Consider the following 1,130,945-nt stretch of genomic DNA (forward strand, 5'->3'; position numbering starts at 1 on the left):
TGTGCCTCTCTTTATCTACCCATGAACCTTTCCGTTTCCCACATTCTAAACCTTTTGCAATCCCTTTCTTTTCCACCAGTTGTCCTCTTACTGACACTACGATTGTCATAAATATAAAGGGAAGGGTAAACACCTTTAAAATCCCTCCTGGCCAGAGGAAAAACCCTTTCACCTGTAAAGGGTTAAGAAGCTAGGATAACCTCGCTGGCACCTGACCAAAATGACCAATGAGGAGACAAGATACTTTCAAAAGCTGGGGGGAGGGAGAAACAAAGCCTCTCTCTCTGTCTGTGTGATGCTTTTGCCAGGGACAGAAGAGGAATGGAGTCTTAGAATTTAGTAAGTAATCTAGATAGAGATGCATTAGATTCTGATTTCTTTAAATGGCTGAGAAAATAAGCTGTGCTGGAGGGAATGGATATTCCTGTTTTTGTGTCTTTTTGTAACTTAAGATTTTGCCTAGAGGGATCCTCTATGTTTTGAATCTAATTACCTTGTAAGGTATTTACCATCCTGATTTTACAGAGGTGATTCTTTTTACTTTTTCTTCTATTAAAATTCTTCTTGTAAGAAACTGAATGTTTTTTCATTGTTCTTAAGATCCAAGGGTTTGGGTCTGTGTTCACCTATGCAAATTGGTGAGGATTTTTATCAAACCTTCCCCAGAAAGGGGGGCGGGTAACATTTGGGAAGATTTTACGGGGGGAAAGATGTTTCCAAACAGACTCTTTCCTAATAATAATAATACCAGTTAGACATTTGGTGGTGGCAGCGAAAGTCCAAGGACAAAAGATAAAATAGTTTGTACCTTGGGGAAGTTTTAACCTAAGCTGGTAAAAGTAAGCTTAGGAGATGTTCATGTAGGTCCACACATCTGTACCCTAGAGTTCAGAGTGGGGAAGGAACCTTGACAATGATAAATTAGGAGTAGCTTCACTGGATCCAAGTGGGTTGCACAAATATTACAGTATGGTAAGGAAGATTAGTGTCCATGTTTCTCTGAATGGATACATCTATACTGCACTGTACTTATGGAGGCATACAGGGTATGACTGAAAGTGAGAACAGGCATTTGCATGGCACTGTTGTAGCCGGCAAGTGCCATATGGGCTAAAGATTCATATGTCCCTTCATACTTCAACGACCATTCCAGATGACATGCGTTCATGCTGATGAGGGGTTCTGCGCAATCACGATCCAAAGCAGTGCGGACCAACACATATTCATTTTCATCATCTGAGTCAGATATCACCAGCAGAAAGTTGATTTTTATTTTACTTATTTTTTGGTGGTTCAGGTTCTGTCATTTCCACATCGGAGTGTTGCTCTTTTAAGACTTCTGAAAGCATTCACCACACCTCGTCCCTCTCAGATTTTGGAAGGCACTTCAGATTCTTAAACCTTGGGTCAAGTACTGTATCTGTCCTTAGAAATCTCACATTGGTATCTTCTTTGCGTTTTGTCAAATCTGCTGTGAAAGTGTTCTTAAAACGAATATGTGCTCGGTCATCATCTGAGATGGCTATAACATGAAATATATGGCAGAATTTGGGTAAAACAGAACAGGAGACATACAATTCTCCCCCATGAGTTCAGTCCCAAATTGCATTAATGCATTTTTTAAGGAGCATCAGCAGCATGGAAGCCTGTCCTCTGGAATGCTGGCTGAAGCACGAAGGGGCATATGAATGTTTAGCATATCTGGCATGTAAATACCTCACAACGCCGGTCACAAAAGTGCCATGCAAACACCTGTTCTCACTTTCAGGTGACATTGTAAATAAGAAGCAGTCAGCAGATCTCCCGTTAATGTAAACAAACTAGTTTGTCTTAGCAATTGGCTGAACAAGAAGTAGAACTGAGTGGACTTGTAGGCTCTAAAGTTTTACATTGTTTTGTTTTTGAATGAAGTTATGAAACAAAAAAAATGTGCATTTATAAGTTACACTTTTATGATAAAGAGATTGCACTTCCGTACTTGTATGAGGTGAATTGAAAAATACTATTTCTTTTGTTTATCATTTTACAGTGCAAATATTTATAATAAAAATAATAATATAAAATGAGCACTGTACACTTTGTATTCTGTGTTGTAATAGAAATCAATATATTTGATAATGTAGAAAAACATCCAAAAATATTTAATAAATTACAGTGGGTATTCTCACAGGTTTCAGAGTAGCAGCCGTGTTAGTCTGTATTCGCAAAAAGAAAAGGAGTACTTGTGGCACCTTAGAGACTAACAAATTTATTAGAGCATAAGCAGTGAGCTGAAGCTCACGAAAGCTTATGCTCTAATAAATTTGTTAGTCTCTAAGGTGCCACAAGTACTCCTTTTCTTTTAGTGGGTATTCTATTTGTTTAACAGTGTGATTAATCATGATTAATTTTTTAATAACAGGGGGTTTTTTACTTAATAACATCAGTTAACTGCAATTAATTGACAGCCCTAATAACTACACACTAGTGTGATCATGGACTTCCTTTCACTGTGGCATATAGATATACACATCATCCTGTACCCTACCTCGTGCCATTAGTGAAGACAAAGACTTGATGTAAGACATCTAGATCATGCTTTGAAAGAGTTATTGTTCATTGAATTTGTACCTTAAAAAGGAATTGGTATTACTGTTGGATTAAAATAGAAATCAATGTTCATTTAGATATAGAACAGCATAGTTCAGAGCCGGACCTAAGCCAAGCCTGGCCATTAGAAAAAGATGTGGTATTTTGCAGCTAACACACCAAGGCTGCACTAATTGAAATAAGTGTCTCTCTGTGAAATTTAAAAGGTCAGTGCTAATTGTACCAGCACATCCCTAGACAAACAGTCTGTTCTGAGAAGTGATAAGAACTTTGTAAAAGACCTCCGGAACATAACAAAAAGATTTGTTGGCTCTCATCCTTAGTACTCGTTATCTTCTTTGTTTTCTTTTCCTGTGTAGCAAGTGGTATGGACAGATCTATTGAGACCTGCCATGACTGTAGGAGGGTTATGTTAAAGGAAGGATAGGTAATAAAATGGAGATGTAATAGGAAATATGTTAAGTGAAATAGACGGTGAATGTGAATGTATGTTTGGCTTGGATGGATGATAAAAGCTTCAAAGTGCCAGGTTGAGAATTACAACCCCCAATATCACTTGTCTAAAGAATGTATGGAGTGAAATGACTGGGTGACCCCGAGGGCAAACCGGAATCCACACTCCACCCCCAAAAACCCCAAGGGTGAAGATGGGAATGAACAACCGAAGAATGATATAACACCGAGCTGCCACAGATGTACCATGTGCTGATTAAACATCACTTTAAATGAGGGAATGGTGATTGATTATCACTTCAAACATAAAAGCAGCCTGATGAAGCAGTTTCCATAGACTGGTATAGAAGTGAATTCCTATAAAAACAGAACCTAAAAACTGGGAACTTTGAGTCTGGTTCTGCAACCACCCTTCAGGAGCATTGGATGTGCATCTGACAAGACTCGGCTCCACCCTCCTGTCCAGGCTACCTGGCCAGTGACTTGGCACCAGCAACTCCTCGGCTGGTAACTATAACAATCTTCAGAGTAGCAGCCGCGTTAGTCTGTATTCGCAAAAAGAAAAGGAGTACTTGTGGCACCTTAGAGACTAACAAATTTATTAGAGCATAAGCTTTCGTGAGCTACAGCTCACTTCATAGGATGCATTCTTGCATAACAATCTTGCAGAACTTCTGTGTGCATGTGTAATGAATGAAATGTTATAGCTGTAACTAACTGCTTACTCTAGTCCTTTCTGTATTCACAATAAATGTGGCATTTTGCCTTATTCCCTTTAATAAGATCCTACTGGTCTTTATTTTATTGGTATAACATTACTGAGTGCAGTTTTTATTTTAATTTTATTTGATTTTGTCTTATCATCTGTATGAGACCTACTCTTCACTGAAATTTAACTTCTTTATGTTCCTTTGAAAGTCCCAAACTGAACTGAATAAATATTTTGAGAGTCTCCCAAATGCCTTTGTCAATCTACAATTATTTAGGGCATGTTTCTCCTGTCTATAAATGGAGGAAAATCATGAATAAGTACTGATACCACAGTTTCTCCTAGGGTGACTTACTCAAATTGATGCAAAAAGAAAAGGAGTACTTGTGGCACCTGAGAGACTAAAAAATTTATTTGAGCATAAGCTTTCGTGAAGTGAGCTGTAAATCACAAAAGCTTATGCTCAGATAAATTTGCTAGTTTCTAAGGTGCCACAAGTACTCCTTTTCTTTTTGTGAATACTGACTAACATGGCTGCTACTTGGAAACCTCAAATTGATGCAGTTACACCAGTGAAAAACAGGAGTGAAGATATAGTGGCTCTACATCTATCCCATCAGATCTTCTTCTGATGTCATGTGGTTCCATTAGTGGAAAACCAATGTAAATGAGATCAGAATCAAGCAATTCATCTGCCTGTTTCAGAGTATTAAGTATATTTGGTCAAAAAAATTGAATTTATGACCCATGGTAAATGCTGAGTTTTCTAAATTTCATTAAATCACAAACCAGGAAGAAAGGCAAATGCTCAGATTTTTTTATGAGGAATGATATAGTCAAAAATATTTTCTTTGAACCTTATAAGCATGTGTTAGCATGTTTCATTTCAATAATGTAAAAATGAGGTATTTAAAATGTATTTAATAAGGTCAAATAATATCTTTCAGTGTTATCATTTTGATTAGAACAGAATAGAATTGACAAAACATTTTGATAATGATATTTCAAAATGTAGATAAAATTAATACATTCCCATGTAAAAGGCGTTGATTCCATCCAACCAGAATTATCTGATGGAAAATTGTTGAGTTGGAATATTTTCATACAGTTGTACAATTAACTGCACTAGAGTTACCTAGTGTTTATGCTAAATGGGATAGAACTCAGGGCTTTAAAACAGAGCACATTTCAGTTCAAGAAATAATAGGGATTTCACAAGACTCATCTAGGTTGAGCTCACTTAGAAGAATCCAAAGGAAATATACATAATTCTAGACAAATCAAGGAATTTCTCACCTGGTCTGTATCCCACATTCATGTCCTGTCTGTGATTACCAAAGAATTCTGTCACAGATGGAACTGGAATATTTAACAGCTTCTTTAGAAGCCCCAGGGGCCTGGGCTTTGATACACCTCAGATGCCTCATTACATAAAGTGATAACAAAATTATTAAGGGAATACTGTACTTTTTCTCCTCTGGAAATCAGAGCCAAACATCTAATGATTTCAACAGAGTAGAATATGGCATTGAATGTTTTGCATATTTGGGACAGACATCCAGCTGGCGCTTTAGCGCCTAAATCCCATGGACATATTTCCAAATTCACCTGTCATACCCAAACAAGGACCTCAGTGTTTGGTTCAAGTGCAGGATGCCTCCAGCAAAATGCCACTGAGTATATGCAATTCCCACCCAAGAACAATGGCAGAATGCTGGCATCGCACCACAATTAATGGACTGAGACTGTGCTGTTTTCAACAAATGACAATTTCACAAGGGCAGACGGAAGATTCTTAAAAACAATAAATTGTTCCTTCATCTGCAGAAGCCCCATTATTTTCAATGTGAATAAGACTGGCAAAACCTGCTCCTAATTAATCAAGGGTGAAATTTGTTAATCAATCTAATCTAAATAATGTTCTAAACATCTTTTTGATTTACAAGCTTAAGTACCATTTTTGAAAGTGACTTAGGCAGCCAGGCCCATGTTTATCAAGGTATGTATGTTCTTAATTCCCATTGAGTTGACTCAGAATTAGGCACCTGAATGACCTGAATACCTTTGAAAATCTGGCATTTAAGGCAAGTCAATGGGAACACGGAAACATTGCCCCACGACTCATATCCTCATTGTGAGGAAGAGTTAGGGTTAGATTCACAAAGGTGGTTAAATGCTTAAGCCCTAGGTACCTTGTTGTAAGGCTCTGGACGTGAGTACAGCAGCCTCTCTCTATGCCTATGGATTCAAAGATTCCAAGAACATAAGGGACCATTATGATGATGGAGTCTGACCTCCTGAATGACACAATCCACAGAACTTCCCCAAAATAATTCATAGAACAGATCTTTTTGAGACACATAGAACCTTGATTTAAAAATTGTCAGTGAGGGACAATCCACCATGACCCTTGGTTAATTGTTCCAGTGGGTAATTACCTCCTCTGTTAAAAATGTTACACCTTACTTCTGGTCTGAATTTGTCTTATTGCAAATTCTAGTTATCGGATAATGTGAGAACTTTTGGTTCTAGTCTGAAGAGCCCATCATTATATATGTGTTCCCCATGTAGATACTTGCACAATTGAGTCACCCCTTAATTGTGCAATTGAGTCACCCCTTAATTTTCTCTTTCTAAAGCTAAACAGATTGAGCTCATTTAGTCTATCAGTATAAGGCAGGCTTTTCTAATCCTTTAATCATTTTCATGGCTCTTCTCTGAAACCTCTCAAATTTATCAATAGAATTGTGGACAGAAGAACTAGACAGTATTTCAGCAGTGATGACAACAGTAGCAAATACTGTGGTGAAATAATCTCTCTCCTCCTCTCGAGATTCTACTGTTTATACATCACAGGATGGAATTAGTTCTTTTGGCCAAAGTGTCATACCGGGAGCTCATTCTGTACCCAGAAAGATAATGGAGCAAATAACTAAGCAATCAATTTGAAAACACCTAGAATATAATAAGGTGATAAATAACAATCAGCATGGATTTGTCAAGAACAAATTGTGTCAAACCAACCTGATGGCTTTCTTTGACAGGGTAACGTGCCTTGTGGATAGAGGGAAACTGGTAGATGTGGTATATCTTGTCTTTTATTTTTTGAGTAAGGCTTTTGATACTGTCTCGCATGACCTTCTCATAGACAAACTAGGGAAATACAACCTAGATGGAGCTACTATAAGGTGGGTGCATAACTGGTTGGAAAATCGTTCCCAGGGAGTGGTTATCAGTGGTTCACAGTCAAAATGAGTGGAAGGACATAACGAGTGGTGTCCTGCAGGGATCAGTTCTGGGTCTGGTTCATCAGTGATTTAGTTAATGACATAGAGAGTACACTTATAAAATTTGCTGGTGATACTAAGCTGGAAGGGATTTCAAGCGCTTTGGAGGATAGGATTAAAATTCAAAATGATCTAGACAAAGTGGAGAAATGGTCTGAAGTAAATAGGATGTAATTCAATAAGGACAAATGCAAAGTACTCCACTTAGGAAGGAACAATTACTTGCACACATACAAAACGGGAAATGACTGCCTAGGAAGGGGTACTGCGGAAAGGGATCTGGATCACATAGTGGTCACAAGCTAAATATGAGTCAACAATGTAATGCTGTTGCAAAGAAAGCAAACATCATTGCTGGCATGGCTAAAACACACTGAATATGTAAACACATTCCAGCAGGCCATCACAAGAACACCCCAGCCTAAAACATGATAAAATGGTTTGACTGAGGTGATGAATAGGGATATGTTGTCTGAAACATCAGGAGAAAGGTACAATAGGAGATAACAAACATGTAATGAAACATGTAATGTGGTATGTAAGTTGTTTATCCCAGATTGCTTGTCTCAGTCTATAAATGTTGGGATGCCTCACCTTAACTCTTAGTCTGGCCTCGGTGGGAGTGGGAAGTCCTGCTGCTCTCTGAGCTTGTCCATTGTAACGGGCATACATGTGTTACTGCAACTGTAACCATTGAGCCAGGGCACTAGGACCAGACTTCGTTAACAATAAACCTGGCCAAGCATCTTCACCACTGAAATGAGTCTGTGGACTTCTTGGACAGTTTGATCACCATCTCCTGTACTGGCTAACAACCAACAACAACAAGGAGAAAGGATTTGAACATGTATCTCCTACCTCTTAGGGCAGTGTCCTAACCACTGGGCTATGGGATGTTTTAACACAGATCCCCCTCAATCTCTCCAGCTACAGCTGTTTCTTTTTTTTAATAAAAGCGTACATATTAATTGGGCCAGAGAGCATGTGAGGATGCCCCTGTAATGTGGTGGTTGGGGTATACCACTGGAAGGTGACAGCCCCAGGACCCAGTTTCCCTGCTCTGATGACTCTTTAATTATCCATGTAAAGCAGAACTTCATTCAATAGGAGAGGCTGAGGGAATCCCCCAGCAGAATATCCCACAGCTCAATCGTTAAGGCACTCACCGATAAGGTGGGAAACCCCTCTACAAATACCTTCTCCTCATCAGACAGATGGAGAACTGAACTGGGGGGTCTCCCACCTCCCAGGTAAGTACCAAAGCCTCTAAGCTAAAAGTTAAGAGGAAGCTCCTGCGGCACCCAACTCCTCCTGCATTGTTTCACGCAAGAAACCTCTTTGGAACCTACCTCCAAGAGACAGTTCCTGGCTGTAGACCCCAAGCAAAGATATGCGCTTAACTTCAGCCTGGACCTAGGTGCTGGGTTCCTTTTGAGGGACAGGGCTTAGCACACACTGCTCTACTCAGCATCTCCGGTTAGCTGGTTTAGGCAGCTCCCCACTCACCATCCTGGCTTTTGTGTATCCTATTATTTGGTGCCTATATACCTCCACTCATTGTGTATGGAATCTGAGCCCCTAACCCAGGCTTTGTGAATCCAAATGATTTTCTATGTACCTAAAAGTTAGGTTTTGTGAGAGGGAGAAAAACTCATCACACTGGATGTAGCCTTTACTCACAATGAATTCCTGGGGGAAAAGATGCTGTGATTAATTATTTTGCATGCCCCAGGACCAGAGAATGATAAAAATGAGTTGACCAGCAATAGAGGTTTCCTCTTAGACCTCAGATGACCCATGTGCAATCTTATGATTAAAGCTATTCTGATCTAGAACAGAGATGTTGCTGAATTAGAAAAGATTGACAAATGGGAGAGAGTGATTGTTGACATTCTTTTTGAGATATCTGAAATTCCTTTGTAAGTGTTTTTTGAAATTTAATGGAAAGTTCTAAGTAATTGAACTAATCTACTGAGGGAGAAGAGAGAATTGCAAAACATTTTCAAGTTCCTCTGCCCATTTCTGTCATTAACTTTTGGGAGGAGAAATATTTGGGAAACTCAGAAAATTTCAACCAACTCTAATTAAAATGTGGGGGTAGGGGCGTGGTTCTATGCAATGCAGACATACTTCAGTTCGAACTGGTGAAACGATGGGAGGAGACAGCAATGTAATTTCATTTTATTTTTTTATTTGTATTTTTCATTTATTTTCTTTTGTTTTCTACAAGATTCACAGATTTATTTGTTAAAATTCAGAATCTTAAATGAAAAAATGTCATTGAAATACAAATTTCAGAAAAAGTAGACCAACACTACATTCGATGTGATAAATTGCTATGTAATGCTGAGCTGTCTCTTGGTCTCTTTAGCAACATAGAGTCTCTTGAGAGCTGAGATACTCCCCAGGGAATAATTCAGTGGGAGGGAAAATGTTTATTTTTGTGGATGGAATATTTTCATCCCTGTTTTCCTCAAGGCATCTTTCACCTCCTTGTTTCTGAGACTGTAGATGATGGGGTTCAAGATCGGAGTCACCACTGAGTAGAACAGAGAGAGTAACTTGTTCACATCTGCAGAGAAGCTGGACTTGGGGCGCACGTACATGATAAGGGCCGTCCCGTAGAACAAGGTCACCGCAATGAGGTGTGAGGAGCAGGTGGAGAAGGCTCTGCGCCTGCCTTCGGCGGACTGCATTTTCAGGATGGTGGAGATGATACAGATGTAGGATATCAGGATCATCATGAAAGGCAGCATGAGGACGAAGGCAGCAGCCACAATGATCTGGATCTCGTTCCAATAGGTGTCCCTACACACCAGCTTCAGCACCGGCTGGATCTCACAGAAGAAGTGGTTGATCACGTGGGACCCACAAAAAGGAAGCATGAAGACAAAGATTGTGTGCCCCAGGGCCACCAGGATGCCACAGATCCATGAGCTCATAGCCAGCTGGATGCAAACCCTCTTGTCCATGATGGCTGTGTAGCGCAGAGGGTTGCATATAGCACTGTAGCGGTCATATGCCATAGATGCAAGGAGAAAGCACTCAGTAACAGCAAAGAATAGAAAGAAATACATCTGTACTGCACATCCAACAAAGGATATGGTTTTGTCTTCTGAGAGGAGATTGGCCAGCATCTTGGGCAGGGTGACTGAGGTGTAGCAGACCTCCAGGAAGGACAAGTTCCTGAGGAAGAAATACATAGGCGTGTGAAGGGCTGGATCGACATTTATGACGATGATGATGAGGATGTTGCCCAGCACTGTGATGATGTAAATGCATAGAAACACCATGAAGAGAATGAGATTCGTGTCTGGGTGGTTAGAGAACCCCAGCAGGACAAATTTGGCCATAGAGGTGTCATTTCTTATCTCTTCTTCAGCATATTTTGTCTTAAGAATTAAAAAGAAAGACTACACATGAGTTTGATATATGATTTATGTAAAGTAAAATTGGCATCTATCTATCTATCTATCTATCTATCTATCTATCTATCTATCTATCTTTTAGTCATGCCAGACTAATCTGGTCTCTTTCCTTTATAAATAACTGATTATTAGACAAGGAGACTGTGTTAAATCTAAAATGTCTGGATTTCTGCAAGGCACCTGAGGCAATAGCACAGGGGAAATATTAATTAAATTGGAAAAGACTACGTTTAGTACAAGAATTTTAATGTAGGTAAGAAACTGGGTAAAGGGGAGACAACAGCAGGTTTTGATGAAAGGTGAACCGCTGGACTAGAATTAGGTTAATACTGGACTTTCTCAAGGATCAGTCGTTAGATTGATCTTATTTAATATTATCATTAGTGGCCTCGGTGTGAAATTTACTCATGGAAATTGTTCATGGAAATGCCTCATTGGTTTAGGAAATGCCTCATGGGAGGCATTGTTAATACTGAGAAAGATTAGAATATTATACAGAAAGAAATGGATAACCTTGAGGGCCAGACTAATGGAAATGGGATGAAATTTAATATTGCAACGTGAAAGGTCATAGAATGAGGAGCACATAAAATAGACCTCTGTTATAAACTGTGAGCTCATCAGATGAAAGTGACACAGGAGAAGAAAGGCCATGGTGTATTAGTAAAACACAGAATGACTATGAGCCACCAATGTGACGTGTCTGTGAAAACAACATATGTGATTCTAAGATGTATCAGGTAAAGTATTTCTGCTAGATATAGGCAATTATGAATGCCATCATACAAAACATTGGCAAAATCTCATCGGGAATACTGCGTACAATTCTGGTCACTCAAATTCAAGAAAGACTCATTCAAATGGGAAAAGCTGCAGAGAAGGGCTTCTAGGATGAGGAGGTAAATGGAGAATGTATCTTTCAAGAGAAGACTAAAAGAGGTTGGCTTGTTTAGCCTAAATCACAGCTGAGCGGGGGTCTGATTGCCCTCTACAAATACGTCAGGAGGGTAAATACCAGGGAGGGAAAAGAGCATTGGAAGCTAAAGGACAGTGTTGGCTTAAAAACAAATGGAAATAAACTGGCCACAGATACATTTATGCTGGAAATTAAGAATGTTTGTAACCACTGGAGAGTGATGTTCTAGAAGCCTCCCAGTAGGAGTAATGTGGACAAACAACCTAACTAGTTAAAGATGTAGCCTGATACATTTATGAGCAGGATTATATGACAGGGCTGCCTACCAAAGCTGGGGATTGGACTCGATGACCCAGAAGGTCCCTTTCAGTCCTATGTTCTATGAAAATCCCAACCTTCATAATTATATAGAAATATTTGTACAGTCTCTTTTGTCTAACTCTGATTATTTATGGCTTGATTTTCCTCTTTCTCAAACAGAAAGGAATTATGATTCATTACTGATACCACAGTTGGATGCTGGTGCAATGCATTGAAATCAAATCAGTTACATGTAAAACAGGAGTAATGGTGTGGTGGATCTACATCTCTCAGAGCAGATCTTCAGTTAATGTAAATAGTCATTTCACTGAAATCAATTCACTGAAATCAATGTGGCTACATCAGTGTAAATGTAATGTAAGCGAGATCAGAATAGAGCAATTCATGTGTTTCAGAGGTGGGTGGGGTTTCATACCATCAACTACATCTGGTTGAACAACAGAATTTACAACCCATAGTAAATTCTCAAACTTTGAAATTTCATTTCATATTAAATCAGGACAAAAAAACAAAATCTCAGATTTTTTTGCAAAACAAAATAATCTGGAAATATTTCATTTCAATCTTATCAAAACATGTTGTTTTGATGAAATCAAAACAAATCATAAGAACATAAGAACGGCCACACTAGGTCAGACCAAAGGTCCATCTAGCCCAGTATCCTGTCTCCCGACAGTGGCCAAAGCCAGGTGATTCAGAAGCAATGAACAGAATAGATAATCATCAAGTAATCCATCCCACTACCCATTCCCAGTTTCTGGCATTTAGATGAGGCTCATTTGTTTAATTTTCATAAGGTTGAATCATTTTGTTTCAACTTTATTGTTTATATTATATTATATTATATTATATTATATTATATTATATTATATTATATTATATTATATTATATTATATTATATTATATTAAGGTCAAAACATTTTTATAATTGCCTCTTGGAAATGTAGATGTAATTAAAATGTTCCCATATATAATGTTCTGATTTCATCAACTCATCCTTTTTGGATGGAAAACTGTTCTGCTAGCATTTTTTCCAGCAACTCTACTATTAACTCCAGGGGAGTTACTGATTAAATTCCTAACTTTGCTAGACACTAAAAATCCTGGTTTGAATAAAGACATTGGATTTATGGCTTATTACAACAATCTGTAACCCACTAACCCCTCTTTTTGTCCTATAACTACAGGGCTGTTAATGGGCCACTTCACCATGAATGGTCATTTAGAATATGAGCTAACTATTTAGGCTAAAATATCTGTTCAATCCTTTATTTAGCTGGGGCACTCTGTGTACCTTTCCCAGACCTGAAGAAGAGCTCTGTGTAGCTCAAAAGCTTGTCTCTCCCACCACCAGATGCTGGTCCAATAAAAAAAATTACTAACCCACCTTGTCCCTTAATAATGTGAAGCGGATATGAAAAAGGTTAACATCATTCTGTGATGTATTGACAGTCTTGTTGTATGTAAGACATGGGAGGTAATTGTCCTGCTCTGTTGGCACTGGTGAGGACTCAATGAAAATAATGTGTCCATTTCCAAGCACCACACTTTAAGAAAGATGTGGACAAACTGGAGAGAGTCCAGAGGAGAGCCACAAAAATGATCAAAGGGTTAGAAAATCAGACCTATGAGGAAAAATTAAAAAAACCTGGGCATGTTTAGTCTTCAGCAAAGTAGACTGAGGGGGACCTGATACCTGTTAATGGAGGAGCTGGTATGATGGGATAACATGATTTTGGCAATTAATTGATCTTTAAATATTCATGGTAAATAGGCCCAATGGCCTGTGATGGGATGTTAGATGGGGTGGGATCTGAGTTACTATAGAAAATTCTTTCCTGGGTATCTGACTGGTGAATCTTGCCCATATGCTCAGGGTTTAGCTGATCACCATATTTGGGGTCGGGAAGAAATTTTCCTCCAGGGCAGATTGGAAGAGGCCCTGGAGGTTTTTTGCCTTCATCCGTAGCATGGGGCACGGGTCACTTGCTGGAGGATTCTCTGCTCCTTGAAGTCTTTAAACCACGATTTGAGGACTTCAGTAGCTCAGACATAGGTGAGGTTTTTCGCAGGAGTGGGTGGGTAAGATTCTGTGGCCTGCGTTGTACAGGAGGTTGGACTAGATGATCATAATGGTCCCTTCTGACCCTAGTATCTATGAATCTATGAATTGTCTTCAAATAAGTTAAGGGCTGTTACAAAGAGAATGGTGATCAACTGTCCACTGAAGGTAGGACAAAAAGTTTTGGGCTTAATCTTTGGCAAGGGAGATTTAGGTTAGATATTAGGGAAAAACTCTCTAAGGGTACTTGAGTTCTGAAATAGGCATCCATGGGTTGTGGAATCCCCATCATTAGAGATTTTTAAGAACAGGTTAGAGAAACACTTCTCATGGATGGTCTAAGTAAACATGGTCCTGCCTCATTGCATGGGATGGAGTTGATGACCTCCCAAGGTCCCTTCCAGTCCTACTTATCTATATGAACATTTAGGGTACATCTACTTTTGAGCTGAGATGTGTGGTTCCCAGCTCACGTTGATATACTCCTGATAACTTTGTTTGAGCTAGTGAAGTGTCTGTGATGGCAGAGGCAGCGGCTCCACCTATGTACCCAAAAAGTCAGGCAGGATTTTGCATAGGGCTGCTAGCCCGAGCAGCTGTCCGGGCCACTCTGGACACACTTGTATTTTTAGGCACCTGTTCAAGCAGAGATATCAAGGGTACATCTACTCAAGCTGGGAATCACATCCCCTAGCTCAAATATAGACACATCCTTAGTCTGCAGCAAGATGGAGTGCAAATCCATTTTGTGCTAGCTGCTCTGTTCTAACAACCCATGTGGACCCTGCTGCCTAACACTACAATTTCCTTAGTGAACTTTGACCATCCCTGGTTTGAAATGGGAGTAGATGAAAGCATACTAAGGAATTTTCAGTGTGTGGCTGCTGAGTCCACCTGGGCAGTAGTGCACGGCAGGCTAGTGCAAGGTTGATCTATACCCCAGCTGTCCATGAACTACCTGTTTGTTTGGACAAGCCTTCACTGTGACACAAGAATCAGGGCTTCAGACTTAAAAACAGTGAACATTTCAGTCCAGAAGACAAAAGGAACATAACAAGGATCATCTAGATTCATCCTTCAGAATAATCCAAAGGAATTCAGCATGACTCTACTAAAATAAAGAAATGTATCACCTACCTGTGCAACCCACATTGGTCTCATCTCTCTGCTTACCAAAGAATTTGATTGTGGATGGAACTGGTATATATAACAGCTTCTTTAGCAGCCCTAGGGAGCTGGTCTTTGAGGCATCTCAGACACCCCATTATATGAATACATAACATAACTATTAAGGGACTACTCTGTCTCCCTTTGAAATCAGTGCCAAAACATCTGTTGGTTTCAGTAGGAGTAGACTTGGCATTTAACTTGTTTGTGTGTCTTTGGATCAGATGCCAGCTTGTGTAAATCAGTGTGCATCCCTAAAAGTGAATGGTACCAGATCCACAGATGTTGTAAATTAACATAGCTCCATTGAAGTCAATACACCATGTCCCCATCTAATTCAAATTGGTGTACCTTCATTGAAGTCACTGGGGCAGATTCACAGTTGGGGTAAATCAGTTCTTTATCGGAGTCAGTGAGCCAAATACCAGTCAATATTGCCAGATTATTTACATTAGGCTCTAATGCGGCACGGCTTTATTCCTGTTTTACACTGCTGGAAATCCATTGACTTAGATGAGTTGCACCAACATAAAAGAGGAGTTTCATTCATTAATCATACCCAATATTTTTTTTCTTCTCCGATTTCTTTTATGGTTCTAAGATCTGTGTAAATAGTGCCAATGAAGTGATGAGTGAGGGCCAATCTTTCAAGCCCTTACTTATTTTTTTTTAGTCCTTACCTAGAACCATTATGTAGATGCAGTTTACACCAACAAAAGTGTTTTCTTTCAGTGTAGGAACACTATCTCCACAAAAGATGCTAGCTATGTTGACAGAAGCCCTCATTTTCCCCATTAATATCATACAATCCATTACAGGCGGTGAAAATTCAAGCCTAATTCTCCTCTCATTCAGAGGAGCAACTCAGGAGTAGCTTCACTGGAGCCTTTGGGCCTGTTCATTCAAATAGTTACAAACCAGGAGTAACTCCATTGTAAAGCCAGTTCACATAATCTAATTACCAATCTGGTTCTTTTGGCATTAGACCATCTTTTTGAGGTTAAAACTGTTAAAAAATCTAAACCAAACAAAAGCAGGGGGGAAAAAATCACAGGAGTTTGTTTAAATTAAGTGTTTTTCAAAATTTTGAAAAATGTTAATTAACATTTCAAAGTTCTCTTGAAACTTTACAATCACTGAAAAATAATTGACCAGCACTGTAGCTGGTCAAATAAACCCCAATGATTTTCAACGAAAACTTTCTTTGACATTTATTTGGAGTTTATTTTCATAGAAAATGAAATTTATAATGAAAAATATCTTCAAAATGTTGACAATTTTGTCCAGCTCTACTTGATATTCATACAAAAACCATTTTCCTTGATTTTCCTCAGGGCTCCTTTAAACTCCTTATCGCACAAGCCGTAGATAATGGGGTTCAGTAATGGAATTACAACACTACAGCACAGGGAAGGCAGTTTGTCAACAGGTGGGGAGTGGGTGGATTTGGGTCATAAGTACATGGACTCTATGACACTGTGCCAACTGTAGAGAGACACACGAACACAGATATGTTTGTGTATGACAAAACAAGGGGAATTAAATACTGGACATTAAACATGCTCTTTTTCCCAATGTTTGCAAACAGGAAACATCTGGGATAGTTTTTTTCCATGCCACAGCATCAAGTGCAACAGTGACCTTCATATAATAATTTGAGAATTGGCCTAAAAGTCAAGACCCCTGAGTTTTATTCTTGACTCTGCCAGAAACTCTATGTGTGATCTAGATCAAGTCATGTTTCCCTGATCTATAAAATGGAGATATTGACACATTGCAAAATATTCAAAATTGGTGAAGGGCCAGATTTTCAAAGGTATTTAAGTGCTTAAAGAAGCAGATAGATGCCTAAAGGGACTTTCAAAAATACCTAGCTGTGCAACTTCCATTGGTTTTAAAGGAAGTTAGGTTCCCAGGTGGTTTTGAAAATCCTGCCAGGTGACTATTTGCATCTTTAGGTGCCAAAATACTTTGCAAAGTCTGAGCCCAATGATGTGGAAATCAAAATCCCATTTTCAAAACTGATTTAGCCACTTAGGAACCTAAAACCCATTGATTTTCCATTAAATTTAGACTCCTATGTTCCTAGGGGCCAGATTTTAAAGGTGTGGAGGAAAAATTCAGTTGACCCAAGTAGGCCTAAACTTCTCAAGTAGGCCTAAAACTTTGGTCAAGCTAATTGTGTATATGAAGCATAAGAAAAGAGTGTGGAAAATTCCATTAAGGGGCGATTGCAAACAGCACAGCTTAAGAAATGTAACCATAACCACTAGAAGTTAGAAAAAAACATTAACCGCAAAGAAAAACTCCTGTCAATAACAGAAAAAGATTGTTTTTGCTAAACTCCAAATAAGGCAAAGCTATTGTTGAAACTTGCACTATATGCCAAATAAGGAAAATGCTGTTAAAGGAAGTGGGGTTAACAAATTGTGGTTTTCAGCAATATAAGCTCCTGTATTTTCTTTATACTCCAGAGCAGCTTCGGCTGACTCTCCCTGTATGCGCATGTTGAATAAACAGACATCAGGCTTTGTTCTGATCCAAACAGAATGCATGGTTAATTTTTCCACGACAGTTCTTGGTGCCATGACTCGGATAGACGGGGACCCCCGAGAGCCGGAGGACCGCGAGCTGTTCCCCACCAGGGCCCATTTGAAAAGATAAGAGACCTTTTGAAATCTCTATATTTTTCTGGGTTTCTTGTGGCCATATTTCTATTGGCATAAAAAAACAAAAGAAGAAGAAGAAGAAAAAGAAATGATGTGGTGAATCTTAAGTAAGGAGTCTCAAGGACTCCTAGGAGAAACTTACAACACAATTAAAAGAGATAAAAAAAATTGGCAAAGAATTTAAATCCAATTAAGCCAGCAAGAAATATTAAGCAACGGAAGCCCTTCACATTCACCCCTCAGACAGTGTCTCCCCGTACTGAGGAAATGTTCCCCTTGTGCCAATTCCCAGGCATTGGTGCTTCGTGTCATGAGACCTCAGTGTCTGCACATGCACCTTGGTCTCCTACAAAATTGTATAATTTACTTTAAAAATTTCCAAAAATAAGAGAGGACCCTGATAAATTCAAAAAGGAATTGCAAATTGTTATAAACTATTATAACCCTACATGGGCAGATTTAAACCAGCTTCTCTGAGGAGTCATGCCTAGGGAAATATTGTGTCACCTTTGTGAAAAAGCTCAGTGGCCCAAGCAAAATCCAGGCCAGAACCAGAAAAAGTTAAATAAAATCAGAAAAAAGCTGTTAAATAAAATTTTCACAGTCTGCCCAAAGAAAGCTGACTGGAGCAAAAAATAGCACCTGTAAACAAAGTAAAAATTAAAATTTAAATAAAACCCAAATACTTTCAATGCCACATTAAAACTATGTTAATGACTTCCCAGCTCCAGAACATACAGGGACCCCATAATCGCTGCCCATTGCAGGGAAGAGGGGGAAGGCCAAACCAAGGTCTCCACCGTCCACCTCCCCTAGGAACCCAGTGATGGTACGTGTTACTATTGCAAACAAATGGGCCATTAAATACAGTAAGTGTTCCTACAGCCCTGGTTGATTCAAAAGCAGTAGGGATGGGCAATACTTTTATTCCCCACCCCGTCTCTTCACCTCTGTCCATTTCTATTGGTCCTTTGTTTGACCGTCATGCTTTCCTCCTAAGCCTTTGTTCACCTGCTAACCTTTTGGGAAAAAACTTGCTATGCACATTAAATGGTATAATCTGCTGTACCCCAAATGGTGTGTATCTGGATGTGCCTGATCCCGCTCACAATGAGGTCCTGGCAGTTTACAGGAGAAGACCTACCCCAGCCCTTCCTCATTGCAACAGCCCTTCCTGGCTAAGGTCTCTCCCTCCTTGTAAGCCTCGTGAGCTGATCATGCCAACCAGGTTGGGTGCACTGGGTCTGCCCGACCAGTTAAAATTCACCTAAACCCAGCAAGACCCCTCCCGAGGTGCAGCAGTACCCTCTATCAAAACAGGCCAAGGAAAAATCCAACCTGTTTTTACCTCCTGCATTCAGCAAGGAGTCATTATTCCTATGGTCAGTGAGTGTAACTCCCCCATTTTACCGTGCTGTTAATGCTACTGTTCTTCCTACCTTTCCCGTTGTCCCTAGTCCTGCTACTATCCTATCCTGCACCAGTTCTGAGAGGTTGTTACCATCTCAAATAAGAAAATGGTTGTATTAAGTCAGAACATAAAAGGATTAAGGTTATTGTTAAATAAGATGCATCTAGATATGAGGAATAAATGTGTGTGTATGTAAATAGATGTGTATAAATCAATAAATGGGGGGTTAGTCAAAAAGCCTACCCTCCTTGCTAAATTGGTAGTAAAACAACTGTGCCCATGAAAAAAATAATGCAACAAAAAAAAATAAAGGATCTGGCCCAGACAAGCAGGCAACCACAGTAGAGGAAGATAAAAGAAAGATAGTAGGAGGTTAACTCTGTAGTTACTGGAGGAAATTAAGCAGTGAAACTTTGTACAAATGTTAGAAAAAGGGAAATTCGTGGTTTCTTTGCAGCCATTCCTTTGGAGAAAGGGTACAGGGCAAAAGGTTATTTAAGTGAAATCATTTAACTATGAACAAGTTAGTCAAATTTGCTAAAAAACACTCCTGGTGTGTACAATATTTGTTGTATAAGTTTAAGATAAATTGGTGTTGTTTTGAAAATTGTAAAACCAAAAAATACTTTTGCCAGACAAAAAAAACTAGTGTTATTTAATTTCGGTATTTAGAATTTAATCCTTAAGGTGACTTAATGCTTTATAAGATTTAAAATGTCTTTAAAAAAAGACCAAAGTTGTGGCTGCAGCAGGGCAGTCAAAGCCAGAAAATTTAAAAAAAAATTAAATCTGTTTTGGTAACAAATAGCAGATAAAAGCTGTAGTCAGTGCCCCACGCTAAGTCTTAAGGTGGCTGTAATTAACGGTCACTTTGCCAAAGGGAAGGCAAAATGGGTTGTGTTTTCCTTTTCAAATCAATGTGTGTTTAAAAGCAAAAGTTAAAAGTTAATTGTGTCCTTTTAAGACAAAGTCTCTTAGTGGCTAATAACTTTGAATCCAAAAGCAAGCTAAAAATGTCTGTGTTAATATAAATCACCTAAATAATAAAAATAGAAGCCATTAAAACCTAACCTGCCTATAAAACAAATACAGGAAAATATGGGGAGTAATTCCTCAGTTTTGCTTGTAATCAGCAAGGGTGTTTGTAAATATATATATATATATATATATATATATATAAAGCAATACTGCCAACAGTGTGTAATCTGCCAGCTACATAGTGTTGGTAAAGCTGTCAAGGTTAGGCAGGCAGCACATCCCCCTTCCTGTGGACCTTCTGTAAATATTCAAATTGATTTGAATTAAATGTCTAAATGTTGTAATTATAAGTGTGTTAGTTTTAGTTGATGCATTTTCCAACTGGGTTGAGGCCTTTCCCTATAAAAAGGCAGATGCCAAAACTGTTGTAAAACTTTGTTTAAGGATTTTGTACCACAATTTGGCATACCTGTGAGTAGCAACAGTGATAATGAACCTAATGTTATTGGACAAATTATAACAAGGTATGTGCAGCTTTACAGATCCAACACAATCACCATTGCCCCCACCACCCGCAGTCTGCCAGGATAGTAAAACGTCAAAATGGGTTTTTAAAAAATAAACTGGCCAAAATCTGTGCTAAAACAAATTTAAAGTGGCCAAATACCCTCCCATTAGCATTAATGAATATAAGGGCCACTCCCAATCGAAAGTCTGGACTCAGCCCTCATAAAATTCTAGCAGGGCATCCAATGCGACTATTGGCTGTGCCCCCACTGGCCCTGGCTCAGATGGACAGTCATTTAACGGATGACACAATGCTTAATTATTGTCAGGCACTAACAAAATGTGTTAGGTCTTTTTATATACAGCAGCCCTTCCACTCTCTGAAACCAAGACACTGGATCTACATAAAGGTCCATCACCGAGGAACTGCCCTGGCCCCAAGCTGAAAGACCCTTATCAAGTCCTGTTAATTATCAACACCTCTGTGAAGTGCCAAAAATTGACTACCTGCCCATGTTTCTCACTGTAATAGCTCCCCAACTGATGATCGGTCTATCTTTCCTCTGGGGTGGTTGCCCCTTCTGGGCAGCAGGAGTAAAGAACAAGGTGAAAAGCCGGTAACGTCTCCCTTGTCCACTGACAGAACTACTGTGCATTTGGACTTTGCTAAAAGAACCAAACCATTACAGGGGGATGTGCTAGTAACCTCTCCCCTGCATAATGCTAAACCACAGCTGTTCCAAGAAAGAAGAAACACTCGCTCTGCTGAAATCACCAAAGTCCAGGGATTTCTGACTACAAAAGACATTGAAAATTGGTCCTGGTGAAAAAGAGAAAATATTGTTAATTGGCAGGGAGGGAATTGTGGGGACCGTGATTGGAAATGTGGAGTTAAGTAGTGGGGTGTTTTTTTTTCCGAGGGCTGGGCTCTGTGCTTACTGACAAGTACCGTTAAAATGCACTGACCTCCCTAATTGGCTTCTGGAGAATGAATACCAAAAACACCTTGCTGCCATAGACATTGCTCCCACCATTCCCTCCACCTCTGTCACCACCCCTAAAATTTACCCAAATACAAATAATACTGTATATTCTAATGAAACCCAATGGCCCACTCCTTCACATCTTAGTCATTTACTAAAATTTTGTTAAAAATATTATTTTTTAAAGTTCAAAATAGTTCATATAAGCAAATAATAAAGTGGAAAACAGATGGGCTGGTGGAAATAAAAATATATAATATCATTGAAACTGATTCCCAAAAGTAAAAAATTAAAATTAATGGGGCGCATAGTGGGACAGATATAATGGCCATTCCCAAAGTTTGTAGCATGATAGATAACAAAGCCCTTATTGTTATTTGGTCACCCAACTGGTAAATAATCAAACAAATACCCAAAAGGTTTGTTTCGCTGCTAAAATAAAAATTACCTGTACTAAAAATGTCCCAATAACTAATATTTAAACTGCACCATATTGCAGTACACCCCGTCCTATGATATTGATGCTGAGGCCTCTCAAAAGTATATAAGGGTGTTCAGCCATCAAATGTGGTATAATACTTCATCAAAAAGAGATGGGTTAAAGTTTCAATGAACTGTAATTAATGCTACACTAGGGACTGTAAAATTTACACTACCCTTATCTAGTTTTGAGATTATCTCTATATATCCTAATTGTTCAAAGGGAGCTGCCATTAGGTTGACACAGCAACGGATCTGGATTTCCCCTAGAAAGAGGAGAGACTTGGCTGGACACTATGGAATAGTGCAAATAGTGTAGCTGCAATCTAAAAGATCTATAAAGGTCAGCAATATAAGGAAAAAGTGGGACAGTTGGAAAAAGCCATGGGCCTTTTTACTGGAGCACAGCTAGCCCAGGTTCAGGCTGGTGTTGGTGAATTACACGTTATCTCCACCCTTAGTTCAATGACCCAAAAGCTGTTAACAGAAATGGTACTGGGTATCACCAATGCTGAAAATGTATTGCAGTGGGATCTGGCTTGTTTGGAGGTTCAGGATTTTCTGAATAACCAGCTTACTGCCATTCAGAGGTGTTGCTGGCACCAAATGCCCGAGGCAGGCAACAGCTGGATTCGTTGCCTGGTGTGCATTGCCCAATAATCACAACGGGGTGGAGAAGAAGAAAAGTTTATTTGAAGCTTCAAGCGGTACAGGGAGACAACAGTCTCAAATCCTGCACACCAGTGCAAGCACTTACACATATTTTATACATTCATTCTTTAGCATACTTATCCAATAGCAAGCTGTCCTAAGTATCCATATAGCCAAGCCGGTATACCAGCCACTTCTCTTTTTTTCCTCTTATCATCTATTCCACCATATATGGAGTTGTTTGTTCAGCATTATTTAACATTCCTGTCCTGCTTGACCCAACCTTGCTCCAGCCAGTCTGTGCCTGCAATACACTGTTGCAAATTTCTCAGCCTGAAGGCTGTGAGTATCTCCCGGCAGAAAAGGGAAGGGGGGGGCCATCTGGGCCTAGAGCGAGGGGGCTTCATCGACACTTGTGGTCTTCCAACCCCTTGAGTTACCTAGTGGCCATGCCCAGTGTCCCCAACAACTCCGTCCTTTGAGAATACTCAACAGCCTTGTCTCTGAGTTTTCTCACTTGGGCTCTTATCTTTTTATAAGGGGACTTTGCATAAGCACTTTGTGGTAGCCCTGAAGGGAATGCATTACCATGTTTTTTACAAGGGCTCTGACACATGATATTGCACAATATAACACCATTAGTATGATTAAGACAGGAAGAAAACTTTTCAACAACAGACTAAATAAACCACCAAGCCGAGATGACAAACTCCAGCCTGAAAACAAGGTTTGCAACCAATCACCCTCGGGGGCAGTGTAAGCAGCCTGTGCTCCAGCTCGGGCACGGGTCTGGGCCTTAGCCTGTACCACCTTATCATAAATCTCATAACTGCTGTCATTACATATACACAAAATTGGGACCCGACAAGGGCACAAACATCCCCTTGGGATACCAAAAGGTAGTCCAAGGCCAGCCTGTTTTGGAGGGAATACGTTACCGAAAGGACTGAAGGTAAAAAATCCATTACAATCTACATACCACACAGATTATGCTGACAGCTTGTGCCACACACTCTCAAAGAAACTGCGGAACCACCTGATCAACATCCTCTACAGCAAACAGGGAAAGATTAAGAATGAGCTCTCAAAACTGGATACTCTCATAAAGAACCAACCTTCCACACAAACTTCCTCGTGGCTGGACTTTACAATAACTATACAAGCCATTTACAAAACACACTTTGCTTCACTACAAAAGAAAAAGGACACTAAGCTATCTAAACTACTATATGCCACAAGGGGCCACAACAATGGTTCCCGTAACCCACCCAGCAATATTGTTAATCTATCCAACTATACTCTTAGCCCAGCAGAAGAATCTGTCCTATCTTGGGGCCTCTCCTTTTGCCCCTCCACCCCCACGAACATGATACAGTTCTGTGGTGACCTAGAATCCTATTTTCGACGTCTCAGACTCAAGGAATATTTCCAACACACCTCTGACGAACATATTAACCCACAGAGACCTTCCTGCCAACACTACAAAAAGAAGGATTCTGGGTGGATTCCTCCAGAAGGTCGAAACAGCAGCCTGGATTTCTACATACAGTGCTTCCGCCGACGTGCACGAGCTGAAATTGTGGAAAAGCAGCATCGCTTACCCCATAACCTCAGCCATGCAGAACACAGTGCCATCCACAGCCTCAGAAACAACTCTGACATCATAATCAAAAAGGCTGACAAAGGAGGTGCTGTCGTCATCATGAATAGGTCGGAGTATGAACAAGAGGCTACTAGGCAGCTCTACAACACCACTTTCTACAAGCCATTACCCTCTGATCCCACTGAGAGTTACCAAAAGAAACTACAGCATTTGCTCAAGAAACTCCCTGAAAAAGCACAAGAACAAATCCGCACAGACACACCCCTGGAGCCCCGACCTGGGGTATTCTATCTGCTACCCAAGATCCATAAACCTGGAAATCCTGGACGCCCCATCATCTCAGGCATTGGCACCCTGACAGCAGGATTGTCTGGCTATGTAGACTCCCTCCTCAGGCCCTTCGTTACCAGCACTCCCAGCTATCTTCGAGACACCACTGACTTCCTGAGGAAACTACAGTCCATTGGTGATCTTCCTAAAAACACCATCCTAGCCACTATGGATGTAGAAGCCCTCTACACCAACATTCCACACAAAGATGGACTACAAGCCGTCAGGAACAGTATCCCCGATACTGTCACGGCTAACCTGGTGGCTGAACTTTGTGACTTTGTCCTGACCCATAACTATTTCACATTTGGGGACAATGTATACCTTCAAATCAGCGGCACTGCGATGGGTACCCGCATGGCCCCACAGTATGCCAACATTTTTATGGCTGACTTAGAACAACGCTTCCTCAGCTCTCGTCCCCTAATGCCCCTACTCTACTTGCGCTACATTGATGACATCTTCATCATCTGGACCCATGGAAAAGAAGCTCTTGAGGAATTCCACCATGATTTCAACAATTTCCATCCCACCATCAACCTCAGCCTGGACCAGTCCACACAAGAGATCCACTTCCTGGACACTACGGTGCTAATAAGCAATGGTCACATAAACACCACCCTATATCGGAAACCTACTGACCGCTATTCCTACCTACATGCCTCTAGCTTTCATCCAGATCATACCACTCGATCCATTGTCTACAGCCAAGCGCTACGATATAACCGCATTTGCTCCAACCCCTCAGACAGAGACAAACACCTACAAGATCTCTATCATGCATTCCTACAACTACAATACCCACCTGCTGAAGTGAAGAAACAGATTGACAGAGCCAGAAGAGTACCCAGAAGTCACCTACTACAGGACAGGCCCAACAAAGAAAACAACAGAACGCCGCTAGCCATCACCTTCAGCCCCCAACTAAAACCTCTCCAACGCATCATCAAGGATCTACAACCTATCCTGAAGGACGACCCATCATTCTCACAGATCTTGGGAGACAGGCCAGTCCTTGCTTACAGACAGACCCCCAACCTGAAGCAAATACTCACCAGCAACCACACACCACACAACAGAACCACCAACCCAGGAACCTATCCTTGCAACAAAGCCCGTTGCCAACTCTGTCCACATATCTATTCAGGGGATACCATCATAGGGCCTAATCACATCAGCCACACTATCAGAGGCTCCTTCACCTGCGCATCTACCAATGTGATATATGCCATCATGTGCCAGCAATGCCCCTCTGCCATGTACATTGGTCAAACTGGACAGTCTCTACGTAAAAGAATGAATGGACACAAATCAGACATCAAGAATTATAACATTCAAAAACCAGTTGGAGAACACTTCAATCTCTCTAGTCACTCGATCACAGACCTAAGAGTGGCTATACTTCAACAAAAAAGCTTCAAAAACAGACTCCAACGAGAGACTGCTGAATTGGAATTAATTTGCAAACTGGATACAATTAACTTAGGCTTGAATAGAGACTGGGAATGGATGAGTCATTACACAAAGTAAAACTATTTCCCCATGGTATTTCTCCCTCCCACCCCACCCCCCACTGTTCCTCTGATATTCTTGTTAACTGCTGGAATTAGCCTACCTTGCTTGTCACCATGAAAGGTTTTCCTCCTTCCCCCCCCCCCTGCTGCTGGTGATGGCTTATCTTAAGTGATCACTCTCCTTACAGTAAAAAGAAAAGGAGTACTTGTGGCACCTTAGAGACTAACAAATTTATTAGTCTCTAAGGTGCCACAAGTACTCCTTTTCTTTTTGCGAATACAGACTAACACGGCTGCTACTCTGAAATCTCCTTACAGTGTGTATGATAAACCCATTGTTTCATGTTCTCTGTGTGTGTGTGTGTGTGTATTTAAATCTCTCCTCTGCTTTTTCCACCAAATGCATCAGATGAAGTGAGCTGTAGCTCACGAAAGCTTATGCTCTAATAAATTTGTTAGTCTCTAAGGTGCCACGGGTACTCGTTTTCTTTTTGCGAATACAGACTAACACGGCTGCTACTCTGAAACCTGTTTTGACCTGCTGTACCTCCTTATTTAATGTTACTACTGCTGACCCTAGATCAAGAATCGAGTCCTCTAATTCTAAGGCTACTTTTTCAAGCACCATTTGAAGCCTTACAATACAGTGGCCTATGCATGCTATGGCTGGACCAGTAATCAATGGCACAATTCCCAGTATGGAGCACCCTGTAAGCTTTTCAGTTGTGAGGGGATTCTTAGCATTGCCCTCCAAGGCCACATTGAGTCGCCGCAGGGTCTCTTCTTGTGACTCAACAGAGGTATCTCGGGTATTCCTAATCTTTCCTTTGGGCAGTGTGGTGGTTATTGAAAGATGAGGAACTCCATAAGCTATATAACAGCTACCTGTCCAATTGGCTGGCAATACCTTGTAAGCCTTTTGGCCACATACAAAATAGTGACCCTGTAGGGCCCAGTAAGGACTGTTTCTTAGAGGGATTCCTGGGATATTTAAGGCCGCTTTTCCAAACAATTCATATGCCCCCAGGGGGGCTTCCCATCCTCCCGAGTGGGTACAAGGGGGGGTATTCCTAATTGTGCCGTTCAAATTGCACTCACCATAAGGACCGCTGCAAACCCACCATTGGCCTGCTATAGTGGAAATATTAACTGAATGGCAATTTATATTTCCTGACCCTCTTTTTGTGGAAGGATCATTCATAAGAGTTTCCCCAAAAGAGGAGGAACCATTACATACACACTGTTGACCTCCCCTCTCGGTTTTTATCCAATATTCATCGGCCCACTGTGTAATAACACAGGAGCTCCTTCCCACAGGACACCTATAGTGATCAGATTGGTTTCGGGTAAAACAAAACACTCCCTCAGTGAGCCCTGCAACTGAATACTCCTGATCCTGGTAGGTAGCTTGCTGCAAAGAGATCTTATCCCAGAACGGTGAGTCCGTTCGGTTTCTACTTTCCTGCTCTTTGGTGGCGGCTAATTCTGCTAGGGTTAAGGGCAGCATGACAAGGGGCACTCCTGTTCTGGGGAAAAGTAGAGTTGGAGCGCACACCCAGCAATCAGTTTGGTTTGTTAAAGTAGCAACATGGTGCGCAAGTAAAACAAAGGAATTATGTTCCCGATATGCACAGTTTAGAAATAACAGCATAGAAAATAACAGGGTTACACGATTAATTATTACCGGTGTTCTCCCAGTCCAGGGTTTCCAGTGTTTGAGTGGGCCCATTTTGGCATTAAGGTGCCACGTTTGTGTCTCTTAAACAGTAACTTTAGCCCGAGATCGTCACTAGATGAGGAGTCAACAGGGTGGACGGTCCACTGCTCTGCTGATGAAGGGGTGGGTACTGCCTTCAGACGCAAGTGATGGATCCAGTTCTTGTGTCCCTCGACCTTTGCCTCCGTATGGGAGATCAGAAGGATGATGTAGGGTCCTTTCCACTTTTCCTGGAGAAGCTCGTCTTTCCAGGTGCGAACAAGCACAGAGTTGCCAGGCTGTAAGGAGTGGATGGGAGAGTCCAAGGGAAGAGGCTGGGAGTCTTTAGTATACTTGTGAAGAGACAAGAGAACAGCAGACAGGGAACACCTATACTGAGATAAAAAACCATTACCCAGCTCCCACTTCCCTGACAGAACCGGTGTGCCATTCATAGGCCATACCCTCCCAAATATAATTTCAAAGGGACTAAGCCCTAATCTACCGTTTGGGAGAGCACGGATGTGGAGCAGGATGAGGGGTACGGCATTAGGCCATTGCAGGGAGGCTTCTTGGCACACTTTTGAAAGATGTCATTTAAGGGTCTGATTGGTATGCTCTACTATGCCGCTGGCTTGTGGTCTTCAGGGCGTATGGAGTTTCCAGGGGATTTGCAAGGCATTCGAGATGCTTTGGACAATTTTTGATGTGAAATGTGTCCCGTTGTCAGATTCCATCCACTGGGGAAGTCTGAAGTGAGGAATGACCTCCTTAACAAACTTAAGGCCACCGTCCTGGCAGTGCAATTGTGGCATGGGAGGCTTCTGGCCATCCGCTGAATCGATCCACTAAGACAAGGAGATATTTGTACCCTTGGGTCCGAGGAAACTCAGTAAAATCTATTTGCTACACCTGCCCGGGGCCCGGAGTGGGTTCCAGAGCAGCGGGTGGCACTAGATGTCCTGGTCTGGGGGTATTCTTTTGACAGACTAAGCAGTCTGCCTATACCTGGGTAGCCAGGGGTCGGAGTCCAGAAGTTATAAAGTATTTTCCCATCAGTTGGATAAGTGCTTCCCTGCCAGCATGAGTGGTTTGATGTAATTTCTGTAACACTGGCTGGATCAGGCCCTTCGGTAGAAGGACCTTCCCTTCCGGGGAATGGAGCCATCCCTCCTTTTCCTGTAGACTGAGTTTGTCGGTGAGCTATCTCTCCTCTCCAGAGTACTGGGGGGTTAGAAGCTCCCCCACGGACGGGATAAGGGCATGCATATGGGCATTCTCAGTCTGAGGGGATATCAGGGTGGCAGCATGCTTAGCCTCTCTATCTGCCCGGTCATTACCCCTGGCCACATCTTGATCTTCCCTTTGAAGGGCTTTACAGTGTACCATTGCCACTTCTGAGGGGAGTTGTACGGCTTCTAGGAGCCGGAGGATTTGGGGCCCGTAATTAACTGGGGAGCTTTGAGCTGTCAGCATTGCCCTTTGCTTCCATAAGCCAGCATGAGCATGTAGCACTCCAAAGGCGTATTTTGAATCGCTAAAAACATTGACCCACTTTCCTTTTGACAGTTCAAGCGTACTGGTAGGGCAATTAGTTCAGCCAGCTGGGCAGAGGTCCCAGTGGGCAAACCCTTGGCTTCCACAGTGTCATGGAGGGTTACGATAGCATAGCCTGCCCTCCTTTGCCCATTTATCACAGTGCTGCTACCATCAGTATACCACTTATGATCTGCATTTAGGAGGGGTATATCTTTTAAGTCCTGGTGGCTAGAATATTGGGCATCTATGATTTCTAAACAATCACGTTCCTGTTCCTCAGTCTCTGGTAAGAGGGTGGCGGGGTTAAGGGAGGGGCAAGACTATAAGATGACTTCAGATTTCTCTAGAAGTTTAGCCTGGTACTTAGCCATCCGAGCCTGGGTGAGCCAAAGGCCTCCCTTTGCATCCAATAAGGCTCGGACCATATGAGGGGTATATATCTGTATTGTCCCTCCCAAAGTTAGTTTCTCAGCTTCAGCCAGCGTCAGGGCTGTGGCTGCAACTTCCCGCAGGCACGCTGGCCATCCCTTTGCCACTTGGTCCAGCTGCTTAGAGAAATAGGCCATGGGACGTTTCCATGCTCCCAACAACTGTGTGAGCACTCCTAGGGCCACCCCCTTTCGTTCATGTACATACAGCTGAAATGGCTTAGTGAGATTCGGGAGGCCCAGAGCCGGAGCTTCCATCAGCTTCCTTTTCAAGATTTTAAATGCCCTGTCGGCCTCTGGGGTCCAATAGAAGGGGTCATGATCTGCGCCTTTTACACAATCATACAGGGGTCTAGCCCACAGTCCAAATTTCGGGATCCATATCCGACAGAACCCCGCCATGCCCAGGAAGGCTCTGAGGCGTTTACAATTAATGGGAACGGGAACCTGGCAGACAGCCTCCTTCCTCTCATTGGAAAGCTGATGCTCCCCCTGCCGGTACTTTGAAAGCAGCCAAATCCATAGGGTTAAAGGGCACATGGGTATAGACCTGCATAGTCATGGCCGGAAGCTCACCCATGCCACTACGGGAGATCTTAGTTTCAGTAAGTAAAGGATATAGGCCCTCTGTAGGGGTCCTATCAGGTGGGGGCATGAGGGCCGAAGGAGACAGCGGACCTGCCATCACAGTTGGGGTGGGGGTCTGGGGACTAACATTAGCCATTACCGAACCAGTTGGAGTCAAATTACATCGCTGTAAGACATCTGATCGATTACACAAAGCCAAAAACAAATGCGCATACAGATGTTCATTCCATTTCCCCGTTCGCTGACAGAACAAAAGTATCTGGAGGATCGTATTGTAATTAATTGACCCTCCTGGTGGCCACCGCCCCTGGTCCTTTAGTTGATATTGAGGCCAGTCAACTGTACAGTATCGTTTTAATTTATTCTTAGTCATCAGATCCGATCCAAATACCTTCCAATTTGCTAGGATACACTCTAGGGGCGTACACTGTGCCCTCTCTCCCGAGCTCTGTCCCTGTCCTATGCCTACAGGGTAACTCTGGGCATCCCCAGGTTCAAAACAGAGCAGACAATCTGGATTTCAAAAGGTTCCTACCTTATCTGAAGGACCGGTTCCCCACCATCACCCGCAGCACTTCTCCACTTATCAGGCGCGTTGCACCGTTGTGCCCTATGGGGTCGGTTGGGCTATGCCCCTCCGAGGCCCCCGGGAATCACACCAGTGTGCACTGGGCGTCGGTCAGAGTCCTCACCGACTGGTCCCCAAAAGGGATCCAGGCAAGGCTTGTGTTGTAGCCTCTCACCCACCCAGGGACGCCAAAAACTGTTGCTGGCACCAAATGCCCGAGGCAGGCAACAGCTGGATTTGTTGCCCGGTGTGCATCGCCCAATAATCACAACGGGGTGGAGAAGTAGAAAAGTTTATTTGAAGCTTCAAGTGGTACAGGGAGACAACAATCTCAAATCCTGCACACCAGTGCAAGCAGTTACACATATTTTATACATTCATTCTTTAGCATGCTTATCCAATAGCAAGCTGTCCTAAGTATCCATATAGCCAATCCTTTTTTTCCTCTTATCATCTATTCCACCATATATGGAGTTGTTTGTTCAGCACTATCTAACATTCCTGTCCTGCTTGACCTAATCTTGCTCCAGCTAGTCTGTGCCTGCAATACACTGTTGCAAATTTCTCAGCCTGAAGGCTGTGAGTATCTCCAGGCAGAAAAGGGAAGGGGGGGGCATCTGGGCCTAGAGCGAGGGGGCTTCATCGACACTTGTGGTCTTCCATCCCCTTGAGTTACCTAGTGGTGCTGCCTGGTGTCCCCAACAGAGGGATCTTAAACATCAGGTGTGGCCTACTGCCCTTACAAATACCTCAGGAGTTCCATCTAATCTGTGGCTGTGAAGACATACTTGAAGATTTTCTGAATGGAAATGCAGATGTTCACCGTGCTCCTTCCAAGCACACGGGCTGGTCGGAGGATTATGGGCTCCCACCTACCAAATCCTGCTGGGTCCATGGGGTGGATGCATGTGGGACTGGGCAATTCACCAAGACATTTGGGAACTTAAACTACCTGGTATGCCCAACTGATTTGCAGTCAGTGCTCCTGGAGTAACGCCTAACATTTGGGTAGGGAAGCAAGTGGACACTCTAGCCTTTAAAATCCCCTCAAGTTCAGTATGTACATAAACTAAAACCAAAAGAGGTTGTCACTGTTCATGACAACATTTGTTGGGAGGGTATGGGACACGGGACTACCCTGACAGGATATCTACTTTTCCAAGCTAATAATAACTGTGTGCATGTTAAGACCACTACCTTAAATGATGTACATTTTAATGTCACCACAGCCTCAGACAATCATATCATTTATTGGCCTGCAGATAAAACTCTACAATTAGCCCTTAGGTTCCAGATACTCTTTAACTGGACTGCTTTAGTACCTAACTGATTCCAAAATTTGTTTTCACTGCTATTAAAGGTCCAGAAAATTTCCAAATTACAGGGACAAATTTACCTGCTCCAAAATATATGTCAAGCCAAAAAGAATGTCTTTTATACTGCCTTTAGAATGTCTACTTTGTGTACCCAGACTAATGTATTGTGTTTTGTGACTAAAGCTATACACCAATCCCAACCACATCATATTATTACAATGGAAAATTTTGTTGCTTTTACTGCTGTTTAGCATAGGGTTATGTTATTGTTGCTGTAATCAATGTATTTATCATTGCCTATCCAGCCCTAGACCTGCCAACATCAGTGCAAGGAAGCAGGTGGCACTAATAATTGTAAATAAAATGAAAAGGAGTACTTGTGGCATCTTAGAGACTAATAAATTTATTTGAGCATAAGCTTTTGTGAGCTACAGCTCACTTCATCGGATGCATTCAGTGGAAAATAGAGCGGGGAGATTTATATACACAGTGAACATGAAACAATGGGTGTTACCATACACACTGTAACGAGAATGATCAGGTAAGGTGAGCTATTACCAGCAGGAGAGCGGGGGGGGGACCTTTTGTAGTGATAATCAAGGTGGGGCATTTCCAGGAGTTGACAAGAACGTCTGAGGAACAGTGGGGAGTGGGGGGGGATAAACAGGGGGAAATAGTTTTACTTTGTGTAATGACCCATCCACTCCTAGTCTCTATTCAAGCCTATGTTAATTGTATCCAGCTTGCAAATTAATTCCAATTCAGCAGTCTCTCGTTGGAGTCTGTTTCTGAAGTTTTTTTGTTGAAGTATTGCCACTTTTAGGTCTGTAATCGAATGACCAGAGAGATTGAAGTGTTCTCCAACTGGTTTTTGAATGTTATAATTCTTGATGTCTGATTTGTGTCCATTTATTCTTTTACGTAGAGACTGTCCAGTTTGACCAATGTACATGGCAAAGAGGCATTGCTGGCACATGATGGCATATATCACATTGGTAGATGTGCAGATGAATGAGCCTCTGATATTGTGGCTGATATGATTAGGCCCTATGATGGTATCCCCTGAATAGATATGTGGACAGAGTTGGCAACGGGCTTTGTTGCAAGGATAGGTTCCTGGGTTAGTGATTCTATTGTGTGGTGTGTGGTTGCTTGTAAGTATTTGATTCAGGGTGAGGGGCTGTCTGTAAGCAAGGACTGGCCTGTCTCCCAAGATCTGTGAGGTCAAGATCTACCTCAGCCTGGACCAGTACACACAAGAGATCCACTTCCTGGATACTCTGGTGCTAATAAGCGATGGTCACATAAACACCATCCTATACCAGAAACCTACTAACCACTATTCCTACCTACATGCCTCTAGCTTTCATCCAGACCACACCACATGATCCATTGTCTACAGCAAAGCTCTACAATACAACCGCATTTGCTTCAACCCCTCAGACAGAGACAAACACCTACAAGATCTCTATGAAGCATTCTTACAACTACAATACCCACCAGCTGAAGTGAAGAAACAGATTGACAGAGCTAGAAGAGTACCCAGAAGTCACCTACTAAAGGGCAGGCCCAACAAAGAAAATAACAGAACGCCACTAGCCATCACCTTCAGCCCCCAACTAAAGCCTCTCCAACGCATCATCAAGGATCTACAACCTATCCTGAAGGACGACCCATCACTCTCACAGATCTTGGGAGACAGACCAGTCCTTGCTTACAGCAGCCCCTCAACCTGAAGCAAATACTCACAAGCAACCACACACCACACAACAGAAATACTAACCCAGGAACAGACTCCAATGAGAGACTGCTGAATTGGAATTAATTTGCAAACTGGATACAATTAACTTAGGCTTGAATAGAGACTGGGAGTGGATGGGTCATTACACAAAGTAAAACTATTTCCCCATGTTTATTCCCCGCCGCCCCCACTCTCCACTGTTCCTCAGACGTTCTTGTCAACTGCTGGAAATGGCCCACCTTGATCATCACTTCAAAAGGTCTCCCCCCCCCCGCTCTCCTGCTGGTAATAGCTCACCTTACCTGATCACTCTCATTACAGTGTGTATGGTAACACCCATTGTTTCATGTTCTCTGTGTATATAACTCTCCCCACTGTATTTTCCACTGAATGCATCCAATGAAGTGAGCTGTAACTCATGAAAGCTTATGCTCAAATAAGTTTGTTAGTCTCTAAGATGCCACAAGTACTCTTTTTCTTTTTGCGAATACAGACTAACACGGCTGCTACTCTGAAACCTGTAAATAAAATGTCTGACACGGTTTTGGCAAAAGAACAAAAGAACAAAAAGAAAAAAAAATTAACAAGCTCATGGCTAAAGAAGTTTAGGCCCAATTTGTGGTGCCAAAAAAGGCACCAAAAGGCGGGCATGTGGAGGAAAAATTCAGTTGACCCAAGTAGGCCTAAACTTCCCAAGTAGGCCTACACTTCCCAAGTAGGCCTAAAACTTTGGTCAAGCTAACTGTGTATATGAAGCATAATAAAAGAGTGTGGAAAATTCCATTAAGGGGCGATTACAAACAGCACAGCTTAAGAAATGTAACCATAACCGCTAGAAGTTAGAAAAAACCATTAACCACAAAGAAAAACACCTGTCAATAACAGAAAAAGATTGTTTTTGCTAAACTCCAAATATGGGAAAGCTACTGTTGAAACTTCCACTGTATGCCAAATAAGGAAAATGCTGTTAAAGGAAGTGGGGTTAACAAATTGTGGTTTTCAGCAATATAAGCTCCTGTATTTTCTGTATACACCAGAGCAGCTTCAGCTGACTCTCCCTGTATGCACATGCTTGAATAAACAGACATCAGGCCTTGTTCTGATCCAAACACAATGCATGGTTAATTTTTCCATGACAAAGGTATGTAGGAACCTAATTCACGGCTCCTAAATACCTTTAAAAATCTGTCCCTCAATTACTTTTGAAAATAGGACATGGGCCACTTAGACACTTTTGAAAATTTTAAGCGTAACATTTATAAATTCATGTGCTTTTGCTATCCACAGATGGGAAGAGATTTAAAATGGCTAAGATTAATGCCGAGAATGTTAAAGGTATTTAGGCATCTATTTGTGATTTTCAAAAATACCTAAGTGCCTCAAACTCATTGATTTCTTTGAGTGTTAACTGCCTAAATGCAGTTTTGAAAATCCCACTAGGCATGTAAATACCTTTACAAAATCTGGCCCTAAATGCATTAATTTAACTTAAACTCCCTTTCTTTCCATTGCCTTCTAGAGGTTGTCTGGGCTAATTAGTAAAACAGTCAACTCAGGAGATGGGAGTTCCCAGCTCTGCTGAATAACCTGGAGCAAGTATTTTGGGGCCAGATTTTAAAAGTATTTCAAAGCCTAGTGAAATTTTCAAAAGCATGTAGGCACCTAACACCCACTGATTTCAGGGCATACTCCCTAAATGTGCCTCCATCCTGTTAAGGTAGCCCCGCTTCTAAGCCCCTGCCCACCATACAACTTCTAACAGAGTTGATGTCCAGGGTGTTTCTAAATATGGTTTGTGCCTGCATGCTCCATGCTTAGGCTGGGATTTTCAATTGAGCCTATGGGATTTAGGAGTCCAACTCACATTGACCTACAGTAGGAGTTGAGCACCTGCCTTCCTTTGCCATTTTGAAAATCCCACCCTAAATATTCAAAAGTGACAAGAGATTTGGGGTATCTTAATGGAGACACCTAACAGGGGCCAAATCCTCTGGAGATCAGGATCCTTTTCAGGTGTCTCAGCATAGGTTGCCAATTATTGAGGCCCTCAGAATCACTAGTCACTTCAGAAACCGCAGGCCAATGGTTGCTAACATTATATCACTCCTGTCTGATGTATGAGCTGGCCAGTGCTTTTCTTCCTGTAAGTGATACGTCACACAGATTTTCTGCAGTGGAGAAAGCATCTTCTAACCATGTCCTTGACCCATATGTCCAGTCCTTCCTTCCAGCTCTCTGTGTACTAGGACATCTCATAGGTGTTTACCCCATGTACAGATCTACATGTAAGTCCTTCTGGAACACCTGCCTCATCTCAGGCATTATAGGATAGCTGCACAAATTTTCCCACAATGGACTGGTACACACACATACCCTGTGCACACAGTTGTGATGGCTAAAGTGTGGGAACAAAATGAATCGTGTGGCAGTTGGAACTGGCTATGGTGACCATGCATTGGACAGAATTTCAGGTGGGAGGGGAGCTGTATTTCTGTGTCCATGCACTCCTGGCTTCTCAGCTAAACCTGAAAGGAAGGCTGTTTAATTAGAGTTAACTGTGATGTCAAGTTAGCCTGGGCTTTTCCAAGAGACCTAAAGGAGTTAGGCACCTAACATCATTGCAAGTCAATGGGAAACAGATGCTTAATTCCCTTAATCCACTGGAACATCCCAGTTTTCTTTTTTTCATGTGGACATCTTTATAAGAACATAAGTGATGCCTTTTTGGGTCAGTCTATGGTCCATCTTGCCTGGTATCCTGTCTCTCCCAATCATACCAAAGCTTCATAGGGAGTGTACAGAACAGGGCAATTACTCCTCTCTTCCACTCCCAGCTTCTGGTACTCAGAAGTTTAGGGTCACCCTGAAAATGGGGTTGCATCCCTAACCATCTTGGCCAATAGCCATTGATGGATATATCCTCCACAAACTCCATCATTCCACTGTGAACTAGTCTGAGACCCTGCAATTCATCTCACATGAACAATTCTACAGACTTCACTGCTGCCGTGCCCTGTTCAAATGACAAATTAGCATTCTCCTGAGCCACATAGGCTCAGAGATAATGACTCTGCAGTCAGCATTTGAAATGGGGATTGAGAGACTTCTTATCTATCCAGATAAAATATAGCTAATGTGCCCAACACCTTGGTATCTAAGTTTGATAGCTACCTCATCTAGTGCCCATGTGGATTTTATTATAATAATGTTATTGATCTGTATAACTTGTAACTTGTATCAAATTATCTCTTCAAAATTAAGCTCTGCTGATCAGCTAAAAGTGAATGGAGGTTAATTTTAATGGGTCCCACTGGGCATTATTAAAAAGTCTTTACAGAGATCCTGAAACAAAGTTTCAACTTCAAACAGGTCACAAAGGGGATTGTTAAAATTCAGCAGGCTGAATTGGTGTAGCACTACTGGAGTCCACAAAGTTGCATCCAGGATGAATTTGGCCCATGATATTACATGCCTAGCAACAGATGATGCTTATGGACTTTGCAGTGATAATTAAGGATAAAACAAAATTGATGTTATATTAAGCAACTAAAGGCAACCTTCTGAGAAACAAGAAGCACAAAACTCTCTGGACAAGATCCTCAGCTGGTGTTGGTATTGCCCCATGGTAATCAATGGAGCTATGTTAATTTTCATCAGCTGAGGATCCAACCCATTAAATGTAGTAGAGTTGATGGAAGACTTCATTCTCACAAGAGAAATATCCTCCTCACTGAGTCCCAGAGTAGCAAGTGGTGTCTTTGGAGACGGACAATTCGTCTTCAGAAGACCTAAAACAGCTATTAACTATGGATAGTCATTACTCAAAAGGCATCAAGGGGAATCCAAACAGATCTATGTAAACATCAGGGGGCCAAAATCGTGCCTGGAGTGATGCCATTCTGGGTAGTGGGATTACATGAGACATGAGTTTAGCCCTCTATGCTTTTAGGAGAACCCTCAGAACAGCTAAGGGGCTGCATGTCTCAGGGAATGGGTTGCACATGGTGTTTCAAATCTACATCACACTGGTTAATATCTGTCCACTAGGATACTAGTGACCAGTTTGGGTGCTAACTGAGGGTTAGATTGTCAATCTCTTCCGCACACTGGAGAATAGTTACTCGGGCAAATAGTCCTTTTGAAATCAAGGGAGCTAATGATGGGAGTAATTGTTTGCCAGTATGAGCAAAGGATTCACAATCTGGCCTTTATTTAGCACTGCAGCCACTAGCAATTTAAAGGTCCAGTTCTGCCTTCCTTACACACATGGAATAGTACCTCAGTCTGTGATTAGTCCTACTGATTTCAACAGGACTACCAATGGAGTAAGATACTACTCCATGTGTGATGTTGCCAAGGGGCAACATCTGGCTGGTGGTAGAACAAGGCTCATGGTTTTGTGGCCTTTGCGGGATGGATTCTTGGCTTGGATGTAGTGTAGTTCTTGTAGGCCACTTATTTCACACTGCAGAAAACTGGTTCAGCCCTTTAAAGGATAGCTACTTCCATTCTCTGCTCTTACTATCCTAAGGATGACATCCTGGCTTGCTGCATGATGAAGGCTTTGTATTATTCCTCCACATAGCAGTGGCATCTAAATGCTCCAATAGAGACTGGGGGTAGTCTGTTCCAGAGAGGAAGGACCGCCAAGTAATTAGGGCATTTGCCTAAGATTTTGGAGATCTCAGATCAAGTCTTGGCTCTACCAGAGGCTCTCTTTCTGACTTTGGGCAACTTATGTATGAGAGAGATTTTTTTAAAGTATTCAGGTGCCTACAGATGCAGACAGGTGCCTAATGGAATTTTTAAAGTCACCTATGTAGGTTTCTAATTCCCATTAAATGTCAATGAGATGGGAAGCTAGGTGCTTTTGAAAATCTTACTAGGCACCTAAATATCTTTAGAAAGCTGGCCCTCAGGCTCAGTTCCACAATTGTACAATGGGGATAATGGCATTGCCATAGCACACGGGCCTGTTGTGGGGATACAGCAAACAAAAATAAGTACTTCTTCACACAACAGTCAACCTGTGGAGCTCATTTCCAACGAGTGTTGTGAATGCCAACATTATAACTGGGTTCAAAAAGGATATGAGGGAGATTCCCGAACCTGAGCCATTCTTTTTAAATGACAAATCTGAGGAACTGTCCCAGATTGAGGTGTCATTAGAGGAGGTTATGGAACAAATTGATAAATTAAATAGTAATAAGTTTCAAGGATCAGATGGTATTCATCCAAGCATTCTGAAGGAACTCAAATGTGAATTTGCAGAACTACTAATTGTGGTATGTAACCTATCATTTAAATTGGTTTCTGTACCAGATGATTGGAGGATAGCTAATGTGATGCCAATTTTTTAAAAAGGCACGAAAGGTGACCCCGGCAACTACAGGTCAGTAAGCCTAACTTCAGTACCAGGCAAATTGATAGAAACTATAGTAAAGAACAGAATGATCATACATAGATAACACAATTTGTTGGGGAAGTGTCAATATGGTTTTTGTAAAGGGTTTTTGTAAATCATGCCTCACCAATTTTCTAGAATTATTTGAGGGGCACAACGAGCATGTGGACAAGGGGGATCCAGTGGGCATAGTGTACTTACATCTTCACAAAGCCTGTCAAGGTTCCTTCCCCACTCTGAACTCTAGGGTACAGATTTGGGGACCTGCATTAAAATCCCCTAAGCTTATTTTTACCAGTTTAGATTAAAAATTCCGCAAGATACAAACTATTTTACCTTTTCCCTTGTACTTTATTGCTGCCATCACCAAGCGTCTAACAGATATATAACAGGGAAAGAGCCCACTTGGAAATGTCTTTCCCCCCAAAATTCTCCCCTAATCCTACACCCCCTTTCCTGGGGAAGGCTTGATAAAAATCCTCACCAATTTGCATAGGTGAAGACAGACCCAAGCCCTTGGATCTTAAGAAATAGGAAAAAGCAATCAGGTTCTTAAAAGAAGAATTTTAACTGAAGAAAAAAAGTACAAAGAATCACCTTTGTAAAATCAGGATGGTAAATACCTTACAGGGTAATTAGATTTAAAACATAGAGAATCCCTCTAGGCAAAACCTTAAGTTACAAAAAGACAAACACAGGAATATACATTCCATTCACCATAGCTTATTTTTTCAGCCATTTAAAGAAAACAGAATCTAATGCATATCTAGCTAGATTACTTACTAAGTGCTAAGACTCTATTTCTCTTCTGTTCCCGGAAAAAGCATCAGACAGACAGAGAAAGCCTTTGTTTCTCCCCCCCTTCCAGCTTTGAAAATATCTTGTCTTCTCATTGGTCATATTGGTCAGGTGCCAGCGAAGTTATCCTAGCTTCTTAACCCTTTACAGGTGAAAGGGTTTTTCCTCTGGCCAGGAGGGATTTTAAAAGTGTTTATCCTTCCCTTTATATTTAGGACAAAGCCTTTGACAAGGTCCCTCACCAAAGGCTCTTAAGCAAAGTAAGCTGTCATGGGATAAGAAGGAAGGTCCTCTGATGGATCAGTAACTGGTTAAAAGATAGGAAACAAAGGGTAAGAATAAATGGCCAGATTTCAGAAGGGAGAGAGGTAAATAGTGGTGTCCTCCAGGGGTCTGTATTGGTATGAGTACTGTTCAACATATTCATAAATGATCTGGAAAAAGGGGTAAACAGTGAGGTGGCAAAATTTGCAGATGATACAAAAGTACTCAAGATAGTTACATCCAAAGCAGACTGCCAAGAATTACAAAGGGATCTCACTAAACTGGATGACTGGGCAACAAAATGGCAGATGAAATTCAGTGTTGTTAAATGCAAAGTAATGTACATTGGAAAACATAATCAACACTATACATATAAAATGATGGGGTCTCTATTAGCTGTTACCAGTCAAGAGAGAGATATTGGAGTCATTGTGGATAGTTCTCTGAAAACATCCACTCAATGTGCAGCAGCAGTCAAAAAAGTGAACAGAATGTTGGGAAGGGGATAGATAATAATACAAAAAATATCATATTGCTTCTATATAAATCCATGGTACACCTACATCTTGAATACTGCATGCAGATATGGTCATCTCATCTTAAAAAAGATATCATAGAATCATAGAATCATAGAATATCAGGGTTGGAAGGGACCCCAAAAGGTCATCTATATTGCAATTGGAAAAGGTACAGAAAAGGGCAACAGAAATGGGGTATGGAACAGCTTCCATATGAGGAGAGATTAATAAGACTGGGACTTTTTCAGCTTTGAAAAGAGATGACTGGGGGGGATATGACAGAGGTCAAGAAAATCATGACTGGTGTGGAGAAAGTAAATAAGGAAGTTTTATCTACTCCTTCTAATAACAGAAGAACGAGGGGTCACCAAATGAAATTATTAGGTAGAAAGTTTAAAACAAACAAAAGGAAATATTTCTTCACACAATGCACAGTCAACCTGTGGAACTCTTTGCCAGAGGATGTTGGTAAGGCTAAGACTATAACAGAGTTCAAAAAAGAACTAGATAAATTCAGGGAGGATAGGTCCATCAATGGCTTCTAGCCAGGATGGGCAGGGATGGTGTCCCTAACCTCCGTTTGCCAGAAGCTGGGTATGGGCAACAGATGGATCACTCACAGATTGTCTGTTCTGTTCATTCATTCTGAAGCACCTGGCAGTGGCCACTGTCGGAAGACAGTATAATGGACCTCTGGAATGAGCACTATGGCCATTCTTATGTTCTGAAAATCATTACAGATTTTAAGGTGCTCAGAAGCTGTGGTAAATGTGGGTGATACCAGATAGTGAGAGTTCCTGAGACATGACAATCTGCAAGACATGCAGAAGCACTGGAGAGAGAAGTCTACCCCATCAATGGGGAATGGAGGAGGGCACTAAGAGATTAAGGCTGGGGTTTTCAAAGGAGGTGAGCTAGGTGTCCAACTTTCATTGAAATTCAACAAGAGCACTGCTTAGAACTGTGAAGTCCCTCCCTGACCTCCTCTCGCTGGGTTAAATAAACTCATTTGACCAAGTTCAGGAGGCTTTGGACAGACAAAGGAACTTCAAGGGGGATACAATTTCTTCTCCTGAAAACAGAGGGAGGGAAACATAGGGACGAGGGGCAGCAGATTGAACCCTGTTGGCAGTGAAAGCAAATATAGGCCTGAGAGAAGCCTGCTCTGAATTTTAAGAGACAGTTCTAACAATATTTAGCAGCATAACCATAAGTAGAACTGCACATGTGTAAGACATGGCAGAGTAATCATGTCTGTGAGGAAAATAAAAGATAAAATAACTAAAAAGCTAGAAAACATCTGTGTGAACTCACATTAAACCTTTACTGACAGAGGAGGAGAGTTAACATGGAAATGAGAGACTAATACGTATGTAAAAGAAAAGAAAAAATTACAAAAAGTGTAAATACGTCAGTGTAAAAAGGGAGGTTGAAGTTGTATTGTCCGGTGCTACAGGCGACTGTAATAAGATAGTCCTGATTTGCCTCCCACTTATATTTGATCATCACTTGTTGAGGGTTTTTCTTTAATAAAGATTTCTTAGACCCATCTGCTGAGCAAGTGAATCTGACTCCAACAGTATCAGAACGGGGGGTGTCTCTGAATAAACAAAGCCAATCTAAGCTCACACAAATCCATGTAGGCTGTCTGTTGCTGTCATAACCATAAGGGTAGCCTAAAATTCCTCCTTACCTGTAAGGGCTTAAGAAGTTCAAGTAACCTGGTTGGCACCTGACCAAAGGAACCAATAGGGACCTGTCAAGGTTCCTTCCCCACTCTGAACTCTAGGGTACAGATGTGGGGACCTGCTGAAAACCTCCTAAGCTTACTTTTACCAGCTTAGGTTAAAACTTCCCCAAGGTACAAACTATTTTACCCTTTGCCCTTGGACTTCCACTGCCACCACCAAATGTTTGACTGGTTATTGGGAAAGCGTTGTTTGGAAACGTCTATCCCCCCAAAATCCTCACCAAACCCTTGCACCCCCCTGCCTGGGAAAGGCTTGATAAAAATCCTCACCAATTTTAATAGGTGACCACAGACCCAAACCCTTTATCTCAAGGACAATGAAAAAAGCATTCAATTTCTTACAAGAAGAATTTTAATAGAAGAAAAGGTAAAAAGAATCACCTCTGTAAAATCAGGATGGCAAATACCTTAAAGGGTAATTAGATTCAAAACATAGAGAATCCCTCTAGGCAAAACCTTAAGTTACAAAAAGACACAAAGACAGGAATATCCATTCTATTCAGCACAGCTTAATTTTCTAAGCCATTTAAAGAAATCATAATCTAATGCATCTTTAGCTAGATTACTTAGTAAATTCTAAGACTCCATTCCTGTTCTGTCCCCGGCAAAAGCATCACACAGACAAACCCAGACCCTTTGTTTCTCCCCCCATCCAGCTTTGAAAGTATCTTGTCTCCTCATTGGTCATTGTGGTCAGGTGCCAGCTAGTTTCTTAAATGATCTGGAGGATGGTGTGGATTGCACTCTCAGCAAATTTGCGGATGATACTAAACTGGGAGGAGTGGTAGATACGCTGGAGGGGAGGGATAGGATACAGAAGGACCTAGACAAATTGGAGGATTGGGCCAAAAGAAATCTAATGAGGTTCAATAAGGATAAATGCAGGGTCCTGCACTTAGGATGGAAGAATCCAATGCACCGCTACAGACTAGGGACCGAATGGCTCGGCAGCAGTTCTGCGGAAAAGGACCTAGGGGTGACAGTGGACGAGAAGCTGGATATGAGTCAGCAGTGTGCCCTTGTTGCCAAGAAGGCCAATGGCATTTTGGGTTGTATAAGTAGGGGCATAGCGAGCAGATCGAGGGACGTGATCGTTCCCCTCTATTCGACACTGGTGAGGCCTCATCTGGAGTACTGTGTCCAGTTTTGGGCCCCACACTACAGGAAGGATGTGGATAAATTGGAAAGAGTACAACGAAGGGCAACGAAAATGATTAGGGGTCTAGAGCACATGACTTATGAGGAGAGGCTGAGGGAACTGGGATTGTTTAGTCTGGAGAAGAGAAGAATGAGGGGGGATTTGATAGCTGCTTTCAACTACCTGAAAGGGGGTTTCAAAGAGGATGGCTCTAGACTGTTCTCAATGGTAGCAGATGACAGAACGAGGAGTAATGGTCTCAAGTTGCAATGGGGGAGGTTTAGATTGGATATTAGGAAAAACTTTTTCACTAAGAGGGTGGTGAAACACTGGAATGCGTTACCTAGGGAGGTGGTAGAATCTCCTTCCTTAGAGGTTTTTAAGGTCAGGCTTGACAAAGCCCTAGCTGGGATGATTTAACTGGGACTTGGTCCTGCTTTGAGCAGGGGGTTGGACTAGATGACCTTCTGGGGTCCCTTCCAACCCTGATATTCTATGATTCTATGATTCTAACCCTTTACAGGTGAAAGGGCTTTTCCTCTCGCCAGGAGGGATTTTAAAGGTGTTTACCCTTCCCTTTATATTCATGACATGCCCCCCAAATCACAGATAGGGTGAAACGCTGGCTGGGATTTCTTCCTGGAGCTCTACGAGAAAACAGAGTTAATAAGACATATGCACCTCTAAATATACTACCAAGTATATAAAGACTAACAATATTTTCCACATCTCAAGGACGATTTTAACTAGTTGATTCTGGGAAACTTTCACGGGAGAGTGCATCAGCCACTTTGTTAGAAGCTCCTGAGATGTGTTGGATGACGAAATCAAAATCTTGGAGAGCTAAACTCCACCGAATAAATTTTTTGTTATTTCCCATTGCAGTATGAAGCCACTGTAGTGCAGCCATGGTCGGTTTGCAGGTGGAAACGCCGTCTCCAAACATATGGGCGTAGCTTTTCCAGAGCGTAGACAATGGTGTAACATTCTTTTTCACTGACTAACCAGTTGCTTTCCCTCTCAGACAGTTTTTTGCTGAGAAACACTACAAGGTGAAATTCTTGATCCGGTCCTTCCTGCATTAAAACTGCTCCCACACTACGCTCGGACGCATCTGTGGTTACTAGGAATGGTTTGTCAAAGTCTGTGGCTCTTAGTACAGGGTTAGACATGAGTGTCGCTTTAAGTTGGTTAAAGGCCTTCTGACACTCTTCGGTCCACTGAACGGCATTTGGCTGTTTCTTTTTGGTTAGGTCTGTCAGTGGGGCGGCGATTTGGCTGTATTGTGGTACAAACCGTCTGTAATAACGGGCCAAGCCTAAGAAGGATTGAACCTGTTTCTTTGACTTTGGGACAGTCCACTTTTGGACAGCATCCACTTTGGCCTGTAGGGGGTTGATAGTTCCTTGACCAACCTGGTGTCCAAGGTAAGTCACTCTGTTTAGGCCTATTTGACACTTCTTAGCCTTAACAGTTAGTCCTGCCACCCTTATGCACTTGAAGACTTTTTGTAGTTGTTCCATGTGTTCTGCCCAGGAATCCAAAAATATGGCCACATCATCAAGATAGGCGACTGCATAGTCTTCCAATCCTGCTAGGAGAGCATCTACAAGTTTTTGGAAGGTGGCGGGTGCTTTTCGCAGCCCGAAAGACCATAACTTGGTCTCCTAGTTTGAAGGAATGCTCTCTGGCATGTTTATCATACCAGGCTTTTTGCTCTTTTTCAGCATCCTGTAGGTTTTATTTAGCCAGGGCTAGAGAGGTTCGGAGGGTGTTTTGTAGGTTGGTTACAATGCCCAGAATCAGGTTTCAGAGTAGCAGCCGTGTTAGTCTGTATTCGGAAAAAGAAAAGGAGTACTTGTGGCACCTTAGAGACTAACAAATTTATTAGAGCATAAGCTTTCGTGAGCTACAGCTCACTTCATTGGATGCATTCATTGGATCAAAGCCCAGAATGTTAGTTCCTGGAGAAGGTGTAAATCCCTTCCATTGCTGCTTCACCAACTGTAATGGCCCCTTAACCTCACGGACATATACAAGTTCAAATGGTGAAAACCCTAAATTGGGATGTGGTACAGCTCTGTGGGCAAAGAGCAACTGCTGCAACACTAGGTCCCAATCATTGGAGCGCTCATTTATGAATTTACGTATCATGGCCCCCAAAGTTCCATTAAACTTCTCCACCATGCCATTTGTTTGATGGTGGTAAGGAGTGGCAACCAAGTGATTTACCCCATGAGCTTCCCAAGGCTTTCCATAGTTCTTGCCAGGAAATTAGTTCCTGCATCTGCGAGGATGTCAGAGGGCCAACCTACCCTTGCAAAAATGTCTGCTAGTGCCTGGCACACACGTTTAGGCCTGGTGTTGCTTAGAGCTACTGCTTCCAGCCATCGGGTGGCAAAATCCATGAAAGTCAGTATGTACTGCTTTCCCTTGGGTGTCTTTTTCGGAAAAGGACCCAGAATATCCACAGCTACTTCTGAAATGGAACTTCAATGATGGGCAGTAGCTGGAGAGGGGCTTTGACCTGGTCTTGGAGTTTTCCCACTTTTTGGCATACCTCACAAGACCGGACATAGGTAGAAACATCCTTGCTCATTCCCTCCCAGTGGAATGAGCTCCCCAAACAGTCTTTGGTCCTGTTCACCCCAGCATGGCCACTAGGATGATCATGGGCTAAGCTCAAGAGCTTTTCCCTGTATTAGTTGGAACTACCAACTGTCTCTGAGGATGCCAGTCTTCCTGGTGTCCACCAGAAAGAGTTTCCTTGTATAAAAGTCTTCTTTCTACAACAAACCTGGATCGATTAGAAGAGCTGAGAGGCGGTGGGTTGCTCCGTGCCACCATCCAAGCTCTCTGCAGGCTTTCATCTACTTCCTGTTTGTTCTGGAACTGTTCCCTTGATGCTGGAGACATCAGTTCCTCATTGGATTGTGGACCTAGGCTTGGTCCCTCTGGAAGTGATGTAGGGGATGGGTCTGTTTCCGTTGACTGTGAACCACTCTCTGCTGATGCACTATGTTGGGATTCAGGCTCTGGCTGAGCCTCTTGTTTAGAGTTATCGGCTGCTGCAGTTCAGGTTCGGTGGGGCCCTCTGGTGTTGGGGGTTGCAAGTACAGGATTCAGTGCTGGCAATGGGTCTGGTGCTAGTTTTTCTGCCGGTTCCGGTTCTGGGACTAGCTCTGTCTGGGTCTCTGGGACTGGATCCACTACTGCTGTTGAAGACATTGGCCTGGGGTCCGGGTCCATCACCTCTGACTGGGCCCTGGTAGAAGTTTCCAGAACAGTGCTAGGCGTGATGGTTGGTTTAGTCTGGCTGCGGGTGACCATTCCCACCCTCTTGGCTGACTTCACATGATTGGCCAAGTCTTCCCCCAACGGCATGGGAATGGGATAATCATCATAGACTGCAAAAATCCACGTTCCTGACTTGTACTGGACAGGCAACTTGGCTGAAGGCAAATTGAAAGAGTTGGACTTGAAGGGTTGAATCGTCATTTGGATCTCTGGGTTGTTTAAATTGGTGTCCACTAAGGAAGCATGGATAGCCGACACCTGTGCTCCGGTGTCCCTCCATGTGGTGACCTTCTTCCCGCTCACACTCACAGTTTCCCTCCGCTCCAAGGATATCTGGGAGGTATCTGGGCCTGAGGACCTCTGGGGTGATTCCAGTGCAATGAACTGTAATCTGTTGGGGTTCTTGGGGCAGTTGGCCTTTACATGCCCTGGCTCGTTACATTTAAAACATCGTCCAGCTGACAAGTCACTGGGGCGAGGTGTGTTGCTGGAGAACGGTGTGGTGGGACGATAAGGTGGCTGGAGAGTTCCTTGGGGGGTAGCTGGGGCCTTGAGCGGCCCCCAGTAGTATGGTGTGGTCTGAGGTTGTCCCTTCTGGTATCCGCTCCAACTGCAACCAGCTTTTTTCTTCTCTGCCACCTCCACCCATTTGGCTCCAATCTCCCCTGCCTCGACTACAGTTCTGGGCTTCCTTCTAGGATGTATCTTTCTGTTTCCTCAGGAATACCCTCTAAGAATTGCTCCATTTGCATTAGGAAGGGCAAATCTTCTGGAGATTTAACACTTGCTCCTGATATCCAGGCATCCCAATGTTTCACAATGTGGTAGGCATATCAGGTAAATGACACATCTGGTTTCCACCTTAGCACTCTGAACCACCGACAGGAATGCTCAGGGGTTAGCCCCATTCTGATTCTTGCCTTCATTTTAAACAGTTCGTACTTGTTCATGTGTTCCTTAGGCATTTCAGCCTCGACCTCTGCTAAGGGTCCACTGAGCTGCGGCCTCAGCTCTACCATGCTGTACCCAAGGCAGGCCCTTTCGAAGTTTTCTAAGAAGGCCTCAGTATCATCGCATGCATTGTAGGTGGGGAACTTTCTGGGATGGGAAGTGGTACCTGGAGAAGGATTGCTAGGGTTTGTTGGTATATTCTGCTGATCCTTTGCCTTGTCCGTCTCCAGTGCATGCTTCCTCTCTCTTTCCTTCTCCTCCTCCACATGCTTCCTCTCTTTTTCCTTCTCCTCCTCCACATGCTTCCTCTCTTTTTCCTTCTCCTCCAGTTCTTTGTCCTTTGCCTCCATTCCTCTCCTGTGAGCAGCCTCTGAGTGTTGTTCTGCCTCTTTCGCTGTCTCCATTCTGGCTAACTCCAATTTGTGTAGTGTCTTGGTTTCTGTCATCTTTACCTCTCTTTTTTTACTAACTTTACATCTGAGGGTTAGAAATAAAACAAACAAAACTTGGCTTGTAAAATTTTGCTGTGCTGTAATAAATGCAGGTTGCATATGGTCACATAGAGATCGTAGGCCATGGCAGCCAGGAAGAAGCATTCTGTGGTGCCCAAGGAGAAGAAGAAATACATTTGTGTCATGCATCTGGAGAAGGAGATGGATTTATTCTCAGAAAGGAGGTTCACCAGCAGCTTAGGGACAATGACTAAGGTGAAGCAGATCTCCAGTTCTGCAGGAAGAAGTACATGGGGGTGCGGAGGGCAGGGTCCACCATTGTTATGAGGATGATGAGGATATTTCCCAACAGGATTATGATGTAAAGAAGCAGGAGCACCACAAAGAGCAGAAGCTGGAGCTGGAGGGGGTTGGAAAAGCCCAGGAGAATGAACTCAGTGACCATGCTCTGATTTGACCAGGATATTCTAAGCATTTTTAGTCAGGAGTTCAAATGAATGAGTCAGACATATCAACAGGGTTGCATAGGTGTATCTGAAAGAAAAATCTTGCTTTCCTAGAGGGGACACCTCCTCTTTTTGTAGACCTCTTCTTTCCGGAGGACAGTCAGTGTTTTTTTTTGTGGAATTTCCTCTGTAGACAGGTGGGCATTTAGGCAGTGGATGGATATATTTATTCAGTCCATGAGCAGAACGGACCATTTCTGAATTGCCCAGTTCAGGAGCCCATTTTTCGTCCAGAGCTGCACTCAAGATGGCTAAGAATCTGAAAGGAAATTTGACTCCTAAGGATAGACATTAGGATATCAATTCTCTGTAATTAGGGTGAGAGGAGAAGATATCAGGTTGCTTAAATATCTGTGTCCTGCCAGGTAGAAACAAAAACAGATAACAGTTTAGCTTTAATTGAAATTAAATTAAAATAAACTTGCGCTGATTAGGCCTCAACTGGAGTATTGTGTCCAGTTCTGGGCGCCACATCTCAGGAAGGATGTGGACACATTGGAGAAAGTCCAGAGAAGATCAACCAAAATGATTAAAAGTCTAGAAAACATGACTGATGAGGGAAGGTTGAAAAAATTGGGTTTGTCTTCATTGCTAAGAAGAACCTGTAGGTTCAATCTGAAAACATTTGCTTCTAATAAATTCCTAATTTCAATTCCTCAATTTTCATTGAGAAAACTCTATAATTTTCCCCTTTTATATTATTTGTTCCAAGAGCATGCCATTCTAACCCATGATGAGGATCTTATATTGGGACTTGGAAATGGAGAGAATCAATCTGAAATCAATAGGAATTTGGACTGAGGATGAAAAAGTAGTTCTAATATTTAGTTGAACTTCTTAAAGCAGATGGTGTACTGATCCATTTCTAGGGCTCCTGGGTGCCCCAGCAATAGATATTGATAATAATAATAGTAATAATAATAATAATAATAAATCCATGTAAAATACATTGTTACTTAACATGAATGTTAAAATCCTGAGGCCTTAATTATAATACTTATCTACTGAAAAACAAAACATATGTACTCACTACCAGATATACCATAGCCTTGATCTTAAAATACATTGGAATCTACCACTGTTTACAGTTATTTGAAGCAACCATATATTTAATATCATTTTAAAGTAAATAATAATAAAGTTAAAGAAAATAAAATATTATAAAAGTATGTTAAGCCCGTCAGCAATAATAGAGATTACAAAAGCACTTCTCAACAATAGTACATGATAGATAGATAGGTAGATAGATAGATAGATAGATAGATAGATAGATAGATAGATAGATAGATAGATCTGAAGAAGAGCTCTGTGAAGGTCAAAATCTTGTCTCTTCCAACAGTAAAAGCTGGTCCAATAAAATATATTACCTCGATGCCATTCCCCACACTTTTCCAGCTCTGTGGCTCAGTAGATGAATCCAGTGCCCTGGGATCACTGTCCAGAAATACCTCAGTTGTGTCTATCTTAACACTCAGTTGTAGCTGAACCTAACCTAGATGGTGAGCACCAGCCAACTTCCTTGCAGGCTACATTGTGACAGCAATGCTGAAAAGATCCTCTTCTAAACATAAAACCAAGCTCCCTGATGTTTCTCATGAAACATACAGAATAGTCTTACCATATATATTATCTTATGAGCTACGAATCCTAACCAAACTTGAATGGCTCAAATCACAGCCTACCTAAAATAGCCTTTCCCTTCATGAATCCTCCTTAGTAACTCAGGGTGAAAAGTCTGTAGTTGCTGCTGTTCAATTGCATCACCTGTTCCTGGGATGTAGCCAACAGGGAAGCTCATGCAAACAGCTTCTGCACTTGTCATTGTGTTCTGTTATGGGAAAAGGACAAACCTTGCAGTGGAGATGAGTTCTACATCTAAAAGTGATGAAAAGAAAAGCTACTGCTATCCATCCTCAGGATGATATGTCTACCTGTTTGTCTGTCCATCTCCATGCACACGTCTATCCATCTGTTCTCATGAATACATCAATCTATCTAGATATATGTCAGTTATCATGCACATATCTATCTATCCATCCATACTCACGCACACATCCATCTATCAATCCATCCCTATGAACATTTATGACTATCCATACATCTCAGGCACACATCTATCTATCTCTATGCACCTTTATACTGAATTGATCATCAAAGAACCTGGGGAAAACAGACTCTAAGCTCTTGAGGCAGGGATTGTTTCTTTATTAGATGTCCATACAGTGCCCAGCACAAATGAATAATAGTAAGTGATTCTGGACTTGGTTGACATGGAGAAATTCTATTGATGTCCATTGCACATCTGCACAAGTGAGAGGGCAGTTTGGCACTATTATCAAGGGGGCTAGAGAGGAAGAATTATCCAATGGTTAGTCCAATGACTTTCCCCTGTCACTTAGGAAATACAGGTTCAATTGCCTGCTGTGCTACAGACTTCCTGCATGGCCTTAGCCAATTTGCTTAGCTTCTGTGTGCCTCAATTTCACATCTGTGCAATGGGAATAATAGCACAGCCATAGCATAAAGGACAGTGTGGGGATAAATACACTGGATATTGTGAGGTCCTCCAATCCTAGAGAAATGGCAGCTTAGATAGCTGATGGATTTTCCCTTACCAATTTTTTCATCATGTTTTATGGGGGGTGGGGGTAAAACCACCTATTAGCCTGTAGGGGCAGAGCATCACATTTGGCATCAGTAGGTTTATTCCTGACTAACTCTACCCCAGTGAAGAAGAGAACAGAATAACAGAATCCTAGGGCCTATATGTGCCTGTACACTAGTTTTACTCTACTGACAAATCCATTGACTCCAATGGAGTTAGTCCTGATTTACACCAGGGTGAATTACAGGAGACAATCAGGGCCATTGATTCCAATGGGATCACTCCTGATTTACATCAGTGAGAGGAGAATGTGACCTTACTGCTTCCCACTCACTCTGGAATATAAAAAAGCCTTTTTTTTAATGCACAAGAATCTGCTCATTTGACCGCAGGGCCTCTGGTCCTATCCTGCCATTCTGTTGTACCAGTTGTGTACCATTTGACTGCAGACCATCCTCACTCACCTGGCCCACTCCTCATGCATACACTCTGGAGTCCCTCAAACTGGTATGTACATACAGAATCTGAATTTCAACCTTTTCTGTGCCATCAGACATCACAGAAGGCATGAAGAAGGCTTCACTAATCCTGTCTATCAGGCTGTTTTATATCTTGCTATCTATCTATGACTTAACTTGTTTATGAAGACAGGTTGTCAACTCCCATTCTGGAGGCTGAGCGGACTGTTTTTCATCTGGTTCCCACCTAGGAACTGGCTGGCCCTACCATGAGTTACAATGCCCACAGGCATGGCTCTCGGGCTCATTGGAGCACACAAGCCTTCCCACCACATCATGGGATAGATAGACATCAATACTCCATATTGTCCCAGATTTGAGGGGTGTGTGTACCCCAGAATTTGATCAAGCTAATTGGAACCATATTGTGTTCATTCAGCTACCACAAATTGATAAAATAGAAGACCACCTAGTGGTCTACTAGGTAGGATACTGGAGTCAGGAAGCCAGAGTTTTATTCCCAGTAAGATCACTGTATCCCTGACATACAATTGCGTAGGATGGTGTACACTATAATATATCTACACATCAGCTAAATCGTCATATAGAATTAGATAACAGGCCAATTCTTGTAATCTAATCACGAGTTTGGTGACATTTGGTGCTTTTGTTATTGCCCTAGCTTCTGGATTCATGTGGTTAGATGAGAATCTCATTTTTCAATAAAAACAACTAAGTTTCTAGACCTCATAGTTGTGGAGAAAAACTTGAAAATGGGACTCTAAAGGCTGTGACACCAGAAGGCAAATAAAAAAGCTCCAAAGTCGTTATTGGTTACAGTCTCATGATTTCTAAGACTACCTCATGATTCTGGCAGCCCAACCTATGATTTGTGTGTACTGGGGGTTGTCAGGGCTGTTATAGCAATGCAGTGGTTCTGAGGTAGGATTTTGGCTAATAGTATTGAAATTGGTTCTCCCCCTGCAAGTCATTTTATTCCTGGTGGGGCATGTTACTTATCTCTCTCTTAGAGGGCACAACGTGATTGATTATATTGCTACCCCAATTTTAAGTGGGCCTTGTTTTTCTAAGTTTTCAGTTGCCCTTAAATCTGATAGTGACCACCAAACTCCACAGGTTAAAAATTATGGGACCCAATTTATCGGTTGATCCATAATGGAGAGCATTCCACATTTAATTGTGAAGCCTTAATGATGAGGTGTATTAAGTGGAATCCATTGGTTAAATCTAATTTAAAGAAAATCTCTCCTCTAATTATCTGCTAGGGTTTAAAAAATTCATTTTTAGATTTTAGTGATGAAGGTCTATCCCTGAATATCACTCATGCTATTATGCAAAAATTACAGGTTGATCTGGCTACCAGAAAGAGTTCTTCTTACCCTGTGAAAGATAAAAGAATTTAGTGGGATGCAGATTGTTTTCATCATAAGAAAACAGCTACAGATTACGACAAGGGAAGTCAGGAAGGACCGTTCACAGAATTCCATCCCAAAATTAGTTAATTATAGGAAGTTTTATAAAATATTGTTTGAAAAGACAAAGTTGGTCCATCGTGTGGCACTGTGAAAGGCATTTGAATCTTCTGCCAGAATGAAATATATGATATATTTTTGGAAACTGGTAGCAATGGGCTCTAAGATTAGGAAATATTGAAGCTCTGATCACCAAGTTTACGTGGGAGAAACATTTTTCTGCACTTTGTAATGACATGCTGTCACCTTGCCTCTGTGAATTACAACTGAGATACCAAATTTGTGACAAACTGCTAAGAAATAAGGCAGACACATTCCAAAAATGGTGGTTATTCTCCCATAAAATATACCAAACCAGAAACCAAAGTAAACTTCGGTTTCACCACACTGGCTAACAAGAAGTCAGAAAAGCAGTCTCCGTAGGTATTCCAGTCCTTGTACCACCACCAAAACCACTAGACTTAATGATGAGTGGTTATTTAAAACCAATTTCGTCAAACAAAGGAGTTATTCTGATCCCAAAGGACCAGCCATGTACCCAGGTCAATATATAACTCAGGACTTATCCAATAATCGCTCTGTTACCAATCCTTTGGTATCTAAAATCTGAAGATTTATATATAAAAAGAAAGAAAGGGAGGTGAGAGTTAAAATTGGTTAAAGGAATCAAATACATATAATAACAGCAAAGTTCTTGGATCAGGCTTGTAGCAGTGGTGGAATAAACTGCTGGCTTGTTAAGTCTCTGGTTGCTTCCAAGTCATTGGAAGGTCCTCAATCCCTTGGTTAGAATGTTCCCATTAGTACAAGTTCAACATAGTCAAATGGTTTAAACAGGAAAGAGGCAAAATGGAGATGTTTCCAGGGCCCATTATAACTTCTGCCAAGTGAAGGGAAACCCATTGTTCTCACTGTGGAAAGTTACAGGGAACAAGATGGTGTTTGGACTTGGGGGTGTCACACATGGTCATATTTTAATCAGATAATGTCACATATGCCATGAATTAACTTTTCTGTGTGATCGGCTCTGATAGGCTCCATACCTTGTTCCCTCCCAGAATGGTCTGCAGAATCTAGTAAAGAAGTTACATTTGTCATTGATCAGCAATGCTATAATAAAGCAACTGGTGAGGATTTTATGCCAGAAGAAGTATTTAAGGAAAACATTGACTGGGCGGGCAACTCTTTCAGCTAAACTTTTTTCCCATACAAACAATACAGGGATTTTTCTCTCAGGGTGGGCTACTGGTATTATTATACCACTGTATAAAAAATGGGATAGAAAAGATCCAAGGAATTATCACTCAATCAGTTTATGGCATATTGTCTTAAAATTTTATACTATTTTTGTGGGGGAGGGGAAAGACTAGAGTATTGGGCAGAAAACAGATAAATATTGGCTGAAGAACACCGAAATTGTCACTCCTCTACAGCTAATTGTTTTGTTCTTTTATATTTGATCTACACATTTGTCCCTTTTATGGGGGAAAAATTGTATGTGGCTTTTGTTGTTCTAACATTGGCCTTTGATTTCTTTGATAGAGACCATCTATGGGGCAAACTGGAGATATCTGGAATTACTGGATTACTTTTTCTTCTAAGAGCTCTCCATAGGTAAACAGAGGCCAAAATTACAATAGGTTTGGATGGGGAACTAACTAATTCCATCCCAATTAACAAGAGATGTTGTCATGGCTATTTATTCGCCCTTTTCCTTTTTATATCAATGATGTTGATTTAGCATTACAATATTTTCCCTCCAAAATCATGGGTTATCCTGTGTGTGTTTGTCCTATTATACAAAAACTATATGGGTCCATTAACACAAACTTCAGTCAGACTTGAGTGTTTATTAAATGTCTTTGGTTTATATTATCAATGGGAGGCCCTTTGAGAAATTACTCCAAAACTAAAGAACTTGTTTTTAGTTGAAGATGGCAGTTGCATAAATGGAGACTCGATGGGCAATATTGAGCAAGTTAGTTTTTTCTCCAACCTGGTTATCATAAAATTGGGTGTGGGATACACATGTTCACATAACAAAAGAGAAGGCCTCATATTCAGTGCAAGTAGTATTGTGTTTCCCCGGACTCATGGGAGCAAACTAATTGCTCCATCCCTTACAGTGTTTGAGGTCAAGCTACGCAATCAAATTTTGTATAGTACAGAAATATGGGGATGGAATGATCCCAGCTGATGAGAAATGTTTCATAACAAATTTCTTAGGAAGATTTTTGATCTTCCAAATAACACCTCTTCTTATAGCCGTGCCAAGCATAATAGCTATTCTGTCCAATGTGCAATAATAACAATTTTTGAATCCACAATAAGAAAAGGAGTACTTGTGGCACCTTAGAGACTAACAAATTTATTAGAGCATAAGCTTTCGTGAGCTCACTTCATCGGATCCACAATGTATGCCAAGATTTTGCTCAGTCTGAACAGCGCAGTTGAGCTTTTGAATGTACATTTAATTGGCTAGAGTGTATTCAAAATTCTTTGCTCTCTCGAGGCCTCTGAGAATTGGAGATGATCAAATTTGTAGAATGTGAAGTCACTAATCAAGCTGAGATTAGAAGATGTTAACAGCCAACTAGACGTGGCAGTTGTTTCCATTACAAATATATCACCTTGGTTCTCCCTTCTTAAAATAACTCCCGGGTATGCCAGATATTTAGACAGTTTGCCCAATAACAAGTTAAGAAGGACTTCTACAGATCTCTGCTTTCAATATCTGTGGTCAGCTTACTTAGAAGGCTGATATACATGCACTGAGAAATGTAACTGCTTCTGTTCATGAGGCTCTGAGCAGGTGGAAGACCTACTGAATTTTTTATAGGATTGTACTTTGTATTGCCTCTTGAGATCAAAATGGCTTTCCGTGTTTTTCTCCCTTTTTCTATGACTGCTCAGAAAATGGTATATATATGAGGAACTGGCAAAGTATCTGTGATCTGAGTGGTGACCCGTTTTGTATGGTTGGCCACTAAAATAAAGAAAAAGCAAGTAGCATGGTGATAACATATGGTATAATAGATTTATATTAGTTTTAGATATATATTAATATTTTAAAATCCTGGAGTTAGTTTTTAAGACTTATTTTAATATCTTTTGCTGTTGGTGCATTGGCTTATGGCTAAATTGCTATTAATAATCTTGACTTCACTTGACTTAGCTGGACATCCCCACTTCTGGGAAATGGGGTTGTCTCAGCAGTTCCTGTGTCTCTTGAGCCTGGTCAAACCAGTTTAAGCAACCCATAGGTAAAGGTAACATATCATAGAAAATAAATGTAGAGTTTGCTGAGAAATATCTATCTGGGCTGTGATCTGCTTTCTTGTGGGTGTGTCTGATTTAACCCTTAATAACTATCTAGGAAACAATGCAATAACAATCACACGCAGAGATGTACATATTATATTCATCACGTATTACAGGCATCTTCCACCTCCTTCAAACCGTCTTCTGCCCAAAAGTTACTCCCACCATAATGAACTTCACAGCAGAAAAGAAATGGGACTTGGCTATAGGGGGTATAAAAATGATTTTTTATTGAGACTGCTGGACATGGACAGACCCTACGGTTTTCTCTGGCTTTCTAGCTCCCTATCTCTGCTGCCACGTTTCAAGAGTTAATCACAAATTTTATTTATTTATTGCAGAGGGGGAGGGGTTCTGTGGGAAATACCAAAAAATAACATTTTTCTTCAAGAATTGTTTCATTTTTTTTATTGAGAAACTGAAAACTCTGAAATACCTTTTTTGTTGTTATACTTTCGGCATCCAAAAAATATGTTTATTTATTTATTGGAGATTTTGACCTTTTGCAATTTGTTTGCAGGAAAGAAAAACATTTCCACTAATGCACCCCCACCCGCCAAAAAAAAAAAAGAATTATTTTTCGGTGGGAGTGAAAATTTCTCTTTAAGAGAAAAGCCATTTTCAATTGGTGTGGGGGAAAACATTACAGCAGAAAAATTTTGACCTCTAGCTCTACTGTTTTTATCAAGGGAGATATCTCTTAATCCTGTCTTGGACAAAGCAGACATGTAAAGGATTGATACCAACTGTATAGCCCTCATCTCTATATCTCCAACATTGCATCTATAGGCATTGTGCAAGCACACTCCATATCCCCCTTTACTTGAAAATTTCTGCATCATTGCTGACTTTTCTGACTTTTCAGACCCTCAGGTGTTGTAAACATAAACCTATTTGTACTCTTCGAGGACCTGGCCCCATAATTATGATACATTTGTTTCCTTTAAGAAAGCAATTTCTGGCCATTGTTCTTCTGAGAGCCCCCTTCACCTCCTTGTTTTTCAGGCTGTAGATGAGGGGGTTGAACATGGGGGTGATGACTGTGTAGAAGAGAGAGAGCAGTTTGTTGTTAACTGGTGCATATGCAGAATTGGGGCACAGACACATGATAATCCCTGTCCCGTAGAACAATGTCACCACCAGAAGATGTGAGGAACAGGTGGAGAAGCTCTTATGCCTACTCTGAGCCAAGGGAATCTTCAGGATGGTCAGGAGGATGGGAAGGTAGGAGATCAGAATCAACACAAAGGGAAACATTATGAATAGCAGGGCAACCATAAAGACAGCGATTTCATTCAGGTAAGAGGCTCCACAGGCCAGCTTCAATACTGGGAGGATGTCACAGAAGAAATGGTTAATTTCATTTGACCCACAAAAAAGCAAGGTAAATATGACCAAGGTGTGTCCCAAGGACATGAGGAGACCACTGATCCATGACACAGCAGCCATCTTTGAGCACCTGGTATTGTTCATAATGTGGGTATAGCATAAGGGGTAGCATATCACGACATAATGGTCATAAGCCATCACCCCCAAGAGAAAACACTCCTTGCCCCCTAGAAATAGAAAGAAATACATCTGCACAGCACAGCCAGTGAAGGAGGTAGTTTTATTCTCTTAGAGGAGGTTGGCAAGCATCTTGGGGAGGGTGACTGAGGTGCAGCAGATCTCCAGAAAGGACAGGTTCATGAGGAAGAAATACATGGGGATGTGGAGGGCTGAATCAGCCAATGTCAGGGTGAATATGAGAAGATTTCCAGTCAGAATGATCATGTAGGTAGCTAGAAACACCAGGAAGAATAAAGCCTGTATCTCTGGAAGATCAGAAAGTCCCAGGAGAATGAACTGAGTGTCAATGGTGTGATTCCTTCCTGCCATTTGGGCTCTGAGTTCCTCAGGACAGTATTTATTCCTAAAAAGATATAAGCCTGTCATAAATATAAAGGGAAGGGTAAATACCTTTAAAATCCCTCCTGGCCAAAGGAAAAACCCTTTCACCTGTAAAGGGTTAAGAAGCTAAGATAACCTTGCTGGCACCTGACCAAAATGACCAATGAGGAAACAAGATACTTTCAAAGCTGGAGGGAGGGAGAAACAAAGAGTCTGTCTGTCTGTGTGATGCTTTTGCCGGGGACAGAACAGGAATGGAGTCTTAGAATTTAGTAAGTAATCTAGCTAGAGATGCATTAGATTATGATTTCTTTAAATGGCTGACGAAATAGGCTGTGCTGAATAGAATTAATATTCCTGTCTCTGTGTCTTTCTCGTAACTTAAGGTTTTGCCTAGAGGGATTCTCTGTGTTTTGAATCTAATTACCCTCTAAGGTATTTACCATCCTGATTTTACAGAGGTGATTCTTTTTACCTTTTCTTCTATTAAAATTCTTCTTGTAAGAAATTGAATGCTTTTTTCATTGTTCTTAAGATCCAAGGGTTCGGGTCTGTGTTCACCTATGCAAATTGGTGAGGAATTTTATCAAGCCTTCCCCAGGCAGGGCGGGTGCAAGGGTTTGGTGAGGATTTTGGGGGGAAAGACGTTTCCAAACAATGCTTTCCCAGTAAACCCAGTCAAACGTTTGGTGGTGGCAGTGGAAGTCCAAGGGCAAAGGGTAAAATAGTTTGTACCTTGGGGAAGTTTTAACCTAAGCTGGTAAAAGTAAGCTTAGGAGGTTTTCATGCAGGTCCCCACATCTGTACCCTAGAGTTCAGAGTGGGGACGGAACCTTGACAAAGCCAATATAGTACAGATTTCTGAACATAGTGACAGGTAGGGAAAAACAGGAAAGCTGCTTAGATAACTTATACAAGCAGGGACTTCCATCCTGTCCCTTTCTTTCCCCATCCCCTTGCTTGTCTCCCTTCCCCTCAGCCTGAAACTTCCGCTGTGCCCTTCCTGGGCCACATTTGGTTATCAAAGCAATCTTGACTCAGGGCAGTTTACCTTCACTTCTATTATTAATAATGGAAGACAGTGGCCATCTTTTTTATGGTCATCCTCCATACTGGCACCTGCAAAGATTGTAGGGGATCATATGGCCTTAAACTCTCTGAATCTATTAAACCATTGTGTAAATGGGAATCAGGCCATCTCAGAGGGATCTTCATGATTCATCCAAATAAAATAATTTATTTACACATTCATTTAACACATTTAAATCATGAAGCCACTCCAGGAAAGCATGGTCTGCTCACAGATACTGCTTAAGAAGAAAAAGAGACAAAATGTGCCTGATAAATGACTTGGATCCATTCTTATCTTACCTTGTTCCGTAGCAGCCGTCTGAAGAGGAAAGAACATTCTTCTCTTAGTTATATTGCCTGTGGGGAATATGGATGAAATTAGTTCATTGTCTAACTGTGGAAGTTATTATTTTGTAAGGCATCTATATTTTATAAAAAAATGTATATTGTAAAAGATAGTGAGATACTCTGTCAGAATAGGTAGATATAAAGGCAGAGAGTTACTATTAATTCCCCCACCTCCTGGCTTCAGAACAGGAATCAGGTCCATTTGTCAGTTCCATCCCTAGTTTCCACACAGTATGGGTCCCTGCGTGTCATTTTCATCATCCTCCGACTATCATCCCTTCTAGCTGGGGACAGATCAGAAATTGCTTTTGCTAGCCACTTATGTCAAGGAGATCCAGGGCCCTGTGGATGACTGCCTTTTTTATTGTAAGAAAGAAAGAAAGAAAGAAAGAAAGAAAGAAAGAAAGAAAGAAAGAAAGAAAGAAAGAAAGAAAGAAAGAAAGAAAGAAAGAAAGAAAAACTACCCTTACTTTTTGCTAGTGAATGAAGATTGTCCTAAATCAGTGACCCTATAACAATGTCAGGTTTCAGAGTAGCAGCCGTGTTAGTCTGTATTTGCAAAAAGAAAAGGAGTACTTGTGGCACCTTAGAGACTAACAAATTTATTTGAGCATAAGCTTTCGTGAGCTACAGCTCATTTCATCGGATGCATCATCACTTGCATCCGATGGATAGAGCTGTAGCTCATGAAAGCTTATGCTCAAATAAATTTGTTAGTCTCTAAGGTGCCACAAGTACTCCTTTTCTTATAACAATGTGTGACATTCAGATGTAGACGATGGAATAGCATCTACATAATGACAGTCTTCCTGAAATTGACAGTGGTTTGTAAATCATTGAATCACTGGTATTCATTGAAAATCAATGGGAAATGGGTGCTTAATTACATCAGGTGTTTCTGAAAGTGTTACCCATAAATAGCATTTGCTTGGGTTCCCCAAAATACAATATTCCTTTTCCTTCCTCTGGATCACAGAGAGACATCTGCACTGACTTTGCACAGTTTCTGTGTACAGGCACAGGTCTTTTAATCATGCTAGATGTGCCCTTGGGAAATGACACCACAATCATTTTACTCTCCAATACCAAAGGAACAAAACGTGTTCTAAATATGTAACTAAGTGGCATGATTCTCATGTCTCAGCTTAATAGAGAGTAACTCAACACAGCTCATAAATTTAGACTTTTCCACCATGGTCTGACCTTTCAGCATTGAAACAAGCAATCCAAATCTGTAATGAAATACAGGACACTTGGTTTTTGTTAGGTTTCAGAGTAGCAGCCGTGTTAGTCTGTATTCACAAAAAGAAAAGGAGTACTTGTGGCACCTTAGAGACTAACAAATTTATTAGAGCATAAGCTTTCGTGAGCTACAGCTCACTTCATTGGATGCATTTGGTGGAAAAAACAGAGGAGAGATTTATATACACACACACAGAGAACATGAAACAATGGGTTTATCATACACACTGTAAGGAGAGTGATCACTTAAGATAAGCCATCACCAGCAGTGGGGGGGGGAGTAAAACCTTTCATGGTGACAAGCAAGGTAGGCTAATTCCAGCAGTTAACAAGAATATCAGAGGAACAGTGGGGGGTGGGGTGGGAGGGAGAAATACCATGGGGAAATAGTTTTACTTTGTGTAATGACTCATCCATTCCCAGTCTCTATTCAAGCCTAAGTTAATTGTATCCAGTTTGCAAATTAATTCCAATTCAGCAATCTCTCGTTGGAGTTTGTTTTTGAAGCTTTTTTGTTGAAGTATAGCCACTCTTAGGTCTGTGATCGAGTGACCAGAGAGATTGAAGTGTTCTCCAACTGGTTTTTGAATGTTATAATTCTTGACGTCTGATTTGTGTCCATTCATTCTTTTACGTAGAGACTGTCCAGTTTGGCCAATGTACATGGCAGAGGGGCATTGCTGGCACATGATGGCAAATATCACATTGGTACATGCGCAGGTGAAGGAGCCTCTGATAGTGTGGCTGATGTGATTAGGCCCTATGATGGTATCCCCTGAATAGATATGTGGACAGAGTTGGCAACGGGCTTTGTTGCAAGGATAGGTTCCTGGGTTAGTGGTTCTGTTGTGTGGTGTGTGGTTGCTGGTGAGTATTTGCTTCAGATTGGGGGTCTGTCTGTAAGCAAGGACTGGTCTGTCTCCCAAGATCTGTGAGAGTGATGGGTCGTCCTTCAGGATAGGTTGTAGATCCTTGATGATGCGTTGGAGAAAACAAAGAAAGAAAGAGAAAGAAAACAACAGAACGCCACTAGCCATCACCTTCAGCCCCCAACTAAAACCTCTCCAACGCATCATCAAGGATCTACAACCTATCCTGAAGGACGACCCATCACTCTTACAGATCTTGGGAGACAGACCAGTCCTTGCTTACAGACAGACCCCCAATCTGAAGCAAATACTCACCAGCAACCACACACCACACAACAGAACCACTAACCCAGGAACCTATCCTTGCAACAAAGCCCGTTGCCAACTCTGTCCACATATCTATTCAGGGGATACCATCATAGGGCCTAATCACATCAGCCACACTATCAGAGTCTCCTTCACCTGCGCATCTACCAATGTGTTATATGCCATCATGTGCCAGCAATGCCCCTCTGCCATGTACATTGGCCAAACTGGACAGTCTCTACGTAAAAGAATGAATGGACACAAATCAGACGTCAAGAATTATAACATTCAAAAACCAGTTGGAGAACACTTCAATCTCTCTGGTCACTCGATCACAGACCTAAGAGTGGCTATACTTCAACAAAAAAGCTTCAAAAACAGACTCCAACGAGAGACTGTTGAATTGGAATTAATTTGCAAACTGGATACAATTAACTTAGGCTTGAATAGAGACTGGGAATGGATGAGTCATTACACAAAGTAAAACTATTTCCCCATGGTATTTCTCCCTCCCACCCCACCCCCCACTGTTCCTCTGATATTCTTGTTAACTGCTGGAATTAGCCTACCTTGCTTGTCACCATGAAAGGTTTTCCTCCTTTCCCACCCCTGCTGCTGGTGATGGCTCATCTTAAGTGATCACTCTCCTTACAGTGTGTATGATAAACCCATTGTTTCATTTTCTCTGTGTGTGTGTATATAAATCTCTCCTCTGTTTTTTCCACCAAATGCATCCGATGAAGTGAGCTGTAGCTCACGAAAGCTTATGCTCTAATAAATTTGTTAGTCTCTAAGGTGCCACAAGTACTCCTTTCTTTTTGGTTTTTGGTGTGTGTCTCAACATAGTTGTTGTGGTGGTTGTTGTTGTGTGTCTCAACATAGCTTTTTTAAACTATGCAATTGTTTTAGGTATGTCTTCTCATTGTGCAAATTAAATACACCAGATTTTCAAAAGAAAACTGAGTAGGAAGAGAGCCTGAGATATAAGCCCTTGTGTCAAAGGCCTGCTATGAGGCTTGAGCTAGAGTAGTGGGCAAGCTTTACTGATATAGTTAGCAAAGTTAGCAAAAGTCAGGCTGTGAGCAAACATGAGGCTCTGCCTGCGTGCAAGTTCACAGAATCTGGCAAGAACAGGGCTGATATTGCAGAAAAACACATTCCAGAAGAGAGGTACCAGAACATCCCAATATCAAGGATGGGGTACAAAAACATTCCCCCAGGATAACAGGAACACACTGACCCCTCCTAAAAGATAAGGTCAGAATGAGAGTGTAATAAATAGAGATGTTTTCATCAAACCAACATGTACAAGGAGATGGGTAATAACTACTTACATTAGGGGCAGTAACTAACTATGTCAGAGGGGCAATACTAACTTGTTTGTATACAGGTATAAAGAGGTAACTCTGAGAGAATATCTTTACCCAGCCAAGGGGGCAGTGGAAAATCCCGCCATTCAGTAAGCTGCATCCATTGTCACGGGCACACTGGATGCATGGAATTATAGAATGTCCTACATTGTAAAACTGAGTCACTCTGTATCTCTAGTGATGAGATGCTTTAACCTATATTGGCCCATTGACTTCACAGGAGATTTGTGCAGTTCACTTACTGATTATAAAGTGCTTCATAAAGCATTAAGAGTTGGAATCTGCTGTATTCTATCCTCAAATTCATATCAGTGGGTTGTTGCGGTACAATGACTGGGTAAGAAACTGTTGTTTTGCACTCAGTAGATACCGGCTCATAAATTAAGTGCAGTTAAATTAAACAGTTGCAAACTGTTTCAAAAGATAAAAATTGCTAAGTTCTGTAATGTAATTGTCATCTCTCCCCCCACCTCAACATTTGAACATTTCATCAACTGGTTGTGAAAAGGTTTTCTCAGTTGGTTTAATTACCAATACCCAGGAGCACAAATTTATCAGCTCGTTATATTTGTGAGTGTATTTGAGAAAGAGAGAGAATAAATTGTCTTTTGGTTTCCAAGGGCATCAATGAGAAACCAAACCCAGGCACCAGAGTTCATTCTGTTGGGGCTCACCAATATCCCTGAACTGTAACAACTCCTCTTCGGGGTGCTTTTCTTAGTTTACATGTTGACCTTAATGGGGAATGTCCTCCTCATCATCATCACCTGCACTGACAACTGCCTCCACAGCCCTATGTACTTCTTCCTCTGGAACTTGTCCTTCCTAGAGATCTGCTGTCAAGTTTCCCTCCCCACTCTGAACTCTGGGGTACAGATGTGGGGACCCACATGAAAGACCCCCTAAGTTTATATTCTACCAGCTTAGGTTAAAAACTTCCCCAAGGCACAAATTCCTTTCCTTGTCGTTGGATGGTATTGCTGCCACCACCAAGTGATTCATACAAAAATTCAGGAAAGGATCACTTGGAGTCCCTATTCCCCCAAAATATCCCCCCAAGCCCGTTCACCCCCTTTCCTGGGGAGGCTTGAGAATAATATACTCACCAATTGGTTACAATGTGAGCACAGACTAAACACTTTGTTTTTTAGGACACTGAAAATCAATCAGGTTCTTAAAAGAAGAATTTTATTATTAAGAAAAAGTAAAAGAATCACACCTGCAAAATCAGGATGGAAGGTAACTTTACAGGGTAATAAAAAGATTTAAAACACAAAGGACTCCCCTCTGGACTCAGCTTCACAGTTACAAAACAGGAATAAAACTGCCTCTTAGCATAGGGAAAATTCACAAGCTAAAACAAAAGATAACCTAACACATTTTCTTGCCTCACTTACAATTTCTGTAATTCTTAGATGGATTATTCGAGATATGTTTTCAGGAGATGTTATCCCTGCTTGGCTTCTCTCTCCATCCCCCAGATTTAAAGGTATCTTCTTTCCTTATTGGTCCTTTTGGTCAGGTGCCAACCAGGTTATTTGAGCTTCTTAACCCCTTACAGATAAAGTGATTCAATATAGCTGCAAGGAGGGATTTTATGCTACCCTTGTCTTTATGTTTATGACATCTGCTTAACCACAGCCATCATCCCCAGGATGCTGAAAGAACTTAGGATGGAGAGGAGAACAATATCCTTTGCTGCTTGCCTCTCAGAGAATTTTTTCCTCTTTTTCTTTGGGGGTACAGAATTTTTCCTGCTGACAGTCAGGTCATTTGACTGCTATGTGACCGTAGGCTGCCCGCTCTGGTATATGTCCATCATGAGCCAAAGGCTGTGCATCCTACTAGTTAATTTCTCCTGGATGGGAGGTCTTCTCCTCATCCTTACATCTATTGTCCTGACAAGCCAGCTCTCTTTCTGCAAATCCAAAGTAATCAACCATTTCTTCTGCGACTATACCCCCCTTCTGCAGATCTCCTGCTGGGACAAGCATCTCATGGAGCTTATCCATTTCCTGATGGCTTTCTTCACCCTGCTCAGCACCTTATTACTAATATTAGTGTCCTACACCTACATCCTCATCACCATGCTGCAGATCCCCTCTGCCAAAGAGAGCCCTCTGCCATGGGCTTTCTCCACCTGCTCCTCCCACCTCATTGTCATCTCCATCTGCTATGGCAGCTGCATTCTCATGTATGTCAGGCCCATACAGGACAAAGACCTGGACCTCAACAAAGACCTCGCCACCATCAACACAATGCTTGCCCCCTTGTTGAACCCTTTTATTTACACACTACAGAACCAGCAAGTGAAGGAAGCACTGAGAGAAGTGGCAAGAAAGATGTTTTCTCCCAAGGATGCGAGAGTCTTCCGTTTAGTGCAGAAATAACAATTAACTAAAAGAAGCAGTTAAATGAAAGGCCCAATCCTTCATTTTCTATCCACTGTGGTTATTCTGTGAAGCGGTGAGCCAGTGTCTTTGCAGGAGGCACTATGTAGCACAGCTGTCATGGCCTCATGGAGGGGGGTTTTACCATTGTAATTAGGGAGACGAGGGCCAGTGGGATAATCCATTCCTGAAACTGGTGGGAAATGAGTTTTTCTGCCATGAATAATTTTGATTCAAATATTTTCTTCACATTTTTGAAGGTTTTTCAGGTATCCATTGAAAAAGTGAAACATGAGAGTGTGGAGGGGTTGGTTTGTTTTCAGCAGCTAAACAAGTGAAAGAAAAATCTATTTTAGCAAACCGATTTTTAGCAAAACAAGAATTGGGTGTTCTTTCACAAAAGCTTCCATTGAAAACAATGTTTTGATGGAAAATTTCCTCCAGGTTTATTTGCACCAAAGTCCTTCCCCTCCAACACTTTAGAGAGCTGACAGGTTGTTCTTCTGCAGGAATACCTGATGTGGTGTAATCCTGCAACCGATCTGCACCCTAGATATGAAGATTCCTCTATTCCTCTCCATGTACTTGCATGGTTCCATGTTTTTCTGAAAGCTCTGCTGTAGAAATTATTTTGGGGAAGTTCTCTGGCCTGACTTATCCTGGAGGTCAGAGTAGATGATCAGAACGGTGTAAGCCTGTCTTGACAAAGGTAACTTGCGTCATTTCTCAGTGGATATGATTGGGAAGGTGAATGGAAGTTTAAGTTGTAAACAGGGGCTTGACAAGCAGTACATTGGAGTCAGGATGTCTATGTTAGCTAAGATAAATGGCACCACCCTAATGCTAGGGACAATGGACAAAATAAACCAGGAATGTAAAGATCAGGTTCCAAATGAACAGCACATGGACAGAGCATCTTTTACAGGGAATGGTTCCAGCAAAGTAACCAAGACAAGATGTGGTTAAGCAGATCTCTAAGAAGGACAAGTTCCGGAGGAAGAAGTACATAGTGCTGCGGAGACAGTAGTCAGTGCTGGTGATGAGGAGGAGGAGGACATTCCCCATTAAGGTCAACATGTAGGCTAAGAAAAGCACCCCAAAGAGGAGTCATTACAACTCAGAGATATTGGTGAGCCCCAACAGAATGAACTCTGGTGCCTGGATTTGGTTTCTCATTGATGCCCTTGAAAAGCAAAAGAGGAATAATTCTCTATCTTTCCCAAATATACTCACACATAAAGAGCTGATAAACTTCTGCTCCTGGCTATCAATAATTAAATCAACAGGCAAAAGCTTTCCACAACCAGTTGATGAAATGTTCAAATGGTGAGGTAGGGGGAGAGACAGTTACTTTATAGAGCTCAGCAATTTTTATTTTTTGAAACACTTTGCAACTTTTTAATTCAACTCGCTTACTATATGAGCCGGTATCTACTGAGTGCATAATGACAATTTCTTACCCAGTCATTGTACTGCAGCAATCCATTAACATGGATCTGGGGAGAGAAAATGGAAGATTCTAATACGTAATACTTTATGAAGCACTTTATAACCAGTAAGTGATCTGCACAAAACTCCCCTGAAGTCAATGGGCCAATATAGGTAAAAACATCTCATCACTGGAGATACAGAGAGACTCAGTTTTAGAACGTAGGACATTCTATAGTCCCATTCATCCAGTGTGCATTGCTTTAAAAAAAATGGCTTTCCAGCTACGCTGCTGTAATAGAGAGGGAAAATTTTGCTTCTGAACTAAAACTATAATTTAAAAAATGGGATAAATGATCAGCCGGCATTCTATTGACATAAATGGAGCCTTGTTGCTATATACCAGCTGGGGATCTGGCCACTGACCCCCATGGAGCTATGGCTGATCTACACTAGGTCATGTTGATTTCAATGGAGCTACATCTGTTTACACCAAGTAAGGAGATGGCCCATTGACTCCATTAGCTGCGCTGATTTATACTATCAACTGGGGAGCAGGTGAAATGATTTCACTTTTCTGTAATAAATAAAAGCAAAGACCCAGCTTGTCCATTTGCTCGGAATGATTTTGGAGACTGGAGCAATATTTGGAAATACTTTATTTTCTATCTCACAGAGACAGTCACTTGATTGTATAAGCTAAGTCATCTCAAGATCCTTTGAAATCCCAGCCAAGGTGGCTCGAATTGGTGATGCAGAAACTGAGATACGCAAAAACTAGAGTCCTTAATGGAAGTGCTGGATCCCAAAAAAATGAGTATAAGAACATTGGCTTACATGTCTTACAGCCCAAATAATGTGTGGTTGATTTAAGTGACATTCGTAAATCACTCTGAAGAATCACAGGGAAAACATTTCCTTAGATATTCTACATTGGTACTTAAATAGCCTCCATCATGGTAGTATCTGAGGTTACAACTACACTTAAAACTCTACAACAGTACACCTGCTACTGGGGACTTGGGGTGGATCTGGATCTCTGAAGGTATCCCAAACACACCAAGAAATCTGTTGTCTACAGACAGGCACCCAGACACCCCAGAATATGCTCCAAGGAGAGAGTACATCTTATCACACTTAAAACTGCATTCACCAAACAAGGACACTTCACCAAAGTTTCACCCAAATATCCAGAGTGAACCTATTTCAATACAGAAATAAAAACCCCTCCAGCCATGTCCTGAAAAAAATCTTTCCTGAACCCCCTCTTCAGGCCTTCACACAAGACCCCAAACTCTCCAAGCTCATCATCAAAAGTAAACGCCCCAAAGACCGGGACCCACCAACTCAAAGCTCCCCACAGACGAGTACCCATCAATTCAAAGCAGCTCAGACCCTGCCAGAACAGATGTAAAACCTGTAGACATGTCTCCACTGCTACAATGATCAACACCTCTCACAAAGCACCTTTTGATATCCATAGCTCCTACACATACCTATCACAACATGTGGTATACCTCATCCAGTGCACTAAATGCCCCAATAACAGCTAAGTTGATGAAACCAGACAATCACTGTGCTCTCAAATGAATGCACAGAGAAAAATGATAAAAGACAAAAACTCCATAGCACCAAGGGGCAAACACTTTTCACAAAATGATCACTCTATATAAGGACATAAGAACGGCCATACTGGGTCAGACCAAAGGTCCATCAAGCCCAGTATCCTGTCCTCTGACAATGGCCAATGGCAGGTGCCCCAAGGGAATGAACAGACAGGTTATCTTCAAGTGATCCATGCCCTGTCACCCAATCCCAGTTTCTGGCAAACAGAGGCTAGGGACACCATTCCTGCCCATCCTGGCTAATAACCATTGAAGGACCCATCTTCCATAATCAATCTAGCTTCCTTTTGAACCCCGTTATAGTATGGGACTTCACAACACCCCCTGGCAAGGAGTTCCAGAGGTTGACAGTGTGTTGCATGAAAATATACTTTCTTGTGCTTGTTTTAAACCTGCTACCTATTAATTTCATTTGGTGGCCCCTTGTTCCTGTATTATGAAAAGGAGTAAATAACTCTCCCTTATTTACTTTCTCCACACCACTCATGATTTTATAGACCTTTCTCATATTCCTCCTTAGTCGCCTCTTTTCCAAGATGAAAAGTCCCAGTTTTATTAATCTCTCCTCATATGTAAGCCGTTCTATACCCCTAATAATTTTTGTTGCCCTTTTCTGAACCTTTTCCAATTCCAATATATCTTTTTTGAGATGGGGTGACCACATCTGCACACAGTATTCAAGGTGTGGGCGTACCATGGATTTATATAGAGGCAACATGATATTTTCTGTCTTATTATTTAGCCCTTTCTTGATGATTCCCAACATTCTGTTCACTTTTTTTTACTGCAGCTGCACATTGAGTGAATGATTTCAGAGAACTATCCACAATGACTCCAAAATCTCTCTCTTTAATGGTAACAGCTAATTTAGACCCCATCATTGTTTATGTATAGTTAGGATTATGTTTTCCAATGTGCATTATATGTTACTTCTTAGCCTGTCCCTCAAAGGAATGCCGGATAACACCTTCAAAAGATGATCATGGGAGATTAAATTCATAACTTTGCTAGACAGTAAAAATCATGGACAGAAAAGGTTACATTTTTTTCCTCTCTTCCCCCTTCTCACCTCCCATGACTGGAGAGATGTTAACTGGCCATTTCACTTTGAATGGTCCCTGGAAATATATGGTAACTCCTTATGCTAAACAGTGTGTTCCATCTTAGCTGCGACAATCTGAATACCTTTCCCAGACCTGAAGAAGAGTTCTGTGTGAACTCAAACGCTTGTCTCTCTCACCAACAGTAGTTGTGTCAATTAGAGATATTACCTCACCCATCTTGTGTCTCTAATATCTTCAAACCAGCATAGCTACAACAATACTGCATATCTATCTATCTAGCTAGCTATCTCACATTTTCCCTGCACACCTCCTTCTCTCTTAAACCAGACCTATTTTAATCTCTTATTAGTCCTCCCCTCTCCCCACTGATCTCTTTATCCCCTCTATTTCTCACTCATTCTTCCTCTTCACTATCAAACTTAAGTCAATTGGTTTATGTGCCCGTTCAAACATATTTTCCCAGTAACACCTGATGACAGCACTGACCTTGTCTCTCAGCAATTTTGCTGCAAATTCAAATAAATGAGGGCTTGCTGAATTTATTAAATTCATCCCACTATGTGAAAATTTCCACCAGACAAACATACATTTTCTCATGGGACTATTTCATAAAGGAAGCTTCTTTGAATCCAAATAACCCTATAATTAATGGGGGAGGGGAGGTGTGTGTGGAAAATTATGGCCAATGTTAAAAATATTAGAGAGGAAGGGTGGGGGATAATTGAGAATCCAAATTCCTTTGGTGCCTAGAAATCTGAAATAGATAGATAGTTTTTATACTGTGCTCATCACTGTAATACATGAGCACCTTCCAGTAGCGCCTCCAGTCTTCTTACACAGTAGCTTGAAAGCTTGTCTCTTTCACCAACAGAATATGATCCAATCAAAGATATTACCTCATCCACCTTGTATCTCTGAAATCCTGGGACCAAAACAGCTATAATAACGCTGCAAACAACAAATACATAATGTACATGTATGCTGCTATGGACCTACATTTATACTGTTATATATACATACACCCATAGAATCATAGAAATGTAGGGCTAAAAGGAACCCTTGTCCCATACTCCTTGTGACTTTCTCCTGGTGTTATCTGGACTGGTGATCTGCTAGCTCACTCCAATCCTTGACTCTGGGAGCCAGCCTTACCCTGCTCTGCTGTGAGAACCCCCACTCCTGGGCTGTACACGCACAGCCTCTGGCATGTAAGCTGCTCCTTGGATTGTGCAACTAAATGACACTAGCCAATATCTCCAGTCCCAAACACAACCCAAGAAACCTCCATCTTGCAGTGTCCAGTTATGCCTTCTGGATACTGCAAGCTTATATGAGTTCATCAATTTAACAAAGAAATTGATGTGCACCAGGCTTTTATCCCAAGGGGAGTCTCTGACACACTTCAAACCAAATGCACTGCTTCAGGTAGACTAAACAAACAAATTTATTAACTACAAAGATATATTTTAAGTGATATTAAGTGATAGGCAAAAAGTCAGAGTTAGTTACCAAAAGAAATAAAACATAAGCACACAGTCTAAACTCTCAACCCTATTATACTGGGCAGCAACTAGACTAAGCAGTTTTTCTCACCCCACTAGATACCGCAGTCGTTAATATACAGGTTTGTTCCTTACACCTGGGCCAGTTTCCTCTGTTGTCTTATCTTCTCAGTGTCTTAGTTGCTTGCAGTGAAGGTAGAGGCAGGGGAAGGGCCTCCTGTGTGTTCACTCTATCTGTTTTATACCCTCAGTCCATGTGTTTGGGGAGCACAAGTCCAGGCATGTCTGTGGGGAATTGCTGAGTCTCTCCAATCAAGGTTAAGCAATTCCCCCGGTCTGGCCTTATGCAGGTGAGTCATTGAATTGTAGCTCCCTGGCTGGGCAATGGCTGTTGATGGGTTGGTTGACATCCCACCCAGGTATTGGTTACTTTCCTTGCTGTTGCCTCTGGGGAACTAATATCTTGCTGATTCTCCAACTTACAGCATGTTTTAGTGATCACCATACAACTTCTCATAACTTCATATGCATTAATAATACACGTATATGGATAGAGAAATGACTTTAATCAGATCATAACCTTTCCTCTGATATCTTACAAGGCATGCTTTATATGAGAGATCACTATTATATGAAAATGAGGAATATGGGGGTTACAGTGTGACAGATTTCTGTTACCAATCTGCCTAAGGTCTCAGTTTATCAGGCTGAGGCCGCAGGGTCATTTGGGGTGGAGATACAGGAGTACGCCAAGTGACTAAATTTTAATGCTTTATTAATACAATAATAAAATAATAACTGTATGGGCTTTGAGAGACTTGCCACCAACCAGAGCCTTGTTGGAGTTGGGGTGATCTCTGCTAAGCTGATTAGCATGGGTGTAGGTTCTTTGGTGGTCTTTAACGTGTTTTCTCTTTAATGCTTTCATCTTAAGAATAAAAGGGCTTGCTTAGAAAGAATGTGTGGTAACTTCTGTGGGCAACTACACTGCATACTGTCTTTGAGGAGAGACGTGAAGCAGGTCTGCTTAGACAGGTTGTCTTTTGCTGGGGATATCACAGTATAGCCAGGATCTGTGCAGCCTGGAAATACCCCAATCAGAAGGGAGAGAGACACAAACCTCCATTCAAGAGCGGTGATGGCTAAGGAGCCGGGAGCCTAGAATAGGTATCCTTTCTGGGACAAGGGGAATACAGGTGCAGCTGAACTGTGACAATCGTAACCCCAAAGGATATCTTTATTTTAGGTAAAAAATGTAGGTTGTGTTAATGACTATACATAAGAGATAATACTCTCAATACTTTTATATTCTGTCACAAACCAGGGAAAGCACACCAGTGGTCTGATCAAAGGCAATGTGAAGTGACAGCCACCATGGCTGATTTAACCACTCAGTTTGCAGGATGCAGATGGAGAAGTGAGTCAGGAAATGGGTCCAATCTCATAACTTATTGCTTAGACTGGAAGCTCTCTGATGTAGAGGTCATTATTTTGTTCTGTACTTGTACAGCTCCTAGCACCATGGGGGCTGCTGGTCCATGACTGGGGCCTCTGCCTATCACTTTAATATAGTGGTTTTCAGACTTTTTCATTTGCAGACCCCTAAAAATTTTGAATGGCGGTGCAGACCCCTTTGGATATCTTAGACATAGACCCCTGGGGATCCACAGACCACAGGTTGAAATCTGTTGTTCTGTGGTAACTACAACCTTTTGTAGACCCCTCAGACATAGTCTGTGGACCTCTAGGTGTCCATGGACCAAAGGTTGAAAACCACTGCTCTAAGAAAGAAAGAAAGAAAGAAAGAAAGAAAGAAAGAAAGAAAGAAAGAAAGAAAGAAAGAAAGAAAGAAAGAAAGAAAGAAAAGTATTTTACTCAAGTTGCTAAATACAGTGCCAGAAGCTGTAGATATGCCCTGGTGATGGGAGTAGTATAAGTAGATAAGACCAAGATTGTCTTTCTTCCTGTGCTCCCCCGTTGATCTGTTTGTGTCAATCTCTTGTCTTAGTTTGTTGTGTCTTAGTTTGTAAGTTCATTGGAGCAGGGGCTGTCTTTTTGTTCTGTTTCTGTACAGTCCCTGGTTGGGGATCAGAGGCACAATGTGGGGGGCAATGGGAAGGGTAAAGGACTATGAAGTCCTTGGATATGTTATTTACAGACCATTATAGTTCAGCACAGCCATGTCATGAGAAGGGAGACATTATTACTCAGGAATGCCCACTAGATATTGATTAGCAGTATCTCATAAGAGACTGCAACTTGGAGCAGCATCCCTGAGACATTTAAACTAGTGTTTCTTCATTATCTGAAGTATTTTCCCCCGGAAGATTATTAGACTTTAAAAAAAAGAGATGAAATTTAAAAAGCCACATTGGACAGTGTTAACAACAAAGCTTTCGAGACCCATAATCATTCAAATGGGAGGTAGGCTGAAATGGAAACTTATTAAAAAGTTTGAGGACATTGCAATAAAACACTTCTCTGAAAAGAGGAGGGAAAAATAGATCTTTATTTTACAGTCAAAAATACATGGGTATAATCTTGATATATGGGTATAATCTTAGTATTCCACAGAGGTTAGACTAACATTTTTCTTAAGGTAATCATGGGATGGCTCTGGTCATTCTAAACATATCAGCTTCTGGACCACCAGTTTCTGGAGAAAATCCCATGATGGCCAAATGCAATGGCTATATAGACAACATCAAAATATTTTAAATAAATGATTAGTCTGTGCATGTGTGTGCATGTGATGATCTACCTTCAACTCGTAAAGAGAATCAGCACGACCTGTTAGCAGCATAGGATATGCCATGTAAGCAAGTCCTCTGCTGCTAAGAGCTAATGTTGATTCTCTTTGCTTGTGGAACAAGAGTACTCCAAGGATTTACAGATTGTGCTGACATCAAGGTCCTGTCCCAAGGACTCATTGTATTGAGAGATGTCTGGTTCAAAATGGAGCCTCATGTAGCAGATGCCCATGTCTTTGAGAGCTTTGAAGCTAAGAAATGCACTGCAAATGTACTGCACGCTAATGAGCTACCTGAATGAAGGAATAAATAAATATCAATAAGATCAAAGTCAAATTAGGGAAAATACAGTTTTTCATTGTCCCCCTAAATCTTTCATCCACTAGATGTCTCCGTCTAGAGTCCCAGGCAAGGCATGGGGCCTGGTAAACAACAGAGACAAAGCTGGAACTGGAGCTGATGCTGGGAAAGTCTGTTTGCAGCATGTTCCTTGGATTAAATTGACCTTATGTTTAACTTACTATGTGCTGATTACACTGTGAAGCCCTGAGCACCAGATTCTTCAGGCCTGACTCATGTTCATACAAAGCAATCATCATGGACATCAGGCAGCAAATGTCAGGTGTTCTCTGACTGTGGGAGGCTGGCTGCATCAGAATCATTGTTTGTCTTGTTTACACAGAAAACAGAGCAGTAGCTCCCCAGACTCCAGCATTGCAAGTTCCCTTCAGATGTAGACTAAAGGGAGGCACCACTATCTACCGTCAAATGAATACCGTATAAATACAAGCAGGCATTCTGCACTTTGTAAATAGAGTGTCTTTCACACAAGATCGCAGCGCCTGCTCATCCCCTTAGGAATACACAAGTCTCTTTACTACCAGAATCTGACTTTTGAGGAACAGCAAGAGATAAACACCTCAGCTGATATTGGCTTCAAGGTAATCATGATCCCTACCCTGACGCTGCCTTGATAAAGCATGTTCTCGCTAAGAAATTTAGGGACATTAGCAATTTTAGTTCAGCTGCTTGTTATTGTTATTATCAAGTTTTAAAGTGAAGTTATTGATGAAAAGTTCATGGTGGAGCCTGGAATAGAATTATAGATGTCTTCCTTTTTTAAAAAATTTGATTTGATTTGATGCCCAAGTCACACCTTATTTGGCCATTAAACAACATGTAATAGATAGCAAAAAGCTTAATCCTCCAATACCCTCTGCTTTATTGAGCTGTTCTTACTTTTACTGAGGGAGTTCAGAAAAACCTTCCACCAGAACAAGAGCCTGAGGAATTCTGACTCCATAGATCTGACTTCTCTGCACAGGTCTAAATAATTAAGCATTAAGAAATTGCAGCCTGAAAGAACTAACAACACCAGGCCAGATTTTTAAAGGCAATAGACAGCCCGTGGGATTTTCAAAAGCATTTAGATGGCTATCACCCATTGATATAATTTTAAATACCTTTAAAAATCTGACTCATGAAGGTCTGTTCTACCCACAAAGTTGCATTGATTTAGTGCCAGGTGTGTTCTACTCACAAAGTTGCATTGATTTAGTGCCAGGTGTGAATTAAAATTAATGTAATTAAATTGGTGCAAAATACTCTGTTTGTATTGAGTAGGGAAAGTGGCTGGGTTTAACAGACATACGTTCTAGCCCTAACTCCTGAACACATGCCATGCCTAGGCTAAAATATAACAAGAGCAACTTTGAGCTAAATGTTTTAGCCTGCATCTACTCCAGGAAAAAAACAGTACATTTCGGTCAGGTTTGGCTAGCATGTGTTAGCTCAGCAACAACCTAAACTCAACCAATTTTCCTTGACAAGACAGCCTGTGTACTACAGAAACTCTTAACTCAGTTTAAACCCTGGCTTATATCTATTTAGCTTGCATTGGTACTTATAGATACAAACCAAACCAATAACAGCTTTAAACAGAGAGACGTGTCCATATAGGGTTTAATTATGTCAGCTTTTAAATCAATTTCCATAAAACTGATGAAAAGGAGTACTTGTGGCACCTTAGAGACTAACGAATTTATTAGAGCATAAGCTTTCGTGAGCTACAGCTCACTCTAGCTCACGAAAGCTTATGCTCTAATAAATTTGTTAGTCTCTAAGGTGCCAGAAGTACTCCTTTTCTTTTTGCGAATACAGACTAACACGGCTGCTACTCTGAAACCTGCCATAAAACTGATGGAATCAATTAAGCAGGAAATCTCAAGTAGGAGTAGGGAAGTTATTTTAGCTCTGTATTTGGCATTGGTGCGACGTCTCCTGGAATCCTGTGTCCAGTTCTGGTGTCCACAATTTAAGAAGGATGTTAATACATTGGAGACGGTTCAGAGAAGAGCCACAAGAATGGTTAAAGGATTAGAAAACCTGCTTATAGTGAGAGACCCAAAGAGCTTACTCTATTTAGTTTAACAAAGAGAAGGTCAAGAGGTGACTTGATTAAGGAGCAATCTGGGTAACAGATATTTGATAAAGGTCTCTATAATCTAGCAGTGAAAGGTCTAACATGATCCAATGGCTGGAAGTTAAAGATAGACCAATTTAGACTGGAAATTAAGACACATGTTTATAACTGTGAGAGTAATTAACCACTGGAAAATTTACCCAGGGTTGTGGTTGATTCTCTGTCACTGACAATTTTTAAATCAAGATTGGATGTTTTTTTCTAAAAGCTCTGCTCTAGGAATTATTTGGGGGAAGTTCTCTTGCCTGTGTTATGCAGGAAGTCAGACTGGACGATCACAATGGTCACTTCTGGCCTTAAGCTCTAATGAAGAGTATCACTAGCAAAGCATTTAAGCCCTTCACACGATGAAAGTGCAGCCCAAACTTACATTTGAGTTGCTTTGATCTAGAAAAAAATGTAAGTTTGGGCTGTACCTTCATCGTGTGAAGGGCTTAAATGCTTTGCTAGTGATACTCTTCATTAGAGCTTAAGGCCAGAAGTGACCATTGTGATCATCCAGTCTGACTTCCTGCATAACACAGGAAGGCCTCAGCTGGAGTATTGTGTCCAGTTCTGGGCGCCACATTTCAGGAAGGATGTGAATAAACTGGAAAAAGTCCAGAGAAGAGCAGAAAAAATTATTAAAGGTCTAGAAAACATGACTGATGAGGGAAGATGAAAAAATTGGGTTTGTTTAGCCTGGAGAAGAGAAGACTGAGAGGGGACATGATAACAGTTTTCAAGTACATAAAAGGTTGTTACAAGGAGGAGGGAGAAAAATTGTTCTCCTTAACCTCTGAGGACAGGACAGGAAGCAATGGGCTTAGATTGCAGCAAGGGCAGTTTAGGTTGGACATTAGGAAAAACTTCCTAACTGTCAGGGTGGTTAAGCACTGGAATAAATTGCCCAGGGAGGCTGTGGAATCTCCATCGTTGGAGATTTTTAAGAGCATGTTAGACAAACTCCTTTCAGGGATGGTCTAGATGTATGGCTCTGTTTATGGCTATTAGCCTCTGTTTGCCAGAATCTGGGAATGAATGACAATGCATGGATCACTTGATGATTACCTGTTCTGTTCATTCCGTCTGGGGCACCTGACATTGGTCACTGTCAGAAGACAGGATACTGAGCTAGATGGACCTTTGGTCTGACACAGTATGACCGTTCTTATGTATATATTACTTAGTCCTGACATGAGTGCAGGGATTAGACTAGATGATCTCTCGAGGTCCCTTCCAGTCCTACCATTCTATAATTCTATGTTAAGATGATCTCTAGTGAGAGTATGGATGGAATTAACTCTTTCCAGAAAGAACAGTGACATATTGACCAAGAAGTCATAGGCTGATATTAATTTTCATTCATTTCCAAGGAATGAATGGCTAAATCCCATAGATTACATAGAAAAGTTCATCCTAAATTTTTAAGATAAGATATCAAAAGTGCCTAAGTGAGTTAGGAGCTCAAAACCCATTAATAGTCATGGGAAAATTGGCACCCAACTCCCTTAGGTTCTTTTGAAAATCTTCTTCTTATTGGGTATTATAGCAGAGGGGTACCTCTGCTGTACTTCAGGTTGAGAGTCACTTAGGGTCAGATTTTTAAAGGTATTTAGACACCTAATGTCTATTGATTTCAATAGGTGTTAGGAGCCTAAATACCTTTAAAAAACTTGCCCTTACTGTTTAATGTTCATTGCTTTTGTTCTTTTCCTAACCCATTATATTCCACTCACTGAGAGAAGTGGATATTCAGGCTTGAACTAGTATTGCCCTTCTCTAGTATGGCAGAATAAATGGGATATGATCAATAAATGGTCTGAGCTGCCATGTCTGTGCTTGGGCCACCAGCAAAATGCACTGCTGTTACACTGATTCATGATCTGATAAGATGGGGTGGTAATAAAGGTTTGTTTTCTAGACATGAGATAGCCAGCATTTGCCTCTGTGATTTGGATTCAAAAGATGGACTGGTAACAATGAGTGGTAGATGAGTTTTTGAACATTTATGGAATTAATTGCCAACACTTGACTCATGTTTTAACTTTGTTCTTGTGATTATACTGCAGGGTTTTTTAAATTGTCTCTATGTTCACCCCATGGCAGACACAGGCTGGAGAAACAAAACGTCCATCACGGAGTTCATCCTCCTGGGATTCGGGAAGGTCCCTGCACTACAGATCCTTCTCTTCCCTTTGTTCCTAATGATCTATATGGCAACAGTGGCTGGGAACATCCTCATTGTTGTGCTAGTTGTGGCTGATCAGCATCTTCACACCCCCATGTACTTCTTCCTGGGGAACTTGTCCGGCTTGGAGACCTGCTACAGCTCAGCCATCCTGCCCAGGATGCTGGCCAGTCTCTTGACTGGTGACAGGACCATTTCTGTCTCTACGTGTATTGCACAATTTTATTTTTTTGCTTCACTGGCAGCTACAGAATGTTGTCTTTTGTCTGTGATGTCTTATGACCGGTATTTAGCAGTAAGCAAACCTTTGCACTACGCAGCCCTTATGAATGGCAGGCTCTGCCTCCAGCTAGCAGCCGGATCTTGGCTAAGCGGCTGTCTGGCTACTCTCATCATATCATGCTTGATGTCACAACTAACCTTCTGCGGCCCCAATGAAATTGACCATTTCTTCTGTGACTTCACCCCAGTAATAAAACTGTCCTGCAGTGACACCAGCCTGATCTTGGTGTTGGATTTGCTCCTGGCATCTCTTTGCACACTCTTCCCATTTCTGTTAACCTTGTTGTCTTATGTTTATATCATCGTCACCATCCTGAGAATCCCTTCCACTGGCAGCAGACAAAAGGCCTTTTCCACCTGCTCCTCACACCTCATCGTGGTGACAATGTTCTACGGGACCATCATTATTGTCTACATGCTACCGAAATCCGACACATTGAGAGACCTGAACAAAACGTTCTCTGTCTTCTATTCTGTCCTGACCCCGCTGATCAACCCCCTCATCTACAGCCTGAGAAATAAGGAGGTGAAGGAGGCCCTGAGCAGAGTGATCCATAAATGTGTGGCTTTCTCAAGAACTCAGGCATCCCAAGCAAGTACTTTTAGGCTGAAAAAAAAACAAGATGACCAGAGCTGATTTACTGAGTTATAGGCACAAGTTCTGTGAACGTTCCTTCCCCACTCTGAACTCTAGGGTACAGATGTGGGAACCTACATGAAAAACCCCCTAAGCTTATTTTTACCAGCTTAGGTTAAAAATTCCCCAAGATACAAACTATTTTAACTTTTGCCCATGGACTTTACTGCTGCCACTACCAAGTGTCTAACAAATATATAACAGGGAAAGAGCCCGCTTCGAAATGTCTTTCCCCCCAAAAACCTCCCAAACCCTACACCCCCTTTTCTGGGGAAGGCTTGATAAAAATCCTCACCAATTTGCATAGGGGAACACAGACCCAAACCCTTGGATCTTAAGAACAAGGAAAAAGCAATCAGCGTCTTAAAAGAAGAATTTGAACAGAAGAAAAAGTAAAAGAATCACTTCTGTAAAATCAGGAGGTAAATACATTACAGGGTAATCAGATTCAAAAGATAGAGAATCCCTCTAGGCAAAACATTAAATTACAAAAAGACAAAAACAGGAATATACATTACATTCAGCACAATTTATTTTATCAGCCATTTAAACAAAACAGAATCTAACGCACATCTAGCTAGATTGCTTACTAACTTTTTACAGGAGTTCTGAAGAGCATTCCTGACCTGCATCACACAGACAGCCAGACCCTTTGTTCCCCCGCCCCTCCAGCTTTGAAAGTATCTTGTCTCCTCATTGGTCATTGTGGTCAGGTGCCAGCGAGGTTATCCTAGTTTCTTAACCCTTTACAGGTTAAAGGGCTTTTCCTCTGGCCAGGAGAGATTTTAAAGGTGTTTACCCTTCCCTTTATATTTATGACATGCCCCCCAAATCACAGATAGGGTGAAACGCTGGCTGGGATATCTTCCTGGAGCTCTACGAGAAAACAGAGTTAATAAGACACATGCACTGATAAATATACGACCACGTATATAAAGACTAACAATATTTTCCACATCTCAAGGACGATTTTAACCAGTTGATTCTGGGAAACTTTCAAGGGAGAGTGCATCAGCCACTTTGATAGAACCTTCTGAGATGTGTTGGATGTTGAAATTAAAATCTTGGAGAGCTAAACTCCACCGAATAAGTATTTTATTATTTCCCGTGGCAATATGAAGCCACTGTAGCGCAGCATGGTCGGTTTGCAGGTGGAAACGCCGTCCCCAAACATATGGGCGTAGCTTTTCCAGAGCATAGACAATGGCGTAACATTCTTTTTCACTGACTGACCAGTTGCTTTCCCTCTCAGACAGCTTCTTGCTGAGAAACATTACAGGATGGAATTCTTGATTTGGTCCTTCCTGCATTAAAACTGCTCCCACACCACACTCGGACGCATCTGTGGTTACTAGGAATGGTTTGTCAAAGTCTGGGGCCTTTAGTACAGGGTCAGACATGAGTGTTGCTTTAAGCTGGTTAAAGGCCTTCTGACACTCCTCGGTCCACTGAACGGCATTTGGCTGTTTCTTTTTGGTTAGGTCTGTCAGTGGGGCAGCAATTTGGGTATATTGCGGTACAAATCGTCTGTAATATCCGGCCAAGCCTAAGAAGGATTGAACCTGTTTCTTTGACTTTGGGACAGGTCACTTTTGGATAACATCCACTTTGGCCTGTAGGGGGTTGATAATTCCTTGACCCACCTAGTGTCCAAGGTAAGTCACTCTGTTTAGACCTATTTGACACTTCTTAGCCTTAACAGTTAGTCCTGCCTCCCTTATGCGCTCGAAGACTTTTTGTAGATGTTCCAGGTGTTCTGCCCAGGAATCCGAAAATATGGACACATCTTCAAGGTAGGCGACTGCATATTCTCCTAATCCCACTAGGAGACCATCTACAAGTCTTTGGAAGGTGCCGGGTGCATTCCGCAGACCGAAAGGAAGTACATTAAATTCATACAGCCCGACATGTGTGGTGAAGGCTGACCTTTCCTTGGTGGATTCATCTAGCGGTACCTGCCAGTACCCCTTGGTTAAGTCCAAGGTAGAGATGAACTGGGCCCGTCCCAGTTTCTCTAAAAGTTCATCTGTGCATGGCATTGGATAGTTGTCTGGGCGAGTTACAGCATTTAGCTAATGGTAGTCCATGCAAAAACGTATCTCCCCATCTGGTTTGGGAATAAGAACCACTGGAGATGCCCATGCACTGGCAGACGGGCGGATTACCCCCATCTGTAGCATATCTTGGATCTCCCATTTTATAGCAGTTTTAGCCTGAGGAGACACCTGGTAAGGTTGGACTTTAATTGGGTGAGCATTACCTGTGTCAATGGAGTGGTATGCCCGTTCAGTCAGTCCTGGGATGGCTGAGAATGTCGGTGCATAGCTAGTGCACAGCTCCTTGATCTGCTGTCCCTGCATATTCCCAAGGGTCATGGAGAGGTTCACCTCTTCCACGCCACCATCACTTTTCCCTTTGTAGTAGACACCTTCAGGCCACTCAGTATCATCTCCTCCCTGGGCTGTAAACTGACAAACCTTTAATTCTCTGGAATAAAAGGGCTTTAGAGAAGTAATATGGTACACCTTAGGCTTTCGGTTGGAGGTGGGGAATGCTATGAGATAATTAACAGCTCCCAGGCGCTCCTAGACCATGAATGGCCCTTCCCACAACATTTCCATTTTATGCGTCTAGAGCACCTTTAAGACCATGACCTGGTCCCTGACTTTGAAGGAACGCTCTCTGGCATGTTTATCATACCAGGCTTTTTGCTCTTTTTGAGCATCCTGTAGGTTTTATTTAGCAAGGGCTAAAGAGGTTCGGAGGTTGTTTTGTAGGTTGGTTACAAAGTCCAAAATGTTAGTTCCTGGAGGAGGTGTAAACCCCTCCCATTGCTGCTTCACCAACTGTAATGGCCCCTTAACCTCATGGCCATATACAAGTTCAATTGGTGAAAACCCTAAACTGGGATGTAGTACAGCTCTGTAGGCAAAGAGCAACTGCTGCAACACTAGGTCCCAATCACTGGAGTGCTCATTTAAGAATTTATGTATCATGGCCCCTAACGTTCCATTAAACTTCTCCACCATGCCATTTGTTTGATGGTGGTAAGGAGTGGCAACCAAGTTATTTACTCCATGAGCTTCCCAAAGGCTTTCCATAGTTCCTGCCAGGAAATTAGTTCCTGCATCAGTGAGGATGTCAGAGGGCCAACCTACCCTTGCAAAAATGTCTGCTAGTGCCTGGCACACACTTTTAGCCCTAGTGTTGCTTAGAGTTACTGCTTCTGGCCATCGGGTGGCAAAATCCATGAAAGTCAGTATGTACTGCTTCCCTCTGGGTGTCTTTTACAGAAAAGGACTCAGAATATCCACAGCTACTCACTGAAATGGGACTTCAGTGATGGGGAGTGGCTGGAGAGGGGCTTTGACCTGGTCTTGGGGTTTTCCCACTCTTTGGCATACCTCACAAGACTGGACATAGGTAGAAACATCCTTGCTCAATCCCTCCCAGTGGAATGACCTCCCCAAACAGTCTTTGGTCCTGTTCACCCCAGCATGGCCACTAGGATGATCGTGGGCTAAGCTCAAAAGCTTGACCTGGTACTTAGTTGGAACTACCAACTGTCTCTGAGGATGCCAGTCTTCCTGGTGTCCACCAGAAAGAGTTTCCTTCTTTAAAAGTCCTCTTTCTACAACAAACCTGGATCGATCAGAAGAGCTGAGAGGTGGTGGGTTGCTCTGTGCCACTTTCCAAGCTCTCTGGAGGCTTTCATCTGCTTTCTGTTTAGTCTGGAACTGTTCCCTTGATGCTGGAGACATCAGTTCCTCATTGGATTGTGGACCTAGGCTTGTTCCCTCTGGAAGCGATATAGGGGATGGGGCTGTTTCTGTTGACGGTGAACCACTCTCCACTGCTGCACTATGTTGGGGTTCAGTCTCTGGCTGAGCCTCTGGTGTAGGGTTATCGACTGCTGCTGGTTCAGGTTTGCTGGGGCCCTCTGGTGTTGGGGTTGCAAGTACAGGATTCAGTGCTGGCAATGGGTCTGGTGCTGGTTGTTCCACCGGTTCTTATTCTGGGACTGGCTCTGTCTGGGTCTCTGGGACTGGATCCACTACTACTATTGCAGATATTGGCCAGGGGTCCTGGTCCATCACCTCTGACCGGGTCCTGGTAGAAGTTTCCGAAACCGAGCTAGGCATGACGGCTGGTTTAGCCTGGCCATTTCCACCCTCTTGGCTAGTTTCACATGATTGGCCAAGTCTTCCCCCAACAGCATGGGAATGGGATAATCATCATAGACTGTAAAAGTCCACGTTCCTGACCAGCCCTTGTACTGGACAGGCAACTTGGCTGAAGGCAAATAGAAAGAGTTGGACTTGAAGGGTTGAATTGTCACTTGGATCTCTGGGTCGATTAAAATTGGGTCCACTAAGGAAGTGTGAATAGCCGACACGTGTGCTCCAGTGTCTTTCCACGCGGTGACCTTCTTCCCGCCCACACACACAGTTCCCTTCCGCTCCAAGGGTATCTGGGAGGTATCTGGGCCTGAGGATCTCTGGTGTGATTCTGGTGCAACTAACTGTAATCTGTTGGGGTTCTTGGGGCAGTTGGCCTTCACATACCCTGGCTCATTACATTTAAAACATCGTCCAGCTCACGGATCACTGGGGCGGGGTGGGTTGCTGGAGAAAGGTGTGGCAGGACGATAAGGTGTCTGGAGAATTCCTTGGTGTGTAGTTGGCTGCCCCAGTCATAGGATGTGGTCTGAGGGTGTCCCTTCTGGTATCCGCTCCAACTGCGACCAGTTTTTTCCTTCTCTGCCACCTCCACCCCTTTGGCTCCAATCTCTCCCTCCTTGATTACAGTTTTGGGCCTCCCATCTAGGATGTATCTTTCTATTTCCTCAGGAACATGCTCTAAGAACTGCTCCATTTGCATTAGGAAGTGCAAATCTTCTGGAGATTTAACACTTGCTCCTGATATCTAGGCATCCCAATGTTTCACAATGTGGTAGGCATGTCGGGTAAATGACACATCTGGTTTCCACCTTAGCGCTCTGAACCACTGACAGGAATGCTCGGGTATTAGCCCCATTCTGACTCTCACCTTTGTTTTAAACAGTTCATACTGGTTCATGTGTTCCTTAGGCATTTCAGCCTCCACCTCTGCTAAGGGTCTACTGGGCTGCGACCTCAGGTCGCTTTTAAAATTTTTGTACTGTTATGTGATACCTATGTTCTCTGACAGCTATTCTCAGCCACTGCTGCCACCATGTCAAGGTTCCTTGCCCACTCTGAAATCTAGGGTACAGATATTGGGACCTGCATTTTAATAAGTAAGTTTATTCTTACCAGCTTAAGTTAAAAACTTCCCCAAGATACAAACTTTGTCTTAACCTTGAACCCTATGCTGCCACCACCAAGCATGTTAAACAAAGAACAGGGAAAGAGCCCACTTGGAGACGTCTTCCCCCCAAAATATCCCCCCAAGCCCTACACCCCCTTTCCTGAGGAAGGCTTGATAAAAATCCTCATCAATTTGCATAGGGGAACACAGACCCAATCCCTTGGATCTTAAGAAGAATGAAAAAGTAATCAGGATCTTAAAAGAAGAATTTTAATTAAAGAAAAGGTGAAAGAATCACCTCTGTAAAATCAGGATGGTAAATACCTTACAGGGTAATCAGAGATAATCAGGGTAAAATATAGAGAATTCCTCTAGGCAAAACCTTAAGTTACAAAAAGACACAAAAACAGGAATATACATTCCATTCAGCACAACTATTTTACCAGCCATTAAACAAAAGAAAATCTAATGCATTTCTAGCTATATTGCTTACTAACTTTTTACAGGAGTTCTGAAGAGCATTCCTTACCTGTTCCCGGCAAAAGCATCACACAGACAGCCAGACCCTTTGTTTCCACCCCCTCCAGCTTTGAACGTATCTTGTCTCCTCATTGGTCATTTTGGTCAGGTGCCAGCGATGTTATCTTAGCTTCTTAATTCTTTACAGATGAAAGGGTTTTGCCTCTGGCCAGGAGGGATTTTATAGTTCTGTATACAGAAAGGTGGTTACCCTTCCCTTTATATTTATGACAGAACCTATATAAGAAAAACACCCAAAAATCGGGACTGTACCTATAAAATCAGGATATCTGGTCACCCTAGGTAATTGTCCAATGGCAGAAGGGCTATGGTTCGCAATTTTAAAAAATTAAATCTGTACATGACCATGCAAATTGAGGCTAATGTAAGGTACTGAAAGGGGTCTATACACTTAGTTACCACCTCCTAGTTATCCTGTCCTGGGTTTTTAACATTTTGGGTTTTTTGTAATTTTCATGACTTCTTTTCTGAACCGGTCACAAGCCTCTTGGAAAATTTCAACATCTTTCTGGTAATACTAGCACAGTCCTTTTTTGGAGATTGAATTAGTTTTGGCAGTTGTGTTGGTAACAGTTCAGAAATTCCTTTTTTTTCTTCAGGCATCATGTATTCTACTCCAAAGTACTCTACCCTGGGCACAGGACCCACATAGTTCTGATTTTCAGCTGTGTTAAAAAAAATGTGGAAAATACCCCTTGACTCCCTCACACCCCATAGCTTTGAGTAACTTGCTAAGTTTCATGGGAAGAAAATTTAAAGAATCTATAAATCTGATGTCTAAGTTCACCACCACTACACACTAGAGTTTCCTGACTTGCATTACGGGTCTAACAGACATTTTTTTCTTTAATCAATTGTCTACAGATAAAATAACAACTGTAACCTTTAGTGTTATGAGCAATAAAAATGTACCCTTTAAAATGCTTGTCTACAAAGGTTCAAATAAACTCTCTCATGCATTTTTCCCTCTTAAATTCCCAGCTGGTTCTTTCTCTAAATACAAGGCAAAAATATAATTTGGCACATGCACTCCCATTTATTGTATGCATTCAAAATCATAAAACGCATAATCCTTCCCGTCTTTTGGAGTCCAGATATTACACATGTAACACTCGTGACCATCTATGCTGTCTGTCTTCTGATAACACCAGGGACACTTTTTGCTTTTACACCATTGATTTTTAACATCGTAGAAGCCACACTTATTGCAAAGACTTCTAGTTTTACATTCGATTTTACCATCTGCTACAAGAACTCTGTGTCTTCCTAAACAGGCCTTGGACCTGCAAAATAGCTTACGGCTGGGGCAGCTTTTTTTTTCCCCCGGGCACTTCAAGGCACTTGGCGCTATTATGCATACAACAGTGGTTTTTACAGGCGTGCTGATGTTTGTGGCTGTACGTGGCGTGACGGTAGTTGCAGAAATGTGGTGCTTCTATAAAGACTTTAATATTTAGGATACCATAATAATGTTTGTTGTGTAACAGAACAAAAATAATTTTGGGGTGACGTTCCACACCCGTTGTAAAAAAGTGCTAATTCCATTTTCATGATATATTACTTTAATAGTCACACCTAAACGTTCTTCAAAAGAGGTCACATCTGTAAAACTAAACATTTTTTGGCCTGAAAGCCCCAGCTACTGGTGGAGATGTCCAGCCTCCTCTACTAGTTGAGACTTTGTGATTTTGTCCTGACCCATAACTATTTCACATTTGGTGACAATGTATACCTTCAAATCAGCGGCACCGCGATGGGTACCCGCATGGCCCCACAGTATGCCAACATTTTTATGGCTGACTTAGAACAACGCTTCCTCAGCTCTCGTCCTCTAATGCCCCTACTCTATTTGCATTACATTGATGACATCTTCATCATCTGGACCCATGGAAAAGAAGCTCTTGAGGAATTCCACCATGATTTCAACAATTTCCATCCCACCATCAACCTCAGTCTGGACCAGTCCACACAAGAGATCCACTTCCTGGACACTACGGTGCTAATAAGCGATGGTCACATAAACACCACCCTATATCGGAAACCTACTGACCACTATTCCTACCTACATGCCTCTAGCTTTCATCCAGATCATACCACACGATCCATTGTCTACAGCCAAGCGCTACGATATAACCGCATTTGCTCCAACCCCTCAGACAGAGACAAACACCTACAAGATCTCTATCATGCATTCCTACAACTACAATACCCACCTGCTGAAGTGAAGAAACAGATTGACAGAGCCAGAAGAGTACCCAGAAGTCACCTACTACAGGACAGGCCCAACAAAGAAAACAACAGAACGCCACTAGCCATCACCTTCAGCCCCCAACTAAAACCCCTCCAACGCATCATCAAGGATCTACAACCTATCCTGAAGGATGACCCATCACTCTCACAGATCTTGGGAGACAGGCCAGTCCTTGCTTACAGACAGCCCCCCAATCTGAAGCAAATACTCACCAGCAACCACACACCACACAACAGAACCATGAACCCAGGAACCTATCCTTGCAACAAAGCCCGTTGCCAACTCTGTCCACATATCTATTCAGGGGATACCATCATAGGGCCTAATCACATCAGCCACACTATCAGAGGCTCCTTCACCTGCGCATCTACCAATGTGATATATGCCATCATGTGCCAGCAATGCCCCTCTGCCATGGACATTGGCCAAACTGGACAGTCTCTACGTAAAAGAATGAATGGACACAAATCAGACGTCAAGAATTATAACATTCAAAAACCAGTTGGAGAACACTTCAATCTCTCTGGTCACTCGATCACAGACCTAAGAGTGGCTATACTTCAACAAAAAAGCTTCAAAAACAGACTCCAACGAGAGACTGCTGAATTGGAATTAATTTGCAAACTGGATACAATTAACTTAGGCTTGAATAGAGACTGGGAATGGATGAGTCATTACACAAAGTAAAACTATTTCCCCATGGTATTTCTCCCTCCCACCCCACCCCCCACTGTTCCTCTGATATTCTTGTTAACTGCTGGAATTAGCCTACCTTGCTTGTCACCATGAAAGGTTTTCCTCCTTTCCCCCCCCTGCTGCTGGTGATGGCTTATCTTAAGTGATCACTCACCTTACAGTGTGTATGATAAACCCATTGTTTCATGTTCTCTGTGTGTGTGTATATAAATCTCTCCTCTGTTTTTTCCACCAAATACATCCGATGAAGTGAGCTGTAGCTCACGAAAGCTTATGCTCTAATAAATTTGTTAGTCTCTAAGGTGCCACAAGTACTCCTTTTCTTTTTGCGAATACAGACTAACACGGCTGCTACTCTGAAACCTGTCATAATAGAACAGTCTTTGAAGTTTTCATGGATTGGTTCACCCCTGCAGATAACATTCAAAACAATAAATACAATAATAGGCCTGTGTTTTTCATAACTGTCACAGTCCACTCCCATGGGCCTGGTGTTCCCAGGAAGGGTGTATTTGGAATAAATTGAGAGGAACATGTAGGGAAAGTGAATTTCGATCTCGTCACTGAGTATTCATGGTAGAACACTGCTTCTCGGAGCTACACTCATCCAATCAGAGAAGAGAAACAGATGGCCAGTGGCCTATGTGACTGGGAAATCTACAAATCTATTAATATGTAACACACAGTCTTTCCATCTGTCTGGATCCTAGCACAGGGGCCATTACAATCTGAGCTAAATGACTCTAGGTTGTAACTGTTTCATCGATCTCTAGGTGGTCACGCCACCACCAGGGGGTCACAGAGCCCCACACTGTGTGGGTGTGGCATACAAATATAGATCAGTGGACATGACAGCGAAACAGGAATTTGACATTTTCAGGCAACTCAGGTTCATTTCTAAATGAAAGAGAACTATAATAGAAAAAAGGTTAAAAATTTAAAATGGTCAAAATTGAAACAAAATGTTTTGAAATGACTGATACATTTTAATCAACATGAAGCAATAATTTCCCCCACATTTTTGGTTGGAGAAAAATTTCAAGATTTCATCTAATGGGGAAATTTGGTGAAAACTCTAAGATTTTTGTGGCACAGGGAATACCAGTTCCTACCTATCTCTGCCCTTTGGGACCATGATAAAGATACTACCTAGCTCTTGTGTAGTGCTTTCCATCCATAGGTCTCAAAGGAGGTCAGTAGAATTATCCCCATTGTGTATATGGGGAAACTGAGGCACAGAGAGATGCAGCAACTTGCCCAAGGTCATTCAGCTATCCATTAGGCCACACTGCCTCCCACACTCCAGCAGTGTAAGTTAACACCCCCTGGCCAGTATAACTGATGTGAGGGATTGGCTCAGAGTAGTCCAACCCACCTGCTCAAGGCATTGTAATCAGCTTTCGGTTATTCCATGAATTTGACTATGTGTGTTGTTCCTTGAGTGAGATCATTCAAGCCAAACCAAACAAGTGAGACAAGTGTTGAGTTTCAGAGTGCCTTTATTTTTAAATGCCTTGCACATAAAAATATGAAAGTAAATGCTAAAGCAAATCTAGTGCATATGAAAAACAGCTGAGCCACGTTAGCTAGGTAAGCCTTGTATTTAAACTATTTAACAGCTGCAGCAGTCTTGAGCAGATTATTGGCAGTCTCTCATATTTTCTTCCTGAACACAAATCACTGTGGTTACCTCAAACTTCTATCTACATTTCAAAAACTTACTTGGCCATTGGAAGATATTTTAATGAGTGGTCACCCTATAGCCATTGTTTATCTAGATATGGACAGAGTTTTAATCATCCTTAATTTTAATTTCTCTTTGTTTTCCATTTCTGCTGTTCTGAAATTGAGAGAAGCAGGTTATGAGGTTGTGTTGTAGCTTTTCCCTTATAGATTACTTGACTATTAGAAATCAGAAATCTGTAATTCCCTGAGATGAAAGTTTTGAGACCTCTTGAGGTGAAAGGTTGGCGATCCTCTGAGATGAAGGTATTGAGACCTCTTGAAGTGGAAAATTGGAGAACCCTTGAGGTGAAGGGTTGGAGATCTCTTATGGTGAAAAACTGGAGACCTTGTGAAATGAAGGACTGGAGATCTCAGGTTTCAGAGTAGCAGTCGTGTTAGTCTGTATTCGCAGTTCTCACACCTGAGTTGTAAGACTTACACATTTGAAGCCTGTGTCATGTTTTTACACATACCTCAGGAAATCTCATCCAGAAGAGGTGTAGTGCTGCTACGGATCTGGCACTTTGCACCCAGAGCTCTCTCCCCCTCCCCACCCCCTCGGCATCCAGACACCATTCTCATGGAGGGGAAGAGGGACCTAAACTATTCAGGGCAGCTCCACTGCCATTTCCTCCTCCCCTCCTGTGAACAACAGGATAGGACAGCTCTTCCATCTTGCCCTCCCTGGAGCATCAGCCTGGCAGAGGAAGGTGAGGAGCCCCTGGAATGGGGAGGGGAACCCATGACAGCCCTCCCAGCCTGAGAGAGGAAGCCAAGAACTGCAGGGGGAGGCTGAGGAGCAGAACTGCTGGGGATGCATGTCCTTCCTTATTTTTCACTTTGGTTTTTGTGCAGTTAGTAGATTGCAGTTGCTGTGTAGTCATGGTTTGGTGTTATTACTGGTATATTAATCAGTTACCAGTCTTTCTGTGCTGTCATATTAAAATACAGAAAAACTCACACCCTTGGACAACTTGAGATTTCTCATATCTCTTGAGGTGATGGTTTGGATGTCCCTTGACGTAAAGGACTGGAGGTCCCTTGAGGTAACAGACTGGAGGTCTCTTGAGGTGATGGATTGGAGGTCCCTTGAGGTGAAGTGCTGACCATTTCTATTCCTCCTTGGTCAGCTGAGCCTTCTCTTGAAATGTTACAAACTCTCTTTATCATACCAGTTATCTTTTCTTTGTCAATAGATACCAATATTGTTTCCGGATCAGCTAAGTATTCATCATTTAGGCATTGACAGATAGCCTCTTCCTTCTGTTTTAAAATATAGTCAGAAGCTTTTTGCTCTAGTAGCTTCTTGATTTCCGCTTTATCCACTGTTATCTTTTTCTGTAGCCCTTTTTGCTGCAGCACATGCATGCCAAACTGACACTGACAACAGCAACCATGATAGCGAGTCCCAAAATCTTTGAAAAAAATCAATATGTTAAAACTTGTTATTTGCATTAGACTTTTTTTATAACTCTTTTATATCCCACCAGAAGGGTCTAGAGGACAAATCCTTTTATTTATATTTAGCTACAATGATCATCATAGAGTTGAGGCCAGAAGGGACCATTAGGTTTGGCTTCCTTCTCTGCATAAACAGGGGAATCTCAAATAGGAGTAGAGAGGTTATTATACCTCTGTATGTGGCACTAGTGTGACCACTCCTGATATCTTATGTCCAGTTCTTGTGCCCACAATTCAAGACAAATTTTGATAAATTGGAGAGGGTTCAGAGAAGAGCCATAAAAATGATTAAGGAATTGGAAAACATGCCTTATAGTGAGAGACTCAAGAAGCTCACTCTATTTAGCTTATCAAAGAGAAGACTAAGGAGTGACTTGATCACACTTGTAAGTACCTTCCTGGGGAACAAATATTTCATAATGGGTTCTTCAATCTAGCAGGCAAAAACCTAACAAAATCCAAAGGCCAGAAATAGAAGACAGAGAAATTCAGACTGCAAATAAGGCATTTTAACTCCCCAGGAATATGCAAACAGGAGCTAACAAAGAGGGCCCACTCAGCTCCTCAAAAAGGTGCCTGAATACATTTAACAATCTCTTTACAGAGTTGTTGTAGCTGAGCTGGTTCCAGGATATAAGAGAGAAAAGGTGGGGGAATATCTTTATTGGACCAAGTTCTGCTAATGAAAGAGAAAAGAAAAGGAGTACTTGTGGCACCTTAGAGACTAACAAATTTATTAGAGCATAAGCTTTCGTGAGCTACAGCTCACTGCTACTCTGAAACTAATGAAAGAGACAAGCTTTTGAGCTACACAGATCCGAAGAAGAGCTCTGTGTAAACTTGAAAGCTTGTCTCTCTCACCAACAGAAGTTGATCAAATAAAAGACGTTACCTTTCCCACCTTGTCTCTTTGAGAATCTGGACCTACATTACTTCAAGGACTCGAACATCTGGGATTGCCCAGGAAATGAAAAACCACTAACTTCCCTTTATTTATTGAGACATTTCCCATCCATACAGGAAAAGGAAACTAGTGAAAAAGAATTTGGTACATTTTGTGACACCAGTGAAACGAATTCAGATAATTGCACTCAATGTCTAGCTTCCATCTCTCAGACGTGTTTTTTGTAATGAGTAATCTTATGTATATTGTTTATTCTTTGCCTGAGTTCTACAATCAAGGATGGACGTCCCTTTAAAAAGCTGAAGAAATAATGAAACCTTGGCTCACATTATGTAGCAACTGGTGGCAGATCCTGGCTTTCTCTAATTTTTTAATAGAAACTATTTTTCCTGTGCAATATAAAACACAAGTGGCAAAATGCTAAAGCAACTCAAGAAAACCGGCTGAATGAAAGCAACATTTCATCTCTCAAGGCAGGTGAATCTTACCTGGGAAATCAGATGATCTCTTATGTTCTTCCTGAAGCAGCCAATATATCTTCCATCCAGAAGAAGCATCACTATCCACAACAGAGCAGGGAAAAGAGCCTTTAAAAAACTGCGCTAGTGGCTACTAAACTCGCACTTGTCTGTAGACCAACTTTTGCATTTTTTGTCAAAGTAGTAGAATTTGTTTTCTCTATAAGAAGGATGTAGACACACTGGCTGGAAAATTATGCCTAATAAAAAAAGTCACAGCTGGCAGAGTGAAATAGAAGATGCAGTAAAAATATCTCAGTGTCAGCTCTTCTGGGCATTTAAACTCAGATTCCATTACCTTTTCAAGCACTACCAAAATGAGTGAGTATAAAGACGTTGACATAAGAGTAAAATGTTTTTTCCATATTTCAGTGAAATTACGGCCAATTGCCATTTTCACCTCTGATGAGATTGTCCCCAGCTCAAAAGGACATAGTGAAGTCTGAAGACTGAGTGAGTACATTCAGATATGTGAATGATTACAGACCTTGAGTAAGAATGAAAGTGAAAATAGTGCTTTCCCAAAATAGCTCATGCTCAGCTGTTCCACTGTGATGTCGCCTTAGATACACAATTGTTGGTTTGTGTGTTGACGAACTTCATAGCTTCAATTTCCAAAGCACTCAGATTACCAACAATTCAACTAGGGGATCTGAAATCTAATTCCAGTTCTTCACTACAGTTTATTCCTAACTTCTCAGCGGAGATCATTTTTTCTGCAATAAACAGATAATTCCTTTATAGGTGTAAAATATGAGGTTTCTGAAACTTACATTAAATCAATCAGGAGAGCATTATGTCTCAAAAAAAAGAAGATAACCTTAGCTAAAAGCCCATTATGGTTGAGTGGTGGATTGAATGCATCAATAGAAAAAATGCAATATATAACAAATGTAAAAAGGGGAAGTAAGCACAATCATGGAATCATAGAATCATAGAATATCAGGGTTGGAAGGGATCTAGTCCAACCCCCTGCTTAAAGCAGGACCAATCCCCAACTAAATCATCCCAGCCAGGGCTTTCTCAAGCCTGACTTCTAAGGAAGGAGATTCCACCACCTCCCTAGGTAACGCATTCCACTGTTTCACCACCCTCCTAGTGAAAAAGTTTTTCCTAATATCCAACCTAAACCTCCCCCACTGCAACTTGAGACCATTGCTCCTTGTTCTGTCATCTGCTGCCACTGAGAACAGTCTAGATCCATCCTCTTTGGAACCCCCTTTCAGGTAGTTGAAAGCAGCTATCAAATCCCTCCTCATTCTTCTCTTCCACAGACTAAATAATCCCAGTTCCCTCAGCCTCTCCTCATAAATCATGTGTTCCAGTCCCCTAATCATTTTTGTTGCCCTCCGCTGGACATTTTCCAATTTTTCCACATCCTTCTTGTAGTGTGGAGCCCAAAACTGGACACACTACTCCAGATGAGGCCTCACCAATGTTGAATAGAGGGGAATGATCACGTCCCTCGATCTGCTGGCAATGCCCCTACTTATACAGCCCAAAATACCATTGGCCTTCTTGGCAACAAGGGCACACTGTTGACTCATATCCAGCTTCTCATCCACTGTAACCCCTAGGTCCTTTTCTGCAGAACTGCTGCCGAGCCATTCGGTCCCTAGTCTGTAGGGTGCATGGGATTCTTCCGTCCCAAGTGCAGGACTCTGCACTTGTCTTTGTTGAACCTCATCAGATTTCTTTTGGTCCAATCCTCTAATTTGTCTAGGGCCCCCTGTATCCTATCTCTACCCTCCAGCATATCTACCTCTTCTCCCAGTTTAGTGTCATCTGCAAACTTGCTGAGGGTGCAATCCACACCATCCTCCAGATCATTTATGAAGATGTTGAACAAAACCGGCCCGAGGACCGACCCTTGGGGCACTCCAATTGATACCGGCTGCCAATTAGACATGGAGCCATTGACCACTACCCGTTGAGCCTGACAATCTAGCCAGCTTTCTAACCACCTTAAAGTCCATTCATCCAGCCCATACTTCTTTAACTTGCTGGCAAGAATACTGTGGGAGACCACCAAATGCATCCGATGAAGTGAGCTGTAGCTCACGAAAGCTTATGCTCTAATAAATTTGTTAGTCTCTAAGGTGCCACAAGTACTCCTTTTCTTTTTGCGAATACAGACTAACACGGCTGCTACTCTGAAACCTGTGGGAGACCGTGTCAAAAGCTTTGCTAAAGGCAAGGAACAACACATCCACTGCTTTCCCCTCATCCACAGAGCCAGTTATCTCATCATAGAAGGTAATTAGATTAGTCAGGCATGACTTGCCCTTGGTGAATCCATGCTGACTGTTTCTGATCACTTTCCTCTCCTCTAAGTGCTTCAGAATTGATTCCTTGAGGACCTTCTCCATGATTTTTCCAGGGACTAAGGTGAGGCTGACTGGCCTGTAGTTCCCAGGATCCTCCTTCTTCCCTTTTTTAAAGATGGGCACTACATTAGCCTTTTTCCAGTCATCCGGGACCTCCCCCGATCAACATGAGTTTTCAAAGATAATGGCCAATGGCTCTGCAATCGCACCCGCCAACTCCTTTAGCACTCTCATATGCAACACATCCGGCCCCATGGACTTTTTCTAAATAGTCCCGAACCATTTCTTTCTCCACAGAGGGCTGGTCATCTCCTCCCCATGCTGTGCTGCCCATTGCAGTAGTCTGGGAGCTCACCTTGTTTGTGAAGACAGAGGCAAAAAAAGCATTGAGTACATTAGCTTTTTCCACATCCTCTGTCACTAGCTTGCCTCCCTCATTCAGTAAGGGGCCCACACTTTTCTTGACTTTCTTCTTGTTGCTAACATACCTGAAGAAACCTTTCTTGTTACTCTTAACATCTCTTGCTAGCTACAACTCTAGGTGTGATTTGGTCTTCCTGATTTCACTCCTGCATGCCCAAGCAATATTTCTATACTCTTCCCTGGTCATTTGTCCAATCTTCTACTTCTAGTAAGCTTCTTTTTTGTATTTAAGATCAGCAAGGATTTCACTGTGAAGCCAAGCTGGTCACCTGCAATATTTACTATTCTTTCTACACATTGGGATGGTTTGTCCCTGTAACCTCAATAAGAATTCTTTAAAATAGAGCCAGCTCTCCTGGACTCCTTTCCCCCTCATGTTATTCTCCCAAGGGATCCTGCCCATCAGTTCCCTGAGGAAGTCAAAGTCTGCTTTTCTGAAGTCCAGGGTCCGTATTCTGCTGCTCTCCTTTCTCCTGAACTCGACCATCTCATGGTCACTGCCTCCCAGGTTCCCATCCACTTTTGCTTCCCCTACTAATTCCTCCCGGTTTGGGAGCAGCAGGTCAAGAAGAGCTCTGCCCCTAGTTGGTTCCTCCAGCACTTGCATCAGGAAATTGTCCCCTATACTTTCCAAAAACTTCCTGGATTGTCTGTATACCGCTGTATTGCTCTCCCAGCAGATATCAGGGTGATTGAAGTCTCCCATGAGAACCAAGGCCTGCGATCTAGTAACTTCCGTGAGTTGCCTGAAGAAAGTCTCGTCCACCTCATCCCCCTGGTCCAGTGGTCTATAGCAGACTCCCACCACGACATCACCCTTGCTGCTCACACTTCTAAACTTAATCCAGAGACTCTCAGGTTTTTCTGCAGTTTCATACTTGAGCTCTGAGCAGTCATACTGCTCCCTTACATACACTGCAACTCCCCCACCTTTTCTGCCCTGCCTGTCCTTCCTGAACAGTCTATATCCATCCATTACAGTACTCCAGTCATGTGAATTATCCCACCACGTCTCTGTTATTCCAATCACATCATAATTCCTTGACTGTGCCAGGACTTCCAGTTCTCCCTGCTTCTTTCCCAGGCTTCTTGCATTTGTGTACAGGCATTTGAGATAACTCGCTGATCGTCCCTCTTTCTCAGTATGAGGCAGGAGCCCTCCCCTCTCACATGCTCCTGCTTGTGCTTCCTTCTGGTATCCCACTTCCCCGCTTACCTCAGGGCTTTTGTCTCCTTCCCCCGGTGAACCTAATGTAAAGCCCTCCTCACTAGGTTAGCCAGCCTGCTTGCGAAGATGCTCTTCCCTCTCTTCGTTAGGTGGAGCCTGTCTCTGCCTAGCACTCCTCCTTCTTGGAACACCATCCCATGGTCAAAGAATCCTGGAGCAGGTACAGAGAAGGGCTACTAGGATGATCTGAGGAATGGAAAACTTGTCTTATGAAAGGAGACTTAAGGAGCTTGGCTTGTTTAGCCTAACTAAAAGAAGGTTGAGGGGAGAGATGATTGCTCTCTATAAATATATCAGAGGGATAAATACAGGAGAGGGAGAGGAATTATTTAACCTCAGCACCAATGTGGACAAAAGAACAAATGGGTATAAACTGGCCACCAGGAAGTTTAGACTTGAAATCAGGCGAAGGTTTTTAACCATCAGAGGAGTGAAGTTTTGGAATAACCTTCCAAGGGAAGCAGTGGGGGCAAAAGATCTATCTGGTTTTAAGATTCTACTTGATAAGTTTATGGAGGAGATGGTAAGATGGGATAATCGGATTTTGGTAAGTAATTGATCTTTAAATATTCAGGGTAAATAGGCCAAATCCCCTGAGATGGGATGTTAGATGGATGGGATCTGAGTTACTATAGAAAATTCTTTCCTGGGTATCTGGCTGGTGAATCTTGCCCATATGCTCAGGGTTTAGCTGATCGCCATATTTGGGGTCGGGAAGGAATTTTCCTCCAGGGCAGATTGGAGAGGCCCTGGAGGTTTTTCGTCTTCCTCTGTAGCATGGGCATGGTTGACTGGAGGGAGGCTTCTCTGCTCCTTGAAGTATTTGAACCATGATTTAAGGACTTCAATAGCTCAGACATGGGTGAGGTTTTTCATAGGAGTGGGTGAGTGAGATTCTGTGGCCTGTGCTGTGCAGGAGGTCGGACTAGATGATCAGAATGGCCCCTTCTGACCTTAGTATCTATGAATCTATGAATCTATGAATCCAAAGCCTTCTCTCCGACACCACCTGCATAGCCATTCGCTGACTTCCATGATTCGATGGTCTCTACCCAGGCCTTTTCCTTCCACGGGGAGGATGGACGAGAATCAATATAAATGAAAAATTATGATGTGTAGAACACTGATAAGGAAAGCTAAAGACATCAGGGAAAACTACACATATGGCAGGGCTAGAGAAAATAAGGACTTTTTAAAATATATTAGGAACAGAAAAAATTCTAGCAAATATTTCTGTTCTGAATTTGGAAAAAAGTAGGATAATGTTTTTGTGAGTATGCTGAACTACTTTCCAGTCCTTTAGAAATGAAGGATGATTCTAAACAATATCTAATAGTGATAAACATTTTTAAATCAGCAGGTTTGGATAACTTGCACCCACGAATCCTAAAAGAGTTGGTTAAGTAGGTCTCAGGCTCAATGATGCTAATTTTTAACAAATCTTGGAATCCAAGGAAAATTCCAGAAGACTAGAAGATTGCTAATACTGTGCCAATATTCAAAAATGGAAAGTGAAATGACCTAGTTAAATAGGCTGGTTAGCCTAACATTGATCCCTGGAAAAGATGATACAGCAATTGATAAAGAATTAAATGATTGGAATATAATTAGTGGCAGTGAAGAATCGTTTTATGAAAATAGGTCTCTTTGACCTAGCAATTCAAATAAGACACCCATTTCCAGTGGATAACCATTGGATAACTCTTAAGGGAAGTGGTGAACTTTGCATCTCATGCGGCTTCCAATCCACACTTCCTTTCTGCGACATGCTTTAACCAAACACAAATCATGGGGCTCAGTACAGAGTAACTGGGTGAACTGCCTCCCAGGAAAATACCCTAATCATTTGGCTAGTTTGGGGCTGTTCCTGTAGAACAGTTTCAGTTGTTTCAGCTGGTTTCAGTTGTTCCTGTAGCAGCTGTTCCATTTGTATAAATAATTAAATAGGTAGCCAGGCAGTAACTGACTGTACAGACCAGCAGTTAGGGCAGTCCCCTGTGAGGTGACAGCCCCATGGCCAAGTCCCTGCTGTGACAACTGGTTAATTATTACAGTGGAACAGATACAAGAGGAGAGATGTAGAGGGCACCGCCCCAGCATGCCACCATTGACTTGGCTGCTTTGTGCGGGTCTTCCATGCAGCAGTGGCAGAAGAAAAATCAGCTGGAAAACAATTGAAAGCTGATCCAATGACAGGAGAGGGGCTGCTCGGGTTTGGGGGTGAAACATTGCACTTTACAATGGCTTGGTTTCCACCTGAGAGCATCCCTTTAAAGGTTTAAATGGCCTACTTTGTTCTAATGTCAGCTGGCAAATGTTATAATCAATCATAAAGAGAAAAGGCATTCCTGAGATTGTCAACCCTTTGATGGGGGACTATGTCTGTGCTCTGTGTTTGTGCAACACCCAGCACAATGAGATCCTAGCCCGGGACAGGGATGTTTAGCTGCGACCACAGAACACACAATAAATCATAATAAAAGGCCTGGAAAAATAAATCAAACACAGCAAAAAATCCCTCGTGACAGGCTTCTCATTAGAAAGTATCAAAGCTCTTCTACAATCTAAATGAAGACTCAACTTCTATTTTACAGTTGAGGAAAATGAGGTACAGAAAAGCAAAAGGGTTAGAATGGAACCTGACTCCATGTATTGCTCTCTACCATTAAACCATGCCGTCTAACATCTTTGCACAAACTACTGGGAAGTCATTTTAAGTGAACATAACAAACTTTAGACCTACCCCGACCCCCTGAATGCTGAGCAGAATGGTTTTATTTTTGCCAGGGCTGGTAAATTTTCATGCTTAATCCTCCCACTGAAATCTCTCGCCTGGATGAGATGAGCTCTGAGCGGTTTGCTAGCAATACCATAGCTCTGTTTCATAGAACCAAAACTCTCTGTCAAAAACAATGTTGCAATTCCCTAGTGTCGCAGTTCTGAAAACAAGGCAATGCAAGCCAGGAAATGAAAAGTTACAGGGGTCAGCTACTCCGTCCCAACCTGAGGCCTCTTCTACACAGTGTGTGTGTCCTGATATAACTATGCCAGTTGTGGGGGTGATTTTTTTTCCTGCTATAGTTATACCAGTACAAACCCTTAGTGTAAAGTCAATTTTACTGGTATAAAGAGCCGTAATCTCCTGCCAGTATGGGAACAGGTGTATTTAGGCTTGGAAAGATTCAGTTTTGGTTGGTAAATGTTGGTGAAGGCTGATTTTACCACGTGCACACACAAACCTGAAAAACATATTTCCATCCGTAATAACCAAAACTTACAGGTAAACAAGGAAAGAAAAGTGCTGCTTGAGAACATGTTAGACTCCCACATTCATGTGTATAAAACCTGCTGTGAAAAATGCTGCACACCTCATGGATTTACAGCTCCGCTAAAACAACTGGCTTAGAAATCTTTAGCTTTTTGAATTGTAGCACCATAAATAGTCATCATCTGACCTCCCCCATGATTTCCTGCCACTATGGCAATTTAAACAGATCACAAGTTTAAAAATGCTTAAAAGCCATAATTCGCCACAATTGTGAAAATGTAAACTGATAAAAATTGAAAATTTGCTGATAAAAAAAAATCAATATTATCTGCCAATGTTATACAAAAAAATGAAAATTGAACACTGCCAAGCCCAGCTATGCTGGTATACCTGCATCCATGCTAGCTAGGCTGTACCGGATAGTTATATACAACTTATGTGTGCAAGACACCCTTAGCATCACATCTGTGATGCCATTCGCTGAAGTAGCATATGTTTATGTTTAAAATTCTGTTGTTGCAAGTAAAATCGAAGCTTCCTAGAATGACAGAGATAAGCGGGGGGAGGGGGGTCTTTTTTAAGGTATATCTTATTTTGTGTGCTTTTGTTAGTGTGTCACTGACTGAATGGTTAGTCGGTTTCCTGTTATTGTCTGAATCTACTCTCAGGGAAAAAGAACAGCGTTTCTTTACAAGCAACAGGAAATGTAATTGTTTAACCATAAAAAACCGGCAAGGGGGACTTGGGTGTGGAACTTATTTTTTCACTCTTCATGCTTTTAAACTGAATGGATCTCAAGTTTAAAGTCCAGAGGACAGGATACAATTTCAGTGTGGAATTGGGTAAATAGGAGCCTTTGAACCTAAGATATAAACCTTCCTTGACTGTCCTGGAGATAAGAGACAGAAATATGTCATGGTGAATATGCAAATAATACCACGTTGCAAATATGACATGGTGAATATGCAAACAATACCACATTGTTATATCTGAACATTGTTTTCTATCCTGGGAGTGTTTAGGAAGGTAGAGATAATTGGGGTAATTTTTACTCAATTTAACTAGTTCAAAACCCTGGTGCTTAAACCCTTGTGTTCCTCATTGGTCTATCTTAGGCCGTTATCTAAAATACACCCTACTGTGATCAAGGAGGGCTCCTAAGAGCTCCAGTCTGCAAGGTAACAAGTTAACCTGCTTTTGTGTCACCTCTTCTGCTTATTTGTTATTCTAATTCACACCACAGTGCAAAAATCATAGAACTAGGGGGCTAGAAGGGACCATAAGGAACATCTAGTCTAAGAAAGTATCAGAGGGGTAGCAGTGTTAGTCTGGATCTATAAAAGTGACAAAGAGTCCTGTGGCACCTTATAGACTAACAGACGTATTAATCTAAGATGTATTATTCTAAGAAAGCCACTGGTTTGCCAGATTTATGGCGCTTCAGCGGAAGAGAATCTGGGTCCCCTCTGGGGTGACCCTGAAGTGGGTGCATCCAATCCTTCGAGTGTTTCACTTCCCACTAAGCCCTGTTGTTCAGTGCTGCGAGGTGCCATTGCAATGCTAAGGTGTTATGACCAGTCAGTGCTACTGTTCTCAGAGCTCCGGTGTTAGCTGCACGAGCAGAGAATGCAGTGTGCTGATCCAGCTGACCTCAATTCCACTCAGAAAGAAAGACCACAGGCTCGGTTGAGTGGCAAAGGCACTCAGCCAAGCTTATTGTCAACAAAGCATGGTCCTAGTGCCCCTTAGGGGCTATAGGTCACTAACACAGGTATGCCCAGGCTGAGGGTACCAGCTCTATCAGTGCACCAAGATGCTGGCCCCTAGGACTTCTCCTTTTATACATTGATACAAACAAGTTATGTATTACACTCCACATATTGTTAGTTACTACCCTTCTCCTTGTACCTGCTAGTTCCAACAAAACATCCCAGTCAATTATCCTATCATCCCCTCCTTAATATGTAAATATAGTTATGCTAAATAATTAACTATGCTAAATAATAGGATAACAAAATATTGCATAATATAAGGATAAAGTAAAAATAACTAAAATGCATCTATACCAAAGACTACACAAGTAATAAAGACTTGGTACAACATAACTCCCTAACTACCATCCAACAGCACAGCTTTATTAGTGGCCAAAGCTCATCCTTTTCTCATCCAAATCTGCTGTTGTAATTTTCCCCTTTTTATTGGATAATGCGTACACAGCCTAGTTCAATCAACGCAATTACGGTTACCGCCAGCAAAATCACAAGTATTTTGACTAGAGGATGGAAAGTGACTTCCTCTCGAATGGCTCATCAAGGTGTGGTCACCTGCTCTTGGACCTTTCGGATATCCTGTGTTTGTTGGTGAATAAGATTGACTATGGGAACCATGCCACTCGATCATGGATTTGTAGGTGTCGTTTCATAAAGGGTGGAAACAGACTAGTTAATAGGGTGCTTAGATTGTCAGGAGTAATGACCTCAGAGAGTGTGCCCCCATCACATATCGACTGGAAAGCGTGAGTTCCAATCTGGATTGTACTGGTTATATGTAGACAAAATCCAGCTAAGTTTCCTGGAACCTGTGAAACTGAAATATCCCAAGGCAATGTCCTTGACCTGCATTACCTCTTTCATGAGTCCTGTTTTCTCCAATCAAGCCCAGCCTTTTTTGCCCCTACTAATTAGGACAGTGACATAGCACTCCCAGAGCCCCCACCCACAGCTTTTGGAACAGCATCTTGATTGATTTCAAAGCCCGTCTCAGTTATGAGGCGAACACTAGGGTAATGCTGTATATATATGCGGTATATATATGTCCCAGAGGGCCACACTAGGATTGCTCAATTAGGGCAAACTGAAAAGAATGGGACAGACAGTCCCCCAAACTGGTGATTATTCCAATACTTGGATTTACCAAGTCAACAATAAAAACAGCTCCCACAATGCCTTACTTTTTACCCTGAAGCCAAAAACACAGTTCCCTTATAGCAACCCAGCCTTGGGCTTCCTCCCAGACAGCCAAGCAAATATGGTGAGGATTACTGAAACTCTTGTTTATCATATAAAAAGTTCTACCAATCCCAAAGGATCAGACACATCTCCCACCAGATCACTGAATATTTCAGATCTTACCCAAATACACACAAACAGCCAATTCTTATTAACTAAACTATTGGGGTATCCTATGTCTTCAGACATAACCAATGGACATGGCTGGTTTAGACTTGCTGGGGCCTGGGACTGAAGCCCAAATCCCACTGCCTAGGGCCGAAGCCAAAGTATGAGGGCTTCAACCCTGGGTGGTGAGGCTCAGGTTACAAGCCCCCTGCCTGGGGCTGAATCCCTTCCATCTGAAGAACTGGGGCTCAGGCTTTGGTCTCCCCACCTGGGGTAGTGTAGCAATTTTTGTTGTCATAAGGGGGTCACAGTCTAATTTTGAGAACTCCTGAGCTACATGGATTAACATAAGGCAATTGACTATCTCCACCATTTACCACAAACTTCAAGGAGAATTAAGACAGTGATATCACTATACTTACAGTTCATTTAAATGTTAACTGCTCCTTTTGATCTTTGAATTCACAGAATACAACGATAGACAGGAATCATTTGTTTTTTTCACTCAGCGCACTGTCAACCTCTGGAATTCCTTGCCAGAGAGTGTTGTGAAGGCCAATACTATAACGGGGTTCCAAAGGGAGCTAAATAGATTCATGGAGGTTAGGTCCATCAATGGCTATTAGCCAGGATGGACAGGAATAGTGTCCCTAGCCTCTGTTTGCCAGAAGCTGGGATTGGGTGACAGGTCATGGATCACTTGATGAGAACCTGTCTGTTCGTTCCTTCAGAGGACAGGATACTGGGCTTGATGGACCTTTGGTCTGACCCAGTATGGCTGTTCTTATGTTCTTATATTCTTACATTGTCAAGCTCTAACCATATATATGCAAACACACAAAAACACAAAAATTATCAACCAATATGTCTCTGAAGGTTGAATCTGGGTTAATTAGCCTGCCAGATGTGTAACCTTTTCTGGCCCTGCATCACAATATGTATTATTTATAAAAGTTACCCTCTCACAGAAGGCTTGGTCCATCTAGGAACCGGCTGTGATGGGTCCGATTACAGAGACCTCCTTGGGACTGTCACCTGACGTGCTGGAATTACTTCTTAGCCCATTTTCCCTGCCAGCTTGGGACTCCAGAACCCTGCCTTGTTGAGCCAGACACTCTAGCCTGCTGCAAAACAGACCCAGGTTTGGGTCACACCCCCAAAGCTGCAGACTTTAACCAAAAACTGCTCAGCAGGTCTCCTATCTCCAGCACCCAGATACCCAGTTCCCAGTGGGATCCAAAATGCAAATAGATCCATTTTACGCCATATAAAGCTTATACAGGTAAACTCATAAATTATCCACCCTCTATAACATTGATAGAGAGATATGCACAGCTATTTGCTCCCCCAGGTATTAATCACTTACTCTGGATTCAATAATAAACAAAAGTGATTTTAGAAAGTGTAAAAAGTAGGATTTAAGTGGTTTCAAGTAATAACAGACAGAACAAAGTCAGTTACCAAGCAAAATAAAACAAAACATGCAAGTCTAAGCCTAATACATTAAGAAACTGTTTACAGGTAAATCTCACCCTCAGAGATGTTCCAATAAGCTTCTTTCACAGATTAGATTCCTTCCTAGTCTGGGCCCAATCCTTTCCCCCTGTACAGTCCTAGTCAGTTCCAGCAGGCATCTTAGGTGAAAACCAGGGGCTCTCTCATGACTGGGATCCCCTTTATTCTGTTCCATCCCCTTTTATAGCTTTGGCACAAGGCGGGAATCTTTTGTCTCTCTGGGTCCCCACCCCTCCTTCTTAACAGAAAACACCAGGTTTAAGATGGATTCCAGTTCAGGTGACATGATTACATGTCACTGTAAGACCTCCTTCTTCATACCTAGGAGCTGGCCCACATGTACACAGGAAGGCTTTCAGGTAAACAAACCCATTCACGGTTCATTGATTCTGAAGCACCATTATTGGCTTCCACTTAATGTGTTTACATCGGAAATACAAGTTTATACCTTATTCTCCTAAATCCAGACATAAAAATAATACATGCAAACCAATAGGATGAACACATTCAGTAGATCACAACCTTTGTAATGATACCTTACAAGAGACCTTTTGCATAAAGTGTATTCCAGTTATATCATATCTACACTCATAAGCATATTCTATAAAACATTATGGAGTGCAACGTCACACCAGCATTAAAACTTGGTTATTCCCATATTTCCCAAATTCAGCATTGTATGAAATTTGGCAAATTGCAAAATGTTTGAGGTAATGTGTTTTATGTTTTGGCTGTAGCATTGTCTCATGATAGTTGTGCTGGTCAACAACCGAGGCCAATGCTGCACCTGTATCTCAGCTAAGCCTGTATTGACCAAATTAAGAACCTTACACATACATACACAGGCAATGGCTAACAAAATATCATTATGTTCTAAATTACTAACAATAGATGTAACAGTGGTGTTAATATACTGAAAATATTGAGCATTATTATAATATACTAAATATTATCCATAGTTAATGTGTGTCAATTAAGTAATAATCTGCTAATATCTCCTCCAGCTTTTACTGCTCTTGTGACTCCATTAATAAGGCTATTCATCTTTAAATCTAAGTTTTCAATATCCAGAGTGGTTCATATGGACAACCGCAGGACTGTGTCTCCCACTACAGTGTTCATCACACCCTAAACTAGACATTCATTTCAGTATTGAACCATTTTTGATAGGTCTCAGGATGTCATTTTGGTAGAGTCATTTTAGTCTTGGTGGGACATATGCCCAGCCCATCTTTTCCACTGTGGACTCTGCTGTAGGGTGTGAAAATATTCCTGATTGGGGCCATGCTAGGATAATGGGACACTGTGTTGCTTGGGTCAATACTGTCATTACACTTTCCAAAGTGAGTAACACAGCTAGAGAACCTCAGAGGGTGTTCTCCTTTACCCAGTGTTTGTCAAAAGCACAGCAGGATTCCTTCCATCTGGCCCTGAACAATAGATCCATTTTAGAGATGGTCTCTTTTCCATGACCACTTTTTTCACATAAAAATGAGGACTCAGAGAAAATATATACAGGATATTTTGACGCCAAATAATAGATTTTTGTAGAAACGTATTGTTAAAACAACCCATAACCACAAAAAAACATTTTGGCATGTCTCTCTCCCTCCTGACCAGCTTTTTTTTCCAGGCTGCAAGTTTCCTGCCTACACTGTGACATTCCCAGCAAGGTAGAGAGGAATTATTTAACCTCAGCACCAATGTGGACACAAGAACAAATGGGTATAAACTGGCCACCAGGAAGTTTAGACTTGAAATCAGACGAAGGTTTTTAACCATCAGAGGAGTGAAGTTTTGGAATAGCCTTCCAAGGGAAGCAGTGGGGGCAAAAGATCTATCTGGCTTTAAGATTCTACTCGATAAGTTTATGGAGGAGATGGTATGATGGGATAATGGGATTTTGGTAAGTAATTGATCTTTAAATATTCAGGGTAAATAGGCCAAATCCCCTGAGATGGGATATTAGATGGATGGGATCTGAGTTACTATCGAAAATTCTTTCCTGGGTATCTGGCTGGTGAATCTTGCCCATATGCTCAGGGTTTAGCTGATCGCCATATTTGGGGTCGGGAAGGAATTTTCCTCCAGGGCAGATTGGAGAGGCCCTGGAGGTTTTTCGCCTTCCTCTGTAGCATGGGGCATGGTTGACTTGAGGGAGGCTTCTCTGCTCCTTGAAGTATTTGAACCATGATTTAAGGACTTCAATAGCTCAGACATGGGTGAGGTTTTACATAGGAGTGGGTGGGTGAGATTCTGTGGCCTGCGCTGTGCAGGAGGTCGGACTAGATGATCAGAATGGTCCCTTCTGACCTTAGTATCTATGAATCTATGAATCTATGAACACTGGGTAGAAAAGAGACAGCACTTTATGAAGCTCTCTCAGTGCGTTGGTTTGTGGTACTATATAGACAATGGTCAGGGACCATAAAAAACTGTGACCACAATGAGGTGAGAGGAGCAGGTGGAAAATGCCTTTTGCCTCTCCGTGGTGGTGGGTATTTCAGGATCCTGGAAATAATATAAACATAGGACATCAGGGTTAATAGAAATAGTGGCATGGTACTGATGGAGGCCAGGATGAAAGTTACAAGTTCCACCACGTGGGCATCCTGAAGGAGAGATTTAACAGGGGAGTTAAATCGCAAAAGAAATGGTCAATGTCACAAGGCCCTCAGAAGAATAATTGTGACATTAAAGATGTTGTTATTGTATTAGTCAGTAAGCCACAGATCCAAGAGTCAGCTACTACCTGGAAGGACTGCTTTCTGTTCATAATGGTTCTGCAGTGCAGGGGTTTCCTTATTGCTAAATACCAATCATAAGACATTGCTCCTAGCAGGTAACATTCTGTCGCTACTAAGCAACCAAAGAAATAATATTTCATGACACAGCCAAGAAAAGAAATGGTTCTGTGCCCAGTCAGGACCCAGCACCCTGGGCAGGATGGTGGAGCTGTAGCAGGACTCCAAGCAGCACAAGTTCCCCAGGAAGAAGTACATGAGGGTGTGAAGTGCTGATCCACCACAACTAGCGCAACAATAAGGATGTTCCCAGCCATGATGTAATGTGGATGTAGATGACGAGAAACATCAGGAAGTGAAAAATCTGTAGCTCCTGGAGATTCCCAAATCCCAAGCGGACAAATTCTGTGATGGCTATTTGATTTCTCTCACCGTGGGAAGTAAAAAAAAAAAAAAAAACCCTGAAATACAATTTGTAAAGTTCTTAGTTAATTCAAAAATCCTCTGAAACCAACACCCCATTTTCTCTCCTTCTACTCACCCCAGACCAGGTTTAACCTGAAAGGGAGGAAGTGTCGTATTTTCAATCCTAGAATAAATCAAAAATATTGTCGTGTCTCTTAACCAAGTTATTACAACTACAGCTCAGCCAATGGATGGAGGGGAAGATGTGGGAGTTATATAGTCAGCGACCAGAGAAAGTCAATGATAGACAGGGCCAGATTTTCAAAGATATTTAGGTACCTAAAAAGCAGATGGAAATTGTTATCAATGGGAATTAGGAGTCTATATAACCAGGACGATCTGGGCATAGATGCCTATCTCTTTCTTTACACTTTTAAATACTTTTAAATATCTGACCCTTGGTGACTAACTCCAATGTACGTCTGTCATAAATATAAAGGGAAGGGTAAACACCTTTAAAATCCCTCCTAGCCAGAGGAAAAACCCTTTCACCTGTAAAGGGTTAAGAAGCTAGGATATCCTCGCTGGCACCTGACCAAAATGACCAAAGAGGAGACAAAATACTTTCAAAAGCTGGAGCTGGGGAGAAACAAAGGCTCTCTCTGTCTGTGTGATGCTTTTGCCAGGGACGGAACAGGAATGGAGTCTTAGAATTTAGTAAGTAATCTAGCTAGAGATGCGTTAGATTCTGTTTTCTTTAAACGGCTGATAAAATAAGTTGTGCTGAATGGAATGTAGATTCCTGTTTTTGTGTCTTTTTGTAACTTAAGGTTTTGCCTAGAGGGATTCTCTATGTTTTGAATCTAATTACCCTGTAAGGTATTTATCATCCTGATTTTACAGAGGTGATTCTTTTACTTTTTCTTCAATTAAAATTCTTCTTTTAAGAACCTGATTGCCTTTTTCTTGTTCTTAAGATCGAAGGGTTTGGGTCTGTGTTCACATAAGCAAATTGGTGAGGATTTTTATCAAGTCTTCCCCAGGAAAGAGGATGTAGGGTTTGGGGAGGATTTTGGGGGGAAAGATGTTTCCAAACAGGCTCTTTCCTGGTTATATATTTGTTAGACACTTGGTGGTGGCAGCAATAAAGTTCAAGGGAAAAAGGAAAATAGTTTGTACCTTGGGAAAGTTTTAACCTAAGCTGGTAAAAATAAGCTTAGGAGGTTTTCATGCAGGTCCCCACATCTGTATCCTGGAGTTCAGAGTGGGGAAGGAACCTTGACAATGTCTTTCAAAATCTATCCCTACTCTACTTTTTAATACCAGCTAGCTAACATACTAGAGAAGACGTCTGACACAAGGCAGCTTACATCAACCCAACTTTGTAGTGTAGCCTTCTTCAGATCTGAAGAAGAGCTCTGTATAGCTCAAAAGCTTGTCTCTTTCACCAGCAGAACTTGGTCCAATAAGATATTACCTCTCCCACCTTGTCTCTCTAAGGTCCAGGGACCAACATGACTACAGCACTACTGCAAACATTATATTTTTAACAAATGATGTAATGAACACGCTAGATAAGTAATATGTACCTTATTCTACCTATTCCTTGAAGTAAAGTCTAAGACACTATTCAATGGTAGTTAGGATATCACAGTGTGGTCTATAAATAAGAACGGAAGAGATTATCAAAGCCTCATTGGCTTACAACAGAACTGGGCGCTTAACTGCCCCAATTCTTCCCCAGTTATACAAAGTTTTAGTGATAAAACACCCATGGATTTCAATTGTGCAGCAGTCTAGCACTTTTCATATTCAAAGTGATCTGCAGAGTTTAACACACTAATTCTCACCAACTTCTTGTTAGGGCTGTGTTCTAAAACCCAGAATGAGGGATGGGGGTGATGAGGTGAGCTTCTTTAACACAGAATTTTCTTCTCTATGACCTAATTTTGTTTTAATGGGGCCTCGGGGAGAAAAGGAGGAGCAGGGGGCGGGACCACAGAGGGGGCTGGAAGCTCCTAAATATCCTGATGGATCTAGCCCTTTCCTTATGTGTGCCTCAGTTTCCCCCTCTATTTAACTGGTACTAGGCTATTAAGATAGGATTTGCAAAGCCACTGGTGGGCAGGGGCTGGACATTCAGTTCCCATGCTTTTCCAATAGACTCTGTGTATACAAATCTTTTAGGTAGCTTTGAAAACCCTACACCCTCCGCCTCTCCCCCCAACACACAAACTCCATCTGTTTTGCAATCTGGCCATTTCATGCCTGATTACTACCTGCCCTCTAAAAGTTAGCTGGGTTTGAGCTGCCAGGGATTGCATCCAGCTTTGACACTGTTTAATAATCCCCATTGCAATTAAAATGCCAACTCAGCCATCCCCCAAATCCTAGGGAGCCAATTTCCCTTCATCTGGTCTAGCAGAGAGCATCCATCTGCACTTTCTCATTAGCATGTGAAGGAGTTAAAAAGGATTTGAGCAGGGAACTTCTCAAGTGAGTACCCTAACTTCTTAGCTGTGGGATATTCTGATAAGGGGCTCTCTTACTGAAGCAGTTCCACTACACATAGATATGGGGGAGAGCCTGAGAATGATTCTATATCCTGCCGATCAGCGTGGTCCCTGGGAAGGTGTGGGATCTGCCCCACCGGCTATTTAATTATTTATACAAAGTGGAGTGACTTCAGCAGGATGATTGAGGGAGTCCAGCCTCAGAACCTCCCACCATTCAGCAGTTAGTGGGCACTCTCCACTGCAGGGTGGGGATAAACAATCCCTTACAGAACTCTGTGTCAGTGATATCTATGCAGGCATCTTTGTCAAACAAACTTGCCACCTCGTCCAAGAGTGAAATCAGATGCATTAAGCAGGCCCTATTTTTAGACGTGTACTGATTAAAAAAAAATCATGTGGAAATCAAACTCCATATTCCTCACGTGGGACCTGGATAAACTCCATTTATCCACATTGACCCTCAGCTACATTACTCCCCATTTTTCCATGTTGACTGCTGTTAATTATAGTCTCACATTTTAATTCTTTATCAGTTGACACCTGTAGCACTTTCCCCGTTATTTTTCCCAGGACTGATGTCAGACCAACCAGCCTCCAGATACCTGGGCCTGTCCTTTTTTTCAATACTGGCATAACATTAACACTAGTCCAGTCTTCTAGAATTTCTCTGGTATTCCAAGCTTTGTTTAAAAGAACATCAGAGGACCAGACATCTCATCAGCCAACTCTTTTAGTACTCTTAGGTGCAAATTATCCAGGCCTGCTGATTTAAAAAATGTGTATCCCTAGTAGATGTCATATAACATCCTCCTTGGTTACTAATGGACTGGAAAGTACTTTGTCATCCTCATGTGATAGGAATACACCGTCCTGTTTCTTTCCAAATACAGAGCAGGAATATTTACTTTTTTGCATCATTATTAACAATTTTACCATTTCCATGTAGGAATGGGTCTATACCTTTCTAGGATTTCTTTTGTTCCTTAAAAAGGTCCTTTTTATTCTCCTTATTCCTGGCAGCCTTGGAAAGTCGTCTGATGTCTTTAGCTTCCCTTATCAATTTCCTGCAATTAATAATGTCTAATTTATATTGGTTGCTATCTATTTTTCCTTTTATATATTGCTTTTTTATTTTTAATTTCTGTCTTTAGTTCAATATTAAACCAGGATGGGCTTTTTGAATCATAATTTTATGATAAACTCTTCTTAAAGAACTCCCAATTTTCATTCACATTTTTCTGTCTACATTTTTCCTCCCAATCAGTTTTCATAGAATCATAGAATCATAGGACTGGAAAGGACCTTGAGAGGACATCTAGTCCAGCCCCCTGCATTCATGGCAGGACTAAATATTATCTAGACCACAATTTTGCTCACAATTTTCCTCAGTGTTGGGAAATTACCCCTTTTGAAGCACCATGTATATATATTACTGGTTGGGACTGTCCTCTATTTGCTGATATTGAATGTAATCATGTCATGATCCCCGGTCTCTACACAACCACCAACTTCCTATCCAGTTATTAGTCCACCTTTATCCAGCTTAATGAGTTCCAAAATCAATTTACCCCATGCTGGGTGCAATAGATTTTGTGTTAGAAAATCATCATTTATAATTTTGAGAAATTCCAATTATGTTTAACTGGCTGCACAAGACCTCCCATGTACATCTCCCTGCTCGAAATCCCCCATGACGACACAATCTTTCCTTCTATGTATTATGAGCAGATGTTCATGGAGGAACTTGTCCTGTTCTCTGGTTTGATTCAGTGCTCTGTAACAGACCCCAACAATATTCCTGCCTCGCTTTGTTGGTTAATGGGTTGATCTTGAATTCAAGATTCTGTGGTTCTGAATTATCAATACCTCAATAACAAGTAATAGTGTCTTTAATGTGGAGTGACACCACTTATGCCTCTTTCACCTACTCTATCCTTCCTGAACAGTTTATAACCAGTGATTGTAACATTCTATTCTTGCAAATCATCCCACCAGTAATGCCAATTATATCAAATTGTTTCTCAACTAGGAGAATTTCCTGTTCCTCTCATTTGTTGCCTGGACTCCTAGAAAATTGAAATGTTCAAATAAAGTCTAAGGAAGTCACTCAGGATTGTGCCTGTTGATTGCAACAGGAGGAAGGTGTGAGTAAAGTCCTTTGAATTTATCTCTTTATTGCTCCTCAGGTCCCCCTCCAGGTCCCTCAGGCATGATTGCACAGGCCTAATGGAGCAGCTGTGGAGAAATCAGACTCCAGTGGGGGAGTTCCTCCTGGCAGCTCTTTCCCCTACTCCACAGTCCCAGGCTGTCTTTTTTGCCATGTTCCTCTTGGTCTACATCTCCACACTGGTGGGTAATATCCTCATCATGGTGATGGTCAGCTCCGACCCCCGCCTCCGCACACCCATGTATTTCCTGCTGGGCAACCTCTCCTTCCTAGATCTGTGCTACTCCACCATCATTGCCCCCAAGATGCTGATGGACTTCCTGTCTGAGAGGAGGAGTATTTCTTACCAGCCTGCATGGCCCAGCTCTTCTTCCTGCACTTCGTGGGAGCGGCTGAGATGTTCCTGCTTACCGTCATGGCCTATGACCACTATGTGGCCATCTGCGAGCCCCTCCACTACCCCAGCATCATGAACTGGACCCTATGCAGCTGTCTGGTGGTGGCTTCCTGGACAGGAGGGTTCATCCACTCCGTGGTCCAGACCATCCTCATCATGCAGCTACCCTTCTGCCGGCCCCACCGGGTGGACAACTTCTTCTGCGATGTCCCACCAGTGATCAAGCTGGCCGGCACTGACTCCTACATGGTGGAGCTACTCATGGTCTCCAACAGTGGGCTGATCTCCACCAGCTGTTTCATTATCCTGGTGGTCTCCTACACCACCATCTTGGTGAGGATTCACTCCCCTGAAGGGCGGCACAAGGCGCTCTCCACCTGTGCCTCACACCTGACTGTGGTGACCTTATTCTTTGGGCCCTGCATCTTCATCTGCACCCGGCCCTTCTCCATCTTCTCAGTGAACAAGCTGGTCTCAGTCCTGTACAACATCATCACCCCCATGCTCAACCCCTTGATCTACATGCTCAGGAACAAGGAGGTGAAGTCAGCCATGAGGAAAAGGGGCATTACTTCCAGGGGGAAGGTAATAGTCTGAGATGCAGGGAGAGCTGAGAACCAAGCAGCCATCTTGTGGAAATATGGACCACCCAAGGCAGCCATCTTGGGGAGATATGAATCAGCCAAGGCAGCCATCATGGGGAGATATGGACCACCCAAGGCAGCTATCTTGGGGAGATATGAATCAGCCAAGGCAGCCATCTTGGGGAGATATGGACCAGGCAAGGCAGCCATCTTAGGAACATATAGACAAGGCAGGGGAGCCATAGAACCCAGGAGTTCTGCCTCCCAGCCCTGCCCCCACTCTAACCCACTAAATCCCACTCCTCTCCCAGAGCTGGGTGTAGAACCCAGGAATCCTGGCTCTTAGCCCCCCACCTCCACTTTTTCCACTAGACCTCCAACTCCCTTACAACAGGAATGTCTTTAGCGGTTATTGGATGACTCTGTAACATGCAACCTGCATTAACTAACCCTCTGTCCTGCAGGACAAAGAGGTCCAGAACACCTGAGTCCCAGCCCTCCCTGTTGGGGGACACGGGATTAGAACTTGAGACCTTCTTCTCCATGTGTCCACTGAGTTAAAGGAGAGCCCCTAACTGCAGCATGATGCCTCTGATATTGCCAGGCAGCCTCTAAGGGATGACATTTCCCCAAGATGGTACATTACAACTTGGCAACATGGTCCTGGGGTGGTTTTTGGCAGCAAACACTGAACACAAAGTGCCGTGGCAGCCCTTACACCTCAGGGAAATGCCACTAGCTGTTTTCACAATTCAGCTCCATCACCTGGGTATTAATTACAGATAATGATTCCCCACCACTTGGGACATTGTTAGGAGCTGAAACACCCAGCAAGAAATTGCCACTGGTTTCTGGGGGAGCTTACAGCAAAAAACAGGATGTTTGTGCTCCAAGAGGCAGCCTTCTTGGAAACTCTCACAGTTGGGGAATGCCAGATAAAGAAACTGAGGCACAGAATTTCCTAGATGTATAGATGATAAGGCCCAGGAAGGATCATTGTTATCATCAAGTCTGACCTCCTGATGATCACATCCAGTGACTCACTGCAATTGATCAAGGCTCTTGGAAAGAGATGCCCCATCTCCATGGAATGTCTCCAAGGGATGGAGAATCCATCACGTCCCCAGGTCAATGGCTCCCTGGTTCATTGTTAAAGATTTGCACCTTATTTCCAACCTGAACTTTACTGACTCCAGCTCCCAGCCATTGGGTCTCCAGGCCATAGATCATTCCCATAGCTCTTCTCCCCTTCAATGATATGGAGAAGCTCTAGCGAAGGTGATTTTCCAAAGGGCCCTAAAATCCACTTGCTTCTTTGGATTCTGTTGGATATTGCCATGTTTTTTTCAGAATCTCTCATAGAATTAGGGATGCAAATTGGGGGAACATTTGGTCAAAGGGTCCCAGAGATAGAGCACCTGCAAAAAAGAACCTGCCAATCAAATTTCTCCCATTTTTCTTTTTCATGCATACCCACAGCTGAAGAATCTGCAGCAAAATGATCTCAGCCAGTTGGCTTGGACCCTAGCGGACATCCAGTTCTGCACTGAGGCAGCAATGGTGCCCAGGCAGGGCCAGCCTTAGGGAAAATGGAGCCCTGGGCAAACTTGCATTTTGGCCCCCCAGACCCTCACTGCCTCCCAGGCTCCCACCCATTCCCCCCATCACCTCTAGGCCCCACTGCCTTCCCTCCATTTCCCCAAGGACCCTTCAGTGGCCTCGCACCCCTGGCCCACCCCGTTCCTTGCTTCTTGACCACAGCGTCCTCCTGACCATGTCGCCCACCCATAAGGCTGGCCCTGAGCCCTGTCGCTGTCCAGACTAGATAGCAGGATTTTTGCCAGTGCAGTGGGGTGCATTTTCTCCTGGGCCACTGCCTGCCATGCTGTACTGGGGACAAAGTTCACTTGCCAGCTGGCGGAAAGGAGGAACAGCTCATGCTGGGGAGAGTCCCAGAGAGTGAGGGGGTACAGCCCACCATCCCCCAGAGTGCAGAGGTGGAACTAGGAGCTGGGATGGGAAACCAGGTGGGGTAGCAAGCAGGGGGCCTTGTCTCGGGAACAAGGAGCTGAGCGCTGCTGCCGTGCCAGGCAGGCAGCAAAGGGGAGCCCGAGCCCTTGCCTCGACCATGGCGCAACCCCCTAACCACAGAGCCCTAGGCGGTTACCCATGTTGCCCATCCCTAAGGCCGGCCCTATGCCCAGGTTGCCACTGGTGGGTCTGCTCAAAAGCAAGTGAATCCTGATGCTGATGAGCAACTTGACATTCCAGCCCTGACATGCTTCACAAACTAGTCCAAACTCACACAAAGGACAGGTGGGGCATGAACGTCCCACAATACCCCATAGTTAAAGCACTTGCCGTGGACACAGGAGTTTCAGGTTCAAATCCCCACTCTGATCCTGCGAATAGTTGAATCTGGGGCTCCCACATCCTAGGTGAGCGTCCTAACCCCTTGTGCATTCTAGGGTGGGTTTCTCTCCTGTTGAAGCAGTTGAAGGTCTCATTTGTGCAAAAGCAGAGTGCCTAAATGTTGGGTGTTGCAACACTCACCCTAAATGCCCCTCTGGAATCTAGTTCTAATAGCTCCAGTGAAGCTCCCAAGTCAAGGGAGAAAGTTAGAGCCAGAGGCTGGGCATTTCCAAGGAACTATAGGGAGTCGGATGCCAAATCCAACTGCAGAGACTTACAGAGACACCAGAGGCAAAGGCAGAAGGTGCTTCTGAATCTTGGAAGAAGATGTGAAGTTTTCCACGTCCCCCAACCCCAAAGAAATGATTATATCCCCTGACCAGAGAACACACGCCTCAGATTGCTACTGGCTGCTTCTGTCCAGAGCTGTATCGACAGAAGTATCTGTTCAGTATTAACGAGAAAAAAGTAAAGGAGTACTTGTGGCACCTTAGACACTAACAGATTTATTTGAGCATAAGCTTTCGTGAGTTACAGCTCACTTCATTGGATGCAGATGAAGTGAGCTGTAGCTCACGAAAGCTTATGCTCAAATAAATTTGTTAGTCTCTAAGGTGCCACAAGTACTCCTTTTCTTTTTTGCTAATACAGACTAACACGGCTGCTACTCTGAAACCTAGTATTAACGAGGTGATCAAAGAGATTGCGACCCAGCCAGATGAAACACACCAAGGTGGGAAGATCAGACCAAGGGAGCTGCAGAAGACCCCAAGCACATTCCAATGGGAATCAGGAGTTCAGATGCCTTAGGTGGCTTTGTCAACTTCGTGGGTGGGTTCTGGTTGCAAAACTCCACAGCCCTCAGCAGCGAAGGAGATCAGCCATGAAATGAGAACAGAAGAACAGCTATCCTGCTCAGACCAAAGGTCCAGCCCAGTATCCTGTCTTAGTCTGGACTCTTCCAATTTCTCCACAACTTTCTTAAGGTTTGGTACCCCAAACTGGACATAGCACTCCAGCAGTGGCCTCACCAGTGCTTAGTAGAACAGGACAATGACCTCCCCTGTCATACAGATGATATTCCTGTTAATACACCCCAAAATAATATTAGCCTTTTTTCAGTTGCGTCACATTTTTGGCTCATATTCAGTTTGTGATCCAGGATAATCCATGGCTCCTTTACAGCAATGCTACCACCTAGCCAGTTATTCCCCATTTTGTAGTTGTGCATTTGATTTTACCATCTTAAGTGCACTAATTTGCACTTGTCTTCACTGAATTTCCCCTCAGTGATTTCAGAGCAGTTCTCCAATTGCTCAAGACAATGTGAATTCTAATCCTGCCCTCCAAAGCACTGGTAACCCCTAACAGCCTGGGATCACCCACAGATTTTATAAGCATCTTCTCTGCTCCCCCATATGAGATGTTAATGAAACAACTGAATAGTCCTGGACCTTGTAAATATCCCTGGAGGGTCTCTGGACATGTCCTCCCTGTTTGATGGTGCAGCATTGATAACTGCTCTTTAAATACCAGTTGTGCACTGGAATTTCATCCAGACTGTATTTCCCTATTTTTTTTATACTACTATGGGGAATGGGGCCAGATGGGACAAAACATGGGTGTCTGCATGTCATGACTTAGAGGGATAGGGGGTAGGACTACATATCTTGGGTTATATGGATCTATAATTTCTTTCTACAGCTTTTATCCAGTTTTTCTCCTCTCTCCTGCTACTAGTCACCCTTAAACAGTACAGCCATCTCCTCCCCACCCCTTACAACTTGCCCCTAGTGTCCATTATACAGTATAGCCGCCCCTTCCCCATCCCCATCCCCATCCCCATCCTCACCCTCACCCCCATCCCCACCCCACCCCATCCTCTGTTGCCCCTAGTGCCCATTATACAGTATAGCTGCCCCTTCACACCCCATACCTCCTGCTGCCCCCAGAGGATGAGAGGTGGGATAGGGGTTGCTAGGCTGTTTAACAGTCACTTGGGACAGGACAATTAATTTGTCACAAAGAAAGGAGACCACATAGTTCCATCCCCTCTCATCCCCCAGGTTCAAGATCATCCCAGACAGTGCATCCCCCAAGATGGTGGTTTGGGGACCTCCCCCCGGCCCATGCAGCCCCAACCTCCAGGGCACTGTCTTCCTGTCAGCCCCAAGGTCTGTTCTCTCAGCTGAATGACCAAGTGCTTCAAGGCCCAGCTGGTGTCTGTGTCTCTGGGTGTTTTTCTCCCCTCCTCACTCAGCCCTTGGTTGATTTTCTGCCCACTTGGTATTGCTCTGTGATGCAGGGAATTCACACCAGACAGCAGCTTCTCTGGAGCAGGACCGAGGGGACACTCCTATGCTATAAACAGACCCTGTGCTCTTCTGGGCACCTCCTCTCCCTCAGTGCTGGATGTTGTGCCTCCTGTATCATACACGGATGACTCTGACCAGCAAGTTTGTGGGTGGCCAGGACCCTGCAGGGTCTCCTGACCAGCTGGTAAAAGCTCCTTTGCTAGACATTTTTCAGCTGAGTTTTGACAAGTTGGCCTATGGAGAGACAGAGCCTAAGTTCCCATGGGGCTCTCACCCCAAACATCCTCCCCAACTTGTGGGCTGTGGTGTCTCCTGAGGGTACTGGCGGCTAGATCTAGCACCCAGCCACCACCTTAGGAGCCCACGTCTCATTTTTAGGCCCTGTGAGATCCTAACACCCCCCCTCCACACACACACTCAGCTGCCACATAACCTGGGAGGCACCTAAATCCACTAGACAGCTACATGTAAGAACCAGCTACTTCCCCTAGGTGCTGAAATGTCTGCCAGTGGGAGTGTGTGGAAGTATCTCAGTCCTGATGCAGCTACAGAGCCATAGCTCACATCTTGGTCACGGCGGGATCCTCCACCTAAGCATTGCTCTGGCTATTTCGTCTCTGCGGCCTGTCCCTGGCTGTGTTCTGGGGGGGGAGATATTTGTTGTTGGCTGTGGGGAGGGTGTCCCTGCTGCCCCCTGCTAGTGGTGTGTGCCCTGCTCTGTCTGTGTGTGTCTGTCCTTATACCTGAGAGCCCGAGAGATCTAGCACTGTCCTGGGAAGTGGGAAACTCCCTAGTTCAAATCCCGCCTCTGCTTGATTTGGGTCAATAACTTGAACTTAGCTGAGTGCCCTGGTTAACAGTTATAATGGGGCAGGGAGATCTCTCTGTGGAGGGTTCGGGACTCCTGGGTTCCATTCCTGGGTCACGGTAACTTCCATCCCTTGCTCTGTGCCTCAGTTTCCCCAGTCCCTGCCTGACCCAGCTCTGCAGAGTGACAATCTATTTTCAGTCCCAGCTAATGAGGTCCCTGGGTGCTGAGCTACACCTGCTTCTCCCTTCCCCTATTGGTCATCTCCCAGAGCTCCCAGGGGGGGCCCCAGAGGGGATATAACAGGGGGTTGTATGAGGGGATTGGGCCATGAGGCAGGCGGGGACGGAGATGGATCTGGCCGTGGAAAACAGTGCAGGGTGAGTGTCAGCCTATCCTCCCCTCTCTTTCTGTCCTGACCAGCCCTTGTTTTCCAGTTCTGGCTGCCCCTCAGTCCCGACAGAACCCTCAACCTGCGCTAAACCTCCCACATCAGCTCTGCCAGTGCCCCTCACTCCCCACCCACAGCCCCTGCTAGCCCAGCCCTCGACTCCCCACCCCAGCTCTGCCAGTGCCCCTGAAGCCAACCCACAGCCCCTGCTAGCCCTGTCCACAGCTCCCCCGTCAGCTCTGCCACTGTCCAATGTCCGTCACTCCGCACCCGCAGCCCCCGCTAGCCCAGCCTTGGGCTCCCCCACACAGCTCTGTCACTGCCCCTCAATCCCGACCTGCAGCCCCTGCTAGCCTAGTCCTGGGCTCCCCCGAACCCCAGCTCTGCTGGTTTCCCTCAATCCTGACCTCAGCTCCCTGCTAGCCCATCCCTGCCCTTCCCCCAGCTCTGCCCATGCCCCTCAATCCAAATCCAAATGCTGCTTCAGGAGGACAGAGTTCAGGTTTTGTGGCATGTGTGACAGAGGATGTTGGGTGTTTTAGAGTTGTTGTTCCCATTGCACAGCCACCGTGTATATGTATCGATTCAGTCAATGCAGGAAATGAATAACTGGGGAATGAATGAGCCAATGGGGGAATGTCTATGTTAGGGCATTTATTAATACATGGCTAAAGCAGAAGCTAGCAAGGCTAGTGTGATGCCTGGCTGTATGTGTGTGCTGAACTTCTCCTCATTGAGGGGTTAAACTAACAAAAAAGGGAAGGAATAAATAAGTGACTACAGAAAGAAAGAAAGAAAGAAAGAAAGAAAGAAAGAAAGAAAGAAAGAAAGAAAGAAAGAAAGAAAGAAAGAAAGAAAGAAAGAAAGAATTAAGAAACGAAACAATGAATCTGTGATTAAAAGAATGAATGCATGGATCCATGAACGCATGGAAGAAGAAATGAAGGAATGTCTAGCTGTCGACACTGTTGTCAGATGCTGGCTGTGTGTGTGTGATCTCTCTGCTTGCTGCCCTGGCTCTGGCCGGGTCATCTGTACAGCGGTCTCCGATCGAACTGCCTGATAACCACAGACCCATTTAGTAGCGAAGGCACCTGGCCATTTTTATTGTCCATGAAGCATGGTCCTAGTATCCCATACACTCTGCAGGACCACTAACACATGTATGCCTGTCACAATAGACCCGCTGACTCACTGGCAGGACTTTCCACTGCCCCGTAGGCCAGCCACAGACACCCCCTCTGAGACTCCATTTTATACATCAATACAAACAAGTAACATATTGCCCCTCTGATGTCGTCAATTACAACCTTCTGATGTCGTTAGTTACTACCTCTACCTTGTATATGTTGGTTCAATCAAAACTTCTCTATCCATCACCCTGTCATCCTAACCTTATCTTTAGCAGGGGTCAGTGTGTTCTTGTTATCTTTGGAAGGGTGTGTTTGTACCATACTTGGTATCGGGATGTTCTGGTACCACACTTCTGGAATGTGTTTGCGAGAGTGTTCTGTGCCTAGAACTTCTTAGGAATGTGTGTTTCTGCAATATCAGCCCTGTTCTTGCCAAGTTCTGAGAGTGTGCACACAGGCAGAGCCTGACGTCTACTCACAGACTTTTGCTAACTTTGCTTTATGTCAGCAAGGCTTGACCACTACTTTAATTCAGGCCTCAGACCAGGCCTCTGATAAAAGGGCTTATGTCTCAGGCTCCATTTCTGCTACAAAGGTGACAGAAGCCAGACATGATGGCCGTTAGGAATAAATCAGAAAATAACAGAAATAAATGGACAGGTAAATAAATGAACAAATGTAGAGAGAAATGGAGAAGTAACAAATAAATGAACAGATACATAAAGGAATTTATAAATACATAAATAATAGAATGCATAAATAATGGGGAGGGCCATGATCTTGGTCAGGTCTATGCAGTGCCCGACATATTTGGAGGTCTGATCTCAGTAACCTTAGACATTACCATAATTCATACATTCTTTGATTCTTAGATTCATAAATTTAAAGGCCAGAAGCAACTGCTAGACCATCCAGCTACCCGCTTATTGAGCTCCATCACTTGTGTTTGACTAAAGCATCTTCCAGAAAGGTCTGGATCTGAAGAAACCAAAAGATGGACAATCCACCACTAACCTCCAGCAATTAGCTCTTGTTCTGCCTTTCTTTAGTGGCTGGTCTTTTCTCCCTGGGAAGGTCCTTATAAAGCGTAAGCAAATCATCTCTCAATGTTCTTTTTCAGTCACTGAAAGGATCAGGCCTTTTAAATTTCTCTCTGCCAGACATTTTCTTCAGCCCTCAGAACATTTTTGTGGCTCTCTATGCCCCCACCCCTCCAATTTGCCATCATCCTTTTTAAAATGTGCCCCCCAGAGTTGAGCATAGGATTCCAGTATCGCTGTCATCAGTGCCAAGCAGTGCTGGGTTCCTACTCACCACAGCCCTCTTAATACATCACGGTGAATTGCTTGTCCATGCTGAGCCATCAATCCTTCTCTGTCCCTAATTGCCAGGACACAGTCCCCCATTCTGTAGGCATGATGTATAACTCTCAATTCGGCTGTACTCCAAAACAATTTTTTGAATGTGGCCTGGATCACCAAACGATCTGGATCAGTCTATGTGACTGCCCCAGCTTCAGCATTATTTACCACTCTCCCAATAGTGGTGTCACCTGCCTTTGATCACCAGTGATTTTATATTCACTTCCCTATCGCTGGTAAAGAGGTTGAATAGCCGCAGAACAATATCTGATCCCTGCAGAACTCCACTAGAAACACCCCACCAGATGAGGAATCGCCATTGACGACTGTTCGTTAAGATCTGTCCATTAGTCATCAATCCATATAATGTGGGCTCTATTGAGTCCGCTAGTGCTAGTTTTTTGTCAGAATGTTTTGCGGTACTCACGGAAATGCCTGCCCCCAGTACAATTAATAAATCAGAATTATATTGTGGGTTGGGTTAAATCTTGTTGGTACGTGAGGGATTCTCCATCAGGGACAATTTTTAAATCAAGAGGGGCTGTTTTCACAAAAATCTGTTCTAATTCAAACCAGAACAAATCCAGGGAACTCCCATGGCCTGTGTTATACATAGACTTGGCAGAATTCCATTTTTATTTTGTTATAATCTACACAAATAATAGTAAAAAGAAAAGTAGGACTTGTGACAACTTAGAGACTAACAAATTTATTTGAGCATAAGCTTTCGTGAGCTACAGCTCACTTCATCAGATGCACTTCCTTTTCCTTTTGCGGATACAGACTAACACGGCTGCTACTCTGAAAGAGATAATAGTGATGTTTATTTTGAAATCATTTTTTGATGTTTAGCAATATACATTTTCACACAGAAAATTAGGGAGGAATCAAACAGTGGTGATAATAATTATTTCATGACAACAGATATTGAGATTCAAAACGTTAAATCTGTATTACCATTAAAAGACATATTGTCAATATTACATGTCAAAATATACAAAGTAAAAGTCCTTAAGTCAAATTCAAATATGTTCTTTAACAGCATTTTTCTTCCTTTGCCTTTGTACATTTTCTTTGTTATTCATGGAAATCTTTTTTCATTGCCTTGTGTGTGTGTGCTCAATGAAATCAATATCAACCGACACTGGACGATAAAAATCTCACCCTTCCAAGCCTAGTACAAGACGTCTGTCTATCGCAAGGGTCTCTTCTGGTGTTGGATTGTAGATATCGATGGGTGGGGCATAACAGCTGCCCCTCATTTAGGATAGGTGTGCAAGACAAAACAAAGGCAAATGCTAGTTTATCCAGGAAAGGGAATTATGTGGGTGGATGGCTTTGCTGGGTATTGTTTGGGTAAGGATGTGTGTTTGTGTGAGAAGCAGGACAGAGAGATTGAAGGTGAAAGAAGCCGAGAGATTGAGCAAAGTTTTGGGCTGGGGTGCCTGTTGTTTGGTTCCTCCTGTCCTCAGGAAAAAAGGATTTGTATGTTTTCTGTAAATATGCAGGAGTGCATCAAAGAAATTCCTGACTCCGTCAACAAATTCCCTTCCCAACCGGAAATTCGCTCCAGACACTGAATGTTTGGCTAACTGCTCGAGTCGACAACTGTAGCAATGACAATGTACCATGTGGGCATGTTACAGGGATGGAGCTTCAGAACAGCATAGAGGTGATGGAGTTTGTGCTGTTGGGGCTGTCCCAGACCCGAGAGATACAGCTCTTCCTCTTCATCTTGTTCCTCATCTTCTACTATGTGATCCTTCCAGCCAACATCCTCATCATCCTCACCATCCAGGGCAACCCTCACCTGGGCACCCCCATGTATTTCTTCCTAGCCAACCTGGCCTTCCTGGACATCTGCTATTGTTCCATCACCCCCCCCCCCAAAGATGCTGGCTGACTTCTTCTCCTGCCACAAGACGATCTCCTATGGGGGCTGCATGGCGCAGATCTTCTTCATCCACTTCCTGGGGGCAGCTGAGGTCTTCCTGCTCATGGACATGGCTTTTGATAAGTACTTGGCCATCTGCCATCCCCTGCACTATGCCAGCATGCTGAGCAGGGAGGTCTTCTGTGCCCTGGTGGGGGCTGCTTGGGCTGCGGGGCTTCACGCACTCCATCCTCCATGTGGTGTTGATCATCCAGCTCCCGTTCTGTGGCCCCATTGAGCTGGACAATTTCTTCTGTGACATCAGCCAGGTGATCAAGGTGACCTGCACTCATGTCTACGTGCTGGAGTTCCTCATGTTCTTCAACAGTGGCCTGGCCACTTTGATGTGCTTCCTCCTATTGCTCATCTACTATGGGGCATTGCTGGTCCGGCTGCGGGTGGGCGACTCCTCAAAGGGGATGAGCAAAGTCGCCTCCACCTGCATCAGCCACATAATCATCATCTTCATCATGTTCAGCCCAGCCATCTACATCTACTGCCGGCCCTTCCGCAGCTTCCCCTGGACAAGGTGGTGGCCGTGTTCCATACCGTGGTCTTCCCTCTCATGAACCCCATGATCTATACACTCAGGGACAAGGAGATCACCTGGCCTTGAAGAGGCTGCTGAGTAGACATGGGCTCTGGGGAGGGAAATAGAAGGAAGTCAAAATACAGAAGTGCAGGGTTTGGAATTATTTCAGGGATTTTTTCTGGCATGTGTCAGACTAGATTATCTCAACAGTCCCCTCTGGGCTCTTAACTGATGAATCTTGTTAGGATATAGATATTCAGACCTGTTTGTAAAGGCCTATACTCTAAGAATGTAGGTATATGTTTATCATTTAGCTAGTAATAGAGGTATACAAGAAAGAATCCGTATAAGGGCCTTCTCTCACTGTGACAGTCTGAGGCCCTGTTCTTAGGCTAAGACCTTTGGCCAAGCAGCAGAGACAGCCATAAGCTGAGGTTTCAGAGTAGCAGCCGTGTTAGTCTGTATTCGCAAAAAGAAAAGGAGTACTTGTGGCACCTTAGAGACTAACAAATTTATTAGAGCATAAGCTTTCGTGAGCTACAGCTCACTTCATCGGATGCATTTGGTGGAAAAAACAGAGGAGAGATTTATATACACACACACAGAGAACATGAAACAATGGGTTTATCATACACACTGTAAGGAGAGTGATCACTTAAGATAAGCCATCACCAACAGCAAGGGGGGGAAAGGAGGAAAACCTTTCATGGTGACAAGCAGGTAGGCTAATTCCAACAGTTAACAAGAATATCAGAGGAACAGTGGGGGGTGGGGTGGGAGGGAGAAATACCATGGGGAAATAGTTTTACTTTGTGTAATGACTCATCCATTCCCAGTCTCTATTCAAGCCTAAGTTAATTGTATCCAGTTTGCAAATTAATTCCAATTCAGCAGTCTCTCGTTGGAGTCCGTTTCCGAAGCTCTTTTGTTGAAGTATAGCCACTCCTAGTTCTGTGATCGAGTGACCAGAGAGATTGAAGTGTTCTCCAACTGGTTTTTGAATGTTATAATTCTTGACGTCTGATTTATGTCCATTCATTCTTTTACATAGAGACTGTCCAGTTTGGCCAATGTACATGGCAGAGGGGCATTGCTGGGAGCACGGTGCCGTCCGCGGCCTCGGGGACAACTCTGGCATCGTGGTCAGGGAGGCTGGCAGGGGGGGTGCTGTCGTCATCGTGAGTGGGTCGGAGTGTGAGCGGGAGGCTGCTGGGCAGCTCTCCAGCACCACTTTCTACGGGCCGTTGCCCTCTGGTCCCACTGGGGGTTACCAAGGGAAACTACAGCATTTGCTCAAGAAACTCCCTGAAAAAGCACAAGAACAAATCCGCACAGACGCACCCCTGGGGCCCCGACCTGGGGTATTCTATCTGCTACCCAAGATCCATAAGCCTGGAAATCCTGGACGCCCCATCATCTCGGGCATTGGCACCCTGACAGCAGGATTGTCTGGCTATGTAGACTCCCTCCTCAGGCCCTTCGTTACCAGCACTCCCAGCTATCTTCGAGACACCACCGATTTCCTGAGGAAACTACAGTCCATTGGTGATCTTCCTAAAAACACCATCCTGGCCACTATGGATGTAGAAGCCTCTACACCAACATTCCACACAAAGATGGACTACAAGCCGTCAGGAACAGTATCCCCGATACTGTCACGGCTAACCTGGTGGCAGAACTTTGTGACTTTGTCCTCACCCATAACTATTTCACATTTGGTGACAATGTATACCTTCAAATCAGCGGCACTGCGATGGGTACCCGCATGGCCCCACAGTATGCCAACATTTTTATGGCTGACTTAGAACAACGCTTCCTCAGCTCTCGTCCCCTAATGCCCCTACTCTACTTGCGCTACATTGATGACATCTTCATAATCTGGACACATGGAAAAGAAGTTCTTGAGGAATTCCACCATGATTTCAACAATTTCCATCCCACCATCAACCTCAGCCTAGACCAGTCCACACAAGAGATCCACTTCCTGGACACTACGGTGCTAATAAGCAATGGTCACATAAACACCACCCTATATAGGAAACCTACTGACCGCTATTCCTACCTACATGCCTCTAGCTTTCATCCAGATCATACCACTCGATCCATTGTCTACAGCCAAGCTCTACGATATAACCGCATTTGCTCCAACCCCTCAGACAGAGACAAACACCTACAAGATCTCTATCATGCATTCCTACAACTACAATACCCACCTGCTGAAGTGAAGAAACAGATTGACAGAGCCAGAAGAGTTCCCAGAAGTCACCTACTACAGGACAGGCCCAACAAAGAAAACAACAGAACGCCACTAGCCATCACCTTCAGCCCCCAACTAAAACCTCTCCAACGCATCATCAAGGATCTACAACCTATCCTGAAGGACGAGCCATCGCTCTCTCAGATCTTGGGAGACAGACCAGTCCTTGCTTACAGACAGACCCCCAATCTGAAGCTAATACTCACCAGCAACCACACACCACACAACAGAACCACTAACCCAGGAACCTATCCTTGCAACAAAGCCCGTTGCCAACTCTGTCCACATATCTATTCAGGGGATACCATCATAGGTCCTAATCACATCAGCCACACTATCAGAGGCTCGTTCACCTGCGCATCTACCAATGTGATATATGCCATCATGTGCCAGCAATGCCCCTCTGCCATGTACATTGGCCAAACTGGACAGTCTCTACGTAAAAGAATGAGTGGGCACAAATCAGACGTCAAGAATTATAACATTCAAAAACCAGTTGGAGAACACTTCAATCTCTCTGGTCACTCGATCACAGAACTAGGAGTGGCTATACTTCAACAAAAGAGCTTCGGAAACGGACTCCAACGAGAGACTGCTGAATTGGAATTAATTTGCAAACTGGATACAATTAACTTAGGCTTGAATAGAGACTGGGAATGGATGAGTCATTACACAAAGTAAAACTATTTCCCCATGGTATTTCTCCCCCCCCCCCCACTGTTCCTCTGATATTCTTGTTAACTGCTGGAATTAGCCTACCTTGCTTGTCACCATGAAAGGTTTTCCTCCTTTCCCCCCCCTGCTGCTGGTGATGGCTTATCTTAAGTGATCACTCTCCTTACAGTGTGTATGATAAACCCATTGTTTCATGTTCTCTGTGTGTGTGTATATAAATCTCTCCTCTGTTTTTTCCACCAAATGCATCCGATGAAGTGAGCTGTAGCTCACGAAAGCTTATGCTCTAATAAATTTGTTAGTCTCTAAGGTGCCACAAGTACTCCTTTTCTTTTAGCCATAAGCTGGGAAGCGACCAGGTCACATCCTCACATTCCAAACTAGGCTGATCGGAAGGTGATCCAATCTATCACCTCCAGAGAAAAGGAAGAGCCTAGAAGATGTAAAAGGAAATTTAGGTTGATAGTTTTCTGTCTGGTAAGAACTCACTTATCAACAGACACAGCTGGGAAACCCTTATGTCTTTATAGATATAGTTGTGAAATCCTCACTTCTGTATTGTTTTATCATTATAGTTCCCACTTTGCAATTGTTTATTTGCATGGTCTCTGTCTGTTTGTGATTGTTTCTGTCTGCTGTATAATTAATTTTTGCTGGGTGTAAACTAATTACGGTGGTGGGATATAATTGGTTAGCTAATTATGTTACAATATGTTAGGATTGGTTAGGTAAATTTCAGTAGAATGATTGGTTAAGGTATATCTAAGAATATTACTATATAAATTAGGGGCAAACAGGAAGTAAGTTGGGATTCGAAAATAAGGAAAAAGGAACTTGGATTTAAGTTTGCTGGAAGTTCACTCCAATAAACATCAAATTGTTTGCACCTTCGGACTTCGGATATTGTTGCTCTCTGTTCATGCGAGAAGGACCAGAGAAGTGGGAGAGTGAAGGAATACGCTCTCTAACAAATCTATACATGTTTATCAATGTGATGGGCCAGAATCTGCATTGAATTACACTAGAGTAACATTGGAGTAATGTGGTAGGATCTGTGGACTAATGAAGGAGCAAGTCTCATGTAACTGTGGAGTAATTCAGTAGTGTCTGTGGAGTAACTCTGTGATATATATGGAGCAATCTTGTGGTAACTCTTTAATGTCTATGTACTTATGCTGCAATAACTATGAACTAATTTTCCATATCAATGGAGTAACTTTATAGTAACTGTGTAGTATATGTGACCTAACATTGTAGTAACTCTGTTGTACATATGGAGTAACTCGACTGTGTCTGTGGAGAAACTCAGCAGTAAGTCTATAGTAGTGAGCTGTAGCTCACGAAAGCTTATGCTCAAATAAATTTGTTAATCTCTAAGGTGCCACAAGTACTCCTTTTCTTTTAGCAATTTTAGAGTAACTCTATATAATCCATGGAGTAATTCTGTAGTAAATTTGAAGTAAGTGTACAGTATTGGTTGGGTTAATGTAATATCTACAGAGTAATTCAGTAGTATCTATATAGAAATACAGTAATACATAAAAAGTAAAGGAGTACTTGTGGCACCTTAGAGACTAACAAATTTATTTGAGCATAAGCTTTCATGAGCTACAGCTCACTTCACAAGTATTCCTTTTCTTTTTGCGAATACAGACTAACATGGCTGCTACTCTGAAACCAGTAATACATAAGGATTTATTCTTTCATATATATGGAGTAAACCTGTAATATCAATGGAGTACCATTTTAATGACCCTGGCATCTATGAAGCAACTCTCTATTATGTGTGGAGCAACTCAGTAGTAACTTTGTAATGGCTATAGAATAACTATATACTAACCCTGTAGGGGTACATGGTGTAATTCTTTAGTATCTGTGAAGCGATTCTATAGTACATAAGTAGTACCTCGGCAAAAAATGTGAATTGACTGGATAGAATCTATGTGGTAAATTTATAAAATCTGTTTAAGAACTGTGTAGCAAATCAGTATTATATACATAGTAACTTTGTTGTAACTCTGTAGTATCTATAGAGTGATAGCAATGTAGTAATTTTGTCATAGCCATGGAATAGTTCTGTAATATCTATGGAGTAACTGTGTACTGATTATTTATTCTATGTGGGGTAAATCTAGATTATCTCTGGAGTATCTTCTGAGTAATTACAGAGTTTACATTAGTTGTGAATATGGGTACATGAGAATTTCATCAAGAGCATGATGTGGACTGAGAGAGAACTGTCAATATGGAACTCTTTTTAAGCAAATAAAAAAATCCCTTCAAATGCGACCTTTACTCTGTCCTATGTGCCAATTTCTAACAAGGTTTCAAAGCACCAGAGAGCAAAGTAGCTTCTTTGTATATTTTTTCTTCTCCAATTTCCCTGCTTAATGACATAGGACACTCCATCCCACAACTGTACATTAAGAGAACATGAAGACAGCAAAACTAAAGACTCACAATTCAGGAAAATGTTGCACTCAAAGCCTTAACTCTGCCCCCATGAGTCAAATTTTAAAAGCCACCAAGGAATTTGCCTGCCCAGTTTCCAATAATTGTAATATGATCAGCCCATCCATCTCCTTTACATGGCTTTCACTGTACCACCCACAGATATGATAGATCAGTAGTTTTCAACCTGTGGTCCATGGACCCCTGGATGTCTGTAGACTATGTCTAAGCTTTCCAAACGGGTCTACACCTCCATTCAAAATATTTCAGAGTTTCACAAATGAAAAACATGTGAAAACCACTGCAAGAGATACAGGACCAGATACTCAGCTGGAGTAAACTGTCCAAGTTTCATTGAAATCTTTATTTCTATTAGAGTACCACGTAAAGAAGCAGCCAAAGAGCAGAGGCCCTGTTATGCCAGACACTGCACAGATTCCCACCAAGATCAGGACCCCATTGCAACAGGTGCTGCATAGCTTCTGACTGAGATCAGGGCCCTATTGTGCCAGATACAGCACAGACCACAACTGAGGTCAGGGCCCCCATTATGCCAGACATTGACCGTACCTAAACCAATACTGGGTTGTTCTTTGTTGTGGGCACAATGCATGCAAGGAGAACGAATCCCATCAGCATTCCTGGTGGCTACTAGAACTGGGTGAATCACTGATTTTGCAGTTTTCTGGCTGTTTGGAAAAAGCAGGGGTGGGATTGAAATTGGGACAACCCAAACCACGTTGAAAAATTCCATAAAATACTAAGTGAATTGAAAAATTTGTGGGAGGACTCATGTGGAGGGGGAGGATAGATGGAAATATTTCATTTTACCCAAAATGAAATGAGAAAGCCCCAGGTTCAAGTCCCCCATCTCCATGGTGTGAAGAAGGAATAGGAAGCTGGGTCTCTTGCTTTATAGCAGCACAGTTACACCACTGGGCTATGGGATAGCTTGGTGTGGGGGAAGGTCTCCTGTTGAAGCAGTAACCTGAGTGGGGGTCTGGACCTTCCAATTCCCATCTGCGAGGCGGGATACTAGGATGACCAAAGGTGATAGACAGGGGCCGGCAGCTCCCTTCTGACAGGGATCTTCTCGTTATCTGCTCAGAGCTGTCAGCTTTTGCAATGAGATCCCAAGGGTGGGTTGACAAAGCCTCCTAAAGGAGTTGAATACCTGATTCCTGCTGCAATACCCTTGGGGGATCTTCTGCATCTCCCAGTCTCTCCTCCGCCATGCTGAGTGTCCCACCTAACTTCACTCCTCCTCCTCCATACTTGACATTTCTCCTTCTAGATCATGCTTGGATAGCTCTGACCAGGGGGCTTGTGGGTGGCCAGGACATTGTGGGGTCTCCTGACCAGCTGGTAGAAGCTCTGTTGTTAGAGATTTTTCAGCTGAGTTTGTCAAGCCCACCTACGGGGAGACGGAGCCTCAATACCCTGTTACATAAGTACAAGAAGCCATGTGGCTACCAACTTAAGACAAGTCCAAGAAATGCCAGAGGGATGAAACATGAAGAACGTGCATAAATTGTAAATCATTTGAAATTACTATTGGGAAACAGTAGTCAAACTCAGAATCAAAAAGAGCCCAATGAACTCAAATCTCTAAGAAAGAAAGACAGTGTTGACATTTTCCTGTTCAAAATTAGTCCCAGATGATTGAACAGCAGATGATGAACCTGACATGGCAATGAACCTTGTCCTGGGATAAGTCTTGAACCAGCCAATCAAATTAAGGGAAGAAATGGATGAGGCACTGATCACAGGCCAGGGGAAGTACCATATACTGATAATGGCAGCCTCCTATCACAAATCTGAGGAATTTCCTGTGACTTCACAACACTGCCATGTGAAAGTATGCATCTCAAAGATAGAGGGCAGCATACCAACAATTTCAATCTAGGGACAGAAGAATCAACATGAAATCTTGTTTGCTGAACTTGTTGAGAGCCCGAAGATCCAATAGGAGCATCAGTCCTCCCTAAGAGTAGAGGATCAGAAAATAGCAGGAGTAGAAAAACCTGCCCTTGAAACTGCAGGGGAATTTCCTCTACAGTCCTCCGGGAAAGCAGAGTCCAAACTTCTTGAAGTAGTACTTTGACCTCTTACTGCTAACTAGCAGAGGGCACAAGGGCTGCATAGGGTTTTAGAGAGATCCCCTGGGTTAGATATATGCAGAATAATTCAAAGAGTGACATTTTAGGTCTCTAACCCACTGGTAGTCATAATCACTGTGAAATATATGTACATATAATATTTAAGTGGTTTGAGCATTGACCTGTGTCAAGGTTCCTTCCCCACTCTGAGCTCTAGGGTACAGATGTGGGGACCTGCATGTAAACCTCCTAAACTTACTTTTACCAGCTTAGGTTAAAACTTCCCCAAGTTACAAACTATTTTACCTTTTGCCCTTGGACTTTCGCTGCCACCACCAAACGTCTAACCGGGTTTACTATTGGGAAAGAGTCATTTGGAAACGTCTTTCCCCACAAAATCCTCACCAAAACCTTTCACCCCCCTGCCTGGGGAAGGTTTGATAAAAATCCTCACCAATTTGCATAGGTGAACACAGACCCAAACCCTTGGATCATAAGAACAATGAAAAAAAATTCAGTTTCTTACAAGAAGAATTTTAATAGAAAAAAAAGTAAAAAGAATCACCTCTGTAAAATCAGGATGGCAAATACCTTACAGGGTAATTAGATTCAAAACATAGAGAATCCCTCTAGGCAAAACCTTAAGTTACAAAAAGACACAAAAACAGGAATATCCATTCTATTCATAGATTCATAGATTCATAGATACTAAGGTCAGAAGGGACCACTCTGATCATCTAGTCCGACCTCCTGCACAGCGCAGGCCACAGAATGTCACCCACCACTCCTATGAAAAACCTCACCCAGGTCTGAGCTATTGAAGTCCTCAAATCATGGTTCAAAACTTCAAGGAGCAGAGAAGCCTCCCTCCAGTCAACCATGCCCCATGCTACAGAGGAAGGCGAAAAACCTCCAGGGCCTCTCCAATCTGCCCTGGAGGAAAATTCCTTCCCGACCCCAAATATGGCAATCAGCTAAACCCTGAGCATATGGGCAAGATTCACCAGCCAGATACCCAGGAAAGAATTTTCTATAGTAACTCAGATCCCATCCATCTAATATCCCATCTCAGGGGATTTGGCCTATTTACCCTGAATATTTAAAGATCAGTTACTTACCAAAATCCCATTATCCCATCATACCATCTCCTCCATAAACTTATCGAGTAGAATCTTAAAACCAGATAGATCTTTTGCCCCCACTGCTTCCCTTGGAAGGTTATTCCAAAACTTCACTCCTCTGATGGTTAAAAACCTTCGTCTGATTTCAAGTCTATTCAGCACAGCTTAATTTTCTCAGCCATTTAAAGAAATCAGAATCTAACGCATCTCTAGGTAGATTACTTACTAAGTTCTAAGACTCCATTCCTGTTCTGTCCTCGGCAAAAGCATCACACAGACAGACCCAGACCCTTTGTTTCTCCCCCTCTCCAGCTTTGAAAGTACCTTGTCTCCTCATTGGTCATTTTGGTCAGGTGCCAGCGAGGTTATCCTAGCTTCTTAACCCTTTACAGGTGAAAGGGTTTTTCCTCTGGCCAGGAGGGATTTTAAAGGTGTTTACCCTTCTCTTTATATTTATGACAGCCTGTTAAACCCAGGGTTGTGAGTTCAATCCTTGAGGGGGCCATTTAGGGATCTGGGGCAAAAATTGGGGATTAGTCCTGCTTTGAGCAGGAGGTTGGACTAGATGATCTCCTGAGGTCCCTTCCAACCCTGATATTCTATGATTCTATCCATGGGGATCTCACCCCAAACATCCCTGACTTGTGGGCTATGGTGTCTCCTGAGGGAACTAGCATCTAGATCCAGCACCCAGCCGCCACCTTAGGAACCTACATCTCATATTTAGGCCACGTGAGTTCCTGACAACCACACCTCCCTCCCCCACTCGGCTGCCACCAAACATGGGAGACACCTAACCACTTTTGGCAGCTACGTGTAACAACCAGCAATATTCCTAAGGCACTGAAATGTCTGTTGGTGGGCGTGTGTGGAAGCCGTTGCTTACATCTTGGCCATGGTGGAACCCTCCAGCTAGGCCTTGCTGTGGCTAGTTCGTCTCTGCAGCCAGTCCCTGGGAGTGCTCTGTGGGGTGGGGGTGGGGTTGTGGCTGGTTGTGGGGAAAGGATGTCTCTGCTGCCCCTACTGGCAGGGTGATCCCTGCTCTGTCTGAGTGTGTCCGTCATAGCTCAGAGCACCATGAGTTGAGCGCTCCCCTGGGAAGTCAGAACCCCCCCACCCCTGTTCAAATTCCCCCTTCGGCTTGATTTGGGGCAACAACTTGTACTTAGCTGAGTGCCCTGGTTAACGGTTATAAAGGGGAGTAGTGATGTCTTTGTGGGGGAATAAGGACTCCTGGGTTCCATTCCTGGGGTGCCGTGACTTCCCGCCCTTTTCTCCATGCCTCAGTTTCCCCATCTGAGGACAGTGGGACTGTGACACAGGGCCAGAAAGGGATACACAACTAGCAGGCTAATTGACCCAGATTCAACCTTTAGAGACGTATTAAAGGATATGTAAATGGTAATTAAGGCCATTCCATGTTACATAGACTAGAGCTTTGGAATGTAAACTTGTATAGTTAAAGAACTGGAAGAAGATAGTGACTGTAGCAGCCTGTGATTGCCTATATCTTATTAGAGGTTGGGTTGACAATGTAACCAAATGATTCCTATCACTGTATTCTGTTAACATTTAGATGAACTGTGAATGTAGTAATATAATTGTTCTCATTTTTCTTTGCAGTTTTCCCTAATTGAGCAATCTCAGCATGGCTCCCCTGGCACCCTGGTCACAGGGACTCAGTTCCCACCTGAGTGAACATGGGGATCATGAGAGGAATAACTCTGCTGCCTGGCAATGTGTTTCCAGTCCCAGCTAACGAGGCCCCTAGGTGCTGAGCTACACCTGCTTCCTCCTCCCCACCTCGACCGGCTCCCAGAGCTCCCATGGGGGCCCCAGAGGGGATATAGCAGGGGGTTGTGCTAGGGGAGAGGGGCCGTGAGGCAGGCAGGGACGGAATGGGACCTGGCCATGGAAGGCAGCACAGGGTGAGTGTCAGCCTGTCCTCCCCTCTCTTTCTGTCCCCACCAGCCCTCGCTCTCCAGTTCTGGCTGCCCCTCAGACCCGACAGAACACTCCTCTTATGCTAAACCTTCCACATCGGCTCTTCCAGTGCCCCTCAATCCTGACCCACAGCCTCTGCTATCACAGTCCTGGGGTCCCCCCCAGCTCTGATGGTACTCCTCACTCCTGATGTGCAGCCCCATGCTAGCCCAGCCCTGGGGTCCCCACCTCTCCTCCCCTGCAGCTCCATCAGTGCCCCTCAGTGCCAACCCGAATCTTACCTTGCTATCCCATTTGCTAACAGATATGTATGCTGCTTCAGGAGGACAGAGTTCAGGTTTCACAGCATATGCAACGGCGGATACCAGGGTGTTTCAAGTGTTGCTGTTCCCATTGCACGGCCACCATCTGTTTGTATCATTTCAGTCAATGCAGGAAATGAATAACTGGGGAATGAATGAGCCAATGCAGGGATAAATATGTGAGGGCATTTTTAATACATGACTAAAGCAGAAGCTAGCAAAGCTAGCGAGATGCCTGGCTGTATGTGTGTGCTGAACTTCTCCTCATTGAGTGGGTAAACTAATGAAGGGAAGGAATAAATAAATGACTTTTGAAAGAAAGAAAGAAAGAAAGAAAGAAAGAAAGAAAGAAAGAAAGAAAGAAAGAAAGAAAGAAAGAGTTATTAAACACATGAATGGGGGAGATATAAATTAAAGGGACAGAAGGATTTAAAAAATAAACAAAAGAATGAATGCATGATTAAAAGAATGACTGCATGGTGGAATCCATGAATGCATGGAAGAAGAAATGAAGGAATGTTTAGCTACCGACGTGCCGGAAGCCAGACGTGGTGGTGGCCAGGAATAAATGAGAGAGAAAAAAAATAAATGGACAAGTAAATAAATGAAGGAATGTACAGAGAAATAAGAGAAGCAACAAGTATACAGATAGATACATACATTAATTTATAAGTACATGAATAATAGAATGTATAAATAACTTTGGGGGGTTGATGTTGGTCAGGGTCTGTGCAGCGCCTGGCACAATGGGGGACCTGATCTTGGTCAGATCTGTACAATGCCCAGCACAATGGGGGCCATGATCTCAGTCAAGGTCTGTGCAGCACCCGGCATATCTGGAGGTCTGTCCTCAGTAACCGCTAGACATTACCATAATTCATACATTCATTGATTCTTAGATTCATAAATTTACAGGCCAGAAACAACTGCTAGACCACCCAGTCAGACCACCTGTATAATCCAGGCCAGCGGATTTCGCCCAGCTACCCATATTTTGAGCCCCATCACTTGTGTTTGACTAAAGCATCTTCCAGAAAGGCTGCATCTGAAGACACCAAAAGATGGACAATCCACTATTTCCCCTTGGGAGCTTTTTCCAATGATTAACCAACCTCACTGTTAGAAATTGGTGCCTTTATTTCTAAATCGAGCTTACCTGGCATTAAGCTCCAGCCATTAGTTCTTGTTCTGCCTTTTTCTGCTAGATTAAGTGGCTGGTATGTTTTTCTCCCCGGGAACATCTTTATACACTGGGCGCAAGTCACCTCTCAATCTTCTTTTTGAGATGCTAAAAAAATTGAGCCCTTTAAATCTCTCACTGGCAGGCATTTTCTCCAGCCCTTAGAATCATAGAATCATAGAATCATAGAATCATAGAATATCAGGGTTGGAAGGGACCCCAGAAGGTCATCTAGTCCAACCCCCTGCTCAAAGCAGGACCAAGTCCCAGTTAAATCATCCTAGCCAGGGCTTTGTCAAGCCTGACCTTAAAAACCTCTAAGGAAGGAGATTCTACCACCTCCCTAGGTAACGCATTCCAGTGTTTCACCACCCTCTTAGTGAAAAAGTTTTTCCTAATATCCAATCTAAACCTCCCCCATTGCAACTTGAGACCATTACTCCTCGTTCTGTCATCTGCTACCATTGAGAACAGTCTAGAGCCATCCTCTTTGAAACCCCCTTTCAGGTAGTTGAAAGCAGCTATCAAATCCCCCCTCATTCTTCTCTTCTGCAGACTAAACAATCCCAGCTCCCTCAGCCTCTCCTCATAAGTCATGTGCTCTAGACCCCTAATCATTTTTGTTGCCCTTCACTGTACTCTTTCCAATTTATCCACATCCTTCTTGTAGTGTGGGGCCCAAAACTGGACACAGTACTCCAGATGAGGCCTCACCAGTGTCGAATAGAGGGGAACGATCACGTCCCTCGATCTGCTCGCTATGCCCCTACTTATACATCCCAAAATGCCATTGGCCTTCTTGGCAACAAGGGCACACTGCTGACTCATATCCAGCTTCTCGTCCACTGTCACCCCTAGGTCCTTTTCCGCAGAACTGCTGCCGAGCCATTCGGTCCCTAGTCTGTAGCGGTGCATTGGATTCTTCCATCCTAAGTGCAGGACCCTGCACTTATCCTTATTGAACCTCATTAGATTTCTTTTGGCCCAATCCTCCAATTTGTCTAGGTCCTTCTGTATCCTATCCCTCCCCTCCAGCGTATCTACCACTCCTCCCAGTTTAGTATCATCCGCAAATTTGCTGAGAGTGCAATCCACACCATCCTCCAGATCATTTATGAAGATATTGAACAAAACGGGCCCCAGGACCGACCCCTGGGGCACTCCACTTGACACCGGCTGCCAACTAGACATGGAGCCATTGATCACTACCCGTTGAGCCCGACAATCTAGCCAGCTTTCTACCCACCTTATAGTGCATTCATCCGGCCCATACTTCCTTAACTTGCTGACAAGAATGCTGTGGGAGACCGTGTCAAAAGCTTTGCTAAAGTCAAGAAACAATACATCCACTGCTTTCCCTTCATCCACAGAACCAGTAATCTCATCATAAAAGGCGATTAGATTAGTCAGGCATGACCTTCCCTTGGTGAATCCATGCTGACTGTTCCTGATCACTTTCCTCTCCTCTAAGTGCTTCAGGATTGATTCTTTGAGGACCTGCTCCATGATTTTTCCAGGGACTGAGGTGAGGCTGACTGGCCTGTAATTCCCAGGATCCTCCTTCTTCCCTTTTTTAAAGATGGGCACTACATTAGCCTTTTTCCAGTCATCCGGGACTTCCCCCGTTCGCCACGAGTTTTCAAAGATAATGGCCAAGGGCTCTGCAATCACAGCCGCCAATTCCTTCAGCACTCTCGGATGCAATTCGTCCGGCCCCATGGACTTGTGCACGTCCAGCTTTTCTAAATAGTCCCTAACCACCTCTATCTCTACAGAGGGCTGGCCATCTCTTCCCCATTTTGTGATGCCCAGCACAGCAGTCTGGGAGCTGACCTTGTTAGTGAAAACAGAGGCAAAAAAAGCATTGAGTACATTAGCTTTTTCCACATCCTCTGTCACTAGCTTGCCTCCCTCATTCAGTAAGGGGCCCACACTTTCCTTGGCTTTCTTCTTGTTGCCAACATACCTGAAGAAACCCTTCTTGTTACTCTTGACATCTCTTGCTAGCTGCAGCTCCAGGTGCGATTTGGCCCTCCTGATATCTTTCCTACATGCCCGAGCAATATTTTTATACTCTTCCCTGGTCATATGTCCAACCTTCCACTTCTTGTAAGCTTCTTTTTTATGTTTAAGATCCGCTAGGATTTCACCATTAAGCCAAGCTGGTCGCCTGCCATATTTACTATTCTTTCGACTCATCGGGATGGTTTGTCCCTGTAACCTCAACAGGGATTCCTTGAAATACAGCCAGCTCTCCTGGACTCCCTTCCCTTTCATGTTAGTCCCCCAGGGGATCCTGGCCATCTGTTCCCTGAGGGAGTCAAAGTCTGCTTTCCTGAAGTCCAGGGTCCGTATCCTGCTGCTTACCTTTCTTCCCTGCGTCAGGATCCTGAACTCAACCAACTCATGGTCACTGCCTCCCAGATTCCCATCCACTTTTGCTTCCCCCACTAATTCTACCCGGTTTGTGAGCAGCAGGTCAAGAAAAGCGCTCCCCCTAGTTGGCTCCCCTAGCACTTGCACCAGGAAATTGTCCCCTACGCTTTCCAAAAACTTCCTGGATTGTCTATGCACCGCTGTATTGCTCTCCCAGCAGATATCAGGAAAATTAAAGTCACCCATGAGAATCAGGGCATGCGATCTAGTAGCTTCCGTGAGTTGCCGGAAGAAAGCCTCATCCACCTCATCCCCCTGGTCCGGTGGTCTATAGCAGACTCCCACCATGACATCACTCTTGTTGCACACACTTCTAAACTTAATCCAGAGACACTCAGGTTTTTCCACAGTTTCGTACCGGAGCTCTGAGCAGTCATACTGCTCCCTTACATACAGTGCTACTCCCCCACCTTTTCTGCCCTGCCTGTCCTTCCTGAACAGTTTATAACCATCCATGACTGTACTCCAGTCATGTGAGTTATCCCACCAAGTCTCTGTTATTCCAATCACGTCATAATTCCTTGACATCACCAGGACCTCCAGTTCTCCCTGCTTATTTCCAAGGCTTTGTGCATTTGTATATAAGCACTTGAGATAACCTGTTGATCGCCCCTCATTCCCAGTATGAGGCAGGAGCCCTCCCCTCACAGACATTCCTGCCTGTGCTTCCTCCCGGTATCCCGCTTTCCCACTTACCTCAGGGCTTTGGTCTCCTTCCCCCGGTGAACCTAGTTTAAAGCCCTCCTCACTAGGTTAGCCAGCCTGCTGGCAAAGATGTTCTTCCCTCTCTTCGTAAGATGGAGCCCGTCTCTGCCCAGCACTCCTCCTTCATGGAACACCATCCCATGGTCAAAGAATCCAAAGCCTTCTCTCCGACACCACCTGCGTAGCCATTCGTTGACCTCCACGATTCGACGGTCCCTACCCAGGCCTTTTCCTTCCACGGGGAGGATGGACGAGAACACCACTTGCGCCTCCAACTCCTTTATCCTTCTTCCCAGAGCCACGTAGTCCGCAGTGATCCGCTCAAGGTCATTCTTGGCAGTATCATTGGTGCCCACGTGGAGAAGCAGGAAGGGGTAGCGATCCGAGGGCTTGATGAGTCTCGGCAGTCTCTCCGTCACATCACGAATCTTAGCCCCTGGCAAGCAGCAGACTTCTCGGTTTTCCCGGTCAGGGCGGCAGATAGATGACTCAGTCCCCCGGAGGAGAGAGTCCCCGACCACCACCACCCGCCTTCTCCTCTTGGGAGTGGTGGTCGTGGAACCCCCAACCTCAGGACATCGCATCTCATGCCTCCCAACCAGCGGAGTCTCCTTCTGCTTTCTCCCCCCAGACATATCATCTGGTCCACTCTCCGCAATGGTACCTGTGGAGAGAACATGAAAGCGGTTAGTTACCTGTGTCTGTGTTACTGGAACCCGGACATTCCGCTTACCTCTTCTGGAGGTCACATGTTGCCAAGCTTCTTCACTGGCCTCTTGGCTCCTCTGTGCAACCTGCTCTATATCTTTAGAGCTTTGTGCCCCTAGAAGCCTATCCTGAGTTTGGTCCAGAAAATCCTCAGTCTCTTGTATACAACGCAGGGTCGTTACCTGTTGCTCCAGACCTTCAATCTTCTCTTCCAATATGGAGACCAGCTTGCACTTTGTACAGACAAAGTGATCATTCTTTGTACAGACAAAGTGATTCATCCTTAGATCATTCTTCTGGCTCTTTCTGCCCCCCGCACCTCCAATTTGCCAGTATCCTTTTTAAAACATGCACCCCAGAACTGAACATAGGATTCCAATATCACTGTCACCAGTGCTGGTACAGAGGGAAGGACCCCTGCCTGCCCCTGCTCACAGCCACCCTCATTGTACTTCACGGTGAGTTGCTTCCCCACTCTAAGCAATCAATCCTTTTATGTCCCTAACTGCCAGGACACAGTCCCCCATTCTGTAGGCATGTGTAAATTTGCATTTTGGTTGTATTCAAATACATTTTGTGCAAATGAGGCCTATTTCACCAGCCTCAGCATTATTTACTGCTCTGTACATCTGCTGTAATAATGATGTTTATTTTTAAGCAACTTTTTGGATGTTTAGCAATACACATTTTCACACAGGAAATTAGGGGGGAATCAAATAATGACAGCAGAAGTTGAGATTCCAAACGTTAAAGCTTTATAACTATTAAGACAAATTGTCAATATCACATGTCGAAATATACAAAGTAAATAAGCTTACTTCAAACTTGAATAAGTTCTTATACCGCATTTTTTTTACTTTGCCTTTGTAAATTTTGATTGTTATTGATAGAAATATTTTTTTCATCGGATTGTGTGTGTTCAGTGAAAGCAACGTCGACTGACATTGGCCAATAAAAATCTCATCCTTCCAAGCTTAGTACAGGAGGTCCGACTACCGCAAGGGTCCCTTCTGGCTTTGGACTCTAGGAATTGATGGGTGGGACATAATTGTTTTACCTCATTTAAGATACTTTGGAGAGACAAAACAAAGGCAAATATTAGTTTATCCAGGAATGGGAATTATGTGGGTAGTTGGCTTTGCAGGTATATTTTTGGGTAAGCGGGGTTGTGAGGAGCAGGACAGAGAGATTGAAGGTGAAAGAAGCTGAGCAACTGAGAGAAGTTTCAGTCTGAGCTGCTGGCTGAAAGAGGACTGGAGTAGTGATCAAAGATACTCTCTCCTATTGTTTGGCTCCTTCTGTTTCAGGGAAATAGGACTTTGTATATTTTCTGTATATATGCAGAATTGCATGAAAGAAATTCCTGATTCATAGATTCATAGATACTAAGGTCAGAAGGGACGATTCTGATCATCTAGTTTGACCTCCTGCACAGCGCAAGCCACGGAATCCCACCCACCCACTCCTACGAAAAACCTCACCTATGTCTGAGCTATAGAAGTCCTCAAATCGTGGTTTAAAGACTTCAAGGAGCATAGAAGCCTCCCTCAAGTCAACCATGCCCCATGCTACAGAGGAAGGAGAAAAACCTCCACCTTTTCCAATCTGCCCTGGAGGAAAATTCCTTCCCAACCCCAAATATGGCGATCAGCTAAACCCTGAGCATATGGGCAAGATTCACCAGCCATATACTACAGAAAATTCTTTCCTGGGTAACTCAGATCCCATCCATCTAATATCCCATCTCAGGGAATTAGTCCTATTTACCCTGAATATTTAAAGATCAATTACTTACCAAAATCCCATTATCCCATCATACCATCTCCTCCATAAACTTATCAAGTAGAATCTTAAAACCAGATAGATCTTTTGCCCCCACTGCTTCCCTTGGAAGGCTATTCCAAAATTTCACTCCTCTGATGGTTAGAAACCTTCATCTAATTTCAAGTCTAAACTTCCTGGTGGCCAGTTTATACCCATTTGTTCTTGTGTCCACATTGGTGCTGAGCTGAAATAATTCCTCTCCGTCTCCTGTATTTATCCCTCTGATATATTTATAGAGAGCAATCATATCTCCCCTCAACCTTCTTTTAGTTAGGCTAAACAAGCCAAGCTCCTTAAGTCTCCTTTCATAAGACAAGTTTTCCATTCCTCAGATCATCCTAGTAGCCCTTCTCTGTACCTGCTCCAGTTTGAATTCATCCTTTTTAAACATGGGAGACCAGAACTGCACACAGTATTCTAGGTGAGGTCTCACCAGTGCCTTGTATAATGGTACTAAAACCTCCTTTTCCCTACTGGAAATGCCTCTCCTGATGCATCCCAAAACCGCATTAGCTTTTTTCACAGCCATATCACGTTGGCAGCTCATAGTCATCCTATGATCAACCAATACTCCAAGGTCCTTCTCCTCTTCCGTTACTTCTAATTGATGCATCCCCAACTTATAACTAAAATTCTTATTATTAATCCCTAAATGCATAAGCTTACACTTCTCACTATTAAATTTCATCCTATTACTATTACTCCAGTTTACCAGGTCATCCAGATCCTCCTGTATAATATCCCGATCCTTCTCCAAATTGGCAATACCTCCTAGCTTTGTATCATCTGCAAACTTTATTAGCACACTCCCACTTTTTGTGCCAAGGTCAGTAATAAAAAGATTAAATAAGATTGGTCCCAAAACCAATCCCTGAGGAACTCCACTGGTAACCTCCCTCCAACCTGACAGTTCGCCTTTCAGTAGGACCCATTGCAGTCTCCCCTTTAACCAATTCCTTAGCCACCTTTTGATGTTCATATTGATCCCCATCTTCTCCAGTTTAACTAATAATTCCCCATGTGGCACGGTATCAAATGCCTTACTGAAATCTAGGTAAATTAGATCCACTGCGTTTCCTTTGTCTAAAAAATCTGTTACTTTCTCAAAGAAGGAAATCAGGTTGGTTTGGCATGATCTACCTTTTGTAAAACCATGTTGTATTTTGTCCCATTTACCATTGACTTCAATGTCCTTAACTACTTTCTCCTTGAAAATTTTTTCCAAGACCTTGCATACTACAGATGTCAAACTAACAGGCCTGTAGTTACCTGGATCACTTTTTACCCCTTTCTTAAAAATAGGAACTATATTAGCAATTCTCCAATCATACGGTACAACTCCTGAGTTTACAGATTCATTAAAAATTCTTGCTAATGGGCTTGCAATTTCAGGTGCCAATTCCTTTAATATTCTTGGATGAAGATTATCTGGGCCCCCCGATTTAGTCCCATTAAGCTGTTTGAGTTTCGCTTCTACCTCAGATATGGTAATATCTGCCTCCATATCCTCCTTCCCATTTGTCATGCTACCATTATCCCTAAGATCCTCTTTAGCCTTATTAAAGACTGAGGCAAAGTATTTGTTTAGATATTGGGCCATGCCTAGATTATCTTTAACCTCCACTCCATCCTCAGTGTTTAGCGGCCCCACTTCTTCTTTCTTAGTTTTCTCCTTATTTATATGGCTATAGAACCTTTTACTATTGGTTTTAATTCCCTTTGCAAGGTCCAACTCTACTCGACTTTTAGCCTGTCTGACTTTATCCCTACATGTTCTCACCTCAATTAGGTAGCTTTCCTTGCTGATCCCTCCCATCTTCCACTCCCTGTATGCTTTCTGCTTCTTCTTAATCACCTCTCTAAGATGCTTGCTCATCCAGCTTGGTCTACAACTCCTTCCTATGTCTTTTTTCCCCTTTCTTGGGATACAGGCTTCCGATAGCTTCTGCAGCTTTGATTTAAAGTAATCCCAGGCCTCCTCTACCTTTAGATCCATAAATTCTTCAGTCCAATCCACTTCCCTAACTAATTTCCTTAATTTTTGAAAGTCAGCCCTTTTGAAATCCAAACCCCTAGTTGCAGATTTATTTTTGTTAATCCTTCCATTCAGTTTGAACTGAATTAGCTCATGATCACTTGAGCCAAGATTATCCCCTACAACCATTTCTTCTATGAGGTCCTCACTACTCACCAAAATTAAATCTAAAATGGCATCCCCTCTAGTCAGTTCAGCAACTACTTGATGAAGGAATCCATCAGCTATTGCATCTAGGAAAATCTGAGCCCTATTATTATTACTAGCACTGGTCCTCCAGTCTATATCTGGGAAGTTAAAGTCTCCCATGATCACGCAGTTTCCATTAGTATTTACTTTATTAAAAACATTAAAAAGGGCTCTATCCATATCTAAATTAGATCCCGGAGGTCTATAGCACACCCCAAGCACTATCGTAGGAGAGGCTTTACTAGTTATCTTCCCCAATATAATTTTTGCCCAGACGGACTCTGTCTTATCCATTGCATCGCTTCTTATTTCTTTACATTCTACCTCATCATTGATATACAATGCTACTCCACCACCTTTACCTTTATTTCTGTCTTTCCTAAACAGCACATACGGTTCCCCAAATTCGGTCCCCAAATTCCCCTCCTAACTGGAACTACCTACTAGACCCTGAATGTTTGGCAAAATGGTTGGGTCCACAGCCATAGCAATGACAATGTACCCTGTTTGTTTGTTGCAGGGATGGAGCGCAAGAATGGCATGGGGGTGATGGAGTTTGTGCTGCTGGGGTTATCTCAGACCCAGGAGATCCAGCTCTTCCTCTTCATCTTGTTCTTTGTCTTCTATTCTGTGATCCTCCCAGCCAACATCATCATCCTCACCATCTGGGGCGACCCTCACCTGGGCACCCCCATGTATTTCTTCCTAGCCAACCTGGCCTTCCTGGACATCTGCTACTGCTCCATCACCCCCCCCCAAAGATGCTGGCTGACTTCTTCCCCCACCATAAAACCATCTCCTATGGGTGCTGCATGGCGCAGATCTTCTTCATCCACTTCCTGGGGGCAGCTGAGGTCTTCCTGCTCATGGGCATGGCCTTTAACAGGTACATGGCCATCTGCCATCCCCTGTGCTATGCCAGCATGATGAACGGAGAGGTCTGCTGTGCCCTTGGGGGGCTGCTTGGGCCGTGGGCTTCACGCACTCTATGCTCCAGGTGGTGTTGATCGTCCAGCTCCCATTCTGTGGCCCAAGTGAGCTGGATAATTTCTTCTGTGACATCAGCCAGGTGATCAAGCTGGCCTGCACCGACGTCTACGTGCTGGAGTTCCTCAAGTTCTTCAGCAGCGGCCTTTCCACCATGATGTGCTTCCTCCTCTTGCTCATTTCCCATGCAGTGCTGCTGGTCTGACTTCGGGCAGGTGACCCTTCAAAGGGGACGAGCAAAGTGGCTTCCCCCTGTGTCACCCACGTCATCATCATCTTCATCATGTTTAGCCCGGCCATCTACATCTACTGCTGGCCCTTCTGCAGCTTCCCCCTGGACAAGGTGGTGGCCTTGTTCCATACCGTGGTCTCCCCCCTCATGAACCCTATAATCTACATGCTCAGGAACAAGGAGATCATCAGTGCCATGAAGAGGATGCAGGGCAGACATGGGCTCTGCAGAGGGAAATAGAACAAAATCAGAGTGAAGAAGTGCAGGGTTTGAAATTATTTCAGGGCATTTCTCTGTCTTGTATTATACAGGAGGTAAGACTACAGTATCACACCGGTCCCCTCTGGCCTCTTAACTGATGAATCTAAATATATTTATCAATCTGTGAGGCCAGAATCTGCATTGATTTACACCAGAGTAACACTGGAGTAATGCGGTAGAATCTATGAAGTAAGGAAGGAGCAAGTCTCACGTGTCTATGGAGTAATTGTGGAGCAATTCTGTAGTATCTGTGGAGTAACTCTGTAATATCTATGGAGCAATTTTGAGGTAACTCTTTAATGTCATGTACTAATGTTGTAATACCTATGAACTAATTTTCCATGTCAATGGAGTAACTTTCAAGTAAGTGTGTAGTATATGTGAACTAACTTTGTATTAACTTTGTTATACATATTGAGTAACTCTACTGTGTCTGGAGAAACTCAGTAGGAAGTCTCTAGTATCTATGAAGTAACTATATAGTAACTCTGTATAAGTCATGGAGTAATTCTGCAATAAATGTGGAATAAGTCTACATTATTTTTGGGGTAATTGTAATATCTACAGAGTAATTATGTAGTATCTATATAGAAATATAATAGTACCTATCAATTTATTCTTTCATATCCATGGAGTAATATTGTAATGATTCTATCACATCAATGGATGAACTCTGTGTTATGTGTGGAGCAACTCCGTAGTACCTACTAATCCTGTAGGATACATGGAATAATTCTTTTGTATCTGTGCAGAAATTCTTTAGTAAATAAGTAGTACCTCAGGGGAAAACTGTGTAATTACTGTAAAGAATCTATTTAGCAAATGTATTAAGTCTGTTTAAGAACTGAGTAGCAAATCAGTATTATCTACATAGTAACTTTGTTGTAACTCTGTAGTATCTAAAGAATAATAACAAGGTAGTTATTTTGTCATATCCATGGAATAACTCTGTCATATCTATGAAGTAACTGTGTACTGATTGTTTATTCTTTATGGGGTAACTCTAGATTATCTCTGGAGTATCTTGTGAGTAATTACAGAGTTTACATCAGTTGTGAATGTTGGTGCATGAGAATTTCATCAAGAGCGGGGCTGAGGGAGGTTACCAAAGAACTTTCAATGTGTACCTATTTTTAAGAAAATTTTAAAAATCCCTTTAAATGTAACCTTTCCTCTGTCCCATGTGCCAACTTCTAGCAAGGTTTCAAAGCCCCAGGAGCAAAGCTGCTTCTTTTTCTATTTTTCCTTCTCCAATCTCCCTGCTTAAAAACATAAAACACTCCATCCCACAACTGGACATTAGGAGAACATGAAGGCTGCCCAGTTAAAGGCTCACAATTCAGGAAAATGTTGCACTAACAGCCTTAACTCTGCCTCCATGAGTCAGATTTTCAAAGCCACCTAGGAATGTGACTGCCCAGTTCCCAGTAATTTTAATGAGATCAGGTAATCTGTCTCCTTTAGATGCCTTTCACTATGACACTCACAGATATGATATATATGATATATCAGTGGTTTTCGGCCTGTGGGCCACAGACCCTGGAGGTCTGCAGCCTATGTCTAAGATTTCCAAAGGGGTCTGCACCTTCATTTGAAATATTTTAGAGGTCCACAAAAGAAAAAAAGGTTGCAAAACACTGTGATAGATACAGGATCAGATACTCAGGTGTATCAAATTTCCCAAGTTCCATTGAAATCATTCTTTCTATTAGAGTACCAGCTAAACAAGCAACCAAAGATCAGAGTCCCCATTGTGTCAGGCGCTGCACAGACTCCAGTTGAGATCAGGTCCCATTGTACCGGGGGCTGCCCCAGGCCCCAACCGAGATCAGGGCCCCCATTGTGCCGGGCGCTGCCTGTACTGAAACCAATATTGGGTTGTTCTTTGTGGTGGGCACTATGCATGCATGGAGAGTGAATGGCATCAGCTTGCCTGGTGGCTACTACATCTGTGTGACTCACTGAGTTTTCAGATCTCTGACAGTTTGGAAAAAGCAGAGGGGGGAATAAATTGCATCAACCTGAACCGAGTTGAAAAAATCCAGAAAAAAATTAAGGGAATTGGAAAATTGTGGATAGGGTAGATGGAAATATTTCATTCAACCCAAAATGAAATGTGAAATCCCCAGGTTCAAGTCCCCCATCTCCATGGTGTGAAGAAGGACTAGGAAGTTCGGTCTCTTGCGTTATAGCAGCACTGCTACACCACTGGGCTATGGGATAAGCTGGTGTAGAAATATCTCCTGTTGAAGCCATTGCATTATGGATTAATAATTGGAGCGGGGGGGATTGGACCTTCCAATTCCGACCCTCAAGACACGTGCCTTGACAAACCAGGCTCTGGAGTGAGGCTGGTGCTGTTGCTTTCTTCCTTTAGCCCAAGGGTTTCATATCAAGTCAGATAATTTCCACAGGACCCATCGAAGGGCTTCCATGCCAGAATATCCCATAGGCCGGTGGCTAACGGGCCTGCTTTTAATAGCAGAGACTCAAGTTCAAATCCTACCTTCCCATCAGGAAGGTGGGGGACTTGAACTGTGGCTCCCCCAACCCATGTGTGTTAACCTTTCGGCTAACAGATAAAAAGGAAACATCAGCTCTTCTTTCTCTAGCCATTTCGTAAGCTCCCCACCACCAAAATATGACAAATCCATGGATAGCTTCAGGTGACTGGAAACTGCATTTTGGGCTCTAGTGTCTTCAGGACTTCAATTCAGGTCTCCTGGGTTCTGTCCACAGCTCAACTGGTGGTGGGGTCCAGTGGTTAGAACAGAGTAGTGGGGTGCAGCAGGTTAGAAAGAGCAGGTTGGGAGCCAGGACCCCTGGGTTCTATCCTGTCTCTGGGAGGGGAGGGGTGTCTAGTGGGTTAAAGTGGTTGGGGCTGAGGTCCAGAACTCCTGGGTTCTATCCCCAGCTCTGGGAGGGCATTGGGATCTAGTGGGTCAGAGCAGTGGGGTCTGGGAGCAGTGGCAGATTAGTCACTGGGCTGACTTGGCCCGTCCCCAGTGGCCCTGGACAAATGGGGGCCCCAGAAAAAAATCCACTGCCAGGAGGCAAAAGCCCAGAGCCCTGGCCATGGGATAGGGAAAGCCCCCACACCTGACCCCACTCCCCAGCCGCAGCACTGGGTGGGGCAGTTGAAGTGGGGGAAACCCTAGTGGCACGACCCCATTGCCAGCACAAGCTGAGGAGCGATGGAAGCCCCAGCCTAGCGTGTCCCAGACCCATCCCCATCAGAAGCCAGGGAAGCCAGGGAAGCCCCCACTGCCCCATCCCCGGCAGAGGCTACAGGGTGGCAGGGGAAGCCCCCGCATGGTGGAAGCACCAAGCGGGTGGGGCGGGAGAAGCCCTAGGAGCCCAACTCTGGTCCCCTGCAGAAGCTCTGGGTGTGGCAGAGGAAGCCCCAACACCAGCACCCCTGCTGCGGCCCTGGGACAGGAGGAGCTCTCGCTATCTACTGCGCCCTCAGGCTGGGGGAGCTCTCACTCTCTGCTGCGGCCCTGGGGCCATGGCAGGAGGACAGAGCTTCTCTGGACTTGAGGCCACAGTGTGGGGAGCAGAAAGGAGCAAACGGGTTGTGGGGCCACAGTGGGGGGACCCTGGGTGGAACAGGGTGGGGCCCCCGGGAAGGGGCAAAAAGATGTGAGGCTATGGGTGGGGACACAGGAGGAAGGAGCAAAATGGGGGTGGGACTGCAGGTGCACTTGCTCTGGCCCAGGATCCCAGGAAACAATCTGCCTCTGGCTGGGAGCCAGGACTCCTGGGTTCCATCCTCAGCCTTGGGAGGGGAGTGGGATCAAGTGGGTCAGAGCAGCATGGACTGGGAGCCAGGACACCTGGGTTCCATCCCCAGCCCTGAGAAGGGAGTAGGGTCTAGTAGTTAGAGCAGAGGATGTGGGAAGCCAGGTATCAAGTTTTATTAAGTACTGATTGTGTGACTTGGTTCATCTCCCTTTTCTCCCCTGTCCCCATGTTTCATTCCTAGTCCCCCTCACAGAAGGGGATCCTGCAGCACCCCCTGCTGGGGAGACACTGTCTTGCTGGAGCCCCGCTAGCCTGTCCAATCTCCCCGCCCCCCACCTACCCATCCTGGCAGCTGATATCCCGGCTTCCCCCGGAGTTGGTGAGTTTGCTCAGAGCTGAATTAAACGAGCAGCAGTTGCACACACACACCACTACCAAGGTCTGCTCCCCCCCCCCACCCCAGTGGGGATTGGAGACACCCCTCCCAGCCAGTGGGGATATAGCCGCAGGCCATGTGGCAGCAGGGGATGGAGATGGCACTCGGCTGAGCGCCTCTCACTCATCAAAGGCAGCTCAGGGTGAGTCTCCACCACTCGCCCCCTTTCTCTTTTATTCCTCCTTTGCTCTCTCTCTGTCTCCCTGCCCCCTATGCTGCCAAGCACAATGCCCTCCCTCCGTTGCCACCTGCGGTGCAGCTTCCCTACTCCTGGTCTCCTGCCAGCCAGGCATTCATTGGGGGTAGAACCGGCCCACAGGATCCTGATGGGTCTGTTGTTCCGGTGCAAAGATGCACTGACCAGGCATGGCTAGGCACGAATTCACCAGTGCCCCCTGCATGGCCCCTACCATAGCCTGGGATCCAGCTGCTTCTCCTTCCTCCCCCCCAAAACTCCCATACAGCCACATCCCAATGGCAGTGCCTCTGCGCCAGCCCCCTGCCCACCGGCCATTACAGCGCAGCTGCTCTGTGTCCCTGGCTCTGCCGGTGCCCCTCACTCCCAATCTGCAGCCCCCTCCTAGCCCAGCCCTGCGCTTCCCCCCACCCACAACTCTGCTCATGCCTCAGTCCTGACCAGCAGTCCTCCGCCCACCTAGATGCACACCTGGGCTGCTCTGCGGCTTTGCCAAGTCCTCTCAGGACCACGCATGGGCAGAGGGGCTGCGTGGGGAGCCCAGCGCCCTGTCAGACGCATGGAGATGTTCTCCCTCTCTGAGCCATGATATTATTCCGGCTCCTCTCTGCCAAAGCATCAGGTGCAGCCAGGACATGGGACCAGCTGAGGGGACATGATGGCAGGGAAGGAGATAAGCATGGGGGGCATCAAAGTGGGGCCCTGGCTAGCTGCCACCTGATTCCCTCTGCCGCACACACCCCTCCACCCACGGATACCCATGGGTATGATCCTGGGTTCCCCTCCCCAACTCAGCTCATACTTTCCCTTCCTGACAAGCTGCCTCTGTTCAATGGCTGAGACTCTGTGGTCCAGATTTCCAAAGGTAGTTAGGGGCATTCAGATGCAATGGGATTTTTCAGAAGCAGTTCAGGCGCCTAATTCCCATTGGATGCACCTTGCTTATGTGCCTAAACCCCTTTGGTGTTCTGGCCCCAAGACAACACAGCAAGTCTGTGGTAGAAAGGGAGTTGAACCCACAACCTAGGCTAGTGGTCTTACTACAGGGCTACCCTTAGCCTGGGGAGCCGGTTACTGAGCTGCATCTTTGCTCCCTGTGCATGTGTGTGTGTCCAGCATGATGGGGCAAGAGAACTGGATGGTGGTGACCACATTTGTCCTCCTGGACTTGTCCCTGCCCACGAAGTCCAGCTCATCCTCTTCTTCCTCTTCCTGCTCTCTACATCGTCCTCCTCCCGGGCAATGGCCTCATCTCTTCACTGTCTGGGGTGACCCCCACCTGGGCTCCCCCATGTACTTCCTGTTGGCCAACCTGACCTTCCTGGACATCTGCTACTGTTCTGTCACCCCCCCAAAGATGCTGGCTGACTTCTTCTTGTCGCAAGACTATCTCCTACATGGGCTGCATGGCCCAGATCTGCTTCCTCCACCTCCTGCGGGCTGCCAAAGCCTTCCTTCTTCTCTTCATGGCTTATGACTGCTACGTGGCTGTCTGCCAGCCCCTGCACTACACAAGCATGGTGAGCAGGGGGGTCTGCTGGGCCCTGGTGGGGGCATCTTGGGCAGGGGGCTTCATTCCATCCTGGTGGGGCTGATTGCCCAGCTCTCGTTCTGTGGCCCCAACATCCTAGACAACTTCTTCTGAGATGTGCCCCAGGTGATCATTGGTGGCCTGTACCGATGCTGCCCTGGTGGCGATCCTGACCTTCTCCAACAATGGGCTGGTCATACTCCTGTGCTTCCTTCTCCTCCTGGCCTCCTACTCCCTCCTCCTGCTCAAGCTCTGGACGCACTGTCCCCAGGGCTAGAGCAAAGTGGCCTCCACCTGCATCACCCACATCATTGTCATCTTCATCATGTTTGTGCCGGCCATCTCCATCTACTGCCGTCCCTTCCGCACCATCCCTCTGGAGAAAGTGTTAGCTGTGCTGCACACCATGGTCTTCCCCCTCACCAATCCCATGATCTACACCTTCAGGAACAAGGAGGTGAAGTTGGCCATGAGGAGGATGGTTAGCAGATGTGGGTCTTGGGGAAGGGAACTGACCAAGCAATGCAGGCTTTGGGAATGTTTTTTGTATGTGCATGACCAGAGTCTTATCTCAGTTACACCGTTGCATATTTGTACTATCTAAGGAGTAAATTTCTAGTAGTGGTAGTAAATTTCTAGTAGTAAAGTTACCGTGGAGTAAATCACTAGTATCTATGGAGTAACTTTCTAATAATTTTGTACAAACTATTGAGTCATTCTGAAGAACCTCTGGAGCAATTCCGTACTAATTTTGCAGGATATATACAGTGTAGCCCAGATCCTCAAAGCTATTTATGTCCCAGCTCCCACTGATTTCAACAGCAGTAAGGAGCCTAGAGTTATTTGAAGATCTGTGCCTAAAAGTGCAGTATTTCTGTAGTATCTACCAAGTAACTCCTTACTAATTTTGTAAGTGTAGGGTCTGTAATATTGTTTTCTATGTGTAAACTCAGGTTCTGGTCTCATTTACTTTGGTGTAACTCTTTGGGGGAAGCAAAAGTGGATGGGAATCTGGGAGGCAGTGACCATGAGTTGGTTGAGTTCAGGATCCTGACGCAGGGAAGAAAGGTAAGCAGCAGGATACGGACCCTGGACTTCAGGAAAGCAGACTTTGACTCCCTCAGGGAACAGATGGCCAGGATCCCCTGGGGGACTAACATGAAAGGGAAGGGAGTCCAGGAGAGCTGGCTGTATTTCAAGGAATCCCTGTTGAGGTTACAGGGACAAACCATCCCGATGAGTCGAAAGAATAGTAAATATGGCAGGCGACCAGCTTGGCTTAATGGTGAAATCCTAGCGGATCTTAAACATAAAAAAGAAGCTTACAAGAAGTGGAAGGTTGGACATATGACCAGGGAAGAGTATAAAAATATTGCTCGGGCATGTAGGAAAGATATCAGGAGGGCCAAATCGCACCTGGAGCTGCAGCTAGCAAGAGATGTCAAGAGTAACAAGAAGGGTTTCTTCAGGTATGTTGGCAACAAGAAGAAAGCCAAGGAAGGTGTGGGCCCCTTACTGAATGAGGGAGGCAAGCTAGTGACAGAGGATGTGGAAAAAGCTAATGTACTCAATGCTTTTTTTGCCTCTGTTTTCACTAACAAGGTCAGCTCCCAGACTGCTGTGCTGGGCAACACAAAATGGGGAAGAGATGGCCAGCCCTCTGTAGAGATAGAGGTGGTTAGGGACTATTTAGAAAAGCTGGACGTGCACAAGTCCATGGGGCCGGACGAATTGCATCCGAGAGTGCTGAGGGAATTGGCGGCTGTGATTGCAGAGCCCTTGGCCATTATCTTTGAAAACTCGTGGCGAACGGGGGAAGTCCCGGATGACTGGAAAAAGGCTAATGTAGTGCCCATCTTTAAAAAAGGGAAGAAGGAGGATCCTGGGAACTACAGGCCGGTCAGCCTCACCTCAGTCCCTGGAAAAATCATGGAGCAGGTCCTCAAAGAATCAATCCTGAAGCACTTAGAGGAGAGGAAAGTGATCAGGAACAGTCAGCATGGATTCACCAAGGGAAGGTCATGCCTGACTAATCTAATCGCCTTTTATGATGAGATTACTGGTTCTGTGGATGAAGGGAAAGCAGTGGATGTATTGTTTCTTGACTTTAGCAAAGCTTTTGACACGGTCTCCCACAGCATTCTTGTCAGCAAGTTAAGGAAGTATGGGCTGGATGAATGCACTATAAGGTGGGTAGAAAGCTGGCTAGATTGTCGGGCTCAACGGGTAGTGATCAATGGCTCCATGTCTAGTTGGCAGCCGGTGTCATATGGAGTGCCCCAGGGGTCGGTCCTGGGGCCCGTTTTGTTCAATATCTTCATAAATGATCTGGAGGATGGTGTGGATTGCACTCTCAGCAAATTTGCGGATGATACTAAACTGGGAGGAGTGGTAGATACGCTGGAGGGGAGGGATAGGATACAGAAGGACCTAGACAAATTGGAGGATTGGGCCAAAAGAAATCTAATGAGGTTCAATAAGGATAAATGCAGGGTCCTGCACTTAGGATGGAAGAATCCAATGCACCGCTACAGACTAGGGACCGAATGGCTCGGCAGCAGTTCTGCGGAAAAGGACCTAGGGGTGACAGTGGACGAGAAGCTGGATATGAGTCAGCAGTGTGCCCTTGTTGCCAAGAAGGCCAATGGCATTTTGGGTTGTATAAGTAGGGGCATAGCGAGCAGATCGAGGGACGTGATCGTTCCCCTCTATTCGACACTGGTGAGGCCTCATCTGGAGTACTGTGTCCAGTTTTGGGCCCCACACTACAGGAAGGATGTGGATAAATTGGAAAGAGTACAACGAAGGGCAACAAAAATGATTAGGGGTCTAGAGCACATGACTTATGAGGAGAGGCTGAGGGAGCTGGGATTGTTTAGTCTGCAGAAGAGAAGAATGAGGGGGGATTTGATAGCTGCTTTCAACTACCTGAAAGGGGGTTTCAAAGAGGATGGCTCTAGACTGTTCTCAATGGTAGCAGATGACAGAACGAGGAGTAATGGTCTCAAGTTGCAATGGGGGAGGTTTAGATTGGATATTAGGAAAAACTTTTTCACTAAGAGGGTGGTGAAACACTGGAATGCGTTACCTAGGGAGGTGGTAGAATCTCCTTCCTTAGAGGTTTTTAAGGTCAGGCTTGACAAAGCCCTGGCTGGGATGATTTAACTGGGACTTGGTCCTGCTTTGAGCAGGGGGTTGGACTAGATGACCTTCTGGGGTCCCTTCCAACCCTGATATTCTATGATTCTATGATTCTATGATTCTTCAGTATTTGCTGAGTAACTATACAATATAGATGGAGTAACTCCATAGTATCTGTGTAGTAGCACTGTAGCAGTTACAGCATATCTGAAGAGCAGCCCTCTTGTACTTTCCTCATTGCTACGAAATAATGGTGTAGTATTTACAGAGTAACTCTATAGTATCCATGGAGATGACCTGTAGGATTTATGGCATACCTCTGCTGTCATTCCAGAGCTAAGCTAGCTCTAGGATGGTTATTTATTGGCACATATCAGTTAATAGTAACAAGATTTATGTTACCTTGACTACTCATGGCAACACACAGCAGGAAATGTGGCATAGAGAGCATGCGTCAAGGACTAACTATGATTTTCTGGAGTCTCCTGGAGACTCCTCAGAACATCTGTGCCCTTGAATACCATGTTTCCGCTCTTAGTGCATTTGTGGGGATATTTCTATTTGCTCCAGCCACTCAGCCATAGTCACCTGAAGGAGGAAAAGATTTGTCTAAATGCGGCACTGCTTGCTGAGGACCAAACAGAGTTTGGCTGGCAGGTTCATGGGGTACAAACAAATTCTGGCTTAGCTCGAATAAATTCTGTACGGCTAACTCAGCTTCTGTAGCTAGTGTGGATTGTGTATTGCAGGAATATGGGCAATTTGATTTCATGACAAAATGCTTCCATGGGATTTATCAGCCAAAGATCACAAAGCACTTCATGGATACTGATGTACTGAGCATTTAAAACCCTCCAGGAGGTAAGGAAGTGTCATTAGTAAGGAAACTGAGGCAAAGAGTGGGGACAGAGCTGTCAAACATCACACAGAGTGTCTGTGACAAAGCTAGGATTAGATTCCTGGAGTCCGGGCTTCCAGCCCCATCATGCTTCAGCTACTAGACCCCACTCCCCTCCTTGAACCCAGGAGTCCTGGCTCACAGCCTCCACTCGAACTGCTATAGCTCTCTCCCGATTGGCTATTTTAATTTCAGTTCTGCAGTACATAAATAAATTGTAGTATTGTACAATTAATCATTGTATTATTATAACTAAGAGCTGGGAGCTGATTGTTTTCAGACGGGCTCCAAAATATCCTCATGGTCTTCTAAACGCTCCTAGTCCTGAAGTTTGGACCCTGAGTCTAGCATAAATCAAGCATTTCAAACCAAGAAAGGGGCTGGTTCTGTTCGACCGGACGGAAAAAGCGGTGGTTGGCAGCTCCTCGGACCGCCACTAGAGGGCAGTAAACTACTGAGAAAAACACCCCAGCGGCTTCCACACACAGCGAGGGGTCCCGAAACCGGCCTGGCCTCGGGGCTGGAACCAGGGGTCGGGCCATTGCCCCGCAAGAGGGGGCGACTTTCTTTCTGTCCTCCCAGTTTCCAGCCCAGAGGAAGGAAGGGAGGCGGCTCCGTAGCGATGTTTTTCAGGCTCCCACCCATCCGCCCCCTGTGGAGTCGCCTCTCCCTGGGCTCCGGAGGAGCAGCCGTGTCAGTCTGTATCCATAAATTTGTTAGTCCCTAAGGTGCCACAAGTACTGTTTTTCTTTTTGCGAATACAGACTAACACGGCTGCTACTCTGAAACCTGTGGCCCCCTAGACACTCGCACATTTCTTAGCGCCTAAGCTTCCCTGGGCTACAGCTCCCTGCATCTGGCTGAGTGACAGGGTTGGTGAGGTGCTACGTTTCCTTGGACCAACATCTGTTGGTGAGAGAGACACATAAGTTGGTCCAATGAAAGGTATCACGGCACCCACCTTTCAGAGTAGCAGCCGTGTTAGTCTGTATTCGCAACAAGAAAAGGAGGACTTGTGGCACCTTAGAGACTAACAAATGTATTAGAGCATAAGCTTTCGTGAGCTACATGCATCCGATGAAGTGAGCTGTAGCTCACGAAAGCTTATGCTCTAATCAATTTGTTAGTCTCTAAGGTGCCACCAGTCCTCCTTTTCTTTTTGCGCACCCACCTTGTCTCTCTGCTATCCTGGGGCCAACAGTGGAACAACAACGCTACAGTCTCTCTATCTAGCTGTCTGTCCTGTAGCTATCTGTCTATCCGTCCCATACACACCCCTCTGTCTCACTATCTGTCCCATATCTACTTATTTATCTATCGCTATTGCAGATATCCCTCCTTCTCTCGCTCTCTCTCGCTCATATGTATTTTATAGATCTGTCTGTCCATCCATTCATCCTTCCTATGTGGAATTAGCGCGCTGTCTCTCCCCGTATCCATCCATCTACCGATTGCTCTATGTGGTGTTATCTGTCTCTCTCTCCTATCTGTACTTATTTATCTATCTATCCAGTTCACACATATCTCTCCCTCTCTCATACATACTTTATCTACCTATCTATCATCTTACTCTTATATTGTAGTATCTGAAGGAATACTTACCATGGAAAGTTCCTGCTGCTAATACAATTAATTGAAATCCCATATTGCTTTTTATTAGTTTTGACCCTATTCCTGTTGGTTTCATTTAGAGCTTTATTTTGATGCAGAGAGCTGTATACTAATTTTTAAATGTGTGTACTCAGCTCCAAATAATAAAAAAAAAGTTACATATATTTAAAGGGACCTCAGCAATAAAAATATACAAAACTTTTAAATAAATATTCATTAATAATAACGATATGTATAAAGTAACCTAATTGAATACCAATATATTTGAAAATATGTATTAATAATCCTGACTATAAAATCTAAATAATAATGTTAATCTTTTGCAATCATGTTTCGATTACAATAATATTTATAAATCATTCAAATACTGTTCCAATTCCTTATAAATATTAATAGCAAATGTATTGTTTACACCTCAATCTAATGTTATTTCAAATTGTTTATATACATTTATTTAAAGCAATCAATGTGTTTAGAAAGCAGTCTGACAACACTTCAATGAGTTTCCAAGTGTTTATTAGAAGCAATCATGTTATCAGTCAAAAAGCATTTCATTCAGTTCACAGACACCCATTAAGAGCAATCAGGGTGTTTAAGGCAATCTATTCTCATTTTATCCTGTTTGTACACAGTAATTAAGACCAAACATAATGTTGAAAAGAAATCTAATGATGCAGATCTTTATAAGCATTTATTATTGATAAGAAGAGGAATGATTAAATACAAATCTTTAGTAACTGTTAGAAGAAAAAAGGAGCAGGTTGACCCAGAGGAGGATATGAGTACAGGCTTCTTTATTGCGATACTTGTTCCCCTGGACCCAATTGTCCAGTAAGCACTGGATTAGTTACAGCGTACTCTTTTTATTTAAGTTATTATTGGGACAGGGTCAGGCCAGATGGCTACAGGAGAGTGATCCTATTGGTATCTGGGAAGTGGGCAGGTGAAGCCCATCCACTGATAAAGGATCCCCCCCAGCTTAAAAGGGGGATCCACAGGACCTAGATACCAAATAATTCCGGGGGACAACTAATGAACTAACAGGGACAGGAGTGTGGTCAAAGGGTCAAACGAAGGGAACTGGACGGGGACACCGAGCAGAGAACCCCGGACAGAGCCCACTGCTCCTCAAAGGCCTCAAGGGAGTCAGAGGACACCGCCAAGAGGAACTCTGCCTGGATACGTGAACGGACCGAGGATCAGAAATAGGCCCCACACTCACAGGAGACTCCATCGGCCAACCTCCTCCCTCTGGTTTTGTAGATGGCCATTTTAGCTAGGGTCCGGAGGAGGTTGACCAGGAGATCCCGTGACTTTGTGGGGCCACGGATAGGGAGTGCATAAATAAGAAGGTGAGGGGAAAAGTACAACCAAAAACGTAATAAAATATTGGTGAGGAGCCGGAATAGGGGCTGCAGCCTGGCACACTCCAGGTATGTGTGTGCCAGGGTTTCCCTCATGCCGCAAAAGGGGCAGGTGTCTGGAATTGAGGTGAACCGCGCCAAGTACACGCCCGTGCTCACGGCTCCGTGAAGAAGCCGCCAACTGACATCCCCGGCAGGCCTCGGGACTAAGGTGGAATACAGGCTGGCCCACCAGGGCTCCTCACCCTCCAAAGGTGGCAGAAGGTCCCGCCATTTTGTATCGGGGTGGGACACGAGGGTGAAGGCATGAAGGGTGTGGAGCACGAGCGTGTATAGATGTTTTCTTGGCGCGATTTGAAAGAAGACCGTCTGCATCTCGTGCAGCCAGCTTACAGTGAAGGAGTGAAGGGGTCAGTTGGGTCCACAGGGCAGGGGTCCAATTAAAAGGTCCGGCAGACCTGGGGTAGAGGGTGGGCAGGGCGTGCCCTCATGCAGGACCCGGTCGAGCTAAACCTGAGCAGTGGGCGGCAAAGCGGCCTTCACCTCCTGAAGTATTCACCGGGGGGGGGACTCCGCCACCTGCACACGGAGCTGGGGGTTGTGTAGCAGGGGCTCCGCGAGGAGATCTGCCCCCTCGGTGGCCGCCACGGACCTGATCGTTGAAAAGAGTTTCCAGGTCCGGAGGAGGTCCTGGTAGAAGACTGGCAGCCCGGAGAGGTCTCGCGGAAGACCTCTCGGATGGAGATAAAGGAGCTGCCGGTCGTATCGGAGCCCTCGGAAGCGGCGCAGGAAGGCGTGCGCCAGTATGCTCCACGCCGGACTGCCTGCACCATAAAGGAGCCTCTGCAGGGTCTGGAGGCGGAAGACATGGACCTGAGTAAGCAGACATTTTAGGCCCAGCCCTCCCTCCTCCAGAGGTAGATGGAGAACCCCTGCAGGGACCCAGTGCAGTCCTGACCAAAAGAACTCCAGAATCGATGTCTGGAGGCTGGCCAGGAAACCCGGGGCCGGGACTAGGGTGTTGAGCCGGTACCAGAGGATGGACAGGACTAGTTGATTAAGCATCAGCACTCTCCCTTGAAGGGAGAGGCACCGGAGTAGTCCTGTCCATTTCCGGAGCCGCTCTATCACCCCGCCCTCTATTTCCTGCCAGTTCTCCGGCGGAGAGAGATGCGTGGCAGAAAGGTAAACGCCCAGATAGAGCAGCGGACCCGTGCTCCACCGGATGGCCTGAAGCGCGGGTGGGAGGGAGCTCGCCTGCCGCCAGTCCCCTACCACCAAGCCAGAGCTCTTGACCCAGTTGACCTGCATGGAGGAGGCTGCCGAATAGATGGCCTGGCAAGCCTCCACCCGTGCAAAGTCACCCGGGTCCTGGACCACGAGGAGCACGTCATCAGCGTACGCCGACAGGACCAGCCGCAGCTCCGGCTCCCGCAGTACCAACCCTGTCAACCTCCTTCGGAGGAGACAGAGGAAGGGCTCGATCACCAGAGCGTACAGCTGGCCTGAGAGGGGGCACCCCTGCCGTACTCCTCGCCCGAAGCTGACCAGTTCGGTCAGGGTCCAGTTGAGCCTGACCAAACATTCTGCGGAGGCGTACAGCGCCCGGAGAAAACCCACAAACTGGGGTCCGAAGCCAAACGCCTGCAGAGTGCTCAGGAGATATTCGTGATCCACCCTGTCGAACGTCTTCTCCTGCTCTAAGGACAGGAGGGCAAACGACAGACCATCCCTACACCCGAGTTCCAAAAGGTCCCGGACCAGATATAGGTTGTCGAAGATGCTGCGGCCCGGGACGGTGTAGGTCTCGTCTGGGTGGATCACATCCGCCAGCACGGACCCTAGCCACAGCGAGATTGCTTTTGCCACGACTTTGTAGTCCGTGCTGAGGAGCGAGACGGGATGCCAATTTCGTAAATCGCGGAGGTCCCCCTTCTTTGGCAATAAGGTGAGCACGGCTCGCCTTCACGAAAGAGGGAGGACCCCGCTCTGCAAAGACTCGGCCCAGACGGTGACTAGGTCTGGGCCGAGGATGTCCCAGAACACACGGTAGAACTCCATGGTCAGCCCGTCCATGCCCGGAGATTTATTGGTGGGCATGCGACGGAGGGCTTCCGAGAACTCGGCCAGAGTGAGAGGCAGCTCTAGCCGGTCTCGGTCGCCCACGCTGACCGTCGGGAGCTCCTCCCACAGCACTCTGCAAGCATTAGGATCGGTCGGATCCGGGGAGAAAAGGCTTGCGTAGAAGGCTCTCGCCCTCCCACACATCTCCACCGGATCCGTGAGGGGGGTGCCATCTTCTGCCAGACGGCAGGTGACATGTTTCTTGGCCCCCCTCTTTTTCTCCAGGGCATAGAAGAAGCGGGAGCTGTGATCCATCTCCCGAAGGAGACGGATGCGGGATTGAACAAAGGCACCCCGGGCCTGATGGTCCTCGAGGGCCCGGAGCTCCTCCCACTTCTCCCGACACGCTCCGCAGAAGGGCAGATCCTCGGGGCTGGCGGCCAGACGTCTCTCCAGCTCTAAGACCTCCCGTTCCAACTGCTCTATCGCCGCATCCCTCTGTCGGCTGGCGCCCCAGGTGTAGTCACGGCAGAAGAGCCGGGCGCGCACCTTCCCTAGGTCCCAACACCGCCGTGCCGAGGGAAAGGCACGCTGCTGCCTTCGCCAGGCCAGCCAGAACTCCCGGAAGGACGCCACGAAGCCCGCATCCTCCAGCAAGCTATTGTTAAAATGCCAATAGGCCGGCCCTGGCCTCTCTGCGCAGAGGGAGGCCGTCACGGTGGCTAAATGATGGTCAGAAAATGGGGCCAGCCGGATGCTGGAGGAGTGGGCTCGTGAAAGATGGAAGCATGATAAATAATTGCGGTCCAACTGGGAGTGGCGCGACCGATGGGCCTCCACCCGGACAAAGGTGAACGTGGAAGTGTCATCCGGGTGGTGGTCGCGCCAGACGTCCACCAGGGAGTGGTGTTCAACTATCTCCTGGAGGACGGTGATGGTGGCAGGGCTCTGCTCAGTCCCCGAGAGGTCCCGCTCCTCAAGGGTGATGTTAAAGTCCCCTCCCAGGACCAGGCACTCCTGAGGATCCAAGGTGCCGAGGAAGGCGGATGCCTGCTGATAGAATTGCAGCCGCTCCGGGCTCACTGCCGGGGCGTAGATGTTGACGAGGTTGACTACGAGCCCCTCCATGCAGACCCGGAGGTGCAGCAGGCGGCCCGGCACAGCCTCGGCGACCCCCAGCACCTCGGGCTGTAGGTCAGGGGAGAACAGGGTCGCCACTCCAGCCGTACGAACTGTGAGATAGCTAAAGTAGACCCTGTTCCCTCAATCCAGCCGCCAGCTGTCTTCGGCGGTCGGATCCATATGGGTCTCCTGCAGGAAAACCACAGAGTACCCCCCCTCCCGAAGGAAGGAGAGCACCTGGGACTGTGGATACCCACCCTACAGCCACGGGTGTTCAATGTTGCAATGGTAAGAGGTGCCATGAGGAGGGCTGGGGGAGATCCTCGCCGGCAGGGATGCTCACAGCTCCCGACGGGCTGCGCAGCAGTCCTACCCCGTAGGTGAGTAAGGAGTCACGGAAGAGGTGGACCCACTGGTAGGCTGTGGTGCCCTGCTTCCCGGTCCTTTTACCCTCCCCCATGTGGCCCGGAGGATTTGATGAAAGTCCCCCCATCGCTGGAGAGCAAGTTGTACTTTGTTGCGGGAGCCATGGACGTCTTCTAAAAACTCCTGCAACTCCTCTCGCAGCGCATGAGGGGATGGGGTTACGGTCTCCTGGTTACTCCCTGACGGGGCCCTTGGTACAGCCCCATGGCCCATCGAGACGGGCAGACAGGGTGCGGACCCCCGCCAGGGCTCCTGATGGGTTGGCCCCACTAGGCCCGCCTGGAACCCTGGGGCGATAGGGGGTGGTGGAGGGAGGATGGCAGCCCCTGGTGGGTCGGGACGGGTAAACACAAAGGTCACTCCCTGGGGGTCATAGAATCATAGAATCATAGAATCATAGAATATCAGGGTTGGAAGGGACCCCAGAAGGTCATCTAGTCCAACCCCCTGCTCAAAGCAGGACCAAGTCCCAGTTAAATCATCCTAGCCAGGGCTTTGTCAAGCCTGACCTTAAAAACCTCTAAGGAAGGAGATTCTACCACCTCCCTAGGTAACGCATTCCAGTGTTTCACCACCCTCTTAGTGAAAAAGTTTTTCCTAATATCCAATCTAAACCTCCCCCATTGCAACTTGAGACCATTACTCCTCGTTCTGTCATCTGCTACCATTGAGAACAGTCTAGAGCCATCCTCTTTGAAACCCCCTTTCAGGTAGTTGAAAGCAGCTATCAAATCCCCCCTCATTCTTCTCTTCTGCAGACTAAACAATCCCAGCTCCCTCAGCCTCTCCTCATAAGTCATGTGTTGGAAAGGGGAAGGAGACAGTCCCAGGGGTGGCGATAATATCTTGGGAGGTGGACGGGATAGGGGCAGGGGCAGGGTTAGAGGTGAGAGTCTGGGCGGGGAGAGGGCTCTCAGTGATGCCGGGCGCAGGCTCTATGGTGGATTTGGCAGCCACGGCATCAGGAGGTGGACTCTCTTCTGTAGGGCCCCCTCCCGGGAAGGAGGCCGATTGCTCCTCACCAACGAGGGGTGCCCCTGGTGGCTCAGGTCCCAGCCGCGTGGCACTGGCCGTCACCTCAACAGGCTCGGTGGCCATCAGCGGGGCACCATCTGCGGCCGAGTTGATGGAGGAGTCCAGGGGCTCCTCGGAGGTGGAAGCGGAAGAAACGGTTAGGGGGAGGGAGCATGGGGAAAGGGGAGTTGGAGTGAAGTCGCCCAGATCAAGGCTCACTGGTGTAGGGTCGTCCTCCCCCTGGGTGACCAGGGTCAGACCCAGGGCCTTGATCTCCTCATATATGGACAAGAGATCAGTTTCCGCCACCCTGGGATTCTCCTCGCCGGCACCTGACGTGACGGTCACCTTGGGGCTCACTGAGGTTTCAGATGGTGCCAGGGAAGGAGGGGCTTCCTCAGGGGCCTCGGAGGGGAGGGACTCCCATGGAGGGGAGATGCTGCCTTCCAGTGTTGCCACGTCTTCCCCAGCCGGCACCGGTGGATGGAGCAGACCCGTGGGTAGAGCGGAAGGCTCGGCATCGGTGCCCCCCTTCCTGGTCATCCGGGGGCCCTCCGCGTCAGATGGGAGGAGCGGAGCTCGAGCCTTCCGCTTGCCCCACTTCCCCTGAACCAGGGCCCAGCCCTCCATAGCATCATCTGGGGGCTGGCTAGCAGGGGTTGTGTCAGGGGGCAGAGGCGATGGCTCAGGGACTTGAGGGGGTAACGGTGGAGCAGCACAAGGGAGGGAAGATTCCCCTTGGGGTGGGCCCTCTCCCATGTCCGGCGGTGTCCCTGCCGCACCCTCCTCCACAGGCCCCGCCAGATTGCAAGCAGCGGGGGTGGGGCTCTCCCACTAGTCTGGTTATAGTGTGGGACGTGCCCCTTGGGCCCGAGCGAGAGCAATGGTGGACTGGGAAGGAGGAGGGGCAGTTTCAGGCACCGAGCAGCCAGGGGCGCCGGCGATGACGGGGAAGGTGCCCTGCAGGGGCTCGGGAGTCCCAGATGCCCCTCCTTGCCGGGCCAAGGGGCAGTCCCTCCGGACGTGTCCCATCGCCCGGCAGAGGTAGCACCGGGCCTCCTCCGTGGAGTAATGCACCCGGTAATGGGTCCCCTGGTAGGGGACTAGGAAGGACACCTCCAGCGCCTCTCCGTCGCGCGCCGCCGGCGGCAGTTGAAGCTGCACTTGCCGGCGGAAGGAGAGGACGTGACAGAGGGCGGGGTCTTTGCAGCCCATCGGGAGAGGGCTGATGACAGAGATGGGCTTCCCCAGGGTAGAGAGGGCGGGTAACAGGACGGAATTGGGGAGAAAGGGAGGGACGGAGGTCAGGACTAGGTGGATGCCCAGGTCCTCTAGTGGCTCCAGGGGGACGAACATGTCCTGGCCAGGCCCTTCTCCACCGCCTCCTGGGCGGCGGCCTCCGATGCTAAGAAGAAGACGACCTTGCCATACATTTTGGAGGTCGCCACAATGACCGTGGGCCCCACCACCCTCGCCAACGCCCGCACATAGGTCTCCACGTGGGGCGAGGCAGGCACCAGGAGGCAACGGACGCCGTGCTTCCTGGTCATGGTGGGAAAGGGGCCCCAGCCGCTATAGATGGTTGCAGAGGTGGTGGCTGGGAGAGATGACTTAGCGGCAAGTGTGGGGTATGCCCTGGGGGTGAGGGAGGGGCACTCGCAGAGCTGGTGGCGGGAACAGCAGGGAGGAATGCCACGGCCACGGCAGTGGGGGCAGCCCCTGCCATGGAGGGCCTGGTCTTTTTAGCGGTGGTGGTAGTAGTGGTGGGGGTTGGGGGGACACAGATGGATCGGGGGGCAGTTCCATGCCACACCCCCTGTGTCCCTGGAAACACAGTCAAGACCCCCCACCACAAGAGCACTGTTTAAAGTTACTCAGTCTTAAGGCCCCCTCCACGGTGGTCTGCAAAGTCTCTAGGTGCTCCCCCACGGGTAGATGGTCCTCTTCTTCTCCTCCTCGGGCTTCAGCAGCTCCAGGCAGCAGACTCCACGGCAGCAGCTCCAGGAACTCCAGGTGGTGGTCCAGGTAGGCACCTCTCAGGTGGTGGTGTTGGTGGTGTCCACAGCAGCAACGGCTAGGGTCCCTCACTCCCCCTTTCTGGGGAGTGGGCCAGCAGGCCCCCCCCCCAAGAGGCTGCAGTTGGAGCAGTAGCAACACCCAAGGGTGGGGGGTCCAGCAGCCGGTCAGCGACCAGATAGCAGAGAACAGAGGGGGTGGTATCTGGCCCAGCCAGGAGAGCAGCTGGAGTAGCAACAGCAGCAGGGAGAGCCCAGGGCCTAGCAGCAGCAGCCCTCTCCCTCCTTTCCCTCCAGGCCAGAGGGCTACAGAAAAGTGATCATATTGGGATCCGGGAAGTGGGCGGGTGAAGCATTATCAGACACCAGGAGGAAGGTCCTATGGTGAGGATAAAGAAGGTGTTGGGAGGAGGCCATGGGGAAGTAGCCCAGGGAGTTGTAGCTGTCACACAGCTGTTCCAGGAGACACTCTAGACAGCTGCATTCCACAGGGCCCTGGGCTGGAACCCGGAGAAGAGGGTGGGCCCAGGTTCCCCCCAAATCTCCCAACTCCTGGTTAGACACAGGAGGAGTTGACCTGGACTGTGGGATCACAAAAATGGCCAAACTGAGGGCTACCGTGAAGCTCCAAGGCGAGCAAATCTGCCAATAAGTGCAAGACCCACCAAGGTAGAGGAGTAACTTTGTCACAGTATGTAAACACCTACATCCATTACAACATCCCAAAAACCCTTGTTAAGTAATAGAAACTCCCATACTATGATTACACCCACCCCTATTGACTGATTACAGCATTACACATATTATACACACATCTTTCCCTTGAAAATACATTTCTTTGCAGTAATTTGTTGCTACAAATTCCCTTAATCTGCAGTTTTCAGGTGAGGGAGGAAGGGGCCATCATGACCCAGGGCTCGCTTATGTAGCTGGGAAAGGAAGGGAGGAGGAGATAACACTTCTTTAGATCCCCATATTTCTTATGCAGCTGCAACACTTATCAATTCTTAACAAGGAGAAGGGTGGGGAAAGGGGTAACACTTTACCTATTAAGCGAAGGAATAGTTGTGTGACTGTGCCTACTCCCTGATACCATGCCAGCACACCAGCGGGTTCTCATGTCTGTTAGTTAACCCTTACATATCCCAGCAGTAACCTCCTCCTCCTCCTCCTCCTCCTTCTTCTTCCTAGCCCCAGCTATATGTGGTTGGCTCTTTTCAGCTTGAAAAAGAGACGACTAATGGGGATATGATAGAGGTTTATACAATCATGACTGGTGTGGAGAAACTAAATAAGGAAGTGTTATTTACTCCTTCTCTGTACACAAGAACGAAGGGTCACCAAATGAAATTAATAGGCAGCAGGTTTAAAACAAACAAAAGGAAGTATTTCTTCAACAATGCACAGTTAACCTGTGGAACTCCTTGCCAGAGGATATTGGTAAGGCCAAGACTATAGCAGGGTTCAAAAAAATTCACGGACGATAGGTCCATCAATTGCTATTAGCCAGGATGGGCAGGGAGGTGTCCCTAGCCTCTGTTTGCCAGAAGCTGGGAATGGGCAACAGGGGATGGATCACTTGATGATTATCTGTTCATTCCCTCTGGGGCACCTGGCACTAGCCAGTGTCGGAAGATAGGATAGTTGGGATTATACTACAAAAGAGATTTTATTTTTACAGCATCCAAATTGTACTATTTATTTGGAAAATCAAATGCTTTCCAGATGAAAGATTGTTACCAAATGCAATTATAAACAGTCACCAACTATGATAATTTACATACAGCAAAAGCTCAGAGAAAAATGAACTTTTAACATTTATATTCCCCATCCACCATGTGGGATAACTGTTCCCTGAGGAGTCACAGATCTCTGTTAATGTTGTTTTATTATGATCTTTTATTAATAATGTCTAGCTATGAATGTTAACCATTAACTACTAGCTCCTGATTAATAAATTTATAACAAATGGCAACAAATCAATTGATAACTGATATGTGTTCATTATTTGATAACAAATGGATGGTCATTAATCATTAATCCAGAACAATTGATATTCATGCTGAATAATATGATTGCAACATATCTTTCATGTAGGATGCAGAGTTAATTCCAGATTCAGGACGTGTCCCTTATAGTAACTTATCCACCCTAATCATTTATAATGTGCAGTTAGTAATTATCAGCCGGTCGTTAATTATTAGTGAGTAATAATTTTGAAACTTACTGGTCATTAATTATTAGTTTTCTACTCTCAAGGGTGGTGTGTTGCTAAGCATTGTATATTATAGTCTTACAAGTATATATTAGAATGATAAGACTCATTAACAAGGATTCACTGTCATTTATTGGTATGAATAGGGATGGCTAAGCTTATCAGTGTCACAGAGCCAGAAAAGTCCCCGAGGCAAAAATCTCAAAAGCTCACAAGTCCACAAAGGTTGCACCTGGGATCCAAATTCAGCTACTGCTACCAAGGGGATAGAATGTTACCCTCTCTTAGTAGAAGTGACGTTCACATTAATCTGGCTCATCCAAGGGGACAATGCCTAGGAAACCCTCTCCTGTTTGAGACTGAAAAGTGTGGGGAGCTCAAACTGTAGGCTATTGCTTCAACGTATCTAGCACAAAAGACTCCGAATTCAGGCTGGCTGCCTTTCTGGAGCATGCGTGAGTCAAACATGAGTTATCGGGCTCAGTATACGGGGAAATGGGTGAAATTTGCCAGCCTGTGCTATAGAGCGGGTCCAACTGGATGATCTAATGATCCCATCTCCCCTTAGACTGATGAATCTATATGAACCAGGAAATCTGAATCCCAAGATGCCGTATTGTCTCAAAGGACTTCATAATAGCTATGGTAATGATCATTTATAGTAATACATAAAGCACCAGATCCTCAGCTGGTGTCAACTGGTCGTAGCTCCATTGGAGTCAATAGGCAGATCCCCAGCAGGAGTCAACTGAAGCGCTGTAGAGACATAGGAGCTCAAGAATTTGTCAAAGGAGTTTTATACAATTTGTCACCCAAAGAACACAAACACTTTACCATTGGGGAAAGAGACACAAAAGAAGTTACTAGACTTGCTCAAGGCTGCATTGAAATAGAACCCAGGAGTTCTGCTTCTAGACCCCTTCCATTCTTTAATCACTAGACCCCCTCCCCTCCTAAAGCCACCCCTTCTCTAACCAGTACCTAATTTCACAGCAAGTCGTCTATGACACCCATTCCTCCTTCTATGCCACTCTCCAGATCCCAGTGCAGAGCCTCAAGGATCTCCTAAGACCCAAGTCCTCAGTTGAGGTGGATACCCCAGGTGATTATTGCTCCCCAGACTCTTGGTTGCAATCTCACCCAAGATTCACCCGATGGCAAATGTCCCATCCATGCCCTGATGCCCATTGGTTTGGCTGTTGCACCAGGGATGTGGCCGAGCCAATAGGGAGTCTCCTCCTTTCCCACCGGTGGCCAGAATTGAATAGGCAGCCCTGATAAACATACTGAGTGGACGATGAAATCTATCTATCTATCTATCTATCTATTTTCTCCAGCCTTTCTATTTTCAAAATCTCTAGTTATCTACTGATCCTACAATCTGTGATATCTCCATATCTAAATCTCTCTCTCAATCCATCTGTGATATCTCCCTTTCTCTTTCTGTCAATCCATCAATATACTGCTCTATGCTGGGCAAAAGGAGTACAGATAACGTTCTGGTGTATTTTGTGCAGCTAGATGGTGCCAAAACATCTTCTTCAGGGATATCTATACTGAATAATGGGCACTAGGGGCAGCAGAGGATGGGGGTAGAGAAAGGGCAGCTATACTGTATAATGGGCACTTGGGGCAACAGAGGGTGGGGGGGGAAGGGGGGCTGTACTGTACAATGGGCACTAGGGGCAGCAGAGGGTGGGGGCAGGGAAGGGGGGCTGTACTGTATAATGGGCACTAGGGGCAGCAGAGGGTGGGGGTGGGGAAGGGGGGCTGTACTGTACAATGGGCACTAGGGGCAGCAGAGGGTGGGGGCGGGGAAGGGGGGCTGTACCATATAATGGGCACTAGGGGCAGCAGAGGGTGGGGGTGGGGAAGGGGGGCTGTACTGTATAATGGGCACTAGGGCAGCAGAGGGTGGGGGGAAGGGGCAGCTGTACTGTGTAATGGGCACTAGGGGCAGCAGAGGGTCGGGGTGGGGAAGGGGCGGCTGTACTGTATAATGGGCACTAGGGGCAGCAGAGGGTGGGGGGAAGGGGCAGCTGTACTGTGTAATGGGCACTAGGGGCAGCAGAGGGTCGTGGTGGGGAAGGGGCAGCTGTACTGTGTAATGGGCACTGCGGGCAGCAGAGGGTCGGGGTGGGGAAGGGGCGGCTGTACTGTGTAATGGGCACTAGGGGCAGCAGAGGGTCGGGGTGGGGAAGGGGCGGCTGTACTGTATAATGGGCACTAGGGGCAGCAGAGGGTGGGGGGAAGGGGCGGCTGTACTGTGTAATGGGCACTGCGGGCAGCAGGGCCAGGACTAAATACACATACATATTTTCAAACCAATCCCAGACCCAAGCAAACCAGGCTGTAGATTTCCATCTGAGGCCCATGAGTCCCAAGACAGGACAGTCCCCGACAGCCCATGGGCAAGAGCAGAGCCATGGTGTCGACCCACTCAGCCCAGCCAACCCCACCCTGCAGCACACTTGTCAGCCCTGAGATCTGTTCTCTCAGCTGAACGACCAAGTGCTCCAAGGCCCATCTGGTGTTTGTCTTCTGGGTGTTTTTCTCCTCTCCTCATTCAGCCCTCAGTTTATTTTCTGCCCCCTCAGTGTTGTTCTGATTCACGGGGACTCCCCCCCGGACACCTGCTTCTCTGGAGCAGAGCTGAGGGGACACCCCAGCACTACAATTAGACCCTGTTTTCTTCTGGGAACTGAAATCGGGAGAGGGCCGGAAGGCAGAGCTGGGAGCACCCGAGATACCACAGCAACCGCAGGAGATACTCAGTGGACAGCCGCTCTCATGACGGGGCTTCTCTCCTTTGCTTGGCAGGACCACGGCCCTTTGCTGACAGCACGCCAGGGTCAGCATCACATTTCCATGGGATCCTTGTTTCCAGATACCTTGGGAAATCTAGCCCAAGTGGCCGTGTGTCTTATGTTTCCCAGGGCTTGGGAGCCCTTTGCCCCTTTTTCTGTGGTTTCTCCATGGGCCTGGGATTTGTAGGAATGGAGGTGCCCAAACCCCTTTGAATTTCAATGGGCTTTGGGGTCCCAACTCCCAGAGACTTCCTTGGAACTCCCAGCCACTGACTCTGATTCTCACCCACGGTTTGGGGCCCCGGCACTGGAGCGATCAGAGCATGGGATCTGCTAAGCCCAGCATGCAAACTGGACTCCGAGGTCTGAGTGGAAGAGGCAGAGCCACCCGGCGGGTTTTCACAAGCATTCGGAATTGAGATATTATGAAACTATATCCCCGGCACATGAAAGGCAACGAGTGGGGAATTCCTGCTTCCCCCATGACATCTGCCGTCGGCTGTGATAGTGTCAATGAAAACCCATGGGACGTGGCCTGCTATCCAACCAGGCCTAGATCATGGTCTGGGGACCACAGACCACGGGGACACATCACTGCAGCAGAATTTCAGCTCATTTTCATATACAAAGCAGTTTCCAGCCATTGGGGAGGAAAGATTGAAGATGTGGCCTGATTTATCCGACACATCCCTGAGTGTGCACAGAGCCTGAACCCATCACTGTGGGGTGTGCGGAACTGCCCCAGCTATGCTAGTGTGTTTAATGCAGGATTTTCTCCTAGTTTTGATTATTTGGATTTTAAATGGGATGGGAGCAATACGGGAGGAGGGAACTGGATTGTCATTTCTCTGCGTGGTTTGAATTCAGGACTCCTGGGTTCCATTGCTATTGGAGAGAGCAGTGGGGTTTAGGGTTTAAAGCGGGGAGGGCCTGGGGGCCAGGACTCCTGGGTTCTATTCCCAGTTCTGGGAGGGGATCCGGGACTAGTGGTTAGAGCAGGATGTCTGGGAGCCAGGACTCCTGGGTTTATCTCCAGCACTGAGAGGTGAGTTGGGGCTAAGAGTCCTGTGGCACCTTATAGACTAACAGACCGTTCGTTTATAAGGCGCCACAGGACTCTTTGCCGCTTTTACAGATCCAGACTAACACAGCTACCCCTCTGAGTTGGGGCTAGTGGTTAGACCAGGTGGCAGTCACTGGGCACTGCCATCTCTCTGTGTGACCTGCTGTCTTTCCCTGTCCTGTTGGTGTCTCGCTCTCACCATATTTATTTCCCTGTCCCACACAGAGACGGTCCGGCAGCACCCCTTGGGGCTCAGATCCTTGCTCCCCCCTCCAGGGGGTTCTACTCACAGCTCCCTGGGCTCTGTGCTGACCCCCTCATGCCCCATGACACTGAGCTGCAGCTTTGATCCCCACCCTCTGTGCCCCACAGCTCCATCCCACCCCAGCCCCCGCCAGGCACGGGAGCGCACCTGCATGAGGACACACACACACACACACACACACATGCTCCGGCCATGATACCAAGGAGCAGGTCTCTCCAAACTCCCCTTCCCCAGCCCTCTTTCCTTCTGCCCGACGGCTCCATCCCACCAGATGCAGTTGCCCCCATGGGGTAGACTTAGAGCTGTTCGTCACAGTCTCGGTTTGGGCACCAACATGGCTGAAGGAGCCCAATCTTCCCTGACACTTAGCAGTGGGGAGATGAGAAGGGTCCCCAAGTCTCAGAGGGGCCCAGACCCATGGAGGGGCAGAGGGATAGTCCGGGAGGAACAATCTGTCAGAATAACCCCGAACATTGACGGGTCTGTGAGCTAGGGATCCTTCCCCCATGGGAATACACGTGTGACCTCCTGCCCCATTGGCGTCCATGGGAGTTTGGCCATTGCCTGCAGTGGGGCCAGGACTGGGCCCCCTGTGTCTGATCCCGGTGGCTCTGCAGATGCCCCTGTCCGAGGGGCCACAGGGAGACTGTTCCCTGGGCTACAGATGGGTCTGAAACAACAACATCCCAGAGGAAGGAGGAGACATTGCTCAGTACACCCCAGAGTTATTAGCAATAACAGCATTGAGCACTCACCCCGCATGGTGCCCCTCCCCATAGCACCAGGACTGAGCAGATAGCTAGCACAGCACCTGGCAGCCAGATACGGGACAGCTAATATCCATCTGTCCGTCTGTCCGTTCTCTGTGGAATTATCTGTCTCTCTAGCTCTCTGGCTGTGTATCTGTGAATCTATCCATCTGTCTGTCCTATGTGGAGTTATCTAATGGTCCCCATAAATGCACATCTATTTATCTATCTGTTCATACTATGTGTAATTACATCTATCTATCTATCTATCTATCTATCTACCTTATGTGGAATTATCTCTGTCTATCTATCTGACCATGCTATGCAGAAATATCAATCCATCTATCTGTACTACATAGGATTATCTATCTGTCCATGTTCCTATACTTGTATTTTTAGTATCTGAGTGAACATTTGCCTGGTGCTAGTCCAATTAATTGAAAACCCCGTCTCACTTATTGTTCTTTCAATCCAATTGATTTGTGTTGTATTTAGAGCTTTCTTTCTATGTAGAGATTCGTGTAACATTTCACAAGTCTTTGTAGAAAGATTTCAGTCCAAATATTTCACTTAGGTATTTTTAAAATGAGGTAAAGGATGGTAAATGTTACGCAGTTCTTGTAAATAAATATATATTAATAATGACTATGTTTATAAAGCAATCCTGTTCATATCAATAGCTTTGAAATCATGTCTTCATAGTTATAACAGTTATGAAGGAAGCTATAGGTCTACATATTGATCTCTTGTAATCATACAAGATAACATGATATTATAACATCATATTATAAACCAACATCACATATATTATAAACCAGTAAAATAACATCATATTATAAACCAGTCAGATATTATTCATTTTCTTTATAAATAAGTTTCAGTAGCAACGGTATTGTTTATAAACCTAATACTCTATCAACCAGTTTATATACCTTTATTAAAAATATCATTATCATTTAAACAATGTACTATTATTTCAATCTCTTTCTACACTAATAATAAATAATAACGTTTGATCTTTTATAAACACACACTGATAATAGGAATATATTTACAGAGTAATCTGATCTGACTTTCACCACCTTCTACGTAGCCACTCAGATCACTCTATTTTTCCTATATCTCTTCTGAAGTAAATATGGATCTCTCTATATGTATTTATTAATAATTATAATGTTGTATATGTGGTACATTTGCTTATAGAGAAATCTCATTTTTTTCGTTCTCTATATGTTAATATGAATTCTCTTACAATTAATATGTATAAAGAGATCCTAATCACATTCAATGAAATAGAAAATACATTCAAATTAGAAAACTAAAATTTCAAGTTAACCTAATAAAATGTAGTTCTCTTTTTAGTCTTACCACTTAGATTTCTTTACGCAGACACCTTTCTCATTAATTTTTAATGTTTATAACATTGTAAAATCAGGAGAAAAAAGAAAAAGAGAAAATAAAAATATTAATATTGTTATCATTTTAGTATATTATTAAATAATGAAGAAATCACATAATAGCAAGAAGTAGATCATGCTTTTTTCCAAGCTAGCTCTTTCTAAGTCACTTCAGAACAATAAAGATTCTATTAGAAAACAGATTTGGCCATTATTGTCTCAGCATCTAGCCTATACTATTTATTTTCAAAATCAAACTCTTTCCTGAGAGATTGGGATGAAGAGAGATGCACTGTGATCATTTTCACACAGCAGCATTTCAGATTGAAATTCTCTTCAATCATTTATATTTCTCTTACACACGATGGAGTCAAACTAACACATAGGGTCACCGATCTCTGTTAAAATTATTTTATCTGCGATCAGTTAATACTAATTGTTAATCATGATCTTTAACCACTAATTACTAGTTTATCAAAGAAAGATAAGGCATTTCCCATCACAAGTTCAAAACTCATATGCAAGAATTATTCAATAATCAAACTTAGTAAGTCATTAAAATACATTTGGCATTTATATTCATATTTCGTAGTAAGATTGTTGCATATATCTGGCCCAATAATTCTATCTCCTATTCTTGATGTGTCCCTCATATAAGGGACTGAAGGGGATTAATTAACAATGATAAAATTATTATTAATAACTAACAAGTAATGAAGCATTCATAATTTTGTCATACTTTAATTAAAACATGGTGGTCATTTATTATTATTTCCTGTTCTCAGTGACATATACGTAAAAACATTATTATTATTTTATTTCACATTGATATGATATGTATATTATGCATTAGCTATTAATGAGGAGCTAATATTACCAATTATGATTAGTTATTCATGTATTATTAATGGTATTAGCCATTGTGAGTCTCACCGCAAGTGCAAGAGACAAGCAACTTATGAACAGACACAAGTATCTTACCTTCTTGGGACCCTACATACGTCCCCAGTTTGACACCAGTTTAACTGGTAATTATTTCAGCTAGTTCAAGAGGAGGAATTCCACCCTTGCCCGGAAAGTGATTTTGGCATTAAGCTGTGTCTCAAATGCCTTCTGGGGTTGAAGAGTGAGAAGACAATCCCTTGTTTGACATTGAAACACACTGAGGGGTTATAAACAGTGAGAAGAATTTCTTCATTTCTTCATTCTATCTAGTACCAATGTGCAAGGCTCATTAAAATCCCAACTACAGCATTATCCTTATGGGCCACCACACAACGGTGCTAGCTGCTCCTTAGTATAATAACAAAAACATTTATTGGGCTGGATGCCCAGCTGGCATGAATTGGCCGCAGCTGGGTTGGAGTCAGTGGACCAGATCCCGAGCTGGTGTCAATCAAAGCTCAGCTGAGTTACACCGCTTGAGGAGTTGACCCTATATTTTATACAGCACTTCTCACCCAATGAATGCCAACATGTTCCCTACAGGGACACAGAGACACCAAAGAAGTTATGTGATCTGCTCAAAGCTGCATCGGAATAGAGCCCAGCGGACCTGTCTCTCAATATCCCCTTCTCTAATGCATAGCCCCCCACTCCTTTCCTGTGGGTGGGCATGGAACCCAGATGTAATGACTCCCAGCCTCCCTGCTCCACCCAGGAGCTAATTTCCCAGCTCATCGTCTGGTATCATGAAGCCCGTTCTCTGCTCTCCAGCTCCCGGGGCAGTACCTTCAGGATCTCCTAAGTCCCCAGTCCTCAGGCTGATAACTCAGGTGACTATTGCTCCTCAACTGGAGGGTTACGATCTAAGCTCAAATACACCCAATGGCAGGAGCAGGTCGTTTGTGGACATGACAGATGCAGACCGTCCAGCTCAGGCTGGGGGAACCCATAGGCAAATCTCCCACCCATGCCCTGATGCCCATTGGTTTGGCTGCTGCACTAGAGTCATGGACAAGCCAATGAGGAACTTCCTTGTTTCCCATCGATGGCTGGATTTGAACATGCGGCCTCATAAGACGCGGCTTCTCCCTGGACCGTCTCAGCTCTGCGCTGGGGATAGCTTGAAGGTCGGCCATGTGTCCACTCCAGGGATTCATCCTGCTGCTGTCACTGGCCTGTGAGTAATCCCCACGGACACTCCTGCTCCTTCCCCTGCCTGGAGGAGGCTCTGGACCATATGGTCCAGATCACCCAAGGAAATCTATCTAACTACCTAATCAATTTATCTATCTATCCCCATGGATATCTGTCCCCCATCCACCCATCCATCCTGATGCACATCTATCTATCTATCTATCTATCTATCTATCTATCTATCTATCTATCTATTGATGTGCAGTATTTATTTTCCATCTCTCCATCTCTAGAATTTCTAGCTATCCATTCCACCTCTCTTGGTGATATCTCTCCATTTCCATCTATTCTTCCACCCATCTACAGTCTCTCTGTCAGTCTACTAACTTACTGCTCTGTGCATGAGCAAAAAGGAGTGGAGATGAGGTTCTGGTTTCTCTCATGCAGGTGGACGCTGCCAATATGCCTCCTTCAGCCAAAGCCCCTCTGAGATCTCAGTGTCTCCTGACAGATGGTGGCTCTGGAACGTGCTGTGGCAAACATCACAGCAGACAAGGTCAACGTCAACTGGATCCGGCAGAGCCCTGGACAGAAACCCGAAGGGGTGCTGCTCTTCAAAATAGATCTGTACATTTACCGAGCTCCAGGGATCCCAGAGCGATACGTCCCCTCCAGATATGCCTCCAACAAGAAGTTCTTGCTCACCATCCGTGATGTCCACGAAGGAGATGACTCCATCTATTTCTGCTTTGCTTACTATGGTTCAGCTGGAGTCCAGACGTGGGGAGAGGGGACCCACGTGCATGTGTTGAGTGAGTATGGAGCTGATTGCTGTCCTTTGAATAGAAGGATGATCCAGGGATCAGGATCTGGCTTTGGGAGATCTGAATTTGATGCTGCTTCTGCCATGGCCTCCATGTCTAACCTTGGGCCAGCTTCTCTGCATCTCAGTTCCCCCTCTCAGCAACAGGGAACCAGCCCTTCCCTACCTCCCAGAGGTCATGTAGCTCAGTGAATTGGAGAAGCTCTGATATTAGGGTGATGGTGGCCAGACAGGGACCTGTCCCTTAGATGAGCACATTGAGGTTGGTAGAGGAGGCCCAGGTGGGTAACAGGCCTTCTCCATAGCACCCACAGAAACCAGAGCAGGAGTTTCTGTTACGGACGAGGTTTCTCTTGCTCCCTGCCTCCCCCGAGGAGATGGGTGAGGGGGCCAGACTGGGTTGCAGTGGGAGAGGGTGGTGTGTGGCGCACCATTGGTTCTTCCTACGTGTATTTTATCTCCAGACTATGTCACATGCTCTTCAGGAAACTGCTGGGTTTGTTTCTTCCATACTGATATTTTCAAAAGATGACAGAGGGGCTGGCTGTGCGGGGAGGAGGGGGTCATCTACTGTAAAGTAGCCAAATCGAAATAAACTATACAAGGTAATTAATTGGAGAAATTATAATGAACCCATAACTAAGGGAGGGGAGATTGGTCTTGTCATGAAGACAAAGCATTGAGAGGCAAGACACTTGACTCTGGGAGGTGGGAGGAGTCTAGTGCTTTAGAACAGAAAAGGTTTGGGAGCCAGGACTCCTGGGTTCTATCCCCAGCTCTGGGAGGGGAGTGGGGTCTAGTAGCTGGAGCAGGCAGGCTGGGAGCCAGTGCTCTATCCTGGCTCTGGGAGGGCAGTGAGGTCAAAGGGAGTGAGCCAGGGTTGCTAGCCGCCAACTCCAATGCCCTTTGTGTGTTTGCAGAGAATAATCTGCCCCAGCCCCGAATCCAGCTGTTCCCTCCAGCCCAGGAGGAATCGCCACTGGCTTCACCATCCTGACCTGCCTAGTGAGCGGCTTCTTCCCTGGCTACATCAACGCGCTGTGGAGGTGAGACTGCCAGACCCAGGCCCAGGGGGTGAGAACGGTGCTGGTCGCACTGGGAGAAGACAAGACCTACTTAGGGAGCAGCTACCTGACACTGCCAGCCAGCGAGTGGGACTTGGGTGCCAGCTATAGCTGTGTGGTCAAGCATGAATCACTGGCATCCACCCTGGAGGAGAGCATCAGTGCCAAGGACTGAAAAAGACAGTAGCCCAGTGGAGAGCCTCTGCTCCCAGATCCCAGGGGCCCTGCCAGGTTCAACCTCCCCCATTCCCATCTGCCAGGCTGGGAAACCCCCTCAGCTTGGACGAATACAGTCCCTCGTCCAGAGCAACCTCCCCCCATGACCTGACACTCCCTGAGATCCCGCCCAGCAGCATCCCTTCAACAGCAGCAGATCCACTTCTGCCTTGCTTTTGGGGGGGGGCAAGGACCCAGCCTGGGCTGGGGGCAGAGCTGAACCCAAGATGCAAAGCTTCAGTCCTGGTTCTCCAGACCATACCTGGTTCCTTTTGCAAATCTGTCTAGCCTACTATCCCTTCTCCTACCCCACTGTCTGTCTGTCCGGCCCCTCTGTTTCTTTTCACATGCACTCATCCCTCCATACACAGCCCTCCTCTCTCTCCATCCAGCCATGTACACCCCTCTCCCCATGGTTTTACGGATCTATGTATCAATGCTGCTTGTTTCCTCTCTACTTATTCATCTCACCCCACTATTGACCCAATGTACACGTCTATTTACCTACCAATCCATCCATCCAACTAATCTCCACGCATGCTCCCTTCTCAGCAGCAGTTTAGTAAGCCAGCATTTATAAAGTGGAAGAAAAAGCAAAGACAATAAAAGAAAACTTGATACCAAATTCATTGCTTTGTACTTTTTTTTTAAAGCAAAACAAACATATCTGCAAATGGATTATAATTAAATATGAATTTAAAGCATATCTGTGGGTTCTCCATGCTGTATAATGGGCACTAGGGGCAGCAGAGGGTGGGGGCGGGGGAGGGGCGGCTATACTGTATAATGGGCAGTAGGGGGCAGCAGAGGGTGGGGTGGGGGAGGGGCGGCTGTACTGTATAATGGGCACTAGGGGCAGCAGAGGGTGGGGGTGGGGAAGGGGGGCTGTACTGTATAATGGGCACTAGGGGCAGCAGAGGGTGGGGGTGGGGAAGGGGGGCTGTACTGTATAATGGGCACTAGGGGCAGCAGAGGGTGGGGGCGGGGAAGGGGGGCTGTACTGTATAATGGGCACTAGGGGCAGCAGAGGGTGGGGGTGGGGAAGGGGGGCTGTACTGTATAATGGGCACTAGGGGCAGCAGAGGGTGGGGGCGGGGAAGGGGGGCTGTACTGTATAATGGGCACTAGGGGCAGCAGAGGGTGGGGGTGGGGAAGGGGGGCTGTACTGTATAATGGGCACTAGGGGCAGCAGAGGGTGGGGGTGGGGAAGGGGGGCTGTACTGTATAATGGGCACTAGGGGCAGCAGGGGGTGGGGGCGGGGAAGGGGGGCTGTACTGTATAATGGGCACTAGGGGCAGCAGAGGGTGGGGGTGGGGAAGGGGGGCTGTACTGTATAATGGGCACTAGGGGCAGCAGAGGGTGGGGGTGGGGAATGGGGGCTGTACTGTATAATGGGCACTAGGGGCAGCAGAGGGTGGGGGCGGGGAAGGGGGGCTGTACTGTATAATGGGCACTAGGGGCAGCAGAGGGTGGGGGTGGGGAAGGGGGGCTGTACTGTATAATGGGCACTAGGGGCAGCAGAGGGTGGGGGCGGGGAAGGGGGGCTGTACTGTATAATGGGCACTAGGGGCAGCAGAGGGTGGGGGCGGGGAAGGGGGGCTGTACTGTATAATGGGCACTAGGGGCAGCAGAGGGTGGGGGTGGGGAAGGGGGGCTGTACTGTATAATGGGCACTAGGGGCAGCAGAGGGTGGGGGCGGGGAAGGGGGGCTGTACTGTATAATGGGCACTAGGGGCAGCAGAGGATGGGGTGGGGGAGGGGAGGCTGTACTGTATAATGGGCACTAGGGGCAGCAGAGGGTGGGGGTGGGGAAGGGGGGCTGTACTGTATAATGGGCACTAGGGGCAGCAGAGGGTGGGGGCGGGGAAGGGGGGCTGTACTGTATAATGGGCACTAGGGGCAGCAGAGGGTGGGGGTGGGGAAGGGGGGCTGTACTGTACAATGGGCACTAGGGGCAGTAGAGGGTGGGGGCGGGGAAGGGGGGCTGTACTGTACAATGGGCACTAGGGGCAGCAGAGGGTGGGGGCGGGGAAGGGGGGCTGTACTGTATAATGGCACTTGGGGCAGCAGAGGGTGGGGGTGGGGAAGGGGGGCTGTACTGTATAATGGGCACTAGGGGAAGCAGAGGGGGGGTGGGAGAGGGGAGGCTGTACTATATAATGGGTACTAGGGGCAGCAGAAGGTGGGGGTGGGGAAGGGGGGCTGTACTGTATAATGGGCACTAAGGGCAGCAGAGGGTGGGGGCGGGGAAGGGGGGCTGTACTGTATAATGGGCACTAGGGGCAGCAGAGGGTGGGGGTGGGGAAGGGGGGCTGTACTGTATAATGGGCACTAGGGGCAGCAGAGGGTGGGGTGGGGAAGGGGGGCTGTACTGTATAATGGGCACTAGGGGCAGCAGAGGGTGGGGGTGGGGAAGGGGCGGCTGTACTGTATAATGGGCACTAGGGGCAGCAGAGGGTGGGGGCGGGGAAGGGGGGCTGTACTGTACAATGGGCACTAGGGGCAGCAGAGGGCGGGGAGGGGAAGGGGGGCTGTACTGTATAATGGGCACTAGGGGCAGCAGAGGGTGGGGGTGGGGAAGGGGGGCTGTACTGTATAATGGGCACTAGGGGCAGCAGAGGGCGGGGCGGGGAAGGGGGGCTGTACTGTATAATGGGCACTAGGGGCAGCAGAGGGCGGGGCGGGGAGGGGGGGCTGTACTGTACAATAGGCACTAGGGGCAGCAGAGGGTGGGGGTGGGGAAGGGGGGCTGTACTGTATAATGGGCACTAGGGGCAGCAGAGGGTGGGCGCGGGGAAGGGGGGCTGTACTGTACAATGGGCACTAGGGGCAGCAGAGGGTGGGGTGGGGGGCGGCTGTACTGTATAATGGGCACTAGGGGCAGCAGAGGGTGGGGGCGGGGAAGGGGCGGCTGTACTGAACAATGGGCACTAGGGGCAGCAGAGGGTGGGGTGGGGGGCGGCTGTACTGTATAATGGGCACTAGGGGCAGCAGAGGGTGGGGTGGGGGGCGGCTGTACTGTATAATGGGCACTAGGGGCAGCAGAGGGCGGGGCGGGGAAGGGGGGCTGTACTGTATAATGGGCACTAGGGGCAGCAGAGGGTGGGGGCGGGGAAGGGGCGGCTAATATTAATGGGCACTAATGGGGAGCAGTGAACAGGACAATATTCGACTAAATAGCTGCCACCCATTGTTCAGACCCTTTAAAATAACCCTGTATGCTGCCATCTGCCCTCAAACCTCCCCTGCCTAGGTCAGGATGGGCCCTTCCCCCAGGCAGTGCCATGAGACACACACACACATGCCCCGCGTAGTCCCATCCCGCCGGGCAGGACCAGCCCCGACGGGCAAATCCATCTTTCCCTAGGGAGATGCCCTTAGACCCCTTGGCCCTGTTGGGGCCAATCCCTGCTCTCCTCGTGACAGCCCCATCCTCATTCCCGTCCCACCACAAATTCCCCCATGGGAGTTCCCACCCCTCGGACTCCCATGCTGCCCCTCCCCCGCCCATCACTTTGCCACCCCACGTGTTAATTACCTGCCACAATTAGCTCCTTGGCTTGGGCCCCATTGGAGCCGGGTGCTGGCTGGTGCCTCCTGGGGTGGGTGCTGGTACTGGCGAGAGGCCGGTCTGACAGCATAGCAGGGAGGGCCTGCCCACTCCCTGGGAACAGGTCAGGCCAGGTACCTCTGCACAACGCAACAGCTGCCACTCATGCAACCGCCCTTCGTTCTCCTGGCCTGCGTCTGCCTGACCCCTCAGTCCATACAGCGTCCGTCTGTCCGGCTAACCATTGCATCTGACCTCTATGATCTGTCCCTCATTCCAGCAACATATCTCCCAGACCTGTCTGTCTAGACACTGTGTATCCATCTGTCTGAGCTCCATCCATCTGTCCATCCAAGCTGTGCCTAGTTCAGCACCGTCAGTCTGTCCTTCCTACCCCATATCCCATTCTCCAGCCCGTCCCCCCACCTGAGGCTGGATCAGAGCTGGCTCTTCTGTAGCCTATTCCCTGCCCCCTGGAGCCAGCCAGTCTCCCTATCCCGGGGCTGGATTTGAACCAGGACTCCTGGGTTCTATCCCCAGCACTGGGAGGACAGCTGGGTCTGGTGGGTTAGAGAAGGGGGCGCTGGGAGTCAGGACTCCTGGGTTCTGTTCCCAGCTCTGGGAGAGGCATAGGGTCTAGTGGTCAGAGTAGGGGGGAGGGGGCTGGGAGTCAGGACTCCTGGGTTCTATCCCAGCTCTGGGAGGGGCGTGGGGTCTGGAGGGTTAGAGCAGGACAGGCTGGGGAGCCAGGTCCTGGGTCCTACAGAGGATACTGAATGACTCCAGCCTGAGCCCTCTGCGGGATACACATTCCCAGGGCTTTCCAAGATCTGGTTTTCACCCCAGGCTGGCCACGGCTGCGTAATAATTCCCCCACCCTGCTCGCGTGTAACCCTCCCCTAGCCTCAGTGTCGTGAACCTGTTCCCAGCACAGCTCGCAGCTAAATCTAATCAGGCCAAGATAAAGACAGAGCAGAGTGTGCCTGGCCCCAGCGTCCCGCCGAGCCAGGAACCAAGGACCAACACGGGGCCCTCACTCAGATACCACTTGCCTGGGCACATGGGGCAGGGAGTGCAGGGGGTGTGAAGAGCACAGCCGGGGAGCAGACACCCAGCTGGGGTCAATCAGCTAGTGGCGGGCGTGTTGGAATTGTAACCATTTAAACCTGCTTCCTGGAGAGGGTGGGGTCTAGTGGTTAGTGCAGGGTGGGCTGGGAGCCAGAACTCCTGGGTTCTGCTCTTAACTCTGACCCTGACTCACCGGGTGACCCCGGTCCAGCCCGCTCTGTGCCTCAGTTTCCTCACCTGTAATAGGGGAGAAAATTTACCCACTCCCAGAGGGGCGCTCTCTCTTTAGGGCTGGCTGGGAGGTTGGGACTGCATGGAGAGACCCAGTGGCGGGGTGGGGGGGTTATTCTGGGCAGACCAGATCAACTGGATAAACCAGGCTGGGATCAAGACAGAGTTTGTGACACCACAGGCCCCTGGGGCAACAGATGCTCTCCAAGCAGCACTGGCTGCCACTGGGGAAGCTGGGGTGGGGGGGGGGGGCACTGTGATCTGATCACTAGACCACACTCCAGTCCCAGGGCCCAAGGGAGAACCCCGGAGTCCTGACCCTCAGCCCCCTTCACTAAACCCCACTCAGGACTCCTGGGTCCCATTCCTGGCTCTGGAAGGAGAGTGGGGGCCTAGTGGTTAGAGCAGGGGCGGGGGACAAGGTCTCCTGGGTTCTATCCCCAGCTCTGGGAGGGACATCGGCAGAGCTGTGGAAGGTGGGGTCAGGGCTGGGCTAGCAGGGGGCTGCAGGTAGGGAGTGAGGGGCACCCTCAGGTCTGGGTGGGGGGGACTGAAGGCAGGAGAAGGAGAGAGGCAGGGAAGGGAAGAACAAGTGTGGGAGGAGGGGAGGGATAGAGACAGACTCCGGGTCTCGCCCTTGCTTCGGATGGACAGACAGACAGGGGACTGGATGGACAGACACAGGGACGGACAGACAGACGGGGGGCAGGGGCGGATGGATGGACAGACAGGCAGACAAATGGGGGGTCTGGAGGGACAGATGAAGGACAGGAAGACGGGGGTGGGGCTGGAGGGATAGATGATGGGCTGGAGGGAAAGACTCAGGGACAGACACAGGGATGGACGGACAGACAGGCAGACGGGGCTGGATGGACAGACACAGGGACACACACAGGGATGGATGGACAGACAGGCAGACACAGGGCTGGAGGGACAGACAGGGGGCTGGAGGGACAGACACAGAGACCGATGAACAGATGGGGATGGATGGACGGGGGGGGGCTGGAGGGGCAGAGGCAGGGATGGATGGACGGACAGACAGGCAGACAGGGGGCTGGATGGACAGACACAGGGACACAGACGGGGGGATGGACGGACAGACGGGGGTGGACGGACAGACAGGCAGACAGGGGGCTGGAGGGACAGACACAGGGACACAGACGGGGGTGGACGGACAGACAGGCAGACAGGGGGCTGGATGGACAGACACAGGGACACAGACGGGGGGTGGACGGACAGACGGGGGGTGGACGGACAGACAGGCAGACAGGGGGCTGGAGGGACAGACACAGGGACACAGACGGGGGTGGACGGACAGACGGGGGGTGGACGGACAGACGGGGGGATGGACGGACAGACAGGCAGACAGGGGGCTGGAGGGACAGACACAGGGACACAGACGGGGGGTGGACGGACAGACGGGGGGTGGACGGACAGACAGGCAGACAGGGGGCTGGAGGGACAGACACAGGGACACAGACGGGGGGTGGACGGACAGACGGGGGTGGACGGACAGACAGGGGGCTGGAGGGACAGACACAGGGACACAGACGGGGGGTGGACGGACAGACGGGGGTGGGCGGACAGACGGGGGGTGGACGGACAGACAGGCAGACAGGGGGCTGGATGGACAGACACAGGGACACAGACGGGGGGTGGACGGACAGACGGGGGATGGACGGACAGACGGGGGTGGGCGGACAGACGGGGGGCTGGAGGGACAGACACAGGGACACAGACGGGGGTGGACGGACAGACAGGCAGACAGGGGGCTGGAGGGACAGACACAGGGACACAGACGGGGGGGTGGACGGACAGACGGGGGGGGTGGGCGGACAGACGGGGGGTGGATGGACAGACAGGCAGACAGGGGGCTGGATGGACAGACACAGGGACACAGACGGGGGGGTGGACGGACAGACGGGGGGTGGACGGACAGACGGGGGTGGGCGGACAGACGGGGGGTGGACGGACAGACAGGGGGCTGGAGGGACAGACACAGGGACACAGACGGGGGGTGGACGGACAGACGGGGGATGGACGGACAGACGGGGGTGGGCGGACAGACGGGGGGCTGGAGGGACAGACACAGGGACACAGACGGGGGTGGACGGACAGACAGGCAGACAGGGGGCTGGAGGGACAGACACAGGGACACAGACGGGGGGGTGGACGGACAGACGGGGGGGTGGGCGGACAGACGAGGGGTGGACGGACAGACAGGCAGACAGGGGGCTGGAGGGACAGACACAGGGACACAGACGGGGGGGGTGGACGGACAGACGGGGGGGTGGGCGGACAGACGGGGGGTGGATGGACAGACAGGCAGACAGGGGGCTGGATGGACAGACACAGGGACACAGACGGGGGGTGGACGGACAGACGGGGGATGGACGGACAGACGGGGGTGGGCGGACAGACGGGGGGCTGGAGGGACAGACACAGGGACACAGACGGGGGTGGACGGACAGACGGGGGGGTGGGCGGACAGACGGGGGGTGGACGGACAGACAGGCAGACAGGGGGCTGGATGGACAGACACAGGGACACAGACGGGGGGGTGGACGGACAGACGGGGGGTGGACGGACAGACGGGGGTGGGCGGACAGACGGGGGGTGGACGGACAGACAGGCAGACAGGGGGCTGGAGGGACAGACACAGGGACACAGACGGGGGGTGGACGGACAGACGGGGGGATGGACGGACAGACGGGGGTGGGCGGACAGACGGGGGGCTGGAGGGACAGACACAGGGACACAGACGGGGGTGGACGGACAGACAGGCAGACAGGGGGCTGGAGGGACAGACACAGGGACACAGACGGGGGGGGTGGACGGACAGACGGGGGGGTGGGCGGACAGACGAGGGGTGGACGGACAGACAGGCAGACAGGGGGCTGGAGGGACAGACACAGGGACACAGACGGGGGGGGTGGACGGACAGACGGGGGGGTGGGCGGACAGACGGGGGGTGGATGGACAGACAGGCAGACAGGGGGCTGGATGGACAGACACAGGGACACAGACGGGGGGTGGACGGACAGACGGGGGATGGACGGACAGACGGGGGTGGGCGGACAGACGGGGGGCTGGAGGGACAGACACAGGGACACAGACGGGGGTGGACGGACAGACGGGGGGGTGGGCGGACAGACGGGGGGTGGACGGACAGACAGGCAGACAGGGGGCTGGATGGACAGACACAGGGACACAGACGGGGGGGTGGACGGACAGACGGGGGGTGGACGGACAGACGGGGGTGGGCGGACAGACGGGGGGTGGACGGACAGACAGGCAGACAGGGGGCTGGAGGGACAGACACAGGGACACAGACGGGGGGTGGACGGACAGACGGGGGATGGACGGACAGACGGGGGTGGGCGGACAGACGGGGGGCTGGAGGGACAGACACAGGGACACAGACGGGGGTGGACGGACAGACGGGGGGTGGACGGACAGACGGGGGTGGGCGGACAGACGGGGGGCTGGAGGGACAGACACAGGGACACAGACGGGGTGGACGGACAGACGGGGGGTGGACGGACAGACGGGGGGATGGACGGACAGACGGGGGGGGTGGACGGACAGACACAGGGACACAGACGGGGGGTGGACGGACAGACGGGGGGTGGACGGACAGACGGGGGGTGGACGGACAGACGGGGGGGTGGACGGACAGACACAGGGACACAGACGGGGGTGGACGGACAGACAGGCAGACAGGGGGCTGGAGGGACAGACACAGGGACACAGACGGGGTGGACGGACAGACGGGGGGGTGGACGGACAGACACAGGGACACAGACGGGGTGGACGGACAGACGGGGGGGTGGACGGACAGACACAGGGACACAGACGGGGTGGACGGACAGACGGGGGGGTGGACGGACAGACGGGGGGGTGGACGGACAGACAGGCAGACAGGGGGCTGGAGGGACAGACACAGGGACACAGACGGGGGGGTGGACGGACAGACGGGGGGGTGGGCGGACAGACGGGGGGTGGATGGACAGACAGGCAGACAGGGGGCTGGATGGACAGACACAGGGACACAGACGGGGGATGGACGGACAGACGGGGGTGGGCGGACAGACGGGGGGCTGGAGGGACAGACACAGGGACACAGACGGGGTGGACGGACAGACGGGGGGTGGACGGACAGACGGGGGGATGGACGGACAGACGGGGGGGTGGACGGACAGACACAGGGACACAGACGGGGGGTGGACGGACAGACGGGGGGGTGGACGGACAGACGGGGGGGTGGACGGACAGACAGGCAGACAGGGGGCTGGAGGGACAGACACAGGGACACAGACGGGGGTGGACGGACAGACGGGGGGGTGGACGGACAGACGGGGGTGGGCGGACAGACGGGGGGCTGGAGGGACAGACACAGGGACACAGACGGGGGGGTGGACGGACAGACAGGCAGACAGGGGCTGGAGGGACAGACACAGGACACAGACGGGGGTAGTGGACGGACGGGGGGTGGACGGAACAGACGCGGGGGGGTGGACGGAACAGGAACACAGGGGACACAGACGGGGGTGTGGACGGACAGACGGGGGGGTGGACGGACAGACGGGGGGGGTGGACGGACAGACACAGGGACACAGACGGGGGGGGACGGACAGACGGGGGGGTGGACGGACAGACACAGGGACACAGACGGGGGGTGGACGGACAGACGGGGGGGTGGACGGACAGACGGGGGGTGGACGGACAGACACAGGGACACAGACGGGGGGGTGGACGGACAGACGGGGGGGTGGACGGACAGACGGGGGGGTGGACGGACAGACACAGGGACACAGACGGGGGGTGGACGGACAGACGGGGGGGTGGACGGACAGACGGGGTGGACGGAGCAGTGCGGGAGTGAGATGCTGCCTAACCCAGCCCGTAGCCCAGCCCCTTGTGCCCGGGACACCACGCCCTGGTCCCGCCCCCCCTTGTCCGTCTGTCCGTCCCCCCCATCACTTAGGCCCTGGCTCCGGCGGCAGCCACAGCTCCCAGCCCGGAGGGGGCGGGGTGGGGGCGGCGATGGAGGGGGGCAGCGGGGGCCGGGACGGGGGGGGCGCCCCCAACCCCTTCGTCCACGAGCTGCGGCTGACGGGGGCGCAGAGAGCCAAGGTGAGGGGCAGGGGGGTGGGGCTGGGGGGTGTTTGGGAGATGTCTGTGTTAGGGGCGGGGTTTGGGGATGGCGGCTCCCAGTCTCCGTGGGGGGATGGGAGGGGATGGAGGTGAATTGGGGGGCTCCCAGTCTCCGTGGGAGGATGGGAGGGGATGGAGGTGAATTGGGGGGCTCCCAGTCTCTGTGGGGGGATGGGAGGGGATGGAGGTGAATTGGGGGGCTCCCAGTCTCCGTGGGGGGATGGGAGGGGATGGAGGTGTATTGGGGGGCTCCCAGTCTCCGTGGGGGGATGGGAGGGGATGGAGGTGAATTGGGGGGCTCCCAGTCTCTGTGGGGGGATGGGAGGGGATGGAGGTGAATTGGGGGGCTCCCAGTCTCCGTAGGGGGATGGGAGGGGATGGAGGTGAATTGGGGGGCTCCCAGTCTCTGTGGGGGGATGGGAGGGGATGGAGGTGTATTGGGGGGCTCCCAGTCTCCGTAGGGGGATGGGAGGGGATGGAGGTGTATTGGGGGCCTCCCAGTGTCTGGGGCGATGGGAAGGGATGGAGGTGTATTGGGGGGCTCCCAGTCTCCGTAGGGGGATGGGAGGGGATGGAGGTGAATTGGGGGGCTCCCAGTGTCTGGGGCGATGGGAGGGGATGGAGGTGTATTGGGGGGCTCCCAGTCTCCGTAGGGGGATGGGAGGGGATGGAGGTGAATTGGGGGGCTCCCAGTGTCTGGGGCGATGGGAGGGGATGGAGGTGTATTGGGGGGCTCCCAGTCTCCGTAGGGGGATGGGAGGGGATGGAGGTGTATTGGGGGGCTCCCAGAGTCTGGTGGGGGGGCGGCGGTGTCTCGTGGGCACCGGGTGGGCAGAGCCCCCTCCCCTGCAATGCGCTGGGGACTTCCCCTCCCCACCCCACTGCGGCTCGGGGGTGCGGATGCTGCAGCCTCCCTGGCTGGTTTTTAGCGCAGGCTGCGCTGGAGGGAGCCGGGCCCAGCACAGGGGGGCCGGGACCGCCCCAGATCTGGGGGGCTCGGGCACGGGCGGGCGACGGTCCCGCTGCCGGGCGTGAGGAGCCGGGCATCTGCTTCCATTTCCCTTTCTGTTTCGTTTTCCCCTGATTTATTTACATCCTGTTTCTCTAGAGACTCTTCCCAAGGCAACGCCCCAGCCCTGCCCGGTGCCCCTCACTCCCGACCCGCAGCCCCCTGGGATCCCAGCCCCGGGTCCCCCCCCAACACACACAGCCCCGGCGCTGGCAGTACGTTGCCACAGGCTGTACAATGGCCCCTTGCATGGCTTTAGTATCTGCAGGTGTCAGTTCTGCTGGAGGGTTTGGCATCTTTGGCTTAGGGGCCTCCTGTCTCCAGCCAGTGCGCTGAGGGCCAGATCCCCTTGGGGTGTGTGTGTGTGTGGGGGGGGTGTCAATGGGCCCATGCTGCACCGGGGTCCAGGGGCCGGTTTGGACCAGCTGAGCAGCTGTGTCTGGTTTAGGTTGTTATTTTACTATCACTATTATTGTGTTATTTCACATTAAACCATCCATCCGCCTGGCCCCGTCTCTCTCTCTCTCTCTCATTCTACACCCCGGATGCATCCGATGAAGTGAGCTGTAGCCGAGGAAAGCTTATGTTCAAATAAATTTGTTCATCTCTAAGGTGCCACAAGTACTCCTTTTCTTTTCACACCCCCTGCATTTATCAATCTTTCTCCATTTTCCATTTCCGCCTTCCAACTCCCCATATCCTCTCTGTCCCCCATCACAGCCCCCCTTGCTGTACCCCCTGCCTTCCCCAGCGGGAGAGGGCTTGCTCTGCTCTAACAGGCCCTCTGCTCCAGGGTTATTACAGGTCAGAGCTTGAGGGGGGGCCCCTTGGGGGGGATGCAGAAGAGCACATGCCAGGGATGCTGCATTCCTAATGAGTTGCCTTAATATTTATGTCTCGGAGTGTTGCTATGGGGCCTAAGGGGGTTAGGTGCTATGGGAGCCTGTATTATATTTGCTGGGAGCAGCCATCTGCCATTCCAAAGAATCTCTATTAGCAATAACCATAGATTATTATGAGCAACATATTAATATTATTCCAGAAATAATATTTCAGACATAAATAAATCAAATTTATTCATTTTAACAGCTTTGAAGCAAACCGTTTCAATCTTTTCAGGATTCCCAGGGTGCTAGCTGCAACTGACAGCCAAAAATCTCTATTAATCGTAGAGATTAATAAAATCATTAATTCTATCATTCCTTTAATTTGCAGCCATTGGGATCAAGTCAAATCCTAGAGTTTCCACTATTAAAAAATTATAGAGTTTCCCTATTCTAACACCTAATAAACAGATTATTTCCACTTGCCATTAGCTGGGAAATTCCTCTTATTAATAAATAGGGTTAATATTCATACTGTTAGTCCATTTTTAGCGGACATGGGTAGCAAAACTCTGCTCAGATAATATTGAAGGCTAATCCTTGATTTCGTACCCACAGGGGCTAAGTCAAATCCTAGAGATCCCCTATTAATGATGAATTAGCCTTAATACTCCAATTATTTCCATTTGGGGTCATCTAGGATCCCACTGTGTAAAATCCCTGTTAATAATCATTATTTCTCTATTCATATTGCTGTTTAATTTTGAATCATCTGACATTGACACTAAAGATTGATAATTATTCATTTGGTTTGCATCTCTTGGGGTGACATGAATTATTATTTATTAGGTGTATTATGTTAGTACTATCAGACCCAGTCATGGCCCAGGACCCTATTGCATCAGGCGCTGTACATTGTTTATTAGGTGTATTACGGTAGCACCTAGGAATCCCAATCATGGCCCAGGACCCAGGTGCTGTTAATTATTTATTAGGTGCATTACAGTAGCGCCTAATAGCCCTGGTTGTGGGTGATCTCTGCGCCAAAGAGCTCAGAGTCAATGGTTCTTATCCAATGACTCGGGTTTTTGCATTAGTCATTATTAACCTTAATATTCGTATTACTGCAATTGGATTTCAGCTGGCCTGCCGTGTCTCACTGGGCTGCTATTAATGACAGAGAGGGAGGGTTGGGGCGTTACTGAGTATTATTCATTTGTGTGGTATCTGCAGGAGTTGACCGGATGAAATTGCCCCAGAGTTATTAACCTCTCCCTAACCTATCTCCCAACTGTATGCTAGGATGCCTCACCCTGTGACGGGCGTGGGGTGGCCACTTTCTGGAATACGACGATTTATCATTACTATTCTAGAGTTTATTTCCACTGCAAACACTTGGCCTCAGGCTCACCTTTGTGGCTGCTAGTAAAGTTGAGCTCGTGCGTAGCTGCGGGCAGAATTAAGCATTTATTTTTGCATCCGCTGAGTTTGAATACCGCAAATCCTGGAGTGTCTCTAATCATAATTATTGGCCTCAATATTAATATAATTTCCATTTGCCATTAGCTGGCATAGACTGCCTCCTATTCTGAGAACCCTCTAGTATTAATAACTGTTTAACTTTGAATATTATTATTATTATTATTATTAGGTATTAGCATATTAATTTGTTAGTTTTGCAGACAGACAAACTGAACAGCCTACACCTTGGAGTGTAACTAATCAATATCCTGATTATGAATTGTATTTTATTTTGTATTGGCTTAGATCAAGGGCGTAGACTCAACCTTAAAGTTAATCATACTAATTATTCTCGGTGCTAATTAGTTTTGCATCTTCAGGGATCGAATCGGTCACATCCTGGAGTTTGTGTATTAAGGACAATTATCCTTAAAAAAATATTTCCATTTGGAGTCAAAGAACATTAGTTATTTCCTATTCTGATGAAACTGAATTCGTAATATTTATCTTTATTACTAACATTATTAGTTCATGTTGTGTCAGATGGGACTGGCCAAAAAGATGCTGAGTTTATTAATTATTATTAGAGCTTGGTTTTCAGCTGAACCTTTTTTCAGTGAAAAATAACACTGAAATATTTTGTGGATTCATGTCGATTTGACCGAATTGTTTCTTACAGCAACAAACAAACCGAACAAATAAAAATCAAGTTGGTTCATGCTGACGTTTTTGAAACACAATGTTTTGATTTTCTAGGTCTCGCTTTGAAATGTCCTTTCATTTTAGTTTCTTGTTTTTATTTTATTGTTATTTTAGAAAAAAGCCAAAAGTGTTTAACCATGGTGAAAATATAAACAAAATGGGTCGTTTGACCCCCAACAAAAAGAATGGTCATTTTCGGTCTAATCGAACCAGATTACTTTTCCCAAAGAAATGCCCAAATCCCTAATTCTTCCCATTGTAATTATTATTGTTAATCATTTAATTCAGCAACTGCTAGGGTTGTCTAGATCAAATCATGATGTTTCTCTATGAAAAATGGACTATTATTATTGTTTATGAAATCTAAGTGCTGCAAAGATGTATTCAAAGTATATAAAGTTTGGAACAAGGACGAGATTTCAGAGCCCTTAAAAATGTATCCTTTGGTGCCTTGGTTTCCTCTGTGCCATCATTTAAGGTGTGCAATTTGAGGCAGTTCTGACTATAAAAATATAGGAAATGAAAAGTTATAGCAACGTAAAAATAACAGCAAGTACCCCAGAGTAGGTTATATTGACAACATCTATTGTTTTATTATTAATGCTAATAAAGTTTTGTGTGAATTGGAGGTTGATCCAGTGACAGCCGAGAATTTCTACATTAATAATATTTATGATGATGATTAGTACAGGCCTTGAATTACAAAGTACTGATGTAAGCTTCTTGTATTATTATTTATTAATCGTTAACTGGGGTTGCATCTGGCTGCGTAGGGGACTGTGTGATTAGTATAATTAGCATATGTATTAATAATGATGCGAACGGACAGATGGAGATTGATGAATCTGGCCCCGAATGTCAAATCGTTTTCAGAAAACGTACCACAAAACACAAACCGTGCAAAAAAGCCACAAGAAACCCAAAATAGCCCCGGATCAGATGGAATCAACAGCATCCCTATAAACCCAGTAGAGGAAAACACACATGCAAACAAGTACAGAATCACAGAATATCAGGGTTGGAAGGGACCTCAGGAGATCATCTAGTCCAACCCCCTGCTCAAAGCAGGACCAATCCCCAATTTTTGCCCCAAATCTCTAAATGGCCCCCTCAAGGATTGAACTCACAACCCTGGGTGTAGCAAGCCAATGCTCAAACCACTGAGCTATCCCTCCCCCCGAACAAACACACAAATAGTAAATCACACTGTACACAACACACACATAAGCTGTTTGTGTACTAACAAACAGAAAATGACACAAAATATTCAAACACACAAACATCCACAGTACACAAAACAGCTAAACACACAAACAGGAAATAGCACAATACACACAAAACATACACAATAAACACACGACAATAACAACTAAACAAGAAAACAGAAAATAACATAAAACATCCACAGTGCACCCACAACATCCATAGTACACAAAACAACTAAAAATGCAAACAGAAAATAACACAATACACACAAATCCACAGTACTCAAAACAACTAAACACAGAAACCGAAAATAACCCAATAAACCAAAAACATTCACTGTACATAAAAAAATGAAACAAACAGAAAATAACATGACACACAAAACATACACACACACACACAATGTGTACACACAACAACTTAACAAACAGAAAATAACATGAAACATTCACAAGACACACAAAACATTTGCAGGGTACAAAATACCTACACACGCAAACAGAAAATAACACAATACACACACAAGACATACACAGTGCACGCACGCACACACACAAAGCAACAGGCATGTATAACCCAAGCTAACATAGCATGGCTCAAAATCTCTGTGACTGTGTTACATGTACTCAGGCCTTTGGAACTCCCTGCCACATGATCACAACCCCTGTCCAGCCCCATGCTGACAGCTGCCCTTGGCTGCCATCCTGGGCCTGTAACTCCTCCCTGGGGCTCCCCTTCTCTGCCCTGTGGGCATGAGCCCCAGGACAGTACACTCTAAGGAGACAGTGCTCTGTGTGTTGTGTTGTGGGGAGTCCTTGGGCTTGGTTCCTTTCAATGAGGCCAGGCTGGGTGAACTCTGTGTGTAGGTGTGTGAGAGCGGGACCCTGCTGCATCCTGCTGGCGGAGATAAGCCCTACAATGCTGACCTGAGGGGATCCTGTCACCTGCGCTGACCAGAGGGGCCCGGGCAGTCAGTGTTGGGGGGTTGATGTCTCTCCCGTTGGTTCGCAGTTCTACCTACTGGGGACGGTGCTGGCCCCACTCCGCGTGGCCCTGGCCTTCATTGTCCTCTTCCTCATCTGGCCCTTCGCGCTGCTCCAGGTGCTGCACCGGTCCGAGGAAGAGCTGAAAGAGCCGCTCATGGATTGGAGGAGGTAAGAGACCACCCGGCCCCCCCCACACACACACTGCTGGTGCCCCTCAATCCTGACCCGCAGCCCCCTGCTAGCCCAGCCGTGTGCTTCCCCCACATCCACCATTTCCATCTCTCCCGTTTCAGCTCTGTCTCCTACAGCTCCGTCTACCTCCTGAGCCGCCTGATGTTCTTCCTCCTCGGCTTCATGAAGATCCGGGTGCGGGGGCAGCGGGCATCACGCTTGGAGGCCCCGATCCTGGTGGCCGCCCCCCACTCCACCTTCTTCGACCCCATCATCCTGCTCCCATGTGACATTCCCATGGTGGTCTCCCGCACAGAGAACCTCCATGTGCCTGTCATTGGAGGTGAGGGGCTGCGAAGATGGGCCATTCCATTGCATGATCTGCCCATTGGATGATGCCAATGGGCGACGTTAGGAGCATCGGATGGAAGGGTCCATTGGATGATGCCTGTTGGGGTCACTGGATGGAAGAGAACCCTGGGGTGGGGAGGGGAGAGGAGATGGGCCCTTCCTTTGCACGGTCCACATGGAGCATGGTGGGGAGGTGGGCCCTTCCACTGCATGGTCTGCCCGTTGGATGATGCCATTGAGGGACCTTGGGGTCATCGGATGGAAGGGCCCATGCTAGAGTGGGTTGGGGATATGGGCCCTTTCATTGGATGGTCTCCCCATTGGATGGTTCCCCCCATGGGACCCTTCCAGAAGGAGCATCCCAGTCCTGGGGGGGAATGGGGTGCAGGGTCCATGGGGCTCCAGCTACAGGGGGGTGGGGCAGGAAGTGAGTGTTACAGGCTTTGCCTGTTAGTTTGGGGTATGCTCATTTATTAGGGTTACTCTTCTGTTGGGGGGGAGGGGGGTCTCTACTATCAATGTATTGCTTGTGTCACTTGTGTTCTCATACAGAGCTCTACTTCTCCCTGCTGCAAGTCCCCTCCCAATGGAGCCATCCTGTGGGACCTAGGTTCCCCAGGGCTGGGTTCTTCCAGCCCCAGAATCAGATGAACACACACAAACACATTAACAGAGCATTTCTGTGAGGACCAGGTTAATCAGCACTCCCGAGCTGACCCCTTATATGTCCCTGGACTCAGCAGGCTGGGTTGAACAGCACCTCCAAGCTGTCACCCTCATATGCCATGGGCACCGCACCGGAATAGAGCACACCTGAGCAGGCTGGGTCGAGCAGGACTTTCAATCTGCCACCCTCATATGCCGCTGGACTCAGCAGACTGGGTCAAACAGCACTTTCAAGCTGCCACCCTCATACGTCCCAGGTTCAGCACGTCTCTGTCCCCGCTTTCACATTACAATTGTTCTGGTCGTAACCACTTGATGAGCAAACCCCGCAGGCTTTTTGGGCGCTGCAGGGATCTTTTAGCTTAGGAATGAGGAGCGTTGCTGCAGAGCGAATGAGGAAACCAAAAAACACTCACGAGAGGGGGAGAGAGAGAGAGAGAGAGAGAGGCAACCAGTTTAACTACTGAAGTTATTTATTGCTATGTAATAAACATAGGGGAGCCAAACAAACAAAACAGTTATAATATTAAATCTAACTTAATTTTGATTCTAAAAGTCATGTTTAGAAAACTGTAACTGGTCACAAAAGGCAGGGTCAGAAGGCTATACCTAGTGAGAGAGAGAGAGAGCTGGGTTCTCACCACTCCATGAAGCTTGAATCGATCGAGGGTCCCAGGTGTTGGTGGTAGCTGAGGGTTCAGAGTGCTGGAGACAGGCAGAGCCCCCAGCACGATCAGTCAGGAAAAGATGAAGTCCCAGTGGAACTGCTACAGAGTTTGGATCCAGGCATCAGAACACTTACTTGAGCATGGGTAGGGGGTTTTGTAGAGAAACAACAATGGTTCAAGGGAGACACTAGATTTATGTGTAAACTGATGGCGCAAGGGAGTATACCAAAGTTGTTTCGTTCAGGCTAGATAATGGGAGCTGATCATTCCTGGCTTTGGACGGTGTGCCTTGGAGGGAACTCACAATGCAATTAGGGAACTTCACTATTTTGGATACCAATAAAGGATTTATTACTAGAATTGGTCTGAAAACTACCTAGCTGGGTGTGTACAGGTATGGGTTCATTACCATCTGGAGCAGAGATCCCCCATCATGCAGTGCGCTTCCCTGGTTTTCTGGTCCCAGAGTTCCATGCGGTTCTTGCCTTGGAATCTCTATTCTCCATTCTGTATGCTAATGGAGATGCCTCCCTGTCCCATCTTCAATGCAAATGAAGCTAGGGGAGTTTACTTAATCCTGTTACCCTTATTCCAGGGGTTTAGATGTGTCTCCCACTGCCTTTTCATTGCTTTTTGTAAGTCTTTCTTCTGATCGATTTTGGTTCAAGCAGAAGCTGGCAGGGGGTCAGACAGGCTGGGTACTGCACCCTGGTTCCCCAAGAACACAGAGCTGATAGGTAACAGTGGGGTACAGAGCTGGGTCCAGCGATATCTCATCCTCCCCATTTGGTTGGTCTCTCCCCTAATGGGGACAGCACCATGGGTTTGGGGCAGGAGGGGGAGGGGTTGTAAAAGGAGGAGATGGGGAGTGGGGAAAAGAGGGGCTCATGGATGGCAGCAGAGCAGAGGAAAGGGGATGGGGAGTGAGGGGAGGGGGAAGAGACGGCCCCAGGGTGAGGACCTGTGGTGGCTTTATAGGGTTGGGTGGCAGCAGGTGGTGGTGGGTCTGTTCCCTGCTCCATGGCCTGCCCCCTCACCCATTTCTCTGCCACCCTCAGCCTTGCTTCGGTTCAACCAAGCCATCTTGGTGTCCCGCCATGACCCAGCCTCTCGCAAGAAGGTGGTAGAAGAGGTGAAGAGACGGGCCACATCCCAGGGAAAATGGCCACAGGTGAGACCCCCCTCCCCGCAATTCCCATCCCTTCCCCTGGGTTACCCCCCTCCTCCCCACTGGGTATCTGACACTCTCCCCTTTGCTCTCCCCCAGGTGCTCTTCTTCCCCGAGGGGACCTGCTCTAACAAGAAAGCCTTACTGAAGTTTAAGCCAGGTATGAGGCATGGCAGCACAGCCTGGCTCACACAAGGGTGTGGGGGAGTAGGGCGACACCCACCCTGGGACCTCCTTCCCGCTGGCCAAGCAGGGCCTGGGTGTAATGACTCTCGAGCCCAGAGACTCCTCCCTGCGGGGTTGGGACTTGGGGGGTGAGATGGGCAGGTAGAGCTGCAGGAAACTCCAGTGTGAGCAGTGCAGGTGCACTGGGTGTGGTGGGAGGAAACGTTGTGGAACACGGTGTAATCCCCTGTATATGGTAAGGGTAAACCTGGAGTAATCTGCAGCATGGATTGAGAGTAGCGATGCAATTTGAAGCACAGACTTAAACCTGGAGTAAACCTGGAGTAACACGCTGTGTGTATTGAGAGCAGCAGCTCTGTTTGAAGCACAGAGTAAATCTGGAGTAAGATGCTGTGTGTATTGAGAGCAGCTGCTCTGTTTGAAACATAGAGTAAACCTGGTGTAAACCTGGAATAACTCACTGTGTGGATTGAGAGTAGCTGCTCTGTTTGAAGCACAGAGTAAACTCAGAACAATCATCAGTGTAAATGTGGCCAGTCTCAGGGCAATTCTAGAGAACCAATATAAGTAAACTGAAATATGAACCTCAATGTAAATGTAGAACAGCCTTACTGTAAATGCTGGCTAACCCCCAATGTGTGAACCTAGAAGAAGCAGAGAGTAACCTCAGTGTCAATCTGGAGTAACCCTCCAAGTAAACGCTGCAAAAATCCACTGTAAAGCTAGAATCAGTGTAAATCTGGAGTAACCATCTGAGTAAACACTGTGGAAATTTAGAGTTACCCAAGTGTAAACCGAGAGCAAATGACAATAACCCACAGGGTGATTCTCAGTGGAAAAGCTGTTAACCTCTCTGTGTGCCTGACATAACTCCTTGCGTGTATGCAGGTAACTCTGTAACACCCTACACCTCTCTCTGCACCTCTGTGTAAATCCAGAGTGAAAGCCTTGGTGTAAACAGGTTGTCTCTCTCTCCCAGGTGCCTTCATTGCCGGGGTTCCTATCCAGCCCATCCTTGTCCGGTACCCCAACAGCCTAGTGAGTGTTTGACAGGGATAATGGGCTGGGTGGATGGTGTGGTCGGGCTGCACAGCCAATGCCTCTGTTCTTCTCTTGGCAGGACTCGACAACCTGGGCGTGGCAAGGCCCCGGAGTGTGAGTTATGCATGGGGAAGGGGGTCTATCTTTCTCTTGCCCCTTGCTGGAGGGAATGAGCCCTGCTATGTGTCTGTCTGTCTGCTGCCCCCTGGTGGAGAGGATGAGTGCTGCTCTCTGTCCGCTGCCCCCTGCTGGAGGGCATGAGCCCTGCTGTGTGTCTGTCTGTCTGCTGCCCCCTGGTGGAGAGGATGAGTGCTGCTCTCTGTCCGCTGCCCCCTGCTGGAGGGCATGAGCCCTGCTGTGTGTCTGTCTGTCTGCTGCCCCCTGGTGGAGAGGATGAGTGCTGCTCTCTGTCCGCTGCCCCCTGCTGGAGGAGATGAGCCCTGCTGTGTGTCTGTCTGTCTGCTGCCCCCTGCTGTACTCTTGGACTACTAACTTGGGGTGTCATGTCTCTCTCACCCTCACCAGGCTCAAAGTCATCTGGTTGACGGCATCACAACTCTGCACCACCGTGGAAGTGGAGGTGAGATTGCACAGCACCCCCGAGTGCTGTTCCAAGGCAGTAGGGCTGATGCCCCACAGCTGAGCTCCCCACACACTCCCTGCTGTCCCCTAACCCCCTCGTCTCTTGCAGTTCCTCCCCGTCTATCAGCCCAGCGCTGAGGAGAGCATCAATCCCACCCTTTATGCCAGCAATGTGCAGAGAACCATGGCCCGGTGAGCGGCCCTTTTGGGGGGCTGACTGGGCTCCCCTTGGGGGTCGCTGCAGGGGGTAGGATGGGGGGCACCCATGGGGGTTTGGCAAGGGATATTGGGGTAAGGCAGTGGTGGGGAGGTTGGCATGAGACACCGGGGGGTGGGCCTGCGGTGTCTGGGGCATGTGGGGTGAGGGGTACATGGGAGGAGCACTTGGTACCAAGAAGTTGGTGTGAGGGGGCCATGGGCAGCAGTTGTCACAGGATCCCTGGAGGCAGGTGAGGGGAGCACAGAGGGGGCTGGTGTGGGAGGGAGGTTGGTATTTGGGGCCTCAGGGGATTGGCATGGCTGCAGCAGGGGGAATGGTGGGTTATCAGGGTACGCAGACGGGGATATGGGGGTTGGGCCATTTAGGGGTTCGCAGATGAGTTGGCATGGGGGTCCTTGGAGGGGTTGGCAGGGGGTTATGGGGTCAGCATGGCCACATGGAAAGTTTTTGGGGAGGTTATGGGGCGGCAGTGCTCTGAGGGGTATGCGAGGGGTATGTATGAGGGGTTGGAGGGAAGTACATGGGTTTTTTGGGGTATGGGGGTCGGGGCACTGTAGCGGGTACAGTGGGGTTAGGTGCACTCGGGGGGACACAATGGGGGGCTCCCTTGATCTGACCACTCCCTGCCCTTGTCTCCCTGCAGGGCGCTGGGCATCCCGGCCACTGAGTGCGAGTTGGTGGGGACCCTGCCGGTGCGGGCGGTCGGGCACCTGCGGGTGGCCCTGGAGCCCCGGCTCTGGGAGCTGGACAGGGCACTGCGGAGGGCCAGGTGAGGGGCTGGGAGACAGAGGGAGGGAGGAGGAGGTGGGGGGAGGTTGGGAGGGGAGGGGAGGGGTGGCAATAGGGGCGGGGGAGGATGGATGGGCAGTACGGGAGGGACAGACAGAGGGACAGTGCTGTGTTGGGGGTGGGGCTGTGCTGCCCCGTGTCTCTGACCCCTCTTCCCCCCCACATCGGGATCCTCCTGCAGGTGGGTCACGGGGGGCCCCCTGCCTGACGGTGGAGCAGGGACTCTGGGGTGCCAGGAACTCGCCCGCTGGCTGGGGCTGCCCTACCCTGAGGCGCCTGAGGGGCTCTGTGCCTACTTCCAGCAGGTACCGGGGGGCAGGAAGGGAGCAGGAGAGGGCTGAGGAGGAGAGCACCCCAGGAGCAGGGAATGGAAGGGGATTGCCCAGGGGCTGGGGGGACTTGCCCCTGGGTGGAGAGGGGAGGGGAATTGCTCCAGAGGTGAGGGACTGGGATTGCCCAGGAGGCGGTTGGGGGAGTGGAATTACCCCAGGGTTGTGGGAGGGGAATTGCCCCAAGGTGTGGGGAACTGCCCCAGGGTTGGGGGAGGAGAGGTGAATTGCCCCAGGCGTTGGAGAATTGCCCCAGGGGTCAGGGAGGAGAACTGACCCTGGGGTTGGGGGAGAGGAGGGAAATTGCCGGAGGGGTGGGGAATTGTCCTAGGGGTGGTAGGGGAGAAAGGGGATTGCCCCAGGATGGGAGAGGGAAGGGGGATTGCCACAGAGGTGGAGAATTGCCCCAGGGGGTGGGAAATTACCCCTGGGGTCGGGAAGGGGGATTACCCCAGGGGTCGGGGAGGGGAATTGCCCCAGGGGTGGGGGAGGCGTGGGGAAGGGGATTGCCCCAGGGTGCACAGGAGTGCACCCCTGGGCAGGGGAAGGGCTTGTGGGGGGCTCTGTGTCCAGAGGTAATCCCCATCCATGTGTCCGTCCACCAGGACCCGGGGGGCGCCGTGGACGCCCGGGCGGTGCGGCTGGCCCTGCAGGCGCTGGAAGGGGGACGCAGCCCCAAGGAGCTTACGCGCCTTGCCTTCGAGGTGGGGGGCAGGGAGTGGGGGGTGGGGGAGGGGCTCTGGCAGGAATAGGGCAGGGATGGGTATATGGGGGGCTGGGTTGGGAGTATGTGGAGGAGGGGTCTGGGAGGGTATGTGTGGGGATATAGAGGGTGGGGGGAGGAGGCTGGGGTTGGAGGATGTGCAATGGGGGAGTATGTGTGGGGGATATGGAGGGTATCTGGGAGTGCGGGAGGATCTAGGGGCTGCAGAGAGATATGGGGGTTGTGGGTGAGGGTATCTGGGGGATGTGGAGAGGATAAAGGGGCTGCGGGGGGATATAGGGGCTCTGGGTGGGGTATATCTTGGGGGCCATGGGCAGGGGGATATGGGAGCTGTGAGGGGAGTATTGGGGGACTGGCGACATGGGGATTGTGTGGGGTCTTTCTCCCGCTCACACCATCTCTCCCTCTCCCCACAGCTGTTCTGCGAAGTGGGGGCCGGGCAGGGGGCCCCATGCCTTCCCCGGGAGGGTTTCTGTGCCATCCTGCGCCTGCTGCTGGGGACGCCCTGGGCCGATGGAGCCAAGCTCTATGCTGCACTGGGCGGGGCTGAGCCCCACCACGGGCTGAGCATCGGTGAGCACTCCCGGACAGATGGGGGGCCTGGCAGACAGACAGATGGGAGTGGACCAGCAGACAGACAGCTGGGGGGACCCAGAAGACAGACAGACAGACAGATGGGTCTGACTGACATGGGGGGAAGAAGAGAGAGAAAGAGAGGGAGGCTAAACATGCAAGGCAGACAGACAAACAGACAAGAGGATAGGGCAGAAAGACGGACAGACAGACAAGAGGGCAGATAGATGGACGGAGAAACAGACGAGAGGGCAGACAGATGGATGGACGGTCAGAAAGACGGATGGAAGAGAGGGCAGACAGACAGAAAGGTGGATGAAGAGACTGATGGACGGGGAAGGGGGCAGACGGATGGACAGATGGGTGGCTGAGCCAGCCCAGTGGCTATTTCTCCCTCTCCTTCGTTCTCACCCTGCCAGGTCAGTTCCAGGATTTCGCCCTGTGTCACCCCGACTATGCTCTGCTGTTCAGCACCTATCTGTGCCTCCCGGTACCCGCCCGCCAGGCCCACGCCCCCCATGCCAACGGCCTCTCCTCTGCCAAGAGCAAGGCAGACTGAACCACGCCCCACCCCCACCAGACAGTGACACCCCTTCCCCAGCACACTCGCTACCCGGACACACCCAGCAACTCAGGGCTTCAGGAAATGGGGAGGAAAAAGCCAATTTTGGGGGGAGGGGAGGTTATTTTATTTTAATTATTTTTGAATTTATTTTATTTTTTGGAGTGAAGCGGGTGGGCTGGGTTTCTTCTTCTGTTTTGTAAAATGCAAACAAACGCTATTTTATATATCAAATATCTATATCTCTATGAAAATATTATATATATACACACACTAACTTTTAAAGCAAAGGCAGTTTTGAGCGGCATTCCTTGGAAAAGAAGGTGTTGGAGGGCCTTGTGGCTGGGCCTTCACATTTAATACAGTGGTTTCAAAGTCACCTTTATGCCACATCATGAAACTTCAATGGCGGTCTCAAGGGGGCCCCTTGGAACAATACCGAAGAATTTCCAAATCTAAGGTAATTACCCCGATCCAGCCCCAAGGCAGGGGGCTGGCTGACTCAGGGGGGGCGGGAAAGGGACATAGCCCTGGGTAGCCCCCTCAGCAGGACCCCAGTCTCAGGGTTGCCAGAGATGGAGCCAGATTCATGACACCATGATTGGGCCAAAACATTGATCCAAATCCCTTTAATCGACTCAGTAAATGACAAGGTTGCTCTGCCCCCGGCACCGTGTTTCCTAATGGTGCCGTCCATTCAACAGGAAGCAAATCATTGTCCTCTGCTTCACCTTCTACGTTCCAGGAGGCGGGACTTTGAGAGTTGGGAGGAGTCGGCTCCTCGGCATGCCAAGGGATGGGGCGGTTTTCTAGCCAGTGAGGACTCTCCATTTCATCCTCAACGTTCCAAGGGACGGGATCTGCCAAAGTGCTCTTTGTTTCATCCTCAACATTCAAAGGGGTGGGGCTTGGGGGAGAGAGGGCCCAGCAATTGTCTGAAGAAGGAATTTAAGGCATCCACAAATATCCCTAGCTGGAGCCTTTCGGCCAATTGCAGTCAATCCTCATCATGGCCGCCCTCTCTCATTGGCTGCGCAGGCGCTTACTCCTTCTGGCGGCCATATTGTCGCTCCTCCTCTTATGGCTGCGCCGAACGCCCGTGTCCATGACATGTGACCCGTCGAGCACCCCACCTGGGCACAGCCGTGTGGAGCGTCTCCTCATGGGATCCCATCTCACTGGCTCCCAAGTCGGGGAGAGGGCTCTGCCATGGGACCCCACTCGGTCCCTCGGGGCAGGGGCAGAGCCAACAGGTCCCTCGGGACTGGAGAGATGGAGTTTCGATGCCAGCAGAGAGGAAAAAATGGACAGCTCTTCATCATCATCATCATCATCATGTTTCCCAGCATCCTCCACGCCGCCTGGAGGAAATTCTGAGCTGGCAATGGTGGCCATCTTGGAAGGGCCATCACCCATGCCTGAACTGGCCTCTCCCGCCTCCTTTCCATCATCCCTTGAACTGGTCCCATTGCCACAGCTCCTGGTAGCTCCTGCCTCACATTGCCCTGGATCTCCAGGTCCGGCCATGGTTCTGACTCCAGTGCCTTCACTGTTGCCACCATCTTGGAGGTGAGGTTGTCTTGACCCCATCTCTATTGCAAATCTCCATTCTGGCTTTGCTCGGCGACTGGACTCAGTCTCTGAAGCCGCCCGGGCCTCAGTAGGTCCCTTCAGGCCACTCAGACCAAGGGGAGATGGGTCAGGATGCTGGCTGTGAACGTTGGACACTGGTGGCAATTCACCCTCCCCTCGCCCATCAGCACCCAGAGGGTGAGCAAAGAGGCCTAAGGGCTGCTCATTGGCCCTGCTGAGTAGTAACACTGTAGGGTGGCCACCACCCACCCTGGACTCCACTTTGGTTGGTTGACCTGCTTGAGTGCCATCTTGTTCTCCAGACCTAGTGGGAGTTGATGCTGGGCTTCCTTCTCCTTTCAGGTTGTTCCCACTCAACTTCATGCTCCCAGGCTGGAGGTCACGCTCTCTCAGGGTGGCTTCACTCCAATCAGCCTCCTTCTTGTTTTGACCTCTGACCTTCCCTTCTAGGCCACCATCTTGTTTTCCATGTCCATTGAGAGTTGACTCTAGAGCTCTTTGTTTCACCAGGTTGTCTCTGTGTGACTTCATGGTATTGGCTTGGCCTGTGGCACTTGGGATGTCTCCCAATGGTTCCCATCCAGCCTGGGGTTGGCCTTTGACCATCACTCCTTGGCAGCAATCTTGTTGCCCATGTCCAGTGAGAGCTGACTCTAGAGCTTCTGCTTCCACCAGGTTGTCTCCTTGACAATCACACGTTGTTCCCATTGGCGCATCTCTTAGTTCTTCCCCATCAGCATTGCCTTCAGATTGACTTTTGACCTTCCCTTCTTGGCCACCATCTTGTTTTCTGTACCCGTTGGGAGTTGATGCAAGGTTTGCCGATCCTACCAAATTGTCCCCTTGTGACCACATGCCCCAGGCCTGGCTGCCAGGTTGTATTGTGCCCAGGGGGACTGCTGACCCTTCCATTCGGCTTCCATCCTGGCCCTGCCCCTGAGGCTGCTGGGACACCCTCTCAATTCGACTTCTCAGTGAGACTAATAGTCTCCCTTCACCGCCACATTTGTGAGGGGACAGACATCTTGGAGCTGCCGCGTCCTCTGGTGCCGCATCTCCTAGCTGCCATGGGCATGGCTGGGATGTCCATACAGGTGCGGGGTTAGGCATCTCTGCTGGCTCTGCCCCCAGAGCCCCGCCCTTGGCCCCGCTGCCCCTGGGGGGTGAGGCTCCGCTTATGGCCTGCCGACGGCTGGCTGGTCCCTTTTGGCTGCTGCCTTCATCCTCCTCTTCGGACTGGGAGGGGGTGGAGTCTGAATGCGGGGCAGGGCATGCCGGGGGGCTGAGCTCACCCTCCGAAAGGGCTAGGAGACGTTTCTCAACCAACTGTGGGGAGAGAGGAAGGGCGGTCACCGGTGGGGGGCAGGGTATTCTGTGTAAAGGGGGCAGGGAGACAACTGCTCTCCCTTGGGTCTGGCTCCCCCTCAGTGGCCGTATGGTGTGGTACCTGGCTTGGGGTGAGTCCCAGCTCTTGCTCTAGCTCCTCACTGAGATCCAGAGGGTTGCGTCTCTTCTCTGGAGAGAGCAGCTGAGCCAGGAATTGAGGGTGGATCACGGCTTCTACCTGCCGAGCCAAGGGGCAGGGGAAGTGGGGTGAGAGCGAAGCCCTGGTGCGGTGCTGCCAACCAGGATGCCTGGGTCCTATCTCCTGTCCTAGTCTCGTCTCCTGCGGGGTGGGAGCTATGGGTCCCCCTTGGGATGAGCACCTTACACCGCTGATCTGGACACGTGGGTCCCATCTCCTGTCCTGATCTTTCCCCGTGTGGGCTGGGGAATATGGGGAACCTTGAGGGTGAGCACTTGGCACTACCATCCTGAACGCCTGGGTCCCATCCCTATCCTGCTCTCTACCCATGGGCTGGGAGCTATGTGGCTCTGCTGTGCCATCCCGGACACCTGGGTCCCATCCCCGTCCCACTCTGTGCCCCCTGAATGCTGGGAGCTGAGGGCCCTGCGGGTGGGATGTGGCGCCCCCTAGGGGAGACACTCACCTTGCAGACAAAGCTCTCGTCCTCACAGAGCTGCTCGACGTACTGCAGTAGCGCAGGGTCTGGGAGCGTCCCCTGCGCCTGGCTCTGGGGCTCGCCGCGCCCACCGGCCTCCTCCTCCCAGCTGGGCCGCAGCCCCTCCATGATCTCAGTGTACTGCTGCACAGCCTCAGGCGGGATCTCACGCGGCTCCCCTGGTGCCAGCGGGCTGGGCAGGCGGCGCTGACGACGCCGGGGCTGGCGCCCCTTGGATGCCGCCTTCTTGGGGATGTACACTGCCAGGGAAAGGAAGAGCGCCGGACAGGGACTATGGGGATGTCCACCCAGTGCACTGTGTCCTCAGGAACCCCACCCAGTGACCAAGCACCCTGTATCTCCAGGGACGCCCCCACCCAGTGCCACCGTGGACCGCCCACCCAGCACCCGGATCCTCCACTCAGCACCCAGCGCACCTTGGTGGAGGGATATAACATCCCCCGTGACCTCCACCCAGCGAAAAGGAACATGCAATGGCACCAGGCTAGTAGGGAAAAAATGTACAAAGGTTTTCGGTCTGTGCAAAAATATCCTGTGCGAAAGTGCTGGATGTGTGCAAATGTTTTAAGTATGTGCAAAAACTGCAAAAGTGTTGGATGTGAACAAAAAAAAACCATTCAAAGATTCTAGGCGTATGCAAAAAAAAACCCAAAACCCATGCAAAAGTGCTAGGTATGTGCAAAAAATGTGCAAAGGTTCTATGCATGTGCAAAAATGTGCAAAGGTTCTAGGTATGTGCAAAAACTGGGCAAACGCGCTGGGTACATGCAAAACCTACAAAGCTAGGTAGATATGAAAAGTGCAAACGTTCTAGGTACTGTAAGAGGCGCAAAGGTTCTAGGTATGTGCAAAACCATGCAAAGATTCTAGTGCATGCAAATTAACATGCACAAGTGCTGGGCATGTGCAAAAAAGAGGGGAGGTTCTAGGCATGTGCAAAAATTATGCAAGAGTGCCGGGTACGCACCAGAAAACCCAGGCCAAGTTGCTAGGTACATGCAAAAACCTGCACAGGTGCTCTGCAGGTGCAAACATTCTAGTTACGTGCAAAAGCCAAAGGTGCTGGGTGTGCAAAAACCATGCCAAAGTGAAAGGCTTGTGCAAAAAAAACAAACAAACCTGGGTGTGTGGGGGCAGCCCTGCAGTCAGAAAGTCAGTGACTATCTCCTGTCACCTGTGAAGGGGCGGGGGTTCCCTCCACCCTAGGGTATTCTGGTGAGTTAGAAGGGAGGTACCTTGCTGCGGGCCAGCATCCGGGGCTGGTGGGCTGGGAAGCTTGGGAGGATCGGCGGGTGGGGGCTGGAATTGGGAGCTGTTCAGGAGCTTCATTTTCTGGATCTGCAGCTCCTCTTCGGCCTCAAACTCCATGAACCTGAAGAAGAGGAGGAGGGTCGGGCTCGGAGTGGGGGCGACATCCCCAGGATCTCCAGCGCAGTACTCGGGCGGCGGGATCCCCAGGGCCAGCCCCAGGGCGAACACTCACTTCTCGGCCATCTCGTAGAAGATCATGCGCTCAAAGTTGCTGCTGCGCTCCCATTCCTGCACAGCACGTGGCACCCCCTCCTCCAGAGCCAGCTCGGGGTGCAGGCGGGTCAGCGACCGCAGGACAGGGCTGTGGGGGAGCCCAGATCAGCACCGGAGGGAGGTCCACACTCCCGACCCGCAGCCCCCTGGTAGCCCAGCCCTGCAGGTCCCCCCACCCCAGCTCTGCTGGTGCCCCTCACTCTGGACCTGCAGCCCCAGCTAGGCCAGCCCTACCCCTCCAGCTCTGCTGGTGCCCCTCACTCCCGACCTGCAGCCCCCTGCTGTCCCAGCTGGAGTGTCTCCAGGCTCTCACATGAAGAAGCAGGCCAGCGCCTCGGCGTCGGGCGTGCCCGGGTAGTGCCGCCTGGCCAGGGCTTTGTAACGCTGCCAGCGCCGATAATTCTCGTAGACACCCTTGGAGGTGCAGGAGGGAGAGGGGTCACTGGTGGGGGGCCCCCGGACCAAGGGTGCTGGAGCAGTTTCCCTGGGCCCTGGTTCCTCCCCGGCCTTGCTCAGCAGAACGGTCCTGATCCCGGTGGCCAGCTGGAGCCGGAGGGGAGCCCCATCCCGGCGCGGGGGGGCCCAGCCTGTTGGCGTCCCCGTCAGGATGATGGTCTGTGCCCGGGGCAGCTCCTGAGCCCCCTCCGGCTTCAGCTTGACAATGAGCTTGCCCCCGGGGACGTCGGGCAAGGTCAGGAGCAGGGCGGCACCAGGGAAGGTGGGCAGCAGGAGAGGGGGTGGCGGGGGGCCCTGGTGGGGCTGGGAGGTCATGGCAAGGAGGGGTGAGAGGGTTGGGGAACATGAGGGGAGAGGGAAAGGGGAGGCCGTTCTCTGCAGAGGGTGTTGGCAGCACACGCCAGAGAGCAAGGGCTGCTGGGAAACTCAAAGCCCAATCTGGCCCCGGGTCCGCCGCCCCCCCACACCCAGCTGCCAGGTTGAATCAAAACAAATCCGGAACCCCGAGCATTGGGGGTTCCAACCGGGGGGGGGGCATTCAGAACCTGATCCTGAGGTTCCCCTTCCCCAGCTCTGCCTGTACTCCTCAATCCTGACCCACAGCCCCCTCCTACCAGACCTGGGCTCCCAGCCCTCCAGTTCTCCTGGTACCCCCAATTCTGACCCACAGCCCCCTCTATTCCAGCCATGGGCTACCCATCCCCCATCTGTCCTGGTGCCCCCCAATCCTAACTCATCGTCCCCTGGTTTGCTCCTGTGGCTTTGAGGTGAACATTAGAGCAGGCAGGACATCCCCCAAAGAGTGTACCCAGCTGCCAGGCTTTCAGTGTGGCTCCCCAATACTAAAGAAAGGAGCTGCATGGACATACTCACGTCCAGGCCAGAAGGAACCATTGTGATGATCTGTATTAGGGTCACTCAGAAAAGGTCCAGCCGGACCTATTTAAGGACATGATGGGGCATAGGGCGTGGACTTCTGCTGGCCCCGGTGGGTGCTCAATCCCCCTCTGCCCCGCCCTGCCCCTACTCCACCCCTGCCCCACCCCCATTCCAACCCTCTTCCCCCGAGTGCACTGCATTCCTGCTCCTCCCCCTCCCTCCCAGAGCCTGTTACACTACAAAACAGCTGTTTTGCAGCTGTTTTGCAGCAGCAGCAAGCGCAGAGAAGAGAAGCGAGGACCGGCATGCTCAGGGGAGGAGGAGGAGGTGGAAGTGAGGGGGTGCGGGGAGGGGAGCTTGGCTGTTGGTGGGTGCAGAGCACCCATGGAGTCGGCGCCTATGTGCTGGGGCCCAACAGATTTCACAGACCAAGGTGCTGACACTTCGATGCATCTCTTTACCAGAAGACAGTTTTTCACCTCTGCAGAACATGCGGGGAGTCAGTCACTAAAGATCTGAAAAATTGAGAAGACTGAAAGTTTGATAGAGAGCAAGTACTTGCATAAGAACGTCTTGAATGCATAGGACATCCATGAGGATGGGACGGGGGGAGAGGGGCAGAATGCTGAGAGATGGTGCCACCGTAAACAATAGGGCTGCTGAATTTAAGCGAGAGCGGATCAGCACAGAGGGTGAGCCAAAGTCAGGATGTCCTAGAGATGCCACTACACCAAAAGGACAGAAGATCAACAATCAGGTGCATAGTTGACTGAAGACTCGGGCACAAGAACGGGGTCAGCAAGGCAGGTGCCCCAAACAGGAGAGCACGACGTGATGTTTCCAGGGATAATCTGGAACTTTTTGCTTCTTCAAGACAATGTGTCACCTTACATGTACCAGTGGCCACAGCTAGCTAATGTGGCTTTCAACTGCTTCCCATCCAGCCTCTCCGGCAGATCTGGCTCCCTTAAATGTCCACCTGTTCCCCAGATTGAAGAAGGACCTTCATGGGTAGAGTTTCAACTGTGATAATGAGGCGGTCGCAGCAGTGGAGGCATTTCTGGCCATGCACAGCAAGTACTTCTCCAAGATGGGCCCATGCATTGGCATCAAGGAGAATTATAATAAAAATAAATAAACAGCTGAACGCAAATGGGTTTTTTTTCTTTGTCAGGCTAAAACTTTCTGAATACTCCTTGTTTAGCACGGGCCAGAGAATGTCCCCCAAATAATTCCTAGAGCGGATCTTTTGAAAAACATCCCATCTTGAGTTAAAAGTTGCCAGCGATGGAGATTCCACCATGACCCTTGGTCAGTCATTCCAGTGCTAATTACTTTCACTGTTTACACCTTCTTTCCAGTCTGAATTTGTCTAGCTCCACCTTCCAGCCATTGGATCCTGTTAGACCTTTGAGCTCATCATTAAATATTTCTTCCCCTTATAGGTACCTATATAATGTAATCGAGTCACCTCTTTACCTTCTCTTTGTTTAGCTAAATAGCTTGAGCTCACTGAGGGTATGTCTACACTACGAAATTACGTCAAATTTATAGAAGTCGGGTTTGTAGAAAGCGTTTTTATACAGTCGAGTGTGTGTGTCCCCATACAAATGCTCTAAGTGCATGTAGTCGGCGGACTGTGTCCACAGTACCGAGGCAACCGTCGACTTCCGGAGCTTTGCACTGTGGGTAGCTATCCCACAGTTCCTGCACTCTCCACCACCCATTTGAATTCTGGGTAGAAATCCCAGTGCCTCATGAGGCTAAAACATTGTCGCGGGTGGTTCTGGGTACATATCGTCAGGCCCCCATTCCCTCCCTCCCTCTGTAAAAGCAAGGGCAGACAATCGTTTTGCGCCTTTTTCTTGAGTTACCTGTGCAGATGCCATACCACGGCAAACATGGAGCCTGCTCAGCTAACCGTCACCGTATGTCTCCTGGGTGCTGGCGGACATGGTACTGCATTGCTACACAGCAGCAGTTTATTGCCTTTTGGCAGCAGACAGTGCAGTATGACTGGTAGCCGTCATTGATGTAGTCCTTGGTGCTCTTTTAACCGGGCGCCTGGGCAAACATGGGAGTGACTCAGCCAGGTCATTTCCCTTGTTTCGTCTCATGGCAATTGAGTCCTACTGGCGGTGCACTGTTTTTTAATCTGCAGCTAGCAAAAGACGATGACCAGTAGTCATACTGCACCGTCTTTTGCCGAGCACCCAGGAGGTGACGATGGCTAGCGGTCGTACTGCACAGTCTACTGCCAGCATGATGTATAAAGATAAATGAAGTAGCTCTGAACAAGAAATAGACCAGATTTGTTTTGTATTCATTTTCTCCTCCCTCCCTCTGTGAAATCAACGGCCTGCTAAACCCAGTTTTGAGTTCTTTCCTTGAGGTTTTGAGTTCTATCCTTGAGGCAGCCATTCAGTTTCTCGCAAAGCCACCCCTTTTGTTGATTTTAATTCCCTGTAAGCCAACCCTGTAAGCCATGTCATCAGTTGCCCCTCCCTCCATCAGGGCAACAGCAGACAATTGTTCCGTGCCTTTTTTCTGTGCAGACGCCATACAACAGCAAGCATGGAGCCCGCTTAGATCACTTTGGCAATTAGGAGCACATTAAACACCACACGCATTATCCAGCAGTATATGCAGCACCAGAACCTGGCAAAGCGAAACCAGGCGAGTAGGCGACGTCAACGTGGTGACGAGAGTGATGAGGACATGGACACAGACTTCTCTCAAAGCATGGGCCCTGCCAATGTGGGCATCATGGTGCTAATGGGGCAGGTTCATGCGGTGGAAAGCCGATTCTGGGCTCAGGAAACAAGCACAGACTGGTGGGACTGCATAGTGTTGCAGGTCTGGGACGATTCCCAGTGGCTGCGAAACTTTCGCATGCGTAAGGGCACTTTCATGGAACTTTGTGACTTGCTTTCCCCTGCCCTGAGGCGCAAGAATACCAAGATGAGAGCAGCCCTCACAGTTGAGAAGCGAGTGGCAATAGCCCTGTGGAAGCTTGCAACGCCAGACAACTACCGGTCAGTCAGGAATCAATTTGGAGTGGGCAAATCTACCGTGGGGGCTGCTGTGATGCAAGTAGCCAATGCAATCAAAGATCTGCTGATATCAAGGATAGTGACCCTGGGAAATGTGCAGGTCATAGTGGATGGCTTTATTGCAATGGGATTCCCTAACTGTGGTGGGGCCATAGACGAAACCCATATCCCTATCTTGGCACCGAAGCACCAAACTGGTGAGTACATAAACCGCAAGGGGTACTTTTCAACAGTGCTGCAAGCATTGGTGGATCACAAGGAATGTTTCACCAACATCAATGTGGGATGGCCGAGAAAGGTACATGACGCTCGCATCTTCAGGAACTCTGGTCTGTTTCAAAAGCTGCAGGAAGGGACTTTCTTCCCAGACCAGAAAATAACCGTTGGGGATGTTGAAATGCCAAGAGTTATCCTTGGGGACCCAGCTTACCCCTTAATGCCATGGCTCATTAAGCCATACACAGGCAGCCTGGAGAGTAGCCAGGAGCTGTTCAACTACAGGCTGAGCAAGCGCAGAATGGTGGTAGAATGTGCATTTGGATGTTTAAAAGTGCGCTGGCGCAGTTTACTGACTCGGTTGGACCTCAGCGAAACCAATATTCCCACTGTTATTACTGCTTGCTGTGCACTACACAATATCTGTGAGAGTAAGGGGGAGATGTTTATGGTGGGGTGGGAGGTTGAGGCAAATCGCCTGACTGCTGGTTACGCACAGCCAGACACCAGGGCGGTTAGAAGAGCACAGGAAGGTGCGGTGCGCATCAGAGAAGCTTTGAAAACCAGTTTCATGACTGGTCAGGCTACGGTGTGAAAGTTCTGCTTGTTTCTCCTTGATGAACCCCCCCGCCCCTTGGTTCACTCTACTTCCCTGTAAGCTAACCACCCTCCCCACCTCCCTTCAATCACCACTTGCAGAGGCAAAAAAGTCATTGTTGCTTCACATTTATGCATTCTTTATTAATTCATCACACAAATAGGGGGATAATTAACAAGGTAGCCCAGGAGGGGTGGTGGAAGAGGGAAGGACAAGGCCACACAGCATTTTAAAAGTTTAAAACTTATTGAATGCCAGCCTTCTGTTACTTGGGCAATCCTCTGGGGTGGAGTGGCTGGGTGGCCGGAGGCCCCTCCACCGCGTTCTTGGGCATCTGGGTGAGGAGGCTATGGAACTTGGGGAGGAGGGCAGTTGATTACACAGGGGCTGTAGTGGCAGTCTGTGCTCCTGCTGCCTTTCCTGCAGCTCAACCATACGCTGGAGCATATTAGTTTGATCCTCCAGCAGCCTCAGCATTGAATCCTGCCTCCTCTCATCATGCTGCCGCCACCTTTCAGCTTCAGCCCTCTCTTCAGCCCGCCACTTACTCTCTTCAGCCCGCCACCTCTCCTCCCGGTCATTTTGTGCTTTCCTGCACTCTGACATTGTCTGCCTCCATGCACTTGTCTGTGCTCTGTCAGTGTGGGAGGACAGCATGAGCTCAGAGAACATTTCATCGCGAGTGCGTTTTTTTCTTCTAATCTTTGCTAGCCTCTAGGAAGGAGAAGATCCTGTGATCCTTGAAGCACATGCAGCTGGTGGAGAAAAAAAAAAGGGACAGTGGTATTTAAAAAGACACATTTTATAGAACAGTGGGTACACTCTTTCACGGTAAACCTTGCTGTTAACATTACATACATAGCACATGTGCTTCCATTACAAGGTCGCATTTTGCCTCCCCCCACCACGTGGCTAACTGCGGGGAACATTTCTGTTCAGCCATAGGTAAACAGCCCAGCAGGAACGGGCACCTCTGAATGTCCCCTTAAGAAAAGCACCCTATTTCAACCAGGTGACCATGAATGATATCACTCTCCTGAGGATAATACAGAGAGATAAAGAACGGATGTTGTTTGAATACCAGCAAACATACACTGCAATGCTTTGTTCTACAATGACTCCCGAGTATGTGCTACTGGCCTGGAGTGGTAAAGTGTCCTACCATGGTGGATGGAATAAGGCTACCTTCCCCAGAAACCTTTTGCAAAGGCTTTGGGAATATATCCAGGAGAGCCACGAATGCCAGGGCAAATTAATCATTAAACATGCTGGCTTTTAAACCTTGTATAGTATTTTAAAAGGTACACTCACCAGAGGTCCCTTCTTCGCCTAGTGGGTCCGGGAGGCAGCCTTGGGTGGGTTTGGGGGGTACTGGCTCCAGGTCCAGGGTGAGAAACAGTTCCTGGCTGTCGGGAAAACCGGTTTCTCTGCTTGTTTGCTGTGAGCTATATACAACCTCATCATCATCGTCTTCCTTGTCCCCAAAACCTGCTTCCGTGTTGCCTCCATCTCCATTGAAGGAGTCAAACAACATGGCTGGGGTAGTGGTGCTGAACCCCCTAAAATGGCATGCAGCTCATCATAGAAGCAGCATGTTTGGGGCTCTGACCCGGAGCGGCCGTTTGCCTCTCTGGTTTTCTGGTGGGCTTGTCTCAGCTCCTTAAGTTTCACGCGGCACTGCTTCGGGTGCCTGTTATGGCCTCTGTCCTTCATGCCCTGGGAGATTTTCACAAATGTTTTGGCATTTCGAAAACTGGAACGTAGTTCTGATAGCACGGATTCCTCTCCCCATACAGCGATCAGATCCCGTACCTCCCGTTCGGTCCATGCTGGAGATCTTTTGCGATTCTGGGACTCCATTATGGTCACCTCTGCTGATGAGCTCTGCATGGTCACCTGCAGCTGCCACACTGGCCAAACAGGAAATTGAAATTCACAGGTTTGCGGGCCGTTTCCTGTCTACCTGGTCAGTGCATCTGAGTTGAGAGTGCTGTCCAGAGCGGTCACAATGGAGTACTCTGGGATAGCTCCCGGAGGCCAATACCATCTAATTGCGTCCACAGTACCCCAAATTCGACCCAGCAAAACTGATTTCAGCGCTAATCCCCTTGTCAGGGGTGGAGTAAGGAAATCGATTTTAAGAGCCCTTTAAGTCGAAAAAAGGGGCTTCGTCATGTGGACGGGTGCAGGGTTACATCGATTTAACACTGCTAAATTCGACCTCAACGCCTAGTGTAGACTAGGGCTGAGTCTCTCATTCTAAGGCATAGTTTCTAATCCTTTAGTCATTCTCACACCTGCTGAATAACTATTCCCTATTTACAGTATAAGGTTAATTAAAACAGGATTAGGGGATGACAACTCTCCCAGTGCATTGGGATGGGGGAGATACTACAATTCCCAGAATGCACTGGATGTTAGACTACAACCTCCATGGATCAGTGGGAGCTAAGAGACAACATGTCCCGGGATGCACTGGAGCGCTGAGAGACTCCAATTCACAGGGTGCAGTGGGGCAGTTAAATCACTTCAGAGTTGTCTGGGGACCTAAGAGGGGGCAAAAGGTTTAGGTCAGGGGTGGGCAAACTATGGCCTGTGACCCGTTTTAAGCCGGGGTGCTGGGTCAGGGGCAGCACCACGCGGCTCAGCCCCACTCCCGCCGGGGTGTTGGGTCAGGAGCTGCACCATGCGGCTCAGCCCCACTCCAGCCGGGGAGCAGGATCAAGGCTGCTCAGAACTCTAGCTGGGGTGCAAGGTTGGGGGCTGCACCACGCGACTCCCGGAAGCCATGGCATGTGTCCTTCTCTGGTTCCTACTTGCTCCAATGGGAGCTGCAGTGGCGGTGCCTGCGGAGGGGGCAGCATGCAGAGCTGCCTGGCTACGCCTCCACGTAGGAGCCTGAGAGGGGACATGCCACTGTTTCCGGGAGCCGCTTGAGGTAACCGCCACTCTGAGCCTCTCCCCATGCCCCACCCCTATTCCCCCTCCCGCTCTCCAAACCCCTTGATCCCAGCCCAGTTCACCCCAAACCACTCATCCCCAGCCCCATCCCAGAACCCACACCCCCAGCCAGAACCTGCACTCCTTCCCGCACCCCTGCCCGAGCCCTGATCCCCCTCCAAACCTCTCAGTCCCAGCCCAGACCACCTTCCTATACTCCAAACTCCTCATCCCCAGCCCCACCCAAGAGCCTCCACCCCAACCCCAATTTTGTGAGCACTCATGGCCCACCATACTATTTCTATTCTCGGATGTGGCCCTTGGACCAAAAAGTTTGCTCGACCGGGTTTAGGTCATGGGGCTGGAAAAGCTGTATTGGGAGCAGAGAGGTTAAAAGCCCAGAAAGGACATATCCCAAAATGCACTGGGGTGCAGAGCATTGGAGTACCAGAGGGCTAAGAAACTACAACTCCCATAATGCACCATCTTAGCCAAACAACTACAACTTTCTAAAGGTTTTGGGGGCAGAAAGGGAATGGCTCCCAGAGTTCATTGGCGCTGAAACAGACTACAACTCTGGTATCAGAGTAGCAGCCGTGTTAGTCTGTATTCTCAAAAAGAAAAGGAGTACTTGTGGCACCTTAGAGACTAACAAATTTATTAGAGCATAAGCTTTCGTGAGCTACAGCTCACTTCATCGGATGCATTTGGTGGAAAAAACAGAGTAGAGATTTATATACACACACACAGAGAACATGAAACAATGGGTTTATCATACACACTGTAAGGAGAGTGATCACTTAAGATAAGCCATCACCAACAGCAGGGGGGGGAAGGAGGAAAACCTTTCATGGTGACAAGCAGGTAGGCTAATTCCAGCAGTTAACAAGAATATCAGAGGAACAGTGGGGGGTGGGGTGGGAGGGAGAAATACCATGGGGAAATAGTTTTACTTTGTGTAATGACTCATCCATTCCCAGTCTCTATTCAAGCCTAAGTTAATTGTATCCAGTTTGCAAATTAATTCCAATTCAGCAGTCTCTCGTTGGAGTCTGTTTTTGAAGCTTTTTTGTTGAAGTATAGCCACTCTTAGGTCTGTGATCGAGTGACCAGAGAGATTGAAGTGTTCTCCAACTGGTTTTTGAATGTTATAATTCTTGACGTCTGATTTGTGTACAACTCTGGTAGACACCCTGCAGCTCTCTTAGGGCATTGGGGCAGAGTGCACTATAACTCCCAGAGTGCATTAGGGTATACACCCTCCATCTCTCCTACGTCATTGGGGCTGGAGGTCCCTCTCCTACAGTGCGTTAAGATACAATTCCCAGAGTGCCCTGGGGTAGAGACCGTGCGGCTCTCCTAGGGCATTGGGGCTAGACTGCACTACAACTCCCAGAGTGCACTGCGGGCAGTGGGCGGTTCCTCTCCTAGAGTGCATTGGGGCTAGAGCGCACTACAGTTCCCAGTGTGCGCTGGGGCTGGCCTCCCTCGGGCGCGGGGTCCCGGGCTTAGCAGCACGTGCCTTGCGGGGCGGTCCGGCTGTGCAGCATGTTCCTGCAGTATTATCTCAACGCGCAGGGGGACAGGGTCTACACCCTCAAGGTGAGTCCCCCCCTCCTTCCGGGGTGCAATCCGGATTGCAGAGCTGGGCGACTCCCGTCCAATCCGGAGCCTTCCGAACCTTCCCTAGTGCTCCCACTCCCGGCCCTGCCCCAGCCTACCTGCTGCCTGGCTCCAGGGCTCGGCATGCAGCAGCTGAGGAAGCCCAGGGCTGGGCTAGCAGGGGGCTGCGGGTCGGGAGTGAGGGGCACCGGCAGAACTGTGGGGGGCAGGGCTGGGCTAGTAGGGGGCTGCGGGTCGGGAGTGAGGGGCACCGGCAGAACTGTGGGGGGCAGGGCTGGGCTAGCAGGGGGCTGCGGGTCGGGAGTGAGGGGCACCGGCAGAACTGTGGGGGGCAGGGCTGGGCTAGCAGGGGGCTGCGGGTCGGGAGTGAGGGGCACCGGCAGAACTGTGGGGGGCAGGGCTGGGCTAGCAGGGGGCTGCGGGTCGGGAGTGAGGGGCACCGGCAGAACTGGGGGGGGCAGGGCTGGGCTAGCAGGGGGCTGCGGGTCGGGAGTGAGGGGCACCGGCAGAACTGTGGGGGGCAGGGCTGGGCTAGCAGGGGGCTGCGGGTCGGGAGTGAGGGGCACCGGCAGAACTGTGGGGCAGGGCTGGGCTAGTAGGGGGCTGCGGGTCGGGAGTGAGGGGCACCGGCAGAACTGTGGGGCAGGGCTGGGCTAGCAGGGGGCTGTGGGTCGGGAGTGAGGGGCACCGGCAGAACTGTGGGGGGCAGGGCTGGGCTAGCAGGGGGCTGCGGGTCGGGTGTGAAGGGCACCGGCAGAACTGTGGGGGGCAGGGCTGGGCTAGCAGGGGGCTGCAGGTCAGGACCAGGTTGTTCTAACATGTCTTATCCTTCCTCTGTCCCGTCCATGGCAGAAAGTGGATCCCTCTGGCCAGCTGACCTGCTCCGCACACCCTGCCCGCTTCTCTCCAGATGACAAGTACTCCCGCCACCGCATCACCATCAAGAAACGCTTCGGCGTCCTGATGACCCAGCAGCCGCAGGCCGTCTTGTGAGCCAAGCGCCCAGCCTGCTGGAGCTGCAGCTGAGCTGAGATGGGGTCAAGCCGCTCCCTGAATCCAGCCCCTGGCTCCCACAGACCCTGTGCTCTGCCCTCCTGCGAGAACCCGGGTTAGATTGCCCATATCGAGCTCCAACTGGATACGCTGTTCCTCTGGAGTGCAAATAAATTGTCTTGATCCCATATCATCTGTCAGGTTTTGATCATAGACCCCTAGATTTCAAGGCCATAAGAGATCATCTAGTCTGGCCTCCAGGGTAACACAGGCAGGGGAACACCCCCAAAATAATTCTTAATAAACCTTCCTACTAGTGGTGCTGGGCCAGTCAGTTTCATGTTAGGGGATCTCTGTCTTGTATAGCAGGCAGAGATCCCCTTCAGGAGAAGGTGTAGGGCAAGGGAGGCTGATTTTCAATCTCTGGCATACTTTAGAGGGAGACAGGGTTGTTTTTCACAGCAGATTTGCTCCAGGTAAAGCAGGAATTAATTCGGCCCGTGTCACCGGTAGGATTAGACTAGTGGGTCGCAAACTTTCAAAACTACTGTAGCCCTTTCAGGAGTCTGATTTGTCTTGCGTACCCCCAAGTTACACCTCACTTGAAAACTACTTACTTATACAATCATACATAAAAATACAAGAGTGACTCAGCACACTATTACTAATTGCTGACTTCCTCATTTTTACCATATCATTATAAAATAAATCAATGGGAATATAAATACTGTACTTACATTTCAGTGTGTAGTATGTAAAGCAGTATGAACAAGTCATTGTCTGTATGACATTTTAGTTTGTACCGACTTTGCTAGTGCTTTTTATGTAGCCTGTTGTAAAATGAGGCAAATATCTAGATGAGTTTATGTACCCCCAGAAGACCTCTGTACTCCCAGGTGTACGTGTACCCCTGATTGAGAACCACTGTACTAGACAATCACCCTCTGTAGGAATCACTGATCTCGGCCTTAAAGATTATAGAGACTGGCAGCGTGTGCGAGCAAATTTGAAACGGGAGAGGGACTGGCAGAGTAATGGGTCTGGTTTGGGGAGAGGTGGCTGGACTATGGGACCACTAACAGGAGGATCTGTGGGAAACGCTACAGGCGTGCTGGGAGGGGAGGCTGCGGGGCGATTTGGATAGGCTCTCCAGCTCAGCTTATTTAAATCGTGGAGAGAGGAGTAAATTCATCTCATCCCCAACACTTCTTGGGGAATGATGGCCCCCGGTGTCTGCAGGGGCCAGCATCTGCCTGGCATAAATGGAGATGGGCATTTTGGTGGAGCACCAATCGGGCAGTAGGAGGGTTTGAAAACAAGCCCTGGGGCGGTGGGGATACAGGGCAGATTAATGTACGGCAGGGCACAGAATGGGGTAGAAGTGAGCACGGAAAGCCCTGCTTGATCCGCTGTGAGAATGTGAGAACCCAGGAGTCCTGGCTCCCAACCCCCTGAGCTGGCCAGAAGACCCCGCTCCTCTCCCCAATGCAGGGAGCCCAACTGGACACATCCCACATGCTCTGTCTGCTCCCTCTGGTCCTGGGCCAGCTCTGCTCACTTCACAGGCAGTGGCAAGGGGACCAAGGCTTGGCAGAGGATAAAGGGGTGGCACCTTGGTCCCAACGCCACGCTTGGCACCGGAAGGCTGAAAAGCTGTGGGGGAAAGCCCAGGGCTGGGATAGTGAAGGGCTGCAGGTTGGGAGTGAGTGGCACCAGCAGAGCTGAGGAGGAAAATCCCAGGGATCTGTGGGTCAGGAGTGGGGCACGGCAGAGGCTGGTGGGAGCTTTGCTCCCTGCAGTGCCTTTCAAGGTGCCCCAGGACAAGCTTTGATGGCCAGCTGGAGCTGTTGGCGATGGGTTCACTGCCTTAGGCCCTTCGGCGAGCGCCAGCAGTGGAGGTAGCATGTCGGTAACCCTGGTGCTGGCTCTGTGGGCTGTGCCAGTCCCGCTCCTGCCAGGAGAGGAGTGAGGGCGGCATCCATCCCTGGCATGAGCGGGAAAGGGCTCAGCCTGGGGTCCCTCATGAGACAGCTCACATCTATGGCAGCCTGATTCCTGGAGAGACCATGGGGATGGGGGCTTTGCCATGGGGAAGGGAGCTGGGGGTACCACCCCCACCCTGCTCTGGGGGTGGGAGGATATCAAAACTCTGTCAGGCTGGAGGCAGGAAGTTGGGGTGACCCCCAACTGCCTTCCCCTTCCCCACATCCTGCTCCCCCCTTCTCTCACCAGAGACTGCCAGCTCCCCAAAGCCCCCAGTTTGCCCTTCCCCTCCTCTGTCTCCCAAATAGCCCCTTCCCCACAGTTACCCCATCTCTCCCACTGCCCTCACCCCCAAAGACCCCCCATCTCCTGCATTTGCCTTTTCTTATCCCTCAAATACCCCCTCCTCTAATTTGCCCCAGCCCCTAATGCCTCAAATGCCCCTTCCCCCCACATTTGCCCTTCTAATGCCCAATCCCCGAATTTTCCCCTCCCCCATGCCCCAAAATGCCCCCCACATTCATCCTGACCCCAATGCCCCTCTCCCACATTTTCCCCTTCCACATGTGCCATTGCCCCTAGCCCGCCCCTCCCTTCAGTAAACTACGACTCCCAGCGGCCCCCGCGCTGTGGTATTCCCCCTCCATTTATGACCTCTGACCTCCTCCTCCCCCGCCCATGAAGAACTAGACTAGCCCAGCAATAGCCCTAGCTCTCCAGTTCTGCGCATGTGCCGAGAAAGGGGTTGGGGGGGGGGGGGAAGCGCGCTTCCTGGGGTCCACCCCTTTTCTACTGAAGCCGGCAGCTGACAGCGCGAGCGGCAGCAGGCGCTGCAGGCCCGGCACGCGGGGACCCTGTGGAACGCTGAGGACCAGAGCCCAGCGCGCGCGCCTGAGGTAAACAGCTAACGGTCCCCAACGGCTACCCGGGGCTTTTCCCACGCTTTCGGGCGAGGAGGGGGCGCTACGGGGCGGGGGCTGCTACGCACGCGCAATGTGAGCCCCCATACTATCGCACCCCCCTTGCGCCACTGACCTGGTCACAGGCTCTTGCACGCCCTTCCCCCCCATTGCACCAACATGGGGCTCTCACACGTCCCTTGCACCATCAGTTCCCCATACGTGGTTTGTGCACCCATTGCTCCCTCACAGGGCTCTTGCATGCTCCTCATACCGATGACCTATGTGTGGAGCTTTTACACACCCCTTGCACGATCACTTCCCCATATGTGGCTTGTAGGCCACTCGCACCATCTCCCCCCTCTCAGGGCTCTTGTGCAGCCTGTGCACCAATGATCTGCACAGGGGGCTCTTGCATACCCCTTGCACCACCGGTTCCCCCACATGCGGCTTGTGCATCCTTTGCACCATTGCTCCTGCACAGGGATTTTGCACACCCCCATACTATGGACCTGTTAATAGGGGTCTTGTGTGACCTTGCACCACTAGTCTCCCTCATGGGACTTTTGCACACCCTGGCACCAATTCACAGGGGGCTTGCCTGCCTTCTGCACCATTGTTCCACTTATGCGGGTCTCACAACCCTTCCAGTAGTGACTTGAGAGACCCACATCCCTTGCACCATTGTTTTCCTCACAGAACTCATGCATGCCCTTGCACCAGTGATTTATTCATAAGGGTCTTGCATATTCCTTGCACCATCATTCCTCCTCTTTGGGGATCGAGTACAGTCGTCCCACTCACTAGGATTGTGTATATCCATTGCTGCCCCAACACACTGGGGGTCTTGCACCATCATCCCTGTCCTGCAGTGGGTTTGCATGCCCTTGCCTCATTGACACTTTGGTGATATGTATGCCCTTGCATAATTATGTCCACATACAGGGGATTATATGGGGGCATCGCATGTTCTCATGTGGGATTTTCTCATCCTTGCATGACTGCACGCCTTCATGTGAGTTTCATCAGGATCCTGTAGAGAGTTTGTGGACCCTTCCCCTAGGATCCTCTGGAATAGCCATATTCCCTTGTGCTACTGTCTGTCCTTGCACTAGTCTGACATTTAATAGTTGTCTTCTCACCCCAGGACCCTGTTGAAAAGTTGCATGTTTTTGCAGCAGGAATACTCATGCACCATAACCCTACCAGGACCTCAAGAAATAGTTTCATATGTACTTGCACCAGGACTCTATCCAATAATCATCTCCTTGCACTAGGATACTCTACCTCCTTGTACCAGAACCGTGTAAAATAGCTGCCATCCTGCACCAGGACCCTTGAGCTCATACACCTTCATGTTACACCAGGATCACGTGGGATATTTGCAGCAGGACTCTTTGGGATACTTGCTTTCCTTGCACATTAAACTAGAAACCAGTGGGTAATTCTTCTCCTCGCACCTGGATCCCTTGGTCTCTTCTGCCTCCATTGTTGCACCTTGTAAAATTCTTTTGCCTCCTTGCACTGTCTCATTTCCATAACCAACAGACTCCTTGCTCGAACCACCTTCCCTGCAGGATATTTGCAAACAACTGCTTGCCCCAGGACTTGAGACATTCTCCTTGCACATACTCTCTCTGCAGTGCACTTCTCCAAGGATTGTCTGCATGCCAAAGCCTCAGGCTAGGGCCTCTGACAAAAAAAATCATTGACTAAACCAGACAGCTGTGAAATATTTGCATGGTAAACCATGGGTCAGCTCCCGTGCTCCACCTTTAGCCACACCTGTGGAAAACTCACTTGATAACCACAGGGTGTCTGGGCACCATATTGCTCCAGACCACTGAGGATCCACGCTAGACATGAATCCACTTGGTGGTGGAGCTTGCTGTTACCCCATTCATTTAGTCACCCTCCTAAATTATCGTTTCCCTTTTATTTGTTATTGTTTCTGGACGATTAGAATTTAAAGCTTCCAGGAAGTTATTAGATTTCTCCACGCACGCATGCACCAACGCCAACGGTCTCCTGCCAAAATGGCTTCCGTCCGGTTCATGGTGACCCCTACGAAAATCGATGACATCCCAGGGCTCTCTGACACTAGTCCGGACCTCAGCTCCCGCTCCAGCTCCCGGGTCCGCTTCAGCTCCCGGGAGAGTGTCCCTGAGACAAGCCGCAGCGAGGGCATGAGTGATTTCTCAGGGGCCACCACCTCGGTGGCCACTGTGGCGGGCGAACTGGCTAGCGACAGGACGTCCAAACCCCTTGACGTGGCGGAAGGTAGGTGGTACGTGGCCGATCATGTGCATGAACATGAGAGGCTGGGAAGTCAACAAGGTTGATGTGACTACCACTATGATGGTTTGGGTTGATGTGGGAGGGTGGAAGGAGACCTAGGTGCATTGGAGGTGGACATCTTGTGGGAGAGTGGCGAGAGACATGAATGCAATGGAGGTAGACGGTTTTTGTGCATTGGCGCTGGAGCGGAACATCTCCAGGGGATGTTGGACGAGTCCACTGCAACTTACGGGTGCATTGGAAGTGGAGGAAGACACTTTATGGGTGCATAGGAGATGTCATACTAAACTTACAATACACCCATCTGTTGGCCAACTTCTGGTTGTGATGGAGATGCTCACCGCAACTGCTGGGTGTGCTGGAGATGGAAGGAGACCTCTTTCAGCTGCACTAAAGAGGGATGACTCATGGGTTGTTTGGAGATGGAGGGGGATCAGTTATGGGTGACTCCACCATAATTCATGGCTGCAGTGGGGTGGGCCAGTTTACGGTGGCTAGTGTATCACCAGGTGCAGTTGTCTTGCCAGTTCTCTGTCGCTGCCTATCAGGTGCCTCCTAAATGCTTTGATCTTCCCATTTGCTCACAACAAACAGGAACACACTTCCAGCTTCCATTTTGGGGGCAAGGTGTCTTGGTTGCCAGCTTTAATATAGGTGTGGCTGGATGGGGTGGTGTTTTCACAGAGGGTTATAGTGCATTGACTCGATTGGTATCACTGACTCAGCCAGTATCCTTTTTTTCTTCAGCCTTTTTCCTGCATGGGAAATGCTGAGCAAGGCTCAGGGGAAATGACTCTGGAGAATTGAACTTCCCTTTAATTGTGTTGATTCTCTTTTTCGTGCAGACTCAGATGAGTCCTACATCTTGGCAGTGGGGCTTCGGTCACCACTGATTCAGAGTCACGGCTCCTCTCGGGGCCTCCCAGCAAGGGTTATGTTACAGGCCTGATAATGCTGTGGTCTGCTGTACGTGCACATAAATGCCGTGTTCATCACATAGGATCTGTGCGCATGGATTGCTCACCCAGCACTGAAATGTGTCGACTTCTGGGGTGAAGCAGCTGCATAACAGTGTGTAATAATGATGCACAGTGCTGAGATGCAGCTGCCTCTGGTGTGGAGCACGGCTGCTGCTTTAACAGCCCCATGAGTTTAAGACCGGAAGTGAAGGAGGACTTTGGATTGGGTTAAAATTGCAAGGAGAGATTTAAAGGAGGCAGAAGTGACTCTTTAGAGCTGGGATTTGCTGGGACGCTGTGGGTTCGTTCCCAGCTCTTGCAGTGAACATGAGTGTGCAGTTGTGAGTCCGCCCTGGCACCAGGTCTGTTCATCTCCCGCTTGTCATAAGGGGCTCATGGATGGCCATGGTCCAGGGCAAAGCTGATCAGCCTGGGCTCAGGAAGGGAGAGCTGGTTTATGGGTATTGTCCGGCTCATACTCGCATACCTATGAGCCTTCTCCACTGGAGCACCCGGGATGATCTTGTGCTCCCCGTTCCCTCTGTGGCATCACTTGTGGGACAATACCCTGGTAAGGTCATAGATGTTTCACAAGACATCAAGGCTGCTGTGTTCCTCGAAGGGGGTCCTTTTGTTGCCATCGGAGACCCGAAGCCCAGTGAGGCAGCAAAACAGGCCCTGCAGGAACTAGAGAGCACAAATGCATGTGTGTGACAGACCTGCAGCAGGAGGACAGATTGAGCAGACAGCTAGCGTCTCGGGGACTTAATATCCCCAGCACCTCAGCTGTTTATCTCCCGGGAGAGGCTGGTTGTGGCTTTCTGGACGTTCTTTGTCCTTGGGCACAGGGAGAGCGGATGGGAACTGGGGAGAAGGCTGGGATGAGTGAGAACACGGACGGACAGACACACACAACTTCCTTGATTTTTTTTTTTTTCAGTACATGCAGAAAGACACAGATGTACAAGCGCACACGCATGTATGGGGTTGACTTGTTTTCAGCAGCAGCTCATGCATACGCAGAGACAGGTGCATAGAGCTTACATGATCTTACACACCCACGCATGCGTGTAGCGCTCTGCTGATGTCACACTCCTGCATGGGGACCTACTTGACCCACTAACATGAGTGCCTGCTGCCCTCCATGCTGAGCTGTCTCCCCACTTGTTTGTTTCACCCGCAGTCCCTGTCTCATGCAGCCCCCTCCTTCCCATTATCCCATGACAAATGGCCCTTTGCAGCTCCCGCCTACACCTGTTTTCTGTTCCTCCAACAGCCATAGAGCTCGGAGAGCTCACAGCCGGTGAGGGTGGAGTGCTGTCCTGGGCTCCCCTCAGTGCTAGGGGCTAGGTCCTGATCTCCCTTCCCCTCACCCCTGCCCCAGATGCTCACAGCTGGCTCTCTGGCCCTCCCTATCCATTGATTCCTCTGTCCAAGCTAGATGGATGTGTGTCCTTTCTGTGCTGTGAACAAAATGGAGTCAGGTCTCCACTGCAGTCAGGTGTGACTCTGGGTTGACTGCAGGGGGAGCGGAGGCCTGGAACCAGTCCTGATTCTGTGGCAGTCGAAGCGAAACCCTGGGGGGTGACTCCAGTTCTGCCCCATAGTGTGTGATCTGACCTTACCAGCCCCCCTCTCCCCCCACTCTAGGGCATCACATAGCTGTGTGGGCATGCGCAGCTGGGACAGATAGCGGAGGAGGAACTGAAAGGGCACAACTGGAACGGGAGGTGGGGCTCTGGGTCAGGACTGAAGGTAGTTAGCAAAATTACACCCAGCCCCCAACTATCCCAGCCCTGGCCGCTGTCCTCTCCCTCCCACGTAGCTCTGCTTGTGCCCCTCAATCCTGATCCACAGCTCCCTGCTATCCTATCCCTGGGCTCCCCCACCTCTGCTGGTGCCCCTCAGTACGGACCCACAGCACCTGCTGCTCCAGCCTTTGTGTTGCCCCAACCCAATAGTTTTGCTGGTGCCCCTCAATCCCAACGATGGTGTAATGTGTGGTTTGGCCTTTTGATGGCAGTAGAAATAAAGTTGAAAGGTGCCTGACAGGGGAACGCAAATTGTCCCTAATAAGGGAATTGAGGCCAGGTCTACACTACAGAGGTAGGTGGATGTAAGACAGTTTGTCGACTTAATTATGTCTGTGTCTACACTACAGTGGTGCTTCTGCAGAAATAAGTAGGCCCACTACACCAATGTAATAACTCTACCTCCACAAGAGGAGTAGGGCTTATGTCGATGTAGTAAGGGTGATGCAGTGTCTGTGTAGACACTGCATTATTTATGTTGGCTGTCAGCCCCAAGCTGGGCTGTTAGCACCCTCCAGCCCTGCTGCCTCCCATGAGGGATCGGAGGGGTGGGGAAGGAGAGCATGATCCTGGCCCCCTCCCCCAGTCTCTCACTGGGTGGCAGCATGGGGGCTCCAGCTATCAGCCCCAGCAGTGGGGCTCACAGTGGGAGGCTCGCTACCCCTGCCCAGGGGCTGACAGCCCCAGCTGTGAGTCTGTACCTCTCTGTTTCACAGCAGGGAGCCTGCCAGCTGTGAAATTGACATTCTTGTCAGTTTCACGGCTGCTTTTATTTCACATTTTCTTTCCATCTCTCTCTGTCAGCTCAGGGGGGAGGGGACTCCAGCTGTGAGTTCCCCACAGGCTGACTTCCAGAGCCCAAGCCAAAATTTGAAATAATAGCTGCCATGAAACTGACAAGAATGTCAGTTTCACAGCTGGTAGGCTCCCTGCTGTGCAACTGAGCCCCCTGTGGGCTCCACAGTTGGGGCTGTCAATGCTGGGGTGGGGCAGTGGCCCAGCTGTGAGCCCAGCATTCACCTGACAGCTGCAGGCAGGGCAACTGAGAGCCCCATGCCCACAGTTGAGGTTGTCAGGCCCAGGGCTGCCGGGCTCCAGCTGTCAGTGTCCAGCAATGTCCCTTTTCAGTTGATGGATGCGCTCCTGGTGAGGACATGCACTGCCAACAGAAGCAGCAAGTGTGGATGTGAACCACCGCTTTAAATACTGCGGTAGCTGTATGTCCACTTAATTTAAATGACTTCATTTTGTACTGTAGACAAGCCCTACGTTGCTCTGTCCCTAATCCCTTTCCACTGATCATCTCAGAGCAGTTCGCAAAGGTAACTAATTTACCTGAGCCAATGCAGGGGGTGGGAAGCCTCAACAGAGAACTGAAGGGGCCACTGTGCCAGGGCTCTCCTCCGCTTTCTCAAGCGGTCATTCTAGGGCAGGGGGAGGTGTGGCTAACCCCATTCTGGAGTGGGAAGTGGTGTGGGTCCAACCCAGCATTTGAGTCATTCACTCTGGCCTGGAGTTCCCCATTTAGGCATTTCCTAAATTGATTAAGACCTTTTCCCTAATCTCTGCTCCATTATGGTATAAATAGAAAGGGTGGGGTATGTAGGGAAAAGACTACCATGCTCTGGAGTTTGCGCAGCACCACCTCTCCTGCTATAATCTACTAGATCCACTCCCCTCCCAGAGCTAGGATAGAACCCAGGAGTCCTGATCTGACTCCATCCTCCCTCTCCGAAAGCCATGATACAGCTCAGGTGGCTACAGACTTCTCCATCCCAGACAGTAACTGTGGGACTGTTACCCAGAGCTGGCTGCATCTCACTGCTGGGCCTGTGCAGGCCCCTGCCTCTCCCATGTTGCCTGCTGCAGTTCAGCGGGAGAGTGAAAGCAGTTGTACGTGGAGCAGTTAATCCTCTTAGTGCTAGTAATACACACACAGCAGGGGAGGGCGTGTCCCCCCCCATACCATCCCGCCTCTTCCCCTGGGCCCTGCCAGTCACCTGATCCCGTCACTTCCAGTCTCCTTCCTTGCCTGCGCTGGGGGAAAAGTTAGTCCAGAAAATGCCTCACTTCACTGTTACCAAGGTGGACGATGAGGAAGAGGGTGGGGTGGAAGAAGGGGCCCAGGAAGGAGCTAACAGGGCTGGCATCTGGATGCCCAGAGAGATCATGGTGTCAGGTGAGCCGTCATCTAAACAGGCCTCATTAATCTGCTTTACCTGCATCTGTCTCTTGGCTGCTTCTCGCCTACCTGGGCTGCCCCCTCTATCTTGGGGGTGTGTGTATGGGGGGCAGTATCTCTTTATTGGCTCCTGCCTCCTGGTTGCTCCCCCCCCCCCCCCAGATCCAAGCACCCTCTCCAGCCTGCCTTCCTCAACCATCGTAGCAGCCTCCCGTGGGCTCTTCCCAATCGGTTGCATGATTTTCAGTTAAACACCAACCACAGCTCCGCTACTGATTAGTGAAGGAAGTGCGCTCTAGTGGTTAGAACCCAGCGGGGGGCCTGGAAGCCAGGACTCCTGGGTTCTTCCTCTTTGTAGCTGTGTGCTCTCTGTGCTGGTTCTGCCCCTGCTCTGGGCCTCACTTTCTCTGCTGACTGAGGATGTGGGGGACCTGTGGAGTGTGTTGCAGGGTCTGATCCTAAGCCCTCCAATCTCAGTGGAACTGTTCCATGGATTTGAATCAGGCCCGGAGACCCTGACAGAGAAGGGGCCGTGGGAATGCCCTGTGCTGTTTCACTGTACAGGGTTGGTGTGCATTTGGGTCCAGTGTGGGTCTGGACAGGCAGTTTTTGGGAAGGGATCTGCGGGGTGACTGTCCCCTCGGGGATTGATGCAGCTGACGATGGGCACTAGGAGCACTCATCCTGCCCACACGATGGGCACTCCTGTCATAGTGGGAGTGATGGGGGTAAGTAAAGGGGGTTTGTGTTTGTTCAGACTCTAAACAGCTCTTGCCACCAAGAGAGAGGGAGCAAACCCCAGTGTCCTGGCAGAATTCAAGCTCTGGTGATTCTGCCCTGGTCAAGCCACATGGCACCCTCCTTCGCTGCCTGTCCCAAACCTACATGGCAGCACTGTGTAGCTGTTACCCAACCGCTCCCACCCCAGAGGTGGCCGCCTCTCAGTCCCAGGCTAGCCATTTGTGTGCAGTGTTGCTGTGCGATTGTTATGCAGCTGTCAATCCACACCCCCAGAGGTGGCTGTATCTTGGCTCTGGACAAGCAATCCCTGTGCAGCGTTGCTATGTAGCTGTTACCCAGCTGCCCCGCCCCAGAGGTGGCTGCATCTCGGTGATACCAGTGTAGCGTTTTTATATCCCTCCATGCGCATGCGGATTGACTGAGAACCTCATTAGATGGTGACCCTAACCCCCGCACGCCCTCCACTCATGTATTAACCCTTTCCTTTCTGCCATACCCCCTGTGGTTCCTAATCAATAGTCAGTAACGCTCAGTGGCTGGAGCACTGGGTTTGCACTCACCTTTGGCACAAGCCTCAGAGATTGGCCTCCCCTGTTGACCTAGAGGGTGCGCTCCTGGGAGAGGGTGAACGTTGCGAGAAACTCTTGCTGCATCTGCTCCTGCTCTGGGCTTGCACAGAGGAGTTGGGCGGTGCTGGCTTGACTCCTTCCCCTGGCAGGGAATTTCCTTCCATCTCTCTGACTTTTTCATTCTTTCTTTCTTTTTCCCTTCCCTTCCTGGCTAGACCAGGCTCTGTGTAGCCTGGTAAATACTCCCTGTGGTATCTTCCACCCACTGTGCCCGGATCTCAATTGGGCATTGCACATGGCCAACATGACTTTTCTCAGCTGCAGCTGGAAAGGGGCTGGGGGAAAGGGGGTTACTATACTACCCACTTTAAATAAAGCCCCCATGTTAATCCAGCTCCCTAGTCAGGACTCCTGAGCTCTCACTGTGGTGTCTAGTGATTGAAGCAGGAGCGGCTGGAGAAGGCTGGCTGCCAGGACTCCTGGGTTCTATCCCAATCTCTGGGATTAGGGAGAGAGGGAATGTCCAGCCAGAGCTGGATTAGAGCAGGCGCCCCTTGGAGGGGAAAGGCCCCATGTTCCTAAGTACGTAACCACTCACCACCCCTTCCCCCCCCCCACGTGCCTGAGCGGGAGGAGGCCTCATGCCCCACAGCAGCCCAGCTAATTTGATTTAGCTCCAGCATGGAGGGCAGGCTGCAGCCTGGACAGCTTCAGGGATTATATCCCAAGCCTAGCCCCTGGCTTCCTGCCAGTCCGCCCTCTGCTTGTCAGGGCTCATGCTGCCTGTCTGCTAGATGGAGAGGAGACGGCCTATGAAGGTACTCCCAGCTCTGGGCAGCACAGCACAGCGACTCGGATGGCGTGCCGAGAGCCAGGACTCCTGGGTTCTGTTCCTGCTCCCAGAGGACAGAGGGTCTAGTGGTTAGAGCAGGAGGGGCTGGGAGTCAAGACTCCTGGGTTCTTTTCCCAGCAGAAAGTATAAATATGGGATCGAGGGTCAGTGACAGAAAATCTACCTAGCTCTGTGGAGTGGGAATGTAATGCAGCTCAAGCACTGGCCACAGGATCAAGAGTCTGTAAGTAGGGATAGAACCCAGGAGTCCTGTAGGGTGTCCTAAGGCACTGACCCCTGGTATTGAGGGACCCTTTTCCATCCCCACAGGTGGTTCAACTCCTTGCTTTTCTCTTTCCCTGCTCCTGAAATAGGACCACCTCTGGGGCAGTGTGTGAATTGGAGTGGGGCCAGTGCTGGGACAGATCTGTTCTCCGGGCAGCTGGAAAGGGCAGGATCCCAGCTGCTTCTATGTAATCCCCAATTATCCTGGGCTGTTCCCTGACACAGCGAGCAGGGACAAAGCCCCAGTCTGGCGCCAGACGCTGCCTTATCTGCTGAGCAGCAGGGTCAGGGGACAGACACAGCCGGGGGAGCTGTGGGGCTGGACTCTTTCTCTCCCTTTCCCTTCTTTGTCTCTTTCTTTCTCTCCCACAGCACGTGGGCTGTGGTGAATCCTTGGGCTCAACAAAGGCTTGATTCATAGCCTGTCCCAGGGCAACCATCACCTCAGCCCAGTTGCCTGCCTTCCTCAGTCACGTTGCTCTCTGCTGCTTGAGGCTTTAGGTGGCAGGGAAAGATCTGAGGAGTGGAGTCCAATCTTGGTAGATTGGTGCTCTCAGCTCCTCTGGAGACCAGCCTGCCATGTGTGTGTCTGGGTGGGAGATTGACAAGTTTCCTATCCTGCTACCCTGCTGTGTAGAGCACCCTAGAATCAGTATCCACTAGAGGGAAAAGACCCCCATCTCCCATTCCTGACCCCTGTGAGCCAGCCAGTCCCCTGCACTTGGGTCAGGTTGGAGCTGGTGTCTGTTAGAGGAGAAAGGCCCCATCCCCAACTTCCTGAACTCTGCTATATAATTGCGCTCGTTTCTTTTTATATTATTGCAGCTACTTTTTGATTTTGAAATCATGCTCTAAAACCCCCAGAATCTTTGCTCATTTCTCTTTCTTTGCTAACATGTATCAACAGGAGGAAATATATTTGATCAGTCTTTTTTTTTTTTGTTTGTTTTTTTCATTCCTTTTTTTTTTTCTTTTGTGATTCATTTTTTCCCATCTTCTGTTTGATTTTCAGACGTGAGTCAAACCTCCATCACAGGGGAACAGTGTCAGCTCTTAGGTATGGTATTGCTAAGGAGTCGTGCGTGTCTTTCTCCTGAACGAGCCTGTGTGTGTGTGTGTGTGTGTGTGTGTGTGTCTGTCTGTCCATTTGTGCCTACTGCCTCTAGTAGGAGGGGATGAGCCCTGCTTTGTGTGTGTCTGTCCCTGCTGCCCCCCACTGAAGCCCTGCTCTGTGTGTGCATGTGTGTTTCACCCCTCGATCAGACTACCCTAGGGAGAGGGTAATTTACATACCCCTCGCTACTAATTCCCCTCTTACCCCGTACCCATCTGCTCTTCCTTGGATCATTGCAGGCACCTGCAGCCTGAGCATCGGGCCCAAAACTGAGGTGTCGCTTTGTCCATGGTCCTTCTCAGCCCAATTTCACAGTCAGAGAGGCGGTCTGGCCTGTTGGAACTGGGCGACAGGACTCCTGAGCTCTATTTAAGCCACTGGGGTGTTGGGGAGAATGCCCCTACGAAGCACCCACCCTGCTCCCTGCAGCACAGCGCCCCCAGGGGCCTGCACTGACTGGGAGGGGAAAGCGCCCCCTACTGAGCCCTTTCTCTCTGCAGCACCATGTCCCCTAATGCCATGCTGAAGTAGCCTATCTTGGCTTTTCCTGCCGGGGAGCCCCCAGCCCGTGGATCGGGTGCTGTGGAACTCACTTGTTAGTACCTCGTTCTCCGCTGACTTTGTCCCGCATTGGCGGTTGGCTGGTAGCCTGGCTTTCCCTATGCTGTGTACAAAGCAAACACTGAGGCCAGCTGAACTGCCCAGGCCCTGCCACCGGCAGCTGTACAAACAGCAATGCCCATGGGAGGGTGATCTTACGCTGCCCCAGAGTGGTGCTAGCTGCACGATGCTGTAGGGAGTGGGGTGGGGGCTCTCCCCTGGCAGTCTGTGCTGGCCCCAGGTCCCCAGTGCGGCTCTGGGGGGTGCTGTGCAGCAGGGAGGTGGCATGGGTGCTCTCGCAGTGAGAGCCATGCCAGGTGAGCGAACCCTGGGCAATGTTCTGCCAACCGCCCCAGAGGCCCGGCCCGAGCCATAGGCAGCAGAAGAGGCCTGGGGAGCTCTCTGGCACCCTGCCCCCCAGGTAGCAGAGAGTGGTTATTCCCGTGCCACTGCTTCCAGGCTGAACGTGCAGAGGTGGCTCCAGGTTCATACTGTGCAGGCCTCTACCTGTGATTCCACGGCCTGGGGGCCTGGGCTGGGCTGGGCAATAAAGGAACAGGTGGTTGTTCTGCCCAGCCCAGCTAAGAATCTTCCTCTGAGCAGGCAGCAGCCTGACGGTTGACGCGCCTGTCGCCCAGGGGCAGAGAGAGGGTGAGACTCCCAAGTTAGAGCAGGGAGGACTCCTGGGTTCTATCCCCAGCTCTGGGAGGGGAGGAGGGTCTAGTGGGTTACAGCAGGGTGGGATTGGGAGCCAGGACTTGATGCTGTGCCTCAGTCTCTTTCCATTCCAGAGGAGTTGTAGAGGTTTGAGTGTCTGTAAATTGGTGCTGCAGCCCCCCTGCCAGGAGGGAGCAGTGAATGGCTGGGCTCTTGGAGAAGCCTGGTAAGCTGGTACAGGGCTGAGACCCTCCAGCTCATGGCACCTCACACTGAGTTCTCCCTTTCCCCCTTGTCTTTCCTCAGACCCGGGGCGCAAGAAAGACATCTATCTCAACAGCACCAGCTACGAGGATGGGGATGAGTACTTCGACAAGAACCTGGCGCTCTTTGAGGTACCCCTGGTGAAATCTGCCCTCCACAGGCAGGGAGGAGAAGGCAGGCTCACTCCAGGGAAGCAGGGGTCAGTTGCTGCCCCCCGGTGGCCAGTGCTGGGAGGCTGAAACCTGGTTCATGTCCATCCAGGAGCTGTGACGCAGCCCTGCCCCCTGATGGGGTAACAGGGCCTGGGGGTTTGCCCCTTCCCCCAGAACTAATCCAGCAGCCGGGGTCCGCTGTGCTCTTCCTCCAGCTGGTTCTCTGCTGCTGGGATGGGGGTGACAGGGCTTCAAGTTCACACCCTTTTGAGATGCACATAGGCAGTTTACACCTCTTGGAGCAATGGGCTCAGGCTGCATCCCAGCAACAGTCTCAAGCTCTCTGCATACTCGGGCAGCGTCGGTTGCACCAGGACAGCTCCCCATTTCACCCCCTCTCATCCTGCAGGAGGAAATGGATACCCGGCCCAAGGTGTCCTCCCTGCTTAACCGCATGGCAAACTACACCAACCTGACACAGGGGGCACGGGAGCATGAGGAGGCTGAGAACATTGCAGAGGGCAAGAAGAAGCCCACAAAGGTGAGTGGCTGCGGGGTGGGATTGAGGGGCATTGGCCGAGCTGGGAGCAGGCTGGATCCCGGGGTTGGGATGGCATGGGGCTGAAGGGTGGGATGGAGAGGCATTGGCAGGGTTGAGGGGCAGTGCGGGGAGCCCAGAGATGGGCTAGCAGGGGGCTGCAGGGCGGGATTGAAGGGCACTGGCAGGACTCCAGTCCTCTTAGTCTATCGTCTCCTGGTGCAGAAGTCCTGCCTCCTAGCACTCCTTGCCCTAATCACAGTCTCTCTCTTTGCAGACGCCCCAGATGGGCACCTTCATGGGCGTCTATCTGCCCTGCCTGCAGAACATCTTTGGGGTCATCCTCTTCCTGCGCCTCACGTGGGTGGTGGGCACGGCCGGCGTGCTGCAGGCCTTCGCCATTGTCCTTATCTGCTGCTGCTGCGTGAGTGTCTGCCCTCAGGGGGGCGCTAAGGGGCGCTGGCGCTCTGCCCTTGCGGGCAGTGCTGACCATAGGGGGGCACTATCAGGCGCTGTGCTGCAGGGAGCGTCTCGGCCAGAAGAGTGCAGTGAGCTCTCTAAGGATCGCGAATCCTGGTGTCCTACCCGAATCTGGCCACAGTCAATACAGTTCCGCCTCTCCAGGCCCCCCCTGCATCCATCATTGGCGATGTCGTTCTCCACCACTTCCAGTTCCAAACCCTTGCTCGCTGCTCGCCGGGCCTCTCCAGCTGCCTCATCCCACCCCAGAGGCAGCTGCATTCAATGCAGACCATGTGAACCTGATGTCTGCTCCCAGTTCAGTGTGTTCCTCTAACAACACCCCCTGCTGTCCTCTTTTACCTTCTCCGCAGACGCTGCTAACTGCCATCTCCATGAGTGCCATTGCCACCAATGGGGTCGTGCCGGGTGAGTGGGTCAGGCCAGTCTTCTCTCCCGGATTAGCCGGCCTCCCTATCCCCTCAGCCCTGGACTGGGCCCATCAGCTAGGCCTCAGTATTTCCCTGTGGTGGTTGGTTCCTTCCTGACCCCCATCTCGGGGCATCTCCTGCCCTGGTGCCTGTGGATGGGGAGCCCTCAGGACACACGCCAGTCTCCCTAGCTGCTCCCTGACTGCCTCTGTCCTCTCTCTCCAGCTGGGGGCTCCTACTTCATGATCTCCCGGGCGCTGGGCCCTGAGTTTGGGGGCGCTGTGGGGCTCTGCTTCTATCTGGGCACCACCTTCGCCGCCGCCATGTACATTCTGGGAGCCATCGAGATCTTCCTGGTGAGAATGCTGCCCCCTGGGAGACTGGGGTCTGTGTGTGTGTGTGTGATATGTCCCATTCCCAACCCATGTGAGCCAGCCGGCCCCCTGCCCTGGGGTGGCTTGGAGCCGGCGCCTCCTGGAGGTGACGTCTCTCTCTGCACCCTACACAGATGTATATTGCCCCCGAGGCAGCCATTTTCCGCAGCACTGACGTGCTGAAGGAGTCGGCAGCCATGCTGAACAACATGCGGGTCTATGGCTCAGCCTTCCTCATACTCATGGTGCTGGTGGTCTTTATCGGCGTGCGCTACGTTAACAAGTTCGCCTCGCTCTTCCTTGCCTGCGTCATCGTCTCCATCCTAGCCATCTACGCCGGGGCCATCAAATCCTCCTTCGCCCCGCCCCGCTTCCCGTAGGTGTCAAGGGGGCTGGCAGAGGGTGCGGGGTGGATTGGCACTCCTCGGGGGTGGGACTTGCTCAGGGCTGATCTCTGCTAGGAGCACTGTTGGGGGCTCTGCGCTCCTAGGGGGGTTGCTCAGGGCTGATCACAGCAGGGGGCTCTACGTGCTGGGATACTGTGTCTATCTGCCTTCCCGCCCGGCGCAGGGTCTGCATGCTGGGGAACCGCACCCTCTCTGGCCGGCAGATCGACTTCTGCTCCAAGACCCAGGAAATGGGCAACTTCACGGTGCCCACCCAACTCTGGGGCCTCTTCTGCAACACCAGCAGGCAGCTGAACGCCACCTGCGACGAATACTTTGCTCACAACAACGTCACCTCCATCCAGGGCATCCCAGGCCTGGCCAGCGGCATCATCACTGGTGAGGGCCTAGCGCGGCTGGGCTGATCCGCCCACCAGCTGGTGGTCAGGGCATCCTGCCACGGCTGCAGCCTGGTGCCATCTGGGCACGAGCTCTGTCAGCTACGGAGCCCCTCAGCCCTCTTTCTGAGGCCCTCAGACCAGCACTGACCCCCAAGACAGTCCAGTAGCTTAAACACAGGCACTGCAGCTTGGGAGATTGGGAGGGAGAATGGGACCCAGGCATCCGCGATGGCAGCGCACTTCCAGAACCCCAGCCAAAGGATGAGCTGGCAGTTTTCATGGTACCGGCTAGAATTCCTGGGTTGTACAGACAGACGTTGGGTGCCGACTCAAGAGACCGTAGTGGCTCTGGGATGGGACAGTGCAACCCCCTGTGGCTTCACCCCGTGGTCCCAGCCCTGCTGACGAGCCGCTTCTCCCTCCCCACAGAGAACCTGTGGAGCAGCTACCTGCAGAAGGGGGAGATCATCGAGAAGCCCTCAGCCCCCTCCGTCGACGTGCTGGGGGCCATGAGCCAGGAGTATGTGTTGGCCGACATCACCACCTCCTTTACCCTGCTCGTGGGCATCTTCTTCCCCTCCGTCACCGGTGAGCACTGCTGCTATGGGGGATGGGAGCTGAGGGACCCTGGCATCCAAGACGGCAGCACAGGGCGATCACCCCTAGGGGGCCCTGTAGGCTCCCACTGCTAGGGAATAGGACCCTGGCGTCCAGGACAGCGGTGCAGGGTGCTCACCTGGCAGCTGTTTCTCCTGTGCCAATCTTTGCAGGGATCATGGCTGGCTCGAACCGCTCCGGAGACCTGAAAGATGCTCAGAAATCCATCCCCATTGGCACCATCCTGGCCATCCTCACCACCTCCTTCGTCTGTATCCTGCCAGGGCTGGCATGGTGGCAGGGGATGGCACAGACAGGGCAAGGGCAGGGGAGGGATATGCCTCGCTCAGGGTCAGAGCATTCCAGAGCCCACACGAGGCCTGTGGAAAAGGGCCCCCTTGTGGAAATGGGGCGAGGCTATGTGGGGGTGGGGGGCTTCCTGACCACCCTGCTGTGACCCTGGGGCCATGGCCACCTTGACTCCACACTACCATAGATCTCAGCAACGTGGTTCTGTTCGGGGCCTGTATCGAAGGGGTGGTGCTGCGGGACAAGTGAGTATTGAGGGGGACGGGGGGTCTGCCCTGTGATGTCCCTGACAGCACCTGCTGCTGGGGCTGCCCGACCTCTCCATAACACCGCCTCCTCAGGGGCATGGGTCCCCCTGCCCATAGTCCTTTCTGTGGGGTCCTCCCAGAGCACCCCTCCACTGGGACCCCCTTCACTGGGTCGTCCTCCACTTAGGTCTCCTGGTACACTGGGTCCCCCCAGCCCATGACACCCCTCCATTGGGTCCCTGCATCCACTGGGTCCCCATAGTGCCTCTCCAATGGGTCTCCCCCAGCCTATAGTGCCCTTCTGCTGGGTCCCCATTGCCACTCTTTTCTCATTGGGGCCCCTGTCCGTGCAGTCCTCCTGCCTGTAGCCCCTCTCCCCTATCCGAGGCTCTTCTCCCCCCCCCCCCCCCCCCCCCGGCTGATGGTCCCTCTCCGGGCGGCAGGTTTGGCGACGCTGTGCACAGGAACCTGGTGGTTGGGACGCTCTCCTGGCCCTCGCCCTGGGTCATTGTCATCGGCTCCTTCTTCTCCACTTGCGGGGCTGGGCTGCAGAGCCTCACTGGTGCTCCCCGGCTGCTGCAGGCCATTGCCAAGGACAACATCATCCCCTTCCTGCGGGTAAGAACGCACCCCACTTTGCTCTCCCTCCCACAATACCCAGGTGCCCCCATCAGAGCGGGCTGCATCTTAGCAGTGGGCGAGCCATCCTTGTGTAGTGTTATGTGTAGCTGTCGCCCAGCTGCCCTGCCCCAGAGCTGGCTGCATCTCAGAGCTGGGCAAGCCATCCCTGTTGCAGGGTTGCTGTATGGCTGTTACCCAGCTGCCCCACCCCAGAGCTAGCTGCATCTTAGCGCTGGGCGAGCCATCCCTGTGTAGTGTTATGTGTAGCTATCCCCCAGCTGCCCGACCCTAGAGCTGACTGCATTCTTGCCTTTCTGAAGTGGGTTTCCTGTGTGCTGTCGCCCTAGGTTTTCGGCCATAGCAAAGCCAACGGGGAGCCGACGTGGGCTCTGCTCCTGACAGCGGGTATTGCCGAGCTTGGCATCCTCATTGCCTCGCTGGACCTGGTGGCCCCCATCCTGTCTATGTAAGGTCCCTGCCAAGTCACATGGGGGGGGTGGAGGTGGGCAGGACTCTGTGGAGGGGGCAGATACTCCCCCCAGCTGGGATTTGGCATCCGCATCCCAGTGGGGAATCCCGTGGTGGCCTGTCAGCCTGCACGCCCTAGGGGGAGCCCCCGAGGTATCACCCCCCTGACTGTCTCTTTTCTGTCCCGGTCCGTAGGTTCTTCTTGATGTGTTACCTCTTTGTCAATCTGGCCTGCGCCTTGCAGACCCTGCTGCGCACCCCCAACTGGAGACCCCGCTTTCGCTACTACCACTGGTAAGGGAACCCAGGGGCCTGGGTTCTGTCCCAGCACCGGGAGGAGAGTGGGGTCGAGTGGTTAGAGTAGGAGGGGCTGGGAGCCAGGATGTCTGGGTTCTATCCCAGCTCTGGGAGGGGACTGGTGGGTTGGAATGGGGGTCCGGACTCCTGGGTTCGTTCTCTCTCTCTCTCTCTCTCTCTCTCCCCCTGCAGGGCGCTCTCATTTGTGGGCATGAGCATTTGCCTGGCGCTCATGTTTGTGTCCTCCTGGTATTATGCCATCGTCGCCATGGTGATTGCCGGCATGATCTACAAGTACATCGAGTACCAGGGGTGCGTCGTCTCCTGCGGACTGGGCAGGGCCTGGCACCCCTTGGGCTGGATAGGCTGCCCCTGGAACTCCAGGGTTCACCCATTTCCTCCCTGACCTTGGGGAGTTCCCCATCTGCCTGCCTGCTAGGGAGCAGAGTGGGGCTTGGGCTCTATGCGGCAGGCAGCCCTCGCCTTCTCTGGGGGCCTCCAGCCAGGGGCCTGTGGGCAGCTGTGGTAATGGGAGACACCCCCATCCCCCAGTGGCCACCCTCCTGGGATGTAGTGCTGTGGCTCTGTACAGGAAGCCCTGTCTCCTAGGTTGGAGCTAGAAGCCAGGACGCCTGGGTTCTGTCCTAGCTGTGGGATGGGAGTGGGGTCTGGTGGTTGGATGAGGGTGTGCTGGGAGCCAGGACGCTTGGGTTCTGTCCAGTTAGAACTTGGCCAGGTACCTTCCCCTGCCTCAGTTTCCCCAGCTTTCTCATGTGACCCCACCTCCTCGGTGTGGTGTGGACAGCTTTCAGCTGAGCACCGTGTGTCTTCCTCCCCACAGAGCCGAGAAGGAGTGGGGCGACGGCATCCGGGGCCTGTCGCTGAGCGCTGCCCGCTTTGCCCTGCTGCGCCTGGAGGAGGGGCCCCCCCACACCAAGAACTGGAGGTAGGAGAGCCCCCCCCATGCCCCGCTGCTCCATGGGGCGAGCCCCCTCAGGCCCCCACGTGACCCCTCGCTCCCCGCAGGCCCCAGCTGCTGGTGCTGCTGAAGCTGGACGAGGACCTGCACGTGAAGCACCCGCGCCTGCTGACCTTCGCCTCGCAGCTCAAGGCGGGCAAGGGCCTGACCATCGTGGGCTCCGTCATGGTGGGCAACTTCCTGGAGAACTACGCCGAGGCGCTGGCGGCTGAGCAGGTCAGGGAAGGGGGAGAGAGTGCCCTCTGCCGAGCTCCACCCTGCTGCACGGTGTCCCCTGCCCCCCTCCAGCACCATGGTGCCCCCTGCCGAGCCACCCGGCCCTGCTGTGTGTGACATGGTTCCTTCATTCCCCACTGGCCGCCCGGTGCCCCCTCCTGAGCCCCTGCCCCCGGGCTCTTGCTCCATGTGACCCGGTGCCCCTTGCTGAGTCACACCCCACTGCATGACACCCCTTGGCAAGCTCCCCACCACCCTGCTCCATGTGGCACAGTGCCCCCTGCTGAGCATCTCCCCCATGCCAGCAGCACCGTGTCCCTTGCTGAGCCCCAGGACAGTACCCCCCGTAGAAGCCCCCTGGCCCCTGCTCTGTGTGGCACGGCATCCTCTGCTGAGCACCCCAGACCCTGCTCTTTGCCCCCCCAAGCACTGTGGCTTCCCTTGCAGAGGCTCCTGCTCCCAGCACCACAGCGCCCCCTAGCTGCTCCCCTGTGTGTCTTGCAGACCATTAAACACCTGATGGAGGCAGAACGTGTGAAGGGCTTCTGCCAGCTGGTGGTGGCAGCCAGGGTGCGGGAGGGCATCTCCCACCTCATCCAGTCCTGCGGCCTGGGCGGCATGAAGCACAACACGGTGGTGATGGGCTGGCCCAATGCCTGGCGCCAGAGCGAGGACGCCCGCGCCTGGAAGACCTTCATCAGTATGTGGGGGCATGGGCTTGGGGAGATCCTCCCGCTCCCCACTGGTGCGCTCTGACCTCCACCCACTTTTATCTCTGTAGGCACTGTCCGGGTCACCACAGCCGCTCGCCTGGCCCTGCTGGTGGCCAAGAATGTGGCCTTCTACCCAGGCAATGCGGAGCCCTTCGCTGAGGGCAACATTGACGTGTGGTGGATCGTCCACGACGGGGGCATGCTCATGCTGCTGCCCTTCCTGCTCAAGCAGCACAAGGTGCCAGGAGGGGCTCGGAGTGGGGAGGGGGGATTGGAGCGGCAGGACGGGGGAGCTGGGCTGCGGATGCTGATACAGCCAGTGATTGGTTTCCCCCCCCCCCGTACCCCCAGGTGTGGCGTAAATGCAACATCCGCATCTTCACAGTGGCCCAGCTGGAGGACAACAGCATCCAGATGAAGAAGGACCTGGCCACCTTCCTGTACCACCTGCGCATCGAGGCAGAGGTGGAGGTGGTGGAGATGGTGAGAGACTCGAAGGGGCGGCTGGGGGGAGAGCAGCAGCAGAAGCTGAAGAGGTGGAGTCTCTCTTGGGGGGGGGGGACAGCTTGTCCAGGGCTTGGAGCGGGAGAGAGCCATGACTCTTGGGTTCTATGTCAGCTCTGGGAGGGGCATGGGACAGGTTGCACCTCTGGTCTCAGCTCACCCCATACATGCCCCATGCAGCACGACAGTGACATCTCAGCCTACACCTATGAGCGGACCCTGATGATGGAACAGCGCTCCCAGATGCTGCGCCACATGCGGCTCTCCAAGACAGAGCGGGACCGGGAGGTAAGTGGGGGACTGGGGTGGGAGTGGGCTGCTCCCCTCCCCCATGGGGTACTCCCTCACTCACCCCCTGGGCTTCCCGCAGGCCCAGCTGGTGAAGGACCGCAACTCCATGCTGCGCCTGACCAGCATTGGCTCTGATGAGGATGAGGAGACTGAGACCTACCAAGAGAAGGTCCAGATGACCTGGACCAAGGATAAGTACATGGCGGCCCGCGGGCAGAAGGCCCGGACTCTTGAGGGCATGCAGGACCTGCTCAACATGAAGCCGTAAGCCCCTCCTGCTTCCCATCAGCCCCCAGGGACTGCCCCGCCCTCCCCCCATCCTTGGAGGTGGTGATGGAGATGCCCTAACATGAGGCTAGAAACACTTTCCTCCTCCTCCTCCTCCTCCTCCTCCCCGGGCATGGCATCAGGACCCCCCCATGGAGCCACCCTGCACTGTCGCACCCTCCCCAAACTCTCCCCACACAGGGTTCCCCCCCCTTTTAGCTGCCCCTAACCCTCCCGCCCCCTGCAGGGACCAGTCCAATGTGCGGCGCATGCACACGGCTGTCAAACTCAACGAGGTGATCGTCAACAAGTCCCATGAGGCCAAGCTGGTCCTGCTCAACATGCCGGGTCCACCCCGCAACCCGGCGGGCGATGAGAACTGTATCCTTGGCATGGGGAGTCGGGGGGGTGCAGTGTCTGTCTGTCTTACTGGTGTTGGCTCCTTAACCTGCTCCTCAGATATGGAGTTCCTGGAGGTGCTGACTGAAGGGCTGGAGCGGGTGCTGCTGGTGCGGGGGGGCGGCAGCGAGGTCATCACCATCTACTCCTAGAGCACCCCCTATCCCCCCACTGGCCCCGCCACTTCATTCCACTGCTGCCCTCGAGGGCATGCCAGAATTCAGTGGGGGCATACCTGTATGGAGCACAGTTACCCCACCTCTCTACCCCTACAGGGCAAGAAAGGGGGTGGCACCAAAGGGACTAGGGTATTAGACCCAACAGGGCAGAGTCGCAATGGGGCAACTCTCACAAAGCAGGGATGGGAGAGATTTTCCATGGTGCCCGTCACCACACAGTGCCAAAGCTGCTTTGCTTCCTTTCCCTTTTAAGCTGCTGTGGAAGGGTTGTGTGCAAGCAGCATGGTTGCTGTAGTGGTGCCTGCTGGGGGCAGGCCAGTGCCAGCCACTGATCCATGCCCGTTGCATGGGGCTGAGAACCAGGAGAAACCACCAACTCATCACAGGTGTGGCTTAACTTTTTATTTCACATTCACTCTTGCCCCATAGCCCTGGGGTTGCTGGATCCAGGGAGGGCACGGTGGAGGGGTCCCCACTACCCACCCTGGCTGCTGTTGTCTCCCAGCACTAATCATGGCAGGCTGGACAAGTGGTTTCTGGAGCCCCCAGGGCAGCCTTGAAACAGGCAAATGCAATCTCCTCTCCCTATGTGGCTTCAATTAGAAGGTAGGGCCTGGCAGCCACTACTTGATCCTTGGGGGGAGGGGGGCTTTTAATTTATTGGGGGTCAAGCCCCAGTTTACAGTGTTGGGGATCAGGAGGGATTTTTTTTGCTCTGTACCAGAACTGTGTAAAGAATAAAATTTTATACATTAAGTGTGACTCTGGGGGCCAAAGGGCAGGGAGGGAGCACAAGGGCTGGACTTGCCTAGGGAGGGAGGATCCCGATTTGTTCCTGTAGGGTGCACCCTGCCTCCCACAGCTGGCATTGGAGGCAGCTCTGCACAGCAGCTTCATTAGCATGCCCCCCCCAAGGGGGAGGCTAGAAGGGGGTGGTGGGGCTGCCATCCCTCCAGGGGCAAAGAGCATTGTGGGTCACAGCAGCAGCCCCCCGCCTGTGTACTCCATCCGCTGCAAAGAGAGGGGAGAGGAGGTCAGCACAGCCCTTCCAACCCCCACCCCATCTTCCTGCAGGCCCTGCCCGAAAACCTCTATGCTCCCCCTACCCTAGCCTTCCCCCTCACCTCAGGGGGCTCGATGAAGGCCAGCCAGTCAGAGGCATGGGTGGGCAGCAGCCCCATGGACTGGCACTTGTAGACAGCCAGCGCCAGCCCCAGCAGGTTCCCGATCAGATACACCAGCCCCTGCAGGAACTTCTGGCTGGAGCTCTCCAAGAGCTTGAAGGCTGGGTGGGGGGGCAGGAAGAGGACAGTCAGACTTGGGGGGGCAGGAGCCATGGTTGCAGGGAGGCTCCAGCCACCAGCCTGGCAGGAATCTGGAGCAGGGCAAGGTTAGGGGAGAAGAGCTGGGCCTGCAGGGAGTCACTAATGGGCCTGGAGTGGGGGAGGGGTGGGGGGTTGATACTCACTGGTGGGAATAGCCATGGGGACAGAGGAAGGCAGGTGGTGGGAGCCTCACTAGCAGAGACGGCTGGGTGGGAGTGTTGGGTGGAGATGGGGGATACTCACTAGTGGAGATGGCCAGGAGGGGGCGCTGGGAGCAGGGTGAGCCATGGGGGGCAGGGAGGGGGAGGAGAGGGGATACTCACTGGCAGAGATGGCCATGAGGGCCTGCAGAGGGCGCCAGGCCATCATACAGACCATCATGGTGGGGAAGATGGAGATGGTGTTCCCAGCCATGTACATGATGAAGAGGTTCATGGGGATCTGCTTCAGCGGCCCCAGCGCCACATCCCAGCACCGCTGTGGGGGGGGGGGGGCGGAGAACAGATGTCAGAGGGGCCTTGCCTCACCTGCCCCAACCAGCATCCTGCTCTGAGCCCCCCACCCCACCCCCTTGGAGAGAACCGAGGTTTCCCACCCCTTGCACCCCACACCTGCAGCCAGAACCAAGGTGTCCTGGGGGGTCCCAGGCTCTTGTTCTCCACCCCTATGGTACCTTCTCCACCAGGATACGGTCGGTCTCCTGGATACTGGTGTCAGGGACCTGCTTCTCTGAGTAGCCCACAGGATAGAGGGATTCACCTTGGCCACTGCCCCGGTCGCTGCGGCCCCTGGGGAGAGAGAGGAGGAGTCGGGAGCTTTGTGCACCTAGGGGAATGCAGCCAGCTCTGGGGTGGGGCAGCTGGGGAACAGCCCCACATAACGCCGGAGGGGGGCAGCTTGCTTGGCACTGAGATGCAGCCATCTCTGGAGCGGGACAGGTTGGGAACAGCCCCCAATAAACTGGGGGGGGCACAGCCTCCTTTCCTAGCGAGCCCCCTAGCGAGCAGGCTGTGAGGGGACCCCAGCCTCTGGACCCCCAAGGGTGTTTCAAACTCCTGGAGCCTGATCTGGGGGTCCTGGGCACAGACCCTCTACCTTGCACCCCCTCTCCGAGGGCAGGAACCCGCTGCCAGCTGCCTGGCCCCACACCCGCTGTCCAGTCCTCCGGGGGGCCCCTGGCCGCCACCCCCGCCCCGTAACAAACCCCCGGCCGGCCCCAGCCCCTCACCTGCCCCCGCTGCCCGGGCCTCCCAGCTCGATGGCCCACTTGAAGCGTCGGCCCCGACTGGCCACCAAGGGGGTCCCCATCTCCGCCTGCAGCCGGGGGAAGAATTAGAGATCGAGCCGCAGGGAACCCAGGCGTCCTGCCCCCCTCTCGCCCCGAGCAGGGAACCCAGGCGTCCTGCCCCCCCCCGGAACCCAGGCGTCCTGCCCCCCTCTCGCCCCGAGCAGGGAACCCAGGCGTCCTGCCCCCCCCCCCGGAACCCAGGCGTCCTGCCCCCCTCTCGCCCCGAGCAGGGAACCCAGGCGTCCTGCCCCCCAGACGCTCTCACACGGCCCGGCGCCCCCTTGGAAACAGCGAATTCCAGATTACAAGAAGCGACTTCCGCCTCGGTATTGGACGTCACTTCCTGTCGCTGGGGCTGGGGCCGAGGCCGAGGCCGCTCCTCCTCCTCCCCCCACGGGGCGGGGCTGTCTCGCCAGAATGAGTCTGGGGAACCTGGAACCGCTCCGCCCCCAGCCCGTGGGCCTTAAAGGGGAATAGCGGGGGAATTAAAGGGGAGGTTGGGGAGTTAAAGGGGAATAGCGGGGGAATTAAAGGGGAGGTTGGGAGGTTAAAAGGGAATATCGGGCGCCGGGGGAATTAAAGGGGAGGTTGGGGGAGTTGAAAGGGAATACTGGGGGAATTAAAGGGGAGGTTGGGGAGTTAAAGGGGAATAGCGGGGGAATTAAAGGGGAGGTTGGGGAGTTAAAGGGGAATAGCGGGGGAATTAAAGGGGAGGTTGGGAGGTTAAAAGGGAATATCGGGCGCCGGGGGAATTAAAGGGGAGGTTGGGGGAGTTGAAAGGGAATACTGGGGGAATTAAAGGGGAGGTTGGGGAGTTAAAGGGGAATAGCGGGGGAATTAAAGGGGAGGTTGGGGAGTTAAAGGGGAATAGCGGGGGAATTAAAGGGGAGGTTGGGGGAGTTAAAAGGGAATACCGGGGGAATTAAAGGGGAGGTTGGGGGTTAAAGGGGAATACCAGGGGAATTAAAGGGGAGGTTGGGGAGTTAAAAGGGAATACCGGGGGAATTAAAGGGGAGGTTGGGGGGTTAAAGGGGAATACCGGGGGAATTAAAGGGGAGGTTGGGGGTTAAAGGGGAATACCAGGGGAATTAAAGGGGAGGTTGGGGTTAAAGGGGAATACCAGGGGAATTAAAGGGGAGGTTGGGGAAATAAAGCGGAATTCTCAGAGAATGAAATGGGAGGTTGGGGGATTAAATGGGAGTATGGAGGATTTCCAGGGCATTCGGTGGGAGTTTGTGGGGATTGAAGCAGAGGATGGCAGGAGTTCAAGGACATGCGGGGGGTGTCACAGAGGAGGGAAGGATGGTGAGGGGATTAAGGGGGTCAAGGGTGTGACAGCTACTAACCCAGTGTTCTTAGAAGACATCTGGGGGACTGGGCAGGTCATTGGGCTCTGTGCATGCGGGACGGGGGCATGAGGTGGTCCATGGGGTGTTTATAACCCTCCCATCCACAACCATATGGACCCTCCAGAGCAGAGACAGCACCATGATCCCACACACAAGGAGAGGGAAAGGGAAGGGATCGGGGGATGGGGGCATCTGTGCCTCCTGATCCAGCTCCACATAACACCAGGCATCCCTTCCTGACAGCGGGAGGGTCTCAGAGCCAGGACACCTGGGTTCTCTTCTGGATCTGGGAGGGGAGTAGGGTCTAGTGGTTAGATTGGGGAGGGGTCTGGGAGCCAGCACATCTGGGTTTGATACCAGGCTCTGCTGTGTCATTTCCCCTCTGGTGCTGCACAGTCATAGCTCCCAGCTATATGGTGTCACAGAGGTTGCCACATTCCCTTCGCGTGGTCACAGACTCGCCGGGGGGCTTCTCAGAAACCCTTGCGCCTCGGTTGCTGTGATCGGGGCCCATGGTTGGTCTGCCCAGCCTCATCCTGTTCATAGTTGGGCCACTGTGAGAAAGATCAAAGGACCACGTTTCCACCCACCACCCAGATGAGTCACTGTCACACACAGCCCCTAGCACAGAGACATGGGCAGGAAGCTGAGCAAGGATGGGGCCAGATGAGTAAGAGCCCCATATGTGCCCAGCTGTGAGCCCTCACCAGCAACAGCCCTGCTGCACACATCCCCCCACCAGGGTCTTCTCTGTCCATCATCCATCCAGCTGTGTAGGGACCCAGCTGCTAGGCTGACGCATGGCCTGTCCTTCCCCTCAGCCTATGTGGTCGGCTGTGGTTGAACAGAGTCTGAACCTGCCGCTCAGATGAGCACGTATATGTGACCTGCAGGTTTCCTGCTGGGTCTATAAATCACCAAGGGCTGAGGCAGATGCATTGTCCCCTTCCCCGGATGGCTCTGATAATGCAGCTTCTGTTCCTGCTCCCCACGGCTTTTTTTCTGCCCCCCGGGGCTCTGGCTGGTGAGTACGGAGGGTATCAGGACCCGTTCAGTGCTGTTGTGGCTGTTGGCATATCCTGGGTCCTCCCCAGAGTCAGACGCTTCTGCCTTGGGCGTTGTGCTCACCCTAGGACCCAGCTGGGATGCCATGGGTTGAAGAAGGCTGGGGCCAAGTTGATGCCATTGCTAAAGTTGCTTAGCTACAGGGGGAGATGCAGGGCCCGTGTCCACAGGGACACAGAGGTGTGTGTTGTTCTTGAGTCAAGCTAATCTGCCCAGAGGCTGACATTAATCATATCCTGGTGTGGGGATATCTCCACCAGGATGGATCACTGGTGGAAGGGAAGCCCGGGCCCACTGCAAACCCTACATGGCCTTCCTCAACATCAGCATGAAGGATGAGCACAAAAGGTGTGGAGGATTTCTGATTCAAAAGGACTTTGTGCTGACAGCTGCGCACTGTGACCTCGGGTAAGTGCCTGCTTCTTGACCCTCAGTTTCAAAGTTGTTGCCTCTGGGGGAATCCCCAAAGAGGGATCAGCTGTGGCTTACTGCCCGTGGGGATAGGTGGGATTGTTTACTCTGCCTGGGTGTCCACTAAAGTGGAATTAAATGCTGATATTTAATTTGTCACCGGTAGGGTTCAGAGTTAATGGCCTGGCCGAGATGAACAGAGGCAGGGCTATTGTTCCAGGCAGTCTCTGTGGGCGTAAGTCAAGCTTATGGGCTGGCATTTTTAAGTCACCTAGGGGAACTGGACAACCCATTCCCATTACACCAAACCAGAAGGGTCCAAATCCCCAAATCTCAGTCACAGAGTTCTTTGTCCTCCCAGTCCTAGAGAGGACCAGGAAGTGTTAATAAAGTGGGGGACTTAAGGATATCTTTGCAGCTGCTGGGGCTAGATGGTTAAGTCTTTTTATAAATGGGACAGTTTGCTTGATCCTGCTGTTTCCTGATTTGCAGAACACCGATTGAATGAATTTTGCTTTTCGAAGAGATGAGATGAGATTTTCAAAGGTGCCTAAGGGATGTGCATGGCCAATCCCCATTAAAATTAAATAGGGGGTCTAAAAGCCCTTGACAACTTTGCAAATCTCAGCCAATGTGAGGTTAATTATAATATCTAGCTCTTCTCATCCGAAGATCTCAAAGCACTTAACAAAAGGGTTGGAATCATTATCCTGGGGATATATAAAAAAGGGGAATTTCAAGTAGGAGTAGAGGGGTTATTTTCCCCTGGATTTGGCCCTGGTTCAACCGCTGCTGGGGTTCTGTGTCCAGTTCTGGCACCACACAATTCAGGAAAGATGTTGACAATTGGGAAAGGGGTCAGAAAAGAGCCACAAGAATGATTAAAGGATTGGAAAACTTGCCTTAGAGTGAGAGACTCAAGGAGCTCAATCTGTTTATCTTAACCAAGAGAAGGAGGTCGGACTAGATGATCACAGTGATGCCTTGTGGCCTTAGAATGTACAATCCCCATTCTACAGATGGTGAAACTGAGATACAAAGAGGGGCAGTGATTTGTCCAAGGTCATCCAGCAAGGCTGTGAATAGAACCCAGGTCTCCTGAGTCCCCCTCCTGCACTCTACCTACTAGACCACGCCATAGGGTAACTCCTCAAGCATGACTTGACAATAATAGCTCCACCCTCATTCAGCTCCATGGAGACATTAATTCTGAACCCTATTGACAACCATTCCTCTCTCTGTACGTAACTGTTTCACTGCAGCTGCTTTTCGTGGCTTTGAAAATCTCTGCGTCTGGTTCCTATTTTAACACACCCCAGAAGGTTGGGGCAGCATGGATGAGTTTTGGGTGAGGGAGGCCAGTGGGATCTAGGACCGCTCAACCCTACCCCATTCCCAGCCATGACTCTCTGCATTCCCAGAAAAATCGTGGTGTATCTGGGAGCTCACGATGTGACCAAGTGGGAGCGGAGCCAGCAACGCTTGGCTGTCCGACGGAAAATTCCCCATCCGAAATACAACAAAAAGACACAGGAGAATGACCTCATGTTACTCCAGGTACCAATGACTGATTTTCTCCTGTTACGTCCCTGTTAGTCTGTCTGGGTTCTCTCCTGGCTCTGGGAGGGGAGTAGGGTCTAGTGGTTAGATTGGGGAGGGGTCTGGGAGCCAGCACATCTGGGTTTGATGCCAGGCTCTGTTGTGGCTCTTGGCTTAGAGAGTCAGCTTTTTGAGGCATGGACTGTCGCTTCAATCTGGGTTTGCGCAGTGCTTGGCACAATGTGGTCATGGGTCGTGACTGGGGGTAGCCGTGTCAGTCTGTACCCACAAAAACAACAGGGAGTCCGGTGACACCTTAAAGACTAACATATGTATTTGGGCATAAGCGTTCTTGGGTAAAAAACCCACTTCTTGCATCTGAAAGCTTATGCCCAAATAAATCTGTTAGTCTTTAAGGTGCCACTGGACGCCCTGTTCTAATAAATAATGTACAGCACCTTCCACAGTGGGGTCATGGGTCATAACTGGGGCCCTAGGTGCTACCATAATACACCTAATATAGCATAATAATAATGACCCAACATTTAGAGTATTCAAATTTTTACTCAACATGACATTTTTGTTTGTTTTTTGGTCAAAAATGGGGTGTTTGCCCCAAACTGAAATCTTTTCCTGAAAAAAACTTAGCTTTTGCCTAACCGCGCCTATAAAAAAAAATCAAAATGAGAGAATTGCTGAAGAAATATGGGTTTTTTTCTGTTGTTTTTTTTTTTAAATGATGCTTTTAAAACACTGGAGAAATTTTCCACTTTTCACCAGTTTTTATTCCCCTGCCTCCAATACTCAGTTAGAGATAAAAGATAAAAAAGTGCAAGGGAGTGACAGAGAAATTTGTTTTCTCTCCCTTATTTATTTTTCCCCACTGGCAAAAAATTGGGAAGAATTAAAAAATAATAGACATGTTTTCTTTCCCCCTCTATGCTATGCAAATGTGGGAAATGTGGGCCCCCTCCAACACATTCCCACATTTGGTTCCTTTTTTTGTTTCTTGTTTTGCTTTTCACTGCAAGAAAAAGTTCAAAGTGACAGAAAGTGGGGAAAGAATCTCTGAATTTCAAAACGGATTTTTTTAACTGAAAATTTTATTTTGCATCTGATTATTTAAAAAATATGAAAAATTCTGAATGGTATGAAAAATTATTTTCCCCCCTGTAAATTGATCATTCTTCTCTCCGGACATATACAGGGCAGGGATCTCGTCCCCTCCTGCAGAAGGGAGCGGCATCTTTCTCACATACACACAGTCCCAAAACCAAAATCCTTAAAAAAATGTGGTTTCAGAAGTTATTTGTATTATGGTGGCATTTCAATCAAAATCAGGGCCCCATTGTGCAAGGCGCTGCACAGACCCCAACAGAGATCAGGGCCCCATTGTGCCAGGCGCTGCACAGACACAGTGAACCACAGCTCTGCTCCAAAGAGCTCACATTATAAATAGACAAACGGTTGGCAGGGAAACTGAGGCACAGAGTGAGGCTGTGATTTGCCCAAGAGCATTGGAAGAGCTAGAAACAGACCCTAGGTCTCCTGAGTCCCAGCCCAGAGCTTTATCCACTAGGCCTTGCTGCCACCCTTTCCCTTGCCCGCTCTCCTTGCAGCTGAAGAGTAAAGCGAAGCTGACGAAGGCCGTGCAGCTCATCCCCCTGCCCGAGGACGGTGAAGAGGTGATGCCAAGTGACATCTGCAACGTAGCAGGCTGGGGAAATACCCGGGCCAGGGGGTTTTCCCTGCCAAGCACGCTACAGGAGGTCAACTTGAAGGTGATGGAGGCAGACAGGTGCACGCGCTACTCCCATTTCAACCCCAACTCCATGCTCTGCGTGGGCGACCCAAAGGAATTGAATAAATCATCCTTTAAGGTAAATATCCCACCTGCCCTGCACGTGTCCTACCACCTTGGCCCAGCACGGGGCGATGCTGAGATCCTGAGCTTTACCAAGGGACACGCACCCCATGGGAAAGACAGCTGAAACCAGCTTCAACACCTGGCGTTTATTTTGCAGGGTGACTCTGGGGGCCCCCTGGTCTGTGACGGGACGGCCCAGGGCATCGTCTCTTTCGGCAAAGATGACGGGTCCCCCCCCAGGGTGTTCACCAGGGTCTCGGCGTACATCCTCTGGATCAAGAAAACAATGAGAAAGCTGCAGGATTAACCTTAGGCAAGCACCTTCTTTGCTCTCTGCCTCAGTTTCCCAGCTATAAAAACAGCATTCCTCACTTAGCTGTATGGATTTATCTCCTTGGAGCTGTGTCTAGAGCCCAGCCACTATGGTGATGAGCGCATGGTAAAGCCAATCAATAAACAGTGTCTTCTTGGTGTTTCCTGATGCACATTATTTTAAAACCGTAAACAGGCCCCGTCAAACGTTGTAGGTTTTAGTTTTAGAAACAAATTGCGAGGTCCCAGGATATTAGAGAGACAAGGTGGATGAGACAGGCTGGTCCAATAAAAGATACCACCTCACCCGCCTTGTCTCTCTGTGATTCTGTAAAGTATTTTCTGGAAAGTCTGCTGATCTGTGTTTGAAAGTATCAACACATGGAGGTTTGTTCTGGTGGTTAAAGATTTTTTCATTTAATTTTTTTGGTGATTGCCTCAAACGTTTTCAAAACTCTTCCCTCCCTCTCCCCCACCCCCTTGGAAGTCTACTCTTTGGTCAAAAAGGTGGATGGGAAATTTCTGATCCGTTCTACAAACTGCTTGACTTGACCGAAAATCAAGGGGAAAAAATGTAATGGAAGTTTTGTTCCTTTCTTTTTGGGGCAAGGGGAAAGTTACAATTTAAACTCCAACAAAGAATTTCATCCAGATCTGTAAAACTCCCACTGAATCTTCTTTGATGACATTTTCTCAATACTCCTGTCAGGGTTCCTTCCCGACTCTGAACTCTAGGGTACAGATGTTGGGACGCGCATGAAAGACCCCCTAAGCTGATTCTTACCAGCTTAGGTTCAAAACTTCCCCAAGGTACAACCTTTGCCTTGTCCTTGAACAGTATGCTGCCACCACCAAGTGTTTTAAACAAAGAACAGGGAAAGAGCCCACTTGGAGATGTTTTCCCCAAAAATATCCCCCCAAACCCTACACACCCCCTTTCCAGGGGAGGCTTGAAAATAATATTCTAACCAATTGGTTACAAAATCATCAAAGACCCAAATCCCTGGATCTTGGAACAATGGAAAAATCAGTCAGGTTCTTTAAAAAAGGGTTTTATAAAAAAAGAAAGAAAGGTAAAAATCATCTCTGTAAAATCAGGACGGAAAATACTTTACAGGGTATTCAGATTCAAAACACAGAGGACCCCCCTCTGGGCAAAACCTTAAAGTTACAGAAAACAGAAATAAACCTCTCTTTTAACACAGGGAAAATTCACATAAAACAAAAGATAAACTGATCTGCCTTGACTGTCTTACCTGTACTGGTTGCAATATTGGAGACTTGGATTAGGATGGGTTGGAGAAGATGGATTTAATAATGCTCTATAAAATCATGACTGGTGTGGAGAAAGTAAATAAGGAGTAAATAAATAAATTTACTCCTTCTCATAACACAAGAACTAGGCGTCACCAAATGAAATTAGTAGGCAGCATGTTTAAAACAAGGAAGTATTTCTTCACACAACGCACAGTCAACCTGTGGAACTCTTTGCCAGAGGATGTTGTGAAGTCCAAGACTATAATAGCGTTCAAAAAAGAACTAGATAAATTCATGGAGGATAGGTCCATCAATGGCTATTAGCCAGGATGGGCAGGGATGGTGGCCCTAACCTCTGTTTGCAAGAAGCTGGGAATGGGTGACGGGATGGATCACTTGATGATTACCTGTTCTGTTCATTCCTTCTGGGCTACCTGGCATTGGCCACTGTTAAAAGACAAGATACTGGGCTAGATGGACTTTTGGTCTGACCCAGTATGGCCGTTCTTATGTTCTTAATGAATTATATAAGGTTTATGTACTAGGAAAAAGGAATAACAGAGTTATTTCCACGTTAAAGCAGCCAAACATATACACCCCAATGAGTTACCATCTAAATCTGAAGAGTGCCAGAGCTGTAGTGGTCTGCAGTTCAAACTGTCTCTCAAGGCAACCCCTGGGGAGCTCTGGTGCCAGTTTGGTGGCTCTAGCCCACTCAGACGTCAAACAGCCCAAAAGACAGAAAATTGCCTTGTGGCTTCCTTTTATTTACGTCATTCAGCCTCCAAGCCCACAACACTTCCTTGCACGTCACATTTCCCAGTGGCCAGAGGGCTATTAACTAATTTTTTATATTGTAATGGTCTGGGATGGGCCATCTGATTTTGATAGTCTGTCTGTCTGGATGCTGGGGGGGGGGCAGAGGATTCCCATGCCAGGGTTCCCAAGTTCAGAGCAAACACTTTCAATGTTATAAAGCAAAACATTCATGTTTCCTTATAGCCTGGAACACAGACATTGCACGTGAGATTGATGCAGGCAGCAAGGTACAAGCATTTCATAGACTGTAAACACTGAATATGTTCTTGTAAGACTCATCCCTCTTTTGAGTGAAATTAACACACAGGTGAACCAACCAACCGTCTCCAGCTATGAGTTTGTTAGTTCTTAGTTAATGCCAGCTGCCTGGGCCTGCCAGCATCACACCATATAGTCCATCACCAGCTAACCAGGGAGGGCTGCCAGCTATCTCCTGTGTGAACGAGCTATCCCCCAACCATGAGATTCCCTGGATGGTCACTCCAAGCCCATGAGCCGTAGGTGTCAGGATAGAAACACTATCCCTGAATTAGTACCTGTACACACGACAACGAGCATGAAGCTTGACAAGTTACCAGCTTTCAGTGTCCTCACATACTACCCTTCAGGGCTAAAGACCAGGGAATAGGTGTGTGAGGTGTAGTGAGTCAGTCAGGTATGAGACAGGACTGGCTTGTGAAGGACAATGAACACGTCGTTGGTTGACACCAATGGGAGGGGGACTGGCTGGATCACGGGATGGGAAATTGGATGTGGGGCCTTTCCCCTTTCGGGGGTGCTGGCTCTGATCCAGTCCCACAATTGGGGACTGGCTGGCTTAGTGGGGGTGGGGAACGAGACATGGGGCCTTTTAAACCTGCGACATGGTTTCTAATCTGCAGTGATTACTGCCTCTATTTTAGGGCTCTGGGAGGGGAGTGAGGTCTAGTGGTTACAGCAAGGGGAGCTGGGAGCCAGGACTCCTAGGATCTATCCCTGGTTCTGGGAGGGGAGTGGGGTCTAGTGGGTTAGAGCAGGGGGGGTTGGGAGCCAGGACTCCTGGGTTCTATCCCTATCTGTGCTGTGTCATTTACCCTCTGGTGCTGCACAGTCATAGCTCCCAGCTGTATGGCATCACACAGGCTGCCACATCCCATTCACTTGGTCAAAGTCTCACCAGGGGGCTTCTCAGAAACCCTCCTGCCGCAGTCGCTGTGATTGGAGCTCACAGCTGCTCTGCCCAGCCCCACCCTGTTCTCGGCTGGGCCACCCTGAGAAAGATCAAAGGGCCACGTTCCTACCCACCACTGAGATCTGTCACTGTCACCCACAGACCCCAGCACAGAGACATGGGCAGGGAACTGAGCGATGATGGGCCCAGTTGAGTAAGAGCCCCAGATGTGCACAGCTGTGAGCTGGCAACCAGAAAACCCCTGGATCCTTCTAGACATGTGTCCACCGGGGTCCTCTCCATTCAGTGGTGCATCATCCATTGAGCTGTGGAGAGACCCAGACAGGCAGCATCCATCCAGCTGTGCAGGCTTCCTGGCTGACACACGGCCTGTCCTTCCCCTCACCCCATGCGGTTGGCTGTGGTTGGAAACTGAGTTGCCTGAGCTCTGCATTTAGATGAGTGTGTGGGCAACCCTGAGGTTTCCTGCCCCCAAGATCTCCCCCTGCTGAGTCTATAAAGCCCCCAGGCATGAGGCAGATGCACTGTCCCTGCACTGACTCCAAATATGAAGGTACAGATCTTGCTCCTGCTCCCCATGGCCTTTCTCCTGCCCCCTGGGGCTTGGGCTGGTGAGTACGGCTGGGATCAGGGGCCCCTGGGATTTTGGGGTGAATGGGGGGGTCTCAGGGTTTGAGTTCAGTGGGTGCTATCTAGGGGCTTGTGACAATCTATACCCATATGTTCACCCCTTTTACAGGACTATGATACATTTTATACAAAGCATGCCTTGTGAGGTATTGTCTAAAATTCATAATTTGCTGATCATTACTGTCCTGGTAAAATATGTGTGGCAGCTAAAGTTATAATATTCTACTGTATGGTTTTACTAAGATATGTTCCAATTCTGGGGAGCAGCCACAAACCAGTTCGCTAGAGACAAAAGACTAGCAAATGCCTCAGCCAGGTGTCAATGTAATCAATTGGACTATCACCTGGTTAAGTGTCCGTTCTTGAGCAGGAAAGAGGACATGGGCGAAAAAATGACATTGTGACAAAGAAACAGCTTGGAGTTCCTGTTCACACACTTTCTGTATCATGAACCTCAGCTGGTGATGGTTCTTGTAGAAAAAAACAGCTCTAAGAAGGGTGAGCAGATGCCCAAAACGATCTCTCCCTGTCTCTTTACCCACGGCATTGACAACACTGGAAGTATAAAGGGAGCAGCATTGGACTGGGGGATGGAACTTGACTGAAGGAAATTCAGCCAGTAAGATTGTCAGTGCCCTTTTGGGGCTTGCCTGACCTAATTTGGGGTGACCTTGACCATGAATGCCATTAACTCAAGGCAGTGCAATTACCGACCCACTCCCTATGCGTTTGGCACTGATTCTCCACCCAGTGAGGTCAGAGTTTTCGATTCACCTCCCAGCCCCATGGGGTATCCAGTCTGGGGGAGAGATGAGGGGGCAGAGTTCTAGGCACAGGGATCCCCCAGGGAGAGCATCATAGGGGGTGGGTTGAGGCAGTGGGGACTCCCTTTTGGGATGGGGAGCTCAGTCCCAGCCTGGGCCAAGGAGACGATGGGGTTCTTTGTATGAATCTGGTCTCCCCTCCACAGGTGAGAACACTGGGGGAGAGGAAGCCCAGCCCCACTCCAGGTCCTACGTGGCCTATCTGGATATACGACGCAGAAAAAAGAGCTATCAGTGTGGAGGGTTCCTGGTGGCAGAGAACTTCGTGCTGACGGCCGCTCACTGCAATGGAGAGTAAGCGCCTCTGTGCTGGGGATGTCAGGGCCGGTCGGGCGTTAGCAGGTGATGGGGGAGCCGGGAGCTCTGGCGCCATGGTTGGTTGCAGGGAAGGAGCAGTTAGTAGGACAGGCTGGGAGAGCAGAGGCCAGGGGTCTGATCTGCTCAGGGGGCGTCGGTGTGTTTCTCGGGGCCTCGGCAAACCATGGTCCAGCTCCAGCTCTGGGTAAATCAATGGGGCTACGGCCATTGACACGAGCTGGGGTCTGGCCCATTGCCCAGATCAGGGCAGGGAGGGGATCACAGCCCCAGGACAGCTCTGCAGGGCTCTGGGCTGGGGGAACTGGGCATAGACCCCTGTGTGGATCATGCTGGATGGGAGCTGAGACCCAGGGGCAGGGAGGACAATGAAGAGTGAAGCAGCTCATGGGAACAGCACAAGGGACTAGTGGAGACAGAGGCTGGGACCCCAATGCCACTGGGCAAGTGTTTATGCTGTAACCAGTGCCCACTAGAAGGGAAAGGCCCCTTGTTCCATATCTCCCCCCCACCTCCAAGCCAGCCAATCCCCAGCCATGGAGCCGGATCGGGGCAGGCAATGTGTACAGGGGTATGTACATTTTTGCTGGCAGAAGCTGAGTCCGAGATCTCAGCCTGACAGCCCCAGGCTGCCCCATCCCCTCCATGTCCCTGTTCATGAGTCAGACCCTCATGTGTTCATCTGCATCTGACATATGCTTCTGCCCCTAACACCCAGGGATTGCTCTTGGGTTTCACAGCAACATCACTGTCACACTGGGAGCCTATAATATTAGACAATGGGAATGGAGCCAACAGAAAATACCTGTGAGTCACCAGATCCTGCACCCGCGATACAACAGAGACCCCATTAACAATGACATCATGCTGCTGCAGGTACGGTCCACATCCCATCACTCCACCCCAGTGACCTCATACTCCTGCAGGCACCGTCCCCATCCCATCACCCCACCCCAGTGACCTCACACTGCTGCTGATACTGGCCCCATCCAATGTTCTCACTAATTATTACCATCCATGTGTAGAATGAATATTGTTATGTGCACCAATATGGAGGGGATGTGTGGCAGATGTGGGGCCGAGGGGTTCAGAGTGTGGGAGGGGGCTCAGGCTGGGGCAGAGGGTTGAGGCTTGGGGGTTGAGGGCTCCAGCTCGGGGTGCGGGCTCTGAGGTGGGGCCAGGGTTGAGGGGTTTGGGGTGCAGGCTGCCCCAGGGCTGCGGCGGAGAGAGAGGACTCCCCCCAGCCCCCTCTCCCTGAAGAAGCACCTGGGCTGGGGGAGAGCATTTCTCCCAGCTGCAGCAGCTCCAGGGCTGCGGGAGTCCTCTCTCCCTGCCAAAGCCCTGGAGCTGGGGGAGTCCTCTCTCCCTGCCAAAGCCCTGGAGCTGGGGGAGTCCTCTCTCCCTGTGGCAGCCCCAGGGTTGGGCAGGGGGCAGAGGTGTCTCTCCCTGCCGCACCGCAACCGTGGCACTGGGGGAGTTGCTGCGGCCCTGCATGCCCCAAGCTCCCCCATCACCACCCCCACCTCACCCCACGCCCGTGAGTGCAGTGTGCACAGCTGTGCAGCCCTTGGTGGCCTCCTGCATGGCCACACAGGCGTGCAACTTACAGGGAACATAGTCCCCCTCCCATCACGCTGCCCCCAGAGACCTCACACTGCTACAGGTATCTCCCACTCCCATCCCCCTGCCCCCAGGGACCTCCTACTGCTGCAGGTTCCACCCCCATCCCATCACCTTGCCCCTTGAGTCTTGAGTTTCTGAGTTGTCTCCATCTGACACACACACACACAGACACACACACACACACAGACACTCTGACTGCACTTCATGGGCTGTTTCATTCCCCTCCCCTTTGTCCCAACAGCTGCATCACAAGGCGCATCTGACTGAAGAGGTGGCACTAATTAATTTGACTTCTGCTCATCGCAGAGTGAGCCCCCCGGACCATGTGCAGCGTGGCTGGCTGGGGGAGGACTAGCCTGACTGATACAGCCAACACCCTTCAGGAAGTGAACCTGTTGGTGAAAAGCGATGAGACCTGTTACAACCAGTACCATTACTATTACCCCTCCAGCATGCTGTGCGCAGGGAACCCTGATGACCAGAAGTCAATTTATCTGGTAAGTGGCTGATTGGCTTGGGCTCCTGCTGCTGGTTGTCCTTCCTCAGCTGCATTGTGGGGTCAGCCGGGCTCACAGGGGTCTGGCAAGTGCAGTGGGACCTCAGCCCTATTAATTATCTGGCCCTAAATGACTAGACCATAGTAACATGCCTATCCTACTGCAGAGCCTTCCACCCAGGTCGTACACTGACACCTTCACCTCCTTATTGTCACACATTGGCCAGCGGTATCAAGTGACCCCTCCCTGCGTGATTCACATGCCATGGGAGTGTGGAAAGAACGACACAGGATGGCAGGGTCCAAATAACGACATTCATTAACGACGCACAACCCATGAGGCCTGGCTCCCAGCTCACGGCTGCTCTGCTTGGGTTCCGGAAATGTAGGAGACATAGGACAGTGTGAGCCCCACTGGAGGGCTCCCACGCTGTTGACAGGGACATCACCCAATTCCTGAGTGCTACAGTCGGTGACAGCCCCAAGCTGGCTCTTTCAATCTTTCAGATCCTAGACGAGCCTCTCCTAGGAGTCATGGCATGGCAGAGTTGAGGCCAGAACAGACCAGATCATCCAGTCTGAAAATCTGTAGATCACAGGCCACCAACCCTGCCCAGCATCCGCCCACTAAAACCAACAGCCAAAATGTGACCAAGGCATCACGGCCCACAGGCAGGGCTTAACTTATAATCAAAGAGGTGCCAGGGCTCAAGCAATTACTTACATTCACACCTGATGCAGCAGGCCCAGAGGTGCCAGGGCTATGGATGGCCAAGTCTGGCAATGCTGGGGCTCAGCCTGGGCACAAATTAAGTACTGCCCACTGGAGACAAACCTGTGGTGGCGACAGGCAGAGAACAGGAGGGACTGAGGGGCCACCAATGCCCAAGGCCCCACAGTGGCAGGAAATGGATTGGGAAAGATGTGCCCAGATTGTTGCAACATGTGACCCATGCCCCAGAGGAAGGTGAAACCCCCGCCCCCCGCAAGGTCCCCACCACTCTGACCTGGGGGAAAGATTCCTTCCCAGCCCAGAACGTGTTGATCACTCAGACCCTGGCCATGTGGCAAGCTCTTGAAAGGTAGAATCCTCTCTATCACCTCCCGTGTCCCATCCTCAGCCCTGGCCACTTTGGAGGCTTCAGATCAACCCCACCACCTACTCCCCATTTACACAACACATCTTGAGTGACACACCTGGGATTGATCCAGGGACATCCAGAGCTAAAGGCAGGAGCTGCCCCAGCTAGCACTGCAGAGCTGTTGGTCCCACCAGCTGGCATCAGCTATGATGATGAAGTCTCCATCACTGGCTACTTTAAAATCAAGCCTGGATGTTTTTTTAAATTATATGCTCTAGTTCAACCAGGAATTAATTCAGAACCATTCACTGGCCTGTGTCATGCCGGCCTAGTGTGGGTCACAGCTGAGAGTGCCAAATTCAGGACAGTCTGGTACAAAAACCAGAGCAGACAGCCCAAAACTGGTGGCTTATTCTATAATTAAATTTCACCAGGCCAGTAACAAAAGTGAGCTTCTCTCTCACCACACTGATTAACAAGAAGCCAAAACACATGTCCAGCCCTTGGCTTACCACCCATACAACTGGTCTTTATGATGAGAGGTTACAGAAAACCAGATTCATCATATATAGGGATCTTCTAATCCCAAAGGATCAGCCACTTCACCAGGTCAAGGTATAGTTCCGATCTTACCTCAAAATCATGCTTGTAGCCAAACCTTTAGTAACTAAAAGCTAAAATCTTTATTATAGAAATAAAAGAGACAAGAGTGTTATTAAATGGTTAAAAGAATCATATACCTTACAAGTGATTTTCAGAGTCTGTAGATCAGGTTCATAGCAGTGATGGTAAATTGGCTAGCTTGCAAAAAGTCTCTGTGGGTCACCCAGACAGGTTGTGGGGTCATTCAGTCCATTGTTCAAATCTTCCTTGTTAGAAATCACAGTCCAGAGAAGTGAAGCAGGGATGAAGATAAAGAAGTTATGTCACCATCTCCACTTTTATACTTTCAGCCCAAGTGCATGGAAAGTTACTGGCAAAAGATGGAGTCTTAGATCACAAGTCTTTATCCCATGTCCTTACATGCCTTGCTGAGTCACTGGGCTTCCATTACCCATATGCTCTTTCAGGAGTCCTCTGAAGAGGTCCCTTGATATCCTTAATGGGCTGTCAACACATGGCTGGCTAGTCCTGATGTAAATCTGCCTGGTGGGTGTCACCCAAGAGCAAAACATATTTGAGATACACCTAGCCAATATTCATAACTTCAGATACCACAATGATACATGGATTTAAACAGGATAATCACACTTAACAGATTATAACCTTTACAAGACATGCTTTATACAAGATTTATTGCAATTTTGTAACAATGGTGACTGAATTATTGTAACTAATCATCTTTATTTTTATACAGCATCACACAGGAGGTCAGACTAGATAATCACAACGGTGCTTCTGGTCTTAGATTCTATGAATCCCCCATCCTGGGCTTCTCAGTGCTAATTCATTTTTTTTTTTAAGATGGGCTGGCTTTAAAGGCCCAAACAGCCCTGGAGTCCTGGGTATGATCAGTGCATTAAAACTCATCTCCCTGTTTATTCTGGGGCAGGGCGATTCTGGAGGCCCGCTCGTGTGCCGTGGAGTGGCCAAGGGCATCGTCTCCAAGTGCATCAAGAACATTATCGCACCTCCTGCTGTGTACACATGGATTTCCCACTTCATGCCCTGGATCACTGACACCATGAGAGGAATCTAGCAACACAGAGCCCATGGCCAGCCACAGCCTTCTGCTACACAACCTGCTCCTGAAAACGTGTGATCAGACTTCTCTGTTAGTCTGGGCCTAGCTATTCATTGATTTATGATCAACATAGTCCTTGTGGCCAGATCAGCAATGGCTCCCTGTAATGGGGAAAGGTCCTGGGTCCCTTTCCCCACCCCTCTGAGCCAGCCAGTCCCCTACCCTGGGGCCAGACTGGAGCTGCCACCCCCTAGGGAGACCACATACCACGTTCCTTTCTGCTTGTACCCTGGATAGTCTCTGTAAAGCACTGAGGAAAATATGCAATGTTCTCTGCTCTGTGGGTCACAGATACAGCTTGTGATGCACTAAATGGCTTTTTGCAGCAGCTGCTGTTGGTGTCTGGACTCCTGAGTGTTTCGCTGATCGTGAGAGGTGGGTTGCCCCAAACTCCTCACACAGCTCAGTGTTCCTCTGAGGTCGTGGGGGTCGTGGGATGGAGGTTGTGGGGTGTGAAACTACAGTTAAAGGGGACGTGTGGGGAGAAGGGAGAAAGGCCCCAATTCAGCCAGGCACTGAGCACATTCCGACATTGCAGCCCATGTGAGTAGCCCCTTTGCATCCAATCAGAATATGCAAGTGCTTAAAGTCAGACACCTGATTATGCACCTTGCTAAATCAGAAGACAAATAGGAGAGAGAAAGAGAGAGAGAGAGAGAGATACAGGGGGTGTATGGGGATGGATAGACAGATAGATAGCTATAGGGGGTGTATGGGGATGGATAGGCAGATAGATATATAGATAGATACAGGGGGTGTATGGGGATAGATAGATAGACGGAGAGACAGAGAGATAGATAGACAGATACAGGGGGTGTATGGAGATAGATAGATAGATAGATAGATAGATAGATAGATAGATAGATAGATAGATAGATAGATAGATAGATAGATACCGGGGGTGTCTGGGGATGGATAGATAGATCGATAGATCAGGTCTGTCTTCACTGCAGAGCTCACCCAGGCTGAGCCCTAAGTTGCTACAGTCTACACACAAACCCCTGGAGGTGCTTTGGACCAGGGCCAGGTGTCCTGACTGGGGTTATCAGCTAGGACCCAGGTTTTGCTTGATCTCAGGCTCTAACTCACCCACTTTGGAGAGAAAACACAGGCTGGATCACTCAAGGCTGGTGCTTCTCCAACGCCTTCCCACGGTTTCCCCCAGGCCTAGTCTGCCTTTCCCCCAACTCCCTTCTGCACCAGCCATCACCCCCAGTTTCCTAGTGCCCTGGGTTGGCATTGAGCCCTTCATTGTGCAGGGTCTGCTCCGTTTCTACCTAGCCCTAGAGTAGAGCTGCCCTCTGGCAAATCCTCTTGCCAACATGCTGCTTCGTGGCCAGAGGCCCCCAGCCTAGCTCGGCGGGAGCACAACGGGGAGATTCATAGATTCATAGATACTAAGGTCAGAAGGGACCATTCTGATCATCTAGTCCGACCTCCTGCACAGCGCAGGCCACAGAATCTCACCCACCCACTCCTATGAAAAACCTCACCCAGGTCTGAGCTATTGAAGTCCTTAAATCATGGTTCAAAGACTTCAAGGAGCAGAGAAACCTCCCTCAAGTCAACCATGGCCCATGCTACAGAGGAAGGCGAAAAACCTCCAGGGCCTCTCCAATCTGCCCTGGAGGAAAATTCCTTCCCGACCCCAAATATGGCGATCAGCTAAACCCTGAGCAAATGGGCAAGATTCACCAGCCAGATACCCAGGAAAGAATTTTCTATAGTAACTCAGATCCCATCCATCTAATATCCCATCTCAGGGGATTTGGCCTATTTACCCTGAATATTTAAAGATTACTTACCAAAATCCCATTATCCCATCATACCATCTCCTCCATAAACTTATCAAGTAGAATCTTAAAACCAGATAGATCTTTTGCCCCCACTGCTTCCCTTGGAAGGCTATTCCAAAACTTCACTCCTCTGATGGTTAAAAACCTTCGTCTGATTTCAAGTCTAAACTTCCTGGTGGCCAGTTTATACCCATTTGTTCTTGTGTCCACATTGGTGCTGAGGTTAAATAATTCCTCTCCCTCTCCTGTATTTATCCCTCTGATATATTTATAGAGAGCAATCATCTCTCCCCTCAACCTTCTTTTAGTTAGGCTAAACAAGCCAAGCTCCTTAAGTCTCCTTTCATAAGACAAGTTTTCCATTCCTCGGATCATCCTAGTAGCCCTTCTCTGTACCTGCTCCAGTTTGAATTCATCCTTTTTAAACATGGGACACCAGAACTGCACACAGTATTCTAGGTGAGGTCTCACCAGTGCCTTGTATAACAGTACTAAAACCTCCTTATCCCTACTGGAAATGCCTCTCCTGATGCATCCCAAAACCGCATTAGCTTTTTTCACAGCCATATCACATTGGCAGCTCATAGTCATCCTATGATCAACCAATACTCCAAGGTCCTTCTCCTCTTCTGTTACTTCTAATTGATGTGTCCCCAACTTATAACTAAAATTCTTGTTATTAATCCCTAAATGCATAACCTTACACTTCTCACTATTAAATTTCATCCTATTACTATTACTCCAGTTTACAAGGTCATCCAGATCCTCCTGTATAATATCCCAATCCTTCTCTGAATTGGCAATACCTCCCAGCTTTGTATCATCTGCAAACTTTATTAGCACACTCCCACTTTTTGTGCCAAGGTCAGTAATAAAAAGATTAAATAAGATTGGTCCCAAAACCGATCCCTGAGGAACTCCACTGGTAACCTCCCTCCAACCTGACAGTTCGCCTTTCAGTAGGACCCGTTGCAGTCTCCCCTTTAACCAATTCCTTATCCACCTTTTGATGTTCATATTGATCCCCATCTTCTCCAATTTAACTAATAATTCCCCATGTGGCACGGTATCAAATGCCTCACTGAAATCTAGGTAAATTAGATCCACTGCATTTCCTTTATCTAAAAGATCTGTTACTTTTTCAAAAAAGGAGATTAGGTTGGTTTGGCACGATCTACCTTTTTAAAACCATGTTGTATTTTGTCCCATTTACCATTGACTTCAATGTCCTTAACTAATTTCTCCTTCAAAATTTTTTCCAGGACCTTGCATACTACAGATGTCAAACTAACTGGCCTGTAGTTACCCGGATCACTTTTTTTCCCTTTCTTAAAAATAGGAACTATATTAGCAATTCTCCAATCATTCGGTACTATTCCTGAGTTTACAGATTCATTAAAAATTCTTGCTAATGGGCTTGCAATTTCAGGTGCCAATTCCTTTAATATTCTTGGATGAAGATTATCTGGGCCCCCCGATTTAGTCCCATTAAGCTGTTTCAGTTTTGCTTCTACCTCAGATATGGTAATATCTACCTCTATATCCTCCTTCCCATTTGTCATGCTACCATTATCCCCAAGATCCTCTTTAGCCTTATTAAAGACTGAGGCAAAGTATTTGTTGAGATATTGTGCCATGCCTAGATTATCTTTAACTTCCACTCCATCCTCAGTGTTAAGCGGCCCCACTTCTTCCTTCTTAGTTTTCTTCTTATTTATATGGAGATGGAGATGGAGCCCACAGATATGATCCCCAAGAGGCAAGCAGGGGAGAGGATGGAGCAGGTGGCAATTCAGTGGGGGAGGAGAATAAACAACCTGGAGGGTGCTTATGGCAGGGGAGTTGACATCCACAGCCAGCTTGGCCCCCCAGCCCCAACCTGCCCCTGTGACAGGGATTGAGTCGATGCTGGCACTACTCAGAGTGTGCAGCCCCGGCTGTGCTGGACAGGCTTTGAGCCCAGAGATGTTAATAACAGACCAGGGCAGAGGAGCTGGAGGGGCTGACTCCGACTGCCTGGGGGAAAAGCTGGTACCTCCTGGGCCTGCTATCCCACGGGAGACAACCCCAGAGTTCAGGCCAGGGAGGACCCCACTGCTGTGGGGGATGGGAGCGTGACATTCCCCAGGCTACAATCTGCACTGTTGAACAGTGTGTTCCCTCAATTCTGCAACGTAGGGTGTCGTTCACACCACTTCACTCTGAGAGCCACCACTCCTGATCTGCTCACACCCAGCCTCCAGCATGTAAGTCTGATTTGTGTCCATTTATTCTTTTACATAGAGACTGTTCAGTTTGACCAATGTACATGGCAGAGGGGCAACAGACGTCAAGAATTATAACTATCAAAAACCAGTCGGAGAACACTTCAATCTTTTTGGTCACTCGATTAGAGACCTAAAAGTTGCAATTCTTCAACAAAAACCTTCCAAAACAGACTCCAATGAGAGACTGCTGAATTGGAATTAATTTGCAGACTGGATACAATTAATTTAGGCTTGAATAGAGATTGGGAGTGGATGGGTCATTACACAAAGTAAAACTATTTCCCCATGTTTAGTCCCCCACCCCCCGCCCGCTGTTCCTCAGACATTCTTATCAACTGCTGGAAATGGCCCACCTTGATTATCACTAACCAAAAGGTTCCCCCCCTCCGCCCCCGCTCTCCTGCTGGTAATAGCTCACCTTACCCGATCACTCTCCTTACAGTGTGTATGGTAACACCCATTGTTTCATGTTCTCTATGTATATAAATCTCCCCGCTGTATTTTCCACTGAATGCATCCGATGAAGTGAGCTGTAGCTCACAAAAGCGTATGCTCAATTAAATTTTTTAGTCTCTAAGGTGCCACAAGTCCTCCTTTTCTTTTTGCGAATACAGACTAACACGGCTGGTACTCTGAAAAGTGGTGTAGGGGGGTTCGGGTTCTGCTTGTCTGCCAGAGCCAGTTGGTGCCTTTGCTCTCTCTTTCCTCAGCTTCCTGGGTTTTTAGCTCTAGGGTTCGCTGATGTCCTAACTCCTCAGCTTGCTTCTGAGCCCCTATTTCCAGTTCCCTTAGCTCCAAAATTTGCTGATGTTCTTTCTCTTTTTCTGCCACCTGCAGTCTGTACAGCTCCAGCTTTGCAACTGCATTACTTTCGTCCATCTCTCTGCTTTTCCTGTCCCTATTTCCTTTCCCCCAAAATAAGTAAACAGAAAATAACAAACTAGTAACCTTCTCTTTGACTTTTCTCAGCATCCACACTTAAAGTCTCACTTAAAAATCTCCACACCAGTGTATGAAGTGCAAATCTCACCCAGGACAACAAGCTGTGCATTTCACCCTGCTCGATGCACCACTGTGATGGGGTCTCGGGGGTGCAACCTGACATGTGGGACCTCTGACCCCTCCAAACCCACCAACCTGGACTGCCTCTCACCCTGTGATGCTGATGTCAGGCTACAAGCCTCGGGCAGGCCCTGCACTTACACAGCCATCCACAGACCAGGACATACCCAACGGAGTTACATTAATGCGTTCCCAGCCACTCATGAACCATCAATATGTAGGCTCTGGCCAATTCACCCCAGCTCCCCAGCCTTGCACCCCAGAACTGTACCATCTTGCACTGGTCAGAAGCCTGGCCAGTGTAAGCTCATTGCCCAGTTTGCCTCTCCCTCAATGTGGAGAGGACAAACACTATCCTTTGTAAACTAAGCTGAGATTTCCCAAGCACTTCAATCAAAACACCCTGTTTTAGGTAAAATACAAGGCAGATTGATTAACTACAGAAAGATCGATTTGAAGTGATTATAAGTGGGAGACATAAAGCTTAGAGAAGAAATAAATAGGTAAATATGCCTTCTATATTCTAAAATTTTAGTCTAAGCAGGATTTGAATCAAACAGCTTTTCTCACTCTGACAGATGGTACAAGCAGGTTACAGATCATCAATACACAAACTGGACTCTTTTCCAGCCTGGGACCAAATTTCCCCTGCTCAAAGCCTTTGTCTTCCTGACATGATTCTAGGTGTTGAGATGGGAGGGGAGGGGGAGAGAGGCCAAGTGATGATGTCACTTCCCCTCTTTTATATTTTCAAAGATCCTTGCTATGATGTGGGTTAGCCCCAGGGAAATGATGTCGTAGGTGTAGTGAGTTTGTCAGGTGTGAGACCTGAGTGGCTTGTGAAGGACAATGAACACTTCATTGGTTGGCACCAAATGGGGCCTCTGGTCACAGGGGGCTGAAAGACAGGACTCCTGGTTTCTCACCCCAACTCAGAGAGGAATGGAGTATCTAGGTAAGAGCAGTGGGGGGCCTGGGAATCAGGACTCTTGGGTTCTATCCCAGGCTCTGGAAGATAGTGCTGACATCAGCCACAGGAATAACTACTGTGGCTGTAAATTGACCTAACCTAGGTTGACTTAAGATTGTAGTGTAGAAATGCCCATCAAGAAGCGCTCTTGCCATGGTTGCTATGATCGAGGCAGCTGGCTGGTCTGTGCAGCCCCACCTTGCTCATGGCTGGGCCACCGTGAGAAAGATCAAAGGGCCGTGTTCCCCACCACTGAGATCAATCAGTGTCACCCTCAGCTCCCAGCACAGAGACATGGGCAGGGAGCTGAGTGAGGATGGGGCAGATGAGTAAGAGTCCCAGATGTGCCAAGAGGGGGGAGAAATAGCTCAGTGGTTTGAGCATTGGCCTGCTAAACCCAGGGTTGTGAGTTCAATCCTTGACGGGGTCATTTAGGGATCTGGGGCAAAAACTGGGGATTGGTCGTGCTTTGAGCATGGGGTTGGACTAGATGACTTCCTGAGGTCCCTTCCAAACCTTATATTCTATGAAGAAGCACTGATGTGAGCCTCCATCCAGAATAGTCCTGGATCCTCCTAGGCACATCTCCAACAGGGTCTTTTCCATGCAGAAGTGCAGGGAGCCAGCTTTGTAGCCTCCCTAGCTAGGCAGCATCCATTGAGTTGGGCAGTGATCGAGTTGGACAACGTCCATCCAGCTCTCCAGCAACCCAGCCATGCAGTTTCCAGGATCCCCAGCTGCTGGGCTGTTGCACGCTCTGTCCTTCCCCACAGCTAACCACACAGGCTGTGATTGGAAACTGAGACTCTCGAGCTCTGCATTTGGATGAATGTGTGAGTGACCCTGAGGTTTCCTGCCACCGCTCCCTAGACTGACTCAGAACATGCAGGTACAGATCTTGCTCCTGCTCCCCATGACCTTTCTCCTGCCCCGCGGGGCTCAAGCTGGTGAGTACAGATGAAATCAGTGGCCCCCAGGGCTTTGGGATAAATGGGGGAGTCTTAGGGATGGGGACTCAGTGGGTGATATCTAGGGGCCTGTGACACTCTGTACCCCTATGTTCACCCCTCTTATGGGACTGTGATAACTTTTGTACAAAGTATGCCTTGTCTGGTATCATTCAAAAAATCATTATTGTCTGGGTAAAATATATGTGGCATATAAAGTTATAAGATTCTACTGTATGGTTTTACTACGACATAGTCCAAATCTGGGGAGCAGCCACAAACCAGTTCTCCAGAGACAAAAGGCTAGCTGATGCCTCAGCCAGGTGTCAACAAAATCAAATGGACCATCACCTGGTTAAGTGGCCATTCTTGGGCAGGAAAGAGAGTACGGGCAAAAAAATCTACATCTAGACAATGAAACAGCTTGGGGTTCCTTTCCATACAGACTTTATGTCTCGTAAACTTCAGCTGGAGAGAATTCTCAAAGAAGAGAAAGAGCTACAAAAAGGTGGAGCAGACACCCCAAATGATCTCTTTCTTTCTCTCTATCCATGGCACGCACAACTCCGAAAGTACAAAGGAAGTAGCATTGGACAGGGGAAAGGATCCTGACTGAAGGCAATTCACCCTGTAAGATTGCAGGAACATGTGATGAGACACTTTTCAAATGATACCTCACAAGGCATATTTTGTATGAAATTTGTCACAATCCTGTAAAGAGTTGAACATAAAGATACAGACTATTACAGGGGATCGGGGCGTATTGTTTCACCCAGCACAGATACAGATCAGTGTTAGCCACAGCCCATTTAAGGAAGTTCTGGGGAAGGGCAAAAAGGGACTATGACAGGAGAACCGAGGTGACCTTGAGAGGAAAGACCCATGTCCCAGCTCCCCATCCCTGAGCCAGCCAGCCCCCTGACCTTGGTCCAGAAGAAAGCCTGCCCTCCCTAGAGGGGAATGGCTTTCAGCAACTGAGGCATCAAATATTGGAAACATGAGGGCTAGTTGTGCTTGGCTCCAGATGTTGCACAGCTGGTGCCCTGTAGCCTTCTAAAGCATGATCTTTGCCCATCATTGATGGTGACAGGTGCCTGTCAACTAAACCCCAGGGGATCTCTTCTTCCCTTGATCTCCCAGGGCTGTCCTCAGGGGTTCGCATTGGCTAATAATGGGATGAGGGAAGTTGATTGTCTTAAGGCTGAGACTGTCACGGGTGCCTGGGAGATGTGGTCTCCCCATCCCCATTCATTTGAAAGCAGGGGTCCCGCGCCTGGGGAGGAGATGGTCCAATGTTATTGTTGGGGGTTGGGGCAAACCTTGTTCCGGGCGGGGCGTCTGCTCTCTTAGATCAATACAAGGAAGCCATTTTAGCCATGTGGGGAACCCACAACCATAGCACCCAACATACAGGCATGTGGAAAAGCTGGAGTAGATGCCAAATCACGTGGCTCCATTGACATCCCTGGGTGCACTTAGCAAAGGCAGGGACGGGGGCTTTGCTCAGTGGGACAGCTGTTCTCCACATGCGAGAGAGAGGAGGGGCGAGAAGTGGTGAGATGGCCTAGCAGACAGTAACAGAAGTGCTGGCAATGTGGCTATAGGAGCTGGACTGTGATGGCTGTTGTCTTAGCTGATACACCAGGGATTGAACCGGGGCGCCTGCCAGAAATAAAAGCATCAGCTGCTCAAGAGCCCCGGGCCAAGAACAGGTCCCGGTGGGATCCCCTGGAAACCCCCTTTCATTCCCCATTCAAAATTACATTTTGCATGCAGTCAGCGAACCAGTTTCTAATCCATTTCATCTGGATTAAAACATGTTGATGTTACAGTGTCTCAATGAGAAAGGCATGTGGCACTTTGGCAAATGTCTTCCAGGAGTCCAAATCTATCTCTTCCCTCAGCATGGTCGCCTCTATCAACCAGCCTTGTAATGTTGTCAAAGAATCACATCATCTTGATTGGTATCAGTTATATCACTCTCCCTAAGCATCTCTACTGATGGAGTACCATCTCAGCAATTCCACCACTTTGCTCGGGATGCTCATGGACGTAACATGCCTGACAGATGAGGGATGGGATCCACACATCCCCATGCAGACCCACCATTGCCTATCTAGAGCCATTCCTGAAGTATTTGAGGTCCCTGCTTGAGCAAAGCAGATGCACAAATATGTTGCTGGATCCATTTTGGTCAGTTCAGGATTCATCTTGATCAAACAATTCCAGTCTAGATCGATCCACATCTACATATACAAGTCGTTCATTCTGTGTATTTGGTTGTCATGGTAATAGAATCTTGTTGTTGCTATGGCAACTGCATCAGATTATTAGGGATAGCCCAGTCAGTTTTGACTGGTTGGTCAGTTCAGTGCGTGACAATAAATGGCTGCTTTTAAAGTTTACAGCTCTTTGTGTCTCAAGTGATTTCTTCCTAAAATTGCTGCCCCCAAGGATACAACAGTTCAGTTCTAGATTGATGCACACCCATGTCCATCCATTCTAGAACAACAGCATTAGGTTCTAGACCAGAGGTGGGCAAACTGCAGCCTGCAGGCCACACCTGGCCCGTGGAACCCTCCAGCCCAGCCCCTGAGCTCCAGGCCAGGGAAGCTAGTCCCTGGCCCCTCCCCTGCTGTCTCCCCTCCCCCATGGTTACACTGCCACACAGGCAGCAGGGCTGTGAGCTTCCGCCACTTTGAGCTGCAGGGTGAGGGGGCGGCGGCCGTGCACACGCACATGTGGCAGTGGGGGGGTTGGGTAGGGGGTCCCGGGAGGCAGTCAGGGAGTAGGGGGCGGTTGGATGGGGGGAGGTTCTGGGGTAGTCAGGGGTTGGGGAACAGGGGGTGTTGGATAGGGCATGGGAGTCCTGGGAGGCCTGTTGAGGGGACGGGGGTGGATAGAGGCCAGGGATCAGTCAGAGGACAGGGAGCAGGGAGGGCATTGAATAGGGGATGGGATCCCGTGGGGGGCTGTTTCAGGTGTGGGGTCCTGGGAGGGGGCAGTCAGGGGACAAGGAGCAGGTGGGGTTGGATGGGTTGGGAGTTCTGAGGGGGGTAGTCAGGGGGTGGGAAGTGGGAGGGGCAGATGGGGGTGGGCCAGGCTGTTTGGGGGGCACAGCCTTCCCTACCTGACCGTCCATACCGTTTCATACCCCGATGTGGCCCTCAGGCCAAAAAGTTTGCCCATCCCTGTTCTAGACCCATCTCCTCATCCTGCCAGTGCAGGACCCACCCGCTATCTGGATCCTGCAGGTAGCTACAGTAGGGGCCACCAAATGGAATCCAAGACCATCGGGGGGTTGGCTGGAGAATTCAGGACTGGCCCCTGGGGAAGGTGGGATGGAGGATGGCTGGACCACTAATGCTCCCTTCTCTGTGTATGTGAATCCCCCCAGGGGGACGGCACCTCCACTAACAGGGAGTGAGTGAGGCTGGGGCTCTCAGAGCACCCTGAGGGGTTGGGTGTCCCAGCCCCCACCGGCTCCTGTGGGATCCCTCTGCCAATCCATGCCTCAGACAGGGAGGCCGGCTGTGGGGCCAAGGCTCAGGGCTGGGACCCAAGAAATCTGGGACCAGTTCCTAGCTCAGCCCAGACTCCCTGGATTTCATGGGCCAGTCCCCAGGGCTGGGAATTTCATGGAGTACTGATGGAAACTGAGCACCTAATCCCCTTAAACAGGTTTAGGAACAATCTCACTGTGCTTCAGTTTCCCCATCTGTACAATGAGAATGATTCTGCTTGTGTCTATTTAACTGGACATTCTTTGGGAGCAGGGATTGTGGGTCTGAGCAGTGCTCAGCACAATGGGGAGCCCTGATCTCAGTCTAGGTGCCACCCTAATGCAAATAACGGCAATGGGTTAAGGTGCAAACTTTGACCAGGGAGCCAGGGGACCTGGGGCTGTGATGGAGGCAGGAGTCGCTGGTTGGGTTCTGACTCTGGGGTGCCCAGGGAGGTCAGGCTGGGAGGTCACCATGGTCCCTCCAGGCCTTGAAATTTGTGGGTCTGGGTATCTTAGTGCAGAGAAGCCCATGGGTGTTTTTTACACCAGTAGTAGGGAGGGGGCAGGGTTAACCACATCTGCAGCCAGGCTGGGTGGGCACCAGAGCAGGGAGGAAAACCCCTGTCCTGATGTGGGCACAGCTGTGGCTGGAGGCTTTCCCAGTGGGCGTCTCTGCTCCTGGCCCATCTGGGGTAGAAGTTTCTGGGCAGGAGTGTACCTGCCTCTGTGGTTTCCCAGACCCCTGCCTGGTCCATATAACTCCCGGGGCTAAGGCAGAGGGTCCATGCCTGACCGTGGATGGCTCAGATGATGCAGCTCTTCACGCTGGTCCAGCTACTTGTGGCCTTTCTCCTGCCCCCTGGGGCTCAGGCTGGTGAGTGTGGGGAAGGAATTGGAACCTGTGGGGAGTGGCACCCAGTGTACCCTGTGTAGTGAGGGTCTCCCCCAGATCCTGCTCAGGCCAAGGGGGCTATAGGAAACTTGAAGCCTCTCCTGAGTGTGGCTGGGATCCCTCAGGCTCTTTTGGGATCCCACTGTCAAGCCAAGCCCCAGACAGGGAGGTCGGTCACAGGGCTAAGGCACAGGGCTGGGACCCAAGAAATCTGGGACCATTTCCCAGCTCTTCCCAGGCTCCCAGTGGGGATATTGGGCCAGTCCCTGGAACTGGAATTTTCATGGCGTGCTGATGGGAACTGGGCACCCAAACCACTTAGGAACAATTTCCCTGGGACTCAGTTTCCCCATCTATACAATAAGAAGATTGTTTCTTCCTGTGTCTGTTTGAACTGAACACTCTTTGGGGCAGTGGTTGTGGGTCAGTGCAAGGCCTAGCGCAATGGGGTCCCTGATCTTGGACGGGGTCTTAGCAGCATACCGCATAATGGGGGCCCTTATCTTGGTCGGGATCTGTGCAGCGCCTGGCATAATGGGTGGACCCTGATCTTGGTTGGGGTCAGTGCAAGGCTTGGCACAATTGGGGCCCTGATCTTTGCTGGGGTCTGTGTCGTGCCCAGCACAATGCGGGGACCCTGATCTTGGTTGGGGTATGTGCAGCACCTTCCACAATGGGAGGGACCCTGATCTTGGTTGAGGTCTGTGCAGTGCCTTGCACAATGCGGGGGGACCCTGATCTCAGTTGGGGTCTAGGCAGCGCCTGGCACAGTGGGGCAGGGGCCTGACTGGGTTTGTTTAGTGTGGAAAAGGGAAGACTGAGAGGGGACATGATAACAGTTTTCAAGTATGTAAAAGGTTGTTACAAGGAGGGGAAAAAAAGGTTTGCTTAACCTCTGAAAAAAAGAAAAGGAGTACTTGTGGCACCTAAGAGACTAACAAATTTGTTAGTCTCTAAGGTGCCACAAGTACTCCTTTTCTTTTTTGCGAATACAGACTAACATGGCTGCTACTCTGAAACCTCTTAACCTCTGAGTTAACGCCTCTCCATTGAAATGAAACAAGCACAGAAACTGTTTCCTTATCTTGCCAAATCTTTTTTTTTAAACTTTCCCTTTATTTTTTAAGTAGTTTACGTTTAACACAGCACTGTGTTGTACTTGCTTCTTCTTCTTCTTCTTCCTTTTTTTGGTCCTTGCTGCTGCCTGTTTGCACACGTCCAGTTCCAAAGGGGGTGTGTGGGTGACAGATCAGTTCCTAACTCTGGTGTTGGTAACTCTGAGGCTCTACTGTAATAGGAATTTGTTGAAGGTGGCATTTTCCAGCGCATCCACCCCCTTGGGTGGAGACTTGTTTGGAGCTGATCACAAAAGGTTTTTTACTTTTCCATGGGAAAAACCCCAAAACTTTCTTTTACAGCAAGCAAAACCTGGATACTTCCACCTAAAAATTACCAAAAACTGGAAGGAGAGAATCAGCTTCACAAGAAAAAATCAGACATGTTCAAGGAGAGAAAAGGCTTTTTGAGAACAAAAAAATACCCTTAGTAAAAACTACAATTTTCCACTGGACCAAAAAATTGGTGGCTCAGTCTTGGAGCAGCCCTGGTTGGTCATTGTGGGTTGATGGAGAAGAAGCAGCATCCCCAAGGGACCTCTCAGTGCCCTTCTGGGGGCTGCCTGGCCTAATCTGGGATGACATTGGCCCCCCAACACTGTTAACTCTACGCAATGCGATTACTGACCCACTCCCAGTGCATTTGGTACCGATTCTCCACCCAGGCAGGTCAGAGCTTTAGATTTACCTTCCATCCCCATGGGTGTCCAGTCTGGGGGAGAGCTGAGGAGGGGGCATTGTTCCAGGCACAGGGATCCTCCAGGGAGAGCATCACAGGATGGGGGTCCCAGACCAAGGAGACAAAGAGGGCTTTTTGTGTCAGCCTGGTTTCCCCCGAGGTGAGATCATCGGGGGCAGGGAAGCCCAGCCCCACTCCAGGCCTTACATGGCCTGTCTGGAAATACAAAGCAGAGACAAGAGATTTCTCTGTGGAGGGTTCCTGGTGTCAGAGAACTTTGTGCAATGGAGAGTAAGCGCCTCTGTGCTGGGGATGTCGGGGCAGGTCAGGGTTAGCGGGTAATGGGGTAATGGGGGAGCCGGGAGCTCTGGTGCCATTGTAGTTTGCAGGGAAGGAGCAGTTAGTAGGTAAGTCTGGGAAAGCAGAGCCCAGGGGTCTGATCTGCTCAGGGGGCATCAGCTTGTCTGTAGGGGCCATAGGTACCGACTCTATGGGCGCTTCAGGGCTGGAGCACCCCTGGGGAAAAATTGGTGGGTGCAGAGCCAAGCTCCCCACCCTGCCCCCCTCCCTCCCAACTCACCTCACCTCCACCTCTGCCTCCTCCCCTGAGTGCAATGCGTTCCCACTTTTCCTCCCAGTGCTTGCCACCGCCAAACAGCTGTTTCGTGGCATCATAAGCTATGGGAGGGAGGGGGAGGAACAGGAACGCAGTGCGCTTAGGGGAGGAGACAGGGAAGAGGCAGGGCTGGGGTGGGGATTTGGGGAAGGAGTCCAATGGGGCAGGGAGGGGATGGAGTTGGGGCGGGGACTTTGGGGAAGGGGTTGGAATGGGGGCAGGGCAGAGGGCTGTGGGGGTTCGAGCATCCACCAGCACCAGGAGAAGTTGGCGCCTATGGTAGGAGCCTCTGCAAACCATGGTCCAGATCCAATGCTGGGTAAATCAATGGAACTACGGCCAGTGACACCAGCTGGGGTCTGGCCCATTGCTCAGATGGGGCAGGGAGGGGCTCACAGCCCCAGGCAGCTCTGCAGGGCTCTGGTCTCGGGGGAGCAGGGCATAGACCTCTGTGTGGATCTAGCTGGGAAAGGGTCACTGGGCCGGAGGGGAGCTGAGACTCAAGGGCCTGGCAGGAGGACAACGAGGAGTGAAGAAGCTCAGCCCTTGTGCTGCTGGAGACACCTGATGGGACCCCAATGCCACTGGGGAAAGGCCCTGTGCCCACCAGAGTAAGTTTTTCACCACAGAAGCGGAGTCCGAGATCTTGGCCTGAGAGCCTCAGTCTGCCCTGTCTCCCCATATCACTGTCCATGAGTCAGACCCACATGTGCCCATCCCCCACCGCACGTACGCTTCTGCCCCTACAACTCGTGCATTGCTCTTGGCTTTTACAGCGAGATCACTGTGTCCCTAAGAGCCCATAACAAAAAACAAGTACTGGACATAAAACGACAAAAGATCCCTGTGTGTGGAAAGATCCCGCACCCAAAATACAACAAGACCACCCTAAACAATGACATCATGCTGCGGCAGGGACCGCCCCATCCCATCCCCCCACCCCCAGTGATCCCCACACTACTGTCTTTACCACCTCCATCCCATCACCCTACCCCCACTGACCCCATAGTTATGTGTTTTGCTGGGGTTAGGGGTGTGTCTCTGTGTCCTTGAGTGTTGATCTTGTCTCTCAGCTGGTCAAGACAGTGAAGCTCAATACAGGGGTGGGTACCATTGCCCTGCCCCACGCCAAAGAGACTGTAAAGCCAGGGACTTTGTGCAGCATTGCCAGCTGGGGAAGCACTAGCACAGAGAGTGAATTGACCCCGGCCACGCTCCAGGAGGTGGATGTGGTGGTGATGAAGGATGCCAAGTGTCTGAGGAAATGTAATGATACATATCAATACTATAATGCCTCAACAATGATGTGTGTGAGGGATCCGAAGACGAACAAAAACAGTGCAAAGGTAAATGTGCTCCTGGCTTCAAGCATTCTTGATAAATCATTTTTATTAGTGAGTCTGTTGGTGTTGCAGTCAGGCCTATGAGTGGCTATCGGGGATCAGGCCCCGCTGCACCTTGTGCTGTACAAATGAATGGGAAAATAATTTGTCTTTTCTCAGGGGGAGGTAGAGAGCAGCTGGACAGGGGAGTAGGTGGGGCATTGAAACCAGCTGGGCTGTGGGAGGGCCAATCGGAGACTGGGGGGACATCAGGGGTTGACAGTGAAGCCAGCTGCCGGGGGGGGAGGGGGGTTGTGCAGTGAAACTGAGCTGCCCATCAGCAAGAAACGACTCACTGAGCTGTTCTCCATCTGTGGTTTGTTCCATTTCACAGGGCGACTCTGGGGGACCCCGATGTGTGGGAAAACAGCCCAAGGCACCATCTCTTGTGGATCCGAGGATGGAACCCCCCTGGGGTGTACACAAGTGTCTCCACCTTCATCCTCTGGATACAGGAGACAATGAAGAGGCTGCAGCCCTTAGCCACTCCAGGAATCACTGCACTGGCCAGAGCTGCACCGCTTCTGTCCTTTGGAGAGGCCCAGACATAGGGCCTGCTTTGCAGAAGGGCTGCGTCCCCCCAGGCTGAGCCTCCCACAGCCATCGCTCCGCTCAGGCAGCGCCCATCCCATGAGCATCAATGCAGGTAGCCTAGGAGATTTAGGAGCCAGGTTCAAGGCCTGCTTCTGTTGGCTCCCTTGGGAATCCCAACACTTAGGCTGCCTCTTCACAAGGGAACCAGCTGGTTTATTTCCTCTGGAGTAACGGACACGGGCCAAACCCTGGGGCAGACCCGGCGGTTTATAGCTCTCCCCCGTGTCACCCAGTCGAGTGACCGGGTATGGGAGATCCTCGTCATTACCTGACCTGCTAAGTCGTGTTAAAACTGCAGCCTGCCCTGTCCTCACTGGGCTTTCCCGTGTGTTAGTTCCCCCTGGGGGGCCACTTCCCGTTCCAAACACACCTGTTCCCAGTTTGGACAAGGCCAGTGGGAAGGGAACGCAGTGAAGGCTACGCTGAACTGATTGCAGATCAATCCCCAGCGCTGATCGCCTCTTTCCCACCTTCCCTGCCCCACCCTGCCGTGCGGCCTGCTGCATTTCACTCACTGCTACATTGCCAGCAATGAATAAAAATGAAGTTAAAAAAAGTGATTCCGGGAATGAGCGAGCAACATGAGCCTCGATATCCAGAGCAGCTGCTGCATCTGCCAGGCCGAGGAGGGAATTTACCCCTCTAGGGGAAAGTTGGGCTTGTGGTAAATGCACTGGGCTGGGACCTAGGACACCTGGGTTCAGAGATTTCACGCAGCACGTCATACCCCTGGGGGAATTCTGCGCACAATATTTTGAAATTCTGGATATTTTCTTTGTCAAAATAACAAAATAGAATCACACCAGTTTCAATTATTTTGGTAATTTATTTCAAAATGCGTGGCAGTATGTATATCTGTGACAATACACAGACACAAATTGTCCCCCAGCAGTAGAGAGTTAAAGCAACCTCTACGACAACCCACTTCCTGTTTCTCTGCCCCCTCGAGCCCAGAGTGGGATATCCCCCCAGCCCAGACAACCGCACCCCCTCCTGCCAAAGCCCAACTGCATGGCACCCCCCAGCTCAGACTCCTGCACCCCCTACCCCAGAGCCCAGCCGTGGGCCCCCCAACCCGGACGCCCTCCCCTCTTCCGCCCCCCCAACCCAGACACCCCACCTCCCCCCCAGAGCCCAGGGATCCAGAGGGGGATGCAGCCTGATGCTGGGTTCCCCGGCTTCTGTGGAGTTTCCTGCCCGCTGCTGCCTTCCTCCAGGGCGCGCTGAGAACTGCAGCGGCCCGGATCGCTCCAGCTCCCTCCCCCTCCCCCGGGCAGTGTCTTCTCTCCGCAAGCTGGGCTCTGCGGGGTCCAGCGCCCCTTTGTGGAGGCCAGCAGCTGTGCAGCCCATTTCGGGGGTGGGGGAGAGCAAATTCTGTGCAAATAACATTAATTTCTGTGCAAATTCAGCATTGGATAGTGATACAGAATTCCCACAGGAGTAAGAATGAGGATGTGGTGGGTGCCAGGAGGGAATTAACCCACTCAGGGCTGGAAGAGACCCTGCCGCTGGGACAGAGATGCAAAGTGTAAAAGCAGCCTAGCAATCAGGTCTCCTGATGCCAGAGAGTCAACTTCTGGGACAAAAGTGGGACAGGTTTGAAACTATTCTAGTGACAAAAAATCAAACTGCCTCTTGCCGTCCTCATCCATCTATCTATCCCCATCCATTGGTCAATCCTATCCTGATCTATCTGTCTCTCTAGCCAATCCCCATCCATCCATCTATCCCAGCCATCTATCTAGCCCCATGTCTATTCATCCATCCTCACCCATCTTTCCGTCTCTCTATCTAGTCCCATCTCCCTCCCTCCCTCCCTCTCTCTCTCTCTCTCTCTCTCTCTAACCTCCATTCTTCTATGTCCCCATCTATCCATTCCCATTCATATATCTGTCTATCAATCCCCACCCCCATCCATCTATCCCCACATATCAATTCATCCCCATTCATCTATCTTTCTACCCCCATCCCCATCTATCTATCAATCCACATCCATATCTGTTTGCTTGGGTCTCACCACACTATCATCCACCTATCCCCATACACACACGCCTCTCTCAAGGAAGAGATGAGCTTTCGACACAGATCTCTTCTTCTGATCTGGGGAAAATTCTCCAGCGTGTCCAAGCAAAACACAAATCAAAGCCAGCCCCTTTCCCAAACAGACCTGAATAAAAGGTATCCCCTCCCCACACCATGTCTCTCTAATATCCTCCGACCGACACGGCTACACGAACATGGCAAACTACCCAAATAATTGTCCAGTTCCCAGTGATGCCTCCTACCCCTTATTTTGGGGGAGTTTGAACCTGGTGTTAAAACGATAAGTCTGGAAAAGGTTTCGAAAACCCGTCCTAGGAGAAGAGGTGAAAAAAACTGAACATGTTGAGTCTTGCAAAAAGAAGACGGACGGGGGGACCTGAGAACAGTTGCCCAGTATGTGAAGGGCTGTTCTAAAGGGGATGTGGATCAATGGCTCTCCACGTCCAGTGAAGGCAGGACAAGAAGTGATGGGTTAATTGGCAGCAAGGGAGATTGAGGTTAGACATTAGGATAATTTTCTAGCTCAAAGGGGAGTATAAAGGAGGAGCTCCACTAGCTATAGTAGACTCCTATCCTGTTACATGGACCAGCCAGTAGAGGGAGACAAACCCTTCACATTCTGCTAGTGGCCTGCAGCTCAGGAAAGGCTTTCGCATCCAGCCTGCTCCTCTAGAGTTAGTTTCAGTCCTTATTTGGGGGAGCGGGGAGGGGTCCATTGGCCCCAGACCCCTGCAGGGAATGGGAGGGGAGTCCATTAATTTCAGTAGATGTTGGATAAGGCGCTGGTGTGGGATTTCCTCGTGGGTCTGCTATGGAAACTCTTCTCCTCTCTTCCCACCGAACCGCCTTGCCCAGCCCTGGCAGAGCAGACGACGACTCCACAGACCCTGAGTGTAGTGCAGAAAGGCCCTAGGGAGGGGGAGTGGCTGGATCATGGGATGGGAAATTGGATGTGGGGCCTTTCCCTTTTGGGGATGCCGGCTCTGATCCAGCCCCACAGCGGGGGACTGGCTGGCTCAGTGGGGGGTGGGAAATTGGACATGGGGCTTTTTAAACCCTTCAGCATGGTTTCTAATCTGCAGTGATTACTGTGTCTGTTTTATGGGTCTGGGAGGGGAGTGGGGTCTAGTGTTTACAGCAAGGGGAGCTGGGAGCCAGGACTCCTAGGCTCTATCCCTGGCTCTGGGATGGGAGTTATGTGGGATGGTACTTGGGGTTACCAGGACTGGGAGTGACCGTGTTACCCCCATCCTCCAGGTTAACAGCAGCTGCCCCCGAGTCCCTTGGAACCACTCCCCTGTTACACCCAGCCCCTGATGCTGGCTACTCACAGAAATCCCACTCCTCAGCCCTCAAGGGAGCAGCGTACCCCTGTTTTCCCTTAACCCACTGTGACAGTGTCACACCCAGCCCTCGTGCGCATGGCGAATAAAACCGAGAGGGTTTATTGTGTTTCCTCTGGAAACAAGAGACAGTGTCGGATACCAATGGGTACAGGAGCAACCGAACTAGGATGCCAGCAGCTAGGGTGGACGCTCGCTGATCGTTCCCGTGCCTAGCTAACCACCAGGTTTCCTCTACCAGAATTCAGCCCTTTGCAGAGCTGGCTGGCACCCTAGGATCCAGGCTTTCCTGAAACACCCCTATGCCCCAAGACATCTCCTCTGGGAAAGGCTGCAAAGGGTCTTCCTCTGCCCTGTTTTATGCTGAGTCCACTCGCTGTCTCTCGTGGCAGTCGGGGCAAGCACCAGCCAGTTACTATGGCCATCTCTGCCTCCATGTGGTTTTGATTGTTCATGTCTGGCTTTGAGGGGTTCCCATGGACTGTTCCGGGATTGGGCGAGGGTGGACAATGGGACTTTGTGACACGCTGCCAGGAGTGGCACATGACTGAAGGTGCCAGTCTCATGGCATCCTGGCCGAAACAGGGCAGACCCGCCAGACTGGTATTGTGTTCTGTGATTAAATGTCACAGCACTTGTACCAAGTGTGATCGCCTGGATCACTATACCAGCTTTACCATGGAGCCCTGGACAGTCCCCTTAGATGCTTTGGTCTATCTCGCCACCCAGATAAACCGGACTCAGTAATAAATGGTCACTGGCACCAAAACTCACCCCACATTCAGGGTGCTACCCGTCCCAAGAGACCAGTTGTGACCCGTGGTGCCTGGGGCAGTCCTCACTGGAAATACCAAGGTCAGGGCAGGCTGCAAAAGGGAGAGAAGATACTTCCAAGACTGTGGGTAACACTGAATTTAATTTCCTCAACCAGTCACAAACTGTGCTTTTGATCCCCCACACTGGTTATCAAAAAGCAAAAAAGAAATCACACAGCCCCCTTATTGCATTCCACTTTTCTGGCTGCCAATCAGCACCTAGGTCCAATACAGTGAGAAGTTATTTAAAAACTCTGCTCACATATACAAAAATATAATCCCAAAGGGCCAGTCACATCATCAGGTCAGTATAGGTTTGGATCTTACCCAAAATACCACGCTGCCAGCCAATCCTTTAGTATCTAAAACTAAGGATTGATTATAAAGAAAAAAGAAAGAACAAGAAGAGACATGTTAAATGGTAAAACAGTCACATACATATAGAGACTTCAAAGTCCATATATCAGGTTCCTAGCAGTATTAGTGAGTTTGCTGGCTTGAAAGTCTATCGGGAACACATCCACAGCTTGGATGGGTCATTCAGTCCTTTGTTCAGAGCTTCAGTTTGTAGCAAGGTTCCTCCAGAGGTAAGAAGCTGGACTAAAAACAAAAAAGAGAAGACGCAACTGCCTTTTATAGTTTTTTGCCATGCGGGAAGCGTTAGAGTTCTGTCCATGGGCATGTCCCTGCAGGTCTTGCTGAGTCATAAGGTATATCTGCCTTCTCTCAATGGGTCAATTGTATAGCTGATGGTCTTTAATGGGCCATCCAGCAGGCTAGATAGTGCTGATGACAAAATGCCTGGGGGTGTCATAGCACAAGTTTGAAATACAGACATACATACATATCTATAACTCATAATACAAAGGTAATACAAACGCATAGATGAGATTATCATATCTGGCAAATTACAACATTTTTGCAGATACCTTACATGGCCTATCTGGCACAACTCATTGCAATTTTACAATATTAATATTCATAATATCCTCAAGTGTCCCCCAGATTCTATACAGTGTCACGCCAGTCACTTAGGCCATGTCTACATTGGCAAGTTTAGAGCGACACAGCTGTACTAATGCAGCTGCACCACTGTAAGATCCCTCATGTAGCTGCTCATTGTCAATGGGAGAGTGCTCTCCTGTCGGCATAATTAAACCACCCCCAATGAGCAGTGGTATCTATGTTGTCAGGAGAAACTTTCCTGTTGACATAGTGCTGTGCACACTGGCGCTTCTGTCCGTGTAACTCATGTCGCTCTGGGGGGTGGTTTTTTCACACCCTGAGTGGCATAAATTATACTGACAAAAGTGGGAGTGGAGACATAGCTGTACCCTGGATCAATTGGTACCTAGATCTTATAGCAAAGAGAACACCTGTAGCCAATCCTGTAATCCATGGTGCGCTCACATCCGGAATACTGAGTGCAGATGTGGTCGCCCCATCTCAGAAAAGATCTATTGGAATTGGAAATGGTTCAGAGAAGGGCAAAAAAAAAATATGATGAGGGGGATGGAACAGCTCCCGTATGAGGAGAGATTACTAAGATTGGGACTTTTCATCTTGGAAAAGAGGCGACTAAGGGGGGGTAGGATAGAGGTCTGTGAAATCATGACGGGTGCGGAGACAGTGAATTAGGACGTGTTGTTTATTCCTTCTCATCACACAAGAACTAGGTGTCATAAAAATGAAATTAACAGGCAGCAGATTTAAAACCAACACAAGGAAGTATTTCTTCACACAGCGCACAGTCAACCTGTGGAACTCTTTGCCAGAGGATGTTTAATGGCCAAGACTATAACAGAATTAAAAAAAAAAGAACTAGATAAGTTCAAGGAGAACAGGTCCATCAATGGCTGTTAGCTAGGATGGGCAGGGAGGTGTCCCCAGCCTCTGTTTGCCAGAAGCTGGGAATGGGCGACAGGGGATGGATCACTTGATGATGACCTGTTCTGTCCATTCCCTCTTGGGACACCTGGCACTGGCCACTGTCAGAAGACAGGACACTGGGCTGGATGGACCACACCTCTGACCCAGTATGGCCATACTTATGTTCTTAATGGATTATATAAAGGTTTATGAACTAGGAAAAAGGAATAACAGTTATTTCCAGGTTAAAGCAGGCAAACATATACACCTCTGTCATAAATATAAAGGGAAGGGTAACAACCTTTATGTATGCAGTAACATAAAATCCCTCCTGGCCAGAGGTACAGGCAGAGAACAGAGTCATTTTACCTATAAGGGGTTAAGAAGCTCAAATAACCTGGTTGGTACCTGACCAAAAGGACCAATAAGGAAAGAAGATACTTTCAAATCTGTGGGGGGAGGGGAGAGGTTTCGTTTGTGCTCTCTTTGTTTGTTCTCTCTCTCAGACAGAGAGAGACCAGGGCAGGAAAAAAATATCTCCTAAAAACATAGCTGAAATGAGCATCTAAGATTACAAAATTTGTAAGTAAGCAAGGAAATCTGTTAGATAATCTTTTGTTTTAGCTTGTGAATTTTCCCTATGCTAAGAGGGAGGTTTATTCCTGTTTTTGTAACTTTGAAGTTGAGCCTAGAGGGGAATCCTCTGAGTTTTGAATCTTTTTGTCACCCTGTAAAATTACCTTCCATCGTGATTTTTCAGAGGTGCTTCTTTTACTTTTTTCTTTATAATAAAGTTCTTCTTTTAAGAACCTGATTGATTTTCAGTGTCCTAAAAACCTGGTCTGTGCTCACATTGTAACCAATTGGTTAGTATATTATTCTCAAGCCTCCCCAGGAAAGGGGGTGAAGGGACTTGGGGGGATATTTTGGGGAAATAGGAACTCCAAGTGGTCCTTTTCCTGAATCTTTGTCTAAATCACTTGGTGGTGGCAGCAATACCATCCAAGGGTAAGGAAAGGATTTGTGCCTTGGGGAAGTTTTTGACCTAAGCTGATAGAAATAAGCTTAGGGAATCTTTCATGAGGGTCCCCACATCTGTACCCCAGAGTTCAGAGTGGGGAGGGAACCCTGACAACCCCAATGAGTTACCATCTAAATCCGAAGAGTGCCACAGCTGTAGTGGTCTGTCAGTTCAAACTGTCTCTCAGGGCAACCCCTGGGGAGCTCTGGTGCCAGTTTGGTGGCTCTAGCCCACTCAGATGTCAAACAGCCCAAAAGATAGAAAATTGCCTTGTGGCTTCCTTTTATTTATGTCATTCAGCTTCCAAGCCCACAGCACTTCCTTGCATGTCACATTTCCCAGTGGCCAGAGGGCTATTAACTAATTTTTTATATTGTAATGGTCTGGGACAGCCCATTTGATTTTGATAGTCCTTCTGGATGGATGCTGAAAGCGGGGGGTGGATGATTCCCATGCCAGGGTTCCCAAGTTCAGAGAAAACACTTTCAATGTTTTCAAGCAAAACATTCTTGTTTCCTTCTAGCCTAGAACACAGACATTGCACGCTAGATTGATGCAGGCAGCAAGGTACAAGAATTTCATATACTCTAAACACTAAATATATCCTTGTAAGACTCATCCCTCTTTTGAGTGAAACTAACACATAGATGAACCATCTGTTCTCCAGCTACGAGTTTGTTAGTTCTTAGCTCATGCCAGCTGCCTGGGCCTGCCAGCATCACACTGTGTAGTCCATCACCAGCTAGCCAGGGAGGGCTGCCAGCTCCCTCCAGTGTGAAAGGGCTGTCCCCAGGCCACGAGATTCCCTGGATGGTCACTCCAAGCCCATTAGCCATAGGTGTCAGAAGAGAGACAATATCCCTGAACTAGTACCCGTATGCATGGTTCACAGTGAGCATGAAGCTTGACAAGTTACCAGCTTTCAGAAGAATCATAGAATCATAGAATATCAGGGTTGGAAGGGACCTCAGGAGGTCATTTAGTCCAACCCCCTGCTCAATGCAGGACCAATCCCCAATTAAATCATCCCAGCCAGGGCTTTGTCAAGCCTGACCTTAAAAACTTCTAAGGAAGGAGATTTCACCACCTCTCTAGGTAATGCATTCCAGTGCTTCACCACCCTCCTAGTGATGAAGTTTTTCCTAATATCCAACCTAAAGGTCCCCCACTGCAACTTGAGACCATTACTCCTTGTTCAGTCATCTGCTACCATTGAGAACAGTCTAGATCTATCCTCTTTGGAACCCCCTTTCAGGTAGTTGAAAGCAGCTATCAAATCCCCCCTCATTCTTCTCTTCCACAGACTAAACAATCCCAGTTCCCTCAGCCTCTCCTCATAAGTCATATGTTCCAGTCCCCTAATCATTTTTGTTGCCCTCCGCTGGACTCTTTCCAGTTTTTCCACATCTTTCTTGTAGTGTGGGGCCCAAAACTGGACACAGTACTCCAGATGAGGCCTCACCTATGTCGAATAGAGGGGAACGATCACATCCCTCGATCTGCTGGCAATGCCCCTACTTACACAGCCCAAAATGCCATTGGCCTTCTTGGCAACAAGGGCACACTGTTGTCTCATATCCAGCTTCTCGTCCATTGTAACCCCTAGGTCCTTTTCTGCAGAACTGCTGCCGAGCCATTCGGTCCCTAGTCTGTAGTGGTGCATGGGATTCTTCTGTCCTAAATGCAGGACTCTGCACTTGTCCTTGTTGAACCTCATCAGATTTCTTTTGGCTCAATCCTCTAATTTGTCTAGGGCCCTCTGTATCCTATCCCTACCCTCCAGCATATCTACCTCTCCTCCCAGTTTAGTGTCATCTGCAAACTTGCTGAGGGTGCAATCCACACCATCCTCCAGATCATTTATGAAGATATTGAACAAAAATGGCCTGAGGACCAACCCTTGGGGCACTCCACTTGATACCGGCTGCCAACTAGACATGGAGCCATTAATCACTACCCGTTGAGCCCGACAATCTAGCCAACTTTCTATCCACCTTATAGTCCATTCATCCAGCCCATACTTCAACTTGCTGGCAAGAATACTGTGGGAGATCGTGTCAAAAGCTTTGTTAAAGGCAAGGAACAACACGTCCACTGCTTTCCCTCATCCACAGAGCCAGTTATCTCATCGTAGAAGACAATTAGATTAGTCAGGCATGACTTGCCCTTGGTGAATTCATTCTGACTGTTCCTGATCACTTTCCTCTCCTCTAAGTGCTTCAGAGTCCTCACACACTACCCTTCAGGGCTAAATATCAGGAAGCAGGATCTGAGGTGTAATGAGGTTGTCAGGTCTGATACAGGACTGGCTTATGAAGTACAGTGAACACTTCGCTGATTGGCACCAATGGGCCTGTGGGTCATAGGGCACTGGGAGCCAGGACTCCTAGGTTCTATCCCTGGTTCTGGGAGGGGAGTGGGGTCTAGTGGGTTAGAGCAGGGGGAGCTGGGAGCCAGGATTCCTGGGTTCTATCCCTATCTGTGCTGTGTCATTTCCCCTCTGGTGCTGCACAGTCATAGCTCCCAGCTGTACGGCATCACACAGGCTGCCACATCCTGTTCACTTGGTCACAGACTCACTAGGGGGCTTCTCAGAAACCCTCCCGCTGCGGTCGCTGTGATCAGAGCTCACAGCTGCTCTGCCCACCCCCACCCTGTTCGTGGCTGAGCAACCCTGAGAAAGATCAAAGGGCCACGTTCCTACCCACCACTGAGATCTGTCACTGTCACCCACAGCCCCCAGCACAGAGACACATGCAGGGAGCTGAGCAATGATGGGCCCAGGTGAGTAAGAGCCCCAGATGTGCACAGCTGTGAGCCAGCACCCAGAGCAGCCCTGGATCCTGCTAGACATGTGTCCACCAGCATCTTTTCCAGCTGTGCATCATCCATCCAAGCTGTGCAGGGACCTACTGGGCAGCATCCAGCCAGCTATGCAGGATCCCCAGCTCACGCAGGGCTTGTACTTCCCCCCAGCCCGTGTAGTTGGCTGTGTTTGGAAACTGAGACACTTGAGCCCTGCATTTAGATGAGTGTGTGGGTGACCCTGAGGTTCCCCCCACACCCGCCAATCAGCTGGCAAGAGCAAATGAATAAATGCCCAGTTTAGCAAAAATGTCCAGTGCGCCCCCCTAGCGGGGCATGGAGGAATGTGTGTGTGTGAGGGGGGTGGGGGGTGGGGACATGAGGTATCAGGCAGCAGGGCTTAGGGGGTCAGCCCCAGCTCCAGGTAGAATGGAGCTTGGAGGGGTTAGGGGCCAGCCCCAGCCCCTGGCAGTGGCATGCTGAGCTCGGGGAGGTGGGCGTCAGCCCCTGGCTGTGGCATGGAGAGCTGTACGGGAGGGGTCAGCCCCAGTTGCAGATTTAGAGGTAGTGGGGCCCTGTGCTCAGCTTCAATTTTGGGGCCTCTCTGTGGGACCCAGCCAAGAGAAAGATCATTCGCTCTTCTCTCCCCGCCCCCGTTTCTCATTCTTGTTTTCTTCATCCTCCTCCTATAAGGAATAGCAAGTAAATGACAATAAAGTGAGGTACCTTGATTGTTGTTGTCATCTAACTTATTTTTCCACAGACCGCTTGAAAATCGCTGGGGGGCTCGGCAGATCATTTAATGATCTTTCCAAATATTGTTTGCACTGTTAGCTAACGAGTGTAAAGTGCTTTAGATTAGAGCACTTTATAAAAAAATGTAAAAAGAAGTTGGGGTGCGGGGTCTGGCCAGGACTTAGGGTGCAGAAGAGGGCTTAGGGCTGGGGCAGGAGGTTGGGGTGTGGAGCGCTTACCTGGGGCAGTTCCCATTTGTTGTGACGGCTGCAGGTGGGGATGTGTGTGGGGGGGTGCAGGAGTCAGGTCTGGGGGTTCAGGGTCTGGGAGGCAGTTAGGGTGCAGGGTCTGGCCAGGAGTTAGGATGCAGGAGGGGGCTCAGGGTTGGGGTAGGACGTTGGGATGTGGAGCACTTAGAATCATAGAATCATAGAATCTCAGGGTTGGAAGGGACCCCAGAAGGTCATCTAGTCCAACCCCCTGCTCAAAGCAGGACCAAGTCCCAGTTAAATCATCCCAGCCAGGGCTTTGTCAAGCCTGACCTTAAAAACCTCTAAGGAAGGAGATTCTACCACCTCCCTAGGTAACGCATTCCAGTGTTTCACCACCCTCTTAGTGAAAAAGTTTTTCCTAATATCCAATCTAAACCTCCCCCATTGCAACTTGAGACCATTACTCCTCGTTCTGTCATCTGCTACCATTGAGAACAGTCTAGAGCCATCCTCTTTGAAACCCCCTTTCAGGTAGTTGAAAGCAGCTATCAAATCCCCCCTCATTCTTCTCTTCTGCAGACTAAACAATCCCAGCTCCCTCAGCCTCTCCTCATAAGTCATGTGCTCTAGACCCCTAATCATTTTTGTTGCCCTTCGCTGTACTCTTTCCAATTTATCCACATCCTTCCTGTAGTGTGGGGCCCAAAGTGAGGCCCACGTGGGGCCCACTTACCTGGAGCAGCTCCTGTTTGGTTCAAGGGGTGCAGGTGGGAAAGTGTGTGTGTGTGGGGTGTGTGTGCAGGAGCTCCCATTTGGTGCTCAGGGTGGGGGTGGGGGTGCAGGAGTCAGGGCATGGGGTTTTGGGGGGCTGGGGATGTGGGGGGGTGCAGGAGTCAGGGCAGGGGGCTGGGGGTGTGGGCTGGGGTTGTGAGGGTGCTCCCAGCTCCCCGGCCTAGCCCCTTCCCTGAGCAGCTCATGGTGTGTGGGGGGGTATGTGTCAGGGGAGTGAGGGGACCCCGCCTTTTTTCCTTCCTGTCCCGATTCCACCCCCTGCCCCCACCTCTTCTCCACCTCCTCTCCTGAGCGCGCTGTGACCCCGCTCCTTCCCCTCTCTCCCGGAGTGCCAGCGGCGGGGTAAGCGCTGGGAGGGAAGGAGGGAGAGAAGCGGGAATGCAACATGTTTGGAGAGGAGGTGGAGAAGAGGCAGGGGAGGGTGGAGGTTGGCTGCCATTGGGGGCAGGACAGAGGCGGGGGGTGGAGAAGAGCTGGCGGGGCCTTGAGCTGCAGCCGAAGCAAACCAGGCCAAAGCCCCTTTGGAGCCTGGGCCCGGTCCCATGGCACCAGTGGCACCATGGTAAATCCAGTACTGCCAATCCCCATCCATCTATCTATCCCCATCACCATGCATCCATCTCTATCTAATCTAATCTAATCTGTCTATCTATCTACACCTATCCATCCCCGTCCATATATCTATCCATCCCCATCTATCTATCTGTCCCTTCCATCTGTCTATCCCCTTCCCCATCCATCTGTCTATCCCAATCCCCATCTACCTATGCATCCACATCCATATCTGTCTCTCTCCACACCCCCGTCCACCTATCCCCATTGTGATGGGTTGCTCCCCCTTGCATCTGGGATGACACCTGATATATTGGAGTCCTACTGAGCCTACTACCCTTTCCACCAGCCTGGGCTTCCTCATCCTATCCTTGCTGTGCCAGGCCCTCAAACCTTCTCTAACACACACACACAGATAGAGCCACACCCAGCTGTAGACACAGAGACTGAAATCAGCTCTGAGTGGGAGGATTCAGCTCAGGGATTTGCCTAGCACTAACGTTCACACCTCCTCTGGGGTGTAAACCCAAAATTGTATTCTCTTGCACCGTACAGAGAGATCTGTACAACGCAAGCTCATAAAAATCACCCCCTCCCTCAATGTGGAGGGAGATATGCACAGCTTTTTGCCCCCCTCCCCAGATATGAATTGCACAAACTGGTTTATAGAAAATAAAAACAAGTTTATTAACTACAAAGGACAGATTGTAAGTGATTATAAGGGATAGCAAAGAGATCAAAGTAGATTACTGATCAAAATAAACAAACGTGAATTACGCTAAAGACACTAAAGAATCTGGTTACAAATAGTAATTTCTCATGCTAAATGTTGCTTTAGGCAGGTTGCAGAGTTCCTTGAAGACAAACTGCTTTTTGCTTGCATCTTAAAGTCCCAGGTATATCTCTCTTCATAGGCCAGACCCCTGTCTCAGCCTGGGTCCCAGCCCTTCTTCCCCAGATCAGTCCTAGGTATTTCCAGCGGTCATCCTGGGCAGGGATTCAATGAAGAACTTGCGACCTTGATTAACTCACTCTCCAGACTTAAACAGGATTTACATGTGGCGGGAATCTTTTGTTTCCCTATTTGATCCCCCCTCCCTTCAGTGGAAAAGTACCAGCCAGTCAAGATGATGTCTACTACTAGGTGACCTAATCACCTGCCCCTGCAGCAGTGTCAAAGCAGCATCGTAGGAAACTTCTCAAGAAGGAGTGAGATTAGCATTTTCAAAGTTCTATTGTTTTCCTTAGTGGCCCATCCAGTCTGTTTGCCTACTGTCTGGTGGGCATTCCCCAGGTGAAAACACACTTGTAATTGTTACATAGTCAATATTCCTAACTCCAGATACACAAATGATATATGCATACAAATTGGATAAATCACATTCAGTAAATCATAACCTTTCCAATGATATCTCACAAAACCCATCTTGCATAAAATATATCTTAGTTATGCTATATTCATATCATAAGCATATTTCTATAAAGAATATGGAGTGTAACATCATACCCATACACACATGCCTCTATCAATATCAATTTCCCCCCCACCGTGTGATGTCAGAATCAGGTTTCATCTCTACATGGTGTGGGGACTGGCTGGCTCAGGGCAAGTTGAGAATCAAACACTTTATTTTCCCATCTTCATCAAGGGGTCTGTGGGAAATGATGCTATCATAGATGGGGGGGTGTGACAGGTTGTCACCCCTGGGGTGCAATCTGGGAACTTCTGTGCTTCCTAACTCCCTAGCTGGGCAGGCCTCACTCACACTACTCTGCTGGTGATTCAGCCAGCCTCTCCAGGCCCTGTAGTTGGGGTTGGTCCTGCTTTGAACAGGGGGTTGGACTAGATGACCTCCTGAGGTCTGTTCCATGATTCTGTGATCACCCACCATGACAGCAGGTGGCTTCACATACCCAACTGAGCTACCTGAGTGCTCTACCTAAGCCACTCCAAGACAGACAGAAGACACCAGCCAATTTCTCAGCTCCTCAGCCTTGCACCCTTGCTGGAGTATAAACCCAATATTATACCATCTTGCACTGCACGGTGATGTGTATAATGCAAGCTCACTAATATAGCTTGCTTTCCCCTTGACTTGGGAAAGATGCACAACAAGCCTGTGTTAACCAAGCAGAGATTTTCTCAGACACTTCACTCAAACACACTGGTTAAGATAAAATATAAAAAAAGTTTATTCTCTACAGAAAGATTGATTTGAAGGGATTATAAGGGATAGCAAACAGATCAAAGCAGATTACTTAGCAAATAAACAAAATTGTAAACCAAGCCTAACATATTAGATAGAGAAATTGCTAATTCAAATCCTCTCATCCTGACTGATGACACAAGCCAGCTTGCAGATTCTTCAGGCACAGACTGTGCAGCCTAGGTTCCCCTCCCCTCTTCCAAGTCCTTTGTCTTTCAGGTGTTGAGTTGTGGAGGAGTGAAGACGAATCATAATGTCACTTCCCACCTTATACAGTCTCCTTATATGGCGGGAATCCTTGGTTGCAAGCTGAGTTCCCAACCCAGTTTGTGGAAAAATACAGGTACCAAAATGAAGTTCAGTATCGTGGTCTGGTCACATGCCCCTTGTCGGCCTTGCTGAGTCATAGCAGCCATTACTTAGCAGCTGGCTGAAACATTCATAGGAAGGTTCAGCTCTTCCATGGTCCATTGTCTTTGTTGATGAGTCATCAGCACTGTCTAGCTTCTTCATTGTTGTACCTGAAAGGCTAGTCATGGGTGTGACACTGCACCTCATATTCTTCATAGTGATATTATGATATGATTATGACAATGTGATAGATCAGGCCATTGGGTACAGCGGAGTAGCCCTATTGGGATCTAGGAAGAGCCTGCCCACTGCTAAAGGATCCCCCTCGCAGCCTAAGAGTGGGGTCCACAGGACCTGGAACCAAATAATTATGGGGGACAACTAATGAAACAACAGGTACAGGTGTGCAGTCAAAGGGTCAAATGAAGGGAACCAGATAGGGACACCAAGCAGAGAACTCTGGACGCGTCCACTGACTCCCTTGATGCCTTCGAGGAGCAGTGGGCGCTGCCCAGAGGAACTCTGCCCAGATATGTGAATGGAAAGAGGATTGGAAATAGTCTCCTGTGACTGTGGGGCCTCTATAGGCCAACCTCCTCACCCTGGTTTTATAAATGGCCACTTTAGCCAGGGCCAGGAGGAGGTCGACCAGGAGGTCCCTTGACTTTGTGGGGCCACGGATAAAGAGTGCATAAATAAAAAGGTGAGGGGAAAAGGGCAACCAAAATCTTAACAAGATGTCTAAGAGGAGCTGAAATAGGGGCTGCAGCCTGGCGCACTCCAAGTAAATGTGCACCAGGGTTTTCCTCACGCTACAAAAAGGGCAGGTGTCTGGGATAGGGGTAAACTGCGCCAAGTACATGACCGTGCTCGTGGTCCCGTGAAGGAGCCGTCAACTGATATCCCCGGCGGGCCTCAGAAACAGGGTGGAGTATAGGCTGGCCCACCGGGGCTCCTCACCTTCTAGAGGTGGCAGGAGGTCCCACCACTTTGTGTCAGGGTGGAGCGCGAGGGTGAGGACATGAAGAGTCTGGAACACGAGCATATATAGATGTTTTCTTGGCGCAGTCTGGAAGTGGACCAGCTGCAGATCGTGCAGCTGGCTCAGGGTGAAGGGGCGGGGCGGTGGTTGGTTAGGTCCATGGGGCAAGGACCTGATGAAAAGGTCTGGAGGGCTGTGGGGGAGGGTGGGCGGGGCATGCCTTCGTGCAGGACCCGGTCGAGGTAAACCCGAGCAGCGGGAGGCAAAGAGGCCCTCACCTCCTGAAGTACGTGCCGGGGAGTACGAGGTCTGGAGCACCCCATGCACTGAGCAAGTGTCAGGTGATCCAGCCAGTCTTCCTGGTCGTAGTCCAGGAGGTCTCCGACTTTGGTGACTTCTGCCAGGACCAACCTCTGGTGCACTGAGGGTGACTCCGCCACCTGCACACGGAGCTGGGGGTTGTGTAGCAGGGGCTCCGCGAGGAGATCTGCCCTCACAGTGGCCGCCACAGACCCGATTGCTGAGAACAGTTTCCAGGTCCGGAGGAGGTCTTGGCAGAAAACTGGCTGCCCAGAGAGGTCTCGCGGAAGACCTCTCGGATGGAGATAAAGGAGCTGCCGGTCGTATCGGAGCCCTCGGAAGTAGCGCAGGAAGGTGTACACCAGTATGCTCCATGCTGGACTACCTGCACCATAAAGGAGCCTCTGCAGGGTCTGGAAGTGGAAGATATGGACCTGAGTGTGTAGAAACTTCAGGCCCTGCCCTCCCTCCTCTGGGGTAAATGGAGAACCCCCGCAGAGACCCAGTGCTGTTCTGACCAAAAGAACTCCAGAATCGATGTCTGGAGGTGGGCCAGGAAACCCAGGGCCGGGACCAGGGTGTTGAGCAGGTACCAGAGCATGGACAGGACTAGTTGATTAAGCACCAGTGCTCTCCCTCAAAGGGAGGGGCACCGGAGTAGTCCTGTCCATTTCCAGAGCTGCTCTCTCACCCTACCCTCTAAACTGTGCCAGTTCTCTGGCAGAGACGGATGCATGGCAGAAAGGTAAACGCCAGGATAGAGCAGTGGACCCGCACTCCACCGGATGGCCTGAAGCGCGGGTGAGAGGGAGCTTGCCTGACACCCGTCCCTGACCACCAGGCCAGAGCTCCTGACCCAGTTGACCCGGGTGGAAGAGGCTGCAGAATAGATGGCCTGGCAAGCCTCCACCCGTGCCAAATCACCCGGGTCCTGGACCACGAGAAGCATGTCGTCCACGTACACCAACAGGACCAGCCACAGCTCTGGCTCCCGCAGCACCAACCCTATCAACCTCCTACGGAGGAGACAAAGGAAGGGCTCGATCGCCAGAGAGTACAGCTGGCCCGAGAGGGGGCACCCCTGACATACTCCTCGCCCGAAGCTGATCGGTTTCGTCAGGGTCCAGTTGAACCTGACCAGACATTCTGCGGAGGCGTACAGCCGCGGAGAAAACCCACAAACTAGGGTCCGAAGCCAAATGCTCACAGAGTGCTCAGGAAATACCCATGGTCCACCCTGCCATATGCCTTCTCCTGATCCAGAGACAGGAGGGCGAATGACAGACTGTCCCTACACCCGAGTTCCAAGAGATCACAGATCAGATACAGGTTGTGAAAGATGGTACGGCCCAGGATGGAGTAGGCCTGGTCTGGTTAGACCACTTCCACCAGCACAGATCCTAGCCACAGCGAGATGGCTTTCACTACTACTTTGTAGTCCATGCTGAGGAGCGAGACGGGACACCAATTTCCTAAATCGCAGAGGTCCCCCTTCTTCGGCAGTAAGGTGAGCACAGCTCGCCTGCACAAAAGAGGGAGGACCCCTCTCTGTAAGGACTCAGTCCAGACAGTGACTAAGTCTGGGCCGAGGACATCCCAGAACACGTGGTAGAACTCCACGGTCAGCCCGTCCATGCCCAGAGATTTATTGGTGGGCATGCAGTGGAGGGCTTCCGAGAACTCGGCCAGAGTGAGAGGCAGCTCTAGCCGGTCTCGGTCGCCTGTGCTGACCATAAGGAGTTCGTCCCAGAGCACTCTGCAAGCATTAGGATTGGTTGGATCCAGGGAGGAAAGGCTTGCGTAGAAGGCCCTGGCCCTCCCATGCATCTCCACCGAATCTGTGACAGGGGTGCTGTCCTCTGCGAGGAGGCAGGGGACATGCTTCTTGGCCCCCCTTCTTTTCACCAGGGCATAGAAGAAGCAGGAGCCATGATCCATCTCCCGAAGGAGAGGGATGCGGGATCCAACAAAGGCGCCCTGGGCCCGATGGTCTTCGAGGGCCTGGAGCTCCTCCTGTTTCTCCCGGCATACTCCAGAGGGGTGGATCCTCGGGGCTGGTGGCCAGATGCCTCCCCAGCTCCAAGACCTCCTGTTCCAACTGGTCTACTGCCGCAACCCTCTGTCGGCTGTGCCTCGGGTGTAGTCACGGCAGAAGAGCTGGGCGTGCACCTTCCCTTGATCCCATGACCGCCGTGCTGAGGGAAAGGCACGCTGCTGCCCTCGCCAGGCCAGCCAGAACTCCCGGAAGGACACCACGAAGCCCACATCCTCCAGCAAGCTGTTGTTGAAATGCAAATAGGCCGGACCCTGCCTCTCCGTGCAGAGGGAGGCCGTCTTGGTGGCTAAATGTTGATCAGAGAACGGGGCTGGCTGGATGCTGGAGGAGTGGGCCTGTGAAAGATGGAAATGTGATAAATAGATGCAGTATAACCGGGAGTGGCATGACCGATGGGCCTCCACCTGGACAAAAATGAACATCGAAATATAGTCCGGGTGGTGGTCGCGCCAGACGTCCACCAGGGAGTGATGTTCGACTATCTCCCGGAGGACATCCACGGTGGCTGGGCTCTGCTCGGTCCCCGAGCAGTCCCGCTCCTCAAGGGTGTTGTTAAAGTCCCCGCCAGGACCAGGCACTCAGGAGGATCCAAGCTGCCGAGGAAAGCGGACGCCTGCTGACAGAAACACAGCTGCTCCGGGCCCAATGTTGCGACATAGATGTGAGGAGTTGGCCACGAGCCCCTCCATGCGGACCCGGAGGTGCAGCAGGCGACCTGGCACAGCCTCTTGACCCCAAGCACATCAGGTCATAGGTCGGGGGAGAACAGGGTCACCACTCCAGCCGTACGAACTGTGAGATGGCTAAAGTAGACCCTGTCCCCCCAGTCCAGCCGCCAGCTGTCTTTGGCAGCCAGATCCATATGGGTCTCCTGCAAGAAAACCACAGAGTACCCCCCCCAAAGGAAGGAGAGCACCTGGCACCTGCGGAGACCCATCGTACAGCCCCGGGTGTTCGATGTTGTGAAGATGATAGGTGCCATGAGGAGGGCTGGGGGGGATCCTCCCCGGGAAGATCACTGGCGGCCCCCGTCGAGCCATGCAATAAAATGTGACCTACCCCATAGGTTAGCAATGAGTCACGGAAGAGGCGGACCCGTTGGTAGGCCACGGCGCCCTGCTTCCCAGTCCTTTTACCCTCCCCCATGAGGGCCCTCGCAGCCCGGAGGATTGATGGAAGTCCCCCCATCGCTGGAGAGTGAGCTGCACCTTATTAGGGGAGCCACGGACGTCTTCAAGGAACTCCCGGAGCTCTTCCCGCAGCGTATGGGGGGGCCGGGGTCACTGGCCCTGGCTATCCTCTGAAGGGGCCTCCGACACAGCCCTCCGGCACCACACGGCCCACCTCAAAGCCCAGCTCAGTAGGGGGCAGCGGAGGGAAGATAGCAATCCCAGGAGGTTCGGGACAGGGAAATACAGAGGCTGCTCCCTGGGAGTCATCCTCTGGGACATGGAAGGTGTCGGCCCCAGGGAGATGGAGGGGATAAAGACAGAGTTGGAATGGGACAAGGCAGGGATCAAGAGTAGGGGCAGAGCAGGGGTCAGGAACAGAATCGGGGAGAGTGACAGAGGCAGGATCCTGGGCCCCAGTAGCTGGGCCACTGGAAGGAGGCCCCTCTCAGTCAAGCTCAGGGATCTGGGTGGTTGGAAGGGGACCCCCAATGATGCCGGGCTCAGGCTCTATGGCAGGTGTAGCAGCCATGGCTTCAGGAGGCTTCAGGACAGTTTTCAGTAGGGTCCCCACCCGGGCAGGTGGTCGGTAGCCCCACACCTATGGGGGATACCCCTTGGGGCTCGGGTCCCAGCCGCGTGGCATCGGCCGTTGCCTCAGTAGGCTTGGCAGCCATCAGCAGGGTGCCACCTGCGGCCGGGCAGCTGTAGGAGCCCAAGGGACCCTCGGAGGTGGGAGCAGAAGCCACGGTTAGGGGGAGGGAGCATGGGGAAAGAGGGGCCAAGGTGAGGTCACTTAGATTGAGGCCCACAGGCAAAGGGTCATCCTCCCCCTGGGTGACCGGGCTCAGACCCAGGGCCTCTATCTCCTCATAAATGGAGAGGAGATCGCCTTCCACCACCTCTGGGTTCTCCTTGCTGGCACCCGAAGCGGCAGTCGCCGTGGGGTTGCAGGGGCTTCAGATGGTAACAGGGCAGGAGGAGCTGCAGCGGGGGCCTCAGAGGGAAGGGACTCCAGTGAAGGGGTGGTACTGCCCTCTGGTGCTGCCACATCTTCCTCAGCTGGCACCAGTGGATGTATCACACCCGTGGGCAAAGCGGAAGGCTCGGCATAAGTGCCCCCCTGCTTGGTCTTCTGGGGGGCCTCTGCATCGGATGGGAGGAGCGGAGCTCAAGCCTTCTGCTTGCCCCGCTTCCCCTGTAGTAGGGCCCAGTCCTCCATGGCATCATCTGGGGGCTGGCTAGGAGGGGTCGTGTCAGGGAGCAGAGGCAGGGCTCCGGGACTTGGGGGCTTAACAGCTGGGGAGCACGAGAGAGGGAAGATTCCCCCTGGGGTGGGCCCTCTCCTATGCCCAGCGGTATCCCCACCACACCCTCCTCCACAGGCCCCACCACATTGCAGGCAGCAGAGGTGGGGCTCTGCCGCTCATCTGGGCATAGAGGGGGAGGTGCCCCTTGGGCCCGAGCGGGAGCAATGGTGGAGTGGGAAGGAGGAGGAGTGATTTCGGACGCCGGGCAGCCAGGGGTGCTGGCAATGATGGGGCCGGCACCCTGCCGGGGCTCAGGGGTCCCGGATGCCCCTCCTCGCCGGGCCAAGGGGCAGTCCCTCCGGACATGCCCCATCGCCCGGCAGAGATAGCACCGGGCCTCCCCCGTGGAGTAGTGCACCTGGTAACGGGCCCCCTGGTAGGAGACCAGGAATGACCTCTCGAGCACCTTTCTGCCACGCGCCGCTGGCAGCAACTGAAGCTGCACCTGCCGGCGGAACAAAAGGACATGACGGAGGACAGGGCCTTTACAGCCCAGTGGGAGAGGGCTGACAACGGAGATGGGCTTCCCCAGGGTGGAGAGGGCAGGTAATAGAGTGGCATTGGGAAGGAAGGGAGGGAGGGAGGGATGGAGGTCAGGACCAGTCAGATGCCCAGATCCTCTCGCGGCTCCAGGGGAATGAACATACCCCCTACTGCCAGTCCCTTCTCCACCACCTCCTGGGCAGCAGCCTCCAATGCCAGGAAGACGACGACCTTTCCATACATTTTAGAGGCCGCCATGATGGCCGTGGGCCCCACCACCCTCACCAACACCCGTACGTAGGTCTCCATGTGGGGCAAGGTGGACACCTGGAGGAAACAGATGACGTGCTTCCTGGTCAAGGTGGGGAAGGGGCCCTGGCCGCTATAGATGGTAGCAGAGGTGGTGGCTGGGAGAGATGACTTAGCAGTAGGTGTGGGGTATGCCCTGGGGGTGAGGGAGGGGCACTCGCAGAGCTGGTGGAGGGAACAGCAGGGAGGGATGCCACGGCCATGGCAGTGGGGGCAGCCCCTACCATGGATGGCTTGGTCTTTTTAGTGGGGCCTTTCCCCTTATTTTTACTCTGGCCCTTCCCACCAGCTGGGGGGGCTTCCCCAGAGTCAGAGGGGCGAGGGACATGGCAGCAGCTGCTGCCGGTGCCCCAGCGGAGGTATTAGCAAGTGGTTCAGCCATGGTGGTGGAGGTTGAGGTGAAGGGGGGTGAAGGGGCATCAGGCAGGGGAGGGGCAGCGGGGTCTGCCGAAGGGGCCCAACTCACCTTGTCCCCCACCATAATGAGAGGGGAGGGAGGGGAAAACACCAGAAGGAGGAGGGGAAAGGGGAAGCAGGTCGACCACCCCTCCCTGCTCGACTACAGGGAGGGGAGGAGGGAGCCAAAAGGGGTGGGCTGGACGGGGGGCAATCAAGGGCTAGGGGTCAGTCACCGACATGGGGTGGGATTCCAGCTCCTCTAGCTGCACTAGGGGAGGGGGGGAATACAACAGCATGGAGGGGTGCAGTGAAAAGGGGTTCAAACTAAAATGGGGAGAGGCACAAATGCATGGGAGGGGGCATGGGTGCACAGAGCGAGGGGCTAATCAGGGCAGGGGAACCGCAGGGAGAGGGGAAAGAACCAGGCTGGAGGTAGGACAGGGAACCAAGAGGCTAGCTTCAGAGGCTGGGGTGGGGCAAACAAACAAATACTGCAGAGGGAAAAGGGCGGGGCAGGCAAACAAACTGAAGCTAGAAAGGGGGGGGGCTGGGGCAAAGGGAAGAGCAAAAGGCTGCAAGGGGCATATAGGACAGGTAGTAAGAAGCAAAGCTGAGGGTGGGGGATCAGTCCAAGGGAGAGGGGCACGTGTGCTTGCACAAAAAGTCAGTTTGGTCTGGCTGCAGCTTCAGGCCCAAATGGTGGAATCAGGGTATGACAAGCCAGGTGAGCAGCTGAGTCCCAGAAGCAGGAGCCTGAGGCAGATGGTAAGTATCCACTGGGGGTGAAGGAGGGGGCAAAGGGGGACACACAGATGGACCAGGGAGCAGGCACCACACCACACCCCGTGTCCCCACAGTCAAAAACCCCCCACCACAAGAGCACAGTTCAAAAGCTACTTAAGGCCCCCTCCTCAGTGGTCTGCAGAATCCCTGTGCACTCCCCCAGCAGCAGATGGGCCTCTTCTTCTCCTCCTTCAGGTTCAGCAGCTCCTCAGCAGCAACCACAGCAGCAGCTCCAGGTGGCAGTCCGGTGGTCCAGGCAGGCAGAAAGGACCCCTCTCAGATGGCAGTAGTGTCTGCAGCAGCTGGGGCTGGAACGGGGTCCCTCACTCCCCTCCTCTGGGGAGTGGGCCAGCAGCCCCACCCTGCCCTAAGGGGCTGCAGCAGGAACAGTAGCAGCAACTGGGGGGGGGGGGGAGGGAAGAGGGGTGTCTAGCAGCCAACTAGTAACTAGGTAGCAGAGAAGGATGGCAATAGTGTCTGGCCCAGCCAAGGGAGTGGGAGTAGCAGTAGCAAGGGCCTAGCAACCCAAGCAGTCTCCCTTCAGGCCAAAGGGCTATAGGAGAGTCAGAAATAGAGCTTCTGGCCACTGGATTAGCAGTTTTTTGTTCCCTGACTGACTAGAGTAGAGGCTAATGAGAACACCGGACTCCAATTAACCTGAAAGAGTCAGGTGAGGCCATTAAGCTAATGTGATCACCTGACTCTAATTAAGGCCCCTCTGATGCTATAAAAGGGCTCACTCCAGTCAGGCAGAGGAGAGTAAGTATGGCTGGAGGACTGGTTAATGAAGATTCCCTCAAGTCATTGGTCAGGGAGAAGTAGGAGAGCTGTGGGGAAATAGCCCAGGGAAATATAGCAACTCTGGTAGTGAAGGTTGGCTGCTAATAGCTGCTACCATTAGTGTCCCTGGGCTGGAACCTGGAGTAGAGAGCAGGCCCGGGTTTTTCCCCAACCCACCACTACAGAAACATGCCCTGAGAAGGGAAGATAGACCCCTGTCAGGACAGGAGGCTAAACTGTTTTGGTATGAGGCTGTAGGAGCAACAGAGACTGTGGGAATTCTCTCACCAACCTTCTTGCTGGCTTATGATGGAAAGGGCTCAGTAGACTGTATCCTTGGCCCTAAAGAGAGAAGAGCTATGTGGAGGGTTGCAGTGAGTCTCTGAAGCTAGCCTAAACCACCTGGAAGAGTGGGACCCATGGGGACAAGGTTGGAGCTCTGCCATAATAGTTATGAAGTATTTTATGCAAGACACGATATGTGAAGTGTCATTGGAAATGTTATGATTTGCTGAATATGATTATCCTTTTGATTATCCTATTTGTATGCATGTATCATTTTTGTATCTGAAGTTATGAACACTGGCCATATATTGTTCAATATCTTCATTAATGATCTGGAGGATGGTGTGGATTGCACCCTCAGCAAGTTTGCAGATGACACTAAATGGGGAGGAGTGGTAGATAGGATTCAAAGGGACCTTGACAAATTAGAGAACTGGGCCAAAAGAAATCTGATAAGGCTCAACAAGGACGAGTGTAGAGTCCTGCGCTTAGGATGGAAGAATCCCATGCACTGCTACAGACTAGGGACTGAGTGGCTAGGCAACAGTTCTCCAGAAAAGGACCTAGGGGTTCCAATGGATGAGAAGCTGGATATAAGTCAACAGTGTGCCCTTGTTGCCAAGAAGGCTAATGGCATTTTGGGCTGTATAAATAGGGGCATTGCCAGCAGATTGAGGGATGTGATCGTTCCCCTCTATTTGGCATTGGTGAGGCCTCATCTGGAATACGTTGTCCAGTTTTGTGCCCCACGCTACATGAAGGATGTGGAAAAACTGGAAAGAGTCCAGCAAAGGGCAACAAAAATGATTAGGAGACACATGATTTATGAGGAGAGGCTGAGGGAACTGGGATTATTTAGTCTGCGGAAGAGAAGAATGAGGGGGGATTTGATAGCTGCTTTCAACTACCTGAAAGGGAGTTCCCAAGAGGATGGATCTAGACTGTTCCCAGTGGTACCAGATGACAGAATGTAGAGTAATGGTCTCAAGTTGCAGTGGGGGAGGTTTAGGTTGGATATTAGGAAAAACTTTTTCATTAGGAGGGTGGTGAAGCACTGGAATGGGTTACCTAGGGAGGTGGTGGAATATCCTTCCTTTGAGGTTTTTAAGGTCAGGCTTGACAAAACCCTGGCTGGGATGATTTAGTTGGGGATTGGTCCTGCTTTGAGCAGGGGGCTGGACAAGATGACTTCCTGAGGTCCCTTTCAACCCATATATTCTATTCTATTATTTTTATTTCACATGTAGTTACACCTGGGTAATGCCAACTAGACAAGACATTTCTAGTGGGTGGGGAAGGGCCTATTTGGGGCAATGAGCCATTAGGAAAAAAAAACAATGAGCCGTAGAAGAAGCTTATCTCCCACCTGGGAATTCTGCATTCCTGAGAATGCTATAGACAGCCTCCAAATAATGGCTGCTATGACTCTGCAAAGACATGTAATGAGACCACATGTCTCTAGACTCCATCCTGGGATGTCAGCATTTTTCCACAGACTGGTCTGAGAACCATACTTTGAGAACAAAGGGTTCCCGCCATATGCAAAAGCTATAACAGGCAGGAGAGTGACATCATTGGGTGTTCTTGGCTCCCCACACAAGAAGACTCCTGGAAACACCTGAGGGACAAAGACTGAACTGGGGGGGGAAGTGCTGGACCCAGGCTAACAGGATTTTTAGCCTGTGAATGAAACACCTGGGTATTCCAAGCTGTAAAGCAAGTGCAGCTGGCCCCTTAAGAATCTGCAGCCTGTTTGTATCATCTCTTAGGGTGAGAATCTGCTATTCATATCCAATCTATTTAGTATATTTAGTTTGCAGTTTTTGCTTATTTGCTAGGTAATCTGCTTTGATCTGTTTGTTATCACTTGTAATCACTTAAAATCTATCTTTTGTAGTTAATAAACATTTCCTTTATCTAAACCAATGAGTTGGAGAGAAGTGTGTGGGAATCATAACTCGGGGGAAAAGACTGTTTCATATTCCTTTCCACATTGAGGGAGAGGGAGAATTTTATGAGCTTGCTTTGTACAGAGGGAGTGCATGCCTGTGGAGCTGGGAGTAGCCTTCCCGTGCAGGGGCTGGTCAGAGAGCCTTCATGTAACTGCAGATGGGTATTTCCCTTCCTGTATGAATGCTGGTGAAAGTGCAGGCAGGAGGACTTTGCAGCTTGTCACAGCAGATATCCAGGGAATCATGTGGCTTGGTGACAGTGCATTCACATGGGAGAGAGCTGTGAGCCCTCCCTGGCTATCCAGTGATAGACTACACGGTGTGATGCTGGCAGGCCTAGGCAGATAGCATTAGCTAAGAACTAACAGACTCATAGCTGGAGAAGAAACCTGTTGACCTGTGTATTTGTTTTTCACTCAAAATAGGGATGAGTCTTACAAAAACCCATTTAGTGTTCAGACTCTATGCAATGCTTGGAAGTTGCTGCCTGCATTAACCTCATGGGCAATGTTTGTATTCTGGGCCATAGGCGCTGACTCCGTGGGTGCTCCAGGGATGGAGCAGCCACAGAGAAAAGTTAGTGGGTGCTCAGCACCCACTAGGGTGACTAGTCAGCAAATGTGAAACATTGGGAAGGGGGGTAGAGGGTAATAGGCACCTATATAAGACAAAGCCCCAAATATCGGGACTGTCCCTATAAAATCAGGACATCCGGTCACCCCAGCACCCATCGACAGCCAAACCCCCCCCATCCTCCCTCCCCCCAGCATCTCTCGCCCATCGCCAGCCCTGCTGATCAACTTCTCCCTCTCCCTCTCAGTGCTTCCTGCCTGCCGCAAACATCTGTTTCGTGGCATGCGGGAGGGAGGTGCCTGAAAGAGAGGCAGGGTGGGGGCAGAGCAGGGGTGTGAAGAGGTGGGACAGGGACTTGGGGGAAGGGGTGGAGGGGGGTGGGAGCTGGGGCAGAAGGGGGGGTGTTGAGCATCCCCCGGCTAGAAGGGAAGTCGGAGCCTATGTTCCAGGCTATGGGAAACATGTAAAAGTTTTGCTTTACAACATTGAAAATGTTAGTTCTGAACTTGGGAACCCAGGCCAGATTCCAGGCTTCAGCTCAGATGCTGCAGCATTAACTGAGTTTTTGTATCCCATTCCCTGAGCCAACCAGTCCCCTGCAGTCAGTACCCATATGGGAAAAGCCCTATCTCACATTCCCCAATGCCACTAACAGCACAGGCAGATGCAAACAGAGGAGCTGGATCCTAGTAATTTGTTGTTCCTACTGCCCTGGTTTGACAGACTGTTCAGCCTGTCGGGTTCAACCTCTGAGTGGCTAGGGCTCCCCTCATCTGGCTGACAGATTCAGGAGGGAAGGAAACACTCACAGGGATGGGATTTCATAAAACTCTGTGCTGATTCCAGAGGCCACAAACCACCATGTAAAATTAACAAGTAAAGAGGGAAGATGGAGGGAAGGGGACTTTAACTACCCAGACATCTGATGGAAAAGTAATACAGCAAGATACAACATTTCCTAGAAGTGTTCGACCTTTCTCTGCTGGACGGAAGAAGCCATTATTAAATATTTGTTCCTCATGTTGGTACTTGTAGACTGCAATCATGTCACCCCTTAACCTTCTCTTTGTTAAGCTAAATAGACAGAGCTTCTTGAGTCTATCACTCGAAGGCAGGTTTTCTTATCCTTTAATCATTCTCATGGCTCTTTTCTGATACCTCTCCAATTTATCAGCACCTTTCTTGAATTGTGGACCCCTGATCTGGGCGCAGGGTTCCAGCAACAGTTGCACCAGGACCAAATCCCAAGGTAAAATAACCTCTGTACTCCTACTCGAGATTCCACTGGTTATGCATCCCAGGATCACAGTAGCTCTTTTGGCCACAGCATTGCACTGGGAGCTCATGTTCATCTTGGCCCCCAATCTTTTGTGGAGTCCTTATTTCCCAGGAGACAGTCTGTAAATCTGGCCAATATTCTTTGTTCCTCGATGGATACATTGACATTTAGCTATATTAAAATGCATATTGTTTGCTTACTCCCAGCTTACCAAACAATCCAGATCACTCTGTATTAGTGACCTGTCCCCTGCATTATTTATCACTCCCCCAATTTTTGAGTCATCGGCAAACATTATCAGTACTGATTTTAAGTTTTCTTCCAGGGCATTGATAAAAATGGTAAATTGCATAGGACAAGAACAGATCCCTGAGCCCACAAGGAACACATCCATTTGGTGATGATTCCACATTTACAATTACATTTTGAGATCTATCATTTAGCCAGCTTTTAACCTACATTATGTGGGCCATGGTAATTTTACATAGTTCTAATTTTCTAATCAACATGTGCAGTACCAAGTCTGATGAATTCCAGAATTATAAGTATATAAAATCAACACTGTTACCTTTTATCAGTCAAAGTTGTAATCTGATCAAAAGGCAACAAGGTCTGTGAGGTGATATCTTTTATTGGACCAACTTTTGTTGGTGGGAGAGACAAGCTTTTGAGCTTACACAGAGCTCTTCGGGTCTGGGAAAGGCTTTCAGGGTATCATAGCTAAGTACAAGGTTGAACAGATTGGTTATCATAAATATTTAGCACATATTTCTCTCCTTGCTCTTCATCAGAAGCAAGCTTCGCCCAGACCAGGACCCACCAACTCAAAGTAGTACCAGACCCTGCCAGAACAAAAGATGCAAAACTTGCAGACCTAACACCCCCTCTCCACAACGCACCTTTCTAGATCCATGGGTCCTACACATAGCCATCAAAACATGTGGTGTACCTTATCCAGTGCACTAAATGCCCCAATAACAACTAGATGGGTGAAATGAGACAACCACCCTTGAATGAACTCACACAGAAAAATGATGAAAGACAAAAACACCTTATCACGTGGGGATAAACACTTTTCACAAAATGATCACTCCATAGCTGACCTCTGTCCTCATCCTCAAAGGAAACCTGCACAACACTTGCAAAAAGTGAGCCTGGGAGCTTAAATTCATAACTTTGCTAGACACTAAAAAAAATGTGAAGTGAATAGATGCACTGGATTTATGGATTATTACAACAATCTATAGCCCACCAAACCTCCTTCCCCACACCTTTCCCACCTTCTTTCTCCCCTATGACTGGAGAGGTGTCAACAGGCTACTCCAGCTTGAATGGTCCCTTGAAATATGTGTTAACTTCTTATGTTAAACAATTTGTTTCCACCTTCCATTGAGCTGACACACATAGAGAACCTTTCCGGACATAAAGAAGAGCTCTGTGTAAGCTCAAAGCTTGTCTCTCTCACTAAGAGAAATTGATGCAAGAGGATATCATCTTTTCCCTCTATGGGGTGCTGGCTCCAATACCAGCCTTTCTATATGGTTTTTCTGGCACCATCCTATAGGGTTTAATAGAGGGAATCTGATCCCTGCTCTAGAATCCCATAGGATAGTTCAAAAACTCAGAGACACACGGGTTTTATCCCAACGTCTATGAACTCCTTCCCCCACCCCCAATCCATTTTGAGACCAATCAATTCATTGCATTTTTCTAAAACTAATGAAGATAATCTGCATTTCATATGTAAAGCCTAGTTAGCCCATGGCTGGTATAGCCATGCAAAGAGTGAGGAAAACAATGTCTCATTTAGTGCTGTTTCTGCAGAATGTTCTGGATCCAGGGAATGAAGGTGGAGAGTCTTGTAAACCCGCTTGGCTCGCACAAATGCTCATCAACATATGAAGCAATGCCCTGGGCCACTCCCTCGCATACCAAGGGGCCACCAGAATCACCCTGGGATTAAGAATAACCACAATTACATCTTGCATATCTGTAGCATGAGTTTTCATCTGCAGATCTGATTGCACCAGAGTAGGGGAGGTTTCAATATTTGGCACTAGTAGGGTTAGGCAGAGTTTGGTAGAGTTTAATTTGGGTTGGGTAGAATTGGGTAGGGTTTGAATGGGGTGGATGTGGGTAGGGATGAGTTTGGGTAGAGTTTAGTAGAACAGGGTAGAGCTGGATAGGACAGTGGTTAAATTTAGTAGAGATTGGGTAGTGTTGGAGCTGGGGACAGTTGTGCAGGACAGGTTAAGTTTGATAGAGTTGGGTAGGATTGTGTTGGGTGGAGTTTGAGGAAGGGTTGGGTACAGTTGTGCTGGGTGTTTGAGCTTTGGATAGTGTTGGGGTAGGGTTGATAGGGCTGTGTTGGGTGGGGTTTGAATTTGGGGTAGGGTTGGAAGGGTTGTGTTAGAGGCAGTTGAGTTTGGGGTGGAGTTGGTAAGTTTGTGTTGGGGGGGTCAGTTTGAGATTGTGTTGCATAGGGTGGGGTTTGAGTTTGGGGTAGGGTTGTTCAGGAAAGGGATTGAGTTTGGGGTAGTGTTGTGTTGGGGGTTCAGTTTGTAGAACAGTTGGGAAGGATTTTGTTGGGGAGGGGAGTTGAGTTTGGGGTAGACTTGAATTGGGTTGTGGTGGCTGGGGTTTGAAATGAAAGAACGTCAATAGCCATGTGTAATAAAGGATCTTTGCCAAGCTAGTAGGAGCTAAGCTGAGCTGGTCTCACTATCGCTTCATCCTCTGGGCCAATCTGATGTCTGCATCAACACCCCGTTTCCTGAGTGGGGCTAGGTTTGTAGGGGATCACTGTGCAATTAGATATTTAACCCTGGAAAACACCTCCCCATTCCCTCCCAGCAGTGACCTCCTGGAACCAAAGAGCCTCCAGGTCAGCAGGATACTTACCCGATAAGGTAATTTCCCCAGGCCGGGCTTCCCCACACACAGCATTGTTGAAGAGTTGTATACAGAGTACAGATGACACATGTCGTCCTTCATGACCTCGAGGCCCACCTCACGGAGGGTATCAGTTCTTGAGTTTCTGCCAGTCCGACCCCATCCAGCCATGCTGCACATGGATCCTGACCTCACCCTGGACTTCGCCTTTGGCAGGGGGATGAGCCGCACCCAGTTATTCAGCATTGCATTGTGTGACAGCTGCCATGGACGTGAGGGAAAACAGGGAACCAGATCAGCCCAGGGAGTGGAGCTGAAAGGGACCAACAAGTCCCAACAGAGGAAAATAGAGATGAGTCTAGTGCTTTTATGTGAAATCACTGGGGGTAGGGTGATGGGGTGGGGAGGTAGTACCTCCAGTAGTGTGAAGTCACTGGGGGTGGGTTGATAGGAAGTGGATGATACCTGCAGGAGCATGATGTCATTGTTAAGGGTCGTCTTGTCATATTGCTGGTGGGGGATCTTGTGGTGCACTGGGATTTTCTGTTGGCTCCGTTCCTGTTTTCTAATGTTATGGGCTCCCAGTGTGACAGTGATGTTGCTGAGAAAGCAATACATGGGGCGTGAGGGGCAGGAGTGTACGTGAGGTGACGGATTGGCACATGTGGGTCTCACTCATGAACAGTGATATGGAGGGGACAGGGCAGCCTGGGGCTCTCGGGCCAAGATCTCTGACTCATCTGCCAGCATCCAAAATATATACACACACACACACACACACACACACAGCGATCTGGCCCAGGGCTGGGGACTGGCTGGCGCAGGAGGCTAGGAAATGGCCCAAGGGGCCTTTCCCCTCTAGAGGGTGCCAGTTGCAGCACAAACACCTGCCCAGTGGCAATGTGGTCCCAGCCTGTGTCTATACCAGCCCCTTGTGCGGTTCCCCTCCTCGTTGTCCTTGCAGCACCTCGCTCTCAGCTCCTGTCCAGCCCAGTGACCCCACCCTGGCTAGATCCAGACAGGGGTCTATGCCCGGCTCCCCCCATCCCAGAGCCCTGCAGAGCTATCCTGGAGCTGTGAGCCCCTCCCTGCCACAATCTGGGCAATGGGCCAGACCCCAGCTTGATTTACCCAGAACAGGATCTGGACCATGGTTTGCAGAGGCCCCTAGAGACACTGCAACGGCCCCTGAGCAGATCAGACCCCTGCTCTGCTCTCCCAGCCCGTCCTACTAACTGTTCCTTCCCTGCAACCTACGACCGCACCAGAGCTCCTGGCTCCCCCATCACCTCCTAACCCCCACCTGCCCCGACGTCCCCAGCACAGAGGCGCTTACTCTCCATTGCAGTGAGCAGCCGTCAGCACAAAGTTTGTCTTCACCAGGAATCCTCCACATTTTTTTTTAACCCGCCCATCTTGTATTTCCAGATAGGCCATGTAGCGTCTGGAGTGGGGCTTGGCTTCCCGGCCCCCGATGATCTCACCTGTGGGGAGACCAGGTTCATATAAAAAAAACCTATCATCTCACTGGGCCGGGCTGGGATCAAGCTCCCCATCCTGAAGGGGAGTCCCCACAGCCTCAACCCTCCCCCCCGATGCCCTCCTTGGGGGATTCCTGTGCCTGGAACCCTGCCCACTGCCCCGCTCTCCCTCACGGACACCCCATGGGGCTGGAAGATAAATCTGAAGTTTATCTCTCGCTGGGTGGGGAATCGGTACCAAACACACTGGGAGAGGGTCAGTAATCGCACTGCCTTGAGGTAATGGCATTGGGGATCAAGGTCACCCCAGATGAGGCCAGACAGCCCCCAGAACGACACTGAAAGGTCTCCTGTGGATGCTTCTCCTTCTCCATGAGTCCACAGTGACCAACCAGGGCTGGTCCAAGACTGACCTGCCAGATGTTTGGTCCAATGGAAAATTGTAGGTTTTACTAATAGTATTTGTTCTCAGAAAGCCTTGTCTCGAACCAGTCTGAATTATTATGGTGCAACTGATTCTCTCTCTCCAGTTGTGGGTAATATTTAGGTGAGAACTTTCAGGTTTTGGTCATTGTAAAATAAACACTTTTTATTGTTTTTCCCATGGAAAAATAAAAAAAAGTTTTGTGATCAGCTCAGAAGAAGTCTCCACTCAAGTGACTGGGTTGTTTGGAAAATCCTACCTTTAATACACTGCTGTTAGTTACATTAGGGTGGCACCGAGGCTGAGATCCAGGCCCCCCATTATACTAGGTGTTGTGCAGCTCCCAGCCAAGATCAAGACCTCCTTGTGCCGGGCTCTGCACAGAACCACAATCCCTGCCCCAAATAGTGTCCAGTTCAGACAGACACATTCATAATCTTTTCATTGTACAGATGGGGAAACTGAGGACCAGGGAGATTTTCTAAACTTACCAAGGGATTTGGGTGCTCAGTTCCTATCAGCACTGCATGAAAATCCCAGTCCCCGGGACCAGCCCAAGGTCCTCACAGGGAGCCTGAGGTGAGCTGGAAATAGGCCCCAAATTTCTTGGGTCCCAGGCCTGTAACCTTGGCACAAAAAGTGGGAGTGTGCTAATAAAGTTTGCAGATGATACAAAGCTGGGAGGTATTGCCAATTCGGAGAAGGATCGGGATATTATACAGGAGGATCTGGATTACCTTGTAAACTGGAGTAATAGTAATAGGATGAAATTTAATAGTGAGAAGTGTAAGGTTATGCATTTAGGGATTAATAACAAGAATTTTAGCTATAAGTTGGGGACGCAGCAATTAGAAGTAACGGAAGAGGAGAAGGACCTTGGAGTATTGGTTGATCATAGGATGACTATGAGCTGCCAATGTGATATGGCTGTGAAAAAAGCTAATGCGGTTTTGGGATGCATCAGGAGAGGCATTTCCAGTAGGGATAAGGAGGTTTTAGTACCGTTATACAAGGCACTGGTGAGACTTCACCTAGAATACTGTGTGCAGTTCTGGTCTCCCATGTTTAAAAAGGATGAATTCAAACTGGAGCAGGTACAGAGAAGGGCTACTAGGATGATCCGAGGAATGGAAAACTTGTCTTATGAAAGGAGACTTAAGGAGCTTGGCTTGTTTAGCCTAACTAAAAGAAGATTGAGGGGAGATATGATTGCTCTCTATAAATATATCAGAGGGATAAATACAGGAGAGGGAGAGGAATTATTTAAGCTCAGCACCAATGTGGACACAAGAACAAATGGGTATAAACTGGCCACCAGGAAGTTTAGACTTGAAATCAGACGAAGGTTTTTAACCATCAGAGGAGTGAAGTTTTGGAATAGCCTTCCAAGGGAAGCAGTGGGGGCAAAAGATCTATCTGGCTTTAAGATTCTACTCGATAAGTTTATGGAGGAGATGGTATGATGGGATAATGTGATTTTGGTAAGTAATTGATCTTTAAATATTCAGGGTAAATAGGCCAAATCCCCTGAGATGGGATATTAGATGGATGGGATCTGAGTTACTATAGAAAATTCTTTCCTGGGTATCTGGCTGATGAATCTTGCCCATATGCTCAGGGTTTAGCTGATCGCCATATTTGGGGTCGGGAAGGAATTTTCCTCCAGGGCAGATTGGAGAGGCCCTGGAGGTTTTTCGCCTTCCTCTGTAGCATGGGGCATGGTTGACTTGAGGGAGGCTTCTCTGCTCCTTGAAGTCTTTGAACCATGATTTAAGGACTTCAATAGCTCAGACATGGGTGAGGTTTTTCATAGGAGTGGGTGGGTGAGATTCTGTGGCCTGCGCTGTGCAGGAGGTCGGACTAGATGATCAGAATGGTCCCTTCTGACCTTAGTATCTATGAATCTATGAACTTAGCCCCATAGCCGGGCTACCTGTCTGAGGGTGGGAATAGGCCACCCAACCTCTTGGGCTTTTCTGAGAGCCCCAGCCACACTCAGGAGAGGCTGCACTGTTTGCTACAGCCCCTTGGCCCCAGCAGGATTGGGGAGAGACCCTCACTGCTGCTCACAGATCCCCTTGCTGGGTCAGGGTCCTGCTCCCCACAGGCCCCAATCCCTCTTCCCCCCAGCAATCACCAGCCTAGGCCCCGGGGATCAGGAGAAAGGCCGCAGGGAACATGACCAGGATCAAGAGCTGCCTCATCAGAGCGATCCAGGCAGGGCACGGAGCCTGTGTCTCAGCCTGCGGGGGTATATAGACCAGGCAGAGGGAGGAGAGGGCAGGACCTGGAAACCACAGGGACATGTACGCTGTTGCCCGGAAACCCCCACCTGGGATGGGCTGGGGCAGAGATGCCCACTGAGGAAAACTCAGGTCACAGACGCACCCACATCGGGGGCAGAGGTCTCCTTGGCTCTGGTGCCCACCCAGCCTGTCTGGGGAAATGGCTTACACTGTTCAGCTCTACCACTGGTGTAAGAAATGCCCTGGGGCTTCTCTGCACCTAGATACCCAGCCCCATAGATTTCAAGGCCAGGAGGGATAATTGTGACCTTCCAACCTGGCCCCCTGGATACTCCAGAGTCAGAACCCACACAGCCACTCCACCACGGCCCCAAGTCAGTTGTTCCCCTGGTTCCATGTTTAATGTTTGCATATTAGTCTTAGCCAGACCTTTGCTGACTCCAGCTCCCGGCCATCAGGTCTTGTCCTGCCTTAGCCAGTGATGTTGAAGAGCCCCCTGCTCTCAGAAACCCGCACCCCATGGAGGTTCCTACATACAGGGGATGAGTCCCCTCTTTGCCTCCAATACCCTCTGGAAATCACTGTCCTTGGAGTGCTCCCCATGAGTCAGGGTCTCCAGATCTTGGCTTGTTCTTGTAGCGCTTTCCAATTTGCCAACATCCTGCTGGAGGTGTGGACACCAGAACTGGACACAGTTTCCAGTTGTGGTGTCTCACCAAGGCTGTATCCAGAACTGACCCCACCTCCCCTGGCTTACACACCCAAAGATGACGTTCATCATCCAGGTTTCAGAGTAGCAGTCGTGTTACTCTGTATTCGCAAAAAAGAAAAGGAGTACTTGTGGCACCTTAGAGACTAACAAATTTATTTGAGCATAAGCTTTCATCCGATGAAGTGAGCTGTAGCTCACGAAAGCTTATGCTCAAATAAATTTGTTAGTCTCTAAGGTGCCACAAGTCCTCCTTTTCTTTTTTGGTTCATCATCCACTTATCTAGAGCATTGCACCAGGAGCTCACATTGGCTGGTTTTCAAGGTTTAACCCAACCCCCAACAATAGCATTGGCCTATCTTCTCCCTAGGAGCTGGACCCTCTGGTTTCAGATGAATGGTTTCATCTCTCAGGCGCCTCTGACAGTCTTGGCCTTAAGACAATCACCCCCCAACCCAGAGTTAGCCTGTGTGAACCCCAGAGGACAGCCTTGGGAGATAAAAGGAAGAAAAGATCCCCTGGGGTTTAGTTGACAGGCCCCTGCCTCTGTCAGTGATGTAGAAAGTTCATGCTTTGGAAAGCCACATGATAACAGCTATGTTATCATGTTCTCCAATCAGACGTCAAGAATTATAACATTCAAAAACCAGTTGGAGAACACTTCAATCTCTCTGGTCACTCGATTACAGACCTAAGAGTGGCTATCCTTCAACAAAAAAGCTTCAGAAACAGACTCCAACGAGAGACTGCTGAATTGGAATTAATTTGCAAACTGGATACAATTAATTTAGGCTTGAATAGAGACTGGGAATGGATGAGTCATTATACAAAGTAAAACTATTTCCCCATGTTATTTCTCCCCCCCCCCACCCCACACCCCACTGTTCCTCAGATATTCTTGTTAACTGCTGGAAATAGCCTACCTTGCTTGTCACCATGAAAGGTTTTCCTCCTTTCCCCCCCGCTGCTGGTGATGGCTTATCTTAAGTGATCACTCTCCTTACAGTGTGTATGATAAACCCATTGTTTCACGTTCTGTGTGTGTGTGTGTGTGTGTGTGTGTGTGTGTGTGTGTATATAAATCTCTCCTCTGTTTTTTTCACCAAATGCATCCGATGAAGTGAGCTGTAGCTCACGAAAGCTTATGCTCTAATAAATTTGTTAGTCTCTAAGGTGCCACAAGTACTCCTTTTCTTTTTGCGAATACAGACTAGCATGGCTGCTACTCTGAAACCTGTTCCAAAGGATTATTTTTACCTTTCCCCAGCTCTTCCTTACATGGGCTGTGGGTGACACTGATCGGTATCAGTGCTGTGTGAGACAATATGACAGAATCCCGTGACAGTCTCTACCCCTGTTTTCACCTCTTTACAGGACGGTTATAAATTTCATACAAACTATGCCTCTTGAGATCTCTCTCATGTTTCTGTAATCATGCTGGCTGAATTGCCTGTAATCAGGATCCCTCTCCCAGTACAATTCTGCTTCCTTTGTACTTCTGGTGTTGTGAATTATGTGGGTAGACAGAAAGGGAGACATCATTTGGGGCGTCTGCTCCCCCTTCTTCTAGTTCTTTCTCTTCTTCGAAAATCATCTCCAGCTGAGGTTCAGGAGACTGAAAGTCTGTGCGGCCAAGAACCCAAGATGTGTCTTTGACAAGATGTAAATTTTTCACCCATGTCCTCCTTCCTACCCAAGAATGGCCACTTAACCAGGTGATGGTCCATTTGAATACACTGACACCTGGCTGAGTTATCGCTTGGCGTTTTGTCTCTAGGGAACTGGTTTGTGGATGCTCCCCAGACTTGGAACATGTTGTAGTAATACCATACAGTAGAAACTTATAACTTTATATACCACACATATTTTACCAGGACAATAATGATTAGCAAATTATGAGTTTTTAGATGATACCTTCACAAGGCACACATAGTATAAAATGTATCATAGTCTGATAAAAGGGGTGAACATAGGGGGTACAGATTGTCACAAGCCCCTAGATCCCACTCTTTGAGCCCCATCCTTGAGACCCTGCCATTGAACTTAAAGCCCCAGGGCCCCGGATCCCAGCTGTACTCACCAGCCCAAGTCCCTGAGGGCAGGAGAAAGGCCATGGGGAGCAGGAGAAAGATCTGTATCTGCATGTTTGCAGTCAGTACAGGGACGGTGCATCTGCCTCAGTTCTGGGGCCTTTATAGACTCAGCTTGGGGGAGATCAAGGGGACAGGAAACCGCAGTGTCACCCACACACTCATCTAAATGCAGGGCTCAGGCGTCTCAGTTTCCAACCACAGCCAACCACACGGGCTGGGGAGGAAGGACAAGCCGTGCGTCAGCCGGGGATCCTACACAGCTGCCTGGATGCTGCCAGCTGGGTCCTTGCACAGCTGGATGGATGATGTACCACTGGATAGAGAAGACCCTGGTGGGGAGGTGTCTAGCAGGATCTAGGACTACTTTGGGTGCTGGCTCACAGCTGGGCGCACCTGGGGCTCTTAATCACCTGGCCCCATCCATGCTCAGCTCCCTGCCCAGGTCTCTGTGGTGGGGGGCCATGGGTGACAGCAACTGATCTCAGTGGTGGGTGGGATCATGGCCTTTTGATCTTTCTCATGGTGGCCCAGCGTGAGCAGCAGAGCAGCCATGGGCCCCAATCACGGCGACTGCAGTGGGAGGGTTTCTGAGAAGCCCCATGGTGGGTCTGTGACCATGCAAAAGGGATGTGGCAACCTCTGTGATGCCATACAGCTGGGAGCTATGACTGTGCAACACCAGAGGGGAGAGGACACAGCAGAGGCAAGGGCAGAACCCAGGAGTCCTGGCTCCCATCCTCCTGTGACCCCACTGGTGCCAACCAGCAAAGTGTTCACTGTCCTTCACAAACCATTCCAGGCTCAGACCTGACAAACTCACTACACCTCAGACACCCCTTCCCTAGTATTTAGCCCTGAAGAGTGGCGTGTGAGGGCTCTACTGAAAGCTTTTAACTTGTCAAGCCTCATACTCCCCACGCGCCACAAGTTTGGGTACTAGTTCAGGGCTAGTGTCCCTATCTTAACACCTATGGCTAGTGGGCTAGGAGTGACCGTCCAGCACATCTTGTGGTTTGGAGACAGCCCATTCATACAGGAATAAACTGTCAGTCCTCCCTCGACTACACCAGGGATAGGCAACCTTTGTCTCGCAGCCCATCAGGAAAAGCTGCTGGGAGGCCGGGACAGTTTATTTACCTGGAGCGTCCCCAGGTTCGGCCGATTGCAGCTCCCACTGACTGCTGTTTGCCATTCTAGGCCAATGGGGGCTACAGGAAGCAGCGGCCAGCACATCCCTCGGCCCACACTGCTAACTAACTAACTCATAGCTGGAGATCAGACGGTTCACCTGTGTGTTCATTTCGCTCAAAAGAGGGATGAGTCCTGCAAGAATGTAATGAGTGTTCAGACTCTGTGAAATGCTGCAGAGTTCCTGCCTGCAGCAACCTCGCGTGCAATGTCTGTGTTCCAGGCTACAAGGAAACATGGACATTTTACTTTGTAACACTGAAAGTGTGGTGGATTTCTGGGCAGTACAATAATGACATTTTTGGTATTACAATTAACTTTCTATGGCCCAAATGAAATTGACCATTTCTTTTGCAATTTCACCCCAGTGATTAAACTCTCCTGCAGTGACATAAGCCTGACCATCCTGGTGACTCTGATACTTTCTTCCATTGAAACCCTGATGCCATTTCTGTTAACCATGACATCCTGTGTTTGCATCATGATCACCATTCTGAGGATCCCTTCCACCAGCAGGAGGAAAAAGGCCTTTTCCACCTGCTCCTCTCACCTCACCGTGGTCACAATTTTTTATGGCACCATAATTATCATCTATGTGATACCAAAAAACAGTACACTGAGAGAGCTGAACAAAGTATTCTCCATCTTCTACACGATCCTGACTCCCCTGGCCAACCCCCTCATCTACAACCTGAGAAACAGAGAGGTCAAAGAGGCCCTGAGAAAAGTGTGCTCTAAGTATCTTGCATTCAGATGTTTTAATGGATTGGAATAAATCAGTCTGGATTTATTAGCCAGGAAGCACTATTTAGGACACCTTTAGCTCTGGCCGACCCCCTCATCTACAGCCTGAAAAACAATGAGGTCAAGGAGGCCTTCAGAAAAGCTCTCAGTAAATTCATTGCACAAAATTCTCAGCAGGGTCTCCGTAGAAGTAAATGGAGCTGTGCTGGTTCAACCAGCTGATTGGCTGCTCCATGGTGATCACAAGACATCAGCTTGGATTCATTAAATGAGAATTAATCCCTAGGTTTAAAAAGTCTGGTTGGGCTGCATCTAGGTTGACAAACACTCAAACCATCTGGCACCATCATAAGAGAGTGTCGGGATGTACTGAGTTCTCAGACAGCTGCATCAACTTTAGGGCAGGTTTTTGATTCTCTTCTCACCTGTGGGGTGCATGGGGTGGTTTGTGGGGGGTAGTGGGTGTCTCAGGGGTTCAGAGGAAGCTAAATAATGAGCCCCACCACATGGAGGATCTGAAATGCAGTATATAAATCTGACCAAGATTGCAACAGACAAGATCCATTCTAAGGTTGAAGGTGCTAAAATATATAACTCAGTGAAAACATCATTTACCTGATGGATGTCTGTCAGTGTTTCCTCCCCACTGTGAACTCTAGGGTACAGATGTGGGGATCCACATGAAAGACCCCCTAAGCTTATTTTTACCCAGCTTAAGTTAAAAACTTTCCCAAGGCACAAACTTTACCTTGTCCTTGATCAGTATGCTGCCACCACCAAGTGATTTAGACAAAGAACAGGGAAAGGACCACTTGGAGTTCCTATTTCCCCAAAATATCCCCCCAAGCCCTTATACCCCCTTTCCTGGGGAGGCTTGAGAATAAACAAGATGAGTACAAACCACCCTTGGATTTTTAAGACCCAAAAACCCCAATTGAATTCTTAAAAAAACAGAACCTTATTAGAAGAACAAAACAAAACAAAAATAAGAGGACAACTCTGTAAGACCAGAATGGAAGATAATCTTACAGGCAGTCAGATTCAAAACATAGAGAATCCCTCTAGGCAAACCCTTAAGTTACAAAAGACACAAAAACAGGAATTTTCATTTCCTCCAGCACAGCGAATTTCACAAGCCAAAACAAAGAAAACCTAATGCATTTTTTAGCTAGATTACTTACTAACTTTACAGGAGTTGGAGGGCTTACATCCTTGATCTGTTCCCAGCAAAGGTATCACACAGACAGACAAAAGCCTCTCCCTCCCCTCCAGATTTGAAGGTATCTTGTCCTCTCATTGGTCATTTTGGGTCAGGTGCCAGCCAGGTGACCTGAGTTTCTTAACCCTTAACAGGTAAAAGGACTTTGCCTCTGGCCAGGAGGGATTTTATAGCACTGTATACAGAAAGGTGGTTACCCTTCCCTTTATTTTTATGACACTGTCCATGGTGGTTGTCTATATAGCATTTTAATATTTTGACTAATATTCCCATTATAATGAAACAAACACACAGCGAAGTATCGGTCTTATTTGTTGTGTCTGTCTTTCCTTTCAGTTAATGCATTTCTCATAATATCTGCAGTTATGTGCATTCATTTTCAGACATCAGTTTTGGCAGCAGAGACATCAAGACTGATCAAAGGTTAACAAGTAAAACAAAATGACACACACAACACAAACATAACATCTTCCCTCTTTTCTTCACATTACAATCCACCAGCTCAAGCCAGCATATACTTCAGCAAGCATTTAGCAAGTGGCATGATGGTCTAAGTCAATGGTTTTGAACCAGCGGTCTGTGGACCTCTCGGGGTCCGCAGGCTATGTCTAAGATTTTCAAAAGGGGTCACACCTCTATTTGAATTTTTTTAGGGGTCTGCAAATGAAAAAAAGTTTGAAAACCACTGATCTATATACAAGGCTCTTGTTTTGAGGTCAGGAAACACCAGCTTCAAATCCTTAGCCAAATCTAACTGTTAGTAGGAAAGTTATTGCAACATGAGAGATCTCTTCACAGATATTCTCTGTGTTTGACATAGGAATCATTTAGTGAAATTCTACAGCCTCATAAGGGTCTTTTCTACTGCTAAAATTGACAGGTGAAGTTGCGTCTTGGCTTTTACTTCAATAGGACCAAGATCTCATGTACTGCTCACTGAACAGAGCCTGGCCCATTGACCAAATCATGGGAGTGAAATTTCGGAGAGTTGGGAACACATGCTGGGTGTGACAGATATGGAATAATTTATTAATCCCATATCATGTTGGCCTGGTTGTACAATGGGGTTTTCTGCCCAAATGTTTTTGATTCAGGTGCTTCTCAGTGGAGGTAAGGGGGAGTGATTCAGGATGGTTCAGGCAAGATATAAAAACAAACACCTGACGTGCTTGGCTTTTGGGGAGTATCAGCATACATTGTGGGGTGCGATTCCTGGACCCATTTCAATGTTGACTGACCTGGGGAGAGGAAAAATTGCTGCCTGAAGGCCTGCCTGTACCTCCCTACACATGCTTGGGGTGGGACTGCTGCCATGACCTTAGCACTGATTGGCCAGGGGGCATGCCAAGAGGGGTGGGAAACATTTGACGGGGGTATGGAAAAGTTTGCCTGAGGGCCTGGAAAAGTGTGACAACTTGGGATCACCTAAAATATTATCCTGGAATGGTTGATAGGGAGCAACAGATGGGGAAGGGGTGGCTATACTGTATAATGGAAACTAGGAGTAGCAGAGAGTGGGGGCAGGGAAGGGGCAGCTATAATGTATAATAGGCACCAGACACAATTGGGGTGAGGGATGGGAAAGGATCAACCATCTCACCAATTTAAGTGCATTTAGGATCAGATTCTGATCTCAATTCCAGCTGAATATGGATCTCTGAAGTCAAAGCCTTTCCGTTCTGTTTCCAACAGTCTAACTAAGGTCAGAATCTGGCCTGTTATCAATGACATTGTACATACTGTTACATTTTCATTCCATCCAACCATTATATCATAGACAAATATCCTTCCAAGCATTAAAATCATGATTCATCATTATATTTCATGTTCTCCTCACATAGTCTTTCGTGAAATAAGGATCAGTGGGAATTGTTGCTAGCAAAGCTTTGGATGCACAACATTGTTCCAAATGGAGGTAGACTGGGTCCATGTTAAAGTATTTTAGATTAGGTATTTCTGTTTGGTTAGTTGGGAAGAACAATTGTCTACTTTGTTTCGTAGTGAGAAATATAAAGAAAACCTTATTCATCCCCAAGAGCTGGAGAAAACAAACCAATTCTCTTCAGGGAAAGAGATGACAACAAGAAGATACATTCAAAGAAACATCCCACAGAAAATGGTAGCTTCTAGGTAGCTGGGTTATGTAGTATTCCAATGTACAAAGGCAATAATGATATAGACTATGGATAAAATGTTCAAAACACCTAAGTGATTTATGTGCTTAAGTCCTATTGTAAATCAATGGGATCTAGGCTATATGCAGTTGTGGCTTTTCTAAAGCCCTACCAGGCCTGATGTTGACCTAGGAATATGTAGTTTCTTTAGATGCCCTCACTGTGGTGTTGTGTATATTACTCTGATTCCCCTTAAATTACTACCCACAACTGATAGAGGAATCATTAGGACCTGCTGCAGTTCTTTTGATCTTCTGTGTTCACAGGGCTTTGAGCCATATCAAAGCAGTCCTGTAGGCTCAATAGGACATCAAGACAAAATCATCAAAGTTAATAATTTTGACACTGTCCCTGAAGGGTTTCTGGAAAGGTGGCTTAGCTTTTCCTTCCTGCCTGTTTTTTTTTTTTTCACACAGTTGCTTGTTGAGTTAACCCCATATTGTCATATAAAAAACAGTCTCAGTAACCAGGCCAACATACGACATTAATAAATTATTACAGAGCAGCTCTGGATCCATGCTCTAGTTGCACACCAGGTTCTTGGGATGCAGGGATCATTGAGTGAGACTTTCTGCCCTGGTTTATATGGGAGGTCAGATTAGATGCTCATAAGGGTTCCTTCAGGCTTTTAAATATATGGATCTATGAACAAATGAAAGCCGCAGACACAGATGGGGTTGATTTCAGTGGTTTCTTAAGAGAGGACCAAAAGGGCCAGGCCTATGATAGGGAACATGACATCAACTGACTGCCTTTCAGACTCAAAAAACACAGCTCAGAGTATCACATTTTAGTGTAAACTAAATGAGTTAACTCACCAAATTCTCACAAAAGCCACAAATCTATTGAGAGATTTCCTGAAAGCCTCTTTAACCTCTTTGTTTCTCTAGCTGTAGATGAGGGGGTTGACCACTGGAGTCAGGACTGTATAGAAGACAGAGAACACTTTGTTCAGGTTTCTCAGTGTATGTGTTTTTGGTACAACATACACCATAATTAAGGTTCCGTAGAAGGTTGTAACTACAATCAGGTGAGAGGAGCAGGTGGAAAATGTCCTTTGCTTCCCAGTAGTGGATGGGATTCTTATAATACTGGCTATGATACAGATACAGGATGTCAGGGTTAATAGAAATGGGGGAAAGATATCTATGGAAGCAAAACAGAAAGCGAAAAGTTCTATCAAGTAGGTATCACTGCAGGACAGTTGGACCATTGGGGTAAAGTCACAAAAGAAATGGTCAATTTTACTGGGGCCACAAAAAGTTAATTGTGACATCAAACATATGAATATGTGAATATGTTTGGAGACGCAGGTGGAAAGTCTGGTTGAGTTTAGGAAGGGGTTTGAGCAGATGATGGAGCAAAGACATGAGGTATCTGAAGGGAAAAGCTCAGACTCACAGATGGAAGCAGGGCTGGGGAATTTTGAGGAGAGACTGGGTGAGGAAAGTGGTCAGTGGAAACATGTGACTCAAAGAACCAGGCAGAGAAAAAGACGGGCTAGTGAAGAAGAAGTAGAGCTTAGGAACAGGTTTGCAGAGTTGGAAAATGAAGAAGGGGCTCAGCAGGTACTTGTTGAAGGTGGAACGGTAAGGAAGAAGAGAAGAGAGGCTAGTCCTATAGGAAAAGGGAAAGAGTCAAGGGAGACTACACCAAATATGAGCCCCAGGAGGATACAGGATGGGTTGAAGAGGATTGTAAGGGAAAATAGGAATGGAAAGAACTTGCAGCCAGAGGGAACAGGGGAGAGACTGGAGAATAGCACTGTCACCAGGAAAAGGCAGGTCTATGTGATCGGGGACTCTTTATTGAGAAGAATAGACAGGCCTGTAACTAGAGCTGATCCTGAGAATAGAAGGGTGTGCTGTCTTCCGGGTGCTAAGATACAGGATGTAGACCTGAGGTTGAAAAGGATCCTCAAGGGAGCGGGAAAGAATCCCCTAATTATCCTTCATGTGGGAACAAATGATACAGCCAGATTCTCGCTGGAAAGTATCAAGGGAGACTATGCTAGGCTGGGGAAGACGCTTAAGGAAATTGAGGCTCAGGTGATCTTTAGCGGGATCCTTCCTGTTCCTAGAGAAGGGCAACAAAGGTCTGACAAGATTATGACTGTCAACAGGTGGCTTAGGCAGTGGTGCTATAAGGAGGGCTTTGGGATGTATGGCCACTGGGAGGCATTCACGGACAGAGGTCAGTTCTCTCGGGATGGACTTCGTCTGAGTAGGGAAGGAAATAGACTTCTAGGATCGAGGCTGGCACAACTGATAAAGAGAGCTTTAAACTAGGAATTGAGGGGAGATGGATGGGAGATGTCCAGAAAATCTCCACGCCAGATTTTAGCATTGAGAGGGAAGAAGATGAAGTAAGAAAGGATACAGCCGTGGGTAGGAGAATGTATATAAGGAGCGAGGGCGGTGTGGATACTAGTCTAATAGGTTATACTGGCTGTAGAATGACTGTGCCTAATAGGGTACAAAATGTGAGCGAGGCCAAACAGCAAAAATTAAGATGTTTGTACACCAATGTGAGGAGTCTAGGTAACAAAATGGAGGAACTAGAGCTACTGGTGCAGGAAGTGAAACCAGATATTATAGGGATAACAGAAACATGGTGGAATAGTAGTCATGACTGGACTACAGGTATTGAAGGGTATGTGCTGTTTAGGAAAGACAGAAACAAAGGTAAAGGGGGTGGAGTAGCATTGTATATCAATGATGAGGTAGAATGTAAAGAAATAAGAAGCGATGCAATGGATAAGACAGAGTCCATCTGGGCAAAAATTACATTGGGGAAGAAAACTAGTAAAGCCTCTCCTACGATCGTGCTTGGGGTGTGCTATAGACCTCCGGGATCTAATTTGGATATGGATAGAGCCCTTTTTAATGTCTTTAATCAAGTAAATACTAATGGAAACTGCGTGATCATGGGATCTAGATCCCAGATATAGACTGGAGGACCAGTGCTAGTAATAATAATAGGGCTCAGATTTTCCTAGATGCGATAGCTGATAGATTCCTTCATCAAGTAGTTGCTGAACCGACTAGATGGGATGCCATTTTAGATTTAATTTTGGTGAGTAGCGAGGACCTCATAGAAGAAATGGTTGTAGGGGACAATCTTGGCTCAAGTGATCATGAGCTAATTCAGTTCAAACTAAATGGAAGGATTAACAAAAATAAATCTGCAACTAGGGTTTTTGATTTCAAAAGGGCTGACTTTCAAAAATTAAGGAAATTAGTTAGGGAAGTGGATTGGACTGAAGAATTTATGGATCTAAAGGTAGAGGAGGCCTGGGATTACTTTAAATCAAAACTGCAGAAGCTATCGGAAGCCTGTATCCCAAGAAAGGGGAAAAAATTCATAGGAAGGAGTTGTAGACCAAGCTGGATGAGCAAGCATCTTAGAGTGGTGATTATGAAGAAGCAGAAAGCATACAGGGAGTGGACGATGGGAGGGATCAGCAAGGAAAGCTACCTAATTGAGGTCAGAAGATGTAGGGATAAAGTGAGAGAGGCTAAAAGTCGAGTAGAGTTGGACCTTGCAAAGGGAATTAAAACCAATAGTAAAAGGTTCTATAGCCATATAAATAAGAAGAAAACTAAGAAGGAAGAAGTGGGGCCGCTTATCACTGAGGATGGAGCGGAGGTTAAAGATAATCTAGGCATGACCCAATATCTAAACAAATACTTTGCCTCAGTCTTTAATAAGGCTAAAGAGGATCTTGGGGATAATGGTAGCATGACAAATGGGAAGGAGGATATAGAGGTAGATATTACCATATCAGAGGTAGAAGCGAAACTGAAACAGCTTAATGGGACTAAATCGGGGGGCCCAGATAATCTTCATCCAAGAATATTAAAGGAATTGGCACCTGAAATTGCAAGCCCATTAGCAAGAATTTTTAATGAATCTGTAAACTCAGGAATAGTACCGAATGATTGGAGAATTGCTAATATAGTTCCTATTTTTAAGAAAGGAAAAAAAAGTGATCCGGGTAACTACAGGCCAGTTAGTTTGACATCTGTAGTATGCAAGGTCCTGGAAAAAATTTTGAAGGAGAAATTAGTTAAGGACATTGAAGTCAATGGTAAATGGGACAAAATACAACATGGTTTTACAAAAGGTAGATCGTGCCAAACCGATCTAATCTCCTTTTTTGAAAAAGTAACAGATTTTTTAGATAAAGGAAATGCAGTGGATCTAATTTACCTAGATTTCAGTAAGGCATTTGATACCGTGCCACATGGAGAATTATTAGTTAAATTGGAGAAGATGGGGATCAATATGAACATCAGAAGGTGGATAAGGAATTGGTTAAAGGGGAGACTGCAACGGGTCCTACTGAAAGGCGAACTGTCAGGTTGGAGGGAGGTTACCAGTGGAGTTCCTCAGGGATCGGTTTTGGGACCAATCTTATTTAATCTTTTTGTTACTGACCTTGGCACAAAAAGTGGGAGTGTGCTAATAAAGTTTGCAGATGATACAAAGCTGGGAGGTATTGCCAATTTGGAGAAGGATCGGGATATTATACAGGAGGATTTGGATGACCTTGTAAACTGGAGTAATAGTAATAGGATGAAATTTAATAGTGAGAAGTGTAAGGTTATGCATTTAGGGATTAATAACAAGAATTTTAGTTATAAGTTGGGGACGCATCAATTAGAAGTAACGGAAGAGGAGAAGGACCTTGGAGTATTGGTTGATCATAGGATGACTATGAGCTGCCAATGTGATATGGCTGTGAAAAAAGCTAATGCGGTTTTGGGATGCATCAGGAGAGGCATTTCCAGTAGGGATAAGGAGGTTTTAGTACCATTATACAAGACACTGGTGAGACCTCACCTAGAATACTGTGTGCAGTTCTGGTCTCCCATGTTTAAAAAGGATGAATTCAAACTGGAGCAGGTACAGAGAAGGGCTACTAGGATGATCCGAGGAATGGAAAACTTGTCTTATGAAAGGAGACTTAAGGAGCTGGGCTTGTTTAGCCTAACTAAAAGAAGGTTGAGGGGAGATATGATTGCTCTCTATAAATATATCAGAGGGATAAATACAGGAGAGGGAGAGGAATTATTTAACCTCAGCACCAATGTGGACACAAGAACAAATGGGTATAAACTGGCCACCAGGAAGTTTAGACTTGAAATCAGACGAAGGTTTTTAACCATCAGAGGAGTGAAGTTTTGGAATAACCTTCCAAGGGAAGCAGTGGGGGCAAAAGATCTATCTGGTTTTAAGATTCTACTCTATAAGTTTATGGAGGAGATGGTATGATGGGATAATGGGATTTTGGTAAGTAATCTTTAAATATTCAGGGTAAATAGGCCAAATCCCCTGAGATGGGATATTAGATGGATGGGATCTGATTTACTATAGAAAACTCTTTCCTGGGTATCTGGCTGGTGAATCTTGCCCATGTGCTCAGGGTTTGGCTGATTGCCATGTTTGGGGTTGGGAGGGAGTTTTCCTCCAGGGCAGATTGGAGAGGCCCTGGAGGTTTTTTTGCCTTCCTTTGTAGCATGGGGCATGGTTGACTGGAGGGAGGCTTCTCTGCTCCCTCGAAGTTTTGAACCATGATTTGAGGACTTCAATAGCTCAGACATAGGTGAGGTTTTTCATAGGAGTGGGTGGGTGAGATTCTGTGGCCTGCGCTGTGCAGGAGGTCGGACTAGATGATCAGAGTGGTCCCTTCTGACCTTAGTATCTATGAATCTATGAATCTATGAACCACAAAGGAAATGATGCAAGACCCTGCTGCTGACGGGAGGCAAAACTTGCCATTCATAATAGTTCCATAATGCAGTGGTTTACATATCTTATATAACCACATATACAGGATCCATCCAGCTGTGCAGGGACCCAGCCATGCAGTATGCATCTAGCTGTGCAGGATCCCCGCTGACGCACGGTCTGTCCTTCCCCTCACCCCTTGCGGTTGGCTGTGTTTGGAAACTGAGATGCCTGAGCCCTGCATTTAGATGAGTGTGTGGGTGACCCTGTGGTTTTCTGTCCCCATAGATCTTCCCCGAGCTCAGGTTATAAAGCCCCCAGGCCTGAGGCAGATTCACCATCCTTGCACTGACTCCAAATATGAAGCTACAGATCTTGCTCCTGCTTCCCATGGTCTTTCTCCTGCCCCCCAGGGCTTGGGCTGGTGAGTACATCTGGGATCAGGGCCCCCTGGGATTTTGGGATGAATGGGGATGGGGACTCCAGTGGGTGGTCTCTAGGGGCCTGTGACAGTCTGTACCCCTATGATCACACCTTTTACAGGACTATGATTGCTTTTATACAAAGCATGCCTTATGAGGTATCATCTAAAAACTCATAATTTGCTGATCATTACTGTCCTTGTAAAATATGTGAGGCAGCTAAAGTTATAATATTCTACTGTTTGGTGTTACTAAGACATGTTCCAAGTCTGGAGAGCAGCCATAAACCAGTTCCCCAGAGACAAAAGACTAGCCGATGCCTCAGCCAGGTGTCAATGTAATCAATTGGACTATCACCTGGTTAAGTGGCCATTCTTGAGCAGGAAAGAGGAGGTGGGTGAAAAATTTACGTCTTGACAAAGAAACAGCTTGGAGTTCCCATTCACACACTTCTGTCTCCTGCTCAGCTGGTGATGATTCTTGAGAAACAGCGATAAGAAGGGTGAGCAGATGCCCCAAATGATCTCTCCCTGTCTCTTTACCCAGGGCATTGACAACAGCAGAAGTACACAGGGAGCAGCATTGGACTGGGGGATGGAACCTGACTAAAGGAAATTCAGCCAGTAAGATTGTCAGTGCCTTTTGGGGCTTGCCTGGCCTAATTTGAGGTGACCATGGCCCTGAATGCCATTAACTCAGGGCAATGTGATTATTGACCCACTCCTGGTGCGTTTGGCACTGATTCTCCACCCAGCGAGGATAGAGCTTTCGATTCACCTCCCAGCCCCATGGGGTGTCCAGTCTGGGGGAGAGCTGAGGAGGGGGCAGTGTTCCAGGCACAGGAATCCCCCAGGGAGAGCATCACAGGGGGTGGATTGAGGCTGTGGGGACTCCCTTTCGGGATGGGGAGCTCGGTCCCTTCCAGGCCCATGGAGATGATGGGGGCTCTTTGTATCAGCCTGGTCTCCTCCCAAGTGAGATCACTGGGGGAGAGGAAGCCCAGCCCCACTCTATAAGGAAAGAAATGGCCTGTCTGGAAATACGACGCAGAGACAGGAGAGTTCGCTGTGGAGGGTTCCTGGTGGCAGAGAACTTCGTGCTGACGGTCGCTCACTGCAATGGAGAGTAAGCGCCTCTGTGCTGGGGATGTCGGGGCAGGTCGGGGTTAGCAGGTGATGGGGGAGCCGGGAGCCGGGAGCTCTGGCGCTGTCGTGGGTTCAGGGCAGGAGCAGTTAGTAGGACAGGCTGGGAGAGTAGAGCCCAGGGGTCTGATCTGCTCAGGGGGTGTCAGTGTGTCTCTGGGGGCCTCAGCAAAGCATGGTTCAGATCCAGCTCTGGGTAAATCAATGGAGTTATGGCTGTTGACACCCGCTGGGGTCTGGCCCATTGTCAGAGCGGCGGAGGGAAAGACTCACAGCCCTAGAATCTGTTACCTCTGTTCCCTAAAAATCAACCCAGAGTCACACTTGTATTAATTTTATTACAATGCCGCTGTTGGGTCAGACAGAAAAGGGATGGAACTTATTCATACACGCATACGTTCATCGCATTCATACCCTCATGCACCCACACACTTACACAAACGGAGAGTTACTGGAGACAGCATGGGAAGCTGAGAAGCCAAAGTGTAGTAGATCTGGTCTGTCCGCCTGCGGTCATGGATCTGGGCTGGTGAGCAGGTCAAGGAGCAGCAGCCTCTTGTGTGCTTGGCTGCTTCCTTTTATTTTGGAACTGGGCGGCTCCTGTCACATACACTGAGTTTTTTCTCTGTGTCTGTCACCAAGAAGCATTCCCAGTCCTTGTTCCTTTCATGAATACCAGGTTCTTCTTTTCTGTACAGCATTCCATGATTGCCTTCTCAGGGCAGATTATATCAGACACTCCTGGCTCATTTCTCCTTACAGTTCCTCTCCGCCAAGTCCCCCATACACTCTCTCGTTCACACTCTCTTATCTTCCACACACATTCCCTTGTTCTCACTCTCTCTGATTGCGTGAAGGGATATTACAACGCTTGGAAGTTCATACAAGTGATAACTTGAAAAGGTTACAGAACTTGCAAAGATTATAAAACTTAAAAGGCTTATGCTAACAGTAACTGAAGTTACAAAGTCTGCAAAAGTTGCAGGACTTAATGAAACAAGTTACAGATCTTACAATCACATCTGAGGGGAGGCTTTACATAACAGGATGGTTCTGGATCATGTCAGGGAGAGGTCACTGGGATGGAAGGGAGCTGAGACTCAGGGGCCGGGAGGACAATAAAGAGTGAAGCAGCACAAGGGGCTGGTGGAGACAGAGCCTAAGACCTCATCACCACGGGGCAGGTGTTTTGTGCTGAGGCCAGTGCACCTTAGAGGGGAAAGACCGCTTGTTCCATTCTCCCTCCTGTGGTGTTTAGATGTTGCTTGTAATTATTAGAATTGGGAGCACTGGCTGTTGGGAGTCTGAAAGGACCGGAAACAGGAAGGAGGGGGGAGGAGTTGAAGAGGCTGAGAGAGAGCTACTGAGGGTGCAGCAGCGGCTTGGAAAAGAGTTTTCCACTTTAAAAAATAAAGTCCTGTTGAAGTTTGTTAGTACCTTGCCTGACTACTGCAACACCCCCCCTTCCCCCGCAACCCCCAAGCCAGCCAATCCCCAGTTCTGGGAAGCTGAATCTGAGATCTCAACCTGAGAGCCCCATGCTGCCCTGTCCCCTCCATATCACTGTTCATGAATCAGACCCACATGTGCCCACCCCCCACCTCACGTACACTCCTGCCCCTCAAGCCCCATGTATTGCTTTCTCAGCAACATCACTGTCACACTGGGAGCCCATAACATTAGAAAACGGGAACGGAGCCAACAGAAAATACTTGTGAGGCACCAGATCCTGCACCCGCGGATACAACAGAGACCCTATTAACAATGACATCATGCTGCTGCAGGTACGGTCCACATCCCATCACCCCACCCCAGTGACCTCACACTACTGCAGGTACTGCTCCCATCCAATGTTCTCTCTAATTATTACCATCCATGTGCAGAATGAATATTGTTATGTGCACCAATATGGAGGGGATGGGGGGTGGAGGTGTTGCCAAGGAGTTTGGAGTGTGGGAGGCAGCTCAGGGCTGGGGCAGAGGGTTGAGGCGTGAGGGGGGTGAAGGCTGCAGCTGGGGGTGCGGGCTATGGGGTGGGGGCAGGGATGAGGGCTTTGGGGTGCAGGCTGCCCCAGGGCTGCAGCAGAGAGAGAGGACTCCCCCCAAGCCCTCTCTCTCTGCAGAAGCACCAGGGCTGGGAGAGTCCTCTCCCCACACTGCAGCCCCGGGATTGGGCAAGGGGGAGAGGTGTGTCTCCCTGCCATACCACAGCCCTGGTGCTGGGGGAGTCACCACAGACCTGCATGCCCCAAGCTTCCCCATCACCAACCCCACCCCACCCCACACCCATGAGTACAGTGTGCACATCTGGGCGAGCCTTGGTGGCCTCCTGTGTGGCCACTTAGGCGTGCAATTTAGAGGTAACCTAGCCCCCATCCCATCACCTCACCCCCAGTGACCTCACACTGCTTCAGGGACTGCTCCAATCCCATCCACCAGTTCCCAGTGACCTCACACTGCTGCCAGCACTGCCTCCATCCTATCACCTCTCCCCCAGTGACATCAAACTGCTGCAGGCACCACCCCCATCCCATTGCTATGTCCCCAGTGACTTCACACTTTTGCCAGCACCACCCCTACCCCATCACTCCAATGATGATCTCAAATTATCTGTTCTGCTCTAGTTCAAATGTGTCTCCCCCACTCCTGACTCAGACCCTTGTGCTAAGCTTGGTGCTTTTCTTCTCTCTCCCCATGGCAGCTGGCCCAGCAGGCCAGACTGAATGACCAGGTTCAGCTCATCCCCCTGCCCCGCTATAGGGACAAAGTTAAACCGGGGTCCGTGTGCAGCGTGGCTGGCTGGGGCCAAATATGTGTGTTCCCTGGGAAGACCTCAGACGTGCTGATGGAGGTGGATCTGGAGGTGATGGAGGACAGCAACTGCAGCAGACGCTTTCCCAAACAGTATAAACCTGGGACCATGCTGTGTGCAGGGGATCAGCATGGCAGATCATCTTTTGAAGTAAGTGTCATGCTCGGCCAAGGGGAGGTAATGCCAAGACTGGCCCAGCCAAGAGGGAGGAGACACTGTGACCAGCTAGGCCTGGGGAGGGGTGGAAAGCAAGTCCCTCTGTGTCAACAGAAGGAAACAACTTGATCCGATGTGATCCATCCATCTAACTTCTGGTTTCATTTTACAGGGTGATTCTGGGGGGCCCCTGGTGTGTGGGAGGGTGGCCCAGGGCATTGTCTCCTTTGGTCCTAAGGACGCTTCTACTCCTGAAGTGTACACACAGGTCTCCCAGTTTATCTCCTGGATAATGTTAACAATAGGAAAGCTACAAGCCTCGAATCCTCTGGAATTCTCCTTGCATGCCTGAATCGCCCTGTGCTTGACACATGGAGCCCCACTCTTCGCCATCCTATACCTCTACATTAGAAACAAAACGAAAACTTCAGGTTGAACCTAAACAGAAGCATCACCTCAATATGAAATGACCAATTATATTAAAAATGCAACAAAATTAAATTTTCAATTAAAAATTAAATGAAAATGTCATGTTGAAATCAAACACAAATTTTCACTTCCTTTCATTTTGGTTTGATATTTTCCAGCCCCATTTCTGATTCAGCCCTATTTTCCAAATAATAAATTGTAAAAAAAGGACAAGCAGGCCTGCTCTTTACATAATCCACCCCTAGATACAGACAGAGAGGTTCCATAGCACAATGGAAAATTGGATTCAGTTGGTGTCCTGCCGAACTAGCCAGCTTGCTTGTGTACCGAGCTATTACTCAGCGAGGCACTGGAACCAAATGCCTTGCACTCAGATCCTCAGTCATTTCTCCCCCATCCCAATCCCCCCTGCACCAGCTCATTAACTTCGCTTTCTGCTTTGCAGCCTTGCAATGAATAAAAATGAAGTTAAAAAAACAAAAAACAAAAGAGAGTGTGTTCACTTTTGGGGAATGTAATGAACATTCTGAGTCTCAAAATCTGGAGCAGTTTCTGCATCTAGTAGGCTGAGCAAGGCTCCGGTTAGAGCATGGGACTGGGAGGAGTTGATTAACCTTTTCAAGGTGTAATTAATGTGACTTGGATGAGTTGTAATTGCATGGAGACTGGCAATGGAAATAAGCAACTCTACAGCTTACAGAGCTCACCGTGATCCCAGCTGGGACTGGTGGTGTATGGAGATGGAGGGCAGGATAGAAGAAGGGTGTGAGTTTGTGGATGCAGGGGTGGGTATGTTGATGGAGGGATGGATGTATAGAGGAGGGGTGGAGATAGAAAGGATGTATATGGGGTTGGAAAGAGGGGTATGTATGGAGATGGATTGGATGGAGGAGTTTGTATGGGGATGGATGGATGTACAGATAGCTAGAGTGGATGCCTGGATACATGGAGGGATGCATTCATATATAGATAGAAGGGTATCTATGGAGGTGGATGCACTTACAGAGGGTTGAGATGGATGGATGCAGACTTGGATGCATGCATGGATACATGGTGGCAAAGAGTTCTGTGGCACCTTATAGACTGACAGACGTATTGGAGCATAAGCTTTCGTGGGTGAATACCCACCTCGTCAGATGCATGTAGTGGAAATTTCCAGAGGCAGGTATAAATATGCAAGCAAGAATCAGGCTAAGGATAATGAGGTTAGTTCAATCAGGGAGGATGAGGCCCAAACTGCTAGAAGAGGGCCTCATCCTCCCGGATTGAATTAACCTCGTTATCCCTAACCTGATTCTTGCTTGCATATTTATACCTGCCTCTGGATATTTCCACTACATGCATCCGACAAAGTGGGTATTCACCCATGAAAGCTTATGCTCCAATACGTCTGTTAGTTTATAAGGTGCCACAGGACTCTTTGCCACTTTTACAGATCCAGACTAACACGGCTACCCTTCTGATACTGGATATATGGTGTCACTCTATCTGGAGAGGCTCCTGACCATGAGTAGTTTAACTCAGGGCAGACTGTCAAAAGCAGGGCAACCACCCCAGACAGGTGGTATGCTCTATAACTAGATTTCACCAACCCAGTAACAGATGTGAACTCCCAAAATACTACAACAGTGTTTTAATGGAGTCACAGGCAGTTCCCTTAGATGCTCCAGTCTATCTTGCCACTCAGAACAATACTAACACACAAGTGAGCGGGTCTGGCTTCCACCTCTGAGTTTGTCAGTTCTCAGCTGATACTTAGGCCTTGGCCAGAGCTGGCATTTGGCTAACCACCGTCCCACCTCCAATGCAAAACTGGTGCAGGAAGGGCTGTTGTCAGTGCTCCTGAACATGCCTCAGGTCAAGGCATGCCTCAGGTCATCCTGTTCTTGATAAGGCACCAGTCACTACATTTTCCTCCCCCATGAGCTACTTGGAGCAATTCTCTCCTGTGTTTCTCAGCCACCACAACTAGGGTGACCAGACAGCAAGTGTGAAAAATCGGGACAGAGGGTGAGGGTAATAGGATCCTATATAAGAAAAAGATCCAAAAATCAGGACTGTCCCTATAAAATCGGGACATCTGGTCACCCTAGCCACAACCTACCCGCAAACCTCAACTATGTAAAGGTTTATTAACTAGGAAAAAGAGAGTTACTTACAGATTAATGCAAGCAAATACATACACACCAATATATTACCACCTAACTCTGAATAGTGACAGAGCTGTAGTGATCTGTCCATTCAAAGTGTCTCACACTTTTAAACTTTTGTTACTTTTTAAAAATTATTAGGTATTTTTCTATGTTTAAGTTATTTTTGTTTGTGTTCTTTTATTTTTATTTATTTTAGTATTTTTGTTTCATATACTTTTGGTTTATTGTATCATATATACATACACATTATTATACATTTTTATTTTATATAAATTATTTTTATCTTTATTATTATTCTTTTTATTTCAGTTAAGGATATTTTCTCTCAGAAAAATGTTCCAGATGAAAATTTGTAATCTGCTTTAAAAATTTCCATTAATATCTCAATCAATGTGATTACAGAAGCTCTGGAGACAGGGGTGGGTGTGACAGTGACCTTGTGGTTAGGGTTTAGAGGGATGGATAAGGGGCTGTGGTGTTCTTGGGGGTTGGAGGTTTAGAGAAACAGAGAGCATCCTTTACCTGGATCACCAAATGGGCATTCTATGGACCTGAATGCTAGTGAAAATTAGGCTTCTGGTAATTTTTTCTGGTAACTTGTGCACCCCGCCACCCCCATCTCCCTTTCCAGTCCCACTCAGCCAGTTCCACCCAACATAAGCAATACAGTGTGGCTGTCTAGGCTAACGGACCTAATACAGTGATAGATAGATTAGATAGATGGGGTAGCCATGTTAGTCTGTATCCACAAAAATGACAAGGAGTCCGGTGGCACCTTAAAGATAAACAGATTTATTTGGGCATAAGCTTTCATGGGTAAAAAACCCACTTCTTCAGATGCATGGAGTGAAAATTACAGATGCAGGCATAAATATACTAACACATGAAGAGAAAGGAGTTACTTTACAAGTGGAGGACCGGTGTTGATAGGGCCAATTCAATCAGGGTGGATGTGGTCGACTCCGAATAACTGATGAGGAGGTATCAATACCAAGAGAGGGAAAGTTGCTTTTGTAGTAAGCTAGCCACTCACAGTCCCTATTCAAGCCCAAATTAATGGTGTTAAATTTACAAATGAATTGGACCTCTGCAGTTTCTCTTTGACGGATGTTTTTTTTAAAAGTTTTTTTGTTGAAGTATGGCTACTTTTAAATCTGTTATAGAATTTCCAGGGAGATTGAAGTATTCTCCTACTGGGTTTTGTATGTTGCCATTCAGATAGATAGATAGATAGATAATTCCTAGCACTGGAGGACCAAATGCATCACAAGCTGGGAAAAATTCCAGAGACCAAAACAGTAAGGTTGCCATTTAAATTAAATATGTTAGGGTATAAATATACAAGGCAAATTCAAGCATATAATTATGATTTACAATTGGAACATTTGCTATCTATTCAATCAGCATCTCTACAGCCTGGCAGATTACTTTTTTTAGCAGAAAAAAATGACTGTTATGAGAATTCCCCAAAAATCCCCATATATTTTGGATTGACAACAAAGAACCGAACATTTTCAACTAAAACTGCTGTAAACTGAACATTTTCAGCTGAAATCCTCCACAAAACAAACAAACAAAAAACAGTTTTGTCTTTTCAAGAGAAAGAGAGATGCTAGTGCTGATGATGACGATAGCTGGGGGCTTGTCTCCACTACAGCTGGGATCAACGCTGTGGTGATCAATCCACTGGAAGTATATTTAATGGGTCTAGTGAAGACCCGCTAAATCAACCACCGATCGCTCAGACTTCGATTCCAGTACTCCACCGGAACGAGGTGAGTAAGGGGAGTTGATTGGAGAGTTTCTCCCATTGATCCAGTGCAGTGTGGACCCCCTGGTATGTAGATCAAGCTATGTCAACTTGAGTTACGCTACTAACATAACTCAAATTGCGTAGCTTGGATCGACTTTTCCCCCATTGTCGATCTGCCCTGAGGGCTGGTCTTCACTACGGGTCGGGGGGTATTGATCTAAGTTATGCAACTTCAGCTACATGAATTCCACAGCTGAAGTCGACATACTTAGATCTACTCACTGTGGTGTCTTCACTGCGGTATGTCGATAGTAGACGCGCTCCCGTCGATTCCCCTTGTGCTTCTCTTTGAGGTAGAGTACCGCATTCAATGCTAGAGTGATCAGCAGTTGATTTATCGTAGCTATACTATACCCTGCTGGATCAATCACTGCCCATCAATCCAGCTGCTAGTGTAGACAAATATTCATGGTAAGTCTCAGGACTTGTTTAATTGAAAATCCAATTTTCTTGGAAAACAATTGTAGCAGAAAATTTCCACGCTTAAGTGGAAACTTAGCTTTCAGCCAGTTTGAGGAACACTCATATTGCCCAATAATACTGCAATTCCAAAATGATCAACTCTTCTGCATCCACTGCTATTTCAGTTTCAAAGGGATATAGCTGCAGGATGGTAAAAGTGCATAAGCTAAAAAGTCGATAGGCCACACAATATGTTTATATAGACTTTGAATCATTGAACGGAGGGTCAGAGTTGAACCAAGCGGCCAAAGCTAACTTGACACAACCCATGACCATGGAGGGGATAAATAGGACTCTAAACCAGACTTCCTGGTCGAGCACCATATCCATTGTGGAACTCTGCTGCTAGCTGAGCTCTAAAATGCTGTAAATGGGTACCCAGAACATGCACATATTAAGACATAGCCTATCTCCCAAAGAGCTCACAGTGAAGTAGACCAGGCAAAGTTAGGTTTCAGAGTAGCAGCCGTGTTAGTCTGTATTCGCAAAAAGAAAAGGAGTACTTGTGGTACCTTAGAGACTAACAAATTTATTTGAGCATAAGCTTTCGTGAGCTACAGCTCACTTCATCGGATGCATTTGGTGGAAAAAACAGAGGAGAGATTTATATACACACACATAGAACATGAAACAATGGGTTTATCATACACACTGTAAGGAGAGTGATCACTTAAGATAAGCCATCACCAGCAGCAGGGCGGGGAAAGGAGGAAAACCTCATGGTGACAAGCAAGGTAGGCTAATTCCAGCAGTTAACAAGAATATCAGAGGAACAATGGGGGGTGGGGTGGGGGGGAGAAATACCATGGGGAAATAGTTTTACTTTGTGTAATGACTCATCCATTCCCAGTCTCTATTCAAGCCTAAGTTAATTGTATCCAGTTTGCAAATTAATTCCAATTCAGCAGTCTCTCGTTGGAGTCTGTTTTTGAAGCTTTTTTGTTGAAGGATAGCCACTCTTAGGTCTGTAATCGAGTGACCAGAGAGATTGAAGTGTTCTCCAACTGGTTTTTGAGGCAAAGTTAGTTAGGCATCCAACTCAATTGAAAATCAATGGGAGTCGGGCACCTATCTCTCGTAATTGTCCTCTTAAGGATCCTACATAAGAACATGAAAACGGCAATACTGGGTCAGACCAAAGGTCCATCTAGCCAAATATCCTGTCTTATGACAGTGGCCAATGCCAGGTGCCCCAGAGGGAATGAACAGAACAGGTAATAATCAAGTAATCTATCTCTTGTGGCCCATTCCCAGCTTCTGGCAAACAGGCTCGAGACACCATCCCTGTCCATCCTGGCTAATAACCACTGATGGACCCTATCCTCCATGAATTTATCTAGTTTTTTTTTAACTCTGTTATAATCTTGGCCTTCACAATATCCTCTGGCAAAGAATTCCATAGATTGACTTTCCGTTGTGTGAATAAATACTTTATTTGTTTTTTTTAAAACGTGCTGCCTATTAATTTCATTTGGTGACCCTTCGTTCTTGTGTTATGAGAAGGAGTAAATAACACTTCCTTTCTCCACACCAGTCATGACCTTATAGATCTCTATCATATCCCCCCTTAATCATCTCTTTTTCAAGTTGAAAAGTCCCAATCTTATTAATCTCTCTTCATATGAAAGCTGTTCCATACTCCTAATCGTTTTTGTTACCTTTTTCTGAACCCTTTTCAATTCCAATATATCTTTTTTGAGATAAGGCGACCATACTGCACACAGTATTCAAGATGTGGGAAAACCATGAATTTATTTCGTGGCAATATGATATTTTCTGTCTTATTATTTATCCCTTTCCTAATGATTCCCAACATTCTGTTTGCTTTTTGACTGCCACAGCACATGGAGTGGATGTTTTCAGAGAACTATCCACAATGACTCCAAGCTCTCTCTCTTGAGTGGCAACAGCTAATTTAGACCCCATCATTTCATATGTATAGTCGGGATTATGTTTTCCAATGTATATTACTTTGCATTTATCAACATTGAATTTCACCTGCCATTTTGTTGCCCAGCCACCCAGTTTTGTGAGATCCTTTTGTAGCACTTTACAGTCTGCTTTGGACTTAATTATCTTGAGTAGTTTTGTATCAGCTGAAAATTTTGCCACCTCATTCTTTACCCCTTTTCCCAGATCATTTATGAATATGTTGAATAGGACTGATCCCACTACAGACCCCTGGAGGACCCCATTATATCCCTCTCTCCATTTTGAAAACTGACCGTTTATTTCTACCCTTTGTTTCCTATCTTTTAACCAGTTATCAATCCATGAGAGGACCTTCCCTCTTATCCCATGACAGCTTACTTTGCTTAAGAGCCTTTGGTCAGGGACCTTGTTGAAGGATTCTGAAAATCTAAGTACACTATATCCACTGGATCCCCCTTGTCCACATACTTGTTGACCCCCTAAAATAATTCTATTAGATTGATGAGGCCTGATTTCCCTTTACAAAAACCATGCTGGCTCTTCCCCATCAAGTTATGTTTATCTATGTGTCTGAAAATTCTGTTTTTTTGTTTACTATATTTTCAACCAATTGGAAAGTCAGGCTTACTGGCCTGTAATTGCTGGGATCACCTCTGGAGCCCTTTTTAAAAATTGGCATCACGTTAGTTATCCTTCAGTCATTTGATAGAGAAGCTGATTTAAATGATAGGTTACAAACCACAGTTCGTAGTTCTCCAAGTTCACATTTGAGTTCCTTCAGAACTCTTGGGTGAATACCATCTGATCCTGGTGACTTATTACACTTTAATTTATCAGTTTGTTCCAAAACCTCCTCCAATTACACCTCAATCTGGGACAGTTCCTGAGATTTGTCACCTAAAAAGAATGGCTCAAGTTTGGGAATCTCCCTCAAATTCTGAGCCATGAAGACCAATGCAAAGAATTAATTTATTTTCTCTGCAATGGCCTTATCTTCCTTGATTGCTCCTTTACCATCTTGATCGTCCAGTGGCCACACTGGTTGATTAGCAGTCTTCCTGCTTCTGATGTACTTTAAAAAAATTGCTATTACTTTTTGAGTCTTTGTCTAGTTCTTCTTAAAATTCTTTTTTGGCCTTCCTAATTATATTTTTACACTTCACTTGTCAGAGTTTATGCTCTGTCCTTTCTATTTTCTTCACTAAGATTTATCTTCCAAGGATGCCTGTTGCCTCTCACTGCTTCTTTTACATGCTCATCTATAGTATCAGCTTCTGGCTACTTATTGAAACAACATACAAGACAATAATAAACTATTGTCTGATGTGGTATGGCAATTGTTATATTCCTGTTTCCTTACAACATTTTTAAATGATCATTAACTTACTCCTGGAAGAGTGGGGTGGGGGACTGAGTTTGCTTCTTTGCCATTTTAAGGTGAACTGGCTGTATATTGATTCTAGTTATTCTGGTATATTTGTATATTGTTATTACTTTTCTTTATGGAGGTAGCTGCATTGAATGGAGGAAAGGAAGTGGGGAAATCAGACGTTCATCAGAGAATTCATCCTCCTGGAATTGGGGAATCTCCCTGAAGTGCAAGTTCTTCTCTTCTTCCTGTTCCTAGCAGTCTACATTGTGACGATGGCTGGGAACATCCTCATCATTGCCCTAGATATGGTTGATTGGCATCTTCATACTGCCATGTACTTCTTCCTGGGGAACTTGTCCTGCCTGGAGACCTGCTATCCCTCCACCATCCTGCCCAGGATGTTGGCCAGTCTGCTGCCTGGGGACAGAACCATTTCTGTTAGTGGTTGCATTACGCAAGTTCATTTTATTGGTTTCCTGGCAAGTGCAGAATGTTACTTCCTAGCAGCAACATCTTATGTTCAGTATCTAGCCATATGCAAACCACTGCACTATGCCATCTGCATGAATGGTAGGAACTGCCTCTGGCTGGTGTCTGGGTCTTGGATCAGTGGATTTCTGGGCAGTATAATAATGACATTTTTGGTATCACAATTAACTTTCCGTGACCCAAATGAAATTGGCCATTTCTTCTGCAATTTCACCCCAATGATTAAACTCTCCTGCAGTGACATCAGCCTGACCACCCTGGTGATCCTGAAACTTTCTTCCATGGAAACCCTGATCCCATTTCTTTTAACCATGACATCCTGTGTTTGCATCATAGTCACCATTCTGAGGATGCCTTCCACCAGCGGGAGGTAGAAGGCCTTTTCCACCTGCTCCTCTCACCCCGCCATGGCACTATAATTATAGTCTATGTGACGCCAAAAACAGTACACTGAGAGAGCTGAAAAAAGTGTTCTCCTCACTCCCCTGGCCAACCCCCTCATCTACAGGCTGAAAAACAGAGAGGTCAAAGAGGCCCTGAGAAAAGTTTGCTCTAAGTGTCTTGCATTCACATGTTTTAATGCATTGAAATAAATTAGTCTGGATTTATTAACCAGGAAGCACTATTTAGGATACCTCTAGCTCTGGCCAACCCTCTCATCTACAACCTGAAAAACAATGAGGTCAAGGAGGCCTTCAGAAAAGCTCTCAGTAAATTCATTGCACAAAATTCTCAGCAGGGTCTCCATAGAAGTAAATGGAGCTGTGCTTTTTCAACCAGCTGATTGGCTGCTCCATGGTGATCACAAGACATCAGCTGGGATTCATTAAAGGAGAATTAATCCCTAGGTTTAAAAAGTCTGGTTGGGCTGCATCTAGGTTGATGAACACTCAAACCATCTGGCACCATCATAACAGAATGTTTGGATGTACTGAGTTCTCAGACAGCTACATCGACTTTAGGGCAGGTGTTTGCTTCACTTCTCAACTGTGGAGTGCAAGGGGTGGTTTGTGGGAGAGCAGTGGGGGGTCTCATGAGTACAGAGGAGACTAAATAATGAGCCCCACCACGTGGAGGATCTGAAATTCAGTAGATAAATCTGCCCAAGACTGAAACAGACAAGATCCATTCTAGGGCTGAAGGTGCTAAAATATATAACTTGGTGAAAAGATCATTTGCCTTATGGATGTCCATGGTGCTTGTCTATGTATCATTTTAATATTTTTACTAATATTTCTAATTTTCACTAATTATAATGAAACAAAGACAAGTGTATCACTTATTTGTTTCTGTCTGTCTTTCCTTTCAAGTAATATACCTCTCACAATATCTGCAGTTATGTGCATTCATTTTCAGACATCATTTGTGGCAGCAGAGAAATCAAAAGTGTTCAAAGGTTAACAAGCAAAACAAAATGACAAACATAACACAAACATAAAATCTTCATTCTATTCTACACATTACAATCCACCAGCTCAAGCCAGCATATACTTCAGCAAGCATTTAGCAAGTGGCATGATGGTCTAAATCAAGGGTCAGCAACCTTTCAGAAGTGGTGTGCCGAGTCTTCATTTATTCACTTTAATTTAAGGTTTTGCATGCCAGTAACTCATTTTAACGTTTTTTAGAAGGTCTCTTTCTATAAGTCTATATATTATATAACTAAACTATTGTTGTATGTAAAGTAAATAAGGTTTTCAAAATGTTTAAGAAGCTTCATTTAAAATTAAATTAAAATGTTGATCTTACACTGCCGACCCACTCAGCCCACTGCCAGCCTGGGGTTCCGTTCACCTAGTCTGGCAGCAGGCTGAGCGGGGCCTGTGGCCAGGACCCCAGCTGGCAAGGGTCCGGCAGCCAGAACCCCAAACTGGCAGCGGGCCGAGCGGGGCCAGTGGCTGGGACCCAGACTGGCAGTGGGTTGAGCGGCTTAGCCCGCTGCCACTCAGCCCGCTGCCGGTCTGGGATCCCAGCCCTGCCCATATAGAGTGGGTACTTACCTTCTTCTTGGTTCTAGCCCATTCTCTTCCTCTCTCTCTGCACTGAGCTGAGGGTGGGAGTGCACTGAGCACAGGGCTGGGGGTGAAGGAGCAGCCTGGCTTGGGGTGTAGGGTCTGGCCAGGAGCTAGAATGAGGGAGGGGGCTCAGGGTTTGGGCAGGAGGTTTGGGGGTGGAGCGCTTACCTGGGCAGCTCCCATTTGGTGCGAGGGGTGCAGGTGGGAATGTGGGGGTGTGTGCAGGAGCTCCCATTTGGTGCTTAGGGTGGGGGTGGGAATGTGGGGGTTGTAAGAGTCAGGACATGGGCTGTGGGGGGTCTGGGTATGTGTGGGGGTGCAGGAGTCAGGGCAGAGGGCTGGGTGTGTGTGGGGGGGTGCAGGGGTCAGGGCAGAGGGCTGGGGTGTGTCGGGGGTTCAGGGATCAGGGCAGAGGGCTGGGTTTGTGTGACGGGGTGCAGGGATCAGGGCAGAGGGCTGGGTATGTGTGAGGGGGGTGCTGGGGTCAGGGCAGAGGGCTGGGGTGTGTCGGGGGTTCAGGGATCAGGGCAGAGGGCTGCAGGTGTGGGGGGTGCAGGGGTCAGGGCAGAGGGCTGGGGTGTGTGGGGTGCAGGGATCAGGGCAGAGGGCTGGGTGTGTGTGAGGGGGTGCAGGGATCAGGGCAGAGGGCTGTGTGTGTGTGAGGGGGGTGCAGAGGTCAGGGCAGAGGGCTGGGGTGTGTCAGGGGTTCAGGGATCAGGGAAGAGGGCTGGAGTGTGTGGGGGTGCAGGAATCAGGGCAGAGGGCTGGGTGTGTGTGGGGGGTGCAGGGGTCAGGGCAGAGGGCTGGGTGTGTGTGAGGGGGGTGCTGGGGTCAGGGCAGAGGGCTGTGGTGTGTTGGGGGTTCAGGGACAGTGAAGAGGGTTGGGTCTGTGTGAGGGGATGCAGGGATCAGGGCAGAGGGCTGGGGTGTGTGGGTGTGCAGGGATCAGGGCAGAGGGCTGGGTGTGTGTGAGGGGGTGCAGAGGTCAGGGCAGAGGGCTGGGGTGTGTGGGGGTGCAGGGATCAGGGCAGAGGGCTGGGGTGTGTGGGGGTGCAGGAATCAGGGCAGAGGGCTGGGTGTGTGTGAGGGGGGTGCAGAGGTCAGGGCAGAGGGCTGGGTGTGTGGGGGGTGCAGGGATCAGGGAAGAGGGCTGGGGTGTGTGGGGGGTGCAGGGATCAGGGCAGAGGGCTGGGGTGTGTGGGAGTGCAGGGATCAGGGCAGAGGGCTGGGTGTGTGTGAGGGGGTGCAGGGGTCAGGGCAGAGGGCTGGGTATGTGTGAGGCGGTGCAGGAATCAGGGCAGAGGGCTGGGTGTGTGTGAGGGGGTGCAGGGATCAGGGAAGAGGGCTGGGTGTGTGTGTGGGGGTGCAGAGGTCAGGGCAGAGGGCTGGGGTGTGTGGGGGTGCAGGAATCAGGGAAGAGGGCTGGGTGTGTGTGAGGGGGTGCAGGGATCAGAGCAGAGGGCTGGGTGTGTGTGAGGGGGTGCAGGGATCAGGGAAGAGGGCTAGGGTGTGTGGGGGTGCAGGAATCAGGGCAGAGGGCTGGGTGTGTGTGTGGGGGTGCAGAGGTCAGGGCAGAGGGCTGGGATGTGTGGGGGTGCAGGGATCAGGGCAGAGGGCTGGGGTGTGTGGGGGTGCAGGGATCAGGGCAGAGGGCTGGGTGTGTGTGAGGGGGTGCAGGGATCAGGGCAGAGGGCTGTGTGTGTGTGAGGGGGGTGCAGAGGTCAGGGCAGAGGGCTGGGGTGTGTCAGGGGTTCAGGGATCAGGGAAGAGGGCTGGAGTGTGTGGGGGTGCAGGAATCAGGGCAGAGGGCTGGGTGTGTGTGGGGGGTGCAGGGGTCAGGGCAGAGGGCTGGGTGTGTGTGAGGGGGGTGCTGGGGTCAGGGCAGAGGGCTGTGGTGTGTTGGGGGTTCAGGGACAGTGAAGAGGGTTGGGTCTGTGTGAGGGGATGCAGGGATCAGGGCAGAGGGCTGGGGTTTGTGGGGGTGCAGGGATCAGGGCATAGGGCTGGGTGTGTGTGAGGGGGTGCAGGGATCAGGGCAGAGGGCTGGGTGTGTGTGAGAGGGGTGCAGGGATCAGGGCAGAGGGCTGGGGTGTGTGGGGGTGCAGGAATCAGGGCAGAGGGCTGGGTGTGTGTGAGGGGGGTGCAGAGGTCAGGGCAGAGGGCTGGGGTGTGTGGGGGTGCAGGAATCAGGGCAGAGGGCTGGGTGTGTGTGAGGGGGTGCAGGGATCAGGGAAGAGGGCTGGGGTGTGTGGGGGGTGCAGGGATCAGGGAAGAGGGCTGGGGTGTGTGGGGGGTGCAGGGATCAGGGCAGAGGGCTGGGTGTGTGTGAGGGGGTGCAGGGGTCAGGGCAGAGGGCTGGGTATGTGTGAGGGGGTGCAGGGGTCAGGGCAGAGGGCTGGGTGTGTGTTTGGGGGTGCAGAGGTCAGGGCAGAGGGCTGGGGTGTGTGGGGGTGCAGGAATCAGGGAAGAGGGCTGGGTGTGTGTGAGGGGGTGCAGGGATCAGAGCAGAGGGCTGGGTGTGTGTGAGGGGGATGCAGAGGTCAGGGCAGAGGGCTGGGGTGTGTGGGGGTGCAGGGATCAGGGCAGAGGGCTGGGTGTGTGTGTGGGGGTGCAGAGGTCAGGGCAGAGGGCTGGGTGTGTGTGAGGGGGTGCAGGGATCAGGGAAGAGGGCTGGGTGTGTGTGTGGGGGTGCAGAGGTCAGGGCAGAGGGCTGGGTGTGTGTGAGGGGGTGCAGGGATCAGGGAAGAGGGCTGGGTGTGTGTGAGGGGGTGCAGGGATCAGGGAAGAGGGCTGGGGTGTGTGGGGGTGCAGGAATCAGGGCAGAGGGCTGGGTGTGTGTGAGGGGGTGCAGGAATCAGGGCAGAGGGCTGGGTGTGTGTGAGGGGGTGCAGGGATCAGGGCAGAGGGCTGGGTGTGTGTGTGGGGGTGCAGAGGTCAGGGCAGAGGGCTGGGTGTGTGTGAGGGGGTGCAGGGATCAGGGAAGAGGGCTGGGTGTGTGTGAGGGGGTGCAGGGATCAGGGAAGAGGGCTGGGGTGTGTGGGGGTGCAGGAATCAGGGCAGAGGGCTGGGTGTGTGTGAGGGGGTGCAGGGATCAGGGAAGAGGGCTGGGGTGTGTGGGGGTGCAGGAATCAGGGCAGAGGGCTGGGTGTGTGTGAGGGGGTGCAGGGATCAGGGAAGAGGGCTGGGGTGTGTGGGGGTGCAGGAATCAGGGCAGAGGGCTGGGTGTGTGTGTGGGGGGGTGCAGAGGTCAGGGCAGAGGGCTGGGTGTGTGTGAGGGGGTGCAGGGATCAGGGAAGAGGGCTGGGGTGTGTGGGGGTGCAGGAATCAGGGCAGAGGGCTGGGTGTGTGTGAGGGGGTGCAGGGATCAGGGAAGAGGGCTGGGGTGTGTGGGGGTGCAGGAATCAGGGCAGAGGGCTGGGTGTGTGTGAGGGGGATGCAGGGGTCAGGGCAGAGGGCTGGGGGTGTGGGCTAGGGTTGTGGGGGTGCTCCCAGCCCCTTGCCCTGAGTGGCTCACAGCAGAGGGCTGGAGGGGATATGCCCCAATTCCACTTCCCTTCCCCACGGCCCCGTCCCCACCTCTTCTCCGCCTCCTCCCCGGAGCAGCGAGTGCGCTGCGGCTCCGCTTCTCCCCCTCCCCCGCAAGGGCCAACAGCTGATTGGCGGCAGGGAGGGGGGAGGGGAAGGACCCCAGCACGGCGGGGGGAGAGGCGGGGGAGCGGGGACCTTGCTTCCCCTGCAGCAGCAGCCGGCAGGACCAAGCTTCTTCACCCTGCCCCGGCAGTGGGGCGGAGAAGAGCGGGCCGGGGCGGGCAGGATTTTTAATGGCTCGCTGCTTGCTGACGGGGTCCTGGCCTGGGTTCGGCAGCAGGCTGAGCAGGGCTGGTGGCTGGGACCCGGCAGGCGGCAGCGTGCCATTAAAAATCGGCTCGCGTGCCGGCTTTGCACGCGTGCCATAGGTTGCCGATGACTGGTCTAAATTGTTAGGGGGCTTATTCCTTCGCCCACTTACTTCCCTGGTCCTTCTCTCATGAACAGAGAGCAACAATACCCAAAGTCCAAAGGTGCAAACAATTCAGTGTTTATTGGGGTGAACTTCCAGCAAGCATGATTCCAGTTTCCTTCCTTAGTGTCCCCCTTCTCAGCTCTGACACCACAGAGCCTTACCTGTGTCCCTGTTCCCATTTCCCCCTTTAGCAAAACATGATTCCAATTTCCCCACCCCCATTCCCTGTTCCCATTCCCCCCCCCGACACACACACCCACTTCCTGACTGACTGCAGACTATATAGTAAAACTTGAGTTCTGCTTAGCTATACCTCAACCAATCATTTTCCTGAAATTTAACTGACCAATCCTAATATATTAGAACATGATTATGTAACCTATTATATCCCACCATCTTAATTAGTTTACACCCAGCAAAATTAATTATACAGCAGACAAAAACAATCACAGAACCAGACAGAAATTATACAGACAAACAACAGCAAAGTGTTCAGAGTAGCAGCCGTGTTAGTCTGTATTCGCAAAAAAGAAAAGGAGGACTTGTGGCACCTTAGAAACTAACAAATTTATTTGAGCATAAGCTTTCGTGAGCTACAGCTCACTTCATCGGATTGAGCTGTAGCTCACGAAAGCTTATGCTCTAATAAATTTGTTAGTCTCTAAGGTGCCACGGGTACTCCTTTTCTTTTTGCGAATACAGACTAACACGGCTGCTACTCTGAAACCTATAATCTTAGACTATGTCTAAAATTTTCGAAAGGAGTTGCACCTCCATTCACATTTTTGTAGAGGTCTGTAAATAAATAAAAAAAAAGATTGAAAACCACTGATCTAAATACCAAGCTCTTGCTTTGAGGTCAGGAAACACCAGCTTCAAATCCTTAGCCGAATCTAGCTGTTAGTAGGAAAGTTATTTCAAGATGAGAGATCTCCTCACAGATATACTCACCCAGATGTTTGACATAGGAATCACTTAGTGAAATTCTACAGCCTCGTAAGGGATCTTTCTCCTGTTAAAATTGACAGGTGAAGTTATGTCTTGGCTTTGACTTCAATGGGACCAAGATCACATGCTTTGAATCTATTGCCCACTGGACAGAGCCTGGACCATTGACCAAATCATGGGAGTGAAAATTATGGGATTAACAAATAATTCCATATCTGTCACATCCAGCATGTGCTCCCAACTCTCCTGTCACATTGACCTGGTTCTGCAATGGAGTTTTCTGCACAGATGTTTTTGATTCAGTGCTTCTCAGTGGAGGTGAGGGGGAGTGATTCAGGATGGTTCAGGCAAGAAATAAAAACAAACACCTGAGGTTTCTGGCTTTTTGGGAGAGGTCTCAGAATACATTGAGGGGTGTGATTCCTGGACCCATCTCAATGTTGATTGGCCTGGGGAGAGGAAAAATTGCTCCCAGAAGGCCTGCCTGTACCTCCCAGCATATGCTCGGGGTGGGATTTATCCCATGACCTTAGCACTGATTGGCCAGGGCCCATGCCAAGAGGGGTGTGAAACATTTGATGGGGGTATGGAAAGTTTGCCTGAGTGCATGAAAAAGTTTGACAGCTTGAGATCACCTAAATTACAATTGTGGAATGGTTAATAGGAAGCAACAGAGGGTAATGATAGGGAAGGGGGGCTGTACTGTACAATGGGCACTAGGGGCAGCAGAGGGTGGGGGCGGGGAAGGGGGGCTGTACTGTACAATGGGCACTAGGGGCAGCAGAGGGTGGGGGCGGGGAAGGGGCAGCTGTACTGTATAATGGGCACTAGGGGCAGCAGAGGGTGGGGGTGGGGAAGGGGCGGCTGTACTGTACAATGGGCACTGGGGCAGCAGAGGGTGGGGTGGGGAAGGGGCGGCTGTACTGTACAATGGGCACTAGGGGCAGCAGAGGTGGGGGCGGGGAAGGGGCGGCTGTACTGTATAATGGACACTGGGGCAGCAGAGGGTGGGGGTGGGGAAGGGGCGGCTGTACTGTACAATGGGCACTAGGGGCAGCAGAGGGCGGGGCGGGGAAGGGGGGCTGTACTGTATAATGGGCACTAGGGGCAGCAGAGGGTGGGGGTGGGGAAGGGGCGGCTGTACTGTATAATGGACACTAGGGGCAGCAGAGGGTGGGGGCGGGGAAGGGGGGCTATACTGTATAATGGGCACTGGGGCAGCAGAGGGTGGGGGCGGGGAAGGGGGGCTGTACTGTATAATGGGCACTAGGGGCAGCAGAGGGCGGGGCGGGGAAGGGGGGCTGTACTGTACAATGGGCACTAGGGGCAGCAGAGGGCGGGGCGGGGAAGGGGGGCTGTACTGTATAATGGGCACTAGGGGCAGCAGAGGGTGGGAGCGGGGAAGGGGGGATGTACTGTATAATGGGCACTAGGGGCAGCAGAGGGTGGGGTGGGGAAGGGGGGCTGTACTGTACAATGGGCACTAGGGGCAGCAGAGGGTGGGGTGGGGAGGGGGGCTGTACTGTATAATGGGCACTAGGGGCAGCAGAGGGTGGGGGCGGGGAAGGGGGGCTGTACTGTACAATGGGCACTAGGGGCAGCAGAGGGTGGGGGCGGGGAAGGGGGGCTGTACTGTATAATGGGCACTAGGGGCAGCAGAGGGTGGGGGCGGGGAAGGGGGGCTGTACTGTACAATGGGCACTAGGGGCAGCAGAGGGTGGGGGCGGGGAAGGGGGGATGTACTGTATAATGGGCACTAGGGGCAGCAGAGGGTGGGGTGGGGAAGGGGGGCTGTACTGTACAATGGGCACTAGGGGCAGCAGAGGGTGGGGTGGGGAGGGGGGCTGTACTGTACAATGGGCACTAGGGGCAGCGGAGGATGGGGGCGGGGAAGGGGGGCTGTACTGTACAATGGGCACTAGGGGCAGTAGAGGGTGGGGTGGGGGGGCGGCTGTACTGTATAATGGGCACTAGGGGCAGCAGAGGGTGGGGGCGGGGAAGGGGGGCTGTACTGTATAATGGGCACTAGGGGCAGCAGAGGGTGGGAGCGGGGAAGGGGGGCTGTACTGTACAATGGGCACTAGGGGCAGCAGAGGGCGGGGCGGGGAAGGGGGGCTGTACTGTATAATGGGCACTAGGGGCAGCAGAGGGTGGGGGCGGGGAAGGGGGGCTGTACTGTACAATGGGCACTAGGGGCAGCAGAGGGCGGGGCGGGGAAGGGGGGCTGTACTGTATAATGGGCACTAGGGGCAGCAGAGTGTTTGGGCAGGGAAGAGTTAGCTATACCATATAATGGGCACTAGGGACAGTAGAGGGTGAGGGATGGGAAAGGATCAACCATCTCATCAACTCACCAACTCAAGTTCATTTAGGATCAGATTCTGACCTCAATTCCATTTGAATATGGCTCTCTGAACTCAAAACTTTTCCTTCCTGTTTCTAACAGTCTAACTAAGGTCAGAATCCAGCCTATATCAGTGACATTGTACATACTGTTACATTTTCATTCCATCCACCCATTATAACATAGACAAATATCCACCCAAGCATTAAAATCATGCTTCATCGCTATATTTCATGTTCTCCCAAACTAGTCTTTCGTGAATTATTGTTTTGAAAAACAGAGCAATTATGAGAGATGGAAATAAGGATCAGTGGAAATTGTTGCCAGCAAAGCTTTGGATGCACAACATTGTTCCAAATGGAGGTAGACTGGGTCCTTGTTAAAGTATTTTATATTTAGGTATTTCTGTGTGGTTAGCTGGGAAGAACAGTTGTCTTCTTTGTTTTGTAGTGAGAAATATAGAGATAACCTTATTCATCCCCAAGAGCTGGAGAAAACAAACCAATTCTCTTCAGGGAAAGAGATGACAACAAGAAGATGCATTCAAAGAAGTATCCCACAGAACATGTATATGCTTCTGGGAAAGGGGTAGCTTCTGGGAAGGGGGGTATGTAGTATTCCAATGTGCAAAGGAAATAATGATATAGACTATGGATAAAATGTTCAAAATGCTTAAGTGACATATGTGCTTAAGACCTATTGTAAATCAATGGGATCTAGGCTATATGCAGTTGTGGCTTTTCTAAAGCCCTACCAGGCCTGATGTTGACCTAGGAATACCTAGCTTCTTTAGATGCCCCCACTGTGGTGTTGTCTATATTACTCTAATTCCCCTTAAATTACTAATGCATCCGATGAAGTGAGCTGTAGCTCACGAAAGCTTATGCTCAAATAAATTTGTTCATCTCTAAGGTGCCACAAGTACTCCTTTTCTTTTTTGCGAATACAGACTAACACGGCTGCTACTCTGATACCCACTATTGATAGAGGAATTCTTAGGACTTGTTGGTTTCTTTCGATTTTCTGTGTTCACAGGCCTTTGAGCCATCTCAAACCAGTTCTGTAGGCTCAGTAGGAAAGCAAGCCAAAATCATCAAAGTTAATAAGTTTGGCACTGTGCCTGAAGGTTTGTGGAAAGGTGGCTTATCTTTTCCTTCCTGCCTGTTTTTTTTTCAGACAGTTGCCTGTTTAGTTAACCCCATATTGTCATACAGAAAACAGTCTCAGTAACCAGGCCAACATACAATATTAGTAAATTATTACACAGCAGCTCCAGATCCATGCTCTAGTTTCACACCAGGATCTTGGGATGCAGGGATCACTGACTCTCTGCCCTTGTTTGTATGGGAGGTCAGATTAGATGCTCATAATGATTCCTTCCGGCTTTTAAATATAAGGATCTATGAACAAATGAAAGCCACAGACAGAGATGGTGCTTATTTCAGTGGTTTCTTAAGAGTGAACCAAAATTGCCAAGACTATGTTAGGGAACAAGACATTGATTGATTGCCTTTCAAGTTCAAAAACACAGCTCAGGGTGTCACGTTTTAGTGTAACCTAAATAAGTTAGCTCAGTGTCACCAAATTCTCACAAAAGCCACAAATCTATTGAGAGATTTCCTGAAAGCCTCCTTGACCTCTTTGTTTCTCAGGCTGTAGATGAGGGGGTTGACCATTGGAGTCAGAACTGTGTAAAAGACAGAGAATATTTTGTTCAGGTTTCTCAGTGTATGTGTTTTTGGTACGACATATACCATGATTAGGGTCCCGTAGAAGGTTGTAACTACAATCAGGTGAGAGGAGCAGGTGGAAAATGTCCTTTGCTTCTCAGTAGTGGATGGGATTCTTATGATACTGGCTATGATACAGATATAGGATGTCAGGGTTAATAGAAATGGGGGAAAGATATCTATGGAAGCAAAACAGAAAGCGAAAAGTTCTATCAAGTAGGTATCACTGCAGGATAGTTGGACCATTGGGGTAAAGTCACAAAAGAAATGGTCAATTTTACTGGGGCCACAAAAAGTTAATTGTGACATCAAACATATGAATATGGTGGCAACTACAAAGGCAATGATGCAAGACCCTGCTGCTAACTGGAGGCAAAACTTGCCATTCATAACTATTCCATAATGCAGTGGTTTACATATCGCTAAATACCGATCATAAGACATCACAGATAAGAGGTAACATTCTGCAGCTGCCAGGCCACCAAAGAAATAATATTGTACAAAACAACCACTAGCAGAAATGATTCTGTCCCCAGTCAGGAGACTGGCCAGCACCCTGGGCAGGATGGTGGAGGTGTAGCTGGTCTCCAAGCAGGACAAAATCCCCAGGAAGAAGTACATAGGGGTGTGAAGGCACTGATCAACCACAACTAATGCTGCAATGAGGATGTTCCCAGCCAGGGTCACAATGTAGATCAGTAGAAAGAGCAGGAAGAGAAAGCTCTTCAGTTCAGGGTGTTTTCCAAATCCCAGGAGGATGAATTCCTTGACAGCCATTTCATTTCCTAATTCCCTGTCTGCCATGGGTTCTACCTTTGGAAGAGAAAACAAACTGAACTGGCAGTTGAAGAACATCAGAGTACTTTTCAATGTATTGCTTCTATTTCATTGCACAAATGCTGAGTCCTCTACTTCCCCTTCTGGTGATGTGTCCATATCGCTGGTGCATCTCTGACCTTCTGCTTTGGATCATGCACATTCTAGTTTCCCACCTTCTCAAAGAAGAGATCAACAAATTCTCTACCAATCCATACCCCTGGCAGAACTCTGAAAGTTTAATTTTATAAATCCTCAGTGGTACGCTAAACTCCTAATATTTTACAGCAGAAATAATCTCCTAGGCTGGGGTTTCACTTCTTATCATAGGTTTCAGAGTAGCAGCCGTGTTAGTCTGTATTCGCAAAAAGAAAAGGAGTACTTGTGGCACCTTAGAGAGCCTGGTGGCAGAACTTTGTGACTTTGTCCTGACCCATAACTATTTCACATTTGGTGACAATGTATACCTTCAAATCAGCGGCACTGCGATGGGTACCCGCATGGCCCCACAGTATGCCAACATTTTTATGGCTGACTTAGAACAACGCTTCCTCAGCTCTCGTCCCCTAATGCCCCTACTCTACTTGCGCTACATTGATGACATCTTCATCATCTGGACCCATGGAAAAGAAGCTCTTGAGGAATTCCACCATGATTTCAACAATTTCCATCCTACCATCAACCTCAGCCTGGACCAGTCCACAGAAGAGATCCACTTCCTGGACACTACGGTGCTAATAAGCGATGGTCACATAAACACCACCCTATATCGGAAACCTACTGACCGCTATTCCTACCTACATGCCTCTAGCTTTCATCCAGATCATACCACTCGATCCATTGTCTACAGCCAAGCGCTACGATATAACCGTATTTGCTCCAACCCCTCAGACAGAGACAAACACCTACAAGATCTCTATCATGCATTCCTACAACTACAATACCCACCTGCTGAAGTGAAGAAACAGATTGACAGAGCCAGAAGAGTACCCAGAAGTCACCTACTACAGGACAGGCCCAACAAAGAAAACAACAGAACGCCACTAGCCATCACCTTCAGCCCCCAACTAAAACCTCTCCAACGCATCATCAAGGATCTACAACCTATCCTGAAGGACGAGCCATCGCTCTCTCAGATCTTGGGAGACAGACCAGTCCTTGCTTACAGACAGCCCCCCAATCTGAAGCAAATACTCACCAGCAACCACACACCACACAACAGAACCACTAACCCAGGAACCTATCCTTGCAACAAAGCCCGTTGCCAACTCTGTCCACATATCTATTCAGGGGATACCATCATAGGGCCTAATCACATCAGCCACACTATCAGAGGCTCGTTCACCTGCGCATCTACCAATGTGATATATGCCATCATGTGCCAGCAATGCCCCTCTGCCATGTACATTGGCCAAACTGGACAGTCTCTACGTAAAAGAATGAATGGACACAAATCAGACGTCAAGAATTATAACATTCAAAAACCAGTTGGAGAACACTTCAATCTCTCTGGTCACTCGATCACAGACCTAAGAGTGGCTATACTTCAACAAAAAAGCTTCAAAAACAGACTCCAACGAGAGACTGCTGAATTGGAATTAATTTGCAAACTGGATACAATTAACTTAGGCTTGAATAGAGACTGGGAATGGATGAGTCATTACACAAAGTAAAACTATTTCCCCATGGTATTTCTCCCTCCCACCCCACCCCCCACTGTTCCTCTGATATTCTTGTTAACTGCTGGAATTAGCCTACCTGCTTGTCACCATGAAAGGTTTTCCTCCTTTCCCCCCCCTGCTGTTGGTGATGGCTTATCTTAAGTGATCACTCTCTTTACAGTGTGTATGATAAACCCATTGTTTCATGTTCTCTGTGTGTGTGTATATAAATCTCTCCTCTGTTTTTTCCACCAAATGCATCCGATGAAGTGAGCTGTAGCTCACGAAAGCTTATGCTCTAATAAATTTGTTAGTCTCTAAGGTGCCACAAGTACTCCTTTTCTTTTTGCGAATACAGACTAACACGGCTGCTACTCTGAAACCTGCGACTCTGTCATGTCTCTCTTACCTCCAGACTGGCCAAGTACGTATATTCTTGGGGTGATAAGAGCCCCTCAGTGCCAACTGGCAGAAGACCCACTGTACAGTGACTCATATTAGGCCTAACATACTCACTACACCTAACACTTTGGTGTCATTATTACCCTTTCGCATAACACAAGACCCAGGGATCACCCAATGAAAATAGTAGGCAGCCAGTTTAAAACAAACATAAGGAAGTAGTTCCTGGCACAACGCAGGCAACCTGTGGAACTCATTGCCAGGGGATGTTGTGAAGGCCAAAAATATAACTGGGATTAGTTAAATTGATGGAGGATAGGTCCATCAATGGCTATTAGCCAGGATGGTCTGGAACACAACCCCATACTCTTTGTGTCTCTAGCCTCCAATTGCCAGAAACTGGAATAGATCACTTGATAATTATCCTGTTCTGTTCATTCCCTCTGAAGCATCTGGCACCAGCCACCGTTGGAAGACAGAATACTGGGCTAGAGATGGACCATTGTTCTCCCCCATTATGGCCGTTTTTATGTTCTTATGTGATAATATTTATGTATAAAGAACATCATGTGAAGTATCAAATGAAAGATGGTAACATGTTGGCCATTAATATCATTGCATTATGTATGTACGGATGATGTGTAAAGAATAATCAATGTGTGCTGGAAATATTTTCCTGAAATGTGTTTTGGAGGAAGAGTTGGTAAACATGTTTGTCCTGGACAAAGGAATGTTGATTTGCTGCGTCTCAACCGTAAATCAAGCAGGATGAGCCAGAAACAATGGGCATTTCATTTGTAAACCCCAGTTATCAGGAGGTTGAGAAAACCGCATGGCACCAGAACACCAGAGGACACACCAGAGTCAGAACCCAGGGGGTCATCCTAACTCTTGAGACAAAGAAAATTAACTTTGGTGAATATAAGGAGAAACAAAAGGGCATCTTGTTATCTGTCACCGAGGGGGAAAAGAGGTCAGCGCTCTTTGTGTCTAGGAAAAGCTGTTCCTCAGCCTTGTGGGTTGGTGACACTATGAAGCAGCTGTAGGTGAGAAAAATGTCTTTGACAAGCATTATTACCTGTTGAGTTATATTTTAGTCATGAGAAGGCAAGATTATATGTTTTGTTTTATTTGTAACCATTTTCTGGGTCTATGATCTCAGTATCCCTGAAATGTCTGTTCTTTGTTAATACACTTAATCTGGTTTTATTATATATTCATCTCAGTGCTGTTCTACTAAAGTGAGGGGAGGTGAGATTGATGAGATTTCTTCTGGGCCATAGGTGCCGACTTCCTCTCTACCCAGTGGAAGCTCAATCTCCCCCTCCAGCCCAAGCCCTGCCCCCACTCCACCCCTTTCCCCAATCCCCCATCCCCTCCCCACCTCTTCCCCTCCTCTTTCCACCCCCTTCCCCAAACATGCCCCATCTCCGCTCCTCCCCCTACCTCTCCGTGCCTCCTGCATGCCATGGAACATATGATCATGGTGGGCAGGAGGCCATGGGGAGGAGGGGTGAGGAGTTGATCAGTGGGGTCGCCAGCAGGTGAGAGGTGTTTGAGGGGCAGGGAGCTTGGCTGCTGGTGTTTTTCCATAGGTGCTTCTGCCCTGGAGCCCTCACAGAATTGGCACCTATGTTCTGAGCCTTAATTCAACTCAACTTCCCAAGAACTCAGTTTGATTCTAGCCTTTGTCACTCAGGTATTTTTATTTGGCATAGACTCAAACAGAGGGGGCATGGATGCTGGATACATCACAGTGCCAAAGTTACATACAAACCCTTTTCCTTTATATACATTACACATAAGAACAGACATACTGGGTCAGACCAAAGGTCTATCTAGCCAAGTGTCCTGTCTTTTAACAGTGGCCAATGCCAGGTGCTCCAGAGGGAATGAACAGAACAGATAATCATCAAGTGATCCATCCCCTGTCGCACATTCCCAGCTTCTGTTATATTGGATTAATTTAAATTGCCTTACATTTTTGGCTTGGTTTGGTCATTTTACAGGAAACATCCCTGTGCAACACGTGTGAGTACCCCATAGACCAGTGGCTAGGGCACTTTGCTGTACTGTGATCAATCCAAATTCAAATACTTTCTCCTCATCAGAAAAAGGGGGGTATTGAACCTTGGTCTCCCACATGTCAGGTGAGTGCCCTCACCACCTGGCTTAGAGCTCTAAAGAGTGCAGTGTCATCACTGCCAACTGTATTGTGAAAGGTTTCAGAGTAGCAGCCGTGTTAGTCTGTATTCGCAAAAAGAAAAGGAGTACTTGTGGCACCTTAGAGACTAACAAATTTATTAGAGCATAAGCTTTCGTGAGCTACAGCTCCGATGAAGTGAGCTGTAGCTCACGAAAGCTTATGCTCTAATAAATTTGTTAGTCTCTAAGGTGCCACAAGTACTCCTTTTCTTTTTGTATTGTGAAAGGCATCCTTCATTTCCTTTCCTTTATGTTAAAAATGAAATGAAATGAAAGACACATTATGTTTGACTTGTAACTAAATTTCTATTGACATTTTCAATGCAACATTTTCTGGCATTTCTTGATGCCCTTTGACCCAAATTGAGATTTTTAATATTATATCTGAGAACTAAAAAAATCAGTTATTCGCCAAGATCTAGTCTTAGCAACGTTTCAGGATATCTTTTTGTCACAGTGGCATTCATTCACTGGACAGGTGATTTTTGCTGCTCTGGTGGTTAGTATCATCTTACGTATTGTCATTGACCATGTGTCCCGTATGATTCTCTGGTCATGCCTGCAAGTTCCCGGTCTCATTTCAGAGAGGTCAAGGGATTAGATAAGTGTATGGAAAAGAAGAAGTTTGAAGTGAGAGTGGACAAGCACTCAGTCCTGAAGCTGGTGGATAGGAAACATTCATAGCAACCCTCTTATGATGAAAAAAAATAATCCTATAAATTGTTCCTAATTAAACTTGAATGCTCAGATAGCATTCGAGGGACTACTACTTCTCCAAAGTGTCACTCACAAGGTCTAAACTCTGCTTTGTCAAAACTACTTGAGAAATTTGTAGCATGAAAGTACATTTACTGTTCAAATGTTTAGTTCAAAACTATAACTTGATTAAAAAAAGAATGTGATAGGTTAATGGAAGATAGGTCCATCAATGGCTATTAGCAAAGATGGTCAGGGACACAACCCCATGCTCTGGTTGTCCCTAAGCCTCTGATTGCCAGATGCTGGGACAAGAGGACAGGGGATACCTCACTCAATAATTGCCATGTTCATTTCATTTCATCAGAAGCATCTAGCATCAGCCACTGCCAGAAGACAGGATATCAGGCTAGATAGACTATTGGTCTGACCCAGTATGGCCATTCTTATGTACTTAGGGTTCAAGTTTAAATGAAGGCACAAACATTTCATGGCTTCCTAATTCAAAATCTGCTAGATTCTTTTCCCCTTAAACCACATATGATTGAGAGGCATAGTCTGAATTTCCTTTGGGAAGGGAAATATCTGAAAAAGTTGAAAACAACTATGAGTGAGAATTTAAAATGTGCTACTTTTCTCATACATTCACCCAGGTGTTGTTATAATACTGTAACAAATCCATGCCAACCTGCTCTATGCTTCACCAAATAGTTCTTCGGAACTTCAGAGCAAGAGCAGATAAGGGACTACATTGTCCTCCACAAGCAGGAACACTGTGTCCAGTTTTGGCATCGACATTTTAAAAAAGATGGCAAAGAAATGGAGTGGGTGCTGAGACCAGTGACAAAAAATTATTCAAAGGTTGGAGAAAATGCCGTGGAGTGAAAGACTTAAAGAGTTTAGTCTATTTAGCTAATAAAATAGAAGACTGCGAGATGACTTGAATACCATGTATAAGTACATTTCTGGGGAGACAACAAGAGTTACTAAGGGGCTCATTAATATAATGGAGACAGACAGAACAAGACTAATGGTTAGAAGCTGAAGCCAGACAAATTTAAATGAAAAATAAGGCACAATTTCTAGCAATGAAGGACATTAACCATTGCAAAAAAAAGACCCAGGAAAGTGCTGGATTCTCCATCCCTTAACATCTTGGCTGCACTTTTGGAAGATATAACTTAGTCAAACACAAGTTATGTTTAGTCAAATGCAAAATATTAAAGAAAGGCAATGTAACTAATGCCAATCAATATGGGTTTATGGAAAACAGATCCTGTTGCACTAACTATCTTTCTTTGATGAGATTATAAGTTTAGTTGATAAAGGTAAGAGTGTTGACCGAATAGACTTAGAGTGAGGTAAGGCGTTTGACTAAACAATATTTTGATTAAAAAAACTTGAATGATATAAAGTTAACATGGCACACATTACATGGATTAAAAACCGAGTGATTGGTAGGTCTCAAAATGTATAAACAAGGACACATAATCGAGCATGTGGGGTCCTGAAGGAATAGTTTCTTGGCCCTATGCTATTTAACATTTTTATCAAAGAGCTGGAAGAAAACATAAGCCATCACTGATCAAATGTGAGGATGACACAAAAACTGGGAAAGTGGTAAATAATGAAGAGGACAGGTCATATGTTCAGAGCCATCTGGATCATTGGTAAACTGGGTGCCAGCAAAGAATCTGTGTTGTAATGCAGCTAAATGAAAACGTATACAACTAGGAACAAAGAATGTGGGCTTTAGTTACAGGATGGGGGACATGAGCACCCAGTATGCTGCTGTGGTCAAGAGAGCTAATGTGATCATGGGATGCATAAACAGGGAAGCTTGAGTCAGAGTGGAGAGGTTATTTTTCCACTGTATTTGGAACAAGGAGCTCAATCTATTTAGATGAACAAAGAGAAGCTTAAGGAGACAATAGGTTATAGTCTATAAGTACCTATACAGGGAACAAATATGTAATAGTTGGCTCTTCAATCTAGTAGAGAAAGTTCTAACATGATCCAATGGCTGGAAGCTGAAGCTAGACAAATTCAGACTGGAAATAAGTCATACATTTTTAACAGTGAGATTAACTAACCATTGGATAAATTTGCCAACTGTTGTTGTGGATTCCCCATCACAATTTTGAAATCAAGATTTCATGTTTGGTTGTTTTTTCAAAAACAATCTGCTCTAGGAATTATTTTGGGGAAGTTCTCTGGCCTGGGCTGTACAAAAAGTCAGAGTAGATGATCACAACAGTCCTTTCTGGCCCCGGAATCTATAAATTTATAAGTATCAGAGGGGTGGGCCGTGTTAGTCTGGATCTGTAAAAGCAGCAAAGAGTCCTGTGGCACCTTATAGACTAACAGACGTATTGGAGCATAAGCTTTCGTGGGTGAATACCCACTTCATCGGTAAATTTATAAATTTATAAATTATTGGGCTCAACACAGGGGTAACTGGGTGAAATTTAATGGCCTGTTATTTACTGGTTCTTTAGAAAGTCTTCCTAGTTGCTTTGGAAATCTCAGTCACAATGGGTCTATCTATAAACTGCTAGAAAGAATTTCCCCTACCAGAAAGCTCTCATTCAAATGTAAAGTAGCATATATAGAGACTAAGTAACCCAGTGTTGAATCAGGCCCACAATGTTGAAATATGCCTTAAAAGAAAGAGTCCAGAGTTTCTGTGAATCAGTTCATCTCCATTGGCCAGCTCAGTAAATCTAGGGTAATCAGAGACACTGAAAAGTCCAGATAGGAGAGAGTAGGAAACATAGATGGCGGGTCAGGTTCTTTGGCCTGTGTCATGAAGACTAGATCAGAGTCCCTTCTGACCTTAAAATATGACTCAAAGACCAAAAAAATATTGACCCAAACTTGTATGCAGTTCCTCTGTTTTATTATTAGATTTGCAAAGGGAAACATGGTGTAATTCCACAGGCATCTACAACAGTTAACATTGCATTTGAATTCAGATTTATTTTTCTCACTCATGTAATCATTGTTTCCCCCTTCCTTCTCCCCTCTCCCCAAATTATCCTCCATCACCTGGAAAAGAAAAATATCAGCCAAAGCATACCATACAAACACTGCTCCCTAAAGGCAGCAGCAGCAAGTATCAGTCCTAAAATTCAGTGAAATCCGTGTCTGCCAAAGTTTTAGGCCAGGATTTTCAAAGAAATGTGAAGGAATTAGGTGACTCAACTTCCAATTTAGGTGATTAAATCCCTTTGGTGATAAACTCCAATTTAGGTGTTTAACTCCCTTTAACTCCTTTGAGATATCACCCTAAGTAACGCTCCAAAAGTTTCTGGAAAATCAAAGCATGGAATCCAGTGCTCCTAACCCCTAAAGTCCCTTTTAAAAATCTCAACCTTATTTTACAACTCCAAAGATCAAAATTAGCTGACTGGGGAGAGGTGCCAGTCTTTCGGAATCTCCTGCTGTAGGTCACTGATAGAGATCTGTTAATTTTACAGTCTGAAGTCTTGCAAAAGCCAGAAACTTAATGACAGCCTTTCTCTCGGCCTCTTTGACCTCTTTGTTCCTCAGACTGTAGATGAGGGGGTTGACCATGTGGGTCAGGACTGTGTAGAAGACAGAGAATACCTTGTATAAGTCCTTTGAATGGTGGGCAGTTGGAACCATGTAGACAATAATCAGAGTACCATAAAATGTTGTGACAGTGACAAGGTGAGAGGAGCAGGTAGAAAATGCCTTTTGCCTCCCGGTGGTGGAAGGAATTCTCAGGATGGTGTTGATGATACAAATGTAGGACGCCAATGTGAATAGAAATGGGACCAGTCACCTGCCGGAGGAGACTGTGAAAATCGTGAGTTCTAGAAGCTGGGTATCACTAGAGGATAGTTTTATGATGGGCGAGGAATCACAAAAGAAATGGTCAATTTCATTGGAGCCACAAAACTTTATTTTAGTCATTAAAATGATTATTATGGTACTGCTCAGAAAGCCACTTGTCCAGGAACAAGCCGCTAGCTGGAAACAAACACTGCCGTTCATCAGAGTGGCATAACAGAGTGGATTGCAAATCACTAGATACCAATCATAAGACATCACTGCTAGCAGATAGTATTCTGTGGCTGCCAGGATACCAAAACAATAAAATTGTGTGATGCAGTCACTAACGGAAATGGTTCTGTCCCCAGTCAGGAGACTGGCTAGCACCCTGGGCAGGATGGTGGAGGTGTAACAGGTCTCCAAGCAGGACAAGTTCCCCAGGAGGAAGTATATAGGGGTGTGAAGGTGTTGATCAGCCACAACTAGCACAACAATGAGGATATTTCCAGCTATGGTCACCATGTAGATCACTAGAAACAGGAAGCAGAGAAGAATCTGAGGTTCAGGGAGATTCCCAAATCCCAGGAGGACGAATTCCTCAATGGACGTTTGATTTCTATAGTAATCATTTGCCCTGGGATGTATCTAGGGGAAATGAAGCAAATTTGTTAATATATTTTCAAGATAAACTCAACTTTTAATTCAATTTATTGTCAAACTAGATGAAAACTAACAAACTCTGCAATATAAGTTGAATATCGCAGTGAACTGAAATCTCATCAGTTTAATTGCAGAAATGTTCAAAAATCTATGTCCGCTCTTCATAGAATCCCCATAATTAGAGATGGTTAAGAAAAGGTTAGACAAATAGCTCTCAGGGATGGTCCAGGTTTCCTTGGTTTCTAGGGGGCCTGGACTTGATAACTTCTTGAGGTCCCTTCCAGCCCTATAATTCTATAATTTTCTGTTACTTGATCAAGCCTCCAGGAAATTGTCCAGGTTGTTTGGTATCAGGACTACTGTGATATGTTATTTAAGATGTGAGTACCTATCTTCTCCACTAACAGAGCAAAGAAAAACTGTGTGTCTCTGGAAACTCCACTACACTGCAAAAAATCAGAAAACTGTTTCATTTCCCTTTGGATTAGGGCTGATTAAGATTTTGATTAAGATACTGGGGTTTGAAGTAACTGAAAGTCTTCATGGAAAGTATATGATTTTCACCATATTTCATCTGAAATCTGTAAACCCAAATATTTTTTAAAATCTGAAGTTTTGCGTAGCCTTTGGCTGAAAATATTTAGTTCTTTGACAAATATGTTTGCATTCAGTTGCTGAAAATCCAAAACATCCACCCTCCACCAAAAAAACAATTTTCAGGTTTTGGCTTTTTCAATGAAAAATCAAAAATTTCCATGGGGATGAAACCCAACCAACGGGAGTCGTGATATATTAGAGAACAAAGGGGCTGCTAAAATGAGATTACACTTCTGATGCCAGGAATTAATATCACAGCACAGCCAAAGTAAAATAAAATACAGCCTAATCTGCTTCGTTGGTGTTTCACTTTTTAACCTGACAAGGAAGCGTTCTTCAAATGCAGGGTTTCCGCAGGATACATCACTATCAGAGGCACAGCTAGAATTGCAGAAAATATTATAACATGTGATACAAATGTTCTGTTCTTTCTAAAATTCTGCCACAGAATTAGCTCTAATGGGAATACCTGACGTGAACACCATGAAACATAAATATATGTTTGGTTGCACTGGTGGGAAAAATATTGTTGTTTATTTTATTCATTGTCCAGATCACCTTGTGTTTACAAAAATTTCTTAAAGCAGCTGATCTCTCTCTCTCTCTCTCTCTCTCTCTCTCTCTCACACACACACACACACACACACACACACACACACACACACACAGAGTTTCAATATGAACAACATTTTATTAGCCCAGCACAAATGCATGTTAGTAAAAATAATATCAATGGCATCTAATTTGCTTTCAAGACTGAAATTATATCAGTCTAAAATAATATTTTGATAGACCTTTCAGTCAAAACATCCAGAGGGAAAGCACTGAATTTTATATGGGTATCAGAGTAGCTGCCGTGTTAGTCTGTATTCGCAAAAAAGAAAAGGCACCTTAGAGACTAACAAATTTATTTGAGCATAAGCTTTCGTGAGCTACAGCTCACTTCATCAGATGCATTCGGTGGAAAATACAGTGGGGAGATTTATATACACACACAGAGAATATGAAACAATGGGTTTTATCATACACACTCCTGAAGGATGACCCATCACTCTCACAGATCTTGGGAGACTGGCCAGTCCTTGCTTACAGACAGCCCCCCAACCTGAAGCAAATATTCACCAGCAACCACACACCACACAACAGAACCACTAACCCAGGAACCTATCCTTGCAACAAAGCCCGTTGCCAACTCTCTCCACATATCTATTCAGGGGACACCATCATAGGGCCTAATCACATCAGCCACACTGTCAGAGGCTCGTTCACCTGCGCATCTACCAATGTGATAGATGCCATCATGTGCCAGCAATGCCCCTCTGCCATGTACATTGGTCAAATTGGACAGTCTCTATGTAAAAGAATAAATGGACACAAATCAGACGTCAAGAATTATAACATTCAAAAACCAGTCGGAGAACACTTCAATCTCTCCGGTCACTCGATTACAGACCTGAGGGTGGCTATCCTTCAACAAAAAAACTTTAAAAACAGACTCCAAGGAGAGACTGCTGCATTGGAATTAATTTGCAAACTGGATACAATTAACTTAGGCTTGAATAGAGACTGGGAATGGATGCGTCATTACACAAAGTAAAATTATTTCCCCATGTTATTTCTCCCCCCCACCCCACCCCCCACTGTTCCTCAGATGCTCTTGTTAACTGCTGGAAATAGCCCACCTTGATTATCACTACAAAAGGTTTTCCTCCCCCCCCCCTTCCTGCTGGTAATAGCTCATCTTAAGTGATCACTCTCCTTACAGTATGTATGATAAAACCCATTGTTTCATGTTTTCTGTGTGTGTATATAAATCTCCCCACTGTATTTTCCACCGAATGCATCCGATGAAGTGATCTGTAGCTCACGAAAGCTTATGCTCAAATAAATTTGTTAGTCTCTAAGGTGCCACAAGTACTCCTTTTCTTTTTTTATATGGGTATATGAGCCTTACTCTCTCCTTCCTTTGCAAAGGGATTCAAAAGTTGTGGGGGGAAATTCCAGACTGGATGTTTCTATTCTCCAAGAGCAGTGGTAATATTTTTGCATCTACTTTACACTCAAATTTTTAAATAGCCCAATGGACTTAGGAACCTTAGTACTATTGATTGTCAATAAGACTTAGGCTAAGGGCCAGAGTTTTAAAGGTATTGAGGTATTATAAAAGTATTTTAAATCAATAGATGTTAGGGATATAGGTGCTTTTCAATACCCCACTAGGCACCCACATACCCTTAAAATGTATCTCTAAGGATGTAGATGACTTTTGAAAATGGGACTTAAAATGTTAAGCTGCTTAGGGGTGCTTTTGAAAATGTTACCCCTAATTCCCATTTAATTTCTGTAGCAGTAGCGAGCCTAAATTCTTTAGGGCCCCATTTGATAATCCCATTTTACGGCTTATAATGAAATTTCCTCTGCATCTTAATAATTATAAATGATTCTGTAATAAGCAATCACTAATAAAATAAATAAATAACCCCTGAACATTTACAATAAAAGCCTAGAGATAAAACTAGTAAAGTTTCTCTTAAAAAACCAAAACTCTAAAAGCCTATAGAATTCAATAGAGAATAAAATAATTGCTTTAAAGTTTTTTTTACCATCCTAAGCAATATAAAATCTTTGCTAGGCTGGTTTAAAACTTACTCAGAGAAGTTATCATTGTGTACTCAGTGTCTTTAGCAGTATCCCATTAGGTGAAGAAAATAAGATAATTAGCACAATGTACATAGATCCTTATTAAAAAAAATCATGATTACATTCAAGACACCACTTTACTATGCACTTGCACTTGACTTTAATCATGTGCTTAAGTACCATTAGAGTTAATGGGTGAAATCTTAGCAAAACTCCTCTTGATTTAAATAGTCATTGAATTTGCTTAGAAAGGACTTAGAGCACATATTTAAAGTTAAACACATCCTGAAAATCTGTCCTGAGTTGGAGCCATAAAACATTCCTTTTTTTCCTCCAAAATGATTTATTAAAATCAACAATTGACTCATTTTCTCAGCAATTATATATGACAGACATTTTACTGTAGCAAGCACTGGATGAAAAGTGTTGAAAGGGAAACATCAAAATTGTCCATGAAAAATATGGAATTTTGGAAAACTGGATAACCAAAATGTTTTCATTTTTTGGTATTCAGTGAAAGAATGAAAGAAAACCCCAAACTTAAACACACTGAAACATACTTTTTGTTAAACAAATTTGTGGGGAAAATTAAAAAAAAAATTTTAGTGAAATTTTCATTTTTGGAAAAAAAGGTAATTTGAAATGAAACAAATGTTGAGCAAGGATACAATGTATTAAAACACTGAGTGAAGGCAGTGTAAAAGTGGTGATATTTTATTTTGGTTTATTTTATCATATTATGTATACACATTATTATACATTAATTTTTATTTTATTTTATATCAATTATTTTTATTTAAAAATGAAACTGACATATATACACACATACAAAGTTCTGATTTCAATTAACAAAAAATAGCCATTTTTAAAGGTATTTACATGTATAGGGGGATTTTCAGAAGCACTTAAGGCATCAAAAACTAAGCAAAAACTAGAGAATGCTGTTGAAAAATCTGACTAGGCGCCCGATACCTTTTTAAAATCACTCTCAAAATGACCTCAAAAGTAATCACATTAGTTTACATCTCCAAATCAGATGAACAGACATTAACAGACATTAAACTTTAGAAAATGACAAAGGAAGTTTTTATCTCTAAGATGAGTCAACAGTCGGGGGATGAGGGGGGCAGCTTGAATTTCAGACATCACCTTTGCACTCTGGATTCTTGCATCAGGATATGGTCCAACAAGACTATTTTTTATCCTGATTCCTTTAACCTACCTAACTCAGAATCTATATATGAAAGGAGACCCTACCCATAATGCCTAGTTTTACTGCCTTAATTGTATCATTTTGTCCTGCATCCATTCCCACACAATGTTAATGTCTCTTTTGATGCATTGTTCATCCCCTATACGAGAAGGGTAGCAAGTAACATTGGCCCGCGATGGCCACTTGAGATGACAGGGAAGGGAAAGGGACTAGTTCATTTATGTTCGCAGGCGGAATAAACACCAGTGTTCCTTCCATGTGATGAAACTGCTGCTACTTCTCTCCCTGGTCGTTACACCCCTCAATGGAGCAGCAACCGACAACACAAAACATGTATCCCTCAGAGGAAAACTAGACACATATTTTGAATCTCAAAGGAAAAGAAATGAAGAGAGGTAAATAAACAAAAAAAAAAAATAAAAGATGTGAACTTTGAAACTGAAATGTGGTGGGTGAGAGTCCATGGGACCTGACCTGTGCGCCCAATCACAGGTTAGGAGCTTCTCAGTAGTCCCCGCTCCTTTCTGTGCACTGGGGTGTGTGTGTGTGTGTCTCTCTGTGTGTGTGTGTGTGTGTACAGTTTTAACAATCCCCCCATCGGGTACAATTTGAGGTAGACCCAGTCAGTCCTTTCCAGATGCCTGACTGGGCCTTGCTCACCTGCTGAGGGTGAAAGTGATCACCAGGTTTAGGTTCAGGAAGGAATTTTCCGGAGGCCAGACTTTCTCAGGACCCCCTGCTGTTATCATACGGGCACGTCTCAGCTGCTCCTCCTAGATCACAGATGTATGATATATCTAAGGGTGACCAGATAGCAAGTGTGAAAAATTGGGACGGGGTGGGGGGCAATAAGAGCCTCAATATAAGAAAAAGACCCTCAAAATCGGGACTGTCCCTATAAAATCGGGACATCTGGTCAACCCCAATCACAGGGCAGGGGCTTCTTCAGCAAAGCCCCCTCTCTCTGTGCCCCATGGGGACGGGGCTGGACAGCAGTCTCACTCCGGCCATGCGGCCACCCCAGCCCGGGAGTGAGGGGCGGCGCCCGCCCGGGGTTCCGGACCCACAGACAAAGCCCGGGGGCAACCAGTCCCATTTATACTTGCTGGACACAAGACTCTCTGCTCTTGTTGTACAGGAAGCTAAGCGACACCCCCCTCCCATCCCTGTAAATGAAAGTAAATTAAAATAAAATAGTTTAAAAGGTTCTTAAAATATCAAATACAATTTAAAGAGTAAATTCAATTAAAAAAAAAGTAAAATCTGAGATTGAACCAAACCCACCTTTGCTCAATGAGAGTCCTTGGGACCCACCTGTGCCTCCATCACAGGTAGTAGGGTGACCAGGCACCAAATGTGAAAAATCGGGACAGTGGGTGTGGGGCCCTATAATAGGAGCCTCTATAAGAAAAAGACCCTCAAAATCGGGACTGTCCCTATAAAATCGGGACATCTGGTCAACCCCAATCACAGGGCAGGGGCTTCTTCAGCAAAGCCCCCTCTCTCTGTGCCCCATGGGCACGGGGCTGGACAGCAGTCTCACTCCGGCCATGCGGCCACCCCAGCCCGGGAGTGAGGGGCGGCGCCCACCCGTGGCTTCTGGACCCACAGACAAAGCTCGGGGGGAACCAGTCCCATTTATACTTGCTGGACACAAGGCTCTTGCTCTTGTTGTACAGGAGGCTATGCGACCCCCCTGTTATACACTGAGCAATGAGGGCTCCCCTCCGTGTGGGCAGAGGCGAGACCCTGCGCTCCAGGGACGAGGTAGCTGGTGGACAGACCCCGCCGGAGCGGGGAGTGTCGGCAGGCGCCACTCTGCCTTGGACGGGGGTCATCTCCGCTTGAGCAAGCGAGACTCCCCGCAACCTCCAGGCACCTCTTCCGTCAGTGGACGGTGACCCTGACTCCGGGAGAGACCCCCGGGAGAGCGAGAGAGAGACGGGGTGTCCCTCGGCTGGGCCCCCTGGGGCGAGATTCAGCCCAGCCGCAGCGGGGTGCACAAGGTCAGAGGTGGAGAGGGGAGGGAGGGAGCGAGCCAGGCTGGAGGCCTCCGGGCTCTGCTCCCCTCTCTGCACCAGCCTGAGTCCCCCCACTCAGGCCCTTTCCCGGCGTGTACCCCGCCCACACAACCTTGTGTCACGGCTCCGGGCCAAGCCTTCGCAATGAGGCGAGGGAAAAAGGCAACGCGGCCCCTGCCCGGGCTGCGCGGCGAATCGCCCCGCCCTCCTGGAACTGCCCCCGGGGACACGGCGGGGATCGTGGCCCCTTGAGACTTCCAGAGCCGGGCCCCGTCGCGCTCGCGCCAGGAAGGGGGCCAGAAACACCTGCCTTTAAAGTTCACTCGCCTCTGACCGGCAGCCACAGAGTCTGAAGCGCCCTCGCCACGCTCGGCGGGTCATCGGAGGGCCTCTGATCCCGACGCCCTGTAGCATTTATGTCCGCAAAGCCTGGCCACGGGAGCGCTCTGCTCAGCTGCGGGTCCGCTCCGCCGCCGTCAGCTCGCCAGTGCAGACGTGGCCTGAGGTGTGTTTCCGAGAGACACGGCGGGTCAGGGCATATCTGGAACCGGTCCCTCTGCCATGGGTGAGAGAAACAAACTTCCAGCGGACGCAGAGCCCTTCCACTTTCGTTTCGCCGTTTGAAAAACGACGCCTTTCAAAACCCGTATCATTACCTTCTTTATACGACTTCACTCTCAGCTGTGCATGTGCGTGCTCACACCTACTCCAAATCGCTACAGCTCCACGCCAAATATTTCTTTTTTTCAGATTGTATTAAACTGTCTTTCATTTCAGTAAGAAAACATACACCATTGTGGTTTTGAGTCAATCCTGACTCGATTTAAGGATCCTTTCGTTTCGATTTACCGCTGGGCGGTTGCCTAACTGTACATTTCTTACTGGAACAAACGTGGCTTTCTTTTCAGTAAAAAGAAAAGGAGGACTTGTGGCACCTTAGAGACTAACACATTTATTAGAGCATAGTCTCTAAGGTGCCACAAGTCCTCCTTTTCTTTTTGCGAATACAGACTAACACGGCTGCTACTCTGAAACCTTTCTTTTCAGTGTAATCTTAGCTCAGATTTTCAGTGGCTGCAGTGCTTGGTTTTAGGCTAATTACAATGTCCCTCTAGCGTTTTCGACTCTTACGAACGGCCTGAGAAATTACAAGCAAATACAGCAATGTGTCACAGTTGATTTGTAATGAGTACTTTAAAGAAATGGAGCAATGTAGAATCAGAGACCCTCCGATACCCATCCAAGTGTGATGATGGTGTTTGTGTGTCTGTGGTTCCCCCCCGGGCTTTGTCTGTGGGTCCGGAACCCCGGGCGGGCGCCGCCCCTCACTCCCGGGCTGGGTGGCCCCATGGCCGGAGTGAGACGGCTGTCCAGCCCCGTTCCTGAGGGGTAGAGAGAGGTGAATGGGGAGGGGGCCGGGAAGCTCCTAAAGTGTAACCGGGAGCACAGGTCTCATTGACTCATGCGAGCACATTTCGTTTCCCATTTTATTTTTATTTTTAAATTACACTTTTAAACTTTTTAAAAAAATATTACGAATTTCTCTATTTTTAAGTTACTTTTTTGTATTATTTTATTTTTAATTTTTATTGATTTTAATAGTTTTTGTGTCATATTCTTTTGGTTTATTTTATAATATATGCATACACATTATTATACATTATTTTTTATTTTATATCAATTCTTTTTATTTAATAAAATAAAATTGACATATACACATGGCAAGTTCTGATTTCAATTAACATTATTTTCTGTTATAAAAATGTTCCAAATGGAAATTATTCAATCTGCTTTAATTTCCATTAAAATCTGAATCAATGTGATTACCTAGGTTCTGGATACAGGGTGTGTGAGGCAGTGACCTTGTGATTAAGGTTTAGAGGGATGGATTAGGGGCTGCAGTGTTCTTGGGGGCTGGAGGTTTAGAGGATCAGAGAGCATCCTTTACCTGGACCACCAAATGAGTGGGCCTGAATGCTAGTGAAAATCAGGTTTCTGGTAACTTTTTGTGGTAACTTGTACCTGCTCCCCATCTCCCTTCCCAGCCCCTCTCAGACAGTTCTACCCAACACAAGCAATAGGGTGTAGCTGTCTAGGGTAAAGGACCTAAGGTAATACAGTGGTAGATAAATTAGATTAGATCAATGACAAATAATACCTAGCATTGGAGGACCAAATGCATCAAAAGCTGGGAAAAATTCCAGAGACCAAAACAGTAAGTTTGCTATTTAAATTAAATATGTTAGGGTATTAATATAGAGAGCAAATTTAAGCATATAATTATGAATTACAATTGGAACATTTGCTATCTATTCAATCAGCATCTAGAGCCTGCCAGATTTTTTTTTTTTTAGCAGAAAAAATGACTGTTCAGAGAAGTCCACACAAAAATCCCATATATTTTGGTTTTGGCAACAAAGAACCAAACATTTTTAGCTAAAAACTGCTGAAAACTTAACATTTTCAGCTGAAATTCTCCACAAAAGAAGGAAACAAACAAACAAAAGATCGCTCTCTTTTCCAAGAGGAAGAGAGATGCTAGCGCTGATGATGATGGTCTCCACTACAGCTGGGATTGATGCTGTGGTGATCGAGCCACCGGGGGTCGATTTAGCGGCTCTACTGAAGCCCCACTAAATCAACCGCCGATCGCTCAGACATCGACACCGGTACTCCACCGGCGTGAGTAGGGGCAGGTCTACACTAGGGCAGAGATTGAAGCTCTGAGATTGATCCACCGGGGGTCGATTTAGCAAATCTAGTAAAGACCCGCCAAATCAAGTGCAGATTGCTCTCCAGTCGATCCCTGTACTCTACCCCCGATGAGAAGAGTAAGGTAAGTCGACTGGATATTTTCAAAAAGGAAAGGAGGACTTGTGGCACCTTAGAGACTAACAAATTTATTTGAGCAAAAGCTTTCGTGAGCTACAGCTCACTTCATCGGATGCATGTGGAGTGGATGGGACATCGCACAAAGTAAAACTATTTCCCCATGGTATTTCTCCCCCCCACCCCCCACCGTTCCTCAGACGTTCTTGTCAACTGCTGGAAATGGCCCACCTTGATTATCACCATGAAAGGTTTTCCACCTCCTCCTCCCCCCACCCCCATTCCTGCAGGTAATAGCTCATCTTAAGAGATCACTCTCCTTACAGTGTGTATGATAAAACCCATTGTTTCATGTTCTCTGTGTGTGTATATAAATCTCCCCTCTGTATTTTCCACCGAATGCATCCGATGAAGTGAGCTGTAGCTCACGAAAGCTTATGCTCAAATAAATTTTTTAGTCTCTAAGGTGCCACAAGTACTCCTTTTCTTTTTGCGAATACAGACTAACACGGCTGCTACTCTGAAACCTGGATATTTTCAGTCAACTCCAGCTGCATTATTCACGTAGCTGGAGTAGCGTAGTGTAGGTCAACTTACCGCAGTAGTGTAGACATAGCCTAAGGGGAGTTGACGGGAAAGTTTCTCCCATCAACCCAGGGCAGTGGTAAGTAGATCAACCCTGTGGTAAGTAGATCTAAGCTATGTTGACTTGAGTTATGCTACTAATGTAACTCAAATTGCGTCGCTTGGATGAGCTTTTCCCCCTAGTGCTGATCTGTCCTGAGACTTACCATGAAAAAAGTACCAGGAAAAAGAGTCAGGAAGACTCAGTGAGAATTTATTCTTGAATTCATTTTTTTGGTCAAACCTCGGTGGTAAATATTTTTATGTGTATAGTGCGTTACTGTGTGTGGCAAAGGATGCTCATGTGACACTATTTAGGCTGAGATTGGCAAAGTTGCCTAGTGCTTTTGAGTGCTCATTTCCCGTTCGTTTTAATTCATTCATTTCTTTTTATTTGGGTGGGGGAGGGAAATCAGGTCTTATGAGCTTTGAAAATTTTGGACAGACATCTTCTGTTAGCATTTTATATATATGTATCAATGTCTATATTGATATCAGTATCAATATAGAAATAGATATGTTAATGTTGCCTTCACCATGCAAAGATGGATGAATAGGCAGGACATTGTACATGGCAGGACACTCAAACTCCCAACCCTCCACAGCCTTTCATGTTTTGTTTACCCAGCTACAGATCCGCAGAGAATACTACCTAATCAAAGTTCTTCACTCATAGCAGCGGCAACATTGTTTACCTACTTTTCAGAGGCATAATTGACAACAGATTATCCTAATCACTGGAGAATTAATCTCACTGGCATCAGTGGGTGTGGAAGAGACCCAGAAGCACTCAAAAGATATTAAGCTCCTTGCAAAATTTGGGCACTAGTGTTCATGTACGGATGACTGAAGCAGAGTGATCTACTGAAACATGTTTCAGAGTAGCAGCCGTGTTAGTCTGTATTCGCAAAAACAAAAGGAGTACTTGTGGCACCTTAGAGACTAACAAATTTATTAGAGCATAAGCTCACGAAAGCTTATGCTCTAATAAATTTGTTAGTCTCTAAGGTGCCACAAGTACTCCTTTTCTTTCTACTGAAACATGTGTCTTTTCAAAAAGAACGTCTCTTACAGTATCAAGTTTTGTATAAAGAAATGTGCATTAATTGTATGAAAGATGAATGCTCAAAAAGAAGCAGAGTAACAGAAAGAAAGAAAGAAAGAAAAAGTAAGGTCAATAAGAGGTAACCCTTTTCTGAAGGAATGAAATGGGCCATGTCTAAGAAACTGTATCAGTTCATCTCTATTTTACTATAGGCTAAATTTTTTCCTTTACACTTCTATGCCTGTTTCTGAAAGCAACCTGTTTCAGAATAGTTTTTCTCAGGGACTTTTTGACCTCCTTGTTTCTCAGGCTGTAGATAACAGGGTTGATCACGGGAGTCAGGACTGTGTAGAAGAGAGGGAATATTTTGTGTAGGACCTTGGGAGTGTTGCTTGTTGGAAACACATAGACAGTAATCATGCTCATGTATAAAATTGTCACCACAGTGAGGTGGGAGGAGCAGGTGGAAAAGGCCTTTTGTCTCCCTGTGGTGGAAGGGATTCTCAGCATGGTGGTGATGATATAAATGTAGGATGTCAGGGTCAGTAGCAAAGGCACAAGTGTCCCAATGGTAGAGACAGGTTTCAGAGTAGCAGCCGTGTTAGTCTGTATTCGCAAAAAGAAAAGGAGTACTTGTGGCACCTTAGAGACTAACAAATTTATTAGAGCATAAGCTTTCGTGAGCTACAGCTCACTTCATCGGATGCATGGTAGAGACAGTTAAATGTCGCCAGTTGCAGAGTCTGGGTGTCACCACAAGACAGCTTTATCATGGGTGAAAAATCACAAAAGAAATGGTCAATTTCTTTAGAACCACAGAATGTTAATGGGAACAAGAAATAATTTAGTGTGCCATTGACCAGAAAACTATATACCCAGGACCATGCCATTCATCAGAGCAGCATAGCGGAGTGGATTGCATATTGCTAAATACCGATCATAAGACATTGCCCAGAGCAGCAGATTTTCTGTCATTGCTATGATAGCAAAAAAATATGTTTGCACAAGGCAACTCTTAACAGAAATGGTTCCATCCCCAGTCAGGAGACTGGCCAGCAGCCTGAGCAGCGAACAGCAGAGAGGCTAACAGAGGGAGTTTGCCTGGGGAGAGCCCACTGAGGCTTACATCTTGCCAGCTTCTCTGAGTAGTTACTACAACTCCTGAGGAAGCTTGTAGAAGGAAGATGATATGGATGGGGAGTATTCAGCTGTTGTGACCTGCACTGGATGTGCCATGTTTGTCTTTCTTCCACAGGACAGAAGTGAAGTGCACCACAAAGTGCAAGCTGGTCTCCGTATTGGAAGAGAAGGTTCAAGGTCTTGAGAAACAAGTATCGACCCTGCGTTGCATAAGAGAAACTGAAGATTTCCTGGACAGACGTCAGGATATGCTTCTATGGGCACAATTTTCTGAAGATTCAGAGCAGGCTGCACAGCGGGGACAGGAGGACGGTGAAGAAATTTGGCAGCATGTGACCTCCAGAAGAAGAAAGGGGAGCGTCCATGTACCAGCAACGCAGATACAGGTAGGTAACCATTTTCATGTTCTCTCCACAGGTACTAATGTGGAGAGTGGACTAGATGATACATCTGAGGGAAGGGAACAGAAGGAGAGTCCGCCGATTGGAAGGCATGAGATGGACTGTCCTAGGGTTGGGGTTTCCACGACCACTGCTCCCAAGAGAAGGAGGTGGGTGGTGGTGGTCGGGGACTCTCTCCTCAGGGGGACTGAGTCATCTATCTGCCGCCCTGACCGGGAAAACCGAGAAGTCTGCTGCTTGCCGGGGCTAGGATTCACGATGTGACAGAGAGACTGCCGACACTCATCAAACCCTCGGATCGCTACCCCTTCCTGCTTCTCCATGTGGGCACCAATGATACTGCCAAGAATGACCTTGAGCAGATCACTGTGGACTACGTGGCTCTGGGAAGAAGGATAAAGGAGTTGGAGGTGCAAGGGTGTTCTCGTCCATCTTCCCTGTGGAAGGAAAAGGCCTGGGTAGAGATCATGGAATCGTGGAAGTCAACGAACGGCTACGCAGGTGGTGTCGGAGAGAAGGCTTTGGATTCTTTGACCATGGGATGGTGTTCCAAGAAGGAGGAGTGCTAGGCAGACACAGGCTCTATCTAACGAAGAGAGGGAAAAGCATCTTTGCAAGCAGGCTGGTTAACCTAGTGAAGAGGGCTTTAAACTAGGTTCACCGGGGGAAGGAGAACAAAGCCCTGAGGTAAGTGGGGAAGTGGGATACCAGGAGGAAGCACAAACAGAAGTGCGCGAGAGGGCAGGGCTCCTGCCTCATACTGAGAAAGAGGGACGATCAGCGAGTTATCTCAAATTTCTATACACAAATGCAAGAAGCCTGGGAAAGAAGCAGGGAGAACTGGAAGTCCTGGCACAGTCAAGGAATTATGATGTGATTGGAATAACAGAGACTTGGTGGGATAACTCACATGACTGGAGTACTGTCATGGATGGATATAAAAAGTTCAGGAAGGACAGGCAGGGCAGAAAAGGTGAGGGAGTTGCATTGTATGTAAGGAAGCAGTACGAATGCTCAGAGCTCAAGTATGAAACTGCAGAAAAACCTGAATGTCTCTGCATTAAGTTTAGAAGTGTGAGCAACAAGAGTGATTTCATGGTGGGAGTCTGCTATAGACCACCTGACCAGGGGGATGAGGTGGACAAGGCTTTCTTCTGGCAACTCACGGAAGTTACTAGATCGCAGGCCCTGGTTTTCATAGGTTTCAGAGTAGCAGCCGTGTTAGTCTGTATTCGCAAAAAGAAAAGGAGTACTTGTGGCACCTTAGAGACTAACAAATTTATTAGAGCATAAGCTTTCGTGAGCTACAGCTCACTTCATCGGATGCATTTGGTGGAAAAAACAGAGGAGAGATTTATATACACACACACAGAGAACATGAAACAATGGGTTTATCATACACACTGTAAGGAGAGTGATCACTTAAGATAAGCCATCACCAACAGCAGGGGGGGGAAGGAGGAAAACCTTTCATGGTGACAAGCAGGTAGGCTAATTCCAGCAGTTAACAAGAATATCAGAGGAACAGTGGGGGGTGGGGTGGGAGGGAGAAATACCATGGGGAAATAGTTTTACTTTGTTTAATGACTCATCCATTCCCAGTCTCTATTCAAGCCTAAGTTAATTGTATCTAGTTTGCAAATTAATTCCAATTCAGCAGTCTCTCGTTGGAGTCTGTTTTTGAAGCTTTTTTGTTGAAGTATAGCCACTCTTAGGTCTGTGATCGAGTGACCAGAGAGATTGAAGTGTTCTCCAACTGGTTTTTGAATGTTATAATTCTTGACGTCTGATTTGTGTCCATTCATTCTTTTACGTAGAGACTGTCCAGTTTGGCCAATGTACATGGCAGAGGGGCATTGCTGGCACATGATGGCATATATCACATTGGTAGATGCGCAGGTGAACGAGCCTCTGATAGTGTGGCTGATGTGATTAGGCCCTATGATGGTATCCCCTGAATAGATATGTGGACAGAGTTGGCATCGGGCTTTGTTGCAAAGATAGGTTCCTGGGTTAGTGGTTCTGTTGTGTGGTGTGTGGTTGCTGGTGAGTATTTGCTTCAGATTGGGGGGCTGTCTGTAAGCAAGGACTGGTCTGTCTCCCAAGATCTGAGAGAGCGATGGCTCTTCCTGGTTTTCATGGGAGACTTCAATCACCCTGATATCTGCTGGGAGAGCAATACAGCAGTGCACAGACAATCCAGGAAGTTTTTGGAAAGTGTAGGGGACAATTTCCTGGTGCAGGTGCTGGAGGAACCAACTAGGGGCAGAGCTCTTCTTGACCTGCTGCTCACAAACCGGGAAGAATTAATAGGGGAAGCAAAAGTGGATGGGAACCTGGGAGGCAGTGACCATGAGATGGTCGAGTTCAGGATCCTGACACAGGGAAGAAAGGAGAGCAGCAGAATACGGACCCTGGACTTCAGAAAAGCAGATTTTGACTCCCTCAGGGAACTGATGGGCAGGATCCCCTGGGAGAATAACATGAGGGGGAAAGGAGTCCAGGAGAGTTGGCTGTATTTTAAAGAATCCTTATTGAGGTTACAGGGACAAACCATCCCAATGTGTAGAAAGAATAGTAAATATGGCAGGCGACCAACTTGGCTTAACAGTGAAATCCTTGCTGATCTTAAACACAAAAAAGACTTAAACACTTTACAAGAAGTGGAAGATTGGACAAATGACCAGGGAAGAGTATAAAAACATTGCTCGGGCATGCAGGAGTGAAATCAGGAAAGCCAAATCACACCTGGAGTTACAGCTAGCAAGAGATGTTAAGAGTAACAAGAAGGGTTTCTTCAGGTATGTTAGCAACAAGAAGAAAGTCAAGGAAAGTGTGGGCCCCTTACTGAATGAGGGAGGCAACCTAGTGACAGAGGAGGTGGAAAAAGCTAATGTACTCAATGATTTTTTCACTTGTCTTCACGAACAGGGTCAGCTCCCAGACTACTGCAATGGGCAGCATAGCACAGGGAGGAGGTGACCAGCCCTCTGTGGAGAAAGAAGTGGTTCAGGACTATTTAGAAAAGCTGGACGAGCACAAGTCCATGGGGCCAGATGCGCTGCATCCAAGAGTATTAAAGGAGTTGACGGATGTGATTGCAGAGCAATTGGCCATTATCTTTGAAAACTCATGGCGATCGGGGGAGGTCCCGGACGACTGGAAAAAGGCTAATGTAGTGCCCAGTTTTAAAAAAGGGAAGGAGGAGGATCCTGAGAACTACAGGCCCGTCAGCCTCTCCTCAGTCCCTGGAAAGATTATTGAGCAGGTCCTCAAGGAATCAATTCTGAAGCACTTAGAGGAGAGGAAAGTGATCAGGAACAGTCAGCATGGATTCCCCGAGGGCAAGTCATGCCTGACTAATCTAATTGCCTTCTATGACGAGATAACTGGCTCTGTGTATGAGGGCAAAGCAGTGGACATATTGTTCCTTGCCTTTAGCAAAGCTTTTGACACGGTCTCCCACAGTATTCTTGCCAGCAAGTTAAAGAAGTATGGGCTGGATGAATGGACTATAAGGTGGATAGAAAGTTGGCTAGATTGTCGGGTTCGACGGGTAGTAATCAATGACTCCATGTCTAGTTGGCAGCCGGTATCAAGTGGAGTGCCCCAAGGGTCAGTCCTCGGGCCGGTTTTGTTCAACATCTTCATAAATGATCTGGAGGATGGTGTGGATTGCACCCTCAGCAAGTTTGTAGATGACACTAAACTGGGAGGAGAGGTAGATATGCTGGAGGGTAGGGATAGGATACAGAGGGCCCTAGACAAATTAGAGGATTGGGCCAAAAGAAATCTGATGAGGTTCAACAAGGACAAGTGCAGAGTCCTGCATTTAGGATAGAAGAATCCCATGCACCGCTTCAGACTAGGGACCAAATGGCTCAGCAGCAGTTCTGCAGAAAAGGGGTTACAGTGGATGAGAAGCTGGATATGAGTCAACAGTGTGCCCTTGTTGCCATGAAGGCCAGTGGCATTTTGGGATGTATAAGTAGAGGCATTGCCAGCAGATTGAGGGATGTGATCGTTCTCCTCTATTCGACATTGGTGAGGCCTCATCTGGAGTTCTGTGTCCAGTTTTGAGCCCCACACTACAAGAAGGATGTGGAAAAATTGGAAAGCGTCCAGCGGAGGGCAACAAAAATGATTAGGGGACTGGAATACATGATTTATGAGGAGAGGCTGAGGGAACTGGGATAGTTTAGTCTGCGGAAGAGAAGAATGAGGGGGATTTGATAGCTGCTTTCAGCTACCTGAAAGGGGGTTCCAAAGAGGATGGAGCTAGACTGTTCTCACTGGTAGCAGATGACAGAACAAGGAGTAATGGTCTCAAGTTGCAGTGGGGGAGGTTTAGGTTGGATATCAGGAAAATGTTTTTCACAAGGAGGGTGGTGAAACACTGGAATGCATTACCTAGGGAGTTGGTGGAATCTCCTTCCTTAGAAGTTTTTAAGGTCAGGCTTGACAAAGCCCTGGCTGGGATGATTTAGTTGGGGATTGGTCCTGCTTTGAGCAGGGGGTTGGACTAGATTCATAGATACTAAAGTCAGAAGGGACCATTCTGATCATCTAGTCCGACCTCCTGCACAGCGCAGGCCACAGAATCTCACCCTCCCACTCCTATGAAAAACCTCACCCATGTCTGAGCTATTGAAGTCCTTAAATCATGGTTCAAAGACTTCAAGGAGCAGAGAAGCCTCCCTCAAGTCAACCATGCCCCATGCTACAGAGGAAGGCGAAAAACCTCCAGGGCCTCTCCAATCTGCCCTGGAGGAAAATTCCTTCCCGACCCCAAATATGGCAATCAGCTAAACCCTGAGCATATGGGCAAGATTCACCAGCCAGATACTACAGAAAATTCTTTCCTGGGTAACTCAGATCCCATCCATCTAATATCCCATCTCAGGGGATTTGGCCTATTTACCCTGAATATTTAAAGATCAATTACTTACCAAAATCCCATTATCCCATCATACCATCTCCTCCATAAACTTATCAAGTAGAATCTTAAAACCAGATAGATCTTTTGCCCCCACTGCTTCCCTTGGAAGGCTATTCCAAAACTTCACTCCTCTGATGGTTAAAAACCTTCGTCTGATTTCAAGTCTAAACTTCCTGGTGGCCAGTTTATACCCATTTGTTCTTGTGTCCACATTGGTGCTGAGCTGAAATAATTCCTCTCCCTCTCCTGTATTTATCCCTCTGATATATTTATAGAGAGCAATCATATCTCCCCTCAATCTTCTTTTAGTTAGGCTAAACAAGCCAAGCTCCTTAAGTCTCCTTTCATAAGACAAGTTTTCCATTCCTCGGATCATCCTAGTAGCCCTTCTCTGTACCTGCTCCAGTTTGAATTCATCCTTTTTAAACATGGGAGACCAGAACTGCACACAGTATTCCAGGTGAGGTCTCACCAGTGCCTTGTATAACAGTACTAAAACCTCCTTATCCCTACCGGAAATGCCTCTCCTGATGCATCCCAAAACCGCATTAGCTTTTTTCACAGCCATATCATATTGGCAGCTCATCGTCATTCTATGATCAACCAATACTCCAAGGTCCTTCTCCTCTTCCGTTACTGCTAATTGATGCGTCCCCAACTCATAACTAAAATTCTTGTTATTAATCCCTAAATGCATAACCTTACATTTCTCATTATTAAATTTCATCCTATTACTATTACTCCAGTTTACAAGGTCATCCAGATCCTCCTGTATAATATCCCGATCCTTCTCCGAATTGGCAATACCTCCCAGCTTAGTATCGTCTGCAAACTTTATTAGCACACTCCCACTTTTTGTGCCAAGGTCAATAATAAAAAGATTAAATAAGATTGGTCCCAAAACCGATCCCTGAAGAACTCCACTGGTAACCTCCCTCCAACCTGACAGTTCGCCTTTCAGTAGGACCCGTTGCAGTCTCCCCTTTAACCAATTCCTTATCCACCTTTTGATGTTCATATTGATCCCCATCTTCTCCAATTTAACTAATAATTCCCCATGTGGCACGGTATCAAATGCCTTACTGAAATCTAGGTAAATTAGATCCACTGCATTTTCTTTATCTAAAAAATCTGTTACTTTTTCAAAAAAGGAGATTAGGTTGGTTTGGCATGATCTACCTTTTGTATGTTGTATTTTGTCCCATTTACCATTGACTTCAGTGTCGTTAACTAATTTCTCCTTCAAAATTTTTTCCAGGACCTTGCATACTACAGATGTCAAACTAACTGGCCTGTAGTTACCCGGATCATTTTTTTTTCCTTTCTTAAAAATAGGAACTATATTAGTAATTCTCCAATCATTCGGTACTATTCCTGAGTTTACAGATTCATTAAAAATTCTTGCTAATGGGCTTGCAATTTCAGGTGCCAATTCCTTTAATATTCTTGGATGAAGATTATCTGGACCCCCGATTTAGTCCCATTAAGCTGTTTCAGTTTTGCTTCTACCTCCGATATGGTAATATCTACCTCTATATCCTCCTTCCCATTTGTCATGCTACCATTATCCCTAAGATCCTCTTTAGCCTTATTAAAGACTGAGGCAAAGTATTTGTTTAGATATTGGGCCATGCCTAGATTATTTTTAACCTCCACTTCATCCTCAGTGTTTAGTGGTCCCACTTCGTCTTTCTTAGTTTTCTTCTTATTTATATGGCTATAGAACCTTTTACTATTGGTTTTAATTCCCTTTGCAAGGTCCAACTCTACCCGACTTTTAGCCTGTCTCACTTTATCCCTACATGTTCTGACCTCAATTAGGTAGCTTTCCTTGCTGATCCCTCCCATCTTCCACTCCCTGTATGCTTTCTGCTTCTTCTTAATCACCTCTCTAAGATGCTTGCTCATCCAGCTTGGTCTACAACTCCTTCCTATGACTTTTTTCCCCTTTCTTGGGATACAGGCTTCCGATAGCTTCTGCAGCTTTGATGTAAAGTAATCCCAGGCCTCCTCTACCTTTAGATCCATAAGTTCTTCAGTCCAGTCCACTTCCCTAACTAATTTCCTTAATTTTTGAAAGTCAGCCCTTTTGAAATCAAAAACTCTAGTTGCAGATTTATTTTTGTTAATCCTTCCATTTAGTTTGAACTGAATTAGCTCATGATCACTTGAGCCAAGATTGTCCCCTACAACCATTTCTTCTATGAGGTCCTCGCTACTCACCAAAATTAAATCTAAAATGGCATCCCATCTAGTCGGTTCTGCAACTACTTGATGAAGGAATCCATCAGCTATCGCATCTAGGAAAATCTGAGCCCTATTATTATTACTAGCACTGGTCCTTCAGTCTATATCTGGGAAGTTAAAGTCTCCCATGATCACGCAGTTTCCATTAGTATTTAATTTATTAAAGACATTAAAAAGGGCTCTATCCATATCCAAATTAGATCCCGGAGGTCTATAGCACACCCCAAGCACTATCGTAGGAGAGGCTTTACTAGTTTTCTTCCCCAATGTAATTTTTGCCCAGACGGACTCTATCTTATCCATTGCATTGCTTCTTATTTCTTTACATTCTATCTCATCATTGATATACAATGCTACTCCACCACCTTTACCTTTGTTTCTGTCTTTCCTAAACAGCACATACCTTTCAATACCTGTAGTCCAGTCATGACTACTATTCCACCATGTTTCTGTTATCCCTATAATATCTGGTTTCACTTCCTGCACCAGTAGCTCTAGTTCCTCCATTTTGTTACCTAGGCTCCTCGCATTGGTGTACAAACATCTTAATTTTTGCTGTTTGGCCTCGCTCACATTTTGTACCCTATTAGGCACAGTCATTCTACAGCCAGTATAACCTATTAGACTAGTATCCACACCGCCCTCGCTCCTTATATACATTCTCCTACTCATGGCTGTATCCTTTCTTACTTCGTCTTCTTCCCTCTCATTGCTAAAATCTGGCGTGGAGATTTCCTGGACATCTCCCATCCATCTCCCCCTAATTCCTAGTTTAAAGCTCTCTTTATCAGTTGTGCCAGCCTCGATCCTAGAAGTCTATTTCCTTCCCTACTCAGATGAAGTCCATCCCGAGAGAACTGTCCTCTGTCCGTGAATGCCTTCCAGTGGCCTTACATCCCAAAGCCCTCCTTATAGCACCATTGCTTAAGCCATCTGTTGACAGTCATAATCTTGTCAGACCTTTGTTGCCCTTCTCTAGGAACAGGAAGGATCCCGCTAAAGATCACCTGAGCCTCAATTTCCTTAAGCGTCTTCCCCAGCCTAGCATAGTCTCCCTTAATACTTTCCAGCGAGAATCTAGCCGTATCATTTGTTCCCACATGAAGGATAATTAGGGGATTCTTTCCCGCTCCCTTGAGGATCCTTTTCAACCTCAGGTCTACATCCCGTGTCTTAGCACCTGGAAGACAGCACACCCTTCTATTCTCAGGATCAGCTCTAGTTACAGGCCTGTCTATTCTTCTCAATAGAGAGTCCCCGATCACATAGACCTGCCTTTTCCTGGTGACGGTGCTATTCTCCAGTCTCTCCCCTGTTCCCTCTGGCTGCAAGTTCTTTCCATTCCTATTTTCCCTTATAATCCTCTTCAACCCATCCTGTATCCTCCTGGGGCTCATATTTGGTGTAGTCTCCCTTGACTCTTCCGCTTTTCCTAGAGGACTAGCCTCTCTTCTCTTCTTCCTTACCCTTCCACCTTCAACAAGTACCTGCTGAGCCCCTTCTTCATTTTCCAACTCTGCAAACCTATTCCTAAGCTCTATTTCTCCTTCACTAGCCCGTCTTTTCCTCTGCCTGGTTCTTTTAGTCACATGCTTCCACTGACCACTTTCCTCACGCAGTCTCCCCTCAAAATTCCCCAGCCCTGCTTCCATCCGTGAGTCTGAGCTTTTCCCTTCAGATACCTCATATCTTTGCTCCATCATCTGCTCAAACCCCTTCCTAAACTCAACCAGACTTTCCACCTACATCTCCAAACCTCGGATCTTTTCCTCCATCAGCTCTATCAGACGGCATTTCATGCAGAAAAAACTCTTACCGGTTCCCCCCTTCTGGATCATGTACATACCACAGCTTCCACATCCAGTCATCCTCAATGTGTCTTCCGCTACAGGAGTCACTCCCACAGCTGCCTCCGTATCTGTCATCGCCTTCCCACCTAAATCCTGTTAATCTGGGAAACACAAGCCACACCAAAAAGACCACCACCCCCCCCAGCAAAAGCAAACCCCAGACAAGCACCACAATCCAAACTCCCCTGTTTAGAGCTCCTGTGCCGCTGCACCTGTCTGTGCCACTGCCTGACTGGCTGGCTACCTTTATAGGACCCCTAGTCAGAAGCCCCACCCATGATGACCTCCTGAGGTTCCTTCCAACCCTGAGATTCTATGATTCTATGATTCTAAGGTGCTGATCAGCCACAACTAGGATAATGATGAGGATGTTCCCGACCATAGTCACAATGTCGATTACTAGAAACAACAGGAGGAGAAGGGTCTGCAGTTCGGGGGCATTCCAAAATCCTAAGAGGATGAATTCCATGATCAGGTTTTCATTTCTTCCTTCCGCTTTCTCCATAATATGTATTTAGAAACACAAAACCATTATATCTTGATGGAGTACACGCAGTGAGGTTGTACTGTCAGTTACATGGCAGAAAGCTGGAGTAGGTAACCTCATGCCACTGCATCTCTCCACTGGAAAAATGAAGTTGTCAGTAAACGGAGGAAGATTCATATCATTAAGAAGCTGAGCTTCCAATATAGGTGAACCAAGAGCATGGAACCTTATTGAACTACAGAAATGTCCCATCTAAGTCCCATAAGCTCTCTTGAACTGTAAATAGAGACTTTTAAGTTCGGATTTTGAAGTATCTTTATCACATCAGTGTCACATCAACAAATCTAGAAGATATAACAAAAAATCAATAGATTGGAAATGAAAGATGTTTAGAGTTCAACCGCGGGTACATCACCCCTGCAGCTGGAAGGTACAATTCCCAGCTTGGATAGACACACATGGACTAGCTTTGATCAAGCTAGCAGGAGAAAATGAGCAGTGAGGACATGGCACTAGAGGCCGCGGCTTGGGATATACCTGTGTACATACCTAGGATCTCAGAGGGGATTGTGCTCGGACAGCTAGGCTGTACCGCTGAGGCTACACTGCTATTTTTAGCACAATAGCTCAATCAAAACTAGTGTGTGTAGGTCTACCAGAGCAGGGAATTACATTGCCCAGATATAGTATAGATATTCCCCGTAAAACACAAACTGAAACACCAAAGAGGCTGTGGTTTGTATGAAGATCTATCCAGCTGTCCTCTAGCACAGTAGATTTAAAGAAAAATTTGCACCATTTGATAGATGGAGCTGAGAAACAGACAAAGACACACAAAAAAACCCCCTAAACACACATCACAGGCTGTTTCCTGATCTCAGTTACACCAAGGTAAATTGCATCAGCTTCGTATGGATTTACATAAGTGCAACTGAGATCAGAATCGAACCCCATATAAAGAAATGTAAGGGAAATAAAAATGAAAACTCATCAAGAGAGAAATTAGAGAGTCATTTTTATCCAGAAGGAAGAATGTGCCTGTAGAAAATGAAAAGCTGGAGAATTACAGAGATATATAGACAGAATGAGATGAATATATGGAGAGAGAGAGAGAGAGAGAGAGGTTGTTTATTTCTCCAAATTTTATGAGCAATAAAATACATATATGTTTAAAGAGAAGTAGCAGATCCTTGCTATTAAAGCAAAGGTATCAGAAACAATAACTCTGAAATCTCTTCCTGTTTTTTCTCCTACACACTTAGAATAATAGAATCATAGAAGATTAGGGTTGGAAGAGACCTCAGGAGGTCATCTAGTCCAACCCCCTGCTCAAAGGAGGACCAACCCCAACTAAATCATCCCAGCCAGGGTGTTCTAAAGCTGGGCCTTAAAAACCTCTAAGGATGGAGATTCCACCACCTCCCTAGGGAACCCATTCCAGTGTTTCACCACCCTCCTAGTGAAAAAGTTTTTCCTAATATCCAACCTAAACCTCCCCCACTGCAACTTGAGACTGTTACTCCTTGTTCTGTCATCTCCCACCACTGAGAACAGCCAAGCTCCATCCTCTTTGGAACCCCCTTTCGGGTAGTTGAAGGCTGCTATCAAATCCCCCCTTACTCATCTCTTCTGCAGATTAAACAAGCCCAGTTCCCTCAGCTTCTCCTTGTAAGTCATGTGCCCCAGCCCCCTGATCATTTTCGTTGCCCTCCGCTGGACTCTCTCCAATTTGTCCACATCCTTTCTGTAGTGGGGGGCCCAAAACTGGACACAATACTCCAAATGTGGCCTTCTTGGTATATTTTAATATATCAATTCTTAATATATCCTAGTTTCTGATCTCTTCATCCACTGATTCATGATGCACCCACATAAACTATGTCGACACCAGGAGTGGCAATGGTGCATTGACCCTGGTACAACATAAGTGCATGACAGAAAAATGGAAATGCAGAAAAACACACATGCACAGAGAAGCGAGACTATATTTTTGTTTCAAAATGTTAACAAGCAATAAAACTCATGTGGTGAAAAATAAAATACACACAAAAGGAGCCAATAAACTAGAAAAATTCCTGGAGGATAGATCCATCAATGGCTATTAGCCAGGATGGACAGAGATGGTGTCCCTAGTTTCTGTTTGCGAAAAGCTGGAAATAGGTGAGAGGGATTGGGTCAATTGTTCTGTTCATTCCCTGTGAAGCACCTGGCATTGGCCACTGTTGGAAGACAGGATATTGGGTTAGATGGACCTTTGGTCTGACCCAGCATGGCCATTTTTATGTTCTAAATCTGAGAGCCATTCATTGCTCTTTCTTAGGCATGTTTTGCTATAACTCATCTCCCTTCATTTACTTCCCTCCTGGGTTGAACAAGGATTCCTATTCTTTCTTATGGGGGGCGGGGGGTGGGTGAACAGGTATTTTTCTTTTCTAAATCAGATTATTTCATTTTTACTGTGCTGCTTTACCTTTCACACTGATGATCTATAGACAACTGCACCTAACCCTAACCCTAAGCTGCTTTACCTTTCACAATGATGATCTATTGACAACTGCACCCTAACCCTAGCCCCAACCCTAACCCTAACCCTAACCCTAACCCTAACCTTTCACACTGATGATCTATTGACAACTGCACCCTAACCCTAACCCTAATCCTTACCCTTACACTAACCCTAACCCTACCCTAATCCTAACCCTTCCTTCAGATTTTCTGAGATAAGATTATAGTCTGTGCACTTCCTTTTCCATTCTCTTCTACTATTGATACGGGTTTCAGAGTAGCAGCCGTGTTAGTCTGTATTCGCAAAAAGAAAAGGAGTACTTGTGGCACCTTAGAGACTAACAAATTTATTAGAGAGAGCTCATTCTTAATCTTTCCCTGTTTGCTGTAGAGGATGTTGATCAGGTGGTTCCGCAGTTTCCTTGTCAGCATAGTCTGTGTGGTATGTAGATTGTAATGGATTTTTTACCTTCAGTCCTTTCGGTATGATGTCCATCTGTTTGCATTTGGAGAGGAAGATGATGTCTGTCTGTATCTGTGCGAGTTTTTTCATGAAGTTGACAGATTTCCACTCTATACGGCTAAATTCAGTGCCTTGCATAATCACAGGTTTCAGAGTAGCAGCCGTGTTAGTCTGTATTCGCAAAAAGAAAAGGAGTACTTGTGGCACCTTAGAGACTAACAAATTTATTAGAGAGAGCTCATTCTTAATCTTTCCCTACATTACAATCCATTACAATCTACATACCACACAGACTATGCTGACAAGGAAACTGCGGAACCACCTGATCAACATCCTCTACAGCAAACAGGGAAAGATTAAGAATGAGCTCTCTCTAATAAATTTGTTAGTCTCTAAGGTGCCACAAGTACTCCTTTTCTTTTTACTATTGATACGCTTCAATTATCTCAGTAAACTGAGCTTTGGGATCCTATCTGGATGCCGGATTTTACAGTGCTTCTTGGTGTATTTTGTTATTATTCCCTTTCACAGCAATTAATGTCTCTCCTGCTTGGTAATTTCTCCTTCCTATGAGATGATGTAATCTTCCCTGATATTTCTGCTGCTGGGAATTTGAAATTATTGCATAGAGGAAAGTTAATATTTTTTTTAGAAAGGAAAAACAATGGTACAAGGACAGTCTTATTACTAACCTCAAAGGGGAAGTCATGGAAAACAAGTGATTCCAAAGGGAAAATAATGGAGACAGGAGAACTGTTGATCTAAAAACCAAAGCATTAGAAAAAAAGGGAATGTCTCATTTCAAAGGAAATTAATGCAGACAGAACTTCTGATCTCAATGGAAATCTGTGTTCATCTTATATATTAGATGAGTAGATCTACTAGAATAATAGAAAAAAGGAACCAATATCAATTCATTTTTACAGGAAGAAGAAAATTAAATGCTCCCAAGTGAAAAAAAATTCTTGGATAAAGCTCCCAGGTCAGTCTGATCTCTGGACCTGGAACTCCAAATAGCAGTGCAAGAAGACCCCTAAGCTGCCACCTGGTGGAGTCTCTCACCAGCTATTTAAGAAAGAAAGTACAATGACACTGACTGCAGCCGTCAGAGATAGAGATTCCATGATTCAGAGAAGGAGCCGTGAACTGCAGGAATGGGAATCCACAACTAGAGCAAAGATGAGGATGTTCGCAGCCATCGTCACAAGGTAGCTAACTAAAAACAGCAGGAAGAGAAGGATCTGCAGTTCAGGGAGATTTCCGAATCCCAGGAGGATGAATTTGCTGATGGTGGTTTGATTTCCCCACTTCATGTTTTCTATTGATTGGAGAGAAAATGTGGCAATTTTAACTGAAGAAAATAAATTACATTTTTAACTAATCCCTCTAACTTAATTCCAGAGGTATTGAGATTCCGCTCTCCCTGCTATTTAGTTGCCCAACAGTTGGGTCAAGAATTTTGACCAGGAAAATGGTTTGCCTGGCATTTCAACTGTATAGCCAACATCATTTCTATACTTATCTAGCATTTTATTTGGCCCTCATTAGTCTGAATATCTGATTTTCCTTGTGTACAAATTCATTTTTATCCTGATAACCCTGCCTTTTATGACAGCTGACTCAAGTATTCTGTTTATCCACAGATCCAGCTGCTGCCATGAGAGGTTTTTTTCATCTTATCTGGTGTCCTACCTCCTCCCACTCAGTGGAATATGGGCACTTTACTGACTTCAACACTTTTTTACTAGAGCCATAGATTTCAAAGACTGAAGGGAACACTGTGATCAGCCAGTCTGACCTTCTGTATAACGTGTATAACGTATATACAACCAGAACTTCCCCAAAATAATTCATTGAGCAGGTTAATTACACTCACTGTGAAAAATGTACACCTTATTTCCAATTTGAATGTGTCTAGCTTCAGCTTCCAGCCATTGGATGGTGTTAGACCTCGGTCTGCTAGATTAATCATTTGTGTGGCCCTTCTCTGAATCCTCTCCAATTTGTCAATATTCTTCTTGAATTGTGGGCATCAAAATTGGATACAATATTCCAGCAGCGGTCACACCAGGATCATATACAGAGGTAAAATAACCACTTTATTCTGACTTGACATTCCCCTGTTCATGAATCCCAATTCTGAATTTTGACCTGACCACCACAAGTCACCAAAAGATGGTCAGTTATTTTCATTACATCTGACTCACTCAAGTGATGCTACTTACTTAATAATGGTAAAAAATTGACATTAAATTTCCCCATGCTGGAAATCAGCCTCACTTTACAACTGACCGTAGCAAAGATAATTGCTGAATAGACTGATCAGCACTGATCAGGAGCCAGATGTTTACAAATATTTTTAAGTGTCAGGTATAAGTTTAAGTGACAAAGCATAGAGGTTCAAGTGAGAGCAAGTAGACATCTCGGAAACGAATAATTACATTATGTAAAATAAAATTATAGCCCACATTCTAGAGCCTAGAGCTAATTGACTAGATACTCTCATGTCTTGTAGAGTATTTCTCTCCCCCAAATCCTTGCAGTGCTTTACACAACGGTTGGCGGTGATCCTCCTTTCATGGCACAAGCCCACTGATAGTTGACTCCTAGATGAAGAGTCCAGCATGTCACTTTGCTCTCCAGGATAGACCAGAACAATCTTTTTGTTTTTACTCATGAACATGACATCCTCTGCTGTTCATTTATTCCTGTAGATTTCTTTCCTCTTTTGCAGATTTTGCAATCTCTTCTTTGTCTGTGGCTCAGTATGCACATAGGCCTCTATTGTGAGGCAGACAATACCCAATACATAAAAGACAGGGAGATATGTGTCTTTTACCTCCTGTCTGAAAGGGACATTTCCGATGTATGTTGCCTCCTGGTAACCTGCCTCAGCTCCAAAACCTTAGAAATAATTTTCAGTATAGATACATAACTCTAAATATTATCCATACATACATTTTGCAATAATTATGACAACCAGTGAGCTACTGGCTCGTAGAGATCTCAGATGTCAGCCTTTGCTGAACTATTCTCTATATATCTGACCCAGGGGATCCTGTAAAAACTTATGCACCCCCTTTGCCCCTGTCCATTGGCACTAAGGGGTCCTGGAATCAGAAAGAGTCTGATCCAAAGCCCGTTGATCAACGTCATTTGAAAGACTGTTGCTGACTACATTTGGCTTTGGATTAGTCCCTGAGTGACTCTCAGATAAGAATAAGGCTATGTCTACACTACCACTTTTGTCGATATAATTTATGTCGCTCAGGGATATGGAAAAAACAACCCCTTGAGCGACATAAGTTACACTGCCAGAAGCACTGGCATTGACAGAGCTATGTTGGTGGGAAAGCATCTCCCACCAACATAGCTACCACCACTCAGTGCAGCTATGCCACTGTAAACTCACTGTTGTAGACATGGCCTAAACCAGATTTGTCCCCAGGTGAAGGTTCCAAAAGAATTGGTGGGGCATCCACATTTTTCCTAACTTTTTTTGATGCAAAATTGCATTTTCCTGGTCTGTCTCTTCTTGCCTCAAAAATATTTGATTTTTTATTGGAAAATCAAAAAAAAACCATCTGAAAACCATTTTTTCCAATTTTGGGCAGTTTTTTTTGTGTTGATAAAGAGGCGCACTATTAACTCAAAAGCATCAGGTCCATCCACAGTTAAAGGATTTGGGTGCTGATAACCCTTACCATAGCTGGTAGAATCTTCTATTATTTAAAGGACTGTATAAACATGGGGGCTAGGTTGTAGCTACCTTCTAACACCTAGAGGACCTCCCACCAGCCTGGTGTTCGTGGAATATCCCCTGTCCCCGATAACAAGTGTCCCATTTCACTGGGGGAATTTCTTCTTTCATACTCTTCACAAAAAATGAATAGAGCTGACTGAAAAATGGGGAAATTTTCTTGAGAAACATGTTCCTCTTTCTCCTCAACATGCAAAACTTCAGCAGCCAGCTCACTGAATAAAAAAATAACACTGCTCAGCTACTCTTGCCTCTTGAGTGTTTTCATGTTTGTTAGTTCTGCTCAACATTTTCCCCTTGTGTCAATGGAGCACATCACTCACTACCAGAATGGCATTTCCTCCTGGTCGCTCTGGGGATAAGCTCAAGGCCAAAGCCCCCGTCCAACCATCACTCCGTCTCTGCATCTGCCTGTAGCCCCTCTCGCAGCTTCAGGAACCACAGCACCACCTTCAAAACTAGATACTTCACACTTTTCTGACAGTTAAAAACAGCCATGCATCATCATCATCATCAATAGTAGTATTTTCCTAGCATCTAGGATCACCATTCACCAAGACCCCATTGTGCTAGTCACTGTACAAACAGATAACAACAAGACAGTTCCTGCCTCACGGATCTTACAACCTAAGTAATGTCAGTTTCACTGGGCAGTCTGCTCTGGCTGCTTTGCATCACTCAGGAGCAGCCCAAAGCAACTAGGGATTTCCAGGGAATTAGGACCTAAACGTTTTTTAAAATAATAAAATGTCTATGGGGGCCTGGTTACAAGTCTGTATTTAAACAGATTCAACCTCTGTCATTCCAAGACAACATAACCTTGAGAGTATTACCAGTTACACACAACACATGCAGTAAAGGCTGATAGTGTGTATCAGTAATTTAGAGTAAACTATATTAAAAGGAATTTATAATTACCCCAAAATTAGGAAATTGACAGTTAAGGTGAAATTAAAAAAGGAATACAAGGGGCCTAGGACATTTCCTGACATTTTGGAATTGATTGGATGTGATTTTCAAAAGTTGCCACATTAGACAAATACAGACAGACAGACTGTCAAGGCTGATTCCCCTCTCTGGCACTTCAAATGCAGAAGGTGGGGGCCCGCAAAGACTCTAAAAATTAATACTTGCCACTCCAGGCTTGTATTAAACTCCCAAGGTTACAGGTTTTTTCTGACCTTGGATTGGTAAATGCTGCCACCACCCAAGTGCAAAACCCCTCTGAGAATCCAGGAAGGCACGCTTGGGAATTCTTCCCTGTGTACCCTCAAGCTCTTTCACCCCCCCGCTCCAGGGAAGAGCTGAGAAAGAAACCAAAGGAAATCAGCTGTTGCCACCAGCTAACTAAATAATGTGCACAAACCTTTTAGGACACAAAAGCCCAATCCTGTTCTTAAAAAAGGTAAATTTTATTAAAAACAAAAAGAAAGAAAACATCTGGAAACTCAGGCTATTTCTAGATTTTTAAAAAAAAACCACTTACAAGGATTAATCATCAAGAATAACTTTCTTGAGGTCCAGCTTAAAGGTTACAAGCAAAAGAAAAGCATTTGGGGTTAGCACAGAGAAGTCCACAAGCCATAAAGAAATAAAAGGGATAAACCTAATTGTGTCTTCCTAGACATTTCCTGATCTACTTACATATCTGGGGTTTTAAATGAATAGCTTCGAGGTATGATCCTGATGATTTTTTCATACCTGGCCCTAAGCTTCTTACAGCATAGTTTTTTCCTGTTCCCTCGCTCTGGAAGAACCACCACAGACAAACAAAAGGGGAGTATTGTTTCAATTTTTAAAAGTTCTAGCCTTCCCATTGACTCTCCTGGCCAGGTGCCCACTCACTTCTTTTAACCCTTTACAGGTAAAGCAAGTAGAGAACAGCTACTAAGAGGGATTTTATAGCTAACTGACTGGCTGGGCCATAAAAGGGAGCTACCCTGACCCTTTCATTTATCACACAGACAGAAAAATGCCATCACACTGAGTGCAGGGCCTCGCTTCCCTTGGCCAGCTAGATAATGTGAGGGTTATCATATGGCTGGGGTTTCCCAGACATGACCTCTCTTTTGATTCTCCGCCCTCCGTCCAGGTGGATTTTTCAAATAAGAGGAAAGGTCCGGGAAAACTGTCACTGTACCCCAATTGGTCCCTCTCGTGCATCCACAGGAAATGTTGCTATTCTTATCGTCTGTGTAAAGGGCAGTAGAACTGTACTGAGGGCATCGAGAGAGAGGGTAGAGACAGGTGTTTTGCTTGATGGTCTGCCTCAGTCACAAGTACTATTTGACCTGCCCCTCTCCACTGTTTAAAGACAGAGCTGATTAGGATCCATAGATAGTCTTTTGTTCTGTTAAGTGATCACTACAGCTGAAATCACTGATAATCAGGTCTATGTGCTTAGACCTGCTGGGGGACGGCCCAGTCTGCACTAGCAGCGAGGTACCCGCACTGAGACCTCACCTGAAATGATTGAGAGCTGGGTGGAACCTCAAGAGACCAACTAGCAGAGGTCACAGTGGCAGGTGGCAGCAGAAAGTGAAGGTGCAGGGTCATTGGCAACAGAGCAATGGAGTGAACAGTGACACAACAAACAACAGTGGCCAGAGTGAACAGTGAGCAGCTGGAGGAATGAGCAAGGTGCCTTCTTGCCCCCCACCTGGGAGGTGAATTCATGTGAGTGAACTGGTGAGTGTTAATGAAGCTGTTAAGCATGCTGGAGACACAACACAGTTCATGTGAACAAACATGGCTGTGGCATCATACTTTCTATTTAAGCAAGAGATACCGCACACTACAAACTGGAGGCCAATGTTAAGTACATTGTCAATTGTTCATCTTGAAGCTGAACACTGGTTCTGAACAAGACCAGCAAATTCCTCACTATCTTTCTGAAAGAAACTCAACTGACTAGCTAGAAGCATGTGGTGCAACAGTGGAAGACTCAACAGTTGAAAACACGAAGAACTCTCTTACCACAAAAAAAATTTGCATACATGGCTGACGAATGCACCGATGCAAATGGCCATCAAGTATTAAGTCATTGTATACTTTATCTTGATGTCAGTGGTAGGCAAGTAGATGCATTTCTAGATGTTCAAGTTATAGAAGATACTTCGGCTGCCTCTGTGACAACCCACATCTCAGAAGAGTTAAATGCTTGTCAATTGGACCCCAAACAGATGGCTGCTTGTGCATTTGATGGAGCTGCAAACTTCTTTAAAAGACATGGTGGAGTACAAGCTTTGCTCAGAGAAAAGTGTAACCCTAATCTCTCCTATACACACTGCAAAGGCCATCTACTCCAACTAGCACTAGTATGAGCTGCAGACTCTTCAAAAGACATTTAAAAAGCAATAAATTTAATGTCTTCATTATATTCTTTTTTCAGCAAGAGTCCAAAAAGACTGAATATCTTGGAAAATATAGAAGATACACTGGGACTGAAGTTCAAATTAGTCCAACCTGGGAAAACCCTCTGGCTTTCTCATGAGTGATTCTTGGCTGTTGTCTTAACATTACGCCAGCCATTATTACTGGCTTTGGAAAGTATCTACCAAGATGGGATGATCTAAGTAGTGAGGCTGGTGGATTACTTTTGCTACTACATTCAGAGAAGACTATTGCCATGCTCTCCCTTGTAAGTCTACTGTTGAAACAGCTTGGGTCATTAAACAATCTGCTGATGGTAGACAGTAGTAGAACTTTGTCCAGCAATAGAAGCTACATTAGGATCAATCAGAGATCTATCCGTTGAAAAAGTACTGGAAGAAGCAAAGACTTCGGTCCAGAAGTTGAGTAATGAAGGCATTTATATTGAATCCTTTAGTGAAGAGGACAAGAAGTGTTTGTTAAGACAACTGAAAAAGTACACAGACTTGATTCTTAAAAATCTACAATGGCGACTTCTAGATTCTACTCAACCTCTACAGAGCTTTTACAGATCCCTGTCTTATAAAACACTGACTGTTGAGTGGAGTGAGGCACTACCAGCAATGGGGCTGCCATGTGCTCAGGACAGATTAGAGAATTTGAACTCACAGTGGAATATCATATGACAAATGAATGAAGACTTGGTTTCAGCTTCTTTTTTATCATCACTAGTGGCTTGACCCAATCTTTGTGCTATGTTTCCTGGGATGAAAGAAGTAGGAATTCATCTCTTGCTACTCCCAGTCATGACATCTACAGTTGAGCATTCTTTTTCATTATTGAATAGAATTTTGTGTTCTGAAAGAAGTCCCTTCTGCCTGATCATGTGAATGATCTAATGAGCATATCAATTGAAGGAATGGAAGTACCGGACACACGAAAAACCACAAAAGATGAACGCATTGCATTCAAGAAGTTAAAACAGAGTTGTGCAAATTTATAACAAGAAACCAAGAAGGATGTAGATGTAGTACTTCACAGAAGGCTTGAGAAGCCAACTTTAATTTTTGTGATGATTTCAAAATATGAGTTAAATCTAATAAAATGGTCATGAAACATTTTTCAGTTTTTACTATGGTGCCATAGAGCCACCTTCACCCTAACGGTCTTACCCCTCATCGGCCCTGACTTCCCCACCCCGTAAATTCGAACATCCCCCTCTAATTTCAATTCCTGGGGAAAACACTGATCTGGAAGCCCGGGAGGGCGCTGACCCTCACTCCCAGGCTGGGGTGGTCGCATGGCCGGAGTGAGACTGCTGTCTAGCACTGTCCACATGGGAGGACAGAGAAAGAGAGAGAGATGGGGACACGGGAGCACACACCAAAGCTCTCCTCACCTATGATATAGGCGCACAAGTCCCATGGATTCTCGCCCTCAGTTTTAAAAATTTTACTTCTTTTTTTACTTTCATTTTGTGTGTGTTTTTTCTTAATATTTATATTTTTTTACCTTTTTAATATATTTTACTTATTTTTCCTGTTTTTATTTTATTGTTGTTTATATATAGTTCAATTTTTATTTTATTTCCCTTTTTATTGTTTTTTTGTATTTTACCATTTTTTATTACTTTAATTTTTTCAGTTTTTATTGTTTTACTTTTGAAGTCTGTTAATATTTTTGTATTTTATTTATTACTATTTTAAATTTATTTGCACTTTTTATAAATGTATTTTTTTTCTATTTTTTATTCTACTTTAAGTGAATCGTATACTCTTGTTGTCCAATCATTTGGGCTCCTATCTTCTCTCACTCCAGTGAGGATCTTCAGCTGGGCCCCTCACCCCATCACAGTAGTCATGAGCCCCAGCCAAGTCTCTTTGTCCCCGGACTCCAGCCAGACCCCAACATTCCAGCCCATAGCTGCTGAAGCACCCTCTGGCTTGAAGTGGTTTCCATCCTATACAGGGTTTACAGTTTGTTCAATGGTTCTCAGCACCCCACTATAAAAATTGTTCCAGCACCTCTGTTCCAGCCTGGTCCCTTGTCCCATGAGTTAGCTGACTGGTGTGGAGGGCCAAAAGGGCTGCTGGGTTTTACAGTTCAGTCAACATAACCAACAAAGCATGTAAGCCTCTGTGAAGAAGTAGTAGCCTAAAGGAGTTAGGCACCAACCTATAGAGCATAAAGTGCTATAGAAAGTTAACAGTACTCCTATGTTTACCCCAACCATAAAACTTGGCTGTTTTATCAAAATTTAAATTGATGTGACATTTAACATAACTTGTGAGTAAACATCAATCAAAGTCAATGGGTGACCTCGGAATGACACCGGGTAGCCTGAGATCAGTATCCACTGATCACTAGCTGCTTGTGCATCTTAACACCAGAGCTTCAAGAAAAGAGCTGGAGTAACAGCATTAACAATACTGCAAGCAACTTTTAAGTGCAACATGGGATAGTGGCAAATCTCTGCTCTCATTATGAATGTCACGGTGCCACCCACTCCCAGAGATTATTGGTGTTCAGAGGGCAGGGTGTTTTCCAGAGGAAAGGGTATAATCCAGCAGTCAGGGCACTGTTTCAGAAATAAGCCAAGATATGGGGCTCTGTCTGCTACTCTGTGTGGTATTGGATTAAGTAACTTTCTCTCTGAGTACCCTTGGTCTTCTTTTCTTCTGCGAATAATAAAAAAATAGAGCTTGTTGAGAAGTTTTGGAACAGTTTTAGATCGGAAAATGCAGTTAGGACAAAACCAAAACAGTTCATAGGAACATGTCAATTTTGTTGAAATTTTCTATGGGAAATTACTGAACATTTTGGTTTTGGATAAGGTTGCAACAAAATATGTTGAAATATTTAATATCTTATAAAAATCTGACATTTTGACTTTTTGGGATGAAACCAAATTTCAAAATTTCAGATTTCCCCACAGCATGAAAAATCCATTTTTGGCCCACCCTAATAAAAATAAAAATATTTACCCTCCTTGAGAAACTCTGTAAAACCATGGGTAGAGAACATGAAATGGGCGAGTGAGAAAACAGTCAGCTCCAATTTTACCAATGGAGTTACTCTTGATTTTACACAAGGGTAAGTGTGAGAGGAGAATCATCTCCTCTAATTACTTTAAATTGGGTCATAATTATTTAAGGCACAATGTTTTCTTTTATTCTAAGTAAAGGAAACAGATCTGTGTTCAAGTCTTACATAAAAATGTAAGAATAGCCATACTGGGTAAGAGCAAAAGTCCATCTAGCCCAGTATTCTGTCTTCTGACAGGGTTCAGAGTAGCAGCTGTGTTAGTCTGTATTTGCAAAAAGAAAAGGAGTACTTGTGGCACCTTAGAGACTAACAAATTTATTTGAGCATAAGCTTTCGTGAGCTACAGATCACTTCATCGGATGCATACAGTGGAAAATACAGTGGGGAGATTTATATACACACACAGAGAACATGAAACAATGGGTTTTATCATACACACTGTAAGGAGAGTGATCACTTAAGATGAGCTATTACGAGCAGGAAGTTGCGGGGGGAAGGAAGAAAACCTTTTCTGGTAATAATCAAGGTGGGCCATTTCCAGCAGTTGATAAGAATGTCTGAGGAACAGTGGGGAGTAAGGGGCGGGAAATAACATGGGGAAATAGTTTTACTTTGTGTAATGACTCATCCATTCCCAGTCTCTATTCAAGCCTAAGTTAATTGTATCCAGTTTGCAAATTAATTCCAATTCAGCAGTCTCTCGTTGGAGTTTGTTTTTGAAGCTTTTTTGTTGAAGTATAGCCACTCTTAGGTCCGTGATCGAGTGACCAGAGAGATTGAAGTGTTCTCCAACTGGTTTTTGAATGTTATAATTCTTGATGTCTGATTTGTGTCCATTTATTCTTTTACGTAGAAACTGTCCAGTTTGACCAATGTACATAGAAGAGGGGCATTGCTGGCACATGATGGCATCTATCACATTGGTAGATGCGCTGGTGAACGAGCCTCTGATAGTGTGGCTGATGTGATTAGGCCCTATGATGGTGTCCCCTGAATAGATATGTGGAGAGAGTTGGCAACGGGCTTTGATGTTATGTACATCTACATAAAAGAATAAATGGATACAAGTCAGATGTCAAGAATTATAACATTCAAAAACCAGTCGGAGAACACTTCAATATCTGTAGTCACTCGATTACAGACCTGAGAGTGGCTATTCTTCAACAAAAAAAACTTCAAAAACAGACTCCAACGAGAGACTGCTGAATTGGAATTAATTTGCAAACTGGATACAATTAACTTAGATTTGAATAGAGACTGGGAATGGATTCGTCATTACACAAAGTAAAACTATTTCCCCATGTTATTTCCTCCCCCCCCCCACAGTTCCTCAGACATTCTTGTCAACTACTGGAAATAGCTCACCTTGATTAACGCCACAAAAGGTTTTCTTCCTTTCCCCCCCCCCACTTCCTGCTGGTAATAGCTCACCTTAAATGATCACTCTGGTTACAGTGTGTATGATAAAACGTATAGTTTCATGCTCTCTATGTACATCAATCTCCCCACTGTATTTTCCACTGAATGCATCTGATGAAGTGATCTGTAGCTCATGAAAGCTTATGCGCAAATAAATTTGTTAGTCTCTAAGGTGCCACAAGTACTCCTTTTCTTTTTGTCTTCTGACAGTGGCCAATGCCAGGTGCTTCAGACAGAATGAACAGAACCAGGTAATCATCAATTCATCACCTGTTGTCCAGCCCAAGCTTCTGGCAAAACGTATAAGAAGACTTTTTAAAAAGTCATTATTTGTGAAGGCAAAAGAGTTGAGACTGAGATGAGAATAATTCAAATAAACTTGGTGGAGTGAAGAATTAGTTACATATTCTTTCTTTCTTTCTTTCTTTCTTTCTTTCTTTCTTTCTTGAACACTTCCTCCTCTCTCCCTTTAAAGTCATTTCTTAATTTTATTTTCAATGGCTTGCACTTCAATGGGAAGTGATTTCTCTACTTCAAATCAGATCAAGTGGGAGCCGGGGAGTGTCTGAGGAATACATTTTCTCCATGGCTCAGTCTGATACTTGATTTTCCAGCTGTGCAAAAATCCACTGGTGTTTGTTCCTTGAAGGATGGAAAAGCAGGGTGGGAAGATTAATTGTGATCTGTCCACACCAGTAAAGTGGTTCAGACCACACCTTCACCTGACAGCGCTGGCAGCTTCAGTGCCATGTGCCACCTGCCCCCCTCTGGTTAAATCCAAGAAATGAGTTTATTCCATAAGGGACAAATTGTCAAGGCTCCATGCTTACATAAGTCATGGATGGGCATCGTTTTAAGAACATGAATAGAATAGAATCTGACTCCTGGTTAGGAAGAAAACAATTCAGTGATTGAGTGGTATTGATACACAACTGCAGTTATTGCTGTAGCTAAATGAGCAGGCTGAACCCTCTTCTTCTCTGCCCCATCTCCTCTTCCCCTCTGCTAGATGCATAGGGAATCTCTTAGCATGGGTCACCTAATTCGTCTCTCCTTTCCTGGAGTAATCCTCAAAGGAATAATTGTGATCTATTATGTCTTACTAGCCACCAGAGGACACACTGGATGCACAAGCTAAAGACAAATATTTCCTTTGAGTAAAGCAAGTGGGCTAAATATCTTCTTTTTAAAAAAACAGCTTTGACAAATGCTGCATTTAATAAACCCATTTGCAGATCAATTCCAACATCCAGGAAAAAGTGGTTTCAGTTTGCAGCCTTTATGGATAAAACCAAGGGGAACAAAGGAAATTGCACTGCAGAACTTTGAAGGCATGGGAAGCACAAAGGATGTGGCTACAGAATGAGTGGAAAAGCACAGAGGATTAATTGTGAAGAATGGGGCTATCCTGATGCTAATCACAAGAAACATAACTTGCATCAATGTTTGTGGGAAAGGCTAGAGAGCAAGGTGTAGTATCCTTGCTGTATATTCATCATCACCTGGGGAGGATCTACTTTTGAAGTCCTCTGTACAGGAACACTGAAAGAAAGAAAGAAAGAAAGAAAGAAAGAAAGAAAGAAAGAAAGAAAGAAAGAAAGAAAGAAAGAAAGAAAGAAAGAAAGAAAGAAAAGCAAGGGATTGTTGCTTTTGTGTTTAGAGAAAGGATTACCTCTTCTGCTTGATAAGTCTCCATAGCTTTGTGCCTACCTCAGCTTATACCAGGTGAGAGTTTTTTGGGCCCCAGCTCTGTAAGGCAATGAGTGATTTCCCTTCACCTCTGAGGGTGCTCATAGAATCCAGAGTGCATTTCTATTGCACAGCTCAGCACAGTGATGTCATCAACTCCATGAGGATACCTGGGACACGAAGGAAGTGTGGACATGATTAACTACTGTGTTACTCCAAATTTACAGAAGTGAATCTCCATTGATTTCAATGGAGATGTATCAGGACCAAAGTAAATTAATATAAGGCTACATTAAGGCCTATGGCTACAGCACTGTAAGGCTGGGATTCTCAAAGCATAGATAGATAGATAGATAGATAGATAGATAGATAGATAGATAGAAGGAGAGGGTGGGTTATGGATAGATAGATAAAGGGACAGTCATCTCCTCGAATAAGTAAGGGCATATTAGTAATTAATAATTATGAAATTATTTTATGTTGTGAGCTTTTTAAACCAGTCTGAATCCAGACTCCTGGCTAATAGCCATTGATGGACCTATCCTCCATGAATTTACCAAGTTCTTTTTTGATATCATATTGACATTATCTGTCAAAATTATTGAACAAATAATAATTTTTGACAAGCCCATGTCTAGAAGTGTGGATCCATAGGAGTCTATAAGTCAGATCTACAGCTAGTGTAAATTGGTGTATATCCCCTGAAGTGAATGTGCCCTATTTATCTTCTGAGAATCTGGCTCATTGCACTAAATGTCTTTTATTCTAATACAGTAAGGATCAGATTTTGAAAGATATTTAGGTGAGTGGTGGGATTTTCAAAAACAGTTAGGCATTTAGCCATTGATTTCAATGTATTTTAGCCCCTAGATTCCTTTGAAGATCCCACCAGTCGCCTTAATAGCTTTCAAAATCTGGTCCTAGGAGCCACATTATCAGAGGTATTTAGGAACCTAAAGATGCAGACAGGTGCCTAGAAGGATTTTCAAAAGCATGTAAATAGGGTCAAGCACCTGATCTGAATGGAAGTTAGGCACCTCACTTGCTAAGGAACTTCTGAAAATCTCACTAGGGGCCAGCTTTACAAAGGGATTTAGGCACATAAATGCCAGAATCAGGCCCCACTGGGATTCAAAGAGACCCACCAGTCAGGTGCCCCCATACTGTGTAGGCACCTAAACTCATTCAGCACCTACATTTCTACAGTTGGAGGTCCCCAAACATCTATGTCTACCTTTCTGCTTCTGTGCATGCAGCCCCTCACCAGGAGTGAAGACACCTATGCCCCAGTACAGTTCATAAACTGGGGGAAGACTGGTGTCCTCTGCCTACCGCGGCTGCAGGACCTGATCTGGGGGGAACATCCCTTACATCCCTTGTAATTCTTTGCTCAAGGGGTACTTACCCAAAGCTTTTGGCAAGTATTACTCTTGGCGAGGTGGTGGCAGGAAATAAATTAATGGAGACACGGCCGTTCGACTGATAGGTGACTGGCGCAAAAAGTACAATACAAGAGTGCTTTCACTTAAAGCTGCACTTTATTTTTGTCTCAAGCACTTACACACATCCGCAACAGGTTAGTAAAAATCAATAATTACCAAAGTCTGGAGTAGTCTTCGAGTGGTATGACAGCCATCCAATTGGCCTATCTTTCAGCTGCCATGGGGGACCCTAAACTGTGTCCCTGAAGAGTCCACCTACCTCATACTTCTTCCTCTTATTTATTTGGGTTAGTGTAACAATAATATGCAAATTAAAAAAACATGTTAAGCAAGCAATTTCAAAGGTTAAGCAAGAGGTTTTTTCCTAAACCATCAATTAGATGGAAGTATTTTTTGCAGAGCCCGTGTGTTTTGATGGCCCTCACAAACACATCCCAAAGGTCAGATATAGATAAGCTTCCTGTTTCTCTAAAACACATATCTCAGCAGTTTGAACAGACATCTCACCAGGAAGGAAAAAGGGTCAGCTCGTCCCTCGATCCCCTCTCCTCCTGGCTTCTTGCTTAGATATGGTAAGGCTGTTGCAGAGGCCTGCTAAACCAACTGATTTAGCTCCTTTTGGCCATAAGCATGACAATTGATATTCCAATTATTGATAGCGGTCCAGGTATTTTGCTAGTATGCCAAAATCTCCCTATACAGTGGGAGAATCTGGTTCAAGTCCCCATTTCAGTAGAAGGACGGTTTTGAACAAGGATCTGCCACTTTTCAGGTGTGTGCTCTAAACACTGGGCTATGGGACACTCTGATACCAAGGTCCCTCAGTCACTCCTGCTTGAAGCTATTCCGCTGTGAAACAGTAAGGAAAGACTCAATGGGCCAGTGAGAGAGAGAGAGAGAGCATGAATGTGAGGATGACTCTGTCACCCGGTGGTTGGAGTACTCACAAGAGAGGCTGGTGACTGAGGATCCTGTCCTTTTATGACAATGCCTTTTAAAAATTATTTATTCACAGTGTTCCTCCTTCCAAAGGAGGTGTAGACACCTAAGAGAGGGTTTACAGCTGAGAATCCCAACCAGAGGGAGGCACATCCCTGCAGCCTGGAGTTAGGTGCCTATCTCAATGAGAGAGTTGGGGCTTAGGACATACCCCTTGCTTTAGCATCCTCATTGGCTAGATTAGGAGAGGAAGGTGTAAGAATTCCATAGTAACAGATATGGGCTAATCTGCCCCCCACATTAGCTCTAGTTCTGAGTGCTAATAGTTCAACACTGGTTTACACTCAGAATTATGCAAATTTGTTATGTCGCTTCCAAATATTTTATCATTAACTGTTATAATACTGCATATAATTGTTCAAGTAAAGGTCCAATCCCTCTTTGAATCTTGCTAAATTCTTAGGCTTGATGGATTACAGTGGCAGTGAGTTCCACAGACTGTCTGTGAAAAATGTATTTCCTCTTAGCAATTTTGAAGCTGGCACCTTTAAATTTCATTGAAAGTTCTTTTGTTCCTGTATGATGAGAAGCTCCTGATTTTCCTTCTCTAGACCATTCAGACAAAGAAGGGGGTCTGGGGTGGGTATTTAAAGGCATTTCGACACCTGGTGGGATTTTCAAAAGATGTCAGTCATGTAGATGCTTTTTGAAAATCCCACCAGAAACCTTAATTTCTTTAAAAATTGCTGCTTAGGCTGGAATTTCTCAAGGAGCCCAAGGGAGATAGGTCAATTTCAATGAGCCTGTAGCGACAAAGACTCACCAGCACGGTGCCTCCTGCTGGTCATCCTGGGAATTAACTCTTTTAGTCTTCGGAGCACCTCTTGGTGACCAGTGTCTTGCCTGCCTCAGGCTCCTATGTCCTTCCCGGACCCCGGTGCCCCTTACCTCGGGATTCTGCCCCAGCAGTCCCCACACTCTGGGTCTCCTCTCCCCAGGGAACCCCCAACCCTCTATCCCCACCTTGCCTCAGTGGCTACTGCCAGTTGTCATCTAACCCCCTCTCACTGGGGAAAACTGCAGTCCGTAATGGCCACTCATCATTGGCAAGGGGGTTGGACCAGCTGCCTCTGCCTATCTCCGGGCTGCCCCTCCGCAGCCCCAGTACCTTCTTAGGCCTTAACCAAGGTCACAGCCTGGGGAGTTGCCAGGCTGCAGCTCCCCAGCTCCTTTGCCCTTCCCCAGCACTGCTCAGCCTCAGATACCCTTGCTCCTTCAGGCAGCTAGGTCCTTCTCTCTCCAGAGAGAGAGCGAGAGTCTGACCCAGCTCTACGCTCAGCCCTTTTATCAGGGCCTGCTGTGGCCTGACTGGTGACGTGGCCACAGCTGCAGCTACATCCAGTCAGCCTACCTTTTTCAGGAGCGGGGCAACTGCCCCGCTACAGAGCCCATAAAAATTAGATATGAGCGAGTCCCAGTCAGATATTTTTCCATCACCACCCACCCTTTCTGTCCCGTAAGGATTATTCCCTATGCCATATTTTCTAGTGCCCAGTGGACAATGGGAAGGAAGGAAGGAATTTTTTCAGATGAATAATTCCTTTGCAGAAAAATTCAATTTCAGTCAACCTGAAACTATTTGTGAATTTGACCCAATTAATTTGGCGTGAGAAAAAGGTCCTCACGGCCAGCTTTAAAAAGTAGCACCTATCTCTTATAACCTTCAGGCCATCTATCTCTTATAACCATTAGGAGACCCTGCCCAGAATGTGAGAGACCCAGGACAGAATGCCTGTTATAAAGATGAGTCTTGAACTCAGAGTCCCTTTCACAGATAAGCATCCCAGCCATGAGGCTACAGGCCATTCTGGGATGCTTTTCTCTGAATCGCTCCTGGTGATGTTGTGCCATATGAAACAAATACCTAAATATCCATTGGGCCAAAGAGAAACCGAGGGAGAATGCCACCATAGCTGGTGCTTTTGGTACTCTCCTAAGAGATAAAAGATTTGGATTCACTTCCCTTTTCTGAATCAAGCAAAGAGTGTTACGATTTTTTGGTTTGGAAAAATCCATGATTTGCCCAGTTGTAAAGATAGCCTCCTGCTGTCTTGTTTCAGTGTACAATTTAGGCTATTTCCCTACAGCATAATTCAAGTATTTAAGTGAAAGGCAGCAAGGCATAGGGACCGACTCCGTGGGTGCTCCAAAAAAAATAGTGGGTATTCAACACTCACCAGCCACAGTTGTTCTGCAGCATCGCTGATTAGCTGGTTGGCGGCTTGGGGGAGGGCAGAAAGAAGCAAGTGGTGGGTGGGCGGGGGCCTTGGGGAGGAGACGGAGTGGGGTCAGGAAGAGGCATAGCAAGGGCGGGGCCTTGGGGGAGGAGCGGAGTGGGGGCAGGGCCTTGGGGGAAGGGCGGCCTGGGGATGGGGCCCTGAGGCAGAACAGGGGTGGAATACCCCCAGGGAAAAGGAAAATTCAGTGCCTATGATGCCTAGCCCAGTGGGATGGGTACTGTACTAGAAGTCAGGATACCTGGGTTGTGTTCCCAGCTCTCTCTCTTACTTGCTGTGTAACCTTCAATAACTTGTTTCTGCTTTCACCCTTTATGCGTCATTTCTATTTAGATAGTAATCTCTTTGGGGCAGAGATTGTCACTAACATAGCAACACAACCAGCACACACAATAGCCCCAAACAAGCTTAGCCCCTCACCGCAGCACACCTGCCTCATTTACCACTCCCACAAATCCACACAAAATCCCTCAGATGCAACAACACAACCAGGACACTTGCTCACCCTCACTCATAATTACTAGTTTTGCAAAAAATACCCAAATGGTCCCACTGTGGTTTGGTATCACTTTCAAAATTATATATGTTCCATTTTTATATCAGTTGCAAAATTCTAAACCAAAGGGTCATAGATTTTACACACATAGATCTGAAAGCACTTTTCAAAGCAAGTTACTATAATAGCCGAGAGGAAGCTTTCCAGTGTTATTGTTTTCTATTGGAAAATGCAAGTACAGTGAAACGAACATTTTTCATGGGAACATCTTTTAAAGAGAAATTAGCAAAGAGATTTGTTTCAATTTGGTCAAAATGTTTCACATTGAATGTATCATTCTGAATTTTGTGTTACATTATAATTTATGTATATTATATGTATTATACTATAATTTATCATAAAATAAGTTGATAAGAAATATTTCAACCTCATCACCACATTTTATTTCTGTGATGTTTCTAAAACGAAATATTTTAGAAATGTCATTTTTCAGTATATTTCAGTGTTTGGTTCTGATTAGGGATGAAAAGACATTTCTGGAGTGTGCAAAGAATGGAAATTCCATTTCCTAACAAACTTCTGCTGGTATCATTACCTCCATGTCACAGACAGGGAAACTGAGGGCCAGGACGTGAAAGTGGGGTGGCCAAGGTCACACAATGAACAAGTCTGTTGCTGGCAGAACCCCTACCCAATGTATCATCCGCAAGGCCATGCTTGTCAAATAGCTGGAGAATTCCATTAGTTGACACATGTAACTTAGATTTTCCCACAATGGATGAAAAGAGGTCCTTCCTTGGGACCAGATTCTGCCACCCTTCCTCTCAGTGAGTAGCACCTTATTCCTTGAGTAGTCCCACTAAAATCATGATCAAGGATGGTAGAATCTAGCTCTCAGGTGTTACTTAGGGTAGAGTTTTCTGAAGAGGTTGAGAAAGTTAAGTGCTCAAATCCCATTGAAACTCCACTGGGCTCATTTGAAACTCAAGCCTTAGCATGCAAAATCCCCTTTAACATCAATGGGAGTGTTGCCTAAGTAAGCACAGAGTAAAACCTTTGTACATGAGAAAATAAGAACAGCCATAGCGGGTCAGACCAAAGGTCCATCTAGCCCACTATCCTGTCTTCCGACAGCATCCAATGCCAGGTGTTTCAGAGGGAGATGAACAGCACAGGTCATCACCAAGTGATCTATCCCCTTTCGCCTATTCCCAACTTCTGGCAAACAGAGGCTAGGGATGCCGTCCCTGCCCATCCTGGCTACTAGCTATTGATGGACCTGCCCTCCATGAACTGTAAAGAAAGACCCCACATTTTGTCCCAAAGCCAAATAAAACATGTGCATGTTAGGCAATGGTTTAGGAATGATATATACACATTTGCATTTTTTTCTGTACAGTGGTGATTGGATCAGACCTTGATACCCTTGTTTATGATGAATAGTGCCTTACTGTGCACATAGGTTGGGATTTCCAAAGGGACCAGATGGACTGTCTAGATGAGAAAACTGGCATAGCGGTGCCATCATAGCATGTCACAGGGCTGACTGTTTAAGGGAGTCAGATGCCGAGCCTACTTGTTACAGGCTCCACTGTAAGGGATGAGTCAACCCAGGTCCACCTGGGGATAGTTACCACAGAAGAAAGGAAGCTCCAAAGGAGGGGAGTACCTCAGGATCCTGATCTAGGCAAAAGGATAACAGACGAGGAGGCCTGAGGTAGACCCTCACCAAGCAGGAGAAAGATTACAAAGAAAGGCTGGCAGAAATCATAAGCAAATGGGGAAGACTGCAGAGCTCTGCTGGCAGTGGAGAAGCCTTAATCTGTACAGCAGAAGAAGCTGCTTCTGGAATCTAGAGATTTTTGGTTTTGGACTTTAAAGTTTTATCCAGGCTCTGAGATCAGAGCTTTTCAACCTTTGTACAAGGGGCTCCTTTCAGAGGGCTTTATTAGAGGGAGATAAACTGCTGTGAAGTAGAATGTTTGGCTGCTCCTTGGCCAAATTCTTTAAGTAACCTCACTGTCACCTCATTAAGGAGGGGAAACTGAGGTAGGCCACAGCACAACCACCCTCTGCTGCATGGAGGAGTTTGGGAGGTGATGGTGCCCCTTCTACAGTGCCACCTAGTGGAGAAGCAGCATATGCTGACAAAAGGAGTTCTTTTGTCGGCATAGTGACACCACCTCCCTGCATGACATTAGCTCTGCCACCACACTAATTGTTCTTTCAATATAGTTGCAGCATTTTTTTCATGCTCCTAGCCAACATAAGGACACCAGGAAATCTTTATAGTGTAGCCAAAGCCTAAGAGAAGTAGGCAATCTTCTCCCATGAGTGCCTAACTGCCCTAAGCTTCTTTGTAAATCTCAATCATAGTCAATGTGATTAATGGCAAGGGAAGAGATTGGAAAGGTTCTTGAGTACTACCTCACCATGCAAGGAGTGGCACTGATTGATCAAGCAGTCTCCATTGTCTATGTGTTCTCTCTGGGAAGTCTTCTGGGATAGCCATTGGGAAAGTGGATTCCCTTTGATGGGTCTTCAGTGAGTCTGGCTTATTTATTATTGTGCCTGAAAGGCTGGTTGTGGGTGTTCCTAACTTCACAACATATTTCAGTAACACACACATAGCTAAACTTCGTAACTTCACACACAATGATAGCACATACAATCCAACAGTAAATTTATGTTGAACAGATCAAGACTTTTAAAATGATACCTCACAGGGCATACTTTGTACAAAACATGTCATAATTATCTGACAGTGGTGAATATGGGATCTCTAGGGTGCTGTGTCACAAATCTGGTGAAGTTGTCCTCATTTACATTGCTGTAAATCTGGAATAATTCCATTGAAATTTGTTGGAGATAGTTACAATGAATGTTAATCCAGACTAAGAGTAAAATCTTGCCTTGTATGTGAGATGTCTTGAGTTCCTGCTGTTTTATTTTTCTAGCTTTTCAGAAGATGTAGGGATATCATGTTCTCTGAATACAGATGCAGAATTCCCACAGGATTTGCCTAAGTGGGTTGAGATTAAAGTATTTCCCTGAGCTTGTTAAAGGCAAGAGAGGCAGCTCTACCACCCGCAGCCCTACTCTTCATCCATTGCCTCCAAGAAAGGGTCTTTATGCATACCTTCAATGAAGCAGGAATAGCCAGTTACATGGTGATTGTTTCCAGTGTGCTCCATCTTTGCCATCAAAGTTGAGTGCCAGGAGTCCCACCCCTGGGTGTACACACACTCTTGGTCCACTGCGTGGCCCCTTGTGCCCTATATCTATCAGTTTACAATCTTGGTATGGGATGGAAATATCTTTGATATGCTGGGATTTGAGCATGACTGAGTCTATCTTGTTAGGTTTCGTGGGCCAATTATGCAAGCAAAAAAGGATCATCCTTTAGATGGAAAAAGTTTTATACAACTTCTCGAAAGGCATTTTCAAAGGGGCTAAGTAAGTGGATGTGATTTTCAATGGGAATTGGGTACCTAAATCCCTTAGGCCCTGTTTAAAAATCCCAGACAATATTACCTTGGGGCAAACCAAACTCTACCTTGCTGATAAAAACTTCCCTCTACAAAGAGCAAGTAAAATCAGTTATGAGGAAAATGTGGTTAATTTTGTTCAGTACGCCAAATCTTTAAGCATATCACCATATGCATTGACATAATTTTGATATAATCCAAAATTTGTTGATCAGAGCCACTAAAAACTTTGACAAGACTTAGACATGACTTGAAGGATATGACAATACTTTATCACATCTGTCAACATTTGGATGTATATTTGACAGGTTTCTACAAACTTTTACATGATTTGACATAACTCTAACTCTATTACAAAATTTTGACAAGGTTTGAAAGCCCAGACCTTCAAAAGTGTTTGGGCGTGTAACTCCCATTGACTTCAGTGGGATTTAGGCATCTAAATACCTTTGGGCATCTGGTCCAAAACACTTTGCTATGTCTTGGAAAGATATAAAAAAAATATGGACATGGCTCTGATAATTACAACATCAATTTGACATGTGTCCACAAACTTTCACATGATGCAATTTGTATTTAAGATTATGACTAAAGAAAGATTTCTTTCTAAAATGTAGGCATTGCTTTAATGCATCTGAAGACATTTCTATGATGTTCACATGTCTCTAAAATGTATTTAAAGACTTTGACATGTCATTGGAAGCTATAATAAATCTTTGTAGATTTATTTGTCTATAGAAATCTTTAAATAACTTTGGCATGTCTCTCCAAACTTTGGTGTCACTTTACATGCTTCTAAAATTATGACAAAATATTGGAATCATCTCAGAAATTAACCTCATTCAGTTATGTTGCTAAAAATGCTCCTTGGACAATGTCATGCCTCTACTGTCTTTGAAAAGACTGTGATGTGTCACTCATAATTTTCATGAAAAATGGGATATAATGTATTGGTATGTTTTCAAAATTATGGCATTTTGACATGCCACTAAAACCACTGACATTAATTTATCATGTTTCTAAAGGCATTAATAAACATGCCTACACAAAACAACTTGACAATGGTTAGGCAGTTAGTGTGCTGAGATGTGTGTCATGCTTACCAGTAACATAAGAACACAGAGCTTTGTTTTGCATCCCTGCCCATCCTGGCAAATAGCCATTGATGGACCTATCCTCCATGAATTTATCTGTTATAGTTTTACTCTTCATAACATTCTCTGGCAAAGAATTCAACAGATTGACTCTGTTGTGTGAAGAAATACTTCCTTTTGTTTGTGTTAAACCTGCTGCCTATTTATTTCATTTCATGACCCCTAATTCTTGTATTATGAGAAGGAGCAAATAACATTTCCTTATTTACTTTCTCCACACCAGTCATGACTTCATAGATCTCTGTCATCTCCCCATTTAGCTGTCTATTTTCCAAGCTGAAAAGTCCCAGGCTTATTAATCTCTCCTCACATGGAAGCTATTTCATACCCTTAAGTATTTTTGTTTCCCTTTTCTGCACCTTTTCCAATTCCATGTATCTTTTTTGAAATGGGGGGATCACATCTAGACACAGTATTCAAGATATGGGCATACCGTGGATTTATACAGAGCCAATATGATATTTTCTATCTTGTTATCTATCCCTTTCTTAATGATTCCCAACATTCTGTTCACTTTTTTGGCTGCCACTCACATTGAGTGGATGTTTTCAGAGAAATATTCAGTGACTCCAAGATCTCTTTCTTGAGTGGTAATAGCTAATGTAGACCCCATCACTTTATATGTATAATTGGGATTATGTTTTCCAATGTGCATTACTTTGCATTTATCAACATTGAATTTCATCTGCCATTTTGTTGCCAAGTCACCAAGTTTTGTGAGATCCCTTTGTAACTCTTTCAGTCTGCTTTGGACTTAACTATCTTGAGTAGTTTTGTATCATCTTCACATTTAATTACTTCTTTGTTCTCCCCCATCTATCTGTCAGTATAAGACTGTTGTCTTTTGCCAAATATTTAGATTGTAAGCTGTTTGGGGCAGGACCATCATGTTGTTCTACATTTGTACACCACCTAGTAGAATGGGGTACTGGCCCATGACTTTGGTTCCTAAACACTACTATAATGCAGACAATAGTACTACCACTAATAAAAAAATGACATATCCAGAAGTTTTATGTGATGTTCTTTGATGATACTTTTACATGAGTTTGATGTGATCCTAGTAACTTTGCTAAGGCTTTGATAGATTATTAAAATAATTGACATTGTCTCTTTCCATGTTTTCCACTACAATCAGTGACCATCAGAACATCTTACAATGACTTCAAGTCCCTCTGCTGAATACCTTTTTCGAGATCTCTCTGACCTCTTTGTTTCTCAATGTGTAGATGAAAGGATTTAGCAATGGAGTCACAATTGTGTTCAAGATGGTGACTATTTTGGTGAGTTCCAATGACGTCTCTATGGATGGTTTAACGTGTAGAAAAGCAGTGGATCCGTACCATATAATCACAACTGTGAGATGGGAAGAGCAGGTGGAAAAGGCCCTTTGCCGACTTTGTGCTGAGGGGATTTTCAAGATGGTGGAGATGATATAAATGTAGGATACCAGGGTTATTACACAGGACCCTAGGATGACGATGGTAAACATGATGAAACAGACCACTTCAACAAGGTAGGTGTCAGTGCAGGAGAGAATTATCCAGGGAGATATGTCACAAAAGAAGTGATTGATGACGTTTGGCCCACAGAAGGACAACCTGGCAATCAGAGCTGCTGGCACGGAAATAACCAGGAAACCACCCACCCAAGAGCTAAGGGCCAGCTGAACAGAGAGAGTGCTGCTCATAATAGTGTTATAATGCAATGGGTAGCAAATGGCCAGATAGCGGTCATAGGCCATGACAGCCAAGAGGAAGTATTCTGTGCAGCCAAAGGAGAAGACAAAATACATCTGCAGAAGGCAGCTGGTGAAGGAGATGGATTTGCTTTGGGACACAAGATTGGCTAGAGTCTTAGGGACACAGGCTGTGGTGAACCAGATCTCCAGGAAGGCAAAGTTGCAGAGGAAGTAGTACATGGGGGTTTGAAGGCATCTGTGGGTCCTGACTAGCAAGATGATGGCCACATTAGCAGTGATGATCAGGACATACATGAAGAGGAAGAGTATGAAGAGGGACAGCTGCAAATACTGAGACCCAGGGAATCCCAGAAGGATGAATTCCTTCACTCTGGTGTGATTTTCCTTGCTCATTGATACTGGGAGTTTTACCTGATGGAACAAATGGACCCATAAAAGAAAGACAGTTAAACCCGTAGTCAAATTTTGTCATATAGAGCTCATTTTAGTTAGACAACTGGGCTTTATAAGGGCTTGATCTTTGACAAGTATTCCAACACTAGAATGATGGATGTTTTATTGTCCTTGGATGGAACTGTCAATGGATCCTAGGGAAGTTTGGTACCCAATAGGTAACTAATTTTGGCACCCACTTACAATAGGAACTGTTGCCTAAATATTTTAGGCCCCTGTTTTTGACAATCACGTAACGTATAACTAGATCTCTGTCTTAAAAACAGATCTTCATGGCACACAGATCTTCATCCAGGTCCTGGATTAGCATCAAACAGTAAAGTACTTATCAAAAGCAACTGGTCTGTGTGCAACTAATCCACTGATTAGTGCATTTTATGAATACCTATCTGTGCCCAAGCTACAGAGTTTATGAGTCTGTCACAGGCCCAGCTAGAAATCCCTGGTTCTTTCACTCAAAATATAGGCATTCATGGCTTTACTTATGCAGGTCCTTGGTTCAATCACTGGAGTCAACCAAGATGACAGCTGTAACATATGTCTGGTTAATTGTCAACTATAAAAGGTCCTACAGGTCCTATAAACAACAGATATCGGGGGCCCTAATTCCTAGCACTATTAGGCGCCTGTCAAAATCCCAGACCTTGGAAACAGACTTACTCCCTGCTATCTCCCACCTAGGAGTAGCAGGCAGAAGGAAGCGTTAAAGCAGGCATCAATACCAAGTAGCTGTGTGTGTGCATGTCTAGATATTCTTAAGCAATAAAAATCGCTCAGGTCTTACAAGCTGCTGAGCAGTACAGATGAGAGGTTGCTGCCCGTGGCAGTAGGGACTGCTTAGTTTATCAGGGATTCCAGCCATTCATCATCTCATTTCATCAGAGGGTTTCTTTGGATATACTTTAAATGCTGGTTATGTTTGCAAATGCAGCATCTGTCCGCTGACTGATATCGGAAGGATGTGCAAAGCTGCTTTTAGACCCACAGTTATCCAGGGTTATTTTAAACAAAACCACACACCTTGTGTTATACAGGTGAGCGTTTGCAAGAGCCTTGACATCATTGAACTCACTGACACTGACATTTTTGCCACCAAATGTTTTGTCCAGATTTAAAACTGCAGTGAGGAGAATGAAACCAGACAGTATGAGCCCTCCCTGCTCTAACCAATAGTCAACATACCCCTAATGAAATGTGTGATTGATCAGTGATCAGATCTAGAGCTTAGTGAATGACCGATGTTTCATTTTGGTGGCCAAAATGCCAAATTTAAAAAAGAAAAATTAATTTTAGATCAACCCAAGATGTATTTTTTCCAGCCTTTCTCGCTAAAATGAAAAACTGGGGGAAAAAAAAAGGTTACAGGTGAAACAAAATATTTTGTACAGCCAAAATATTTTATTTTGTTTAATCTTTGGGAATTTTTGCACACTGTTTAATTGTTTTTGATAAATCCAGCTAAATTTCTAAACAAAATGTCCTTTAGAAAAAAAGTGAAAATGTTTCATTTGAAAATGTCAGTACGAAATTTTTCAGTGTTTTCTTCTTTTTTGGCCAAAGATATTCCATGAATTCAACCTGAATTCATGAATAGTTTTAGTTGTCCCAATACATCATTATTTTTTGAATAAAATATTAATTCCTAAAAATTCAACCAGCTCTAGTTTCATAGACTTTAAGGCCAGAACATACCATCATGATCATCTAGTCTGATCTTCTGCACATTGCAGGTCATAGAACCTCGCCCATCCACTCCTGTAATAGACAGTAACCTTTGGCTGAGTTACTGACGTCCTTGATTTTGATTTAAAGACTTCAAGTTACAGTCAGATCATCAGCTGGTGTGAATCAACTTAGCTCCATTGTAATCAATGTGCCAGACACTCAGCTGATGTAAGTAACTACAGAAATTAAGTTTATTAAATATTTTGTGTCGTCTGTTAGAACCTTAAGGTCCCAGCTAGGGTTGGGACCCCATTGCTCTGGGCACTGCACTAACATAGCACAGAAGACTTTCCCGCCTCCAAAAAGCTTACAATGTAAAAGACAAGCCAGACAAACAGGTAGAAACAAATGACAAAGAAAGAGTTTCCCAGAAATACAGTAAAGTTGCATCCCATTTCTCTTCCACATAACAACCCTTCTCTTTCACCCACCTCCCCTGGACTCAGCTTTCATTCAAACCCTTACAGCCTGGGCTAGACCAGAACAATAGTCTAATTAGTTAGGAATCGTGTTCCAATCACTGCCCAATGCCAAATGCTTAAGGAACAATGTATAACCCACCCTACAACTCTAGGTATTTCAGCCACATTTTACAAAGGATATTCTTGCCTGAACTGAGACAGCCATCAGTTTCTAGAAGAAAGAAAGAATTACTGATAGTCATTATAGCCTTGTATTTTTCAATGGGTCAGAGGGAGTTAGTGCAATAGAAGCTAGGAACTAACCCCTTATGCTTCTTTGAAAATCCTAGTTGTAATGCCCACCCTCTCCATTTTAATTTGAATTTATTCTTGCATATCTAACAATATTTAGCACTTGTGCAGATCTTTACATCTGCAAAGCATGGCTACTAATCCACACAACAAGCCTTTCACACTAAAGGCCTGCTTTAAGGAGTGAATGGTGTGACTAAGTCAGTATGGTTTTTCCCTTTTTATAGGTGCGGAAACTTAAACAGGGATGGGAAGTGATCTGTTCAAATCACAGAGACATCTGAGGATAGAACATGAGAGCTGAAATTCCCACTTCTGTGAACTGATTGGAAATAGGTCTATCTACCTACCTGCCTATCCATATACCTATTGTTTTATATTTGCCTCAGTAAAGTTACTATACTAATAAATTCCACAGGTTAATGTAAAAAGAAAAGGAGTACTTTTGGCACCTTAGAGACTAACAGGTTAACATATTACAGCTGCTAGTAAAATTTTCCTCAACACCTTTTTTCAATTAATATTGTCTTTTTGATTAAACAGATTTTTGAGAGTAAATAAACAAATAAAATTTTGGGGGGATTTTCATGAAAACAAGACTTTTTTGGTGACTAAAGAACATGTTTAACTTTTGCAAAAAGAAAAGGAGTACTTGTGGCACCTTTGAGAATAACAAATTTTTTTGAGCATAAGCTTTCATGAGCTACAGCTCACTTCATCGGATGCATTCAGTGGAAAATACAGTGGGGAGATTTATATACACACACAGAGAACATGAAACAATGGGTTTTATCATACACACTGTAAGGAGAGTGATCACTTAAGACTAACTATTACCAGCATGAAGGGGGTGGGGGAAGGAGAAAAACCTTTTATGGTGATAATCAAGATGGGCCATTTCCAGTAGTTAACAAGAACGTCTGAGGAACAGTGGGGGGGGTGAGGTGGGGGGAAGAAATAACATGGGGAAATAGTTTTACTTTGTGTAATGACCCATACATTCCCAGTCTCTATTCAAGCCTAAGTTAACTGTATCCAGTTTGCAAATTAATTCCAATTCAGCAGTCTCTCGTTGGAGTCTGTCAAACTGGACAGTCTCTATGTAAAAGAATAAATGGACACAAATCAGACATCAAGAATTATAACATTCAAAAACCAGTTGGAGAACACTTCAATCTCTCTGGTCACTCAATTACAGACCTGAGAGTGGCTATCCTTCAACAAAAAAACTTCAAAAACAGACTCCAAGGAGAGACTGCTGAATTGGAATTAATTTGCAAACTGGATACAATTAATTTAGGCTTCAATAGCGACTGGAAGTGGATGGGTCATTACACAAAGTAAAACTATTTCCCCATGTTATTTCTCCCCCCCATCCCACCCCCAACTGTCCCTCAGACGTTCTTGTTAACTGCTGGAAATGGCCCACCTTGATTATCACCATAAAAGGTTTTCCTCCCCCCCCTTCCTGCCGGTAATAGCTCGTCTTAAGTGATCACTCTCCTTACAGTGTGTATGATAAAACCCATTGTTTCATGTTCTATGTGTGTGTATATAAATCTCCCCACTATATTTTCCACCAAATGCATCCGATGAAGTGAGCTGTAGCTCACGAAAGCTTATGCTCTAATAAATTTGTTAGTCTCTAAGGTGCCACAAGTACTCCTTTTCTTTTTGCGAATACAGACTAACACAGCTGCTACTCTGAAACCTGTTTAACTTTTGGTTAACTGAAAAAATTTTGATTTTCTTTGAGAAAAACCTGGACAAAAATAAAAGAAAAATGGGTAAAAATGAAAATATTTTTATTTTTGTAAATTTTTTGGAAGTAAAACAATAATTTACCAACTGGCTCTATTGGTTATAAAATTACAAAAAAATACTATTTCCTTTTATTCATCCTAGATTTTATACTAGATTAAAAAAAGGAAAAAGATACACTGATTGTTTCAGTACAGGTCTGTTGACTCCTCAAGGAAGCAAACTTTTTGAATGGCAATTTTCAGGTAGCTCATTGTAAAGAATGGCTAACCTATTTCACAATACAGTTACTTTAAACTATAAGAAAAGGAGTACTTGTGGCACCTTAGAGACTAACAAATAATTGCAGGATAGGCTGTAGCTCTCTTGTGGTTCTAACTTACCATGTCTTCTAGTGCAGCCTGTCAACACAAACTCCTTTCTTTCACAATCTTTTTTTCTCCGGATGACACACAATAGCATGCCTGCTGGAAAATGGTGCATCAAAGGGTGATATATCTTCCTTTCCTCCCCATTCCCCAACCTAAATATATATTAAATAGAGGAATATTTCACGCCTGGTTCATATTTACATCAAGGCCATTCTCCACCACTGTAGCAGTATAAAGGAGTTTAAAATGAGTGTGACATGTATGATTCATTCCAGTTTTAAGCTCCCATTCTACTACCAGAGTGGTGTGAAGTGTTGTTAGTACAAATGAGAATCTGTCTCTTCAAAACCAAAAGACTCAGGAAAATGCTATAGATTTTGAGATTGGTGGGATTCTCTTTCCATCACCACCAACTGGCTTTACCCCTACCTACCTTGCTAATGAGCTGCAGTTCACACTGGCTGCATGAGGAGTTGGTTTTGTACTCTGCTTCCACCTCCCCAGCGCACTGGGGATATTTGATCTCAACAGAATTTCACAGATTTCCCTAGAATGTGTCTGCTGAGTCAGGCTGGTCACCTGGTGAAAACACAGTACTGGTAGCCTGAAGACCAGTGTTCTAGTCCTGTCTTTGCCAAATACTTGCTTAACATTGAGAGCTTTGGTGTGTTACTTAAGACACCCCCCCCCCCCCCGCCCATCCTCATTTTCCCCAGCTATAAAGTAATGGCAAATGCCAAAATTTGACCCCTTCCACTTGCTCAATACAAAGAGCTGGACAGAGGAAACCCCAACAATGAATTTTATTGGTCCTACAAAACCAAGGAAATATGCTTCATATATGTGACACCATCTATGGGCACCTAATCTATTCTCCATTTCAATATATACAAATATAGAGCAGTCCTGTAACAGAGGAAATTAAGCTGCACCATGTCTAGCGAGTCAGGGAAGAATTGTGCCTTGGAGCCATGTATCTGAAACAGACAGTAAAATGGGGACAAGTGTCTAAAGGCCAGATTTTAAAAGGTATTTAGGTGCCTAACCCCATTGAAAGCAGTAGGAGTTAGGTGTCTAACCTGCTTAAGTGCTTTTTTGAATCCCTCAAGACATCTACCTGCAATTTTCAAAGCCTAAATAGCTTTGAAGATCTAGCAAGTGTAAGATTTTTAAAGGGATTTAGGTACTAATGGGTGTTCCAAAGGCATCTAGGCACTTAACACCCATTGAAACCAGGTGCTTTTGAAAATCGCACCAGGTGCCTAAATACCTTTAAATATCTGGCCCTAAGAAACTTTTGAAATGGGATTTAAGCCCCAAAATCCCTTTGGTGCTTTTCAGAATTTTAACCCCAATGCCTAGCAGGAGGTAACACAGAAGTGGGCATCTTGTGTAGCAAGGTCAGCACATTTGTGTGTCACAGATGTAGCCCTTTAACCCCAGAGGTTGCTGGGAGTTGTAGTCTCCAGACAAAGGATATTCATAGATTCATAGATACTAAGGTCAGAAGGGACCATTCTGATCATCTAGTCCGACCTCCTGCACAGTGCAGGCCACAGAATCTCACCCACCCACTCCTATGAAAAACCTCACCCATGTCTGAGCTATTGAAGTCCTGAAATCATGGTTCAAAGACTTCAAGGAGCAGAGAAGCCTCCCTCAAGTCAACCATGCCCCATGCTACAGAGGAAGGCGAAAAACCTCCAGGGCCTCTCCAATCTGCCCTGGAGGAAAATTCCTTCCCGACCCCAAATATGGCGATCAGCTAAACCCTGAGCACATGGGCAAGATTCACCAGCCACATACTACAGAAAATTCTTTCCTGGGTAATTCAGATCCCATCCATCTAATATCCCATCTCAGAGGATTTGGCCTATTTACCCTGAATATTTAAAGATCAATTACTTACCAAAATCCCATTATCCCATCATACCATCTCCTCCATAAACTTATCGAGTAGAATCTTAAAGCCAGATAGATCTTTTGCCCCCACTGCTTCCCTTGGAAGGCTATTCCAAAACTTCACTCCTCTGTTGGTTAAAAACCTTCGTCTGATTTCAAGTCTAAACTTCCTGGTGGCCAGTTTATACCCATTTGTTCTTGTGTCCACATTGGTGCTGAGCTGAAATAATTCCTCTCCCTCTCCTGTATTTTCCCTCTGATATATTTATAGAGAGCAATCATATCTCCCCTCAACCTTCTTTTAGTTAGGCTAAACAAGCCAAGCTCCTTAAGTCTCCTTTCATAAGACAAGTTTTCCATTCCTCGGATCATCCTAGTAGCCCTTCTCTGTACCTGCTCCAGTTTGAATTCATCCTTTTTAAACATGGGAGACCAGAACTGCACACAGTATTCTAGGTGAGATCTCACCAGTGCCTTGTATAACGGTACTAAAACCTCCTTATCCCTACCGGAAATGCCTCTCCTGATGCATCCCAAAACCCCGTTAGCTTTTTTCACAGCCATATCACATTGGCAGCTCATAGTCATCCTATGATCAACCAATACTCCAAGGTCCTTCTCCTCTTCTGTTACTTCTAATTGATGCGTCCCCAATTTATAACTAAAATTCTTGTTATTAATCCCTAAATGCATAACCTTACACTTCTCACTATTCAATTTCATCCTATTACTATTACTCCAGTTTTCAAGGTCATCCAGATCCTCCTGTATAATATCCCAATCCTTCTCTGAATTGGCAATACCTCCCAGCTTAGTATCGTCTGCAAACTTTATTAGCACACTCCCACTTTTTGTGCCAAGGTCAGTAATAAAAAGATTAAATAAGATTGGTCCCAAAACCGATCCCTGAGGAACTCCACTGGTAACCTCCCTCCAACCTGACAGTTCGCCTTTCAGTAGGACCCGTTGCAGTCTCCCCTTTAACCAATTCCTTATCCACCTTTTGATGTTCATATTGATCCCCATCTTCTCCAATTTAACTAATAATTCCCCATGTGGCACGGTATCAAATGCCTTACTGAAATCTAGGTAAATTAGACCCACTGCATTTCCTTTATCTAAAAAATCTGTTACCTTTTCAAAAAAGGAGATTAGGTTGGTTTGGCACGAGATATTATGAAGTTTGAGCCAGCTAACCAAGTGTTATGTGACTACCTGCTGGAGACTATGGAATTGGAGGTTCTGGGATCAGTCTTTAGAAGATGAGGGTTGAGGAAAGACCCTGAGGTTATTCCCTGCCTGGATCCAACAGGAGGCCAAAGAAGTAGCCAAGAAGAGGTAGCTATTCCTCCCCCCACACATAAAAAGTTATAACACCAGAAAATGTGTTTTTGTTTACCTCAAAATTTGCCATAGGAAAACATCAATTCTGACAAAAATCTCAATTTTCTGTTGGCAAAAATCAAAACTGTCTATTTAATTTAGATATGACATTAAAAAACATTTTTTCTTTCCAAATTTTAAATTGAAACAAAAATATTTCATTTTCAAATATGGACCCTAAATCATAGAATCATAGAAATGTTGGTGTGACGTTCTGTACCTCATGGGAACCCCGTGCACCCCATGTTCATCATTATAAAATGATTGTGTGGTATCCAATGCAAAGTTTTTCATGTCGGGTGTCTTCGGAAGGCTTATGATGCACTGAGCATTGTTGTTATAATAAAGTTATAGTAATTGTTGTTATAGTAATGTTACAGTAATGTTATAGGTTGTAATTTCATGTGTATAGTTATGAGGCTAAACACATGTACTCATGGCTTAAAACAAGACCAGGCAAAAACTCTCGAAGAGGAGAGGGTCAGTTCACAACTCATCAGGGCATGTATGGGACAAACCCAGGCCAGCCTCACAGGAACAAAGGACACTGGCCTAGGCAGCAACAAAGGATCTGTTGGACTCTCAAGTGAGTCCCCCCCCGCTTCCTTTGGTCAGTTTGGGACTGCGATGAGGCAATGCTCACCTGACTCTGAAGGTGGGGAGCAAAGTCAAGAGGGAAGAAAGATCATGATAAAAGGGAGAGACATTTGCCATGCTCTTCCTCTCTCACTTCCACCTCCATCTACAGACATCACCACCAAGCGACTGAAACGCTGATCAAAGGGGAGAGCCTGGCTGAAGGGCAACCAGCCAGCCTGTGGTGAGAAGCATCTAAGTTTGTAAGGGCACTAAAAGTGTTAAGATCAGCTTAGAATGTTTTTTGCTTTTATTTCATTTAACCAAATCTGAGTTGTTGTGCTTTGACTTATAATCACTTAAAATCTATCTTTGTAGTTAATACATTTGTTTGTTTATTCTACCTGAAGCAGAGTGTTTGGTTTGAAGCATGTCAGAGAGTCCCCTTGGGATAACAAGCCTGGTGCATATCAATTTATTTGTTAAATTGACGAACTCATATAAGCCTGCAGTGTCCAGCGGGCATGACTGGACACTGCAAGATGGAGGTTCCTAGGGTTGTGTCTCGGACCGGAGATATTGGCTAGTGTCATTCGGTTGCACAATCCAAGGAGCAGCTTACCTGCCAGAGGTTTTGCATGAACGGCCCCAGAGTGGGGGTTCTTACAGCAGAGCAGGGTAAAGCTGGCTCCTAGAGTCAAGGATTGGAGTGACCTAGCAGATCATCAGTCCAGATAACACTAGGGGAATGTTACAGTTGGGCCAGAAGGGACCTCAAGAAGTCAAAAGTCCAGCCCTGTGTGCTGAATCAGGATGGGGTAAGACCAAGTAAACCTAGACCTTTCCTGACAGCTGTTTGTCTAACCGGTACTTTAAAACCTCCAGTGATGAGGATTCCACAACCTCCCTGTTCCAGACCTTCACTGCCCTTAGAGTTAGAAAGTTCTTCCTAATATATAACCTAAATCTTTCTTGTTGCAGATTAAACACTTTACTTCTTGTTCTACTTTCAGTGGACATAGAGAACAGTTGATCACACTCCTCTTTATAACAGCACTTAACATATTTGAAGACTTAACATATTTAACAGATCCCCCACTTAGTCTTCTGTTCTCCAGACTAAACACACTGAATATTTTTAACCTTTCTTTCTAGGTCAGATTTTCTAAACCTTTCATCATTTTTTTGCTCTCCTCTGGTCTCTCTCCAATTTGTCCACATCTTTCCTAAAGCGTGGAGCCCAGCACTGGACACAGCACTGCTACAGACTAGGAACCGAATGGCTAGGCAGCAGTTCTGCAGAAAAGGACCTAGGGGTGACAGTGGACGAGAAGCTGGATAGGAGTCAACAGTGTGCCCTTGTTGCCAAGAAGGCCACTGGTATTTTGGGCTGTATAAGTAGGAGCATTGCCAGCAGATCGAGCGACATGATCATTCCCCTCTGTACGGCATTGGTGAGACCTCATCTGGAGTACTGTGTCCAGTTTTGGGCCGCACACAACAAGAAGGATGTGGAAAAATTGGAAAGAGTCCAGCGGAGGGCAACAAAAATGATTAGGGGACTGGAACACATGATTTATGAGGAGAGACTGAGGGAACTGGGATTGTTCCTCCCTGCAGAAGAAAAGAATGAGGGGGGAATTTGATAGCTGCTTTCAACTACCTGAAAGGGGGTTCCAAAGAGGATGGATCTAGACTGTTCTCAGTGGTAGCAGATGACAGAACAAGAAGTAATGGTCTCAATTTGCAGTGGGGGAGGTTTAGGTTGGATATTAGGAAAAACTTTTTCACTAGGAGGGTTGTGAAGCACTGGAATGGGTTACTACTTGGGAAGGTGGTGAAATCTCCTTCCTTAGGAGTTTTTAAGGTCAGGCTTGATAAAGCCCAGGCTGGGATGATTTAGTTGGGGATTGTTGCTGCTTTGAGCAGGAGGTTGGAGTAGATGACCTCCTGAGGTCCCTTCCACCCCTGAGATTCTATGATTCTACTCCATCTGAGGCCTCATCAGTGCCGAGTAGAATGGAACAATGGCCTCCCATGTCTTCCATACAATACTCCTGTTAACACAGCCCCAAATGTTATTAGCGTGCTTTGCAACTGTATCACATTCTTGACTCCTATTCAGTTTCCTGGAACACAGAAGGGGAGAGGCAATTCTTGATTTTGTTGCAGGTGGAAAACAGGATCTGATCCAAGAAGTGGGTATAGCTGAACCACTTGGTAATAGCAACCATAATATAATTAAATTTAACATCCTTGTGGGGGTGGTGGGGAATACCAAAGAAACCCACCACAGTAGCCTTTAACTTCAGAAAGGGGAACTAAACAAAAATGAGGAGGCTAGTTAAATGGAAATTAAAAGGTACAGTCACAAAAGTGAAATGCCTGCAAATGGCATTGTGATGGAGGACACACCTCTCATGAGCGCCTCCTGTTGGTTGGGTTAAAAGCTGTACACTCTCTCTGCTTCTCGATCCCTCTGTTGGCTGTTAAACTCCTCAGGTGGGTCTTCAGTGGCCCAGCCCTCCAGCCAAGTCACACACAGTCTTGATGCATTAACAAACCCCTTCCGGGGCAAAAGGTCTGACAAAAGGTCTGACCTGTGCTCTTCTTAGAGTCTTTAGCCCTCTTTCTGGGCTCAGTCCTCAGCCCCTTCTGGGCTAGCTTTAAATCTGTGCTGTGCTGTTATATAGCAGTGTCCCCTGGGCTTTCTACCCGGAGACTCTTGGCCTTTAATGGTTCTTATTGCCCCAGCTCTCCCTCCAGGTCACTCTTTCAAGTTCAGTCCCCTTCCTGGGGTTACAAAATTCAACAAATGCTTGGCCCTCTGCAGGGTCTTCTGCCCCATCCTACAACCCTTTAAATTCAAGCCTGAAACTTGACACCTCTTGGGACTTTGGCCACTTTGCCAAAGGGATCTGGGCCCTTCCATTACTCTGGGTCCCAACCCAGGATCCTACAAATAGCAGGCACATGCTGCTTCCTTTAACTTCATTGTTGCTGCTATTCCCTGGGCCACTTCCCACGTAATCCCTCCCTCTTCATCTGTACCTCAGTTTTCTCTGTCTGTTCCCTGCTCAAGCAGGGTCTCTTCCAAACCTCTTTGCCCAGAGAGTTTCTCAGCCTTACAGTCCTTCCTCCCCCTTCTGGTCCCAGCCAGCACCAGATCTTCTCAGGCCCTGCAGCTCCTTTTAACTGAGCCTGCTACGCTTTGATTGGCTGCTTCCCTGCAGTCTTTTTCGGCAAGCCTGCAGGACCTATCTTCACCGCTCCTTTTCTGGGGTGTTGCAGGACCACAAGCCTCCAGCAGGGGAACTCAAAGAACCTGGTACACCCCATCAAAGGCAGGAAAACTTTTTATAAACACCATAATACAAGCTCAAATTCAATGCATACACCAATTTTTTTTTTTAAAACATAGAGGACCAAAAAAGTGCCACCATAGCTAAGCAATAAAGAAAAAGAAGAAATCAGAGGCAAAAAGTCATCCTTTAAACATTGGGAGTTAAATCCCGCCGAGGAAAATAGAAAGGAGCATGAACTCTGGCAAGTCAAGTGTAAAAGTTTAATTAGTCAGGCCGAGAAAGAATTTGAAGAGCAACTAGCAAGACTCAAAAACCAATAGAAAAAAAAATAAGTACATCAGAAACAGGAAGGCTGCCAAACAATCAATGGGGCCACTGGACAATCAAGGTGCTAAAGGAGCACTCAAGGATGATAAAGCCACTTCAGAGAATCTAAATGAATTCTTTTCTTCGGTCTTTCACTGCAGAGGATGTGAGGGAGATTTCCATTCCTGAGCCATTCTTTTTCAGTAACAGATCTGAGGAATTGTCCCAGATTGAGCTGTCAGCAGAAGAGGTTTTGGAACAAATTGTTAAATTAGACAGTAATAAGTCACCAGGACCAGATGGGATTCACCCAAGAGTTCTGAAGGAACTCAAATATGAAATTGCAGAACTACTAACTGTGATAGGTAACCTATCACTTAAATCAGCTTCCATTCTGGATGCTAGAGGGTAGCTAATATGGCATCATTTATTTTAAAAAAAGGCTCCAGTGGCAATCCTGGCAATTAGAGGCCAGTAAGCCTAAAGTCAATACGAGGTAATCTGGTCACCCTAGGAAAGGGACATAAAGGAGTTAAGTGCCCATATCCCATTGACTGTCAATGGGGGATCTGAGCACCAAACCCCTTCAATGATTTTGAAAATCTGACTTATGCAACAAATCTCCATGTTATTTTCCCTCATCTGCAACATGTGTGCACTGAGACACAAGCTGGTTCAATGACAAAGCTGAGAATCAACCCCATTTTGACTCACTGTCAGCCATTCACCCTACCTATAGTTGGAATAGGCAGTTTCAAATGTTCATGACCATCACACGTCTACTGACTCAGAGGTGTAGCCGACTACACACATGGCTCAGTCTTAAAAATGTTCAAGAGACCAAATAACCAATCAGAGCTAAATGTATTGTCTAAAGTCAAAGAAGTACAATACAAAAAGGAGATATACTTATACCCTCCTTCCCGGAAGCATATTCTCGCAGCATGTTCACCTTATACAGAAGGTGTGCTTCAAAGAGATGCATTCCAGCTGGCAGCATTTATGGTACAATTATACAAATTAAAGCTCTTTACTCAATACTAAAATCCATCCCACTAGTGTGTAACTGTTCCTAAACTTGCTGCTTTGTTCTGTATTTGTCTAATCTCTCTTTCGGATACTAAATGCTAAACCAGTTGGGAGTAGAGATTCATCCCAACCTGGTCTAGGACAAAGTAATTGGCTTTGTCAGGCTTCCTATTTCCTAATGCCAAAGCTGGCTTCAATTTTGCAAAGTGTTGTGGGATATTTGACATGGGCGAGCATAATACATACAGTTAACATAACTTCCCAACACTTATCATAGAATCATATGGTTGGAAGGGACCTCAGGAGGTCATCTAGTCCAATCCCCTGCTCAAAGCAGGACCAATCCCCAATTTTTGCCCCAGATCCCTAAATGGCCCCCTCAAGGATTGAGCTCACAACCCTGGGTTTAGCAGGGCTCAAACCACTGAGCTATCCCTCTCCCCTGAGTCAATGGCTCATAGATACAATGTATATTACATTAATACAGTGTGCATAATACCCAATGATGTGGTGTATGATATGCACAACTTATATGCATTGGCTAACACCTCTGTTGGGGCCTAATCCTACTGAAGTCAATGGAAAGACGCCAGTTCATTCAGTGATCATTGGATGGAGCCTGTGGTCTGGGATTTTCAAAGGAATCAAAGGGAGTTAGGGCCAGATTTGCAAAGGTATTTAGGCACCTAAAAATGCAGATGGGTGCCTATTGGGTTTATATAAACACATAGGGAGGTCAGGTGTCTAACTCTATATGTGTCTATGTATACCATTGCTCTGTGTCCATCCTCCTGAGTACATGTGTGCTAGGAATGAACACTCAATTAATATTTGTGGCAGAAGTTGGACGTTGTGATTATCTTACAGCTCTGACCAGGCCTCTCTGTGCATCACTTGATGCTACCCATCAAATTCATAGCAGCAATGGGCCTGAATGAAGTTACCTGGACATTAAGGTCTAACACAGAAATCGCCAATTAACACCCTCAATTATCTTTGTGAGACTCAGAATGCAGAGCTGAATTTCACAGCCTAGGTCAGTCATTAGTTATTAGTGGATCTGTTGCCATATGAAAATCACAGCACCCATGAATAACACCTATTGGCCTATTTACTGGCAGGCTCAGAAAACAGGTTAAGGGAAGACAGTCATGGTCTGGATGCTGTCATCTGAGTTCTCACCTAGAGAAATGATCTCCTTTGATCAGTTTTGAAGCACATTGCCAGACGGGACAATCCTCTCTCTGTGTGTGTGTGTGTGTGTGTGTGTGTGTGTGAGAGAGAGAGATTGCATTTTCACTGCTTTCTGTCCAATTATCTGTCAATCTATCCATCCACCTAATTATCCATCCTGTTATCTATCTGTCCATCCAGATGTCTGTCCATTTTTCCTCCCCGTGCTTTATCCATCCAATTATCTATCATTTCTAATTGCCCATCTACACGTCTGTCAATCTGCCATGTCATCTGTTCATCTGTCTAATCATCTCTCTGTCCACTTGTCTAATAGTGTTTACATTCACCTGCTTCTATCTATCTATCGCTAATTGGCCCATCCCTGTGGGAAATGGACTTCAGTGATCAGGGGCTGCTGACATTTCCTTATTGGTTTTTAAGGCCCTGGCTGGGATGATTTAGTTGGGGTTGGTCCTGCTTTGAGCAGGGGATTGGACTCACTAGATGACCTCCTGATGTCTCTTCCAACCATAATCTTCTATGATTCTATGACATTTCTCAGTCATGGACACTAAACTGAATTAAAAAAATATCATGATTATTAGTAACTAAAGGATATTCATTCTGACTCTATGTGCAGCTAATTTCACAGGCAAACCAGGTGGGAATTGGAGCTGACAAGGGGCTTGCAGTATGATTGTGACACTCTACTAAGGGCATCAGTGGCAAGGGGATAGACTAACAGGAGCTGTCTTAGTCTCTGGTAGCTGACCAGACAAGTGGCAATGAACAGTCTGTCCAAAGGGTGTAAAGTGCTTGTCCATAAGGATGCAGCTGTTTCTATAGGTCTGATAGCAGATCTGTAGTGACAGATCCCCAGCGTGAAGGAACCCTGAGTAGTGTCATCTGAAACATGTTAATTTCATTGACTCTTGCTTAGGATAAAAATAATAATCAATTAAAAAACCCTACTTCATTATGTGCTCATTAAAATCATCCCCGTTAGCAACATAGCTACTATAGAGAAATCTCTCCAACTAGCCAGCAGCTCTATAGGGATTTACAGGAAGATACACAGGTTGTTATAAATCCTCATTTCTTAATCAGCACTCTGAGAAATGTTTTGCTCAGCTGAGACCTGGGCACTGCCTGGAGATCTGACAAACTTCTCAAGGAATTAAGGGCCAGTGGCAGAAACAAAGTTACTTGTCATTTTAATGATAATGACAATGGCCTGTGGGAGGCCATTAGAATGGAAACACTTTTGGAAAATGCAAGTCGCAGCAGCAGTCCCATTGGGGCTGATTAGCAAGGAAAGTCAGAGGCATTGATTAATGTTAGACAAAGGAAGGGGAGGGTTTGTTCCTGTGGCAAGGAGCTCCCCCCCATGTGTAAAGTGAAAGGGGTCAAGCCAGTTTGGCCAGCTTCTGTGAAGGGTGATCCCTTCATTCATAAATTTCACCAGAGTCTCACCTAGCTAGGGGATGTAGTGGGCTGGGGTGCGGATTGCAATGAAACTGACATGTAAATAAACCGGAGATTCCTACTGGGTTGGCTGAAGCAGCAGGGCCCAGGTGCAGTGAGTGAAAGGCAATTCCAGGATTCTAGGTCTCAGTGACAGAGATCAGCCAACGTACTTGGATTGTGACAGGCTTTGCTGTCCTGCCCACACCCCTCAGCTCTGCCAGTGCCCCTCAGTCCTGACCCACAGCCCTCTGCTATCCCAGTCCTTGGTTCCCTTCACAGCTGTGCTGATGTATCTCAGTCCTGTCATGTAATACCCCTACTAGGCCTGGCCCCAAGCCACTTCCCAGCACTGCCAATACATCACAATCATGAGTTACAACCCCATCTTTCCTGGCTGACCTGCTCCAAACACAACGCTGACAAATAGTCAAATTTAGCCCTGCCCCCTCACTCCCTTCCCCACACAGAGCTCTCTCAATGCACCACAGATGTGACTTGCAGCTCTGCCCGCCCCAGGATTTCAGTCCTGAGTGTGCATGCACACAGTCCTGTAGGCACACTAGTCTACAGCGGTGGCCAAGGAGGATACACCTGCACTGCATTTTAACAGCCAGTCTCAGAGCCTGGGTCTGCAGACTTGGGCTCACAGGGCTTGTGCTACGACATGAAAAACAGCTCTGCAGTCATTTCATGTCAGGCTGGAGCTCAGGCTCTGAAGCCTGGGGGGGGATGGGCTTCAGATCCTGAGCCCAAATGTCTACACAGATTTTTTCAGTGCCATAGCAGGAGCCAAATTCCTTAGATCCAGGCTCTAAGGCTCACTGCTGCAGGTTTCAACAGGGGACAGCAGCTAAAGGCACGTGCACACATATACACTAAGCAGAGCCCATGCACTCCAGCAGGGGGCAGCAGCAAAAGACACAGAACAAATACACACACACATTCCTTCCATCGGGGGCAGTGGTCACACATATAAGCGCTGAGTAGATCTCAATCTGCAGGGGCCAGCAGTGAAGCACACATACACACATTCAGCTTTTGGCATTTGTGGTCAGGGTGCTCCAGGCTAAAAGAATGTTTTCAACACGTATTTTATCACATTTTCTCTAAGACCATGTAAGATGCTTAAAAACCCACACCCCTGACGAGCAAAGCTATGCTGACAAAACTCTCAGTGTCAGGGGCACCGGAATGGGCCAGGGGGCAGGGAGCCATGGATCTCCCACTTTTTGCCATGGGCTCCACCCCACCTCTTCATCCCAAGTCGTCCCCCCGGGACAGGCTGGCAGCTGGAGCGCAGTTAGGCAGCCCGAGCAGCTGTGGGGAGCTGGAGGCCTCACCCCCTGAGTTCCCCACCCAGGGCAGGTGGAGGGTCTGCAGCTCCATACAGCTTCCCACACATCTCTTACCATGGCTGCACTGCATCTCCTAGGCCCCACCCCCCCCGGCCAGATCCGGGTCGGGGTAAGAGCTACCCAGGAGAAAGGGGACACAGGCTGGGGGCTGCTCTCAGGCTCCCCCCACCCTGGACAGAGCTGCCCGGTCTGGGCTCCTATTGCTGTCTTGGCCGGGGGCGGGGCCTCATAAAGGGAAGAGGAGAGGAGAGGTGGGGCCACAGAGGGATGGGGGCCCCTGGCTCCCTGACTTTTGGGAAGGCTCTGCCATCCCTGCTCAGTGTATGACATCTGTTGGCATAGGCTCAGTAGTGTAGACTTAGGGTCAGATTTATAAAGGTATTTAGGCACCTAATGGGATATTCAAATGTACCTAAGCACCTAACACCCATTGAAATAAATGAGTTTGAGGGGCCCAGGAGCTTTGGAAATTCCCACTAGGCCCCTAAATACCTTTAAAATCTGGCCTCTGTATGGACAGAGCACATAACACAGGCCAGAGACCCTCGCCCAGTCATTGCAGCATGGAGAAGAAGCCGATCTCATGTTTCAGGCACTGGGCGGGCACTCAGAAATCTCAGCTCAGTTCCTGGCTTTCTCCCAGACTCTCTGAGGGACAATGAGCAGGCTGCTTAGGTTGATGATTTCAACCTAAAATAAATGGGAATTGTGTGTCCAAATCCCCTAGGCAGGCTAGGAAAGCTCAACCTTCGTTCTCGTGGGCTAGCGTAAATCAGCCTTTGTTCCAGTGGATTCAGTGGGGCCAGATCCCCAACTGGTGTAAATTGAGTTTAGCTACATTGGAGTGAATGCAGCCCGATCCCCAGCTGTTGTAAATCAGCCTTCACTCCATTGGAGTCCATACGGTCAAATCCCCAGCTGATATCAACCAGACCTAGCTCCATTGTAGTAAATGATCCTGTCACAGGATCCGTACAGGCTTCCACCTACTAATGCCTGTGCCCTGTGTTGGCCAGCCAAATAAAAAGTCCCAGTGCCTTCTTTGGTGTTTCACCCTTGTGTCTTTATTTACAGTGCAAACATGTAGTCCCTTTTATTCCCCCCAACAGCTAAACCCATTCAGACCCTTCCCAGGGTCTCCTGGCCCATGAGGCCCCTTGCCTTTGGTGAGGAGACAGAGCTGTAAGCCTCCTATCCCCTCCAAGGTAGCCTCCTGACTGAGCTTTCTCCAGGGCTTTTATAGCCCTTCCCTTCCTCTGCCCAGCTGCCTCTACTTAGCTCAAGTCATTGCTGTGAGCCAGCCCTCGTAAGGGCCTGCAGCTGGGCTCTCTGCTGGCTGCCTGGGCCCTGCACCTGGCTTCCCTACCAGAAAGCAGGGCTTAGCCAGCATTTTGGCAGGACATTCAAGGGCTTTTACCCCTGCCCTGCCACAGGTCCAGATACCCAACTGGTGTAAATCAGCCACAGCTCCATTGGAATCAATGAGACAAGATTCGTGTCAATTGACCATCACACCATTGAAATCAAAGGGCAAGATTCCCAGCTCGTGTAAAGGAGCTGTAGATCCATCCAAGTCAATGGGCCCCAAGGAATACCTGTGTGACTCCACAAGTCACTTAATCTGCCCTGTGCCTCAGTTTATCCATCTGTGAAATAGGGATAATGGCTCCCCCCTTCCTCCCAGGGGTGTTGTCACAGTAAATTGTTAAAGCATCTCAGGCCCTAAGAAACCACAGCACCTAGGAAGGTGGCTTTGTAGCATCTGAGGAATCAGCCATTTGTGCATCAGCTCCCGTCCCTTTGGAATGAAGATAAAGCTCTTTCCCTACCTTACTGGGTGTGAAGAGTTCAGACTCTGCTGTGCTCTGAAGCCTCTAGTTACCTGGATAGACAATGAAATCCCAAACAATGGGCCCCAAACATGACCCCCTGGAGAGCAAAGCCAAGATCCCATTGGCCTCAGGGTTATCAGGATTGTGGCCTGTGGGCCATGCTTGCTGATGGATTAAGAATAAAAAGGCAAATATCTGAGGTGGCCTGGGACACTGTGATCTAGTCCAAGTTCAGGGTGCCCCAATGGGGCTGGTGTTCTGGAATTATCACTGCAAATTCAGTGTCATAATGTAAGAGTGAAGAAAAAAAGATGGAGCATGCAGATGATATCAAAGAAATTGAGTTTTCTTTAAGAAAGCAGCAAAGGAGAATGAATAAGACAGAAGAGGCACTGGATAGAAGGAGATAATAATTCCTAGATTTATAGATTTTTACGCCCAGAAATGACCACAGGGATCATCTAGCCTGACTTAGATAACACAGCACAGAGAACTTCTCTGAATTAATTTCTGCTTCAAGTCCAATAGGTGCAGATCAATTAGAGAAACAAATTCAGACGGGGCAGCTATTGTGTGAAATGAGAATGATGAATATGAATAAATACATTGACCATCTCAATATGTTATTATAGTAGTAGAGGTAGTAGTAGTATAACACCTAAAACCCCTACCTGAGATCAGGTTTCTTTTGTACTGTCCACAGTACAAAAACACAGTAAGAGACAGCCCCTGCACCAAAGTGCTTGCGATCTAAATAGAGAAGACAGACAAAGGGTAGGAGGGGAAACTGAGGCCTGGAGTGAGGAAGTGACTTGCCCAGCTTCACACAGAAGGTCAGTGGTGGAGCCAGGAACAGAACCCAGGCCTTCCTGTTTACATTTTAGGAGAAGGGAAAAGTTGAGAGCTTGATGGTACCCTGGAATGAAAATTAACCAGCATGTTTACATCATCCATCATCATGCTACTCTGAAACCTGTGATCATCCATCATTGTTATTCATTATTACAGCAACTAGAGGTCCAAATCAAGCTCAAGGCCCCATTGAGCTCTGCACTGTATCATAGAATCATAGAATCATAGAATATCAGGGTTGGAAGGGACCCCAGAAGGTCATCTAGTCCAACCCCCTGCTCAAAGCAGGACCAAGTCCCAGTTAAATCATCCCAGCTAGGGCTTTGTCAAGCCTGACCTTAAAAACCTCTAAGGAAGGAGATTCTACCACCTCCCTAGGTAACGCATTCCAGTGTTTCACCACCCTCTTAGTGAAAAAGTTTTTCCTAATATCCAATCTAAACCTCCCCCATTGCAACTTGAGACCATTACTCCTCGTTCTGTCATCTGCTACCATTGAGAACAGTCTAGAGCCATCCTCTTTGAAACCCCCTTTCAGGTAGTTGAAAGCAGCTATCAAATCCCCCCTCATTCTTCTCTTCTGCAGACTAAACAATCCCAGCTCCCTCAGCCTCTCCTCATAAGTCATGTGCTCTAGACCCCTAATCATTTTCGTTGCCCTTCGTTGTACTCTTTCCAATTTATCCACATCCTTCCTGTAGTGTGGGGCCCAAAACTGGACACAGTACTCCAGATGAGGCCTCACCAGTGTCGAATAGAGGGGAACGATCACGTCCCTCGATCTGCTCGCTATGCCCCTACTTATACAACCCAAAATGCCATTGGCCTTCTTGGCAACAAGGGCACACTGCTGACTCATATCCAGCTTCTCGTCCACTGTCACCCCTAGGTCCTTTTCCGCAGAACTGCTGCCGAGCCATTCGGTCCCTAGTCTGTAGCGGTGCATTGGATTCTTCCATCCTAAGTGCAGGACCCTGCATTTATCCTTATTGAACCTCATTAGATTTCTTTTGGCCCAATCCTCCAATTTGTCTAGGTCCTTCTGTATCCTATCCCTCCCCTCCAGCGTATCTACCACTCCTCCCAGTTTAGTATCATCCGCAAATTTGCTGAGAGTGCAATCCACACCATCCTCCAGATCATTTATGAAGATATTGAACAAAACGGGCCCCAGGACCGACCCCTGGGGCACTCCACTTGACACCGGCTGCCAACTAGACATGGAGCCATTGATCACTACCCGTTGAGCCCGACAATCTAGCCAGCTTTCTACCCACCTTATAGTGCATTCATCCAGCCCATACTTCCTTAACTTGCTGACAAGAATGCTGTGGGAGACCGTGTCAAAAGCTTTGCTAAAGTCAAGAAACAATACATCCACTGCTTTCCCTTCATCCACAGAACCAGTAATCTCATCATAAAAGGCGATTAGATTAGTCAGGCATGACCTTCCCTTGGTGAATCCATGCTGACTGTTCCTGATCACTTTCCTCTCCTCTAAGTGCTTCAGGATTGATTCTTTGAGGACCTGCTCCATGATTTTTCCAGGGACTGAGGTGAGGCTGACCGGCCTGTAGTTCCCAGGATCCTCCTTCTTCCCTTTTTTAAAGATGGGCACTACATTAGCCTTTTTCCAGTCATCCGGGACTTCCCCCGTTCGCCACGAGTTTTCAAAGATAATGGCCAAGGGCTCTGCAATCACAGCCGCCAATTCCTTCAGCACTCTCGGATGCAATTCGTCCGGCCCCATGGACTTGTGCACGTCCAGCTTTTCTAAATAGTCCCTAACCACCTCTATCTCTACAGAGGGCTGGCCATCTCTTCCCCATTTTGTGTTGCCCAGCACAGCAGTCTGGGAGCTGACCTTGTTAGTGAAAACAGAGGCAAAAAAAGCATTGAGTACATTAGCTTTTTCCACATCCTCTGTCACTAGCTTGCCTCCCTCATTCAGTAAGGGGCCCACACTTTCCTTGGCTTTCTTCTTGTTGCCAACATACCTGAAGAAACCCTTCTTGTTACTCTTGACATCTCTTGCTAGCTGCAGCTCCAGGTGCGATTTGGCCCTCCTGATATCTTTCCTACATGCCCGAGCAATATTTTTATACTCTTCCCTGGTCATATGTCCAAGCTTCCACTTCTTGTAAGCTTCTTTTTTATGTTTAAGATCCGCTAGGATTTCACCATTAAGCCAAGCTGGTCGCCTGCCATATTTACTATTCTTTCGACTCATCGGGATGGTTTGTCCCTGTAACCTCAACAGGGATTCCTTGAAATACAGCCAGCTCTCCTGGACTCCCTTCCCTTTCATGTTAGTCCCCCAGGGGATCCTGGCCATCTGTTCCCTGAGGGAGTCAAAGTCTGCTTTCCTGAAGTCCAGGGTCCGTATCCTGCTGCTTACCTTTCTTCCCTGCGTCAGGATCCTGAACTCAACCAACTCATGGTCACTGCCTCCCAGATTCCCATCCACTTTTGGAAGACACAGTGAGAAACAGTCCATGCCCCAAAGAGTAACTAGACAAGAAAGACAAAGTGTGGGAGGGGAAAGAAAGGCACAGAGGAATCAACAATGCTCCCATGACAGTCATTGAAACACAGGAGAAGTGATGGGAAGTCATATTCCTAGATTTCGAGACCAGAATGGACCATTCAATCATCCAGACCTCTGGTATATCACAGGCCATTCAACTTCTCCCAGGTGCCCATCTACTGAGCCTTTAGTTAGATTAAAACTTTACAGTTCTCAGGGGTACCAAGGGCAACTCGCTACCACCTGCCCTGAGTGTGTTTGTGCCACATCAGTCAACTCCACAATGCCACTGGCCACGGGCAATACAAGCCACTCCCCTCTTAGCCTGCACAGCTCTGCTGTCCCTCGGCAGGTCAGTGATAGACATACTCCCCGTGGAGTGTCCAGCCCCTGGTGCACTTGGTGCTAGCAGTATTCACAGGTTCATTGCTCCCAAATGAACAATATTCTACAGCTTCCTAGTTACACCTTAGATCAACCACTCCAATGAACATGCAGCACTGAGATATATTGATAGTGACAACAAGTAAAAGTTTATTTAAAGATGCATAGAGATTTAAGTGATAGCCAGTAGAAATATTGAAAACAAATGAGAATAAGGAGTACTTGTGGCACCTTAGAGACTAATAAATTTATGTGGGCATAAGCTTTCATGGGCTAAAACCAACTTCATCAGATGCATAGAGTGGATCAGATATATCTGATGAAGTGGGTTCTAGCCCATGAAAGCTTATGCCCAAATAAATTTGTTAGTGTGTATGGAAATCGACTTGTATTGTGAGGCATAAAGTACACAGTGACCAAAAGTAAATCCCAGGTATTTACTGCTCCTTCCTGAACAGAACCTGTTCAAGGCATGTCACTTCCTGATGGTGTGCATTTAACATCAAGGCTTTAAGAACATAATTTCTGGTATAGAAATAATACATACATTCATTTCACAATGATAATGATGACCAGTGGGCTACTAGCTCTCAGTAGGGACCTTACATGCCTCCCTTTGTGGAATTCTTGTGCAAATACTGACCCACAATATCTCTGTAAAATTCTATGTCCCCTGGTGCCCTTTGCCCATTGGCACAAAGGGGTTCCTAGGCTACAAAGATTAAACTGTGCAACACAGGTAGAGAACAGCAGAGACCAAGTTGCCCTCAATGCCCAAGGTCTCTGCAATTGGAGGGAATGGATTAGGTGAGACATGCCCACATGACTCCAGCTGACGATTTACACCTGATGCTGCAAAGCTAGGAGAAAACACCCAACATCCCTACCTGTTTGACTTGGGCGGAAACTCCTTCCCCACCTCAGATGTGGGGGTACATTTGACCCTGAGAAAGTGAGCAAAACATGGCATCTAGAAAGAGGCTTCTCTGTCTATGGAGGTTGTGGAAGCTCATTCACGGAAGGTTTTCAGAAAGAGGCTGGATAGCCACCTGTCTTGGATGATTTAGACACAACACATCCTGATTTTGGCAGGGGGTTAGATTAGAAGAACATTGCAGTCCCTTCTAAGCCTGTGGTTCTATGGTTCTCTGCACATCCTCGGAGCACTGGTCCACCCTTTCTTTGCTTTTCCACAATTTCAGCTCGTGCACGTCGGCAGAAGCAGTCTATGCAGTCTATGTACATTGGCCAAACTGGACAGTCTCTACGTAAAAGAATGAATGGACACAAATCAGACGTCAAGAATTATAACATTCAAAAACCAGTTGGAGAACACTTCAATCTCTCTGGTCACTCGATCACAGACCTAAGAGTGGCTATACTTCAACAAAAAAGCTTCAAAAACAGACTCCAACGAGAGACTGCTGAATTGGAATTAATTTGCAAACTGGATACAATTAACTTAGGCTTGAATAGAGATTGGGAATGGATGAGTCATTACACAAAGTAAAACTATTTCCCCATGGTATTTCTCCCTCCCACCCCACCCCCCACTGTTCCTTTGATATTCTTGTTAACTGCTGGAATTAGCCTACCTGCTTGTCACCATGAAAGGTTTTCCTCCTTCCCCCCCCCTGCTGTTGGTGATGGCTTATCTTAAGTGATCACTCTCCTTACAGTGTGTATGATAAACCCATTGTTTCATGTTCTCTGTGTGTGTGTATATAAATCTCTCCTCTGTTTTTTCCACCAAATGCATCCGATGAAGTGAGCTGTAGCTCACGAAAGCTTATGCTCTAATAAATTTGTTAGTCTCTAAGGTGCCACAAGTACTCCTTTTCTTTTTGCGAATACAGACTAACACGGCTGCTACTCTGAAACCAAAAATAAAAGGAATTCACAGGTTGATTTTTTAACCAACACAGGCTCTTTCCTTGATTGCGGCTTTTTGGGCATCGAGTAATGTCTTCTGCAACCATTCCTGCTCCAAGGGGAAGTCTATGCCAGGAAAACAAATTATGTGCTAAAAAATTTAAAATTCTGCAAAATTTTGCATATTTTATTTGTCAAAATAAAACAATGTAATCACGCCAGTTTCAATTATTCTGGTCATTCAGAATATCGGTCGGCCAGTAGGTCTGTAACAATACAGACCAAAAAACAAAAGAATCAGGGAATATTATTTTGGACAAATAGATTCCTTACTAGGCATAGTAATGCAGACCTGTTTCCCCTCACCAGAAATGCACGGTGCCCCCGAAGTGCTGCAGTTCCACCCTTTGACCACCAAAGGCTGCTGTGGTAACAGACCCGCCGTCTGCATTCATGCCGCGGGCTGTTCTGGCACCAAAGCGGCCTGTGGTGGGTGAAAGGTGGAACTGCAGCACTTCTTGGGCAGAAATGTATTCTCTGCGGGGGAAAAAATTCCTCTGGACACATGAATTCTGCCCGTCCACAGATGCGCAGAATTCCCCCAGGAGTAAATTCCCAATTAGTAGACACATTTTTCTGGTTAAACCTTTGCAGCTGATTTGGCTCAGAATTGTTTTCAGCTTTGTCAAAATGGCCCTCTAAAAGCACAGCACACTCATGTCACTGCTCTGGACTTTGCTCTGATTGCACGTTATAAATGTGATCAAGCCGTGATCATCCGTACCTGAGGTATCACTAATTTCTAGTTCTGTGATCAGTTCCTCTTTGCCTGTCAAGTCAAGGCCCAACACAGACTTCCCCCATGGTGAATGCAACAACTTTCGAGTTAGAAAATCACCATCTATAATACTTATTAATTCTGAGGATGTTTTAGTTCCGACAGTATGAGCTCTCCAGAAAATGCACTCCGATTGAACAAGGAGTCTGGTGGCATCTGAAGAAGTGGGTTTTTACCCACAAAAGCTTGTGCCCAAATAAATTTTTTCATCTTTAAGGTGCCACCGGACTCCTGGTTGTTTCAGTGGATACTTCTATTGAAGTCACCTAGGGTGACACAGCTTTTTTAATACTCGTTATAGACAAATGCAGAAGGAGCCATTCACCCTCTCCCACGGTGTGATGTGCTTCTCTGTAGCAGACACCAACTAATATGCCCTCTTGTGCTTTATCTTCTAGGACATTGATCCGTAAGCATTAAGGGTCATTTTCCTCCATGGTATCTATGACTTGGAAACAGGTGGTGCCATTTTTAACATAGAGTGCCCCTCCCACCATCCTTTTGTCCACTTGATCCTTCCTGAATAGATTATAACCATTGATTTTGACCATCCAATCATGGGAATCATCCCACCAGGTTCCAGTCATACCAATTAGCCCAACCTAATGCTCATAGATGAGCAGTTCCAATTCCTCATGTTTGTTCGACAGGTGTAGAGGCAAGTCAAGAATTTTTTCTCTTCAAGTCCTTGGGTTCCTTGATTAATTTTTTTCTTGATTTTTTGCTAGGAGCTCATTTCTTCCCTCTTTTTACCCTCCCCTTTGGCTATTAGTTTAACCCCCTCTTGACTCGTTTAGCCAGCCTGTCCCCAGAGAGATTGGTCCCCCTTCTCTGAGGTGGAAGCCATCCAAACTCTATAGTCCCCTCTCCCCATAGACCTGGGAGACCTGGTCAATAACCTGGAAGACAACATAGAATCATAGAAGTGGAAGGGACCTCAAGAGGTCATCTAGTCCAGTCCCCTGCACTTGTGGCAGGACTAAGCATTGTCTACTCTAGACCATTCCTGACAGGTGATTGTCTAGCCTGCTCTTACAAGTCTCCAATGATGGTGTCACGGAGTTTGGGGGAGTCAGGGCCCTGCACCCCCCACTTCCTGCGATTCACTGTGACTCTCAGCCAGCCAGTAAAACAGAAAGTTTATTAAATGACAGGAACACAGTCCGAAACAGAGCTTGTAGGTACAGAAAACAGGACCCCTCAGTCAGGTTCATCTTGGGGGGTAGGGAGCCCAGACCCTGATGCTGGGCCTCCCTCTGTTTTCCCAGCCAGCTCCAAACTGAAACCCCCTCCAGCAAACTCCTCCCAGCCACACCTCCCAGCTCCTCCTCCAGCCTTTGTCCAGTTTCCCTGGCAGAAGGTGTCACCAGGCCCCAACCTCCTCCTGGGCTCAGGTTACATGCTCATGTATCATCCCTCAAGTGAAGTCACACCCTGATATCCCAGCACCATCCAGCACCAAATCAGACAGTAAACCAGTAAAACTCCCATGCAAAATGACCAGGTCAATACTCCCCACTCCCTACTCTGTCACATCTCTCCCACCTTCAAGACTGAACTGTGCAGGGTCACTCTAACCAGTGACTGGGGAAGTTCAGGACCCCCTCTCCTGGACAATGCATCAGCTGTCATGCTGGCACTCCCCTTCACATGGACCCACCTCCATATCATAATCCTGCAGGAGCAGGCTCCACCTCAGGATCTCGGCATTGGCTCCTTTCATCTGGTGTAGCCAGGTCAGGGGGGAATGGTCAGTGTACACAGTGAAGTGTCACCCAAATAGATTTGGCTCTAGTTTCTTAAGGGCCCATATCATAGCCAAGCATTCATTCTCTATGGCCACGTAGTTTCACTCCCAAGGTAATAACTTCTTGCTCAAGTACATGATGGTTCTCTCCCCCTTTTCATCAGCCTGCATTAACACTACACCCAGCCCTGTGTCTATGGCGTCGGTGAACTCCATAAAGGACTTGTCAAAGTCTGGGGTTATCAGAACTGGCCCACTGACCAAAGCCTCATTCAGCGCACAGAGAGCCTTCTGGCACTGCTTGGTCCAGACCACCTTGTCTGGCTTCCCCTTTTTGCATAGCTCAGTGATGGGGCCGGCTATGGAGCTAAAGTGTGGCACGAAGCTTCGATAATACCCCGCCATCCCAATAAAGGCTTGGACCTGCTTTTTGATTTGGGGAGTGGGCCAGTCTCTGATCACCTCCACCGTAGCTGGTTCTGGCTTTAGGCAGCTGCTCCCCACCCAGTGGCCCAGGTAAGATACTTCAGTCATCCCCATCTTGCACTTCTCAGCTTTTATGGTCAGCCCAGCCTCCTGGAGTTGGTCCAGCATTTGTTTAACCTGGGACATATGGTCCTCCCAGGTCTGGCTAAAGACACAGATGTCATCAATGTATGCCAAGGCAAAACTCTCCATCCCCCTCAGTAGTGATCCACCAGATGCTGGAAGGTAGCCGGCACCCCCTTGAGGCCAAAAGGCAGGGTCAGGAACTCATAGAGCCCCAGAGGGGTGATAAAGGCAGATTTCAGCCTGGCATCTGCATCCAGTGGCACTTGCCAGTAGCCCCTTGTAAGATCCATGGTGGTAAGCTCCTCCCAGCTTGTCTAGGAGCTCATCAGCCTTGGGCATGGAGTAGGCATCAGACACAGTGATGGCATTAAGCTTTAGACAGTCTATGAAGAACCAGATCGACCCATCCTTTTTGGGGACCAGCACCACAGGCGAAGCCCAAGGGCTGGAAGATGGCTGGATTACCCCCAAAGCCAGCATATCACTGATGTATCTTTCCAGGTCCTGAGCAGTTTTCCCTGTGGCTCAGAAGGGGGACCATCTTATAGATGGGTACGATCCTGTCTCCACCTGGTGGACACAGATTAGTGAGTCCAGGCTGGTTGGAAAACAGCTGTCAGTACAAATGCGACACCCCTCTGATCTCAGTTTGCTGGGCAGAGGTTAACTCATCAGAGAGGGGAATTGTTTCCAGGGAGGATCCAGCTCCTATTTCAGGAAATAGATCTTCTAAAGGGTCATCTCCCTGCTCCTCCCAATGTCCACTCACTGCTAACACCACATTCTTCCTGTCATAATATGGCTCCTTCCTAAGCAGTGTGACGGGGCAGAGTGGCCCCGCACTAGTACCGCAGGGTTAACCCTTCCTTCCTGGCAGAGGAAGCCCCGCCCCAGAAGCCCTGCAGGGCATGCTCCAACTAGAGTCTAGGTATAAAAGCCTAGAAAGCTGCTCAGTCTGGGCTGACCACCAGAGGAGAAGGAGACACACTGCCAACTCCTGAAGAGGGACAACCAATGCTCCAGGAGCCAGCCAAGCTGGGATGCACCCGGCATCCCAGATGGAGGTCTCGACAGGAGGGGGTGGACCAGAGGACTTCCCCTCCCCCCTGGAGTGGAGAACATGATGTTGAGGGTAGGAAGTGACCCAGGGGAATTTTAGAGACAAGCAGCATTAAAGCTGCACTGACGCTTGGTGTGTTGCAAGAGGATCCCCGCAGAGCTAAGCGCAAGGGGGAACCCTGCCAATAGGTGAGCCCTGGGCTGGGACCCAGTGAAGAGGGTGGGCCTGGGTCCCCCTACCACTCCAGCCATTGGGATACACTTCCCTGCCTGAGAGGGGGAAGGCTATGGACTGTGGCCATTGGGCCACACTGCCCTGATACTCGGGGTGAGTTATAGGGACTCTGGCTGATGGGCCATGCTGCCCTGATACTTGGAGTGTGACACATGTCCTCTGACAGTTAGGACCTGCTACCCTGACCAAGGGGTGAGCATGGGGAAACTGGCCATTGGACCACATTGGGATGCCCTTAAAGGGACAGGCGTGGGAACTTTTAAGAGTGGCGAAGCCCTGACACCCCATCCACCCCTTCCACAAAGGGACCCATCACAGCAGTCATTTCCCATTTTGTATGTGTGCAACTGATTGTTCCTTCCCAAATGGAGTACTTTACATTTGTCCTTATTGAATTTCATCCTATTTACTTCAGTCCATTTCTCCAGTTTGTTCAGATCACTTTGAATTTTCATCCTATCCTCCAAAATACTTACAACCCCTCCCAGTGTGCTATCATCCGCAAACTTTATAAGTGTACTCTCTAGGCCATTATCTAAATCATTGATGAAGATATTGAACAGAACCGATCCCTGCGGGACCCCACTCATTATGCCATTCCAGCATGACTGTGAACCACTGGTAACTACTCTCTGGGAATGGTTTTACAACTAGTTTTGTGTCCACCTTATAGTAGTTCCATCTAGGTTGCATTTTGCTTGTTTGTTTATGAGAAGGTCATGAGACAGTATCCAAAGCTTTACTAAAGTCAAGATATACCATGTCTACTGCTTCCCCCCCACCCACAAGGGTTGTCAAAGAAAGCTATCAGGTTGGTTTGACATGATTTGTTTCTGACAAATCTATGTTGACTGTTATTTATCACCTTATTGCCTTCTAGATATTTGCAAATTGATTGCTTATTTATTTGCTCCATTATATTTCCGGGTACAGAAGTTAAGCTGACAGGTCTGTAATTTCCTGGGTTGTCCTTATTTCCCTTTTTATAGATGGTGTCAAGGTTCCTTCCCCATTCTGAACTCTAGGGTACAGATGTGGGGACCTGCATGAAAACCTCCTAAGCTTACTTTTACCAGCTTAGGTTAAAACTTCCCCAAGGTACAAACTATTTTACCTTTTGCCCTTGGACTTTCACTGCCACCACCAAACATCTAACCGGGATATAATTTAGAAAGAGTCCGTTTGGAAACATCTTTCCCCCGAAAAAATCCTCCCAAAACCTTGCACCCCCCTTCCTGGGGAAGGTTTGATAAAAATCCTCACCAATTTGCATAGGTGAACACAGACCCAAACCCTTGGATCTTAAGAACAATGAAAAAGCATTCAGTTTCTTAAAAGAGAAATTTTAATAGAAGAAAAGATGAAAAAGAATCACCTCTGTAAAATCAGGATGGTAAATACCTTACAGGGTAATTAGATTCAAAACATAGAGAATCCCTCTAGGCAAAACCTTAAGTTACAAAAAGACACAAAAACAGGAATATCCATTCCATTCAGCACAGCTTATTTTCTCAGCCGTTTAAAGAAATCATAATCTAACGCATCTCTAGCTAGAATACTTACTAAGTTCTGAGACTCCATTCCTATTCTGTCCCCAGCAAAAGCATCACACAGACAGAGAGAGAGGTTTTGTTTCTCCCTCCCCCCAGCTTTTGAAAGTATTTTGTCTCCTCATTGGTCATTTTGGTCAGGTGCCAGCGAGGTTATCCTAGCTTCTTAACCCTTTACAGGTGAAAGGGTTTTTCCTCTGGCCAGGAGGGATTTTAAAGGTGTTTACCCTTCCCTTTATATTTGACAGATGGGCACTATATTTGCCCTTTTCCAGGCTTCTGGAATCCCTCCCATCTTCCATGACTTTTCAAAGATAATCACTAATGGCTCAGATACCACCTCAATCAGCTCCTTGAGTATTCTAGGATGCATTTCATCAGGCCCTGGTAACTTGAAGACATTTAATTTGTCCAAGTAATTTTTAACTTGTTCATTCCCTATTTTAGCCTCTTCTGATCCTACCTCATTTTCACTGGCATTCACTATGTTAGATGTCCAATTGCCACCAACCTTCTTGGTGAAAAGAAACATCATTAAGCACCTCTGCCATTTCCACATTTTCTGTTCATATTTCCCTTCCCCCTCCCCCCTGCTTTGAGTAACGGTCCTACCCTGTCCTTGGTCTTCCTGTTGCTTCTAATGTATTTGTAGACTGTTTTCCTGTTACCCTTTATGCCTCTAGCTAGTTTGATCTTGTTTTGTGCCTTGGCCTTTCTAATTTTGTCCCTACATACTTGTGTTATTTGTTTATATTCATCCTTTTTAATTTGACCTAGTTTCCACTTTTTATAGGACTCTTTTTTTGAGTTTTAGATCATTGAAGATCTCCTGGTTAAGCCAGGGTGGGCTCTTGCCATATTTCCTATCTTTCCTACGCAGTGGGATAGTTTGCTCTTGTGCCCTTAATAATGTCTCTTTGAAAAACTGCCATTGTCTTCTATTGTTTTTTCCCTTAGATTTGCTTCCCATGGGATCCTACCTACCAATTCCCTGAGTTTGCTAAAGCCTGCCTTCTTGAAACCCATTGTCTTTATTTTGCTGTTCTCCCACCTACCATTCCTTAGTATCATGAACTCTATCATTCATGGTCACTTTCACCAAAGCTGCCTTCCACTTTCAAATTCTCAACCGGTTCCTGTCTACCTGTCAAAATCAAATTTAGAACAGCCTCTCCCCAGTAGCTTTCTCCACCTTCTGAAATAAAAATTGTCTCCAATACGTTCCAAGAACTTGTTGGATAATCTGTGCCCTGCTGTGTTATTTTCCCAACAGATGTCTGGGTAGTTGAAGTCCCCCATCATCACTAAGACCTGTGCTTTGTATGATTTTGTTAGAGGTGGATGAGGCTTTCTTTAAACAACTTCTTCCTGGGTAGGTGGTCTGTAGCAGATCCTACCAGGACATCAGCCATGTTTTTTATCCCTTTTATCCTTACCCAGAGACTTTCAACAAGTCTGTCTCCTATTTCCATCTCAACCTCAGTCCAAGTGTGTACATTTTTAATATATAAGGCAACACCTCCTCCCTCTTTCCCCTGCCTGTCCTTCCTGAGCAAGCTGTACCCTTCTAGACCAATATTCCAGTCATGCGTATTATCCCACCAAGTTTCTGTGATGCCAACTATGTCATAAGTGTGTTTATTTACTAACATTTTGAGTTCTTCTTACTTATTTCCCCATACTTCTCGCATTAGTATACAGACATCTAAGATACTGATTTGATTCCCCCACCTCCCCAGTTCTGTCTTGTCTCTCCTTTATCCCTGCTATAACAGCCCATACTCTCCCCAAATTCCAATCTTCTCCCAGGTCTCCATGTTCTTGATTTACCTGTGGGCTTTGGTCACCTGCCCCCTTCGAACCTAGTTTAAAGCCCTCCTCACTATGTTAGCCAGTCTGTATCCAAATGTGCTCTTCCCCTTCCTTGATAGGTGGACCCCATCTCTGCAGAGCAGTCCTTCTTCCTGGAACAGCATCCCATGGTCAAGGAAGCTGAAGCCCTTCTGGAAACACCGTCTTCGCAGCCAGACATTCACCTCTAGGATGCATCTGTCTCTGCCTGGGCCCTTACCCTTGACCAGAAGGATCAAAGAGAACACCACCTGCACCCCCCAACTCCCTCACCCTTACTCCCAGAGCCCTGTAGACACTTCTGATCTGCTGAGGGTCATACCTCACTGTATTATTAGTGCCCACATGAATGAATGGCATGGGGTAGTAGTCAGAGGGCCAGATGATCCTCGACAATCCCTCTGTAACATCTCAGATACAACCCCTGGCAGGCAGCATACCTCTCGGGATGCCATGTCAGGGCTACAGATGGGTGCCTACATCCTTTTCAGAAGAGTCACCGACCACCACTACCCTACGTTTCCTCCTGGGAGCGGTGGCTGAGATTCTCCCAGCCTTGGGGCTACATGGCTTCTCCTCCTCCTCCTTTGGGGTTAATTCCTCATTGCTTGTTGCCAGGGCAGCATATTGGTTTTCCATCACCATGGTGGGTGGGTTGGGAGTATGGGTGGAGCACTGCCTGCTGCCAGAAGTAACCAGCAGCCAGTGTCTTCCCTGTGACACAGTCATAGCCTCCTCCCCCAGTGGTGTGACAGCAGTCCTATGTAGCTGGATAGCTTCCTCAGCCTTGGATGTCTCCATATGAATACTCTCGAGGAATTCCTCGTGGGCACGGATGCTCCTCAGCCTAGCCACCTCCTCCTGTAGCTCTCTCACCTGCTTCCTGAGAGATTCCACCAGCAGGCACCTCTCACACTGGATGCTCCCCCCAGCTTGGCTTTCTGTGAGTGGGAAATGCAGGCCACAGTCTCTGCAAGTCCACACCAGGATCTGTGTAGAGGCATCCATGGCCAGGTTCTCTGTCTGGATACAGGTGGAGACAGGAACAGCATTGGCACTGATGATATGGCCCTTCCTAGTATAGTGTTTATATTACAACTGCCTCCTACAAACTCCCTGTTTGCGGTCCCCTGGTTGCTAGCTCCCCTTGGTCATTTAGCCTCTGGCTTTTAAGGCCTTTTCCCCTAGGTCAGCCCTACCCCCTCATTAATCACGCATAAAATCCTCTATGATAAAGTTTGCTGATGACCCAAAAATTGGGGTTGTTGTAAATAATGAAGAGGACAGGCCACTGACCCAGAGACGGCTAAATGTAAATGTATACATGTAGGAATAAAGATTTCAGGTCATTCTTACAGGATGGGGGATTCTTTCTGGGAATCAGTGACTTGGAAAAAGATTTTGGGGTCATGGTGAATATTCAGCTGAACATGAGTTCCCAGTGTGACGCTGTGGCCTAAAGGGCTAATGCGATCTTGGGATGCATAAACAGGGGACTCTAGAGTAGGAGCAGCAAGATTATTTTAACTCTCTCTGTTACTGGTGCAACTGATGCTCGGATACCGTGTCCAGTCCTGATGCCCACAGGTCAAGTAAGATGTTGAAAAATTGGAGAGGGTTCAGAAAAGAGCCATGAGAATGATTAAATGATTAGAAAACCTGCCTTACAGTGATAAACTCAAGGAGCTCAGTCTAAAGTTTAAGAGACAAGCTCAGGGGCATCAGCCATAAGTGTCAGGATAGAGGCATTATCCCTTAACTAGTAGCCATAGGCATGTCTCACAGCGAGCATGAGGCTTGACAAGTTATCAGCTTTCAGTAGAGCCCTCACACGCCACCCTTCAGGAGTAAATACCAGGGAAGCAGAGCCTTAGGTGTAGTGAGTTTGTCAGGTCTGAGACTGGAGTGGCTTGTAAAGGACAGTGAAGACATCACTGGTTGGCACTAACTACCCCTGCCTTTGGGAGGGCAGTGGTGTATAGTGGTTGGGGGGGGGTCTGAGAGTCAGGCCTCCTTGGTTCTATCCCTGCCTCTGTGGTGTTTCCCCTCTGGTGCTGCACAGTCATAGCTCCCAGCTCTATGACATCCCACAGGCTGCCACATCCCTTTCGCGTAGTCACACACTCAGGTCAGGGCTTCTCAGAAACCCTCCCGCCAAAGTTGCTGTGTTTGGGGCTGATGGCTGCTTTGCCCATCCCCACCCTGCTCACAACTGGGTCACCCTGAGAAAGATCAAAGGGCTTTGTTCCCACCCTCCCCATCGACATCAGTCGCTGTCATCCACAGTCTCCACCACAGAGACATGGGCAGGGAGCTGAGCAAGGATGAGGCCAGGTGAGTAAGAGCCCCAGATGTGCACAGCTGTGAGCTGGCATCCAGATCAATGCTGGATCCTGTGAGACATGTGTCCTCCAAGGTCGTCTCCATCCAGTGATGCATCATCCATCCAGCTGTGCAGGGACCCAGCCATGCAGTATCCAGCCGGAGGTGTGGCTGACACTTGGCCTGTCCTTCCCCCCAGCCCATGTGATTGGCTGTGGTTGGAAACTGAGACACCTGAGCCCTGCATTTAGATGAGTCTGTGGGTGACCCTGAGGTTTCCTGTCCCCCTGATTCCCCCCCACCCCAAACTGAGTTTATAAAGTCCCCACGTCTGAGGCAGATGTGCCATCCCTGTACTGACTGCAAACATGCAGTTACAGATCTTGCTCCTGCTACCCATGCCCTTTCTCCTGCTCCCCCAGAACTTAGGCTGCTAAGTATGGCTGGACTCAGGGACTCTTGGACTTTGAAGTAAAAGGGGGGTCTCAGGGATTGGGTTCAGTGGTTGGTATCTATGGGCCTGTCACAGTCAGTCCTGTAAAAGGGGTGATCATGGGGTACAATGATTAAGTGGCCACTCTTCATTGGGAAAGGGGATATGGGTGAAAAATGTACATCTTGATCAACAAAGAGCTTGGGGTTCCTGTCTATGGAGTTTCTGTTTCCTCAACCCCAGCTGGAGACGTTTATTGAAGAAGAGAAAGTACTATAAGAAGGGGGAGAAGCTGCCCCAAATGAAACCCTTTCTCTCTACCCATGGCATTCACAACACTGGAAGTACAAAGGGAGCACATTGGACTGGGGGAAAGGATCCTGCCTGAAGGAAATTCAGCCAGTAAGATTGTCAGTGCCCATCTGGGGGCTACCTGGCCTAATCTGGGGTGACTTTGGCCCTCAATGCCATTACCTTAAGGCAGTGTGATTACTGACCTACTCCCGGTGTGTTTGGCACCGATTCTCCACCCAGCCAGGTCAGAGCTTCAGATTTACCCTTTGGCCCCATGCGGTGTCCAATCTGGGGGAGAGCTGAGGAGAGGGCAGGGTTCCAGGCCCAGGGAGAGCATCAGAGGGGGTGGGTTGAGGCTGTGGGGACTCCCCTTCGGGATGGGGAGCTCGGTCCCTGCTTGGCCCAGGGACACAATGGGGCTCCAGGCCCAGGTGAGATCATCGGGGAAAAGAAATTGAAGCCCCACTCCAGACCCTACATGGCCTCTCTGGATATATGAGATGAAGATGAGAGTTACAGCTGTGGAGGGTTCCTGGTGACGGAGAACTTTGTGCTGACGGCTGCTCACTGCCAGGGAGATTAAGCACCTCCATGCTGGGAATGTCGGGGCAGGTCGCATGTTACTGGGTGATGGGGGAGTCAGAAGTCCTGGCACTGTCGTAGGTTGCAGGTTAGAAACAGTTAGTAGGACAGGCTGGGAGAGCAGAGCCCAGGGGTCCGATCTGCTCAGGGGGCGTCGCCATGTCTCTAGGGCCCTCTGCAAACCATGGTCCAGCTCTAGCGCTGGGTAAATCAATGGGGCTATGGCCATTGACACCAGCTGGGGTCTGGCCTATTGCCCAGATCAGGGCAGGGAGGGGCTCACAGCCCCAGGACAGGTCTGCAGGGCTCTGGGCTGCGGGGAGCTAGGCATAGACCCCTGTGTGGATCTAGCTGGGTGCAGGGCAGCTGAGATCCAGGGGCTGGGGGCACAATGGGGAGTGAAGAAACTCAGAGGAACAGCACAAGGGGCTGGGAGAGACACAGGCTGGGACCCCAATACCACTGGGCAGGGACTTTCTGCCGCAGATGGCACCCTCTAGCAGGGAGAGGCCTCATGTGCCATCCCCCCTCCCTCCCTCCCTAAGTCAGCCAGTCTCCAGTCCTGGGGCTGGATCTCAGCTGGCAATGTATACAGTGGTCTTTACGTTTTTCCAGGCCAGCAGCTGAGTCTGGGATCCTGGCCTAAGCGCCCCATGCTGCCCTGTCCCGTCCATATCACTGTTCACGTGACAGACTCACATGTGCCCATCCCCTGCCTCACGTTCACTCCTGCCCCTGACGCCTCATGGATTGTTCTTGGCTTTTACAGTGAGATTATTGTCAAGCTGGGAGCTCATAACATAAGACTATGGGAATGGAAATGACAAAAGATCCCCATGTGCCACCGGATACCTCACCCGCAATACAACGAGGAGACCGATGACAATGACATCATGTTGCTGCAGGTACCGCCCCCATCCCATCCCCCCCCCCCCAACTGAGACCATGGTTATGGGTTTTGCTGGGTATTGGGATGTGTCTCTGCGTCCTTGAGTGCGACCTTCACATTGATCTTCATCGGGCTTGTGTCTCAGCTGGCAGAGAGAGCGAAGTTGAATAGATGAGTGAAAACCATCGCTCTGCTCCAAGCCAACGAGAGAGTAAAGCCTGGGACAGTGTACAGCTTTGCTGGCTGGGGCAGGACTAGGTCAAAGAGTGAATCGACTCTGGCCACGCTCCAGGAGGTGGATGCGGTGGTGATGAAGGATGCCGCGTGTCCAAAGAAACGTAATGGGACATATCTTGCCTATAATGCCTCAACGGTGATGTGGGGGGATCCGAAGATGAACAAAAACTGTGCAAAGGTAAATGTGCTCCTGGCTTCAAGCATCCAATCATTATTATTAATGAGGCTGTTGGTGTTGCAGTCGAGCCTACAAGTGGCTATTGGGGATCAGGCCCCACTGCGCTAGGTGCTGTACAAATGAATGGGAAAATAACTGTGGCTTGTTTCATTTTGCAGGGTGACTCTGGGGGTCCACTGGTGTGTGGGAAACAGCCCAGGGCATTGTCTCTTGGGGAGCCCCCTGGGGTGTATACAAGTGTCTCCACCTTCATCCCCTGGATACAGGAGACAATGAAGAGGCTGCAGCCCTGAGCTGCTCCAGGAATCACTGCACTGGCCAGAACTGCACCGCTTCTGTCCTTTGGAGAGGCCCAGACATAGGGCCTGCTTTGCAGAAGGGCTGCGTCCCCCCAGGCTGAGCCTCCCACAGCCATCGCTCTGCTCAGGCAGCTCCCATCCCATGAGCATCAATGCAGTGAGCCTAGGGGATTTAGGAGCCAGGTTCAAGGCCTGCTCCTGTCAGCTCCCTTGGGAATCCCAACACTTAGGCTGCCTCTTCACTAGGGAACCAGCTGGTTTATTTCCCCCGGGGTAATGGACACGGGCCAAACCCTGGGGCAGACCCGGCGGTTTATAGCTCTCCCCCGTGTCACCCAGTCAAGTGACTGTGTATGGGAGATCCTCGTCATTACCTGACCTGCTAAGTCATGTTAAAACTGCAGCCTGCCCTGTCCTCACTGGGCCTTTCCCGTGTGTTAGTTCCCCCTGGGGGGCCACTTCCCGGTTCAAACACTGTTCCCAGTGTGGAGAAGGCCAGTGAAGTGGACAAGGCCAGGAACGCAGTGAAGGCTCCACTGAACTGATTGCAGATCAATCCCCAGCGCTGATCGCCTCCTTCCCACCTTCCCTGCCCCACCCTGCCGTGCGGCCTGCTGCATTTCACTCACTGCTACATTGCCAGCAATGAATAAAAATGAAGTTAAAAAAAAAGTGATTCCGGGAATGAGCGAGCAACATGAGCCTCGATATCCAGAGCAGCTGCTGCATCTGCCAGGCCGAGGAGGGAATTTACCCCTCTAGGGGAAAGTTGGGCTTGTGGTAAATGCACTGGGCTGGGACCTAGGACACCTGGGTTCAGAGATTTCATGCAGCACGTCATACCCCTGGGGGAATTCTGCGCACAATATTTTGAAATTCTGGATATTTTCTTTGTCAAAATAACAAAATAGAATCACACCAGTTTCAATTATTTTGGTAATTTATTTCAAAATGCGTGGCAGTATGTATATCTGTGACAATACACAGACACAAATTGTCCCCCAGCAGTAGAGAGTTAAAGCAACCCCTACGACAACCCACTTCCTGTTTCTCTGCCCCCTCGAGTCCAGAGTGGGGTATCCCCCCAGCCCAGACAACCGCACCCCCTCCTGCCAAAGCCCAACTGCATGGCACCCCCCAGCTCAGACTCCTGCACCCCCTACCCCTAGAGCCCAGCCGTGGGCCCCCCAACCCAGACACCCTCCCCTCTTCCGCCCCCCCAACCCAGACACCCCACCTCCCCCCCAGAGCCCAGGGATCCAGAGGGGGATGCAGCCTGATGCTGGGTACCCAGCTTCTGTGGAGTTTCCTGCCCGCTGCTGCCTTCCTCCAGGGCGCGCTGAGAACCGCAGTGGCCCGGATCGCTCCAGCTCCCTCCCCCTCCCCCGGGCAGTGTCTTCTCTCCGCAAGCTGGGCTCTGCGGGGTCCAGCGCCCCTTTGTGGAGGCCAGCAGCTGTGCAGCCCATTTCGGGGGTGGGGGAGAGCAAATTCTGTGCAAATAACATTAATTTCTGTGCAAATTCAGCATTGGATAGTGATACAGAATTCCCACAGGAGTAAGAATGAGGATGTGGTGGGTGCCAGGAGGGAATTAACCCACTCAGGGCTGGAAGAGACCCTGCCGCTGGGACAGAGATGCAAAGTGTAAAAGCAGCCTAGCAATCAGGTCTCCTGATGCCAGAGAGTCAACTTCTGGGACAAAAGTGGGACAGGTTTGAAACTATTCTAGTGACAAAAAAATCAAACTGCCTCTTGCCGTCCTCCTCCATCTATTGTGACAAAGGTCCTTCTCTGCCTTGGTGGGTCCTGCGCTTATTGGGGGATTTGCTCGCCTCAGAGATTCACGGCCGCCCTCAGCTTGGCCACCTTTGCTAGGGGCTCAAACCTGCCGTTCACTCAGCTAACCTCACCACTGGCCAGCATGGGGGAAAGGAAGGAGAACAATCCCCGCAGTCTCTGCTGGGCCACCCAATGGGTCGGGGGACAGGCCAGAGACCTTCCCTTCTGGTGGGACTCACAATCCAGGTCAACTCCTCCTGTATGCAATAGGGAGTGGAGGATGGAGGGAACCCAGGCCCGCCCTCTACTCCGGGTTCCAGCCCAGGGCCCTGTGGATCAAAGCTGTCTACTGGGTTTTGTGTAACACCTTTTGACAGCTACAACTCCCTGGGATACTTCCCCATGGCCTCCTCCCAACACCTTCTGTATCCTCACAGGACCTTCCTCCTGATGCCAGATAGTATTTGTACTCCTAGTCCTCCATCAACACGCCCTCTCACTCTCAGCTCCTTGCGTGCCCCTCACTGACTGAAGTGGGGTCCTTTTTAAACCAGGTGCCCTGATTAGCCTGCTGGTCTTAATTGGTTCCAGCGAGTTCCTGATTGTTCTGGAACTGCCCCTGTTACCTTACCCAGGGAAAAGGAACCGGCTTAACCCTGGACTCCTGTCTCTCCCTTCGATCACTCTCCTGTAGCCGCCGGGGATATCAGTTGGTGGCTCCTTCACGGGGCCGTGAGCACGGGTGTGTACTTGGCACGGTTCACCCCATCCCGGACACCTGCCCCTTTTGTGGCGTGAGGGAAACCCTGGCGCACATTTACTTGGAGTGCGCAAGACTGCAGCCCTTATTCTGGCTCCTCTTAGACATCTTGTTAAGATTTTTGGTTGCACTTTTCCCCGCACCTTTTTATTTACGCAATCCCTATCCGTGGCCCCACAAAGTCATGGGACCTCTTGGTCAACCTCCTCCTGGCCCTGACCAAAATGGCCATCTGTAAAACCAGGGTGAGGAGGTTGGAGTCTCCTGTGACTGTGGGGCCTATTTCCGATCCTCCGTCCATTCACATATCCGGGCAGAGTTCCTCTGGGCAGCGTCCACTGGCTCTCTTGACGCCTTCGAGGAGCAGTGGGCGCTGTCCGGGGTTCTCTGCTCGGTGTCCCTGTCCGGTTCCCTTCATTTGACCCTTTCAGCGCACTCCTGTCCCTGTTATTTCATTAGTTGTCCCCCGTACTTATTTGGCTTCCAGGTCCTGTGGACCCCCCTCTTAGGCTGAGGGGGGGGATCCTTTAGCAACGGCCGGGCAGCTTCTGCCTGCCCACTTCCTGGATCCCAATAGGACCGCTCTTCTGTAGCCCTCTGGCCTGGGGGGAGGAAGGAGAGAGAGGGCTGCTCTTCCTGCTGCTAGGTCCTGAGCTCTTCCTGCTGCTGCTCCAGCTGCTCCCCTGGCTGGCCAGACACCTCCCCCCCCCGTTACCTGGTTGCTGGCTGGCTGGCGAACCCCCCACCCTTGGGTGCTGCTACTGCTCCAACTGCAGCCCCTTGTGGGGGCGGTCTGCTGGCCCGCTCCCCAGAGGAGGGGAGTGAGGGTCCCCAGCCCCAGCCGTTGCTGCTGCGGACACCACCATCACCTGTGAGGGGCCCTTCCTACCTGGCCACCGGGTTGCGGCCTGGAGCTGCCACCGCATTTGCTGCTGAGGAGCTGCTGGAACCCCGAGGAGGAGAAGAAGAGGTCGATCTGCAGCTGGGGGAGCGCAGAGACACTGTGGGGGGGGGGCTCTCAAAGACTGAGCAACTTTTGAACTGTGCTCTTCTGCTGGGGGGTTTGACTGTGTTTGTGGGGACACAGGGGGTGTGGCATGGAGCCTGTTCCCTGGTCCATCGGTCCCCCCCCCTGCTGCCCCTTCCACCACCCCCAGGGGACACTTACCATCTACCTCAGGCTCCTGCCTCTGGGACTCGGCTGCTTGCTTGGCCGGCCGCGCCCTTTCCCCACCTTCTGGGCCTGAGGCAGCAGCCAGCCACATTGACTTTTGAGCAAGCACATGTGGGTGCACGTGCCCCCCCTTGGACTGACTCCCCCCCAAGTAAGCCCCCAGCTTTACCCCTTGCAGCCTTTTGCCCCTCCCCTTTGCCCCAGCCCCCCGCCCCCCCGCCACTAGCTTCAGTTTGTCTGCCCTGCCCATTTCCTAGACAAATTGGAGGATTGGGCCAAAAGAAATCTAATGAGGTTCAATAAGGATAAGTGCAGGGTCCTGCACTTAGGATGGAAGAATCCAATGCACCGCTACAGACTAGGGACCGAATGGCTCGGCAGCAGTTCTGCGGAAAAGGACCTAGGGGTGACAGTGGACGAGAAGCTGGATATGAGTCAGCAGTGTGCCCTTGTTGCCAAGAAGGCCAATGGCATTTTGGGATGTATAAGTAGGGGCATAGCGAGCAGATCGAGGGACGTGATCGTTCCCCTCTATTCGACACTGGTGAGGCCTCATCTGGAGTACTGTGTCCAGTTTTGGGCCCCACACTACAGGAAGGATGTGGATAAATTGGAAAGAGTACAACGAAGGGCAACGAAAATGATTAGGGGTCTAGAGCACATGACTTATGAGGAGAGGCTGAGGGAGCTGGGATTGTTTAGTCTGCAGAAGAGAAGAATGAGGGGGGATTTGATAGCTGCTTTCAACTACCTGAAAGGGGGTTTCAAAGAGGATGGCTCTAGACTGTTCTCAATGGTAGCAGATGACAGAACGAGGAGTAATGGTCTCAAGTTGCAATGGGGGAGGTTTAGATTGGATATTAGGAAAAACTTTTTCACTAAGAGGGTGGTGAAACACTGGAATGCGTTACCTAGGGAGGTGGTAGAATCTCCTTCCTTAGAGGTTTTTAAGGTCAGGCTTGACAAAGCCCTGGCTGGGATGATTTAACTGGGACTTGGTCCTGCTTTGAGCAGGGGGTTGGACTAGATGACCTTCTGGGGTCCCTTCCAACCCTGATATTCTATGATTCTATGATTTCCCTCTGCAGCTTGCTTGTGTGTCCCCCACCAAGCCCTGAAGCTAGCACCTTGGTCTCCCTGTCCTACCTCCAGCCGGCTTGTTCCCCTCCCCTTGCGGTTCCCCCCCCACCCTGATTAGCCCCTCGCTCCATGCACCCATGCCCCCTCCCATGCGCTTGTGCCCCTCCCTATTTGAGTTTGAACCCCTGTCTCACTGCAGCCCCCTAATGCTATTATATCCCCCCCTCCCCTAGTGCAACTAGAGGAGCTGGAAACCATCCCTGAGTTGGTGACTGACCCCCACAGTCCTTGATAGCCCCCCCGCATTAACCCCTCCCTTTTCAGTGCCCTCCTCCCCTGCCTGCACCCTAGCGGGGAGGAGTGGTCATTGTCGCCCCTGGGGCCGACTCGTTCCATTTCCCAGAGGATGACCCCAAGGGAGCGGCCTTTGTATTTCCCTTTCCCGCTCCACCAGGGGTTGCTATCTTCCCTCCGCCACCCCCTACTGAGCCGGGTGCCACGTGGGGGTCCACCCCTTGCATGCCCGTCTCGGTGGGCCACGGGGCTGTGTCAGAGGTCCCTCGGGAGAGGCGCTCGGCCCCGGCCCCCCATACGCTGCGAGAGGAGTGGCAGGAGTTCCTTGAAGACTTCCGTGGCTCCCGTAACAAGGTGCAGCTCGCTCTCCAGCAATGGGGGGACTTCCATCATATCCTCCGGGCGCAAGGGCCCTCATGGGGGAGGGTAAAAGGACCGGGAAGCAGGGCGCCGTGGCCTACCAGCGGGTCTGCCTCTTCCGTGACTCCTTACTCACCTACGGGGAAAGTCACGGTTTGCTGTGTGGGCCGACGGAGGCCATGAGCGTCCCTGACGGCGAGGATCCCCCCCAACCCTCCTCATGGCACCTCTTACCATTGCAACATTGAACACCCACAGCTGTAGGGTGGGTCTCCGCAGGTGCCAGGTGCTCTTCTTCCTTCGGGAGGGGGGGTACTCTGTGGTTTTCCTGCAGGAGACCCATATGGATCCGGCCGCCGAAGACAGCTGGTGGCTGGAATGGGGGGACAGGGTCTACTTTAGCCATTTCACAGTTCGTACGGCTGGAGTGGTGACCCAGTTCTCCCCCAACCTACAGCCGGAGGTGCTGCGGGTCGCCGAGGCTGTGCCAGGCTGCCTGCTGCACCTCCAGGTCTGCATGGAGGGGATCATGGTCAACCTCGTTAACGTCTATGACCCGATCACTCTCCTATAGCCCTCTGGCCTGGAGGGAGGAAGGAGAGAGAGGGCTGCTCCTCCTGCTGCTGGGGCTGCTGCTAGGCCCTAAGCTCTCGCTGGTGCTGCTGCTCCAACTGCTCCCCCGTCTGGGTCAGACACCCCCGCCCCCTTCTCTGCCACCTGGTTGCTGGCTGTTTGGTGAACCCCCTACCCCTGGTTGCTGCTGCAACTTCTGATGCAGCCCCTTGGGAGGGTACGACTGGCCCGCTCCCCAGAGGAGGGGAATGAGGGACCCCTGCTCCATCCCCAGCCGCTGCCGTGGACACCATCTCCACCACAACCACCACCTAAGCGGGGTCCTTTCTGCCTGCCTGGCCACTGGATTGCCACCTGGAATTGCTGGAGGAGCTGCTGGAACCCCAAGGAGGAGAAGAAGAGGACCATCTGCACACAGACTCTGCAGACCACCATGGAGGGGGGCCTTTAAGACTGAGTAACTTTTGAACTGTGCTCTTGTGGTGGGGGTCTGGACTGTGTTTGTGGGGACACAGGGGGTGTGGCGTGGAGCCTGCCCCCTGGTCCATCCGTGTGTCCCCCTTTTCCCCCTCCACCACCCCCACTGGCTGCTCACCATCTGCCTCAGCTCCTGCCTCTGGGACTCAGCCGCTCACCTGGCTTGCCACACCCTGATTCCACCATTTGGGCCTCAACCTGCAGCCAGCCCAAACTGACTTTTTTCAAGCGCACGTGCCCCCCCCACTTTGGACTGACCCCCCCCCAGCAAGCCCCCAGCTTTGCCCCTTGCTACCTGCCCCATTTGCGCCTTGCAGTCTTTCCCCTCTCACTTTGCCTCAGCCCCTCATTAGCTTCACTTTGTTTGTCTGCCCCACCCGTTTCCCTCTGCAGCTTTGTTTGCCCTGCCCCAGCCTCTGAAGCTAGTCCCTAGGTCTCCCTGTCCTGCCTCCAACCTGGTTGTTTCCCTCCCCCCATAGTCCACCCTGCCCTGATTAGCCCCTCGATCCGTGTGCCCATGCCCCCCTCCCATGCACTTGTGCCCCTCCCATTTTAGTTGACCCCCGCATCACGGCGACCCCTTAATGCTATAATAAACCCCCTCCCGAGTGCAGCTAGAGGAGCCAGAATCCTATCCTGGGTTGGTGACCAACCCCTCCCCCCCAAGTCCTTGATAGCCCCCCTCCCATCCAGCCCTCCTCTTCCGGCGCCCTCCTCCCCTGCCTGCAGCCTAGCGGGGAGGAGCGGTCGACCTATTCCCCTTTGCCCCCCTTCCTCTGGTGTTTGTCCTCCCCCCCACTTTGTCCCCTGCCATAATAAGGTGGGTGGGACCCCTTGGGCAGACCCCGCTGCCCCTCCTCTACCTGCCCCCCCCAGCCTCTATCTCAACCACCGTTGCTGAACCACCTGCTACTGCCCCCTACTGGGGCGCCAACAGCAGCGGGCAACGGGGTGACTTCTGCTGCTGCCACATCCCTCGCCCCCTCAGATTCTGTGGGAGCCCCCCCCCCCCAGGTGGTGGGAAGGGCCAGGGCAAAAAGAAGGGGAAGGGCCTTGCCAAAAAGACCAGGCCCTCCATGGCAGGGACTGCCCACACTGCTGCGGCCCCGCCACCGGCCATGGCATCCCTCCCCGCTGCTCGCTCCACCAGCTCTGCGGGTGCCCCTCCCCCAGCGCGTATGCCCAGGTGGCGGCAGCCCCCCCGCCTGCCCCTACGTTCTCTCTCCAGGCCACTGTCTCTGTTACCATTCCTAGCGGCCGGGGCCCCTTTCCCACCTTGACGAGGAAGCGCAGCGTCCGTTGCCTCCTGGTGCCCGCCTCACCCCACGTGGAGACCTACGTGCGGGCGTTGGCGTGGGTGGTGGGGCCCACGGCCATCATGGTGGCCTGTAAAATATATGGGAAGGTCGTCTTCTTCCTGGCATCGGAGGCCACCACCCAGGAGGTGGTGGAGAAGCACCTGGTGATGGGCAGGGGCGTTCATGCCCCTGGAGCCGCGAGAGGACGTGGGCGTCCCAGTGGTCCTGACCTCTGCACCTCCCTTCCTTCTCAATGCCGCCCTACTCCCTTGCCTTTCTACCCTGGGGAAACTGATCTCCATTATCAGCCCTCTCCCGCTGGGCTGCAAAGACCCCACCCTCCATCACGTCCTCTCGTTCTGCCGGCAGGTGCAGCTTCAACTGCCACTGGCGGCGCGTGACGGAGAGGCGCTCGAGGAGTCCTTCTTGGTCCCCTACAAGGGGGTCCGCTACCGGGTGCAGTATTCTATGGGGAAGGCCCGGTGCTACCTCTGCCGGTGATGGGGCACATCCAGAGGGACAGCCCCTTGGTCTGGCACAAAGGAGCGTCCGGGACCCCCGAACCCCAGCAGGGCTCCGGCCCCATCATTATTGGTGCCCCTGGCTGCCCAGCGCCCGGAGCCGCCCCTTCTCCCTCCCAGTCCACCACTGCTCCTGCTCGGGCCCAAGGGGCACCTCTCCCACTATGCCCAGACGAGCGGGAGAGCCCCACCTCTGCTGCCTGTAATCTGGCGGGGCCCGTGGAGGAGGGTGCGGCGGGGATACCTCTGGGCATAGGAGAGGGCCCGCCCCAGGGGGAATCTTCCCTCCCTCATGCTGCCCCACCATTTCCTCCCCGAATCCCTGAGCCATCGCCCCTTCGCCCCAACCCGACCCCCGTTAGCCAGCCCGCACTGATGCCATGGAGGGCTGGGTCCTAGTCCAGGGGAAGCGGGGCAAGCGGAAGGCTCGAGCTCTGCTCCTGCCTCGGATGCGGAGGCCCCCCAGAAGACCAGGAAGCGGGGCACCGATGCCGAGCCTTCCGCCTTGCCCATGGGTGTGCTCCATCCACTGGTGCCGGCTGGGGAAGACGTGGCAGCACCAGAGGGTAGCACTGCCCCTCCACTAGAGCCCCTCCTTGTGGAGGCCTCTGATGGAGCCCCTCCTGCCTCTTTGACGCCTGCGGCCCCTGCAAGCCCCAGGCGAGCGTCGCTTTGGGCTCTGGCAGGGAGAACCCTGGGGTGGTGGGGGGGTGATCTTCCCTCCATTTCCAAAAAGATCGAAGCCCTGGGTCTGACCCTGGTCACCCAGGGGGAGGACGACCCTCTGCCAGCGGGCCTCGATCTCAGCGACCTCCTCCAGCCCCCCTTTCCCCATGCTCCCTCCCCCTGACCGTTACTTCCACTCCCGCCTCCGAGGGTCCCCTGGACTCTTCCATCTGCCCGAACGCAGGTGGCGCCCTGCTGACAGCCGCCGAGCCTACTGAAGTGACGGCCAGTGCCTCACAGCTGGGAACCGAGATACCAGGGGCATCCCTCGGTGGCGTGGGGCAACCGACCTCCTTCTGGGCAGGAGCCCCACCGAAGATCATTCACCTCCTGATGCCGTGGCTGTCACACCCTCCATAGAGCCTGAGCCCGGCATCACGGAGGGCCCCCTTCCCACTCCCCAGACCTCTGTGCCAGATCGAGAGGGACCATCTCCCAGCAGCCCGGCTACTGGGGCCCAGCAGCCCGCCTCTGTCCCTCTCCCCAACCCTTTTCCCGACCCTTGCCCTGCCCCTGCTCCTGACACCTGTCCTGCTCCACCTCCCGTGATGCCATTGCCGCCGCTGGGGCCGTCTCCTTCCCTTTCCCAGAGGATGGCCCCCAGGTAGCGGCCTTCATGTTCCCCTGTCACAACCCACTAGGGGTTGCTATCTTCCCTCCACCGCCCCCCATTGAGCCGGGGTCTGACGCGGGCCATGTGGCACCAGCCTATTGGGTGCCACATTGGGGATCCACCCCCTGCCTGCCCATCTCAGTGGGCCATGGGGCTGGGCCGGGAGCCCCTCTGGAGGAAGGCTGGGGGCTAGTGACCCCAGCCCCCCATATGCTGAGAGAAGAGCGGTGGGAGTTTCTTGAAGACATCCGTGGCTCCCGTAACAAGGTGCAGCTCGCTCTCCAGCAATGGGGGAATTTCCATCAAATCCTCTGGGCCGCAAGGGCCCTCATGGGGGAGGTAAAAGGACCAGGAAGCAGGCTGCCGTGGCCTACCAGTGGGTCCATGGCTTCCGTGACTCCTTGCTCATGGATCCGGCCGCTGAAGACAGCTGGCGGCTGGATGGGGGGACAGGGTCTACTTTAGCCATCTCACAGTTCGTACAGCTGGAGTGGCGACCCTGTTCTCCTCCAACCTATGGCCAGAAGTGCTGGGGGTCGCCAAGGCAGTGCCGGGCCGCCTGCTGCACCTCCAGGTCCGCACGGAGGGGATCGTGGTCAACCTCGTTAACGTCTGTGACCCGATCACTCTCCTGTAGCCCTCTGGCCTGGAGGGAGGAAGGAGAGAGAGGGCTGCTCTTCCTGCTGCTGGGGCTGCTGCTTGGCCCTAAGCTCTCGCTGGTGCTGCTGCTCCAACTGCTCCGCTGTCTGGGCCAGACACCCCCCCATTCTCTGCCACCTGGTTGCTGGCTGTTTGGTGAACCCCCTACCCCTGGTTGCTGCTGCAACTCCTGATGCAGCCCCTTGGGAGGGTACGACTGGCCCGCTCCCCAGAGGAGGGGAATGAGGGACCCCTGCTCCATCCCCAGCCGCTGCCGTGGACACCATCTCCACCACAACCACCACCTAAGCGGGGTCCTTTCTGCCTGCCTCGCCACCGGATTGCCACCTGGAATTGCTGGAGTCAACTTCGTTGATGTCTATGCCCCGACATTGGGCCTGGAGCGGCTGCAATTCTATCAGCAGGCATCCACCTTCCTCGCCTCCTTGGATCCTCGCAAGTGCCTGGTCCTGGGCGGGGACTTTAACACCATCCTCAAGGAGCGGGACTGCTCGTGGACAGAGCAGTGCTGGCAGCAGCGGATGTCCTCCGGGAGATTATCGAAGATTACTCCCTGGTGGACGTCTGGCATGACCAGCACCCGGACGACATCTTGACGTTTACTTTTGTCCGGGTTGAGGCCCATCAGTTGCGCCACTCCCAGTTATACCGCATCTACTTGTCACGCTTCCACCTTTCAAGGGCCCGCTCCTCCAGCATCCAGCCGGCCCCATTTTCAGATCACCATCTAGCCACCGTGATGGCCTCTCTCTGCGCGGAGAGGCCGGGGCCGGCCTATTGGCACTTCAACAACAGCTTGTTGGAGGATATGGGCTTCATGGCGTCCTTCCGGGAGTTCTGGCTGGCCTGGCGAAGGCAGTGGCATGCCTTTCCCTCAGTATGGTGGTGGTGGGACATGGGGAAGGTGTGCACCCGGCTCTTCTGTCATGACTACACCCAGGGCGCCAGCCGACGGAGGGATGCAGCAATAGAGCAGTTGTAATGGGAGGTCTTAGAGCTGGAGAGGTGTCTGCCCACCAGACCCGAGGATCCATCCCTCTGTGGAGCGTGCCGGGAGAAGCGGGAGGAGCTCCGAGCCCTCGAGGACCATCGGGCCCGGGGTGCCTTTGTTCTATCCCGCATCCATCTCCTTCGGGAGATGGATCATGGCTCCCGCTTCTTCTATGCCCTGGTGAAAAAGAGGGGGGCCAAGAAGCATGTCCCCTGCCTCCTCGCAGAGGATAGCACCCCCCTCCCGGATCTGGCGGAGATGTGCAGGAGGGCCAGGGCCTTCTACGCAGATCTTTTTTCCCTAGATCCGACCGATCCTGATGCTTGCAAAGTGCTCTGGGACGGACTCCCGCCGGTCAGCACGGTCGACCAGACCGGCTAGAGCTGCCTCTCACTCTGGCCAAGTTCTCGGAAGCCCTCCACTGCATGCCCACCAATAAATCTCCGGACATGGATGGGCTGACTGTGGAGTTCCACCGCGTGTTCTGGGATGTCCTCGGCCCGGACCTCGTCACTGTCTGGTCCGAGTCCTTGCAGAGCAGAGTCCTCCCTCTCTCTGCAGGTGAGCCATGCTCACCTTATTGCTGAAGAAGCGGGACCTCCGCGACTTATGGTATTGGTGTCCCATCTCGCTCCTCAGCACGGACTACAAAGTTGTAGCCAAGGCCATCTCGCTGCAGCTGGGGTACGTGCTGGCAGATGTGGTCCACCCAGACCAGATCTACACTGTCCCACACAGTACCATCTTTGATAACATCTATCTGGTCCGGGATCTCCTGGAGCTTGGGTGTAGGGATGGTCTGTCGTTCGCCCTCCTGTCCTTGGATCAGGAGAAGGCGTTCGACAGGGTGGATCACGGGTATCTCCTGGGCATTCTGCGAGCATTAGGCTTCGGACCACTGAGTGAGCAGATCTCCTCTTGGAGCCCCTGATCCACAATCCCCAGCTACGTGTGCAGGTGGCGAAGTCCCCCTTGTTGCACCAGAAGTTGGTCCTGGCAGAAGTCACTAGAATTGGAGACCTCCTGGACTATGACCGGGGAGACTGGTTGGATCCCCTGATGCTCGTTCTGCGCATGTGGCTCTCCAGACCTCGTACTCCCCAGAGCATACTTCAGGAGGTGAGGGCCACTTTACTACCCGCTGCTCGGGCCTACCTCGACCGGCTCCTGCGAGAGAGTACGCCCTGCCCACTTGGTTTCCAGGTCCTGTGGATGCCCCCCCCCTTACGCTGGGGGTCTGGAGGGAATGCTTTAGCAGTGGTTCCCAATAGGATCACTCTCCTGTAGCCATCTGGCCTGACCCTGTCACACTATCTGTCCCCATCCATCCACTCCATCCATTGATTAATCCTATCCTGATCTATCTGTCTCTCTAGCCAGTCCCCATCTATCTATCTATCTATCTATCTATCTATCTATCTATCTATCTATCTATATCCCTATCTATCTATCTGTTTTCATCCATATATCTATCAATCCCCACCCCTATCCATCTATCCCCATCTATCCATCCCAATTCATCTATCTTTCCAGCCTCTTCCCCATCTATCTATCCCCATCCCCATCTATCTATCAATCCACATCCATATCTGTCTGTCTGGGTCTCACTACGCTGCCATCCATCTATCCCCATACACACACATGCCTCTCTCTATCAATATCTGTATACTTCCCTCCCCTCTGCCCCCACCATGCGATGTCAGAATGAGGTTTCATCTCTTTCATCTCTACAGCATGTGGGGACTGGCTGGCTCAGGGAGGTTGACAGTTAGACACATTATTTCCCCACCCTCATTGAGGGGTTCATGGGAAATGATGCTATGATGGATGGGGGGGTCTAGTCTCTGACCCACATCCCTCCCCCTGGCTCACACCCACACTTAGGGCGGGGGACAGTGGAGAAGGATTCATAGCTTCAGAGATTCCCAGGCCAGAAGGGACCATTGTGATCATATAGTCTGAGCTCCTGTATCACACCGGGCAGAGACCTTCCCCCAATAATCCTAGAGCAGATCTGTTCAACAAACATCCAAACTTGATTTAAAATTTGCCAGGGATGGAGAATCCACCACAACTCTTGGTAAATTGTTCCAGTGGTTAATTATTCTCTGTTAAAAATGTTATGCCTTATTTCCAATCTGGATTTGTCTGTCTTCAATCTCCAGCAATTGAATTATGTTAGACCTTCCTCTGCTAGACTGAAGAGCCCTGAATAATATTTGTTGCCTATTTAGATACTTATAGTCTGCCATCAAGGAAGTGAGCTGTAGCTCACGAAAGCTTATGCTCAAATAAATTTGTTAGTTTCTAAGGTGCCACAAGTACTCCTTTTCTTTTTTGCAAATACAGACTAACACGGCTGCTACTCTGAAACTACTCTGTTATCAAGGAACCTGGTAACCTTCTCTTTATTAAGTGAGCTCCTTGAGTCTATCACTGTAACACAGTTTTTCTAATCCGTTAATCATTCTCATGGCTCTTCTTTGAACCCTCTCCAATTTTTCAACATCCTCTTTGATTTGTGGGCCCCAGAACTGGATACAGGATTCCAGCAGCAGTTACACCAGTGCCACATACAGAGGTAAAATATTTTCTCTGCTCCTGCTCTAGAGTCTCCTGTTTATGCATCACAAGATCGCATTAGCCCTTCAGGCCACAGTGTCGCATTGGGAGCTCTTGTTCAGCTGACTATTCACCAAGACCCCAATTTTTCCAGGTCACTTCTTCCCAGGATAGAGTCCCTCAGCCTATAAGTATCACCTGTAATCTTTCTTCCTACATTAATACATTTACTTTTAGTCATATTAAAACACTTACTATTTTCTTGCACCCAGTTTACCAAGAAATCCAGATGGCTCTTTATCAATGACCTGTCCTCTTCATTATTTATCACTCCCCCAATTTTTGTGTCATCTGCAAACTTTATCAGTGAAGATTTTGTTTTCTTCCAAGTCACTAAAAAAAGTTAAATAGCACAGGGCCAAGAATAGATCCCTGCAGGACCTCACTAGATCACTCCTTCGATGACAATTCCCATTTACAATTACATCTAGAGACCTGACAGTGAGCCAGCTTTTTATCCATTTAACTTGTGCCATCTTTATTGTATATTCTTCTAGTTTTCAATCAAAATGCACGGTACCAAGTTAAACACCTTACAAAGGTCTATGTGTATAAATCAACACTATCACCTTTACCAGGGGCTCTTTACATTATTCTCCTTTAGTTCCTTATTAATTGAGTCCCATAACAGCCACTCTGTCTTCCTTTGGATTTATATCAGACTGACAGGCCTATAACTACCTGGGTCATCCTGTTCACACTTTTTAAATATTGACTCAACATTAGCTTTCTTCCAGGCTTCTGGAACTTCCCCAGTGCTCTCTGGCTTCTTGAAAATTTGCTGCCCCAAAGAGCATCCAATTCAAACAGACACATTCTTCTCATTGTACAGATGGGGAATCTGAGACCAAGGGAGATTGTTTCAAAACCTGCCTAAGGGGTTTGGGTGCCCATCAGTGATCCATGAAAATCCCTGCCTACCGGGATCCTGGGCAGAGCTGGGAAGAGGTCTCAAATTTCTTGGGTCCCTAATGTCTAACCTCCTTGCTGCAGATTAAGCCCATTACTTCTTGTTCTGCCTTCAGTGGACATGGAGAACAATTGATCCTCATCCTCTTTATAACAGCCCTTCACATATTTGAAGACTGTTATCAGGTCCCACCACCATTTGGCACCTCTGAGAGGCAATACTTCTCCACTTGCAAGCACAGAGTCTGAGTGTAGAAAAGAAACTTTCAATGAAAGGAGGGAAGTGACCTGACATTAATTAGGGAAAATGCCACAAGCAGGATTCAGAATCATAAAACTGTGAGCAGGACACCCTACCCCCGAGTGTGTGGGGCAATGTCTCCTGCCTCATGTTCTTGAGTTCTACAACCAGAAGTTCCATTTCTGTGCCCCTCTCTGCTCCTCACCACACCTCACTCATAGTGGTTGTCCTTGGTCAGTGAGGACCCAGGGTTCAGAGGTGCATCTGTGTGAGTTCACCTCCCACCTAGGGAAAAAGGTTCCTTGCTTGTTCCACCATCTGAGTGCTGGTTCTGGCTGGCTGCCCTGCCAGCCACTGTTCCACTCCACTGGCCGCTTCACCAGTTCCCGCCATCCACCCTCACTGGCCGCTTGCTCGCCGCTCCCGCCAGCCACCTTCTCGCTGGTCACCTTCTGCTGCCACTTGCCTCTCTGCTGTCACCTCTGCAGCTCAGTCTCTTGAGGTTCCATCCAACTCTTAGTAATTGTCAGCTCTTAATGGGGGAACCTGAAGCAAGCTGGGCAGAAACAATGAAATCCCACCACAAGTGATTTCAACTCTTGTGAGCACTTAACAAAACAAAAGACTCCTAATGGAGCCTATTTAGCTCTATCTTTGAAGAGTGGTGAGGAACAGGTTAAATCATACCAGGGACCCTTAGACAGAAGCCACATCTCCTGGCAGGGACACCTGTCCCCACCCCCTCTGACTTTCAAAGCGGTCTGGCATTTGAGCCCCTGGCTTAGTGAGTTCCTTTCAGCTGAGGGTGACTCCCTCAGTGGGGCCAGGCTAAGCACAGTTCTGCTCCCTTTCCTCATACAATAAAGATAACAACACTAATAACAACTCTTCACTACCCCTGCATTCAGTACTAAAATTATTTGAAACCTAACACCAGCCAAAGTTGATCACTTTGAACAACACAGCTTCTGTCTGCCAGATACCTAGGAAGAGTAGGTGTGTTCATCTACATACAATTTGCTTCTGAAGTCTCCCTCTGTCCCAGCTAGCTGTCAAGGGTGAGCTCATTCAGACCCTGCTTACACAGGTATCAAAGGTAGGTTGACTGGTCTATAATTCCTGGGTCCTCTTTGTTCCTCTTTTTAAAGATAAGTTCTACGTTCGCTCTTCTCCAGACCCCTGGGACCTCACCTGTCCACCTGTCTTGAAGATAATTGCTAATGGTTCTGAGATTGCTTCAGCTAGTTCCTTAAGTACCCTGGGAGGAATAACATCAGGTGCTGCTAAGTTGAATACATCTAACTTATCTAGATGTTCTTTAACCTGTTCTTACCCTATTTTCGCTTGTGTTCCTTCCCCCTTGCTAATATTAATTGCATAGAGTATTTGGTCTAGTGGTTACAGCCGGGGGCTAGGGGCCAGGACTCCTGGGTTGTATTCCTGGCTCTGCTGTGTCATTGCCCCTCTGCTGCTGTACAGTCATAGCTCCCAGCTGTAGCATGTCACAGAGCCTGCCACATCCCCTTTGCATGAAACCTGCCTGCTACGGTTGCTGTTATCGGGGCCGATGGCTGCTCTGGCCAGCCCCAACCTGCTCACGGCTGGGCCACTGTGAGAAAGATCAAAGGGCCATGTTCTCACCCACCACAGAGATCAGTCGGTGTCAGCCACAGAGACACAGGGAGGGAGTTGAGCGAGGGTGGGGCCAGGTGAGTAAGAGCCCCAGATGCACCCAGCTGTGAGCTGGCACTCAGAGAAGCCCTGGATCCTGATAGACCAGTCCCCAAGGGGGTCTTCTCCGTCCAGTGGTGCATCATCCAGCTGTGCTGGGACCCAGCTGCCGGGTTGATGCACGGCCTGTCCTCCCCCGCAGCCCGTGTGGTTGGAGTGGTTGGAAACTGAGATGCATGAGCCTCACATTCGGATGAGTGTGTGGGTGACCCTGAGGTTTCCTCCCTTCCATCTTTCCCCAGCTGAGTCTATAAAGCCCCCAGGCCTGAGGCCAATGCATCGTCCCTACACTGACTCTGAACATGCAGCTCCAGATCTTGCTCCTGCTCCCCATGACCTTTTTCCTGTTCCCTGGTGCTCATACTGGTGAGTACGGCTGGGATCAGGGGCCCCTGGGGCTTTGGGAGCTTTGGGGGGTCTAAGGGATGGGGGCACTGTGGTTGGTGTCTAGGGACCCGCTGGAGTGAAGTGTGTGGGGGGTTCTCATCATCTGGATCGATGCAGAGATGGACAGCAGCGGCTGGGGCTGCATCCAATGGACCTCAGTCCTGATGGGTGCCAGGCGAGGGTTGGGCAGCTGGGCACATCTGGGGAGTGGGGTTACCAGCACTGTGGGTAACAAGGCTGCTTCTGCTGGAGTTTTCCATCTGCGCCTGCTCTAATCCCTCCCCTCATCTCTCCCTGGGGTTCCAGGGGAGATCATTGGCGGCCAGGAAGCCAAGCCGCATTCCCGTCCCTATATGGCCTATCTCAAGAGCAAAACCTGCAGAAGTGAAGAGACATGTGGGGGATTCCTGGTGCGGGAGGATTTTGTGCTGACAGCCGCTCACTGCGCTGATGGGTAAGAACCTGTCTCTGCACCCCAGTGTCTCCCCGAACCCAGGACCCAGCTGTGCAGAGCCCCAACTGTGCAGGGATCCAACTGCGCAGCATGCTTAGACGTGCAGGAATTTAGTTGTGCAGCATCCATCCAGCTATGCAGAGGTCTAGCTGTGCAGAAATCCAGCCATGAAGGAATCCAAATGTTCAGCATCCCCAGCTGTAGAGAGATCCAGCTATGCGGGGATCCAGCCATGAGCACCCCGACTTGTGCAAAGATCCAGCCATGCAGCATCCATTGGGCTGTGCAGGGCTCCTTTTGTTCAGGGATCCAGCTGTAAAGCACCTTCAGCTGTGCAGGGATCCAGTCATGCAGCATCCCCCACTGCGCAGGGATCAAGTTGTGCAGCATCCATCCAGCTGTGCAGCGATCCAGTTGTGCAGCAGCCCCACCCCCTTACTTTAATGTTTTTTCTGTGTGAAAGGCAAACAGAAGATTAACAACCTTCAGATTAATAACTGGATCATTCATAGTCGTAATTTGACACATTACAATTCATTTAATTTGTTCGATATCAGTTAAGTCGTTATTTAATACCTGCATCATGGTGGTATTTGGGAGCAGGTCTCTGGCTGTGTTCTCCCGGGGCCAGATTAGACAATCACATGGTCCCTCCTGGCCTTGGAACCTAGGAAACTTGAGGAGCTGACCGAGATCAGGGCCCCCATTGTGCTGGGCACTGCACAGACCCCGACCGAGATCAGGGCCCCTATTGTGCCAGGCACTGCACAGACCCCGAGCGAGATGGGTGACCTAAGAGAAAGAGACAGATTACAATTTTTACAGGGGAGCAACCCCATACTGAGCCCCACCCCACTCCCAGCACATCCTACTGAGCCCCCCCATCTTACCCACTGCAGCACTGCTCTCCCTAGCACCATGCAGGGGTTAGCACCGCCTCCAAGGACCTCCAGGTCTAGCCCAATCTCTGTCTGGCTTCCAGGGACATCACTGTGCTCCTTGGAGCCCACAACATCCATCGGAAAGAGAAGACCCAGCAAAGAGTCTCTGTGCGGCAGAAGTTCCCCCATCCCAAATACAACAAGACGAGCATTGAGAATGACCTGATTCTGCTGCAGGTACCTCCCCCCACAGCCCCCAGCACCCACCCTGGCCTGGCTCCCATCCAGGCAGTGCGCTGACCCCTCAGTCCTCCCCCTATTGCAGCTGGCGGAGCCGGCAGAGCTGGACGATGCCGTATACACCATCCCGCTGCCCCAGGCTGGCCGCACTGTGGATCCGGGGTCTGTGTGCAGTGTGGCAGGATGGGGCAAGACCAACCATGACACTAAGCTAACCACCAACATCCTCCAAGAGGTGGAGCTGGAGGTGATGTCAGATGAGACCTGCCAGGAGGACAGGCAGCTCCAACAATACTACAAGCCCTCGAAGATGATGTGTGTGGGGGACCCTGATGAGGACAAGGCCACATTCTCGGTAAACGCCGAGTCCCTGGCGGGCAGCTGGGTTGGGAGCTTCCCCAGGAGCCAAGGGAGTTAGGGGATCAGTTAGGGTGACCTTCAGTGGGCAACACTGAGACTGAGGTCTATCTATCTACCTGTCTGTCCATCTCCATACACTATCTATCTATCTATCTATCCATCCATCTATCTATCTATCTATCTATCTATCTATGCCCTGAATACAGAGAAGGAAACACCATGAAGGTGGGAAGGTTTCTATCATGTGGATGCTGAGCTGTTTGTAGAGCAGGAGAGATGACGGCCAGCGGAGACCATCAGACCATCTCCTCTGTCCCTACCCCCATACAGTGCAGGCCAGAGCGCCCAGCACAGGGGATCTGGGAATTGGTCATTCAATCCCTTTAGTGGCTAGGCCAGCATCAGGCTCTGAGATGCTGCTGCCAAGGCCTGGGCTGGATTCTCTATCTATTTATCTAGCTAGCTAGGTGGGGCAGTGGGAGACTGCAATCCCTGCTATAGAACAGCTCAAAAAGGACAGGTGAATGCTGTGCTTTGAGCTCATATTTACCCTCTACCTGCTTTGATTTCTCAGGGCGACTCCGGGGGCCCCCTGGTGTGTGACGGGACAGCCCAGGGCATTGTCTCCTTTGGCAAAAATGACGGGTCCCCTCCGAGGGTGTTCACCAAGGTCTCCGCGTATGTCCCCTGGATCAAGAAAACAATGAGGGGTCTCAGCAGCCCAGGGTCCCACGCTAAAAGTCCTGCGTCCCTTCATTGAAGGGGGCAGAGCTGGGTTTGGGGAGTTCTGGGTATGAAGAAGTCCTCCCAACCCAGAATGGTGGTGCCAAGCCCAGCGGGTGCTTGAATAAAAGCCCAGCTTTTTACTCCCCCTACGTAATAAAATCCTATATGAGAAGAGACTCTTTGGGGAATCATTGTTCGTCTGTACTTTGGCGTCCCCTGAGAGTGAGTGCCCTGCACTGCTGTCCCGGATGCCTGGGTCCCATTCCATCTCCCAGTCTAAACCTCCCAGCATATGCTAACCCTGGGGTGAGTGCCCTGCTGTCCCAGACACCTGGGTGCCAGTCACTGTAGAGCATTTGCCTTGCACTATCCATAGCACCTCTCCTGCCTGACTCCCTGCCACCAATTTTAAAAGGCAGGACCCAATTTTATCCCCCTGCCTTTCCACTCTGCTTCCTCTCCCGCCCCCAACACACATGAAGGTTCACAAAGGGCAGCATTGACTCGGCCTCAGCCACATGCCCTGCAGGACAAGCTGGGAGCTGGATGTGATGAATGTGGGACTAGTAGTCATGTTTTTATGATGCCTGGTCATGCCTCAGTTTCCCCTCTGTGCTTTGCATTGCTAGGCATGGAGGTTAAAGGGTTAAAAAACTGCTCTTGGAATAGAGCAGAAGACACAAGGTGCTGGGATATGTCATCATCTGGGGGTGGCGTGAATGTGTCATTAACAACTAGCTGAACCCAACCCAGATTGTTGGAGGAGCTGGAAAGCCAATGGGAGTTCCACACACTCATGATGGGAAATCCCGCAGGCCATGCAGGAGGGCTCAGCAGGAGGACAATGGCCCAGATGTTCTGGGGGACTGGGGAGAGAGCTGGCCTTTGCAGAGACATAGGAGCTCTCCCCTGGGACAGACAAAGAAACAAGGACGGGGAGAGGGAGCAGAACTGGGGTGCGCCCAGCTTGGTTGGCTCCTTGCACTAGCGGGGCCAGATGGACTATGCCTAAACCTTGGCTTGTCCAGGCTAAGCCGAGGACGTCCCCAATCTGTGTTCAGTCCAGGGAACCAGTAAACCCGGCTCTCTTTGGAAAAGGCGGCTGGGTGTCACTGCCAATCCCGGCTGGGGTGCACCGGTCCCTGGGAAACATAGACACCTCCGAGCAGGAGTCTCTCTCAGTTGGCTTCACCGGGCAGAGCTCACAGTGTGAAGCGGGGGGCTGGAGCCCAGGGGCTCAGTCTCGGAGTCAGTGAGGCCCCGGGGCCCATTTTGAAGGCAATGTGGCACCCCAGGGCGGTCAGCAGAGTGACGGGCCTACACCGAGCAGCGGTTGGAAAGCCGGAGCACAGCAAAAATCCTGTGGAGGCGTGACACCGGGCAGAGGGGACATACATCAGTGGGGAGATGTACAGGCTGGCCTGGCCCGGCCCTGGTGATGGATGTGGCCTCAGAGGGGGATGCGGAGTCCCCGGGAGGGGGAAGCATGGCAACAAAACTGAGTGCTGGCTCCAGATGTGCACATCCACCAGGGTGTGCTGGGCTCCAGCTGTGTACAGCCCTAAGAGTCAATGGGCCAGACCCTGAGCGCGTGTGAATGGGCCGTAGCTCCACTAGAGTCAATGGGTCAGATTCCAGCTGGGATCAATGGGCCACAGCTCCATTGGGGTCAATGGGCCAGATCCCAGCTGGGGTCAGTGGGGCGTAACAGTGCAATAACCTGCAGTGTAACTGTCAGCGGTTAGGGGTCTCCCCTCCCAAGTGCTAGGAGAACCCCATGGTGTTTGTTATATGGCCAAAGAGAGACTCTGTTTAACAGGAATTGCCCTGAATACAGAGAAGGAAACACTGTGAAGGTGGGAAGGTTTCTATCACGTGGATGCTGAGCTGTTCGTAGAGCCAGAGAGGTGACAGCCAGTGGAGACCATCAGACCATCTCCTCTGCCCCCCTGCTCCCATACAGTGCGGGCCAGAGCGCCCAGCCCAGGGGATCTGAATGACATTGCCTGGAAGTTGGCCATTCGAATCCCTTTAATGGCTGGGCCAGCATCAGGCTCGGAGACACTGCTGCTAAGGGCTGCGCTGGATTCTCCATCCCTGGTGAAGTGTAACTCAAGCCGGGACATTTCTCTAACAGCTCTGCTCTAGTTCAAGCCAGGATTAGCTCAGGGCTGTCCCAGGGCCAGGGCTACGCAGAGGTCAGACTGGACCAGCACCGGGGTCCTTTCCAGCCTTGGAATGGACAAATCTATTGAAGGAACGTGGTTCTCTTATTGCTGTGGGTCGGGGTGGAGGGACCCAGGATATCTGCTGACAGAATCTCTGTCATCCCTCTGGCTCAGACAAATCTGGTCTTTATTCAGCCAGGGATCAGCAACACAGCATCACCCGCTACTGGGGAGCACTGGCCAGCAATGCCCCTGTTAACAGGTGGAGAGAGAGCCAGACAGAGGGGAGTGTGGAGACACACAGATCAATCCCATCTGTATCTGCTTGTCAGCTGCTGGATTTGGGTGTCAGGGTGGCGGTGGGCATAATTCCAGCCCTTTAGGTGTTACAGCCCCACAACCTGTAACCAGAGACCTACCCTGCCTGGGTGGAGTCAGCGCCTGCCCCAGACAACACGGATCAGCAGGGAACTCAGTGCTGGAGACGTTTGTATCAGATCTGTACTGATTCCAGAGTATACAAGACAGGAAGTGAAATTTACAAGCAGTGTGGCGGAGGAGTTTGGGGAGGCCGCAGGTCCTAGAACCATCGGACTGAGGTGCTGCAAGTTGTAGGGAAGCAGTGTGGCCTAGTCGCGAGGATGCCTGGGTTCTGTTCTCAGCTCTGCTGCTGGGTGACCTTGGGCAAGTCATGACCCCGCTCCATGCCTCAGTTTCCCCATCTGGGGCTAATGAGCCCAACCACCTTTGTAAAGTATTTGGAGATCTGCTGATGGGAAGAGCTAGGGGCCCAGATCCACAAAGATATTTAGGCTCCTGGTGAGTTCAATGGGAGTTTTGCACCTAAACACTTCTGAGGATCTGGGCCTAGATGTTCATATTTAGCACCAATTTTGTTAATGGCTCGACCCAGCTCCCCTGCATCCTGCCCACTGCCCCATTATCCTAACACACTCACACACACAGAGTCCAATCTACAGGCCAGTAATGGAAAAGGCAGCACGAATTGTTCAAACAAGACTGTTTTTATTCAAAAATGGCTTTTTTCCCCTCAAACAAACATCCGTTTTCAATATTTTCCAAATATTTGGAAATACACAATTCTTCATTTTGTCCCAATATATGCTTTCCAGGTTCCCAGGATTTTGGTTTTACCAACCTCCAGTTAGTATCATGTAATATATAATAAATAATTAAATATTTGTGGAGTGGGGAGAGGAAAAAAGAAAAGGAAATACTGAAAACAAATAAAAGTCAGGTCTGGCTCAAAATGTGTGAAACAAAACATTCAAAATTTCAAAGGTTTTCATGTAATCGTTTCAATGTTCTATTGTCATGGCCTGTTTAATTTGACTAGCCACGCGTCATGGTGATAGGTTGGCCACCTAAGCCACATGGCCCCATTCCTGCTCTCTGCTTGGATGAAAGAAAGTTTTTAAGCCAGCCAATGACACACTGCAGCTAGGAATTTTGATGATGCAAAACTCCTGAAGAATGGATTAGGTATAAAAATGATCAGCATTTGTAGAGGGTCTATAAAATTCAACAGAAAAAAAATCTACCTTTGTTCTAGAATCCCCTCGGCTGAAGTAAAACCCTGTACACATGGAGGAATTCTAATGACTCAGGAGGAAAGGTTTTCACCAAATATTGTTCTGGGGGTAATGGGGCATTCGGATCGGACAGACACAACACAAACAGAGAGACACAGGGACAGAAGCAAGTCAGATGCAAAGTAAAAAGCCAGGCAGAAACAACCTGAAAGCACAGAAATAGGGCCCTGAGAGACAGCTAAGAGAAGAAGCTTTTTGGGCACAGAGATGGAGATGCAGGCTGGAGATGCAGGCTTGGGACAGCGAACAGAGTTGCTGTCTGCTGCTGTTTGATTCCAACTGTGTTCAGGGAAAGAGGACTTTGGATATTCCCTGTAAATAAATAGATCACAGCAAAGGAAATACCATACTCCATCGTCAATTTCTGCTTCCAACTGGAACATCCGTAGGGTCCCAAACATTGACTAGGCACTTGGGGTGAAAAAAACATAGAATGAAATTTCAAACATCGATGAGGTATTTCTAGGCGCAAAAGGATTTCAGGACTGAGCCATTCGTAGCATTTCTCTAACACTAGGTAAAAATACTCTGATCTAAAGCACTGCGGGGTTCCACACAGGCACATTGCCCAGTATGGCAACATATGTCCTTTAAAGGGGAGCGTCTCCTTTAACTCAGCTTCTGCAGAGTTTCGTTGATCCAGGGGATGAATTTGGAGATTCTTGTGTATACGCTGGGGGGGGGCGTCCATCTGGATCTCCATTGGAAACAATGCCCTGGACTACCCCGTCGCACACAAGCGGCCCGCCGGAATCACCCTGCCAATAAGGAGAATAACATCAGTGACTGACATTACCCAGCCCAGCCTGTCCTGCGGAGATCTTAGATTGCATGTGGGACAGGTGTTCTCTGCAGCTGAAGGCCTGGCCCTTTCCACCACACAGAACAGTCCTCTAAATGGGTGGGCAGAGAGAGAAAGCTAGAGCTGTGCAGAATGATGTAACCGTGGAAAAGGCAGTTCCTGAAATTTTGAAATACTGAAATTTTGAAATACTGAAATTTTTCACAGCAAACAATCAATTTTCAATTTTTGCTTTAGGGAAATTGAAAGGAAATATTTCATTTCGGGTCAGTTCCACCTGAATCAGAATATTTCAATTTTTTAAAATGAACTCAAACATTTAGTTTGGAATCAGTTCAACAAAATATTAAACTGCTTTTTCCTATCTGTGCATTGCCTTTCCAGAGCAATCGTTCAGGTCTGTATTCTCTCCTAAGGGGTTGGCTCCCTTGAGGACTACATCTCCCAGCTCCCAACCTGGATTTTCCTCTGATTGAACTGTTCAGGGCATCAAGGGAATCACCTGACTCAGTGCATTGTAGGAGTTGTAGTCCAGACAGGGCCTACATCAGGAAAACTGAGGCTTGAACTACAGCTCCCAGAAGGCAATGTGCTGATAAAGAACTGGAGTTTAATGTTGAACTCACTTGAAATAAAGCATTTCAGGTCAGGTCAGCAAACCAAAATCCTAGAATTATAGAAGTGTCAGGCTGGAAGGGACCTTGAGAGGTCATCTAGTCTACCCCTTTGCACTGAGGCTGGACCAAATAAACCTAGACCATCCCTGACAGGTGTCTTTCCAACCTGGGCTTAAAAACTTCCAGTGATGGGGATTCCACAACCTCCCTAGTTAACCTGTTCCAGACCTTAATGACCCTGAGAGTTGGAAAGTTTTTCCTAATACAGTAACTCCTCGCTTAATGTTGTAGTTATGTTCCTGAAAAATGCGACTTTAAGCGAAATGATGTTAAGCAAATCCAATTTCCCCATAAGAATTAATGTAAATCGGGGGGGGGGTTAGGTTCCAGGGAAATTTTTTTCACCAGACAAAAGACTATATTATATATATACACACATAGTATAAGTTTTAAACAAACAATTTAATACTGGTACACAGCGATGATGATTGTGAAGCTTGGTTGAGGGGTGAAGTCAGAGAGTGGGATATTTCCCAGGGGATGACTTGCTGCTAAATGATGAACTAGCAATTGGCTGAGCCCTCAAGGGTTAACTCGTTGTTAATGTAGCCTCACACTCTACAAGGCAGCACAAATGGAGGGAGGGGAGACAGCATGGCAGACAGAGACAGAGACACACACCCTGTGTGTGAGAGAGAGATGTGCATTGCTCCTTAAGTACACTGACACTACTCTAAGTACATTGCCTTTTTAAGTAGATCAGTAAGCTGAGATGGCAGCTGCTGCCAGGAAGCTCCCTCCGTCCTGAGCCCTGTCGTGTGTCCTGCTCTATGGAAGATGGGGTAAGTGGGGTGCAGGAGCTGGGGGGAGGGGGACACCCTGACATTAGCCCCCCTCTTTCCCTCCTCCCCCCACAGCAAGCAGGAGGCTCTGGGGAGCAGCTCCAAGGCAGAGGGCAGGAGCAGCACATGGCAGTGGGGGGGCAGGACAGCTGAACTGCCAGCGGCTGCCTCACAGGGAACTTAGGGAGGTGGGGAGCTGATGGGGGGCTGCTGGCCCACCTTAGTTCCAAGCCCCCACCAGCTCGCTGCAATGGGCTGCTCTCCCTGCAAGCTGTGGACAAAGCAGGCGGCTGCCAAACGATGTTATAAGGGAGCATTGCGCAGCTTTAAACGAGCATGTTCCCTAATTGATCAGCAACGAAACATTAACTGGGACGACTTTAAGTGAGGAGTTACTGTATCCAACATTAATCTCCCTTGCTGCAGATTAAGCCCATTACTTCTTGTCCCACCTTTAGTGGACATGGAGAATGTTTGATCACTGTCCTCTTTAGAACTGCCCTTAGCATATCATAGAACCATAGACTCATAGAATCTCAGGGTTGGAAGGGACCTCAGGAGGTATCTAGTCCAACCTCTGCTCAAAGCTGGACCAACCCCCAACTAAATCATATTTGAAGATGGTTATCGTATTCCCCCTCCAGCCTCATCTTCCCTAGCCTAAACATGCCCAATCCTTTAGCCTTTTCTCCTAGATCAGCTCTTCTAAACCTCTGATCATTTTGTTGTTGTTTCTCTCCTCTGGACGCTCTCCAGTTTGTTCTCATGGAAGCAGGGGTGAAGTGGGCTTGTACCGGCCTGTATGCAGCCAACGTTAAAGCGCTGCCACAGCAGTGCTTTAACGTCACTTCCCCTTTTGCCCCCACTCCGGGCTGCCGTCGGGGGACGGGGAGGGGGGGGGTGCAAAAAGGGAAGCTGCCCCAGGGCTGGCGATTTAAAAGGGCCCAGGGCTCCCGGCCATTGCCACCGCTACCACAGCAGCTACCCGGGCCCTTTTAAATCACTGTCGGAGCCCCGGACGGTGCAGGCCAGGCAGTGCGGATGGGCTGGCTGGGGGAGGCTGACCCCCAGCCCCTCCCCTTCTGCCCGAGGCCCAGCCCCTTCCAGGGGCCTGGAGCTGGTCCCCTGTACCAGTAAGTGTTTCATATTACTTTCACCCCTGCATGGAAGGAAAGATTTCAATCTGTTCACATTCTCAGCATGTTTCATTTCCCTTTAAAATGTTGCAATGAAACGTTTTGACATTTCTGAGTCAAACCAGCTTTTGGTTTCTTCCGTTCTGCCAAAAATGTTGAAATCTCAACTTTTCCTCAGAAACAAAGATTGAAATGTTGCCATTTCCAGTGAGATGGGAACACTGATTCTTCCTCAGCACCAGTGACATGCTGGCCCTATGGACGTCAATAGCAAAGCTCCCATCCACCTGGCCAGGATTTCACCCAGGGTCCTGTCTGTTGGGTGGCCTCAGGGTTGAGTTCACCAGTAGAGCCTCCAGGGAAGATGAAGAGTAGAGATGGTCAGAACATGTGGTGGTGGGGGGTGGGGGATCCCCATGTTTTATTAACATTTTCCCTGGAACATTTTTTAAAAAATCAAAGCCCAAAAATGTCTAGTCATGAGGCATCATTGCAGTTGTATTTCAGGGGTCTCATGCCATTATGGGAACACAGGATTGGAAGGGCCGTACTGGGTCATGGAGTCCAGTTCCCTGCTATCCCAGGCAGCCCTGTCATATCATCCCATCCATAAACTTATCAAACTCGGTCTGTATCCTTGTTAGGTTATTCCCCTCCCCTGCAACTGCTGCCGTTGGAGGTTGTTCCAGAACCTCCCACCTCTGATGGTTAGAAACCTTCTCCTCATCTCCAGCCTCCATTGATCCCTGCCCCATTTATCCCCATTTGATTTGTCCTTTAGCTTCCACAGCTCGTCTCCCTCCTTGGTGTCCCCCCCCATGTGTTTGTAGAGCAATCAGACCCCGCTCTGCCTGTGTTTTAGGCTAACCTAGCTCAGTATTTTACTCCCCTCTCATGAGACTGGCTCTCCATTCCCCCGACCGTCCCACCAGCCCCTCTCGGCACCTGGTACAGCTGGAATCCCTCTTTTTGGGACAGGGCTGCCCAGAACTCGGCACCGGATTCCAGCTGAGCTCTGCCCGGTGCCTCCTATGCTGGAATTAAACCCTCCCTCTCTACTGGGGACACCTGAACTGCTCCATCCCAGGATCGCATGGGCCTTTTTCCTGGCCACGGCCCACTGTAGTCACCCTGCAATTGACAGACACACCCAGGTCTCCCTTCCGCTCTGTTGCTTCGAGCTCATGAGCCCCAGCTCAGACCAGCAATTTTCTTGTTTCTTGTCCCTATGTGCATGAGCCCATGTTAAATTTCAGCCCATTCCCACCAGCACCTTGCACAAGGGCACTAACACTGAAGATACCTCTCTGGAGACGTCCTAGATACTGGCTTCCCTGGGTGGGCTGCATCTCCCATGACACACCATGGGCTCTCTTTGGGGAAGTGGAGCATGGGAGGGTCATGGCCATACTGGTTTCCACCAACTCCTTCCCCTGGAGCAGCTTGCTGCACCCCCAGTGGCTCTGGGCAGAGGGATATTTACCTGGAAGGCTGATTTCTCGGTGTGGGGGCTGCCGGCGCACAGCATGTTGGTGGAGTTGTAATGCTGGTACCGCTCTCTGCACAGGTCGTCTGACACCACCTCCTGCTCCGCCTCCTGCAGCCTGTCGGTGGTGGTGTTCACTCCGGTCCGACCCCACCCGGCCACGCTGCACTTGGAGCCTGGGCTGACGTGCTGATCAGCCACGGGCAGGGGGACAAGCCCCACCCACTCGGTCAGCTCCGCGCTGTGCCACAACTGCCATGGGGAGGAGAGAGAGAGAATGGACCCAGATCAGCGCCGGCATTGGGGCTGGGAAGGAGCAGCACCACCCGGCCAGAGCATGGATGTGAATCCAGGGAGTGAGTGTGAGGTCACTGGGGGCAGGGCAATGGGATGGGGCGGTGCCTGCAGCAGTGTGAGGTCACTGAGGGCAGGGTTATGAGATGGAGTGGTACCTGCAGCACTGCGAGGTCACTGGGGGCCAGCTGATGGGATGGGGGTAGTACCCTAGCAGAATGAGGTCACTGGTGGCGGTACCTTCAGCAGCATGATGTCATTGTCAAAGTTCTCATTGCTGAAGTCGGGGTGCTGGATCCAGCGACGGGCCCGGATCCGTTGCCAGTTCTGTCCTGGCTTCATGAAGTCTTGGACTCCCAGGTAGACAAAGATATTGCTGGAAACGACAAGGAGAGAATACGGGGGCGTTAGTGCCCTTTGGACAGTGAGGTCGGGCCATCACAGCCCCTCAAATAGGGACACCAACCCTGCACCTGGCCTGTGCAAATTTCTATCTATGGTTGTGCAACTGAGTAACACAGAGACCCTCTTATGTACCTACATATGGATGGACTTTCTCCTTCTCCTCTCTTGCTGGCTAAAGAGACCCCAAAAGACTGACCAATGGACTGTTCTCCTATTCAGAGTGACCCATTGTCCAGCTCTTGTGTCCATGATTCAAAAAGGGTGTTGATAAATTGGGGAGGTGTCAGAGAAGAGCCATGAGAATGATCAAAAGTTTGGAAAATCTGCCTTATACTGAGAAACTCAAGATCAATTGGTTTCTAATTCAGAGGGACTATAAAGGATTCTGTTTGTTTTTCTTTCTCAATTATTGTTTCATGGTATGAATTATTAACAGGAACTGTAACTAACCACTGGGAGAATTTACCAAAGGTCATCTGCATCACTGACAATTTTTAAACAAGATTGGATTTTTTAAAGATCTGCTGTAGATCAAAAGGAATTATTTGGGGGACATTCTCTGGTCTGTGTTATACAGGAGGTCGCACAAGGTGATCACAATGATCTTGTAATCTCTGAATCATTGAACTGCATATGGCAGAAGAAGGAAAATACCCATCGGAAGGTGTAAGGACCTTACCTGGGTGTAACTTTGAAATATTAAAAGAAATTTCTTAAAGCGGGGGAATCCCAGATGCTTAGGCTGGACCAACACAGAAATAAGGTCCTTGGAGTGAATGAAACATACAAATAAGAAAAGGATCAAATAATATTTTATGCACTGTCGCCATCTACTGGGTATGGATGGAAGTAGGAAGAAGCCCAGATCTGCAAATGATCCTGGAGAGAGAGGTTATTATTTGAGATGAAAGAGCTTGCTGAGTGCATCAGAGCAGATGCTGAAGTCCAGAAGGGTTCCCGGACACTTGGCCCAGCACCTCTGCACAGCCCCTTCCCTCCTCCAGGGTTAGCAGGACATGAGAAGTAGTGGTGAGACTTCACGGCAGAGATTGAATCTCTTCATCTTTCTTTAACCTAAGTATCTGTGTGTTCCCTTATTGTCTCTACTCTCGGCCTAGAGAGACCTCAAAGAACCATAACTTGGATTTTAACTAAGCTACACTCTATGCCTGTTTCTCGTTCGTCAGTCTAAGTCAACAGCCTACGACAACCTCCAACAATAACTTGAGGCAACTGCTTTTGATGCTTTAAACTAGTGGCCCCCCTCCAAACTAGAACTAGCAGGGACCACATTCACAGAGCACCTTAAGGCAAAGTGCAACTTTAGCGCATAGAGAATTAATGACAGTGTGAGAAATGTGCTAGAGACACGAAAGTATTGATGGCTGATGATCGTAAGTGAATGTAGTAGGAAATCCTGGGGATTGGATCAGTCTCTGGTGCAACAGCTAGCCCCAGTGCTGATCTATGTCAATTGCCTACAAGGTTGTTCGGATCGTTAGGGCTCAGATCCCCAAAAGGCAATTATGGGATTTCTTGATTGGTTAAGAAAAACCAAGTGCCTGGGTTTGTGAAGCGATGGCCAAGGGAAAAGACCTGAGAAGAAGTCACATTTCAACTGAGTGAAGTGACTCAATCACAGAGATTTGAATACAAAGATCAGCTGGGATATTCACCATGCTAGTTTGATGGGTTTGGGCTTTAAAATCTAACAGGCACCCATGGAAATTCGTATTTTTCACATCCCATAAATGTCTAGTCTTTGGGGCAACATGTTTCCAGCTCTGATCCTGCCCCAGGGTGGGGGACTGGCTGGCTTGGTGGATGGGGAATGGGACACAGGGCCTTTCCCCTCTAGGGGCACCAGCCCCAATCCAGCCCCAGGACAGGTGACCAGGTGGCTCAGGAGTGGGGGGTGGCATGTTTCTTACCCCAGGTTGCAGTTACAATGAGCCGCCGTCACCACCACGTCCTCCTGGATCAGGAACCCTCCGCAGTTTCCCATTGACCCAATTTGCACGTAGGCCATGTAGGCTCTGGAGCTGACGGGGGCTTCCTGGCACCCGATGACCCGATCTGGAGAAAGACAGGGAGGGGTTCAAAAGGGAGTCTGGAGAGTGGGACCAAGAGCCCAGTGCAACGCAGACCCTAATCCATTAGCCCCATCCCCTGCTGGCTTGGATCAGCCCCTTGCCCACCTCCAGCCTGGCCTCCCCCTGGATCATCCCCCCAGCCTAGTCTCTACCCATACATGTAGCCAGTGTAATTCACATATTCCCACGTGGACCTGTCCATCTGTCCATCCATCCATCCCTTATCCCATACCCAGCCATCCATTCATCTGTCTGTGGGGCCGCCCCAGGCCATCTCCCCACTCAGAGAAGTAGGCCAGGGATTTCCTAGCACTCCCCGGCCCCATTGTCCCCTCTCCTGACACCTGCCTGAGCCTGACGGCTAATCCCAAACCCTGCCCCTGGTGTGGGCTGCCCATGGCCCTGATCTCCCTAATCTTACCACTAGAACTGGACAAATTTTTCTAAGCAATTGGTAAATTTGCCAAAAAATGCAACTTTGGGGCATCAGAAGAAGCTGCAAATTCTGGTGAAATTCTGCACTGGTGCCCTCCCTGCCATTGGCTGGGGCCATGGATAACGCTGCTTCCTTCCTGCCCCTGGCTGGGACAGAGCCAGTGCTGAGGCCTCCCAGCTGCAGATGGCAGAATCCCCCCTGGTCTGTTCTGCCCCTGGATACCTGTGTAAGGGGACTGTTGCCCCCTTACTAACATTCGGGGGGGGGGAGTTAGTTGCTAGCTCCCAGTACTAAAAAGGGGGAAGGGTCGATGGGGAATCAGGACCCTGAGACTGACAGCCCCCAGGAACAATGGGGAGAGGCCAATGCTCCAGGTCATGAATGACAGGGCGGGCAGGCTGATCAGGGAGTCAGGAGGCCGGGGAGGTCCCGTTCTCTGTGTGAGCTGGAATTGCCTGGGTCAGACAGAGTGGGGCCGAGCTGAGCTGGGGAGCAGAGCTGGGCCAGATCCAGAGAGAGCAGACCCTGTGCTGGGAGCAGAGCTGCAGCCCCAAAGCCAGAGGCCCAGCCCAGAGAGAGCAGATTTGCCCTGGGAGCAGAGCTGCAGCAACCAGAGGCAGGGGGGCCAGAGAAGCAGCCCAGGGAGCTGGAGGCAGAGCAGCAGCTGTGCAGAGACAGAGCGGTGGAGCTGGGGCTGGAGCAGTCTGGAGCTGGGCGCGGTGAGCAGCTGGGGAGACCGAGGGGGACCCTGGGCAGCGGGCCCAGCACAGGGAGACGCCTCAGCCAAGGGGCTCTGCAGGCCAGGCGTGGATCGTAACCCCGACAGGGCGGGGGCGACACTGGGAAGAAGGGTCCTGCCACTTAGAGCCTGAGAGCGTGTGGCCACCACCAGAGCAAGTGTCCAACCCGCAGCATCCCTGCAGCCCAGCCAGGGCCGGAGAAGGAGGCCGGGGGCTTACAAGGAACAGACTGTGAACTGCCCGGACGTTCCAGAGACACTGTTTGCGATGGTCCCTGCCACAGAGCGGGGTGATGGGTTTCCTGTAACCCTCCCATTTTTCCTTATTCTTTTTAAAATTAATTGTTGATTAAATAACTTGCATTTGCTTTAACTTGTATGTAATGATTAGTGGGTCAGAGAAGTGCCCAGTGCAGAGAGACACCCTAGCCCCTGTCCTAGGTGACCACAGCAGGGTTGGAGTCGAGCCCCCCAGGAATCCTGGGCCCAGCCTTGTTGGGGTTACGAGGACTCTGCCAGACGGAAGAGGGGAAGAGGAGTCCTCAAAGGCAGGGAGGCCACTGGGTAAAGGAAGTGGGAGCGAGGACTCAGATCCTTTCGCTAGCCCACTTCACCGGGGTAGTGCAGAAGCTAGGAAAATTCCTCACAATAGCGGGACTATTCCCCTGCTTACACCTGGATCCATAGATGTTCATGCCCTCCTGAGTGACCCCAGCCGGAGAAGCTCACCTAGCTCCCCTGGACTGAGCCCGATCACTGGTGTTTGACGAACGCCTCTTCTAGCAAGGCAGCAAAGCTGAGTCTGCTGCCACCTGGAGATGGAGGAACCCCCCAGCTCTGGGTAGCTGGTTCCCCTGGTGAATCCCCCTCCCTGTCACATACTGGGGCCTCCTTTCCCATTGGATTTGATCAGGCTCCAGCTTCCCCTGTTAGATCTTGCTCTGCCTTTCCCTGCTGGATTGAAGAGCCCCCAGCACCCAGCTTTGCCTCCCCGCAAAGGTCCTTGTGCCCTGAGCGCTGGCACCTCGCCACTGACTTGTGGAGAGACCAAACAGAGTGCTTTCAGTCTTTCCCTGCCACGTGTTTTCTCCAGCCCTCCAATCATTTGCCTGGTGCCGTCCTGCCCCATCTCCAGTTTGGTGCCAGCCCTTTTAAAGTGTGCAGCCCAGAACTGGGCGCAGGATCCTAGTATCCCCTAGTATCCCTCCCTGTTCCTGCTCACCACGGCCCTGTTGGGGTCTCAGCAGCAGTGCAAATCCAGAATCTATCTATCTATCTATCTATCTATCTATCTATCTATCTATCTATCTATCTATCTAAAGACATCCCTGAGCCGTTAGTGATTATCTTAGAGAACTCATGGACAAAGGGAGAGATCTCAGAGGACTGGAAAAGAGCAAAGATAGTACCTGTCTGTAAAAAGGGGAATAAGGACAACCCAGGGAATTCTAGAGCAGTCCTCTATATTTTGGTACCTGGAAAGAGAATGGAGCAAATAATCCAACACTCAGATCTCCATCCTTATAGGTTTTTAAGGCCCAGCTTGACCAAGCCCTGGCTGGTATGATTTACTTTGGTTTGGTCCTGCTTTGAGCAGGGGGTTGGACTAGCTGACCTCCTGAGGTCTCTTCCAACCCTAATCTTCTATGGATCTATGATTCTATAATTTTAAGCATCTAAAAGAAAAGAAGGTAATAAGTAAGAGTTAACATGGATTTGTCAAGAACAAATCATGTCTAACCAACCTAGTATCCTTTGACAGGGTAACAAGCCTAGTTGATAGGTGGGGAGCAGTACATGTGATTTATCTCAAGTTTAGTAAAGCTTTTGTTATGTCTCGCATGACCTTCTCATAAACAAACTAGGGACATATAGCCTCGACGAACCTACTATAAGGTGGGTGCATAACTGGTTAGAAAACTGTTCCCAGAGCGTTGTTATCAGTGGTTCACAGCCAAGCAGGAGCAGCATATCGAGTGGGGTTCTTCAGGGATCTTTCCTGGGTCAGGTTCTATTCAATAACTGCATAAATGATTTAGATAATGGCATAGAGAGTACACTTATAAAGTATGCAGATGATACCAATCTGGGAGGTGTCGTGCATGGTTTGGAGGACAGGATTAGAATTCAAAATGATCTTGACAAACTGCAGAGATGGTATGAAATAAATAGGGCACAGTTCAATAACGACAAATGCAAATCACTGTACTTAGGAAGGAACAATCTGTTTGACACATATGAAATGGGAAATGACTGCCTGGGAAGGAGTAGATCAAAAATTGAATATGAGCCAACAGTGTAACCCTGTTGCAAAACAAGTGAATGTCATTATGAGATGTATTAGCAGGAGTCTTATAAGCAAGACACAAGAAGCAATTCTTCTGCTATACTCAGCACTGATTAGACCTCAACTGGAATATTGCATCCAGCTGAGGGTCCCGCATTTCAGGAAAGATGTGGAGAAATTGGAGAAATTCCAGAGGAGAGCAACAAAAATGATTACAGGACTAGAAAATGTGATCTCTGAGGAAAGATTGAAAAGATTGGGTTTGTTTAGTCTGGAGAAGAGAAGGCTGAGGGGGACATGATAGCAGTCTTCAAATACCTAAAAGATTGTTATGAATAGGAGGGTGATAAACTGTTCTCCTTAATCACTGAGGACAGGACACGAAGCAATGTGCTTAAACTGCAACAAGGGAGATTTAGGTTGGGCATTAGGAAAAACTTCCTGACTGTCAGGGTAGTTAGGCACTAGAACAGATTGCCAGGGAGTCTGTGGAATCTCCATCATTGGAGATTTCTAAGAGCAGGTTAGACAACCATCTGTCAGGGATGGTCTAGATAATACTTAGATCTACCTCAGTGCAGGGGACTGGATGAGATGACATATCTAGTTCTAGTTCTTTCTTTCTTTCTTTCTTTCTTTCTTTCTTTCTTTCTTTCTTTCTTTCTTTCTTTATTTCTTTCTTTCTTTTTTCTTTCTTTCTTTTGATTTTTGAGTTGTTCAGATCTTATTTGTTTAGTTACATTTGTTTGTTGATGTTGATTTAATTCTGGGTAATTGTTTGAGGTTAGGTTGGGCTTACTAAGGCAGGAGGGTTCGTCAATGTTGCAAGTGTCATCTTTATGGTGGAAAAGACCATCCTTCCACCCACCCATCCATTTCTCTACCCGTCCATCTGTCCATCCAACCATCCATCCATTCATCCTTCCGTTCCTCCATCTGTCTATCCATGTATCCATCCCTGCCTATCCATCCATCCATCCACCCATCCATCCATCCATCCATCCATCTGTCCATCCATGACAGCCATCTGTATATCCATCCATCCCCATACACATCCATCCATCCATCCATCCCCACACCTAAATTCATAGATTCCAAGGCCTGCAGGGACCATGGTGATCATCTAGTCTGAACTCCTGTGTAACACTGCCCAGAGAACTGCCCCACAATTATTCCTTTCTTTCTTTCTTTCTTTTGATTTTTGAGTTGTTCAGATCTTATTTGTTTAGTTACATTTGTTTGTTGATGTTGATTTAATTCTGGGTAATTGTTTGAGGTTAGGTTGGGCTTACTAAGGCAGGAGGGTTCGTCAATGTTGCAAGTGTCATCTTTATGGTGGAAAAGACCATCCTTCCACCCACCCATCCATTTCTCTACCCGTCCATCTGTCCATCCAACCATCCATCCATTCATCCTTCCGTTCCTCCATCTGTCTATCCATGTATCCATCCCTGCCTATCCATCCATCCATCCACCCATCCATCCATCCATCCATCCATCTGTCCATCCATGACAGCCATCTGTATATCCATCCATCCCCATACACATCCATCCATCCATCCATCCCCACACCTAAATTCATAGATTCCAAGGCCTGCAGGGACCATGGTGATCATCTAGTCTGAACTCCTGTGTAACACTGCCCAGAGAACTGCCCCACAATTATTCCTAGAGTAAATTGTTTAGAAAAAAACATCCAGTCTTCATTTTAAAATTGTTAGTTATTAAGAATTGACCATGACTCTTTATTAAATCTTTGTTCCCTGTGTAGGTACTTATAGACTGTGATCATATCACCCAATAGCTTTCTCTTTGTTAAACTAAACAGATTGAGCTCTTTGAGTCTATCACTGTCAGACATGTTTTCTAATCCTTTGATCATTCTCATGGCTCTTCTCTGACCCCTCCCCAATATATCAAAATATTTCTTTAATTGTGGGCCCCAGATTTGGACACAGGATTCCAGTAGCACTTGCACCCGTGTCAAATCCAGAGGTAAAATAACCTCTCTACTCCTATTTGACATTCCCCTGTTTATGTACCCCAGAATTGCATTAGTGATTTTGGCCACAGTGTCACACTGGGAGCTCATGTTCAGCTGCTTATCCAACATGACCCCCAAATATTTTGCAGAGTCTCTGCTTCCCAGGATAGCATCCCCCATCCTGTAAGTATGGCTGACATTCTTTTGTCTTGGATGTATACACTGACATTTAGCCATGTTAAAATGCATAACGTTTGCTTGCACCCAGTTTACCAAACAATCTAGATCACTCTATATCGGTGCCCTGTCATCTTCATTATTGAACACTCCCCAATTTTTGAGTCATCTACAAACATTATCAGTGATGATTTCATGTTTTCTTCCAGGGCATTGATAAAAATGGTAAATGGCATAGGTCAAGAACGATACCTGACCCCACAAGAAACACACCCATTTGATGATGATTCCCCATTTACAATTACATTTTGAGACCTCTAATTTAGCCATCTTTTAATCCATTTATTGTATGCCATGGTAATCTTATATCATTCTTGTTTTTAATCAGCATGGGCGGTACCAAGTCAAATGGCTTCCAGAATTATAAGTACATAACATTATCACCAAAGTCATAATCTGATCAAAAGGAGACAAGGTCTGTGAGGGGATATCTTTTATTGGACCACTTTTATTGGTGAGAAAGACACACTTTTGAGCCTATACAAAGCTCTTCTTCAGGTCTGGGAAAGGATATCGGGGTGTCACACCTAAGGACAAGTGGAACAGGATGTTTAGCATAAGTACTTAGAACATATTTCTCTCCAAACTCATCAGAAGCAAGCTCCACGAAGATCAGAACCAGGACCAACCAACTCAAAGTAGCATCAGACACGGCCAGAACAAAAGATGCAAAACATGCAGAAATATCTCCACTGCTACAATGATCAACACCCCATCCCACAGTGCACCTTTCAAGATCAATGGGTCCTACACATGCCCATCACAACACGTGGTTTTCCTCATCCAGTTCACTAAATGCCCCGATAAGAACAAGGTGGGTGAAATGAGATAACCACCTTCAAATGAACTCACACAGAAAAATGATGAAAGACAAAAACATGTTACCATCCAGGGACAAAAGCTTTTCACAACATGATCATTCCATATCTGACCTCTCAGTCTTCATCCTGAAAGGAAATCTGCACAACACTTGCAAAAGATTACCCTGGGAGCTTAAATTCATAACTTTACTAGACACTTAATAAATAAATAAATAAATAAATAAAATGAAGTGAATAGAAACACCTGATTCTTGGCTTATTACAACAATCTGTAACCCACTAAACTCCTTTTCCCACACCTTTTCCACCCTCTTTCTCCCCCTATGACTGGAGAGATGTTAACAGGCTACTTCACCTTTTATGATCCCTTGAAATATGTGTTAACTTCTGATGCTAAACAATCTGTTTCCACCTTGCATTGAGCTGTGACACACAGAGGACCTTTTCCAGACTTGAAGATGAGCTCTGTGTAAGCTCCAGAGCTTGTCTCTCTCACTCAGATAAATTAATGCAATAGGATATCACCTTACCCACCTTGTCTTTGACATATCCTCAGACCCACATGGCTACAACAAAGCTGCGTAAGTCCAAAAAAGATACCAAGTTCAACAATCGCTGAGCTGTACGTCCATTGGAACAGTAGTGGGCACTGTTGCCACAACAGGTGAATTCCTGCTGGGTCGGTATCTCTTGGAGATAGGGAACAGGGTGGCAACAAATCCGCTGTCCAGCATTCAGGGGCCATGAGGTGCAGATGTGGGGCAAACAGCAGGCAGAGTAGTTATAGTCAGACACAGACAGGAATCCAGACACACACACACACACAGTGGCTGCTGCATCAAGCATTGCACCACAAGTGGCATGTGCTGGGTGGAAAGAAGAGGTTAATGAGGGCTTACTCAGGTATGTCAAGGAACCAATGTGAACTGAGTCAAGGGTTCATGCACAGGGCAGAATGATGGTCCACACCAGGAGAAGTAGGAATTGAAAAGGTCAGATACAGGACCTGTCCCCTGTAGAGGGTAGCAGCTCTATTCGTACCTCAGGAAGTGGGGACTTGATGGCTAATGGGGGAGAGGGAAATGGGACATAGGGACTTTTCTCTGTAAGGGGCCCTGGCTCCAATACCAGCCTTTCTATAGTTGTTGTTGTTGTTTTGGTTTTTTTTGCACCATCCAAAAGGGTTTAATAGAGGGAATCTGATCCCTGCTCTTGAATCCCACAAAAGAGTCCAAAAACTCTGAGAGACACACAGGGTTTTATCTCAACATCTACGGACTGCTTCCCCTACCCCCAATCTGTTTGGACAGCAATCAATTCATAGCATTTTTCTAAGAGTAATGAAGATAATCTTCATTTCACACTCAAAGCCTAGTTAGCCCATGGCTGGTCTAGCCAGGCAAAGAGCCAGGAAAATGGATGTCTACTTTAGTGCTGTTTCTGCAGAATGTTCTGGATCCAGGGGATGAAGGTGGAGAGTCTTGTGAACATGCTTGGGTGGTAGAAATTCCCATCAACATACGAAGTGATGCCCTGGGCCACTCCCTCACATGCCAAGTGGCCACCAGAATCACCTGGGATTAGGAAAAACCCTAATTATGTTTGCACTTCTCTAGCATGTCTTTTTATCTACAGATGTGATTGCATGAGAGTAGAGACAGTTGAAATATTTGGAAAGAAATATTTTTTCTGTAAAGGACTTTTTCAACTTTGGCAACTTCACTAAAATGTTTTCTGTTTGGAAGTGTTTCCTTTTTTTGTTTGGGACACTTGGTAGGGTTAGGCAGAGTTTGGTAGAGGCTCATTCACCTGCGCATCTACCAATGTGATATATGCCATCATGTGCCAGCAATGCCCCTCTGCCATGTACATTGATCAAACTGGATAGTCTCTACATAAAAGAATAAATGGACACAAATCAGACGTCAAGAATTATAACATTCAAAAACCAGTCGGAGAACACTTCAATCTTGTTGGTCACTCAATTACAGACATAAGAGTGGCTATTCTTCAACAAAAAAACTTCAAAAACAGACTCCAATGAGAGACTGATGAATTGGAATTAATTTGCAAACTGGATACAATTAACTTAGGCTTGAATAAAGACTGGGAGTGGATGGGTCATTACACAAAGTAAAACTATTTCCCCATGTTATTTCCCCATCCCCCCACCCCCCGCTGTTCCTCAGACGTTCTTGTCAACTGCTGGAAATGTCCCACCTTGATTATCACTACAAAAGGTTTTCTTCCTCCCCCCTCCTCCTGCTGGTATTAGTTCATCTTAAGTGATCACTCTCCTTACAGTGTGTATGATAACACCCATTGTTTCATGTTCTCTGTGTATATAAATCATCTCCCCACTGTATTTTTCACTGAATGCATCCGATGAAGTGAGCTGTAGCTCACGAAAGCTTATGCTCAAATACATTTGAGTCTTTAAGGTACCACAAGTACTCCTTTTCTTTTTGGTAGAGTTGTGTTTCAGTTGGATAGCGTTTCAATTGAGTGGATGTTGGTAGGGATGAGTTTGGGTAGGGTTTAGTAGGACAGTGGGTATGTTGGGTAGAGCTGGATAGGACAATGAGTGAATTTAGTAGAGATCTGGTAGAGTTGGTAAAGTTTAGGGACAGTTGGGGTTGGGGAGAGTTTCACAGGACAGGGGTTAAGTTTGATAGAGTTGGGTAGAGTTGTTGGGGGAGTGAGTTTAGTGTAGAGTTGGTAGGTTTGTGTAGGGTGGGGTTTGCATTTGGGGTAGGATTGTGTTGGGAAGGCTGAGTTTGGGGTAGAGTTGTGTTGTGTTGTGTTGGCCAGGGTTTTGAGATGAAGGAACATCAATAGCCATGTATAATAATGGATCTTGGCCAAGCTAGTGGGAGCTGTGATGTGCTGGTCTCATGATCACCTCACTCTTTGGGCCAATCTGCTGTCTGCATCAAAACCCCGTCTCCTGAGCTGGGCTAGGTTGGTAGGGGATCACTCTGCAGTTAGATATTTAGCCCTGGAAACCACCTCCCACTTCCCTCCCAGCAGCTGCCTCCTGGAACCAAGGAGCCTCCAGGTCAGCAGGATACTTACTCGATAAGGTAATTTCCACAGGCTGGGCTTCCCCACATACAGCATTGCTGAGGGACTGTACCTATGGTTCCACTGACACATGTCGTCCTTCATGACCTCCAGGTCCACCTCACGGAGAGTATCAGTTCTTTAGTTGCAGCCAGTCCGACCCCACCCAGCGATGCTTCACATGGATCCTGGTCTCACCCTGGAGTTGGCCTTTGGCAGAGCGATGAGCCGCACCCAGCTGCCATGGATGTGAGGGAAAACAGGGAACCAGATCAGCACTGGGATTGGAAATGAGAGGGGCCAACACGTCCTAACAGAGGAAAATGGAGATGTGTGCAGTGCTTGAGTGTGAGGTCGCTGGGGGTGGGGTAATGGGATGGGGATGGCACTTGCAGCAGTGGAAGGTCACTCAGGGCGTGGTGATGTGAGAGAGGGGTGGTACCTGCACTAGTGTGAGGGCACTGGAGGTGAGATAATGGGATGGGTTGGTATCTGCACCTGTGTGAGGGCACTGGCCGTGGGGTAATGGAATGGGGGTGCTACCTGCAGCAGCATGATTTCATTGTTAATGTTCTGATTGTTGTATTGCGGGTGGGGAATCTGGCGACGCATGGGATCTCTTGTTGGCTCTGTTCATGTTTCCTAATGTTATGGGCTCCCAGCTTGCCAGTGATCTTGCTGTAAAAGCCAAGAGCAATAGCTGGGGCATTAGGGGCAGGAGCATACATGTGGTGGGGGGTGGGCACATGTGGGTCTGACTCATGTACAGTGACATGGAGGGGACAGGGCAGTCTGGGGCTCTCAGGCAGAGATCTCAGATTCAGCTTCTGACCTGCACTGTATATAGCACTGTACACCTTGCCAACTCCGATCTGGCACCAGGGCTGGGGACTGGTTGGCTGAGGAGGGCAGGAAAAGGCACGAGCGGCCTTTCCCCTCTAGGCAGCGCTGGCTGCAGCAGAAAACACCCTGCCCAGTGGCTTTAGGGTCCCAGCCTGTGTCTGCACCAGCTCCTTGTGCTGTTCCCCTGAGCTGCTTCACTCCCCATTGTCCTCCCGGCCCCTGGGCTCAGCTCTCCTGCACCCCAGTAATCTCTCCCCAGCTGGATCCAGACAGGAGTCTATTCCTAGCTCCCCCAAGCCCAGATCTCTGCAGAGTTGTCCTGAGATTCTGAGCCCCTCCCTGCCCTGATCTGGCCAATGGGCCAGACCCCCAGTTGCTGTCAATGGCCTAATTCCATTGCTTTTCCCAGCGCTGGATCTGGACCATGGTTTGCTCTCCCAGCCTGTGGTACTAGTTGCTCTTTCCCTGTAACCTGCGATGGCGCTAGATCTCCCAGCTCCCCCATCACCCGCTAACGCCCGACCTGCCCCGACAGAAGAGCTAGTCTGAGGAGAGAAGTATGAAAAAGCTGGGCTGGATTAGCCTAAAATGCAGGCTGAGATGGGATCTGATTAATCTAATCTAATTAATATTAGTGGTGAGGAGGGTGGAGAGTTTTTGGAACATCAGTCAACCTTCTATCGGGAGAGGTGGCTGTAGAGTTTGGATGGCCTCCACCTCAGGAGACAGGGGGACAGGTGGATGGGATGGGAGTGGAACCTGCAGCACTGTGGGGTCACCGGGGACGGGGGGGATGGGATGGGAGTGGAACCTGCAGCACTGTGGGGTCACCGGGGCGGGGGGATGGGATGGGAGTGGAACCTGCAGCACTGTGGGGTCACCGGGGGCGGGGGGATGGGGTGGGAGTGGAACCTGCAGCACTGTGGGGTCACCGGGGACGGGGGGGATGGGATGGGAGTGGAACCTGCAGCACTGTGGGGTCACCGGGGGGGGGGGATGGGATGGGAGTGGAACCTGCAGCACTGTGGGGTCACCGGGGGCGGGGGATGGGGTGGGAGTGGAACCTGCAGCACTGTGGGGTCACCGGGGGCGGGGGGATGGGGTGGGAGTGGAACCTGCAGCACTGTGGGGTCACCGGGGTGGGGGGATGGGATGGGAGTGGAACCTGCAGCACTGTGAGGTCACCGGGGGGGGGGGGGATGGGATGGGAGTGGAACCTGCAGCACTGTGGGGTCACCGGGGGTGGGGGGATGGGATGGGAGTGGAACCTGCAGCACTGTGAGGTCACCGGGGTGGGGGGATGGGATGGGAGTGGAACCTGCAGCACTGTGGGGTCACCGGGGGCGGGGGGATGGGGTGGGAGTGGAACCTGCAGCACTGTGAGGTCACCGGGGGCGGGGGGGATGGGATGGGAGTGGAACCTGCAGCACTGTGGGGTCACCGGGGGCGGGGGATGGGATGGGAGTGGAACCTGCAGCACTGTGGGGTCACCGGGGGCGGGGGGGATGGTGTGGGAGTGGAACCTGCAGCACTGTGGGGTCACCGGGGTGGGGGGATGGGGTGGGAGTGGAACCTGCAGCACTGTGGGGTCACCGTGGGTGGGGGGATGGGATGGGAGTGGAACCTGCAGCACTGTGGGGTCACCGGGGGTGGGGGGGATTGGGTGGGAGTGGAACCTGCATCACTGTGGGGTCACCGGGGGCGGGGGGGATGGGGTGGGAGTGGAACCTGCAGCACTGTGGGGTCACCGGGGGCGGGGGGATGGGATGGGAGTGGAACCTGCAGCACTGTGGGGTCACCGGGGTGGGGGGATGGGATGGGAGTGGAACCTGCAGCACTGTGAGGTCACCGGGGGCGGGGGGATGGGGTGGGAGTGGAACCTGCAGCACTGTGGGGTCACCGGGGGCGGGGGGATGGGGTGGGAGTGGAACCTGCAGCACTGTGGGGTCACCGGGGGGGGGGGGATGGGATGGGAGTGGAACCTGCAGCACTGTGGGGTCACCGGGGGCGGGGGGATGGGGTGGGAGTGGAACCTGCAGCACTGTGGGGTCACCGGGGGTGGGGGGGATGGGATGGGAGTGGAACCTGCAGCACTGTGGGGTCACCGGGGGCGGGGGGATGGGATGGGAGTGGAACCTGCAGCACTGTGGGGTCACCGGGGGCGGGGGGATGGGGTGGGAGTGGAACCTGCAGCACTGTGGGGTCACCGGGGGCGGGGGGATGGGGTGGGAGTGGAACCTGCAGCACTGTGAGGTCACCGGGGGCGGGGGGATGGGGTGGGAGTGGAACCTGCAGCACTGTGGGGTCACCGGGGGCGGGGGGATGGGGTGGGAGTGGAACCTGCAGCACTGTGGGGTCACCAGGGGTGGGGGGATGGGGTGGGAGTGGAACCTGCAGCACTGTGGGGTCACCGGGGGCGGGGGGATGGGGTGGGAGTGGAACCTGCAGCACTGTGAGGTCACCGGGGGCGGGGGGGATGGGGTGGGAGTGGAACCTGCAGCACTGTGGGGTCACCGGGGGCGGGGGGATGGGGTGGGAGTGAAACCTGCAGCACTGTGGGGTCACCGGGGGTGGGGGGATGGGATGGGAGTGTAACCTGCAGCACTGTGGGGTCACCGGGGGCGGGGGATGGGATGGGAGTGGAACCTGCAGCACTGTGAGGTCACCGGGGGTGGGGGGATGGGGTGGGAGTGGAACCTGCAGCACTGTGGGGTCACCGGGGTGGGGGGATGGGGTGGGAGTGGAACCTGCAGCACTGTGAGGTCACCGGGGGCGGGGGATGGGGTGGGAGTGGAACCTGCAGCACTGTGAGGTCACCGGGGGCGGGGGGATGGGATGGGAGTGGAACCTGCAGCACTGTGAGGTCACCGGGGGTGGGGGGATGGGATGGGAGTGGAACCTGCAGCACTGTGGGGTCACCGGGGGCGGGGGGATGGGGTGGGAGTGGAACCTGCAGCACTGTGGGGTCACCGGGTGTGGGGGGGATGGGATGGGAGTGGAACCTGCAGCACTGTGGGGTCACCGGGGTGGGGGGATGGGATGGGAGTGGAACCTGCAGCACTGTGAGGTCACCGGGGGCGGGGGGATGGGGTGGGAGTGGAACCTGCAGCACTGTGGGGTCACCGGTGGCGGGGGGATGGGATGGGAGTGGAACCTGCAGCACTGTGAGGTCACCGGGGGCGGGGGGATGGGATGGGAGTGGAACCTGCAGCACTGTGGGGTCACCGGGGGCGGGGGGATGGGGTGGGAGTGGAACCTGCAGCACTGTGGGGTCACCGGGGTGGGGGGATGGGATGGGAGTGGAACCTGCAGCACTGTGAGGTCACCGGGGGTGGGGGGATGGGGTGGGAGTGGAACCTGCAGCACTGTGAGGTCACCGGGGGCGGGGGGGATGGTATGGGAGTGGAACCTGCAGCACTGTGGGGTCACCGGGGGCGGGGGATGGGATGGGAGTGGAACCTGCAGCACTGTGGGGTCACCGGGGGCGGGGGGGATGGTGTGGGAGTGGAACCTGCAGCACTGTGGGGTCACCGGGGTGGGGGGATGGGGTGGGAGTGGAACCTGCAGCACTGTGGGGTCACCGGGGTGGGGGGATGGGATGGGAGTGGAACCTGCAGCACTGTGGGGTCACCGGGGGGGGGGGGGGTGGGGGTGGGAGTGGAACCTGCAGCACTGTGGGGTCACCGGGGGCGGGGGGATGGGATGGGAGTGGAAACTGCAGCACTGTGGGGTCACCGGGGTGGGGGGATGGGATGGGAGTGGAACCTGCAGCACTGTGAGGTCACCGGGGGCGGGGGGATGGGGTGGGAGTGGAACCTGCAGCACTGTGGGGTCACCGGGGGCGGGGGGATGGGGTGGGAGTGGAACCTGCAGCACTGTGGGGTCACCGGGGGGGGGGATGGGAGGGGAGTGGAACCTGCAGCACTGTGGGGTCACCGGGGGCGGGGGGATGGGGTGGGAGTGGAACCTGCAGCACTGTGGGGTCACCGGGGGGGGGGGGGATGGGATGGGAGTGGAACCTGCAGCACTGTGGGGTCACCGGGGGCGGGGGGATGGGATGGGAGTGGAACCTGCAGCACTGTGGGGTAACCGGGGGCGGGGGGATGGGGTGGGAGTGGAACCTGCAGCACTGTGGGGTCACCGGGGGCGGGGGGATGGGGTGGGAGTGGAACCTGCAGCACTGTGAGGTCACCGGGGGCGGGGGGATGGGGTGGGAGTGGAACCTGCAGCACTGTGAGGTCACCGGGGGCGGGGGGATGGGGTGGGAGTGGAACCTGCAGCACTGTGGGGTCACCGGGGGGCGGGGGATGGGGTGGGAGTGAAACCTGCAGCACTGTGGGGTCACCGGGGGTGGGGGGATGGGATGGGAGTGTAACCTGCAGCACTGTGGGGTCACCGGGGGCGGGGGGATGGGGTGGGAGTGGAACCTGCAGCACTGTGAGGTCACCGGGGGCGGGGGGATGGGATGGGAGTGGAACCTGCAGCACTGTGGGGTCACCGGGGGCGGGGGGATGGGGTGGGAGTGGAACCTGCAGCACTGTGGGGTCACCAGGGGTGGGGGGATGGGGTGGGAGTGGAACCTGCAGCACTGTGGGGTCACCGGGGGCGGGGGGATGGGGTGGGAGTGGAACCTGCAGCACTGTGAGGTCACCGGGGGCGGGGGGATGGGGTGGGAGTGGAACCTGCAGCACTGTGGGGTCACCGGGGGCGGGGGATGGGGTGGGAGTGAAACCTGCAGCACTGTGGGGTCACCGGGGGTGGGGGGGATGGGATGGGAGTGTAACCTGCAGCACTGTGGGGTCACCGGGGGCGGGGGATGGGATGGGAGTGGAACCTGCAGCACTGTGAGGTCACCGGGGTGGGGGGATGGGGTGGGAGTGGAACCTGCAGCACTGTGGGGTCACCGGGGTGGGGGGATGGGGTGGGAGTGGAACCTGCAGCACTGTGAGGTCACCGGGGGCGGGGGATGGGGTGGGAGTGGAACCTGCAGCACTGTGAGGTCACCGGGGGCGGGGGATGGGATGGGAGTGGAACCTGCAGCACTGTGAGGTCACCGGGGTGGGGGGATGGGATGGGAGTGGAACCTGCAGCACTGTGGGGTCACCGGGGGCGGGGGGATGGGGTGGGAGTGGAACCTGCAGCACTGTGGGGTCACCGGGGGTGGGGGGGATGGGATGGGAGTGGAACCTGCAGCACTGTGGGGTCACCGGGGTGGGGGGATGGGATGGGAGTGGAACCTGCAGCACTGTGAGGTCACCGGGGGCGGGGGGATGGGGTGGGAGTGGAACCTGCAGCACTGTGGGGTCACCGGTGGCGGGGGGATGGGATGGGAGTGGAACCTGCAGCACTGTGAGGTCACCGGGGGGCGGGGGGATGGGATGGGAGTGGAACCTGCAGCACTGTGGGGTCACCGGGGGCGGGGGGATGGGGTGGGAGTGGAACCTGCAGCACTGTGGGGTCACCGGGGTGGGGGGATGGGATGGGAGTGGAACCTGCAGCACTGTGAGGTCACCGGGGGGTGGGGGGATGGGGTGGGAGTGGAACCTGCAGCACTGTGAGGTCACCGGGGGCGGGGGGGATGGGATGGGAGTGGAACCTGCAGCACTGTGGGGTCACCGGGGGCGGGGGATGGGATGGGAGTGGAACCTGCAGCACTGTGGGGTCACCGGGGGCGGGGGGGATGGTGTGGGAGTGGAACCTGCAGCACTGTGGGGTCACCGGGGTGGGGGGATGGGGTGGGAGTGGAACCTGCAGCACTGTGGGGTCACCGGGGTGGGGGGATGGGATGGGAGTGGAACCTGCAGCACTGTGGGGTCACCGGGGGTGGGGGGGGATGGGATGGGAGTGGAACCTGCAGCACTGTGGGGTCACCGGGGGCGGGGGGATGGGATGGGAGTGGAACCTGCAGCACTGTGGGGTCACCGGGGTGGGGGGATGGGATGGGAGTGGAACCTGCAGCACTGTGAGGTCACCGGGGGCGGGGGGATGGGGTGGGAGTGGAACCTGCAGCACTGTGGGGTCAACGGGGGCGGGGGGATGGGGTGGGAGTGGAACCTGCAGCACTGTGGGGTCACCGGGGGGGGGGGATGGGATGGGAGTGGAACCTGCAGCACTGTGGGGTCACCGGGGGAGGGGGGATGGGGTGGGAGTGGAACCTGCAGCACTGTGGGGTCACCGGGGGTGGGGGGGATGGGATGGGAGTGGAACCTGCAGCACTGTGGGGTCACCGGGGGCGGGGGGATGGGATGGGAGTGGAACCTGCAGCACTGTGGGGTCACCGGGGGCGGGGGGATGGGGTGGGAGTGGAACCTGCAGCACTGTGGGGTCACCGGGGGCGGGGGGATGGGGTGGGAGTGGAACCTGCAGCACTGTGGGGTCACCGGGGGCGGGGGGATGGGGTGGGAGTGGAACCTGCAGCACTGTGGGGTCACCGGGGGCGGGGGGATGGGGTGGGAGTGGAACCTGCAGCACTGTGAGGTCTCCGGGGGCGGGGGGATGGGGTGGGAGTGGAACCTGCAGCACTGTGGGGTCACCGGGGGCGGGGGATGGGGTGGGAGTGGAACCTGCAGCACTGTGGGGTCACCGGGGTGGGGGGATGGGGTGGGAGTGTAACCTGCAGCACTGTGGGGTCACCGGGGGCGGGGGTGGGATGGGAGTGGAACCTGCAGCACTGTGAGGTCACCGGGGTGGGGGGATGGGGTGGGAGTGGAACCTGCAGCACTGTGGGGTCACCGGGGTGGGGGGATGGGGTGGGAGTGGAACCTGCAGCACTGTGAGGTCACCGGGGGCGGGGGATGGGGTGGGAGTGGAACCTGCAGCACTGTGGGGTCACCGGGGGCGGGGGGATGGGGTGGGAGTGGAACCTGCAGCACTGTGAGGTCACCGGGGGCGGGGGATGGGATGGGAGTGGAACCTTTAGCACTGTGGGGTCACCGGGGTGGGGGGATGGGGTGGGAGTGGATCCTGCAGCACTGTGGGGTCAACGGGGGCGGGGGGATGGGATGGGAGTGGAACCTGCAGCACTGTGGGGTCACCGGGGGTGGGGGGATGGGGTGGGAGTGGAACCTGCAGCACTGTGGGGTCACCGGGGGCGGGGGATGGGGTGGGAGTGGAACCTGCAGCACTGTGGGGTCACCGGGGGGGGGGGGATGGGATGGGAGTGGAACCTGCAGCACTGTGGGGTCACCGGGGGCGGGGGGATGGGGTGGGAGTGGAACCTGCAGCACTGTGGGGTCACTGGGGGTGGGGGGATGGGGTGGGAGTGGAACCTGCAGCACTGTGGGGTCACCGGGGGCGGGGGGATGGGGTGGGAGTGGAACCTGCAGTACTGTGGGGTCACCGGGGGCGGGGGGATGGGGTGGGAGTGGAACCTGCAGCACTGTGGGGTCACCTGCAGCACTGTGGGGTCACCGGGGGGGGGGGATGGGGTGGGAGTGGAACCTGCAGCACTGTGGGGTCACCGGGGGCGGGGGATGGGATGGGAGTGGAACCTGCAGCACTGTGGGGTCACCGGGGGCTGGGGGATGGGGTGGAGTGGAACCTGCAGCACTGTGGGTCACCGGGGGCGGGGGATGGGGTGGGAGTGGAACCTGCAGCACTGTGGGGTCACCGGGGGCGGGGGGATGGGTGGGAGTGGAACCTGCAGCACTGTGGAGTCACCGGGGGCGGGGGGGATGGGGTGGGAGTGGAACCTGCAGCACTGTGGGGTCACCGGGGGGGGGGGGGTGGGGGGGGGAGTGGAACCTGCAGCACTGTGGGGTCACCGGGGTGGGGGGGCTGGGATGGGAGTGGAACCTGCAGCACTGTGGGGTCACCGGGGTGGGGGGATGGGGTGGGAGTGGAACCTGCAGCACTGTGGGTCACCAGGGGGGCGGGGGGGATGGGCGGGGAGTGGAACCTGCAGCACTGTGGGGTCACCGGGGGCGGGGGGATGGGGTGGGAGTGGAACCTGCAGCACTGTGGGGTCACCGGGGTGGGGGGGATGGGGTGGGAGTGGAACCTGCAGCACTGTGGGGTCACCGGGGGCGGGGGGATGGGATGGGAGTGGAACCTGCAGCACTGTGAGGTCACCGGGGGCGGGGGGATGGGGTGGGAGTGGAACCTGCAGCACTGTGGGGTCACCGGGGTGGGGGGATGGGATGGGAGTGGAACCTGCAGCACTGTGGGGTCACCGGGGACGGGGGGATGGGATGGGAGTGGAACCTGCAGCACTGTGGGGTCACCGGGGGCGGGGGGGATGGGGTGGGAGTGGAACCTGCAGCACTGTGGGGTCACCGGGGGCGGGGGGGATGGGGTGGGAGTGGAACCTGCAGCACTGTGGGGTCACCGGGGTGGGGGGATGGGGTGGGAGTGGAACCTGCAGCACTGTGGGGTCACCGGGGGTGGGGGGATGGGATGGGAGTGGAACCTGCAGCACTGTGGGGTCACCGGGGGTGGGGGGATGGGGTGGGAGTGGAACCTGCAGCACTGTGGGGTCACCGGGGTGGGGGGATGGGGTGGGAGTGGAACCTGCAGCACTGTGGGGTCACCGGGGGTGGGGGGGATGGGGTGGGAGTGGACCTGCAGCACTGTGGGGTCACCGGGGGGGCGGGGGGTGGGGGTGGGAGTGGAACCTGCAGCACTGTGAGGTCACCGGGGGCGGGGGGGATGGGATGGGAGTGGAACCTGCAGCACTGTGGGGTCACCGGTGGCGGGGGGATGGGATGGGAGTGGAACCTGCAGCACTGTGGGGTCATCGGGGGCGGGGGGATGGGATGGGAGTGGAACCTGCAGCACTGTGGGGTCACCGGGGGCGGGGGGATGGGATGGGAGTGGAACCTGCAGCACTGTGGGGTCATCGGGGGCGGGGGGATGGGATGGGAGTGGAACCTGCAGCACTGTGGGGTCACCGGGGGCGGGGGGATGGGATGGGAGTGGAACCTGCAGCACTGTGGGGTCACCGGGGGTAGGGGGATGGGATGGGAGTGGAACCTGCAGCACTGTGGGGTCACCGGGGGCGGGGGGATGGGGTGGGAGTGGAACCTGCAGCACTGTGGGGTCACCGGTGGCGGGGGGATGGGATGGGAGTGGAACCTGCAGCACTGTGGGGGTCACCGGGGGCGGGGGGATGGGGTGGGAGTGGAACCTGCAGCACTGTGGGGTCACCGGGGGCGGGGGATGGGGTGGGAGTGGAACCTGCAGCACTGTGGGGTCACCGGGGTGGGGGGATGGGGTGGGAGTGGAACCTGCAGCACTGTGGGGTCACCGGGGTGGGGGGATGGGGTGGGAGTGGAACCTGCAGCACTGTGGGGTCACCGGGGGCGGGGGATGGGGTGGGAGTGGAACCTGCAGCACTGTGAGGTCACCGGGGGCGGGGGGATGGGATGGGAGTGGAACCTGCAGCACTGTGGGGTCACCGGGGTGGGGGGATGGGATGGGAGTGGAACCTGCAGCACTGTGAGGTCACCGGGGTGGGGGGATGGGATGGGAGTGGAACCTGCAGCACTGTGGGGTCACCGGGGGCGGGGGGGATGGGGTGGGAGTGGAACCTGCAGCACTGTGAGGTCACCGGGGGCGGGGGGATGGGGTGGGAGTGGAACCTGCAGCACTGTGGGGTCACCGGGGTGGGGGGATGGGGTGGGAGTGGAACCTGCAGCACTGTGGGGTCACCGGGGTGGGGGGATGGGGTGGGAGTGGAACCTGCAGCACTGTGAGGTCACCGGGGGGCGGGAGGATGGGGTGGGAGTGGAACCTGCAGCACTGTGGGGTCACCGGGGGCGGGGGGATGGGGTGGGAGTGGAACCTGCAGCACTGTGGGGTCACCGGGGGTGGGGGGATGGGATGGGAGTGGAACCTGCAGCACTGTGGGGTCACCGGGGGCGGGGGGATGGGATGGGAGTGGAACCTGCAGCACTGTGAGGTCACCGGGGTGGGGGGATGGGATGGGAGTGGAACCTGCAGCACTGTGAGGTCACCGGGGGCGGGGGGGATGGGGTGGGAGTGGAACCTGCAGCACTGTGGGGTCACCGGGGGCGGGGGGGATGGGGTGGGAGTGGAACCTGCAGCACTGTGGGGTCACCGGGGGTGGGGGGATGGGGTGGGAGTGGAACCTGCAGCACTGTGGGGTCACCGGGGGCGGGGGATGGGGTGGGAGTGGAACCTGCAGCACTGTGAGGTCACCGGGGGCGGGGGGATGGGGTGGGAGTGGAACCTGCAGCACTGTGGGGTCACCGGGGGCGGGGGGATGGGGTGGGAGTGGAACCTGCAGCACTGTGGGGTCACCGGGGGCGGGGGATGGGGTGGGAGTGGATCCTGCAGCACTGTGGGGTCAACGGGGGCGGGGGGATGGGATGGGAGTGGAACCTGCAGCACTGTGGGGTCACCGGGGTGGGGGGGGATGGGTGGGGAGTGGAACCTGCAGCACTGTGGGGTCACCGGGGGTGGGGGGGATGGGATGGGAGTGGAACCTGCAGCACTGTGAGGTCACCGGGGGCGGGGGGGGATGGGGTGGGAGTGGAACCTGCAGCACTGTGGGGTCACCGGGGGCGGGGGGATGGGATGGGAGTGGAACCTGCAGCACTGTGGGGTCACCGGGGTGGGGGGATGGGGTGGGAGTGGAACCTGCAGCACTGTGAGGTCACCGGGGGCGGGGGGATGGGGTGGGAGTGGAACCTGCAGCACTGTGGGGTCACCGGGGGCGGGGGGATGGGGTGGGAGTGGAACCTGCAGCACTGTGGGGTCACCGGGGGCGGGGGGATGGGGTGGGAGTGGAACCTGCGGCACTGTGGGGTCACCGGGGGCGGGGGGATGGGATGGGAGTGGAACCTGCAGCACTGTGGGGTCACCGGGGTGGGGGGATGGGGTGGGAGTGGATCCTGCAGCACTGTGGGGTAAACGGGGGCGGGGGGATGGGATGGGAGTGGAACCTGCAGCACTGTGGGGTCACCGGGGGCGGGCGGATGAGATGGGAGTGGAACCTGCAGCACTGTGGGGTCACCGGGGTGGGGGGATGGGGTGGGAGTGGAACCTGCAGCACTGTGGGGTCACAGGGGGCGGGGGATGGGGTGGGAGTGGAACCTGCAGCACTGTGGGGTCACCGGGGGCGGGGGGATGGGGTGGGAGTGGAACCTGCAGCACTGTGGGGTCACCGGGGGCGGGGGGATGGGGTGGGAGTGGAACCTGCAGCACTGTGGGGTCACCGGGGGCGGGGGGATGGGGTGAGAGTGGAACCTGCAGCACTGTGGGGTCACCGGGGGCGGGGGGATGGGATGGGAGTGGAACCTGCAGCACTGTGGGGTCACCGGGGGTGGGGGGATGGGATGGGAGTGGAACCTGCAGCACTGTGGGGTCACCGGGGGCGGGGGGATGGGATGGGAGTGGAACCTGCAGCACTCTGGGGTCACCGGGGTGGGGGGATGGGGTGGGAGTGGAACCTGCAGCACTGTGAGGTCACCGGGGGCGGGGGGATGGGATGGGAGTGGAACCTGCAGCACTGTGGGGTCACCGGGGGCGGGGGGATGGGATGGGAGTGGAACCTGCAGCACTGTGGGTCACCGGGGGCGGGGGGATGGGATGGGAGTGGAACCTGCAGCACTGTGAGGTCACCGGGGTGGGGGGATGGGATGGGAGTGGAACCTGCAGCACTGTGGGGTCACCGGGGTGGGGGGATGGGGTGGGAGTGGAACCTGCAGCACTGTGAGGTCACCGGGGGCGGGGGGATGGGATGGGAGTGGAACCTGCAGCACTGTGGGGTCACCGGGGTGGGGGGATGGGGTGGGAGTGGAACCTGCAGCACTGTGGGGTCACCGGGGGCGGGGGGATGGGGTGGGAGTGGAACCTGCAGCACTGTGGGGTCACCGGGGGCGGGGGATGGGATGGGAGTGGAACCTGCAGCACTGTGGGGTCACCGGGGGCGGGGGGATGGGGTGGGGCGATATGGCGCCAGTAGGTGGGACACAACACTACACCCACAAGGTGTGTGGGTTACACCGGCAGCAGCATGATGTCATTATTGCGGGTCTCTCTGTTGTATTGCGGATGGGGGATCGGGTGGTGCACGGAGAGTTTCTGTCGGCTCGGTTCCCCTTGTTTAATGTTATGGGCTCCCAGGTACGCAGTGATCTTGCTGTAGAAGCCAAGAGCAATACATGGGCATTTGGGGCAGGAGTGTACTGAGGTGGGGGGTGGGCACATGGTCTGACATAAGTACTGATCTTGTGGGGACAGGGCAGCGCGGGACGCTCAGGCAGTGATCTCAGATGCCTTCATTCCCCTTGACCCCTGGGTCTCAGCTCCCCTCCAGCCAGGGGACCCCTCCCAGCTAGATCCGGACAGGGGTCTATGCCCAGTTGCCACCACCCCAGAGCCCTGCAGAGCTGACCTTGGGCTGTGAGACCCTCCCTGCCCCGATCGGGACAGTGAGTCAGAGCCCAGCTGGTGTCAACAGGACATAGCTCCATTGGTGTCAATGGGGCCAGACCCCAGCTGGTGCCAATGTCCGTAGCTCCATTGATTTACCCAGTGTTGGATCTGGACCATGGTTTGCAGAGGCCCCTAGAGACAGGCTGACGCCCCCTGGGCAGCTCAGACCCCTGGGCTCTGCTCTCCCAGCCTGTCGCACTAACTGCTCCTTCCCTGCAACCTACGATGGCGCCAGAGCTCCCAGCTCCCCCATCACCCGCTAACCCTGACCTGCCCCGACATCCCCAGCACAGACGCACTTACTCTCCATTGCAGTGAGCGGCCGTCAGCATGACATTCTCTGACACCAGGAACCCTCCACGGTGAAACCTCTTGTGTCCGCATTGTATATCCAGACAGGCTATGTATGGCCTGGAGTGGGGCTGGGCTTCCCAGCCTCCGATGATCTCACCTGAGGGGGTGGGGGAACAGATTCATATAAAGAGCCCCATTGTTTCCCTGGCCCAGGCTGGGATCAATCTTCCCATCCCAGGTGCGTGGATGTATTTAACAAATGGCTGTTATTTGCATGAGGGTTGCACCTAGACTGAGATCCGGGATGCCATTGTCCCAGGTGGTGCACAGAAGCTAATCGAGATCAGGGACCCCATTGTTTCAGGCCTTACACTGACCAACAAACACAGCCCCGGAGAGCATCCAGTTCAAACAGACACAGGCAGAATCATTCTTCACATTATACTGATGGGGAAACTGAGGCCCAGGGAGCTCGTTCCTGGACCTGCCTAAGGGATTTGGGTGCCCATCAGCAATCCATGCAAATCCCTGTCCACAGAAATGCTGGGCAGAGTTAGGAACTGGTCCCAGATTTCTTGGGTCCCAGCCCTGTGCCTTAGCCGCATGGCTGGCCTCCCTGTGTGGGGCACAGAATGGCAGTGGTGTCACAAAGGAGCCTGTGGGTGCTGGGTCACCCAACCCCTTGGGCTGCTCTGAGAGCCCCAGCTGTGCTCAAGAGAGGCTGAAGGGTTTGCTACAGCCCCTTGGCCCCAGCAGGATCAGGGGGAGACCCTCACAGCTGCCCACAGCTCCCCCTGCTGGGTGAGGACCCCACTGCCCATGGGCCCTGATCCCACCCTACGTACCAGCCTCAGCCCCAGGGGGCAGGAGAAAGGCCATGGGGAGAAGGACCAGGATCAAGAGCTGCATCATCAGAGCCACCCAGGGATGGGCACGGAGCATCTGCCTGAGCCCCGGGGGTTATATGGACCAGGCAAAGGGAGGGAAGGGCAGTGACTGGCAACCACAGGGATTTGTACCCTGCTGCCAAGAAACTCCCACCCTGGATGGTCCAGGGGTGGAGACGCCAATAGGAGAAGCCTGCAGCCACAGCTGTGCCCACATCAGGGTGGGGGGCTTCCTCCCTGATCCGGTGCCAGCCCGGCCTGGCTGTGGATGTGGATGTGGTTAATCCTGCCCTCTCCCTGCTACAGGTGTAAGAAACGCTCCCAGGCTTCTCTGCACTGAGATACCCAGACCCATAGATTTCAGGGCCAGAAGGGACCATTGTGACCTTCCAACCTGACCCCCTGGACACCCATAGCCAGAACCCACCCAGCGACTACTGCCTCCACCACGGCTCCAGGACTGTTGTTCCAATGGCTCCGTGTTTAATGTTTGCATATTAGTCTCAGCCAGACCTTTTCTGACTCCTGCTCAGAAATGATAACATGATCATTGAACATTGTCTGTTCTCCATGAACCCATGTTGACTGGCATTAACTTTGCTTCCATCCTTTAGTATCTGCCTATTGGTAGATCCAATCTCAGCCATTCCATTATTTGGATCTGGATTCCCCTGTTGGAATTGGCATGTCTGATTAATGGGGGGTGGGACCTGTCCATCCATATATGAGCAGATCTGTGTGTTACCATCTAGAGCCATTCCAGATCTGCTCTATATCCATTCAAGATCAATATAGATGCATGAATACCCAACCAACTCCATTTAAATTCAAGCTAGATTCATTTCAGTTGATGCTGTTCTAAATCTATCCATACCCATATAGCTATCTCGCGATACCTTCTAGATCAATGCACACCCCTGTACATCCATTCTAGAGCCATCTAGATTTCCATACATCCATTCTAGACCCATCTCCCCACCCTACCATTGATGGACCCACCTGCTACCTGGACCCTGCTGGTAGCTACAGTAGGGGTCACTGACCTGACTGGGGGCCAGCAGGGGGATTGGCTGGGAGCATCCATGTCCGGTCCCTGGATAGGTAGGATGCAGGAATGACTGGATCAGTGATGCTCCTGGCTCTTTGTGTGTGAATCCCCGTAAGGGGACAGCACCTCCCCTGACAGGCCAGGGACCCCTTGGGTGGGATGGGGCTGAACCCCCTTGGAGGTTGAAAAACTCAGTGAGGCAGCAGAAGCAGGGGAGTTGTCTGTCTCTGACAATGTGTTAGAGGGGGTCAGAAACACTTTGGGAGTTATGTACACAATGTCTGGGATGGGGCACTGGTATTAGGGTGATCAGAGCCACCCACCTCTATCTCACACACAGGAGGACAGGGGTGTGTTTTCTCACTCAGCACAGACACCGATCAGTGTTACCCACAGCCCACGTAAACAGGAAAGCTGGGGAAGGGCAGAACTTGGTGCTTGGAACAGTGACAGCAGCACAGAGATGTCCTAGCGGGGAAAGGCCCCACATCTCATTCTGCACCCCCTGAACCAGCCAGTCCCCTGCCATGGGGCTGGATCAGAGCTGACCCCCTCATAGAGGAGAGGCCCCATGTCCATTCCCCACCCCCCAGAGGCAGCCCACCCCCTGCCCCGGGCCCAGTATCAGTCTCACCAATGCTGCATAGAGAGGCAAAATCACTTTCCTTCTCCTATGCTCCTGTTTTTACAGCCCAGGCTCTGGTCAATTTTGCCCCAGCGGTGCATGGGGCGCTTATGGCACTGCTTGTTCACTGTATGCCCTCCTAGATCCTTTGTAGAGCCCCAGTTCTCCAGGGAGAGTCCCAGCTCTGGGGAAGTGGCTAAGTCCCTTGGGAGAACGTTTCATTGACTGGATTCACACCCCTGATGTGTGACTAGGCCCAATTCACCAAGTGCCCCAGTTTGACCCCTGTACCTTCCCCCGCCTTGTCAGCATTTACCGCACTGCCCAGCGCTGTGACAGCTGCAGATCTGATGGCAGCTTGAGCTGGGACACTGGGTGTGTTCAGTTTCAGGTGTGGCCAGAGTACCAGCCCCCTGTTGTGCTGGGTGCTGTACATTAATTATTAGGTGTATTACAGTAGCACCTATGTGCCCCAACCATGGCACAGGACCCCACCATGCCAGGTGATGAACAAACACAGATCACAGTGATGGCCCCTGGACTAGGTTTGTGATGCACCTTTGTCGCAGGGGAGCTGTTCCAAACACTAAAGGAGTTTGCCCCCTTCCTGAATAGCCCCTGGCTAGAGTCAGATGGGGAGAGAGTCATAGGGGCTTTCTGGGATCAGATCTTTACATCTGGGCTGAAATGTCTGATGGAGGGGGCTAGCCTGCCTGCTGTTTGTGACCCCTCTGTCCCAGGATACGTGCACAGAGTGGAAGAGGAATGATGTACAAAGGAAACGAAGAATACCCTGATACTACTTTCTCCTTCAGTGGGCCTAAAGTGCACTCCTGTTGGCAGTGAGCTGGTTCAGGTGTTAGCAGTGGGATACCAGTCAGGAGAACTAAAAATAAATGCAGTGATTCACTTTTTCACTTATGATTTTCCTTGTCTTTCTAGGACACCCAGCATGAACTATTCCTACCCTAGAGGATTAATTCCCCATGGGGCTGAAACCAGACCATGGTTACACCTGCAAGGTACAACAATTGGCTGTGGGTCTGAGGCTGGGGGCATTCATTCAATTCCCAGAAAGGTAACACTTCATTGTTTTGCAACTTCATTTTTATTCATTGCTGGCAAAGAGGCAGCGAGCAAAATGAGCAGGCCACATGGAAGGGCAGGGAAGGGGAGGTTAGAAGGAGGCTCTCAGAGCTGCCATTTCATCTGAAATCAGTTCAGGACATTTGCTAATTTCCTTTCCCATGAATAAACTCCCTCTGGCCTTGCCCGTCCTGGGAACATGTTGTGTTTGGAATGGGAAGTGGCCAGTGCAGGGTAACTAACATGCGGGAAAGGCCCAGTGAGGACAGGGCAAGCTGCAATTTTAACACAACTTAGTAAATCAAGTAATGATGTGGGCCTCCCCTAAATGGTCACTCGATCAGTTGAAATGGAGAAGACCTACAAACTTTTGAGTCCTCCCCAGGAATCGGCTCATGTCCGTTACTCCAGGGGCAAATAAACCAGCTGTTTCCGAAGTGAAGACAAAGCCTATGAGCTGGGATTTCCAAGGGAGCCAACGAGATCTGGCCTTGAACCTGGCTTCTAACTCCCCTAGGCTCCCTGCCTTGATGCTCATGGGTTGGGCACTGCCTGAGCAGAGCAATAGCTGTGGGACTCACCCTTGGGGGAGCTCCGTCCCTCTGTGAAGCAGCCCCTACATCTGGGCCTCTCCAAAGGAAAGACGTGGCACTGCTCCAGTCCCTGCAGCGATTCCCAGCGTGGCTCAGGGCTTCAGCCTCCTCCTCATTGCCTGGATCCAGGGGATAAAGGTGGAGACTCTAGTATACACTTCTGGGGCGGCGGGGGGGGGGGTCCCATCCTCAGATCCCAAAGAGACGATGCCCTGGGTTGTTCCTTGGCACACCAGGGGGCCCCCAGAGTCACCCTTTGAAATAAAACAAGAGACAGTTAATTAACAGGTCTCAGCAGCATCCCCCGCAAGCCCAGCCAGTCTCAGCATCACATCCTCCCGTCCCTGGCATCCACCTGGTCTCCGCCTCCTCTGGAAGAAGCCCAGCTATTTTCCCGTTCATTTGTACAGCACCAACTGCAGCGGGGACTGACCTCTGATCTTCTCTCTGCAGCCCGACTGCAACACCACCAGGCTCATAAATAATGACAATTTGTCAAGGGAGCTTGAAGGCAGGAGGAGATTTACTTGGAAAGAACTTTTGCCCTTCTCTGAGTTACCCCCCACATAATGGTGGAGGTGTGATAGTCACGGTAGAGCCCATCAGGATTCCTCAGACACGCAGCATCCTGCATCACCACCATGTCCACCTCCCATAGTGTGGCTGTGGTCAGCTCATTGTGTGCACTAGTCCAGTCCCAGCCGGCGACGCTGCACACGGTCCCTGGACACAATCGATGATGGGCCAGGGGCAAAAGAATGAGCCCGACATGTTCACTGAGCCGTGCTTTGTGCCTACAAACAAGAGAGGACACAGGGACCAGGGTCAATACAATGGTCAGAGATGATGATGGGCAGAGACGTCCCGATCCAAGAAGAGAGAAATTAGAGCCAATGCAAGGCCAGGGAGTTACTGAGAGTGAGGCGATGGGATTGGGGAAGTACCTGCAGCAGCATGAGGTCATAGGTGTGGGGTGGTGGGATGTGGGCGGTACCTGCAGCAGTGTGAGGTCACAGGGGGTGGGGTGATGGGATGGGGGCGGTACCTGCAATGGCATGGGGTCACAAGGGGTGGGGTGATGGGATGGGGGCAGTACCTGCAGCAGTGGGAGGTCACTGGGGATGGGTTGATGGGATGGGGGGTGGTACCTGCAGAAGTGTGAGCTTGTTGGGCAGGGTTATGCAAATAGGGTGGTACCTGGAGCAGCATGATGTCATTTTCATGCATTTCATCATTGTATTCTTTGTGGGGGATTCAGTGATGTACCCCAATCTCCTGCCTCCCCGGTTCATCTCTTTCAACACTGTGGGCCCCCAGCAGCACAGTGATGGTGCTGTGAAATACAAGGGGATGCAGGTGCTGCAGACAGGCCAATACAATGGATTCAGTCATGGGCCGTTAACCTCCTTGAAGTGGGTGGGTCTAACAGTCGTCTTGGTCTCAGGATCAATGTACAGAAGCCATTATAAGCTTATTTAGGTAACAAGGAAGCTGAATCACTAGAATCATCATCTATCACACAGGCCTGGCCTACACTTAAAACTTAGCTATGTAGGTTAGGCTGGGAAAACCCCACATCCCTGCCCAAAATAGCTATGCTGGTAACCCCCCAGTGTCAAGGTAGCTCTGTTGATGGAAGAGGGCCTCTGTCAATGTAGCTAACATCGTTTGGGGAGGTGGTGTTCCTACACCAACAGAAAAACCCTGTTTGTCTGAGTACACTGCATCAGTTCTAGAGCGCTGGACTGATACAGGCTGTGTCATGTAGACATAGCCACAAGCATGTCAGAGGAGTAGAAGCTGAAGTGTTTGACCCAAGAGGTTTCCCTAGGGATCAATCTAGCAAACACAGGGGCTGGGGCATTGATCGGTGGAGCTGTGTGTGTCTGCAAGAAGCAGCAGAAAGACCAGAGAATCTGCCAGAGAAGGCACCAGTCACAGCCAAAGAAGCATGGGTAGCATGACCTTGCTTTGAGCCCAGGGAGAGAGATTTTGGGCAGAGTGCTGGCTGAAGGAAGCTTGGGACTGGGAGTAAAGAAACAGTCACTTGTTGTTTCATTCCAACTGTGTTCAGAGAAAAGGACTTTGGACATGCTTTGCAAATAAACAGGAAATAATAGACCTAATGCCACAATCCATTTCTCCTCCTAAGGAAACATCCTGCAACACCCTACTTGCTGCTCAGGCCAAGGGGGGTAACCATTGCTGGAGCAGCAGATCAGGCTATCTGTGGCCGACACCTTCTGTACCCAGCACAATATTAGTGGCCCAAAATGACAAGAGGCAAACCCCAGGACAGGAGCTGGCTGGCTCAGGGGGCAGGGAATGGCACATGGCACCTTTCCCCTCTAGGGGAACTTGTTCAGATATGGCCCCAGGACAGGGATTGGCTGGCTCAGGGATGGCACATGGTGCATTTCTTACCCGAGGTTGCAGTTAAAACGAGCCGCTGTCACCACCACATTCTCCTGGATCCGGTGTAATAGTAGGATTTTATGTTTGTATTTTGTATAATTTAGAATGAAGGATAAAGAATAATAATGTAGCGTGTATTAAATGTATTGATGTATGATTTGACCATATCCTGCCAGCCACCCTTTTTGAGTAGCAGAAAGGAATGGCCTAATGAACCATTGGTAGAGATGCATCAGCCAGAATCTGTGTATGGACTGATTTCAAGGCAGTAACAGACCTTTTAGGGTCACCACTTTGTTGTAGGTTTAGCATTTTAAAATAAATAAAAGAATGCAATGATTGTTTTTCTTTTGCTTTGCAACTTGATGTTCCTGTTCAAAATGTTCTGTGTAAATCAGTTCTGGTTTGTGTGTGATGTGTTAAGAGATAAGAGTGAAGGTCATCACTGAACCAGATGTTCTAGGGAGGAACTGAAGACAGATGCAAGGGCGCCAGGAGGCTGCAACACGCCCCTATTGAAATGTCAAAGGAGGGCAGATTGACGACACTAAAGATGAGACAGGCACCTATCAATGGGGACAAGATAGCTGTGATCAAAACCAGCATAGGGTAACTCCCTGAGAGACTTGACGAAATAACAAGATAAAGGATGAGAAAACAATTTAAGAAAACAAGCATTCGTCAAACCACAATTGATTACCACATAACAGTGCAAAACTCATTGGTCTCAGTGAAGGGGGGGCCTTGCCATGAAACTTTGGGTTCATCCTGTCAAGACTTCCCCGGAACATTGTGTCATGACCGACAGAACCCGGCTCCTACCTACCTGTGATCAACCTAGCTGGCCACTAGATTGATCCGGACTCTGGACTGGTAACTATAACATCGACTGGTGGGCACTGTGTGTGTGTGCATGTGTTTGTGTGAATGCATATACTAATTGTTGAATCTTCAATAAACGTAGTGTATTGCCTTTTCCCCTGAAAAAGATCCCATGTGCTTCTTATAAGCATAATACAGGAACCTTCCACAGCCTTCTTCTCCATCTCCTCTTGTCTCTATATTCATGAAGGCCATGAAGGATCTGGAGTGATGCCCAGCTTCCCATCCCCTGATGATCTCCCCTGGCAGAGAGAGGGGAGGGGTAAAACTCCCCTGCTTTGGGACAACATGAGGCTGGACAGTTTAACCAAGGACCCCAGTCCTATCCCTACCATCATCCTCAACCTCTGCTGCCCCAGACTGGCCCCTCAACCCAGCCAGCCCAGTTTCCCTGCCCCCTTCTCCTGGATCAACCCCTCGACCCAGCTAATATGGAAATCACTGACAATCCCCTCCCACTCCACTGAGTTCACTGGAGAATCCCACTGAGGCCAGTGGTTGTGGAGCTCTCTTGAAACCCTGCCCCACATGTCTCAGATCAGCTCTGCCCCTCCCCTCCATCATTGGGGTTTTGGTCTTTCCAGACCCACCCTGCCCTTGCAACACCCATCCCATAAATCAGGTGTAAGCACAATGCCTTTGGCAGGCCCCCCAGCAGCCTAGAACTTGGAGGAGCAGATCTATGCCAGGCCATGGAGGTGCCTGGCTCTGACCAGCTACCAGAATGGCCCCTTGGGGCACAGACAGGTTAGGGCAGCCCCGAGGTCACTGTGCCTGCACAGATGGCCAGAGGAGTCAGCTGTGTTTGGAGCACTGCTGTGCTGGCTACTGGTGCAGGAAGAGTCTGTCTCCAACCAGGGCTGGACATTGGGGTGGGTTCCCAATTGTGCTGATGCAATAGCCTCCCATCACTGTGGTTGACCCCAGCCCTGGGGCACAGTCCTTGAGCTAAAGGGGCAAGGCTGTTAGCTGGCAGCAGTAGGAGGTTATTACATTGCATGTGGCCCGCAGGGGATGTCACACGCCCATGGTCTGTGGCTGATGTTCTTTGGTGGGAAGCTTCCCTAGTGCAGACAGGAACCCCATGGATCTATGGAAACAGCTTCCCCCCCCTGCTCCCCATTCCACCAGCCCACAGATGCCCAACCCAGCCCAAGATGTGTGTGAGGAGAACCTGCCTCCTTTCAAAGCTTGGGGGGCAGAGGAATGGCCATGGGGAGCAGGAGTAGCAGCAGCATCCTCTTCACCAGAGCAGGGAAGAAGAAGGTGCTTCCCACACAGCCCCAGGGGTTTTATAGACATGGGGGGAACACGAAACCTCAGCGTCAAACTCTCTGCTGTGTGGCTCTCTGAACACCTCCTCCCGTGGGCAGGGAGGAGGGTCAGGCACTGCTGAGTCTGCACAACTGGGCATCTACTGGGGATGCTCAGTGCCTGGAGCCCGGCACAACTGGGGCTGGCCCATGCCCCATTGTGCACAGCTGGAGCCCTGCAGCCTCTGTCTCCATGCACATCTGGTGCTGAGTTGGGGGACGTGAGTTTGCTGCTAACATTAGAGACACTAGAGTCTCTCCCCGCCTATTGTAGTGGGGGCTGTGGTTAACCTGAACTCATCTCAGCTCTGGATGGGAACCGGCCTTTAGATCCTTCTCACATTCCCCACACCATGAGAGAGACAAGGGGGAGGTGCTGAGGTCAGAGAGACCAAACACTGCATGTCAAGGTGTTGGTGACAGCAGGGCCTCTCACACGTACCATGCTGAGGCTGGGAAAATACAACCCATTGAGCCAGCCAGTTCTCTTCCCTGGGACCATATGGGAGCGGCAGCTTCTAGAGGGAAAAGGCCACAAGTCCAATTTGCCACCACCCCTGAGCCAGCCAGTCCCCCGCTCTGTGGCCAGATCAAAGATAACGCTGCCTGGACAGGAAAAGCCCCATGTCCCATTCCCTGCCACCTCACCAAGGTAGTGGCTCACATCCCCAATTGGTGTCAAAGGGACATAGCTCCATTGGGGTCAATGGGCCAGTTCCCAGCTGGGGTCGGGGGGCGTAGCAGTGCAATAACCCGCAGTGTAACTCTCAGTGGTTAGGGGTCTCCCCTCCCAAGCAGTGGGAGAACCCTGCAGAGTTTGCTACACGGCCGGAGACAGACTGTTTAACAGGAATTGCCCTGAATACAGAGAAGGAAACACCGTGAAGGGGGGAAGGTTTCTATCACGTCGATGCTGAGCTGTTTGTACAGCAGCAGAGGTGATGGCCAGTGGGGACCATCTCCTCTCCCCCCACCCCCATACAGTGCCGGCCAGAGCGCCCAGCCCAGGGGATCTGAATGACGTTGCCTAGGAATTGGACCTTCAAATCCCTTCAGTGGCTGGGCCAGCGTCAGGCTCGGAGACGCTGCTGCCAAGGGCTGGGCTGGATTCTTCATCCCTGGTGACGTGTAAGTCAAGCCAGGACATTTGTCTAACAGCTCTCCTGTTGTTCAAGCCAGGATTAGCTCAGGACTGTCCCAGGGCCAGGGCTACGCAGAGGTCAGACAGGATGAGCACTGTGGTCCCTTCTGGCCTTGTAATGGACTAATCTGTCAAAGGAATGTGGCTTTCCTATTGCAGCAGGTCGGGGTGGAGGGATGCAGGGCAACTGAGGGCAGCTCTGGAAATCTCTCTCATGCCTCTGGCTCAGACAAATCTGGCCTTTAGCCAGACATGGATCAGCAGTACGGCATTGCCCGGTACCGGGGAGTGCAGCCGAGCACTGCACTTGTTGCCAGACAGAGAGAGCCAGACAAAGGGGGGGGTGGAGACACACAGATCAATTTCATCTGCATCTGCTCTACAGCCACTGGATTTGGAGGTGGGGATGGGGTGAATGTAATTCCAGATCTCTAGGTGTTACAGCCCCACACCCTCTAACCAGAGACTTGCCCTGCCCTGGTGGACCCAGCGCCTGCCCCAGATGACTCGGATCAGGAGGGAATTCATTGCTGGAGACATTTGTATCAGATCTGTACAGATTGCAGAACACTAAAAATGGGAAGTAAAATTAACAAGAATTGTGGTGGAGCAGCGTGGGGGGGTGCTGCAGGGCCTGGAACTGCCTGACTGAGGTGCTGTGAATTGGGGGCAGCAGTGTGGCCCAACAGCCTGTGTTTCGGGACACCTGGGTTCTGTTCCCAGTTCTGCTGCTGGGTGACTTTGGACAAGTCACGGCCCCTCTCTGTGCCTCAGTTTCCCCATCTGGGAATAATGATCCCAACCACCTTTGTAAAGTGCTTTGAGATCTGCTGAAAAAAAGGTACGGCTCAGATCCTTAAACATACTTAGGGACCTAGTGATTTCAATGGGAGTTACAATACTCAACACCTCTGAGGATGTGGGCCTAGATGTTCTTATTTAGCACTAATTTGTTTATGGCTCGTCCCAGCTTCCTTTCATCCCGCCCACTGCCCCCTTATCCTCCCCCAATCCTGGGTCATTCACACACAGAGAGCCCAATCTACAGGCCAGTGATAGAAAAGGAAGTGTGAATTGTTCAATGAAAATTTTTTTTATTCAAAAACAGCTTTTTTCCCTCAAGTGCCATTTGTTTTTCAAATAAAGGTTCGTTTTCGATATTTTTGAAACATTTGAAATATTCTTTATTTTGTCCCAATATAGCTCAGCAATGCTTTCCAGGTTCCCATGATCTGGGTTTTTCCTACCTCCAGTCAGTATCACAATAATAAATCATTTCAATGTGCTATTGTCATGGGCTGTTTAATTCGGCTAGCCACGCTTTGTGGTATTATATTGGCCATCTAAAACACATGGCCTTGTTCCTATTCCCTGATTCGGTGAAAGTTTTAAAGCCAGTCAATGACACGCTGCAGCTAGGAATTTTGATAAGAACATAAGGACGGCCATACTGGGTCAGACCAAAGGCCCATCAAGACGAGTATCTTGTTCTCTGACAGTGGCCAATGGCAGGTGCCACAAAGGGAATGAACAGACAGGTTATCATCAAGTGATCATGCCCTGTCGCCCAATCCCAGTTTCTGGCAAACAGAGGCTAGGGATACCATTCCTGCCCATCCTGGCTAATAGCCATTGATGGCCTATCCTCCATGAATCTATCTAGCTCCCTTTTGAACCCCATTATAGTATTGGCCTTCACAACACCCTCTGGCAAGGAGTTCCAGAGGTTGACAGTGCATTATGTGAAAACATACTTTCTTGTGTTTGTTTTAAACCTGCTACCTATTAATTTCACTTGGTGGCCCCTTGTTCTTGTATTATGAGAAGGAGTAAATAACACGTCCTTATTTACTTTCTCCACACCACTCATGATTTTATAGACCTCTATCAGATTCCCCCTTAGTCACCTCTTTTCTAAACTGAAAAGTCCCAGATTTATTAATCTCTCCTCATTCCAAACCCTACTCATTTTTGTTGCCCTTTTCTGAACCTTTTCCAATTCTAATATATCTTTTCTGAGATGGGGCGACCACATCGGCAAGCAGTATTCAAGGTGTGGGTGTACCATGGATTTAGATAGAGGCAACATGATATTTTCTGTCTTATTATCTACCCCTTTCTTGATGATTCCCAACATTCTGTTCGCTTTTTTGATTGCAGCTGCACATTGAGTGGATGTTTTCAGAGAACTATCCACAATGACTCCAAGCTCTCTTTCTTGAGTGGTCACAGCTAATTTAGATCCCATCATTGTATATGAATAGTAAGGATTATGTTTTCCAGTGTGCATTACTTTGCATTTATCAACATTAAATTTCATCTGCCATTTTGTTACCCAGTCCTCCAGTTTTGAGGGATCCTTTTGTAGCTCTTCGCAGCCTGCCTGGGACTTAACTATCTTGAGAGGTTTTGTATCATCTGCAAATTTTGCTACTTCACTGTTTACCCCTTTTTCCAAATAATTTATGAGTATGTTGAATAGGACTGGGCCCAGTACAGACCCCTAGGGGACACCACTAGCTACCTCTCGCCATTCTGAAAACTGACCATTTATTCCTACTCTTGGTTTTCTGTCTTTTAACCAGTTACCAATCCATGAGAGAACTTTCCCTCTTATCCCATGACTGCTTATTTTGCTTAAGAGCCTTTGGTGAGGGACCTTGTCAAAGGCTTTCTGAATGTCCAAATACACTATATCCACTGGATCTCCTTTGTCCGCATGCTTGTTGCCCCTTCAAAGAATTCTAGTAGATTGGTGAGGCATGATTTCCCTTTACAAAAACCATGTTGACTATTTCCAAATGAATTATGTTCATCTATGTGTCTGACAATTATGTTCTTTACGATAGTTTCAGCCAATTTGCCTGGTACCGAAGTGAGTCTTACTCGCCTGTAATTGCCAGGGTCAGCTCTGGAACCCTTTTAAAAAATTGGCGTCACATTAGCTATTCTCCAGTCATTTGCTACAGAAGCTGATTTAAATGATAGGTTACAGATGACAGTTAGTAGTCCTGCAATTTCACATTTGAATTCCTTCAGAACTCTTGGGTGAATATCATCAGGTCCTGGAGACTTATTACTGTTTAGTTTATCAATTTGTTCCAAAATCTCCTCTAATGACACCTCAATTTGGGACAGTTCCTCAGATCTGTCACCCAAAAAGAATGGCTCAGGTTTGGGAATCACCCTCCCATCCTCAACAGTGTAGACCGATGCAAAAAATTCATTTAGTTTCTCTGCAGTGGCCTTACTGTCTTTGAGTGCTCCTTTAGCATCTCGATCATCCAGTGGCCCCACTGGTTGTTTAGCAGGCTTTCTATTTCTGATGTATTTAAAAAAAAATTGCTATTACTTTTGGAGTCTTTGGCTAGCTTTTTCTTCAAATTCTTTTTTGGTCTTTCTAATTATATTTTTATACTTCATTTGTCACAGTTTATCCTCTTTTATATTTTCCTCATTAGGATTGATCTTCCACTTTTTAAAGGATGCCTTTTTTCCTCTCACTGCTTCTTTTACTTTGTTGTTTAAGCACATATGTTTTTTAAATTGGAGTACACATTTAAGTTGAGCCTCTATTATGGTGTCTTTAAAAAATTTCCACGCAGCTTGAAGGGATTTTACTTTTGGTGCTGTACCTTTTCATTTTTGTTTCACTAACCTTCTCATTTTTGTGTAGTTCCCCTTTCTGAAATTAAATGCTACAGTGTTGGGCAGCTGTGGAGTTTTCCCCGCCACAGGAATGTTAAATTTAATTATATTATGGTCACTATTACAGAGGGGTCCAGCTATATTCACCTCTTGGACCTGATCCTGAGCTCTGCTTAGGACTAAATCAAGAATTGCCTCTACTCTTGTGGGTTCCAGGACTAGCTGCTCCAAGAAGCAGTCATTTAAGGTGTCAAGAAACTTTATCTCAGGATCCCTTCCTGAAGTGACATGTACCCAGTATATATGGGGATAGTTGAAATCTCCCATTTTATTATTATTGAGTTTTTTTATTTTAATAGCCTCTCTAATCTCCCTGAGCATTTCAGAGTCACTAACACTGTCCTGGTTAGGCGGTTTGTAATATAGCCCAACTGCTATATTCTTATTTTTCAAGCATGGAATTACTATCCATAGAGATTATATAGTACAATTTAGTTCATTTAAGATTTTTACTTCATTTGTTTCTGTGCTTTCTTTCACAATTAGTGCCATTCCCCCACCAGCACGACCTCTTCTGTCCTTCCGATATATTTTGTATCCTGGTAATACTGGGTACTGGTAGAAAACCTGTTCAGCATTTGTAGAGGGCTTATGGAATTCAACAGAGAAAATTCTACCTTTGCTCCAGAATCCCCTAGGCTGATGTAAAACCCTATACAAAAGTGGGAATTCTAATGACTCAGGAGGAAAGGTCGTCACTGAATATTGTTCAGGGGTAATGGTGCATGTGGATCGGACAGACACAACAGAAACAGAGAGACCTTGGGACAGAAGCAAGTCAGACGCAAAGTAAAAAGCCAGGCAGACACAACGTGTTAGGGGGCTGGAGCACATGACTTATGAGGAGAGGCTGCGGGAACTGGGATTGTTTAGTCTGCAGAAGAGAAGAATGAGGGGGGATTTGATAGCTGCTTTCAACTACCTAAAAGGGGGTTCCAAAGAGGATGGATCTAGACTGTTCTTAGTGGTGGCAGATGACAGAACAAGAAGTAACAGTCTCAAGTTGCAGTGGGGGAGGTTTAGGTTGGATATTAGGAAAAACCTTTTCACTAGGAGGGTGGTGAAGCACTGGAATGGGTTACCTAGGGAGGTGGGGGAATCTCCTTCCTTAGAGGTTTTTAAGGTCAGGTTTGACAAAGCCCTGGCTGGGATGATTTATTTGGGGATTGGTCCTGCTTTGAGCAGGGGGTTGGACTAGATGACCTTCTGAGATTCCTTCCAAACCTGATATTCTATGACTCTATGACTCTATGAATGTGGAGGCACAGAAATATGGCCTTGAGAGACACAGCCTAGAGAAGAAGCTTTTTGGACATAGATACTTGTCTGGAAAGGCAGACTCAGGACACTGAACAAAGGAGCTGTCTGCCGCTGTTTGATTCCGACTGTATTCAAGGAAACAGGACTTCAGATATTCCTTGTATTCCTTGTATATATTCCAGATTGCATCAAAGGAAATACCAGACTCTATTGTCAATTTCTGTTCCCAACTGGAACAACTGCAGCGCCCCGAACATTGACTAGCCGCTTGGGTGGACAATAGAATAGAACAAAATATTAAACATTGATGGGGTATTTCTAGCCACAAGGCAATTTCAGGACTGAGCCATTCAGAGCATTTCTCTAACCCTAGAAAAAATATTCTGATCTAAAGCACCTCAGGGGTTCCACGCAGGCATGGATCCAATATGCCTAAGTTGGCTATTTAAAGAAGAATGTCTCCTTTAACTCATCTTCATTGGAGACGATGCCCTAGAACACCCCTTCACACACCAGGGGCCCACTGGAATCGCCCTGCCAATAAGGAGAATAACATCAGTGACTGGCATTTCCCAGCCCAGACTGTCCTCCGGAGATCTCGGATGGCATGTGGGACAGTTGCTCTCTGTTGCTGAAGGCTCAGCCCTTTTTGCCAAAAAGAACCAGCCTGGAAATGGGTCAGCAGAGGGAGAAACCTAGAGCTGCACAGCATGATGTAACCGTGGAAATGGCAGTTTCTACCAAATTTAAATATTCCACAGAAAAAAATCAATTTTCAATTTTTGCTAAAAATATTTCATTTTGGGTCTGTTCAACCTGAATCAGAATATTTTACTTTTAAAAAAATGTCTTGAAACATTTAGTTTGTAATCAGTTCAACAAGGTGTTAAACTGCTTTCTCCCAACCATGCATTGGATTATGGGAGTTGTTGTTCAGGTCTTCATTCTCTCCTAAGGACATGCATCCCTGGAGCAGTACATCTCCCATAATGCAACTCAGATTTGCTTCTGACTGAGCTCTTTGGGGCATCATGGGAATCGCCTGACGCAGTGCATTGTGGGAGATGTAGTCCCCACAGGGGCTACAGGGAGTACATAAGGGAAAATAGAGTCCTGAACTACATCTCCCAGAAGGTAATGTGCTGATAAGGAACTGCAGCTTAATGTTGATCTTCTTTGAAATGAAGCGTTTCAGGTGAGGTCAACAAACCAAAATCCTACAGTCATAGAAATGTTGGGCTGGCAGGGACCTGGAGAAGGCATCTAGTCCAGTCTCCTGCACCGAGCCTGGACCAAATAAACCTAGACAATCCCTTACAGATGTTTGCCCAACATGGTCTTGAACACCTCCCATGAAAGGGGTTCCACAACCTCTCTAGTTAACCTGTTCAGGAGCTTAACTATCCTTAGGGTTAGAAAGTTTTTTTATGGAGAACATTTGATCACTGTCCTCTTTATAACAGCCCTTAATGTATTTGACAATGGTTATCACGTTCTCCCTTCAGCCTCATCTTCTCTAGCCTAAATATGCAGAATTCTTTCAGCCTTTCCTCCTAGATAAGGCTTTCTAAATCTCTGAACTTTTTTTTTGTTCTTGTTTCTCTCTTCTGGCCTCTCTCCAGTTTAATTACATGGAAGGAAATGTTTCAATCTGTTCATATCTCAGCATGTTTCATTTTGATTAAAAATGTTGCAATACATCATTTTGACATTTCTGAGTCAAGTCTGCTTTTGGAATTTCCATTCTGCCAAAAATGTTGACATCGCAACTTTTCTTTGAAAACAAAGATTGAAATGTTGCTATTTCCTGTGAGATGGGAACACTGATTCTCCCTCAGCTCCAGTGCCATCCTGGCCCTAGGGACATCAACAGCAAAGCTCCCATCCACATGTGTGAGGCCAGGATTTCACCCGGGGTCCTATCTGTTGGGTGGCCTCAGGGTTGAGTTCACCAGTAGAGCCTCCAGTGAAGGTGAAGAGTAGCGATGGTCAGAACACCTGGTGGTGTGGGGGGGTTCCCCTTTCTCATCAACCTTTTCCCTGGAACAATTTGCTAAAAAATCAAAGCCCAACAATGTCTAGTCATGGGAGTTGTATTTCAGGTGCCTCATGCCCTTATGGAAATACAGGACTGGAAGAGCCCTACTGAGTCCAGTTCCTCCTGTCTCAGGCAGCCCTGTTTTATCATCCCATCCATAAACTTATCAAGCTCTGTCTGCATCCTTGTTAGGTTGTTTTCCCCCACCCCAATTGCTCCCATTGGAGGTTGTTCCAGAATCTCCTCCTTCTGATGGTTAGAAACCTTCTTCTCATCTCCAGCCTCCATTGATCCCTGCCACATTTATCTCCATTTGATTTGTCCTTTCGCTTCAACAGCTTGTCTCCATCCCTGATATTCCCTCCCCCTCCTGATGTATTTATAGAGCAATCAGGCCTCGCTCTGCCTGTGTTTTAGGCTAACTTAGCCCAGGTGTTTTATTCCCCTCTCATCAGACCGTGTCTCCATTCAACTAATCATCCCACCAGCCATTCTCAGCACCTGCTCCAACTGGGATTCCTCTTTCTGGGACAGGGCTGCCCAGAATTCTGCTCCAGATTCCAGCTGAGCTCTGGTGCCTCCTCCGCTGTCATTAAACCCTCCCTCTCTACTGGAGACACCTGACCTGCTCCATCCCAGGATCACATGGGCCTTTCTCTCGGCCATGGCCCATGGTCATCCAGCAATCCATTGACACACCCATGTCTCCCTCGTGCTCTGTTGCTTCCAGCTGATGAGCCCCTGGCTCAGAGAAGTAATTCTTGTTATTTGTCTCTATGTGCATCAACCCATGTTACATTTCTTCCTGTTTCCACCAGCACCTTGCACAAGGCCACTAACACTGGAGATACCTCTCTGTAGACATCCTAGATCCTGGTTTCCCTGGGTGGGCTGTATCTCCCATGATGCACCATGGGCTTCCTTCTTGGAGCAATGGAGCATGGGAGAGGCATGGTCATATTGGTTTCAACCAGCTCCTTGCACTTAAGCAGCTTAGTGTACCCCAAGCTGCTCTGAGTGGTGGGATATTTACCTGGAATGCTGATCTCTTGGTGTGAGGGAGCATGGTGATGGGGTTGTAATGGTGGTACCGGTCTCTGCACAGGCTGTCTGACACCACCTCCTGCTCTACCTCCTGCAGCCTGTCGGAGGTGGTGTTCACTCCGGTCTGACCTCAACTGGCCACGCTGCACTCGGAGCCTGGGCTGACGTGGTGATTGGCCTACAGCAGGCAGACGAGCACCACTGACTTGGTCAGCTCCATGCCACAGCCGCCATGGACAGGAGAGAGAGAGAGAATAGACCCAGGATCAGTGCAGGGTTAGTAGCTGGCAAGGAGCAGCATCACCCGGCCAAAGCATGGATGTGAGTCCAAGGAGTGAGTGTGAGCTCACTGGGGGCAGGCTGATGGGATGGGAGTGGCACCTGCAGCAGTGTGAACTCAGTGGGGGTGGGCTGATTGGATAGGGATGGTACCTGGAACAATGTGAAGTCACTGAGGGTGGGCTGATGGGATGGGGGCAGTACCTTCAGCAGCATGATGTCATCGTAAATGTTCTCCTTATTGTAGTTGGGGTTATGCGACAGGGCCGGATCCATTGCCAGTTCTATCCCAGTTCCATAAAGTCTGTGACTCCCAGGAAAACAAAGATGTTGCTGGAAAAGTCAAGGGGAGAATATGGGGGCTTTAGTGCCCATTGAATGGCGGGGTGGGGCCATCACAGCCCCTCTGGAAGGGACACCAGCCCTGCTCCTGATCTGTGCAGATTTCTACCTACATTTGTGTGACTGAATAACACAGAGACCATTTTATGCACCTACATATGAATGGACTTCCTCCTTCTCCTCTCTGGTTGGCCAAAGAGACCCCAAAAGACTGACCAATGGACTGCTCTGCTATTCAGGGTGACCCATCATCCAGTTCTTGTGTCCACAATTCAAGAAAGACATTGATAAATTGGAGAGGGGTCAGAGAAGAGCCACACAAATGAAGAAAAGATTGGAAAGCCTGACTTATACTGAGAGACTCAAGATAAATTGGTTTGAAATGCAGAGGGACTATACAGGATTCTGTCTGTTTTTCTTTCTCAATGATTGTTTCATGATATGAATTTTTAACAGACTATAACTATCCATTGGAACAATTTACCAAAGGTCATAGAGGATTTTCCATCACTGACAATTTTTAAACAAGACTGGATTTTTTAAAGATCTGCTGTAGATCGAAAGGAATTATTTGGGAGACATTCTCTGACCTGTGTTGCACAGGAGGTCATATGAGATGATCAGAATGATCTTGGACACTCTGAATCATTGAACTGTATATGGAAGAAGAAGGAAAATACCCATGGGAAGGTCTAAGGCTCTAACCTGGTTGTAACTTTGAAATAAGGTCGCTGGAGTGAATAAAACATACAAATAAGAAAGGGATCAAAGAGTTTTTTATGCACCGTCACCATCTCCTGGATACAAATGGAAGTAGCAAGAAGCCCAGATCTGCCTGTGCAAATAACCCTGGAGAGAGAAGTCATTATATGGGATGAAAGAGCTTGCTGGGTTCCCAGATGCTTGGCCTAGCCCCTCTGGACAGCTTCTTCCCTCCTCCAGGGTTAGCAGGACAGGAGAAGTAGTGGTGAGATTTCATGACAGAGATTGAATCTCTTCATCTTTCTTTAATCTCGGTATCTGGGTGTCCCCTGGTTGACTCTGCTCTCGGCCTAGTGAGTCCTCAAGGAACCATAACTTGAATTTTAACTAAACTGGGCTCTCTGCCTGTTTCTCCTTCATAAGTCACATAAATAGCCTACGAGATCCTCCAACGATAAATTGAGATGAGTGTATTGGATTCTTTAAACTAACACCCCACAACAAAACTAGAACTAGCAAAGACCACATTCATAGAGTGCCGTAAGGCAAAGGCATCTTTAGTGCTCAGAGAATTAAATGATGTGCAGAGTGAGAAATGTGCTAAGGACACGGAGCCATTGATGGCTGATGATTGTAAGTGAATGTAGTAGGAAATCCTAGGGATTGGATCAGTCTCTGGTGCAACAGCTGAGCCTCAGAGCTTATCTATGTCAATTGCCTACAGGGTTGTTCTGTTCAGTGGGGCTCAGGTCCCCAAAGGCAAGTAGGGGGTTTCTTGATTGATTAAGAACAGCCAAGTCTCTGGGTTTGTGAAGCGATGGCCAAGGGAAAAGACCTGAGAAGAAGCCACATTTCAACTGAGTGAAGTGACTCAATCACAGGGATTTGAATACAAATGGCAGCTGGGATATTCACCATAGTAGTTTGGGGGGTTGGGCTTTAAAATCTAACAGGCACCCAGGGAAATTTGTAATTTTCACGTCCCATAAACATCTAATCTTTGGAGCAACATATTGCCAGCTCCAATCCTGCCCCAGGTTGCAGTTACAATGAGCCGCCATCACCACCACATCCTCCCTGATCAGGAACCCTCTGCAGCTTCCTGTTATCCCGATTTGAATGTAGGCCATCCAGGTTCTGGAGCTGAGCAGGGCTTCCTGGCCCCAGATGACCCAATATGGAGTGAGACAGGGAGGGGTTCAAAAGGGAGTCTGGAGAGTGAGACCAAGAGCCCAGTGCAACCCCTAATCCATCAGCCCCATCCCCTGCTGGCCTGGATCAGCTCCTTTGCCCCCCCCCAACCTGGCCTCCCCCTAGATCATCCCCTCACCCCAACCAGCCTGGTCTCTACCCATAAACTTACCCACTGTACATCTACGTATTCCCACATGGACCTGTCCATCCATCCATCCATCCATCCCTCATCCCACACTCACCCATCCATTCGTCTGTCTGTGGGGCCACGCCCTGGCCATCTCCCCACTCAGAGAACTAGGACAGGGATTCCCTATTGCTCCCCCTCCCCGGACCTATTTTCCCATCTCCTGACACTTGTCTGAGCCTGAGGGTTAATTCTATTCCCCTGCCCCTGGTATGGGCTGCACTGCCCATGGGCCCAGATCTCCCCTTTCTCATCAGTAGAGCACGGTAAAAGATTTTACACAATTGGTAAATTTTCCAAATAATGCAGCTTTGGGGCTGTGACATTGCACCCCACAATGCTTTATAGGAATATGCTTATGAGTGTAAATATGACATAACTGGAATATGTTTTATGCTAGATATGCCATGTAACATATCTTTGCAAAGGTTATGCTCTACTGAGTATATTCATCCTATTTGTAAAAAGAAAAGGAGTACTTGTGGCACCTTAGAGACTAACAAATTTATTTGAGCATAAGCTTTCGTGAGCTACAGCTCACTTCATCCTATTTGTATGCATGCATCATTTTTGTAATCGAAGTTATGAATATTGGCTGTGTACCTGTTTGATTTTAAGTAGCCTAAGTGAAGCATTTGGTCAGCTTCTTGAGAAAAGTCTATTCTCAGTAAGTGCCCAATCAAGAAACACTTAAGTTGACAATGGACTTTGATAGATGTCAATCCACATCTGAGCTTTTCTGGGAACGTTCAGGCTAACATGTGAACCATGGCGTCGGCCTGTAAAGAACTGAGTCATGCATGGACATGTGACTTGCCCATGTGACTCCAAAACTCCATCTTGTAGCTGTGATTCTACACGGGGGAGAGAGGGGTTTCTATCCACAAGAGAGGGACTATATGAGTCCCTGGAAACACCTCCATTTTGTCTTCAGCTGGCTCAAGAGATAGCCTCTCCACCTCAAAGAATGCCTGCAAGAAACTGGAACAAAGGACAGTAACTACGGGGTGTGTGAGTGATTGCTGGACCCAGACTAGGAGGAAGTCTAGTCTGTCAAAGAAGCTTATTGGAACATCTCTGAGGGTGAGATTTACCTGCATTTAGTTTCCTATTGTTCTAGGCTTAGACTTGTATGTTTTATTTTATTTTGTTTGGTAATTTACTTTGTTCTGTCTGTTATTACTTAGAACCATTTAAATCCTACTTTTTGTATTTAATAAAATCACTTTTTACTTATTAATTAACCCAGAGTAAGTATCAATAACCAGGGGGAGGGAAGGGGGCAAACAGCTGTGCATATCTCTCTATCAGTGTTATCGAAGATGAAAAATGTATCAGTTTACCCTGTATAAGCTTTATACAGAGTAAAACGGATTTATTTGGGGTTTGGACCCCATTGGGAGCTGGGTATCTGAGTGCTGGAGACAGGAGCACTTCTTAAGCTGTTTTCAGTTAAGCCTGCAGCTTGTGGGGGATGTGGTTCAAACCTGGGTCTGTGTTTGTAGCAGGCAAGCATGTCTGGCTCAAACAAGGCAAGGTACTAAAGTCCCAAGCTGCCAGGAAAAACGGGCTCAGAGGTGGCACATCAGGTGGTAGTTCCCAAGAGGGTTTCTGTGACCCAACCCATCACAGGGGCATCATAAAAACCTACCAATTCCGGTGGATTATTTTGGCTACAAAAATGGATTTTTTCCCTCGAAAAAGGAGGTAATTTTTGTTCTGGGCACTGGGAAACAAAATGTCTCACCTTTCTGTTTTGAAATGTTGTTTTGTTTAGAAATGGAGTGAATTATTTTCTAAAAAAATAAATGTTTTAAACAGTGAAAAACAGCTCTGTAAAGTGACCTGAAATCAAATGAAAAAACACCCCCCAATTTTTGGGAGGAATGAAGTAAGCACCTGAAAGCAAATGGAAAAGAAAAAATAATTGGTTCGAGGTCAACATTTTGGTTAAAAACTCAGCTAATTAAAGAAAATAAGGGTGAAAAACACCTGAAGAGGACTGAAAATGAAACCCAAAAACAAAAAAAGAAAAATTTATTTCAAGTTAAAGGAAACACCCTAAAGGAAATGGAAAAAAAATTTGCTTTGAAAGAAAGTCTTTTTAGGTTTTTCGCTTTGGCGAGAAAAAAATCATTTTTAGGTGGAACCCCACTTTTTCCCAAGTTTTTGGCCCCTGAACCAAAAACTCAGTGATTTGCTCAGCCTTACTCCCAGCATGAGCCCCTCGGGGCCAGGAAATCAATCAGTTTCTCAGCTCTACACCCCAGTATGAATCATCGGGGGAGGAGAAAGGCCGTGGAGAGCAGGAGCAGCAGCAACATCCTTGGTACAAATCCAGGGGCTGGGACTGGTGGGTCTGTCTCAGCCCCGGGGTTTATATAGAGCGGGCGGCAGAGAGAGGACCCTGGGTAGAGGTGACCCTGAAAGTGCAGGGTCTGGTACCCAGCTACCAAGAAATTCCCCAGCAGCGATGTGTCAAGGGTGGAGATTACCGAGAGGGAACATCGAGACATATTCCCACCTGCATCAGAGCGGGTTCCTTCCTGCACTGGTGCCCTCCCTACCCCTGGCTGGAGATGTGGCCAGCTCTGAGGCCTCCCAGTTGTAGATGGCAGAATCCCCCCTTGTCTGTTCTGCCCCTGGATCCCTGGATTCCCAGATGTTTGGGCTGGCAGGGTCCATTGGACCATCCTGTCTGCCCTCCTGAGTGACCCTGGCTGGAGAACTTCGCCCAGCTCCCCCGGACCGAGCCCGGTCACTGGTGTTCAGCAAGCACCTCTCCCAGCAAGGCAGCCAGGCTGGGTCTGACACCACCTGGAGATGGAGAAACTCCCTTGTCCCAGGGAGTTGGCTTCTTGGTTAATCCCACTCCTCATCCCATAGTGGGGCCTCCTTCCCCTTTGGGCTTCAGCTTCCCGCATTGGATCTTGCTCTGCCTTTCCCTGCTGGATTGAAGATCCCTCAGCATGTGACTTTGTCTCCCCACAAAAGAACTTGTTCCGTGAGTGCCAAGCCGCCTGCCCCGTGACTTGTGGAGAAGCCAAACAAAGCGAGAGCTTTCAGTCTCTCCGTGCCAGGCATTTTCTCCAGCCCTCCAATTATTTGCCTGGTCCCGTCCTGCCCCATCTCCAGTTTACTGCCATCCCTTTTAAAGTGTGCACCCCAGAAGTGGACACAGGATCCCCAGGAAAATACCCTTCCCTGGCCCAGCTCATCACAGCCCTCTTTATGGCCAAGAAAGGCACTATCCTCTTGTGGTGCAGCATGACACCAGGAGCCCGGGTGGGGAGGGAGGGTGTTAATCGGGTCTAAGGGTATGTCTTTCGTATACACTACGAAATTAGGTCAAATTAATAGAAGTCAGTTTTATAGAAAGCGTTTTTATACAGTCGAGTGTGTGTGTCCCCACACAAATGCTCTAAGTGCATGTAGTTGGCAGACTGTGTCCACAGTACCGAGGCAACAGTCGACTTCCGGAGCTTTGCACTGTGGGTAGCTATCCCACAGTTCCTGCACTCTCCACCGCCCTTTTGAATTCTGGGTAGAAATCCCAGGGCCTGATGGGGCTAAAACATTGTCGCGGGTGGTTCTGGGTACATATCGTCAGGCCCCCATTCCCTCCCTCCCTCCATAAAAGCAAGGGCAGACAATCGTTTTGCACCTTTTTTCTTGAGTTACCTGTGCAGATGTCATACCACAGCAAGCATGGAGCCTGCTCAGCTAACCGTCACCGTATGTCTCCTGGGTGCTGGCGGACATGGTACTGCATTGCTACACAGCAGCAGTTTATTGCCTTTTGGAAGCAGGCAGTGCAGTATGACTGGTAGTCGTCGTCAACGTAGTCCTGGGTGCTCTTTTAACCGGGCACCTGGGCAAACATGGGAGTGACTCAGCCAGGTCATTTCCCTTGTTTCGTCTCATGGCGATTGAGTCCTATCGGCAGTGCACTGTCTTTTAATTTGCAGCCAGCAGAAGAGGATGGCCAGTAGTCATACTGCACCGTCTTCTGCTGAGCACCCAGGAGGTGACGATGGCTAGCGGTCATACTGCACAGTCTGCTGCCAGCATGATCTATAAAGATAGATGAAGTGGCTCAAAACAAGAAATAGACCAGATTTGTTTTGTATTCATTTTCTCCTCCCTCCCTCTGTGAAATCGATGGCCTGCTAAACCCAGTTTTGAGTTCTATCCTTGAGGCGGCCATTCAGTTTCTCACAAAGCCACCCCCTCTGTTGATTTTAATTCCCTGTAAGCCAACCCTGTAAGCCATGTCATCAGTCGCCCCTCCCTCCGTCAGGGCAACAGCAGACAACCGTTCCGCTCCTTTTTTCTGTGCAGACGCCATACCACGGCAAGCATGGAGCCCGATCAGATCACTTTGGCAATTAGGAGCACATTAAACACCACACACATTATCCAGCAGTATATGCAGCACCAGAACCTGGCAAAGTGAAATTGGGCAATTAGGCAACAGCAGCGCGGTGACGAGAGTGATGAGGACATGGACAGAGACTTCTCTCAAAGCACGGGCCCTTGCAATGTGGGCATCATGGTGCTAATGGGGCAGGTTCATGCGGTGGAAAGCCGATTCTGGGCTCGGGAAACAAGCACAGACTGGTGGGACCACATAGTGTTGCAGGTCTGGGACGATTCCCAGTGGCTGCGAAACTTTCGCATGCGTAAGGGCACTTTCATGGAACTTTGTCACTTGCTTTCCTCTGCCCTGAGGCGCAAGAATACCAAGATGAGAGCAGCCCTCACAGTTGAGAAGCGAGTGGCAATAGCCCTGTGGAAGCTTGCAACGCCAGACAGCTACTGGTCAGTCGGGAATCAATTTGGAGTGGGCAAATCTACTGTGAGGCTGCTGTGATGCAAGTAGCCAATGCAATCAAAGATCTGCTGATATCAAGGGTAGTGACCCTGGGAAATGTGCAGGTCATAGTGGATGGCTTTATTGCAATGGGATTCCCTAACTGTGGTGGGGCCATAGACGGAACCCATATCCCTATCTTGGCACCGGAGCACAAGCCAGCGAGTACATAAACTGCAATGGGTACTTTTCAATAGTGCTGCAAGCACTGGTGGATCACAAGGGACGTTTCACCAACATCAACGTGGGATGGCTGGAAAAGGTACATGGAGCTCGCATCTTCAGGAACTCTGGTCTGTTTCAAAAGCTGCAAGAAGGGACTTTCTTCCCAGACCAGAAAATAACCGTTGGGGATGTTGAAATGCCTATAGTTATCCTTGGGGACCCAGCCTATCCCTTAATGCCATGACTCATGAAGCCATACACAGGCAGCCTGGAGAGTAGTCAGGAGCTGTTCAACTACAGGCTGAGCAAGTGCAGAATGGTGGTAGAATGTGCATTTGGACGTTTAAAAGTGCACTGGCGCAGTTTACTGACTCGGTTAGACCTCAGCGAAACCAATATTCCCACTGTTATTACTGCTTGCTGTGCGCTCCGCAATATCTGTGAGAGTAAGGGGGAGATGTTTATGGTGGGGTGGGAGGTTGAGGCAAATCGCCTGGCTGCTGATTACGCACAGCCAGACACTAGGGCAGTTAGAAGAGCACAGAGGGTGCGGGGGACATCAGAGAAGCTTTGAAAACCAGTTTCATGACTGGCCAGGCTAAGGTGTGAAAGTTCTGCTTGTTTCTCCTTGATGAAACCCCCCGTCCCTTGGTTCACTCTACTTCTCTATAAGCTAACCACCCTCCCCACCTCCCTTCGATCACCACTTGCAGAGGCAATAAAGTAACTGTTGCTTCATATTCATGCATTCTTTATTAATTCATCACACAAATAGGAGGATAATTACCAAGGTAGCCCAGAAGGGGTGGTGGAACAGGGAAGGACAAGGCCACACAGCACTTTAAAAGTTTAAAACTTATTGAATGCCAGCCTTCTGTTATTTGGGAATCCTCTGGGGTGGAGTGGCTGGGTGGCCGGAGGCCCCCCCTACCGCATTCTTGGGTGTCTGGGTGAGGAGGCTATGGAACTTGGGGAGGAGGGCGGTTGGTTACACAGGGGCTGTAGCGGCAGTCTGTGCTCCTGCTGCCTTTCTTGCAGCTCAGTCATACTCTGGAGTATATTAGTTTAATCCTCCAGCAGCCTCAGCATTGAATCCTGCCTCCTCTCATCATGCTGCTACCACCTTTCAGCTTCAGCCCTCTCTTCAGCCCGCCACTTGCTCTCTTCAGCCTGTCACCTCTCCTCCCGGTCATTTTGTGCTTTCCTGCACTCTGACATTGTCTGCCTCCATGCATTCGTCTGTGCTCTGTCAGTGTGGGAGGACAGCATGAGCTCAGAGAACATTTCATCGCGAGTGCGTTTTTTTTGCCTTCTAATCTTCACTAGCCTCTGGGAAGGAGAAGATCCTGTGACCCTTGAAACACATGCAGCTGGTGGAGAAAAAAAAGGGACAGTGGTATTTGAAAAGACACTTTTTATAGAACAATGGGTACACTCTTTCACGGTAAACCTTGCTGTTAAGATTACATACATAGCACATGTGCTTTCATTACAAGGTTGCATTTTGCCTCTCCCCCACCCCCCGCGTGGCTAACAGCGGGGAACATTTCTGTTCAGCCATAGGCAAACAGCCCAGCAGGAACGGGCACCTCTGAATGTCCCCTTAAGAAAAGCACCCTATTTCAACCAGGTGATCATGAATGATATCACTCTCCTGAGGATAACACACAGAGATAAAGAACGGATGTTGTTGGAACGCCAGCAAACATACTCTGCAATGCTTTGTTCTACAATGATTCCCGAGTACGTGCTACTGGCCTGGAGTGGTAAAGTTTCCTACAATGGTGGATGGAATAAGGCTACCCTCCCCAGAAACCTTTTGCAAAGGCTTTGGGAGTATATCCAGGAGAGCCACAAATGCCAGGGCAAATTAATCATTAAACATGCTTGCTTTTAAACCTTTTATAGTATTTTAAAAGGTACACTCACCAGAGGTCCCTTCTCCGCCTAGTGGGTCCGGGAGGCAGCCTTGGGTAGGTTCAGGGGATACTGGCTCCTGGTCTAGGGTGAGAAACAGTTCCTGGCTGTCGGGAAAACCGGTTTCTTCGCTTGTTTGCTGTGAGCTATCTACAGCCTCCTCATCATCGTCTTCCTCATCCCCAAAACCTGCTTCCATGTTGCCTCCATCTCCATTGAAGGAGTCAAACAACACGGGTGGGGTAGTGGTGGCTGAAACCCTAAAATGGCATGCAGAAGCGGCATGTTTGGGGCTCTGACCCGGAGCGGCCGTTCGCGTCTCTGGTTTTCTGATAGGCTTTCCTCAGCTCCTTAAGTTTCACGCAGCACTGCTTCGGGTCCCTGTTATGGCCTCTGTCCTTCATGCCCTGGGAGATTTTCACAAATGTTTTGGCATTTCAAAAACTGGAACGTAGTTCTGATAGCACGGATTCCTCTCCCCATACAGCGATCAGATTCCGTACCTCCCGTTCAGTCCATGCTGGAGCTCTTTTGCGATTCTGGGACTCCATCATGGTCACCTCTGCTGATGAGCTCTGCATGGTCACCTGCAGCTTGCCACACTGGCCAAACAGGAAATTGAAATTCAAAAGTTTGCGGGTCTTTTCCCATCTACCTGGTCAGTGCATCTGAGTTGAGAGTGCTGTCCAGAGCGGTCACAATGGAGCACTCTGGGATAGCTCCCAGAGGCCAATACCATCTAATTGCATCCACAGTACCCCAAATTCGACCCAGCAAAACTGATTTCAGCGCTAATCCCCTTGTCGGGGGTGGAGTAAGGATATCGATTTTAAGAGCCCTTTAAATAAAAAAAAAGGCTTCATCATGTGGACGGGTGCAGGGTTACATCGATTTAACGCTGCTAAATTCGACCTCAACGCCTAGTGTAGACCAAGGCTAAATAAATTTTGGCTGGAGAATTCTGCACCAGCAAGGATGAGAGAGAAGCTGCTTTAGGAAGGATCTTGATTCTCTTAGGTTTGGGTCTGAAGGTCCCGGAGATGCTGAAGGCAGCATCAAAATCCCTCAGCAACCTCTGCCTCCAAGAGAAATGGTAGGGCCAGGTCATAAATTATGCTAAGCCCCCCAAGTCCGACTGGGGTCTCAGCAGCAGTGCTAGAATCTATCTATCTATCTATCTATCTATCTATCTATCTATCTATCAAAAGAGATCTCTGAGCCATTAGTGGTTATCTTAGAGAACTCATGGACAAAAGGAGAGATCTCAGAGGACTGGAAAAGGGCAAAGATAGTACCTGTCTGTAAAAAGGGGAATAAGAGCAACCCAGGGAATTCTAGAGCAGTCATCTATATTTTGGTACCTGGAAAGAGAATGGAGCAAATAATCCAACACTCAGATCTTTATCCTTAGAGGTTTTTAAGGCCCAGCTTGACCAAGCCCTGGCTGGTATGATTTACTTTGGTTTGGTCCTGCTTTGAGCAGGGGGTTGGACTAGCTGACCTCCTGAGGTCTCTTCCAACCCTAATCTTCTATGGATCTATGATTCTATAATTTTAAGCATCTAAAAGAAAAGAAGGTAATAAGTAAGAGTTAACATGGATTTATCAAGAACAAATCATGTCTAACCAACCTAGTATCCTTTGACAGGGTAACAAGCCTAGTTGATAGGTGGGGAGCAGTACATGTGATTTATCTCAAGTTTAGTAAAGCTTTTGTTATGTCTCGCATGACCTTCTCATAAACAAACTAGGGAAATATAGCCTAGAAGAACCTACAATAAGGTGGGTGCATAACTGGTTGGAAAACTGTTCCCAGCGAGTGGTTATCAGTGGTTCACAGCCAAGCAGGAGCAGCATATCGAGTGGGGTCCTTCAGGGATCTATCCTGGGTAAGGTTCTATTCAATAACAGCATAAATGATTTAGATAATAGCATAGAGAGTACACTTATAAAGTGTGCAGACGATACCAAGCTGGGAGGGGTTGTGCGCAATTTGGAGGACTGGATTAGAATTCAAAATGATCTTGATAAACTGCCGAGATGGTCTAAAATAAACAGGACACAATTCAATAATGACAAATGCAAATCACTGTACTTAGGAAGGAACAATCCATTGCACACATATGAATTGGGAAATGACTGCCTGGGAAGGAGTAGATCACAAATTAAATATGAGCCAATGATGTAATCCTGTTGCAAAACAAGTGAACGTCATTTTGAGATGTATTTGCAGGAGTGTTGTAATCAAGACACAAGAAGTAATTCTTCTGTGCTACTCATCACTGATTAGTCCTCAACTAGAATATTATGTCCATCCGAGGGTCCAACATTTCAGGAAAGATGTGGAGAAATTAGAGAAAGTCCAGAGAGAGCAACAAAAATAATTAAAGGACTAGAACACATGACCTATGAGGAAAGATTGAAGAAACTGGGCTTGTTTAGTCTGGAGAAGAGGAGACTGAGGAGGACATGATAACAGTCTTCAAATATCTAAAAGATTGTTATGAATAGGAGGATGATAAATTGTTCTCCTTTACTGCTGAGGAAAGGACACGAAGCAATGGCTTAAATTGCAGCAAGAGAGATTTAGGTTGGACATTAGAAAAAAAGTCCTAACTGTCAAAGTGGTTAAGCACTGGAATAAATTGCCTAGGGAGTTTGTGGAATCTCCATCATTGGAGATTTCTAAGAGCAGGTTAGACAAACACCTGTCAGGAGTGGTCTAGATAATACTTAGACCTACCTCAGTGCAAGGAACTGGACGAGATGACATATCAAGGTCCCTTCTAGTTCTTTCTTTCTTTCTTTCTTTCTTTCTTTCTTTCTTTCTTTCTTTCTTTCTTTCTTTCTTTCTTTCTTTCTTTCTTTCTTTCTTCTGATTTTTGAGTTGTTCAGATCTTATTTATTTGTTTGTTCATGTTGATTTAATTCTGGGTAATTGTTTAAGGTTAGGTTGTGCTTACTAAGGCAGGAGAGTGCATCAATGTTGCGAGTGTCGTCATTATGATGGAAAAGCCCATCCATCTGTCCATCCATCCGTCCATCCATCTATCCATCCATCTGTCCCTTCATCCATCTATCCGTCCCTGCCTATTCATCCATCCATCAATCTGTCTGTCCATGCCAGCCATCTGTACATCCATCCCCACACCTAAATTCATAGATTCCAAGACCTGGAGGGACCATGGTGATCATCTAGTCTGATCTCCTGTGTAACACTGCCCAGAGAACTGCCCCACAATTATTCCTAGAGCGAATCATTTAGAAAAAACATCCAGTCTTCATTTTAAAATTGTCAATGATTAAGGATCGACCATGATTCTTGGCTGGTCATTCCAATGGTTAATTACCCTCACCGTTAAAAATTTACACCTTATTTCCGGTCTGAATTTGTCTAGTTTCAGCTTCCAGCCTTTGGATTGTGTTAGACCTTTTTCTGGAAGATAGAAGAGCTCATTATTAAATCTTTGTTCCCTGTGTAGTTACTTCTAGACTGTGATCATGTCACCCAATAGGTTTCTCTTTGTTAAACTAAACAGATTGAGCTCTTTGAGTCTATCACTGTAAGGCATATTTTCTAATCCTTTGATCATTCTCATGGCTCTTCTCTGACCCCTCCCCAATTTATCAAAATACTTCTTTAATTGTGGGCCCCAGATCTGTACATGGGATTCCAGCAGCAGTTGCACCAGTGTCAAATCCAGAGGTAAAATAACCTCTATACTCCTACTCAAGATTCCCGTTTATGCATCCCAGGATCCCATTAGCCATCTTGGCCACAGCATCACACTGGGAGATCATGTTCAGCTGCTTATCCACCATGAGCCCCAAATATTTTGCAGAGTCTCTGCTTCCCAGGATAGAGTCCCCCATCCTGTAAGTATGGCTGACATTCTTTTGTCTTGGATGTATATACTGACATTTAGCCATGTTAAAATGCGTAATGTTTGCTTGCATCCAGTTTACCAAAAAATCCAGATCACTCTGTGTCGGTGCCCTTTCCTCTTCATTATTTATCACTCCTCCAATTTTTGAGTCATCTGCAAACATTATCTGTGATGATTTCACGTTTTCTTCCAGGGCATTGATAAAAAATGCTAAATTGCATAGGACAAGAACTGATACCTGACTCCACAGGAAACACACCTATTTGATGATGATTCCCCATTTACAATTACATTTTGAGACCTCTAATTTAGCCATCTTTTAATCACGGTAATCTTATATCATTCTCGTTTTTAATCAGCGTGTGCGGTAACAAGTCAAAGGCCTTCCAGAATTATAAGTATATAATTAACACTATTACCTTTATCGACCAAAGCTGTGAGGGGATATCTTTTATTGGACCAACTTTTGTTGGTGAGAGATACAAGCTTTTGAGCCTACACAGAGCTCTTCTTTAGGTCTGGGAAAGGATATTGGGGTGTCACAGGTAAGTACGAGTGGAACTGGTTGTTTAGCATAAGTACTTAGTACATATTTCTCTCCAAACTCATCATAAGAAGCAAGCTCCGCACAGACCAGGACCCACCAACCCAAAGTAGCATGAGACCTTGCCAGAAGAAAAGATGCAAAACTTGCAGAAATATCTCCACTGCTACAATGATCAACACCCCCTTCCATAATGCACCTTTCAAGATCCATGGGTCCTACACATGCCCATCACAACATGTGGTTTCTCACTAAATGCCCCAATAACAACCAGGTGCGTGAAATGAGACAACCACTCTCATATGAACTCACACAAAAAAATGATGAAAGACAAAAACACCTTATCACCTGTCACAGACTCATAGGTTGTGCCCACTCTTGGACCCGTGCGGTCCGCGAGGGGAACTTCCTTCAGTGAGACAGCCCTTCTTGGGGGTCCACTCTCTCCTGGGGGTTAAGCCCCTCCACCTCCTGCAACCGCACCTCTCTGAGCCTTAGCACGCCTGTCTCTCACCGTGGGCCCCCTCAGGGAGTCCACTCGCTCTGGACCCCCATGGCCTCCACTCTCAGAGAGAATAATGTAACCCTGTTCTCTAGACCAGGGTGACTCTCAGCCAGTGTAAAACAGGAGGGTTTATTGAGCGTTTGTACACAGCATAGGAAACTCTCCAGCCCCTCAGGCCTGGCCTCCCTCAGCACAGCACATCTGAGGATCCCCGGCATCCAGGTGGGCTCTGCCTGCTCTCTCTCTCTCCAGTACCGAGCTCCCCTGCTTCCCCAGCTGGGCTTCTGAGATCACCGACCTCAAGCTCTGGCCTCTGTCCGTTGTCTTCTATCCTGGTAAACAGTCGCCTGGGTCCCCTCCCCCCGCTTCTGTCCTCTGGCCCCCTCTGGCTGGAACCGGCTGGTCGGGTCACCGGGGTCCTCTCCCCGAAGCCCACTGTCCTCCCACTGGCCAGACCTGGCTATGACTCCTGAGCTGGGCCTCCAGGTCGCCAGGTCACCAGTCGCTGGGGTCTCCATTCTTCAGGCCATTGGGTCGGGCCCCAAGTTCCCTCACCGGTCCTCTGTGACAACAAACTCCCTCTCCCATCACCTCGTTGAACCAGTAACACCCAGGGAAATTGAGTCCCAACCCCTCTGCATGCAAACCATTGGAAAACAAGGAAGAAAACAAGAAAATTCCCCCACTTTGTCACATCACCTGGGGACAAACATTTTTTACAAAATGATCACTCCATATCTGACCTCTCAGTCCTCATCCTCAAGGGAAATCTGTACAACACCTGCAAAAGATGAGTTTGGGAGCTTAAATTCATAACTTTTCTAGACACACAAAAAATGAAATGAATAGAGAGACTGGATTCATGGCTTATTACAACAAACTGTAACCCACTAAACCCCTTTTCCCACACCTTTTCCACCCTCTTTCTCCCCCTATGACTGGAGAGATGTTAACAGGCTACTTCACCTTTTATGACCCCTTGAAATATGTGTTAACTTGTTATTCTGAACAATCTGTTTCCACTTTGCATTGAGCTGTGACATACAGAGGACCTTTCCCGGACCTGAAGATGAGTTCTGTGTAAGCTCCAAAGCTTGTCTTTCTCATTCAGAGAAATTGATGCAATAGGATATCACCTTACCCACCTTGTCTTTGACATATCCTGGGACCCACATGGCTACAACAAAGCTGCGTAAGTCCAAAAAAGATATCAAGTTCAACAATTGCCAAGCTGTACACCCATTGGGACAGTAGTGGGCACTGTTGCCACAACAGGTGAATTCCTGTTGGGTTGGTATCTCTAGGAGATAGGGAACAGGGTGGCAACAAATCCGCTGTCCAGCATTCAGGGGCCATGAGTTGCAGATGTGGGGCGAATGCCAGGCAGAGCAGTTACAGTCAGATGCAGACAGGAATCCAGACACACACACACAGAGGCTGCTGCACCAAGCGTTTTATTGCACCACAAGTGGCATGTGCTGGGTGGAAAGAAGAGGTTAACGAGGACTTACTCAGGTGTGTCAAGGAACCAAGGTTTCATGTTCAGGGCAGAATGATAGTCCAGATCAGGATAAGTCAGAATAGAAAAGGTCAGATACGTGACCTGTCCCCTGTAGAGGGTAGCAGCTCTATTTGGACCTCAGGAAGTGGGGACTTGATGGCTCATGGTGGAGAGGGAAATGGGATTTAGGGACTTTTCCCTCTAGGGGGTGCTGGCTCCAATACCAGCCTTTCTATAGTTTCTTTTTCTTTCTTTTTTTGCATCATCCTATAGGGTTTAATAGAGAGAATCTGATCCCTGCTCTAGAATCCCATAGGAGAGTCCAAAAACTCTGAGAGACACACAGGGTTTTATCTCAACACCTATGGACTGCTTCCCCCACCCCCAATCCGTTTTGACACCAATCAATTCATAGCATTTTTCTAAGAGTAATGAAGATAATCTGCATTTCACACTCAAAGCCTAGTTAGCCCATGACTGGTCTAGCCAGGCAAAGAGCCAGGAAAATGGATGTCTACTTTAGTGCTGTTTCTGCAGAATGTTCTGGATCCAGGGGATGAAGGTGGAGAGTCTTGTGAACACGCTTGGGTGGTAGAAATTCCCATCAACGTACGAAGTGATGCCCTGGGCCACTCCCTCACATTCCAAGGGACCACCAGAATCACCCTGGGATTAGGAATAACCACAATTATGTCTTGCACTTTTCTAGCATGATTTTTTATCTACAGATGTGATTGCATGAGAGTAGAGATGGTTTAAATATTTGGAAACAAATATTTTGTGTAAAAAATGGCCTTTTTTCAACTTTGGCAATTTCACCAAAATGTTTTCTGTTTGGAAGTGTTTCCTTTTTTTTTTTTTTGTTTGAGAAACACTTGGTAGGGTTAGGCAGAGTTTGGTAGAGTTGTGTTTCAGTTGGTTAGCGTTTGAATTGGGTGGATGTAGGTAGGAATGAGTTTGGATAGAGTTTACTAGGACAGGGGGTATGTTGGGTAGAGCTTGATAGGACAGGGGTTAATTTAGTAGAGATTTGGTAGAGTTGGTAAAGTTTAGGGAGAGTTGGGTTTGGGGAGAGTTTTACAGGACAGGGGTTAAGTTTGATAGAGTTGGGTAGGGTTGTTGGGGGGTAAGTTTAGTGTAGAGTTGGTAGGTTTGTGTAGGGGGAGGTTGCGTTTGGGGTAGGGTTGGTAGGATTGTGTTGGACAGGGTTTCAGATGAAGGAACATCAATAGCCATGTATAATAATGGATCTTCGCCAAGCTAGTGGCAGTTGTGCTGAGCTGGTCTCCCGATCACCTCACCTCTTTGGGCCGATCTGCTGTCTGCACCAACACCCCATCTCTTGAGCGGGGCGAGGTTGGAAGGGGAACACTGAGCAATTAGATAGTTAGCCCTGGAAAGCGCCTCCCAATTCCCTCCCAGCAGCTGCCTCCTGGAACCAAAGAGCCTTCAGATCAGCAGGATACTTACCTGATAAGGTAATTTCCTCAGGCTGGGCTCCCCACACAGCATCATTGTGGGGTTGTATCCAGGATACAGCTCACAAATGTTGTCCCTCATGACCTCCAGGTCCACCTCACGGAGGGTATCAGTTCTTGAGTTCCAGCCAGTCCAACCCCAATCGGCCACGCTGCACATGGATCCTGGCCTCACCCTGGACTTGGCGTTTGGTAGGGGGGTTGAGTCGCACCCAGTTATTCAGCACTGCGCTATGTGACAGCTGCCATGGATGTGAGGGAAAACAGGGAACCATATCAGCACAGGGATTGGAGCTGGGAAGGGCCAACACATCCTAACAGAGGAAAATGGAGATGTGTCCAGTGCATGAGTGTGAGGTCATGGGGGTGGAGTGATGGGATGAGGGTGGTACCTCCCGAAGGGTGAGGTCACTGAGGGCAGGGTGATGGGATGGGAGTGGTACCTGCAGCAGTGTGAGGTCTCAGGGGGTGGGGTGATAGGATAGGGGCGGTACTTGCAGCAGTGTGCAGTCACTGGGGCTGGGTGACAAAATGGGGGCGGTACCTGCAGCAACATGATGTCATTGTCAAGAGTCTCTCTGTCGTATTGCGGATGGGGGATCCGGTGGTGCATGGAGATATTCTGTTGGCTCTGTTCCCCTTGTTTAATATTATGGGCTCCCAGGTACACAGTGATCTTGCTATAGAAACCAAGAACAATACATGGGCATTTGGGGCAGGCATGTACTGAGGTGGGGGATAGGCACATGGTCTGGCATAAGTACTGATCTTGTGGGGACAGGGCAGTGATCTCATACTCCTTCATTCCACTTGACCCCTGGGTCTCAGCTTCCCTCCAGCCAGGTGACCCCTCCCAGCTAGATCCAGACAGGTGCCCCCACCCCCACCCCAGAGCCCCGCAGAACTCTCCTGTGGCTGTGAGCCAGTCCCTGCCCCTCTCAGGACAGTGGGCCAGAGCCCAGTTAGTGTCAATGGGACATAGCTCCATTGGTGTCAATGGGGTCGGACCCATTGATTTACCTAGTGTTGGATCTGGACCATGGTTTGCAGAGGCCCCTAGAGACTCTCCGACGCCCCCTGAGCAGATCAGACCCCTGGGCTCTGCTCTCCCGGACTGTCCTACTAACTGCTCCTTCCCTTCACCCCACGATGGCTCCAGAGCTCCCGGGTCCCCTATTACCCTCTAACCCCTACCTGCCTCAACATCCCCAGCACAGAGGTGCTTACTCTCCATTTCAGTGAGCGGCCATCAGCACAAAGATCCCTGCCACCAGGAACCCTCCACAGCAATACCTCTTGTCTCTGCGTCATATATCCAAATAGGCCATGTAGGGCCTGGAATGGGGCTGGGCTTTCTGTCCTCTGATGATCTCACCTGGTGTGTGGGGTGGGGGAACAGATTCATATAAAGAACCCGTTTGTGTCCTTAGGCTGGGCTGGGATCACTCTCCCCATCCCAAAGGGGAGTCCCCACAGCCTCAACCCAACCCCTGTGATGGTCTTCCTGGGGGATTCCTGTACCAGGAACATTGCCCCGTGCTGAGCTTTCCCCTACACTGGACTCCCCACGGTGCTGGAGGGTAAATCTAAAGCTCTCACCTTGCTGGGTGGAGAATCAGTACCAAATACACCAGGAGTGGGTCAGTAATCACACTACCCTGAGTTAACGTCTTTGGGGACCAGTATCATCCAGAACACCACTGACATGTCCCCTGCTGATGTTTCACCTTCTCCATCAACCCACAGTGACAAGCCAGAGCTGCTCCCAAGCTGTCCCTCCAAACTGTTTTTGTACAGAAAATAGGGTGTTCTAGATAATGAAAAATCTCCCAGAAAGCGTCTCCTCGCCTCAAACATTTCAGCATTTTTCTTGGCAAACTGATAATTTCCCCCAGCTTTTGGCGCTTTTCAGCTGACAATTTGTAAGTTTTCGATCACCAAAATAATTTTCTCTATGGTCACGCTAAAGATTAAGAAGGAGTGGCAAGGTATGCAATGGAAACATGCCGTCCCCCATCCGTTTAGCTCTGATGCCATCACTATCCCTGGCCCTTTACTGCTGTCATTTCTCCAAATGTTACCTACATTGCCGAGACCTATGGCAACATGATATGCACAGCTGGCCAGCAAATTTGAACGAAACACTGATCCTCTAAAAAAGCATTGGGAGGAGGAACAAGGCCAATTATTTTCTGCTAGCCAAATGGAAACAAATTGTAGCCCGTGCTCCAAACTGCTCCTTGGAGCTACATTTAAGATTAATTCCACAGGAAATCATATAGAGGATGCATTGGACCCTCTTCAACTGTTCAATGCACATGCTGCTAAGTCAACTGTGACACAGAAGGTGCTGACTTCACCCATATGCTCATAGACCGGTAGGCTTTGGGCAGAACTGAAGGGGAGAGTGTTGTTTTCCCCCCCATCAAATACAATTAACCCTGTAATTTTCAACCTAGTGAGTGTTAACTGGAAGCAGACTAAATCAGAAAGACTTTGGCTAAGCAGAGCACTAACAACAGTGAAAAGCAAGTACTGCCAAAACGGAAATCCAAAAAGCAACCAACAATCAAAGATTAGAGCGTAGACATCCTAAGCTTGGCTGCCAAGGGAAAGAGCTATCGACTGTTATAGAGATTCCCAAGAAAAGTTGTTAGAGATATGAGATGCTTTCCTTGAAGCATCTGATCATCCTGTCAAATGCATGGATCCACCTGACCACCCCCTCTTCCCTGTCTACTTCCTTCCACTCCCTGTATCTCTCCCTCTCATTTGAATTTTGCTTCTAGCTTTTATCTTACTTTAATATTTTTTCTTTAATTAGCTGGATTTTTATAAAGCATATTTTGTTTGTAAATTGTGGAATACAATAAGGGATTGATATTCTAACCATTCATATTATAGATAACTAAATGTTTCAAGCCTAGCTAAGGTGAGGTAGCAAATATTTAATATCTTATGAGGTGTTTATGCATTATGAGAAGTTTATGTATATTTTGCTGCTTGTTTTCTCACTCTCTCTCTATATCTTTTGAAAAAATAAAAAAAATTACTAGAAAAACAAATTACTTTGGGGATTTTCACTGAAAAGTTGAAATTTCCCAGGGAAAAACTTTTCAGACCAACTCTGAACATGTCTCAGCCCAGGCGGATGAAGTCAAAGCTAGACAATTGGTGTAAAGACATCAGGGTGGAGGTGACAGGAGGGGCGGGGAAGAGCTGGTGAAGCTGAAGGACAACGTAGGCAGAAGAACAAATGGGGATAAACTGGGCAGGGATAGATGGAGGTGGAAGTGAGAGGATCTCTAACCATCAGACTGATGTAGGACTTAGGAATTGCCAGACTGCATGGTTTGTTTTAATCCTGTGCAAATGAACATCTTGAGGCACTTGTATGGGTTGAAGGCTGGTTCTCTGAGGTTAACTGGCCCCTGGGAAGTTTCCGACGCTTTGGCCAGGTTTAAATCAATACCATCTCTCCATCAAGCTCCAAGCTCTCCTGAAATACCTTGGTGTATTTTGTTAAGCCCCAGCATTAGGAGTCATGGGATCACCTGCGAATGTCAGCTTCTCTACTGGTAAATTGGATGTTTTGCGCCCACGAAGCTGCGGAGAAAAGCTTGAAGATGTGACGCCTAAATGGATAAAGCCCCTGGACTTCTCCTCATCTGTTCCATTCCCTTAGGGTGCCCCGATATCCATGAGACAGCACCCACAGAGTATGAGACCCCCCCATTCTCTTCCAGAGGACATCATCCAATCCCCCATGAGCGGCATTGTCATAAATATAAAGGGAAGGGTAACCACCTTTCTGTATACAGTGCTATAAAATCCCTCCTGGCCAGAGGCAAAATCCTTTCACCTGTAAAGGGTTAAGAAGCTAAGGTAACCCCACTGGACCTGACCCAAAATGACCAATGAGGGGACAAGATACTTTCAAATCTGGAGGTAGTGCGGGGGGGAACAAAGGGTTCGTCTGTCTGTGTGATGCTTTTGCCAGGAACAGATCAGGAATGCAGCCTTCCAACTCCTGTTAGGTCAGTAAGTAATCTAGCTAGAAATGCATTAGATTTCATTTTGTTTAATGTCTGGTAAAATAAGATGTGCTGGATGGAATGTATATTCCTGGTTTTGTGTCTTTTTTGGAAAAGGACCCAGAATATCCACAACTACTCGTTGAAATGGCTCATCTGAGGAGGGGGCAGCACCTCTGCCTGGGCCCAGAGGGGTTGCAGTCCCAGCTGGGTGGGGACAGGAAACTTCAGGGTCAGGTTCCCAGTGTGTAGGTGGGTACGAGGCTGCCTTTTGAAGGAGAACGATTGTTTGGGTGACACAGAGGTGAAATAAATGCCCCCGCAATGCAAATTGCATTCCTTATCCTGTCCCATAAAATCATAGAATCATAGAATATCAGGGTTGGAAGGGGCCTCAGGAGGTCATCTAGTCCAACCCCCTGCTCAAAGCAGGACCAGTCCCCAACTAAATCATCCCAGACAGGGCTTAGTCAAGCCTGACCTTAAAAACCTCTAAGGATGGCGATTCCACCACCTCCCTAGGTAACCCATTTCAGTGCTTCACCACCCTCCTAGTGAAATAGTGTTTCCTAATATCCAACCTAGACCTCCCCCACTGCAACTTGAGTCCATTGCTCCTCGTTCTGTCACCTGCCACCACTGAGAACAGCCAAGCTCCATCCTCTTTGGAACCCCCCCTTCCAGTTGAAGGCTGCTATCAAATCCCCCCTCACTCTTCTCTCCTCCAGACTAAATAACCCCAGTTCCCTCAGCTGTTCCTTGTAAGTCATGTGCCCTCTGCTGAACTCTCTCTAATTTGTCCATATCCCTTCTGTAGTGTGGGGACCAAAACTGGACGCAATACTCCAGGAGTGGCCTCACCAGTGCAGAATATAGGGAAATAATCACATCTGCTGGTGATGCTCCTACTAATACAGCCCAATATGCCGTTGGCCTTCTCGGCAACAAAGGCACACTGTTGACTCATATCCAGCTTCTCGTCCACTGTAATCCCCAGCTCCTTTTCTGCAGAACTGCTGCTTAGCCAGTCTGTCCCCAGCCTGTAGCGGTACATGGGATTCTTCCTTCCTAAGTGCAGGACTCTGTACTTGTCCATGTTGAACCTCATCAGATATCTTTTGGCCCAATCCTCTAATTTGTCTATGTCACTCTGGAACCTATCCCTACCTTCCCATGTATCTACCACTCCCCCCAGCTTAGTGTCATCTGTGAATTTGCTGAGGATGGAATTAATTCCATCATCCAGATCATTAATAAAGATGTTGAACAAAACCGGCCCCAGGACCGACTCCTGGGGCACTCCACTTGATGCCAGCTGCCAACTAGACATTGAGCCTTTGATTGCTACCTGTTGAGCCTGACAATCGAGTCAGCTTTCTATCCAGCTTATCGTCCATTCATCCAATCCATACTTCTTTAACTTGCTTCCTCTTAAATCATACCATCTTCCGCTTAGGCTGTGTCTTTTAATTTTCCTGCAGGCCCTCCACATTGTCACTTTAGTGATCATGACACCTCTGTTTTCAGCAATGTCTCAGGTCTTTCATCTACTGGTGCATATTATTTAATGCTGTATAGCATCTAGGGTTACAGTTTGCATAAAGACAGGTTTTAGAGTAGCAACCATGTTAGTCTGTATCCACAAAAAGAAAAGGAGTACTTGTGGCACCTTAGAGACTAACAAATTTATTAGAGCATAAGCTTTCGTGAGCTACAGCTCACTTCATCGGATGCATTTGGTGGAAAAAACAGAGGAGAGATTTATATACACACACACAGAGAACATGAAACAATGGGTTTATCATACACACTGTAAGAAGAGTGATCACTTAAGATAAGCCATCACCAGCAGCAGGGGGGGGAAAGGAGGAAAACCTTTCATGGTGATAAGCAAGGTAGGCTAATTCCAGCAGTTAACAAGAATATCAGAGGAACAGTGGGGGGTGGGGTGGGGGGGAGAAATACCATGGGGAAATAGTTTTACTTTGTGTAATGACTCATCCATTCCCAGTCTCTATTCAAGCCTAAGTTAATTGTATCCAGTTTGCAAATTAATTCCAATTCAGCAGTCTCTCGTTGGAGTCTGTTTTTCAAGCTTTTTTGTTGAAGTATAGCCACTCTTAGGTCTGTGATCGAGTGACCAGAGAGATTGAAGTGTTCTCCAACTGGTTTTTGAATGTTACAATTCTTGACGTCTGATTTGTGTCCATTCATTCGTTTACTTAGAGACTGTCCAGTTTGGCCAATGTACATGGCAGAGGGGCATTGCTGGCACATGATGGCATATATCACATTGGTAGATGCGCAGGTGAACGAGCCTCTGATAGTGTGGCTGATGTGATTAGGCCCTATGATGGTATCCCCTGAATAGATATGTGGACAGAGTTGGCAACGGGCTTTGTTGCAAGGATAGGTTCCTGGGTTAGTGGTTCTGTTGTGTGGTGTGTGGTTGCTGGTGAGTATTTGCTTCAGATTGGGGGGCTGTCTGTAAGCAAGGACTGGCCTGTCTCCCAAGATCTGTGAGAGTGATGGGTCGTCCTTCAGGATAGGTTGTAGATCCTTGATGATGCGTTGGAGAGGTTTTAGTTGGGGGCTGAAGGTGATGGCTAGTGAAATAGTTATGGGTGAGGACAAAGTCACAAAGTTCAGCCACCAGGTTAGCCGTGACAGTATCGGGGATCGGGGACTTTGTCCTCACCCATAACTATTTCACATTTGGTGACAATGTATACCTTCAAATCAGCGGCACTGCGATGGGTACCCGCATGGCTCCACAGTATGCTAACATTTTTATGGCTGACTTAGAACAACGCTTCCTCAGCTCTCGTCCCCTAATGCCCCTACTCTACTTGCGCTACATTGATGACATCTTCATCATCTGGACCCATGGAAAAGAAGCTCTTGAGGAATTCCACCATGATTTCAACAATTTCCATCCCACCATCAACCTCAGCCTGGACCAGTCCACACAAGAGATCCACTTCCTGGACACTACGGTGCTAATAAGCGATGGTCACATAAACACCACCCTATATCGGAAACCTACTGACCGCTATTCCTACCTACATGCCTCTAGCTTTCATCCAGATCATACCACTCGATCCATTGTCTACAGCCAAGCGCTACGATATAACCGCATTTGCTCCAACCCCTCAGACAGAGACAAACACCTACAAGATCTCTATCATGCATTCCTACAACTACAATACCCACCTGCTGAAGTGAAGAAACAGATTGACAGAGCCAGAAGAGTACCCAGAAGTCACCTACTACAGGACAGGCCCAACAAAGAAAATAACAGAACGCCACTAGCCATCACCTTCAGCCCCCAACTAAAACCTCTCCAACGCATCATCAAGGATGATCAGACAGACTATCTCTGAGCTTCACAAAGCAATAGTTTTTGTCTTATAAAAGCATGCTAATAAACATTTTGTTGCAGTAGTTAACAGCTTCAAATAACAAGGGAGAATGTGGGGGTATTTAGCGTATTCCTTCACGCAGTTACACATTTCTTTTGAAATGTTCTTGGATGTGACATCCTCCCTTTATAAAGCTTAACAGCTGGGGGAGGGGGGAGGGGGGAGGGATGGAGGGAGGTGGAGGGCTCTTGTTTTAAAATCTTGGTATGATATGATTGATTCAGGAAGAATTCATCCTATGACGTAGCTGTAGAACAGCTTCTGATTGGTCCATCCGAGAGGCATGGTTTGCTCCCAAGGCTCCTCTCCCTGAACAGCTCTCAGCCGCCAGACAGGAGAAAGTCTGGGGGGAGCAGGAACAGGGTCAAGAGCTGCATCGTTGGAACCATCCAGGGACATGAACAGAGACTCTACCTCAGCCCTGGGGGTTATATGGACCAGGTGAGGGGAGGTAAGGGCAGGACCTGCCAACTACAGGGGCATGTACCCTGCTGCCTGGAAACCCCCTTCCTGGTTGGGCCAGGTGCAGAGACATCCATTGGGAAATTGTCAGGTCACAGCTGCACCCACAATGCGGGGGAAGGTTTCCTCTCTGCTCTGTTGCCTAAACAAACTGGCTGGGGACAGTGGCTAACGATGTCCCTGCGATGTGGCTAACACTGCTCCCCCATACCCCAGGCTGAGGGTGTGGTTAACATTGCTCCCCCTCCAGCTACCAGTGTAAGGAAACCTCCAGACTATTCTGCACCTAGATTCCCAGACACGTAGATTTCAAAGCAAGGAGGGACAATGCTGACCTTCCAGACTTACCCACCTGAACACCCCAGAGCCAGAACCCACCCAGTGTCTCTGCCCTCCAGCCTGGCACTGCAGGCACAGCTAGGGTAGATCTCTAGAGAGCTGACATCTGGAGATCTTTCCTGGTGGGGAGAGCTCCAAAGAGAGCAATCTCCTGAGGGTATTGGAGGCAAAGAGGGGACTCAGCCCCCATCCATAGGAACCTCCATGGGGCAGGGGTTTCTGAGAACAGAGGGTTCTTCAACCTCACTGGCCAAGGCAGGACAAGACCCAAGGCCAGAAGCTGGAGTCAGAAAAGGTCTGGCTGAGACTAATATGCAAACATTAAACATGGAGCCATGGGAGCAAATGACTGGGGGCTGTGGTGGAGGCAGGAGTCGCTGGGTGGGTTCTGGCTCTGGGATGTCCTGGGGGCCAGGTTTGACTGTCACCATAGTCCCTCCTAGTCTTGCAATTGATGGGTCTGAGTATCTCAGTGCAGAAAAGCCCAGGGGCGTTTCTTACACCTGTAGTATGGAGGAGATAGGGTTAATCACATCTGCAGCCAGGCCTGGTGGACAGCCAAGCAAGGAGGAAACCTTTCTCCTGCTCCCAGGGGCCCAGGGTTTAAGGGGCCCTGGTGAGGGGTGAGGGGGAATGGGGTCTGTGGGAAGCAGGGCCTTCACCCAGTAGCGGAGTTGTGGGCTGCAATGAAGGTCTTCCTGCTGAACCTGCTGGAGCCAAGCACCTGTAGCGAACCCTGCAGCCTCTCCTGAGAGTGACCAGGGCTGGGTTTCCCATTAAGCATAGCAGGCATGTGTCATAACCATACAGCTACGGGTAGCCTAAAATCCCTCCTTTACCTGTAAAGGGTTAAGAAGCTCAGATAACCTGGTTGGCACCTGACCAAAAGGACCAATAAGGGGAGAAGATACTTTCAGATCTGTGGGGGGAAGGTTTTTGCTTTGTCTTTTTGTGTGTGTTATCTCTCAGATGAAGAGAGAGACTGAACAAGTAATCTAGCTGCTACTGAATGATGCATCTAAACTTACAGAAATAGTAATAGCAAGGAAATGCATTAGAGTATCTTTTGTTTTAGCTTGTGAATTTTCCCTGTGCTAAGCGGGAGGTTTATCCCTGTTTTTTGTAACTTTAAAGTTTTGCCTAGAGGGGAATCCTCTATGTTTTGAATCTGATTACCCTGTAAAGTATTTACCATCCTGATTTTACAGAGGTGCTTCTTCTTTTCTTTTCTTTTCTTTTCTTTTCTTTTCTTTTCTTTTCTTTTCTTTTCTTTTCTCTTAATAAAGTTCTGTTTTTAAGAATCTGATTGGTTTTTAGTGTCCTAAAAAACCCAAGGGTCTGGTCTGTGCTCACCTGGTTTACTTATGTGGTTGGTAGATTATTCTCAAGCCTCCACGGGAAAGGGGGTGAAGGGGCTTGCAGGGATATTTTAGGGAAACAGGAACTCCGAATGATCCTTTTCCTGAATCTTTTTCTAACTTGCTTGGTGGTGGCAGCAGTACCCATCCAAGGACAAAGAAGGATTTGTGCCTTGGGGAAGTTTTTAACCTAAGCTGATAGAAATAATCTTAGGGAGTCTTTCATCTGTACCCTAGATTTCAGAGGGGGGAGGGAACCCTGACATGTGCCTGGGCTGCTGGCATTCTAGGGGCACCTAAACTTCAAATTTTGCTGCTCCCAGGTCCAGCTGGGGACCATGCAGACCTCGGCTATATGCAGACCTCGCTCAGCCCAGCAGACAGAGTCATCTCCCAATGAGGTCACTGAGTGCTTGAAAGAGGGTCTCTGGGGCAGACTGTGGGGGGTCTCTGGGAAGTGAGGGGTGGGGGCGCTGGGCACTGGGATGTCTGTGTGGGGCACTGGGAAATTGTGGTGGGGCTGTGCGATGGATGCTGGGCAGTGGGGGGGTCTGTGGATGGAGGGGCTCTAGATGGTGGGGTGATTAAAAGATAAAAGTGGTGGGGGAACCTCCACTGCCTGCAGGGGTGTGTGTGGGGGGGTTCCGAACCCCTGCTCCTAGGGGTGCCCAAAGTGCAAATCCAACCCTGAATACAGCTGGGGCTCTCAGACCAGCCCAAGGTATTGTGTGACCCAGCCCCCAGAGAAGACTTTGGGTCCCTTCTGCCAGTTTGTGCCCCAGACAGGGAGGACAGCTGCAGAGCTAAGGCACAGGGCTGGGACACAAGAAATCTGGGACCAGTTCCAAGATCTGTCCAGGATCTTTGTGGACAGAGATTTCCATGGAACTGCTGATGAGCATCCAAATCCCTTAGGCAGATTTACAAACAATCTCCCTGGGCGTCAGTTTCCCCATCAGTACAATGTGAAGCATGATTCTGCCTAGGTCTGGACGCTGTTTGCCAACTTTCCCGACTGGACAGATTGCTGCAAATGGCATCCAGTTGGGAAAATTGGCAACCCTAAGCAAAGGCCAGAGAATTGCTCCACAATTATTTCTAGACAAGATCTGTTCAACAAACATTCAACTTTGATTCAAAAATTGCTAGCGATGGAGTATCCATCATGACTTTTGGTAAATTGTTCCGATGGTAAATTACTCCCACTGTTAAAAATGTTTACACATTATTTCCAGTCTGGATTTTTCTGGCTTCAAACTCCAGCCATTGGATCATGTTAGACCTTCTTCTGCTAGACTGAAGAGCCCATTGTTAACTATTTCCCTCCCTCTAGTTATTTAGAGCCTATGATCAAGGAACCAGGTAACCTTCTCTTTGTTAAGCTTTAGAATGAGCTCCCTGAGTCTCTTACTCTTAGGCAGGTTTTCTAAACCTTGAATCATTCTTGTGGCTCTTCTCTGATCCCTCTCCATTTTTTCAGCATCCTACTTGAACTGTGGACACCAGAACTGGACATGGCATCCCAGCAGCGGTTGCATCAGTGCCACATAGAGAGATAAAATAACCTCTCAGCTCCTACTCGAGATTCCCCTCTTTGTACATCCCAAGATCACATTAGCTCTTTTGGCCACAGTATCCCACAGGGAGCTCACATTCAGCTGATTAGTCACCAAGAACCCAAATTCTTTTTCCAAGTCCTGGCTTCCTAGGATAGAGTCCACCAACCTCTAAGTATAGACGGCAAACTTTACTCCTACATGTATATTTGATGGGTTTCCCTCCTGCCTGGGGTGCCACCTGGAATTGGAGTACCACTGAGCCCCTCTGACCCTCCAGCCTGGGCTCTCTCATATACTATACTGAAGTGACCAGCCTACCAAGTCTCTCCAGGCTCCATCCTGCACTTTCACCAGCACATGAACAGGTAGGGACATGCACAGCTGCAGTTACATGCAGTTGCTCTGACCAGCTACTGCATGGGAAGGCTCCAGCTAGGGAACATCCCAGCTAATCAGGCACACACCCTCTGGAGTGTAAAGCCAAAATTATGCCATCTTGAGTTGCACAGAGAACTGTAAGACATAAGCTCATGAAAATTTCCCCCTCCCTCAATGTGGAGAGGAATATAGAACAGCTTTCTGCCCCTGACTTATGGTTCCCACACACTGGTTTTAGACAAAGCAAAAACAAGTTTATTAACTACAAAAGATAGACTTTAAGTGAATATAAGGGCTAGCAAGCAGATCAAAGCAGATTATCTAATAAATAAACAAAAAATGAAGCTTTATATACTGCATAAATCATCTATGAATATCAAATTCTCACCCTAAGTGATGACACAAGCAGGCTGCAAATCCTTAAGGGGCCAGCTGCACTTACTTACAGCTGGGAATCCACAGGTGTTCCATTAATAGGCTAAAAATCCCTTTAGTCTGGGTCCAGCACTTCCCCGAGTTCAATCTTTGTTCCTCAGGTGTTTCCAGGAGTCTTTTTGGGTGGGGAGTCAGTGAAGAACCACAATGATGTCACTTTCCTGACTTAAATACTTATATACTGCCTTATTTTGCATATGGCAGGAACCCTTTTGTCTCAAACCTTGGTCACTGATACCTTGGAAGAAAATGATACTGAATGCTTATGGATCAATGTCCTAGCTGATAAAGCACAAGAGGTCTTATTAGTTGGTGTCTGATACAGAGAAGATGGGAGAGGATGAATGGTTCCTCCTCGCACTTGTCTATAATGTGTATTAAAAAAACTGCTTCATCGTAGGAGACTTCAATCAGAGTGCATTTTCTGGAGAGTACATACTGCCAGCACTAAAACATCCCCACAATTAATAAGTATTATAGATGGTGATTTCCTAACTCAAAAATTTTTACCCCATAGGGGAATTCTGTCCTAGCCCTTGTCACTACAAATAAAGAGGAATTGATCGCAGAAGTAGAAATTAATGATACCTTAGGCACGGATGATCACATCTATAACGTGCAATCAGAGCAAAGTCCAGCCCAGTGACAGGAATGTGTGGTGCTTTTAAAGGGCCAATTTCCTAAGGCTGAAAATAATTATGAGACAAATTGGTCATAAGAATTTAACCAGAAAGATGTCACGGTTAATTGGGAATTTATTCCTGCGGGAATTCTTCACATCTGTGGACGTGTCCCATGTAATTTCCCGCCCCCCACCCCAGCAGAAAACACATTTCCACCGAAGAAGAGCTTCAGATCCACCTTCTGCCCACCAAGGCCTCCCTGGCTTCAGAAACCCAGCAGCAGGAATGCAGCTGGCTGGTCTGTTGCCACAGTGGCCTCTTGTGGGCAAAAGGCAGAACTGCAGCGCTTCTGTTGCCCTATGTATTTTCTGGGGGGGTGGGGGGGGAAACATTCCATGATAATATGTCTAGTAAGGAATTCACTTGTAAAAAAAAATAAAAGGACCAGAATCTTTCTTTTTTAGTGTCTGTATTTTTACAGACCTACTGGCTGACAGATATTTTGAAATAATTACCAAAATAATTGAAACTGGCGTGATTATATTGTCTTATTTTGACAAATAAAATATACAAAATTTTGCAGAATTTTAAAATATTGTGTGCAGAAATTTTAATTTTTTGGCACTTTTTTTTTCCGACTCAGCAAGTAAGATTGAGAAACGTGGTGAGAGAGACCTCACAAGGCATGCTTTGTACAGAATGTATCTCCAAGCTGTAATGGGTTTAACACAGGGGTACAGAATGTCAGGGGGGATCAGGGCATGTTGTCTCATGCAGCACCAATATCGATCAGTGTCACCCACCGTCCACGTAAGGAAGAGCTAGGGAAGGGCAAAAACAGCAACAACAGCACCGAGCAGCTCAGCACTGAGCAGCAGACCCTGTGTCCCATTCCTCACCCAATCCCCTTCTGGGGGCACTCTCGCCTAATCCAGGGTGATACTGGCCCCCAAAGATGTTAATTCAGGGCAGGGCAATTACTGACCCACTCCTGGTGCGTTTGGTGAATTAACCCCCGCCGAGTGGGAGGGGTCCCCGCGGGCTGGAGCAGAGATGCAAGGGGAACTCCAAGGAGGAAAGCAGCCTGAACTGTCAGCTGTCATGATCCCAGAGGTTCAACTTCCAGGACAAAAGTGAGACATGCACAGGTTTGAAATTGTTCTGGTGACAAAATAATCAATCTATCTCTTCCCATCCCCATCCATTTGTCTATTTATCCCCCACCCCATCCACCTGTCCCCATCAATCGATATATTCTATCCCAATCTGTCTCTCTAGCCAATCCCTATCTGATCTATCTATCTATCTAATCCCCATCCAGCTATCTGTTTCCTTCCCTCTCTATCAATCCCCACAGCCATCCATCTATCCCCACTCTTTGGAAAAGGCAACCAGGTGTCACTGCCAATCCCAGCTGAGGTGCACGGGTCCCAGGAGAGTGTAAACTCTCCGAGAAGGAGTCTGTCTCAGTTGGCTTCACCGGAAAGAGCTCACGGGGTGCAGCAGGGGGGCTGGAGCCCAGGAGCTCAGTCTTAGAGGTGGTGAGGCCACATGCCTCCGTAGGCAGAGGTGGACCCTGGGGGGCTGGCACACTGATGGGGACCTGAAAAGCCAGGGTGCAGCAGAGATCCTGTGGGGTGGAGGGGAAATAATATGTCAGTGGGGAGACCCACAGGCTGGGCTGGCCCTGCTGATGGTGGTGGCCTCAAAGAGGGAGGCAGAGCCCCCAGGAGAGGGAAGCATGGCAACAAAAGCAAGTGCTGGGCCGCAGATGTGCATGGCCACCACGGGGTGCAGTACCCCAGATGTGCACTGCCCTAGGAATCAGTGGGCCAGATCCTGAGCTGAATTCAGTGGGGCCAGACCCCAGCTGGTGTCAAAGGGACATAGCTCCATTGGGGTCAATGGGGCCAGATCCCAGCTGTGGTCAGTAGGGCATAGCAGTGTAATAACCCGCAGTGTAACTGTCAGCGGTTAGGGGTCTCCCCTCCCAGCGGTGGGAGAACCCCACGGTGTTTGCTACACGGCTGGAGACAGACTTTGTTTAACAGGAATTGCCCTGAACACAGAGAAGGAAACACTGTGAGGGTGAAAAGGTTTCTATCATGTCAATCCTGAGCTGTTCCTAGAGCCGGAGAGGTGACGGCCAGAGGGGACCATTAGACCATCTCCTCTGCCCTCCCGTACCACAGGGGCTGGAGCGCCCCACCCAGGAGATTGAAATGAGTTTGCCTGGGAATTGGCCCTTCAAATCTCTTTGTTGGCTGGGCCTGGATCAGGCTCGGAGATGCTGCTGCCAAGGCTGGGCTGGATTCTCCGTCCCCGACGACATGTGACTCAAGCTGAGATGTTTCTCTAACAGCTCTGCTTTAGTTTGAGCCAGGATTAACTCAGGGACATCCCAGGGCCGGGCCTACACAGGGGTCGGAGGGGAGGAGCACCATGATCCTTTCTGGACTTGGAATGGCCGAGTCTATTGAAGGCGTGTTATTGCAGCAGGTCGGGGTGGAGGGACCCAGGACATCTGAAGGCAGCTCTGGGAATCTCTCTCGTGCCTCTGGCTCAGACAAATCTGGCCTTTAGCCAGACAGGGATCAGCAACACGGCTTCGCCCAGTACTGGGGAGCTCTGGCCAGTGCAGTACCTCTAACCAGACAGAGAGAGAGCCAGACGGAGGGGAGTTTGGAGATACACAGGTCGATTCTGTCTGTATCTGCCCCACAGCTATTGGATTTGGGTGTCAGGGTGGGTCTGGGAGTAATTCCAGCCCTATAGTTGCTACAGCCCCATTCCCTGCAACCAGAGACCTTCCCTGCCCTGGCGGACCCAGTGCCTGTCCCACATGACAAGGGGCAGGAAGGAACTCAGTGCTGCAGATGTTAGTATCAGGTCTGTACTGATTCCAGAGGATACAAGACAGGAAGTGAAATTAACTAGCTCTGCGATGGAGGGGCTGCAGGCCCCGGGCGTGCCTGACTGAGCTGTTGTGAGTTGTGGCGAAGCAGTGTGGTCTAGTAGCCAGACCACAGACCTCTGCTTCAGGATGCCTGGGTTCTGTTCCCAGCTCTGCTGCTGGGTGACCTTGGACAAGTCATGGACCCTCTCTGCGCCTCAGTTTCCCCATCGGGGCTAATGATCCCAACCACCGTTGTAAAGCACTTTGACATCTGCTTATAAGAAGAGCTAGGGGCCCAGATCCACAAAGGCATTTAGGCTCCCAGTGATTTCAATGGGTGTTTGGCATCCAAACACCTCTGATGTTCCAGGCATAGATGGTCTTATTTAGTTTTAATTTTGCTTGTGGCTCAGCCCAGCTTCCCTGCATCCTGCCCACCACCCCATTATCCTCCCCAACCCTGGATCATTCACACATGCAACCTCCAATCTAGAGGCCAGTACTGGAAAAGGTAGAGTGAATTGTTCAAACAAGACTTTTTTATTTTTTTTAAAATGGATTTTTTCCCCTCAAGTGCCATTGGTTATTCAAACAAGTGTCCATTTTCAATATCTTCCAAATAGTTGGAAATAAACAATTCTTCTTTTGTCCCAATGTATGTCAGCAATGCTTCCCAGGTTCCCTTCCTTTGGTTTTTCCAACCTTCATTCAGTATCACAATAATAATAAATAAATAAATATCTGTGGGGTGGGAGAGGGAAAAAGAAAAGAAAAGAAAGAAAATACTGAAAATAAATAAAAGTTGAGTATGGCTCAAAATGCACAAAACAAAACATTCAAAATTTAAATATTTTCACACAACCATTTCGGTGTCCTATCGTCATGTGCTATTTAATTCGGCTAGTCCGCTTTGTGGTGAGAGGTTGGCCACCAAAACCAAAAGGCCCCATTCCTGCTCTCTGGCTGGGTGAAAGAAAGTTTTTAAGACACTGCAGCTAGGAATTTTGATGGTAGAAAACCCTTGAAGACTGCAATAGATATAAAAATGATCAGCAGTTGTAGAAAGCATATAGAATTCAAAAATGAAAATTGTACCCTTACACCAGAATCCCCTAGGCTGATGTAAAACCCTCTACACACTTGGAATTCTAATGAATCAGGAAGAAAGGTTGCCACTGAATATTGTTCTGGGTAATGGGGTATGTGGATCAAACAGATATAATACAGAGAGACCTGGGGACAGAAGAGAGACAGACGGAGAGTAAATAGCCAGGCAGACATAACCTGGAAGCACAGAAATGTGGCCCTGAGAAACAGCTAAGAAAAGTAATTTTTTGGGCACAGAGTCTTTTCTGGAGAGGCAGGCTTGGGACAGTGAACAGAGGAGCTGTCTGCTGCTGTTTGATTCTGATTGTGTTCAGGGAAACAGGACTTTGGATATTCCTTGTAAATAAACCAGATTTCATCAAGTAAATACCAGGCCCTATTGTGAATTTCTGCTCTGAACCAGAGCACCCGCAGAGCCCCAGAGATTGACTAGCCGCTTGGGGTGACAATAAAAGAGAACAGAATTTCAAACATCGAAGGAGCATTTGTAGCCACAAAAGAATTTCAGGACTGAGCCATTCGTAGCATTTCTTTAACAGTGGAAAAAAAATCCCTCTAATATAAAGCATCTCAAGAGTCACACAGAGGCACGGAGACCAGTATGGCTAAATTAACCCTTTAAATGGGAGCATCACCTTTAACTCAGTTTCTGCAGAGTTTCACTGATCCAGGGGATGAATTTGGAGATTCTAGTGTATATGCTGGGGGGGCGCCCATCCGGATCTCCATTGGAGATGATGCCTTGGACCACACCATCGCACACGAGGGGCCCGCCAGAATCGCCCTGCCAATAAGAAGAATAACATCAGTGACTAACATTACCCAGCCCAGTCTGTCCTCTGGAGAGCTCAGATTGCACGTGGGACAGGTGACCTCTGCAGCTGAAGGCCCAGGCCTGGTTGCCAAACAGAACCGGCCTAAAAATGGGTGGGCACAGAGAGAAATCTAGAGCTGGGCAGAATGATGTATCCGTGGAAAAGGCAGTTTCCACAACACTGAAATTTTCCATAAAATGTTTTTGATTTCCCTGAGAATTTTCCATTTTTGCATCAGGAAAATTGAAATTAAATATTTCATTTTGAGCCAGTTCCACCCAAATCAGAATATTCCATAGCTAGTAATCAGTTCAACAAAACGTTAAACTGCTTTTTCCTATAAACTGCTTTTTCCTATCTGTGCAATGGTTTACAGGTGTTGTAGTTCAATCTTCATTCTCTCCTAAGGGTTTGGCTCTGTGGAGGACTTCATCTCTCAGAATGTAATTCAGATTTGCTTCCGACTGAGCTGTTTGGGGCATCATGGGAATCATATGACTCAGTGCATTGTGGGAGATATAGCCCAGGCAGGAGCTATTTAAGGGAAAATAGAGGCCTGAACTAAGCTCCCAGAAGGCAATGTGCTGGTAAGGAACTGCAGCTTAATGTTGAACTGGCTTAAAATGAAGCATTTTGAGTGAACTCAACAACCAAAATCCTAGATTCATAGAAATGTCAGCCTGAAAGGAACCTTGAGAGGTCATCTAGTCTAACTCTCTGCATGGAGGCCGGACCAAATAAACCTAGATCATCCCTGATAGGTGTTTGTCCAACCTGGTCTTAAAAACCTCCAATGACAGGGATTCCTCAACCTCCTTAGTTAACCTGTTCCGGAGCTTAAGGACCCTCAGAGTTAGAAAGTTTTTCCTAATATCCAACATGAATCTCCTTTGCTGCATATTAAGCCCATTACTTCTTAGCCCACCTTCAGTGGACTTGGAGAACATTTGCTAACTGTCCTCTTGATAGCAGCCCTTAAAATATTTGAAAATGGTTATCATGTCCCTTCTCCAGCCTCATCTTCTCTAGCCTAAATATGCTCAATTCTTTCAGCCTTTCCTCCTAGGTCAGCTGTTCTAAACCTCTGATCATTTATTTGTTCTTGTTTCTTTCCTCTGGACTCTCTCCAGTTTGTTCACACAGAAGGAAATGTTTCAATCTGTTCACATCTCAGCATGATTCATTTTGATTAAAAATGTTGCAGTGAAACATTTCAACATTTCTGAGTCAAACCTGTTTTTGGAATTTACATTCTGCCAAAAATGTTGACATCTCAACTTTTCTTCGAAAACAAAGATTGAAATGTTGCCAGTTCCCGTGAAATGGGAACACTGACTCTCCCTCAGCTCCAACGCCTTCCTGGCCCCATAGACATCAACAGTAAAGCTCCCATCCAAATCTCTGGGGCCAGGATTTTACTCAGGATCCTGTCTGTTGGGTAGCCTCAGGGTTGAGTTCACAAGTAGAGCCTCCATTGATGTTGAAGAGTAGAAAGGGTCAGAATATGTGGTGATGATGGGGGCGGGGTTCCCCTTTTTCATCAACATTGTTCCCAGAACATTTTGCTAAAAAATCAAAGCTCAACAATTTCTAGTTATGGTGCATCATGGGAATTGTTTTTCAGGTGCCTCATGCCCTTATGGGAACACAGGACTGGATGGGCCCTACTGGGTCATGGAGTCAAGTCCACGCTATCCCAGACAGCTCCATTGTATCATCCATCCATAAACTTATCAAGTTTCATTGGCATCCTGGTTAGACTGTTCCCCCAAACTTCTCCTGTTGGAGGTTGTTCCTCTGATCGTTAGAAACCTTCTCCTCATCTCCAGCCCCCATTGAGTCCCACTCCTGATTAGTCCTTTAGCTTCAATGGTCATCTTGCTCCTTTGTGTTCCCCCCATCCCGATGTATTTATAGAGCAATCAGATGCCTCTCAGCCTGTGCTTTAGGCTAAGCTAGCCCAGGTATTTTTCTCCCCTCTTGTCAGACTGGCTCTCCATTCCCCTGATCATCCCACCAACTCTTCTCAGCACCTGCTCCAGCAGGAATGCCTCTTTCTGGGACAGGAATGCCCAGAATTGTGCACCAGATTCCAGCTGAGCTCTGCCCAGAGCCTTCTCTGCTGGCATTAAACCCTCCCTCTCTACTGGAGACACCTGAACTGCTCCATCCCAGGATCACATGGGCCTTTCTCCTGGCCATGGCCCATTGGCTGCCCATAGTCATCCTGCAAGCAACAGACACACCCTCCCCATCCCCCTCTGTTGCTTCAAGCTCATGAGCCCCCAGCTCAGAGCAGCAATTTTCTTGTTACTTGTCCTTATATGCATGAGCCCATGTTAAATTTCATCTTGTTTCCACCAGCGCCTTGCACAAGGGCACTAACAGTGGAGATTCCTCTCTGGAGACATACTAGGTGCTGATCTCCCTGGCTGGGCTGCATCTCCCATGTTGCACCATGGACTCCCCTCTTGGGGCACTGGAGCATGGGAGGGGCATGGCCATACTGGTTTCCACCAGCTCCTTTCCCTGGAACAGCTTGCGGCACCCCCAGTGGCTCCAAGCAGGCAGGGGGATATTTACATGGAATGGTGATTTATTGACATGGGGGCTGCCGGCACACAGCATGATGGTAGAGTCATAATTCCGGTACCGCTCTCTGCACAGGCCGTCTGACACCACCTCCTGCTCCGCCTCCAGCAGCCTGTCGGTGGTGGTGTTCACTCCGGTCTGACCCCACCCGGCCACACTGCACTTGGAGCCTGGGCTGACGTGGTGATTGGCCTCCGGCAGGGGGATGGGCATCACCCACTCATTCAGCTCTGCACTGCGCCACAGCTGCCATGGATGAGAGAGAGAGAGAATGGACCCGGATCAGCGCAGGGATCAGAGCTGCTGTGGGGCAGCACCACCTAGGTGGAGGATGGATGCGTGTCCAGAGAGAGATTGTGAGGTCATTGGGGTATTAGGATGGGGCGGTGCCTGCAGCAGTGTGCAGCAGTGTGAAGTCACTGGGGGTGGGGTGATGGGATGGGGCAGTACCTTCAGCAGCATGATGTCATTGTCAAAGTTCTCATTGTTGAAGTCAGGGTGCTGGACCCAATGACGGGCCTTGATCCGTTGCCAGTTCTGTCCTGGCTCCATGAAGTCTTGGACTCCCAGGTAGACAAAGATGTTGCTGGAAAAGCCAAGGGGAGAATATGGGGGATTTAGTGCCCATTGGATGGCAGGGTGGGTCCATCATGGGCCCTCAGGAAGGGACACCAGACCTGCTCCTGGCCTGTGCAGATTTCTACCTAAAGTTGTGCGACTGAGTAACACAAAGACCATCTTATACACCTACATAGGGATGGACTTCCTCCTTCTTTCCTCTGGTTGATGAAAGAGAACTCAAAAGACTGACCAAAGCACTACTCTGCTATTCAGAAAGATCCATTGTCCAGTTCTGGTGTCCATGGTTCAAGAAAGACATTGATAAATTAGGAGAGGTCATAGAACAGCCATGAGAATGATCAAACAACTGGAAAACCTGCCCTATACTAAGAAACTCAAGATCATTTGATTTCAAATTCAGAGGCACTATAAAGGATTCTGTTTGTTTTTCTTTTTCAATTATTGTTTCATGGTTTGATTTTTTAACAGGGACTGTAACTAACCAGTGGAACAATTTACCAAAGGTCATGATGAATTCTTCATCATTGGCCACATTTAACCAAGACTGGATTTTTTTTTAAAGGTTTGCTGTAGATCAAAATTATTTGGGAGATGTTCTGTCATCTGTCTTATACAGGAAGTCATGCGAGATGATCACAATGATCTTGCAATCTATGAATCTTTGAACTACATGGCAGAAGAAGGAAAACACAGCTGGAAATGTGTAAGGCCCTAACCTGGTTGTAGCTCTGAAATAGTAAAAGAAAAAGGGGGGAATCCAGATGCCTAGGCTGGGCCAGCACAGAAATAAGATCACTGGAACGAATGAAACATACAAATAAGAAAAGGATCAAATAATTTTTTATGCACCATTGCTATCTACTGGGTATGGACAAAAGTAGCAGAAAGCCCAGATCTGTCTGTGGAAATGACCCTGGAGATAGAGGTCAGTATGTGGGATATGAGAGGTTGCAGAGTGCATCACAAAAAATTTTGAAGTCCAGAATGGTTCCCAGATGTTTGGCTCAGCACCTCTGGACAGCCCCTTCCCTCCTCCAAAGTTAGCAGGACATGAGAAAAAGTGCTGAGAGTTCATGGTAAAGATTGTATCTAGTTTGGGGGGGATAGGCTTTAAAATCTAACAGGCACACAGGGAAATTTGTAATTTTCACATCCCGTAAACGCTTCTAGTCTTGGGGCCAATGTATTTCCAGCCCGATCCAGCCCCAGGGTGGGGGACTGGCTGGCTCAGGGAGCCTTTCCCCCTGGGCTTTTCCCCTCCAGGGGCACCGCCCCAATCCAGACTCTGGGCAGAGATGGGCTGGCTCAGGGGTGGGGGTTGGCTTGTTTCTTACCCTAGGTTGCAGTTACAATGAGCCGCTGTCACCACCACATCCTCCTGGATCAGGAACCCTCCACAACTTCCTGTTGACCCAATTTGCACATAGGCCATGTAGGGTCTGGAGCTGAGCAGGGCTTCCTCGTACCCGATGACCCAGTCTGGAGAGAGACAGGGAGGGGTTCAAAAAGGAGTGTCAAGAGTGAGACCAAGAGCCCAGTGCAACCGAGACCCTAATCCCACAGCCCAGCCCCTATCTAGCCTGGGGCAGCCCCTTGGGCCCCCCAGTCCAGCCTCCCCCTGGATCATCCCCTAACCCCAACCAGCCTGGTCCCTATCTATACATGTACCCACCATACATCTACTTATTCCCACATGGACCTGTCCATCCATCCATCCATCCATCCATTCCTTATCCCATACACGCCCATCCATCTGTCTGTCTGTGGGGCCACCCGCTGGCCATCATCATTCTTTGAACTAGGCCAGGGATTCCCCCTCACCACCGGGCCCCATGTCCAGGATTGGCTCTAGGCACCAGCAAAGCAAGCACGTGCTTGGAGCGGCACAATTCCAGGGGCGGCATTCCAGTTTTTTTTTTGCTTGGGACTTTTGCGCTCTCGGAGCTTGGGGCAGCAAATTTTTTGCTTGGGGCAGCAAAAAACCTAGAGATGGTCCTGCCCATGTCTCATCTCCTGATACCCGCCTGAGCCTGACAGTTAATTCTATCCCCCTGCCCCTGGCGTGGGCGGTGCTGCCCTTGGGCCCTGATTTCCCAGATCTCACTACTAGAGCCAGGTAAAAGTTTTTGAGCAATTGGTTAATTTGCCAAAAAATGCAACTTCGGGGCATCAAAAGAACCAAATTCTGAGGATTATTTTGGCTTCAAAAAAAGGATTTTTTTTTCTGGAAAAAGTAGGCAATTTTCATTCTAGGCATCTCACTTTTTGGTTTTGAAATGTTGTTTTGTTTAGAAATGGAGTGAAGTATTTTTTTAAAAAATAAATGATTAAGCCAGTGGGGAAAAACCCTCTAAAGTGAGCTGAAATCAAATGAAAAAACACCCCCCAAATTTTGGGGGGAATTGAAGGAAGTACCTGAAAGCAAATAAAAAAGAAAACGAAATTGGTTCTGTTTTCAGAGTAACAGCCGTGTTAGTCTGTATTCGCAAAAAGAAACGGAGTACTTGTGGCTCCTTAGAGACTAACAAATTTGAGTATAAGCTTTCATGAGCTACAGCTCACTTCATCGGATGCATTCAGTGGAAAAATTGGTTCTGGATCAACGTTTTCTTTCATAATTGCATTTTGGTTGAAAACTCAGCTAATTAAAGAAAATCAGGGTGAAAAACACCTGAACAGACCCCAACATGAAACCAAAAACAAAAGAAGAAAAATTTATTTCAGGTCAAAGGAAACACCCCGAAGGAAATGGAAAAAAATGAAAAATATTTGCTTTGAAATAATATCTTTTTAGGGTTTTCATTTGGGAAGAAAAACATTATTTTGGGAGGAACTCCACTTTTGCCCAAATTTTTGGACCCTGAACCAAAAACTCAGTGACTCACTCAGACCCACTCTGACTGTGAGCCCCCCAGGGCCGGGACATCGACCAGTTTCTCAGCTTCACTCACCCATATGAGGCCTTGGGGGCAGGAGAAAGGCTGCGGTGAATGGGAGAAGGGCTGTGAAGAGCAGAAGCAGCATCCTTGGTTCAAATCCAGGGGCTGGGACTGGTGGATCTGTCTCAGCCCCAGGGTTTATATAGAGCGGGTGGTGGGGAGGGGCCTCTGGGTAGAGGAGAGCTGGGAAGTGCAGGGTCACGTACCTGGTTATCAAGTAATTCCCCAGCAGTGATGTGTCAGGGGTGGAGATTCCCTGAGAGGAAATTTTGAGCCACATCCCCTTCTGCATTGGGCGGGTTTCCTTCCTGCTCTAATTTCCTCCCTGCCCCTGGCTGGGGCCGTCGCCAGCACTGACGCCTCCCAACTGCAGATGGCAAACTCCTCCCTTGTCTGTTCGGCCCCTGGATGTTTAAATCCACATATGTTCAGGCCAGCAGGGTCCATTCCACCCTCCTGTCGGTCCTCTTGAGTGACCAGGCTAGAGAAGCTCCCCCAGCTCCCCCGGTCTGAGCCCCATCGCTGGTGCTCTCTGCATGCCTCTTCCAGCAAGGCAGCCAGGCTGGGTCTGATGCCAGCTAGAGACAGAGAAACCCCCCTGCCTGAGAGAGCTGGTTCCCTGGTCAATCCCCCTCCCTGTCCCACACTGGGGTTTCCTTTCCTGTTTGATTTGGTTGGGCTTCAGCTAATCCTTATAGGATCTTGCTCTGCCTCTCCCTGCTGGACTGAAGAGATTCCTGATACTTGGGCTTCTTCTTCCTGTGAAGGTCCTCATGCCTCAAGCACTGGCACCTCCCCAGGAACTTGTGGAGAAGCCAAACAGAGCGAGCTGAGTGCTTTCAGTCTCTCCCTGCCAGACACTTTCTCCAGCCCTCCAGCCATTGTCCTGGCCCCGTCGTGCCCCATCTTCAGTTTGCCACCATCCCTTTTAAAATGCACTCCCCAGAATTGGTACTTGATCCCAGGATCCCCAGAGAAACACTGCTCCCTGCTCATGCTCACCATGGCCCTGTTTACATGGCCAAGGAGGGCACTACCCCTTGTGCTGCTGCCTCGCACGGGGAGGTCATGGGGCTTGTTGGGTCAAAATAACATTTGTCTGGAGAATTCCATACCAGCTGGGATGGGAGAGAAGCTGCTTTAGGAAAGAACTTGGTTCTCTTCCGGTTTGGGTGTGGGGCACCCCGAGAATGCCTAAGGCAGGATTAAAACCCTTCAGGAACCTCTGCATCCAATAGAAACTGTGGGCCCAGGTCTTAAATTATGCTCAGCCCCCAAAGGCCAATAGGGATCTCAGCAGCAGTGCAAGCCCGGAGTCTGTCTCTCTCTTTCTCTCTCTCCCTCTCTCTCTTTATGTATCTATCTATATCTCTGAGCCATTAGTGATTATCTTTCAGAACTCAAGGACAATAGGAGGGATCCCAGAGGACTGGAAAAGGGCAAAGACAGTGCCTGTCTATAAAAAGGGAAATAAGGGCAACCCAGGGAATTATAGACCAGTCATCTATATTTTGGTACCTGGAAAGAGAATGGAGCAAATAATCCAACACTCAGATTGTAAGCACCTAAAAGAAAACAAGGTGATAAGTAAGAGTTAACATGGATTTTTCAAGAAAAAATCATGTTTAACCAACCTAGAATCCTTTGATAGGGTAACAAGTGGATGTGATTTATTTGGACTTTAGTAAAGCTTTTGATACTGTCTCGCATGATCTTCTCATAAACAAACTAGGGAAATGTAGCCTAGATGAACCTACTATAAGGTGGGTGCTCAACTGGTTGGAAAACCATTCCCAGAAAGTCATTATCAGTGGTTCACAGCCAAGCAGGAAGGGCATAATGAGATGGGTCCTTCAGGTATCTGGCTTGGGTCAAGTTCTAGTCAATAGCTTAATAAATGATTAGATAATGGTGTAGAGAGTACCCTTATATAGTATGTGGATGATGCCAAACTGGGCGGGGTTGCGAGCACTTTGGAGGACAGGATTAGAATTCAAACTGATCTTGACAAACTGGAGAGATGGTCTGAAATAAACAGGACACAATTCAATAAGGACAAATGCAAATTTCTGTATTTAGGAAGGAACAATCAATTGCACACATATGAAATGAGAGATGACTGCCTGGGAAGGAGAACTGCAGAAAAGTATCTGGGGTCATAGTGGTTCAAAAACTAAATAAGAGTCAACAATGTAATCCTGTTGCAAAACAAGCGGACGTCACTCTGGGATGTATTAGCAGGAGTGTTGTAAGCAAGACATGAGAAGTAATTCTTTGGTTGTACTCAGCACTGATTAGGCCTCAGTTGGAATATTGTGTCCATCTGAGGGCACACCACTTCAGGAACAATATGAAGAAGCTGGAAAAAGTCCAGAGGAGAGCAACAAAAGTGATTAAAGGACTAGAACACATGACCTATGAGGAAAGATTGAAAAAATTGGGTTTGTTTATTCTGGAGACAAGAAGGCTGATGGGGACATGATAATAGTCTTCAAATGCCTACAAGATTGTTATGAATAGGAGTGTGATAAATTATTTTCCTTAACTGCTGAGGACAGGACAGGAAGCAATGGGCATAAATTGCAGCAAGGGAGTTTTAGGTTGGACATTAGGAAAAAATTCCTGACTATCAGGGTGGTTAAGCACTAGAACAAATTGCCCAGGGAGGTTGTGGAATTGCCTTCTTTGGAAATTTTTAAGAGCAGGTTCCACAAATACCTGTCAGGGATGGTCTAGATAATACTTAGACCTGCCTCATTGCAGGGGATGATGTATCGAGGTCCCATCCAGTCCTACATTTCTTGCTTGCTTGCTTCCGAATTTTGAGTTGTTCAGATCTTATTTAGTAAAATTTGTTTGTTGATGTTGATTTCATTTTGGGTAATTATTTCAGGTTATGTTGGTCTTAATAAGAAGGGTGCGTCAATGTTGCAAGCGTAATTCTTATGGTGGAAAAGACCATCCCTCCATCCACCATCCATCCCTGCCCATGCCTCCATCCGAGCCACCTTTACATCCTTCCATTCCCATGCATATCCATACATGCACTGATCCCTTCCTATCCATCCATTCATCCATGCATCCATCTGTTCATCCATCCATCCTTCCATCCCAATCATCTGTACATCCATCCATCCCCATAAACTTCCATCCATCCATCTGTCAGGAAAGAGTGAAAATTTAGCTAACAGCTAAGACAAAAACTGCAGAACAAGCAGGAATACTTCAATAGCATTCAATAGCAAGGACACTGACAACTGTAAACAGCTGATAAGCTTATATGGTCAATGCCCACCCAGCAATTCAGTTCTTAGAACAGGACAAACCCTCCCTTCACAGCCCACCGGATATCTGTAAGCACCCATCCCTACCCCCGCCACCCCGCCTCCTTCCCCCACAAGGTAGCCATAGTTGTTTAATGCAATTAGGATGATCTCTATATGTAAGTACAGTTCTTATTTTTATCTTTGTTCAGGGTTCTCTCTTGACTTGTAACAATGTCTTTCTCTGTATGTACAGATAAATGCAAATGAATTGATAAGAGAATGTATAAAACTGGCAACTATGGCACCATATCTTGGAAGCTGCTTGTCAGTCTTCTCGGTACCATGAAGAAACCCCCTTCAGTACTGTCTGTGCTTGCCTGATTCTTGGGGAAAAGAATGTTTTGCCTAACAGCTTTGGCACAGCGAGCAGGGTGTGATTGGGAATCCTCAGAGAGTTTCTCACAACCAGGGGTAGAGGTGAGGACCGTTTTACTTACCACCTCTAGCGCACACCTTGGTTTGGGACTCCGCGACACACCCCTCTGCACCCCTTTTTAATACGAACAACATATAGCACGCACAGGCAAGAGGACTGAATGGGACGGTGTTTGTGGCCAAGATTGTTGGGGTGCAGGGATCGCTGGAGGGGAAGGCAGCACTGCCAGATACTGAGCACCAGGGTGTGTGCTGCAGGGATTGTCGGGTTGCAGGGGTCGCTGGAGGTGAAGGCTGCAGGGATTGTTGGGGTTTGGGGGTTGCTGGAGGTGAAGGCTGCACTGCCAGGTACTCAGCACCAGGGCATGTGCTGCCGTAGACGAAGGATAAGGGTGTGCTCAGTCAGGCTCCCCTGAAACACTGCTGAAGTGGGTTTCAGGAAGCTGGGATATGTCTTATGAATTGCCCCAGAATGTGTCAACGATACCCTCATGGGGGGGGTGGGGAGGGGACTCGTTGGCATGGCCCAGGGTGCACCAGTGATACCCTCTATAGGAGGGAGACTCATTGACTGGCCCCAGGGAACATCAGTGATGCCCTCCACAGGAAGGAGACTCATTGATTTAATAAAAGGGAAACATGAGACGGTTCAAAAGATGATGGCAAAAGCTGGATGGAATGAGGGTACGTGTACGATGAATAGCGTGTTGTGGTGGTCTGGTCAGACGAAAGGAAGATTCGGGAAAGGGATCGTAATAATGTATTGAAAATATGAAAGGAAATTGCAAGAGTTGGAAACACTCCAAAAAGCTCTCGTCCCCTAATGCCCCTACTCTACTTGCGCTACATTGATGACATCTTCATCATCTGGACCCATGGAAAAGAAGCTCTTGAGGAATTCCACCATGATTTCAACAATTTCCATACCACCATCAACCTCAGCCTGGATCAGTCCACACAAGAGATCCACTTCCTGGACACTACAGTGCTAATAAGCGATGGTCACATAAACACCACCCTATATCGGAAACCTATTGACCGCTATTCCTACCTACATGCCTCTAGCTTTCATCCAGATCATACCACTCGATCCATTGTCTGCAGCCAAGCTCTACGATATAACCGCATTTGCTCCAACCCCTCAGACAGAGACAAACACCTACAAGATCTCTATCATGCATTCCTACAACTACAGTACCCACCTACTGAAGTGAAGAAACAGATTGACAGAGCCAGAAGAGTACCCAGAAGTCACCTACTAAAGGACAGGCCCAACAAAGAAAATAACAGAACGCCACTAGCCATCACCTTCAGCCCCCAACTAAAACCTCTCCAACGCATCATCAAGGATCTACAACCTATCCTGAAGGATGACCCATCACGCTCACAGATCTTGGGAGACAGGCCAGTCCTTGCTTACAGACAGCCCCCCAATCTGAAGCAAATACTCACCAGCAACCACACACCACACAACAGAACCACTAACCCAGGAACCTATCCTTGCAACAAAGCCCGTTGCCAACTCTGTCCACATATCTATTCAGGGGATACCATCATAGGGCCTAATCACAACAGCCACACTATCAGAGGCTCGTTCACCTGCGCATCTACCAATGTGATATATGCCATCATGTGCCAGCAATGGCCCTCTGCCATGTACATTGGCCAAACTGGACAGTCTCTACGTAAAAGAATGAATGGACACAAATCAGACGTCAAGAATTATAACATTCAAAAACCAGTTGGAGAGCACTTCAATCTCTCTAGTCACTCGATCACAGACCTAAGAGTGGCTATCCTTCAACAAAAAAGCTTCAAAAACAGACTCCAAGGAGAGACTGCTGAATTGGAATTAATTTGCAAACTGGATACAATTAACTTAGGCTTGAATAGAGACTGGGAATAGATGAGTCATTACACAAAGTAAAACTATTTCCCCATGGTATTTCTCCCTCCCCACCCCACCCCCCACTGTTCCTCTGATATTCTTGTTAACTGCTGGAATTAGCCTACCTTGCTTGTCACCATGAAAGGTTTTCCTCCTTTCCCTCCCTGCTGCTGGTGATGGCTTATCTTAAGTGATCACTCTCCTTACAGTGTGTATGATAAACCCATTGTTTCATGTTCTCTGTGTGTGTATATCAATCTCCCCTCTGTTTTTTCCACCAAATGCATCCGATGAAGTGAGCTGTAGCTCACGAAAGCTTATGCTCTAATAAATTTGTTAGTCTCTAAGGTGCCACAAGTACTCCTTTTCTTTTTTTGTGAATACAGACTAACACGGCTGCTACTCTGAAATACATCAGAGCTGAATCCAAAGGCAGATTTCAGCTACAAGCTGAGTGAGCTTGAAGCAGAAAACAAGGCTCGAAAAACAAAACTCAAAAAACCCAACTCTGCATGTTGTATTGTTGCTAGCACACAACAGAAGGGTGATTTTACTGACCCTGACTCAAGCAGCGATACTGATAAGGACCAAAATGAAATTAATTGAAAACACCTTGAGAAACAAATTCAGAATTGGAACCTGGCACACTGGGGGAAGATCAAGATAATTGGCCCCCTCTGCCTCCTCCTTCCCCCCCCTTAAACCCAAAATGAAGTGCCAGTGCTCCCTTGGCCCCTCTCCAAGTGACCACTCGGTGGTCAGGGACAGGTGAAAACAGAGTGGCTCATAATACTTACAAGCATACTCCTCTCAGCACAGAGGAAATGAGGGGCTTACTGAAAGATCTCCCTGATCTAAAGCCCAAAGACTCAAATTTGATATTCTGGAAAAGAATCAACCAGATGGTTACCACCTATACCTTACATCCCAGGGATCTTCATAGCTTAACAAAAGCTAAATGCCCCGATCTATCATGGGTCAAGATCCCTACAGAAGGACACCGAAACACCATTTGGGCCTCTGTTAAATTTGAATCTGAAAATGATATGACCTGTGCCTGCACTGAGTTTAAGGAAGCTGTCCAAGAAGCCTTGGGGAACAGAGTGGGTAACTGGGGACTGATTGTGGGCTGCGTACAAGGCAAGGATGAGCCTGCCTCTCAATATTGTGAGAGAAAGTGGGAGATGTATTCCAGCAATGCAGGCACTGCAGACCCCCCAAAAAACTAATCCGTCATTTTAAAAAATGTTAAAGGAAGGTTTTAACACCCACCTGCAAACAGCCCTTAATTTGGGAGTGAACCCAGGCTCTGATTATGAATCCATCTGTATGTGGGCCTCTGAATGCGAAGCTAGACAGGCCAAAGAGATAAAAAGCCTAGTCAGGGACAGAATCACAGCCATTTGAATCCCGGCAGCACCTCACCGCCCTTTCAACCTGGTCCTGGTCCTGGTCCCGTCCCCACCCCCACCTCACCGTGTTTTGTGTGTGCCGAAAACGGACATTGGGCAGCTGGATACCCAAGCTGAGTAGCCCTGGGCAACTGGCCTCAACTGGTATTTCAACCAGCTGCCAACCCTTACTCACACCTAAGCAAAGAGGATTATGTAAGTATTATGAGCCACTCTGTTTTCACCTGTCCCTGACCACCGAGTGGTCACTTAGAGAGGGGCCAAGGGAGCACTGGCACTTCATTTTGGGTTTAAGGGGGGGGAAGGAGGAGGAGGGGGCCAATTATCTTGATCTTCCCCCAGTGTGCCAGGTTCCAATTCTGAATTTGTTTCTCAAGGTGTTTTCAATTAATTTCATTTTGGTCCTTATCAGTATCGCTGCTTGAGTCAGGGTCAGTAAAATCACCCTTCTGTTGTGTGCTAGCAACAATACAACATGCAGAGTTGGGTTTTTTGAGTTTTGTTTTTCGAGCCTTGTTTTCTGCTTCAAGCTCACTCAGCTTGTAGCTGAAATCTGCCTTTGGATTCAGCTCTGATGTAAGAGCTTTTTGGAGTGTTTCCAACTCTTGCAATTTCCTTTCATATTTGCAATACATTATTACGATCCCTTTCCCGAATCTTCCTTTTGTCTGACCAGACCACCACAACATGCTATTCATCGTACACGTACCCTCATTCCATCCAGCTTTTGCCATCATCTTTTGAACTGTCTCATGTTTCCCTTTTATTAAATCAATGAGTCTCCTTCCTGTGGAGGGCATCACTGATGTTCCCTGGGGCCAGTCAATGAGTCTCCCTCCTATAGAGGGTATCACTGGTGCACCCTGGGCCATGCCAACGAGTCCCCTCCCCACCCCACCCCCCCATGAGGGTATCGTTGACACTTTCTGGGGCAATTCATAAGACATTGTATCCCAGCTTCCTGAAACCCACTTCAGCAGTGCTTCAGGGGAGCCTGACTGAGCACACCCTTATCCTCCGTCTACGGCAGCACATGCCCTAGTGCTGAGTACCTGGCAGTGCAGCCTTCACGTCCAGCGACCCTCAAACCCCAACAATCCCTGCAGCCTTCGCCTCCAGCGACCCCTGCACCCCGACAATCCCTGCAGCACACACCCTGGTGCTCAGTACCTGGCAGTGCTGCCTTCCCCTCCAGCGATCCCTGCACCCCAACAATCTTGGCCACAAACACAGTCCCATTCAGTCCTCTTGCCTGTGCGTGCTATATGTGGTTCGTATTAAAAAGGGGTGCAGAGGGGTGTGTCGCGGAGTCCCAAACCAAGGTGTGCGCTAGAGGTGGTAAGTAAAACGGTCCTCACCTCTACCCCTGGTTGTGAGAAACTCTCTGAGGATTCCCAATCACACCCTGCTTGCTGTGCCAAAGCTGTTAGGCAAAAGATTCTTTTCCCCAAGAATCAGGCAAGCACAGACAGTACTGAAGGGGGTTTCTTCATGGTACCGGGAAGACTGACAAGCAGCTTCCAAGATATGGTGCACATCCTTCCATCCATCTAAATTCATTGATTCTAAGGCAAGAACGGACCACCAGTGATCATCTAGTCCTACCTCATGTATCACACAAACCAGAGAACTTCCCCAAAATAATTCCTAGAGCAGATTATTTAGAAAAAAATCATCCAGTCTTGGTATAAAAATTGTCAGTGATGAAGAATGCACCTTGACCCTTTGCTAGTTGTTCCAATGGTTAATGACCCCCACTGTTAAAAATGTATACCTTATTTCCAGCATAGGCACTGACTTCCCTTCAGCCCAGTGGGTGCTCGACTCCCCCCGCCCCTTCCCTGCACCTGCCCCACCCTCACCCCACCGCTATTCCACTCCTTCCTCAAAGTCCCCGACCCATCTTGCCTTTTCCCACCTGAGCCCTGCCCCTTCCTGCCCCCATTCTCCCCCTTTCCCCAAGTCCTCACCCCTGCTCTGCCTCTTCTCCACCTCCTACCCTGAGTGCGCCACATCCTCACTCTTCCTGCTCCCTCCTGGAAAGTCCTAAGTGCTGCCAAACAGCTGTTAGGTGGCAGGGCAGGGGGAGGCAGGAAGTGCTGGGAAGGAGGGGGAGCGGGGACTCGGCACACTCGGGGGGAGAAGGAGTTGAGGAGAGGGGAGCTTGGCTGCTGGTGGGTGGAGAGCACCCAGCCCCGGAGCACCCACAGAGTCAGCACCTATGATTTCCAGTCTGAATTTGTGTAGCTTCAGCTTCCTGCCTTTGGATTGTGTTAGGCCTTCCTCTGCTAGGCTGAAGAGCCCGTTGTTAAATATTTGTTCTCCGTGTTGTTACTTAGACTGTGATCTTATCACCCAGTAGCCTTCTTTTGGTTAAACGAAACAGATTGAGCTCTTTGAGTCTATCATTGTAACGTAGGTTTTCTAATTCTTTGATCATTCTCATGGCTCTTCTCTGACCCCTCCCCAATTTATCAAAATACTTCTTTAATTGTGGGCCCCAGATCTAGACATGGGGATCTCTTGTTGGTTCTGTTCCTCTTTCCTAATATTATGGGCTCCCAGCTTGACAGTGATCTCACTGTAAAAACCAAGAGCAACACTTGGGGTATTGGGGCAGCCTGGGGCTCTCAGGCCGAGATGTCGGATTCAGCTTCTGACCTGCAAAAACATATATACCACTGTACACATTGCCAACTCTGATCCTGCCCCAGGGCTGGAGACTGGCTGGCTCAGGAGGGTGGGAAATGGCACAGAGGGCCTTTCCCCTCTAAGCAGCACTGGCTGCAGCAGAAAACACCTGCCCAGTGGCTTTAGGGTCCCAGCCAGTGTCTCCAGCAGCCCCTTGTGCTGTTCCCCGGACCTCCTTCATTCCCCAATGTCCTCCCAGACCCTGGCACTCAGATCCCATCCAGCCCAGTGTCTCCTCCCCAGCTAGATCCTGATAGGGGTCCATGCCCAGCTCCCCCCAGCCCAGAGCCCTACAGAATTATCCTGGGGCTGTGAGCCCCTCCCTGCCCTGATCTGGGCAATGGGCCAGACCACAGCTGACAGTAGCTCCATTGATTTACCCAGCGCTGGAGCTGGACCCCAGAGACAGGCTGATGCCCTCTGAGCAGATCACACTCCTGGGCTCTGCTCTCCCAGCCTGTCCTACTAACTGCTCCTTCCCTGCAACCTACCATGGTGCCAGAGCTCCCAGCTCCCCCACCACCTGCTCATGCCCAGCCTGACCCAACAGAAGAAGAAAATGATCCTGGATGCTTATGGAGCAATCTGCTACCAGATAAAGCACAGGGGAGGGTGTTAATTGGTGACTGATATAGACCATCACATCGCACTTGAGAAGAGGATGCCTGGCTCCTTGCACACCTTTCTATAATGTGTAGAAAATAATCCATGTGATCTGTCCTAGCTCCCAGCCCACTGCATTAACTCCAAGCCCAGCCTTCCCCTGTAAAAAGAAAAGGAGTACTTGTGGCACCTTAGAGACTAACAAATTTATTAGAGCATAAGCTTTCGTGAGCTACAGCTCACTTCATTGGATGCATTCCCCTGTAGGGGTTAATTCCCTCCTTGCCTTGGCTGATGCAGCGGCTGCTCTGGATTTCACGGCTCGGGTTGCTCGCTCATTCCCAGAATCACTTTTTTTGTAACTTCATTTTTATTCATTGCTGGCTACAAAGCAGGGAGCAAAATGCAACAGGTCGCGTGGCAGGGTGGGGCAGGGGACTGGGAAGGAGGTGAACAGCGCTGGGGATTGATCTGCAATCAGTTCAGAGTGGCCTTTACTGAGCTCCCTTCCTGCTGGCTTTGTCGGCACTGGGAACAGGTGCATTTGGAACAGGAGGTGGCCACCCTGGGGGGAACGAACCCATGGGAAGGCCCAGTGAGGAAGGCTGCAGTTTTAACAGGAGTTAGCAGGTCAGATAACAATGAGGATCTGCCAGAACTTTAACTCAACTGGCTGACACGGGGAGAGAGCTACAAACCACCATGTCTGTCCCAGGGTTTGGCCCGTGTCCATTACCCCGGAGGATATAAGCCAGCTGTTTCCCTAGTGAAGAGGCAGCCTAACTCCCGCAGGCTCTCTGTCTTGATGCTCATAGGTTGGACACTGCCTGAGCAAAGTGATGCCTGGGAGAGACTCAGCCTTGTAGGTGAGGGAAGGGGGGAAGATCAGCACCTCTGCAAAGCAGACCCTACATCTGGGCCTCTCCAAAGGACAGAAGCGGCGCAGCTCCGGCCCGTGCAGCAATTCCCAGCGCGGCTCAGGACTGCAGCCTCTTCATCATTACCCATATCCAGGGGATGAAGGTGGAGACTCTTGTGTACACTGCTGGGAGCATAGGAGGCTCCCAAGAGACGATGTCCTGGGCTGTTTTCCTGCAGACGAGGGGGCCCCAGAGTCACCCTATGAAATAAAACAAGCCACAGATGGAGAACAGCTCAGTGAGTGGTTTCCTGATGATGCACAGCTCAGTGACACTCCCTGGTGCAGCTGGTCTCAGCCTCTCCCCAGGAGAAGACCAGTTATTTCCCCATTCACTTATACAACACCGAGCACAGTGGGGCCTGATCCCCAGCCATCACTCGTAGGCCCGACTGTAACACCAACAGCTTCATTAATAATAATGATTTATCAAGGATGCTTGAAGCCAGGAACAGATTTACCTTCTCAGAGCCTTTGCCCTTCTCTGGGTCCCCCCTACCCACATCACACTTGAGGCATTATAGTGACGATATTGCCCATTACGTTTCCATGGACACCGCAGCATCCTACATCACCACCACATCCATCTCCTGGAGCGCGGCCGGGGTCAATTCACTCTCCGTGCTAGTCCTGCCCCAGCCAGCGATGCTGCACAGGGCCCCGGTCTTTACTGTCTCACTGGCGTGGGGCAGGGTAATGGTATCCATCCATCCATTCAGCATTGCTCTCTTGGCCAACTGTGAGACAAGAATGATGAAGATCAATGTGAGAGTCACACTCAAGGACACAGAGACACACCTCATCTCCACAAAAAACCCATTGGTGAGGCATGATTTCCCTTTACAAAAACCATGTTGACTCTTCCCCAACAAATCAGGTTAATCTATGTGTCTGCTAGTTCTGTACTTTACTAGAGTTTCAACCAGTTTGCCTGATACTGAAGTCAGGCTTACTGGCCTGTAGTTGACAGGATCATCCCTGGAACCTTTTTTAAAAAATTGGCGTCACATTAGCAATCCTCCAGTCATTTGGTACATGAGCTGATTTAAATGATAGGTTACATACCACAATTGGCAGCTCCGCAATTTCATATTTGAGTTCCTTCACAACTCTTGGGTGAATCCCATCTGGTCCTGGTGATTATTGTTATTACTGTTTAGTTTATCAATTTGTTCCAAAACCTCCTCTAATGACACCTCAGTCTGGGACAGGTCCTCATATTTGTCACCTAAAAAGAATGGCTCAGGTTGGGAATCTCCCTCAGATCCTCAGCTGTGAAGACCGTACAAAGAATTCATTTAGTTTCTCCACAATGGCCTTCTCGTCCTTGAGTGCGCTTTAGCATCTCGATCGTCCAGTAGCTCCACTGGTTGTTTAGCAGGCTCCCAGGTTCTGAAGTACTTACATTTTTTTTTGCCATTACTTTTTGTGTCTTTGGCTAGCTGTTCTTCAAATTATTTTTTGGCCTTCCTAAGGGAGGGCATTCCTCAGGCGGAATGGGTGGCGCCTCATGTGGAAGGGGTGGGGCTGGGGGGTCAGCCTTCCCCAGCCAACCCTTCAGCGCTGCCTGGCCAGGGCTCAGACTGTGATTTTAAGGGCCCAGGGCTCTGGCCACTGCTGCAGTAGCAGTGGTGGTGGCCAGGAGCCCCGGGGCCCTTTAAATCACCAGGCCCTGGGGCAACTGCCCCCATCGGTGGTCCTGCCTGTCAGGTGCTTAAAACGAAGTGCCTTAAAGTGCCTTAAAGGGCCCTTTTGCCCCACCTTCTCTGTGGCCTTGGGGGAGGGGGGCAAAAGGAGGGACAGCAACCTTACCAGCCCATTACCATGGGGGGCAAGAGAATGGCCACAGGGAGAAGTAGCAGCAGCATCCTCTGCACCGGAGAAGGTGCTTCGTACACAGCCCTGGGAGTTTATAGACATGGCTGGGGGACAGGAAACCTCAGCATCAAACTCTCTGCCGTGTGGCTCTCTGGAGACTTCCCTGCATGGGCTGGGGGGGGAGGGTCAGGCCCCGCTGAGTCTGCACAACTGGGCATCTTCTGGGGATGCTCAGCGTCTGGAGCACGGCACAGCTGGGGCTGGCCCATGCCCCATTGTGCACAGCTGAAGCCCGGCAGCCTCTGTCTCCATGCACATCTGGTGCTGAGCTGGGGGATGTGAGTTCACTGCTAACTCTTCAGACCCTAGAGTTTCTCCTCGCCTATTATAGTGGGGGCTGTGGTTAACCCAAACTCATCTCAGCCCCGGATGGGAACCTGGCCCTTTGATCCTTCTCACGTCTTCCCCCATCATGAGAGAGATGGGGGAGGAGCTGAGGTCAGAGAGACCAAACACTGCACCTCAAGGTGTCGGTCATAGCAGGGCCTTTCACAGCTACCGTGCTGAGGCTGGGAAAATACAATCCACTAAACCAGCTATTTCTCATCCCTGAGGCCAGATGGGGCTGGCAGCCCCTGGAGGGAAAAGGCCCCAAGTCCAATTCATCACCCCCATGAGCCAGCCAGTCCCCAACCCTAGGGCCAGATCAGAGACGGCACAGAAAAAGCCACATGTCTCTAACCCTGTCCCCTCACCAACCTAGTGGCTCACATCCCTAGTTGGTGTCAATGGGGCCAGATCCCAGCAGGGGTCAGTGGGCGTAACAGTGCAATAACCCACAATGAAACTGTCAGCGGTTAGGGGTCTCCCCTCCCAAGAGGTGGGAGAACCCTGCAGTGTTTGTTACATGGCTAGAGACAGAGGCTGTTTAACAGGAATTGCCCTGAATACAGAGAAGAAAACACCGTGAGGGTGAAAAGGTTTCTATTATGTCAATGTTGATCTGTTCGTAGAGCTGGAGAGTTGACGGCCAGAGGGGACCATTAGACCATCTCCTCTGCACTCCCGTACCACGCTGGCCGGAGCACCCCGCCCAGGGGATCTGAATGGCTTTGCCTGGGAATTGGCCATTCAAATCTCTTCAGTGGCTGAGCCAGTGTCAGGCTCGGAGACGCTGCTGCCAAGGGTCAGGCTGGATTCTCCATCACTGGTGACATGTAACTCAAGCTGGGACATTTCTGCAACAGCTCTGCTCTAGTTGCAGCTGAAATAAACTCAGAGACATCCCAGGGCCGGGGATACACAGGTGTCAGATGAGATGAGCACCGTGACCCCTTCTGGGCTTGGGAATGGATGAATCTGTCCAAGGAATGTTGATCTCTTATTGCTGCAGGTCAGAGTGGAGGGACCCAGAGCATCTGAGGGCAGCTTTGGGAATCTCTCTCATGCCTCTGGCATAAAGAAATCTGGCTTTTAGCCAACCAAGGTCAGCAACGTGGCTTCGCCCGGTACTGGGGAGCGCTGGTCATCACTGTACCTGTTACCTGACAGAGAGAGCCAGATGGAGAGGAGGGTGGAGACACACAGATCAATTCTGTCTGTATCTTCTCCTCAGCTACTAGATTTGGGTGTCAGGGTGGGTCTGGATGTAATTCCAGCCCTATAGTTGCTACAGCCCCATCCCCTGCAACCAGAGACCTTCCCTGCCCTGGCAGATCCAGTGCCTGCCCCGCATGACAAGGGGCAGGAGAGAATTCAGTGTTGGAGACATTTGTATCAGGTCTGTACTGACTGCAGAGGATACGAGACAGGAAGTGAAATTAACAAGCAGTGTGATGGAGGGGCTGCGGCACCTGGGACTGCCTAAGGTACTAATGAGTTGGGGGGAAGCAGTGTGGCCTAGCGTTGTGACCACAGGCCTGCACCTCAGGATGGCTGGGTTCTGTTCCCAGCTCTGCTGCTGGGTGACCTTGGAGAAGTCATGGCCCCTCTCCATGCCTCCATTTCCCCATCTGGGGCTAATGATCCCAATTGCCTTTGTAAAGCATTTTGAGATCCCCTGATGGGAAGAGCTAGGGGCCCCGATCCTCATAGGTATTCAGGCTCCTGCTGACTTCAATGGGAGTTAGGCACCCAAACATCTCTGAGGATCCAGGCTTAGATGGTCTCATTTATTTGTTTATGGCTCAACCCAGCATACTTGCATGCTGCCCAACACCCATTATCCTCCCCCAGTCCTGGATCATTCACACAGGCAACGTCCAATCTGCAGGCCAGTATTAGAAAAGGTAGAGCGAATTGTTCAAACAAGACTGTTTTTACTGTAAAAAAAAGAAAAAGAAAAAAGGCTTTTTCCCCTCTCAAGTGACATTTATTTTTCAAACATGCATCTCTTTTAGATATTTTCAAAAGGAGTTGAAAATAAACAATTCTTTCTTTTGTCCCACTGTATCTCAAAGACAATATGCCATTGTGGAGAAACTAAATGAATTCTTTACATCGGTTTTCACAGTTGAGGACGTGAAGGAGATTCCCAAACCTGAGCCATTCTTTTTGGGTGACAAATCTGAGGAACTGTCCCAAATGGAGGTGCCATTAGAGGAGGTTTTGGAACAAATTGATGAACTAAACAGTAATAAGTCTCCAGGACCTGATGGGATTCACTCAAGAGTTCTGAAGGAATTCAAATGTGAAATTGCAGGACTACTATCTGTCATCTAAAAAAGAAAAGGAGTACTTGTGGCACCTTAGAGACTAACAACTTTATTAGAGCATAAGCTTTCGTGAGCTACAGCTCACTTCATCGGATGCATTTAGTCTCTAAGGTGCCACAAGTACTCCTTTTCTTTTTGCGAATACAGACTAACACGGCTGATAACTGTCATCTGTAACCTATCATTTAAATCAGCTTCTGTACCAAATGGCTGGAGGATAGCTAATGTGATGCCAATTTTTTAAAAGGGTTCCAGAGGAGACCCTGGCAATTACAGGCCAGTAAGCCTCACTTCAGTACCGGGCAAACTGGTTGAAACTATTGTAAAGAACAAAATTGTCAGACACATAGATGAACATAATTTGTTGGGAAATAGTCAACATGGTTGTTGTAAAGGGAAATCATCTGGTCCCTGGAGAGGTGGGATGCAGGAATGGCTGGACCAGGGTTGCTCCTGGCTCTGTGTTTGTGAATCCCTGTAGGCAGACGGCACCTCCCCAACATGTCAGGGACCCCTTGGGGAGGGGATGGGGCTGAGCTCCTTTGGAAGTTGATAAGCTCATTGGGGCAGCGAGAACAGGGGAGTCATCTGTCTCTGACAATCTGTTTGTGGAGGCATCAGAGAGACTTTGGGTGTCACATATACAGTGACCTTATGGATAGGGGATGGGGCTGAGCCCCTTTGGGGGTTGATAAACTCAGTGTGAGCAGCAGGAGCAGGGGAGGCAATCTGACAATCTGTTTGGGGGGGGTCAGAGATGATTTGGGTGTCACGTACACTGTGTCTGGGGTAGGGCGCTAGTATCAGGTTGATCAGAGCCACCGGCCTCTATCTCACACACGGGGACAGGGGTGTGTTTTCTCACCCAGCACTGATACCGATCAGTGTTACACGCAGCCCACGTAAATAGGTGAGCTGGGGAAGGGCAGAATTTGGTGCTTGGAACAGTGACAGCAGCACAGAGATGCCCAAAAGGAAAATGCCCCACGTCCCATTCTGCATCCCCTGAGCCATCCGGACCCCTTCCATGGGTCTGGATCAGAGCTTCCCCCATGTCCATTCCACCCCCCACACGCCCCGAGCCAGTCTGTCCCCTGCCATGGGGCCGGTATCAGTCTCACCAATGTTGCATAGAGAGGCAAAATCCCCTCCCTGCTCCTTTGTCCCCATTTTTTACAGCCCAAGCTCTGGCCACTTTTGCCACGGTGGTGCATGGGGAGCTCATGGCATTGCTTGTTCACTGTAAGCCCTCCTAGATCCTTTGTGGAGCTCCAGTTCTCCAGGACTCAGTCCCTGCTCTTAGGAGGTAGCCACGTCCCTTGGGCTGGGATGGAGAATGCTGCATTGGCTGGATTCACACCCCTGGAGTGTGACTGGGCCCTGCTCACCACGGGCCTCAGCTCACTCCCTGTGCCGGCCCTGGCCTTGTCAGCATTTAACTCTCTGCCTGGTGCTGTGACACCTGCAGATAAGATGGCAGCTTGTGCTTGGATACTGGGGTGACTCTCATTTCGGGTGTCCAACCTGAGACACTCTGCATGGCCAGAACTGTCAGAGTGCTGGGCGCTGTACAGTGTTTATTAGGTGTATTATGGTAGCACCTAGAAGACCCGGCCACAGCAAAGGATCCCATTATGCCAGGCACTGTACTTTACTTATTAGGTGTGTTACGGTAGCACCTATGTGCACTCCCAGCCATGGCCCAGAACCCCATCATGCTAGGTGCTGTACAAACACGAAACACAGCAATGACCCCTGTCCCCAGTTGCTCACAGTCTAGGTATAAGACAGAAGACAACAGGTGGTTACAGACAGGCCGATGGGGAAGAACCAGTGAACTATCAGATGACACTAATAGGCAATGGCAGATGGTGCCATGTCCCAGTCTGAGACGTCTCTTCCCTGAGCAGCAGAGGTGCGTCCAGTCCATGGATCCTGCTACACTGGGCTAAGTTTGTGATGCATTTGCTTTGCAGGGGGGCTGTTGTGAACAGCAACAGAGTTTGCCCTCTGCCTGAATAGCCCCTGACTAGAGTCAGGACACACACACACACATACACACACACACACACACACACACGCTCTTTTGGATCAGGACTTTACATCTGGGCTGAGATGCCTGATAGAGGGGACAGGCCTGCCTGCTGTTTGTGACCCCCTGTCCCCAGACAGAAGCATGGAGTGGAAGAGGAATGATGTGCAAGGGAAACTAAGAATATCCTGGTATCAATTTCTCTTCCTGTGGGCCTAATGTTCACTCCTGATGGCAGGGAGGTGGCCCAGGTGTCAGGGGTGGGATACTGGAGTCAGGAGAACTGACAACACACACAGTGCTTTGCTTTTTCACTCATGATTTTCCTTGTGTTTTTAGCAGACCCAGCCTGAATTACTCAAACCCAGGGGGAGAATTCCCCATGGGGCTCCAACCAGAACCTAGTTACACCTGCTAGGTACAAGTTAGCTGGGAGTCTGAGGCTGGAGGCATTCATCCAATTCTCAGGAAGGCATCACTTCCTTGTTTTGCAACTTCCTTTTTATTCATTGCTGGCTAAAAAGCAGTGAGCGCTTTTTAAATTTTAAAAATGCACCAGCCCACACAGCAGGGCAGGGAAAGGGAGGTTAGAAGGAGGAGCTCAGAGCAGCCATTTCATCTGAAATCAGTTCAGTGCATAATTTGCCTTCCCATGAACAAACTTCCGCCGTCCTTGCTGGCACTGTGAAAGATGTGTTTGGAAGGGGAGGTGGCCCCATCTGGGTAACTAACATGGGAAAGACCCAATGAGCACAGGTCAAGCTGCAGTTTTAACCCAATTTAACAGGTAAAGGTAATGACCAAGATCTCCAAAAATAAATCACTCGACCGCTTGACAAGGGTTTGGCTCATGTCCTTTTCTCCAGGGGAAACAAACCAGATGAAGAGGAAGCCTAGGGGCCTGGGTTGGGATTTCCAATACGACCTATGGAAGCTGTACTGGAACCTGGGCTCCTAACTCTTCTAGGCTCCCTGCCCTGATGCTCATGGGTTAGCACTGCCTGAATAGAGTGATGGACCATCTAGCCCAGTTTCCTGTCTTACGACATTGGCCAGTGCCAGGTGCCCCAGAGGGAATGGACAGAACAGGGAATCATCAAGTGATCCATCCCCTGTCGCCCATTCCCAGCTTCTAGCTAACAGAGGCTAGGGACACCATCCCTGCCCATCCTGGCTAATAACCATTGATGGCCCTATCCTCTATGAACTTATCTCATTATTTTTTGAAGAAAACGTTTAGAAAACATTAATATATGCATTCTGTTAACACCAGCTGGAAAAGCTGAAGGGTTAATAATGCTGCATATGCACAAAGAGTTGTTGTCTAGAAACCCAGAAAAACCACACTGACTAACTTTTAGATTATTAGACTGATCCACAAGTCTTAAAAGGTACACAGAACTTTGCAAGAGCTCCTGTGGGTAACACTACAATGTTTAACAACACTTGGGACTTGTATGGTCAAAACCTAAAGAGGACCTTGGGCTCGATGACTCTGCATTAGTCAGTGGCTAACACTCTTGCAGTAAACTAAGGGGGGAGGTGTGACACTCTCTACCTCAAAGTAGCACCCTGGAACTCATCTATTCATCACTGATGTATAATTATGATATGTTTTGTACAAAGCATGCCTGGTGAGGTATCATTTTAAAAGTCTGGATCTATTGAACATTAAAATCCTGTTGGATTGTATGTGCTATCATTGTATGTGAAGTTATGAAGTATTGCTCTATGAGTTACTGAAATAAGTTGTGATGTTGGGAACAATCAACCTTTCGGTTACAACAAAGGGGTAGCCATCCCTCGCCAGATTGCGTTAATGGCTCATCAACACACAATCCACTATCACAGAGGCCTCTCTGAGAAGGCACATATGCCATGGGAGCTGACCAACCCACATCACAGCATAGACCTATCCAGCAAGCTGGAAAGAAAGTGTAAAAGAGGGGAAGTAACATCATCACTTGGCTTCTCTCCCCTCCCTATCCCATCTCAAAACCTGGAAAGATGTCTGGAAAACAAAGACTTTGAATGGGAAAGGGTGGTCCTAGGCTGGAAAAGAGTCCCAGTCTGTGTATTGAGGATCTGTAACCTTCTGGTACCGTCTGTCAGGGTGAGACATTGCTCGAGTCAAATCCTGTTTAATTAGTAGAAATTAGACTGCACATTTATTTTTATTTCTTAAGGAACCAACTTTGATCTCTCTGCTTGCTACTTATTATCACTTAAAAACTATCTTTCTGTAGTTAATAAACTTATTTTAATGTTTTAATCTTACCAATGAGTTTTCTAAAGTGCTTGGGAAATCTCAGCTTGGGTTAAAATAGCTGGTGCATGTCCACTTTCCTATGAAGAAGTGGTGAACTAGGTAATGAACTTACATTGGTCAGGCTTCTGACCAGTGCGAGATGGTACAATTCTGGGGTGCCAGGCTTGGCAGCTGGGTGGAATTGTCTGGAGCCTCCCTATTGATGGTTCATGAGTGGCTGGGGGATTATTCATGTAACTCCGTTGGGTGCATCCCTGCCTGTGGATGGCTGTGTAAGTGCAGTGCCTGCCAGAGGTTTGCAGCTAAACATCGGCATCACAGTGCGAGAGGCAGCTCAGCGGTGCCACAGTCCAGGTTGCACCCTGGGGACCACAGCACAGACGGCATTTGCCAAAGTGCCACATGACTTTTTGGACTGAGAAACTGTAACATCAACATGGCCCATATGCAATGGGTTAATCACTGGCTCACCAACTGAGTGCTAAATACAATCTGGATTGGGGAATCAATGATGGTTTCTAAGGCTAAACCACAGGGACCTGTTCTGGGCCAGGAACTCTAGAGCAGCTCATGCTTTTAGCTCGGGAGTTCCCCGGTTTGGTCCCTGATGGTTCAGCTAAGATGACAGCCATCACACTCCAGCATCTGTAGCCACATTGCAAGCAGTTCTGTTACTGTCTGCTTGGCCATCTCACCACTTCTCGCCCCTCCTCTCTCTTGCACAGGGAAAACGGCTGTCCCTCCAAGCAAAGCCCCAGCCCCCACCTTGGTTGGCGTGCCCTGGGAGATCCAGGGAGGCATGTGGTCTGGCATTGACTTCAGCTTTCCCATGTGCCTTTGTGTTGGGAGCTACCGCTCTGGGTTCCCCACTAGCTATAATGGCTTCTTTACAGTGATCCTATACCCAAGGCAGAGGGAGAAAAATATTCTCCTTAACCTCTGATGATAGGACAAGAAGCAATGGGCTTAAATTGCAGCAAGGGAGGTTTAAATTGGACATTAGGAAAAACTTCCAAACTGTCACTGTGGTTAGGCACTGGAATAAATTGCCTAGGGAGGTTGTGGAACCTCCATCATTGGAGATTTTTAAGAGCAGTTTAGACAAACACCCGTCAGGGATGTTCTAGATGGTGCTGGGCCTGCCATGAGTGCAGGAGACTGGACTTGATGACCGCTTGAGGTCACTTCCAGTTCTATGATTCTTTGAGTCTATGATAGGGCCTTTCCTCTCTAAGGGGCACAATGTCCCATCTGGTCCTGAGGAAGAGAGCTGGCTGGATCAGAGAGTTGTATTTTCCCGGCCTCAGCAGGGCCTCTCACACGTACCTTGCTATCACCAACACCTTGACATGCAATGTTTGGTCTCTCTGACCTTAGCCCCTCCCCCTGTCTCTTTCATGCTCAGAAGAGACGTGAGAAGGATCAAAGAGTTGGGTTCCCACCCGCAGCAGAGATGAGTTGGGGTTAACCACAACCCCCTCTACAATAGGTGAGGAGAGACTCTAGTGTCTAAAGTGTTAGCAGGGAACGCACGTCCCCCAGCTCAACACCAGATGTTTGTGGAGACAGAGGCTGCAGGGCCCGAGCTGGGCATAATGGAGCATGGCACAGCAGTTGTCCATGTGCCCGAGAGAGGAGGGGCAAGAAGTGGAGAGAAGGCTAAGCCAATAGTAACAGAAGTGCTGTCAATGTGGCACTGGGAACAGCAGTGTGATGGTTGTCTTCCTATTTGATCCACCAGGGATCAAACCGGGGGGCCTCCAGAGCTAAAAGCATGAGCTGCAGTGGGGTCCCCGGCTCAGGACAGGGCCCTGTGGGAAAGCTCCTTGGTTCCCCATTCAGGATTGCATTTTGAGCTCAGTTGGCTAGCCAGTTTTTAACCCATTTCACATCGGCCATGTTCCTGTTACAGTATGTCAATCTGAAAGTCATGATGCAATTTCCAAATGCCTTCCAGGAGTTCAAATCTACCTCTTCACTTAGCATGGTCTCCTCTATCAACTAGCCTTGTAATGTTGTCAAAGAACGACATCTTCATTTATCAAGGCCTGTTTTTCATAGCACCACATTGATTGATATGTGTTATATCGCTCTCCCTTAGCATCTCTACTGATTTCCTATCTCAGCCATTACACTATTTTGCATGGGATGCTGCTAATGGACTTGGCATGTTTGACAGATGAGGGATGGGATCCGTCCATCACCAGGTAGTCACACCATTGCCCATCTAGAGCCATTCCCGAACTATATGAGGTCCAAGCTTGAGCAATGCAGATGCACAAATCCACTATTGGATCCATTTAGCTCAATTCAGGATTTATCTTGATCAAGCAATAACCTGTATAGATCAATCAACACCTACATATACCACGAGATCAGTTTTAGATCGATGTACATCCATTCTAGATCCATCTGAACCAACACCATTAGTTTCTAGATCCATCTCCCAACCCTACTAGTGCTGGACCTACCTGCTATCTGGATCCTGCTGGTAGCTACAGTAGGGGCCACTGACCGCATTCCAAGGCCAGTATGGGGGTTCACTCGGAGCATTCAGAACTGCCCCAGGGGAGGCGGGATGGAGGAATGGCTGGACCAGAAATTCTGCCTGCTCTGTGTATGTGAATCCCCTCAGGGGGACAGCACCTCCAGTGACAGGGAGGGAGGGAGGCTGCGGCTCTCAGAGCAGCCCGAGGGGTTGAGTGGCTCAGCTTCCACAGGCTCCTGTGCGAGCCCTCTGCCAGTCCATGCCTCAGACAGGGAGGCTGGCCATGGGGCTAAGGCACAAGGCTGGTGTGACCGGTTCAGTCACAGAGACCCCTGTGAGACTGTCCCTTGATGCGCTGGGGTACCACTGAGAACAACCCTCCTGCCAGAACGGGCGCCTTCAGTATCATGGATTTCAGTATCAGGTGAGAGGGTCACATGTCACTGTAAGACCCCAGCCTCCATTCTTCCTGGGTGGGCCCCCAGATCACAGGGAGGCTTGCAGGTAATCAGGGCCATTCACAGGTCATTGTTTCTGAAGCACCTTTAATGGCTTCCACTTTAGATGTTTGCATCAGCAATACAAGTTTATGTCTTATTCAACTAACTCCAGACATGGAAACAATCCGTGCAAACCAATAGGAGGAACACACTCAGTGTATTACAAGCTTTCTAATGATACCTTACAAGGCATATTTAGCATAAAGCATATTCCAGTTATGTCATATTCATCAGCATATTTTCTTAAAGCATATGGAGTGCAACGTCACAGCTGGGACCAAAGAAATCTCACTCAAGCCAGACTCCCTGTTCATATCTTGGGCCAGTCTCTGGGGCTGGGATTTTCATGGAGTGCTGATGGGAACAGGGCTCCTTATGTAGGGTTAGGAACAATCTCTCTGCTCCTCAGCTTCCCCATAGATACAATTAGAAGCATGATTCTGCCTGTGTTTGTTTGAACTGGACACTATTTGGGCAGGGCTTGTGGGTCTGTGTATCTCCCGGCACAATGGGAGGACCCGGATCTCAATCAAGGTGCCACCCCAATGCAAATAACAGCAATGTGTTAAGGTGAAAATGTTGAATAGGGAGCCAGGGAAACAACGGACCTGGGGCCACGGTGAAAGCATGAGTCACCATGGGTTCTGGCTCTGGGGTGCCCAGAGAGTCAGGTTGGAAGGTCACCATAGTCCCTCCGGGCCTTGAAATCAATGGGTCTGAGTGCAGAGAAGCTCAGGGGTGTTTCTAACACCTTTAGTAGGGCTGAGTCGTGTTAGCCACTTCCTCAGCCATGCGCAGTGTGCACCTGAGCAAAGAAGAAACCTTCCCTACCCCACAATGTGGGTGCAGCTGTGACCTGAGGTTTCCCCAATGAGTGTCTCTGCTCCTGGCCCATCTGGGGTGGGAGTTTCCAGGCAGTACTGTACGTGACCCTGTGGTTCCCAAGCCCTGCCCCCCTCCCCTGGTCTGGTCCATATAATCCCCAGGGGCTAGCAGAGGCTCTGTGCCCATCCCTGGATGGCTCTGACAATGCAGCTCTTGATCCTGTTCCTGCTTCCTGTGGTCTTTCTCCTGGCCCATGGATCTCAGGCAGGTGAGCTGGAGGAGGGGGAACAGAGCCCATGAGGTACAGGGCCCTCGCCTGGCAGGGGCAGCTTTGGGCAGGTCTTTCCCCTGCTCCTGATGGGGGCAAGGAGGCTGTATCAAACCCTGCAGCCTCTTCTGGGTGTAGTTGGGGATCTCAGAGCAGCCCAAGGAGTTGAGTGGCCCAGCTCCCACAGGCTCCTTTGGGACTTCACTGCCAAACCCTGCCCCAGACAGGGAGTCTGGCTGTATGGCTAAAGCACAGGGCTTGTCCCCAAGAAATTTAGGATCATTTCCCAGCTCAACACAGGCTGCCTGTGGGGAAATTGGTCTTGTTCCTGGGGCTGGGAGTTTCATGGAGTGCTGATGAGAACTGGGCATCCAAATCCCTTAGGAACAATCTCCCTGGGCCTCAATTTCCCCATTTGTACACTGAGAAAAATGATTCTACCTGTGTCTGTTTGAATTGGACATTCTTTGGAGTAGGGATTGTGGGTCTGTGCAGTGCCCGGCACAATGGGTGTCCTGATCTCGGTGCCATGCTTATAAATATACAGAAGAACCTCAGAGTTACGAACACCTGGGAAGTGGAGGTTGTTCCTAACTCTGCATAAAGTGTTCTGGTTCTTTCAAAAGTTTACAACTGAACATTGCTGCTTCTGCTTTTAACCATCTTAATTGAAATGAAGCTGTCATAAATATAAAGGAAAGGGTAAACACCTTTAAAATCCCTCCTGGCCAGAGGAAAAACCCTTTCACCTGTAAAGGGTTAAGAAGCTAGGAAACCTCGCTGGCACCTGACCACAATGACCAACGAGGAGACAAGATACTTTCAAAAGCTGGAGGTGGGGAGAAACAAAGGCTCTGGGTGATGCTTTTGCCAGGGACAGAACAGGAATGGAGTCTTAGAACTTAGTAAGTGATCTAGCTAGAGATGCGTTAGATTCTTTCTTTACATGTCTGTTGCTGCTAGCAGGCTGGCTCACAGGACAACTGAAACAGTTGCTGGTAAAAAGCACTTTATTTCCCTTCCCACAGCCATATATATACAGCACTTGTTTATTCATTTTCTGTTGTTTATCACCCAATGTTCCCAACGTTCTTATCTTTGGGTTCCATTATCTTGTTGTAGTGAAGACTCTCAGACACTGCTTAGATCATCAGTCCTCAGTTCAGCCAAAGTTTTCTGGCCTTGTCCTTTATCTCTTGTTACCCGCAGCCCCGCCTCTTGTTCTGCTCTTTTCCACTATTTGGTACACATTTCTAAAACATCTGATACTCAGTATTTCCCACATCTCCCCCTCTTTGTTTAAAAGCAGCTTGAATCATCCGTGACATTTCCCAACGCATACATTGAACTATACATGGACCACACAAACAAATTATACAAATACAGATACCAATTAACAAAAGGGTGTGCAACAACGATGTTATCCAAACAGGCCATCCAAATCCCGACAACCAATCCCAAATAGGGTTGGTCTCCTTTGTCAGCTTATGAATATTTTGTTCCAATTTTGCAAGTACTTCATGAACAGAGTGAGAATGATCTGACAAATTAAAACAACACATACCCGCAAAATCTTCACATCCGTGTCCATGTGCTAATAACAAAAAATCAATTGCAGCACGATTTTGTAAAACTGCATGGCGAATGCTATCTACATCGGTTAATAACGCAGTTAATATTTCAGATGTTAAATTAAACTGTTTAATACTCCAACAAGCTAATTTCTCTAAATTAAAAGCATTTTCCATAGTAGCAACACCAGGGGCAAGAAACGCTGCAAATACTTTTGAAGGAGTGTCCCAAAAATTCACCGTATCCTTACAATCCGGGGTAAAATCTTCCAGTGCCCTTTTTGTACGATTTGATTGTTGGCTAAGTATTCTACGACTAGGGGCATAAAGTGTAAGCCTGCCCAAATAACATGGTCCACCTATAGGGTAACTAAAAACACCTTGCCAGGCACGAGTCCCGCAAATAAGGAAGGTACCCGGCGGTAGGGCCTTTGCAGACCCATTATTCCAAATTCCTTTAGGGGGTAGTTGAATACCTATATTAGCCCCACCAGCGTGACAATAATTGCCTACCACAAACGAAGCCACAGGAGTGAGATTTTGCATATTATGATACATTGACATATTCATCTTCCATCCATACTTGTAATATAATACAGGAAATTGCCCTCCAAACTCAATGCAACCCATCGAATAATTATTAGTATTATTAATTGTAGCTGGTAGGGACCCCAATAAGGTTAACTCTTGCGGGGGATTGTACAAAGATCGGTTTAATGAGTTTATAATAGTTCCCTGTAAAAGTTCCCAAGCTAGTCCCGGGCATAATGCTCCTGGTGCTCCATTATACATTTTATAACAAGTAGCATTAATGTTAATATTATTATAATTACTTGATTGTAAAATAGTGTTATTATTTACATAACCTCGAAACCTTTCCAAATTTATACTAGGGTAACCAATAAGGCATGTGCTAAAGGAGTCTGTTGGTGTTGCCATTGACAAACAAAATGACGACTGCCCCGTCTGATTTGCCCATGTTACCCACACATTCTGGCGTGGATCAATTTGAGTAGGGAGAGAAGAGGCTGGCCAAAGCAGCCATAGGGCTATCAACAGGAACTGCAGTTTCATCTTTTCCCAGGATCTCTATCCAGGGCCACACCCACTTCGCAGGTATCCACCGAGGACCTACATCAAGGGAGACACAAGCATAACCCCGTCCCCAGGTTAGCAATTGTGCTGGCCCCTTCCATTGTTGAGAGGCATAGTCAAACCATTTCACCTTAGGTTTCTTCTGCTCATGTTCTATCCCAATACTTCCTAGATGTCTTTGCATTGGAACATGATTGTTATCAGCACTACTAGGTTGCAACCAATTAAGGACATATACCGCTTTAGCTAATTGCCCAGCTGGTGTCTGAACTACTGCATCTTGCTCAGTTTGTGCCTGCTTATCCAACATTCCTTTCAAAGTACCATGAGATCGTTCAATAATGGCCTGGCCTGTCGAATTGCCTGGCACTCCTGTTTTGTGTGTTATCCCCCACATTTGCAAAAAGATTGTGGTGCGCCTGGCCACATACCAGCTCCATTGTCTGTTTTTATCGATCGGGGCACCCCTAATGCAGCAAAACATGCCTGCCAATGTTTTATCACTTCCTTACTGCCCGTGGACACGTGGGGTGTAGCCCAGATAACTCCAGAGAAGGTGTCTACTGACACATGGATGTATTTCTGCTTTCCGAATTGGTTATATTGGGTGACATCTGACTGCCATAATGTTAAAGCCTCTAGACCTCGGAGATTAACCCAGGTGGGAAAGGTGGGTGTCAACCTATTACATTCTGAGCAAGAGGCTACAATACTTCGGGTCTGGGATATAGGTAGAGAGAATTGTCGTGTCAGGGCTTTCGCAGATTGATGGAAAAATCCATGAGACAGGCGAGCTTGCTCAAACCGATTGGGTACTACCACGGATCCCACCAGTGCATCCGCCTGATCGTTGCCCGTGCTTAAGTATCCAGGCAGGCCAGTATGGCTCCTTATATGGCCTACAAAATATGGATACCTTCTTCCATTGAGTCGATGCCAGAGGCGCAAGAGTATCTGTTGCAATGCTGGATTATGAACCTTTCCCAGCATAGCTCTCTCCAACCTGTTTACTAACCCCACAGCATATTTAGAATCGCTCATCACGTTGAGCGATTCTCGGTTCCAGTGATCAAATGCCAAAAGTATAGCTAGGAGTTCTAATATCTGTACCGACCCCTCACTAATAACCTTCTTATGGGCCCAAGTATGTCCATCCCACCAGACAACCCCTGCTTTCCCTGTTCGCCCCGCCGCATCGGTAAATACTGTTATTCCTGTCACTGGATTCTCCTGCCTCATAAGGTGTATTTCCAACTGCAACGGGGAAGAAAACAGGCGGTGGGGAGGGTAATGACAACTCAATTGTCCCTGATAATTTGCTAGGGCAACAGCAAACACAGTGTCATACATCAACAGATGTGTAATCATCGTTTTTGAAAATGGCAACAAAATCTGATGCGGATCAAGTCCTGTCATTACAGTTACTCTTTTCCGTGCTTGCACTATTAGCATGGCTATTGCCTCAATTCTGGAAGTTACCGTACGCACATTTTTACACGGTGGAAATATCCATTCTAAACCGACTAGGGGGTCTTTATCCCTTGTATCCCATTGAAATAATAGCGCTTCCAATACTGCATCTAGGCTAAAGACCGCTACTATGAGGGGTAAGTTTTCCCGATATCTCCCGGAATAACCATCCCCCACCTTCTGCCCTATTCGTTGTAATGCTTGCTTCTGTAATACCGACAGTTGTCGTTTATCTCCCGGGGCTCTCCCCCCTTCTAATAAAGGAAGAAGAGGAAGTATATCCTGATTTGTGATGCCACAAAGGGGGCGAAGTTCACCTAGCAGTTTCTGTGCATCATACAGTGTGCGAACATGAGGAGAGATTTTCAATTGTTGGGGGCGTACGGTGCAGTCAGTGACCCGAAGTCCCAAATACAAAAAAGGGGCTTTAGTCTGAACCTTTTCTGGCGCCACAAACAGACTTAGAATCATAGAATCATAGAATATCAGGGTTGGAAGGGACCCCAGAAGGTCATCTAGTCCAACCCCCTGCTCAAAGCAGGACCAAGTCCCAGTTAAATCATCCTAGCCAGGGCTTTGTCAAGCCTGACCTTAAAAACCTCTAAGTAAGGAGATTCTACCACCTCCCTAGGTAACGCATTCCAGTGTTTCACCACCCTCTTAGTGAAAAAGTTTTTCCTAATATCCAATCTAAACCTCCCCCATTGCAACTTGAGACCATTACTCCTCGTTCTGTCATCTGCTACCATTGAGAACAGTCTAGAGCCATCCTCTTTGAAACCCCGTTTCAGGTAGTTGAAAGCAGCTATCAAATCCCCCCTCATTCTTCTCTTCTGCAGACTAAACAATCCCAGCTCCCTCAGCCTCTCCTCATAAGTCATGTGCTCTAGACCCCTAATCATTTTCGTTGCCCTTCGTTGTACTCTTTCCAATTTATCCACATCCTTCCTGTAGTGTGGGGCCCAAAACTGGACACAGTACTCCAGATGAGGCCTCACCAGTGTCGAATAGAGGGGAACGATCACGTCCCTCGATCTGCTCGCTATGCCCCTACTTATACATCCCAAAATGCCATTGGCCTTCTTGGCAACAAGGGCACACTGCTGACTCATATCCAGCTTCTCGTCCACTGTCACCCCTAGGTCCTTTTCCGCAGAACTGCTGCCGAGCCATTCGGTCCCTAGTCTGTAGCGGTGCATTGGATTCTTCCATCCTAAGTGCAGGACCCTGCACTTATCCTTATTGAACCTCATTAGATTTCTTTTGGCCCAATCCTCCAATTTGTCTAGGTCCTTCTGTATCCTATCCCTCCCCTCCAGCGTATCTACCACTCCTCCCAGTTTAGTATCATCCGCAAATTTGCTGAGAGTGCAATCCACACCATCCTCCAGATCATTTATGAAGATATTGAACAAAACGGGCCCCAGGACCGACCCCTGGGGCACTCCACTTGACACCGGCTGCCAACTAGACATGGAGCCATTGATCACTACCCGTTGAGCCCGACAATCTAGCCAGCTTTCTACCCACCTTATAGTGCATTCATCCAGCCCATACTTCCTTAACTTGCTGACAAGAATGCTGTGGGAGACCGTGTCAAAAGCTTTGCTAAAGTCAAGAAACAATACATCCACTGCTTTCCCTTCATCCACAGAACCAGTAATCTCATCATAAAAGGCGATTAGATTAGTCAGGCATGACCTTCCCTTGGTGAATCCATGCTGACTGTTCCTGATCACTTTCCTCTCCTCTAAGTGCTTCAGGATTGATTCTTTGAGGACCTGCTCCATGATTTTTCCAGGGACTGAGGTGAGGCTGACCGGCCTGTAGTTCCCAGGATCCTCCTTCTTCCCTTTTTTAAAGATGGGCACTACATTAGCCTTTTTCCAGTCATCCGGGACTTCCCCCGTTCGCCACGAGTTTTCAAAGATAATGGCCAAGGGCTCTGCAATCACAGCCGCCAATTCCTTCAGCACTCTCGGATGCAATTCGTCCGGCCCCATGGACTTGTGCACGTCCAGCTTTTCTAAATAGTCCCTAACCACCTCTATCTCTACAGAGGGCTGGCCATCTCTTCCCCATTTTGTGTTGCCCAGCACAGCAGTCTGGGAGCTGACCTTGTTAGTGAAAACAGAAGCAAAAAAAGCATTGAGTACATTAGCTTTTTCCACATCCTCTGTCACTAGCTTGCCTCCCTCATTCAGTACGGGGCCCACACTTTCCTTGGCTTCTTCTTGTTGCCAACATACCTGAAGAAACCCTCTTGTTACTCTTGACATCTCTTGCTAGCTGCAGCTCCAGGTGCGATTTGGCCCTCCTGATATCTTTCCTACATGCCCGAGCAATATTTTTATACTCTTCCCTGGTCATATGTCCAACCTTCCACTTCTTGTAAGCTTCTTTTTTATGTTTAAGATCCGCTAGGATTTCACCATTAAGCCAAAGCTGGTCGCCTGCCATATTTACTATTCTTTCGACTCATCGGGATGGTTTGTCCCTGTAACCTCAACAGGGATTCCTTGAAATACAGCCAGCACTCCTGGACTCCCTTCCCTTTCATGTTAGTCCCCCAGGGGATCCTGGCCATCTGTTCCCTGAGGGAGTCAAAGTCTGCTTTCCTGAAGTCCAGGGTCCGTATCCTGCTGCTTACCTTTCTTCCCTGCGTCAGGATCCTGAACTCAACCAACTCATGGTCACTGCCTCCCAGATTCCCATCCACTTTTGCTTCCCCCACTAATTCTACCCGGTTTGTGAGCAGCAGGTCAAGAAAAGCGCTCCCCCTAGTTGGCTCCCCTAGCACTTGCACCAGGAATTGTCCCCTACGCTTTCCAAAAACTTCCTGGATTGTCTATGCACCGCTGTATTGCTCTCCCAGCAGATATCAGGAAAATTAAAGTCACCCATGAGAATCAGGGCATGCGATCTAGTAGCTTCCGTGAGTTGCCGGAAGAAAGCCTCATCCACCTCATCCCCCTGGTCCGGTGGTCTATAGCAGACTCCCACCATGACATCACTCTTGCTGCACACACTTCTAAACTTAATCCAGAGACACTCAGGTTTTTCCACAGTTTCGTACCGGAGCTCTGAGCAGTCATACTGCTCCCTGCTTCTGCTTCTGCTAACGTAAAGGTGATTTGCGTTATAACCATGGGTTCAAAAGCTACGGGTGCCGCAAATAAAAGATCATCCATGTAATGATATATTTTCCATTGGGGATACTTCATTCGGATTGGGCGTATTGCCCATGCAATGAAGAGCTGGCAGATGGTAGGGGAATTTTTCATTCCTTGGGGCAAAACCTTCCATTGATACCGTACGGAAGGTGCTTCACGATTTACCATCGGAATAGAGAAAGCAAAGCCTTCTCTGTCTAGCGGGTGTAATGGAATAGTAAAATAACAATCCTTCAAGTCAATGATTAGTAATGGCCACCCCGAGGGGAGCATGGACCGGGCAGGTAAACTGGACTGTAGAACACCCATATCGACCATAATAGTATTAATGGCACGCAAATCTTGGAGCAAGCGCCATTTTCCTGATTTCTTTAGGATAGTAAATACAGGTGTATTCCATGGACTAACCGAGGGTTCTAGATGGTCAAGACCTACTTGCTCCTCTACTAGTTTTGTTAATGCGGCAAGTTTTTCTGTTGGCAGCGGCCACTGAGCAACCCAAATTGGCTCATCGGATTTCCATTCCAATGCCAGGGTTGGCTGCTCCTCAGCGGCCGCTAGTAGAAAGGGGGGGAGCTGATCACCACCCCCCATTGACTCAAGCAATCCCTCCCCAACAACCAAATAGTTGTATCGACAAGGTAAGGGCGGACTGACCCCCTTAACATATTATCGATTACATCAGTAATGTCAATAAAAAATTCACTCAGCATGGGCTCACGCTGTCCGCCAATGCCCTGAAGAGGTGTGGTTACCGGTCGAAGTGGCCATGTCGCCGGCCAACCTTGCAGGGGCAACACCATCACATCTGCCCCAGTATCAACAAGGACCTGATGCTCAAAAGAAGCACCATCTGGGCCTTGAAATTGAACCAATCTAGTGGGACGATCCCGTCCCACTGACAAAACAAATGCCGTTGTGAGTGGTGTGAGGTCTACCTGACTGGACGACCCGAAGCCCCCAGTTCCTCTTATCTGGGATGCCTTTACAGGAACAATCGCACGAAAGGGTATTAATTGTGCAATTTTAGTTCCGGCCATTATTGTAATAGGCGGGCATATAGCTCGTACCATAATCACTATGTTCCCTCTATAATCAGCATCAATTAGCCCTGGAAGCACAAAAAGCCCCCTAAGGGAAGAAGATGATCTGCCAATCAACAATGCACTTAGCCCATGCCCCAGTGGTCCAGAGGCCATGGAAGGGACAAGTTTTACCTCATCATTCTCTAAAGTAAAGTCGGTGGCGGTGGCCAAATCATAGAATCATAGAATCATAGAATATCAGGGTTGGAAGGGACCCCAGAAGGTCATCTAGTCCAACCCCCTGCTCAAAGCAGGACCAAGTCCCAGTTAAATCATCCTAGCCAGGGCTTTGTCAAGCCTGACCTTAAAAACCTCTAAGGAAGGAGATTCTACCACCTCCCTAGGTAACGCATTCCAGTGTTTCACCACCCTCTTAGTGAAAAAGTTTTTCCTAATATCCAATCTAAACCTCCCCCATTGCAACTTGAGACCATTACTCCTCGTTCTGTCATCTGCTACCATTGAGAACAGTCTAGAGCCATCCTCTTTGAAACCCCCTTTCAGGTAGTTGAAAGCAGCTATCAAATCCCCCCTCATTCTTCTCTTCTGCAGACTAATCAACTCCAGCACTGCCGGCGGTTGCCCCGCGGAGGCCATCCAAGCAGCCGGAGTATTGTTTGTCCTCACGCCCTGCCGGTTGGCGCTCCGCGAGGCGTTTCCCAACCCCAACAAAGGGGTCCCATCCTTTTTAAACCGGGAGTGACACTCAGTAGCTTTATGACCGAATTTTTCACATCGATTACACGTCCCGGGAAACGGGGAGGGAAGTGCATTGTTTTGTGGCTGACCTCTTTTCTTTGGGCAATCCCGTTTTAAATGACCCATCTTCCCACACTGATAACACGCCCCCTCCCTTCCCTTTCGCCAATTCGGCTTGGAGGTATTCAAGGCTACCGCCAAGGCGCGTGCATGAATCTTTGCCTTATCCTCCTCCTCCACCAAGGGGGCACGAGTGCAGGCTTCAATCATTTCGACTAGGGAGGCCGATTTTGGTAAAGTCACCAAAATCTTCTTACACGTGGGATTAGCATTTTGAAGAGCTAAATCTAATCCTAGCGCCGATCGGGCTTCTGGTGTTAAATTAGGGGCCCTATCTAATGCCGTCCTTAGACGGTCCAAGAAGAGGGCAAAGGATTCGCCCATACCCTGAGTGATTTTTAAATATGGGGGTGAAGAGGTGCCCAAATCAGGGAGCTCCTTAAATATCTCCAATGCTAGAAGTTGAGACTGTTGTAATATTTGGGGTACCAATCGCGCCTGTAGCTGAGGCTCTTCAAATCGCCCCTGTCCCAACAACATGTCTATATTTGCTACATGGAGAGGGTCGTCCTGGGGTCTATCTAAATTAAGCACTGCCGCGTGCTCAGCCTTCTTTCTCCATGAATCCTTCCATAATAATCTCTGTGTGGGTGTTAACAACATATCTGCAAATTTCTGGGCGTCAAAGGGACACATCGCTTGCCCCGAGAATATCTGTTCTAATAACGCTTGTACATACGGACTTTTCAAGCCGTACGCCACAATAGCTTTCTGAGCCTCCCTCATCAATCTCCAGTCTAATGGCACCCAATATTTAACCCCCTCTCTTGATACCGATACCGGGAAAGTAGCCGGTATGGCATCCAAAAATTCCCCTTCAATTATAGCATCCTTTATCAATCCATGCCAGCGCTTAATTGGGTCAGGAGATCCCGCTCCTCCCCCCCATCCCTCCAAATCACCCCCGTCCCCCGTTCTTCTTGCCCTCGTCCAATTGAAGAACACGTAGGTGGCGGAGGTTTCACTTTTGGTCGAACCGGTTGCGTATCGGGGGCACGAATTCTACGATATTCTTCCTCTGCTGTCGGTCGCAACTCTCCCTCGGGAGTGAGATGCTCCGTACAATCATAATGCCCACACAACCTACAAATATGGGGCAAACGTGAGGGGTCAGGTATGCCGTGCTCTTGAAGCTGTTGCAGCAAATGCGATCGTGACGATCCTTGCGGTCTGTTTTCCTTTCTATCCAGCTCATCCATCATCTGTTGAGCTGCAATACCTTCCTTATATAACCACCGAATTATCTGGTCCTGCATCAAGTTATCAAAATCTCCAGTTTTAGGTAAGTCAGTAATCCGAACTTGTCGGGGAGGGGCTGATGGCACAACCGCGGGCAGCAATCCTGACCCCCCTTGTAACGGGTTCTCTGGATTGCCCGATGACAATTCCCCCGACACCGGCTGATCCACGGCCATCGGTTCGCCCCGATCTGAGTCGTCATCCTCCAAGGGCAACAGTACCTCACTGGGGTCCAATGGCGCCAAAGGAATCATAGGCGTTGTTTTACCAAAAAAGTCTTTTGCTCCTACCGTGAAGGCCCCTTTCGCTGATGATTCTAATGCCTCGCGTAATGCAATACGCGCCCCTGCCTGAGCCGCTGCGGTGGTAACGGCTCGATGAACAGTCCACCAGATAGGGCTCAAGGCAGTAGCTTCTTTATTTCCGACCCCCACAGAGTCCCACATGTCTTCCCCCAATGTTTTCCACACCGAAGAGTCAAACACATTCTTTGCATTAACCAGGAAACCCCGTCGCTTTTCCCCACCGAAGCAATTTTTTGCAGAGCTTCTGGGGAAAATTTTTCTCCCTGGTTATTAAGCAGATTGCTTAAGACCTTAAACACGGCCTGCTCATCTGCCAATGCTGCTGCTCCCATTATGAGAGATATTCCCCGCCGCTCACCTTTCAGTGGGAGCTCCCCCGCCTCAGTTGGGCGTCCCGGTTCCTTACCCGAACGGAGGACACCGGCAGCGGCGGTCCCTGCTATTTCTTCCTCTGTCCGTGGTACCAAATTCACAGAATTCTATCACGTCGGGGTCACCATTTGTTGCTGCTAGCAGGCTGGCTCACAGGACAACTGAAACAGTTGCTGGTAAAAAGCACTTTATTTCCCTTCCCACAGCCATATATATACAGCACTTGTTTATTCATTTTCTGTTGTTTATCACCCAATGTTCCCAACGTTCTTATCTTTGAGTTCCATTATCTTGTTGTAGTGAAGACTCTCAGACACTGCTTAGATCATCAGTCCTCAGTTCAGCCAAAGTTTTCTGGCCTTGTCCTTTATCTCTTGTTACCCGCAGCCCCGCCACTTGTTCTGCTCTTTTCCACTATTTGGTACACATTTCTAAAACATCTGATACTCAGTATTTCCCACACATGTCTGAGAAAATAGGCTGTGCTGAATAGAATGGATATTCCTGGTTTTGTGTCTTTTTGTAACTTAAGGTTTTGCCGAGAGGGATTCTCTATGTTTTGAATCTAATTACCCTTTAAGGTATTTACCATCCTGATTTTACAGAGGTGATTCTTTTTACTTTTTTTCTTCTATTAAAATTTTTCTTTTAAGAAACTGAATGCTTTTTCATTGTTCTTAAGATCCAAGCGTTTGGGTCTGTGTTCACCTATGCAAATTGGTGAGGATTTTTATCAAACCTTCCCCAGGAAGGGGAATGCAAGGTTTTGGGAGGATTTTTGGGGGGAAAGATGTTTCCAAGTGGACTCTTTCTAAATTATATCCTAGTTAGACGTTTGGTGGTGGCAGCGAAAGTCCAAGGGCAAAAGGTAAAATAGTTTGTACCTTGGGGAAGTTTTAACCTAAGCTGGTAAAAGTAAGCTTAGGAGGTTTTCATACAGGTCCCCATATCTGTACCCTAGCATTCAGAATGAGTTAGGAACCTTGACATGGTGGCAGAGCGATGGGATTAACTTGAAATCATTTTGAGATCAATTTGAAATTTTTTGAACCAGAAGCACAGATTTTAAAAGGAATTTTTTTTCCCTTTGGGCTGCTGAAAAGCAGGGTTTGGGCTGAAAGCAGTTGGGTTTTTTTTTTTTCTGCTTTGGGGCCAGAGCAGAGACAAAAGGGAGCTTTTGTGAGCTGGAGTTTTCTCTACCTAAAGCCAGGGTAGTTAACCTCCTGCAGGGAAATTCACAAGTCTTCACAGACCTGAAGTTTTTTTTTTCCCTAAGAGCAACTAGAGGGGTTTTCTCCTATTTGCCTGGAGACAAAGGTGATAGGGGTTTTTTTTAAGGATTTCTCTGTAGTCTGACAATCACTATCAGAGAATATAGGTATCATATTACAGCAGAGCAAAATTTTACAAGCCAAGTTTTTTGTTTTGTTTCTAACTCACGGGTGTAAAGTTAGTTAAAAACAGAGAGGTTAGGATGACAGACTGCACAGTAAAACAAAAGCTGGAATTAACCAGATTTCAAGCTGAGGAAAAACAAAAGGAACATGAAAGATGGATAGAACTCATACGGATGGAGATGGATGCACACACGGCCAGGGAAAAAGAAATGGAGGCAAGGGACAAAGAGCTGGAGGAGAAGGAAAAAGAGAGGAAGCATGTGGAGGAGGAGAAGGAAAAAGTGAGGAAGCATGCACTGGAAATGGAGAAGGCAAAGGCTCAGCAGAATATACCAACAAACCCTAGCAATTCTTCTCCAGGTACCACTTCCCATCCCAGAAAGTTCCCCACCTACAAGGCAGGCGATGATACTGAGGCCTTCTTAGAAAACTTCAAAAGGGCCTATCTTGGGTACAACATCTCTATAGACCAATACATGGTAGAGCTGAGGCCGCAGCTCAGTGGACCCTTAGCTGAGGTGGTGGCTGAAAGGCCTAAGGAACACATGAACAAGTATGAACTGTTTAAAACCAAGGCAAGAGTCATAATGGCGCTAACCCCCGAGCATTCCTATCAGCGGTTCAGAGCCCTAAGGTGGAAACCAGATGTGTCATTTACCTGACATGCCTACCACATTGTGAAACATTCGGATGTCTGGATATCAGGAGCAAGTGTTAAATCTCCAGAAGATTTGCACTTCCTAATGCAAATGGAGCAGTTCTTAGAGGGTGTTCCTGACGAAATAGAAAGATACATCCTAGATGGGAAGCCCAAAACTGTAATCGAGGCGAGGGAGATTGGAGCCAAAAGGGTGGAAGTGGCAAAAAAGCAAAAAGCTGGTTGCAGTTGGAGCGGATACCAGAAGGGACAACCTCAGACCATACCCTACTACCGGGGGCAGCCCAAGGCCCCACCTAACCCCCAAGGAACCCTCCAGCCACCTTATCATCCCGTCACACCATTCTCCAGCAACCGCCCTCGCCCTCGCCCCAGTGACCCGTATGCCAAAAAGTGGGAAAACCCCAAGACCAGGTCAAAGCCCCTCTCCAGCCATTGAAGTTCCATTTCAGTGAGTAGCTGTGGATATTCTGGGTCCTATTCCGAAAAAGACACCCAGAGGAAAGCAGTACATACTGACTTTCATGGATTTTGCCGATGGCTGGAAGCAGTCGTTCTAAGCAACGCCAGGGCTAAAAGTGTGTGCCAGGCACTAGCAGACATTTTTGCCAGGGTAGGGTGGCCCTCCGACATCCTCACAGATGCAGGAACTAATTTCCTGGCAGGAACTATGGAAAGCCTTTGGGAAGCTCATGGAGTAAATCACTTGGTTGCCATTCCTTACCACCATCAAACAAATGGCATGGTGGAGAAGTTTAATGGAACTTTGGGGGCCATGATACGTAAATTCGTAAATGAGCACTCCAATGATTGGGACCTAGTGTTGCAGCAGCTGCTCTTTGCCTACAGAGCTGTACCACATCCCAGTTTAGGGTTTTCACCATTTGAACTTGTATATGGCCACGAGGTTAAGGGGCCATTACAGTTGGTGAAGCAGCAATGGGAGGGATTTACACCTCCAGGAACTAACATTCTGGACTTTGTAACCAACCTACAAAACACCCTCCGAACCTCTCTAGCCCTTGCTAAAGAAAACCTACAGGATACTCAACAAGAGCAAAAAGCCTGGTATGATAAACATGCCAGAGAGCATTCCTTCAGAGTAGGAGACCAGGTCATGGTCTTAAAGGCGCTCCAGGCCCATAAAATGGAAGCATCATAGGAAGGGCCATTCACTGTCCAGGAGTGCCTGGGAACTGTTAATTATCTCATAGCATTCCCCACCTCCAACCGAAAGCCTAAGGTGTACCATATTAATTCTCTAAAGCCCTTTTATTCCAGAGAATTAAAGGTTTGTCAGTTTACAGCCCAGGGAGGAGATGACGCTGAGTGGCCTGAAGGTGTCTAGTATGAAGGGAAAAGTGCTGGTGGCGTGGAAAAGGTGAACCACTTCATGACTCTTGGGCGTATGCAGGGACAGCAGATCCAGGAGCTGTGCACTAGCTATGCACTGACGTTCTCAGCCACCCCAGGTCTGAGTGAATGGGCATACCACTCCATTGACACAGGTAATGCTCACCCAATTGAAGTCCAACCTTACCGGGTGTCTCCTCAAGCTAAAACTGCTATAGAACGGGAGATCCAGGATATGTTACAGATGGGTGTAATCCGCCCCTCTGGCAGTGTATGGGCATCTCCAGTGGTTCTAGTTCCCAAACCAGAGGGGAGATACATTTTTTTGTGTGGACTACCGTAAGCTAAATGCTGTAACTCACCCCAACAACTATCCAATGCCACGCACAGATGAACTATTAGAGAAACTGGGACGGGCCCAGTTCATCTCTACCTTGGACCACTAGATGAATCCGCCAAGGAAAGGTCAGCCTTCACCAAACATGTTGGGCTGTATGAATTTAATGTACTCCCTTTCGGGCTGTGGAATGCACTCGCCACCTTCCAAAGACTTGTCGATGGTCTCCTAGCAGGAATAGGGGAATATGCAGTCGCCTACCTTGACGATGTGGCCATATTTTTGGATTCCTGGGCAGAACACTTGGAACATCTACAAAAAGTCTTCAAGCGCATAAGGGAGGCAGGACTAACTGTTAAGGCTAGGAAGTGTCAAATAGGCCTAAACAGAGTGACTTACCTTGGACGCCAGGTGGGTCAAAGTACTATCAACCCCCTACAGGCCAATGTGGATGCTATGCAAAAGTGGCCTGTCCCAAAGTCAAAGAAACAGATCCAATCCTTCTTAGGCTTGGCCGGTTATTACAGGCGATTAGTACCGCAATACAGCGAAATCGCCGCCCCACTGACGGACCTAACCAAAAAGAAACAGCCAAATGCCATTCAGTGGACTGAAGAGTGTCAGAAGGCCTTTAACCAGCTTAAAACGACACTCATGTCTGACCCTGTACTAAGGGCGGCAGACTTTGACAAACCGTTCCTAGTAAGCACCAATGCGTCCGAGTGTGGTGTGGGAGCAGTTTTAATGCAGGAAGGACCGGATCAAGAATTCCACCTTGTAATGTTTCTCAGCAAGAAGCTGTCTGAGAGGGAAAGCAACTGGTCAGTCAGTGAAAAAGAATGTTACGCCATCGTCTACGCTCTGGAAAAGCTATGCCCATATGTTTGGGGACGGCGTTTCCACCTGCAAACCGACCATGCTGCACTACAGTGTCTTCATACCACCACAGAAAATAACAAAAAACGTATTCGGTGGAGTTTAGCTCTCCAAGATTTGGATTTTGACATCCAACACATCTCAGGAGCTTCTAACAAAGTGACTGATGCACTCTCCCGTGAAAGTTTCCCAGAATCAACTGGTTACAATCGCCCTTGAGATGTGGAAAATATTGCTAGTCTTTATATACTTGGTAATATATTTAGAGGTGCATGTGTCTTATTAACTCTGTTTTTTCCTAGAGCTCCAGGAAGAAATCCCAGCCAGCGTTTCACCCTAGCTGTGATTTGGGGGGCATGTCATAAATATAAAGGGAAGACTAACCACCTTTAAATCCTTCCTGCCCAGAGGAAAAACCCTTTCACCTGTAAAGGGTTGAGAAGCTAGGATAACCTCGCTGGCACCTGACCACAGTGACCAATGAGGAGACAAGATACTTTCAAAGCTGGAGCGGGGAGAAACGCAGGGTCTGGGTCTGTCTGTGTGATGCTTTTGCCAGGGACAGAACAGGAATGGAGTCTTAGAACTTAGTAAGTAACCTAGCTAGAGATGCGTTAGATTCTGATTTCTTTAAATGGCTGAGAAAATTAAGCTGTGCTGAATAGAATGGATATTCCTGTCTTTGTGTCTTTTTGTAACTTAAGGTTTTGCCGAGAGGGATTCTCTATGTTTTGAATCTAATTACCATGTAAGGTATTTACCATCCTGATTTTACAGAGGTGATTCTTTTTTACTTTTTCTTCTATTAAAATTCTTCTTTTAAAAAACTGAATGCTTTTTCATTGTTCTTAAGATCCAAGCGTTTGGTTCTGTGTTCAACTATGCAAATTGGTGAGGATTTTTATCAAACCTTCCCCAGGCATGGGGGTGCAAGGTTTTGGTGAGGATTTTGGGGGGAAAGACATTTCCAAACGGGCTCTTTCCTAATAAAATTAAACCGGTTAGATGTTTGCTGGTGGCAGCGAAAGTCCAAGGGCAAAAGGTAAAATAGTTTGTACCTTGGGGACATTTTAACCTAAGCTGGTAAAAGTAAGCTTAGGAGGTTTTCATGCAGGTCCCCATATCTGTACTCTAGCATTCAGAGTGGGGAAGGAACCTTGACAGAAGCAAACAGAGAAACCAGTTCCTTACCTTGCCAAATCTTGTTTTTTAAACTTTCTGTTTACTTTTTTAATAGTTTATGTTTAACACAGTACAGTATTTGCTTTTTGTTTGTTTGTCTCTGCTGCTGCCTGACTGCATACTTCTGGGTTCAAATGAGGTGTGTGGATGACCGGTCAGTTCATAAAGGTGGGATTTTCCAACACATCCACTCACCTGAGTGAAGACTTGTTTAGAGCTAATCACAAAAGTTTTTTTATTTTTCCATGGGAAAAACCCCCAAAGTGTTTCTTTTACAGTGACCAAAACCTTAAAATTTTCACCTAAAAATTACCCACAACTAGGGGGAAAGAATTAGTTTCCCCTCAGGAATTCAGACAGGTTTGAGACGAGACTTTCTGAGAACAAATATCATTAGTAAAAACCACAATTTCCCATTGGACCAAATGAGTCTTGGCACAGCCCTGGCCTGTCACTGTGGGCTGATGGAGAAGGAGAAGCATCCACAAAGGACCTGTCAGTGCCCTTCTGGAGGCTGCCTGGCCTAATCTGGGGTGACAGCAGGGAGGGATAGCTCAATGTTTTGAGCATTGGCCTGCTAAACCCAGGGTTGTGAGTTCAACCCTTGAGGGGGCCATTTAGGGATCCGGGGCAAAAATAGTGGATTGATCCTGCTTTGAGCAGGGGGTTGCACTAGATGACCTCCTGAGGTCCCTTCGAACCCTGATATTCTATGGCCTCACCCCAAAGCCGTTATCTCAAGACAGGGCGATTACTGACCCACTCCTGGTGCATTTGATGCTGATTCTCCACCCAGAGAAGTCAGAGCTTCAGATTTAACTTCCAGCCGCCTGGGGTGTCCTGTCTGGGGCAGAGCTGAGAAGGGGACAGAGATCCTGCTACTGGAATCCCCCAGGGAGAGCATCACAGGTGGCGGGTTAAGGTTGTGGGGACTCCTCTTCGGGATGGGGACCTCAGATCCAGCTTGGCCCAGGGAGACAATGGGACACTTTATACGAACCTGGTCTCCCTCCAGGTGAGATCATTGGGGGCTAGGAAGCCAAGCCCCACTCCAGACCCTATCTGGAAATACAACATGGAGACGAGAGCTACAGCTGTGGAGGGTTCCTGGTGGCGGAGAACTTGCTGACAGCTGCTCACTGCAATGGAGAGTAAGCGCCTCTGTGCTGGGGATGTCGGGGCAGGTCGGGGTTAGCAGCTGATGGGGGAGTCGTGAGCTCTGGCACCATCTTAGGTTCTGGGGAAGGAGCAGTGAGTGCAACAGGCTGGGAAAGCAGAGCCCAGGGGTCTGATCTGCTCAGAGGACGTTGGCAAGTTTCCAAGGGTCTCTGCAAGCCATGGTCCAGATCCAGCACTGGGTAAATCAATGGAGCTTTGGCCATGGACCCCAGCTTCGATCTGGTCCCATTGACCCCAATGGAGCTATGGTCCATTGACCCCAGCTGGGATGTGGCCCATTGCACAGATCAGGGCAGGTTGGGGCTCACAGCTCTGCAGAGCTCTGAGCTGGGCATAGACTCCTGTGTAGATCTAGCTGGAGAGGGGCCATTAGGGTGGAGGGGAGCTGAGACTCTGGGATGAAGCAGCTCAGGGGAACAGCATAAGGGGCTGGTAGAGACAGAAGCTGGGACACCAATGCCACTGGGAAGGTTCTTTGTGGAGCTGCTGGTGCCCCCTAGCAGGGAAAGGCCCCTTGTGCCATTTCCCACCCTCTTGAGCCACCCAGTTCCAAGCCCTGGGGCTGGATGGGAGCTGGCAATGTGTACAGTGGTATATACATTTTTGCAAACCAGAAGCTGAGTACAAGATCTCGACCTGAGAGCCCCAGGCTGCCCTGCCCCTCCATATCACTGTTCATGAGTCAGACCCACATGTGCCCATCTCCCACCTCACATACACTCCTGCCTCTAACACCCCATGTATTTCTCTTGGCTTTTACAGCGAGATCACTGTCAAACTGGGACAAAACATTAGAGAACGGGAATAGAGTCAACAAAATATCCACGTGTGTTGTCGGATCCCCCACCCGCAATACAACAAGGAGACCCATATCAATGACACCATGCTGCTGCAGGTACCACCCCCACCACATCACCCCACCCCCACTGACCTCACACTGCTAAAGGTACCGCCCCCATCCCATCTCCCAGCCTCCAGGGACATCCCACTGCTTCAGGTACAGCCTCATCCCATCACCCTGCCCTCAGTGACCTCACACAAGTGCAGGTACCACCCCTATCCCATCAGCCTGATGCTAGTTTCCTCACACTGCTTCAGGTAGTGCCCCATCACAAAACCCTGACCTCACACTGCTGGAGGTACTGCCTCCATCCCATCACTCCACCCCCAGTGATGCTGCAGGTACCAATCCCTTCCCATCACCCTGCTCCCAGTGACCTCACACAGCTGGAGGTTTCTCCCATCCCATCACCCTGCCTCAAGGTGGCACATGACATGACATTGTTGCACAGTTGTCATGAGAATGCCCCACCTGGTCTCATCTGGCTTCATCTTTCCCTTCTCTCTCTCTCACCCCTCACAGCTGAGTCACAAGGCCAAGCTGACCCAGGCTGTGGGCACCATCCCCCTATCCCAGCAAGAGGTGAAGAAGGGGGCTGTGTGCAGTGTGGCGGGCTGGGGCCTGACTAGTACCGAGGCAAATGCTTGGCCCTCCCTGACGCTGCAGGAGGTGAAACTCAAGATAATGGGCAAGGACGTCTGTCTGTGTTCTCTCGGCACTTCAACCCTGCCAAGATGCTGTGCATGGGGGACTCCAAGGAGAAGAACGCGTCATTTTGGGTGAGTGTGGAACACACAGTGCCCGGGGGAAGGTGCTGCTATAACTGGAGACCGCTAGGGCTGGGCAGAATGGGGAGAGTCAGGATCCACAGCGAGCCAGGCAGATCCTGTGAATCAGGGATGGCAACTAACTGGATCACAGAAATCAGCTGGATGTTCCAGTTTCTAGAAATTGGAGACAACAGAGTCAGCCACATCCTGGAAATCAGGGATGGATCTTAATAATGAGGGATGGATCCTAGAAATCAGGGTTGGGAGTCACCTGGATCATAGGACTCAGTGAGGGGAATTGCTGAATCAAGAACCCGGGGATGGATCTGAGACATCATCATGAGATCCTAGAAATCAAGGGCAGGCTGGAAATCAGGGTTAGGAATCAGGGACAGGAACTGAGCAGGTTAAAGAAATCTGGGATGTATCCTAGAAATCAGGGACAGGGGACAGCTTGGTCACTGGACTGTACGGTGGGAGTCCAAGGCGGATCCTGGGAGTGAGTGGAGCGTGAGTCCCCCAGAAGCGGGATACAGAGCTAGATTTCAGGACCATGAATACAGAATGCAGCTTACTCTTTGCTTGGACATCTCTAACCCCGCACCTGGTATTTGCTTCTCAGGGCGACTCCGGGGACCCCCTGGTCTGTAATGGGAAGGCCAAAGGCATTGTATCCTATGGCAGATCTGATGGATCCGCACCCAGGGTGTTCACCAGGGTCTCCAGATATGTTCGCTAGATCAAGAAAATTCTGCAAGCTCTGAAGGCTTAGAGGGGAGCATCCATCTCTTCTACTATGAGTGGAGAGATAGCTGGGTATTGCAGAGGGATGGCTGGATGGGTATTACAGATGGCTGTTTAAGTGAATGGATGTGTAGCCAAAGATTTTAGTTTATTGTTCATTCATTGTGTGATGTTATGATTAACTAACAAGTTATGTCATATATAATCTTTGTCTGCTGATTAGAGTTAAATTGTAGGATTATAGAAGTATAAAATTGATCAGTAGTTAAAAGGGATAACTAGGTATCAGGTGACGAAGTAAGGAGGGCTCAAACGCAAGGCCTACAGACTGTAAGATTTTAGCTGAGCCATACTAGGGCATAGGCTTAAGAAATGTTTGACATAAGTGACCAAAGAATGATCCTCTGCCACAAGATTACAGGAAAAGACAGGTTTCAGAGTAGCAGCCGTGTTGATCTGTATTCGCAAAAAGAAAAGGAGTACTTGTGGCACCTTAGAGACTAACAAATTTATTTGAGCATAAGCTTTCGTGAGCTACAGCTCACTTCATTGGATGTAAGAGTAATTCTTTTGCTTTCAAGGTACACGGTTGTCACATTTTTCTAACACATGCCCTAATCGCAGGGTGTGTGATGTGCCTAAATGCTAATGAAGTATAGTCAGAACCGCATTATAAAAAGAGGGTGCCCAAATTAGGAAAATTGGTCTTTGTGTGTTCCTAGAGATTTTAAATAAAAGGCAACAGATGGATAGATATTGCAGAAGGGTGGATGGAGAGCTGGATGAATGGATACTGGGGATGAATGGATAGAAAAGGTAGATGAGGAGATTATGGTTATTGCAGATGGCTGAATAGATGGATGATGGCTAGATGGATGGATGGATGGATGGATGGATATTGCAGAAAGATGGATAGATGTATACCGAAGATGGATGATGATTGATAGATACTGGAGAAGGATGTATGGATGGACATGGCGGATGAGAAGACTGACAGATGGATATTGCAGAAGGATGTATGATGGGTATGTGATGGGTCGGACCCCCTGGGGTGTCACTTGGGGCATTTACAGTCCATTGTTTCTTGCCAAAGAGTCAACAAGCTCCTGAAGTGCCATTAATGGCCCTCACGTAGCATAACTACATTAGTAACCCAGGTTTACACTTTGTATTTCTAACTTCAGATATACAAATGATGCATGCATACAAATAGGATGAACACATTCAGTAGATTATAATCTTTCCAATGAAATATCACATGAAGCACATTGCATAAAGCATAATCCAGTTATGTCATATTCATAATCATATTTCCATAAAGAATATGGAGTGCAACATCACAGGGTAGATATTGCAGAAGGATGGATGGATGAATGGATGGATGGATGATGGACATTGAAGAAGGAGGGAGGGAGGGAGGGAGGGAGGGAGGGATGTGGCAGATAAGACAGACAGCTGGATATTGCAGAGGAAAGACGGACAGAGAGCTATTGATGTTCCAGAGAAATGAACAGACAACTAGTCAAGCCTGCCGTAAGATCTCCCTCCAGTCAGAACTTACTCTTATTATTTTAAAAGGCTACAGTCTCTGTCCGAACTATACAGATTCCGTTCTATGTTTCTTCCCCATTATCTTTCTTAAATTCATATGGATCTCCTTTGCTGGTAAACCAGTGTATTCATGTCTCATCAAACTCTGTGGGGATTTGCAGGGAGTGGATAAAGGATTCCCTAGCTTGTAGCTTTCTGCCATATTAGATCATGATTCCTACAGAGAATAAGTCACCTACTTACCAGAGCAGTGGTCAGGGTCACCAGTGTTGTCAGTTGTTGGCTGCGTGTGTGTTCTCTGCGTGTCTTGCACTGGCTCTGGCCAGGTAGTCTGTACAGCAGATTTTGATCAAACTACCCAAGAAGACCCCAGACTCAGTTCAGTGGTGAAGGTGCTCACCTCAGCCAGGCATTTGGCCAACAAAGCACGGTATTAGTGTCCTATACATGCTACAGGTCCACTAACACAGGTACACCCGTGACAAGGGACACGACTCAGTGAGCGGCAGGACTTTCCACTCCCCCCTCTGCTGGACAAAGACACCCCTTTTTTATACACAGATACAAACAAATTATGTATTGCCCCTCTGATGTGGTTAGTTTCCAGCCTTTACCTTGTAAATGTTGGTTCGCTCAAAACATCTCTATCCATCATCCTGTCATGCTGATCATATCTTTGGAGGGTCACTGTATCCCTGTATCATAGGTGCTGACTTTTGGTTTTGCCGGTGGGGGCCCCATCCTGGCTCCATCCCCTCCAGCAAGCCCCCACTCCACCTCTTCCCACCGCCCACCCTTTCCCCTCCCGCTGTTCCCTGAGTGCCTCCCACCTGCCACTCACTCCTTTCTGTCCCTGCCCCACCATAAGGGAAAGATGTGTGTTTGGGGGTGCTCTGCCAGTTTTCAGGGAGGTTATTTTCATCGTATTTGTACACTTCTTTCATATTCTAGTTATTGACTGTGTCCTATCATTGGTATCTTAATTTAATCATTTTAAAAATAGTAATGAACTACATAATTACATTACAGTTTATTAAAATCATTGTACTCAGCTACAAGTGTCTTCACTAACGTCCCAGTGTAAAGACATTACGTCTCACTGTAGCTTTCTGGATGAAACTGTCGGCAACCTTATTCCCATCTACTTCGCTGGCATGGTCTTGATGCCCGTTAAGGACAGCTGCGTCCTTCAGTGGTATCCGGCCCACTGGTGACCGGAGATAATGTTTAAGTCTTCTGAGGCTGGAGAACGAGTGTTCCGCAGTGCAGGATGATACAGGTACCATGAGAAGGATACCTTATAAATTTGAATAGTGCTTTGGGAGCATAGGGCACAAATGTTCATTCCCTTTAGCTTTTAAAAATGACACAAAATCCTCAACACTTGAGAGCGTTACATTTTTCTGTTGAGCTATGGCCAAGAACATGTCACGGTATAGTTTCAATCTCTCCTTTCTAAGTCGTCTGCATAAATATCTGTAACGTGTTCGACTTTAACCATCTTACTGCCAGTTGCAAGTTGTTCCATTTGTGTCAAATGCTCTTTTTTACTGCGTCAATAGTCCACAGTCACTTCAAAAATAGCCTAATCTATTTATTTAAACATTTTTTTATTAACACTACGGTCTATACCTTTAAAAGGAATCGCTTTCTAGAGTATAATTAAATGATGGATGCTAGCAGCATATAGAACTATAACAAATTTTGGCAGCCAAATCACACAAATTGTTCAGATTGGCTTAGGACTTGTCTACACTGGCAAGTTTTGCCGATGAAACTAATGTCAACACGAAAAAAAAACGACAAAAGCAAAGTCGCCAAAGTGACTCTACGTTTGCTCCCTATGTCGACAGATCGTGTCCACATTCAGGGCACCATTGTCAACAGCGTGAGCAATGCACTGTGGGTATGTAGCCCATAGTTCCTGGCGACAACTTCTGCCATTAGGGATTGTGGGAAGGTAGAAACGGAGCATGGCGCATCCTGGGATGTGCAAAATGTCCCATCATGCACTGCTTTGTGTTCCAGCCCTCCAATGGTTTCTGGCTTCCTTTCATGCTGTTTCCCCAACTGTTGGTCTTTGTAATGCACGCCAGCATCTGCAGTGAGATAGGATGGGAGCTCCACATCCTCTTCTAGCTCCACTTCTTCATCCAGAATTTCAGCCTTCGGGTTCCTTTTCACTTCACAGCGCTCCTCGATTTCCCCATCACTCCACCCCCTCTCACAGCTTGGACAATGATGGCTGGAGCTACACACAGTTGTGAGGTTTTACCCTTTTTAATACTAAATAAAGGCTAAGGTTTTGTAGTGGTACGGCGTTTTTATTCTGTGTTCTACAAAAGCATATAGCAATCAATTCACTCTCAGAAACAGGCTTCTAAAGCATTTTGTTGCATGGATCTTGGACCCCAAAATTGTACACGGATGCACCAGGGAAGCAACTCCAAAGCAGACATGTTAATGCCCCTCATTGTCAAAGTGGTTCCTCAAAACCTCTTTGATGTTAATAGCAGCCCTCTGGGCTCCTCTGACAGCCCTAGCATCAGGCTGCTCAAACTGTGCAGCCAAGCGCTCTGCCTCAGTGCTCCCCACACGAGCAAACATTTCACCCTTAGATTCACACAGATTATGCAAAGTGCAGCACACGGCTATGACCATGGGAATAGTATCCTTGGTGAGGTCTAGCCTGCCACTGAGATACCTCCAGCGAGCTTTCAAATGGCCAAAGGCACATTCCACTACCATGCGGCACTGCTCAGCCTGTTGTTTCCTTGCTGCTGTCCAGGTGCCCTGTGTAAGGTTTCATGAGCCAGGGCTCTAAGGGGTAAGACAGGTCTCCCAGGATTACTATGGGCATTTCCACATCCCGCACTGTGATCCTGTGGTCTGGAAAGAAAGTCCCCGCCTGCAGCCTTCTGTACAGGCCACTGTTCCTGAAGATGCGTGTGTCATGCACCTTTCCAGACCAGCCTGCACTGATGTCTGTGAAATGCACACGGTGATCCACAAGCGCCTGCAACATCATGGAGAAGTATCCCTTCCGATTGATATATTCAGAGGCAAGGTGGTCTGGCGCTAAAGTTGGAATGTGTGTGCCATCAATTGCCCTGCCCCAGTTAGGGAAACCCATCTCTGCAAAGCCACCCACTATTTCATGCACATTTCCCAGAATCATAGTCCTCGACAGCAGGATGCAATTTACTGCCCTGCACACTGGGAGTAATACAGCCCCAACAGTGGACTTCCCCACTCCAAATTGATTTGCAACTGACTGGTAGCAGTCTGGATTCGCCAGCTTCCACACAGCGATTGCAACACGCTTCTCTACGGAAAGGGCAGCTCTCATTTTGGTGTCCTTGCACCGCAGGTCAGGGGCCAGCTCAGCATATAGCTCCAGGAAGGTTGCTTTATGCATCCTAAAGTTCTGTACCCACTGGTCTTCATCCCTCACCTGTATGACAATGCGATCCCACCAATCCGTGCTTGTTACCCTAGCCCAAAAGTGATGGTCTACCATATGCAGCTGCTCTGTGAATGCCAAAAGCACTGATAAGTCGCTGCTGTCCATATCACACTCTGGCACCTGCGATTCATCCTCTGTCAGTGACTTTGCCAGTAACTCTGCTGCCATGCGCGATGTCATCACGACAGTTAACAGCGCATAGGAAAGAAGTGCGGGATCCATCCTATCTCACTGCAGATGCTGACGCACACTACAAAGACCGACATTTGGGAAAATGGTGTGAAAGGAAGCCGGAAACCATTGGAGGGCTGGGACACAAAGCGATGCATGACGGGACATTTTGCATGTCCCAGGATGCGCCATGCTCTGTTTCCGCTTTCCCACAACACCTAGCGGCAGATGGTGCCGCCAGGCACTGAGGGATACATACCGACAGTGCATTGCTCACGCTGTAAACAAGGTGCCCTGAATGTGGACATGATCTGTCGGCAGAGGGAGTAAATGTAGACTTGCTTTGGTGACTTTGCTTTGGTCGAATTTTCGTGTCGACATTAGGTTCATCAACAAAACTTCCCAATGTAGACAAGCCCTGAGACTCTGCCACCCTCACAAATGTTAAACAGTAAGTACAACAGGAGATAAGAATATTTACCAGCTGGAAGAGAAGATACAGCAGAAAGCTGCAAAATGGCTACTTGAGGGTAGCAGCTCCTCAAAAGGTATCTGGGAAAAAGGTCCTAGAATAGAAAAGTGCAACCCCACTTTGGGGAGATTTGGTAAAATCCAGGCATTCACAGGGGAATTGGTGTTTCTGTGTCACAGCCGATGGACCTGACCCAAAGCCCATTGTTGGCAAAGGAAAGACTCCCACAGACAAGTGTGACTAAATGGTAGAATAATGGTAATACCCTAGCGTGGCCATTTTACTATAAAATTAGAGAGTTGGAAAAAATTGGAAAGTTTTAGTGTAATTTAAGCAATATTTGTGGTGGTGGCAACTCATGCTTGTTTCTTCATAGCATGGAATGATTACAGGTTTTCTATGCTGTAGCATGGCTCTTGCAGGCTGGCTGTGCTTTACTTTCTCCATTTATCTAAGTGTAGACACTGAAAAAAAAATCAGTTCTACAAATTTAATTCATTTAACTTTCAATGTCCTAATGTTCCAATGTTTGGGTTTCAAAAGCTGCACAGGACTCTTGGTCTAAGAATTATTTTCAGTCAGATACATAGCCTTTAAAAATAAGTTTTAAGTGCTGGAGCTAGGGATACTTGGGGGTGCAGCACCCCCTGGCTTGAAGTGGTTTCCATCATATAAAGGGCCAGAACAGTGGCTGCATGATCTCTAGATTATACTCGGACATGATATTTTTGGAAATCTTTCTATTTTATCATGAAATAAATTTCATGGCCTTACCTAGTAACCTGACCCAAAGCCCATTGTACTTAAAGGAAGGACTCTCACAGACAAGTGGGACTAAATGGAAGAACAGCTGAGGGAGAAAAATTATTCTCCTTAACTTCTGATGATAGAACAAGAAGCAATGGGAGCAAGGGAGGTTTAGGTTGGACATTAGGAAAAACTTCCTAACGGTCAGGGAGTTAGGCACTGGAATAAATTGCCTAGGAAAGTTGTGGAATCTCCAGCATTGAATATTTTTAAGAGCAGGTTGGACAAACACCTGTCAGGGATGTTCTAGATGGTGCTGGTCCTGCCATGAGTGCAGGGGACTGGACTTGATGACCTCTCGAGGTCCCTTCCAGTTCTATGATTCTATGGCCATTCGCCCCAAATTGGAGAGTTGGAAAATATGGGAAAGTTGTAAGTGTAATTTAATCAATGTTTGTGGTGTGACACCTTGTCAAGGTTCCTTCCCCACTCTGAACTCTAGGGTACAGATGTGGGGACCTGCGTGAGAACCTCCTAAGCTTACTTTTACCAGCTTAGGTTAAAACTTCCCCAAGGTACAAACTATTTTACTTTTTGCCCTTGGACTTTTGCTGCCGCCACCAAACATCTAACCGGTTTTATTTTATTAGGAAAAAGCCGGTTTGGAAACGTCTTTCCCCCCAAAATCCTCACCAAAACCTTGCACCCCCCTGCCTGGGGAAGGTTTGATAAAAATCCTCACCAATTTGCATAGTTGAACACAGACCCAAACGCTTGGATCTTAAGAACAATGAAAAAGTATTCAGTTTCTTAAAAGAAGAATTTTGATAGAAGAAAAGGTAAAAAAGAATCACCTCTGTAAAATCAGGATGGTAAATACCTTAAAGAGTAATTAGATTCAAAACATAGAGAATCCCTCTTGGCAAAACCTTAAGTTACAAAAAGACACAAAGACAGGAATATCCATTCCATTCAGCACAGCTTAATTTTCTCAGCCATTTAAAGAAATCAGAATCTAACGCATCTCTAGCTAGGTTACTTACTAAGTTCTAAGACTCCATTTCTGTTCTGTCCCCGGTAAAAGCATCACACAGACAGACTCAGACCCTTTGTTTCTCCCCCCTCCAGCTTTGAAAGTATCTTGTCTCCTCATTGGTCACTGTGGTCAGGTGCCAGCGAGGTTATCCTAGCTTCTTAACCCTTTACAGATGAAAGGGTTTTTCCTTTGGCCAGGAGGGATTTTAAAGGTGTTCACCCTTCCCTTTATATTTATGACACACCTGATGTTTGTTTCTTGACGGCAGGGAAGGTTCCCAGGTGCTCATTCTTTAGCTCTGCTGCTCTAGCAGTGAAGCACTGACATCCAAAGCTGGGCTTCTAAACTCATTGTGCAGCAGCCAGCCTGCCCCTGGCCTGAGCATCCCTGTCTACTGGTGTCCCAAAGAGGGGGCTTGCTCCTCCCAGCCTTTGTAACATATCAGCATGTGAAGATGTGGGCAGATCATGATGAAATCTGCAGCAATCTTCTGACCAAAGCATACTCACTCCCTGAGCATGCTTGTTTTGAATGTGAAAAAAGTGCTTCAGAAGCTTCCAGCCTGAGTAGGATCAGTGAATGTCGTGGAGGTGATGTTTACTCTCTTATCCTTATAGGAGTTTGCATGGACTGAGCCTTTAATTGTTCTGCTTGATGAGATGGCATCCCTCACTCTGGGCTGGGGACGGGGGAGGGGAGTAAAGCAAACGCTCCTGGCTAGTGAGGAGAGACAGTCCTGGTATGAAACTTGGGGAGGCGGCTGCAGCCCCCGTTGCCTCCCTAAATGGCACCCTTGCAAGCAGTGTCCTCAAAATCCAACTATTCACCCTTTTCAGAAACATCTTTCCACAAATCCTCAAAACCGTTTTTTCTCAATAGATGAATCATCTCATTTGGAGAAACAATCATTCTCTCAGCTTCCTGAAAATGCAGGCTGGTCTTCTGTAGACTTGTGTTTACTGATTCGACTTGCTCAAGAATAAGTAGAACCAGTTGCAGATTGAAAAGTGTCTCAAACTTACAAAGTTGAGTAACAAATCCATGTGCTTTTGCTCCAGGCTCAGAGGAATTAGTGCTGTTGATTTCCTCCAAAAATTTTATCAGCGTACCGTAGTTTGCAGCCACTGATCTCAGGGATGCAGTGTGTAGACACCACTTTGTGGGGCAGAAAGTACGAAGACATTGAGTAGCAGGAACTTCTGCTTCTTGTAAGGTCTCAAAGCTGGCCAGCTTTTTTGGAGAGCTTCTGATAAAACTGATCAACACATGCATTAGCATAGCATCAAATCTTGCACAACCAGGTTTGATGAGTGCACCAGACACTGTACATACACAGCTCTTGGTTCATGCTTGACCCTAGCTTGTACACCGCTGACATTTGAGGCCCCATCGTAACATTGACCTCGACATTTTCTAATGTCACATCTGAACTGGAGCAGTGCATCCTTCACTACAGTAAACAGGCTATTAGCATCTGTCAGAGGTGTCTTGTAAAATAAAAAAAAAAAAGCTCATCAACAGAAAAATCATTTTTAACAACACTGAAACTGATGGATACTTGCTCTTTAACAGAACTGTCTGCTGTTTCATCAATTATAAGTGCGTAGTACAGATTTTCTTGTACAAATGTGCATAGCTTTTGGAGCACATCATTTGACATCAGGGTGAATATTTTGTTGGTGATTTCACAAGACATCCATTTATAAGATGTTCACTGTAGCCATATCTTAAGCTCGGGTACATCCCCATCATGCATACATACCAATGAAATGAAATTCAAACTTTCATCTGTGTGTCCATACAAGGCCACTCCCTGGGCTGCTAAAAACTGCAATGAAGTTATAATTTTCAGCAATGAAATCCTTCTATATTGCATATCACATTCTTTGCCTGTCTACATAAGACTACCTCCATGTTCTCCTTTTTTGGATGCAGATACACTCTGAACCATAGCTCGGTGTACAGAAGACTTTGTGTGCGATGAGAATCTTTCTAATGCTTTGTTCCATGAGCAAATCCCATTATTCACAAAAAGCTGTTAACGATTCTTTGTCTCTACTTGTAGATGGGAAAGGATGTCCAGCTGCAGTTGCTTTGCAGCATACAAAGCAGAAAACACGATCATTTGGGGGAGACCCAAATATACCACAGGAAGGGGGGGCACACTGGTTTTGGTTGTGTGATAAACGAGGCGGGTGGGGCTAGCTCCCTTTTATGGGCACTGAGTCAGTCAGTTAGCTATAAAATCCTTCTTAGTAGTTGTTCTCTGTTTGCTTTATCTGTAAAGGGTTAAAAAGTCTCACTGCTATGCATAGGTAAAAGGAAGTGAGTGGGCACCTGACCAAAAGAGCCAATAGAGAAAAAACTTCCCCTTTATCCGACTGTTGTTCTCTGGGCTGCAGAGAGACAGGGCAGCAGCTATGCTGTAAGAAGCTTGGGACCAGGTATGAAAAGTCATCAGCATCATACCTAGAAACCAGTCATTTGGAACCCCAGATATATAAGTAGATCGGAAATGTTAGACAGATGCAATCAGGGATTTTTTTTTTGGCTCATGGATTCCTCTGTGCTAACCCCAGGTGCTCCTGTTTGCTTGTAATCTTTAAACTGGACCCCAAGAAAGTCATTTTTGGTATTTAATCCCTAACAGCCTGAGTTTTCAGATGTGTTTTTTTCTTTTTTTCAATAAAATTTACCTTTTTTAAGAGCATGGTTGGATCTCTGTGTTTTAGGAAGTAAGGGTTTGTGCATATGTTAATCAGCTGATACAATAGCTGGGCTTCCTTTTGTTTGTTTTCTTTCTCGGTTTCCCTGAGGGAGCGGTGGAAAAGCCAAGGGGCCTCAGGAAAAAACTTCCCGAGTGAGTTTTTTTTCCTCTAGATTTGTTAGAGGCAGTTTTACACTTGGGTGGTGGCAGCATCTACGAATCCAAGGTCAGAGAAAAGCTGTAACCTTGGGAGTTTAATACAAGCCTGGAGTGGCCAGTATCCATTTTTATAGACCTTGCAGGCCCCCACCTTCTGCACTAGAAGTGCCAGAGTGGGGAATCAGTCTTGACAGGTTGGGTATGGGGGACAGGAGGCCCTGGCCAGGTCTTTAGTTCACTCTGTGCATCACAACTGCTGAGGGCCTGTTTGGGAGCTGAAGGTCACTGATGGATGTGGGAAGAAGGTGGACAGGAGGGACAAGCAGCTGGGAGTCTTTCCCCTCTCCCTTCATAGTAGCCAACTCTCACCAGATAAAAAGGCAAAACAAGGCAAAAAAATGAGCCCCAACCATTTTCGCTTGGCAACAGCTGGCGACAAATATATAATCCCCAAAAATCCAATTCCCCCCAACAAATAAGCCCCAAACAAGCCACACTTCAAAAGGGGTGGGTTTTTTTCAAAAAATCCAGACACAGAGCAGCAAGCAAACACAGTCCCCTCCCCCAACCCAACCCCTGCCCCCATACCCACCAAACCAGCAAGCAACACCCCCATACACACCCCCGGGGTTGCACACACCACTGCCCAGGCCAGCATCACATGGCAGGCAGACACAGAGCATCAAGCAAACACAGACCCTAACCCACCCACCCCATATCCACCAAACCAACAAGCAACCCCCAACCACACACACCCCCTTCCTTGCCCGCAGCCCTACCTAGGTGTAGCTCCTCAGGGGGGTAGGCTGGAATGAAGTCCAGTGTCCAGGAAGGGGGAGGGGAAGGGATAGCTCAGTGGTTTGAGCATTGGCCTGCTAAACCCAGGGTTGTGAGTTCAGCCCTTGAGGGGGCCATTTAGGGATCTGGGCCAAAAATTGAGGATTGGTCCTGCTTTGAGCAGGGGGTTGGACTAGATGACCTCCTGAGGTCCCTTCCAACCCTGATATTCTATGAGGACTCCCAGGTGTCTGAGTCTGAGTCTCCTCTGTGTGAGTCTGACTTGGATTGAGACATCAGAAAAAAGCAGCATGGACTGAGAGATGTCCATGGGGGGCCAGCTCTGGGTCCCCAGAAGCAGCAGGGCCTTGGATGGAAGGTAGGGTGACCAGACAGTGAGTGCAAAAAATTGGGATGGGGGTTGGGGGTAATAGGCACCTATGTAAGACAAAGGCCCAAATATGAGGACTGTCCCTATAAAATAAGCACATCTGGTCACCCTAGTGGAAGGGGTGGGGCTGGGGGACCAGCCAGCCCTTCAGCACCGCCCAGGGCTCTGGCAGCAATTTAAAGGGCCCAGGGCTCTGGGCGCTTCCGCTACTGTGGTAGCAGCAGTGGTAGCCAAGAGCCCTGGGCCGGTGACAGCGGCTGAAGCCCCGGTCCCTTTAAATCGCTGGGCCCTAGGGCAGCTGCCCTCTTCCCCCCCCCCCCCCCCGTCCTGTCGGCGGCCCTGGCTGAAGGGCAAAATCAGGTCTGGGGTGGGAAGAAGCTGGAGTTAAGCCCAGGGAGTGAGGTGCTGACAGAGGTTAAAACCCCGACACAGGCGGTGGGGTAACAGTTATCCCCACTGGACTGAGACACTACTAAAACTGAGGCACAATGCAAATGGTTCCTAATATAATCTACCCAGGTGCTGGGATGTATCCCATCACTGAAATAGCTGAGCACCTGACAGACATTAATTGTTTTAGTGTCACAACATTCCTGTGGGAGGTGAGGAAGATGCATCACCCTGGTATTTACATAATGGATCTGAGGCAAAGAACGGTTAAGGTTGTGGTTTTTTAGAAGAGCTCAAACATCTTTTGGGTCCTCTGCAAATCTCAGCTTTAGGTCACAGCAGGACCTGTTGATTCTTAAATTCCATCAAGTCAGTCTTTGGAAATGGAGGAACAGAACACAGCATTGAGGTGTCTGCGGCGAGAGTTTTAACCAAAAGACTCTCCTTCCTGTCTGAGGGCACTTGGTGTTGTTTTACCCTGATGAGTTCAGAGCTGGGAAAAAGCAAGGTGAAATTTGTGGGGCTGGTTCTGCTCTCATTCTCCCATGTGTGAAGAAGGAGTAACACCATTACAGGGAATGGAGTTACACCCTTTTGAAAAGCTGTGGGGGAAAGGCAAATCAGATCCAAAGGGTCTTGGAAAATAATAGTTATGCATGCAAAATGTCACAAACATTGGCCACAGAAAAAAATCCCCTAAAAACCTTTGGGGAAAAAATGTACTCTGACTTACACTGGTGTAAATCTGGAGTAACCATATTTACTTCAGTAGAATAACTCTAAATTTGCCCTGGTATAAACACCCAGCAGCTACTAACTGATGGGAGTGAGAAAGAAATTTCTGATCTTGCCAGGTTATTCTTGCCTACTGGGAGTGACTTGACCTTCCCCTGAAGAAGCAGCTTCTGGCCACAAGTGAAGACACAATACTCAAATGCATGGATCCCCGTTCTGATCCAGTTTGGCAATTCCAGTATAAATGAGAGCAGCATTTATCCCAGTGAATCATGTTATCTGAATTGGGAGTTAGGCAGGGCCCACTAATCTTTACTGTTGTGTTTTATGTAAAGTTTAGGGCTAGGATTCTCAAAGGCTCCGAAGAAAGTTTTTGGAGCTTTGCATAGACCTAAAACAGAAGGAGAGAGAGAGAACTCGCAACGTCTTGCTTTGTAATATGCACAGTCACTTGCAAGACTATTTGCACAAGTCCCCCATTGTTTTGGCTCAATGTGTGTCTTTTGGCACAATATTAGGTGGCTCTGTCTCCGGCTTCCATGCCTCTCATTTCCAAATACATCTCACTTCTAGACATGTCCCTGGAGGTGGTGAATCGGTTTTTCAGGGACTCCTGGTAGTATTTGTCATCATCTCAGTGCACAATGGATAACCACTTTAGGCCTTTCCCTGTGGGCTGTCTAATCCAGGTCACTGCATTCCTGCTAGAAGTGAGAGAGTATCCGGACACTGAGCAGGTGAGTCTCAGGGTCTCTGAGGGCTTCACCTGGGCTGTTCCAGCAATTAACCTGGGAACGGACACCTGCAAACAGCAAGGAGAAATCTCAGTCAGAGAGCTGAGCAGCAGGTGGCTCAGCAGAGAGGAGAGACTGCTCAGTCCTAGGTACTTGCATGCTGCAATAGCACAGAGGAGGAGAGCGAGAAGCAAAGTTTTCATCTTCCCTCTTGCAAACAGGCTCAAAGACTCAGAGGGAATCACACGGGTTTGATTTCTGGAGGAAGTGCTCTAATAAAAAGGGAAATATTGTGTTCTTAAAGGGAAGATGAATAATCATTTGCATACCTTATTCAAAGAACCATACCAGCCATACAAACCAAGAAGATATAATAGTCATGATTTAATGGGTCATGTGGGTGACTCAGATTATAACTCTGGCATTGCCTAGAGACCTTCAAACTAAGTTTACAGTCCCATTGAGCTCCATGTAATCAGACACAGTCCCTTAAGAATGAGCTATTACCCCCTTAAACCATATATGAGATGCCCATACACATAGGTAACTGAGTCAATCTAAGTGACTCTATAGCAGAGGTGGGCAAATTATGGCCCGCGGGACCATTCTGCCTGGCCCCTGAGTTCCTGGCCGGGGAGGCTTGCCCCCAGCCCCTCCCCTGCTGTCTCTCCCCCCGCCCGCAGCCACGCCACCACACAGGAAGCGGGGCTGCAAGCTCCTGCTGCTCTGAGCATCATGGTAAGGGGGTGGCGGCGGTGCGTGTGCGCGGGGCAGTGGGGGGTTCAGTAGGAGGTTCCAGGGGGCAGTCAGGGGACAGGGAGCAGTTGGATGGGGTGGAGGTTCTGGGGCGGCTGGGGATGGGGAATGGGGCCGGGGGGGTTGGATGGGAGTCCCACAAGGCCTGTCAGTGGGTGGGCCAGTGGATAGGGGCCGGGGGACAGTCAAGGGACAGTGAGAAGGGGGAGTTGGATAGGGGGTGGGATCCCAGGGGGGCAGTTTGGGGCGGGGGGTCCTGGAAGGGGGCAAGGAGCAGGGGGGGTTGGATGGGTCAGGAGTTCTGAAGAGGACAGTCAGGGGGCAGGAAGTGGGAGCTGGCAGATAGAGGGCGGGGGCCAGACTGTTTGGGGGGCATAGCCTTCCCTACCCGACAGTTTTGCACCCCGATGTGGCCCTTGGCCCAAAAAGTTTTCCCACCTCTGCTCTAGAGAATCACAGAAATGTAGGGCTGGAAGGGATTTCAATAGGTCGTAAAGTCCAATCCATTGCACTGAAGCAGGACTAATTAAACCTAGACCATCCCTGACAGGTGTTTGTCCAACCTGTTCTAAAAACCCTCCAGTGACGGGGATTCCACCATTTCCCTTGGAAGCCTATTCCAGAGCTTAACTCCCCTTACGAAGGATATCTCTTACATCTACACTAAATCTCCTTTGTTGCAGATTAAGCCCATTACTTGTCATACGTTCAGTGATCATGGAGAATAATTTATCGTTTCTTCTTCATAACAGCCCTTCACATATCTGAAGACTGTTCTGAGGTTCCCGCCTCTGTTTGCTTTTATCAAGACTAAATATACCAAGGGTTTTTTAACATTCCCTCATAGATCATGTTTTCTAAACTTTGTTGCTCTCCTCTGGACTCTCTCCAATTTGGCCACACCTTTCCTAAAGTGAGGTACCCAAAACTGGACACAGAACTCCAGCTGATGCCTCCCCAGTACCGAATAGAGCTGAACAATTACCTTTCATACCACACTTTTGTTAATACACCCCAGAATATTAGCCTTTTTTTGCAACTGCATCACATTATTGTCTCATATTCAATTTGTGATCTACTATAACCCCTACCTGCTTTTCAGCATTACTACCACCTAGCCAGTTATTCTCCATTTTGTAGCTGCATTTGAGTTTTCCTTTTTAAGTGTAGTACTTTGCACTTGTCTTTGTTGACTTTCATCTTGTTGATTTCAGACCAATTCTGTAATTTGTCAAGGTCCTTTTGAATTGTAAGTCTGTCCTCCCGAGTACTAGCAACTCCTCCCAGTTTGGTATTAGCTGTAAATTTTGTAAGTATACCCTCCATTTCATTATCCAAGTCATTAATGAAAATATTGGATAGTACCAAACCAAGGATTGACCCCTGCAGGATCCCATGAGATGCACCCTCCCAGTTTGATACCAAGCCATTTGATAGCTACTCTTTAAGTATGGTATTAAACCATTTGTGTACCAATGTTGCCGGCATAGAGTGCCCGAGGCAAGGAACAGCTGGATTCGTTGCCCGGTGTGTGTTGCCCAATAATTACAATAGGGTGGAGAAGTAGAAAAGTTTATTTGAAGGTTTAAGCAGTACAGGGAGACAACAATTTCAAATTTTGCACACCAGTGCAAGCAGTTGCACATATTTTTATACATTCATTCTTTAGCATACTTATCCAATAGCAAGCTGCCCTGAGTGCCCAGATAGCCAATCCAGTATACCAGCCAGTTCCCCTTTTTCCTCTTATCATCTATTCCACCATATATGGAGTTGTTTGTTCAGCATTATCTAACATTTCTGTCCTGTTTGGCCTAATCTTGCTTCAGCCAGTGCGCACCTGCAATAACCTGTTGCAAACTTCTTAGTGTGACTGCTATGAGTATCTTTGGGCAGAAAAGGGAAGGGGGGGCCATCTGGGCCTAGAGCGAGGGGGCTTTATCGACACTCGTGGTCTTTCATTCCCTTGAGTTACCTAGTGGCCACGCCCGGTGTCCCCAACAACTCCTCCTTTGAGAATACTCAACAGCCTTGTTTCTGAGTTTTTCCACTTGGGCTTTTATCTTTTTATAAGGGGACATTGCATAAGCACTTTGTGGTAGCCCTGAAGGGAATGCATTACCATGTTTTTTACAAGGGTTTTGACACATGATATTGCACAACATAACACCGTTAGTACGATTAAAACAGGAAGAAAACTTTTTAACAACAGACTAAATAAACCCCCAAGCCATGATGACAAACCCCTGCCTGAAAACAAGGTTTGCAACCAATCACTCTCGGGGGCAGTGAAGGCAGCCTGTGCTCCGGCTCGGGCATGGGCCTCAGCCTGTACTACTTTATCATAAATCTCATAACTGCTGTCATTTACATATACACAACATCGGGACCCGACAAGGGCACAAACACCCCCTTGGGATGCCAAAAGATAGTTTAAGGCCAGCCTGTTTTGGAGGGAATACGTTCTGAGCTGCTGTACCTTCTTATTTAATGTTACTACTGCTGATTCTAGATCACAAATCGAGTCCTCTAATTCTAAGGCTACTTTTTCTAATTTTAAGATGACTTTTTTAAGCACCATTTGAAGCCGTACAATATAGCGGCCTATGCATGCTATGGCTGGCCCAGTAATTAGTGGCACAATTTCCAGTATGGAGCACCCTGTAAGCTTTTTAGTTGTGAGGGGATTCTTAGCATTGCCCTTCAAGGCCGCATTGAGTTGCCGCAGGGTTTTTTTTCGTGACTTAACAGAGGTATTTCGGGCATTTCTAATTTTTCCTTTGGGCAGTGTGGTGGTTATTGAAAGATGAGGAACTTCATGAGCTATATAACAGCTACCTGTTTAATTGGCTGGCAATACCTTGTAAGCCTTTCGGCCACATACAAAATAGTGACCCTGTAGGGCCCAGCAAGGACTGTTTCTTAGAGGGATTCCTGGGATATTTAAGGCCACTTTTCCAAACAATTTATATGCCCCCAAGGGGGCTTTCCACCCTTCCGAGTGGGTACAAGGAGGGGTATTTCTAATTGTGCCATTTAAATTACACTCACCATAAGGACCGCTGCAAACCCACCATTGGCCTGCTATAGTGGAAATATTAACTGAACGGCAATTTATATTTCCTGACCATTCTTTTGTGGAAGGATTATTTGTAAGAGTTTCCCCAAAAGGGGAGGAACCATTACATTCACACTGTTGACCTCCCCTCTCGGTTTTTATCCAATATCCATCGGCCCACTGTGTAATAACGCAGGAGCTCCTTCCCATAGGACGCCTCTAGTGATCAGATTGGTTTCGGGTAAAACAAAACACTCCCTCAGTGAGCCCTGCAACTGAATACTCCTGATCCTGGTAGGTAGCTTGCTGCAAAGAGATCTTATCCCAGAACGGTGAGTCCGTTCGATTTCTACTTTCCTGCTCTTTGGCGGCGGCTAATTCTGCTAGGGTTAAGGGCAGCATGACAAGGGGCACTTTTGTTTTGGGGGAAAGTGGAGTCAGAGCACACATCCATCAATTAGTTTGATTTGTTAAAGTAGCAACATGGTGCGCAAGTAAAACAAAGGAATTATGTTCCCAATATGCACAGTTTAGAAATAATAGCATAGAAAATAACAGGGTTACACGATAAATTATTACTGGGGTCCTTCCGGTTCAGGGTTTTCAGTTTTTGAGTGGGCCCATTTTGGCGCTAAGGTGCCTGCTGTTTGTGTCTTTTAAACAGTAACTTTAGCCCGAGATTGTTACTAGATGAGGAGGCAACGGGGTGGACGGTCCACTGCTCTGCTGATGAAGGGGTGGGTACTGCCTTCAGACGCGAGTGATGGATCCAGTTCTTGTGTCCCTCGACCTTTGCCGCCGTATGGGAGATCAGCAGGATGATGTAGGGTTCTTTTCCCTTTTTTTGGAGAAGCTCATCTTTCCAGGTGCGAACAAGCACAGAGTCGCCGGGCTGTAAGGAGTGGACGGGAGAGTCCAAGGGAAGAGGCTGGGAGTCTTTAGTATACCTGTGAAGAGACAAGAGAACAGCAGCCAGGGAACACATATACTGAGACAAAAAACCATTACCCAGCTCCCACTTCCCTGACAGAACCGGTGTGCCATTCATAGGCCATACCCTCCCAAACATAATTTTAAAGGGACTAAGCCCTAATTTACCCTTTGGGAGAGCGCGGATGCGGAGCAGGATGAGGGGTAAGGCATCAGGCCATCGCAGGGAGGCTTTTTGGCACACTTTTGAGAGATGTTGTTTAAGGGTCTGATTGGTACGCTTTACTATGCCGCTGGCTTGTGGTCTCCAGGGCGTATGGAGTTTTCAGGGGATTTGCAAGGCATTTGAGATGCTTTAGACGATTTTTCATGTGAAGTGTGTTCCGTTTTTAGATTTTATTTACTGGGGAAGTCCGAAGCAAGGAATGACCTTTTTAACAAACTTAAGGGCCACCATTCTGGCAGTGGAATTGCGGCATGGGAAGGCTTTTGGCCATTTGCTGAATTGATTTTCTAAGACAAGGAGATATTTGTACCGCAGGGTCCAAGGAAACTCAGTAAAATCTATTTGCCACACCCGTTCGGAGCCCGGAGTGGGTTTCAGAGTGGCGGGTGGCCCTGGATGTTCTGGTCGGGGGTTATTTTTTCGGCAGACTAAGCAGTTCGCCTGTACCTGGCTAGCCAGGGGTCGGAGTTCAGAAGTTAAAAGTATTTTTTCATTAGTTGGATAAGTGTTTTTTTGCCAGCGTGAGGGGTTTGATGTAATTTTTGTAACACTGGCCAGATCAGACCCTTTGGTAGAAGGATCTTCCCTTTTGGGGAATGGATCCATTCCTTCTTTTTTTGAAGACCGAGTTTGTCGGTTAGCTGTCTTTCCTTCCCAGAGTACCCGGGGGTCGGAAGCTTCCCCACGAATGGGATAAGGCATGCATATGGGCATTTTCAGTTTGAGGGGATATCAGGGTGGCAGCATGCTTAGCCTTTCTATTTGCCTGGGCGTTACCCTGCCCACATCTTGTATTTTCTTTTGATGGGCTTTACAGTATACCACCGCCACTTCCAAGGGGAGTTGTACGGCTTCTAGGAGCCGGAGGATTTGGGGCCCGTACTTGACTGGGAAGCCTTGAGCTGTCAGCTTTTCCCTTTGCTTTCATAAGCCAGCATGAGCATGTAGCACTTTAAAGGCATATTTTGAATTGGTAAAAACATTGACCCGCTTTTTTTTTTTTAAGCGCACGGGTCAGGGCGACTAATTTAGCCAGCCTGGCAGAGGTTCCAGTGGGCAAACCCTTGGCTTCCACAGTATCATGGAGGGTTACGACAGCATAGCCTGCCATTTTTTGCCCATTTATTACAGTGCTGCTACCATTTGTGTACCACTTCTGATTTGCATTTAGGAGGGGTATATTTTTTAAGTTCGGACGGCTAGAGTATTGGTCATTTATGATTTTTAAACAATTATGTTCCTGTTCCTTAGTTTCCGGAAAGAGGGTGGCGGGGTTAAGGGAGAAGCAAGACTGTAAGGTGACTTCAGAGTTTTCTAGAAGATTAGCCTGGTACTTAGCCATCCGAGCCTGGGTGAGCCAAAGGCCTTACTTTGCATCCAATAGGGCTCAGACCATATGAGGGGTATATATTTGTATTGTTCCTTTCAAAGTTAGTTTTTCAGCTTCAGCCAGCATCAGGGATGTGACTGCAACTGCCTGCAGGCATGATGGCCATCTCTTTGCCGCTTGGTTAGCTGCTTAGAGAAATAGGCCACGGGATGTTTCCATGCTCCCAACAACTGTGTGAGCACTTCTAGGGACACCCCCTTTTGTTCATGTACATACAACTGAAACGGCTTAGTTAGATTCGGGAGGCCCAGAGCCGGAACTTTCATAAACTTCCTTTTAAAGATTTTAAATGCCCTGTCGGCCTCTGGGGTTCAATAGAATGGGTCATGATCTGCTTTTTTTACACAATTATACAGGGGTCTAGCCCACAGTTCAAATTCCGGGATCCATATTTGACAGGACTCCGCCATGCCCAGGAAGGCTTTGAGGCGTTTACGATTAATGGGAACAGGAACCTGGCAGACAGCCTCCTTCCTCTCATTGGAAAGCTGACGCTCCCCCTGCCTTATGTGGAACCCCAGGAATTGTACCATCGGGAGGGCAATTTGAGCCTTGCTTCTTGATACCCGATATTCTCGGAGGCCAATAAAATTCAGGAGACCCACAGCGGCTTTGAGGCATGGGGTTAGGCCCACTGTAGCAATTAACAAATTATTTACATATTGAAGAAGAAGACCCATCCTTGTTGTTTTACTTTTCCAGATCCCTGGCCAAAGCCTGGCCAAAAAGGGTGGGGGAATTTTTAAATTCCTGGGCCAATACTGTCCAGCATAGTTGCTTTTTAACCCTTTTTGTGTCCTCCCACTCGAAAGAAAAGATTTCTTGGGACGAGGTATCTACAGGAATAGCGAAGAACGCATTTTTCAAATTGAGGACCGAAAAATGGGTATACTGGCCTTCTACAGAATTGTTCTGTCAAATTGTGTACCGAATACGCCCTGGGCTTTCCTTTAGATCCTGCATTACCTCATACAGTTTTGTCCAATTATTATGTCGGACAGCCAAGTGACGGAGTCCATGCAAAAGCAACTTCTTATAGGTGGTAAGCCAGTTCATACCCGCAGGATAATTTGGATTTCACCTGAGGTCTACTCGGGGGACCTGCTCATCCGGGTCAGGGACGTTATTACGATCCTGGTCATACCGTCTCTGTGCCTTCTCCCTTGCGTTGGACATGACCTGTTGTCGTTCGACCTCAGACAATAAGATGTGCAGGAGGACGTTGCAATTGTCCCAATCCAGCTTATAGCTTCTAAGGCAGCCCTCAAAAACTGAAATAAACCTACTCGGGTTTGTGGAAAACTTTCCTGCCTGTACTTTGAAAGCAGCCAAATCCATAGGGTTAAAGGGCACATGGGTATAGACCTGCATAGTCGTGGCCGGACACTCACCCGTGCCAGTATGGGAGATCTTAATTTCAGTAAGTAAAGGATATAACCCCACTGTAGGGGCCCTATCAGGTGGGGGCATGGGGGCCGAAGAGGACACCAGACCTGCCATCACAGTTGGGGTGGGGATCTGGGGGCTAACATTAGCCATTACCGAACCAGTCGGAGTCAAATTACATTGCTGTAAGACATCTGATTGATTACACAAAGCCAAAAACAAGTGTGTATACAGATGTTCATTCCATTTCCCATTCGCTGACAGAACAAAAGTAACTGGAGGATCATATTGTAATTAATTGACCCTCCTGGTGGCCACTGCTCCTGGTCCTCTAGTTGATATTGAGGCCAGTCAACTGTACAGTATCGTTTTAATTTATTCTTAGTCATCGGATCCGATCCAAATACCTTCCAATTTGCTAGGATACACTTTAGGGGCGTACACTGTGCCCTCCCTTCCGAGCTCTGTCCCTGTCCCATGCCTACAGGGTAACTCTGGGCATCCCCAGGTTCAAAACAGAGCAGACACCTACATTTCAAGAGGTTCCTACCTTATCCGAAGGACCAGTTCCGCACCGTCGCCTGCGGCGCTTCTCCACTTATCAGGCGCGTTGCACCGTTGAGCCCTAAGGGGCCGGTTGGGCTATGCCCCTCTGAGGCCCCCATGAATCACACCGGTGTGCACTGGGTGTCGGTCGGAGTCCTCACCCGCTGGTCCCCACAAGGGATCCAGGCAAGGCTTGTGTTGTAGCCTCGAGACCCACGTTGGGCACCAAAAACTGTTGCCGGCACAGAGTGCCCGAGGCAAGCAATAGCAAGCAACAGAGTGCCCGGTGTGCGTTGCCCAATAATAACAACGGGGTGGAGAAGTAGAAAAGTTTATTTGAAGCTTTAAGCGGTACAGGGAGACAACAATTTCAAATCCTGCACACCAGTGCAAGCAGTTACACATATTTTATACATTCATTCTTTAGCATGCTTATCCAATAGCAAGCTGCCCTGAGTATTCATATAGCCAATTCGGTGTACCAGCCAGTTCCCCTTTTTTCTTTTATCATCTATTCCACCATATATAAAGTTGTTTGTTCAGCGCTATCTAACATTCCTGTTCTACTTGGCCTAATCTTGCTTCAGCCAGTGTGCACCTGCAATAAACTGTTGCAAACTTCTTAGCGTGTCTGCTGAAAGTATCTTCGGGCAGAAAAGGGAAGGGGGGCCATCTGGGCTTAAAGCAAGGGGGCTTTATTGACACTTGTGGTCTTTCATTCCCTTGAGTTACCTAGTGGCCATGCCCGGTGTCCCCAACACCAACTTTACAGCAATTTCATCTAGATCATATTTCTCTAGTTTGCTTATGAGACTGTCATGGGGGAATGTGTCAAAAGCCTTACTAAAATTAAGATATATCACATCTTCTGCTTCCCCCTATCCACTAAGCCAGTAACCTTGTCAAAAAAGTCTGGTTTGGCATGATCTGTTCTTGACAAATCCATGCTGGCTATTGCTTATAACCCCCATGCCCCTCTATGTGCTTGACAAATTGAATGTTTAATTATTTGTTCCAGTATCTTTCAAGTTACTGATGTTAGGTTGACTGGTCTATAATTCCCTGTGTCCTCTTTGTTCCCCTTTTTAAAGGTAGGTACTATGTTTATTATTATTAGTTATTAGATTAGAAATGTCTGTCATTATCATTTAGACTGCCCTTCAGAATAACATGGACCATTGATGATGGTGATGATCCTGCTCATTTGCAGGATTGTAGTCTAGAAGCTAGACCCCTGGAGAAGCTCGGTTCTGCTTCTGCTCCTGGCCTGCTGGGTGAACTCTGTCAAGTTATTTCTCTGAGCCCCAGTTTCCCCTTCTGTATAAAGGGGGATGTTAACTCTTACTACTCTTGGTATAGTGTTTTGAGAGCTACTGGTGCAAAGCACTAAATGTATATATTATAATAAGTAATAGTAACATTTGCAATGTGGGGTGTCTTTCTCTTAACACATCTGTACACCATGGACAATTTTCACAAATAATTTGTTTTCACGTTTTACTTCCTCCAGATAAACTTACAGGGGAGTTAATGGTGAAGACTTTAGAGATGGGCAAAATTACAAGAGAGAGGGACGAGCAGACAAAAAATTTAGAGCTGTACATGTCTATGGTCTGGTTCCCAAAACCCTGCAGGGACAGCACTGATTGTTTCACTATCAATCTCATACCTCCCTAATTCCATCTGCTGCTGCTTGAGTTGTGTAGCAATACTATCCCTAGTGACTAACCACAAAGCTTAATCTACACAAAAGATATTCCAACCTGGGCTAGGGAACAGCTGCTTCTGAATTGTGTCACAGCTGATGTGATCCAGTCAGGAAGACATGGACACTGTGAAGGAAATTTTGCCTTTCTTTCTTTCTTTCTTTCCCTCCCCCCCACAAAAAAAATTCCACCCCAGCCATTCAATAAGGACTGGATTTATTCTCTTATTTAATGGTAATACACTGGGAAGTTGTATTCATTTAATTAATATGATTGCTCTTTCCAGGGGAACTGGTGTGTGTCACCTAATCTCGCTATTTCTCTTTCTGCAGTATCTTGTCTAAGAAGCTGCCCATTTGCGTTTACCCCTCCTCTTTGCATTTTCTTTCCATTTACAGGGAGTTTAGTTCGGGAAATCTCATTGCTCTTGTGTAAATATGGCTCTAAAAAAAACCACCTCTACGAGAGGCATAGGAACCAGCTCTGGGAGCATGGCTCCCGGCACTGGTGCACTGTCTACGCTGGCATGTTATAGCACTGAAATTTGCTGTGCTCAGGGGGGTGTTTTTTCACCCCCTGAGCGAGGAAGTTGCAGCGCTGTAAATTGCCAGTGCAGACAAGCCCTTAATCTGGCCTCACTGCGCTGCTCACAATCCGCTTCTCCTTTTCGTACTAAAGTCCCTGCTTTGCTCTGTGTCAGTGTGTGTATCTGGCGCAGTAATAGGTGCCACTGTCTCTAGCTTCCATACTTCTCATTTCCAAATACATCTAGCTTCTAGAGGTGTCCCTGGAGATGGTCAATCGGTTTTTGAGGGACTCATAGTAGTGCTTGTAATTACCCAATATACCAGGGACAACCACTCCAGACCATTCCCTGGGGGATTTCAAATCCAGCTCACTGCATAACTTCTAGAAGTGAGAGAGAATCCAGACACTGAGCAGGTGAGTCTCAGGGTCTTTGAGGGCTTCACCTAGGCTGTTCAAGTTTGGAGCAGTTTAACCTGGGAATGGACACCTGCAAAGATCAAGGAGAAATCTCAGTCAGAAAGATGACAGCAGAGGACTCTGTAGAGAGGAGAGACTGGTCACTCCTAGGTACTTACACTGCTGCAGGTACCACCCCCATCCTATCCCCCGACCCGAAGTGACCTCACACTGCTGCAGGTACCGCCCCCATTCCATCAGAGTGCCCCCAGTGACTTCACACTCACCTCCTGGACTCACATCCATGCTTTGGCCAGGTGGTGCTGCTCCTTGCCAGCTCCGATATCTGCGCTGATCCGGATCCATTCTCTCTCACCCATGACAGCTGTGGCATTGTTGGGGACACCGAGCATGGCCACTAAGTAACTCAAGGGGATGGAAGACCACGAGTGTCGATAAAGCCCCCTCGCTCTAGGCCCAGATGCCCCCCCTTCCCTTTTCTGCCCGGAGACACTCACAGCGGTCACGCTGAGAAGTTTGCAACAGTGTATTGCAGGCGCAGACTGGCTGGAGCAAGATTAGGTCAAGCAGAACAGGAATGTTAGATAATGCTGAACAAACAACTCCATATATGGGGGAACAGATGATAAGAGGAAAAAGGGGAACTGGCTGGTATACCGAATTGGCTATATGGATACTTAGGGCAGCTTGCTATTGGATAAGTATGCTAAAGAATGAATGTATAAAATATGCGTAACTGCTTGCACTGGTGTGCAGGATTTGAAATTGTTGTCTCCCTGTACCGCTTGAAGCTTCAAATAAACTTTTCTACTTCTCCACCCCATTGTGATTATTGGGCGATGCACACTGTGCAACGAATCCAGCTGTTGCCTCCCTCGGGCTTTTGTGCCAGCAACAGTTTTTGGCGTCCCAGGGTGGGCGAGAGGCTACAACACAAGCCTTGCCCGGATCCCTTGTGGGGACCGGCAGGTGTGGACTCCAACCGATGCCCAGTGCACAGTGGTGTGATTCCCAGGGGCCCCATAGGGCACAACGGTGCAACGAGCCTGATAAGTGGAGAAGTGCCGCGGGCGACGGAGGGGAACCGGTCCTTTGGATAAGGTAGGAACCTCTTGAAATCCAGATTGTTTGCTCTGTTTTGAACCTGGGGATGCCCAGAGTTACCCTGTAGGCATGGGATAGGGACAGAGCTCGGGAGGGAGGGCACAGTGTACGTCCCTAGAGTGTATCCTAGAAAATTGGAAAATTTTGGATCGGATCCGATGACTAAGAATAAATTAAAATGATACTGTACAGTTGACTGGACTCAATATCAACTAGAGGACCAGGAGCGGTGGCCACCAGGAGGGTCAATTAATTACAATACGATCCTCCAGTTACTTTTGTTCTGTCAGCAAACGGGGAAATTGAATGAACATCTGTATGTGCACTTGTTTTTGGCTTTGTGTAATCAATCAGATGTCTTACAGCAATGTAATTTGACTCCGACTGGTTCGGTAGTAAATAATGTTAGTCCCCAGACCCCCACCCCAACTGTGATGGCAGGTCGGGTGTCCCCTTCGGCCCCCATGCCCCCACCTGATAGGGCCCCTACAGTGGGCTTATATTCTTTACTTACTGAAATTAAGATCTCCCGTACTGGTGTGAAAGGGCGTCCAGCCACGACTATGCAGGTCTATACCCATGTGCCCTTTAACCCTATGGATTTGGCTGCTTTCAAAGTACAGGCAGGGGAGTTTTCCACAAACCTGAGTAGATTTATTTCAATTTTTGAGGGCTGCCTTAGCAGCTGTAAACTGGATTGGAACGATTGCAACGTCCTCCTGCACACCTTATTGTCTGAGGTCGAACGACAACAGGTTGTGTCCAAGGCAAGGGAGGAGGCACAGAGACGGTATGACCAGGATCGTAATAACGTCCCTGACCCGGATGAGCAGGTCCCCCGAGTAGACCCCAGGTGAAACCCAAATGATCCTGTGGGTATGACCCAGTTTACCACCTATAAGCCATTGCTTTTGAATGGACTCCGTCACTCAGCTGTCCGACATAAAAATTGGGCAAAACCGTATGAGGTAATGCAGGATCTAAAGAAAAGCCCAGGGGCCTTCCTACAGCGTATTCGGGATGCAATTCGACAGAACACCAATGCAGACCCCAATGATTAGGAAACTGAGGCAATCATTAAGGGAATTTTCATGAGCAGAGCAGCCACTGATATTAAGAGAAAGTTACAGAAAAAAGAGGATCTAATGGGCATGACTATGGCACAAATCTTAGAGACTGCAAACCGAGCTTATAGTCTAAAGGAGGCAGAAAAGGAGAAAAAGCAAGTTAGGATGATGGTAGCGGCGGTACAGGCCGGCACTATGGAAAGTGGCCGGGGAGGAAGGGGCCGTGGACGCAGACGTCCGGGCCCACAGGAGAGACGACTGGGTCGCAACCAGTATGTCTTGTATAGACAAGAGGGACACTGGAAAAATGAGTGCCCAGAGAGGAATGGAAAGGGGGGTGCCCCTAAGATGGCAATGGAGGAACAGGAATAGGGGTGTCAGGGGGGACGGACCGCCCCGCCCGCGGAACCCCAAGTAAAGATGCGGGTAGGAAGTTAGGAAATAGACTTTTTAGTGGACTCTGGAGCGGCACGAACTGCTGTGAATCGACCCCTTCAGTTGCCAGTAGCAGATTCCCTTACCGTGGTGGGTGCCACAGGCAGAGGCACTAAGTGCCCAGTGTATGCGCCAGCGGATGTGCTTTGGGAAATAGGACTATATCGCACAAGCTGGTCTATCTCCCCGAGTGCCCGACGCCTCTGCTGGGACGGGATCTGCTTTGTCGCCTAGGCACCACCTTGCAGTTTACTCAAGACGAAATAACCCTTACCCTACCCCCCGAGAATGCAGGGATCATGACCCTTACAGTTGAGCCCTCAGCTATGCAAGCCCCAGAATGGAACCTATGGGAAGACCGGATGTACCCTCTAGTGTGGGCAGCGGGGGTCCCAGGAAAAGCTACCCATCAAGCCCCTGTTAAGGTTCAGCTCTTGCCAGAAAAAGGCCCGGTGCGAATTAAACAATATCCAATTGCGAGGGAAACCAGAGAAGGTTTACAGGACACTATAAATCGGTTCCTAACATATGGAATCCTCCGGGAATGCCAGTCAGCCTGGAACACTCCCATCCTGCCCGTACAAAAACCTGATGGCACGTATCGCTTGGTACAGGAGCTGAGGGCGGTTAATGAACGGGTTAAAACTCTGCATCCCCAGGTTCCGAATCCGTATACCTTATTGGCTTTTGTAGGAGGCCAGTATACCCATTTTTTTGGTCCTCAATTTGAAAGATACATTCTTCCCTATTCCTGGAGATACCTCGTCCCAAGAAATCTTTTCTTTCGAGTGGGAGGACACAAAAAGGGTTAAAAAGCAACTATGCTGGACAGTATTGGCCCAGGAATTTAAAAATTCCCTCACCCTTTTTGGCCAGGCTTTGGCCAGGGATCTGGAAAAGTGGAACAATGAGGAGGGGGCTCTTTTTCTTCAATACGTAGATGATTTGTTAATTGCTACAGTGGGCCTAACCCCATGCCTCAAAGCCACTGTGAGGTCTCCTGAATTTTATTGGCCTCCGAGGATATCGGGTATCGAGAAGCAAGGCTCAAATTGCCCTCCCGATGGTACAATTCCTGGGGTTCCACATAAGGCAGGGGGAGCGTCAGCTTTCCAATGAGAGGAAGGAGGCTGTCTGCCAGGTTCCCGTTCCCATTAATCGTAAACGCCTCAGAGCCTTCCTGGGCATGGCGGGGTTCTGTCGGATATGGATCCCAGAATTTGGACTGTGGGCTAGACCCCTGTATGATTGTGTAAAAGGAGCAGATCATGACCCCTTCTATTGGACCCCAGAGGCCGACAGGGCATTTAAAATCTTGAAAAGGAAGCTGATGGAAGCTCTGCCTCTGGGCCTCCCGGATCTAACTAAGCCGTTTCAGCTGTATGTACATGAACGAAAGGGGGTGGCCCTAGGAGTGCTCACACAGTTGTTGGGAGCATGGAAACATCCCGTGGCCTATTTCTCTAAGCAGCTGGACCAAGTGGCAAAGGGATGGGCAGCGTGCCTGCGGGCAGTTGCAGCCACAGCCCTGATGCTGGCTGAAGCGAAGAAACTAACTTTGGGAGGGACAATACAGATATATACCCCTCATATGGTCCGAGCCTTATTGGATGCAAAGGGAGGCCTTTGGCTCACCCAGGCTCGGATGGCTAAGTACCAGGCTAAACTTCTAGAGAACTCTGAAGTCATCTTTCAGTCTTGCCCCTCCCTTAACCCTGCCACCCTCTTACCGGAGACTGAGGAACAGGAACATGATTGTTTAGAGATCATAGATGCCCAATACTCTAGCCGTCCGGACTTAAAAGATATACCCCTCCTAAATGCAGATCATGAGTGGTATACTGATGGTAGCAGCACTGTGATAAATGGGCAAAGGAGGGCGGGCTATGCTATCGTAACCCTCCATGACACTGTGGAAGCCAAGGGTTTGCCCACTGGGACCTTTGCCCAGCTGGCTGAACTAATCGCCCTCACCCATGCGCTTGAACTGTCAAAAGGAAAGCAGGTCAATGTTTTTACCAATTCAAAATATGCCTTTAAAGTGCTACATGCTCATGGTGGCTTATGTAAGCAAAGGGGAATGCTGACAGCTCAAGGCTCCTCAGTCAAGTATGGGCCCCAATCCTCCGGCTCCTAGAAGCCGTACAACTCCCCTCAGAAGTGGTGATGGTACACTGTAAAGCCCATCAAAGGGAAGATCAAGATGTGGCCAGGGGTAATGCCCGGGCAGATAGAGAGGCTAAGCATGCTGCCACCCTGATATCCCCTCAGACTGAGAATGCCCATATGCATGCCCTTATCCCATCCATGGGGGAGCTTCCAACCCCCCAGTACTCTGGAGAGGAGAGATAGCTAACCGACAAACTCAGTCTCCAGGAAAAGGAGGGATGGCTCCATTCCCCGGAAGGGAAGGTCCTTCTACCGAAGGGCCTGATCCAGCCAGTGTTACAGAAATTACATCAAACCACTCATGCTGGCAGGGAAGCACTTATCCAACTGATGGGAAAATACTTTATAACTTCTGGACTCCGACCCCTGGCTAGCCAGGTACAGGCGGACTGCTTAGTCTGTCAAAAGAATACCCCCAGACCAGGACAACCAGGGCCACCCGCTGCTCTGGAACCCACTCCAGCCCCCAGGCAAGTGTGGCAAATAGATTTTACTGAGTTTCCTCGGACCCAGGGGTACAAATATCTCCTTGTCTTAGTGGATCGATTCAGCGGATGGCCAGAAGCCTTCCCATGCCGCAATTGCACTGGCAGGACGGTGGCTCTTAAGTTTGTTAAGGAGGTCATTCCTCACTTCAGACTTCCCCAGTGATGGAATTCTGACAACGGGACACATTTCACATCAAAGACATCCAGAGCATCTCGAATGCATTGCAGATCCCCTGGAAACTCCATACGCCCTGGAGACCACAAGCCAGCGGCGTAGTAGAGCGTACCGATCAGACCCTTAAACGACATCTTTCAAAAGTGTGCCAAGAAGCCTCCCTGCGATGGCCTGATGCCTTATCCCTCGTCCTGCTCCGCATCCGCGCTCTCCCAAAGGGTAAATTAGGGCTTAGTCCCTTTGAAATTATGTTTGGAAGGGTATGGCCTATGAATGGCACACCGGTTCTGTCAGGGGAGTGGGAGCTGGGTAATGTTTTTTTGTCTCAGTATATGTGTTCCCTGTGTGCTGTTCTCTTGTCTCTTCACAAGTATACTAAAGACTCCCAGCCTCTTCCCTTGGACTCTCCCGTCCACTCCTTACAGCCCGGCGACTCTGTGCTTGTTTGCATCTGGAAAGACGAGGAAACATGGAAAGGACCCTACATTGTCCTGCTGATCTCCCATACGGCGGCAAAGGTCAAGGGACACAGGAACTGGATCCATCACTCGCGTCTGTAGGCAGTACCCACCCCTTCATCAGCAGAGCAGTGGACCATCCACCCTGTTGACTCCTCATCTAGTGACGATCTCAGGCTAAAGTTAGCGTTTAAGAGACACAAACAGCGGGCACCTAGGTACCAAAATAGGCACACTCAAAAACTGGAAACCCTGGACTGGGAGGACCCCGGTAATAATTAATCGTGTAACCCTGTTATTTTCTATGCTATTATTTCTAAACTGTGCATATTGGGAACATAATTCCTTTGTTTTACTTGCGCACCATGTTGCTACTTTAACAAATCAAACTAATTGATGGATGTGTGCTCTGACTCCACTTTCCCCCAAAACAAAAGTGCCCCTTGTCATGCTGCCCTTAACCCTAGCAGAATTAGCCGCCACCAAAGAGCAGGAAAGTAGAAATCGAACGGACTCACCGTTCTGGGATAAGATCTCTTTGCAGCAAGCTACCTACCAGGATCAGGAGTATTCAGTTGCAGGGCTCACTGAGGGAGTGTTTTGTTTTACCCGAAACCAATCTGATCACTAGAGGCGTCCTGTGGGATGGAGCTCCTGCGTTATTACACAGTGGGCTGATGGATATTGGATAAAAACTGAGAGGGGAGGTCAACAGTGTGAATGTAATGGTTCCTCCCCTTTTGGGAAAAAGAAAAGGAGTACTTGTGGCACCTTAGAGACTAACAAATTTATTAGAGCATAAGCTTTCGTGAGCTACAGCTCACTTCATCGGATGCATTTGGTGGAAAAAACCAAATTTTGGTTTTTTCCACCAAATGCATCCGATGAAGTGAGCTGTAGCTCACGAAAGCTTATGCTCTAATAAATTTGTTAGTCTCTAAGGTGCCACAAGTACTCCTTTTCTTTTTGCGAATACAGACTAACACGGCTGCTACTCTGAAACCTCCCCTTTTGGGGAAACTCTTACAAATAATCCTTCCACAAAAGAATGGTCAGGAAATATAAATTGCCATTCAGTTAATATTTCCACAATAGCAGGCCAATGGTGGGTTTGCAGCGGTCCTTATGGTGAGTGCAATTTGAATGGCACAATTAGGAATACCCCTCCTTGTACCCACTCGGGAGGATGGGAAGCCCCCCTGGGGGCATATGAATTGTTTGGAAAAGCGGCCTTAAATATCCCAGGAATCCCTCTAAGAAACAGTCCTTACTGGGCCCTACAGGGTCACTATTTTGTATGTGGCCGAAAGGCTTACAAGGTATTGCCAGCCAATTAAACAGGTAGCTGTTATATAGCTCATGAAGTTCCTCATCTTTCAATAACCACCACACTGCCCAAAGGAAAGGTTAGGAATACCCGAGATACCTCTGTTGAGTCACGAGAAGAGACCATGCAGAGACTCAATGCGGCCTTGGAGGGCAATGCTAAGAATCCCCTCACAACTGAAAAGCTTACAGGGTGCTCCATACTGGGAATTGTGTCACTGATTACCGGGCCAGCCATAGCATGCATAGGCCGCTATATTGTACGGCTTCAAATGGTGCTTGAAAAAGTAGCCTTAGAATTAGAGGACTCGATTTGTGATCTAGGGTCAGCAGTAGTAACATTAAATAAGGAGGTACAGCAGCTCAGAACGTATTCCCTCCAAAACAGGCTGGCCTTGGACTACCTTTTGGCATCCCAAGGGGGTGTTTGTGCCCTTGTCGGGTCCCGATGTTGTGTATATGTAAATGACAGCAGTTATGAGATTTATGATAAGGTGGTACAGGCTGAGGCCCATGCCCGAGCCGGAGCACAGGCTGCTGACACTGCCCCCGAGGGTGATTGGTTGCAAACCTTGTTTTCAGGCTGGGGCTTGTCATCTTGGCTTGGTGGTTTATTAATCTGTTGTTGAAAAGTTTTCTTCCTGTCTTAATCGTACTGATGGTGTTATGTTGTGCAATATCATGTGTCAGAGCCCTTGTAAAAAACATGGTAATGCATTCCCTTCAGGGCTACCACAAAGTGCTTATGCAAAGTCCCCTTATAAAAAGATAAGAGCCCAAGTGAGAAAACTCAGAGATAAGGCTGTTGAGTATTCTCAAAGGAGGGAGTTGTTGGGGACACCGGGCATGGCCACTAGGTAACTCAAGGGGATGGAAGACCACGAGTGTCGATGAAGCCCCCTCGCTGTAGGCCCAGATGTCCCCCCCTTCCCTTTTCTGCCTGGAGACACTCACAGCGGTCACACTGAGAAGTTTGCAACAGTGTATTGCAGGCGCAGACTGGCTGGAGCAAGATTTGGTCAAGCAGAACAGGAATGTTAGATAATGCTGAACAAACAACTCCATATATGGGGGAACAGATGATAAGAGGAAAAAGGGGAACTGGCTGGTATACCGAATAGGCTATATGGATACTTAGGGCAGCTTGCTATTGGATAAGTATGCTAAAGAATGAATGTATAAAATATGTGTAACTGCTTGCACTGGTGTGCAGGATTTGAGATTGTTGTCTCCCTGTACTGCTTGAAGCCTCAAATAAACTTTTCTACTTCTCCACCCCATTGTGATTATTGGGCGAAGCACACCAGGCAACGACTCCAGCTGTTGCCTCCCTCGGGCTTTTGTGCCAGCAACAACATGGCATGGAGCTGACTGAGTGGGTGGTGCCCATCCCCTTGCCAGCAGCTGATCAGCACGTCAACCCAGGCCCCGAGTGCAGCGTGGCTGGGTGGGTCAGACCGGTGTGAACACCACCACTGACAGGCTGCAGGAGGTGGTGTCAGATGGCCTGTGCAGAGAGTGGTACTAGCATTACAACCCAACCACCATGCTGTGTGCCGGCAGCCCCCACTCCAAGAAATCAGCCCTCCGGGTAAATATCCCAGAGCCACTGGGGGTACAGCAAGCTGCTCCAGGGGAAGGAAACAATGGAAACCTCCCATGCTCCACTGCCCCAAGAGGGGAGCCCATCATGCATCATGGGAGATGCAGCCTAACCCAGTAACTAGGAAGCCCAGTAATTAGGATGTCTCCAAAGAGGTACCTCCAGTGTTAGTGCCCTTGTACAAGGTACTGATGGGATTGAAGCTAAAGGACAAATCATATGGGGATAAATGTGGGGGGGATCTACGGAGGCTGGAGATGAGGAGAAGGTTTCTAACCATCAGAGCGGGGAGGTTTTGGAACAACCTCCAAAGGGAGCAGTTGCAGGTGGCGGGGGGGACACAACCTAACAAGGATGAAGATGGAGCTTGATAATTTTATGGATAGCATGATACAAGGCGGCTGCCTATGATAGTGGGAACTTGACTCCATGACCAAGTAGGGCTCTTCCAGTCCTGTGTTCCCATAATGGCATGAGGCACCTGAAATAAAACTCCCATGATGCATCACGATTAGACATTGTTGGTGTTTGATTTTTTAGCAAAATGTTCCAGGAAAAGTGTTGTTGAAAAAGGGGAACCACCTCCCCATCCCTCCACATGTTCTGACCATCTTTACTCTTCACTGTCACTGGAGGGTCTACTGGTGAACTCAATCCTGAAGCTACCGAACAGACAGGACCCTGAGTGAAATCCTAGCCCCATAGATGTGGATTGGAGCTTTGCCATTGATGTCCATAGGGCCAGGTTGCATTGGAGCCGAGGGAGAATTAGTGTTCACATCTCACAGAAAATGGCAACATTTCAATGTTTGTTTCTGAAGAAAAGTTGAGATTTCAACATTCTTTGGCAGAATGGTAATTCCAAAAACAGGTTTGACTCAGAAATGTTGAAATGTTTCATTGCAACATTTTCAATCAAAATGAAACACGCCGAGATGTGAACAGATTGAAACATTTCCTTCTGTGTGCACAAACTGAAGAGAGTCCAGAGGAGAGAAACAAGGACAAAAAAAAATGACCAGAGATTTAGAAAACCTTATCTAGGAGGAAAGGCTGAAAGAATTGGGCTAGGGAAGATGAGGCTGAAGGGGGAACATGATAACCATCATCAAATATATGAAGGGCTATTATAAAGAGCATAGTGACTAAATGTTCTCCATGTCCATTAAAGGGAGGAAATGAAGAATGGGCTTAACCTGAAGCAAGAAAGATTAAGGTTCTATATTATGAAAAACTTTCTAACTCTAAGGATAGTTAAGCTTTGGAACCGGTTAACTTTGGAGATTGTGGAATCCCATCATTGGAGGTGTTCAAGACCAGGTTGGGCAAACAGCTGTCAGGGATGATCTAGGTTTATTTGCTCTGGCCTCGGTGCAGGAGACTGGACTAGATGACTTCTCCAGGTCCCTGCCAGCCCGACATTTCTATGATTCTAGGATTTTGGTTTGCTGAGCTCATGTAAAATGCTTCATTTCAAGCCAGTTCAACATTAAGCAGCAGTTCCTTATGGGTGCATTGCCTTCTGGGCACTGTAGTTCAGGCCTCTATTTTCCCATAGGTAACCCCTGCCTGGACTACATCTCCTACAATGCACTGAGTCATGTGATTCCCATGATGCCCCAAACAGCTCAGTCAGAAGCAAATCCGAATTGCATTACAGGAGATGAAGTCCTCTATGGAGTCAAGCCCTTAGGAGAGAATGCAGACCTGAACTACAACACCCATAAGCCAATGCATGAGTAGGAAAAAGCAGTTTAACATTTTGCTGAATTGATGACTAACTATGGAATATTCTGATTTGGGTGGAACTGGCTCAAAATGAAATATTTAATTTCAATTTTCCTGATGCAAAAATGGAAAATTCTCAGGAATATCAAAGTATTTGTATGGAAAATTTCACTGTTGTGGAAACTGCCTTTTCCACAGGTACATCATCCTGCCCAGCTCTAGATTTCTCTCTCTAGCCACCCATTTTCAGGCTGGTTCTGTTTGGCGGCAAGGGCTGGGCCTTTAGCTGTAGAGAGCACTTGTCTCACATGCAATCTGAAATCTCCGTAGGACAGGCTGGGCTGGGAAATGTCAGTCACTGATGTTATTCTCCTTATTGGCAGGGCGATTCCAGTGGGCCCCTGGTGTGTGACAGGGTGGTCCAGGACATCATCTCCAATGGAGATCCAGATAGGTGACCCCCCAGTGTATACATGAGAATCTCCAAATTCAACTCCTGGATCAACAAAACTCTGCAGAAGCTGAGTTAAAGGAGACGCCCCCCTTTAAAGGGCCAGTTTGGCCATACTGGACTCCATGCCTGTGTGGAACTCCTGATATGGTTTACATTAGAGTATTTTTTTCTACTGTTAGAGAAATGCTACGGATGGCTCAGTCCTGAAATCCTTTTGTAGCTAGAAATGTCCTTTTGATGTTTGAAATTTTGTAGTATTTTATTGTCACCCCAAGTGGCTAGTCAGCATTTGGGGCCCTGTGGGTGTTCTGGTTGGGAGCAGAAATTGATGATGTTACAGGGTTTACATCAACCTAGGGGATTCTTCAGCAAGGGTAGAATTTTCTCAGTTGAATTCTATAAGCTCCCTACAGATGTTGATTATTTTATGCCTAATCTATTTGGAAGATATAGAAAAATGGACACTTGTTTGTAACACCGATGGCACTTGAGGGGGAAAATCAATTTAAAAAAAAATAAAAACAGTCTTGTTTGAACAATTCACTCTACCTTTTCCATCACTGGCCTGTTGATTGGACATCACATGTGCAAACGATCCAGGGCTGAGGGAGGATAATGGGGGCAGTGGACAGGATGCAGGGAAGCTGGGTTGAGCCACAAACAAAATTAGAGCTAAAATGAGACCATCTAGGCCTGGATCCTCAGAGGTGTTTTGGTGCCTAACGCCCATTGAAATCAGCAGGAGCCTGAATACCTGTGAGGATCTTGTTGGGTCACCCTCAAAGTTATATAAGTATGATAGAATAATAATTATGTAGTAGTAGAAATAAAGATAGACAAAAGAGTATATAGGTATTGTAAAAAGGTATGAACATCAGTTCCATGCTGTTGAATTTCACTCTGTAACAAATGCAAGGCCAAAGTGCTAATTATTTCAGGCCAGTACAGGACAAAGAATCTGTGCTGGAAATTGATAAGAACTTTGAGGAGACAATGCTGTTCTTTAAAACAACACCCTGATGCTCTTCCCCCGTGGGGGCCCTTGGCATGCCTATGTAAATCTTGGTATCCAAAGAGGGAAAAAAAGATAGTGGGATAAAACTTGTTAAATGAATCAAGAGTCATAGATTGTGTTGTTAAGTATAAGAATGAATGATGAGTGCATGGAATTGAGAGCCTGAAGCAGGGAAATAATTGGTTAGTAAATGGTGCCAGCCTAACCCTAAGAATTTCAACCTTGATATTGATGGGCCGAAGAATATGCAAAGTGAAGATAATCGGATTACCCCCGGAGGGCGAACCGGAATCCACCCAAAACGCATCAAGGAAGAACAAGAAGATAACACCTAGCCATCATGGAGCTGTCATGGATGTACCACCTGCTGATTGAGCTGATTGATGGTCATCTCAATTGTAAATTCAGCATGATGAAGCAACTTTCATAGACTTGTATTGAACCAGAAACCTATAAAAATTGGGTCCAGGGACTGTGTTCTTTGAGTCTGATTCTATGACCACCCTCCAGGAACATTGGATGCTCATCTGACAACGACTCGGCTCCACTCTCATGTCCAGGCCACCTGGCCAGTGACTTGGCACGAGCAACATCTAGGCTGGTACTATAACAGACCGTTATGTAGAACCTGTGTGTGAATGTCTGTGGTGCGTGAATGGGATCTATAGAGAAATTGCATATAGGAATAATTTTGTTGTATTTACAATTAAACGTGGCAATTGCCTTGTTCCCTCTTCAAGATCCTGTTGGTTATCATTTTTATTAGTGTAACATAATTGGTGGAGATTTGTCCGGAAGAGGGATATTGGCATCTGTCCCCGGTATATCCGTAAACCAACTAGTGTGGCCACACAAACCAGCTCATAGGAGTACGGGCATTATTGGGTGACCTAAGCTCACTGATCTCCGGGAGGGGAGCTCTAAAGAGATGGGTATCTAAGCTCACTGACGCTGGTGAGGGGGCAGGAATGGGAGATAGAAGGGTATAGCTTGCTGAGGAAGGACAGGCAGGGAAAAAAGGGAGGAGGTGTTGCCTTATATATTAAGAATGTATACACTTGGTCTGAGGTTGAGAAGGAAATAGGAGACAGACTTGTTGAAAGTCTCTGAGTAATGATAAAAGGGGTAAAAAATAAAGGTGATGTCATAGTAGGGGTCTACTACAGACTACCTCACCAGGAAGAAGAGTTGGATGAGGATTTTTTCAAACAATAACAAAAACATCCAAAGCACAGGACTTGATGGTAATGGGGGATTTCAACGTTCCTTCAGCTTATTCGTCTGTTCCAAGCCCAGAAGGCGCCACAGTGTTTGTCCTGTCTGACCCCGGAGTAGCTCCAGTCCTGGGACAGCCCTGAGCTAATTTCGTCTCGAACTAGAGCACAGCTGTTAGAGAAATGTCCCGGACTGAGTTACACATCGCCATGAATGGACAATCCAGTGCAGCCCTTGGCAGCAGCGTCTCTGACCCTGATCCGGGCCCAACCATCGAAGGGATTTGAATGGGAAATTCCCAGACAACATCATTCAGATCCCCTGGGCTGGACGCTCTGGTCCACATGGTACAGGACGGCAGAGGAGATGGGCTAATGGCCCATCCTAACCGTCAGATCTCCAGCTCTATCAGCATTGCAGCATTGACATGATAGAAACCTTTTCACCCTCATGGCATTTCTGTCTCTGTTCTGGGCAATTCCTGTTCAACAGAGTCTGTCTCTGGCTATGTAACAAACACTGTGGGGTTCTCCCATCACTTGGGAGGGGAGACCCCTAACCACTGACAGTTACACTGTGGGTTATTGCACTGCTACGCCCCACTGACCCCAGCTGGGATCTGTCCCATTGACTCCAGCGGAGCTATGGCCCACTGACCCTAGCCTGGTGTGGGGGCAGGGAATGAGACATGGGGCCTTTCCTCTCTAGTGGGCACCATCTCCCATCTGGTCCCAAGGAAGAGAACTAGCTGCCTCAGTGGGTTGTATTTTCCCAGCCTCCGCTCGATACGTAGGAGAGATCCTGCTATGACTGACACCTTGAAGTTCAGTGTTTGGTCTCTCAGACCTCAGCCCCTCCCCCTGTCTCTCTCATGATGGGGGAAGACAGGAGAAGGATCAAAGAGCCGGGTTCCCACCTGCAGCTGAGATGAGTTCAGGTTAACCACAGCCCCCACTATAATAGGCGGGGAGAGACTCTAGTGTCTCTGGTGTTAGCAGGGAACTCACATCCCCCAACTCAGCACCAGATGTGCATGGAAACAGAGGTTGCAGGATCCCAGCTGGGCACAATGGGGCATGGACCAGTCCCAGCTGTGCCAGGCTCCAGTTGCTGAATATCCCCAGAAGATGCCCAGCTGCGCAGACTCAGCTGGGCCTGACCCTCCCCCCAGCCCACGCGGGGAACTCTCCAGAGAGCCACACATCAGAGAGTTTGGCGCTGAGGTTTCCTGTCCTCCCCACCCTAGCCATTTCTGTAAACCCCCAGGGCTGTGGGCAAAACACCTTCTTCTTCCCTGCTCTGGTGCAGAGGATGCTGCTTCTACTACTACTCCCCACGGCCATTCCCCTGCCCGTCCCCCCTCGCCAGGGCTCAAGCTGGTGAGTATGGGGAACCCCATAGGGAGCAGAACCTGCACATGGCTCGATGGAAGGACTTGAGGCTGCTTCCCCAATACAGTAATCCTGGGTGGCTCAGCTTCTCCTCGCCATCTCCCCAACCCCCTCATGGGGTGCCCCAGGGCCAAGGCATCTGTGGGCTGGTGTGGGTGGGGAGAAGAGCAGGGGAAGCTGTTTCCATAGATTATTTTGGATCCTGTCTGCATTAGGAAAGCTTCCCACCAATGAACATCAGCCCCTGATCGTGGGTGTGTGACATCCCCTTGAGGCCACATTCAAGATAACAACCTCCTACTGCTTCTGGCTAACAACCTGACCCCTTTAGCTCAAGGACTGTGCTCCAGGGCTGGGGTCAACCACATAGCTGGGAGGTGATTGCATCAGCTCCTTTGGGAGCCCACCCATATTTCCAGTCCTGGGTGGGTGGAGACCAGCTCTTCCTGCACCAATAGCTAGCAAAGCAGTGCTCCAAACACAACTGACTCCTCTGGCTATCTGTGCAGGGCACAGCATCCTCGGGGCTGCCCTAACCTGTCTGGTAGCTGGGCAGAGCCAGGCACCTCCAGGGCTTGGCATCAATCTGCTCCCCCCAGTTGTACGCTACCGCACGGTGGGAGCAACAGGAGAAGCAGGGAGGGGCATGCCAGAGGGATTGCATTTACAGTTGATGAATGGGGTGGGCATTGCAAGGGCAGGGTGGGTCTGGAAAGACCAAAACCCTCATGGCTGGTGGGTGAGGGGTAGGTGGGACAGGATTACAACAGAGCTCCACAACCATCTGCCCCAATGAAATTCTCCAGTGAACTCAGTGGGGTGGTACGGGACTGTCAGAGATCTCTACCTTAGCTGGGTCAAGGGCACAATCCAGGAGGAGTGGGAAGGGAAACTGGGCCAGCTGGATTGAGCGGCCGATCTGGGACAGCAGAGGGCTGGGTTGAGAATGAGGATAGGGATGGAACTGGGGTCCTTGGTTAAACTCTCCAGCCTCATGTTGTCCCAAAGCAGGTGAGTTTACCCCTCTCCATCTCTCTGCCAGGGGAGATCATAGGGAGATGGGAAGCCCAGCCTCACTCCAGACCCTACATGGCCTTTGTGAAAATTGGGATAGGAGGAAGCTGCAGAGGGTTTCTGATTCACGAGGACATGGTGGTGACAGCAGCTCATTGTAACTGTAACCTAGGGTAAAAAATGTGCCATCCCCTAGCCCTGAGCCAGCCAGTCCCTTTCCCTGATGCTCGATCAGAGCCAGTAGCCCCTAGAGAGGAAATGCCCCATGTCCTGTTCCCTGCCCCCCTGAGCCAGCCAGTCCCTGTCCTGGGGCTGGCGTCTTGTCATTTTTGGCCACAAATGATTTGAGGCACTCTTGTGCTGGGTACAGAAGAGAAGGTGTCGGCAATAGAGACCCTGATCTGCTGCTCCCAGAATGGTATTGTAACCTCTCATGAGTGCAGGGCTTGCAGGATGTTTTCATTAGGAGACAAATTGCTGATGGCATTAGGCATATTCTTTCATGCAATACTGTTTATTTACAAAGAATGTTCAAATTCCTGTTTCTCTGAATGCAGTCAGAATTCAACAAGTGACTGTTTCTTTACTCCCAGTCCCAAGCCTCCTTCAGCCAGCACTCTGCCCAAAATCTCTCTCCCCAGGCTTAGCACAGGATCACGCTACCCATGGGTTCTTGGGCTGTGGCTGGTGCCTTTTCTGGCTGCTTGTTTTCTCTTTCTGCTGCTTCTCTCAGACACACACAGATCACCAGTCAATGCCCCATCCCAGCCCCTGTGTTTACTACATCAGTCCTCAGGGAAACCCCTTGGGTCACATGGCTCAGTCTGTACTCCTCTGAGTTATATCTATGTGACACAGCCTGTATCAGCCCAGCACTCTAGAGCAGATGCAGTGTACTCTGACAAAAAAGGTTTTTCTGCTGGTATAAGAACACCACCTCCGCAAAATGATGTTAGCTATGTCAACAGTGGCCCTCTTCCATCGACAGAGCTACCTCAACACTGGGGGGTTGCCAGCACCACTATGTGAGACACAATTGAGGTGTAGGCCAGCCTGTGTGATGGCTGGTGATTCTAGTCATTCAGCTTCCTCATTACATACATCAGCATATAATGGCTTCTGTGCATTGATCCTGAGGCAAGACGACTGTTAGACCTACCGACTTTAACACGGTTAATGACCCAGGACTGTATCCATAGTATTGGCCTGCCTGCCGCACCTGCATCCCCTTGTATTTCACAGTAACATCTCCGTGCACCTGGGGGCTCACAATGTTGAAATAGATGAACTGGGGAGGCAGAGGATCTGGGTACGTCACCAAATTCCCCATGGGGAATACAATGATGAGACGTATGAAAATGACATCATGCTGCTGCAGGTACTGCCCCCTTTGCATCATCCAGCTCCCAGTGATGTCAGATCACTTCAGGTACCATCCTCCCATCCCATCCCCCGGCCCCCAATGGCTTCACACTGCTGCAGGCACCACCCCATCCCATCCCATGAGCCTGCCCCCAGTAACCTCGCATTGCTACAGTTACCGCCCCCATCCTAACACCCCACCCCCAGTGGGCACATGGCATCACAGAGTTGCACAGTTCTCATGGGGATGCCCCACCTTGTCCCATCTGGCCCCATCCCTCTAGGACAGGATCCATCCCCCAAGAGGAGTTTGATTTCCTTTCTCTCTCTCCCCCACATCACAGCTGAGGCACAAGACCAATCTAACCCAGACTGTGGGCACCATCCCTCTTCCCCAGGTGAAGGAGGGGGCTGTGTGCAGCATGGCCATCTGGAGCTGGACTAGTAGCAAGACAAACACCCGGCCAACCCTGACACTGCAGGAGGTGAAACTGAAGGTCATGAGCAATAACATGTGTCCGTCTTGGCAGTATCTGCAGTACAGCCCATCCAGGATGCTGTGCGTGGGGGACCCCAGGAGAGGAAGGCACCATTCCTGGTTAGTGTAGGACAGGGGCATGCGCCGTCCAGAGCAAGGTGCTGCTAGAACCGAAGACTGATAGGGCTGGGCAGAATGGGGAGAGCCAGGATCCATTGTGACCCAGGCAGATCCTGGGAACAAGGAACCGAAACTGACTAGTTCCTAAGAGTCAAGGATGGACGGTAGAAATCAGGGACCAAAACTGGCCAGATCCTGGGAATCGGGAATGGAGGCTAGAAATCCGGGACAAGAACGAGGCCGGTCTTTCAAATTAGGAATGGATCCTAAGAATTTGGGACAGGAACTGGCCGGATCACAGAAATCAAGGGCAGAAATCAGCTGGATGTTCAACTGGTTCTAGAAATCATGGTTGGGAATCAGCTGGATCCCAGGAGTCAGAGAGAGGAATTGCTGAATCAAGAATCTAGGGGTGGATTTGAGAAATAAGCAGGAGATCTAGAAATCAAGGGCAGGAGTGAGCCAGATGCTGGAAATCAGAGTCAGGAAACGGGGCTGGGAACTGGGCAGGTTAAAGAATTGGGGATGGATGCTAGAAATCAGGCAATGGAACTGGGCAGATCCTGGAAATCAGGGACAGGGGTCAGCTGGATCCCTGAACTGGAGGGTGGGAGCTCCAGGTGGGTACGTGGAGTGACTTGACCGTGAATCCCCAGGAAGACGGTTTCAGAGATGGATTTCAGGAACATGAATATGGAATGCAGCCTGTCCTTTGCTTGGATCTCTGTAACTCTGCGCCAGGTGTTTTTTTCTCACGCCGACTCCGGGGGCCCCCTGGTCTGTGATGGGAGGGCCCATGGCATTATCTCCTATGGAAAACCTGATGAGTTAGCATCCCAGGTGTTCACCAGGGTCTCCAAATACGTCTTGTTGATCAAGAAAACTCTTTGCAAGTTGAAGTCTTAGAGGGGAGCATCCAACTCCTCTAGTGTGAGTCGAGAGATAGCTGGGTATTGCAGAGGGATAGCTGGCTGGCAGGGTATTGCAGATGAATGGATGGATGGAAGTGTAGCCAGTAATTTTAGTTGATTATTCATTTATTGTATGATGTTATGGTTAGCTAATATGTGATGTCATATATAATCTTTGTATGGTAAATAAAGTTAAGTTGTAGGTTTATAGAAGTATAAGATTGATCAGTAGTTAGAAGGGATAATTAGGTATTAGGTATCTAAGTAAGGAGGGCTAAAATACAAGGCCTACATCCTGAAGCCTGTAACATTTTAGCTTAGCCATACTACGCCATAGGCTTAAGAAATGACATAAGTAAGTGAAAAGTACTTTGACATAAGTAAGTGAAAAAAAGAATGACCCTATGCCACAAGGTTACAGAAAAAGATGTACCCATGGGTGATTAATCACATCAGCCACACTATCAGAGGCTCATTCACCTGCGCATCTACCAATGTGATAGATGCCATCATGTGCCAGCAATGTCCCTCTGCCATGCACATTGGTCAAACTGGACAGTCTCTATGTAAAAGAATAAATGGACACAAATCAGATGTCAAGAATTATAACATTCAAAAACCAGTCGGAGAACACTTCAATCTCTCTGGTCACTCGATTACAGACTTGAGAGTGGCTATCCTTCAACAAAAAAACTTCAGAAACAGACTCCAACGAGAGACTGCTGAATTGGAATTAATTTGCAAACTGGATACAATTAACTTAGGCTTGAATAGAGACTGGGAGTGGATGGGTCATTACACAAAGTAAAACTATTTCTCCATGTTATCTCCCCCCATCCCCCACTGTTCCTCAGACGTTCTTGTCAACTGCTGGGAATGGCCCACCTTGATTATCACCACAAAAGGTTTTCTTCCTCCCCCCCCCCCCTTCCTGCTGGTAATAGCTCATTTTAAGTGATCACTCTCCTTACAGTGTGTATGATAAAACCCATTGTTTCATGTTCTCTGTGTGTGTATATAAATCTCCCCACTGTATTTTCCACTGCATGCATCCGATGAAGTGAGCTGTAGCTCACGAAAGCTTATGCTCGAATAAATTTGTTAGTCTCTAAGGTGCCACAAATACTCCTTTTCTTTTTGTGAATACAGACTAACAAGGCTGCTACTCTGTAACCTGAGATGATGAATAGATACTACAGAACAATGGAGAAATGGACATGGCAAATGAGAAGACAGAGGCATGTTGCAGAAGGATGGATGGATGGATGGATGCAAGGATGGATGGATATTGCAAGAAGATGGACAGATGGATGGATGGATGGATGGATGGATGGATGGATGGATGGATGGATGGATGGATGGATATTGCAGAAGAATGGCTGGCTGGATGGATGGTTGGATGGATGGATGATAGTTGGATATTACAAAAGAATGGATGGATAGTTGGATGGATTATGGTTGGATATTGCAGATGGATGGATGGATATTGCAAGAATATCAGATGGATATTGAAGAATGGATGGACTGATGATAAATAGATGTTGAAGAAGATTGGATGGATGGATGGATGTGGCTGATAAGAAGACAGACAACTGGATATTGAAGAGGAAAGAAGGACCAAGAGCTACTGGTGTTCCAGAAAAATAAACAAAGAATCAGTTAAGCCTGCCATGAGATCTTCCTCCAGTCAGAATTTGCTCTTATTATTTTCCAAGGCTGTAATCTCTGCCCTAACCTTACAGATTCTATTCTCTGTTTCTTCCCCACTATCTTTTTTAAAGTCATATGGACTCCCTTTGCTGACATCCTAGTGCGTCCATATCCAATCAAACTCTGTGACGATTTGCATGCAGTGGATAAGGGGTTTCCCTAGCTCGTAACTTTCTATGTTTGATTGTGATTCCTACAGAGGCTAGCTCACCTACTTACCAGATCAGCCGTCGAGGTCACCAGTGTTGTTAATTGTTGGCTGTGTGTGTGTTTTCTGTGTGTCCTGCACCAGCTCTAGACAAGTAGCCCATACAGCAGACTTCTATCAAACTTCCAAGAAGACCACAGACTCGGTTCAGTGGTGAAGACACTCAGCCAGGTTTATTGCCAGCAAAGCACAGTATTAGCGCCATATACGTGCTACAGGTACAAAAACACATGTATGCCCGAGACAAAGGACTCAGCTTAGTGAGGGACTTTCTGCTCCCCACTCAGCTGAACAAGGACACCCCTTTTGTGACCCCCCTTTTATACACTGATACAAACAAGTTACCTATTGCCCCTCTGATGTGGTTAGTTACCGCCCTTTATTGTGTCCCTGTTGGTTCACTCAAAACATCTCTATCCATCACCCTGTCATCCTAACCTTATCTTTAGGAGAGATCGGTGTGTCCCTGTATCATCTTCAGTGAGTTTGTTTAACATGTATCGGGGGTGTTACCTGTATTGGGATGTTCCAGCACGATCCTTCTGGAATGTATTTATGTGGATATTAGTGCCTAGGAGTGCTTATGTTTTTGACATGCCAGCCTTGTGCTTGGCAAGTTCATATATCAGATAGTGAACCTGCAAGCAGGCATCTGCTTGGTCACAGGGCTTCACTTTTGCCTGTAGCCTGACTCTTGCTAACTTTATATTTACCTAGCAGGGCCTGACTCTAACTCAGGCCTTAGGCCTTACACCAGGCCCCTTATAGCAGGCCTCATGTCTCAGGATCCCTCTTTCTATTACACCCTCCATGTCCATCCACCTCTTCACTCTGTCCCTCCCTTTCTCCCTCGTCGTCCACACCCTTCAATCAATCCATCCTGCCATCTGTTCCTCCTGATCTCCCAATGCATTTGAAAGTCTCCATCCCTGTCTCCCTCCCTCCCACCCCCTCCATCCATCCATCCATCCCCTGACAGTGTTACCCATTGCTGAAGTATCTCAGCCCTGTTGGTGCTTTCACCTGTGTTTGCTTGTTAATTTCACTCCCTGTCCTCTGACTGTCGGCATCAGTGGAGTGTTGTGACATTCAGCCTTTGTCAGTGTTTAATTCCTTCCAGGGCCTCTAGAACTGGCTGTCGTTATTGCATATAGACAGGCTGAGATGTTCAAAGCCACCTGCAGAGTGAGGTGTCTAAATCCCATGGACTTTCAGTGGGGTCGGGCCCCTAAGAACCTGACCCCCCCGTTATAATCGTCAGCCCATCCTGTCAAGAGCTGGGGCTCAATCCCATGGAAGCTCAGGGCCTAGCATCTCCCAATGGGGGGATAGGGGAGATTTTCAGATGCACTGAACAAGCAATGGCCCCCCAGGACATATGGCCAGGAGCAGGTAAACACTGGAGTCCTCTTGGCCCCTCTCCCAGTGCAATGGGAGCAGCTCCTCATGGGATCCAGCCTCACACTACACAGGAACCCTTCATGTGAGGGTGGGTGGGAAATGGATACTTGGTCTTTCCCCTCCAGGGGCTTTGGCTCCAATCCAGCCCCAGGATGAGGAATGGCTGGCTCTAGGGGTGGGGGTGGGATTAAACATGAGGCCTTTCCTTTCTAGGAGCATTGGCTGCAACCTAGACCCAGGGTGGGGGACTGGCTCAGGGGGGTGCGGAATGGGACAGGGGCCTTTCCCCTCTAGCTCCCATCCAAGACGGGCTGGTTCAGGTGGGCTGAGAATCAGCTTCATTGTTTCTGTCTCCATCTCCAATGCGGGTGTCTGTGGGAAGTGGTGCGATCACAGACTGGCCAGATCGGATCTCCCTGACCGAAGTCTCTCTTCCCGGCTCACACCCACACTGCAAGGGAGGGGGCCAGCTGAGCCAGATCAAGAGGCCGGGTTCACGTCAGAAGCTGAGCTGAGTCTTGGTCAAACCATGGCTCCCACCACAATAGCTCTGTTATTAGCTGCTGAGCCACCTCCCACAGCTCCACTCCAGATGTGCGTGGTACCCAGTGGTGCATGGCTGCCAAGGGGCAGAGCAGAGTCCCAGCCAGGTGTGGCCACAGCTGAATCTACCACCAGGATAGGCAGTCCCCAGCTGGGCAGGTCTCTTGGGGCAGAGCTGGGGTGGGGGGTGACCCCCTGGGCCTGATCTCACCTCACCCCAGCCTGCGTAGTGGGGTTTCTAGGAATGGAGACAACTCAGGCTCCACTTGGCAAGTGATATCATCATCCTTAGGTGCCCCCCCCCACTGCCATCTCTACTCTGATCCAGACACCTGGAGGGAGAGCCAGCAAAGCTGTGTCAGAGAACGTCTCGGCCCTAGACACATACTCTACCAGGCACATGAACGGAGTGGGGGATAGGGGAGGGATTTCTGTGCAAGGTGAATCGAGGCTCAGCTCCACCCCAGATGTGCACAGCTCCAGGCTGGGCCAGTGCCCAGATGTGCTGCAGCCCCAACTGTGGAAGGCATCAGGCCGCAGAGGAACCTTCCTCCAAATCCTTCACCTGGAGGCTGGTTCAGGGGTGGAGGGGCGGTGTTGCTTTGTAAGACACCAGGCAAGCGAGTCTGTGAGCCTGCGGCTTGTGAAGGCCCCGGCTGGACACAGCAGCCTTCCTGGTGCAGAGAGATCATGGGGTGCCGTGGGACCTGGGTGATGGAGACACACAGTGTTTGCAAGGACGCAACTGGCAAGCCTCAGAGCTGTGCGGTCCGCAGTGGTTATCATTGTGTTCCCAGGACAAAGCTGAGATGCCCCAAAGCCATTGGGTTTAGGGGCATCAGTGTGTACCCAGGACACAGATGGGGAATTGTGGGGCCTGGGGGCAGGGAGCTAAAGTGGGAGGAGGAGAGGAGGGGGTTGATGCTACTATAGTAAATCCCCTGAGAGGGAACTGACACAAAGAAACTCAATAAGGGCTGATGTGAACAGTCACCTTAAGAAAGAGATCTTGGAGTCATTGTGGATAACTCTCTGAAAACATCCACTCAATGTACAATGGCAATCAAAAAAGCTAACAGAGTACTGGAAATACTTAGGAAAGGGATAGATAGTAAGACCCATGTCCCTCCCCCCAGCTCACATCCCCTCTGCAGGGGAGGGGGACTGTTAAGAAGGATCCAGGGGCCCACCAGAAGCTGAGAGGCATCTTGATAAAACCATGGCTCCCACCACAGTCGCACCCAGCCGGGGCAAAAGCTCAGACGCTGTTATTAGCTGCTGAGCCCCTTCCTCCAGCTCCGCTCCAGATGTGCTCGGTACCCAGTGGTGCATGGCAGCTGGGGGCAGAGCGGAGTCCTAACTAGGTGTGCCCCAGCTGTGCATAGCCCCAGACAGACCCCACTGGGCAGGGCTCCAGGGGCTCAGCTATGGAGGGGGGTGTGACCCTGCTGGGCCTGATCTTCCCCCCAGCCTGTGTGGAAGGGTTTCCAGGGACGGAGATGGCCAAGGTCCCACCTAGTAAGTGGAAACATCACACTGGGGTCTCCCCCTACCCTGCATCTCTGCTCCGACCCAGGCGCCTGGCGGACGAGGCCAGCAAAGCCGTGTCAGCGGATGTCTCAGCCCTAGCCACACGCCCCACTAGCTGCGTACACGGAGCAGAGGTGGTGTGCATGTATGGGTGTGTGTTGGGGTGTGGGGAGGTTGCTTTGCAAGACACCAGACCAGCAAGTCTGAGAGCCTGTGGCTTCTAATGGTCCCAGCCAGACACAGGAGCCCTCCCAGTGCAGAGAAATGCTGAGATGAGGCCGAATTAACCACAGCCTGGGCCTCTGGGCCCCTTTTCTTAGCGGCTGAGCCACTTCCCCCGGCTCAACAGGGCTGCAGGGCACTGCCCAGGGTGAGCACAGCCCTGCGATGCCCATGGCCCCACCAGAATGAACTCAACAGCTGAGGGGCTGTAGAGGGTGACTCCCCTTTTTCGCCTCCCCCCTCTAGCTGGTATGATAGGGAGTTTAAGCACTGAGTTGGCAAGACTCCCACTCAAGGCACTTATCACATGACCCTGAGGTTTCCTGCCTTGCATCCACTCAGCCGGATAACACATCTCCCATGCAGATGCCCCCCCACCTGACAGTGCTGCTACTACTTCTGCTCCCTGGGGCTCAGGCTGGGGAGTAGGGGGGCATCAGGGCTTCAGATGTGCACCTCCTCCAAGGCATACAGGCAGGGCCTGATTAACTCTTCTGTGGGCCCAGGGCCATTAGATTTTGTGGGGCCCCTGTACACAAGTATTTTTCATAATTTAAAACAAAATGATCACATGGGGGGGAGCAGAGGCTCGGTGCTTCCCCTAAGCTCTAGTGTGGATCCAAAAATGAGGGGTTCAGCATGCAGGAGGGGGATCCAGGCTGGGGCTGAGGGTTGGGGTGCAGGAGGGTGTGAGGGCTCTGACTGGGGGTGTGGGCTCTGGGATTGGCCAGGGGATGAGGGATTTGGGGTGCAGGAGGGGGCTCCAGGTTGGGAGTTAAGGGGTTTGGTGTGTGGGAGCGGGCTCAGGACAGGAGGTTGCAGTGGGGGTGTGGGGTCTGGGTGGGAGTTATGGTGCAGGAGCGGGCTCAGGGCTATGGTGCAGGGTCTGGGTGGGAGTTAGGGTGCGGGAGGGGGCTCAGGGCTATGGTGCAGGGTCTGGGTGGGAGCTAGGGTGTGGGAGGGGACTCAGGGCTATGGTGCAGGGTTTGGGTGGGAGTTAGGGTGCGGGAGGGGGCTCAGGGCTATGGTGCAGGGTTTGGGTGGGAGTTACGGTGCAGGAGCGGGCTCAGGGCTATGGTGCAGGGTCTGGGTGGGAGTTAGGGTGTGGGAGGGGACTCAGGGCTATGGTGCGGGGTCTGGGTGGGAGTTAGGGTGCGGGAGGGGGGCTCAGGGCTATGGTGCAGGGTTTGGGTGGGAGTTACGGTGCAGGAGCGGGCTCAGGGCTATGGTGCAGGGTCTGGGTGGGAGTTAGGGTGTGGGAGGGGACTCAGGGCCATGGTGCGGGGTCTGGGTGGGAGTTAGGGTGCGGGAGGGGGCTCAGGGCTATGGTGCGGGGTTTGGGTGGGAGTTAGGGTGTGGGAGGAGGCTCAGGGCTATGGTGCAGGGTCTGGGTGGGAGTTAGGGTGCGGGAGGGGGCTCAGGGCTATGGTGCGGGGTCTGGGTGGGAGTTAGGGTGCGGGAGGGGGCTCAGGGCTATGGTGCAGGGTTTGGGTGGGAGTTAGGGTGTGGGAGGGGGCTCAGGGCTGGGGCAGAGGGTTGGGGTCTGGGGTCCTTACCTGGGGCAGCTCCCATTAGGTGGCACAGCAGGGCTCAGGCAGGCTCCTTGTCTGCCCTGGCTCCGCGACGCTGCCGAAAGCTATTGACATGTTCCTGACTGAGGCCCAGTGGGGCGGCAGGAGGCTCTGAGCACTGTCCTTGCCTGTAGGCATCTACCCCATAGCTCCCATTGTCCGGGAATCAAGGCCAATGGGAGCTGCGGGGGCAGCGCCTGCAGGAAAGGGCAGGGGGTGGACGGAGCTTCCCTGGTCGTAGCGAGCTGGCACTCTCAGCTCCAGCCCAGTGGGAGCAAGGGCAGCGCATGGAGCTGTCTCCCCTTCCCCTGCCAGTCAGGGCCTGATAACGCAGCAGGGGCTTTAGTGGCTGCAGCCCAGGGCCCCGGGCTAAGGGGAAGCCCTGCAAAAAGATCTGGACGTTTGGCGGCCTGGAGATATTTTTGTGGGGGCCCCCTTAGCCCAGGGCCCTGGGCTGCAGCGCCTAAAGTCCCTGTGTTAATCTGGCACTGGTACAGGGCCCCAGATGTGCACAGCCCCCCAGGGATGCAAGGTCCTGGATGTTTCCAGCCCAGATGTGCACAGCCCCAGACAGATGTTTTACGCTCGCTCTGCAGGGCAGCTGCTGATTGACTTACCCAACATGTGAACTCCTCCCAGGGGGCTGTGGTTTGCCCTGAGTCAAGCATCACCTGTGGGGGCAGCCCCTCCCTTTCCTTCTCCCCCAGCCAGGACTATAACTGACCCTAGAGGCAGACGCATCGCCCCCTTCCCCGGACTCCCTCTGACATTGCTGCTCCTGTTCCCCATGGTCTTTCCCTTCCCCCCTGTGGCTGAGGCTGGTGAGTACATGGGGAATAGGATCCCCAGCCTCATAGGTGCTGGGGCTATGGGAGCTGTCTACAAAGCCTGTCTCCTCCCCAGAGTCAGCTGCTTTCCCCAGAGCCATTGGTGTGTCCCACGCACCCAGAGGAGGTGCCGGGTGATCTGGGGAGGTGGGGGGCTGGTGTGTGCCCAGGACACAACTGGAGAGCCCCAGGACCATAAGGTCTCAGAGTAGCATCAGTGTGTGAACAGCCAATGCCAGGACAGAAAAGGCAGATCTGTACAGCCTTTGTGATTAGAGCAGGGGGGGCTCCTGGGTTCATTTTGCAGATCCACCGCACACAACGGCAGAGATTTGGAGTGAGGCACTTTTTCTCTTTGTGCCTGGATTTCCCAGTCTGTGAAATGGGGATAAGGCTGTTTCCTTTAAATGTCCTGGAGCAGGAATTCTCTGCAGCACCTGGTACAGTGGGGGCCCTGATTGCAGTCGTGATCTGTGCAGCGCTTGGCACAGTGGGGGCCCTGACCTCAATCAGAGTCTCTGCAGTGCCTGGCACAACAGAGCCCTGGTCTCAGTCAGGGGAGGGGTATACCAGCTTGCAGAATTCGAGGGCTTTTCTTTCTTTTGGGGGCTCTGCCAGGGGAGATAACTGGGGGATGGGAAGCCCAGCCTCACTCCAGACCCTACATGACCCTATGTGGCCTTCATGAAGACAGAGACAGAAGGAAAAAGAGCAAAAGGTTACAGGGGATTCCTGATCTGGGAGAATGTGGTGGTAACGACAGCTCATTGTAACTGCAACCTGCAGTAAGAAATGGAAGATCCCCTGTCCCTGAGCCAGCCACTCCCTGTCCTGAGCCAGTTCAAAGCTGCCCACCTGGAGCGCTGGCTTCTGTACATTCATCCTGAATCCAAGGCAGCGTCTACACACGCCCACTTTAACAAGGTTAACAACCCTCAGTTGAATCCACAGTATTGGCCTGTCTGCAGCACCGGCATCCCCTTGTATTGTGTAGTAACATCACCGTGCTGCTGGGGGCCCACAGCGCTGAAATAGATGAACCAGGGACACAGAAGATCTGGGTACATCGTCGAATCCGCCACCCAGAATACAGGACAAGACGGATGAAAATGACATCATGTTGCTGCAGGTACCACCCCCCACCCCATCACCCCACCCACAATGACCTCACACTATGGCAGGTACCACTCTTGTCCCATTACCCTACCCTCACTGACCTCACCCTGCTACAGGTACTGCCCCCATCCCATCCCCCCATCACCTGTGACCTCACACTGCTTGGGGTGAGCAAAGGTAGCTTGGAAAGTCAGGGCTATGGGAGGGGAGGAAGGGGGTTCCAGGGCCACTAAGGCTGGGCTGGGAGGCTAGGGGAGTCAGCAGCATCCAGGGGTTGCTGGGAGGATTATGTGGGGGGATGGAGGAGGCAGCAAGGGCTAGGAGCCATGCAGATGGGTGGGGGGCTGGGGGAAGCAGTGAGAGCAAGAGGGGAAGGGTGGGCATCTGGGGGAGGCAGTGGGGTCAGGAGTGATGGTGGAGATGTCTAGGGTGGACAGCAGGAGCCATGGGATGGATGGGTGGGGGCCTGGGGGAGACAGTGGGGTCGGGGTGATGGTGGAGATGTTTAGGGGGACAGCAGGAGCCATGGGATGGATGGGTGGGAGCCTGGGGGAGGCAGTGGGAGCAAGAGGGCAAGTGTGGGCATCTGGGGGAGGCAGCAGGGTCGGGGTGATGGTGGAGATGTCTGCGGGGGGACAGCAGTGGGAACCAGGAGAGGGGCAGGTGGGGTGGCAGTGGGGGGCCACAGGGGAGGCAGCAGGGGCCAGGGGGATGGGGAGGATGGCGAGCCGGGGCAATGGGAGGGCATCTGGGGGAGGAAGCGGGAGCCACTAAGTGGATGGGTGGGGGATGGGCCTTAAACATTACATCAAAAGTGCTCTAGGAACCAAAACTTCTTTGTCTCTTGAGTACCTACCTTGAACCCTGCTGCATACCACCATAACCTGGGATGATTTAGCTGGGGTTGGTCCTGTTTTGAGCAGGGGGTTGGACTAGATACCTCCTGAGGTCTGTAATCTTCTATGATTCTATGATGGATCTTAATAGTCAGGGGCAGATTCTAGAAATCAGGGTTGGGAATCAGCTGGATCCTAGGAGTCAGAGAAGGGAACCGGTGAATCAAGAACCCAGGGGTGGGTCTGAGAAATCAGCAGGAGATCTAGAAATCAAGGACAGAAGTCAGCCAGATGCTGGAAATCAGGATTCGGAATCAGGGATGGGAACTGAGCAGGTTAAAGAAATCGGGGATGAATGCTAGAAATCAGACACTGGAAGTGGGCAGATCCTAGGAATCAGGGACAGGGGCCAGCTAGATCCCTGGACTGTGGGGTGGGAGCCCGGGGGGGGGTGGGGGTGGGGATCGGTCCGGGGGGGGTGACTTGATCTTGAGTCCCCAGTCCCGAGGAAGCGGGGTACAGAGGTGGATTTCAGGACCGTGAATACAGAATGCAGCCTTCCCTTTGCTTGGACACTGGTACCCGCACCTGCTGTTTGCTTCTCAGAGCAACTCCAGAGCCCCTGGTCTGTGATGGGAAGGCCCAGGGAATTGTCTCCCATGGCAGCACTGATGGGTCAGCACCCAGGGTGTTCACCAGGGTCTCCACATACTTCTCTGGATCAAGAAAACTCTGCTCAAGCTGAAGCCATAGAGGGAAGCCTCCATCTCCTCTAGTGTTACTGAGGAGATACATAGGTATTGCAGAGCAATGGCTGGTTGGCTGAGCATTGCAGATGGATGGATGTGTAGCCAATGATTTTAGTTTATTGTTCATTTATTGTGTGACGTTATGATTACCATGTCATGTCATATATAATTGCATGCTGAAGAGAGTTAAATTGTAGGATTATAGAAGTATAAGACTGATCAGTAGTTAGAAGAGATAATTAGGTATTAGGTATCTAACTAAGCAGGACTGAAATGCAAGGCCTCCAGGCTGTGGCCTGTCAGATTTTAGCTTAGCCATATTCGGCCATAGGCTTCAGAAATGCTTGACATCAGTAAGTGACCAAAGAATGACCCCATGCCACGAGATGATGGGGAAAGATGTGCCCATGAGGGATATTGTGAAAAATTAACAGCAAGGGTAATTTTTGGCTTACAGGATATCCGGTAGTCACATTTCTCTAGCACGTGCCCTAATCGCAGGGTGCGTAATGTGCATAAAAGCTAATGAGATAAAGTTGGAACCACATTATAAAAAGAGGGTGCCCAGATTAGGAAAATTGAGTCCCCTATGGGAAACGCCAGAAGGAACCATCCTCTACTGATGATTTGGCCAGGCAAGTTCTAAAGAATATCATTAAGGATGTGAGTAGAAGTATATTTGTAACTTGTTCACCAATCTTTATAGAATGTCTATATGTTTGGGTAATCATAACTTTAACTGTAACTTTAATAAAACTTGTAAAACAGACTGGACCTTTTCTGTGTGAAATGTATGTGTGGTCACCACCCTGGGTCTTTGTGTGATCCTAGAGACTACAATTTCTCCCTGCAGGGCCTGACTTTAACTGCGGCTTTAGGCCTTATACCAGGCCCCTTATAGCAGGCCTCATGTCTCAGGATCCCTCTTTCTGTTTCACCCTCCATGTCCATCCACCTGTTCAATCTGTCCCTCCCTCTCTCCCTCCCAATCTATACCCTTCTATCAATCCATCCTGCCATCTCTCCATCCCTCTCTCCCTATGCATGGGGAAGTCCGCATTGTTCCCTCCCTCCCTCCCCACCCACCTCCTCCATCCATCCATCATCCATCCATCCCCTGACAGTGTAACCCATTGCTGTAGTATCTCAGCTTTGTTGGTGCCTTTACCTTCACCCTGTTTGCTTGTTCATTTCATTCCCTGTGCTTTGTCTGCCGGCATCAATTGAGAGTAGTGACATTCAGCCCTTGCAGGTCCTTACTTCTCTCCAAAGCCTTTAGAACTGGCTGCTGGTATCGAACACAGCCAGGCTGGGATGTTCAAAGCCTTCTGCAGGATTGAGGTGTCAAAATCCCATTGACTTTCAGGGGGAGTTGGGCCCCTAACAGCCTGACCCCCATTTACAAGCCCCAGCCCATCCTGCCAAGTGCTGGGGCTCAATCCCATGGAAGCTCAGCGCCCAGCATCTCCCAATAGGGGATATGGGGAGATTTTCAGAAGCGCCAAAAATGCAGTGTTTCAGAGTGGCAGCCGTGTTAGTCTATATTCGCAAAAAAGAAAAGGAGTACTTGTGGCACCTTAGAGATTAACAAATTTATTTGAGCATAAGCTTTCGTGAGCTACAGCTCACTTCATCGGATGCATTCAGTGGAAAATACAGTGGGGAGATTTATATACACACACAGAGAACATGAAACAATGGGTTTTATTATACACACTGTAAGGAGAGTGATCACTTAAGATGAGCTATTACCAGCAGGAAGGAGGGGGGAAGGAGGAAAACCTTTTGTGGTGATAATCAAGGTGGGCCATTTCCAGCAGTTAACAAGAACGTCTGAGGAACAGTGGGGGGTGGGGTGGGGGGAGAAATAACATGGGGAAATAGGCTTGAATAGAGACTGGGAATGGATGAGTCATTACATAAAGGAAAACTAAGTTAATTGTATCCACTTTGCAAATTAATTCCAATTCAGCAGTCTCTCATTGGAGTCTGTTTCTGAAGTTTTTTTGTTGAAGGATAGCCACTCTTAGGTCTGTAATCGTGTGATTACAGGAGGAGAAGGTAGTTGTACTTGGTATTGTATTTTTAGTATTTGTATTTGTATTTGTGTGTTTGTGTAGGGGGTTTGTGCTGGGAGAGCAGCTGAGCCTGATTAGGGGGTGGGGCTTCTGACTAGGGGCCCTATAAAGGTAGCCAGCCAGTCAGGCAGCGGCACAGGAGCTAGCAAACAGAGCTCTAAACAGGGGAGTTTGTATTGTGCTTGTTTGGGCTTCGCTTTTGCTGGGGGGGTGTGGTCTTTTTGGTGTGGCTTGTGTTTCCCAGATTAACAGGATTTAGGTGGGAAGGAGATGACAGATACAGAGGAAGCTGTGGGAGTGACTCCTGCAGTGAAAGACACATTGAGGATGACTGGATGTGGAAGCTGTGGTATGTACATGATCCTGGAGGGGGGAACCGGTAAGAGTTTTGTCTGCATGAAATGCCATCTGATAGAGCTGATGGAGGAAAAGATCCGAGGTTTGGAGATGCAGGTGGAAAGTCTCGTTGAGTTTAGGAAGGGGTTTGAGCAGATGATGGAGCAAAGATATGAGGTATCTGAAGGGAAAAGCTCAGACTCTTGGATGGAAGCAGGGCTGGGGAATTTTGAGGAGAGACTGGATGAGGAAAGTGGTCAGTGGAAACATGTGACTCAAAGAACCAGGCAGAGAAAAAGACAGGCTAGTGAAGAAGAAATAGAGCTTAGGAACAGGTTTGCAGAGTTGGAAAATGAAGAAGGGGCTCAGCAGGTAGTCGCTGAAGGTGAAAGGGTAAGGAAGAAGAGAAGAGAGGCTAGCCCTATAGAAAAAGGGGAAGAGTCAAGGGAGACTACATCAAATATGAGCCCCAGGAGGATACAGGATGGGTTGAAGAGAATTGTAAGGGAAAATAGGAATGGAAAGAACTTGCAGCCAGAGGGAACAGGGGAGAGACTGGAGAATAGCACTGTCACCAGGAAAAGGCAGGTCTATGTGATCGGGGACTCTTTATTGAGAAGAATAGACAGGCCTGTAACTAGAGCTGATCCTGAGAATAGAAGGGTGTGCTGTCTTCTGGGTGCTAAGATAAGGGATGTAGACCTGAGGTTGAAAAGGATCCTCAAGGGAGCGGGAAAGAATCCCCTAATTATCCTTCATGTGGGAACAAATGATACAGCCAGATTCTCGCTGGAAAGTATCAAGGGAGACTATGCTAGGCTGGGGAAGACGCTTAAGGAAATTGAGGCTCAGGTGATCTTTAGCGGGATCCTTCCTGTTCCTAGAGAAGGGCAACAAAGGTGTGACAAGATTATGACTGTCAACAGATGGCTTAGGCAGTGGTGCTATAAGGAGGGCTTGGGATGTATGGCCACTGGGAGGCATTCACGGACAGAGGTCAGTTCTCTCGGGATGGACTTCATCTGAGTAGGGAAGGAAATAGACTTCTAGGATCGAGGCTGGCACAACTGATAAAGAGAGCTTTAAACTAGGAATTGGGGGGAGATGGATGGGAGATGTCCGGAAAATCTCCACGCCAGATTTTAGCATTGAGAGGGAAGAAGATGAAGTAAGAAAGGATACAGCCATGGGTAGGAGAATGTATATAAGGAGCGAGGGCGGTGTGGATACTAGTCTAATAGGTTATAATGGCTGTAGAATGACTGTGCCTAATAGGGTACAAAATGTGAGCGAGGCCAAACAGCAAAAATTAAGATGTTTGTACACCAATGCGAGGAGTCTAGGTAACAAAATGGAGGAACTAGAGCTACTGGTGCAGGAAGTGAAACCAGATATTATAGGGATAACAGAAACATGGTGGAATAGTAGTCATGACTGGACTACAGGTATTGAAGGGTATGTGCTGTTTAGGAAAGACAGAAACAAAGGTAAAGGAGGTGGAGTAGCATTGTATATCAACGATGAGTTAGAATGTAAAGAAATAAGAAGCGATGCAATGGATAAGACAGAGTCTGTCTGGGCAAAAATTACATTGGGGAAGAAAACTAGTAAAGCCTCTCCTATGATAGTGCTTGGGGTGTGCTATAGACCTCCGGGATCTAATTTGGTTATGGATAGAGCCCTTTTGATGTCTTTAATAAAGTAAATACTAATGGAAACTGCGTGATCATGGGAGACTTTAACTTCCCAGATATAGACTGGAGGACCAGTGCTAGTAATAATAATAGGGCTCAGATTTTCCTAGATGCGATAGCTGATGGATTCCTTCAACAAGTAGTTGCTGAACCGACTAGAGGGGATGCCATTTTAGATTTAATTTTGGTGAGTAGCGAGGACCTCATAGAAGAAATGGTTGTAGGGGACAATCTTGGCTCAAGTGATCATGAGCTAATTCAGTTCAAACTAAATGGAAGGATTAACAAAATAAATCTGCAACTAGGGTTTTTGATTTCAAAGGGCTGACTTTCAAAATTAAGGCAATTAGTTAGGGAAGTGGATTGGACTGAAGAACTTATGGATCTAAAGGTAGAGGAGGCCTGGGATTACTTTAAATCAAAACTGCAGAAGCTATCGGAAGCCTGTATCCCAAGAAAGGGGAAAAATTCATAGGAAGGAGTTGTAGACCAAGCTGGATGAGCAAGCATCTTAGAGAGGTGATTATGAAGAAGCAGAAAGCATACAGGGAGTGGAAGATGGGAGGGATCAGCAAGGAAACCTACCTAATTGAGGTCAGAAGATGTAGGGATAAAGTCAGAGAGGCTAAAAGTCGAGTAGAGTTGGACCTTGCAAAGGGAATTAAAACCAATAGTAAAAGGTTCTATAGCCATATAAATAAGAAGAAAACTAAGAAGGAAGAAGTGGGGCCGCTTAACACTGAGGATGGAGCGGAGGTTAAAGATAATCTAGGCATGGCCCAATATCTAAACAAATACTTTGCCTCAGTCTTTAATAAGGCTAAAGAGGATCTTGGGGACAATGGTAGCATGACAAATGGGAAGGAGGATATAGAGGTAGATATTACCATATCAGAGGTAGAAGCGAAACTGAAACAGCTTAATGGGACTAAATCGGGGGGCCCAGATAATCTTCATCCAAGAATATTAAAAGAATTGGCACCTGAAATTGCAAGCCCATTAGCAAGAATTTTTAATGAATCTGTAAACTCAGGAATAGTACCGAATGATTGGAGAATTGCTAATATAGTTCCTATTTTTAAGAAAGGAAAAAGTGATCCAGGTAACTACAGGCCAGTTAGTTTGACATCTGTAGTATGCAAGGTCCTGGAAAAAATTTTGAAGGAGAAATTAGTTAAGGACATTGAAGTCAATGGTAAATGGGACAAAATACAACATGGTTTTACAAAAGGTAGATCGTGCCAAACCAACCTAATCTCCTTTTTTGAAAAAAGTAACAGATTTTTTAGATAAAGGAAATGCAGTGGATCTAATTTACCTAGATTTCAGTAAGGCATTTGATACCGTGCCACATGGGGAATTATTAGTTAAATTGGAGAAGATGGGGATCAATATGAACATCAAAAGGTGGATAAGGAATTGGTTAAAGGGGAGACTGCAACGGGTCCTACTGAAAGGCGAACTGTCAAGTTGGAGGGAGGTTACCAGTGGAGTTCCTCAGGGATCGGTTTTGGGACCAATCTTATTTAATCTTTTTGTTACTGACCTTGGCACAAAAAGTGGGAGTGTGCTAATAAAGTTTGCAGATGATACAAAGCTGGGAGGTATTGCCAATTCGGAGAAGGATCGGGATATTATACAGGAGGATCTGGATGACCTTGTAAACTGGAGTAATAGTAATAGGATGAAATTTAATAATGAGAAGTGTAAGGTTATGCATTTAGGGATTAATAACAAGAATTTTAGTTATGAGTTGGGGACGCATCAATTAGCAGTAACGGAAGAGGAGAAGGACCTTGGAGTATTGGTTGATCATAGGATGACTATGAGCTGCCAATGTGATATGGCTGTGAAAAAAAGCTAATGCGGTTTTGGGATGCATCAGGAGAGGCATTTCCAGTAGGGATAAGGAGGTTTTAGTACCGTTATACAAGGCACTGGTGAGACCTCACCTAGAATACTGTGTGCAGTTCTGGTCTCCCATGTTTAAAAAGGATGAATTCAAACTGGAGCAGGTACCGAGAAGGGCTACTAGGATGATCCGAGGAATGGAAAACTTGTCTTATGAAAGGAGACTTAAGGAGCTTGGCTTGTTTAGCCTAACTAAAAGAAGGTTGAGGGGAGATATGATTGCTCTCTATAAATATATCAGAGGGATAAATATAGGAGAGGGAGAGGAATTATTTAAGCTCAGCACCAATGTGGACACAAGAACAAATGGGTATAAACTGGCCACCAGGAAGTTTAGACTTGAAATCAGACGAAGGTTTTTAACCATCAGAGGAGTGAAGTTTTGGAATAACCTTCCAAGGGAAGCAGTGGGGGCAAAAGATCTATCTGGTTTTAAGATTCTACTCGATAAGTTTATGGAGGAGATGGTATGATGGGATAATGGGATTTTGGTAAGTAACTGATCTTTAAATATTCAGGGTAAATAGGCCAAATCCCCTGAGATGGGATATTAGATGGATGGGATCTGAGTTACTATAGAAAATTCTATCCTGGGTATCTGGCTGGTGAATCTTGCCCATATGCTCAGGGTTTAGCTGATTGCCATATTTGGGGTTGGGAGGGAATTTTCCTCCAGGGCAGATTGGAGAGGCCCTGGAGGTTTTTCGCCTTCCTCTGTAGCATGGGGCATGGTTGACTGGAGGGAGGCTTCTCTGCTCCTTGAAGTTTTGAACCATGATTTGAGGACTTCAATAGCTCAGACATGGGTGAGGTTTTTCATAGGAGTGGTGGGTGACCTTCTGTGGCCTGCGCTGTGCAGGAGGTCGGACTAGATGATCAGAGTGGTCCCTTCTGACCTTAGTATCTATGAATCTATGACCGGAGAGACTGAAGTGTTCTCCAACTGGTTTTTGAATGTTATAATTCTTGACATCTGATTTGTGTCCTTTTATTCTTTTACGTAGAGACTGTCCAGTTTGACCAATGTACATGGCAGAGGGGCATTGCTGGCACATGATGGCATCTATCACATTGGTAGATGCGCAGGTGAACGAGCCTCTGATAATGTGGTGATGTGATTAGGCCCTATGATGGTATCCCCTGAATAGATATGTGGACAGAGTTGGCAACGGGCTTTGTTGCAAGGATAGGTTCCTGGGTTAATGGTTCTGTTGTGTGATGTGTGGTTGCTGGTGAGTATTTGCTTCAGGTTGGGGGGCTGTCTGTAAGCAAGGACTGGCCTGTCTCCCAAGATCTGTGAGAGTGATGGGTCGTCCTTCAGGATAGGTTGTAGATCCTTGATGATGCGTTGGAGAGGTTTTAGTTGGGAGCTGAAGGTGATGGCTAGTGGGCGTTCTGTTATTTTCTTTGTTGGGCCTGTCCTGTAGTAGGTGACTTCTGGGTACTCTTCTGGCTCTGTCAATCTGTTTCTTCACTTCAGCAGGTGTGTATTGTAGTTGTAGGAATGCATGATAGAGATCTTGTAAGTGTTTGTCTCTGTCTGAGGAGTTGGAGCAAATGCGGTTATATCGTAGCGCTTGGCTGTAGACAATGGATCGAGTGGTATGATCTGGATGAAAGCTAGAGGCATGTAGGTAGGAATAGCGGTCAGTAGGTTTCCAATATAGGGTGGTGCTTATGTGACCATCACTTATTAGCACCATAGTGTCCAGGAAGTGGATCTCTTGTGTGGACTGGTCCAGGCTGAGGTTGATGGTGGGATGGAAATTGTTGAAATCATGGTGGAATTCCTCAAGAGCTTCTTTTCCATGGGTCCAGATGATGAAGATGTCATCAATGTAGCGCAAGTAGAGTAGGGGCATTAGGGGACGAGAGCTGAGGAAGCATTGTTCTAAGTCACCCATAAAAATGTTGGCATACTGTGGGGCCATGCGGGTACCCATCGCAGTGCCGCTGATTTGAAGGTATACATTGTCCCCAAATGTGAAATAGTTATGGGTGAGGACAAAGTCACAAAGTTCAGCCACCAGGTTAGCCGTGACAGTATCGGGGATACTGTTCCTGATGGCTTATAGTCCATCTTTGTGTGGAATGTCGGTGTAGAGGCTTCTACATCCATAGTGGCTAGGATGGTGTTTTTAGGAAGATCACCGATGGATTGTAGTTTCCTCAGGAAGTCAGTGGTGTCTCGAAGATAGCTGGGAGTGCTGGGAGTGTAGGGCCTGAGAAGGGAGTCTACATAGCCAGACAATCCTGCTGTCAGGGTGCCAATGCCTGAGACGATGGGGCATCCAGGATTTCCAGGTTTATGGATCTTGGGTAGCAGATAGAATACCCCAGGTCGGGGCTCCAGGGGTGTGTCTGTGCAGATTTGTTCTTGTGCTTTTTCAGGGACTTTCTTGAGCAAATGCTATAGTTTCTTTTAGGTTTCAGAGTAGCAGCCGTGTTAGTCTGTATTCGCAAAAAGAAAAGGAGTACTTGTGGCACCTTAGAGACTAACAAATTTATTAGAGCATAAGCTTTCGTGAGCTACAGCTCACTTCATCGGATGCATTTGGTGGAAAAAGCAGAGGAGAGATTTATATACACACACACAGAGAACATGAAACAATGGGTTTATCATACACACTGTAAGGAGAGTGATCACTTAAGATGAGCCATCACCAGCAGCAGGGGGGGGGAAGGAGGAAAACCTTTCATGGTGACAAGCAGGTAGGCTAATTCCAGCAGTTAACAAGAATATCAGAGGAACAGTGGGGGGATGGGGTGGGAGGGAGAAATACCATGGGGAATAGTTTTACTTTGTGTAATGACTCATCCATTCCCAGTCTCTATTCAGCCTAAGTTAATTGTATCCAGTTTGCAAATTAATTCCAATTCAGCAGTCTCTCGTTGGAGTCTGTTTTTGAAGCTTTTTTGTTGAAGTATAGCCACTCTTAGGTCTGTGATCGAGTGACCAGAGAGATTGAAGTGTTCTCCAACTGGTTTTTGAATGTTATAATTCTTGACATCTGATTTGTGTCCATTCATTCTTTTACGTAGAGACTGTCCAGTTTGGCCAATGTACATGGCAGAGGGGCATTGCTGGCACATGATGGCATATATCACATTGGTAGATGCGCAGGTGAAGGAGCCTCTGATAGTGTGGCTGATGTGATTAGGCCCTATGATGGTATCCCCTGAATAGATATGTGGACAGAGTTGGCAACGGGCTTTGTTGCAAGGATAGGTTCCTGGGTTAGTGGTTCTGTTGTGTGGTGTGTGGTTGCTGGTGAGTATTTGCTTCAGATTGGGGGGCTGTCTGTAAGCAAGGACTGGTCTGTCTCCCAAGATCTGAGAGAGCGATGGCTCGTCCTTCAGGATAGGTTGTAGATCCTTGATGATGCGTTGGAGGGGTTTTAGTTGGGGGCTGAAGGTGATGGCTAGTGGCGTTCTGTTGTTTTCTTTGTTGGGCCTGTCCTGTAGTAGGTGACTTCTGGGTACTCTTCTGGCTCTGTCAATCTGTTTCTTCACTTCAGCAGGTGGGTACTGTAGCTGTAGGAATGCATGATAGAGATCTTGTAGGTGTTTGTCTCTGTCTGAGGGGTTGGAGCAAATGCGGTTATATCGTAGCGCTTGGCTGTAGACAATGGATCGAGTGGTATGATCTGGATGAAAGCTAGAGGCATGTAGGTAGGAATAGCGGTCAGTAGGTTTCCGATATAGGGTGGTGTTTATGTGACCATCGCTTATTAGCACCGTAGTGTCCAGGAAGTGGATCTCTTGTGTGGCTGGTCCAGGCTGAGGTTGATGGTGGGATGGAAATTGTTGAAATCATGGTGGAATTCCTCAAGAGCTTCTTTTCCATGGGTCCAGATGATGAAGATGTCATCAATGTAGCGCAAGTAGAGTAGGGGCATTAGGGAACGAGAGCTGAGGAAGCGTTGTTCTAAGTCAGCCATAAAAATGTTGGCATACTGTGGTGCCATGCGGGTACCCATCGCAGTGCCGCTGATTTGAAGGTATACATTGTCACCAAATGTGAAATAGTTATGGGTCAGGACAAAGTCACAAAGTTCTGCCACCAGGTTAGCCGTGACAGTATCGGGGATACGGTTCCTGACGGCTTGTAGTCCATCTTTGTGTGGAATGTTGGTGTAGAGGGCTTCTACATCCCTAGTGGCTAGGATGGTGTTTTTAGGAAGATCACCAATGGACTGTAGTTTCCTCAGGAAATCGGTGGTGTCTCGAAGATAGCTGGGAGTGCTGGTAACGAAGGGCCTGAGGAGGGAGTCTACATAGCCAGACAATCCTGCTGTCAGGGTGCCAATGCCTGAGATGATGGGGCGTCCAGGATTTCCAGGTTTATGGATCTTGGGTAGCAGATTACAAGCCGTCAGGAACAGTATCCCCGATACTGTCACGGCTAACCTGGTGGCAGAACTTTGTGACTTTGTCCTGACCCATAACTATTTCACATTTGGTGACAATGTATACCTTCAAATCAGCGGCACTGCGATGGGTACCCGCATGGCCCCACAGTATGCCAACATTTTTATGGCTGACTTAGAACAACGCTTCCTCAGCTCTCGTTCCCTAATGCCCCTACTCTACTTGCGCTACATTGATGACATCTTCATCATCTGGCCCCATGGAAAAGAAGCTCTTGAGGAATTCCACCATGATTTCACAATTTCCATCCCACCATCAACCTCAGCCTGGACCAGTCCACACAAGAGATCCACTTCCTGGACACTACGGTGCTAATAAGCGATGGTCCCATAAACACCACCCTATATCGGAAACCTACTGACCGCTATTCCTACCTACATGCCTCTAGCTTTCATCCAGATCATACCACTCGATCCATTGTCTACAGCCAAGCGCTACGATATAACCGCATTTGCTCCAACCCCTCAGACAGAGACAAACACCTACAAGATCTCTATCATGCATTCCTACAACTACAGTACCCACCTGCTGAAGTGAAGAAACAGATTGACAGAGCCAGAAGAGTACCCAGAAGTCACCTACTACAGGACAGGCCCAACAAAGAAAACAACAGAACGCCACTAGCCATCACCTTCAGCCCCCAACTAAAACCCCTCCAACGCATCATCAAGGATCTACAACCTATCCTGAAGGACGAGCCATCGCTCTCTCAGATCTTGGGAGACAGACCAGTCCTTGCTTACAGACAGCCCCCCAATCTGAAGCAAATACTCACCAGCAACCACACACCACACAACAGAACCCCTAACCCAGGAACCTATCCTTGCAACAAAGCCCGTTGCCAACTCTGTCCACATATCTATTCAGGGGATACCATCATAGGGCCTAATCACATCAGCCACACCATCAGAGGCTCGTTCACCTGTGCATCTACCAATGTGATATATGCCATCATGTGCCAGCAATGCCCCTCTGCCATGTACATTGGCCAAACTGGACAGTCTCTACGTAAAAGAATGAATGGACACAAATCAGACGTCAAGAATTATAACATTCAAAAACCAGTTGGAGAACACTTCAATCTCTCTGGTCACTCGATCACAGACCTAAGAGTGGCTATACTTCAACAAAAAAGCTTCAAAAACAGACTCCAACGAGAGACTGCTGAATTGGAATTAATTTGCAAACTGGATACAATTAACTTAGGCTTGAATAGAGACTGGGAATGGATGAGTCATTACACAAAGGAAAACTATTTCCCCATGGTATTTCTCCCTCCCACCCCACCCCCCACTGTTCCTCTGATTATTCTTGTTAACTGCTGGAATTAGCCTACCTGCTTGTCACCATGAAAGGTTTTCCTCCTTCCCCCCCCTGCTGTTGGTGATGGCTTATCTTAAGTGATCACTCTCCTTACAGTGTGTATGATAAACCCATTGTTTCATGTTCTCTGTGTGTGTGTATATAAATCTCTCCTCTGCTTTTTCCACCAAATGCATCCGATGAAGTGAGCTGTAGCTCACGAAAGCTTATGCTCTAATAAATTTGTTAGTCTCTAAGGTGCCACAAGTACTCCTTTTCTTTTAGTTTCTTTTAGTAACTCTCAGTGGGATCAGAGGGTAATGGCTTGTAGAAAGTGCTGTTGGAGAGCTGCCTAGTAGCCTCTCTTTCATATTCCGACCTATTCATGATGACGACAGCACCTCCTTTGTCAGCCTTTTTGATTATGATGTCAGAGTTGTTTCCAAGGCTGTGGATGGCATGGTGTTCTCCACGGCTGAGGTTATGGGGCAAGTGATGCTGCTTTTCCATAATCATCTTAAGTGATCACTCTCCTTACAGTGTGTATGATAAAACCCATTGTTTCATGTTCTCTGTGTGTGTATATAAATCTCCCCACTGTATTTTCCACCGAATGCATCCGACGAAGTGAGGTGTAGCTCACGAAAGGTTATGCTCAAATAAATTTGTTAGTCTCTAAGGTGCCACAAGTACTCCTTTTCTTTTTTGCCAAAATGCAGTGGGTTCCCCTAGTACATATGGCCAGCAGCAGGTACAAACTAGAGTCCACTCAGCCCCTGCCCCCTGTGCAATGGGAGCAGGTCCTTATGGGATCCAGCCTCACACTACACAGCGACCCTTCATAAGAGGGTGGGTGGGGAATTGATATGGGGCCTTTCCCCTCCAGGGGGCTTTGAATCCAATCCAGCCCCAGGACAGGGAATGGGTGACTCCAGGGGGATGGGAATTTGAACACAAGGCCTTGCCCATCCAGGGTGCACCCACTCCCATCCAATATTTGCTGACTTGCAAGGTGGTTGTGAATCAGATTCACCATTTCGCTCCCCGGCCCCAGTCTAGGTGTTTGTGGGAAGCGGTGCTGTGACAGACAGAAGTATCTGGCTTTTCTGACTCACGGCCCTCCCCACGACTCACGTCTCCCCTGCGGGGAAGGGGGACAGCTGAGCAGGATCAAGGGGGTAGGTTCCCCCCAGAAGCTGAGCTGAGTCTCAGTCAAACCGCGGCTCCCACCACAGGCGCACCCAGCTGGGGTGAGAGCTCAGACTCTGCTATTAGCTGCTGAACCCCCTCCCCCAGCTCCGCTCCAGATGTGCACAGTATCCAGAGGTGCATGGCTGCTGGGAGCACGGGGAGGAACAGCTAGGTGTGGCCACAGCTGTGCCTGGCACCAGGACAGGCAGCCCGCAGCTCCAGGGGTTCAGCTACAGGTGGGGGGTGACCCAGCTGGGCCTGATCTTCCCTGCGGTATGTGTGGTGGGGTTTCCGGGCACGGAGATGGTTGAGGCATGGCAGGTGGAAACATCACACTGAGGTGTTCCCCCCCCATACACATCTCTGTACCGACCCAGGCTCCTGGAGGAAGAGGCCAGAAAAGCCCTGTCTGTGGATGTCTCAGCCCTAGCCACATGCCCCACTTGGTGCCTGCATGGACCCAGGGGGAAGATATCAGTGCAAGCTGCATCAGGTCTCAGCTCCGCCCCAGATGTGCATGGCTCCAGGCTGATCCAGTGCCCAGATGTGCCACATCTCCAGCTGTGGAGGGCACCAGGCTGCTGAGGAACCTTCTTCCAGCTTCTTCATAGGGACGCAAGGAGGGAGCGAGGTGGCATTGCTTTGCAAGAGAGCAGGCGAGTGAACCTGTGAGTCTGCCTTCCTGTTGCAGAAAGACACTGAGATGACATCGGGTTAACCACAACATGGGCCTCAGACTCGGCCCTTCCTCTTAGCAGCTAAGCCACTTCCCTCCCACTCAGCTGCAGGGCACTGCCTAGGGTGCTCCAGCTCCAGCCATGCCGGCTGTCCCCATCCCCTGGCTCTCCAGCCCACCTCGGTTAACAGTTAACCAGTTAAACAATATAATTCTAATCATTTAACTGGTTAACTTTTTAAACCAATTTTTACCTCCCTAGTCCAAGCAGTGAGATGGCAGGTCCCCCACCGACATCCTGGAGTGTACGGCCCAGAGGTTTCCTGCCTTGCATCCGTGCTGTTCATGCAGGCCTGTAACTCACCTCTCAGGCAAATGCCCCCCCACCCCCAGCTGGGCCGTGATAATTCTGCTCATTCTTCTGCTTCACAGGGCTCAAGTTGATGAGGGGAGGGGGCATAGTAGCCCCAATGTGCATAGCCTCCAGGGCCCCAGATATGAACAGTCCCAGGAGAGAAGAAAGTCATATGTGCACAGCCCCAAGGCTGAAGGGCCCCAGGTGTGCACAGCCCCCCAGGGATGCAAGGCCCTATAGCTACTCAGTTGCCAGGATGTGCAGGGCCACATATGCACAGCCCAAATGGGTGGAAGGCCCCAGATATGCACAGCCCAAGGGTTGCTCTCTGCTAGCTCTGCAGGGTGGCTGGTGACTGCCTTACCCTGAGTGTGAATTCCTCCCTGGCAGGATCCAGAGGTTGTGGTTTACCCCGAGCCAAGTGTCACCTGGGAGGGCCCAGCCCCTCCCCTCCCTTTCCTTTTCTCCTGGCCAGTCTTATAATTGACCCCAGAGGCAGATGCATTCGTCTCCTTCCCCAGACTCCCTCTGAGGATGGTGCTGCTGCTGCTGTTCCCCATGGCCTTTTTCTTGCCCCCGGGGGCTCAGGCTGGTGAGTAAAGGAGAGGATCAGCCACCCAGCCTAATAGGGAGCAGAGCCTGGTGCTATTGGAGCTCTCTGCAAACCTGAGCTCCTCTCCAAAGTCAGATGCTTTCACCAGGGCTTTTGGTGTGTCCCCATCACCCAGCTGGAGTATTGTAGGGTCTGAGGGGGTATCAGTGTTTGCCCAGGGCCAAACTGGTGAGCCTCAGGGCTGTGGGGTCTGGGGGAACTTATCAGTGTGTGTGCACCCAGGACAAAGCTGAGGTGCCCCAGACCCGGTATCGGTACCTAGGACCCAGCTGGGGAGCTGTGGGGTCTGGTAGCAGGTGGGCAGGGAGCTAAAGGGGCAGAGGGAGAGGAGGGGGTTGATGCTACCATAATAAATCCTCTGAGAGGGAGCTGGCACACAGTAACTCAATCAGGGCTGATGTGAACGGTCAGCTCCTAGACAGGAAATGCAGAGTGGGGCAGCCTGTGTTGTTAGAGCAGAGTCGCTTTTCCTCACTGTACCTGGATTTCCCAGTGTGTGAAATGAGGATGAGGATCCGTCCTGTGTCTGCGTAAACTCTCTGGAGCAGGGCTTCTCACTCTGTTTCTCTGCAGTGCTTGGGCACGATGGGGGCCTGTCATAAATATCAAGGGAAGGGTGAACACCTTTAAAATGCCTCCTGGCCAGAGGAAAAACCCTTTCACCTGTAAAGTGTTAAGAAGCTAGGATAACCTCACTGGCACCTGACCAAAATGACCAATGAGGAGACAAGACACTTTCAAAAGCTGGGGGAAGGGAGAAACAAAGCCTCTCTCTCTCTGTCTGTGTGATGCTTTTGCCAGGGACAGAACAGGAATGGAGTCTTAGAACTTAGTAAATCTAGCTAGAGATACGTTAGATTCAGTTTTCTTTAAATGGCTGAGAAAATAAGCTGTGCTGAATGGAATGGATATTCCTGGTTTTGTGTCTTTTTGTAACTTAAGGGTTTGCCTAGAGGGATTCTTATGTTTTGAATCTAATTAACCTGTAAGGTATTTACCATCCCGATTTTACAGAGGTGATTCTTTTTAATTTTTCTTCTATTAAAAATCTTCTTTTAAGAAACTGAATGCTTTTTCATTGTTCTTAAGAGCCAAGGGTTTGGGTCTGTGGTCACCTATGCAAATTGTTGAGGATTTTTATCAAGCCTTCCCCAGGAAAGAAGGGGTAAGATTTGGGAAGTTTTTGGGGGGAAGGACGTTTCCAAACAAACTCTTTCCCAGTAACCGGTGTTAGACGTTTGGTGGTGGCAGCGAAAGTCCAAGGGCAAAGGTAAAATAGTTTATACCTTAGGGAAGTTTTAACCTAAGCTTTTAAAAGTAAGCTTAGGAGATTTTCATGCAGGTCCCCACATCTGTACCCTAGCGTTCAGAGTGGGGAAGGAACCTTGACATTGGGATTAATTTGGAGATTCTAGTGTATACACTGCCGGGGGGTGAGGGTGAGGCAGCCATCTGGATCTGCATTGGAGACGATGCCCTGGACCACCCCGTCGAACACCAGCAGCCCACTGGAATTGCCCTGCCAATAAGGAGAATAACATCAGGGACTGACATTACCCAGCACAGCCTGTCTTCCAGAGATCTGAGATTGCATGTGGGACATTCGTTCTCTGCGGGTGACTGCCCAGCCCTCGCCAACAAACAGAACCAGGCTTAAAATGGGTCAGCAGAGAGAGATCTAGAGCTGGGCAGAATGATGTGCCCATGGAAAAGGCAGTTTCTACAAAATTGAAATTTTCCACAGAAAACAATCAATTTTCGATTTTTGCTTTAAGAAAATTGAAATGAAATAGAGAGGGGAGAGAGGTTCAGAAAATGTGGTGATGATGAGAGGAGGGGGGTGTTCCCCATTTTCATTAACATTTTCCTTGGAACATTTTGCTAAATACTCAAAGCCCAAAAATGTCTAGTCATGGTGCATCATGGGAGTTGTATTTCAGGAGCCTCATGCCACTGTGGGGACACAGGACCGGACGTCTCCTACTGTGTCATAGAATCAAGTTCCCGTTATCCCAGGCAGCCCCATTGTATCATCCCATCCATAAACTTACCAAGCTCTGTCTCCATCCTTGTTAGGTTATTCCCCCCAAGCTGTTCCCGCTGGAGGTTGTTCCAGAACCTCCCCCTCTGATGGTTAGAAATTTTCTCCTCTAGCCATCTTTGATCCCTGCCCGATTTATTCATATTTGATTTGACCTTTAGCTTCAACAGCTCGTCTCCCTCCCGGGTGTTCCTGCCCCCTCCTCGTGTATTTATAGAGCAATCAAATCCCACTCAGCCTGTGTTTTAGGCTAACTTGCCCAGGTATTTTATTCTCCTCTCGTCAGACTGGCTCTTCATTCTCCTGATTGTCCCACCAGCCCTTCTCGGCACCTGCTTCATCCCGGATCCCTCATTTTGGGACAGGGCAGCCCAGAATTGGGCACCAGATTCCTGGAGATAAAAAAAAGTTGGGGGGAAGTCATGGTAGAGATTGTATCTCTTCGTCTTTCTTTAATCTCTGTATCTGGGTGTTCTCCTGTTGACTCTGCTTTCAGCCTAGTTGGACCTCAAGGATTTGAACTAAGTCAGGCTCTATGACTGTTTCTCCTTCATCCATCTAAGTCAAGGGCCTAGGAGAACCTCCAATGATAACTTGAGGTGACTGCTTTTGATGCTTTAATCTAGTACTCCCCCAAACTAGAATTAGCAGGGACCACATTCATAGCATACCTTAAGGTAAAGTGCATCTTTAGTGCCCAGACAATTAATGATGTGCAGTGTGAGAAATGTGTTAAACACATGAAAGAATTGATGGGTCATGAACATAAGTGAACATAGTAGGAAATCCTGGGGACTGGATCATTCTCTGGTGGAACAGCTGAGCCCCAGCCCTTGCCAGCGAGATTGTTCTGTTCAGTACAGTTCAGATCCTCAAAGGCAATTAGGGGATTTCTTGATTGATTAAGAACAACCTAGTATCTGGACTTGTGAAGTGACGGCCATGGGAAAAGATCTGAGAAGAAGCTAGGGAGCTTAATGCATGTTCGGTGCTTGTGAAAATTGTCCCACATCCCTCCATTGGGAGATGCTGGGTGCTGAGCTTCCATGGATTTGAGTCCCAGCACTTGGCAGAATGGGTTGGGAATTTCAAAGAGGTGTTAGGGGCCCAATGCCCACTGAAAGTCAATGGGATTTTGACACCTCACTTCCACAGGAGGCCTTAAACATCCCAGCCTGGCTGTGCGCGATAGCAGTGGTCAGCTGTAAAGGTCTTGGAAGAAATTAAACACTCAGGACAGCTGAACATCATTACACTCCATTGATGCTGGCAAACAGAGGACAGGGAGTGAAATTAACAAGCAAACAAGGAGAAGGTGAAGGCGCCAACAGGGTTGAGATATTACAGCAGTGGGTAACAGATTAATAGAGGGTGTGGATAGGGAGGGAGAAAGGGAGGGATAGATGGAAGGGGTGGATAGACATGGAGGATGTAGGAGAAAGAGAGATCCTGAGACATGAAGCCTGCTATACGGGGCCTGGTGTAAGGCCTAAGGCCTGAACTAAAATTAGGCCCTGCTGAGTTAGCAATAGTCAGGCTATGAGCAAAAGTCAGGTCTTCTTACTAAGCAGATGCCTGCTTAAAGGTTCATTATCTGATACCTGAACTTTCCAAGAACAGGGCTGGCATGGCAAAAACACAAGCACTCCTAGGCACTAAGTATTTATGTAAACACATTCCAGAAGGATCATGCCAGAAGACCCCAATACAAGGTAAACACCCTCATGTAGACAGGGCCAGGCTACACAGCTACCAGGCTAATTGATCCAGATTCAACATTTAGAGACATATTAGTAAATGTTTGTGTTTTTATGTATTTACATATATATTGTTTGAGGTTGACAATGTAACCAAATAATTCCTGTCTATCTCTGTATTCTGTTAATTTAGAGATCAAAAGAAGATATTAATATTAAAATGAACTGTGAATGTAGTGACATTACTGTCTTAATTTCTTTTTGAAGTCTATAGCAAACCACCTGCAAATGGTGGAAGATAGGCAATTACTTTATGTTAATCCATGTAGCTAATTACCAGTGATGCTTAGGAAATAGAAGGTTATTAGAAAAGCCATTTGTTCACCCAAGGATTGTATGCTGTCAAGAGTCTACAAAAAAGCTATAAAAAATGCTTGGGGGGCCTGATCCTTTTTATCTCAAATCTGTAATGCTTCATCAAGGGAAGCTTGAGCCACAAAATGGAGGTCTCCAGTTCCATTCTGGAGCCCTCTGAAATTGAACATTGGCCTGAGCCTATAGACTAATTCTGAAAAAAAGCTCTTTGTAAATCTAAAGATCACCATCTTTACTATGAAACTGACCTAAGTCAGTCTCTCTATATAATGATCTTTTAACCAATATTCTCTCTCTTTTCCTTTTTAATACATTTTATTTTAGTTAATAAGACGTGGCTGTAAGCGTGTATTTGGGTAAGATCTGAGATATTCATTAACCTGAAGGGGAATGTGTCCAATCCTTTGGGATTAGTAGAAATTTTATATGATGAATAAGATTTTCAGTAGTCCTCATCAAATTTGACATGTCTGTCTGGGTGGGAGCCAAGGCTGGGTTGCTTTAAGGAAACTGTTTTTGGCTTCTGGGTATCCAGTAAGGTACTCTAGAAGCTGTTTTGTGGCTGGGCTGATAATGTAAGTATTAGAATAAACACTATCTTTGGGGATTGCCTGCCCCATTCTTTGCAATTGGTGCATCTTTTCTTCTAATCTTGTGGCATAGAATCATTCTTTGGTCACATGCTTATGTCAAACATTTCTTAAACTAATGGCCTAGTATGGCTAAGCTAAAATCTTACAGCCTATAGGTCTTACATTTGAGCCCTTCTTACTTAGACACCTGAAACCTAATTATCCCTTCTAATTCTACTGATCAATTTTATACTTCTGTAATCCTGCAATTTAACTCTAATCATCATACAAAGATTATATATGACATGACTTGTTAGTTAATCATAGCATCACACAGTAAATGAACAATAAACTAAAATCATTGGCTACATGACCATCCATCTATCCATCCATCCACCCATCATACCCAGCCAGCCAGCCCTTTGCAATACCCAGCTCTCCTCTCACACTAGAGGAGATGGACCCTCCCCTCTAAGGTTTCAGAGTGTGCAGAATTTTCTTGATACAGCGAACATATTTGGAGATCCTGGTGAACACCCTGGGTGTGGATCCACCAAATCTGCTATAGGATACAATGCCCTGGGCCTTCCCATTACAGATCAGGGGGCCCCCAGAGTTGCCCTGAGAAGCAAATACCATGTGTGGGGTTATTACAGATGTGCAAGCAAAGGGTGGGCTGCATTCTTTATTCATGTTCTGAAATCCAGCTCTGTATCCCGCTTCCCGGGGACTCATGGCCCAGGACCTGTTTGAGGCTTCCAACAAAAGGTCCAGGGATCCATCTGGCCCCTATCCCTGATTTCTAGGATCTGGCCAGTTCCGGTGTTTGATTTCTAGCATCCATCTCTGATTTCTTTAACCTGCTCAGTTCCTGTCCCTGATTCCTAACCCTGATTTCCTGCATCTGGCTGACTCCTGCTCTTGATTTCTAGGATCTCCTGCTGATTTCTCAGATCCACCCTTGGATTCTTGATTCAGTAATTCCCCTCACTGACTCCGATGATCCAGCTGACTCCTATCCCTGATTTCTAGGATCTGTCCCTGACCATTAAAATCCATCCCTGATTTCCAGGATGTGGCTGATTCTTGTCCCTGATTTCTGTTATTCTGCCGGTTCCCATCCCTGATTCCTAGGATCTGCCTGGCTCAACATGGATCCTGACTCTTCCCATTCTGCCCAGCCCTGTCAGTTGCCTGTTCTTGCAGCACCTTGTCCCGGGCACTGTGTACCCCTGTCCCACACTCACCCAGAATGATGCCTTCCTCTCTTAGGGTTCCCCCATGCACATCATCCTAGATGGGTGGTAGTACATATAGGGCTGAGACAGACAGATGTCCTTGCCCATTACCTTCAGTTCCACCTCCTGCAGTGTCAGGGAGGGCTGGATGTTTGCCTTGGTACTAGTCTGGCCCCAGCTGGCCATACTGCACACAGCCCACTACTTCACCTCTCACTTGGGCAGGGGGATAGTTCCCACAGCATGGGTCAACCTGGCCTTGTGACTCATCCGTGATGGGGGAGAGAGAGAAGGGAATCAAACTCCTCGGGGGGGGGGGCAGATGAGACCAGGTGGGACATCCTCATGACAACTGTGCAACACTGTCATGCTATGTGCCACCTCGAGCACAACCTTCAGCAGTGTGACATCAGTGGAGGTGGGGTGATGGGAGGGGGCAGTACCTGAGGTCACTAGGGGCAGGGTGATAGGATGGGGGCAGTGCATGCAGCAGTGTGAGGTCACTGGGGGCGGGGTGATGGAGTGGGGGAAGGACCTGCGGCAGCATGATGTCATTGTTACAGGTCTCATTGTTGTATTGTGGGTGGGGGATCCAGTGGCGCATGGAGATTGTCTGTTGGCTCTTTTCCCGTTCTCTAATGTTATGGGCTCCCAGTGTGACAGTGATCTCGCTGTGAAAGCCAAGTGCAATCCACAGGGCATTGGGGGCAGGAGCATACATGAGGTGGGGGATGGGCACAATTGAGTCTGACTCATGAACAGTGACATGGGGGGGGGGGCAGACAACTCAGCTTCTGGCTTGGAAAAACATATAAACCACTGTACACACTGCCAGCTCCCATCAAGCCCCAGGGCTTGAAACTGGATGGCTCAGGAGGGTGGGAAATGATACAAGGGGCCTTTCCCCTTTAGGGGTGCTGGCTGCAGCACCTAGCACCTGCCCAGTGGTGTTGGGGTCCCAGCCTGTGTCTCTACCAACCCTTGTGCTGTTCCCATGAGCTGCTTCATCCCTGAGTCTCAGCTCCTCTCCACCCCAGTGGCCCTTCCCTAGCTAGATCCAGACAGGTTTCTATGCCCAGGTTCCCCAGCCCAGAGCCCTGCAGAGCTGTCCTCCTTCTCCAATCTGGGCAATGGGGCCAGACTCTAGCTGGTGTCAATGGGCCGTATAGGGTGAACAGATGTCCCAATTTTATAGGGACAGTCCCGATTTTTTAGTCTTTTTCTTATATAGGCTCCTATTACCCCACCACCACCACCACCCCGTCCCGATTTTTCACACTTGCTGTCTGGTCACCCTAGGGCCGTAGCTCCATTGATTTACCCAGTGCTGAATCTGGACCATGGTTTGCAGAGGCCCCAGAAACACGGCGACACCCCCTGAGCAGATCAGACCCCTGGGCTCTGCTCTCCCAGCCTGTCGCACTAACTGCTCCTTCCCTGCAACCTACGACAGCACCAGAGCTCTCAGCTCCTCCATCACCCGCTAACCCCGACCTGCCCCGACATTCCCAGCACAGAGGCGCTTACTCTCCATTGCAGTGAGCAGCCATCAGCACAAAGTTCTCTGCTACCAGGAACCCTCGGCAGCTGTAATGCTTGTTTCCACATTGTATATCCAGACAGGCCAATGAAGGGTCTGGAGTGGGGCTGGGCTTCCTGGCCTCCGAAGATCTCACTTGGGCTGAGACGAGGTTCATACAAAGAGGTCCCATCGTCTCCCTGGGCCAGGCTGGGACCAAGCTCCCCCCATCCTCAACCCACCCTCTGTGATTGTCTCCCTGGGAGATCCCTGTGACTGGAACCCTGCCCTCTGCTCAGCTCTGCCCCAGACTGGACACTCCATGGGACCGGAGGGTAAATCTAAAGCTCAGACCTTACTGGGTGGAGAATCAGTGCCAAATGCACCAGGAGGGAGTCAGTAATTGCATTTACTTGAGTTAACAGCTTTGGGGGGCAAAGTCACCCCAGATTAGATCAGGCAGCCCCAGAAGGGCACTGACAGGTCCAGGTGAGCCTTGAGTGGGCCTGACTGTTATAAAAAGCCAGTCACCTGCGAACCAGGTGAGCAGCGAACAGCAGAGAGGCTAACAGAGGGAGTTTGCCTGGGATCTGCCTGAGAGGAGGTACGCTAAGGACTACATTAAGGAGGCTGTGTTGGTGAGTATCTGAGTGTCTGTTGTGGGGAAAGTTTGACAGTTTGACAGTGTGCTTCATTGGTGGTTTGAAAAGTGTGAATTGGGAGTGCTTTGTTACAGGTGAGCCTTGAGTAGGCCTGACTGTTATAAAAAGCCAGTCAGCTGCGAAACAGCTGAGCAGCAAACAGCAGAGAGGCTAACAGAGAGGGAGTTCACCCGGGGAGAGCGCACTGAGGCTTACATCTTGCCAGCTTCTCTGAGTAGTTATTACAACTCCTGAGGAAGCTCTTAGAAGGAAGGTAATATGGATGAGGAGCGTTCAGCTGTTGTGACCTGCACTGGATGTGCCATGTTTGTCTTTCTTCCACAGGACAGAAGCGACTTTGTCTGTACAAAGTGCAAGCTGGTCTCCATATTGGAACTGACGGTTCAAGGTCTGGAGCAACAGGTATCAACCCTGCATTGCATAAGAGAAACTGAAGATTTCCTGGACAGACGTCAGGATATGCTTCTATGGACACAACTTTCTGAAGATTCAGAGCAGGCTGCACTGCAGGGACAGGAGGACAGTGAAGAAATTTGGCAGCATGTGACCTCCAGAAGAAGAAAGGGGCGCGTCCATGTACCAGCAACGCAGATACAGGTAAGTAACTGTTCTCATGTTCTCTCCACAGGTAGTAATGCAGAGAGTGGACTAGATGATACATCTGAGGAAAGGGAACAGAAAGAGACTCTGCCGATTGGAAGGCATGAGATGGACTGTCCTAGGGTTGGGGGTTCCACGACCACCGCTCCAAAGAGAAGGAGGTGGGTAGTGGTGGTCAGGGACTCTCTCCTCAGGGGGACTGAGTCATCTATCTATCGCCCCGACCGGGAAAACTGAGAAGTCTGCTGCTTGCCAGGAGCTAGGATTCGTGATGTGACGGAGAGACTGCCGAGACTCATCAAGCCCTTGGATCGCTACCCCTTCCTGCTTCTCCATGTGGGCACCAACGATACTGCCAAGAATGATCTTGAGCGGATCACCACAGACTACGTGGCTCTGGGAAGAAGGATTGTCATAAATATAAAGGGAAGGGTAAACACCTTTAAAATCCCTCCTGGCCAGATGAAAAAACCCTTTCACCTGTAAAGGGTTAAGAAGCTAGGATAACCTCGCTGGCACCTGACCAAAATGACCAATGAGGAGACAAGATACTTTCAAAGCTGGAGGGGTGGGGGGGGGACAAAGGCTCTCTTTGTCTGTGTGATGCTTTTGCCGGGGACAGAACAGGAATGGAGTCTTAGAACTTAGTAAGTAATCTAGCTAGAGAAGTGTTAGATGATGATTTCTTTAAATGGCTGAGAAAATAAGCTGTGCTGAATGGAATGGATATTCCTGTTTTTGTGTCTTTTTGTAACTTAAGGTTTTGCCTAGAGGGATTCTCTATGTTTTGAATCTAATTACCCTATAAGGTATTTACCATCCTGATTTTACAGAGGTGATTCTTTTTATCTTTTCTTCTATCAAAATGCTTCTTTTAAGAAAACTGAATGCTTTTTCATTTTTCTTAAGATCTAAGGCTTTGGGTCTGTTGTCACCTATGCAAATTGGTGAGGTTTTTTACCAAACCTTCCCCAGGTAGGGGGATGCACGGTTTTGGTGAGGATTTTGGGGGGAAAGACGTTTCCAAATGGCTCTTTCCTAATTAAAAAAGCCCGGTTAGACGTTTGGTGGTGGCAGCGAAAGTCCAAGGGCAAAAGGTAAAATATTTTGTACCTTGGGGAATTTTTAACCTAAGCTGGTAAAAGTAAGCTTAGGAGGTTCTCATGCAGGTCCCCACAGCTGTACCCTAGAGTTCAGAGTGGGGAAGGAACCTTGACAAGGATAAAGCAGTTTGAGGTGCAACTGGTCTTCTCGTCCATCCTCCCCATGGAAAGAAAAGGCCTGGGTAGAGACCGTCGAATCGTGGAAGTCAACGAATGGCTACGCAGGTGGTGTCGGAGAGGCTTTGGATTCTTTGACCATGGGATGGTGTCCCAAGAAGGAGAACTGCTAGGCAGAGATGGGCTCCACCTAACGAAGAGAGGGAAGAGTATCTTCGCAAGCAGGCTGGCTAACCTAGTGAGGAGGGCTTTAAACTCAGTTCACCGGGGGAAGGAGACCAAAGTCCTGAGGTAAGTGGGGAAATGGGATACCTGGAGGAAGCACGAGCAGGAGCACGTGAGAGGACAGGGATCCTGCCTCATACTGAGAAAGAGGGACGATCAGCGAGTTATCTCAAGTGCCTATACACAAATGCAAGAAGCCTGGGAAAGAAGCAGGGAGAACTGGAAGTCCTGGCACAGTCAAGGAATTATGATGTGATTGGAATCACAGAGACCTGGTGGGATCACTCACATGACTGGAATACTGTCATGGATGGATATAAACTGTTCAGGAAAGACAGAAAAGGAGGGGGAGTTGCATTTTATGTAAGGGAGCAGTATGACTGCTCAGAGCTCAAGTATGAAACTGCAGAAAAACCTGAGAGTCTCTGGATTAAGTTTAGAAGTGTGAGCAACAAGGGTGATTTCATGGTGGGAGTCTGCTATAGACCACTGGACCAGGGGATGTGGTGGACAAGGCTTTCTTCAGACAACTCACGGAAGTTACTAGATCGCAGGCCCTGGTTCTCATGGAGACTTCAATCACCCTGATATCTGCTGGGAAAGCAATACAGTGGCACACAGACAATCCAGGAAGTTTTTGGAAAGGGTAAAAGACAATTTCCTGGTGCAAGTGCTGGAGGAACCGGCTAGGGGCAGAGCTCTTCTTGACCTGCTGCTCACAAACAAGGAAGAATTAGTAGGGGAAGCAAAAGTGGATGGAAACCTGGGAGGCAGTGACCATGAGATGGTCGAGTTCAGGATCCTGAGACAGGGAAGAAAGGAGAGCAGCAGAATACAGACCCTGGACTTCAGAGAAGCAGACTTTGACTCCCTGAGGGAACTGATGGACAGGATCCCCTGGGAGAATAACATGAGGGGGAAAGGAGTCCAGGAAAGTTGGCTGTATTTTAAAGAATCCTCTTTTAGGGTACAGGGACAAACCATCCTGATGTGTAGAAAGAATAGTAAATATGGCAGGCGACCAGCTTGGCTTAACAATGAAGTCTTTGCTGATCTTAAACACAAAAAAGAAGCTTACAAGAAGTGGAAAATTAGACAAATAAGCAGGGAAGAGTATAAAAATATTGCTCGGGCATGCAGGAGTGAAATCGGGAAGGCCAAATCACACCTGGAGTTGCAGCTAGCAAGAGATGTTAAGAGTAACAAGAAGGATTTCTTCATGTATGTTAGCAACAAGAAGAAAGTCAAAGAAAGTGTGGGCCCCTGAATGAGTGAGGCAACCTAGTGACAGAGGAGGTGGAAAAAGCTAATATTCTCGATGCTTTTTTTGCCTCTGTCTTCACGAACAAGGTCAGCTCCCAAACTATTGCACTGGGCAGCACAGCATGGGGAGGAGGTGATCAGCCCTCTGTGGAGAAAGAAGTGGTTCAGGACTATTTAGAAAAGCTGGACGAGCACAAGTCCATGGGGCTGGATGCGCTGCATTCGAGAGTGCTAAAGGAGTTGGCAGTTGTGATTGCAGAGCCATTGGCCATTATCTTTGAAAATTCATGGTGATCAGGGGAGGTCCTGGATGACTGGAAAAAAGCTAATGTAGTGCCCATCTTTAAAAAAGGGAAGAAGGAAGATCCGGGGAACTATAGACCAGTCAGCCTCACCTCAGTCCCTGGAAAAATCATGGTGTAGGTCCTCAAGGAACCAATTCTGAAGCACTTAGAGGAGAGGAAAATGATCAGGAATAGTCAGCATGGATTCACCAAGGGCAAGTCATGCCTGACTAATCTAATTGCCTTCTATGACGAGATAACTGGCTCTGTGGATGAGGGGAAAGCAGTGGACGTGTTGTTCCTTGCCTTTAGCAAAGCTTTTGACATGGTCTCCCACAGTATTCTTGCCAGCAAGTTAAAGAAGTATGGGCTGGACGAATGGACTATAAGGTGGATATAAAGTTGGCTAGATTGTCGGACTCAATGGGTAGTGATCAATGGCTCCATGTCTAGTTGGCAGCCGGTATCAAGTGGAGTGCCCCAAGGGTCGGTCCTCGGGCCAGTGTTGTTCAATATCTTTATAAATGATCTGGAGGATGGTGTGGACTGCACCTTCAGCAAGTTTGCAGATGATACTGAAGTGGGAGGAGAGGTAGATATGTTGGAGGGTAGGGATAGGATACAGAGGGCCCTAGACAAATTAGAGGATTGGGCCAAAAGCAATCTGGTGAGGTTCAACAATGATAAGTGCATAGTCCTGCACTTAGGACGGAAGAATCCCATTCACCGCTACAGACTAGGGACTACCTGGCTAGGCAGCAGGACCTTTTCTGCAGAAAAGGACCTGGGGTGACAGTGGATAAGAAGCTGGATATGAGTCAACAGTGTGCCGTTGTTCCCAAGAAGACCAATGGCATTTTGGGATGTATAAGTAGGGACATTGCCTGCAGATCGAGGGACATGATCGTTCCCCTCTATTCAACATTGGTGAGACCTCATACGGAGTACTGTGTCCAGTTTTGGGCCCCACACTACAAGAAGGATATGGAAAAATTGGAAAGAGTCCAGCAGAAGGCAACAAAAAATGATTAGGGGACTGGAACACATGATTTATGAGGAGAGGCTGAGGGAACTGGGAGTGTTTAGTCTGCAGATGGGAAGAATGAGGGGGGATTTGATAGCTGCTTTCAACTACCTGAAAGGGGGTTCCAAAGAGGATGGATCTAGATTGTTCTCAGTGGTAGCAGATGACAGAACGAGGAGTAATGGTCTCAAGTTGCAATGGGGGAGGTTTAGGTTGGATATCAGGAAAATGTTTTTCACTAGGAGGGTGGTGAAACACTGGAATGCGTTACCTAGGGAGGTGGTGGAATCTCCTTCCTTAGAAGTTTTTAAGGTCAGGCTTGATAAAGCCTTGGCTGGGATGATTTAGTTGGGGATTGGTCCTCCTTTGAGCAGCAGGTTTGGACTAGATACCTCCTGAGGTCCCTTCCAACCCTGACATTCTATGATTCTTTGTGGAGGCTTCTCCTTCTCCATCAGCCCACAGTGACCAGCCAGGGCTGCTCCAAGGATGAGCTGCCAAACATTTGGTCTAGTGGAAAATTGTGGTTTTTACTAAAGGCATTTTTCCCCAGAAAGTCTCCTCTTGAACCTGTCTGAATTATTGTGGTGAAACTGATTTTTTTTCCCCCCAGGTTTTGGTAATTTTTAAAGGAAAGTTTTCAGTTTTTGCTCACTGTAAAAGAAACACTTTTTTGGGTTTTTCTCATGGAAAAATAATAAACCTTCTGTGATCAGCTCTCAACAAGTCTCCACCCAGGTGGGCAGATGTGTTGGAAAATCCCACCTTTAACACATGGCTGCTACGGTAGAGCCACAGAGTTATAAACACTTGAGTTAGGAACTGACCGGTGAACCACACACCTCCTTTGGAATAGGCAGTGTGCCATCAGGCAGCACCAGAGAACACAAAAGAAAAAGAAAAAAGAAGCAAATACACTTAGTGCTGTGTTAAATGTAAACCACTGAAAAATAAAAGGAAAGTTTAAAAAAAAAAAAAAAGACATGACAAGGCAAGGAAACTGTTTCTGTGCTGGTTTCATTTAAATTAAGATTGTTAAAAGCAGCGTTTTTCTTCTGCATAGTAAAGTTTCAAAGCTAGATTACATCAATGTTTAGTTGTAAACTTTTGAAAGAACCAGAATGTTTTGTTCAGAGTTAGGAACATTTCAGAGTTAAGAACATTTCAAAGTTATGAACAGCCTCCGTTCCCAAGGTGTTTGCAACTCTGAGTTTCTACTGCATTTGCATTAGGGTGGCACTGAGACTGAGATCAGGGCACCCATTGTTCTGGGCGCTGCACAGACCCACAGTCACTGCCCTCAAGAGCATCCAGTTCAAACAGACACAGGCAGCATCATTCTTCTCATTATACAAATGGGGAAACTGAGACCAGGGGAGATTGTTCCTAAGGGGTTTGGGTGCTGTGACAGAGTCGGGCCAGATGGCTACAGGAGAGTAATAGAAGGCAGATATATTAGCCCCAGGTTAAGTAGGTCCCTTTTCCCTGGGTAAGGTAACAGGGAAGGTTCCAGAACAATCAGGAACCCTCTGGAGACAATTAAGACAGACAGGCTGATTAGAACACCTGCAGCCAATCAAGAAGCTGCTGGAATCAATTAAGGCAGCCTAATCAGGGCACCTGGGTTTAAAAAGGAGCTCACTTCAGTTTGTGGTGCGCGTATAAGGAGTTGGGAGCAAGAGGCGCTAGGAGCTGAGAGTGAGAATGCATACTGTTGCAGGACTGAGGATACAGAAGGTGTTGGGAGAGGCCATGGGGAAGTAGCCCAGGGAGTTGCAGCTGTCACACAGCTGTTCCAGGAGGCTCTCTTGACAGCTGCATTCCACAGGGCCCTGGGCTGGAACCCAGAGTAGAGGGTGGACCCGGGTTCCCCCCAAACCTCCCAACTCCTGGTCAGTCACAGGAGGAGTTGACCTGGACTTTGGGTTCATGAAAACAGCCAAGCTGAGGGCTACCGTGAAGTTCCAAGGTGAGCAGATCCGCCAATAAGTGCAAGACCCACCAAGGTACAGGAGGAACTTTGTCACAGTGTTCAGTTCCCATCAGGACTACATGAAAATGCCAGCCCCAGGGACTGGCCTAATGTCCCCACAGGGAGCCTGGGCTGAGCTGGGAAATGATCCCAGATTTCTTGGGTCCCAGCCCTGTGCCTTAGTGCAGCGACTAGCCTCCCTGTGTGGGGCATGGATTGGCAGTGGGGTCTCAAAGGAGCCTATGGGGGCTGGGCCTCCCCACCATCTAGGGTTGCTCTGAAAGCCCCATTCGCTACAGCCCCCTTAGTCTCAGAAAGATCAGAGGGAGACCTTTACTGCTGCCCATATTTCCCCCTGCTGGGCAAGGACCCCGCTTCCCACAGGATCCAATCCCCCCCCCAAACACTCATCAGCCTCAGCCACAGGGGGCAGTAGAAAGGCAGTGGGCAGCAGGACCAGGACCAAGAGCTGCATCATCAGAACCAACCAGGGACAGACACGGAATCTTTGCCTCAGTCCTGGGGTTATATGGACCACCTGGGAGCAGGGGGGCATGGCCTGGGAACCACAGGGACACGTACACTCCTCGGAAACCCCCACCCTGGATGGGCCAGAAGCAGAGATACCAATGGGGGAAACCTCAGGTCACAGCTGTGCCCTCATCTGGGTAGGGGGGGTGTTCTCCTCTGCTCTGGTGCTCAAACAACCTGGCTGGGGAAGTGGCTAACACTGCTCATCCCTGCCACCAGTGTAAGAAAGGCCCCAGAGCCTCTCTGCACCTAGATACCCAGCCCCATAGATGTCAAGGTCTGGAGGGGCTGTGGTGACCTACCAGCCTGATCCCCTGGACACACAAGAGCCAGAACCTACCTGGTAATTCCTGCCTCCACTGTGGCCCCAGGTCAGTTGTTCCTCTGTTACCATGTTCAGTGTTTGCACCTTAACACACTACTGTTATTTGCATTAGGTGGAACCTAATTTGCATTAGGTAATCAACTCCCCACCCTCATTCCACTCCCCCCCACCATTGTGCTGGGTGGTGCACTGACCCACAATCCTGACTGAAAGATCATCCAGCTCAAACAGACACAGAGAGAATCATTCTTCTTATTGTACAGATGGGGAAACTGAGGCCCAGGGAGATTGTTCCAAAACCTGTCTGAGGGGTTTGGGTGCTCAGTTCCCATCAGCAGTGCATGAAAATTCCAGCTCCAGGGACTGGTCCAAGGTCTCCACAGGGAGCCTGGCAGAGCTGGGAACTGGTCCCAAATTTCTTGGGTCCCAGCCCGGTGCCTTAGTCCTGTGGCCAGCCTCCCTGTGTGGGGCATGGCGTGGCAGTGGTGTTCCAAAGGAGCCAGTGGAAGCTAGGCCACCCAACCCCTCAGGCTTCCCTGAGATCCACAGCCTCACTCCCTCCCTGTCACTGGAGGTGCCCTCTTCATGGGGGGGATTCACATACACAGAGCAGGGAGCATCAGTGGTCCAGCCATCCCTCCATCCTGCCTCCACCGGAGCCAGTACTGGATGTTCCCATCCAACCTCCTGATGGCCTTGGAGCACAGTTGGTGACCCCTACTGTAGCTGCCTGTGGGATCCAGATATCAGGTGGGTCCAGCACTGACAGGGTGGGGAGATAGGTGTAGAAACTAATGGTGTTAGTTTAGATGGATCTAGAATGGAAGCACATAGATGTGACTTGATCTAGATCTGATGTACATGTATCTGTAGAGGTGGATCGATCTAGACAGGAATTGCTTGATCAAGATGAATCTCGAATTGACCTAAATGGATGCAGCAGCTTATTTATGCATCTGCTTTGCTTAAACATGGATCTCAAATAGTCTGGAATGTCTCTAGATGGGCAATCGTGGGTCTACATGGCAATGGATGGAGCCCATCTGTCATCTGTCAGACATGCCAAGACCATTAGCAGAATCCCAAGCAAAGTAGTGGAATTGCTGAGATGGGACTTCATCAGTAGAGATACTAAGGGAGAGCGATATAACTGATACCAATCAATATGGTTCCATGGACAGCAGGCCTTGTTAAATGAAGATGATGTCGTTCTTGGACAACATTACAAGGCTGGTTGATAGAGGAGACCATGCTGAGGGAAGAGAGAGATTTGGTCTCCTGGAAGGCATTTGCCAAAGTGCCACATGAGTTTGTGACTGAAAAACTGTAACATCAATATGGCTAATGTGTCATAAATATAAAGGGAAGGGTAAACACCTTTAAAATCCCTCCTGGCCAGAGGAAAAACCCTTTCGCCTATAAACTGTTAAGAAGCTAGGATAACCTCACTGGCACCTGACCAATATGACCAATGAGGAGACAAGATACTTTCAAAAGCTGGAGTGGGGAGAAACACAGGGTCTGGGTCTGTCTGTGTGATGCTTTTGCCAGGGACAGAACAGGAATGGAGTCTTAGAACTTAGTAAGTAATCTAGCTAGAGATACGTTAGATTCAGTTTTCTTTAAATGGCTGAGAAAATAAGCTGTGCTGAATGGAATGGATATTCCTGGTTTTGTGTCTTTTTGTAACTTAAGATTTTGCCTAGAGGGATTCTCTATGTTTTGAATCTAATTACCCTGTAAGGTATTTGCCATCTTGATTTTACAGAGGTGATTCTTTTACTTTTTCTTCTATTAAAATTCTTCTTTTAAGAAACTGAATGCTTTTTCATTGTTCTTAAGATCCAAGGGCTTGGGTCTGTGGTCACCTATGTCAAGCTATAGCTCCATTTATGCAGCACCCAACTCATGAGCCTCAGGGCAGGGAGCCAGGAGCCAGGTTCAAAGCCAGCTCCTATTGGCTCCCTTGGAAATCCCAACCCTTAGGCTGCCTTTTTGTGAGGGAAACAGCTTGTTTGTTTCCCTTGGGATAACAGACATGAATGAAATCCTGAGAAAGACCCAGCAGTTTGTAGCTCTTCCGTCATCTCTGCCAGTTGAGTCATTACCTTGACCTGCGAAGTCATATTAAAACTGCAGGGAATTCAGAGAAGGACTACAAAGAACTGATCGCAGATCAATCCCCGCCGCTGATCGCCTTCCTACCTCCCCTGCTCCGCTTTGCTGCATGGCCGGCGCTGCATTTCACTCAATGCTTTGTAGCCAGCAATGAATAAAAATGAAGTTACCAAAAAAGTGATCCTGGCAATGAGCAAGCAACATGGCCCACGAAATCCAGAGCAGCCATTGCACCTGCCAGATCTCAGGAGGGAATTAACCCTACAGGGGAAGGCTTGGGCTCGTGGTTAATGCGCTAGCCTGGGACCCAGGACAGGTCACATGTTTTTCCCCCACACATTAGAGCCAGGTGCACAAGGAGCCAGGTATCCTCTTCCCAAGTGCGATGGGAGGGTCTATAGCAGATGCCAACTCATGTCCTCTCTTGTGCTTTATCTGGTAGCACATTGCTCCACAAGCATCCAGTGTCATTTTCTTCTGAGTTACCAGTGACTTGGAAGAAGCTGGTGCCATTTTTGACATTGAGTGGATGTCCCCGCCCCTTTTGTCCACATGATCCTTCCTGACTAGGTGGTAATCATGGATTCTAATCATCCACTCAGGGGAGTCATCCCACCAGGATCCAGTCATACCAGTTAGAGCAAAGTGATGCTCCCAGAGGAGCAATTCCAGTTCCTCCTGTTTGTTCTCTAGCACTGATGCAGAGGCGAGTTAAGAATGTCTTGTCTTCATTTAATTGGAATTCCTGGATTACTTTTGTTCTTGATTTTGTACTGACCATAGGCACTGACTAGGACTCACTGGCAGCCAACCCCTTCCCCCCGCCCCTTCCACCCACTGGCGGCCCTCCCGGTTAATTCCTCCCCCTCCCTCCCAATACCTACTGCACACCACAATCAGCTATTTCACGGCATGCATGAGGGTCTGGGAGGGAGCAGGAGAAGCAGGGATGGGGAATGCCCAGGGGAGCAGACAGAAAGACGCAGGGCAGGAAGAGGTGGGGTGGAGTGGGGGGTTGAGCACTTCCAGGGCCCGGAGGAAGCCAGCACCTATGGTGCTGAGAGCTCATTTCTTCCCCCTTTTTAACTTCCCCTTTGGCTATTAGTTTAGCCCCCTCTTGGCTCCTCTAGCCGGCCTGTTCCCATGGAGATTGGTCCCCCTTTTCCTGAGGAGGAGGCCATCCAAACTCTACAGTCCCCTCTCCCCATAGAGGATAGACTGATATTCCACAAAACCTTCCACTCTCCACACCACCAACATAGAGAAAAATCAGACCCCATTTCAGCCTGTATTTTAGGCTAATCCAACCCTGCTCTTTCACTCTTCTCTCTCTGGACCGGCTCTTTGGTCCCCTAAGCGTCCTCACAACCCTTCTCTATTTCGGATCCAGTCTTAGTTCCTGTGTCCTGCACACAAATTGGTTCCAGATGGGAAGTCAGGGGGACAGCAGTGTGATTTTGCACTCCATATTCTTTATAGAAATATGCATATGAATATGTATATGACATAACTGGAATATGCTTTATGCAATATACTTCATGTAAGGTATAATTAGAAAGCTTATGATTTGCTGAATATGTTTATCCTATTTGTATGAATGTATCATTTCTGTATCTGGAGTCAGAAATATTGACTATTGATTTATTATCAATGAGTTCATGTAGGAAAGAGCCAATTACCAGCCCATCAGGTACAACAATGAAGAAGCCAGACACAGAGCTAATGGCCCATTAGCAAGAGAAACAGAGGATTAAGCAAAAACTTGGTTTTCTTGTAAGCGTGAGGATCAGCCTATAAGAAATGGCTACTGGCTCTGCAACAACCTGTGACCTTGTCACCTGATGCTGGAATCCATCTTGAATTCTGTACTTTTCCACTAGAAGGGAGTTGGGAGACAAAGGAGTCTCACGTTATGCAAATCCTATTTAAGGGTGGGAAGTGAGATACTCTTGGTTGTCAGTTTTCCCCTGCTACCCCACCCAAGATGACTGCTAGAAACAACTAAAGACTGAACTGGGAACAAGCACTTGGACCCAGACTGGAAGGGCATGCAGCCTGTGCAAAGATTCTTAGAACAACTGTGAGGGTGACATATTACACGTAACAACAACAAGGAGTCTTATGACACCTTAAAGACTCACAAATTTACAAGACTCCTAGTTGTTTTTGCTGAAACAGACTAACACAGCTACCACTCTGAAACTCGTCTACATGTAACAAGTTTCCTTAGTGTATTATGTTTAGTTTGCGTGTTCTTTTATTTTGCTTAGTAACCTACTTTGTTCTGTGCTCACTTACTTTGTTCACTTATGACCACTTAAATCTTACCTTTTATACTTAATAAAATCACTTTTGTTTATTAATAAACCCAGTGTAAGTAATTGTTACCTGGGGTGGAGCAAGGAGTCTGTGCATATTCTCTTCCATACGGAGGGGAGAGGCAAATTTAATATAATTTTGGGCTTGAACTCCTAGGAGGGGTGGACATTTGGGTGCTGTGGGCAAGTCCCTTAAGCTGAGTCTTCTCAGAGTACATGTCTGTCTCTATGTGCAGCTGGGTGTGGCTCTGCCTGTATGTGGTGTGCATGGCAGGGCTGGGTCAGATGTAACTGGGACAATGCCTCCCACTCAAGAGTCCCAGCCAGGGGAAGAAGGAAATGGAGAGGTTCAGCCCCTCAGAAAACTCAGGTGACACATGCACAGTCCTCTAGGGGATGGATGTGGCTTCTGGATGAGACCCTCAGAAACCTCTGGGTCATCATGCGAGTGCTGTGGTTCCTTCTTTCTCACATTCAAGATGCAGGGGATAAGGCCACTTGGTAAGGAACAGCCTACAGCCTAGAACGCTGCACAGCTGGGGCCATGCAAAGTTGGAGCTACGGCATACACAGCTGTGGGCATGCACAGCTGGATGTATGCAATGCTCAGCTGGAGGTATACAATACACAGTAGGGGCCATGCACAGCTGGAGCTTTGGAATGCACAGCAGGGGCCTTGCACAGCTGGAGCCAGGCCTACCTAGAGCTGAGCTCAAGCAGTTCTGCAGCCCATGGGACGTCCTTCCATACACATGCACTCCCCCACCCGCATTGATCTGATGATGAATGTGGCTAAGGCTCTTTATTGACGTGAGACATCCGCCCGCTTACTCACATGAAGGGGACGGGATGCGGCTCCAACTGGAGATGCAGATGGGGATTTAGAAAAAGCAATTTAGTGCAGGGCTTGGCCTGTGGATTCCAGGCCTCAGCTGAGATTCTGTAGCATTCTCTGGTCCCCGCAAGCCAGTCAGTCCCCCAGACATGGGTCCTGATCAGAGCCAGTGCCACTCAGATGGGAAAGACCCCAACTCGTATTTCCCATTACTTCTGACACCACAGGCAGATGCATATCAAGTGGCTGGATCCTAGTGATTTGTTTTTCTTACAGCTCTGGTCTGATAGACAGCTCAGACTGCTGGGTTTAACCATTGAGAGACTGGGGCTCCCCTTGCCTGGCTGACAGAGCTCCAGGAGAAAAGGAAACACTCACAGGGATGGGATTTCACAAAACTCTGTGTTGATTCCAGAGGCTACAAACCAGCCTGTGAAATTAACAAGTAAAGAGGTCAGATGGTGGGGAGAAAAGGGAACTTTAACTACTCGGACATCTGCTAGAAAAGTAATGAAGCAAGACACATTTCCAATAAGTGCCTGGAATGGCTTGGGAACAACTTTTTATGTCAGAAGGTTGAGAAAGATGCTGGCAGGGAGGAGCATTTTAGACTTCATTCTGACCAACAAGGAGGAATTGGTTGTAAATCTGAAGGTGGAAGGTAATTTAGGTGGAAGTGATCCTGAAATATAGAATTCCTTAGTTTAACGAAATGAAGGAGTCAGAGCAGCAGAATAAGAACAATGGGCTTCAAACAAGCAGACTAACCAGTTCAGAAAAGTATAGGTGAGTTCCCACATGAAGAAAATATAAGTTTTAAAGGAGTTCAGGAGAGCTGTCAGTTTCTGAAGAGGACAATATTAAAGGCCCACTGCAAACTATTCCTATGCAAAGGAAAGACGTGAAGAACAGTAAAAAGAAAAGGAGTACTTGTGGCATCTTAGAGACTAACAAATTTATTTGAGCATAAGCTTTCGTGAGCTACAGCTCACTTCATTGGATGCATTCAGTGGAAAATACAGTGGGGAGATTTATATCCATAGAGAACATGAAACAATGGGTGTTACGATACACTGTAACCAGAGTGATCACTTAAGGTGAGCTATTACCAGCAGGAGGGTGGGGGGGTGGGAACCTTTTGTAGTTATAATCAAATGGCTGTAACAGAAGCTCTTTGATGGCCTGGAAACCAAAGAAGAATCCCACAAAAAGGGGAAACTTGGAAAAATTACTAAGGAGGAGTACAAAAGAATAGGACAGCCATGTAGGAACAAAATCAGAAAGGCTAAGGTACAAAATGAGTTTCACCTAGCAAGGGAAATAACAGACAATAAGAAGAGGTTCTTGAAATGCATGAGGAGCAAAAGAAAGATTCAGGGAAGTATAGGTCTGCTACTTAGCCAGGAAGGAGAACTAGCAAACAAGAACATGAAAAATGTGTTTAATGTTAGCAAGGGGGAAAGAACACAAGACAAAATGGAGAATGAAGAATGTATAGAATATTTAGATAGGTTAGATGTATTCAAGTTAGCAGAGCCTGATGAAATTCATCCTTGGGTACTTACTGAATTGGTTAAAGCAATCTTGGAATCATTAAGTATGTTCAAGAACCTCTGTAGGAGATATAATGTCCCAGAGGACTGGAGAAGGGCAAACATAGAACTTATATTTCAAAAGAGTAATAAAGAAAATGCAGGGAATTATAGACCAGTCAGCCTAACTATGATACCTGGAAAGATACAGGAGCAGATTGTTAAACAATCAATTTGGAAGCCTTTAGAGGATAATAGGGCTATAAGAAATAGCCAGGATGGGTTTATCAAGCAGAAATGATGCCAAAACAATCTAATTTCCTTCTTGCACAGGGTTACTGGCCTAGTGGATAGGGGAAAGCAATAGACACCTCGATGTCTAGTTGGCAGCCGGTATCAAGCCGAGTGCCCCAGGGGTCGGTCCCAGGGCTGCTTTTGTTCAACATCTTTATTAATGATCTGGATGACGAGATTAATTTCACCCTCAGCAATGACCCTAAACTGGGGGAGAGGTAGATATGCTGGAGGGTAGGGATAGGGTCCAGAGTGATCTAGACAAATTGGAGGATTGGGCCAAAAGAAATCTGATGTGGTTCAACAAGGACAAATGCAGAGTCCTGCACTTAGGAAGGAAGAATCCCATGCACCACTACAGGCTGGGGACCAACTGGCTAAGCAGCAGTTCTGCAGAAAAGGACCTAGGGGTTACAGTGGATGAGAAGTTGGATATGAGTCAAGAGTGTGCCCTTGTTGCCAAGAAGGCCAACGGCATATTGGGCTTTATTAGTAGGAGCATTGCCAGCAGATCGAGGGAAGTGATTATTCCTCTCTATTCGGTACTGGTGAGGCCACACCTGGAGTATTGCATCCAGTTTTGGTCCCCCCACTACAGAAGGGATGTGGACAAATAGGAGAGAGTTATAACAGAAATTATTCGCGGGCTGGGACACATGACTTACAAGGAGAGGCTGAGGGCACTGGGCTTACTTAGTCTGCAGAAGAGAAAAGTGAGGGGGGATTTGATAGTTGCCTTCAACTACCTGAATGGGGGTTCCAAAGAGGATGGAGCTAGGCTATTCTCAGTGGTGGCAGATGACAGAACAAGGAGCCATGGTCTCAAGTTGCAGTGAGGGAGCTCGAGGTTGGATATTAGGAAACACTATTTCACTCGGAGGGTGGTGAAACACTGGAATGGGTTCCCTAGGGAGGTGGTAGAATCTCCACCCTTAGAGGTTTTTAAGACCTGTCTTGACAAAGCCCTGGCTGGGATGATTTAGTTGGGATTGGTCCTGCTTTGAGCAGCGGGTTGGACTAGATGACCTCCTGAGGCCCCTTCCAACCCTGACATTCTATGATTCTATGATGCTATGACGTAACAGATCTTGATTTTAGTAAGGTCTTTGATACTGTGCCACAAGAGATTCTCATAAGTAAACTAGGGGAATTACCATAAGGTGATGGCAAAATGGGTTGAAAAAGCATACTAAAAAACTATCAATGGCAGTGTGTCAAACTGGGAGAACAATTCTAGTGGGGTCCTGCAGTGGTCAACCTTGGGTCTGCTACTCTGTAATTTTTTAATTAATGGCTTGGATGATGGAGTGGACAATGTATGTATCTGTAGATGACACCAAGCTGGGAGGGGCTGATAACACTTTGGAGGCCAGCATTAGATTTTGAAACAAATGTCACTGAGCTGTGCGTCATCAGGAACGACTCACTGAGCTGTTTTCCATCTGTGGCTTGTTTTATTTCACAGGGCGACTCTGGGGGCCCCCTAGTGTGTGGAAAAACATCTTCGAGCATCATCTCTTCGGGATTCCAGAAGGGGACACCCCCCGGGGGATCCCAGAGAAATCTTGACAGACTGTGGAGTAAATTTCATGTCTGCAGTCTCTAAAAAGTTATGGGAATTATAGTAAAACAAATAGAGGCTGCTCCCAATCATACTGAAATGGATGGGCTTGTGGAAAGATTTCATGGAACTTTAAAAGCTACACTAAGAATATATATCTCCAGGCATGAGAATGACTGGGACATGTGTCTCCCTTATCTTCTCTATGCTGTGAGACAGGAGGGCCAGGGTGCAGTGGTAGAGTGTTAGAGGGGAAATATATAAGCCCTAGGCTAATTAAGGTGTGGTTTCCTGTAGACTAGGGAGCGTTGCTACAGGTTAAATGGAGTACCTGTTGTCAATTAAGGCCCTGTCAGGAACCTAATAAAACTCCCTGCTTCAGGCAGTCGGGGGGGGGGGGGGAGAGAGAGAGAGAGAGAGACTGGAGCTTGGAGCTTGGAGCTTGGAGGTGTGTTTTGGGAAACCAGAGAACTGAAGTAGCAGCATCTAAGGACTGCAGGTACCCCACCCAAGGGGGAAGAGGGTAAGAACCCACAGGGGTTGAGCGGGGCTGGGGCTCAGAATGAGGAGAAAACCCAGACCCTTCCCCCGCTTCCCTCCTCTACCACCTTCCCGGGCCACTAGGGGGACCCTCGGTGCCCCAAGAGCAGGGGCAAGGGGTGGCATCTTAGCCCCCCACCAAGAAAAGTGCAGGACCCACCATACTAACATTGGCCATCTTGTCACAATGCCTACAGAAGTGTTCCTCAGGAAACTATTGGCTTTGCCCCGCTTTGATCTCCTGTATGGGAGGCAAGTGAGGGGACCCACGATTTGATTCAAGGATCTAGGGAAGGCAGTGCTGAGGAGAGAGGACATCCAGTAGAGGAGTATGTCCTGTCTGAAGGAGAATGTACTGTGTATGATGGCTTTAGTGTCAGGAAACCCAGAAGGGTTGGTGCTTACAGAAGTGTCATATGTAAGACAGAGGAGGAAATTGTTCCATTCTACTTGGCACTGGGGAGGTCTCAGTTGGAGTACTGTGTCCAGTTCTGGGCGCCACACATTAGGGGAGATGCAGAGAAATTGGAGACAGTCCAGAGGAGAGCAACAAAAAATGATCAAAGGTTTAGAAAACCTGACCTAAGAGGAAAGGTGAAAGAAACCTGGGTATGTTTCTTCTAGAGAAGAGGAGGCTGAGAGGGGACTTGAGAACAATCTCCCAATATGGGGGGAGGGAGGGATAGCTCAGTGATTTGAGCATTGGCCTGCTAAACTCAGGGTTGTGAGTTCAATCCTTGAGGGGGCCATTTAGGGATCTGGGGCAAAAATTGGGGATTGGTCCTGCTTTGCGCAGGGGGTTGAACTAGATGATTTCCTGAGGTCCTGGCCAACCCTGATATTCTATGATTCTATGTGAAGGGCTGTTATAAAGTGGACATGGGTCAGTGGTTCTCCATGTCCACTGAAGGCAGGACAAGAAGTGATGGGTTAATCTGCAGCAAGGGAGATTGAGGTTAGTTGTTAGGAAAAACTTTCTAACCCTAAATGGAGTTAATGTCTAGAATCAGATCACAAGGGAGGTTGTGCAATCCCCATCAATGGAGGGTTTTAAGACCAGTTTGGACAAACACTTGTCAGGAATGGTCTAAGTTGATGTGGTCCTGCTTCACAACAGGGGGCTGAATCAGGTTGTTGGGGACACCGGACATGGCCACTAGGTAACTCAAGGGGATGGAAGACCATGAGTGTTGATGAAGCCCCCTCGCTCTAGGCCCAGATGGCCCCCCTTCCCTTTTCTGCCTGGAGATACTCACAGCAGTCACGCTGAGGAGTTTGCAACAGTTTGTTGCAGGCACACACTGGCTGAAGCAAGATTAGGCCAAACAGGACAGAAATGTTAGATAATGCTGAACAAACAACTCCATATATGGTGGAATAGATGATAAGAGGAAAAAGGGGAACTGGCTGGTATACCGGATTGGCTATATGGGCACTCAGGGCAGCTTGCTATTGGATAAGTATGCTAAAGAAAGAATGTATAAAAATACGTGTAACTGCTTGCACTGGTGTGCAGGATTTGCGATTGTTGTCTCCCTGTACCGCTTGCAGCTTCAAATAAACTTTTCTACTTCTCCACCCCATTGCGATTATTGGGCGACGCACACCGGGCAACGAATCCAGCTGTTGCTTGCCTCGGGCACTTTTTGCTGGCAACAAGGTGACCTCTCAAGTTCCCTTCCACCCTGATATCTCTATGGTTCTAGCCTGTGAAATGTCTTCTGAGTTTAAATCCTCTGAGCTTCCTTTTCCTCCATTGCTCATTATCTGGAGCCTGGCCAGGCAGATATAAAACATCAAACCAAGAAAACAAAGCTGGTCTTGAAAAGTTCCTGAGAATAAGAAGTAAAAGGAAATGACTAGGCAAATGGGGAGTAAAGAAATGACAAATTTGCACACACAGATGTAGACTTCTAACAGTCTTGCCGGTGTGGGCCAGAGACAGGGGGAAGGGGATGAATGCAGGGTCAGACCTCCCCCACCCCCAGATTTGCTGCATGGCTTGTACTGAGCGTGCTCACATGGACTGAGGATGCTCAGTCACACTGCTGAAGCCAGCTGCCCTCACTCTGCCCCCTTTCCATGGGCATGGGTCATCTCTGCCAGTGACTCTCAATCCTGACCTGCAGCACCCCCACCCCATCCCAGTCCTGGATTCTCACCCTCAGCCAGGTCTGCTTATGCTCCCTAATGTCTGACTCTGAGAACTGTTTCTGTTCGTGACACAGCTGTGTGTGGGGACACACCTTTCACTGCCTGGGGAATGGGGAGAAATCCCTGCTCAGACACTTGGCTTGTCAGTCAGGCCTCAGGGCTCATAGTCTCTACAGATGGGAGGGTTTTATCTTCCAGGCAATGGCCACTGGGGGTACATCACCATAGCAGCAAGTTTCAGAGGCCGAGTCAATTGATCCCTGGGTATGGACCAGACTGGACACAGCCCCAGCTGTGCAGGGCCCAATATGCCATGCGTCCACAGATGTTGGGGGCCCGTCCTTTCTCCCTGCCATATGTCTGGGTCTACAGGCCCTGGGACAGCCTAGCACCCACCTGGAGATTGGGAACCTGACCCATACCCTGTCCCCACCCAGTTGGGGCTGCAAACCCCCTGGGTCCAGATAGAAGCGCTGCCCCCTCCTTAAACAGGCCATGAAGATACCACTCGTGGGGGATTGGAGGAGGCCCCCTGGGAGAGAAAGGGACGTTCCCACACTTTGTAGGTGCTGTTTATGGGGGTATAGGGGCACCATAAGGGAGTGGGACAGGTGAGGAGAAGGCCGGGGGCTTTATGCATTTAGGGGTCTTGTCTTCAAGCTCTTCTCCACAGGTTCATAGACTTGAAACATCCAATTTGAACACACAAGAAGGTGAGATTTGCAGGTGATCCTGTGACTCCTGATGCTGGAGCTTAACAAAAAAATACAGAGCCATTTCAGTGGGGCTCGGAGATTGATGGAGAAATGGGGCCGGGGTCTCAGGGTGATTTTTAAGCTGTTTTCTGGGGTCGAGACTTGTAGGCATGTGAGAGATTGAAACGTCTGGACAGCCAAGGTCACATTTCCTAGTGGTCAGCCTTGTTGTGTGGGGTGTTTGCTCTTTACTCAACCATGCCTGCCATGGAGCAGGCTCACAGGAACACGGCTCCTGTGCCGGCTGTTCAGAGCCTTCCCCATTGCCCATTCCCATGGTATCTGTGCTGCCCCAGGTCCACCATCTTGCAGGATACATGCTCCCCACCCTCTGGGAGAATGTCTGCTGTGGTCTCTGTGGCTGGGCTCCTGAAACCCACAGCAGGGCCCTGTCTTCAGCTTGCTGCTCTGAAAGACACACTGGGGAGGAAGCGGGAAGCTGAACCAAGCCAGCGGGTGACTCAGCATCTGCCACACTCCCCACCAAATGAGTTGCTGGAGGGAGGAAATGGAGAGATCCAGATGATCTTGGCGCCAGGTGTGCTGGGCTCCAGGCAAGCCCTAGGAGGCCCTGATCCCAGATGCTCTGGGAGAGGGGGCAGAGACGCCCTGACCCCGAGTGACTTTCCCCCGGGCTCCTTCCCCCAGAAGGAGGTTGTTTTCCAGACACCAGCTCCCTCCCTCCTGTCCCCCACGTGTCAGTGGTGTGATGCTGAGGTTTCTGAGGGTGCCTGTATGATCCAAGCTCCCCGCGAGGGGGGAGAGTACATGACCTGTGGTTTGCTGCTGGCTCTATAAATCCCCCAAGACTGAGGCTCGAGCACTGTTGCTTTCCCAGATGGTGACGATGCTGATCCTGATCCTGCTGTCCGAGGCCTTTCTCCTGCCCCCTGGGGCTGGGGCTGGTGAGTGCTGGGGGATGAGGGATCATGGGGAATGAAGCCAGCAGCTCTCTGGGCTGTTTGCAAATCCTGGCTCCTCCCTAGAGTCAGATGCTTCTGCCAGGGTGACCGTTGGCTCCCAGGACCCGGCTAGGGAAGGGTTTGGAGGTGGGGGCGATGGAACCCGGGTGGCAGACCTGGTACCAAGATAAACCCCGAGAAATTGTTTAGGGAAGGGACTGTGCTGCATTTGGCACAACGGGGTCCTGATCTTGGTCAGGGTCTTGGCAGTGCCCAGCACAATGGGGCCCTGATCTTGGTTGGGGTCTGTGCAGCGCCTCGCACAATGGGGCACTGATCTAGGTTGGTTGCACCATATGCAAAGAACAGCAACAGACTCTCAAACAGCCTGGTTGATATGGATGCCAAATTAACATTCCTAAGTCATCTCTGAAAGCGGTCAGGTGTGAGCTACACACAGACTTGCATTGGTTTAACTAAACTGATTTTAAACCACATCTGTAGTTCAACTGGTTCAGCTTTCCCTGTGATTTAAACTTGGCTGATAGCATTGGAAATTTCCCAGGGGCCAGCTAGCCCCACAGAACCAACGGTGGGTCAACCCATACGAGTGCCTGCATATGGGGGGTTGCCCGGGGTTAAAGCAAACGGTGCAGTCTCGCAGTTCCTAAATCCTGCATCCCTCTCATGGTCAGAGACTTTCTCATTTCCACCTCAATCTATTCCTGCCCAGTTTATCCCATTTGTCCTTGTTACCACATTGTCCTTCAGCTTCACTAGCTCTTCCCTTGCCCTTCTGTACCCTCCACCCTGATGTCTTTACATCAATTGTCTAGAGTTTATTTCATGCCCAAAGACCCATGTGTGTTGAGACTTGTTCTGAACTGGTCCGAAGAGGCTTTTATTTTTTCATGGGAAATTTTGACTTTTCTTTGAAAGCCCCCAAAGTTAGGTCTTTTTCTATTAACTTTTTATTAATTTTTTAAAAAGACAGAGAGAGAAAGTGCGAAAACAAACAACAAAACATACATAAACCAAAAACTTCTCATAAGATATTAAATATTTGCTACTCACCTTAGCTAGGCTTGAGACATTATCTGTAATATGAATGGTTAGAATATTAATCCCTCACCGTATTCCACGATTTACAAACACAATTTGCTTATAAAAATCCCACTAAATGAAAATTATTAAAGGAAGTAAATGACTAGAAGCAAAAGTCAGAGAAAATGAATAGAGATGGGTAGGGGAAGGAAGTGGGTAGAGAAGAGGAGGAGGTGAGGGGGGGAGCCATGCGTTTGATCGGATCATTCAGAAACTTCATTCGGAAAGTATCTCATATCTCTAACAACTTTTCTTGGTATCTCTGTAACAGTGTAGTGGGTTAGCAATTATCCCTCCCCTTCTGGTTCACTATATCACTGGAGCACCGCCCAGTATTGGGGAGTTAGCGAATCAAATGTACGGACCCGAAGACCCTTTAGTGGGGTAGGGCTGAGTCGCCACGTAGGCTAGGTGGCGCTGAACCTCAGGCATGGCATAGCAACAAACAGGCCATTCATCCTAAGGTGGTGAGGTTGCCACCCCAGGCAACAGGAGTAGGAAGGACCCGAGCCCACCCTGCTCTACTGAGTCATAGCCCAGGGCTATAGCAATGGCAGATGAGTCAGCGGGGATCCTACCACAACATGGTGTCTCAGGTTCTGACAGATAAACTGGACCATCATCTGTTTTTCCTCAGCTATTTCTTACCACAGTCTGAGCAAGGGGTTCCGTAGTCCACGGGTCCTCTGTCTCATCGAGCTATTAACCTGCCAGCAATCCTGGTCTGTCCTCTCCACTCTCAGCTTCCTCTGGAGTCAAGGTAATCCTTGACTTGGCAGCAGACCCTGGACATCTGTCTCCTTCCCTGGCTCAGGCTCAATGGGCTAGAGGCCCCTCTTATACTTCCTGTCATGCCCCTTAGCCACTCCACCACACTACACACAGTCTACCATTCTTTACAGGGTGGCCAACTTTAGGATGTCTATGGTCTAATCTTTGATTGTTGGTCCCTTTTTGGATTTCTGTTTTTGTGGAACTAGTCTTTCCACCACTGTTAGTGCTCTGCTTAGCCAGAGTCTTTCAGATTTGTTCCGCTTCCAATTAACACCCATTAGGTTGAAAAATACATGTTTAATTTTATTTGACTGAAAAAAAAACCCCTCTCCAATTCAGTTCCACCCAAAGCATCTTAATGCCTTCCCAGAGCATATGGGTTAAGTCAGCACCTGCCTAATTATAGCACCAATATTTGTCTGACTTAGCAGCATTTGTTTTGAATGATTGAAGAGAGGCACAATACATCCTCCATATTCCTGTGGAATTAATCTTAATTGTAGGTCCAAGGAGCAGTTCAGAGAACTGGCTAAAATTTGTTTCCATTTGCTTAGCAGAAAATAATTGGCCTTGTTCCTCCTTCCAATGCTTTAGGGGATCAGTGTTTAGTTCAAATTTGCTGGCCAGCTGTGCATATAATGTTGCCTTAGATGTTGGATCTGACAAACCTTTGGAGAAACGACAGCAGTAATGGCTCGGGGTAGGGAAGGAAGTGGGATAAACATATGGGAGACAGCATGTTACTGTTGCAAACCTTGCCACTCCTCCTTACTTTCTCACATAGTTATTCAATAGGCGGACCATGGACCAAATCTGGACTGCCCGACACTTTTGAATGGACCCCAAATCTTTTTATTTACTTATTATTATTTCCATTATTGTTGGCTTTTTATTATTATGTTCTGTGGCATCTATCCTTGATTATACCTTTACCAAGAAATGTGGACCTTGACAAAAAATAGTTAACTATCCCTGCTCTGGCAAAATATTTACAAATATTCAGCTGAAAAGTGCCAAAAACTGGGGGAAATAATCAGATTTTGAAAATGCCAAAATGTTGAGGAGAGGAGGTGTGGTCTAAGAAACTTTTCATTATCTAGAAAACCCAGTTTTCTGTTGAAAAAGAATTTGGAGGGCCAGCTTGGGAGCAGCCCTGGCTTGTCACTGTGGCTTGATGGAGAAGGTGAAACATCAGCAGGGGACATCAGTGGATTTCTGGTTGACTTTGCCTCCCAAATCCGTTAACTCAAGGCAGAGCAATTACTGCTCCACTCCCGGTGTGTTTGACACTGATTCGCCACCCAGAGTGGTCAAAGCTGTAGATTTACCCCAGCACTATGGGGTGTCCACTCTGGGGCAGAGTGGAGCAGGGGGCAGGGTTCCAGGCACAGGGATCCCCCCCAGGGGGTGGGTTGAGGCTGTGGGGACTCCCCTTCAGGATGGGGAGCTCGGTCCCAGTCTGGCCTAGGGAGAAAATGGGGCTCTTTATATGAACCTGGTCTCCCCCCACAGGTGAGATCATCGGGGGCTGGGAAGCCAAGCCCCACTCCAGACCCTACATGGCCCGTCTGTCAATACGACGTAAAGACAAGAATTTTCTCTGTGGAGGGTTCCTGGTGTCGGAGAACTTCGTGCTGACGGCCGCTCACTGCAAGGGAGAGTAAGCGCCTCTGTGCTGGGGATGTTGGGACAGGTCAGGGTTAGCAAGTGATGGGGGAGCCGGGAGCTCTGGTGCCATCATAGTTGCAGGGAAGGAGCAGTTAGTGCTACAGGCTGGGAGAGCAAAGCCCAAGGGTCCGATCTGCTCAGGGGGCGTCGGCCTGTCTCTGGGGGCCTCTGCAAACCATGGTCCAGCACCAACACCGGGTAATTCAATGGAGCTACAGCCAATGAGAGCAGCTGGGGTCTGGCCCATTGCTCAGATCAGGGCAGGGAGGTGCTCACAACCCCAGGAAAGCTCTGCAGGTCTCTGGGCTGGGGGGCCTGGACATGGACCCCTGTCTGGATCTAGCTGGGAAGTGTCACAGGGGTAAGGGAAGCTGAGACCCATGGGCCAGGAGGACAATGGGAGTGAAGCCGCTTGTGGAACAGCACAAGCGCTGGTGAAGACACAGGCTGGGACCCCAACACCTCTGGGAAGATGCTTTGTGCTGGAGCCAGTGCCCGCCATAGGGGAAAGGCCCTTGTGCCATGCCCCACCCCACCTGAGCAAGCCAGTCTCTCTCCCAAGATGGATCGGAGTGAGCTCTGTTAGAGGGAAAAGGCCTCACCTCCCATTCCCCAGACCCCCAAAAGAGCCAGTCTCCAGTCCTGGGTCTGAATCAGAGACAGCAATATGTCAATGGGAATTTTACATTTTTACTGGCTGGGAGCTGAATCTGAAATCACTTCTTTAAACCTCATGCTGCCCTGTCCCGACAAGTAGCCGTATTCCTGTGTCAGACCCACATGTGCCCATTCCATCCCATATACATGTTCTAGCCCCTACATCCTACATATTGCTCTTGGCTTTTACAGCAAGATCACTGTCTTCCTGGGAGCCCATGACATTACCAAAATGGAAAGGAGCCAACAAGTGATCCCTGTGAGACACCAGTACTCCCACCAGGATTATAACAAGAAGTCCCTTAACAATGACATCATGCTGCTGGAGGTACAGCCCCATCCCATCCCACCCCCCAAAGAGATCTCACAGTGCTGCAGGCACCACCCCCATCCCAGCACCTTGCCCCCAATGATCTCACATTGCTTCAGGAACTGCCCCCATCCCATCACCCCACCTCCAGTGACATCAGAGGGCTGCAGGCATCTCCCCCATCCCATCCCTGTTCCCCCAGTGACCTCAAACTCCTACAGATACTGCCCAAACCCCATCACCCCACCCCCAGTGACCTCACAATGCTGCAGGTACCACCCCCATCCCATCACCCCGCCCACAGTGACCTCACAATGCTGCAGGTACTGCCCCCATCCCATCACCCTGCCCCCAAGTGACCGCACACAGCTGCAGGTACCTCCCCATCCCATCCCCAGTGACCTTGCAGGTATGGGTTTGTCTGTTTCTGGGGGTTGGGGAGTGTCTCTGTGTCCCTGAGTGCGACCCTCACATTGATTTTCATCGGTCTTGTGTCTCAGCTGGCAGAGAGAGCGAAGCTGAAGAGATGGGTGGATACCATCGCCCTGCCCCGTGCCAATGAGAGAGTTGAGGCCGGGACCATGTGCAGCGTTGCTGGCTGGGGCGGCACTAGCACACATTGTGAATCAAACTCGGCCAGGCTCCAGGAGGTGGACGTGTTGGTGATGCAGGATGCTGCATGTCCTAGTAATGGGCCATACCATTACTATAATGCCTCCACCATGATGTGTGTGGGGGATCCAAAGACAGGCAAAGACTCTTGGAAGGTGAATGTCCTCCTGGCTTCAAGCATCCTTGATAAATCATTATTAATGAGGCTGCTGGTGTTGCAATCAGGCCTACAAGCAGCGGTCAGCAATCAGGCCCCACTGCGCTGTATAAATGAATGGGAAAATATCAGGTCTTCTCCCAGGGGGAGGCAGAGAACAATTCTAGGGGTGGGGGCGGGGGGGGCTGAGACCAGCTGGATACTGGGGGAGCCAATCAGGGAATGGGTGGACATAGGGGGATATCACTGAGCTGTACATCAGCGGGAATGACTCACTGAGCTGTTCTCCATCTGTGACTTGTTCTATTTCACAGGGCGATTCTGGAGGCCCCCTGGTGTGCAGGAATATAGCCCAGGGCATCGTCTCTTGGGGGCCTTGCACCCCTCCCGGGGTGTACACGAGAGTCTCCACCTTCATCCCCTGGATAAAGGCGACGATGAAGAGGCTGCAGCTCAGAGCCAAGCCGGGAATAGCAGCTGAGGCTGGAGCTGCATCACTTCTGTCCTTTGGTGACACCCAGATATAGGTCCTGCTTTGCAGATTGGCTGAGCTCCCCTCTTCCCCGGATAGCCCCTCCCCCCCCGCCATCATTCCACTCAGGCAGCGCCCAACCCATAAGCATCAAGGCACTGAGCCTAGGGGAAATAAGGAGCCAGGTTCCAGACCACATCCCTTCGGCTCCCTTGGCAATCCGAACCCCAACCCTTAGGCTAGGGAAACAGCTGGTTTATTTCCTCTAGGGTAACAGACATAAACCAAATCCTGGGGCAGACCCGGCAGTTTGTAGCTCTCCCCCATGTCAGCTGGTCGAGTGACCATTTATTGGGGGATCTTCATTGTTATCTGACCTGATAACTTCTGTGAAAACTGCAGCCTGCCCTAGTGTCACTGGACCTATCCCAGGGGTTAGTTCATCGGGCTGGCCACTGCCCATTCCAAACACACCTGTTCCCAGTGCCAGGAAGGCCAGTGGGAAGGGAACGCAGAGAAGGCTGCACTGAACTGATTGCAGATCCATCCCCGGCACTGATCGCCTCCTTCCCACCTTCCCTGCCATGTGGCCTGTTGCATTTCGCTCCCTGGTACATTGCCAGCAATGAATAAAAATGAAGTTACCAAAAAAAAAAAAAGTGTAGCAGGAACTGAGCCATCAATCTGTACTGTGAAATCCAGAGCAGCTGCTGCATCTGCCAGGGCCAGGTGAGAATTAACCCCTACAGGGGAAGGCTGGGCTTGTGGTTAATGCTCTAAGCTGAGACTTAGGACACATTGTATGGGGAGATTTTGGCAAACCAGTAAAGTGCCTGAAACCACTACTGCTTATTGCTAAAAGCAGCCAAGTCAGCAGGCCTTAAAGTGGCCATGCGTCAGCCTCAGCTTGACCAAGGCAGGAGGGGAGAGGGTTTGGGTGACACAGAACGGGCAGCTTGACCCCACGTCCTTCCTGATAAGAATTGTGTTGACGCTGCTGATACATGCATTTTAGAAGAGCAGGATATGCCCCAGGAATGTCTACTGGGGCCTCAAGGCTGCAAACTCTAGAAAAATCCACACCTGGTTAATCAATAATCAGAAGGGACCTCTTGCATGACCATTGAAACTGCTTGTTTAACAAGTTTTCTTTAAGGGGCATGTCGTATTACTAATCTATAAATAAGGGGGGAAAGTTTGAGATAGTTGGACTGGACTCTCCCTCTGGATGAATCTTGTGTTCCCCACCAGCGCTGTGCCACTCGAGAGCCACACTCAGCTTCAGTAATTATTGAGGGTTGGGGGTGTTTTACTAACCTGTTTAGCTTTAAGTGAAAGCACTCTTGTGTGGTCCTGTTTGTGCCGGCCATCTATCGGTTGGACAGCTGTATCTCCCCTGATTTATTTCCTGACACCACCTCGCACAGAGTAAAAGTTACCAAGAGCTTTGGGTTGAAAGAACCCCGGGTACCAACATCACATGGATTTTTTCTTATACATTATAGAAAGGTGATCAAGGTGCCAGGCATCCTCTTCCCAAGTGTGATGTGATGGTCTATAGCTGACACCAACTAACCTCTCATGTGTTTTATCTGGTAGGACATTGATCCATAAGTATCCAGGATCATTTTCTTCCCAGTTATCAGTGACTTGGAAACAGGTTGTGCCATTTTTGACATTGAGTGTATACCCCCTCCTCTTTTGTCCACTTGATCCTTCCTGACTAGCTGGTAATCATGGATTTTAACCGTCCAGTCATGGGAATCATCCCACCGGGTTCCAGTCACACCTGCTACACCAAACTGCTGCTCCTAGAGGAGCAATTCCAGTACCTTGTGTTTGTTCCCCAGGCTCCTCGCACTGGGGAACAAAGCCAAGAATTTCTTCTCTTCATTTAATTGGGGTTCCTGGATTAATTTTGTTCTTGATTTTTCCTGAGAGCTCATTTCTTCCCTCTTTTTACCCTCCCCTTTTCCTATTAGTTTAGCCCCCCCCCCTTGACTCCTCTAACCAACCTGTCCCCATGGAGATTGGTCCCCCTTCTCCTAAGATGGAGGCCATCCAAACTCTACAGCCCCCTCTCCCCATAGAAGATAGACTGATGTTCCACAAACCCTGTATCCTCCTCACCACCAATATAGAGAGTAATCAGACCCCATCTCAGCCTGCATTTTAGGCTAATCCAGCCTAGCTCTTTCACTCTCCTTTTGTCAGACCTGCTCTCTGGTTCCCTGAGTGCCCTCACAGCCCTTCTCTGCATCTGCACTGGTCTGAATTCCTCTGGCTTGCACACGGGTGGCCCAAATTGGTTCCAGATGGGAAGCCGGGTTGATGGCAGCTCCTAGTGCACCCTGAAGAGTGATGGGAGGTGTTTGTTGAGGTTGCAGCATTGGTCCAGGACAGCTGGAGTGCGGCATCCCACGCACCCAGGAAAGATGCCCAGTGGCAAGCCTGGCTCCAGGAGCCTGCCTTGGGAGCTCCAGAGCTAGTGGCAGTGGCTTGGCTTGGCCCAGATATGTCTCGCTCAGAATCACGTGAGGCCTGGCATTTGGGTCTGCTTGCCATAGATTAACTCCTGCACGGTGGAGCTGAATCAGGTGCAACTGGGGTGATGTCTCCCCCTCTATAGGCAGAGTCAGGGGGAGCCAGAAATGGAGAGGTTGCACCCCTTAGAAAGCCCAGATGACACACGCACATGTCTGTGGGGGATGGATGTGGCCTCTTATTGAGACCCTCAGAAACTTCAGGGTCATCATGCAAGCACTGTGGTTCCTGTGCTGTGGAAGTACTTGGTGCAGCCAAGGAAGTGGAAGAAGAAGAGCTGGGCCACACAGCCCTGGAAGGAGATGGTCCCGCCGCCTGGCAGAAAGCCCGACACGACCTTGGGCACCACCATCGAGGAGACCGTCATGTCCAGGAAGGACAAATGGCAGAGGAACCAGTACATGGGCATGTGCAGCCGGGGCTCCCGGGCCACTGCCAACAAGATGAGCAGGTTCCCGCACAGCGTCAACAGGTAGATGAGGAGGAAGAAGAGGAACAAGGGAACCCGCAGCTCTGGGGGGTCTCTGGAGCCCCACCAGGATGAAATGTGTCAGCTGGGATCGGTTCCCACACTCCATTTGCTTGGTCTGTGTCTCTGAAGGTGAACCCGGGGTGTTAATAGTTAATGAGCAGAGAAGCAATAGATTATCTTTGCTTCGGCATTTGGGACAAGATTCACTCCTGTGCCAGGGGAAGAATCGAGCCCAGAAGCCCTGACTCCCGGCCTCTCTCCCTCTGTTCTATCCCACTAGACCCTGCTCAACTCCAAGAGCTGGGACCTGAACTCAGGAGTCCTGGCAACCAACCCCCCTTTCTCTAACCCCCTGGACTCCACTTACCTCCCAGAGTTGGACATATAACCCAGGAGACCTGACTCACATCCCTTCTCCACCCCTTACATCTCACTCACCACAGAGCTGTGAAAATAATCCAGAAGCCCCATCCCACCCCCCAATCTTACCCACTGGACCCCATTCCCTTCCCAGGGCTGGGGTTACAACCCTACAACCCAGGAGTCCTGCTCCCAGTGTCCCCTCCACATCTTCTAACCCCCTGCAGCCCACACTTGACAAAAGGAAGTCCTTCTAAAGCCCCCATCTGAGGAATTCGGTGTCTAGTCCTCATGCTGGTCCCACTGCACAGGTGTGGATTTCAACCGGGGTGCTCCACAGATCAGAAGGGGATAAAACTTGTCACTTTGGGGTCAAATTCAAACTCTAAGTGACCTGGAATAGGAAAAAAAAGCTCTGGAAAGTCAATACTGGAACTGCCCCCTGCAGAGGTTTTTGCCCTTCCCCTGATGTTGCCAGTTCAGGCCACCATCAAGGAGCAAGTGGCTGTTCTGTGGCATGAAGGACTCACTTGCCAAGGGAAATGGGAATTTTCACCAGCTAGGGACCTGGCCCCATAGTGAGGAAGAGCAGCAGAGAGAGAGACTGAAACAGGTGACAGACCCGTCCTGCAGCTGCCCCTCTGGATACAGTTACCTGGAGTGTGTTCCAGCTGGGATGGGTGGCTTGGTCTTCAAGCAACTCCCATTTTCTCTCTTCCATGCTCTGAGATCTCCCTTAAATCCCCCCAGTCAAACATTTCACACAGGAAGTGGCTTTGGCTCCAGTGTGATGCCAACCCCAAGCAGGCAGGAACTTGGGGTAAACGTCCCCTTTGGGAGATAGTCTCAGAGTTGCCAGCTGCCGAGTCCATGAACCTGTCTCTCATGGTGGGAGATTGAGCTGAGTCAGTCCCAGTGCTGATCGTCTCCGGCAGTTTCTCCGTTTCTATGCATCATTGCTCCACTCTGTTTAATTTTGCCTTTAGCTCTCGTGTGCCTTCTCTCTGCAGCTTCTTTTAACCTGGTGTCCTTCCTGTACTTGTCTCTGTACTCTTGCCTCTTCCCCCTCATGTATTTCTCTCCCCCCAGCGCCATTCATATTAAACTGTTGACATTTGCTGTATTTTCAAGCAAGTAATGAGGTCCCACAATAGCAAACCCCAATGGTCATCCTTTGAAATGGTGTTTGGGGCAAAAATGAAGGTAACAGAGCATTGACTTAGCCACTAAAAGAGACCATGGATCTTAAAAGAATGGCTTAGTGTGGGGTAGGGTGTGGGGTATGGATTCAGTAGGGGGCACTCTCCTCTCCCAGTCAGTCCTGACCCCAATGCTCCAGAATGGCACTAGGGGGAACTTTGTTTCATGCAATGGGATGAGGGGGATCAACAGGGGTTGCTCTCCCCTCCAGGTCCGTTCTGAACCCAAGCTGGCATTAGGGGGTGCTGTGTTGCAGGAACCAGGGTGGTGAGTCTGTTGTGGGGTGCTCTCCTCTCTAAATCAGAGCTGACTGCAATACTCCAATATGATGCCAGGGGGTGCTGTTCTGCAGGGAAGTGGGGCAGGGTGCTCAGTACAGGGAGCTGTCCACTAGCTGTCAGTGCTGAACCCAATGCCCTGGTGCATTGCTATGGGGAGCTGTGGTGCAGGGAGTGGGGCAGCGGCTCAGTATTGCAGGGATCCTCTCACATACACACCCCACTAATATCCCCTTCCCTACTACACCCCACATTCTCCTACACAAATACACACCTGATCCACCCCCCTCCTCCACCCCACTTTCACCTGTACACACATACATCAGTTTCCCCTCCCTCCTGCACTTTGCGTTCACACCCATCCACCAGTTCCTTCCTAACTGCACCCCACATTCCTCTCCACACACACACCAGTTCCACTCCTTCTTGCACTTCTCTTTTTTCTGTTTACACATGCTCAGTGTTTCCTTTCCCTCTTGTCTCTGTCCCCTGCAATCCAGGTTTCCACATCCTTCCCTCTGAGTTCCTTCTCTCTCTCTCTCATATATATATCTATATATATATATATATCTATATATATATATATATATATATATATAAATTTTGGCTATTTTTTATCACTGACAGTTTAATCTGCCAGCACATAAAATTTTCTCCTTTAGAGGCACTCACAAAGAACTTCCATCTTTCAAAATGGCCTCCCTCCCCCTTAGTTCTCAAGGGGAGTGAAACCACAGCTTCCCTCAAATCAGCTGCCCTTTCCCAAAGTGGCCACTCCTCCCCACTCATTTCCAGCAAGAATGAAATCAGCAACCACCACTGATAAAGCTTTTATGGGCAGCTCAGGGAATTACAGACCAGTCAGTTTATCTTCTGTACCAGGACAGATAATGGAGGAAATAAGTAAGGAATCAATTTGCAAACATCTAGAAGATAATAAGGTGATAAGTAATAGTCAGCATGTATATGTCAAAAACAAATCATGTCAAACCAACCTGATAGCTTTCTTTGACAGGGTAGCAAGCCTTGTGGATGGGGGGGAAGTGGCAGACATGGTATACCTAGACTTTAGTAAGGCTTTTGATACAGTCTTGTATGACCTTCTCATTAAAAAACTAATGAAATAAAGCTTATAAGCTACTATAATGTAGGTGCATAACTGGATGGAAAATCATTCCCAGAGAATAGTTATCAATGGTTGACAGTCAGACTGGAAGAGCATAACGAATGAGGTTCCACAGGGATCAGTTCTGGGTCTGGTTCTTTTCAATGTCTTTATCAACCATTTAGATAATGACACAGAGGGTACACTTATAAAGTTTCCAGATGATACCAAGCTGTGAAGGGTTGCAAGTGCTTTGGAGGACAGGATTATAATTTAAAATGATCTTGACAAACTGGAGAAATGGTGTGAGGTAAATAGGATGAAATTCAATAAGGAGAAATGCAAAGTACTGCACTTAGGAAAGATCAATCAATTGCACACAGACAAAACGGTAAATGACTGCCTAGGAAGGAGTACTGCGGAAAGGGATCTGGGGGTCATAGTGGAACCACAAGCTAAATATGAGTCAAGAATGTAACGCTGTTGCAAAAAAAGCAAACATAATTCTGGGATGTATTAACAGGAGTGCTGTAAGCAAGACATGAGAAGTAATTCTGCTCTACTCCATGCTGATTTGGCTTCAGCTGGAGTATTGTGCCCAGTTCTGGGCACCACATTTCAGGAAAGATGTGGACAAATTGGAAAAAGTCCAGAGAAGAGCAACAAGGATGATTAGGGGTCTGGAAAACATGACCTATGAGGGAAGCTTGAAAGAATTAGGTTTGTTTAGACTGGAAAAGAGCAGACTGAGAGGGGACATGATAACAGCTTTCAAGTACCTACAAAGTTGTTACAAGAAGGAGGGAGAAAAATTATTCTCCTTAACTTCTGAGGATAGGACGAGAAGCAATGGGCTTAAATTGAACCAAGGGAGATTTAGGTTGGACATTAGGAAAAAATTCCTAACTGTCAGGGTGGTTAAGCATTGGAATAATTTACTTAAGGAGATTGTGGAATCTCCATCATTGGAGATTTTTAAGGGCAAGTTAGACAGACACCTGTCAGGGATGGTTTAGATCGGGGTGGGCAAACTTTTTGGCCTGAGGGCCACATCTGGGTATGGAAATTGTATGGCAGGCCATGAATGCTCATGAAATTAGTGGTTGGGGTGCAGGTGGGTGTGAGGGCTCCGGCTGGAGATGCAGGCTCTGGGGTGGAGCTGGGGATGAGGAGTTGGGGGTGCAGGAGAGTGCTCCAGGCTGGGACTGAGGGGTTTGGAGGGAGGAAGGGGGAATCAGGGCTGGGGGGGTTGGGAACGGGAGGGGGCCGGGGGGACAGGCTCCCAGTGGCGCTTACCTCAAACAGCTCCCAGAAACAGTGGCATGTCCCCCCTCCAGCTACTATGCAGAGGTGCGGCCAGGCGGCTCTCTGCGCTGCCCTGTGTGCAGGCACTGCCCCTGCAGTTCCCATTGGCTGCAGTTCCCAGCCAATGGCAGCTGCGGGGCTGGCGCTTGGGGTGGGGCAGCGTGCAGAGCCCCCTGAGTGCCCCTACATGTAGGAGCCAGAGTGGAGTCATGATGCTGCTTCTGGGAGCCGTGCAGAGTGGGGCAAGAGCCCGATCCCGTTCCCCAACTGGAGCACCGGAGCAGGACAAGCCCCAGACCCCGCTTCCCGGCGGGAGCTCAAGGGCCAGATTAAAATGTCTAGAGGCCAGATGTGGCCCCTGGGCTGTAGTCTGCCCACCTCTGGTTTAGATGGTACTTTGTCCTGCCATTAGTGCAGTAGACTGGACTTGATGACCTCTCAAGGTTCCTTCCAGTCCTATGTGTCTATTAGTCTATGATTTAGTCATAGTGAGAACAATGGGAGATACATGGCCATCAAACTGGGCGTGTTATTTCCTGAGTCTCACTGAGAACAGCGGGAGATGGCAACCATGTGGGAAGAGGGCAGTTCTACATGTACGTCTTGTAGTATCATGTTGTTCATCAGACCCTTCTGAGGAGAAATTTTCACATATGAAAAAAAAAACTGGGGGGATGGACCGTGGACTCTAATTAAAGTCTCCAACTGTAGCCAACGCACAAGATTTCAGTGAATTTTAACTATCTGGGAAGATCGACACCTCGGAGCTATTTTGTTGTTAAGATCCTTCACCTCAAAGAAATTATCTGACACCAGGTGTTAATATTAAAAGGACCCATTTTAACCCATCAACAAATTAACCTATTTATTTGTAAATCATGAGAAAGGTCATCCTGTGCCCAGAGAGTAAGAGCTGTAATATTTTACTATGCTGTGATTTTTTTCATGGATTCCTGGATTTTAAGGCCAATATTAGATCTTCTAGTAACAGAGGCCAGAGAATTTCATAAGGTTTCTCCTGTAGTGAGTCCAATAACTTGTCTTTCACTAAAACGTGTCTTCCAGAAAGGCATTCCACCTTGATCTGAAGACTTAAAGAGATGGAGAATCCACCATTTCCCTTGGTTGCTTGTGTTAATAATTGATCACCTTTCCTGTTAAAAAAAATGCATGGCTTGTTTCTAATTTGAGCTCATCTGACATCAGTGTCCAATCGTTAGTTCTTGTTGTGCCTTTCTCTGCTAGATGAAAGAGGTGATTAGTACCTGGTCTTTTCTCCCCACAAAGGTTCTTATATACTGTCATCAAGTCACCTCTTGATCTTCTTTCTGATAAGCTAAAAAGATTGACCCCCTTAAACCTCAATGGAGCAAATTTTTTCCAGTCCTCAAGTCATTTTTATGGCTCTTCTCTGAACCTTCTCCAATTCCTTTGTATGTAACAAAGGTATTGAATCCTTACTTTAAGTCCAAGCCTCAGTTCCACCTTAACAATGGAACTATGGTCAACCACCTCCATACTGGTACAGCTACATAGGTCGAAAGAAACTGTTCAGACATTAAAGTATTTAAGAAGCAGCCCATCCTTGCCAGCTGTCATTTCACTGAAATGATGTAAAATCCAATGATTGCTCAGTAGGCTGATGCCTCTGCTTCCACTTTCTCCAGGAAGCTTTTCTCAGGGGTGAAAGAAGAAAGATCAAAACCACTTCCTCCTTTAAAGGTTTACTCTTCACTTCAACTGTTTCACCTGGAATATGAGCACAGCAGGATACTTGAAATCTCCAGCTCCAGGAAACAAACCCAACCACTCCACAATGTGGGTTAAGTAAATACTTCACCTGTGCATGGGCAATACCATAACTAACCACTGCAGAGTGTCTTACTTGATCCCCTGAAGCACAGAATCATAGCATCACAGAAAAGCAGGGCTAAAAGGGACTTTGATAAGTCCTCTAGTCCAACCTGCCCACTCTGAGACTGGACAAAATATGTCTAGATCATTCCTGACAGGTGTTTGTCTAACCTTTTCTTAAAAGCCTCCAGTGATGGGGATTCCACAATCTCCCTTGGAAGCCTGTTCAAGACATTAATTATTCTTAGAGTCTGAAAGATTTTCCTAATATCTAACCTAAATCTCCTTTATTCCAGATTAAACCCATTACGTCTTCTCCTACCTTCAGCTGACATGGGGAGCAATTTGTTACCATCCCCTTTATAACAGCCATTAACATATTTGAAGACTGTTATCAACCCCCCTCCCCACAGTCTTCTTTACTCAATTGTTCAGTTTTTGTAACCTTTCCTCATAGGTCAGGGTTTCTAGACCTTTTATCTGTTTTGTTGCTCTCCTCTGGACTCCCTCCAATTTGTGCCCAGCTTTCCTGAAGTGTGATGCCCAGAACTGGACACACTACTCCAGCTGGGACTTTATCAGTTGTGAATAGACAGGAGAATTACCTCCCATGTTTAACATATGAAACTCCTGTTAATACACTCAAGAATGGGATTAGCCTTTTTTCAACTGCATCATAGTGTAAACAGCAAGGCTGCAATGTTTGCAGATACAAAACTGCTCAAGATAGTTAAGTCCAAAGCAAACTGTGAAGAGTTACAAAGAGATCTCACAAAGCTGGGTGTTTAGGGAATAAAATAGCAGATGAAAGTCAGTGTTGAGAAATGTAAAGTAATGCACATTGGAAAACAATCCCAACTATACATACAAATGGATGGGGTTGAAAATAGCTGTTAGGCCTCAAGAAAGAGATCTTGGAGGCACAGTGCATAGTTCACTGAAAACATCCACTCAATGGGCAGCGGCAGTCAAAAAAGCAAACAGAATGTTGGGAATCATTAGGACAGGGTTAGACAAAAAGACAGAAAATATCATATTGCCTCTCTATATGGTGGCAGAGCTCTGACCTTGTCCCCATTGGTCCCACACTTTCAGGTGATTTATGCTAGTTTCAGAGGCTCACTGCAACCCTCCACATAGCCCTTCTCTCACTCTAGGGCCAGGGATACAGTTTTCTGAGCCCTTTTCATCATAAGCCAGCAATGGAGGTTGGTGAGAGAATTCCCACAGTCTCTGTTGCCCCTACAGCCTCATGCCAAAACAGTTTAGCCTCCTGTCCTGACGGGCCTGTTTTCCCCTCCCAGAAGGTGTTTCTGTAGTGGTGGGTTGGGGGAACCCCGACCCATCCTCTACTCCGGGTTCTGGCCCAGGGACCCTAATGGTAGCAGCTGTTGGCAGCCAACCTTTACTGCCAGAGTTGCTACATTTCCCTGGGCCACTTCCCCACAGCTCTCCTGCTTCTCCCTTCTTCACTCTTACCTTAGGGCTCCCTTACCAATGACTTGAGGGTGTCTTCATTAACCAGCCCTTCAGCCGCATTTCCTCTCCTCTGACTCCCTGGATCTTCTCTGCCTGACTCGAGTGAGCCCTTTTATATTATCAGAGGGCCCTTAATTAGAGTCAGGTGATCACATTAGCTTAATGACCTCACCTGTCTCTTTGAAGGTTAATTGGAGTCAGGTGTTCTCATTAGCCTGGAGCAGCTCCTGCTCTGGTCAGCCAGGGAACAGAAACCTGTTCATCCAGTGGCCAGTAGACCTGCCTTCTGCTCCTCTGCTGAACTGGCCTAGAGGAAGGAGGGAGATTGCAGTGCCCGGCCACCACGGACGTCCTCCGGGAGATAGTCGACCATCACTCCCTGGTGGACGTCTGGCACGACCCCCACCTGGACAACGTCTCGATGTTCACCTTTGTCAGGGTGGAGGCCCATTGGTCATGCCACTTGCAGTTGGACCGCATCTACTTGACATGTTTCCACCTTTCACGGGCCCAGTCCTCCAGCATCTGGCCGGCCCCATTCTCCGATCATCATTTAGTCACCGTGATGGCCTCCCTCTGTGCGGAGAGGTTGGCACTTCAACAGCAACTTGTTGGAGGATGTGGGCTTTGTGGCATCCTTCTGGAAGTTCTGGCTGGCCTGGTGAGGGCAGCGGTGTTCCTTTCCCTGTGGTGGTGGGACCTGGGGAAGGTGTGCACCTGGCTCTTCTGCCGTGACTACACAAGGGGCACCAGCCGACGGAGGGATGTGGCGATAGAGCAGTTGGAACGGGAGGTCTTAGAGCTGGAGAGACGTCTGGCCGCCAGCACCGAGGGTCTATCCCTCTGTGGGGCATGCCAGGAGAAGCAGGAGGAGCTCAGGGCTCTCAAGGACCATCAGGCCCAGGGTGCCTTTGTCCGATCCCACATCTGCCTCCTTCAGGAGATGGATCACGGCTCCCGATTCTTCTATGCCCTGGAGAAAAGGAGGGGGGCCAAGATGCACATCACCTGTCTCCTAGCAGAGGATGGCACCCCCCTCACGATCCGGCGGAGATGTGTGGGAGGGCCAGGGCCTTCTACGCAGGCCTTTTCTCCCCAGATCTGACTGATTCTAACGCTTGCAGAGTGCTCTGGGACGAACTCCCGATGGTCAGCATGGGTGACCGAGACCGGCTAGAGCTGCTCCTCACTCTGGCCGAGTTCCCGGAAGCCCTCTGCCACATGCTCACCAATAAATCTCCGGGCATGGATGGGCTGACCATGGAGTTCTACCGCGTGTTCTGGGACATCATCAGCCCCCACCTAGTCACTGTCTGGGTCGAGTCTTTGCAGAGCGGGGTCTTCCCTCTTTTGTGCAGGTGAGCCATGTTCGCCTTATTGCCGAAGAAGGGGGACCTCTGCGATTTAGGAAATTGGCGTCTCGTCTCGCTCCTCAGCACGGACTACAAGGTTGTAGCGAAAGCCATCTTGCTGCGGCAAGGGTCTGTGCTGGCGGACGTAATCCACCCAGGCCAGACCTACACCATCCCAGGCCGCACCATCTTTGACAACCTGTATCTGGTCCAGGACCTCTTGGAACTCGGGTGTAGGGATGGTCTCTCGTTCACCCTCCTGTCCCTGGATCAGGAGAAGGCATTCGACAGGGTGGATCACGGGTCTCTCCTGAGCACTCTGCGAGTGTTTGGCTTTGGACCCCAGTTTGTGGGTTTTCTCCGGGCGCTGCACGCCTCCACAGAGTGTCTGGTCAGGCTCAACTGGACACTGACCAAACCGGTCAGCTTTGGGCAAGGAGTATGGCAGGGGTGCCCCCTCTTGGGCCAGCTGTACACTGTGGTGATTGAGCCCTTCCTCTGTCTCCTCTATAGGAGGTTGACAGGGTTGGTGCTGCAGGAGCCAGAGCTGTGGCTGGTCCTGTCAGCGTACGCCGACAACGTGCTTCTCATGATCCAGAATCCGGGTGACTTGGCACGGGTGGAGGCTTGCCAGGCCATCTACTCGGCAGTCTCCTCTGCGTGGGTCAACTGGGCCAAAAGCTCTGGCTTGGAGGTTGGAGACAGCTGGCAGGCGAGCTCCCTCCCACCTGCGCTTCAAGCCATCCAGTGGAGCGTGGGTCCGCTGCTCTATCTCGGCGTTTACCTTTCTACCACGCATCCGTCTCCACTGGCGAACTCGCACGGTTTAGAGGGTGGGGTGGTAGAGCAGCTCTGGAGATGGACAGGACCTCTGCGGTGCCTCTCCCTTCAAGGGAGGGCACTGGTGCTTAATCAACTAGATCTATCCATGCTCTGGTACTGGCTCAACACCCTGGTCCCGGCCCTGGGTTTCCTGGCCAACCTCCAGACATCAATTCTGGAGTTCTTCTTGTCAGGACTGCACTGGGTCTCTGCAGGGGTTCTCCATCTACCCCTGGAGGAGGGAGGGCAGGGCCTGAAGTGTCTCCACACTCAGGTCCATGTCTTATGTCTCCAGGCCCTGCAGAGGCTCCTTTATTGTGCAGCTAGTCCGGTGTGGAGCGTACTGGTGCACGCCTTCCTGCGCCACTTCCGAGGGCTCCGATACGACTGGCAGCTCTTTTATCTCCATCCGAGAGGTCTTCCACGAGACCTCTCTGGGCTGTCGGTCTTCTACCAGGACCTCCTCTGAACCTGTAAACTTTTCACAGCGACCAGGTCCGGGGCAGCCTCCATGGGGGAAGATCTCCTCGCGGAGCCCCTGCTACACAACCCCCAGCTCCGTGTGCAGGTGGCAGAGTCCCGCTCGGTGCACCAGAGGTTCATCCTGGCAGAAGTAACCAGAGTCAGAGACCTCCTGGACTATGACCGGGGAGACTGGCTGGATCCCCTGACGCTCGCTCAGTACCTGGGGCTCTCCAGATCTCGTAGTCCCCTGCGCGTACTTCAGGAGGTGTGAGCCGCTTTGCCGCCCGCTGCTTGGTTTACCTCGACCGGGTCCTAAGAGAGGGTGTGCCCCGCCCACTCCACACCCCAGGCCCTCCGGACTTTTTCATCGGGCCCCTGCCCCGTGGACTTGACCGACCCCCCCCATCCCTTCACTGTGAGCCAGCTGCATGAGCTGCAGCCGGTCCATTTCTGGACCACGCCAAGGAAACATCTATACACACTCGTACTCCATACCCTTCACATCCTTACCCTTGTGTCCTGCCCCGACACAATGTGGCGGGATCTCCTGCCACCTCTAGAAGGTGAGGAGTCCTGGTGGGCCGGCCTATATTCCACACTGGTCCCGAGGCCTGCCGGGGATATCAATTGGCGGCTCCTTCATGGGGCCATGAGCACGGACATGTACTTGGCGCAGTTCACCCCAATCCCGGACACCTGCCCCTTTTGCGGCGTGAGGGAAACCCTGGCGCACGTATATCTGGAGTCTGCCAGGCTGCAGCCCCTATTCCAGCTCCTCACAAATATTTTGTTAAGATTTTGGTTGCACTTTTCCCCTCACCTCCTTATCTATGCACTCCCTATCCGTGGCCCCACAAAGTCATGGGACCTCCTGGTCAACCTCCTCCTGGCCCTAGCTAAAATGGCCATCTATAAAACCAGAGTGAGGAGGTTGGCCGATGGAGTCTCCTGTGAGTGTGGGGCCTATTTCCGATCCTCGGTCAGTTCACGTATCCGGGCAGAGTTCCTCTGGGTGGCGTCCGCTGACTCCCTTGACGCCTTTGAGGAGCAGTGGGCGCTGTCCGGGGTTCTCTACTCGGTGTCCCTGTCCGGTTCCCTTTGTTTGACCCTTTGACCACACTCCTGTCCCTGTTATTTCATTAGTTGTCCCCCGGATTTATTTGGTGTCCAGGTCCTGTGGATCCCCCTCTTAGGGTGGGGAGGGGGATCCTTTAGTGGTGGGTGCACTTCACCCGTCCACTTCCTGGATCCCAAGGGCTACTCTGCTGAACCCAACTGGCCTGGGTCTATCACAATATGTAAATGCTACAACCACCCTTTGAGTATTGCATGCAGTTCTAGTCACCCTGTCTCTAAAAAGATATATTAGAATTGGAAAAGGTACAGAGAAGGGCAACAAAAATTATGAAGGGCATGGAACAGCTTCCACATGACAAAAGATTGAAAAGACTGGGACTGTTCAGCTTAGAAAAGAATGGGGAAAGGCTGGAGGTCTATAAATCATGCATGGGGTGGAGAAAGTGAATCAGGACGTGTTATTTACTCCTTCACATAATACAAGAACTAGGGGTCACCAAAGGAAATTAACAGGCAGCAGGTTTAAAGCCAAACTAAGGAAGTACTTCTTCACACAACGCACAGTCAACCTGTGGAACTCACTGCTAGGGGATGTTGTGAAGGCAAAAAAGAACTAGATAAGTTCCTGGAGAATAAGTCCATCAATGGCTATTAGCCAAGATTGCCGGGGATGCAACCCTAAGCCTCTGACTTCCAGATACTAGGACTGGATGACAGCGGATGGAGCACTCGATAAATTGCCCTTTTCTTTTCATTCCCTCTGTAGCACTTGGCACTTGCCATTGTCAGAAGACAGGATACTGGGCTAGATGGACCATTGATCTGATCCAATATGTCCATTCTTATGTGGATTACATTGTTGGCTCATATTAAGTTTGTCATTCATCTAGTACTAGCTATCATTGGAGGCGGAATGCTGTACTAAATTAAACTCTGGCCAGCAATATCTATGAATCCACAGTGCTCTTCTTTCTAAGATAGATACTCTTCTTTCAGAGTAGCAGCCGTGTTAGTCTGTATTCGCAAAAAGAAAAGGAGTACTTGTGGCACCTTAGAGACTAACAAATTTATTTGAGCATAAGCTTTCGTGAGCTACAGCTCACTTCATCGGATGAGCTGTAGCTCACGAAAGCTTATGCTCAAATAAATTTGTTAGTCTCTAAGGTGCCACAAGTACTCCTTTTCTTCTTTCTAAGAGTGAGGAATATGCATCTCTCTCTCTCTCTCTCTCTCTGTCTCTTTCTGTCTCTCTATCTGTCTGTCTGTCTATCTCCCCATCTGTCACTCAACCAAGATTTACTTGTAAATTGTCAGACAATTCACCATGTGCTTCTTCCTCACTAAATGATATCATTTTCTTTACTGCCTTCAGACAAAAGTCCATAGCAATAGGAACCACATTAGGGACAAGTGGCAAGGCAGAATGTCACCCATGTGCTGAAATTCACCCTCCTGGGATTTTCTGAGGCACAGAAATGGAAGATTGACTTTTTCCTGCTCTTTCTAGCCATCTACCTGTTGACTCTGCTGGGGAATCTTGTCAGCCTGTTGACCATCAGCCTCAGCCCTCAGCTCCTCTCCCCTGTGTACTAGTTCCTCAGAGAGCTGTCCCTCCTGGACATATGTCATTCCAGTGTCACACTCCCCAGGATGTTGGCTGAGTTCCTGGCGGGCTCCCACTCCATCTCCTTTGGCTTTGTGTGGCACAGCTGTATCTTTCCACTTCTTTGAAGGTGCTGAGTGCTTCCTGCTGATGATCATGGCCTATGACTGATACATGGCTACATGTGACCCTCTCCATTACTCCAGCACCATGAACCAGAGGGGGTTTGTCCAGCTGGGGGAAGCAACCTCAGCTAATTAAAGGGAACAGGATATAGCAGCTGGGAACAGGGTCCCTGGGTTGGAATGCAGAGTGGTGGGTTCCTCCACTGGCCACTGACAAAGTCTCCTTTAGAAGTCAGAACCAAGGGTGGAGTTTAAAAGGCCCAGTGACCGGGTTGAAGTCTCGGGTGAAGGCAGACAGTTTGATGGACTCTTTGCTACTCTGGAGCAGGTCTGTTTTTATACTGTGTGACTTGGCCAGAGGGCTGAGCCACTGAAGACCTGGAAGGGGGTTGGCAATGTGGGAGGGCGGAGGCGTGGGGCGGTCAGGAGCAGAAAAAGGATTGCAGTACTACACCTAGCTTCTAGGAGACACTCAGGAGGTGGGTAGCCCCAATCCCAGGAGCCCAGGTCAAACTTAATGACTCTGGTGCTCACCCTGTGAAATGGGGACAATAACCTTTCCCTATCTCACAGCCGTGAGGATAGATTCACAGGTGTAAGTGAATTGGGGGGGTGAAGATGGGGGTCATAGAGGAACCAGTGAGATGCATGCCCTCAAAGTCTCTAGACTCCAGCCCTAGGTGGCCTTAGCTCAGCCAGATGCCAGGAAGAAGGACCTTTGAAAAAGATCTGGATGGAAATATTCTGGGGAAATGTTGATTTTTTTTGTTGAAAAATGCTAATTCAACAAAATGAAAACTGCTCACAAAGCAGTTTTGCATTCAATGGAACACCCAACTCAAAACATTTTTGGCTAGAAAAGTTTCAAAGATAGTCAAAACCTCCTGTCAAACCAGACTGCTTTGTTCCAGGTCAGCCTTGAGGGGGCCTGACTGTTATAAAAAGACAGTCAGCTGCAAACCAGATGAGCAGCGAACAGCAGAGAGGCTAACAGAGGGAGTTTGCCTGGGAGTTCATCCGGGGAGAGCGCAGTGAGGCTTACATCTTGCCGGCTTCTCTGAGTAGTTATTACAACTCCTGAGGAAGCTCGTAGAAGAAAGGTAATATGGATGGGGAGCGTTCAGCTGTTGTGACCTGCACTGGATGTGCCATGTTTGTCTTTCTTCCAAAGGACAGAAGCGACTTTGTCTGAACAAAGTGCAAGCTGGTCTCCATATTGGAAGAGAAGGTTCAAGGTCTGGAGAAACAAGTATCGACCCTGCGTTGCATAAGAGAAACTGAAGATTTCCTGGACAGACGTCAGGATATGCTTCTACGGGCACAATGTTCTGAAGATTCAGAGCAGGCTGCACTGCGGGGACAGGAGGACAGTGAAGAAATTTGGCAGCATGTGACCTCCCGAAGAAGAAAGGGGCGCGTCCATGTACCAGCAACGCAGATACAGGTAAGTAACCGTTTTCATGTTCTCTCCACAGGTATTAAGGCGGGGAGTGGACTAGATGATACATCTGAGGGAAGGGAACAGAAGGAGAGTCCGCCGATTGGAAGGCATGAGATGCACTGTCCTAGGGTTGGGAGTTCCACGACCACCGCTCCAAAGAGAAGGAGGCGGGTGGTGGTGGTCGGGGACTCTCTCCTCAGGGGGACTGAGTCATCTATCTATCGCCCCGACCGGGAAAACCAAGAAGGCTGCTGCTTGCCAGGAGCTAGGATTCACGATGTGACAGAGAGACTGCCGAGACTCATCAAGCCCTCAGATCGCTACGCCTTCCTGCTTCTCCACATGGACACCAATGATACTGTCAAGAATGACCTTGAGCGGATCACTGCGGACTATGTGGCTCTGGGAAGAAGGATAAAGGTGTTTGAGGCACAAGTGGTGTTCTCGTCGATCCTCCCCGTGGAAGGAAAAGGCCCGGATAGAGACCGTCAAATGGTGGAAGTCAGCAAATGGCTACACAGGTGGTGTTGGAGAGAAGGATTTTGGATTCTTTGACCATGGGATGGCGTTCCAAGAAGGAGGAGTGCTAGGCAGAGATGAGCTCCACCTAACGAAGAGAGGGAAAAGCATCTTTGCAAGCAGGCTGGCTAGCCTAGTGAGGAGGGCTTTCAACTAGGTTCACCGGGGGAAGGAGACCAAAGCCCTGAGGTAAGTGGGGACGTGGGATACCGGGAGGAAAAATGAGCAGGAGCGTGCGAGAGGGGAGGGCTTCTGCCTCATACTAAGAAAGCAGGACAAACAGCAAGTTATCTCAAGTGCCTATACACAAATGCAAAAAGCCTGGGAAAGAAGCAGGGAGAACTGGAAGTCCTGACACAGTCAAGGAATTATGATGTGATTGGAATAACAGAGACTTGGTGGGATAATTCAAATGACTGGAGTACTGTCATGGATGGATATAAACTGTTCAGGAAGGACAGGCAGGGCAGAAAAGGTGGGGAAGTTGCATTGTATGTAAGAGAGCACTATGACTGCTCAGAGCTCCAGTATGAAACTGCAGAAAAACCTGAGTGTCTCTGGATTAAGATTAAAAGTGTGAGCAACAAGGGTGATGTCGTGGTGGGAGTCTGCTATAGACCACCGGACCAGGGGGATGAGGTGGACGAGGCTTTCTTCCAGCAACTCACGGAAGTTACTAGATCGCAGGCCCTGGTTCTTATGGGAGACTTCAATCACCCTGATATCTGCTGGAAGAACAATACAGCAGTGCATGGACAATCCAGGAAGGTTTTGGAAAGCATAGGGGACAATTTCCTGGTGCAAGTGCTGGAGGAACTAACTAGGGGCAGAGCTCTTCTTGACCTGCTGCTCCCAAACTGGGAAGAATTAGTAGGGGAAGCAAACGTGGATGGGAACCTGGGAGGCAGTGACCATAAGATGGTCGAGTTCAGGATCCTGACACAGGGAAGAAAGGAGAGCAGCAGAATACGGACCCTGGTCTTCAGAAAAGCAGACTTTGACAACCTCAGGGAACTGATGGGCAGGATCCCCTTCGAGAATAACATGAGGGGGAAAGGAGTCCAGGAGAGCTGGCTGTATTTTAAAGAATCCTTATTGAGGTTAAAGGGACAAACCATCCTGATGTGTAGACAGAATAGTAAATATGGCAGGTGACCAGCTTGGCTTAACAGTGAAATCTTTGCTGATCTTAAACACACAAAAAAAAGCTTACAAGAAGTGGAAGACTGGACAAATGACCAGGGAAGAGTATAAAAATATTGCTCGGGCATGCAGGAGTGAAATCGGAAAGGCCAAATCACACTGGAGTTGCAGCTAGCAAGAGATGTTAAGAGTAACAAGAAGGGTTTCTTCAGGTATGTTAGCAACAAGAAGAAAGTCAAGGAAAGTGGGGGCCCCTTACTGAATGAGGGAGGCAACCTAGTGACAGAGGAGGTGGAAAAAGCTAATGTACTCAATGCTTTTTTTGCCTCTGCCTTCACAAACAAGGTCAGCTCCCAGACTACTGCACTGGGCAGCACAGCATGGGGAGGAGGTGACCAGCCCTCTGTGGAGAAAGAAGTGGTTCAGGACTATTTAGAAAAGCTGGACGAGCACAAGTCCATGGGGCTAGATGCACTGCATCCAAGAGTGCTAAAGGAGTTGGCGGATGTGATTGCAGAGCCATTGGCCATTATCTTTGAAAATTCATGGCGATCGGGGGAAGTCCCGGACGACTGGAAAAAGGCTAATGTAGTGCCCATCTTTAAAAAAGGGAAGGAGGAGGATCCTGGGAACTACAGGCCAGTCAGCCTCACCTCAGACCCTGGAAAAATCATGGAGCAGGTCCTCAAGGAATCAATTCTGAAGCACTTAGAGGAGAGGAAAGTGATCAGGAACAGTCAGCATGGATTCACCAAGGGCAAGCCATGCCTGACTAATCTAATTGCCTTCTATGATGAGATAACTGGCTCTGTGGATGAGGGAAAAGTAGTGGACGTGTTGTTCCTTGACTTTAGCAAAGCTTTTGACACGGTCTCCCACAGTATTCTTGCCAGCAAGTTAAAGAAGTATGGGCTGGATGAATGGACTATACGGTGGATAGAAAGCTGGCTAGATTGTCGGGCTCAACGTGTAGTGGTCAATGGCTCCATGTCTAGTTGGCAACCGGTATCAAGTGGAGTGCCCCAAGGGTCGGTCCTCAGGCCGGTTTTGTTCAATATCTTTATAAATGATCTGGAGGATGGTGTGGACTGCACCTTCAGCAAGTTTGCAGATGACACTATACTGGGAGGAGAGGTAGATACACTGGAGGGTAGGGATAGGATACAGAGGGCCCTAGACAAATTAGAGGATTAGGCCAAAAGAAATCTGATGAGGTTCAACAAGGACAAGTGCAGAGTCCTGCCTTAGGACAGAAGAAATCCCATGCACTGCTACAGACTAGGGACCGAATGGCTAGGCAGCAGTTCTGCAGAAAAGGTGTGACAGTGGACGAGAAGCTGGATATGAGCCAACAGTGTGCCGTTGTTGCCAAGAAGTCCAATGGCATTTTGGGTTGTATAAGTCGGGGCATTGCCAGCAGATCAAGGGACGTGATCGTTCCCCTCTATTCGACATTGGTGAGGCCTCATATGGAGTAGTGTGTCCAGTTTTGGGCCCCATACTACAAGAAGGATGTGGAAAAATTGGAAAACATCCAGGGGAGGGCAACAAAAATGATTAGGGGACTGTAATACATGACTTATGAGGAGAGGCTGAGGGAATTGGGATTGTTTAGTCTGCGGAAGAGAAGAGTGAGGGGGGATTTGACAGCTGCTTTCTACTACCTGAAAGGGGGTTCCAAAGAGGATGGATCTAGACTGTTCTCAGTGGCAGCAGATGACAGAACAAGGAACAATGGTCTCAAGTTGCTGTGGGGGAGGTTTAGGTTGGATATTAGGAAAAACTTTTTCACTAGGAGGGTGGTGAAACACTGGAATGTGTTACGAAGGGAGGTGGTGGAATCTCCTTCCTTAGAGGTTTTTAAGGTCAGGCTTGACAAAGCCCTGGCTGGGATGATTTAGTTGGGGATTGGTCCTGCTTTGAGCAGGGGGTTGGACTAGATGACCTCCTGAGGTCCCTTCCAACCCTGATATTCTATTCTATGAAAGTTTGGGGGTTTTAACTTCGTTTTGAAAATGTAGTAAATATACACTAAAAATGTTTAAAAGGGAAAATAGGTTATCATAGAAGCTTAACATAGAAATAAAACATTGTTAAATTATCTAAAAACAATGTTTTTTATTTTATTATTTTTTTTTATTTTAGAAATGTTGTGGGTTATTTTTTATTTTTGATTCACACAAAATGATTTTTTTCAGATTCTTAACTCACAAACATTTTGACTTTTCATCCTGATTCATAACAGGAACAATTTCAAAATGCCAAAAACTTCTATGGAATAGGAAAACCATCTGCTGCCCAGGCCTGCTTTGAAAGCAGACCTGCTCTCGTATAGTCTGAGAGCCATGCACCGAGGGATCTACATGTTACAACCAAGAGTCAAAGTGAATTTTCACAGTGTAAGAAGACAGAGGGGCAATAACTCCCATGGTGCCTTGGCGAGTTACTCCAGCTGGGGGTAAGACCTGCTCTACATTAGAGCTGCCTCTTGTAACTGGAATGTAATTAACAAAGTTAGAATTTAGCCAGAAAATGAAGGGAAAAATATCTGCTTTGACCAAAAAGTGCCATGAGATTTCCAAACACTCCCTGCTGAGCCCCACAAGATCACTCTCTGCAGCAGAGCGCCCTTGCTGCCATGCTGGGACATAGGGGTCACCAATGACTCAGAGAGGACAGGACTATCTACTGAGCCCCACACTGTCCTTCCAGTAACACAATGCCCCCCTTGGAGCTTGCTGGGACACTGGGCTTGGCACTGACTCCAAGCAGAGCGCACATCCTAATGAGTAATCCACTCCACTCTCTGCAATACAGCACCGTCTCACACAACCCCAGGCTCAGGACTGGCTCAGAGGGGGACGCCAGGCCTGGAATATCAGGGAGAGAAGTTTTCTGTGAGAATTGCTGCATTACATTAGACAAACACAGGACCTTCGGTGTAATGCCCATAGTGATCACCAGATGCAACCTGCCCGAGCAACCCATTCTAGCATGGCCACATGAAATACATGAGCTAGCTCTTTCACTTTGCCCCAAACAACGATTCTAATAAGGCCTGTTGGAGATTGCCAATGGGAGGGCATCATTATGTGCTTTAAAACACAGCCAATGTCAACAGTTTAACATTGACCTAGCTGTGCATGACCAGGGGAGTGAAATACACCGGGGGAAAAGTGGAGAGAGAACAGAGAGGGTGCAAGGTTATAAGAAGCTGCAGAGAGAAAGGGCATGTCCAAGCTGAAGAAGAAACTAAACAGAGCAGAAAAATGAATAGAAATAGAGCAACTACCTGATTGGATTCGCATCCCACAATGCCTCATACCAGCTGCATCAGGAGCAGAGAGGCATGGACCCTGAAGTGGGCAACTCTGGGCTATCTCCACAAGCAAGTTTCCCCTTAAGCCTTTCCAGCCTGAGGTTGGCTTCATGTGGGGGACAAGGCTACATTCTGTGTGAAGGGTTGGGTGTGGGAGATGTAGAGGGGTGAAGGCCAAGGGAGATCTCAGGGCACGGCAGGGAGCAGGTGACAATGGCTTAGCATGCTGGCCATAGCAGCCCAGCTTGGATGCATGGCCAGGCGCCGTGGCCGGATGTGCGGATTCATAGACTGATAGATTAATGCCAGAAGAGACCAGCAGCAGCATCTAATCTGACCTCCTGGATACCACAGAATGTCAAGCCCAATAACTCATGCCTCACTAACACCTATTTCAACAAAGGCCATCTTGACTCGAAGATCGCAAAAGTCAGAGCGTGCCTTACTTCCCTTCAGAGTCCATTCCCATGGCTAATCACCCTCACACGTATCAATGTGAACTTTTTTCAGAGTAGCAGCCGTGTTAGTCTGTATTCGCAAAAAGAAAAGGAGTACTTGTGGCACCTTAGAGACTAACAAATTTATTAGAGCATAAGCTTTCGTGAATGTGAACTTTGTTTCTTATTTGAATCTGTCTCTGTTTAACTCCGGGGTTCTGTTTCTGGGTGTGGAAGAAGAGCAGGGTCTAGTGGGCTGAAGCAGGGGAGCTGAGAGCCCGGATGGGGGTGGGGGGAAATAGGAGTCTATATAAGAAAAAGCCCCCAAATATCGGGACTGTCTCTATAAAATTGGGACATCTGGTTACTTTACCTGGGTTCAAAGCTGGCTCGGGGAGGCATATGGGGTTCAGTGGGGGCTGGGAGTCGGCCCGTGTAGGGATGGGGAGTGCGATCTACTGGATTAGAGCAGGGCAGGCTAGATGTCAGAACACCTGGATTCTATCCCCAAAGATGGGAAGGGATTGGGATCCCCTAGACTGGTGTACAGGGGTTCAAATGTGGCTTCTGCATAGCAGAGAGTTTTAGCTCAAACACCCCTGCAAAGATCACCCATTGTTTCTCCTTGGTTAATCATTAACACCCCAAGTACACTCACAGGGACATAGACCAAGTGAATGTAGTGTGGGAACAGATCCCAGCCGACATATTTCATCCTGGTGGAGCTCCCATATCTCCCAGAGCTGCAGGTTTCCTTGTTCCTTTACTTCCTCTTCCTCTACCTGTTGACGCTGTGTGGGATCCTGCTCGTCCCGCTGGCAGTGGCCCGGGAGCCCAGGCTGTACAAGCCCATGTATTGGTTCCTGTGCCACTTGTCCTTCCTGGACATGACCATCTCCTCAGTGGTGGTGCCCAAGGTGGCTGCATTGGGAGAGGCTGCTGCAGCTGACGGGAATTCTCCCTTTCTGTCCCCCGGCCGTGAATCTTGTCTAGCACCATCCAGCTTTCTTATCCCAAACGACCCATCGCCCAGGAGAGGTGCACGGCCTGGGTGCTTGGTATCCAAGCGGGAGACCTAATCTGCAGCATATCACCCCACACTGCTGCAAACCCATTTCTTTTTCAAAACTTCCAGCCTCCTTACGGCTCTCCCTGATCTTTAAATCTCTTCGGGCCCTTCAGGACCAGGGCCCTCAATCCCCAAGAGGCTCCTGGTCTGAGACCTTGGTAGAGTCTCCAATTAATGGAGATTTGGCATCGTTTCAGCTAATGCTCTGGGACCAGGCCCTCAGGCAGCATCAATAAGTGTAGCACCATGGAACTGAATCAACCAGATCCCCACCTCCACCAGGGTCGGGATCCAAGTCTTGATCCTCCTGACCTGACTCTTGAGCAATTCCATTGGATTCCCCGGGGATCTTTCCCCTCCCAGCCACTCACCTGGTGTAAATCAGGAGTTACACCACTGGAATCAAGGGAGCTGTGTAGATTTCTACCAGCTGAGAATCTGGCCCAGCCATTGAAGGGGGGATGGGACATTCATGATCGTCTAGGCTCTCCCACTCTGTGAAACAAGCCAGGGAATTCCCCCCCGTGGCATGAAATAGGAGTAAACTGGGCCAGAGGTTCAGCTGGAGGGCTCTGTATCCAGCACAGCTTTCTCCTGGGTTTGTATGTCCTGTTTCCCTGCCCTCATCTCTGTGTCTCTGTATGCACAGGGATGTATTCATGCAGTGGTGTGGTTATGTGTGAGGGTGAAATTCACCCCTGTGCAGATGGAGGACAGCCTACGTCCTGCGCACAACTTCACATTGCTTTTTACAAGATACTAGAGACTCCAAGAAGAGCATTGAGTCGTTTGGGGCAGTACAGTAGTTCCCAGCAATTCCAGCTAGATCCTGGCACTGTTGTTCTGGATGCCGCTCAGACAGAGGGCGAGACAGATCCTGCCTGTCAGACCTCACTAGCTAACTAAACCAAACACAGGTTTCAGAGTAGCAGCCATGTTACTCTGTATTCGCAAAAAGAAAAGGAGTACTGGTGGCACCTTAGAGACTAACAAATTTATTAGAGCATAAGCTTTCGTGAGCTACAGCTCACTTCATCGGATGCATTTGGTGGAAAAAACAGAGGAGAGATTTATATACACACACAGAGAACATGAAACAATGGGTTTATCATACACACTGTAAGGAGAGTGATCACTTAAGATAAGCCATCACCAGCAGCAGGGGGGCGGGGAAGGAGGAAAACCTTTCATGGTGACAAGCAAGGTAGGCTAATTCCAGCAGTTAACAAGAATATCAGAGGAACAGTGGGGGGTGGGGAGGGAGGGAGAAATACCATGGGGAAATAGTTTTACTTTGTGTAATGAGTCATCCATTCCCAGTCTCTATTCAAGCCTAAGTTAATTGTATCCAGTTTGCAAATTAATTCCAATTCAGCAGTCTCTCGTTGGAGTCTGTTTTTGAAGCTTTTTTGTTGAAGTATAGCCACTCTAAGATCTGTGATCGAGTGACCAGAGAGATTGAAGTGTTCTCCAACTGGTTTTTGAATGTTATAATTCTTGACGTCTGATTTGTGTCCATTCATTCTTTTACGTAGAGACTGTCCAGTTTGGCCAATGTACATGGCAGAGGGGCATTGCTGGCACATGATGGCATATATCACATTGGTAGATGCGCAGGTGAACGAGCCTCTGATAGTGTGGCTGAAGTGAGCCTTCTCACTGCTCTGGAGACCAAACTCAGAAGTTACTCTTGGCTTGCATGAGCTGAGATCAATGTGTCATTGCCACAACCACCAGAGCGGGAACTGCCTTTCAGTATTTTCGTTTGTATTACCACTATTTTTAATCATTGGTATAATGGTAGGACCTACAGTCTGGAACTGAGATGTAGGCCACTTTGTGCTACACCCCGCAGAGACACATAGTAATAGACAGCCCCCATCTGAATGTGATACCCATTTAATAGCTGAGAGTGACAAAGGATTTAACTAGCCATGTATAAGAGATGGGGAAATTGAGGCACAAAGTGATTTAGTGAGTTACTGAAGGGCAAACAGGGACATTTCTACAGACGCTGTACTGGAACTCAGATCTCCTGTGTCCCAGGCCTTTGTCTTATAGACAAGATAATGCTTTGCAAATAATTCCCACCGGCTCTTTAAATGTAGGCGTGTTGAGTTAGGGTGACCAGATATCCCAATTTTATAGGGATAGTCACAATATTTGGAGCTTTTTCTTATATAGGCACCTATTACTCCATGCAGTGAGATGTCTGGCTGCATGTGTGCGTTCCCTGTGTGTGCCACCCCAGCCCCGTGTAGATACCTGGCACAGCAGATCTCAAGCGAACCACCCAATGTCCACAAGATCTGTCAAGGGATGAGGGCACTCAGCCAGGTTTATTGTTGACGAAGCATGATACCAGTATCCCGCAGACCCTATTGGACCCCTAATACATGTATGCCCATAACAATGTACCAGCTCAGTGAACGGTGGGACTTTCCATTCCTCCCTAAGGACTGACAAAGACACTCCCTCTGAGATACATCTTTATACCCAGATACAAACAAATTCCATACTGCCCCTATGACATAGTTAGTTACTGCCCCCACCTCCTTGATTTGGCTAGTTATCACCCTCACCTGGCATATGTTGGTACCATCAAAACATCTCTATTATGTACTGTCATCCAGACCTTATCTTTTAAGAGGGGTCAATGTGTTCCTGTTATCCTTGGGGAATGTTTTTATACCATCCTTGATATCAGGTTGCTCTGGTACTATGTGATATCAGGACGGGTTTGCGTGAGTGCTCTGTGCCTAGCACTTCTTAGGAACCTGTATTACTGCGATATCAGCCCTGTTCTTGCCTGATTCTATGAGCCGGTCCAGCCTCTTCCTCACAGCTAGTCTGTACTTTATATCAATACTACTTTAGCCCAGGTCTCAGACCGGGCCACTGGTACAACGGCTTATGTCTCAGGCTATCTTCCTACTACACAACCCACCCCCTGAACTGATTTTTCACCTTGCTGTCTGATCATCCTAGTTGAGTTGATACAGTTCTCAGTTACAAAATACTATAGCCAGCTGCTCGCCCTGCTTCTCCCTCTACGGCCACCCAGGGCCCATGCTTGGAGGTAAAGAGAGCTTTCCCACTGTCCATCAGAAGCTACTGCAGTTTTTGAAATCAATGTGCACAATTTCTGCACTGAACTTCCATTCCAGGTTTTCATTTCTCAGGCAGCATAGTCTGGATTTGTTGCTTTGTGGAAATTGGTTCCCTGGAGAAAGACAAAGAAACAACAGACAAAATTCAGGACAAACCCTCACAGTGCAATGGGGGCGGGGCAGTGCAGGGGGTGGTGCAGGAAACTCAGTAGGGGGCGCTCTTCGCTTTGAGTCAGGGCTGTATCTGGGGCCGTGGTGTTGGGCTCGCATGTGCTGCTCTGCAGGGAGAAGGGCCAGGGGCCAGGCTCACGGCATCTCCCCCAGGTTCCTTTCACTTCCTTTATTGTATTACTTTTTCATTTCAAGGCACAAGGTTAAACCCACATCCCAGGAGTCAGGGATAATTCTGAACAACGCACTATTGTTTCTGTTGTGCCCGAGGCCCTGTTGCAGTAGGGACTGCACCCACACATGGCCAGAGACAGCCCCTGCCCCAAAGAGCTTACAAGAGAAATGGGTGGGAGAAAGAAATACTTTTTACTACAGTGAAAACAACAAGGAATCCTGTGGCACCTTAAAGACTAACACATTTATTTGGGCATAAGCTTTCGTGGGCTATAACCCACTTTGTCAGATGCATGGAGTGGAGATTATAGTAGGCAGGTATAAATATACTAACACATGTGTCAAGGTTCCTTCCCCACTCTGAACTCTAGAGTACAGATGTGGGGACCTGCATGAAAACCTCCTAAGCTTACTTTTACCAGCTTAGGTTAAAACTTCCCCAAGGTATAAACTATTTTACCCTTTGCCCTTGGACTTCCACTGCCACCACCAAACGTTTGACTGGGTTTACTGGGAAAGCGTTGTTTGGAAACATCTTTCCCCCAAAAATCCTCACCAAAACCTTGCACCCCCCTGCCTGGGGAAGGCTTGATAAAAATCCTCACCAATTTGCATAGGTGATCATAGACCCAAACCCTTGGATCTTAAGAACAATGAAAAAAGCATTCAATTTCTTAAAAGAAGAATTTTAATAGAAGCCGTAAAAAGAATCACCTCTGTAAAATCAGGATGCTAAATATCTTACAGGGTAATTAGATTCAAAACATAGAGAATCCCTCTAGGCAAAATCTTAAGTTACAAAAAAGACACAAAGACAGGAATATCCATTCTATTCAGCACAGCTTATTTTCTCAGCCATTTAAAGGAATCAGAATCTAACGCATCTCTAGCTCGATTACTTACTAAGTTTTAAGACTCCATTCCTGTTCTGTCCCCGGCAAAAGCATCACACAGACAGACAGACAGACCCTTTGTTTCTCCCCCCTCCAGCTTTGAAAGTATCTTGTCTCCTCATTGATCATTTTGGTCAGGTGCCAGCGAGGTTATCCTAGCTTCTTAACCTTTTACAGATGAAAGGATTTTTCCTCTGGCCAGGAGGGATTTTAAAGGTGTTTACCCTTCCCTTTATATTTATGACAACTTGAAAAGTTGGGAGTTACCTTTCCTTCCTGATTGAATTGGTCTCGTTAGCACGGGTCCTCCACTTGGTAAGGTGACTCCCATCTTTTCATGGGTTTGTATATTTATACCTGCTTACTGTAATCTCCACTCCATGCATCTGACAAAGTGGGTTATAGCCCACAAAAGCTTAAGCCCAAATAAATGTGTTAGTCTCTAAGGTACCACAGGATTCCTTGTTGTTTTTTGTTGATACAGACTAACACGGCTACCCCTCTGAAACCTTTCAGGTGGTTAACTAAACCCCAAGGAGATGACATCATTCACCTATCTTCCTGCCTTGCCCTCATAAACCCTGGCATGAATATATTCATTTCCTGCCTCACCCCAGTCCTGGATAACTTTATTGATTGCATGCATCACCCAACTGCCCTGCCTCAATTCTAGCAGAATTCCTTTGACCTTTTCCCTAAAGCTAACCCTTGGATAACACCACTGCCCTCCTCACTCCACATCTTTTTACTTAATAGTATCACACTGCTTGGGAGCCCTGGGTGCAGTACTATTGCAGGAAACGTAGAAAGTAACACTCGGAAGCCGCAAATTAACACCCCATGAGTCCAGATTTTCTCCATGTGAACTAGAATGCTTGGCTATTTATGGGCTTTACAGAAATCGGAATACATGACAGGACAAGCTCCTGTTATTGTAATCACAGCTCATATTCCTGTGAAGCTGAGCCTGCAAAGAAAGAGTTCTGATATTAGAGAAAGTGATCATCGTTTGGCTAAGTGGGCCTAGTTCTACAGAACTGAAGGCTTGTGGTGAATACAGTAAAGGAACCCCCACTACTTCCATCTGCTCTAATAATAGAAGGGGAACAACATGAAAGTCCCATACCCATACAGACACAGCACAAGTAGCCTCTGCAGGAAGCCGGGGATTTACTACAGGCACTATTGGATCACGAGGGGGTATGGTTTACAGATGGGTCAAGTTAGTACAAGGAGGTTGAACTTGTTTGTGCAGCAGCAGCTGTTTGTTTGTTTCCAGAACAGGAACAAGTGATCCCATGTAAAAGAGTGTCAGCCCAAAGATGCAAAGTGGCAGCAGTCAAGCTGGAGTTTGAAGCAACCCCCTCCCCCCACCCTCCAGACTATGACATGACCATATGTTCCGATTCTAACGGACAGAGCAAGGAGTGAAGATATGGGCACCCATATGGGAACAACAAGAAGGCAAAGAAGTTGTATACTGGGATTACTGGAAAACCATTATTGATATTGTCCAGAGAAGGTCTGGTTCTTCAGGAATCAAGCATGCCAAGGCTCATGCTAAACAAAATACTTTAGAAGGATACAAGGCTGCTAAAGTAGATAAGAAGGCTAAAGAAGCAGCAGCTGTGTCACCTTCTGTCCACACTAACGTCAAAGTGGTAACTCGAACTCAGAAGGAAAAAGAAGTAAACCCAGAAAAACTGCAAACAAACACTGATACCACTGATCAAAACCTTCTGGAGCAACACAAAGCATTCACACTGTATGAAGAACAGGAATGGAAACTAGTGGGACAAAGGATAACAGGAGTAGAAGTAAAATGGGAAATAACAAAACAGGATGTTGTTAGAGGGCTTATCCCTTCACCCTCCCACTTCCCTGGTCCTTCCCAAAGTCTGCACATGCATACAATTCGATATTTCTTAAGGCTAACTTTCAACAAGCAATGATTTTAGTTTCCTTCCTCAGCGTTCCCTTCCCAGCTCTGATGCTACAGAGCCTTGCCTCTGTCCCTGTTCTCGCCTGCCCCTTAGCAAAACATGATTCCAATCCCCCCCTTTACTTCCTGATTGATTTCAGTCTATATAGTAAAACTTGAGTTCTGCTTAGCTGTACCTTAACCAATCATTTTACTGAAATTTAACTAACCAATCCTAATGTATTGTAACATGATTATCTAACCAATTATATCCCATCACCTTAATTGGTTTACAGCCAACAAAATTAATTATACAGCTGACAGAAACAATCACAGAACCAGACAGAGACCATACAGATAAACAATAGAGAAATGGGGACCATAAAGACAAAACAACAAGAAGCAAGGGTTTCACAATCACAACTATTGATAAGTGAGTTCTTGCCAGACAGGATGCTATCAACTTTAAATCTTCTAGGCTCTTCTCTTTCCCTGGAGGTGATAGGTTGGATCTCCTTTTTAACAGCCCAAAACTGCCTTATTTCAATGTGACTGGTAAAGATGTGACCATTTGCTTCCCAATTTATGGCTGCCCCTGCTGTTTAGCCATATGCCTTAGCTTAAGAACAGGGCCTCAGACTATCATAGTGAGAGAAGGCCTATAAACAGGCAGACTGATTTTGATTCTTGTTTTGTACCTCTATAATTAGCTAAGTGATAAGAATACACCTACATTCTTAGAGTATAGGCCTTTACAGACAGGCCTGAATATCTTCATCCTAACAAATGTAATTATAGCAAAGCAGGGAGATCAAGAAAGTCCCTTTGTAAGGGTAAGTCCAGAACAATATAGAGAATGAATAATCCGGTTTGTACATGAACAAGGACATTTTGGGGTTAAAAGAACATTAGCACAAGTTAAAAAGGCAGTGTGGTGGTCAGGAATGGACGTGCAGTTTAAAAAATGTTGTCAACAATGCTTGGTGTATGCCCAAGTTAACCCTACAAGTAGAAAGACGAAAATACTGAGACACCAACCTGACATTCAGGGCCCATGGCAAAGATTACAAATGGATTACATTGAACCTTTAAGAAAAACTTCTACAGGAAAACCCTTTTGCTTGGTAATCATAGATGATCTTTCAGGATGGGTGGAAGCAATCCCCACAACGGACAACACGGCTCAAACTACAGCTAAAGTTATATGGACCCAAATACTGAGCAGATGGGGTATCCCTTTGGTCACGGATAGTGATCAAGGATCTCACTTCGTGGGAGCAGTGGTAGAAGCATTATTATTAATTATGGGAATTAAACAGAAGTGGCATGTAGTCCACTGATATCTGACTCAGATTGCAAAATAACTGTAAACATTTTAGTGATGCAACAGAATGTCACCATCCCATGAATTATACACACAGATCAGGTCAATTTTATTCCAGGAAGATTGGCTGATGATAACAGGAGAAAAATCACTCACTTGATCCAGCAAACTCAGATGTGAATGTACCCTCTGTAGCCTTGTCCCTAGACACAGAGAAAGCATTTGAAAAAAGTTAAGATTTTCAGCATTTTCCATATTTGGCTAGAAAGAGTGGCATGACACTGCTCCTTTTTAATCTCATTCTTGAGTCACTGGTAATGTACATATGTCAACACTCAGTCATTGAAGGTGTTTCTATAAATAAGAAAGAATACAAGGTCAGTTTATATTCTAATGACATTTTTGTACTATTCGTCAATCCCATCATGACTGAATGTAGATGATGATCTCTTTTGGAAAGATTTCTAATTTTTGCATTAGGTGAAATACATAAAAAAAATATGGATATATCCAAAAGACCAGATCCTCCATAGTTTCAGCATTTCCCATTGGAAATAACTTACTGAGGTCTTAAAATTTATCATAATCTTCCCAAAATTGTTTGTATAAATATTGTGGAGGAAAGTATTGTTGACCTGACCCTAACCCTATCCCACTTTGTGACAAGACCTGTGCACTATATGTGGCATAGACAAGAGCAGTAACGCAAGAGACCTACAGGCCTGCATCCTGTAAGATTTAGCTTAAGCTAAGAGCATATGCTGGGCTGTGGTATTTTGACACAGATAACAAACTAGGCCAACCTTTCACCTAGCTCAAGTCCCTAGCTGTCTATTATGTACAACCCCCCCACCCCCAAACCTGCAAAATCCCCTAGACAAAACGCTGCCACAAGCAAACCGCAGATCTTGATAATAACAAAGTGAGTCAGCACAATGCTAATTATAAAGCTGTTTACCTTGGCTCCTTATAAGGCTTTATTAACAATGCTTGAGTGATAAAAAAAATTAAGGAAAAGTATCATTTGACTGAAATGTAAAAACTATATAAGACTGCTATTATAGGGGCAGGACAGAGGGAGACCAGGGTAGCACCTGTTTGTGACCATCTCTGTCTCCTTCTCCCTGCATGCTTGTATTCAAAAATAAAAGGACCTCAGACTGTTTGAACCAAACAGATGGTGTGACTCTTTTTCCATAACAATATCAAAAAAAAGTTTCCAAGGATACGGAGAGGTGGCATCTCATCCCTCAATCCTTACTAGGGAGAATAGAAACAGTCAGCATGAATAGCTGTCTAACAGTGATTTTTATATCATTAACCTATTGCCTTTTGAGGTCTGTCAAGGCTGATTCCCCACTCTGGCACTTTGAGTGCAGAAGGTGGAGGCCCGCAAAGACCTTAAAAAGAATACTGGCCACTCCAGCATTGTATTCAACTCCCAAGGTTACAGATCCCCCTGGCCTTGGGTAGGCTGCCACCACCCAAGTGCAGAACATCTTTGAGAGCCCAGGAAGGCACACTTGGGAATTTCTTCCTGTTGGGTACACTCAAGCTCTTTCACCTCTCCTCCGGGGAAGAGCAGAGAAAAGGAAAAGAAAAAGAAATTAGCTGTTTCTACCGGAGGAACCTGGAACCCCTGGTTCCTCTTAGTAGCTAACTGAAAAACATGTGCACAGACTCTTAAGACACAGAAATCCAATCATGTTCTTCAAAAGAGTAATTTTTATTAAAAAAGAGAAAGAACACATCTGAAAAATCAGGCTATTGCTAGATATTAAAAGAGCAACTGAAAGTATAAAAACACCAACAATGGCTTTCTTGGGGTCCAGCTTAAAGGTTATAAAAGAAAACAAAAGTATCTGTGTTTCGCACAGAGGAATCCACAAGTCCAAAATAAAGAGATAAACCTGATCGCATCTAACCAAACATTTCCTGTTCTACTTACTCATTTGGAACTACAGATATGTAAGTCGAGGTATGGGTGCTGATGATCTTCATACCTGGCCCAGGCTTCTTACAGCATACCTGCTTCTCTCTGTCTCTCCAGGTGAGATAACAACAATAAACAGCCCCCAGAGGGGAAGGTTTTTTTCAATTTTAAAAGTTTCTAGTCTTCCCATTGACTCTTTTGTCCAGGTACCAACTCACTTCCTCTTACCTAAGCATTTTAGTGAGACTTCTTAACCCTTTACAGGTAAGGCAAGTAGAGAACAGCTACTGAGAAGGATGTTTATAGCTAACAGACTGGTGGGTGTCCATAAAAGGGTGCTACCCCCCATTTACCACAAGCCAGGGCTGGCCTTATCGTAAGGTGAACTGAGGTGGCAGCCCCACGTGCCAGACTGGGGGGCAGGGGGGGCACGACTAGGACCCAGAGTATAGAAAATGGTGTCTGCTCCTGGTGCATCTGTATTGTCTCTGCTCGAGATGCACAGAGATGGGGGAGCTCTGTGCTGGAGGAAGGAGGGCACAAGAGACATAACAAGCAGGCAGGAGAAAAGATGAGAGGGAACCACAGAAAGCAGCAGGTGCTGAAGGGAGAGAGAGGAGGAGGAGCCTCTTATGTACTTCTCTAGCACCCCCAGGAGCCTGGACTGATAACACCAGCTCCTCAGGGAGCTTCCTCTTTCCTGCTGCTTCCCTGAACCCACTTGAGGAGAACAGGCGGTCAGCTGAAGTAGTAGGAGCCAGTTAGGCCCTTAAGACACCAATATCTTCCCTCACTCAGGCCCTGCTACCAGCCTGCTTATTTGTTCCCTTCAACTGAGTTTTGAGAGCCACCATAGCTGGCACAGAACAGCAGTCAGGGGTGAAAGAAGAAAACACCCCTCTGGGGCAGCATTCAGAAAAAGCAAGCAAACAAAGGAAGCGTTTCTATGTTAGCAGGAAGGAGCTCTCCTGAGATAGAATCATAGAATCATAGAATCATAGAATATCAGGGTTGGAAGGGACCCCAGAAGGTCATCTAGTCCAACCCCCTGCTCAAAGCAGGACCAAGTCCCAGTTAAATCATCCTAGCCAGGGCTTTGTCAAGCCTGACCTTAAAAACCTCTAAGGAAGGAGATTCTACCACCTCCCTAGGTAACGCATTCCAGTGTTTCACCACCCTCTTAGTGAAAAAGTTTTTCCTAATATCCAATCTAAACCTCCCCCATTGCAACTTGAGACCATTACTCCTCGTTCTGTCATCTGCTACCATTGAGAACAGTCTAGAGCCATCCTCTTTGAAACCCCCTTTCAGCAGCTATCAAATCCCCCCTCATTCTTCTCTTCTGCAGACTAAACAATCCCAGCTCCCTCAGCCTCTCCTCATAAGTCATGTGCTCTAGACCCCTAATCATTTTTGTTGCCCTTCGCTGTACTCTTTCCAATTTATCCACATCCTTCTTGTAGTGTGGGGCCCAAAACTGGACACAGTACTCCAGATGAGGCCTCACCAGTGTCGAATAGAGGGGAACGATCACGTCCCTCGATCTGCTCGCTATGCCCCTACTTATACATCCCAAAATGCCATTGGCCTTCTTGGCAACAAGGGCACACTGCTGACTCATATCCAGCTTCTCGTCCACTGTCACCCCTAGGTCCTTTTCCGCAGAACTGCTGCCGAGCCATTCGGTCCCTAGTCTGTAGCGGTGCATTGGATTCTTCCATCCTAAGTGCAGGACCCTGCACTTATCCTTATTGAACCTCATTAGATTTCTTTTGGCCCAATCCTCCAATTTGTCTAGGTCCTTCTGTATCCTATCCCTCCCCTCCAGCGTATCTACCACTCCTCCCAGTTTAGTATCATCCGCAAATTTGCTGAGAGTGCAATCCACACCATCCTCCAGATCATTTATGAAGATATTGAACAAAACGGGCCCCAGGACCGACCCCTGGGGCACTCCACTTGACACCGGCTGCCAACTAGACATGGAGCCATTGATCACTACCCATTGAGCCCGACAATCTAGCCAGCTTTCTACCCACCTTATAGTGCATTCATCCGGCCCATACTTCCTTAACTTGCTGACAAGAATGCTGTGGGAGACCGTGTCAAAAGCTTTGCTAAAGTCAAGAAACAATACATCCACTGCTTTCCCTTCATCCACAGAACCAGTAATCTCATCATAAAAGGCGATTAGATTAGTCAGGCATGACCTTCCCTTGGTGAATCCATGCTGACTGTTCCTGATCACTTTCCTCTCCTCTAAGTGCTTCAGGATTGATTCTTTGAGGACCTGCTCCATGATTTTTCCAGGGACTGAGGTGAGGCTGACTGGCCTGTAGTTCCCAGGATCCTCCTTCTTCCCTTTTTTAAAGATGGGCACTACATTAGCCTTTTTCCAGTCATCCGGGACTTCCCCCGTTCGCCACGAGTTTTCAAAGATAATGGCCAAGGGCTCTGCAATCACAGCCGCCAATTCTTTCAGCACTCTCGGATGCAATTCGTCCGGCCCCATGGACTTGTGCACGTCCAGCTTTTCTAAATAGTCCCTAACCACCTCTATCTCTACAGAGGGCTGGCCATCTCTTCCCCATTTTGTGATGCCCAGCACAGCAGTCTGGGAGCTGACCTTGTTAGTGAAAACAGAGGCAAAAAAAGCATTGAGTACATTATACACAATACATAGACACAAATGTTCACGGTGAGCCTTCCGGCCCCAGTGAGGATGTGAGTGGTGAGGAGAGGCCTGATCTTCCAGTTAGTCAGAAATGCAGGTGACCTGGCAGCTACTGCAGCATCTATATCTCCATCTCAAATGGATGTAACCATGCACATTCCTGAAGAAAAGTGTAGATCAGAGAAGAGTGTGGTGGAGGCGCAAAAAACAGCTGCTGCTGAGTTTAGTTCCTTAAGTCTAGATGATCCAGGACTGTGGACCCACTTGAACAGTAGCCTGAGGGACTTCCTTGTACTGCATGGGCCACAGCAAGTGAAAAACTTCATGTTCCCCAAAGACAATGAAAATAGAAGTTTCCATCCAACACCTTGCTGGCGTGAAATCCCCAATGGTGACAAAGTGGAGTGGCCATGGCTTATGTACTCAGAAACCCAGAATGCTGCATACTGTTTTTGTTGCAAACTCTTCCAGTCTAATGTTCCAGCCACACTGGGTTCTACAGGAACAAAGGACTGGAAAAATCTGGCTAGAAATCTGGCATGCCATGAGAAGGCAGCAAATCACCAGAGAGCATTCCATAGGTGGAAAGAGCTTGAGATGAGACTAAGGTTAAAGGCCACCATACATGATCTGCATCAAAGGAAGATTTCATCAGAGTCTCTTTACTGGAAATGTTCTGAAAAGGCTCGTTGCCATGGTGAGAATGCTTGCTACCCAAAACCTAGCAATGCGTAGCACTTCAGATCAGCTGTATGTGCCAAACAATGGAAACTTCCTTAAAATTGTGGCGCTGATGGCTGAGTTTGATGCTGTACTCCAGGAGCACCTAAGAAGAGTTACCACCTGTGGCAAATTGCCAGCACTACTATGATGGGTCTCACTCTTTCTCTTCTTGGGGGGAGGGGGGTAAGGGCACCATTTCTTGCCCCTGAATTGGGGTATTAACTGTCCCACTAGTGTCCTAAAGGAGGGGACTGGAGAGGGAGGGACCCAGGCCTGTCCTCTACTCCAGGTCCCAGCCCAGGGGCCCTAGGAATAGCAGTAAACCACTAGAACTAGCAGTTCCTTCCCCTGGGCTACTTCCCTCTCCTGCCATTCAGCTTGTGGGGCTTCCTGCCCTCCCTCGGCACAAACCAGGTGTCCCTTTACCTAGGGTCTTGGTCTTCTTAGCCCACCACAGCACTTCTCCAAACTCTCCTCTGCTCCAACACCAATCCACTCTGCTTCAACTCCTCCTCTTGTCTGATTGAAGCAGGGGGGTTTTATCATGTGACTGTCTTCAGGTGCTCTAATTGGCTTCAGGTGCTTTAATTAATTTATAGCAAACTTTCTTCCCTCTACAGGGAATAAGCTCCCTTCTAACACTCTCCTGCTGCCCTCTGGCCATGCTGTATCACACACCCAAGAAATGTACACACACTACTACCTTGGAAAAACAATTCAAAATGAGATCATACAGTTACTGGCGACAAAAGTCAAACAGAAGATTGTGGCAGATCTAAGTCAGCAAGATATTACTCTGTTATTCTAGACTGCACACCTGACATCAGCCATATGGAACAAATGACTTTAATGGTGCGTTTCGTAACAACAGAACCTAGTGAAAATGTCCCTGCAATGGTGACTGTCTGACTTTCTAGAATTTATTGACATTGATGATACTACAGGAGCTGGTATGACAAATGTGCTTCTTAAAAGAGCTGGAAGATACAGGAATTGCGATAGCTGACGTGAGAGGTCAGGGCTACAATAATGGTGCCAACATGAGAGGAAAGAACTGAGGAGTGCAGACATGGATCCAAGAGTTAAACCCTTGAGCTTCTTTTGTCCCATGCAGTTCTCATTCATTGAACTTGGTGGTCAGTGATGCAGCATCAGCTTCTAGTGAGGCTGTTGAATTTTCAACTATAATTCAAAGCATCTATGTATTTTTCTCTGCATCAACTCATCAATGGCAAATTTTGAAGCAACACCTGAGAACATCCTCTCTGACACTGAAACCACTGAGTGCCACACAATGGGAAAGTCAAGTGGAGGCAATAAAGCCTATCAAACACCAAATTGGGTGTTACTTAAAATTTCTGTGCGGCTTATGTTGTGGCCTGACATACCATTTGAAATAAATGTTGTAAGCAAGAGACTCCAAGGTATTGACCTTGATATATCTGGAGCCTTGGAACAACATGGCAAAGCAAGGTCATATCTACAGTTTTATTGGTCAGATGAGGGATTTCAAAATGTTCTGACGAGTGCACAGAAGTTGGCAGAGGAGCTTCACACTGAAGCTATTTTTCCCACCCAATCAAGAACACAAGAGTCACTGAAGAAGAAGACATTTTGATTACAAGGCATGGGATAATCCCATACGAGACCCCAAACAACAATTCAAAGTTGAATTCTTTAACCATGTGCTAGATTGTGCAATACAGTCAGTTGAAGAACGTTTCATGCAGCTCAAGGAACACAGCACTATATTTGGGATGTTGTATGATATTCCAGAACTCCTCACTATACCTGAAGACCTACACCAGCAATGCAGGGCACTAGAGACAGTGTTGACACATGATGACATGTGCGATATTGATGCGAGTGATTTCGGTGATGAACTGAAAGCCCTTTCAAAATACATTTCAGCAGGATCAACTCCAAAGGCTGTTCTGGAATATATGTGCACAAATAAGATGACCACCCTCTTTCCAAATACTTTTGTTGCTCTGCGCATACTTCGAACACTTCCTGAAACAGTTGCCAGTGGAGAACGCAGCTTCTCCAAGCTGAAGTTATCAAAACACATCTACGCTCCACAATGACATAGGAGAGGCTGGTCGGCCTTGCAACCATCTCAATAGAGCATGAGCTGGCCCAGCCGGTGGACCTTCAGGAAGCAGTTCAAATCTTTGCAACCAAGAAGGCACGGAAAGCATCAGTTTGATTATTCAAACAGATAAAAATGCCAGTGTTTACTATGCAGACAAGAAAAGTTACATTTGCTGTTCAGGCATTTGAAAGTTAAGTGTTGCTTAAAATTTTTGAACAAGGCATTTTAAGTTGTTAGTTCTCCTTTATTGGGGTAGGTAGCAGAGCAGTACCATGAGAGGAGAAGAACAGGAAGAAGGCAGAATTGAGACCTTTCAAAGTTTTGGCCCAAGCGAGGGGGTATAGAGGCGTCATTTGAACTCCCCGCCACAGGTGCCAAAATGTTGTGGGCCGGCCCTGCTCCCCTCATTCTCAACTCAGCCCTCTGCTGCTTTGATTGGCCCTTCAACCCAGCCAGCCCAGTTTCCCTGCCCCCTCCTCCTTGACCCAGCTAAGGAGGAGATCACTGACAATCCCCTCCCCCCATTGAGTTAACTGGAGCATCCCATTGAGGTCGGTGGCTGTGGAGCTTTGTTGAAACCCTGCCCCTAGGGTGACCATATAGCAAGTGTAAAAAATTGGGACGGGGGTAGGGGATAATAGGAGACTATATAAGAAAAAGCCCCCAAAATTGGGACTGTCCCAATAAAATAGGGACATCTGGTCACCCTACCTGCCCCACATGTCCCAGGTCAGATCTGCCCCTGTGGCCATGGGGGTTTTTAATTTTCCAGACCCACCCTTCCCTTGCAACACTCGCCCCATTAATCAAGTGCAATCCTCTGGCAGAGCCTCCCCAGCAGCCTAGAACTAGCTGGGGTGGGGGACGTGGGACGGGATGGGACAGAGCTATGCCACGCCCTAGAGGTGCCTGTCTCTGCCCAGCTAATAGAACAGCCCGTTGGGGCATAAACAGGTTAGGGCAGCCCCGAAGTTGCTGTGCCCTGCACAGACGGCCAGAGGTGTCAGCTACGTTCACAGCACTCCTGTGCTAGCTAGTGGTGCAGGAAGAGTTGGAAATCTGGGTAGACTCACAAAAGTGCTGCTGCAATCACCTCCCGGCTCTGTGGTTGACCCCAGCCCTGGAGCACAGTCCTTGAGCTAAAGGGGCGAGGCTGTTAGCTGGCAGCAGTAGGAGGTTGTTACCCTGTATGTGGCTTCCAGGGGATGTCACACACCCACAATCGGTGGCTGATATTCATGGGTAGGAAGCTTCCCTAACACAGACAGGATCCCCATAGATCTATGAAAACAGCTTCCCCTGCTCTGCTTCCCACTCCACAAGGCCGGTGGGGTCTGGGAAGATGGTGAGGAGAAGCTGCCTCTTTTCACAGCCCCCCCACCCCAGGATTGCTGTATTGGGGAAGCAGCCCCAGGCCCTTCCACTGAGCTCTGTGCAAAGCTCTGCTCCCTACGCCCCATCCCCTCCATACCCACCAGCCCGAGCCCTGGGGGGCAAGAGAACAGCCACGCTGAGCAGGATTAGCAGCAGCACCCTCTGCACCAGATCAGGGAAGAAAGTGCTTCTCACACAGCTGGGAGACACGGCTGGGAGGGAGAATAGAAAACCTCAGTGTCAAACTCTCTGCCACGTGGCTCTCTGGAGACCGCCCTGCATGGACCGGGGGGAGGGTCAGGCCCAGCTGAGTCTGCACAGCTGGGCATCACCTGGGGATGCTCAACACCTGGCAATGTGTGACTCAAGCTGGGCCGGGACATTTCTCCAACAGCTCTGCTCTACTTCGAGCTGGGATTAATTCAGGGTTATCCCAGGGCTGGGGCTACACAGGGGTCAAACGGGTCGAGCACTGTGGCCCCTTCTGGGCTTGGAATGGACAAATATGTACATGAAACGTGGCTCTCTTATTGCAGCGGGTCGGGGTGGAGGGACCGAGGGTCTCTGACTTGTGCCTCTGACTCAGACAAATCTGGCCTTTAGCCAGACATGGATCAGCAATATGGCATCTCCCAGTCCTAGAGAGCTGGCCAGCACTGACCCTGTTACCAGACAGAGAGAGCCAAATAGAGGGGAGTATGGAAACACACAGATCAATTCTGTCTGTATCTGCTCCAGAGCCACCAGATTTGGGGGTGGACGTAATTCCACCCCTGCAGATGTTATATCCCCACACCCTGTAACGAGAGACCTGTCCTGTCCTGGAGGACCCAGCACCTGCCCCAGATGACACGGGTCAGGAGGGAATTCAGGGCTGGAGACATTTGTATCAGGTCTGTACTGATTCCAGAGGACACAAGATGGGAGTTGAAATTATCAAGCCGTGTGGTGCAGGGCCTTGGGGGCCGCAGGCCCCAGGCGTGCCTGACTGAGCTGCTGTGAGTTGTGGGGAAGCAGTATGGTCTAGTAGCCAGACCACAGGCCTGCGCCTCAGGACGCCAGGGTTCTGTTCCCAGCTCTGCTGCTGTGTGACCTTCAGCAAGTCCTGGCCCCTCTCTGTGCCTCTCAGCAGGTTTAAAACAAATAAAAGGAAGTTCTTCTTCACACAGCTCACAGTCAACCTGTGGAACTCCTTGCCTGAGGAGGTTGTGAAGGCTAGGAGTATAAAAGGGTTTAAAAGAGAACTGGATAAATTCATGGAGGTTAAGTCCATTAATGGCTATTAGCCAGGATGGGTAAGGAATGGTGTCCCTAGCCTCTGTTTGTCAGAGAGTGGAGATGGATGGCAGGAGAGAGATCACAGAGATCACTCCCTCTGGGGCACCTGGCATTGCCACTGTCAGCAGACAGGATACTGGGCTGGATGGACCTTTGGTCTGACCCAGTATGGCCATTCTTATGTTCTTATATTATGTTCTTATGTTATGTTCTTCTCAGTTTACCCATTTGGAGCTAATGATCCTGACCACCCTTTGTAAAGTGTTTTGAGATCTCCTGGATGGAAGAGCTAGGAGCCCAGATCCTCACAGATATTCAGGTTCCTGTTGATTTCAATGGGAGTTAGACAACCAAACACCTCTGAGGATCTGGGCCTAGAGGTTCTTACTTAGCACTAATTGTGTTAATGGCAACCAGCTTCCCTGCATCCAGCCCACTGCCTCATTAATCTCCCCAACCCAGGGTCATTCACCCACTCAATGTCCTATCTACAGGCCAGTGATGGAAAAGGCAGCTCAAATAGTTCAAAGAAAACATTTTTAATTCAGAAAAAAATGGGTTTTTTTCCCTTTAGCTTGTTTTTCAAACAAGCATCTGTTTTCACTATTTTCCAAATATTTGGAAATACACAATTCTTTGTTTTCTCCCAGTGTATCTCAGCTTTCTGGGTTCCCTTCCTTTGGGTTCTTCCAACCTGCCAGCAGTATCACAATAATACTTGTGGGGTGGGAGAGGGAAAAAGAAAAGAAAATACTGAAAACCAATAAAAGTTGGGTCTGGCTCAAAATGCGCAAAACAAAAAACATTTCAATTTTTTTCACACAATTGTTTCCATGTGCTATTGTCATGGGCTGTTTAATTTGAATAGACATGCTTTGTGGTGATAGGCTGGCCACCTAAGCCACATGGCCCCTTTCCTACTCTCTGGTAGGGTGAAAGAAAGATTTAAGCCAGCCAAGGGCACACTGCAGCTAGGAATTTGGGTGGTGGAAAACCCTTGAAGAATGGACTAGGTATAAAAATGAACAGCATTTGTAGGAGGCCTAAAGAATTCAACAGAGAAAATTAAACCCTTGATGCAGAATCCTCTCGGCTGATGTAAAACCCTCTGCACAGAGGTGGGGGCGGGGAATTCTAATGACTCAGGAGAAAAGATTGTCACCACATATTGTTCTGGAGTAATGGGGCATTTGGATCAGAAAAGTCACAACACAAACAAGCGGCAAAGAGTCCCGTGGCACCTTATAGACTAACAGACGTATTGTTAGTGTATAAGGTGCCACAGGACTCTTTGTCGCTTTTACAGATCCAGACTAACACAGCTACCCCTCTGATACTTAACACAGAGACCGGAGACAGAAGCGAGGCAGATGCAGACTAAAAAGCCAGGAGGAAACAACCTGTAAGTACAGGAATGTGGCTCTGAGAGACAGCTAAGAGAGGGAAATTTGGGGGCACAGAGTCTTGGTCCTAGAGGCAGGCTTGGGACAGTGAACAGAGAAGCTGTCTGCAGCTGTTTGATTCCGACTGTGTTCAGGGAAACAGGACTTTGGATACTCCTTGTAAATAAACCAGAGTAAAAAGTAAATACCAGACTCGAAAGTCAATTTCTCCTCCCAACCAAATGTTGACTAGCCGCTTGGGATGACAATAAAATAGTACAAACTTTCAAACATAAAAGGGGCATTTCTAGCCACAAAAGGATTTCTCTAACAGTAGAAAAAGTATTCTAATGTAAACCATCTCAGGAGTTCCACACAGGCGCAGAGCCCACTATGGCTAAATTGGCCCTTTAAAGGGGAGCATCTCCTTTAACTCAGCTTCTACAGAGTTTCATTGATCCAGAGGATACATCTGGAGATTCTCATGTATATGCTAGGGTGGCGCATGTCCAGATATCCATTGGAAACAATGCCCTGGACTACCCCTTCACATACCAGGGGCTCGCCTGAATCGCAGAAGGAGAATAACATCAGTGATTGGCATTTCCCAGCCCAGCCTGTCCAAGAGAGTTCTCAGGCTGTCTGACAGTTGTTTTCTGCCTCTGAAAGTCAAGCCCTTTCCACCATACAGAACAGGCCTGGAAATGGGTCGGCAGAGAGTGAAATCTAGAGCTGGGCAGAATGATATACCTGTGGAAAAGGCAGTTTATACAAAACTGAATTTTTTCACAGAAAATTTTGATTTTACAGACAATTTTCTATTTTTGCATGGGGAAAACTGAAATGAAATATTTCATTTCATGGCAGTTTCATGCAAATCAGAATATTTCGTAGTTAGGAATCAGTTCAACAAAATGTTAAACTGTGTTTTCCTATCCATGCATTGGCTCATAGGCATTGACTCCATGGGAACTCCAGGGCTGGAGTACCCATGGGGCAAAATTAGTGGGTGCTCAACACCCTCCAGCAGCCCAGCTCCTCCTCTTCTCCCTCTCCCCAGCATCTCTCGCCCGCCAGCAGCTCCATTGACCAATTACTCCCCCTCCCTCCCAGGGCCTCCCACCCCCAACAAAACACCTGTTCAGGATGCTCCTGGAGGGAGGGGGAGGAGCAGAGTAAACTGAGGCACAGAGGGGGGCCGGGACATGCTGAAGGTCACCCAGCAGCAGAGCCTGGGGCTGCTTCCCCAATACAGCAATCCTGGGGTGGGGGGCTGTGAAAGGAGGCGATTACAGCAGCACCTTTGTGAGTCCACCCAGATTTCCAGCCCTGGGTGGAGACTAACTCTTCCTGCACCACTAGCTAGCACAGGAGTGCTGCAAATGCAGCTGACGGCTCTGGCCGTCTGTGCAGGGCACAGCAACTTCGGGGCTGTTCTATTAGCTGGGCAGAGACAGGTACCTCTAGGGCTTGGCATAGATCTGCCCCCCCATCCCATCCCATGCCCCCCAGCCAGTTCTAGGCTGCTGGGGAGGCTCTGCCAGAGGGATTGCGCTTGATTAATGGGGTGGGTGTTGCAAGGGAAGGGTGGGTCTGGAAAGTTAAAAACCCCCATGGCCACAGGGGCAGATCTGACCTAGGACATGTGGGGCAAGTAGGGTGACCAGATGTCCCTATTTTATTGGGACAGTCCTGATTTTGGGGCCTTTTACTTATATAGGCATCTATTACCCCCCATCCCCTGTCCCAGTTTTTTACACTTGCTATATGGTCACCTAGGGGCAGGGTTTCAACAGAGCTCCACAGCCACTGACCTCAGTGGGATGCTCCAGTTAACTCAATGGGGTGGTAGGGGATTGTCAGTGATCTCCTCCTTAGCTGGGTCAAGGAGGAGGGGGCAGGGAAACTGGGCTGGCTGGGTTGAATGCCAATCGGGACAGCAGAGGGCTGAGTTGAGGTTGAGGGGAGTGATGGGACAGAGGTCCTTGATCAAACTCTCCAGCGTCATGTTGTCTCAAAGATGAGTTTTACCCATTCCCATCTCTCCGCCAGGAGAAATCAGCAGGGGATGGGAAGCTGGGTGTCACTCCAGACCCTACATGGCCTTCGTGAAGATAGAGACAGGAGGAGATAGAAAAGGAGGCTCCAGAGGGTTCCTCATGTGGGAGGATGTGGTGGTGACAGCGGCTCTTTGTAACTGGTAAGAAATGCACCATCTGCCATCCCTGAACCAGCCAGTCCCTGTCCTGGGGCTGACCTCTTGTCATTTTGGGCCACGAATGGATGTGCTGGGTACGGAATGGTGTTATCAATAGAGACCCTGATCTGCTGCTCCAGGAATGGTATTGTTACCCCCCTTGGCCTAAGCAGTCAGCGAGATCTTGCAGGATGTTTCCATTAGAAGGAGAAATTGCTGATGGCATTAGATCTATTCTTCCATGAAATCCTTATTTTTATAAAGCATGTCCCAAGTCCTGTTTTTCTGGATGCAGTCGGAGTTATGCAACAAGTGACTGTTTCTTTACTCACAGTCCCAAGCCTCCTTCAGCCAGCACTCTGCCCAAAAGCTCTCTCCCCCGGCTAAGCACAGGGTCACACTACCCATGCTTCTTTGACTGTGGCTGGTGCCTTCTCTGGCTGCTTCTCTGCTCTTTCTGCTGCTTTCCTCAGACACACACAGATCCATCAGTCAGTGCCCCAGCCCCTGTGTTTGCTAGATTGGTTCCCAGGGAAACCCCTTGGGTGAAACGGCTCAGCTTCTACTCCTCTGATGTGCCTGTGGCTATCTCTACATGACACAGCCTGTATCAGCCCAGGATCCTAGAGCAAATGCAGTGTACTCTGACAAACAGGGTTTTTCTGCTGGTGTAAGAACACCACCTCCCCAAATGATGTTAGCTATTTCGACAGTGGCCCTCTTCCATCCATAGAGCTACCTCAACACTGGGGGGGTTCTCAGTACCGCTACATTGGATAGGGATGTGGGGTTTTCCCACCTGTAGCCAACACAGCTAAGTTTTAAGTGTAGGCCAGGCCTGTGTGATGGGTGGTGATTCTAGTGCAGTGGTTCCCAAACTTTAACAACCCATGAACCCCTTTCACTAAAATGTCAAGTCTTGCAAACCCCCCTCCGAAAAAATTAATATTTCCAGGGATTTTCTCCCTTACCTGAGCATAAATTATAAAAGCAGTGATCTTGGAAATTGTTTTTTATGACAGGCTTATTACACACTATTTATTATTTATTATTATTATTATTATTATTATTACAGTATTAATTTTATTACATTATGAAAATGGCAACACTCTTCCAAGATCTCAGTTTCATAGCTTGTATCACTTTGATTAAGCCTGTTATAAGACAAGGCTCCTGTGTTTCATCAAAGAGTATCAGATGTGAAACAGCATGAAGGTATTTAAGAAGCCAGCTCAAATAAAGAGTTCCTCCTATGTAAGCATTCGGGCCTTGAGCAGTCCAGGCAAACAACACACGTTACAACAAAGCTTAAACTTGTTCTTCATAATAATTTTAAAAACAACATTAGCAGCCTATTTAATTTTAAAAACAGCAAAAAATATCCACCTTTCTTTCCATTTCTTATAAGGAGTCTTGAAATTTAAATCTCCTCAGTGTGATGGATGCGCTTGCTTTGATCTGCATAGCTCTTGAAAGTCCCCAGGGCTCCAGGCTGCCGACCCCATGCTGCCCGTAGTCCCTGGGGATGGTCTGTCCACCATTAGTGAATTTTTTCCTGAGACCCTCCTCTAACGTTTCACGAACCCCAGTTTGGGAACCACTGTTCTAGTGATTCAGCTTCCTCATTACCTAAGAAAGCTTATAATCATAGGTTTCAGAGTAGCAGCCGTGTTAGTCTGTATTCGCAAAAAAGAAAAGGAGTACCCGTGGCACCTTAGAGACTAACAAATTTATTAGAGCATAAGCTTTCGTGAGCTACAGCTCATAGAATCATAGAACTGGAAGGGACCTTGAGAGGTCATCTAGTCCTGTCCCCTACACTGATGGCAGGACTAAGTATTATCTAGACCATCCCTGACAGGTGTTTGTCCAACCTGCTCTTAAAAATCTCCAATGATGGAGATTCCACAACCTCCCTGGGCAATTTATTCCAGTGCTTAACCACCCTGTCAGTTAGGCAGTTTTTCCTAACGTCCAACCTAAACTGCCCTTGCTGCAATTTAAGCCCATTGCTTCTTGTCCTGTCCTCAGAGGTTAAGAAGAACAATTCTTCTCCCTCCTCCTTCTACCAACCTTTTAGGTACTTGAAAACTGTAATCATGTCCCCTCTCAGTCCTCTCTTTTCCAGACTAAACAAACCCAGTTTTTTCAATTTTCCCTCATAGGTCATGTTTTCTAGACCTTTAATCATTTTTGTTGCTCTTCTCTGGACTCTCTCCAGTTTGTCCACATCCTGCCTGAAATGTGGCATCCAGAACTGGACACAATACTCCAGCCAAGGCCTAATCAGTGCAGAGTAGAGCGGAAGAATTACTTCTCGTGTCTTGCTTAAAACATCCTCCTAATACATCCAAGAATGATGTCTGCCTTTTTTGCAACAGCATTGCACTGTTGACTCATATTTAGCTTGTGGTCCACTATGATTCCCAGATCCCTTTCCCCAATACTCCTTCCTAGGCAGTCATTTCCCATTTTCTATGTGTGCAACTGATTGTTCCTTCCTAAGTGGAACACTTTGCATTTGTCCTGACTGAATTTCATCCTATTTACTTCAGACCATTTCTCTAGTTTGTCCAGATCATTTTGAATTTTAATGGCTTCTGTACATTGATCCTGAGTGCAACACGACTGTTAACCTCGTTAAAGTGGGTGGCTCTAATGACCCATGATTGAATCCATTGTATTGGCTGGTCTGCAGCACCTGCATCCTCCATGTATTTCACAGCACCATCACTGTACTGCTGGGGGCCCACAATGTTGAAATAGATGAACCAGGGAGGCAGGAGATCTGGGTACGTCACCGAATCCTTCACCCAGAATTCAATGACGAGACGGATGAAAATGACCTCATGCTGCTGCAGGTACTTCCCCCTTTGCATCACCCTGGTCTCAATGATGTAGGTTCCATCATATCACCTCACCCCCAGTGACCTCATATAGCTGCTGGTACCATCCCCATCCTTGTCACTACACCCCCAGTGACCTCACACTGCTTCAGACCCCACCCCATCCCATCCCTCCCATCCCCAATGACTTCACATTGCTGCAGGTACCACGGCTGTCCCATCACCTCATACCAGTGGGCACATGGACTCACAAAATTGTACATGTTTCATGGGGATGCCCCACCTGATCCCATCTGACCCCATGCCCCCAGGACAGGATCCATCCTCCAACAGGAGTTTGATTTCCCTTCTCTCTCTCTCCCCCATCATAGCTGAGGGACGAGGCCAATCTGACCCACACTATGGGCACCATCCCCCTGCCCCAGTGACAGATGTAGTAGGGGTGTAGCAGGGTGCTGGTGCAAGATCATCTAATTAGCCCCTGCCCGGTCAGCTCCAATCAAGGGAAGCAGATTTGGGGCTGATGGAAAAGTCCTGATGCTGGCCTGAGGATTGGCAGCACCTGCCGGCCTGACAAGCCAAGGGCTATAAAGGCTGGGAAGGAGCCAGGAGGGAGGCAGGCAGCAAGGAAGAGGTCAGTCAGCGAGGGAGCTGGAAGCCTCCTGGCTGAAGACTGATTCTGCCTGTAAACAGAGGAAACCCTATAAAGACTATATAGTTTGGCACTGGTGGTGGGACAAGGCTAGGTGAATAAAGACACAGGTGTGGCACAACTCTCGAGTCTCTCCGAGCCTGATTTGGGAGGGCAAGCAGGCCCAGGAAGAGGGGCTGGTCATGCACCCCATTACGGGGGGGGATGCAGCGTAGTGGACTGGGGCCTGACTACTACCGAGAAAAATGCCTAGCCCTCCCCAACTCTGCAGGAGGTGGAACTGAAGATCATGGGCAAGGGCGTGTGTCTTCCTCAACCATATCCACACTATGCCCTGTCCAGGATGCTGTGCGTGGGGGATCCCCAGAAGAGGAAGGCATCATTCCCGGTGAGTGTGGGACACGGACATGTGGCACCTGGAACAAGAGGCTGCTAGAACTGGACCCTGGCAGGGCTGGGCAGAATTGGGAGAACCAGGATCCATGGCGAGTCAGCCAAAAACCAGGAACTGGAACTGACTAGATCCTAGCACTAAAGACTGTAGGATAGAAATCGGGGACCAAAATTGGCCAGCTCCTAGGAATCAGGGATGGAGGCTAGAAATCAGGGACAAGAACTAGGCTGGTCTTTTAAATGTGGAATGGATCCTAATTATTTTGGGACAGGAACTGGCAAGATCATAGAAATCAGGGTGGAAATGAGCTGCATGTTCAACAGGTTCTAGAAATCAGGGACAAGAATCAACCACATCGTGGAAATCAGGGATGGATCTTAATAGTGAGGGACAGATCCTAGAAATCAGGGTTGGGAATCAGCTGGATCCTAGGAAATAAAAAGGGGAATTGCTGAATCAAGAACCCAAGGGTGGATCTGAGAAATCAGCAGGAGATCCTAGAAATCAAGGGCAGGAGTCAGCCAGATGCTGGAAATCAGGAATTGGAATCAGGGATGGGAATTGAGCAGGTTAAAGAAATTTGTGATGGATGCTAGAAATCAGACACAGGAACTGGCCAGATTCTAGAAATCAGGGACATGGTCCAGCTGGATCCCTGGACCTTGGGGTGGGAACTCCATGCAAGTCCTGAGAGTGACTTGACCGTGAGACCCCAGAAAGAGGGGTACAGAGCTGGATTTCAGGACCATGAATACAGAATGCAGCCCACCCTTTGCTTGGACATCTGTAAACCCACACCTGATTTTTACTTCTCAGGTGGCTCCAGAGGCCCCCTGGTCTGTGACGGGAAGGCCCAGGGCATTGTCTCCTAGGGCAAACCTGATGGGTCAGCACCCCAGATGTTCACCGAGGTCTCCAAATACATCCCGTAGATCAAGCAAACTCTGCACAAGCTGATGCCATAGATGGGAGTGTTCATCTCTTCTCGCGTGATTGGACAGACTATTGAGTATTGCAGAGGCATGGCTGGCTGGCTGGCTGGCTGGGTATTGCAGATGGATGGATGGATGGATGGATGGATGTGTAGCCAATGGTTTTAGTTGATTGTTCATTTATTGTGTGATTAACTAATATGTTAGGTCATATGTAATCATTGTATACTAAATAGAGTTAAATTGTAGGATTATAGAAGGATAAGATTGATCAGTAGTGAGAAATGATAATTAGGTACAGGTTGTACCTTGCTGGTCTGGCTCCTTCGGGACCTGAATGGTCCCGACCCAGGGAATTTGCAAGATCAGGAGAGGTCAATGTCTGCCCCTCTGCTGCCGGCCACAGAGCTCTGCTCTGGCGTAAGAGGGGCGGCATTGATGGAGCGGGCGTGGGAGTGGGGGCGCTGTGGGGAAGAAGCAGGGCAGCTGCAGATCCCCACAGCCAAGGTGGCACTGCATACCCTCTCAGTCAATGGTGCTCCAGTGCGAGGTTCTGCAGCCACCCTGACTCTTCCCCCAAGCGCCGCCCCCATCCCTGCTCTTCTCCCTCCTTCCCTGAACTTTAACTCCATGCTTCTGAAGCTCTGGGAGAGCAGGGGAGGAGTTTCTAAGCCCAGGGATGCTGGCTTTTCCCCGTGAGTGCTCCAGCCCTGGAGCACTCCCACAGGGTTGCTGACGATGCCAGACCAGGGATGTTGCCAGACCAGGGAAGTCTGGATAAAGGAGGTACAACCTGTATTAGGTATTTAAATAAGGAGGGCTGAAACGCAAAGCCTACAGGCTTCAGAGGGATAGCTGTGTTCCATGCTGAGTCCTGTAAGATTTTCGCTTAGCCACACTAGGCCATAGGCTTAAGAAATGCTTGACAAAGGTGACCAAACAGTGACCCTACGCCACAAGATTACAGAAAAAGATTTACCAATGGGTGACAGATGATGGATAGATACTGCAGAACAATGGACAGATGGACATGGCAAATGAGAAGACAGATGCATGTTGCAGAAGGATGGATGGATGGATATTGCAGAAGGATAGCTTGATAGATGGGTAGAGGAAGGATGGATATTGCAAGAAGGATGGATGGATGGATGGATGGATGGATGGATGGATGGATGGATGGATGGATGGATGGATATTGCAGAAGGATGGCTGGATCGATGATGAATAGATGTTGAAGAAGATCGATGGATGTAGCAGATAGGAAGACAGACAGATGGATATTGCAAAGGAAAGATGGACAGAGAGCTACTGGTGATCCAGAGAAATGAACAACTAGTCAAGCCTGCCATGAGATCTCCCTCCAGTCAGAACTTACTCTTATTTTTTTCCAAGGCTACAGTCTGTGCCCTCACCTTACAGATTCCTTTCTATGTTTCTTCACCACTATCTTTTTAAAATTCATATGGACGTCCTATGCTGACATCCCATTGCAGCTATATAACTCTGTGGGGATTTTCAGGGATGGGAGAAGGGGGTTCCCGAGCTCGTAGCTTTCTGCCATGTTATATCGCGATTCCTAGAGAGGGCAGCTCACCTACTTACCAGATCAGCAGTCGGGGTCACCAGTGTTGTCAGTTGTTGGCTGTTCTCTGCGTGCGCTGCACCAGCTCTGGCCAGGTAGCCCATACAGCAGACTTCTATCGAACTGTCCAAGAAAACCACAGACTTGGTTCAGTGGGAGAGGCACTTGGCCAGGTTTATTGCTAACAGAGCATGGTATTAATGCCGTATACGTGCTACAGGTGCCCTCAATACATATATGCCCGAGACAAGGGACTCAGCTCAGTGAGGCCGGGACTTTCTGCTCCCCCCCCCAGCCAGACAAAGACATCCCCTCTGTGACCCCCCCCCCCTTTTATACACTGATATAAACAATTTATGTATTGCCCCTCTGATGTGGTTGGTTACCAGACTTTACCTGTTGGTTTTCTCAAAACACCTCTATCCTTCACCCTGTCATCCTGACCTTATCTTTAGGAGGGATCAGTGTGTTCCTATATCATCTTCAGGGAGTGTATTTAACTTGTATTGGAGGTGTTTACCTTGTATTGCAGTGCTCTGGCACGATCCTTCTGGAATGTGCTTGCGTGAATAATTAGTGCCTAGAATTGCTCGTTTTTTTGCCATGCCAGCCCTGGCAAGTTTATGTATTGGACAGTGAACCTGCAAGCAGGCATCTGCTTAGTAACAGGGCCTGACTTTTGGTTATAGCCTGATTCTTGCTAACTTTATTTTAACTCAGAAGGGCCTGACTTAAATTAAGGCCTTAGGTCTTACACCAGGATCCTTATAGCAGGCCTCATGTCTCAGGAGCTCTCTTCTGATAACATCCTCTATGTCCATCCACCCCTTCACTCTATCCATCCCTCCCTCCCCATCCACAACCTTCTATCAATCCATCCTGCCATCCATCTCTCCCTCTCTCCCTATACATATGGAAGTCTCCATCCCTCCCTCCCTCCCTCTCCACACACCCCCTCCATCCATCTATCCATTCCCTGACACTGTTACCTATTGCTGTAGTATCTCAGGTCTGTTCGTGCCTTCACCTCTGCCATGTTTGCCTGTTAATTTCACTCTATCTTCTGTCTGCCAGAATCAATGGAGTCTAGTGACATTCAGCCTTTGTCAGTGTATAATTCCTTCCAGGGCCTTTAGAACTGGCCACCACTATCACAGACAGCCAAGCCGGCATGTGCAAAGCCACCTGCAGGAGTGAGGTGTCTAAATCCATAGCATGGGGCATGATTGACTTGAGGGAGGCTTCTCTGCTCCTTGAAGTCTTTGAACCATGATTTAAGGACTTCAATAGCTCAGACATGGGTGAGGTTTTTCATAGGAGTGGGTGGGTGAGATTCTGTGGCCTGCGCTGTGCAGGAGGTCGGACTAGATGATCAGAATGGTCCCTTCTGACCTTAGTATCTATGAATCTATGAATCCCATTGACTTTCTGTGGGTGTTCGGCCCCTAACACCCTGGCACCCCTTTTACAATACCCAGTCCATCCTGTCAAGTGTTGGGGCTCAATCCCATGGAAGCTCAGCACCCAGCATCTCCCAATGCGGGGATATGGGGACATTTTCAGAAGCACTGAACAGTCAATGGGCCTCCGAGAAAGTATGGCCAGGAGCAGGTACACACAGCAGTCCACTCAGCCCCTCCCCCCGTGCAATGGGAGCAGCTTCTTATGGGATCCAGCCTCACCTTGGACAGCTACCCTTCGTGTGAGGGTGGGTGGTGAATGGACATGGGACCTTTCCCTTCTAAGGGCCATCGGTTTCAACAAAGCCCCAGAGTGGGGACTGGCTGGCTCAGGAGCATGGGGATGGGACATGGGGCCTTTTCCCTCTCAGAGCACCAACTCTCCCAGACAAGACTGGCTGGCTCAGCAGGGTTGAGAATCTAATTACCGGTAATTGTTTTGGGTCTGGTCCCCAATCTGGGTGTCTGTGGGAAGTGGTGCTGTCACAGATGGGGGGATCTAGTCTCCCTGACCCACTCCCTCCCTCCAACTCACACCCACACTGCAGGGCAGGGGGAGCTTTGAGAAGGATCAAAGGGCTGGTTCCCACCAGAGGCTGAGCTGACAGTTGGTCAAATCATGACTCCCACCACAGTAGCACCAAGCCAGGGCGAGAGCTCAGACTCTGTTGTTAGCTACCGAACCATTTCCCCCAGATTCACTCTAGATGTGCGCGGTACCCAGCAGTGTACAGGTGCTAGGAGCACCAGGGGGCTCCTAGCTAGGTGGGTCCCCAGCTGTGCCTGGCCCCAGAACAGGCAGCCCCCCATTGGACAGGGCTCCAGGGGTTCAGCTGAGGGGGTTTGACCCAGTTGGGCTGTATATTCCCCCCCCCCAGGAACAAAGATAGCCAAGGACCACTTGGTGGGTGGAAACATCACACTGAGTTGTCCCTCTCCACCCCCATCTCTGCTTCAACCCAGGTGCCTGGAGGCCAGCAAAGCTGGTTCAGCGGATGTCTCAGCGATAGCCACATGCCCCATTAGGCGCATGCACAGAGCGGGGGTGGGGGGTATCAATGCAAGCTGCATCAGGGGGAAGCTCTGCCCCATATGTGCACACCACTCCAGGCTCTGGAGGGCGACCAGCCACAGAAGAACCTTCTTCCAGCTCCTGCACCGGGACACAAGGAGGGAGGGGGAGTGGCATTGCTTTGCAAGACAGCAGGCCAGCAAGTCTGTGAGCCTGCCCGTGGTGAAGGCCCCGGCCAGTCACAGGAGTCCTCCCAGTGCAGAGAGATGCTGAGATGAGGCCAAGCTGACCACAGCCTGGGCCTCAACTGGCCACCTCCTCTTAGCAGCTGAGCCACCTCCCCCAGCGCAGCAGCTCAGCAGGGTACTGCCCAGGGTGAGCGCAGCCCTGCAGTGTCCATGGCCCCACCAGGATGAACTCAGGGGCTGAGAGGTCCCAGGTGGCAGGTCCCCTTTTCCACCCTCACCCCCCAGTTGATGTGGTGGGGGGATCCAAGAGCTGAGATGGGAGAGCCCTCACCCACATCCCAGAGCACCTGGCCCTGAGGTTTCCTGCCTTGCATTCCTGGTGCCAATCCAGACGTGTAACCCATCACCCAGGCAGATGTCCCCTCCCCAGCTGCGCCCTGACAATGCTGCTCATACTCCTGCTCCCCAGGGTTCAGGCTGGTGATTGGGGGGGCATAGTGGCCCCGATGTGCACAGTCCCCAGGAGGTTCAGGGCCCCAAATATGCATGGCCCCTGGACTATAGCGCCCCAGATTTGCACAGGCCCAGTGGTGCAGGGCCCAAGAAGTACATAACCTCAGAGGGTGCAGGGCCCCACAAGTGCACAGCCTCAGGGGTGCAGAGACCCAGATGTGAATAGCCCTGGGATTAATGGGGCCCAGATGTGCACAGTCCAGGGGTAAAAGAAGCCACATGTGCACAGCCTCATGGGGTACAGGGCCCCACATGTGCTCAGCCCCCCAAGGGTGCTGGGCCCCATATCTGCTCAGTCCCCAGGGTGTTCAGGGCCCCAGAGCTGCACAGTCTCCAGGGGTAGAGGGCTTCAGATGTACAAAGCCCCAGGGAGTGCAATTCCCCATATATGCACATCCCCAGAGGCTCTAGGGCCCCAGATGTGCACAGCCCCAAAGGTTTGCTTTCTGCTAGCTCTGCAGGGTGGCTGGTGACTGCCTTACACTATGTGTGTACTCCTCCCTGGCAGGATCAAGGAGCTGTGGTTTACCGAGGCAAGCGTCACCAGTCCTATAAGTGACCCCAGAGACAGACACATCGTCTCCTTCCCCAGACTCCTTCTGACAATGCTGCTGCTGCTCCTGTTTCCCATGATCTTTCCCCTGCCCCCGGGGGCTCAGGCTGGTGAGTACAAGAGGGGATAGGCCCCCCTTGGCCACAGAGGGAGTAGAGCTTGGCACTACTGGAGCTGTCTGCAAACCATGGCTCCTCTCCAGAGTCAGATGCTTCCACCAGGGCCATTGGAGTGTCCCCAGCACCCAGCTGGAGTGATGTGGGGCTCCAAGGGCTATTGGTGTTTGCCCAGGACCCAACTAGAGAGGTCCGTGGGGCATGGGGGCAGTTATCAGTGTGTGTGCCCAGAATAAAGCTGAGGTGCCCTTGAGCTTTGGGGTCTGGAGGCATCAGTGTGTGCCCAGGACTCATCTGGGGAGGCATAGGGTCTGGGGGCAGGTGTGCAGGGAGCTAAAGGGGCAAGGGGAGAAGGGGGGTTGATGTTACCATAATAAATCCCCTGAGAGGGAGGCAACACACAAATTCAATAAGTTGCTGATGTGAACGGCCAACTCCTAGACAGGAAATGCAGGTCTGTGCAGTCTGTATGGTTAGAGCGGGGGAAGTGGGGCTAGAAGCCAGGACTCCTGGGTTCATTTTCCAATTCTACCAAACTCTGGTCTCGGACTGGGACTGTTCAGTGCCTAGGACAATGGGGGCCTTGATCTCAGTTAGCGGAGGGATACACCAGCGGCTGTATCGGGAACCTGAATTAAATCCTTCTCTTGACATGTCTGCCAGGGGAGATCATTGGAGGACAGGAAGCCCAGCCTCACTCCAGACCCTACATGGCCTATGTGAAAATTGGGACAATAAGAACCTGTGGAGGGTTCCTGATCCGGGAGGATGTGGTGGTGACGGCGGCTCATTGTAACTGCAATTTTGGGTAAGAAATGCAAGATCCCTGCCCCTTAGCCAGCCACTCTCCTAACCGGGGGCCAGGTCAAAGCTACTCCCCACCCAGCAGGGGAAAGGCCCTGGAGTGCTGGCATGATCTACACACACCCACTTTAACAAGGTTAAAGACCCATGCCTGAATCCAGAGTATTAGCCTGTCTACAGCACCTGCATCCCCTTGTATTTCACAGCAACATCTCCGTGCTGCTGGGGGCCCACAACTCTGAAATAGATGAACCGGGGACGAAAACAATCTGGGTACGTCGCCGAATCCCCCACCCAGAATTCAATGACGAGACGTTTGAAAATGACCTCATGCTGCTGCAGGTACTGGCCACATCTCAGCCCCCACCCCAGTGACCTCACAAGGCTGCAGGTATCACCCCATATCATCACCCCACTGTAATAGATTCCCCCTGGAGTGCCACTTGGAACTGGGGTACCACTGAGCCTACCTGACCCAAAAGCCTGGGCTCCCTTTACAATGTAATGGTGTGACAGGTTCTCAAATCCCCTCCAGCATATATATATGTAGGGACACATCCAGCTGCCGCTTCACAACGATGCTGAGATCAGCACTGCATGGGAAGGATTGGCTAAGGAACTGCCCAGTACTCAAGTGCACACCCCTATCTAGAGACTAAACCCAAAATTGTACCGTCTTGTCCTGCACACAGAACTATACAGCATAAGATTATGAAATTCACCCCCTCCCTCAGTGTGGAGAGGGATATGCACAGCTTTCTGCCCCAAGTTATAATTTCCATATACACACTAGGTTTTAAACAAAACAAAACAAGTTTATTAACTACAAAAGATAGATTTAAGTGATTATAAGGGATACCAAACAGATCAAAGTAGATTACCTAGCAAATAAGACAAATATGCAATCTAAGCTTAATATACTACACTGCTTACAAGTAGCAAATTCCCACCCTAAATGTTGTTTTAGGCAGATTGCAGAGATTCTTGAAGGGCAGTTGCATTTGCCTGCAACTTAAAACTTCAGATATTTTATTTACAGGCTAGACAGCCTTCCAGCCTGAGCTCAGTCCTTCCGCCCTCATTCAGTCTTTGTTTCTTTGATGTTTACAGCAGTCATCCTGGATGGGGATTCAGTGAAGAACGAACCACAATTATGTCACTCCCTTGCCTTAAATAGGTTTTACATAAGGCAGAAAATTTTTGTCTTCCAGTGTGATTCCCACCCCTGGTCAGTGGAAAAATACTAATATTATCATGAAGTCCAGTACCAGGTGGCTTGATCACATGAACCTGCAGCCATAACATAAAGGCTGTTTGCAGTGTTCCCAGGAAGGCTTGCTTAGGAAGGCTCCCTGGTAAGAGATTAGCATCTTCTAAGACCTATTGTTTTTCCTAATGGTCCTTACCAGCCAGCAATCTAGACTGATTGCATCCTGTCTAGTGGATGTTCCCCAGGTGTAAACACATTTGTAATAGATGCATAGACAAGATTCCTAACTTCAGATACAAAAATGATACATACATATAAATATGATAGTGATGTTCAGTAAATCATAACCTTTCCAATGATATTTCACAGGCCTTATCTTGCACAAAATATATCATAATTGTGCCATACTCATATCCTAACATTATTAGGAAGAAGATGAGTGTGATGGGCTCGGTCACAGAGATCCCCTTGGGCCTGACACCTGATGTGCTGAAATTACCTCTGAGCCCGTTTTTCCTGCCAGCCTGGGCCTCCAGAACCCTGCCTGGTTGAGCCAGACATGCTAGCCTGCTGCAACACAGACACAGAATCCGGGCCACATCCCCAAAGCTGCAGACCTTAACTGAAAACAGCTCAGCAGGTCACCTGTCTCCAGCACTCAGACACTTAGCTCCCAATGGGATCCAAATCCCAAATAAATCCATTTTACTCTGTATAAAGTTTATACAGGGTAAACTCATTAAATGTTCACCCTCTGTAGCACTGAAAGAGAGATTTGCACAACTGTTCCCCCCCCCCACTCCTCCAGGTAACAATTACTACGCTGGGTTTACTAATAAACAAAAGTGATTTTTATTAAGTATAAAAAGTAGGATTTAAGTGGTTTTTAGCAATAACAGACAGAACAAAAGTTTCAGAGTATTCACAGAGCAAAATAAAACAAAACATGCAAGTCTAAGCTGAATACACTAAGAAATCAGTCACAAATGATAACTTCTCACCCTAGATGTTACTTCAGATAAAATCCTTCTCAGGTCAGTTGCCTTTTCTAACCTGGGTCCAGCCTGTTCTCACTCACCCTGTGGTTACAGTCCTTTTGTTTTCAGGTGCTTTCAGGTATCTCTTGGGGGTGGGGAGGCCACCTCTTAAGACAGCTGAAGACACCTATTGTTAGCTTCCCCTACTTTATATAGAACTTCCCTAAGGCGGGAAACCTTTGTTTGAAATCCCACTCCCTCTGGAAAAGTACCAGATTCCAGATGGATTTCAGTACCAGGTGAGAGGGTCACATGTCACTGTAAGACCCCAGCCTCTGTTCTTCCTGGGTGGGCCCACAGGTCACAGGGAGGCTTGCAGGTAATCAGGGCCATTCACAGGTCATTGTTTCTGAAGCACCTTTAATGGCTTCCACTTCAGATGTTTGTATCAGCAACACGAGTTTATGTCTTGTTCGCCTACCTCCAGACATGGAAACAATCCATGCAAACAAATAGGATGAACACACTCAGTGGATTAGTACCATTTGACATTCATAAGGAGATGGTCCCGCTTGCTCTTGTCTCTGGATTGTAGCCCAATATGTAGAAAAATGAATCCACTCGGGCTTTAAACTCTCTAGCAGCAAATATGTCAGAGAAATGGGAGATATTACACTTCCCTCTAAGGGCAGCAGCATGATAAGTGTCAACATAATCTGAAATGAAGAGCTCTCTATTCTTGATCACTGGATCTGTAATAACAAGTTCTCGTCCAGAGTTCTAATGATACCTTACAAGGGGCATTTAGCGTACAGCAGTTATGTCATATTCATAAGCATATTTTCATAAAGCATATGGAGCGCAATGTCACAATGGGGTGTAATGCCACCCTGACCCTCAGTGAATTCACACTACTGCAGGTACCACTTTCATTCCATCCTCCCACCCCCACTGACCCCCACACTGCGGCATGTAGCACAGCAGTCACATCACCCCTCCACCAGTGACCTCACTCTGCTGTAGGTATCACTCTATCCCATCACCAAACCCCCTGTAGCCACATGGCATCACAGATTTGCACAGTTCTCATGGGGATGCCCCATCTGGTCCCATCTAGCACCATCCCCCCAGGACAGGATGCATTCCCCAAGAGGAGTTTGATTTCCCTTCTCTCTCCTGCCCCCGCCTCGCATCACAGCTGACAGAAAAGGCCAAGCTGACCCAGACTGTGGGCACCATCCCCCTGTCCAAGAAGAAGGTGAAGAAGGGGGCAGTATGCAGCGTGGCTGGCTGGGGCCTGACCAGTAAAAAAACAAACGACAAGCCCTCCCCGACCCTGCAGGAGGTGGAACTGAGGGTCATGGGCAAGATAATGTGTCTGTCTCAGCGCTATCTGCACTATGTCCCATCCAGGATGCTGTGTGTGGGGAACCCCCAGGAGAGGAAGTCGCCATTCCTGGTGAGTGTGGGACAGGGGCACACAGTATCCGGGACAAGGTGCTGCTAGAACAGGACCGACAGGGCTGGGCAGAATGGGGAGAGTCAGGATCCATGGTGAGCCAGGCAGATCCTGGGAACCGGGAATCAGAATTGCCAAGATCCTAGGAATCAGGAATGGAGGCTAGAAGTCAGGGACAAGAACCAGGCAGTTCTTTCAAATGAGGAATGGATGCTAATAATTTGGGACAGGAACTGGCAAGATCACAGAAATCAGGGACAGAAATCATCTGGATGTTCAACAGGTTCTAGAAATCAGGGACATGAATCAGCCACATCCTGGAAATCAGGGATGGATCTTAATCGTGAGGGAGAGATCCCAGAAATCAGGTTTGGAAATCAGACTGATCCTAGCAGTCAGAAAGGGGAATTGCTGAATCAAGAACCCAAGGTGGATCTGAGAAATCAGCAGGAGATCCTAGAAATCAAGGGCAGGAGTCAGCCAGATGCTGAAAATCAGGATTTGGAATCAGGGACGGGAATTGAGCAGCTTAAAGAAATCAGGGATGGATGCTAGAAATCAGACACCAGAATCAGGCAGATTCTAGAATTCAGGGACAGGAGTTGGTTGGGTCATGGGGTGGGAGCCCTGGGCATGTCCTGGGAGAGACTTGACTGTGAACCCCCAGGAAGTGGGTTACAGAGGTGGATTTCAGGACCGTGAATACAGAATGCAGCCCACTCTTTGCTTGGACATCGGTAACTCTGCTCCTGGTATTTGCTTCTCAGGGCGACTCTGGGGGCCCCCTGGTCTGGATGGGAAGGCCCAGGGCATAGTCTCCCATGGTAGCTGTGACTGGTCAACTCCCAGTGTGTTTACCAGGCTCTCCAAATACGTCCTGTGGATCAAGAAAACTCTGCACAAGCTGAAGCCTTAGAGGGGAGCATCCATCTCTAGTGTGAGTGGAGAGCTAGACAGAGATGATTAAACAACATGTTATGCCATACATAATCTTTCTATGCTGATTAGAGTTAAATTGTAGGATTACAGAAATATAAGATTGATCAGTAGTTAGAAGGTATTAGGGGTCTAAGTAAGGAGGATTCAAATACAAGGCCTACAGGCTGAGGCCTGTAAAATAGTATCTTAGCCACACTAGGCCATAGGCTTAAGAAATGCTTGACATAAGTGACCAAAGAATGACCCTATGCCACAAGATTACGGGGAAAGATGTGCCCATATGTGGCGCTGTGAAAAATGAACAATAAGAGTAATTTTTTGCTTACAAGATCCCCAGCAGTGACATTTTTCTAACACGTGCCCTAACTGTAGAGTGCACAATGTGCATAAAAGCTAATGAGGTATAGTTGGAATCACATTATAAAAAAGGATGCCCAGATCAGGAAAATTGAGCTTCCTATTGGAAACACCATCAGGAACCACCCATCTAGTGATGATCACTTGGCCAGGCATCCATCAGACCTTTAGAATATCACGAAAGAATGTGAGTATAACTATATTTGTAACATGTGCACAGATCTCTATAGAATTTCTATATGCTTGGTTAATCATAACTTTAACCGTAACTCTAATAAAACTTGTGAAACAGACAGGGCCTTTTATGTGTGAAATGTACGTGTGGTCACAACCCTTTGTCCTTATGTGTTCCTAGAGACTCTAAATCTGAAGCAAGTAGCAGAGGTGATTTTCACTTTGTGAGTTTGAAACTGTAGCCACTAGAGCCGAACCTACGGCGGTGTAATACCACACTACAAAATTCACTTTAAATGAAAGAAAAGGCAACAGATGGATGGATATTGTAGAAGGATGGATAGACAGAGGATATATCCTTGCAACAAAGCCCGTTGCCAACTCTGTCCACATATCTATTCAGGGGATACCATCATAGGGCCTAATCACATCAGCCACACTATCAGAGGCTCCTTCACCTGCGCATCTACCAATGTGATATATGCCATCATGTGCCAGCAATGCCCCTCTGCCATGTACATTGGCCAAACTGGACAGTCTCTACGTAAAAGAATGAATGGACACAAATCAGACGTCAAGAATTATAACATTCAAAAACCAGTTGGAGAACACTTCAATCTCTCTGGTCACTCGATCACAGACCTAAGAGTGGCTATACTTCAACAAAAAAGCTTCAAAAACAGACTCCAACGAGAGACTGCTGAATTGGAATTAATTTGCAAACTGGATACAATTAATTTAGGCTTGAATAGAGACTGGGAATGGATGAGTCATTACACAAAGTAAAACTATTTCCCCATGTTATTTCTCCCTCCCTCCCACCCCACCCCCCACTGTTCCTCTGATATTCTTGTTAACTGCTGGAATTAGCCTACCTGCTTGTCACCATGAAAGGTTTTCCTCCTTTCCCCCCACCTGCTGCTGGTGATGGCTTATCTTAAGTGATCACTCTCCTTACAGTGTGTATGATAAACCCATTGTTTCATGTTCTCTGTGTGTGTATATAAATCTCTCCTCTGTTTTTTCCACCAAATGCATCCGATGAAGTGAGCTGTAGCTCACGAAAGCTTATGCTCTAATAAATTTGTTAGTCTCTAAGGTGCCACAAGTACTCCTTTTCTTTTTGCGAATACAGACTAACACGGCTGCTACTCTGAAAACAGAGGATAGATAGATACTGTGAAACAATGGATGGATAAACATGGCAGATGAGAAGGTAGAAGGATGGATGGATGGGCGATACAGAAGGATGGATGGATGGTTATTGCAGAAGGATGGCTGGATAGGTGGATAGACGGATGGATGTATATTACAAGATAATACACAGATTGAACTTGAAGAAGGATGGATGATCATGAATAGATACTGGAGAACGATGAATGGATGGACATAGTATATGAGAAGACAGATGGATATAGAAGAAGGATGTATGGAGGGATATTGCAGAGGAAAGGAGGACAGAAAGCTATTAACGTTCCAGAGAAATGAACAAACAGTCAAGCCTGCCATGAGATCTCCCTCCAGACAGAACTTAGTCTTCTTATTCTCCAACACTACAGTGGGTGCCCTAGCCTTACAAATTCCATTATGAAAAGGAGTACTTGTGGCACCTTAGAGACTAACAAATACTCCTTTTCTTTTTGCGAATACAAACTAACACGGCTGCTACTCTGAAACCTGTCAGATTCCATTATGTGTTTCTTTCACACTATGTTTCTAAAATTCATATGGACATCCTATACTGACATCACAGCACCTCCATATCTTGTCAAACTTTGTGAGGATTTGCAGGGAGGAGATAAGGGGGTTCCCTAGCTCATAGCTTTCTTCCGCATTAGTTCATGATTCCTACAGAGGGCAGCTCACCTACTTACCAGATTAGCGGTTGGGGTCACCAGTGTTGTCAGTTGTTGGCTGCATGTGTGTTGTCTCTGTGTGCTACACTGGCTCTAGCCAGGTAGCCCGTACAGCAGACTTCTTTCGAACTGTCCAAGAAGAACACAGACACAGTTCAGTGGCGAAGGTGCTTGGCCAGGTTTATTGCCAACAAAGCACAGTATTACTGCCTTATATGTGCTACAGGTACACTAACACATTTATGCCTGTGACAATGGGCTCGGCTCATTGAGGGGGTGAGTCTCCACTCCCCCCAAAACCAGACAAAGACAACCCCTCTGTGACCCCCTTTTATACACTGGTACAAATAAGTTATGTATTGCCCCTCTGATGTGGTTTAGTTAACACTCTTTACCGTGTCCCTGATGGTTCGCTCAAAACATCTCTATCCAACACCCTTTCATCCTGACCTTATCTTTAGGAGGAGTCGGTGTGTCCTTGTGTCACCTTCAGGAAGTGAGTTTACCTTGTATTAGGATGTTCTGGCACTGTCCTTCTGGAATATATTTATGCGAACACTTAGCGCCTAGGAGTGCTTGTGTTTGTGCAACACCAGCCCTGTGCTTGGCAAGTTCATGTATCGGATAGCAAATATGCAAGCTGGCATCTGCTTTGTAACAGGGCCTCACCTTTGCTCATAGACTGACTCTTGCTAACTTTACCTTATCTCAGCAGACCCGGACTTTAGTTCAGGCCTTAGGCCTTCCACCAGACCCCTTATGGGAGGCCTCATGTCTCAGGATCTCTTTTTCGAATATACCTTCCATGTCCATCCACCCCTTCTATCTGTCCCTCCCTCCCTTCCCATCCACATCCTTCTTTCAATCCGTTCTGCCATCCTTCCCTCCCTATCTCCCTATGAATATGCAAGTCTCCATCCCTCCCTCCCTCTCCATACACCCCCTCCTTCCCTCCCTCTCTCCATCCATCCATCCATTCCCTGACAATGTTACCCATTGCTATAGTATCTCAGCCCTGTTGGCGCCCTCACCTCCACCATGTTTGCTTCTTAATTTCACTCCCTGTCCTATAGCTGTTGGTATCTATCGAATGTAGTGACATTCAGCCTTCTTGAGTGTTTATTTCCTTCCAGGGCTTTTAGAAATGGCCACCGCTATTGCACACAACCAGCTGGAATGTTCAAAGCCACTGCAGGAGTGAGGTATCAAAATCCCATTGACTTTCAGTGGGAGTTGGGCCCCTAATACCCTGACCCCCCTTTACAATTCCCAGCCTATCCTGTCAAGTTCTGGGTCTCAATCCCATTGAAGCTCAGCTCCCAGCATCTCCCAATTCGGGGATATGGGGAGATTTTTACAAGAACCGAACATGCAATGGGCCCCCCTAGAATGTATGGCCAGGAGCAGGTACACACCGGAGTCCACTCAGCCCCTACCCCCGTGCAATGGGAGCAGCTCCTCATGGGGTTCAGCCTCACAGTACACAGCAACCATTCATGTGGGGATGGGTGAGAAACAGATATGGGCATTTCCCCTCTACGGGGCAGCATCCCCCATCCAGCCCCAGGGCCAGGGACTGGCTGGCTCCTGGGGATGGGGAATGGGAGATGGGGCCTTTCCCCTCTAAGGGGCTCTGACTGCAAACCAGACCCAGGGCTGGGTACTGACTGGTTCAGGTGGGTGGTGAATGGGACATGGGGCCTTCCCCTTTTAGGGGGAACCAACTCCCATCCAAGACTGGCTGGCTCAGGGGGGTTGATAATCAGATGCATTGCTTCTGCCTCCGCCTGCAATGCAGGGGTCTTTGGGAAGCCATGCTGTCAAAGACAGGGGGCTCTGGTCTCCTAGATCCATGTTCCTCCCCCCAGCTCACACCCACACAGAGGGGAAGGAGAGCCATTGAAAAGGATCAAGGGGCCGGGTTCCCACCAGAAGCTGATCTGGACGCATTGCAACAGAGGAACCTTCCTGCAGCTCCTTCGCCTGGATGCCAGGGAGGAGGGGGTGCAGTTTTGCTGTGCAAGACAGCAGGCAAAGGCGTCTGTGAGCCTGCAGCTTGTGAAGGTCCCAGCCAGACAGAGGAGCCCTCCAGTGCGGAGAGACGCTGAGTTAACCACAGCCTGGGCCTCAGACTAGGCCTCTCCTCTTAGCAGCTGAGCCACTTCCCCTCCCCACAACTCGGCAGGGCTGCAGGGCACTGCCCAGGGTGAGCGCAGCCCTGCAATGCCCATGTCCCCACCAGAATGGACTCAACAGCTGAGGGACACCAGATGGTGACTCTCCTTCTCCACCCTCCCTGCAACTGGTGTGGTGCGGGGTCCAAGCGCTGGGATGGCAGGTCTTCCACCCACACCCTGGAGCGCATGGCCTGGAGGTTTCCTGCCTTGCATCCCCGCTGCCCAGCCAGGCCAGGCCTGTAACCCACCTCCCAGGCAGATGCTGCCCCCCAGGGGCCTGAGAGTGCTGCTGCTGCTCACTGGTGCTCCAGCTGGTGACTGGGGTGGGGGCATTAGGGCCCCAGAAGTGCATATCCCCTGGACTACCAGGCCCCAGATTTTCACAGGTCCAGCAGATTACTCTCTGCTAGCTCTGCAGGGCGGCTGGAGAGTGACACCCCATGTGTGAACTCCTACCCAGCAGGAACCAGGGGCTATGGTTTACCCTTTGCCAACTGTCATTTGGGGGGCCCAGCCCCTCCTAGTCAGGTCTATAAATGACCCCAGAAGCAGATGTATCACCCACTTCCCTGATGTCCCTCTGACAATGCTGTTGCTGCTCCTGTTCCCCGTTGCCTTTCCCCTGCCCCCAAGGCTCAGGCTGGTGAGTACATGGGGAAGAGCCCCCCACCTCTCCCCAGCCCCATAGAGAACAGAGCCTGGATATGGTGGAGCTGTCTGCAAACCCTGGCTCCTCCCTAGCGTCTGTTGCTTCCACCAGGGCCATTGGTGTGTCCCCAGCACCCAGCTGAAGTACCATGGGGTTTGTGGGGACATTGGTGCCTGCTCAGCATCCAGCTGGGGAGCCTCAGGGCCGTGGGCTCTGGGGCGGTTATCGACGTGTGTCCAGGACCCAGCTAGGGAGCTGTAGAGTCTGGGGGCAGGGAGCTAAAGGGGCAGGGGGAGCGGAGAGGGTTGATGCTATAATAATAAATCCCCTGAGGCGGAGGGGACACAGTGAAGCTCAATCCACATTGGTGTGAACAGCTGGCCCCTCGACAGAAAACGCAGCTCTGTGTGGTTACAGCAGCAGAGGGGGCTGGGAGCCAGGACTCCTGGGTTCAGCTTCCCGCTCAGGAATCAGAATTGCCAAGATCCTAGGAATCAGGAATGGAGGCTAGAAGTCAGGGACAAGAACCAGGCAGTTCTTTCAAATGAGGAATGGATGCTAATAATTTGGGACAGGAACTGGCAAGATCACAGAAATCAGGGACAGAAATCATCTGGATGTTCAACAGGTTCTAGAAATCAGGGACATGAATCAGCCACATCCTGGAAATCAGGGATGGATCTTAATCGTGAGGGAGAGATCCCAGAAATCAGGTTTGGAAATCAGACTGATCCTAGCAGTCAGAGAGGGGAATTGCTGAATCAAGAACCCAGGAGTGGGTCTGAGAAATCAGCAGGAGATCCTAGAAATTAAGGACAGGAGTCAGCCAGATGCTGGAAATCAGGGTTAGGAATCAGGGACTGGAACTGAGCGGGTTAAAGAAATTGGGGATGGATGCTAGAAATCAGACACTGGGGTGAACCTCCTCGTGGAGCCCCTGCTACACAACCCCCATCTTCATGTGCAAATGGTGGAGTCCCCCTTGGTGAGCAGGAGACTAGTCCTGGCACAAACCACCAGGATCGGAGATCTCCTGGACTACGACGGATGGACTGGGTGGATCCACGAGCACTGGGTCAGCATATGGGGCTCTGTGGGGACGGCCTTATCACCCCCTCTCTCATTTTCCTTGAGTGTGCCGTGCAAGAGAGGGCTCCCCACCCACCCCTCATCCTGGGCCCTCTGTACCTTTTTATCGGGCCCCTGTCCTGCGAACCCCCCGGCTCCTCCCTTTCACAATCCCAGCTGGCTGCAGCTCACTTTCGAACTGTGCCCAGTGACCAACTGTACATGCTTGTGCTCCACATGTTTCATTTCCTCACCCTCATATCTCACCCTGACATCAAGTGGTGGGACTATCTACCACCTGTGGAGGGTGAATCCAGCCTGGTCCCACAGCCCACTGGAGATATTGGTTTGTGGCTCCTTCACAGAGCTGTGAGAACAGGCATGTACCTGGTGCCCCTGTTCCCGACACCTGTCCCTTCTGCGGCATGAGGGAGAACCTGGCATTTGCTTACCTAAAATGTGCCAGGTTGCAGCCCCTATTCTGGCTCCTCCAGAACCTCCTGTTGAGGGTCTGGCTGCACTTTTCCCCACGCCTCTTTAGCTATTCACACCCCATCTGTGGCCCCACAAAATCACAAAAAAACCTCCTTGGCAACCTCCTCCTGGCACTGGCCAAAATGGCCATCTTTAACACAGGAGGAGGTTGCTGGACGCGGGGGTACTCTGCGACTGTGGAGCCTATTTTCCGCTCCTCCCTGGTCTCATGCATCTGGGCAGAGTTCCTCTGGGTAGCGTCCACTGACTCCCTAGATAGCTTTGAGGAGCCATGGGAGCTGTCCGGGGTTCTCTGTTCAGTGTCACTCTCTGGATCCTTAGTTTTGAACTGGTGACCTTCACTACTGACCCTTTTCAGAGTAGCAGCCGTGTCAGTCTGTATTCACAAAAAGAAAAGGAGGACTTGTGGCACCTTAGAGACTAACAAATTTATTTGAGCATAAGCTTTCATGAGCTACATCCGATGCATCGGATGAAGTGAGCTGTAGCTCACCAAAGCTTATGCTCTAATAAATTTGTTAGTCTCTAAGGTGCCACAAGTCCTCCTTTTCTTTTTGCGACTACTAACCCTGTTATTCACTAGTTGTCCCACAACTTCAGTTGGTTCCTGGGTCCCATGGTCCCTCCCTCAAGGCTGAGGGAGGGGCCTTTACAAGTTGGCAGGCTTGCACCCACCCACCACTCAGATATTCCAATAAGGCCTGTAATTTTCTGCAAACGAAGACTGAGAGCATTCACTCCACATGAGGGAAGGTATATAAGATCCTGGAAGCATCTCCATTTTGCCTCTTTCCTGCTTTGCTTTCTGGACTATGGACTTAAACTAAAAGGAGCATTCCCATCAATGGACTGAGGAATTTCCAATCTTTTGGAAGTTACCAGAAACTGAAAATAAGGTGTAAATGTTTAGCAGTTGAAAGTAATTAACTAACGGAACAATTTACAAAGAGTTGGGGTGGATTCTCCATCACTGACAATTTCAAAATCAACATTGGATATTTTTTAAAAAGATCTGCTCTAGGAGTTATTTCGGGGATGTTCTCTGACCTGGGTTTATCCACAAGGTCAAGATTAGATGGTTACAATGGTCTCCTGGAATTGTTGATTTTGCTAATGAAGAGCTGGAGAAGACTTGAGAAGGAAACTAAGAGAAGAGGTTGACAGTGGTGGTGGGGATACCTTGGGATGAAGATCAAAGATCTCTTTGGTATATTTAAGGGGAACAAAGAGACACCCTGGCATTCTTCACCTGGGAAGTAAACAGACTGTGAGGTTGCATCATGAGAAGGGATCTCAGGCAGGTTTGGTTGAAAACACTGGAGATGATGTTGGCTGAGATATGCTTCTCTAGCCAGGAGAACCTGTGAATTAAATTTAGTCTCTAGAAAGCACATTTTGCTGTTTGTTTTATATGTAGCCATTTGTCCCCATCTCTCTTGCTGCTTTTTACTTGTGTCTTTCTGTAACAGATTTCCTTCTGCTGTATAAATGAATTCAAATGGTGTGCGTGAAACAGGGGTAGGGGGCTAAGGTAAAACTGGTAAAGTGGGGTACACTGTTCCTTTGGGTGCCCAAAGACTGGCATTTCTGTGGGGCTCCATTGTACAGAGGATGGCAGCGGTAGGATGCTGAGAATCTGTTTGTACAGGATAGACCCAAACCAAGGAGAAAACCAAGGAAATTCAACACAAACAATTTGGTGAATGCTGAAAAATAAATTCTTTATTCAGGGTTGTCAAATACTTTGCGTTTTGGCTGCAGATTTGACCCCAAAGTGATTCCAAATCAGAATTCAGTCTGTGGGTTACAATGAGCGAAGACAGGGAGATGTAATGAAATCATTAGCTTTGCTAACAAGATTTGGAGACAAGCTGGGGAATAGGAAGTAGATGAGCTGGGTGAGCAGGCTGGGAGGAAGATGCTGGGCAGCTATAAGCACGGATTTGAAGGAACTGATTTGATCCCATTGATTTCCAGAAGGCCAACACAAAATTCAACCCAAGAAGCTCTTGATTTCATAAAAAAAAAAACCAGTAGGCACCATTGTGCAGCTTCAGCCACCTAAATACCTTTAAAAAGCTGGCTCCCTGTCCACTAGGTTTAAAAGAACAATACAAGATTGTAAAAAGAAAAGGAGTACTTGTGGCACCTTAGAGACTAACAAATTTATTAGAGCATAAGCTTTCGTTAGCTACAGCTCACTTCATCGGATGCATCCGATGAAGTGAGCTGTAGCTCACGAAAGCTTATGCTCTAATAAATTTGTTAGTCTCTAAGGTGCCACAAGTACTCCTTTTCTTTTTGCGAATACAGACTAACACGGCTGCTACTCTGAAACCAATACAAGATTGTGTTTGTTTTCTTTCAAACTGATTGTTGCCCCTGGGAAATTACAGGAATTGTCTGGCCCAAGAAGGAAAACAAATATTAAAAGACAGAGGCACCGAACATGTGTGTGACTTGAAACATTAAAAGAAATTGTTTAGAAAGGGAAGGGGGACGTAATTCATAAACCGGGTTAATACAGAAGTAGGTTTGGAATGAGTAACACAAAAAGAGCCTCAGATAAGCAAAGAATGACAGAGAATGTTGATGCACCAGCGCCATCTACTGGATAGTGATGGAAGCAGCTTTTGGCAAGTGTCCAATAGAAAATAAGAGGCTTTCCATCCTCCAGCAAACCCCAAAACAGTGTCAGAGTTTTGCTGAACCCACCAGTGAAGCTAGAGAACCAACAAGTTCTACCAGACACCACATGGACAATCCACATGTCCCGCTCTCTCCTGTCTCAGGCTTACGAGGCTGAGAAGAAGTGGTGAAACTTCTTTTCAGAGATTGCATCTCTTGGTGTTTCTTTAATTGCAGTGTCTGAAAGATCCCCTGCTGCATCTGCACTTTCTAGCATGACTCCCAAGGAACCACATCTTGGATTTTAGCCAAGCAATGCCATTTGCATGTTTCTGCTTCGTCCATCCAAGTCAATGGACTAAGAGAAACTCCTACAAGAAATTTAAGCAACCGTTTTTGAAGTGAGCTGTAGCTCACAAAAGCTTATGCTCAAATAAATTTGTTAGTCTCTAAGGTGCCACAAGTACTCCTTTTCTTTTTGCGAATACAGATTAACACGGCTGCTACTCTGAAACCTGATTTTGATAGTTAAACTAGTCCCGTTTAAACCAAACACTAGAAACAGTAAGGACCACATTACTAGAGTGCCTTCAGACAAAGTGCAGTAGAGAATTACCTGAGGGGTGACAAATATATCCTAGATATGGAAGAACTGATAACTATAAATAAATGTAATAAGAAATCTGACTGCTTGTTTGTTCTATGGCATAAGTGCTGAGCCCTAACACTGGTCTATTTATGACCACTGAGTGCCAGACTACATGTGTATTTTGAGTTTGGTACATCCCTAGGACATTTGGTGTACCTAAGCTTTTACTTCTTGACTAGAGAAGTACTGTCCAGAGTGAAAGTACTCCTGAGAAGAGTTTAGTATTAAAGTGAGAAAGCTAACACTCCCAGGACTCAGCAATACAGGGTAATCCTAAATAAATTTCATTCAGACATGGATGGAAAATCCAGTTTGCTAAATTTCACCTTTCAAAGATATTCTGGCATCTTGGGAAATCCATGGTATTGACCCTAATTCTCACTTACAATACTTCAGGGATTCCTCTGATTTCTACTGAACTCTTGATTCTGAAGGAGCCCAAAGCAAACTCTAGTCTGTGACTAACAGTAACAATTGGAGAGAGAACATGCCATTCAATCACTGACATTATAGAGGAGATTTGGAAGGAGGTTTGGGAAAGGCTGTGAAGGAGGTGGAGGAAGGAGAATGGAAAAAGCAGAAGTGGAGTGGGGAGAAGTTTGGGCAGGCTGTGTGTCCTCATCATTAAAGCTGGTTGAGATATTGGTTTTGAGGGAAAATTGGATTGTTCTGCAAAAGGAAAATATTCATAACAAGAGTCGGCTTCCCTCAAACGCTGTGCCATTTTTTGGGTCAGAAAAGCTGAAAATGCTTGGCTACCAGTAAACATTTTTCAGTTTTCAGTAAGTATATTTTTGTTTGTTTTGTCACCATTTTGCCAATAATGTTTTTCACATCTTTTTCAGATTTCAGCACCTTTTTGCCATATTTTCTGGGGATTTAGCCATTTTTAGTAATTTTTATTTTTAGTTTTTCAATAGAAAGTCTAAATATTTCAAAGGAAAATCAAACACCATTTTTGACCAATTCTAGTAATAATAATAGGAAGGGAAAGGTGTTTAATTAAGCCATCTTTGTTGCAAATGAGATTTGGGTAAAGCTAGGAACAGCAGAAAAACCAGGAGGAGAACCAGCTGGGATGAGGTGGGAGAAATTTTGGGCAGCTCAGGAAAAAATCTGAAGAGGAAATACTAGGGCAAAAAGCTCACACTTCCAGAATATCATTGTGGTGCTGGCATCCTCCATCATCGCAGATGCTCAGGAGACCAGAGACAGGGATGTTGGGTTTTTTTGGTGAACTGGACGTCCCTGCAGAACAAGATGGGCTTGTTGCCTACGCCGAGGCAGTACTGTCAGATGTAGAGGTTCTGCTTGCTCTTCAGGGATGCCTGAATTGACTCCTCTTCTTCTCGAGCTTCAGTCCAGTCCTTCTGCTCCATGTGGATGGCTTTCCCACCATACTCAGGTTTGAGGGAGAACTGGAGCTGGGTGAAGGGCTTGGTGAGGTCGCTGGCCTAGAGGGACATCTCAGTGGAGATGCTCCAGTTGTGCTCAATGCTGGACATCTGCTGCTTGGCATAGCCGACCTTGTGGGTGACCTTGTTCAACCAGGTGATGGGGGAGTTGGAGTCGTTGTGCAGCATCTTGATGCACTCCCATCCCCCACAGGCGATGCCTTTGCTGAGGGTCAAATCCCCGGGGAAGAAGTTGAGGCTAGCGGAGTTCATCTCATTGTACAAGTAGAAATGAGCCCCCCACTTCTTGTCCACCTCGATCAGAGTTAGGAATGTACTAATCCCGAAATAGTAAAGGCCCTTCCTGCATTCAGGGTGCAGGACAATGTTTTTTCACCATCATCTGTTCTCAAATCACTCACCCAGCGGATTTCACCTTGGTTTTGGAAAATGATGAAAAATCCATCACAAAGTCCTCCCATAGCAGTCCCCGCCACAGTAGTTGGGATGCAGCTCATCAGTCATGGCTCCCTCATCCATTCTCAAGTCCTTCACCACCTTGCAGGAGCTGCCCTTGATTATGTAGATATTGAGGTCCTCCACACAGCCCAGGTAGTGGTCCCTGCCCTGGCACGAGGGGTGCAATCTCTGGATATTGATGTTGTGCCCATTTTCAAGGAGCTCTGTCTGCAGGTAGCAGCCCAGGTCAGAGCAGATGATGCAGTCTCCACTGTCATTGCAGAAGATGTCTGTGCCCAGGGAGTCTTTCAGAGGTACCAGTGACCCAGGGACTGGACCGAAGCCCTGGGGTGGGTGTGACATTGCACCCCATAATGCTTTATAGAAATATGCTTATGAGTGTAAAAATGACATAACTGGAATATGTTTTACGCTAGATATGCCATGTAATATCTTTGCATAGGTTATGACCTACTGATTATATTCATCCTATCTGTAGGCATGTATCATTTTTATATCTGAAGTTATGAGCATTGGCTCTATGCTTGTATTTAAAGTGTTTGCTGTTGGAAGCACATATAACAGATTTGGTCAACATAGTGTGAAGGGTCTATTCAAGTAACTGGGAGTACTTAACTAACAATGGACTTTGGGAGATGCCAATCCACATCTGAGCTTTCCTGGGAATGTTCAAACTAACATGTAAACAATGGTGTCGGCCTGCAAAAAGCTGAATCATTCATAGACATGTGACTTGCCCAGGTGGCTACAGACTCCATTTTGTGGTTATGATGTTGTACAAGAGAGAGAATATAAAAGGCTCAAAAAAACCCTCCAGGTTGTCTTCAGCTGTCTCAGAAGATAGGCTCTCCATCCCAGTGAGATGCCTAAAATAAACTGGAACAAAGGACAGTAACAACGGGGGTGTGAAAGTGATTGCTGGATCCAGACTAGGAAGGAGTCTAGTCTGTCAAAGAATCTTATTGGAACATCTCTGAGAGTGAGATTTACCTTCATTTAGTTTCCTACTGTATTAGGCTTAGACTTGTGTGTTTTTCTTTTATCTTGCTTGGTAATTCACTTTGTTCTGTCTGTTATTATTGGAACCACTTAAATCATTTTTAATAAAATCACCTTTTGCTTATTAATTGACCCAGAGTACGTAATTAACAGCTGGGGGAGCAAACAGCTGTGCATATCTTTCTATCAGTGTTATAGAGGGTGAACAATTTATGAGTTTACCCTGTATAAGCTTTATACAGAGTAAAATAGATTGGGAACTGGGTATCTGGGTGTTGGGACAGAAGCACTTCTTACACTGTTTTCAGTTAAGCCTGTAGCTTTTGTGGGATGTTGTTCAGACCTGGGGCTTTGTTTGTAGCAGGCTAGTGTGTCTGGCTCAACAAGGCAGGGTAATGAAGTCCCAAGCTGGCAGAGAAAACAGACTCAGAGGTAGTCCCAGCACATCAGGTAGCAGTCCCAAGGAGGTCTCTGTGACCCAACCCATCACAGTGGGGACAAAGGGGATGGGGAAAGAGGGGAGCAGTTGGCAGAAGGACCAAGGCATTTGAGACGATCATGTGCACATGGGGTTGGACTGGGACATGTCAGGGGACTTCACTGTTTCTTTCAAGGGAAAAACTTTTCAGTGACACCAGGAGTAAATCCCTGAAGGCAACAGCAACTTGTCTTCACTCACCCCAGAGGAGCTAAAGCCAATAAAAGCAGCTGAGGACTGGTCCATTGACACCAATAGAGCTACTGTCCATTCGCACCCCAGCTGGGGACTGGCCCATTCACATCGCAGCTGGGATCTGGCCCATTAACACCAACTGGACCACCCAGAGGAGGGAACTCCAGAGAGAAAGGAAGAGAGGCTGAAGGAAGCCCCCAGGGTAGGAATCCTGGAGCGGGAGGCCCAAACCCCGATAGCTCGAGGCCCAGAACCTAAGGCACTGGGCACCGGGGTGCAGTTTTCCCCAGTCCGGTTCCCCTGCCAGGGAAGGAAGGGAAATGGCTGGAGCAACCTGCCCAAGGTTATGACTGGTGCAATGGCCTCTGGGATGCCGTGGATTTGTGGGGCGGCCTGTCTCCTACCAAGTGCACCTTTTGTGGGTGGAGGATGCCAGAACCCCACAGGAGTGGTCCCAAGAACCCCCCAGGTGGGCAGGAAGGGCTTCCCCAGAGTCACCCCCCCCAGGCTGAGGAAGGCGGGGCCAAGCAAGATCAGGCCTGGCACCGGCTTAAGGGGGAAGTTATGTGGCAGGGTGCTGGTGCAAGAGCCCCTAATTATCCCCTCCCCCCTCAGTTCCAATAAAGAGGAACAGACTGGGGCTGAGGAAAATGCCTTATGCCAGCCTGAGGATTGGCAGCACCTGCCGGCCTGGTGAGCCAAGGGCTATAAAGTCTGGGAAGGAGACAGAAGGGGTGGGGGGGCAGCCAGGGAGAAGTCAGTCAGGGAGGGAGCTGGAAGCCTTCTAGCTGAGGACTGACTCTACCTGTAAAAGGAGAAAGATCCGGTAAAGTCTGTATATAGCTGGACACTTGTGGTGGGGAAATTCTAAAGGGAATAAAAGACACGGGTGCTGCATTACGCTGCAGCCTTCTGAGCCTTATTTGGGAGGGCAAGTGGGCCCCAGAGAGAGACAGTGACAGTGACCCCACAAAATACATAATCCAAACCCACCACCCACTTTCTGGCTCCAATTTGAGATCCACTTCACTTAAAGCTGTTAGCATAGCTGCCAGTTCTGCCTCCTGAGCTGACCTGGCTTCTAGTGAGAAACCAGTGGGGCCGACTGTCTCATTGCCTCCGATTCCCACGACAGCCAAGCCTGCAGCTTCCCGTCCCCCTGGATACCTACAACTTCCATCCAAAAACCACACCAGAGTCCCCTCCTTTACCTGATTGGGGCTAGCCGCCTGAAACACCTGATGTTGGGTTTTACCTGGGCTGGCTTCACATTGGTGTGGGGTGCCAGCCAGATGTAACCCAGCTACCCAGACTACGGGTTCCGTTCACACTTCTGCTGTAATGTTTTCTGCCTGTAGAGCCAGAAACCACTGGGCAATACGCTGCCTGCTCACTGGTCCCTGTAAGACACTGTGCGTGTGTAACAGCCGCAGGGGTCATGATGAGATCCGACTATTACTTTCTGCATTCCCGGGAGGCACTTGAATTTCCCTGACCCGCAGTAGATGCACAAGACCTTTTCACACCATCCCTACTTCAGTTCCACAGCACTCAGAAGTCGGTTTGGTCCTTTGTCCCATATTCCCGTGTTAACGCACACCCAATGGTGGTGTCGGATACCAAAGGGTACAGATAAAAGAGTTTCTCCCTATCTGGGGAGGCCATCACTGGAGCACTGGCCAGGTTTTCCTTTACTACTCTCACTGCCTCAGGACACTCTTCCAACCACTCCCAAGTTGAGACTTGGGTTAGGTGGAATAGATGCCGGGCTATTTCTGTATAGTTGGCCACAAAATCCCTGCAAAATCCAGTTAGATCCAGAAAACTTTGCAAACTTAATATCCGTACGGAGTGGCAGGGACTGGATCAAATGCATCTGTCCCTTATCGATTTCCCTTCCCATCTGGGACACCTCCACCCCTAGATAGGTCACTCTTGCCTGTTCTATTTGAGCCTTTTTCCATTGACCTTTAGCCCTGCTCTTGCCAAAGCTTGCAGGACCTGCTCGGTTAGTTCCCTGTCTTCCTCCTCTGACCCTGACATTAGCAACAGGTCGTCTACATATTGTGTGCACCTTGCTGAATCCACCCCATCCAGAGCTTGTCTCATGTATCTATGGAAAATTGCAGGGGAGTCCCGATATCCCTGGTGTAGGACTGTCCAGCAGAATTGTCTGCCCTCCCATGTGAATGCAGTTTTATACTGACACGAGGTAGCTAGTGGCAGAGACCAAAACCCATTCACTATGTCCAAAACAGTGAAAATTCAGAATTGGGGTCCCACAAGGGCGAGCATTTCAGGGTACGCTGCCACCACTGAGGCTGGTGAATTGGCCAGAGCATTTAGTGCCCTGTAATCCACAGTGAGGCACCAGGTACCGTTTGGCTTTCTCATGGGCCACACAGCAGCATTACAAGGGGATGCAACCGCTCTTATCAGTCCCCTCTGTTCCAATTCCCCTTTCGTTGCCCCCACCTCCGCCAATGCCTCCTGAGGAATAGGATACTGTTTCTGTGGACAGGGTCCCCTTCTTAACAGCCTAATGTTACACTAATTTAATGTAATTTAGATAGAATGTGAGAATGGGACTTTCTGCTTCTCAGCTAATGGCTGCTGCTCTGCTTAGTCAAAGGCCTTAGCTTAAGAACAAGGCCTTACACTATCATAGCGAGAGAAGACCTGTCAAGGTTCCTTCCCCACTCTGATCTCTAGGGTACAGATGTGGGGACCTGCATGAAAACCTCCTAAGCTTACTTTTACCAGCTTAGGTTAAAACTTCCCCAAGGTACAAACTATTTTACCTTTTGCCCTTGGACTTTCGCTGCCGCCACCAAACGTCTAACCGGTTTTATTTTATTAGGAAAGAGCCCGTTTGGAAACGTCTTACCCCCCAAAATCCTCACCAAAACCTTGCACCCCCCTGCCTGGGGAAGTCTTGATAAAAATCCTCACCAATTTGCATAGGTGACCACAGACCCAAACCCTTGGATCTCAAGAACAATGGAAAAAGCATTCAATTTCTTACAAGAAGAATTTTAATAGAAGAAAAGGTAAAAAGAATCACCTCTGTAAAATCAGGATGGTAAATACCTTACAGGGCATTTAGATTCAAAACATAGAGAATCCCTCTCGGCAAAACCTTAAGTTACAAGAAACACACAAAGACAAGAATATTCATTCTATTCAGCACAGTCTAATTTCTCAGCCATTTAAAGAAATCAGAATCTAATGCATCTCTAGCTAGATTACTTATTAAATTCTAAGACTCCATCCCTGTCTGTCCCCAGCAAAAGCATCACACAGACAGACCCAGACCCTTTGTTTCTCCCCCCTCCAGCTTTGAAAGTATCTTGTCTCCTCATTGGTCATATTGGTCAGGTGCCGGTGAGGTTATCCTAGCTTCTTAACCCTTTACAGGTGAAAGGATTTTTCCTCAGGCCAGGAGGGATTTTAAAGGTGTTTACCCTTCTCTTTATATTTATGACAGGGGGTAAACGCTCTGCAGTGTCAGAGCTGGGAAGGGGACATGGGATAAATGCTCTGTGGTGTCAGAGCTGGAAATGGAACATGGGGTAAACGCTCTGGGGTGACAGAGCTGGGAAGGGGACACAGAGGAAGGAAACTAAACTCATAGGGGGAGGGATAGCTCAGTGGTTTGGGCATTGGCCTGCTAAACCCAGGGTTGTGAGTTCAATCCTTGAGGGGGCCATTTAGGGATCTGGGCCAAAAATTGGGGATTGGTCCTGCTTTGAGCAGGGGGTTGGACTAGATGATCTCCTGAGGTCCCTTCCAACCTTGATATTCTAGATTGCTTGGTGAAAGTTAACCCCAATAAACATTGAATTGTCAGCACCTCCAGACTTCGGGTATTGCTGCTCTCTGATCACGCGAGAAGGACCAAGGAAGTGGGAGAGTGATGGGATAAGCCCTCTAACAACATCCTGTTCTTTTGTTATTTCCCATTTTCCTTCTATTCCTGTTATCCTTTGTCCCACTAGTTTCCATTCCCGTTCTTCGTACTGTTTGAATGCTTTGTGTTGCTCCAGAAGGTTTTGATCAGTGGTATCAGTGTTTGTTTGCAGTTTTTCTGGGTTTACTTCTTTTTCCTTCTGAGTTCGAGTTACCACTTTGACGTTAGTGTGGACAGAAGGTGACACAGCTGCTGCTTCTTTAGCCTTCTTATCTACTTTAGCAGCCTTGTATCCTTCTAAAGTATTTTGTTTAGCATGAGCCTTGGCATGCTTGATTCCTGAAGAACCAGACCTTCTCTGGACAATATCAATAATGGTTTTCCAGTAATCCCAGTATACAACTTCTTTGCCTTCTTGTTGTTCCCATATGGGTGCCCATATCTTCACTCCTTGCTCTGTCCGTTAGAATCGGAACATATGGTCATGTCATAGTCCGGAGGGTGGGGGGAGGGGGTTGCTTCAAACTCCAGCTTGACTGCTGCCACTTTGCATCTTTGGGCTGACACTCTTTTACATGGGATCACTTGTTCCTGTTCTGGAAACAAACAAACAGCTGCTGCTGCACAAACAAGTTCAACCTCCTTGTACTAACTTGACCCATCTGTAAACCATACCCCCTCGTGATCCAATAGTGCCTGTAGTAAATCCCCGGCTTCCTGCAGAGGCTACTTGTGCTGTGTCTGTATGGGTATGGGACTTTCATGTTGTTCCCCTTCTATTATTAGAGCAGATGGAAGTAGTGGGGGTTCCTTTACTGTATTCACCACAAGCCTTCAGTTCTGTAGAACTAGGCCCACTTAGCCGAACGATGATCACTTTCTCTAATATCAGAACTCTTTCTTTGCAGGCTCAGCTTCACAGGAATATGAGCTGTGATTACAATAACAGGAGCTTGTCCTGTCATGTATTCCGATTTCTGTAAAGCCCATAAATAGCCAAGCATTCTAGTTCACATGGAGAAAATCTGGACTCATGGGGTGTTAATTTGCGGCTTCCGAGTGTTACTTTCTACGTTTCCTGCAATAGTACTGCACCCAGGGCTCCCAGGCAGTGTGATACTATTAAGTAAAAAGATGTAGTTGAATCTGGATATGTTAATGCTGGTGCAGTCATAACTGCTTCCTTTAACTTTTTGAATGCTTCATCATGTTCTGGGCCCCAGTCCCATTGTCGATTTTTTCTTTATTAGGGACCACAGGGGTCTGCAAATTTCAACAAAATTTGATATAAAATCCTGGACAAATCCCATAGCTACTAACAATACCCTAACTGAATGCACATCCAGTGGCTTAGGGAGGGTGCTTAAAATTTCCATTCTTTGTTTCCTGGTAGTACAACCCTCCTGTCCCAAAACAGTGCCTAAATATTCAACTTCTTGCTATACCAGCTGTGACTTGTCCCATGATAATTTAAAATCTGCTTTCTCCACTATTCCTAGGACCAGCTTAGTTTGATGTTTACACTCCTCCTGGGAAACCACATAAGAAGTAATCCCCGGCTTATCCAAATCAGGGAGTTGGTCTCACATCCTTGTCACATGTACATGTGCTATAGCTAGAGCATCGTGGTAGCCTTAGGGTGATCAGATAGCATATGTGAAAAATCGGGACAGGGTTTGGGGAGTAATAGGCGCCTATATAAGAAAAACCCTTGAATATCAGGACTGTCCCTATAAAATCGGGACATCTGGTCACCCTAGGACACATTGAAATGTAAGCTGAATATTCTGGAATGTAAAATCAAACCGAGACTGACTCTCAGGGGTTAACGCAATAGCAAAGTAACAGTTATCAATATCCAACACAGAGAACTATTTAGTGGCTGCAGATATTCCAGCTAGTACAGCTGGGAGATTAGCTACTATTGGTGCCATCAGGACTGTAGTCACATTGATTTTTCTATAATCAATCATGAAACGCCACCTTCCATCCAGTTTTCGCACAGGTCAGATGGGAGAATTGTATGGACTTTGGCATTCCACCACCACTCCTTGTTCTTTTAAATCCTGTAGCAATTCCCTATGTGTGGGAGAGCTTCTGCAGGATAACAATATTGAGGAACTATTTTTACAAATTTTCCTGCTAGGGAGAGTCCATTCTGGCTTATTGCGCTAGAATGTTGTTGGCAGGTGCTCTAGCTGATATGGTGGAAAGGAGGTAACAGATTTGTTATATGATGGTTTAAGGGAACCTATTAAGATGTTTATAGGTTCTCGAGAGGAGCTGGATCAGGCCAAACTGATTAAAAAGGCCCGAAAGGCAGAAAAGGTGGTAAGCAGAATAAGTGGTTCCTCCTAGAAGTCAGCCAGTGAAGTCTCTTGCAGGAATCGAACAGGTTACAGTGGTCCCCATCACGCCGGTATGGGATGTGGAGTGAAAGGACCCAGCAGAGGACATGGAGGGTCCAGCGGAGGATCAGTGTGAGCACACACATGGGTTTTACTCCAGAAGAAGGGAGTGGATATGGCTCACTTGGAAGAACAACCTTTAGAGGTTTTATTGAATGCTGTGAGTGATTTGGCATGGAGTAAGTCCCTGCCTGTTGCACAACCTAGGACTAAGGCCGTTGAGATTGTGGGAACAGGTGTGGGCCCTTATGGCATGTTGTCTCAGGAGTTGGCTCAGATGGACATGGCAGCTTCTCATCAGGGTAGCCCCACATCTCAGTAGTGGTGTCCCATCCTTAGCAACCCCTGCCCCCAAGATTAGGGGCTAAATTGCAGCCCCATATAACTGGTAGACCCTTCATGGAGGTGGGGCAGGTGGGGGCAGGAGGAAACATACAATGGTTGCTGGCGTTAGTTGATACAGGGGCGGAGGCAACTTTGATTAAGTCGGTGCTGGAGGACGTACAGAAAGGACAGACTGTTCCTTTATTTGGATCTCAGGGCACAGGAGTGAAAGGGATTTTATTAAAGAGTTTGTCATGGGTGATAGGACACAGTAAGTTTTGGACAGATACCGTGGTCTGTGATAGCATGACTAAAATTGCTATTTCAGGTGCAGCTGTGGTACAGCAGGAGAAATGGGTAATTGATCGGGTAGGAGGTTGACTGTGGAAGAGGGAGACAGAGATTGTGAGTGAGCAGGTGATTTCAGGAGGATTAAGCAAAGGAGCTTGCAAAGTGATATCACTTGTGGTGTTACCAGATAATAAATGGACACAAGAATTCCCTATGGTATGGGCCAACAAGAAAATTTGTAAAACCCTGTCAAATGCTTTCTCTGCATTGAGAGATAAAGCTATGGAGGGCACATCTGACATCTCAGGATTGCTGGATCAAATGAGCGATTTTTCTAATATTATCAGCAGCCAATTTTCCGTTAATGAAACCAACCTAATCTGTGTGTACAATTGATGGGATGATGGTGTTCAGTTATGTCGCTAAAATTTTTGCAATTATTTTACAATGTGTCAAATAGAGATGTGGGGCGGAAGTCGCCACAGTTGCAACCACCTTTGTTCATCTTATATATTAAAGTAAATAAAGCAGATCTCATATCATGAGACATCATTCTTTTTTGCAATCTTTCAGTGAAGACCTTTCAGTGAGTAAGGAGTAATCTCAAAGTGGGGAGCATAAAAATAGAAATGTTAAGAATGTGCAGCCTTAAGGTGGCTCTTAGTGAGCAGAAAATCACTTTGATAGGGGTACAAGAAAATACTATCAGCTCAAAACAAACAGTTACACTTTGTGTGAAAATGAATATGGCTAATATGATTTTATGGCACATAAAGGGTAAAGGCTGCACTATGGAAAGAAGACACATTCCCATGAAATACGTAGAGTTTATCGCAAATGGACAAAACAACTGTCAATAAGACATGCTGTTTAATTAAAAACACGTAGAGGCTCCAACAAGAAGCCACAAAAGCTTGTGTTTACTTCTCTGGTGGCTGCATGCTTCAGAAGTAAAAATCAACCCAGCACCAAGACAGATCAGTGAATATAAGACATGGAGCTTCACCATTAACACTCTCATCCAAAAGTTCTGTTTGGTGGTGATGTCAAGTAAACGTTATTAGGAAACAAAAACCCAGACAGTAGTGATTTGTAAATGGAAAAAGAATAATTGTATTGAAACTAAGCAATTGTATAAAAGATTGAAATACCCTAGAGTAAAAAACAAATCCAACAAATACCTTATGGTTACATCTATTGAAACTATTTTTAAAAAATATTTAATATATTAATAGGACAAGTGTTAAATTTCACCAGTTTGCTGTCTATTTACAATGTTTACAAACCATTGAAAGATGCTAGGACCAAAAAAAGGAAACTTTTGAAATGCATGAGCCTGCCAAGGTGGGGCAGCAGTGACCGTGAAGGCAACTGGTGGAATCATCATGGGATCAGCGATGTTTGGGACTGGTATGTTGTTCGGAAAGCAGCTGACAGAGAGACACTGTGGGAACATGACCAAACATTTCAACAGAAGCTAGCAGCAGAAGTACTTGATCCTTTACATGAGCAAGGTTTTCAGCCAAAATTAGCATCAAAGTATCATATTATGAAAAGCAACTAAGCAAAAATTATCTAAAATGAGCTTTTAGCTACTATATGTATCACCTCCTATCCGCCCGGTAACCTCCTTTAGCACCAATCCCATTCTGGGTTCTGATGCACAAGCCTGGGTTCTTCTGGATCCTGCCTCCCACTCAGCAGGATGTAAATTCTTTATTTTCTTCCCATATGAATTTATTGGCAGTGCCTCCATCCCCTCACTCCTTCTTGGCAGGATCACCAGGGTTGCTTGGGAGAAAAATTCTAACCACAAGGAAACCTCCACTTACATGCCAGATAGTTGGAGACTCCCAAGAAATAGCACAAACACACACAATATATTCAACATTGTTATCTTTATCTCCTGTTTTATATAATAACATAACAGGTAAAGCACTTTGGATGGATGTCAGTGGAGTTTTCCCAGGGCAAGGGAGGAGGGCACTGGTGTTATCCTAGGGTTAGCATTCGGGAAAAGGTCAAAGGAATTCTGCTCGGATTGAGGCAGGGCAGTTAAGTGACGCTAGGGTTCAGGTGATGCGTGCAATCAATAAAGTTACCCTGGGCTGGGGTGAGGCAGGAAGTGAATACATTCATGCCAGGGTTTATGAAGGCAAGGCAGAAAGTTAGGTGAAAGTTAGGTCATCTCCTTGGGGTTCAGTTCCTCACCTGAAACACTTTGGTAAAAAGTTTCAGAGGGGTAGCCATGTTAGTCTGTATCAGCAAAAAGCAATGAGGAATCCTGTGGCACCTTAAAGGCTAACAAATTGATTTGGGCTATAACTCACTTCGTCACATGCATGGAGTGGAGATTACAGTAGGCAGGTATAAATATACTAACACATGAAAAGATGGGCATTACCTTACCAAGTGGAGGACCAGTGCTAAGGAGGCCAATTCAATCAGGAAGGAAAGGTAACTCCCATCTTTTCATGTGTTAGTATGTTTATAGTTCTCTGAAAACATCAACTCAGTGTGCAGTGGCAGTCAAAAAAGCGAACAGAATGCTGGGAATAATTAAGAAAGGGATAGATAATAGGACAGAAAATATCATGTTGCCTCTATATAAATCCATGGTACGCCCACATCTTGAATACAGTGTGCAGATGTGGTCGCCCCATCTCAAAAAGGATATATTGGAATTGGAATTGGAAAAGGTTCAGAAAAGAGCAAGAAAAATGATTAGGGATATGGAAGGGCTTCTGTTTGAGGAGAGATTAATAAACCTGGGACTTTTCAGCTTGGAAAAGGGGAGATATGATCGAGGTCTTTAAAATCATGACTGGTGTAGAGAAAGTAGATAAGGAAGTGTTGTTTACTATTTCTCATAACAAAAGAACTATGGGTTCACCAAATGAAATTAATAGGCAGCAGGTTTAAAACCAATAAAAGGAAGTATTTCTTCACACTACACACAGTCAACCTGTGGAACTCCTTGCCAGAGGATGTTGTGAAGCCCAAGACCATAACAGGGTTCAAAAAAGAACTAGATGCATTCATGGAGGATAAGTCCATCAATAGCTATTAGCCAGGATTGACAAGAATGGTGTCCCTAGCCTCTGTTTGCCAGAAGCTGGGAATGGGTGATAGGGGATGGATCACTTGATGATTACCTGTTCTTTTTGTTCCCTCTGGGGCACCTGGCATTGGCCACTATCGGAAGACAGGATACTGGGCTAGATGGACCCTTGGTCTGACCCAGAAGGGCCATTGTTATGTTTTTATACCTGCCTACTGTAATTTCCACTCCATGCATCTGAGGAAGTGGATTATAGCTCATGAATATGTCCAAATAAATGTCCAAATAAATTTGTTAGTCTTTAAGGTGCCACAGGATTCCTTGTTGTTTTTACTGTGGTAAAAATTACTCCTTTCTTCCATCCATTTCTCTTGTAAGTTCTTTGGGGCAGGGGCTGTCTCTGGCCATGTGTGGGTGCAGCCCCTATTGCAACTCAGCCTCCAGGCCTTCCACACAACAGAAACAATAGTGCATTGTTCAGAATTATCCCTGACACATAGGACATGGGTTTTAACCTTGTCCCTTGAAATGAAAAAATAATACAATAAAAGAAGTGAAAGGAACCTGGGGCAGATGCCGTGAGCCTGGCCCCTGGCACTTCTCCCTGTAGAGCAGCACATGTAAGCCTAACACCACGGCCCCAGCAACAACCCTGACTCAGAGGGAAGAGTGCCCCCTACTGAGTTGCCTGCAGCGCCCCCTTTGCACTACAGTGCCCCATTGCACTGTGGGGGTTTGTCCTGAATTTTCCAGAGAGCCACAAATCCAGACTATGCTGCCTGAGAAATTAGAAGCTGGAATGGAAGTTCAATGCAGAAATTGTGCACATTGACTTTAAAAACCACAGTAGCTTCTGATGGACAGTGGGAAAACCCTCTAGCTCTGAAGGGAGGTGGATGGAGCTGCCTGAAAGGTAAGGGTACTGGAGTGAAGCAGGCTGGGGAAAGGCCAGAGGAGTTGAGGAGCTCCAGGCCGGCAACTCCCCAGGCTGCAAGGCATTGTCCAAAGCCCACCGAGGTACTGGGTTGCAGGGAAAGGCAGTAGGTCCAAATCCCACTGCCAATGATGAGTGGCCATTACAGACTGCAGTCGGCCCAGTGAAAGGGGGCTAGATGATGACTGGCAGTAGCCACTGAGGCAAGTTGGGGTATGGGGGTGGTTCCCCTGGGTGGGGAGACCCAGATACTGGGTTACTGCCGGGGGCAGGACACTGACGGAGAAGGGCATTGGGGTCCGGGAGGGACACAGGGGCCAGCAGCAAGTGGGATGGTCACCAGCAGAGGACGCTCCAACGGCTGGTGAGCTAATTCCCAGACAACCAGGAGGAGGTGCCGCTGGGTGAGTCCCACACCGATACAACCCCCAAACAACGCACAGCACTAATAAAGCTGAGGTCATTCATCACCAAATTAATTGGTTTGTATGTTCCATCCGCCCCCTCTTTCTTAACACAAACACGTCACAGCTCATGCATTTATAACAACAAAATCCTACCAAAACACAGCGCTGCACTGCACACACGGCCATTCCTCTGCAGAGAGGGTGAGAGAGAAAGAGAGAGAGAGAACAAACCCCTAGTGAGAAACGTTAGCCACAGATGGAAGGTTCTGAGGTCCTGTGGTGAGAATGGGGGGAAGGGCCTAGATAGAACAGAACTGAAGAAATTGGAGTAGGTAAGGAGAGAAGAGAAGAAGAACATAGAATAGAATAGAATAGAATAGAATAGAATAGAATAGACGTCTCCTTTGTCTCTTCTTCTCTGGACAGTAAGATCTTCAAAGCAGATATTTTCTTTCTCTATGATCAGCGTCAGCCCAGTGAAGACATGATCCCAACTGGCAATCCAGTGACAGAAATATACACCACTCCGAATGACAGTGAGTAACGGGAGCAGTGGAAGGAAGAGTGACCATTGCAGCTATAGGACAATAGGTCTTTTTGTTTCAGTAACTCACTGGCATTATTTCTCTCCTCTACCCAGGAATAATTCTCACATGGGGCTGGTCAACCATACTGTGGTGACTCATTTCATCCTCTTAGGGATCCCTGATGCCAATGGCCTCCAGACCATCCTCTTCCTCACATTCTTAGCTTTCTCCCTCTGCACGCTACTGGGCAACCTGATCATCTTCTCAGCCATCCCCGCTGACCCCTGCTTGCACACCCCCATGTATTTCTTCCTCTGCAATCACTCCATGCTGGACATTGGTTTTTCCTCCATCAGTACTCCCAAAATGCTGACCAACCTCTGGTTTCAGTGCAGAGTCATCTCTCTGGGCAAGTGCATGTTCCAGGTCTTCTTCTACCACTTCCTGGGCAGCACCGAGTGCCTGCTCTACACTGTCATGGCCTATGACCGGTACGTGGCCATCTGCCATCCGCTGCGCTACCAGCTCATCATGAACCGGAGGGTGTGCGCCCTCCTGGCCGCCGGCACCTGGATCACCACCTCCTTCCATGCCACCATCCTCACCAGCCTGACCTTCACGCTGCCTTACTGCGGGTCCAAGGTGGTGGACTATTTTTTCTGTGAGATCTTCCCGGTGGTCAAGCTGGCCTGTGCAGACACGTACGTCATTGAGACCATGACCGTAACCAATACTGGGGTGGTGCGCATAACTTGCTTCCATCTCGTCCTCGCTTCCTACATCTGCATCATGTACTCCGTCCTGAAGATGAACTCAGCCAAAGGGCAGCACAAAGCGGACTCCACTTGTGCCTCGCATCCGGCAGTGGTGATGCTGTTTTTTGGTCCCTGTGCCCTGATCTACACTCAGCCCCAGCGGAGCAAAGTGCTGGTGGCTGCTGTGCCAATCTTCGGCAACGTGGTCACACCCATGCTGAACCCAGCCATCTACACGCTGAGGAACAAGGAGGTGAAAGTGGCTCTGAGAAATCTGAGAGGGGGTCAAACACCTGAACACTGATGTGTGGCAGTTGCAGGAATAGCCAGTGGCTCTGTGTGGAAATACATCTACAAATACATCTGCATGGCTGCTCCATGGCTTTTGTGAATCTCTGTGTCTCTCCCTATCCCGACACAGCCCCATCTATCTACCTGGAGCTCTACAAATCATAGAAATGCTCCTAAAGATCCCTAGCTGTCTTTGACATACTGTAAGGCTGACATGTTCAAAGCAGTCTAAGGGAAGGCACACTCAATCTGCATTCAAATTGATTGGAATTGGAGACCCGAACCTTGTAGAGGACTTTGAAAATCTCAGCCTTATTACACAAATCTGCATAGCTCGAACTCTTTAAGTCTATCCTTACAAGGCAGGTTTTTTACTCCTTCAATTATTCTCATGGTGAGATTCTCTGATTTATCAGGTTTCAGAGTAGCAGCCGTGTTAGTCTGTATTCACAAAAAGAAAAGGAGTACCCATGGCACCTTAGAGACTAACAAATTTATTAGAGCATAAGCTTTCGTGAGCTACAGCTCACTTCATCGGATGCATTTGGTGGAAAAAGCAGAGAAGAGATTTATATACACACACACACTGTAAGGAGAGTGATCACTTAAGATAAGCCATCACCAGCAGCAGGGGGGGGAAGGAGGAAAACCTTTCATGGTGACAAGCAAGGTAGGCTAATTCCAGCAGTTAACAAGAATATCAGAGGAACAGTGGGGGGGGGGAGGGAGAAATACCATGGGGAAATAGTTTTACTTTGTGTAATGACTCATCCATTCCCAGTCTCTATTCAAGCCTAAATTAATTGTATCCAGTTTGCAAATTAATTCCAATTCAGCAGTCTCCCCTTGGAGTCTGTTTTTGAAGCTTTTTTGTTGAAGTATAGCCACTCTTAGGTCTGTGATCGAGTGACCGGAGAGATTGAAGTGTTCTCCAACTGGTTTTTGAATGTTATAATTCTTGACGTCTGATTTGTGTCCATTCATTCTTTTACGTAGAGACTGTCCAGTTTGGCCAAAGTACATGGCAGAGGGGCATTGCTGGCACATGATGGCATCTATCACATTGGTAGATGCGCAGGTGAACGAGCCTCTGATAGTGTGGCTGATGTGATTAGGCCCTATGATGGTATCCCCTGAATAGATATGTGGACAGAGTTGGCAACGGGCTTTGTTGCAAGGATAGGTTCCTGGGTTAGTGGTTCTGTTGTGTGGTGTGTGGTTGCTGGTGAGTATTTGCTTCAGATTGGGGGGCTGTCTGTAAGCAAGGACTGGTCTGTCTCCCAAGATCTGTGAGAGTGATGGGTCATCCTTCAGGATAGGTTGTAGATCCTTGATGATGCGTTGGAGAGATTTTAGTTGGGGGCTGAAGGTGATGGCTAGTGGCGTTCTGTTGTTTTCTTTGTTGGGCCTGTCCTGTAGTAGGTGACTTCTGGGTACTCTTCTGGCTCTGTCAATCTGTTTCTTCACTTCAGCAGGTGGGTACTGTAGTTGTAGGAATGCATGATAGAGATCTTGTAGGTGTTTGTCTCTGTCTGAGGGGTTGGAGCAAATGCGGTTATATCGTAGCGCTTGGCTGTAGACAATGGATCGAGTGGTATGATCTGGATGAAAGCTAGAGGCATGTAGGTAGGAATAGCGGTCAGTAGGTTTCCGATATAGGGTGGTGTTTATGTGACCATCGCTGATTAGCACCATAGTGTCCAGGAAGTGGATCTCTTGTGTGGACTGGTCCAGGCTGAGGTTGATGGTGGGATGGAAATTGTTGAAATCATGGTGGAATTCCTCAAGAGCTTCTTTTCCATGGGTCCAGATGATGAAGATGTCATCAATGTAGCGCAAATAGAGTAGGGGCATTAGGGGACGAGAGCTGAGGAAGCGTTGTTCTAAGTCAGCCATAAAAATGTTGGCATACTGTGGGGCCATGCGGGTACCCATCGCAGTGCCGCTGATTTGAAGGTATACATTGTCACCAAATGTGAAATAGTTATGGGTCAGGACAAAGTCACAAAGTTCAGCCACCAGGTTAGCCGTGACAGTATCGGGGATACTGTTCCTGACGGCTTGTAGTCCATCTTTGTGTGGAATGTTGAGAGACTGCTGAATTGGAATTAATTTGCAAACTGGATACAATTAACTTAGGCTTGAATAGAGACTGGGAATGGATGAGTCATTACACAAAGTAAAACTATTTCCCCATGGTATTTCTCCCTCCCACCCCCCCACCCCCCCCTACTGTTCCTCTGATATTCTTGTTAACTGCTGGAATTAGCCTACCTTGCTTGTCACCATGAAAGGTTTTCCTCTTCCCCTTCCCCCCCCTGCTGCTGGTGATGGCTTATCTTAAGTGATCACTCTCCTTACAGTGTGTATGATAAACCCATTGTTTCATGTTCTGTGTGTGTGTGTGTGTGTGTGTGTATATAAATCTCTCCTCTGCTTTTTCCACCAAATGCATCCGATGAAGTGAGCTGTAGCTCACGAAAGCTTATGCTCTAATAAATTTGTTAGTCTCTAGGGTGCCACGGGTACTCCTTTTCTTTTTTCTGATTTATCAGCACCCTTCTGGAATTGTGAACTCCAGAACGGGACACAGGGTACCAGCAGTGGTTGCACCAGTGCCAAACAGAGAGGTAAAATTACCTCTCTGCTCGTATTCAAGATTCCTCCTTTATGCACCCCAGGGTGGCCTTACCTCTTCTGGCCCCAGAGTCACCCTGGGAGTTCTCGTTCAGCTGATTTTTCCACCCCCACCCCAAATCTCATACAGACTCACTGCTCCCTAGGAGAGAGCCCCCAGTCCTATAGATATAGCTTTAATTCTTTGTTCCTAGATGTGCATGCTTCCGTTTAGTCATATTAAAATGCAGCGTGTTTGCTTGTGACTCGTGACCAAGTGATCCAAGTGGTCGCTGGAAGAGGAGGGCCCAGGGGGCCATAGTCCCCTCACTTTTGACTGGACATAAGGATGAGGGATGTAGGGAGGGAACAGAGAGTAGAAAGTGGTGGGGGCAGGACATTGGGGGAAGAGGTGCTGCGAGAGCAGGGCCACAGGGGAAGGGGTGGCACGGGTGACTGGGCCACTGTTCAAGAGCCAGTGGATCCTCACTTTTAGGGAGCTTCTGTCGCTCCGGATCTAGATCCCGACTGGGGAGGAGGCTGGTGGAGTTATTCCAGGGTTAGGGTTAGGATGAACGTCAGCGGAGTTTTCCAGGTTGAGGGAGGACAATGCTAGTATTATCCTAGGGTTAGCGTTGGGGAAAAGATCGAAGGAATTCTGCTCAGATTGCGGCAGGGCAGTTGTGTTCTCCTAGGATTCAGCTGATGCGTACAGTCAATAAAGTTACCCAGGGCTGGGGTGAGGCAGGAAGTGAATGCATTCATGCCAGGGTTAATGAGGGCAAGGCAGGAAGTTAGGTGAATGACGTCATCTCCTTGGGGTTCAGTTCCTCACCTGAGACACTGTAGTAAAAATTATTCCTTTCTCTCACCTATTTCTCTTGTAAGCTCTTTGGGGCAGGGGCTGTCTCTGGCCATGTGTGGGTGCAGTCCCTACTGCAACAGGGCCTCGGGCACAACAGAAACAATAGTGCGTTGTTCAGAATTATCCCTGACTCCTGGGACGTGGGTTTAACCTTGTGCCTTGAAATGAAAAAGTAATACAATAAAGGAAGTGAAAGGAACCTGGGGGAGATGCCGTGAGCCTGGCCCCTGGCCCTTCTCCCTGCAGAGCAGCACATGCGAGCCCAACACCACGGCCCCAGATACAGCCCTGACTCAAAGCGAAGAGCGCCCCCTACTGAGTTTCCTGCACCACCCCCTGCACTGCCCCACCCCCATTGCACTGTGGGGTTTGTCCTGAATTTTGTCTGTTGTTTCTTTGTCTTTCTCCAGGGAACCAATTTCCACAAAGCAACAAATCCAGACTATGCTGCCTGAGAAATGAAAACCTGGAATGGAAGTTCAGTGCAGAAATTGTGCACATTGATTTCAAAAACTGCAGTAGCTTCTGATGGACAGTGGGAAAGCTCTCTTTACCTCCAAGCCATGGGCCCTGGGTGGCCGTAGAGGGAGAAGCAGGGCGAGCAGATGGCTATAGTATTTTGTAACTGAGAACTGTATCAACTCAACTAGGGTGATCAGACAGCAAGGTGAAAAATCAGTTCAGGGGGTGGGTTGTGTAGTAGGAAGAGAACCTGAGACATAAGCCGTTGTACCAGTGGCCCGGTCTGAAACCTGGGCTAAAGTAGTATTGATATAAAGTACAGACTAGCTGTGAGGAAGAGGCTGGACCGGCTCATAGAATCAGGCAAGAACAGGGCTGATATCGCAGTAATACAGGTTCCTAAGAAGTGCTAGGCACAGAGCACTCACGCAAACCCATCCCGATATCACATGGTACCAGAGCAACCTGATATCAAGGATGGTATAAAAACATTCCCCAAGGATAACAGGAACACATTGACCCCTCTTAAAAGATAAGGTCTGGATGACAGTACATAATAGAGATGTTTTGATGGTACCAACATATGCCAGGTGAGGGTGATAACTAGCCAAATCGAGGAGGCGGGGGCAGTAACTAACTATGTCATAGGGGCAGTATGGAATTTGTTTGTATCTGGGTATAAAGATGTATCTCAGAGGGAGTGTCTTTGTCAGTCCTTAGGGAGGAACGGAAAGTCCCGCCGTTCACTGAGTTGGTACATTGTTATGGGCATACATGTATTAGGGGTCCGATAGGGTCTGCGGGATACTGGTATCATGCTTCGTCAACAATAAACCTGGCTGAGTGCCCTCATCCCTTGACAGATCTTGTGGACATTGGGTGGTTCGCTTGAGATCTGCTGTGCCAGGTATCTACACGGGGCTGGGGTGGCACACACAGGGAACGCACACATGCAGCCAGACATCTCACTGCATGGAGTAATAGGTGCCTATATAAGAAAAAGCTCCAAATATTGTGACTATCCCTATAAAATTGGGATATCTGGTCACCCTAACTCAACACACCTACATTTAAAGAGCCGGTGGGAATTATTTGCAAAGCATTATCTTGTGTGTAAGACAAAGGCCTGGGACACAGGAGATCTGGGTTCCAGTACAGCGTCTGTAGAAATGTCCCTGTTTGCCCTTCAGTAACTCACTAAATCACTTTGTGCCTCAATTTCCCCATCTCTTATACACGGCTAGTTAAATCCTTTGTCACTCTCAGCTATTAAATGGGTATCACATTCAGATGGGGGCTGTCTATTACTATGTGTCTCTGCGGGGTGTAGCACAAAGTGGCCTACATCTCAGTTCCAGACTGTAGGTCCTACCATTATACCAATGATAAAAATAGTGATAATACAAACGAAAATACTGAAAGGCAGTTCCTGCTCTGGTGGTTGTGGCAATGACACACTGATCTCAGCTCATGCAAGCCAAGAGTAACTTCTGAGTTTGGTCTCCAGAGCAGTGAGAAGGCTCAGCCTGGGCGCTCGTTAGAAATATCCACATTTTAATTAACCTCCATGGCCATTGCACCTCATAGGATATTATGCCTGGTCTCGGGTAACACATCTACAGAGATTAATTATCATGTCTGCTTCTGCCCATGCGTTCTGGCTCCCAAGTACGATGGCCCCCAGAGGAAGAGCGGGAAATGAGGGAGATTAGAGGAATCACCAGGGGCCTTATTACAACTGCGCTGCTAGGACACCAGCAAATGGATGGATGAGATCATTGCTGGAAACCCCCCTAATCTAGCCCTGTCTCTCTCACATCCCTCTCTGTGCAGGGGTCTGTCCACATTAAAGTACTTCACACCTATTTAGCTAACCACTCCTGATCCCTTAGCGTAGATGCACAGTAAGGGTCCGAGATGGGGCGTGGGTCTATTATTCTGCTTTCTTGGCTGGTAAAGAAGCAGCTTTGGTTCAGTTAAATCAGCCCTAATGCTCTAAAGGCCCCGATTCCTGAACCCTGCTTGCACAAAGGGGAGGGTAAGAGAACAGGCCTGAGGCTTAGAGAGACGCAGAGCGAGGTTCATCCCAATGGAAGGAGAAGGGTGTTATGGCCAGTGCTCGGGCTGGAACCCAGGAAATCTGGACCAGATTCCCGGCTCTTCCACAACCTCCCTTTGCCACCTTGGACAATTCAATCCAATTGAGAGTTTCAGAAGCCAGTAGGAATTGGGTGTCCAATGCCCAGTGAACTGGAATGAGTTGTGGGAGCCTGGCTCCTTTGAAAATCCCACCCTGAAATTCACTGTGCCTCAGTTTCCCCTTGTAACATGTGGCTGATAACTCTCACTGTGTTTGGTTTAGTTAGCTAGTGAGGTCTGACAGGCAGGATCTGTCTCGCCCTCTGTCTGAGCGGCATCCAGAACAACAGTGCCAGGATCTAGCTGGAATTGCTGGGAACTACTGTACTGCCCCAAACGACTCAATGCTCTTCTTGGAGTCTCTAGTATCTTGTAAAAAGCAATGTGAAGTTGTGCGCAGGACGTAGGCTGTCCTCCATCTGCACAGGGGTGAATTTCACCCTCACACATAACCACACCACTGCATGAATACATCCCTGTGCATACAGAGACACAGAGATGAGGGCAGGGAAACAGGACATACAAACCCAGGAGAAAGCTGTGCTGGATACAGAGCCCTCCAGCTGAACCTCTGGCCCAGTTTACTCCTATTTCACGCCACGGGGGGGAATTCCCTGGCTTGTGTCACAGAGTGGGAGAGCCTAGACGAGCCTGAATGTCCCATCCCCCCTTCAATGGCTGGGCCAGATTCTCAGCTGGTAAAAATCTACACAGCTCCCTTGATTCCAGTGGTGTAACTCCTGATTTACAACAGATGCCTGGCTAGGTGCTAGGGAAAAGATTCCCAGGGAATCCAATGGAATTGCTCAGGAGTCAGGTCAGGGGGAGCAAGACTTGAATCTGGACCCTGGTGGAGGTGGGGAACTGGTTGATTCAGTTCCATGGTGCTACACTTATTGATGCTGCCTGAGGGCTTGTCCCAGAGGTCCATGAGCATTAGCTGAAACGATGCCAAATCTCCATTAATTGGAGACTCTACCAAGGTCTCAGACCAGGAGCCTCTTGGGGATTGAGGGCCCTGGTCCTGAAGGGCCCGAAGGAGATTTAAAGACCAGGGAGAGCCGTAAGGAGGCTGGAAGCTGTGAGAAAGCGGTGGGGTCTGCAGCAGCGTGGGGTGACATGCTGCAGGTTAGGTCTCCCGCTTGGATACCAAGCACCCAGGCTGTGCACCTCTCCTGGGCAATGGGCCGTTTGGGATAAGAAAGCTGGATGGTGCTAGACAAGATTCACGGCCGGGGGACAGAAAGGGAGAATTCCCGTCAGCTGGAGCGGCCTCTCCCAATGCAGCCAATGTAAGGCTCCTGCTTTGGTAAAGTTCTTCTCTCTTTGTCCCTCAGTTCGTGTCTGTCCTGAACCTCTCAGTCTCTGCCTTGTGCTGAGAAAGGTGTCAGACAAATATTTTCTTTAGAGAGACGTTGATCCAGCCGTCCATCCCTGTGCAGTACCTGCCTGCCTGTCTCTATCAATTTTCTTCCTCTCTCCATCTGTCAGAACCTGAACTCACCAGTATCTCCACTTCCTGTGCTTCTCCTGCCTGGGAAATTCCCTGGCAAAATGCAAACAGACACTTCGCCATTGTCCTTCAAATCTCACCTTAAAAAGCACCCTGTCACATCTACAGAGCCCAGCCTGCTGTTCACAGCAGTGTGATGAAAAGCTGTGTCTAGGGGCCCTGGAACAATTTGTGTAGTGAGGATGCTGAGTGCCATTCAACCAAACTGTGAACCCTGGATATGATGGAAATTATGTCAAGCTAGGGGGTGCTGCCGAAACCCAATTCCACCATCTCTGGCTGTGGCTCTTCCCCTTCTCCTTTCCTTTTCCTTCTCTCTCTAACCCCCAAAATACCCTCAAACACAGCACTAACAAAGCTGAGGTCATTCATTACCACATTCATTGGTTTGTATGTTCCATCCGTCTCCTCTTTCTTAACACAAACACGTCACAGCTCATGCATTTATAACAACAAAATCCTACCAAAACACAGCGCTGCACTGCACACACGGCCATTCCTCTGCAGAGAGGGTGAGAGAGAGAGAGAGAGAACAAACCACTAGTGAGAAACGTGAGCCACAAATGTAAGGTTCTGAGGTCCTGTGGTGAGAATGGGGGTAAGGGCCTAGATAGAACAGAACTGAAGAAATTGGAGTAGGTAAGGAGAGAAGAGAAGAAGAACATAGAATAGAATAGAATAGAATAGAATAGAATAGAATAGAATAGAATAGAATAGAATAGACGTCTCCTTTGTCTCTTCTTCTCTGGACAGTAAGATCTTCAAAGCAGATATTTTCTTTCTCTATGATCAGCGTCAGCCCAGTGAAGACATGATCCCAACTGGCAATCCAGTGACAGAAATATACACCACTCCAAATGACAGTGAGTAACGGGAGCAGTGGAAGGAAGAGTGACCATTGCAGCTATAGACAATAGGTCTTTTTGTTTCAGTAACTCACTGGCATTATTTCTCTCCCCTACCCAGGAATAAATCTCACATGGGGCTGGTCAACCACACTGTGGTGACTCATTTCATCCTCTTAGGGATCCCCAATGCCAATGGCCTCCAGACCATCCTCTTCCTCACATTCTTAGCCTTCTATCTCTGCACATTACTGGGCAACCTGATCATCTTCTCAGCCATCCTCACTAACCCCCGCTTGCACACCCCCATGTATTTCTTCCTCTGCAATCTCTCCTTGCTAGACATTGGAATCTCTTCCATCAGCATCCCTAAATATCTGACCGTCCTCTGGGGTCAGAGCAGAGTCATCTCGCTGGGCAGGTGCATGTCCCAGGTCTTCTTTGGGCACTTCCTGGGCAGCACCAAGTGCCTGCTCCACACTGTCATGGCCTACGACCAGTATGTGGCCATCTGCCACCCGCTGCGCTACTTGCTCATCATGAACCGGAGGGTGTGCACCCTCCTGGCCGCCGGCACCTGGATCATCAGCTCTTTCCATGCCACCATCCTTACCAGCCTGTCCTTCACACTGCCCTACTGTGGGTCCAATATGGTGGACTATTTCTTCTGTGACATCTTCCCGGTGGGCAAGCTGGCCTGTGCAGATACGTACTTCTTCTTGACAAACATTGGTCTGGTGCCCATGACTTGCTTCCTCCTCATCCTCGCATCCTACATCAGGATAATGTACTCCGTGTTGAATATGAACTCGGCCAAAGGGTGGCGCAAAGCGGCCTGCACTTGCGCCTCGCATCTGGTAGTGGAGACGCTGTTCTTTGGTCCCTGCGCCCTGATCTACACTCAGCCCCAGCGGAGCAAAGTGCTGGTGACTGCTGTGCAGATCTTTGGCAACGTGGTCACACCCATGCTGAACCCAGCCATCTACATGCTGAGGAACAAGGAGGTGAAAGCGAGTCTGAAAAAACTGAGAGGGGGGTCTAATGCCTGCACGGTGATGTGGAGCAGCTGCAGGAATTGCACGTGAGTCTGCATGGAAATACATCGACAAATACATCTGCATGCTTGCTTCGTGGCTTCTGTGAACCTCGGTGTCTCTCCCCATCCCCACACAGCCCCTTCTATCTATCTGGAGTTCTACAAATCGCAGAAATGCTCCTGAAAATCCCTTCCTGTCTTTTAACATACTGTAAGGCTGACATTTTCAAAGCTGCCTAAGGGACCATCCTACTCAGTCTGCATCAAAATTAAAAATAATTGGAGTGCCAAATTTTGTAGCAGACTCTGAAAATCTCATCTTTATTACACAGATCTGCAGAAGCAAGTGCAGCATCTTCTGCAAACCAAAGGGGAAGGAAAAAAATTCCCTTCATCTTCTGGCATGAACCACAGCTCGCCAAGCACCTGCCCTAGGTAGCTGCCTAAAATTCCTGGGAGAACCACTGGATTTTTCACCACGCCCTAAAGATCAACGTATTTGTGGTAAAATGTGCAAAAACCACCTAAGTGATTTAGGAACCTAACTCCCACTTTCAAAATTGATGGAGGCATTTAGGAGTCTTATTCTCCCTGAAAGGCTGTGGGAAGTATATGTCTGAGGACCAGATTTTCAAAGGCATTTTTTAGACACCTAATAAGGTTTCTAAGAGCACCTTGACTGAGTCCGCCACCAGACTCCCAGTTACTTTCTATAGGGGTTAAACACCTAACCTATTTAGAAGCTCTTTGTGCCTAGTGGAATTTATTTAACCCCTTCGTAAAGCTAGACCTTATGGCAGATTTTTAAAGATAATTAGGCACCTAGTGGGATTTTCAAAAGATTTTCTCATAGAAATCAATGAGAGTTAGATGTCCAGTGCCGGATTTTAAAAGGTGTGACAGATACGGGAATTTCCTGAATAAACCTTATTGAATTAAGTTTAATCCCTTTGGGGTCTGTTGTATTACAAATACAATTGTGCACATGTTATTGTGGACTGAATGTAACTTTTCTAGGAGACTGATGAATGGAATCTTGGGGAAATGTGAGGAACTTCAAAGAACTATTTGGGACAGTACATGTTAAGGGGGCCAGGGAGTACTTTGGAGGCCTTTCAAAGCTATGCCGCGTGGAGAAAGAAAACATTCTCTGTGATTACCTGCTCCTGGAAACTCAAGATCAAAGACCCCCATCCTGCATAAAGAATGGACTAAACTTGTGCTGGAGCTAGTTCTGAGCTGAGGCTGTTATGAGCTGGTAACCACAAAAGAGGCCCGGTTTTGCGGTTTGAAGGACTAATCCCCTGACAGAGCCCATGTTGGAGCTGGGGTGATCTCTGCTAAGCTTATTACTATGCATGCAGGTTTTTTTATGTTTTTAGTATTTTCTCTGTATTGCTTTTACCTTAAGAATAAAATATACTTACTTAGGAAGAACTGTGTGGTAACTTATAACTGAGGCCATTACACTGTGCACCACCCAGAGGGAAGAAGCAAAGCAGGGCTCCTTAGGTAGGCTGTTTTTTGAGAGAATAACATGGTAAAGGGAACTGTTAAGCCTGGAAAAGCCCCAGTCAGGAGGGAGAGAGACATGGGTCTCCACCCAAGAAAGCCTACAGGTAGGGAGCTGGAAGCCTGAGAGAGATGCCCCTGATGGACTACTATGGAGAAATACCAGTGCTGTTGCTCTGAACTGTGACAATAATCTGGGTCTAAACACCAAGGCTCATTTAAAAATCCCACTAGTTGCCTATCTGCACCTGTGAGTGGCAATATACCTTTGAAAATCTGGCCTATGTTCCCATGGAATTTCCATGAGAACTGGGCACCTGAATGGCTTTTGAAAATGGGGCCTACTCTTCTAAGTCAATTAGGTGTTTTTTTTTTAAATTCACCCTCTATTTAGATAGAGCTAGAAAGATAAATAAGTAAAAAAAGGAATAAAAATGCTAATAGAAGATTTAACTAATGTGAGGACTCTACGCTCATCACACACAGTGCATTTTAGATTTGTGCTGCTTATGTATTGTGTCTTCTGCATGCAGTTGTGCTTGAAGTTTGAGTAATATACAGTGGGAATAAACCTAACCTGGGAATAAAACTTTTTTTTTTCTTGTTTCCTGCCCTCAGCTGTTGTTTGATTGGAACTTGTCTCTAAGTTTTCTGTGCTTTTTCTAGGTGTTCCAATGAAAAATAAATCTGGAAACTGGTGTCTGGAGAGGACTGGGCCCATTTACAAGACCAGCAGAGAAGAAGAGAAATTTAAGAGAACAGTAAAAATATGAAATGAAAAATAATTGGATTTTAAGGCTGGAATTTCCCAAGGAAGACAAAAGTCTATGGCAGTTAGACACTTAGCTCCTGGGAGATGTCTTTGAAATTCCCAACCTAAAGTAAAAGTGTGATAGGAAGTTCACCAAAGTGCGCAGATGGTCTGCTCACTGGTTACATACCACTTAAGCCCTAAACCATTTATTATATTTGCACACTTAGCCTGACAAACTCATGGCCACAAGATATTGAGGCCAAGACCTTTTTAGATTTCAAAAAAGGTGTACAGATGATGAGAACATCTTGAGTTATATAAAAGCCAATCACTGTCATCATTATTAAGGACTAGTAATAAATGATCCCTTGATGCTTTTCTTTGGTGGAAAATTGAGTTTTCAATGGACCTGCACAGGGGAAAACATCACCCCACTAGATGGGAATGTGAACCTCTACGACTGAGAAATTGATTACATCGACACACAATGAACTGAACACCAAGGAAAGTAATTCTACTGAGCCAGAAAGTTATAGAAATCTCACTACATTTAGATATGGCCATATGACCTGCCCCTTACTGGTATAAACTGACAGGTCCCCGCTGTCTTCAATTCACACCAATTGGAGATCTGAACCATTGACTCCAATGGAACTAAGACAGGTTCACACCAGCTGTGGATCTGCCTCCGCTGTGGCAGGCACTCTGCAGAGTCAGTCCTTGTCCTAAAGTGCTTAGGATCTAAACAGCCTAAAGGGAGTGGCACTAGTCCCGTTTTATAGATGGGAAACCAAGGCATGCACACTACAAGGGACACAGGCTGTCTGGAGTCCCACTGGCACCGACTTTCAAAAGTGCCGGGGGGTGCTCAACCCGCGGCTCTGCCACAGACCCCGCCCCCACTCCACCAAGGCCCTACCCCACTCTGCCTCTTCTTCCCAGCTCCACCCTTGCTCTGCCTCTTCACCCCCTCCCCTGAGCACGCCATATCCTTGCTCCTCCCCCCCCACAGAGCCTCCCGAATGCTGCGAAACAGCTGACTGCAGCAGCCAGGAGGCACAGAGAGGGAGGGAGGGAGAGTTGCTGATCAGCGGGGCCCGGCAGCAGGTGGGGGTTGGGGACAACTGATACAGGGGCTGCCGATGGATGCTCATCACCCACCAATTTTTCCCTGTAGGTGCTCCAGCCCCAGAGCACCCATGGAGTCGGTGCCTATGTGGAGTCCCACTCCAGTGCCTTCACCACAGACCCTTCCTTTGTTGGGAATCATTGCAGGTTATTTTTCATAACACCGACATGCCTACAGGTCCCCAGCAAGGATTACATGTGTGCTGCACAGAGATAGAGGCCCTAAAGAGAGGACGTTCTAATCGGAGACAAGACAAATCAAGTGCATGTGGTATACCAGGGGTGGGGTAGGGGTGGGGTTTTCAAAGATAAGACCATGTGGTGACGTATGCCGTCATGTTATTTTTATGAGCGGAAGAGCTTGGACAGTTCCAAGGCTGGGCTAATGGAATGGATGGCCCAACGGTCTGATGCCATTTGGCCATTGCTGTGTTCCTAAAGCAAGTCCAACATCTTGGATTCTGCCCCGGGATCCCTTCTTAGATGAGCTTGAAATGTGGCCAGAATGGCTTTTTCTCTGGCTTCTGCAACTGGAGCCTCTCCTCCTCCTCCTCCCAGTCTGTAATGACTTTGGTCTCACAACCCTCAGTGTTAGGCAGTAGGGAAATGACCCGCATGGGAAACTGATGCCAAGTGATTTGCCCAAGGTCATACAGGAGCCTGCGGCAGAGCTGTAAACAATGAACCCAGGAGTCCTGACTCCCAACCCTCCCTGCTCTTACCACCAGACACCACTCCTCTCCAAGAAACAGAAATACAACCCAAGAGTCTCAAGTGCCAATCTGGATGTCTCTACCCACAAGAGAATTGGAATAAACTCCAGTAGCTCCCAGGAACCTGGAGTTCAATCAGTAGCACCCACTTGCCAGTGAGAGAACCCAGGAGTCCTGATGCTAATCTCTAAATCCCTCTCTCCCTGTCCAGTTCCCAGACAGCTCCTGATGGACACAGGACAATCATGGCTCAGGCCCCAGCAGTTTGCTTTCCCCCAGTCTCATCAGGGCAGCTTTCATCTCCTTGCTCCTCAGCATGTAGATGAAGGGGTTCAGGAGTGGGGTCACCATGGTGTAGAATACAGCCTCCACCCTGTCCACAGTGTGCTGGGAACCTGGCCTCAGGTAGATGAAGACCACAGGCACATAGTAGGTCACCACCATGGTGATGTGAGCCCCACAGGTGGAGAAGGCCCGGCGCCTGCCCTCGGCAGAGTGGATACACAGGATGGCTGAGATAATGTTGACACAGGACATCAGGATTAGCAGGAAGCAGGTGAAGGTTAGGAAGCTGATGTCCACAAATGTCACCAGCTCATTGAGCACCATGTCCCCGCAGGCCGGCTTCAGCACAGCCAGGATATCACAGAAGATGTATCTCACCCAGTTCTCCTGGCCATAGGGCAGCTGGAAGGTGACTGCAGTCTCTATCAGTGAGTGCAGGGAACCCCCTAGCCAGGTCCCCGCTACCAGGCACAGCCAGGCTCTGAGGTTCATAATGACGCTGTAGTGCAGTGGCTTGCAGATGGCCAGGAAGCAGTCGTAGGCCATGACCGTATAGAGGAAGCACTTGGTGCAGCCAAGGAAGTGGAAGAACTGGGCCACGCAGTCCTGGAAGGATATGGTCCCACTGCCTGGCAGGAAGCCAGCCAGCACCTGGAGCACCACCACTGAGGAGACTGTCATGTCCAGGAAGGACAAGCGGCACAAGAATCAGTACATGGGCTTGTACAGTCAGGGCTCCCGGGCCACTGCCAGCAGGATGAGCAGGTTCCCGCACAATATCAACAGGTAAAGGAAGAGGAAGTAGAGGAAAAAGGGAACCTGCAGCTCTGGGAGATATGGGAGCTCCACCAGGATGAAATATGTCAGCTGGGATCTGTTCCCACACTACATTCACTTGGTCTGTGTCCTTGAAAGTGTAAGCGGGGTGTTAATGATTAACCAAGGAGAAACAATGGGTGATCTTTGCAGAGGTGTTTGAGCTAAAACTCTCTGCTATGCAGAAGCCACATTTGAACCCCTGTACACCAATCTAGGGGATCCCAATCCCTTCCCATCTCTGGGGATAGAATCCAGATGTTCTGACATCTAGCCTGCCCTGCTCTAATCCAGTAGATCACACTCCCCATCCCTACACGGGCCGAATTCCAGCCCTCACGGAACCCCATAGGCCTCCCCGAGCCAGCTTTGAACCCAGGTAAAGTAACCAGATGTCCCAATTTTATAGAGACAGTCCCGATATTTGCGGCCTTTTCTTATATAGGCTCCTATTTCCCCCCACTCCCGTCTGGGCTCTCAGCTCCCCTGCTTCAGCCCACTAGGCCCTACTCTTCTTCCACATCCAGGAACAGAACCCCAGAGTTAAACAGAGACAGATTCAAATAAGAAACAAAGTTCACATTGATACGTGTGAGAGTGATTAGCCGTGGGAATAGACTCTGAAGGGAAGTAAGGCACGCTCTGACTTTTGCGATCTTCGAGTCAAGATGGCCTTTGTTGAAATAGGTGTTAGTGAGGCATGAGTTATTGGGCTTGACATTCTGTGGTATCCAGGAGGTCAGATTAGATGCTGCTGCTGGTCTCCTCTGGCATTAATCTATCAGTCTATGAATCCGCACATCCGGCCACGGCGTCTGGCCATGCGTCCAAGCTGGGCTGCTATGGCCAGCATGCTAAGCCATTTTCACCTGATCCCTGCCGTGCCCTGAGATCTCCCTTGGCCTTCACCCCTCTACATCTCCCACACCCAACCCTTCACACAGAATGTAGCCTTGTCCCCCACATGAAGCCAACCTCAGGCTGGAAAGGCTTAAGGGGAAACTTGCTTGTGGAGATTAGCCCAGAGTTGCCCACTTCAGGGTCATTGCCCCTGCCTCTGACACAGCTGGTACCAGGCACTGTGGGACACCTGGGTGGAGGGGCCCCAGTGCTGATCCAATCAGGCAGTTTCTCTATTTCTATTAATCATTTTTCTGCTCTATTTAGTTTCTTCTTCAGCTTGGACATGTCCTTTCTCTCTGCAGCTTCTTATAACCTCGCACCCTCTCTGTTCTCTCTCCGCTTTCCCCCCGGTGTATTTCACTCCCCTGGTCACGCACAGCTAGGTCAGTGTTAAACTGTTGACATTGGCTATGTTTTAAAGCACATAATGATGCCCTCCCATTGGCAAACTCCAATGGGCCTTATTAGAATCGTTGTTTGGGGCAAAGTGAAAGAGCTAGCTCATGTATTTCATCAGAGAGGAAAGTCTGTGGCCATGCTAGAATGGGTTGCTCGGGCAGGTTGCATCTGGTGATCACTATGGGCATTACACCGAAGGTCCTGTGTTTGTCTAATGTAATGCAGCAATTCTCACAGAAAACTTCTCTCCCTGATATTCCAGGCCTGGCGTCCCCCTCTGAGCCAGTCTTGAGCCCGGGGCTGTGTGAGACGGTGCTGTATTGCAGAGAGTGGAGTGGATTACTCATTAGGATGTGCGCTCTGCTTGGAGTCAGTGCTGAGCCCAGTGTCCCGGCAAGCTCCAAGGGGGGCATTGTGTTGCTGGAAGGACAGTGCGGGGCTCAGTAGATGGCCCTGTCTTCTCTGAGTCATTGCCAACCCCCATGTCCCAGCATGGCAGCAAGGGGCGCTCTGCTGCAGAGAGTGGTCTTGTGGGGCTCAGCAGGGAGTGTTTGGAAATCTCATGGCACTTTTTGGTCAAAGCAGATATTTTTCCCTTCATTTTCTGGCTAAATTCTAACTTTGTTAATTACGTTCCAGTTACAAGAGGCAGCTCTAATGTAGAGCAGGTCTTACCCCCAGCTGGAGTAACTCGCCAAGGCACCATGGGAGTTATTGCCCCTCTGTCTTCTTACACTGTGAAAATTCACTTTGACTCTTGGTTGTAACGTGTAGACCCCTCAGTGCATGGCTCTCAGACTATACGAGAGCAGGTCTGCTTTCAAAACAGGCCTGGGCAGCAGATGGTTTTCCCATTCCATGGAAGTTTTTGGCATTTTGAAATTGTTCCTTTTATGAATCGGGATGAAAAGTCAAAAAGTTTGTGAGTTAAAAATCTAAAATCTAAAAAAAAAAAATCAGTTTGGGTGAATCAAAAAAATTGTTTTTAGATAATTTCACAATGTTTTATTTCTATGTTAGCCTTTTTTCCCATTTAAACATTTTTAGTGTATATTTTCTGCAATTTCAAAATGAAGTTAAAACCCCCAAACTTTCTGGTTTGACAGGAGGTTTTGACTATCTCTGAAACTTTTCTAGCCAAAAATGTTTTGAGTTGGGTGTTCTACTGAATACAAAACTACTTTGCGAGCAGTTTTCATTTTGCTGAATTGGCATTTTCCAACAAAAAAGTCAAGAACATTTCCCCAGAAAATTTTCATCCAGATCTCCTGTTTCAAAGGTCCTTCTTCCTGGCATCTGGCTGAGCTAAGGCCACCTAGGGCTGGAGTCTGGAGACTTTGAGGGCATGCATCTCACTGGTTCCTTTATGATCCCCCCTCTCCACCCCCCAATTCACTTACACCAGGGAATCTATCCTCACAGCTGTGAGGCAGGGAAGGGTTATTGTCCCCATTTCACAGGGTGAGCACCAGAGACATTAAGTTTGACCTGGGCTCCTAGGATTGGGGCCACCCACCTCCTAGAAGCTAGGTGTGGTACTGCAATCTTTTTTCCGCTCATGACCCTTCCTTCCTCACACTCCCAGCTGGCCAACCCTCTTGCCAGGTCTTCAGTGGCTCAGCCCTCCAGCCAAGTCACACAGTTGAAAAACAGACCTGCTCCAGAGTAGCAAAGAGTCCATCAAACCGTCTGCCTTCACCCTGGGCTTCAGCCCGGATGCTGGGCCTTTTAAATCCCACCCTTGGCTCAGTCTTCTAAAAGAGACTTGTCCAATGTTGGGGCTTAGGCCCCTTTGTCAGTGGCCAGTGGAGGAACCCACCACGCCGGGTTCCAGCCCAGGGACGCTGTTCCCAGCCACCATGTACTGCTCCCTTTAATTAGTGGCAGCTGCTTCCCAGGGCCTCTTCTCGCCTGCTCCCTTCCCCTCCATTTGTTACCTTCGTATTACAGTTCTCAGGTCTTCTCACTCGCAGGGCCAGCAAATGCAACCAGAGCAGAGCCCCCATCCGTGGGCACCAATGATACTGCCAAGAATGACCTTGAGCGGATCACTGCGGACTACGTGGCTCTGGGAAGAAGGATAAAGGAGTTGGAGGCGCAAGTGGTGTTCTCGTCCATCCTCCCCGTGGAAGGAAAAGGCCTGGGTAGGGACCGTCGAATCGTGGAGGTCAACGAATGGCTACGCAGGTGGTGTCGGAGAGAAGGCTTTGGATTCTTTGACCATGGGATGGTGTTCCATGAAGGAGGAGTGCTGGGCAGAGACGGGCTCCATCTTACGAAGAGAGGGAAGAACATCTTTGCCAGCAGGCTGGCTAACCTAGTGAGGAGGGCTTTAAACTAGGTTCACCGGGGGAAGGAGACCAAAGCCCTGAGGTAAGTGGGAAAGCGGGATACCGGGAGGAAGCACAGGCAGGAATGTCTGTGAGGGGAGGGCTCCTGCCTCATACTGGGAATGAGGGGCGATCAACAGGTTATCTCAAGTGCTTATATACAAATGCACAAAGCCTTGGAAACAAGCAGGGAGAACTGGAGGTCCTGGTGATGTCAAGGAATTATGACGTGATTGGAATAACAGAGACTTGGTGGGATAACTCACATGACTGGAGTACAGTCATGGATGGTTATAAACTGTTCAGGAAGGACAGGCAGGGCAGAAAAGGTGGGGGAGTAGCACTGTATGTAAGGGAGCAGTATGACTGCTCAGAGCTCCGGTACGAAACTGTGGAAAAACCTGAGTGTCTCTGGATTAAGTTTAGAAGTGTGTGCAACAAGAGTGATGTCATGGTGGGAGTCTGCTATAGACCACCGGACCAGGGGGATGAGGTGGATGAGGCTTTCTTCCGGCAACTCACGGAAGCTACTAGATCGCATGCCCTGATTCTCATGGGTGACTTTAATTTTCCTGATATCTGCTGGGAGAGCAATACAGCGGTGCATAGACAATCCAGGAAGTTTTTGGAAAGCGTAGGGGACAATTTCCTGGTGCAAGTGCTAGGGGAGCCAACTAGGGGGAGCGCTTTTCTTGACCTGCTGCTCACAAACCGGGTAGAATTAGTGGGGGAAGCAAAAGTGGATGGGAATCTGGGAGGCAGTGACCATGAGTTGGTTGAGTTCAGGATCCTGACGCAGGGAAGAAAGGTAAGCAGCAGGATACGGACCCTGGACTTCAGGAAAGCAGACTTTGACTCCCTCAGGGAACAGATGGCCAGGATCCCCTGGGGGACTAACATGAAAGGGAAGGGAGTCCAGGAGAGCTGGCTGTATTTCAAGGAATCCCTGTTGAGGTTACAGGGACAAACCATCCCGATGAGTCGAAAGAATAGTAAATATGGCAGGCGACCAGCTTGGCTTAATGGTGAAATCCTAGCGGATCTTAAACATAAAAAAGAAGCTTACAAGAAGTGGAAGGTTGGACATATGACCAGGGAAGAGTATAAAAATATTGCTCGGGCATGTAGGAAAGATATCAGGAGGGCCAAATCGCACCTGGAGCTGCAGCTAGCAAGAGATGTCAAGAGTAACAAGAAGGGTTTCTTCAGGTATGTTGGCAACAAGAAGAAGCCAAGGAAAGTGTGGGCCCCTTACTGAATGAGGGAGGCAAGCTAGTGACAGAGGATGTGGAAAAAGCTAATGTACTCAATGCTTTTTTTGCCTCTGTTTTCACTAACAAGGTCAGCTCCCAGACTGCTGTGCTGGGCATCACAAAATGGGGAAGAGATGGCCAGCCCTCTGTAGAGATAGAGGTGGTTAGGGACTATTTAGAAAAGCTGGACGTGCACAAGTCCATGGGGCCGGACGAATTGCATCCGAGAGTGCTGAAGGAATTGGCGGCTGTGATTGCAGAGCCCTTGGCCATTATCTTTGAAAACTCGTGGCGAACGGGGGAAGTCCCGGATGACTGGAAAAAGGCTAATGTAGTGCCCATCTTTAAAAAAGGGAAGAAGGAGGATCCTGGGAACTACAGGCCAGTCAGCCTCACCTCAGTCCCTGGAAAAATCATGGAGCAGGTCCTCAAAGAATCAATCCTGAAGCACTTAGAGGAGAGGAAAGTGATCAGGAACAGTCAGCATGGATTCACCAAGGGAAGGTCATGCCTGACTAATCTAATCGCCTTTTATGATGAGATTACTGGTTCTGTGGATGAAGGGAAAGCAGTGGATGTATTGTTTCTTGACTTTAGCAAAGCTTTTGACACGGTCCCCACAGCATTCTTGTCAGCAAGTTAAGGAAGTATGGGCCGGATGAATGCACTATAAGGTGGGTAGAAAGCTGGCTAGATTGTCGGGCTCAACGGGTAGTGATCAATGGCTCCATGTCTAGTTGGCAGCCGGTGTCAAGTGGAGTGCCCCAGGGGTCGGTCCTGGGGCCCGTTTTGTTCAATATCTTCATAAATGATCTGGAGGATGGTGTGGATTGCACTCTCAGCAAATTTGCGGATGATACTAAACTGGGAGGAGTGGTAGATACGCTGGAGGGGAGGGATAGGATACAGAAGGACCTAGACAAATTGGAGGATTGGGCCAAAAGAAATCTAATGAGGTTCAATAAGGATAAGTGCAGGGTCCTGCACTTAGGATGGAAGAATCCAATGCACCGCTACAGACTAGGGACCGAATGGCTCGGCAGCAGTTCTGCGGAAAAGGACCTAGGGGTGACAGTGGACGAGAAGCTGGATATGAGTCAGCAGTGTGCCCTTGTTGCCAAGAAGGCCAATGGCATTTTGGGATGTATAAGTAGGGGCATAGCGAGCAGATCGAGGGACGTGATCATTCCCCTCTATTCGACACTGGTGAGGCCTCATCTGGAGTACTGTGTCCAGTTTTGGGCCCCACACTACAAGAAGGATGTGGATAAATTGGAAAGAGTACAGCGAAGGGCAACAAAAATGATTAGGGGTCTAGAGCACATGACTTATGAGGAGAGGCTGAGGGAGCTGGGATTGTTTAGTCTGCAGAAGAGAAGAATGAGGGGGGATTTGATAGCTGCTTTCAACTACCTGAAAGGGGGTTTCAAAGAGGATGGCTCTAGACTGTTCTCAATGGTAGCAGAAGACAGAACGAGGAGTAATGGTCTCAAGTTGCAATGGGGGAGGTTTAGATTGGATATTAGGAAAAACTTTTTCACTAAGAGGGTGGTGAAACACTGGAATGCGTTACCTAGGGAGGTGGTAGAATCTCCTTCCTTAGAGGTTTTTAAGGTCAGGCTTGACAAAGCCCTGGCTAGGATGATTTAACTGGGACTTGGTCCTGCTTTGAGCAGGGGGTTGGACTAGATGACCTTCTGGGGTCCCTTCCAACCCTGATATTCTATGATTCTATGATCCTCGACCCTCTGATCCCAGCTGGGAACTGACCCACAAAGGCCCTGCTGCTCCCTTTATCTGAGTCCATGGGCTGGGATTGGCTGCTTCTGTGCAGCTTTTCTAGGCAGGAATTGAGGACCTAGCAGGAGGCCATGAAGACTTGGTACATCCCGGCATGGTTCATGACTCCCTTAGGCCCCTTTGAAGTTCCCAGTGATCACCCACAGAGCCTACAGGCAAACTGGGAAGTGAGTCTTGGCCTCCTGAGTCACAGCTAGCCCACAGTAAACCATTTACACAGGGTAACAGTGAGTTCGATTGGTCCTACAAAGACCAGGAGCGATGCTATGTGTCCTTGAGTGCCATCTACCTGCACTTTGTCTGATAACACACAATTGACATGCAGAGAGACAAGGCAGGGGAGGGAATATCTTTTGTTGGACCAACTTCTGTTGGTGAAAAAAAGAGACAAGCTGTCTAGCTACCCAGAGCTCATTTCCAGGTCTGGGAGAGGTATGCAGCTACAACAATGCAAACATCCACATACAGACAGAGATGCTCCATTTACAGAGCACTCTTGTAACACAGCCAGCCGTTTTGTCTCCCGCATGAGCATCTTTTGCAGGTGCAAATGTCGCTGTCCATTTGTAAAAAACCCTGGCCCATGAGAAGGTCATGCAAGCCTGTATCAAAAGCCTTACTAAAGTCTAAGTATACCATAGGCACCACTTCCCCCCATCCACAAGGCTTGCTACCCTGTCAAAGAAAGCTATCAGGTTGGTTTGACATGATTTGTTCTTGACAAATCCAAGCGGACTATTACTTATCACCTTATTATCTTCTAGATGTTTGCAAATTGATTCCTTAATTATTTCCTCCATTATCTTTCCTGGTACAGAAGTTAAGCTGACTGGTCTGTAATTCCCTGGGCTGCCCATAAAAGCTTTATAAGTGGTGGTTGCTGGTTTCATTCTTGCTGGAAACAAGGGGGGAGGAGTGGCCATTTTGGAAAAGGGCAGCTCATCTGAGAGAAGCTGTTTTTTCACCTCCCTTGAGAGCTAAGGGGTGTGACACCATTTTGAAAGATGGAAATTCTTTGTGAGTGCTTCTAAAGGAGATTTTATATGCTGGCAGATAAAACGGCAGTTATGAAAAATAGCCAAAATTACCATTATATATATATAATATATATATATGTATATATATATACAGAGAGAGAGAGAGAGAGAGGGAACTCAGAGGAAAGGAAGTGGAAACCTAGATTGTGGGGGGACAGGGACAAGAGGGAAAGGAAACACTGTGCATGTGTAGACAGAAAAAAGAGAAATGCAAGAAGAAGTGGAACTGGTGTGTGTGTGGAGAGGAATGTGGGGTGCAGGTGGGAAGGAACTGGTGGGTGGGTGTGAACGTGGGGTGGAGGAGGGAGGGGAAACTGATGTATGTGTGTACAGGTGAATGTGGGGTGCAGGAGGGGGGTGGAACAGGTGTGTATTTGTGTAGGAGAATGTGGAGTGTAGTAGGGAAGGGGATATTAGGGGGGTGTGTATGTGAGAGGATCCCTGCAATACTGAGGCCCTGCCCACTCTCTGCAGCACAGCTCCCCATAGCAATGCAACAGGGCATTGGGTGCAGCACTGACTGCTAGTGGACAGCTCCCTGTACTGAGTGCCCTCCCCCACTTCTCTGAAGAACAGCACCCCCTGGCATCATATTGGAGTATTGCAGTCAGTGCTAATTCAGAGAGGAGAGCACCCCACAACAGACTCACCACCCTGGTTCCTGCAACACAGCACCCCGTAATGCCATCTTCGGTTCAGAACGGACTTGCAGGGGAGAACAACCCCTGCTGATCTCCCTCATCCCATTGCATGAAACAAAGCGCCCCCTAGTGCCATTCTGGAGCATGGGGGTCAGCACTTATTGGGAGGGGAGAGCACCCCCTACTGAGCCGTACCCCACACCCTGCAGTCCCACACGGGGCCATTCTTTTAAGATCCATGGTCTCCTTTAACAGCTAAGTCAATGCTCTGTCGCCTCCATTTTTGCCCCAAACGCCATTTCTAATGATGACCATTGGGGTTTGCCGATGGGGGACCTCATTACTTGCTTGAAAATACAGCAAATGTCGACAATTTAATATGAGTGGCACTGGGGGGAGAGAAATACACGAGGGGGAAGAGGCAAGAGCACAGAGACAAGTGCAGGAGGGACGCCAGGTTAAAAGAAGCTGCAGAGAGAAAGGACACACCAGAGCTGAGGGCAAAATTAAACAGAGTGGAGCAACGATGCATAGAAATGGAGAAACTGCCAGAGACGATCAGCCGTGGGACCCACCTAGCTCAGTCTCCCATCATGAAAGGCAAGTTCACAAACTCTGCAGCTAGCAACTCTGGAATGATCTCCCATAGGGGACATTTACTGCGAGTCCCTGCCTGTTTGGGGCTGGCATCACACTGGAGCCAAAGCCAGCTCCTGTGTGAAATGTTTGATTGGGGAGATTTAAGGGAGATCTCAGAGCAAGGAAGACAGCAAATGGGAGCTGCTTGAAGACCAAGCCACGCACCCCAGCTGGAACACACTCCAGGTAACTGTATCCAGAGGGGCAGCTGCAGGACGGGTCTGTCACCTGTTTCAGTCTCTCTCTCTGCTGCTCTTCCTCACTATGGGGCCAGGTCCCTAGCTGGTGAAAATTCCCATTTCCCATGGCAAGTGAGTCCTTCATGCCACAGAACAGCCACTCGCTCCTTGATGGTGGCCTGAACTGGCAACATCAGGGGAAGAGCAAAAACCTCTGCAGGGGGCAGTTCCAGTATTGACTTTCCAGAGCTTTTTTTTCCTATCCCAGGTCACTTAGAAGTTGAGTTTGACCCCAAAGTGGGAAGTTTTATCCCCTTCTGATCTGTGGAGCACCCCGGTTGAAATCCACACCTGCGCAGTGGAGCCAGCATGAGGACTAGACACCAAAGTCCTCAGATGGGGGCTTTAGAAGGACTTCCTTTTGTCAAGTGTGGGCTGCAGGGGGTTAGAAGATGAGGAGGGGACACTAGGAGCAGGACTCCTGGGTTGTAGGGTTGTAACCCCAGCCCTGGGAAGGGAATGGGGTCCAGTGGGTAAGATTGGGGGTGGGGTGGGGCTTCTGGATTATTTTCACAGCTCTGGGTGGTGAGCGAGATATAAGGGGTGAGGAGGGGATGTGAGTCAGGTCTCCTGGGTTATATTTCCAGCTCTGGGAGGTAAGTGGAGTCCACGGGGTTAGAGCAAGGGCATTTGGTTGCCAGGACTCCTGAGTTCAGGTCCCAGCTCTTGGAGTTGAGCAGGATCTAGTGGGATAGAGCAGAGGGGGAGAGGCTGAGAGTCAGGACTTTTGGGCTTGATTCTTCCCCTGGAACAGGAGTGAATCTTGTCCCAAATGTCCCTGCAAAAATCATCCACTGCTTCTCTGCTCATTAATCATTAACACCCGGGTTCACCTTCAGGGACACAGACCAAGTGAATGGAGTGTGGGAACCAATCCCAGCTGACGCATTTCATCCTGGTGGGGCTTCCATTCCCCCCAGAGCTGTGGGTTCCCTTGTTCCTCTTCCTCCTCATCTACTTGTTGATGCTCTGTGGGAACCTGCTCATATTGCTGGCAGTGGCCTGGGAGCACCAGCTGCACAAGCCCATGTACTGGTTCCTCTGCCATTTGTCCTTCCTGGACATGATGGTCTCCTCAGTGGTGGTACCCAAGGTGGTGGCCAGCTTCCTGCTGGGTGGCGGGGCCATCTCCTTCCAGGGCTGTGTGGCCCAGCTCTTCTTCTTCCACTTCCTTGGCTGTACCGAGTGCTTCCTCTATACCGTCATGGCCTATGACTGCTTCCTGGCCATTTGCAAGCCACTGCAGTACAATGTCATTATGAACCACAAAGTCTGCTTGTGCCTGGCAGTAGTGACCTGGTTAGGAGGCTCCCTGCACTCCACCATACAGACTGCACTCAACTTCCAGCTGCCCTATGGCCAAGGGAACAGGGTGGGATACATCTTCTGTGATATCCCAGCTGTTCTAAAGCTGGCCTGCGGGGACACGGTGCTCAACGAACTGGTGACATTTGTGGACATCGGTTTCCTGGCCTTAACATGCTTCCTGCTGATCCTGACATCCTATGTCTACATCATCTCGGTGATCCTGAGGATCCACTCGGCCGAGGGCAGGCGCTGGGCCTTCTCCACCTGCATGGCTCATGTCGCCATGATGGTGATCTACTATGTGCCTGGGTTATTCATCTACCTGAGGCGAGGATCCTGGCACCCACTGGATGGTGTGGTGGTTGTATTCTACACCACGTTGACCCCGCTCCTGAACCCCCTCATCTACACGCTGAGGAACAAGGAGATGAAGGATGCCCTGATGAGACTGGGGGGCAGGAAACTGCCGGGGCCCTGAGCTATGATTATCCTGCTTCTAACAGGAGCTTCCTGAGAACTGGCCAGGGAGAGAGGGACTTGGAGACAGAAGTCAGGCCTCCCCTGTTCTGCCTCTGTTCTGTGGGGGAGCTGGGGTCAGTGGCTTGGAGTAGGAACAGCTGAAAGTCCATTGCTCATTCTCCCCAATCTTCACTCACTTTCACCAGGTTGGGGCAGAGGGTTGGGGTGTGGACTCTGGGCTGGAGGGGGTCGAGGGGTTAGGTGTGTGTGGGGGGGTCTGGGCTGGGGCAGGGGGTTGGGGTTCAGGGGAGGTGCAGGCTTTGGCTGGGGGTACAGGCTCTGTGGTGAGGCCAGGGATATGGAGTTAGGGGTGCAGGAGGGGGCTCGGGGCTGGGGCAGAGGGTTGGAGCACAGGAGGTTGAGGGGTGCAGGCTCAAGGCAGTGCTTACCTTTGGTAGCTCCTGGTCAGCAGCGCAGAGGAGTTAAGGCAGGCTCCCTGACTGCCCTGGCTCTGCATGACCCAGAAGTGAACAGCACATCCCTGTGGCTGCTGGGCAGGGGGGCCAGCTCTACACACTGTCCATGCCTGCAGGCCCTGCCCCCACAGCTCCCATTGGCTGCAGTTCCCTGTTTCCAGCCAATGAGAGCAGAGGAGTTGGCGCTTGGGGTAGGGTGTAGGAGCACCATGCAGAGAACCCCTGGCCTTGGCCACCCCTGCACCTAGGAGCCAGACATGCTGCCACTTCCAGGAGCCACACAGAGCCAGGGCAGACAGGGAGCCTGCCTTAGCTCCTATATGCCACCGGACTTTTAGTGGCCTAAAATCTCCTGGATTGGCTTTAGTCGCCTTGGGGAGATAGAGCCCGATTCCAGGAGACACCCGGCCACACCAGGAGGGTTGGCAACCCTAGCTGTACTTGATGCTGTGAGAAGGTAGTGGGGTTTACCAGGTTAGATTGGGGGGCAGCAGCTGTGAATCCTCCTGTAATCTATCCCTAGAGTCTGAAGGGAAGTGGGTCTAAGGGTAAGAGTGGAGTGGGGAGGGGACTGGAGGGTCCAGACACCTAACGGGATGACAGGGGATCTTAACCCCCAAAATAGGCAATCGAATCAACTGATTGCATACAATGACATTGTGCAAAAACGTATACAGGTAGGGTCTTGTATGAAAGCTTGTAGTGGTCTGAACTCGATGGTCAAGCTGAGGTATGAACACAGACTGTGGTTATGAAACTCTGTCTTATGCTCATGACTGGTACTACAAATCCCAACTCCACCCAGCAGGGAGCGGCGGGGAGGGGTCCTCCCAAGCCTGTGGTGTACACAACACAAAGCCAGCTAGGGGCTGTCAAGGCTGATTCCCCATTCTGGCACTTTGGAGCCTGCAAGGACTCCAAACATTAGTATTTGCCACTCCAGGCTAGTAATGCTGCCACCACCCAAATGAAAACACTGCCTTTTGCCAATTGTAGCAGGATGGTCACCCTGCTCTGGCCCTGAAGGGGTTAAAGTCCAGCCTTGGGAGAGGGCTGGGGCTGAGAGCCAAGAAGGAGAGGCTGGGAGGCAGCCAATCAGGGCCAGGCTGGGCCCTATAAAAGACCTGCTGGGCCAGATGGTAGGGAGTTGCTCTCCAGCCTTGGAGGGAGAAGGGTCTGACTGCCTGGGAGCAGAGGGTACCTGAGGCTGAGCAGTGCTGGGGAAAGGCAAGAGGAGCTGGGGACCTCCAGCCTGGCAACTCCCCAGGCTGAGGTCCTGGTAAAGGCCTAAGGAGGTACTAGGACTCCAGAGAGGCAGCCTGGGGATAGGTAGAGGCAGCTGGTCCAACCCCTTTGCAAGTGATGGGTGGCCATTGCAGGTGGCAGTCTGCCCCAGTGAGAGGGGGCTAGATGATGACTGGCAGTAGCCACTGAGGCAAGGTGGGTAGAGAGGGTTGGGGGTTCCCCTGGGAGGGGAGACCCAGTGTGTGGGGGTACTGCTGGGGACAGAACCCTGAGGTAAGGGGCACTGGGGTCTGGGAGGGACATGGGGGGGGGGGGGGAGGCCTTGAGGCAGGAGAGACCCGGCCAGCAGGGGCGCTCCATACTGTAATAGAGCTAATTCCTGAGGCAACCAGCAGGAGGCGCTGCACCAGTGACTATCAATTGGCTATACCAATCCAGAAAAAACCTCCCTTGGGATGTTTTTTTTTTCCTGAGGCCCCTCAGCTTTTCCACCCCTCCCTGGGGACAGCTGAGAAAGAAAACAAAAAGGGGAAGCTCAGCTGTTGTATCAGCTGATTAATGTATGCACAGCCTCTTTACCTCCTAAAACACAGAAATCTAATCGTGTTCTTAAAAAAGGTAAATTTTATTGAAAAAAGAAAAAAAACACATCTTAAAACTCAGCTGTTAGGGATTGAACTCCAAAAAATGACTTTCTTGGGGTCCAGCTTAAAGGTAACAAGCAAACACAACAAAAAAAGCACCTGGGATTAGCACAGAGGAATCCACAAGCCCAAAATGAAGAATTAAATCTAATCACATCTAACTAGACATTCCTGATCTACTTGCATATTTGGGGTTTCAAATGAGTAGTTTCTAGGTATGATGCTGATGATTTTTATACCTGGCCCAAACCTTATGGCATGTTGCTGCCTTGTCTGCTTCTGCCCAAGAGACAAAAGACCCCAACACCCAGAAGTTTTTCCCAATTTGAAAGGGTACAGCTTCCCTATTGGTCCCCTGGTCAGGTGCCAACTTATTTTAAGTGTACTTTTTAACCCTTTACAGGTAAGGCAATTGGAGAACAGCTACTAAGAAGGATTTTATAGCTAACGGACTGGTTGGAGAGTTACACAAGGGTGCTACTCCCCCTTATTTATCACAGGGGCCCATTGGAGTTAATGGGGAAACACTGAAACTGAAAGGAAACTCTCTCTCTCTCTCTCTCACACACACACATGCCCCTATAAAACCCCCCAGGAACATGCGGTCCAGGCAGAGGGGGACATAAAATGGAGGCTTCTGGAATTGTTGTAAAATGCCATCGAGTTTCTGGCCAGATGGGACCATCAGCACAGCCAGTCTGCCCATCTGTATCTCGCAGGCCACCAACCCCACCCAGCATCCTCCCACTAAATGAAATTAGACCAAGACATTACATCCACAGGCAGAAAACAGGAGTGACTGAGGTGCACCATTTCCTGGGGTGGAGGGTCCCTGCACTGATGGGGGTTTGATTTAGTGAGACATATCCAGGTGACCCTGGCAAGTGATTGCAACCCCCACATCCTCCCCCCACACACATGGCAAAGGAAGGCCAGAAAACCCCACCGTCACTGCCTGGCGGGAAATTCCTTCCCAGACCCCATAAAGTGAATGTGGCAAGAGCCATTTATCTCGGGTGCTCTCATCGGCCAGCTCTGCGGCTGCCCTGGTTCAGAGGTGCTGCTATGACTCCAGAGGTGCTGATGGGGGTCTGGCCACATTGACACCAATGGAGCTCTGGCGGATTTACACTAGCAGGGGTTACCCACTGTTACTCTAGCAATGGGCTTCCCCCAGCCTTAGCTTGGCTGCTGCCCTGCAGTCCCAACTCAGAGCCCCCTGTGATCTGAGCCCTGGGATTCTCCCCACAGTGCCTGGCCTGTTTGAGCGATGCCCTGCCGGGTTTTCACCACGAGATCATGCTCCATGAAGACTCATCCCAGTAAAGCTCTGGAAGCTGCCAGAGGCACGTTAATAGGATCTTTGTGTAGCTAGCAGCCACGCAGCCCTGGGTAGCGAACGTCAGGCACTGAGCGAAGAATCCCGATGGGATGCCTGCTCTCCCCTGCTGACAGGGCCTGGGAACAGGACACCTGGAGCGAGGCTTTGCCTGGATTTGCGTCAGACAGTTAGCTCCCAGGAGTGTGGTGAGCAGTGTACCCAAAGGTGAAAATATCATTCAAAACTTGGCTGACTCAGGCACTTTGCCACAGCAGAGACAACGAAGCGGCTGTTCCTCATCCCGGTCCCGTGACAGTGGTGAGTGTGTCTGAGCTGGGGAATGGCTTTTCTTTAGGGACAGAGGGACTGCCAGACTAGGTTAACCCAAGGTCCATCCAGCCCAGGCTCTGATCTGAGGCTCTGGTACCAGCTCTTTCATAGGACCACACGGTACAAGAAACCCTACAGAGGGCAGCTAAGAGTTCACCTGCCTCTAGTGGGTCCTTTCTCCCTAACCTCTCCCAGTTTGGGATCACCTCATTCCCTGATCAGGAGAGGATACCCCCCTTCCTGCTTTGTACAACCCCCTGATTTCATGCTGGCTGTCATCTGTGCAGGCACTCTGGACGTTGACTTTCCTGCGTGGGCAAGTGTTGGAACTGGAACTGAAATCATGCAATAGACACACGGGCCAACAGGGTCAGCTTCCAGCATTGTTCAGTGGTTTGTGACACTCAGCATCTCTCCAGCATGCCCTTCCTGCATCCAGCAGGCTGATGATGGGTGACAAGAGGAGAACCAGGCTAGATAGATAATGTGCAAGAGACAAGATTGGTGTGTATAGGATAGATTATCTATCTATCTATCTATCTATCTATAGTGATTGGTCAGGAGGTGACAGACTGGTAATCAGGCTATTTATCTACCTACATTAGCAGGACATTGTTCACAGATGATGTGAGAAGAGACAAGATGAGAGGAAGGACAGTCCAGCAGTGAAGTCACTAGCCATGGATCTGAAAAACCTGAGTTTAAATCTCCTGCTCTGATGCGGACTTCCTGTGTGTCTTTGAGCTGTTCTGTGCCTCAGCTCATAGGCTATAAATCCAGGGATGCTAAACCCTGGGAGAGGCATTTTGAGGAAAAAATACATTTAAAAGTCTGAGGCTCTCACATGTAACAGTCATGGGGTCTAGATAGTTACCGGAGGGGATGAATAATCGCTGTGCTTTGACGAGGGGCCGGTGGGAGACTAGTGTGAAAGGACCTCTGAGTTATGGTGGCATGCTACTCCATTGAACTGTGTGGGAGAGAGAGACAGACAGACACATACTGAGGTAACTTCTGCTCTGATTCGCGCTGCTGTAGCTACTGTTGCTCTGCATAGGGGGGAAGCAGATGGAGCCAGGAAACCAAACGCCAGTGACAGAATTCATCCTGGAGGGTCTCCCAAACACCAGGGAGCTTCCCTCTCTCTTCTTCCTCCTCTTCCTCCTGCTCTACCTGCTCACCCTGCTGGGCAACACCCTCACCCTGCTGACTGTGCTCTGCGATCCTCGACTCCATGCCCTGCCCATGTACTGCTTCCTTGGCCACCTCTCCTTCCTCGACGCCTGCCTCTCCTCCGTCACCGTGCCCAAGGTCCTGGCTGGCTTGGTGGGGCCCGGTGGCAGGGCCATCTCCTTTGGCGGCTGCGTGGCGCAGCTCTACGCCTTCCATTTTCTGTGCAGCACTGAGTGCTTCCTCTATACGGTAATGGCTTATGACCGCTTCCTGGCCATCTGCCACCCCCTGCGCTACAGCATGGTGATGAGCAGAAAGACCTGCCTGTGGCTGGCAGCCGGCACTTGGCTCACCGGCTCAATCCATGCCATGATCCAGGCCTTCCTGACCTTTCGCCTGCCCTACTGTGGCCCCAATCACGTGGAATACTTCGTCTGTGACATCCCTGCCATGCTGAAGCTGGCCTGCGCCGACACAGCCGCCAATCAAGTCGTCATTCTGGCCAACATTGGGGCAGTGGTGGCCAGCTGCTTCCTGCTCATCTGCGTTTCTTATACCTACATAGCCTCCGCCATCCTGAAGATCCGCACGGCCCAAGGGAGGCATCGGGCGTTCTCCACCTGCAGCGCCCACCTCACCCTGGTGCTGCTGTACTATGGGCCCCCAGTCTTCATATACCTGCATCCCTCTTCGAGTCAAGCATCCGACGGGGTAGTGGCTGTATTCTATACTGCAGTCACCCCTCTGCTGAACCCCTTTATATACACCCTGAGGAACAAGGAGATGAAAAAGGCCTTGAGGAAACTGGTTTGTGGACAAACATTTTCTCTGCATAAGATAGATCCAAATCCTGGGAGACTTGCAAAGAAACCTAAGGACACAAGATTCCCATCTCCCATGAGTGCAGGGTTCTCCTAGACCCTTATGGTAGCCCAGCCAAAATTTCTCTTCTATCTGGCCACTTTAGTAGGTTGTCTTCTTCAATGCCATTCATTCCCTGAGGCTAGCAAAAGCTCTCCAGTCAGCATCTAGATTATTGTTCACAGTCTGAGCTCAATAGTGGTAGTTTTTCAAGGTGGAGGAGTCAATAAGGAGGTGTCTCAGGCTCCTGAACTCTCCCAGCTGAGTTTCCCTGTAACAGTGTAAACCAGTGGAGGATCTAATCGCCGCGTACACATAATCACAGCCCCGGGTCTGCCCCCACCCAGCCATTTGTGGGCTGACATAACTCGTCAGAGAAAGGCAGGCCATGATTCAAACCATTCACTTGACAAGCCATCACAGTCCCCTTGCTGTGTCTCATGGGCATGGAGATGGACTAGTTCAGCGTCTAGCATTGTGCTGGGATTGACACAGCCATGGAAATTAACTATCCCAAATCTCTGTTATTGCAGAATTAAGGGTGCCCTGTGCATGGCGAGTGGCTGCACTGAATCCTGCATTAATCAACTTTTTGGACAGTTAATGTTGTTTTTTCTGCTTCCCTTGGGGTTGTTGGGAGGCTAAATCCATGATAGATTTGTGAGTTGCTCAGACATGTCATCAGTGGGGTGGGGTGAGATGAGTCGGATCAACTCAGCGTCACTTTGCTGTACTCTGAATAAAGGGACCTGAGTGCTGAGATGTGGAGTAGAAGTGAGTTTCCTCAGGGAACTGGATGAAGTGCTCTCCCAGGGCTGGATCAGCCAAGTGGAACAGGTGTTGGAAGGAATCCCAACAACCAGAGACCCTGGTTTTATTGCTCATTACAATAATTTTGTAACATAATGTGGTGCCGACTAAATTTCTTTAGTCCTATGCCTGCAGAGATGTTAAAAGTGACCGCTTCATTGCAAGTGACAGGGTTCAGAGTAGCAGCTGTGTTAGTCTGTATCAGCAAAAAGAAAAGGAAGACTTGTGGCATCTTAGAGACTAACAAATTTGTTAGTCTCTAAGGTGCCACAAGTCCTCCTGTTCTTTTTTCATTGCAAGTGGTCTCCAACAACATGTGTGAACCCCTTATGATAAAGTATCTCATACAACATATGACCTGAAGAGAAGTGACAGTCTGACCATTTTAACTATTGCTGCAGCTGTGTTATCTTCCTTAGGGTTTTATTCTTTTACTTATTTCGGATGTATCTGGAAAATAGCAATAATAAAACTTCAGATCATTGAAATCAATGGGAGGATCTGGGCCAAAGTTCTTTGTATTTAGCTGTGACATTCTGGTTTCCTCCTCCAGAAGTGGGCAAGAGCTCTGTCTAGCTCAAAAGCTTGTCCCCTCCACCGACAGAAGTTGCCCCAATGAAAGGTGTTCTCTGACCCACCTTTTCTCTCTCAGATCCTGGGGCCACCATGGATACGACACTGCAAACAATATCTCGTCTATTGATCGAGCTCCCTTATTTTGTCTCACTCATACGAAAAGTATTGAAAACTAGCTATAATAATGACTGCAGTACATTTCTTCCCCATGGAATCCTGTCTTATATTTATTGGATACTGAATGTTAAGAAAAACGGATACTTTTTTTCAGTAGAAAGTCTGTGCAATACTTTAAACAGTATTTCCAGTTGTAGCCTGATTCTTTGTAATGATTAATCATAGCTGGATTGATTGCCAGTCCTGAGGATTTTTCACCCAAAGACTTTAAACTGCTTGGAAAATGTTAACTATATAACCCACCTGTGAGGTACCTTATTGACTTTTGAAGGGTAGCCACCTCTGAGGTGGGACACTGTGGCCGTTTTACAGTGCACTATAACGGCACATTACAGTAGAGGAAGAAGAGCCCTGTACCATGTTCAAACCAAAAGAGTGAACAGAAGAAGGCAGAATGAGACAAACTGAGTCTGAGTTTGGGCTGGACACCAGCTCTAAGGAAAAGTGACAAGGCCACTAGTAGCAGAGAGTTGGTTTCAAGTTTAACCCAAAAGAGGGAAATTCCCCGTGCATCATGTCCCCTAGCACCACACTGGGGCATTGAGGTCAGCACCGACTTCGAGGGGCCAGCGCCCCCTACTGAACCTCCACCTCACTCCCTGCAGCACACCATCACACTGGGACTCAGAGCCATTCCCCAGCAGGGTCAGCACCAGGAGCGGGAAGGGAGTTCAGAATCACTGCCCCATTTGACACTTGGCACCTCCGACAAGCAATACAACAGGGCTGGGAGCTGGTGCCCAATGTCTCAGTGTTTCCACTAGTATGTGCCCTGGGAGTGGGGTGGGCCACTGCCAGATATTTTTACTGAGCCAATCGAATAGCCCCTTTGCGCTAATGACCCTCGGCCATTAGTGGACTGGAGCCAGTGCCCCATATGCCATTCCCATATTCACTAGCTCGGGGCCAGATTGGAGCTGGGGTGGCACCCCTTAATGGGGAAAGGCCCCATATCCTATTCCTAACCCTCTGAGCCAGCTAGACCCCTTGGCCTTGGTCCAGATCAGAGCCAGCTGCCCCTAGAGTAGAGAAGCCTCATATCCCATTCCCCACCCTGCACCACCACCCAAGCCAGCCCGTCTCCCTGCTCTAGGACCGGATTGGAGCTGGTGCCCCCAAGAGGGGGAAGGCCCCGTATCCCATTTCCAGACCACCCATGAGCCATCTGGCTGTCACAGGGTGTTTAACTGTGATGTGCCACTCTGTACTTGTCTTTAGCATCCATTTGTGAGGGATTTTTGTGGAGAAATTCTCCATGGAACCCGGGTCCATTTCATTAGCCGGAGTAAATCAGTGGAGTCCCACTGAACTCAACCGGTCTTGGACTGATTTACCCCAGGTGGGGATCTGGTGTTAGATGTCTGCTTCTGCTTGTTACATTGTAATTGTTCTCCAGGGATTTTTGGCCTTGCTAATGTCTCACCTTGGCTTAGCTCCCCTCTGCACACAGCCGGGTTTCATTTAGCTACAATTCCCTTCTCTTTCCAAACATACACTCACTATTTGCCAACATTTCTGTTGTGGCTAACAAGCCCCATAGGGACATTAATTCAAAGCTCTCCCTAATTAGCCCTGGGGATTACACACTTTGCAAGCAGGGAGCAAAGGCAACAATTAAAAAGTCAAAGCAGGGAGGAACTGCAAGTTTTTTAACGAGCCTCAATGGGAACCAGAAATCACGTGGTAACATTTTGACCAAGCAACAGGAAAACACACTGCACAGCTCCTTAAAACTCTAGTTACAGCTGTGCAGCTTTGCGGATCTGTCTGCTTCACAGCCAGCGGCGGGCCAGAGCCTCAGCAGCCATATTTTGGCTACTCTGATTTACACCAGCTGGGGATCTGGCACCACTGAGTTTATTGTAACAACATCAATTCACCCAGCTACAGGTCTGGCCCATTGACTCCAATGGTACTAGGCCGATTTCCAGCCACTGGTCATCTGGCCCCTGTCTATTCTGGGCCCTTAATTCTAAATTACCTGTTCTGTTCATTCCCTCTGGGGCACCTGGGATCGCCACTGTCAGCAGACAGGACACTGGCAAGATGGACCTTTGGTTTGACCCAGTATGGCCATTCTTACGTTCTTATGTACTTTTTATGAAGACAAAACTGTTTTGTGTAGAAGGATAAAGTGTCTCACACAAAATAAGAAGTGAGGTGACAGACTGTCCATTTTTACTATTGCTGCAACTACTGGGGTTACATTCCTTAGGGCTGTGGTTCTCAGCCAGGGGTACACGGGGGCAGGCAGAGGTCTTCCAGGGGGTATATCAACTGAAATGTCAGTACACTATTTATATTCCAATTGATTTGTTTTATGGTTAAAAATGAAAAAGTCAGCCCTTTTTCAGCAACACTTGTGTGTTTTTATGTCTGATTTTGTAAGCAAGTTGTTTTTAAGGGAGGTGAAACTTTGGGGTACACAAGACAAATCAGACTCCTGAAAGGGGTACAATAGTCTGGAAAGGTGGAGAGCCACTGCCTGAGGGCTTTATGCTATTACTTTTCTCCATAGTCTCAGCACCTCCCATATAAAAAAAACAGGAGGGGTGATACTAAATGAGAACAAGGACACTGCTGATCGGAGCCAAGGTGTCCCTCGGGAAAGCAGGCCACTAATAACAATGAGACTCACGTCTTAGATCTCCCAGGCTCCGGCCTTGTGTTTTAACCACAAGGTTGCTATTAGCACCCCATCTGCTCTGGACAAAGCTGAACACCCGGATGCAATTCCTTCCCCGCAGGTTAGTTTTATACAATGAATGATAGGGACTGACACCTTCTGAAACAGGGAGTTTAAGGCCAAAAGGGACCCTTAGATCATCTGGTCTCATCACCCATGTCACACAGGCTGGAGAATTTCTCTCAGTAGCCCCTGTATTAATCTCAATAATTTGTGCATGGCTAAAACATCTTCCTGAAGAGCCTCCAGTGTGGATCTGAAGACTTCAAGAGATGGGAAATCTACCACGTCCCTTGATAGTTGAGTCCAATAGTTAATCGCCTTCACTGTTAAAACAAAACTGTAGGTCTTATTTCTGAGCTTGGAAGGATCAGATTTTTATTGGTAAATGTTAGTAAACATCAATTTCCCCATGCACACACACAAACCAATGAACAAATATTTCTATCCATAAAAACTGAAATTTACCGATAGACAAAAGTAAGGAAAATTCTGCCTGAGAACTTACTATAGTTTAATTTAAGGATATTGATCTTTTATATTTTCACATGCGATGTTGACCCTCCCACTACTAATTTTGTACAAATAGATAAAATAATTTTAAAAATGCTTAAAAATAACCATGGACAGGATCCATCAAAACTGAATTCTGCCAAGCCTACTTATTTCACATTTGTCTGTCTGTAACGTCCAGCTATTGTTTCTCATCCTGCCTTTCTCTGCAAGAACATAGGAAAACAACTTGGCCTGGGGGACAGAGCTTCAGTGCAGACAGTTAATGGGTTTTATCATTATTGGCAGTAGTGCTGAGGGGGTGTAGACACCCAAACACACAGTCTAGTCTCTTCCCTAAAGAACCGACAATCTATGGGTGACTCCCTGACTCTGCTACTAATGGCTGTATGAACTTGGGCAAGTCCTTTCTGCTTTCTATGCATCTGTTTTCCCTCCCACTTCTGGTCTGCTTTTCCCTGCTGCATAAGTAATCTCTTGGGGGTAGTGAGCCTTTGTCACTATCTGTTTTTAAAGCACCCATCAGGCTCCCTATGGAGGCATAAGAACATAAGAACAGCCATAATGGGTCAGACCAAAGGTCCATCTAGCCCAGTATCGTGTCTTCCGACAGCGGCCAGTGCCAGGTGCCCCAGAGGGAATGAACAGAACAGGGAATCATCACATGATCCATCCCCTGTCACTCATTCCCAGCTTCTGGGAAACAGAGGCTAGGGATCAGAGTAGCAGCCGTGTTAGTCTGTATTCGCAAAAAAGAAAAGGAGTACTTGTGGCACCTTAGAGACTAACAAATTTATTAGTCTCTAAGGTGCCACAAGTACTCCTTTTCTTTTTTTCTTAGAGGCTAGGGACACTTCCATGCCCATCCTGGGTAGGGTGACCAGATGTCCCGATTTTATAGGGACAGTCCCCGTACTTGGGGCTTTTTCTTATATAGGCTCCTATTACCCCCACCCTCTGTCCCAATTTTTCACACTTGCTATCTGGTCACCCTAATCCTGACTAATCCTCCATAAGGCCCTTAGGCGCTTGTTGAAATAATCACAGTACGGCACTAGCCTATTTTGGAGATGGGACACTAGGGCCCAGCAGATCCTCCAAGCCATTCTCAGGCTAAACCTTAGGGTAAAACCAGGCCCCTTCTCCATATCCCTTACCCTCTGCTGCCCCTTATTGGCTATTCCAGTCCAACCACTTACAGCTGTGTCAATCTGCATTTCACTGAAATTCTGTTTGCATTCACTTCCCCTCATCTTTTTGTGGGTTTTTTTTACGTTCCTGATATATTTCTTTGCCTGACAGTGAGATAGGTTGATGTTTCGTCTTGTACTCTCATGGGCCAGCTGCTTATAACCATCTGTATGGCTTCCCTGATGTCGGTGTGTGTGCGCTACATCAATATTCCTTAAACCACTTCCTTAGGTAAGTTGCTCCAATGGCTAATCACAATTACAGAAGTCCTGCCTAGGAAGGAGTACTACAGAAAGGGATCTAGGGGTCATAGTGGATCACAAGCTAAAGTCAACAGTGTAACGCTGTTGCAAAAAAACCAAACATCATTCTGGGCAGCGATGAGCTGCCAGAAGCTCAAGAACCAGTTCCTTCACTCACACCGGGTCTTCGGCGGCACTGAAGGACCCGCCGCCGAAATGCTGCCGAAGACCCGGAGCGTGTGAAGGACCCACTTCCGAAGGCTTGGAGTGCCGCTGGGTCAGTACAAATTCACATGGGATCCTCCCCAGCCAAGAGCTCAAGTGGGACAGCCAGGACGGTCCCGTGGGCCAGATCCTGTCCGTCCCGCCTGAGCTTCCCCACCCCTTTAACAACCGGTTCTAAACTGGCTTCAAAATTTAACAACCGGTTCACGCGAACCGGTGCGAACCAGCTCCAGTTCACCACTGATTCTGGGATGTATTAGTAGTAGTGTTGTAAGCAAGACACGAAAAGTAATCCTTCCACTCTACTATGTGCTGATTAGGCCTCAACTGAGTATTGTGTCCAGTTCTGGGCACCACATTTTAGGAAAGATGTGGATAAATTGGAGAGAGTCCAGATAAGAGCAACAAGGATGATTAGGGGTCTGGGAAAAGATGACCTATGAGGGAAGATTAAAAAAACTGGGTTTGTTTACTCTGAAAAAGAGAAGACTGAGAGGGGATATAATAACAGTTTTCAAATACCTAAAAGGTTGTTACAAGGAGGAGGGAGAAAAATTGTTCTCCTTAACCTCTGCTGATAGGACAAGAAACAATGGACTTAAATTGCAGCAAGGGAGGTTTAGGTTGGCCATTAGAAAAAACTTTCTAACTGTCTGGGTGGTTAAGCACTGGAATAAATTGCCTAGGGAGGTTGTGGAATCTCCATCATTGGAGATTTTTAAGAGCAGGTTGGACAAACACCTGTCAAGGATGTTCTAGATGGTGCTGGTCCTGCCATGAGTGCAGGGGACTGGACTTGAGGTCCTTTTGAGGTCCCTTCCAGTTCTATGGTTCTATGAGTCTAGCCTGAATTTCTCTAGCTTCAGCTCCCAGCCATTAGCTCTTGTCATACCTTTGTCTGCTAGATTAAAGAGCCATCTGCTCAGAAATCTCCTTCCCCTGTAGTTGCAGAGAGACTGGGATAAGGTTACCTTAAGCCAGTGGTTCGCAACCTTTCCAGACTACTCTACCTCTTTCAGGAGTCCAATTTACCTTGGGTACACCCAAGTTCCACCTCACTTAACAACCACTTGCCTACAAAATCAGACACAAAAATACAAAAGTGTCACAGCCCACTATTACTGAACAATGGCTGACTTTCTCATGTTTACCCTATAATTATAAAACAAATCAATTGGAATATAAGTATTGCACTGGCATTTCAGTGTATGGTACACAGAGCACTATAAACGGGTCACTGACTTTGCTAGTGCTTTCTAAAACTAGGCCTGTCATAAAAATAAAGGGAAGGATAAACACCTTTAAAATCCCTCCTGGCCTGAGGAAAAACCCTTTCACCTGTAAAGGGTTAAGAAGCTAGGATAACCTCACTGGCACCTGACCCAATGATCACTGAGGAGACAAGATACTTTCAAAGCTGGAGAGAGGGAGAAACAAAGGATCTGTCTGTGTGATGCTTTTGCCGGGGACAGAAAAGGAATGGAGTCTTAGAATTTAATAAGTAATCTAGCTAGAGATGCGTTAGAATATGATTTCTTTAAATGGCTGAGAAATCAGACTGTGCTGAATAGAGTGAATATTCTTGTCTTTGTGTGTTTCTTGTAACTTAAGGTTTTGCCTAGAGGTATCCTCTATGTGTTGAATCTAATTACCCTGTAAGGTATTTATCATCCTGATTTTACAGAGGTGATTCTTTTTACTGTTTCTTATATTAAAATTCTTCTGGTAGGAAACTGAATGTTTTTTTCATTGTTCTTAAGATCCAAGGGTTTGGGTCTGTGGTCACCTATGCAAATTGGTGAGGATTTTTATCAAGCCTTCCCCAGGAAGGGGGGTGCAAGGTTTTGATGAGGATTTTGGGGGGAAAGGCGTTTCCAAACAACGCTTTCTCAAAAATAAACCCAGGTAAACGTTTGGTGGTGGCAGTGGAAGTCCAAGGACAAAGGATAAAATAGTTTGTACCTTGGGGAAGTTTTAATCTAAGCTTAGGAGGTTTTCATGCAGGTCCCCACATCTGTACCCTAGAGTTCAGAGTGGGGAAGGAACCTTGACATGGTGGCATACCGGTGGGATTAACTTGAAATCATTTTGAGATCAATTTGAGATTTTTGGAACAAGAAACACAGATTTTAAAAGGGAATTTTTTTTTCCTTTGGGCTGCTGGAAAGCAGGTTTCCAGTTGGAAGTAGTTGGAATCTTTCTCTCTGCTTTGAGGCCAGAGCAGAGACAAAAGGGAATTGTCTTTTGTAAGCTGGAGTTTTCTCTACCTAAAGGCAGGATAGTTAACCTCCTGCAGGGAAATTCACAAGTCTTCAGAGACCTGAAGTTTTTTTTTTTTTTCCTAAGAGCAACTAGAGGGGTTTTCTGCCTATTTTCCTGGAGCCAAAGGTGTTAGGGGTTTTTGGGTTTTTTGGGATTTTTCTGTAGGCTGACAATCACTATCAGAGAATATAAGAATCCTATTACAGCACAGCAAAATTTTACAAGCCAAGTGTTGTTTGTTTTATTTCTAACCCTCGGGTGTAAAGTTAGTAAAAAACAGAGAGGTAAAGATGACAGAAACCAAGACACTACACAAATTGGAGTTAGCCAGAATGGAGACACCGAAAGAGGCAGAACAACACCGAGTGGCTGCCCACAGGAGAGCAATGGAGGCCAAGGACAAAGAAATGGAGGCAAGGGACAAAGAACTGGAGGAGAAGGAAAAAGAGAGGAAGCATGTGGAGGAGGAGAAGGAAAAAGAGAGAAAGCATGCACTGGAGATGGAGAAGGTAAAGGCTCAGCAGAATATACCAACAAACCGTAGCAATCCTTCTCCAGGTACCACTTCCCATCCCAGAAAGTTCTCCACCTATAAGGCAGGCAATTATACTGAGGCCTTCTTAGAAAACTTCGAAAGGGCCTGCCTTGGGTACAGCATCTCTACAGACCAATACATGGTAGAGCTGAGCTCACAGCTCAGTGGACCCTTAGCTGAGGTGGCAGCTGAAATGCCTAAGGAACGCATGAACCAGTATGAACTGTTTAAAACCAAGGCGAGAGTCAGAATGGGGCTAATACCTGAGCATTCCTGTCGGCGGTTCAGAGCCCTAAGGTGGAAACTAGATGTGTCATTTACCCGACATGCCTACCACATTCTGAAACATTGGGATGCCTGGATATCAGAAGCAAGTGTTAAATCTCCAGAAGATTTGCCCTTCCTAATGCAAATGGAGCAGTTCTTAGAGGGTGTTCCTGACAAAATAGAAAGATGCATCCTAGATGGGAAGCCCAAAACTGTAATCGAGGCAGGGGAGATTGGAGCCAAATGGGTGGAGATGGCAGAAAAAAAAAAAACTGGTCGCAGTTGGAGCGGATACCAGAAGGGATACCCTCAGACCACACTCTACTACCGGGGGCAGCCCAAGGCCCCATCTACCCCCCAAGGAACCCTCCAGACACCTTATCATCCCGCCACATCATTCTCCAGCAACCCACCTCACCCCAGTGACCCGTCAACTGGACGATGTTTTAAATGTAATGAGCCGGGGCATGTAAAGGCCAACTGCCCCAAGAACCCCAACAGATTACAGTTCATTGCACTGGAATCACCCCAGAGGTCCTCAGGCCCAGATACCTCCCAGATACCCTTGGAGCAGAGGGAAACTGTGAGTGTGGGCGGGAAGAAGGTCACCGCATGGAAGGACACTGGAGCACAGGTGTCGGCTATCCATGCTTCCTTAGTGGACCCCAATTTAATCAACCCAGAGATCCAAGTGACGATTCAACCCTTCCAACTCTTTCAATTTGCCTACAGCCAAATTGCCTGTCCAGTACAAGGGCTGGTCAGGAACGTGGCCTTTTGCAGTCTATGATGATTATCCCATCCCCATGCTGTTGGGGGAAGACTTGGCCAATTGTGTGAAGTCAGCCAAGAGGGTGGGAATGGTCACCTGCAGCCAGACGAAACCAGCCGTCATGCCTAGCTCTGTTACGGAAACTTCTACCAGGACCTGGTCAGAGGTGATGGACCCGGACCCCAGGCCAATGTCTGCAACACCAGTAGTGGATCCAATCCCAGAGACCCAGACAGAGCCAGTCCCAGAACCAGAACCGGTGGAAAAACCAGCACCAGACCCATTGCCAGCACTGAATCCAGTACTTCCAACCCCAACCCCAGAGGGCCCCACTGAACCTGAACCAGCAGCAGCTGATAACCCTACACAAGAGGCTCAGCCGAAGCCTGAACCCCAACATAGTGCACCAGCAGAGAGTGGTTCACAGTCAATGGAAACAGCCCCATCTCCTACATCGCTTCCAGAGGGACCAAGCATAGGTCCACAATCCAATGAGGAACTGATGTCTCCAGCATCAAGGAAACAGTTCCAGGCCGAACAGGAAGCAGATGAAAGTATCCAGAGAACTTGGACGGCGGCATGGAGCAACCCACCACCTCTCAGCTCTTCTAATTGATCCAGGTTTCTTGTAAAAAGAGGACTTTTATAAAAGGAAACTCTTTCTGGTGGACATCGGGAAGACTGGCATCCTCAGAGACAGTTGGTAGTTCCAACTAAGTACCGGGTCAAGCTCTTGAGCTTAGCCCACGATCATCCTAGTGGCCATGCTGGGGTGAACAGGACCAAAGACCGGTTGGGGAGGTCATTCCACTGGGAGGGAATGGGCAAGGATGTTTCTACCTATGTCCGGTTTTGTGAGGTATGCTAAAAAGTGGGAAAACCCCAAGACCAGGTTAAAGCCCCTCTCCAGCCACTCCCCATCATTGAAGTTCCATTTCAGCGAGTAGCTGTGGATATTCTGGGTCCTTTTCCAAAAAAGACACCCAGCGGAAAGCAGTACATACTGACTTTCATGGATTTCGCCACCCGATGGCCGGAAGCAGTAGATCTAAGCAACTCCAGGGCTAAAAGTGCGTTCCAGGCACTAACAGACATTTTTGCCAGGGTAGGTTGGCCCTCTGACATCCTCACAGATGCAGGAACTAATTTCCTGGCAGGAACTATGGAAAGCCTTTGGGAAGCTCATGGGGTAAACCACTTGGTTGCCATTCCTTATCACCATCAAACAAATGGCATGGTGGAGAAATTTAATGGAACTTTGGGGGCCATGATATGTAAATTCATAAATGAGCACTCCAATGATTGGGACCTAGTGTTGCAGCAGTTGCTCTTTGCCTACAGAGCTGTACCACATCCCAGTTTAGGGTTTTCACCATTTGAACTTGTATATGGCCGTGCGGCTAAGGGGCCATTACAGTTGGTGAAGCAGCAATGGGAGGGATTTACACCTTCTCCAGGAACTAACATTCTGGACTTTGTAACCAACCTACAAAACACCCTCCGAACCTCTCTAGCCCTTGCTAAAGAAAACCTACAGGGTGCTCAAAAAGAGCAAAAAACCTGGTATGATAAACATGCCAGAGAGCGTTCCTTCAAAGTAGGAGACCAGGTTATGGTCTTAAAGGACCTCCAAGCCCATAAAATGGAAGCATCGTGGGAAGGGCCATTCATGGTCCAGGAGCGCCTTGGAGCTGTTAATTATCTCATAGCATTCCCCACCTCCAACCGAAAGCCTAAGGTGTACCATATTACTTCTCTAAAGCCCTTTTATTCCAGAGAATTAAAGGTTTGTCAGTTTACAGCCCAGGGAGGAGATGATGCTGAGTGGCCTGAAGGTGTCTACTATGAAGGGAAAAGTGCTGGTGGTGTGGAAGAGGTGAACCTCTCCATGACCCTTGGGCGTATGCAGCGACAGCAAATCCAGGAACTGTGCATTAGCTATGTGCCGACATTCTCAGCCACCCCAGGACTGACTGAATGGGCATACCACTCCATTGACACAGGTAATACTCATGCATGGGCATCTCCAGTGATTCTAGTTCCAAAACCAGATGGGGAGATACGTTTTTGCATGGACTACCGTTAGCTAAATGCTGTAACTCGCCCAGACAACTATCCAATGCCATGCACAGATGAACTCTTAGAGAAACTGGGACGGGCCCAGTTCATCTCTACCTTGGACTTAACCAAGGGGTACTGGCAGGTACCGCTAGATGAATCCGCCAAGGAAAGGTCAGCCTTCACCACACATGTCGGGCTGTATGAATTTAATGTACTTCCTTTTGGGTTGCGGAATGCACCCGCCACCTTCCAAAGACTTGTAGATGGTCTCCTAGCGGGATTAGGAGAATATGCAGTCGCCTACCTTGACGATGTGTCCATATTTTCGGATTATGGAGGAGAAATCAGTACCAGGATATTCTTAGGTTTCAGAGTAGCAGCCGTGTTAGTCTATATTCGCAAAAAGAAAAGGAGTACTTGTGGCACCTTAGAGACTAACAAATTTATTAGAGCATAAGCTTTCGTGAGCTACAGCTCACTTCATCGGATGCATTTGGTGGAAAAAACAGAGGAGAGATTTATATACACACACACAGAGAACATGAAACAATGGGTTTATCATACACACTGTAAGGAGAGTGATCACTTAAGATAAGCCATCACCAGCAGCAGGGGGGGGAAAGGAGGAAAACCTTTCATGGTGATAAGCAAGATAGGCTAATTCCAGCAGTTAACAAGAATATCAGAGGAACAGTGGGGGGTGGGGTGGGAGGGAGAAATACCATGGGGAAATAGTTTTACTTTGTGTAATGACTCATCCATTCCCAGTCTCTAGTCAAGCCTAAGTTAATTGTATCCAGTTTGCAAATTAATTCCAATTCAGCAGTCTCTCATTGGAGTCTGTTTTTGAAGCTTTTTTGTTGAAGTATAGCCACTCTTAGGTCTGTTATCGAGTGACCAGAGAGATTGAAGTGTTCTCCAACTGGTTTTTGAATGTTATAATTCTTGACGTCTGATTTGTGTCCATTCATTCTTTTACGTAGAGACTGTCCAGTTTGGCCAATGTACATGGCACAGGGGCATTGCTGGCACATGATGGCATATATCACATTGGTAGATGCGCAGGTGAAGGAGCCTCTGATAGTGTGGCTGATGTGATTAGGCCCTATGATGGTATCCCCTGAATAGATATGTGGACAGAGTTGGCAACGGGCTTTGTTGCAAGGATAGGTTCCTGGGTTAGTGGTTCTGTTGTGTGGTGTGTGGTTGCTGGTGAGTATTTGCTTCAGATTGGGGGGCTGTCTGTAAGCAAGGACTGGTCTGTCTCCCAAGATCTGAGAGAGCGATGGCTCGTCCTTCAGGATAGGTTGTAGATCCTTGATGATGCGTTGGAGGGGTTTTAGTTGGGGGCTGAAGGTGATGGCTAGTGGCGTTCTGTTGTTTTCTTTGTTGGGCCTGTCCTGTAGTAGGTGACTTCTGGGTACTCTTCTGGCTCTGTCAATCTGTTTCTTCACTTCAGCAGGTGGGTATTGTAGTTGTAGGAATGCATGATAGAGATCTTGTAGGTGTTTGTCTCTGTCTGAGGGGTTGGAGCAAATGCGGTTATATCGTAGCGCTTGGCTGTAGACAATGGATCGAGTGGTATGATCTGGATGAAAGCTAGAGGCATGTAGGTAGGAATAGCGGTCAGTAGGTTTCCGATATAGGGTGGTGTTTATGTGACCATCGCTTATTAGCACCATAGTGTCCAGGAAGTGGATCTCTTGTGTGGACTGGTCCAGGCTGAGGTTGATGGTGGGATGGAAATTGTTGAAATCATGGTGGAATTCCTCAAGAGCTTCTTTTCCATGGGTCCAGATGATGAAGATGTCATCAATGTAGCGCAAGTAGAGTAGGGGCATTAGGGGACGAGAGCTGAGGAAGTGTTGTTCTAAGTCAGCCATAAAAATGTTGGCATACTGTGGGGCCATGCGGGTACCCATCGCAGTGCCGCTGATTTGAAGGTATACATTGTCACCAAATGTGAAATAGTTATGGGTCAGGACAAAGTCACAAAGTTCTGCCACCAGGTTAGCCGTGACAGTATCGGGGATACTGTTCCTGACGGCTTGTAGTCCATCTTTGTGTGGAATGTTGGTGTAGAGGCTTCTACATCCATAGTGGCCAGGATGGTGTTTTTAGGAAGATCACCAATGGACTGTAGTTTCCTCAGGAAATCGGTGGTGTCTCGAAGATAGCTGGGAGTGCTGGTAACGAAGGGCCTGAGGAGGGAGTCTACATAGCCAGACAATCCTGCTGTCAGGGTGCCAATGCCTGAGATGATGGGGCGTCCAGGATTTCCAGGTTTATGGATCTTGGGTAGCAGATAGAATACCCCAGGTCGTGGCTCCAGGGGTGTGTCTGTGCGGATTTATTCTTGTGCTTTTTCAGGGAGTTTCTTGAGCAAATGCTGTAATTTCTTTTGGTAACTCTCAGTGGGATCAGAGGGTAATGGCTGACCCATAACTATTTCACATTTGGTGACAATGTATACCTTCAAATCAGCGGCACTGCGATGGGTACCCGCATGGCCCCACAGTATGCCAACATTTTATGCTGACTTAGAACAACGCTTCCTCAGCTCTCGTCCCCTAATGTCCCTACTCTACTTGCGCTACATTGATGACATCTTCATCATCTGGACCCATGGAAAAGAAGCTCTTGAGGAATTCCACCATGATTTCAACAATTTCCATCCCACCATCAACCTCAGCCTGGACCAGTCCACACAAGAGATCCACTTCCTGGACACTACGGTGCTGGGAGTCCGAGGCTGGGGGCATTCATTCAATTCCCAGAAAGGCACCAATTCATTGTTTTGCAACTTTATTTTTACTCATTGCTGGCTAAGAAGCAGTGAGTGAAATGCACCAGGCTGTGTGGATGGGCAGGGCAGTAGAGGTTAGAGGGAGGTGCTCAGAGCTGTCATTTCAGCTGAAATCAGTTTGGTGTATAATTTCCCTTCCCATGAACAAACTCCCGCTCTCCTTGTCGGTGCTGGGAACAGGTGTCTTTGAAATGGGCAGTGGCTACCCCGGGGGAAATAACATATGGAAAAGGCCCAGTGAGGACAGGGCAGGCTGCAGTTTTAACAGGAGTTAGCAGGTCAGGTAATGACGAGGATCTCCCATAAACGGTCACTCAACTGGCTGACATGGGGGAGAGCTACAAACCGACGGGTCTGCCCCAGGGTTTGGATCATGTCCATTACCCCAGGGTAAATAAACCAGCTGGTTCCCTAGCAAAGACACAGCCTAAGGGCCTGGGTTGGGATTGCCAAGGGAGATGTGGGAGTTCGAATTGAACATGGTTCCTAACTCTCCGAGGCTCCTTCCCTTGATGCTCATGGGTGGGGCACTGCCTGAGAGGAGCGGTGTCTGGGGTGGGGGAGATCAGCCTGGGGGGACTCAGCCCCTCTGCAAAGCAGCCCCTGCATCTGGGCCAATGCAAAGGGCAGAAGCGGCGCAGATCCTGCCCACATAGTGATTCCCAACACGGCTCAGGGCTGCAGCCTCCTCATCGTGGTCCATATCCAGGGGATGAAGGTGGAGACTCTTGTGTAGACCGTTGGGGGCCTCCCAGTGGCAGGCCCCCAAGAGACAATGCCCTGGGCTGTTTTCCCACACAACAGGGGGCCCCCAGAGTCACCCTGCGAAACAAAACAAGCTACAGATGGCAAAAAGCTCAGTGAATCATTTCCCACTGTTCTTCAAACACTGGTGGACACTTTAGTGACACCCCCCCTGCTACCCAGATGGTCTCTGCTTGCCCCCCCCACAGCCCAGCCTGTCTCAACAAACCCCCAACTCCTCCCAGTCAGTCTCTGTCCCCCCTCCCCCCCCGAGAGAAGACCAGATATTTTCCCATTGGTTTGTACAGCACTTAGCGCAGCAGGGCCTGATCTCTGATCTTTGCCTGTGGGCCCAACTGCAACAGCAGGAGCCTCATTAATAATAAGGATTTATCAAGGACGCTTGGGAGTTTCACCTTAAAAGAGGCTTTGCTCTCCTTTGGGTCCCCCACACACATCATCATGGAGGTGTTATATTTATAATATGTCCCACCAGGATACTTCAGACACGCTTGATCATCTAGCACCTTCAAATCCACCTCCTGGAGTGTATGGGGGAGCACCTTATTGTGTGCGCTCGTCCGGCCCCGGCCGGCGACACTGCACATGGTCCCTGGTTGCACTCCCTGATGAGCCGGGGGAGAGGAATGAGCCCGACCTGTTCATTGAGCTTTGCCTTGTGCTCCAGCTACAAACAAGAGAGGACACAAGCACCAGGGTCAATATGAAGGTCAGAGCTGATGATGGGTAGAGAGAGAATCCAAGAAGAGAGAAACTACAGCCAATGTAGATGGGATGAGGGTAGTACCTGCAGCAGTGTGAGGTCACTATGGGAGGGGTGATGGGGTGGGGTGTCACCTGCAGCAGCATGAGGTCATTGTTAGAGGTCTCACTGTTGTATTGTGGATGGGGGATCCGGAGGCTCACGGAGATATTCTGTCGGCTCGGTTCCCGTTGATTAATGTTATGGGCTCCCAGGTACGCATTGATCTTGCTGTAGAAGCCAAGAGCAATACATGGGCATTTGGGGCAGGAGTGTACTGAGGTGGGGGGTGGGCACATGGTCTGACATAAGTACTGATCTTGTGGGGACAGGGCAGCATGGGACACTCAGGCAGTGATCTCAGATGCCTTCATTCCCCTTGACCCCTGGGTCTCAGCTCCCCTCCAGAGAGGGGACCCCTCCCAGCTAGATCCAGACAGGGGTCTATGCCCAGCTCCCGCCACCCCAGAGACCTGCAGAGCTGTCCTTGGGCTGTGAGCTCCTCCCCGTCCCATCTGGGCAATGGGCCGGACCCCAGCTGGTGCCAATGGCTGTAGCTCCATTGATTTACCCAGAGCTGGATCTGGACCATGGTTTGCAGAGGCCCCTAGAGACACGGCGACGCCCCCTGAGCAGATCAGACCCCTGGGTTCTGCTCTCCCAGCCTGTCACACTAACTGCTCCTTCCCTTCACCCCACAATGGTGCCAGAGCTCCCAGCTCCCCCACCACCCGCTAATCCTGACCTGTCCTGACGTCCCCAGCACAGAGGCGCTTACTCTCCATTGCAGTGAGCGGCCGTCAGCACGAAGTTCTTTGCCACCAGGAACCCTCCACAGCGAACTCTCTTGTCTCTGCATTGTATTTCCAGACAGGCCATGTAGGGTCTAGAGTGGGGCTGGGCTTCCCGGCCTCCGACGATCTCACCTGTGGGGAGACCAGGTTCATATAAAGAGTCCCATCATCTCCTTGGGCCGAGCTGGGACCGAGCTCCCCATCCCAAAGGGGAGTCCCCACAGCCTCAAACCACCCCCAGTGGTGCTCTCCCTGGGGGATCCCTGTGCCTGGAACACTGCCCCCTCCTGAGCTCTGCCCCAGACTGGACACCCCATGTGGCCGGAGGGTAAATCTAAAGCTCTGACCTCGCGAGGTGGAGAATTGGTGCAAAATGCACTGGGAGTGGGTCAGGAATCGCACTGCCTTGAGGTAATGGATTTGGGTGTCAACATCAGCCAGAACGCCACTGACACGTCCCCTGCTGACATTTCACTTTCTCCACCAAACCCTAGTGACAAGCCAGGGCTGGTCCAAAGCTGCCCCTCCAAACTGCTTTTGTACAGAAAATCAGATTTTCTAGACAATGAAAAGTTTCCCAGAAGGCGTCTCCTCTCCTCAAACATTTTGGCTTTTTTTTTTTGAAAATTGATTATTTCCCCCCCAGTTTTTGACAATTTTCAGCTGAAAATTTGTGAGTTTTTAGTCACCAAAACAATTTTAATTTTGGTCACACTACAGACGAAGATGGAGTGGCAAGGTATGCAAGGGAAACATGCCGCCCCCCCCCCCATCTGTTTAGCCCTGCTGCCTTCGCAGCCCTTCAGCCATTACTGCTTTTGTTTCTCCAAACGTTACCGAGATTGCCAGGATCTATGGCAACGTTATGCAGAGCTGGCCAGCAAATTTGAATGAAACACTGATCCTCTAAAAAAGCATTGGGAGGAGGAACAAGGCCAATTATTTTCTGCTAACCAAATGGAAACAAATTGTAGCCCGTGCTCCAAACTGCTCCTTGGAGCTACATTTAAGATTAATTCCACAGGAAATCATATGGAGGATGCATTGGACTCTCTTCAACTGTTCAATGCACATGCTGCTAAGTCAACTGTGACACAGAAGGTGCTGAATTCACCCATATGCTCATAGACCGGTAGGCTTTGGGCAGAACTGTAGGGGAGAGTGTTGTTTTTTCCCCCCATCAAATACAATTAACCCTGTAATTTTCAACCTAGTGGGTGTTAACTGGAAGCAAAATAAATCAGAAAGACTTTGGCTAAGCAGAGCACTAACAGCAGTGAAAAGCAAGTACCGCCAAAACGGAAATCCAAAAAGCAACCAACAATCAAAGATTAGAGCGTAGACATCCTAAGCTTGGCTGCCAAGGGAAAGAGCTATCGACTGTTATAGAGATTCCCAAGAAAAGTTGTTAGAGATATGAGATGCTTTCCTTGAAGCATCTGATCATCCTGTCAAATGCATGGGTCCACCTCACCACCCCCTCTTCCCTACCCACTTCCTTCCACTCCCTGTATCTATTCCTCTCATTTGAATTTTGCTTCTAGCCTTTAACTTACTTTAATAATTTTTCTTTAACTAGCTGGATTTTTATAAAGCATATTTTGTTTGTAAATTGTGGAATACAATAAGGGATTGATATTCTAACCACTCATATTATAGATAACTAAATGTTTCAAGCCTAGCTAAGGTGAGGTAGCAAATATTTAAGATCTTATGAGGTGTTTATGCATTATGAGAAGTTTATGTATATTTTGCTGTTTCTTTTCTCACTCTCTGTATATATCTTAAAAATAATAATAAAAAAAATAAAATAAAAATAAAAATAAAAAAAATAATAAAAAGCTATTAGAAAAACAAATTACTTCAGGGGTTTTCAATGAAAAGTCGAAATTTCCCAGGGAAAAACTTTTCATACCAACTCTGAACATGTCTCAGCCCAGGTGGATGAAGTCAAAGCTAGACTATTGGTGTAAAGACATCAGGGTGGAGGTGACGGGGCGGGGGGTGGGGAGAGCTGGTGAAGCTGAAGAACAATGTGGACAGAAAAACAAATGGGGATAAACTGGGCAGGGATAGATGGAGGTGGAAGTGAGAGGGTCTCTAGCCATCAGAGGGATGTAGGACTTAGGAATTGCCAGACTGCATCGTTTGTTTTAACCCTGTGCAAATGCACGTCTTGAGGCACTTGTATGGGTTGAAGGCTGGTTCTCTGAGGTTAACTGGCCCCTGGGAAGTTTCCGAAGCTTTGGCCAGGTTTAAATCAATATCAGGGCAGCCACCGGCAGAGCTGACCCAGTTGAACTATAGATGTGGTTTAAAATCAAGTTAATTAAAGCCACACAAGTTTGTGTGCAGCTCACATCTGAATGTTTTAACAGACGACTCATGGATGTTAGTTTGACGTCCATATGAACAAGGCTGTTTTGACAGTCTGGTGCTGCTATTTGCATATGGTGCCACCAACCCAGAGGAAGGCCCTGTTGTGCTGGGTGCTGCACAGACCCTCAGGGAAAGTCAGTCCCTTCCCTAAAGAACTTTGATTTAAAATGACAGCACAGACAAAAGAAGAATGAGCTAGAACCCAGGAGTCCTGGCTGTCACCCCCAAGCTCTACTCTAATCACTAGACCCCACTCCCAAGCAGGGGATAGAACCCAAGCCCCTTGGCTCCTAGCTCACACTTAAGATACCCCTGTGTCTCTCTCCTGCTCTCCTAGCTCTCTGTGTGTCTCTTGGGGGCTTTATCTCAGTACCAGCTCCACCACCCAGACTCCTTCACCCCCACCTCCAAACCCTTCCCTAGCCAGATCCTGGGATCCAGCGATCTCCCTGGCAGAAGCATCTGACTCTGGGGAGGATCCAAGATTTGCAAACATCCCAGAGAGCTCCCGGCTCCACTCCCCATGATCCCTGATCCCCCCCGCACTCACCAGCCCCAGCCCAAGGGGGCAGGAGAAAGGTCGCAGGCAGCAGGATCAAGATCAGCATTGTCACCATCCTGGAAAAGTGACAGTGCTCGAGCCCCAGTCCTGGAGGATTTAGAGTCAGCAGCAAACCCCAGGTCACGTACGCTCCCCCTTGCGGGGAGCTGGGACCATACAGGCACCCTCAGAAACCTCAGCAACAGGCCACTGACATGTGGGAGCACGAGGAAGGGAGCTGGAGCTGGAAAATAACCTCTCTCGGGAGCAAGGAGCCCAGGGGAAAGTCCCTCTGGGATGGGGCATCTCTCACCTGGTGCTGGGCTCATCTGGAGCTCGCCCATCTCCTCTGCTCCAGCAGCTCATCTAGTGAGGAGTGCAGCCGATGCTGAGCTACCCGCTGGTTTGGCTCAGCTCCCCGCTTCCTCCCCAGTGTGCGTCTCAGAGCAGGAAGCAGGAGTTGGGGGCCCTGATGTGACTCCCTGTAGCCCAGCCACAGAGCCCACAGCAGAAATTCTCCCAGAGGATGCGGAGCACATAGTCCACCCATGGTGGACGTGGGGGAGCACAGATACCATGGTGATGGGCGATGGGGAAGGCCCTAAACAGACGGTGCAAATGTCCCCACACAACAGGGGTGACCACTTGGAAATGTGACTCTGCTGTCCAGACATTTGAACGTCTCACACGCCTGCAATTCTGGGCCCCAGAAAGTGGCTTAAAATTGCCCTGAGGCCCCGGCCCCATTTCTCCATCAAGCTCCGAGCTCTCTTGAAATGCCTTACTGTATTTTGTAAAGCCCCAGCATCAGGAGTCATGGGCTGAGTCATTTCCTTCTTCTCCTGGTTCTTAGAAAACTTTCAACACCAGCTTTGTTTTCTCGGTGTGATGTTTCATAACTGCCTGGCCCCTGGCTAGCTGGTCTCCAGATAACGGGCAATGGAAGGGAACAAAGCTCAGTTAGTGTGACAGGCTGGGAGAGCAGAGCCCGGGGTCTGATCTGCTGAGGGGGCATTGCAGTGTCTCTAGGGGGCCTCTGCAAACCGTGGTCCAGATCCAACACTGGGTAAATCAATGGAGCTACGGACATTGGCACCAGCTGGGGTCTGGCCCCATTGACATCAGTGGAGCTACGTCCCATTGACGCCAGCTTGCCTCTGGCCCACTGTCCCTATCGGGGCAGGGAGGGGCTCACAGCCCAAGGACAGCTCTGCAGCAGAAGCAGGGGAGTTGTCTTTCTCTTACAATCTATTGGGGGGTGTCAGAGACATTTTAGGTGTCACGTACACAATGTCTCAGGTGGGGTGCTGGTATCAGGGTGGTCAGAGCCACCCGCTTCTATCTCACACACAGTGGGACAGGGGTGTGTTTTCTCACCCAGCACCGATACCGATCAATGTTACCCACAGCCCATGTAAACAGGAGAGCTGGGGAAGGGCAGAACTTGGTGCTTGGAACTGTGCCAGCAGCACAGAGATGCCCTAGAGGGGAAATGGCCCACATCTAACTATGCACCCCCTGAACCAGCCAGTCCCCTGCCATGGGGCTGGCTCACAGCAGGCACCCCCTATAGGGCAAAGGTCCCATGTGTATTCCCCACCCCCTGGAGCCAGCCTGTCCCCAATCCCAGGGCTGGTATTAGTCTCACCAGTGCTGCATAGAGAGGCAAAATCCCCTCCCTACTCCTATGCCCCTAGTTTTACAGCCCAGGCTCTGGCCAGTTTTGCCCCAGTGGTGTGTGGGGAGCTCATGGCACTGCTTGTTCACTGTAAGCCCTCCTAGGTCCTTTGCAGAGCCCCAGTTCTCCAGGACACAGTCCCAGCTCCGGGGAGGTGGCCAGGTCTCTTGGGCCAAGATGGAGGACATTTCATTGGCTAGATTCACCACCCTGGTGTGTGACTGGGCTCAGATCACCAAGCGCCCCAGCTTAATCCCTGTACGTGCCCCTGCCTTGTCATACCACTTTGCCTGGTCCTGTGGCACTCACAGAACTGATGGCAGCTTGAGCTCAGACATTGGGGTGATGCCAGTTTTGGGTGATCAACCTGAGACATTCAGCGTGGCCGGGACTGTCAGAGTAGCAGGGCCCCATTGTGCTGGTGCTGTACTCTATTTATTACATTTATTATGGCAGCGTGTAGAAGACCAGGTCATGGCAAAGGATCTCATTGTGCCAGGTGCTGTACATTATTTATTAGGTGTACTACGGTAGCACCTTTATTCCCCCGCCATGGCCCAGGACAGCGAACGGAAGGACAAGCAAACAGAGGGTGTTTGTGGGATTTTGCCTGGTGGGAGTTCCCATGGAGTTGTTTGCCTTTCAGGCTTCTGTGTGCAATAAACACAGTGATAGTGGATAGTGAGCAATCAGCTGTTGTGACTTGCACAGGATGTTCTAAGTATGTCTTACTCCCACAGGATAGAAGCGACTTCATCTGTACGAAATGCAAACTGATCTCCATATTGGAAGAGAAGGTTAAAGGACTAGATACCCAAGTATTAATCCTGCATTGCATCAGAGAAAATGAAGAGTTTCTGCATAGAAGCCAGTGTGTAGTTCTGCAGGAACAGCATGCTGAAGAATCAGAGAGGGAAGGGCAGAATGGGGAAGAAAATTGGCAGCATGTGACTTCAAGAAGTAGAAGGAGGAGAACCCATATACCCCCAATGCAGATAGAGATAAGAAACCGTTTTCAGGCTCGCTGCACAGGTACTACTGCGGAGAATGGTTTGGAAGAGTTATCTGAGGGAAGGGATTAGGAGACCCCATGGAGTGGAAGGAATGGGATGCATTGTCCTAGGGATGGGGTTTCCATGACCACCACTCCCAAGAGGAGGAGATGGGTGGTGGTGGTGGTCGGGGACTCCCTCGTAAGGGGGACGGAGTCATCCATCTGCAGTCCAGACCGGGAAACTCAAGAAGTGTGCTGCTTGCCTGGAGCTACAATTCAGGATGTGACAGAGTGTCTGCTGAGACTGATCAAGCCCTCGGACCGCTACCCCTTCCTACTTCTTCATGTGGGCACCAATCATACTGCCAAGAATTTCCTTGAGTGGGTCACTGGCTCTGGGAAGAAGGATAAAGGAGTTTGAGGCACAAGTCCTGTTCTCGTCCATCCTCCCTGTTGAAGAAAAAGGCCCAGGTAGGGACCATCAAATTCTGGAGGTAAATATGTGGTTGCGCTGGTGGTGTCGGAGAGAGGGTTTTGGATTATTCATCCATGGGATGTTGTTCCAGGAAGAAGAATTGCTAGGAAGAGATGGGATACACCTAACTAAGAGAGGGAAGAGCATCTTCACAGGCAGGCTTGCTAACCTCGTGAGGAGGGCTTTAAACTAGGTTCACCAGGGGATGGTGACCTAAGCCTAGAGGAAGTGGGGAAGTGGGATGCCTGGAGGAAAGACAAGGAGTAGGGTACAACAGAAGAGGCCTCCTGATTCACACTGAGAAAGTAGGGCATTCAATTAGTCAGGTGCTTATACACGAACGCAAGAAGCCTGGGAAACAAACAGGAAGAATTGGAAGTCCTGGCACAGTCAAGGAACTATGATGTGATTGGAATAACGGAGACTTGGTGGGGTAACTCACATGACTGGAGCACTGTCATGGAGGGGTATAAACTGTTCAGGAAGGACAGGCAGGGGAGAAAAGCTGGAGGAGTTGCACTGTATGTAAGGGAGCAGTATGATTGCTCAGAACTCCCATATGAAACTGGAGAAAAGCCTATTAAGAGTCTTTGGGTTAAGTTTAGAGGCGAGAGCAACAAGGGCAATGTCATGGTGGGTGTCTGCTATAGACCACCAGACCAGGGGGATGAGGTAGACGAGGCTTTCTTCAGACAAATAACAGAAGTTTCTGGATCAAAGGCCCTAGTTCTCATGGGAGATTTCAATCACCCAGACATCTGCTGGGAGAGCAATACAGCAGTGCACAGACAATTTAGAAAATTTTCGGAGAGTGTTGGGGACAACTTCTTGGTGAAAGTGCTGGAGGAACCACCTAGGGGCCATGCTCCTCTTGACCTGCAGATCACAAACAGGGAAGAATTGGTAGGGGAAGTAGAATTGGGTGGCAAACTGAGCAGCAGTGACCATGAGATGGTCAAGTTCGGGATCCTGACAAAAGGAAGAAAGAAGAGTAGCAAAATATGGACCCTTGACTTCAGAAAAGCAGACTTTGACTCCCTTAGGGAACTGATGGTTAGGATCCTCTGGGACTCTAATATGAAAGGGAAAGGAGTCCAGGAGAGCTGGCTGTATTTTAAAGAAGCCTTATTGAGGGCACAGGAACAAACCATCCCGGTGTGCAGAAAGAATATCAAATATGGAAGGCAACTAGCTTGGCTTAACAGAGAAATCTTCAGTGAGCTTGTGATGTACTCTATATGATTCTATAAAAGTATGCTGATAAGTGTGAATATATTGTAACTAAAATATGCTTCACGCAAAAGGTCTCTTGTAAGGTATTGTTACAAAGCTTATAATCTACTGAGTGTGGTCATCCTATTTGGATAAATGTATCACTCTAGTATCTTAAACTAGAAATATGAAATATAACTCTTAGGGCCTATTGTAGTTATGCAAAGTGTGGGCCATTATTGGTGGTTTGGAATTTTGCTGGCTCCCATCAACCAGTGACTGTGGATGGTTCTATTTGTAAGCAGGCCTTCCTGTGAGTCTGGCTGGAAGGAAGGAAGGAAGGTGATTCCTGTCGCCTGAACTGGAATCTATCTTCAACCTGGTACTTTTCCACTGAGAAGGAGGGGTGGAAACCCAGAGGGGCAAAGGATTCTCACCTTATGCAAAAGATATATAAGTGTGTGGAACAGAACAGGGAGAGGCAGCCATCATGAGGAATCCCCTTGCTACCACCTGAGCTGGAACAAGGGCTGTACCAGGGGAAGCATTGTGCCCAGACTAGGAAGGTATCCAGCTCCAGTCTGTGAAAGAAACTAGTTGAAACGTCTCTAAGGGTGAGATTTTGTCTGTATTCAGTTTTATTAGACATAGACTTGGGGGGGTTATTTTATTTTGTTCAGTAATTCAGTTTGTTCTGTCTGTTACTACTTGGAACCACTTAAATCCTACTTTCTGTATTTAATAAAATCACTTTTTACTTATTAATTAACCCAGAGTATGTATTAATACTGGGGGGGGGGCGCAAACAACTGTGCATATCTCTCTATCATTGTTATAGAGGGCGAACAATTTATGAGTTTACCCTGTATGAGCTTTACACAGGGTAAAACGGATTTATTCAGGGTTTGGGCCCCATTGGGAGTTGGGCATCTGAGTGTCAAGGACAGGAACACTTCCGTAAGCTGCTTTCAGTTAAGCCTGCAGTTGTTAAGGGATGTGGTTCAGACCTGGGTCTGGGTTTGCCGCTGGCTAGTGGGTCTGGCTCAAACCAGGCAGGGCACTGAAGTCCTAAACTGACTGGGCAGGAAAGCAGGAGCAGAAGTAGTCTTGGCACATCAGGTGGCAGCTCCCAGGGAGTTTCTGTGATCCAACCTGTCACACAACATCTCCTGGAAACATACCCGGAATAATCCATCTAAAATTACAGAAATTGTAAGTAAGGCAAGGAAATGCATTAGCTTATCATTTGTTTTGGCTTGTGACTTTTCCTATGCTACAAAGGTAGTTTTTGTAACTGTGAAGCTGAGTCCAGAGGGGAGTCCTCTGTGTTTTAAATCTTTTTATTACCCTGTAAAGTTACCTTCCATCCTGATTTTGCAGGTGTGATTACTTTACTTTTTTCTTTATAATAAGGTTCTTCTTTTAAGAACCTGATTGATTTTAGATGTCCACGGAACCATGTTGATTGGTCTCCGTTATAGCTCTGTCTCTTCTGTTTATGGGGTCCCATCACACTCATTCCATCTAGCTCCATGTAGACCCGGGGTTGGGAAACTTTTTGGCCTGAGGGCCACATCTGGGTATAGAAATTGTATGTCGAGCCACAAATGCTCATGAAATTGTGGGTTGGAGTGCAGGGAAGGGTGAGGGCTCTGACTGGGGGAGTGGGCTCTGGGGTGGGGCTGGGGATGAGGGATTTGGGGTGCAGGAGGGTGCTCTGGGCTGGGACTGAGGGGTTTGGAGGGCAGGAGGGGGATCAGGGCTGGGGCAGGGTTGCGAGGGGGCGAGCTCAGGGGTGCAGGCACTGGGTGGTGCTTACCTCAAGCAGCTCCTGGAAGCAGCGGCATGTCCCCACTCTGGCTACTATGTAGAGGCATGGCCAAGTGGCTCTGCATGCTGCCCTGTCCATAGGTGCTGGCCCCGAAAGCAGCAGCATTCACCCCTCCAGCTCCTACACGGAGGCATAACATCATCCAGGGGGCTCTGTACGCTGCCCAATCTGCAGGAGACACCCCTGCAGTTCCCATTGGCCACAGTTCCCAGCCAATGGGAGCTGTGGGGGTGGCACTTGTGGCAGGGGCAGTGTGTGGAGCCCCCTGGCTGCTCCTGCACATAGGAGCCAGTGGGGGACATGCCAATGTTTCCAGGAGCCACACAGAAAGCCCCCAACCCTGCTCCCAGTGGGAGCTCAAGGGCTAGATTAAAAGTTCTGACCGGACATGACCCAAGGGCCATAGTTTGCCCACCCCTGATGTAGACCCACGATTGCCCATCTAGAGCCATGCCCAAACCATTTGAGATCCATGCTTGAGCAATGCAGATGCACAAATGTGCTGCTAGATACATTTAGGTCAATAATGGATCGATGCAATTCAAGTCTTGTGCTATCAGTCTTGATTGATTCACATCTATGCAAATTGATTCTAGATCCACATAGATCCACACCCACATAGTTTCTAGACCCATTCACCAGCCATGGACTGCTGGACTCACTGGGTTCTGGTGGTAGCTACCATAGGGGTCACCAACTGGGCTCCAAGGCCTGAATGGGGGGTTGGCCCCTAGGCGAAGCTGGAAGCAGGAATGTCTGGACCAGTGATGCTCTTGGCTCTATCTATGTGAATCCCCACAAGGGTAGAGTTTCTCCACTGACAGGCCAGGGATCCATGATAGGGGTTAGGGCTGACACCCACCGCACCCCCAGGCAGGGGCTGATAAACCCAGTGTGGGCAGCAGGAGGAGGGAAGGCACCTGGCTCTGACAATGTGTTTGTGGGGGTTCAGAGACACCCTGGGCATCAGGCGGAGGGTGGGGCTGGTATCAGGGAGATCAGAGCCACAACCCCTTCTATCCCACACACACGGGGGTGAGATCGGGGTGTGTTCTCTCACCCAGCATCAATACCAATCAGCGTTACCCACAGACCATGTAAGGGTAAGCTAGGGAAGGGCAGAAATTGGCACTTTTGGAAAGGAGATGAAGCACTGAATTTCCATAGAAGGGAAAGCCCCGTATCCCATTCCCCACCCCCCTGAGCCAGTCAGTCACCTGCCCTGGTCATTGATCGGAGCTTGCCCTCCAATGGGCCCTGCCCAGCACCTACACATAAGGATCTCCACATTCCTCCCCTGCATGAAGCGACGTCTCCAAACCTGCAAACTGTCTGTAGGGCTTAGGCCCAACCCAACAGGATCCAAAAGCAGGGGCTGCCTTTTCCTTGCTAAAGGCCATAGGGTGGATCCAAAAAGCCCAGTGGAAAAGCTCTCACCCTGGACTGCTGGGGAGCTGTGCGCATCTCCCGTCCCTCCCTGTGCCTCAGTTTACTCACAGCCCTGTTGGGATAAGGACATTCACCGGTGCTGTGAGACCTATGCATGACGGACAGTCTCGAAGAGCTGGGTGCTATCACCATTATCTTGGGCAGCTCCCCACTGCCAGTCTGGAATGCCAATGGAAAGCCAAATACAGAGCCGGGAAGCTCTCCTGGGCCCTCCAGTCTGGCCCCATTAGAAACACACAGAGAATAGAAAGAAATTCCAGAGCTCCCTTCACCTGCCCACACTAGGGTTTACAGGGCTCTTTCCAACAATTGAACCTCTCCAACCAAGGAGCCCTGCCCCCTTGGTGTGTGATGTGGGTCACACTGATCGGTATCAGTGCAGGGTGAGGCAATATGCCCCGATCCCCACCCCATGTGTGAGATAGAGGTAATATGTGGCTCTGATCATCTTGATACCAGCCGCCGCCGGACAGTGCATGTGATGCTCAGAGTGCCCCTTACCCCATCCAACACATTGTCAGGGCCAGATGTTCCTCCCATGTTCTTCCTGACCCCATTGGGTTTATCACCCCCAAAGGGAGCTCAGACCCACCCCCTGACCATGGGGTCCCTGGTCTGCCACAGGAAGGTGTCATCCTCCTAGAGAGATTCACGCAAATGGAACAGGAAGTAGCACTGGTCCAGCCATTCCTGTGGGACGTGTCCTAATATGTTCCACCTTGTTCTTAGCTGTGACATGCGGAGAACCTTTTCCAGCCCTTGAGAAGAACTCTATGTAAGCTCCAAAACTTGTCTCTCTCACCAATAAAAGTTGGTCCAATAAAAGGTATAACCACCTTGTCTTTTTTATTTTTAATGAGATTACAAGTGTGGTTGATACAGATAACAGTATTGAAGAATTCTGTTAGGTGACTTGATACTACACATGTTGATGAAAAATCTAGAATGATATAAGATTACCATGACCCACATGACGTAGGTTAAAAGCTGGCTTAATTATAGATCTCAGAATGAAATTGTAAATGGGGAATCATCAGCAAATGGGTGTTTTTCTTGTGGGGTGAGGGATTGGTACTTGGCCCAATGCAATTTACCATTTTTATCAATGCCCTGGAAGAAAACACAAAATGATCACAGATAACAATTGCAGATGACACAAAGATTGGAGGAGTTATAAATAATGCAGAGGACAGGCACTGATACAGAGTGATCTGGATTGTTTGGTAAACTGGGCACAAGCAAACTTTATGCATTTTAACATGGCTAAATGTTAATGTGGCAACGATTCCTGTGGCACCTTATAGACTAACAGACATATTCGAGCAGAAGCTTTCGTGGGTGAATCCCCACTTCGTAGGATGCATGTAGTGGAAATTTCCAGAGGCAGGTATAAATATGCAAGCAAGAATCAGGCTAGGGATAACGAGGTTAGTTCAATCAGGGAGGATGAGGCCCTCTTCTAGCAGTTGAGGTGTGTACACCAAGGGAGGAGAAACTGCTTTTGTAGTTGGCAAGCCAGTCACAGTCTTTGTTTACATAGGGACTGTCCAGTTTGGCCGATGAACATAGCAGAGGGGCATTGCAGGCACATGATGGCGTAGATTACATTGGTGGACGGGCAGGTGAATGAATGAATCAACAGAACTCCACTGGCCATCACATACAGTCCTCAGCTAAAACCTCTCCAACGCATCATCAGTGATCTACAATCCATCCTGGACAACGATCCCTCATTTTCACAGGCCTTGGGAGGCAGGCCAGTCCTTGCCCACAGACAACCTGCCAACCTGAAGCATATTCTCACCAGCAACTATGCACCGCACCATAGTAACTCTAACTCAGGAACCAATCCATGCAACAAACCTCGATGCCAACTCTGTCCACATATCTACACCAGCGACAGCATCACAGGACCTAATCAGATCAGCCACACCATCACCAGTTTGTTCACCTGCACGTCCACCAATGTAATTTACGTCATCGTGTGCCAGCAATGCCCCTCTGCTATGTGCATCGGCCAAACTGGACAGTCCCTATGTAAAAGGATAAGTGGACACAAATTAGATGTTAGGAATGGCAATCTACAAAACCCTGTAGGAGAACACTTCAATCTCGCTGGACACACAGTAGCACATTTCAAGGTAGCCATCCTGCAGCAAAAAAAAAACTCAGGACCATCCTTCAATGAGAAACCGCTGAACTTCAGTTCACTTGCAAATTGGACATCATCAGCTCAGGGTTAAACAAAGACTGTGACTGGCTTGCCAACTACAAAAGCAGTTTCTCCTCCCTTGCTGTTCACACCTCAACTGCTAGAAGAGGGCCTCATCCTCCCTGATTGAACTAACCTCGTTATCCCTAGCCTGATTCTTGCTTGCATATTTATACCTGCCTCTAGAAATGTCCACTACATGCATCTGATGAAGTGGGTATTCACCCACGAAAGCTGATGCTCGAATACATCTGTTAGTCTATAAGGTGCCACAGGACTCTTTGCTGCTTTTACAGATCCAGACTAACATGGCTACCCCTCTGATGAATGTTAATGTATACATCTAGGAAGAAAGAATGTCAGCCATACTTACAGGTTGGGAGATTCGATCCTGGGAACCAGACTCTGCAAAAGATTTGGGGGTCACAATGCATAGCAGCTGAACACAAGCTCCCAGTGCGACTCCATGGCCAAAAGGGCGAATGCGATCCTTGGAATCTCGAGTAGGAACAGAGAGGTTATTTTACCTCCACATTTGGCACTGGTGCAGCCCACTGCTGGAATCCTGTGTACAGTTCTGGTGCCCACAAAATTCAGGAAGGATGCTGATGAATTGGGGAACGTTCACAGAAGAGGCATAAGAATGATCAAAGGATTAGAAAACCTACCACCCAGTGGTAGACTCAAAAAATTCAATCTGTTTAGCTTAACAAAGAGAAGGGGTGACATGATCAAAGTCTGTAAGTACATACAAAGGGGAAAATATTTAATAACAGGCTCTTAAGTCTAGAAGACAAAGGTCTAACACAATCCAAAGGCTGGAACCTGAAGCTAGATGAAGTCAGACTGGAAATAAGGTGTACATTTCTAACAGTGAGAGTAATTAATCATTAGAACAACTGACCAAAGGTCATTGACAATTTTTAAATCAAGACGGGGTGTTTTTTCTAAATGATCTCCTCCAGGAATAACTGTGGAGCATGTCTCTGGCCTGTGTTATGCAGGGGGTCAGACTAGATGATCACATTGGTCCCTTCTCGCCTTGGAATCTATGAATCTATTAATTTAGATGTGGGGATGGATGGATGGACGGCTGGATAGGCAGGCATGGGTGGATGGATGGAGGGATGGATAGGCAGGGATGGAGATGGATAGATATACAGATGGATGGATGGACGGATACGTGGAGATTGATGGATAGGCTTTTCCATCATAAAAATGACACTCACAACATTGACACATCCTCCTGCTGTAGTAAGCCCAACCTAACCTGAAACAATTGCCTAGAATTAAATCAACATCAACGAACAAATTAACTGAATCAAATATGAGACAAAAAGAGAGAGAGAGTTGGGGGGTAATAGTTGGATAGATAGATTATGGACTTGGACTGTTTCTGAGACCCCAGTTGGCCTTTGGGGGCTGAGCCTTATTTAAAACCTGGCCCTACAGTTTCTCTTGGAGGCAGAAGTTGCTGACGGATTTTTATCCTGCCTTTGGTGTCCTCGGGGCCACACAGTCCCTAACCCAAGAGAACCAGGATCCTTCCTAAAGCAGCTTCTATCCCATCTCAGCTGGTGCGGAATTCTCCAGACAAATGTTATTTTGACCCAACAACACCCCCCCACACACACACTCCGAGCTCCCCATGAGAAACTGCAGCACCAGGGGTAGTGCCCTCCTTGGCCGTGTGAACAGAGCCATGTTGAGCAGGGGCAGGGAGGGGTGTTTCCCGGGGGATCCTGCGTCTAGTTCTGGGGTGAGCACTTTAAAAGGGCTGGCAGCAAACTGGAGATGGGGCAGGAGGCAAATGATTGGAGTGCTAGCGAAAATGCCTGTCAGCGAGAGACTGAAAGCGCTCACTCTGTTTGACCTCTCCACAAGTCACGGGGGAGGGCCCTGAAGGTCGGGGTCCAAGGACCTTCATGGGGCTCTTCAATCCAACAGGGAAAGGCAGAGCAAGATCCAACTGGGGAAACTGAAGCCTGACCAAATCCAGCTGGAATGGAGGGCCCAGTGTGGGACAGGGGAACCAGCTCCCCAGAGCAGGGGGTTTCTCCCTTTCCGGGTGGCATCAGACCCAGCCTGGCTACCTTGCTGGGAGAGGCGTTCACAGAACACCAGTGACCGGGCTCAGTCCAGGGGAGCTGGGCAAGGTCTCCGGCCAGGGTCACTCAGGAGGGCAGACAGGTCGGTCGAATGGACTCTGCTGGCTTGAACATCTTGGGATCCAGGTATCCAGGGGCAGAACAGACCAGGGGGGATTCTGCCATCTGCAGCAGGGAGGCCTCAGCACTGGTCACGTTCCCAGCTGGGGGCAGGGAGGGCACCAGTGCAGGAAGGGACCCCCACCCCCTGCTCCTCAATGCGGGCGGGGACGTGGCTCAAGGTTTCCTCTCGGGGAATCCCCACCCCTGACACATCGCTGATGGGGCATTTCTTGATAGCCGGGTATATGACCCTGCACTTCCTGGGTCACCTCTTCCCAGCCTCCCCTCCCCACTGTCTGCTCCATGTAAGCCCCAGGGGCTGAGACAGAGCCACCAGCCCCAGCTCCTGGATGGGCACCAATGATGCTGCTGCTGCTTCTGCTCTCCAAGGCCTTTGTCCCGCTTCATACTGGTGAGTCGAGCTGAGTGACCGGTTATTTCCCAGCCCTGTGGGGCCCACACTGGGAGTGGGGCAGAGCGAATCACCGATTTTTTGGTTCAAGGGCCGAACTGTAAAATGTGGGAAAAGCTGGGTTCCTCCAAAAATTATTTTTTTCATTTTTTCTCGCAGAAGCAGAAACCCTAAAAAGACATTGTTTCAAAACAAAATGGGGGGGTTGTTTGCTTTGGGGTGTCTCTTTCAACCTGAAACATTTTTTTTTTTTTTGCTTTTTGCTTTATTTTGGGCCTATGCAGGTATTTTTCACCCTTATTTTTCATTAGCTGAGTTTTGAACTGTAATGCAATTTTGAAACAAAAATTGATCCAGAAACTTCTTTTTTTTTTTTTTTTTTTTGCTTTTTCATTTGCTTTCAACTCGAAACAATTTTGGGGGTATTTTTTTCATTTGATTTCAGATCTCTTTAGAAGGGGTTTTAGACATGTTTTAAACAATTAGTTTAAAAAAAAACAATTTGCTCCTTTTCTAAAAAAAGCACCATTTCAAACAGAAATTTGAAAGATTTTGTTTCCCAGCGCTCATAATAAAACGTCTTTACTTTTTCATGCGGAAAAATATCCTTTTTTTGCAGCCAGAACAATCCACTGAATTCCACCAGAATTCACAGATACTTTTGATATCCCAAATTGCTTTTTTTTTTTTTTTTTTAGCAAATGTGCCAATCCCTTACAAATTTTTTGCTTGGCTCTAGTGATGAGAATTGGGCAATTAGGGCTGTGGGCAGGGGGATAGAATTAGCCATTAGCAGGTGTCAGGAGATGGGACAATGAGGCTGAGGGGTGATAGGGAATTCCTGACATAATTCTCCAAGACAGAAGATGGATGGGCATGTATGGGAAAAGGAATGGATGGATGGATGAACAGCTCCATGTGGGAAAAGGTAGATTTGCAGTGGGTACATGTGTTATGGGATATACCGGGCTGGTTGGGGTGTTGGGGGTTGACCTAGGGGCAGGCTGGGCTGGGGGGGCCTAAGGGGCTGATACAGGCCAGCAGGGGGCTAAGCTAAGGGATGAGGGTGCAGGTTGCACTGGGCTCTTGGTCCCACTCTCCAGCTCCCTTTAGAAGCCCTTCCTGTCTCTCCAGATCAGCTCATCGGGGGCCAGGAAGCCCCGCTTGGCTCCAGACCCTACATGGCCTATGTACAAATAGGGTCAAAGGGAAGCTGCAGAGGGTTCCTGATCCAGGAGGACGTGGTGGTGACGGCGGCTCATTGTAACTGCAACGTGGAGTAAAAAACGTGCCATCCCCCACTCCTGAGCCAGCCAGTCCCCCGCCCTGGGGCTGGATCAGGGCTGGTGCCCCTGGAGGAGAACGGCCCCGTGTCTGATTTCCCACCTCCTGAGCCAGCCAGTCCCCAACTCTGGGACGGGATTGCAACTGGCAATATGTTGTCCCAAAGACTAGAAGTGTTTATGGGATGTGAAAATTATGAATTTCACTGGGTGCCTGTTAAATTTTAAAGCCCAAACCAACCAAACTATCATCCTGGATGAGGTTTTTAGTCAGTCCCAAAAGGAAAACCCCTGTCATTGAGTTACTTCACTCAGTTGAAACCTAGCTTGTTCTCAAGTCTTTTCCCTTGGCCATCGCTTCTCAAACCCAGACATTGGGAAATCCCCCAATTGCCTTTGGGGATCTGAGCCCTACTGAACAGAACAACGCTGTAGGCAATGGACATAGATCCGCGCTGGGGCCCAGCTGTCGCACCGGAGACTGATCCAATCCCCAGGATTTCCTGCTACATTCGCTTACGATCATCAGCCATCAGTTCTTTTCTGTCTGTATCGCGTTTCTTGAGGTGAAAAGGGAAACACCCAGACAGAGGTTAAGGAAAGATGGAGGGGATTCAATCTCTGCCATCAAGTCTCACCACTTTTTCTCTTGTCCTGCTAACCCTGGAGGAGGGAAGGGGCTGTCCAGAGGGGCTGGGCCAGGCGTCCTGGTCCCTTCTGGGCTTCAGCATCTTCGCTGATGCACTCAGCAGCCACTCGTGCCCCACACTGTGACCTCTATCCCCAGGGTCATTTGCACAGGCCGATCTCGGCTTCCTGCTACTGCTGTCCACGGCCAGTAGATGGTGACGGTGCATAAAATACTCTTTGATCCTTTTCTTATTTGTATGTTTCATTCCTTCCAGCGACCTTATTTCTGTGTCAGCCCAGCCAAGGCATCTGGGATTCCCCCCTTTAAACAATTTCTTTTAATATTTTAAAGTTGCACCCAGGTTAGGGCCTTACACCTTCCCATGGATATTTTCCTTCTTCTGCCATATGCAGTTCAACGATTCATAGATTTCAAGATCTTTGTGATCATCTCAAATGAGCTCCTATATAACACAGACCAGATCTTTTAAAAAAATCCAAGCGTGATTAAAAATTGATCCGGGTCCATTCTCTCTCTCTCTCCTCCCCATGGCAGTTGTGGCACAGCGCGGAGCTGACCGAGTGGGTGGGGCTTGTCCCCCTGCCCGTGGCTGATCAGCACGTCAGCCCAGGCTCCGAGTGCAGCGTGGCCGGGTGGGGTCGGACCGGAGTGAACACCACCACCGACAGGCTGCAGGAGGCGGAGCAGGAGGTGGTGTCAGACGACCTGTGCAGAGAGCGGTACCGGCATTACTACCCCACCACTATGCTGTGTGCCGGCAGCCCCCATGCCAAGAAATCAGCCTTCCAGGTAAATATCCCCCCGCCCAGAGCCACTGGGAGTGCAGCAAGCTGCTCCAAGAGAAGGAGCTGGCGGAAACCACCATGGACATGCCCCTCCCATGCTCCATTGCCCCAAGAGGGGAGCCCATCGTGCATCGTGGGAGATGCAGCCCAGCTGGGGAGCCCAGCACATAGGATAACTGTGGAGAGGTATCTCCAGTGTTCGTGCCCTTGTGCAAGGTGCTGGTGGAAACGGGCTGAAATTTAACATGGGCTCATGCACATAGTGACAAGAAACAAGAATTGCTGCTCTGAGCTAGGGACTCATCAGCTGGAAGTGACAGACGGAGAGGGAGAAATGGGTGTGTCAGTCAATCACAGGGTGACCATGGGCCACCATCAGGATGAGGCCAGAAGAAAGGCCCATGTGGTCCTGGGATGGAGCAGTTCAGGTGTCTCCAGTAGAGAGGGAGGGTTTAATTGCCAGCGGAGAAGGCTCTGGGGAGAGCTCAGCTGGAATCCGGCTCAGAGTTCTGGGCAGCCCTGTCCCGGAAAGAGGAATCTCAGCTGGAGCAGGTGTTGAGAAGGGCTGGTGGAACGATCAGGAGAATGGAGAACTGGTCTGACGAGAAAGGAATAAAATACCAGGGCTAGATTAGCATAGTCCATAGGCTGAGAAGGGTCTGATTGCTCTATAAATACATCGGGCGGGGGGGGTGATGACAACAGGCAGGGAGACGAGCTGTGGAAGCTAAAGGGTGAATCAAATGGGGATAAATGGTGCAGGGATCAATGGAGGCTGGAGATGAGGAGAAAGTTTCTAACCACGGGGGTGGGGGGGGGAGTTCTAGAAAAACCTCCAACAGGAGCCTTTGGGCGAGGGGTACAACCTAACAAGGATGCAGACAGAGCTTGATAAGTTCATGAATGGGATGATACGACTGGGCTGCCTGTAATAGCAGAAACTGTACTTCATGACCCAGTAGGGCCCTTCCAGTCCTGTGTTCCCATAAGGGCATGAGACACCTGAAATACAACTCCCATGATTAGACATGGTTAGGCTTTGCATTTTGAGCAAAATGTTCCAGGAAAAGTGTTGATGAAAAAGGGGAAACCCCCCTTCCCTACCACATGTTCTGACCATCTCTACTCTTCACCTTCACTCGAGGCTCTACTGGTGAACACAACCCTGAGGCCACCCAACAGACAGGACCCTGGGTGAAATCCTGGCCCCATACGTGTGGATGGGAGCTTTGCTGATGATATCCGTAGGGCCAGGTTGGCATTGGAGCTGAGGCAGAATCAGTGTTCCCATCTCTCAGGAAATGGCAACATTTCAATCTTTGTTTTCGAAGAAAAGTTGAGATTTCAACATTTTTGGCACAATGGAAATTCCAAATGCAGGTTTGACTCAGAAATGTCGAAATGTTTCATTGCAACATTTTCAATCAAAACGAAACAAGCTCAGACGTGAACAGATTTAAACATTTCCTTCCATGTGAACAAACTGGAAAGAGCCCATAGAGAATCAAGAACAAAAAAATATGATCAGAGGTTTAGAAAACCTTATGTAGGAGGAAAGGCTAAAAGAACTGGGCATGTTTAGGCTCAGAAGATGAGGCTAAACGGGCTGCACTTCCTTAGCAGCGCATTGCCTTCTGGGAGCTGTAGTTCAGGCCTCTATTTTCCCTTAGGTAGCACCTGCCTGGACTACGTCTCCCACAATGCACTGAGTCATGTGATTCCCATGATGCCCCAAACAGCTCAGTCAGAAGCAAATCTGAGTTGCATTATGGGAGATGTACTGCTCCAGGGAGCCAAGTTCTTAGGAGAGAATGAAGACCTGAAGGACACTCCCATAAGCCAATGCATGGTTAGGAGAAAGCAGTTTAACATCTTGTTGAATTTATTCCAAAGTAAATGTTTCAGGCCATTTTTTAAAAAGTAAAATATTCCGATTCAGGTGGAACTGACCCGAAATGAAGTATTTCCTTTCAAATTTCCTAAAGCAAAAATTTAAAATTGATTGTTTTCTGTGGAAAATTTCAATTTTGTAGAAACTGCCTTTTCCACATTCTGTGCAGCTCTAGATTTCCCTCTCTGCCGACCCATTTCCAGCAGAGGGCAAGACATAACTTGTTTATATCAGTGTATAAAAGAGGGGACTCAGAAGGGGTGTCTTTTTCCATCTGAGGGGGAAGTAGAAAGTTCTGAGACAAGTCCATTGTCACGGGCATACATGTGTTTGTGTACCTGTAGCAAGTATATGGCACTAATACCATTACTTCGTCGGCAATAAACTTGGCAGAGCACCTTTACCACTGAGCGGTTTCAGAGTAGCAGCCGTGTTAGTCTGTATTCCCCACAGTATTTTCCACCGAATGCATCCGATGAAGTGAGCTGTAGCTCACTAAAGCTTATGTTCAAATAAATTTGTTAGTCTCTAAGGTGCCACAAGTCCTCCTTTTCTTTTTGCCACTGAACCGAGTCTGGGGTCTTCTTAGGCAGTTCAATCGAGGTCTGCTGTACAGGCTGCGTGGCCAGAGCCAGTAAAGCACACACATATAAAACACACACAGCCAGTCTCTGGTGACCCCAACCGCTGATCTGGCTAGTAGGTGAGTTGTTCTCAGGGCCGTCCTTAGGCATGCGCAGAATATGCAGCTACGTACGGCCCCACAAAATTTGGGGCACCAAATTGCCCCAAATTTCGTAATGTCCTACGCAGCTGCGTGCTTCCTATGTGGCAGCACCGGCAGCCAGCCCCATCTCTGAGATGCTCCCCCTGTGGGATGCACCCACTGCAAGGGGCAGGGACATTCCTAGCGGGGTTTGGGGGCTGGGACAACTCCCTCCACCCCTGCCCCATTTCTTTCCACCCCCACCCCATTCCCATTTTCCACCCCTTCTCCCAAGCCCCCACCCCTGTGACGGACGCGGCCCAGGGGATTAGCGGGGGGGGGGCTGGCACAGGCAGCAGGGCTCAGGCCTACCCCCGCAGACACTGGCGATGGTGAGAAGCAGAGCAACCCAGCCCCAGCCCACTCCACTCCGCTGGCTCCCCGCTGGCTCGCTCCGCTTCCTGCTGCCGGAGAGTGCGGGCGGGGAGGGGGCGGGGGGGGGCAGACTGCTTTCCCCAATCCCCCTCCCCGGAGCAACACAGCTAAAGTGAATGGAGCAGGCTGGGGCCGGGTCGTTCCGCTTCCTGCTGCTGGCGCCAGGCCCCCCCGCTAATCCCCCGGGCCGCTCTGGGCTTGTGGGGCCCCCCAAAGTGGCTCCCCGCAGCTCCTGCCTCCGCAGCCCTGCAGGCCTTGAGCACAGCATTTACACACATTGTGCACCTTGCGGTCAGGGCGTGTTAGAAAAATCTGACTACTGGTATCTTGTAAGCAAAAAATTACTCTTACTTTTAATTTTTCGCACTATCATCCACGGGCACATCTTTCCCCATCATCTTGTGGCATAGGGTCACTCTTTGGTAACTTCCTTATGTCCAGCATTTCTTAAGCCTATGACTTAGTATGGCTAAGCTAAAGTCTGACAGGCCTCAGCCTGTAGGCCTTGTGTTTCAGCCCCCCCGATTTAGATACCTAATACCCAGTTCTTGCTTGTAACTGTTCATCAATTTTATAATCCAACGGATTAACTCTATTCAGCATACAGAGATTATATATGACATAACATGTTAGTTAATCATAAGATCAAACAATAAATGAGCAATAAACTAAAATCATTGGCTACATATCCATCCATCCATCTGCAATACCCAGCCAACCAGCCAGCCATCCCTCTGCAATACCCAGCTATCTGTCCGCTCACGCTAGAGGAGACGGACACTTCCCTTTAAGGCTTTCAGCTTGCGCAGAATTTTCTTGATCCAGGGCATGTATTTGGAGATCTTGGTGAACATGCTGTGTATGACCCATCAACTCCACTATAGGACAGTTCCCTGGGCCCTATGTCTCAGCCCTAGCCACTTGCCCCACCAGGCACGTGCACAGAGCGGGGGCGTTTTGCTGTGCAAGCTGCAACAGGGCTCAGATATGTCCTAGGTGTGCACGGCTCCAGGCTGGACCAGAGCCCAGATGTGCCGCAGCCCCAGCTGTGGAAGGCATCAGGCCACAGAGGAGCCTTATTCCTGTCCTTTCACCTGAATGATGGGGGAGGGGGTGGCGTTGCTTTGCAAGACATCAGGCAAGTGAGGGCTGTGAGCCTGCGGCTGGTGAAGGCCCCAAATGGACACAGGAGCTGCCCTGGTGCACAGAGATGCTGAGCTGAGGCCGAGTTAACCACAACACAGGCCTCAAACAGCACCCTTCCCCTTTGTGGCTGACACTTCCCGCTACTGCTTGGCAGGGCGGCAGGGCACTGTCCAGGGTGAGCGCAGCCCTGCGATGCCCATGGCCCCACCAGAATACACTCTGCAGCCAAGGGGTTGCCGATGGTGACTCCCCTTTTCGAACCTCCCAGCTAGCTGGTGCGGTGGGAGGTCCAGGCGCTGAGATGGCAGGTTCCCCATCCACACCCCGAAGCGCATGACCCTGAGGTTTCCTGCCTTGAATCCATGCTGCTCAGCCAGGCCTGTAACCCACCTCCCAGGCAGATGCCCCCCCAGCTGGGTCCCGACAATGCTGATCCTACTCCTCCTCCCTGGAGCTGGTGAGTGGGGGTGGATCATAGTGGCCCCAATGTGCACAGCTCCCAAGGGGTTCAGAATCCCAGATATTCATGTCCCCTGGACTACAGGACCCCACATGTGTGCATCTCCATGGAGTGCAGGCCCCAGATGTGCACAGGCCCAGGGGTGCAGGGCCCCAGAAGACCATAACCCCAGGGGGTGAAAGATCCCACATATGCATAGTCCTGGAGGTAAGGGGCCCCAGATATGTACAGTCCCATGGGGGCAGGAAGCCACATGTGCACAGTCCCCCAGGGACCGTGAGACCCCAGAAAGCAGGGTAAGGAGGTGAATTTCAGGACCATGAATAGAGAATGCAGCCCACTCTTTGCTTGGACATCAGTAACCCCGCACCTGGTATTTGCTTCTCAGGGCAACTCTGGGGGCCCCCTGGTCTGTGATGGGAAGGCCCAGGGCATAGTCTCCCATGGCAGTGGTGCTGGTCAACTCCCAGTGTGTTTACCAGGCTCTCCAAATATGTGTGCTGGATCAAGAAAACTCTGCAAAAGCTGAAGCTTTAGGCGCGTCCATCTCCTCCAGCCTGACTGGAGATATAGATGGGTATTGCAGAGGCATGGCTGGCTGGCTGGCTATTGCAGATGGATGGATGAATGGATGGATGTGCAGCCAATGGTTTTAGTTTATTACTCTTTTATTGTGTGATGTTATGATTAACTAACATGTTATGTCATCTATAATCTCTGTATGCTGACTAGAGTGAAATTGTAGGATTATAGAAGTATAAGACTGATCAGTAGTTAGAAGGTATAATTAGGTATTAGGTGTCTAAGTAAGGAGGGCTCAAATGCAAGGCCTACAGCCTATAAAATTTTAGTTTAGCCATACTAGGCCATAGCCTTAAGAAATGCTTGCATGAGTAAGCGACCAAAGAATGACCCTATCCCACAAGATTACAGGGAAAATGTACCCATGGGGGATATTGTGAAAAATTAAGAGCAAGAGTTATTTTTTGCTTACAAGGTACTGGCTGTCACATTTTTCTAACACACACCTTAACCGCAGGGAGCACAACGTGTGTAAATGCTAATGAGGTATAGTCAGAATCAGGGATGTCCCTAATAGGGTGCGGGGCTCAAGACAACTCCACCCCCTCCAGCCCAGGTCCTGCCTCCACTTCACCCCTTCCCCCAAACCCCCGCCCCCGCCCCGCCTCTTCCCGCCCCTGCTCCACACACTCCCAGCACCTATTCCATCCCTTCCCCCAAGTTGCTGCCCTACCTCTTTCTGGCTTCCAACCTCTCCCCGAGCGATGAGGGGAGCCGGCATAGTGGGGCGGAGTGGAGTGAGGTGGGCTGGAGCTGGGTTGCTTGCTGCTGCTGGCACCAGGCCCCCCGCGAGCCCCGCAGGCTGCCCTGGACCCCATATCCCAAAGTGCGGGGCCCCACAAAGCGTCCCTCCTATGGACAGGATGGCTGAGGTCACAATCATATTATAAAGAGAGGGTGCCCAGATTATTAAAATTGAGCTCCCTATGGGAAACCCGAGCAGGAACCATCCCTCTACTGGCAATCAATTGGCCACGCAGCAATCACACTTTAAGACTATCCTTAAGGCGTGAGTATATCTATATTTGAAGCTTGTGCATAGGTCTTTATAGGATTTCTATGTGCTTGGGTAATCATAACTTTAACTGTAACTTTAATAAAACTTTTAAAATAGACTGAACCTTGTCCTTGTGAATGAACGTGTGGTCACGACCCTTTGTCCTTATATGTTCCCAGAGACTCTAAATCTGAAGCAAGTAGCAGAGGTGACTTTCACTCTGTGAGCTTGAAACGGTAGCCACTAGAGCCAAACCCACGCTGTTGTAATACCCCACTACAAAGTTCACTTTAAATAAAATAAAAGACAACAGATGGATGGCTATTTTGGAAGGGTGGATGGAGAGCTGGATGGATGGATATTGTGAATGGATGGATACGAAAGGGTAGATGAGAAGACATTGATATTGCCGAAGGATGGACAGACAGATGATGGATAGATACTGCAGAACGATGGATGGATGGACATGGCAAATGAGAAGATAGAAGAATGGATGGATAGATGGATGGACACTGCTGAAGGATGGCTGGAAAGATGTATGGATATATATTGCAAGAGGATAGACAGATTGATATTGAAGAAGAATGGATGATCATAAATAGATACTGGAGAACGATGAATGGATGGACATAGTAGATGAGAAGACAGATAGATGGATATTGAAGAAGGATGTATGGAGGGACTGATATTGCAGAAGGATGGATGGACTGATGATGGATAGATGCTGATACAGGATGGATGGATGGAATGATGGATGGATGTGGCAGATAAGAAGAAAGACATCTGGATATTGCTGAGGAAAGATGGACAGAAAGCTATTGATGTTCCAGAGAAATGAACAAACCAGTTGGGCCTGCTGTAAGACCTCCCTCCAGACAGAACTACTCTTATTATTTTCCAAGGCTACAGTCTCTGCTCTAGCCTTACAGATTCCATTATATGTTTCTTCCACACTATCTTTTTAAAATTCATATCGATGTCCTTTCCTGGAAACCCAGTGCATCCATATCTCATCAAACTCTGTGAGGATTTGCAGGGAGGGGATAAGGGGTTTCCCTAGCTTGTAGCTTTCTGCCATGTTAGTTTATGATAGATGGATGGGATCTAAGTAGATGGATGGGATCTGAGTTACTACAGAAAATTCTTTCCTGGGTATCTGGCTGGTGACTCTTGCCCATATGCTCAGGGTTTAGCTGATCGCCATATTTGGGGTCGGGAAGGAATTTTCCTCCAGGGCAGATTGGAGAGGCCCTGGAGGTTTTTCGCCTTCCTCTGTAGCATGGGGCATGGGTGACTTGAGGGAGGCTTCTCTGCTCCTTGAAGCCTTTAAACCATGATTTAAGGACTTCAATAGCTCAGACATGGGTGAGGTTTTTCATAGGAGTGGGTGGGTGAGATTCTGTGGCCTGCGCTGTGCAGGAGGTCGGACTAGATGATCAGAATGGTCCCTTCTGACCTTAGTATCTATGAATCTATGATTCCTACAGAACAGAGCTCACCTACTTACCAGATTAGTGGTCGGGGTCACCAGTGTTGTCAGTTGTTGGCTGCGTGTGTGTTTTCTGTGTGTGTGTGCTGCACTGGCTCTGGCCATGTAGCCTGTACAGCAGACTTTGCTCAAACTACACAAGAAGACCCCAGACTCGGTTCAGTGGCGAAGGCGCTCACCTCAGCCAGGTTTATTGCCGACATAGCACTGTATTAGTGCCCTCTACGTGCTACAGTTCCACTAACACATGTACACCTGTGACAATGGCCTTGGCTCGTGGGGGGGGTGACTTTCCACTCCCCCCCAGCCAAAGACACCCCTCTGTGATCCCCGTTTTATACACTCATACAAGCAACTTACGTATTGCCTCGCTGACGTGGTTAATTACCTCCCTTTACCATGTCCCTGTTGGTTCACTCAAAACATCTCTATCCATCACCCTGTTATCCTGATCTTATCTTTAGGAGGGGTCAGTGTGTCCCTCTATCACCTTCAGGGAGTGTGTTTACTTTGTATTAGGATGTTCTGGCACAATCCTTTGGGAATCTCTCTACATGAACACTTAGTGCCTAGGAGTGCTTCTGTTTTTGCAACTCCAGCCCTGTTCTTGGCAAGTTCATGTATCAGATAGTGAATGGGCAAGCAGGCATCTGCTTTGTAACAGGGCTTCACATTTGCTTGCAGCCTGACTTTTGCTAAATTTACTTTATCTCAGCAGGGCCTGCCTTTAATTCAGGCCTTAGACTTTACACCAGGCCCCTTATAGCAGGATCTCTCTTTCTCCTACATCCTCCATGCCCACCTACCCCTTCTATCTATCCATACATCCATCCCTCTCTCTCTACACTCCCTACAAGTCTCCATTCCCCCCACCCCGTCCATCCCCTGACAGTGTTACCCATTGCTGTAGTATGTCAGCTCTGTTGGTGCTTTCACCTCTGCTGTGTTTGCTTGTTGCTTTCTCCCCTGTCCTCTAGTTTTAGGCATCAATGGAGTGTAATGACATTCAACGTTCTTGGGTGTTTAATTCATTCCACAGTCTTTAGAAGTGGCCACTGCTATCTCACACAACCAGGCTGGGATGTTCAAAGCCACTTGCAGGAGTGAGGTGTTGAAATCCGATTGGCTTTCAGTGGGCCTTGGGCCCTTAACACCCTGATGCCCCTTTGCAATCTCCAGCCCATCCTGTCAAGTGCTGAGGCTCAATCCCATGGAAGCTCAGCTCCCAGCACTTCCAAATGAAGGATGTGGGGAGGTTTTCAGAAGCACTGAACAAGTAATGGGCCCCCCTAGAACTTATGACCAGGAGCAGGTACACACTGGAGTCCACTCAACCCCTCAGCCAGTGTGACTGGGGTCCCAGGGGAGCCACCTGAGGTTACTCAATTAGCCACAAACTGCAAAGAATGGGGCAGGCAACCCCCCAAAGTGGTGGTTATTCCAATATGTAGCTTTACCAAGCCAGCACAAAACGGCTTCTATAATACCGCACTGGTTACCCAGAAGCCAATAGCACAGTTCCCTTACAGTAACCCAGCCTTAGGCCTCCACCCAGATCCCCAGATCAAATATGATGAGGATCACTGCAGATCTCATTCATCATATAAGAAAGTTCTACCAATCCCAAAGGATCGGACACATTACCCACCAGGTTTCAGAGTAGCAGCCGTGTTAGTCTGTATTCGCAAAAAGAAAAGGAGTACCCGTGGCACCTTAGAGACTAACAAATTTATTAGAGCATAAGCTTTGAAGTGAGCTGTAGCTCACGAAAGCTTATGCTCTAATAAATTTGTTAGTCTCTAAGGTGCCACGGGTACTCCTTTTCTTATTACCCACCAGGTTAATGAATGTTTCGGATCTTCTCCAAATACATGCTTAAAGCCAATTCTTATTAACTAAACTAAACTTTATTAAAAAAAGAAAATAGAGTATTGGTAAAAAAAAGTTTGGGGGTTGGACTAGAGGACCTCCTGAGGTCTCTTCCAACCCTAATCTTCTATGATTCTAAAAGATCAGTATACATACAGACATGAGTGCATTCCTGAGATCGGATTCATAGTAGAGATGGTGAGCTTTGTGGTTGCAAAGAGTTCTTACAGAATTAGTCCATAGGTTATAGTCCAATATCCATATTCAGGGTGAATCCGAGCAGGCTTGGAGAACTCAATCTTGTGACTCAAACTTCCCCTGATGATGCTTAAGCAGATCGGAGATAAAAAGGATCAGGACCCACGGGTCTTTTATACAGTGTTCTAGCATCCACTTGATCATAAAGTCCTGGGTAAACAATTGGCTTTTGATGTAACCTCTGTTTTCTAAACACCACCAGTAATTAGTTACACAAATTAACACAGGACAATTTATCCATAAGCCAGTCTATCACAAACTTCAAAGAGACAGATAAACACTGACATTATTTCACCCAAGATTCATCTAAGTGTTAATATTCCTTTTATATCTCTGAATCAGTAGCTATAGTAACAGACAGGAACTGTCTGTTTACATGGTTAGCATCTATAAGTAAACACACAGGATTTGTGTTACTTCTAACTTCTAACAACATAGGTTTGCATTTCAAAGTTCTAGCCTATCTAGCAATGAATGGCCCTGATTACCATTTACATATTTTTCTAATAGGTCTCTAAAGGTTGAATCTGGGTCATTGAGCCTGCAAGCTGCTTAACCCTTCTCTGGCCATGCGTCACACTTTGATTAAGATATCTGGAGCTGTGTGAGATCACTGCAGGCAGGATGATATGGTATATCTGCAGCATTGTAAGGTCACAGAGGTCTCGGTGATGGGATGGGTCAGAATGTTTAGTCATTGGAGGCTGGGTAATGGGATAGGTGTGGTACTTGCACCAGTGTGAGTCATTGGGGGACTGGTAATGGGATAGGCGTGGTACTTCTAGCAGTGTGAAGTTACAGGGAAATGGATTATGAGATGGGAGCCATACCTCCCGCCTTGTGAGGTCTTTTGTGGTGGGGTGATGGGATGGGGCGGTACCTGAAGCAGTGTGAGGTCACAGGCGGTGGAATGAGGGCAGTACCTGCAGTAGTGTGAGGTCACTGGGAGCGGGGTGATAGGATGAAGGGTGGTACCTGCAGCAGCATGATGTCATTTTCATCCGTCTCATCACTGTATTCTGGGTGGGGGATTTGATGATGTCACGGAGTCCCCGGGGCGATGCTCTGGAACTGCTCCCTACGAAGCCAGGCAGGACTCTGGTGAAGTCTCTTCTCTGTGAGCAGACTGTCCGCAGGGCAAAAAACTCACACGGCTTCCACCTTCCTGGGTCTGACCTCGGAGCATTCAGCATCCTCTGCCCCTCCGTGTGCTTCCCACAGCAAGTCCACCCAGGCGGGGTCCTGGGGAAGCCAGAGCGCCCTGCACCCCAACTCCGCAGTCAGACGTGACTCTTAGCCAGCCGATAAAACAGAGGGTTATTAGATGACAGGAAAACGGTTTAAAACAGAGCTTGTGGGTACAGAGAACAGGGCCCCTCAGCTGGGTCCATTTTGGGGGGCAGTGAGCCAGACAACCCCATCTGCACTTCACTCCTCCTCCCCAGCCATCCGCAAACTGAAACTCTCTCCAGCCCCCCCTCCTCTGGGCTTTGTCCCTTTCCCGGCCAGGAGGTCACCTGATCTCTTTGTGTTCAACCCTTTAGCTCTCATCTTGCGGGGGGGGGGGGGGGGGGGAGGGGAGGCCATCAGTTGCCAGGAAACAGGGTGTCGGCCATTCTCTGTGTCCAGAGCCCTGCACACACCTGCCCTCTAGGGCTCTGCAAGGATCACACACCCTTATCCCACCACCTAGTTACTTAAGAACTGCATAGGGGAAACTGAGGCACCCCCACACGATTCAGAGAAAACATTAAGAACAGTCCCACTTCATCACAGATGACATACCCAGATCTCCTGCCTCCCAGGTTCATGTACAGAAATGTTGTGGCCCCCAGGAGCACGGTGATGGTGCTGTGAAATACAAGGGGATGCAAGTGCTGCAGACAGGCCACTACTAGGGATCCAGTCATGGGCCGTTAACCATGTTAAAGTGGGTGGGTTTAGCAGCTGCCTTGCACTCAGGATGAATGTAGAGAAGCCAGCACTCCAGTGCCTTTCCCCTGAAGGAGCAGCGGCCAGCTTTGATCTGGCCTGAGAGCAGAGGACTGGCTGGCTCAGGAACAGGGGAACTTGCATTTCTTATCGCAGGTTGCAGTTACAATGAGCCACAGTCACCACCATGTCCTCCCTGATCAGGAACCCTCCACACCTGCTTCTTTGATTTCCTCCCGTCTCTGTCTTTACAAAGGCCATGTAGGGTCTGGAGTGAGGCCGGGCTTCCTGTCCTCTGAGGATCTCCCCTGAAAAAGCCCCCAAGAGAAGGAGTTAGTTCAGGCCCACAATCTGGCCAGCTGGTGAACCCCTCCCCAACCGAGCTCAGGGCCACCATTGTGCCACCTGCTGCACGGACCCAGACCGAGAACAGGGCCCCCATCGTGCCAGCTGCTGCACGGACCCAAACCGAGAGTAGGGCCCCATCGTACCAGCTGCTGCACGGACCCAAACCAAGAGCAGGGCCCCATCATGCCAGCTGCTGCACAGACCCAGACCGAGAGCAGGGCCCCCATCGTGCCAGCTGCTGCACGGACCCAGACCGAGAGCAGGGCCCCCATCGTGCCAGCTGCTGCACGGACCCAGACCTAGAACAGGTGCCCATCGCGAGGGGCGCTGCAGAGACACAGAGTGAGAATCCCGCTCCGGGGAGTTTACACGGACACAGGACAGATCCTCGTCCCCATTTCACACAGGGAGAAATCCAGCCCTGTATTCACAGGGGCGAGTTACACGGGCCCCTGGTGCCTTGGCACCAGCAATATTCAGAGCCCAAGGGCCCAGCTCCACCAATATTTGGGGCTGGGTGTCCCGCCCTTGGCCCACCTGCCGCCCCCACCGTGCCTCCCCCAGTGTCCCCCGGCCCCCGCTTGCTGCCCCCAGGCACCTGAGCAGAGCATCCCTGCCTCCATGCCACCTCCCTGCAGCAACTGCTGCCGCAGGGTCCTCGTGCTCTCCAACCCCCTTGGCAGGGCAGACTGACTCTGAGCCTGCCTTTCCCCCTCAGACCCTTCCCTTTTCACAGGACCTCCCAGCCCGCAGTCACCACTCCTGCCCCATGCTGGGCAAGGGGCAGCCCCATCCCTCACCCCCAGTGAGGCTACAGGCAGGGGCAATAGCAGGGGGGAAGGTGCACGCAGCACCCCCTGGCACACACCATGGGGGAAGGGAGGGAGATTCCTAGACCTGAGAGGGGCCCTAGGAGCATGTGCAGTGACAGTGGTGGGGGTGCGTGTGCTGCTGGGGGATTGGGAAAGGGGGGCTCCTCCCCCAGAGCTCGCTGCTGCCAGCAGGCAAAGGGCTGGGGGGAGTCCTCCTCTCTGGCCCCTGTCCCGGAGCAGCCTGCCTGCACCCCAAACTCATCCCCAGCCCTGCCCCACCCCAGAGCGCACACCCCCAGCCAAAGCTTTCACCCCCCCACTGCACCCCAACCCTCTACCCTAGCCCTGAGCCCCTCCAACACCCCAAACCCCTCATCTCCAGCCCCAGCCAGAGCTCTCATCCCCCTGCACCCCAACCCTCTGTCTTAGCCCTGAGCTCCTCCAGCACCCCAAACCCCTCATCTCCAGCCCCAGCCAGAGCCCTCATCCCCCTGCACCCCAACCCTCTACCCCAGCCCTGAGCATCTCCAACACCCCATACCCCTCATCTCCAGCCCCAGCCAGAGCCCTCATCCCCCTGCACCCCAACCCTCTGTCCAAGTCCTGAGCCTCTCCAACACCACAAACCCCCAGCCCCAGCCAGAGCCCTCATCCCCCTGCACCCCAACCCTCTGCCCAAGTCCTGAGCCTCTCCAACACCACAAACCCCCAGCCCCAGACAGACCCCAAACCCTTCATCTGCAGCCATACCCCACAGTCCTCACCCCACACCCCTCATCCCTGCACCCCCTCCCTCTGCACTCCCTCCCATCCCCAAACTCCCTCCCATAGCCTGCACCCTAATCCCCTGCCCCAGCCTAGGGCCTGTGCCCCAGACCTTTTCCCCCACCCAAACTTCCTCCCCGAGCCTTGGGCAGGAGGGGGGCAGAGTTTGGGGGGGCAGAGTTTGTGCAGGGGCGGGTTCTGGGCACCACCAAAAATTATACAAACCTGCTGCCCCTGCCTGTAGGTGTTACAGTCCCACACCCTCTAATCAGAGACCTGCCCTGCCCTGCCCTGCCCTGCCCTGCCTTGGTGGACCCAGTGCATGCCCCAGACAACATGGCTCAGGAGGAAATACAGTGATGGAGACATTTGTATCAGCTCGGTACAGATTCCAGAGGATACAAGATGGGAAGTGAAAATAAAAAGCAGTGTGGTGAAGGGGCTGGGGGGGCTGCGGGGCCTGAGACTGCCTGACTGAGGTGCTGTGAGTTGGGGGGCAGCAGTGTGGCCCCGCAGCCTGTGCTTCGGGACACCTGGGTTCTGTGCCCAGTTCTGCTGCTGGGTGACTTTGGCCCCACTCTGTGCCTCAGTTTCCCCATCTGGGAATAATGATCCCAACCACCTTTGTAAAGTGCTTTGAGATCTGCTGAAAGAAAGGTACGGCTCAGATCCTTAAACATACTTAGGTACCTGGAAGTTAGGAAACCCAACACCTCTGAGGATGTGGGCCTAGATATTCTTATTTAGCACTAATTTTGTTTATGGCTCATCCCAGCTTCCCTTCATCTTATCCACGGCCCCCTTATCCTCCCCCAACCCTGGATCATTCGCAAACACAAAGCCCAATCTACAGGCCAGTAATAGAAAAAGAAGTGTGAATTGTTCAAAGAAAATGTTTTTTATTCAGAAATGGCTTTTTTCCCTCACGTGCCATTTTTTTTCAAATAAAGATCCGTCTTTGATATTTTCCAAATATTTGGAATATTCTTTATTTTGTCTCAGCAATTCCAAGTTGCTGTGATCTGGGTTTTTCCTACCTCCCGTCAGTATCACAATAATAAATAATAAATAATTAAATATTTGTGGGGTGGGGAGAGGGAAAAAGGCAAGAAAATACTGAAAACCAATAAAAGCTGGGTCCAGTTCAAAACCTACTAAACAAAACATGCACATTTTCAATTTTTTTCACGCAATCGTTTCAATGTGCTATTTTCATGGACTGTTTAATTCGCCTCGCCATGCTTTGTGGTGTTATATTGACCAGCTAAAACACATGGCCTTGTTCCTATTCCCTGATCGGGTAAAAGTTTTAAAGCCAGTCAATGACAGGCTGCAGCTAGGAATTTTGATGGTAGAAAACCTTGAAGAGTGTAATAGGTATAAAAATGATCAGCATTTGTAGAGGGCTTATAGAATTCAACAGAGAAAATTCTACCTTTGCTCCAGAATCCCCTAGGCTGATGTAAAACGCTGTACAAACGTGGGAACTCTAACGACTCAGGAGGAAAGGTTTTCAGCGAAATTGTTCTGGGGGTAACAGGTCATGTCATCGGACAGGCACAATACAAACAGAGAGAGCCAGGGACAGAAGCGAGTCAGACGCAAAGTGAAAAGCCAGGCACTTATGTTGTCCCCAAGACATTCCAGGCAGGTTCTCTATGTATATAAATCTCCCCATTGTATTTTCCACTGAATGCATCCGATGAAGTGAGCTGTAGCTTACGAAAGCTTATGCTCAAATAAATTTGTTAGTCTCTAAGATGCCACAAGTCCTCCTTTTCCTTTTATGGGAAATGTTGTGTCTTGACATATAACTTTTCCAGCAGATGTCTGGGTAGTTAAAGTCTCCTTCCCTCTCCCTCATGTGCCCTTTTAACTTGTTAATTTCACAGGCCGGATTGTGTCCTCTGGAATCAACACAGAATTCTAAGAAATCCGATCCCTGTTAGTGTTTCCTTCCCTCCCTGATCTCTGTCAATCAGGTGAGGGAAGCCCCAGCCAGTCAGCGATTAAACTCGGCAATTTGAGCTGTCGGTCAGACCATTGCAGGCGGAAAAAGAAATCACAAGGATCCAGCCACTCTAGAAGCATCTGTCTCTGCTGTCAGTGGTGATGGGGAATGCGAGATGGGGCCTTTCGCCTCTGGGGGACACCGGCTCTGATCAGGACTCAGGTCTGGGGGACCGATTGGCTCGGTGGGCAGGGAACGCTACTGCGTCTTACCTGAGGCCTGAAATCCGTAGGCCCAGGCCTGCACTAAATCGTTCTTTGGAAATCCCCATCTGCAACACCAGCCTGAGCTGTGTCCCCTCCCTCTCATGTGAACAAGGGGGCTGATGTGTCGCCTGAACTGGACAGCATTTGCCATATTGACCAACAGACCAGCATGGGGGTAGAGGGACCTTCCATGGGCTGCAGAGCTTCCTGAGCTCAGATCTCTGTAGGCCGGGCTCCAGCTGTGCATTCCATGATGCCAGGTGTGCATGGCCCCCGGTGTGCATTGCATACTTCCACCTATGTATGGACCCTACTGTGCATTTCATAACTCCAGCTATGCCTGGACCCTACTATGCATTCCATAACTCCAGCTGTGCATTTCATACTTCCAGCTGTGCATGGCCCCAGCTGTGCATGCCATAGCTCCAGCTTTGCATGGCCCAGTTGAGCAGCACTCCAGGCTCTGGGCTATTCCTCACCAAGTGGCCTCATCCCTGGCATCTAGAATGTGAGAAAAAAGGAACCACAGTGCTTCCATGATGACCCTGAGGTTTCTGACAGTCTCAGCCAGAAGCCACATCCGTCCCACACAGGCCTGTGTGTGTGTCATCTGGGCTTTCTGAGGGCACAGCCTCTCCTTTTCCTTCTCCCCCTGCCTCTGCCTATAGAGGGGGAAGCATCACACTGGTTGCACCTGATTCAGCCCCACCATGCAGGAGATAATCTGTGACAAGCAGACCCAAATGCCAGGCCTCACATGATTCTGAGCGAGACACATCTGGGCCAAGCCAAGCCACTGCCCCTAGCTCTGGGGCTCCCAAGACAGGCTCCTGGGGCCAGGCCTGCTGCTGGGCACCTTTCCCGGGGTCATGGGATGCCGCACTCCAGCTGTCCTGTATCAGTAATGCAACCTCAGCAAGCACCTCCCATCACTCCTCAGAGTGTGCCAGGAGCTGCTATCAACCCAGCTTCCCATCTGGAACCAATCTGGGTCACCTGTGTGCAGGACGGAGGAATTCAGACCGATGCAGATGCAGAGAAGGGCTGTGAGGGCACTCAGGGAACCAGAGAGCAGGTCTGACAAAAGGAGAGTGAAAGAGCTAGGCTGGATTAGGCTAAAATGCAGCTGAGATGGGGACTGATTACTCTCTATATTGGTGGTGCGGAGGATTCAGGGTTTGTGGAACATCAGTCTATCTTCTATGGGGAGAGGGGGCTGTAGAGTTTGGATGGCCTCGATCTTAGGAGAAGGGGGACCAATCTCCATGGGGACAGGTTGGCTAGAGGAGTCAAGGGAGGGGAGGCTAAACTAATAAGCAAAGGGGAGGGTAAAAGTGCAGAAGAAATGAGCTCTCAGGAAAAATCAAGAACAAAATTAATCCAGGAACCCCAATTAAATGAAGAGAAGAAATTCTTGGCTTTGTTCCCCAGTGCGAGGAGCCTGGGGAACAAACACAAGGTACTGGAATTGCTCCTCTAGGAGCAGCAGTTTGGTGTAGCAGGTGTGACTGGAACCTGGTGGGATGATTCCCATGACTGGTCGGTTAAAATCCATGATTACCAGCTAGTCAGGAAGGATCAAGTGGACAAAAGGGGAGGGGGCGTGCATTCAATGTCAAAAATGGCACCACCTGTTTCCAAGTCACTGATACTGGGAAGAAAATGATCCTGGATGCTTATGGATCAATGTCCTACCAGATAAAACACATGAGAGGTTAGTTGGTGTCCTAGTTCCCAGCTTAGCACATTAACCATGAGCCCAGCCTTCCCTGTAGGAGGTAATTCCCGCCTAGCCCTGGCAGATGCAGCAGCTGCTCTGGATTTCACAGCTCGGGTTGATAGCTCAGTACCTGAAACACTTTTTTTTTGTAACTCCATTTTTATTCTTTCCTGGCAATGTAGCAATGAGCGAAATGCATCAGGCCGCACGGCAGGGCGGGGCAGGGAAGGTGGGAAGGAGGCGATCAGTGCCGGGGATGGATCTGCAATCAGTTCAGTGCAGCCTTCTCTGCGTTCCCTTCCCATTGACCTCACTGGTGCTGGGAACAGGTGTGTTTGGAACGGGCGGTGGCAAGCCCAATGAACTAACCCCTGGGATAGGTCCAGTGAGGCCAGGGCAGGCTGCAGTTTTCACAGGAGTCAGCAGGTCAGGTAACAATGAAGATCCCCCAATAAATGGTCATTCGACTAGCTGACATGGGGGAGAGCTGCAAACCGCCAGGTCTGCCCCAGGATTTGACTCGTGTCCATTACCCCAGGGGAAATAAACCAGCTGGTTCCCTAGCGAAGAGGCAGCCTAAAGGTCTGGGTTGGGATTGCCAAGGGAGCCGATGGGAGCTGGTCTTGAACCTGGTTCCTAACTCCCCTAGGCTCAGTGCCTTAATGCTCATGGGTTGGGCGTTGCCTGAGTGGAATGATGGCCGTGGAGGGGCTATTCTGGGGAGCGGGGGCTTGGCCAATCTGCAAAGCATGCCCTACCTCTGGGCGTTAGCAAAGGACAGAAGCAATGCAGCTCTGGCCCCCGCAGCTATTCCCGGCTTGGCTCAGGGCTTCAGCCTCCTCATCGTCGCCTCTATCCAGGGAATGAAGGTGGCGACTTTCGTGTACACCCCAGGAGGGGTGGGAGGCCCCCAAGAGATGATGCCCTGGGCTGTTTCCCCACACACCAGGGGGCCTCCAGAATCGCCCTGTGAAATAAAACAAGCCACAGATGGAGAACAGCTCAGTGAGTCATTCCCACTGATGCACAGCTCAGTGACAGCCCGCTATGTCCAACTGGTCTCTGCTTGGCTCCCCGAAGGCCTAGCTGGTCTCAGCCTCCCCTACCCCCACCCCAGATATTTTCCCATTCTTTTGTACAGCACCAAGCACAATGGAACCTGATTGTTGATCGCCACTCGTAGGCCTGACTACAACACCAACAGCCTCATTAATAATAAAAATGTATCAAAGATGCTTGAAGCCAGGAGGACATTCACCTTCCAAGAGTCTTTTCCCATCTTTGGATCCCCCACACACATCATGGTGGAGGCATTATAGTAATGGTATGGCCCATTACTAGGACATGCAGCATCCTGCATCACCAACACGTCCACCTCCTGGAGCCTGGCTGAGTTTGATTCACAATGTGTGCTAGTGCCGCCCCAGCCAGCGACGTTGCACATGGCCCCGGCCTCTACCCTCTCATTGGCGCGGGGCAGGGCGATGGTATCCACCCATCTGTTCAGCTTCGCTCTCTCTGCCAGCTGAGACACAAGAACGACGAAGATCAACATGAGGGTCACACTCAAGGACACAGAGACACACCCCAATACCCAGAAACACACTAAGCCATGACTGTTAGGTCACTGGGGATGGGATGGGGCAGTACCTGAAGCAGTGTGAGGTCACTGGGGGCGGGGCGATGGAATAGGGGCAGTACCTGAAGCAGTGTGAGGTCACTGGGGGCGGGGCGATGGAATAGGGGCAGTACCTGAAGCAGTGTGAGGTCACTGGGGGCGGGGTGATGGGATGGGGGCGGTACTGAAGCAGTGTGAGGTCATTGGGGTGGGGTAATGGTATGGGGATGCTACATGCAGCAGTGTGAGGTCACAGGGGATGGGATGGGGCGGTACCTGAAGCAGTGTGAGGTCGTTGGGGGTGGGGTGATGGGATGGGGGCGGTGCCTGCAGCAGTGTGAGGTCACGGGGGATGGGGGATGGGATGGGGCGGTACCTGAAGCAGTGTGAGGTCATTGGGGGTGGGGTGATGGGATGGGGGCGGTGCCTGCAGCAGTGTGAGGTCACTGGGGGCGGGGTAATGGAATGGGGATGCTACATGCAGCAGTGTGAGGTCATTGGGGGTGGGGTGATGGGATGGGGGCGGTGCCTGCAGCAGTGTGAGGTCGTTGGGGGTGGGGTGATGGGATGGGGGCGGTGCCTGCAGCAGTGTGAGGTCACGGGGGATGGGGGATGGGATGGGGCGGTACCTGAAGCAGTGTGAGGTCACTGGGGGCGGGGTGATGGGATGGGGGCGGTACTGAAGCAGTGTGAGGTCACTGGGGGCGGGGTAATGGAATTGGGATGCTACATGCAGCAGTGTGAGGTCATTGGGGGTGGGGTGATGGGATGGGGCGGTGCCTGCAGCAGTGTGAGGTCACTGGGGGCGGGGCGATGGAATAGGGGCGGTACCTGAAGCAGTGTGAGGTCACTGGGGGCAGGGTGATGGGATGGGGGCGGTACTGAAGCAGTGTGAGGTCATTGGGGGTGGGGTGATGGGATGGGGCGGTGCCTGCAGCAGTGTGAGGTCACTGGGGGCGGGGCGATGGAATAGGGGCGGTACCTGAAGCAGTGTGAGGTCACTGGGGGCGGGGTGATGGGATGGGCGCGGTACTGAAGCAGTGTGAGGTCATTGGGGGTGGGGTGATGGGATGGGGCGGTGCCTGCAGCAGTGTGAGGTCACTGGGGGCGGGGCGATGGAATAGGGGCGGTACCTGAAGCAGTGTGAGGTCACTGGGGGCAGGGTGATGGGATGGGGGCGGTACTGAAGCAGTGTGAGGTCATTGGGGGTGGGGTGATGGGATGGGGCGGTGCCTGCAGCAGTGTGAGGTCACTGGGGGCGGGGCGATGGAATAGGGGCGGTACCTGAAGCAGTGTGAGGTCACTGGGGGCGGGGTGATGGGATGGGGGCGGTACTGAAGCAGTGTGAGGTCATTGGGGGTGGGGTGATGGGATGGGGCGGTGCCTGCAGCAGTGTGAGGTCACTGGGGGCGGGGTAATGGAATGGGGATGCTACATGCAGCAGTGTGAGGTCATTGGGGGTGGGGTGATGGGATGGGGGCGGTGCCTGCAGCAGTGTGAGGTCACTGGGGGTGGGGTGATGGGATGGGGCGGTACCTGAAGCAGTGTGAGGTCACTGGGGGCGGGGTGATGGGATGGGGACGGTACTGAAGCAGTGTGAGGTCATTGGGGTGGGGTAATGGTATGGGGATGCTACATGCAGCAGTGTGAGGTCACGGGGGATGGGGGATGGGATGGGGCGGTACCTGAAGCAGTGTGAGGTCATTAGGGGCGGGGTGATGGGATGGGGGCGGTACCTGCAGCAGCATGATGTCATTGTTTGTGGTCTCTTTGTTGTATTGCGGATGGGGGATCTGGTGGCACACAGAGATTGTCTGTTGGCTCTGTTCCCATTCTCTAATGTTATGGGCTCCCAGCTTGACGATGATCTCGCTGTAAAAGCCAAGAGCAATACCTGGGCGTTAGGGGCAGGAGCGTACGTGAGGAGGGGGAGGGGCACATGTGGGTCTGACTCACAAGCACTGATATGGGGAGGACAAGGCAGCCTGGGGCTCTCAATCTGTGATCTCAGACTCAGTTTTCAGCTTTGGGGCTGGGAAATAGCACAGGGGATTTTTTCCCTCTGAGAGGCACTGGCTGCAGCACAAACTCCTGCCCAGTGGTGTGGGGGTCCCAGCCAGTGTCTCTACCAGCCCCTGGTGTTGTTCCTCTGAGCTCCTCCACACCCCACAGTCCTCCTGCCCCCTGGGTCTCAGCTCCTCCCCACCCCCGGCTAGATCCACACAGGAGTCTATGCCAGCTCCTCCCAGCCCAGAGTCCCTCGGAGCTGTCCTGGGGCTGTCGCTCTCTCCCTGCCCCAATCAGGGCAATAGGCCAGACCACAGCTGGTGTCAATGGCAGTAGCTCCATTGATTTACCCAGCATTGGATCTGGATGATGGTTTGCAGAGGCCCCTAGAGACACCCCGATGCCCCCTGACCAGATCATGTCCCTGGGTTCTGCTCTCTCAGCCTGTCACACTAACTGCTCCTTCCCTGCAACCTGTGACAGCACCAGAGCTCCTGGCTCCCCCATCACCCGCTAACCCCGACCTGCCCCGACATCCCCAGCACAGAGGCGCTTACTCTCCATTGCAGTGAGCGGCCGTCAGCACGAAGTTCTCTGCCACCAGGAACCCTCCACAAATATAGGTCTTCCCTCTGCGTTGTATAGACAGACAGGCCATGTAGGGTCTGGAGTGGGGCTTGGCTTCCAGGCCTCCAATGATCTCACCTGGGGAGAGACCAGGTTCATAGAAAGAGCCCCATCGTCTCTCTGGGCTCGGTTGGAACCGAGCTTCCCATCCCGAAGGGGAGTCGCCACAACCTCATCCCACCCCCTCTGATGCTCTCCTTGGGGGATCCCTCTGCCTGGAACTCTTCCCCCTTCTCAGCTCTGCCCCAGACTGGATACCCCATGGGGCCGGAAGGTAAATCTGAAGCTCTGCCCTCGCTCGGTGGAGAATGGGTGCAAAACGCACTAGGAGTGGGTCAGTAATCACACTGCCTGGAGTGCATCTGATGAAGTGAGCTGTAGCTCACGAAAGCTTATGCTCAAATAAATTTGTTAGTCTCTAAGGTGCCACAAGTACTCCTTTTCTTTTTGCGAATACAGACTAGCATGGCTGCTACTCTGAAACCTGCCTGGAGTTAACAGCTTTGGGGGCTGAAGTCATCCCAGATTAAGGCAGGCAACCCCTGGAAGGGCACTCATAAACTCATAGACTTCAAGGTCAGAAGGGACCACTATGATCATCTAGTCTGACCTCCTGCACAACGCAGGCCACAGAATCTCACCCACCCCCACCTGTAATAAACCCCTAACCTATGTCTGAGCTATTGAACTCCTCAAATCATGGTTTAAAGACTTCGAAGTGCAGAGAATCATCCAGAGAATCCTCCAGCAAGTGACCAGTGTCCCACACTGCAGAGGAGGGCAAAAACCCCCCAGGGCCTCTGCCAATCTGTCCTGGAGGAAAATTCCTTCCCGAGCCCAAATATGGCGATCAGCTGAACCCTGAGCATGTGGGCAAGACCCAGCAGCCAGACACCCAGGAAAGAATTATTTATAGTAACACAGATCCCACCCCATCTAACATCCCATCAAAGGTCATTGGGCCTATTTATCATGAATAGTTAAAGATCAATTAATTGCCAAAATCATGTTATCCCATTATACCATCTCCTCCATAAACTTATCGAGTTTAATCTTGAAGCCAGATAAGTCTTTTGCCCCCACTACTCCCCTTGGAAGGATGTTCCAGCACTTTACTCCTCTGATGGTTAGAAACCTTCATCTAATTTCAAGTCTAAACTTCCTGGTGGCCAGTTTATATCCATTTGTTCTTGTGTCCACATTGGTACTGAGCTTAAATAATTCCTCTCCCTCCCTGGTATTTATCCCTCTGATATATTTATAGAGAGCAATCATATCTCCCCATAGCCTTCTTTTGGTTAGACAAAACAAGCCAAGCTCTTTGAGTCTCCTTTCAGAAGACAGGTTTTCCATTCCTCGGATCATCCTAGTAACCCTTCTCTGTACCTGTTCCAGTTTGAATTCATTCTTTTTAAACATGGGAGACCAGAACTGAACACAGTTCCAGATGAGGTCTCACCAGTGCCGTTTATCCCAAGACCACATTAGTTTTTTTCATGGCCATATCACACTGGCGGCTCATAGTCATCCTGTTATCAACCAATACTCCGAGGTCCTTCTCCTCAGTTACTTCCAACTGATGCGTCCCCGGCTTATAACAAAAATTCTTGTTATTAATCCCTAAATGCATGATCTTACACTTTTCACTATTAAATTTCATCCCATTACTATTACTCCAGTTTACAAGGTCATCCAGATCCTTCTGTATGATATCCCGGTCCTTCTCTGAATTGGCAATACCTCCCAGCTTTGTGTCATCCGCAAACTTTATTAGCACTCCCACTTTTTGTGCCGAGGTCAGTAATAAAAAGATTAAATAAGATTGGTCGCAAAACCGATCCCTGAGGAACTCCACTGGTAACCTCCCTCCAACCTGACAGTTCACCTTTCAGTATGACCCATTGAAGTCTCCCCTTTAACCAGTTCCTTATCCACCTTTCAATGTTCATATTGATCACCATCTTTTCCAATTTAACTAATAATTCCCCATGTGGAACCGTATCAAACGCCTTACTGAAATCAAGGTAAATTAGATCCACTGTGTTTCCTTTGTCTAAAAAATCTGCTACCTTCTCAAAGAAGGAGATCAGGTTGGTTTGGCACGATCTACCTTTTGTAAAACCATGTTGTATTTTGTCCCAATTGCCATTGACCTCAATGTCCTTAACTACTTTCTCCTTCAAGATTTTTTCCAAGACCTTGCATACTACAGATGTCAAAGTAACAGGCCTGTAGTTACCCGGATCACTTTTTTTTCCTTTCTTAAAATTAGGAACTATGTTAGCAATTCTCCAGTCATATGGCACAGACAGGTCCCTTGTGGATGCTTCTTCTCCATCAGTCCACAGTCACCAGCCAGGGCTGGTCCAGACGGACCCACCAAACTTTTTACGAATGTCATTTTTTCTCAGAAAGCCTCCTCTCAAACCTGTCTGAATTATTGTGTTGAAACTGATTCTTTCCCCCCAGCGTTGAGTAATATTTAGGTGAAAATTTAAAAGTACCACTTTGGGTTTTTTTCCCATGGAAAATAAAAAATGTTTTGTGATCACCTCTGAAAAAGTTTCCACCCAGGTGTGGGGTGTGTTGGAAAATCTCTCCTTTAACAAATTGCTGTTATTTGCATGAGGGTGGCACGTAGACCGAGATCCGGGACCCTATTATGCCAGGGGCTGCACAGAAACTAACTGAGATCAGAGACTCCATTGCTCTAGGCCTTTCACTGACCCAGAGAGTGTCCAGACACAAGCTGAATTATTCTTCACATTGTACGGATAGGGAAACTGAGGCCCAGGGAGATTGTTTGTAAACCTGCCTAAGGGATTTCAGTGACCATCCTCAATCCGTACAAATCCCTGTCCACAGAGATCCTGGGCAGATCTGGGAAGTGGTCCCAGATTTCTTGGTTCCCAGCCCAGTGGCCTAGCCCCATGGCCAACCGCCTTGTCTGGGAAACAGATTGGCAGTGGGGTCCCAAAGGAGGCTGTGTGGGCTTGGCCACCCAACTCCTTGGGCTGCTTTGAGAGCCCCAGCTGCACTCAAGAGAGGATGCAGGGTTTGATACAGTCACTTGGCCCCAGCAGGAAGAAGGGGGGACTCTAAACGCTGCCCACAGCTCCCCATATGGGGCAAGGGTTCCATTCCCTATGGGCCCTGATCTACCACCCCCCACCAACTCACCAGCCTGAGACCCAGGGGGAAGGAGAAAGGCCAAGGGAAGCAGGACGAGGATCAAGAGCTGCATTGTCAGAGACATCCAGGGATGGGTACCGAGCCTCTGCCTGAGCCCCGGGGGTTATATGGACAAGGAAGGGGGAGGGGTGGGCAGGGCCTGGCAACCACAGGGACATGTACCCTGCTTCCCGGAAACTCCCACTCCGGATGGCCCAAGGGTGGAGATGCTGATTGGTGAAGCCTCAAGCCACAGCTGTGCTCACATCAGGGCGGGGGGTTTCCTCCCTGCTCTGGTGCCCACCCAGCCCGGCTGTGGATGTGGTTAACCCTGCCCCCTTCCTACTACCGGTGTAAGAAACACCCCTAGGCTTCTCTCCAGCGAGATACCTAGACCCATAGATTTCAAGGGCAGGAGTTTTTTCCACCAAATGCATCCGATGAAGTGAGCTGTAGCTCACGAAAGCTTATGCTCTAATAAATTTGTTAGTCTCTAAGGTGCCACAAGTCCTCCTTTTCTTTTTGCGAATACAGACTAACACGGCTGCTACTATGAAAAAAGGGCAGAAGGGACCATTGTGACCTTCCAACCTGACCCCCTGGGGGACACCCCAGAGCCAGAACCCACCCAGCAACTCCTGCCTCCACCACAGCCCCCGGTCAGTTGCTCCCATGGCTCCATGTTTAATGTTTGCATATTAGTCTCAGCCAGACCTTTTCTGACTCCAACTCCTGGCCTTGGGTATTGTCTGCCTTGGCCAGAGAGGTTGAAGAGTCCCCTGCTCTCAGAAACCTCTGCCCCATGGAGGTTCCTACAGAAGGGCCAAGTCCCGTCTTCACCTCCAATATCCTCAGGAGACCACTCTCCTTGGAGCTCTCCCCACCAGCCAGGATCTCCAGATCTCAGCTTGTTCTTGTAGCTCTTTCCAGTTTCTCAACATCCTGCTGGAGGTGAGAACACTACAGCTGGACACAATCTCCAGTCATGATCCCTCAAGAGCCGTGTCCAGAGGTGACCCCACCTCCTTGCTGCTACTCAATATCTCCTGGTTTATACACCCAAGGTGTGACAAAGTGGGACTGTTCTTAATGTTTCCTCTGAATACTGGAGGGGTGCCTAAATTTCCCCTATGCATTTCTTAAGTCTCTAGGTGGTGGGATAAGGGGGTGTAATTGTTGCAGAGCAAAGGGTCAGGGTACATAAGTGGCCAACACTCTGTCTCCTGGCAACTGATGGCCTGGGCCCTTCCCCCCTGCAAGGTGAGAGCTAAAGGGTTGGAGAACAAAGGAATCAGGTGCCCTCCTGGCCCCTGAAAGGGATCAAAGCCCAGAGGAGGAGGAGCTGGAGGGTGAGGGAGTTGGGGCTGGCTGGGGATGTGGAGTGAAGTGCAGACGTGGTTGTCTGGCTCATTGCCCCCCAAAATGGACCCGGCTGAGGGATCCTTTTCTATGTACCTACAAGTTCTGTTTTAGACCGTGTTTCTGTCATCTAATAAACCTCTGCTCTACTGGCTGGCTAAGAGTCACGTCTGACTGCAAAGTTGGGGTGCAGGACCCCCTGGCTTTCCCAGGACCCCGCCTGGGTGGACTCACAGTGGGAAGTGCACGGAGGGGCAGAGGATGCTGAATGGTCCGAGGTCAGACCCAGGAAGATGGAAGCCGGGTGAGCTTTTTGCCCTGCAGACAGGCTGCTCACAGAGAGGAGACTTCACCAGAGTCCTGCCTGGCTTCGTAGGGAGCAGTTCCAGAGCATCGCCCGGGGACTCCGTGACACAAGGACGGTATCTGCCTGCTTAGCTCCAGCATTGCTCTGAAACCTCTTGTTTGGATGGGTTCCACCATGCTCCCTTTCAGAGCCCCTGCTCTCCAGGTCAAAGCTCCCGTCCTGCCAGCGTGAACAACATCCCTCGTCCCTCGATGTTTGACCTTGTTTTTGCCTGGATTCATGTGAAGGTCTAATTAAGCCAAACTCACCAGGTGACCCAGGTAGCTCTGTAGCTTGGAGGCATCCCCCCATCCCACCTATCCTTGTGTTCTCTGCAGAATTTACCAGAAATTGTTGAAATCATGGTGGAATTCCTCAAGAGCTTCTTTTCCATGGGTCCAGATGATGAAGATGTCATCAATGTAGCGCAAGTAGAGTAGGGGCATTAGGGGACGAGAGCTGAGGAAGCGTTGTTCTAAGTCAGCCATAAAAATGTTGGCATACTGTGGGGCCATGCGGGTACCCATCGCAGTGCCGCTGATTTGAAGGTATACATTGTCACCAAATGTGAAATAGTTATGGGTCAGGACAAAGTCACAAAGTTCAGCCACCAGGTTAGCCGTGACATTATCGGGGATACTGTTCCTGACGGCTTGTAGTCCATCTTTGTGTGGAATGTTGGTGTAGAGGCTTCTACATCCATAGTGGCTAGGATGGTGTTTTTAGGAAGATCACCGATGGACTGTAGTTTCCTCAGGAAGTCAGTGGTGTCTCGAAGATAGCTGGGAGTGCTGGTAACGAAGGGCCTGAGGAGGGAGTCTACATAGCCAGACAATCCTGCTGTCAGGGTGCCAATGCCTGAGATGATGGGGCGTCCAGGATTTCCAGGTTTATGGATCTTGGGTAGCAGATAGAATACCCCAGGTCAGGGCTCCAGGGGTGTGTCTGTGCGGATTTGTTCTTGTGCTTTTTCAGGGAGTTTTTTGAGCAAATGCTGTAGTTTCTTTTGGTAACTCTCAGTGGGATCAGAGGGTAATGGCTTGTAGAAAGTGGTGTTGGAGAGCTGCCTAGTAGCCTCTTGTTCATACTCCGACCTATTCATGATGACGACAGCACCTCCTTTGTCAGCCTTTTTGATTATGATGTCAGAGTTGTTTCTGAGGCTGTGGATGGCACTGTGTTCTGCATGGCTGAGGTTATGGGGTAAGCGATGCTGCTTTTCCACAATTTCAGCTCGTGCACATCGGCGGAAGCAGTCTATGTAGAAATCCAGGCTGCTGTTTCGACCTTCAGGAGGAATCCACCCAGAATCCTTCTTTTTGTAGTTTTGGCAGGAAGGTCTCTGTGGGTTAATATGTTGGTCAGAGGTGTGTTGGAAATATTCCTTGAGTCTGAGACATCGAAAATAGGATTCTAGGTCACCACAGAACTGTATCATGTTCGTGGGGGTGGAGGGGCAAAAGGAGAGGCCACGAGATAGGACAGATTCTTCTGCTGGGCTAGGAGTATAGTTGGATAGATTAACAATATTGCTGGGTGGGTTACGGGAACCATTGTTGTGGCCCCTTGTGGCATATAGTAGAAATTGTGATTGTCCATTGGTGATCTTCCTAAAAACACCATCCTAGCCACTATGGATGTAGAAGCCTCTACACCAACATTCCACACAAAGATGGACTACAAGCCGTCAGGAACAGTATCCCCGATACTGTCACGGCTAACCTGGTGGCTGAACTTTGTGACTTTGTCCTGACCCATAACTATTTCACATTTGGGGACAATGTATACCTTCAAATCAGCGGCACTGCGATGGGTACCCGCATGGCCCCACAGTATGCCAACATTTTTATGGCTGACTTAGAACAACGCTTCCTCAGCTCTCGTCCCCTAATGCCCCTACTCTACTTGCGCTACATTGATGACATCTTCATCATCTGGACCCATGGAAAAGAAGCTCTTGAGGAATTCCACCATGATTTCAACAATTTCCATCCCACCATCAACCTCAGCCTGGACCAGTCCACACAAGAGATCCACTTCCTGGACACTACGGTGCTAATAAGCGATGGTCACATAAACACCACCCTATATCGGAAACCTACTGACCGCTATTCCTACCTACATGCCTCTAGCTTTCATCCAGATCATACCACTCGATCCATTGTCTACAGCCAAGCGCTACGATATAACCGCATTTGCTCCAACCCCTCAGACAGAGACAAACACCTACAAGATCTCTATCATGCATTCCTACAACTACAATACCCACCTGCTGAAGTGAAGAAACAGATTGACAGAGCCAAAAGAGTACCCAGAAGTCACCTACTACAGGACAGGCCCAACAAAGAAAACAACAGAACGCCACTAGCCATCACCTTCAGCCCCCAACTAAAACCTCTCCAACGCATCATCAAGGATCTACAACCTATCCTGAAGGACGACCCATCACTCTCACAGATCTTGGGAGACAGGCCAGTCCTTGCTTACAGACAGCCCCCCAACCTGAAGCAAATACTCACCAGCAACCACACACCACACAACAGAACCACTAACCCAGGAACCTATCCTTGCAATAAAGCCTGTTGCCAACTCTGTCCACATATCTATTCAGGGGATACCATCATAGGGCCTAATCACATCAGCCACACTATCAGAGGCTCCTTCACCTGCGCATCTACCAATGTGATATATGCCATCATGTGCCAGCAATGCCCCTCTGCCATGTACATTGGCCAAACTGGACAGTCTCTACGTAAAAGAATGAATGGACACAAATCAGACATGAAGAATTATAACATTCAAAAACCAGTTGGAGAACACTTCAATCTCTCTGGTCACTCGATCACAGACCTAAGAGTGGCTATACTTCAACAAAAAAGCTTCAAAAACAGACTCCAAGGGGAGACTGCTGAATTGGAATTAATTTGCAAACTGGATACAATTAACTTAGGCTTGAATAGAGACTGGGAATGGATGAGTCATTACACAAAGTAAAACTATTTCCCCATGGTATTTCTCCCTCCCACCCCACCCCCCACTGTTCCTCTGAAATTCTTGTTAACTGCTGGAATTAGCCTACCTTGCTTGTCACCATGAAAGGTTTCCTCCCCCCCCTCCCCCCCCCCGCTGCTGGTGATGGCTTATCTTAAGTGATCACTCTCCTTACAGTGTGTATGATAAACCCATTGTTTCATGTTCTCTGTGTGTGTGTGTATATATAAATCTCTCCTCTGTTTTTTCCACCAAATGCATCCGATGAAGTGAGCTGTAGCTCACTAAAGCTTATGCTCTAATAAATCTGTTAGTCTCTAAGACGCCACAAGTACTCCTTTTCTTTTTGCGAATACAGACTAACAGGCTGCTACTCTGAAACCTGTCATTATGTAAGGTGCCACAAGTACTCCTTTTTTCCAGATCAGTGATACAGATACTGAATAACCTCAGGTCCAGAACAGAGCTTTTGGGGCCCACCAGAAACACACATGTGGATGCTGATTCCCCTTTGAAGATCACACTTTGAGGAGGATCAGTTAGCCCATTTTGGAGCCATGTTGAGTTTTTTGAGAGCTAATTTCTCAATTCAAATGTTGTGTGGTACTTGGGCAAACTCTGTAAGGAAATCCACGTATATATCACATCAGCACAGTCACCTTCATGAACCAGACTTTTAACGTTGCTCAGAAATGAGAGTGGTTACTGGTTTCAGAGTGGCAGCCGTGTTAGTTTGTATCAGCAAAGAGAACGAGGAGTCCTTGTGGCACCTTAAAGACTAACACATTTATTTGGGCATAAGCTTTTGTGGGCTAGAATCCACTTCATCAGATTCATAGAGTGGAAAATACAGTAGGCAGATTTAAATACACAGAAATTGAAAAAATCGGAGTTGCCTTACCAAGTGGGGTCAGTGCTAATGAGCCAATTCAATTAAGGTAGAAGTGGCCTATTCTCAACTGTTGACAAGAAGGGGTGAATACCAAGGGAGGGAAAAATCAGTTTTGTAGTGCTAATGAGGCCAAGGCAATCAAGGTGGCCCGTTTCAAACAGTTGACAAGAAGGTGTGAGTATCAGCAGACGGAAATTAATTTTTGTAGTGACCCTTCCACTGCCAGTCTTTATTCCTGCCTAATTTGATGGTGTCCAGTTTACAAATTAATTCTCATTCTGCAGTTTCTCGTTGGAGTCACCTTAATTGAATTTGCTCGTTAGCACTGACCCCCTACTTGGTAAGGCAACTCACATCTCTTCATGTGCTGTGTATTTATACCTGCCTACTGTATTTTCCACTCCATGAATCTTATGAAGTGGGTTCTAGTCCATGAAAGCTTATGCCCAAATAAATTTGTTAGTCTCTAAGGTGCCACAAGGACTCCTCAGGGGTTTTTTAGAGTCGTTATTGAACATGGTCTGCTCTCCATGAACCCATATTGACTGGCATTAACTCTCTTTCCATCCTTTAGTATCTGCCTATTGGTAAATCCAGTCTCAGCCATTCCATTATTTGGCCCTGGATCCCCCAATTGGAATTGGCATGTCTCATGAATGAGTGGTGGGATCTATCCATCCAGATATGACTAGATCTATGTGTCACCATGTAGAACCATTCCAGAACCACTCTATATCCATTCAAGATCAATACAGATGCATGAATACCCAGCCTAGTCCATTCAAGATAGATGAATTTCAATGGATGCTGTTCCGTTCTAGATCTATCCATATCCACATAGCTACCTGTAGATCCCTTCTAGATTGATCCACATCCATTCTACAGCCATCTAGATCCCCATACATCCATTCTAGATCCATCTCCGCACCCTACCAATGCTGGACCCACCCGCTGTCTGTACCCTTCTGTTAGCTCTAGTAGGGGTCACTGACCTGACTCAGGACCAGCAGGGGGGTTGGCTGGGAGCATCCATGTCTGGTCCCTGGGGAGGTGGGATGCAGGAATGACTGGACAAGTGATGCTCCTGACTCTGTGCTTGTGAATCCCAATAGGCAGACAGCACCTCCCCTAACAGGCCAGGGACCCCGTAGCTGGGGATGGGGCTGAGCTCCCTTGAGGGCTGATAAACTCAGTGGCGCAGCAGAAGCAGGGAAGTTGTCTGTTTCTGACAATCTGTTGGGGGGGTCAGAGACACTTTGGGTGTCACGTACACAATGTCTCAGGTGGGGCGCTGGTATCAGGGTGGTCAGAGCCACCCGCTTCTATCTCACACACAGTGGGACAGGGGTGTGTTTTCTCACCCAGCACTGATACCGATCAGTGTTACCCACAGCCCATGTAAACAGGAGAGCTGGGGAAGGGCAGAACTTGGTACTTGGAACAGTGACAACAACACAGAGATGCCCTGGAGGGGAAATGCCACATGTCTGATTATGCACCCCCGAACCAGCCAGTCCCCAGCTATGGGGCTGGCTTAGAGTAAGCACCCCCTATTGGGGAAAGGTCCCATGTGTATTCCCCACCCTCCGGAGCCAGCCCGTCCCCCATCCTGGAGCCAGTATTAGTCTCACCAGTGCTGCATAGCGAGGCAAAATCCCCTCTCTGCTCCTATGCCCCTGGTTTTACAGCCAAGGCTCTGGCCAGTTTTGCCCCGGCGATGCGTGGGGAGCTTATGGCACTGCTTGTTCACTGTAAGCCCTCCTAGGTCCTTTGCAGAGCCCCAGTTCTCCAGGACACAGTCCCAGCTCCGGGGAGGTGGCCACGTCCCTTGGGCCAAGATGGAGAAAATTGCATCGGCTGGATTCACACCCCTGGTGTGTGACTGGGCTCAGCTCACCAAGTGCCCCAGCTCGATCCCTGTACCTGCCCCTGCTTTGTCAGCATTTACCGCTCTGCCTGGTGCTGAAACACCCTCAGATCTGATGTCCAACCTGAGACATTCAGAGTGGCCGGGACTGTCAGAGTAGCAGGGCCCCATTGTGCTGGGTGCTGTACCGTGTTTATGATGTTTATTATGGCAGCACGTAGAAGACTGAGTCATGGCATGATCTCACTGTGCCAGGTGCTGTACATTATTTATTATGTGTCCTAGGGTAGTACCTATGTGCCCCAGCCATGGCCCAGGACAGCGAATGGCAGGACAGGCAAATAGAGGGAGTTCGCCTGGGATTTCACCTGGTGGGAATTCCCATGGAGTTGTTTCCCTTTCAGGCTTCTGTGAGCAGTAAACACAACATCGGAAGAGGCTCTTAGAAGGAAAACAATATGATCAATTTTATACTCATCCCTAGTCATCTGTCCAAGTTTCCACTTCTTGTAAGCTTTTGTAAGGCTCAGGGTTGCAGTCTCTGGCAGGGCTTACCTCAAGCAGCTCCTGGAAGCAGCGGCATGTCCCCTGTCTGGCTCCCACATGGAGGCATGGACAGGCAGCTCTGCACGCTTCCCTGTCCACAGGTAATGCCCCCAGCAGAAGCAGCATGACCCCCTCCAGCTCCTACATGGAGGCGCAGCATCAGCCAGGCGGCTCTGCATGCTTGCCCATCTGCAGGCACTGCCCCTGCAGCTCCCATTGGCTGCATTTCCCAGCCAATGGAAGCTGGGGGGTGGCCCTTGGGGCAGGGGCAGCGTGTGGAGCACCCTGGCTGCCCCTACGCATGGGAGCCAGAGGGAAGACATGCTGCTGCTTCCGGGAGCCACGCAGAAAGCCCCTGACACTGCTCGTGGTGGGAGCTTGAGGGCCAGATTAAAAGTTCTAACGGGCCGGACATGGCCCGAGGGCCGTAGTTTGCCCACCCCTGATGTAGACCCATGATTGCCCATCTAGAGTCATGCCCAAACCATTTGAGATCCATGCTTGAGCAATGCAAATGCACAAACGTGCTACTGGATCCATTTAGGTCAATAATGGATCAATGCAATTCCAGTCTAGAGCTATCAGTCTTCATCAACTCTCAGCTATGCAAATTGATTCTAGATCCACCTAGACCCACACCATGAATTTCTAGACCCATTCACCAGCCATGGACTGCTGGACCCACTGAGTTCTGCTGGTAGCTACAGTAAGGGTCACCAACTGGGCTCCAAGGACAGCATGGAGAGTTGGCTGAGAGCATCCAGGACTGGCCTCTGGGAGAAGCTGGAAGCAGGAATGTCTGGACCAGTGATGCTCCTGGCTCTATCTATGTGAATCCCCACAGGGGGAGAGTGTCTCCACTGATAGGCCAGGGATCCATGATATGGGGTAGGGCTGAAACCCCTGGGCAGGGGCTGATAAACCCAGTATGGGCAGAAGGAGGAGAGGAGGCATCTGGCTCTGACAATGTGGTTGTGGGGGTGGAGGTTCAGAGACACCCTGGGCATCGTGGGGGGAGGGGGTTGGTATTAGGGAGATCAGAGCCACAGCCCCTTTTATTCCACTCAGATGGGGGTGGTATCAGGGTGTGTTCTCTCACCCAGCATCGATACCAATCAGCGTTACCCACAAACCATGTAAGGGTAAGCTAGGGAAGGGCAGAAATTGGCACTTGGAATGGAGATGGAAGCACTGAATTTCCATAGAAGGGAAAGCCCCGTATCCCATTCCCCACCCCCCTGAGCCAGTCAGTCACCTGCCCTGGTCCTGGATCGGAGCTTGCCCTCCAATGGGCCCTGCCCAGCACCTACACATAAGGATCTCCACATTCCTCCCCTGCATGAAGCGACGTCTCCAAACCGTCTGTAGGGCTTAGGCCCCACCCAACAGGATCCAGAAGCAGGGGCTGCCTTTTCCCTGCTAAAGACCATAGGGTGGATCCAAAAAGCCCAGTGGAAAAACTCTCACCCTGGACTGCTGGGGGGCTATGCGCATCTCCCGTCCCTCCCTGTGCCTCAGTTTACTCACAACCCTGTTGGGATAAGGACATTCACCTGTGCTGTGAGGCCTATGCATGACGAACAGTCTCAAAGAGCTGGGTGCTATCACCATTATCTTGGGCAGCTCCCCACTGCCAGTCTGGAATGCCAATGGAAAGCCAAATACAGAGCTGGGAAAGCCCTCCTAGACCCTCCAGTCTGGCCCCATTAGAAACACACAAAGAGAAAAGAAAAGGAGTACTTGTGGCACCTTAGAGACTAACAAATTTATTAGAGCATAAGCTTTCGTGAACTACAGCTCACTTCATGAAGTGAGCTGTAGCTCACGAAAGCTTATGCTCTAATAAATTTGTTAGTCTCTAAGGTGCCACAAGTACTCCTTTTCTTTTTGCGAATACAGACTAACACGGCTGCTACTCTGAAACACAAAGAGAACAGGAAGAAATTCCAGAGCTCCCTTCACCTGCCAAGGCCAGGGGTTTCAGGGCTCTTTCCAGCAGTTGCACCTCTCCAACATACTTACAGGTTAGGAAATTCTGTCCTGGGAACCAGACTCTGCAAAAGATTTGGGGGTCACAGTGCAAAAGCAGCTGAACACGAGCTCCCAGTGCCACCCCGTGGCCAAAAGGGCAAATGCGATCCTGGGAATCTCGAGTAGGAGCAGAGAGGTTATTTTACCTCCTGTGTACAGTTCTGGTGCCCACAAAATTCAGGAAGGATGTTGCTGAATTGAGGAGGGTTCAGAGAACATCCACAAGAATGATCAAAGGATTAGAAAACGTACCACCTAGTGGTAGACTCAAAGAGTTCAATCTGTTTAGCTTAACAAAGAGAAGGGGTGACATGATCAAAGTCTATAAGTACATACAGAGGGGAAAATATTTAATAACAGGCTCCTAAGTCTAGAAGACAAAGGTCTAACACAATCCAATGGCCGGAAGCTGAAGCTAGATGAAGTCAGACTGGAAATAAGGTGTACATTTCTAACAGTGAGGGTAATTAACCATCAGAACAACTGACCAAAGGTCACTGACAATTTTTAAATCAAGACTGGATGTTTTTTCTAAATTATCTCCTCTAGGAATAATCGTGGGGCAGTTCTCTGGCCTGTGCTTTGCAGGAGGTCAGACTAGATGATCATAATGGTCCCTTTTGGCCTTGGAATCTATGAATCTATTAATTTAGTTGTGGGGATGGATGGAGGGATAGATAGGCAGGGATGGATGGACAGATGGATGGATAGATAGGTGGGGATGGGGATGGATAGATGTACAGATGGCTGGGATGGAGGGATGGATTGATGGACCAATGGATAAGCGGGGATGGGTAGACGGATGGATAGGTGGGGATGGATGGATGGGAGGACAGATGGATGGACGGAGGGATAGGCTGGGATGGGTGGATGAATGGATGGATGGATGGAGGGATGGATAGGTGGGGATGGGAATGGATAGATGTACAGATGGCTGGGATGGATGGACGGATGGACAAGTGGGGATGGGTGGATGCATGGATAGGCTCTTCCATCATAAAAATGACACTCACAACACTGATGCACCCTCCTGCCATAGTAAGCCCAACCTAACCTGAAACAATTACCCAGAATTAAATCAACATCAACAAACAAATTAACTGAATCAAATACGAGAGAGAAACCGGGGGCGGGGGGGGTTAATAGTTGGATATATAGATTATGGATTTGGACTGCTGCTGAGACCCCAGTCGACCTTTGGGGGCTGAGCTTTATTTAAATCCTGGCCCTACAGTTTCTCTTGGAGGCAGAAGTTGCTGATGGATTTTTATCCTGCCTTTGGTGTCCTTGGGGCACACAGACCCTAACCCAAGAGAACCAGGATCCTTCCTAAAGCAGCTTCTATCCCATCTCAGCTGGTGCGGAATTCTCCAGACAAATGTTATTTTGACCCAACAACACCCCCCCACACACACACTCCGAGCTCCCCATGAGAAACTGCAGCACCAGGGGTAGTGCCCTCCTTGGCCGTGTGAACAGAGCCATGTTGAGCAGGGGCAGGGAGGGGTGTTTCCCGGGGGATCCTGGGATCCTGCGTCCATTTCTGGGGTGAGAACTTTAAAAGGGCTGGTGGCAAACTGGAGATGGGGCAGGATGGGGCCAGGCGAATGATTGGAGTGCTAGAGAAAATGCCTGGCAAGGAGAGACTGAAAGCGCTCACTCTGTTTGGCCTCTCCACACGTCACAGGGGAGGTGCCTGAAGATCGGGTCCAAGTAGCTTTGTGGGGAGACAAAGCCAGGTGCTGGGGGCTCTTCAATCCAGCAGGGAAAGGCAGAGCAAAATCCAACTGGGGAAACTGAAGCCTGACCAAATCCAGCTGGAATGAAGGGCCCAGTGTGGGACAGGGAAACCAGCTCCCCAGAGCAGGGGGTTTCTCCATCTCCGGGTGGCGTCAGACCCAGCCTGGCTACCTTGCTGGGAGAGGCGTTCACAGAACACCAGTGACCGGGCTCAGTCCAGGGGAGCTTGGTGAAGATCTCTGGCTGGGGTCACTCAGGAGGGCACACGGGTCGGTTGAATGGATCCTGCTGGCCTGAACATCTTGGGATCCAGATATCCAGGGGCAGAACAGACCAGGGGGGATTCTGCCATTTGCAGCTGGGAGACCTCAGCACTGGCCACGTCCCCACCTGGGGGCAGGGAGAGCACCAGTGCAGGAAGGAACCCCGCCCTCCTCTGCAATGCGGGCGGGGATGTGGTTCAAGGTTTTCTTTCCGGGAATCCCCACCCCTGACACATCACTGATGGGGCATTTCTTGGTAGCCGGGTACATGACCCTGCACTTCCTGGGTCACCTCTTCCCAGCCTCCCCTCCCCACTGTCTGCTCTATATAAACCCCGGGGCTGAGACAGAGCCACCAGCCCCAGCTCCTGGATGGGCACCAATGATGCTGCTGCTGCTCCTGCTCTCCACGGCCTTTGTCCCGCTTCATACTGGTGAGTCGAGCTGAGCAACCGGTTATTTCCCGGCCCCGGTGGACTCACACTGGGAGTGGGGCAGAGTTTTTGGTTCAGGAGCCGAACCGTAAAATCTGGGAAAAGCTGGGTTCCTCCCAAAAAAATGTTTTTCATTTTTTCTCGCAGAAGACGAAATCCTAAAAAGACATTGTTTCAAAACAAAATGGGGGGATTGTTTGCTTTGGGGTGTCTCCTTCAACCTGAAACAATTTTTTTTTTTTTGCTTTTTGCTTTATTTTGGGGCCCGTGCAGGTGTTTTTCACCCTTATTTTTCATTAGCTGAGTTTTGAACTGAAATGTAATTTTGAAACAAAAATAGATCCAGAAACCTTTTTTTTCTTTTTTATTTGCTTTCAACTCCAAACAACTTTGGGGGGTACTTTTTTATTTGACTTCAGGTCACTTTAGAAGGGGTTTTAGTCACTTTTTAAAAAAATTGTTTAAAAAACCCCAATTTGCTCCATTTCGAAAGGAAGCACCATTTCAAACAGAAACTCGAGATGTTTCGTTTCCCAGTGCTCACACCAAAACTTTTCTACTTTTTCCTGGAAAAAATTAATCCTTTTTTCCCAGCCAAAACAATCCACCAAATTCCACCTGAATTCACAGGTACTTTTGATGCCCCAAAATTGCTTTTTTTAAAAAAGCAAATTTGCCAGTTGCTTATCAATTTTTGCCCATCTCTAGTGGTGAGAATGGGGAGATTGGAGCTGTGGGCAGCACAGCCCACACCAAGGGCAGGGGGATAGAATTAGCCATCGGGCTCAGGCAGGTGTCAGGAGATAGGACAATGAGGTGGAGGGTTGATAGGGTATTCCTGACCTAGTTCTCTGAGACGGGAGATGGCTAGGGGGCAGCCCCACAGACAGAAGATGGATGGGCATGTATGGGATAAGGAATGGATGGATGGATGAACAGGTCCATGTGGGAAAAGGTAGATTTGCAGTAGGTACATGTATTATGGGATATACTGGGCTGGTTGGGGTGTTGGGGGTTGATCTAGGGGCAGGCTGGGCTGGGGGGGCCTAAGGGGCTGATCCAGGCCAGCAGGGGGCTGAGCTAAGGGATGAGGGTGCAGGTTGCACTGGGCTCTTGGTCCCACTCTCCAGCTCCCTTTTGAAGCCCTTCCTGTCTCTCCAGCTCAGGTCATCGGGGGCCAGGAAGCACCGCTTGGCTCCAGACCCTACATGGCCTATGTACAAATAGGGTCAAAGGGAAGCTGCGGAGGGTTCCTGATCCAGGAGGACGTGGTGGTGACGGCGGCTCATTGTAACTGCAACCTGGGGTAAGAAACATGCCACCCCTTACTCCTGAGCCAGCCAGTCCCCTGCCCTGGGGCTGGATCAGAGCTGGTGCCCCTGGAGGAGAAAGGCCGCGTGTCCTATTTCCCACCCCCTGAGCCAGCCAGTCCCCAACTCTGGGACGGGAAAGGAGCTGGCAATATGTTGTCCCAAAGACTAGAAGCATTTATGGGATGTGAAAAATACGAATTTCACTGGGTGCCTATTAGATTTTAAAGCCCAAACCCACCAAACTAGACCTGCCCACAGGGCAAACATCCCAGCTGATCTTTTTAGTCAGTCTCATAAGGTCAACCCCTGTCATTGAGTTACTTCACTCAGCTGAAACCTAGCTTCTTCTCAAGTCTTTTCCCTTGGCCATCGCTTCTCAAACCCAGACATTGGGAAATCCCCCAATTGCCTTTGGGGATCTGAGCCCTACTGAACAGAACAACGCTGTAGGCAATGGACATAGATCCGCGCTGGGGCCCAGCTGTCGCACCGGAGACTGATCCAAGCCCCAGGATTTCCTGCTACATTCGCTTACAATCATCAGCCATCAGTTCTTTTCTGTCTGTATCGCGTTTCTTGAGGTGAAAAGGGAAACACCCAGACAGAGGTTAAGGAAAGATGGAGGGGATTCAATCTCTGCCATCAAGTCTCACCACTTTTTCTCTTGTCCTGCTAACCCTGGAGGAGGGAAGGGGCTGTCCAGAGGGGCTGGGCCAGGCCTCCTGGTCCCTTCTGGGCTTCAGCATCTTCGCTGATGCACTCAGCAGCCACTCGTGCCCCACACTGTGACCTCTGTCCCCAGGGTCATTTGCACAGGCCGATCTCGGCTTCCTGCTACTGCTGTCCACGGCCAGTAGATGGTGACGGTGCATAAAATACTCTTTGATCCTTTTCTTATTTGTATGTTTCATTCCTTCCAGCGACCTTATTTCTGTGTCAGCCCAGCCAAGGCATCTGGGATTCCCCCCTTTAAACAATTTCTTTTAATATTTTAAAGTTGCACCCAGGTTAGGACCTTACACCCTCCCATGGATATTTTCCTTCTTCTGCGATATGCAGTTCAACGATTCATAGATGTCAAGATCTTTGTGATCATCTCAAATGAGCTCCTATATAACACAGACCAGAAAACATCTCCCAAATAATTCCTCTTGATCTACAGCAGATCTTTTAAAAAAATCCAAGCGTGATCAAAAATTGCCAGTGATGGAGAATCCACAATGAACTTTCGTAAGCGGTTGCAACATTACTTACAGTCCCTGTTAAAAACTCACACCACAAAACAATCATTGAGAAAGAAATCAAACAGAATCCTCTATAGTCCCTCTGAATTTGAAATCAATTGATCTTGAGTTTCTCAGTATAAGGTGTTTTTTCCAATCTTTTGATCATTCTTGCGGCTCTTCTCTGACCCCTCTCCAATTTATCAACATCTTTCTTGAACCGTGGACACAAGAACTGGACAATGGGTCACCCTGCATAGGAGAACACTCCATTGGTCAGTCTTTTGGGTCTCTTTAGCCAACCAGACTGGAGAAGGCGGAAGTCCATCCACATGCAGGTGCATAAGATGGTCTCTGTGTTACTCCGTTGCAAAACTGTGGGCAGAAATCTGCACAGGCCAGGAGCTGGCCCTTCCCGAGGGTCTGTGATGGCCCCACCCCAATATCCAATGGGCACTAATGCCCCCATATTTTCCCCTTGGTTTTTCCAGCAACATCTATGTCTACCTGGGAGTCCAAGACGTCAAGAAGCCAGGACAGAACTGGCAACGGATCCGGGCCCGTCGCTGGATCCAGCACCCTGACTTCAACAATGAGAACTTTGACAATGACATCATGCTGCTGAAGGTACTGCCCCATCCCATCACCTTCCCCCTGTGACCACACACTGCCCCACCAGCCCCACCAGCCCCATACCACCATCCCTCCCCCAGTGACCTCACACTCACTCCCTGGACTCACATCCATGCTCTGGCCGGGTGGTGCTGCCCCTTCCCAGCCCCAATGCCGGCGCTGATCCGGGTCCATTCTCTCTCTCTCCTCCCCATGGCAGTTGTGGCACAGCGCGGAGCTGACCAAGTGGGTGGGGCTTGTCCCCCTGCCCGTGGCTGATCAGCACGTCAGCCCAGGCTCCAAGTGCAGCGTGGCCGGGTGGGGTCGGACCGGAGTGAACACCACCACCGACAGGCTGCAGGAGGCGGAGCAGGAGGTGGTGTCAGACGACCTGTGCAGAGAGCGGTACCGGCATTACAACCCCACCACTATGCTGTGTGCCGGCAGCCCCCATGCCAAGAAATCAGCCTTCCAGGTAAATATCCCCCCGCCCAGAGCCACTGGGAGTGCAGCAAGCTGCTCCAGGGGAAGGAGCTGGTGGAAACCACCATGGACATGCCCCTCCCATGCTCCATTGCCCCAAGAGGGGAGCCCATCGTGCCTCATGGGAGATGCAGCCTAGCTGGGGAGCCCAGCACATAGGATAACTGTGGAGAGGTATCTCCAGTGTTCGTGCCCTTGTGCAAGGTGCTGGTGGAAACGGGCTGAAATTTAACATGGGCTCATGCACATAGTGACAAGAAACAAGAATTGCTGCTCTGAGCTGGGGACTCATCAGCTGGAAGTGACAGACGGAGAGGGAGAAATGGGTGTGTCAGTCAATCACAGGGTGACCATGGGCCACCATCAGGATAAGGCCAGGAGAAAGGTCCATGTGGTCCTGGGATGGAGCAGTTCAGGTGTCTCCAGTAGAGAGGGAGGGTTTATTGCCAGCGGAGAAGGCTCTGGGGAGAGCTCAGCTGGAATCCGGCTCAGAGTTCTGGGCAGCCCTGTCCCGGAAAGAGGAATCTCAGCTGGAGCAGGTGTTGAGAAGGGCTGGTGGGACAATCAGGGGAATGGAGAACTGGTCTGACGAGAAAGGAATAAGCTTAGCTTAGGGCTAGCTTAGCATAGAACATGGGCTGAGAGGGGTCTGATTGCTCTATAAATACATCGGGCTGGAGGGCGGGGTGATGACGACACGAGACAGGGAGACGAGCTGTTGTAGTTAAATGGTGAATCAAATGGGGACAAATGTGGCAGGGATCAATGGAGATGAGGAGAAAGTTTCTAACCACCAGAGGGGGGAAGTTCTGGAAAAACCTTCAACAGAAGCCTTTGGGCAAGGGGAACAACCTAACAAGGATACAGACAGAGCTTGATAAGTTTATGGATGGGATGATACGACAGGGCTGCCTGTAATAGCAGAAACTGTACTTCATGACCCAGTAGGGCCCTTCCAGTCCTGTGTTCCCATAAGGGCATGAGACACCTGAAATACAACTCCCATGATTAGACATGGTTATGCTTTGCATTTTTAGCAAAATGTTCCAGGAAAAGTGTTGATGAAAAAGGGGAAACCCCCCTTCCCTACCACATGTTCTGACCATCTCTACTCTTCACCTTCACTTGAGGCTCTACTGGTGAACACAACCCTGAGGCCACCCAACAGATAGGACCAGTGGTGAGCTGGAGCCGGTTTGCACCAGTTCGCTAGAACCGGTTGTTAAATTTAGAAGCCCTTTTAAAACCAGTTGTTCCGTGAGGGAGAACCGTTTCTAAAAGGGCTTCTACATTTAACTGGCCAAAAGTGGCACCTTAGGCTCCGACTCTATGGGTGCTCCAGCCCTGGAGCACCCTAGGGGAAAATTTGATGCTCTGCACCCACCGGCAGCTCCCCGCCCCACCCCCAGCCCCAGTTCACCTCCGCTCTGCCTCCGCCTCCTCCCCTGAATGTGCCGCCCCCACCCCTGCTTCTCTGCTCCCCCCAGCTTCCTGCCAATCAGCTGTTCACGCAGGAAGCTGGGGCAGGCTGAGAAGCAGGCGGTGGCTTCAGGCTCAGGCCCAGGGAGGCACAGCAGAGTTGAGCTGGAGCTGGAGGTGAGCTGGGGAGGGCGCAGGAACCGCTCCCCCCCCCCCCCAGCTCACCTCCAGCCACCCTCGGCCTGAGTGTGAAGCCGCCGCCTGCTTCTCAACCCTCCGGGGGCGCAGAGAAGCAGAGCGGGGCAGTGCATTCAGGGGCGGAGGCGGAGCGGAGGTGAGCTGGAGCTGGGCCCCATTGTTAAGATTTTGGCAGCTCATCACTGGATAGGACCCTGGGTGAAATCCTGGCCCCGTACATGTGGATGGGAGCTTTGCTGATGATATCCATAGGGCAAGGTTGGCATTGGAGCTGAAGGAGAATCAGTGTTCCCATCTCACAGGAAATGGCAACATTTCAATCTTTGTTTTTGAGAAAAAGTTGAGATTTCAACATTTTTGGCAGAACGGAAATTCCAAAAGCAGGTTTGACTCAGAAATGTCAAAATGTTTCATTGCAACATTTTAAATGGAAATGAAACATGCTGAGATGTGAACAGATTAAAATGTGAACAAACTGGAGAGAGTCTAGAGGAGAGAAACAAGAACAAAAAAATATGATCAGAGATTTAGAAAACCTTATGTAGGAGGAAAGGCTAAAAGAACTGGGCATGTTTAGGCTCAGAAGATGAGGCTAAACGGGCTGCACTTCCTTAGCAGCGCATTGCCTTCTGGGAGCTGTAGTTCAGGCCTCTATTTTCCCTTAGGTAGCACCTGCCTGGACTACGTCTCCCACAATGCACTGAGTCATGTGATTCCCATGATGCCCCAAACAGCTCAGTCAGAAGCAAATCTGAGTTGCATTATGGGAGATGTACTGCTCCAGGGAGCCAAGTTCTTAGGAGAGAATGAAGACCTGAAGGACACTCCCATAAGCCAATGCATGGTTAGGAGAAAGCAGTTTAACATCTTGTTGAACTTATTCCAAAGTAAATGTTTCAGGCCATTTTTTAAAAAGTAAAATATTCTGATTCAGGTGGAACTGACCTGAAATGAAATATTTCCTTTCAAATTTCCTAAAGCAAAAATTTAAAATTGATTGTTTTCTGTGGAAAATTTCAATTTTGTAGAAACTGCCTTTTGCACATTCTGTGCAGCTCTAGATTTCCCTCTCTGCCGACCCATTTCCAGGCTGGTTCTGTTTGGCAGGAAGGGCTGGGCCTTCAGCTTCAGAGAACATCTGTCCCACATGCAATCTGAGATCTCCAGAGATAGGCTGGGCTGGGTAATATCAGACACTGATGTTATTCTTCTTATTGGTAGGGTGATTCCGGCGGGCCACTGGTGTGCGACGGGGTAGTCCAGGGCATCATTTCCAACGGAGATCCGGATGGGCGACCCCCCAGCATATACACAAGAATCTCCAAATTCATCCCCTGGATCCACAAAACTCTGCAGAAACTGAGTTAAAGGAGACGCTCCCCTTTAAAGGGCAAATGTTGCCATACTGGACAATGTGCCTGAGTGGAACCCTGAGGTGCTTTAGATCAGAGTATTTGTTTCTAGTGTTAGAGAAATGCTGCGAGTGGCTCAGTCCTGAAATCCTTTTGTAGCTAGAAATACCCCATCGATGTTTGACATTTTGTTATATTGTCTCCCCAAGTGTCTAGTCAATGTATGTGTGTTCCGGTTGGGAGCAGAAATTGACGATGGAGTCTGGTATTTCCTCTGATGCGATCTAGTTTATTTACAAGGAATATCCAAAGTCCTGTTTCCCTGAACACAGCTGGAATCAAACAGCAGCAGACAGCTCCTCTCTTCACTGTACAGAGCCTGCCTCTGAAGCCAAGACCATTACCCAAATGGTTCTTCTCTTAGCTTTTTCTCAGGGACACATTCCTGTGCTTCCAGGCTATGCCTACCTGGCTTTTTACTTTGCGTCTGACTTGCTTCTGTCCCCGGATCTCTCTGTTTATGTTGTGTCTGTCCGATCCACATGCCCCATTACCCCAGAACAATATTCGGTGACAACCTTTCCTCCTGAGTCATTCGCATTCCCACGTGTGCACAGGGTTTTACATCAGCTAAGGGGATTCTGGAGCAAGGGTTGTATTTTCTCTGCTGAATTGTATAGGACCTCTACAAATGCTGATCATTTGTACACCTAATCCATTCCTCAAGGGTTTTCCACCATCAAAATTCCTAGCTGCAGCATGTCTCTGGCTGGCTTAAAAACATTCTTTCACCCAACCAGAGAGCAGGAACAGGGCTATGTGACTTTGGTGGCCAACCTATGACCATGAAGAGTGGCTAATCGAATTAAACAGCCCATGACAATAGCATGTTGAAATGGTTGTGTGAAATTTCTATGATTTTGTTTCACACATTTTGAGCTGGACCCAACTTTTGTTTGTTTTCAGCATTTTTTTTTCTTTTTTCCTCTCCCCACCCCACAAGTATTTAATTATTTATTATTTATTATTGTGATACTTACGGGAGGTTGGAAAAACCCAAAGGAAGGGAACCCAGAAAGCATCTCTGAGATATAATGGGACAATAGAAAGAATTGTCTATTTCCAAATATTTGGAAAATATTGAAAACGGACACTTGTTTGAAAAACAACTGGCATTTGAAGGAAAAAAAGCCATTTTTCTAAATAAAAAATGTTTTCTCTGAACAATTTGCAAGGCCTTTTCCATTGCTGGCCCGTAGACTGGACTTTGTATGTTTGGATGATACAGGGTTGGGGGAGGATAATGGGGTGGTGGGCAGGATGCAGGTGCTGGGTTGAGCCATACATAAAACTGGTGCTAAATAAAAACATCTAGGCCCAGATCCTCAGAGGTGTTTGTGTGTCTAACTCCCATTGAAATCATCGGGAGCCTGAATACTTTTGAGAATCTGGGCTCCTAGCTCTTCCCTCCAGGAGATCTCAAAGCTCTTTACAAAGGATGTTCAGGATCATTAGCCCCAAATGGGTAAACTGAGACACAGAAAGGGGCTGGGACTCACCAAAGGTCATGCAGCAGCTAAGCTGGGAACAGAACACAGGTGTCCTGAGGTGCAGGCCTTTGCTTTGGCTACTTGGCCAGCTCACAACAGCTCAGTCAGGCAGTCCCACACACCATGGCCCCATAGCCCCTCAACCACACTGCTTGTTAATTTCAATTCCCATCCTGTGTTCTCTGGAATCAATACAGATCTGATACAAACTTCTCCAGCACTGAATTCCCTCCTGATCTGTGTCATCTGGGGCAGGCTCTAGGTCCACCAGGGCAGGGGAGGTCTCAGGTTACAGGGTTTGAGGATGTAACATCTGCAGGGCTGGAATTACGCCCACCCCCAAATCCAGTGGCTGTGAAGCAAATACACACAGTATTGATCTGTATGTCTCCATACTCCCCTCACAGAATCAAAGAATTGTAGAATATCAGGGTTGGAAGGGACCTCAGGAGGTCGTCTAATCCAACCCCCTGCTCAAAGCAGGACCAATCCCCAACTAAATCATCCCAGCCTAGGCTTTGTCAAGCTGGGCCTTAAAAACCTCTAATAATGGAGATTCCATCACCTCCCTAGGTAAGCCATCCCAGTGCTTCACCACCCTCCTAGTGAAATAGTTTTTCCTAATATCCAACCTAGACCTCCCCCCTGCAACTTGAAACCATTGCTTCTTGTCCCTCCATCTGGCTCTCTCTGTCTAGTAACAGGGGCAGTGCTCTGTTTGTCCCTGTCTGTACAAAGACCAGATTTGTCTGAGCCAGAAGCATCAGAGAGATTCCCAGAGCTGCCCTCAGATGCCCTGGGTCCCTCCACCCTGACCCGCTGCAATAGGAAAGCCACATTCCTTTGAAAGATTCATCCATTCCAAGGCCAGAAGGGCCCACAGTGCTCGTCCTGTCTGACCTCTGCATAGCCCTGGCCCTGGGACAGCCCTGAGTTAATCCTGGCTCGAACTACAGGAGAGCTATTAGAGAAATGTCCCGGCTTGACTTACACGTCACCAGGGATGAAGAATCCAGCCCAGCCCTTGGCAGCAGCGTCTCCGAGCCTGACGCTGGCCCAGCCACTGAAGGGATTCGAATGGCCAATTCCTAGGCAACGTCATTCATATCCCCTGGGCTGGGCGCTCTGGCCTGCACTGTATGGGGGTGGGGACAGAGGAGATGGTCTGATGGTCTCCACTGGCCATCACCTCTGCCACTGTACAAACAGCTCAGCATCGACGTGATAGAAACCTTCCCCCCTTCACAGTGTTTCCTTCTCTGTATTCAGGGCAATTCCTGTTAAACAGAGTCTGTCTCCAGCTGTGTAACAAACACTGTGGGGTTCTCCTACCGCTGACAGTTACACTGCAGGTTATTGCATTGCTACGCCCCACTGACCCCAGCTGGGATCTGGCCCCATTGACCCCAATGGAGCTATGTCCCATTGCCTCAGCTGGGATCTGGCTCCATTGTCCCTAAATCCCCCACCCAGAATACAATGACGATATAGATGAAAATGACATAATGCTACTGCAGGTACCACGTCTTTGCATGTCCCTACTCCCCGTGATGTCAGACTGCTAAGGGTACCATCACATGGCCTCATACCCCATGGCCTCATATTGCTACAGGTACCATCCCCATCCCAACACTACACCCCCGGTGACCTCACATTGCTGCAGGTACCTCCTCCATCCCATCACCACGCCCCCATGACCTCACGCTGCTGCAACTACTGCCCCATCCCATCGCCCCCACCCCACAGAGCACATGGCATCACAGTGTTGCACAGTTGTCAAGGGGTTGCCCCACTTGCTCCCATCTGGCCCCATCCCCCTAGGACAGGATCCATCCCCCAATATTTGCCTTCTCTCTCTCTCCCCCATCACAGCTGAGGCACAAGGCCAATCTGACTGAGACTGCGGGCACCATCCCCGTGTCCTGGAGGGAGGTGAAGCGGGGGGCTGTGTGCTGCATGGCCGGCTGGGGCCTGACTAGTACAGAGGAAAATGCCCAGCCTCCCCGACCCTGCAGGAGGTGGAACTGAAGGTCATGAGAAAGGGCCTGTGTCTGTCTCAGCCTTTTCCGCACTATGCCCCATCCAGGATCCTGTGTGTGGGGGTCCCCCAGAGGAGGAAGGTGTCATTTCAGGTGAAGGTGGGATAGGGGTTCCTAGATCCTCGGACTCAAGGATGGAGGGTAGAAATTAGGGACCAAAACTGGCCAGATCCTAGAAGTCAGGCATGGAGGCTAGAAAGCAGGGACAAGAAGTTGGCAGGTCTTTTAAATGAGGAATGGATCCCTATAACTTGGGACAGGAACTGGCAAGATCATAGAAATCAGGGACAGAAATCAGCTGGATGTTCAGCATGTTCTGTAAATCAGGGACAAAAATCAGCCACATTCTGGAAATCAGAGATAGATCTTAATAGTGAGAGACAGATTCTAGAAATCATGGCTGGGAATCAACTGGATCCTAGAAGACAGAGAGGGGAATTCCTGAATCAAGAACCAGGAGTGGTTCCAAGAAATCAGCAGGAGATCCTAGAAATAAAAGGCAGGAGTCAGCCAGACACTGGAAATCAGAGTCAGGAATCAGGGATGGCAACTGAGCAGGTTAAAGAAATCGGGGATGGATGCTAGAAATCAGACACGGGAACTGGCCAGATCCTATAAATCAGGGATAGGGGCCAGCTGGATTCCTGGCCCATGGGGTGGGAGCCCTGGGGGTGGGAGAAGTCCTGGGAGTGACTTAACCGTGAGTCCCCAGGAAGCGGGGTACAGAGGTAGATTTCAGGACAGTGAATAAAGAATGCAGCCTGCCCTTTGCTTGGACATCAGTAACCCCACACCTTGAGTTTGTTTCTCAGGACGACTCCGGGAGCCCACTGGTCTGTGACAGGAAGGCCCAGGGCATTGTCTCCTAGGGCAAACTAGATGGGTCAGCACCCCAGATGTTCACCAAGGTCTCCAAATACGTCCCGTGGATCAAGAAAACTTTGCACAAGCTGAAGCCTTAGAGGGGAGCATCCATCTCCTCCAGCGTGAGTGGAGAGAGAGCTGGGTATTACAGAGGCATGGTTGGCTTGCTGGGTATTGCTGGGTATTCCATCCATGGATGGAGGGATGTGTAGCCAATGATTTTAGTTGATTGTTCATTTATTGTGTCATGTTATGATCAACTAACGTGGGATGTCATATATAACCTCTGTATGGTAAATAGAATTACATTATCGTAAATAGAAGGATAAGACTGATCAGTAGTTAGAGGGAATAGTTATGTATTAGGTATCTAAAAGACTAGGTAAGGAGGGCTTAAATGCAAGGCCTACAGGCTGAGGCCTGTAACATTTTAGCTGAGCCATACTACGCCACAGGCTTAAGAAATGCTTGACATAAGTAAGTGAAGAAAGAATGACCTTATGCCACAAGGTTATGGGAAAAGATGTAACCATGGGTGATAGATGATGGATAGATACTGCAGAATATTGGACAGATGGACATGGCAAATGAGAAGACAGATGCATGTTGCAGAAGGATGGATGGATGGATGATGGATGGATATTGCAGAAGGATGGATGGATGGATATTGCAAGAAGATGGACAGAAGAACATTGCAGAAGGATGGATGGAGGGATGATTTGCAAAAGGATGACTGGATTGATCATTGAATAGATGTTGAAGAAGATCATGTGGATGGATGTTGCAGATGAGAAGACAGACAGCTGAATACTGAGAGGAAAGATGGATAGAGAGCTCCTGGTGTTCCAGAGAAATAAACAAACAACCAGTTGAATCTGCTGTGAGATCTCCCTCCAGTCAGAACTTACTCTTATTATTATCCAAGTCTGCAGTCTCCGCCCTCGCCTTACAGATTCCATTCTATGTTTCTTCCCCACTATCTTTTAAAAATTCATATGGACTCCCTTTGCTGACATCCCAGTGCTTCCATATCCCATCAAACTCTTTAAGGATTTGCACAGAGCAGAGAAGGGGGTTCCCTAGCTCGTAGCTTTCTGCCATGTTAGATCATGATTCCTACAGAGGGCAGCTCACCTATTTACCAGATGAGTGGTCGGGGTCACCAGTGTTGTCACCTGTTGGCTGTGTGTGTGTTGTGTGTGCTGCACCAGCTCTAGCCAGGTAGCCCATATAGCAGATTTCTATCAAACTGTCCAAGAAGACCACAGACTCGGTTCAGTGGTGGAGGCGCTCAGCCAGGTTTATTGCCAACAAAGCATGGAATTAGTGCCATATACATACTAGAGGTACACTCAGTACCTGTATCCCCAAGACTATGGACTCGACTTCGTGAGGGACTTTCTATTCCCCACTCAGCTGAACAAGGACACCCTCTCTGTGACCCCTCTTTTATACACTGACACAAACAAATTATGTATTGCCCCTCTGATGTGGTTAGTTACCATCCTTTACCTTGTACTTGCTGGTTTGCTCAAAACATCTCATTCCATCACCCAACATCCCTTATGGTTAGGATCGGTCACAGGGTCGGTGTGTCCCTGTATCATCTTCAGGGAGTGTGTTTAACTTGTATTGTGGGTGTTTACCTTGTATTAGGATGTTTTGGCACGATCCTTCTGAAATGTGTTTATGTCCATACACCCCTTCTATCAATCCATCCTGCCATCTGTTCTTCACTCTCTCCTTACACATTTGCAAGTCTCCATCCCTGCCTCCCTCCACTGCCACCCCATCCATCCATCCTCTGACATTGTTCTAGTATCTCAGCCCTGTTGTTGCCATCACCTTCGCCATGTTGGCTTGTTAATTTCACTCTGTCCTCTAGCTACCGGCATTGATGGCGTGTAGTGAGATTCAACCTTCATCAGTGTTTAATTCCTTCCATGGCCTTTAGAGCTGACCACTGCTATTTCACACAGCCAGGCTGGGATGTTCAATGCCACTTGCAAGAGTGAGGTGTCTACATCCCATGGAATTTCAGTGGGCGTTAGGCCCCTTACACCCTGACCCCCTTTTACCATCTCCAACCCATCCTGTCAAGTGCTGGAGCTCAATCCTACTCAGCACCCAGCATGGGGGGATATGGGGAGATTTTCAGAAGCACTGAACAAGCAATGGGACGGGGGCCTTTTCCCTCTGGGGGAGCTGGCTGCAACCAGACCCAGGGTTGGGGACTGGCTCAGGGAGGTGGGGAATGGGACATGGGGCCCTTCACCTCTAGGGAGCACCAGCTCCCATCCAAGACTGGCTGGCTCAGGAGGGCTAAGAATCAGCTTCATTGTCTCTGTCCCCACCCCCAATGCTGGTGTCTGTTGGAAGCGGTGCTGTCACAGACTGGCCGGATCTGATCTCCCTGACCCAGGTTCCTCTCCCCAGGTCACACCCACACTGCGGGGGAGGAGGCAGTTGAGAAGGATCAAGGGGCCGGGTTCCCCCCAGAAGTTGAGCCAAGTCTCAGTCAAACCGCAGCTCCCACCACAGGAGCACCCAGCCGGTGCTGAGACTGTTGTTAGCGGCTGAGCCCCCTTCCCCAGCTCTGCTCCAGATGTGCATGGTACCCAGTGGTACGCGGCTGCCAGGGGCACAGGGGGGTCCCAACTAAGTATGGCTCCAGCAGTGCCTGGCCTCAGAGTGGGCAGCCCCCAGCTGGGCAAGGCTCTGGGGGTTCAGTTATGGGGTGGCTGTGACCCAGCTGGGCCTGATCTCCCCCCACACACACACTCCCGCCCCCAGCCATTGTGGTGGGGTTTCCAGGGACGGAGACGGCTGAGGCCCCAGCTGGCAGGTGGAAACATCACACTGAGGTGTCCTCCCCACCCCCATCTCTGCTCCGACCCAGGCGCCTGGAGGAAGAGGCCAGCAAAGCTGGTTCAGTGGGTGCATACACGGAGTGATGGGGGGGTTGCTATGCAAGGTGCATCAGGGCTCAGCTCCACCCCAGATGTGCATGGCTCCAGACTGGGCCAGTGCCCAGATGTGCCCCAGCCCCAGCTGTGGAGGGCATCGGGCTGCAGAGGAACCTTCCTACTGCTCTTTCACCTGGACGGGGGGGGGGGGGGGGCATTGCTGTGCCGGACAGCAGGCAAGCGACGTCCCCACATCTCCCCCACAACCCCCTTGCCTCTGTGGCAGGGGTGGGGGGGTCTGTCCCCCCACTGCACCAGTATAATGACACAAACAGCTCCCTCTCCCCATTCTCTACTTTGGGTGCCCTGAGCAGGTTCACGCGAACTGAGCTTGCCCAGTAACCTTCGCTGGTGCCCCTGCCCTCTCTCTGCCCTTATTCTCCTTATGATTTGTTGCCTCCTCGTTGGAGGGGTTTCAAAGGATCAAGGGGGGCAAATCGCAGCGGGGAAGGTGTCAGGATCTGAGCAGGGGGCAGAAATTTACTGGCCCGGGAGAATCAAGCTACTGAAGGTCACGGCAGGAGAGGGACTGAAGGGGAAAAATCGGTGGTAGCCTGGGGGGCATTCGCTGCCAGGCCCTGTGCAGGGACAAAACCCAGTTTAAGGAGGGGGAGAGGGGGAAACAGTGACCTCGTGGGATGAGCCACCTTCTGTGCTCGCAAATCTGGGGATGGGGGGAGCTTTTTTCATTCTCCCAGGATGCTGCATGTCAGCCCCGGCGCAGAGGCCGGGTTCCTGAGGCCGGGGTCTTAAATGCCTGGGGCTCCCCATCCCTAGACTGTCAATGTTCAGCTCCTTTCTGTCGTATCCAAGTGTGGCGGAGCTATGTTCCTGCTCCGGCCAGGAGGCTGAATACTGGGAAATATTGTCCAGACACGCCGGCCCTCAAACTCTGCCTCTCACATTTTGAATATGTAAAAGGATCTTCTATCCGTTTCTCTGTCTATGTGAAATCACTGCAGCTCCTCTTTCTTATATAACGTGCTGAGTTGCTAACTCCCTCCCAGAGCCCACATGTCTGCATCTCCTCCTGTACCCCAATCCCCTGCCCCATCTCAGAGCCCGCACCCCTCATTCGAACTCCCCGTAGCCTGTGTCATAAATATAAAGGGAAGGGTAAACACCTTTAAAATCCCTCCTGGCCTGAGGAAAAATCCTTTCACCTGTAAAGGGTTAAGAAGCTAGGATAACCTCGCTGGCACCTGACCACAATGATCAATGATGAGACCAGATGCATTCAAAGCTGGAGGAGGGAGAAAACAAAGGGTCTGGGTCTGTCTGTGTGATGCTTTTGCCGGGGACAGACAGGGATGGAGTCTTAGAATTTAATAAGTGATCTAGCTAGAGATGTGTCAGATTCTGATTTCTTTAAATGGCTGAGAAATTAGACTGTGCTGAATAGAATGGATATTCTTGTCTTTGTGTGTTTCTTGTAACTTAAGGTTTTGCCTAGAGGGATCCTCTATGTGTTGAATCTAATTACCCTGTAAGGTATTTGCCATCCTGATTTTACAGAGGTGATTCTTTTTACCTTTTCTTCTATTAAAATTCTTCTTTTAAGAAATTGAATGCTTTTTTCATTGTTCTTAAGATCCAAGGGTTTGGGTCTGGGGTCACCTATGTAAATTGGTGAAGATTTTTATCAAGCCTTCCCCAGGCAGAGGGCTGCAAGGTTTTGGTGAGGATTTTGGGGGGAAAGATGTTTCCAAACAACGCTTTCCCAGTCAAACGTTTGGTGGTGGCAATGGAAGTCCAAGGGCAAAAGGTAAAATAGTTTGTACCTTGGGGAAGTTTTAAGCTAAGTTGGTAAAAGTAAGCCTAGGAGGTTTTCATGCAGGTCCCCACGTCTGTACCCTAGAGTTCAGAGTGGGGAAGGAACCTTGGCAGCCTGCAACCCTCCTGTACCCAACTCCATCACAGAGCCTGCACCCCAAAAAGGGCTGGATTAACCTTGTGTGGGCCCAGTGCTAAACATATCTGTGGGCCCCCATGGAGGCAGGGGGGCAGAGTCCTCAGAGCGAGGAGCTGGCCAGGGGCAATGGGAGATGGGTCATGGCACGGCAGGGACAGCCCCGCTCTACCCAGCCCAGTACAAGGGCACTATTTACAAACCGGGAGCTGCCAGACGCACACTGGCCAGCCCAGCCCTGCACTGCCATTATGCTTCTTCCCCTTGGGGGCGGGCCCATGCTGCACCCTGCTACCCCCCTGCCCAGCACCCCTCTGACCCCCTAGGCCCAGTGCCACACCACCCAGAGGCCCCCACAAACCCCCATGCCCAGTGCCCTCCCACAGACCACTATGCCCAGCACAGCCCCCCCAGAACTCTCCCAGAGCTCCTCTCACTGCTCAGTGCCCCCCTAGCTGAACACCCCCCACAGCCCTCCCACAACTGCACAGCACCCTGCACCTCCCTGCCCAGAGCCCCCCCCACAGATTCCCTCACTGCCCACTGCCCCCCACTGCCACAACTGCACAGTGTCCTGCACAGACCCCCCATACTTCCTAGCACCCCGACACACACAGATCTCCCCCACTGCACAGCCCCCCAATGCACACAGATCTTCCCACGCCCCACTGTCCAGCACTGCCCCCCGCAGACCCCTAGAGACCTAGTCTGCCACACCCTGACCCCCGGCCACAATAGCCGGCCCTGATGGGAGGTGACTGTGTCTGCCAGGCTGAGCCGGCAGCGCAGCCAGAGCTGGTCCTGGGGCAGGATAACTCCGGCCCCTTGAGAGTGGTGCAAACAGCCAGGCTGGAGCAGGAACAGAGCCTACCTGGGCCAGGCTCCCTCAGGACCCACATGCCTGGCAGGACCCACCCAGCTGAGCCCCTCGCCCCCCCCGCACTGTCCCCTGTGACTGGCTGAGACTGGCCCGGTCTCTGCCCCAGTCCCAGGTGGCTCTTCCCCTGGGGAGGCTGGTGGGGCCCCACAGGTCCCAAACAGTGGAGACAGCTCAGAGCGGGAGCAGTGCTGGGGAGCAGGGCAGATCCCTGGGATGTGACTCCCGAGATCCCACCCACACCCATTGGCCCTGTGGCCAGAAGTCCTGCCGAGCCCACATGGTGGCCCCCAGCTGCTGGGTGATGAGCCCCTACAGGCGCGTGGAACCTGCTGGCTGAGAGCTGCTCACAGAGCAAGGCCTGTGTGCTGGACTGCCCCAGGTGAGGGGCCAGACCCGGCTATGTGGATGGGTTAGAGTGGTCTGTAATGGGCCCCTTCCCAGGGTGGGCCTGGTGCCACAGCGCCACTGGCACCATTGTAAACCTGGTACTGACCCCAAATCCCCTCCCACAGCAAAGCTCCCTTGGACCTTTTCTGGACGCCACCAAAAAGTATAAAAACCTGCTTCCCCAGTGCTACTTTACTGGTACAGGAGACTTGATGCAGTGAAATGATTTCCCTACATTCCATCAAACTCTGCGTCACACATTTTGAGTATTTTAAAGAGTCTCTCATAGCAAGTTGTCTACATGAAGTCTCATAACAGATCACAAATTTTAGGTTTCAGAGTAGCAGCCATGTTAGTCTGTATTCGCAAAAAGAAAAGCAGTATTTGTGGCACCTTAGAGACTAACAAATTTATTAAAGCATAAGCTTTCGTGAGCTACAGCTCACTTCATCGGATGCATTTGGTGGAAAAAACAGAGGAGAGATTTATATACACACACAGAGAACATGAAACAATGGGTTTATCATACACACTGTAAGGAGAGTGATCACTTAAGATAAGCCATCACCAGCAGCAGGGGGGGGAAAGGAGGAAAACCTTTCATGGTGACAAGCAGGTAGGCTAATTCCAGCAGTTAACAAGAATATCAGAGGAACAGTGGGGGGGTGTGGGGGTGGGAGGGAGAAATACCATGGGGAAATAGTTTTACTTTGTGTAATGACTCATCCATTCCCAGTCTCTATTCAAGCCTAAGTTAATTGTATCCAATTTGCAAATTAATTCCAATTCAGCAGTCTCTCCTTGGAGTCTGTTTTTGAAGCTTTTTTGTTGAAGTATAGCCACTCTTAGGTCTGTGATCGAGTGACCAGAGAGATTGAAGTGTTCTCCAACTGGTTTTTGAATGTTATAATTCTTGACGTCTGATTTGTGTCCATTCATTCTTTTACGTAGAGACTGTCCAGTTTGGCCAATGTACATGGCAGAGGGGCATTGCTGGCACATGACGGCATATATCACATTAGTAGATGCGCAGGTGAACGAGCCTCTGATAGTGTGGCTGATGTGATTAGGCCCTATGATGGTATCCCCTGAATAGATATGTGGACAGAGTTGGCAACAGGCTTTGTTGCAAGGATAGGTTCCTGGGTTAGTGGTTCTGTTGTGTGGTGTGTGGTTGCTGGTGAGTATTTGCTTCAGATTGGGGGGCTGTCTGTAAGCAAGGACTGGTCTGTCTCCCAAGATCTGAGAGAGCGATGGCTCGTCCTTCAGGATAGGTTGTAGATCCTTGATGATGCGTTGGAGGGGTTTTAGTTGGGGGCTGAAGGTGATGGCTAGTGGCGTTCTGTTGTTTTCTTTGTTGGGCCTGTCCTGTAGTAGGTGACTTCTGGGTACTCTTCTGGCTCTGTCAATCTGTTTCTTCACTTCAGCAGGTGGGTATTGTAGTTGTAGGAATGCATGATAGAGATCTTGTAGGTGTTTGTCTCTGTCTGAGGGGTTGGAGCAAATGCGGTTATATCGTAGCGCTTGGCTGTAGACAATGGATCGAGTGGTATGATCTGGATGAAAGCTAGAGGCATGTAGGTAGGAATAGCGGTCAGTAGGTTTCCGATATAGGGTGGTGTTTATGTGACCATTGCTTATTAGCACCGTAGTGTCCAGGAAGTGGATCTCTTGTGTGGACTGGTCCAGGCTGAGGTTGATGGTGGGATGGAAATTGTTGAAATCATGGTGGAATTCCTCAAGAGCTTCTTTTCCATGGGTCCAGATGATGAAGATGTCATCAATGTAGCACAAGTAGAGTAGGGACATTAGGGGACGAGAGCTGAGGAAGCGTTGTTCTAAGTCAGCCATAAAAATGTTGGCATACTGTGGGGCCATGCGGGTACTCATCGCAGTGCCGCTGATTTGAAGGTATACATTGTCACCAAATGTGAAATAGTTATGGGTCAGGACAAAGTCACAAAGTTCAGCCACCAGGTTAGCCGTGACAGTATCGGGGATACTGTTCCTGACGGCTTGTAGTCCATCTTTGTGTGGAATGTCGGTGTAGAGGCTTCTACATCCATAGTGGCTAGGATGGTGTTTTTAGGAAGATCACCAATGGACTGTAGTTTCCTCAGGAAATCGGTGATGTCTCGAAGATAGCTGGGAGTGCTGGTAACGAAGGGCCTGAGGAGGGAGTGTACATAGCCAGACAATCCTGCTGTCAGGGTGCCAATGCCTGAGATGATGGGGCGTCCAGGATTTCCAGGTTTATGGATCTTGGGTAGCAGATAGAATACCCCAGGTCGGGGATCTAGGGGTGTGTCTGTGCGGATTTGTTCTTGTGCTTTTTCAGGGAGTTTCTTGAGCAAATGCTGTAGTTTCTTTTGGTAACTCTCAGTGGGATCAGAGGGTAATGGCTTGTAGAAAGTGGTGTTGGAGAGCTGCCTAGTAGCCTCTTGTTCCTACTCCGACCTATTCATGATGACGACAGCACCTCCTTTGTCAGCCTTTTTGATTATGATGTCAGAGTTGTTTCTGAGGCTGTGGATGGCACTGTGTTCTGCATGGCTGAGGTTATGGGGTAAGCGATGCTGCTTTTCCACAATTTCAGCTCGTGCACGTCGGCGGAAGCAGTCTATGTAGAAATCCAGGCTGCTGTTTCGACCTTCAGGAGCCAGATTGACAGAGCCAGAAGAGTACCCAGAAGTCACCTACTACAGGACAGGCCCAACAAAGAAAACAACAGAACGCCACTAGCCATCATCTTCAGCCCCCAACTAAAACCTCTCCAACGCATCATCAAGGATCTACAACCTATCCTGAAGGACGAGCCATCGCTCTCTCAGATCTTGGGAGACAGACCAGTCCTTGCTTACAGACAGCCCCCCAATCTGAAGCAAATACTCACCAGCAACCACACACCACACAACAGAACCACTAACCCAGGAACCTATCCTTGCAACAAAGCCCGTTGCCAACTCTGTCCACATATCTATTCAGGGGATACCATCATAGGGCCTAACCACATCAGCCACACTATCAGAGGCTCGTTCACCTGCGCATCTACCAATGTGATATATGCCATCATGTGCCAGCAATGCCCCTCTGCCATGTACATTGGCCAAACTGGACAGTCTCTACATAAAAGAATGTATGGACACAAATCAGACGTCAAGAATTATAACATTCAAAAACCAGTTGGAGAACACTTCAATCTCTCTGGTCACTCGATCACAGACCTAAGAGTGGCTATACTTCAACAAAAAAGCTTCAAAAACAGACTCCAACGAGAGACTGCTGAATTGGAATTAATTTGCAAACTGGATACAATTAACTTAGGCTTGAATAGAGACTGGGAATGGTTGAGTCATTACACAAAGTAATACTATTTCCCCATGGTATTTCTCCCTCCCACCCCACCCCCACTGTTCCTCTGATATTCTTGTTAACTGCTGGAATTAGCCTACCTGCTTGTCACCATGAAAGGTTTTCCTCCTTTCCCCCCCCTGCTGTTGGTGATGGCTTATCTTAAGTGATCACTCTCCTTACAGTAAGAAAAGGAGTACCGGTGGCACCTTAGAGACTAACAAATTTATTAGAGCATAAGCTTTCGTGAGCTACAGCTCACTTCATCGATGCATCCGATGAAGTGAGCTGTAGCTCACGAAAGCTTATGCTCTAATAAATTTGTTAGTCTCTAAGGTGCCACCGGTACTCCTTTTCTTTTTGCGAATACAGACTAACACGGCTGCTACTCTGAAATCTCCTTACAGTGTGTATGATAAACCCATTGTTTCATGTTCTCTGTGTGTGTGTATATAAATCTCTCCTTTGTTTTTTCCACCAAATGCATCCGATGAAGTGAGCTGTAGCTCACGAAAGCTTATGCTCAAATAAATTTGTTAGTCTCTAAGGTGCCACAAGTACTCCTTTTCTTTTTGTGAATACAGACTAACACGGCTGCTACTCTGAAAACAGCAGCATGGGAGATCTGTGCTTTGGATGTTAATGGGCCTACGTTGCACGCACCCAGCTCAGCAGTGAGACCAATTCCAGTAGTGAAACCTTGATTGGTATCCAAAATACGGGAGCAGCCCAATTGTATGATCAGCCCCCTGAAGGAACACCAGCCATAGCTAGACATGATCAGCTCCGATTGTCTAGCCTAGAGAAATTCCTGGAGTCACCAGTGTACCCATAAACAAATCTGTTGTCCTCCCGTGAACCATTGTATTTTCTCTACAAAGCCATCTACTCACGCTCCAGTAAGTTTTCTGATGCGTGCATAGACCCAAATTCTGCCTCATTTCCACTGGGGTTTCATCTACTCCTGACTGATCCAAGACTCTGAGCTGTCACCATTGCCTGGGAAGCCTCACGAGTTCAAGCTTCTGGAGTGGGTGAGATCCCCCGTTTTCCCTCTCTTTCCTTTTCTACCTCAGGTATTAACCTTTAATAATGTAACTTATTTTGTTTAGGCTCTCCTTGAGTAGTTATCACTATTAGTCCATAAATAACTTTATTCTTGGGTTTCTATCTTCCACATTTATTCTGCAGCAATGCTTCTTTTACCTAAGCTACAGATCCCCGTAGCGTCCCAAAATACTCTGGGGTTTGCTCATGAAGTGGGTTACTACCAGTACAATTGTGATGTAAGAGCGGGGATAGGGACATGCTAAATCTGGGACAAATAAGGGTGTCAGCTTGAAAGTGCTCTTTGACTCATTCCATTGGGCACACAAGCAGTACATTTTTCAGAGTAGCAGCCGTGTTAGTCTGTATTCGCAAAAAGAAAAGGAGTACTTGTGGCACCTTAGAGACTAACAAATTTATTAGAGCATAAGCTTTCGTGAGCTACAGCTCACTTCATCGGATGATAGAATTACACAACCACCCCCCCTCCAGAAGAGTAACCCTAATAAATGAAAAGGAGGACTTGTGACACCTTAGAGACTAACAAATTTATTTGAGAATAAGCTTTCGTGAGCTACAGCTCACATAAATGAGTTCGTCTCTAAGGTGCCACAAGGACTCCTTTTCTTTTTGCGGATACAGACTAACACGGCTGCTACTCTGAAACCTAATAAATGAGCGTACCACAAAGTAACAGGCAAAGCTGGTCACAAATTGTTGAACAAACGCAGGCAGCATGACCCTAATCGCATGTTAATTGTTGAGTAGTTGCTGTGGAGTAGGGAAACTGAGGTACAGACCTGCGCAAGCTTTCTTTTTCTTTTTCAGACCACGCTCCTTAGGCAAGGTCTCTCTCTCTCTCTCTCTCTCTCATAGAATATTTGTTAACCTTCTGTTAAGAATCCTGCTTAGAATACCTGTAGAACTGTGCAATAAGGAGTTAAGAGTTGTGCCTTAAAAATAAAGGTTTTACAGCAATACTGTTAGTAGTGAAAGAGGGGTGCTTTACAACAGCTTTATACCTAAGCAGTACATTAGTAGAATGATCAGGGGAGAAAAACCCAAACAAGTAACCCCAATAAATGAGTATACCCCAAGTAATGGGCAAATCTAGTAAAAGTACACAAATACTTAGGGTCTTCCTGGTTACCTGCAAGAATAATCAAGAATCTTTACAATAACTGTATAGTCATTTCTTAAATGGTTTGCATGCCTGTAATCATGGTGATTTATTTATTGCTCCCCATTTCTCTGTTGTTTATCTGTGTGGTCTCTGTCTGTTTTTTTTATTTTCTTTGGCTGATGTATAAGTAATTTTGCTTGGTGTAAATCAATTAAGGTGGTGGGATAATTTGTTAGATAATCAAGTAACATTATGTTAGGATTTGTAGCTGAATTACAGTAAAATGATCAATTAAAGGCATAGCTGAGAATGAGTGATACTGATATGTGTATGTTATAGAGGATTCTTCAGAATTTCAGAAAACTATTTTCTCCCAAAAAGTTGCACCAAGCAAAAAATTACCTCTACAACACACATAATGGCAAGTAAGTAGAATGTTTCCCCCCAGCTGGTTATTGGGGGACACTCAACTCTTCATGCCCCCCCATATCACCTACCCATTCAGTGGGGCTGCTGGGCACTGCCCAGGGTGAGCACAGCCCGGCGATGCCCATGGCCCCACCAAAATGGGCTGAGGGGCCCCTGATGGCAACTCCCCTTCCCCACCGTTGGCAGGGCCAGCTCTAGGTTTTTTGCCACCCCAAGCAAAAAAAATTTTGGGTTGCCCCCCACCCCAGCCCTCGGTTCCCTCCTTCCCCACACCAGTGCCCTCCCCCGCACTGCAGCCCCCTGCCACCCTAGCCCTGGGCTCTCACCCCCCTACACACACACCCGCACCCCCTGCCACCCCAGCCCTGGGCTCTCACACACACCCCACCCACACCCCCTGCCACCCCAGCCCTGGGCTCTCACCCCCCCACACCCCACCCGCCCCCTGCACCCCAGCCCTGTGCTCTCACCCCCCCCACACCCATACCCCCCTGCCGCCCCAGCCCTGGGCTCTCACACATACCCCACCCGTACGCCCTGCCACCCCAGCCCTGGGCTCTCACCCCCCACACACACCCACACACCCTGCCGCCCCAGCCCTGGGCTCTCACCCCCCCACACACACCCGCACCCCCTTGCTCCTCAGGGTGACTCCAGGGCCCCCTGGTCTGTGAAGGGAAGGCCCAGGGCATAGTCTCCCATGGCAGTGCTGATGGGTCACCACCCAGGCTGGTAACCAAGGTCTCCAAATACGTCTCCTGGATCAAGAAAACTTTGCACAAGCTGAAGCCTTAGAGGGGAGCATCCATCTCCTCTAGCATGACTGCAGAGATAGCTGGGTATTGCAGAGCAATGGCTGGCTGGCTGGGCTGGTATTGCAGTTGGATGGATGGATGGATGGATGATGGATGGATGTGTAGCCAATGATTTTGATTTATTGTCCATTTATTTTTGTTATGATTAACTAACATGTGATGTCATATATAATCATTGTATGCTAAATAGAGTTAAATTGTTGGATTATAGAAGTATAAAATTGATCAGTAATTAGAAGTGATAATTTGTTATTAGGTATCTAAATAAGGAAGACTGAAAACGCAAGGCCTACAGGCTGAGGTCTGTAAGCTTTTAGCTTAGTCATACTACGCCATAGGCTTAAGAAATTCTTGACATAAGTAAGTGACCAAAGAATGACCCTGTCAAGGCTGAATCCCCACTCTGTCACTCTGAGTGCAGAAGGTGGGGGCCCGCAAGGATTCTAAAAAATGAATTCTTGCCACTCCAGGCTTGTATTAAACTCCCAAGGTTACAGTTTTTCTCGGACCTTGGCTTGGTAAATGCTGCCACCACCCAAATGCAAAAAAAACCCTTGGACCCAGGAAGGAAGACTTTTGAATTCCACCCTGTGGGGTACCCTCAAGCCCTTTCACCACCACCACCACTCCCCCAGGGGAAGTGCTGAGAAAGAAAATAAAGGAAATTAGCTGTTGCCTCCAGCTAATCAAACAGCATCTGCACAAACCTCTTAGGACACCAAAAATCCAATCCTGTTCTTAAAAAAGGTAAATTTTATTAAAAACAAAAAGGAAGAAAATACATCTGGAACTTAGGCTTCTGCTAGATTTAAAAAAGAGCAATTCCAAAAAAATGAAGCACTCAAAATATCTTTCTTGGGGATTCAGCTTAAAGGTTACAAGCAAACAAAAGCATCTGCGGTTAGCACAGAGGAGATCCACAAGCCAAAATAAAGAAATAAACCTGATCGTGTCTATCTAAACATTCCCTGTCCCAATGATTCCTTCTAGGTATGGAAGATAATTTTTCATATGTGGTTCAACCTTACACAGCGTTCCTGCTTATAGCATTGCTGCTCCGTGTCCCTGTAGCCCAGAGAGAACAACAGACAAAGGGAAAGTTTCTTTCCCAATTTTAAAAAGTTCTAGCCTTCCCATTGCTCTTTTGGTCAGGTGCCCACTCACTTCCTTTTACCTATGCATAGCAGTGAGACTTTTTAACCCTTTACAGGTAGAGCAATTAGAGAACAGCTACTAAGAGGGATTTTATAGCTAACTGACTGGTTGAGTGTCCATCAAGCTACCCTCCCACACTTTATTTATTACAGACCCTCTGCCACAAGCTAATGGGAAAAGATGTACCCATGGGTGATATTGCAAAAAATTAACAGTAAGAGTAATTTTTTGCTTACAAGGTATCTGAAAGTGACATTTTCCCAACACCTGCCCTTACCACAGTGTATACAATGTTCATAAACGCTAATAAGCTCTGGTCAGAATTGCATTAAAAAGAGGGTGCCCATATTAGGAAAATTGAGCTCCCTGTGGGAAACCCCAGCAGGAACCATCCCTCTAGTGATGATCAGTTGGCCAGGCACTCATCAGACCTTAATAATATCATTAAGGATGTGAATATAACTATATTTGTATCGTGGGCCTAGATCTTTATAGAATTTCTACATGCTTGGGTAATCATAACTATAACTGTAACTTTAATAAAACTTGTAAAACCTACTGACCTTTGTACTTGTGAATGTACATGTGGTCACTACCGTTGGTCTTTATGTCTTCTAGAGACTCTAAATCTGATGCAAGAAGCAGAGGTAATTTTCACCTTGTGAGCTTGAAACTGTAGCTACCAGAGCCAAACCCATGGTGGTGTAACATTACAAAGGTGAGAGATGGATAAATATTTCAGAAGGGTAGGTGGAGAGCTAGATGGATTGATATTGGGATGGATGGAAAGGAAGGGTAGACAAGATTTACGGATATTGCAGAAGAATGGATGGACAGATGGATATTGAAGAAGGATGGATGATGATGGATAGATACTGCAGAACGATAGATGGATGGACATGGCAGATGAGAAGACTGTAGACAGATGGATATTGCAGAAGGATGGATGGAGGGATGATGGATAGATGTGGCAGATAAGAAGACAGACAGCTGGATATTGAGAGGAAAGATGGACAGAGAGCTACTGATGTTCCAGAGAAATGAACAAACAACCAGTTTAGCCTGCCGTGAGATCTCCTTCCAGTCAGAACATACTCTTATAATTTTCCAAGACTACTGTCTCTACCCTACCCTTACAGATTCCATTCTATGTTTCTTCCCGACTATCTTTTTAAAATTCATATGGATGTCCTTTTCTGGCATCCCAGGGATTTCATATGTCATCAAACTCTGTGAGGATTTGCATGGAGCGGATAAGGGGGTTCCCTAGCTCGTAAGTTTCTGCCATGTTACTTCACAATTCCTAGAGAGGATAACTCATACACTTACCAGGTCAGCGGTCGGGGTCACCAATGTCATCAGAGATTGGCTGTGTGTGCGTACCTGTGTGTGCATTACTGGCTCTGGCCAGATAGCCTGTACATCAGACTTCGATCGAGCTGCCCAAAAAGACAAGAGACTCAGCTCAGTGGCAAAGGTGCTCAGCTAGGTTTATTTCCAACAAAGCATGGTATTAATGCCGTATACGTGCTACCGCTACAGTAATACATGAATCCCGTGACAGTGGACCCAGCTCAGTGAACGGCGAGACTTTCTGCTCCCCCATCAGCTGGACAAAGTCACCATCTCTGTGACTACTGTTTTATACACTGATACAAACAAGTTCCGTAATGCCCCTCTGCTGTGTTTAGTTACCTACCACCCTTGTTGGTTCGCTCAAAACAGCTCTATCCATCACCCTGTCATCCTGACCTTATCTTTAGGAGATGTCGGTGTGTCCCTGTATCATCTTCAGGGAGGGTGTTTAATTTGTATTGGGGGTGTTTACCTTGTATTAGTATGTTCTGGCACGATCCTTCTGAAATGTGTTTGTGTGAATACTTAGTGCATAGGAGTGCTTGTGTTTTTGCAATGACAGCCCTGGTCTTGGCAAGTTCATGAGTCAGATAGTGAACCTGCAAGCAGGCATCTGCTTAGTTACAGGGCCTGACTTTTCCTCATTGCCTGACTCTTGCTAACTTTATTTTATCTCAGCAGGGTCTGACTTAAGGCCTCAGCAGGCCTTAGGTCTTATACCAGGCTCCTTATGGCTGGCCTCATGTCTCAGGATCTCTTTTTTGATTACACCCTTCATGTCCATCCATCCCTTCTATCTATCCATCCCGCCATCCGTCCCTCCTTCTCCCTACACATATGGAAGTCTCCATCCCTCCCTCCCCACACACCCTCTCCATCCATCCCCTGACTGTGTTACCCATGGCTGTAATATCTCAGCTTTATTGGTGCCTTCACCTCCGCCGTGTAGGCTTGTTAATTTCATTCCGACTTCTGTCTGCCGGCATCAATGGAATCTAGTGACATTCAACCTTTGTCTGTGTTTAATTCTTTTCAGGGCCTTTAGAACTGGCCACCACTATCATAGACAGCCAGGCCGGCATGTGCAAAGCCACCTGCAGGAGTGAGATATCTAAATCCCATTGTCTTTCAGTGAGAGTTGGGACCCTAGCACCCTGACTCCCCCCCCCCTTTACAATTCCCCACCCATCCTGTCAATTCCTGGGGCTCAATCCCACATAAGCTCAGCGCCCAGCATCTCTCAATGGGGGGTTATGGGGAAATATTCAGAAGCACTGAACAAGCAATGGCCCCCCAGGACATATGGCCAGCTGCAGGTACACAGTGGAGCCCACTCAGCCCCTCACCCAGTGCAATGGGAACAGCTCCTCATGAGATCCAGCCTCACCCTACACAGCCAGACTTCATGAGAGGGTGAGTGGGAAATGGACATAGGACTTTTCCCCTCATTAGTTCCAATAAAGCCCTAGGATGGGGACTGACTAGCTCAACAGCATAGGGAATGGGACATGGGGCCTTTCCCCTCTCGGAGCACTGACTCTCCCATCTAAGACTGGCTGGCTCAGGGAGGTTGAGAATCAGATTCATTGTTTCTGCCCCGGTCCCCAGTCCAGGTGTCTGTGGGAAGTGGTGCTGTCACAGAAGGGGGGATCTGGTCTCCCTGACCCACGTCCCTCCATCCAGCTCCAATCTGCACTGCAGGGGAGGGGGCAATTGGTAAGGATCAAGGGGCCAGGTTCCCACCAGAAGCTGAACTGACTGTTGGTCAAACCACAGCTCCCACCAAGGCGGGGTGAGAGCTAAGACTCTCTTACTAGCTTCTGAACCACTTCCCGCAGCTTCATTCCAGATGTGCACGGTACCCAGCAGTACACAGGTGCCAGGGGCACAATGGGGGTCCCATCTAGGTGTGTCCCCAGCTATGCCTGGCCCCCGAATGGGCAACCCCCAGCTGGGCAGGGCTCTGGGGCCTCAGCTGTGGAGGGTGTGACCCAGTTGGGCCAGAACTTTTATCCCCCACCAGGCATTTCCGGGAACAGAGATAGCTGAAGACCATTTGGCAGGTGGAAACATCACACCCCCATCTCTGCTCCAGACCAGGTGCTTGGAGGAAGAGGCTAACAAAGCCGGTTCAGCAGATATCTCATCGTAGCCACATGCCCCAACAGGCATGTGCACAGACCGGGGGGGTGGGGTGTATCAATGCAAGCTGCATCAGAGCTCAGCAATGCCTCAGATGTGCACACCGCTCCAGGCTGGGCCAGTGCCAAGATGTGTCACATCCTCAGCTTTGGAAGCCTCCAGGCCTCAGAGGAAACTTCCTCCAGCTCCTTCACTGGTAAGCAAGGAGGGAGGGGGGCGGCGTTGCTTTCCAAGAGAGCAGGCTGGCAAATCTGTGAGCCTGTGACTGGTGAAGGCCCCAGCCAGACACAGGAGCCCTCCCAGTACAGAGAGATGCTGATATGAGGCTGAGTTGACCACAGCAAAGGTCTCAGACTGGACCCTTCCTCTTAGCAGCCGAGCCACTTCCCTGCACACAGCAGGGCACTGCCCAGGTGAGCACAGCCCTGCGATGCCCATGGCCCCACCAGAATGGACTCGGGGGCTGAGGGGCCCCAGATGGCAGCTCACCCTTTCCACCCTCCCAACCAGCTGATGTGGTGGGGAGGTGGGTCCAAGCGCTGAGACAGCAGGTCCCCAGCCACACCCCATAGCATATGACCTGAGGTTTCCTTGCTCGCATCCCCGGTGCCCAGCCAGGCCTGTAACTGGCCACCCAGGCAGATGCCCCCTCCCCAGGTGGGCCATGACAATGCTGCTCATACACCTGCTCCCCAAGGCTCAGGCTGGTGATTGGGGGGGGGGCATAGTGGCCCCAATGTGCATAGGCCCAGGGGAGCAGAGCCCAAGAAGTACATAATCCCAGGGTGTGCAGGGCCACCCAAAGTGCACAGCCTCCTAGGGTGTAGCGTCCCAGATATGCATAGCTCTGAGGGTAAGAGGACCCAGATGTGCACAGCCCCCCAAGGGTTCAGGGCCCCATATCTGCTAGGTCTCCAGGGTTTTCAGGACCCCAGAGCTGCACAGCCTCCAGGGGTAAAGGGCTTCATATGTGCAACACCCCAAGGGGTGCAATTACCCATACATGCACATCCCCAGAGGCTCTAGGGCCCCAGATGTGCACTGTCCCAGAGGAGCAGGGGCCCAGATATGCATATCCCAAGGGTTTGCTCTCTGCTAGCTCTGCAGGGTGGCTGGCGAGTGCCTTATCCTACGTGTGAACTCCTCCCCGGCAGGATCCATACTGTGGTTTACCCTGAGCCAAGAGTCGCCTGGGGGACAGGGGGGGCAGCCCCTCCCTTTACTTTTCCCCAGCCAGTCCTATAACTGACCCCAAAGGCAGATGCATCGTCAACTTCCCCCAACTCCCTCTGAGGATGCTGCTCCTGCTCTCCATGATCTTTCCCCTGCCCCCCTGGGGCTCAGGCTGGTGAGTACAGGAGAGGCTAGGCCACGCCGGCCTCACAGGGAATGGAGCCTGGTACTATCGGACCTGTCTGCAAACCCGGGCTCCTCCCCAGAGTCAGATGCTTCCACCAGGGCCAGCGGTATGTCCCCAGCACCCAGCTGGAGTGCCATTGGGCCTGGGGGCTATCAGCATTTGCACAACTGACGAGCCTCAGGGCCATAGGGTCTGGGGGTGGTTATCAGTGTGTGTGTGCCCAGAACAAAGCTGAGGTGCCCCAGAGCCATGGGGCCTGGGGGCATTGGTGTGTGCCCAGGATCCAGCTGAGGAGTTGTAGAGTCTGGGGGCAGGTGGGCAGGGAGCTAAAGGGGGAGGGGGAGAGGCGGGGGTTGATGCTATCATAATAAATTGCCTAAGAAGGAGGTGACAAAGAGAAACTCAGTAAGGGCTGATGTGAGTGACCAACTCCTAGACAGGAGATGCAGAGCGGTGCAGCCTGTGTGGTTAGAGCAGGGAGCTGGGAACCAGGACTCCTGGGTTCAGTGTCCGGATCTGGGAGGGGAATGGGTTCTAGTGGTTAGAGTGGGTGGCTGTGAGGGAGTTGAGCATCAGGACTCCTGGGTTCATTTTCTAATTCTACCCCACTCTGCACATGATCTGGAGTGAGTCACTTCCCCACTGTGCCTGGATTTCCCAGTGTGTGAAATGGGGATGAGGATCCGTCCTTTGTCTGCATGAACTCTCCGGAGCAGGGCTTCTCCCTGCTTCTCTGAGGTGCCTAGCACAAGGGGGCTCATCTCAGGCAGTGTCTGCGCGGCACTCGGCACTACAGGAGCCCTGGTCTCGTCGGGGTCTGTGCAGCACCGAGGACGACGGGCCCTGATCTCGGTTAGCAGACGGGTTCACCAGCTGGCTGGATTGGGGGCCTGAACTAACTCCGTCTCTTGGCATCTCTGCCAGGCGAGATCATTGGGGGATGGGAAGCCCGGCCTCACTCCAGACCCTGCATGGCCTTTGTGAAAATAGAGAGAGAAGAAAAAGGGGAAATCATGTGCGGAGGGTTCCTCGTTGTGGAGGACGTGGTGCTGACAGCGGCACATTGCAACTGCAACTTTGGGTAAGGAATGCAAGAGCCCCTGCCTCTGAGCCATCCAGTCCCCTTCCCAGGGACCAGATCAAAGCCAGCACCCCTGCTGGGGAAAGGCCCTGGAGCGCTGACTTCCGAACATTAAGCCTGAGTACAAGGCAGCATCTACGCACACCCATTTTAGCGAGGCTATTGACTGAAGACCGTATCTACAGTATTGGCCTGTCTCCACTACTTGTTTCCCCTGGTTTCCTCCATGCTGCTGGGGGCCCACACCGTTGCAACAGATGAACCAGGGAGGCAGAAGATTGGGTACGTCGCCAGATCCCCCACCCAGAATACAATGACTTCATGCTGCTGCAGGTACAGCCCCATTTGCATCATCCTGTCCCCAGTGACCTCATCTTGCTGGAGGGACCACCCTCATTCCATCACCCCACTGTGACGGCTTCCCCCTGGGGTGCCGCTTCGAACTGGGGTACCACTGAACCAGCCTGACCCACCAGTCTGGGCTCCCTTTATACTGTACTGCTGTGACAGGCTCTCAAGTACAGATTGACAGAGCCAGAAGAGTACCCAGAAGTCACCTACTACAGGACAGGCCCAACAAAGAAAACAACAGAACGCCACTAGCCATCACCTTCAGCCCCCAACTAAAACCCCTCCAACGCATCATCAAGGATCTACAACCTATCCTGAAGGACGAGCCATCGCTCTCTCAGATCTGGGAGACAGACCAGTCCTTGCTTACAGACAGCCCCCCAATCTGAAGCAAATACTCACCAGCAACCACACACCACACCACAGAACCACTAACCCAGGAACCTATCCTTGCAACAAAGCCCGTTGCCAACTCTGTCCACATATCTATTCAGGGGATACCATCATAGGGCCTAATCACATCAGCCACACTATCAGAGGCTCGTTCACCTGCGCATCTACCAATGTGATATATGCCATCATGTGCCAGCAATGCCCCTCTGCCATGTACATTGGCCAAACTGGACAGTCTCTACGTAAAAGAATGAATGGACACAAATCAGACGTCAAGAATTATAACATTCAAAAACCAGTTGGAGAACACTTCAATCTCTCTGGTCACTCGATCACAGACCTAAGAGTGGCTATACTTCAACAAAAAAGCTTCAAAAACAGACTCCAACGAGAGACTGCTGAATTGGAATTAATTTGCAAACTGGATACAATTAACTTAGGCTTGAATAGAGACTGGGAATGGATGAGTCATTACACAAAGTAAAACTATTTCCCCATGGTATTTCTCCCTCCCACCCCACCCCCCACTGTTCCTCTGATATTCTTGTTAACTGCTGGAATTAGCCTACCTGCTTGTCACCATGAAAGGTTTTCCTCCTTCCCCCCCCTGCTGTTGGTGATGGCTTATCTTAAGTGATCACTCTCCTTACAGTGTGTATGATAAACCCATTGTTTCATGTTCTCTGTGTGTGTGTATATAAATCTCTCCTCTGTTTTTTCCACCAAATGCATACGATGAAGTGAGCTGTAGCTCACGAAAGCTTATGCTCTAATAAATTTGTTAGTCTCTAAGGTGCCAAGTACTCCTTTTCTTTTTGCGAATACAGACTAACACGGCTGCTACTCTGAAATTTGTCTTCCAGTGTGATTCCCACCCCTGGTCAGTGGAAAAATACTGATATTAACATGGAGTCCACAACCAGGTGGCTTGATCACATGACCTTGCAGCCATAACATAAAGGCTGTTTGCAGCATCCCCAGGAAGGCTTGCCTAGGAAGGCTTCCCAGTAAGAGATTAGCATCTTCTAAGATATAGTATTCTTCCTAATTCCCCTTGCCTGCCAGCAATCTAGACTGATTGCATCCTGTCTAGTGGGTGTTCCCCCGGTATAAACACATTTGTAATAGGTGCATAGACAATATTCCTAACTTCAGATCCAAAAATGATACATGCTTACTCATCCTTCCTGCTAACACCTCTCACGATCCAAATATGATATGTTTGGTAAATCATAACCGTTCCAATGTTATCTCACATGCCTTATCTTGCACAAAACACATCATAATTATGCCATACTCATATCATAATATTACTATGAAGAATATGGGGCGTAATGCCATCCCCAGCCCAGTGAATTCATACTGCTTCAGGTATGGCCCTCATCCCATCACCCTACCCCCTTGACCTCACACTGTGGCAGATACTGCCCCCATCCCATCACCCCATCCCCAGCGACCTCACACTCCTTCAGGTACCACTTTCATTCCATCCGCCCACCTCAAGTTACCACACGCTGTGGCAGGTACCACCCCATCCCATCACCCTACCCCCAGTGACCTCACACTGTGGCAGGTACCACATCCATTCCGTCACCCCACCCTCAGTGATCTCACACATACTGCAGGTATCTCTCCATCCCATCACCAAGCCCCCAGTGGGTATATGACATCACAGATTTGCACAGTTCTCATGGGGATGCCCATCTAGCCCCATCCCTCCATGACTGATCAATCCCCCAAAAGGAGTTTGCTTTCCCTTCTCTCTCTCTCCCATCACCACTCAGGGACAAGGCCGAGCTGACCCAGACTGTAGGCACCATCCTTCTGTCCCAGAAGAATGTGAAGAAGGGGGATGTATGCAGCATGGCTGACTGGGGCCAGATCAGTATCAAGACAAAAACCCAGCCCTCCCTGACCCTGCAGGAGGTGAAACTGATGATCATGGCCAGGTGCATGTATCTGTCTCGGCCCTACCTCCATTATATCCCATCCAGGATGCTGTGCGTGGGGGATCCCTAGGAGAGGAAGGCACCATTCCTGGTAAGCGTTGGACAGGGGCACGCAGTGCCCCGGACAATATGCTACTAGAACAGGAGACTGATAGGGCTGGGCAGAATGGGGAGAGTCAGAATCGATGGCGAGCCAGGCAGATCCTGGGAACCAGGAATCAGAATTGGCCAGATCCTAGGAATAAGGAATAGAGGCTAGGAATCGGGGACAAGAACCAGGCAGCTCTTTGAAATGAGGAATGGATCCTAATAATTTTGGAACAGGAACTGGCTAGACCACAGAAATCAAGGACAGAAATTGGCTGGATATTCAACAATCTCTAGAAATCAGAGAGAAGAATCAGCCACATCCTGGAAATCAGGGATGGACTTTAACAGTCAGGAAGAGATCCTAGAAATCATGGTTGGGAATCAGACAGATCCTAGGAGTCAGAGAGGGGTATTGCTGAATCAAGAACCTGGGGTGGATCAGTAGAAACCCAGGAGAAATCAAGCATGAGATCCTAGAAATCAAGGGCACGAGTCAGCCAAATGCTGGAAATCAGGATTTGGAATCAGGGATGGGAACAGAGCAGGTTAAAGAAAGTGGGGATGGATGCTAGAAATCAGACACCGGAACTGGTCAGATCCTAGGAATCAGGAATGGGGATCATCTGGGTCCCTGGATCATGGGGTGGGAGCCCAGGGCTCATCCTGGGAGTGACTTGACTGTGAGTCCTCAGAAAGCGAGGTACAGAGCTGGATTTTAGGACCGTGAATACAGAATGCAGCCTGCCCTTTGCTTGGACATCAGTAACCCCACGCCTACTTTTTTGAGTCTCAAGGCCATTCCGGGGGGCCCCTGGTCTGTGATGGGAAGGCTACAGACATTGTCTCCCATGGCAGTAGTGACTGGACAACTTCTAGTGTGTTTACCAGTGTGGAAGAAAAACGCAGTCTTCACTCTTAGGTTGTTTGCAACAAGTCAGAGACAATTTATTCTCAAGCAATTACAAGGGGGAGAGTGCACACGGACAGGGATTCCCCCTTCCTAGACAGGTCTCCGCCTGATAAACAATTAGGGCAAGCATTTATACCTTTCGTTACATATAATAATGATCAACTGCTATGTCTTGTTTATAAATATTCCTTCCTGATCTTACTTTTTCTCAGCAGTTCCTGCGACAGTCTGAGTTCCATTCTTATCTAACACAAGGTCAAAACAGCACCTCTTACAGGTTCCCACTCGCTTCCCACTCGCCCAGGCCCTGCCTTAAAGTCTCGTGTTATTCGAGTTAGAGTTAGCCTGACTCTTGCTCTGTTCCTAAGAAAACTAAGATGCCTGCATCCAAATCCCCTTTATCCCTTTTTTACTTCCACGCTCCCCTCTTTTGTGCTTCTAGCACAACTATCTGTCTTAAACCTCCATTTTTATCAAACCTTGTATTTCTGGTTCTAGATCAAATGGCTCAGCCTCATGGGCTTTGGTTGGATGCATTGACAATGCGTGGTTAGTATGAACATGGAAGGTGTTATTATTATTACATCCTTTACAACAATAACATAATCCTAAACTAAACAACAGCAATAAAAGCATTAACATTTCCATTGTAATAATATGATGGGGTTGTTTTATAGCCTTAGTTACATAGCATAATGCCTCATAATTAGTGCATAATGTAGACACTTTATAGGCTCTATGAAAGGCATATTTTTCAATCTGATATATATTTTGAAGCATATGAATTTGACCTTATAATTCAGAGATTTCCCGGACATCTGGTAGGAGTGAAAGCAAATTTTGGAACCGGTCAGGTCCTAAGGCAGTCCAATTAAAGGGAATCTGAAACCTAAGGGCTGATTGTAGGGTTCTATCTGCAGACTAATAAATAATATGATTGTCTGCAGCAGTGGTGAAATTAAAATGTATGTCTTGCAAAGTGGTGGCCTTACCATACACACAACTGTCATTAGCTTGGAAGAGCAGGTGTCTTGTCGGGGTAGTTCCTTGTCCCATACCTTCCCAACAGATGTTGTCATGAACAGTGACAACTTCCCCTGCCTTCAGCTTTTGTACTCACTGAAGCTGTGGGGGTTCTAAAGGCCAGAGTGTCCATTGACTCCCTATCCCTATCCAAATGTTGGGTATTATTTCGGGAGCACTGACTATAAATTGGTTGGGCATATCAGGTAGTTTAATTTCCCAAATGTCTCAGTGAATTATTCAATCCCACACGAATCCTTCCCACGGACCCGGCAGGATTTGGTGTGTGCGGGCCCCACATCCCTTCAATTGATCCATATATGTGGAAGGAGCACTGCAAATGTCTGCACTTCCACCCAGAAAATCTCCAAGTACATCTCCATGGCCACAGATTAGATGATACTCCTGAAGTATCTGTAAGGGCAGTGGGCCAAGCCTGATGCTCCAGATCACTCCAAATGGCGGTGAGCTGGTCATTCAGGAAATCCTGAATTTCTGAACAAGCCAGATCCCACTGCAATGCCTTTCCAGCCTCAGGGATATTTAGCACCATCATTGTCAGAAGTTTCTGGGTCATTGAACTACTTCCATACCAGGCTCTCCAAATACATGTGCTGGATCAAGAAAACAATGTGCAATCTGAACCCTTAGAGGGGAGCGTCCATCTCTAGTGTGACTGGAGAGATAGCTGAATATTGCAGAGGGATGTCTGGCTGGTTGGCTATTGCAGATGGATGGATGGACAGACAGATGGATGGATGTGTAGCCAATGATTTTAGTTGATTGCTCATTTATTGTGTGATGTTATGATTAACTAACACGTTATGCCATAAATAATCTTTCTATGCTGAATAGAGTAATTTTTAAGAGTAATTTTTTACTTACAAGTTTCCTGGTAGTGACAGGCTGCAGTATGTGCCTAAATGCTAATGAGGAAGTCAGAATCACATTTATAAAAAGAGGGAGTTCAGATTAGGAAAAATGAGTTCCCTATGGGAAACCCCAGTATGAACCATCCCTCTATTGATGACCGTTTGGCCGGCCAACCATCAGACCTTAAGAATATCATTAAGAATCAAAGTGTAACTATATATGTAATGTGTGCCTAGGTCTGTATAGAATTTCTACATGCTTGAGTAATCATAACTTTAACTGTAACTTTATAAAACTTGTAAAACAGACAAGACCTTGTCCTTGTGAAATGTGTGTGTGGTCACTACCATTGGTCTTTATGTGTTCCTAGAGACTCTAAATCTGAAGCAAGTAGCAGAGGTGACTTTCACTCTGAGAGGTTGAAACTGTAGCCACTAGAGCCAAACTAACGGTGATGTAACACTACAGTACAAAATTCACTTTAAATAAAATAAAAAGGCTACAGATGGATGGCTATTTCCAAAGGGTGGATGGAGAGCTGGATGGATGGATATTGGGGATGGATGGATGGATAAAACTGGTAGATGAGAAGACTGTTGGATATTGCAGAAGGATGGATGAACAGATGATGGATAGATACTGCAGAATGATGGATGGATGGCAGATGAGAAGGCAGACAGATGGATATTGCAGAAGGATGGATGATGGATAGATATTGTAAAAGGAGGGATGAATGAATGATGGATAGATTTTTGAAGCAGGATGGAGGGAGAGAGGGAGGGAGGGATGGATGTGGGAGATAAGAAGATGAACAGCTGGATATTGCAAAGAAAAGACGGACAGAGAAATGAACAACCAGTCAAGCCTGCTGTGTGATCTCCCTCCAGGTAGAACTTACTGTTATTATTTTCCAACACTACAGTCTCTGCCCTAGCCTTTCAGATTCCATTCTATGTTTCTTCCCTACTATCTTTTTAAAATTAATATGGACTTTCTTTGCCAGCAACCCAGTTCGTCCATATCTCATCAAACTCTGTGGGGATTTGCAGGGAGGGGATAAGGTGGTTCCCTAGCTTGTAGCTTTCTGCCATATTATAATGTGATTCCTACAGAGGACAAATCACCTACTTACCAGATCAGCAGTCGGGGTCACCAGTGTTGTCAGTTGTTGGCTGCATGTGTGTTTTCTGTGTGTGCTTTGCTGGCTCTGGCCAGTTAGCCTGTACAGCAGACTTCAATACAAGTCCCCAAGAAGACCAAGACTCAGTTCAGTGGCGAAGGCGCTTGGCCAGATTTATTGCTGACTATGGGCTCAGCTCAGTGAGGGGGGACACCCCTTCTGTGACCCCCCCCTTTTATACACTGATACAAACAAATTGCCCCTCTGATATGGTTAGTTACCACCCTTTACCTTGTACATGTTGGTTCATTCAAAACATCTCTATCCATCACCCTGTCATCCTGACCGTATCTTTAGGAGGGGTCGGTGAGTGCCTGTATCACCTTCAGGGAGTATGTTTCACTTGTATTAGGATGTTCTGGCACAAGCCTTCTGGAATGTGTTTACATGAATGCTTAGTGCCTAGGAGTGCTTGTGTTGCAACACCAGCCCTTATAGCAGGCCTCATATCTCAGGATCTGTCTTTCGACTGCACCCTCCATATCCACTCACCCTTTCTATCTATCTCTCCCTCCCTCCCCCTAACCTGTTCCATCCACCAACCCCCTGAATGGGTTACCCATTGCTCAGCTCTTCTGGCACCTTCACCTTCACTGTGTTTTCTTGTTAATTTCACTCCCAGTCCTCCGGCTGCTGGAACCTAGTGTTCAGTCTTCATGGGTATATAATTCCTTTCAGGGCCTTTAGAACTGGCCGCCACTATCGCAAACAGCCAGGCTGGGATGTTCAAAGCCTTCTGCAGGAGTGAGTTATCAAAATCCCATTGATATTCAGTAGGATCCTGACACCCCTTTATAACCGCAGCCCATCCTGTCAAGTGCTGGGGATCAATCCCATGGAAGCTCAGCACCCAGCACCTCCCAACTGGGGAATATGGGGAGATTTTCATAAGAGTCAAACATGCAATGGCCCCCCCAAAAAACATATGGCCAGGAGCATGTACATACTGAAGTCCACTCAGCCCCCAACCCAATGCAATGGGAACAGTTCCCCATGGGATCCAGCCTCTTGCTACACAGCTACATTTCATGTGAGGATGGGTGGGAAATGGATATGGGGCCTTTCCCCTCTAGGGGGCATCAGCTCCAATAAAGCCCCAGGAGGAGGAATGGCTGGCTCCAGGGTGGTGGGAAATGGGTCAGGGGGGCTTTCCCTTCTAGGGGGTGCCAACACCCATCCAAGACTGGCTGGCTCAGGGGGTTTGAGAATCAAATTCATTGTTTCTGCCCCCTGTCCCCAGTCTGGGTGTCTGTGGGAAGCGGTGCTGTCACAGAAGGGGAGGGGGGGTCTAGTCTCCCTGCCCCAAGTCCCTTACCCCATCTCACACCCACACTGCGGGGGTGGAAGGAGTATTGAGAAGGATCAAGTGGCCAGATTCCCACCAGAAGCTGAGCTGAATCTTTGTCAAACCGTGGCTCCCACCACAGTAACACCAAGCCAGGGTGAGAGCTCAGACTCTGTTAGCTGCTGAGCAACCTCCCGCAGCTGCGTTGCAGATATGCATGGTATCCAGCAGTGCATGGTTGCCAGGGGCATAAGGTGGGTCCCGGATAGGTGTGGTCCCAGCTTAGCCTGGCACCAGGACAGGCAGCCTGCAGCTGGACAGGGCTCCAGGGGCTCAGTTGTGGGGGCCGTGACCCAGCCAACCTTGGGTGGGTGTGACGCAATGCCCAGGGTGCAGTCTGGGACTGGGGGACTGCTGTGCCTGCTTAACTCTCTCCAGCCTGGGCTGTCTCTGACATGCTTTGCTAGTGACCAGCAGCAAACCGCTCCAGGCGTGATCACTCAGCACAACTGCATGTAGCGCCGCACCCCCAGCTAGATCGCCTGAATGCTCCCAGAGCCACTCATGAATCACACAGAGAAAGGCACCAGAGCCAGATCCCCCCAGCTCCCAGCACTGTACCCCAGGAATATACTGTCTTGCACTGCTCAAGATGAGCAATGCAGATTTATTAATTGATTCACCACTTCATCAATGGAAAGTGGATATACACCAGCCTTTGCAAACATGAGCAGATTTGCCCCACACTTCACATACTCAGCCAGGTTTATTGCCGACAAAGCATGATATTAGTGCTGTATACATGCAACAGGTCCACTAATACATGTAGGCCCGTGACAATGGGCTCGGCTCAATGAGGGTCGCTCCTCCCTAAGCCAGACAAGGACACTCCCTCTGTGACCCCCCCGCTTTTATACACTGATACAAACAAGTTATGTATGGCCCCTCTGACGTGGCTTTACCATGTTCCTGTTGGTTCGATCAAAACATTTCTATCCATCATGCTGTCATCTTGACCTTATCTTTAGGAGGGGTGAGTGTCTCCCTAGCTCGCAGGGAGTGTGTTTAACTTTTACTAGGGGTGTTCTGGCACGATCTTTCTGGAATGTGTTTACATGAATACTTAGTGCCTAGGAATGCTTGTGATTTTGCCATGCCAGCCCTGTCCTTGGCAAGTTCATGTATCGGATAGTGAACCAGCAAGCAGGCATCTGCTTAGTTACAGGGCTTCACTTTTGCTTGTAGCCTGAATCTTGCAAACTTTACTTTATCTTAGCAGGGCCTGACTTTAGTTCAGGCCTTAGATTTTGCACCAGGCCCCTTATAGTAGGCCTCATGTCTCAGGATCTCTTTCTCCTACATCCTCCTTGTCCATCCACACCCTCCGATCGCTCCATCCTGCCATCCATCCCTCCCTCTCTCCCTGTGCATATGAAAGTCTCCATCCCTCCCTCCCTCCCCACCACCCCCTGCAACCACTGACAGTGTTACCCATTGCTGTAGTATGTCAGCTCTGTTGATGCCTTCACCTCTGCCATGTTCGCTTGTTACTTTCACTCCCTGTCCTCTAGCTGCCGGCATCAGTGGAGTGTTGTGACATTCAGCCTCCTTCAGTGTTTAATTCCTTCCAGGGCCTTTAGAACTGACCACTGCTATTACAGACAGCCAGGCTGGGATGTCCAGAGCCTGCTGCAGAGTGAGGCGTCTAAATCCCATGCACTTTCAATGGGTGTTGGACCCCCCCTTTACAATTCCCAGCCCATCCTGCCAAGTGCTGGCATTTCAATCCCACGTAAGTTCAGTGCCCAGCATCTCCCAATGGGGGGAAGTGATAAATGAACGATATGAATAGAGTCCTTAGGTCAATATCATAGTAGAGATGAAAAAAAGAAAAGGAGTACTTGTGGCACCTTAGAGACTAACAAATTTATTAGAGCATAAGCTTTCGTGAGCTACAGCTCACTGAGATGTTGAGCTTTAGAGTTGCAAAAAGTTCTTTCAGAATTAGTTCTATAGGTTATAGTCCACGTGGGCAGTTCATGTCCAATATCAGGATGATCCAGGCGGGAGCTGGAGACCTCAGTCTTGCAACTCAAACTTCCCCTGACAAAGCTTGAGAAGGTCTGAGATAACACAATCAGGTCCTAGAGTTCTTTTTATAGATCTCTGGAAGGCTATTGACAGCCTCTTGACAGCTAGGTGATAGTAGGTGATCATTGTGGCTTTGAAGTAAAACCTCCTATTTCCTATGTGTACACAGGCAATTAGTTGCATACATCAGCATAAGGTAATTCTCCATTAAGCAGTTCATAAATAGTTTACTACAAACTTCAAAGAGAAATATAGACAATGATATTCTTACACCCAAGTTTCATCTACATGTTAATATTCCCTTTTGATCTCTGACTCAATTGAATATAGTAAGGGACAGGAACTTTCTGGTAATATTGTTAACCTCTAACAAGATATAGGTAAACACATAAACACAATTAGTATTTACCACTAGTTCTCTAACAATACAGGTTTGCATTTTAAAGCTCTAGTCTATCTAACATGGCTTTGTCAGCTATTTATAATGATCATTTGTTATACTTTCCTAATATGTCTTTATGCCCCTGCTCTCAATTCGGATGTCTGTGGGAAGCGGTGCTGTCACAGATGGGGGGAAGGGGAAATCTGGTCACCCTGACTCACGTCCCTCTCTGCAGGCCACACTGCAGGGGAGGGGGGCAGTTGAGAAGGATCAAGGGGCCGAGGTCCCACCACAAGCTGAGCTGAGTCTTAGTCAAACCATGGCTCCCACCACAGCGGCACCAAGCTAGGAATCACACTCCTTGAGGCAGCTAAATACCTTTTAAAATCTGGCCTCGCGTCCACTACGTTTAGAGGAACTATACAAGATTGTGTTTGTTTTCTTTCAAACTGATTGTTGCCCCCATGGAAGTGATAGGAATTGTCTGGCCCAAGAAGAAAAACGAATATTGAAAGGCAGAGGCACCAAATGTGTGTGTGATTTTGAAACATTAAAAGAAATTACTTAAAAAGAGAGGGGGGACCCAATTAATAGGCTGGTTTAATATAGAAATGCAATGTTAGAAATGACTAAACTATAAAGACAGGTTTCAGAGTAGCAGCCGTGTTAGTCTGCATCCGCAAAAAGAAAAGGAGGACTTGTGGCACCTTAGAGACTAACAAATTTGAGGCTCTGATAAACGAAGAATGACACCATTGCCATCTACTGGCTAGTGATGGAAGCAGCAGAGAAAATAAGACCAGAAATCTATGAGTCTTGATAAGTGTCCAATAGAAAATAAGAGGATTTCCATCCTCCAATGACTCCAGAAACAGATCAGCATGATGAACTTCAGAGTTTTCTTGAAGCCACCAGTGAAGCTAGGGAACCGAGAAGTTCTACCAGACACCAGACAAGCCACGTGTCCTGCTCTCTCGTGTCTCAGGCTTACCAGGCTGAGAAGAAGTGGTGAAACTTCCTTTCAGAGATTGGTTTCAGAGTAGCAGCCGTGTTAGTCTGTATTCGCAAAAAGAAAAGGAGTAAGGAGTACTTGTGGCGCCTTAGAGACTAACAAATTTATTAGAGCATAAGCTTTTGTGAGCTACAGCTCACTTCATCGGATGCATTTGGTGGAAAAAACAGAGGAGAGATTTATATATACACACACAGAGAACATGAAACAATGGGTTTATCATACACACTGTAAGGAGAAAGAAAAGGAGTACTTGTGGCACCTTAGAGACTAACAAATTTATTAGAGCATAAGCTTTCGTGAGCTACAGCTCACTGCTTATGCTCTAATAAATTTGTTAGTCTCTAAGGTGCCACAAGTACTCCTTTTCTTTTTGCGAATACAGACTAACACGGCTGCTACTCTGAAAACTGTAAGGAGAGTGATCACTTAAGATAAGCCATCACCAACAGCAGGGGGGGAAAGGAGGAAAACCTTCCGTGGTGACAAGCAGGTAGGCTAATTCCAGCAGTTAACAAGAATATCAGAGGAACAGTGGGGGGTGGGGTGGGAGGGAGAAATACCATGGGGAAATAGTTTTACTTTGTGTAATGACTCATCCATTCCCAGTCTCTATTCAAGCCTAAGTTAATTGTATCCAGTTTAAAAATTAATTCCAATTCAGCAGTCTCTTGTTGGAGTCTGTTTTTGAAGCTTTTTTGTTGAAGTATAGCCACTCTTAGGTCTGTGATCGAGTGACCAGAGAGATTGAAGTGTTCTCCAACTGGTTTTTGAATGTTATAATTCTTGACGTCTGATTTGTGTCCATTCATTCTTTTACGTAGAGACTGTCCAGTTTGGCCAAAGTACATGGCAGAGGGGCATTGCTGGCACATGATGGCATCTATCACATTGGTAGATGCGCAGGTGAACGAGCCTCTGATAGTGTGGCTGATGTGATTAGGCCCTATGATGGTATCCCCTGAATAGATATGTGGACAGAGTTGGCAACGGGCTTTGTTGCAAGGATAGGTTCCTGGGTTAGTGGTTCTGTTGTGTGGTTTGTGGTTGCTGGTGAGTATTTGCTTCAGATTGGGGGGCTGTCTGTAAGCAAGGACTGGTCTGTCTCCCAAGATCTGAGAGAGCGATGGCTCGTCCTTCAGGATAGGTTGTAGATCCTTGATGATGCGTTGGAGAAGTTTTAGTTGGGGGCTGAAGGTGATGGCTAGTGGCGTTCTGTTGTTTTCTTTGTTGGGCCTCTCCTGTAGTAGGTGACTTCTGGGTACTCTTCTGACTCTGTCAATCTGTTTCTTCACTTCAGCAGGTGGGTATTGTAGTTGTAGGAATGCATGATAGAGATCTTGTAGGTGTTTGTCTCTGTCTGAGGGGTTGGAGCAAATGCGGTTATATCGAAGAGCTTGGCTGTAGACAATGGATCGTGTGTATGATCTGGATGAAAGCTAGAGGCATGTAGGTAGGAATAGCGGTCAGTAGGTTTCCGATATGGGGTGGTGTTTATGTGACCATCGCTTATTAGCACCGTAGTGTCCAGGAAGTGTCCACCCCCACGAACATGATACAGTTCTGTGTTGACCTAGAATCCTATTTTCGACGTCTCAGACTCAAGGAATATTTCCAACACACCTCTGACCAACATTTTAACCCACAGAGACCTTCCTGCCAACACTACAAAAAGAAGGATTCTGGGTGGACTCCTCCTGAAGGTCGAAACAGCAGCCTGGATTTCTACATAGACTGCTTCCGCCGACGTGCACGAGCTGAAATTGTGGAAAAGCAGCATCGCTTACCTCATAACCTCAGCCATGCAGAACACAGTGCCATCCACAGCCTCAGAAACAACTCTGACATCATAATCAAAAAGGCTGACAAAGGAGGTGCTGTCGTCATCATGAATAGGTCGGAGTATGAACAAGAGGCCACTAGGCAGCTCTCCAACACCACTTTCTACAAGCCATTACCCTCTGATCCCACTGAGAGTTACCAAAAGAAACTACAGCATTTGCTCAAGAAACTCCCTGAAAAAGCACAAGAACAAATCCGCACAGACACACCCCTGGAGCCCCGACCTGGGGTATTCTATCTGTTACCCAAGATCCATAAACCTGGAAATCCTGGACGTCCCATCATCTCAGGCATTGGCACCCTGACAGCAGGATTGTCTGGCTATGTAGACTCCCTCCTCAGGCCCTTCGTTACCAGCACTCCCAGCTATCTTCGAGACACCACCGATTTCCTGAGGAAACTACAGTCCATTGGTGATCTTCCTAAAAACACCATCCTGGCCACTATGGATGTAGAAGCCTCTACACCAACATTCCACACAAAGATGGACTACAAGCCGTCAGGAACAGTATCCCCGATACTGTCACGGCTAACCTGGTGGCAGAACTTTGTGACTTTGTCCTGACCCATAACTATTTCACATTTGGTGACAATGTATACCTTCAAATCAGCAGCACTGCGATGGGTACCCGCATGGCCCCACAGTATGCCAACATTTTTATGGCTGACTTAGAACAACGCTTCCTCAGCTCTCGTCCCCTAATGCCCCTACTCTACTTGCGCTACATTGATGACATCTTCATCATCTGGACCCATGGAAAAGAAGCTCTTGAGGAATTCCACCATGATTTCAACAATTTCCATCCCACCATCAACCTCAGCCTGGACCAGTCCACACAAGAGATCCACTTCCTGGACACTACGGTGCTAATAAGCGATGGTCACATAAACACCACCCTATATCGGAAACCTACTGACCGCTATTCCTACCTACATGCCTCTAGCTTTCATCCAGATCATACCACTCAATCCATTGTCTACAGCCAAGCGCTACGATATAACCGCATTTGCTCCAACCCCTCAGACAGAGACAAACACCTACAAGATCTCTATCATGCATTCCTACAACTACAATACCCACCTGCTGAAGTGAAGAAACAGATTGCCAGAGCCAGAAGAGTACCCAGAAGTCACCTACTACAGGACAGGCCCAACAAAGAAAACAACAGAACGCCACTAGCCATCACCTTCAGCCCCCAACTAAAACCTCTCCAACGCATCATCAAGGATCTACAACCTATCCTGAAGGACGAGCCATCGCTCTCTCAGATCTTGGGAGACAGACCAGTCCTTGCTTACAGACAGCCCCCCAATCTGAAGCAAATACTCACCAGCAACCACAAACCACACAACAGAACCACTAACCCAGGAACCTATCCTTGCAACAAAGCCCGTTGCCAACTCTGTCCACATATCTATTCAGGGGACACCATCATAGGGCCTAATCACATCAGCCACACTATCAGAGGCTCGTTCACCTGCGCATCTACCAATGTGATATATGCTATCTTGTGCCAGCAATGCCCCTCTGCCATGTACATTGGCCAAACTGGACAGTCTCTACGTAAAAGAATGAATGGACACAAATCAGACGTCAAGAATTATAACATTCAAAAACCAGTTGGAGAACACTTCAATCTCTCTGGTTACTCGATTACAGACCTAAGAGTGGCTATCCTTCAACAAAAAAGCTTCAAAAACAGACTCCAAGGAGAGACTGCTGAATTGGAATTAATTTTCAAACTGGATACAATTAACTTAGGCTTGAATAGAGACTGGGAATGGATGAGTCATTACACAAAGTAAAACTATTTCCCCATGGTATTTCTCCCTCCCACCCCACCCCACACTGTTCCTCTGATATTCTTGTTAACTGCTGGAATTAGCCTACCTTGCTTGTCACCATTAAAGGTTTTCCTCCTTTCCCCCCCCTGCTGTGGGTGATGGCTTATCTTAAGTGATCACTCTCCTTACAGTGTGTATGATAAACCCATTGTTTCATGTTCTCTGTGTGTGTGTGTGTATATAAATCTCTCCTCTGCTTTTTCCACCAAATGCATCCGATGAAGTGAGCTGTAGCTCACGAAAGCTTGTGCTCTAATAAATTTGTTAGTCTCTAAGGTGCCACAAGTACTCCTTTTCTTTTTGCAAATACAGACTAACACGGCTGCTACTCTGAAACCTCTCCTTACAGTGTGTATGATAAACCCATTGTTTCATGTTCTCTGTGTGTGTATATAAATCTCCCCTCTGTTTTTTCCACCGGATGCATCCGATGTGGTGGGCTGTGGCTCACGAAAGCTTGTGCTCTGGTGGATTTGTTGGTCTCTGGGGTGCCGCGGGTGCTCCTTTTCTTTTTAGGGGCATCTGAGAAACAGTGGGGGGGGGGGGGGGAGAAATGGCGTGGGGAGGTGGTTTTGCTTTGTGTGATGACTCGTCCATTCCCAGTCTCTATTCAAGCCTGAGTTGATGGTATCCAGTTTGCAGATTAATTCCAATTCAGCTGGGAATGGATGAGTCATTGCACAGGGTGGGGCTGTTTCCCCATGTTGTTTCTCCCCCCCACCCCACCCCACCCCCCGCTGTTCCTCAGATGTTCTTGTTAACTGCTGGAAATAGCCTACCTTGCTTGTCACCCTGAAAGGTTTTCCTCCCTCCCCCCCCTGCTGCTGGTGATGGCTCATCTTAAGTGATCACTCTCCTTACAGTAAGAGGGGGAGTGCTTGTGGCACCTTGGAAACTGGCAAATTGGTTGGAGCATGGGCTTTCGTGGGCTGCAGCTCACTTCGTCGGATGCATTTGGTGGAAAGTGCATCCGATGAAGTGAGCTGTAGCTCACGAAAGCTTGTGCTCTAGTGGATTTGTTGGTCTCTAGGGTGCCATAAGTACTCCTTTTCTTTTTGCGAATACACACTAACACAGCTGCTACTCTGAAACCTCTCCTTACAGTGTGTATGATAAAACCCATTGTTTCATGTTCTCTGTGTGTGTATATAAATCTCCGCTCTGTATTTTCCACCAAATGCATCCGATGAAGTGAGCTGTAGCTCACGAAAGCTTATGCTCTAATAAATTTGTTAGTCTCTAAGGTGCCTCAAGTACTCCTTTTCTTTTTGCGAATACAGACTAACACGGCTGCTACTCTGAAATCTGGTTTCTACTGAACTCTTGACTTTGAGGGAGCCAAAAGCAAATTCTAGGCTGTGACTAACAGTAACAACTGGAGAAAGAACAAGCCATTCAATCACTGATATTACAGGTGAGATTTGGAGGGAGGTTTGGGAAAGGCTATGAAGGAGATGGATGAAGGAGAATGGAAAAAAGCAGAAGTGGTGGAGGGAGAAGCTTGGGCCGGCCATGTTTTCTCATCATTAAACCTGGTTGAGATATTGATTTTGAGGGAAAACGTCATAGTTTTGCAAAAGGAAAATATTCATAACAAGAGTCGGCTTTCCTCAAAAAGCTGGCTACAAATAAAACATTTTTCAGGTTTCAGCAAATATATTTTTGTTTTGGCACCATTTTGCCAAACTTTTTTCAGTTTTTGGCACGTTTTTGCCCAATTATTCAGTTTTCAGCATTTTTCTGCCCAATTTTCTGGGGTTTCAGCAGCTTTCAGTCAATGTTTTTGGTTTTGTCTTTTCAACAGTCTCCAAATTTTACTGTGCACACTGTAATGAAAGCCTTACTAAAATCAAGATATATCCCCTGCTTCCCCCTCTCTACTAGGTCTGTAACCCTGTTCAACAAAGAAATCAGATTGGCTGGGCCTGGTTTCTTCTTGACAAATCCATGCTGGCTATTCCTTATAATCCTATTATCCATGAGGCGCTTACAAGTTAGTTCGTTAATAATTTGTTCCAGTATCTTTCCAGGTATTGAAGTTAGACTGATTGGTCTATAACTCCCTTGTTCATCTTTCTTCCCCTTTTAATAGATAAGTATGTTTGCTTTTCTCTGGTCAGCTGGGACCTCACCTGTCCTATGTAAGTTCTCAAAAATAAATGCTAACCATTCCAAGACTACTTCAACTAGTTCCTTAGAATATCAAGGTTAGAAGTGACCTCAGGAGGTCATCTAGTCCAACCCTCTGCTCAAAGCAGCACTAATCCCCAATTTTTGCCCCAGATCCCTAAATGGCCCCCTCAAGGATTGAACTCACAAACCTGGGTTTAGCAGGCCAATGCTCTAACCATGAGCTATTCCTTCCCCCCTTAAGCACTTTTGTGTAAATTTCATCAGGCGCTGCTGACTTCAGTACATCTAACTTATCTAAATGTTCTTTAATCTCTTCTTTCCCTAGTTTTGCCTGCGTTCCTTCCCCCTGGTTGTTAATATTAACTGTGTTCAGCAGTTGGTCACCAATGGCCATTTTAGTGAAGATTGAAGCAAAATAATCATTAAATACCTCAGCTTTCTTGATGTGACTCATTATTAGCTCTCCTTCCTTGCTAAGCAGAGGACCTACATTTTTCTTCTTCTTTCTCTTCCTCCTAAGGAATGTCAAGAACCTTTCCTGATTACCTTTTCTGTCCCATGCTAGATGTATCGTTTTGTGCAATACCCTTTCTGATTTTGTCCCCACATGTTTCTGCTTCATTCTACTCCTGCTTGGCAACTTGGCCCCATTTATAACTTTTGCAGGATTTCTCTCATTTTCACTTTCACTTTCACTTTCACTTTCCAGATGGAGCCACTTGGGCCTTATACTGTTCTTCCTATCTTTCCTTCACAATGGATTACTTTGCAGTTATGCAAAACTATTTCACTAGGAGTGTGGTGAAGCACTGGGATGGGTTACCAAGGGAGGTGGTGGAATCACCATCCTTAGAGGTTTTTAAGGCCCAGCATGACAAAGCCCTGGCTGGGAAGATTTGGGCTTGGTCCTGCTTTGAGCAGGGGGTTAGACTAGATGACCTCCTGAGGCCTCTTCCAACCCCAATCTTCTATGATTCTGTGATTTTTTGCATTTAATATTGTCTCCTTGAGAATCTGCCAGCTCTCCTACACTACGTTTGCCTGTATGTTTTCTTATCATCAGACCTCACCTACCAGTTCTCTGAGTTTGTTCATCTCTGCTCTGTGGAAGTCCACTTTCCTTATTCTGTTGCTCTCACTCCTTCCATTCCTTAGACTCACAAAACCTGATCATTTCATTTCACCCAAATTGCTTTCCACTTTCAGATTCGCAACCAGTTCCTCCCTGTAGGTCAGAATCAAGTCTAAAATGGCTGTCCCCTCAGTGCTTCCTCCACTTTCTCAAACCAAAAGTTGCCCCAGTACATTCCAAGAACATATTGAATAGTGTGGAAACAGCCACTCAATGTGCAGCGGCAGCCAAAAAAAGCAAACAGAATGTTGTGAATCATTAGGAAAGGGACAGATGATAAGACAGAAAATATCATATTGCCTCTATATAAATCCATGGTACGCCCACATCTTGAATCCTGTGTGCAGATGTGATCGCCCCATCTCAGAAAAAATGTACTGGAATTGGAAAAGGTTTGGAGAAGGGCAACAAAAATGATGAGGGGTATGGAACAGCTTCTGTATGAGGAGAGAGTAACAAGATTGGGACTTTTCAGCTTGGAAAAGAGACGACTAAGGGGGGATATGATAGAGGTCTATAAAATCATGACTGGTGCAGAGAAAGTGAATCAGGACGTGTTATTTACTCCTTCTCATAACACAAGAACTAGGGGTCACCAAATGAAATTAATAGGCAAATGATTTAAAACAAACAAAAGGAAGTATTTCTTCACACAGCGCACAGTCAACCTGTGAAACTCTTTCCCAGAGGACGTTGTGAAGGCCAAGACTATAACAGGGTTCAAAAAAGAACTAGATAATGGAGGATAGGTCCATCAATGGCTATTAGCCAGGATGGATAGGGATGGCGTCCCTAGTCTCTGCTTGCCAGAAGCTGGGAATGGGCGACAGGGGACGGATCACATGATGATTACTTGTTCTGTTCATTCCCTCTGGGGCACCTGGCATTGGCCGCTGTCAGAAGACAGGATACTGGGCTAGATGGACCTTTGGTCTGACCCAGTATGGCTTTTCTTATGTTTGTTTTTTGCCGTATGACTTTTCCAACAGATATCTGGGTAGATACAATCCCCCATTACTACCAGCTCTTGCATTTTGCAGCTTACTGTTCCTTGTTTCAGAAATGCCTCCTCCACTTTCTCTCCTTCATTTGATCTATTGTAGGCCCCCTACCATGACATCACCCGTTTGTGTCCCTTTTATCTTTACCCAGGGACTTTCATCTGGTCTGCCTCTTACCTCCTTTTGCACCGCAGATGAAGTGGATATGTTCTCTGGCTTCACCCCTGAGCTCTGCCCTTTCCATCCAAACAATACAACTTGCTGAGCTGTCATGGACATGCTGGTTATTTGTGCTCCTGCCAAAGTCACGGACCTTGCTGATTTTACCCCACATGCTGATGTGCCTGGCCAGCGGGCAGCTGGAGTGGGAGGGGCAGAGGTTTAGTTTTCCAGCACGCTGGGCTGAAGTCTAGCAGTCCCCAGGGAAATAAAGGGCTAAACAATGAGTGGCTGTACGTGAACCAGGAGGTCATTTCTGGCTCGTGGGAGGTGAGTGGGAAGATGGGAGAGAGAAGGTCTGGGGGACGCAAGCCCAGAGGATTGTGGGATAGCATTGATGGACTACTCAAATATGAGCCTGGCAGGAAAGCTTCAGCCACGGCCTCTGCCAGGTGTCTGGGTTGCATCACATGCTGCAGAAGGATGTGGGCTCAGACCCACCCCTTGGGTGAGGCAGCTGCCCCGTGTCCAGAAAGTGGTTAAAATAATACTGCCCTTGTCACTGTAGGGCCTGATGCAGCCAGGGGAAAGAGGCCAGTTGATTTCAGGGGGGCGGGAGGGCCAAGGCAGGCGGCGTGGGCTAGAGAAAAGGGAACTGGGCTGGGATCCCGCCTTCACTGCTGCACCCACAAGGAAATGCTCCTTTCCAGGGACCCCACTGCTGTAAGCTGATTGTGTGGCCCATGGGAGGAGAAATATGGCCTCTGAGCCCTGCCCTGATGTCGCCTCTTGTGCCATGGTTCATCATGGGTTGTGAGGCCTCAGGCCTGGTGTGGAGTGTGGCTGGCCCTGTGGAGCCCAGCAGGCCCGAGAGGATGCTGGGACTGGAAGACTCGGAGGTCCCTCAGCACTGGAAGGCCTGTGAGGAGCGAGAGGCCTATGGGACCCAGGAGGCCTGTGGGGAGCAAGAGGCCTGTGAAGCCTCTTTCATTTGTTCCTCTCCCAGAGCTCATTTCTCATTTTTTTACAGTACCAACTTTCCCCCCAGTTTTCATGGTTCTTTTCTAGTTTCCCAGCATCATCTCCACAGAGACTCCAACTCCTAGGCACATCCCACCTCCTTCCTGCCTTCCTTCTTTTGCCTCCATTTTTTACCCTTCTATAGACCCCAAACCAAGGAGAAAACCAAGACATTCAATGCAAACAACTTGGTGAATGCTGCAAAATAGATTCTTTATTCAGGCTTGACAAATATTTTGCATTTCGGCAGCAGATTTGATCCCAAAATGATCCCAAAGCAGAATTCAGGCTGCAGGTTACAATGAGAGAAGACAGGGAGATGCAATGAAGTCATCTGCCTTGGTAACATGGTTTGGAGACAAGCTGGGAATTAGGATGTAGATGAGCTGGGTGTGCAGGCTGGGAGGTGGGCACTGAGAAGGAGGTGGATGAAGGAGAATGAAAAAAGCAGAAGTGGAGTGGGGAGAAGTTTGGGCTGGCTGTGTGTCCTCATCATTAAAGCTGGCTGAAATATTGATTACGAGGGAAAATTGGATTGTTTTACACAAAGAAAATATTCCCAGCAAGCATTGACTTCCCTTGAAAACAGGGTCATTTTTGGGATCAGAAAACCTGAAAATGCTTGGCTGCAAATAAAACTTTTCAGTTTTCATGAAATATATGCATATATATATTGTTTTGAAACCATTTTGCCAATATTTTTTTCAGTTCTTGGCACATTTTAGTCAAATTTTTCAGGTTTCAGCAGCTTTTAGTCAATTTTGTTGTTGTTTTGGTTTTTCAATAGAAAGTCTAAATTTTCCACAAGAAAATCAAACACCATTTTCTGACCAGCTGTAATAATAATAATAGAAAGGAAAGGACATTTAATGAAACCGTCTACATTGCAAACAAGATTTGGGTAAAGCTGGGAATGGGAGTAAAAACAGGAAGAGGAATGTTGGTGATTCTAGGAGAAACTTTGGGCAGCTCGGGAAAAGATCTGAAGGGGCAGTACCAGGGCAAAAAAGCTCACATGCACACATCCAGAATATCAGCATGGTGCTGGCATCCTCCATCCTCACAGATGCTCAGGCGACCAGAGACAGAGGGATGCGGTCAGGTGGGTTGTTTTCTTTGGTGAACTGGATGTTCCTACAGAACAAGACAGTCTCCTGGCCTATGCTGAGGTGGTACTCCCAGATATAGAGGTTCTGCTTGCTCTCCACGTTCACCTGGACTGACTCCTCTTCTCCTCGGGCTTCAGTCCAATCCTCCTGCTATGTGTAGATGCTTTTCCTGCCATATTTATCCTTGAGGGAGAACTGGAACTGGGTGGTGAGCTTGGTGATCTCTCCAGCCTCGCAGGACATCTCAGCAGAAACACTGCAGTTGTGCTCGATGCTGGACATGTACTGCAGGGTGAAGCCCACCTTGAGGGTGACTATGTCAGACCAGGCAATAGGGGAGTCGGTGTCATTCTGCAGGGTCTTGATGCACTCCCAGCCCCCACAGGCGATTCCTTTGGTGAAGGTCAGCCCCCTGAGCACATCCAGGTAGATGGAATAGAAGGAGATCAGGCTGGCAGCGGAGCTCATGTCCTGGTCCAGGAAGAACTGAGCCCCCCCACTTCTCGTCCACCTTGATCAGGGTTTGGAATTCCTGGATCCTGAAGTAGTAGAGCCCCTCACAGCATTCAGGGGCCAAGCAGGAGTCAAACCCACCTTCATCTGTGCTCAAATTCTCCACACTGCGGACTATGCCCCAATCCTGGAAGATGATGAAGAACTTCCCACCACACTTCAAGTCGTGCCTCCACCACAGCAGCTGGGATGCAGCTCATAGACCTTGGCCTCCTCATCCATGCTCAGGTCCTTCACCACCCAGTAGGAGCTGCCCTGGATGATGTAGACATTGGGGTCCTCTACACAGCCCAGGTAGTGGTCCCCTCCCTGGCACAAGGGATGCAATCTCTGGATCTTGATGTTCTCCGTCTGCAGGTAGCAGCCCAGGTCAGAGTGGACAATGCAGTCTCCACTGTCGTACCGGGAGATGTCTGTGCCTAGGGAGTCCTTCCTGTAGGCCTGGTATGGGGACACAGAGGAGACAGAGGGAGTGGAGCAGTTGGCAAAAGGATCAAGGCAGTTTGAGAAGATCATGTGCACATGGGGCTGGACTGGGAGACATCAGGGGACTTCTCTGTTTCTATCAAGGAAAACATTTTCAGTAATACTAGGAGTGAATCCCTAAGGGCAACCACAACCCCTCTTCACTCACCCCAGTGGAGCTATGACCAGCTGGGGATCTGGCCCTTTGACACCAATGGAGCTAGAGACATTTGACCCTAGCTCATCTGATCTTATGTGAATTTTTGATGCTTGAAGGCCCCTCAGTTCCAACAGTGACCAGGCACCTGGTACAGAAACGGAGCAGCCCTGGGAGGTGTCTGCATTGAAATCTCCTATACGTGCCCTGCAGCCCTATCTCCAGAGTGTGGCATCGTCCTGAGGGAAAGAGAGGAAGGCAAAGCCCAGGGTCCAGCCTTGGGATGATCCTGCCTCACACGGGATCCCACTTAACACTGTTGATCTATCTGACTGGGCCATGTCTCCTCCACCTCACCCCGTAAGTATGAAGGGTTGGCCTGCGGTCAAGGCTGATTCCCCACTCTGGCACTTCGAATGCAGAAGGTGGGGGCTGCAAGGATTCTAAAAATTAATACTGGCCATTCCAGGCTGCTATTAAACTCCCAGGGTAACAGCTTCTCTCTGACCTTGGATGGGTAGATGCTGTCACCACCCAAGTGCAAAAAAACCCCTTTGGACCCGGGAAGGCGCACATGGGAATTCCTCCCTTTGGGGGTACCTTGAAGCCCTTTCACCCCACCTCTGGGGAAGAGCTGAGAAAGAAAACAAAGGAAATCAGCTGTTGCCACTAGCTAATTAAACAACATATGCACAAACCAATTAGTACAGGGCTGGAATACCCCCAGAAAACAATTAATGGGTGCTCAGCACCCACCGGCAGTGAGCTCCCCCGTCTCCCCCGTCTCCCCTCTTGCCTGCCGGCAGCTCTGCCAATCAACTCCTCCCCCTCCCTCCCAGTGCCTCCTGCCCACCACAATCAGCTGTTCTGCAGTGTGCAGGAAGTGCTGGGGGGGAGGGGAGGAGTGGGTATGGGGCATGCTCAGGGGAGGGGATGGAGCTGGGCAGAAAAAGGTGGGGTGGGGGCTTGGGAAAAGGGGTGGGTTGGGGCAGGGCCGGGGCCGGGGCTGGGGCCTGGGGCAGAGACGCCTCCCTGAGACAGCAGGGACTGTATGCTGAGCTCAGCTGAAGCTGAGGTTTGGTTTCCCTTTTATATTTTCTTTCTTCTTATCTGGAGCTGGAAGCGGAGAGACACGTGGTAGGAAGTGACCCAGGGAGAGTAACGCAGATGGTCTACAATCCTCCCCAACGGTCACTGCTGCTGACCTTCCTAGGGCCCTGGTTTGGATCCTGGAGGAGTGAACAGGCCTGAGCTCCCCAACCCCTGCCACTAGCACCCACAGCTGAGAAGCGGCTAACCACTAGGCCACCCAGCTCACCAAGTGCCTACCACAGGGCAAGGGGATCGGACTGGTGGGCAGCTTCCCACACCCACTACCCACGTATCCTGGGCCAGGCCTCAGCACAGAGCCCCTGGGATCTCATACCAAGCAGAGTCAGGCTGGCTTGGTACTTGGCTGGGGGACCAAGTGCTGCAGGGTAGGAGCTCCGCAGGGAGCGCTTTCCCAGTGCAGTGCTAGGGGGCGCTGTGCTGCAGGGAGAGGGTGGGGGCTCAGGAGAGGGCTCTGTGCTGCAGAGAGGGGGCGGGGGCTCGGGGGGGGCACTGTGCTGCAGAGAGGGGGCGGGGGCTCGGGGGGGGGCACTGTGCTGCAGGGGGTGTCACTCACCTTGCCTCCTCCTCAGGAACCAGCTCAGGGCCCCAACTCCCAGGACAGCCAGGATGCAGCCCACACCGATCACTGGGAAACCAGCCTGGCCTGGGATTTCAGAATCTGGAAATGTCCCGAGACAGACTGAACCGTGGGCCCCCCACAGTCCCTGCACCCCGCCCCTCCCCGGGGACTGCACCCACCCTGTTTTCTGCCCAATAGGCCTGGGATAGCATCCCCCTCCCCCAGCCGGTCTGCCCCTTACAGCCACACCCGTGTGTCTGCCCTGCAGCTAGACACCCCCTTCTCCGTCTCCCCCTCCCTGTCTGTGAGCCCCACAAAATCTCATCTCTGCTTTCCCTCCCCTCTGAGCCCCTCAGTGCCCCACTCTGTTTTTCTCTCCCCTCAAAGCACCCAGAACCCCACTTTCTGGTTTTGCCTCCTCTCTGAGCCCCCCAGAATGCCCTTCTCCCTCCCCCCTCCTCTGAGCCAACCAAAACACATCTCCACCTCCACCTGCCCCCTAGTACCTCTCTCTGTCTACCCATCCCCTGGTACTCCTCAAAACTGCCCCTCTGCATTTCCCACCTCCCTCATCCCCTCACCACTTGTGTCCACTTCCCCCATATCCCTCCACTCAATCGGAGGTGCCCCATTCCCAGCCTCTTCCCACTGCTCCCTCCGCTCTGCCCGCCCCAGCTGTCACCCCAGGTCACCTTCAGGGGGTTGCCCCCTCGGCTGCTGCGTCTGACTACACACATGTGCTCTGTGGGGCCGAACCCCTCTGGCCCCAGTTCAATGGACCCCTAGATCTGGAAGGCGGGGTCTCCATTTGGCAGGATGCTGCTGATCAACTGCTCCCTCAGGGTCACCTGACCCCCCCCCACCCGCCCCGCTCCCAGATCACCTCAATGTTGCGGGGATAGGACCCGTCACGTGGCAGACTAGTGGGCACAGCTGGTCCTGGGCCCCTGGGACAAGGGCCACAGGCACCGTGGGCTGGGCTGTTGGGAGCGCGAGGAATGTTCTTGGGGCGCAGCTGGGGGCTGCGGCTTGGCTTGAGGCAGGGTGGCTGAGCCGGTTCCCTAGAACCGCTCGTTAAATTTAGAAACCGGCTTTTAGAACCGGCTGCTCCGCGAGGGAGAACCGGCTCCAACAGGGCTTTGACCTGTAACCGGCCCAAAGTGGCACCTTAGGCGCTAACCCCATGGGTGCTCCAGCCCTGGAGCACCCAGGGCAAAATGTGGTGGGTGCAGAGCCCCCACCGGCAGCTCCCCGCCCCACCCCCGGCCCCAGCTTACCTCACCTCCGCCTCCTCCCCTGAACACACTGAGAACAAGGTCACTTACCAGCCAAGGAGGTGTATCAAAGCGAATGTCTCCCCTTCACGGTTCCAGCGCTTCGCCACGTGCCAGGCTGTCAGGTGAACTGAGAAGCAGCCATTCTGGTCGGTCTAGTGCTGCAGCACGTCCTCCCATTGAGGGAACATCAGGTGACAGCTCAGATGTCACCGATGTCATCATCCAATTCACAGCTGTGCAGGACCTGCATGTAGTTGGGCTCTGGGGGCAAAGTGGGTGCATACGAAACTGAGTAGGGAATTGCCACCAAGAGGCAGAGGAGGGGGTGAGCCTTCTCCTCTAAGCTACTAGACCTCACACTCCTGCCAGAGATGGGGATAAAATCCAGGAGTCCTGACTCCCAGTCCCCTCCCACACTGGTCCTAGCCACTAGGTATCAGGGAAACCACTTCTCTCTTGTGTCCCCTCCCCCAGCCCCCGCCTACCTCCTTTGAGCTACCCAACCAACCCCTTCCCAAGCCGAGCCAAGTGCTGGGTCTTGGGACTCACCTGCCTTTGGGGAGCTGGCGTTCATCTCTCGCACCAGGCCCTGGTCCTTGGTCTCCAACCAGGCGTCCCAGGCCAGGCACTCAGAGCTACCTGCTCTCCAGAACTGGTGGGTCTCAGTCATCCAGGGTGTAGCCAGTTCGGGGATCCAGCCTGCCGGTGTTGCTGTCATAGGCTGAGCGCACCAGGTCATTCATCCCCATCACATGCAGCCGCGTGGACAGACCGGGAGCTGCATGGGGGGAGATGAGCTGGAGATAGGAGAGATGGTGAACCTCTGTAGGAAGGAGAGAGACTTCAATGGGAATGGGACCCAGACATCTGGGACAGCAACCCAAGGGGGCCCTGCAGCACAAAGCCCTGGAAGAAAGAAAGAGACTGGGATGGGGAATGAGATGCAAATATCCGGGAGAACAAGGGTCACTTACCAGCCAAGGTGATGGAGCAGAGAGACAGCTTCCAGGTCACCTCGATGTTGCGGGGATAGAACCCCATCACATGGCAGACGAGGTGGCACGGCCAGTCCTGGGTCCCTGGGACAAGGGCCACATGCACTGTGGGCTGGGCTGTGGGGAGGGCGAGAAAGGGTTTAGCCACAGGGAATGGAATAGCAGGGGGCTGCAGGTCAGGAATGAGGGTCACTAGCAGAGTTGTCACCTGTCTTCTGAGTGGTGAATGGCATGGAGCTCTCCATCCAGAACCTTCATTGTTGCGGTATGAGGAGGTTCGTAAAAGCTAAAGTCTCCCCGTCATGGTTCCAGCACTTCGCCACTTGCCAGGCCGCATTCTAAGATGATCTTAACACTTTCAGTGCCCTTACAAACTAGATGCTTCTCACCACAGGCTGGCTAGTTGCCCTTCAGCCAGGCTCTCCCCTTTGATCAGTGATTCAGTCACTGCATGGTGATGTCTTTGCCCCCCAACTTCAGGGTCAGGTGAGCATTACCTCATTGCAGTCCCAAACTGACCAAAGGAAGGGGGGGTGACTCAATCAAGAGTCCAACAGATCCTTGGTCGCTGCCTAGACCGGTGTCCTTTGTTCCTGTGAGACTGGGTTGGGTTTGTCCCATACATGCCCTGATGAGGTGTGAACTGCCCCTCTGTTCTTGGAGAGTTTTTGCCTGGGCTTGTTTTAAGCCATGAGGACACATTTTCAGCCTCATAACCATAAACGTGAAATTTCAACCTATAAAATTATTGTAACATCACTATATCAACAATTACTACAACATCACTATAGCAATCATGCTCAGTGCATCATGAGCCTTCCAATGACCCCCGACATGACTAATTTTGTATTGGATACCACACAATCATATTATAATGATGAACATGGGTTTGTAAGATGTTCCCCCAAGGTATAGAGCGTCACAGGGTGCCCCAAAGTTCTTTGTGACAAGGGTCCCCGTAAATCTTAATTCCCCTATGGTGAAGAGCCTCAGGCTCATGAAGAGTCTTAGGCCTGTGATGCCTCTTTCCTTTGTTCCTCTCACCAAACTCATTTATCAGTTTTTCACAGTATCAACATTTCCCCCAATGTCCATGTTTATTTTAGGTTTCCCACCATCATCTCCACAGAGATCCCAAGCTCCCAGTCCCTTCCTCGCTTCCTCCTGCATTGCTGTTTTCACCCCCATTTTTACCCTTCTATAGACCCCAAATCAAGGAGAAAACAAAGGAAATTCAACCCCACAACTTAGTGAATGCTGAAAAATAGATTCTTTATTTAGGCTTCACAATTTGTTTGCATTTTGGCAGGAGATTTAACCCCTAAATGATCCCAAATCAGAATTCAGGCTGTAGGTAATAATGAGAGAAAACAGAGAGAAAATATAATGAAATAATCTGCCTTGGTAACTAGATTTGGAGAGAAACTGGGGAATGGGAAGCAGCTGAGCCAGGTTTCCAAGATGGGAGGAGGGCACTGGGAAGGTGTAAGCACAGATTTGAAGGGACGGCTTTGGTCCCATCAATTTCCAGGAGGCCAATGCAATACTCAACTCAAGAAGCTCTTGCTCCTACAGACACACCTGGCATTCATAAAATTCCCACTAGGCACCACCCCATACCTTCAGGCACCTAAATACTTTTTAAAAGCTGGCCCTGTGTCTGCTACATTTAGAAGAACTATACAAGCTTGTGCCTGTTTTCTTTCAGACTGATTGTTGCCTCCTGGAATTGATAGGGATTTTCTGGCACAGGAAGGAAAATGAATATTGAAAGGCAGAAACAACCGACATATGTGTGACTTTAAAACATTAAAAGAAAATTGATTTAAAAGGGGGGGAACCCAATTAATAGGCTGTTTTAATACAGGAATGCAGTGTTAAAAAGAAGAAAACCAAGAACCTCAGATCAGCAAAGAATGAGAGAAAATATGGCTGTCCCATCTACTGAATAATGATGGAAGCAGCAGAGAAAGTAACAGACCAGAAATCTGAGAGCTGCAGCAAGTGTCCAATAGAAAATAAGAAGATTGAACTCCAATGAACCCCAACATCGGGTGTATAAACTGGGGTCATCATGGTGGACCTCAGAGTTTTGCTGAACTCACCAATGAAGCCCTGCCAGACACTTGGACAGACCATGTGTCCTGCATTCTCCTGTGACAGGCTTACGAGGCTGGGAAGAAGTGGTGAGACTTCCTTTCGGAGGCTGAATCGCTTGTTGTCTCTTTCATATCAGTATCTGAAAGTTGCCCTGCTGTGTCTGCTCTCTTCATAGCACATCATCAAGGAACTGTATCTTGGATTTTAACTACACCATGCCATTAGCATGTTTCTCCTTCTTCAGCCCAAGTCAATGGCCTCAGAGAACCTCCCACAATAACTTTAAACAACTGCTTTTGCTAGTTTGAACTAGTCCCTTTCAAACCCCACACTAGAACAAGTAGGGACCAGGTTAGTAGGATGCCTTCAGACAAAGTGCTTCAAGATAATTATTTAAAGTGTGACAGATGTATTGGAGAGACTGAAGAACTGATGATTATAAATAAGGCTTGGTCTACACTAAATACTTGCTTTGTTGTAACTACATCACTCAGGGGTGTGAAAAAATCCACACCCCAAACAATGTAGTTATACTGACCTTAACCCCCTGTGTAGACAGTGCTATGTTGGTGAGAGCTCCCACTGACCTAGCTATCAGCTCTTGCAGAGGTGAAGTCATTAAGCTGACTAAGTAATTGGTCTATGGTATAAGTCCTGGGCCCCAACACTGGTCTATCTATGGCCATGGAGTATATTTTGAGTTCCGTACATCCGTAGGACATTTGATCCGTAAAACTGATGATTATATACTATGTTGACTGCAGCAATACTGACCATGGTAGAAGTAGACCTGACAAGAGCTTAGCATTAAAATGAGAATGCTAATGCTCCCTGGACTCAATAATATGGGGTTATCCTAATAAAATTTCATTCAGACATGGACAGCAAATGCAATATGCTAGATTTCAGCTTTCATATCTACTCTGGCACCAGGGCAAATCCAAAGTATTGACCCCCATTCTCACTTACAACACTTCAGGGATTCCTCTGGTTTCCACTGGACTCTTGACTCTGAGGGACCCCAAAGCAAATTCTAGGCTGTGAGTAGCAGTAACAATTGGAGAGAGAACACGCCATTCAATCAGTGACATTACAGACAAGATTTGGCAGGAGGTTTGGGGGAGGCTGTGAAGCAGGTGGATGAAGGAGAACAGAAAAAGCAGAAGTGGTGGGGAGAGAAGTTTGGGCAGGCTGTGTATTGTCATAATGAACGCTGGTTGAAACATTAGATTTGAGGAAAAATTGGATTAAAAATATATATATATTCACAGCAAGTGTTGGTTTCCATCAAAAACTGTCATTTTTTTGGTCAGAAAACCTGAAAATACTTGGCTACAAGTAAAAAAAATTCAGTTTTCAGGAAATTTTTGTTTGTTTTGGCAGCTTTTTGCCAATAATTTTTCAGTTTTTGGCACGTTTTTGCAAATGTTTTCAGTTGTCAGTTCTGCCAAATTTTCTGGGGTTTCAGCAGGTTTTAGTCAATTTTTTGTTTTTGTTTTTCAATAGAAAGTCTAAATTTTCCACAAGAAAATCAAACACTATTTTCTGACCAGATGTAATAATAATAATAGGAAGGAAAGGAAGTTTAATTAAACCATCTTCATTGCAAACAAGATTTGGGTACAGCTGGGAACAGGAAGAAAACCAGGAGGAGAAACAGTTGGGATAGGATTGGAGAAATTTTGGGCAGCTCAGGGAAAGATCTGAAGTAGCAATAACAGGACAAAGAAACTCACATGCACGCAACCAGAATAGCATCATGGTGCTGCATTCTCCATCCTCATGAGCACTTAGGGGACTGGAGGCAGCGGGATGCGGTAGGGTGGGTTGTTTTCTTTGGTGAACTGGAGGTCCCTGCAGAACAAGACGGGCTCCTGACCTATGCCGAGGCAGTACTGCCAGATATAGAGGTTCTTTTGGGGCTCCAGGATCACCTGGATTGACTCCTGTTCTTCTCGGGCTTCGTTCCAGTCCTCCTGCTCTGTGCAGACACTTCTCCCACCATACTCGGCCCTGAGGGAGAACTGGACCTGGGTGATGAGCTTGGTGAGTTCTCCAGCCCCAATAGACATCTCAGTGGAGATGCTCCAGTTGTGCTCAATGCTGGACATCTTCTGCTTGGCATAGCCCACCTTACGGGTGACCTTGTTGGACCAGATGATGGGGGAGTCGGAGTCATTGTGCAGGGTCTTGATGCACTCCCAGCCACTGGTTGAGGTGCCCTTGGTGAGGGTCAAGCCCCCAGGGAAGAAGTTCAGCACTTTGGGGTGGATGGAGAAGAAGGAGTCCAGCTTGTCAAATCTCATGTCTGGGTACAGGAAGAACTGAGCCCCCCACTTCTCATCCATCTTGATCAGGGTTAGGAAATGATCGATCCCGAAGTAGTAGAGCCCCTTGCAGTATTCAGGGGGCAGGACAACATTATTTTCACCTTCAGCTGTCCTCAAATTAGTCACACTGCGGATTACACCCTGGTTTTGGAAAATGATGAAGAAGGTCCAGCAAAGCCTCCCGTAGTGGTCCCCACCGCGGCACCTGGGATGCAGCTCAAAGACCTGAGCTCCCTTATCTGTACTTAGGTCCTGCACCACCCGGTAGGAACTGCCTTTGATGATGTAGATATTGGGGTCCTGCCTGCTGCCCACATAGTGATCCCCACCCAGGCACGCAGGGTGTAGGCCCTGGATCTTGATGTTGTGCCCCTTCTCAAGGAACTCAGTCGTCTGCAGGTAGCATCCCAGGTCAGAACGGACGACACAGTCTCCATTGATGTTGCGAAAGATGTCTGTGCCCAGGGAGTCCTTCCGAGGGACCAATGATCCAGTGACTGGCCTGGAGCCCTGGGGTGGGGACAAAGTGGAGGGAAGGGAGGGGAGCAGTTGGCAAAAGGATCAAGGCAGCTTAAGAAGACCATGTGCACATGGGGTTGGACTGGGAGACGTCAGGAGACTTCTCTGTTTCTATCAAGGGAAAAACTTTTCAGTGACACCAGGAGTGAATCCCTCAGGGCAACAATGACCCCTCTTCTCTCACCCCAGTGGAGCTATGGCAGATATACACCAGCTGGAGTATGGCCCATTGACACCTGTGACACTGTGGCCCATTAAAGCCAACTGGAGATCTGGCCCAGTGACACCAATGGAACTATTGCCAATATACACCAGCTGAGGTCTGGCCCACTGCTTCCAGTGGAGCTGTGGCCCTTTGACCTTAGCTCATCTGATCTTTTGTGAATGTTTGATGCTTGAAGACCTCCCCTCCCCTGTTCCAAGAGCAACCAGGCACCTGGGACAGGAATTGGGTAGCCCTGGGAGGTATCTGCAGTGAAGTCTGCTAGATGTGCCCTGGGCCTGCAACACTATCTTTGGGGGGTGGCGGAGGATTTTCTTGAGAGAAGAAGGGGAGGGGAAAGCCCAGGATCCTTCCTTGGGAGAATCCAGCCTCACCTGGGTTCCCACTTACCACCATTGATCTATCTGACTGGGCCATGTCTCCTGTCTCATCCAGTAAGTACGAAGGGCTGCCCTGCGTGGAGATAAAGAGGTGAGGAAACAAGAACAAGATCGTGACATATAACTCTGTGCCCAGCCAGGAGTCCATGAACAGAGCTCAAAAGAAAACAGTACACCAAAGTTCCCTCAATCTCAACCCACAGCTCCCTGCTATCCCAGTCCTTGGCTCCCCTCTCCCCGCCAGCTCTGCCAGTGCCCCTCAGTTCCAACCTGCAGCCCCCTGCTAGCCCAGAATTGGGCTCAGTGTTCTCCCGGGAATTGAAATTAGAGGGGCGGTTTGAATTTACAGTGGGCTGAGGGCCCAGAGATCAGATCATGGAGGTGAAGATGGGCTGTATGGCATCACAGTAAAAGCAAAAAAAAAAATCTTTTTTTTTAAAGTGTTCTTTTAATTTAAATTTACTTTTGAAAAATTAATTTTAATATAATATTTTTTAAAGTACAGAAACTCCTTAAGACAGTGATAGTGTGAGATAACAACCTTGGCAAATAATGTTTTCTAAATATCTTGTCCTTCTAGGAAACATATATTTATACGTTTCCTAGTCACAAATCAAGCATTCTGGAGCAAAGTCACTAAAACATAATAATCTAGCTGTCGAAAGAATGAGAAATTATATTAATTCCTTCTATATATGCATAAACTTTCACAAAATTTCAATCAAAAAAGGAGTTAAGCTTCCCGTGATTGCCCGGTTACTACAAGCAAGTTCCTTAAATTTTCATTGGCAAGGCGATTTGGCGCTAACTCTTGTCACCACATTTTAACCATCAAAAAACACCAATAAACACCAGCATTTGAATGTATGATGATTTTTATATATTTTTATACATATAATATATATACATTTATAGATATATGGTTAAATTTCAATTCAAATTTCCAACCAACAGCTGAATGGATTTTTTTTCCAATTAGAACAATTAGTTGGAAAAGGATTAAACTGGCAACTCTGCATGTAACTAGCTGACCACTAGGGGAGGAGGAGCTCCCCCCTCTTCCCACATCTCTGCCGGTACCCCCAATCCCAAACTGCAGCCTCTGCTTTCCCAACCCTGGGCTGGCTGGTCATGAGGAAGATACTCACTGGTAGGAGTTGCGTTTGCAGTCACTGTCCCTGTCCCTGTCTGGGAGTCTCCCTCTAGGGTGGATGGAGCTGGGGATTTCTGTTGAGGATCCTCCGCAACGTGAGACGCTCTCAAAGGGACCAGGTTATATGAGGCAGAGCTGGGCATTCCTGCCCCCTTCCCCTGACCTTCCTCTCTTGGTGTCACCAACACGTCCTGTTCTTCCCTGGGTTCCTGGATTGCAATTCCCCCTCCCCATAGCCTGCAGGGAGCAGACACCCAGACAGTTTCTCTGGGGCAGGGACACAGTGTTTCATGAGCGACCAGCACCCAGGCAGTCCTGGGCCAGAGAGGGACCCAGACAACATTACCACCTCCCCCGGCTGTGGCTGAGTCCTGACCTCACCCTGGGATGGGAGATTTGGGGTCTTGCTATCAAACCCCCTGCCCCATGTGTCCTTTTCCTTCCCCACTTCATTTCTTCTCTAGTCTAAGGGTATGTCTGCACTGCATCATGTGCAAGGTTCATGTACCCTGCCTGCCAGACCATGCTTTCCAAACTTGCCTACAAGCATCCACTCTGCACTGGTACACATGCTTCATACCCACCCTATATCTGGACCAGTGTGTTCATGCTGGTGATGTGCTCACACATCTCTGATGCTGTGGCTTCTGGGGCATATCCGAGGGGCCCCCTTGCTAGCTGTAACCGCCCCAGGGCTTGGGTCATGGTGCATTGTAGGACATCTTCTCTGTCCATCCTGCAGCACTTGGTCGGTAGTGCCCTTACACTGCCAACTCATCCACTAAGCCCTTTTGGGCCTGCAGGCTCCCTGCTCCCTGGATCCAGCACCAGATCCATGCTTGTGGCTTCACTGCTATAGCAGAAATCAGGCAGCAAAGCTTCGGGATGCTGGTCGACATTTCTGCTGCAGTTTCCAAGGCAGCCGTATCATAGAATCATAGAATCATAGAATATCAGGGTTGGAAGGGACCCCAGAAGGTCATCTAGTCCAACCCCCTGCTCAAAGCAGGACCAAGTCCCAGTTAAATCATCCCAGCCAGGGCTTTGTCAAGCCTGACCTTAAAAACCTCTAAGGAAGGAGATTCTACCACCTCCCTAGGTAACGCATTCCAGTGTTTCACCACCCTCTTAGTGAAAAAGTTTTTCCTAATATCCAATCTAAACTTCCCCCATTGCAACTTGAGACCATTACTCCTCGTTCTGTCATCTGCTACCATTGAGAACAGTCTAGAGCCATCCTCTTTGAAACCCCCTTTCAGGTAGTTGAAAGCAGCTATCAAATCCCCCCTCATTCTTCTCTTCTGCAGACTAAACAATCCCAGCTCCCTCAGCCTCTCCTCGTAAGTCATGTGCTCTAGACCCCTAATCATTTTTGTTGCCCTTCGCTGTACTCTTTCCAATTTATCCACATCCTTCTTGTAGTGTGGGGCCCAAAACTGGACACAGTACTCCAGATGAGGCCTCACCAGTGTCGAATAGAGGGGAACGATCACGTCCCTCGATCTGCTCGCTATGCCCCTACTATACATCCCAAATGCCATTGCCTCTTGGCAAACAAGGGCACACTGTGCTGACTCATATCCCAGCGTTCTCGTCCACTGTCACCCCTAGGTCCCTTTCCGCACCGAACTGCTGCCGAAGGGCCATTCGGCGTTCCTCCTAGTCTGTATCGGGCATTGGATTCTTTCCATCCTGACGTGCAGGACCCCTGCACATTATCCCTTATTGAACACTCTTAGATTTCTTTTGGCCCAATCTTCCAATTTGGTCTAGGTCCTTCTTTATCCTATCCCTCCCCTCCAGCGGAATCTACCACTCCCTCCATTTTAGTATTCATCCGCAAATTTGCTGAGAGTGCACTCCCCAACATCCTCCCGATCATTTATGAAGATATTGAACAAAATCGGGGCCCCAGGACCGACCCCTGGGGCACTCCACTTCAACACCGGCTGCCAACTAGACATGGAGCCATTGATCACTACCCGTTGAGCCCGACAATCTAGCCAGCTTTCTACCCACCTTATAGTGCATTCATCCAGCCCATACTTCCTTAACTTGCTGACAAGAATGCTGTGGGAGACCGTGTCAAAAGCTTTGCTAAAGTCAAGAAACAATACATCCACTGCTTTCCCTTCATCCACAGAACCAGTAATCTCATCATAAAAGGCGATTAGATTAGTCAGGCATGACCTTCCCTTGGTGAATCCATGCTGACTGTTCCTGATCACTTTCCTCTCCTCTAAGTGCTTCAGGATTGATTCTTTGAGGACCTGCTCCATGATTTTTCCAGGGACTGAGGTAGGCTGACCGGCCTGTAGTTCCCAGGATCCTCCTTCTTCCCTTTTTTAAAGATGGGCACTACATTAGCCTTTTTCCAGTCATCCGGGACTTCCCCCGTTCGCCACGAGTTTTCAAAGATAATGGCCAAGGGCTCTGCAATCACAGCCGCCAATTCCCTCAGCACTCTCGGATGCAATTCGTCCGGCCCCATGGACTTGTGCACGTCCAGCTTTTCTAAATAGTCCCTAACCACCTCTATCTCTACAGAGGGCTGGCCATCTCTTCCCCATTTTGTGATGCCCAGCACAGCAGTCTGGGAGCTGACCTTGTTAGTGAAAACAGAGGCAAAAAAAGCATTGAGTACATTAGCTTTTTCCACATCCTCTGTCACTAGCTTGCCTCCCTCATTCAGTAAGGGGCCCACACTTTCCTTGGCTTTCTTCTTGTTGCCAACATACCTGAAGAAACCCTTCTTGTTACTCTTGACATCTCTTGCTAGCTGCAGCTCCAGGTGCGATTTGGCCCTCCTGATATCTTTCCTACATGCCCGAGCAATATTTTTATACTCTTCCCTGGTCATATGTCCAACCTTCCACTTCTTGTAAGCTTCTTTTTTATGTTTAAGATCCGCTAAGATTTCACCATTAAGCCAAGCTGGTCGCCTGCCATATTTACTATTCTTTCGACTCATCGGGATGGTTTGTCCCTGTAACCTCAACAGGGATTCCTTGAAATACAGCCAGCTCTCCTGGACTCCCTTCCCTTTCATGTTAGTCCCCCAGGGGATCCTGGCCATCTGTTCCCTGAGGGAGTCAAAGTCTGCTTTCCTGAAGTCCAGGGTCCGTATCCTGCTGCTTACCTTTCTTCCCTGCGTCAGGATCCTGAACTCAACCAACTCATGGTCACTGCCTCCCAGATTCCCATCCACTTTTGCTTCCCCCACTAATTCTACCCGGTTTGTGAGCAGCAGGTCAAGAAAAGCGCTCCCCCTAGTTGGCTCCCCTAGCACTTGCACCAGGAAATTGTCCCCTACGCTTTCCAAAAACTTCCTGGATTGTCTATGCACCGCTGTATTGCTCTCCCAGCAGATATCAGGAAAATTAAAGTCACCCATGAGAATCAGGGCATGCGATCTAGTAGCTTCCGTGAGTTGCCGGAAGAAAGCCTCATCCACCTCATCCCCCTGGTCCGGTGGTCTATAGCAGACTCCCACCATGACATCACTCTTGTTGCACACACTTCTAAACTTAATCCAGAGACACTCAGGTTTTTCCACAGTTTCGTACCGGAGCTCTGAGCAGTCATACTGCTCCCTTACATACAGTGCTACTCCCCCACCTTTTCTGCCCTGCCTGTCCTTCCTGAACAGTTTATAACCATCCATGACTGTACTCCAGTCATGTGAGTTATCCCACCAAGTCTCTGTTATTCCAATCACGTCATAATTCCTTGACATCACCAGGACCTCCAGTTCTCCCTGCTTGTTTCCAAGGCTTTGTGCATTTGTATATAAGCACTTGAGATAACCTGTTGATCGCCCCTCATTCCCAGTATGAGGCAGGAGCCCTCCCCTCACAGACATTCCTGCCTGTGCTTCCTCCCGGTATCCCGCTTTCCCACTTACCTCAGGGCTTTGGTCTCCTTCCCCCGGTGAACCTAGTTTAAAGCCCTTCTCACTAGGTTAGCCAGCCTGCTGGCAAAGATGTTCTTCCCTCTCTTCGTAAGATGGAGCCCGTCTCTGCCCAGCACTCCTCCTTCATGGAACACCATCCCATGGTCAAAGAATCCAAAGCCTTCTCTCCGACACCACCTGCGTAGCCATTCGTTGACCTCCACGATTCGACGGTCCCTACCCAGGCCTTTTCCTTCCACGGGGAGGATGGACGAGAACACCACTTGCGCCTCCAACTCCTTTATCCTTCTTCCCAGAGCCACGTAGTCCGCAGTGATCCGCTCAAGGTCATTCTTGGCAGTATCATTGGTGCCCACGTGGAGAAGCAGGAAGGGGTAGCGATCCGAGGGCTTGATGAGTCTCGGCAGTCTCTCCGTCACATCACGAATCTTAGCCCCTGGCAAGCAGCAGACTTCTCGGTTTTCCCGGTCAGGGCGGCAGATAGATGACTCAGTCCCCCGGAGGAGAGAGTCCCCGACCACCACCACCCGCCTTCTCCTCTTGGGAGTGGTGGTCGTGGAACCCCCAACCTCAGGACATCGCATCTCATGCCTCCCAACCAGCGGAGTCTCCTTCTGCTTTCTCCCCCCAGACATATCATCTGGTCCACTCTCCGCATTGGTACCTGTGGAGAGAACATGAAAGCGGTTAGTTACCTGTGTCTGTGTTACTGGAACCCGGACATTCCGCTTACCTCTTCTGGAGGTCACATGTTGCCAAGCTTCTTCACTGGCCTCTTGGCTCCTCTGTGCAACCTGCTCTATATCTTTAGAGCTTTGTGCCCCTAGAAGCTATCCTGAGTTTGGTCCAGAAAATCCTCAGTCTCTCGTATACAACGCAGGGTCGTTACCTGTTGCTCCAGACCTTCAATCTTCTCTTCCAATATGGAGACCAGCTTGCACTTTGTACAGACAAAGTCGCTTCTGTCCTGTGGAAGAAAGACAAACATGGCACATCCAGTGCAGGTCACAACAGCTGAACCCCCCCCTTCCATATCACCTACCTACTATGAGCTTCCTCAGAGACGTTGGCAAGATGTAAGCCTCACTGGGCTCACTCCAGGCGAACTCCCAGGCAAACTCCTGCTGTGAGCTGCTCTGCTGTCCCCGCTGCTCCGCTGCTCCGCTGCCGCTCAGCTGGTTCGCGAGGCTCTGGCTATTTTTAAACAGCCAGGCTTCCCTGACGCAAACACACAGACACCCTAATGCCCGCCCCCTGCAGTGACGCGGTTGACGTAGCTGCTGCCTGCTGCCATCTAAGAACAGTTGACACCAGCTGCTGGTTTCATTTTCTTCCATGTAGGAATCCAGCTTTGACTCCACGTGGTGTCAGGGGGGTCATGGATCCAGCTACACCTATAGCTCTGGGTCTTGTTGGGCTACTGCCTCCCAAGCTCATCCCCAGATAGTTCCTCCAGATATGGGCCCAGGATGCCCCTAGATACTCCATCCGTGTTGGCTAACCTGGTGCTGGCAGCAGCACCAGGGTCTGCCAAGGGATCTGCTCTGGTGACTGCATGATCAGTTCTGGTGGTGTCCCTGTCTCCACTGCCTCTGCCTCTGGGTGCCCAAGTCCATCCTGGCTCAGCAGAAAGTCATGAATTACTCTGGTCTGGACGTGGTTCCCAGCAGCAGTGGAATTGCTGGTGCAAGGGTCAGGTAGCCGGGGTGCTCCCAGACGCACCATTCCCATCCTCCCCTTTGCAGCAGGTGGTCTTGAGATGCTTGAGCTGCTCCCAGCCCTGAGAACCGTACAGTGGATCCAGGCTCCTTGCTGAGCTTTCACAAACATGCTGGTTTTTTGTGTCTTGCTGAAGTCCTGGACCTTGCTGACCTCCCCTCCCCTCCCCTCCCCCTCCCCCCTGCCCCACATGTTGACCAAAACCCTGGAGTGTCTGGCCAGGGGACAGCCAATGGGTGAGGGGCACTGGCTCAGTTTCCCAACAGGCTGGGCCAAGGTATGTTTGAAGTTGAAGGGTTAAACATCATCAGTTGTATTTGAACCAGGAGGTGAGTGGGAAGACAGGAGACAGAAGCCCAGGATGCACAGGCCCAGGGGATTGTGGGATAGCATTGGTGGACCATACAAACATGAGCCTGGCAAGAAAGGTTCATTCATGTCCTTGCTGCCAGGGGGCCGGGCACAGTCACATGGGCTCAGACCCACATCTCTGAGCAAGGAAGCCCTCCTGTGTTCAAAGGGGGGACAGGCACGTGTCAGAGGGCTTTGTGGGTGGACACATTGGGCCTGGGCCATTCTGCAGCATAGACACACTCTGTGTGAGCTTGGACAAGCTACCTCTCATCTCAACCTCCATTGCATCCTCTTCTGAGTGGAGTTAAAATAACACTGCCCTTGTGGATGTAGAGTCTGGTCTTCAGCCAGGGGAAAGACTCCAATTGATTTCAGGGGATTTGAGGGGGGCCCTGAGCTTGTCAAGGCAGGCATGGTGGGCTGCAGCAAAGGGAATTAGGCTGGGATCCCGCCTTCACTGTTGCACCCACAAGGAAATGCTCTTGTCCAGGGATCCCTTGCTCTTCAGGGATCACGCCACAGGGTTTGCATAAACACACCTTGCTCCTATTATGCTCTGAGACTGTGCCTCTGGGTTTGCCCAGGGAAACTTCCTGCTCTGAGTCCTTTAGAAAAGGATGAGCTGAGCAGAGAAAGAAACACCCAACAGGGTAGCAGAGCAAACCTGGAAGACTAGTCCATGCTCAGTTCTTCAGGCTGGTTGGAGGGGAACAGGTCATTCCAGAGGTGCCAAGAGAAGCCCCTCAGCCCTGTCTCTTGTCTACCATACAGGGCTGCTGGATCCACCGCTCATTGCTTAGCTTATAAACCAGGGCTCAGGACTTTGCTTCCCACTGGGCCCAGGGCTTCAGCTCTCAAAGGTTTTGCATCTCCATGCTAACATACTGGTGGGTGGGACTCGAGGATAAAACCCTCTCATCTGTAGCAGGCTGTTAGCATTCTGGCCTGATTGACAAGCCAAGCATCTGATCAGGGACACCTCCCAGGCACCCTGACTGTGAAAGGTGTGTCACTATACACACAGACATATCATAAATGGAAACAACCGTTCCCAAAGTCAGACATAAAGGTGCACAAATGGAGCTGTTTGGAGAGCAGGGGATGAGCCCAAGCCTGGGATAGCAGGGGATTGCAGACTGGGATTTTGGGGTATCAGCAGAGCTGTGTATGGAGGAGCCCAGTGCTAGGAAGCAGAGAGCTCTGGCTTGGATTTGATGGGCACCAGAAGAGCCATTTAAAATCCACACCTTTGTCAGCAAACCCGTCTCTTCTCAACTCCCCACTTCACGTGGTGAATTATTTCCTTTTACTCCTAATACTTTGGAACTTCTTGGAACTGACTTTATTTGCTGGGTCCAAAGTCCCAGATCTTCCTGGCTCCCTGCCCAGCTGGGCTCCAGATAACAGGTAACGAAGAGGAAGGAAGCTCAGAGGATTTCATCTCAGAAGACATTTCACTGAATAGAATCAGAAATGTGGGGCTGTATTGCTCCTCGAGAGATCATCTAGTCCAGCCTCCAGTACTAAGGCAGGTCCAAGTAAACCTTGACCATCCCTGACAGGTGTTTGACCAACCCAGTTTTAAAATCCTCCAACAGTGGGGATTGCACGGGCTCTCTGGGTCACCTGTTCCAGAGCTTAGTTTCCCTAAGAGTTAGAAAGATTTTTCTACTATCTAACCAAAATCTCCCTTGCTACAGAGGAAGTCCATTCCTTCTTGTCCTATCTTCCGTGGACATGGAGAACCATTGATCCCTGAGCTCTGTAGAACAGCCCTTCATGTATCTGAGGACTGTTCTCAGGTCCCCGCTGTCTTCTTTTCTGAAGACAAACCTGTCCAGTTTTTTTTCACCTTTCCTCATAGGTCAGGTTTTCTAAACCTTTGATCACTTTTTTTGCTTTCCTTTGGACTCCCTCCAATATCTTTGTGTTTTGTCTAAAAACCAGTGTGTGGAAATCATAACTGGGGGGCAAAAAGCTGTTGCATATCTTCCTCCACATTGAGGGTAGGGGGCGAATTTCATGAGCTTTCTCTGTGCAACGCAAGATGGTATAATTTTGGGTCTACACTCCAGAGGAGAGTGTGTTCCTTGGCAACTGGGAGGTGCCTTAGCTGACCCTTCCCATGCAGAGCTGGTCTTAGCATCTGTGTGAGACTGCACCTGTATGTGGGCTAGAGGAGGCTTGAGAGCCTGTCACAGCAGTACAGTGAGAAAGGGATCCCAGGCTGGTGGGTCAGGCGGGCTCAGTGGTACCCCAGATCCAAGTGGCACCCCGGGGCGGAGGTGGGGGAAGGAACCATCACAAACACCTCTTCCTCCCATGCGTCATCCAGTCCTCCTGCTCCATGTAGACGCTTTTCCTGACAAACTCAGCCTGGAGGGAGAACTGCAACTGGGTGATGAGCTTGGTGAACTCTCTGGCCCTGAGGGACAGCTCAGTGGAGATACTCCAGTTGTGCTTGATGCTGCACATCTGCTGCTAGGCACCTTGTGGGTGATCTTGTCAGGGGCAGCCCGTCCATATTGGTGAACTAGGCGGTCACCTAGGGTGCCAAGTTAAATGGGGTGCCAAATTCAAGGAAAAAAAATCAAATGAAAAAAAAAGAAAAGGATGAAAAAATACAAATAAAATAACAAAGATGTCATTATTTCAATTGCCTTGCACATATGGAAGGAATATGAATTATAATTCATTTCTCTACATTTCTGAGAAGTTATTAATATGTCAAATCTTTTATTTACTGCAAAAATAAATAATATTTTAGCAATTTTTTTTCCAGTTTGCGACATAGGGTCAAGATGACCCACTCTGCAATTTTGATAAGCAATAACTCAGCCATAATGAAACACATCCACCAGTGGCAAGAGCTGCAATGCTAGTGACACCTAACTCGAATATACATCAAGGTCGCACAGCTGGAAATTCATGTAGAGTGGAGATATCGCGAGTTGATACATGTCAAATGGTCATTTTAATACACGTGGCAGGTAGATGGTTAAGAATCAAGCGAATACTGTGGAAAATTCTGTTTCTTGGTGCCAAAGAATAAATAATAATGTCTTTCAGCATTATAAATCCAAAATGTGAGTATCTTTAAGCATTATTAAACCTTAATGTTATTAACGGGCAGTATAATTATGAACTTTTCTTTGTTATAACTGGTTCACAAGTAATAAATAAGATCCATAAAAGAAAAGTAACAGCGTTAACACTTAATAGACTATGAAAGTGATCACAGGTTTCAGAGTAGCAGCCGTGTTAGTCTGTATTCGCAAAAAGAAAAGGAGTACTTGTGGCACCTTAGAGACTAACAAATTTATTAGAGCATAAGCTTTCGTGAGCTACAGCTCACTTCATCGGATGCATTTGGTGGAAAAAACAGAGGAGAGATTTATATACACACACACACAGAGAACATGAAACAATGGGTTTATCATACACACTGTAAGGAGAGTGATCACTTAAGATAAGTCATCACCAACAGCAGGGGGGGGAAGGAGGAAAACCTTTCATGGTGACAAGCAGGTAGGCTAATTCCAGCAGTTAACAAGAATATCAGAGGAACAGTGGGGGGTGGGGTACCTTTACTGGATCATCTGGCAATACAGCACGTTCAGATGCAGAAGCTCTTGCAAATGGCCTTTCCAAGTTCAAATTTGTGACTTCACTCATTATGTGGTATAATATCCTTTTCGAGATTAACATCACTAGTAAGCAGCTTCAGGAAAAGAACTTGAACATACATTCTGCTATTCAAAAACTGCAGCAAACTAAAAATATTCTGGAGGAATTCAGAAGTGATGAAGGGTTCAAAAGAACACTGGTAGATTGAGCTTGCTGAAGAAATAGACTTTCCAACAGAATTTGAACCAGAGACAGTTTGCATTCGGCAAAAGAAACAGCAGTTTTTATATGAAGGATGAGACACACCCATTCAGAACCCAGAACAAAGGTTCAAAGTGAATTTCTACTTCGCAGTCCTTGATACTACTATTCACTCGGTTGATGAAAGATTTCAACAGATGCAGCAGCTAGAGTCAATATTTGGCTTTCTGTATGATATCCACAGCATGCAAAAGGAAACAGCGAAACAGATAAAATACTGTGTTTCAAACTGGAGTCAGCATTGACTCATGAAAATTCAAAAGACATTGATGCTACAGATTTGTGGAGTGAGCTTCAGGCTTTTTTCAAGACGACTTAAGAAACATTCGCAAAAAGAAAAGGAGTACTTGTGGCACCTTAGAGACTAACAAATTTATTAGAGCATAAGCTTTCGTGAGCTACAGCTCACTTCATCGGATGCATTTGGTGGAAAAAACAGAGGAGAGATTTATATACACACACACAGAAAACATGAAACAATGGGTTTATCATACACACTGTAAGGAGAGTGATACTTAAGATAAGCCATCACCAGCAGCAGGGGGGGGAAAGGAGGAAAACCTTTCATCGTGACAAGCAAGGTAGGCTAATTCCAGCAGTTAACAAGAATATCAGAAAAAAGAAAAGGAGTACCCGTGGCACCTTAGAGACTAACAAATTTATTAGAGCATAAGCTTTCGTGAGCTACAGCTCACTTCATGGGGAAACAGGTGGGGGTGGGGTGGTGGGGGGAGAAATACATGGGGAAATAATTTACTTCTTTAATGAATCGTCCATCCCAGTCTCTATCAAGCCTAAGTTAATTGTATCCAGTTTGAAAATAATTCCAATTCAGCAGTCTCTCCTTGGAGCTGTTTTTGAAGCTTTTTTGTTGAGTATAGCCACTCTTGGTCTGTGATCGATTGACCAGAGAGATGAAGTGTTCTCAACTGGTTTTTGAATGTTATAATTCTTGACGTCTGATTTGTGTCCATTCATTCTTTTACGTAGAGACTGTCCAGTTTGGCCAATGTACATGGCAGAGGGGCATTGCTGGCACATGACAGCATATATCACATTGGTAGATGCGCAGGTGAACGAGCCTCTGATAGTGTGGCTGATGTGATTAGGCCCTATGATGGTATCCCCTGAATAGATATGTGGACAGAGTTGGCAACGGGCTTTGTTGCAAGGATAGGTTCCTGGGTTAGTGGTTCTGCTGTGTGGTGTGTGGATGCTGGTGAGTATTTGCTTCAGATTGGGGGGCTGTCTGTAAGCAAGGACTGGTCTGTCTCCCAAGATCTGTGAGAGTGATGGCTCGTCCTTCGGGATAGGTTGTAGATCCTTGATGATGCGTTGGAGAGGTTTTAGTTGGGGGCTGAAGGTGATGGCTAGTGGCGTTCTGTTGTTTTCTTTGTTGGGCCTGTCCTGTAGTAGGTGACTTCTGGGTACTCTTCTGGCTCTGGCAATCTGTTTCTTCACTTCAGCAGGTGGGTATTGTAGTTGTAGGAATGCATGATAGAGATCTTGTAGGTGTGTGTCTCTGTCTGAGGGGTTGGAGCAAATGCGGTTATATCGTAGCGCTTGGCTGTAGACAATGGATCGAGTGGTATGATCTGGATGAAAGCTAGAGGCATGTAGGTAGGAATAGCGGTCAGTAGGTTTCCGATATAGGGTGGTGTTTATGTGACCATCGCTTATTAGCACCCTAGTGTCCAGGAAGTGGATCTATTGTGTGGACTGGTCCAGGCTGAGGTTGATGGTGGGATGGAAATTGTTGAAATCATGGTGGAATTCCTCAAGAGCTTCTTTTCCATGGGTCCAGATGATGAAGATGTCATCAATGTAGCGCAAGTAGAGTAGGGGCATTAGGGGACGAGAGCTGAGGAAGCGTTGTTCTAAGTCAGCCATAAAAATGTTGGCATACTGTGGGGCCACGCGGGTACCCATCGCAGTGCCGCTGATTTGAAGGTATACATTGTCCCCAAATGTGAAATAGTTATGGGTCAGGACAAAGTCACAAAGTTCAGCCACCAGGTTAGCCGTGACATTATCGGGGATACTGTTCCTGACGGCTTGTAGTCCATCTTTGTGTGGAATGTTGGTGTAGAGGCTTCTACATCCATAGTGGCTAGGATGGTGTTTTTAGGAAGATCACCAATGGACTGTAGTTTCCTCAGGAAGTCAGTGGTGTCTCGAAGATAGCTGGGAGTGCTGGTAACGAAGGGCCTGAGGAGGGAGTCTACATAGCCAGACAATCCTGCTGTCAGGGTGCCAATGCCTGAGATGATGGGGCGTCCAGGATTTCCAGGTTTATGGATCTTGGGTAGCAGATAGAATACCCCAGGTCGGGGCTCCAGGGGTGTGTCTGTGCAGATTTGTTCTTTTGCTTTTTCAGGGAGTTTCTTGAGCAAATGCTGTAGTTTCTTTTGGTAACTCTCAGTGGGATCAGAGGGTAATGGCTTGTAGAAAGTGGTGTTGGAGAGCTGCCTAGTAGCCTCTTGTTCATACTCCGACCTATTCAGGATGACGACAGCACCTCCTTTGTCAAAGTGTCTCCAAGGCAAGAAGCTTACACAGCTTCGGCCTTCCTGAGTCTGATCTCGGAGCATTCAGCATCCCGTTCCACACCATGCACTTCCCACAGCGAGTCTGCCCAGGCGGGGGTCCTGGGGAACTCCGCAGTCAGACGTGACTCTCACCCCAACTCCACAGTCAGACGTGACTCTCAGCCAGCCGGTTAAACAGAAGGTTTATTAGTCGACAGGAACATGACGTAGGACATAACTTGTTAACACAGAAATCAGTGACTTTCAGCCAAGTCCATCTTGGGGAATCCTGAGCCAGGCAGCCTGGACTCCCCCTCTTCCAGTCCTCCCAAGCAGACTGCTAGCTTACAGAGACCCAACCTCCAACACCCCCATTGTTCCTTCTCCTTGTCTTTCTCTTGCTTCCCAGGCAAAGAGTCACCAGGTCGTCTCGGGGTTGCATCCTTCTCCTGGGTCTCAGGTTACGAAGGGCACCAGTCATAGCAGACAGATAGAACAGCCTCACCTGCCCCAGAGGTCTTAGCCAAAGCCACACACCCCTATTCCCACTGAGGTATTGGTGCAGCACACAGAGAAACTGAGGCACACATTATTCATGCAAAACAATAAACCTCACATAGGCTCAACAGTAAGACTCACATACAACGTAACAAGGGGAAATCCCCACTTCATCACAATTGGATTAAGTTAAGATTTGTAAATCCCAATTTAAGGACAAGGAATTTACCACGCTTAAAATAGAATTCCTTTTCTCTAAATGCTTAAACTGAAATCAGATTTTGATTTTGTAATTGTGGTTTTATGAACAAATGTCCGATCCTAGGTGGAACGGTTCATAAAAGAGAGGGACTGTGTTGCACTAACAGGGCCTACAAATTTGCCCTAATTTTGAGTTTAATTGTAAGAAGTGAGTGAAAGTTCATAAGATGTTGTAGTAACCAATAACAGCAAATGTTGATGTGCAAGGCACAGGGAAACCAGATAGAAAAATTGGATCAGTCTAAACTAAAAGGGTTACTTTGATATAATCCAAGGACCATGCTGAGAAATCATACTTGTTAAAACCAGATGACATGGAGCCGGAAGTTAAAAAGCCAAAATTGATGTGTTGGAATTTAGGCCTAATTGGTGAACAAAATAATAAGGGGATGGGCCATTCTGCCCAACGCTGCCCTTTTGGTGTCCTTGTAACCGTGCCTTAGTAGGTCACAATGGAGGATGCCAAATTCAGGACAAACTGCTGAGAAATAGGGCAAACGCAACCCAAAACTGGTGGTTATTCTTTTATAAGATAGACCAAACCAGCCACAAAAGTAAACTCCTGTTTCCCCACACTGGCTAACAAGAAAATATAAAGGCAGTTTCCTCAGGCATTCCAGTTCTTATATCACCACCAAAACCACTGGATTCAGAGATGAGTGATTCTTTACAACCAGTCTCATCAAATAATAGGTTCTTCTGATCCCAAAGTATCAGCCATACACCCAGGTCAATCTATAACTTAGATCTTACCCAAAAAATCACGCTGTTGCCAATCCTTTAGTATCTAAAATCTAAAGGTTTATTTAGAAAGAAAGAAAGAAAGAAAGAAAGAAAGAAAGAAAGAAAGAAAGAAAGAAAGAAAGAAAGAAAGAAAGAAAGAAAGAAAGAAAGAAAGAAAGGTGAGAGTTAAAATTGGTTAAAGGAAAAATTACATCCAGCAATGGCAAAGTTCTTGGTTAAGGCTTGTAGCAGTGAGGGACTAAACTGCTGGCCTAAGTCAAGTCTCTGGAGAACATCCACAGCTGGGATGGCTCATTCAGGCCTTTGTTCAGAGCTTAATTTTGTAACAAGGTTCCTCCAGCGGTACGAAGCAGGGTTGAAGACAAACTGGAGAAGATGCAGCTGCACTTTATAGTCTCTTGCCACGCGGCCTGAGCTTCCTTTGTTTCCAACACAAGCTGCCCCGCACATGGCTGGGAAGCCTCAGAGTTCTCTCCATGGGCAGGCCCCTGCGGGCCTTGCCGAGTCACAAGGCATGTCTGCCTTCTCTCAATGGGTCGATTGTATAGCTGATGGTCCTCAATAGGCCATGAAGCAGGCTAGGCAGTGCTGATGCCAAACTGTCTGGGGGTGTCATAGCACAAGTTTGAAATACAGACATACCTACATAACTATATCTCATAATACAAAGGTGATACAAACATATGAACAAGATCATATCTGGCAAATTATAACATTTTTGCAGATATCTTACATGGCATATTTGGCTGTGACCAGGATCACAGTGGGGGCTAGTTATGGTCACTCAATTAGGGTGAACTGCAAAGAATGAGTCAGACAATTCCCATAAAGCTGGTGGATATTCAAATGCTTATAACTTCACATACAAAAATGATATTATGCATATAGATAGCATAATCATAACTTATTCATAGACACCTCACTCAACAACCTTTGTACAACATGTGCTGCAAATATATAACAGTGATTGCAACAATGATCTATATGGTCATATTTTAATCAGATAACATCACAGTCCTTCAAGAAAGAGATTTTGTGAGAAAAATCTAAAGAAGAAAAAGAAGAACAGTAGAGAAAGAGCGAGTGTGGAGCACTGGGCCTGGTGCAAGACCTGAGGCCTGAACCAGAGGCCGTGAACCAAAGTCAGGCCATGTATCAAGGCAGATGTTTACAAGTTCACGGTCCAGAACATGAACTTTTCAGAGTTGTTGCTAGCGTATTAAGCATTAGATATTTATGTAAATACATTTTAAGACTAGCCCAGATACATCCCCATCTAGCACAAGATAAGATGGTTTGAAAGAACAATGAATAGGGATGTTGTGTCCAAGATAACACAAACAAGAAGAGATATCATGAAACACATCAGGTGGTACATAAATTGTACGTCCCAGTTGTTTGTCTCAGTCTATAAATGTCGGGGCACCTCGCCTTAACCCTTTGTGTGGCCTAGGGGACAGCAGAGACTCCCGCTACTGACTGAGCCCCTCCTTGCCACTGAGCACTCATGTGTTAATGTACCTGTAACCACAGAGCTAAGGCACTCGGACTGTGCCTTGAAGGCAATGCACCTGGCCGAGTGCCTTTGTCACCGAATGGTGCCTGTGGCCTTTCTTTACGAGTAACATCAAAGCCCACCGAATTTGCAGGCTGCCTGATCTGCTGTCAGTACTGATAACTGGAGCTTCAAGGACAGAAGCACGCAGTGCCCTGAACAGCGTTGCCAGGATCATGACCTTCTACTGTCAATAGTTAACAACAGGAGGCTGCTGGAGCGAGCTTCACAATCATGGCTACAACCCCCGACCAAAATTCTATCCCAGGTGAACAAACAGACCTATATAACAGCCGCAAATTCCCAAATGGAGAAAAATGGAGGTGATGCCTGAGTGGGGACAGAGAATGGAAAATGGGGGGTGTTTTGGGGGGAGCGCTATGGGTACAATGATGACTGGAGGGTGGGGAGGAGCATAGGATGGAGGTTCAACAAAGGTACACCCTACAAGGTACCTCAGGGATTTAGGCCTTATCCACAGCCCCCGAGCACCTCCCCTCTTCCAGGGATGCTCCATGTGGCTCCAGTCCGAGCTGATGGCCATTGCACAGACAGCTCCACATCTGGTCACTCGGTGGCACCCGGGACAGACAGTGCTGTGGACGATGTGCCTCCTGCTGGCCTAGCTGTGGCTGGAGCAGAGTCGATGGTCCATGGCTGCGTCTGCGCCAGGCGATATGGCCCCTTACAGGCCCCTGCAGGGGAATCCAAAGCAGGAATTGACTCATCTGGAGACCCTGCCACCTGGGCCTTGCTCCTGCCCCTCTGCAGTGAGGGTGTGTGTGGTGGGAGCAATGGGATCACATGGGGGGCAGCTTCTCACAGCCATTACCCCTATGTCCATCCAGGGCTCAGCACAGAGCCCCTGGGATCTCATGCTAAGCAGGGCCAGGCTGCCTTGGTACTCGGCTGGGAGACCAAGTGCTGCAGGGTCGGGGTTCAGCAGGGGGCACCCTCCCCCTTTAGTCAGTGCTTGCCCCAGTGTGGCTCTAGGGAGTGCTGTGCTGCAAGGACTCGGGGGGCAGGGGGCGCTGGGCTTCAGGGTGTGTCACTCACCTTGCCTCCTCCTCAGGTCCCAGCCCAGGGTCCCTATTCCCAGGGCAGCGAGGATGCAGACAGGAACAATCACCAGGACACCAGGCTGGCTTGTGGGCTGGGAATCTGCAAAAAACCCCAAGACAAACTGAGCCATGGGGCCCCCAAAACTTTTTACCTCTCTCGTCCCCTGGGGCCTGCCCCCACCACTACCTGTCCGATAGCTCTGGGCTAGTGCTGGGGGTAGGGTGAGAAAGGATTATTAATCACAGGGCTGGGCTAGCAGGGGACTGCAGGTCAGGAATGTGGGGCACTGGCAGAGCTGTCACCTGTCTTCTGAGCGATTAAAGGCACATTGATCTTCATCAAGAACCTGCAGTGCTCCTACGGGTGGACTTCCAACACAGCGAACGTCTCCCCTTTGCAGTTCCAGAGCTTTGCCGCTCGCCAGGCCTCCGGGTGCCATGAGAACCAGCGGCTCTGGTCGGCCTGGTACTGCAGCACGTCCTGCCCATTGAGGTGATGGCATCGTCCAGCTCACAGGTCTTCAGGATCTGCATGTAATAGGACTCTGGGGGCAGAATGGCTGCGTGAGGAACTGAGCAGCTGAGCACAGAGCTGCCACGAGGAGGAGAGGCAGGGCGAAGTTCTCCCATGTATAGAAACCAGGAGTCCTGGATTCCATCCCCACTCTAACCACTAAGTATCAGGGAAATCACTCCCCTCTGGTGTCCTCTCCACACCTCCCTCCAACCCACATTCAGGTGCCCACCCATTCCCTTTCTGAGCCAAGCTGAGTGTTGGGGCTCAGGGACTCACCTGCCCTTGGGGAGCTGGTGTTCATCTTCCTCACCAGGCCCTGGTCCTCAGTCTCCAACCAGGAGTCCCAGGGCTGGCACCAAGCTTTGCTCTCACTCCAGAACTGGTCTCCCAGGCTGTAGCCATTGCAGGGAGCCAGCCTGCCAGTGTTGCTGTCATAGGCTGAGCGCACCAGGTCATTCGCCCTCGCCACATACAGCCGCTTGGGCAGACCAGGGGCCGCCCATGGGGAGATGAGCTGGAAGCGGGAGACATGATGAACCCCTGTAGGAAGGAGAGAGACCGGGATGGGAATGGGACCCCAGCATCTGGGACAGCAACCCAAGGGGGCCCTGCAGCCCGGCCTGGGGAAAGAGAGCGGGATGGGAATGGGACCCCGGCATCTGGAACAGCGACCCAAGGAGGTATCATCCTGGAGGGGACAGGACGGCAGCTTTACAGGGTGAGACCGGAAGCCAGGACCCAGAGAGCTGGATAGGTCCTCTGGTGTTTCCTGTCAGAGCAGCAGAGAGCACAGCTATCTGTGTGCTGACTGCTGAGCTCTCTGCTGCTCTGACAGGAAACACCAGAGGGGAAACCCAGACCCACAAGCTGAGCAAAGTTCAGAAACCACAAATCAACTGTCCCTTCCCCCCCGCTCACTGTGCCACAGGAAGCCTCGTTCCCCACCGGCACAATTAAGACTGAATAACTCCTGCTGATGTTTCCAAGTTGTCTCTATTATAACGTGGGGTTCCTTTGTGTGTGTGTGTCGAGGTGGGGGGCGATCTGTGAGCACAGCAGACTAGTCGTCAGGTGATCCAACACACAACTGTTGCAATCGGTCGGGAGGATGCCGGGACACATGACTTTGTGGGTGGTGTCAAGTGTAGGAGTGTCAAGTGTGGCATGCTGTTGCCTCACTAATATTGTTCAGGCTGCTGGAGCTCTGCCAGCTGCTCAGTGCTTTTATCCCAGAAGCTCCGGTGTTATCAGCACTGGCTAGGGTTGTCAGCTGTCCCATATTACAAGGGATGTCCCTTATTGAAATAGAAAATAGCCTGTCCCATACTCCATCAGTCCTGGACGCTGTGACATGTGGGGCCTTGATGGTCGAGTTGGGGAGCCTCTGTCAGTCCAGTTGTGATGCAGCAGGGAGCGGGGAGCATGGACCTGGGGATGTTGCAGCGAGTTTTACTGGGACTGTCGGCACTGGAGAGGGGAGACTCTCCTTGAGGGAAGATACCTGAGCATGTAACATGAGAGCCCAGGATGGGGGTTGGGACCAGGTGACACCTTCTGCCCAGGAAACTGGACAAAGGCTGGAGGAGGAACGAGGGGGAGGCAGGGCGAGAGGGCTGGAGGGGGTTTCAGTTTGGAGCTGGCTGGGGAAACGGAAGGAGTCCCAGGGCTGGGGTCTAAGCTCCCTGCCCTCCAGAAGGTCTCGACTGAGGGGTCCTGGTGGTACCTACAAGCTCTGTTTGGGACCGTGTTCCTGTCATCCAATAAACCTTCCGTTTTACTGCCTGGCTGAGAGTCACGGTGAATCGCAGGAAGTGGGGTGCAGGGCCCTGACTTCCCCACACTCTGTGACACCAGTATGGGGGTGGCCCACTCCGCCACTCGGTCATCAGGCTTCCCCGTTAAGCGGGTGATTTCTGCCAAGTGTGGCCCGGCCCCAACCAGGGTCACCTAAACAGATAACCCCTGGATCCTGAGAGGCAAAACTATCAAAGAGTCTGTGGCCCCGCAGCCTCCTGGCAGGGGTGGCAAAGCAGTCGAACAGTCTGGGAAATTAGCCCCCAGGTCAGGGCGAAGCGACAAGCAGGCTGCAGCCCCGGGGCGGGGGAGGCAAGCGAACAATCAGTCTAAAGGCCTAACGACTCTAGGGCCCGGGCTGTAGTTTTGGCAGCTTCCTCATTGCCAGCGGCTCAGCTTCCACAGTGGTCTCCGCAGTTGGCGGGTCGCCTGCCAGGCAGTCCAGGTCCCCGGGCTTTACCGCCAGGGGCTCTGCAGGGGCCGACAGTGCACTCCCGCTCTGCCCTGGCCTGGGCTGCCTCCTTTTATAGGCGTTCTCCTCTCCGCTTGGAGCACGTGCAGCAAGGGAGAGGGGGCGTGGCCTCCTGTGTCCACAGTGATTGGTCCGCCCCGGCTGGTACAGCCCTTATCCCGCATTTCAGCAGCAGAGAGCCAGTACCCATGGGTGCATCTTCCCACTCCCCTCTGGACCCTGGCCCTTCAGGGAAAGCAGATGGGCCATGTGCAAGCTTTTGAGTGCAGCCCCATGTGCTTTCCCGGTGCAGGTTCTTTCTGGCAGGACAAGTGAACGGGGCTGTGTGCCCTGGAGCTGCGCTGAAGGGCCAGGGTCAGGAAGGGGATATGTCTGGCGGGGGGGGGTCGATATTCCCAAGATGCAGCCTCCCCCCTCGCAGAGGCTGTGCCTACAACCCCAGCACAGGAGCATCACTGCTGGTTGGTGGCTGCTGCAGCTGCACCGGGGGGGGAGCAAGACAGGTACGGAGCCTGGTCCTGTCAACCAAGACCACTGTCAGTGCTGCAAAAAGCAACAAGAAACACTCCTGGCAAATGTAGATGAGTCCTGCTTAGTAGTATTATTAATAATGATATCAGGAGGAGGGGTGGGACAGGGGGTGCTAAGAAAACAGTCCCTTATTTTTGAAATACGTCGGCAACCGTAATAGCAGATAGTGCAGCCTGATAATTCAGCAGACTTCGATGCTGCTCATACAGAAGGACCACAAGCATGGTTTGGTGACAAAGGCACTCGGCCAGTGTATTGCCTTCAAGGCACAGTCCTAGTGCCCTGGCTCCGTGGCGACAGGTACATTTACACCTGAGTGTCCTGTGGCAAGGAGGGGCTCAGTCAGCAGCAGGAGTCTCTTCTGTCTCCTAGGCCACACAAAGGGTTAAGGCGAGGTACCCTGACATTTATAGACTGAGACAAACAACTAGGATGTACAATTACATACCACCCATTGGGTGCCGATAGAGGCAATATTTCCCCTTTTGCAAGAACAGAGTCTGAGTCTAGAAAAGAAATTTTTAATAAAAAGGGGGAAGATAACTCCGCATTAACTTGGGAAAATGCTGCAAGCAGGAGTTGTAAGCATAAAACCATGAGCAAAACACCCACCCTAGAGTACATTGGGCAGTGTCCTTTTGACTCCAGTTCTTAAGTCCAGCAACCAAAAGTTCCTTTAACGTGTCCCTCTCTTCTTCCTCCACTGCAGCCCACTCACAGTTGTTGTCCTCGGTCAGTGAAGACCCAGAGTTCAAAGGTGCCTCTGCAGAGTCCTCCTCCTACCCTGGCGGCAAGGGGGGGACCTTGCTTCCCCAGCTGTCCAGGGGCTCGCTCCAGTATTAGCCACTCTGCTGGCTGCTCATTGCTCTGCTCCGCCGGCTCCCCTACCGTCCACTCACCTCTGTGCTCCACCAGCCAGCCTGCTGGTCGAGCGCCACTGCACTCCGCTCAACCGGCCGCCCTGCCGGCACCGTGCTGGTCCCTCCCTCAGCTGTCCTGACAGCTACTCACCACTCTGCTCTGCTCTGCACCCTCTGGGATGTATTGATGTCCCACCACGTAACACAGCTCTCAGTGATTTCAGCTGTTAGTGGGGGAGTCTCATGGCTAGTGCAGGATGAGAAGTCTCTTGCATCAGAGACACTGTCCCAAAGCAGGTCTAATGCTTAGGCCTGGTTATCAGTGATTTCAGCTCTATTGGTCTGCAACAAGACTCTCCATTGAGTCTCAATCAGCTCTGTTATTACACAGTGGAAACAGGAAGGGTCAAATGATGTCTAGGACCCTTAGGGAGGACCCACACCAGCAGGTACAAGTACTTGTCCACACCCTCTCTCAACTCCACTGAGCTTTGGCACCCATGTCCCCTGCCTAGCGAGTGCAGTTTTGCTGAGATTGAGTCCTTAGTCAGGATGTGATGGGGTCCCCCGGGTGCAGCCTGGACTGTGGGACTGCTGAGCCCTCCAAACCCACCAGCCTGGGCTGCCTCTCACACTGTGATGCTGATTTCAGGCTACAAGCCTCTGACAGGCCTTGCACTTACACAGCCATCCACAGGCAGGGACACACCCAGTTGAGGTACATGAATGATCTCCCAGCCACTCATGAACCATTAATAAAGAGGCTTCAGCCAGTTTCCCCCAGCTCATCAGTCTTGCACCCCAGAACTGTCCCATCTTGCACTGGTCAGAAGCCTGGCCAGGGTAAGTTCATTACCTAGTTCACCACTTTGTCAAAGAAAGTGGACATGCACCAGCCTTTGTAACCTGAGCTGAGATTTCCCCAGACACTTAACGAAAACACACTGCTTTAGTATCGGGGGTAGCCGTGTTAGTCTGTATCCACAAAAACAACAAGGAGTCCGGTGGCACCTTAAAGACTAACAAATTTATTTGGGCATAAGCTTTTGTGGGTAAAAAACCCACTTCTTCAGATGCATCGCGCGCAACCACACTCACACTTCAGAGTACTGCCGCGGGAGTGCTCCCGCGACAGCGCTTTGAAGTTTCCAGTGTAGCCATGCCCTAATCAAGATTTGAACCAAGCACCCTAACAGATTGTACAAGCAGGTTACATTCCCTCAATACACAGGCTAGGACAACCTTCCAACCTGGGACCAAACTTCCCCAGTTCAAAGTCTTTGTCTTCCAGACATGCTTCCAGGTGCTAAGATGGGAGTGGAGGGAGAGAGAGGCCAAGTGATGATGTCATTCTCCCTCTTTTATACCTTCTTCCAGCTTGCTGGAAAGATCTTTTCTGTGATTTAGGTTAGTTCACCCCCATGGCATACATGCCTTCTCTGAGAAGACTGGGAGAGTGAATTGGGTGTTGATGAGCCATTAACACCCATCTGGCCAGTGATGGCTACTCCTTTGTTGTAACTGAAAGGCTGGCTGTGGGTGTTCCCAACCTCCAACATATTTCAGTGACAGCAATGCTATCATTGTATGTGGAGTTATGAAGCACACACAGTCCAACAAGATATTAATGTTCAACAGATCAAGACTTTTGAAATAATACCTCACAAGGAATACTTTGTAAGACACATATCATAATTATATGACAGTGTGAATATGGGGGTTCCATAGTGCTACTTTGAGGTACAGAGTGTCACACAGGGAATGCCACGCCCAGTTCTGCTGCCCTTGATTCACACAACAAGGATAACAACCCTTTAGTACCCCTGCACCAATAACAAAGTGACTTGTGATCCAACACCAGCCAAAAGTCATCGTATACCAAAAGCATCCCCATCATGCTGAGCACCAAGGCAGGGGGCATGTGCCTATGCAAACAAGGTTGGTTCCTGAAGTCCTCTTCGCCAGCTCATCACTAGATGTCAGGGGAGAGTTCATTCAGACCTTACATCGGCTAACATGATTTATGGCACAGAAAGGGTAAGGGTTGCTTTATGGAAGGATGGTGCATTTCCATGAAACATGGAACGTTTATCGCAATGGACAAAACAACTGTCAATAAGACATGCCATTTAATTAAAAACCCAAAGAGGCTCCAAAAAGAAGCCACAACAGCTTGTGTTTTCTTTTTCACATGGCTGTGTGCTTTGGATGCAAAATCCAACCTGGCACCAAGACAGATCAGTGAATATAAGAAATGGAGCTTCACCATTAACATTTTTATCCAAAAGTTGTGTTTAGCCGTCAAGTAAATGTCATTAGCAAGTAAAAACCTATATGGTAGTGATATGAAAATGGAAAAAGAATAATTATATTAAAACTAAGCAATTGTATAAAAGATTGAAATGCCCTTGATTAAAAACAAATCCAACAAGTAGCTTAGGGTTACGTCTATTGAAAATATTGTTTCACAATATTTAGTTGATTAACATGCCAAGTGTAAAATTTTACAAGTCTGCAGTCAGTGGAGTTTGGTCAAAAATGGTTACAAATTACTCAAAGGCTTTATGGTGGATAAAGAAGGAAACTTTTAAAATGCATAAGCCTGCCAAGGTGAAGTAGCAGTGAAATCGAAAGCAGCTTGGTGGAATCAGCAGGGGAGCCAAGCTGTCTGGGACTGGTGTGTTGCTCAGAAAGCAAGCTGACAGAGAGATGCTGAGGGAACATGACTAAGCATTTGAACAGAAGCGAGCAGCAGAAGTACTTGATCCATTAAATGAGCAATATTTGATCCCCCAGCACATCCCCTTCACCACGGATGCTCCATGTAGCTCCAGTCAAATCCGATGGCCCTGGCACAGCCGGCTCTGAGTCTGGTCACTCGGTGGCATCTGGGCAAGAAGATGCTGTGAACAAGGAGTTTCCTGCTGGCTTAGCTATGGCTGGAGCAGAGTCGAGAGTCCCTGGCTGTGTCTGTGCCGTGCGATACGGCCCCTTCTGGGCCCCTGCAGGGGAAGCCAAAGCAGGAATTCACTCATCTTGAGACTCTGCCATCTGGGGCTTGGTCCTGACCCCCTGCAGCGAAGATGTGTGAGGGGGGCAATGGGGATCACAGCTGGGGCAGCTTCCCACAGCCATTACCCCTATGTCTATCCAGGGCTCTGCACAGAGCCCCTGCAATCTCATGCTAAGCAGGGCCAGGCTCATAGTGCAGGATGGGGACTCAGCAGGGGGCACCATCCCCTCCTGGTTCATGCTGGCCCCAGGGCAGTGCTGGGGGAGCCTTGCTGCAGGGAGAGGGACAGGAGCTTAGAAGGGAGCATCACTCACCTAGCCGCCACCTCCTTCTCAGGTACCAGCCCAGGGCCACGACTCCCAAGGCAGCGAGGATGCACCCAGCAACGATTGCCGGCACACCAGTCTGGCCTGTGACCTGGGAATCTGGAAATTCCCCGAGACAGACTGAGCCACGGGCTCACTGAAGCCCCTGTGCCCCTGCTCCCCACCCGCTCCCTGCCCAATAACCCTGGGCTAGCACCACCCCCCTTGTGTCACCACCCCTCTTGTGTCTGCCCTGCAACTAGATATCCTTCTTTCTGCCTCCCCCTCCCGGTCTGTGAGCCCCCCAGTACCCTTTCTCTTCTTCCCCTCCCCTCTGAGCCCCTCAAAAGACTTCTCTCCCCCTCCCCTTAGTACCTCTCTTTGTCTACCCATCCCCTGGTGCCCACCCAAAACTCCCTCTTTACATTTCCCACCCACCTCTCCCCTGTACCCTTTGTGTCCACCTCCCCCATTCCCCTTCCCTAAGTAGGAGGTACCCCATTTCCAGCTTCTCCCCACTGCTCCCCATGCTCTGCCCTCCCCATACTCACCCCAGGTCACCCTTAGCGGGTCATGCCCCAGGCTGCTGTGTCTCACCACACACACATGTTCTGCAGGGCCAACCCCCTTCTGCCCCAGCTCGATGGACACCTGGATCTGGAAGGTTAAGTCCCCATTGGGCAGGATGCCACTGGTCAGCTGCTCCCCCTGGGCCACTTGGCCTCCCCGCTCCCAGATCACCTCGATGTCGCGGGGATAGAACCCCGTCACGTGGCAGACGAGGCGGCGCGGCCGGTCCTGGGTCCCTGGGACAAGGGCCACATGCACTGTGGGCTGGGCTGGGGGGAGAGTGAGAAAGGGTTATTAATCATAGGTAACAGGACAGCAGGGGACTGCAGATTGGGAGTGAGGAGCACTGGCAAAGCTGTCACCTGTCTTCTGAGCGATGAAAGGCAGAGCGAGTTCGATCATGAACCTGCAATGCTGGGGCTGGATGAGGTTCCACGCAGTGAAAGTCTCCCCTTCACGGTTCCAGCGCTCCGCCACTCGCCAGGCTGCCGGGTGCTCCGAGAACCAGCGGTTCTGGTCGGACTGGTACCGCAGCACGTCCTCCCCGTTGAGGGAATATCTCGTGACGGCTCGGACGGCACCGGTGGCATCGTCCAGCTCACAAGTCTTCAGGATCTGCATGTAGTAGGGCTCTGGGGGCAGAATGGCTGCGTGAGCAACTGAGCACAGAGCTGACATCTGGGGCCAGAGTGGGGGAGAAGTTCTCATGCCTAGAACCAGGAGTCCTGACTCCCAGCATGCCCTGCTCTAACCCACTCAACTCTGCTGCCTCCTACCCTCAGGGAGAGAACCCAGGAGTCCGGAATCCCCACGCTAACCACTAGGTATCAGGGAAGTCACTCCCCTCTGGTGTACCCTTCCCCCAGCTCCCTCCTACCTCCTTTGAGCTGCCCGCCCATCATTTCCAAAGCCAAGCGCTGGGGCTCAAGGACTCACCTCCCTGTGGGGAACTGGTGTTCACCTCCTGCACCAGGGCCTGGTACTTGGTCTCCACCCAGGACTCCCAGAGCATGCATTTGCCTGCACTCCAGGACTCCTGGCTGTCCGGTTTGTAGCCACTGCGGGGAGCCAGCCTGCCGGTGTTGCTGTCATAGGCTGAGCACACCAGGACATTCACCCTTGTCACATCCAGCCGCTTGGGCAGACCAGGGGCTGCCCACGGGGAGATGAGCTGGAAACAGGAGACATGGTGAATCCCTGTAGGAAGGAGAGAGACCGGGATGGGCATGGGACCCCGGCATCTGGGACAGCGACCCAAAGGCGCCCTGCAGCCCCCTGCCCCGGGGAAAGAGACCAGGATGGGCATGGGACCCCGGCATCTGGGACAGCGACCAAAGGGTGCCCTGCAGCCCCCAGCCCCGGGGAAAGAGACCAGGATGGGCATGGGACCCCGGCATCTGGGACAGCGACCCAAGGGCACCCTGCAGCCCCCAGCCCCGGGGAAAGAGACCGGGATGGGCATGGGACCCCGGCATCTGGGACAGCGACCCAAGGACGCCCTGCAGCCCCCAGCCCCGGGGAAAGAGACTGGGATGGGCATGGGACCCCGGCATCTGGGACAGCGACCCAAGGGCGCCCTGCAGCCCCCTGCCCCGGGGAAAGAGACCGGGATGGGCATGAGACCCCGGCATCTGGGACAGCGATCCAAGGGCGCCCTGCAGCCCCCAGCCCCGGGGAAAGAGACCGGGATGGGCATGGGACCCCGGCATCTGGGACAGCGACCCAAGGGCGCCCTGCAGCCCCCTGCCCTGGGGAAAGAGACCGGGATGGGCATGGGACCCCAACATCTGGGACAGCGACCCAAGGGTGCCCTGCAGCCCCCTGCCCCGGGGAAAGAGACCGGGATGGGCATGGGACCCCGGCATCTGGGACAGCGAGCCAAGGGTGCCCTGCAGCCCCCAGCCCCGGGGAAAGAGACCGGGATGGGCATGGGACCCCGGCATCTGGGACAGAGACCCAAGGGCGCACTACAGCCCCCAGCCCCGGGGAAAGAGACCGGGATGGGCATGGGACCCCGGCATCTGGGACAGCGACCCAAGGGCGCCCTGCAGCCCCCTGCCCTGGGGAAAAAGACCGGGATGGGCATGAGACCCCGGCATCTGGGACAGCGACCCAAGGGCACCCTGCAGCCCCCAGCCCAAGGGAAAGAGACCAGGATGGGCATGGGACCCCGGCATCTGGGACAGCGACCCAAGGGCGCCCTGCAGCCCCCTGCCCTGGGGAAAGAGACCGGGATGGGCATGGGACCCTGACATCTGGGACAGCGACCCAAGGGTGCCCTGCAGCCCCCAGCCCAAGGGAAAGAGACCAGGATGGGCATGGGACCCCGGCATCTGGGACAGCGACCAAAGGGCGCCCTGCAGCCCCCTGCCCTGGGGAAAGAGACCGGGATGGGCATGGGACCCTGACATCTGGGACAGCGAGCCAAGGGTGCCCTGCAGCCCCCTGCCCCGGGGAAGGAGACCGGGATGGGCATGGGACCCCGGCATCTGGGACAGCGACCCAAGGGCGCCCTGCAGCCCCCTGCCCCGGGGAAACACACCGGGATGGGCATGGGACCCCGGCATCTGGGACAGCGACCCAAGGGCGCCCTGCAGCCCCCAGCCCCGGGGAAAGAGACCGGGATGGGCATGGGACCCCGGCATCTGGGACAGCGACCCAAGGGCGCCCTGCAGCCCCCTGCCCCGGGGAAAGAGACCGGGATGGGCATGGGACCCCGGCATCTGGGACAGCGACTCAAGGGCGCCCTGCAGGCCCCAGCCCCGGGGAAAGAGACCGGGATGGGCATGGGACCCCGGCATCTGGGACAGCGACCCAAGGGCGCCCTGCAGCCCCCTGCCCTGGGGAAAGAGACCGGGATGGGCATGGGACCCCGGCATCTGGGACAGCGACCCAAGGGCGCCCTGCAGCCCCCAGCCCCGGGGAAAGAGACCGGGATGGGCATGGGACCCCGGCATCTGGGACAGCGACCCAAGGGCGCCCTGCAGCCCCCTGCCCTGGGGAAAGAGACCGGGATGGGCATGGGACCCCGGCATCTGGGACAGCGACCCAAGGGCGCCCTGCAGGCCCCAGCCCCGGGGAAAGAGACCGGGATGGGCATGGGACCCCGGCATCAGGGACAGCGACCCAAGGGCGCCCTGCAGCCCCCTGCCCCGGGGAAGAGACCGGGATGGGCATGGGACCCCGGCATCTGGGACAGCGACCCAAGGGCGCCCTGCAGCCCCCAGCCCCGGGGAAAGAGACCGGGATGGGCATGGGACCCCGGCATCTGGGACAGCGACCCAAGGGCGCCCTGCAGCCCCCTGCCCCGGGGAAAGAGACCGGGATGGGCATGGGACCCTGGCATCTGGGACAGTGACCCAGGGGCGCCCTGCAGCCCCCAGCCCCGGGGAAAGAGACCGGGATGGGCATGGGACCCCGGCATCTGGGACAGCGACCCAAGGGCGCCCTGCAGCCCCCTGCCCCGGGGAAAGAGACCGGGATGGGCATGGGACCCCGGCATCTGGGACAGCGACCCAAGGGCGCCCTGCAGCCCCCTGCCCCGGGGAAAGAGACCGGGATGGGCATGGGACCCCGGCATCTGGGACAGCGACCCAAGGGCACCCTGCAGCCCCCAGCCCAAGGGAAAGAGACCAGGATGGGCATGGGACCCCGGCATCTGGGACAGCGACCCAAGGGCGCCCTGCAGCCCCCTGCCCTGGGGAAAGAGACCGGGATGGGCATGGGACCCTGACATCTGGGACAGCGACCCAAGGGTGCCCTGCAGCCCCCAGCCCAAGGGAAAGAGACCAGGATGGGCATGGGACCCCGGCATCTGGGACAGCGACCCAAGGGCGCCCTGCAGCCCCCTGCCCTGGGGAAAGAGACCGGGATGGGCATGGGACCCTGACATCTGGGACAGCGACCCAAGGGTGCCCTGCAGCCCCCAGCCCAAGGGAAAGAGACCAGGATGGGCATGGGACCCCGGCATCTGGGACAGCGACCAAAGGGCGCCCTGCAGCCCCCTGCCCTGGGGAAAGAGACCGGGATGGGCATGGGACCCTGACATCTGGGACAGCGAGCCAAGGGTGCCCTGCAGCCCCCTGCCCCGGGGAAAGAGACCGGGATGGGCATGGGACCCCGGCATCTGGGACAGCGACCAAAGGGCGCCCTGCAGCCCCCTGCCCTGGGGAAAGAGACCGGGATGGGCATGGGACCCTGACATCTGGGACAGCGAGCCAAGGGTGCCCTGCAGCCCCCTGCCCCGGGGAAAGAGAACGGGATGGGCATGGGACCCCGGCATCCGGGACAGCGACCCAAGGGCGCCCTGCAGCCCCCTGCCCCGGGGAAAGAGACCGGGATGGGCATGGGACCCCGGCATCTGGGACAGCGACCCAAGGGTGCCCTGCAGCCCCCTGCCCCAGGGAAAGAGACCGGGATGGGCATGGGACCCCGGCATCTGGGACAGCGACCCAAGGGCACCTGCAGCCCCCAGCCCCGGGGAAAGAGACCAGGATGGGCATGGGACCCCGGCATCTGGGACAGCGACCCAAGGGCGCCCTGCAGCCCCCTGCCCTGGGGAAAGAGACCGGGATGGGCATGGGACCCTGACATCTGGGACAGTGACCCAAGGGTGCCCTGCAGCCCCCAGCCCAAGGGAAAGAGACCAGGATGGGCATGGGACCCCGGCATCTGGGACAGCGACCCAAGGGCGCCCTGCAGCCCCCTGCCCTGGGGAAAGAGACCGGGATGGGCATGGGACCCTGACATCTGGGACAGCGACCCAAGGGTGCCCTGCAGCCCCCAGCCCAAGGGAAAGAGACCAGGATGGGCATGGGACCCCGGCATCTGGGACAGCGACCAAAGGGCGCCCTGCAGCCCCCTGCCCTGGGGAAAGAGACCGGGATGGGCATGGGACCCTGACATCTGGGACAGCGAGCCAAGGGTGCCCTGCAGCCCCCTGCCCCGGGGAAGGAGACCGGGATGGGCATGGGACCCCGGCATCTGGGACAGCGACACAAGGGCTCCCTGCAGCCCCCTGCCCCGGGGAAAGAGACCGGGATGGGCATGGGACCCCAGCATCTGGGACAGCGACCCAAGGGCGCCCTGCAGCCCCCAGCCCCGGGGAAAGAGACCGGGATGGGCATGGGACCCCGGCATCTGGGACAGCAACCCAAGGGCGCCCTGCAGCCCCCAGCCCCGGGGAAAGAGACCGGGATGGGCATGGGACCCCGGCATCTGGGACAGCGACCCAAGGGCGCCCTGCAGCCCCTGCCCTGGGGAAAGAGACCGGGATGGGCATGGGACCCCGGCATCTGGGACAACGACCCAAGGGCGCCCTGCAGGCCCCAGCCCCGGGGAAAGAGACCGGGATGGGCATGGGACCCCGGCATCTGGGACAGCGACCCAAGGGCGCCCTGCAGCCCCCTGCCCCGGTGAAAGAGACCGGGATGGGCATGGGACCCCGGCATCTGGGACAGCGACCCAAGGGCGCCCTGCAGCCCCGAGCCCCGGGGAAAGAGACCGGGATGGGCATGGGACCCCGGCATCTGGGACAGCGACCCAAGGGCGCCCTGCAGCCCCCTGCCCCGGGGAAAGAGACCGGGATGGGCATGGGACCCTGGCATCTGGGACAGCGTCCCAGGGGCGCCCTGCAGCCCCCAGCCCCGGGGAAAGAGACCGGGATGGGCATGGGACCCCAGCATCTGGGACAGCGACCCAAGGGCGCCCTGCAGCCCCCTGCCCCGGGGAAAGAGACCAGGATGGGCATGGGACCCCGGCATCTGGGACAGCGACCCAAGGGCACCCTGCAGCCCCCAGCCCAAGGGAAAGAGACCAGGATGGGCATGGGACCCCGGCATCTGGGACAGCGACCCAAGGGCGCCCTGCAGCCCCCTGCCCTGGGGAAAGAGACCGGGATGGGCATGGGACCCTGACATCTGGGACAGCGACCCAAGGGTGCCCTGCAGCCCCCAGCCCAAGGGAAAGAGACCAGGATGGGCATGGGACCCCGGCATCTGGGACAGCGACCAAAGGGCGCCCTGCAGCCCCCTGCCCTGGGGAAAGAGACCGGGATGGGCATGGGACCCTGACATCTGGGACAGCGATCCAAGGGTGCCCTGCAGCCCCCTGCCCTGGGGAAAAAGAACGGGATGGGCATGGGACCCCGGCATCCGGGACAGCGACCCAAGGGCGCCCTGCAGCCCCCTGCCCCGGGGAAAGAGACCGGGATGGGCATGGGACCCCGGCATCTGGGACAGCGACCCAAGGGTGCCCTGCAGCCCCCTGCCCCAGGGAAAGAGACCGGGATGGGCATGGGACCCCGGCATCTGGGACAGTGACCCAAGGGCGCCGTGCAGCCCCCAGCCCCGGGGAAAGAGACCGGGATGGGCATGGGACCCCGGCATCTGGGACAGCGACCCAAGGGCGCCCTGAAGCCCCCAGCCCCGGGGAAAGAGACCGGGATGGGCATGGGACCCCGGCATCTGGGACAGCGACCCAAGGGCGCCCTGCAGCCCCCTGCCCTGGGGAAAGAGACCGGGATGGGCATGGGACCCCGGCATCTGGGACAGCGACCCAAGGGCGCCCTGCAGGCCCCAGCCCCGGGGAAAGAGACCGGGATGGGCATGGGACCCCGGCATCTGGGACAGTGACCCAAGGGCGCCCTGCAGCCCCCTGCCCCGGGGAAAGAGACCGGGATGGGCATGGGACCCCGGCATCTGGGACAGCGACCCAAGGGCGCCCTGCAGCCCCCAGCCCCGGGGAAAGAGACCGGGATGGGCATGGGACCCCGGCATCTGGGACAGTGACCCAAGGGCACCTGCAGCCCCCTGCCCCGGGGAAAGAGACCGGGATGGGCATGGGACCCTGGCATCTGGGACAGCGACCCAGGGGCGCCCTGCAGCCCCCAGCCCCGGGGAAAGAGACCGGTATGGGCATGGGACCCCGGCATCTGGGACAGCGACCCAAGGGCGCCCTGCAGCCCCCAGCCCCGGGGAAAGAGACCGGGATGGGCATGGGACCCCGGCATATGGGACAGCGACCCAAGGGCGCCCTGCAGCCCCCTGCCCCGGGGAAAGAGACCGGGATGGGCATGGGACCCCGGCATCTGGGACAGCGACCCAAGGGCGCCCTGCAGCCCCCTGCCCCGGGGAAAGAGACCGGGATGGGCATGGGACCCCGGCATCTGGGACAGCGACCCAAGGGCACCTGCAGCCCCCTGCCCCGGGGAAAGAGACCGGGATGGGCATGGGACCCCGGCATCTGGGACAGCGATCCAAGGGCGCCCTGCAGCCCCCTGCCCCGGGGAAAGAGACCGGGATGGGCATGGGACCCCGGCATCTGGGACAGCGACCCAAGGGCGCCCTGCAGCCCCCAGCCCCGGGGAAAGAGACCGGGATGGGCATGGGACCCCGGCATCTGGGACAGCGACCCAGGGGCGCCCTGCAGCCCCCAGCCCCGGGGAAAGAGACCGGGATGGGCATGGGACCCCGGCATCTGGGACAGCGACCCAAGGGCGCCCTGCAGCCCCCAGCCCCGGGGAAAGAGACCGGGATGGGCATGGGACCCCGGCATCTGGGACAGCGACCCAAGGGCACCTGCAGCCCCCTGCCCCGGGGAAAGAGACCGGGATGGGCATGGGACCCCGGCATCTGGGACAGCGACCCAAGGGCGCCCTGCAGCCCCCAGCCCCGGGGAAAGAGACCGGGATGGGCATGGGACCCCGGCATCTGGGACAGCGACCCAAGGGCGCCCTGCAGCCCCCAGCCCCGGGGAAAGAGACCGGGATGGGCATGGGACCCCGGCATCTGGGACAGCGACCCAAGGGCGCCCTGCAGCCCCCTGCCCCGGGGAAAGAGACCGGGATGGGCATGGGACCCCGGCATCTGGGACAGCGACCCAAGGGCGCCCTGCAGCCCCCAGCCCCGGGGAAAGAGACCGGGATGGGCATGGGACCCCGGCATCTAGGACAGTGACCCAAGGGCACCTGCAGCCCCCTGCCCCGGGGAAAGAGACCGGGATGGGCATGGGACCCCGGCATCTGGGACAGCGACCCAAGGGCGCCCTGCAGCCCCCTGCCCCGGGGAAAGAGACCGGGATGGGCATGGGACCCCAGCATCTGGGACAGCGACCCAAGGGCACCTGCAGCCCCCTGCCCCGGGGAAAGAGACCGGGATGGGCATGGGACCCCGGCATCTGGGACAGCGACCCAAGGGCGCCCTGCAGCCCCCTGCCCCGGGGAAAGAGACCGGGATGGGCATGGGACCCCGGCATCTGGGACAGCGACCCAAGGGCGCCCTGCAGCCCCCTGCCCCGGGGAAAGGGACCGGGATGGGCATGGGACCCCGGCATCTGGGACAGCGACCCAAGGGCACCTGCAGCCCCCAGCCCCGGGGAAAGAGACCGGGATGGGCATGGGACCCCGGCATCTGGGACAGCGACCCAAGGGCACCTGCAGCCCCCTGCCCCGGGGAAAGAGACGGGGATGGGCATGGGACCCTGGCATCTGGGACAGCGACCCAGGGGCGCCCTGCAGCCCCCAGCCCCGGGGAAAGAGACCGGGATGGGCATGGGACCCCGGCATCTGGGACAGCGACCCAAGGGCACCTGCAGCCCCCAGCCCCGGGGAAAGAGACCGGGATGGGCATGGGACCCCGGCATCTGGGACAGCGACCCAAGGGCGCCCTGCAGCCCTCAGCCCCGGGAAAAGAGACCGGGATGGGCATGGGACCCCGGCATCTGGGACAGCGACCCAAGGGCGCCCTGCAGGCCCCAGCCCCAGGGAAAGAGCCCGGGATGGGCATGGGACCCCGGCATCTGGGACAGCGACCCAAGGGCGCCCTGCAGCCCCCTGCCCCGGGGAAAGAGACCGGGATGGGCATGGGACCCCGGCATCTGGGACAGCGACCCAAGGGCGCCCTGCAGCCCCCAGCCCCGGGGAAAGAGACCGGGATGGGCATGGGACCCCGGCATCTGGGACAGCGACCCAAGGGCACCTGCAGCCCCCTGCCCCGGGGAAAGAGACCGGGATGGGCATGGGACCCTGGCATCTGGGACAGCGACCCAGGGGCGCCCTGCAGCCCCCAGCCCCGGGGAAAGAGACCGGGATGGGCATGGGACCCTGGCATCTGGGACAGCGACCCAGGGGCGCCCTGCAGCCCCCTGCCCCGGGGAAAGAGACCGGGATGGGCATGGGACCCTGACATCTGGGACAGCGACCCAAGGGCGCCCTGCATCCCCCAGCCCCGGGGAAAGAGACCGGGATGGGCATGGGACCCCAGCATCTGGGACAGCGACCCAAGGGCGCCCTGCAGCCCCCTGCCCTGGGGAAAGAGACCGGGATGGGCATGGGACCCCGGCATCTGGGACAGCGACCCAAGGGCACCCTGCAGGCCCCAGCCCCGGGGAAAGAGACCGGGATGGGCATGGGACCCCGGCATCTGGGACAGCGACCCAAGGGAGCCCTGCAGCCCCCTGCCCCGGGGAAAGAGACCGGGATGGGCATGGGACCCCGGCATCTGGGACAGCGACCCAAGGGCGCCCTGCAGCCCCCAGCCCCGGGGAAAGAGACCGGGATGGGCATGGGACCCCGGCATCTGGGACAGCGACCCAAGGGCGCCCTGCAGCCCCCCAGCCCCGGGGAAAGAGACCGGGATGGGCATGGGACCCCGGCATCTGGGACAGCGACCCCAGGGCGCCCTGCAGGCCCCAGCCCCGGGGAAAGAGACCGGGATGGGCATGGGACCCCGGCATCTGGGACAGCGACCCAAGGGCGCCCTGCAGCCCCCAGCCCCGGGGAAAGAGACCGGGATGGGCATGGGACCCCGGCATCTGGGACAGCGACCCAAGGGCGCCCTGCAGCCCCCTGCCCCGGGGAAAGACCGGGATGGGCATGGGGACCCCCCCCGGCATCTGGGACAAGCGACCCAGGGCGCCCTGCAGCCCCAGCCCCGGGAAAGAGACCGGGATGGGCATGGGACCCCGGCACTGGGACAAGCGACCCAAGGGCGCCCGGCAGCCCCTCAGCCCCGGGAAAGAGACCGGGATGGCATGGGACCCCTGCATCTGGGACAGCGACCCAGGGGGCCCTGCAGCCCCCGCCCCGGGAAAGAGGACCGGATGGGCATGGGACCCCCGGCATCTGGGACCAGCGACCCAAGGGCGCCCTGCAGCCCCCAGCCCCGGGAAAGAGACCGGGATGGGCATGGGACCCCGGCATCTGGGACAGCGACCCAAGGGCGCCCTGCAGCCCCCAGCCCCGGGGGAAAGAGACCGGGATGGGCATGGGACCCCGGCATCTGGGACAGCGACCCAAGTGCGCCCTGCAGCCCCCAGCCCCGGGGAAAGAGACCGGGATGGGCATGGGACCCCGGCATCTGGGACAGCGACCCAAGGGCGCCCTGCAGCCCCCTGCCCCGGGGAAAGAGACCGGGATGGGCATGGGACCCCGGCATCTGGGACAGCGACCCAAGGGCGCCCTGCAGCCCCCAGCCCCGGGGAAAGAGACCGGGATGGGCATGGGACCCCGGCATCTGGGACAGCGACCCAAGGGCGCCCTGCAGCCCCCAGCCCCGGGGAAAGAGACCGGGATGGGCATGGGACCCCGGCATCTGGGACAGCGACCCAAGGGCGCCCTGCAGCCCCCAGCCCGGGGAAAGAGACCGGGATGGGCATGGGACCCCGGCATCTGGGACAGCGACCCAAGGGCGCCCTGCAGCCCCCAGCCCCGGGGAAAGAGACCGGGATGGGCATGGGACCCCGGCATCTGGGACAGCGACCCAAGGGCCCCTGCAGCCCCCAGCCCCGGGGAAAGAGACCGGGATGGGCATGGGACCCCGGCATCTGGGACAGCGACCCAAGGGCGCCCTGCAGCCCCCAGCCCCGGGGAAAGAGACCGGGATGGGCATGGGACCCCGGCATCTGGGACAGCGACCCAAGGGCGCCCTGCAGCCCCCAGCCCCGGGGAAAGAGACCGGGATGGGCATGGGACCCCGGCATCTGGGACAGCGACCCAGGGCGCCCTGCAGCCCCCAGCCCCGGGGAAAGAGACCGGGATGGGCATGGGACCCCGGCATCTGGGACAGCGACCCAGGGGCGCCCTGCAGCCCCCAGCCCCGGGGAAAGAGACCGGGATGGGCATGGGACCCCGGCATCTGGGACAGCGACCCAAGGGCGCCCTGCAGCCCCCAGCCCCGGGGAAAGAGACCGGGATGGGCATGGGACCCCGGCATCTGGGACAGCGACCCAGGGGCGCCCTGCAGCCCCCAGCCCCGGGGAAAGAGACCGGGATGGGCATGGGACCCCGGCATCTGGGACAGCGACCCAGGGGCGCCCTGCAGCCCCCAGCCCCGGGGAAAGAGACCGGGATGGGCATGGGACCCCGGCATCTGGGACAGCGACCCAAGGGCGCCCTGCAGCCCCCAGCCCCGGGGAAAGAGACCGGGATGGGCATGGGACCCCGGCATCTGGGACAGCGACCCAAGGGCGCCCTGCAGCCCCCAGCCCGGGGAAAGAGACCGGGATGGGCATGGGACCCCGGCATCTGGGACAGCAACCCAGGGGCGCCCTGCAGCCCCCAGCCCCGGGGAAAGAGACCGGGATGGGCATGGGACCCCGGCATCTGGGACAGCGACCCAAGGGCGCCCTGCAGCCCCCAGCCGCGGGGAAAGAGACCGGGATGGGCATGGGACCCCGGCATCTGGGACAGCGACCCAAGGGCGCCCTGCAGCCCCCTGCCCCGGGGAAAGAGACCGGGATGGGCATGGGACCCCGGCATCTGGGACAGCGACCCAGGGGCGCCCTGCAGCCCCCAGCCCCGGGGAAAGAGACCGGGATGGGCATGGGACCCCGGCATCTGGGACAGCGACCCAAGGGTGCCCTGCAGCCCCCAGCCCCGGGGAAAGAGACCGGGATGGGCATGGGACCCCGGCATCTGGGACAGCGACCCAAGGGCGCCCTGCAGCCCCCTGCCCCGGGGAAAGAGACCGGGATGGGCATGGGACCCCGGCATCTGGGACAGCGACCCAGGGGCGCCCTGCAGCCCCCAGCCCCGGGGAAAGAGACCGGGATGGGCATGGGACCCCGGCATCTGGGACAGCGACCCAAGGGCGCCCTGCAGCCCCCTGCCCCGGGGAAAGAGACCAGGATGGGCATGGGACCCCGGCATCTGGGACAGCGACCCAAGGGCGCCCTGCAGCCCCCAGCCCCGGGGAAAGAGACCGGGATGGGCATGGGACCCTGGCATCTGGGACAGCGACCCAGGGGCGCCCTGCAGCCCCCAGCCCCGGGGAAAGAGACCGGGATGGGCATGGGACCCGGCATCTGGGACAGCGACCCAGGGGCGCCCTGCAGCCCCCAGCCCCGGGGAAAGAGACCGGGATGGGCATGGGACCCCGGCATCTGGGACAGCGACCCAAGGGCACCTGCAGCCCCCTGCCCCGGGGAAAGAGACCGGGATGGGCATGGGACCCCGGCATCTGGGACAGCGACCCAAGGGCGCCCTGCAGCCCCCAGCCCCGGGGAAAGAGACCGGGATGGGCATGGGACCCCGGCATCTGGGACAGCGACCCAAGGGCGCCCTGCAGCCCCCAGCCGCGGGGAAAGAGACCGGGATGGGCATGGGACCCCGGCATCTGGGACAGCGACCCAAGGGCACCTGCAGCCCCCTGCCCCGGGGAAAGAGACCGGGATGGGCATGGGACCCCGGCATCTGGGACAGTGACCCAAGGGCGCCCTGCAGCCCCCAGCCGCGGGGAAAGAGACCGGGATGGGCATGGGACCCCGGCATCTGGGACAGCGACCCAAGAGCGCCCTGCAGCCCCCAGCCCCGGGGAAAGAGACCGGGATGGGCATGGGACCCCGGCATCTGGGACAGCGACCCAAGGGTGCCCTGCAGCCCCCAGCCCCGGGGAAAGAGACCGGGATGGGCATGGGACCCCGGCATCTGGGACAGCGACCCAAGGGTGCCCTGCAGCCCCCTGCCCCGGGGAAAGAGACCGGGATGGGCATGGGACCCCGGCATCTGGGACAGCGACCCAGGGGCGCCCTGCAGCCCCCAGCCCCGGGGAAAGAGACCGGGATGGGCATGGGACCCTGGCATCTGGGACAGCGACCCAGGGACGCCCTGCAGCCCCCAGCCCCGGGGAAAGAGACCGGGATGGGCATGGGACCCCGGCATCTGGGACAGCGACCCAAGGGTGCCCTGCAGCCCCCTGCCCCGGGGAAAGAGACCGGGATGGGCATGGGACCCCGGCATCTGGGACAGCGACCCAGGGGCGCCCTGCAGCCCCCAGCCCCGGGGAAAGAGACCGGGATGGGCATGGGACCCTGGCATCTGGGACAGCGACCCAGGGACGCCCTGCAGCCCCCAGCCCCGGGGAAAGAGACCGGGATGGGCATGGGACCCTGGCATCTGGGACAGCGACCCAGGGACGCCCTGCAGCCCCCAGCCCCGGGGAAAGAGACCGGGATGGGCATTGGACCCCGGCATCTGGCAGAGCAGGAGTCACTTACCAGCCAAGGTGGCGGAGCGGAGCGACAGGACCCAGAAGGAGACCAAGGCAAGTTTGGCGCAAGGAGCCATCGTCCCGGAGGGGCCGGAGCCAGGAGCTGAGCGAGGCTCAGCAGAGAGGCAGCGAGTTGCACGGACAGGGGGTGCCCGGGCTCCAGCAAAATCAGGAGCGGGGCGGGGCCGGCTCCACCCGAGCTGTGCTCCCGGCAAGGCCGCGGCTGTGGCTGCCCACGACCCGGGAGCGGCTCCTGCGGGGGGAGAAGGGGAGGAGGCGCAAGGCAGCCCCGCCCTCCCTTCCCCCTGGGGAGCGAGTCTGGCTGGAGCTCCCTGGGCCGCAGTCTGGGGGGGCCCCTGCCCTGGAGCTCGCTGTCTGGGGGGGTTGGGCAGAAATGGTTACACGCCGTTGGGGGACATTGTGGAGAAAGAAGGAGCCTGCCGGGGGGAGCCGCAGGGGAACCGAAGGCCGCTTGGAGGAAGCCGAGAGTTTTGGCCTGGTGGGTCGCTCTGAAAGCAGCTGAGCGAGAGACGCTGCTGCGGGAGCAGGACCAGCCTTTCAGCTGGTGCTAGCCGCAGCACTGCTCGATCCATTGCATGCACAAGGCTTTCAGCCAGAATTAGCATCTCAAGGGTCCTATGTTGTAAAGCAACAGATCAAAATACTATTAATAAAGAGCTTTTAAAGGTAGTGCCGCTCCCCCCATCCATCCATCCACCCAGTTACCTCCTTCGGCGCCAATCTCCTTACATGTTTTGATGGACAGGCCTGAGTTGTTCTGGACCCTGCTTCCCACTCAGCAGGATGTAACTTTTTTATTTTCTTCCCCTTTGAATGTATGTGGCAGAGCCTCAACCCCCGTCATTCCTTCCTGGCTGCATCACCTGGGCAGCTTGGGAGAAAAATCCTAAACACAGGATAATCCCCATTTACTGGACACGCCCCAGAAATAACACAAACACACACAATACATTCCACACAGTAATTATATTAAACAAGAGATAAATATAACATTAGAGGGTAAAGCAGTATTCTCAAGGTCACCAGCACCCACGCTGATAAGACCCATGAATTTCCCATCACATGACCTGACATAGCAAATGTAAAATTAGTGTCCCGTTGCTATGCATACTTGGTAGGGGCCCTTGATGACCTGTGACCACGATACCTTAAATGCACCAGCTGATGGGGTTCAGTAAAGCCCAAAAGACTCACAAGTAGGATAAGGTGATCAGTCCCTCCACGGGTTTCATAAGCAGCAGGTAATAAAATCCCCAACCCCCTGCATTGAAGACACAGTTCCGGGACTAGGGGGTCCCCAAACAATTTCCCTGAAGGTGAAAATTGTATTTATGGGTCAAGCATCATAAAGTGCCACAACTTCCCAAACGCAGAATGGTTGAGATGCCGCCCGGCGGGGTGGGAGGGAAGAGAAGGGAAACTGGGGGATGTTGTAGAGGGGGCTGGGAGCTCTGAGGGACGGGGTGATGGGAGGATGGGGAACAGCACAGGATGGAAGTTCAACAGAGGTGCACCCCACCCTGTAAACTCAGTTATTTTGCCCTTATCCACAACCAATCCCCACCCCTGGTGCCTCCTCTTCACCAGGGGTGCTCCATGTGGCCTCAGCCCAAACTGATGGCCCTGGTACAGCCAGCTCTGCATCTGGTCACTCTGCATCTGGGAGAGAAAGCGCCGTGGCCGAGGTGCCTCCAGCTAAGCTGCGGCTGAAGCAGAGTTGAGAGTCTGTGGCTATGTCTGCGCTGGGCGATACGGCCCCTTATGGCCCCCTGCAGGGGAAGCCCGAGCAGGAATGGATTCATCTGGAGACCCTGGCTCACTCCTGCCCCCCTGCAGTGAGGGTGTGTGTGCATGTGGGGTGTGGGGGAGGATTTTATACAAACCCACACTGGGACAGAAGGAGTAAAAGACTATATTGGGCCCAGCCAGGCCCGCCCCTCCAACCCAGCAGAGCAAGCTACAACTGGAGGCAGGGCTGAAAAGGGAGCAGCCCAGCTCAGAAGGGGGAGGCTGGGGAGGAGCAGACCTGCCCTGCAGGCTCCTGCAAAAGGAGTCAGAGAAGCCTGGCTGAGACACCGGGGACTGTGTGCTGAGCCCAGTTGGGGCTGAGGTTTGGTTTCCCTTTTATATTGTCTTTTTTCCTTGTCTGGGGCTGGAAGCGGAGAGAGCAGTGATGGGAAGTGATGCAGGGAGGGTAATGCAGAGGGTCCACAACCCCCACCGCCACCCCTCACCCTGCCCAAGGGGTCAATGCTGCTGACTCTCCAAAGGCCCTGGGTTGGAGCCTGGAGGATTGAGTGGGTTGGAGCTCAACTAGCACTACTCTCTGCGACGGGTTGGATCACAGAAACCCCCTTTTTTCCACCAAATGCATCCGATGAAGTGAGCTGTAGCTCACGAAAGCTTATGCTCTAATAAATTTGTTAGTCTCTAAGGTGTCACCGGTACTCCTTTTCTTTTTGCGAATACAGACTAACACGGAACCCCCTTGGGGCTGCCAAGTGATGTGCCAGGACTACATCTGCCCCTGCTTTCCCTGCCAGCTTGGGACTCCAGCACCCTGTCTTGCTGAGCCAGACATGCCAGTCTGCTCCAACACAGACCCAGGGTCTGAACCACGTGCCCCAAAGCTGCACTCTTAACTAAAAGCAATTTAAGGAGTGTTCTTGTCTTTAACACTCAGATGCCCAACTCCCAATGGAGTCTAAACCCAAATAAATCCAGGTAAACTCATATATTCTTCACCCTCTATAACTCTGATAGAGAGATATGCACAGCTGTTCCCCCCCCCCCAAATATTAATACATAGTCTGGGTTAATTAATAAGTAAAAAGAGATTTTATTAAATACAGAAAGTAGGATTTAAGTGGTTTCAAGTAGTAACAGACAGAAAAAAGTGAATTACCAAGCAAAATAAAATAGAACACGCAAATCTAAGCCTAATACAGTAATAAAACAAAACAGATAAAATCTCACCCTCAGAAATGTTTCAATAAGTTTCTTTCACAGACTGGACGCCTTCCTAGTCTGGGCACCATCCTTTCCCCTGGTACAGCCCTTGTTCCAGCTCAGGTGGTAGCGAGGGGATTCCTCATGATGGCTGCCTCCCCTTGTTCTGTTCCACCCTCTTATATATCTTTTGCACACGGCAGGAAGCCTTTGTCCCTCTCTGGCTTCCCACCCCTCCTTCTCAATGGACAAGCACCAGGGCAAAGATGGATTCCAGTTCAGGTGACATGATCACGTCACTGTAAGACCCCAAGCCTCCATTCCTCCCAGCCTGACTCACGGGAAGGCCTGCCTGCAAACAGAGCCATCCCCAGTCTGTTGTCCTGGTTGATGGGAGCCAGCAAGATTGCAGACCACCAATAATGGCCCACACTTTGCATAATTACAATAGGCCCTCAGAGTTATATTTCATATTTCTAGTTTAAGATACTAGAGTGATACATTTATACAAATAGGATGACCACACTCAGTAGATTATAAGCTTTGTAATGATACCTCACAAGAGACCTTTTGCATGAAGCATATTTTAGTTACAATATATTCACACTCATCAACATACTTTCATAAAATAATATGGAGTGCAACATCACATTCTCCCCCATGCGAGTGGATGCTAACCATTGGGCCATGCAGCCCACCAAGAATCCTACTACAGGGGGCAATGGGGATCACACCGTGGGTGGCTTCCCACCGCCACAACCCCTGTATCCCTCCAGGGCTCAGCACGGAGCCCCTGGGATCTCAAGCTAAGCAGGGCCAGGCTGGTTTGGTACTTGGCTGGGAGACCAAGTGCTGCAGGGTGGGGGATCACCAGGGGGCTCTCTCCCCTGCTTGCTAATGTTGTCCCAGGGACCCAGCGCAATGCTAGGGGGCTGTGTGCTGCAGGGAGCCAGGTGGGGACTCAAGAGGGGGAGCTGTGCTGCATCACTCAGCTGGCCTCGTCCTCAGGTACCAGCACAGTGAGGATGCAGCCAGCAACAGTCGCCAGGATAGCAGCCTGGCCTGTGGCTTGGGAATCTAGAAGGACCCCGAGAGAGACGGAGTCCTGGGCCCCCCGAAGCCCTTGTGCCCTTCATCTCTCCTGGGGCCTCCCTGCTCCCCCACCTGCTCTCTGCCCAATAAACCTGAACTAGCATCCTGCCTCCCCAAGCCGGTCTGCTCTTCCCAGCCACCCCCTGTGGGTCTTCCCTGCAGCTAGACACCCCCTTCTCTGCCTCCCTTCCCTGTCTGAGCCCTCCCAAAACCCCTCTCTGCTTCCCCTCCCCTCTGAGCCTCCAGAACCCCCCTCTCTGGTTTCCCCTCCCCTCTGAGCCCCCCAGTATGGCCCTCTGCCTGCCCCTCTCCTCTGAGCCAGCCAAAACACATCTCCACCTCCTCTTGCCCCCTAGTACTTCTCTCTGTCTACTAAACCCTGTTGCTGCCCAAAACTGCCCCTCTGCATTTCCCAACTCCCTCTTCCCCCCACCCCTTGTGTCCATCTCTTCCATATCTCTCCCCTCAGTGTGAGGCACCCCATTCCCAGTATCTCCCCACTGCTCCCCCCTGCTCTGCACCCCCAGGACTCACCCCAGGTCACCCTCAGAGGGGCATCCCCCAGGCTGCTGTGTCTCATCACAAACACGTGCTCCGCAGGACCGACCCCCTCCTGCCCCTGCTCAATGGACACCTGGATTTGGAAGGTGGGGTCCCCATTCAGCTGGATGCCGCTGGTCAACTGCTTCCCTAGGGTCACCTGGTCCCGCTGCTCCCAGGTCACAGTGATGGAGCAGGGACAGAACCCGTCACGTGGCAGATGAGGTGACCGGTCCCTGGGACGAGGGCCAGATGCACTGTGGACTGAGCTCGGGGGAGGGTGAGGAAGGGTTATTAGTCACAGGGAATGGGACAGCTGGGGGGCTGCAGGTTGGGATTAAGGGGCATTGGCACAGCTTTGGGATTTGGAGAGAGGTCAGGGCTGGGAAAGCAGGGAGTTGTGGGTCAGGACTGAGTGCGACAAGCAGAGCTGGGGAGGGAGCCCAAGGCTGGGATAGCAGGGGCTATAGGCCAGGAGTAAGGTGCACCGGCAGAATTGTCCCAGTGTCCCACCCCCTCCGCAACCCACCAGACCCCACTCCTCTCCCAGAGCTGGGGAAAGAACTGAGGAGACCTGCCTCCCAGCCCCCCTGCTCCAACCCACCAGACCCCACTCCCCTCCTACAGCCAGGGATAGGACCCAGGAGTCCTGGATCCAAACCCCACTTTAACCGCTATGTATCCCCTCTGGTGTACCCTCCCGCAGCTCCCTCCTACCCAGTCACCTGCTCGTCACCTTCCTGAGCCAATCTGAGGGCTAGGGTCTGGGGACTCACCTGCCTTTGGGGAGCTGGCATTTATCTCTCACACCAAGCCCTGGTCCTTGGTCTCCATCCAGGAGTCCCAGGCCAGGCACTCAGAGCTACCTGCTCTCCAGAACTGGTGGGTCTCCTGGTCATCCAGGATGTCACAAGTTCAGGGAGCCAGCCTGCCGGTGTTGCTGTCATAGGCTGAGAGCACCAGGTCATTGACCCTCATCACATGAAGCCGTCTGGGAAGGCCGCTTGCGGGGAGATGAGCTGGAGATAGGACACACGGTGAACCCCTGTAGGAAAGAGAGACTGGGATGGGAGTGAGATCCAGACATCTGGGAGAGCGACCCGAAGGGATCCTGCAGCACCCAGCCCTGGGGAAAGACACTGGGATGGGGAATGGGACCCAGGTGTCCAGGAGAACTGGGGTCACTTACCAGCCATGGTGACAGGGGAGAGAGACAGGAGTCAGAAGGAGACCAAGGAAGGTTTGGCCCAAAGAGCCATTTCCCTGGAGGGGAGAGAACGGCAGCTCTATGGAGTGGGGTCTGGGGCCAGGACCCAGAGAGCTGAAGAGGGCACAGCTGCCCCTCCCTGCACTGGCTCTCTGCTGCTCTGACAGGTGGCACCTGAGAGGAAACCCAGCCGGACCCACAAGCTGAGCAAAGTTCAATAAAGACAAATCAGCTGTCCCTTTCCAGGCCTGCTCACTGCTTTACAGAAAGCCTCGCTCCCTACCAGCTCAATAAAGATTGAATAACTCCTGTAGCTTGTTCCAATTGTCTCTGTTACAACATGTGATTATTTTATGGGGAAGTTTTCTGTGAGCACAGAAAACCATTCCTTAGTCATTCCCCACAACAGCTGTTATATTTGGTAGGGATTATCCAGAGACACAGGACTTTGGGGGTGGTTGGGGAGGGAGAGGACGGAGGGCACAGATATAGGGAGAAGAGTTGTGGCGGTGGATAGGGGTCACCAATGAGGATGGGGGGTTGGGAAGCCTTGGATCGGTTATGTGTGAAAATCTGTGTTTTACTAGGCAGGTGGAAGAAGCTAGGTCCTGATCTCGAGGCACATTAATGCAGTGCTTCCAAAGCCACACAATGTGTGGAGCTGAGAATACACACACCTTGACTGCTGTGGGGAAAAAAATGTGTGCGCTGATCAGGGTAGCTAACGTGTATTGTGACCCATTCCTGGGTCATGAGGTAGCAGAAGCTTACAGGAGAGGGAAGATTGGCTCATGAAAGGGGGATTCCTGACAACAGGCTGATCTGCGTGGACCAAGCTGGCCTGTTTTGGCAACACGTTTTGCTTACCCTGCAGCATCTTAAACTGTGAGTTAAGAGGTTTCAGAGTAGCAGCCGTGTTAATCTGTATTCCCAAAAAAGAAAAGGAGTACTTGTGGCACTTTAGAGACTAACAAATTTATTTGAACATAAGCTTTCATGAGCTACAGCTCACTTCATCAGATGCATTAGTGAGCTGTAGCTCACGAAAGCTTATGCTCAAATAAATTTGTTAGTCTCTAAGGTGCCACAAGTCCTCCTTTTCTTTATACAAGATTGTGTCTGGGGTTTTGGACACTGATTGTTGCCCCCAGAAGTGATAGGGTTTGTCTGGCAGAAGAAGGAAAATTAATATGTGTGTGACTTGGAAACATTAAAATAAATTGTTTTAAAAAAGGAGGGGACCCAATTTATAGGCCAGGTTAATGCAAAAATACAGTGTTTGGAATCAGAGTAGCAGCCGTGTTAGTCTGTATTCGCAAAAAGAAAAGGAGTACTTGTGGCACCTTAGAGACTAACAAATTTATTAGAGCATAAGCTTTCGTGAGCTACAGCTCACTTCATCGGATGCATTTGGTGGAAAAAACAGAGGAGAGATTTATATACACACACACACACAGAGAACATGAAACAATGGGTTTATCATACACACTAGAGCCTCAGACAAGCAAAGAATGACAGAATGTTGATGCACCAGCGCCATCTACTGGATAGTGGTGGAAGCAGCAGAGAAAGTAAGAGACGAAAGCCGGGAGCTGTTGGCAAGTAATCCTCTTATTCTCTATTGGACCTTAGACACCATCCTCCAACGAACCCCAAAGCAGGGTATATAAACTGGCATCAGCATGGTGGACCTCAGAGTTTTGCTGAAGCTGGAGAACTTAGAAGTGCTGCCAGACACTTGGACAAACCATGTGTCCTGCTCTCACCTATCCCGGGCTTATCAGGCTGAGAAAAGAGGGTGAGACTTCCTTTCAGAGACTGTGTTTATTTAATCCCAGTATCTGGAAGTTCCCCTGTTGCACCTGCACTTTCTAGCAAGACCTCAAGGAAAAACCTCTTGGATTTTCATAGACTCGTAGAACCATAGGGTTAGAAGGGACCACAAGGGTCAGGTAGTCTAACCCCCTGCAAGATGCAGAATTTGTTGTATCTAAACCATTTTAACTAAGCAGTGTCATTTGCCTGTTTCTCCTTTATCCATCCAACTCAATAACCTAAGAGAACCTCTAACAATAACTTTAAGCAACTGCTTTTGATAGTTTAAACTCTTTCAAACCCCCACACTAGAACAAGCAGGGACCAGGTTAGTAGGATGCCTTCAGACAAAGTGCGTCAGAGAATTACTTAAAGAGTGACAAACGTAGTTGAGATATTGAATAACTGATTATTATAAATAAATGTAGTAAGAAATCTGACTGTGTGATTTGTATGGTACAGGTGATGGGCCTCAACACTGGTCTATCTCCATCCATTGAGTGCCAGACTGCGTGTGTAATTTGGGTTCAGTACATTCCTAGGACATTTTCTGTAATCTTTGATCTGTAAAGCTGGTGATTATATGCCTTGTTGACTGCAGCAGTACTGTCCAGGGTAAAAGCAGACCTGAGTAGAGCTTAGCATTAAAATGAGAAAGCTAACGCTCCCTGGACTCAATAATAAGGAGTTATCCTAATTAAATTTCATAAAAACAAGCATGGAAAATCCAGTTTGATAGATTTCAGCTTTCAGATCTACTCTGGCACCTTGGCAAATCCATACTATTTACCCCCCACCGCCTTCTCATTTACAAGAGTGCACAGGGTTCTCTTGTTTCTACTGACATGGAGGAAGCCCAAAGCAAATTCAAGGCTGTGAGTAGTAGTAATAGTAGGAGAGAGAAGACGCCATTCAATCACCTACACTACAGATGAGATTTGGAAGGAAGTTTGGGAACCGCTGCAAAGGAGGTGGATGAAGGACAATGGAAAAAGCAGAAGTGGCTGGGGGAGAAGTGTGGTCCGGCCGTGTGTCCTCATCATTAAAGCTGTTCGAAACATTGTTATTGAGGGGAAATTGGATTTTTTTTTTCGCAAAAGGAAAATATTTCCAGAAAGCATCTGCTTCCCTTGAAAATTGTCAAATTTTTCTTTACAAGACCTGAAAATCTTTGACTAGCAATAAACCATTTTTATTTTCAGCAAATATTTTTGTTTGTTTTGGCAGCGACCTACAGACAGAGGATCTAAAGAGGAGGATAGTATCAAGATCCGGGGACTGCACCCCACGTGCCAGGGCAGGGATCACTATTTGAGTGACAAGATGAACCCCCCCCCCCAACATCTACATCATCAAGGGCGAATCCTACCGAGTGGTGAAGGACTTGAGCACCGATGCTGAGTCCAAGGTCCATGAGCTGCAGCCCTACTGCCATGGTGGGGACCACTACATGCACTGTGATTTCTTTTTCTCCATCATCTTCCTAGAGCAGGGGGTTATGTGCCGTGTCTTTGACATGAGCACAGATGAAAATGGGTTCGACACTCCCCTGCAGCCTGAATGCTGCAAGGGGCTCTATTACTTTGACCTCAGTATCTTCCCAACCCTGAACAAGGTGGACAGAAATGGGGGGACTCAGTGCTACCAGTACAATGACATGAGCTCCACCGATTCAGTCTCCATCTCCATCCACCCCAATGTGCTGAACTTCTTGCCCAGGGGGCTGACTCTCACAACAGGCATCTCAACCGGCGCCTGGGAGTGCATCAAGAATCTGCACAATGACTCCGAATCTCCCATCACCTGGTCAGACAAGGTCACCTGCAAGGTGGGCTATGCCAAGCACCATATGTCTAGCATCAAGCACAACTGGAGGATCTCTGCTGAGATCTCCCTCAGGGCTCAAGCTCAACACCCAGTTCCAGTTCTCCCTCAAGCCTGAGTACAGTGGAAGAAGCGTCTGCATGGAGCAGGAGGACTGGACACGTCCCACTGCCTCCAGTCCCCTAAATGTCTGGGAGGATGGAGAATGCCCCCCATTCACTTTCAAGGGGCTCTGGAAGGGGGTTGGAGTGCGGGAAGGGGTGTGGGCTCTGGACTGGGGCCGAGGGTTTTGGAGTGGGGGAGGGGACTCTGGGCTGAGCCTGGGGCAGGGGTTGGGATGCAGGAGGGAGTGCGGACTGCAGGCTCTGGGAGGGATTTTGGGTGCCGGAGGGGCTCAGGGCTAGGGCAGGGTGTCGGGGTGCAGCAGGAGGTTTGGAGTGCTGGTTCCAGGACAGGGCTGGGGCAAGGGGTTGGAGTGTGCCTTAGGAGGTAGGGAAACTGCCTTAGCTCCGCTGTGCTGCTGGACTTTTAGCAGCCAAAAATCTCCTGATTTGGCTTCAGTACCCTCCGGGAGATAGAGCACGATCCCAGGAGACTCCTGGCAAAACCGCGAGGATTGGCAACCCAGCATCTGCCCCATACTGAAGAGAAAGATGACCCTCTACCTCAGATCCCTGCCAATCTGACATGGGGGCGGGGGATTCCTTCCCCACCTCGATTCTGATGATCAATTGGACCCTGAGCATGCCAGCCCAATGCACCAACCAGGCACCTCAGAGCTGTGACCCACCCTGTCCTGTCTCCAGGTGTGGACAATCTCTGATCACTACGCTTCAGAGGAAAGTGAAAAAAAATCCCAGGGAGCCAATGGGGTTTCAAGGTAACCCGTCCTGCCTGACCCCTGCAGGGGAAGCCCTGAAGCATGAGATTAGATGATAATAATAGTCTTTATACAGGGCTGCAAGTGTTATGAGCATGTTGAGCTGCACTGGTTTAGTTCCTTAACTTCCTTCCCCCCAGGCCCCATGTCCCATTCCCACCTCTAGGAGCCACCAACCCCTTGCCCTGGGGCTGGATTAGAAGGGAAAGTCCCTGTGACACGTTCACTGACCGTCTCACAAACTGGCGAATCTTCAGCCCCAATTGGTTATGTCCTGCTCCCCCCACTGGAAATGTACAAACTGCTGCAGATATGAGATGGGCCAATAGGAGGTGACTGCAATAAAGACCACACAGAGAAGAGTCTGGCAGGGATCCCACCCTCTGGGAAAGCATCTGTGACCCTGTCAGAGAGCGGGGCATGGGGGTGGACAGAACTGGGGACCATTTAACAAAGTCTAAGGGGCTCAATTGGCCCACAGGGGTAGGGTTAGGGGGTGGAGGATGAAGTGGGAGAGCAGAGGTGGGATGGAGAGGGGCACTTTGGGGAAAGAGACGGGGTATTGTATGGAGGAGGAAGGAGGAGCCTGTAGGAGAAGGAGGAGTCAAAGGAAAGGGGATGGAGCCACTGATGAGGTAATAAACGGCCCCCTTCTGTGTTTACACCCAGAATATTGCAGGGCTGGTTTTGCGCTTCTCTAAAGTCCGTCGATCTTGGTAAAGCCAAGGAGCTCACTCCTGTCCCGAAGGGAGGCTGTCATCAGACAAGAGCATCTCTCTAAGGTGCCACAAGTACTCCTTTTCTTTTTACCAGGAGGGAGTGTCAGCTGGAGCTTTGTGGGGTGAGCCCAGGGCTCGGACAGCAGGGGCTGTGGGTCAGGAGTGAGGGACATCTGCAGAGCTGCTGGGATGGGGGAGCTCAGGGTTGTGATACCAGAGGGCTACGGGTCAGAATCAAGGGGCACCGGCAGAGCTGGTGGCGAGGGCTGAGCCCAGGGCTGGGATAGCTGGGGGGTTGTGGGTCAGGACTGAGGAAACTTTGATGCGTTGTTTTCCTGTGAGCTCTATTCATGGACTCCTGGCTGGGTACAGAGTTAGTCCTTGGGATACTGTTGATATTTCCTCCCCTCCCTATCTCACGCAGGGCAGCCCTACGTACTTACAGGGTGAGACGGAGGAGACATGGCCCAGTCACATAGATCGACAGCAGTAAGTGGGATCCCGTGTGAGATGGGATCATCCTGGGGCAGGACCTTGGGCTTTCCCCTCCCACTCTCCCTCAGGACAACGTCACCGCCTGGAGACAGGGCTGCAAGGTACATCTAGGAGACTTCACTGCAGGCACCTTCCAGGGTCACCCAATTCCTGTCCCAGGTGCCTGGTCGCTGATGATATCGAGGGGTCTTCAAACATCAAAGATTCAGATACGATCAGATAAGCCAATGTCAAATGGCCACAGCTCCATTGGTGTCAATCGGCCAGCCCCCAGCTGGTGTATATCGGCCATAGCTCCACGGGGGTGAGTGAAGAGGGGTCATTCTTGCTCTGAGGGATTCACTCCTGGTGTCACTGAAAAGTTTTTCCCTTCATAAAAACAGAGAAGTCTCCTGATGTGTCCAAGTCCAACCCCATGTGCACATGATCTTCTCAAGATGCCTTGATCCTTCTGCCAACTGCTCCCCTCCCTTCCCTCCGCTTTGTCCCCACCCCAGCACTCCAGGCCAGTCCCTGGTTCACTGGTCACTCGGAAGGACTCCCTGGGCACAGCCATCTTCCGCAACAACAGTAGAGACTGCATCGTCCGCTCTGACCTGCGCTGCTATCTGCAGACAAAAGATTTCCTTGAGAGGAGGCACAACATCAAGATCCAGAGACTGCACCCTGCATGCCAGGACGAGAAGCACTACGTGGGCAGCAGGCAGGAATGCAATATCTACATCGTCAAGGGTAACTCCTACCAGGTGATGAAGGACCAGAGCAGAGATAAAGAAGCTAAGGTCCTCTGCTAACAGGGCCCAGGCTAGTCATAATGGTCCCTTCTGGCCTTAAAATCTGTGCATCATGAACCAAGTTGGGTGTGATAGTTCTCAGGGAACCCAGGCCTGCGTGTCACCCCATTACCCCCTGCCACCAGAGAGAGGGGGTCTTGCCTATACCAGCTGGTTGTTGGTTCCCTACCTCTGCCAACCCCTGTTGATGGGATTCCCATGAAAATCCCAGTCTTTGGACACCCCAGAGGATCGGTGTACTCCCATTTCACCTGCTTTACCTGAGCCCCCACCCCGTATCATGCGCCCCACTTGGGTTCAATTATAAAACACAAGGAACTTTGTTCAAGAAAGGCTAGAGATTCAAGTAAAGAACAGTGAAAGAGACAAGGAAAAATGGTACAATCATCACATGCTTTCTAGAGACCAAATGTAACTCACAAGTTCTCCTCCAGGCTAGAGAAACTTCTCTCCCTCAAAGTCATCTCCCACATTTTCAACCAGGCCCATTTGACATCCCTTTTTGGGATGCAAATTCACTGTCTGTTTACTTCCCAGGTGAAAGATTCCAGAATGACTTTCTGCCCCCCTAAATATACCAAACAGACCTTTGATTTTCACCCCGAGGTAGCCCCATCTCTTTGAACCGCCTATCCCCCCACAGTGGGGTTGGATCAGTGCTAGCACCCCCTAGAGGGGAAAGGCCCCATGACACATTGTCACCATGCCCCAGTGGGTCACAACTGAGAATACCAAATTCAGGACAAGCTGCTGAGAAATAGGGCAGGCACACCCCAAAACTTGTGGCTGTTCTCCCATAAGTTACAGTGCTCCCATTAGTATCAGTGCATAGTCTAGAGGTTAGAACAGGAAAGAGGGGAAATGGAGATGCTTCCAGGGCCTTTTTTGCTTCTGCCCTGTGGAGGAAAACTTCATTGTCCTAAACCAAGCCCTGAGCCTAGTTTGTAGAAAAGTATAGGCACAAGATGGAGGATAGAGTCACATGGTCTAGTCACATGCCCTTGCATGCGTCGCTGAGTCATAGCAAGGGCCGTTACCCATATTCCAGCTAGAACATCCTCAGGAAGAGCTGTCAGGTAGGGAGAAGACTCTTCTGTGGTCCATTGTGAGTTAAGGATTCTTTGATGGGCCATTCCACCTGAATAGTCCCTTCACAATGTGCTGGCTAAATCCCTTGTGGGTGATACCTCAGGAGCAAACACATTTGAAATACAGGTAAAGAGTCAATATTCATAACTTCAGATGCAAAAATGATACATGCCTATAGATGTAGGCATAACCAGCAAACCATAACTTTTTCACAGACACATTATACGACACCCTTTGTACAAGATTTCTTGCAATTACATCACAGTGTTAACAACAATGATCTATATGGTCATATTTTAATCAGACAATGTCTCACATTCACCGACCCTCTCACCAACTGGAGAATCTTCTGTCCCAATCGGTTACATCCTGTTCTCTTCACTTGAAACGCACAAAGTGCTCCAGACACAGGATGGGCCGATAGGGGGTGGCTGCAATACAGACCATACAGATAGGAGTCTGGCAGGGACCCCATCATCTGGTGAAGCAGCCATGGCCCAGTCAGAGAACAGGTCTTGGGGGTGGACAGACTTGAGGACCCCTTAATATGGAGAAGAGGCTCAATCGGCCAACAGCGGCAGGGCTGGGGGGGGGGGGCAGAATGGGAGGTGGGATGGGAAGGGGGCATTGGGGGGAAGAGAGGGGGCATTGTATGGGGGAGGGAAAGAGGTTTTGCTCTTCTCTAAGGTCCTGTCCATCTCGGTATGGCCACTCCTGTTCCCAAGCGGGGCTGTCATCGATCGAGAGCATCTACCAGGTGGGAGTGTCAGCTGGAACTCTGTGGGGGGGTCCAAGGCTGGGCTAGGAGTGGGCTGTGGGTTGGGACTGAGGAGCACCAGCAGAACTGTGGGGGAGGGCTGAGCCCAGGGCTGGGATAGTGGGATGCTGTGGGTAGGGAGTGAAGGAAATTTGGTGCGTTGTTTTTCTGTGAGCTCTATTCGTGGACTCCTGGCTGGGCACAGAGTTAGTACTTGGGTTACTGTTGTTATTTCCTCCCCTCTTTATCTCCACGCAGGGCAGCCCTTCATTCTTACGGGGTGAGACGGAGGAGACATGGCCCAGTCAGATAGATCAACTGTGGTAAGTGGGAGCCTGTGCGAGGTAGGATCCTCCTGGGGCAGGACCCTGGGTTTTCCCCTCCCTCCATCTCTCCCTGAGGAGAACCCCATCCCATGGAGATAGGGCTGCAGGGCACATCTAGCAGACTTCAATGCAGACACCTCCCAGGGCTGCCCAATTCCTGTCCCAGGTGCCAGGTCACTGTTGGAACTGGGGGGTCTTCAAGCATCGAAGATTCATATAAGATCAGATGAGTTAATATCAAATGGCCACAGCTCCATTGGTGTCAATGGGCCACATCCCATCTGGTCTCAGTGGGTAAGACCCCAGCAGGTGTTCAGCGGCCGTCATTCCACTAGGATGAGTGAAGAGGAATTGTTGTTAAGGATAAGATTTTTCATGCATATTTTTAGTAAAAGTCACAGACAAGTCATGAGGAAAAAAGAAAAATTAACGGAAGCCCGTGACCTCTCCAGGACTTTTATTAAAAATATGCATGACAAAATGGGGAGCTGCAGGGTCCCCAAATGATCAGTGGCTCAAAGCTCAGGGCACCCTCGGTACCTGTGGTGGCTCTGGCTGGGAGCTCTGGGTGCTCCTGGGCACCCCCAATGACTGCAGTGACTCCGTGCTCCAGAGAAGACCGGCCAGTCATGGGGCTGGGAGCTGTGTGTAATGATACCTTACAAGAGACCTTTTGCATAAAGCATATTCCAGTTATATTATATTTACACTCATAAGCATATTCCCATAAAACGTTATGGAGTGCAACATCACAGTTATGATTAACTAACAAGTCATGGCATATAGAATCATTGTATGCTAAAAGGAGTTAAATTGTAGGCTTCTAGAAGGATAAGATTGATCAGTAATTAGAAGGGATAAGTATGTTATTAGATATCTATGTAGGGAGGGCTGAAGAAAAGCTTGACATATGTATGTAACCAAAGACAGAGCCTATGCCACGAGATTACAGGAAAAGATGCGCCAGTTGGTGATATTGCAGAAAATGAACAGAAAGAGTAATTTTTTGCTTACAAGATACCTGGTGGTCACATTTCTCTAACACACGCCCTAACCCCACTCTCTGTGTAAATGCTAACGAGGTATAGTCAGAATCACGTTATAAAAGGAAAGTGCCCAGATTAGGAAAACTGAGCTCCCTATGCGAAACTCTAGCAGGAACCGTCCCTCTACTGATGAGCAATACATGAAAGACCCATCAGAACCTAACACTGTCTCAGAGGATGTGAGTATAACTATATTTGTAACTTCTGCATAGGTCCATATAGAATTTCTATATGTTTGGGTAATTATAACTTTAACTGTAACTTTCATAAAACTTGTAAAGAGACTAGCCCTTGTACTTGGGAATGTCTGTGCGGTCACTACCCTTGGCCTTTATGTGTTCTAGAGACTCTCAATATGAAGCACGTAGCAGAGGTGACTTTCCAGCACATATCACAGGCCATGGGAGGCTAAGCCTCCCCAAACAACCCAGCATGGCCCTGCTCACGCTTCGCTCCCAGACCCCTCCAGCTTCCTGCTCTTCCCCCCACCTGGGGCTAGGGTGGCCTATGTCTGGGACTTGGGGTGGCTGGAGACAGTGCTCACGCTGCCTGGTGCTCTGGGGTTGGGGACACCAAGGTCAGGGGGGCCTGGAGCTGCACTGCCAGCTAAGCACTCCGGGACTCAGGGCACTGGGGCTGGGGGCACTGGGGCTATGCCGCCCACCCGGTGCTCAGGGGCTGGGGGTGCTTCGGCAGCCTAGGGCTGGGGCACAGGGGGGCCAGCAGCCACAGTGGGGGGTGGGAGGGGTTCTGGGATGCAGTGGGAGAGGGGAAGGGCCTCGGGCACAAGGGGCAGGGCCAGCAGCTAGCTTCACCCAATGGGCGGTTCATCCACTGCCCACGCTTTCATTCTGTTAAGCCTGAAATTGTATCCAACAGAGCCAAACCCACAGTGATGTAATACCGCAATACAAAATTCACTTTAAATAAAAGATGGCTACACTATTATTATCATTATTATTTCAGCTGGCTGGAAAACATTGTTGGATAGTCCTGTGGAAAATGTAGATGTTCTATAAACAACTCCACGACATTTTTCCGTATGCCCCTCTCGCCATGGTTATGGGTATGAGTGGGACACAGGCATTCATTGGCACCCTGGTATGACCTTTAGGGGGAGGAGGATCTCCGCACTCGTGTAATTCTTTGGGTCACAGACACATCTGGATATTGCAGCAACTTTCATCTTTCATCACTTCTAAAGCCAGAAGGAATCATTCGAGCACCTAGTCTGACCCCTGCAGAGCACAGGCCGTAAGTAATCACCCACATGCCCCACTGTGAATTCAAAAGACATTAGTTACACCAAAGTTTTTCATTCCAAAAGAGGCTAAGCCGTTGTGGCCTCCTGCAGAGAATAGAAAGGATGGAGTGCTTCAATGCTATGGCAGGGGACTGATTCGGTGGACAATGATCCGAGTAGGTGACCTGCACCCCACAATGAAGAGGACCCCCCCACCCCACAAACCAGGTCACTGATAATCAGACTTGGGGGGAAAATTCCTTCCCCATGTGGATTCTGATGATTAGTTAGACCCTGAGCATGCCAGCTCGACCCACCAGCCAGGCATCTCAGAACTGGCCTGGCCCATCTCCAGCTGTAGATGATCTCTGATGCTTCAGAGGAAGGTGAAGAACTATCCAAGAATACAGGGAGCCACCAGGGTAAACCTCCCTGCCTCATCCCTGCAGGGGAAGCCCTGAAAGCAAGAGATTGGATTATAGTAATTGTCTTCATACAGGGTTGCAAGTGTTATGACAATGTTGAAGTGCTTTGGTTTAGTTCCTCAACTTCCACCTAGTTCATCTACAGAGGACAGGCCTCATGTCCCATTCCCACCTCCCTGAGCCACCAATCCCCCAGCCCTGGGGCTGGATTGGATCCAGTGACCCCGAGAGGGGAAAGGCCCGATGTCACTGATACTCTGACAAAGAGAAGAATCTTCAGCCCCAGTCAGTTACATCCTGGAACTGGAAATGTACAAACGGCTGCAGATATGGGAAGGGCTGATAGGAGGTGACCACAATACGGACGATGCAGATAAGAGTCTGGCAGGGACCCCATCCTCTGGTGAAGCAGCTGTGGCCCCACAAAGAACAGGGCTTGGGGTGTGCTCTAGTCACTAGATCCCAATCCCCTCCCATAGCCAGGGAGAACCCAGGAGTCCAGGCTTCAGCCCCCTGCCCCCCGCACACACACAACTCCGAGCAGGGTAAAGATTCCAGGATTCCCAGGATTCCTGGTCCCAAAGCCCCCCCCCCCCACACACACACACACACTCCAACCACAAGACCCCACTCCCATCCCAGGGCCATGGAGAGAACCCAGGCGTCCTGCCAAAGAACAACTAAACACCCCCCTCCCATCTCTGAGTACGGGATAGAACCCAGGAGTCCTGATCCCCAGCCCCACAACACACACACACTCTAATCACTAGACCCCACTGCCCTCTCTGAGCTGTGGAGAGAACTCAGGAGTCCTGGCCCCCAGCCTCCCCTGCTCTAATCACTAGAACTCACACCCCTCTCTGAGCCGGGGACAGAACCCAGGCATTGTGCCCCTCCCACAAGAAACCTGTCTCTGGTCCTTTAATGGCTATACAGTTGGGAGAAGGAGCCAGCCAGCCGCTTCCCCTCCCCATTAGCTACGACTTCCCACTGTGGGGCAGTCCAGGTGGAACTCCAGCCCGGGAAAGCTTTCGGGATCCCGGTCCCGTCCCCGCTGGCTGGAGGAGCAGCGCCTTGGAGAGGGGCAACAGGGCTGCATCTCCACTCCCAGCGCCGGTGAGATCCGGGGACCATCCCTGCCCCTTTCCAGGCTGCCCCATCGTCAAATATCACACAGGGCCCACCCTGGGGCTCAAGCCCTTCCCCCTCAGCCACACCCAGGGCTTGGCCCTTCTTGGTGTGACTCTCCCCACCACAGATCTTCCCACCAATCTCTCCTTCTGGGGCCTGTCTGGTTTCGGCATCAGCCCACCCCGATTCTACCCACACCCAAATTCCTTCCCCATGTCAATTCTGATGCACAGTTGGACCCTGAGCGTGCCAGCCTGACCCACCAGCCAGGCATCTCAGAGCCCTGGCCCACCCCATCCTGTCTCCAGCTGTGGGCAATTGCTGATGTTTCAGAGGAAGGTGAAGGAACATCCCAGAATACAAGGAACCAATGGGGCATCATGGTAACTCTTCCTACCTGACCCCTGCAGGGAATGCCCTGAAGCATGAGACTTGATTATAGTAATTGTCTTCATACAGGGCTGCAAGTGTTAGGACCAGGCTGAGGTGCTTTGGTTTAGTTCCTTACCTTCCATCCCCCCAGTTCATCGAGAGGGTAAAGGCCTCCTGTCCCATTCCCACCTCCCTGAGTCACCCATCCCCCTGCACTGGGACTGGATCAGAGTCAGATCCCCCTAGAGGAGAAAGGCCCCATGACACAGTCACTGACCCTCTCACAAACGGCAGAACCTTCAGCCCGAATCGGTTACATCCCGTTTTCTTCACTGGAAACACACAAAGTGTTGCAGGCACAGGATGGTCTGATAGGGGGTAGCTGCAATACGGACCACGCAGATATAGGGTGTGGCTGCAATACGGACTGTGCAGATAAGAGTCTGGCAGGCTGATGGTTTTTATTTTATTTTTTTTGATTTGGCTATAACAAGGGCCTTTACACTTTTTTTTTTTAAATGCATACATTTTTTTATTTACATAAACCATTTTTTACAGAGACCTTTAAAGGTATACAGTAGTTTGTATGTTGACAAAGAAAAGGCATTGTAAATTAAACCTGACTACATTTTGTCATTAAAACAGTTCACATTGTGGCCTGGGCTTTTCAAAAAAAAAAATATATATTTTTTTTTAAATGTAGACATAATACAAGATTCTGTTTTTTACTTACTAAACCTTAAAACAAAGAAATGTACATTTAACTAGACTGCCTAATCTATAATACATATAGGAAACCATAGTAAACATTACAACTTATTTTAAAACAAAAGGGTGACCATAATTAGTTATAAAGATTGTTTTGGTCTGTTTTTGCCTTAAATTAGTACAGACACTGGCAGTCTGTCAGATGTGTTTTTACCAACGTCCCAGAGGGTCTTTCCTTTCTGCTGTTCAAAAGGGATGGCTGGCAGGATGATTAAATTATACATTAATTCTTATAGTACAAATATAAAATGTTACTTCTACACAGACCCCATCAGCGTTTAGATCCAGAGAATTGCAGGGCTGGTTTTGCTCTTCTCCAAGGTCCCGTCCATCTCAGTACGACCCAGGAACTCGCTCCTGGCCCCAAGCGGAGCTGTCATCAGCTGAGAGCAATTACCAGGTGGGAGTGTCAGCTGGAACTTTGGGGCAGGGGGACCCCAGGGCTGGGCTAGCAGGGGGCTTGTGTGTTGGGACTGAGGGGCACCGGCAGAGCTGGTGGCGAGGGCTGAGCCCAGGGCTGGGAAAGCTGGGGGGTTGCGGGTCAGGAGTGAGGGACCTTTGGTGCGTTGTTTTCCTGTGAGCTCTATTCATGGACTCCTGGCAGGGCACAGAGTTAGTCCTCGAGCTACTGTCGATATTTCCTCCCCTCTTTATCTCCACTCAGGGCAGCCCTTCGCACTTATGGGGTGAGATGGAGGAGACATGTCCCAGTTGGACAGATCCATGGTGGTAAGTGGGAGCCCGTGTGAGGTGGAATCCTCATGGGGCAGGTCGCTGGGCTTTCCCCTTCCTCAGGATTGCGCCACCCCCTGGAGATTAGTCTGCAGGGCACATCTGGAGACTTCATCATGGACAGGTGCCTGGTCGCTCTTGGAACTGGGGGTCTTCAAGCATCAAAGGTTCACAAAGGATAAGATGAGATGAGCTAACATCCTGCCCTCACTTCTCCTCGTCTCAGGACTGGAGTCCTGCCGATGGACCATTGGTCCCTCACAATGACACCTCGGGCACCGACATCTTCGATAATCAAAAGGGCTTCTTTATCATCTGCTCCAACCTGGATTGCTACCTGCGGACAGACAATCGAAAGAGCGGGTCTGGTATAGAGATCCGGAGACTGCACCCTGCGTGACAGGGTGGGGATCTCTATGGGAGTGACAAGACGATTCCCCCCCCCCCCGCAACATCTACATCATCAAGGGCGACTCCTACCGGGTGGTAAAGGACTTCAGCACAGATGCTGAGGCCAAGGTCCATAAGCTGCATCCCAACTGCTGTGGCGGGGACCACTACATGTACTTGCTTCTGGGTTCCACATCATCTTCCTAGAGCAGCGTGTTGTGTGCTCTGTCCTTGACATGGGCACAGATGAACATGGGATGGATGCTCCCCTGCATCCTGAATGCTGCAAGGGCCTCTACTACTTCTTCCCAACAGTACTGAAGGCGGATGAGAAATGGTGGGTAGAGCTCATGTTCATATACACGTAGTACTGAGCCCACCAACAGATCTCCTTCTCCGTCCACCCCAACATGGTGAACTTCTTCCCCAGGGGGCTGACCCTCACCAAGGGCACCTCAACCAGCAGCTGGGAGTGTATCAAGTCCCTGCACAACAATTCCGATTCCCCCATCGCCTGGTCTGATAAGGTCACCCGCAAGTGGGCCATGCCAAGCACCAGATGTCCAGCGTCGAGCACAACTGGAGCATCTCCGCTGAGCTGTCCCTTGGGTCCGGAGCCCTCACCAAGCTCATCACCCAGGCCCAGTTCTCCCTCAGGGCCGAGTACGGCGGGAGAAGCATCCACACGGAGCAGGAGAATTGGATCAAAGCCCAAGAAGATGAGTCACTCAAGATGACCCTGGAGCCCAAAAAGAACCTCTACATCTGGCAGCACTGCCTCAGCATAGGCCACAAGCCTGTCTTATTCTGCAGGGACATCCACTTCACCCAAGGAAACAAAACTACCCAACTGCATCCCACTGCCTCCATCCCCTAAGCGTCCATGAGGATGAATGCCAGCACCAGGATTTCATTCTTGACCTGTGTGTGTGAGCGTTGGCCTCCTGAAAAATCAATGGGATCAAATCAGCCCCTTCAAATCCATACTTATCGCTTCCCAGTGCCCTCCTCCCAGCTCACAAACCCGGCTCATCCACTTCCCCTCCCCCAGCTTCTCTGCAAATCACATCACCAGGGCAGATGATTTCATTGCCTGTTCTCTCCATCTTCTCTCATTAGAATCCGCAGCCTGAATTCTGCTTTGGGATCATTCCAGGGTCGAATCTGCTGCAGAAGCACAAAGAATTTGTCCAGCGTTCATCAGGCTGTAGGGATTGAATTTCCTTGGTTTGGGGTCTGTAGAAGGGTAAAAAACAGGAAAGCATGAGGGAGCCAGGATGGTAATAAATTGTCTTCATATGGGGCTGCAAGTGCTAGGAGCATGTTAAGCTGCACCCCTGACCCATTGATCTAGAGGGGAAAGGCCCCGTGTCCCATTCTCACCTCCCTGAGCCCCCAATCCCCCAGCCCTGGGTCTGGATGGGAGCCAGCGCCCCATGAGGGGAAAGGCCCTGTGACACTTTCACTGACCCTTGCACAAACTGGAGAATCTTCAGCCTCAACTGGTTACATCCTGCTCCACCTGAACTGGCCCCTAGCAGGCGTGACTGGCCTGCTGGGCCCTGATTGACTTCTGCCCACTCCCGGCCCTTCTAGCCACTGCAGGACCAAGTGGGGGCTTTCTAGGGGGTCCAAACTCGCTGCTCTTTCTCCCCAGACAGGCCAGCTTCTTGGGGCCTGGTGCCCCCCATAAGGCTGAGCCCCCAGCAGGGGGCAGCAAATGCCTAGCACACCCTATAGTGGGGGGTAGGGCAAGGGACACAAGGCACAGGTAAGGAGGAGGTGCCCAGGCAGGGAACCCATCTTAGTCCCCGGTGAGCCTTCTGCATCCCCTCCACCTCATGTCTGCCCTGCCTTCTCCATCCTGAGCCCCAGCATATAACTAGAAGGGTGTCATCACTGGACAGAGCTGGTGGGGGAGGGGGCAGCAGGAATGGGACCCTGAGAGCCATAGGGAAAGGAACAGCCTGAGGAACTCACCACCACATGAATTCAACAGAGGTTGAATGGCCAATCAGAGGTTCTTGGATCACTCCCAGCAAGGCAGAGGAGCCACGGCCCTGGAGTGAGGGGGCAGGAGGAAAGTCTGCAGTTGAGGGCATGGCTCAGCAATAAGGGGAGCAGGAGGAAGTTACTCCCCTGAGCAGGTTATTCCACAATTGTCCACAAGAAGGTGCCACTCTCAAAGGCCAGGCTAGATGGGCTCCCTGGGCTGATGGACCCTAGGGATCCTTCAGCAACAGCACAGATTTAGGGCAAGCATGGCAGAATCTGGGCCAGTTACCTCCCAGCTGCATTCCAGCTCCGGCAACCCACCAAGGGGGAGGCATCCATATACAGATGGGGAGAGCTGGGACTGAAACCCCAAAAGCCTTACCTCCCAGTCCCCTGACCTCCCTGTTCTCACCATTAGACACCCCCCTCCCATCTCTGAGCAGGGGAAAGAACCCAGGATTGCTGGTCCCAAAGGCCCTCTCCACACACACACACACTCTCCAACCAGAAGACCCCACTCCCCTCCCAGAACCGGGGAGAGAACCAAGCATCCTGACCTCCCTTTAACGATTAAACCCTTCATCCCATCTCCAAGCAGGGAAAAGAATCCAAGAGTCCTGCCACCCCCGACCAACTATTAGACGCCCCCCGTCTCCAAGCAGAGGATAGAACCCAGGCATCCTAGCGACCAGCCTCCTCTGTTCTAACCACTGACTAGCCCATCCACTCTCCCAATCTGAGAGAGAACCCAGGCGTCCTGCCCCTCCCCGAAGCAAATCCGTCCTCACCCTTTAACGGCTGTGCAATTGGGAGGAGCCGGCCGGCCGCTTCCCCTCCCCTTTAACTACGACTTCCCGTTTGGGGGCGGGCCAGGCGGATCTGAGCCCGGGCAAGGCGGTGGGTTCCCCCCGCCGGCTGGAGGCGCCGCGCCTTGGAGAGGGGGGCGCACGGCCCCGGGAGCGCAGTCCTTGGAGAGGGGCGCACGGCCGCGTCTCCACTCCCAGCGCCGGTATGATCCGGGGAGCATCCCCGCCCCATTCCGAGCTGCCCCATCGCCCCTTCCCGGGGGGTCTGCAAGTGGGGCCGCTCCAGGGGGGTCCCCCCTTCTGGGATGGGGGAGCAGAGGCCGCGCTGGGCTGCTGGTTACCCGTGGTGCCCGGTGCAGAGCCAGCTTCCACTCGGGACCAAGGCCTCCTTCCCCCTCCCACACACACCCAGGGCCTGGCCCCTCTTGGTGTGACTCCCCCACACACATCCTCCCCCAACCTCCCTTTCTGGGACCAGGCTGATTCTCCCCCCACCCTGTTCCCTGGGCGGCGGTGCCCTCCACACCGCCAGGGTCCAGCTGGTCTGGGCCTACCCCATTTCAGTATGGAGGCCCCCCCCTCACTCTCCACCTCTGGTGTCCCCCAGGAGCTCAGCCCCCCCATGGCCGGGATCGCCCCACGAGCACGTTCCCCTGGCACCGATGTCTTCACCACCCCTCACGGCTTCTTCATCGTTCGCTCCGACGTGGGCTGCTTCCTCCAGGCGCCCGAGTGCCACTCCCCGGAGGCTGTGGAGATCCGGGGCCTGCACCCTGCCTGCCAGGGCGGAGAACACTATGTGGGCGACACCACCGGCTCCTGTGTTTGCATTCTCCGGGGGGACGCATTCCACCGAACCACAGACCTGAGCGCCGCCCCCAGCCCCGACGCCCTCCCCCTGCACCCCACGTGTCGCGGTGGAGACCACTATGCCTCATGGGGCGGCCGCTTCTCCCTCATCTTCCTGGCCCGCGGCGTGGTTCTGTCTGTGGGTGACCTGACCACGGGGGCCGAAGCAGAGGAGACGCCCCTGGAGCCCGCGTCCCGCCATGGACTCTACTACTACGCCCTTGACGCTACCCACCTGGCTTTCCTGGGTGTGGAAGAGCAGCGGGGGCTATACAGCCAGGCCTTCTCTAGCTCGGGGCACCGGGAGGTCCTTCCCGTCCACGCAGACGTGGCCAGCTTCCTCCCCGGCGGCCTGTCCCTGGTCCACAGGGGCACCTTCGGGGCGTGGGAATGCATCAAGCTGATCCAGAACGAGACAGACGGGCCGCTCCCTGGCAGCCACGAGATAACCCGGAAGGTGGGACGTGTGGAAGAGAAATTGGCCAACTGGACCTTCTCCACGGCCAGTTCCCCGGCACCTGCAGACCTTTCTGTGGCCTTGCTCCAGGCCCAGTTCTCTCTGCCCCCAATGTATGGCGGGCTGGGGCTCAGGACGGAGCAGGAGGAGTGGGAAGCCGTGGCCGAAGAGGGAGAGGAGCTGCGGGTCATTCTTCAGCCCCGGCAGAAGCTCTACTGGTGGCAGTACCACCTGGGCTTGGGGCACCGGCCTATTCTCTTCTGCCGCTGCCTCAAGGTGACCCGTAGCCCCGTGTCACCTGCTAACCTCCCGCTGCCCCGGTCGGATGCAGGGGACGCTGGCGTCTGACTGGGGAACGGAGGCTGACGGTAGAGGAAAGGTTAACTTTGTCGCTGAATAAATGATGTTCTATTGCACTGTCAGCGGCTGTCTGTGGATGGCTTTGGGACCCCATCCCGCTCCTCCCGAAGTGGGGAAATTGAGGCACAGAATGTGTCAGGGTAGGACATGGAGTTGTGGCTCCCAGTGCCCTGCTCTAACCACTAGCCCCCATTCCCATCTCAAAGCTGGGGATAGAACCCTGGAGTCCTGACTCCCAGCCCCACCCCCCAACCACTTGACTCAAATCACCCTCCAGAGCCAGGGAGAGAACACATGAGTCCTGAAGGCCAGCAACACGGTTTTCTTTCTTTGAGCTTCCCTAGTGTCCCAAGCAGGTGTTGCATCCCTGGGAGAGACACTGACCTATCCGGGTCAGAGGGGGTCTGGGAGTACAGGGGAAAAATGGGGTTTGACCCAACAGGGACCCCCCCCTTCCAGATCCAAGTGATAACTGAGCTGCAGGACCCCATGGAAGTGGTGTTTGTGGGAGGGGGGGAGCAGCCTGGAGGAGACCAGGGATCAGTGAGGGGGGGAGGTCATGGCAGTGGGAGCTTGGGGGGCGAGGGACATGTGGGATCTGGGGAAGGCCAGGGAAGGATCTTTAGGGGAAGTAGTGCTGCTGTTTCTATGACCTCGTTCAGCACCAGAGCCAGTCACCAACCTTCAACACAATTGGGAATGTTCTTCTCTGAGACTTGGTTTCCCTGGCTGTAAAATGGGGTGAGGATCCCACCTATTGTCTAGTGAGACTAAGATCGTTGGGGTTGGGACTGTTTCTCACAAAGGGTCTGTGCAGCGCCTGGCATGACAGGGGCCCTGATCAGAGTCAGGGTATTCTAGGATCTACCCCAACACAAATAATTTGCCTCTCTCTCCCTCCATCTCCATTCTCACTTCTCTATCCATTCCATCGCCTAGCCATTTAGCTCCCTTACCCCACCCTGTGTTCAGGCATCTCCATCCCATCTAAGCAGGGCCCATCAGGAGGGTCTGGGTTGGGAACCATGTACCAAGGGGGCATGGGGAGCCCTTATGCACTGGCGCTCTCCAGGGACACAGAGAATGTCCTGTGACTGGAGCACTGGGCTTGGCTCCTGAGGAGGGGATGGTCACATAAACACCACCCTATACTGGAAACCTACTGACCGCTATTCCCAGACAGCATTTGGGGTTTGGAAAGCTGCAAAAATAGCATGAAGATGTCTGTACTGTTCTATAGGAGATACCTTTTGTGGTAAAGAGGAAGGTCAGGTTTGTGTGGAGCGACAAACCATTCTGGGAAATCAGTGATGGAGCAATCCAGCACTGTTGCACTTCTATTCTCAACTATGGCAACTCATTTCAGCAAGTTGTACACACATGCTCAGCAGTATTATACCAAGGATGGCCAGTCTCCATTCACGTTCCTGAATTCTGACCCATGTGAAGAGTGTACCACCACCGCTTTTTGGTTGCTGGTTGTACAACTGCTGAGCATGTATGGGTGTCTTAGTAGTTGTATCTCTCTGTAGCAGTGCTAGTACCTCATCAGCTTCTTAGGTCACGGGGGTGGAGGCAGCACAGCCTCTCTACACTCAAGTCCATGATCTGAACCCTTCTTTAGTTTTGCACAAGGTGGCAAAATGGCCTGAGTCTACCTAATTCCCCTCCACTAGTGGCGTAGCATGGCCTAGCATCCGGGGTCCATACAATGCACCCCTAGGGCAGTGCAGCCCAATGGCCAGAATCCACCTAATTCCTCTCCCCTAATGGGGTAATGTAGCATAGCAGCCAGAGTACATATAACTAACTGTGTGGGGCTCAAACTGAGACCCCCTAGGTGCCCTATCCTGGTGTGGTTTCAATTCCCCCAGGGTCAATCCAGAGTCACTCCCAACTGCATTGGGATAAGGGCTGGATTCTGATTTCAGGGCCCCCCCTGCCCCGGCATCCATCTGAACTCACCCATTGACTGCAATGGTGTTGCTCCAGATTTACAATGGAGTAGAAGTATCCAGGATATGTGGGTGGTCTGACATTTGCAGTCAGGACTCCTGGGTTCTATCCCCAGCTCTGGGAGGGGAGTGATAAGCAGTGGTTACCCTGAATTCTATCCCACTACCTCTTGGAGTCTCTGAATTTTGGGATGACAAAAATGCAGTTTTATCAGTCGGGCCCTGCCATTTATTTATCATTATCAAACATATTTACATAAATAGCCACTGAATATATAAATGTCAATAAGGCTGGGTAATGACCCGTCGCGCCCTCAGCTTTGGTGAGATAGAGACAAGACAAGAAAGGTGGAGAACACAAGGCTTAGAAGACGGGAATGCAGGAGTCATGGCTGAAAGAGTGCCATTGGATTTCAGGAAGATCAAGGATGCGCCAAGCGGGTCAGATCATCTCCAAGCATGGAGCTGAGGGAACTGGGACTCCAGGAAAGATGGGTAGAGCAAAGAAGGGGACTCTCTCTGGAGCGAGATTTTTGGCCTGGCTGAGGGCAAGAGGTAGGAGACAGAAGAAGGCTGGAGCTGACCAAGGTCAGAAGGAGACAGGCAAACAAGGAGGAAGCATGGTGGCCAAAGCTTGCAGAGAAGCTCTAGCAAGGAGATGTTGAATCTCCTACAGCCAGGACATCTTTGAGCTCAGGCCATAGCGACTCATGCTTTAAGGTCCACAACGAACCTATCGCTTGGAGGCACTCAGAACAGATTCTGCTTCATTGACACCGGAGCCAGGCAGAGATATCTAGGGTGTAGGGAATGGACTTGGAGAAGCATCCATGTGTCATAGGCTTACAGCACAGACCAGAGGGGAAGCCCAGAGCCATGGACTTCCTGCCGGCCCCTGGAATAGGAGATCTCCATACAACAGAAAGAGGACATGATTGCCAGCATCCTATGATGGCTGGAAGTAGCCTTGTAGATCTCCTTGGGCTGGCACAGTGGAACGGACTCTGGGTGGGGAAGTGACATGCTCACAGGGTCTGAGGGGGCAGAAGCCAAGGTGAGAGGAGGAGAAGTGGGGTGGAGAAGTGGGCTGAGCTACTGGGGGACACCAGAGGGGGAGAGTGGGGGGGGCTCCATACTGAAATGGGCTAGGCCGAGACCAGCCAGACCCTGGCGGTGTGGAGGGCAGGAAGGGCACCACCGCCCAGGGCACAGGGTGGGGGGACCCAACCTCGGGCTTCTCCAATCTTTCTTTCTTCACCAACACCCTCTTCCCCCTTGTCCATCAACTGGAACGAAGGATGGACAGAAAGAAGGATGGACATGGAAAGAAGACCATGCCTGCTTGCATTCCATCTGCCTGGCTCTGGGCCTCCAGCTTGGCTGGGTTTGGAGGCCGTTGCCTGGTTGTCCTGTGAACCTCAAGCAGCCACTGCCACCACAGACAGTTGACTTGGAAAAGGACCAGCCAATGCTTCTCCCATGGGTGGCTTCGGTCATACCTTCCAGGTATAGCGGTCAGTTTTCCAAAATAAATACACCATGGTCTGTCCCTTGTCCATGACGGTTGATGAGGCAAGTTCGGGTGGGTTCTCCCACAGCTGCAGCAATCTCTCTCCCCAGGCCAGAGAAGGGCTGCTGGATGTCTCTCTGGGAAGGCACCCTAGATGAGCTATAAATGGTCCTTCAGCATTTGCTGAAGTCCTAACTGTGTGGCACCTGGATCAGATACCAGGCCCAACTTCAGAGGGATGAGTAGAGAGAGACGTAGTGGGTAACCCACCTGCAACATGTGTGGTCCACAGCACAGGATAACAACCTACTACTGCTGCTAGACAATGAGAGTTACACCTGCAGCTCCATCTATGAAGTTGGCACTTAAGGTTGTGGCTTCAATCCCAGCTGGTGACCCAGCTGCTATATAACATGATGGTTCACACAGGATAACAACCTGCTACTGCTACCAGCTAATGGGCTTACTCCTGCAGCTCAGTTGACTGTGGTCAATTATTATTAGCACTGACAGCTGTAGTGTTCAAGCCCTGCTACTAACTTGGAGGGGGGGCTTGTCCACATGAGAGGATAACAGCTTCCTACTGCTACCACCCAGTGGAGTTATGAGGGGCAAATCCATGATTTTGGTCCTGAAGGTCATTGGCTCAGTCCTTGTTCATGATGCACCATGGGAGGTTGTCATGTAAAGAGCTGGTCCAGGTGGGAGGTTAATAGCTTACTGCTGCTAAAGAAGTTCATCTGGGATTTTGGTGGGTGCGATCCCTGCTGCTGGGAGGATGAGGGTAGACCCCAGGGGGTCAGCAATGGCTGACGTGGGCGTCTCAGAAGTTGAGGCTCAGCAGATTTTCAGAGAGCTTGTTCAGATCCCGGCTACAGGGCTCTCTGTGCAGGACAAAGTCCACCTTCTGGTCCTGACCCGTGAAGATCGTCAGGAGCTCCTGCCTCAGCCGCTCAGTCTCCCACGGCTTCCGTACCACCTCCTCCTCCTCTCCCTTTTCCTCCTGCTGCTGTCTCCTCTGCCGCCGCTCCCCTGGGGGCTTCCTGTCCCGCAGCTGCAGCACCTCCGTCTGGGAGGCTGGCCGGCTGGGGGCGGGAAAGGGAGCCCCATGCCCCGCGAAGGAGTGGCAAGTGGGAGGCTTCTGCCTGCAGTGAGAAACATTGAGGCAAAGTTAGCATCAGCTCCCAGCCCCAAGCCTGACCCCCAGATGGTTGGCAGGGGACATGGATGCAGTTTCCAAGTCTGACCAGCAGGGGGCAGGCAGGCACTTGGCAGTCAAAAATGCCAGCCTTCAAGGGGAGGAATCAGCATCTCCTTAAAGGGATTTTGGCACATGGGGCATTTCTTCCCAGCTGAAGGAGGTTTGGCTGGGAAGGGTGGTTCCCCACAGGACTAGGTACCTGAGGGGTTTCTGCAGGAATTCATCCAAGGTGGGACCCTCTCGGCCCAGCGGGTCATCTGGAACCATGAAGATGTTCCCCACGAAGGTGAACTGCAGCAGTCTGAGAGGGAGGAAGAAGTTTAGAATCCCATTCGGGATCAGAGCCGGCACTCCATAGAGGGGAAAAGGCCTCGTGTCCCCTTCTCTGTCCCCCTGAACCAGCTAGTTTCCTGCTCTGGGCCAGGTTGGAGTTGGTGCCTCCCCCTAGAGGGGAAAGGCCCAAAATCCCATTCCTACCCTGCTGAGCTAGCCACTTCCCCCACCCTGGGCCTGGATCAGACTTGATGCCTCCTAGAGGGGAAAGGCCTTGTGTCCCATTCCCCACCCCCTCAGCCAGCCAGTCTCTAGCCCAGGAGCTGAGTGGGAACCAGCACCCCTAGAGGGGAAAGGCCCCATGTCCCATTTCCTGGCCCCCTCACCTCTCTTTGATGATTCTGGTCCATTTCTTGGACTCCTGCATGAGGTCCCGGAGCTGGTCATTGGTGACGATGACACCATTAGTCTCCTCTGCCAGCCTGAGCATGAACCTAACCCAAAGGGGGCAGAGTGAGACCCCAGCACTCCAGGCCCTGCTCTGGGTTCCAGGACAAGGCTGAGCTGGGTCCCAGATGCTGGCTGTACCCACACTGACCACAAGGCAGCAGCAGCACCACATGAGTGGAACCATAGTCCCCTATAGGGAAGCAGTGTGATAATGAGGTGATGGGCATAAGGGGGTCCCTGTCTGCCTGCCCTAAGCAGGCTGCAGGTCTGGAGTGAGGGGCCCCACAGAGCTGGGGGGCGGATGCCAGAGCTGGGATGGCAGGAGTCTGTGGGTAAGGAGTGAGGGGTCCCACAGGGCTATTTCATCCCCACCTCTGGAGCTCAGCCTTCAATTAACCCCCAGCTGCAGCTGCAGGGAGTTTCTGCTCCACAGCCACCCCCTCGTTCCTCATGTGACCAGACAAGGGTGTAGCAGCCCCTCACAGCTTGGAAAGCCCAGTGGGGTTGGATCTCCAAGGCCTGGCCCCTCAGCTCTCTGCCAGCTGGGCTTGGACAGCACCACATCGGTGGCTCCACTGAGTCCTCTGCTCCCGCAGGGGCAGCTTAGGGTGTGGGAGGGCTCCCCACATCAGGAGGGGGGCGGAGAGGGAGCCCCAGGTTTACCTGTCATCGTAGGATGTGATTCGCTTCCCAGCCACTTGGCGTGAGGGCGTCAGCGACAGCAGGCTCAGGTCCTGCAGCTGGCTAAGGAAATGTCTCTCTGGGGGAGGAGGGGAGATGGAGTCAGCAGGCATGGGTTGGAGGACAGGGTGGGGCTTTAGGAAGTGGGGTCTGTGAGGGTGAGCATCAAGCCCTAGGAGGCAGGGTGGTATGGGGTAAAAGAGGCCCCAGTGGGCAAACTCATGGCAGGGTAGCGAGGGGCCCCAGGGGGCCAGCCTGGTGGAGTAACGAAGGGCCCCGGGTGGCAGGCCCTGGCAATGTCATGCAGGGCGATAAAGCTCCATCATCACCCCATCTCCCTTCTTACCTTCCACCCTGGCAACCTTCTCCATCCTCCACTGTGGCACGAAGACCGTCACCTCCCGGTGCCCACGGTCCCAGAAATACTGCACAGCCAGAGCGATACCCCGGCAGGAGAAGAACTGGTGTAAGCCGTGCCTACAGGAGGGACAGAAGGCGATGTTGAGGCATGGAGGCGCTGGCATTGGGTTCCCCTGGCACTGCGTTGGGCAAATAGGGGAAGAGGGGCCAATGCAATGGGACAGTCCTAGAGTTCTGAGCTCTAAGCCAGATGCAGGAGAGGAATTGCAAGAACAAGGAGTAATGGTCTCAAGTTGCAGTGGGGGAGGTTTAAGTTGGATATAAGGAAAAACTTTTTCACTAGGAGGATGGTGAAGTACTGGAATGGGTTACCTAGGGAGGTATCTCCTTCCTTAGAAGTTTTTAAGGTCAAGCTTGACCTGGCTGGGACGATTTCATTGAGGATTGGTCCTGCTTTGAGTAGGGAGTTGGACTAGATGACTTCCTGAGGTCCCTTCCAACCCTGATATTCCATGATTCTATGAATTGGGGCTGGTTTGGTCCTGAAGCCAAATGATGCCTACAGACTAGTCAAGCGTAGGGCCTTAGGAGATCTCAAATCCAGATGAAGCCCCAAGATCAAAGGCTTGATGTTCTGATAGGCTCCAAGACTAGACTAGGCTCCAGAAACCTGAGACTGGATTGTGCATAGGCCTCAAGTCTAAACTATCCCTCAGGACTCTAAACTTGACATTCCTGTGGTGACCTCAAGAGCAGACTAGGCCCTAAGGCATACAGACAAGTCAAGCCTATAGTCTTGGGGCCTAGGTTGGTCTTGAGGACAGGAAATCTAACATAGAATCCTGCAGCCTAAATTGATTTTGAGGTCTATGGTCAAGTCAAGCATAGAGTCTTGAGGCCTACAGGAATGCCAAGTCTACGGTCTTAGTCTGATCTTGGGACCTATGGGGCAGATCACACATAGAGATCTGGGGCCTGATCTGATCTTGAGGCCTGTAGGAAAGTGAAGCCTAGAGTCTTGGGGCCTGTTTGGGTTTTGAGGCCTAGTGAGGCCTACAGGAAAGTCAAGCCTACAGTCTTGAAGCTTAGCTGCTCTTAAGGCATATTGATGTCTAAAGGTACATCAAACTGAGATTCTCCAGGCCTGCTCCGGTTCTGGGGTCAATGGACAAGTCAACCATAAAATGCTGGGGACTAGTCTGGTCTTGAGGCCTACAAGAAAGAAAAGACCTTGAAGCCTAGTTAAGGTGTACTGAGGCCTTCAGGCAAGTTGCAAGACCTAAGTCAATGGGGTTAAGAGGTATTCAGCTGACCAAGCATCCCGGTTTCTTAGCTGGGCTCACCACGCACCATGCCCTAGGTCTCGGAGCAAGACACAGCAACACAGGCTACTTACACCATGGCTACATTGCTGCCATCGATAATGACCCTCCTTAGGTTCTTTTTCCCTGGCGTGTTGGCCAAGCTGAGCTTGAAGGGTGTCCGAATGGCTTCCTTGAACCGCTGGGCTCCGGTCACCATTGGCACTGGGCCTGCTGGCACTGGGTACACATCCTCAGCTGGCTGGCTCTCCTCGGCAGCCGACGCAGGGGAAGCTACAGGGGTCACGTCCATGGGGAAATCAGAGCCTTCTGGGAGGAGAGGTGGGCCACGGACTCCTCTGTGGATAGGAGACCCTCCTTTCCTCCCCAGCTCGCAGTGATGTTGACCCTGGGGAGACTCCTTGCCATTCGAGAGGGCTGGCTCTCCATTTCTGCAGCTGCCTCTATCCTCCGACCTAGTTTTAACCCCAGCCTCCTCTTGGTGGTTGGCTTTCTCATTGAGCCTTCTCAGCAGGCCGGCCAAGGGGGCCCCTGTCCAGATCTCAGCCGGGATCTCGCTGGGCGAGTGGCCACAGTTGGCCGCTGCTGACTTGATGACCTCCAGCAGGTATTCGTGTTCATCTTGGGTCGTCTCTGGTGGCGGAGGAGGAGGAGAAGACGTCTCCCTTGCCCCGGACTCCTGAAAGGGCGCGGGGCCATGCCCCTGCTGGGAGGAGGAGGCCTGCTCCATCTGGACCCTGTCCAGGATTTTGGAGGGGGCTTCCCGCACACCACATTCCAGCAGCACCTTCTTCACCACCCGCTCCTCGTAGCCCATGGTCTTGAAGAAGTTCAGCATGATCTTGAACTCCTTCTGCGTCCATGATGATGACAGCGCCCCAGCCGACTGTTCCTCCTCCTCCTCCTGGCTGCTCTCCTCCGGCCCTCTTTCCTCCACTTCTCTCATCCAGTCCTGGTTGCCCGGGAACATCAAGTCGTCTTGAGCCTGCTGGCTGCCGTCCAAAGCTGGGATGGGTTTCGATGACCGCTTGTAAAGCACTAGCCTCTCGGAGGCCTCCTCCACCAGCTTCTCCTGGTCCTGAGGACAGCCTGGGATGCCAGACCTGGAGCCCTGATGCCTGGTCTGGTCTGGAGGTCTACTGAGGTCAAAGAAGTCCTGGGGCCTAGCCTCACCTGCCTCTTTCGCTTCCCACCACTGCAGCTGGTCTCGATTGATGCCCGGTGACACCCATGCTCTATTTCTTGGTGTCCATTCCCCGACTTCCTCCTGGATGTCTCGCACTAGGCTGAGCAGTTCCTCCTTGAGTGGGGTGGGAAGGATAAGAAGGTCTATGGCATGCTTGTCATCGTGGGACTCCACCAGCTCCCGGAAGGCCTTCTTCACCAGGGCTTCCTGCTCCTCCGGCAGCCGTGGTGTCTTCTGGTATTTCTCCACGAACTCCTGGATGCGGCTCTGGGCCATCACGAAGGCCTCGGCTAGGCCTGAGACCAGCAGGGAACCGGGGCTGAGCAGGACCAGGTTGGCAGAGGTCCCCTTAGTGAGACAGTCCAGGAAGAGACCTTGAGCTCCCACAAAGACGCACTGCATGTCCTTAGGGTAGCAGATTTTCTCGCTCAACTCCGGGCTGCAGAGCCCCTTGATGTACTCCTGGAGGACACAACACAGGGACAGGGTTAGGATGTGCTATTGTGGGACACTGGCTTCCAAGAATGTGCCTTCCGCTGGCTGGAATGAGAACTTCTCACTGTGTGTCATGAGCCCTGTACTGCTCAGCACTGGGCTGGAGCTTTCTTTGAGGCAAAGATTGTCTGTGCAACACCTTGCATAACAGGGCCCTGATCTCGGTCGGGGTCTGTGGAGCGCCCAGAACAATGGGGCCCTGATACATAATTATATGTTTGTATACAAATAAAATCTGCATTTAAATGAATTTTTTTTAAGACGCAAAACCCAGCACTCAAAAGTTAGGAAATGCCAGAATAGCAGATGTCTGCGTAATCTTAACTCTGCCCCCTCCCACACATACATCAGCACACAAGTTTTACAAAAAGAAAAGGAGTACTTGTGGCACCTTAGAGACTAACAAGTACTCCTTTTCTTTTTGCGAATACAGACTAACACGGCTGCTACTCTGACACAAGTTTTAATTACACGATCACATGTATCTATCTATCCTCATACAAACCCCCGCTCTCTCTCTATCACTGTATCCAGACAATCTCTACCATCTATCCATCCATGCATCCATACGCTCCCTAGCTATCTATCCATCTATATATCTCCATACACCCCACTAGTTGCCCTTATCACAACTAATAATGGCTACAAAGGGTGTGTGATGATGCCCCTCAACCCCTACCCACAGCCCCCTGCTGTCCCAGCCCCCACTTCCACCCCCAGCTCTGCAGGTGTCCCTCACTCCTGACCTGCAGCCCCCTGCTAACCCAGCCCTGGGCTTCCCCAGCTGCATGTACTTCCTAAACCACTGTGTGCAAGCTGATCAGCGTGTGGGCGTGACTGTGGGGAGGGAGGGAGAGGAGATGGTTATTTTGGCTGCAATTTCCCCCTCCGTCAGTTTCACGCCGCAGCAGAGAAGAAAAATTCCCTGCCGCTTGGGGTGGAATCGAAAGCAAAATCAGTCAGGGGCGTGTCCTGAAATACAATCACTTCCTAGGGTGCTGGAGAGTTATGGCGGTCAGCTCCCTGTTCTCAAACTTTTGTACTGATGACCCCTTTCACACAGCACGCCTCTGAGTGCAACCCTCCTTATCAATTAAAAGCACTTTTTTATATATTTAACACCATTATAAATGCTGGATGCAAAGCGGGGTTTGGGGTGGAGGCTGATAGCTCGCGACCCCCATGTCATCACTTCACGACCCCGAGGGGTCCCGACCCCCAGTTTGAGACCCCCTGCTGTAGGGGCTCCCACCTTTCAGAACAAACCAGAGAGAGTGACACTGGCAGACCAGGTGCCAGCTCGTGCCAAGGTCCCCAGGCTTCAACTGAACACTGACAAATAGAGGGTGGGCACCCATCTGGCTCCCCTGTGCATTAGTGTTGGTGATAAATTTGCCAGCCCGCCAGGATTGTCCTGGAGTTTCCAGGAATTAATCTTTAATGAAAGATTATGTGATGTGATGAAACCTCCAGGAATACGCCCAACCGAAATTGGCAACCCTAGCTGGTGAAATCGGTATGAGGGTTCTAGGAATGTGTGGAGACTTTAGGGGATGCTTGTGAGCCACCACCTGCATTAATCTCACTTATAACGCCAGTATCCCTGCTTGGGAGATCATATCTGCCCTATAAATCACCAGAACAGGGACATGAACGGGTGTAAAATGCAGGAGGGCAGGGGCGAGACATGAACTAGGGCAAAATGCTGGGCTCCAACAGCAAACTCCTGTCCCGGCGTTGCCAGACAATCACGGGACGTTAAAGAGACTGCGAGACTTTGCCCTGTGCTCTCCCCACACTACGGAGCAAGCCAGTGCCTCCTGTCAGCTGAGTTTCCAGCTCAGAGCAGAAGAGGGGGAAGGGAGGAAAAAGCCCTAACAAGGAGGAGTGGTATCTTTATGCTGCTTAGACATGGTGGGGTGAGGATTACTAATCACAAGCAAAAGATCCCCAGTGCTTGGCCTGGGCTAGCTCTGGAGGACATATAGAGCTGGCTTTTTATCGAAATGTCTATTACTTTTTGATATCTAGCCTAGAACTCATTGGTGTGCACGTGTCTACCTGCTTTACCCTTGTTTCCTTTTCCTATGGAATAAAACTAGATATAGTCTATTATAGGATTGACTACAAGGGTTGTCTTCAGCATGAGGTTTAGGTGCAATTGACCTAAGTTACCAGTTCTTTGCAGCTGGGAGGAAGCTGAATATTGCTGTGATTCTTGGGGTAAGGGACCATCTGTCACAAAGGCAGGCTCCCCAGGTGCTGAGACAGATTGGGGTACCCAAGGGGAACTCTCTGTGACTCCATGCTACGGCTGTGATTGTGCCTGAGGAGTTCACACTTGAGAATCGATTGGTGACATCTAAGCAGAGAACTCCCAGCCAGTCTGGGCTCCGTGCCTGGTTCCTAAGTTTCATAGAGTCATAGATACTAAGGTCAGAAGGGACCATTCTGATCATCTAGTCCAACCTCCTGCACAGCGCAGGCCACAGAATCTCACCCACCCACTCCTATGAAAAACCTCACCTATGTCTGAGCTATTGAAGTCCTTAAATCATGGTTTAAAGACTTCAAGGAGCAGAGAAGCCTCCCTCAAGTCAACCATGTCCCATGCTACAGAGGAAGGCGAAAAACCTCCAGGGCCTCTCCAATCTGCCCTGGAGGAAAATTCCTTCCCGACCCCAAATATATAAGTTTGCTCTGAGTTGCTGCCACACTCTTGAACCATTGAAGGACAAAGGGATATAAACACAGAACCAAATCCCCAATGGGCTGTGAATCAGTGTCACTCAACTGGGGATCTGCTCACACCAACTTCAATGGAGCGATGGCTTATTGACACCAGCTGGCATCTGGCCCCATTGACTCCAGTGGAGCTATGGCCCATTGAGCCCAGCTGGGGATCTGGCCCCATTGACTCCAGTGGACATACAACCCATTGATTCCAGCTGGGCTCTGGCCCCATTGACTATGATGAATTTTAACCAGTATTTATGCAGTCTTGTCCCCACCAATCGATTTCAGAGGCAAGGAATGGTGTGAAGAGGCAGAGACTCAATCTTAGAACAACTGGTGCAGAGCCCAGGGAGTGAGCGACAATCTTGAGGACACAGGGTGTATCGAAATTCACCCAGGACGGAGACAGGTGTGGGGAGGTTTAGGCAATATGAGTTAGCTACCAAATGTAACACAGAGAGAAGCAAAGTCATGAGGTTGAACTGCATACGGGATGTTGGCGGAGCTACACCCAGAGTTGTAATACACACAAGATGGTGTGAAACCTACTCACAATGTGTTGGGACACACACACACACACACACTAGGGAGGGGGGTGTTAAATTCCTTAGGAACTGAATCCCTTTGGAATTGTAACCCACCCACATGCAAGGTTGTGACAGATACACATACAAGGGGGGTGGGGGCTGTATGTGTATTAAACCCCTTTAGTGTTATCTCACACTCACGGTTGTGATACATCACACACACACACACACATATCATGCTCTACTCTGCACCCCTGCTGGTTTGTGATCAGTATCGACGGCCATGGTTGGTTAGTATCCACACATGATATATTTACCCAGGTGGGGTTGGGACACATGCACACGCACAGTGAGTGTGTTACAGTTATATGCACACTCACCGGTTGCTGCTGTACACAGTCTGAAGGTGGATTTATGTTTCTGCACAAAAGCCAGAAAAGGTTGACCATTTACAAAGAGCTTAGAAATAGTGGAGAGGAGTTTTGGCTGGAGAGACAGATGGATGGATGGACAGAGTGTGTGGAAGGGTGGGTGGATGGATGGGTGGAAGGCCGTGGATGGATGGAGGGCCGTGGAAGGATGGGTGGACAGGGTGGGTGGAAAGCAGTGGATGAATGGATGGATGGATGGACAGGGTGGAGGGCCGTGGATGGATGGATGGACGGACAGGGTGGGTAGATGGAGGGCCGTAGATGGATGGATGAATGGATGGATGGACAGGGTGGAGGGCTGTGGATGGATGGATGGACGGATAGACTGATGGACGGGGGGGTGGATGGAAGGGTGGAGGAATGGATAGATGGATGAAGGGGTGAATGAAAGGTGGATGGATGGAGGAGGTGTATGGGGGATAGAAAAATATATATATAGGTAGAAGGGTGTGTATGGTGACAGATAATTAGAGGGGGGATGGAGGGCATGGGGCAATGGGAGGATGTGTGTGTGTGTTGGGAGCATGGAGAAGCGTCTGAGGATGGGTGTGTGTTTATGGGGTGGGGGTGTATGTCGGGGGTTGGGGAAATGGATGAGGGTGTCGGGATGGGTAGGTGTTTTGGGGGATGTGGGACAGGAGCGTGGGGGGATAGGGGCATGGGGGGTTGGGGAAATGGACGGAGGTCTGCGGAGGTGGGAGTGTCAGGGGATGGATAAGGAGTGGAGGACAAGGGGTGTATTGGGGGATGGTAGACAGGAGTGTGGGGTTGGTGGGGGAGGGGGGAGATGGGGGTATGTCGGGGGATGGGAGTGTGGGAGTGGCAGGGGTGGGGGGAGATGGGGGGCTGTCAGGGTTCAGGGACAGGAGTGTGGGGGTAGCGGGCATGGGGGGAGATGGGAGTGTGGGGTTGGCAGGGTGGGGGAGATGAGGTGTGATGGGGGATAGGAGTGTGGGGATAGTGATGTCATAAATATCAAGGGAAGGGTGAACACCTTTAAAATCCCTCCTGGCCAGAGGAAAAACCCTTTCACCTGTAAAGGGTTAAGAAGCTAGGATAACCTCGCTGGCACCTGACCAAAATGATCAATGAGGAGACAAGATACTTTCAAAGCTGGAGGGGGGGAGAAACAAAGGGTCTGAGTGTGTCTGGGTGATGCTTTTGCAGGGGACAGATCAGGAACGGAGTCTCAGAACTTAGTAAATATCTAGCTAGAGATGCGTCAGATTCTGTTTGTTTAAATGGCTGATAAAATTTTGCTCTGCTGTAACCGGATACCTATGTTCTCTGACAGTGATAGTCAGCCTACAGAGAAATCCTTAAAAAAAAAAAACCTAACACATTTGTCTCCATGCAAATAGACCGAAAACCCCGCTAATAGCTGTTGTGTTGTGTTGTGTTTTTTGTTTTTGTTTTAACCTAACACTTATTCAGGTCTGTGAAGACTGGTGAATTTCCCTGCAGGAGGTTAACTATCCTGCCTTTAGGTAGAGAAAACTCCAGTTCACAAAAGACAATCCCCTTTTGTCTCTGTTCTGGCCCCCAAGCAGAGACCAAAAAAAAAAAAAAAAACTCTAACTGCTTTCAGCTGAAAACCTGCTTTCCAGCAGCCTAAAGGAAAAAAAAATTCCCTTTTTAAAATCTACGCTTCCTGTTTAAAAAAAATCTCAAATTGATCTCAAAATAATTTCCCATTAAACCCACCGCTCTACCACCATGTCAAGGGTACTCTAGGGTACAGATGTGGGGACCTGCGTGAAAAACCCCCTAAACTTTTTCTTACCAGCTTAGGTTAAAACTTCCCCAAGGTACAAACTATTTTACCTTTTGCCCTTGGACTTTATTGCTGCCACCACCAAGCGTCTAACAAATATATAACAGGGAAAGAGCCCCCTTGGAAACGTCTTTCCCCCCAAAATCCCCCTAACCCCCTTTCCTGGGGGAGGCTTGATAAAAATCCTCACCAGTTTGCATAGGTGACCACAGACCCAAATGCCTGGATCTTAAGAACAATGAAAAAAGCAATCAGGTTCTTAAAAGAAGAATTTTAATTGAAGAAAAAGTAAAAGAATCACCTCTGTAAAATCAGGATGGTAAATACCTTACAGGGTAATCAGATTCAAAACATAGAGAATCCCTCTAGGCAAAACCTTAAGTTACACAAAGACAGGAATATCCATTCCATTCAGCACAGCTTATTTTCTCAGCCATTTAAAGAAATCAGAATCTAACGCATCTCTAGCTAGGTTACTTACTAAGTTCTAAGACTCCATTTCTGTTCTGTCCCTGGCAAAAGCATCACACAGACAGACCCAGACCCTGTGTTTCTCCCCCCTCCAGCTTTGAAAGTATCTTGTCTCCTCAGTGATCATTGGGTCAGGTGCCAGGCAGCAAGGTTATCCTAGCTTCTTAACCCTTTTCAGGTGAAAGGGTTTTTCCTCTGGCCAGGAGGGATTTTAAAAGTATTTACCCTTCCCTTTATATTTATGACAGAGGGTGTGGGGGAAGATGGAGGTATGTCAGGGGATGGGATTGTGGGGGTGGCAGGGGTGGGGGGAGATGGGGCTGGGATGGGGGACGGGAGTATGGGGATAGCGGGCGTAGGGGGAGATGGAGGTATGTTGGGGGACAGGAGTGTGGTGGTGGGAGGCGATGGGGGTGTGATGGGGATGGGGGTGGGGGGGAAATGGGGGTCTCGGGGGATGGGAGTGTGGGGATAGCAGGCGTGGGGGGAGATGGAGGTATGTTGGGGGATGGCAGTGTGGGGGTGGCAGGGGTGGGGGAGATGGGGGTGTCTCAGGGGACAGGAGCGTAGGGGTGGGGGAGATGGTGTGATGGGATGGGGGATAGCAGTGTGGGGATAGCGGGCGTGGGGGGAGATGGAAGTATGTTGGGGGATGGGAGTGTGGGGGTGACAGGGTTGGGGGAGAGATTGAGGTGTTGAGGGATGGGAGATGGCATGTGGGGGTGGTGAGGATGGAGGGAGATGGGGGACAGGAGGTGGGGATAGCATCGTGGAGGAAGATGGTGGTTCTTGGATGGGCGTGTGGGGTGGTGGGGGTGGGGAAGATGGGGCTGAATGGGGCCTGGGGTGGTGGTATGTTGGGGACGCGTGTGGGGTGGTGGTGTGGGGGAGATGGGACTGGAATGGGGGTGTGGACGGAGTGTGGGGCGGGTGTGGGGGGAATGGTGGTATGTCAGGGACGGCATGTGGGGGTCGGGGGAGATGGCTGGAATGGGGCATGGGGACGGGAGTGGGGTAGCAGGCATGGGGGGAGATGGTGGTATGTCAGGGGACAGAGGCATGGGGAGAGACAGGGGTGCGTCGGGGAGAACCCAGCAGTCCCCCGTTACCTTTGCTCTCTGCAGGTCCTGCGTGGGGCCCGCCTGCAGCTGCAGCCAGCTCTGCCGGGCGCTCCTGGGGGCGCATGGGGGGGCCTGCCTGGAGTCAAGCACCCCAGCACATTGAGCTCCACGCCGAAGAGCCGCTCGATGCGGGGCCCACTGCTCTGTGACAGCTGTCTGGGCCTCCTCGGGGACTGCGAACTCGTCCAGCGCTCCCATCGCCGCGGCGCCATCTCCATGGTGCCACGGCACCCACCTCGGCTGCCTGGACCGCCACAGGGGGAGGGGTTAATTATGGGTCATCGTTAATTCACGGGGGTGCGGGTGGTGGGCAATGCGGGCGCTGGGCGGGCAGCAAGGGGTGAGAGGCAGGTGCGGTGATGTGGCTGGCGGGCCTTCGATTTTGCATTGGGGCCGCAGGCTACCCCCTTGTCTGCAGGGCCTCCCCTTTAAGTGCCCCAAGAGGGGCTCTCACAATGCACTGGGAGCAGCTTGGCACAGCGCAAAGGACCATGGAAACAGGGACAACAGACTCTGGCTCCCGCAGTGCACCGGGGCTAAGGCAAGCACCGACCGCTGGCTATCTCCGCCACGAAGACGACCCCCCTGAGCTTGCTGCCGCCCACCTTGTCTGAATACCGAACAGCGCCAGACCCGAGCATCACAACCAACTCTTCCCAGATGGGAAGGGGAATAAAATCTGATCAACTCTAAACCAACCTAGCGACTCCAGCGTAAACGTCTGATCTTCATTTAATGGTCTGATGGGTCCCAGCTCACCCAGATCAGCCATTCTGGGAGCCAGCTAAAGGCGTTGGTTTAACCCAGGTCGAGTCACCGCGCAGACGTGTTCCGTACCTGAGTTTCAAACGTTTCTATGCTGACTGGGTCTTTGAGCGCTGCTAACAAAAATGTATCTAATAATTAATATGAGATATTACACATTAATACTACTGCAAGATAACACTAATTATGAATTCCAAATTATATATAATTGATCATAAATACCCAATAACATAATAGTTAACATACAGTATAACAATGAATGATAAATAGTAACTAATGAAGTGTAATAATCTACAATCAACCAAAATCAATCAGTGATATCAAATAATAATCTTCAGCACATAATACCAATGAATTACAATATATATAGATTTCAGAGTTGCAGCCGTTAGTCTGTATTGCAAAAAGAAAGAGTACTTGTGGCACCTTAGAGATGAACAATTTATTTGAGCATAAGCTTGAGTGATACAGCTCACTCATCGGATGCATTCAGTGGAAAATACAGTGGGGAGATTTATATACACAGAGAATATGAAACAATGGGTTACCATACACACTGCAACAAGAGAGTGATCACTTAAGGTGAGCTATTACCAGCAGGAGAGTGGGGGGGAAGAAACCTTTGTAGTGATAATCAAGGTGGGCCATTTCCAGCAGTTGACAAGAAAGTCTGAGGAACAGCGGGGGGTGGAGGGGGAATAAACATGGGGAAAGTTTTACTTTGTGTAATAACCCATCCACTCCCAGTCTCTATTCAAGCCTAAGTTAATAGTATCCAGTTTGAAAATTAATTCCAATTCAGCAGTCTCTCGTTGGAGTCTGTTTTGAAGTTTTTTTGTTGAAGAATTGCAACTTTTAGGTCTGTAATCAAGTGACCAAAGAGATTGAAGTGTTCTCCAAGCGGTTTTTGAATGTTATAATTCTTGACATCTGATTTGTATCCATTTTCTTTTACATAGAGACTGTCCACTTGACCAATGTACATGGAAGAGGGCATTGCTGGCACATGATGCCATATATCACATTGGTAGATGCGCAGGTGAACGAGCCTCTGATAGTGTGGCTGATGTGATTAGGCCCTATGATGGTGTCCCCTGAATAGATATGTGGACACAGTTGGCAACGGGCTTTGTTGCAAGGATAGGTTCCTGGGTTAGTGGTTCTGTTTGTGGTTGTGTGGTTGCTGATGAGTATTTGCTTCAGGTTGGGGGGGCTGCCTGTAAGCAAGAACTGGCCTGTCTCCCAAGATCTGTGAGAGTGATGGGTCGTCCTTCAGGATAGGTTGTAGATCCTTGATGATGCGTTGGAGAGGTTTTAGTTGGGGGCTGAAGGTGATGGCTTGTGGCGTTCTGTTATTTTCTTTGTTGGGCCTGTCCTGTAGTAGGTGACTAGTGGGTACTCTTCTGGCTCTGTCAATCTGTTTCTTCATTCAGCAGCTGGGTATTGTAGTTAAGAATGTAAGGGGACACCATCATAGGGCCTAATCACATCAGCCACACTATCAGAGGCTCGTCACCTGCGCATCTACCAATGTGAATATATGCCATCATGTGCCAGCAATGTCCCCTGTCAGTACATGGTCAAAACTGGACAGTCCTACGTAAAGAATAAATGGACACAATCAGACGTCAAGGATTATAACATCCAAAAACCAGTCGGAGAACACTTCAATCTCTCTGGTCACTCGATTACAGACCTGAGAGTGGCTATCCTCAACAAAAAAACTTCAAAACCCGACTCCAACGAGAGACTGCTGAATTGGAATTAATTTGCAAACTGGATACAATTAATTTAGGCTAGAATAGAGACTGGGTGGATGGGTCATTACACAAAGTAAAACTATGCCCCATGTTGTTCTCCCCCCCCCCCAATGTTCCTCAGATGTTCTTGTCAACTGCTGAAATGGCCCACTTGATTATCACTACAACTACAAAAGGTTTCTCCCCCACCCCACCCCACCCCACCCACCCCCACTCTCCTGCTGGTAATAGCTCACCTTAAGTGATCACTCTCTGGTTACAGTGTGTATGGTAACATCCATTGTTTCATGTGCTCTATGTATATAAATCTCCCCACTGTATTTTCCACTGAATGCATCCGATGAAGTGAGCTGTAGCTCATGAAGCTTATGCTCAAATAAATTGTTAGTCTCTAAGGTGCCACAAGTTCTCCTTTACTTTTTGCAAATAATATAAATAAATCTAAAATAATAATCATATTAATATGCAATGCATAAAAGATAGTAATTAATGAACTACAAAATATATGCTCTTCTTAATATAATTAATAACAATACACATAACAATGCATTAGAAATAGTAATTAATGACATAAATAATTGCTCATAATACACAATAAATATACAGTCCATAATAATGTTGAATTATAAATGGTAACTAAAATTATAAATTATATAACCAGTCCGACTAAATAAATGAATAATCACACTGATTAAATTGACAGTTTTCAGAGTAGCAGCCGTGTTAGTCTGTATTCGCAAAAGAAAGGATCGTTTGGCACCTTAGAGCCTAACAAATTTATTAGAGCATAAGCTTTACGAAAGCTTATCTCTAATAAATTTCTAGTCTCTAAGGTGCCACAAGTACTCCTTTTCTTTTTACTGATTAAATTATTATACAATGCATAATACCTTAAATAACAACTAGCAATTAAATAATATATAATGGCTGATAATGAATGATACCAGAGCACATGAAGAGGGTACAAGTTGGTGTGTAAACCCGTAATCCCTGGCTCTTCAAGAGGGTCTGGATCGTCTTCCCCATTGTACAGATGGAAAATGTAGTCACACAGGCGAAGGGATTTGCCAAGGGTGAGCCAGCAGGCCCATAGCAGAACTAGGATAGAACCCATAGCCTGGCTCCCAGCCCCCTCCCCCCATCCTACCCCCTAGACCCGACTCCCCTCCCGGGCCGGGGACAGAACCCAGGAGTCCTGGCTCCCAGCCCCCGCCCCCCATCTACCCCCTAGACCCACTCCCCTCCCCGGGCCGGGGACAGAACCCAGGATCCTGGCTCCAGCCCCCTCCCCTCATCCTACCCCTAGACCCCACTCCCTCCCGGCCGGGGACAGAACCCAGTCCTGGCTCCCAGCCCCCTCCCCCCTCCTACCCCTAGACCCCACTCCCCTCCCGGGCCGGGGACAGAACCCAGGAGTCCTGGCTCCCAGCCCCTCCCCCCATCCTACCCCTAGACCCCCCACCCCACCCCCGGGGACAGAACCCAGGATCCTGGTCCCAGCCCCTCCCCCCATCCACCCCAGACCCCACTGCCCACCCCCGCCGGGAGAGAACCCAGGAGTCCGGGCCCCCAGCCCCCTCCCCCCATCCTACCCCTAGACCCCACTGCCCACCCGGGCCGGGGACAGAACCCGGAGTCCTGGCTCCCAGCCCCATCCCTCCATCCTACCCCTAGACCCCACTCCCCTCCCCGGGCCGGGGACAGAACCCAGGAGTCCTGGCTCCCAGCCCCCCCCCATCCTACCCCTAGACCCCACTCCCCTCCCCGGGCCGGGGACAGAACCCAGGAGTCCTGGCTCCCAGCCCCCTCCCCCCATCCTACCCCTAGACCCCACTCCCCTCCCCGGGCCGGGGACAGAACCCAGGAGTCCTGGCTCCCAGCCCCCTCCCCCATCCTACCACCTAGACCCCACTCCCCTCCCCGTGCCGGGGACAGAACCCAGGAGTCCTGGCTCCCAGCCCCCTCCCCCCATCCTCCCTAGACCCCACTCCCCTCCCCGGGCCGGGGACAGAACCGGAGTCCTGGCTCCCAGCCCCCTCCCCCCATCCTACCCTAGACCCCACTCCCCTCCCCCCCAGAACCCATCATGGCTCCCAGCCCCCTCCCCCCCCCCCCCCCACTCCCCTGCCCCCCCCCCCCCGGGACGGGACGAACCCAGGAGTCCTGCTCCCACCCCCTCCCCCCATCCTACCCTAGACCCCACTCCCCTCCCCGGGCCGGGACAGAACCCAGAGTCCTGCTCCCACCCCCCCCCCCATCCTACCCTAGAACCCCACTCCCCTCCCCGGCCGGGCACAGAACCCAGGTCCTGGCTCCCAGCCCCTCCCCCACATCCTACCCCTAGACCCCACTCCCCATCCCCGGCCGGGGACAGAACCCGGAGTCCTGGCTCCCAGCCCCCTCCCCCCTCCTACCCCTAGACCCCACTCCCCCCCGGCCGGGGACAGAACCCAGGAGTCCTGGCTCCCAGCCCCCTCCCCCCATCCTACCCCTAGACCCACTCCCCTCCCCGGCGGGGACAGAACCCAGGAGTCCTGGCTCCCAGCCCCCTCCCCCCCCTCCTACCCTAGACCCCACTCCCCTCCCCGGGCCGGACAGAACCCAGGAGTCCTGTCTCCCGCCCCCTCCCCCCATCCCCCCTAGACCCCACTCCCCCCCCGGCCGGGGACAGAAACCCAGGAGTCCTGGCTCCCAGCCCCTCCCCCCATCCTACCCTAGACCCCACTCCCCACCCCGGGCGGGGACAGAACCCAGGAGTCCTGGCTCCCAGCCCCCGCCCCCCTACCCCTAGACCCCACTCCCCTCCCCGGGCCGGGGACAGAACCAGGAGTCCTGGCTCCCAGCCCCCTCCCCTCTCACCCCTAGACCCCTCCCCCCCGGGCCGGGGACAGAACCCAGAGTCTGGCTCCCAGCCCCCTCCCTCCATCCTACCCCTAGACCCCACTCCCTCCCCCGGGCCGGGGACAGAACCAGGAGTCCTGGCTCCAGCCCCCCCCCCATCCTATCCTACCCTATACCCCACTTCCCCTCCCCCCGGGGACAGAACCAGGAGTCCTGGCTCCCCGCCCCCTCCCATCCACCCCTAGACCCCACTCCCCCTCCCGCCGGGACAGAACCCAGGAGTCCTGGCTCCCAGCCCCCTCCCCCATCCTACCCCTAGACCCCACTCCCCCCCCGGGCCGGACAGAAACCAGGATCCTGGCTCCCAGCCCCCCTCCCCCATCCTACCCCTAGACCCCACTCCCACACCCGGGCCGGGACAGAACCCAGGATCCTGGCTCCCAGCCCCCTCCCCATCCCTACCTAGACCCCACTCCCCCCCGGGCCGGGACAGAACCAGGAGTCCTGGCTCCCAGCCCCCTCCCCCATCCTACCCTAGACCCCACCCCCTCCCCTGGGCCGGGACAGAACCAGAGTCCTGGCTCCCAGCCCCTCCCTCCATCCTACCCCTAGACCCCACTTCCCCTCCCCGGGCCGGGGACAAGAACCCAGGAGTCCTGGCTCCCAGCCCCCTCCCCCATCCTACCCCTAGACCCCACTCCCCTTCCCGGCCCGGGGGACAGAACCACAGGATCCTGGCTCCCAGCCCCTCCCCCATCCTACCCCTAGCCCCATCCCCTCCCCGGGCCGGGGACAGAACCCAGGAGTCCTGGCTCCCAGCCCCCTCCACCCATCCTACCCCTAACCCCACTCCCCTCCCCGGGCCGGGACAGAACCCAGGAGTCCTGGCTCCAGCCCCCTCCCCCTCCTACCCCGAGACCCCACTCCCCTCCCCGGCCGGGGACAGAACCCAGGAGTCCTGGCTCCCAGCCCCCTCCCCCCATCCTACCCCTAGACCCCACTCCCCACCCCGGGCGGGACAGAACCCAGGATCCTGGCTCCCAGCCCCCTCCCCCCATCCTACCCCTAGACCCCACTCCCCCCCGTGCCGGGGACAGAACCCAGGAGTCCTGCTCCAGCCCCTCCCCCATCCTACCCCTAGACCCCACTTCCCCTCCCCCGTGCCGGGACAGAACCAGGAGTCCTGGATCCCAGCCCCCTCCCCCCATCCTACCCCTAGACCCTCCCCTCCCGGGCGGGGACAGAACCCAGGAGTCCGTGCTCCCACACCCCCTCCCCCCATCCTACCCTAACCCCACTCCCTCCGGGCCGGGACCGAACCAGGAGTCCTGCTCCCATCCCCCTCCCCCCATCCTACCCCTGACCCCCATCCCCACCCCTGGCCGGGACGAACCCAGGATTCCTGGCTCCCAGCCCCCGCCCCCCATCCTACCCCTAACCCCACTCCCCACCCCTGGGCCCGGGGACAGAACCCAGGATCCTGGCTCCCCCCCCTCCCCCCATCCTACCCCAGACCCCACTCCCCTCCCCGGGCCGGGGACGCACCAAGTCCTGGCTCCAGCCCCTCCCCCCATCCTACCCCTAGACCCCACTCCCCTCCCCGGGCCGGGGACAGAACCCGGAGTCCTGGCTCCCAGCCCCCTCCCCCATCCTACCCTAGACCCCACTCCCAACCCCGGGCCGGGACAGAACCCAGGAGTCCTGGCTCCCAGCCCCCGCCCCCATCCTACCCCTAGACCCCACTCCCTCCCCGTGCCGGCATAGAACCCAGGAGTCCTGGGCCCCAGCCCCCCCCCCATCCTACCCCTAGACCCCACTCCCTCCCCGGGCCGGGACAGAACCAGGAGTCCTGGCTCCAGCCCCCCCCCCCCCCATCCTACCCCTAGACCCCACTCCCCTCCCCGGGCCGGGGACAGAACCCAGGAGTCCTGGCTCCCAGCCCCCTCCCCCCATCCTACCCCTAGACCCCACTCCCCTCCCCGGGCCGGGGACAGAACCCAGGAGTCCTGGCTCCCAGCCCCCTCCCCCCATCCTACCCTAGACCCCACTCCCCTCCCCGGGGGACAGAACCCAGGAGTCCTGGCTCCCAGCCCCCTCCCCCCATCCTACCCCTAGACCACCCCCCTCCCGGGCCGGGACAGAACCCAGGAGTCCTGGCTCCAGCCCCCTCCCCCATCCTACCCCTAGACCCCACTCCCCTCCCGGCCGGGGACAGAACCCAGGAGTCCTGGCTCCCAGCCCCCTCCCCCCCTCCTACCCCTAGACCCCACTCCCCACCCCGGCCGGGGACAGAACCCAGGAGTCCTGGCTCCCAGCCCCCTCCCCCATCCTACCCCTAGACCCCCTCCCCTCCCCGGGCCGGGACAGAACCCAGAGTCCTGGCTCCAGCCCCCTCCCCCCATCCTACCCCTAGACCCCACTCCCTCCCGGGCCGGGGACAGAACCCAGGAGTCCTGCTCCAGCCCCCTCCCCCCATTCCTACCCCTAGACCCCACTCCCTCCCCGGGCCGGGGACAGAACCCAGAGTCCTGGCTCCCAGCCCCCTCCCCCCATCCTACCCCTAGACCCCACTCCCCTCCCGGGCGGGACAGAACCCAGGGTCCTGGCTCCACCCCCTCCCCCCATCCTACCCCTAGACCCCATCCCCTCCCGGGCGGGGACAGACCCAGGAGTCCTGGCTCCCAGCCCCCGCCCCCATCCTACCCTAGACCCCACTCCCCTCCCGGGCGGGGACAGAACCAGGAGTCCTGGCTCCCAGCCCCCTCCCCCCATCCTACCCCTAGACCCCACTCCCCCCCCCGGGCCGGGGACAGAACCCAGGAGTCCTGGCTCCCAGCCCCCTCCCCCCATCCTACCCTAACCCCACCCCCCCCCGGGCCGGGACAGAACCCAGGAGTCCTGGCTCCCAGCCCCCTCCCCCCCATCCTACCCCTAGACCCCACTCCCTCCCCGGCCGGGGACAGAACCCAGGAGTCCTGGCTCCCAGCCCCCTCCCCCCATCCTACCCTAGACCCACTCCCTACCCCGGGCCGGGGACAGAACCCAGGAGTCCTGGCTCCCAGCCCCTCCCCCCATCCTACCCCTACCCCACCCCTCCCGGGCGGGACAGAACCCAGGAGTCCTGGCTCCCAGCCCCTCCCCCCATCCACCCTAGACCCTCCTCCCCGGGCCGGGACAGAACCCAGAGTCCTGGCCCCAGCCCCCCCAGGATCGCACTCACCATAGCCCGGGGTCCGGGCTGCCCCGAGCAGGCTGCGGGCGACGCAGCCAGGCGGAAGCGCTGACGGCTCCTCCCCGCGGGGCCCAGCGGGGGGGGGGGCTCCAGCTGCTCGAAGTTCACTTCCCCCGGCCTTGTGTCTGCCGGCCTCTGCCCCCGCCCCCGCCCTTGCCCCCGCCCGGTGCCCCCCTCCGCCGGCCCTCTGCCCCCCCCCGCCCAGTGCCCCCCCGCCGGCCTCGCCCTGCCCTGCCCCTGCCCCCGCCCCCGCCCAGTGCCCCCCTCCACTGGCCTCTGCCCTGCCCCCGCCCCCACCCGTGCCCCCCTCCGCCGGCCTCTGCCCCTGCCCTGCCTCTGCCCCCGCCCCCGCCCGTGCCCCCCCCGCCGGCCTCTGCCCCTGCCCCGCCCGGTGCCCCCCTCCGCCGGCCTCTGCCCCTGCCCCCTCCTGGTGCCCCCCTCCACCGGCCTCTGCCCTTGCTCCACCCGGTGCCCCACTCCACCGGCCCCTGCCCCTGCCCGGTGCCCTCCTCCACTGGCCTTTGCCCTGCCCATGCCATGTGCCCACCTCTACCAGCCTCTGACCCGCCTGGTGCCATGCGTTCCCTCCAACCGGCCTCTGCCCTGCCTGGTCTATGAGCCCCCCCCTCCGCCAGCCTCTTCCCTGCCTGGAGCCAGGTGCCCTCCTGCTGGCCTCTGCCCTGCCGGGTGCCATGAGCCCCCTTTGTCTACTTCTGCCCTGTCTGGTGCCCTATGCCCCCTCCACTGGCCTCTGAACACAGGCCCCATGGCTAGCTGTGCCCATACAGCCTCTGCCTGCCTGTTCATCCATCCACAAACCCTCCGTCCATCCCCCCTAGCTCCTCCTTTATGCTCCTTTATCCTTTCATCCTCCACCCTGCTATCTATCCATCCATCCATCCATCCACTGCTTGATCGGTCCATCCATCCACCCTTATGTATCTATCCGTCCATCCGCCCCGTCTATCCATCCCCAAGCCCTCTATCTCTCTATCCATCCCCACCGCTTTATCTCTCCATCCATCCACTCTCTACGTATCTATCCGTCCATCTACCCGTCTATCCATCCCCAAGCCCTATCTCTCTATCCCTCTATCCATCCATCCACCGCTTTATCTCTCCATCCATCCCTCTCTACGTATCTATCCGTCCATCTACCCCGTCTATCCATCCCCAAGCCCTATCTCCTATCCCTCTATCCATCCATCCACCGCTTTATCTCTCCATCCATCCACCTCTACATATCTATCCGTCCATACCCCGTCTATCCATCCCCAGCCCTCTATCTCTCTATCCCTCTATCCATCTCCACCGCTTATCTCTCCATCCATCCACTCTCTACATATCTATCCGTCCATCTACCCCGTCATCCATCCCCAAGCCCTCTATCTCTATCCCTCTATCCATCCATCCACCGCTTTATCTCTCCATCCATCCACTCTCTACTATCTATCCGTCCATCTACCCGTCTATCCATCCCCAAGCCCTCTATCTCTCTATCCCTCTATCCATCCATCCACCGCTTTATCTCTCCATCCATCCACTCTCTACATATCTATCCGTCCATCTACCCCGTCTATCCATCCCCAAGCCCTCTATCTCTATCCATCCATCCCCACACACCTCCATCCGCCGGTTCTGTCTGTCCCATGCACCCGTCTATCTGGCCCCATACACCCTCTCTGGCTGTCACTGCTCTCCCCACCCCCCTAGAGGCCCCCTCCCGCCGTGCCCAGCCCAGCTGGGAAATTCCAGTTGTGACCCCGGGCGAGGCAAGGGCGGGGACCGGCTCTGGCCGGGGAAGTGGGTTTGTGCGGCTGGCTCTTTGTATGAATGGGAGGAAAGTCTGAGGCTTCCAGCCTCCCCCCCTGCCAGGTGTGGCTGACTCATATCTTCTGAGCCCCTCCGCAGAGATCAGCCACCCCGTTGTGCTGGGTGCTGCACAGACCCTGACCGAGATCAGGCCCCGCGTTGTGCCCGGTGCTGCACAGACCCCGACCCAGATCAGCCCCCTCCCCCCCACGTTGTGCCCGGTGCTGCACAGACACAGTCACTTTCCTGAAGAGCTCACAGTCTGAACAGACACAGGGTGAAAGGGAAACTGAGGTAGTGAGGGGAAGGGACTTACCCCAGGTCTCATAGCAACTCAGTGGCGAGCTGTGTGTTGAGTCCTAATCACCTGTCCTAGCACCTGATCCAGCCAGTGGCTTCCAGCTTCCTGAAGGTGGGCTAGTCTATGAACTTCCATTCATCCCTCCCCCAGCCCTGCCCTCTCTTAACCCTTTGTGAACTGCCCCAAAGGGGCCGTAGTGAGATGAACACGTTTCTACTGCCAAGCTTTGTAGACTATCTGCAAGGAAGTGTTCACCCACCCACTGAAATGCAGCCAGCTCTGGGGTGGGGCAGCTGGGGAACAACTCACTAGATCTCACTCTCCCCCGAGAGCTGGAATGGAACCCAGGAATCCTGACTCCCAGCCTTGCTGCTCCAACACTAAACTCCACTCCTCTCCCAGAGCTAGGGAAAGAATCGAAGAGTCCTGGCTCCTAACCCTGCTGCTCTAACCACTAGACCCAATTCCTCACCCAGAGCTAGGGATAGAACCAGGAGTTCGGACCCTCCGTCCAGTCCTCTACCTACTACACCTCACTGCCAATCCCTTTTGTTTCCTCTTTCATTCCCAATTCTTACCCTTAAAAAAAAAATCACATAACGGGGGGCGGGGGGGTGCAATACCAAACAACACTTTGTTAATGTGCAAAGTTCCTTTATTTACAGCTGACAAATTGTTGACATTTCTCCGGTGAATGTGGATGTTAAAGGCCCATATGCAGGTTTCAGGTAATGGAAATAGTCCATAAAGGTCTTATATTCATGGATTTAAAGGGACCATTAAATCAGCTAGTGCAGACCTCGGATAACCCAGTTATCCAATACTTAGCCAGTCACTTGTATGAATCATGTTAATATCTGAATGTCCCACAGTTTGGGTTACATCCTATTAGAAGTGTGCCTAGAATATGTGGCTAATAATATTTAGTTCCTCTCGGTCCTCAAAGGGCAGAAAAGCTATTCCCCTCCGATCCCCCCAAAATAGGCTAGTTCTGAACCCCTGCTGGAAACTAGCAACCATAAGAAAACAACCATTAGCCTTGTGACACCTCAGCTCAGCTAAAGTTGAAAGACTGTTCTGGAAGAGCAGGATGGCTGAATCTAGGAAAAATATCCCATGGATAATCTGTTTGCTCCTCCGTTATCTTTCACCCCCAATTTGGAGCTGTGCGTTGGTCTGCATCAGATCAAAGGGTACGAAAGGAAAGATATTAGAACTAGCCAAAAGCCCACTACGTTTCGGGGAACTATAATGGATTGTGTTTGCTTTCGGAAGGATGTTTGCACCCTAGACATAAGAGGGTTCGTTGGGTGCGAGAAGGAAAAAGAACTGAAATCAACGAAGCATCAACAGACAGTGCTTAAAAGCGGGGGGAGGATCCCAACTCATAGCTGGGGTGAATACAGGGAAATACGGTCACTGAAATGAATACAACTTAAAAACCCTCTAAGGAAAGCATCGAAGATACTTGTTGGACACCATCACCATCTACTGGATGTAGATGGAAGCAGCAGAAGAAATCAGCGAAAGGTTGAGAGAGGGAGAGACAAGGTGGGTGAGTTGATACCTTTTTTGGACCAGCTTCTGTCGATGAGAGAGACAAGCTTTCAAGCTCCACAGAGCTAGTGCAGAAGTTGAAACTTCTCTTTCATCAAAAGAAGTTGGTCCAATAAAAGGCGTTACCTGACCTGCCTCATCTTTCACATGTCCTGGGACCAAACATTACCTGTTCTGTTCATTCCTTCTGAAGCACCTGGCATTGGCCACTGTTGGAAGAAAGGATACCAGGCTAGAGAGACCATTGGTCTGATCCAGTATGGCTGTTCTTATGTTCTTATCTACAGTGCAAACAACCCAAGTCTGATGGTCATGAAGCAAGTGTCCAGTAGAAATCAGAAGCCGGTTGGTTTCCAATGGCCCTTAAATCAGGATGTATAAAATCGAGGATGCCCTGTGGGATCCCAGAGATAGCTCACCCCCCATTGATCCTACTCGCCCTTCCTCCAAGGTTATAGGGCTTCAGCAGAAGAATCCACAAAGGCAGGTGCAGAAGTGCTACCAACATTTAGACCAGCCGTGTGGAAAGATGCCCTCAGTTCCCAGGGCTGAGAAGGCGCAATGAGATTTCATTTCAGAGATTGGGTTCCTCTTGTTGTGGCCTTTAAAAACCGGCACCTGCAAATTCCCTGATGAGCCCAGCCTCTTCCTGGTGACACCTTTTCCCCTTTGTTCCCAGCTCAGTCCCACATCCCACCTGCTGGGATTTCCCGCTACCAGATGTCGATGTTCAGTCCTTGGGGGAATCTTGCTCTGTCTCTGGAAGCTGGGTCAGTTCCAAGCTGTTCTTTTCTGACCCCCAGAAAGTGTGGGGACACCCCTCCACTTCCTGTGCCAGGAGCAGTGTTAGCCGGTGTGCACCCACCAGGCAGCAAGGCAATGTGCAGGGGAAACTGAGGCACACACCTACTTCATAAAAATGGCACAGAAAATGGCCACTTCGTCCCACCCACCCCGCACTGCCCTGAGTGCCCCCTGCTGGCTGGTCTATATATACCTGCTCCCCCACCCCAAGCCCTACCTATCTCCCCACTCTGGGCTCTCCTGAACCCTCTCCAGCAGCAGCAGCCCCTTGCTCCCCACAACCCTTCCCGAGCTCCTGCCGCCCATCCAATCCTATCAGCTCCCCACTGTTCCTGCAAGTCTTCTCAGGACAGACAGGGCAGATGTTTACACAGCCCGTCCCCTCTGCAGCCTTCTCGGGGTGATCGGCTGGTCTGTGCCCCATCTTTCCCCTGGGTGGGGCCACTGCTCCCCTCTAATCTGATGAGGTGCCGCTAGCATCGGGGAGGAGACCTTCCTCACATATTGGGCTGGCACAGAATTGGTAGTTTAGATTTTACCAATGATATGTGGATAAACCTTTACAAAGCCAAGTCAATTGGCCAGAGGAAACTTAATAATATCAAGCTTTGATCACTTAAATTAGCCCCCTTCCAACCAAGCCTTTCCAAGAGCAGGGATTCCAAGCCAGACGGGACCAATGTGATCACAAAGCCTGAACACAGGCCAAAAACTGATCCCCAAAACACCCCTTTTGAACTAGAGCAGAGCTTTGAAAAATTCCTCAACGTCCCTTAAGACAAGAGTTGCTGTACTCCTGGGAGGGTGATAAACGTAGCAGAAATACTATAGAATTGACGAGTGATGATGAGAAGTAAATGTCGGAAGAAATCTTATGGATCAGTCAATGCTAATCTGTTTCACTTGATTGGACGTGTATTTTTGGGTTCAGTCCCTATTGGATATCTGACTGTGATTTCTAAATCTAAGGGATTTACCATGACCTGTGAGGCCCTTGGTGAATTAATAAGCGTGTTGATTGGTTAAGAATAAGCGAGTGCCCTGATTTGGGAAATAGCAGAACCTAGCATTTGTATACGTAAGCTGCCTGGACTCAACAAAACGGGCTTTATCCTCAATTCAATTGCTATGGAATATATTCATCCAACTGGCAAATCTACTTTGCTAGATTTAAAATCTAACAGGCACTGCGGCAAATTCATAAAATGGATGCCCAATCATGCCTACAATTCTCACTACGCCCTGTGCAGTACAGAAATACTACTGGCCCCATTGTCCAGATGGGGAAACAGTCAAATTGTTCAAAGTGATTCAGGGGCCAAACCCCATTTTTTAGCAGTGACTTGGTCACATGGAAGCTTTTAGTGGGACTGAGGTGCCTAAATCACTTTCACCCTTAAATCACTTGATACCTCAGTTTCCCTAATTTGACCCACCCAAAGACTCATGGAAGACAGTTGCTCCTAGCCAGGGATTGAATCCAGCCCCACTTCAGTGGCCTAACTAACACAACAGCCTTCCTATTCTAGCAAATACCATTGGACTCCCCAGCCACATCGCTGATTTCCAGACATTAACACAAGAGCGAGTCAAAGAAGCTCAATCCGTGTAACCACGATGCCCCTCAGGGAGTTATTGACATCAGGGTTTGAACCTTGGGATCTTAGTGTGTGAGCTAAAAGACCCACCTTGGGTAGCTGTGCCTAGCTGTGACTCAGTCACCACTAGAGGATGATGATGTATCACATGGATGCACAAGAATGTCCTGGCCAATGCTGGTTGGTCCACCTCAAGGTAGTCTTAAAATTGGGGCAGTGGGATGGTGGCAGGCGGGGAGGGGTCTTTGGTGAACTTGATGTCCCGGCAGAACAAGATGGGCTCCTGGCCCAGGCCAAGGTGGTACTGCCACACGTAGAGGCTCTGTTTGGGCTCCAGGGTAGCCTGGAAGGTCTCCTCTTCCTCCCGGGCTTCAGTCCAGTCCTCCTTCTCCATCTTAACACTGCTCCCACCGTACTGGGCCGAGAGGGAGAATTGGGCCTTGACAACAGCTGCCGTCAGCTCCCCGGCCCCAAGTGAGGCGGAAGTGCCCACCTTCCAGTTGCGCCCGACGCTGGCCACCTTCTCCTTGGCGAAGCCCACCTTCCGGGCCACAGCATGAGTCCAGGTGATGGGGGTGTTTGAATCATTGGAGAGGGTCTTGATGCACTCCCAGCTGCCAAAGGAGGGGCCCCTGGTCAGGGCCAGCCCGCCAGGAAGGAAACTCACCAGGTCAGGGTGGATGGAGTAGGCTGCAGCCAAGTTGGCGTTGATAAAACTCTTGTAGAGGTGGAACTGAGCTCCCCATCTTTGGTCCACCGTGACCAATGCCCAGTAGCTCCCGATGCCAAAGTAGTAGAGCCCCAGGCAGCATTGGGGATGTAGGGGGATGTCTTCACCGCTGGAGCCTGTGCTTAAATCGCACACACCACGCACGACCCCCTGGCCAAAGAAGAGGATGAAGAAGAAGTCGGCGCATTTCATGTAGTGGTCCCCGCCGCGGCAATTGGGATGCAGCTGGTAGACCTGAGCTCCTTCATCTGTGCTCAGGTCCTGTACCACCCGGTAGGAGTCGCCCTTGATGATGTAGATGTCGGGGTCCCTCTCAGAGCCCAGGTAATGATCCCCGCCCTGGCACGAGGGGTGCAGGTCCCGGATCTCGATGCTGCGTCCGGTTTCCAGATGCTCTGTCTGCAAGTAGCAGCCCAGGTCGGAGCGGACCATGAAGTCTCCGTGTCTCTTCCGGAAGATGCCGGTGCCGGGAGCATCTTTCTGTGGAACGATCCTGGCCATCGAGCACTCAGACCCTGAGGGAGACAGCAAGGAGAGGTTGGGGGCAGGGGGATTATAAGACAATGGCCAGGCACTGCCCCAACTGGCTGGTCCCTGCGTGAGACGGCTCAGCACTGGCGAGATGCTCCTTTCCTGCACTCCTGCAATACATCAGGGAGAATTTACAACCCGAAACTTGTGGATCTGCCAGGAAATATTGGGAGCCTCAGAGAGATAAAGACCCAGAAGCCCACCGGGGTTCGGAGACACGGCCGCTGCTCCAGCAGGCGTCTCTAGCATAACCCTCCCTGGGCCAGGAAGTGGTGGAGGCGACACAACAGATGTTGCAAGACCAGCGGGGCGGAAGAAAGGAATTGTGTAAACACAGTGTCCTGGGGCTGGGCTTGGAGATTGGGGTGGGTGGGGTGTGAGAAAAGCAGAGTTTGTAGGATACGGGCCCCACGTAGGACTGACGAGAGGGGACAAATGGGAAGCAATTGTACCAGGCCCCAAACTCAGGAGGTCCCCAAAAGATCTGTGACTAGGGCGAAATGTGGGAGGTGGGGCCCAATCAACATAGTGCACCACGGCCCCCAATTTCTCTCCAGGGGCCTGCAGTGTTGTCTAGTGGGTAGAGCTCTGGGCTGGCAATCAGGACACCTGGGTTCTAGCCCTGGCTCTGCTGCCAGGCAAGATCTTGGGCAAGTCACTTCCCCTGTGTGTTTCCCCTCTGGCTGGTCTACATAGACTGTAAGCTCTTTGGGAGGGATAGCTCAGTGGTTTGAGCATTGGCCTGCTAAACCCAGGGTTGTGAGTTCAATGCTTGAGGGTGCCATCTGGGGAGTTGGGGATTGGCTCTGCTTTGAGTAGGGGGTTGGACTAGATGACCTCTTGAGATCCCTTCCACCCCTGATATTCTGTGACAGCACCTTTCTCTCACAACATGTATGTACGGCACTTAGCGCAGTGGGGCTGTGATCTTGCCTGGGGACCCCTGCAGTAGAAATAATGAACTGCTACCACTTTATTCTTCTCTCCAGGCCATGGAGACAAGGCCAAAATAGCTCCATCACCGGAGACCCTGACCCTTCTCTTCCTCCCAACTCTTGGGCCAGAAAGCCCATGGAGATGCCCTCAGCCCTGTGCCAGTCTCTTCCTCCCCATCCCCACTGGAGCTAGTCTCTCCAAACAGACATTTCCCCTGAAAACATTATGAAACAAGTGGTCTATGGGACCATCAATGGCCTTGAGGCCTGTCCTGTGAAGAACCTGAGGGAACCATGCAGCCTACGAGGGGCCCGAGAGACCCAAGACGTCCTTCAGGACAGTAGTGGGCCTGTTTGGACCATGAGGTCTGTCTGCAGCCCTTCATGGCAGGGACTCCTAGGAGGTCCGTCTGCCCCCTGCCTTGATTAACCCACGATGACCATGATGCAGAAAGACCTATAAAGGTGCCAAATGTCCAGAAGGATGTTGAGGACTCTATGGCTTTGGTGGGGGGGCCACTGAAGCGCCTACAGTAGCTCTTCGAGAATCTGCGATTTCAGGGGTCTCGGAGGCCCACAACCACCCTCGGTCCCACACAACCTGTTGCCCTGGTTCATTTCTCAGGGTTACTTGGTCTTGTTTTGTGCCTTACTAGGGTGGTCTGGTCGCCTTAGTCCCATGGTGGGAGCTTCACTATTTGACCAACTCTGCCCCACTACCCCTATTTCCCGCTCTAGGGAGAACCCTGATGCATTATGGGTCCCTTCTGCTTTCCTTTTGGCAGCTGCTGGGGTTGGGGAGCTCAGAGAAACTTTCAATCTGGCCTTTGTCCAAAGCCCAGGGGGAGTCATTCCAGATTCCTCTCTGGGGCCACTGATGTGTCTCTCCAGCCCTAGGCCAGGGGGCCCACCCCCACCCCCATCTCTATGGGGCCATGGGGTTCCTCCTCCTCAGACCAGCTCCGTCCCCTTGCTGGCTCTGCCTCCCCGACTGCTTCTGTGTCTGCCACAGGCCCAGCACCCCAAGGCTAGGCTGGTCCCTAAGGAGGACCATCTCGGCTGCTACCTCACCACCACCTGCCTCAACGAAAGGCAGTAGATCCAGCTTCACAGCCTGCACCCCTTGCACCGGCTCAGCGAGCGCTACTTGGGCTATCAGACAGACTCCAAGGTCTACATCATCTGGGGCAACTCCTTTCGGGTGGTGGAGGACCTGAGCACGGACCAGGGTGCATCTGTCGGGACGCTGCACTGCTAGGGAGACCACTTCATACACTACCACACAGCACCTTCTATGTCTACTGTCTGGAGCAGGGCGTCATCCTGTCCAAGAAGGACCTGAGCCAGCCCCACCAGCTCTCTCCCTACCCATTCACCCTAAGCACCACCAGGGCCTCTGCTACCTCTGCATGGACTCCCACAAGATGCTGGTCATGGTGGACGAGAAGTGGGGAGCCAATGTGAGGACCGACCCAAACCTTACAAGAGGAATCTTCTCCACCCACCCCAACCTGCTCAGCTTCCTGACCAGGGCTCCTGACCCTCACCAGGGGCATCTCCATCCGCAGCTGCAACTGCATCAAGGGAACATGTCTGACGTATCCATCACCCGGACCAAGAAGATGACCTGCAAGGGGGGCTCCACCAAGCAGGACCTGTCCAGCATTGGCTGCAGCTGGGATGTGGCCACCAGCAACTCTTTCGAGACAGGCACCATCACTGGGCTCATCACCCAGGCCCAGTTCTCCCTGTCAGCCCAGTACGGCAGGAGCGGATCCCAGATGAAGCAGGAGGAGGACTGGACTGAAGCCCAGGAGAATGAGGAGATGCTGCAGATGACTGTGAGACCCAAGCAGAGCTTCTTTGAATGACAGTACCTCCTCAGCCTGGGCCAGGAGCGTGTCCTCTTGTGCCACGACCCCACCTGACCCCCCTCCCTCCCTCTGCCTTCATCCTCCTGAGCCTCTTGGAGACAAAGCCTGCAGACGATGCTGTGATCATTCCATGGGCATCTGCCAAGCCAGAGCCTCTTGAGTTGAATGTCGTGTTGGCTTCCTAAAAATTTGTGGGATCAAATCAATCCCTCGAAATCCATGCCTTCCTCCCCACCTTCCCACCCGGCTCATCTGCCTCTCCTAAGCGGCTCTCCCAAGATCCTTAGCAATGCAGATGATTTAATTAATTCTCCTCTTGATCTTTTATGGTTACGGCTAGGTGTGGCAGAATTTGATTTTTACATTTTTTTTGAATTTCAACAGATATGATCAATGTTTGTTTTTAAGCATTTTCTTCCATTTTGATCAATTTAAATTTTCACAGTTGTGCAAAATTATGACCTTTATCCTTTTTTAAAAAAAAATTATGTATTTACATTTTCACAGTTGGGCGAAATTGAGTGTGATCAGACAGTGGAGGAGGACAGACAATAATTATTTAAAGACAGTGGGCATTGAGATTCAAAAAGTTAAAGCTTTATAGCTGGCAAAACACAAATTGTCAACAACACATGACCAAATATATGGTGTAAACGGCCTTTAATCAAAGTCTAGTAATTACTCCAACAGCATTTTGCTTACCTTGCCTAGCTGTTGATTTTGATTATTATCGTGAAATTAACATTTACCAACATTTAACGATAAAAATTGAATCCTCCTGTAGCCTGAATTCTGCTTTGGGATCGTTTTGGGGTCGAATCTGCTGCAGAAACACAATGCATTTGTCAATCCTGAATAAAGCATTGATTTTTTTTGGCGTTCACCAAGTTGTTGGCATTGAATTTCCTTGCTTTTCTCCTTTGTTTCTCTTTGGGGGCTATAAAAGGGGGGAAATTGGAGGAGAAAGAAGGAAAGCAGCAGGGACCTACAAAAGACCGTTGAGTTGGTATCTCTGTGAGACAGCCAGGGAGCAGAGCAGGTTGAAACCAAATATGTGGGAAATTTAGTGTGCCGGGCCCCAGGACCACACAGATCCATAGCGGCCTCCAAGACTCTTCAGCACTGGCAATCCTCATCTCTCTCCATGGCTCCTGGCAGTGGACCAGCTGAGCCAGGCACTGGCAGGAGGCCAGTGACCACATACAGCCTTTCCCTGGCCCACGGCATCAGCAAGCCCTTGGGCTAGCAAAGAGAGACAGAGGTTGAGACATGGTCCGTCCCTGGTTGAGTCTGTTCAATGAGCCAAACCAGTTGCCCCTAGGTCTAGCTCTTTGTTTCTTTGCCCTTAGACCCAGCTCACACCCTCCCACCCCAGCCACTTGACACCTTTTCCCCTTGGTTCCCCAGCTCAGTCTCCACATCCCGCCTGCTGGGATTTCCCGCTACCAGATGTCGATCGTTCAGTCCTTGGGGGAATCTTGCTCCGTCTCTGGAAGCTGGGTCAGTTCCAAGCTGTTCTTTGCTGATCCCCAGAAAGTGAGGGGACACCTCCCCACTTCCTGTGCCAGGAGCAGTGTTAGCCGGTGTGCACCCACCAGGCAGCAAGGCAATGTGCAGGGGGAAACTGAGGCACACACCTACTTCATAAAAATGGCATAGAAAATGGCCACTTTGTCCCACCCACCCCCACTGCCCTGAGTGTCCCCTGCTGGCTGGTCTATATATACCTGCTCCCCACACCCCAAGCCCTACCTATCTCCCCACTCTGGGCTCTCCTGATCCCTCTCCAGCGGCAGCAGCCCCTTGCTCCCCATAACCCTTCCGAGCTCCTGCCGCCCATCCAATCCTATCAGCTCCCCACTGCTCCTGCAAGTCTTCTCAGGGCAGACAGGGCAGATGGTTACACAGCCCCATCCCCTCTGCAGCCTTCTCGGGGTGATCAGCTGGTGTGCGCCCCATCTTTCCCCTGGGTGGAGCCACTGCTTCCCTCCAGTCCAATGAGGTGCCGCTAGCATTGGGGAGGAGACCTTCCTCACATATTGGGCTGGCACAGCCAGGTCCTACCCTTGCCTGCTGAAACCCCACTCCTGGCCAGAGGGGATCCCCAGAAGATTTCCCAGGGGCTTGGCTCTAGGAGAGCAGCAGGCTCAGGGGTGAGGTTCTGCAAAGGTGGCTAACACCTCCATGCCACAGGCACCCTTCCCTGGAAGATCACCACCACAGGAAGTACCGCCTCAGAGGGCCGGACTGTGTGACAGCTTCCTCCTGGTCCCTGATTGGCCCAGATGCCCTATTTGAACCCAGGAGGCATTCCAGAAAGTGGCTGTGCAAGGAGATGAACCTGTCTTTCAGTTCAGTCTGCCGACCCCAGCCCGGGCCTGGAAGGGCGACTCCAGTCCGACCCCTAGCATTGGTACATGGGCTTTGTGACCAGCTTTGCCCCTGGCATCAGCACTGGGACCCTGATCCTGGTCCCCAGCTCAGGATATCGCTTAGATCTCAAACTAAGGTCTGGGCTCTCTCTGGCACCAGCACTGACACCCCAAACCCTCGGCATGACACAGAAACAATAGCAGGCCCACGCAAAGTGAAGGTCTTTTGGGGCATGGCAGGATCAATCTGGCAGGGGGTAGTGAAACTTGCTACCACTCCTCATCACTAAGGGCTGGTCTATGCCGGGGAAGCTAGTAGCTCTGGGGGGTGAATCACATTCCACTCTGGGAACAGAATCGGCACAAAGTCGGTTGCTCTTCGGGCTTGCCTACCCAGAGTGGGAGTTTAATTCCCCGTTTCTCCAGTTAGTGTCCAATGCCAACACTCACCCCATGGAATCCAGCTAATCTTGGCAAGTTACCTGCACCCACATGCTGCAGAGGGAGGCAACCCGCCCAGGTCCCTGCCAAACTGCGCTGGGGGAAAATTACTTGCCTGCCCTACATACAGCGACCAGCGAGACTCTGGGCCCATGAGCAAGAACCAGCCAGAGCACCTGAGAGAGAGGATGCTTGGAGACCTCAGACCCTCCATGTCCAATGGCCCCTCTCCAGAAGTGGACATCCCTGGGGCTTCCGAGGAAGGTGATTCAAAAATAACTTCCCAGCATACACCGGGTGGGGAATCCCTTCCTGACCCCTCCCAGTGGCCGTCTGGAACACTGAAGCATGACCATTAGGAACAGAGGACGATTGGCTTCAAGGCTCCCTCCACGTCATACAATTGCATTAATCCATTTGCCCAGCTCAACCTTAAATCTACTTGATTATTTGCCCCCACACCTCCTATTGGAGGCCATTCCAGCACCTCACCCCTCTGGTGCTGAGAAACCTCCTCCTACTTTCCAGCTGGAGTTCGTTGATGGCCCATTTGCAGCCATTTGTTCTCATGCCAACATTGTCCTTTAGCTTCAATAGCTCTTCACCCTCCCTGGTATTTAGCCCGCCCCCGGCCTGGTGTATTTATAGACAGCAGACAGATCTCCTCTCGGCTGGATTTTTGGTAGACTAAACAAGCCCAGCTCTTTCACTCCCCTCTCGTCAGCCTGACTCTCCGTTCCCCTGGTCGTCCCTTCTCAGTGCCTGTTCCAGTTTAAATCCCTCCTTCTGGAACGGTTGGGGCCCAGAATTGCACCCCAGATTCCAGCAGAGCCCTGGTCTTGTCCAGGGATGTCTACACTGCCCCCCATCTCTCCTGGAAGCCCTCCAGGATGTCTCCAGTGGCTGCTCGGTGCGGCAAGCCTCTACAGCAAAGTGGCATCACAGCCCAGCTGCTGAGATAAAGATCGGGTAGGTCCGGTTTTCCTCGGCGCCGTGATACTATATGTCCCCAGTTTACTCAGGGAGGTTTGCAAAGGATGAGTCTTAAATCTGGTTTGGTTCAGGCCCACGGCAATGGGATTTTTCAGTCCTGTCCGCTTTTAATGGAGATGTCACAATGGGGCCATCACCACCTACAGGCCACGGGGGGCGGGGCGGGGGGAAGCAGCAGAAGAAGTGGGGACCAGGGACAGCCCCTGAGACCCATGAGTTCAGGCCCTCTTATGATGCCCCCCGGCAGGGTGTAGAAAAGCTCAGAGCTCGTGTGCTTGCTCTTGCTCCAGAAATTAGACCACCTGCATGGAGGTGGGTGAATAGGCCACAGGTCCTTTCTCCTCTCGGGGGCACCAGCTCCCATCTGGACCCAGGATTTGGGACTGGCTGGCTCAGGAAGGGGGGAATGGGACATGGAGCCTTTCCCCTCTAGGGGGCGCCAGCTCCCATCTTGCCCCAGGATGGAGGACCGGGCATTTCCCCTCTAGGGGGCGTCAGCTCTGATCCAGCCCCTTTAAGGGGCATAAGGATACCAAGGTTGAGCTATAGGTCCAAGTAGTTCCCAGATGCTTCTTAAAGGCACAGGTGTCCCATTCATGGTGCAAATAAAGTCCCCTCACTGGGCTGCAGTCCTGGGGCTGATGGAGTCCCATTGCCCTCTCCCCAGTCACCGTATCCCTCCACCCCAGGGGAGAGACTATTTGTAGAGCCCAAGGGTGGGGCTGTGGTAGAGGCACATGTAGGCATCACAGAGCAGGCGTCGGGCACAGGGGGGCAGGGACTTGGGGTCCAGCACCTGGAGCTCCTCTGGGCTCATCTCCAAGTAGTCGGCCACCTCTGGGCAAGGTGTGACCCGTGGGATGTTGAAGCCATTCTGGCCACCTGGAAAGAAAGAAGGGGGAAGGAAGGGATTAAAAAGGAGAGAGGGGAAAGAGAGAAGGAGGAAAAGGAGAGAAAAAGAATTAATAAAATAGAGGAGGGAGGGAGGGAGGGAAGATATGGAAAGGGGGAGAAGATGGGAATGAGAAAATGGAGAGAGGAAGAAGGGAATGAGAAAACAGAGCAAAAAAAGGGAATGAGAAAATTAACAGAGAAAGAAGGGAGAGGAGGAATGGATAAAGAAAATGGGAAGAGGAGAATGGAGAAATGGAGAGAGAAGATGAGAATAAGAAAAAGGAGAGAGAGGAAAACCGAAAATGGAAACAAAAGAGGGAGAAATAAGGAGTGACAAAAGCAAGAAAGAGGGACGGGAAAAGTGGAGAGAAGGATGGATATAAAGGAGGAGAAATTGGGGAAAAAGAAAAAGGAGAAGAAGAAGGGGAAAGTGAAGGGGAAAGACAAGTGCAAAACAGAAAAAGGAGAAAGTGGAGAGAATATAGAAAAGAAAAGAATGGGAAGGAGAAAATGGAAAGAGAGAAGAATACAAAGGGGAGAGAGGGGGAATGGGAAAGAGAGGCAAAAAATGGAGAGGACTCATAAGGGGGAAGGGGGAAGAAATGAGACAGAAAAGAAAAAAGAGACAAAAGGAAAAGGAGAAAATGGAGAGAGAGGAGAAAAGGGAAATGAGAGAAAGAAAAAGGAAAAGGAAGGAGAAGTTGAAAGAGAAGGAGCAAATGGAGAGAAAGAGAAGGAAAAGAGAGCAAAGAATTAGGTGGAGGAAGAGGAAGGGAAGGAGAAAAGGGAGAGAAGAAAAACCAGATGGAAAGAGGGAAGAAAAGGGGAAAGAATGGTGAGAATGGAAGAAAAGAAGGAAGGAGAAAACGAGAGAAGAAAAAAAGGGAAGAGCTGAAGGAAAATGGAGATAGGGACGGAAAGGAGAGAAAAGAAAAAAGAGGGAAGGAGAAAGGGAGAGAGAGAAAATAGATGGAAAGAAGGAAGGAAGACAGGAGTCTTCCTGCTGCAATTCCTGGGGTGCCCACCAGGGGCAGCCCCCAGCCACACCACCTGCAGCGACACACAAGCGCGCGCACACACACACCCACCACGCTGTCCTTAAAGGGCCGGCGCACAGCTCACCTTGGCGGTCGGCCATGCTGTCAAAGAAGAGCCATTGGCCGCGGTGTGGACCGTGGCGGGCGAAGGCCACATAGTGGCTGGTCTGGATGCAGAGGGCGGCGTAGAGCTGCATAGTCTGGCGGGGCAGGGGGCCTGGTGGGGGGCGCAGGTGCTCCAGCTCTGGGGGTAGGCGCAGGGCGCGGGGGTGGTGGGAGCGCGGGACCGGGCACCGGTGACGGTGAACCTGGTGGGGGGAGGGGGTGATTACAGGGAACAGCATGTCCCAGAACCCTGCCCCCCCCTTCCCCAGACAACCCACCTCAGCCTCCCCCACCCCCCCAATACTCCCTGCATCCCTCCAATCCCCTTCTCCCCTCTTGCCCCCAGCGCTCCCCCACCCCATTCGCCGTGTCTCACCCTTGGTGCCAGCGGGCAGTACCTGCTGCCAGCAGACAGTGCAGTACTGACGGGTGCTCCCTGCCCCGATGCTGGGGTCCCCGTAGCACTCGGGGCATTCACTCCGTGCCAGATCCTGGCAGATGCAGCACTCCCGGGGGGCTGTCAAAGCAGAGGGGGGTGGTCAGTCACAGCGCCAGCACCCCAGGGCCAAACCGCCTCCACACTGCTTCGCCTCCCCCACCACCTCCCTGCCCCCTGCCCGCTCCCGCTACCCTCTCCCCAACACCCCCATCGGCTGCCTGCCCCTCCTCCACCATCTCCTCCCACACCCCCTCCACTCCCCCCACCTCCCTGTGACCCTTCCGCACCACCTCTTTCTGCCCTTGCCCCTCCGTCCATCTTTCTGTGCCCCTCCCCCATTACCTGCTTCTGACCCCAACCCTCTCCCGCCCCCCGCCACCCTCCTCCTTGCTGACCCCTCCCCTTCCCCGCAAACCTCCCCCCTCCTCACTGCCCCTCACCTCCTTCTGTCCCCCATCCACCCCGTCTTGCCACATTCCTCACATCTTCCTGTCCCCTTCCCCTCTTGCTACCCACCCCCCCCAGCCCTCCCCCGGCCCCCCACTTACTGTCCTCCAGCAGGTCAGTGAGGTCCAGCTCCAGGCTGGGCAGGATGGTGGCAAAGGCCTTGTAGTCCTTGCCATTGCGGGGCATCTGCAGGATGAGGCAGGAGGGGGCCTGGCGGGGGTAGGGGCAAGAGGGGGTTAGTGTGGGGGTGCAGGAAGGGGGGATTGGGGTTCCAGCTCCCCCCAGCACCCAGCTCCTCACCCTGTCCCCCCACTCTCACCTCAGTGAACTTGAGATCACCGGCGACCAGTGACCCCTCCAGCAGCTGCTGCACTGTGGGCACCCCCCGGCCTGCCCCGCCTGCACCCCCCTCCATGAAGATCTGGTAGAAGATGCAGCCCTGGGGGTCCTTGTCCGCTGACCTGGGCGGGGGGAGAGAGAGATGGGGTTAGTGGGGGGCAGAGCATGGGGGAGTAGAGGGGAAAAGGGAGGAGCTGGGGGTGTCGGGAGGGGGGCAGTGGAGGAGCAGAAGGGGAATGTGTAGCGGGGAGATGGAAAGGAGGCGAGGAAGGGGGGTTGGCAGGGGGACTTCGGGGGGAATTGTAGGGGGGATAAGTGGGGCAGTGGGGTAGGGGTTGTTTGGCAGACAGTGGTGGGGGAGGTGGAAGCTAGGCAGGAGAGAGTGGGGGGGCAGCAGAAGGGGGAGGGGTGGAAGGAGGGGAGACCCTGCCAGTCAGGCAGATGGGGAGGGGGAGGAGCTGGCCAGACAGGAGAATGGGGGGCTGGGGGAGTCTTACCGGATCTTAAAGAGGGGCTCTACCTTCAGCACCCGGAACAGGAGGGTGAGGAACTCCTCGGGGTCTGGGGGGGGAATACATGGGTAAGAGCAGGGACCCCCTGCTCCCCCAGCCCCCTCCCCCAGCCCCTCCACCCTTTTCCCCTGCACCCCCAAACCTCCCCTGCAGCCCCTTCCCCACATCCCCTCCCTCTGCACCCCAACCTCTTTGCCCCATATCCCCTGCCCCTCCCCCCACCACTCTCCCCCACCCCCTTCCCTGCACCCCAGCTCCTCCTGTCCCATTCCTCTCCCCACCCCACCTTTCTCCTCGCTGGTGAAGCCTGGGGAGTGTCCAGCTGCCTCCAGGACCCGCCGCAGGGACATCACCTTGGTGGCACAGACGTAGCCGTGTCTGGGGGTGGGGGGGTGGGGGGGTTACCCCGCTGGCAATCTGCCTACATACCTCCCCCTCAGCCCCCTCCCCCTGAAACTCCCTCCCCCTGGACAGAACCTGCCACACCTCCAGCCTCTCCCAGACACACCCCCTCCCTTCCTCCCTCCCCCAAACACCTCCTCACCCACAGAGACCCCCCTTGCCCCCTGGAGAGACCCCCCACATACCCCAGACACCCCCCTCACCCCTTCATAGACCCCACCACCAGAGACCCCTCCTGCACCCTGGAGAGACCCCCTTCATCCCCAGAGACCCCCCAAACCTTCCATAGACCTGTCATCCCCAGAGACCCCCCTGGCCCCTGGAGAGACTCCCCTTCATCCCCAGAGACCCTCCTAACCTCTCCACAGACCCCTCACCCCGAGAGACCCCCCTGCCTTTGGAAAGACCCCTGTTCACTCCCAGAGACCCCCTGGCACCTGGAGAGACCTCCCTCACCCCCAGAGACCCCTCCTCACCCCTCCATAGATATCTCACCCCCAGAGACCCACCTGCCCCCTGGAGAGACCCCCCTTCATCCTAGAGACCCCCCTCACCCCTCCATGGACCCCTCCGTTAATCCCCTGGAGAGACCCCCCCACATGCCCGCACTTGCGCAGGGGGTTAACGATCTCAGTTCTCAGCAGGTCCCGGGTCTCCTCGTAAGACACCCCATCATTCTTGTCTGCGGGGCGCAGCAGCAGCGAGTCCAGTACGGAGCTGAAGGCGAACATGCTGTGGGGGCAGGGAAGGTCAGGACTCCTGGGTTCTCTCCCTGGCCCTGGGAGGGGAGTGGGGACTGGGGAATAAAGCCGGGGATGGGGCTGGGAGCCAGGACTCCTGGGTTCTCTCCCTGGCCCTGAGAGGGAAGTGGGGACTAGTGGTTAGGGCAGGGGGGGGAAGTCACTCACCAGAAGAGGGTGGCGTCAAGGTAGCAGGAGTTGCAATGGCCCTGGATCCCCTTCTTCCAGCCCATCAGGCGCTGCCCCCCCTCTTCGCCCAGCCCCGGGGGGGTGTCCTCTGGCACCCGCTCGCTGGCATAGACCCTGAAAGCTGTGGGAGGGGAGGCAGACCTGGAATGGGATTGCTATCCCTATCCCCCCCCCTCCCATCCCTATAGAGAGACACCCCCCTCAGCTCTGTCCCCATCCCCCCGGGGGCATTGTCCCCCACCCCCTCCATTTCCCCCCCCCCCGCAGTGGCATGCCCCCCACCTTCCATCTCTCCCCTCCCAGGCCCCCAGGGTCCTACCCAGTGAGTTGCAGCGCAGCACGGGGTTCTCAGGGGGCTGGAGTGCCCCAAAGCGGGCATCAGGCCGGCAATGGCGTAGCTTGACGAAGAGGGCCTTGCCGGGCGGGCACTGGAAGTACCGCATCCCTCGGTAGATCCCGTCCGTGCAGCCTGAGGGCAGCGGCTCCTCCTGGAGAGAGGGGCAGGGACTGCATCAAGGGGGCCAGGGGTTCCATAGCCCCCCATAGGATGACCCCAGGAAGGAGGCAGCTGGGGGCCCTATAATCCTCCCATGAATTGACCCTACTAAAGATGGGCTGGGAGTCCCATATCCTGCCCCATGGGGGTGACCCCACTCAGGACAGAGTTGGGGTCCCATAAACCCCCATGTCTGTCCCCTGCAGATGTCTGCCATTGTCTTACCAGCTCCAGCCCTGCAATGGTCTCCCCCACATCCGGCGGTGCCCCAATCCAGCGGATCACTCCATAGATGGGGGGGTCGTGCACCTCCACCATTGAGTTGATTTCCAGCAGAGGAAAAGCCAGCTCCTCCTCCTCTCCTTCCTCCTCCTCCCCTTCCCCCTGCTCCTCGGTGCCCCCCGTCAACAGGGAGGAGTGAGAGCCATGAGGGGACCCCCATTCGGGCCTGGGTGGGTACCGAATGGAGGAGGGGGATGGGGGTTCATTGAGGAGCCGTAGGGATCGGTCATCACTCAAGGCCTTGGGGCCTTCATCAGTCTTTTCTATAGGGAAAGGAACCAAAACAACATGGCAGACATTAAGCAGATGGGACCTGTTGGATGGCCATCTTGGCCATCAGGTATTGACCACCACTGGGGTGGTCATCTTGGTTGTCAGGCATTGACCACCCCTGGGGAGGCCAGCTTGGCCAGTGATCACTGACTGGCACTGGGGTGACCATCTTGGCCAACAGGCATTGACCACTATGGGGGGTGGCCATTTTGGCTGGCAGAAAGTGACCGCCATTGGGGTAGCCATCTTGGACAGCTAGTCGGAGGGTCTGGAAGGGATGTCATTATGTCCCATTGCATGGCTGGGAGAGAGGCCATGAGGGCAGCTATCTTATTGGCCAAGAAATGCTGTTGTATTTCAGAGACCGCATGGTATGGGCAGGGCCAACACTCCATGCAATGAAGCTGAGCCCAGAGGGCCTCCCATCCCTGCTGTTTACTGTAGGTCCTACCTTTATGTACTTTGGTGATTGGCAGGAGGATCCCGTACTCCGGAGAGGGGAACTGGCAGAGCGATTGGCCTCTGAATTTGCCATCCCATGAGCCAACAGGCTGATCCTGGAAAATAAGGGGATTCAGGAAAGGGGCCCCCAATTATGATCCTCTCAGTAAGGATCTTGCTGTCTGGTCCCACCCTGGAAGTTGGGGGTCAACGTCCTCTCACCAGGCAGATCCCCACGAAGACCCCAGCCATCTCCTTCTTGGGCAGATAGTCGCAGAAAAACACAGTGCCCGTAGGGGCGCTGTCACCCATCTTGAAGAAGACCCGATCTCCGAGCTCCAGGAGTGGAGAAGATTTGAGGGGGTCCCCTGTGGCCAGCTGGAGCCTGGTGCATGCTCGGCGGCTGCCCCGAGGAGCGATCAGGGGGCTGCACTCGGCCCCCTCATCCGGCTCAATCCGGCTCACAGGCACAAAAACCCCGCAGTTCTCCTGGCATGAAAAGAACTTCTGGCCTCTGAAGGAGCCATCAGTGAAACCCTTCCCAGCCGCTGATCCCTGGAGAGGAACAGAATGGGGGGGTGACATGGATGCCTGATACAGTCCCCCACCATGAGGCCAGATTGGAGCTGGCACCCCCTAAAAGGGAAAGGCCCCATGTCTTGTTCCCTGACCCCTGAGCCAGCCAGTTCCAGACTGGAGCTGGTGCACCCTGGAGGGGAAAGGCCCCATGTCTATCCCCCACCCCCTTTAGCCCACCAGGCCGGGGTCAGAGCTGGTGCCCCCTAGGGGGGTAAGACCTCATGTTCCATTCCCCCTGGTCCAGCCAATCCTTGACTGGAGCCGGCACCCCCTAGAGGCTCCCCCTTCACTCACCACCAGCTCCACCCCAAAGATGACTCCAGCCTGCTCCTTGCTGTCTCCCATGGGTCCCCGGTAGCGCAGGACACCCCGGACCTTCTCCCCGGAGGCCGAGGTGATCTGGACCCAGACCCGGTCCCCTGGGCGCAGGGCCCCCCCGCCTGCGCAGCAGCCCCTCCTGTCTGAAGAGCCCCAGTCGCTCGTCCCCATTGGTCACAGCCTGCAGCATCCTGGCTTGCTCTTTGCTCAGCTCCCGTGCAGCCCGAGCTGGCACCTGCACCATGGCCTCCGTGTCCAGCAGCTTGGCCCAGAAGGGGCAGTCCAGAGCGGGGGGCTCACCCGCCTGGCTCAGGAGGCTGCCCCGGGGCACCTGCCCCCCACCTTCCCCAGAGAAATCCTGCACCAAGATGAAGAACCGGCATGGCCGCATGGCGATGGGGGGGTGAGACCTGGAGGAGGGAGAGAGGAGATCAGAGAGGGGCTGACTGGAGGGCGAGGAGAGTGGGGGAGACTAGGCTGAGGGGCACACCCAAGAGGGAGGGATAGCAGGTTGGGGGGCATTAGGAGGGGATGGGGGAGACCAAGCTGGGGAGCTGATCCAGAGAGACCAGTATCCTGGAGGTGAGGGGGGAGACCAAGTGGGCAGGAGGTATCAATGGGGGAGACCAGGTTTAGGTGATAATTGGGGGCAGCCAGGGCTGAGGGGTCAATCCCATCTAGGAGACAGGGGAAAACAGGCTGTGGGGGGAGGTCAATTGGTGGGGGGGAGAGACCGGGCTGAGCAGCCCATGGGTAGGAACAGGAATGGGGGAACCAGGCGAGCGGGGCGGGGGGCGCGAGGTTGATCTAGGAGACAGGGAGTGGGAGAGACTAGGCAGGCTGAGGGGAACATTGGGATGGGGGGAACTCAGGACCCCAACACCAAGGGAATCTGTGATCCTGCTAGGGGGACAGGCCAATCCTGCTCTGGGGGCACGGGCCACAGGGGCCCATCCTGCTCTGGGGGCACAGGCCACAGGGGGCCATCCTGCTCTGGGGGTCGGGTGATGGGGGCCCATCCTGCCCTGGGGGGACAGGATGTCCCTGGGTACCCGATGGAGAAGACCATCTCCGAGACTCGCCTGTCACCCGTCATCCCCGTCCGGATGTCATCTGTCGGTGGGGTTTCCCCGACGAGCTGGAGCACAAGGGATGGAGGAAGAGAAAGAGAGAGACAGTGAGAGAGAGAGAGAGAGAGAGAGAAAAGAAAGTTCAGAAAGAGAGGGAAGGAGACAGAGCCAGCCGGGTGGGAAGAACCTCAAGCCCGCAACTGCCCTCCCCCTCCTTCGTCCCTCGTCCTCCAGGAAGTCTTCTTCGTTTCCCCACTCCCTGTCTTGCCAGAACAGGGGCCGTGGGGCCAGGGAGAATGGGCGAGGAGGGTCCCAGCTCTCCCCCACCCCTCGGGGGTGTGGGAACCCTGAAAACAACAAATGAGGAAGTGGCAGAGGCTGGGGGTGGGGCTGGAGAGAAAGGGGGTGTGAATCAAAGGGGTGTGATGAAGGCGAGAGGAGCCAATGAGGGTGGAGGGGGTGGAGAAAAAGAAAGAAAGAAAGAAAGAGTAGGCTAGCTTTATGGGAGTGGGGTCTAGTGTTTGACACTATGAAAAGGGGGTTTCTGTCTGTCTGTTCCACCCACTTCTGGGGGGCAGCAGCCCTGCTCTGTATATGACAGAAGACAGGGGGTGGGTCTGGCTCAAGTGGATGGACCATGCAGTCTCTGACCCACACGTCTGTGCCCCACTTACGTGGAGCTGCACTGAGTGGTCCTGGGGGGGGACACACAGACTATCCCATGGCAGCCACAACTCCCGTTCCCAACCCCAATATCACCCCTGCCCCTGTTGCCCAGCCACAGGGCTGCACTGTGCCCTGCCGGGCACCCGTCTCCTGGGAGTGACCCCTTCACTCGGCCGGGGCCCCAGCAGGCCCCACATGGCTTTGCAGAGGCAGTCCCATGACCCGCCCCCCCAGCCTCTGAGACAGGGACTTTAGTACCAGCCACCCCTGTCCTCTCCAGGGCTCCACTCAGCTGATCTAGCCCAGATGAACCCTGGCTGGGATCCTTGTGAGCCTGGGACACCCAGGGGATACCGGCAGTGATGGCAGACCTACTCCCTGCTTCGCATGGCACGCCTTGTCGGCATGACCTTGGGTCCCCCACAAAGGCCAGGGTTGAGATAAAGGCTCCCGAGAGCCACGCGACCCTGAAGTCATCTTGGCTGGCCCTGGCTCTGTCCCTCTCCCCTTAGTGCCAGTGGTCCAGGTCTCCAAATGCCCCATTCTTCACCCCGCCACACTACTCTTCGGTCTCCAGCTGGAAGCTTTGTCCTGGGGCAGCAGAGGGCGGGGCGCGGAAGGGGGGCTGTACTGTATAATGGGCACTAGGGGCAGCAGAGGGTGGGGGCGGGGAAGGGGGGCTATACTGCATAATGGGCACTAGGGGCAGCAGAGGGTGGGGGTGGGGAAGGGGGGCTGTAGTGTATAATGGGCACTAGGGGCAGCAGAGGGTGGGGGCGGGGAAGGGGGGCTATACTGCATAATGGGCATTAGGGGCAGCAGAGGGTGGGGGTGGGGAAGGGGGGCTGTACTGTACAATGGGCACTAGGGGCAGTAGACGGTGGGGGCAGGGAAGGGGGGCTATACTGCATAATGGGCACTAGGGGCAGCAGAGGGTGGGGGCGGGGAAGGGGCGGCTGTACTGTACAATGGGCACTGGGGCAGTAGGGGGTGAGGGCGGGGAAGGGGGGCTGTACTGTACAATGGGCACCAGGGGGCAGCAGAGGGCGGGGCGGGGAAGGGCGGCTGTACTGTATAATGGGCACTAGGGGCAGTAGAGGGTGGGGTGGGGAAGGGGCGGCTGTACTGTACAATGGGCACTAGGGGCAGCAGAGGGTGGGGGTGGGGAAGGGGGGCTGTACTGTACAATGGGCACTAGGGGCAGCAGAGGGTGGGGTGGGGAAGGGGGGCTGTACTGTACAATGGGCACTAGGGGCAGCAGAGGGTGGGGGTGGGGAAGGGGGGCTGTACTGTACAATGGGCACTAGGGGCAGCAGAGGGTGGGGTGGGGAAGGGGGGCTGTACTGTACAATGGGCACTAGGGGCAGCAGAGGGTGGGGGTGGGGAAGGGGCGGCTGTACTGTACAATGGGCACTAGGGGCAGCAGAGGGTGGGGTGGGGGGGCGGCTGTACTGTATAATGGGCACTAGGGGCAGCAGAGGGTGGGGGTGGGGAAGGGGGGCTGTACTGTACAATGGGCACTAGGGGCAGTAGAGGGTGGGGTGGGGGGGGCTGTACTGTACAATGGGCACTAGGGGCAGTAGAGGGCGGGGCGGGGAAGGGGGGCTGTACTGTACAATGGGCACTAGGGGCAGCAGAGGGTGGGGGCGGGGAAGGGGGGCTGTACTGTATAATGGGCACTAGGGGCAGCAGAGGGTGGGGTGGGGAGGGGGGGCTGTACTGTACAATGGGCACTAGGGGCAGCAGAGGATGGGGGCGGGGAAGGGGGGCTGTACTGTATAATGGGCACTAGGGGCAGCAGAGGGTGGGGTGGGGAAGGGGGGCTGTACTGTACAATGGGCACTAGGGGCAGCAGAGGGTGGGGGCGGGGAAGGGGGGATGTACTGTATAATGGGCACTAGGGGCAGCAGAGGGTGGGGTGGGGAAGGGGGGCTGTACTGTACAATGGGCACTAGGGGCAGCAGAGGGTGGGGGTGGGGAGGGGGGCTGTACTGTACAATGGGCACTAGGGGCAGCGGAGGATGGGGGCGGGGAAGGGGGGCTGTACTGTACAATGGGCACTAGGGGCAGTAGAGGGCGGGGTGGGGGGGGCGGCTGTACTGTACAATGGGCACTAGGGGCAGCAGAGGGTGGGGTGGGGGGGGCTGTACTGTACAATGGGCACTAGGGGCAGTAGAGGGGGGGGCGGGGGACGGGGCGGCTGCACTGTACAATGGGCACTAGGGGCAGCAGAGGGTGGGGTGGGGGGGCTGTACTGTACAATGGGCACTAGGGGCAGCAGAGGGTGGGGTGGGGGGGCTGTACTGTACAATGGGCACTAGGGGCAGTAGAGGGTGGGGTGGGGGGGGCGGCTGTACTGTACAATGGGCACTAGGGGCAGTAGAGGGTGGGGTGGGGGGGCGGCTGTACTGTATAATGGGCACTAGGGGCAGCAGAGGGTGGGGTGGGGGGGCTGTACTGTACAATGGGCACTAGGGGCAGTAGAGGGTGGGGTGGGGGGGCGGCTGTACTGTACAATGGGCACTAGGGGCAGTAGAGGGTGGGGTGGGGGGGCGGCTGTACTGTACAATGGGCACTAGGGGCAGCAGAGGGTGGGGTGGGGCGGCTGTACTGTACAATGGGCACTAGGGGCAGCAGAGGGTGGGGGCGGGGGGGGCTGTACTGTACAATGGGCACTAGGGGCAGTAGAGGGTGGGGTGGGGGGGCGGCTGTACTGTATAATGGGCACTAGGGGCAGTAGAGGGCGGGGCGGGGAAGGGGCGGCTGCACTGTACAATGGGCACTAGGGGCAGCAGAGGGTGGGGTGGGGGGGCGGCTGTACTGTACAATGGGCACCAGGGGGCAGCAGAGGGCGGGGCGGGGAAGGGGGGCTATACTGCATAATGGGCACTAGGGGCAGCAGAGGGTGGGGGCGGGGAAGGGGCGGCTGTACTGTACAATGGGCACTGGGGCAGTAGGGGGTGAGGGCGGGGAAGGGGGGCTGTACTGTACAATGGGCACTAGGGGCAGAAGAGGGTGGGGGCGGGGAAGGGGGGCTGTACTGTACAATGGGCACTAGGGGCAGCAGAGGGCGGGGAGGGGAAGGGGGGCTGTACTGTATAATGGGCACTAGGGGCAGCAGAGGGTGGGGGCGGGGAAGGGGGGCTGTACTGTACAATGGGCACTAGGGGCAGCAGAGGGTGGGGGTGGGGAAGGGGGGCTGTACTGTATAATGGGCACTAGGGGCAGCAGAGGGTGGGGGTGGGGAAGGGGGGCTGTACTGTACAATGGGCACTAGGGGCAGCAGAGGGTGGGGGCGGGGAAGAGGGGCTGTACTGTATAATGGGCACTAGGGGCAGCAGAGGGTGGGGGTGGGGAAGGGAGGCTGTACTGTATAATGGGCACTAGGGGCAGCAGAGGGTGGGGGTGGGGAAGGGGGGCTGTACTGTATAATGGGCACTAGGGGCAGCAGAGGGTGGGGGTGGGGAAGGGGGGCTGTACTGTATAATGGGCACTAGGGGCAGCAGAGGGTGGGGGCGGGGAAGGGGGGCTGTACTGTACAATGGGCACTAGGGGCAGCAGAGGGCGGGGAGGGGAAGGGGGGCTGTACTGTATAATGGGCACTAGGGGCAGCAGAGGGTGGGGGCGGGGAAGGGGGGCTGTACTGTATAATGGGCACTAGGGGCAGCAGAGGGTGGGGGCGGGGAAGGGCGGCTGTACTGTATAATGGGCACTAGGGGCAGCAGAGGGTGGGGGCGGGGAAGGGGGGCTGTACTGTATAATGGGCACTAGGGGCAGTAGAGGGTGGGGTGGGGAAGGGGCGGCTGTACTGTACAATGGGCACTAGGGGCAGCAGAGGGTGGGGGTGGGGAAGGGGGGCTGTACTGTACAATGGGCACTAGGGGCAGCAGAGGGTGGGGTGGGGAAGGGGGGCTGTACTGTACAATGGGCACTAGGGGCAGCAGAGGGTGGGGGGGGGGAAGGGGCGGCTGTACTGTACAATGGGCACTAGGGGCAGCAGAGGGTGGGGTGGGGGGGCGGCTGTACTGTATAATGGGCACTAGGGGCAGCAGAGGGTGGGGGTGGGGAAGGGGGGCTGTACTGTACAATGGGCACTAGGGGCAGTAGAGGGTGGGGTGGGGGGGGCTGTACTGTACAATGGGCACTAGGGGCAGTAGAGGGCGGGGCGGGGAAGGGGGGCTGTACTGTACAATGGGCACTAGGGGCAGCAGAGGGTGGGGGCGGGGAAGGGGGGCTGTACTGTATAATGGGCACTAGGGGCAGCAGAGGGTGGGGTGGGGAGGGGGGCTGTACTGTACAATGGGCACTAGGGGCAGCAGAGGATGGGGGCGGGGAAGGGGGGCTGTACTGTATAATGGGCACTAGGGGCAGCAGAGGGTGGGGTGGGGAAGGGGGGCTGTACTGTACAATGGGCACTAGGGGCAGCAGAGGGTGGGGGCGGGGAAGGGGGGATGTACTGTATAATGGGCACTAGGGGCAGCAGAGGGTGGGGTGGGGAAGGGGGGCTGTACTGTACAATGGGCACTAGGGGCAGCAGAGGGTGGGGTGGGGAGGGGGGCTGTACTGTACAATGGGCACTAGGGGCAGCGGAGGATGGGGGCGGGGAAGGGGGGCTGTACTGTACAATGGGCACTAGGGGCAGTAGAGGGTGGGGTGGGGGGGCGGCTGTACTGTACAATGGGCACTAGGGGCAGCAGAGGGTGGGGTGGGGGGGGCTGTACTGTACAATGGGCACTAGGGGCAGTAGAGGGCGGGGCGGGGAAGGGGCGGCTGCACTGTACAATGGGCACTAGGGGCAGCAGAGGGTGGGGTGGGGGGGCTGTACTGTACAATGGGCACTAGGGGCAGCAGAGGGTGGGGTGGGGGGGCTGTACTGTACAATGGGCACTAGGGGCAGTAGAGGGTGGGGGGGGGGGGGCGGCTGTACTGTACAATGGGCACTAGGGGCAGTAGAGGGTGGGGTGGGGGGGCGGCTTTACTGTATAATGGGCACTAGGGGCAGCAGAGGGTGGGGTGGGGGGGCTGTACTGTACAATGGGCACTAGGGGCAGTAGAGGGTGGGGTGGGGGGGCGGCTGTACTGTACAATGGGCACTAGGGGCAGTAGAGGGTGGGGTGGGGGGGCGGCTGTACTGTACAATGGGCACTAGGGGCAGCAGAGGGTGGGGTGGGGCGGCTGTACTGTACAATGGGCACTAGGGGCAGCAGAGGGTGGGGGCGGGGGGGGCTGTACTGTACAATGGGCACTAGGGGCAGTAGAGGGTGGGGTGGGGGGGCGGCTGTACTGTATAATGGGCACTAGGGGCAGTAGAGGGCGGGGCGGGGAAGGGGCGGCTGCACTGTACAATGGGCACTAGGGGCAGCAGAGGGTGGGGTGGGGGGGCGGCTGTACTGTACAATGGGCACTAGGGGCAGTAGAGGGCGGGGCGGGGAAGGGGCGGCTGCACTGTACAATGGGCATGCTGGGGGGGCAGGCGCTGAGAAGTCCATGCAGGCTTGTGGTGGCGGGGGGGGAGGTTGTCGCTCTGTCCCCTGCTGGACGTGGGGGTCCTTCGTTGGCAGGTGACATTCTGAGGCTGAGATTTGTCCTTTCTGGCCCTTTCCCCTTTTCTTTCTTTCTCTGACACAGCCTGGGGAAGCGGGCGGACCGGTGCGGGCGGGCTGGGAACCCGGCCCGCGGGGGGGTCTCCGCAGTCTCGGGTCAGAGTCCAGCTCTCAGGGGCGTGATTTCTCCTGGCGAGCGGAGCCAGACCCACGTGAATGGGACACACAGACATGGGGGAAGGGCTGGGGGAGTGCGAATCATGTGTGGGGGTCGGGGGGGTGGTAAAGGGACTGGGGGAGGAGTAAGGAGGGAGAGTTCGGGGGGTTGAAGGGAAGGGGGAGGGGCCTGCAGGGAAATGGGTGGGGATCTTGGGGTCACTTGATTAGAGCGGGTTAGTCAGATGGGGGAGAGACTGCGCTGGGGGGGTAGAGGGGAAGTGGGGGGCAGGAGGGGAGCCTGGAAGGGAAGCTGGAGGGGAAGTGAAGGAGCATGTGGGGGGTTGAAGAGTAGGAAGTTGGGGGCGGAATCTGAAAGGAAATGGGGGGGTCGAGGCACCTGTACTTGAAGGGGTTGGTAAGATGGGGAGAGAGGCTAAGGCGGGGGTATAGGGGAGGGGAGGCTGGGGAACAGAGCTGGAGGGGAAAGGGGGCATGGGTGGGGACAGAGTGGGAAGTAGGGGAGAAGGCTCAGGTCGGGTTCTGGAAGGACAGTGTGGGGCTGGAGGGCCAGGGTTTGGCGAGACGGGGGGGCTGCAGCGTTGGGGTGTGGGAAGCCAGGGGAGGGGAGTGGGGATCTCTGAGATGCAGGGCTGGTGTAGGGTGGGATTCAAGGGCAGCACTGCCCACCCAGCTGGGGGGCGAGGCCTTTGATCTGCCCCAGGGGCTTCAGCTGGCCCAGACGCTGGGATATCGATTCAGGCTGGGTCCAGGCCCGACGTTTGGCCCCGATCCCAGCCCCCCAAGCTTGGCCTGGTTTCCATTAGTTTAATGAGAACAAGGGAGACCAGGGCTGTTCTGGATTTTCTTAACCACGTCATTTACTCGCTGATCATGGAAAAGGGAACGTGAAAACATTAACCCCTCCGGGGCTGAGCTAGCAGAGAGCTGCGGGTCAGGAGTGAGGGGCACCAGTAGATCTGGGTGGGGACCCTCCTAGACCAGAGGTCCTTCCATACCATTGGCTATTTCCAGGTGCAAAGGGAGGGGGGCTGCAGCAAGCCCATTCCAGTTGCAATGGGGAAGCCACTCCCGGTTTTCCAAGCAGCCCACCCCGAGATCTGCACAGGCTACGGGGTGACTTGGCCACCACCCCTCTTTGAACTGCTTCACGCAGCTACAGGTCAGAGCAGAAACCAGAGCGGATTCCCCTACTGAACGGGAATGGGTTGCAGAGACGCGCCAGAAATCAGCCACTTGCTGACCCTGGGGCTGGATCGGAGATGGCGCCCCCTCGAGGGGAAAGGCCCCATTCCCCACCCCCTTAGCCAGCCAGTCACCAGCGCCCCCCAGAGGGGAAAGGCCCCATGCCCTATTCCTCCCCCCGGAACCAGCCAGTCCCCACCCTGGGGCCAGCTCGGAGCTGGCGCCCCCTAGAGGTGAAAAGGACAATTCCTCAGCCCCCCTGAGCCAGCCGGTCCCTGCCCTGGGGCTTGAACTGAGCCGGAGCCCCCTAGAGGGGAAAGGTTTCCATCGCACTTGGCTTCTCCTTTCCTTTTCAAAATCAGACTCTGTCTCTTTAAATCTCCAGTTGGGGGAGACGCGCCCCAAATGAATTCTACCGGGGGGAGGGCGGGGCTCCGCGGGCAGCCATCCAATCGGCACGGGGCGGGTTGTTCCATCCGGGGGGAGATGGGGTGGAGGGACGATAGGAATGGATGTATTATTTTTCCTATTATTTTAATAGGTTTGTGGGCGGGGCCTTAAACATGACAGGCTGAGGGGGCGGGGCTGGGACCAATCACAGGAGGGCGGGAGTGGGGGCGGGGCTAGGAGGGGGAATGTGGGCGGGGCTTGGAGAAAAGTTTGGGACAACTTTTTTTTTTGGGGACGTTATAATAAAGGTCGAAAAATTGAGGCGAAGGAAGGAGGGAGAGAAGGAAGATCTTGGCCCCCCCGGTGGAATAAGGGGGTGAAGGTTTATTGGGGCGCCCCCTAGGACCTCCCATATATCCCACCCTATTGGGGGACGCTCCCCCCCAGTCCACCCAGCCTCTCCCATGGGGGCAGCCAGCTGCGAAGACGAAGATCTGGAATTCAAGCTTATCTTTGGAGAAGAGGAGAAGGACCCCCCGGGAATGGGGGTATCGCTGGAAGGTGAGGGATGTGTGGTTAGGGGGGGCTGCTCTTAAAGGGCCAGCGTGGGCTGGGAGAGAGTATTAAAGGGCCAGCGGGATTTCTAATCTTCCCTGGCTGGAGGAGGATGGAAAGTTTTTTGCCCTATTAAGGATGAGGGGGAAGGGGGGGGCTCGGTTTATACACACACACACACACCCTTCTGGTTTCTCACGTTATGGGAAGAGCAGCTCCCTGGGATGGATGCTGAGAGCCTGGCAAGGGCCACGGGTGGCCTCTCTGCCGGCCCCACCCCCAGGCTGTTCTGCCAGGGCACTGCTCTGGGGAAGCTCGCAGGCCCACAGTACCCCCCACCAGCACGTCCCCTCCAGCTGGGGCACTGCTCTGGGGAAGCTCGCAGGCCCACAGTACCCCCCACCAGCACGTCCCCTCCAGCTGGGGCACTGCTCTGGGGAAGCTCGCAGGCCCACAGTACCCCCCACCAGCACGTCCCCTCCAGCTGGGGCACTGCTCTGGGGAAGCTCGCAGGCCCACAGTACCCCCCACCAGCACGTCCCCTCCAGCTGGGGAACTGCTCCGGGGAAGCTCGCAGGCCCACAGTACCTCCCCTATGCCCCCTCCAACTGGGGCACTGCTCTGGGGAACCTCACAGCCCCGGAACAGCCCAGCCATGGGGGCTGGGAAGAGAATTCCCTCTGGTGTCCGTCCATCAGGTCCCATGCTCTCCAACCCTGTCCTCCCACATACACACACACACAGGTCCCCCCAGGCTGTGAGGAACATGGTGGTCTGTCTGTGTGTCCTGCCCTGCCATCCGTCTGTCTGACACACAGTTTTAACTAGCGCCCTCAGACTCGTACTCCCCCCACCCCCTGTTCCTGGCCCTGTGCCCCACGTTCCCATGGTGACCCACGCCTTGCCAGCGGAGGCGAGTGCGCCTTTAATTGGGTTCATGTGTCTGCCCCCTCCCATCCCAGGCCAGGCTGCCCCACTCCACAGGGTGGGGAGAGTCTCAGGCCCCAGAGCTGGTGCCCAGTTTATCAAGTTTCCAGACCCCAATCATTTGGTGGGGGGAGAATCTGCAGCCCCCTGACCCCTGCCCCTTCCAGCAGGGGGTGAAGTGAGGAGTGGGAGGGGCTCCTGGCTACTCCAGTCCCAGCAGGGGGCGCTGTGGGGAGTGGGGCAGGAGGGCTGGCTTTGGGGGGAGCTCCTGGCTACTCCAGCCCCAGCAGGGGGTGCTGTGGGGTACGGGGGAGGTCCCGGGCAGCCCAGCCTCACAGCTATTGGGGTTCTAGTGTTGCTGGACACATGGCTTGGGAGAAGGTGTCTGACATCACAGCACCGGAACCCGTCCCCCGGCCAAGGGCCCACCCGAGGAAAGGGGCAGAGACGGGGCCTTAAATGAGAAGCAGGTGTGTTTCGGAGCTGGAAGTTGGGTTGAGATCACGTTGCTTTGTGTCTCTCCAACTATTTGTGTTTTCGTGGGAAGGCGGCTTTCCTGCCGGTGGTTTTCAGCACAGACGTTTCTGCCCGCAAGATTCCTGGCCCTCTTGTCTGGGGCCCCATGGAAATGCCACAGCCCCGGGCGGGACGGGAATCTGGCGTCCTCCGGGGTGCAGCCTTGGAAAGGGGGGAACAGGGGTCACTGCTGCTGCGCTCGGGCTTTTGTGGTGTGATAAACTGTGTTGCTGCTGCCCTCTACTGGAGAGAGAGAGAGACAGACCGCAACTTACTACTGCTGGTTTGTGAGGGTGTGTTAGAGAGAGATAACAGCTTACTACTGCTGTGTGCATGTCCCTGCTGCCCCCTGGTGGAGAGGATGAGCCCTGCTGTGGGTGTGTCTGCTGCCCCCCTGCCACCATCCTGCTCCATCTCTCCTCCTCCTCTCTCCCCATACAGACCTCGACGCTGAAGACCTCCCTCCGTGTTGCACCCTGGCCTTGGGTGACCCACCAGCCTATGCCTCTCCCCTGGGCATCCCCTGCCCGCCCCGCCTGGTCGGGGGCCCCCGGGCCGGCATGCACTCCCCCCCGCCCCGCCCGGCACGGGATGACACCTTCGAGAGCCAGCCAGCGCGGTGGGTGCGCCTGGGGGCTGACGCCCGCGTCTTAGAGTGCCCCAGCATCCAGATCACCACCATTTCGCCCAGCGCCGACTGGGACTGCTCCCCACGTGACTACCTGCCCCTGGAAGCCCACGGCAGCTACCGGGAGGCCCCACCGGCCTCCGGCTTCTTCACCCCCAGCCCCGCCAGCAGTGGCAGCGCCTCCCCCTGGAGCTTCTTCTCGGACGATGACGGGGCAGGCGGTGATGACGTGGAGCGGGAATTGAACGAAGCTGCCGCCCGCTTTGCCCTCAGCTCCCCCTGTGGTTCGCCCAAGCCCTGGGCCGGGCTGGAGGAGCCCTGGGGGCTGTACCCTGCTGGGCGGGGGACCGAGGATGGCTGGGTGGCCCTGGCACCCCGCCCAGCCTCGCCCTGCGGCAAGCGGCGCTACTCTAGCTCGGAGACCCACTCCTCGGCCTCGCCCTGCCTCTCCCGCCGCGGCAGCCTGGGCGACGAGGGTGGCGGGGAGGGCGCGGAGGGGGCAGTTGGGGAGGGGCCACCCTACGAGGCTGCCGGGCAGCACCCCCCAGCTGAGAGCATCCCACAGAAGGCCCGCAAGACCTCCACTGAGCAGACGGTGGCGCTGACGCGGAAGGAGGAGGGATGCTGCAATGGTGACGACGGGGGGTTTGGGGCGGCCCGCAAGGAGGGAATGGACTATCTGGCCGTGCCCTCCCCACTGGGCTGGTCCAAGGCCAGGATCGGGGGCCACAGCCCCATCTTCAGGTACCAGCTACTAAAGGACTCCCGCCCACTGCAGTGGGGCCAGTGCCCCCTAGAGGAGAAAGGCCCCACTCGCCTGCACCAGCCAGGCCCCACCCTCAGGCAGGATCCCAGCCAGCGCCCCCTACAGGGGAAAGGCTCCGTGCCCCATTCCTGGCCCTGCTGCGCCAGCCAGTCCCATTTTGCCAGCTGCTCCCCGGGCTGCAGCCGCGCCTGGCAGCGGTTCCATTGTATAATAACAAGCTGTCAAGCTGGCCCCGCGGCAGACGGGCCCGTGGCTCCTGTTATAGATCCCAGACCCCTGCTCGGCGCGCCCGGTGGCAGCTGCCGTAAACACGGCTCCTGGCGGCACCGCACCTTCCCTCTTAAGGTAAACCCCAGGGTGCTGCAGCCTAGGCTGTGTAGGGAGCGCCCCCTAGGGAGCCCCTGTCGCACAGCACCCCCTCGCGCTGTGGGGGGAGGGGAGAGCGCCCGCTACGGAGCCTCCAGCCTCATTCCCTGCAGCCCAATGTCCCCTGCTGAGCCACCCTAGACCTACCCCCTGCCCCTACAACACAGCCCACCCCCAGCGCTGCATTGGGGCCAGCACTGGCAGTGAGAGGAGGATGCCCCCTACTGAGCCCCCAACCCGATTCTTTGCAGCACAATGTCCCCTGCCCCACCCCTAGCAACACGGCACCCCCTAGCACCGCATTGGGGCCAGCATTGACTGTGAGGGGAGAGCACCCTCTTATTGAGCCCCTGGCAGCACTGGGGCCAGCACTTAATGGGGGGGAGCCCCAACCCCATTTCCTGTGGCACAGCGCCCCCTAGTGCCAGCACAGGTGGCCAGGGCAGAGCACCCCCTGCGGAGCCCCCCACCACACACTTCCTGCAGCATGGCGCCTCCTAGAGGCCAAGGTGCCATCCAGGACAGCTGTCTTCTTCTCTGCCCTAGGTCATCTGCTCTGCCTCCCTTAGACTGGCCCCTGCCCAGTCAGTATGAACAATACGAGCTGAAGATCGAAGTCCAGCCCCGGACCCACCACCGGGCCCATTACGAGACCGAGGGCAGCCGGGGTGCCGTGAAGGCTGCCCCAGGGGGTCATCCTGTGGTGAAGGTACCTGAGCTTCCTTGGAGGCATCCCTGGGTTTCACCCTGTTAACCCCATCTCTAGGCATCCCCAGTGGCCCCTGGGCTGGGGGGGGTGACAGGGGTTGGATTCCCCAACCTGTGACCCCAAGTTTCTCATGACTGTGGGCGGTTATGGAGCAATGGGTGCCACGGCAGGTGGGTCCCAGGGATGGGGAGAGCAGGATGGGGGCGACAGACAGGAAGGGTGGGGACAGTGGCCTCCTTGGCCTTCCTTCGCTAGCGCCCTTCTCCGCTCGCTCTGCGCCCTTCGCCTTTTCCTTTCCTTCTGCTCCGCTCCTTCCCTGCCCTGGCTCTGCTCCGGCTGGGTCCCTCCAGGCCGAGCTGCTTGTGAGGGGCTCTGTGTGACAGTGGATCTGCAGGGGGCGGGGAGGGCTGGAGGGGGTCACATCCCCCTCTCATTGCAGCCCCCCCCCACCGGCTGGAGCTGCGGGGGTGGGGTGGGAGTGCACATGAAGGGTGCCCTTTCCCACGCTCCAGACCAGGGACAGGCCGCGCATGCGTGTGTGTGTGTACACAGACCCACACTCGCACACAGCAGGGCTCAGCCCTTCCAGCAGGGGGCAGCAGGTGTGTGCGCACACGCACATGCACACGCACATGCACACAGATCAGTCTTAATTTGTGAAAGGCAGAGTATGCAAAAGAGAAACAGAGTGTGGGGGAGGATGGAGGGGTTGAGGGGTGGGGGAGGTGAGCGGCTCTGGGGATGGAAGGGAAGGGTTTTTAGAGGAGGGGCTCTGGGGGTTGAAGAAGTTGGAGGGGAGTGGTTTTGGGGGGTCTTTAGGGGTGGGAGTCTGGAGGTGGTAAGGGGTGTTGGGGGCTGGAGGCAAGGAAGATCCCCAGTATCCTGGAACCCCACCCCAGTTAGCACCTCCCATCTGAGACTCGGGGGGGGGGAGGGAGCTTGCCCCATGATCTCTCCCCCCCCCCGAACATTCCATTTTACCCAGGTCTGGGGGGAAAGGATTTTTTTCCCCCTTGTTTCTGTTCCAACCCAAATCGAGTCCAGCTGTGCATCCCGTCTGCTGATTGGAAACAGCTGGGCCCTCCCTGGGGGAGACCACCAGACCGCTGGCGTCGCCCCACCCTGGCTGGGCTGGCATCCAGACTCCTAGAGCTGTGGGGGGGACGAGGCACACGATGGGGCTCTGAGAGAACCCAAGCTCCTTCAGGGGTGGGAAACTGAGTCATGGGGTGGGGGGCGTTTGCCCTATTGGGATCCAGTCCAGGCATGGTCTTAGGTAGGAAAGCCAAATCCATTTCTGGACAGCAAAAGGAATCTGGTCTGGGTTCCCCCAGACTCCTTTCCTATTCCCCTGGTGTGTGTTTTCCCTGCCCTCTCTCCCCATTCCCTGGGGGGTTAATCCAGTCCAGGTTTCCCCAGCCCCCATCTCTATTCTGCCTGGGGGGATCCAGGCCAGGATTTTCATGTCACCCTCCCATACTTCTCCTTGGGAAATCCTGGCTGGTGGATCACAGGCTGAGCAGATTGGGCCCCTGATTCCTGACTGTTCTCCCCCCCCCCCCCCCCCCCGGCAAGCTCCTGGGCTACGACGAGAAGCCACTGACCCTGCAGATGTTCATCGGCACAGCCGATGAGCGCAACCTGCGGCCCCATGCCTTCTACCAGGTGCACCGCATCACCGGCAAGATGGTGGCCACCGCCAGCTACGAGACCATCCTCAGCAGCACCAAGGTGCTGGAGATGTCCCTGCTGCCCGAGAACAACATGGCGGCCAAGTGAGTTTCCTGGGGAGCTGCTTCAAGGTTTTCTCCCCATCCCAGGGCAGTGCCGCCCAGAGTCCATTCCACAAGGAGCAGAGATCTGCTTCTGGATTTTTTTTCCCCCATCCCACGGCAGTGCCACCCTGTGTCCCTTCCAGGGGGTGCAGGGATCTGCTTCTAGACTCCATCCAGAATCCATGCCAATGGCAAAGGAATCCAATTCTGGTGTCCCCCACCCCACCCCGCCCCACCCCATGAAGATTGGACCAAGAGTCCATTGCAGTGACACCAGGCATCTGGTTCAGGGTCTTCTCCTCATTTCCAGGGGAGGCAGCATCCCAAAGTCTAATCTGGGGACACAGAGATCCAGGCTCAGGTCTTCTCGTCCTCCAGGGAGTGGGAGGTGCCTCCAGAGATCATTCCAGGGTATAAAGGGATCCTGCTGCCAATCTTCCTATCTCCACAGGGGCTACACAGCAGAACCCGTTCTGATGGGCACAGAGATCCACTTCCAGGCCTTTTCCTTCCCCAAAGGCTGTAGTCCAGAGTCCAGTCCTGGGAGGCAGGGGGTGGGGTGGGGAATCCAGCAGCTGCACCCCAGAGTCCAATCCAGGGAGCTCTGGGATCCAGCTCTGGGTTTTCTCCCTCTCCTGGTTGACCTGCACCTCAGAATCCAATCCAAACAACGCAGGGACCCGGTTCTAGGTTTTCCAGGCCCAAGAGCAGGGGATGAAGTGGTACCAAGAGCCCCATTCCAGGGTCTGACCGGCCCCCCACACTCCAGGGGGCCCCCCTAACCCTGCCTCCCTTCCCCAGCATTGATTGCGCAGGGATCCTGAAGCTGCGGAACTCAGACATCGAGCTGCGGAAAGGCGAGACCGACATCGGGCGCAAGAACACCCGGGTCCGGCTGGTGTTCAGGGTCCACGTCCCCCAGGGCAATGGGAAAGTTGTCTCCATCCAAGCTGCCTCCGTGCCCATCGAGTGCTGTGAGTGCCCAGTCGCCAATGGGTGCTGTGAGCTAGCCTATAGCTATGGATTTGGTGCCATCTATGGGCCCCGCTGCGGGCTGTGGTGGGTCAGCCCAGGGCGAGGGGTTGGTGCCACCTATGGGCCCCGCTGGGGGCTGTGGTGGGTTGAACTAGGACTATGCGATCCATGCCCACTACAGACCCCACTAGAGGTCACAGGGTGGGGTGGGGGGTGTCTGTCCGTGGGGCTGGGCACTCACCATTGACCCTCTCCTGCCCCCAGCCCAGCGCTCAGCGCAGGAACTCCCCCTGGTGGAGAGGTGCAGCCTCAGCGCAGGGTTGGGGCGCGGGGGCGAGGAGATGGTGCTATCTGGCGCCAACTTCCTGCCCGACTCCAAGGTCGTCTTCATTGAGAGGGGTCCCGGTAAGTGTGAGCCCCACCCCCACCATCTCCTCCCTGCCCCCTACACTTGGGGAGCCCCCTGGGAGCCACAATCCCTCCCTCCCCCCCATTGGGACCCTCCCACTCCCCTCTTCTCCACCGTCCCTTCTGTGCACCCTTATGCCCAGGAGACCCTTGGACCTACAATGCCCCTGCTCCCTGCACTTGGAGAGATCCCCCCCCCAGGACCTTCCCTGCCCCCCTCCCTTCCCCCTTGCTCCACTCCTCCATGGCAGCTCCTCCAATAACCTCTCTCCTTTCAGATGGGAAGCTCCAATGGGAGGAGGAGGCCTGTATCAACCGACTCAAGAGCAACGAGGTGAGAAAATCCCAGAGCGGATCCACCCTGGGGGAACAGGGTGGGGGGACAGGGAAGTCCTGGAGCTGATCCACCATGTGGAAGCGGGGTGGGGAATGGGGGAAATCCTGGAGTGGATCGACCCTGGGCGAGCGGGGTGGGGGTGCAGTAAATCCAGGAGTGGATCGACCCTGGATCTGGATTCCTGGACCAGATTCCAAATTCCAGCCCCGCCCAGGATGGGGGAATTTTGATGCCCCCCTCTCACCCGAATTCCCTCCCCCCCTCCAGACCACGCTGACCCTCACAGTCCCAGAATACAGCAACCCACAGGTGGCTCGGCCTGTCCAGGTCTATTTCTACGTCTCCAATGGGCGGCGGAAACGGAGCCCAACGCAGACCTTTAAATACCTGCCTGGTAAGTGCGTGGGGGGAGGAGTCGTGTAAATGGGGGGAGGGGAACGAGATGGGGGAGGAGGAAGGAGAAGAGGTTGTGGGGGCAGCGATTGGGGGCATGATTCCCACCTGGCCTTATGGTTAGTTGGGTGGGGGGGAAGGAGGGGCAAAGATGGCAAATAGACAAGGAGGGGGAGGGAGAGAGCAGGAGAAGAGGGGAGGGGTGCTGTTTGATGGGAAGGATTTGGGGTAGTTCCTTCCCCCCCCCGCAGTCTCTGACTCTCTCTCTCTCTCTCTCTTTCTCTTCCTCCCCCCCCGTCCCCACAGTGATCTTCAAGGAGGAACCACCCCCCTCCTCCCCACTCCGTGGCTTCCCCCCCGTTCCCTCCTCCCCGGTGCCCCCTTGCAGTCCCCCCTACCCCCCCGAGGGCCCTGGGGACATGGACATTTCTCCCAGTCGCCCCCACTTCCCCTGCTACCCTGATGATGCCCCCTACAGGGCTGGCTACGCCCCCTCCCCTGTGGCCTTTGGGAGCCGCTCCCCATACCCTGACGGGCCCCCACTGCTCCCTTTGACACCCCCTTATCATCGCTGCCTGGCCACTGAGCCTTCTCACCGCTACCCACACACAGAGCAGTATGGGGGGGCTGGGCTGACAGTGCCCTCCCACTTCCATCCGTTGGGCTACCGGCCCCCACACTTCCAGGCCTCTTCCCAGCTCACCCCCCCACCACTGTCAGAGGGAGCCAGGCCCCCCAACTGGGGGGATCCAGAGTCAGGGGAGACTGAGGAGGTGGAGAAACCCAGGGGCAGCGGATACCGGGCGGCTTTCCGTGACAGCCTGCCTGTCCAGGGGATCACGCTGGAGGAAGGTAATGGGACTTTTCCCCTCTAGGGGGTGCTGGCTCCCACCCAGCTCTAGGGCAGGGGACTGGCTTGATCACAGGGTCTTTCCCCTCTAGGGGGCACTGGCCCCAAACCTACCCCAGGGTGGGGGACAGCCTGGCTCAGGGGTTAGGGAATGGGACATGGAGCCTTTCCCTTCTAGGGTGCACTGGTTCTGATCCAGCCCCAGGGCGAGGGTCTGTCTGGCTCTCCCCTCACTCTGGTTTCCCCTCTCTTTTTTTCTCCTAGTGACCGAGATCATTGGCCGGGATCTGAGTGACTTCCCGGAGCCACTCTGCGAGGGCAGAGGGAGCTGAGACCCTGGCTGCTCCCGGGTCCTTCCTGGCCTAGCCAAGCTCTGTCCATCTCATTTCTGTTCATCTGTCCGTCCAAGCTCTCTGTCCATCAGTCACACCTCCAATCATCCATCCGTCCAAGTTCTCTGTCTGTCTGTCTCTGTCCAAGCTCTCTTTCCGTTGATCGCAGCTCTGTCCATCCATCCTAACTCTCTGTCCACCTGTCCTAGTTCTTTCTTTCTACATCAGGGAAGGATGACTCTGAAGCCCCCACTCCTACCCCTACCTCCAAACCCCGGGTCTCCTCCTCCAAGTGCCCCTACCATCTGGGCTTCACAACATATGCCAGCTGTAGGGTGAGGGGGGCCCCCAGACTATCACCCCCATTCTCCACCTCCCTCCTGGAGCCATTTACCTATTGGGCAAAAATACCCAACCAGGGGAAGGGGGATATTCCTATTCCCTCTGTGTAAGCCCCCCCCCCAATCACCTCAGCAATGTGGGAGGGGGGCAGATGTGGCTAATGGTGGGGAAGGGGGGGAGTTTGAGCCATCAGATTTTGCAGGGTATACGAAACACACACACACACACACACGGTAAAGTAACTCTCCAATGGGGGGGAGGAGGTTCCACCCCATGGTGTCACATGGAAGCCCCTTCCCTAGATCTCCCTCCCCCACCCCATGGGGACAAGAAGGCATTAATGAATACAGTGGTATTGTTGGGGGTATGGGGAGGGGAGTATCTGTGATAATATCCAGTTTTATACCATTTATTTTTTTCTCCTTTTCTTTGAATCTGGGTTTGTTTTGTAATTAAATGAATTGATTAAAAAAACAACAGCTAAATACAATAAAAGTGTGTCTGATTTCGGGGGGGGGGGAGTGAAGGCACAGGCTGGGCAAGTGGGGATGGGAGGGAGAGGGAAAGAGGGGGGTGAGAAAGGGAAGTCGGGGGGTGGAAGTGGAGTGGGGTGACAATACTGCCCCTAGTGGCCATTATACAGTACAGCCGCCCCTTCCCCACCCCCCTCGGCTGCCCCTAGTGGCCATTATCCGGAATAACAGTCAGGGGATCATTACTGCCGGCCGGTTTGGGGTGAGCTGCTGTGGGTTTAAAGCAGGGGTGGGCAAACTACGGCCCGCGGGGTGGGTCTGGCCTGCGGGATTGCCCCGCCCTGGTGCCGCAGGCCCCGCGCCGACCTCGGAAGTGGCTGACACCACGGCCCTGGGGCCCCGGAGGGGGGCAGAGGGCTCTGTGCATTGCCCTTGCCTCCAGGCATCGCCCCACGCCGCTGTCTTTGGCCGGGATTGGGGAACCGCGGCCAATGGGAGGTACCTGGAGGCGTGGCAAGGGCAATGCGAGGAGCCCTGTGCCCCCAACTCCCGCAGGGCTGTGGTGCCCGGGCTGCTTCCTGGGGCGGGGCGGGGCGGGGCGGTGTGGGGCCGGGGCAGGCAGGCAGGGAGCCTGCCTTGGCCCCGGTGTATGCCGTTGCCACCACGGAGCCCGAACCCCTCCTGCCCCCTGACCCCCAACTCCCTGCCTTCAGCCCCCTGCCTGCACCTCGCACCTCTCCTGCACCCCAACTCCCTTCCCTGAGCCCCCTGCTGCACCCTGCACCCCGGTGCACCCCAACTCCCTGCCCTGAGCCCCCTGTTGCACCCTGCATCCCTCCTGCACCCAAACCCCCTTCCCTGAGCCCCCTCATACACCCCGCACCCCTCTTCTGCCCCAATCCCTTGCCTGGAGCCTGTTCCTGCACACTGCACCCCCTCCCGCACCCCAACCCCCTGCATACAATTTCCCCACCCAGATGTGGCCCTCGGCCCAAAAAGTTTGCCCACCCCTGGTTTAAAGGCCCAGCCCATGCTCTGGACGCGGGTGGTGCGATACAGGAGCAGAGAGACCCTCCTGGCGCCTGGTGGAAGAAGTAATTTACCACAGACACCCAAGGACGTGTCTGGAAGGGTGACAGGGGCTCAGGGTCTGAGCAGGGCTCCTGGCTGATCTATCTGGGTGGGTAACTAATGTCTGCAACTAGGGTCCTAGACTGGGAACAGAGTCGGGGGGCAGGATAGATGGGGTGGGGGGCAAGTTACAAGGAAGGACCGGAGACAGGGAGCAGGAAAGAATGTCAATTGATTGATCAAATTCCTCTCTCTGCGCCCATGCACGGCACATCTATCTGCCTGTGTCCCTCCCTCCCAATCTCTGCCTGTCTGTCTGTCCCTACGCCCCTTCCCTCCCAATCTCTGCCTGTCCCTACGCCCCTTCCCTCCCTCCCAATCTCTGCCTGTCTGTCTGTCCCTACGCCCCTTCCCTCCCAATCTCTGCCTGTCCCTACGCCCCTTCCCTCCCTCCCTCCCTCCCAATCTCTGCCTGTCTGTCTGTCCCTACGCCCCTTCCCTCCCAATCTCTGCCTGTCCCTACGCCCCTTCCCTCCCAGTCTCTGCCTGTCTGTCTGTCTGTCCCTACGCCCCTTCCCTCCCAATCTCTGCCTGTCCCTACGCCCCTTCCCTCCCTCCCTCCCTCCCAATCTCTGCCTGTCTGTCTGTCCCTACGCCCCTTCCCTCCCAATCTCTGCCTGTCCCTACGCCCCTTCCCTCCCAGTCTCTGCCTGTCTGTCTGTCTGTCTGTCCCTACGCCCCTTCCCTCCCAATCTCTGCCTGTCCCTACGCCCCTTCCCTCCCTCCCTCCCAATCTCTGCCTGTCTGTCTGTCCCTACGCCCCTTCCCTCCCAATCTCTGTCTGTCCCTACGCCCCTTCCCTCCCAATCTCTGTCTGTCCCTACGCCCCTTCCCTCCCAGTCTCTGCCTGTCTGTCTGTCTGTCCCTACGCCCCTTCCCTCCCTCCCTCCCAATCTCTGCCTGTCTGTCTGTCCCTACGCCCCTTCCCTCCCAATCTCTGCCTGTCTGTCTGTCCGTCCTTACGCCCCTTCCCTCCCCGTCTCTCTTCTGGCCTTTTCTACCCCTCCCGCTGTTCTGCGAGCCCCGCCCCAGGCGTGGCGAGGGGACGGGCTGGGGGGGGCCGGGGCGATGTGGGACGCCCGGGGGGGAAGTGACGAGCTCGCAGGCGAAGGGAAACGCGCCGCGGCTGGAGGCGGAAGCTCGGAGCGGTGCTGGGGGCTGCAGGTCTGAGGTCAGGCGCGGGAGTCCCCCCCCCCCCCCGTGCTGGCAGCCGGGAATGAAGGGAGGGGAGAAGTCCAGTGAATGGGGGGCAGGGCGGGGGGGGGTCCCAGGGCTGGGCTAGCGGGGGCCGCGGGTCGGGAGCGAGGGGCGCCGGCAGGGCGGGGGGTCCCAGGGCTGGGCTTGCGGGGGCTGCGGGTCGGGAGCGAGGGGCGCCGGCAGGGCGGGGGGGGGTCCCAGGCTGGGCTTGCGGGGGCTGCGGGTCGGGAGCGAGGGGCGCCGGCAGGGCGGGGGGGGGGTCCCAGGCTGGGCTTGCGGGGGCTGCGGGTCGGGAGCGAAGGGCGCCGGCAGGGCGGGGGGTCCCAGGCTGGGCTTGCGGGGGCTGCGGGTCGGGAGCGAGGGGCGCCGGCAGGGCGGGGGGTCCCAGGCTGGGCTTGCGGGGGCTGCGGGTCGGGAGCGAGGGGCGCCGGCAGGGCGGGGGGTCCCAGGCTGGGCTTGCGGGGGCTGCGGGTCGGGAGCGAGGGGCGCCGGCAGGGCGGGGGGTCCCAGGCTGGGCTTGCGGGGGCTGCGGGTCGGGAGCGAGGGGCGCCGGCAGGGCGGGGGGTCCCAGGGCTGGGCTTGCGGGGGCTGCGGGTCGGGAGCGAGGGGCGCCGGCAGGGCGGGGGGGGTCCCAGGGCTGGGCTAGCGGGGGCTGCGGGTCGGGAGCGAAGGGCGCCGGCAGGGCGGGGGGTCCCAGGCTGGGCTTGCGGGGGCTGCGGGTCGGGAGCGAGGGGCGCCGGCAGGGCGGGGGGTCCCAGGCTGGGCTTGCGGGGGCTGCGGGTCGGGAGCGAGGGGCGTCGGCAGGGCGAGGGGGGGGGGTCCCAGGGCTGGGCTTGCGGGGGCTGCGGGTCGGGAGCGAGGGGCGTCGGCAGGGCGAGGGGGGGGGTCCCAGGGCTGGGCTTGCGGGGGGCTGCGGGTCGGGAGCGAGGGGCGCCGGCAGGGCGGGGGGGGGGTCCCAGGGCTGGGCTAGCGGGGGCTGCGGGTCGGGAGCGAGGGGCGCCGGCAGGGCAGGGCGGGGGGTCCCAGGGCTGGGCTAGCGGGGGCTGCGGGTCGGGAGCGAGGGGCGCCGGCAGGGCGGGGGGGGGTCCCAGGGCTGGGCTTGCGGGGGCTGCGGGTCGGGAGCGAGGGGCGCCGGCAGGGCGGGGGGGGGGGTCCCAGGGCTGGGCTTGCGGGGGCTGCGGGTCGGGAGCGAGGGGCGCCGGCAGGGCGGGGGGGGGGGTCCCAGGGCTGGGCTTGCGGGGGCTGCGGGTCGGGAGCGAGGGGCGCCGGCAGGGCGGGGGGGGGGTCCCAGGGCTGGGCTTGCGGGGGCTGCGGGTCGGGAGCGAGGGGCGCCGGCAGGGCGGGGGGGGGGGTCCCAGGGCTGGGCTTGCGGGGGCTGCGGGTCGGGAGCGAGGGGCGCCGGCAGGGCGGGGGGGGGGTCCCAGGGCTGGGCTTGCGGGGGCTGCGGGTCGGGAGCGAGGGGCGTCCTCTCACCCTGTCCCAGTGCAGGGATGGCCGAGTGGGTGGAGTTCCGGGAGCGGATCCCCCGGGAGTGCCTGCAGGGGATGCAGTTCATCGCCTCCGGTGGGTTCGGCACCATCTACCGGGCTCAGCACCGTGACTGGCGCATCCCCATTGCCGTGAAGAAACTGAGCCGGTAAGAGGGGTGGGTGTCTCTCTCTCTCTCTCTCTCTTTCCAGCCTTTTCCCCTTCACTCTCTTTCTCTTCCTTCCTCTGCTTCTTTTTACTTTTCCCCATCCCCCTCTCCCCTTCATTCCCCCTTCTCTCCTGTTCCTTTCACCATGTTTCTTTGTCCATCTCTCCTTCCCCCTTATGTCCATTCCTCTCTCATTATCCTTCCATCTCTCTATTCTCTCTTTCTATCCTTCCATATCTCCCTTTTCCTCTTCTCTGCAGCCATCTATATTTGCCTTCCCTGCATGGAGTGGAGCCCATTATCTCTTCCTATCCTTCCATCTCCATTATCTCCTTCTCTCCACTATCTCTGTCCTTCCATACCTCCATTTCCTCCTGCCCTCTGTAGTCTCTATCCCTCCACTCTCCCATTCCTTCCTCCCATGTCTCCATTTTCCCACCTTCTCTTTCTCCTTTCTTTCTTTCTTTCTTTTCAGTTCCTCCCTCCTTCCTCCACTCTCAACTTTCCCCATCCTTCATTCATCTCTCCACCACCCCCCAACCCCCCCCCCCCTCGCAGTGATACCTGCAGCCGTGAGGAGCTCCTGGAAGAAGCCCGGGCCATGGACAAAGCTCGCTTCATCTATATCCTGCGGCTCTTCGGCCTCTATGAGGAGGAAGAGGAGGGCTGGGACTGTGGCCCCCGGCTGGGCATCGTCATGGAGTACATGGAGAATGGCAGCCTGGCCAGTTTGCTGGAGAGAGTCCAGCCAGTCCCCTGGCCCCTGCGCTTCCGCCTCCTCCACCAGGTGGCGCTGGGCATGAATTACCTGCATGGGCTTCACCCACCATTACTGCACCTGGACCTCAAACCCAGCAATGTCCTGCTGAATTTGGAGCTGCACGTCCGGGTGAGAAAGCCCCTCCCCTCCTCGTCAGCCAAGCCTGGGTCAGGGCTGGCCACCCCTACAGGGCAGAGGCCCTGTGTCCCATTCCCCACCCCGCTGATCCAGCCACTCCCCTGCCCTAGGGCTGCTTAGCTGCCAGCGCCCTCTAGAGGAGAAAGGCCACGTGTCCCATTCCCTGCCCCCCAGCTATGCTTTTCTCTCTCCCCCACCAGTTGGCAGACTTTGGACTATCGAAGTTCAAGCGAGTGACGACCAAGCAGGGAATGGACAGATCTGGGGATGAGGTTGAGTATGGGGGTACCCTGGAGTACATGCCCCCCGAATCCCTCGTAGACATCAACTACAAGCCAGCGCCAGCCACGGACATATACAGGTAAAGGAACCCCAGTGAGGCACTAGGGGGCGCTGTGCTGCAGGGAGCAAGGCAGGAGGTTCAGTAGGGGGCACTCTCCCCTTTCAGTCAGTCCTGACCACAATGACCCATAGCGACATGAGGGGGCACTGGGCTGCAGGGAGCTGTGTAGGGCGCACTCTCCCACCCCATGATCCCAGCCTGCCTCCTCTTTTGCCTCTGCAGTTACGCCATCCTCACCTGGTCCGTGTTAAGCGGTGAACAGCCTTACCCAAGTGAGTCCTATTCCTGTCCTTTAACTATACCTTTCTTTTGAGCCAAGCTTGTCTCGGGATTCAGGGGCTACTCAGGGTTTCCTGGGAGGAGAAACATAACAAACACCACCTCTGAACTGAAGGGGAATCCCTTCTATCCCAGCAGTATAGGATTTAGGGCTCATACAGGTGCAATTTTCAATCTGTCCACTAGAGGTCAGTGAGCTGCTATAGCCATAAACCCTGTGCTGGTATAAGCCATAAACCCTGTAAATCACTGGGATAAAAAGAGAGGAGGAGTGTGGAAAAGGAAGGGTAGTTGGCTAGAGACCTAGTTGGATGGAAGGATAGTTTATTAGAGCGGAAGGGATGAGGTGAGAGTATGGGGGTGGATAGATAGGACTGAAGTTGGATGGGTAGGTGGATAATAGGGTTAGTGGGGAAAATGATATTTTCCATCCAAGAATTTCAAAAGAAATTATCATTAAAGTGGGGGGCACTCCCCGTGCAGGCAGTGCTGGTCCCACTACCCACAGTGTGCCACCTGGGGAATCCGTGGTATAGGGTGCAGGGCAGGAGGCTCAGTAGGGGGCGCTGTTCCCTCAAAGTCAGGTGTTCAATTCTCTTTTCTATCCTGAGTTCTGGGAGGGCAGAGGGGCCCAGTGGTTAAAGCAGGGGGGTGCTGGGACCCAGGACTCTTGGGTTCTATCCCCAGTTCAGGGAAGGGAATGGGGCCTAGAGGTTTAGAGCAGGGGTGCTGGAAGCCAGGACTCCTGGGTTCTATCCACAGCTAAGCTATGCAGCCTGGGGCAAATTACTTCAGCTATCTGTTGCCTCAGTTTCGCCAGCAATGAAACAGGATTTAATTGGTTTCTCTTGACTGTAAAATCTTTGCGACGGGGACTACCTCTTACAGGCTCCTTATAAAGAGTGGGGGAAGAGGCCCAATTATGCCCATTTGAAAATCTCTGCCCACCTCTGGGAGTTCAAATCCCAGAGGCTCTGAGGGGGTGTGGCGAGGGGGTCTCAGCAGCGAGATGCTTTACAAAACATGGCTGGGAGCTCAGTGACATTTAGGCACCTGAAATCAAAGGCGATTCAGGGTAATTCCCTTAAGCTCCTGTAAATTCCAGCTGACCTCCCCCACTCCTGACCCCTGTAGTAAATAATCATTAGGGCTAAGTTTTTGTCACGGATATTTTTAGTAAAAGTCAGGGACGGGTCACGGATAATAAACAAAAATTCATGGCAGCCCATGACCTGTCCCTGACTTTCACTAAAAAATATCCCTGACAAAAGGGTAAGTGGGTTCAGCACCCATGGCTGCTGGGGCTCCTGGGTCCCCCACCGATGTGGTGCATGGGAGCTTCGGTGTTCCTCTGCCCCGGGGCTGGACTGCTGCGGGGTCCCCTCGCCCCGCACAGCTGGTAGCTGCAGCGTCCTCAAGCTGTGACCACCGTGGCTGCAGCTGGGGCAGCTGCGTGGGGTCCCCCCTGCCGCCGTGGCATCTGGGCAGCTGCAGAGTCCACCAGCCCCCTGCCATGGCTGGGCAGTTGTGGGGTCCCCCCACCAGGTTGGGGGCTGAGAGCTGCGAGGGTGGAGCTGGCTAGGAGCTCCAACCTGAGAGCAAAAAATGTTATGGAGGTCAATGGAAGTCTCAGATTCGGTGACATTATTGTAGCCTTAATAATCATATCTCTGACTCACCACAGGGAGGCAGTGTCTGTGCACAGCTGTTATGTCTCTGACTCACCACTGGGGGACAATGTTTATGTATGACCCTTATGTTCCCCTTGTCCTCGCGGTCCAGATCTCCTCCCAAAATGCATGAGCTCCCTGCTCCGAATGCACATCCCCCGGGGCCAGAGACCTGACATGGAGGAGCTGGAGGAGGTCACAGGAGTGGAGGGCCTGGAGGACATGAAAGAGTTAATGAAGAGATGTTGGCACAATGACAGCTGGGAAAGACCCACTTTTAAAGGTAAAGTCCATTCCCGTGTGGTCAGTGCTGATGGGGGCACTGTGCTGCAGGGAGTGGTTCGGGACTCAGTACAGGGTACCAGGTTGCACTGAGTGGGTCAGGGGCTCAAGAGGGGGCACTCTCCCCTGGCAGGCTGTGCTGGCCCCAATGCCCCACCATTAGGGGGTGCCATACTGCAGTGGAATCCCTCACCCCTCCTGTCTTTCTCCTGCAGACTGCAGCAACAAGACAGAGAAGATTTTCTCCTGCCACAAGTCCCAGATTGTGCCGGCTGTGCGTCAGGTCCAGGATGTGCTGGTGAGGCTTTGGTTCCGAGTCCATCCTCTGCATCACCTCAGCTGGCCACTAGGTGGCAGCACCATCCTAGCAGAATATGACGTCCAGGGTTTAAATAGCCCCAATTCCAAGCCAGACCCAGGGGCTGAGGATAAATCTCCCATCTCCCAACACATGATTTAAGTAATTCAATCCCTGATATTCTCAGCAGCTGCCACAAGGGGGTGGTGCTGCACCAGAAGAGAAATCAGATTATCTGCATACACATCTGTCTGTCTGTTTAATCTATCTATCCCCTATACACTCCATCATCCATCCATCCATCTCCACGCACATCCATCCATCCGTTTATCTATTTATAGATATCCCCATACACACCCATCTATCTATGTATGTATCTATCTATCCCCCATACACTCCATCATCCATTCATCTATCTAGATAGATGGGTGTGTATGGGGATATCTATACATGGATGGATGTGCCTGGAGATAGATGGATGGATGGATGGATGATGGAGTGTATGGGGGATAAATAGATTAGACAGACAGACAGACAGATGGGTGTGTATGGGGATAGATAGATATGCCCATACACGCATCCCCATACACACCCATCTGTCTATGTATCTATCTATCCCCATACACACCCATCTGTCTGTCTGTCTATCCAGTCCTGACCCCAAAATTGTCACCCCAGATGATGATGGCCAGTTTTCCCAGCAATGAGTCCAGACCATCAGAAAGCGTCCCTACACCTGCTGCAGCTGAGAGCTCCCATCTCCATGCCTCTTCATCTTCCCTCGGGGTCTCAGAGCAATTCCAAACACTTCGCTATGAGGATCATCTATCCAGAGAAAACAGTAAGTGGAGTTCCCGTCCCCCTTCCAAACTATCTGCATCAGGCACCAGCTGGTGAAATTCTGGGTATCAAGGGAGTCTACTGTGGTGTCATGACAGGAAATCCCACCTCCAAGATAAAAGGGCAGAAATTCCCGCCTCCAACAGGTCCATAGATGGACTTCCACATCGGCTATGACCGTGTGAGAATTCCCACCTCTGATGTGACAGAGCAGGAAGTCCCACCTGTGGCATGAGGCGACATAGGAAGTCCTGCCCAAAAAGGTGGCTGTGGGGAAGATTCACCTCCAGTGTGGTAAGGCAGGAAGTGTTGCTTCCAGTGTCACAGGACAGGAAGTTCCAGCCAAAATGGTAGCATTAGGGGAAGTCCTGCCTCCCGAGTTACTGGGCAGGAAGCTGTGTTTCCAGTGTAACAGGATAGGCTTTGACATGCTAAGTGGTGACAAGGGAGAAAGTCCCGCCTCCAGAGTGACATGACAGAAAATCCTGCCTCCAATGTAGCAGGACAGAAGTGCCAACACAAGAAGTCCCGCCTCTAGAGTGTCAACACGGGAAGTCCCACCCAAAACAGGTGGCAGTAGAGGAAATTCCATTCCCAGAGTGCCAATACAGGAAGTCCCGCCTCCAGAGTGGTGCGACTTCCTGAGCTGGCTGTTGTGGCTAATTTCCCTGCCTGAGGGTCTGGGATGTTTGCAGAAGGGGAGAGGGGCGCACGGGCTCCCAAAGCTGACCCAGTGGGGTGTCTTTATGTCCCTCAGAAGCTGTGCCCCAGAGAAGCGTGAGGGAGACGGAGCATCAGCAAGGACCTGGTACCCCTCAGCCCTGCAATGTCAGCATGGGTCCCAGGCAGGTAAATGTCTGCCATCGCTCCCTCCGTGGGGTGGGCTCAGCAAGGAGTGCCCGTGTTCTCCTTTCACAGTCAGTGCTGGCACCCAGCGCCCAAGTGTGGCATCGGGGTGCAGTGCCACAGGGAGCCAGGTGGGGGCACCACCCCTTGCAGTCAGTGCTAGTCCTAATGCCCAGGGCTGGCTACACCTCAACACTGGGTGAGCAATCCCCAGGCAGTACTGCTCTGTGGCTGTTACGCAGCCGGTGCACCCCACCCCAGAGGGGCTGCATCTCAGTGCCAGGTGAGGGGTTCCCATAGAACCAGCCCCTGTACCCCTCCACACAGGGGTCCCGTCTCTGCACCGGGCAAGGGGTTCCCATATGAACAGCTCCCATGCCCCAGCCCAGAAGGGCTGCGTCTCGGTGCCGGGCAAGGGGTCCCTGTAATTTATATCTGTAGGAATCTAGTGAGACGGAGCATCCAGGATCCATGTGATTCTCTCTTCTCTTTCAAGGGAGCAGAAGGACCCAATAATGGAGAATTTGGCTCCCCCAAGACAATCCCATCACAGTTGAGACCCCCAGGTACCATGGGGCAGATCCAGGGAGAGGGGAGGCTGGGCTGGAGGACTGAGAGGGCAATCCAGGAGGAGGGGGTCAGACCCTAGATGGGATGTTACCCCCCCATTGCAGTACCCTCATTTCACTGCAAAGTGGCAGCTTTCACTACCATTAATACAGAATGAGGGACAGAGACCAATACTAAGAAACTCCCCTTTAAGAACCCACTTGAAGGAAAAGTGTGGATGACGTTTGGCATCAGACAGTGACAAACTTCACCCTTAAAGGAGAAATGTGCATGACAGTTGGCATCTGGCAGTGAGAAACTTCACCCTTAAAGGGGAAGTTCCACAGTGCAGAATGGGTCCCTGTGTTTGACAATGAGAAACTCCCCTTTAAGAGAAAGTTAAAGGAAAAGTGTTCATGAGGACCAAAGTTCTGGCAGTGAAGAACTCTGCTCTTAAAGGGGAAGTTTCTATGAGGAACCAACTCTGGCAGAGAGAAACTCCGCCCTTAAAGAGAAAGTGTTCACAAGGGCAGTGAACAAGTGGGAGTGCATCAGGGATGGCTAAGAGGATGCATCTTGGTGGGGATAGAGTCTGGCAGTGAAAAATCCCAACCTTAAAGGGGAAGTGCTCATGAACCCTGATTTTTCTTTCCCACCAGACAATGAGCCGAGGCCCTTCTTTTCCACCCAGTCCCAACCACCTCTCCTCACCCAGGGGCTGGAGCAACCCATGTTCTCATTCCAGCAACAAGTGAGGGGGTGCCCCCACCCTGGGAAGGGGGAGAGGTTAGGGATGCAGGGCAATAGAGAGAAGAGGGGGATTATGGGATCAGGATGGGAGCCGGGAGGTAGAAGGGGCTGTTGGGGTGGAGCTGGAGGTGGTGCTGGAAGGGAATGAAGAAGGGGGATCTACAGATGGGGAAAGCAGGGGAGGGGATGTAAGAGGATGGTGCAGGGGATGGGAGGGAGCTATGGACAGATGAAGGGGAGGAGGAGGGGTATAAGGGATGGGAACTGTGGAATGGAAAGGATGGATCATGGGGATAATGGCACAGAGGGAAAGAGCAGGGTCTTCGTTCCCGTCCCAGCTGACTAACCCATTCCCCTCCCCCATCTGTCTTTCAGTCTCAGCCACCTGCCTATGGGTTCTCAGGTGAGCCCCCACACTCGGGACGGCGGCAATGTATTTGGCTGGCCACCAGGGAGCACCGGCTCACTCATAAATGAGCATTAGGACTCTGGCGGCCCCAGATATTTGGGGTAGGGGTGGGGGTCCCTTCTATTTGTTGCCCCCAGAACAATTCTTTGGTTTTAAGCATCTGAGAGAGTGAAAGAGAGAATACATCAGTCCATGCTTCCCCATACACACCTACCCATCCGTCCATCCTTCTCCATACACACACACACATCCATCCATTCATCCATCTGTGCATCCATCCATCCGTCTCATCTGATTATCTATCCTTATGTGCACCCTTTGTTTCTACATATCCATCCCCATACGCCCACCTCTTCTCTCTCCACACAAATGCTTTTCTTTCTTTCTTACCCTTCACTTTATTGCGTCTCCCTCTCTCCTGCAGGTCGCAGCATACATATCATTGGTCCTTGCTCAGGAATACAGATTGGCCACAACAACAACATGAAAGTGACCAAGGTGCAAGTAGAGAAGAAGAGGAAGAAATAATGGCTCCTTCACCTCTGATCTCTAGATATGTGTGTGGAGTACCCCAGCCCTCCCTGCCCCACCAGAGGAAACCCCCCCGCCCCATATGCACCACTTCCCTCTGCAGGGGCACTGTGAAACTCAGCCCCACACCGTCCTCTTCCCCATTCCCAGCTCCCCCCCCCCCTTGCAGTGGGGCGCAGGGGGGATTACAGCCCTGGGAGCTGGAATCTCTGCCACAGAGGACTTTTGTAGCTGCTGCATTAAAGCAACAATGTGACTAAAACAAGCCCGGCTTTGGGATGAGTAGTCTGGTTTCTCAGAGTCGTGAGTGGAGGAAAGAAAGCAGCTGGATGATGCCAGCCCATCAGTGACTGACATTACCCAGCCCAGCCTGTCCTCTGGAGATCTCAGATTGCATGTGGGGTAGGTGTTCTCTGCTGTCGAAGGTCCAGGTCTTTCCGCCAAACAGAACCAGCCTGGAAATGGAGAGTGAAAGCTAGAGCTGGGCAGAATGACGTACCTGTGGAAAAGGCAGTTTATACAAAATTGAAATTTTCCACAGAAAAATTTTGATTTTGCCATGAATTTTAAATTTTAAAATATTTAATCTCGGGTCTGTTCCACCCAAATCAGAATATTTCATTTTTTTAAAATGATCTGAAACATTTCATTTGGAATCAGTTCAACAAAATGTTAAATGGCTTTTTCCTGCCTGTGCATTGGTTTATGGGAGTTGTAGTTCAGGTCTCAATTCTCTCCTGTTGACTTGGCTCCCTGAAGGGCTACACCTCCTATAACACAACTTGGATTTGCTTCTGATTGAGCTGTTTGGAGCACCATGGGAATCACAAGACTCAGTGCATTGTGGGAGATGTAGTCCAGGCAGGAACTACATAAGGGAAAATAGAGGCCTGAACTACAACTCCCAAAAAGCAGGGGTGTGCACAAGAGGGTCAAGCAGGGGCACGCCTCCCCCCACTCCAATGGTCGGAGGCACAGAACTCTTCTAGGCCCAGGCCACAGTGGCAGGGAGAGTGAGATCCTCAGAGCCCCGGGGCTGTAGGGAGGACAGCGAGCTCCTGCTGGAGCCAGGGGAGGGGGATACAGAACATGCCCCCACAAAAAGGGTCAAAGTTAAATTTCTGCGCACGCCCCTGCCAGAAGGCAATGCGCTGTTAAGGAACTGCAACTTAATGTTGAACTCGCTTGAAATAAAGCATTTTGGGTAAACTCAAGAAACCAAAATCCTAGAATCAGAAATTTCAGGTTTCAGAGTAGCAGCCGTGTTAGTCTGTATTCGCAAAAAGAAAAGGAGTACTTGTGGCACCTTAGAGACTAACAAATTTATTAGAGCATAAGCTTTCGTGAGCTACAGCTCACTTCATCGGATGCATTTGGTGGAAAAAACAGAGGAGAGATTTATATACACACACACAGAGAACATGAAACAATGGGTTTATCATACACACTGTAAGGAGAGTGATCACTTAAGATAAAAAGAAAAGGAGTACTTGTGGCACCTTAGAGACTAACAAATTTATTAGAGCATAAGCTTTCGTGAGCTACAGCTCACTTCATCGGATGCATTTGGTGGAAAAAACAGAGTAGAGATTTATATACACACACACAGAGAACATGAAATAGTTTTACTTTGTGTAATGACTGAGTCATTTTAAAACTATTTCCCCATGGTATTTCTCCCTCCCACCCCACCCCCCACTGTTCCTCTGATATTCTTGTTAACTGCTGGAATTAGCCTACCTTGCTTGTCACCATGAAAGGTTTTCCTCCTTTCCCCCCCCTGCTGCTGGTGATGGCTTATCTTAAGTGATCACTCTCCTTACAGTGTGTATGATAAACCCATTGTTTCATGTTCTCTGTGTGTGTGTATATAAATCTCTCCTCTGTTTTTTCCACCAAATGCATCCGATGAAGTGAGCTGTAGCTCACGAAAGCTTATGCTCTAATAAATTTGTTAGTCTCTAAGGTGCCACAAGTACTCCTTTTAGAATCAGAAATGTTGGCCTGAAAGGGATCTTGAGAGGTCATCTAACCCTCTGCGCTAAGGCCGGACCATATACACCTGCCAGGGACGGTCTAGGTTTATGTCCAACCTGGGTGTGAACACCTCCAATGACGGGAACTTCACGACCTGAGTTATTCTGTTCCAGAGCTTAACTATCCTTAGAGTTAAAGTTTTTCATAATATAGAACCTTAATCTTCCTTGCTGCAGATTAAGCCCATTACTTCTTGTTCTGTCTTCAGTGAATATGGAGAACATTTGATCACTGTCCTCTTTAGAACAGCCCTTCACGTATTGGAAGACAGTTATCACGTCCCCCCTTCAACTTCATCTTTTCTAGACCAGTTCTTTCTGCCTTTCCTCCCAAGGTCCACTGTTCTAAACCTCTGATCATATTTTTGTTCTTGTTTCCCTCCTCTGGCTGCTCTCCAGTTTGTTCACACGGAAGGAAACGTTTCAATCTGTTCGCATCTCAGCATGTTTCATTTCGATTGAAAATGTTGCAATGAAACGTTTTGACATTTCTGAGTCAAACCTGCCTTTGGAATTTCCATTCTGCCAAAAATGAGGAAATATGAACTTTTCTTCAAAGACAAAGATTGAAATGTTGCTATTTCCTGCAGGATGGAAATGCGGACTCTCCCTCAGCTCCAGTGAGACCCTGGCCCTATGAATGTCAAAGGCAAAGCTCCCATCCACATGGACGGGGCTAGGATTTCACCCAGGGTCCTGTCCGTTGGGTAGCCTCAGGGTTGAGTTCACCTGAAGACCCTCCAGGGAAGACAAACAGTAGAAACGCTCATAAAATGTGGGCGTGGGGCGTTTGTTCATTTTCAACGTTTTCCCTGAAACATGTCAAGTATCAAAGCCTAAACATTTCTGGTCATGGTGCATCATGGGAGTTGTAGTTTGGGTGCCTCATGCCCCTATTCCTTGTTGTGGGAACACAGGACTGGAAGGCTCCTACTGGGACATGGAGTCCAGTTCTCGCTATCCCGTTGTATCATCCCATCCGTAAACTTATCAGGCTCTGTCTGTATCCTGGTTAGGTTGTTCCCCTCCCACCCCAACTGCTCCCAATGAAGGTTGTTCCAGAACCTCCCCCCTCTGATGGTTACAAACCTTCTCATCCATTGATTCCTGCCCCATTTATCCCCATTTGATTTATCCTTTAGCTTCAACAGCTCGTCTCCCTCCCTGGTGTTCTCCCCCCACCCCCCATGATATATTTATAGAGCAATCAGACCAGACTCAGCCTGTGGTTTAGGCTAATCTAGCCCAGGTGTTTAATTCCCCTCTTGTGAGACCAGCTCTCCATTTCCTCGATTGTCCCACCAGCCCTTCTCGGCACCTGCTCCAGCCAGGATCTCTCTTTCTGGGACAGGGCTGCCCAGAACTCGGCACCGGATTCCAGCTGAGCTCTGCCTGGTGCCTTCTCCACTGGCATTAATATGTCCCTCTCTCTACTGGAGACACCTGAACTGTTCCATCCCAGGATCGCATGGCCCTTTCTCCTGCCCACATCCCATCTGTGGCCCATGGACATTGTGCAATCCACTGGCACACCCAAGTCTCCCTCCTCTGTAACTTCCAGCTGATGAGCCCCCAGCTTAGAGCAGCAATTTTCTTGTGCCTATGTGCATGAGCCCATGTTAAATTTCATCCCGTTTCCACCAGCGCCTTGCTCAAGAGCACTAACACTGGAGATACCTCTCTGGAGACGTCCTAGATGCTGGGCTCCCTGTCTAGGCTGCATCTCCCATGATGCGCCAGGGGCTCCCCTCTTGAGGCAGTGCAGCATGGGAGGGGCATGGCCATGGTGGTTTCCATCAGCTCCTTGCTCTGGAGCAGCTTGCTGCAGGCTGGTGCCTCTGGGCAGGGGGATATTTACCTGGAACGCTGATTTCATGGGGGGTGCTGGCACACAGCATGGTGGTGGGGGTCATAATTAGGGTTGCCAGCCCTCCAGGATTGTCCTGGAGTGTCCAGAAATTAAAGATTAATCTTGAATTAAAGATTATATCAGAAGATGAAACCTCCAGAAATATGTCCAACCAAAACTGGCAACCCTAATTGTAATGCCGGCACCGCTTTCTGCATGTGCCATCCCTCACCACCTCCTGCAGCCTGTCGATGGTGGTGTTTGCTCCAGTCAGACCCCACCTGGCCACGCTGCACTTGGAGCCCAGCCTGACACGATGATCAGCCTCCAGCAGGGGGATGGGCCCCACCCACTCGGTCAGCTCTGCACCGTGGCACAGCTGCCCCGGGCAAGAGAGAGAGAATGGATCAGCGCAGGGATCGGAGCTGGTGTGAGGCAGCACCACCGGGCCAGAGCGTGGACATGAGTCCCTGGAGGATAACTAGATAGACAGAGGCCTGCATGCCTGCACAGGTCACATCCAATATGTCTAAGCCCCCCAGTCCTTGCTCTCTTGTTTAGGAAACCCACTAACACATTGCCTGTTCTCTCTATCCCCTCTCCCATGTTGGACACATCCCCATGCATCTTCCAAGACCTCCCTCTGCCCCCATTTTAAAGCACAGATCAGCTCCTTTGGATGGAGTCCCTACAAGGCCTGGTGAGAGGCCTTGGTTTCTTTTGTCTCTTGGAGACTTAGAGTGGATAGAGTGGGAGGAATGAGGGTTGACACAAGGGGACTGGGGAACGCTGGCACTAGGGGAAGGAATCCCAGGATCCAGAGTCAGGGAAAGAAGTGGATGGAAACAGGTAACCTGTTCCTATTGTTGAAGCCTGGATTCTCTGAGCTGGTTTCCTTTGGGATTTTCTACTGTTCAGGCTTTCAGCTTCCCCAGCAGAAATATTCTGCAGTAAAAACTATTCTTGTCTAAGCGCCGACTACCTTCTTCATAGTGCGTGCAACATGCCTCAATACTCAGCAGTGTCTTCAGGTCTACCGTTAGTCATGTGCAAATACAACAGGTTGTTGGGACTGTCCCTGGAGATGGTGAATTGGCCTTTCTCTGAAGCAGTGTAATTTTGTGTACCTTTGGCCCAATGATTAATGGTTGAGAGCCACTCCAGTCCCTTTCCAGGTGTGTTTCTGTACCAGTTCATCCCATAAACACCTAAACTGTATCCAGAGGTTTTGCAGGAAATCCGGAGAGAGTCCCCGAGCATTTTAACTTCTCCACCAGATGCCACAAATTCTAATTGTGACTGGATCCCTGGATAGTAAAAAAGAGACATTAAGACTTCTCTAATAATACTTGGGCATCTCTCGTGGCTGCAGGAATTAAATTACAGATATATATGAGAACCACTAGGAAGGATGCAATAATGAGCCATAATAGCGCATCTCTGATTCTGAGGAGAGCTCACTTGGGAATTTGCTGTTAATTGCACAGACACAGGGGGATGCAGGTTGTCTCGATTTTCTCTCCAAGAGCTGCAGCATCAGGAGAATCACTGGCTTTAAACAGGAAATTCAGTTATGCATTTTGCACACATCCTGTTTTAGAAGTGTCAGATGAACTCCAGCCTAGAATTGGCTGCATTTTAAATACCATGGTGTTCCTTGACTGAAGGCAAACAATAATTCATGGAGTTAACAACAGGTGGGCTCATCTTCATATGGGATGTCTACTTTGCCTTGTGTTGAATCCTGCTACCATTCCCTTTTTTTCGTCTGTTCAACATATAAGCTGCTTGGGACAAGGACTATCTCTTACTGTGAGTCACACTGTGATCCTTTTACATTTGGTAGTTCTTTATCACAAAAGTTTATCAACAAAAATGATGAGGGGGATGGAACAGCTGCCATATGAGAATAGATTAATAAGACTGGAACATTTCAGCTTGGAAAAGAGACGACTAAGTGGGGATATGATAGAGGGCTATAAAATCATGATTGGTGCGGAGAAAGTAAATAAGGAAGTTTTATTTACTTCTTCTCATAATGCAAGAACTAGGTGTAACCGTGCCTAAGTGGGGCACAACTGAGGATGCCAAATTCAGGATGAACTGCTGAGAAATAAGGCCAACACAACCCAAAACTGGTGGTTATTCTTTAATAAGATAGACCAAACCAGCCACAAAAGTAAACTCCTGTTTCCCCACACTGGCTAAGAAGAAAACATAAAGGCAGTTTCCTCAGGCATTCCAGTTCTTATATCACCACCAAAACCACTGGATTCAGAGATGAGTGGTTCTTTACAACCAGTCTCATCAAATAATAGGTTCTTCTGATCCCAAAGGACAAGCCACACACCCAGGTCAATGTATAACTTAGATCTTACCCAAAAATCATGCTGATGAGAATCCTTTAGTTTCTAAAATCTAAAGGTTTATTTATAAAAAGAAAGAAAGGTGAGAGTTAAAGTTGGTTCCAGGAATCAATTATATCCAGCAATGGCAAAGTTCTTAGTTCAGGCTTGTATCAGTGATGGAATAAACTGCTGGCCTAAGTCAAGTCTCTGGAGTACATCCACAGCTGCGATGGGTCATTCACTCCTTTGTTCAGAGCTTCAGTTTGTAGCAAAGTTCCTCCAGAGGTAAGAAGTAGGATTGAAGACAAAATGGAGGTGGTTCCAGGGCCTTTTATAGCTTTTGTCATGTGGAGGGCATCCCATTGTTCTTACTGTGGGAAATTACAGCAACAAGATGGACTTTGTAGTCACATGGGCAAGTCACATGTTCATGCCCAATTTCCCTCAGTCATTGCAGGAAGCCATTACCTAAACTCCAGACAGCACGTTTGCATGACAGTCCACTCAGTGTAGATGGGCATCTGCCACGGTCCATTGTCAACCAAGTGTTTCTTGATGAACCACTTAAATTGAACAGTCCCTCCTAGATGGGTGGTACCCCAGGAGCCAACATTTGAAATCCAAGTATAGAGCCAATACTTATAACTTCTCATACAAAAATGATACATGCAGACAGCTAGCATAATCATAACCAGCAGATCATAACTTTTCATAGACACCTCACTCAACAACCTTTGTACTAGATTTGCTGCAAATATAGAACAGTGGTTGCAACAATAATCTATATGGTCATATTTTAATCAGATAACGTCACACTAGGGGTCACCAAATGAAATTAATAGGCAGCAGGTATAAAACAAAGAAAATGAAGTATTTCTTCACACAGTGCACAGTCAACCTGTGGAATTCCTTGCCAGAGGATGTTGTGAAGGCCAAAATTATAAAAAAAAAAAAACTAGATAAGTTAATGGAGGATGGGTCCATCAATGGCTATTAGCAAAGGTGGGCAGGGATGGTGTCCCTAGCCTCTGTTTGCCAGAAGCTTGCAATGGGCAACGGGGATAGGTCACTTGATGATTTCCTTTTCCGTTCATTCCCCCTGGAGCACCTGGCATTGACCACTGTCAGAAGAAAGGATACTGGGCTAGATGGACCTTTGGTCTGACCCAGTATGGCCATTCTTATTTCTTAAGTAGCCACATTCCTTCCATGGAACTAGTCACCCTGATTAAGGGTATTGCAGTCTGGTCCTATATGTATTTTTCAAAGCACAAGTACTAGTATTTATTATTTATATAATAACACAATATAATATATTATAATAGACCTGTATGAAAGTAACATTAACCACTTACCAGTACGGGGGCCCGGCTCCGAGCATCCAGAAGGGGCAGGGTCTTGGGCGGAAGGGGTGGGGTTGGGGGTCAGCCTCCCCCAGCCAGCTTCTCCCCGCCCCACCCCCAGCCCTATGGATTCGTCTCCCCATACAGCAATCAGATCCAGTACCTCTCGTTCGGTCCATGCTGGAGCTCTTTTGCAATTCTGGGACTCCATGGTCACCTGTGCTGATCAGCTCTGTATGGTCACCTGTGCTGATCAGCTCGCCATGCTGGCCAAACAGGAAATGAAATTGAAAAGTTGCCGGGGCTTTTCCTGTCTACCTGGCCAGTGCATCCGAGTTGAGAGTGCTGTCCAGAGCGGTCACAATGGAGCACTCTGGGATAGCTCCCAGAGGTCAATACTGTCGAATTGCATCCACACTACCCCAAATTCGACCCAGCAAGGTCGATTTTAGCGCTAAACCCCTCTCCGGGGAGGAGTACAGAAATCAATGTTAAGAGCCCTTTAAATGAACAAAACAGGCTTGGTTGTGTGGACGGGTGCAGGGTTAAATCAACTTAATGCTGCTAAATTTGACCTAAACTCATAGTGTAGACCAGGGCTAAGAGGGAATACTTCCTCTCTCGCAAGCACAGAGTCTGAGTGTAGCAAAAGCCTTTTAATAAAGGAGGGAAACAATATGGCATTATGTGGGGAAACACCACAAACAGGATTCATAACACAAACCATGAGCAAAAGACCCATCCCCAAATAAGTTTGGCAGTGTCCTTTTCCCCGTATGGTCTTAAGTCCAGCAACCCAACAGTCACCCCCCCCCACTCACTCACTCACACACACTTTCTGTCCTTGGTCAGTGCAACCCCCCAGAGTTCAGACGTTCATCTGCAGAGTTTACCTCTATCAGGGTTCCTTCCCCACTCTGAACTCTAGGGTACAGATGTGGGGACCCACATGAAAGACCCCCTAAGCTTATTCTTACCAGCTTAGGTTCAAAACTTCCCCAAGGTACAACCTTTGCCTTGTCCTTGAACAGTGTGCTGCCACCACCAAGCGTGTTAAACAAAGAACAGGGAAAGAGCCCACTTGGAGACGTTTTCCCCAAAAAATATTCCCCCAAGCCCTACACACCCCCTTTCCAGGGGAGGCTTGAGAATAATATCCTAACCAGTTGGTTACAAAATCATCAAAGATCCAAATCCCTGGATCTTGGACCAATGGAAAAATCAGTCAGGTTCTTTAAAAAAGGGTTTTATAAAAAGAAAGAAAGAAAGAAAGAAAGAAAGAAAGAAAGAGAAAGAGAGAAAGGCAAAAATCATCTCTGTAAAATCAGGAGGGAAAATACTTTACAGGGTATTCAGATTCAAAACACAGAGGATCCCCCTCTGGGCAAAACCTTAAAGTTACAGAAAACAGGAGTAAACCTCCCTCTTAACACAGGGAAAATTCACATAAAACAAAAGACAAACTAATCCGCCTTGCCTGGCCTACCTATACTGGTTGCAATATTGGAGACCTGGATTAGGATGGGTTGGAGAAGATGGATTTCTGTCTGGCCTCTCTCAGTCCCAAGAGAGAACAACCACATAAACAAAGAGCACAAACAAAAGCCTCCCTCCCCCCCAGATTTGAAAGTATCTTGTCCCCTTATTGGTCCTTTGGGTCAAGTGCCAGCCAGGTTAGCTGAGCTTCTTAACCCTTTACAGGTAACAGGATGTTGCCTCTGGCCAGGAGGGATTTTATAGCACTGTATACAGACAGGTGGTTACCTTTATGACAACCTCCCAGCCTGGATAGAAGGCTGGGGGGGGGGGGAGGAGATATAGGAGCATCTTACATGCTCTACTGGTCAGGTCAACAGCCGATTGCCATGCCATGCCTCTCTGTGGGTTTCTGCTGCAAGCTTCACCACCAGCCACTCACCAATATGTCTTCAGACCACTCCCAACACAGCTCTCAGTGATTTCACTGTTAGTATGGGAGCCTCAATGCTGGCACACTCAGAACCACTAGTCTAAGTCTAATGCTTAGCACTAGGAATCGATAATTGCAGCTCTACAGCATATAACAAGACTCCTAATAGAGTCAAAATTAACTCTGTTATTATACCATGGGGGGGGGGCGGTGTTGTGTCAAAGTGGTGTTTACATCCCACACTACCTAATCCTGATTCCACCCTCTCTTAAGTCACAGGTCTTTGGCACCCATGTCCCTTGCCTAGTGAATGCTACTTAGTTGAGGGCAAGTCCCTCTGTCATAAAATGCCAAGTACAATTCTACTGTCCTTGATTCACATAACTAGGATAGCAAAGCTTTATTACTCCTGCCCCAATAACAAAGAGACTGGGGATCCCACAGCAGTCAACGTGACCATTTGGGCAAGTAGTCCCATCATGCTAGGCAGGGTGGGTGTGCCCATGCAAACGAGATCAGCCCTTGACGTCCTTTTCCACAGCTCACCACCAGACGTCAGGGTAGAGCTCATTCTGACTCTTACAGTTAGTTAAATTTCAGTAAAATGATTAACTGAGGTATAGCTGAGAATATTACTATATAAACTGGGGTCAAACGGGAAGTGGGGGGAAGGGAAATTGGAATCATGTTTGTTACGGGTCGGGGGGGACATGGGAACAGGGGCACAGACAAGGCTCTGTGGCATCGGAGCCGGGAAGGGGGATGCAGGATAAATGCTCTGCAGCGTTGGAGCCAGGAAGGGAACATAAGGTAAATGCTCTGCAGCAGCAGAGCTGGGAAGGGGGATGAGGGGTAAATGCTCTGTGGCCTCGGACCTGGGAAGGAAACTCTGGGGAATAGACTCTATCCGCGTTAAGAGATAAGTCCGACTGGTGAGAAGGGTTTCGGAATATGCTTGCTTGGAAACTAACCCCAATAAACATTGCATTGTCTGCACTTCTGATTTCTGGTCTTTTGCTGCTCACTGTCTGTGTGACAAGAACCAGGGAAGTGGGAGGGTGAAGGGAAAGCCCTCTAACACTTAGCAATTCAATATTGCCTACCCCAAACATTCAGAAATCATGAGATTATGTTAAAATAATAGATCTGGGATTTTTCTTTGCCTTCTGCTTTTTGAGCCTTTAGGGTGCACTGGGGTCATGTTCTGAATCTTTCTCCACAACCACAAGGGCTAGAAACTCACTTTTCCTTTAAGAACGAAGGCTGAAATCATCACAGATCCACTTCACTCAAGGAGCTGGGGCTTTAAGGAAAACACTAATTTTCATGAGACACATGACAACATGATGGGAGTTGACAACACAGCTTATAGGAGGCTGAGTTGGGACTCTTGTTCCCTGGGTCAAGGTAGCCCAGGGGTTCTCAACCTGTGGTCTGTAGAGGCCTGGGGGTTGACAAACTATGTCGAAGGGGGGGCCACAGAAGCCTTAGACTGAAAATTGACTGAACAGAATTCCACTGTATATACAGACAAAGGGTCCACAAATGAAAAAAGGGTGAGAACCACTGATATAGCCCAGTGGTTCTCAACTAGGGGTACGTGCACCCCTGAGGGTATGTGCAGAGCTCTTCCAGGGGTAGATCAACTCATCTTGATATTTCCCTAGCTTTCAGGGTACATAAAAACCACTAGCAAAGTCAGTACAAACTAAAATTTCATACAATGATTTCTTTGTACTGCTTTTTATACAGATATCCCCAGCTCTATCCACCCCAGCAGGAGACACTCAGACAGAGACAGTGACTGCAAACACAACTCCTAGCAGTATCTTCCCCATGACAGCCAGCTTAGGGCTGGGCTAGCAGGGGGCTGCAGGTGAGGATTGAGGGGCACTGGCAGAGCTGTGGGGTCGGGGGGGGGCAGGCTTGGCTAGCAGGAGGCTGCGAGTCAGAAGTGAGGTACACCAGCAGAGCTGTCGGGGAACCCAGGGCTGGGCTAGCTGGGGCTGCAGGTCTGGAATGAAGGGCACCGTCAGAGGAGGGTGGGCGCAGGGCTGGTATTGAGGGGACTGCAGGTCAGACTGAGGGAACTTTGGTGCATTGTTTTCTTTTCAGCTTTATTCGTAGACCCCTTACTGGGCACAGAGTTATACATCAGGATAACTATTGATATTTCCTCACCTCTTTATCTCCATACAGGGCAGCCCTTCATCCTTACGTGGTGAGACAGAGGAGATGTGCTGAAGGTAGATATACCAACAATGGTCATTAGGATCCTGTGTGAGGCAGGATCCTCCCAGGGCAGGACCCTGGGCTTTCCCCTCCTCTCCATCCCTCCCTCAAGACAACGCCATCCCCTGGAAATAGCGCTGCAGGGCACATCTAGGAGACATCACTGCAGACACCTGCCCCATTCCTGTCCCTAGTGCCTGGTCGCTGTTGGAACTGGGGGGTCTTCAAGCATGAAAGATTCATAAAAGATCAGATGAGCTAATATCAAATGTCCCTAGCTCCGTTGGTATCATTGGGCCAGCCTCCAGCTGGTGTGAATGGTCCAGAGCTCCATTGGTATCAATAGGCCAGATCCCAGCTAATGTATATCGGCCGTGGCTCCACTGGGGTGAGTAAAAAGGGGTCATTGTTGCCCTGAGGGATTCGCTCCTGGGGTCACTGAAAAGTTTTTCCCTGATAGAAACAAAGAAGTTCCCTGATGTCTCTTAGTCCAACCCCACGTGCACATGATCTTCTCAAATTGCCTTGATCCTTTTGCCAACTGCTCCCCTCCCTTCCCTCCACTTTGTTCCCACCCCAGGGCTCCAGGCCAGTCCCTGGATCACTTGTCCCTCGGAAGGACTCCCCGGGCACAGCCATCTTCCGCAATGACAATGGAGACTGCGTCGTCCGCTCCGACCTGGGCTGCTACCTGCGGAAGGAGCTCCTCAAGAACAGGCGCAACATCAAGATCCAGAGACTGCACCCTGCATGCCAGGGTGGGGATCACTACATGGGCTGTGTGGGGGACCCTAATATCTACATTCTCGAAAGCAGCTCCTATCAGGTGGTGAAGGACCTGAGCACGGATGAGAAACCCCAGGTCTTCGACTTGCATCCCAGGTGCTGCGACAGGGACCACTATGGGAGGACTGGTTGTGGATTCTTCATCATTTTCCAAAACCAGGGTGAAATGCAGTGGGTGACTGATTTGAGAACAGCTGAAGGTGAAAGAAACATCGTCCTGCACCCCGAATGCACAAAGGGGCTCTATTACTTTGGGATTGATAACCTCCTAACCCTGATCAAGGTGGACAAGAAGTGGAGGGCTCAGTTCTACTTGTACAATGAGATGACATCTGTCGGCCTGAATTCCTTCTAGTCCATCCACCCTGATGTGCTGAACGTCTTCCCCGGGAGGGTGACCCTCACTAAGGGCATCTCCTCTGTGGGCTGGGATTGCATCAACATCCTACAGAACAACTCCAACACTCCCATCACCTGGTCTGACAAGATCACCCACAAGGTGGGCTTCACCATGCAGTAGATGTCCAGCATCAAGCGCAAATGGAGCATCTCCGTTGAGTTGTCCTGTGGGGCTGGAGAGCTCACCAAGCTCTTCGCCCAATTCCAGTTCTCCCTCAAGTTTGAGCATGGTGGGAGAAATGTCCACACATGGCAGGAGGACTGGACTGAAGCCCAAGAAGAAGAGGCGTCAGTCCAAGTGAACCTGGAGCACAAGCAGAACCTCTACATCTGGCAGTACCACCTCGGCATAGGCCAGGAGCCAGTCTTGTTCTGCAGGAACACCCAGTTCACCAAAGGAAAGAACCCACCCGACAACATCCCTCTGTCTCTGGTTGCTTGCGCATCTGTGAGGATGGAGGATGCTGGCACCATGAAGATATTCTGGATGTGTGCATGTGAGCTTCTTTGCGCTAGTACTGCCCCTTCAGATCTTTCCCCTAGCTGCCCAAAATTTCTCCCAGAATCCCCGCTGTTCCTCCTCCTGTTCTTCCTCCCATTCCCAGCTTTACCCAAATCTTCTTTGCAATGTAGATAGTTTCATTAAATGTCCTTTCCTTCCTATTATTATTATTATAGCTGGCCTGCAAATGGGGTTTGATTTTCCTGTGAAAAATTTGGATTCTCTATTGAAAAACCAAAACAACAACAAAAAATTGACTAAAAGCTGCTGAAACCTCAGAAAATTGGACAGAAAAGAGCTGAAACCTGAAAAATTTGGCAAAAACCTGCCCAAACTGAAAAATTATTGGCAAAAAGCTGCCAAAAGAAACAAAAATATATTTGCTGAAAACTGAAAAATGCTTTATTTGTAGCCAAGCATTTTCAGGTTTTCCAACCAAAAAAACAACCCTGTTTTCAAGGGAAGCACTTGCTGGGAATATTTTCTTTTTGCAAAACAATGCAATTTTCCCTCAAAACCAATATCTCAACCAGCTTTAAAGATGAGGACACATGGCTGGCCCAAACTTCTCCCCCTGCCACATCTCCATTCTCATTCATCCACCTCCTTCACAGCCTTTCCCAAACCTCCTTCCAAGTATCATTTGTAATGTCAGTGATTGAATGGCATGTTCTCTCTCCAATTGTTATTGTTACTCAGAGCGTAGAATTGCTTTGAGCTCCCTCAGAGCCGAGAGTTCAGTGGAAACCAGCGTAATCCCTGCAGTGTTGTAAATGAGAACGGGGGTCAATACCACAGGTTTGCCCTGGTGCCAGAGTAGATTTTGAAATCTGAAATATAGCAAACTGCATTTGCCTTCCATGTCTGAATGAAATTTAATTAGGGTTACCCTGTATTATTAAGTCCAGGGAGCATTAGCTTTCTCATTTTAATACTTAATTCTTCTCAGATGTATTTTCATCCTGGAAAGTACTTCTAAAGTCAACAAGGGTTATAATCATCAGCTTTAAAGATCAAAGCTTAGATACACCAAATGTCCTAGGGTTGTACTGAACCCAAAATGCACACGCAGTCTGGCACTCCATGGTCAGACCAGTGTTGGGGCCCAGGATTTATACTATAGACCAATCACTTAGTCGGCTTAATGCCGTAGTTATACTAAAGCAAGTATGTAGTGTCGACCAAGCCTTTTTCATAATCATCAGTTCTTCAGTCTCTCCAATATATTTATCACACTTTAAGTGACTCTCTGAAGCACTTGGTCTGAAGGCGTTCTACTAACCTGGTCCTGGGCTTTCTGGTGTGGGGTTTGAAAGGGACAAGTATAAACTAACAAAAGCAGTTGCATAGTTATTATTGGAGGTTCTCTGAGGCCATTGATTGACTTGGGCTGAGGAAGGAGAAACATGCTAATGGCATTGCATAGTTAAAATCCAAGACATGTTTCCTCGAGGATGTGCTATGAAGAGAGCAGACACAGCAGGGCAACTTTCAGATACTGATATGAAAGAGACAATAAGCAATACAGCCTCCGAAAGGAAGTCTCACCACTTCTTCCCAGCCTCGTAAGCCTGACACAGGAGAATGCAGGACACATGGTCTGTCCAAGTGTCTGGTAGGGCTTCATTGGTGAGTTCAGCAAAACTCTGAGGTCCACCATGATGACCAAGTTTATACATCCGGTGTTGGGGTTCATTGGATGACAATCTTCTTATTTTCTACTGGACACTTGCTGTAGCTCTCAGATTTCTGGTCTGTTACTTTCTCTGCTGCTTCCATCATTATTCAGTAGATGGCTCATCCACATTTTCTCTCATTCTTTGCTTATCTGAGGCTCTTTCTTTATTCATTTTAACACTGCATTCCTGAATTAAAACAGCCAATTAATTGGGTTCCCCACTTTTTAAAGCAATTTCTTTTAATGTTTCAAAGTCACACATACATTTGGGTGCGTCTGCCTTTCAATATTCATTTTCCTTCCTGTGCTAGACAATCCCTATCAATTCCAGGAGGCAACAATCAGTCTGAAACAAAACAGACAAAATCTTGTATAGTTCTTCTAAACATAGCAGACAAGGGGCCAGCTTTTAAAAGGTGTTGAGGTGCCTGTAGGACTAGGGTGGTGCCTAGTGGAGATTTTATGGGTGTCTGCAGGAGCGAGAGATTCTTGGGTTGAGTCTTGCATTGACCTGGAAATTGATAGGATCAAATCAGTCTCTTCAAATCCATGCTTACCACTTCTCAGAGCCCTCCTCCCAGCTTGCAAACCCAGCTCATCCGCTTCCCGTTCCCCTGCTTCTCTCCAAATCTAGTTAGCAACACAGCTGATTTCATTTCATCTTCTTCTTCATCTGTCTTTTCTCATTATAATCTGCAGCCTGAATTCTGCTTTGGGATCATTGAGGGGTTGAATCTGCTGCCAAAATGCAATGCATTTGTCAAGCTTAAATAAAAAACTGATTTTTCAACATTCACCAAGTTGTTGGCATTGAATTTCTTTTGTTTTCTCCTTGGTCTGGGGTCTGTAGAAGGGTAAAAAATGGAGGCAAAAGAAGGAAAGCAGGAGGGAGCGAGGAAGGACCTGTGAGTTGGGATCTCTGTGGAGACAATGGTGGGTAGTTTCCCTTTGGGGACAATATTTTCATTGGAAATGTTCAACCGGCTCCAGTGGAGAGAGATTTAGCTCCAGGGTTGAGCCTGGAACCCTGGGCCGGGGGGGAGGGGAGGATTCGCCAGCCTGTACTATGTGGGGCTCAGACTGGTCATAATGGTTCCTTCTGGCCTCATTGGGCACAGATGTTAAGATGTGATGGTTTTCGGGGTGCTTAGGCTTGTGTGTTACCCCATTACCCCCGTCTCTGGAGAGAGGGGGTCTTGCCTGCACCAACTGGCTGTTGGCTCCCTACCACCGCCAACCCCTGATGATGGGATTCCCACAGAAATGTCTGTCTTTGGGCACCCAAAGGAATGGTGTATCCCCAGTTCACCTGTTTTACCTGAGTCCCCCACTCCTGTGTCACGCACACCAGTTGAGTTCAATTACAAAACAGAAGGAAATGTGTTCAAGAGAGACTAGAGAGTCAAATAAGAAGCAGCGCAAGAGACGGGGACAAATGGCTACATGTAAAACAGACATCATCACACGCTTTCTAGAGACCACATTTCACTCACAAGTTCTCCTCCTTGGTAGAGACACTTATCGCACCCGACATCATCTCCAGCGTTTTCAACCAGGCCCCTTTGAAATCCCTTCTTCATGATGCAAATTTGCTGTCTGCTTACTTCCCAGGTGAAGGATGCCAGTGTGTCTCTCTGCCCCCCAATATACCAGACCAACCTTTGCTCTTCACCCCAAGGTAGCCCTACCAGCGCTATTGACCTCTTCTGTTAGTTTCCTTCTCAAGTCTCCACCCACTCTTCATTAGCAATGCGAATTCACCAATTCCAAGGAACCATCGTGATCATCTCTTGTTGACCATAACTCAGGTCAGAGAACATCCCCAAAATAATTCCTTGAGCAGATCTTTTAAAAAAAAACATCCAAACCTGATTTGGAAATTGTCAGTGATAGAGAATCCACCATGACCCTTAGTAAATTATTCCCTTAATTAATTAGTTTCAACTGATAAAAATGTATCACCTTACACTGAATTTGTCTAGCTTTAGCTTCCAGCCATCTGCTCGTGTTAGACCTTTTGCTGCTAGACTGAAGAGCCCGTTATCAAATATTCATTCCCCAGGTAGGTGCTTATAGACTGTGATCAAGTCTCCCCATAACCGTCTCTCTGTTAAGTTAAATAGGTTGAGCTCCTTGAGTCTGTCCTATAAGGCAGATCTTCTATATCTAACTGACTTTGACTGTATGACATGGTCTCCCCTGAAGATAAGTGTCTCTGACCCCTGGAGAAGTTTGTTCAAAGGAGTTCAAAGGCTCCCTTTGACTGACCTGTTTTTAGCTACAGACTGACAGGACATAGTTTTCTGCATATCTACATAACTCTTCCCCTATTTTCTATATCTCAGAAAGGTTTTGATTATAGGTGTGCCAGGCTTTTCATGACATTTTGGGGAGATCTCTGTACTCCTGGGCCCTTTGCCAGTTGGCATCCAGAGGTCTTTGCCTCACAATAACACCTTTCTATCAGCCCTTTTATATATGGCTTTAGTTAGTTAGTTAGCTGAGCTCTTGTGGTCACCAGCAGAGAACAGGATGTCCTGAGAGGCACCAATGCCCAAGCCCTCTACAGTAGCAGGGGACTGATTCAGTGAGAGATGATCCCAGTAGGTGACTTGCCCCCGCATGCTACAGAGGAAGATGACCCACTCAGATCCCCTGCCAATCGGACCTGGGGGGAAAATTCCTTCCCCATGTCAAACATGATTTAGGGATTAATAACAAGAATTTTAGTTATAAGTTGGGGACGCATCAATTAGAAGTAATGGAAGAGGAGAAGGACCTTGGAGTATTGGTTGATCATAGGATGACTATGAGCTGCCAATGTGATATGGCTGTGAAAAAAGCTAATGCGGTTTTGGGATGCATCAGGAGAGGCATTTCCAGTAGGGATAAGGAGGTTTTAGTACCGTTATACAAGGCACTGGTGAGACCTCACCTAGAATACTGTGTGCAGTTCTGGTCTCCCATGTTTAAAAAGGATGAATTCAAACTGGAGCAGGTACAGAGAAGGGCTACTAGGATGATCCGAGGAATGGAAAACTTGTCTTATGAAAGGAGACTTAAGGAGCTTGGCTTGTTTAGCCTAACTAAAAGAAGGTTGAGGGGAGATATGATTGCTCTCTATAAATATATCAGAGGGATAAATACAGGAGAGGGAGAGGAATTATTTCAGCTCAGCACCAATGTGGACACAAGAACAAATGGGTATAAACTGGCCACCAGGAAGTTTAGACTTGAAATCAGACAAAGGTTTTTAACCATCGGAGGAGTGAAGTTTTGGAATAGCCTTCCAAGGGAAGCAGTGGGGGCAAAAGATTTATCTGGTTTTAAGATTCTACTTGATAAGTTTATGGAGGAGATGGTATGATGGGATAATGGGATTTTGGTAAGTAATTGATCTTTAAATATTCAGGGTAAATAGGCCAAATCCCCTGAGATGGGATATTAGATGGATGGGATCTGAGTTACCCAGGAAAGAATTTTCTGTAGTATCCGACTGGTGAATCTTGCCCATATGCTCAGGGTTTAGCTGATTGCCATATTTGGGGTCGGGAAGGAATCTTCCTCCAGGGCAGATTGGAGAGGCCCTGGAGGTTTTTCGCCTTCCTCTGTAGCATGGGGCATGGTTGACTTGAGGGAGGCTTCTCTGCTCCTTGAAGTCTTTAAACCATGATTTAAGGACTTCAATAGCTCAGACATGGGTGAGGTTTTTCATAGGAGTGGGTGGGTGAGATTTTGTGGCCTGCGCTGTGCAGGAGGTCGGACTAGATGATCAGAATGGTCCCTTCTGACCTTAGTATCTATGAATCTATGAATCTATGATGATCCATTGGACCCGGTGTGTGCCAGCCTGACCCACTGGCCCAGCACCTGGACAGAGGTTTCTCAGTCCCACCTCACAGTCCTGGTCCACCCCATTCTATCTCCAGCTGTGGATGATTCCTGATGCTTTAAAGGAAGGTGAAAAAAATCCCAGAATACAGGGAGCCAATGGGGCAACAGGGTAACTCTTCCTGCCTGACCTCTGCAGGGGACGCCCCAAAGCATGAGATTGGATTCTAATAATCGTCCTCATACCGCACTGCAAGTGTTAGGACCATTTTGAGTTGCAGTGATTTAGATTCTTATATTCCCTTCCCCCAGTTCATCTAGCAGGGCAAGGCCCCATGTCCCATTCCCACCTCCCTGTGCCACCAACCCCCATGCCCTGGGGCTGGATCAGAACCAGCACCCCCTAGAGGGGAAACAACTTGTGACACATTCACCAACCCTCTCACAAACTGGAGAGTCTTCAGCCCCAAGTGGTTAAGTCCTGCTCTGCTCATGGGAAATGCAGGGCTGGTTTTGCTCTTTTCTAAGGTCCCATCTATCTCGGTATGGCCCAGGGACTCACTTCCTTCCCCAAGGGGGGCTGACATCAATACCAAGGACATCTACCAGGTGGAAATGTCAGCTGGAGCTGTGGGGGTGGGGTAGCTCAGGGCTCGGATAGCAGGGTCTGCGAGTCGGGATTGAGGGGCACCGACAGAGCTGCAGGGTGTTGGAGCCCAGGCTGGAATAGCAGGGGCCTGCAGGTCTGGATTTTCAGTCTCTGAAAATAATCCAGTTTGGGATTTTCAACTTCAAATTGACATCTCCCATGGTCAAATAAAAAACCACTTCCCCCCCACTCTACCCAGTGCTCCTGTCCAGGTTGGTCACTGTGGTAAAACCATGCTGGACAATCAGACTAGGAAGATAGGGACTGCCAGATGGCAAGATTTAACTTAAACCCCTTCAAACCCGCATGTGGATGTACTTATATTGATATCAAGCTGGCCCTGTGGAGTTAGCCAGTCCTCATACTATAAACCAGGTTTCAATTCACATCAGGGTGTCCACACAAATAGGTGTACCAGTTTAAGTAAATATGGGGTTTTAAATTGGTGTCACTAAATCAATGCAAGTCAGTGTGTAGATCAGCAGTGCACAGGCACTGCACAGACCCCGACCGAGATCAGGGTCCCAAGTGTGCCAGGTGCTGCACACACCCTGACCAAGATCAGGGCCCAAGGGCTCTGCCAGAGATTTTGCCAGGAGCCCAGCCTCCCTGTCTGGGGCACAGCTTGGCAGTGGGGTCCCAAAGGAGCCTGTGGAGGCTGGGCCCCGCAACACCTTGGGCTCTGGGAGAGCCCTGGCCGCACTTGGGGAGGCTGCAGGGTTCGCTACAGCTGCTTGGCCCCAGCAGCATCGGGGTGGAGACCCTCACTGCTGTCCCAGCTCCCCCTGCTGGGTGAGGGCCCCGCTTCCCACTTACCAGCCCGAGACCCGGGGGGCAGGAGAAAGGCCATGGGGAGCAGGACCAGGATCAAGAGCTGCCTCATCAGAGCCATCCAGGGATGGGCACGGAGCCTCTGCCTGAGCCCCGGGGGTTATAGGGACCAGGCAGGGCAAGGGGGGGCAGGACCTGGGAACCACAGAGGAACCCCCACCCCGGATGGGCCAACAGCCAACATGCCCACAGGGGAATCCTCAGGGCACAGCCGCCCCCATGTTGGAGTGGGTTCCTCCCAGCACTGGCGTCAACCCAGCCTGGCAGGGGACATGGCTAATGCTGCTCTCCCACCCCACAACTAACAGGGTCAGAAATGCCCCTGTGCTATTCTGCACCTTCTCCAGACCCATAGATTTCAAGGCTGGGAGGGAACGTTGTGACCTTCCAGCTTGAGCCCTGAACACGGCAAAGCACAGAACCCACCCAGCAACTGGCTTCCAGCCCCACACTGCAGCCGGAGCAAGGGGTGTCTAGAGCAAGACTCCCCATCTCCACGGAAAGTCTCCACGGGATGGAGGCTCCACCACAGCTTCAGGTCAGTTGTTTCCCTGGCTTCGTCTTTAAAGTTTGCACTTTAGCCCCAGCTGGACCTTTGCTGACTGCAGCTCCCAGCCGTCGGGTCTTGTCCTGCCTTGGCCAGTGAGGTTGAAGAGCCCCCTGCTCTCAGAAACCCCCTCCCCATGGAAAAAAGAAAAGGAGTACTTGTGGCACCTTAGAGACTAACAAATTTATCTGAGCATAAGCTTTTGTGAGCTACAGCTCACTTCATCGGATGCATTCAGTGGAAAATATTGCATCCGATGAAGTGAGCTGTAGCTCATGAAAGCTTATGCTCAAATAAATTTGTTAGTCTCTAAGGTGCCACAAGTACTCCTTTTCTTTTTGCGAATACAGACTAACATGGCTGCTACTCTGAAACCTCCCCATGGAGGTTCCTACAGATGGGAGCTGAGTCCCCTCTTTGATTATGTAATGGTGCCTCCAGGGGTGAAAGTAAGGCTGGGCTGGGGCCGGCTCTGACCCCTGGAAGGGGCAGGGCCTCAGGCAGAAGGGGTGGGGCTGGGGGAGGTCAGAGCCAGCCCCGGCCCACCCTGTACCGGCAAGTGCCTCCTTTCCCCTCCCCGGGGTAACAGTGGCAGCTGGGGACTCTGGCAAAGGTTTAAAGGGCCCTGGGTGGTAGCAGCGGCCGAAGCCCTGGGCCCTTTAAATCGTCCCCAAAGCCCCACCACCGCTTCCCCAGGACTCCGGCTGCTGCTACCGCTCAGGGCCCTTTAAATCGCCGCCCCAGCCCTGCCACCGCTACCCCAGGGCTTCAGCAGCAGGGCTCCGGCAGCAATTTAAAGGGCCGGGGGTTCCAGCCACAGCTGGGAGCTGCAGGCCCTTTAAATTGCGCCTGGGGAAGCCGATCCACCCCGGTACAGTGCACCGGCTCTTGCCAGGTACCAGGGCGTACCGGCTTACTTTCATCTCTGGGTGCCTCCCTCTCGGGCCCAGAGGAAGGCCACTCTGTCTCTTCACAGCCGATAGCGACTGCCCAGTTCCTGGCTCTCTGGGCAGGGCAGAGCAATGAGCAGTCTTTGGCTCAGAGCCTTCTGGCTACAGCAGACAGCAGCCAACAGTCTAGGTTCAGGCCTCAGCTGAGTGGGTCATCAGTCCCAGCTGTGGGGTTGGCGGAGAAGGGGGTAGGGGAACCTGGGCCCACTCTACTCCACTGCAGGATCCCAACCCAGGGCCTTGTTCGTGGCAGGTGGTCCCAACGCAGGGTCAGCCGGGAAACTGAAATCTGCCGCTTGCTTCCCAGCAACACAGCCTGACCAAAGTCTGATTCCCATGGGCCGCTTCCTACTGCCTCTTTTGCGTGGCTCCGTTGGCAGCGAGCTCCAAGTCAGCCAACGGTAGCTCCAGCAATTCCTCCTGGCTCCCAGCCGCCTCCAGAGGCAGGGCGCTGTGCAGCTCGGCGTCGGGTCCGGGATCCTGCAGAGGGCTTGAGACGTCCACCTCCTTCCTTAGCCCAGCACCACCTGAGCTGGGGGGGCCTCTCTATACTTCCTGTCCTGCCCCCTCTGCTTCCCGCGTGGATGATGGGGGTTGCTGGCTCCACCCATCGGGGGCATGGAGCGGACCCTCGCTCTCAGGCTCAGAGGGAGGTGTGACGGGGTCCCCAGGGTGCAGCCTGGACTGTGGGACCTCTGAGCCCTCCAAACCCACCAGCCTGGGCTGCCTCTCACCCTGTGATGCTGATGTCAGGCTACAAGCCTCTGGCAGACCCTGCACTTACACAGCCATCCACAGGCAGGGACATGCCCAACCGAGGTGGCTGGCGACCACACGGTAATTCAAACGGAAGGAATTTGGTCGAGGACTGTGGAACCTCCCAAATGGCTAGCAACAGGGGTGGGATAAGCGGATACCACTGGCGAAGTTCCCCTGGGGTGAACTTCCATAGCGTGTCTTTGAGGGTTCGGTTGAACCACTCTCCCAGCCTGCCAGGCTCGGGGTGTGTCATAACCATACAGCTAAAGGCAGCCTAGAATTCCTCCTTACCTGTAAGGGGTTAAGAAGCTCAAATAATCTGATTGGCACCTGACCAAAAGGATCAATGGGGAAAGAAGATTCTTTCATACCTGGGGCGGGGGGGGGGCTTCTTTTTTGTGTGTCCTCTTGGGAAGCAGAGCAGCATCAGGTCAGAAAACTCCTTCTCCTATAAACCAGCCTAAAAGTCTCTCATATTACAAAAATTGTAAGTAAAAGTCAGGCAAGGCGTATTAGATTATCTTTTGTTCTGCTTGTGAATTTTTCCTTTGCTGGAGGGAGGTTTATTCCTGTTTTTTTGTAACTTTGAAATGAAGCCTAGAGGAAGTTCTGCTGTGTTTTTGAATCTTTTGTTACCCTGTAAAGTTATTTTGCATCCTGATTTTACAGAGGTGATTTTATACCTTTTTTTTAAATAAAATCCTTCTTTTAAGAACCTGACTGATTTCTCTATTGTCCTAAGACGCAGGGTTTTGGTCTGTGATCACTTTGTAACCAATTAATTAGGATATTATTCTCAAGCCTCCCCAGGAAAGGGGGTGTAAGGGCTTGGGGGGATATTTTGGGGGAATAGGAACTCCAAGTGGTTCTTTCCCTGATTCTTTGTTAAATCACTTGGTGGTGGCAGCATACCCCACAAGGGCAAAGAATTTGTGCCTTTGGGAAGCTTAAACCTAAGTTGGTAGGAATAAGCTTAGGGGGTCTTTCATGTGGGTCCCCACATCTGTACCCTAGAGTTCAGAGTGGGGAGAGAACCCTGACAGAGTGGTAAATAGATGTCTGCAACTTCTTTATCTGTAAGAGATCACAGACCTGTTGGAGCAGCCTTGAGATAAAATTCGCACCCACCTGGGGAAAGACTTTAATTTGTTTCCCAGCAATGGTTCAGGCTGTGATATTTCAGAGGGATAGCTTCCGGGAATCAGGTGGCATAATTGAGGATGATGAGGATATATTTGGACTCCATGGCACTCTTTGTGAGAGACTCCATGAGATCCATAGCTACCCTCCTGAATGGGACCCTGATCACCGGCAATGAGATGAGGAGGGATTTTGGCACTTCCCGCAGTGCCGCGAGTTAACACTTGGGGCACGAGTTGCTATAGTCCTTTATGTCCCGGTGTATCCCCAGCCAGGAGAACCAGGTCAAGACCTGGACCAAGGTCTTTTCGTGTGCTAGCTGTGCTGTCACAGGGATATCATAGGGAAATTTTAGGCCCGGGTGTCAGTGGCACCGCAATATGACCAACTGGGTCTGCGTGTCTTGGGTCTGGGGGTCATGGTTGATGCAATAGAAGTGGTCACCTGTCA

The 1,130,945-nt window shown here is 49.5% G+C and overlaps 36 protein-coding genes, 2 long non-coding RNA genes, 7 pseudogenes and 1 gene segment (V, D, J or C); 26 read left to right on the forward strand and 20 right to left on the reverse strand.

Annotated features, from left to right (window-relative positions):
- Positions 1 to 9,473: 9,473 nt before the first annotated feature.
- LOC119842054 (olfactory receptor 10C1-like) lies at positions 9,474 to 19,007 on the reverse strand. 2 transcript variants are annotated; one of them, XM_038369965.1, is made up of 2 exons: positions 19,000 to 19,007; positions 9,474 to 10,404 (listed from the first exon to the last, which is right to left on the reverse strand). In XM_038369965.1, exons 1-2 carry the CDS (start codon positions 19,005 to 19,007, stop codon positions 9,474 to 9,476), a joined length of 939 nt encoding a protein of 312 aa, XP_038225893.1. The 2 variants fall into 2 exon arrangements, with proteins under 2 accessions (XP_038225893.1, XP_038225894.1); XM_038369966.2 differs by lacking the exon at positions 19,000 to 19,007 and having other exon boundaries at positions 9,474 to 10,433.
- Positions 19,008 to 57,751: 38,744 nt separating this feature from the next.
- On the reverse strand, positions 57,752 to 58,777 carry LOC119841643 (olfactory receptor 10A7-like). Its single transcript, XM_038369191.1, is given in 1 exon segment — positions 57,752 to 58,777. A coding segment is annotated over 1 exon segment (1,017 nt). The 5' UTR covers positions 58,769 to 58,777.
- Positions 58,778 to 64,613: 5,836 nt separating this feature from the next.
- Positions 64,614 to 66,376, forward strand: LOC119841644 (olfactory receptor 6C4-like). Its single transcript, XM_038369192.1, is given in 2 exon segments — positions 64,614 to 64,817; positions 65,612 to 66,376. Coding segments are annotated over 2 exon segments (969 nt in total).
- A 12,932-nt stretch (positions 66,377 to 79,308) lies between these two features.
- Positions 79,309 to 80,316, forward strand: LOC119841645 (olfactory receptor 1F1-like). The gene is made up of 2 exons (XM_043495621.1): positions 79,309 to 79,579; positions 79,868 to 80,316. Exons 1-2 carry the CDS (start codon positions 79,309 to 79,311, stop codon positions 80,314 to 80,316), a joined length of 720 nt encoding a protein of 239 aa, XP_043351556.1.
- Positions 80,317 to 92,002: 11,686 nt separating this feature from the next.
- On the reverse strand, positions 92,003 to 94,638 carry LOC122456448. The gene is made up of 2 exons (XR_006275383.1): positions 93,671 to 94,638; positions 92,003 to 92,232 (listed from the first exon to the last, which is right to left on the reverse strand). It is a non-coding gene; the product is annotated as an uncharacterized LOC122456448 (long non-coding RNA).
- Positions 94,639 to 113,468: 18,830 nt separating this feature from the next.
- On the forward strand, positions 113,469 to 114,403 carry LOC119841895 (olfactory receptor 4Q2-like). Its single transcript, XM_038369682.1, is given in 2 exon segments — positions 113,469 to 113,757; positions 113,760 to 114,403. Coding segments are annotated over 2 exon segments (933 nt in total).
- A 10,055-nt stretch (positions 114,404 to 124,458) lies between these two features.
- LOC119842016 (olfactory receptor 4N2-like) lies at positions 124,459 to 125,400 on the forward strand. The gene is given in 5 exon segments (XM_038369904.2): positions 124,459 to 124,689; positions 124,691 to 124,915; positions 124,917 to 125,259; positions 125,262 to 125,348; positions 125,351 to 125,400. Coding segments are annotated over 5 exon segments (936 nt in total).
- Positions 125,401 to 145,657: 20,257 nt separating this feature from the next.
- On the forward strand, positions 145,658 to 146,660 carry LOC119842039 (olfactory receptor 4N2-like). Its single transcript, XM_038369944.2, is given in 3 exon segments — positions 145,658 to 145,951; positions 145,954 to 146,152; positions 146,155 to 146,660. Coding segments are annotated over 3 exon segments (933 nt in total). The 5' UTR covers positions 145,658 to 145,723.
- Positions 146,661 to 152,177: 5,517 nt separating this feature from the next.
- Positions 152,178 to 176,486, forward strand: LOC119841646 (annotated as a pseudogene).
- A 313-nt stretch (positions 176,487 to 176,799) lies between these two features.
- Positions 176,800 to 179,589, forward strand: LOC119841735. The segment is given in 3 exon segments: positions 176,800 to 176,861; positions 177,266 to 177,630; positions 178,562 to 179,589. Coding segments are annotated over 2 exon segments (378 nt in total).
- Positions 179,590 to 188,817: 9,228 nt separating this feature from the next.
- LPCAT4 (lysophosphatidylcholine acyltransferase 4) lies at positions 188,818 to 203,394 on the forward strand. The gene is made up of 14 exons (XM_038369822.2): positions 188,818 to 188,907; positions 195,142 to 195,284; positions 195,410 to 195,630; positions 198,031 to 198,143; positions 198,240 to 198,300; positions 199,306 to 199,364; positions 199,447 to 199,481; positions 199,893 to 199,947; positions 200,059 to 200,141; positions 200,813 to 200,938; positions 201,140 to 201,263; positions 201,893 to 201,991; positions 202,428 to 202,584; positions 203,004 to 203,394. The coding sequence occupies exons 1-14, from the start codon at positions 188,818 to 188,820 to the stop codon at positions 203,141 to 203,143; spliced, it is 1,506 nt and encodes a 501-aa protein (XP_038225750.1). The 3' UTR covers positions 203,144 to 203,394.
- Positions 203,395 to 217,785: 14,391 nt separating this feature from the next.
- NOP10 (NOP10 ribonucleoprotein) lies at positions 217,786 to 219,233 on the forward strand. Its single transcript, XM_038369974.2, has 2 exons — positions 217,786 to 218,031; positions 218,905 to 219,233. The coding sequence occupies exons 1-2, from the start codon at positions 217,978 to 217,980 to the stop codon at positions 219,043 to 219,045; spliced, it is 195 nt and encodes a 64-aa protein (XP_038225902.1). The 5' UTR covers positions 217,786 to 217,977; the 3' UTR covers positions 219,046 to 219,233.
- Positions 219,234 to 221,714: 2,481 nt separating this feature from the next.
- On the forward strand, positions 221,715 to 243,824 carry SLC12A6 (solute carrier family 12 member 6). 3 transcript variants are annotated; one of them, XM_038369631.2, is made up of 26 exons: positions 221,715 to 221,924; positions 223,075 to 224,207; positions 232,617 to 232,661; positions 234,282 to 234,370; positions 234,801 to 234,932; positions 235,207 to 235,353; positions 235,763 to 235,817; positions 236,045 to 236,175; positions 236,328 to 236,569; positions 236,764 to 236,978; positions 237,410 to 237,568; positions 237,751 to 237,849; positions 238,074 to 238,131; positions 238,578 to 238,752; positions 239,103 to 239,221; positions 239,419 to 239,517; positions 239,713 to 239,832; positions 240,362 to 240,466; positions 240,547 to 240,715; positions 241,220 to 241,415; positions 241,497 to 241,666; positions 241,780 to 241,911; positions 242,113 to 242,220; positions 242,303 to 242,487; positions 242,738 to 242,871; positions 242,950 to 243,824. In XM_038369631.2, exons 2-26 carry the CDS (start codon positions 223,934 to 223,936, stop codon positions 243,039 to 243,041), a joined length of 3,450 nt encoding a protein of 1,149 aa, XP_038225559.1. In that variant the 5' UTR covers positions 221,715 to 221,924; positions 223,075 to 223,933; the 3' UTR covers positions 243,042 to 243,824. The 3 variants fall into 3 exon arrangements, with proteins under 3 accessions (XP_038225559.1, XP_038225561.1, XP_043351874.1); XM_038369633.2 differs by lacking the exon at positions 232,617 to 232,661 and having other exon boundaries at positions 221,740 to 221,924; XM_043495939.1 differs by lacking the exons at positions 221,715 to 221,924; positions 223,075 to 224,207 and adding an exon at positions 229,003 to 229,174.
- Positions 243,456 to 247,544, reverse strand: EMC4 (ER membrane protein complex subunit 4). Its single transcript, XM_043495622.1, has 7 exons — positions 247,454 to 247,544; positions 245,947 to 246,143; positions 245,622 to 245,707; positions 245,067 to 245,181; positions 244,717 to 244,870; positions 244,193 to 244,353; positions 243,456 to 244,079 (listed from the first exon to the last, which is right to left on the reverse strand). The coding sequence occupies exons 1-7, from the start codon at positions 247,542 to 247,544 to the stop codon at positions 244,044 to 244,046; spliced, it is 840 nt and encodes a 279-aa protein (XP_043351557.1). The 3' UTR covers positions 243,456 to 244,043.
- Positions 247,022 to 254,912, forward strand: LOC119841968 (mast cell protease 1A-like). The gene is made up of 5 exons (XM_038369815.2): positions 247,022 to 248,054; positions 248,356 to 248,503; positions 249,928 to 250,063; positions 251,665 to 251,925; positions 252,070 to 254,912. Exons 1-5 carry the CDS (start codon positions 247,964 to 247,966, stop codon positions 252,217 to 252,219), a joined length of 786 nt encoding a protein of 261 aa, XP_038225743.1. The 5' UTR covers positions 247,022 to 247,963; the 3' UTR covers positions 252,220 to 254,912.
- An 883-nt stretch (positions 254,913 to 255,795) lies between these two features.
- On the forward strand, positions 255,796 to 262,513 carry LOC119841851 (annotated as a pseudogene).
- A 6,634-nt stretch (positions 262,514 to 269,147) lies between these two features.
- Positions 269,148 to 770,076, forward strand: LOC119841806 (mast cell protease 3-like). The gene is given in 6 exon segments (XM_043495994.1): positions 269,148 to 269,227; positions 765,335 to 765,479; positions 765,682 to 765,817; positions 768,861 to 769,121; positions 769,889 to 769,910; positions 769,913 to 770,076. Coding segments are annotated over 6 exon segments (753 nt in total). The 5' UTR covers positions 269,148 to 269,163; the 3' UTR covers positions 770,038 to 770,076.
- On the reverse strand, positions 307,082 to 312,419 carry LOC119841850 (annotated as a pseudogene).
- Positions 326,674 to 331,202, forward strand: LOC119841648 (annotated as a pseudogene).
- On the reverse strand, positions 359,203 to 366,637 carry LOC119841553 (annotated as a pseudogene).
- Positions 371,874 to 382,829, reverse strand: LOC119841650 (olfactory receptor 10A2-like). Its single transcript, XM_038369197.2, is given in 6 exon segments — positions 371,874 to 372,328; positions 372,469 to 372,629; positions 372,631 to 372,830; positions 377,041 to 377,081; positions 377,667 to 377,673; positions 382,650 to 382,829. Coding segments are annotated over 6 exon segments (957 nt in total). The 3' UTR covers positions 371,874 to 371,960.
- On the reverse strand, positions 410,046 to 410,975 carry LOC119841651 (olfactory receptor 6F1-like). Its single transcript, XM_038369198.1, has one exon. It carries the CDS (start codon positions 410,973 to 410,975, stop codon positions 410,046 to 410,048), a length of 930 nt encoding a protein of 309 aa, XP_038225126.1.
- On the forward strand, positions 465,743 to 468,763 carry LOC119841653 (duodenase-1-like). Its single transcript, XM_038369200.2, has 5 exons — positions 465,743 to 465,812; positions 466,140 to 466,287; positions 467,270 to 467,405; positions 467,494 to 467,763; positions 468,343 to 468,763. Exons 1-5 carry the CDS (start codon positions 465,749 to 465,751, stop codon positions 468,526 to 468,528), a joined length of 804 nt encoding a protein of 267 aa, XP_038225128.1. The 5' UTR covers positions 465,743 to 465,748; the 3' UTR covers positions 468,529 to 468,763.
- On the reverse strand, positions 471,669 to 479,940 carry LOC119842388 (duodenase-1-like). Its single transcript, XM_038370435.2, has 4 exons — positions 479,789 to 479,940; positions 477,693 to 477,828; positions 477,156 to 477,410; positions 471,669 to 473,033 (listed from the first exon to the last, which is right to left on the reverse strand). The coding sequence occupies exons 1-4, from the start codon at positions 479,884 to 479,886 to the stop codon at positions 472,890 to 472,892; spliced, it is 633 nt and encodes a 210-aa protein (XP_038226363.1). The 5' UTR covers positions 479,887 to 479,940; the 3' UTR covers positions 471,669 to 472,889.
- Positions 554,690 to 562,419, reverse strand: LOC119842386 (mast cell protease 1A-like). Of its 7 annotated transcripts, none has more exons than XM_043495993.1 (6): positions 562,221 to 562,419; positions 560,604 to 560,748; positions 559,138 to 559,273; positions 558,749 to 558,933; positions 555,916 to 556,064; positions 554,690 to 554,875 (listed from the first exon to the last, which is right to left on the reverse strand). In XM_043495993.1, exons 1-5 carry the CDS (start codon positions 562,291 to 562,293, stop codon positions 555,923 to 555,925), a joined length of 681 nt encoding a protein of 226 aa, XP_043351928.1. In that variant the 5' UTR covers positions 562,294 to 562,419; the 3' UTR covers positions 554,690 to 554,875; positions 555,916 to 555,922. The 7 variants fall into 7 exon arrangements, 6 of the variants coding, with proteins under 6 accessions (XP_043351928.1, XP_038226362.1, XP_043351926.1 ...); XM_038370434.2 differs by having other exon boundaries at positions 554,690 to 554,914; XM_043495991.1 differs by having other exon boundaries at positions 558,679 to 558,933.
- On the forward strand, positions 703,029 to 709,864 carry LOC119842385 (duodenase-1-like). 2 transcript variants are annotated; one of them, XM_038370432.2, is made up of 5 exons: positions 703,029 to 703,454; positions 706,842 to 706,989; positions 707,847 to 707,982; positions 708,465 to 708,731; positions 709,048 to 709,864. In XM_038370432.2, exons 1-5 carry the CDS (start codon positions 703,388 to 703,390, stop codon positions 709,258 to 709,260), a joined length of 831 nt encoding a protein of 276 aa, XP_038226360.1. In that variant the 5' UTR covers positions 703,029 to 703,387; the 3' UTR covers positions 709,261 to 709,864. The 2 variants fall into 2 exon arrangements, with proteins under 2 accessions (XP_038226360.1, XP_043351920.1); XM_043495985.1 differs by lacking the exon at positions 708,465 to 708,731 and having other exon boundaries at positions 703,302 to 703,454.
- Positions 770,077 to 795,647: 25,571 nt separating the features above from the next.
- On the forward strand, positions 795,648 to 796,580 carry LOC119841662 (putative olfactory receptor 10D4). The gene has a single exon (XM_038369204.1). The coding sequence runs from the start codon at positions 795,648 to 795,650 to the stop codon at positions 796,578 to 796,580; it is 933 nt and encodes a 310-aa protein (XP_038225132.1).
- Positions 796,581 to 805,138: 8,558 nt separating this feature from the next.
- LOC119841663 (olfactory receptor 958-like) lies at positions 805,139 to 806,092 on the forward strand. The gene has a single exon (XM_038369205.1). The coding sequence runs from the start codon at positions 805,142 to 805,144 to the stop codon at positions 806,090 to 806,092; it is 951 nt and encodes a 316-aa protein (XP_038225133.1). The 5' UTR covers positions 805,139 to 805,141.
- A 4,301-nt stretch (positions 806,093 to 810,393) lies between these two features.
- Positions 810,394 to 814,559, reverse strand: LOC119841664 (olfactory receptor 10G6-like). The gene is given in 2 exon segments (XM_038369207.1): positions 810,394 to 811,320; positions 814,491 to 814,559. Coding segments are annotated over 2 exon segments (996 nt in total).
- Positions 814,560 to 821,345: 6,786 nt separating this feature from the next.
- On the forward strand, positions 821,346 to 822,278 carry LOC119841665 (olfactory receptor 10G6-like). Its single transcript, XM_038369208.1, has one exon. It carries the CDS (start codon positions 821,349 to 821,351, stop codon positions 822,276 to 822,278), a length of 930 nt encoding a protein of 309 aa, XP_038225136.1. The 5' UTR covers positions 821,346 to 821,348.
- A 5,065-nt stretch (positions 822,279 to 827,343) lies between these two features.
- LOC119841802 (olfactory receptor 10S1-like) lies at positions 827,344 to 832,024 on the forward strand. Its single transcript, XM_038369456.1, has 2 exons — positions 827,344 to 828,255; positions 831,998 to 832,024. Exons 1-2 carry the CDS (start codon positions 827,344 to 827,346, stop codon positions 832,022 to 832,024), a joined length of 939 nt encoding a protein of 312 aa, XP_038225384.1.
- An 11,394-nt stretch (positions 832,025 to 843,418) lies between these two features.
- On the reverse strand, positions 843,419 to 849,033 carry LOC119841805 (cathepsin G-like). Its single transcript, XM_043495996.1, is given in 6 exon segments — positions 843,419 to 844,254; positions 844,593 to 844,813; positions 844,816 to 844,864; positions 845,035 to 845,170; positions 845,718 to 845,865; positions 848,967 to 849,033. Coding segments are annotated over 6 exon segments (735 nt in total). The 5' UTR covers positions 848,998 to 849,033; the 3' UTR covers positions 843,419 to 844,104.
- Positions 849,034 to 860,959: 11,926 nt separating this feature from the next.
- Positions 860,960 to 862,409, forward strand: LOC119841666 (granzyme B-like). Its single transcript, XM_043496002.1, is given in 3 exon segments — positions 860,960 to 861,025; positions 861,027 to 861,126; positions 862,261 to 862,409. Coding segments are annotated over 3 exon segments (315 nt in total).
- A 19,872-nt stretch (positions 862,410 to 882,281) lies between these two features.
- On the reverse strand, positions 882,282 to 888,984 carry LOC119841803 (mast cell protease 3-like). Its single transcript, XM_038369457.2, has 5 exons — positions 888,906 to 888,984; positions 885,656 to 885,803; positions 884,828 to 884,963; positions 882,732 to 882,998; positions 882,282 to 882,440 (listed from the first exon to the last, which is right to left on the reverse strand). Exons 1-5 carry the CDS (start codon positions 888,979 to 888,981, stop codon positions 882,297 to 882,299), a joined length of 771 nt encoding a protein of 256 aa, XP_038225385.1. The 5' UTR covers positions 888,982 to 888,984; the 3' UTR covers positions 882,282 to 882,296.
- Positions 888,985 to 901,167: 12,183 nt separating this feature from the next.
- Positions 901,168 to 909,134, forward strand: LOC119841804 (duodenase-1-like). The gene is made up of 5 exons (XM_038369459.2): positions 901,168 to 901,365; positions 902,527 to 902,671; positions 904,393 to 904,528; positions 904,734 to 904,988; positions 907,835 to 909,134. Exons 1-5 carry the CDS (start codon positions 901,173 to 901,175, stop codon positions 907,979 to 907,981), a joined length of 876 nt encoding a protein of 291 aa, XP_038225387.2. The 5' UTR covers positions 901,168 to 901,172; the 3' UTR covers positions 907,982 to 909,134.
- A 1,847-nt stretch (positions 909,135 to 910,981) lies between these two features.
- LOC119842409 lies at positions 910,982 to 912,516 on the forward strand (annotated as a pseudogene).
- A 42,499-nt stretch (positions 912,517 to 955,015) lies between these two features.
- On the reverse strand, positions 955,016 to 959,845 carry LOC119842337 (annotated as a pseudogene).
- A 3,028-nt stretch (positions 959,846 to 962,873) lies between these two features.
- On the reverse strand, positions 962,874 to 966,903 carry LOC119842335. 2 transcript variants are annotated; one of them, XM_038370326.2, is made up of 3 exons: positions 965,979 to 966,903; positions 964,841 to 964,903; positions 962,874 to 964,218 (listed from the first exon to the last, which is right to left on the reverse strand). In XM_038370326.2, the coding sequence occupies exons 2-3, from the start codon at positions 964,865 to 964,867 to the stop codon at positions 963,169 to 963,171; spliced, it is 1,077 nt and encodes a 358-aa protein (XP_038226254.1). In that variant the 5' UTR covers positions 964,868 to 964,903; positions 965,979 to 966,903; the 3' UTR covers positions 962,874 to 963,168. The 2 variants fall into 2 exon arrangements, with proteins under 2 accessions (XP_038226254.1, XP_043351896.1); XM_043495961.1 differs by having other exon boundaries at positions 964,841 to 966,903.
- Positions 966,904 to 983,836: 16,933 nt separating this feature from the next.
- Positions 983,837 to 1,009,985, reverse strand: LOC119842306 (DLA class II histocompatibility antigen, DR-1 beta chain-like). Of its 3 annotated transcripts, XR_006275443.1 has the most exons (9): positions 1,009,953 to 1,009,985; positions 1,004,058 to 1,004,164; positions 991,503 to 991,763; positions 990,929 to 991,198; positions 990,548 to 990,835; positions 990,006 to 990,116; positions 989,187 to 989,680; positions 987,773 to 987,777; positions 983,837 to 983,849 (listed from the first exon to the last, which is right to left on the reverse strand). XR_006275443.1 is itself a non-coding variant. In XM_043495962.1 (7 exons), the coding sequence occupies exons 2-7, from the start codon at positions 1,004,125 to 1,004,127 to the stop codon at positions 989,553 to 989,555; spliced, it is 1,128 nt and encodes a 375-aa protein (XP_043351897.1). In that variant the 5' UTR covers positions 1,004,128 to 1,004,164; positions 1,009,953 to 1,009,985; the 3' UTR covers positions 989,017 to 989,552. The 3 variants fall into 3 exon arrangements, 2 of the variants coding, with proteins under 2 accessions (XP_043351897.1, XP_043351898.1); XM_043495962.1 differs by lacking the exons at positions 983,837 to 983,849; positions 987,773 to 987,777 and having other exon boundaries at positions 989,017 to 989,680; XM_043495963.1 differs by lacking the exons at positions 983,837 to 983,849; positions 987,773 to 987,777 and having other exon boundaries at positions 989,017 to 989,684; positions 990,016 to 990,116; positions 1,009,953 to 1,009,982.
- Positions 1,009,986 to 1,023,227: 13,242 nt separating this feature from the next.
- LOC119841782 lies at positions 1,023,228 to 1,027,445 on the reverse strand. Of its 3 annotated transcripts, none has more exons than XR_006275451.1 (4): positions 1,026,950 to 1,027,438; positions 1,026,646 to 1,026,725; positions 1,024,756 to 1,025,901; positions 1,023,228 to 1,024,612 (listed from the first exon to the last, which is right to left on the reverse strand). It is a non-coding gene; the product is annotated as an uncharacterized LOC119841782 (long non-coding RNA). The 3 variants fall into 3 exon arrangements; XR_005288616.1 differs by having other exon boundaries at positions 1,024,756 to 1,025,609; positions 1,025,738 to 1,025,901; positions 1,026,646 to 1,027,438; XR_005288615.1 differs by having other exon boundaries at positions 1,026,646 to 1,027,445.
- Positions 1,027,446 to 1,027,483: 38 nt separating this feature from the next.
- On the forward strand, positions 1,027,484 to 1,029,194 carry LOC119841781. Its single transcript, XM_038369391.2, has 2 exons — positions 1,027,484 to 1,027,669; positions 1,028,074 to 1,029,194. Exon 2 carries the CDS (start codon positions 1,028,089 to 1,028,091, stop codon positions 1,029,118 to 1,029,120), a length of 1,032 nt encoding a protein of 343 aa, XP_038225319.1. The 5' UTR covers positions 1,027,484 to 1,027,669; positions 1,028,074 to 1,028,088; the 3' UTR covers positions 1,029,121 to 1,029,194.
- Positions 1,029,195 to 1,031,298: 2,104 nt separating this feature from the next.
- KHNYN (KH and NYN domain containing) lies at positions 1,031,299 to 1,054,358 on the reverse strand. Its single transcript, XM_038369390.2, is given in 13 exon segments — positions 1,031,299 to 1,033,742; positions 1,033,998 to 1,034,099; positions 1,034,458 to 1,034,565; positions 1,035,185 to 1,035,281; positions 1,035,549 to 1,035,679; positions 1,036,959 to 1,038,532; positions 1,045,614 to 1,045,687; positions 1,045,690 to 1,045,762; positions 1,045,764 to 1,045,838; positions 1,045,840 to 1,045,869; positions 1,046,463 to 1,046,503; positions 1,049,095 to 1,049,167; positions 1,054,212 to 1,054,358. Coding segments are annotated over 13 exon segments (2,703 nt in total). The 5' UTR covers positions 1,054,215 to 1,054,358; the 3' UTR covers positions 1,031,299 to 1,033,420.
- A 2,615-nt stretch (positions 1,054,359 to 1,056,973) lies between these two features.
- Positions 1,056,974 to 1,061,796, reverse strand: LOC119842093. Its single transcript, XM_043495971.1, has 3 exons — positions 1,059,214 to 1,061,796; positions 1,058,798 to 1,058,802; positions 1,056,974 to 1,058,552 (listed from the first exon to the last, which is right to left on the reverse strand). The coding sequence occupies exon 1, from the start codon at positions 1,061,524 to 1,061,526 to the stop codon at positions 1,060,498 to 1,060,500; it is 1,029 nt and encodes a 342-aa protein (XP_043351906.1). The 5' UTR covers positions 1,061,527 to 1,061,796; the 3' UTR covers positions 1,056,974 to 1,058,552; positions 1,058,798 to 1,058,802; positions 1,059,214 to 1,060,497.
- A 6,436-nt stretch (positions 1,061,797 to 1,068,232) lies between these two features.
- LOC119842401 (ubiquitin carboxyl-terminal hydrolase CYLD-like) lies at positions 1,068,233 to 1,077,121 on the reverse strand. The gene is given in 16 exon segments (XM_038370469.2): positions 1,068,233 to 1,069,053; positions 1,070,188 to 1,070,410; positions 1,070,606 to 1,070,724; positions 1,071,195 to 1,071,303; positions 1,071,413 to 1,071,554; positions 1,071,930 to 1,071,993; positions 1,072,231 to 1,072,322; positions 1,072,956 to 1,073,078; positions 1,073,255 to 1,073,396; positions 1,073,595 to 1,073,763; positions 1,073,997 to 1,074,316; positions 1,074,778 to 1,074,883; positions 1,074,990 to 1,075,322; positions 1,075,641 to 1,075,781; positions 1,075,783 to 1,076,074; positions 1,076,747 to 1,077,121. Coding segments are annotated over 16 exon segments (2,574 nt in total). The 5' UTR covers positions 1,076,761 to 1,077,121; the 3' UTR covers positions 1,068,233 to 1,068,868.
- Positions 1,077,122 to 1,084,966: 7,845 nt separating this feature from the next.
- On the forward strand, positions 1,084,967 to 1,095,009 carry NFATC4 (nuclear factor of activated T cells 4). 3 transcript variants are annotated; one of them, XM_038369638.2, is made up of 10 exons: positions 1,084,967 to 1,085,256; positions 1,087,135 to 1,088,065; positions 1,089,000 to 1,089,162; positions 1,090,738 to 1,090,937; positions 1,091,739 to 1,091,911; positions 1,092,177 to 1,092,317; positions 1,092,599 to 1,092,654; positions 1,092,925 to 1,093,051; positions 1,093,357 to 1,093,902; positions 1,094,165 to 1,095,009. In XM_038369638.2, the coding sequence occupies exons 1-10, from the start codon at positions 1,085,160 to 1,085,162 to the stop codon at positions 1,094,230 to 1,094,232; spliced, it is 2,502 nt and encodes an 833-aa protein (XP_038225566.1). In that variant the 5' UTR covers positions 1,084,967 to 1,085,159; the 3' UTR covers positions 1,094,233 to 1,095,009. The 3 variants fall into 3 exon arrangements, with proteins under 3 accessions (XP_038225566.1, XP_038225567.1, XP_038225568.1); XM_038369639.2 differs by having other exon boundaries at positions 1,090,828 to 1,090,937; XM_038369640.2 differs by lacking the exon at positions 1,093,357 to 1,093,902.
- A 2,231-nt stretch (positions 1,095,010 to 1,097,240) lies between these two features.
- On the forward strand, positions 1,097,241 to 1,106,968 carry RIPK3 (receptor interacting serine/threonine kinase 3). 5 transcript variants are annotated; one of them, XM_038369751.2, is made up of 13 exons: positions 1,097,241 to 1,097,349; positions 1,098,864 to 1,099,011; positions 1,099,570 to 1,099,900; positions 1,100,110 to 1,100,270; positions 1,100,475 to 1,100,524; positions 1,102,314 to 1,102,484; positions 1,102,699 to 1,102,781; positions 1,103,460 to 1,103,622; positions 1,104,379 to 1,104,470; positions 1,104,964 to 1,105,033; positions 1,105,676 to 1,105,767; positions 1,106,142 to 1,106,169; positions 1,106,600 to 1,106,968. In XM_038369751.2, the coding sequence occupies exons 2-13, from the start codon at positions 1,098,866 to 1,098,868 to the stop codon at positions 1,106,701 to 1,106,703; spliced, it is 1,491 nt and encodes a 496-aa protein (XP_038225679.1). In that variant the 5' UTR covers positions 1,097,241 to 1,097,349; positions 1,098,864 to 1,098,865; the 3' UTR covers positions 1,106,704 to 1,106,968. The 5 variants fall into 5 exon arrangements, with proteins under 5 accessions (XP_038225679.1, XP_038225683.1, XP_043351893.1 ...); XM_043495958.1 differs by having other exon boundaries at positions 1,097,249 to 1,097,342; XM_038369752.2 differs by having other exon boundaries at positions 1,097,256 to 1,097,349; positions 1,098,859 to 1,099,011.
- The last annotated feature ends 23,977 nt before the right edge of the window (positions 1,106,969 to 1,130,945 follow it).

This window comes from Dermochelys coriacea, chromosome 13, assembly GCF_009764565.3.
Source record: "Dermochelys coriacea isolate rDerCor1 chromosome 13, rDerCor1.pri.v4, whole genome shotgun sequence".
Classification (NCBI taxonomy): domain Eukaryota; kingdom Metazoa; phylum Chordata; order Testudines; family Dermochelyidae; genus Dermochelys; species Dermochelys coriacea.

Coding starts and splice junctions, on each gene's coding strand:
- LOC119841645 (XM_043495621.1), top strand. CDS start 79,309: ATGGCAGACACAGGCTGGAGAAACAAAACGTCCATCACGGAGTTCATC. Junction 79,580..79,867: donor GCTGGCCAGTCTCTTGACTG/GTGACAGGACCA, acceptor ACTTCACCCCAG/TAATAAAACTGTCCTGCAGT.
- LPCAT4 (XM_038369822.2), top strand. CDS start 188,818: ATGGAGGGGGGCAGCGGGGGCCGGGACGGGGGGGGCGCCCCCAACCCC. Junction 200,142..200,812: donor GTGCAGAGAACCATGGCCCG/GTGAGCGGCCCT, acceptor GTCTCCCTGCAG/GGCGCTGGGCATCCCGGCCA. Junction 200,939..201,139: donor AGGGCACTGCGGAGGGCCAG/GTGAGGGGCTGG, acceptor ATCCTCCTGCAG/GTGGGTCACGGGGGGCCCCC.
- NOP10 (XM_038369974.2), top strand. CDS start 217,978: ATGTTCCTGCAGTATTATCTCAACGCGCAGGGGGACAGGGTCTACACC. Junction 218,032..218,904: donor ACAGGGTCTACACCCTCAAG/GTGAGTCCCCCC, acceptor CGTCCATGGCAG/AAAGTGGATCCCTCTGGCCA.
- SLC12A6 (XM_038369631.2), top strand. CDS start 223,934: ATGCACCAACGCCAACGGTCTCCTGCCAAAATGGCTTCCGTCCGGTTC. Junction 236,176..236,327: donor GAGCCATCGAGATCTTCCTG/GTGAGAATGCTG, acceptor CACCCTACACAG/ATGTATATTGCCCCCGAGGC. Junction 240,716..241,219: donor AGGCGCTGGCGGCTGAGCAG/GTCAGGGAAGGG, acceptor TGTGTCTTGCAG/ACCATTAAACACCTGATGGA.
- EMC4 (XM_043495622.1), bottom strand. CDS start 247,544: ATGGGCCCCGATCACAGCAACCGAGGCGCAAGGGTTTCTGAGAAGCCC. Junction 246,144..247,453: donor AAGGGAATGTGGCAACCTCT/GTGACACCATAT, acceptor TTCCCCTTTAAG/GCCCACGGGCTGGGGGCGGA. Junction 244,354..244,716: donor CCTCATGGCCATCTCTGCCA/GTGAGTATCCCC, acceptor CCCCCCACCCAG/CCTTCAAGCTCTTGGAGAGC.
- LOC119841968 (XM_038369815.2), top strand. CDS start 247,964: ATGCATTGTCCCCTTCCCCGGATGGCTCTGATAATGCAGCTTCTGTTC. Junction 250,064..251,664: donor ATGACCTCATGTTACTCCAG/GTACCAATGACT, acceptor CTCTCCTTGCAG/CTGAAGAGTAAAGCGAAGCT. Junction 251,926..252,069: donor TGAATAAATCATCCTTTAAG/GTAAATATCCCA, acceptor TTTATTTTGCAG/GGTGACTCTGGGGGCCCCCT.
- LOC119841651 (XM_038369198.1), bottom strand. CDS start 410,975: ATGAGCAAGGAAAATCACACCAGAGTGAAGGAATTCATCCTTCTGGGA.
- LOC119841653 (XM_038369200.2), top strand. CDS start 465,749: ATGCAGCTCCAGATCTTGCTCCTGCTCCCCATGACCTTTTTCCTGTTC. Junction 465,813..466,139: donor GTTCCCTGGTGCTCATACTG/GTGAGTACGGCT, acceptor CTGGGGTTCCAG/GGGAGATCATTGGCGGCCAG. Junction 467,764..468,342: donor AGGACAAGGCCACATTCTCG/GTAAACGCCGAG, acceptor TTGATTTCTCAG/GGCGACTCCGGGGGCCCCCT.
- LOC119842388 (XM_038370435.2), bottom strand. CDS start 479,886: ATGGCCTACGTGCAAATTGGGTCAATGGGAAACTGCGGAGGGTTCCTG. Junction 477,829..479,788: donor CATTGTAACTGCAACCTGGG/GTAAGAAACATG, acceptor TGTCGTTTCCAG/CAATATCTTTGTCTACCTGG. Junction 477,411..477,692: donor ATGACATCATGCTGCTGAAG/GTACCGCCACCA, acceptor TCCCCATGGCAG/TTGTGGCACAGCGCGGAGCT.
- LOC119842386 (XM_043495991.1), bottom strand. CDS start 562,293: ATGCTGCTTCTGCTCTTCACAGCCCTTCTCCCATTCACCGCAGCCTTT. Junction 559,274..560,603: donor CATTGTAACTGCAACCTAGG/GTAAGAAACAAG, acceptor TGGCTTTTCCAG/CAACATCTTTGTCTACCTGG. Junction 556,065..558,678: donor TCAATAAATCACCATTCCAT/GTAAATATCCCC, acceptor TCTTATTGGCAG/GGCGATTCTGGCGGGCCCCT.
- LOC119842385 (XM_038370432.2), top strand. CDS start 703,388: ATGGTGACGATGCTGATCCTGATCCTGCTGTCCGAGGCCTTTCTCCTG. Junction 706,990..707,846: donor GCCGCTCACTGCAAGGGAGA/GTAAGCGCCTCT, acceptor TGGCTTTTACAG/CAAGATCACTGTCTTCCTGG. Junction 708,732..709,047: donor CAGGCAAAGACTCTTGGAAG/GTGAATGTCCTC, acceptor TCTATTTCACAG/GGCGATTCTGGAGGCCCCCT.
- LOC119841662 (XM_038369204.1), top strand. CDS start 795,648: ATGGGGCTGGTCAACCATACTGTGGTGACTCATTTCATCCTCTTAGGG.
- LOC119841663 (XM_038369205.1), top strand. CDS start 805,142: ATGGGGCTGGTCAACCACACTGTGGTGACTCATTTCATCCTCTTAGGG.
- LOC119841665 (XM_038369208.1), top strand. CDS start 821,349: ATGGAGTGTGGGAACCAATCCCAGCTGACGCATTTCATCCTGGTGGGG.
- LOC119841802 (XM_038369456.1), top strand. CDS start 827,344: ATGGAGCCAGGAAACCAAACGCCAGTGACAGAATTCATCCTGGAGGGT. Junction 828,256..831,997: donor AAAAGGCCTTGAGGAAACTG/GTTTGTGGACAA, acceptor TGTTTTGTGTAG/AAGGATAAAGTGTCTCACAC.
- LOC119841803 (XM_038369457.2), bottom strand. CDS start 888,981: ATGTCTCTGACAATGCAGCTCTTGATCCTCGTCCTGCTTCCCTTGGCC. Junction 885,804..888,905: donor TCCCCCTGGGTCTCAGGCTG/GTGAGTTGGTGG, acceptor GTCTCTCCCCAG/GTGAGATCATTGGAGGCCTG. Junction 882,441..882,731: donor TGGGAAAAGACTCTTGGAAG/GTGAATGTCCTC, acceptor TTTATTTCACAG/GGCGATTCTGGAGGCCCCCT.
- LOC119841804 (XM_038369459.2), top strand. CDS start 901,173: ATGGGGCATTTCTTGGTAGCCGGGTACATGACCCTGCACTTCCTGGGT. Junction 901,366..902,526: donor CTTTGTCCCGCTTCATACTG/GTGAGTCGAGCT, acceptor CTGTCTCTCCAG/CTCAGGTCATCGGGGGCCAG. Junction 904,989..907,834: donor CCAAGAAATCAGCCTTCCAG/GTAAATATCCCC, acceptor TCTTATTGGTAG/GGTGATTCCGGCGGGCCACT.
- LOC119842335 (XM_043495961.1), bottom strand. CDS start 964,978: ATGGACTCCTGGCTGGGCACAGAGTTATATGTCACGATCTTGTTCTTG. Junction 964,219..964,840: donor AGTCAGATAGATCAATGGTG/GTAAGTGGGAAC, acceptor TCCCCACCCCAG/GGCTCCAGGCCAGTCACTGG.
- LOC119842306 (XM_043495962.1), bottom strand. CDS start 1,004,127: ATGGCTCCTTGCGCCAAACTTGCCTTGGTCTCCTTCTGGGTCCTGTCG. Junction 991,199..991,502: donor CACCAGTTCCCCACAGGGAG/GTGAGTCCTTGA, acceptor TTCTGCCCCCAG/AGCCCTACTACATGCAGATC. Junction 990,836..990,928: donor TTTCATCGCTCAGAAGACAG/GTGACAGCTTTG, acceptor CTCTCCCCCCAG/CCCAGCCCACAGTGCATGTG.
- LOC119841781 (XM_038369391.2), top strand. CDS start 1,028,089: ATGGCCGGGATCGCCCCACGAGCACGTTCCCCTGGCACCGATGTCTTC.
- LOC119842093 (XM_043495971.1), bottom strand. CDS start 1,061,526: ATGGCCAGGATCGTTCCACAGAAAGATGCTCCCGGCACCGGCATCTTC.
- NFATC4 (XM_038369638.2), top strand. CDS start 1,085,160: ATGGGGGCAGCCAGCTGCGAAGACGAAGATCTGGAATTCAAGCTTATC. Junction 1,089,163..1,090,737: donor GGGGTCATCCTGTGGTGAAG/GTACCTGAGCTT, acceptor CCCCCCGGCAAG/CTCCTGGGCTACGACGAGAA. Junction 1,092,318..1,092,598: donor CTTCATTGAGAGGGGTCCCG/GTAAGTGTGAGC, acceptor CTCTCCTTTCAG/ATGGGAAGCTCCAATGGGAG.
- RIPK3 (XM_038369751.2), top strand. CDS start 1,098,866: ATGGCCGAGTGGGTGGAGTTCCGGGAGCGGATCCCCCGGGAGTGCCTG. Junction 1,100,271..1,100,474: donor CCAGCCACGGACATATACAG/GTAAAGGAACCC, acceptor TTGCCTCTGCAG/TTACGCCATCCTCACCTGGT. Junction 1,104,471..1,104,963: donor TCAGCATGGGTCCCAGGCAG/GTAAATGTCTGC, acceptor TTCTCTTTCAAG/GGAGCAGAAGGACCCAATAA.